Genomic DNA, 1,079,048 nt, shown 5'->3' with positions numbered 1-1,079,048 from the left:
CCATCACCTCGTCCCGTCACCTCCCATTCACAGCACGGCGTGTCCGGTGCTCACACCCAGCATGGCTCAGTGCCCAGCGTGTCCGTGAGCCACCATCCGCACGCCGGGTCTCCCTCCCCTCCCTACCCCGCGCCCTTGGCTCCAGGCTCTCCACAACCTGGCTCCTCTCCCAACCGGGCTTATTGTCCACTATGGCCACTCTCCACCCTCCGTGCTCGCTGCCTACCATCCACCATGCACCGTCCAGTGCTTCCACCATCACTGCACCCAACCTTCACTGTGCAATGTGCCCACCATCCACTGCTTCCACCATCACTGCTCCCATCCTTCACTGTGCAATGTGCACATATCCCCACTATTCACTGCCCACCACCCACCCTCCAGTGCATTCACCATCAATGATCCCATCCTTTACTGTGCAATGTGCCCACCATCCACTGCCCACCATCCAGTGTATCCACCATCACTGCCCCCATCCTTCACTGTGTAATGTGCTGCTCACCATTCTCCATTACTCACTGCCCACCATTGGCCAAGCCCATCGCAGTATGTTCGGTCTCTAGCCCCGTCATGCACCACTCAGTGGGTCTCCCCTCCCTCACCCCTCCCTGTCCAGTTGTGTTCAGTATCCGCAGCCCAACATCGCCGGTGTCCGCTATGATCCGTCCATTCACCCCAGTCCCACAGCCTCCGCTTTTCACTCCCACTCTTCTCCTCCCTCCCGCTCTCCGCCCGGGCGAGCCTGCCAGCCAGGCAGTGTGTCGCCACAAGGGCAGGTAGTACACGCGGGGCATCAGGCTCCCGGAGCCGCACGAGAGGCTCCCCGGGGCGGGGGATGACACTTGGGGACTCGTGTCCAGCTCCCAGCTCTGCTCGGAGACGCTCGGTGGCAGGGTGACCCCGCGCGCCCGGGGCTGGGGGAAGCTGCTCGCGGGCACCTCCCCGGCGGGGGCACGGGACGCCAGGCAGCCCGGCGCCTCCCGCGGAGCTCGCCGGCCCCTTGTTACCCCGCCGCCCCAAGCAGGCGGGAAGGGAGCCGCCGGCGGCGTCTCCCGCAGGGGGCAAGAAAAGACCCTTGGAGGAGCCAGGACCCACCCAGTGCCCCCGAAGGAGCGCAGCGCACGGATCTGGGAGAGCCCCGCCGAGCCCCGCCTGGCCGGGCTGGGGGGCGCAGCGCGAGAATCCCTTTCCGCCGGGTCAGCCGCAGCTCATAGAGGTGGGGGAGCGACTCCCCGCACCTGGCGAAACCCCTTCGTTTCCTCTGCCCCGCTTCTCCCGGCGCTTTCCTTCCCATCCCCTGCTACTCACTGCGCTTCCGTCTTGCTTCCCGCTCCCTGCCGTCCCTCCCATTGCTCCCCTTCCCTTCCTCTCTCCCCCCAGCTCCTGCTCCCCTTCCCCTTCCCCTCTCCTCTCCCTCCACCCCAGCTCCCGCTCCCCTGCCCCTTCCCTTCCTCTCTCCCCCCAGCTCCTGCTCCCCTTCCCCTTCCCTCTCCCCCCAGCTCCTGCTCCCCTTCCCCTTCCCTCTCCTCCCCCTCCACCCCAGCTCCTGCTCCCCTGCCCCTTCCCTTCCTCTCTCCCCCCAGCTCCTGCTCTCCTTCCCTTCCCTCTCCTCCCCCTCCACCCCAGCTCCCGCTCCCCTTCCCTTCCTCTCTCCCCCCAGCTCCTGCTCCTGCTCCCCTTCCCCTTCCCCTCTCCTCCCCCTCCACCCCAGCTCCCGCTCCCCTTCCCTTCCTCTCTCCCCCCAGCTCCTGCTCCCCTTCCCCTTCCCTCTCCTTCCCCTCCTCCCCAGCTCCCGCTCCCCTGCCCCTTCCCTTTCTCTCTCCCCCCAGCTCCTGCTCCCCTTCCCCTTCCCTCTCCTCCCCCTCCACCCCAGCTCCTGCTCCCCTGCCCCTTCCCTTCCTCTCTCCCCCCAGCTCCTGCTCCCCTTCCCGTTCCCTCTCCTTCCCCTCCACCCCAGCTCCCGCTCCCCTCTCCTCCCCCTCCACCCCAGCTCCCGCTCTCCTGCCCCTTCCCTTCCTCTCTCCCCCCAGCTCCTGCTCTCCTTCCCCTTCCCTCTCCTCCCCCTTCATCCCAGCTCCCACTCCCCTTTCCCTCCCCTTCCTATCTCCCCCAGCTCCTGCTCCCCTTACCCTCCCTTCCCCTCTCCCTCCAGCTCCTGCTCTCCTTTCCCTCCCCTCTCTACTTCATCTCCTGCTGCCCTTCCTTCCCACTCCTCCCCTCTCCACCTCAGCACCAAATTCCGTTCCCCTCCCACTCCTCCCCTCTCCCCCCAGCTCCTCACACTTCCCCTCCTCCCTTCTCCTGCTCCCCTTCTCATCACCTGAGTCCCCCTGGCTCTCCCTTCACAACCTATTGCCTCTCCTCTTTGGTCTCCATCCAGACTATCACTTCCTTCCCACCCTACCCTTTCCTAGCTTTCCTAATGCACCCCAACCTCACAATCCCCTTTCCCCACCACATAATAAGGGGCTTGAGGGGCAGTACAGTTATCAAGCTGATAAGCAAACCCCCTTTCGCCAACACCTGGGAACATGCAGGGAGAGGCTAACAAACCTCAGGGAGAGATGTTCAGGAGTCTGGCACTACTGCTGGCAGCAGATCCTTTCCTTTTCTTTCACTGTTTTGTGCTGTCCAGCTACTGGGACTATCTCTACCCCACCCCATTGGTCTGCCTTGCACAGTGCCCCACTTCCCATTGAGTAATCACCTGTCTGAAACTTGCTGCTTCCTTCATGCAGAGCACATTCAGGTCCCTCTTTAGTCAGCGGAAATGCTTTAAAAGCTCTGCCAAGCTGGGTCTGCACTGGGAAAATGACTTGTGGCTGAGGATGTATGTCAAGCACGTGTTCCTTCTCCCAATAGAATTTGAAAACTGTTTGTTACTAGTGTAGTGTAGGGACAGACTCTGTTTTCAAAAAGCTTGTCAGGGATCTCATTCCACAAGGTGTTTCTTTAAAGGATGCTGTGATTGCAAGTTTGGCCCTGTTGAGAGCCAGGGTCATATTCCTAGGCTAACCAGAGAATAAATCCCTACCCACTCTAAAGATACATTTGAACTATATCTCAGACACAGTTGTGAGAGTCTGCAGGCACACACAGAGTAGTTACAAATGTGTTACATCTGTGTTCAGAAACCATATGCAGGCTCAGCCTTCTCTGTTCCTTTGTCTCCACACTTGGGCCTAAGCCCTGGACTCACTCTCAGTTGAGATCCCTCTTTTGCCTTTCTGAGCAGATTTTCCAGCCCTATTCAAGCCTTGATTTCAGGTCAATTTATCCCCAGTCTGCAGATTTAGATCAGATTCTATCTGTCTCAGAGTGTGAACTCCACTGTAGTACCAATAGGATCTAGGGTGACCAGACGTCCCGATTTTATCGGGACCGTCCCGATATTTCCTTGTTTGTCCCGCGTCCCGACCGACGTGCGGTCGGGACAACCGGACAAACAAGGAAATGCCCCGAGCCTCGAGCCCGGAAGTGCTCGCGCCCCCCCCCTGCCCCGACTCCGCCCCCTCCTCCCCCGATTGGCTCCCTCCCCGAATCCCCGCCTCTTCCCCGGGCTCACCATTCCCCCTCCCTCCACAAGCGCTGGAGGGAGGCCCGGGAGACGCAGGGGAAGCGCGGGGCCGGGGTGAGTAAGAGTCCGGCCTGGCCCCGAGCAGGCAGGACTCGGGTGGTTGGGAGAGGAGGGGGGCGACCCGCGGGGCCAGGCGACGGGGGAGGAAGCGGCCATGGCGCTCGGCGGCTCTGGCGCCCCCGAACCCCCCGAGCCGGGGCCTGCAGCAGCGCGTACGCTGGGCCCAGCCCCTGGCTAGGCACGTCTGGGCTGCCCAGCTGGTGCTATCGCGCGGCGGCCCCGGGGTGGAGGCATCGGCAGCCCAGCCCCGTTCGTTCCCCTGCTGGACGGGGGGCTGGGGCCTGCTGCCCCCACTCCAGGGCCGCCGCGCGATAGCACCAGCTGGGCAGCAGCCCAGACGCTGGCCAGGGGCTGGGCGCAGCGTACGTGCTGCTGGGTCCCCGCAGCAGGCCCCGGCTCGGGGGGTTCGGGGGCGCCAGAGCCGCAGCCACGGAGCGCCATGACCGCTTCCTCCCCCGCTGCAGTGGGAGCTGCAGCAGCGGCTGCTCCCGAGTCCCGCTGCCCGGGGGGGAGAACAGCCACCGCCTGGCCCCGCGGGCCGCCCCCCTCCTCTCCTTACCACCCGACTGAGTCCTGCCTGCAAGGGACCAGGCCGGACTGTTACTCACCCCGGCCCCGCGCTTCCCCTGAGTCTCCCGGGCCTCCCTCCAGCACTTGCGGAGGAAGGGTTTTTTTTTTTTTTTTTTTTGGCCCCGCCCCCCGCCACGCCCCCCCCCACGTCACCCCCCCCGCGTCCCGATATTTGTCTTTGGTGATCTGGTCACCCTAATAGGATCACACATCCTCATTCTGTTCCTTGATGCCAGTTCTGTCATGTTCTGAACTCAGTATCTTGTCTGTATGCTCCAGTCTCCTCAGTTCTTACCCATGCCAATGTCTGCAAACAGACTATGGTTCCTGGCTCAAGATTAGGCCTGCAGGCACTTCAGACTGAGATCTGGGTTTAGTTTTAGCCTTGCCTCACTTCCCCTTCTTCAGTTACTCTCTGAACCCATCATCTATGGTACTTATGCATTTACTTGATAGAGTGTGATGTATATTTAGTGGATAGCACATTAAGTACTGCATTTTTTCTCTTAGTGACATTCCAGTAGCATGGGAGGTAGGTTAACAATATCACTCTGAATATTAAAACTCAGATGCTGATATTACAGCCAGTGAGTTGGTGTTGTCCTTAAAACAACTGCTGGGTTGGTCCTGTGAGAGAGACTGTAACTTTTTTAGAAGTGTATCTATTTTTGCTAGTAAATTACATATTTAAGGTAGGTTGTTTGCATTTTTAATATATTTATATTTAAAACAGCCTTGGAAGCTGATTTTAGCTTTATTTTCACTTATTGAGCAGACACCCAGAAAATAAATATATTTAAAAGTTATACTTATCTGAAAATCTTGGCTCTCTTCCTTTAGGATTTGTGCTGTTCTATCATGTAGTCTTTATGAAGCTGAAGAGAGAATAAATCCATTCTCAACTACGCTATACAAGGATGCTCCAAACAAAAACCCATCTGTTTTTTGTGTTTGTTTTCCTATCAGTTTTGCAAGTTCTCTTTTTTATTTGTGTTATTCCAGACTTATTATACTATTATGTATTAACTTGTGTATTCTAAAATACATATAATTCTTTGAACTAAAAATAAAATGTATAAGTACAGAGCAAAATATATACGCCCCATAGGTGGAGGTGATATTCATGTGATAAATTGCAAATCCCAGTTATTAAGGTTGCTTTCACCACCTTACCTGCCCTGTACCCACTAATCCATATCCCAGGATTTATTCCACCATTCTCCCACATGGAGAGATGTGTGCACTAGGACTGTAGAGACAATTTAGCTACAAGGCAGAAGTGACCTCTGCTGTTGCTACGTGGCCTATAAAGCAGGATTCCTATCTATCTTCAGCACTGAACCAAGACTCTCGAGTTAGATAATGGGCATAAGAGTTCTGCTATAGTATTCTGAGTGCATATAATACAGTGTTACGGACTGGTGCACCAATAGCCTTTTTTCTAACTGTCTTTCTGTCTCTCTCTTGCAGACACCCACATATACACTTCCACCTACGTGAGAGCTGCGTTCAAATGACTGATATGTGAAACCATTCTGTCCATGGCTCGTGTATATTTATCTGAAAATGTTTAATCTTTAATCATCTAAATATACTGGCATCAAATGAAACATTCAGAAGCCTATAATCCGTAATTCACTTTTCACATTTTAGTTAGAATAGTTCCTGATCCTGCAAATGCTTACATATGTGCTTCACCTTACATCTTCAAATCAATAATGTGATTTTTATAGTAGGAATGGACTAGAGCAAGAAAGTTTGGATCTGAATCTAGTCCACGCCAACATTCATGAGGTGTCTAGATCTGGGTTTTTGGTTCAGGCCCATCACTGCTTTGATATTTGATTTAGTGTCTAATAATACTTTGTTGAAGATTGCCAGCATTTCCATTATAAACCCACTTCTTGAGAAGTTTATAATTCAGCCATAAAAATATTTGCCCTGGGCTAAATCATGTAATATAAAACATAAATGTCCAAATAAAAACATGGTTTTGCCATTTGAACAACAGTGGTACAGAACAGCTTTGAAGTTTACCCCTTTTATGCAGTTATATAACTCAGAAATAAATGTAATAAAAATGAAGTTTGGCAAGTGATTAATCATGACTGTAGACATATTTATATGGTGTTATTTTGAAAACAACAAAACAACAACAAACCATCCAAGATGTTTGCTCATGACAATGGAAGTTGTGCACTGTTACTTTATATTAAAGTAATTCTATTAGTTTTTATTAAGTGCTAGAAACAAATTTACACAATAAACAGCTATCTAGTAGTGTCTTCATATCTACTTTAGTCCTAGTCCATTCTTTGTAACCTTCTCCTCTCTGGTCTTCCTGTCTCTCATTTAGTCTCCCATAAAGTTTGTCCAAAATGAAGCTATTGTGTTATTTTCCTCTCCTGTTAGCCCCATCAGACACTTCCTTGAAACCTCCTTTTGGCTTCCTGTCTTTTGCTGCATTGAATTGAAGCTCCTCATTTTATAGATTATACATAATCTTGCCCTCCGCTACATCTCTTCTCTCCCACACTTTTTAACTCCTACATGTTGTATGCTCCCACTCAATCTTTCACACTCAATGCTTTTCTCGTTCCGCTTATCTTACTTCTCCCTTCAATATACAGCCACATAGTTCTGAAAGATGCTCCCTCTTCTTCTACAGTACACAACCTCACATTCTTCTTTTCCAGGCTGTTCTGTTCTGTTCAGGTTCTTACATTGTGCCCATCACTGGTACCAGAGATCTCTCCTGAAATCCTTCCTACATTCCCCAACTCCTTTCTTCCCTCCAGATATCTGTCCACACCTTCTTTACTAAATTATTTTTCTGTTTCTTGACTTGGCTTTGTTAGTCTTGTTTGTATTAGATTAAGCAGTGGATATGTTAAACATAATATGAATGTATGGCATTATGAATGATATTTAATAGTCAATTATTAAGAATTAATAATAACATATACCCAAACAGGTCTCAAGTAACTATCACCATTGATCAGAGAAATAACGTGTACCAAATCTGCCTGTCTGAGGCTAAGGATCTGATCATACTCTCATCTAAGGCAATGGCAAACTCTCATTGACTTCAGTGGAGCAGGAAGAGGCCTTAGATAATTAACTTGTTTTATCGACTTTTTCCCCCCATTTGGTTAGAAAATGATGTGCTAGTGTATGTTTCAATGAAGATAAATGTGCAACATAAAAAATAGCCAGACCATTTAATATGTAAGGCTTCACTAAACTGAAGCTATATAATCATAAAAAACAAACATGAGTAAAGAACAATGTTAGACTTATCTTTGTATTTCCTGTCTTTTTCTGGTTTGGTTAGAAAATTAATGTACTACCCATCTAATTTATCTGTCTATATACATTATATAAATAATATAGTAATGTAATTATATATTACTATATATATTTTACATAATGATGCTAGAAAGGATGCAATGTTATTAGGAAAATGGAAGCTGTCATCATGATGCTGCATGTTTTTCATGCACCCCCTTCAACTCGAACACAGCAATCACTGTAAACAAGCAGTTGTACTGCATTCATTACAGATCAGCTTCCTTTTCTCAGCCATCTTTCATCTTCTTCAATAGATGTTCTCTATCATAATTTTGTCTGTCACTTATTACAGCTGATGTTAAATGGCTTTTCAGCTAAATGCTTGTTTGGGTTATTTATTAACTAGAGTATGTTTGTGGTGGCACACTTTGATGTTATAAACCAAATGGAGGACCCACTTGTAGACTGTAGTGGATTGACCAGAAATTCAAGAATGGTATTCAAGAGGATTAACCCTTAGGCTACAGATTACCTCCAGTGGGATGGTTTCAACTGTTAGCAGGGTTAATTAAGAGATAAAGTAATTGAAGTAGCAACTAACCTGTGCATCTTTATTCAGGAGATTATGTATGTTGCTGGCCCTGGGATTCAAATAAATTAAATGTAGTCAGTTTATATAGATTTTGCTGCTCTTCTTGTACCTTAAGGGTGTAAAATCAGGTCTCGAGCAGCAACTTAGATTCTACAACTTAGATTCTACTGTTTCAGACTGGGGCTTTGAAATAGAGAACAATAATTAATGTTTGATCTAACAGATTCACTTCTAGAATGTCAGCGGTGGTTTATTTTAATATTATCCCCTTATTTCTATATCTGTAGAACCATTGCTGTGACATGTCACCCTTCACATAAGGATGCTTTGAATTTTTTTTTTATATTTTCATATTTTATGTTGTCATTTTTGTCAAGAAAAAATGAGTTTAAAAATAGACCCTCTGAAAGTATTTTAGCTTTATGGTATGGATGGTCAACTGATTTGTTTGAAAATTCATTTGTGGTGCACTCTGGTCAATATGGCATGATGGGGGAGAGGAAAATTGTATTGATAAACAATCCTCAAGCGTATCTTTACAAAATAAATTACCAGGCCTACGTGGGGAAATATATGCGGGAATAACCTATTTTGAAAAATGGTTGTGGTCTCCATTTCCTTCCTCCAATTTTCATCACCCATGTTTTACAAATATTGGACCCTATGCAGTTGCCATTGAAGTCAATGGCAAATCTCCCATTCCAATGGGAGCAGGGTCAAATAATAATTTGTGTCTACCTCTTGGAAAAAATGTGTTGTCAAAAAAAAAAAAAAAAAAAAAAGCAGCAGCTTTCCTAGCAGTGGTCATCTTATAGATTCTTTAAGATCTGTCACAATCTCCTGAATCTTATTTCTTGGGAAAAGTGACAAATATTGTGATGTTAATTTTCTTGTGATCACCCATTTTTTATATGGCAAACCATTTGAATCCAGTTTGCACTGGACTTCATGATGACTTAGTGTCCTTTAGAATGGATTTCATCAGGAGACTTAAAGTTGTCCAGGTTGCCATAGCAGCTAAAACTTCTCCTTTTGTAAAATTGTCCCCAGCCGCTTGGCTTCTGTTAACCACTTAACCAGATACATTATTCCTTTAATGAAGTAGATCTTCAGCAGGCTCCTTCCAAATCTCTAAGTTATCTGTCCAACAAGTATGTCACTGCTGCGTGCAGTATTTTATTCACAGAGGCCATCTGGACGGCCTTGACAAAGGCTGCATATCATTTGCCAGAGAACATCTTGTTTGCTGTGAAAAAAATCAATTTTCTGTGTTCCTCAAAATGTACCCTGGGACGTTGGCTTTTCCTTCTCAAATGCTCTCTTGGCCTTACAGCACTGGGGCTTCTTTGTCATCAGCCCAGGATTCATAAACATAATATTGCCTCCTTTTTCATGTCTGTAGCTACTGTGTCATGCACACCATAACACTTTAGGATTCATTTCAAACTCTAATGATTAACAGTCATGCATTTGTTTATTCCAAAAAGAGCCAGGTTTGCACTATGAGTCCCTGCCACTTACATGTTGTTTTTGAGTTTTCTTTCTTGGCTTGCTCTTCGTGCATGGCTTAAAACATTCAGTTATTTTCTCCTCAAACTTTGGGGTAAATTCTGCCATTAGAAAGAACTCACTGATTAAAAAACAAAACAAATGTGTACTATATTTAGATGAAAAAAGATGCAAAGCCCACCTAAGGGCTTGTCTATGTGCGGAAAAGAACTGAACAGCTAGTGCAGAATAGCTATTGCTGTATAGCTATTGTGAACTGGCTCCCCATATGGGCATACTTATTCCATATTAAAGGGGTCTTTGTGTGGATTAAATTAAGCCATTTCCACATGGGGAGTTAGTGTAGAGTGGCTATTTCACACTAACTTCCCCGTTTAGAAAAGCCCTAACTGCAGAGAGTCGGTACAGCAGCTCTATGTGGTGAATTCTGAAGGTACTCAGTTTGTACCGAGAGGAAGGAAAGGTGGTTTTAAGTTAAGCAGAAAATATTGTTGTGTGTTCATGGGAAAGGACCAAGTCTGAGGCAGAGGATACAGGCAAAATCATGGGCTAACAAACCCCCACACCCCAAAGAGTGCTGAAAAAATATCACTTCAGTTAGGACTCAATTTTACAAGATCCTGAGCATTCTTAAAAGGTGCTGAGTGCTCTCAACTGCCACTGGGAGTTCAATCAGAGTTGCAGATGCTCAACTCTTTGGAGAAATACTCAGCACCTTGCTGGAGTGCTCTGTAATTTGGAGGATTGAACCCTTAATGCAGAAAGTTTAAGCGTTAATGCAGCCCCAAATGTCCTTTCACTGCATTCTCTATGATTAGGTAAAGGATCTAATGCTTTCATCCCTTTGTGATAACCTGTCTGCATGAAACATATTGTGAAGATATTCTCAAAATGGATGAAATATAATTTTTGACACATTTACAACCCAGGTTCTTCTCCTTGCTAGCATCCCATCTGGCTAAGCTGCACAGCCTATATCACATGGACTATATCACATGTTAAATAAAATTAAACTATATTTGTGACAATAATGGGAACTTGTGAGAGTGCTTGGAAATATTTCATTCACATATATAAACATGTATTTTGTAAAATATGCTCATTATGTAATGTATAGATATGAATATGATGTAGTCCATACTAACATTATCTATTTTCCATTACTTCATATATGTAAAAACCTCTTAGTCCCGAATTCAGCAAAGCACATAAGTACATGCACATTGTGTTTTGAGTCTGATTCAATGCCTGTTGAAAATAACAGAATTTAGCCAGATGCCACGGCAATGCCTGGTGGCCAGGAGGAGCAAACTGTCTGTCTGCAACACAGTAGAATGCAGGAGATGGCAGCTGGGATGTGGGCAGGCATGACGGGGCTACCAAATAATTGAATGACATTTGGCAGCCTGGCAATCCAGTTTCCGATGCACAGAAATCCACATCAATAAACCTCCATCACAATCAGTACACTTGTTGGTAGGCTAAGAAGATAGGCCAGACTGCGAGTGGGTATTGGAGACTGAACTACACTCTGACCTGTAAAGGTGGTGGCCTGGAGAATGGGTGGAGGTGGTGATGTTGAGGCATGTTGGTGAGGCAATATTGGCAAGCTTGCCCTGTTTCTTTAGGGTTGTCCCTACTTTTGTGGATAAACGGACATCTTCAGCTGCCAGGATGCGGGGAATAGGGCATGGACAGTCATGCCCAATGGTTAGAGTCAGGAGCTTGGAACGGGAGCTGAGGTCAGAGTGAAGTGTGAAGCTAAGGGTCAGAGCCGAAGATGGAGTCAGGTGCTGAGCCGAGGTTCAGAGCTGGAATCAGGAGTCAAGCCAAGGGTCGAAGCCAGAGTCAGCATCAGGGATAGAACACAGGAGCAGTGATCTGGAATAAGGCAGGAAAGCAGGAACCAGGGACAGACATGGGTCTGAGAGAAGGAGAAAAGAACCATGAACAGACCTGGAGGTGGGCAAGTAGGCAGGGTCCAGTAACAGCCATCCAGGAATTCATCTAGTTGCTCAAACAAATTCCTGTGCCTCTTTCCTGTTTAAGTAGTGCCTCCCAGCCAATTGATGGGGTTGGATGTCTCCCCTAATCAGGAGCTTTGTGGGTGGGGCTCCTTGCAAGCTAAAGCTTCACTAGCCCCCTTCTCCACATGTTCAGGGAGGCTGCTGGGTGGTGGCTACAGGCTGTTGACTGCCTGGGGACCATGGTCCCTCACACAGGGACCTCAGTCCATCACTTTTCCTAAGCACTACATTCCTATATGAAGAATTTATAAACAAAATGAAACCTATGGATATTGATTCCAAAATTAAGAATTCAATCTGAAATTTTAGAGTGTCCATTCATTGAGCGCACACTGTGTACATGTAAAAAACACCTGGTATAGGTGCTGTAGCAGCTGTGTAAAAGAGGCTAGGGATATTTATTAATAATTCTTCTCCTCAGCTAAGAGGAGAGTTATTGTAGAAGTCAAGCTTACTATTATTGTCACCTGGTGCTAGATTCTAACAGAGTGCTGCTTTGTTGCTGATTGAAACATGCTCAGGTTCTTTAGCCAAGATATTAGCCCACTGACCCATTGCCCCAAAATGAGAGTACTGTCTACCATAATCAACTTGTACTAAATAATAAAGTGTTATAGATATTGGGAAGAAACAATCCCTGAGCAGAAAATCATATGGTGTATCTGAGAATTATTTATTAAAATGGCTTTATTTTCCTAGAGAACTCAGACCCCTTCTTATGTCCCTTTCCTATGCCCTAAAGAAAAATTCAGTGTTCACAAGCGTTAGCTTAATATATATTGTATCAAATTAAATTAGTTTAGCTCAACTGCTAATTTAGTATACATCCAAAATGTTAGGGTTTTGTTTAAAAAGATGAGACCCAGAAGGTGTAAATGACCTGAAATGGAGCACCCTGCAGTAATTACATTGCCCAAGCTGAGTGAAATGCAAGAAGCATAACCACCATCTTAAATGGTGAAAAGTAAATGTAGGGCCAGAGTTTGGATGGTCTCTGTGTGAATGTACAGTGGGTGAGCATGACACAAGAGCCTCCCTTAATCTTTTTCATATACACAGGGGTTAGCCACAATAATAACCCATGGTCTTCTCCTTATTAGCATCCCGTCTGGCTAAGCTGCACTTTCCAAAGGGATGTCTCAGCAGCTGTGCTACCCAATAGCTCTGGGACTAGAGGGTGCTGGGACAGTTTGGCTCTGCTACTGCTACTAATTGAGACCTTTGCTTGATAATCTCGATCTTGCCATCTGTTTGTAAATTTCTTTCAGTTTTAATAATCTACAATATTATTAGTAATAGGCCTGAGACATTTTTTAAAATATTTGATTTAAAAAATCTTAACAGTGTCCCTGTGGTTCACCATATTGCACTGCTTTGTATCCAAGATACACCAATGTCTTCATTAAAAAAAAAAAGTATATTTTGAGTCACATTCTGACGTATGCTATGGTCACCATTATAGTTGCCACAGCCTGTATTCTGATTGCTATTTTGCAAAGATATTAACAAGTTTTCCACATCAAAGCAGATTCTTCCTCAACATAGTTTAACGTATATAAACAAAATCTGTTGCAGTAACTGTGAAATCATTTGCATCCATAATTATAGTGGCTTTTCTCATAAGTTGCAATCATATCCAAGAAAACATAAAAATAGAAATACATTATTTATACTTTTTGTTCAAAATGGATTTCTGTTTTATGAAGCTGCAATGATAAGGAATTACATTTACTCAAAACAAGAAACCTGAAATATCATCATGTGGCAAGGTGTTGACACATCAGAATCAAAAGTGCTGTAGTTCCTTCTGTGAAAAGAGTTAGTCTCTTTGAAATCATTATCACTGCAGCAGGGAAAAAACAAAAAACACCTCAACTAGAAATAACACCACACAGTATAGACGTGATGACATTATTCCAGTTGAGGGCCTCAACTGAACCAAAACATTTGAATTTTTCATAAGGTTTTACATTTTTGATGAAAATATCTTAGTGAGGCACTGTTACTAGATTAAAAAATATATCTGTCAGAGAAATATTCAGGTCTGTGGTGTTATGAATGCTTTTGCAAGTGACTCTGGATGTTCAGTTGATCAAAAGTCTCAGTTGATTTCAGATGCTCAGCAAAATCCAATTAAGCAAAGTAGAGACCAAGGAATCAAAACTTATCCTTTTCCATGAGACACCTGCATAGTTTCATGAATTTAAACTTTTATTTGTGCCTTTAACCTACATGGAAAAGAATGAAATCTTTTCCCTTCCAAAGAATTTTAATTACTTCTAAACCCCTCTTTTCCAAAACATTTCAGGAACATAAAGAATATTCAGGTAAACAGGTTTCATTTGATCAGGTAGAGCTACAGATGCATGTATTCACTTCTTGGCATAGAACCGTAAAAATCAGATTCTGCCACTTTCACACTTGCTGAGTAGTACCTTACTCCATGAGTAGCTCCAATAAGATACTTCCACTACTCCTGGATATAGTATTATTCAATAAGAGAAAGGATGCCAGAATCTGGCTCACAATTAGGTCCGACTGTATTTTGTATCAAGCAGAGAGTGTCATGACTATTGACCATAGTCTCCTACTCGAATTGTTTTCTCCAGAAATGGACTGTTAGAACAGCTGGGGGATCCAATTCTGGAGTTGCGGGTTGTTCACATTAAATGCACAGGCGTCATTGCCCAGTGGTTTGAATCTCAGATCTGTTAGCTCAAGCATTTCAGTCAACATGAACTGCCAAGGCAAGCTGACTGGTTGAGAGAGATTTCTCAGGAACCTAGGACCCAAATTATTTAGTGATTTATACATCAAAGTCAACACTTTGAGTTACACCTGCAAGCAACCAGGGAGTCAGAGTAGTTTTCAAAGTAGAGATCTAATTTTCTCTATATGGCTAACACTGCCAAGCAGGTGAGCAGCTGCATTCTACACCCACTGTAATTTCAAAGTGGTCTTTGAATGTGGACCCACACAGAACACATCACAGTAATGAAGTCTAGAAGTCACAAAGGCATGAATCATAGTGGTAAGATTCAGCTCCAAGAGTAAATGCTGCTTTGGGTCCCTCTTGCCACCTGTATTTCCAAGTGTCATTGAGGATCCAGCACCACCCCAAATTGAAAACTTCTTAAATGAAAGAAGGATGGGAAGGGCAATCACCCCACTTTCCCTTAACACACGAACAGTGTCTCCAACTTGTTCAAACTAAGCTTCTGCCAGCTTGCCATTATCTAAGTATTGCTCTCCGCCAGGCACTATGAAAGCAAAGATGCTGCACCATCTGGGTTTGATGGAAAAGAGGCATAGAACTGTGTGCCATGTGCATTTTGATAGAACTACAGACCAAATTGTTTTATTATTTTCCTCAGCATGACATACAAGAGGGGCAATCAAATTCAGCCTGGCAGAACATGCATGAGAGCTGTCTCTGGGCAGATAAGTAATCAAAATCACATTCTCTGATCTCTTGGGGCCAAATCCTGTTCCCAATGAAATCAAAAGGAGTTTTGCTATTGAATTCAATGGGAACAGGATTTGACATTTGGAGAGGAAAGAATAAAACCACTCAAGCAAGGGCTATGTTGCTTACCAGAGGTGTCAAAGGCTGCAGACTCATGTGAGAAAGTCAGCAGACATCTGATCTTTGTCCATTGCACGGGAGAGATCAGCAATCAATAAGCATAGAACAGTCTCTGTACCCATATCCAACTCATAAGTCCATCTGCAAAGGTTCAAAGAAATATGAAGACTCCAGATTACTTTAAAGTTGTCTAGCCACCATCTTCCTCCTCAAGTGTCCCTAAAAAGGGAAGATTAGAAACAGGGTGATAACTGGCAACATTGAAATGGTTTCTTGAGCAGAAGCCTAACCACCATTTATTTGAGGGAAGATGGTATGTTGTGATCCCACAGCAAGGAAGCACTAACCATCCCAGCCATCATTGGACTTAATATCTGAGGAGGGGCATGGGTCAAATTTGCAGGTCATAAACTGATGTTCTTCCTGAACCTCCAAAACCGCAGTAACTGCGGAAACTGGACACATTTGAACAAGAGAAGAAGCTGCACTTGTCCCCTCCAGTCACAGTTCTATGGTGACTGGTAGGAAGACTACTTGTCCTGATGGTTAGAAGAAGTGGAATGCAGGAGGTGGACAGTTCATTTGTCTGACCTGAATTCCCCCCAGGTAATTCACTGCCAAGGAGTAGGTTTTGTTTGTTTCTCCTATAGGATGACCTTTACGTATCCTGATGTGGAGTCTGCATTCATAACCTTCCAGGGTTTGCAAAACCTAAAAAGCCATTTAGATTTAATGTGTGCTCAAATTCCAGGGGTCTATAAGGATTGATGAATATGTAAATTTAGGATGAAGGGGAGGGGAAAGAAGTGGAGACTTATACACAGACCTCTTATTTTCTGCAAAATTTTATCAGCCACAAGTTTGCAAGTGTTCTCTTTCTTGGCAGAGAGGAAACACATGTATGGTGAATCTAACTGTATATTCATCTGTCTGTAGACATATCCTTTGAATAGGATAAAGGCTGCTCTTCTAAGCAATCTCAGCCACATACTAGCATGGGTGGAAAGGAAATCTTTATGGCATTTTAATCCTAGCGATTTTCTGAAAAATTTAAAGGGAAAAAAATGACTATGATTAAAAACTTAAGCTCATACTCATTAAGAAAACCCAATGCTTTAACATGATTAACATTAATAAGTAGTGATTTTAAAAGAGACAAAAGTGGCTAAGCCATGGTGGACCTGCATTTTAGGAATTTTAAGAGAATTTGAGTATTACGCTATGAGAAATTAGTCTGTAGGAGAAGGGAGCAGCAGTTTGATATCTAATGCAAAAGTTGAAACAGAGAAAAGACAATCCTCTACAAAAGGTAGGGATTTAATAATGTAAAAACCAGAAATGTATACAAAAAGTATTAGTGAAAATTACTGATGACTGAAGTGACTACTTCAGAAAACTGGTAGTTTTCTGACGATTCCTGATTGATGTAGCATTAAAAAGAACAACAACAACAAAGGCATTTTAACTTATTTTAATATCTCTTTTTAATTTAAACACAATTTTACAATAGGCACTACTTCCCCAGCATAGTAATTGTCTTTAAAAAAGAATATGCACATTAACTTTTATGGTGTCATCATGACCTGTAGGTATTCAAATGTGTCAAATCAAGACAATGTCATTGCTACCTAATTGTCTAAAGCGAGATCACTTAATACTTTATGGATAGTAAAAAGCATTATGCTCTGGTTTTGTTGTCATCATCACTGTAGTGCCTTTTATTGGAATTAAGGTACATATTTTAAACCACGTTTATCATTAAATATATTGAGTGACCAGAGTCGCATGAATTTATACTTATGAATTAACTTTCTTTTAAAAAAAACAACAACCTAAACTTTCATTTGTGAACTGGTGCAAACTTTATAATGTTAATGTGTTTCTAATGATTTTAGGTTAAGCCATACAGGCTACATCCAATATACTCACATTAAGGATTTTGATGACACAAAAGTTCAAAGTTCATTTTGCCTAAAGCATTCTTTCTCCATTGAGATTTCAGTGAAGTACAGTGAAATGTGACTGGAATAACCAAGTAACGAACAATATTCTAGGTTATCACAAAGATAAAAAGGATTAAAATGACACTTTGAAATACAGCTCTGAATGTGGAACATAATGGGGAAAATATTTTCAAAGAGAGAAAAGGGTTTATATACTATCTACAGATAAGTGAAATGCTGCTAAAAGAGGTGCTAGGAAGGTTATGGCTTTCCTATCGGTAAAGGAAACCAACAGAGAAAAACAAGAAGTCAAGAAGTCTTTCATAATATGAAAAAACAGGATTCATCTATGCTTGTAATTTGCATAAATTAGGCACGTAGGCCAGCATGGTGTTTTAGAACATAGTAGGGGTAATGCATCAAATAAATTAGAAAAAAATTCAGGCCAAGAAACATTTTAAGGAAGATTACAGATCCCCTACCCTCCTTCTCACACTGGGGTAAGAGGAGTTCTGTCTGACTGGAATCTACAAGCAGGAAACTAAAACATTTTAACATTATTACTGTTCGCACAAATGTAGTGTTAATGTAGCATCTCACTGCATATCTTTCTATCAACACCACATAGTGCATACACAGAACACCTTCTTTTGAGAGCACCCTGTAGTGAAGTGAAAGCTATACTGAAGGTTTACATGAGAGTTGGAGATCTCACTAACAAGATTCTCCGGAATGTGCACTTCAGATACGGTGGACAAAATTTTCAAACACAACATTTTGAACGCTTAGTAATGTGTATTTAAGCATGCAAATATATGTGCAAATAGCACATACTGCTAATAAGAGAATTTGCATGCCCAGTTGTGCATCTAATTGCGTGGTCAGCTTGCATACATACATAATTGGTTCTATTCTCCTCTTCTTATATGCACATGACATTATAGGAGCTGATATTTTTATGTGAAGTAGAGAATTGACTCAGTATATGAAACAGAGAGTGAGAGAGACAGAGAGAGACAGAGAGAGAGAGAGAGCGCACTTTGTACCTATATAGTGTAGCAGATTACATCTGTGAAATTCAAAGTGGTTTAATTAATTAACCCTTGTGACTAGTTACTATAGATCAGTATTATTACCCCTATTTTAGGGCTCCTGCTGAGGATGGACAAAGCAGTCTAGATAACTTGGGCATTCCCTTACAACTCAAACCAAACCTGAAGTTTTGGGGGTTCAAAAATTTTGATTACCTTTTCTTGCTTTTTAACTTGTCCATCGGCTTCTCCACTTCCTGGTTTTTGATAGACCTTGATGCAAAAATACCATGTGAAAATTAGGACTGTCCAGCAGAGCAAGTGACAACAACCTTAATTTAGATACATTATCTTCTGTCATACCAGCACTACCATGATAAAGGTTGGAAAATAGTATGTATGTGTGTGCATGAGAGATCTTTAACTTTTTCCTTCATTTTGGGAGACAACAAATATAGTGTGGGCTATAGGAATCAGTAGAATCATAAAGCTTAAACCCCAAGGATTGTAATGCTTTGTACCCTTATTCCTTTACATCTCCCTTTCCTGAGATTAACACCTGGTATGAGGGTGGATCACAAGGCCTTGAGAGTGCTGTGTTCTAGACAAGTTTAATATAATTGCTGGGATGCAGCATAGAGTTTATTCCATGGGAAATTATATGTAATGTGACACATCCCGGTGCTGAGAAGACACAATCTCAGGATTTTCCACCCCCAAGGGCTGTGCAAAATTATGAGGCCCAGATCAAAGGATGTAGGTACCTACGTGAAATCAATGGGAGTTAGGTACCTAATTATGGTGGAGGATCTGGGCCTGAGTGCCTTTTGTTTGAGTGCTCTAGAGCCAAACAATCTAGAGACGACTGGGGACAGCGCTAAAATTGCCATTATTCACAGATCTAGCTTATCTGAACATAGTGTACAGGGAGTTTTTCTCTTTCAGCCTTCCAATGGCTAAATCTGGTCTCTGTAATTATAAGACTAGTATGTCAATTATGTCATAGCTGCTGTGAGGTCTCCTTCTGATGCTAATTGCAAGGATCACTCTTTTTTTCTTGAAAATTAGTGCAACATTTGGCTCCTCCCCACTGGTTCCCAGTCGTTTGGTGAATTTACTAGCAAATTTTCTTAACACTCTCAAAAGCATGACCCCAGTCCTTTATATATTTTCCAAGTGTTCTTGTATTTGCTTTCTTTATAATTTTTATCAGTTTTCATGTCTTCCTACCCACAAGAACTGTTTTATCAACAGGAAGCACTTTCCATTTCTCTTGGTTAGTGCATATACACTTTTATATACCTCAGAAAGCTCAACAGTAGAGAAGCCACGAATGACATATGGAATGGTTCCAGTCCTCAACTGCATTCTAGCCACTTTATGACCTCCTTCAGTGCAAAGCTGCCTAAAGTCACCAGAGCAGCCCACAGCAGGAACACCATAGCTTAGGATGATCCTCTGGTGGCACAGAAGCCAGTGCACCAGCTCCTATGGCATCCCTCTTCCCTGTGTCCAGTGCAAAATGTGGTTGACAGAAGAGTTGTGGCCTCCCTGAGCCCTACTAATTCCCAACAGCAGTTAGGGCCCCTTCAGACCATCAGCAGTTGGTGTAACTTACGGTGAGAGACAGGCCCAGTGCACCTTTGCAATCTGACCCATCCCCCACTGCTAAATTGCATCATGCCCTCCTCTGCTACAGCCAAAAGACCAAGGCCAGTATGCCCATTGTCTGTTAGCTATAAAGCTCCTAAGTGACATACCTGAGCCAGATGACTACCCTCCCTTTACCCAAATCCCTGCTGAAAACTTATTATTCAAAATGATATGTGTTCACATTAATCCACCAGAGAAAGAAGTGTTATTAATAAAAAGAGAACCTTTTGAGATAAAACCTAGTTACTTGGCTTGTGCATTGTGGATTTGATTCTCCTCTCTCTCATCCGAGTTCAGTGGTTTTCAATCTGTGGTCCACAGATCTCTGGGGGTCTGCAGACTATATCTAAGATTTCCAAAGGGGTCTGCACCTCCATTCACAATTTTTAGGGGTCTGCAAATGAAAAAAAAGAGCAAAAACAACTGCCCCAATGTAAATCAGATGTACCACCCAATAGCTCAATGTCAATTCACTGGTGTGAGAGGATAATCATTCTAAAAATATGTGAACTGTATGGTTTGTTTAATGTAGAAAGTAAGTTCTTTGGGGGCAGGTACCAAGTTCCCCTGGTTCTTTTGTACAGCATCAAGGACAGATAATAAATAGTAATAATAGAATAATAAAGTTGCCCTTTTGCCAGAGTGGTTAGCCAATATTTAGGTCCTTGCTACATTGTTTTCATTAGAAGGAGAAAATGATACAAATCAGGTATATTCTTTCTGTTTATTTATAAAGAATATACACAAGGTCTTCTTTCCCTGAACACAGTAGATGGAAACAGTAGCAGGCAGTTTCCTTGCTCATAATGTCCAAGCCTGCCTCTTGAACAATGTCCTGAGGAGCCCTGTCTCTCTGCTCCCTTTCACAGCCATGCTCATGACTGCTTCTCTAGCTGTCTGCCCACTTTCTGTCTTTCACACACAAATTCCTTAGCTCCCACATTTGCAACCACTCCCAGAAAAATCCCTCTTATTCTCCCTGGGTTAGTTCTTACTCAGGCCTTGCCATGCAATCCAGTGCCTTGAGCAGTGCTTATATTGTTTCCAGCTATCACTGCATTCAAGGGGCTTAATTGCTCTTTCCTGTTAGCCTGAATAAAGGTTGCTTAGACACCATTCAGCTTTAACCAGGTGTGTGATTGTCCATGGATCAAAGAGCTGCTTGATGGCAGCCATTAATATCTTCCAGCATCACAATAATAATAGCCCCTGGAGGTAGCCAATAGCCAGAAAACCATTTCTGTAGATAATCATTCACATTTTTTAATTAATTGTCTTCATCTCTGTTTGCTCACCTTTTAAGATCCTCTTCCATGAATATTCTAATAAACTGGTTTTGTGTGGCAGATATATCCAAAGGGGACCAGTATAAAACCTATGTCCCTAAGGCCTGGTCTACACTACGGGTTTAGGTCGACTTTAGCAGCGTTAAACCGAATTAAGCCTGGACACGTCCACACAACGAGGCCCTTTCTTTCGACTTAAAGGGACCTTTAAACCGGTTTCTTTACACCACCTCCGACGAGGGGATTAGCGATAAAACCGGCCTTTGCGGGTCGGAATTGGGGTAGTGTGGACGGAATTCGATGTTATTGGCCTCCGGGAGCTATCCCACAGTGCTTCATTGTGACCGCTCTGGACAGCGCTCTCAACTCAGATGCACTGACCAGGTAGACAGGAAAAGACCCGCGAAGGTTTGAATTTCATTTCCTGTTTGCCCAGCGTGGAGAGCACAGGTGACCACGCAGAGCTCATCAGCACAGGTAACCGTCATGGAGTCCTCCCAGGATCGCAAAAGAGCTCCAGCATGGACCGAACGGGAGGTACGAGATCTGCTCGCCATATGGGGAGATGAAGCAGTGATAGCTGAACTCCGTAGCAGTAAAAGAAATGGAAAAGTATTAGAAAAGATCTCCAAGGCCATGAAGGACCGAGGCCATAACAGGGACACACAGCAATGCCGCGTGAAAATTAAGGAGCTACGGCAAGCCTACCACAAAGCCAGAGAAGCAAACGGAAGGTCCGGGGCAGAGCCGCAAACTTGCCGCTACTACGCGGAGCTGCATGCGATCCTAGGGGGTGCAGCCACCACTACCCCAACTGTGTGCTATGACTCTCTCACTGGAGAAACACACAGGGAAGACGGTTCGGGGAACGAGGAAGATGACGATGGAGGTACTGTAGGTAGCTCACAGCAGCAAGGAAGCGGAGAAACCGGTTTCCCCAACAGCCAGGATATGTTTGTGACCCTGGACCTGGAACCAGTAACCCCCGAACTCACCCAAGACCCTCAGGGCACACAGGAGACCTCTGGTGAGTGTAACTTTGTAAATATTTGTAAACATTACAAAAAAAAAGCAAGCAAGTCTGTTAACGTGTATGGGGATGGAGCGGAAATCCTCCAGGGACATCTCCAGAAAGCACTCCTGGTTGAAATGGGGTGATTTTATTAAGGGGGACATTCAGAGGCGCCCGTTCCTGCTATTCTGAACAGAAATGTTCCCCGCTGTTAACCACGCGGTGGGGGGGAGGGGTGAAGTGATCATCCCAGAGAATCGTGTGTGTGTGTGTGTGTGGGGGGGGTGGTTTACTTGTGTTTGTGCCGCATGTTAACCGGGAAACCGCAGCCCCCCTCCTTTTACATTGAAACCCCATTTTAAATGGACAACCCAATTCATCCTTGATATGGGAAATGCGCTGCTGTTTGCAACCTTTCCCGCATGTTAAGAAGGTTAAAAAAGCCAAAACACTGTGGCCTACGATGGCTGCCTGCAAGCCGAAATATGCGACCTTGTAATGAAAGAGTGTACCCATTGTTCCCTAAAATGTGTCTTTTTTAACCACCTCTCCCTTCTCCTCCACCAGCTGCAAATGTTTCTCCTTCGCAGAGGCTCGTGAACATTAGAAAGAGAAAACGTAAGACGAGGGACGAGATGTTCACGGAGCTGCAGATGTCCTCCCACGCTGATAGAGCACAGCAGAATGCGTGGAGGAAGTCAATGTCGGAGATGAGAAAAGCCCAACATGAACGAGAGGAGAGGTGGCGGGCTGAAGACGATAGGTGGCGTCAGCTTGCAGACAGACGGCAAGAGGCAATGCTCCGTCTGCTGGAGCATCAAAGTGATATGCTCGAGCGTATGGTTGAGTTGCAGGAAAGGCAGCAGGAGCAGAGACCGCCGCTACAGCCCCTGTGTAACCAACAGCCCTCCTCCCCAAGTTCCATAGCCTCCTCACCCAGACGCCCAAGAACACGGTGGGGGGGCCTCCGTCCACCCAGTCACTCCACCCCAGATGATCGCCCAAGCATCAGAAGGCTGGGCTTCAATAAGAGTTAAAGTTTTAAAATGCAGTATGTCCTTTTCCATCCCTCCTCCCCCACCCATCCCAGCTACCTTGGCAATTATCCCCCTACCTCTGTAAGGAACAAATAAAGAATGCATGAATGTGAAAAAACAATGACTTTATTGCCTCTGCAAGCGGGAGGGGAGGGGAGGGTGGGGTGGGGTGGTTGGTTTACAGGGAAGTAGAGTGAACCGGGTCGGGGGGGGGGGGGTTGGAGGGTTCATCAAGGAGAAACAAACAGAAGTTTCACACAGTAGCCTGGCCAGTCACAAAACTCGTTTTCAAAGCTTCTCTGATGCGCACCGCGCCCTGCTGTGCTCCTCTAACCGCCCTAGTGTCTGGCTGCGCGTAATCAGCGGCCAGGCGAGTTGCCTCAACCTCCCACCCCACCATAAAGGTCTCCCCCTTACTCTCACAGATATTGTGGAGCGCACAGCAAGCAGCAATAACAATGGGGATATTCTTTTCGCTGAGGTCTGAGCGAGTCAGTAAGCTGCGCCAGCGCGCTTTTAAACGTCCAAATGCACATTCCACCACCATTCGGCACTTGCTCAGCCTGTAGTTGAACAGGTCCTGACTCCTGTCCAGGCTGCCTGTGTACGGCTTCATGAGCCATGGCATTAAGGGGTAGGCTGGGTCCCCAAGGATCACGATAGGCATTTCAACATCCCCAGTGGTCACTTTCTGGTCCGGGAAGAAAGTCCCTTCCTCCAGCTTTCGAAACAGAGCAGAGTTCCTGAAGACGCGAGCATCATGTACCTTTCCCGGCCATCCCACGTTGATGTTGGTGAAACGTCCCTTGTGATCCACCAGGGCTTGCAGAAGCATTGAAAAGTACCCCTTGCGGTTTACGTAGTCGGTGGCTTGGTGCTCCGGTGACAAGATAGGGATATGGGTTCCGTCTATGGCCCCGCCACAGTTTGGGAATCCCATTTCAGCAAAACCATCCACTATTGACTGCACGTTGCCCAGAGTCACTACCCTTGCTATCACCAGGTCTTTCATTGCCCTGGCAAATTGGATCACAGCAGCCCCCACAGTAGATTTGCCCACTCCAAATTGATTCCCGACTGACCGGTAGCTGTCTGGCGCTGCAAGCTTCCACAGGGCTATCGCCACTCGCTTCTCAACTGTGAGGGCTGCTCTCATCTTGGTATCCTGGCGTTTCAGGGCAGGGGAAAGCAAGTCACAAAGTTCCATGAAAGTGCCCTTACGCATGCGAAAGTTTCGCAGCCACTGGGAATCGTCCCATACCTGCAGCACGATGCGGTCCCACCAGTCTGTGCTTGTTTCCCGGGCCCAGAATCGGCGTTCCACGGTATCAACCTGCCCCAGTAACACCATGATTTCCACATTGCTGGGGCCTGTGCCTTGTGAGAGGTCTATGTCCATGTCAATTTCCTCATCACTCTCGTCGCCGTGCTACAATCGCCTCCTCGCCTGGTCCGGGTTTCGCCTTGGCATGTTCTGGCTCTGCATATACTCCAGGACAATGCGCGTGGTGTTCATAGTGCTCATAATTGCCGCGGTGATCTGAGCGGGCTCCATGATCCCAGTGCTAGCTATGGCGCCTGGTCAGAAAAAAGGCGCGAAAGTAGTATCTGATGGACCAGGAGAAGGAGGGAGGGAGGGAGGGCCGAGTGACGACATGGCGTACAGGTACAGGAACAGGGAGAAACACAAACAACTGTCACACAGAATGGTGCCCCCAAAGATTAAACTGGAAACCCTGGGCTTAGCAGGCCGTTGATTTCACGGAGGAAGGGGAAGCAAATGAACACAGAACAAATCTATTTTTTACATCTTAAGGTGGCAGCCGACGCTGCAGCATGAGTGACAGCCATACCAATACGACGACGATGGGTACCAATCATAATATACCATCATCTGCCAAAAGGCAAGGGGCTGCTGCTGTGTAGCAATGCAGCCCCACGTCTGCCAGCCCCACGTCCGCCAGCACCCAGCATCGCCCTCGGCCTCTTCTGGGTGCTTAGCAGACAATACTGGGCAATTGGCAGAAAATAGTATATTATGACTGGTAACCATCATCATCAAAACAGTAGCATGTCTGCCCAGGTGGCCATGATTGACAGCCATACCAGTATGACGACGACGGGTACCAGTCATAATATACCATCGCCTGGAAGGGGCTGGTGCAATGCAGCACTACGGCTGCCAGCCCCACGGCTATCACTCATGCTACACTGTCTACCGCCAAAAGGCAGTTAGCAGCTGCTGCTGTGTAGCAATGCAGTCCCACGTCTGCCGGCACCCAGAGGACATATGGTGACGGTGAGCTCAGCTGAGCTGAGCGGGCTCCATGCTTGCCGTGGTATGTTGTCTGCACAGGTAACCCAGGTAAAAAGGCGCGAATCTATTGTCTGCCGTTGCTGTGACGAGGGGGGAGGGGCCTGACGACATGTACCCAGAACCGCCCGCGACACTGTTTTGCATCATCCGGGCATTGGGATCTCAACCCAGAATTCAAAGAAAAGGCGCGAACCGCTTCTCAGCTCGAGCTGTGGCGCAAACGTAGTATCTGACGGCCTAGGGGAAGGAGGGAGGGGGGCCGAGTGACGACATGGCGTACAGGCACAGGGAATTAAAATAAAGAACGGTGGCTGTGCATCAGGGAGAGACACAAACAACTGTCACAGACTGGTCCCCCCCAAAGATTAAACTGAAAACCCTGGGTTTAGCAGGCCGTTGATTTGACGGAGGGAGGGGGAAGCAAATGAATACAGAGAAAATCTATTTTTTTACATCTTAAGACGACGGTGCAGCGTGACTGATAGCCCTCGGCATCTTTCTGGGTGCTTGGCAGCAAATACGGGGCGGCGTATGACGATGGTCTTCAGGCCTATTGCACAATCGGCTGCTCGGGGAAGACTCTGCTAACGTGCGATGACCCGACTTGTAATAGGCCGGCTAACAGTCATAATACACCATTTACTGCCAAAAGGCAAGCCCCACGGCTGCCAGCACCCAGATCGCCGATGAAGGCTACCAGTCTACTGCACCGTCTACCGCCAAAAGGCAGTTAGCAGCTGCTGCTGTGTAGCAATGCAGTCCCACGTCTGCCGGCACCAAGAGGACATATGGTGACGGTGAGCTCAGCTGTGCTGAGCGGGCTCCATGTTGTCTGCACAGGTAACCCAGGTAACCCAGATAAAAAGGCGCGAATCTATTGTCTGCCGTTGCTGTGACGGGGGAGGGAGGGGCCTGACGACATGTACCCAGAACCGCCCGCGACACTGTTTTGCATCATCCGGGCATTGGGATCTCAACCCAGAATTCCAAGGGGCGGCGGAGACTGCAGGAACTGTGGGATAGCTGTGGGATAGCTACCCATAGTGCAATGCTCCGGAAGTCGACGCTAGCCTCGTACTGTGGACGCGGTCTGCCGACTAGAGCACCTAGAGCATTTTATTGTGTGGACATACACAATCGGCTGTATACAACCGATTTCAATAAAACCGGCTTCTATAAATTCGAACTAATTTCGTAGTGTAGACATACCCTAAGGGATTAAGTGGTACTAGCTTTATGTACTGGGGTGAATTTCACCCAGAAATAACTAATTTTTAGTAACTCTTGCAGAATAGTTGCTGGCAGTGATTTTTAAAATTCATAACCATAAGTTCTCATTCCAGAGAACTAAGTTTAGGTGGTAGCATACTTGTACAATTAGAGAAAATAAAAGTGTCATGTGACCTGTGTGACCATTCCAAACAACCAAAATTTTGAATTTTAATTATCAAATATACATAATGAATTCCTCTCAAATGAGCTACAGATCAAGGATTATTTGGCAAGTCATTTTGACTAATGAATAAATTCAAGAAAGTCATTATCTGTTCATGGACAATTTATAAAGAGGATAAAAAGGCAAAATTCATCAGATAAATTATTCATTGCAAATCATTAGCCCAGCTCTACTGACATTCTACCCTTGTACTGTAAATCCTGTTTTTACCATAAGGAGAAATAAAATGCATTTCTAATTTGTTTTCTAATAAGTACTAATTAGTTCAGGCCTTTGAGATCCATAAGGAAATAAAGTGTGTCCTTGTAGCCTTCCAAATAAAGCTTTAAAACTGCATCTGGTACAGTCCCACACTTCTCTTCCTTTCCAGCCTTTAAGAAGAAATGGAAATCATTCCTCATTTGATTTCAATATAAAATTTGGCAAAAAGCTGAATGAGAAATAGCAACAGTAACCATTCAAATCACTGGGCAATGTATGGGGACAGCTCCTCTGTGCTGGTTTAAAGCCTGAGCTGGAGAAAAAACAAACAGAAAATGTTAAAACAATAGAAAAAATAAAATGTCACGTTAATGTTTTTCCTCAGAATATATTGTTTAAAAGGACCTTTCCCAGGGAGAAGGCCAGTCTGCTGTGGAAGATCACAAACCATAACCACTCTGGGGGTGGAGGGTGAGTTTCAGGGCATAAGACAGAATCACTGACGTCACTGATGGAAATGACTCATTAGCCTCTCTAACCACTAGAGGAATTTCCCGCTCAGAATATTCTTTCCGAATTCTACAACTGCACTGGACTGTCATTTTAAGGACAAGGTCAAAGAATAATAAAATCAAGAGCTGTTTATCTGGTGACTTTTGTCCATTTCTGCTCTGTCCCCTCCCCTCCCAATTCAGGGTTGTTCTCTGCAGTATATTCTCTGGTGTATTATCTAGTATCCCCACGATTCAGATGTATCTAAGTGTGTCACCGTGCACTAATTGCAATTACACAACTTTAGATCATTGAATTGGACAGTGCAAATCATTTTGCAATCCATCCTAATTTCTGTGGTCCACTCTCTCTTTGGTCATGGTTACACATCGTTCCCTTTCACCCACTCCTGACTTTACTTTCTTTCCCACTGGGAGACTTTTGCAAGCAGAGAGGGCAATCAGTATCTACTGAGTGTCTCTCCTCTGCTCACTCAAATCATTCCCAAAAACCTACTTCTTCTGCAGGCCTGAAGAGCACTAATGTCCACATCTGATTTCACTGACCACCACCTGCATTAACTGTAGAGCTGGGCTGAGAAAGGTAATTGCGTTTTGCCAAGGATTTTGATATTCTGAAATTTGGTTTCATTTCAATTTGAAACCAAAAGCAAATATTTCAAAATTCCCCATGAAAGGGAAGAAAGCCCTGAATCCACAGACCCTGGAAGACAGGAGATCCCGTCTCTGATGCAGTCTGCTCTTGTATAGTCATAGTGGCAAAACTTTCCAGTGTAGACAAGCTCTAGGCTCACAAACCACATAGACACTTTTGAAAACTGCACCTCACATCCCAAGTAGCCCCTCAGTACTATAACTTTAGAAACACTGCCACCCCACCTCCATTTCTGGTGCACAGAAACATAAATGAGGTGTATTCTGATGTGCAGTCCTGAATGCTGGCAATGGTCCAGCCTCATGTTCTCAGCTTGTTTGTTATTTTTGCTTGTATCTATTTGGCTAGTTTGAGCTTGTGTGTTACTTTCCTGCTCATTTCCATAAATAAAATATTCTTTTGCTGCCATGTTGCTCTTTCCCCTGATTATTTCCCACTGTGGCCTCTGTGTAATAGTGTTTCTTCTTTTACTTAAAACAGCAGGCAATTGCATTTTGAGTTAAGTTAATGGGGGATGGAAGAGAGGTAGCCAAGTCTCAACAGGACCCCCAAAGTCTCACCACAGAATCTCTGCAAAACCCTTCTATAGATCTGGCTCAAATTTTCCACTGATTTCTGCTGGCTTTGTTTATTACCCACCAAGGTAGAATATTTTGTGTCACTTGGTATTTAATGAAATAGCCTGCAGTAAGTTCAATTTCTAGTACTAGCTTCCAGGGAACCAGTAAGAGCCCAGTTATTGTTACTGCCAGTAGAGCTGTGTTGGTTCTCTGCCATCATTAAAAGAATAATGTATTACATCTGCTTCCCTTGCATTACAAAGCAGCTGCATAAAGCTCAATGTGAGCTTTATTATCTCTTGGACTTCCCATAATGTCTTGCGCACAATACAGTGCACCTATTTAGCAGCAAGGTCCTTTCTGCGATTGAACCTGCTCTTAGCAAGAGAAAAGAACTTCAGGCTGTGAATCTGCAGGTAGTAATTTTAATAGCCACTAATGTGAATTAATAATTCTAATAGCCTCATTTCTGATGCATTATCAGAATACTGGAGAGTGGGTTGCCATGGCTCCTATATTTTATCGCTCACAGCTGTGTAAACTCTCTTAGGCCTGCATCAAAAAAGCTTGTGCATGACTTCTCACTGAGGCCTTGTCTACACTACGAGAGTAGTTCGATTTTACTTGCATCGAATTTTTGTAATCGATATTGCAAAGTCGAACGTGTGTGTCCACACTAAGGACAGTAATTCGACTTTGTGCGTCCACACTAACGGTGATAGCGTCGACATTCGAAGCGGTGCACTGTGGTCAGCTATCCCACAGTTCCCGCAGTCCCCTCTGCCCATTGGAATTCTGGGTGTAGCCGGCAATGCCTTCTGGGTAACAAAATGAGTCGAGGGTGCTTTTGGGAAACTGTCGTCATCCGTCCATCACTCCCGCCCTCCCTCCCTGAAAGCGCCGGCGGGAAAACAGTTCGCGCGCTTTTCCAGTCATTGACAGCGCGGACGCCACTGTACTCCGAGCATGGAGCCCGCTGCGACCATCGCTGCAGTTGTGGCCGCTCTCAACGTCTCGCAGCTTATCATAAAGGTTTCCCTGAGGCAGATGCAGAAAAGTCAGGCGAGGAGGCTACGGCACCGCGGTGATGTCCTGAAGTCTGAGAGTAGCACAGACCTGTCAGAAAGCAGGCGACCCAGCGCCGAGGACATCACAGTGGCAATGGGTCATGTTGATGCCGTGGAACGGCGATTCTGGGCACGGGAAACAAGCACTGAGTGGTGGGACCGCATAGTGCTGCAGGTCTGGGATGAATCCCAGTGGCTGCGAAACTTTCGCATGCGGAAGGGAACTTTCCTGGAACTTTGTGAGTTGCTGTCCCCTGCCCTGAAGCGCAGTGACACCCGGTTGCGAGCTGCACTGAGTGTACAGAAGCGAGTGGCCATAGCCCTGTGGAAGCTTGCAACGCCAGACAGCTACCGGTCAGTCGCGAACCAGTTTGGGGTGGGCAAATCTACCGTGGGGGTTGTTGTGATGCAAGTAGCGAAGGCAATCGTTGATGTACTGCTGCCAAAGGTAGTGACCCTGGGAAACGTGGAGGCGATCATAGATGGCTTCGCAGCGATGGGATTCCCAAACTGCGGTGGGGCCATAGATGGAACTCACATCCCTATCCTGGCACCGGACCACCAGGCCACCCAGTACATTAACCGAAAGGGATACTTTTCCATGGTGCTGCAAGCACTGGTGGACCACAGGGGACGTTTTACCAACATCTACGTGGGATGGCCGGGCAAGGTTCATGACGCTCGTGTTTTCAGGAACTCTGGTCTGTTTAGACGGCTGCAACAAGGTATTTACTTCCCGGACCACAAAATAACTGTTGGGGATGTGGAGATGCCTATAGTCATCCTCGGGGACCCAGCCTACCCGCTAATGCCCTGGCTCATGAAGCCCTATACTGGCGCCCTGGACACTGAAAAAGAACTCTTCAACTACCGGCTGAGCAAGTGCAGAATGGTGGTGGAGTGTGCTTTTGGCCGTCTCAAGGGGAGATGGAGAAGCTTACTGACTCGCTGTGATCTCAGCGAAACCAATATCCCCATTGTTATAGCAGCTTGCTGTGTGCTCCACAATCTCTGTGAGAGCAAGGGGGAGACCTTTATGGCGGGGTGGGAGGTTGAGGAAAATAGCCTGGCTGGTGATTACTCACAGCCAGACAGCCGGGCGATTAGAAGAGACCAGCGGGAAGCGCTGTGCATCCGGGAGGCTTTGAAAGCAAAGTTCCTGAGTGAGCAGGGTAACCTGTGATTTTATAGTTTGTGTACTGAGAAGCTAAACCTGCCCCCGTTTCTTTACCCAGGTAATGTTGACTATCCTATCCAGTTACATACCCCCTTCACCCCCCCTCCAACACACGTGTCGAAATAAAAATAGTTCTACTTTGTTAAAGCACACCGTTTTCTTTAATACTGTTTTAGCGGGAATTTTTTAAAACTGGGACGCAGACTGTGGTGCGGGGCGGGTCTAGTGTTGTGATGCGAATGCAGCTTCTAAACTCAAGGATTGACAGGCTCCGCTGCGGTGGGATGCTTGTTTCAACGGAGCCTGTCACCCCTCCTGATCGGGACTGTGTGTATGGGAGGTCTATTTGACTTTGTGGCAGGGGGAGGACGGTTACAGATCCCATGCTGTGTGGCTCTGTGATCCTGTCTAAGGACCGGCGCTTAAGATCTGTAACTGCCCTCCCCCGCCACAAAGTCACAGAGCAACCCACCCCCCCCAACATTACATCAAAACAACCTCCCAGACTAACCGGGGCAACTAGTCACTGCATCACTGCACTGTGTATGTGCCCTGCTGCTGTGCCTGCCCCCGACTATGTACCCTGCCAAAGGAGACTGTCCTGTCCAATTTCCAACCCCCTTTCCCCTCCTCCTCCAAAAGAACATGATTGAAACAGTAGTTAACAGAAACGAATTTTTTATTATCAACTACACATGGCATTGGGAGGTGAAACTTGGACGTGGGCTTGTGTCAGGCGGGAAGGAAAGAACTTTTCAAATTTTGGGAAATGAGAGCCTTCTGCTACTAGAGCTCTCTGCAGGGGTGGAGTGAGAGTTAGCAGGGACTCTGCCGCCTCTCCTTCTTTGCACTTTGGGTGAGGTGGGTATGGGACTTGGTGGCGGGGGAGGGCGGTTAGAGATGGACTGCAGCGGGGCTCTGTCCTCCTGCCTCCGTTCCTGCAGAACATCCACAAGGCGCCGGAGTGTGTCCGTTTGCTCCCTCAGTAGTCCAAGCAGCGTTAGAGTCGCCTGCTGGTCTTCCTGCCGCCACCTCTCCTCCCGATCCATGTTGGCTTGGTGCATTCGGGTCAAGTTCTCCCGCCACTGGGTCTGCTGTGCTGCCTGGGCTTGGGAAGAGGCCATAAGCTCAGAGAACATGTCCTCCCGTGTCCTCTTCTTCCTACGCCTAATCCGCGCTAGCCTCTGGGAGTGTGATTCCAGGCTAGGTTGTGAGACAGTCGCAGACGGGGCTGTGGAAATGGGAAAAAGGGAGTGAATTCCTCTGAAAGATAAATGTAGTTGTGAACAAAGAACATAGTCTTTCTCTGTGAACAAGACCATGCACAGCACCTTTCACATGCGCACTCAGCACAAGGTCGAATTCTCGGCCTTCGCATTCTGTGCCTGGGGTCTTGAACAGCACATTTGAGAAGCGAGGCAGCACAACGGAATTTCTGTTGCAGGCAGACATGGTAAGCCGTACACTTGTGGCAGTTTAAAACTTTTATATTACCACTGGCCTCATTTCACATTTAAATCAATGTCAGTCCCTGCTGCCAGCAATCCGGCAAGCGGGAACTCTGCCCCTGTCCCACCCCCTCGCGGCTGTCCCCGGGAACGATCCCTTTCGGCTGCCCCTCTCCCGCCTCCACCGCGTGGCTGCAAACCAGCGGTGACAGTTCTGTAAAGGAACGGGAAAGCAGTCCCAACACTAACATTCCCCTACCTAATTAAAAGCAGGTCACCATGGCCGACATCACCCTGATGAGGATCTCCGAGAGCGACAAAGAGAGAATGCTCCGGGAAAGCCTCCAAAGACCAGGGCCGTATGCCGCCCTGCTGTGCAGAGCAATGATCCCCGAGTACCTGATAATCTCGTGGCGCGGCAACGTGTCGTACTTCGGAGGACCCAATAAGGCCGCTCTCCCCAAGAACCTCATGCAACGGCTTTCAAGTTACCTCCAGGAGAGCTTCATCGAGATGTCCCAGGAGGATTACTGCTCTATCCCCGCACATATAGACCGCATTTTACTGTAGCTGCAGTAGCAGGGAATACACAGTAGAGCGGCTTGTGCAGGACAATCACTGAAAACCGGACATTGCTAGATTTCTTTTCAAAACTTGCACTGCCCCTTACTAAACCGTTAAGCGCCTAGGGCACACTAATCATGAACAACCCATTCTTTTAATTGTTAATATTCCTGTTTTGTTAAAAATAAATGTTTAGATGTTTACAACACTTACTGGCTGATCCTTCACCAGATTCTGTGTCCGGGGTAATGGCTGGGGACGCTTCGTAGGGGATCTCTGTAAGGGTGATGAAGAGATCCTGGCTGTCGGGGAAATCAGCGTTGTGAGAGCTGCCAACTGCCTCGCCCTCCTCATCTCCTTCCTCATCTTCCCCGTCCCCTAACATGTCTGAGGAACCGGCCGTGGACAGTATCCCATCCTCAGAGTCCACGGTCACTGGTGGGGTAGTGGTGGCGGCAGCACCGAGGATGGAATGCAGTGCCTCGTAGAAACGGGATGTCTGGGGATGGGATCCGGAGCGTCCGTTTGCCTCTTTGGTCTTCTGGTAGCCTTGTCTCAGCTCCTTGATTTTCACGCGGCACTGCGTTGCATCCCGGCTGTATCCTCTCTCTGCCATGTCTTTAGAGATCTTCTCGTAGATCTTTGCATTCCTTCTTTTGGATCGCAGCTCGGAAAGCACGGACTCATCGCCCCACACAGCGATGAGATCCAAGACTTCACGATCAGTCCATGCTGGGGCTCTCTTTCTATTCCCAGACTGCACGGCCATCACTGCTGGAGAGCTCTGCATCGTTGCCAGTGCTGCTGTGCTCGCCACGATGTCCAGACAGGAAATGAGATTCAAACTGGCCAGACAGGAAAAGGAATTCAAATTCAAATTTTCCCGGGGCTTTTCCTGTGTGGCTGGTCAGAGCATCCGAGCTCGCACTGCTGTCCAGAGCGTCAACAGAGTGGTGCACTGTGGGATAGCTCCCGGAGCTATTAGCGTCGATTTCCATCCACACCTAGCCTAATTCGACATGGCCATGTCGAATTTAGCGCTACTCCCCTCGTCGGGGAGGAGTACAGAAGTCGAATTAAAGAGACCTCTATGTCGAACTAAATAGCATCGCAGTGTGGACGGGTGCAGGGTTAATTCGATTTAACGGCGCTAACTTCGACATAAACGCCTAGTGTAGACCAGGCCTGAGTGTGTTCTCACAGTCATATTCAGTGTGGACTTCTAGAACTCAAAGGAAAGTTTTTTTTTAAACCCTCTGGGAGAATAAGCCATATTATTGGCATCTTAGAAAAGTCCCACTACCCAGGAAAACATTCAAGGTAGGCAATAGTTATCATCACCTTGGCATATTTATCATTCTGAGCGTGCTGTCTGGACAATACTTTTCAGGAAATTCAACAGTCCAAAGAAAGCCCTAGTGAAACAGTAGTATACATTATATATATTTTAGGAGACATCAAGTATCCTAAAAATACAGCACGCCACTTATTCTTCAGAGCCTTTGTACCTGGGTGGGATTTGGCCTAAATGAAGATTTCAAATATCAGTAAAGTTTGACTTTGTGAAATAACAACAAATGTCATCAGGCCAAAGCCCTGTATTTACTCATTACTGAGGTAAAGCTCTAAACATGTGAGTAACCCCATTCCTAATCAGCAAAGCACTTAAACCAATGCTTTGAAGTCAATGTGACTTACATATGTGCTGAAAGTTAAGCACTTGCTTAGGTGCTTTGCTAGGGTTACCATACGTCCGGATTTTCCCGGACATGTCCGGCTTTTTGGGCTCCAAATCCCCGTCCGGGGGGAAATCCCAAAAAGCCGGACATGTCCGGGAAAATCGGGACCGGGGGTGCCGGGCCGGGGGCTGGGCCGGGGGCTGGGGGCTGGGGGCGCCGAGCGCCGGCGGTGCCAGGGGTGCTGAGCGCCGGCGGTGCCGGGGGTCGGGGACTGGTGGTGCCTGGGGCCGGCGGTGCCGGGGGCTGGGGGCGCCGGGGGCCGGCAGTGCCAAGCGCCGGCGGTGCCAGGTGCCGAGGGCCGGGGGCGCCGAGCGCCAGCGGTGCCGGGGGGGCCGAGCGCCGGGGGCTGGGGGGCCGAGCGCCGGCGGTGCCGGGGGCCGGGGGCCGGCGGTGCCGAGCGGGCCGGGGGTGCTCAGCCGGGGGCCTGGGGGCTGGGCCGGGGGCCGGGGGGTGCTGAGCAGGCCAGGGGTGCTCGGCCGGGGGCCCGGGGGCCAGGCCGGGGACCGGCGGTGCTGGGCCCGGGCCGGGGGTGCTCGGCCGGGGGCCGGGCCCGGGGCCGGCACCCCAGGGCCCGAGCCAACCCAGGCTGGAGACACCGGGGGGGCCAGACTGGGCCACGCCTCCTCCCCCCACACCCCCCTTACCTGCTTCAGGCTTCCCGCGAATCAAATGTTCGCAGGAAGCAGGGGAGGGGGTGGAGTTGGGGCGGGGACTTTGGGGAAGGGGCGGAGTTGGGGCGGGGGGCATGGGCAGGGCTGGGGGCGGGGCCGGGGCCCCGCGGAGTGTCCTCCTTTTGGAGGCTCAAAATATGGTAACCCTAGCTTGGCTGAATTGGGCCTATATCAGGATGGTTAAATAATATCTGTATAAGAGCTTAGGGAGTTAGGCCCCTTATGAGCATGAGTCTTTTTTACCTTGTACAGTGCCTGGCAAAATAGAAGTTTCTATGCCATTTGCAGATAAAACAGTGGTTCGCACGGAGCAAGAGAACTCCCTTAATAGGTTCTGCTCTGACAACTGCCTCCTGCTAAAACTGCGCTTCTTCTATATTCATGGCTTGCTGCTAGAAACATTATAAACAATAATATCAAGAGGACCCTACTAGATCCTTACATGATAGTCAGAATTCAACATTTACTTCAGAGTGCAGATTTACTCCAGAGAAGGACCAAAAGTTTCAGTTCCTTATCTGAATAGTATCCAAACCTCAAGAGTTAGCAAATAGCTTGCTATTGTGACATTTTTGAGCCTTCATGTGATTCTGATGGTGCCAGAAGTAATACAGTAATGGTCTTTCTCATGGTATTTCTATACTTATTTTTGGCTCTGAGCATAAATCATAACTGCAGAAGTACAAGGAAATGAAAGGGATATATTTAAAAAGCTGAGTGAACATTACAAAAAAGTTTCAGGTTTGCTTTTAGAAATGAGCAAAAGTTTGGAAAGGGGTTTACTTCCCCCCACCCCCTGCCGCTCCTCCCACAAAATCCAAAACTGGTTCACCCATCCCTGCTTTATGTTCAGGTTTCCAAGCGACAGAACTGTTTTTGCCATAAAGGGCACCGAATATCATGTGCCAAATCCTTCTCTAGGGTCCATGCAGATGGCTCCCATGTACTTTGCTAGTAGCTGAATGTGTTTGTATCAGAGGGTAGAAATGGCCTTATACATTTCTCTATGACATGGCAGCCTGGGAGGGATGCCTAAAAATTGTTAAGAAGATCCTGCTCTCCAGTAATGTTCTGAGAATAATTAAAGCAGAGCATGGGACAGTCCAGTGGAAAGTCCAGTATGCTTTCTATAGCTCTACAGCCCAGGATTGCAGAGCACCCACCTTCACGTGATGCCTACTTTCCCTTCACAGTTATTTATAGCTGCCTCAGCATTTGTAGCTATAGTTAATGCACGTTGTGTGTCTCCTGACCTGCTTATAATCCCTGAAAAGATCTGCAGAGTGAGCATATGACCAAAATCTTTGAGAGGTGACAGAATTTTTAGTTTCATGGAAAGCATTTTTGTTCTGAAACATCAGTACAGTTTGTCAAGAAAAAAAATCGCCACTTTAAATATCCCATGTGATGTCTTTTGTTATGATGGATCACACTGGCTTCAGTCCAGCCCAGTGGGTTACATTACATTAAAATACATCCTGGTGTGACACCACACCAGAATGTCTCTTCCTTCATGGGTTTGATAAGGCTACTTTATGTGACAAGGAATTAAATTTACCCTTCTAGATACCCTCACATACATTTTTAAATTCCAAATTATCTGGAAAACAAATGTTCTTATTTTGAATAGTAGAAATAGTTATATTTTTAAATGTATCATTATGCTTGTTAAAAATTATTATCTGAACATTTCTAGATTATAAAAATATATTAGTTCCTAGGGCAAATGTAGAAACACACACATTCTCCTTCTAGCAACAAGTACATAAGCGGATTAGAAGATATTTCAGATTTGGACAACTAATTAAATTACTCTTAACTTTTACTGGCCTCCATGGATCAATCTCTCTTTGACCTTCACAGTCCATCAATATAAGCCTAAGAAAAAATTCTCATATCTCTCACTTTAAAAAAATGCCTTTTCTATATTAAAAAAAAGCCTGACGTTGGTTGGATTCACTTGCCACTTAACCTTCCAGCATCAGACATTAACATTATCTTAAGAAAACAAATCTACTTTTTCCACATTCACTTTCTTCCATGGTACAAAAATAGTATAAAGAACATTCTCATGCACTCTGTTTTTCTTTTGCATACATCATTTACCATCTTTCTAAGCTAGGAATTTAAATGTATGCTGATTCCTTTATCGTCTTGACGGTTTAAGGATAAAAGTTCTGTCCAATGTGATGAACAAAAGACTTTTCTTTTTAAAAGTATAAAGTAGAAGACATTTTCTTTACATCTCTTAGAAGATTAAACACCACCAGTTATTTTGCATAACATTTGGATACTCTTTTACTTGTAAAGCAGGGAATATACTTCCTTGAGATCCTATTCTGATTTTTCGCACTTACTTAAGTGTAATTGTAATCTGATTATGCATCTGCCTAGCTGCCGCATTAATAAAGGGGGGCACAGTCTGCCAAATATTATGCCCTTTTGATGTTCATGATGTGTCTCCATGATAGACAATTCGCCAATTTGGAGGTAGGAACAGTTGTTTAGCTGTTTATTTCCTGGTGTACTTTGCTGTATGCTTTAAAAATGTTCAGATAACTTTCATTTGGAATCTGGATGTCCAAAAATTCATGAAAAATTATTAAAATGACTTTTGCTTCTGTGAAGTAGTTTTAACTGTACTGATATCACGATGTATGATGCTGGATGGTGCTAAGATGAAACCACACATTGGGTCATATTTGTATTCCACTTATAATATACAGACATATCAAGTTCAACTTGATGTAATGCAATGAAGCTTTTCTCAAAACTGGATTTAACCCACTGATTTCAGGGCAAATTCATAGATGTATCTGGGGGCAAAATTTGGACCAATTTCTTTATCAGGTGTAGAAATACACAGAATCATAGAAATGTAGGCTGGAAGGGACCTCAAGAGGTCATCTGGTCCACCCTCCTGTGCAGAGGCAGGACCAAGTATATTTAGACCATCTCTAACAGGTGTTTGTCCAACCTGTTCTTAAAAACCTACAGTGATGGGGATTCCACAACCTCCCTATTCCAGTGCTCAATTATCCTTAAAGTTAGAAAGTTTTTCTTAATATCTAACCTAAATCTCCTCTGCTGAAGAGTAAACCCATTACTTCTTGTCAATTGATCAGCATCCTCTTTATAACAGTCCTTAACACATTTGCACACTTATCAGGTCTCCCCTCAGTCTTCTTTTTTCAAGACTAAACGTACCCTTTTTTCATAGTTCAGGTTTTCTAAACCTTTCATCATTTTTTCTGCTGTCCTCGGAACTCTCTCCAAATTTGTTCACATCTTTCCTTAAGCATGGCGCCCAAAAGTTGGACACAGAACTCCAGCTGAGGCCTCACCAGTGCTGAGTAGAGCAGGACTATTACCTCCTGTGCGTTATATACAACAGTCCTGTTAATACACCCCACAATGATATTAGTCTTTCGTGCAACTACATCACATTGTTGGTTCATATCCAATTTGTGGGCCACAATAACCCACAAATCCTTTTTAGAGGCACTACTGCTTAGTCAGTCAGTTAGTCCCCATTATGTATTTGTGCATTTGATTTTTTCCTACCTAAAGCATAGTATTTTGCACTTGTCTTTCTGAATTTCATATTGTTGATTTCAGATCAGTTCTCCCATTTCTCAAAGTCATTTTGCATTCTAAATCTGTCCTCCAAAGTGCTAACAATCCCTCCCAGTTTGGTATCATCCACAGATTTTATAAGCATACTTTCCACACCATCCTCCAAGTCATTAATGAAAATATTACGGACTCAGGACAGACTCCTGCAGGACACCACTGGATGTATCCTGCAGAGGTCTGTCCTTGGTGTGGTATTATCCAATATTTTTATTAATGACTTGGATGATGGAGTGGAATGCATGCATCATAGGCTTTACATATGGTGTCATATGTGATCACACCATGGTGACCTTGGGTGATGCTGGTTTCACTGCCTCAGAAGCTATCAAGTATTCCAATGGTCACATTCAGGATTATGCACAATATTCTTGTGGACACTTATAAAGAAATTAAAACAATTGTTTTGAAGTTTTGGGACTCGGGAGAGAATAAAAGCCATATTTTCTGGTACAAAACAAGAAGATTTTTGCTACTATCACTTTTCACTGCTAAAAAAGCAACATTTGTCTGTAAATATGGGAATTTTCCCTAAGGGCAAATTCATGATAATTCATGATTTTACCTCTGTGTGCATTTAGTTTTTCTGTTTATGCCAAAACATTCTTCATTTGCTGAGAGAAGGGAAGACGTTTCACCCTGCAACAGATGTATGAAAACTCAAAGTGAAAACTGGTAGATTTGGTCAACTCATACTAGTTTTGCCTATCATATCATAAAACTTCACAGTAAAGACGTATGAATTGTTAAAAGAAAACAATTATTTCCTCAAAGAATAAATCATTCCTCCACCTCTCCTTTTGATACTCACACCCTTTCTCTGTCCCTTTAAACCCTGCCCTTAACCCCATCCTCAGCCATCTTCTTCTTTTGGCCAGAGAATTTGTCCTCCTGTTCTCTCTTAATCCTTGTAAAGCAATTGAAAACAGCTTTATTTCATGCCCTCAGGGAATCCATCCATTTAACATAAAATTACACAGGAATTCTCCAGATGGAATACATGAGACATTTCCTAAGGTGTCAAGTGAATGCTTTCCACTTATGGTGAACCGAGGAAATAGCCAATTCCTGATCAGTTCCAAAGCTCACCCAACTACAGTATTATCAATGCTATGTATATGTAACTGTTCCACTCTATATGCATCCGAAGAAGTGGGCTGTAGCCCACGAAAGCTTATGCTCTAATAAATTTGTTAGTCTCTAAGGTGCCACAAGTACTCCTGTTCTTTCAACCAACATTCTTTCCTACCCATTTATTACTTCTCATTCCTCTCTCTTCCTTATCTCACTTAAATAATCACTAGCAGCCCTAAAACCTAATTACACACGCTATCCCCTTGGTGTTCACATCATGAATAATGAGAGATGATTCCTTTTGAATCCATTGCTCTTCCTAATTCCAAGCAATTTAAACATGGTCACTACAAAAGCCGTTTCTCAGCGAAGGCCACAATGATACTAAATTAACCCTGAGGTAGACTAAACTTCTAAGTGCAATCTGACACTTAAGGCATTAAGAAGGGCTGCTACAGTATCTTCTTAAGTACCTTTTGGCTAGCCCTGCTAATATACACCACAGTGTCCCCCAGAATTTTACCCAGTGTCCCTTGCTAATATACCATAAAACTTCCATTAGTAAATGAAAGTAGCTGTCACAATCCTGTGAAAAGTTCAAGGAGGCAATCTTGTTAAACAGCCATTTTGCATAGAGAAATATTAGAGATAGACCTTTTCAAAAAAACTTTGATGTTTTCCAGAACAATTTATTAATGTTGTACTGTGGAAGAAGAAAAGATCAGTGCACTACAGTATAAAGTTAGCTATTAATGGGCAGTTGGTCGTGGTTCAGGCTACTCCATCTGCTTCCATCCAACTGTGGAGTGATTTCTCTTTCCTGAAGTGCTCCACAACATTCTTCACTTTCATTTCATTTTGGAGGTTGTTTTAAAACAACCCTGACAGTCAAGCCTAATATTCAAACAATACGATATTCCTAACACAGACTACAAATAATTCTTAAAGGAATACTGTCAATGTTGAGGGCCCCAAAATTTAAACTACCTGAAAACAGTATTTTTTTTTCACATTCCCCTTCTGATCCCTTCAAATCTATCCTTAGCTCCCAAGTGACCAGCATTTTGAGTTTAAGGAGCTGTACTTTGAACTATAAACTCCCTGACACATATGAAACTACCAGAAGCTGCAAAGTTTAAAGAAAAAAGACAAAAAAGAAGTAAGGAGTTTTATTCTGTTTTCTCAGACTTAGTGGTCTCCCAGAGAAATAAATGCAGAATATTTTCACTAATATTGAACAGTGGGGAATTGTGACAGATGGGCATTAATCTGTCAGCCATATATATTTGATATACAGAAGAATAACTTTCAGAGGAAGACATGATCCCTATCTTTTTAAAAGCTGAATGACCTGGATTCAAATTGGTACCTTCAGCCAGGATCATTAAGGTGCAAAATGATGGGTTCATGGCTACTACAAAAAGCAGATGGAAATAAGAGTGAACATGAGGGCTGGAGACAACTATTATGTTTATACAATTCCAGAAGGACTCTGCTAGTGATACAGGAAAAAAAGAGGGATCACAAGTTGTCCATCCAAGGCAGTGAACCCAATCCTGAGTGAACTGGGGACATAAACAATGGACATTTTATAAGAGACTGTCATAGTCTTAGATAATATATTTGGTGTAAATACTTTTGGGGAGGAGTTAACAGGAGGGACAGATGAAAGTAACCTGAAAGGTACAAGTAGGGGCCCCAGGGGAACATAAGGGAAAGGGAGGGATGACATGAGACACCTGATACCAGAGGCTTGGTCTCTGACATGCTGTTCAGGCAAAAAGTCAGCGGGAAAAGGACAAGATAGACATTCTAGAGGAATGTAAGAGTCCCAGTTCCATGTAATAGCATGGATTATACCTATCTAGATTTGTTTTTGCAGAGGGAGAGACTAGAGATGTTATAAATACTATTTCTTTTATTTTAGTCTGTTTTTCTCTTTTTATTCTTAATACATTTTGTATTTTCACAGTCCTTGTAATTTTAGACTGTTGCTTGGGAATTTCATACAGGTTATCCCAAAGAGTTGAAAAAAAAATCTCCAAATTCTAGTACTCTGCCTGAGTTTCTTGGTCAAAAAGGCCCAGAGTAAGGGGTTGACCCTGCCATAGGGTATGTTGCAGTCAGGGATGTGAGCCTTAGAAGGGTATAAAGTGACACTGTATCTACACTGTGCAAAATTTACAGGGGCCTCAGAAATTATGCCCCAAAATTGGTGTGCACAAATGGGGTTATATTATGTGTTTGTGCAAATGCAGGGACTTTTTATAGGCAAACATATATTTTCACATCTTGCAGAAACATTTTTGTAGGCCTGCTGAAAAGTTGCTTTTAACATCTTTATAAACAGAAGGAACTCAAATATAATTATCATTTCAAACAGAAATATAAACAGATGCCCCAAAGCAACACAGCTTTTTATCAAAATTAATCTAGATTCTGTAAAAATATTCAGGGACAATGCTCCCTGTGAACAAGATGTGTGCAGCACTTATTACACCTTACATTTCAGATGCCTTTAGTATAGGGGCATCTCTGGATCTAAGGGCTTGTCTACACTACCGCACGAGGTCGATCTAAGATACGCAACTTCAGCTACGTGAATAGCACAGCTGAAGTCAACGTACTTAGAGATCTACTTACTGTACCGTGGTGTCTTCACTGTGGTAAGCCTACAGCTAAAGCTCTCCCATCAACTCTGCTTGCACTCCTTGTTCTGGTGGAGTACCGGAGTCGACGGGAGAGCGCTCAGCAACACGATAAATCGACCCCCCACTGGATCGATCGCTGCCCGCCAATCCGGCAGGTAGTGTAGACAAGCCCGAATTTTCAGAGGTGTTGAACAGCTGCAGTAGTTCCTGTTGATCTCATCTGCAACATTGGGTGCTCAGTTAGCATCTCCAAAAATCAGGCTCTTTGTTCTTTGTGAGCCAAAATGAGGTGGGCACCAAAAGAAAAACTTTGATCACCCTGTTGGTTGATCTAATAAGAAACTCAAGGTTCCGCTTTGAGTGCAAGCATTTTACATTGTATACTTCTTTGCCACTACCACTTCAACGCTGTACTTATTTATTTGTTGTGTACTTATTTATCTAGATTTATAAAATGCAAGACATGCTTGTCTGAGCACCTCTGACAAATATTTAAAAATATGATGAATTAATATATCAACATACACAGCAACCTCATAACATATAATAATAAGGTGATGATGCAGCGTGAAAATAAAGCACATTCATTTGCACTATACCACATCCTTAACAATATTTGCTTTTTTCAGGGCCAAGTTAAGACAATCAGGAGTCCTGCCTAGGCACACTCCCACATGGGGGCCTCCTATGGCTACCACCCTAGCAGTAAGCATACTGGTGCACTGGGTGTCTTTCTCCCTGCTCTCTTTCCCTCTCTGCCCCCGCCCCACCCCTCATGTCTGCAGGACCTTAGTTCTCCCAGGCAATGGCAGGGCAGCATCCCCGATCAGGGGCCCCAGTTTCTTTTAGTGGTGAGTGTGGGACAAGATAACTTTCTCCCTGACTCTAGTGGCTGCTGCTTCCAAACACAAGGACTAGAAACAACCTTTATTTTAAATGAAGGTTTAGACTGTAATTTCAAGTCATATGCCTATGCCTTGCCCCAGTCCTGGCTTCTTCAGCAAGACTCCACCAGAGATGTGCCCAGCAGCCTACTCAAAGAATGGAGCAGAGAGGCAAGACTGACAGCTGTCTGATGTGTGCCTGCAAATGAAGGGTTGGTTATTGAAACTCTAATGTCATGCGAGTAGCCCTTTTCCATGTGACTTGCTCTGTTAAAAAAAAAGACTACTCACATGAGTAACAGTTGCTGGGCAGTCATTTAACACAGCTAGCAGAGTTAACGTCAGGGTTACCAGGATGAACAATGTTCCTTTAATTAGCTAGAACTATCAAACTCATTTTGCTATGGACTTCTCAGCATCATATGATCTCCATTACTGAGCTATTTCTAGCGAAGACTGATTTGCTGCTGTGCAAAGATACTCTATGTGAGATTTTTACTGCACCTTTTTTATTTTTGGGCTGGGCCAAGAGGCACATATTTTTGGGCCGGGCCTAGAGGCACATGACTAATACATATATGAGTGTACCACTGATTACCTTTCCAGGCTACACCCTATCTGACTCTCTGCTAAATATTTGAGCCCTTGGAAGTTTTCTGGAATGAAGAGTACAGCAGTGTAACAAGACCTCAGAGGGACCTTGTGCAAAAAATAGGTTAGGGACCCCCTTTACAATTCCAAAATCTACACACCTCAGCCCCACCAGCCACAGCCTCCTCAACATCCCCCACTCCCCCAATATCCCAGCCCCAACCTACCCCTCTCCTCCTGAACAACCTCCATTCCGGCCACAACCTCCCCAACTCACTCCTCTATGCCCCAACATCCCCCACCCCCTGTGCCCCCCAACTTTCTCCATTCACCTATAGCCTACCAACAATTCTCCCCCACCCCCAGGACCTTCTTGGCCACTCACTAGCTCAGCATTCCTCTTCTGTCCCAGGCTAGAATGGCTCCTCCACCTCCTGGCCACCCAGCAATGTTACTAACTCCCATTACCCACTCCACGCTCCATCTGGTTGGGTCCCCTTAACCCCATAGGCCTTACCACAACTGCACCACTTGCACCATGTAGCTATGCCACTGAAGCAGTAAGCCTACAAGAAAGTAAATCTTTCTTTGTGGGTCTTGCATCCAGCTAGTTAAAAGAAAGGTTCCTTGGTGCTCGAAGTCTGTTCTATGTACTGAATGCACAGTGTTAACTACACATCTCCCATCTGCCACCTATTTTTCAGGTGGAAGTAGAAGAATATTTATATTAGAAACTCAGTTGTGGCCACATGGTTGCCATAGATTTGTGGGTCTCCTTGACCACAATGGACCTTGTATAGCATTATGTGGGATCCTGGTGTGGCAAGGCCAGAAATGTATAAGGACTTTTTTCATTAATACCTACAAAAGATCCAGGTATATTCCCATAGTTTTCTCTAGCCAGAAGAAGATGAACATGAGGACACAATATGGCCCATTCTTTAATTAACGTCTACGAGATCTAAGGGACACAGGTAAATGTTATTATATTCATTTTACAGATGTGCAAACTGAGGGGCGGGGCGGTTAAATGACTTTCCCAAGGACACCCACTGACTCAATAGCTGAATCAGAATTATAACCTAAGAATCTTGATTCCCATTTCCTGCACTGAGCCCCTGAATCAAACTACAAATGCAAGGTCTAATCCTTCAAACTCTTATCGATAGGGCCTAATTCAGAGTAATCCTTACTTACATGAGTAGTCCTATTGGAGTTAATGGAACGCTTCATAAAAAGAGGAATTGCAGAATCAGATCCATGCATTTTTCCACTAATGGCCACCCATGTGAAAATAGTGAAAGAATGAATGACAAAATAAGCAGGTGCAGTAATTGAAAAAGTTGACTCTTGTTGTGCTGACAACTACACTTTATCAAAAAATTGAGAATGTAACAACATTCAATCCTCAATTGGAATTTTGAAAAGAAGGAGCCTAGGAGTTAGGAGCCCAACTCCCATTGACTTTCAATGACTCTTGGTATCACAACTGGGATATGGGTTGTCTGACCTAGTGGTCAGAGCAGGAGTTGGGAGCCAGGCTGGGTCAGAGTCCAAAACAGTTCAGAAACAGGCAGGGTCAGAATACCAGGAGATCAGAAGCAGGAGATAAACTTGAGAGCAAAGCCACAGATGGATAACCACAGTCAGGCCAGGTCAGGATACTAGGAAGTCAAGCCACAGGACTGGGAAACACAAAGCATACAGTCCAGAGCAAGATGAATCCCAGTTGCACAGACAATTTCCTGTTGCTCTGCTGGGTTTAAATAGGGGCTGTGGATCAGTCAGGACCCTCAGCATTCTGCCAATCAGCTCCCAGGAGTGGGGTCTTCTGTCTGGTTCAGCTTCTATTCTGACAACAGCTGGGAGGTTGGAGCATGCTAGCCCAACATAACCTTGTGGACCCGTGATGAAGGCCCCCAGTCCCTGATGCTAGGGTGTCTAATTCCCTGAAGACCCTCTGAAAATCCTGACCTAAACTGACAGGCCTGAAGGGTTATTGATAATTAGAAAAATGATTGATGTTAATTATCAGTGCTACTAAGAGAATTTTTATTCAATATTTCAGCACTGCAGCATCTTGTCATAAAGAAATAGTTGCTGAATGATGGGAGTCTAGAATTATATAGAACTAGTCAGCATATTCCATGGTATGTATTCCCTTCAGAATCAATTACAAACATCTTCTTCAAATCAGTTTCTTCTTATCTTCATTTAGAAGGAAGACATAAACAGAATATTTAGGCAAAGATTTTTTTTTAATTAATTCTATCAAATTAGTGAAATTTTCTGTAATAAATGATTATGTTTGCCACCTTATGAATGAATTAAACTGAAAGCTTGTCTTGCTATGTTTTATTTATTCATTTTTCATGCCCTGAAAACAATTTGGATAGATTTATTGGTGCATGATCATTTTTCATTTGCTATTTTCCCGAAGATATATTATTTTTTAAAATACCACCTTCAGCTCCACTTCTATGATGCCTACAAGAAATTAGCCAGCTGAAGCCTGATCCTGCAAACACTTGAACATTTGAGTCACTTTATTCATGTGACTGATTGAACTAAAAAATTACACAGATGATATAACGGTTGCAAGATTATGCCCATACAGCAGTAGCTTTTCAGGGCAGTGACTGCGCTGTCTCGGGTGGGTGGACAGCGCAGGGCATGTGTGCCTGTATCTGGGCTGCAAACAACAAATAATAATGATTTGATCTCATCATTTTCTGCTCTTGAGTCTATAATGGATATTTTCTCAAAGGGGGAAATTCACATTGGTGTGGAGTGTCAGCACAACATTCCCTGCTCCATGCAAAGACTGTACAAAGAGAGTCTGCCACAGAAAAGGTCTCCTCACCGTGAATGAGTGGGCTGTGGGCAGGTGAGGGGAAAGGCCACAGGATCCATGTATACATAGATCCCATGGGTCCAAACCCCGGCGCTACTGGCATTAGGGGCTATGGCTACTGGCAGTTGGTAGGGCGCTGTAAAACAGTCTCACTCAATGGCCCCAGGTTCCACCTATATTGAGCCTCATTACTTGGGCTTATGTAGGTGGAGTGGATTTCATTTAGAGTGAAATTGAAGTCTGTGGCAAAACTTCCATTGATTTAAATGGGGCCAAGATTTCACCTTTGTGTGTAATTAGGATATGGGCCAAATGCTGTGCATCTGACTCATGTGTGGGTCTATTCACATGCATAAGGCAATCAATATTTATCCCTAACCATTGTCTTATGTGCACTCTGTTAGTAGAGAATAGAAATTCATAGTAAAATAGGTGTGTAATACAGGAAATGATGTATTATCTGAATTGTAGACATAATGCTGTATTTGTCTAATTACTCTAACCCAAATTATCTATATCAGGGGTAGGCAACCTATGGCACGCGTGCTGAAGGTGGCATGTGAGCTGATTTTCACTTGCACTCACACTGCCCGGGTCCTGGCCACCGGTCCGGGGGACTCTGCATTTTAATTTAATTTTAAATGAAGGTTCTTAAACATTTTAAAGACCTTATTTGCTTTACGTACAACAGTAGTTTAGTTATATATTATAGACTTATAGAAAGAGACCTTCTAAAAATGTTAAAATGTATTACAGGCGAGTCTCATCTTACGCGGGGGTTCCATTCCGCGGTTAGCGCATAAAGCAAAAATCGTGTATAGTCAAAATTACATTGAGTTGAATGGCGAAATCGCCTGCACTACAGGTACAGTATTAAAATTGTTATTTTTCTCTTTTGTTTTGTTTTTGCCGACCGCCTAAAGCTGAAATCACGCATGTTAAATGCGCATAAGATGCGACAAACCTGTACTGGCACGCAAAACCTTAAATCAGAGTGAATAAATGAAGACTCACACACCACTTCTGAAAGGTTGCTGACCCCTGATCTATGTTCATATTGTGGACATTTGTGGACAAATCAAGACATTTTCATGACGCAGTGCTCTTTCACCATGAATTGAGTAACACAGAGGTGATAAATTCTGACCTGATATTAAATCAGGATTTTAGGAATAACTCTGGTGTGTCAAAACATTTCGAGATTAGGAAAAAGTGATTAAAAACAAAAACCACAAATAGGTTCACTGGAAAATAATCATCAGTTTTTTTAACAGCCCAGCCAGCACTTTTCTATGCTCTGTATTTTCTTGAAGCATGATAACCTCCCCCCTTCCTCTTCTCAAGGGTCTGCTGAGACATTCTTTACTGTCTACCCCAAGGATTAAGAAAATGACCTGGAAATCCCTGACACACAGGAATCTCTCATGGGGAAAAGCACTAAAAGAATCTCTAGAAAGTTTTTAAGGGTTTTGGGGGTTTAAACTAGTATACCACAACATATTTGTCAGGGTTTGAACCATCAATCCCAGCTGTATATTCATGTGAATATTTTCAGTACATCTTGTCCACTGACCAAGTCAAATAATTGAAAATCTGACACCTGGGTTTCCAAAGCTCTCACATTTGAACACACTTGGATTTCTCTTTAATTTTACTAGTGGGACTCACAAGTGATATGAGCAATTTTAGAAGGTTGAGATTCACTTTCTGGATAATTAACTGGCTGGTGCAAAGTGTTTATCAGACTATTTCCTGGGAGACTATTTTCCTAGTAGTAAGAGCAGTGGACTGGGACTTGGAGACCTAGATTCTATTTCTGGCTATGCCAGTGGCTGCTAAATGACCTCGGGCAAGATATATCACCTCTCTGTGTCTCAATTACCCAATTTGTAAAATGAGGATAATGATATCAACCACCTTTGTAAAGCATTTTGAGATCTATGCTACATATATTAATGATATTAAGTAACAAGAAATATAAAGTGATCTGATATTTACAAATATCAAATGTTACAGTAATATTGCTCTCATTGAAAATATCAATTGTTTTATATTGTCCCTATAACCATGCAATCCAAGTGCCTTACAAATATTAAGTGAGGGGAAAACTAGGCCAAATTCTATTCTGTTATTCCCATGCAACCCAAATGAAGTGGCTTGATATCAAATCTGGGATTAGTGATTAAAACATTTTTTCTATTCCTTCTTACCACTTTTGTTAATTAATTAGCTGTAGCGTTTCAACAAGAATGGAACAATTTTAACACACCTACTTACTGTGGATTTTACACACACTACACTTGACGGAGTTGTATGGATAGGACAGAAGAAGTCATCCCAATCATATTTTTTGTTTATTTTGTTTCTGTGCATCAGATACTATATTAAAAATAGTTTGGAAAAATAACACTTTGTACTTCCTTTCTGGAGTTTGGTGTACAGGTGATTATAGTTTATATGCAACTGTAATTGTTACTAAGAGGTCAGATCCAGTTTGTAGAAGTTCCTTAGGTTTCTTTCTTCAAAGATTCATAGATTCCAAGGTCAGCAGGGACCACCGTGATCATCTAGTTTGCCCTCCTGCAAAAAGCAGGCCATAGAACATTCCCCAAATAATTCCTAGAGCAGATCTTTTAGAAAAACACCCAATCTTGATTTAAAAATTGTAAATGATGGAGAATCTATTATGACCAATGGTTAATCACTCTCACTGTCAAAAATGTATAAGTTATTTCCAGTCTGAATTTGTCTAGCTTCAGCTTCCAGCCATTGGATCATGTTATATCATTCTCTGTTTGATTGAAGAGCCTATTATTAAATATTTGTTCCCCACATGGATACTTACAGACTGTAATGAAGTCGCCCCTTAATCTTCTCTTTGTTAAGCTAAGTAAATTGAGGTCTTTGAGCACTATGACAGTCAGTACCCCTATGTTCATCCTTTTCACAATACCATGATAAATGTTGTACAAAATATACCTTGTGAGGTATCATTTGAAAACTCATAATTTGCTGATCATGGTTGTCCTGGTAAAATGTGTGTGACAACGTTGTATGTAAAGCTATAAAGATTCTATTGTATGACTTTACTGAGATATGGTCCAAGTTTAGAAAAGCAGGCATAAATCAGTTTCTCACAGACAAAAGGTAAACTGGTGCCTCGGCGAGGTGCCAACAAAATCAAGTAGACTATCACCTGATTAAGCAGCCATTCTTTGGCAGGAAGAAGGGTGTGAGAAAATATTTACATCTTGGTGATGGAACAGCAGGGGTTCTCCATGTAAACAGACTGGCTGTTGCCTTACGTCCAGCTGGAGATGATTCTCAATTAGGAGGAAAAATATAAAAATGGGGAACAGAGGCCCCAAATCACCTCTCCCCTCATCTTTCTGCTCACGGTATCAACAACGTTTGAAAGACAAAAGAAGCATCATTGAACTGGGGGAGGGGTCATGGTTGAAAGATCCAGCCAGACTGCTGTAAGCATGTGGTGAGAAAAACCTGGTTTGCTTTAAATTCACTTAGCTTGTTAAGTTAGGTATTAGTTTGCGTTTTACCTTTTATTTCTTTGTAACCAATTCTGACTTTCATGCCTCATTACTTGTAATTACTTAAAATCTATCTTTCTGTAGTTAATAAACTTGTTTTATTATTTTATCTAAGCCACTGTGTTTGGATCTGAGTGTTTGGGAATCTCCATTTGAGATAACAGGGTTTGAGCATGTTATTTTTTGATTAATGAAATGTTGGACTTTCTATGAGCTTGTATTGTCCAGAACAGTGCTGGGCAGTACAAGACACACATTTCTGGGTACAAGTCTGGGACTGAAAATTTGCTGGTGTCATCCTGCAATATAATTCAGGAGTGGCTGGCTAGAAGCACTCCTATAATTCAGCTGGGAGTGATTTTGCATGCTAGAGGCTGTATGTGAACTGGCCAGAAGTGATTGGTATCACAGCAAAGCAGTGTAAAAGGCACTCCAGGCTAGAGAATTGAGGGAATAGAGCTGTTCAACAGTCCAGATTGTACCCTGGGTAATGTCACAGTTTACTGTATGGCATGTTTTCTAATTCTTTAATCATTCTCATGGCTCTTCTCTGAACCTTCTCCAATTTATCAACCTCCTTTTTGAATTGTGGGCACCAGAACTGAACACAGTATTCCAGTAGTGGTTGCACCAGTGCCAAATACAGAGATAACATGACCTCCCTAGTCCTACTCAAGATTCCTTATTTAATGCATCCCAGGATCACATTCAATTTTTTGGCCACAATGTCACATTGGGAGGTCATGTTCAGTTGATTATCCACCATGACCCCCAAATCTTTTTCAGAGTCACTGCTTCCCAGGATAGAGTCTCCTATTCTGTAAGTATGGTGTACATCAGGGATTGGCAACCTTTGGCACGTGGCCCATTAGAGAAATCCGCTGGTGGGCCAGGACGGTTTGTTTACCTTCAGCGTCTGCAGGTTCAGCCGATCGCAGCTCCCACTGGCCATGGTTTGCCGTTCCAGGCCAATAGGGGTGCAGGAAGCAGTGCGGGCCGAGGGATGTGCTGGCCACTGCTTCCCACAGTCTCCGTTGGCCTGGAACGGCAAACCGAAGGCAGTGGGAGCTGCGATCGGCCAAACCTGTGGACGCTGCAGGTAAACAAATCATCCCAGCCCACCAGCGGATTTCCTTGATGGGCCTGTGTCAAAGGCTGCCAATCTCTGGTGTACATTCTTTGTTCCTAGGTGTATAGATTACATTGAGCTGTATTAAAACACCCATTGTTTGCTTGTGTCCAGTTTACCAAGTGATCCAGATCCCTCTGAATCAGTGGCCTGTCCCTTCCTTATTTACCATCCCCCAATTTTTGTGTAATCTGCAAACTTTATCAGAGATGATTTTATGTTTTCTTCCCAGTCTTTGATAAACGTGTTAAATGGCATAGGGACAAGAACTGATCCCTGCTAGACCCCCACTGGAAATACACTCATTTGATGATAATTCCCTGTTTACAATTATATTTTGAAACCTATCAGTTAGCCAGTTTTTAATCCATTTAATGTGTGTCATGTTAATTTTATATCATTCTAGTTTTTTAATCAAAATATTGTGCGGTACCAAGTCAAATGCCTCACAGAAATCTAAATGTATTACATTAAGACTATTATATTTATCAACCAAACTTGCAATCTAATTAAAAAAAATATCAGGTTAGTTTGACAGGATCTATTTTCCATAAACCCATGTTAATTTGCATTTATTACACTACCCTCCTTTAATTCTTTATTAATCAAGTCCTGTATGTACTGCTCCGTTATCTTGTCTGGGATCGATGTCAGACTGACAGGCCTATAATTGCCGGGGTCATCTCATTTACCCTTTTTAAAAATTGGCACAACATTAGTTTTTTTTCCCTAGTCTTCTGGAACTTCCCCAATGCTCCAAGACTTAATGTAATCACTGCAAAAAAGTCAGGCCACAGTCCAGCAACTGGATTTGTGAAAGTGAACTTTTCCACTCATGTGAGTCTAATTGTAAGACTGAGTTCTTAGACAGTATTCAATTATCAAAACATATCACTGGACCCAGAAACATCTAATAATCCAATGAAAACATAAATTGGATATTTTTTGTTATTCATTATTGTTTTAATTATGAATATTTAGTACAGTACAAATAACCATTTGATTAAAATCAAGGTATTTTTCATTTTGAAAAGGACTCTAGTAGGATTCACAAACACAGTGCTAGCTTAATACCTGAAATGAGATAGCTACTGCTAGCACTTTAATGACATTGGCTGTCATATATTGCTTTTGTGCACCAGAGCCGTACATAAATTAAGTTTTCCTAAATGATGGATCCAAATAAGGGTTCCATGAAATGTGTTATTAACTATACACCATGGCAGTATGTTCCTGTTACTTCAATTGTTTTATGATAAATTTCCCTCAGAAAGTGGAAGGGGTTGTTGACAGACAGAAACACCAGCTAACAATGGACTATTTAGACTTGCAAATGATGAAACATTTAATTATTCCAAAATAGCATTCCCCAGTTAGGGTATGATCATTAAATCCATCATCCTTCAGTTTATATGCATGAAACATTTATCATGTCTTCTACAAACAGGAGTCAGTCATCTAAATATAGATTTTTGGACCATCCATTTCATCCTGGCATTTCATCGAAAGCCTAGAATTTCATTTATTTTCAGTTACAAAGATAAAGTGTTTGTAAACTATGTGATAAGACCATAAAGCAAAGTGAAGTGAAATTTAGCTCAGTACAAAAGAGATAAATACAATACCTACTTTGAACACCAGGATTATTGTGAGAGAAAAATGAGATATTGGAAGTCGGCAGCTATGTTTAAGATAAGAACTTTTTTCGCTAGTGGATTTTTCATTAAAGTCATGGGCCAATGAAGAATTATCTAAATGATTTTTTTTAAAATGGCTATTACAGACATTAAACCAAAAAACAGATGTAGAACAGTCCACAATCCACCCTGAACAAGGGCCTAGAGCGGATACAGCTGGCAAGAGTGCTAGGAACTCCTGGATATTCCCCCAGAAGTAGAAAGTCTGACTCAGGTCTGCATAGTACAATATGGGCATGCAAGCATGGTTGTGAGACACAGGCTCAGCAACTGCAAACCCAGGTTTACAATACAGTGTGGATGCCCAAGCATGGGCTTGCAAACACTGAGTCCACAGATGTATTTCCCTCAGACTTGGATTTACTAGGTATACATACACCTAGTAGCTGATTCGTCAGAGTAATTAGCATCAAAGGGTAGGTCCACACTACCCGCCCGATTCGGCGGGTAGAGATCGATCTTCTGGGATTGATTTATCGCGTCTCATCTGGACGCAATAAATCGAACCCAGAAGCACTCCCCCGTCGACTGCGGAACTCCTGCTCTCCGAGAGGAGGAAGCGCTGTCGACGGGGGAGCTTGCCTACGCCGCGTGGACCTGCAGTTAGTAAACTTAGTTCGATCTAGGAAACGTCGACTTCAGCTACGCTATTCTCGTAGCTGAAGTTGCGTTTCCTAGATCGATCCCCCGCCCCAGTGTGGACCAGCCCTAAGTACTTACTTTTTTCTATAGCACTTTATTTTTTCAAAATACAGCCCTTGTTGACTTCATTTGCAATTGTGAATGATCACAGTACAGGCAACCTTAATTCTGGCATTTTCTAACTTTTAAGTGTTTGACTTTGCAACCTTAACATTCTTCTAACATAGATAATTTTGTTTGCAGTTCCCTATGTTTTTTGAAAAGCACACTGCAGAAAAATAGAAATTCTATCGGATGGAACCACACTGACCCCCTTGAGTCATCAGCAGCATTTGGACTTTTAGGGTATGTCTACGCTAAGACCCATGATACAGCTACAGCTGCAGCTGGCTTGGGTCAGCTAATGGGTTTGTGGGGTTCAGGCTACAGGGCTATAATTGCAGTATAGATGTTTAGGCTCAGGCTGGAGCCCAGGATCTGGGACCCCACAAGAGTGGAGGGTCTCAGAGCCCAGATTCCAGCTTGAACCTGAACATTGTAATTTTTAGCCCCACAGCATGAGTCCCATGAGCCTGAGTCAGCTGACCTGGGCTCTGAGACTTGCTGCTGAGGGATTTTTATTACAGTGTAGACATACCTTTAGATACATAGCTTCATAGGTGCCGACTCCGTGGGTGCTCCAGGGTTGGAGCACCCACAGAAAAAAATTAGCGGGTGCATAGCATCCGCCGGCAAAAGCCAAGCTCCCCGCCCTTCCTCCCACTCTTGTCCGCCTGTGGCTCCCGCCGATCAACTCCTCCCCCTCTTTCCCAGTGCTCCTGCATGCTGCAGATCTGCAGAGTGCAGAAGGCACAGGGAAGGAAGGGCAGGAGCAGGGAGGGGGCACACTCGGGGGAAGGGGCAGAAAGGGGCAGGGAAGATGCAGGGCAGAGGTGGGATAGGTAGGGTGGGGCTGGGGCCTTGGGGGAAAGGGTGGAGTGGGGGTGGGGCTGAGGGTGGAGCAGGGGCGGGAAGAGACAGGGTGGGGGTAGGGGTTTGGGAGAAGAGGTGGAGTTGGGGCAGGGTCTGGGCTGAGCTGGGGTTGAGCACCTCTGGGGAAAATTAGAAGCCGGCACCTGTGCACAGCACAGACCTCTGCCATTTGATCCACTAAAGGTGAGGAATGAGCCACACACTTTTCAAATGTGTGTTAAAACTATTTGCTGACAGCAGAGGAATATTGAGACTCAGAAATCTTGGGTTCTATTCCAGGTTCTAGAGGGAAATGTGCTTTTTTGGTTATAAACTCTTCTGCTCCGTCTTTCTGGTTTCTGCTCTATAACTACCCCCCATCCACACATCCCCAACTGACTCCTACGCTGCCTGGCCTCTATCTTCTCACACCCCGGGCTCCTGTCTTTCCCTCCTATGCTCCTATTCCCTTTTCTTCTATCATCCTTCTTCTCTGATTCCTGCCCCTCCTATCCTTCTCTCTGGCTCCTGCCTTTGTCTCTCCTCCAGGAGCAGGGCAGGGCACAAAACGTTTCTGGTGCCCCAACTCTGATCAGCTTAGCCAAAATAACAGACAAACAAACAAATAAATAAAAATAAGTAAAGCAAAAACTACAAGTCAACCAGAACAAACAAAAAACAAACAAAAAAGACCCAGGGTGACTGTCTTGCTCACCCACTAGGGTTGCCAACCCTCCTGGTTTCGCCGGGAGTGTCCTAGAATCAGGATCTATCTCCTGGAGGCTACTGAATTCAAACCAGGAGATTTTAGGCCGCTAAAAGTCCGGCAGCGCAGCGAGGCTAAGGCAGGCTCCCTACCTGCCCTGGCTCCATGCCGCTCCCAGAAATGGCTGGCACGTCCCTGCAGCCCCTTGGGGAGAGTGGCATGGGGTCTCCACGTGCTGCCTCGCCCTGAGCGCTGACCCTGCAGCTCCCATTGGCCGGGAACTGCAGCTAATGGGAGCTATGGGAATGGCACCTGCAGGCACTGGCAGCGTGCATTGTGCAGAGCCGCCTGGCCATGCCTCCACCTAGGGGTTGTACATGCCAGCCGCTTCTGGAAGCAGCGCTACCCCACTTGTTCCCACCCCTGCTCCGCCCCAACTCTTCCCTGCCCCATTCTGCCCCTTCCCCCGAATGCACTCTATCCCCACTCCTCCCCCTCCTTCCAGCACCTCCTGCACACCGTGGAACAGCTGTTCTGCGGTGTGCAGGAGGCGCCGGAGGGGAGGGGAGGAGTTGATTGGTGGGGGCCACAGGTGGGTGCGGGTGGGGGGGGAGGGAGAGGAGCTTGGCCACTGGTGGGTGCTAAGCATCAGCTAATTTTTTTCCATGGGTCCTCCAGGGCTGGAGCACCCACGGAGTTGGCACCTATGTATAATGGGCAGTTAGTGTAACAGTTTTTAATGCAGCTGGCAATCAGAATGGCACAGCTTTATGTGAGACTGTAGTTTGTACTTGTCTTTTTTATCTAACCTGAGTAGTTAAATACTAACTTCCAAAGTCTCCACATTTTTCACATAAATTTAGAGTTCATGAAAAGTACTAGCCTGATGCTCATTAAGAACTAAGTCTTTTGTTTACATACAGAACAGGGGCTGCATAGACAGCAATAGTGCAAGCTTCCTAACACCGACCTGATTATGTGTCGCATTCTTGATGTGAATGGAGGAGGTGGTGAAAGGTTACTTCATTCTTCTGGTTCATTCACTTCTTTGTGTCTCTGCTGAGACTGCCATAAAAGGTATCAGTTACTGTCACTTCGGTGTTGTTTTATGTGATGTGGAATACCAATTCCACTGGGAATTGGACCAAGACCACAAAATCATTTCATACACGCCATTATACAGTCATCTAATGGTAACAGCTCTCCATTTCCAATCTAGACTGAATTTGAAATGAAACCACGATGTGAAATGTTGTATATTCCAGTATCAATGCCCTGAGTTATCCAGCTTCTCAACACTGTATTTTTGACACTTTATTTGAATCCAGAGGAGTGAAGTGAAGAAGCTGTCCCTCGGTATAAAAACATTGAGAAAATAAGAAGATGATTAGAAATTAGAGGAATTTTTCAGTAAAACCAGGATCTTGGAAAATCTCTGTGTTCCTATACAGATCCAATAGCAAAGGGACACATACAGTCATTCAGAGCAAATTGCCCCAGTCAGAGGTTCTTAACAATTCATACAATTGCCTAAGTTTTTGGGGGCTGGAAGCAAGAAGCAGGCTGGGCTGATGCTGGTATAACAGTAACTTAGCAGCAAACAAACAGAGAACCAGAAACATTTCCTTTTAAAATAACAAAGGAAAGAGGTCTGATCCCTTGGGCAATTTCTCTTCAAAGCATTAAGATTCTACAATACTAGAGAGAGATCCTCAAAGGATCACACGAAGGCTATGAAGAAATGCTATCTACAAGTTACATGCATTCCTAGACAATATATAAAACATTTTGCCACCAATATCAGTACTGCTTGGTTCATGTGCACCATAAGTTCTCTCATAATGCAGAGCTGTGTTTATAAATTAAGACTTTATGTTAACAAGAAAGTTGCAATGGTTTAAGTTAAATGTAAGTTTAAGCCAATTTAGTGAAACTTGTGCAAAAAGTGGCATAGGCATTCTTATTTTGGATTAAAACAGGCTTATTTTGCTTACACTTGGATAGTATCCAAGAAGTGGGGAGGCCCAAAGCAAATTAACAGAAAAAACACTCCCTTTAAAAAGGCCTCCAAACCAACCCCAGCCAGCAGAGTTCCTAGTCTCTTATGCTTATAGGATGCAGGCAGGATTTTCTCCCTTTCCCTTAGGCATAATGGGAAGTACCACTTAACCCAGTTCATAAGGCCCTGTCCTCAGAGCCTTGAGTTAAAGTAACTAAACTTATAGACAGAAAAACAAAGTCTCTAGGCCTATGTTTGGCTCACAAGCTGAAGATTGTAGCAGCAAGTATGGCTTCTAGCTCCCTCTCCCTTGCATAACTTCTTTTTCTGGATTATACAGTCCAGTCCCAAAAACAGGACATGATTGCACGTAGGCTGTTTTGGCTGTAAGCTCCAGACTGTCCCTAAAGGGGCAGTACACTTCATCACAATGCTATGCTGATTAGGAATCAATGTTGTAAACCAAACTAAAATAAGAATAAGCCATTCTTAATCTGAAATAAGAATATTCACACAGCATTTTGCACCAGTTTAACTAAACCAGTTTAAAAATCAATTTAAGTTAAAGTGGTGCAAGTTCTGTATGTAGACAAGACCTAAACTTGCACAGCCCAGGATTCAGGTCCTCACAGAAACAAATGTTTTGCAGCCATTGGTCTGCCCCAGACAAACTCTTCCTTTCAGTCCCTCTCCAATCCTGCCATTCTTGCTTCCCCTTCCCAATTCACTCACAGCCATATATGTCAGCAATTAGACTTGACCATAGTCTCTGCAACAGAATAGACCCATGTTCACACCCTTCACACTCTTGTAGTGTTTGTACAAAGTATACCTTGTGAGGTATCACTTAAAAACTCATAATTTGCTGATCAGTAATATCACTACAAAATGCATGTAGCAATATTATATGTGAAGTTATAAACAAAAGCTTAAATCACAACCAAAAGTATGTTTTCCAGATAAGACTTGGCATGGCCAAACCAGTTCCTCAGAGACAAAGAGTAAGCTGACCCCTCAGCCATACATAAACAAGGCTGATGGACCATTATCTGCTAAGTGGCCATTCTTTGGCAGGAAAGGGGGCAGGGGCAAAAAATCTTCATCTGAGCAAAGAAATAGCATGGAGTTTCCTTCTGCACAGACTGCCTGTCGCCTTTCTCCCAGCTGGAAATGCTTCTCAAAGGCGGGGTCAGAACTATAAAAAGAAGGGGAAGATACCGCAGGACACCTGTTTCTCTCCCTGCCCATCACATTCATGGCACCTGAAGAGACAAAGGAAGCAGCTGTTGGACTCTGGGGGAAGGGTCCTGACCTTAAGAGTTTGGTTGGTAAGACTGCTGAAAGCATGTGGTGAGAAAACTTTGCTGTGAATCTAATGTAGCTTGTTAAGCTAGGCACCAGTAAGTTATCTTTATTTTTCTTGTAACCATTTATGACTTTTATGCCTCATTACTTGTACTCACTTAAAATATCTCTTTGTAGTTAATAAACTTCTTTTAGTGTTTTATCTATCCAATGTGTTCAAGCTGGGGCAACAAGGGGTGTGCATATTAATCCCTTAAAGGAATAATGGACTTAGTATATTTGCACTGTCCAGGAGAGGGCTGAGGACATACATGTGTGGGGTCACCCTGTGGTAATTTTTAAGGCTGGTAACAGCCAAGGTGTGGCTGGCTGGCTGCAGCACACACACAGCCATAGTTGGGAGTGACTGACATGCTGGAAGCTGTTTGTCAACAGTCCAGGTTGGAGGCTACAGCAGCAAGGCATTGCAAAGGGCACCCAGGTTAGAGGGCAGCGGTGACACAGCTACTCATAAGTCTGGATTGTACCCTGGTATGTCACAGTCTCCACCCAGCAGCAAGCATTTGCCTTGGTAGCCAGAGAAAGAAGGAAGAATGATACAGAATTTTGAGAGGACCTGCTGCCTCTGATGAATTGCAGGTCCCTCTGATAATGCTGGTCCTCAACACTGAGGACTCAAGAAACCAACATTAAACCACATATAAAGACAAAGTCCAATTTGTGGTTAATCTATAATAGTGTAGATGCTCAGAATGAAATCCAGGCTTGTCAATTAGAGAGGTCCTCAAGCTGCAGAGTTGAGGTCTGGATCCAACCTCCTCTGAAGTTTGAGATTCTTCAGATCTAGGGGTTTGACTTGGGCTCATTTCTCCTGCCAATGAAATGAAGTTGACAGGCAAGTGACCTGAAGGAATGGATATAATTATAAGAAAGACATTAACATACAGAAAGCATTTGTGTATGTTCCAGTTTCCAGTAATATTGCAAAAAATATTGCCAGAATTTTGGTGGGAAGGGCCTGAAGTGCACACCCTATCTACCAGGCTGAGTGGGGAATAAAATCTCCGGTTTTAGAGCCTGATCCAGCTCCCACTGTAGTCAACTCCCATTGGCCTAAATGGTGCAGGATTGAGCCCAAACAGTATGGAATATTAATATTCTTGCCCTTTATGTGCCTTTTACCAAGAGATTTTGATATTCTTTCTATAAATGTTTTCCAAGGGCCTGATTAACAAAAACATCCCTGTTCAGGGCAGCACTTAAACGTATGCTTAAATTTAAACATATATTTAAGAGGATGTTTTCAGTGGTGGCAGATGACAGAACAAGGAGCAATGGTCTCAAGTTGCAGTGGGGGAGGTCTAGGTTGGCTATTAGGAAAAACTATTACACTAGACGGGTGGTGAAGCACTGGAATGGGTTACCTAGGGAGGTGATGGCATCTCCATGCTTAGAGGTTTTTAAGGCCTGGCTTGACAAAGCCCTGGCTCAGATGATTTAATTGGGATTGGTCCTGCTTTGAGTAGGGGGTTGGACTAGATGACCTCCTGAGGTCTCTTCCAACCCTAATCTTCTATGAGTCTATGTCTTGAAAAGGGATGAATTTAAGCATGTGATTAAGTATTTTGCTGTACTGAGGCCCAAATGAATGGCAGTAGAAAAGCATGACCCATTTACACAAATCCCACAATTTGGGAAATATTAATAACATCACCCAATATTTCTTTATAATCTACATAGTTTAGTAACAGGTTTCAGAGTAGCAGCCGTGTTAATCTATATCCGCAAAAAGAACAGGAGTACTTGTGACACCTTAGAGACTAACAAATTTATTTGAGCATAAGCTTTCGTGGGCTACATCCGATGAAGTGGGCTGTAGGCCACGAAAGCTTATGCTCAAATAAATTTGTTAGTCTCTAAGGTGCCACAAGTACGCCTGTTCTTTTTTCATAGTTTAGTAAAACCATTTGATTATTTTCAGAAGCAGTTTCATTAGTATTAGGGATGTAAAAACATGGCTGATACATTTTTGAGCCCCTTTGAGTTTATGGGCCAGAGTCTACTTTTAATGCAGCAAAACTCCATCAACATCAATAGTGCTGCTCTAGATTTGTAGTGGGTGAATGAGAGCTTTTACTCAGTCAAACACAAATGTTTGTAGCCTGGAACAAATGCTAACTACTTCAAGTTACCTGGTAATCAATTAAAAAAGGTCTACAGTAGATCTATCCATAGTTGCAATGATAATGTAAAAGGATCAGAGGGATAGTCGTGTTAGTCTGGATCTGTAAAAGCAGCAAAGAGTCCAATGTAAAAGGAGGCAGTGTGTATGAGTGTGCACATAGCTTTAATCAGTAGCTCTGAGCAGTGGGAACTGCCCTGTTCACCTAAACTGAGTGTTATATCTGAAGTATAATGATGACAATTAAAGTGTGGACATTACCAGCAATTTCACTGCTGATCAAAGCATGCTGGAAAGTAGCCACTCATTTTGTCATGAGTGGTTGGAGCTTGGGCTGTGGCTGGAGTTTGAAAATGCTTATGTTTTCCAGTCTGGTTGTAGATCACTCAGATTTTTTATTTATTTTATATGTTGAAAAAATGAGAATAATGAACACACTTTCGGGGATTCTGAGTTATTTCCCATTGTTTAAATGTGTTTTTGTCTTATGCAACTTCTGAGATGTTTTGAAAAGCTCTTTGCCGCCCTCTCCCCCCAAAAAACCCCAACCAAGCACAGCAAATAAAAAGACAGCAACAGCAGAATATAATCCAGACTTCTTCTTAGCAAACTCCATTAGATTTTTCATGCTGCTATGCCATCTAACTTTAATTAAACATTTAATATTCCTCTGCCATTTTAGCATCTTGGTGTCTTATACAAATGATACAATTCCCCGATGTGCTAACATGGCAATGGTAAATGAGCAGTTAATACTGCTTCTGTATTTATATAAGCATTATAAATTACAATCATTCTGAAAAGACCATGATTATTAATCACCCCATTCAGCTATATGTTTTATGTGACTAAACAAAGAACATAGTGACCTCTTTGTAGTTAATTATTTACTGTATATTGAATTTTAAAACAAAACATATTGGTGACCTTATTCTGGTGAGTTTTTGGTATGTCAAATAGACTTTCTCCTGTGATATGAAAAGGGAAGAAAATGTTTACATAAGAGTTGTGACATTTAGTAACCTTATCTACATTCCCTCCTCTCATACAATAATTAACATGTATATGTACAATAATTAACATGTATACCATGGAAACGTATGAACTCCTATCAGCAAAAAAAAGGATTCTGGAACTGAAGTCTGAAAAGAAATCAAGCAGAACCAACATGGTTAAAAAAGAATTCACTATCCTTAAACTATATACATTTATTAAAGATTCTTAAAGGTTCAGGTCCCCTATAATAGTTATTTCTGTAACAAAACACCCCACCCCTGCCCACCAAATCTAACAAACCAATGTTAACAAATCTATTACAGTGTCTAACATTGTCTTTCTTGCTTCATTAGCCTTGGCACTGAATTCAGAACTGTTGCAGTTTGAATGAACAATGTATGGTATAGACACTTCTGTATTAGGGATAATAGAAATAAGTGTTTGAAGAAATATTAATCTTAATCCAAAGGGTCTCAGTCTACCCTGCACGCAGAATGATCTGCACACAAAAATAGTACAATTTGTTGATGCAAATTTGGTCATTAGAAATCTAATAATCTGATTTGCACACACAAACCATGATGTCCTGAAAACAGCATACACAATTCTTGGGCTAGATGATGGCATTTATTCCACTGCCGATATAGGGGAAGGTGGAGAGCTGCACCATCCCAGGAGGAGCAGCTGAGAAATTGCGCTGTTAATCTTTGTGTATGGAAATGGGGTGAAAGTGGGTGCACAAATTGTTCCATTAAGTAGGGTGGGGAAGGTTGCTTCCCTCAGTGCTCCAGCCCTGCACTGTGGACTTCTGCAGATGGTGAGTGGGAGCAAGCAGTCACCTGCTCCCCAGCATGACCAGCTCCGATGCAGCTGCAAGTGTGGAAGAAGCTTTTTGTATGGTTATCCACCCCTGCAGGTATGAGCATTGACTTCTTGCAATCTTGCCCTTCGAATCCATTTGACCTTAACTTTTGAAATGTCCTGAGAGAAGCAAACCTTTCCAGGTTCAACTTCTAATAAATTCTGCCCAGAGGAATGGTAAATTGAATGGGAATTTAAACTCTTCCCCAGCCATCCATTAGCTGTACTAGCTGTAGGGACAAGAAGGGTCAAGAAGCAAAGGGCAAGAGTGACATGTGAACAGTGATCTAGGGAAGAAAGGAAGTCCTGATTTGAGAGCAGTGGAACAGAATGAGAGGAGATGGAAGATGGCTTTGGGCCTGAAGAACAAAGCCCTGCAGAATGACAGAGAGCCTTGGAGGGGAAAGAGACATGGAAATGGAGAGACTGACAGCTGAAGAGCGAGCTTCAAGTAATGGAAGAGCGAGATGAGACCCTGGAAGCAGAGATAGACATGGGGTGGAAGAAATTGTGATGTTACTGAAGAACCAGAGGAAGGAGCAGAGAGGCTGGGTCCTGCAGAAGACAAAGGGAGAGAAGTGGATTTACAAAGGCTGTTCAAAATGCAGAATGAAAGAGGCTAATCTAGGTACAAAGGGGACACTGGGGAGGAAAATTCAGAGAGGATCACATAAGGATTGGATCCTGGACAGCCTTCTGTGAGGCTGAAGAGGTCATATATCTGCATATTTCTTCTGATGTATTTATTACTTATTTTTCCCTGCTAGGAACTTAGGCTGGAGAGATGCATCTTTCTAAGGTTCTCACTACATTTCCACGAAAAATATATCAATGTTTTAATGACAAAGGTTTCAGAAAACTCAAAACTTCAGGCCCCACTCATCTCTGCTTGTCATTCACATGGGTTTCAAGAAAGTATTCGTCCACCTTTTAAAAAATATACTTAGGGCTGGTCCACACTAACCCCCCAGTTTGAACTAAGATACGCAACTTCAGCTACGTGAATAACGTAGCTGAAGTCGAAGTACCTTAGTTCGAACTACAAAGTACTTACCGCGGGTCCACACGTGGCAGGCAGGCTCCCCATTGACTCCGCGTACTCCTCTCGCAGAGCGGGAGTACTGGTGTCGACGGCGAGCACTTCCGGGATTGATTTATCGTGTCTAGACAAAACGTGATAAATCGATCCCAGAAGATCGATTGCTTACCGCTGATCCTGAAGGTAAGTATAGACGTACCCTTAGAATCTTGCCAAAAGTATTCAAAGAAATGAGGTTAGCTGCTCAGTGTTTAGTCACCAATGAACTGAAGTTCACATAAAATGGATGCAATTCAGAGTGATTAGCACGTCTACTCGGAAAAGGGTCAGGAGAACTAGAGTAACTGAGATACTGAACTTATCTCTCCCTTCCAGAGGGCAGTCCCTCCAGCTCCATATTGTAGTTATTGGCATAGCGTCTCACATAAAGGTTGCTTGCACTGCACCAGCCAAACGGATAAAAATAGTCTTCCATAATACAAATGAAAAGGGGTAATAAAAGTTCATTTCCCAGTGCAGTAGGAAAATACATAAATAGCCTCTCTTATTATTGGACTACTCAGTTTTTATGGTTTTCTAGTCATTATCTGCTATGCATGGAAAAACATGCACATGCTAAAAAAACTTATCATCTGCTTCAATGGCCTGTGGTCAAATGTATTTAAAACACTAACAGTAATAATGCATAATGTCTCTTTTTCCCCCTTGGAAGATAATCTCAGGCTCAGTTCCCAAACTGTTGTAGATAATTTTGCCTTAAGAAAAAGTAATTCACATTGACTACTGTTGGCTAAACCTTTTAAAAACTTGCATTTTTGGAAATGCTGCTATTTTTCATCTTACTGTGGCTAAGATAATACAGTTTCACACTCCTTTGGTTTCATCATTTTGACAAAAGGTTTTGCTATTTCTTATGAATTTTTGATTCTGTATTTCAATCATCTAGTAGCTGAATAGTCAGAAGTTTGAAAAATTCCAACTATTACTTAACCATGACTAATTTTTTTTTAAAAAGAACTTTAAGCCACATATGACTGACTCCTTATCTACAGTTAGCAGGGGAAAAAATGGCTTCTATGGAAATAAACATGGTGATCTGTTAAATTATGGATAAAGAATGCTATGTTTTATGCCTAATTATAAAAATGAGCAAAGCATCAAAGAGTTTATTTTTGAATTCTAATGAAGAAGAAAGATTGTTCCCTCCATCCTCCCCCATTACAACTTAGGTAAGAAAGTGTAAAATTTCAGAAGGGCTGAGAGAACAGACCTGGTGCTTGCAAATTTTGTCCTCGGTTTTTTGGGGCTCACAAATTGAATCTGAGATAGGTAGTGGTGCAGATACTTGGATCTGCTCCTACAGTTCAACCAAAGGAATGATAATACAGAAGTTAGTTGTGCTCCAAAAATGGGGGGTGGAGAGGGTCTCTTCTGAAAATTTACTCATTCTGCAGGTAAAATATTAACAGCATCTAAGCTGTTAATATTATGATAAACACAAACACTGGGCCCAATCCTTAGAGCGGTTCTGGCTGCTTTGAGCTGGAGCAGTGCAAAGCAAAGGTAAAGCCAGATTAACCAGTTTCCTGAGGGTTCCCCTTTGTGTTTCACTGGTAAAGTGTTGTGTCATTGGTTATCCAGCTGGAGAGACAGAGATGGAGTTCAGATTTGGATCTTAGAGAAGATTTCCCACATGTTGTGCATTTCAGTTTAATCTATGATCCTTGTGCCATTTTTCTAAACGGCCATTGGAACCTAAGTTTGTGAAAGTGGGGGGGATACTTGATGGTACATCAGAACTAAATCTTAATCAGTGACTTGGGAGACCCTAGAAAAAATATTTGGAGAGGTGTTAGGCTTTGCTGCCAACAACATGTGGCTGATAACACTTTCATCAGATGCAACTAGTCCCACCAAAAGAATGTCTCAATGCCTAAAAGAGATCAAATACTGAATGAAGAGTAACTGGGCTCAAACTGTACCCAAGCAAGACTGAAATGATGCTGCATGAAAGGGGGAAATGCTTTGAATAGCCACTCTTCCCACACTTCATCAAAAGCACCAGTGAGGTCCCCAGTTCCTGTCCAGGCCATCATTAATTCTAGATGATCAGGTAGCAACGATGATGAAAAAAGCCGCCTTCTGTCTCCTGCTTGCTAACAGCAGGAAACACTGTTCCCTCCTCCTAGAAAAGGATCTGGCCACAATAACCCATGTATTCATCAGCTCCAGATTAGATCACTATAATTTACTGTATCTAGGGCTGCATGTGAAAGCAGCGCAGAAACTCCAGTTTGCTCAGGATGTGGCTGACTGCTTCCTCAATGGGTTAGGTCCTCAAGAACACATCACTCCTGTGCTTAAGACCCTCTGCCTGCACCCCTTCTTTTCTATTGTCCTTGATTCTGAACTTCAAAGCCATCAACAGGTCAGGACCCTGTTACATCAGCAAATGCATCTCAGTCCACAGTCTACCAAGAAAGCTGGGACAATACAGCTTTACAAACATTAAGCAAGGAATTTTTTTGTGAACATTTTAACTCTGGTGACCAATCAAAAACACTTTTCTCACTCTATATGCTGTGCTGGATAGTTGTGATGGGTCACATAGTATTGCTTCTGTTTCCCAGTTGGATGAAGGCAGAAGCATTTCCAGTGCATGTGTGATTTTTTTTAAATTCACTTTTGGTTAACATTCATGCCTGCAAAGGTTGGTCGTTTGAATGCTTAGGGAGCGTGGATGCACACAGCATGGCTGAGGTGAGTTTGTTAATAAAATCTAACCATTTTTTTTTGCTGTATTTCCCCCACTCCACCTGAAACGTTTGTAAAGGCAGAGGTTGGCATCGTTGAGGTTGTCCTGATTACAGAGAAGGGAACTAAGCTGCTTTCCCAAGGCTCAGCAGGAAAGGAAAGGAGGCCAATGCTGTGCCGTTCAGTGCTGCAGTGATGACGAGGAATGGGGCTTCAGTTACTGCAACTGCTTGGGGAAAATGTGACCTTAAATTAACTGAGGTTTTTGGTTAACTGGAGTTTGATAAATTGGGGCTACAGTGCATATGGCAACATGGACTAATACAAGATTCTGGCAACATTTACAGTAGGAACTTTATTTTTCTCAAAATTACTTTTCTTTTGTTGTGCCATTACCTATAAATACGACTTTGCATATGTTTCCTTTCATCATGGCTGTTTTTAAAGCCTAAACAAAAGAACAGTAAGGCAAATTATTCTGCAGGAGTGTATGAGTTGGCATAGAGTAATAAAAGGAGCCATTATGATCTGTCAGGCTACTTATTTAGGGACTTTTTAAACCACTGCTAATTGACTCACTAGAACAAAGCAGCTTCTTTGGAACAGATGGAGTTTATTGTGTAAATCATTTTTTAAAAAATGTTATGACCCCGTTTAAAATATTTCAGACATAAATGGACAGTTAGAGTGTGGTATACAGCAGTATCTTCTAAATGCATATTTACTGACATGATTCTATAGATACAGATTTAAACATAAAAATAAAAACAGTTAGGGCCATGACCTGGTCCTTGTGTACAGCCTGATTTAATAGGAAGATGGTGGGAAGTTGGGGGAACAGAATAACCCACCCCAAAATACAATGTGGAGCACCAACACAGCCCGCTCCATTGACCAACTTGAAAGCTGCCACAGTGCTTTGTTCCATGTGCACTTAGGGTGACCAGCTGTCCCGATTTTATAGGGACAGTCCCGATTTTTGGGTGTTTTTCTTATATAGGCTCCTATTACTTCCCACCTCCTGTCCCGATTTTTCACATTTGCTGTCTGGTCACCCTACCACACAAGATGCACATTCTACATCATGCCCCTTCCCGCTCTACAGAACCATGCTGGTTATGCAGCTGAGTATGAATTATCTCAGCTCTCACGCTGCTCTAGCTGATGTGCGACAGCTGGATCAGTCCCCAGGGAGCCCCAGAATCCTGAGGAGCTGCACAGTCACCTTGACACGTATCCCCTCAAGCTGTGCTGAGCTCAGCTTGGCCACAGTTAAAGATTGGGGCACCAGAGTCCAACTGCTTCCTCATGTAACCTGATGGCAGAAAAAATTCTGTTCTCTAGAATCCTAACCCACGAAAGGACAAAATATTGGGAGAACCAAGGCTGCAGGAGAAAGAGATGAGGAAGAAAGATGGAAAGAGAAGTGGGAACCTATGGCATGAGAGAAGGAAGGAGAGATATGAGGTTGGGGAAAAAAAGAAAAGGAGGAAGATGAACAGAGATAAACAGGCAAGTTCAGCAGGGGGAGAAGGGGTGGAATTGGAGAGGTTGGGGAAATGTAAAAATGGGATTCTCTACTGGAAGAGAGATGGGTCAGAAAATAGAGTAGAAAGGAGACCAAGGAGGGACTGGCTAACAGAACATGGGAAGAGGGAGCGGGAGACCAAGTATGAAAATGACAACAAAGAATAAGAGGAAATATATTGCATTTCAAAGAAAAGTAAAAGGCTACCCACAGAGGATCAGATTTTCAAAGCTATTTAGGTGCCTAAAGATGCAGATGGATACCTAATGGGATTTTCAAAAGCCCCTAAGCAGGCTAACCTCCTATGCATTACTAACACCTATTGAATTTGAAAACCTGGCCCAGAATAACAAGAGAAGAGAAAATAAGAAAAGACAGCTAGGAGAGAGAAAACAAGAGACAGAAAAGACTAAAGACAGAATATGGTATGGAGGTAAAAAGGGAGAACATATAGCCAAATCAGAACCAGGTTCAAAATTGCCATATCTTGCAATGAGGAATAACCATGTGGATTGCTACATGTGCTAAAACTTGCATTAAAAATATGGCAGATGGTGCTCACATCCATTAACAGACAATGTAATGACAAGAACAATGACAGTCTAGGATAATCCTGAACTATTCCATGCACTTCAAGTGGATACCTCAGACAATGCATCTGCAGCAATTATTGGTTCAAAATATTACTGTGTGTATGTAGCGGGGTCGTCACCTGCTCCGGCCTTAAAGGGCTTAAAACAGCCCAGGAGCTGGGAGCAAGCAGTTCCCAGGCTGATTGGGGAAGCAGGCTCAGCTGTGGCCATGCCCCAATCAGGGCTCAGCTGGCCCTTATAAGAGGGCAGTGGGCCAGGAGCAGAGTCAGTCTTTCTCTGTCTCTAGAGGGAGAAGGGCCTGGCTCCTGGGAAGCTGAACAGAGTACCTGAGGGGAGCTGGGCTGGGGAATAGGGCAAGGGAGCTCCTGCCCAGAAAAGCCTCAGGCTGCAGCCTTGTCAAAGGCCAGAAAGGTACTAGAGTGCAAGGGTGCAGCCCAGGATAGGCAGAGGCAGCCGGTCCAAACCCCCCTTGCCTGTGATGAGTGGCTTGTAAACTGCAGTCTGCCCCAGTGAGCGGGGGCTAGAGGGTGAGTGGCAGTAGCCCAAGATGGAGCTGAGGTGGGGATAGCGGGTGGGGTTCCCCTGGGTGGGGAGACCCAGAGAGCGGGTATAGTGCCAGGAGGCAGTGCCTGAGGATGAGGGGCACCGGATCCGGGAGGGACATGGGGGGCCAGCGGCAGTGAGGCACCAGCCTGCAGAGGGTGCTCTGGGTCAAAAGAGCTAATTCCCAGGATGATCGACAGGAGGTGCCACAGGGTTGAGTCTTGCCCCGTTACAGTGTATTACAGGAGTCTCTACAATGTGATAGGTACTGTACAGACTTATGGGAAAGTACAGTCCTTGCTTTGAAGAGTTTCCAGTCTAAGAAAACAAAAACAGATGAAGGGTGGTGGGGGTCAGAGTGATGACTGGTACATTTTGCTAGTTCTTTTAGCTTTATAACTTTCTCCAACTGCCCCTCTGCCTAGTAAGGTCAGTTCTAATGTTTCTTTTCTCCTTCCCATTCCCTTCTCCTGATCTCCTACCTACCTCAAGAAAACATTTGCTCAAATGCCTCTGACTTTCTGCTGGGGATCTGTCATCACCCCTGAGTGTGAATTAACCAGTCAATTGATAGAGCCAGAGTTCCAGATGCCACCAGTGGACATCAATGGCTCATATCACTTCTTGTGATGTATGTGGGGAATTGAGAAATGTTGGCTGATGGAGTTGTTAAGAGGGTGAGTGGGCCAGGAGTACATATGGCCACCCTTCCCTCCCAACAGGCTCCTACTAACCCACAACTAGTCCCCTGCAGTCATAGTCCAAGTGATGATGTCGTTTACTAAAGTTTAAAATGTTCAGTAAAGCTGGGAGCTGATGATATCAGATGACTGAGATCCTGAGAAGAACATCTCCCTTGCCCAGCTATGTCCTACTGCAATCCGTACACACAACATTTCCTTCTTCCTGTGGTCAGGGCACTTCTGGAGCCAGGTCCATGTGGATTGGGGCATAAATAGTCCCATTCCCTCTTAGCTCTCCTCCAGTTGATGGGTCTCTGTGACAGGATTCAGGGGGCAATCCAGACCAGTGAGATGTTGCGTCACCACTTGCCCTGCAGCACTGGGTGCCTTATAATGCCTTGGTGCTGCAGCTCCCAGCCTGGGATGCTCACAGCCAGCCTACCAGCATGTAGATCACACCCTGGGTGTCTGTGTATAGCTTCAGCCTTGGTCCAGCAGACTCTGACTCCAGCAGCCTGCTAGCAACAGATCAGTCACGCTCTGGCTTCCACCAGCCTTGGTTAGTACTTGCAGGATGAGTCCAACACATTCCCAGTCCTGAATTTTCCCAAAACCATGTGCTCTGTAATGTCCAGCCCTCTCCTGGACAATTCAGAGAAATAATAAAGTTAATTTGTTCCTCTAAAGACACAAAACCCACCCGCTTATTAGCTTAATTGGCATGAATACAGCCTTTTATTTAAACACCATACTGAGTTTGTATATAGTAAAAATAACTCCAAATTTATTAACTATACTAGGACATAGGTTTCATGATGCCAAGTAAAAGGAATAAAATTTGAAAAGGCTAATAGCAAATAAAAGCGAAAGCAAACCTCTAAAAAGTCTAAAACTTAATCTAGCAAGATATAGGCTTTGTTCAAGATGGTTTCTCTCATCAGTCATTCTTCTCTCATCTCGCCCTGCTTAATTTACATAGGAGACAGGTAAACAATATATTTGTGAAACCAGATATGGAATTTATCCTACTACTGAAAGCCCAGTCAGAAGGATGTGGGAAGCTAAATAGAAGATACACAATCTATCTGTCAAAGGTACTTATTTAGCCCCCATTACCATAGACTGTGAGCACCTCACAATCTTTAATGAGTTTATCTTCACAACATCCCTTGGAGGTAGGGAAGTGCTACTATCCCCGTTTTACAGATGGGAAGATGAGGCACAGAAAAGCTAAGGGACTTGCCCAAAGTGACAAAGGTGATGTCTGGTGGAGCAGACTTGATTCCAGGTCTCTCATGTCCTAGTCTAGTGCATTGGACCATGCTTCTTCTCTGACAAAAGATTTGTAAAAACACTAGAAATATGTCCACCAAGGCAAAACATTTGTAAAATCCATTAAAATATTGCCCCCAAACTTATGTGACTCTATTGAAATGATCAAACATTTGAAAATATATATTTAAATTTTGTCTCAGCTGCTAATCCCACATTGGAACCTTCTGGCATCTAGTATGGAAATGTACACAGATGCAAATGAACTTGTTAAAAGTTAAAACAGTATACTGTGAGAAGTCAATATAGACTTGAAATATGTAAAATAACACAAAGAGCTAGAAATTCAGAGACTGAGCTCTGAATCTGTGCTCATTGTGTTACTGTTATTCCAGTGTAGTTTTATTGTGAAATTAATTGATTTCAGAGGAATTATTCTGTATTTATATTGACATGAGTAAGAACAGAAATGTTTATTTTGATTTCTACTACACAAAAGTGTGCCTATCCCAAGCTCTGGATGAACTTGACAATATCTTAGCGTACACTTCAAAAAATAGACTTCAGCAATTACCTCCAGATCACACTACCCTGGCAGCAACATAAATATAAGAAAAATTTAATTATCTTCTACCAACAAAATCACCAGCTTTGTTGTTGGTTCAGTGTAAAAAAGATCTCTTCTGGATGAAGAAGTCAATGCTATGGGTTAAGTCCCGGATTCTTGATATTATGAAAGCAATATTTATGGAAGATGCCATTTATCAAATAAAGCCAATAAATTCATAGGCTATCTGAGATTGAAAAAACAGTTATGAGCATCTTGGTAATACTGTGCAGATATATTTTGTTGGCACTCTGCAGATATATTTACCTATATGGAAGTAATGCATTTGCATCAAAAGCATTGGGAATAAAGTGAAGGTATAAAATATTTCTGTTAAAATTATTGAGCTAAAAGTATTGATGGGCCCAGTTGACCCTTCTTACTGGAAGACATGTGGGAAAGGACACAGGGAGAAAAATCTATGCAAGGGTCTCTGACATGATTAAGGTAGGCCCCATCCGGTGCGGGGCGAGTGCACCCGCCTTCCTTGGGGAATAGGGTCGGGCACATGAGCCTTACGTGCCTATTTTCCCCAACTCAAGTCCACACATCTGGGCTTAACTGCAGGGTAGAGTGGCCCAATGGCAAGAGTTCATACAAATATCCCTCCCATTTGGTATAATGCGGCCTGGCAGCTATGAAACGTGCCCCTATTGTCAAGGCAGTGTGGCCTAATGGTCGGAGTCCATACAAATATTCCCCCCACACACCCAGGATAGTGCAGCCTAGCAGCCAGAGTCCATGAAACATGCCCCTACTGTCAGAGCAGTGTGGCCCAATGGCCAGAGTTCATGGGGGCCATCAGCAGGATGGCCCAGGACCCTAGTAGTGGTGGAATCACAAGTTACCAGCTCAGTGGGGAGACCCACTGAAACACACCAAGCTTACCTCAGTGGGAGATACTACTCTGACACCATCTCTGGGTCACGTCCTACCGCAGTCTCGGGTGTTGTAGTCCAGGGGTATGTCTACACTACGGGATTAATCCGAATTTAGATAATTCGGATTTGAGAAACAGGTTGTATAAAGTCGAAATGAGTGCGGCCACACTAGCACAGTAATTCGGTGGTGTGCGTCCAAGTACCGGGGCTAGCGTCGATTTCTGCACCGTTGCACTGTGGGTAGCAATTCCATAGCTATCCCATAGTTCCCGCAGTCTCCCGCGCCCATTGGGATTGTGGGTTAAGATCCCAGTGCCTGATGGGACAAAAAACATCGTCGCAGGTGGTTCTGGGTACAGCCTCACTTCCTCCCTCCCTCCCTCCCTGCATGAAAGCAACGGACGGCAGACAACCATTTTCGCGCCTTTTTTCCTGGGTGGGTGAACACTGCAGACTCCATACCACGGCAAGCATGGAGCCCGCTGAGGTCAAGACAGCACTCATGAATATTGTAAACACCTCGCGCGTTCTCGTGGAGTTTATGCTCAGCCAGGACCAGAAAAACGAGGAGAGGAGGCAGCGGCGGCGGCAGCGCAGCGACAAGCATGATGAGGACATGGACACGGACACGGACACAGAATTCAGTGAAACCACAGGCCCCGGTGCTTTGGAGATCATGTTGTTAATGGGGCAGATTCTATCCATGGAACGCCGATTCTGGGCAAGGGAAACAAGCACAGACTGGTGGGACCGCATAGTGTTGCAGGTCTGGGACGATTCCCAGTGGCTGCGGAACTTTCGCATGCGTAAGGGCACTTTCATGGAACTTTGTGACTTGCTGTCCCCTGCCCTGAAACGCCAGAATACCAAGATGAGAGCAGCCCTCACAGTTGAGAAGCGCGTGGCGATAGCCCTGTGGAAGCTTGCAACGCCAGACAGCTACCGGTCAGTCGGGAATCAATTTGGAGTGGGCAAATCTACTGTGGGGGCTGCTGTGATGCAAGTAGCCAAAGCAATCACTCAGGTGCTGCTACGAAAGTTAGTGACTCTGGGAAATGTGCAGGCTATAGTGGATGGTTTTGCTGCAATGGGATTCCCTAACTGTGGTGGGGCGATAGACGGAACCCATATCCCTATCTTGGCACCGGAGCACCAAGCCACCGAGTACATAAACCGCAAGGGGTACTTTTCAATGGTGCTGCAAGCACTTGTGGATCACAAGGGACGTTTCACCAACATCAACGCGGGCTGGGCGGGAAGGGTTCATGACGCTCGCGTCTTCAGGAACACTACTCTGTTTAAAGGGCTGCAGCAAGGGACTTACTTTCCGGACCAGAAAATAACCGTTGGGGATGTTGAAATGCCCATAGTTATTCTTGGGGACCCAGCCTACCCCTTAATGCCATGGCTTATGAAGCCATACACAGGCAGCCTGGACAGGAGTCAGGAGCTGTTTAACTACAGGCTAAGCAAGTGCAGAATGGTGGTAGAATGTGCATTTGGCCGTTTAAAAGGCCGCTGGAGATCATTATTGACTCGCTCTGACCTCAGCCAAAGAAATCTCCCCATTGTTATTTCTGCTTGCTGTGTGCTCCACAATCTCTGTGAAAGTAAGGGGGAGACCTTTATGGCGGGGTGGGAGGCTGAGGCAAATCGCCTGGCTGCTGATTACGCGCAGCCAGACACCAGGGCGATTAGAAGATCACACCAGGAAGCGCTGTGCATCAGAGAAGCTTTGAAAACCAGTTTCATGGCTGGCCAGGCTACCGTGTGAAATATCTGTTTGTTTCTCCTTCATGAAAACCCTCCCCCTTTACTGACTGATTTTCTGTAAGGAACCCACCCTGCCCCTTCCCCCAGCTTTCTTTCAAACCAAATAAAGTCACTATCATTTAAAAATCATGTATTCTTTATTAATAGATTAGAAAAAGAGGGAGGGAACCCGGGTGGTATTTGGGAGGAGGATTGCTGGGAAGGAAAAAGCCACAAAGAAAAGGTTAAAAAAAATGACAGCCTTTTGCTTGGGCTGTCTACTGGGGTGGAATGGGAAGGTGTACGGAGCCTCCCCCCCCGCGTTCTTACACGTCTGGGTGAGGAGGATACGGAACATGGGGAGGGGGGAGGGTGGAACAGGGGCTGAAGCGGCAGTCTGTTTTCCAGCAGCCGTTCCTGAACCTCCACCAGACGCCGGAGCAGCCCCAGCGTTGCATCCTTCATCCTCTGGTCTTCCTGCCGCCATCTCTCATCTCGATCGTCTCTCCTCTCCTCACGTTGGTCCCTCCTCTCCTCACGTTGGTCCCTCCTGTCCTCACGTTCACTGACTTCTTTCCTATACTTTGAAACTGTTTCCTTCCACTCATTCAGATGAGCTCTGTCACTCCTGCTGGATTGCATAATTTCAGAAAACATCTCGTCTCGCGTCTTCTTCTTACGACGCCTTATCTGTGATAACCTTCGGGATGGAGGAGGGAGGCTTGAGGAATTTGCAGCTGCTGTAGGGAGGGGAAAAAAGAGAGAATTGTTTTAAAAGCTACATTTTGCAGAACAATGCTTATACTCTTTCACGGTGACCAACACTGTTCACATTACATAGCACATGTGATTTCTGTGCAAGGTCGCATTTTGCCTCTTAATGCTGAGTGCCTGTGGCTTTGCTGCTAGAGATCACAGGTCTGGGCAACAGAATTCGGCTTGCATGCGGCCATGGTAAGCTTCTGCGCCGTGCTTTCCCACATACCAAGCATAGCTTGTAGAGTGCTGCAGAAGCCTGGCCAATCTCAGCCAGTTGGGGGGGGGCAGTGTGGTGGGGCTTGTCTGGGCCCCTTCAGGCAAGTAGAGTGCTGCGGTTTTTCTGTTAACATTCAGCAGCACCAGAAAACAAACTAACCCCCCCCCCTCGCCATGAATTCTCTGGGATGATCACGGTACCCTTCCCCCCACCGCGTGGCTGGTATCAGGGAAGATCCCTGCAGGCACCAGACTACCCCCCCCCCCACCGCCGCCCCCCCCCCCCCCCCTCGCCATGAATTCTCTGGGATGATCACGGTACCCTTCCCCCCACCGCGTGGCTGGTAACAGGGAAGATCCCTGCTAGCCAAACGCGAAAAACTCAGGGCCAATTTCCCATCTGCGCTTGGCTAACTGCAGGGAAGGATTTATTTTCCGCCACAGGCAAACAGCCCAGTAGGAACGGCCACCTCTGTCCCCTTAATTAAGTTCCCGTATTTCAACCAGGTTACCAGGAGTGATATCACTCTCCTGAGGATTACACAACAAGATAAAGAACGGATGTTGCTTGAATGCCAGCAAACACCGGGACCATACGCTGCCAGGCTTTGTCAGGCAATGATACCAGATTACTTGCTGCAAGCATGGCGTGGTCAAGTGTCCTACCATGGAGGAGGGAATAAAGATGCACTGCCCAGAAACCTTCTGGCAAGGCTTTCGGAGTACCTCCAGGAGAGCTTCATTGAGATGTCCCTGGAGGATTTCCGCTCCATCCCCAGACACGTTAACAGACTTTTCCAGTAGCTACAGACTTTTCCAGTAGCTGAACTGACCGCAAATGCAAAGTCAGGCAAAGTAATCATTAAAAACCGTTTGCTTTTAAAACAAGTTTTATATTTTAAAAGGTAAACTCACCTGAGGTCCCTTCCATGGGGTCAGAGTCTTGGGTACTGGCTTGGGAGGGTACTTCAGTCGGGGTGATAAAAAGATCCTGGCGGTTGGGGAGAAGGGAGTGCTGTGTGCTCTCTGCAAGCTCATCCTCCTCCTCCTCCTCCTCCTCTACCCCATCGCCAGAATCCTCAGGCGTCAAGACTATCCCCGACCCAGAATCCACGAACAAAGGTGGGGTAGTGGTGGCAGCCCCCCCTAGAATTGCATGCAGCTCGGCGTAGTAGCGGCATGTCCGCGGCTCTGACCCGGAGCGACCGTTTGCCTCCTTTGTTTTTTGATAGGCTTGTCTGAGCTCCTTGACCTTCACGCGGCACTGCTCAGAGTCCCTATTGTGGCCTCTCTCCATCATGCCCTTGGAAATTTTTTCAAAAGTTTTTGCATTTCGTCTTTTAGAACGAAGTTCTGCAAGCACTGAATCCTCTCCCCATACAGCGATCAGATCCAGTACCTCCCTCACGGTCCATGCTGGTGCTCTTTTTCGATTATCAGCCTGCATGGTTACCTGTGCTGATGAGGTATCTGTGGTCACCTGTGCTCTCCACGCTGGGCAAACAGGAAATGAAGTTCAAATGTTTGCGGGGCTTTTCCTGTCTACCTGGCCAGTGCATCCGAGTTCAGATTGCTGTCCAGAGCGGTCACAATGATGCACTGTGGGATAGCTCCCGGAGGCCAATACCATCGAATTGCGGCCACACTAACCCTAATTCGAATTGCTAAAATCGATTTTGGCGCTACTCCGCTCGTTGGGGTGGAGTACAGAAATCGATTTAAAGGGCCCTTTACATCGAATTAAATAGCGTCGTTGTGTGGACGGTTACAGGGTTAATTCGAATTAAAGCTGATAAATCCGAATTAAAGTCGTAGTGTAGACCAGGCCCAGGAGGCATTGAGATCTCTTAGTTCCCCAGCACTGGCTGCTCCCTGGGGCTCCGTGAGCTGCTGGGGTCCGAGGCTGTGGTGTTAACCCCTTCCTGTCCATTGCAGGGCAAGTGTACCCCATCAGAGTCTCCTTGTGGGGTGTTCCCCTTAACTGTTCCATTGTGGAGTTAGGGTTTACCCTCTTCTCTGTGGAACCAGATATGAGTCCAGTCCAAAAACCTTGTGGATCCCAAGGAATCACAGCCAGCCAGAGCTGTGCTGTTGCACTGTCTCTGGTGGCTCACCCCATCACCTCCCTGACAGTGTGGCCAAAGCTTCACCCATCAGTAGATGCTCTCAAGACCCCCATTTCTGTCACTGAGCTCCATGGCCTTGGATGGGGGACAATGCACATGCCTCTGGACATGGGGCCCACCCACTTCTCCAGGAACTTCCCCACCACTCAAGCCCCTTCTCTTGTGTGGGTTCCTGGAGTGTCCTTTCCAGGTGGGAGGAGAAAATCTGTGGGCAGAGGGTGTCCTCCAGATGTTCATCTCAGGGGGATGACTAAGGCTGACTCTCAATAAAGACGGTTATTAAGGGCTGCACTTTTTATCAAAATTATATTTTCTTTTCTAACTATTCTTGTGGTTTCCCTAGAACACCAAAAATCTGTACTGGGCCTATACCTGTAACAACTGAGTAAAGAAAATGTAGTAAAAGGAATTTTTAAATAAAGAAGGAGAGAGAATGAGAGTAGGAGGAGAGGGGACGAAAAAGAGATCAAGATATAAAGAAATAAAAATAGAAAGCAAAGACAAACAACCTCAAGGTTTGATTTCATTTATCAGTGCCTGTGATGGGGCGTTGGCCCACACTGGTCTCTATGGGTTAATAGAGTCCTAGGGAAGCTGCACATGAGGCAGCCAATTGGAGAGGGTCTGAGAGGAGCAGCCAATCAAGGTCTGGTAGGTCCATATAAGAAAAGCTGCAGGGCAGAGCAGGGTCAGTTACTCCCTGGAGCTCAAGGAGGAGGACCTGGGTGCCTGTCAGGCAGAAAGAAGCTAGTGCCTTAGACAGAGCAGTGCTGCTAGCAGGGACTGTGGGAGACTCCTCGCTGGCTGCTAGGATTTTCAGGCTGAGGCAAAGACATAAATGGTTTGGTTTGCAACAAATAATGTACATTTTTAAAGTGCCATCTTCAGATTGACTGGAATTCATTTGGAAATAAAATATTCAACAGAAGAACATCATACAAAGTTTATAGACAACATAATCTTTTCTCTTTTTTATTTTGTTAAGATGCAACCTTTCATCTAATATTTTCACTAATGAAACTTAATAATGAGTAGCAAATCTTACTGTAGATTTGCAGGAAAAACATGTAAATTTATTGAAATGCACACACAAATTAAGTACAGCCCTAAGGCTCCCAAGCAAGTTGCAAATGCAGCATTTTGTGTCGTACAGGCAAAGCACCCCTGGCCTAGAGTGAATTTTTATGCACACATTTTAAAGGGACACTGACATTATCTTAAATACGGTGGCACATAATGGAGCTTAAATTGGCACTTTTTCCAGTAATAATTAGGGATGAATAAATTGGTTGTGAGAAAAACATAGGTGTGAACTTCAGCCCAACCACAAACTTGAACACCAGCTTATATAAAGATTCAGATCAGTGTCCTCCTCTGATTCCCCATTCCACAACTGCTTTCCCCCTCCCCCAGTCTATTGCAAGGTCTCAGAAGGAAAGGAAATCCGGGTTGACTGCTGCCTGCCATGGTCAAAGACACAAAGCAGTCTGGAGCAAAAGATATAAAGGCTCAACCAGCTCAGCTGATATTGCAACATCTGTTAAGATCCCACAGCTGAATTTGGTGGAATATCAGCACAAGTAGGAAGGGTTTGTGAGAAGGAGCTGGATGGTTAAGAATGAAAGGGAAGGCTCAGGGAATGATGAGAGAGGACTGGAAGACCCCAGGTGAACCAGGCAAAATGCTTATGCTAGCAGAGCCTGTTGCAGGGTTAAAGATCAGGTCCAGAGGTCTGATGAGTTAGACGGGAAGTGGGTTAGAGTTTGGGGGGAGAGGAGAGGATCTCAATGGGTAGAACAGAGGGAGAGAGAAAAATGAAGTAACAGAGAAGTGGGAAAGAAACCACAAAAGGTATTAGGTACTTTCGGATATACATAGGACTTCTCCAAAGTAAATCTCTCCATCCTTCTGAGATTTCCCTTCTCTACCAATGATATGAGTAATAACTAGGGCTGTCGATTAATCGCAGTTAACTCACATGATTAACTCAAGAAAAATAATCACGGTTAAAAAAAGTAATTGCGATTAATCGTAGTTTTAATTGCAGTTAAACAATAGAATACCTATTGAAATTTCTTAAATAGTTTAGGTGTTTTTCTACATTTTCAAATATATTGATTTCTATTATAAAGCAGAATACAAAGTGTACAGTGCTCACTTTATATTATTTTTATTACAAATATTTGCACTGTAAAAATGATAAATGAAATAAATAGTATTTTTCAATTCACCTCATACAAGTACATAACTGCTCTCAAAAACAAAAAAATGTAAAACTTTAGAGCCTAGATGTCCACTCAGTCCTACTTCTTGTTCAGTCAATTGTTAAGACAAACAAGTTTGTTTACATTTACGGGAGATAATGCTGCCTGCTTCTTATTTACAATGTCACCTGAAAGTGAGAACAGGTGTTCACATGGCACTTTTGTAGTCAGCGTTGTAAGGTATTTACATGCCAGATATTGTAAACATTTGTATGCCCCTTCGTGCTTTGGCCGGCATTCCAGAGGACATGCTTCCATGTTGATGACACTCGTTAAAAAATAATGTGTTAATTAAATTTGTGACTGAATTCGTTGGTGGAGAATTGTATGTCTCCTGCTCTGTGTTCTACCCACATTCTGCCATGTATTTCATGTTATAGCAGTCTCGGATGACCCAGCATATTGTTCGTTTTAAGAACACTGTCACTGTAGATTTGACAAAATGCAAAGAAGGCACTCATGTGAGATTTCTAAAGATAGCTACAGCACTCAGCTCAAGGTTTAAGAATCTGAAGTGCCTTCCAAAATCTGAGAGGGATGAGTTGTGGAGCATGCTTTCAGAAGTCTTAAAAGAGTAATGCTACAGAAACTACAGAACCCAAACCATCAAAAAAGAAAATCAACCTTCTGCTGGTGACATCTGATTCAGATGATGAAAATGAATATGCGTTGGTCTGCATAGCTTTGGATCGTTATTGAGCAGAACCCATTATCAACATAGATGCATGTCCTCTGGAATGGTGGTTGAATCATGAAGGGACATATGAATCTTTAGTACATCTGGCACGTAAATATGTTGCAATGCTGGCTACGAATGCCATGCGAATGCCTGTTCTCACTTTCAGGTGACATTGCAATGTCACTTTCAGGTGATGTTTCAGGTGACATTCAGGTGACAAGAAGTGTAAAGCATTGTCTCCTGCACATGTAAACAAACTTGTTTGTCTGGGCAAAAGGCTGAACAAAAAGTAGTACTGAATGGACTTGTAGGTTCTAACGTTTGACATTGTTTTATTTTTGAATGCAGTTATTTTATTTTTTACATAATTCTACATTTGTAAGTTCAAATTTCATAATAAAGAGATTGCACTACAGTACTTGTATTAAGTGAATTGAAAAATACTATTTCTTTTATTTTTACAGTGCAAATATTTATAAAAAAATAAATATAAAGTGACCACTGTACACTTTGTATTCTGTGTTGAAATTGAAATCAATATATTTGAAAATGTGGAAAAGATCCAAAAATATTTAAATAAATGGTATTCTATTATTGTTTAACAGCGTAATTAATCACTCGATTAATCAAGATTAATTTTTTTAATCGCACGATTAATAGCGATTAATTTTTTTAATCGCTTGACAGCCCTTGTAATAATCATTACCATTTTAAAAGGAATACATTCTCTCTCTTTCTCTGTAGTCCCTAATTAAAAAGCAGTATATTTTTTGCTGTCTGCTAAATATTGTAAGAGATATAAGAATCTATTAATCCAAGAATCCATTGTGTCTGCTAGGTACATTAATGCCACAGTTTTATTAGAAGACAATTATTGGGCTGTAAATTAAAACTATAACAACTCAGGCACATAAGTAGGTTTAGGTGAGTGGAGAATGTTGGCACCATAGGCACTGATTTCCTCTGTTCCCGGGGGAGTTCTTGACTCTCATTCAGCCCCAGGCCCCACCCGCACTCCACACCTTCCCCCAAACCTCTCTCCCCCACTTCTTTCCACCCCGTCCCCCGCCTCTTCCCACCCCACTTCTCCCCCTGCCCCCCAGCACCTCCTGAATGCTGCTGAACAGCTGAGCCACAGTGTGCAGGAGGTGCAGGGGGGGAGGGGAAGGAACTGATCGGCGGGGACTGCTGGCAAATGCTGAGCACCCACTATTTTTTTCCATGGGTGCTCCAGCCTCGGAGCACCCAAGGAGTCGGTGCCTATGGTTGGCACACAAATTAGGAGTGGGCATGGACTTCAGCCCTTGAAAGTTACTAATTTTGTGGCATTCAGAGGTGAGTTGAACCCAGTTCCAATGCAGCCGTTTGAGGATTGTGGGATAGCTCTTCCGCCCACCCATGCTAAATATTTCCTAGAGAAACCTCTCTAAATCCCTCCATTGTCCCTTCTCCGTTATAGGTAATCTCTTTCTTGTGTTTACATTTTTGATTTTGTACATAGAAAAAAGGAGATAAAAATATAGCTAATGCTACTGTCCTGGCCATCTTATTGCTGAGTTATTATATTCTGCTCAACTAATTTAAGGTTTAAGCGGTGCAGTGTTCTAAACTTCCTGGGTCTGAGTCTCATTTATGCTAATTTATGTCCATTCATATCACTCTGGCAGTATAAAAGGCACTGAAAGAGGGTGTCCATTTATATCCATTTTCAGGAACTTTACACTTAGTGGGCCTCAGTGTAAAGGAGAATCAGGTCCCTTGTCTGAAATTACTGTGTAGTGTTGTTGTGTGTGGTTATACAGCCCCTTCATTTCACCCCAGTAGTGACTGTGTTTCAAAGGAGGCAAAGTGAGTCCTATATACTGGTACATTCTGCATTTCTGTAAAGTGCCTTGAGATTTGTGAAGGTACGAGGTTAAATACGTAATTATGTAACTAAATATCTCATCTCTCTAGTAAATGCTCAACCATTCTATTCAAAATCATCATTACACTTAGGAAACTTCTGCCAGAGTAACCAGTGTTGTTACTCCAGTTTGACACTGTTGTAATTCCAGTGAAGTCCATGAAGTTGGACTGATGTACAACTGGAGTAACACAGTGATGAATTGGGCCCCTATTCTTTAGGCATTGGAGAAAATATAGATGCTATTTTAGTCATGTTTTTGTATGTGTTTTTAAGAAGGTATATAAGAAGATCAGACAGCAGAGAAGCAGTAACCAATTAGGCAGGTGTTTGGAGAACTAAAATTTTATGAATAAAATCGTAAGATTTGGCCCTAAGCATGTAAACTTCTACTTCTACCTGAATGGGTAGCAATAACTTGTAACTTAATTATGGGCTTGTATTTTTTTTTAGTTTTTTTTTAATGATCGTGGTCATGTGCTAACTTTGCAGTCCCTTTACAACATACCATGTCCTATTTTACAGTTACACACACATTTGCCAATCCCTATTAAAAGATTATTAGTTATTTAGTGGAAAAGAGCTTTGACCAACTCTAGGAAATAGCTTCACAGAAATTCTGCAAATGTATGTTTGTCAAATAATTCATGGGAAATACTCCCATAAAATGCCAATTATTTTGTTCGTGGATAAAGCTTACAGTTCTATTGCCTACTTTAAAAGTCAGTTACGATTTACTCCCAATTTTTAATTCCCCTAGGACAATGACATTGTCTTCTCCTTTAAGATTAAGGTTCAATTTGACCTCATATTTTGTGAAAAGGACTTTAAAATGTTACAGTCTTGATATCCTTACAGCTCTAAATTTACTGATAAATATCCACTGGGAAATGCAACTCAGTCTGAATGCTAGTTACAATAATAAAGTGCTCCTTCTTCTCTGCTTGCAGTTGCAAGAATAGCAGGTGGTCGTTGTTTACCGTGCTAAAACAAGCCACTACATCTGAGACAGCTCATTTTGGACCAACGCTGAATGCCATGCTTGAGTGATTCTACTCCTAACAAAGCAGCCAAGACTCTCATTCCCATTGTTTCATTTGAATGAGAATTAGCTGCTGCTGCTGCTTGCATGGTCAGGACCTGCTAGTATAAAGTGGTTCTGCAGACATGTTTATTGAAGGCTAGCTGCCATGAATATGGGGAATGATCTCTTAATGGGCCCATGCTTTTCACAATCAACTTTACCAGTGAGAATGAAGCAGAGAGGAGGCAGTATTCTCTCTCAGCCTGTAGCAGTAGCAGCCTTACTATCTATACTTCTCTAGTAATATGCATTGCAGAAACTGTAGGCCCATATATTTTCATTAGGGTAAGGGAATGCAACTGCTCAGTGTGATGTCAGTGAAATTGACAGGAGACCATGCTCAAACAGCACAATGTCAACACAATCACAATGTAAACTACTATGATTACTACCAAAATCTTGGACAAAAGGGTAAAGCAAAATGAGATCTAAAACACACTATTCTTATAGGTAACAAATTCCCTTTCATGCAATTTAAAAATGTTTTCTTCAACGACTAATACCTTTTTCATGATGCATGTGCTACTTTGTAAACCAAGACACATGCACCCTAGAACATTTAGGCCTAGTTTTCTAATAATGGAGTCTAGAGAATCTCACTTCAAATACACAGCATGTCAGAGCTCTTTAAAAATGATTCATATGAGTCCTGTTATAAGCATTAGGGCCAAACTGCTCTAATCAATCCAGAGCACATTGAAAGCTACAGGAACCAAAGTGCCTGCTTCTAACAGCTATGCCATCAAAGAAATCTATGCTATTTTCCCTCCCACCCACAGCATCAACTATCCACTTTTTAAATCTGGGCAATGATATTCATTTTTTCCCAGCTAAAGATTGCTAGTGAGAATAAGAAGTTAGAGATGGAAAAGATCTAAGTGTTATTATATTATAATTATTAGTAGTAGGTTATCTAGTCCATCTCTGCAAGTACATTCTTGGTGCCTAAGATAAAATGCCTTGAGGAGCTTGCACTTGGAGTCATATATCTGTGCCTTGCCCCTAACTACAAGCTTTGGCTTTAAGCCACAATTTAGTTCTTACTATTCAGGCCCAAATATTGTATCTGGACAACATAATGTATCTCTGATGACACTGTTTAATTAGGGATGGTCAAGCCAGAGCTTTCCTCCCCAAGGTGGAACCAAACCAAACTCAATCTGTTGTTGAGAATTGAGCTCATTCAATTAATTTTGTGAATAACCTTTTAATTTCCACATACCTTTGTCCTTCCTGATTTCAGCTGCAACCAAAAGTGGAAATACTGAAATAATTCAAGAGAGCCTTGTTTTTGCAGGGATTTCCAACTTGTTTGAAACCTAGTAACAATAGGAAACCTGAAACAAAATCTGATTTTGTGAGATTTCCAGCTCAATTTTCAGACTAAAGGTTGAGATCATTCGAATTAACTAGCATCTGAACTTTGGGCTTCTTATCCAAACTTCAACCGAGCCTCCGAGCTCATCATCAGTCTACACAGAAATTCGTTCTACACCAAACAGTGAACATGCCACTAGATGATTTTTTTAAATTATTATTGGGTTTCTTTGCACATGTCCTCAGTATTGAATTATCTCTGACTTTTTGTTGTCATTTAAGAAAGACACTGAACACTTAGAAAACCTGCCTTTTATCAGTGGAAGAACATTGCCATCTTATCAATCAAAGATAGCACACATGGAAACACTTTATCTATGCTTTTGTTCCTCTAGATTGTCTGGTTGCCTGTTTATGGCTCCCAGACCATTTTACCAGCAACAGGCATAGTTAGTCACTGCCCCTTCTGTCTGTTTCCCCATTTGTCAAATGGGGACTAATCCTTACCTCTTTTGTGAAGTGCTATGAGATCTACTGATGAAAAACACTATATCAGAGCTAGGTACTATTATTCTTAGCTCAGAAATCTGAATCCAAAGTGGTGACTGGTACAAAGAGACACTGACTTATTACTCCTCTAACTTTGAAATCCCTCCATTGGTTTACAGTTAAATTAATGTTAAAGGTTTTTCTGATAATTTAAAAACCCAGAAACTTTCTTGGGCTTTTATATGTTTCAGAACTATTGGTGCAATAAACTCCATTTCTCCCTCTATGATATGCTGACTCATTCATTTCCTCTTACCAGTGAAGATAAGAGGAAGACTGCTGGGCTAGAGCTTTTACTGTTCTTGCCCTATGCATCTGGCACTCCTTCCTTTTGAGATTAAACTGATTCAAGCTGGGGAACTTTTTTAAGTAATAAACTAAAACCTTTTTGCTTGATAAAGCATTTGATTACTGAAACATCAGGATTAGGTATAAACCCAAAGTATTGTCACAGCTTTTAAAAAAAAATTGTCTTTTTATTCACCCTTGAGAGAATACAAAACTCATTTTTAGCTCCAGAACACATACTCTGCCAACTTCTTTGATCTTCTCTATTCTCCCATTGAAGAGTTTTGCTTTCCTAATTATAGGCAGTTGAAGCAGTTTCGCCTTGCACAGGTCTTTGTAATAACTTAAGCATTCATCAGTGATTGAACTTTCAACAGCATAGTTTTTTGAGTAGTTTAACCTTGTCTACAGATTAACAGGTGTTCACATTTTTTTTTTAAATTCACTTTGAAGAGCTTTTCTAACATTTGTGGTGGGGATGGAGACCTTCTGCTAAGATGCTAGGCATTTCTACAAATGAGGGCAGATAATGGGATAGTTCACAGCAGAGGTGACTGTGTGGCCGCCGAGTGGCATGTACTGGGGAAGCGTAAGCATGAAGGGAGCACTGATCTACCAACTTTGGAAGAGGCAGGAGAAGACTAGAAAGGTGGCTAGGACCTAGTTTGCCCATGAAGCTTGTTAAAGAGGTCCCTAAAATAGTGGAGCTATGCCAAGAGAAGGATCTGACCTTCAGGATTTCCTGTCTGGTTGTTTTTTGCTGATATTTTTCTAACACATGCCCCAACCACACGGTGCACAATGTGCGTAAATACTAATAAAATTACATTATAAAAAAGGGTGCCTAAATTGAAAACACTGAGCTCCCTATGGAAAACTCCAGCAGTAACCATCCCTCTATTAATGATCAATCCATAAAAAAAACCCATCAAACCCTAACACTATTGTTAAGAATGTAAGAATAACTTGTGCATAGGTCTGTATAAAATTTCTATATGCTTGGGTAATCATAACTTTAATTGTAACTTTAATAAAACTTGTAAAACAAATAAACCTTGTACTTGTAAATGTATGTGTGGTCACTATCCTTGGTCTTTATGTGTTCCTAAAACCTTTAAATCTAAAGCAAGTGGCCAAAGTAACTTTCACTCTGTTAAGCTTAAAACTGTAGCAACCAAATCCGAACCCCCTGGTGGTGTAATACCACATTACAAAAATCACTTTAAATAAAATAAAAGGCTACAATTCTTTGTATGAGGCTGGAATTAGAATTTGTTGTTAAATTGAGGCTGATGTTGTTACACCCTTAGAATCTAGTCTCTGGGGTGAGACTTGAGGTTGGGCAATTGAACATTCATGGACTGATCATCATCTACTGTAGTCTGAGAGTGGGTCATGCCTCTGTTATCAGTGCAGGGCATCTGTTTTGCTGGCCTGCTGAGACTGATGGAACTGGAGTTTATCTAAAGGGCTCCGAGGGAGAGAATCATTCCTCCCTTAGACCACTAATGATGAGTTTGTCATTTATAACAATTTTTTGTCCTCCACCATCAACAGGTTGACCCCAAGGCATCCTCTTCAATGATTTTGTCCTTATAGATCACCTTGGTTGACAGATGATCTGCAACAGAAGTGAGAGGGTAGGCAGCTAGAGAATTTGTTGTAGAATTCTGAGGCAGAAGTGCACTGATTGCATCATAAAAATTCTTATACCACTGCTGTGCGGGAGACAAAGAAGAGATTTCTTGCCTGCAGCATAGTAACCACCAAATCTCAGGTTTCAGAGTAGCAGCCGTGTTAGTCTGTATCCGCAAAAAGAAGAACAGGAGTACTTGTGGCACCTTAGAGACTAACAAATTTATTAGAGCATAAGCTTTCGTGGACTACAGCCCACTTCTTGTTTTGGGTGATGGATAGAGGACTGCCAAAATGTCTGGGAGGGCAGGACATGATAACAGTCTTCAAGTACATAAAAAGTTGTTATAAAGAGAAGGGTGGTAAATTGTTCTCCTTAACCACTGAGGACAGGACAAGAGGTAATGGGCTTAAATTACAGAAGAGAGATTTAGGTTAGATGTTAGGAAAAACTTCTAATTGTAAAGGTAGTTAAGCACTGGAGCAGGAGGTTATTGAATCTCCATCGTTGGAGGTTTTTAGGAACTGGTTAAGCAAACACCTGATGGAACAGATAATACTTAGTCCTGCATCAGTGCAGGGGATGGACTAGATGACCTATCGAGGTCCCTTCCAGTCCTACATTTCTATGATTCTATGATAGCTGGGGGTAAATCTCCACTCTATGGCTGATTTGAGTTCCTCCCCTTGTGAGAAAATTGTTAACTATTTTACAGATGAAAATCACTTGAATTCAGACCAAACTTGTCCGAATGTGTGTATCTTGTGGTAAAAAATGTTGTATCATCTCTTCCTTAGTTTCATTCCTTTAATGCTGACTGTAGCACTGAAAGGAGTGGAGGGAACTTTGAGTCAGATCTTGTGCTCTGGATCCATGACTTTCCTAGCTAGTGAATTCTAGCAGTGAGATGCTGAGGATATGGATGGTAAATGGATAGTCAACATTTCTCTTAAAGAGGACAGGCTGCCAGCTTCTTTCAAAGCCTCATTGATCTGGCTCAAGAAACTGGCAGTTGACATTGACAATCTGGCTAATTATTGGCCTGTGTCGACTCTTCCTTTTGTGGTGAAGGTTACTGAAAAGGTTGTGGTAAGACAAGTATTACAGTATATAGATGCCTCATGTTTCCTGGACCCTTTATCAATGTGGGTGCACTACAAAGACTGTTCCTGTTCTGTTGACTGATCTGCTAATAGTGAGGGATGAAGATGAAGAATCCTTATCCATGATGATATTATTAGATCTATCAGCTGCCTTTGACAATGTTCATCATGAAGCATTGTTGACATACCTACAGACCTGAGTGGGAGTGGGCTGGGCTGCTCTCATGTGGCTTCATTCTTTATCCTTGGAGAAGATCCAGAGAGTAGTGTGGGGCAATGACTCCTCTTCCCTTTAAGTTCTCTCATATGGAGGTCAGAAGAGTTTCATCTTGCTCTCCTTCCTCTTGTTCAACATACATATGATGATGTTACAGGTTCTAATAAGAAAGCATGGACTACTGTGTCTTCAGTATGTGGATGAAATCTAGCTTTCTGTTTCTGTCGCTTTTGACTCAGATGGCAGTTAAGCGCCTTTCCCAGTGTCTGGTTGGGATTGGTGCATGGACATGTGCAAATTGACTGAGGCTCCATCCAGCTAAAATCAGATAAAATAGAGATCATGGTGAGGAATATATTTGCTTCTTTGATTAAGGGTGTTTGTCAGCCATTTGTTATTCATTTTCACAAATTAGGAGTCTGGTTAGATTCCCAGTTATTGGTGGACAATCAAGTTTCAGGAGTAGTCAGGATGACTTTAATTTTCATCCAGCTAGGACATTGCAACCTTTACTCACAGATGTAGACCTCACTATTGTGATTCATACCTGCAGTATGCCTTACTTAGGGCTATGTCTTAAGTGTATGCAGATAATGACGTTGATACAGAATACAGCAGCCCTCTTTTTAGGTGGAATAATCTTGATGCAAGTATGCCATGGTGTTACCAGAAGTATTGAGTTTGTGTATTGAGTCTGTGTTTTTTAGTTGCTGCGCCGCTTCATTCTTTTACTGTATTGCTTTTATTATATTAATCAATTATATAAAACCGTGTGCTCCTGGAAGCAGGCATGTTCTCCCTTCAGCTCCTATGTGTAGGGGCAGCCAGAGGGCTCCACACACTGCCCCTGCCCCAAGTGCCGCCCCCGCAGCTCCCATTGGCAGGGAACTGCAGCCAATGGGAACTGCGGGGGTGGCACCTGCGGACAGGGCAGCACACAGAGCCTTCTGGACGCGCCTCCGCTTAGGAGCCAGAGGAGGGACATGCAGCTGCTTCTGGAAGCTACTTGAGGTAAGCGCCGCCTGGAGCCTGCACCCCTGACCCCCTCTCACTCCCCAACCTCCTGTCCCAGCCCTGATCCCCTTCCTGCCCTCCAAACCCCTCAGTCCTAGCCCAGAGCACCCTCCTGCACGCCTAACGCCTCATCCCCAGCCCCAACCCAGAGCCCACACCCAGAAATGATGCAATACTGTCTCCTGATTGCATCATCCCTATACATTCCTATTGGCTCCTATGTATTCCTATGGGGTTTTTCAGCTGACTTGTGGGTGACCCCTAGAGCTTTCAATCAAAATTCCCTATCAGAAGTGGAATTTACCTTTACATCACAGGAAGTGTAATTATTACATCAAAGGTAAGGACCCCATGTTCCTTAAAATGGAATCTGACACTGGAAATGGAACTTTCCATTACATTACTAGTAATGGAGTCCCTTCCATTACATAGAATCATAGAAGATTAGGGTTGGAAGACACCTCAGGAGGTCATCTATAATCCAACCCCCTGCTCCAAGCAGGACCAATCCCAACTAAATCATCCCAGCCAGCGCTTTGTCAAGCTGAGCCTTAAAAACCTCTAAGGATAGAGATTCCACCATCTCCCTAGGTAACCCATTCCAGTGCTTCACCACCCTCCTAATGAAATAGTTTTTCCTAATATCCAACTTAGACTTCCCCCATGTAACTTGAGACCATTGCTCCCCGTTATGTCATCTGCCACCACTGAGAATAGCCGAGTTCCATCCTCTTTGGATCCCCCCTTCAGGTAGTTGAAGGCTGCTATCCCCCCTCGCTCTTCTCTTCTGCAGACTAAATTAGCCCAGTTCCCTCAGCCTCTCCTCATAAGTCATGTGCCAGCTCCCTAATCATTTTCATTGCCCTCCGCTGGACTCTTTCCAATTTGTCCACATCCTTTCTGTCCACAAAACTGGATACAGTACTCCAGATGTGGCTGCACCAGTGCCGAATAGAGGGGAGTAATCACTTTCCTCGGTCTGCTGGCAATGCTCCTACTGATGCAGCCCAATATGCTGTTAGCCTTTTTGGCAACAAGGGCACACTGTTGACTCATATCCAGCTTCTTGTCCACTGTAATCCCCAGGTCCTTTTCTGCCGAACTGCCGCTTAACCAGTTGATCCCCAGCCTGTAGCAGTGCATGGGGTTCTTCCATCCTAAATGCAGGACTCTGCACTTGTCCTTGTTGAACCTCATCAGATTTCATTTGGCCCAATCCTTCAATTTGTCTATGTTACTCTGGATCCTATTCCTACCCTCCAGTGTATCTACCTCTCCGCCCAGCTTAGTGTCATCCACAAACTTGCTGAGAGTGCAATCCATCCTATCATCCAGGTCATTGATAAAGATGTTGAACAAAACCGGCCCCAAGACCGACCCCTGGGGCACTCTGCTTGACACTGACAGCCATCTAGACATTGAGCCATTGATCACTACCCGTTGAGCCTGACGATCTAGCCAGCTTTCTATCCACCTTATAGACCATTCATCCAATCCATATTTCTTTAACTTGCTGGCAAGAATACTGTGGGAGACCGTATCAAAAGCTTTGCTAAAGTCTAGGTATATCACGTCCATCGCTTTCCCCATATCCACAGAGCCAGTTATCTCATCATAGAAGGCAATCAGGTTGGTCAGGCATGACTTGCCCTTGGTGAATCCTTGTTGACTGTTCCTGATTACCTTCCTCTCCTCCAAGTGCTTCAAAATGGATTCTTTGAGGACCTGCTCCATGATTTTTCCAAAGACTGAGGTGAGGCTGACTGGTCTATAGTTCCCGGATTCTCCTTCTTCCCTTTTTTAAAGATGGGCACTATATTTGCCTTTTTCTAATCATCCGGGACCTCCCCCAATCACCACGAGTTTTCAAAGATAATGGCCAATGGCTCTGCAATCACATCAGCCAACTCCCTCAGAACCCTCGGATGCACTGAATCCAGGCCCATGAACTTGTGTATGTCAAGCTTTTCTAAATGGTCCTTAACCTGTTCTTTCACCACAGCGGGCTGCTCACCTCCTCCCCATATTGTGCTGCCCACTGTAGCAGTCTGGGAGCTGACCTTGTCTGTGAAGATCGAGGCAAAAAAAGCATTGAGTACTTCAGCTTTTTCCATATCATCTGTCACTAGGTTGTCTCCCCATTCATTAAGGCTCCCACACTTTCCCTGACCTTCTTGTTGCTAATATACCTGTAGAAACCCTTCTTGTTACCCTTCACATCCCTTGCTAGCTGCAACTCCAATTGTGCTTTGGCCTTCCTGATTACAACCCTGCATGCTCGAGCAATATTTTTATACACCTCCCTAATCATCTGTCCAAGTTTCCACTTCTTGTAAGCTTCCTTTTTGTGTTTAAGCTCACCGAAGATTTCTCTGTTAGGCCAAGCTGGTCGCCTGCCATATTTGCTATTCTTTCTGCACATTGGGATGGTTTGTTCCTGCACCCTCAATAAGACTTTTTTAAAATACAGCCAGCTCTCCTGGATGCCTTTCCCACTCATATTAGCCTTCCACGGGATCCTGCCCATCACCCTATAGCCACCATTACTGGATTTTCTAATTTAAACTACTATTAATTTCTATCTAATTAAAGCCTTATTTTTAAACGAATTACTAGTCTAAGTTTCCCAAAAGGTCCGGACACTACCAGCACCCTTTTTATACCCAATTACAAAAATGATTTTTCCAATTTTTAAACCCCCTCCCAAGGTTTTCTGCAAACCTTCATTTAAGGTGATTCGAACAACTGAGACAAAATTTCTCACTACAATGGGTGCTTTGTGATCTGACTGCCTACAGAATTTCTGGGTTGGTTTAGACTTATGAAGTACTAGATGGCCTTGGACCTCCTCATGCCATACTGCTGCAGTTGAAATCTGTGGATATGCTCAAGTTGGAGCTCCCCACCTAAAATAAAAGAGAGGTTGCTGCTGACAGACCATTGTTTATGAGGGCCCCTGGACTTTTGAGCTCACTTTACCTTCTCTCACCCACCCACCCCCCGCCGCCGCCTTGATCTAAGAAAGTATGGCTTTCTTGACCTTAAGGGAATGATGCACAACCCATTGTTTTATGGGACTTTTGAGGAATGAGCAACGACATTGAAATTCAGTTTTGTGTGTCTTGGAAAGGCGAATCTGCTTGGATTCAACCTGTGGCTCCAGGAAGTCTGAGTATTTCAAACCTAAGGCTTAGACCAATCACAGTAAACAGGGTATAAAATAAAATGGACGCAGTCACTTAGTTTTTCAGATAAAAAGAGGTTCAAGGTTATCAGGCGAGACAGTGGAAATAGGAGTTTGTTATTGTTTGAATAACATATCATGAATCAAGGACACAAACTGCTAACAAATAAACATCTGTTGCTGGGAACAGCAAAAAGGTGAGGACATACAATGCTAGAGATCTTTTATCAAAACCTGGTAATTAATACCATTTTGTTTGATGTTTTCAGTCTCCCCTTTGAGATGGTAGCAGGAACATTATTTCATATATATCCATTTTTCAGGCTTTTTCTTGTTTTCTCTCTCTCTCTCTCTGTGTATGTGTGTGTGTGTATATATATAATATATATATACTTAATGGAAAAGAAGAAAAAGCTTGACAAATGGATATACATGAAATAATGTTCCTGCTACCATCTCAAAGGGAAAGCTAATACCATTTTATTTGATGTTTTCAACTACCAGGTCTTGATAAAAGGCCATTTTTCATTTTATTTATATATATATATAGCCTCTTTTTTTACCTGGATGTCTATCTACAGAGGCTTTTAGTGCCAAGACAATTGGCACTGGAAGACATGTCTAGCATTGGAGTCAGGGGCAATGGTGCTAAGTGAAGAGTAGGTGCCACAGTGGGCATTTCCTGCATCATCACCAAGACTATTGAGGCCTTTATAGATGGTGCAGGTGTGGTCTTCAGTGCTACTTTATTTTTAACTGGTATTCACAGTGTTGGGTGCGGGATTTGCTCCTAGGTTAGCACCCCAAAGAGATTCTAGTCTCGAGCCTGTGACAGAAGGCAATGCTGAAGTCAGAGCAGCAAAATGAGTCCTTGGTCCCACATCAGAGGACCTCAGTACACTCAAAGGGCATGTTGAGTCTCATGCTACAAGCACTGAGGAGTCAGATGAGCCTGGAGCCTCAAGAATTTCTCCCTTCTAGCACAGGAGTGAAGGCACAACTGACTGGGCCCTGGGTTACCCAGACATAAAAGTCCCAGGATGTAGGCATAGGTCTCTTGGATAATTGCTGGGCAAGTGGTGCACCTCTTGAAGCCCTGTAGAGCTGGGGGCTGCTCAACCTCGTCCTGGTGAGGGCTGACGGCTTCCAATGAGTGGAGGCTATCTACACTAAATTATCCTATATTACTCTAAACTATTTACAAGAAACTATTAAGCTAGACTAAGGGAAGTTCTGGCCTCAGGACACAAAGGAGATTTCTATTCACTCTCTGTGGCAGTGGTGAAGGAACTGAGGTGGTTGGGGGGAGGGGTACTTCCTTATATAGAATAGAATGATGACATCCCTCATGCATGAGATGTCTCATGCATCCCCCCCACTCCCTAAATGAACAAAATTTTTCAAGGCAGTTCTGCAGCTCAATATTAGGGCCACCATATGCCACAAATGGGAATGCACAGAGACCCTCAGAGAAGAAAAGAAAGTCACAGTGACCCTTGCTTGCTACCCACACAACTTGCTATAAATTGAAGACTGACGAATTGTGTGAGCTAGATACATGCGTTCAATTTACCTCAGTCTAACTTCCTACCAATTGCAAGCTACAAGACTGAAACACATATTTCACAGGTCTTAAGAAATCTATTGTGATCTATCATTTCACCATCTGCTGAACAGTAACAGGTCTCTCCAAGGCAGGTGTGGCTCCAGCTGGAGAAAGTAAAGAACTGGGGACTCCTGAGTTTACTATTCATTGGCACATCTTTTCTCCTGCTCTGGGGAAAGACTGGGAAGCGGAGAAAGAGAAACACTACTTTTCTAAAGACAGCATTGGGACATTATAATCAGGAGCGGATTTACTGTGAAACAAACCGTGTGGTGGCATGGGGCCCCCAATGACAGGGGGCTCCCCAAAATGCAGGATAAATATCTGACAGCCTGCCCCCAAGTCCAGGCCAGCAGCTCAGCAAAGCTCAGGCAGGCAGTCTACCTGCATGCCATGGCCGGTGACCAGACGCTGCTCCCAGAAGTGTGCGCCCTAGTGGGGTGGGGAGGCGGCTCCTCACACTGCCCCAGCCCCAGGCAGAGCAAAGAGACCCACTGCCCCGCTCCTCCCAACGGGCGAGCAGAGATGTGCCAGCAGCAGCATAGCTAAGGCGGCTCCCTGCCCGCTCTGCCTCCCGCCCTCTGCGCCACTTCGCTCCCAGAAGCAACCGGCATGTCCCTGCAGCCTCTGGGGGGAGGGGGCGGTGTCCACGCACTGCCCCTGCCCCGAGTGCCAACTCCGCAGCTCCTATTGGCCAGGAACTGTGGCAAATGGGAGCTGTGGGGGCAGCACCAGCAGTGCGTGGAGAACCCCTGCCCCACCCCCCGCTTGGGAACTGCTGCTGGAGGGGTGTGTGTGCTGGTTGCTTTGGGAGCTGCACCGTCCAAGGTAAGCACCTCCCCCCTGCCCTTTGCCTGCACCCCAACTCTCTTCCCCAGCCCAGAGCCTGCACCCCGCACCCAAACTTCCTCCCAGAGGCTTCACCCCTTCCCACACCCAAACCCCCTGCCCCAGCCCAGAGCCCGCACCCAAACTTCCTCCCAGAGCCCACACCCTGCACCCCTTCCTGTCCCAATCACTTCATTTTTATTTACTTCCCATTACTTATAAAATCGTAGGAGGATGAAGAAAAAAAGAATGAAACACGCAGGGGAGATAAAAGAGAATGTTCTTTTTCTTGGCTGGGTCCCCAGGGACCCCCCCCCCCCCCGAAAATGAAGCTGCGCACAGGGCCCCACTAACTCTAAATCCGCCACTGATTATAATTATAATGTGATCTTTTGCCAGACATTCAAATTCTAGAAAGTGAGCCTCTCAAGGTTCACTTGGAAAAGTTTGCTAACACTTTGCTATTTTCCTGTTAGGTTCAAGGGGGGAAAAGCAGGCCTGAAAGCTGCCAATAGTTCTTTATTAGAATCAGCTGTTTTAGCTGAGATTGAGCCTAGTCATAGAGACAAAAAAGAGACAGGAGAAAGACTTTGAAAGGGCAGATAAAAAATACCATATTGCAAGCTTTTTTTCCTCCTGGTGATTCGACTTTAATTAGACTCTCGCTAGGCTCATGAGTGGGGATAATTTTTTCTTGGCAGGGGGGGTGGGAGGGGAGAGAAAAGGAAAAGAAAGAGATTGTATGCTATGTGGGGTTTTGGTTTACAAGTTATTTTTGCCAAGATAGCCTCAAGAGACACAACACCTCATTTTCACAAAGATCCCAGGAGACAACAGGTGCTTTCATATTTCTCCACATTTGTATCTAGCAAGCTAATAGAGCCAGTATCAACAAAACAGTACGCTACTTAGCCTCTAAGTCAAATAACCTAGATTCTTTCCAGTCATGCTTCAGGTCTGTCTGTCAGGTCTGCAGATATGGCATGGAAACAGCCCTGGGAATGGCTAGGGACATCGTTCAGCTGCAGTTTCACTTTAAGACATTGGTCCTGAACTTTAAAGGACTGATCTAATGGGAAAGACTCCTCTTGACTGCCATGAGCATTGAATTGTTGCATAAAGCCCAGCTTGGGCTAGGTCTGGTCTATCTCAGAAAATGCCTGCCCTTCATGATCTACCACCATAGATGACTCGTGCCTCCTGATACTGGGGTGGGGGGAAGATACATGACCACCCCATGCAGCTCCACTGGGAGGAACTTCCCCCTGCAGGGGCTGGTGACACAGCCTTCTCACTGGAAGATCCTGGGCTATAAGATCTTCTACTAGGAGGAGGACTAACCTGAGGGCTTGTTTACAGTTAGTTTTGCACCATGGTAACTAAATTTGTAGAAAAATTATTTAAGTGAATACAAGCCCTAGGGAGGACCCAGTTATACCAGAATAAAGGTGTTCATATTGGCACAGTTGCGGTTACTGAAACAAGCTATCCAGATATAAATACCTTTACAAACAGAGCTATATAACTGCATCCACATTAGGGAGCTGTACTGATTTAACTAAATCAGTGGTTTTTTTATTTAGTTAAGACAGAGTAGACCAGTCCTGTGTTTCTGTGAAAGATGAAGGTTCAGATTCATAGAATTTAAAGCCTGAAGGACCTCATCTAGTCTGACCTCATGCATAACACGGGCCAAAGAATTTCCTCCAGTATTTCCTGCATCTAGTTCTTGTGGGTGAAGTAGAGCATATCTTTTAGAAAAACATCTCATCGTGACTTAAAGATTCCAAGAAATGATGAATTTACCACATCTCATGGCCCAGTCCCAGTGGTGGATTTAGAGTTAGTGGGGCCCTGTGCACAGCTTCATTTTCATGCCCCCGCCCCCCACCCCAGCCAAGAAAAAGAACATTCTCTCTTATCTCCCCTTCCACTCCCATTTTTCATTCTTTTTTTCTTCCTCCTCCTCCTGTATTATAAGTAATGGGAAGTAAATGAAAATAGAGTGAGATACCTTGATTGGTGCAGGATGTTGTGGGGGCTCTGGGAGGAAGTTTGGGTGTGGGGTGCAGGCTCTGGGCTGGGGTAGGGGGTTGGGGTGCAGGAGGGAGGCGGGGGGGCAGTGCTTACCTTGGGTGGTGCAGCTCCCAAAGCGACCGGTACACACAACCCTCCCACAGCGGCTCTTAGTTGGGGGTGGGGTGGAGCAGAGGGTCTCCGCACGTGGCTGTCTGCAGGCACCACCTCCGCAGCTCCCATTGGCTGCAGTTCACAGCCATTGGGAGCTGCAGAGTCGGCGCTTGGGGCGGGGGTAGCGCGGGGAGACACACCCTCTCCCCCAGGGGCCACAGGGACATGCCGGACGCATCCGGGAGCGAAGCGACGTGGAGGGAGGGAGGTAGAGTGGGCAGGGAGCCACCTTAGCCCTGCTGTGCTGCTGCTGGCACGTCTCTGCTCACCCCTTGGGGGGAGGTGAGCAGTGGGTCTCTGTGCACTGCCCGGGGCAGGGCAGCATGCGGCGCCACCTCCCCCACCACCAGGAGCACGCAGAGATGTGCCAGTAGCCATCCGGTTCCAGGAGTGTCATGTGGCCACTGGCCACGGCATGCAGGCAGCCTGCCTGCCTGAGCTCTGCTGCGCCACTGCCCGGGACCTGAGAGCAGGTTGTCAGATATTTGTCCTACATTTTACGGACCCCCCTTTTGTTGGGGGCCCCATGCCACCGCAGTTTGTTTCATGGTAAATCTGCTCCGGCCCAGTGCACATACAGTTTTGACACCATTATAACTATTTTGATTAGGGGTGTAACTTTTTTTACGTAAATAGTGCTTACAGCTGGCCAAAGCTTGGAATTTTTGATTCACTCCAAATTGTGACATTAATGAAATTTGTCTTCATTCTGAATTAGACCAAAACCTAAATATTTTCAAAACTTCTTGCAAAACAGAATTTCAAAAACATGTTGCTTTCCGGAGATTTTCATTTAGGAATTCCAACATTTTGTTTCCAAATTTATTTTACAGTTTTTTAAAAATAAGTTATATTTTGTAACATCAGTAATACAACTAGTACCAAAATATCATAATATGACATAATGGTGCAATATTCTATTTTTATTATTTTTATTTTAGAATCATTAAGAGTGACTGTTATACTTAGTACCAATTTAGACATTTTCTTTTCTTTTCTAGATCAAAGTAGCTGTTTGTGTTGTAATGAAACATTTTGACACTCCACCAGTAAAGTTAAAGCAATGAAGTGTAGACAAGCCTTTGGTAATCTGTTGCAATGGTTAATTACCCTCACAGTAAAAAATTTAATTCCAATTTGAATTTTGCTAACTTCAGTTTCCAGCCATTGGATCTTTTTTGCCTTTGCTAAATTAAAGAGACCTTTAAAATCAGAAATCTTCCCTACACACAGGCTTTCAATTAATATTGTTATGCTAAAAGGTGCTAATGGTGTGCCATTAGAGGTCACTGAGATATAAGCACTCTGACCCTGCTTAAGGAGATTCCATGGGTTAAAGTACCCTCCTTTGTCTGGCAGTTAAAACTCTGAGCTTCCTTTGTATTGCAAAGCAGCTGCACAAGTTGAGTCTCACCTCTGAAGACCATGTGGTTTTTCATGGCTAGAGCAGGAAGAGAAAACTGTCTGTTAAGATTTTAGACTAGTGTGAGACCTTAAAGAGAGACAAAACCAACGAGGAGTCCTTGTAGCACTTTAGAGACTAAACAAATTTATTTGGGCATAAGCTTTCGTGGGCTCAAACCCACTTCATCAGGCTCAAGGCAGCTGATTCTTAAGTCAGGCATTACTGTCTTGTCCCAACGTTTTTGCAAAATGGAGGGGATGCGGGTGTGTAATTTGTTACCACTCGTGTTCAAGGACAGAGGACTTGTGTAGATTTTGTAAATAAACAAATTGCATGAAGAAAATACCTGGCTGTGTCACTGATTTTTGCTTCAATCAGGAAGTTTATTTAAAAGGCCTTAAAATCTAGTATCGCTCACCAAAGGGGTCACTATTTATCAATTTTCACACTGTCATGGATCACAGTGAACAATGGACAAACTTCAAATTGTTGAAGAATTGGTTCTGATAATACATCCAAAAGTTTGGGGGCTTACTTGCGTATACAAACTGTATCCAAATCTTTTAGGGGCTGACAAATTGCTCTTAGAAATCTCATGAGGACAGGCTTTCTCACAAGATTTGTGGAACTTCTAAGTTTTGGTTGGGCTGGAGTTCAGAAGCGTGCAAAAAAGATGACTTAGATGTCTATACTTAAAACACTACAGCGGCACTGCTGCAACAGGGCTGCTGTAGCGCTTCAGTGCAGAAACTACCTACACTGATGGTAGTGGGGTTCTCCTGCTGACATAGGCAATCCATCTCCCCAAGAGGCATTAGCTAGGTTGACAAAAAAAGTCTTCCATCAACCTAGCTACATGGGGACTTAGGTTGGCTTAATGTCTCCGCTCAGGTGAGTGGAATTTTCACACCCCTGACCGATGTAGTTAAACAGACCTAATTTTCTAGTGTAGACCAGGCCTTAGATAACATATTGAGCCATGTTATATATAACGGTATATATATATAAAGGCATGTGCACACTAAAGGTAAAATAATTCAATAACTTAATAATTAAAGGACAGGAGTGAAAATTAAAAAACAGCCGGGGACAGTATACTTTCCATCTGTATTAGTAGAAAGTTAAGACTATCATAATCTATTCCCACAAAGACACTTTTTAAAAAATCTGTTTGATTTAATAAGATCAAAAGCTGTATAATGTGGGCTATTCTAAGTCTATCCTTCTGATGTTTATTTTTTAATTTCCACTCATAATATAATTTATTTAAAAAGCCAGTAAAAGATAAGTTTTAAAAAAACATTAAACACAGGTGGGGCCAAATGACTCAGCTACAGAGTCTGTTCTCCAATCATAATATCATGATGAAATGTGGGTAGCAAAATTATATGTAAAGTTATGATTTTCCCCTGAATTATGTTGGTGGCACATGTTCAAACCCACGTAGCCCCAGTTATGCAGGACTGGTCAAGCAGGTCCTAAACAAAGGAATGTGTGTTTACCTCAATTTACATATAAGTTATAAACAGGGTCCTCAGACAGTGAGAGCATGAAGACAGGAGACAAGAAAAATCTGTATTTCAGCATACAGAAATGAGAAGAAACATTATACATCCTCTTTCACCACCACCACCATTTCACCACCTTCACTGTTTGAATGTACTTTAACTAGGGGTAACCCTCAGGAAAATACATTTTAAAGGGTAACTGAACTATAAAATAGGGGGGCAAAACACCCCAAGTTATCTCTCCCCATCCATCTCTCTCTTTTCACCTAAGAAGACAGAAGAAACAGACGTTGGGCCTTTGGAACAGATCCTGGCCTGAGAATTTGGTCAGCAATATTACTGGAACCCTGTAGAAAGAATTCCACCTTGAAACAAGTCTAGTTTAAGTTTAGAAAGTGTTTTATCTTTATTTCTCTTGTAACCATTTCTGACTCTAATGCCTTGTGCTCACTTAAAGACTATCTTTTGTAGTTAAATAAATTTATTTTATTCTTTAATTAAAATGAATGCAGTGTTGTGAATTGTTTGGGTAACTCCGTTTAGGGTGGCAGACTGTTGTCTATTGATCCCCTTAAGAGGATCAACAGACCTAATATAGCTGGTCTGTCTAGAACAAGGCTGGCCAGTGCAGAACACATTTTTGGGGGGAATATCTGGGGCTGAGTGTGTGCTGGGGTCACCTTGCAAGTAGTAACCAAGGCTGCTGGAAGCCAGAATGTGGCTTGTGCTTGCTAACAAGCTGCTAGGATCAGAATTGCGGGACCAGGGCTGCTGCTTGTGAGGAGCCCTGATTGGGAGCTACAGCAGCAATGCATTGCGAAGCACCCCAGGTTGCAGGGCAAGTGGTGACACAGGCCCCCCCCCCCCGACTGGTGTGGATAGCACCCCAGACTGTCCTACTGACAAAGCCCTAATGAGGATGCAGTTATATCAGTATAAAGGTTATAATATGGTTACTGGTATAGTTATTCCCCTTCCCAGATGGGAATAACTATACCTATATGAGCATCCTGTATTGATATAACTGACACCCCTTAATGGGGGGTTGTAGTGCTTTGACTATACCGGTTAGATAAAGTGGTCCAACTTTCTGGTGTAGACAAGGTCTCAGCTGATCTCAGTAGCCTTGCTGCCGAGATACAGGGCCGAAGTTCTAAGCATGAACCTCAATCATAGATTGTTAAGGGCTTTATAATATTGGTAACAAGAACAAGTATCAAGTATCAAAATGGAAAGAACATTGAACTGAACCTTTTGTAACCTCAAAATAATTTTAGTTTGAATTTTAGGCAGAGATTCAGGGGAAGGTGAGTGGTTCTGATTTCCCTAGTGAACTTTAATCTATCCCATTCAAAGCAGAGTAGATTCCTGAGATTTCTCTGTAGGGAATAATGGACCCTAATTATGCAGATTTCCTGTGGTGGTGCAAAGCATCTTTTCTCTTACATTAAAAAAATGTAAGAGAATTTAGTACTCATTAAAGATGTTAGCCTGATAGCCCTGGAGATTAAAATCTTCTGTATATCCCTAGGACAGATACTGTATAGTATAATCAGTGAGTTTTCCCACACCCACCACCAATGTGCTTCTGGCCTCTGGAATGAAAGATTAATCCAGTCTCTGTGTCCACTGAATCCTGAGCCTCACTGCTTTAATTGCTAACAAAAGTGCCAATTAGCAATGGAGGTTTTAGTAATGTTGACACGTGTCCACTAGGAACTGAACTGCAATCCCATAGGCCACTGAATAGAGCCATCGGAAGAGCTGGATGTGAAACCTAGGGCCTTCTACACTACAGGGGAAATTCGATCTAAGCTACGGAATCTGAGTTATGTGAATAGCATAACTCAAATTGACATAGCTTAGATCTACTTCCCGTGGGGTCCACACTATGTGATGTCAATGGGAGACGCTATCCTGTCGACTCCCCCTACTCTTCTCAATCCGGTGGAGTACAGGAGTTGACGGGAGAGCGATCTGCGGTTGATTTAGCGGGTTAAACCCACTAAATCGACCGCTGATGCATTGATCGCTGCTCATCGATCCCCCGGTAAGTGTAGACAAGCCCCTAGAGAGTTGCTCTGTATCCTATTACCAATCCCCAAGCCATCCGGTCTCCCCAAAGCAGAACGTATTAATTTATGTGTTTTATATTGTCCTGGCTTTCTCCCTGTACTCTAACACTAGATAACTGACAATGGTGACACATGTGGTCTTATTCAAGGATGGGGCTGTGACAAGTTCAATGGGCAGTGGACTGATTTGTTGCTTTGGGTTTGAAAGCTCAGTCTTCCATGAAACCAAAATATATATTCAGCGTGGCATGTTTTTGATCTCATACATGCTGGCATAGTATACTTACAACATCTATATAGAATGTCTGGAATATGGATTGTTTTACATTGTATTTGATAAATGTAGATGTGAACTACTATGGGACCCTCTGTAAGTTTCCATAGGGGATATTAGTCCATAATGGTTTCAAAACATTTTAGTTTGATCACCATAATTCTGAAAGTAAATTTCACATGCTAAATGGACTCAGGTGACAGACCACCTGTTAAGGGCAGAATTAGAAGGTGTTCTATATTTTGACATGATGTCAGAAGAAATAATGTTCTGTTTTATTTCTGCAAAGATGGTTAGAATACAAGTGTTTGTTATGCTAGGGAAGCTGGCATTAATCCCTGAAGTCAATGTTACCCATACCAAGTTATGGGACTGCACAGTGAACAGATGTGCCAGTGCATCTGCACAGTTCTTGTGGGAAAATACAAACTACTTGTATTTTCACATAAGTAATGCTTCGGGATTGGGGTTGTCTCTCTGCCTTGGAGAAGCACACAATTCTTAGATTAAATGCAGACATCTGCAAATTGATTTTGTGGTAGTGATCAAGTAATCTTTTTATAGATGTTCCATAACTGTGCATTATGAATATTTGGCTACATTTTATTAAAGTACAAAATTCCACAGACGTAACTGGTTGTTTCCCCCCCCCTCTAAGAACTTGGATCAAAATGATGCCATTAAAAGGCTCTTGAAGAAAGACTTGGGGTGCAAAGAAAGTAACATGGAGAGCAGGTTCTTTTACATTCATTATATACAGTAGGCAACCACTTCCTCATGCCTTACTTATTATGAGAGAGTTCCCAGAAGACAGAAACCAATTAACTCTTTATTTTGGCAGTGATGATCTTAGGTGTTCTGTTAATGGGCATTATTCTTGCTAAATTATAGATGAGCCTTATAGTAAGACAAATGCCATTATCTAAGTTATTTATTCATGGGACGTCATCTGTAGCATACCCACACTAGTTTTCCTCAAAGTTTAGTATTGATCATTTGCTCTAATCAGATGTATCAAGGGATGCTAAACGATTCAGCAATTGCAGCTTTGAATATCAGCATCTATCTCTGGGTGTCTGCCAGGCCATAAGTGAGTGCTGAGGCCGTGTCAGGCATTAGGGAACAATAGCAATAAGTGGGGGCTTCCTGTCTGTACATTAAGATAAGTGGCTGTGGGTCCCCCAAACTTTATAATGAATTATCATTAATCTGCCTGATTTGGTATGCCATTACTGTACTTTTTCCAGCTGAGTCTGAGTTCTTATAGTATCTTCCACAGAACTATGGTAAGATGATATCCAGAAGGATTGCTAGTGGTGGAGAAGGTTCCTGCTCTCCTTAATGGTATCAGTCGGTATCCACTTTCTCTTTCCAGGTAAAACCTTCTCAGGTCTACACTACAGACCTATATTGGTGTAACTATGTTGCTCAGACACACTCCAAGTGTCATAGTTATACTGACCTAACCCCCCGTGTAGACAGCGCTATGTCGACATAGGTGTTCTCCCGTCAACATAGCTACCGCCTCTTGGAGGTGGACTAACTACACTGATGGGAGAAGCTGTCCTGTCAATGTAACAGTGTCTTCACGTAAGCGCTACAGTGGCCAGGGGTGGCTCCAGGCACCAGCACACCAAGTGCGTGCCTGAGATGGCAAGTCGCTGAGGGGCGGCCTGTCGGTCGCCGTGAGGGCAGCAGTCAGGCTGCCTTCGGCGTCATGCCTGCAGGAGGTCTGCCGGTCCTGCGGCTTTGGCGGCAATCCGGCGGCAGGTACGCCGAAGGCGCGGGACCGGCAGACCTCCCGCAGGCATGACGCCGAAGGCTGCCTGACTGCCGTGCTTGGGGCGGCAAAATACATAGAGCCGCCCCTGACAGTGGCACAGCTACATTGATGAAGTATTTTAAGTGTAGACCTGCCCTAAGAGGAGTATAAATAGTCTCTGTTCCACAGAAGGTATGAGGCTCAAAGCTAAGTCTAACATCAACCCTCAGTCTGAAGGCAATTTAAGATGATGCCATTTTGTTTCTATTGTCATTTATACTGTTTAATGAGGGTCCAAATGAGAAGTTACATTGTACTCTACCACAGCACAGTGAATGACTCTCAGTAGTCTACATTAGGCAGAAAATGTATATCATTTTTTACATTTTACCTCTTGAGACCAGAATTCAGGATTGTCTGATGCTAAGTGCTGAAGCAATTAGCAGATCTGCCCTCTCTCCTTTTCCGTCACTGTTGCGGTGCGTACCACTTAAACAGTAAGACACCATTTACAGTGCATTTGTGGACAATTATAGCACACCTTTGGTTGTACTAAAAGACATAAGGTGAAAGACAGGGTATTGATAGCTTCCAGAGATGTGCAAAGTCACCCTAAAACCTTGCAACACACTCCTACAGTGTGGGTTCACTATTATGAAATGAGATCTCTATTTGAAAATTAAGGGGCCAACTCTTGAGGGGCTGACCCAATTCCATTGAAGTCAATGGCATAACATCCTTTGGGAAAGATTCTATTTTCATTTGTAAAATCTAGAGGAACGCCACTGCAGATAATGGAATTACACTGCTGGGAGTGTAACATCAGGCCTGTTAACTTCAATGGGTGCAAGAGATGAGACTCATTTTTTACTCAATGTTCATACAGGCAAACTGCTTTCAGACTAATTAAAACTGAGTGAAGAATTTCAGGTTTGGCTCCATCTTGGGAGCTAATCATTAAAGTAGAATGTTCTACTAGTTCCTATCAGGAGCAGCAGAAGCTTCTTAAAACGGGGGTGAAGGGGAGGGGCACCAGACCCCAAACCATCGCCCTGCCCTCACGTCACCCCGCACTCCTCCCCGAGGCCCCGCTGGCTCCTCTCCGTCCCCACCCTGCCATTGCTCACCCTTACAGCCAGTAAAAAGTGGAACACTTTTAAAAGTGGTGGGGCCATGGCCCCCTGGCCCCGCCCTGTTCCGGAGCCCCTGGTTCCCATGCAGTTTTGTGTAGTTGTGTAAAATCTGAAACAAGTGTATTTGTTTAATCAAAGGCATGCTTATCTCTGTAAAATGATTTATAATATGGTGTCTTTACATTTGTCATTCTTACCTAGTGGATTCTATAAATTTTTAAATTATACTTTACTACAGCCACCATTTTTGAAAAAATCTGACCTCCCTTCTGATGCAAGCTCTAGTAAGAGACAGCATGTGCTTCTTTCTGTTACAATAGGATACGCAGTCCTCCCTATCCTTATTGGAGCACAGTGGTCCCATCACTTCACGTAACCCCATCTGCTCCTATTTTGAAGCATCTATTCTTTTAGCTCAGGGAAGTCTGTCAACGTCTCTGGGTAAGCAGCTGGAGAAGCTGCTGCTGCTGCTCTCTCCGCAGCAATCACAGACCATGACAGCCCAGGGAACAAGAGTATTGGAATAGAACCTGGTTCTCCTAGTGCAGAGCACATCGCCCACGCTTGGGCTTAGGTTTTCTTCTTTTGTGCATTTCATGCTGCAGCAAACAATGATTTTAATTAATACAATGAGGAATGATTAAGCTAAGTCCTGTAAAATAGGACAACTATCAACAGGTCAAATTTCAAATTTTTATCACAGGATAAAATTTTCATAATGAGCGTAAGTTCCACTTTCAAAAGGGATTTAGGCACTTAGAAGTTTAAATCCCACTGACTTTCACTGAGATTTTTTTTCAAAAGCACCTACATGACTTAGGCTCCTACATCCTGAATATTTTATCCCAAGGACTAGTGCCCACGTCCTCAAAAATATGTAGGCTCCTAATTTCCACTGATGTCTAGGGAAGTTAGGAGCCTAAGCACCTTCAAGAGTCTGGGCCTACATCCACAAGGGGCACAGGCTCAGCATTGCAGTGCCTAACCGTAGGTACCTGCTGCCCAGTGGAATCCACAGCCCTTAGTTAGGTGCCCAGGCTCCCTGTACAGTGCATGGAGAGAGCTAGGCACCTAAAAATGGGATTCACAAAAACCAGAAAGCTAAGCAGGGAGCTGTTTAGCCGACTCTGCTGTTATGCCGACAAAATAAAAACCACCTTGACAAGAGCCATAGAGCTTTTTGCGGCAAAGTTAAAGTGACGAAGCATCAGTGTAGACACTGTGTCTACACTGGGGCATTGCGGGATACCTCCCCCAGTATCCCGCAATGCCCGTTGTGACCTCTCTGCTCACTGGTTTGTACTTGGCTGCCCTGTAAGCATGCGCCCTCCTGCCCCCCTGAAATCACAAAGCTGCTGAGGATGTGGCTCTGGGTAGGTAGTTGAGGAGGCAGAACTTGGAGGAAATCACAGAACCACAGGCAGGCAGGCAGAGCGGGCTGCTACTGCGGGGGGAGGGAGAGAGAGCGGGCTGCTGCTGTGCTGTGCAGAGCCGGGGCTGATGTGTGTGTGGGGGTGTCCTCCTGTACCCCAGGATTGGTTGCTCAGGTTGCTGTCTGAACTTAAAGATACAGCATGCCAACACACTCACTCTCCCGCAACACACACACTTCCCCAACACACACACTGTTTCTGTCTCTCCTGCCACACACACACACACTCCCTGTCACACACTCTCCACCCCTTTCCCCCCACATACACTTCAGTTGAAAAGCATCTGGCAATCTAGGAGGATGCCCATGGAATGATGGGATTGAGAAACCTGCCCCATGTGATGCTGTACTTGCCCAATGAGGCACTGCAAACCCTTCCCAAAGCACTCTGCAGCCAGTTGCACAGTGGGATAGCTATCCACAGTGCACTGCTCTCTGTGTTGATGCAAGAGCTGCTAATGTGGATGCGCTCTGCCGACACAAGGAACATAGTGTGGACATGCAATAGCGGTTTAATTAAAGTGACATAACTTTTGTCAACAAAACTTTGTAGCGTAGACAAGGACTTAGTCTAAGCCTGATATATGCTACTAACACCTGCATGAGTGGTGTGTAATGGAGGCTGGGGGAGGCTAAGCCTCCCAAACTTCAGCTAATGCTCCCCACCACAGCCCCAGGGCTGGGCCATGGTGGGGCTCAGAGCAGCTTGGGCGGGTGGGCCGGGGCTTGGGACTGCTCTGCTGGGCCTTCTCTGGACACAGTGGGAGATACAGGGCTCCTCTGGCCCCAGCAGGCGAGTGCAGGGGGGTGAGGAGTGGGGGTGGGACCTTGAGCAGAAGGACCTTGACCACTGCTTCTCAGTGACACTACATAATAATTACTACAAGTAAGACTATCTCTCAGGTTCTCCATTTCCTGGGGAGAAAAGACTAAAGCCTTTTAACTCTAAGTCTAAAAGGGTATGTCTACACAGCAAAGAAAAAACAGAGGCTGACCCATGCCTGCTGAGGCAGGCTTGCAGGGCTTGGGTTAAGAGACTGTTTCATTGCTGTGTAGACTTCTGCAGTCAGGCTGGAGCCTGAAGCTGGAGGCCCTCAGAACCCACATGGCTGGGGTCTACATAGCAATGAAATAGCACTGCAGCCAGAGCCACACAAGCCTGACTCAGCAGGCATGGGCCAGCCTCTGTTTTTTCTTTGCTGTGCAGACATACCCAAAGAGACAGGGAGTGAATACTGGATGGTGGAAGCACCAGTACCAGACACAGAGTCACCAAGTATGTATGTGTATATGTGTGAGCAGTTCACCAGAGGAGCAGGTCATTACAGATATAATCTGTATATGTAGCGGTCGATGTTTAGATGTTCCCTGCCTTCTATGACATTACCTGATTAAAATATGACCATATAGATCATTGTTGCAACCATTGTTATATATTTGCAACAAATCTTGTACAAAATGTGGCATGTGAGATGTCTACGGAAAAGTTATGACCTGCTGAATATGATTGTGCTATTTGTATGCATGTATCATTTTTGTATTTGAAGTTATGAATATTGACTCTATACCTGTATTTCAAATGTTTGCTCCTGAGGTAACGCCCACAAGGTAGCTAGCCAGCACATGTTGGAGGGACTATTCAAATTGAATGGCTCATCAAAAGAACATTTAACTGACAGACAATGGACCATGGGAGACGCCTATCTACAGATAATGGACTTTCTGCTATCAGAGGGGTAGCCGTGTTAGTCTGAATCTGTAAAAAGCAACAGAGGGTCCTGTGGCACCTTTAAGACTAACAGAAGTATTGGGAGCATAAAGCTTTTGTGGGTAAGAACCTCACTTCTTCAGATGCAAGTAATGGAAATCTCCAGTGGCAGGTATAAATCAGTATGGAGATAACGAGGTTAGTTCAATCAGGGAGGGTGAGGTGCTCTGCTAGCAGTTGAGGTATGAACACCAAGGGAGGAGAAACTGCTTCTGTAGTTGGATAGCCATTCACAGTCTTTGTTTAATCCTGGTGGTGTCAAATTTGCAAATGAACTGGAGCTCAGCAGTTTCTCTTTGGAGTCTGGTCCTGAAGTTTTTTTGCTGTAAGATGGCTACCTTTACATCTGCTATTGTGCGGCCAGGGAGGTTGAAGGTTTTTGTATATTGCCATTCCTGATCTCTGACTTGTGTCCATTTATCCTCTTGCGTAGTGACTGTCCAGTTTGGCCAATGTACATAGCAGAGGGGCATTGCTGGCACATGAAGGCATATATAACATTGGTGGACGTGCAGGTGAATGAGCCGGTGATGTTGTAGCTGATCTGGTTAGGTCCTGTGATGGTGTTGCTGGTGTAGATATGTGGGCAGAGTTGGCATCGAGGTTTGTTGCATGGGTTGGTTCCTGAGTTAGATTTGTTATGGTGCGGTGCGTGGTTGCTGGTGAGACTATGCTTAAGGTTGGCGGGTTGTCTATGGGCGAGGACTGGCCTGCCTCCCAAGGTCTGTGAAAGTGAGGGATCATTGTCCAGGATGGGTTGTAGATCACTGATGATGCGTTGGAAAGGTTTAAGCTGAGGACTGTAGGTGATGGCCAGTGGAGTTCTGTTGGTTTCTTTTTTGGGCCTGTCTTGTAACAGGAGGCTTCTGGGTACACGTCTGGCTCTGTTGATTTGTTTCTTTATTTCCTTGTGTGGGTATCGTAGTTTTGAGAATGCTTGGTGAAGATCTTGTAGGTGTTGGTCTCTGTCTGAGGGGTTGGAGCAGATGCGGTTGTACCTCAGTGCTTGGCTGTAGACGATGGATCGTGTGGTGTGTCTGGGGTGGAAGCTGGAAGCATGAAGGTAGGCATAGCGGTCAGTGGGTTTTCAGTATAGGGTGGTGTTAACGAGGCCATCGCTTATTTGTACTGTGGTGTCTAGGAAGTGGACCTCCCGTGTAGATTGGTCCAGGCTGAGGTTGATGGTGGGGTGGAAGCTGTTGAAATCATGGTGGAATTCTTCCAGGGTCTCCTTCCCATGGGTCCAGATGATGAAGATGTCATCAATGTAGCGTAGGTGGAGAAGGGGCATGAGTGGACGAGAGCTGAGGAAGCGTTGTTCCAGGTCAGCCATAAAAATGTTGGCATATTGTGGGGCCATGCGGGTGCCCATAGCAGTGCCACTGGTCTGGAGGTATATATTGTCACCAAATTTGAAATAATTGTGCGTGAGGATAAAGTCAAAGAGCTCAGCAATAAGTTGTGCTGTGTCATCATCAGGGATACTGTTCCTGATAGCTTGTATTCCATGTGTGTGTGGGATGTTTGTGTAGAGAGCCTCTACATCCATGGTGGCTAGGATGGTGTTTTCTGGGAGGTCACCAATGTATTGTAGTTTTCTCAGGAAATCTGTGGTGTCACAGAGATAGCTGGGAGTGCTGGTGGCGTAGGGTCTGAGTATGGAGTCCACATATCCAGACAGTCCTTCAGTGAGAGTGCCAATGCCCGAGATGATGGGGCATCCAGGATTTCCAGGTTTGTGGATCTTGGGTAGTAGATAGAATAACCCTGGTCGGGGCTCTAAGGGTATGTTGATTTGTTCCTGTGTTAGTGTAGGGAGTGTCCTGAGTAGATGGTGCAGTTTCTTAGTGTATTCCTCAGTGGGATCTGAGGAAAGTGGCCTGTAGAATTTAGTATTGGAGAGTTGTCTGGCAGCCTCCTTCTGGTAGTCAGACCTGTTCATGATGACACCAGCACCTCCTTTATCAGCCTCTTCGATGATAATGTCAGGGTGGTTTCTGAGGCTGTGGATGGCATTGCGTTCTGCATGACTTAGGTTATGAGGCAAGCGATGTTGTTTTTCCACAATTCCTGCCTGTGCACGTCGGCGGAAGCATTCTATTCTGCTGTGACTAGGCAAAATGCATGGACATATGACTTGCCCATGTGACTCCAAACACTATCTTGTCACCTGTAATTTTCCACTAACTGTGCTGAGGCTTTTGTTTGAAACATAGCAGACAATATAAAAGGCCCTGGAAACCCCTCCATTTTGCCTCTATCCTGCTCCAGTCTCTGGAATATGAATTTATACTAATGGGAGCATTCTTCCCAATGGACTGAGGACCTTCCAATGATTTGGAAGCAGCCAGAGACTTGACTTAAGACAGCAGTTTATTCTATCACTGCTACAAGCCTGAACCAAGAACTTTGCAATTACTGTATTTTAACTGTACCAATTTTAACTCTCACCTTCTTTCTTTCTTTCTTCCTATGAATAAACCTTTAGATACTAAAGGATTGGCATGAGCATGATTTTTGGGTAAGATCTAAGTTATTTATTGACCTGGGTGTGTGGCTGGTCCTTTGAGATCAGAAGAACCTTTTAGTGATGAGACTGGTTGTAAAGAACCACTCACCTTTAAATCCAGTGTTTTCAGAGGAAATGGCTTTTATAACTTCTTGTTAGTCAGTGTGGTGAAAAAGAAGTTTACTCTTGTTTCTGGTTTGGTATGTCCTATGGGGGATTAGCTACCAGTCTTGGGGTGTATCTGCCCTATTTCTCAGCAGTTCATCCTGAATTTGGCATCCTCAATTGTGACCCACTGAGGCACGATTACACCTTCCCTCACGGATGCTTTGTAGTCGATGTTTTAATGTCCCTTGCCTTCCCTCATGGGTGCTAATCTACATTCACATACAATCTGTTTTTAATACCTTGCATGTCATTTGCACTTTTATTGATAAATGAGCATCAGAAAACAGATTTATCACTCGTGTGACTTTCTTCTCAGTGCTCTATAATTGTCAAGTAGTATTTATTTATGATTATTGGGCCATATCCACATATCCACTTTCTCGAATAATCTTCGACTGAAATCAATATTCTGCCTCATTTTTATTATTAAGAATCACACCAGAGTATCCACATGATAACTTCAGACTAAAGGGGACTCCCTTTTCTTGTTTTGAAAAATATAGGGAGTGCTGGATTAAATAATGGAGATGGTGTTTTTAAAAATATATTGCAGAAATAAAATGATTGCTGAATATGAAGTCCAGTCAAAGCATATTAAGGGGAAAATTGTCAAGATGCACAGGGATTTACGCATGCATCTATCAACTAGCACTAATGGGAGTTCCATCCATACACCTGTGGATGCTGTTTGCGTAGACCTTATCTTCAGCAATCATTTTATTTCCACACTTTACTGTCCCCATTCTATAATGTAACCCTCTATAATTTTTTTTAAATACTTTTATCAGTCTTGATCAAGTGTGTTAGTTGATAAATTGTTGAGAGGTACAGACTGCAAAGAAAAAATGCTATGAGTCATGCTGTCTCCTAGAAACCAGACAGCAAATAGCTTTCAACAACTATTTCAGACTTCCAAGCACCCTTCACTTCAGCACTCTCCAGATGTAATACTCTGCAACATTACCTGTGCCTTCAGCTGCCTAGAGAAACTTGTGAGGCAACCATAAGAAAGTAAAGTTTAAATGAGGCTTCTCGATACCAACATATCAAGCAACCAGAGATCTGCAAATGGGCAACAGGGGGATTATGAGCATGACAAAAAAACTGTTTGGTTAGCTAAGATTGAGTTGTGTAATATCAACAAGTAGATTTTTGTTACCAGGGCTGGCTCCAGGCACCAGCTCAACAAGCAGGTGCTTGGGGGGGCCAAGGGAGAGGGGCGGCACCTGCGGCAATTCGGGGGCGGCAGGTCCCCCACTCCCTCTAGGAGCGAAGGACCTGCCGCTGAACTGCTGCCGCCGATCGCGGCTTTTTTTTTTTTTTTGCTTGGGGTGGCAAAAATGCTGGAGCCGGCCCTGTTTGTTACACTCTAAGGACCAGGCTGGGCCTAGAGAAGGAAATGAGCCATGATGTGGGCACTGCAGGCCTGTATCATGCCAGGAGCAACTGCAGTGTGCTAGGATTGCACGTTGTGCTTAGAAAGGAGCCCACAGGACAGAGCAGTGTGTGCTCTCCACTCTGCATCCAACCAATTCCACTGGCTAGTGAAGAGGGTGGGCTATGACTGGGCTTGGAAGGATTCAATTTTTATCATAACTGTCAATGTCAATTTCACCAGACACACAAATTGAGGAAAAAATATTTCCAGATGATAATAATTGAAATTTTCAGATAGGCAAAGTAAGAAAAATGCAGCTTGAGAACTTCTTAGAGTTTGATTTAAGGCTAAAATTTTGATATATAATGTTAACAATTTGTGTTCTAACAGTTATAAAGCTTTAACTTTTTGAATCTCAGCACTGGCTGCCAATAATTATCGTCTGACTCAATAATTTCCCACAACCCACAATTTTGTGCAATTGTGAAAATTTAAATGCATAAAAATCGAAAAGTCCTTAAAAACAAACATCAATATTGTCCATCAAAATTATAAAAAAATAAAAATCTAATTCTGCCAAGCCTAGCCATGACTCAGACTCCTCTCCTACCATTCTCACTCCTTTAGTATAGCTTGACCCTCAGGGGCACAATGACGAAGCAGGGAGCAGAGAGACTAATTATGCCTGGTCCCTGCATAGAGAGAGAGCATCTCACATAGGAGCCAGGCACAAAAAAGTTCATAAATTTGCAACAATAATATGCAGTCTTCCACCTAGTGCCTTAGAACACAGCCTACCTCCTAGGAAGGCTATGAGGAGACATCAGGTAGGCAGGCATTAGCTCCATTGAACAGAAAGGAAAACTGTGGCAGAGAGGATAAGTGACTTACCCAGAGTAACAGAGCAAGGCAAAATCAGCATGAGGAATAGAACCCAGGAGAATTCCCATTCCTGTGCCCAGACCACTAGACCTTGCCTCTGTCTTCCATAGTAATAGTTACTATGGTGATGACCTACAAGAAAAAGTAACATTTGCATATGTATTTACTGATCCTTATGGATTTCCTTTAATTTCTGTTCTAATAGATTAGAAACAAAGGACACACTTCAGGAAGCCTCTAAGTGGTTGTGCTGGGTGGAAGAGAAAAAAGACAAAAAAATCTTCTCCCTTTGTAGGCATGCTCCTGCTTCAACACCAGCACAATTCAGAGCCAGCACGCCCTTGAACCCTAACTCTAGCTGGCAGTCTCCCATGGCTCTAGGGGTGTAGTCTGCTGTGTTGCAGATGTGGTCAGAGTATCATCCCCTCTCATCAGGCAGTATATTAACCCTGTCTGCAGCAGATATAAGGAGCATTGCACAACACACTCCTGACAGCAAGCCACAGGATCCCTGAGGCATCCAGTTTGCAACTGCACTGTACAGACAAAATGCATTGAACATCTCAGCTGCTCCAGCTATTTCCATACCCTCCTCAGTGATCCTCACAGTAGCTCCAATCTAGTACCATTTTTATTATATTTGTATTTCAAGAAAGATTGCTTTAGAATGGTCAAGGATTATGGGTTAAACTGGGTTTTTTTCTCCATGTTAGTATATAAACCCGGCTCATATGGAGATCTAGTCATATATTTAACCTTGTTAGGAATGTGCTGTTACTTGCAGTTTTCACTATCAATAAGAAAAAGCTATAACATTCTGTTTTAAGTAAAAGGTTTATTAAAGTCTATTTGCCTTATATCCTTTTCCAGTTCTTTTTTTTTTCTCAAGTGAATATTCAGTGGGTTTGCTAGGCTGTGAATTAGGTTACTATGAGATAGCAATCTGGAATCTGATCTCAGTTTTATAAGATGTGTGTAAGCCTGATCTTGAAAGGTTTGGAAGGATGATCTATTTATCCTCAGTAAAGACAGTTTTTATCTCACAGAACCAATCTCCTTTTTCTGTTTGCTCCTACTTTGAGGTTGTAATCCTATGTTTGTGATACTACAAGCATTCCCACAGCAACAGATTATGATGTCACAAGCAAAGATTTATGAATCCCTTGCATGGAGAAACAGGAAGAAGGGCTCTGTTGACGTCCCCCTCTGCAAACACTTTCTTTAGTAATTACCCCAGTGGGAGGAAACTAGTCCCACAGAAGTTATATTTTAACCATCCAAGTGACTTGTTACTAAAGTGTGACTGAACGTGGATTTTTGTCTTTAGGTTTTCTGCTTTAAAAGCCATTTGTGAATCCAGATGGAAGGATTCTGAAATCCTTTCAGATGATTTCACAAGTGCCACTAAAGAAAGGAGGAGAATGCATCAACCTGGACAACATCTATATCATCCCTCTCCATAAACAAAAGTCTGAACTGTACCCTTAAATCTGTACCTGCTTTGAGGGCAACGTGGTGCCCAGGGGGCATTTCCCCAGCTCCCTGGCATGCAGGGGAACATATAAGCTGCCCTAGACTTTAGAATGGTGCTGATTGCTTCTCTTTATGGGCCTTGCCAGATCCATAGACTGGAGTAGAGTTTGGGGTGTGCGGGGGTCCAGACCATGACCCGTTTGGGGCAATTTGCATGGTTAGAGCACTCTGAGGGAGCAGGAATGGGATACGGCTCCTTACACCCTTTTCTTCAATGCATTTGTACAAGGCTCAGAGACAATAGGACCCCAGAAATATACCAGTTACTGAAATATGTAGTGAAAATACACAACATACAAAGGCTACAGATTATTTGGTCTTGCTTTCCAGAGGAGGGGAACAACCATGATTTGGATCAGAACAGGGACTTTAAGTGTCCTTATTCACATGCCCACAATTGATGGGATTTATAGTCACATCCCTAGAGGTCAGCCTACCTTTATGGTTTGAGTCTGGGTTGGATTCAAATCCAGAAGGAGCCTGTTTTCCAGATCTAAATCAAGCGCAGCACAGGACCGCAGAAATTCTGCCAGAACAGCTGTGATGAGAAATTATGATTCTCTCATAAGATCAGTTGTTTGTCTGAGGTGACAGCCATTTGGGGTCAAAACTGTTTTAGCACTGCTTGTGAGTTCCGTGCTGTCAAACCCAAATCCAAGCCTTAACCAAGGCTGGCCTTTCCAGACCTGGAAAGCCTTCAGACTTGGGTTGTCGCTAACTTGAAGAATCAGAAATGTAACCAACAATCTTGGTTTTCAGTTTTTCCTTTACCAAAAGGTAAATTTTCTAACCCGTTTCTTTATGAAGATAGTCTTGAATATTGCAAATCAACACAAATTGATCACTAGAGTTGAAAGCTGTCACTGATTTTTCCTAATGCTCACAAGCTAGGGAGGAACTACACAATCTTGCTGAAATGGTACGCATGATATCTTGATTACCATGAGAAAATCTTTTTTTTTTTATTATGCAGAACAGATTGCAGCAGATTTACCCGCACCCCTGAAACTTGTCTTGGCAATGCCTGTACTGTTGCTTCTACAGAAGAGAACTGTCTGAAGTTTAAATTGATCTAGAATGTTCTGCAGTCATGTCAAAAAAATGCCAAAGCTGGACCTAGCTTTAACTCTGGGTTCAGTCTCAAGCCTTCACTCCAAATTCTGGTCCAAAGTTAATTCAGATGTGGATCCATACATCACCTCTATGTCCTAATATTAATCACATATGAAAGATAAGTACCAGACCAGGAACAGGTTAGAGGGTTGGGTCACCATTTTTAGATTCTCTCAATAATTATATCAGATTTACGTCTTCTTGATGAAATAGTACAGACATTTTTGATTATAAATAAGCAGCTATGACACCAAGAGAGGTTGGCTGAGGTAGCAGGGAAGTCTAGTACTTGGTTCTTGATGTTATTGCCAAAGATTGTTACCGTTCTACATTGTAGTGACAAGGTGGGTAAGGTAATACTTTTATTGGCCCAACTTCTGTTGGTTTAGAGACAAGCTTTCAGGCTACACAGAGCTCTTCTTCAGGGACCAATGTGGCAACAATAACACTGAATATGTTGCAGTGTCACTTTGTTTTAGAAGAGAGATTTTAAAAATCTATTCTAAAACAAGACCAACAGAGTACACAGTCCAGAACAAATTTTACTGTAGCACTCATATTGATTTATTTGGGGGAGGGGGGCAGTTCATGAACTATGAACTGCTGAAAAATAAATTGACACACATTCATTGGCTTGAAGTGGTTTCCATCAGATACAGGGTTTACAGTTTGGTTCAGTGGCTCTCAGCACCCCCACTATACAAATTGTTCCAGCAGCCCTGCACACATTTAAAGTTTACAGTCCAGTGGAAAAAGTATGCTTACAAAGCCAAACCCTTTTCAGTGAATGTTAATTCATGATAAAATATTCAAGGTCCAAGTTTTTTTTTAAATAGCAAATTTAGAAAAAAGGACTTGGCTAAATTTCATGAACTATTGTATACACAATCACAGGAAAGGCACACACCATTTAAAAAAAAAATCAGTCCCTAAAAATGTTGACTGTCAGGTGAAATATGTATAACAAAACAAATTATGTATGTTCCCTTACGTGCCTTATATTAACCTTACTGCCAAACTTTCCTTAAATAACCATCCAGGTAGAATTCTAGCTGTGTATTTTGTACATGGCTCAGCCCACACTATAATTTCTTATGTTTCTGTAGGCCTGCTTCCTGAGGATGTCAAGCACTTTACAAATATCAATGAACCACAGAAGTTAGGTAGCTGTCATTATCTCAATTTTACAGTACAGAAACTCAGGCACAGAGCGGTTACGTGACTTGCCCAAAGTCACAAAGGAAGTCAATGACAGAGATTGGAACAGAAGCCCAGAGCCAATGACTCACAAGATCATCCTTCTTCTGTATAGACTATAGAATTTCCAGCAGACTAAAAGGCCCTGCTACCACAAAGAGTACTGCATGGACAGAGTGATCTGCCCACATGGTTTTCTTTGCAGGAATGGGAACCAGTTCTGCTATAATGTACATTATGGAGGACATGACTTTTGTTTATCCTAACAATGTTTTCACTATGGCAAAAAAAGCCAAAAGACCAGATTCTCGGTCCTGCCTTGCTTCCTTTGTACCACTCAGGCAACACAAAAGGAACAGAAACATGCCCCAATATGAGGAAGTTCCTAGCAGGCACAGGATGCAGCTCCATTGCCTGTAGTCCTTCGTCCCTCCAGCACATGGCTTAGGGCACATTCCGGGAGGGGAAGAGTGTTTTGAGACATGGGGAGTGGCCAGAACACAATGTATTCTGGCAATCCCCAGCTGCCTATGATCCTCACAGGGATGAGCCCATGTAGTTTAGAGCAGCTCCCAGGCTGCTCTATCTCATGCCTAGGGTTGGGCAGAGAATTAGCAGGCTGTAAGTAGTTCCTTGATGGAAGTAAAAAGATAGTGGTAGTCTTCCCAGTGCTACCTGCAAAATAAACTCTACCTCCATCAGATGCCACCTACAACAGATTGTGAAGATATTCCAAATAAGATCACACATGGCACTGGGCTCATTATGTTATTCTCCCCTCTCAATGGAATCCAAATACACCCATGTGCTTTGCTAGCACATCAGGCTTTGTTTCCCTTCCATGAGGCTTGTATAGCCCCGTGGGCTTCTTGATCGTGGCTCTCCCTGCATTCTGCTAGGCTACTTGGCCTTGGCTCCTTCACGACTGTGGGGTAGGGGGGAGGTTGGAGCTGAATTCTCTCCCAAACCATTTCTTACATACTTTGATGAACAGTGAAATAGCCAATGATGTTAGTATTTAACGTATCTCACTGGGCATCGGAGTTAGCACTGAAAGGGCTGGAGCAAGGCATACCAAACAGCTATTTGGTGGCATAGCAAGCTCCGGGAGGGATGGGGGAGGAGCAGGAATGTGGCATGCTCAGGGGAGGAGGCGGGGAAGAGGCAGGGCCAGGGCGGGGATTTGGGGGAAGGAGTCAGAATAGGGGAGGGAGGGGGAGGAGTTGGGGCAGGGACTTTGGGAAAGGGATTGGAATGGGGGCGTGGCAGGGGCAGAGGGTGGCCAAGCACCCACCGTTGCCTGTAGAAGTCGGTGCCTATGCATATTACCATACACTTTAGGGTTATTGTCATCAGGGTTCTAAAATAAAAAATGATCATCTGAGTTAGAATAAAAATAGTAAATTGGCAACATTCAGGAGTCTCTTCTCCCATCAATATGTGATTGTAATTCTGACTGGTATTTATGAGAGTAACATACATCGAGAAGAGGCTAGAGAGCAAAAGCTTTGCCAGGTTCTGTTTTGACATGGTCCCTGAAGTTGGGAGGCTTATCTGCACCTCTTTGTGATCTCCTTTTTCTGCCTCCCATCTTCCTGGTCTTCTCTCAACACAAATAAATCCTTTGGGCTTGCAATGGTTTCTCCTAGTTTTGAATTGACTCAGTTAGGCAGGGGCAGCAGGTTTGTATAATTTTTGGTGGTGCCCAGAATGGGTCCAAGTCCCACCCCAGCCCCACACCTGCCTTGTAAGCTGATATATATATATTTAAAAAATGTAAAAATGGACTGGAAACAGTAAGCATTTATATTGCACAATGGGGGCCCCCGAGTCCCCGGCCCGGCCCCGCTGGAGCCCCCGAGCCCCCGGCCGAGCCCCCGAGCCCCCGGCCCAGCCCCGCCGGCCCGGCCCGGCCCTGGAGCCCCCGGCCAGGCACCGCACCGCCGGCCCGGCCCCGGAGCCCCCGTCCCGGCCCCGCTCCGCCGGCCCGGCCCGGCCCCCAAGCCCCCGTCCCGGCCCCCGAGCCCCCGGCCCCCGGCCCGGCCCCCGAGCACCCGCACGGCCGGCCCGGCATGTCCCGATTTTCCCGGACATGTCCGGCTTTTTGGGCTTTCCCCCCGGACGGGGATTTGGAGCCCAAAAAGCCGGACATGTCCGGGAAAATCCGGACGTATGGTAACCCTAGGTGAAGTTGTTTGCAGCGAGGAGACAGGAAAACAGCCGAGTTTCTCCCCCCAAAGTGGAGATGGGGAGGAGGAAGCCTGGGGTTGGGGGTGGGGTCGGAGTGCCCTGGCTACAGCCACAAAGAAGGGAAACTAGCAAAAGAAAAGAAAAATGAAGGAGAGGAAGGGGAAAAAAAAAGTCCAAGGCAGGCTGAGCAGCCACCTGGGGCTCCATGAGCTGCTGCAGTCACTCACTCCTCTGAACCTCCACCCAAACTCCTCAGCCTGCTGCCGGTGCCACTCTCTTTTGTAGCCAGCAGCAGCAGCAGCCAGCAGCGACCGGCGAGGGAGCGCAGCGCAGAACTCCAGGGCAGTGGCCTGCTGTCCAGGGCACAGTCAGGGACGTTCTCGGGGAGCCATGCAGGGGAGGCAGGTGGGGCCGGGGGAGAGACCTGGCCCCAAACATTGGTGGAGCCATGCCCCCATGCTCTGAATATTGCTGGAGCACAGACACCACGGGCCCATATACCTTGCCCCTCCCCCCCCCCCCGCGGTGTTCAAAAGTTAACTTGCATTTTACTGGCTTTGTGTTTCACTAAGGAGAAACTATGGAAAAAGGACAAGAGAGAAACAATTCCAATTCAAAAAACAATGGGAGAAGGGTAGAACAATGAGCAGAATTATGAACATATGCAGAAACTACAAAACGGGGGAGAAAGGGAGACAGAAAAATTGCAATGGAAAAATAAATATAGTAAGCATATTGCATATTGCTCAGACTGGGGACAGCCTTGCTTTTGGGGCAGTCTCCTACACCTGATACATAGCACGGGCGTCCTTTTCTATTTATATATATATATTTGCTTTTTAAAACTGAATAATTGAATCATTCTTGGGGGGAAAAAGCTGGGAAATTGCACCTGAAAACCCTCAAAAAAATGATCTGAGAAATTAACAGAAATCTCTCCCTCTCTCTGTGGTTACCCATTCCTATTCTGGTTTCTAGCTGCCCCAAATCACTTTATTCCTCCCTTTGGCAACAGTCTATTGAGCAAAATCTCAGGTCTGGAATGCTCTCTGCTGGCCTCTGGTCTGCTGCTGTATTCAAATCTCATACACTCTTTGCCAGATCTGCTGAGACTGGTGATGGCATTTCTGCAAGAGCAGGAAACAGGCCAGTCGGGGTACAGGGAGTAAATGGAGTTATCTGTGGTTTTTGTTGTGCTGTGTTGTTTGTGGGGTTTGAACTATTGTTTATTTAGGTTATTTAGATTATTGTAATCTAAATGATAGCTCTGATTCAATTTGCAGTCTGGGCTGAGGTTCACGTTGGCCGTTATGATAGCTGAACCGGTTTGCCCATTCCTAGAATATGGCACATGCCCTGTCAGTGTGCATCACAGTTTCATAATAATATGCTGAGTTACGCTGCTCTCTGTGAAAATTAAAAAGTGATTGTGTAACACCGCTGTACTACTGAATACAGTAATATGAATGAACCTCCAGGACTTTCCAGGCCCAATAAAAAGGCCCTTGAAATAGGGTTAGCCTTAGGGGTGAGTAAACCGGGTGGCTGCTCAGCATGCCTAACACTAGAGTGGACCACTGACATTCTAGGTTAATGTTTATCCCCAATTAATTACTGTTTTGGAGGGGCATGAAATTCAGGCTTGCCCAGGGCACTGTTTGACTAAAGGCCAGCCATGTCTAGAAGCCCCAGAAGGCTGCAGATCTTGGCTCTGTGGGAGGGCAAGCTATTCAGCAGCAGACCAGCTCTCCTCCCATGGCCCACAATGCTCAATTCAAAAGAATTTTCCATCCTCCACCTGTGGCCATGAAAGGGAGCTGACAGATGGGCTGTTGTAATGGGCCATTGTGAAAACAGTACACATTTAGCAGAAATGCTGAGGATGTGTGTTTACAGGAGACTTTCATGGATTTTTATTGTAGACTAGAAGGGCTCCACAAGAGCCGCTGCAGGTCTGCTGGGTTAATTCTCCAGGCAGAGGAAAGATTTTTTATTTATTAAAAGCTGTTGGAAAGTAAACAAGGGTCATTTGTGTTAGGGAAAAAAACACCTTGAGAAACATTCAGTTTGGATACAAGTGGCCACATTTTCAAAATTGGCCTGTAACGTAGCTATTCCCTCCTCCTCCCCCCTCTCTCCCCGCCCCAAAAATCCAGTGTCAGAACAGTAGGAAATCAGAAGCATCTGAGCAGGGCAGGGTGGCCAGACAAGTACTGATAGGATGGGGGGCGTGGGGTTGAGGAGGAAGACACAATGTGAGCAGGGGAATCAGAGGGCAAATCGTGGAGAAGTAGTGGGAGACTGGAGGCTGGGAGGAGAGAATAAGAAATAGCAGGGAGCCAAAGACACAGAGAGAGAGAGAGAGAGAGAGAGAGAGTAAGGAGCAGTGATAATGAGGAATCAGAGGGAAGAAAAGGTGCCGTTACAACAGGACTAAGGCAGTGGTTTGTAGTCAAGGAAAAGGAGACCTGGCATGAGGATATGAATAATGAGGTAGTGCCATTTTGCAATTGGGAAGCTGGAAGGGCAAGTGAAGGGCTAAAGGGATCACTAACAGGGATAGGAGAAGAGGTAGATGGGATTTGAGCAGCCTGGAGAGGCGAGGAGAGCTGATCAGCAGCTGGGTGGGTAGGTGGATGCAAGTGGCAGATGGCTGGCAATGGCTGCAGCCATGTTCCAGCTGGCAGAGCAGGAACTTTAGCTGCCTAACACTGGTCAGTAGGATGAAGCAGCATGCTGGTTTAAAATCAAAGGGCATCAGGTCTCCAGGAGCCCCTCAAGCCCTGATATGCAAAACCAGTCCTGGCTCTCAGGCATTAAACCAATAAATGAGAAGAGGGTCTGCCCAAAAGCCCACATCTGATATTCCCTTCTGTGGGTCACACTCACATAAAGTCTAGCTTGAAGCTCATGCACTGAGGTCTGTGTGACGGGTTCCCCCCGGGATGCCACTTGGAACTGGGATATCACTGAGCCCACTTGTCCCACCAGCCTGGGTTCCCTTTACTCTGTGCTGCTGTGACAGGCTCTCAAGCCTCCTTCCAGCACACACATAGGTAGTGACATACCCAGCTGCAGCTATATTTACACAGATGCTGAGATCAGCTCTGCATGGGAGAGCTCAGTTAAGGAATTGCCCAGCACCCAAGTGCACCCCCCTCTGTAAACGCAAAATTGTATCATCTTGCGCTGCACATATGCAGCATAAGCTCATAAAATTCGCCCTCTCCATCAGCATGGAGGGAGACATGCAACAGTTTTGTGCCCCAAGTATGAGTTCCACACTGGTTTTAGAGACAAAACAAAACAAATGTATGAACTACAAAAGCTAAATTTTATGTGATTATAAGTGATAGCAAATGGATCAAAGTAGATTACCTTAGTAAATAAACTGCAAACTGAGCTTAACACACTAGATAGGTAGGATATGAATTAGCAAATTCTCACCCTGAGTGATAAACAGGCTGGCAGATTCTTAAGGCACAAGTTGCCTTGGCTTTCCCAGGTTTTCGTACACAGGCTAAAAATCCTTCTAGCCTGGGATCATCACTTCCCACAGTTCAGTCTTTGTTCCTCAGGTATTCCTCAGCTGTTGTTAAAGGGAGAATGAGGTCACCCCATGATGTCATTTTCCTGCTTTTATATCTTCTCCTCATTTGCTGGAAAGCTCTTTTGCTGTGACCTGGGTCAAATAGTTCCCATTGTGTAGTGCTATCTCTGAGAGGTTTCTATTGAATACAGTTCCTGGGGTAATTCTTGTACTTGTGTGCATTTCCTCAATAAGCCATTAACATTGTTTGGCCTTTTTACTGTTGTACCTGAAAGGCTGCTTGTGGGTGTTTTCTACCTCATGACATGTTTCAGTAACACATACATCGCAAACTTTATAACTTCACATACGACGATAACACATACAATCCAATGAGATATTACTGTCTAGCAGATCAAGACTTTTAGAATGACACCTCACAAGGCATACTTTGTATAAGACATATCCTAATTACATGACAGGTGAATACTGGGGTGTTGGGGTGTCAGTCTGCATAAAATTGATTCTGATCTATGACACCAGTGTCAGATAGGAATAATTCCATAGAAGTCAGTGTGGTGGTACTAGTGGTAAAACATCCTCTCACCTTTCTCTGAACCATGCAATGAATCTGCATCTTGACTTGCAACTCAAGATGACAAACTCAGGCCAATGGTGAAAATAATTTATGGTCTCTTTCAGATTGTGTTTGGCAATCAAATATGTATATCTATATTAGACTATGCAAACGTTTGACTATAACCCACATCAAATAAAGGTGAGTTTGGGCCCCAGCCAAATCCACCACCAACCAGTCCAGGTTCACAAACTTTTCCAGTCTTTGATTGATAGTGTTTGCACAGCCTAAGGCTGTCCCCGTAGGAAAAGAGTGAAGCCTTCCAGTGTGTGTGTATGCCCCTTGCACTCAGTCTACCAACACTGGCAGCAGGAACAGGACTCATTCCTTTCTTGCTGCTCTATGATCAGGGGAAGCAGTGAACCTTAGCTGGCTGTCCCCTGAAAACAGAATATGGGCATTCAGCTATGCAGTTCTCCCTGAAGACTTGTAGAAGAGAACAACCAGAAGGTATTCTTTATTCCAGCTAGCTTGAGTATCGGAACAGCGAAGCTGTGAAAGCATGGGCTTCAGAGCAGGCTTGCCACCTGAATCGGTAGCCAGGGTTCTGGGTGAGCTTGTACAACCCACACTGACATCCATGCTGCCATGGCTTCACTTCTCTGTTATCCAGTCTAGCTAAGGTATGTCTCCATATGCAATCACACCTTATGATTACAGTATGGACATACCCTTAGATTGGATGACTGGACAGCCAGGACACAGTCCCTTAAAGTTAGCACAGAGAAGGTTGTAATTAGGATCTCTGGGGCCTACACGAAGGGGCAGGGGAGTAGTGAGGGTCAACTTTGCATGTTGTCTCAAGATTGGACCCAAGGGCATCTTTCTGAAAGCCAGGATTCAGATGTGTTGTCCTTTCTGCACTGAGGCAGAGTGTGCCTTTTAAAAATAACTGTACTTCACTGAGCAGTTTGTGCCTCCCAAACACACAAAACAAAGTGCAGTCAGTTTTGCTGGTGGTTTCTTTCCAGAATTCAGTCAATTGTTAATAATCATGTTGTCATTTTTTTTTAAGGAGTTGGCACCAAAACTTTATTCATTCCACTTAGAAATAACTGCCACCAACCTATTACAAAAACTGTCATTATCTCACAGTCACAATCTTGACATGTGTAAAGTAAAGGTTTATTTTACACTTCAAGAGTCAATGTGTGCAGCTGACTAAATTCCTTTAGAACCGTACAGCCTGCTCCTGTCAAATATTTAGGAAAATAAAAGTTGGTGTAAGGAAAATATTTGCTTTTGCTAGAAGATAAGTTGCCCTTTCTCTATACAAGAGAAAATGTGGTGCTTTCTCTTCTTAAAAACAAATAAACAAACAAAACCAGCTTTTCCTATTTACTGTAGCAGTTTTTATCAGTAGCAGAAAATGAAAGCTGAATCAGTTTCCTGTACATTTCATTTCAAGCCACACATCTCTCATTTTCTAGCTATAACAATCCTGAAGGTTGATGGGGTCACCTACACCCCTGAATAGTTTGCAAAGAAAATTCTAGAGACAGTTTGGTTCACAGTATGTGTGACTTGCACTTTGCAACCAAGCCCATACTGTCTGATTATTCTTGGCTGGCTCCCCTCCACAACCCATATTAAACCTAATCCAGGTGCAAGGATCTAATCGGTGTAATTATAGACCTAGTCAACAAGCCCAAGAAAGTGAGAAAAAAAGCACTTGAGGTTTTCCTGTACTTAATCAGCTCCTGTCCTTCCTTCTCAGACTACATTATTATAGAGATGTCCAACCTTCACAGTCATTGTCTACACCAGACATTTTCCCACCCATTTACAAGCAATGGTATAGGTACCACTGTAGACCAGGCTCAGGTATTTTTATCACTGCAGGTGTCCGTGACATGGTGACAAACATGCCTGAAGCCAGTCTATTCTAGTTCTTCCCTGTTCGCTAACACCCATGAAACTGCCTTTGCTGGAGAACAGGTACAAAGAGTTTCAATGGGGAGTAAAGCTGGTTGGGAATTTTCTGACAGAAGATTTTCTGAAGGAAAATTTAGGTTCCAGAAAAATCAATATTTTCCATGGAAAAAATTCAATTTTGCCAAAAAGTCTTGATTTTTCCGTTGTGAAAAGCAAAATGAAACAGCTTGCTTTGAATCAACTTGCCTCAAATTGGAATATTTCATTGTGTTGAACTGACCTGAAATGGTTCATTTTGAGTAATTTCAATATTAAACTGCACTATCCTATTGTGGTGCATTGCTTCCTGGGAGTCAGCATCTGGGCTTCCATTCTTAGGATGAAAATTCTGATTTTCACTCAGCCGTTGTGTAAAGGCGCTCCCTGTAGCCACTTGCCACAAGTGTTGGCCTCACTCAGAATCGCCTCAATCCAATGAGTGGCCAGTAATTGGTGCTGCACCAGTACTGACCGCTAAGCATAGACAAGGATACACAGGGGATTTTGCAATGATTTAGCTAATTTAAGTTTACCTTTATTAGTAATTGGGGTTAACTCTGATTTGCTCAGTTGGTCCAACCCTTGGTTCAATCTTGTGTACACCTGGGGTCAGCACTGTGGCCACCATCCTGATTGCTGAACTGGGGCTATTACTCAGTGCAGCTTAGTCACGGTTCAGGTACAGAACAGGCAGGGACAGTCCAACCTCACGCCAAATTGTTTCACTCCTGAATGCACCAGTTCTAGAAGGCGTTGATGTTAAATGTTGGGGGCTTTCTGTTTGTACTGTAGAAACTAGGACTCAGAATTATTCCCACACACAGTCCTGGCCCTTAGACTTCTCTTTCCTGCACAGTGAATTCCACTGAATAATTCTGAATTAAAAAAAGACACTGTTTTTGTAAGATAGGAGGGATCATAGGCTAACTAACAGTCATTGACTGTTAACAACTTTCAGCCTCTACCAACCCAGATCAAATATGATCATAAGAACCTGAAGTTGAAAGGCTCCATAGCCTATTGCTAATCCCCAGACCTATCCTATCCCTGAACTTTTAGGCCTCCTGGTTGCATTGCATTTTATTGCATTTCTGTCCATGGCAGGTCAGCTCTGGAATACTGATTATTGTTATTGCTACTTTTATCAGGTTTGAGGGGTAAACCATTGTTAATGTAAGTGATCGTAAGTTTCTCCTCCTTCTGATATAGTATTATTTTTGTGATATGGGCTTTTGAGAAATCTTTAAGTGGTTTGAGTTTAGCACATGCTTTTATTTACTGAGTTGTGTAATCAAAGCATTTAATGTACTTTTGAATAAATATACTCTTAACAAGTAGGTTATAGATAAATGAGTTTTTGTCATTCAGGAAGACTGATTTCATGGAAGTTAAAATGTGTTTTAATTTTAAGGTTTTAATAATTTTAAGCTTTAAATATGGATACTTGCTTAGAATGTCTTAGTGAGTAAGTTGTATTTACATTTTATAAAGGTTTTGTTTTGCTTATCTCAGCTATTAAGTTAAACCATCCAGACCTCTGTAAGTTCTGAGAAAGTTGATGTCTGCTTTATAGCACTGAGCTAGAATTAACATAAATTTAAATCAGCGTAATGCAAAATGGCCTGCAGAGATTTCCCATTGGCAGGGGGAACATGTAATTTAAGCATCTGAAGGGACACCATAACTTAAATGGCCTGCTTTGGAGCCATTCGTGTTTGAATTAACTTCTTTTATTTGTGCCCTTCCCAAATTGTGCTGGTTTTAGAATGGTGACACAGGCCAGCAGTTCTTTCTCTGATGAGAATGTGCTTTTGTGCTGATGAGCTTTGTGGGTTATCATAAAACTTAAAATTCAAACTCTCATATAAATAGTTAAAAATCAAATACAGCATGTGGCAGCAGCAGGAAGTACACAGCTGTAGCATGTGCACCTGTCATATCATTTCATGTCTCCAGTGACTATTCGGATCCTGGCACATATCATTTGAACATAAATAGTTTAAAATACATGCTCATACTCAGAGAGAGAAAAAAGTTACTCAGTCTAACTATAGCAACTCTGACCAATGGGAATTTAATGACCTCTTTAGAAACACCATCTCAGTGACACAGCTACAGTGCCGTAGTCTATGATTTTATCAGCTGTCACAAGCAGCACTCAGCCTGGTCAGTATTTGGATGGCAAGATACGCAAGGAAAATATCTAATACTGTGCCAATTGATGCCGATAAACAAGTAGGTGACTTTTTTTTTGGAGTAAGCATGGAACCAATGCCCCAGCGTGGTATTTGGAGGTGCTGTCTTTTTGGAGAGATATAAAACCATGTGTGGTCACTAAGAAATCCAGGTTTTTTCAAAGATTATCCTTGGCCTCCTGGTCATATTTAAGTTAGGGTAATTGCATTTTTCTTATCAAAGTTCTTCCTTCTGTTTCAATTTTGTCTTCATATTTTATCCTAACGAGTGTGTATGTAGGACTCGCTGCCCCAGCACAATACTGAGGCAAAGAACTTAGAGTGATTAAAGTATTGGAAAACATGCCTTCCAGGGACAGACTCAAGAAGTTCACTCTGCTTAGGTTAAAAAGAAAGCTAAGGGGTGACTCGATCACAGTTTATAAGAACCTACATCTGGAACAAGAATTTGATAATGGGCTCTTCAACCAGTTGACAAAGGTATAACAAGATCCAGTGGCTGGAAGTCGAAGCTAGACAAATTCAGACTGGATAAGGCTATAAGAGTGTCTCTGGGGCATGCCTAGTTATCACCACAAGGTCAGCCTGATCCGGGCCCCAGCCCCTTAGTCCTTCAAGTGGACTCTGCCCTTACATGACTGCTTATTTTGGTATGCATGGGGACAAGTAGAAGTTCAAACTCCACAGAGAACAAGCCTCTCCCAGAATCAACAGAAAGGGAAAAGGTCAGTGGCACCACCTTACTTCAATGCTTTACTGGACTCCTTACAGTAGGGTTACCATATTTCAACAATCAAAAAAGAGGATGGTGGGAGCCACACCCTAGCCCCTCCCCTGCCCCTCCCACCCCCTGGCTGCCTCCCACAGAACCCCCACCCCCCCCGCTCCTTGTCCCCTGACTGCCCCCTCCTGGGACCCCTGCCCCTAACTGCCCCCCAGGACCCCACCCCCTACCTAAGCCTCCCTGCTTCTTGTCCCCTGACTGCCCACTCTTGAGACCCCCCCATCCTAACTGCCCCCCTAGGACCCTACCCCCTACCTGTCTCCTGACTGCCCAAAACCTTATCCACACCCCCGCCCCCTGACAGACCCCCGGGACTCCCACACCCCATCCAACCACTCCCCCCCCCCGAGAGACCCCCTCCCCAGAACTCCTGACCCATCCAACCCTCCCCCTGCTCCCTGTCTCTTGACTGCTCCCTCCAGACCCCCCCTGCCCCTTCTCTGACCCGCTGGCCCCCTTACCGTGCTGCTCAGAACAGCGTATCACGACACGCTGCCGCGCTCCCCCATGGAGCACATAGCCCGGTTCCTGCCCTCGCAGAGTGCTGCGGAGCGGCGCGCTGGGCAGCAGGGGAGGGGGAGCAGGGGGAGGAGCTCCAGACTGCTGGAGGCCCGATGCGAATGGCCGTCGATCTGCGAATGCAGGGAGGGGGAGAAGGGGAGGGGGGGAGTGATCTGAAGCTGCAGGGGACAGGAGGGTGGAAGCAGAGGAGGGGCTCGATCCGGCTGGCTGCCCTGTCAGCCGTGCCGCGCTCTGCATTGGGGGGGGGGGGCGGAAATCCGGACATTTACAAATTCCCCCTGGACGCTATTTTTAAACTCAAAAAGTCAGACATGTCCGGGAGAATCCGGACGAATGGTAACCCTACCTTACAGCCAGGTAGCTGAGTCAGTCTTTTCCTAACAGATGTTCGCGGGAAGTCTGAAAACAAGCAGGTAAGCTGGGGGGGCGGGGCACGAGAAGGGATCCGGGGGGGCGCAAGGAGCGATCCGGGCGGGCGCGGCCCAGTCCCGCCCTGGCCGAGCGGCTCCCTCCGGCCCCAGCCGAGCACCCCCAGTCCCGGCGGCTCTGGCTCCGGCTTGGCTCGGACCCCGGGGCGCCGGCCCTGGTTCCGGCCGAGTGCGTCATCCCGGCCCCGCGGCTCCGGCCGAGCACCCCTAGCCCCGGCCCGAGCGGCTCCGGCCTGGCTTGGGCCCCGGGGCGCCGGCCCCGGTTCTGGCCGAGCGTGCTGGCCCGGCCCCGGCCCCGTGGCTCTGGCCCAGCCCCAGCGCCAGCCAAGCACCCCCGGCCCCGGCCCGAGTGGCTCCAGCCCGGCTCGGCTCGGGCTCCAGGGTGCTGGCCCTGGTGCTGGCCGAGCACCCCCAGCCCCGGCGGCTCCGGCCCGGACCCAACCCTTACGACCCCGGCTGCAGCGCGGCCCGATTCCTGCAAGCCCCGCCCCCAGGAATCGGGTCCCGCTCTTGCTAAAGCCGGCCCTGAAGGGGTGTCTGGCATGGCAGCTCCTCATGCTGCTTCAGAAGTCCCTCCTCATGGCTTCCCCCTTGCTGACTGCAGCGTCTTCCTTTTGTAGCCCTCCTTCCTACCTTGCATGACTGGGAGGGCCAGAGGGGAGGAAACACCTTAGCATACAGAGTCTCTTTACCCCCTTCCCTGTCTGTGTGCAGTTTCTCTATCCCAGGGGTGGCCAACCTGTGGCGCCGGAGCCACATGCGGCTCTGCAGAAGTTAATATGTGGCTCCTTGTATAGGCACCGACTCTGGGGCTGGAACTACAGGTGCCAACTTTCCAATGTGCCAAGGGTTGCTCACAGCTCCACCCCTGGCTCTGCCACAGGCCCTGCCCCCACTCCACCCTTTCCCACCCCCTCCGCATAGCCTGCCATACCCTCGCTCCTCCCCATTCCCCCCGCCCAGAGCCTTCTGCATGCTACGAAACAGCTGATCTGGAGATGCGGGGAGGGAGGGGGAGGCGCTGATCGGTGGACCTGCCGGTGGGCTGGAGGAGCTGGGAGCGGGGGATGGGGGAGCTGATGGAGGGTTGCTGATGTATTACTGTGGCTCTTTAGCAATGTACATTGGTAAATTCTGGCTCCTTCTCAGGCTCAGATTGACCACCTGCTCTATGCCATCACAGAGGCCCATATTTTGAACAGTCAAGGTAATTAACCCTGAGCACAATTTACCAAGGGTTGTGGTGGATTCTCCATCACTAGCTATTTAAAAATCCAAACGGGATGTTTTCCTAAAAGATCTGCTCTAGTTCAAACAGGAATTAATTCAGGGAGGTCCTGTGGCCTGTGCTATATGGGAGGTCAGATTCGATGATCGCAGTGGCTCCTTCTGGCCTAATAATCTATGAATCCGTGGAGAAAGGATGAGACATTTCCATGAATTATTAGAATATCCATATTCTTCTGGATATAAATCATATACTAAATGTCTGGGATTAAGAAGAAATTTTCCCCACTGGCAAATTGTTGCTTAATTGCCTATCAGAGGAGTATTACATCTCCCTCTGAAGTATTGGTACCTAAAATCTGATCTGGTATGGCAGTTCCCATGTGGAAGGTTCCTGTGACACTTAAACAGCTGTTGTATTCCAGTTCATATAGGGTGGCCAGATGTCCTAATGTTTTTGGATTGTCCCACTTTTCAGCATCCTAATCTACTTTTTTGTTTGTCCTTCAGTAGGATGGCTAACCTTACTGTGTTGTCCTGCACATCCTAACTTGGGAAAGTAAAGCACAGCGCCACAGACAGTAATCAGTCACCATCAGACTTTGTGCAGAAGTCTAGTACACACATGCATCCTTCCCAACTAATTTCATGAATATTCTTTCTTTTTTACTACAAGGAATGATATAATAGCTTCAATGCTCACTATAACTTTGTATATCATTTTCCATTCTAATCCTTGTTTTATTTTTGAGTGGTTAATAAATTCCCAAAGCTTTCATTTTTCAAGTTGCTTTTGAGTATGGCAGAGAAATTAAAAAATACTCTTTTCCCATTATAAAAAAGCTCCTGTGACTGTTTTTAAACAGCTTTGCTTATATTGAGTGTTTTGGAGAAAGTGGATTTGATTTGTCCAGGTTTCTGGCCTTTGAAAAGCTCATGCTGTAAATGCACAGTAGAATTTGCAAGCAATTTCTTGTTAAGCTTGTAATACGTGCAGCAAAGCTGCATTCTGCTTGTGTGCATGGCTAATTTAGCTGCACTGTGATGACTGAAGCATATCTGTGATGGCTGAACTCATGAACCTCTGGAACTAAATGCACGAGCCTCTACTGTCAGTTTAGAAGCACTAGCAGATTCATACACTATTTTATGTAATCCAGCCACTTGAGAGGTACACTCATTGTCTGTTTGCTCTAGCCTGATCTGTGCCCGCCCTCATAGTCTCTAACCTCAGCCTCCCTCCGTGCATCCCTCCTTCCTTCCCTGACCCCTTACCCTCCTCCCTTCAATGTCCTCTCCCTTCCTTTGTCTTTTTGTCTCCTCCCTCAACCACACCAAAACGATTTAAATACCCCCCCCCCCCCATTCAAAAACAAAAACAAAAACCAGTGGCATGCACATAATTCTGCTTGGATGGTATAGCCCTTCCCCATCCTTTGTCTGTCTCATCTACTTAAATGATAAACAGTGACTGTCTCTTATTCTCTGTTTGTACAGCACTTAGCACAATGGAGCCCTGCCCTCCAATTGCCCCAAGGCACAATCATAATATAAATAACAATAACGATGCTTAGCTATTGTGTTACATAGAAAAGAGCTGAGGCCAGGGAAACAACTTTTGGATTTCCTGTTTTATGGGAGTTTATATTCTCAGCCATAATGACTGATAAAGCAACAAATGGGAAAAGAAAATTAACTTCACATGGAAATAAATGGACACAAGCGTGAAATTCCAGAGATGCAGGTATGCTATCATGCATCTGTATGTACACTATTTGAAAGATCTCCCAAAGAAAATCAACACAACCGTGCATATGTCTGCCCAGAATGCTGCATGTCTGTGAAAGGAAACACCCAAAATACTCACATAAATGCATACTGTTTGCTGAAATCTCTCTTGGCTAAAACAGGTATTGTATTTCTTGACTTCTGACATTTAATCATCCTATGGTAACTGTATGTCAGTGGTCAGTGATGTGATTTTGTATATTAAAGGGGAAAATTGTAAATTCAGTTTTCAAATTACGTATCTGATGTGTCTTTCTATTTTGGTCAAATGATTTATTATTTATTTGCCATTACAACAGCACCAGTATTCCCCAGTCGTCAGGATTAGGTGCTGCACAAACATATAACAAAGTGACAGTCCCTAACCTAAAAATCTTGGTTAGGGACAAGATATAACAGATGGACAAAACCAACAAGTGGATCAGGAAGCCTAACCTAGCAATCATACAAAGAAGTTTTCACATAACACTAGCTGTACGCACAATGTATTTGTGTGGGACTAGGAGTGAATAGTCAGACTTTGGAGTGTGTGTGATGAGGAACTATTACTTAATTCTTAAATATTTGAATAAAGCATTTAATATATTAAAAAGTTTGTAGATCAATTTGGGCTCCTCAGAGATGAAAGTAAGTAACTGTAAGTAACTATTATCACTTCCAGGAATGACATTACAGCATCAACTACAATCCCTCAGCAATTCTTATTCTACAATATTATTCCCAGAAATACTGCATTCTGGAGGAAATAAGTTGTGGAAATGATTAAAAAACAATGATGGCAGACTGAAAGGTTTTTAATTAGATCAATGCTTTATATATTTTATGTGGCGCATGTCAGTATATACAAAACTTAAATGGGAGTTTTCGGTAAACAAGCAATGCAGGAATGTGCGTGTGTGCTCGTATCTATATACAGCATAACTATATGTGCATGTGTGTGCATGTGTGCGCCTCTGTATACATATATTTATATATTGAAAAAGAAAGTACATATGTGCATGCATATGGATATGCTAAGGGATCTAGCTATTTATCCTCTCATTTTCTATCTTTTTCCTTCCTCTAACATTAAATCTATATTCTGCCCCTTTCACAATTCACATACATTTTTTAAGCAAGAGACTATTACTGTTTTAATACTGTTTCAAGCTTTATAGGATTTTTTGTAGGCCTCTTACCCCCCCCCCAAAAAAAAGACCCAAATGACTCCATAAAATTATATATATATATCAAAATAAAACATTAAAGTAACTGAATAGAGAGGGAAAACAGTGCTGCAAATTTTACTCTCTGATCAGCACTTTTGCTACTCAAGACTTCCGGAGTGGTAAAATAGCTCAGCCACCCATGCAGTCAAGTCAGAGAGCAGAAAATTTTTACGTTACTCAGATTTCCTGCAGAGAATGACCACAGAGTGACTTCTTTGCATTCGGCAAAACACACTGACTCAGAGACATTATGATGCTTCTATTTTAAAGCACTTCTACTGAGAACAAGAACATATGGGTTTTCCTTCATGACACTGCACAAAGCCTTTTCCACCCAAAGAGCGTGAGCACCTTAGGTCATTCTTGGACACAAAGTATTAACATTTGATTATTTAAAATACTATCATTGTAGAGTCCAAACCTGCAAATGCTTGCAAAAGTAACTTTACTCACTTGAGTAGCCCCATTGAGTTTGAACACAGACACTAATGCGTGAGTTCACTCAATAGAGTGGTCCCATCAAATTTTTAGCACCATCCTGGTGATCGTTATTTTTCATTAGTCTCGAAAAAAATTCCTGTCAGGCTAGTAGAGTAGCAACATTTTCTTGTTTTAAAAACTGCCTGTGAAGAAGGTAGAGTGTAGATATACTGAGGAAGAAAACAAACAAAAAGTTATGTACATAAATGTCTGATGTTAGTTACCTGAGTACATTTATACTTGGTTCCAGGCTTGGGAAATTACAAATTTTTAGGATTAAAAATATTCTCATAAACAGATGTAAATGGGTGAAATATTGAGATGAAATTTCATTGTGACAGAAATCAGGAACTGTAAACGACAATGAACAATTTTTCAATACCATCTTGGTGAGCTTCATTCTGTTTCCATCTGTTTTTGTTTTGTTATTTAACAAGTGTGGTTATACATATCTAGGCAAACATTCATAAATAGATTATTTCTTTTACTGATAGCTCTACAGGCTACATATAGTGTAAGGAATTGTTTTCAATGTTTAGGAAACTGGTCAATTTCCAGATTGATACTATGTATAGGAGTGACCTTGTGAGAGGTTTATGTATAAGGAGTAGTAAGTACTGTAGGTATGATACACCAATACATCAGAGCTAGATTTTGATTAGTTCAGGGGAGTCCTCTTACCCCTCTGCATGGCTGCTTTATGGCTGAGCATATAATGATTTTAGTCCAAGGGGTGGGAAAGTAGACAGCAGGGACTCTACACCCAGTACAAAGCAAGGAGGTGAGAAGGGTGAAGAGTGAATCGGATCATGATTGTGTCACCCACTATGCACTAGCCAGTGGTAGTGGCCAGACATGAGGAAGGAAGCCTGGGTGGAGTTGTGACTGAATTCTCACAATTCCTTCCCAGAGCTCCTCTAGGGACGGCAAATATTTTCCCATGGTGCCTCTGCTATTAGTCTTAGCTCCAGCACTCTGCAGACCAGATGATGCATATGCAGTAGAGGGGCAACATAGAGACAGGGATCCCATTTTCAGACCAGCTTCCCCTGCAGTGTTGTTATTCTGGTAATTAAGACAAGTTATCATTTCTAGCTAATGTAAGACCTTAAAATAAAACAAAAATATCCACCACTTTGTATCACTGTATTATTATTTTAAATATAGCATATTTCATATAAACTGAAGTTGGAGAAAAATAACATACTTTCTTCTTGTCCAGCTAGAATTTTAAAGCATAGATTAAAGCAGAGGTCCAGAAAATACTGCTATTCATTTCCCAAGAAAAGAATAATAGATGCCATGGAATTCTTTTGCATTTATGACTGATCAATTTATCCATTGCAAATAATATTTGTTGCTCATTTGGTCCTCTTATTGTTCATGAATCATTCTGGAAATAATCCTGATTTCTGCAAATGCACTTGTTAATGGTAAGTATTTCCTGAATAGCTTTATGTAAACATATTTCAGCCTATTTGTTGTTCTCAAATTGTTCACTTCAACTATTTACTATGTGACGCTGGTCTCCCAAATCACATCGTATTGTTTCAGCTCCCAGACTGGATGACTGAAGCTTATAAACAAAACTATAATGAATAACAATTGGAGAATAACAAATAGTGTATAACAAATAAGGAATTCTCTGAATTTTCATACAGAAAATACATAATTCATACTTTTAGCACTCAAACATTTCCACAGCCTTCAGAATACCCATGAAAAATGATAAGTAGAAATACAAACAAACAGTACTCCCTATTTTTGTTTGCAAAAATATTCCAGAATCACTGCTTATATCATTCAGCAAGCTCTAGATAAAGCTTGCAATTTTGCGCTTGTTTGCATGTGTGAGGTGATTAATATTGCACCAATCTTTCAGCTGAGTTGTAAAAATTATAAATATGTTAACTTCTCACATGGTAGTTTTCAACCAGTAGCAAGCCAGAGTTTTCTTGTATGTATGAAATAATAAAAGAAAGTGATTAAGCATTATAGCTAGGGACCGGGAACATGGATTCAACTGAGTTTTGAAGTCAGATTGAGAGTTGACAAAATGAGCTATGGGAAAGGTGTTCCAGATTACAGAGCTGCAGAGGAGAAGGTCCTTCTGCTAACAATCTATTTTTCCTTCTGTGCCTGGTTTTATGAGTTTCTATTTCTTAGGATATTGTTCTTTATGTTGGCAGACATTTGTTTTAGTATGAAATTGTTGTATAATAATAAATGCAACTTGACAGTGTGGGATTTAATAAATAATATTACTGGTTGTGAAGGAACAATGAAAGCTAGAGCTAAATAAAATTAAGTAACATTTAGACAGCAGAATATTATCTAGTGGATACAGTATAGGAATGGATCCAGGGATTCTGACACCGACTTTCTGTGGTGATCTTGGGCAAGGCCACCTTCTGTGGAAATAATGAAATTTACTTAATTACCTGATGAGGGAGATGAGACTTATTTAATTAAAGACTTTAAAGTGCTTTGTAATTCTTGTATGAAAGGTGCTATCTAGGTGCATGTTACTAATATTGCCATTGCTTGTAGAGTGGTTTGAGATCCTCAGTCGAAAGAATTATGGAAGTGCAAGTATTAATATTGTTGCTCCTTTGACCAAGCATTTAGTGCGTATCTGGGGCAGTGCAGGTTTGTTTCTGCTAGAAGGAGAAATTGATGATAGGAGTCAGGCATATTCTTTAGTGCAATCTTGTTTATTTACAAAGAATGTATACAAAGTCCTGTTTCGTTGAACACAGTAGAAACAAACAGCAGCAGGCAGTTTCTTTGCTCAAAACTTCCCAAACCTGCATTTCCAGCCAGTTCCATACCCAAGGAGCTCTCTCTCCCTCTCTCTCTGCTCCCTCTCAGGGCACATTCCCAGTACTTCTTTCATTGTCTGTTAGCTTTCTCCTCCCTTTCTCTGCTCCAGAACACACCCATATTTGACAAACATCTCCTATCCCCTATGTTGGCACTCAGGGAACTTCTCAGTCCACATGAGTTAGCGTGTGATCCAGCTTTGCAGTATGGCTCACTGCCTTGGGCGGTGGCTTCTATTGTTTCCGGTATCTTACTACATAAAATGACCTAGTTGCTCCTTCCAATTAGCCTGAAAGATGGTGTGATACTGTATAGGTGCTCAGCACACCAATGGGCTCTAACCTGGTCTGTGATTGTCATAAATCAAATACCTGCTTGACAGCAGCCATTAGCACCTTCCAGCATAATAATTATATTATTTCTTGGCCTTGCCATATAGATCTCCTAGGAATGGAGCACATATCTAATTAACTCAGACAAAGGTTTAACTTAAAGCAATAGAGATAATGCAATTTAGTGCACTTTGAAGCTGCATTTATCATTCCTGAATTATAAATATTAATAACAGTTAACACAGTGCCAATGGTGGAGCATTCAACATCTCCTGTTACATGGCACTTCTTAGCTCTAGTGGCAATTTTACTCTGGAGTATGCTACCTCAGTAGACCAATACCTGAGATACTGAGAATTTTGTGACTTCCGCAATTGCTATATTACTTCAATTTAAAAAAAATTTAGTGGTTTAATATAACATGTAGACTCTTAAGAGTCTGTGCTTCTCTGGGAATTTTGTTTTGTATTAAAACAAAGTATTACACCTGGGAATACAGCCATGACCATGTTAAATCTGTCCCAGTTCTTTAAATAAATTGTACAGTTCAAAGTGCTGGAATGATTTGAGTTTTTTCCCCATCTCTGTCGCACAGAAGGGTCGTTTTAAGGGAGTGCATCTTCTAGGTGAATGAATACAGAAATGGAAGAAAGGATTCATCAGTGCCTACACTGCAGTTTCATGAATTCAGTCATATGGGATGCGCCCACATGATTCTAACAGATAACCCCTATGGAATGTGCCAGACCAAGGTGAAACTAACCTCCCCAAAATTCCTGCTAAAGTGTCACCATACAAAAATCCTTCCCAAAGATAAATCTAGCAATCAGCGGAACCCTTTCTATGCAAGCAAGAGTAATCATAGTTATTTATCTAATAATCCTATTTGTATCCTGGACACAGTACCAGTGTTTCCAAGTATCTTCTTTTACTTGGCTTCTGCCAGTATCTTCTGGGCAAAGAATTCCAAACACTGATTAGCCTTGAGATGGGTCATTTATTTTTGAAAAAATCTTCCCAGGAATAACAACCATAGATAAATCTTTTTCTAAATCCTTGAGTACATAAACAAACACCTCCCTGTAATCAGCAGAATAGACAGAAGAACATTACTTGTTTTAGACTCCTTTGTTTCTTCACAATTTTGTTTGGTGTTTAGGTACCAAAGTTTTAGGTGCCTCATAAACATGAAAGAAGGAAAGAAAGGTGTAAAAGAGCCAGAATCTCAAAACTGATTTCCTCCTAATTTTATGGGAGGCAGAGGAGAGGTTGGATTCAAATCCCTGGACCTGACGCCATCCAAAATTCTATTGGCACTAGGCTGGATCCAAATCTAGAGAGATTTCAGGAACTCAATCTATTTAGTTTATCAAGAGGAAGGTTAAGAGGCAACTTGATTGTGGTTTGTAATTGCTCACAGGAAGAAGATATCCTATAGTAGAAAGCTCTTTCATTTACAAGATAAAGTTGCAGCTAAATCCAGTGGTCAAAAGTCAGAAAATTTAAACTGGAAACCAGATTTTTTTTTTAAACACTGAGCATAAATAACCATTGGAACTGCTTACCAGGGGAAGTGTTCACCAACACTGGGCATCTTTAAATCAAGATCTTTCTAAAATAATAATCCAGCAATTACAGGGTGAAATTCTATGGCCTGCATTATGGAGGAGTTCAGATTAGACCTCTTCAGGTCTTACAGTTTAACACTGTATTTACCACATTTGGTTTGGATATGGATGTAGTCTCAGGAGAACAATTTCCACCATTTAAGATGCAAAAATCTAAAAAATATCGGATGGTCTTGCAAGATTATAACCGTATGCAGTTGAGAGGTTTTAAGGACTAATTCATAGAATTTTGGTGCAATTAATCTGAACTCAAACTCTATACTTCATTTGGATTCAGCTCTGAACCTTAGCCTAATCAAACTCTTCTCCTTAGTCTATCTCCAGTGTCCTCGGGAGGGGGGAGGGAGGGAAAGTTCTTACAGCTGTAAAATTTCTGCTTTCAGTTCACAGAGGAATTACATGGCTAGTTCCCATGTGCACTGAAAGAATAATAGAGCTCAATGGGCCATATTTATCTATGGAGTAATTAAATCAATGGAGTTACACCAGGGATGAATCTGGCCCACTATTCTTTACAGCTCATTTTAGATACTTCTTTCTACAGCATGTTGTAGATGCCAACATCTGAAAGCCAAAAATAGTGATGTTTTTGGCTGGAAAATAAAGACATGCCTTTAGGTGCCATTGAAATGCTTTGGATTCAATAAGCTTGTTGGAGGGACAGAGTAGAGAAATGGTCACATTGCTAAATAATGACCATTGGCATGCACTGTATGCTGCCATTGTTTTGTCATGAGACAGGAATTCTTGCACCATAGGTACCAAAGGGAAAGCTGTTTTTTAAAAACACTAATTCTTTCTCTAAATTAGTAGAAAGCATTTGTCAGTTTAGTGCCATTGTTTTGTCATGAGACAGGAATTCCTGCACCATAGGTACCAAAGGGAAAGCTGTTTTTTAAAAACACTAATTCTTTCTCTAAATTAGTAGAAAGCATTTGTCAGTTTAGTGCCATTAAATTTGGTCTAAAACTAGCTTGGGGATAATCTGATAAAGTTAAATTCACCTAACTCAGAAACATTTGCATGTTATTTATTCATATCATCCACATGTGTTTTCCCTGATAACGCAAATGTATACAAAACAGCTGTCAACAGCCACCGAAATCTATTTGTTCATTGTCTTTTGCTGGAAGCCAAAAACAACTGCCCAGACCCCATGAATAAGTTTAGTTCACTCCTCCCAATTAGAATGTAATTGTAGGCAAGTGCCACTAGCATGAACAATGCAAGATACAGCAAGAGAAATGGCACATGATGGTGCACTACAGGGGAAGGAATACAGAATGAATATTGAGAGATTACATGACTTGGAATTGGCTTCTGTTAGCCAGTTTAAAGACAATGTGGCTTTCTGCTACTGAAGTTTCTATTATTTTTGCACACACAATATGGATAGATTTTGAATTCATTTATGATGCTATTCAAATCTCTTTGAGTTTGCAAGACTGGAATGAAAATTTCATGTAAACAAACTTTCTTCCCTCAGAACTACCCATAAATACTGCAAGAAGGCCCTCCTTACACTACTTTGGCACTTGGGTCTGGTCTTGGCCGGAAACTTTAAGTGATAAAACACTTATGCAAACATTTAAGAACCTTAATAAAAGTTTGATTCCAATTCGGATCTAATAATTGGTGGAGGTTTATTAGTCATTTCATAACAGTTTGCCCATCTCTAACATGCATATAATTTCCTCTACATGCCCCAAAATGCTACAGTTTTTCCAGCCCGTGACAGGATTTTTCTATTTATATTGATATTTCTTTTTATGGTTACAAGTGTTTTGTGCACTTGGGTGTCTTAACTCATGTTATACACTTAAAAGGCCTGGCTCCTGCAAACATTCCATGTACAGAGCTGCAAAAGAAATGAAAGATCAAGATCTAACTTTAGGGAGATCTTCTACCATGTCAGTGTGCAAAACTCAGAATGAGGTCAATGGGAGTTCTACATGCAGAACATAGTATTCATGGTCTGTTCTCCCCTTGATCTGTGAAGCTGTTAATGTCCACAATTCCGACTAGCATCAATAATTATTTGGCAAAAAAAGGCCATCTGTCAAAATAAGAATAGATGCATATACTTTCTTATGCAAAATAATGTGTTGGAAAATATTTACCATCAGCTGATGAACAACAGGAAATTGAACTGTGGCACCTGATTTTTTAAAAGATCCTCCACTTGGTCTCCAATTCTTGAACCAGTTTTGTTTTTCCAACTAACTGTGTGAATGTGGTAGAATGTGCACATCTAAGCTGCCTGATTGTGCTTGGAATTGTATTGCCCCAGTGATTAATTTGGGGCATAAAATTGTGGGGTAGAGACAGTTATATGGTAGTTATGCTGCAATTTTGGAGTCCATTTTTGGAAAAAATAGCTGCAAAAGTGGATTCCATTCCTGAAAAATCAGGCCCTACATCTTTCTCTCTCTCTCTCTCTCTCTCTCTTTTTTTTCATTTAAGGGGAAAGTTACCTCACATGCTTTTAGGATAAGACAACTGAGAAGCGAAGCTGAACACTCTGTCACCCTAAGTGCGCAAAAGTATATCCATTTTATACAATATGCAATAAATAAGTTTGGTTACTTTTAAATATACAATGTATGTACGAACCATGTACCTCCTGCTTCCATCAGGAACAAAAGCAGATCAGTCCCTCCTGTTAGGATGAGTTATACAATGTCTTCTTTAGGTTATATAACTGTTCATATATAATAAATGAAGTATATGTTTTAAAAAAATAATCTAGCTTACTACTTGCACTGGAATTACTAATGGCCCATGTTAAATATGCCTGTTTACTTATGCATGACGTCTATGCTAAAAGATCTCTAACCATGTCACAATTAGATGGAATCAAAACATTTTGGGTTTACAGTAGCTTCTCCCTATGAATTACATGTGCTGTTTACTAATGTATATGCCCAATATAAGTTTATGAACAGTATTTCTCATTATTTGCTTGGCTGATGTAAAAAGATATTAATAAAGAGAGAAATAATAGAGGACATGTCTGAGCTGCCTCACCATTTCACTGTTAATTCAATTTATTCTCACAGGAACAGTAATTAGCATTACCACCTATTAGCAATATTATCAGCTCTCTCCCACCCTCCCTTTAGCATTCCCTAAGCATCAAATCATAGTGTCATTACTTGCAATTTCTGCGTGGCTTTATTTATTTTAACTGCCACTAACATAAAAATGATGCCAAAAATACCCATTTTTTGTCTCCTTATCATGCTTGCTGGATTTGTCTGTAAGTTTATGTTCCATGATACTGCACCAATACTTTCATTAACTACATCTTTCTTATACATCAAGATAAAATCAGAAAACCATTTACTTTATTCAAAAAAGTATAACATATGCCGTTCTGAGTGTTCAGATATTATTGTCTTCTAAGTTCAATTTCAGATGCATTCTTACATGACTGAGCATAGTATTCCAAGCCTGTGCTCATGTCCTCATAAGTTTTGCACTCCGATTTTTTGTTAACCCTAGGGCTATCAAACAATATTGAAGATGAAACAGAATCTGATAAGCATTGATTGTTTGCCTAGTTAGTGGATGGAAAAGAGGGGACTGTAAACAATTAACAAAAATCAGGTGAAATAATTGCCACTACTTTCATTCCTGCACTGTGCAAGGTAGATGTCAGCTGATCAGGTTTTTATGATTACATAGCCTTTTACTGTGATTTCATTTTCAAATAGCTATACCCCTCCCAACAGTACCTGTTCTACAGATATAAATCAGTGCAAGTGAATCAAGTTTTATTCTGGACATTGTGTACAATTATAATATGGCAATTAATGCAGAGAAAATAAAAAAGGGGGAAATGTTCAACATGACATAGGATCTGACCTACTAACTGATAAAATACAAATGAATGTCAAAAATTAAAACCAGAACAAATACACCCCCCCCCCCCCCCGATACTTGATACAAAAACTCAGTTGTTTGAGAAAGTATTAAAGTAGTAGTTCTGGAATATGTTTATCATTATTGTTTCATTCTGCTATCTGCACTCCCAAAAGAAAAGATATAACCATAGTTATAAAAAGAAACCCACTCCAAGAAAAGAATGACATGAAAGTGAATTTTTATGTAGGAGGTGGTCAGGGTAAAAGGCAGTGATTAAGAGAAGAAAACAGATATAAACAAAGAGAAACAAGATTCCACAAAATAACGAATGTTAGAAACAAGTAGCATTAAAAGCCTTATTGCAGTGCTGCTGGATGTGTTGTTGTTTCTTTCTGACCTCACCTTGTCCAGTCAGGATGACTAAAAGCCTTACTTTGTTATTTACTAGCTTTTAAGTGTATGATTTTTGACAGTCTTCATTACTCTTTAATAAGTTCTTTTGTAGTGGAACTCACCCTTCAGAAACTCAGTGAGGAAACTGAATTCAGTGTTTCATTTAGAGGAGACTACTTTTAATTTATTTGAATATGTAAAGACATTCTCTTTTAAAAAGTCACTGGGCTTGAAAGCCCGGGAGAATATCTATATCTATATATATCTGTATATATCTGCACAAACACTCAGATTTCATTTCTTTCTGAACTTTCCCTGTTCAAATTCAGGACCTCTCAAGCAGGAAGTCCTTAAGGTTTCAAGTTATTAGGGAGGGGTCCTTCTTGGCAGATTAATTTACCAGTGGGAAAAGCTAGTTCAGTCTTACTTAATGCCAAGTTTCCAAGCCAATGGGTGGTGTGATCCAAGAGGAAGTGGGGTAGCTAGCCGCAGTCATGGGATTGGAACCTTGTCCTTACGTGTATGTGTGTGGGTGAGTGAGTGGGTGTGTGAGAAAAAGAGAGCGCTGGGGCCCTATTACTGCTGCAGGATATGAGTAACTCCCATTGACTTCTCTGGACATATGTGTATTCTGCAGTAAGAGAATAGGGCCACTGGAGTTTTCTATTCATTTCACCAGGGCTAGAGATCTTGAAAAAATTTTGAACAAGTTTCTAAGAATGAAATGGAAGAGGAGAGTTCTTAACTAGTCCTGGAGCCATACAATCTTAATAATCCTTCAGAGGGATTACCGAAGGATGAATTCTACAACATAACACAGCAATCCTTTAAAAAGGATCTGAAGTTTGCAGAATGAATACTGTCAAAACATCAAAATCTATAAAAATCAAATAGCCCCTCAAAGGGTTAAAGTCTCAGTGATGGCTCATGTGGTGAGATTAGCATGTCATCCTATGCAAAATGTATTTGAAAAGAAAAATTTAATTAAAAATACTATTGTTGAGCATATTGCTGGTGGTGACCTCATACTATAAACCAACATCATTCATGACATGAGCCAAGTGGGAGCTCAATTTAAGAGAGTAAATTACTTCACAACCTGCTTTCACATAGGTGTAACAATCAGATAAGCCAGTTTAATGCCTGAACATTTACAGGTCTGTTCAGCCATTGACACTGTGTGAGATGTGTACTCACCTATCAGTGGCCAAAAGGACTTTCACTGTGAAGTTAAGCACAAACCAAGCAAGAGGTGGCATGTAGATTGCATCACACCATGAGTAGTCCCGGGAGGCATTGTGACTCAGACACATCTTAGAGTCATAGTTCACACTCTACTTCCTCCTTGCTCCCAAAAGTTCGTGACTTAGCTCTTTAGAACTGTCATTTTGTTCTGGGTTTGTACAGTGCCTAGCACAATAGGGCCCTGATCCCTGATTGGGGTCCCCAGATACTACCGCAGTATAAATCATAACTACTACTACAAATACTATATTACTACCTCCCACCTGCAGGTCAGCTCAGCTATTCTGATAGCGGGGTAGGGGTGGGCAGAAAAAATACTTCACCCACTCCCTGCCCACATGTTCTAGAGAGAGTAAGCAGGCAGGTAGCCCCACATACTCCTATGTGCCTACCCCCATGGTCTGGGTAGTCTACTCATTGGCATAATCGTGTTCTCACTCCTTTGAATGGTTGTATGGAATCCAGGCTAATATTTTTTCTTATGTAGCAACACTCTACTGTTTGTCAAAACAGTATTAAATAGAAGCATTTGACACTAAAACGTGTCCCCCTGGCATACTTCCATACTCCTCCCACTAGTCTGCAAGAATACATATCTGAACTTTTACACTCAACTCTGTTTGGTGCTTACTCCTTTATCTTCTCTCGTACTTCCGTATGAACTTCTCTTTCTCTCTTACCTGACTCTATAAACCATCCATTTGCTCACATGACAATGAGACATCGCATGGCATTTTCCCTCACCTTTTCCATCCCCTTGTGTTTGGTCTATCAGCAATCATGCACTTGCTACTGCAGGATGTAACGGTCCATGAGCCCCTCCAGCATTTTGTATTCCTATGATTAGCTTCTCCATGCCTCAGAGGAGGCTCTCAGTACAACTGAGTTTCCCGTCACTCCAGGTCTGGAACTGAACAGAAGGGGCCTTTATTTACCTCGTTGGACATCTAGGGTTGATGTTGCAGATGGCCTAGGGTGTCCTGCTTCCTGATGTTGATTTCTGTCTTTGATTTCATGCCTCCTGGCTGATCACAGAGAGCATGGGAGGGTCACTGCTCAATGCACAGAAGGAAGAACGCTGGCACCCTGTGAAGCATGATTCTCTTGATTTTAGCTCACTGGGATGTTTAAACGTATGTTAAAAGATGCTATAGAAAAACAAACCGTGTTGTGGAGGATATAAGAGTAGTTTGCAGCCTCTGACAGTAGGGTTCCATATTTGCTAGTGTAATAAATGAATGCCATTGAAAGCAAGATGGCCATTAGTAGCAATAAGTTTAGAAATGAAGTGGTAATTTAAAAAATATCCAGTTCCTTTCAAATACATTCCACAGTTTAATTACATAAGTACTTTTCACCATGTGAACTTTCACGTTGCTGTGCTAAGCAACACGGGTGCAGCTTTCCTTTAAGGCTTAAGAATATACATTTTAAAAGCTGATAACATTTCTTACTTTAGAAGAGCTTAAGTCCTTTTATGATACATCCAAGGATAGCATTTCACAAATTCAGTTTCCAATCCAAGCAAAGCCAGACATCCTAGCACCATAAAGCTTAATGAGTGAACTTTTGCCCCAGTAATGCATGAAAGATAAGAGTTGATGAAGACTTTTAAAAAAAGGCAACATTTGCTTGAACATGTAATGTGATTGTTCAGGCTGTAAATTAAATTCAATTAAGTTAAGAGAGTAGTATCTTAAGCCTTTTGCTAATTATACTTGTGAGTTTCAACTCATTAAACTCAGATAATACTATCAAGAAAAGGGAATCTGGCAGTAAACTACCCATTATAAAGGCTGGTTCTCTTGTTTCCACTGTTGCATTGCTAAAACTTTGAGTGTGGAAGGACCTACCATCAAGATACTTCTTGTAGGGGGTTAAAAAAAAGATTTAGGGTCCAACTGTCTGTTTTATAGGATTGCCTATAAAAATGTGTGCACACCTACTGTGCCCACCAAAGGCCAAAATTGCATACACAAAACAAAATTTGCATTCACAAACTGGACAACTTCAATAAGAAACAGGCATTTAGATGTACGGTTGCTGATATGTGAATGCAAATGTAACCTTTCTGCCGGTCAGAGTTGGCAGCAACAAGGGCCCGGTTCAGTATCTAGGGGTTCCGTTTAAATAACACAATGCAAAACTGGCTCGAGCCCCCGCCCAGTGACCTGGGACAATTACATACCACCCCCCTGGATGCCTCTAAGAGGCAATACTTCCCCTCTCGCAAGCATGGAGTCTGAGTGTAGCAAAAGTCTTTTAATAAAGGAGGGAAACAATGCGGCATTATGTTGGGGAAACATCACAAACAGAATTCATAACACAAACTATGAGCAAATGACGCATCCCCCAAGTAAGTTTGGCAGAGTCCTTTTCCCCCTCAGGGTCTTAAGTCCAGCAACCCAAAAATCCCCCAAAGTCCCAAAAGTCCAACAACCCAAAAGTCTCTGTCCCTGGGTCAGTGCAGCCCCAGAGTTCAAAAGTTTATCTGCAGAGTTTTACCTCCCAGCCTGGGTAGAAATGGGGCAGGGGTGTGTGTTAAGGGGCACCTTACATGGTCCGAGGCCAACTGCCCCACCTCTCTGTGGGGCTCTGCTGCAGCCTTCCCCAGGATCCAGTCCACCAGCCGCTCCGCTCCACCAGCCATCCCACAAACTGCTCCGCTCCACCAGCCACTCAGCAATATAGCTTCAGGCCCATTCACTAATTAACACAGCTCTCAATGATTTCAGCTCTTAGTAATTTTAGCTCTTTAGTGATTTCAGCTTGTAGTAGGGGAGCCTCAGTGCTGGTGCACCATTGGCCCAAAATGAATTCAGCTCAGCAGCCAGTAACTAGACTTCTAATGGAATCAAAATTAGCTTTGATATTCCACAGTGGAGAGAGGAGAAGGTGCAGTTGGTCTTTCGGGCCCTCAAAGGGAGCCCATGCCACCAGGCACAAATGCCTGTCCCCAGCCTCTCTCAATTCACTGGGTTTTGGAACCCATGTCCCTTGTCTAGCAAGTGCTACTTAGTTGATGGAGAGTCCCTCTGTCATAAAACAGTTCCACTGTCCTTGATTCACATAATCAGGGTAACAACACTTTATTCTTCCTGCCCCAATAACAGAGAAACTGGGGACCCCACAGCAGTCAAAGTGATAATTTGTGCTGCTGTGGGCTCATGCTAGGTGGGGTGGGTGTGCCTATGCAAACAAGATCAGCCCCTGAAGTTCTTTTCCACAACTCGACAAAATTCACCCCCAGATGTCAGGGTAGAGCTCATCCTGACTCTGCTTACACAAATATACCTTTGCAAATACAATTGCAGGTGGGTGCATGACAGCCACCATCTTGAGTGACACAGGAAATTGAACCATGGACCTCTAGAGCCAGAACCATGAGGCTTTACCGTTTGAACTAAAAGCCAAGGTCTGTAACTGACACACACTCTTTATGGATGAGGCACAGAAGCAGACAGGGGCTTACATATTTCCTCTGGGCAGAGGAAGCACATCTCAGATCCCTGAGGTCCACAGCAGCTTGAAGCACAGAAAAAACCCCTCTTATGTGAAGGCCACTAGCTTAGCTAACACATCAGTGATTGAACTGGGACATAGGTACCTGAAAATTTGGCCAAATACATGCCAGGGTTTGAATCCCACCATGCACCCAGTCCTAGATTCTTTCCAGACACATCTCTTCATTCAAAGCAATGGGAGTTTGTATACAAGGATCAGGCTCAGTACAAAGACACAAAAATTCGAGCTAACTCTACAGAGTATTCACAGTGAGGCTGTAATGTCACAACTAGAAGTGCTGCCGGTATAATGTGATTCTCCAGAATAATATGCCAAGTCAAGATTTCCTGGTGCTGTGATGCCTTACCTGGAAGAAAAGCACTGCTGCCTTAGAGAAGGGATGTATTGGAAGAACATAACAGCATGGTAATGGGTTAAATCACTCCAAGAAGTGAGCAGAAATTGTATCTACACAATCTTCCAGAGCTTAGGACTCAGTTTTGTACCCAGCCCTGCACAAGGGCACAGAGAGGAGAGGATACAAGAAGTTTCCCCCTGCTTGGGCCTACATACTGTTGTGCTCCTCTGAACGTAAGTGCTATGTGAGTCTCGGATGCCACTTGGAGAAGTTAAATATAAATCATAACCCTTCCCCTTTTCCATGCCAGTCAGCAGAACTAGCCCACAGGGGGAAGTCATGTTGTACTCTTTCAAGGGATGGTATAGTTGCCAAGCTCTCTGAGGTCTAGTGAAGCACAATATCTCCAAGAACTCTGACTTGAGTGGTGGGCTTCCACATCATCTCTTGGTGTGGGCAGTTCCTTAAGTGCACAATTGAACCCTGATCTATCTCTATCTTAAGTACTTATATGGCCCCCATTACCATAACATTGGAGCACCTCACAATGTTTTAGAGCAGGGGCCAGCAACCTTCAGCATGTGTCCCATCAGAGTAATCCACTGGCGGGCCGCCAGTTTGTTTACGCTGACCATCTTCAGGCACGCCCCCCCCCTTCCCCTCGCAGCTCTCAGTGGCCACAGTTCACCGTTTTTGGCCAATGGGAGCTGCAGGAAGTGGCGGCCAGCACGTCCGTGCGGCCCGTGCTGCTTCCCGCAGATCCCATTGGCCACTGGGAGCTGCGGGGGGCTGTGCCTGCGGACGGTCAACATAAACAAAATGTCTCACAGGCCGCCAGGGGATTACCCTGATGGGCTGCATGCCCAAGTATTTATCCTCACAGCACTCCAGTGAGGTACAGAAGTGCTGCTATTCTCATTTTACAGATGGGGAACTGAGGCACAGAGAGACTAAGGACTACAGTCAGAAACTTTCAGGGGCCTAGAAAATTGCTGGGACCCAAAGGGTCTGAGTTTGGCACCTAGGCTCCCTATACAGTGTATAGAGAGATACAAACACCTCAGAATGGGATATACAAAAGCCAGCATGCTAGGTGGCTCCCCACCTAAGGTAGCTAATGGGAGATGACAAGGAGAAGCATGTGTCCTATACCCTACCCCTCTCAGGAAACTCAGCACTTAAGTCCAGGATGCAGGGAGGCACCTCCCTGTGCTTGGGATTCTTAGCTGCACACCCTCTTGTGGCATTAGGTGCCTAGGCTGTTTTTTGCAAAAAGCTGGAGCAGGGAAAGGCTTTGAAAAGGGATCTGCCACCTCTCAACTGAGAGCCCAGGCCTCTGAGCTATGGGATATTCTGAAATGGGTCTCCCTCAGTCTCTCCTGTTGAAGCTGTTCCACTGTGAATAAATAATGACAGGCCAGCGACAGACACTGACTCTGGAACCTGGTGGTTAGAGCACTCATTTGAGTGCTCCCATGACTTTTGAAAATTATTTCTCCACAGTGAAACAACTGCCTCAGAAAAGACTGAGGGAGCCCCACATCTGCTTATCCCAAGCCCAGTGGTTCAGGGTCTCACCTGAGAGTTGGCAGAGCCCTTTTCAAATCCTTTCTCCCTCTCAGGTGGAGGGTGGGCGGGGGGACTTGCAGTAGGGGTATCCCAATTCCAAGTGAGTATCCTCCCCATTGAGCTAAAAGTTATGAAGGAGACTTGTCACACTTCAATGCAACAACACCTATGTTTCTCCCCTCCATGGTCCATCAAGGATACCCACTCCCAGGCTTCTGGCTCCGCAGCTGTTGCCTCTGTTAGGTGGTGACACCAATCTCACTCCCTTCTGACCTGCGTATTTCCAGCCTGAACAGTTCCCTATCTTCACATTGTTATTTCCAGCAAAAGATGGTCTGCCCCAGCTGGCTGGCTTGCTTTCTCTTCAGAGGCTAATAGCAGTGTAACTGCCCACAATTAAGCTACCATACAGTTCTTCTCAGCAAGCATAATTTATTCTTAAGGTTAAAGCATTACAGAAAAAAACATTAAAACGCTAAAAGAACATGCACACATGCTAATAAGCTTACCAGAGATCAACCCCCACCCCTAATATGGGCTCTGGCAGGAATAGTCCTTCAAAACCCCACCCAGAGGTTTCCCTCTGGTTTTCAGTTCATCACATTCCTTGCTCAGAATGAGAACTCAGTTCTGTGGGGCCTCAGTAGGCCAAGTTCTTCCAACCCTTTCCAAGGATTGGGGCCCCCTGTGGACCAAGTGTCCTGTTCATTTGCTGGATCAGGAAGAAGGGGTCTGAGCCTGTTTAAAATCAGGATATTTATCCAAAAAGCCTTTCTTTGTCTCTTGGTCCCTGGAAAATCCGGTTTGAACCAGTACATGCACACCTTACTAGGGGGTGGCTTCGAAGGGCCGAAGACCAGCAACCCACCGCCCCCTAGAGAAGTTATATACAATCACACATAATCAGTTGCATTTTAATACAATGGATCCCAAAGGTACTAAACTCAATTTGGTAAAGTTTGTCCAGGATATTGCAGGATAGTGTTATAGCCATCACAAGCTCTCCTGCACTCCTCTCCTTTGCAGCCAGTTTGTTTAAGCTTGCCTATAGGGGCCCAGTCCAGTAAGATGAGCTCTGAGCATGGTTATCTGAATTGGCACCACTGGCAAATTAGGTGGAGGAACAAATATCTCCCCCCAGTTTGTGCACTGCTCTGGCGCTTAGGCCCCAGATGCCTGGCGTGGAGCTGCAGTATATTTGCACACAGGCAAAAACATAGGCGCTGCGGGAACTTTTACTGCAAAAATGTAGGTGCCAAGTGAGCTTAGGCACCCACAGGGTTTGAGCAGAGGTTTTGTGAATCCCAGCTGGGTCTGATTCTGGGCTTTAGGTGGCTAAAGAGGCAGTTAAGATGCCTCAGTCTTTCTGTGAATCTAGTCCTAAGTGACTTGCCCCAGTTCACACAGGAAGCCTCTGGAAAAGCAGGGCATTAAACCCTGATCTCCCAAGTCCCAGGCTTGTGCCTAACCACTGGACCATCCTTTCTTTCCCTTACTGTTAATGGCCCTGATTCAGAAAGGTACTTAAGCGCATGCCTTATATTAAGCATGTTGAGAATCCTACTGAAGTCAAATTAAGGACTCATAGGCTTAAATTAGCTACACACTTAAGTACCTTACTGAATCAGGGCCTATATCAAGAAGCAGACCTGAGTGTTGGTGGCCCATTTAATTATGTATACAGAGCGAATGCTAGTGCTTGGGTGAGGCATCAAGTAAATAATGAGTGCTCTATTCGTATAACATCGCAGCAGCAATGCACACACACCCTGTCAGTGTCTCTCAATCCTATATCAGAAGTAGTACCTCTAGAGAGGACAAGACAGGCCAGTCCCTTCCATGCCCATTCAGTCCTGGGTTACTCTGGTGAGATTGCTAAAATGCAGGCCAATTGCTTTGTGAACATAGTGCACAAGAGACCATCAGCAAACCCAGGCCACTGAATAGCCACTGCCAATGCTAATAACTGAGGCCACATTCAAACCAGGTGGCCCCTTCAGGAAAACTGATTGATGTGTTTTAAGAACAGTTATTGACATAAAAGAAAAGGTGGTTGAATTTCACACCCAGCATTCACAGCAGGAAAAAGGATGCTCACATCCATTTTTGTTTTGTTTTCGTTATGCTTTTTTGATGGTTTGAACTTCTGCCAGCATTTTAACATAGTCACTCGCCTTCTTCCGGACATTCAGCAAGTAGTTTTTGTCCCCTAACATGCTCGGGCTCCAATCCAGCAAGAATTTTACATTACAGAAGAGTGGAAATTAGGTTATAACTAGAGTTGAGAAAACTATATATCTCTTTCATTCCTCCTGCAGCCCAGTCCAACATGCTGTATATATGCTCAGCACATGTGGGTAGGCGTTTTCTTGCAGTTACATCTCACAGATGACAGAGAGAAAGCTGCTGGCTGACCCACCTAGAAACTAAGGCCCTGATCAAAAGTCCATTGAGATCAATGGAATTCTTTCCACTGACTTCAGTGGACTTTGGATGAGGCCCTAAGCTTGTGGATAGACCAAGTAGTAGAACCGCTATGGGTCCTGGGCATGCAATGGAATAACTGTGGCAACTGCTGGTATTGTACATTTAAAAGGGTATAAAATGTCTTACAGTTCTGAGGCTGCCATTGCCCAGTGATGGAATTCTGTTAGTTCACTACTTCAATGGAATTACTCCTGATTTACCCCACTGTAAGAGAGATGAGAATCAGGCCCAGGGATGCTGCTCTGAAAAGCTTACAATCGATGGACATAGAACTCAGGCCATAATTTTCTCATGGATGTTGTGGTCACAGAAACCATAACTTTGAATAAAGTCTGTGAAATGTCCCAATAGTAGCTTTTCTGTATCCTCAATTTTATATAGTATAGCCTATATACAGGAACAGCAATCATACAGTACATATTCAGCATGCAGCTCTCGTCCCTCTGCTGCTTTAGGCATGTTATTATTCCAGCCCTACTCTTTAATCATCAGGTAGTGACAGGTTTGTGACGGATTTAGTGTCACCACTTGTTGGGGTGGCATGTTAATTTATGGGAGAAGGGTTAATTTATGTTTTTCTAAAAAATTAAAGCCACTTGTTGGTAGGTACTATGTGACATAAAATTAATAAAAAAATCAATAATAAAATAAAATAATAATTCTAATAAATGTTAGGTTCAAGAACAAATCTGTTAGATATATGCAATAGCAATAACCTGAGGCACAGGATCAAGTTCTCCTTGCATATTGCTCCAAATCAAAAACCACCATCAAAACTGGCACCGTGTGGGCAGCCTCAGACAGACAGGCTAAAAGCCTGGAGCCTGAACTACCCCCTCATCTGTCACAATGGTGCCTCTCGACCAGTGGCATTATGGGGTAGGTTGCTGTTTCTTGCAGTGTGCCTATTCCCTGCATAAGCCAGATGACTTTTGTATCCAGTGCACTCTATCAACCATGAGGGCTAACATTAACTTTTTTTTAAAAGAAACTTTTCTGACCTAATAGTCTGTTTCCCTTTCCTTATGGTCAGTGTATGGCACCAGTAATTGCAGACTTCACCCAAGGGCTATGGTGATAAATTCCCAGAAAGGGAGGCCCTTCCATTATGAATGTGAAGATGGCTTTAATTTAAAAAAATCAATATATTATTTCCAATCATTAGAATCCTGTGCCAGCTACAAAATCAATTCTTTTCTTGTTAAAGTGCTTACAGTTACACTAACATGCTACATTACACAGAAGAGCTGGGGTAGGCGCTCAGCAAGCCAGAAACGTGCATTGTAACAGGAAATTTTGCATAATAAATTGCAGTCTGAGTCACAACCTTTGGAATTCTGCTTTGTGGGCATAGCGGGCTCTTTACAGGGATCATCTTTCAGGAAACATTGGGTGGTAGGACATTTGTATTCAAGGAATATGGGATTGCGGACAAGTAATTAGGATGTTTCCAATTTGTAACATGGTGTCAGTTAAAGCTGCTTAAAGAAGACACAGGGATAATGAAGATAAGGAGATCCTGCAGACTTTACCCATCTAACCTTTTCCCATCCACCTGGTCAGACATCAGGATGGAGGATAAAGAAAAAAAAAAGAGAGGAAAACAACATTCCAGGGGTTTGGTTTGTTCCCATCTCACTCTGACAATGTGAAACTCCTATAGGTGCTATGTCTGCAGAACATTGGCATAGTGATGGTAGGAAGTAATTTTGCTCTTCTGGAAGTTGACTCTGTGTGTGTGTGTGTGTGTGTGTGTGTGTGTATGTGTGTGTGTGTGTGTGTGTGTGTGTGTGTGAAGATTCTGATGTTGCAGACACTGTAAAAATTAAAAATAAAATAAAATCCAAGACTCAGACACTACTTTAAATTATTGTTATACAAGCAAAAACTGAAATTAAGAATGAAGGATAAAATTCCATCCACTGTGAGGCTCAGATTTCCACTTATGGTGGAAGCGCCATCACTTTGGTCATTTTCAAACAAAACTAGACAAAACATTAGAAAATACACTGGAGATAATGCAGTGCAAATCTGCATTTGTGAGGAATGCATTTAGGGGCTAATAAAAAGACCAATGCAATCAAAGGGAGTTTTTCCATTGATCCAGCCCTTAATGATCAAGTAGGATGTTTCCATCTCTGATTTATATGTTCCTGTCACAACAGTCCCTGAAAGGAGCTTGGGGATTGGGAGTATTCCTGGAACAGACACTTGACTTTTTGTCCTCCAATTTAAGACCCAATCCTGAAGCTTTTACTCTGGTAAAACACCCACTGAAATCACTGGGTCTGATTCTCCTCTCCCTTTTGCCAGTTTCAAATGTGTGTTGTTCCTTTGACTTCATTCAAGTGAGTTCTGATTCTCACCAGTGTGAATGAAAAGATAACCAGTTTCACAGGGAGTTTTACCTGCCTAAAGACCACAGATTAAGCTCTTACTGAAAAAACTGTGGCTATACTAGGAAAATATAGATGTAAAAAACATCATTTGGGGGAGAATGAGGCTGTTCTGATATCTGCTCCTCAGCTATGCCCATGCCTGATGTACAGTTTTAGGAGGGCAGTGTTATTTTGAATTACTGTTTTGAGTATTACACTGAACACAGTGGTAAAAATTAAATCTTTTAATGAAAATTAGTCACTGAGTATCCCTAACAAAAATTTACCACAGTTAAATGTTTCTTTCACTGGAAATGGGTTTTTCCAAAATACTAGGGGCCATGTTCTCCCCAGTGTATGAAAACCCCACAAAGAAAGCATGGAGTTTTGTGCAATACATCTCACAGAGATTCCTCCTCGTTGTTCTATTGAGCATGGGGTTTAACCCCACACTCAAGGAATGGACAGTAGGGTCAACATCCCCAGCAATAGGCAGGACCCTGAAACCAGCAGATTTAGATCTCAGGACACCCACAGTACCCCTGCATGTCCACACTGCTGTCCTGATAGTCTCCCAAACTCCTGAAGAAGCTCTATCAAGACTGTCTCCCATCACAGTTCTGCAGTAGCAGTTTCAGGGGACACCCAGTATGCTTGGAGCACCATTAATCCAACAGGAAATCCATGAGGTCTAAAGGGAAGAATGACAAAGAGCAGCACTCACTCCTAATCCTATGTGAAGTTCTGGTCCCAGAGTTTGTCCATGGGTGAATATTCTGCAGGGTCAGGGTAAGAGGAAAGTGTGCAACAGAGCTGGTGCACCCTGCACTCAGTAAGTTTTGCATCTTTTGCCTCCTTGCTCCTCACAGAAGCAGAGAGGAGAATATGGCCCTGAGTGATTGTGAAATAATTGTTTGCTTTCTAGTTCATTTTTCAAAATGAATGCTGATTTTAAAGAACAAAATTAAAAGCAACCCAGTTACAGTACTTAAAATATATGAACTTCTTCTCAAATATGAATAAATTAAACATAGCAGCAGCAATTAAAACAAATTAATAAAAATGAAAAAAATAAAAAAACCGACACACAAAATTGCTCCTCCTGGGTGAGACTTGGTTTGCTATGTTTCAGCCAGGAATGAATTTTTGCTGTTGAGCAATAAGCCCATAAGAAAAGGGGCTTTAGAATAGAAGTGCTGATAGACGGCCTAGCTACAGCAACGCCACAAGCCGTTGTTCTAATGCCTTTCATCCTTAACAGGTGCTTGTAACATCTGTAACAAGGCTATCCTTGATAAAAGAGCCTCATAACTTAATCCAAAGTATATTATATCCATAAGCACATTTCCATTCTCTACTATTCCCCTCCCCCTGAGACACAGAAATAATGCACTATTAAACTTGCATTTCTGCTTTCTCGTGGAGAACATTCATAATGAGGAAATAACTAGCTCCCTTTGTTACAGGATTCCCAGAGGAATGAGAGGAAGGAACAAATATAAAATTATAGTTCCTGGGTGCTCTAGAGGAGTGAGTCTACCTGTGATCATAAATACAATTGTAAATCTAGGCCTTGATCTAACAAAGCACGGAAGCACATAAGTAGGCCTATTAATTTCAACTTAGAGTTAAGCATGTGGTTAAGTGTTTTTTTGGGCTGCAGCCCTTGTAAAGGAACCCAAAGATCACTCACATATTTACTTTATTGACAGGAGAGAAAGAGACAAGGTGCTTGATTTTAGGTTAAAAACAATAAACCAAAACTGGAGAGTCAAGCATCTTAACTTATGAAAGCTGCGTGCCTACAAATCCAGCTGAAACCAAAGGGAGATTAGGGTGTGCAGTCCAGTGCAGGAAGTACGCCGCACCTCAAGTCCTCAGATTTATATTAAAAAACCCACTACACTGAAAATCCCTGAAATGAACAATTTTTAGGGAAAGAGCTCTGAGGAATCCAGCAGAGGCCTTAAGACTATACTATCTAAGGCTAGGTCTACACTACCCGCCTGAATCGGTGGGTAGAAATCGATCTCTCGGGGATCGAATTATTGCATCTCGTCGGGATGAGTCGACTCTCTTACTCCACCAGCGGAGGTGGGAGTAAGCACCGTCGACGGGGAGCCGCGGAGGCCGATTTTGCCGCCGTCCTCACAGCGGGGTAAGTCGGCTCCGATAGGTCGAATTCAGCTACGCTATTCGCGTAGCTGAATTTGCGTATCTTAAATCAACCCCCCCCCTGTAGTGAAGACCTGCCCAAAGTGACACATAGTAGGACTCTGCTCTTCTACACCAGATGCACACACTCTGTGCACTAGGCTGAGTGTCATCCCCAGTTCCCTATCCACAGGATTACCTGAGGTTGGTTTATCAGACCAGGGTTAGGATTCAGTTTCATAATCTGGCCTATCCAGATACCCCTCCTGAGTTTTGCCTTCAGCTTCAAGTTCCTGTCTGGATTTCAAATCTCCAGTGAAACCTAAAGCCAGATGAATTTCCTGTTGTATTGGGTTTCCTGTCAGCACGGTTCCAGTTATAACTGTAACACTGACTGCCATGCAACAGTTTCTCAAGCTATTAAATAGGTAGATGAAGCTTAATTAATGTTTGCAAAGAGAGATATCTAGCAGTTTGACGGAATATCTAGAAACAAAATGTAGGTTAAGTCAGCAGTGGTGGTGAGTAATCTTAGATGCAGGCTACACCAGAACCATCAAATGTAACAAGAATATCAGCTGTAGGTGAGAGGTTATCTGAGGATACAAAATGGGAATGGTGCTGAGATCCTTCTAAGTAGCATAAGCAAAAAATCTGTGCACATTAGAACCCCTCCGTTTAGTCATCTCACGCACTCAGCACTAAAACTGAGAGACAGGGAAGGAAACCAAGTGGGGAAAATGTCAAAGACAATAAAACGGCAGCTCACTTAAAGGAACTCATTAATACATAGATTTTTAAGTTAAGACAATTAACTAATTTCAAATCACTACTTGCTCATTTACTAATTCATTAACTCCAAGACGATATGCCCATACTGCATGAAACATGACATCCCTTATGACAATACTGCTGAGCTTTTGAAAGGAGTTATTTTGAGCAATGCCAGAAACATAAAATGAGAGATTTTGAAGAATAATAAAAAATGGATTAAAGTGAACAGAAATAATTTACCAGCTGCAGATGGGCAGAAAGAGAAGAGGGGAGATTCTACAAAGGATCCCTCCCCATAAAAGAATTAAGTGTAGCTGCTTTATACCAACAATACATTCGTGAAAATTTGATCTACATCTCAGATAAGCTACCAACCTGCCTTTTGTTGTGACATGATAGCACACGATATAAGTAGTATCAGGCATCGAGATTGCTTTGTTTGAAATGTGCCCACATTTTTCAAGTCAGGAATCTAATGGGGTTGAACCTCCTTTCACTTTGCTGGCAAAAACCAGGAGTAACTCAGTCCAGTTACAATGGTGTATAAGCAGGAGGCGAATCAGACTTATTATCCATTTAGGTTTCCAGCTTCAAGTTTTTGCTGAAATGAGGGCAGTGTGAATGTCAGAGTACTGACAACCCTTACTGGAAACCCTATGTTACAATACTGGAGAGGAGACACTCTGAGGTTAAGATGCGTAACCAAGGCCCTATCTGGAATGAGTGGAAGAGCATAGAACTCAGGAGTTTTCACAGCCCCATGTTCAGTCCATTAGGCCATGTTAATTTCACTGGCATTTATCCTGAGTAAAGATTTCAGGACTGGGCACCACATTATTGGAGGAAGCACAGCCCCAGTGGCTTGCCATTCCTGGACACTGCCTTCCTGTGTGCCCTTGGGCAAATCACTTAAAAATAAACTCTTTTTTTCTCCATTTCCTCACCTTGAAAACTGAGCTAGTGAGATCAATATGAAGATAAGTCATTTACATTTGTAAAGCTCTGAAGATGTGAAGTGCCATGCAATCTAAGTGCTAAATACTTTTATTGGGCTCTCCCAAACTAGAACACTAGTTCCAAATACCCCCGAGTCTTGGAGCTGTTTAGATCTGGATCTGAATCCAGATCTGAACTCCATGGCTCTGACAGACCTCTAGTCATAACACACTTATAGTTACTAAATAGTCCAAGGCACATTTCATAAGAGTAGGGGTGTTTACCCCAGTATCTTAGCCAAATTCCAGTGCTACACATTGGGAAATGACTACAATTGTATACAAAGTTCAGAATGAAATCCAAACTGTGCTAAACGCTCCTTATTTGTTTTCAAAACCCTTTGGATTCCTCAATCCTTTTGAGCAATCTTGGCTGATTCATGTCTTTGAATATGAAATCTGCCCTTCCACTCTGTTACATTGCAAAACCAGCTGGAATTTGGCAGAAGCCAAAAGTCACAGTGAAACCTGGGAAGCGGATGGTTAAGAGCAGTTACTGTTGGAAATATTCATGTGATTGCCTGTGAAACAAAACCACTGGGTTTCATACTGCTTTAGTAATTACATTCTGTCTATTTAACTCTCCCCTGCTGTTTTAGGTAGGGTGAGTATTCTTCACATCCTGTTGTGCACATTGTGTAGTGTTGCTGTGGGCTGTTGTATAGCTGCCATGTTCCACTCCAGAGATAGCTGCATTGCAGCAATTGTTTTTTACTGCAATGGTTCTCAAACTTTTTGCCATCAAGCCCATTTTTACCAAAGCAATTGAGCTTTGCGTGTGCTAGAAACAATATCAACTATCAATGAAATACCAGGAAACTAAAGTATATACAATTACAACAGTTTTTACCTTGACATGTTTCATTTAGATGGATGAACTTGTTGCTGTGCAGAGTTTATCCCTGTGTGAAAAGACTGATCCAACCCCAAATTGGAGAGTGACTTGAAAATTGCAGTGGGAAATGGGTTGAAAGGGAGTGAGAGTACGGGGGATACGAGACTCAAGGGAGCCCCATCTCCACAGCCTGTTCCCTTTCTGACATGGCAGCAGATCCCTTCTGAGTCTCTGTTCCTCCCTAGTCTGCTCCTCCTGGAGCTCCCATTCCCCCATTCCACCTCTATCCTGCTTTGCCCATCCTGCCTTGAGACCTTCTTTCCCCACGTCTCCCCTTCAACCCTGTTTCATGGGGTCCCTCTTTGGTCCCCCCCTCCACTCTGAGGTGCCCCCCCATGGCAGCTCCCCCCTCTGCCCTGAGGTGCCCCCCCCATGGCAGCTCTCCCTCCGGCGAACCCTGCGGCAGCTCCCCACCCCACCCCAGCCCAGCTCACCTCTGCTCCGCCTCCTTCCTGAGCACGCCACCCCCGGTCTAATTCTCCTCCCCTCCCAGCCTTGTGGCGCCAAACAGCTGATTGGCGCTGCAAGCCTGGGAGGCAGGAGAAGTGGAGCAGCGATGGCGTGCTCAGGGAGGTGGCGTAGCAGAGGTGAGCTGGGGTGTGGAGCCCTGCGGCAGCTCCCCCCCGCCCTGAGGCACCCCCGCGGCAGCTCCCCACCCCCCCGGCCCTAGGAGCCGTGCAGCAGCTCCCCACCCCAGCTCACCTCTGCTCCTCCTCCTTCCCGAGCATGCTGCCCCCGCTCTAATTCTCCTCCCCTCCCAGGCTTGTGGCGCCAAACAGCTGATTGGCACTGCAAGCCTGGGAGGTGGGAGAAGTGGAGCGGTGACCGCGCACTTGGGGAGGGGGCGCGTAGGAAAGCTGTAAAAAAAATTGGGGGCACTGCTTTTTGGCGCCCCAAAATCTTGGCACACTAGTCAACCACCTAGTTTGCCTTAATGATAGCACCGGCTATAATGATGGTCCCCATCACTGCCAGACTGTTTCCTCTAGAACCCCTTCTTTCGCCCCTTCCCCAAACTCTGTCACTCTTGCCTCCCTGCTGGTAAAACAGTGCTGCACCTGCTGCCTTCACCTCCCAGCTGGCACTACAGTGGCTTAGCATCAGCAGAGGAAACACTGAGAGCAGAGGAGAGACAGCGTCTCTGGCCTTAGTGCCGCAGTAACCCCTGGTGTTCAGGTAAAGTCACTGCAGAAGAAACTCCTCCCAGTGCCTGCTGGGTGTGGGACTCTAGTTGGAGCTGGAACAATGTACAGAATAGTATAACGGGAAGAGCCCAGGCCACCAGTGAATTAGCATTTTCCTATTTTCAAGATTGTAAATGAAAACATATTGCAGGAATTTCAACCCCTGTCAGACACTATCTAGATTCCAGTTGTTGGGATAGATTCCGTAGTTTGAGAAAGCATGTATAGCTATATCCATTGGGCCAAATTGTAGCTGTCCCAGCATAGATGGGAGAGATTGCAGGGAGTCCCTTCTCTGCCTCTTTCTTCAGTGTTCCCTGAATGTAGAGTCTGGTGACGTACCAGCGATGCTAAACACCACAAACAGATCAAATCTGATTAGGGTGAGCATTCCCCTGAGAGCATTGTATCTACCCTGGCCTCTGGAGGGACTGATTCTCCACTACCCTTTTCTTGGTGTGATCATTTACACTTGTGTGATTTACACCCGCTTTACACAGATTAAAAGACCACATACAATTAATAGATCTGTACATTTTTAAGGCCAGAAGGGACTATTATGATCATCTAGTCTGATCTCCTGTGTAAGAACCTGACCCAGTGATACCTTTATCAAGCCCATCATTTATGGTTGAACTAGAACATTTCAAAATGCAAAGCAGCAGAGAATCAGGCCCAATGCCTCCACATACCTCTTTGTACTATGGTGTACGTCTTCCTCACTCCCTCCTAGTGCACTGCTGGCTCTAGGCAGCTTCAGAATGAACGCAGACATGTAACTTTAAGATCTTATTCTTTTGAAATAATGTATGTTCCACTTATCCGTCACAGAGAAAATCTAAACATCGTGTGCAGCATGGTATTTATTCATCTCTGTGATTGTTCAGTGGGGAGTGAGATTATAGCAGGAATGGGAAAGAACAATAGGATTTGGCCTAAGAAAGCAAGTCACTATTCAGAAACCCCAAACTTACAAGTCATTGCCTTGATGTCAATGGGAGTTAAGCACCTAAATACCTTGGAAGATCTGTCTCTTACTGTCTCTATGCCTTGCTTGTCTATTTGTGAAATGAGGAAGAATACTTCTTTTCTCCCATGCTTTGTATGTTTTGTGTATTTAGAACACATGTTCTTTGATGTGTATATGGGACAAAGGAATTCTTTGAATCAGACACACAGACCATCTAAACCAGTATCCTGTCTCCAACACTGGCCAACACCAGATGCTTAACAGGAAAGGGCAGGACACCCCACAGAAGAGAGATGTGGGATAATCTGCCCCCATGAAGGTTTTATCTTAATCCCTACTAGTTAGAGATTGGTTTAAACCCTGAAGCATGAGGTTTTATATCCTATCCCATTTAGTTTAGCTATTATAACGTGGATATTCTTGTTATTCATATAAATGTCCAATTCCGCTTTGAATCTTGCTAAATTCTTGGCATCAGTGGAATTCTGTGGCAATGAGTTCCACAGAGTACCTCTAACTAAATGTCTTGACTGTACTTACCACAATGGAGCTCAATCTTTTAGACATTACCATAATATATGTATAATGTTAGTGCACGGATAGTCAGTTGGCACTCCTCCATATAGTCTTACAAATTCCTTTTCTTTGTGTGTGTGCAAGTTTTTAGTTGTGGAAGAAAATGCTGGCTTGTTAATTTTGTGATGCAGCTCTTTAGGGAAGATGTGGGAAGCAGCAAGAATATTTTCTCTCTGTCTTAATCTAACTAGAGTGAATTATTGAGGCAGAGCTGTTCTCTGGGAAACAGGCATTAGTTTTTAGCTATAGGGGTTCTGAAAGAGGTAATTGCCTGTGTGCCATTTGTGACCACCTCTGTTCCAGCACTAGTTTATATATATATGTAAATAAAATGAGAGCAGTAAATGGCTCTTTGTGCTGCAGGCCTGCAGATCCCTCCAGGAGCAAAAAGGGAGACCATCTCTTTGACAGGGCAATGTGTGCTACCCCCATGTATGGCCAGCTATATTGGTAAATGCAGGAGAAGTGTGTGTTCGATCTAAACTTCACCCAGTATGGGGAGTCTAGCACTGACAGCACTGCTAGACTTAATTATTAATTAAGTACCTTCTGTCAAGGGCTGTGATTCTGACTGAGACCTGGGCAGGAATACAAAGTGGGAGGGTAAACTGTTTGCAGTCTCTTCTCCCCTTGTACACTCATTAAGGGCTGGGCAAACTAAGGCCTTAATGTCATCCCAATACTTGAGAGCCTTAGAACAACTGACTGTGTGTAGTGTCTATTTGCACTGATACTTCTGTCTTTTGGGGATGCACCAGTGTTAAAGAGCCAGGAACAGGTTTGCTTACTGGCAAACGCATATCACAGTCTGCTCATGATCAAATATTGCCACTGCTGCCCTGACAGCTGCTGTAACTTCCCCGAGCTCTCTTGGGCAATGCATCAAGGGGGGCACTCTGGGTCGCCGTGTGCCAAGATGAGGAAAAGCAATTTCAGTCCACAGCATAAGGCTTACAGAATAAATCACTATGCACTACCCCTGATAATTCACTCTGAATTAAGCACAATCCTTTTACAAGGAAACACTCTAATTCAAGAAAATGGCAACAAAGTACAGCTGATGAATGAAGGAAATGCTCGTTGTGCTCACCAGCACCTTTAAGATAAACCTGAAATGTAATTGACAATGGAAATGAATCCTGTGCAGGGGCACAAGGGGTTAGGAGACAGCTCCTTGCGCCTTCCCCCATTGATCATTCACACAGTTTGCAGCCCGGCATTTAATAAACAAACTGGAAAAGGTGCAACTGCAACATTTGATGACACACTGACCCAGAGCCTCTGCTGCTGTAAGTTGGCCTAACTTCACTGACTTCAGCAGAGCGACACCAGTTTACACCAGTTGCCGATCAGGCTCTGAATGTCACTTACGCAGAACAACAGAACTACAAATGGCTGTTTCAAAGTTAACTAATTATGGAGGGTTAGGTTATTGCAGCCCGTACTTGGCCATGCAGTGAAATGGAGGAGGAGGTAAGGTCTCTGCTGAGATTGTTACTCTGGTTGCCATGACGAGATCCAGAACTGCTGGCCAGCTATTCCCTAATGGGTGCATATGAAAAGAGGGAAAGAGAGGAGTGGGAGGAATCCTGGCTCCTCCCCCTTTACCTGTTGGTCACAGTATCTGATTGGTTACATAGGGAGGAAAGGAGTGAAGTAACTCACTGCCCCGCACAGCAAGGGAAAAACAAGGCAGGAATTGTGTTTGTCTCAAGACTTGTCTACACTTACAGCGCTGCAACTGCACCAATGCAACTGTGCCGCTGTAGTGCAGGTCATTGCTATGTCAATGGGAGAAACCCCGCATCCCGGTCAACATAGCTTTTTTCCACACCCCTGAGCAGAGGTGCTGGAACAACTCGTACAGTGTGGGTGCTGAGAGCCATTGAACCAAACTGTAAACCTTGTATATGATGGAAAACATTTCAAGCAACAGCATCCCCAGCACGCCTAGTTCCAGCCTCTATGCCCCGGAGCGACATAGTTACACTGACATACATAATGTAAATCAGGGTTCAATGACAATTTGTTCTTTGGTCTGTTAATGGGTTTATGCAGCTGGGCACTATCCCTTACTTGGGAGAGGCTGTCAGGTGACAATTAGAGCTGTGTGGAAATTCTATTTTGAGAGGGATTTTGAATTTCAAAATGTGTTTTCATTCTGAACGAACCCCCCAAAATTTCAAAATTCTTCACTAACGAAAATTCGGGGGAGAATCATTTTGAATTGATTGAATGGTTTTGTTTTGACACAATCAAAATGTTTCGGTTTGATTTTGACTTTTTATATTCTATTGTATAATATTATACAAAATACAAACACTTCAAAATGAAAAGGCATTTCAAACTGAAAAACTTAAACATTTCATTCCAAAAATGTCTTAACAGGATATTTTGGAACTCTCTTCTCCCACCATTTTCCCCCAAATTGGAATTTTGGCAAAAACAACAAGATTTTGCGAAGCATCTCAATTTCACAGAACTGTATTTTCCAACAGAAAATGGGTCTGCTGATATTTTCCCCACCAGTTCTAGTTACAATCTAGCCCTGAGTGGGTAAAATTTCTCTAAGAGTACATAGCCGTAGGAAAAAAAAACTTGCATTTTCATTAAAATCCTGATTTGCGATACTGCAGTCTTTGTTCAAGCAAAACTCCAGTTGCTTTCATTTGGATGTCTGCCTGATTGAGGTTTGCAAGATCCAACCCCTGGAATATTTAAAAGGGGGAAAGGGGAAACTTAAATACATGTGACTCTCCCATTGTATGAAGAGAAACTAGTTTGATGATTTTTTTTCCTGTTAGTTATAAGGAAGATCTACCATTTTTGTGTGTGCGCAAACTACAATGAAATCAAGTTAAACAGGGTATTATTTATGCATTAAGGACCTGATCGTGGAAGGTGCTGTGTGTCTTCAATACATCCTGATTTCAATAATTCAGTGGGAGTTGAGAGTGCTCAGCACCTTACAGAGAGCACTCAGCATCTCATAGGATCAGCCCCTTAAAAACACAATCCTCCAGTTCCAAACACTGTAGGCATAGTTCAAGACACAGTCACCCAGAATGGGTACACTGAGACTCTGTGTCAGTGATTAGCAGCCCACAACCTGGGGTGGGAGTGATTAATAGAGCTGGTGAACTAACCCCCTCTACTCCGCCCCCTCCAGCCCCAGCAAAACAACACTGGTACAGCTCCAATATTCATTCATTTATTCATGACAAGAAATCTACAGAATTCCTTCCACACAGTTATATTGCACAATCTCTCTTGCTGCTAACACTATACTTGAATGAGCATGTTGAGGATCCTGATCTTGTCAGTATTATATGTCAGGTGTGTAACTCTAAGAGAAATTGTACCTTTTAATTAGTTTTATTAAAAACCCCTCTTTAAACTCTGTGCACCCTATACAAATATAAAAAACACAAGAAATGGTTAAATCTCCTTAATGCAAAGGACTTTGCCATCCAAGCTTCTTCATAGCATAACCATCTTAATAGCACATTAAGACCATAGAATGGTTAGAAGTCTGATTCTCAGTGGCTTTTGCAAACGTTGACAAATAAGTCTCAAGAGTAGGACAACATACATGAAGCTTTGGAGATGACATGAAGCTATGAATCTATGACATCTCTGGCATGAGAAGAAACAACCATCAGAGAGACCTGTGTTAGAAGTCTTGCCACTTCTTTTAAGGTACAGAAAGGCAGAGCTTTTCTTAGCAAGTGCCCAAAAACTATAATCCCTTCTTCTGAAGAAGGTGAACAAGACCGCAGTCCTCACAACTTTCAAAGGAAAGTGAAAAAACCCATTTCTACCATTTTACTTTCCTACAGCTTCAATGAAATCAGTAAAGATGGTGATAAAATAGATTACTGGGGAGGAGGAAAGATAATACTAATAATAACACCTTCAGATGCCTTGGGGAAGGAGAAAGGACTATTGGAACAATGGTAATTTTGTTAAATGGTCAGATACTACCATGATGACCTTAGACAGACAGATTGATTGCTATTCAGTAACAGACATTCAGACAGCATTTTGCATGTCTCAGTGTAGTGATAAATCATCCTCAAAACTGGAGAGGGACCAAGCCATGGAGTCAGCAGCCCAAAGTTCAGAGATGTATCAGACCAGTGGGCTTGCAGCCACCTCCACTCATATCTTAAGGTTTGGAAGTTCTGATAAATATATATCAGTCTCGTGAAAGAGCCCGATGTCCTTGCTCACAGTCCCAGATTGTAATGCTCTTTAAATGCAAAAGCCATTGGCTAAACTGAATCTTAACAAAGTAAAATAAACGTTACATTTGTAATGCAACATCAAACAATTGTTCCACTGGCACACCTTCATAATGGTTTCTTTATGTAAACTTTATAGCCTTTGTACTATTTTCTGGTTCTTTTATTTCCGGTACATTTATTGCAGCGAAAGCTGCTGTAAGCCTTTTAAACACTTTTGAAGATTGGCCCTTTTCCTCCTGCTTCAGGATGTGCAGTTATATGGAGAGCTTGCATAGACCACCAGTGACACAGCATAAACGGGGCATTCTTTCTCTTTAAACTGCACCAGTCACAAGCACTTCATAAATACATACTTTATACAGTACATTTCAATGTTTCATTTTTCTTTGTTTCCTGCAGAGATCTTCAGTTAGATTGTTAGATTCACAGAAACACAGAGGAGCAGAAAAGTAATATCAGATAAATTGCTTTGACTAAATAAGAACTCACCAGACCCTTCACCCAGACCTTGAACTGAACCACACCTAACTTATTCCCAACTCAAGATGCAAACAGTTCAAGTGAAAACTTGCAAAGAATGATTATAAACCTAATGAAAATAAAATCTCACTGTAATATTTGGCCAGCTTTCATTTCAGATGCACTTCAAGATTTGCTTTTCATAGCATTTCAGGTACCTGATGAAAACAGGAACTACAGAATCACATGAAAATTAAACCAAAGTGAACGTCCTGGAGGCAAAAAGGATTCCCAATAATTACAGGTTAAGAAAGCAATTGGGGCTCTTATTGTGGCTGTTAAGCTGCAGCGTGCATCATGGTGCAGTGTTTGAAGTGCTCTGCACCAGTAGTAGTATTTATCATTACTATAACAGTAATGCCGTAAGGCTCCTATCAAGGACCAGGCCCCCACTGTGCTAGGTGCTTTACATACACATGTCCTTGCCCCAGACAGTTCAAAACCTTGTTCCATTAGCAGTTCCTGTGGCAATTCTGGCTGACTCATCAGAATCCCTCTGGGGGTGGTTAGAATGGTGGCTTTGACTTTCACTCTGTCCTTCCCTACCCGCTTTAGTCAGTCTAGTGTCACTGTCAGCGTTAGACTTTCCCAGGGAGAGCATGGATGGGACTTGAGACTGGCTGCTGCACTGGGGAGTAAGGGGATAAAAGGGCTCCTTGTGCTTGCTTCTCCCTCCCCTTATGCAGTCAGCCACTAGCTGTCCCCTAAAGGACAAGCTGGAAAAGATCAAGCTGCAACATTCAAAGAAAAACAAAAAGTGAATGTAACAACAGCAAGTTGTCTAAAAACATGCACAGCAGAATTATAGCAACCTTTGATCCTCACACCACAAAGTGTGAGCCTCCTCGATCCCCCTGGATTCCACTTCTTTTGAAATCTTTAGAGAAATAAATGTCATTCCTGGTGAAAAGTGACAGTCCTGGAGATGGAAATCTCAAACCCACTGAAAGGTGCTGTGACAATGCAGGCTTCCCTGCATCATCATGTTGATGTCACTAAGCCCAAGATGCCAACTTTAGGAGACTGAGGGTCTCCATGGGCAGGCTTCATGCCCATTTAGGCCTTGCTTTTCTGATGATTGCTAGAAAAGGCAGTGATTACAGCAGATTTTGATGATGATCCTTGAGCCAAGCAAAGCATTTCACCTAGGACACTTAAAAAGCTGGAGGTTTCTTTTAAAAATTATTTTTAAATGCCTCTCCTTAATTGTCAAAGCTTTTAAGAAAATCTTTATCCATGAAGAATGGGCAAATGAGAATACTTCACTTTTCTTTCCTGGAATTCTTAGGTGCTATCATCGATTTTGGCTCTTAAAAATGTTAGACAGTGAGCAGCCTATCGCAAAACTACAGAAACCAAATTCAGTGCAGAGGTTACAGTGCATGAAATGAAGGCTGACGTCCAAATTGTGCTCTCATGTATGCTGGTGCAGTTTGGGGAGTAAATGAGAATGCAATTTGGCCATGATTCTTGAGCATCTAAGACAGGCGGACTGTGAATTGTACAATAATCTGGCAATAGAGCATTGCCAGGGACGCTGGAATGCACAGGTGATAAATGTGCAAGGTTCGTCTGTGGCAGAAGTGACTGCATTGACAGCATCAAGTTTTTAAACATCTTTAAGCACTAATTGGCTTTAATTCCAATCAGCATTTTTCTTGCATGGTAATCTCATGTTGGGGATTCCTAAATATGCTTTGTGTGGGATTCAATACAGTCATTCCTGAGTTCCCATGGCCTTTTAAAACCTCCCTCTTCTGGTGAAGATCGTAGAGATGTTCTTGGCCAGGGTTCTCTTGGTGCAATATCACAAGAAAAAAGGGGGTCTCTTTCAGAATTCTCTGTGGTGGAATTCTCAGTGAAGTCCATATTAATCCATTGACATTGCTGGGCTTTGGATCAGGTCCATGGTACAGCCGCCACCTCCACTTCACTATTAGGTTCCCTCCTAAAAGAAGGGATTCCGGAGGTTTCATTTTCTCCACTTTTTGTGACAGACTGTTGGCTTCTGACACAAATGAGTGCTGGCAAGAAAATGAAATTTTATTTCCTGGTCCAGTCACGTGGAACCAAGGTGGGTTTCCATTATGACAGAAGAAAGGTCAGGATCTGCTGACTCCAGTGGTGAGTTTACACCTCTTATCACTGGTAATCAAGTCCTGGGGCTTCTCAAAGGCTCCACGAGGAAACAAAACAAGTTATTGGGCCAAATACTGCAACCCTTATTCAGAGAAAACTCCCACTGAGCTGAATGGGAGTTTTTTGTGAGTAAAGGCTGCAAGATTTGGTTCGTAATCCTTACGTTTGGAGTTAGGAAAAACAGGATCCATCTTTTCAGACTGAAAAAAAATTGTTTATCTTACGAGCAAAATATACATATGGAACTTGTTAATTTACTTGGAGTTCTATACAGTTTTATCTGCTCAGCTTTCATGTTTACTTTCCCCAACATTTGATGTATCATTGACCTTTAATATAGTATCAACATTAAACAAACACAAAATAAAATAACATTGTTACCAAAATCTATGGTTTCCTCTTGCGTTACCAAAATATTCTCCTCAGAGTCTCACTCATTTCCTGTCAGAAGATCCTTGGCACTCAATCTCAAGTAAATAAACAGACCCAGGAGCTGGCCTGTTGCAGAGAGTTTGTTCGGCTAGCTGTAGAAAAGAGGAAGGTACAAGACTATTGCTGCCATGAGGACAGAAGATATTTTAGAAAGTGGAAAAGACTATGCACCCTAATAGGCCTGGTCTTTTTTTCATGTTACCTTCATCCCATCTTCCTGCTTTTCACCCATCTCTTCCTTTCCCTCTGCAGAAATAACCAAATCAAATCAATAAGGTATGGTGCTTTTTCAGGTGCATTCCAACTGAAGATATCAAAGCACTTTACAAATATTAATGCCTCACAATATCCCTGACACATCTCTTAGTTTACATCTGGGGAAACTGAGGCACAGATAGCTATCCAAGGTTCTTCTGGTGCCACTTCTTGAGACAACCACAAAGTCATCCTTCCCTTCTTCCTATAAGACTTGTTGCTTTAATCGCCTTCTCTAGAACCTTATTCCATATGTTTGTTACTCTAAGTGAAATAGTTCTGCCTTACATCCCTATTTTGCACCTGGTATCCTGAGTTTTAGAATACATCTTTTCTCCTTGTTTTCTGGAGCTGTATTTTTAATTAATTGAATTAAATGCTGATGTTGCTATGCTGATCAATCAAGCCTCTGCCAAGTGCACAAAATAAATCCTCTGGTATATTTTGATATTCCTTTGAAAGGAGGAAAATTCCTTTCACATGGCCTCTTGTCCCTAGAAATCCACAAGTTTCTTTGTCTTGGCAACTAGCCAAACAGCATCGTGCTGTACCATTTTTCTTGGCTTATTTTTTTTTTAGGTCTTTTGAAAAAAAAGACCAAGTGCTCACACAATATTTCTTCATCCAACAGCTGTAGGACAGTGACCACAGCTGCATATATAGTAAAATCCAACTTCCATCTATATTAAGGGCTGTGTGGTTTTGTTTTTGAGAAGGCTGACTAAACTAATCCTGACATAAGCAACTCTGAGGTCACCTCCTATTAAGCCACTTTGCTATAACCATGGGGCACTTCAGAAAGCATAGAGCCCTTTGCAGGGTAAATGTATGTACACATGCTAATTCTTTACGTTCATAATAAGAATTAGCATCTCCTGAAGTGGATGCCCTATAAGTGTTGGTGCTGCACATATGTAGCCCACCTGGTAGCAATCTTCTCAGCTGCTTGGTGTCTCCTCACAACCTGACCTGAGTCCCCCATGGTTCAAGATTTGGCAGTCCATTTCGATGGCCCAGATCTGAATGGTTCCTTACACCATTTCATTTCCATATGCAGTTAGCTAAACTATTTGTAAGGCCAGCCCAGGTTTGCTTGCTGACAAATGGCAATGGGACTTTAAAAAAAAATCCTCCCAAGACAGTTTATGTGTCAGACAAAACTGGCCAAGAAATATTTATGGCAGGTCCTGAAAGATCAGCCATTCTGGAAGAGGATAGGAGGAACACATGCTTCCCTGTATGCTTGTTAGGATTTTTGTGGTGCTCAGATGAAGGCACAATGAGGTTTTGTGGAGCTAATGATAACTGAAACTAAGCCTGGCAGGATAGAAAGATCTTACACATGAGTCAAAAGAGACTGTATATCTGGGTGCTGAAGCATGTTGTTTTAAGCCCTGAATGGTAATATTATTAAGTAGGTCCTGGTGGGCTGTATGTGAAATGAGAGCAAAGCTAACCAAATTAAAAGCCATAATATGGACACTGCTTTATAGGATCTTACTCAGGCAAAATTCCCAATTACTTCAATGGAAGTTTTGCTTGAGTAAAGAATGCAGGATTGGGCCAGTGGTCAGTGTTAGGGGACTCATTCTAACCTTTGTAGCAATATACTCCTCTTTCAAGTATATCTAGATAAATGGGCCTGCCTTATTATCTATTCATAATTATTTGACAGACCCCAGTCAGAATCCATTGTGCTAGGCGCTGTATACACACCTAATGAAAAGATGGTCCTTGCCTTCAACAGCTTACAATCTGTTTGATGAGACAAAACAGGCAGATATATCAAACAGACCCAGGGGTGGGAGAGAGCATGGGTAACATGGAGACTAATATAATCAGTAGAATAAGCACACCAGCAGCCTGGCGGTATTCATTTATATGAGCTATTCTTGACGAGGAATGAGAAAGAGCTGGGGGAAGGGCCCCATTTTGGGAGCAGGAAGTCTCCAGTCTCCTTTTATTTATTTATTTAATTGTTTTCATATTGTTTTTATTGATGAGCAGCCACATCACTCCATTTCCTGTCTCTGGAACTGGCTGCAACATGCTCAGGTAAGCTCTCGATACTATATGCTATGAAAATATTCAAGTTCATACCCTTGGCTGTAAGGTGTTTTGAGAGGTTGTTTAAATCTCTGCAGTCATGGCATACATTTTAAACTCAGTTTAGTATTTAAAAACAGCCAAATGGATAAGATCAAAGGAAAATGGATCTGACTTTCTATTAAGGTTCCATTTATAAATATTTATGAAGGGTTAATAATGGATTAGGAGATGTTTTAATAAATGGGTAAACAGTTGTTATAAGGTCCAATGGTCAATGCTGATAACCATGACTTATCATACTCTACAGCACCTTCTGCTGTTATGGTTATACCCAACTATAACATATATTCTTTACATCTATTACATGCTTATAGCAGTTATTAATAATGTATTAACCCTTTATAAACCATTTAGAAGTGAAACCTTGATACAGAGTGGGAATGGTAAATGCTAATAATGAGATTAGCCAAAGAGGTAACTAGGCAACCATTATTCAGCTGTGCAGGGTTGGCCTTGGAATGTATTTATATCAAACCTTTTTTTTATGCATGTAATTTGTCTAATTCTGCTACTGCTAAATGGCATATTCCCCTCTTAATATAACCGGGGTCACACATGTGCATACAGAGGTGAATGGACCTTAATGGCTCTCTCACGTAAGGGCCCTGATGCTGCTTTGTTTTCTAGATAGTCCTACTGTGCAGCAGCCTACTTCTAAAGGGAACATACATCTGTGGAACTTAGACAAGTGGCTCCTGTCTGAACCACTGTAACTGCAAACCAAGCAACTGAATCTCCATTATGGGTTTATAGATGACACAGAAGTCACAGCTGTGTCTGTTAGCGGGCACGGCTTCTGTTTGATCATCCGCTCCGAGCCCAGGGAGGCTATAACTCTTCAGAAAAAGAAGTGCAAAGCTTTCCTGTACATGTAAACTCACATGGAAGGGTCTCTCTCCCGGGCCGTGTACTGTAATCTGCCAATCACCAATGAGGGATAAGCACACATGATTTACAATAATATTTAGTGGAATTCATTTGATGGCTTAAAAGCTTTCTATAAAATATTAGTTCCTACCGACTCCTAAATAAGCCTTTTTCTAGTTAAAATCATAAGCCTGTGAACCAGTAGGCACTGGGGACTTTGTTCTACGAGTGAAGACTGAACTGCACAATTGAAAGGTGTTACTGGCGGCACACTCAGGGGATTCACAATGGAGGTTTCATACATTTAAAATAAAGCATCTGCTTCAGTGTTCAGTTCTTTTACATTTCCTTGTTACTGAGTGTTCCGTTGAAACCAAAGATATTGACATATTTTAACCTTCAGGGAAACAATAAAAACTTTAATCACAAAATTAAATAAAAACCAAAGCTACTAACATCACATGGTAGCACTTTCTGAAGGAACAACATGGCATTTTATGGTACCTCCAAGTGGGCTTATTGTTTGTTAAAAATAAAAAAAAATTAAATCAATACCACCTTTACAGTAACTTGAAAGGTAGAGTAAAGCCTTGTCATTATTTGAGATAATGTCTTAGTAAACGTTATTAAAGAGTTACCAGGGAGGGACAAGGCATTAAAATATGTTCTTTTTTCAAAGATGTATATAGCTTCCTTGAAAGGAGGATTTAAGAATCTCAAACAGTCATCTTCGCCATAGTCTCTGAATCTGTCATGGCCCATTCTCACATCTCTTCCTGCCTGGGAAAAGAAATATGCGTCACCATACTGGGTGCTAGGCTGGTATTGTACTTGGAAAGTAGAGAGCAGCAGTGCTAAGTACCACCTTATGATGTGGAATTGGTGTCTTCATTGATGCATCCATTTTAAGGGGGCATGGCCCATTATTAGGCAGAACAGGGCTTCTAGAAGACAGTATTTAGTGCCATCACACCCCACCTTATATTAAGACATTCTTTCTCTATGGCGGAGTACTTGTTCTCCTGTTGTTGGAGTTTTCTGCTCAATAAAAAATGGTGTGCGTGCTCCACTCCTTGGAAGTTTTGAGATAACTCAGCTCCTAGACCAACTCTAGATGCATCAGTTTACAGAATAAATGGTAATGAAAAGTCTGGTCACTGGAGCATAGGTTGCTGATGCAAAATGTCCTTTATTTTCTCAAAGGTTTGTTCACACTCCCTTGCCCATTGTATCACTATTGATGCTGACATCTTCATGGAGGTCCATCAGTGGAGTGGCCAGAGATGCAAAGTGAGGTATAAAGCAACAGTAATAACTCACTAAGACTAGGAACACCCACACTTGTTTCTTGGTCTTGGGGACTGGGGTTTTCTTTAGGGCATCTGTCTTGTCTCAAAGAAGCTGGATTTGGCCATTTCCCACAAGATATCTAGCTTCTTGCTTGCCAAATTTTCACTTCGGGGGATTTGCTGTGAGTCCAGCCTCTCCCAGTGGCTGTAGTTTGGATGCCACGGGACAAAGAGTGACTTCCAGTCTGAGCTGAAGATAACCAATATTCAGAAATGCCACTGCAAACCGGTGATGGTGGGGAAGTACGTGGTCCATGAGACCCTGAAAGGTGTCCAGGGCCTCATGCAAACCAGAGGTCATGGTAGTAAATTGTAAATGACACATTGGAGTGGCAAACATCATCCTTTCCTTTTGTGTCTTGCATAAAAGGTATTTGCCAGTACTGTTTTGTTAAGTCTAGGCTTGTGATACGCTTGGCTTTCCCTCAATGGTCCAGGAACTTGTCTATCCAGGGTATGAAATAAGCATCAAACTGTGAGACAGCATATAGCCTCCCAAAGTCCACACAGAATCAGTGCTGTCTGTCTTAGGTATGGGCACCGCCAGACTTCACCAAGGAATTTTGGACTCCTCAATGACCCCAAGTTGTAGTATTGACTGAACTTCCCACTCCATGGTTCCACTGAGTTTCTCTGGGATTTGCTAGGTCTTATGTTCAGGGTTTGTTCCTGTGTTTGTCAGAATCTGGTATGTCAGGAGTCATGTTTGACCTGGTTGACAGGAGAACATATTGCCACCACCCCCTAAGAGGTTCCTGGCTTCCTGCAATGAAAGCAAACCATAGGTTGCTGGGAGAGCCCGCATTACTAGCTTTTAGTCTCACCTCCAGGTCATGGTAGGTGTCCCTTGTCATAACACCTCAGGTTGTCTCATGGGGAGCAGAACCTGACCTTCTCTGGCTCCTGAGGTCCATTGGCATTGTCCTGGAAGGATCAGCTTGTGGTGGGGCATTTGATTTGGATCAATTAGTTTTAGGAGTCACTGCAACCAGATAGTCTTTGGGGATCTGGACAATAGCTGCTAGTGAGCTGGGATTATGCCTGTGAACTCAGGTTTGAATTGCCATTGGCAGAACTTCCAAGTAGGACAACGGAGTCTATAATGTCCAATGAAGTATGGGTCTCTGGCTGGAGCCACCAAGTAGCCCAAATCCTTTAGGCTACGATGTGGGGCCATGACCAAGGAGGAAAAGGTTCTGACCAGAATTGGTGGCGATACGTCTCACGGGACATGCCCAGCAGGTCAACGGTAGCTACTTTTATGGCATCAAAATCTTTAACTCTCTTATTGTCTAGGGCCTTGTAGGCAATCTCGGCTTCTTTGCACAGGAAAGGTGCAAGTTGTGTAGCCCAGGTCCCCTTAGTCCATTAGGCAGTCACAGCTACCCACTTGAAAGTGACCAAGTAGGCCTCCAGATCATCATCAGGCCTCAACTTGGCAACGAACAGGCCAGGACTGAGTATTTTTGTTCCAAACATATCTGGCTTGGCCACCCACTGAAGCAGTGACTCCTAAAACTGCCCCTCTTGCTGTTGGTATTTTTGCTGGAGCTAAAGCATATCCAGGAGGACAGGCTGGTGCCTTTGGGTAGTCCACTGGGTCACTTTTTGCCCCTCCAGTAGCAGATGCTGGGCTTCAGCATGGGCCTGCTGTTGTGTCAAAAGTCTGAATAAGTCTTCCATTGTCCCCTTCTAATGAGAGGGGTTTGGTCAATCGCACTTCTGGTACCAGTTGTCATTGGCACACTTGAGCCAGGGGGTGTCTGATGTAGTGAGCTCATCTAGTTTCAGTAGTCCAGTCTCTAACACACACACACACACACACACACACACACACACACACACACACACACACACACACACACACACACACACACACACACAAAATCAAAAAGCTCTCTCTGTGATTCAATCACAAAGTGTACTTAGCCTGGCTTCTTGGGCTTGTAGTAAAAGGAAGATTCATCCATTCAACTATACACCCTTCCTTCTTCCCTCCCCTGGCTTCAGCCAGGAACTGCCATCTGATAGAAGCAATCAGTATTTTTTATTTGGCCTGCTGGGCTCTGATTGGCTGTTGCCTGCTTCTAGCCCTTATAGTTGCTGGAGGACCAATACTTGCTGGCTCCATTAGTGGCTGGCCCAGAGACGCCTTTCTAGACAACTTTGGAAATCCAAATCATGCTGTTCTTCTCTTCCTAAAAAGTTGCTTCCCTGGGCAGAGTGCACCAAGGCAGCAGGAGTTTCTGGTAGAAGGCAGTGAAAGCCTAGTACACCTGGTCATCAGGAACATCTCCACAAAAGAAAATTGTTTAGGTACATGGATACGTGAATGGAAACAGGCCCATTTTCTAATGAAAATGTATTGTTATAGTGCAAAATGAGTCAATTTATGTATGAAAATGAACACATTCCCTGACAAGAATGGGTGTACTCATGAATTAAGGCAGATTGCAGGTTGAAAGCATGTGAAAATGTGAATTCTGCTATTTTCCATGTGAAAAATTACAATTTTGCACAAACAAAAGTCATATACAATGACATTTTGGCAGCGACAAAATTGTGTGAAATGTCAAATATTTCTGCACACAATTTCATTAAAAAATGTGCATTTTTTCACAGCTCTACCATCATGTGCGCTGCTTTATATTCCTTGCTAACCAGTACTGATTGCCAAGATATTCATATGTGAGTAGCAGATTTTCTATTTATAATTACTTTTCCTTTACTGATTCATTCAACGATGCAACAGTCCATTACTTGCAACCTCACAAGCTCTTCCATAATAGTCTGATTTGACAAACACTGAAGCAACTAGGCTTCAAAAAAGGGGGAGAACCAAGACTTCTGATAAAATGTCTCCTTTGTTCTAATTTGGTATTGGATTTATTCAAGAAAAAATAGGTAGATCTCTGATTTTTGACAGTAACAACACCGTTGGCACTAACCTCTGCTCAGGACCAAGGCGTGAGGTGTGTGAAAAGAGTGCAATATTTATGATGTATGACATACCAGGGTGCAATACAGACCAGTGAGGGGCTATGCCACCCCTGTCCTGCAACCTGGGGTGCCTAGTAATGCCTTACTGTTTTAGCTCTCAACCTGGACCACTCACAAACAGCTTGCCAGCATACAAGTCACTCCCAGATGTGTTTGTGTAACTGCAGACTGCCAGTCACACCCTGGCTCTCACCATCTTTGATTATGCTGCATGATGACACCATCACACCCCCAGTCCCAGATTTCTCTCCAGAAATGTATGTCTTGTACTGCCCAGTCCTGTCCTGGACAGTTCAACTATATTAAGTCCGTATTCCATTAAGGGAAATAATATACAACAACTTGCCACTTTAAATGGAGTTACTGATTAAAAAAAACAAAATTATTAATTACAAAGAGATAGATTTTAAGTGAAAATAAGCATAGGGCGTACAGTCAGACACGGTTACAAGAAAAATAAAGATAAAACACTTTCTAATGCTCAACTTCACAGATTAAACTTAATTCAAGGTAAAGCTCTTACACACGTGTTCCAAATAGCATTACTGATCAAACTCTCATGTTGGGGGGAGGGATAGCTCAGTGGTTTGAGCATTGGCCTACTAAACCCAGGGTTGTAAATTCAATCCTTGAGGGAGCAATTTGGGGCAAAAATGTGTTTGGGGATTGGTCCTGCTTTGAGCAGGGGGTTGGACTAGAGGACTTCCTGAGGTCCCTTCCAACCCTGATATTCTATGGCTGCTCCCACAGAGTCCAACAGCTGTTTCTTTTGTCATCTGAAATGCAAAGAGTAAAACAGACAGGGAGGGGGCAGGTCTCTTGGGGTGTTTGCCCCTCCTTTTTATAGTTTCAGTCCCGCTCTTGAAAAGCATTTCTAGCTCAGAACTAGGAGACAGAGTCTGTGTGGAAGGATGTTCCCTGCTGGGTTTTTTCCCCCCCACCTGTGTATACTTGCATGCAGGTTTCCTTTTATTTCCTCCCTTTTCGCCGATGACTCTGTTTACTGCTTAAATGCAAATTAAGGCAAACTCACATTCATTTGTTCAATACAGGCCTATTTGCCCAGTTTGGTGTTACCTGAGTTTTGAACATGCACTTTTAGCATCACATAGGGGAAAGTTTATAGTGTCACACAATGCTTCCATACATGTTTTACCATGATGTTACTGATCAGCAAGTTATGAGTTTTCAAGTGATACCTCACAGGGCATACTTTATACAAAGATTATTACAATAGTGCGTAGGGTGAGATCACAGGGGTGCATTCTGTCAGACAAATGCACAGCCACTGCAGTAGTGCCATTACTTCAGTCCTTTTCTGTACAGGGTTGTGCAAACATCAGGTCATGAGGATCATGAAAATGCTATTTATACACAGGCTCCACTTTGAATACATATCACTTGGAAATATTTCACAAAGGAGGTCTTTGGAGTGGGAACCTCTGAATAAAAGGGCATTAAAAGAAAAAAGTATGCTAAGAAATCTGCCTGTGCCACCTACCTTCTAGGTGACAGGTACAAACTTCTGGGTTGTTTCTTACATGGAAGTAGTGTCGTTAAACGCAGAACTTTACAAAGGACCCGATTAGGTCAGATACATGAATCATAGAATGTAATGACTTGTTGGATCATGTTACTATCTCCCTTGCTTTCCCCCTTCCAGGCAATTTGTGAATGGCAGCTGGTGAAAGCAGACCTGCTATACATATTTTACTGCAGAATATTGGACATGGCACAATAAAGTTATTTTAATCTCAAGATAAATAATAAAAAATAACATGGAAAAGCTGTTAGTAAATACAGGAAAAGGATATGCTTGAGGGTGTTTCCTTATAGTGGCGTGCTTTATTTATTTATCTCTTCTTTCTGCATGTTAAAAGAATAGCTAAGAACATGGGTTCTGGGAAAGAACCATAGGATGCACTGAGTAGTATGAAGTAAATATTCAGTAAGCAATAGCCAGTGCTTGCTTATGTATCTGAGAGCTCAGGATGTATGTAAACCACCCATAGTGCAAGTAATTTTATTCTATCAGAGATTTATTTCAGCATTGATAGATATAAAATGACTAATTGAGATTGTGGCAAAATTACAAAAGCTATTAAAAACAGCCATACTGGGTCAGATCAATGGTCCATCTAGCCCAGTATCCAGTCTTCCAACAGTAGCCAATACCAGGTGCTTCGGAGGGAATGAACAGAACAGGTAACCATCAAGTGATCCATCCCCTGTTGCCCATTCCCAATTTCTGGCAAACTTCAAAGCATAGATTTGCATCCCTGTCCATCCTGGCTAATAGCCATTGATGATAGACCTATCATTCATGAACTTATCTACTTTTTTTTCGAACCCTGTTATAGTTTTGGCCTTCACAACATCCTCTGGCAAAGAGTTCCACAGGTTGACTTTGCATTGTGTGAAGAAATACTTCCTCTTCTTTGTTTTAAACCTTCTGCTTATTAATTTCATTTGGTGACCCCTAGTTCTTGTGTCATGAGGAGGAGTAAATAACACTTCTTTATTTACTTTCTCCACACCTGTCATGATTTTAGAGACCTCTATCATATCCCCCCCCTTAGTCGGTTCTTTTCCAAGCTGAAAAGTCCCAGTTTTATTAATCTTTCCTGGTACCCCTAATCATTTCTGCTGCCCTTTTCTGTACATTTTTCAATTCCAATATATCTATTTTGATATGGGACGACCACATCTGCATGAAGTATTCAAGATGGGGGCATGCCCTGGATTAATATAGAGGCAATATGATATTTTCTGTCTTATCTATCCCTTTCTTAATGATTCCCAACATTCTGTTTTTATTTTTTTTTTTGACTGCTGCTGCACATTGAGTGGATGTTTTCAGAGAACTATCCACAATGACTCCAAGATCTCTTTCTTGAGTGGTAACAGCCAATCATTTTGTATTTACAGTTGGGATTGTTTTCTCCAATGTGCATTATTTTGCAATCCCTTTCCTAATGGTTCCTAACTTTGTGTTAGCTTTTTTGACTGCTGCTGCACACTGAGCAGATATTTTCAGAGAACCATCCAGGATGACGCCAAAATCTCTTTCTTGAATGATAACAAGGGCCAGCTCCAGGCACCAGCTAAGGAAGCAGGTGCTTAGGGCGGCCAATACAAAGGGACGGCACTCCGTCCGCTATTGGGGCAGCACGTCCGGGTCTTCGGCGGGAGTGAAGGACCCGCCACCGAACTGCTGCTGAAGAATGGTGCGGCGCGATTGAGCTGTCACCGAAGTGCTGCCGATCGGCTTTTTTTTTTCTTCACCGCTTAGGGCAGCAGAAAACCTGGAGCCGGCCCTGGTGATAACTAACTTAGATCCCATAATTTTGTATGTATAGTATACATAATTTTGTATGTATGGATTATGTTTTGCAATGTGCATTACTTTGCACATTATCAACGTTCAGTTTCATCTGCCATTTTGTTGCCCAATCACCCTTTAGTGAGATCACTTTGTAACTCTGCAGTCAGCTTTGGACATAACTATCTTAAGTAATTCCTATCATCTGCAAATTTTGCCACCTGACTGTTCAGCCCCTTTTCAAGATCATAAATAGGTTGAACAGCTGAGGTCCCAGTACATATCCTTGGGGAGCCTCACTATTTTTTCTCCCCATTTTGAAAGCTGACTATTTATTCCCTATCTTTTAACCAATTACTGATCCATGAGAGGACCTCCCCTCTTATCCTTTGATGCTTATTGAACTATTAACTTTATTTAAATAAGTACAATAACAGCTGTCATAAGCAACCAACGAGCAAAGGTTGCTCGCTCATTTGGGGTGAAAATCACTTCTGTGCGAGGGACCAGTACAACGATGGGGGCCTAAGTGGAACTTAAGAGGACCATAGGTTGTGTGCTGGCCATTTGCACAGGGATGAATTCCACTCCTAGGCCTGGCCTATACTAAAAAGTTAGGTTGACCAACCTATGTCACTCAGGGTTGTGAAAAATACATACCCCTGGGTAACACAGACTCACAGACTCAGAGAAATGTTTGACTGGAAGGGACCTCAATAGGTCATCAAGTCCAGTCCCATAGTTAAGCTGACCCTAACCCCTGGTGTAGACAGCACTAAAGCAACAAAAGAATTCTTCTGTCAACCTAAGTATTGCTTCTAGAGGAGGTGGATTACCTACACTGATGGGGAAACCCCTTCTGTCAGTGTAGGTAGTGTCTACACTGCAGTGCTGTAGCATGTCAAGTGTAGACAAGCCTGTAGATAAAAGAAGTCCATGTGATGGGGAAAAGTGGCCTAGGACTAAAAGCATTTGCAACATATTTTGTGTTTTAGAGGTAGATGTCAAAAACATTGTAACTAAGAATTTGAACTTAGTATAGATCAGGGGTCTCAAACTCAAATGACCATGAGGGCCACATGAGGACTAGTACATTGGCCCGAGGGCCGCATTTACTGACACCTCCCCCCCGCCGCCCTCGGCCACGCCGCCACGCCACCCCTTCCATGAGGCCCCGCCTCTGCCCCGCCTCTTCCCACCCCTTCCCTGCCCCCATTCCAACCCCTTCCCTGAAATCCCCACCCCAACTCCGCCCCCTCCCTGCCCCCAGGGGGTGCAGGAGGGGTGTGGGGTGTGGCGGGGGCTCAGGGCAGGGAGTTGGGGTGTGGGGTGCAGGAGGGGTGAGAGGTGTGGCAGGGGGCTCAGGGCAGGGGGTTGGGGTGCAGGAGGGGTGCGGGGTGCAGCAGGGGGCTCAGGGCAGGGGGTCGAGGTGCAGCAGAGGGCTCAGGGCAGGGGGTCAGGGTGCAGGAGAGGTGCAGCAGGGAGCTCAGGGCAGTGGGTTGGGGTGCAGGAGGAGGTCAGGGTGCAGCAGGGGGCTCAAGGCAGGGGGTTGGGGTGCAGGAGGAGGTCAGGGTGCAGCAGGGGGCTCAGGGCAGGGGGTTGGGGTGCAGCAGGAGGCTCAGGGCGGGGGGGGTCAGGGTGCAGGAGGGGTGCAGCAGGGGGCTCAGGGCAGTGGGTTGGGGTGCAGGAGGAGTGCAGGGTGCAGCAGGGGGTCGGGGTGCAGCAGGAGGTTCAGGGCAATGGGTTGGGGTGCAGGGTGCAGCAGGGGGTCGGGGTGCAGCAGGAGGCTCAGGGCAATGGGTTGGGGTGCAGGGTGTAGCAGGGGATCGGGGTACAGGAGGGGTGCTGGATGTGGCAGGGGGTTTAGCTGCAGGAGGGGTTCGGGGGATGGGCTCCGGCCCAACGCGCACCGGGGGCAGGGCAGGCTCTCTGCCTGCCTGCCTGCCCTGCCACCGCGCCGCTCCAGGAAGCTGATGGAATCTGCGGAAAGAGGGGCGCAGGGAGTGTGTGGCTGTTGCTTCAGGCACCGCCCCCAGCAGCTCCCATTGGCCACGGTTCCCCGTTCCCAGCCAATGGGAGCTGCAGGGGGCGGTGCCTGAAGCAACAGCCACACACCCCCGCGCCCCTCCTTCCCCAGGTTCCGTCGGCTTCCCAGAGCGGCGCGGGGCAGGGCAGGGCAGGGCAGGGCAGGGCAGGGCAGGGCAGGGCAGGGCAGGCAGGGAGCTTGCCCTGCCCCTGGTGCGCGTCAGGCCGGAGCCGCTCTAGGTAAACGCTGGGGGAGGGCGGGGGGCCCGTGAGGAGCTTGCGGGCCGCAGAAAATAACCCCGCGGGCCGCATGCAGCCCCCAGGCTGTGTGTTTGAGACCTGTGGTATAGATGGAGATGAGGAGAGAACCGTCAACTGGAGTTCTGAAACCCTTGTGTGTTGTCTGTGAACTATAAACTGTCCTTTGCTTTGCCATTTAATATCTCTGCTCAGGAATGTGTAAATAAATTAGACTAGCATACAGTATGTGTGTCAATTAACTAATCTCCCAACAAGGAAATCATTCTCTCATGGAGTCTAAATTCTCTGATCACTTGGAAACCATGAAAATATAAATTTATGCAAAACTAAGATTCATATAATAGCATATCAAGAAAGTATGTGTATCAAACTATTGATTAGGCAATTTTGTATCCAATTATCCTTGAATTACCACATTTAGGAATGTTTGAACTAGACAGTAGCCTCCAGGTGTTTATTACCATCTTTTTAGGCCATACTTATTCACAATTACCCAACGCACATACCATGTGATACTTTGTAGATCCCTGTGCCACCAATATCCAAACCAAGTTAGCAAGTAACTGAACAGCTAGAGGGGGCTGTAGGAAATATGTATTGACACTGTAAACACGTGTAAAATAATGCAGCAACCTCTTTTAAGTGAGTTAGTGGATGAGACAATCCATAATCCCTTTTTAAATATTTCTCTGAATTCAAGGGTAAGGATAAGAAATACCAGTGGTCACATAATGGGAATTCCCATGGTAGTGTTTAACTTATGGAAGGAGGGAGGGGTTGAAGTTGCAGGTGGACTCTCAATTTTTGGGAAAGGTTCAACTTCCCACATAGCTCTCCTAAACAGCTGGAGAAAGCCAACCAAAATGTCAGTCAAATTCTAGTGAGCACAGGTCAGGACAAACATCTGCCTTTCTTGTCTTATTTCTCTGTATGTTCTACTCAGTTTTTTGTTGCACACAATTACTCTTCATGAAATAGTTTGTTTATTCCACAGATTAAGGCTCAACAGGGGGTTCTTGTACTTTGTCTTAATTTGCTTTAGCCAGTTGATCAAGTGCATGGCAGAGAGCATTTTTTGCATTGGCACTGTGATTAACAGCTTGCCCCCCTTTTCAGAGTTATGATTTTTCATAAAGTTGCCTCTGCTTGTGAGCAAGATTAAGCACTGCGCTTGTGCTAATTTACTTTTAAAGAGTGTCAGCCTCACATTAGTTGATCTTGGCATATTATCCGGTAAATGAGAAATGAAGCCAAATATTTCATTTTTTAAGAATCAGACCAGAATTTTCACAAGCAGGAACAAACATGGAGAATATGTTATATCCTTCCCCAGTGGGTCACTGACAGCATCGTTAGTGAAGATGTGTAAGTTTCTTTCACACATGTACTGCAACCACACTGTATTTGGATTTACTCAGGAAAGAAACTGTTAGGACAAACACAATATCAGAAGTCTGCTGAAGGGCCTGAAGTCAATGGGAAAACATTTCCTTGAAGACTCCACATGGTGGATAACTATGGAGTTCTCTCCCCTTTCTTTTCATAGTTCAATAAAACTTTGAAATGTATTCTTTGAAAAGTATGCCCTGACCAAGGTTCTCTCTCCTGTTAGAGTGTAATTTCATTTGGTGACCCCTAGTTCTTGTATTATGGGAATAAGTAAATAACTTTTCCTTATCCACTTTCTCCACATCACTCATGATTTTATATACCTCTATCATATCCCCGCTTAGTCTCCTCTTTTCCAAGCTGAAGAGTCCTAGCCTCTTTAATCTCTCCTCATATGGGACCCGTTCCAAACCTCTAATCATTTTAGTTGCCCTTCTCTGAACCTTTTCTAGTCCCATGTTGTTGTTTTTAACAGGAGCTCTGTTACTCAGTTGAATGGACCCTACAGGTTAAGGTGAATGTTTGGAAAGAGAAGACCTTCAAGGAAAGTCCAGAAGTTCAGGTGAACACAGAAGTAAAGCCAAACTTCTGTTTGGTCACTTTGTTTAGATCCCTGTAGCACAACACAGATTCACCCCTGCAGCGCCTCCTGCTGGTCGTCTCGGGAATTAGCTCTCCCAGCTATTAGAGCGCCCTCTGCAGGCCGGTGATCCGCTTGCCGTTGGCCCCCGTGTCCCTCCTGGGACCCCGGTGCCTTTGTCTCAGGGTTCTGCCTCCTGCAGTACCCCACAGTCTTGCTGGGTTTCCCCCACCCCAGAGGAACTCCCACCCCCTATCCCCACATCGCCTCAGTCATGGCTACTGCCAGTCTCCGTTTAGCCCCCGCACCCTGGGGTGGACTGCAGTCTATCAGCAGATCATCATAGGCAACACGGGGTTTGGATTGGCTGCTTTTACCCACTCTCCGGCTGCCCTTCTGCAAGCCCAATACCTAGGTAGGCCTAGAAGTAGGCCCTGCAGCCTGGGGAGTTGCTGGCCTAGGGCTTCCCAGCTCCTAAGGCCTTTCCCCAGCCCTGCCTCACTCTAGGTCCCCTGGGTGAGTTCCCCAGCAGCCAGGCCTGTCTCCTTCTCCAGTCAGAGAGAGACTGCTCCCTCTGGCTTCCTTGGCCTTCTTATAAGGCCCAGTTACTTAGTTTGGGGCGTGGCCCCAGCTGCAGCCACTTCCCCCCAGTCAGCCGTGGTTTTACTCCCTTGTCCAGTCCCAGCCCTCTGCAGGGCTCTTCCAACCCCTTCCGGGCTGGAGCAGGTGTTCACCCCACTACAATCCCAGACTCTGGATGTGAGAGGCTGGGACTTTTTAAAGAAACATATCTTTTTTTAAACACAGGGTTGTAAGTGGTGAGAAGAAGGCCAGGCGGAACTGGAGGGGTTGAGGAAAAGTGTAACACACTCCATCAGATTCTCAGCTGCCATAGGTGGTGTGACTTAGAGCAGCCCTGAAGCTGCTCTAACTTAGATCATGGGCTGCAGTGGCACCCAGCTTGCTCAGGATGCGGGGGAGCAATAAGATGGTTTACAGCTGCCTTCCTTTCTCACTGCCTCTGTCCTCAGTTGCATCAAGTGTAAACTAAGCACTGCTTGATTAAGCCCAGATACTTCCTTATCCATTTATCTCTTTTAATGTGCCGCCACCCTGGTTTATTCTCCTCTTCCTATGGACCAAGCTATCTACTATTACGGTCTATGGATGCATACACTTCATAAACTTCTTTGTTTTAGAGTCACTGGGGATTAGGATATTACTCATTCATTAGCCCATTCGTTTATAAGCTGACCCCCCAAGATGGTTAGGTAAAAATAGCAAAAACTGTATGACCCTTTCATAAGTCGACCCTATATTTCAGGGCTTGGCAAACTTTGGCTCCCGGCTGTCAGGGTAAGCCGCTGGCGGGTCGGGACGTTTTGTTTACTTGGGAGCGTCTGCAGGTATGGAGACCCTCAGCTCCCTGTGTCCGCGGTTTGCCGTTCCCAGCCAATGGGAGCTGCGGGAAGTGGCGCTCCAGGTAAATAAAATGACAATGTATTAGATATTCAATTCAATGATTCTATAGAGTTTAAAATAATCAAATTTTGGTGTAGACCCGTTTATAAACCGACCCCCGCTCTTTGATGCGTCACATTTTTACCAAAAATATTCGGCTTATGAATGAGTATATATGGTAATTAATACAGATACATTTATAAAGGGACCAAGGTTTTTTTGTTATCATCATCTTGTCCCTTTCTTGAACTATATGGTGAGTGAAGCAGTTGGTACAGTGCTAGCTTCTAGCCTCTTTCTAATTTTAGTTGGGTGAAGCATAGGGGTTTTTCCCCATTACATTCATACCAGACTGTTGAGCTTATATTCTTATAAATATAAGAAGAAGAAATTAGTTGGGTCCTCCAGTCTGAGCCTATGTCAATCTAGAGTGTTAAAACTCAGAGAAAGGATCTGGTGGGGTAGACAATCTCTGTAGTTATAAGAATATAACCTCAAGAAGCTGGAATGGGGTACCTAATTCTGACCTCCTGCTTGTGAGTTATAGTGTCAATTTCCTTTGGAAGCTGACTTCTTGTGTGTTGTTTTTGGATATTGCTACTGGTGCTGGCCTTCTTGCTTCTTTAACTTCTGGAAATAGTGAATCAATGATGATAGAAAAACTTTGCACTTAGTGCTGAATTAAGGGATGGGGGTGGGGAGGAGGTTGAGCAGTCTGCAGCCCTGGGCCTCTGATTTCCTGAGGAGCCTCCAATACTTGAAATATACACTATATACTAGGGAGATTTTGATCATATTCATGGTAACGCTAAAAAGAACAAAAAAACATTTATGTCCCCTACTGATTTTGTACAAGTTTCTTAAGCTTTCACAGTTAAAGTTTAATTTTTTCCAGACTTTCAGCTGCTGGCAACAGGCTTGTGAATTGGTGGCACTAATCGCAGGATGTCAGCTGCTAATGGCAACACTGCACAGTACTTCTTTAGTATTTTTTTAACTTCACTTCAATGAGATGTCCAGTTGACAATTTCCAAGCAAAACTGCAAAAAGGGAAGTTAAATTAGAAAGTGAGAAAATTGTAATGAAGTTATCCAAACTTACTATTTCTCCAGTTACTCCAGTACTCCTTCTGAACTATCTTCCAAAGATGTTGGACCGTCATTTTCAGAAATGATAATACAAGTGAAGATATGGATGTGAACTTCTTCCCTCAGGAGAGAGCAGAAGAAACAGCAAGCATTCCTGAAATCCAGGACAAAAGTGACAAAGGAAGAGACAATCCACTTTTCCTACCATCTCTCTGTCTGGAGAGAATAGTAGTGAGAAAGAGGATAATTTTGCTGTGAATGCTGAACAATCTCCAGCTAAATTACCTTTTTTGATAATGGAGGAATTTCACACCCCCTGTATGAGAAAGGCGTGCACAAATTGGAAATTTATAGCTTCCGAGTGGCAACACAAAAGTATGAAAAAGTATCTCTCACCTCTTCTTTTCGAACAAAAACTACCAAATGGAGAGCATTATCAGAGGCACTGGTTGATCTATTCTATATCCACAGAAACAGTATTCTGTTTCACATGCAAACTCTCTTCATTGCCTAACAGTTTTAGTATCATTGTAACTCCAGGCTTTTCTGACTATAAAAAAGCAGAGGAAAAGACTTATTCTCATGAAAGAATCATATTGACAGGGAGATGGTATAGCCGGTTCTAACACAAACTGCTTACTGGAAGGAAGTTTTAAGGCATACTGTGACAGTTGTTAAACTTCTCGCTGAATGTGGTTTAGCATTTAGAGGACATTAACAGCTCTCCTCAGAATCGAAATTATCTAGGGGTATGTCTACATTACGAAATTAGGTCGAATTTAAAGAAGCCGGTTTTATAGAAATCGTTTTTATACAGTTGATTGTGTGTGTCCCCACATAAAATGCTCTAAGTGCATTAAGTCACCAGACCGAGTCCACAGTACCGAGGCTAGCGTCGACTTCCGGAGCGTTTCACTGTGAGTAGCTATCCCACAGTTCCCGCAGTCTCTGCCGCCCATTGGAATTCTGGGTTGAGATCCCAATGCCTGATAATGCAAAAACAGTGTCACGGGGGGTTCTGAGTACATGTCATCAGGCCCCTTCCCCTCTGTCAGAGCAACGGCAGACAACACTGGTCTACAATTTTTGAGAAGTCGTCTGCTTCAGAGATAAAATGTGATATTCATTATGTATTTTGATGTGCTGAATTTAAATATGACAATTAAAACAACTGATTGGCTACTGTTTCTAAGATATTTAAGTTTTTACATTTTATGTCTATGTATATTGTGTAGATAGTAGAGTTTTAATCATAAATTGTAACCCTAGGTCTTTTCGTGTGTTTATGTTTGCTTTACATGATAATATTTCACCTGTCCTGTTTATGTAACACTTTAAAAATCAACAAAAGGGTTATATAAATAAAATTTATTATGAAACAAAAGGCAAAAAACTATTATGTACATAGTTTAGACCTATTCAGTGTCTACTCGGCGCTTCTTGGCTTGTCTCTTGTATTCATTAAATGGAGCATCTCTTGTCACCGTCCAGCAATAATCTGCAAGCATTGATGGGCTCCATTTGCCCTGATAGCGTTTCTCCATTGTTGCAATGTCCTGGTAAAATCGCTCGCCGTGCTCGTCGCTCACTGCTCCGCAGTTCGGTGGAAAAAAAATCTAGATGAGAGTGCAAAAAATGTATCTTTAGTGACATGTTGCAACCAAGGCTTTTGTATGCCTTGAGGAGGTTTTCCACCAACAACCTGTAGTTGTCTGCCTTGTTGTTTCCGAGAAAATTTATTGCCACTAACTGGAAGGCTTTCCATGCCTTTCTTTTCCTTGCCAGGCAGTGCATGATCAAATGCATCATCTCGAAGAAGTTCACGAATTTGAGGACAAACAAAGACACCTTCCTTTATCTTAGCTTCACTTAACCTTGGAAATTTTCCGCGGAGGTACTTGAAAGCTGCTTGTGTTTTGTCAATGGCCTTGACAAAGTTCTTCTTCAGACCCAGCTTGATGTGTAAGGGTGGTAACAAAATCTTCCTTGATTCAACAAGTGGTGGATGCTGTACACTTTTCCTCCCAGGCTCCAATGACTGTCGGAGTGGCCAATCTTTCTTGATGTAGTGGGAATCTCTTGCACGACTATCCCATTCGCAGAGAAAACAGCAGTACTTCGTGTATCCAGTCTGCAGACCAAGCAAGAGAGCAACAACCTTCAAATCGCCACAAAGCTGCCACTGATGTTGGTCATAGTTTATGCACCTCAAAAGTTGTTTCATGTTGTCATAGGTTTCCTTCATATGGACTGCATGACCAACTGGAATTGATGGCAAAACATTGCCATTATGCAGTAAAACAGCTTTAAGACTCGTCTTCGATGAATCAATGAACAGTCTCCACTCATCTGGATCGTGAACAATGTTGAGGGCTGCCATCACACCATCGATGTTGTTGCAGGCTACAAGGTCACCTTCCATGAAGAAGAATGGGACAAGATCCTTTTGACGGTCATGGAACATGGAAACCCTAACATCACCTGCCAGGAGATTCCACTGCCCAACAGCTCTGCCTTATTCTTGGGTAGTTCCAAATCCCTGACAAGGTCATTCAGTTCACCTTGTGTTATGAGGTGTGGTTCAGAGGAGGAGGATGGGAGAAAATGGGGGTCCTGTGACACTGATGGTTCAGGACCAGAAGTTTCATCCTCTTCCTCTTCCTCGTCTGACTCAAGTGAGAATGATTCTGGTGCATCAGGAACCGGCAGTCCTTCTCCGTGGGGTACTGGGCGTATAGCTGATGGAATGTTTGGATAATGCACAGTCCACTGTTTCTTCTTTGACACACCTTTCCCAACTGGAGGCACCATGCAGAAGTAACAATTGCTGGTATGATCTGTTGGCTCTCTCCAAATCATTGGCACTGCAAAAGGCATAGATTTCCTTTTCCTGTTCAACCACTGGCAAAGATTTGTTGCACAAGTGTTGCAGCATATGTGTGGGGCCCACCTCTTGTCCTGATCTCCAATTTTGCAGCCAAAATAAAGGTGATAAGCTTTCTTAACCATAGTGGTTATACTGCGCTTTTGTGATGCAAAAGTCACTTCACCACAAACATAGCACAAGTTATCTGCACTGTTCACACAAGTACGAGGCATCTCTGCTCACTTTGGCTAAACAGAAATGTGTCCCTTTGCAAAATCAAACACTGACAAATAAGAGAGCACGACACTGTATGATTTCTAGAGCTGATATTGGGCAATTTGTTCAGCAGAGTGATGTAAGCTTCATTATGATTGCATCATCCATGACTTCTAGGAATAACATGATGCAATTCATATCATGTATGACGCAATACCAGCTTCAGATTGCATCATTCATTGTTTTGCCTAAAAAGCAAGTACTGTCCAAACCCAGTCATAGATTTATTCATAGATCCAGTCAAAGATGTATTTTAGTCATTTCTGGTTTAAATTGAGATCCCTGCCCTTTATAACTCACTTATCCTCTGCCATTCCCAAGTCAAGGGTCGTATATACTGACCCAATAGCATATCTTGAAAACTAGAGCCAATCAACAATTTTAAGCATCATTTTCGTTCTCAGTGACCCAGAATTAGTAAAATTTGACTACATTTATTTCAGAAGTATTTTGGCTGTAGAGCAGTGCAATCGATTTGTGCTTTTTACCTGGGTTACCTGTGCAGACGACGTACCACAGCAAGCATGGAGTCCGCTCAGCTCAGCTCACCCCGCGTGGTTCACTCTACTTCCCTGTAAGCTAACCACCTTCCCCTCCCCCCTTTGAGCACCGCTTTCAGAGGCAATAAAGTCATTATTACTTCACATTCATGCATTCTTTATTAATTAATCTCACAACTAGAGGGATAACTGCCAAGGTAGCCTGGGAGGGGTGGGGGAGGAGGGAAGCGCTGGGTGGGGTGGGGGAGGAGGGAAGGACAAGGACACACTGCAGTTTAAAACTTTAAAACTTTAACTCTTATTGAAGGCCAGCCTTCTGATGCTTGGGCAATCATCTGGGGTGGAGTGGCTGGAGGCCCCCCCACCGCGTTCTTGGGCATCTGGGTGAGGAGGCTATGGAACTTGGGGAGGAGGGCTGTTGGTTACACAGGGGCTGTAGCGGCGGTCTCTGCTCCTGCTGCCTTTCCTGCAGCTCAGTCATACACTGGAGCATATCAGTTTGATGTTCCAGCAGCCGGAGCATCGACTCTTGCCTTCTGTCAGCAAGCTGACGCCGCCTATCCTCTTCAGCCCGTCTCTTGCTCTCTTCAGCGCGCAATTCAGCCCGCCACCTCTCCTCTCGTTCATATTGTGCGTTTTTGCACTCTGACATTGACTGCCTCCACGCATTCTGCTGTGCTCTGTCAGCGTGGGAGGACATCTGGAGCTCTGAGAACATATCATCCCGAGTCCGCCGTTTTCTCCTTCTAATCTTCACTAGCCTCTGCGAAGGAGAAACATTTGCAGCTGGTGGATGAGAAGGAAGAGGTGGTTAAAAAAGACATTTTAGAGAACAATGGGTACACTCTTTCACGTTAAATTTTGCTGTTCACATTACACAGCACATGTGCTTTTGTTACAAGGTCGCATTTTTCCTCTTATATTGAGGGCCTGCCGGTTTGGTGTGAGAGATCACTCACGCAGTGCCAGGCAACAGAATTCGGCTTGCAGGCAGCCATGGTAAGCCACAGTCTTTTGGCTTTTTTAACCTTCATAACATGTGGGAATGGTTTCAAACAGCAGTGCCCTCATTTCCCATACCAAGCACCCGTTGGGTTGGCCATTTAAAATGGGTTTGCAACGTAAAAGGAGGGGCTGCGGTTTCCGGGTTAACATGCAGCACAAACCTTTTAAACCATGTGTAATATTTACAAAGGTACACTCACCAGAGGTCCCTTGTGCGCCCTCAGGGTCTGGGAGCACGCCTTGGGTGAGTTCGGGGGTTACTGGTTCCAGGTCCAGGGTGATAAACATATCCTGGCTGTTGGGGAAACCGGTTTCTCCACTTCCTTGCTGCTGTGAGCTATCTACATTATCTTCATCCTCATCTTCCTCGTACCCCGAACCCTCTTCCCTGTGTGTTTCTCCAGTGACGGAGTTATAGCACACGGTTGGGGTAGTGGTGGCTGCACCCCCTAGCATGGCATGCAGCTCCGCGTAGAAGCGGCATGTTTGCGGCTCTGCCCCGGACCTTCCGTTTGCGTTTCTGGCTTTGTGGTAGGCTTGCCTTAGCTCCTTAATTTTCACGCGGCACTGCTGTGCATCCCTGTTATGGCCTCTGTCCTTCATGGCCTTTGAGACTTTTTCTAATATTTTGCCATTTCGTTTACTGCAACGGAGTTCAGCTAGCACTGATTCGTCTCCCCATATGGTGAACAGATCCCGTACCTCCCATTCGGTCTATGCAGGAGCTCTTTTGCGATCCTGGGACTCCATCATGGTTACCTGTGCTGATGAGCTCTGCATGGTCACCTGTGCTCTCCACGCTGGGCAAACAGGAAATGAAATTCAAAAGTTCGCGGTGCTTTTCCTGTCTACCTGGTCAGTGCATCTGAGTTGAGAATGCTGTCCAGAGCGGTCACAATGAAGCACTGTGGGATAGCTCCCGGAGGCCAATAACGTCGAATTCCATCCACACTACCCCAAATCTGACCCGGAAAGGCCGATTTCAGCACTAATCCTCTCATCGGAGGTGGAGTAAAGAAACCGATTTAAAGGGCCCTTTAAGTCGAAAAAAAGGGCTTCGTCGTGTGGACATGTCCAGACTTAATTCAATTTAACGCTGCTAAATTCAACCTAAACTCATATTGTAGACTAGGCCTAGGTGTTCTTGAAGCCATCACCATATTTGACCCATTTTTAAGGAAGCATATTAAACACTATGGAAACAAAGGAAAAGTCATCCATCCTATTTGTCAAAAATAATCTGTGATGAGTTCATTGAATTAATGGGACATAAGCTTCTGGAATTCATTGTAACTGAAGTCAAACAGGTGAAATACTACTCTTTCATAATAGATTCAGCTCCTGATATCACCCACATTGATCTGTCATTTTATGACACTGCTTACATATCTATCTACCATTGGATTTATACTGATTGAAAGACACATAACCAAGTTGCTCTTCCAGACTGTATAGTCTTTCGTGGACGCAAACAGCATTGCTGTTGAAAACTATAGAGGTCAGTCATACAATAATACAAGTAACATGTCTGGAAAGTATAAGGTCTTCAAGCCTGATCAAAGGACTAAAGGACACTAGCTGTATATGTGCCATGTACAGCTTATTCTTTGAACTTAGTTGGAACTTGCAGCATTGATTTTTGCATGGAAGCCATAAACTTTTTCAGTTTTGTTCAGAAACTTTTTTTTGGTGGCATCGCCACAATATTTCCAATATTTTCATGAGTGGACAAGGAACTCCACTTGTCCTAAAAACCTTGTCAGTATGCGATGGTTCTGTCATCTGAATCTTATAAACAACTTTAGTGACCTATGAAGGCATTCAACATTGTCTGAAAAGAACAGTGGATGATGCTGAGGAAAATGGTGAAATTTGAAGGGAAGCCAGTGCTTAATTTGTTCCTGGGCTTGCCAGGCTGAGCCACGGCATCTCTACTTTTGGCAGTTCACAGCCCCGGCACCTCTGGGCTTGCTGCATCAGTTATGAATGTAAAAAAATTGCTTGAGCCCCAGCATCTAATTGCTTGAGCCCTGGCACTTCTTTCATTACAAATTAAGCACTGAGGGAAGCATAATCATACAAGAAAGTGTGCCAACTGGAAACTGTATTTATGAGTATTTTATGGAATGTGATACTAGATAGGTTTGACAAAACTTGTATAAAGCTTCAAAAGCCAGGTCTGGATCTTGCAGTTGCTGTTAATTTGCTGACATACTTGCAAAAGTTTATCACAAACTTACAGTTTTGACAATTCTGAGAAGCAAACAAAAAATTTGGAACTGATGTTGCTGAGTCATTCCATGAAGAACACAGAGTGTAAAGCAAAATTTCCAGATGGCAAGTGACACTTCGAGAAAGAAGGAAATTCAAATCTGAGTACTTTTATTGTATCCTCAACAAGCTAAGTTTGAAACTAAATAGATGAAGCGAATGTTATGCTGAACTACCCACAAGGGTTGGCTTCCTTACGTCTCTTGATCAAGTATGAAGTGAAAAGGAGATGAAAAGATGCACTCATGCATTGCTTTATGCTCACCAAATGATCTAGAGCCTGAGCTTTTTGCAAAATTGTATAAATTTTCAGCATTTATAAAGGTATTGTGACATGCAGTTGTAGGTTAAAAGTGCTACCGGAATAATCAAAATTTGCATGACAAAGAGTTGAGTAATATCTTCCCGAATATTTTCATTGCGCTGATACTGTATTTGACTGTACCCATTGCCAACTGGGTACAGTCAAATGCAATGGTTCTATACGCTTGCATTAGTAAAAAAATTGTCTTTGATCAACTAAGGTATAAACAAAGCTTAATGCTCTTTCAATCATGTCAGTTGAATGAAATTTACTTCACAAGTGTCATTTGAGGCCACCATAACTGTATTTGCAGCACTTAAAGCTTGCAAGTTGTCAATTTGAACACACAGCATTTCATTTGACTATTAATTTCTTATGTTTTTATGTTTAACCAGGTAGTATATAACCTATTTATTGTCCTTGATTTTCTTTTCATCTTTATTCAGTAACATGCATGACTTGTTACTGTGTTCATAAAAAAGGGGTCTCTGATAAACATTAGGCCAGGGTTTCCAATCTTGTTAATCTGGCCCTCTATCTTCCACACTTTTCTATTTATGTATAATGTCTTCTGCTGGAGGAAGTACACTGCATTCAGTTCTGTATTATTTAGCTATTTAATGTGATAGTGATAATGTAACCCATCTGCTAGGTGATTTCGGCAGCAACAAGGGCCAGGTCCAATATCTAGGGGTTCCTCTTAATATTAGAAAACAAATCAACTTGAGACCCTCCCAGAAATCTGGGGAAACAAACCACCTCTGGGAGAGGGAATCCAACATTCATATGGAAAAACAACAATGTCTTAAAAGCATGCAAACCATAAGTAAACAGCCACCACACAGTATGCTGGGCAGTGTCCTTTGCCTCAGTTTCCCACCTTGCAGGGGAAAAGTGCACGGACACATGGTGAGAAACTTCGCGGAGAGTCCTATGCAGGACGTTATCAGAAAGCGAATCGCCAGGGCCCCCTCCAACCAAGATGTTGCCACCTACCTGAGCGGCATATTGGAAGGCGAATTTGGAAGAGATGGGAGAGACTTTGCTTTACTCTGGACTCATGCCCGGCATGCTACGTGACGACTGGAGAAGTGTATCAGCTGCCACTGAATGTGGTGCGAGGAATGTCAGGAGCTGGGAGATCTGGTGACACAGGTGAAGAATACGGAGCACACAATCATCACTCCGAGAGCTAGAACCATGCTGGAGAGGATCCTGAAGCATGCCATCTGCTCCCAGTATGTGGACAACCTGAAACGGAAGCCGGACCAGGACAAGGCCTTCAAGGTGACATGCAAGTGGGACGCCAGCAACCACTTCCTCTCTGGGGGCAGCTTCACCCAATTTGCTGACTGGAAGTTCATCCACAGGGCCCATCTCAACTGCATATACCATGGGAATTGGGATAAGCGATGCAGGAAGTGCGGCTATGCCAACGAGACAGTACCCCATGTCTTGTGTAGCTGCAAGCCCCATTCCAGAGCCTAGCAGCTGCACCACAACACCATCCAAGATCGCCTGGTCCGAGCCATCCTGCCACCCATGGGGAAGGTTGCTGTGAATTTTGCCATCCCTGGAACGGACAGCCAACTGTGACTGGACATCGTCATCACCAACGAGGAACGGAAGAAGATCATCATGGTAGACGTCAAAGTTCCCTTTGAAAACAGGACCCTAGCCTTCCACGATGCCCAGTCTCGAAAGTTGGAGAAATACGCCCCTCTGGCTGACACCTTGAGAGCTAGAGGCTACGAGGTTCAAACTCACGCACTTATCATCAGAGCCTGGGTGTGTGGGACCCCAGCAATGATCGAGTATTGCGAGAATGCAGAATCGGTCAACGCTATGCTTGGCTGATGTGGCAACTCATTGTGTTGGATGCCATCAGCAGGGCCGTTTCTAGGATTTTTGCCGCCCCAAGCAAAAACAATTTTGGCTGCCACCCCGGTTTTTTTCTTACCCCACGCTCGGGCCCACCTCAACTCCGCCCTTTCCCCAAATCCCCAGCCCTGCCTCCTCCCCCCAGGCTCTCAAGCCTAGGAGGGAGGGAGGGAGGGAGGGGGAGAAGCAGCGCACGCGCCGTGGCCACTCGGGGTCTCCCTCTCCCTCTCAGGCTCTCAAACCTGGGAGGGAGGGTGAGCAGCGGCGCGCGAATCAGCTGTTTCGTGCGCCGCGCCCGCTCAGGATCTCCATCTCCCTCCCAGGTTTGAGAGCCTGGGAGGGAGGGCGAGCAGCGGTATGCGAATCAGCTGTTTTGCACGCCATGGCGCGCGAGCGGCAGCAGCGGAGGTGAGCTAGGGTGGCTGGGGCACATTTTTAGGGGCGGATGGCTGGCGCCAGAATGCCGCCCCTAGAAATATGCCGCCCCAGGCACCAGCTTGTTTTGCTGGTGCCTAGAGCCGGCCCTGGCCATCAGATAGTCAAGGGACATCTACCTAGAACATCAGTAGTGCTGGAATTTTTATAGTGGAGGTGCTGAAAGCCAGTTGTCCCCAAACTTTTTACCTGGCACCCCTTCCTTACCCCGTCCATGCCTGCTCTCCCCAGAGCTGGGGCCAAGACTGGGCTATGGCCCCGGGAGTGGGGGTGAGACGTGGACAGGGGTAAGGGGGCTGAGGCTGGGACCACAACTGGGGGTGGAAACAGAGCCCCAGGGGCATGGCCAGGGGCAGAGTCCTGGGCGGGGGTCCTGCGGCAGCCAGGACCCACATGCGGGAAAAGGGGGTGGAGCCCCAGGCAGGGATCCTGTGGCAGTTGGGACCCCATGTGGGGCTGGAGGCAGAGCCGTGGGCGTCGGTCCGGCAGCACAGGGACCCTGGGTACAGGGCCAGCACCCCTAGTTCCCGCTCCCCTGTAGAACACATCACCGAACATCGTCAATACTAGGAGAGAGGAGCTTGAGTGCTGATGAGAAGCAAAATCATAAAGTAACTGAAATACTTCTCTGATGGATTAGATCTACTAAGGGACAACCTATCCTAAATGCCTAGTTACTGAGGGACAATCTAGACTCCTTCCTATATCTGCTTTCTACAACCAACTCTCTGTATAACTTTTCCTGAGTGACGTACCCGAATACTTGGATGCTAATATCTAAATTGTATCATTAAATTTGTTCATCTTATGTGGGCTATTGCTGATTAGGTACTATATATATTGTATTACTTTTAAATCAACCTTTGTACTTTTGGATAATTTAAGCACTATACCCAGATGTACAGACACTCTTTCCTTAACCTGTGTATTATATAATTTTAACATTTAATAAAAAAAAAATAATTTGATTGCAGAGATAATGAAATGTTATAGAGTCATAGATTCTAGGACTGGAAGGGACCTTGAGAGGTCATCGAGTCCAGTCCCCTGCCCGCATTATTATCCTTGCTGTATGACTAAAGGACACAGATATGTACCTAACATGCCCTAAATGAGGTGAGGTCACCCTAAATGTAACCTAATTTGTTAAGCTTAGGGTAGTGATGGCCAATTCAAGTGAAAGTTGAGACGGACAGATGGATGTTCCTATCTGCCTGCTGATATGTGGACAGGGCTGGCCTTACCATGAGGCGAACTGAGGTGGCCGCCTCAGGTGCCAGACTGTGTGTGTGGGGCGCCACTAGGACCCAGAGTGTAGAAAATTGTGTCTGCTGCTGGTGCATATGTATTGTTTCTGCTCTAGATGCACATAGATGGTGGAGTGCGTGCTGGAGGAAGGAGGGCACAAGAGACATAACAGGCAGGCAGGAGAAAAGGTGAGAGAGAATAACAGAAAGCAGCAGGAGCTGCAGAGAGAGAGGAGGAGGAGGAGCCTCTATGTACCTCTCTAGCACCCCCAGGAGCCTGGACTGATTAACACCAGCTTCTCAGAGAGCTTCCCGTTTCCTGCTGCTTAGCTGAACCCACTCGAGGAGAACAGGCAGTCAACTGAAGTAGTAGGAGCCAGTTAGGCCCTTAAAATGCTGATATCTTCCCTCACTCAGGCCCTGCTACCAGCCTGCTTATTTGTCCCCTTCAACTGAGTGTTGAGAGCCACTATAGCTGGCACAGAACAGCAGTCATGAGCGAAAGAAGAAAACACCCCTCTGGGGCAGCATTCAGAAAAAGAAAGAAAGCAAAGGAAGCTTTTCTATCTAAGCAGGAAGGAGCTCTCCTGAGATACACAGACACAAATGTTCACGGTGAGCCTTCCGGCCCCAGTGAGGATGTGAGTGGTGAGGAGATGCCTGATCTTCCAATTAGTTAGAGTGCAGGTGACCTGGCAGCTACTGCAGCATCCATATCTGCATCTCAAATGGATGTAACCATGCACATTCCTGAAGAAAAGTGTAGATCAGAGAAGGGTGTGGTGGAGGCGCAAGAAACAGCTGCTGCTGAGTTTAGTTCCTTAAGTCTAGATGATCCAGGACTGTGGACCCACTTGAGCAGTAGTCTGAGGGAGTTCCTTGTACTGTATGGGCCACAGCAAGTAAAAAACTTCATGTTCCCCAAAGACAATGAAAATAGAAGTTTCAATCCAACACGTTACTGGCATGAAATCCCCAATGGTGACAAAGTGGAGAGGCCATGGCTTATGTACTAGAAAACCCAGAATGCTGCATACTGTTTTTGTTGCAAACTCTTTCAGTCTAATGTTCCAGCCACATTGGGTTCTACAGGAACAAAGGACTAGAAAAATCTGGCTAGAAATCTGGCATGCCATGAGAAGGCAGCAAATCACCAGAGAGCATTCCATAGGTGGAAAGAGCTTGAGATGAGACTAAGGTTAAAGGCCACTATAGATGATCAGCATCAAGAGAAGATTGCATCAGAGTCTCTTTACTGGCAAAATGTTCTGAAAAGGCTTATTGCTACCCAAAACCTAGCACTGCGTGGCACTTCAGATCAGCTGTATGTGCCAAACAATGGAAACTTCCTTAAAATTGTGGAGCTGATGGCTGAGTTTAATGCTGTACTCCAAGAGCATCTAAGAAGAGTCACCACCCAAGAAATGTACACACACCACTACCTTGGAAAAAATAATTCAAAATGACATTATACAGTTACTGGCAACAAAAGTCAAAGAGAAGATTGTGGCAGATCTGAAGTCAGCAAGATATTACTCTGTTATTCTGGACTGCACACCTGACATCAGCCGTACGGACAAATGACTTTAATGATGCATTTTGTAACAACAACAGAACCTAGTGAAAATGTCCCTGCAATGGTGACTGTCAGAGAGCATTTTCTAGAATTTATTGACATTGATGATACTACAGAAGCTGGTATGATAAATGTGCTTCTTAAAAAGCTGGAAGATATGGAAATTGCGATAGCTGACATGAGAGGTCAGGGGCAGGGCTACGATAATGGTGCCAATATGAGAGGAAAGAACAGAGGAGTGCAGACACGGATCCAAGAATTAAACCCTCAAGCTTTTTTTGTCCCATGCAGTTCTCATTCATTGAACTTGGTGGTCAGTGATGCAGCATCAGCTTCTAGTGAGGCTGCTGAATTTTTTAATGTAATTCAAAGCATCTATGTATTTTTCTCTGCATCGACTCATCAATGGCAAATTTTGAAGCAACATCTGGGACCATCCTCTCTGACACTGAAACCACTGAGTCCCACATGATGGGAAAGTCGAGTAGAGGCGATAAAGCCTATCAAACACCAAATTGGGAAGATAGATGATGCCATAGCTGCCATTATGGAGGATAATGCTATGACAGGAACTGTTCGCGGGAAATGGAATCACCAGAAACATACATAACTTCAAATTTCTGTGTGGCTTAGTGTTGTGTCATGACATACTGTTTGAAATAAATGTTGTAAGCAAGAGACTCCAAGGTGTTGACTTTGATATATCAGGAGCAATGGAACAACTGGACAAAGCAAAGTCATACCTACAGTCTTACCGGTCAGATGAGGGATTTCGAAATGTTCTGAAGAGTGCACAGAAGTTGGCAGAGGAACTTCACACTGAAGCTATTTTCCCACCCATTCAAGAATACAAGAGTCACCGAAGAAGACATTTTGATTACGAGGCATGGGATAATTCCATAAGAGACCCCAAACAATAATTCAAAGTTGAATTCTTTAACCAGGTGCTAGATTGTGCAATACAGTCAGTTGAAGAACGTTTCATGCAGCTCAAGGAACACAGCAGTATATTTGGGATGTTGTATGATATTCCACAACTCCTCACTATACCTGAAGAAGACCTACACCAGCAATGCAGGGCACTAGAGACAGTGTTCACACATGATGACATGTGCAATATTGATGCAAGTGATTTAGGTGATGAACTGAACGCCCTTTCAAGATACATTTCAGCTCCAAAGGCTGTTCTGGAATATATGTGCACAAATAAGATGACCACCCTCTTTCCAAATGCTTTTGTTGCTCCGAGCATACTTCTAGCACTTCCTGTAACAGTTGCCAGTGGAGAACGCAGCTTCTTCAAGCTGAAGTTAATAAAAACACATCTACGCTCCACAATGACACAGGAGAGGCTGGTCGGCCTTGCAACCATCTCAGTAGAGCATGAGCTGGACCAGACTGTGGACCTTCAGGAAGCAGTTCAAAACTTTGCAGCCAAGAAGGCATGGAAAGCACCACTTTGATTATTCAAACAGATAAAAATGCCAGTGTTTACTATGCAGACAAGAAAAGTTACATTTGCTGTTCAGGCATTTGAAAGTTACTTAAAATTTTTGAACAAGGCATTTTAAGTTGTTAGTTCTCCTTTATTGGAGTAGGTAGCAGAGCAGTACCATGAGAGGAGTAGAACAGGAAGAAGGCAGAATTGAGACCTTTCAAAGTTTTGGCCCAAGCGAGGGGACATGGGGGCATCATTTGAGCTCCCCCACCTCAGGTGCCAAAATGTTGTGGGCCCGTCCTATATGTGGACTTTATTTTAAAAGTCCTGGCTATGTTGGACCCTCCTCCTCCAGTCAGGGCCAGCAAGAGCGGGTTTGGGACCCAGTGGAAAAAAAATTCGGGCCCCCCCAGCAAGGGCGGACCAGCTAAACAGTGCCGACGAGAGGAGGGGGAAGCCAGGCCCCGGTAATTTGTACCGGCTTCCCCCCTCTCATTGGCCCTGCCTCCAGTATTTAAAGACAGAGCTCATCAAACTCAATTTAGTGTCCTTGTTTCTGCTCAGTGTTCACTAGAGCTGAAATCACTGATTTCTACGGGGTGGAATTGCAGATCTGGCCTTGGGACAGTGTTGCAATGAAAGCCATCACAGAGGATGCAGTACCAGTGAGGTTCCCTACTACCTGTTGAAATCATTAAGAGCTGAGCTAAGTAGTTGAACTTTGCGGGATAGCTCAGGAAAAAAGCAGGGGTCGGAGGTGGACCCATATGAATGCACCTCTGAATTCTGGGACTTTGCTCTGACTTCAGTTAATTCAGTTATTAGTTAGTTATTAACTAATAATAATGTTAATGAAATGCTATGAGATTATGTGGATCATACTAATAATTCTTGAGGTGTAAAATAATAAAAACGAGGTTTTGCCACAAAAAGCAGAACAAATATAACCCATCTCAGATCACAAGCTACTATCATTACATTACTTTGAGTGGAATTTGTGGCACATTTTCTCGCTTTGGATTGCATTTCACTAAAGCCTTATCTCTCCTGCCTGCTGCCGCAAGCTGCTAGTCTGGAACAAAGACAAAGGAGGTTAATGGCTGCAACATCTAGTATGGGTCTCACTCCTGTGGATCTGTAACCTCATCTAGAGCTGTTTTCCTTATGTCGGAACAGTGTGCTCTGGCTTCCGTTACATGGGTGCGGTTGTGTAACTGCTCTGCCTACTGTCACTAAGATACCATCCGGAAAAAAGAAATCACCTCCTGAACAGCATGGAGTCAACAACATGTACTAAACTAACAGTGATAAAAATGACTTCTAGCTGAGAGAAGCTCAGCATTGCTCCTGCTGATTCAGGCAACGGGAGAATCCCTTGTGGTTCACTTGACGAAACTGCTGCCTTTGGACCATGAAGTTCCTGGTCTGAGTCTCAGCTGTTGCAATGTGCAGGATGCACAGGTGCAACTTCCATCCACCATTAATCTGTGCTAGTGTCTACCCTGACTTGCTGCTCTGCTAGAATCTAACCTACACCCCTCCTTCCCCACATTGACAAACCCTGCGGCAGATTTAATCAAATGACCGAACTGCCCTCCAAGGTACTGAACCCCCCCACAACACCCCATACATGATAAGCATTCTGACAATTCTCTAACCTCTAGCAAATGCCACAAATCATGGGAAAACTGAAAAGAGAGGAAGAAAGTAAAAAATGCATACACTAGGCATATGCTGCCATGCAAGTATGGAAGGACACATGAGAGTTCTGACCCTTATTTCCTCAACATCCAGTCTAGGATTTTCAGCTGGTTTTTGAAAAATGAGAACTTTTTCTAGTATATGCAAAAAAGAAACAACCCAAACAAAAACAACCAAACCAAAAAACTACCCCCTTACAATATTTCTCTGTTACAATTTCTCCGTCCTCCATGTTTTAAAATCTTTGTTACAGTAACATTTGGTTCTCATTTACTCTGTGTTGCACCATTGCTCTTCCTAATCGCTCTCATCTCTCTGCTGTTTGCTTATCCTTCTTTATTGCATTTCTCTTTGCAGAATCTCTCAGGCCCATTGTCATGTTTTTTCTGCTTTTATTTCCATCTCTTCTTTTTAAACAGTCCAACATTCATTCTTATTCTTCTCGTTTGTTTCTTCTGCTTATTACTTTGTTTCACTTTTTCTCCTCTCTGTCGTTCTGCACATAGATCTATATCCACGTCTACTTTCTCTGTCTTTTTGTTTCTTTCATTTCTTAACTAATTCCTTTATTTGTACCCTCTATCTCAGTTATTCACTATCCATTCCCTACCTTTCTCTCCCTTCACTCTGCTTGTTTCATTCTCTCTCTTCCCTTTCCCCCATCTGTTATCCATACTCTGACCTGTAGTCAGTGAGCTAGTTAGTACTGAAGATACTCAAAGAAAATTTCTTTCAACAATACTTTTCTGAAAGTTTTTGCTAGCCACTCAACAAACTGGGAGCTTGATCCAGAGTCCACTGACTTTAATGAGAATATTTCCATTGACTTTAATAGGCTTTCGATCAGGCCCCAAATAGTAATTTGCTGGACTTGTTTCTTCCAGACAGTTCAATGGGATCTTGAAGAGGAGGGGATGGAGAGGTGGGGAAAGTGATGAAAGATTTTTAACGTCACTGCCCCTTTTGCGCCCGCCCCCCTATCAGCAACCCTGCCGGTAGGGACCCAGCAGGTCCGCTGATGTGTGGCGCAAAAGGGGCAGCGACGTTAAAGCGCTGCCATGGCAGTACTTTAAAGTCAGCGGTACGGGCTGATACTGGCGGCTACTTTTTACCGGTACTATGTACTGTCCCGTACCGCCTTACTTTCACCCCTGGCTAAAGTGTAGCTGGGTAGAGTGGGTGTTTAATATATGAGCGTACACTTGAAGGACAGTCCTGCCTCAACTCCTTTCCCAAGATAAGGTCAAACAACCAGTCGGGAAGGGTGAGGGGAATGGGGGAAGGGATATTGGCCTTTGTAGAATCCTTGCTCGCCATATCAGGTTTAATTCCCTTATTGTTTGTGTTGGGGTTGCTCAAACTGTCAGTGACCAGGACACGGGCAGTTGTGCTGGTGGTTGGAGCAGGAATCAAACCTTGTGGTTACGGCAGGAGTTGGTAGTCAGGAATTGGAGCCCAGGGCCAGAACCAGAGTCAGAGGCCAGATGCCAGAGCCAAGGATCAGCGCCAAAGTCAGGAATTGGAGTGAGAGGTCAGGACTGGGTTACCTGGAGTGAGGCAAGGCAGGACTGGGGCTGAGGCAGGAGCAGAACTGGGAACAAGCAGGCTCAGAAGCTATCACAGCTGTAGGTGAATGCTTTGAGCAGCTGCTGAACTGCTGGGTTTAACAGCCGGTCTGCTGACTCTGCCAATCAATCAGGTGGTGTAGCCAGTTAGGTAGCCTACTACAGGCCAGCAGTGCTCATTAGGTTGCCTGGGCTGGCTCTGCTGCAGGCCCTGATTCCAGACAGTTTCAATCTAGAGGTGCATGAACACTGAATCCACCTAGAAATCCCAAAGTCACCGAGAGTTTTGCCTGAGAAAGGACTTCAGGAATTGGGCCCATTGATAGCAGATTTTTGATCTTGACTATTTAAAGTTCATATTCGACACTAGGCAAACTGCACTGTGCGGAAGAGAGAGAGACTTCCAAAGCCTTTGTTATACTGCACTCTCTCCCCCCATCACCCGCCTCCCCCCACGTCCCCCCCGTCACTGTTCCTACCGAAATTGTTTGCCTGGCTTGGAATTCATTTCAAAACAGATTCATGTGGTGCTTGCTATTCCTCAATAAACAAATAAATTAGCTGCTGTGATATGGAAATTTACATGATTCACTGTACTTAAAAACTGTTAGCCGTGAACACATTAATTGAAAACCACAGGACAATAATCAGTGTGTCCTTCAATGTAAAAATGAGTCTCTTATTATAATGAATTTGTAAAGCAGTAAAGATGCATTTTTCAAATAAAACATGACAGCCTTAGGACAGTCTGGGCTCAGTTAAGCCTCCTAAAAGTCTGAGGAGCTTTAGGGAAGGGGACGAGGCACATTGCTTGAATGGCAGGGTGAGGAGGAAAGATGCCATTCAAAGCAAAATGCCTCAGGGTGCTGGGCTGAGCATGGGACAGAAGAAGACAATGTTTTCACCCCTCAGCCAAAAAACATCCTTAAAAAGGTGTAGCAATTGCTCCTCCCACTGCAGACACCATGGGGAGTGGGGACATAGTTGTGGCCCTGCTTATCCCTGCCCAAAAATGTCCCCTCTGCAGCTAACGCTAGTTATTCGCCGCCCTCTCCCCCATCAAAAGGTTTATGCCTCTCTCCTACCTGTGTGCATTGGCATTTCTCCCTACTCCCCTTTGCCTTCAGCTAGGATGACTGAATGCTTAAGACATTAGACTTGAAATCTAATGCAGTTTCTCTATACAAGTTTGAATACTGCTCACAGTAGGGGGCTTGTTTGGGAGGCACTGTGACTCGGTGGCTAGAGACCTGGGTTCTACTCCTGGAGTTTCTGTAGCCTGGGCAAGTCACTTGCATGTTCTGTGCCTCAGTTTCCACATCTCCAAAATGGGGAAAATTATATTGACCTCTTTCATAAAATGCTCTGATAACTACTGATGATAAGAACTAGGTATTGTTATTACTACCCACACGGGGATGGTGGTGGGGGGATAACTTAGCCCTTTGTAAAATATTTTTAGCTCTTTCACCTGACTTTAGTTTTCTTGCAGAATACTTTACACATTGATTTATTTTCTGAAACCAGTAGTATAATTTTACATATTCACATCGGTTTCCATGTGTATTGCATTCACTGCAGTGGAACATATTTTCATGATTCCTTTCTGAAAATGTAAGAATGGCCATATTGGGTCAGACCAAAAGTCCATCTAGCCCAGTATCCTATCTTCCGACAGTGGCCAATGCCAGGTGCCCCAGAGGGAATGAACAGAACAGGTAATCATCAAGTGATCCATCCCCTGTCGCCCATTCCCAGCTTCTGGCAAACAGAGGCTAGAGACACCATCTCTGTCCATCCTGGCTAATAGCCACTGATAGACCTATCCTCCATGAATTTATCTAGTTCTTTTTTGAACTCTGTTGTAGTCTTGGCCTTCACAACATTCTCTGGCAATGAGTTCCACAGGTTGATTATGCAATATGTGAAAAAATACTTCCTTTTTTGTTTGTTTTAAATCTGCTGCCTATTAATTTTATTTGGTGACCCCTAGTTCTTGTGTTATGAGAAGGAGTAAATAACACTTCCTTATTTACTTTCTCCACACCAGTCATGATTCTATAGACCTCTATCATATCCCCCCTTAGTGGTCTCTTTTCCAAGCTGAAAAGTCCTAGTCTTATTAATCTCTCCTCATATAGAAGCCATTCCATACCCCTAATAATTTTTTTGCCCTTTTTTGAACCTTTTCCAATTCCAATATACCTTTTTTGAGATGGGGTGACCACATCTGCAAGCAGTATTCAGGCTGTGGGCGTACCATGGATTTATATAGAGGCAATATGATATTTTCTGTCTTATTATCTAGCCCTTTCTTAATGATTCCCAACATTCTGTTTGCTTTTTTGACTGCTGCTGCAAATTGAGTGGATGTTTTCAGAGAACTATCCACAATGACTGCAAGATCTCTTTCTTGAGGGGTAACAGCTAATTTAGACCCCATCATTTTATATGTATAGTTGGGATTATGTTTTCCAATGTGCATTACTTTGCATTTATCAAATGCAAAACCCTTGAAGTATCCTGACAAATCTGGATGTTTTAAAAAAACTAAGTAAGGGATAAGAATTACGAAGTCTAATTTTCCTTGAGTGCAAATACTGTAGGTTGCTGCCATAGAATAAGCCTCCCAAATGCATATAATCCATAGAGTTTGAGCCAATTTCTGCACTAACTCACACTGAATACAATAATAACTATTAGGCAATACTGTCATACTATACTGTGTATTCTCACAGCCATTATGAACTCTAAACAGGAAAACAAGAACACAGCCTATTTTAATTATGTCAAAGCATTACAATATTTGGTATGATTCCTAGCAGAATCATCTGTTTTCTGCTATACAATTTTTTTCTATTTCTCTTCTGTCTTTCTTCATTTAATCACAAAGAAAAAAGAGGCTGCCTCTAGTTTCTGAACTTTTATTGCTCACTACACTGTCTGTGGGCCCAACTGGGTGTCTAAAAATGGTGTGACAAGCTATATAGAAAAGGTGTTAATGTATACTGAAGATTCTTATCCCATGATTCATTTGTATTCTGATTATCACCTGATGTTGTATTTTATATTGAAACACATTGCACTTTAAAATATTGGTATTTAAATATAGCTTAAAATTTATAAGACCACACACAAAAATACCAAGAAAACTTGACCTATAGGGGAAGTTTACAAAAACTGGGCATGTTTAGTCTTGAGAAAAGAAGATTTGGGGAGGGGAGAACCTGATAACAGTCTTCAAATATATTAAGGGCTGTTATAAAGAGTATGGGATCAATTGTTCTCCAATTGGAAAGGACTTAATCTACAGCAGGGGTGTCAAACTCAATTGCACAGGGGGCCAAAACTCAAAACTCGCGGGCCGAACAGTATAACCATTTATTTAACAGACTAAATATTTATGTTTTTTAACCATTAATATGAACCAAAATACAGGATATCATTCCAAAATAAATACATTTCAACTTAAAATATTTTGCTCTTCATAAAAAAATATCCTGTCAATACAATACATTCAAAATCTGTACATGCTGGAATATTAAAAAATCTGAAAATATAAATAAAAAATTGAATTTAAAGCAAAAGTATAATCATAACAAATCATAACATTCCATTTTCTTGTCCTATTTAGTCAGAGCCTGATACTTGGAGTCTTTTCTTTGCAACAAGTTCGTTTATGTTTGGGGTTAGGTTCTGTGTTGTGAAGATTCTCAGGATCGATTGCAGGTGTTCATCAGTGAGGCGACTCCTGTGTGACGTTTTGTTAATTTTCATCACAGAGAACAGCTGCTCGCACAGATATGTGCTGCCAAACATGGACAGGATTCGAGCCGCATGTTGGCGGAGCTGCGGCATCGCTTCAGGAATGAAGCGAGTGAACTGTGCTGGCCCCGCAGTGTCGTACTTTGCCTTCAGTGTCCCGTTACATTGCAGTTCTATCAGCTCCATCTGCATTTCTACAGGTGCGGTTTCCACATCGACTGCAAATGGGTTGCGAAGCAGCTCGAAGTTACTTTTCTGTGCCTCAAAGTCTCTGAAGCGCCGTGCGAACTCAGTGCGCAGCGCGCTGAGTTTTTCAGCAAAGGTGGCATTTGGGAAAACTGTGGCACTTTCTTGGTTCCGTATTACTTGGCAACAGGGAAAGTGAGACAAGTTGCATTGGTGCATTTGTGTCTCCCATAAGCGCAGCTTCACTTGAAATGCCTTCACTGCATCATGCATATCGGTTATTATGTGCTCCTGTCCCTGGAGTTGAAGGTTTAAAGCGCTAAGATGCGACGTTATGTCAGCCAGGAACGCCAACTCACATTTCCACTTTTCATCCCGCAGAACTGTGCAGTCTTTCCCCTTACTGTCCATGAACTGGCAGATTTCCTCTCGCAGCTCAAAGTGTCTTTTGAGAACTTTTCCCCGACTTAGCCACCGGACCTCCGTATGATATGGCATATCGCCAAACTCGCTATCTATTTCCCGCAGAAAAGACTGGAATTGGCGGTGATTTAAACCGTGGGCTCTGATAAAGTTGACGGTTTGTGTTACAGTGTTCATCACATGATCCATTTTTAGGACTTTAGCACTCAGCGATTCCTGGTGTATGATGCAGTGATACACTGTCAACTCACCGGCACAGTTCTCCTCCCGCATCTTTGAGCGCATCCTTCCCACCAGTCCATTTTTTTCACCACACATAGCAGGTGCGTCATCTGTTGTAAGTCCAACGAGTTTTTCCCACGGCAGTTTCATGTCGGTTACACTTTGAAATACATTTCCAAAGATGTCTTCTCCTTTCGTTGTCCCGTGCATCGATTTAATGTCCAGTATTTCCTCTGTTACGCACAAATTGGAATCCACACCACGGATAAATATCGCCAGCTGTGCAGTGTCAGTCGCGTCAGTAGTTTCATCCACGGCAAGGGAGTATGCAACAAAATCTTTTGCTCTTTCAATCAACTGTGTTTTCAAATCAGTCGCCATCTCACAAACCCGATTAGCAACAGTGTTTCTGCTGAGGCTTACATTTGCAAACGCTCGCGTTTTATCTGGACAAAGGACGTCGCACACTTTCATCATACAATTCTTTACGAATTCCCCCTCGGTAAACGGCCGTCCTGATTTGGCGATCTCTTCGGCCACAATGAAACTTGCTTTCACAGCAGCTTCACTTTGTGATTTTGCTTTGGTGAAAAACGTCTGCTGGGATGTCAAATTCTTCTTCAACTCCTCTACCTTTTGTAGCTTCTGTCCTGCGCTCAGGTTTTTGAATTTGTTCTCATGTTTCGTCTCGTAGTGCCGTCTTAGGTTATACTCCTTCATTACAGCGATATTACTCCCGCAAAGGAGACACACTGGTTTACCTGCAATTTCAGTAAACATATACTCATTCTCCCACCGGCTTTGAAAGCCTCGGTTTTCAGAATCAATTTTTCTCTTGGCCATTGTTGGGGTCTAGCTTTGATTTGATATTAGCGTTGTATACATCAACAGACCGCGAACTTGAACCGCGGCTTGCCGTTGGCGGCAATTGCACTGCATCATGGGATTTGTAGTGTGTGTTATTGGGGCGTCATATCACAGGGCCATTAAAAACAGATATATAAAACGATTTCGCGGGCCGGATATAATTGTATGGCGGGCCGGATGTGGCCCGCGGGCCTTGAGTTTGACACATGTGATCTACAGCAAGGGAGATTTAGGTTAGATATTAAAAAAACCTTTCTAACTATAACGGTAGTTAAGCTCTAGAATAGGCTTCCAAGGGAGATTGTGGAATCTCTGTCAGGGGAGGTTTTTAAAAATAAGTTGGAAAAACACCTGTCAGGGATGGTCTAGATTTACTTGGTCCGGCCTCAGTGCAGGGACTACACTTGATACCTTCTCAAATTCCCTTTCAGCCCTACATTTATAGGAAAACCATACCATTTTAACTCAAATGCACATTTATGGATTTTTGTTGAAGAAAATATCAAAAAAAATTACATCATGTCACAAAGCAAGGGATATGTTTTCACAGAAACACATATCGTAATGGGCACATACCACTGTGGTTATGTGACTCCCAAGTCAGTTCAACCATGGCAAGACTGCAGTGCATCATGGGAAATTTAGTTCAGTCAGGAAGCCCAGTCCATAGAGTAGAATAGGGACATGAGTTACCCAAATTATAACTCCCATGAGGCACAGCAGCAGCTCAGGCAAACAGGTGGATGTCAAACTAACCTGAAACAAAATGTTTCAATTTGGTTTAAAAAAACAGAAATGCTTTTATTTGGGTTATCTCAGGCTGGTTTCACCCTACATGGTGTTTGTCAAGTATGGCACATATATCATGCAGCAGTTTCCAGTGTTATGATTTTTCATTGAATTTTAATTTAGACATTTTATCAAAATGGACTAGAGAGTCCACAAAAGTTTCTATCCCAAGCATCTCATTCACGTGAAGGAAATAGCTATGTTCTGAAATGTCATTGAAAGCATCTGCAAAGCAGGTCTAGATGGTACAGATGTAAAGTATGCGTCCAATGTACACTAGTGCTCATCCCAAAGCACTGGTAGAGCTGCAGTGGTGTTAGAGCAATGGCAGGAGAATCTGAGAAAATCCCCCATGTAGACACAGCTGATAATGACTAGAGAACCAGTAAAATTATCTCATTACATGCGTCAGGAGAGTGAAAGCTGAGCAACTGAGAAAGGAAAAGAGTTTTAGTCTGATTGTAAAATTCTGGGTGGTGGATTGTTTTGTTTGTTTGTTTTGTTGTTGTTTTTGCTAATATGCAATTTCAGTGACTGCCATTTTGGACAAAAGAGGTTTTTGTTAAAGATTTAACACTCAAACCTCCGCAGTTAAGTTATTAGATCTCACAGAATGCATGCTCTGAGCAAAACAAGGGAAAATCAGATTTGACATTCCTGATATGTTTAAAGTTAAAAACCAAGCACGCACCACAAATCAGAAGGACAAATGCATTTTTAAAATCTGAAACAAACCCCCATATCTTTCTTATACATTGTAAGAAGCAAAGAAGTGTACGTCTAGATAGCGAGAGGCACTGAGCCCAAGCTGTAGCATCTACACATGTATTTTTAGTGTGGTAGCACAAGCCCCACAAGGCCAAATCTGTCACCCTGGGTTCTGAGACTTGCTGCCATAGGCTGTATAACCTGTGTAGATCACTGATATTCTGACCTGATTGGTTCAGGAGCCAAATTAGCTATCAACATTACCCAAAAGAGCCACAGTAATGTGAACTCATTGTTTCATTTACTATATCTAGAGAGAGAGTAGCTAGGATAGCTAATATATATACATATTATTCTCACACCAAAATGACTGACCAAGTATTCTACAATTGGTTAATAACATAGTAAAAGCATCCTGATTGGTTAATAACTTAGATTGGTTAATCATTAAATCACACAATGTTTTAATATCATATAGGGCAAAAAGCTGCAGGAGACACCTTAAAACAGTGGTTCTCAACCAGGGGTACATGTACCCCTGGGGGTACGCAGAGATCTTCCAGAGAGTACACATCTACTCATCTAGATATTTGCCTACTTTTAGAACTGGCTACATAGAAAGCACTAGCGAAGTCAGTACAAACTAAAATTTTATACACCCAATGATTTGTTTATACTAGATAAATTCATGGAGGATAGGTCCATCAATGGCTATTAGCCAGGATGGGCAGGGATGGTGTCCCTAGCCTCCATTTGCCAGAAGCTGGGATTGAGTGACAGGGGATGGATCACTTGATGATTATCTGTTCTATTCATTCCCTCTGGGGCACCTGGCATTGACCACTGTCAGAAGACAGGATACTGGGCTAGATGGACCTTTGGTCTGACCCAGTATGGCCATTTTTTTGTACTGCTCTCTATACTATACACTGACATGCAAGCACAATATTTATATTCAAGTTGATTTATTATATAATTATATGGTAAAAATGAGAAAGTCAGCAATTTTTCAGTAATAGTGTGCAGTGACACTTTTGTATTTTTATGTCTGATTTTGTAAGCAAGTAGTTTTTAAGTGAGGTGAAACTTGGGGTATGCAAGACAAATCAGACTCCTGACAGGGGTACAGTAGTCTAGAAAGGTTGAGAGCCACCGCCTGAAAGAGGCATTTGTGTGGCCCCCGAGCTTCAGTCTGAGTATCACTGGTGTAGATGGACACTAAAAGGGCACAAACTCAATTAAAAAAGAAAAAAAAAACCCTTTTCAGATCCCTTTAATATGTTGAGGAGCTGTTGCATAACACAACCATTTTAGCCCTGGTTATTCGGGGCAGGTAGGCAGGGATTTAACATTTACTGAATGTGTCAACTTTTGAACTATGGAGTGTGATCCTTAGCAGAGCCACAGGCTCCAACTTTGTTCCTCAGCAATTTTAAGGACACATCCTTCAGACCTAGAATTGGGACAGCTGCAACAATGCTTTAGGGTGAATAAGTCAATAAGGAGATAGACACAAGGATCACGTGATCCTCAAAACAAACACAAAAGAAAAAATGAATTCAGTTGTCTTACTTAGGTAGAATTTCACTAGCTGACAACCTGTGACAGTGAAATTTATTTATCTCATGTTGATTGTTTGCTCCTCCGTGGTTGCTGACTACCATTTCCTCACCTTGGAACTGCAAACTGTTGGCTGATTCTGCAGATGACATCAGGGCTCTCCTCACCCAGCTGTCAGAAGATGGCTTTCCCCTGAGGCAGCATGTATTATGAAAGTGGCACATGTGTGCGGCTTCTAGCAGCTCAGCAACTAAAGAATGCAGATATGTGAATCTGTGGAGAGCCACCAGCTGCACACTTAACAACTTATCTCCTCATCAGCAAAGTAGAAAATGATCATACAGGGAAACTCTTCCCAGTTCCTACACTATCTCAGCAGTGAGAACTTCATTTGGAAGTTGTAAGAAGTAAGCCATTCTTTGAGGTGTGGATTCCCTTCCTCATGGGCCTAGCTGTGAAAACAAAACAAGCTTATTATGGGCTAGATCATGCCCCCGCTTAATGCAGCCAGACAGTAGTGTAGGACTGAGTAAAGACTCCCACTTCTAGTGTGGCCCACATTAAAGGCCAGAATTGCAGACCCTCTACTTGAAAGAACACAGCAGCTAGTATTGAGTTCCTCCCCTTCTGATAGCAACTCTCTGAAAAGGGCATCGTAATGGAATGGAGGGAGCCCGGGCTTCCCACACCCCCATCCTCCCACATGCTAGCCAGCCACATGAGGAGAGTACGCTGCACCCTTTTAATGGTGTTTTACAAAGTACTCCTCTGTGCTTAGTGCAGCTGAGAGTGCCAAGAGGTATTGTTTCTCCCTGAGGTAGAATGCCTCCTGATGGTCTCTTTGGGGGGAGGGTGTGGTTCTACATTGCTGCAAGCCAGGCACAATCTAGCCCCTACATGTCTGAGCACACTTGGTTTCTTAATTCAGGCAATGAGTAGAGAAGGGTGAACTGCATAAGGTATGCAGTTCAGCTTTGTTTGACCAAAGAAATTCAAAGCCCAGACGCTTATGCAAACTTTATCTACATATTTCTACATATTTCCCCAAGTACTTGAACCTTTGGGCCTAGGAGATGCATGCAGACACCTGCCACTGAAATTAATGGGAATTACATGCACACATTTCCCAGGATGGTGAATCTGTGAAATTATGCTGGAAATCTCATGGGAACAATTTCTCTCTCTCCTCATATTTGCTGCTTCCCACTGGACAGGAAAAACTTGAAGAACAGGCTCACCTGTGGTATTTTGGCATTTCCAGTTCTTCCATAAAAAGGGACAAGAACACACAGGAGTACACTAAAGATGAAAAAATACATTTCTCTTTTTAAGTAACTAAAAATGTCCAACCTCTGAAAATGTTCAGTTTGGATTTTGTTCAAAGTTCTGCATGGATTTTGGGCCAGTTCTTATTTTTAATCTAACAGGTTAGACAATCTTTAATAAAAAGAAGGTTTCTGTGGGAAGTGCATGGAAAATTGATTCTTAAGGCCTCATCTTGTAATGTATAACATATGAGTGGACTGCTCTGCCAATGCAGAGTTTCATGATGTCAAGGGGGCTCTGTGCGGGGGCAACAGTTGCAGTGCAAGCCAGAGATTGCAGGATCAGGGCCCTAGCTTTCACACTGGTAGGAACATAACAGTATTTTACAAACTGTAAACCAAGTAGTGAGAATTTTTCTATTTAAGCATGTTCTTCAGGAGAAATGGGCTTGAGATGGCTTCTACAGTTTGCAAAGCTCAAAATGATTCCCCAAAGAAAAGGATAAACTTGCGAGGAAGAGCCATTGTTCTACAGAATAGGTTGTTGCAAATATCGTTAGCTGCAGTAGCAAGTTGGACTGGCTTACTTGTAACCCTTGTATGGCTTTATGATTTTGGTTGCACTTGTTTTTAAAAGGTAAAATTGTGATTTGATTAGTTGTTACTGAAGCCAAATAAATACTGCAAAAGAGAAAAGTATTAGCAACTTCATTTGCATAAAAACCTCATAGCTAATTCACTATAATTCACATTCTTATTAATTAATTTCCAACAAACTTTCATATACAAATCATCTTTTGTTTGCGAGACAGTTTTTACATTTGTGCAAATATACGTTAGATGAAGGTTTGCAGTGGAAGTGTCCAGGCAGCCATCTTGAAACTGGGACACACTGATACAGAGGGAGAATATTGAAACATGCGCTGGTAGTTTAAGAATCCATACACGGAATCTTAAACAGTCCCCAGTGCCACCGCCCATTACATACAGTGGCTAGATTTATCCCACGTGTCTCCAGTGCAAAAACTGATGCAGGGTCCCAGTAGCTGAAAATTAAACAAGAGATTTGTGGCAGTGAAAGTCCATCACAACCTCCCCACTGCGACAACTACCTTTGAAGTTGCCAAGATGACCAGCACAGCCAAAAAAGTAGGTGGTGGTGAATGGAAAAGGGGCATGACTAGAATGGCCTGGGGGAAAGTGATGATTCAGTGCCTCCCTGGCCTCAGCTTCCCCTGAGCAGGTGCCCAAACTGCAGGAGACCATGCAAAGACAGGCAGGAGTCCCTGCCTTCATCTAGGTGAATCCCCTGTGTGGTGCAGAGGCCATTCTGACTCAGACACGTGTAAACCTTTGTTGCCAAGTTTCTGTGACCCTGCCCTAGAATAACCTTTAAAAACATTGAGCGACTGCTGTAAACTGAATACCAAACACTGTTTACTCGAATAATCACCAGGCTCCAGAAACTCCTAACAATGGCCCTTTCTCTTAATCTTTACCATTTTTATTTTAAAAATTCCTGGGAAGCAACAACACAAGCTGTGGTGGTTTCTTCATCTATACAGTGCTGCACCGTCCCTTTAGCTTGTTCTACAGAGCTGCCATCCATAAGTAAAACATATTCCTAGCACATCACAGTCTCCTTTTTGTTATTCATTTCTTATGTAGAGATGGGCTTCAAACCACACCCCAGCTCTGATCAACCCAAAGCCAAGGTTCAGGATTGCATGTCTCATGCCCATGTCTGCTTTTAGCATACTGGTTTGCAGGAAGGACAGGGTTGTACATAGGAAGTTATTTTATTGTTTATATTTTCTTCCCACACTGTTTCAAAGAACATTCAGCAGTGTATTAATTAGCTAGCACTTTGCAGACCACTATATTCACCTTGTGCACCAGAAGAGTCCTGCTGAAGCCCCAGCACATCTTATTGAGCCAAAGATGTATATTTCATGAGTGTGTTGCATGTAAATATACTGCATGTTATAAGTTCCAGTTTCCAGGTGCTAATATGGCTAGACGGAATTGCCAGTCCCAATAATCGTATGTGTAAATGAGGAGGGCAGAGGAGTGTGTGGGAGGGGTAAACATGAGGACAGGGGAGAAAGGCAGTTTTACCTGTGAAGCAAAGGGAAGAGCAGAGATCTGAACTGATCTTACTGCCTTTCTACCACATAAATGTAGACTACAACTACCAGGAGTTTTAAAGATGAGTTTAATATAGGGAATTTTAGAGTTAAATTAATTTGGTGCTCATCAGTAGTTATTCTTGTACTAGCAGGAAATGCCATATGATATGGAATTCGATTGAACCACCACCATTTTCTGAAAAGGCATAAATGTAATAATAGCTGTCTTCAAAGAAGTTTGTTGTATTTATGCATTGAAATTCAAATAAATCTGTCTTCACTAAAGTTGATTAAGTTTATACCACATAATAAAGCTCCAGCAGTTTGGCTTGGTGTGAACATGTTCTGTTTTTGTGTCTCAGGGGTCAGTGGCTCTGCCTGTTATTCTTGGAGACTTATTTATGTAATAAGCTAACTAAGCGAGTTACCAGTTCTCAATTATGCATAAGGAGGGGAATGTTGCTCACAAGTGTGTTGGATACAGAAGAGACTGCTTTGAGGGAAAGGAAATAAAACTCTGTTCATTTTCTTCATTTATGTTCTTGCCTAATACAACTCAGTGCTGGCAAGTTCAAGTCTAGGAGGAATATCCAGTGATATCTAGTGATATCAGCAAAATTAAACCTCTGAGCAAAGGCTTTTTTTTAATTGGGCTTACTGCCTCTGCTAACAAATTGCAAACATAAAAATGCATGTACATATAGACAAAGCCTGTACATGTAGAACCACTGTATTGTTCAAATATACACAAAACCAAGTTCTAAGCATAAATTCTCCTTTAGTGTCTTTCTCTCTTTCCCCCAACCTCTCTCTATATACTGTATATAAAAATAACATACTTATGTATATTCTCTTTGTTTTATTCTCAGAAAACCTTGGTGCTTATTCCCACAAGCCTGTTTATAATGATGCCCCAGGTTCAGCGGCATGTCCCCTTTGGCTTTCCTCCTGAAGCACAGAAGCATTTGAACAGAGCACACCAGGTGTTACTTTCATATCCTCAGACATATTAGAATATATTAACATGAACACTAAATCAAAACACAGCAAAATTAATGATCACTGCCGGGGTTTATAAACCAAACTCCTTATTATCGAACAAGACTTTTGTGCATTGTTTCTATAATCTCAGTTTTCAGATTATAATAGAATCAGATTCCAATAGCTAATTAGCAGTTTTAATTATTGGTTTGAGTTTGCATAAATTATGCTGAAATGCCCAAGATTCTCTTGCTTTAATCAATATAAAATATGTTAGAAGGTTGCTTGGGGTTGTAAGATAATGAGATAACTGAAGCTGTATCCTGTACATAATGTATGTTTCATTAATGTAGGCCTCAGCCCAAAGAGACCTCAGAACTTCAGAATTATCCCCAGTTTAATGCATGTGAACCGAAGCCTACAACAACTGTTCATCGTCTCTGCTCCTTTTGTTACTATTGCCTGGCAATTAGGCTATAAAAACAAATTTAGGAATAATGAAGTGAGTGGATATATCTTTTATAATGGAACCTCAATCCCCTGGAATGGTGGGATTTGCATACATATTCTTGTAAAAATACCCACCTTGGTGATTACAGGATATATTCTTCCTCAAATGTGGGCACAAGGGCATCCTTTGAGAATGAGAGTGGCTTGCAAGCATCTGAGGGCACAATTCTGGTCAATTGGGCAAATTCAACTCTCAAAGCAGTGCAGTCCCATCAATGTGGGGTGGTATTGGTGTAATTGACCACAGACTCCAGCCCTATGAAACCTAGCCATTCTTGCTTGCAAAGTTAAAAATCAATGCAGTAGCTGTTCTTGGGAGTATTTCTATAATCATAAGAACATAAGAACGGCTGAACTGGGTCAGACCAAAGGTTCATCTAGCCCACTATCCTGTCTACCAACAGTGGCCAATGCCAGGTGCCCCAGAGAGAGTGAACCTAACAGGTAATGATCAAGTGATCTCTCTCCTGCCATCCATCTCCAGCTTCTGACAAACAGAGTCTAGGGACACCATTCCTTACCCATCCTGGCTAATAGCCATTAAAGGATGTAACCTCCATGAATTTATCCAGTTCTCTGTTATAGTCCTAGCCTTCACAACCTCCTCAGGTAAGGAGTTCCACAAGTTGACTGTGCGCTGTGTGAAGAAGAACTTCCTTTTATTTGTTTTAAACCTATTGCCTATTAATTTCATTTGGTGACCCCTAGTTCTTGTATTATGGGAATAAGTAAATAACTTTTCCTTATCTACTTTCTCCACATCACTCATGATTTGATACACCTCTATCATATCCCCCCCCTTAGTCTCCTCTTTTCCAAGCTGAAAGTTCTAGCCTCTTTAATCTCTCCTCATATGGGACCCGTTCCAAACCCCTAATCATTTTAGTTGCCCTTCTCTGAACCTTTTCTAGTGTCAGTATATCTTTTTTGAGATGAGAAGACCACATCTGTACGCGTACCATCACTGACCAACGCATGGTGTAACTGAATCAAAACTATAAATTACCTGTAAAGTGGTCATCCTTCTATGCCTTAGTCCACTACCTTAAAATCTTTAATTATAAACAGAGTCTAATTTATCCCCCCAAAAAACCAATTTTATGTAGTTATGACATAGGTGAAGGGCAAGAATAAAAAAATAGTGGAATAGGCAGAAAATGAGAGTCGTGAAAGAAAAGTTATCTTCATCTATTTATCCATCTCCTTATCTCATATATTTATATAATGCCAATCATTATAGCAAGAGGCAGTAACTGATTTTATTTGACCACTACTCTGTACAAATAAGACTGCTAGGGACAAAAGAAATCAAAATTAATGTGTATAATTTGTAATTATTAACCTGTGTCTTAATTAAAGCAGGTCAGCATTTTTTATTTGAAACTTTTTTTTGATGAAAAATTACTTTTTTGTCTAAGAGGAATTTTCCATGGTAAAAATCTGAAAACCATTTTTTTTGGCAGTTAAGAACTGAAAAATTTCTGCCAACAGATACAAAAATTTCAGTGAAACCAAAGCTATTTGCCCAACCAGCTGAAAATGTTGGTAGCTTTTTTTTTTTTAAATCTGGTTTTTGGTTTCTCAACACAAACTCAATGACTTTTGTAGAAAATTTTTTGATGAAAACAAGAACAGTTTTGTTTTATTTTATGAAAAAATAAATCCTGGACAGCTCTAGTCCTAATCAAACGCTGGAATTTTAATTCTCACTTATCCTGAGGGGGACTTGGAATCCAAATTGAGATCCAAATCAAAATTTCATACCTGGCCCCTGCCTTTTTAGGGCAAGTTATTGCACATCTTCTTCACATTGAGTAGTCCTTATTCCTGTGAGTGATGCCCGTGAAATGAGAAGGAGGTGGGAGGGGGATGGAAATCTGGATCCATACATAACCTTTGAGGCAACAGACACCCTCTTTCAATAACAGAGTGTTTTCCCATCAAAATAATTGATGGGATTCTTTCTGCCCAGAACCAATGGGAGTTGTAGGCACTTAGCAGCTTACAGGAACAAGCCCAGGATGTGGGACTGTCTGACAGCTGAACTGGAAATGAGTTTATCCACTTGACAAATGCAAAGAAGACAGCTTTGTCCATAATGACATTTGCTGTGACCTTGAGGGACAGTCCTCTCTGGAGTCCAAAGGCAGTTCCTTCTCCAGGAAAAATGTGGAGATTGTTATTGTAAAAGACTATGGAGGAGTACATGAGAGTACAGTGAAATGCACAGTGGGTCCTCTAAGGGTATGTCTACACTACGAGAGTAGTTCGATTGTACTTAAATCGAATATGTGGAATCGATATTACAAAGTCGAACGTGTGTATCCACACTAAGGACAGTAATTCGACTTTGTGAGTCCACACTAACGGGGCAAGCATCGACATGGGAAGCGGTGCACTGTGGGCAGCTATTCCACAGTTCCCGCAGTCCCCGCTGCCCATTGGAATTCTGGGTCGAGCCCCCAATGCCTGCTGGGGAAAAAAAATGTGTCAAGGGTGGTTTTGGGTAACTGTCGTCATCCAACAGTCACTCCCGCCCTCCCTCCCTGAAAGCGCCGGCGGGCAATCAGGTTGCGCACTTTTCTGGTGAGTAACAGCGCGGACGCCACAGCACTGCGAGCATGGAGCCCGCTGCGACCATCGCTGCAGTTATGGCCGTTGTCAACACCTCGCACCTTATCATCCACCTTTTCCAGAGGCAGATGCTGAGAAATCAGGCGAGGAGGCTACGGCAGCGTGGTGAGGACATGAAGTCTGAGAGTGGCACAGACCCCTCACAAAGCACGGGACCCCGCGCCGTGAACATCATGGTGGCAATGGGTCATGTTGATGCTGTGAAACGGCCCGGGAAACAAGCACAAACTGGTGGGACCGCATAGTGCTGCAGGTCTGGGATGAATCACAGTGGCTGCGAAACTTTCGTATGCGGAAGGGAACTTTCCTGGAACTTTGTGAGTTGCTGTCCCCTGCCCTGAAGCGCAAGGACACCCGGATGCGAGCAGCCCTGAGTGTCCAGAAGCGAGTGGCCATAGCCCTCTGGAAGCTTGCAATGCCAGACAGCTACCGGTCAGTCGCGAATCACTTTGGTGTCGGCAAATCTACCGTGGGGGTTACTGTGATGCAAGTAGCTAACGCAATCGTTGAGCTACTGCTGTCAAAGGTAGTGACCCTTGAAAATGTCCAGGTCATCATAGATGGCTTTGCCGCGATGGGATTCCCAAACTGCAGTGGGGCTATAGATGGAACTCACATCCCTATCCTGGGACCGAACCACCAGGCCAGCCAGTACATTAACCGAAAGGGCTACTTTTCAATGGTGCTGCAAGCACTGGTGGACCATAGAAGACGTTTTACAAACATCAACGTAGGATGGCCAGGCAAGGTTCATGACGCTTGTGTTTTCAGGAACTCTAGTCTGTTTAGACGGCTGCAGAAAGGTATTTACTTCCCGGACCAGAAAATAACTGTTGGGGATGTGGAGATGCCTATAGTGATCCTCGGGGACCCAGCCTACCCGCTAATGCCCTGGCTCATGAAGCCCTATACAGGCGCTCTGGACACTGAAAAAGAACTCTTCAACTACCGTCTGAGCAAGTGCAGAATGGTGGTGGAGTGTGCTTTTGGACGTCTCAAGGGGAGATGAAGAAGCTTACTGACTCGCTCTGATCTCAGCGAAACCAATATCCCCATTGTTATTGCAGCTTGCTGTGTGCTCCACAATCTCTGTGAGAGCAAGGGGGAGACCTTTATGGCGGGGTGGGAGGTTGAGGCGAATAGCCTGGCTGCTGATTACGCCCAGCCAGACAGCCGTGCGATTAGAAGAGCCCAGCGGGATGTGCTGTGCATCTGGGAGGCTTTGAAAGCTAGGTTCCTCAGTGAGCAGGGTAACCTGTGACTATTAAGTTTGTTTAAAGAGAAGCTGAACCTACCCCCGTTTCTTTACCCACTTACTGTTGACTATCCTCTCCAGCTACATACCCCGTTCACCCCGTCCCTCCCCTTCCAATACACATTTAAAAATAAAATAAATGGAACTTTGTTAATGAACACCGTTTTCTTTATTACGGATTTCGCGGTAAAGTGTTGAAACGGGGATGCAGACTGTGGTGGGGAGCGGGCGTAGTGATGGAAAGAATGCTTCTAAACTCGAGGAATGACAGGCTCCTGCTCCTAGAGTGGTCCGCAGTGGTGGACTGGTTGTTTCAACGGAGCCTGCCACCCCTGCTTTTCGGGACTCTGTGTGTGGGGGCTATGTGACTTTGTGGCGGGGGAGGACGGTTACAGATCCCCTGCTGCATGGCTCTGTGATCCAGGATAAGGACCGCTGCATAAGATCTCTATCCGCCCTCCCCTGCCACAAAGTCACATGCCCCCCTCCCCCAGAACATGAAAACCACCTCCCAGACTGACCAGGGTGCCTAGTGACTGCAATGTGTGTGTGACCTTCTGCTGAACCTGCCCCCGTGTCTGCACCCTGGTAAAGGTGACTGTCCTCTCCAATTACCAACCCCGTTCCCCCCCTTCAAATACACTCTCCCCTAAAAGAACATGATGGAAACAGTAATTAACAGAAACGTATCTTTTATTAGCAACTACACAGTTAGGGGATGAAACTGGGACGGGGGCTTGGGTGGACGGGCGCCACCTCTCCTCCCGTTCGCTGTGTGCTTGCTGGTATTGCGACATGTTCTCCCTCCACTGGGTCTGCTGGGCCGCATCGGCTCGGGAGCAGCCCATAAGTTCTGAGAACATGTCGTCCCATGTCCTTTTCTTTCTCCGCCTAATCTGTGCCAGCCTCTGCGAGGGGGATGCCAGGGTAGGTGACAGTCGCAGCTGTGGGATGGGAAAAAGGGAGTGAATTCCTCACAAAGATAACTTTTCGTGAACAATGAACATAGTCTTTCTCTGTGAACAAGACCATGCACAGCACCTATCACATGCGCACTCAGGACAAGGTTGAATTTTCGGCCTTTGCATTCAGTGCCTGGGGTCTTGCAGTGGAGATCAGACAAGCAGGGCAGGACAGCAGAATTTGGGTAGCAAGCTGACATGGTAAGCCGTAGACTTTTGGCTGCTTAAAACTTAAATTATAGCAGTGCCCTCCTTTCACGTTCTAAGCAATGCTCCTATCGTTGGCCAGTTCCTGCTGCCGGCAATCCGGCAAGCATGAACTCTGCCCCTGTCCCACCCCCTCGCGGCTGTCCCCGGGAAAGATCCCTGTATGCTGCCCCTCTCCCGCCTCCCCCGCATGGCTGTAAACCACCGGTGACAGTTCTGTAAAGGAACAGGCAAGCAGTCCCAATAGTAACATTCCCCTAATTCTAAGCAGGTCACCATGAGCGACATCACTCTGCTGAGAATTTCTGAGACCGAGAAAGAACGCATGCTGCGTGAAAGCCAGCAAAAACCAGGGCCGTATGCCGCCATGCTCTGCAAGGCAATGATCCCAGAGTACTTGATGATAGCCTGGCGAGGAAAAGTTTCCTACCACGGAGGACACAATAAGGCCGCTCTCCCCAGGAACCTCATGCAAAGGCTTTCCAATTACCTCCAGGAGAGCTTCGTGGAGATGTCCCATGAGGATTTCAGCTCTATCCCCGGACATATAGACCTTCTCTTCCAGTAGCTGCACTGGCAAGGACTAAAAAGTAGAGCGCCTAGGGCAAACTAATAATGATAAACCGGACATTGTTAGATTCTTTTGCAGTAGTTGCACTGTCAAGGACTAAAACGTTAAGCGCCTAGGGCAAACAAATCATGAAAAACCCATTGTTAATATTCCTGTTCTGTTCAAAATAAATGTTTACATGTTTAAAACACTTACCGACTGATCCTTCCCCTGATTCAGGGTGCGGGTTAACGCCTGGGGACGGTTGGTAGGGGATCTCTGTGAGGGTGATGAAGAGATCCTGGCTGTCTGGGAAATCAGTGTTGTAAGCGCTGTCGACTGCCTCGTCCTCCTCCTCACCTTCCCCGTCCGCTAACATCTCCAAGGAAGCGGCCGTCGACAATATCCCATCCTCAGAGTCCACGGTCAGTGGTGGGGTAGTGGTGGCGGCCGCAACTAGAATGGAATGCAGTGCCTTGTAGAAACGGCATGTCTGGGGCTGGGATCCGGAGCATCCATTTGACTCTTTGGTCTTCTGGTACGCTTGTCTCAGCTCCTTGATTTTCACGCAGCACTGTGTTGCATCCCACCTGTATCCTCTCTCCGTCATGGCTTTTGAGATCTTCTCGTAGATCTTTGCATTCCGTCTTTTCGATCGCACTCCGAAAGCATGGACTCATCACCACACACAGCGATCAGATCCAAGACTTTCCGATCAGTCCATGCTGGGGCCCTCTTTCTATTCTGAGATTGCATGGTCACCTCTGCTGGAGAACTCTGCATCACTGCCAGTGCTGCTGAGCTCGCCACGATGTCCAAACAGGAAATGAGATTCAAACTGCCCAGACAGGAAAAGGAATTCAAATTTTCCCGGGGCTTTTCCTGTGTGGCTGGTCAGAGCATCCGAGCTCGGACTGCTGTCCAGAGCGTCAACAGAGTGGTGCACTGTAGGATAGCTCCCGGAGCTATTAGCGTCGATTTCCATCCACACTTACTCTAATTCGACATGGCCATGTCGAATTTAGCGCTACTCCCCTCGTTGGGGAGGAGTACAGAAATCGAATTTAAGAGACCTCTATGTCGAACTAAATAGCTTCGTTGGGTGGACGGGTGCAGGGTTAATTCGATTTAACGCTGCTAAATTCAACATAACCTCCTAATGTAGACCAGGCCTAAGACAGAGCATGGCTTATTTCTTGAAAGAAGAGGTTGATGTTGCTGAAATAAATTAATTAATTACTGCTTTGCCTTGGAGTTCACAAAGGGGGATGGGTGACAGATGTCAGAAACACATGGAAATTTCCCAAGTGAGGAGGAAGAAATATTAAAAAAGAAAAACTCTACAGGGTCATGACCAGACAGGTAATCAAGAAATTGAAATGTCTGAAGAATGATAGAACTTTGAGACCAGATGGGATCCAACATACTGAAAAAAAATGGCATTTAGAGAGATGGGGGAAGTATTAATCACTTTACTGCCCTACAGATTTATGATGTACATCCATAACAGTAGCACCTGTGGATACTGTATGCTGAAAGTACTGAGCTTTATCTTCTGTTCTCCTACTTAACATTTTATAATGTATTACTATTGAGTATTGTTATATTCTCATCACAGTTATTTTGTTCAGACTCAGTAGCTTACATATTACATATTTTGAATCTGTTGTTTCTTTTCCTCCAGTTCTTAGTCTACACGGTCTGAACTTTGTTGACCCGCTCCTTTGCTCTGACTGCCACTTCATTTTGTCTCAATGGCAAATATAATCCACTTATTGTCTCTTATTTCTTCATTGATACATAAAGTGAACAAAATTGATCCTAATACCTTATCGTTACAACTCTCCTCTGGTCACATCCCTATATAGTGAACAGTGAACAGTTACCATTCACAATGTCAGTCTGTCTTTGGTATCCAAGCTAATTCTTTACTCCCTTAAGCATCCCCCCTATTTCCTAAGCCTTTTGTGTTAAGGATTGGTACTGGTAGGTTCTACTGAAAAGTTTGGGGCAGATCGTCAGCTGGTGTGAATTGTCACAGCTCCACTGAAGTAAAAATAGACTAAAAGTAAAGGAAATATGCGACATACCCCTTATGAAACATTAAGTAGGAGAACAGAAGACAAGTCTCAGTACTTTCCCAATCCATAGGCGCCCTGAAAAAATCATGGTTTTGCCTCAGCTCAGCTTGCCTATCTGTTAAGTGGGTATAATAATACTTATCTATTACACGGGTGGAGGGAGGGGAGGATGATTCTTAATGCTTGTAAAGAATTCTGATGAAAGGTTCTGCAGCAAGTGCAAAGAATGATAATTATTAACAGTGTTATCTATTGATCTACTGGTATGGTCCTCATTACCAATGCACCTCACAACCATTAATTGATTTTATCCACACAACGCCCAGGGAGATAGGGAAGTATTAACTCCATTCACACATATGGAATTGAAACACACACTAGATTAAGTAATTTATCCAAATTCACACAGAAAGTATGTGTCTGAGCCAGAAAGTGAACTCAAGTCTTCTGAGTCCCAATCCACTGCTCTAGAAAAGGCTACCTTTCTTCCCTGCAGCATTGAAAAGATGATGGCAAATCCTATGAAATGAGAGACATGTACTGCATGCCTGATTGCAGCAGTGAGGAACAGACTCAAAACACTAGTCAGGGACATACTAGCAGAAATTATTATTTAATTAGGAAAAGTCAGCATGGATTCACAAAGGGAGATCCTGATTAACAAAGGCTGATGGGATTGTTTTAGCTGTAATAAAGAGCTAGATTTTTACAGAGAGTTTCAAGTACACGAAAGGCCAGATTTTATTATAGTGAGGAAGGTGAAGGGAGACACAAGGAGCCTTCTTCTTATGCCTATGCATGATACAATAGCAACCCTTGTCCTAGGGGAGCATACTTCTTAGACCTTTCCAGCAGTGACCACAGTAACTCCTCACTTAACATTGTAGTTATGTTCGTGAAAAATGCAACTTTAAGTGAAATGATGTTAAGCGAATCCAATTTCCCCATAAGAATTAATGTAAATGGGGTGGAGGGGTTAGGTTCCAGGGAAATTTAAGTTTTAAACAAACGATTTAATACTGTACACAGCAATGATGATTGTGAAGCTTGGTTGAGGTGGAAGTCAGAGACTGGGATATTTCCCAGGGAATGCCTTACTGCTAAATGATGAACTAACACTCGGCTGAGCCCTTAAGGGTTAACACATTGTTAATGTAGCCTTAGACTCTACAAAGCAGCACAAATGGAGGGAGAGGAGACAGCATGGCAGACACAGACAGATACACACACCGTGTGTGTGAGAGAGAGAGATGCACATTGCCCCTTTAAGTACGCTGACCCCACTCTAAGTACATTGCCTTTTTAAATAGATCAGCAAGTTGAGACAGCAGCTGCTGCCAGCAAGCTCCCTCCCTCCTGAGCCCTGTCGTGTCCCCACCCTGCTCTGTGGAGATGTGGTAAAGCAGTAGGGGGCAGGAGCAGGGGGGAGGGGGACACCCTGACATTAGCACCCCTCTCCTCCACCCCCGCCCCACACAGCAAGCAGGAGGCTCCCGGGAGCAGCTACAAGGCAGAGGGCAGGAGCAGCAGCACATGGCAGTGGGGGGAGGAACAGCTGAACTGCCTGGCAATTGATAGCCTGCTCGGCAGCTGCCGCATAGGGATCTTAGGGGAGCTGATGAGGGGCTGCCAGTCCACCCTGGTTCCAAGCCCCCACCAGGTAACTCCAACGGGCTGCTCTTTCTGTAAGCAGTGGACAAAGCAGGTGGCTGCCAAACTACATTATAAGGGAGCATTGCGCAACTTTAAATGAGCAGGTTCTCTCATTGATCAGCAACGTAACAACGAAACAACATTAACTGGGACAACTTTAAGTGAGGAGTTACTGTATCACCAGAAGGATGGCAAGGAAGCGTAGGGGAGAGGTGTGCCCGTGAACCTGCTCTCAGTCTGCAGGGTCTCACAGACCTAGCCAGTCACACTAGATAGGGGCAAGTTCACTCCCCCAGGGATAGGTACCTCCTGAGGCTGGTCTACACTGCACCAAACATGGGCCAGTAGCATCCTGCATGGAAGCTGGAGGGAGGACCACAAGTTGCAGGAGGGAAGAGTTTGGGGGAGGTACCAGGAAGTCAGCCTGTTTGCATATGTCTGGAATGTTAGCTGAAGTTGCAATACCATTGTAACTAGTTCTCTTAATAAAGCATGTAAGTGTCCGTGGTGGATTAGGTGGCCTAGTGGTTTGTGCGCTTAGTGCCACCTCCCATGGGCACGTCCTATAGGCCAGGCCCGCTTTTAATCAGAGGTGTGGAGAGGTGGGCACCCAGCTTGTGTTCCTTCTGTAGTAGGGGAAGTGGAAGGAGCGCCCGGGCCTGCGCACTGCATCGGGCTCCAACCCAGTGCACTAGGAGGGTCAACAGTGTTTGGCTCCCAGAGGTGCCCTCTGAGTCACCTTCCCTGCTTCACTTCCTATCACCTGCTTTTGTCCCCCAGTTTCCAGTCCAATATAAGGTGAAAAGAAAAAGACCAAAATCATCAGCCCCAACTGGGCTCAACATACAATCTTATTCCTTCAGGGAGGCTTCTCCAGAACCCTTGTCAGGAGCCTTCAAAATAGACCTGTCCTCCTCCCAAGCCTGCCCCTTTCTGAGATGGATTTCTCTCTTGTCAACCTTTTCTCCAGTTGTAGAATGTTCTGCAGGTCTGAAGGTACAAGGCTACCTGGGCCTAGTACCATCCTGTAACGCCTTCCAGCCAGTCTGCGATAGGGTGTACAAACCCCAAAGAACCAATTTAGTTTTAGAAATATGGAGTCCTCTCATGTTATTACCCAGCGCATAGTATCTGACACCGGGTCTGTGGGTACTGGGCACATTCTTTGTCCAAAATTGTTATGTTACTTGAATGAGCAAAGTAGCCTGAATATCAAAAAACAAGTGGTAACTGTGAATGGCAACAGTTCAACATGTAAGAATGTGACTGGAGGAGAGTCATAAGGATTAGTATGAGGATCAGTTTTCATCACTTTATATATCAATAACCTGGAAGAAAGAAGATGCAGTAAGTGGATTACACTTGCTGATGAGATAAAGTGAAGGGGCGATCAAAACAAAGGAGGAGGGCAAAAAAAAAACCCCAGAATTTATAGTCTAGAAGCTGGAGGCAGATAAGTAGGTTATAAAATTCAAAGGATGTAATTAGGGCTGTCAAACGATTAAAAAAATTAATCGCAATTAATCGTGTGATTCAAAAAATTAATCATGATTAGTTGCACGATTAATTGCGCTGTTAAAGAAAAATAGAATAATATTGATTTAAATATTTTTGGATGTTTTCTACATTTTCAAATATATTGACTTCAATTATAATACAGAATACAAAGTGTACAGTGCTCACTTTATATTTATTTTGATTACAAATGTTTGCACTGTAAAAAACAAAAGAAATAGTATTTTTCAATTCAGCTAATACAAATACTGTAGTGAAATCTCTTTATCATGAAAGTTGAACTTACAAATGTAGAATTATGTATAAAAAATAACTGCATTCAAAAATAAAACAACGTAAAACGTTAAGGCCTAAAAGTCCACTCAGTCCTACTTCTTGTTCAGCCAATCACTCAGACAAACAATTTTTTTATATTTGCAGGAGACAATGCTGCCCACTTCTTGTTTACAATGTCAACTGAAAGTGAGAACAGGCGTTTGCATGGCATTGTTGTAGCCAGCATCACAAGATATTTATGTGCCAGGTACGCGAAAGATTCATATGTCCATTCATGCTTCAGCCACCATTCCAGAGGACATGCGTCCATGCTGATGACAGATTCTGCTCAATAATGATCCAAAGCAGTGCAGACCGTTGCATGTTCATTTTCATCATCTGAGTCAGATGCCTCCAGGAGAAGGTTGATTTTTTTTTCTGTGGTTTGGGTTCTGTAGTTTCTGCATCAGAGTGTTGCTCTTTTAAGACTTCTGAAAGCATGCTCCACACCTCATCCCTCTCAGATTTTGGAAGGCACATCAGATTCTTAAATCTTGGGTCAAGTGCTGTAGCTATCTTTAGAAATCTGATATTGTAACCTTCTTTGTGTTTTGTTAAATCTGCAGTGAAAGTGTTCTTAAATCAAACAATATATGCTGGGTCGTCATCCGAGACTACGATAACACAAAATATATGGCAGAATGCAGGTAAAACCACGGAGAGGAGACATCCAATTCTCCTTCAAGCAGCTCAGTCACAAATTTAATTAACGCATTTTTTTTAAAAGCATCATCAGCATGGAAGCTTGTTCTCTGGAATGGTGGTCGAAGCATGAAGAGGCATATGAATGTTTAGTATATCTGGCATGTAAATACCTTGCAATGCCGGCTACAAAAGTGCCATGTGAATGCCTGTTCTCACTTTCAGGTGATATTGTAAATAAGAAGCGGGCAGCATTATCTCCCATAAATGTAACCAAAGTTGTTTCTCTTAGTGATTGGCTGAACAAGAAGTAGGACTGAGTGGACTTGTAGGCTATAAAGTTTTACATTGTTTTGTTATGGAGTGAAGTTAAGTAACAAAAAAAATCTACATTTGTAAATTGCACTTTCCCGACAAAGAGATTGCACTACAGTACTTGTATGAGGTGAATTGAAAAATACTATTTCTTTTGTTTGTCATTTTTACAGTGCAAATATTTGTAATCAAAACTAATATAAAGTGAGCACTGTACTCTTTGTATTCTGTGTTGTAACTGAAATAAATATATTTGAAAATATAGAACAACATCAACAAATATTTAATAAAAGTCAATTGGTATTCTGTTGTTTAACAGTGTGATTAAAACTGCAATTAATCATGATTAATTTTTTTGAGTTAATCACGTGAGTGAGTGAACTGCGATTAATCGACAGCCCTAGATGTAATGTAAAATAATGTGTCTGGGAACAAAGAAAACCAAGAAAAGCGAATATACACTCAATAGTCAAACATTATGAAATATTAAGCAAGAGCAGTATTTGAGGTTAGTGGCAGATAAAACTCTAACAGCATTACCAAAAGTGCTGAACAGCAGTGAGAAATTGAAAAAAAAACTTGTGATACAGAAAAAAGGTAACAAAAATAAGTCGGGTGAAAAATCAACCACATACTGTAAAACAGACTGGCTTTAAGACCACATACTGAATATTCCTAGTCCACTATGAAAAGCATATGGTAGAAAATAATAATAAACCCCAACCAGAATAAAACAGGAGCAGAAACATCTTGATTATTCAGAGATCTGAGATACAGCCCAGGTTCATACTCTTTTACAAGGAGGAAGATTAAGAGGAGGGCTCACTGAGGTACAGTAAACACAATCCTAAAGGGAAATATGAGGAGAGATGCTACAAGGCAGTTTGAGCTAGTGACAAATGCAAGGGCAAGGAGGCATGAACTTTAGCTAGGGGCCAGGCACTAAGGGAGTCTAGGCAGAGTTTCCTTGAACAAAGAATGAACTGAGTAACTTACGAAGGGTAAAACACACAAACTGCATGATTCCAAACAACTTGGTGTGACTTATAAAAGGGCACAAAGCAGTGAGCTCATTATAAGCAGTTGAACCTAGGAAAAGTAAAACCAGCTATAGAAAAACCACTCCTCGTATGGAACCAGATTCAAAGCTCACTGCAGTCAGTAGAAAGACTCCTGTTAACTTCAGTGGCTTTGGATCAGGCCCACAGGGTTTAAGGGTAGATGGCATGGATGAGACAACGAGGTTACAGAAAAGAAGTGTAAACGGTTTTGAACAGGAGTTTGACATGTATGTAAGGGGATGGATCATGTTGTGGCCCACAATAGAGGGCATATACAGTGACTCACATCCTCTCTCTCACACACACACACACACACACACACAGACGCGGTGCACTTGTATGTAGGTGGGCAGACAGCTGCTGTATTTTCAACAGTTTCGATCCGTTATCGCTTAAACCATAGAAGTGGGAACACGGCAGCACCTTTAGCTGGACCCAGAAACTTTGAACATTAGATCTCCCAGTGTATTGTGATAACAATGCCAAGCTTTAGACCCATGTAAAAGAACTCAGCAGATTAAATTATTTTTCTGGCAACCAGCAAATCCATCAAAAAAAAAAAAAAAAAAAAGACCAGCCATCAAATACAGGACAGGTGGTAATTCTAGCAGAAGGGCCAAACCCAAGTGGCACTGCAACCCCATGCATCAAGTCACAATGTCTGGAGTGGAGGGACCAGGCCCAGGTCCAGCCCTGCAGGACAGGAGCTGTCATTATAGGGTGAGTGCAGGGCCTCCCCTCTGCACCGGGCTGGAGAAGTGTATGTTTGCCTACACCATACCTACACCATAACACACTCCTCCCGCTCTCTTGCAACAGGTTTCTGAGTGCCTGATGACTCTGCGGTCCATACACATGCCTTTCCTCCTTTCTGCCTAAATCACCTGTGCTGCAGCTTTCCTTCTGTTCTCTGGCAGCTCTATATTAGTGATGCTCATTTTTGCTATTTCAGAAGAAGACTTCCCATCACCTCTGAACAACATCGCCTCTGTGTGCCTTCAACTGCCAGTTACCAGCTACTGCTCTATCAGGCCAACACAGTTTGATAAGCTGGCCATGTGTAAGGGGTAAGATAGGGGGATGACTATGCTCCCAGTGAAACACCATACCACAGCTACTCTTAAAGAGACAGCCTGCTAACCTGAACTCAGGATTTTTTTTAAAAAGAGTTGGTTTTAACAGAAATTTCTGACCCCCATGGTGTTTGAGTGGGCTTGAAATTTCGGTAGTGCATTCCTCTCATCCTTGAAATAAATGTTAACTGAACTGTGAAAAACAAACCATTGACCATATTTCTGTCAGAACAGATTCATACTAACAATATTCAGCTTTGCATTATCAGCCTGCATTTCTTCTTTGCATCAAAGGCTTTTGGATTAAAAACCTTTAGCAGATAGTACTCAATCAATTTCAGTTTCCAAAATCTTGATAATTCTCATCCTAGCCTGCAGATCTGCCCTGGAATACAAACTCCAATCAGCAATGCTCACTGGGACATGCCTAATGAGAGTCAGCCTTCCCCTGGGATTGCAGAGAGGTCTCTGAAACATAACTATGCCCTACATAATGAGAGAGAGATACCTGGGGAATACTAGTCCTTAGTGAACCTCAGATATAAACCAACCTTGTTCTCTCCTATCATGTTCTAAGTCAATCTGAATGCATTATGGACCACAGAGGCACAAATTGTATTTGATTATTTATAACCATAAAATAAATGGAATAATTTGGGTCTTGTGAATTTCCCTATGACAGATAAGGCAAAGAGCAGTAAATTCCCTTGTGGATATATATGATGAATTTGTAATATTCTAGTATCTGACAACCATTCAGAAGAAGTTTGTAGCTGGAGGCCTTCTACTACCACCACTCTCTATATGAAATACAATTTTTAAGTTTTCCAGCAGTGAACTTTCTGATAAGCCAGCAGAGAACAGAGAAAGTATTACATTTCGGAGGTGTGGGGGTAAGATTTCACATTATTCTCGTGTCTTTGTTCTGAACAATTTTTGCTCCTTCGGATTCAGAATAGACTTTTACAATGCACCTGCTAGTGATCAGATATAAAGACAAAAATAATATTTCCAGGCATTTACCTTTAATACATCAGACTGCAAGATGAAAGAAAGACCAGGGATTTACTGGCCATCAGAGACAATGGCTTCCCATGATAAAAGCTACCTAGGTAACCTGGACAAGACTACATCAAAGTCCGAATTCGGTGAACCTATATGTCTAACCAGACTACCTCTGAGGCTAATATTCTTTCATTTGTGTTAAAATCCTGACTGTTGAAGAGCATCAAGGTGTGCCAGAAAGATATATAATGGACTGTATTACTGCACTCTGCCAGCTTCCTCATGATGTATCCCATACTTGTGCAGGGTTAGTGCAGTCAGCATGTAGAACATACCGTATGTCCTGTGCATAGTCTGTTCTGCAGTGAGTGATATGTTCTGAATATCCAAAAACATGCTAAATTGTAATTGTGTTTGTTCTTTCAGGGGAGGTGAATAATACTGAACTATCTCCAGAAGTGACTAATAAAATAGACAATACCTTCAAAATTGTAGGTTTGTTGGAGGTGCTGGAACAATTTGTGTAGTGGGGGTGCTGAGAGTCACTGGACCAAACTGTAAACTCTGTATATAATGGAAACCACTTCAAGCCGGGGGTGTGGCAGCACCACCAGCACCACTAGTTCCAGCACCTCTGAGGTTTGTTATTAAACCTTAAAAAGCAATGTCCAGACTATTTTCCTGCTGAGTCAGAAAACAGGATAGACTTAAACATAAAGCAAACCAGACTGTCTTTGATACACTTTTACCCAAGAATAACAACTCATTGTTTCACAATTGGAATGGACCATTTGGATACCATCTGTACATCAGATTTTATTGCTCGTGCAGATGAAATTTTACAGTAAGCACTCTATATTGTTAATGCTTCTTCGTGGGGGCTTTTGCAGAGAGATCAAGAACTTTTTTCTTTTAAGAGGAAGATAAAACAGCAGGAATAATATACCTAAGTGTTTTAAATTGACATTGCACTTGGTATCATAGAAAAAGTGGGCAAAGTGTAGCAAAGGTATATTGAAAGGGCTGCAAGGTGCTGATCCTCCAGAAATTGAGATTCTTTCATTTATTGCTTACTTTCAGGAGTAATTAGGACTACCATTTCTTGGTTAATGCCTCCTAATGGTCACTTTATTCTGAAAAACTGCATAGTGGTGTAATGATGGGAATAGAAATTAATTATGTAAAAGGCTTTATTGGGATTAGCCTGATAAAATCCAAGGGGAAAAAATATTTATCTAAGACCTAAGAAAAAGCAAGGTTTTGTCAGCCGAAGACAGAATAATTTGTCTGGTTTTGTACAAAGCAATATAGACAAAGGACAACAGATAATACAAAAACTTTAATACTGTAAAATAGTGAGGCTCTGATTCCTCTTTGGATGTTTCCATTGGAGACCCATGCTTCATTTTTCCTTACAAAATGTAGTTTTAATTTGTATCTGAGAAAACGAGTACTGAACTACCACTCTCTGGCATGCATTTAATTTATTCAATTTGCATTGGACCCATAGGCAAGTGAATAAACAGCTCAGGGGTCTTTTGAACACTTTTTTGGTTGAATACCGTATTTGTGCTTATGCCAAACTCTAAAGTTTTTGCAGTCTGGTTAACAATAAATAATCGTTTGAACTGTTATAGAGGCTAGTGTATACTTCACTTATAGTGAAGTAGGGCTTGAATAAGAGGTGTCGGACTTAGCCCAGTAGCCAAATGCAAGTTTTTGGCAATACCTTGTATTAGTGTCCACGCCATTTTTTGTGTGTGGATTCTGAATTTCAAGACTTTAAATTCAAAGAAACTGCCTGATCACCCCTTGTCACTGTTGAGCATTTTAAAAATACAAGCACTTATTACCACCCCCTCCTGATTCACAAGCTAAGTGACAGTGAAACCATTTTCATTGAATTTCAATGCTTTTAAATGAAAACTTCACACTAATATTTTGTTTGGGACATAATTATCTAGAAAGCACATATGTGATGCCTGTATCAGTGTCTGTATTAGCAGTATGCCTTTCTAGTCAGGGCCGGCTCCAGGCACCAGCCTACCAAGCATGTGCTTGGGGTGGCACACAGACTGGGGCAGCTCTCAGGGTTGGGGTTTTTTTAAACATACTGGGGCTGTTCGGCGGCGCTCCAGCCTGAGAGCGGGGCCGCGACTGGGCTCGCCGCCCTCCCCCAGCGCTCCAGCCGGTCGGGGAGAGCGGGGCCCCGGCCAGGCTCGCCGCCCTCCCCTGCTGCGCTCCCCGCCGGGGGACGGCAGGAGGCTTTTTTTGCCTAGGGGAGGCAGAGCCGGCCCTGTTTCTAGTGTGCCTACTTCTCCCCATGAACCAAGACACAATGCATATCCTTCTTGTACTTTCAGAACATGCTCACCTAACAAATTCTTAAATATTGACTCATGAGAATTAAATTTCAAATTAATAGACATTAGCAGATTATAATCTGAACACAAAATCAGCTGCTTTTAAAATTCAACTTTTGTTATGAGGGGGTATCCGTGTTAGTCTGTATCAGCAAAAACAACAAGGAGTCTGGTGGCATCTAAAGCTTAACAGATTTATTTGGCATAAGCTTTCGTGGGTTTTTACAACTCCTTGTTGTTTTTACCTTTTGTATGCTTTTATTGTTTATTTTCTATGCTAGCTACTACTATCTAGTTGCAGTTTATTCTTCATTTGCCTTAGCTCTTAGCATCCACATGTGCAGCTGGCTGGTGGAAGACATTATAAACATAATGACACCAGTGAGGCACAAATACAAGACAATCACAAAGAAGAAATGAAGTCAAAGATTGCTGTTGATGCAATGGACAGAGAAGCCATTAGCAAGAAGCTGTTGCTGTCCATTTACCCCTTGGCCCCCACTAACACTATATTGTCTGTGGTAGAGTGACACCTCCATCAGTCAATGTAGATGATGCATTTACAATTGGAATTTGTCAAATGCAAGAATTTGAACATAGCTGGTCCCCGGGGTTCTATGACACAATACCAAGATAGCAGACACTCTGGCAGTGACAGAAGAATATGTACAGGTTGGTCAAATAGAGGTCTTTGACACTAACTTTAATCTATTCAATAGTGATAGGCCTAACAAGCAAGTTCACAAGAGGTTGACATCAAGAATAATATTGTCACATGAGTTGGCTCTTATACAATGTCAATGTTTCCTGACTCTGGCGATATGAGGATTACCAAGGCTAAATCTAACCCAAAGAATCAGCTACAGACAGAGGTGTCATCTAGACATACTTCACAAGAAGTCAGCTGGATAGTCATTTATGATTTAAGACCACAGTTCTGTGGGTGGTACATTGGCCAGCAAGTGTATCATTAAGGATTCTGTGACCAATTTCAGATTCTACACGGAATACAAGCTAGCAGCAAGTGATGTATACTTGTCTTTGACAGTACAAAGACTTCAACACAAAGAGCGTAACAAGATCTAGCAGAGGTACAGAAGCAACAGTACATCAGTGGTGATACAAGTACAGAGCTTCCTCTACAGAAAGTTGGTTTAATGGTTACTGAAAATAAAAAAACAGTTGATTGACATAATCTGTACAGAACTCATTGAGGATAAGAAGTTTCCACCAACGACACACATTAAAGCTAGTCATCACAGGCAGAGGCAACATCCCAACTGAAAAAAAACAGTGAGGTGTGGTGATCAACTAAGATATTATGTCCAACTCAAAAGAGAAAGCCAAAACATCCTGTACAACAAATGTGATGTTTGTAAAAGACAGCATAGCGGGGACACCAATATTATTATATGACTATGAAGATTTTGTCTTACTCTTGCACCATTACCTTGAGCAGGACCTAACATCTTAAGTGACTATGGAACCCACAGTCCAAGAGAGAACTGTAATAGGCATTGGTGCTACTGTAGATCAACACCAGAGCATTGTTCCAGGACTATTAGCTGCCCAGGCACTCTCAGGGTGTGATACAGTAGCTTCCTATTGTGGCTTCAGCAAAGGCACTGGGTTGAAGATTCTGTGACCTGGATACTCCCTCTCTGTCTGTTGGTGACATCAGAGCAGAGATGCCTGATGTCATTGAGGAAGCAACCAAATTCTGCTGCATGCTATGGACAATCAGGTTGTGCCACAATGCCAGAAGCACATCAGAAATCATGGTCAGCAAAAATTTGCAAAAAGTGCACATCAACATTAGAGCTTATCTCCTAATCACCAACAACTGAAACATTATATATAAATATAAAATGAGCATGTCTTCAGGCAAGCATATGCAAAAGTGCTTTGGATCTGGATAATCCACTGAAATATAGATGGATATGGAATGGCAGTTCCAAGTCTGTGTTTCCAAAAATTGTACCAAAGGTGCATTTGCCCCTCCAGATATTATGAAGTTAATCAAGTGCTCTTTTAAGAATGATGCACCTGGTAAATTTATGAGATGTGTATGTAACCATACCAAATTGCATTACTATACTCTGTGCATGCCAAGGAGGTGTGGTATATTGCAATGACCTGACAAAATCAGCATTAGCACTTGCAGATGAAAACAGCAATGTCAAATAGTGACCCGTATTACTCAGATTAGGACACTCAAAAATAGTTTGAATGAGAAAAAACAATAATCATAATTTATAGCAAGGGTTCCCAAACTTGGTTTGTGGTTGTTCCGGGAACAGCGAACCGCAGCCACTGGGAGCTGCAAGCAGCCATACCTGTGGATGCTCAGGTAAACAAAGCGTCTCGCGGCCCGCCCGGCGCTTACCCTGAACAAGCCACGAACCAAGTTTGGGAACCCCTGATTTATAATGATTCCAAAATGAAGTATTTGGTTAAAATTATTATTGTAGCTATAATTTCATTGACTATGTATCATTATAATATGTAGACTATTTTTCACACTGAAAAGAGTGGTCACGGTATCAACTGGAAATTGAGTTTGGTGCTGTACCCCAGCCTCATCCTCAAACACCTCCATTATTCAAATATGTATTGTTACTGCTTGATATTGTCAATGTTAAATATAAGCATTTCATGTATTAGAAGTCTTCAGCTTTTATTCCATATGTTCCAAATCATGCAAACTCTTGTTGATTATGGGAGGGTTAATAGCAGTGGGAGGCATCAAATGTCATTATTTCAAAATGCTCAACAGTGATAGTTTGTCAATCTTAAAATGTGTGATCTTGAAATACAGAATCTTCAAATATCTATATATCTATATATCTTGTATGGACCTTAAAGCAAGATTGACCAGAGTAGCTGCTGGAGTAACTCTCCCCCACCCATGAATTTTGGGATCCAGGCAGGACCATCCTTACCCATATGCAAAGTATGCAGCTGCATAGGGCACCAGGGAATTTGTGCAGCTGCGTACTGCTCCATACCCTGCTCCGCCTCTTCCCCAGGCCCCCACACTTGCTTTGACCCAGCCCCACCCCCACTCCACCCCTTCCCCAAAACCCCTACCCGAGCCCTGCCCCCACTCCCCTGAGGACTGCAGCAGGGCCAGGCCTGCACTCACCAGCGGTGGGAAGTGTAGGGACCCAACCCCAGCCGTGCCGCCGGTGAGTGCTGGAGGGTGGTTCCCCCCGCTCCCCAAGCCAGCCCCCCCCTGGAAGCCTGGGGCCCCACACACACACCCTGCGGGAGGGCTGCGTAGGGCCCCAGAATAGCTAGGGACAGCCCTGGATCCAGGGAAGCAGGGGCTGGTGCCATGAAGGTGACTGAGTGCGTAAAACTGCAACCTGCACACTACTATCATGGCACACTACTATCATGGGGGGTGCTGTTCCTTGTGTAACAACTGCGGGGACAAAGTTCTTGGGCATTCGTTTAGTCAGACAAAACTCCAGAAAAGTCAAAAGAGTCTGACTGACTAAACGCTGAGTAATAGCTGAGCAAGGACTTCAAGAACTGGTCCATCATTTGTCTAGTGGAAATGTCATATTAATCAGAAAGACACAGCATCCAATCAAAAGAACTTTATCAGAAATCTTTGTTTGGGCTGCCAAGGTGTGACAGCTACCTCCTCACTGCCTTAGACCAAGGAGATGGCTGTTCTAAATCCAGAAAAGCCAGACGTGGCCTCACCACTAAATGAGCTGTTAACATTGATTTCTTCTCATTGAATGGCATTTCATTCGCAAATACAGCCAGCTGCACGAAGACCATTTTACTTTTAAAAACTGGGCTGTTCTGAGCTAAAACACACTGAATATAAACATGCCTTTCAAAACTCTTTATTGGCTTTGTCAATGTATAAAATCCCATTTTTCCACATTTACACAGCAATTCAGACTTAGATGTCAATCACTTCCCCCCCCCCCCCCCCCCCCCCAGAAAACAATTCTGTACATTTCATTCCTGTCACAGCACACAGTGAACTATTCAGCAAAGATAAATATCAGTTAAGGAAATATTCTTTGCACTGCTTCTGCTGGACCTCTTCTAAAATATTATTTTTATTATATTTTCTCCTACAACCTGAGATTTTGGTGCTGCTGTTTGCATGCAGAAAGCTAGTATCAGTGGAACATTGCACCTCACTTGTTCCAAGCTCATGATGTTGGAAAATGTGCAAAACCATTACTTTGCAAAAATAGATAAGCAAGCATCTTCCCTGTCAAATGATGTCCCCCATGCTTGGCAGACAACACAGACTGCATAAACCCAGTGCAAGACTATGTGGTCCATGGAGCATGAAATGCCTTGCGGACGAAGAGTCCATATTCCGCAATTCTTCATGTTTTTTGTGGGGCTGGGGTCGGGGGGGGGAGGGGAGTTCTTTACTGTGATTCAGAAACTGCAGTGCATTGCAAAATATTCACAGGAAGTCCCTTTAATTATAACTGGGATGAATTTCTTATGAAATATTACCTAGTTAAAGAAGCTGTCCCAAATCCCAACTTGACAGGTGATATTTAGATTGCAAAATTAAGTTCACAGAATGCTAAGGCTCAATACAAGAAGGGTCTCAGTACACAGAACTAATGAACTGCTCCATTAAAAAACCCCAGACATTTTAGCTGAATTGTTCCCACAAACAGTTAGAGGTAACACAAACGCTATCTAAGCTAGTCTTACACAACATCTGCCTGGTGCTAGTTCCATATGTTACTCAGAATATCTGCTAGCATTTTCACTTAAAAAGGGATGGCTGGTGTTTGTTTTTCTTCCCAGTTTTGCAATCTGTATCTGCATTTGTTGGAGGGAAGCGTGCCTATTTTGTGATGTCTCAGACTGGAAGACAATATATTGTTCGTATACATTCAATGTGCTACAGCTTCAATCCTCAGGTCTGCCTGAGATGAGCTCAGGGCACCTGAGAAGAGAAAGGGCAGGCAAGTCATTATGCCTCCTTCCTGTCCCCTGCCCAGGGCCGGTGGAAGGATGTTTCGCGCCCTAGGTGAAACTTCCACCTTGCGCCCCCCCCCCCCCCCCGAGCCCCCGCCCAAGCCTGGGAGGCGGGAGAAGTGAAGCAGCTACGGCTTGCTCGGGGAGGAGGCAGGGCAGGGGTGAGCTGGGGCGGGGAGTTCCCCTGTGTGCCGCCCCCCCCCCACGCTCCACTGCCCCAGCTCCCTCCGCCTAAATGCCAGCGGCGACCAGGGCGGCCGAAGATCCAGCCGCCGCGGTCGCTGCCAAAGAAAATGGTGCCCCCCAAATCCTAGCACCCTAGGCGACTGCCTAGGTCGCCTAAATGGTTGCACCGGCCCTGCCCCTGCCATCTTGAGCTAGCCAGGGGGGCCAATGTGCTTCCTGTTGTACGTTAGAACTGCCTCTGGGAAGCTGTCATTTATGCCAGCAGAAATGGTTCATTATGTTCCACCAGCAAAAAATCAACTAGAGCATTGCATTCTGGCTCTGGCCACTCCTGCCTCTGGCACTCACCCTCTCACACTGACATGTCTCCTCTGCCAAGAGATGGGGAGTAGGGGGCTTAGAGCACAATGTGGGAACCCTCAGCATCCCCTTTAAGTTAGATTTAAGGTTACTTTGTACTGCCCTGGCAGAAAGTCTCAATTATTCCCCTGCAGTCTCCTGGCTTTATTGGGAGAGTGCAGAGGGAGGAGTAAGATAACTTCACCCCTTCATATGAAGCTGCTTACTCCACTGTGTAACTAGCCACCTACTCTGGCCAGTGACTAACAGGGGTGGAACCAGGCCTTCCCTCATCTGCTCTCCCCTCTAGCCCCTTCTTTCCCCCTTGTTCACAAGGGGGCGTACCAAACAAGTCCCTCCTTCCCACCCCACCACAGCAGAGCCGTGTAAGGGAATCAGGGGCTCTTCCTCCCATACGTGGCCATGGAAGGCTGTAACAACCTAGCTCCAGAGTGAATAGGTGCAGGCAAGGCTGAAAATCAGGCACAATAACCCATTCAAAAATAAGGCAGAGTATTCCCATTGTATGGGAACTGGGAATGAGAACCACCCGAACACTGAGGCATTCAGAACAGTGCACCTAACCCGGATAGACAATGATGATACGAAGCTCTGAACTTATGCATAAGTGTATAATATTAGAGAAGTTAAGCCTTATTTCACAAGAATGAGTGCATGAGTTTGAGCCACATTCACACTCAGTTGCTCTGGAGCAACAAGGTGTAAATTACAAGTCATTGCACCAGCCTGAGCTACTGTGTCAGGAGGGATTCACCTAAGTTAGGGCAGGTGGGGGACAGAGGAGCACCTGACTAGTATCGCCCACTACTAGGTCTGTGCAGGGGTTACTGCTTGCCTGTTCTCAAGGTAGAAGGGAAGTTGCAGCTGACTTGAGCTGCTATGACCTACCTTCTATTGGAATTTCTCCTCCTGTGGACCCTGCACCTGTGGATATGGATGCAGTTGTTGTTGTACCCCTGGATTGAATTTATTCCATGACTTTACTGACAGACTTCAGTTAGGCTTAGTGGTGGGAAAAACCTCTAAAGGTTTACAGGTTAAGTGTCCTTTGGACTAGTATGCAAAATTTATTCAGGTGCCTATTTATGTTTTACTGGGGGTTGGAAATCAAATGAATCTTAGTTCTAACCTTCTGAAGCTACATGAGACACAACGTAGAGCTTGAAAAGGGGTGAGTTTTGCTTTGTAAACTCAAACAAGAAGAGCAGATTCCTTCTGCTTTCAACAACACTGCACCATCACTTGTTCCCCACAGCAGGCTAAAGAAACCAGCATGAGAAAAAGGAACGAAGGTAAGGGATTGAAAATAAAATAAAAGCTAGATGTTTGGATGACCCAGACTAGCACTGTGCAGGAGAGGACTTATTCTTCTGCATTTCTGAAAGGATAGCCATAATTTTTGCATGAGAAAGGGAGGATCTTTTTAAAAGGTTCATTCCCCACATTATTATTGTCCAAATTTGCCCTTTATTCACATAACGACATACCCTGCAGCTTCCTGAACAAGCAATGAAGCATGGAACAACTAAGATATTTTTGATACATGCAGTACATTTGGCCAAATGTGGTATTCTGAATATCAGCATGGTCCATTATTATATTATTTGACTGCTTTTATGTTGGGGATTGGTCCTGCTTTGAGCAGGGGTTGGACTAGATGACCTCTTGAGGTCCCTTCCAACCCTGATATTCTATGATTCTATGTATGTCTCTACTTTGGGTAACTGGCATTATCAAAAATGGAGCATGCCTCCTTCTTTTACTAGTTGAATTTCAATTAACTGACCTTGGGGGAAAAGAGTCTGATACAGCATCATATGCAAAGGCTTCTAGTCTCCTCTTGATATGAATGTGCAACTGTCATTGGCCCTAAGAAAGGCTCTGCACACATACTGAATGGAGAAGAGATTCCTAAGTGTTCTGATCTTTGTGGGCATAACCAATATGGGTAAAGAAAACACAAACAGGATTAAAAAAAACGAGGAGTCTTTGTGGCACCTTAGAAACTAACACATTTATTTGGGCATAAGCTTTTGCGGGCTTATGCCCAAATAAATTTGTTAGTCTCTAAGGTGCCACAAGGACTCCTTGTTTATTTTGCTGATACAGACTAACATGGCTACCACTGAAACCTGTCACAAATATGCTGGTTCTTTGCGGGTATTGCTGGAAAAGACTCATCAATGAAAGCAGAGCTGGGCAATTAATTTCTAACCAATCATTTATTAAACTAGTTTAACCTATTTTTCCATTCATGAATTGTCATCATTCAGTTAATAATTTTCTTGAATGTCTTTACTGATCAAAATTATTCACTAAATAGCTTGTGTCAATAATTCTTCACAGCTGGATCATGAGTAGTGCATTGCTAGTATTTGATATTCAGAATTCACTTCCTGCAAGTATGCTGCACTGTTTGCTTAAAATGGGCAGTTTCAATTAAATTGCCTTCTAGTGAACTCATTTGCTAGAATATTCCTGAAAAGTGAGTGTAATTTTGCTGTGAACACAGATGAAGCAAATCCATTTAAAAATGTGAATAAATATTTGCAAAAAAATGTGTAGCGGTATTCAACCTATTCCAGTTGAAACCACCTGTGCTGCCAGGGCCGGCTCCAGGCACCAGCCCACCAAGCTTGTGCTTGGGGCGGCACCTGGAGGGGGACGGCGCGGTGTGGTGCTCTGGCTCCGGCCGCCGGGGAGAGCGGAGCCGCAGTGGGCTCGCCACCCTCCCCCGGCGCTCTGGCTGCTGGGAAGAGCGGAGCCCTGGCCGGCTCGCCGCCCTCCCCCCGGCGCTCTGGACGCCGGGGAGAGCGAAGCCCCGGCCGGGCTCTCCGCCCTCCCCCCGGGGCTCCAGCCGCCAGCGGAGCCGCGGCGGGCTCGCCGCCCTGCCCCCAGTGCTCCGGCCGATTGGGGAGAGCAGCCCGCGGCCGGGCTCGGCACCCTCCCCTGCCGCGCTCCAGCGGGGGGGGGGGGGGCGGCGGGAGGCTTTTTTTTGCCTGGGGCGGCAAAAAGGCCAGAGACAGCCCTGTGTGCTGCCATCTCATCCATTGAAAATGTCCTCTAGATCTCTTCTTTGTAGTGTCAGGCAGAAATGTCCTTCCAGCAGCAACAGTGTTTTTCACCAGTGGACAAGCCTTTCAATGTAACTGGCTGATGTCCATGGTCATTTCCCTTCATTTTATCCACTTTTTATGAGTAAGATAACTTGACTTAATGATGGCATTTCAGCACCAGCCTCTTTGGTGGCAATTACAGAGGAAAAAGGGAATGGCATCACTGGGTACTTTTGTTAGTTCTGTATTATTTTATTTTTGAAAAATTATTCTTCCCTATATTGTCTTGAGCAGCTTTTTTCAGGCTGAATAGCCCTGTTGCTGCTGTTGAGTGCATGTAGTTGACCACCCACACTTAGAACAACCTTTTCTCTTATGAGTTTTTTGGAAAGGGTAGGCAGCAGGGCTTATCAAAGCAATCAAACTTCATGATCACAGAAGAAGGAAATAGTGTGAGGCTAGGATTCCTCCCATTGTTTCCTTATGATGTCTTAATTTCAAAATAGCGTGAGAAATAATGGGGGAAATACACTGTAAGAATTTCCTCTGTGCTCTTGTGCTCAGTCCCACCTGGCCTGTTGTGTGTGAGGAACTCTATTAAACGCCTATCCTACAAACAACAGCTTGACAGAGTTGTGAATTGTTGTCCCAATACACAAGTGGGTTTTTGGTGTGGTGCCTCCTAATGAGAACATGCGTTTTGTATAGCTGAAGTCATAGAGCTACATTAACTTTAAATCCTATGGATTGTCTAGTGGGCCAGTTATTTGCTATACCTTCTCTCCCTCTCCCCTTCCCCAGACTTTCATCGTTTTTGTGCATCACAGAAGAAATGATAATGGTTAATCTCACATGCAATATTGCACTTAAATACAAATTGGCCTGAAACAACAACCAAAGCCCTTGTGACCTTATAGTGCCAGAGGTCGGCTTTGATAGCTTATTACAAGTCTGTTTATTAGAATGGGATAACACAGTGAAAGGTTGCAACTATAACTAAAACAATACTTAAATATAACGGTCACAGTAAACTGAACTTTTGAGAACACAAGCCCCAGCCATGACTCTCCACTTCTCACTTTGTTCTGAATTTACGCTAAGTGGGCAGGCTAGACTATTCCACCATGCATTTACACAGATTGAATCCCATCAAGGGACTGTTGCCCAGCAACATCAGCTAGAAGAGTTTGTTTTTGGACCACTCTGAATATGACTGCATTTACTGGGTGTCTCTCCCTCCACCTTTCCCCTCCCCCCTGTACCTGTTCTTGACTGTTATAAACATTCATCTGAGTTTTATATACAGTAGTTTTCCCCTTAAGATTAAAAAAAACACATCATAATTTAAATGATCTTTTAGGAGTAGTTTTCTCTGGTGCATGCCTACATTTCCTTTCATTTTGTATATACAATGTTGGATGTGAAAAGATGTTGGTTTTTTTGTTTTGTCTATGTCAGACAAATTTCAGCGGGAGCAGGATCAGCCCCTTTGGTTACAATACTGCTTCATTACTTTGTTAGAGGTACATAAAATGGGGAGGGATTGAAATAGCTGTAACCATTTGGATAAAGGGTCGGCTCAGATCCCAGGAATATGCATTTCCTTTCTAATTGTTCCCTCTCTAATCATCTTTCAGGGTCCCTCTAAAATACCATCTCACACTGACATCTTAAAAGGATTTGTCTAGAGCCTATAAAGGCAAAATTTAAAGATTAACTTTACATATCCATATGCTTTCACCTGCCATAGTAATTCATTTTGAAGCTTCCAGATTGCGCCGCGCAATCAATACAAATGCAACTCCCAGGATAACTTTCTTGGCCTAGTGATCTGACCTGCCACCCCTTTCTATCAGTCCCTCCTCTGCCCCCCTCCCCCTTTACTCCATTGCACCAAATGAACACTCTTGTTCCTTGCTCTGCCTCTCCCTACTTATCAGACTTGGTCTTCTATTGCATTGACTTCCTCCCTCCACTCCACTCCACTCCTCCAGCAAAGCCAGCCTTGATACCACATTCACACATGCCTCACACAACCTTGCCTGTGCCTTTTTCCATCCAGGATGAGTAAGAAGGGGAAAAAAAGGTGGGGAAATCCAAGTATAATTCGCTGAACATTAAAACGGCAAGAGCAGAGACCACTTCAGATTACATTTTCTTAATCTGAGCAACTATATTTGGTGTCTAGAAAATATGAGACCAAATTCAGTAAGGTACTTAAGCACATGTCTAATTTAGATTCATGGGACTATTCTGTATGCTTCAAGACAGACATGTGCTGGAGTATCTTGCTGAATCAGGGCTATGGTGATAGGTAGATGTGATAGATCATGCTTTTTAGAACATAACTTTATAAATCCTTTGTACACCTTCCCTGACTTGGATTACTTACGCTGTTATCATCAGTCATCTATACAGCAGCTGTGCAGGGTTTGTGTGGTCACTATTGGATTGCCAGCTGTGGGCAGTCCTGACGGGTCTGTACAAGAAGTGTGAGATGTTCCCACCTTCCGCTAGTCTTAGGGTTACACCTTGGGTAAATGTGAGTAACCCCTAAACTCCCTGCCAGAGTCACAGTGAAGTCTTCACTGGCAGATGGTGCATAAAAACACATTAGTGTCAATGGAGAGGATGGAGATGAAGCGCGTGCATTGTGACGGCATGTAAGGGAAACCTGCATTATATATGCAATCATTGGCCAATCACTATAACCATAGACAGACGAGGCTCTTTAGCGCAAATCAGCAGCTCATCTAAGTCAGGTGCTCTATGTCAGGTGCAGTGCTTGTGGGATTCACTGCACCAGCATGGCTACAGCTGCTTGGGCAAGAAAGTAGGAAAGGCTCCGCACAAACCTTTCTCGCTTAAATCCATTCATAGTGCAGGTTGTTCAGCCCACTCTCAACTCATTTAACCTATTCAACTTACAGAGTCCTGTGGCAATGGGGACAGGTAGAGGATGCTGCTGGCAGTCATTAGTCACAACTGCACACAGGCAGCCTTTGTGTAATGGTCATTCTCCATCGACTAGGGCAGATATGGAGCTTGTATCCTCCTGAGGTGACAGAGCAGGCCTTTTTAGGCACAGTGCTGCTCTTCCCAGTCCGGGGAAAGGGGACTAAAAAGGAACCCTAACCACAGCCTGCCCTTTCTATACCATCAGGCTACTGCTCCTGGCTGATCATCCAGCTCAACATTTGAAATAAAACAAAGATTCACAGCAGACATTTGGGTCATGGAATGTCAGAACTCTTCTTGACAATGACCAAAGATCAGAATGAAGAACAACCCTTATTACTAAAATACCGAAGAAGTATAACACAGACATTGCTGACCTCGGTGAGACCAGGCTCACTGATGAGTCCCACCTTGAGGAGGTAGGAGCAGGCTACACCTACTACTGGATTGTCAAAGCCAATGATGAGTCGAGATAATCAGGTGAGCTAATTGACATTGCCCATAAGCTTGACTCACTCCCCAAGGGAGTTAATGATCGACTTATGGTGCTCTGCATAAACTTGTCAAGAGACCAATACAGATCCAGTATGAGTGTCTATGCACCGATGACAACTCATACAGACAAGGTCAAGGAGGTGTTTTATGAAGATCTCAGCATAGTCAACAGAGGGGTGCCACAACATGACAACTCATTGTCCTTGGAGACTTTAATGCTCATTCTGGAACAGACTCCTATATGCAGAGCAGGGTGCTAGGCCATCACGGCATTGAAAAGTCAAACTCCAATAGCCAACTACTTCTCTCCAAGTGTGCAGAACTCAATCTCAATGTTACCAACACAGTCTTCCAACAGGTCAATAAATAAAAGACAACATAAATCCATCCTATGTCAAAACAGTGGCACATGCTGGACGATGTAATTGCATGGTCTAAAGACATTAAAGATGTGTATAATACCTGATCTTTGAGAGGAGCCAAATGCTGGTCAGACCATTGGCTTGTGAGAAGTATCATGTCACTACACTTCTCAGCAAAGTGGCCCAGAAGATGCCCCAAAGCACCAAAGAAGATCAATATCGCTGCCATGAAAGATCCCAGCAAACAAGCAAAGTTGGAACAGGCACTGCAAACTGCATTAGCTGAGGTCCCAGAGAACTCCACAGAGAACTCCATTGAGGCAACCTGGCCGAAGCTCAGAAATGTCACATATAATATGGCATCGAAATTTCTTGGCTTTGTACGGTGGAAACACCAAGGCTAGTTTGTGGAGAATGACCCTGGAGATAGACCAGCTGCTGGAAACTATGCACACCACATACAAATACTACATCTTAGACAAGAAATCAGCAATGAAAAAGACTGGTAACATCAGGACAAACAAACACCACACACTTGATTAAGGTTAATGAAGATCACTGGTGGAAGCAGAAGGTTGTAGAACTACAGGAAGTGTCTGACAAGCATGAGATGAAGGCTTTCTATAAAGGTCTCCGTGCTGTGTGTGGCCCAAAATCTAGTGGCACAGCCCCTGTCCTCACAGCAGATGGTAACCAGCTGCTCACAGGCAAAGGTAATATTCTCTCTTGCTGGGCAGATCATTTTGATAGTTTCCTGAACTGTCAATCCACCATGTCTGATAAAGCCATCAACTCACTCCCAAAGCATCCTGTCCTGGATGAAATGTCCATGGACCTTTTTTTAGGTGCAGTTACTAAGGCAGAGGTGGGCAAACTACGGCCCGTGGGACCCGTCCTGCCCGGCCCTTGAGCTCCTGGCTGGGGAGGCTAGCCCCCAACCCCTCCCCCACAGCCTCCGTTCACTGTGCTACCAGAGCTCTGGGCGGCGGGGCTGCGAGCTCCTGCCAGGCAGCATGGCTGCGAGAGCCGCGCGGGGAGAGGGTGGGTGTAGTGTATTAAATTGCTCCCTGTATTAATGTGCTACTTATAGAGCACCAGGTCTGGCAGCCGTAAGTAGCATTCCTGTGGGGAGCAATTTAATACACTACACCCCAATGTGGCCCTCAGGCCAAAAAGTTTGCCCCACCTCTGTACTAAGGTCATCAAGCAGCTGTCCACAGGCAAGTATCCAGGCCCCAATGGCATTCCACCTGAAGTGTACAAATGTGGAGGAAACTCACCACCCTTTTCAAGACAATATGGGAACAGGGTACTATGCCCCAGGAATATAAAGATGCTTTCACAGTACATCTCTACAAAAAGAAGGGAAGTATATCTAGTGAGAACCATCACAGAATCTCACTGCTGTCTATAGTGGGGAAGATTCTTGCACAGATTGTCCTTCACAGGCTCATCTATTACCTGGACTTGGTGTATCCAGAGTCACAGTGTGGCTTTTGTGCTGGCTGTGGCACCATAGATATGATTTTTGCAGCCTGACAAATACAAGAGAAGGCTCATGAACAGAACAAGACACTGTATATGGTGTTTGTTAACCTGAACAAGGCCTTTGAATCACAGTGAATCAGGAGGGCCTGTGGAAAGTCCTTCATAAATTTGGCTGCCCAGAGAAGATGATTATGGTCATTTGCTCATTTCACAATGGCATGATGGCAAGGGTGATAGAGTGTGATATCTCATCAGAAGCCTTCCTTGTCCCCAAGGATACCAAAGAAGGATACATAATGGCTCCAGTCCTCTTTGCCATTGTATTTTCAGACATACTCTTGTTCGCATTCCAGGACTTTGACAGAGGTATACACAACCAGTTTAGATTGCATGGGGGACTATTCAATCAACAGTGACTCAGGGACAGCGCCAAGGTAACTGAACAGCTATTAAAAGAGCTCCTGTTTGCTGATGACTGAGCCTGTTCATTGCACAAGCACTCAAGGACATTCAGCTTATTGTGGACCACTTTGCTATGCCTCAAAATTCTTTGGTTTTACAATCAGCCTGAAAAAAGATTGACGTCATGTACCAGCCATCATCAGATCCCCGGCATTACGAGCACCATGATCCCATCCTCAGAATTGACAACACACCCCTCATCTCAGTCAGGAAATTCTGCATAGCATACTTTCCAGCAACACCAAATGATCAGCACCTGGCAAAGGCCAGTTTGGTATTTGGCAGGCTCAGCCACAGGATCTGGAGGGCGTGTGGAATCTGCCTCAGAACCAACATAAAAATCTATCATGCTATTGTACTCACCTCACTCCTGTATGGCCATGGGAAATAGATGCTCTATTGATGCCACATCAAACAGCTGCAAAGCTTCCATCTTAGCTGCCTAAGATCCATCTGCAACATCAAGTGGCAAGACAGGATTCCCAACACTGAACTCCTTGAGAGGTGCCAAATTTCTTGTATCGAGAGTATGCTTATCAGGGCTCAACTTCACTGGGTCCAATATGTGGTCCACATGGAAGTTTCCCAGATACCAAAAGTGGTGCTCAAAAGCCTTCTGAGCATGGGAACTTGCTCTAAGGGTCGACTCATCTTAAGTATATAGACACCTTTAAGGCCAACCCCAAAGCATGCTTGACAGACATTAAAACCTGGGAACTCGTTGCACTGACCTAGATGAAGAGGTCTGTGCCACGAGGACACGTCCACTTCTGAGGAGGACAGTACCGATATGTACATAGGATTGTGGGATAATGCCAATGCCTCAAACTCTTCACCAGCAATAACTAAATTGCAAGACATGCGATCACATTTGAAAATTCAGGATCAGACTCACTTCCCACGTGAGAAGCCATAAAAACAAAATAAACCCAGAACTTAAGTCAAAACCAGCTGAACACTCCAATAAAAGGTATTATTTCACCCACTTTGTTTCTCTAATATCCTGGGACCAACACAGCTACAACACTGCAAACAACAATCTACAATAAACAAGACATTTATATATAATGGACACATATACACAGGTATCTCATTCATTACAAAAACATCCTATATCAAAATGAAAAACCTCTCTTTTGATCTTACACAAAGAATATTTCAGACTGCTGCCACAAATCCAATATACATATCAGTACTGTGTTTAACATAGTTAAGCTTCACTGAACCTGATGCCAAATTACCTTCCACAGGGCAATTACAAAATCTTATAATCATGCAAATTAGTAGTAAGCACCTTATATATCCCAATTAAACGACCACCTGCTATTTCAAGATCCAAGTTAGTCATAGTCAACTTTTTCCCTTTCCAGTTTATACTTTTTTTATGTGCAGGGTAACTGACAAGTGAAATGGACTTCTAAAGAATAGAAGGTTCAGCTGTGAAGGCATTCAAAAGAATGTTACTTAAAAAGAAATATATATTCTAGGATAGAGAGAGAAGTGGATAAACCCAGACAGACCATATGGTTTCCTTCTAGAATGAACTATCTTACTTCACATTTCAAAACGTAGGAAATTGAGGTAAGTGAGGTAAACAGCAGAGCAAAATGGACTGGTGATTGGAATACACTTTAAGGTAAGGCAGTAAGGTGCAGCCAGATAAGTATTTGCTGAAACAGCATGTGTTTTTGAGACTTAAGTTTTTGATTTTACCACAGCAAAGCTAGTGTCATTTATTAGTTAAATGCAGAGATTGTGCTGAGAGACAATGAGTCTTTTTCCTGTCTGCTTTTAGCAAGAATAATGAACATCTGCTAGTTAGGCTCCTAAAACAACAAAAATACCATAACATCCTACAGTCTGCAGAATTAACTACTATGACACAAATCAAATGTCTTGAACTGAATATCAAACATGAATTGCACCAGATAATGAGAACCAGTGTAAATTCTGGAAAATGTTATGTTTTTTTCAACCAACCCCTACCTTTCCCCCCAGAAGGTTGAGCATATGATTCCAATTGCAAAACTGTGACAGAATCTATGCATATAAATGTCTTTTCCTTAAATTTCCAAGGGGTCATTATTAATGGTTTGTAGCCAACAGCACCATTCTTCACAACCGGCTTAGCTGACATCCATTTCAACAAGATTCATGCAGTTTTGAGAGACACTGTGCATGTAAAAAAAGTTTCTCCTTAAATTTTCAGGACATTATTAGTGTTCTGTAGCCAACAGCAAGGGTACTTTCGGGCATAGTTCTTCAAGGCAGGCTTGGATGATATCCTCAAATACAATAAACTCCTAAGGCCAGATTCTGCTCTCATTTACATTGGTTTTACACCAGTTTAATTCCACTTACTTTAGTGGAGTTACTCCTGATTTATCCTGCCAGATAAGAATCAGACTCCTAAGCTTTATATATAAGGGAATCCTTCATGAGGTGCAACATCAATTTGCTTGCAACTGCAGTTTTATAAAAACCCACCACTTCTGAAAAGACCTAAGGAACTATAAAAAGAAAAATATCTTTTTACTTCCTCTGCCTCCAACCCCAATCCTGCTGTGCATGGCCATAATAATACAGCCTGAGTATTACTCAGAAATGAACTACATGCATTATGGGTAGCCAAGATACCCAAGAACTGTCCTTGTCCATACAAAAAATAATGGAGAGCAGACTCTGTAAGGCTTGGTCTACACTAAACCCCCAAATCGAACTAAGGTACGCAACTTCAGCTACGTGAATAACGTAGCTGAAGTTCGAAGTACCTTAGTTCGAACTTACCTCGGTCCACACACGGCAGGCAGGCTCCCCCGTCGACTCCGCGGTACTCCTCTCGCCGAGCTGGAGTACCGCAGTCGACGGCGAGCACTTCCGGGTTCGACTTATCGCGTCCAGACAAGACGCGATAAGTCGAACCCAGAAGTTCGATTGCCAGCCGCCGAACTAGCGGCTGGGTATAGACGTACCCTCAGACTATCATAGTTACTCACTTTATCATGAACTGTGTTCTGTCCTCTTAGACACAATACATGCAATAACGACACAGAATCTATAGATTAAGAATAGCATCTGTTCACTCTTTAGATGCATGGTATCTTGAAAATATCACATTATATGATATTTAAGAAGACATCATTTCCAGTGATTCACTGCCAAAGCTGCAGAATGAAAGGGATGGTGAATCTTGGTTGAAAGAAGGAATTATAGATCTATTGTTGTTTCATATCATAAAATCAGATCAGTAGAAACTTTCCTGGTTTACTTTATGGTTGGGCATTTCTACAGCTAAACCAATCAGTAGCAGTTAGACTGTAAGTACAAGCAGCATATCAAAGATTCTTTTCATATCAGGGAAGCTGGAAAAAAACAGTTCTTATGCCAGATAGATGTAAAAGATTATATAGTTGCAGTGTCCTGAGGTTACAAAACTGCCAGTTTAGCAAGGGAGATAAGCAGCAATGCTGATGTATTTATAAGAGTTTAGACATTTATATTGCTTTTTAAAAGAAATTTAATGATCCAATCCATAAATAGCAAGAACATTATCAGTTTATTGCCTTCTTTAGTTTAATAGGACCTCACAGTATAAATACATGTCCATAAAATACCGCTGTGAAAATAAGATTGGCAATAAGCTCTCCGGGGCAGGGACTGCCCGTTACCATGTGTCTGTACAGAGCCTAGCACAACAGGTCCCTGATCTGATTGAGGCGTCTAGGCATTATTATAATCTAAATATTAAGTAAGGAGAAGAGAGCTGGAATCTATAGTACTGTAGCAGCGAAACAGGAAATTACATTGCTTCTCAAAAATGTGTTAAGCTAAAGTTTGTTTAGCAGTTGGGGCCTGATCCCAAGACTCCCACTGATTTCAGTGGACTTTGGATCAGGCCACAGCAGCACAGACACAAGACTATTTGCTCCTTTGGAAAAGCAGGAAAGTACAGAACTGCACACACCTGCTATCTTTTCAGATGTACAGACATTTTTTTTATTTGAGGTGGGATATGTATAGCACCTAACACAATGGGGTCCTGCTCCACAATTAGAGCTCCTCGGCGCTACAGTAATACAAATAAATAGATAAAATCATAATAATTCATTTAAAACTTAGTTTTTAAATATTCACAATGGGTAATATCCTAACTCTGGTTTCTTTACACCACACTAGCAATATAAAAGGGACTGTCAAGCTGTTCTAATCTGACCACTGAAAATTCCCCCAGCAGGGGAAATCACATAGAGGGTGTTTCTGTGGTGCTGTTATAAGTTATTGGAAGTTAGAGAATCCCTCAGGCTTATCTAACTTATACTGGGGGCTGGACTGGCCCGGAGAGTGCCACAGTAGCATACTGTTAACACTGCCAAGTAGAGCTTGGTAATACCCAAGAATCAGGGCCATTAACTTTCACCAGCCAACAATTTTACCACACTGGAGAGATTTCGTCAGGGTTGGGGCTATCATTGAGGCAATACTGGCTGCACAGGTGAGTAAAACATGAGGAATTAAAAATGTTTTCTCTACCTGAAGGTCTTTCAGATCTTTGGAGCAGGAACTTCCTCTGAACCTTTCCCTGCAAGAGAAAAACAGAAAAGGTTGCCAAAAATCAAAATCTGAGCTCTGTTCTTTGAAAATATCAGGCACTGATAATTCTATCCAAAGTAAATATTGGAGCAGCATCTTGAGTGATGCAAGCATTAGACTATAACCACTGGCTGGGTCCCAGCCACGGTTAGGTGATGTTTGGTTCTGGTTTCCCACCCAACCTCTCATGCATCAGTTTTAAAAAGTCAGTATGGAAGGGGTAGCATAAGGATGAGGGCCAAATTGGCCCAAGTGGCTCAGTTGAAGTCAGTGGGACCATCAAAGGAACAAGGCAATCAAAAATTGGCCCTAAATGTAGCCCATACTCATCAAAAGTTTGATCTGTCATTCAGCACTTCAAATACCCCCTGAGAAACTATTCCTCTCCACCTCTTTTTCTTCCCTTCTCCCAAGCCACATACTTCTTTCCCACAGAGAGATGTTTCCTCCCAGCAATTCAGGATGGACTCTCATCTTCTTTCCACTCCTGAGTCCTTGGGCTTCCTAACAAATGAAGTAGCCTAGCCTGCCCAATAGGCTGCTGGCTGGCATCATTAAGCTGTGTGCTGACCTGGCCACGTGATGCTTTGTCTCAGACACACTGCTATGTCCTTGTTGCCTCTAAGCATAAAGCTAGGGTCCTGGTGATGCTGCCTTATTCCAGCCCTGCTGTTATGTATGAATGGAATTTTCAGATTGCCATACATCAACGCACATGTGTTTATGTTCAAAATCAACAACAAATGTAAAGTTAAATACAATTGAGCAGCCTTGTCTGCCTTGTGCTGCAAACAGGACAAACACCTCTTGTAGCTCGTTTTTGATTGAACTAATGGTGCATGCAGAATCATAATTCAGTGAAGTGAGTTAAATTATCAAATAGACTTTTACTCTTGTCACTTATCAATGCCTACAAAGAAAACACAAATCTGAGTGCCTGTGAATAACCAAATTTTTTCCACACAGCTCACCTGTAGGTGGAGAGACAGCTGTGGAGGAAAGATAGAGATACAGAGACAGAGATTCATAGCAGCATTGTGAGAGAGAAATATGAAAATTATAAATGTAAACAAATCTGTAACTCTCAAAAGATGAAGCCTCAGTGAATTGTGAAAACACTTTCTTCAATAATTTCTTGTCGATAAAGCATGTTCATTCATTACTTACACAATTTAATAAGTAACTAGAATGATTTATTTGGTATTTTTTTCTTCATTTTGGGAAAAAGCTTCTCAGATGTCCCCCTGGTTGAAATTTCCCACATCATAGAGCCTTTCCTCTACTCAATGAGAAATGCATGTGGCATCATTGCAATTCTCTTCTCAACATTGGCCGGACTGGGGAATCACTTGATGGAAAGGCCAAGTGCTTTTTCTCACTAGCAAGTAGGTGTGGTACTTGTAAAACACTCCAAACTCAGCCATCCCAGTAAGCTTGAACCCCAAACTCTGATCCTGTTCATGGCAGTGCAACTTGATTCCACTAAACTCATCAACTCACTTATCTTTGACTGAGAGATGCCAAATTTGTTGACCGTCAGGGCATGCTGCAAGACCTGTTTATCCAGGTATTTTCCCAGGGGGTTGTTTCAAGGACTTTTAAAGTTACTCTGCATAATGTTTAGGGCTTGACTGCATCCCCACAGCATGAAGGGTGCCAAGTTGAACCATCCTCGATGGAACTCATGGAATCATTGCAGGAACAAATCTTCTGAGGATTCTGCAGAGCACAGAACATCTTTTGGTAGAATTCAGCAGGCACTATACTTTTCATGGACTCAGTTCTGCTCGACAGTCAGAAGATGTCATGGCTCTTCCCCAGCCCACTCTCTTTGGGGAGGATAGGCTCAAGTGGTCCTTGAGATCTCTGAGCATATGAACTGAGATTGTGTCTTGATTGTGCAGAGGCACAAGGGTAGGAAGATATGGGGGGGGTGTACCCTCTCCCCACATTTTTGCAAAGGGCGGACACAACTTCAGGACTGTAAAATAAATATTAAGTTAACTGTGAAACACTTTGGGCCAGATTTTCAAAGGTGCCCCAATATGCAGATAGGTACCTCATTGGGTTTTCAGAAGAGCCTAGGTTTTAAATGGAACCAGGAACCTATGTGCTTTTAAAATCCTACTAAGTGCTTATCTACATTTTCAAGCACCTCAATACTTTTGAAAAACTGGCCCTTTGTCTTCCTGAAAGCTCTTATATAGGTCCTTGCCAGATAGTGGATTTTACTGAAGTATTCCTATTCCTTTTGGAGTTTTTGGGACCTGACATGAGTCATAGCAAGAGATTCAAATTCCACTGGATAAGAGCTGCTACTCAGGCACAGGGCTCATTCACACAGTTAATTCCTCCTTTTTTGAGCCTGCCCAGGCAGTCTGACACACCACCCCGTTGAGCTGGGGCTGATGCCTGTGCTTCGTTGAACAACGTTGCTATAAAAATCTCACTCTGCTCCTATTTTTGTCCGCTTGTGTTGTGTCCTGTGATAATAATAAGATAAGAAAATACTTGTTACTTGCTGTTTCCTAATGGAATATGCAAAAGAGGCTCTGAAATTATCTCTTTTGTGGCCCTTTCCACATTAGCTATTGAAACCAAGACCAAGACCAAAACTGTTGCTAATATGATTCTAATGCAGTTTCCTTGACCATCATAGATCATTTCAGGGAATTTACAGATGTATCATAGCTAACATGGTTCCCGCTGGAGTGAAGGAGAGTGGACAGGGCCTTAATATCAAAAAACGGGTGCCCATGACCTAAATACTTGTGGATACTCAAATGCCTCTGGAAGATGACATTTCTGCAACTGACATTTTCAGTACCAGTATATGAGCCCTGGAATGGCATTTCTGTCATTTTCACATTGTGGATGGGGTTAGTTTGCAATAGATATAGATGAGTATTGAGGCCAAGATACCATTGTGCTCAGAGGTGCCCCCTGGGTATGTTCCCACACTTGGTTCTTACACACTCTAAAGCGCTTCCTTTTTTAAAAATAGTGTTAAGTTTGATACAGGTAATGAAACTCAGGAAGGCTGCTGACTTCTCTGAAAAATAGGGCAGCAATTTGGATGTGTTAAAGGTACTAGGATCGACAGCTAACATAATCTTCTCTGAATGTTTTATTTCCCCACCAATATCTGAGTCTGCTCAGACATGCAGCAGAAGCACAGAAAAGAACTAACTGTCAAGCTAGATCGGCATAGCCCTTTGGAGCTGAAGGCACTCAGCACCTTGCAGAATCAGACAATGGCTGGTAGTGAGCGCTCCGCTTTTTTTGAGGTTAAGAGCTAAGATTTTGAAAAGAAAATGAAGCCAATCTCCCTAGTGAAGGCATTGAGCAAAGTCCAAATGTTTTGAATAAGGAGTTGAACCCAGGCACATCTCTACCAGTGGGATTCCCAGCAACTTCACAGCACCACGCAGATCAGTCTTAAGATATTTTTGAGGGCCAGCAAAATGCTGTAATTTGTTCTGGCTGTACTCCAATTTGGCAAAAGTAGACACAAGTGGGCAAACAGGTGAAAGGCTCACTCCTGCATGCGTGATAAACCACTGCTTAGTCTCAGGTTGGTGCAAAAGACAAAGATTTTTATCTGGCTGTCATCCCCATCAGGTGGGGCACCACTCAGCAGCAACAGGCAAATCATGGCAGCCAATCAATCGGCCTATGCAGTAATCCACCACTGACACAAGCAGTGGAAATTACTGTCACGGGTTGGATCACAGAAACCCCCTTGCAAACTGCCAACTGATGTGCCAAGACTACTTCTGCTCCTGCTTTCCTGCCCTGGCAGCTTAGGACTCCAGCACTGTGTCTTGTTGAGCCAGACATGCCAGTCTGCTCCAACACAGACCCAGGGTCTGAACCAAGTGCCCCAAAGCTGCAGACTTAACTGAAAGCAAGTTACAGAAATGTTCCTGTCTTTAACGCTCAGATGCCCAACTCCCAGTGAGGTCTAAACCCCAAATAAATCTGTTTTACCCTGTATAAAGCTTATACCAGGTAAACTCATAAATTGTTCACCTCTATAACACTGATAGAGAGATATGCACAGCTGTTTGCGCCCCCCCCCCCCGGTATTAATACGCACTCTGGGTTAATTCATAAGTAAAAAGTGATTTTATTAAATACAGAAAGTAGGATTTAAGTGGTTCCAAGTAGTAACAGACAGAACAAAGTGAATTACCAAGTGAAATAAAATGAAACATACAAATCTAAGCCTAATATAGTAATACAACTGAGTACAGATAAAATCTCACCCTGAGAGATGTTTCAATAAGTCTCTTTCACAGACTGGACACCTTCCTAGTCTGGGCACAGATCTTTCCCCTGGTACAGCCCTTGTTCCAGCGCAGGTGGTAGCTAGGGGATTCCTCATGATGGCTGCCCCTTTTGCTCTGATCCACCCATTTATATATCTTTTGCATAAGGCGGGAATCCTTTGTCCCTCTCTGGGTTCCCACCCCCTCCTTCTCAATGGAAAAGCACCAGGTTAAAGATAGATTCCAGTTCAGGTAACATGATCACATGTCACTGTAAGATTTCATTACCCACTTGCCAGCACACACATATACAGGGAGATTTACAAGTGAAACAGAGCCATCTGCAGACAATTGTCCTGCTTAATGGGAGTCAACAAGATTCCAAACCACCATTAATGGCCCACACTTTGCATAATTACAATAGGCCCTCAGAGTTATATTTCCATATTTCTAGTTTCAGATATAAGAGTGGTACAAATAGGATGACCGCACTCAGTAGATTATAAGCTTTGTAATGATACCTTACAAGAGACCTTTTGCTTGAAGCATATTTCAGTTACATTATATTTAAACTCATTAGCATATTTTCATAAAATCATATAGAGTGCGACATCACAATTACATCCCTAGCTTGTACTACAGACATAGCCAGAGTGAGAGCGGGTGGTCTCCCTCCCAGCCAGCTCTTAAATGAGCTGGGCTCACACCTTTTAACTCCTCCTGCCAAGCCTGACACCAAGTTCAGATATAGCAGGGCAGGGTTGTTTGAGCCCTTAGATGCTTGTTAATTCTTTCCTGACCAGTGTGGGGTTTGTATACCCTATCACACAGCATAACTCCATTGATGTCAGCGCAGCTACACTGATTTACATCAGCAGAGAAACTGGCCCAACTATCTTTAGGCAACGGAATTTCAGTATAAAGTGTCAGCTGCCAAAACTTGAGGCCCTAATTTCCTGCCTGACTGTTCCCACTAGCTCCTTTTCCCATTCTCCCATTGTGCCTTCCTCCAGATTGCCCTTTACACCTCATGCTCCCCCCACTCTTTGTCAGCTGAGCACTCCCATCTTTCCTCTGAAATCCTTCCTTAAAACAGGCAAATTCTAGGAGCATTAATCCACCAAAGAAACTTTCCTCAACTTTACAAAGCAACACCCAGCTGTTCCACTTTGGAAAATCCATCTTCTTTTTGCGCAGCACGTTCTATGTCTGACTTGAATTTTTTTGTCCATTCAGATTGTAAATTTTCTGAGTCAAGGAATGTGCCCTCTCTTATGCTTTGTATAGAGCCAAACTCAGTGTTGGAACTCCACAAATAATTAACAACAATATTAATTCAATTTTCCCTAAATTTAATTAGTAATGTACCACATAAATATTTAACAACAAGTAGATTCCTTTCTGGCCCATCCCACTGAAATATCTGAGTGCATCAATCATTGATTAACTTTATCTTCACAATACTTTTATGAGGTATGGGAATATTATCCCATATGAGGTATGGGAACTGAGGCATATGGTGGATTGAGGCCCAGATTTTTAAAGTATTTAGGTGTTGTGATGCTCAATGTTGCAATGCCTAACTAATTTGGGAGCCTAAATCTCATTTTCAAAAATGACTTAGGCACTTTTGAAAGTGAGATTTAGGCTTATAAATCAGTAAAGCTTTGCAATACTGAGCTCAACAATGCTTAAATACCTTTAAAAATCTGGGCCCAAGATCTCACAGGACGTCTGGGGTTGAGCCAGGAATTGTACACAGCTTTCCTGCTTCCTAGCCCAGTGTCCAAGCCACGAGACCATCCTTCCTACCCTGATGTATGAAAATAACACTGTACACATATAATACTTTTTTCCTAAGCAGTACAAAGTACTTTAAATAGTTCAGCATTATTAATGGCCCAGCTCCAGCACCTCACTGTGGTCTCTTTGGGCCAGATCACTGGCACAAAGTACACATAGACCAAGAAGATCCAAGCACAGAAGGATTTGTTCCATATAAGCAGGGAAAAAAGAAAACCTTAATACAACTCCAGCAGATTTCAGTGAAAAATCGCCACAGATTTTGCCCAGTTCAATTATTCCTCATTGTCCTTCCTACAGTGGAGCCAAGATCAGAACTGAGCTCCATGTACAAGCAGATACCAAAACCACAATCACTCTCAAAAGTAATGCTTCTTGCCAGTTCCCAGTAGTAACTTTTGACTGGGTTATAGTTTTGAATGAAAAACCTCAAATACATGATACGTACTAAACGTGAGTGGGAAGAGAGAGAGAAAAATCAGCTGTGTGCTCTGTCCAAACTTTTATATTTGGGATGAGTGATTTGCAGAGTGGATAGCCAAATAATTTCCAACTTTCCCACAGGCATCTGCTTCCCCTGTGTTTTCAAGTCTGCACATATTATCAGAGAATGCTCATCCCAGGCCTAACAGAGATATTTACAGCTACCTGTTAGATCCTGCAGTGGTGTTGAGATTGACTGCAGTCAGCCTAGGACTTGTCTACACTGCCTCGCATTTTGGACTACAGGAGTGTGAATAGCAGTGCACACCAAAGTGCTGCACTATAACTTCTATGTGTGGATGCTGTAGCCACAAACTAAAATGTTCCTAGCTCACGTTAATGTAGCTTTCTTCTAAATGGATGGGGGAGTTACAGTGTGGCAGTGTAGACATAGCCCTACATCTAGCAGTGTAAAGGGGCCTTAAAGTAGAATTTATACCCAGTGTAATGGGGCCATATGTAAATGAGAAACATGCCCAAAATGGTTACTACAGACAAAAATCAGAACCCTTCAGAAACTAATACTCTGTGTTGGTTTACTGACTGACTGCCATTGCCCTGTGTTATAGCTTACTCTGGCTTATGTGCCAGACTTTGAGAAATGCATGTTTTATTAAAAAACTGCTTTTAATGGCGATTTTAAAAATAAAATGTAAAAAACTCTGTCATTTATATCAATACAATGAATATTGATGGCATTTCCCCTTGTTTGGAAGTAAATGTGGCAGAACCCATTACTCGGATCCATTTGAGAAATGGATATTTTAACTTTCAGATAGTAGAGATAAAGAACAGCTGACTGACAATACCAATAATAATGATCCATTGAGAGAACAGCCAGGTAGCAGTTGTGTCCATATGTCTGTGTGGTCTTCCACCTGACAGTCTCTTGAAGGTTGAAAGGCAGGGCCGGCGCTTCCATGTAGGTGACCTAGGCGGTCGCCTAGGGCACCAGGATTCAGGGTGGCGGCATTTTGTGGGCGTCGGCGGCAATTCGGCGGCGGGGGGTCCTTCCACGCTCCAGGTCTTCGGCGGCAATTCTGCGGCGGGTCCTTCACTCACTCCGGGACCCTCCGCCAAAGTGCCCCGAAGACCGGGAGCGTGGAAGGACCCCCCCCACCGCAGAATTGCCGCCGCTGACTGGGAGCGCGGAAGGACCCCCGCCTAGGGCGCCAAAAACCCTGGCGCCACTCCTGTTGAAAGGGGGGGGGGGGTGAAATTTGACAATGGTTAGGCAGCTTGTGTGCTGAGACCTCATGCCAACCAATACTGTTGCATTGTTTCCTTGTGCTCCCGTCGGTCTGTATCCACCTGTTGTCTCTTGTCTTATACTTAAAATTGTAAGATCTTTGGGCAGGGATTGTCTTTTTGTTGGTACAGCACCTAGCACAATGAGGTCCATGACTGGGTCTCCTAGGTGCTATAGTAATATAAATACAGAAGAAGATTGGTTTCATTTTCCTAAAGGGCTTCCTAGAAGGAAGTTTGGGAAACTGCACTAGAATATTCTTTGTTCTTCAAGCTCCTCCCTACCAAATGTTACCCCCACCAAATGCTTGAATTGTATGAAACACATTTTCTCCTTTTTACATTTACACCGCCCCAGTTGAGAACAAATATTTACACACCACTTTTATTTTTATTAATCTATGTATTTTTCTTGCCGCTAGAAGGGATTACTTGCAGATGCTAGCATATTTATTTTTCCCACAATCTTCAAAGAGTTGGCCTTAGGTTTGGTATTCATTCTTCAAACCAGAAGTTACATAGCTAATTCCATTAACGTGATTGTCGAAATATGCGGTCTGTTATTTAGCTGCCTTTTTCAACACTGTCATTAGCAAAACATCTCCATCCTACGTAAATTAGACAATCTTTGACCTTTCAGAACCTTACTGTATGCTATCGAAGTATCACATCACTACTCTTCCTCACTTGTGCAGAAGATTTCCCACATGTCAAGCAATGGCATGAATATCAACAGAAAGGAGCTGAAAAGCAGCAACAGAAAAAAAATCACTCAGTCAACACAAAAAAGATACAGCAAATGAAAATGAATTACAAGGCAAAATAGCTACTGTTACATTAGACTTTAAAATAGGGTATCCAAGTAGGGGTTTAGTTTAAGTACAATTGTCTCTGAATTTGTCAGGGAAATGATTAACCAAGCAATGTTAAATTTGCACAGATTGTTGAACAAATGAGTGGTACTAGCCTTACATGGCAGCAAATCAACCAACAAACACACACACTTAAAAAAAATATGCTTGCAATGCACAAGGAATAATAATTTTCTTTCAGTTAGCAGTTTCTCTCTGAATTCATTACTTATGGGCTAATGCCCCCCATCTGTGGAATTTGAAGGTGGTCCAGTGTTGTTGCTGAAGGCTCCAGGACTAAGCTCCGCCCTTCAGCTCAGGCCCACCAGAAGAATTCTACCACAGCTGTAGAAACACTCCAGCAACCAATTATTAGCAATAAGAAAAACTGATCTAATGTATTAAATTAACCTTAAGATAATAAATCTCCCTTTTAGAAAAAAAATCCACTTTATATTCTTGTTATTTACAAGACACCAGAGTGGGTTGAATTCAGAGACAAGCTGCTAACAGAAAGAGAATGATCAGGTAAGAAATTTCTCATGCTGTTGCACAGCTTCCTCATTCATTACTCATGGGAAGTAGAGAGCAGTGAATCCCAGAAGTACGCAGAGAAAGGGATAAGCAGAGTTTAATTATTATAGGAGAATAATAGAAAAGAAATGGAAGTTCCCCGCATTTAAAGCAAGAGCTTTAGGAACTAAGGAGTTACGTGGGAACCAAACCAGTAGCACATTCCTACCAAAGGATGCCTTTGCAGAGGAATGGAAATTTACTTCACAAATCTTCCTCAAACGAGGCTCATACATGTTTCCCCCAGTGCCTGCCTCTCAGGACTTCTATAAATAGTTTCCCAGATGCCTAGCATGCCAACTGGTGCAGGATTTTTACTTTTTGCCTGAAGCAATCTTGAGGCCTTGGCATTTTGTATAGAATGAAATGAACAAGGTACAGTTGGCATATGTACTCCAGATGCTTGAGATATATCTTTAGAGCTCTAGGCATGCCATTTATTGCCACAACCTTCCAAGGGCTAGAACAAAAAGGATTGGAGAATGGTTTCCCAGGAATTGTAGAAAGAGGAACTTACCTTGAACAGAAAGGTTTCTGGGGCTATAAGACAAATCTTTTCTGCATGACAAAGGTAGAATGGTTCTTGTATGAATATGAGAACTAATTCCAAAACTTGCCTTTCAGAGGTAATGGTGACTATAAAGACCAGCCAGGCTTGTCTAATTAGACTTGTCTAGTTTGCCAACATGGTCAAACTTGGCAACTGATACTCAGATGGCAGCTTCTATGTACCTGGCTACAAAATGTTGCTATGACTGGTACCCAGGTGTCTACAGTGCTTGGTTGTAGGACTCCAACAAATATTCTGAAGAAACTCTCGTGTGGCTGAGATTCCCAGAACTTTGGGATTATTATAATATTTGTATCACAGTGCATTTAAAGGTTAGGGCTCTGTTGTGCTGGGCACTGCTCAGAGGCAGTCCCTTCCTCAAAGAGCTTTCTACTTCCCCTCACACCAGAAATATTAATTTGACCAGACCAATTAATGAAATATCCTGGCTGAGTTGTCTGGATACCAAATTCTATCAGAGGTTAATGGAGAATCCATGCCAAATTACACTTCTGTTCTGATGCCCAGGCTGTTAACTGTAGGTGTTCCTGATCTGACTGAAGGAGTCCCTACTTCAAAAGGTCTGGTTTTTCTGCAGGTACAATGTGGGGTCCCTGGCTAGCCTATCTATCAAGTCCAAGTCCTTTTGGGCCAGTGGAGGACTAAGAGAAGGACCACAACTCTCCATTTTACTTTTTTCTGTATTCTTTATGTGAACTGTCTTGAAAGGAAGCAGAATTTTCTCAGCCCAGGACATTATTTCCATTGTCACAGAGAAGCTTTGACCTCTGGTTACTCCCTGATTTCAGAAGGGATATAAACATTATTGCCTCAGTCATAAGCCAACCCCTAACAGGAAGTAGGAGGAGATTGCCTCTGCAAGTACCATAATTGTCCTATGTGTGGTTTCTTGTAGCTTCCAATGAAGATTCTGGTCTGGGTCACTGTCATAGACAGGATGCACTGGTCTGAGCTCATATGGCCATGTTTGTGCCATTTTTTAAGGCACACCCTAATAGTGGTGTTGAAATGAAATGAAAAGATGTGTACTATAAGATTTTGGAAATTTGTCTTCCAAGTATGTTTGCTTTCATAAGACGGGCCTAGACTGGAAGTTGGGTTGGCTTGCAGCATATTGTTTGAACCCACAAAGAAGCATTGGAGGTTATCTGAGATTGACACCTAATTTTGCATCGCATCAAGTGCATGGTTCTATGTCCTCTGAGGAAATTTCAGAAGGTGCATTTTGAGAAATGCACTCAGGTGATGAAGCTGATGCATGGCACCAGCTATCCTAGCCATTGGAACTTATTGGCTACTGGTGACCTCTTGGGAAGTGACTGATACAATGACGTTTTGGATCTTTGCAAATCTTTACTATTGTGGTAAAATTACAGCCAGAGCTATGTCCGATTTGATCTCTGGGTGAGCAATTCTCTGCATTGGGGTCAAAAGCACCTCTTGGCTTAGAAGATGGCTGATGGCTCTGAATCCTTTTCAGAAGCTGTTCATTTATGAGTGAGTCTGTTTCTCTGGACACCATACTGATTGGCATGTTGTCTATTCATGGGTATAGATGCCTAACATGCAACCTGTGCCTTGCCGTGACTACCACCAGCCACTTACGATTCTAGGTGGAGAGGGTGGATCAGAAGAAAGGCTCTTCTCACAGATGCTCTTTGTCATGCTGAGAATTTTGTTGGTTTGGAGGAAAAAATTATCTGGCTTTCTTTGGAACTTTCTGCTCCAGATTTTCCCCTGTCCTAGGATAATGGTCTCTTTATGTATATCCTTGGTGTTGGTAGCAACCAATGGATTGTTATTCTGGTTTTGACAGTGAGGACTGAGACCTCTCTGCAATCTCTCAGCTAGTAATTTCCCTAATGTTTCCCTCAATAGCTCCTCATCTGCAAGTTTGCATACACAAGATATCTGAGTAGGATGAGCAATGGCTATTCATGGGTATAACATAGCTTCCAAGTTGAAATCCATTGCTCATTACAAATCACATCAAGGGTTTGAGCAGGACAGAACCCAAGATGTCTCACTCCAAGCAAGGATCATAACTTTAGATGACAAGCCACTTGTTTGCCACAGCATAGGCTTTCCTTACTAAATATATGAAAAACTTTTGGGCTGAAAGGCTGGGGCTGAGGCTTTGAAATTTCTGTGCAGTGTATCATCACTCCTATGGCCTACAGGGTCTTTTGGAAAGAAGTTCCCTCCCTAAGGTGTGACTACATATTTCACTGTTAGAGCTACTGCTGCACCAAGCTTAGGGTCCCAACATTGATGAAATGTCTTTGTTTCATGTACACATTTTAATTTAACATTTGGTTTAATGAGATGTCCTCAGTTGGATCTTATCATGCTCTCAAAGGAGGCATCAACAGGAAAACATGTATATAACCATGCTTGAAGCAGCAGCTTTTTTATTAATATTAATGACTTCCTAGCCAGTCATTGACTGACATCCCATCCTGGAAAAGTCCTGTAGGGTTTTGGTTTGTTTGTGATGCATATGTGGGCCAAGTTCTTCCCCTGGCTGCTTTACAGTGGGGGAGGTAACACACTATTCATCCTGGAAAGGGGACCACACATCAGAGGAGGGGTGCTGGTGCACATACCTTGATGTGGAAGTAGGTTGCCTGAAAGACTGCCTGCTTGCTCCCCCAGGCTGGCAAGCACCCAAGTTAGTACTATAGCAGCATCCTAGTACTAGTCGGGGCTTTACTCAATAAATCAGAATCATTTTGAACATGGGAAGGAATTTCTCACTTACCCCTCTGCGATCTTCTGGACGTGCAGCTTCATGGGGAGACGAATCCCCGTGTCCATCTGCTGTGGTCACAGGCTGCCTGGAGTGCTCTTAGGGCTTTAATGTGGAGCCAGCCTATGGAGTCTAGGAGGAGTGTAAAGTGAGACCTTTTCCTGCCTTTCTGAGTCTGAGCCCCTTTTCCTAGCAGAACAGGGTTTACGGCAGATGCTCAGAAAGCACAATTCCCATTCCACTGCTGCCTCACTTGGGAGCCCCTTGCCTTGTCAGAGCCATGGTCCTTGGGCTGAAAGCACAATTTCCAGTACGCTGCGGCCTGAGGCAGAGCTGCATAGGATGCACAGGCTCCTCTGCATGCTCAGACATGCCACAGAGTGCAGGAGGAGGGCAGCGAACATGGTACTGAGCACTGTGAGAGAGACCCTGAGAAGGAGTTAAACCCCAGGAATCATTCCCTTGGGGGAAAAGGAAAAGAGCTTTAACCCCTGATTTTCACCCCATTTGGTCATTAACAACAACACTAATGGCTGCTTTGTGAAGGATGCACTTTTGCCTCAGGGGGAGTCTCTGGGATTTGCAAGACTTATGCCTGAGTATCACAAGAATGCCCTGATACACAGTGGGAGGAATGAGAACTGCATAGGACCCTTGCTTCTTTCCCAGGATGATGACCCACGTCAGTGTCTGGGGGTGGGGTGGGAGAATTCTGGATCCTTTCCGGGGTTTTCCCCCTTCCACTCCAGGTCTTTTGCAGGACTTACCCTCTGAGCTGGCCATATAGCTTCTTCCTTGTCCTTAGACTCACACCTCAAAAGCTCAGATGCTCCTGATTGAGCTTTTCTGTGTTGGAGAAAACCCTGGCACTGCTAGGGCAGGGGGCTCAGCACCAGCACTGACAGGCACTACAGGGGATCAATTCTGACCTATCTATTAAACTAAAATGTGCATATCAGACAAAGACAGTTCATCAATGTTGGGAGGCCAAGCTTGGTGCAGCAGTAGCTCCCCCAGTGAAAGACGTAGTCCCACCTTCAGAAGGGGACTTCCTTCCAAAAGACCCTGTAGACCATAAGAGAAATGGCACACTGCACAGCAATTTCACTGCCACAGCCTTTCAGGACAAAGGTTTTTCCTGGGCTTTTCTGTGTAGTTCAGCTCCTCAGGGTAGAGGAGCCCCAGGCCCTGGCAGTTTAAAGGTTGGCTGGCTGGCAACAGGCAGGTCATCATTCACCTTCTGTAGAGCCTGTAAGTGCTGCCTCACATAGGGAACACCGCTTCGATATTTAAGCCAGGTGTTTGCAGGACTGCTCTGCCATGCCTGAGTGGGGGCAGAAGAGTCTGGCAAGCAGGTGCTACAGGTGGTTAAAATAACCATGCTGCTGTTTACCCATTCCAGGGGAGGGGGAGGTAGATTATAAATTGCAACTGCACACACACACAAAAATAAAGGTTTCAAAACAAAATGGTTAGGAGAAACTGAACTGCCAATTTGTTCCACTGCCAGAGGCAGAAAATCTGGTAGTCTGAGCTGCAGAGCAGAGCTTAGTCCTGGAGTCTCCAGCAGCAACACTGGACCACCTCCGAATTCCACAGTGGGGAGCATTAGCTCATGAGCAAAGAACTAGGAGAGAAGCTGTGCAGCAGAAAAAAGAAAAAGAGAATTTCTTGCAATCCACAAGGAAAAATAAATAACTTAGCCTAGTAATGGTGCATATTTCAGGAACTGCAGCATTGTTTTATCACTATTATTAATTATTATTTGTGTTGCATGGACCAGGATCCCATTGTACTTGGTGCTGTACAAACAGAACAAAAATGATGTTCACAGCACCAAAGATCCTACAGTCTAAGGTTTCTTGCCTGTTTAAAGGATGAGTCCTTTTCAACAGCTGGCTATTACAAATACTGTGTTGGTATCAACAGATTTTTACAGATGCACACCAAAGACAAACAGAAAATGTTGTATAATTATAACTATTCATTTATCCAGTTATTTGTCATTTGATGAACTGCTAGTTTTCTTCTTCTTGTCGCTAAGCAATAGCCAGAGAGATCCAGATATCTGGATGCATAAATATGAACAGTGTGGAAAGTTTTCTGAAAAACTGAATGCAGCTAAACAGTACTTTATAAAGCTCAGTTTATGTGGCTTTCAGGTAGAGGCTTTTCTTTTACTATACATCTGGCTGTAATTACTGCTAGACATATATATTCAGAAAAAACATTTGGATATGCTGAAGTAGGATTCCTTCCTCTTAATGGTAAAATTTACCCTCCCCCCAATCCTTGACTTTTTGGAAATGCTGGGCCAAATCCTCAGCTGGTGTAAATTGGGATAGTGCCATTGACTTCAAAGGAATTCTGGTGATTTACAGCATCTGAGAATCTGGACTACCATATATAGTGAATAACAGAGAGTAAACCAGAAGAAAAAACAAGGTCAGAGATTTTTTTTTAAAAGGTAAAATGTAACGCTTAAATTTAAATTGAATTAAGATCAGAATGATTAAATATTATTAGTAGTAGTATTCACCTGTTTGGCATTGTACAAAACACAAAGGCAGTCCCTCTCCCAGAGAATTTACAGTCTCAGTTTAAAGGCCATTTTGTGACACACACACACCCCTTCTCTTCTCACTTTGGTAAGCAATTATTTCCACCAACAGCCCTATTGAGTTCAATGGTGTTATGTGTAGAATAAAGTGCTAGTCCGCAGGAGGAAGGGTATTGGAATCTGGCCCTGTAGAAATAGACACACAGAAGACAAGAAGCATTGGAAAACTCAGAGGTTGGGATGCATAGCCATCCGGGACTCACCCCTGCGGCGCCCCCTGCTGGTCTCCCGGGGAATTAGTGTTCCAGCTGTTGGAGCACCCTCTGCAGGTCAATGTCCCACTGCCGCTGGCCCCGTGTCCCTCCCGGACCTCAGTGCCCCTCTCCCTTGGGTGCTGCCCCCTGACAGTACCCCCACTCTCTGGGCTCCCCTCCCAGGGGAATTCCCACTCTCTATTCCCACCTTGCCTCAGTGTTCACTGCCAGTCCTCATCTAGCCCCCAGCACTCTGGAGCAGACTGCAGTCCATATCACTCATCATTGGCAAGGGGGGGGTTGAACCTGCTGCCTCCACCTACCCCCAGGCTGCACCTCTGCAACCCCAGTACCTTTTCAGGCCTTTGGCTAGGCCTGCAGCCTGGGGTTTTCCAGACGGGAGCTTCCCGACTCCCTTGCCTTATTCCCCAGCACTGCTCTACTCCAGTACCTTACTCAAGTCCCAGGCAGCCAGGCCCCTCTCTCTCTGCGCCTAGAGAAAGACTGCATGTGCTCCCAGCCCACAGCCTCTTTATAGCGCCAGCTGCGGCCTAATTGGGGCGTGGCCCAGCTGTGGCTATTTCCCCAATCAGCCCAGGTTTCCCCTACCACAGCCCTCTCCCAGGGCTGTTTTAAGCCCTTCAGGGCAGGAGTGGGTGGCCACCCCGCTACAGGATGACAATGGTCTTTTCATTTTTTCTCTCATAATTATGGGAAACTCCCCTCTTATGGGTATGTATAGATGAGATTTGATGGAAAAGAAGGTGGTAACTTGATGAACTGGGAGTAGAAGATCATTCCATGCAAAAACGTTGACATGGGAAAACATTTGCAATTGAGACAGGGAAGATGCAACAGATAGGTTAGTTGAGGCAAGCCTTGTTGACAGAGCGGATGAGGTGGATGAGAAGATGAAGGCCAGGGAAAAGCTGGAAAGTGGGATATTCAGCACAGAAATAAATCTGAAATAACAGAGTAACTCCCAAAAGTAAACTCCCCTGGATAAATAACCACATTGGTCAATGTGAATGCTGTGATCTTATTCCCAGAAGCACAGTTCCAGTTTCAAATACCCTCATAAAGCAGTTATGTCATTGAGACACTTCCTATTTACAGCTGCAATGGACACAAAGAGACCCCCTTCTACTATCATAGGTTTCTTTTATAATACTAATGAGGCGTACTGGAGGAAGGACTCTCTGCACATATTAATAAGAGTAACTACAATACCCCTAAATGAATTAAATTAGGTTGAATTTTGCTGGGGTTATAATTTAAGTAATTGACATTTCCAGTCTAAGGACTACAAGATGGTCTAGCCCATGATAACACACATTATAATCATAAGGACAAGTTACCCATGGTCTAAAGCAGCACAACTCCATGGGATTCAATGGAATTATGCCAGTTTACACCAGCCATGAATTTGGCCCCACCCTGTAAAGCACAATTTGCAGAGGTGTGACTGATATAAAGTTTTGGCTCCAGAGAAATATTAGGTAATAGAAAAGATTCCAAGTTTCAATACTTCAACTAGTTTTCATTTGTTTTTGGGGTTCACATGTGGACTTGGCAATAGAAATTGCATGTTTCCATCTGACAAACACCAGGGTGTTCTAATGAATTGAAGTTAACATGTTCTAAAAGCAAAATAGAGCGGAGGGAAATTAAATGCTCAATGGCAAAAGGGAGAATAAACAAACAAACAAACCTAGTAAAATGAGATGGGCCAACGTTATTGAACAATACACCATAATATAGTAGTCTATTTACTTCCAGTACTTGAATATGCAGGATACATTTAAGGCAACCAAGACATGCTATTAATTATCCAACAGCTGCCTTTGTGCTGAACTGCATAGCAGAATCAAAAGGAACGGCGCGGAATAAAGCTGCCACACTAGACACCTTACGATGGCCTCTGTTAGCTGCCATCAACACTCCTTCCTTCTATTCAAATACAGCATATAGCTAATTTTTCTTTCAAATAACAATGTTACTTATTCATGGGAAGAGGGACTATACACAAAGAAAAATAACTCTGTTGCGTGAAACAATTCTTATCAAGCAAAGTTTTGATAAAAAGAAATAACCATGTTTGTCATTAAAATATCTCAAAAACAATGCAAGAATGTCAAGTCCAAATCTGAGAGAATTGCTAGGTATTTCCCTAAGAAGGTGATTTGAGCTAGCAAATTCATGAAAGTCACTGGCCTGGAAAGCATCACTATTCAGGACCAGCACCTAGCAAGTGCTTAAATGCCTTCTTGAATAGGAATGGACTGAAGCACATGCTCAAGTGTTTTAAGAGAAGCAGCAATTGTCATATAGGGCACAGTGAAACTATGCAAAAGGGAGAAGGTGCTGCTGCTTCTGTGGCCACTGCCACCATTTAGGCACTAGCTCTGTTCTTTGCCGTGAAAACTTTTGCTGATGGTAGAGGAAGAAATGCTTTCCACTGCCTCATTTTCCTCAAGTCCTCCCACTTTGCCATTTTCCATATTGTAAGGTTAGCATCTTTCTCATTTTACATCACATATCTTTTTATCCTCATAGCTCAATCTCTCTAGCCCCCATTAGGGCTGGATTTAGGGGTAGGTGCCCCAGATGACCACCAGGGTGCCAAGCTCAGGGGGCACCAGGATTGGGGGGTGCCGGGCTCCGGGTGCTGTTTTTTGTTGTTAGCGACAAAAGGGAAAATAGAATGTTTGAAGTAAAATGTTTCAGGTACTCTGTATGTGGATTTTTTTTTCAAAAACCTCCTAGAATGGTCTGGACCTTTGTAGAATCTCATGGAACCTTCCGAACTTTGAGAACTACATTTTCCTCAAACCTCCAAGAATGTTGTCAGCCATGCTCTAGCGGATATACAAGGTGTCACCAGTCAGTCAGTGAGAGAGAAGACTGAACTGAAGTAAAGTGAGAGCCCAGCTATGATATTGTGAACCTTGTTTTATTGTGTAATTGTGAAAGTGTACTTGTGTTTTAATACTTGAAGAGTGTAAGTAGAGACTAATAAAGGACACATCTAATGAGACACCGGAGATATCTATTGAACGCCTATCTACGCAACAATATAAAAGAAATACTGTTACTTCTTTTGACATGCTTAACACATGTTTGATGACTTTCTAAGATTGCGGAACATAGACTTTTGCTCTCCCTAATATTGTCTGTAGAAAATAAAATATGCCCCTAAAGAAGCCTTCAGGAGCTCAGTATAAGAAGTGAAAAGTTCAATTGCAATCTAGTTTGCAACAAGGGGCAAATTTGATGGGAAAATATCTGAAACAGAACAACATAGACTGGGTTTTAGGCAGGAGTGATCGTCCCAGTGCAGAAGAAATTGAGGAGCGAAGCGTAAATGATGGAAGTCCTATTACTAAGAAATTAGCAGATTTACCTGAAGATAAGGAATGGAAATGTGAGGAAAGTGATGGAGAATTGTCCAGTTTTCCTGGTGGCATAAAGGAGAGGGATGATAAAGAAGAATGTGAGAGGAAAAGGAGAGTAATGACAAACTAATGACAAAGAAAAACCTGGTTTACATACAAAGGAGAGAAAGGATAAAGAAGAATCAGCCTCACATGATGACAGAAATGGCAATGAGAAAAATTGTACACCACAGATGGATACATCAGATCCTGCTTTATGGCCGGTGATCCTAAACTCTGCCAATGTTGATCGTACAGTTTTGAACAACCCAGGCAAAATTGAGGCTATGACATTTCCAGTTGTCATCAGATGTCACTGGTGTGGTGCTCTGCTCTGTTCAATGTTGATAACAGTTGGCTGTGTGCATGTGTTCCCTCTGTGTGCTGCCCTGGCTCTGCAGATCGCTGACACTGAGAGAACCCCCAATGACCATAGCCTCTGATAAGGTATGAAGGCACCTGGCCAGGTTGATCGTCAAACGAAACACAGTCTCTAGCTCCCCGGATCAGATGTCTACAGTTCTGCTAGTACGTATGTGCTCCCTGCCAATGGACTGGCTCAGTCAGTGGCGGGATTTGCCACTCCCCCTAGGCCAGACAAAGACGTCCACTCAAGGATGCATTCTTATACGCAGGTACAAACAGGTCACACATCACTCCTGACGTAGAGGTACAATCCCTCTACGCATTAGGGTGCTGCCTCTCCCCTGGTACAGGCTGGTTCGAACAAACAACTCCATCATATTGTCCTTCTGACCCTGTCTTTAGGATGGGTCAGCCTGGTCCTTGTTATCTCTGTGGAATGTGTTCGTACCAGGATGTTCTGGTGCCATCCTGGCACACGTTCATCTTATTAGTGCTTATATGTGTATACGTGCTCTTAGCAGCATTCTTCTTGCCAACTTCTGTGAGCAGGACCTGACTCTGGCTCACAGCTTAACTTTGCTTTATGTTAGCAAAATCTTGACCATTACTCTAGTTCAGGCCTCAGGCCTCAGACCGGCCCTCTGACACAAAGGGTTTATGTTTCAGGGCCTCATCTTACTAGACCAGTAAATGAGCAAGAGTGACACTTCTCAAAGTCACACTGCAAAAGAGTTCTCAAGAATGGTGAGAAACTGAATCAGCATTGGCTAGTTTACTTGAAATCAATTAACGAAGGGTTCTGTTTTCGTTGCACAGTATTTTACAAGAATGCCAAATTGGCTCTTGCTCTTTCCAGGTGCAATTACTGGCCTAACTTAGCTGATGCTCTGACGCAATATGAAAAGTCACCTGGCCATTTTACGGCCTAGTCCAAATGGATGGAGTTCAAGTCCAGGCTTAAGTTGAATAAATACATAGATGCAGAAAACCAGTGCATTATTAATTTAGAAACCCAGCATTGGAGGAATGTGCTCGAGCATCTGATCTCAATGAACCTCTTCCTTGCAAAGAATAATTTGGCTTTCCAGGGCTCGTCAAATAAGTTGTTCACTGAACATCACAGTAATTTCCTTGGTTTGGTAGAGCTCCTTGAGAAATACGGCAATGTCATGCATGAGCACCTACGTCAAGCAGTTTGTAAAGAAGCTATGGACCATTACTACAGTAAAACAATTCAAAAGGAATTGACTGACCTTATGGCAAGGAAGGTGCTTGATAACATTGATGCGGTTCCACAAAGCGAAGTACTATGCTGTAATAATGGACTGCGCTCCCGACATTAGTCACAGTGAAAAGATGTCATTCGCAGTAAGCTTTGTTGACAATGAGGATGGCTGTATTCAAGTAAAGGAACACTTTATCTGTTTCTGGTCTGTGGACAACTCTATGGAAAAAGTCTAACAGAACTGTTTATGAATGTTTTGAATGAGAATAAAATGAAGCTTCAGGACTGCCATGGCCAAGGCTACCACAACGGCACAAACATGAAGGGAAGAAACAGTGGGTGTAGGCAAGGATCCTTGTGCTGAATCCGAGAGTTTTCTTCATGCCTTGTGGCTGCATTCCTTCAACCTGATGGTGTCAAACATAGCGTCATTTTTTTAATATTCAGCATCTCTTTTCAGAGTACTGCAAAGAATATACGTACTGTTTTCAGCATCAACTATCAGATGGAAGATCCTCATGGACAACATTACAAATCTGACCATGAAGCTGCTAAGTCACACTCACTGGGAGAGCCACATTGACAGCATAAGGCCAGTGAGGTACAAAATGACTGAGGTTTATGATGCCCTGATGGAACTGGCGCAGTCGAGTAAAGCCGAGGCAGGTATCTGACATGAGGTGCAAAGCCTGGCAAACCAGGTTACTGACTTCAAATTTCTAGTCTTGGTTGAGGTTTGGCATGATATCCTATTCCAAGTAAATGTTGTAAGCAAGGCATTACAAACTTAGTTGATGGACATCATAACCACTACTACTTTGATGAGAAGCTGCCTTGATTTCATTGTGGTCTACAGAGACACTGGATTTGAAGATTCCATCACTGCAGCCAAAGAAAGGGCAGAAAACTTAGGAGTTGAGCGTGTATTCAAGGAAACTAGTATTCATTGGAAGAAGAGAGAGTTTGGTTACTAGGACAGAGATGAGGTGATGGGAAGCTCAGAAGAAAAATTCAAGAGGGAGTTTGCTCACTTGTTGACATTGTTTGAGTGTCCATCAAAGAAAGCTTTGGAAAACTGAAGTACCACGAAAAGACTTGGGGGGGGGGGTTGTATGACCTTAGAAAGCTGCCACTGGAAAGGAAAACACTCTTGAACAATTGTATGGACCTTCACCGGACGCTGACACATAGGGAATGTTCGGACGTCAATGATAAAGACCTCTATGTCTAATTGGACAACATCAGTCATATTTTGCCACACAGGAAGCACTCTCCTCTTCAAGTTCTCTAATTCATTCATGATGCAGAGCTGAAGGACACTTTTCCTAATGTGTGGATAACTTTGAGGATTCTACTCATGCTGCTGGTCACAGTCATGAGTGGTTAGAGTAGCTTTTCACAGGTCAGTCTTATTAAAACATATCTTTAATTGATGAGAGACTGACATTGCTTGCTATTTTATTGCTTGAAAATGCCATTGGCCAGTCTTTGGATCTCTCTTATGCTGTGCTTCAGTTTGTGAGGTAAAGGCAAGACAAGCGACATTTTGAACTAAAGGACATTCTAAGGCTGTCACCCACTGTAACACTATTTAATACTGGTCCACCCAATTTTGGTGCACAGTTCAATTTCTTGATGTTAGTACATTTCAGTTATTCTTGAAATTAAAAAGTTTCTATAAGTTTAAAGGAAACCTTTTTTTTTTTTTGCTTATATATGGCATGAATAAATACAGATTTACAGATCCTAGCATGCAAATTTATCATCTTATATGACAGGGATAAATCATGCAAGCAAATCATCCGTCAAAGTCATGAAATGGACTACAAATGCAATAAAAATTAAGATATTCAAAAATTTAACAAATGGAGGGGGAGTGCCATTTGGTGTAGGGCTGGCCCTCGCCCCATCAAGAAAGTTCAAGTATTTGCTCATGCTTGTACATTTTTTTTTAAAGTTAGGAAGCATGAATCAACAAACAGAATATTTGTCATGTTCTCCAGTTTACTTCCTTTAAATTGTTTTTTTTTCTGCAGCCTCGCTCTGTGTCCCTCTGCTTTCAGTACTCCCCCAGCTTTTACAGTTGATACAGCTGATCATATTATATTTAAACTGAGATACAGGGACCCTTTGCCAGCAACAATTGAAAGTACAATGTTCGGGGTCACATCAGGGAGAAGAGAGAGGTCAAATGTGAAATCCAGATCACACCTTTGCTGTGGGCTTGTCTACATGGGAACAATGAGAAAATTAATCTGAATTAATTAAAGGTGTGAAATTGAAGTGGATTATTTAAACTGTATTAAATCTCTGCATGTACACTCTCATTCAGAATTAAAGGGATCTTAATTTGGTTTCTCTTACTTCACTAAAGCCACCTCAATTCTGAATGAGAATATCCACAAAGGGGTTTAATACAGTTTAACTAATGCACTTCAATTTCACACCTCTAGTTAATTCAAAATAACATGTTCCCATGTACACAAATCCACAGCAAAGGTGTAATCTGGATTTCAGTTTTGATCTCTCTCTCCTCCCTGATGTAACCCCTGTGACAAAGTTCCTCCTCTATCTTGGTGGGTCCTGCGCTTATTGGCAGATTTTCTTGCCTCAGAGATTCACCATGTGGGTTGGGGAACAGCCCAGAGACTTTCCCCTCTGGAAGAACCCACAGTCCAGGTCAATTGGGAGGTTTGGGGGGAACCCGGGCCCGCCCTCTACTCTGGGTTCCAGCCCAGGGCCCTGTGGACTGCAGCTGTCTATAGTACCTCCTGTAACAGCTGCATGACAGCTACAACTCCCTGGGCTACTTCCCCGTGGCCCCCTCCAAACACCTTCCTTATTCTCACCACAGGACCTTCCTCCTGGTGTCTGATAACACTTGTGCTCCTCAGTCCTCCAACAGCACACCCTCTCACTCTCAGCTCCTTGCGCCTCTTGCTCCCAGCTCCTCACACTCACACCACAAACTGAAGTGAGCTCCTTTTTAAAAACCCAGGTGCCCTGATTAGCCTGCCTTAATTGATTCTAGCAGCTTCGTCTTAATTGGCTCCAGGTGTCCTAATTAGCCTGCCTGCCTTAACTGGTTCTAGCAGGTTCCTGATTACTCTAGGGCAGCCTCTGCTCTGGTCATTCAGGGAACAGAAAACTACTCATCCAGTGACCAGTATATTTGCCCTCTACCAGACTCCTGTACCCCACTGGTCTGGGTCTGTCACACCCCGTACATTGTACTTTCAGTTGTTGTTGGCAAAGGGTCAGGAAATATCAGATTTTTTTAAAAGCAGCTTTTGGTTTGGGCCCTTTCATGTAATGGGTAAGAGGCAAATTACAACTGATATCTATTGTATACCAAAGCTGAGCCACAGAAAATATAGCACATCAGAGTACAAAGTGGAGGGGGAAAAACAAACTAGTTTAGATTTGTTGTAGCTCTAACTTTTATAACATACAAATGACTGACATGGTTAAAAGGACTGCAGAAGGTTAGACAGAAAGACAGATTCATCCGTGGCATAACTCAACCAAAGTCAATGGATGAGTCTGCCTCAGAGACTCCAAGTGGATTTCTACAATTTATGGTTTACAAATCTTCCCTAATCCTTGTCCTTCCTATCTGTTATGGGCTACTCACAGGCACTATCTGTCATGTTGCCAACGAACAGTTGTTTATCTAATTTTAAGAGAGTTTGGAAGTCCATGTGTTTGTTTTTACAAGAAGTATGATAGATGGAATTATGGGGACAGCAATTTGCATGGCTACAGTGTAACTGGACTACTTATCTGAAGACAGCAAAACCATTAGTCTTCCATCCCTCTGACTACCACCAACTGAAAGAAATCACCTCAAAAATGTGGAGAAAATTATCTTTTAAAAGTTGTAGGTCAAAATAGATGAAATCATGTGCCTGAGTTTCTGGGGTATTAGTGTGACAGGAAGGGAGACTCAATTTCTACTTAACTATAGGATGATTTATGCCTGAGGAACTTTCTTCCCCATCGGGCAAGAACATTTGGTATTATTATCAGTACTATGTCAGTGCTAATATTCTCCTCTGTGGTGAAAAGACTGAATATTTCAACAGTCAGAACTAGTCATTCTGAATCAAGTTCCAAACTGTAGTTAGATTCTCAATTCTATATCTGCAGATGTAAAAGTAAGGGGCATGCCCAGCAGATACTTACTCTTCTGCTATCCACTCCCCCATAGATTGTGTCCAATAGGTGAATCTTGCACTGTACACATGCAAATTCTGATTTGTCTTGTCTCCAGTGACATATTCCCTCTTCTAGCACTTTTAGGGCTTGCAACCTTTCTCTTTGACTAGCCTCTATTGTTTGATTTATTCCCCAATTTGAGTGCACCTCTGATTTAATGGCTATATCCACTGCATCTGCCCTTTTATTTTTTTTCCTCACCTCTTTACAGCTTGACCTTCCCTAGACCTTGTTTAACAGACGTATATCGCCATTTATACTTCCACCTTTTGCTTTCTGGCCTTCTTCCCGGCCACTGTTCAGACCTCTTACTTCACTAAAAGCAGAAGGAGGGGGATTAAAAATAAAAGCACTGATCTGATAGCATTGCCACTGATTTCAACAGGCCCTGGATTCAGCCCACAGTGAATTGGATGTAGTAAACTCTGTTTATAGAAAAGCACAATGAAATTGCAAATTGCTGAATGCTCTCAACGTCCATTAAAACCAATGAATTACAAGGTCAGACCCTGAGTGTATTGAAATATGCAAATTGCTATTCTTACTTTCTTTCTTTTATAATGCTTGATATTATTAATATCATTTGGCAAACCTCTGAGGTCCTCACGCATTTTTACTCCAACACAGACAAACCGAGTTTACTTTTGATTCAGGCCTAAGTTAAAAACTAAATAAGGACCTCAGGCTTTGGCCAACTATTAGTGATGTTTTCCCATAAAAACTGATTTTCTTCGCTCTAGGAAGATTCCTCTCTATTTAGGAAAACTCTTTTGTTCTCATCTATAGCACTGCTGAGCAGCAGTGGGAAATGAATTGGAACATCCTGTTACAGACAGGAACAGCATTGTATTCGGGACAGAATTAGTGAAAATATATCATGCTTTCTATAAATCACAGCCCAAAATGACAAATTTCACAGGTTGGTCAGGGTTAAATTGGTAAATTACACAGTCAGTTATGGATTAAACAATAACAGACGATATCCCGAATAAAGCACAAAGTTGATTACATTGTTACAAATTACTCCCAGATGTTAAAATGTGTTTTCTGGTGAAAAAGATTAAATAAAATGCTGGTCTGAAAAGCATCTCAAAAGTATAGAAAGTGAAAATAAAAAGAAGTCACAATCTAGACCCTGTCTGATGTTTTTCTTTAAAGAAAAATTGTATATCTCCACATGTCCATAGAACTGATGACATGAAAAATTCAAAACTTAACACAAGTTGCATTAACTGTAATCTTTTCATAGCAGACTAAAATGCAGACATTTTTGTAAATTCTTTGACATTGTGATTCATAAGGAGCCTTTCATTTCTATCCTGGTTACAATATACATCTTCAGAACTGAGTTGCTACTCCAGATAGTGGCTTGTAACCCAATTAACTAGTCTCTACCCATTCACTTCCCTTTATCCCTGCTGGTAGAAATTTAAATTAGCACAGTACTGTCAACTCCAAGTATTCAAAAATCAGAGTCAGTCTCCCAAAATCATGACATTTGTTTTAATCTCATTTTTAAGGCAATGATAATATGTTTGGGTTCTTTTTATTTGCTTATTTTTGAGACAAAATAGGTGCACTTGCTTTACAACCATTAAGATTATAATTTTACTATTTTTAAAAAATGAAAGCAGGATTTTAACAAAAAATTCCAAATATTGCAAGACATTTTAACTGAGAGACAGACAGTTGGCAATATTGTACTATTTAAAAATGGAATTAAAATAGACACATTGTTATTTAATAGTTTATAAGTCAAAGATATGATAATTATTTCTGCATTGCTTGGTTAGCTAATTAATGCATTCTGAAGTAGATATTTGCCAAAATGTTAATTACTTGATTACTTTCTTTTGATTTGCAAGAGTTATAGGCTCTCATACAGATCCTTGAGCACTTTCATAATAATTAAAATTGATGACAATTATGTTTAATAATAAAACATTGCCCATATAACTTTGAGTTAAGGGCCTGATCCTGAAGTTAAGGCATTCAGAGATGTGGATGGGTGCTCGTAATTGTTACAGAAAAGAAAGAAAAAGAAAAACTTGCACCAACATTTATTTTATGTACATTAACTGGTTAACCAGACAATGACTGGTCTGATCTACACTACAGATTGAACCACGTCTTAAATACTTAGGGGAAAACTTGTAATCTGGTTCTGTGACGTGGGTGTAATTGATGCAGATGAGATTTAAGACAAATTACTGCACCTCACCTAGAATTTTTGTCTCTAGGAAGTGGCTTCCATTTTTGCTTTGCAGCACATCCTTAATGATAACACTTATGTCCATTTTTAGATATTATGGATATATTTTTCAAGAGTGCCTAAGTGTCTTAGGAGCCTAAATATTATTTTCAAGAGCGAATTAGGCACTTAGGAGCCTAAGTTATAGTGCCTTTCAGTGGGACTTAGGAAATATGTGCCTCACAAATACCACAGACAAAACAGACAGGGAGGTCAGAAAACTAAGGTTCCTCTCTTCATGGGTAGACCTCCATGCTTGCGTGATCCTCCATGAAGTCAGTGGGATTTCTCACAGGCACAAGAGTCCTCCCATAAGGTTGTAACATTCTCCACATGCATAAGGTGTTTGCAAGATTGGGGGTCTAAGCAGAGATTGAGGATCACATGTAGAGGCACATACTCGTTAGAAAAAGTACTGGTTGCTTCTTATAACTAGGAATATAATAATAAACCTAAATTGATAAATTAAAAGGATAAGATAAATTAGTAAGAGTGCTTTTGAAGTAATATCATCTTTACATTGTAAACACTCTGTTAATTACCTGGCAGAACTGCTTATGTTTTCCTATAAAGTGTTGACAAATGTATTTTCAGATTCAAATTAAAATGATATTATTTTCTGCTGAGTACACTAATGTTTTATTTATATATATATTTATTTTTTTAAAAATCTCTGTGATATTTAAGGAATTTATGAGTTTTACTATTGGTTTGTTTTTTCTTAGTAAAGGTTTCTTTTAATCAAAAGTAAGTATTAACTATTTATTAGCTATGGTCAAAAATAAATGTTCAGATCTGGAGGGCAAACACATTGTAAAGCTCTCTCAGTTTAATCCTGGATTATGCAAACATTAGAGTACTGTATAGTGAAGCTCACTTAAGTGAAAGGAACAAGTGGGTCTGGAAGGAACTGGAAATCACAACTTCTGAGTCCTAGTCCCAGCTGTGCTGCTGGCTTACTGCAAACCTGGATATATTGCATAGACATTTATTTTCAGCCCTATCTACTGTAGACTCATTGCCCAAAGCAGTATTGAAATATCTATTCTGGTGGCTGGAAGTCAGCAGATATTCATAGGGACACAAGATGTCAGAGCCAGAGGGAATTGTAGTGACCACCAATGCCAGTCGTAAAGAATGGGGAGGGAATATCATTCCAGGAACAAATCCATACAAGGTTCATGAATGGTCAATGAACTTGGAGACAGTATTATATGGCTGAAACGTAATGGCACTAACCACAGAGTTGAGCAACAGAGGTGTTCTAGTGATGTCTGACAATACAGCTACAGTAGATTATGTCAACAAGCAAGAAGGCACCAGATCAGCAGCCTTGTTATGAGAATCCAACATCCTATGTTCATGGGCAGAAAAGAACTCTGCCCCTTGTACCTCTGGACTCATTCCATCTGTACCTGGCTGTGGAAATGTAGCCAAGTAAGACTGAAAGGAGTGACACGGTCTGTAATAGGGCCTGAATTCCCTCTTGAAGCTCTTGGAGTTTCGGAAGGTCTTCTTTAAGTTAACAAAAGATTCTGCTATGGATTTGTCAATTGGTCACCGAAGGGCCTACCACCCGTGCACTTAGCATTTACCAGAGCCTGTTAGACACGAGCATCAGGCTTCCATGGCCTTAGCCATAAATGATGGCATGAGACAAGGTTGCATCCCATTGCCTTAGCAGTACATCTGAGGCTGTCAAGGAAAGTGTCTGCTGTGAAAGCTGCTGCTAATGCAATTTTTTTCAAAGTGACTCCCAAATGGAAAGATTTTCTGATCTTCAAAGGGACTGAATCATTCAGGGAATCAGTCCATGTCAGGATGGCTTGTGTGAAGGAGGTAGAAGCTGTGGATGTCTGGAGGCACAGGGCCATGAGGAAGTCAGATACTGGACTCTAACCATAAATGTGGCAGGCTTTGGTATCTTATTGACTGGGAGTGGGGTGGTCCTAAGGAGCGCGCGGGGAGCCTGTGAAAAACATACACACTCCTGTACTCATACAAGCGTTCCATAGCAATCACGCCAAAACCCAGGCTTCACATCACCCTGAGCGTGGCCCCTGGGGAGAGGGGTGATGTCAGGGACCGCAGGTCTTGAACACTAGTCAACAGGGCCCTTAGGGGGAAGTAAGTTCCAACCGGTCACCCAGTGACCAGCTAACAGTTGCCAGAATAGAAGCTGAACTCTGACAGAAGACTACATTTCTGGGATCTGATTGGTGGAATGTTGGGTGTCCTGAATAGTTTCCAGCTTCTGTTTAAACCAAGCATGGGAACAGGAGGTTGTCCATGTAACTGGATTCCCCGCTGCATTGGACTGCTTCACTTGCATTACCTGCTCCTACTGTCTGACTCTGATCTCTTGGTAACCTAACCCTTTCTGCCTTCTGACACCTGACTCTCAGTTTGCCCTGTGGCCTGTCTCAGACTTTGACCTCCTGGTATCTGACCCTGCCTGGCCGCCTGACTCCTGCTCTTATCACTAGGTCAGATAACCCAAGTCCTGGTCATAACATGCTGCTGCTGCCACCTGCTGAGCCTGCACCATAGCTGGTGTGGGGGAAGGCTCAGGCCCAGTTGCAGTGGAGTGGGGAGCAGTGATTGACTGACTCTGACCCCTTGATGAGCTCCTGCTGAGTCAGATAAGCAGAAGGCTGATCCCTGAAGAACAAAAGTCCCTGTCCAAATATTCTGAGTGGAACAGCACCCCTCAGGCACAGTTTTCATCTGTGTTTCTGCTTCTCTGCCATAAGGCAGGCACATGGCTCGGAAGGGAGCCACCAGGTCATCTGGCTAGATAAGCACGGAGGTGAGCAAAGAATATTCCCTTACAGACCTCCCCTTGACCAACACACTGCACAGGCTAGCTCAAATAGTCACATTTTTTGTTTTGTTGCTTAGTGCAGGAGGTCCAGTGGAGCCTGCCTGCAGCTTCTAAAGGCAGAACAAAAACTGAGGGGGATCTTCAATCGTCTGGCCACTCCTATCCTGCTCTGATGGACAGATCTGGTTCTGCAACAGGAGAAGTCCTACTGTAAGGGATATGTGGACCTTCCCTGTGCAGAAGGTATGGGTCCCATTCATCAAATAAAATATAGACAAAAACACCACAGGACTTGGTGGTGATGAGGGACTTCAACTACCCAGACATCTGTTGGGAAAATAATACAGCACGGAACAGATTATCCAACAAGTTCTTGGAATGCATGGGAGACAATTTTTTATTTCAGAAGGTGGAGAAAGCAACTAGGGGAGAGGCTGTTCTAGATTTGATTTGGAAAAATAGGGAGGAATTGGCTGAGAATTTGAAAGTGGAAGGCAGCTTCGGTGAAAGTGATCATGAAATGATAGAGTTCATGATTCTAAGAAAAACAACAAGGAGTCTGGTGGCACCTTAAAGACTAACAGATTTATTTGGGCATAAGTTTTCGTGAGTTAAAACCTCACTTCTTCGGATGCATAGAGTGAAAGTTACAGATGCAGGCATTATATACTGACACATGGAGAGCAGGGAGTTACTTCACAAGTGGAGAACCAGTGTTGACAGGGCCAATTCAATCAGGGTGGATGTAGTCCACTCCCAATAATAGATGAGGAGGTGTCAATTCCAGGAGAGGAAAAGCTGCTTCTGTAGTGAGCCAGCCACTCCCAGTCCCTATTCAAGCCCAGATTAATGGTGTTGAATTTGCAAATGAATTTTAGTTCTGCTGTTTCTCTTTGAAGTCTGTTTCTGAAGTTTTTTTGTTCAATGATAGTGACTGTTTTTTTTGTTTTGAACAAAAAAACTTCAGAAACAGACTTCAAAGAGAAACAGCAGAACTAAAATTCATTTGCAAATTCAACACCATTAATCTGGGCTTGAATAGGGACTGGGAGTGGCTGGCTCACTACAGAAGCAGCTTTTCCTCTCCTGGAATTGACACCTCCTCATCTATTATTGGGAGTGGACTACATCCACCCTGATTGAATTGGCCCTGTCAACACTGGTTCTCCACTTGTGAAGTAACTCCCTGCTCTCCATGTGTCAGTATATAATGCCTGCATCTGTAAATTTCACTCTATGCATCCGAAGAAGTGAGGTTTTAACTCACGAAAGCTTATGCCCAAATAAATCTGTTAGTCTTTAAGGTGCCACCAGACTCCTTGTTGTTTTTGTAGATACAGACTAACACGGCTACCCCCTGATACTTGACATGATTCTAAGGAATGTTAGGAAGGAAAACATCAGAATAAAGATAATGGATTTAATCAAGAAGGCAAATTTTAGCAATCTCAGGGAGCTGGTAGGTAAAATCCAAGTCTAAGGGGAAAAACAGTTTGAGAGTTGCAACGTGTAAATATTCTGCATGTGGCATATACATGAAAGTGTGGAACAGATGTCATCAGCGCTTATTTGGGAAGGGCAGAGCAGGGCAGAGGTTATGTTAGGGAGCCAGTGATAGCTTCCTGATTCTCTGCCCCAGCCTGGCCCAAATGAGAGCAGCCTGAAGGCTACTCTAAGTTCCACCAGATGTGTATGTTTCCCTATGGACCATAAGCCATTTGGGAATAGCTGGTACATATCACTCCCCATCCCTACAACAGACATGCCCCCTCTGTCAGTTCTGTGCCTGCTATGGGCTCCACCACAATCCAGGTATCCTGATCAGGAGACTTCAGATTCTGCTTGCTTTGCACCAGCTGAACAGCACAAAGGAAACGGACTGAGGACAGAGAATCTGACCCTTTGTTTTTTTTTCCTAAGCAAAGTGTTAAGAGCAATGAATGTAGGATTTAAGATGGAGCCCTGGTTGCAAGCTTAACTATGGAGAGACTATTGCTTATTCATAATGATTCCTCTGATTTTCTTGCTGCATGTGTCCTCCAAGCAGACAATCTAATGGTGTTAGGGGAGTTCAGCAGCAGTCACATTGAATACCCATTAGATTCACTTGTGAAAGATTTCCTGTCACTGCCCACTCACTCTCATGATCATATTCTTGATGTCGTTGTTTAGCATGGGATGTTGTGGTTTCTTGTCACCAACTGAACTTCCCCTCTCTTCATTCATTAACCTCTCAGGGAAATGAATGATGGCAATAGAAAAGGGCCTCTGTCTCCTTCATACCTTTCCCATTTCAGTTTTGCTATTCATTTCTCATACTTCCAGTCTCTTGCACTCTCCTGAACTCCTCCTTTCAACGATGTTCCTTTCTTACCCTAATTTTGGACAAAGCACCTTGTTTCACTGCAAGTCATAAGCTTGTGTGCTCTTGGCAAATGTCAATGAAATGCCTGGCTCATTTTAATCAGTTATCATAATCATTTGAAGAAAAGAGTAGCAATTAGATCACCAAACCAAGAAGTCTCTTGTGTTCTACTAAAAAAAAAAAAAAAATCCATTTGTCTCAGTCTTGCTTCATAATTTAATTACTGAAGCTTGATATCATTTTGGTTTCTGTGTAGTGCAACCCCAGCAGAGCAATTATATCCTTTTTAAGGCAAGGTTACTGCAGCACTCTAGAGGGGGCCTGGTAGTGTCTCATATATGGTAATAATTCTACTTCCTTCTATTGATATTGCAACATTCTTCTAGCTACACAACAGTAGCACTGTGTTGGCTTTCTTACTGCTGTTCTGAACAAGGCTAACAGAGTATGTCGAGTAACTTGTATCAATTAGTTAATATTTTTACAGTGCTTTGAGGATATAAAGCATTGTCTAAATGCTAAGCATTATTACTATTATCATGGTAACTAATTGTTTTTCTTTTGCCTCTCATACATTTCATTTATTTTTTGCTTAAAAAACACAACTTTTATTAACTGTATTATTAACTACATTTAGCATCTCCTAGTCCTGACATTTAAATGTCTGAAATGTTTCTGCATAATTACACTGTTCTGTATCACAACAACTAATAAGCTTCCCTGCATGTTAACATTCACATACATATATTTTTTGTTTTCAGAATCATAACCTGGATGTTGGAACACAGTAAATATAAGGAGAAAATGCTGAGGTCTTAGCAATGTTTCTTTATTCACCTGGTTGCATTATCTTTCCAGATTAAAATGTCTGGCTTCTGTTTTCAGCTAGTTGGACAATTTTCAGTTCAAAAATAAAAAAAAGTGTGATTATATTATAATTCTAGTGTACTGGAAATGTCACTCGATTCACATAGTTTGGATCTGATCAGATCTAGTTGGCTGTTATGGTCAATAGGAAGCCAGGCATTTCAGAAAGATTAATAACAACCAGTATAGCTTAAAATCATTGGACAAATTGGAGGAGTTCTACAAGTTATTTTAAAAGAGCATGCCCTGGCAGAAGAAGAAGAGTGAATTTCCTCATTAGCCCTCAGTTTTTATCCTCACATCATCTAATATTTTCAGTGGGACAGTATATTATCCAGTTCATTGTAATAAACTTTTATTAACCATTCCAAATGTTAATTACACACTTTGTCCGACATGGACGTTATGTGCTCTCTGAGGCAAGGACTGTCTTTGTTATTTGTCTCTACAGTGCTTAGCACATGGGGCCCTGATCCTTGATTGAGATGACTAGGCACTGCATTAATATAACTTATAAATAAAACTTTGTATATGTTTAATTGAATGGGTTTTAAACCTGTAGTTTGAAGAGCTGTAGCACCAGATTTTAGAGAATGACCTATACTTTTGCAGGCACAATTATATGTCTGAAACTATTTGAGCTTGAAAATTGCATCCCCAAAATTGGAGGCTCATTTCAGGCCAGAAATATGCTTTATAGTGTGAATTTCTCTTGAAGCTATTTTACATTTCAGTCAGTTTAACTAAAGAAATTTAAGAATGATCCACCTGAAAAACTTTAAAGCCTTTCTAAACTAAACATATCAAAATTATCCTAGTGCTATAAATCATTAGATACCTTCAATACTGTCAGAAACAAACCACTTAAGTAACAACAACTCAGCTCTTTCTGGTGCAACTAATTTGATGTCCCTTTTACATAGCAGCTCTGTCCATTCTGTAGGCTATTAGAACATCTCCTGTGTATTCAAACAGTATGAGGGCACTGAAGTTAGCCTCGTGGAATTCCATTAGAATGAAAGTAAAGATGTTCTTAATTTGGGACACGTCATTCAATATGGCTTGTTACAGACATTCCTGGAGATGATACAAATATCCACTTTAGTCACTCAGGACAATATACAGTGAAGTGTGGAACTATTTTAGAGCTCACTGCTTTTAATGAGGATTATGCAACCATCCCCCAAACCCACCCCCAGTACCATATCTAGGATGTATGACAGAATTTCATGTAATATTTGTGTGAGCCAAGGGGTGGAGAGAGTGAGCATATCACACAGTCCTACCTAACAAGACTGGATTCTTTATAATAATTTAGAGCTCTTTTGTGGCCTGCCTTGCATAAGCGACAATGAGGATAGACAGGGCAGGGTGGCTTTTCTTCTCCTTTTTGCACTACACCCATGACTTCTATTGGGAACCATAGACACTGCTCCCAGATCTAAATTCCTGAATTGGGGTAGTGTGAGGCTATAGATAGGTCTGAGACAGATGGACTGGGGAAGGATGTGGGTAGTTGTGAGTGAAATTGGGGTAGTACCCATAGTTGATAAAGAAGGGGCTGTGACTTATAGATGCATGGTCTGCATTATAGTATGAGAACATGGCATAGGGTAGCAGTGTAGACCTGCTGGTGGTCGATGTAGCATTGTAAGTATTGTTCTAGGATCTGGTTGATTCTTTCCATTTGGCCATTCGTCTGAGGATGGTAGGCAGAGGACAGGTTCACTAATAATATATGTAGGTCATTGTGCCAGAAGCAGGCTGAGGTCTGATGAAATGTACACTTCTCACGTTTAGGACAGAGACCATGTTGTCATAGTATCTCCAGAACTGGGCAGATGTGAGTGGTGTGTTGGTTCAGATTCTCTCAGAAGATCAGTTTATCATCTAAGTATACCACCAACAAACTGGTCCAGCAGGTTCCAAGTGCTGGAATGTCACTAGGGCATTACCAAATGGCATAAGCAAATATTCAAAGTGGCTGTAACAGGTCAGAAAGGGAGTCTTCCATTTCCTTCCACTCTTGGATACACGCAAGCTGATAAGATCCAGTTTAGTGAATACGTGGGTTGGCCCCATGCAGTCCAACAAGAATGGGGAAAGTGGGTAAAGTTTCTGAATTATATGTTTTAGGGCCTGGTAATTGACACAAAGACAGAGGCTGTTGTCCTTTTTACAAAAAAAGAATTAGGGTGTCAGCTGGTCAAGTTAACTTATGGACGAACCCGCCAGGCCAGGTTCTCTTGGAGATATTCTTGCAACACAAACAGTTCAGGCTCTGACATTGTGTACATGTCAAACAGTATCTTCACCCCCAGCTGAAGTTCTGTGGGACAGTCACAGTCCCAATCTGAGAGGAGGTTTTCTTCATCCTTCTTCTCAAAGAATCAGTGTCTTTGCGATACTTGGGAAGTTCCATAGTTCCTTCAGCAGGTGTTTCAGTGCAGGCAACTATACCTACTTGAGCCTTCTTGGGTCTCAGTGCAACATTCACTGGTCCCTGGTCATGCTGTGGGCAGAATGCTAACAGGAAACTGACCTGCTCTCACTGGTGAATGAGGGGATCATGAAGAATTAAGCAGAAGATGCCAAGGATCAGGGAAAATGCGAGGAATAGATCACACTGAATTACATTATCTCTCTGTCCCTGAATAACAGCCTCCTGGGGGATAGTCTCCTCCACAACTGGACCCGAAGACAGTAGGGAGCCATCAATAGCTTCAATCATGTTGGGCATCACCTTGCTTAGCAGAGGACTGTGAAGGGCCCAAGCTGTAGCTGCATACATAAAATTGTCCACTTCTCCCAAACTGATGAGAGCCTATTGGAGGGAAATCCATCAGGGGTTCCCCAGGATGCGCGGCTGGATAGGCACCTGCAAATGATAAGCCCCTGGATGGGGGTTAGGTCATGCCTCAGTGAGGACCAGTGTACAGGGAAGTTCTTTTCTTTCAACACCCAGGCTGATTCCCTCAATTCTGCCTGGACTGCCTTGTTTCCCTGAGGTCCTCGGTGGTAGAACTGGATATGGTCAGGTTCACCCACAGTAGAAATAATAGTGGTGCTGACAGTGCCATTCTTTTTCTTCGGATGGGAGTTGCTGATGAGCATTCCAGTTAGATAGCATTGGTCTATGGCCTTCCAGAAGCGGGGAGGCCCAGTTTAATCAGTCTGCCAGCAGGCTGATTACCAAGTCCACCTTAGACTGGTCAGAGGAGTAGATTTAGGGACACATCAGAAACAGATGGCAGCATTGGTTCATGAAATCCCCAAACCACTGGCAGTTCCAGTCAAACTGTTTGGGCCAGGGTATCACAGGCCCCTGTTCGGGGCAAGGTGCTGCAGGCTGTGTTTGCAGCATAATATTCTTGTCCCTGAGATGTCTTCACACTACTGAAGCCCCTGATGGTCCATGATCAGTTGCACAACTCGGGCCTGCAGTGCTTGATTATCCACATGGAGGTGGAGGACACATTCGGGCAAGTCTGATGCTGCTAGTGGTGCGGCTGGGTCCATCCTTCTCACACTGGGCTCAATTGCACAGCGTTATTGTGATCCAAACAAGCTGTCATGGCCAAGTCATGGGCGGCCAGACCTTGTAGTTGGAGCCAGAGCCCGCAGTCACAAGACAGGAGTCAAGAGTTGGCTGGATCCCAACAATGGGAGATTAGAAGCAGGAGATGAACTGGAGCAGAACTGCAAGTCAAGAACCAGAGTCAGGCTGGGTCAGGATACCAGGAGATCAGATACAGAAGGCAAACTGGAGGTCAGGAACCATAAGTCAGATGCCAGAAGTCAAGCTGGGTTGGGTTGCCAGGATATCAAGTTGGGGAGCAGGAGTAGGAGCAGGAGGTGCATAGTCCAGAGCAGAGTGCAGTCCAGTTGTTCAGACAGCTTCCTGGTCCTGCTGCTGGCTTAAGTAGGGCCAGCAGGCCAATCAGCCACTCTAGGACTCCGCCAGTTGGACCCAGGGGCAGAGCCTCATGCTGGAGCTGGGCTGCATGTGTCCCAGGTGAGCAGTTATCAGCTGGCTACCAGGTGGAAGGTTGAAGTGTGGCTGCTCCATTGAACCCTGCAGGCCTGGGTTTGAGATCCATGGGTCATGACACAGAGCTAGCCATACTCCCTGGGTGCATTGAGGAGGAATTTTCTGATTCAACCAGAATTCCTCCTGACGGCTCCTGCTGTTGTATCCTCTCCAGCCTGGGCCAAGGTTTAAAGCCATGGTCTGATTTTGCAGTCAGGGAACACAGGGATGTTTGCTTTCTCTGAAAATATTCTTATTATGGTAGAAAGTAGGAAGACAATACATGTAAACAAACAACTGTGGGAGAATGTCTCTCTCTTTAAAATCAGCTCTAGAGTCCTATTCAAAGTCTAAAGAATAAGACTAACATTTACAGGGAACTCTAATCATGTCCTTTGTAGGAATCACTATGTACCCAGATGTAAGCATCTTTGTGCAGAACCTTCATTAACCCCCTGAGTATCAAACGTTCCAATATTTTGCACAAGTTTGATTTCAGATCTGGTCTTTGCAGCTCAGGCCCACTTTTAGTATAATGATGGAAGGAAAAGAATGTATTGAAGCAGAACACAGTCAAACCTCTAATAAAGGCTACACTAATTAGGCAACCTCCTGTTTGAAGAGGTCATCCCAAAGTATCTTCAAGTGTAGAGAGTACAAATCTGCTGTACCTTATGAGAAGACCAACTCTGTTAAGAAACCAGTTTTAGCGGGTGCCTATTAAGACATGTGACACGGTATTTGGTTATGGGTTTGTTCTATAGAAACACCCATACTCTTGAAGGGTCATTTCTGCACCAAAAGATCCTAAATGAGATAATCAAATAGTAATGGGTTACACTTGGAAAAGTCAAACCCCACCATGCAATTTTTTCTGGTAAAATAAACCAACTGTACTTTTTGCATGTCATCCAGTGCTCAGACAAATTTGAATATTCTGCTTGGTAGCTTTAAAAAATGTATCTGGCCCTGGTATTAACAGGAGTTAGAAAAGTTTATTAAATATTATTATTATTATTATTATTAGAATTGAGATACAACCTAGGAATCGCAGTCACAAACCGGGTCCCCATTGTGTTACACACAACAGCGTAAATGCATAACAATGAAGATAGGGTAAGAAGAGCTTCAATAGTATTTAACCTGAAGATCGATGATACAGTACTGTGATTCTAGCGTGACCTATCTTTTCTAATCTGAGTTGCTAAGGTTGTGGTATTTCGCTTTAGAAGGTCAGAGGTGTCCTGGAGATACGAATCTGAGATATTCAATGGAAGTGAAGGCCCAGCAGAAGGAAAACCATTATATAGAAACACATGCGAGGTCTATAGAAAAGGTCTAAGTCTTATGAAGTGGATGTTTTTTAAGAGCATAAGATTTTTATCATGACAGTGCCCCTAAAGCAGAACCAGCAATGAGAATAATAATAATGGCCATAACTATGTTAATAATAAAATGAGACTACTATACTATGGTGAAGTAAAACCAAAGCAATCACTGCTCAACAAATGGGTTGACTTTTACAGCTGCTTGTTGAGGTTCTTGGACTGCAGGAACAGGCAATTATTAGTGTACATCAAATGCTTCTTGTCAGAATATTTGTTCAACAAAGGAAAGTTTCTATCAGGGTGGAGAATTATTTTGCAGAAAATTAAGTTTCTGTAAGCTCTTCCATTTCGTTACACTTGTCAGCTCTGCCCTCCCATTCTCCTTCGCCCTCATTCTGAGTACTAGGAATTATGGATGTGCATAGTTCTGCATATTTGCATTCAGGAGGCTACTAGTACTTGGATTCATTATTGTTAGTAAATACCATGCTTTTGAAAGCAGCTTAAAAGTAAAGGAGAGAGGATAATGGTGCAGTGTGAGGCGTTTATTGATGTTAAGCTAACCCTGGGATGTTAGAACTGTCAGTTTGCACTGGCTAACAGAGCTGGGGACAGATTTTAGGCAAAAGGCATGTACAATCCGGGCGGGGAGGAGAAATCCTGATGTGACTGCTACTGATGGATTGTGGGGAGGCATCCTAGAATTTTCCTGAACAGAATGCCCTTGGTGCTTGGTCAATATGAGTTTTCCTTTAGAAAGCTGAGAGGACTCCTGTGCAACTCACCTCTCCCCTACTATTTCATGCAGAACTAAGTCACTATCAGAAATCTGAGTGGCCCTGGGTGATTGGGGTTAGCTTTTCCTCCCTAACTATTAAGGCAGAATTTCTTTCTTTCTCTGATATGCCTTTCTCTGATATGAGCAGCAGACAGAAGAGAAGCACCAACCATCCGTTAGGTGCACGGTCATTGCACCGTATTTTTTTCCTTGCAGTTTCATCCTCTTTATGGCCTTGATTCAGCAAGCCACCAAACTACACAAGTAATCCTATTAACATTAGCAGGTCTAACCACATGCTTACAGTTTTGCATGTGCTTTAGTCTCTCTTGCCTTACATATATTCTCTTTCCTAATCCTCCAAAAGCACCCTGTGCTGTAACCAAGGAAGAAAGAACTTAAGTCTTTGGAGAGTGACATCCTCAAATTTACTCTATAACCTGCTACACTCTCTTTACCACATTTGGAGTCTGGCCTGCAGCCTTTCCCAATCCTAATATGGGGGTGGGGGGAGGGGAGAGAGAGAGATTGGGGCAAAGAGAGAATAATTAGAGAAGAAAAGTGTGAAAGTAAAAATAAGAAGAGGGAAGAAAGGCCAAGTGGCAAGAGGACAGGTTTAAGAGAGACTAGTTTAAATGAAACATTGAAATAAAATAAATTCTAGACAAATTAGTCTAAGGTAAATACAGACCATAAAAGTGACTGAAGGGAAGTTTCATCAAAGGTTTATACAAGATGAAAAATGAAGAAATAGAAGTGAAAAAAGGAAAAAACAATGGAGAGAGTGTTATCATGTGGTAGGTTTTCTTTAAGCAACATTTTGAATCTGTGTTTTAATGATGGCTTGCCTGTTTCTTGCAAAGCAAATATCTGAAAATGTGCCTGGTTTCTGGATGAAGGTTACGGGAAAACACTTTGGCTGCTATATATCAACCTGATTCACTCTTTGAAAAGTTGACATGAAGACTCTCAGAGCACCAAATATAGTACTCTATTATAGCTAAAATAGCTTCATTAGTCAGTTTTATTATTAACACACACAAATAGCATCAGACCCCCAGCTCACAAAGATGGCAGCTCTATTTCCAATACCGCAGCACACCACATGCTTTTAATTTAGACAACAAATTTCACCACTTCCCAACTGTAAATTGGGTGACATAAAACAAAAACAGTGTTCCAACAGCTTTAACATTTTATAGATATTTTAACCAAGCAACAATCCTTAACCTTAAGAAAAAAGGAAGAATTACAAAGAGCTTGCTATAAAAATACCTAATCCTCAGTAATTGGCTGAAGTTGTGTGGCCCAACAGATAGAGCACTGGACTGGAACCTCCAAGACATGGGCTCTAGTCCCAGCTCTGGCTTATTGGGTGATCTTGGGCAAGTCACTTCACCCCTTTGTAAGGTAAAATGGGCTTGTGATACCTTGTGATTAAAGTGCTTTGAGATCTGTAGATAAGAGCCAGGTGTTATTATGTGAAGCAGGTTTCACCACTAGAGATCTCACTTCATATTGCCAACAGCATAACTAACAATAATGCAATAGAAAGCCTTTAAGCAAACTTGAGTGGCTGGATAAAATTTAACCATGCAACCATCTGGCAAATTCCAATTTGTGTGGCGTATTTCCACTAGAGATTGTCAATACAAATAAAGCACAAAGATAGCATTGTTCATGGTAACAATATCCCAGCACGTTCAGATTTTAATAATAGCAATATCTTTCTCAGCCAGAGTGTACTGTGCAGACTTCAGTAACATTAGGCATGACATTTTGATGTACTTTTTGGAATCGCATGTGGTCAATTGGCAGAATTTAAAGGATAATAGCAAAATGCTACCAATAAAAGAATGCCAGAATCTGTAGAATTTTTGGAATACATAAGTAAGACCAGTCTTAAAATACTTAGTATAACATACTGGAAAAATCACCTCTGCATTCCACACCAGAGTTGAAATCTTGGCCCCATTGAAATCAGGGGAAGTTTTGCCATTGACCTTAATGGATCAGGATTTCACCCCAGGACTTTAGAACAACCAGATTAGAAACAGCCTCATTTCAGATTTCACACAAGACACAGTAGAGACTGGGCTGGGACATTTTGTATATTTAAATAACTCTGGTGTATCCCGCTAGGTAGGATGTATTCAATAAACCTGCTGCTTTACGGTGAGGAACGATCTTCCAGCGAGGACTTGCAATGTCGGACACTTATTTTTTATTCATCCTCAAGAATCTGAGACACAATGTTTGCTATGTAACAACAAATCTATATATTTATACAGCACTATTGCATATAGTAGTTAGAGCTTCGATCTTGCCCTTGTCACATACATGTCATGTGGATGGACCCTGCTCTCCTGTGCAGCCCCACAGATTTCAGTAGGAGTCCAGCTACACTGAGTCACTTGTAAGATCAGAGCCTAGATTGAGACGGAGATGAGAGAAGGTTTTAAAAGATGTCAAAATAATTTTTGCTAATAAAAATTAATCTAATCAACCATTTTTCCCAATTCTTATATTATTGTTGCCCCTTGACCCAAATATCCAGAGACTTGCTGGGATTGTTTTCATTAGGAGGAGAGATTGATGATAGTCAGATATTTCTTTGGTGCAATCCTACTCATTTTTAAAGCACATACACAAAGTCCTGTTTCCCTAAACACAGTTGGAACAAACAAGGGGAAGTTTCCTTTTTCAGAATTCCAAACCTGCTTCAAGCCATCCTGTGCCCAAAAGAAGCCCTCTCTCTGCTTTCTCCCAGGTCCTCACTACCTTCAATTCACATGGCTTCACCTGATTTTCTGGCTGCTTCCTGTTCACTTTCTGCTTCTGACACCCACAGCTGGAATCCAGTCAAAAACTCAGCCCCTGTGTTTGCAACCAACTTCCAGGGAAACCCCTCATATTCTCCCTGAGTTTGTTTTTGCTCAGGCCTTCCATGTGGCCAGTGCTTTGGTCACTGGTTTCTATTGTTTCAGCCATTTTATTTCATAAAGGAGCTTAATTGCATTTCTCATTTAGCCAGAATGGAGGGCGGCTAGCATACCCATCAGCTTCAGCAAGGTCCATGATTGCCTATAGATCAAAGACACACTTGCTGGCAGCTACCTACACCCTCCAACATAATATTATTTAACCCTTTGGACTGCAATCATTCCAACCATGGAAATCCTTATCTAGCCAATGGTTTGAATCCATACATACCATTTATCCATTTTTTTCATACATTTGGAACATTTATGGGTGTGAAGAATTATTACAAACTGGATTGATGTATTCAGTATATTGTAATGACACCCCTTCTATTTGTGATATGTATTTATATAAAAAAAGAACTGTTGATCATTTTAAGAGCATACTTACGAAAGCTGCAACAATCCTTATGAAAATTAGTTACTGTACAATCACAGCAGCTGTCTCCTAACGTTAAATATCTTACTCCGTTTAAATTTTCTTTCCAAATTGCCCAAAACTATTAGGATAATGACCCACCTGTTTGCCCATTTTCTTCCAGGGAAGGACTGATGAGGATAATTGATTGTGGGGCTCAGGGAGGGGGTGGGGAGATGAGGTCAGCTGATTGCTGCCCGGGGGAAGAGGATGTGGGAGGTCTGTTTTGTTCTGAGATCGGGATCCACTTGTCATGAATGAGATATAACAGGGACTCTTGGAAGACACTGTTTTAAGACCCTTCCCCCACTTGGGAATGGCAGATGCTCTGTATGATTTATGGGCCCGGTTAGGAGAGCTTAATATTATGGAATACAATGGGATCGGCCCAGAAAACAAATAGAAATACATCATGATTTGACACATTTTGTGAACTGCATTAAAACAGGACAAATGCAAACAATACCCCAACCTAGGAAAATACTTTTCTTTTCTACACTTGTACAACTGACAGGGGTCCAGGCTTCACATGCTATGGGAACCATTGTATCTTGCAAGAGAATAGAACTCATCCTGAACACTACTGTCCCATGGGATCCACACCTTTACATACTAAGAGATCTCACATCTGTTCCTGAACTCGCCAGCTCTAATAAAATGTATTTGTTTTGAGCTTTGCTGGTAGCTAAAAAAACACAAGCTAATAACTATTGAAATGGAAATCAACAACTGTTCCAGGCCTGAATGAATGGATTTGAGGACTTAGTAACCTGGCATCCCTGGAACATGTATTCTATACAATGCCAGACAGAATGAATGTATTTGGAATGAATGTGTTCTGTTTTCATGGATGTGTACTCTATGGTTAAACACACACACACTTACTCCCTCTCCCTCTCTCTCTCTCTCTCTGTAGAATAAGAACATTTCAAAAGCAAGAGATATAATCATGTCTCCTCTATCGTCTCTTCCCGTCACTCTAGCAAACATCCTTTTAGAGGAGCTGATGCAGCTCTGTTGTACAGCTCATCATCTGTACCCTGTGAATTATTATTTAGAACTAGAACATGCAACTCAAAAATAGTACAGTGCTGGATGAAACAGTTCTGTATTGACAAAGGGGATCAACAAAATAACCCAATACACATGTTTTCCATCTATAATTTGTATGATTATTAAAGTCTAAAGAAAAAGTCCAGAGAAATTTGATTTGAAATTGGAGGCAGAGATGCTGATGTTTTTTTCACTTAGATTTTTTTATGGTCACGCTATATACACCTAGAAAATGGTGTTTGTAATGGTATGAAGGGTAGCACTTCCAGTTCCTTCCTTAAAGTTCCCTATTGCAAGCGCTTTTATATGGCAAACCACCCAATAGATCAAAAGCATTAAGAAACAGATTTTTAAAACCTACTCTCCCTTCTTGCGCTCGCAATTTGTCAGAAATAGTTGCTAGACATGTAAATTATTTCAATTACTCCCGCCGAGTTGCAGTGCAGAAAGCAAGGTTGGGTTCAAAATCAAGCCTTAACAGTTAAGCTTTCAAACCAGGGCACAATGGTGTTCCCCCAAACTGACACACCTACTTTGCCTCCAAAAAGTTAACAATGTAACTGAGCATTTATGCATCCAAATCACCCAGCTGTGCAATATCTGTGTCTGCATCCATTATGCCCTGCTCTGAAATTTGGCATTAAGGGAATAGCCCATGTAATAGAATAAAGAGGAAAATGAAATAAATTAAGCCATGGTAAAGAGAAGGCGGTACCAGAAAACAGCATTAATGAAGATTTACTAAAAGAGATGGAGAAAATCTTGGGAGATTGAGGAACTGATTCTTCCCTCTCTGACTTCTTCTTCTTAGCATACGTGCAACCTGCCTCAGATGGCACATGACCAGGATTCATCACCTAATTTGGTCTGGTGGTTGGATCATTAGCTTCTCCGCCCGGGCCAGGTACTGATGGGGAGTGCTACTTGAATGCTGATCCATGCTTCCCCCCACCCCCACCCCCACCCCCACCCCCACCCCACGCCCGACTCAGAAGCATTAATCCTATTTTGCCTGTTCCAGGAAAAGAAAAAGATCTAGGAATAACATCCAGATACCTGAGAGCACAAATGGAAGGAGAAATGATGAATCATGCTTAGGGAAATTATGTTACCCAGTCATCTTACAAGTCACATGTAATTTGTCTTTGTCTTACACTAAAACTGAATCTGCATTTTGAACTTATAAGTGAGAGATAAAATCTTTTTTCTCTTGTGCACACAATGTTATCTAAAGGTTGTAAATAATCATTCAGAAACCTCTCCCTCCCAGCTCATCTGTCCATATTCAAAACTGAAATCTTGGGCAGAACAAATGGCTCTAGCTATGCAGATGGAACTCCCCAAGGGAATGAGGTGTGAACACAGGGATATTAACGTGACCTTAGCAAAGACTGATCTAATCTTGCAGCTGAGATTGTTTAGAGTTGCTGGTTTATGAGGGAAGGTAGTTAAAAAGATTATTGGATTGGTTAAATAGCTGGTTACAAAGGTATGCAAGCAGAAAGAAATACAAAGAGCACCCTTACTGTGGCCATAAACTAAATATAAAATACTGGGACTTCAAGTAGATTTGGGTTTGTGGTCTAAAGGTCATTAGGTTTCCCTTAATGGTCACAGTTCATTAATTCAAAGTAACATTGTCTCAGTCTATGGAGACACCTTTCCAAATAGGGCTTGAAAGCAAATTTTGCAGAGACAAAAGACAAATGAATATCATGTAATGAATTCTCTTCATATTCAACCTTCTGAAGTCAACAGTCAAAGATTTCCACCTAAGTGTGAATCCATTCATGCTTAATGGAAGCAAGTTCTGACCTGCCCAATGCCAGGTTGTAAACAAGTTTAGGAAGGCCAGTCCCCCGAAGACCTAGCATATCCACTGCCAAAAACATGTTTAGATAACAGCAATAGCAATACCTTACGGGGTTACATTCTGCCCCGGCTTGTACCACTGGAACTGCATTAGAGTCAAAAGAAAGGCATAAACATAAGTGAGAGCTGAATTTTTCTGAAGAAGCTTAAAAAGCTCAGGATACGCCTTTCTCCCTAACTCGCAGAGCCTGATAAAGAAAGAATTGAAGGATAGAGAATGGGTCTAAAACACTAAGCTTTGCTTTTTCTGGATTTAGCTAGTTCATATCACAACCTTGATGGTGCTTAGACTGAATTTTCTTGTTGGTTTTCAAACAAATTTAAATTATCTTCATACATGAGAATTCACAGTTAGTGAAACCAACCATCTTCAGCCTGGCAGAATTATAGAACCACTTTGTTAGTGAATAACTTGTAAAGAGCCACTACATAGGAACGGTATGTTGATGTTCCATCTCTGTTTTTCTTCTGATACTCCACACTGTGCCTGCTCGTACTAGTGCAGCCATATTATTATTATTATTTAATAATTACATTGCAATATTGCCTGAAGGCCCCATGGTGCTCGGTGCTATTCATGCCATACAAAGACACAGTCTCTGGCTCAAAGAACTTCCAATCTAACAAATCATCTCAGATCAGTCTAAAAGTGCACGCTGTAAACATTGTAATGAAATGGCAAGACATCATGTCACAATTATTTGGTGGCTCTCTGTGCTCGTTTGATACTGTATGTGTGCTGGGAGGGGAGATGCAGTGTTTGTCCTCACTGACTATGCCTAGCAGCTTGGAGAGACTGCCACCCACTTTGGAGGAATCCTGAATGATTTCTGGTGGCTGCTAGCCATTTTCTCTTTTCTTTGCACTGCTTTGTGTGCATAATTTGTGCTCTGCTCTCTTTGCCTTGGATAAAACTCTCGCTCCGTTAGAGCCAAAGAGCCACACGCTGAGGATTGCTGCATTAGGCCATAAATACTCTCGAGCTGTTGGAATCTGTTTTGTAAATAAGTAATAAAAATGAAGGGGAAACTTCTGCTCTCAGTTTTACGTAGTCAAATCTCAATGCCTATAGTCTCTATGGGCTCAATCCTGCAAGGTGCCAAGCAACCCCTGGAAAGTGCTGAATGCCTTCTACTCCCAAAGACTTAAGGAGTTAAAGGTGGTCAGCACCTTTAGCGCCATGCAGGATCAAGCCATGTGTGCACAGGACTCCCACCGATTTCTGCCATCAGAGCAATTCATTTTGAAAATACATTAAAAAAATCTCCCACTGACACCAGTGGGAGTTCTGTGCATGTAGAGAAACCAAAATATCATAGCTGAGATCCACTGTGGATTTGAGAGCAGAATTTTATTCAGCTTATGCAAATAATTATCGAGTTGTGGTCTACTATAAAATGCAGCTGGTTTCACTGTGAGAAATTTATCCCTGATGTGTACCCTTGGCAGTAACAGCAGTGACACTAGGGATGAATTTGACCTGGTGTGTTTAAAACTGGGGACAGAAAAAACAGTTCAGAGAAATGAGAACTGGCCTGAACCAGCATCAATCACCTGATTAACCCTTTTCTGGGTTCTGATTGGTTCCAGTACCCCTTCCCTTCCACACCCTGACTTTCAATAATAACTGCATATCTCTCTCTTTGGTCCTCTGGTAGCCACTGACTCCCTCTCCTTGCCCACAACTTTACAGTATGCCTGCAGTTCCTCCTTCCCATAACTTTCCAGATTGTGCAAGTTCCCTCACACAGGGAAAACACATACAGAATATTCGTTCCTGAATAATTAAAGAAAATGACTAATGACTAGCTTTAGCCTTGGGCTGTGGATAAAAGTGATCAGTCTTGTTACATTTTGAAACAAGACTGATTCTTGAAGTGTTTGAAACAAGACTATTTTAAACATTTCATAACTTTGCATCAGGAGACACTCTCAGTTACAACAGTGTAAGTCCAGAGTAACTCCATTGAAGTCGGAACTGTTATTCTAGATTTACTCCTAAATAATTTGAAGCACATCTGCTTCCATTTGAATTATCTGTATTGTGATGAGAGAATAGAGGAACCCCTCATCTTAGAAGTTTGAGTTTCTTTATGCTACCAAGATTTCCTGAGTGGAATACAAAGTATCAGGAACTCTTGCAGATCTGATGGGTACTAGAAGCTTTTTCTGCCTAAGTTGCAATAGCCATTCACATATTGATTTAACTTTTAGAGTAAGTACTAAGGATGTATGAAACTCCCTCCCTCTATTTTGACAGTCTCTCTATATTTTCATTCTGCTCTCAGCACCATTTTCACTAGCATTAGAATTTGTCTTCTCTACTTTCTCTCTGCTCCTTGCTCACAATCTCTCTTTAATGGAAAGTGAATGTATTAATTCTCAGTTTTAGTCAACTTTTCAAAACTGAAATGTCCAAATAGTTCAAAATTAGGCATGAGCTTGACTATCCCCAGTGAGAAATGCACCATCACTTTGTTGCCTTTGAGGATTTGGACATGAGAAAAATGTGTGAGAACTCTTCCTGGCAAGGTTTTCCATATGAAAGACCATCTAACCTGTATGTTTATATTGGGGTGTGATGCTGTGAGTTCTCAACTGCCCACAGTAGCCTGCCATTCACTGGAGCCCTGGATATGGTTTGGAAGAGTTTGTCTCTGTAGTAGGAGGGATAGGAGAAATGAATGTGAGGAAATACTTGAAAGGTTCAGCTTCCACTAGAATAAATCTGAATAGCCTTGAGCTGACAGTTGTAAAAGGGCAATTGTTTAACAACTTCCTTCTGCCAAGAGACAATATTACAAGCCCCAGTAAAATACAATACACTATGTAATATAAATACAGTACAAGTATGTTTAGTAAATTAAAGAGCTGGGAGTAGAATATTTGGATACTTGGCCACATTTTCTTGACTTCTAATTGTCCAACAGAAAAGAAATGTTGGCTAGATATCAAGTCAGAAATTTTTTGGTTAATTTAACTTTCCACTCCGATTACCCCACACTGAGTCTCCTGGTAAACTGAGTAGGTTTGCTAGTTCCAGAGAATAGTTTTGCTTAATAGGAAACTATTTATCTTGGCCACTAAAATTTCCTCCATGTGGACTGGAACCTCTCAGGTTTAAAATACAGAATTCACAGGAAAGACTGGGAAAGTCACCACAGCAAGCATAGATGTCTTCCAATGTATCAGATCCCTATGCCACTGATAGAAAGCAGGACACACCATCAACACTGTTTGAGGGTCACATCCAGCCCCTTTCTCCATGGCTTGGATGGTCCTTCTTCAGATAAATTGGTGGAGCTCTGGTGGGAGAAGGAGGTGCTGATTGTGGGGGCACTGCTCAGCAAGGACCCAATCCAACTCCCAATGTAGTCAATAGGAGTCTTCCTTGAGTGGCACAACACCATCTCTGGGTAAGCCCCCACAGCAATGCATGAGATGTGGAACATGGATGGGATGCCCACATAAAGTACCCCCATGGGCTACTCCAGAACTATTCCGCAGAAGCCTCTCTGGAGCAGATCTGCAGCCACTCCATGGCCTGGGGAAATGAATTACTCTCACTGTGTCCTTCTGTGCATCCCCCCAGCACTGAGACTCAAGCAGGGGGCTGGGGTCTAGATATGCTCCTAAATGCCAAAAAACAAAGTAAGGCAAGAGCTCACCATAGGAATCCATACTGGTTTTGGCCATATTTCTATAAGAAAGGGAATCCTTTGACCAGTCAGAACACTCCCTACCACCTCACTTATGTAGATGACAAGTCGAAGAAGATACATCCTGTTTATTAAGTTATAACCATATCCTGTGCTAAATAAAGTCAGAGACCCAAGGTAATAATTAGCCTGGAATATGGTTATTTTTGAGTTAACAGAAAAAAACCCAGAAGTTACTGTTATATTGCAAGTAAAATAACTAAATACTGAACTTCTGAGACTTTGTGTATTTTAGAAGTGGAAAAAAACCCAAATTAGTTACAGTGGCATTATGGAATTGTGGGCATATGGATGGAGAGTTTTAAGGTCAGTCACAAATGAGAGTAAAGGGATATGCAGATTGGATAGTTACTGAAAAATCAGAGTATCATTGTGAGCATCTATTTGTGATCTCTGCACTCTGATTGGCCAAGACTGCTTTATTTCAGTATAATCCCTAATAATAGAATTATACCATGAACAATATATGGGATGATCAATAATAATGAAGTCATTCAGTGGTGTTATCACTGTATTTTCACCTTCATGGAAACATTCAACAGCTGTGTCTTACCTTAGAAAGTAAAAGCAGACATTTAGATTTTTGAAGCTGCTTGAAGAAAAAGTGTGCTCTATATTTTTCATAAGAACGTCCATGTATTTGAAACAAGGACACTCTATTCTAAAACAATTTCTCAAGACATATAGCATAGCCAGTAATGCAGGTGTCATACTGTTTTTCTTGGCAATTATCAGACACCAATAAATGGCAATAAAAATCACCTATGCCAATAAACTGGATTACAGTGTTTAAAATATCCTGGGAGAGGCAAACCTCAGTATTTTATATTCCCTATGTAGCTTCATAAGTCTTCACAGTGGGTATACCTAAAATGTTTTTTCTAGTTCAGGAGATATATTCTGGCTCTAGCAGTATTCCCCCTCTTTAGTATAGAGCAATCTTCTCTACCTCTAGAACCAGAAAGAACTTTTCGAAGTGAGCTCACTGTATGACAAAAAACCTGAAGCCAATCTAGAGAATTTAAGTCCTTAAAAAGGAAATTAAAATGGACAGAGTGAGGTATCCCTTTTATCCAACCTGAAAACATTACCTCTAGAAAGGCACACTGAACACTCATGTGTAACCAGCACTGCTTTATCCAACAGGAACTTGTTAGTGCTTTGACAATTCCATGCAGTCAAGGAAGCAGCTTTGTCCAGGTGATAAAGCCCAGGGCTAGAAGTCAACAGACCTGGATTCTGGCTTTGTTGGTGACTTGCTGTGTCGCCTTGAACAAGGAACTTCTCTGGACATTACTTTCCCCAACATTATAAAGAGGTAACAATGCCTTCCCGCCTTTATAATTAGCTTAGAGATCAACAGATGAAAAGTGCTAGATAAGTGCTTAGTGTTATCAGTAATTAGGTGTCTTTGGTAAGTCAGTCCATGTTATTCCTTAGGTGTGAAACTAACCCCAATACAGAGGGCCCCTTAAGCCTTTATTATGGGTCTTATGTGCTGCAGGGGGCTTGTTTGGTATGTTCACATGATAGCAAACAGCAAGTTCTGATGTGAAAAATACCTTCTTTCCAGATAAACCACAGTCTTTTCTGCTCTTTCTACCACTGGGAGCTCCCTGTCAACCTCTTCAATTTGGTTTCACTGCCTTCATTTCCTCATTACTGCTATTTCTACATCACCTTATTTCTTCATGAATAGATTTTTTTTTCAGTGGTTACATTTAAAATTATTCTTTAGATGGGCCAACAAGAGGTAGGGAGAAGGATATGAGAACACTTTCTTTGTAACCTAGGTCATTTCTGTTGTAGCAAAATGCACTCTTACTGTAATTCTAAACAAAGCCCTAGCAAATGTGTTAGATTAAGGGAATGTCTATGGTGCAATCACAGGGTGTCTCCACAGCTCATGTAGATGTACCCGAACTAGTTTTAATCTAGTCCCAGAGCAATGAAACCATAGTAGCATGAATTCAGAGTAGGCTATATAAGCCAACCTGGAACTCTGAGTAATTACTCGTAGGGTTAGCTCATACTGAAGCATTCACTGCCACAGCTGCACTGCTCCACTACCCCAGTACTTGCACTGCAATCATACCCCATGATTGCAGTATAGACATAGACTCAGTTTTTAAAATTCAATACTATTTTGATAACATACATCATGGAATGTTCTCTCTAAAGCATTACTTCCTATTGGTTTACTGCATGCGAATGCTGGGAAGTTCAAGAACAACCTGCCATCATCCTCAGTATTGTCCATTAGCTCAACGATTGTTTTCTTCATAAGCACAAACTCATATCCTAATCTATAAAAGACTCTTTGCAGGCTTTCGAACACCTGTTATGAAAATCAAGACATACGTTAGTGCCAGAAAGAATGGGGTTACATCACTAATTAATCTGACCCAAGGTCTTCAACCATCTTTCGCTGTGCATATATAGCAGTGATGGAACAAAATCTCAGAAGAAAACTGCGGACAGTTGCCTGTAATTTCAAGAGCGAGTAAACAAAAAACAAAAATTAAAGCATCTGCAATCTTTATTTGGCCACCTTAATATTGCATATTTATTGCAACATGGTTTCAGCAGGAGGGATCTTTTGCTATATGTCAGTCTGTACCACCTCTACTGCAAAATAGTGTCATAACTTTGTTCTTTTAAAACAAAACATCAAAGAGAATTTGCAAATCTGGAAAAGATTTCTGAAAAATTTCAATGCGGTGTCTCTGTGACATTCTGAGTGGCATGAACTGTTTGATACTCAACTATTTACAGATGTACATGGAATTTTGGCTGCATTTGCTGCCTGTATTTTCCAGAGACACTGTGCATATAAATGGAGGGCCAATTTTTGTGTGTGTTATAGCGGAACTGGTTAGGAAAGTCACATTTCTGAGATGTTTTTTTCTTGTGCTTGCATGCACTGCTCAGTGATCTAAGACTGCGTGTATGTGTGCATGCACACATGTCTATGTGTAAAAATTAATAAAAAGGTAAATGTTTTTCACATCCTCACATTAATTGTTGTTACAGTAGAAATGCTGAATCTTGAAACGGAGGGAAAGAGAAAATATTCTTTATGCTGAAATAATTAATTTTATATCACTTGAAGCTTTCTGAGCTATTATTATTCTTTTGCCTTTGTCCTACCTTCAAGCCTTCTCAAACTGGGATGGAAAGAGTCTCATTTAGAGTACTTTGTCACTTGCCTCCAAATAGCAAACAGCACCCTGGCATTTGAAATATAAGGGAGTCAGTGTACTTCTTCCCAGATGTCACCGTGACAGCAGCAAGTATATTTATACAGCCTACAATTAATTATTCTGAAGGATTTCACTAATGTTAATAGCATTCTTAAAATAAACAAACAGAAAAATTATAAGCGGTATTGGTAGTTCATCTAGAACAGTGGTTTTCATTCTGTAGTCTGTGGACCCCTGGGACTCCGTAGACTAAATCGAAGCTTTCCAAAGCAGTCCACACCTCCATTTGAAATTTTTAGGGGTCCACAAATGAAAAAAAGGTTAAAAACCACTTGTGACAGGTTGGATCACAGAACCCCCCCTGGGAGCTGCCACCCAATGTGCTAAGACTACTTCTGCCCCTGCTTTCCCTGCCAACTCGGGGCCCCAGCACCCTGTCATGCTGAGCCAGACATGCTGAGCCCGTCTGCTCCAACAAAGACCCAGGGTCTGAATTATTTTGCCCCAAAGCTGCAGGTTTACCTGAAAACAGCTCACAGAAGTGTGCTTGTCTTTAACACTCAGATGCTCAACTCCCAATGGGGTCTAAACCCAAATAAATCCGTTTTACCCTGTATAAAACTTATGCAGGGTAAACTCATAAATTGTTCCCCCTCTATAACACTGATAGAGAGATATGCAGTTGTTTGCTCCCCCAGGTATTAATACATACTCTGAGTTAATTACTAAGTAAAAAATGATTTTATTAAATACAGAAAGTAGGATTTAAGTGGTTCCAAGTAGAAACAGACAGAACAAAGTAAGTCACCAAGCAAAATAAAATAAAATGCGCAAATCTATGACTAATGAAACTGAATACAGATAAGATCCTCACCAGTTCCAGAATGCTCCCTTTTACAGACTAATCTCCTTTTAGCCTGGGTCCAGCAATCACTCACCCCCTTGCACACTGTCCTTTGTTCCAGTTTCTTTCAAGTATCTGGTGGGTGGAGAGGCTCTCTCTTTAGCCAGCTGAAGACAAAATGGAGGAGTCTCCCAGGGGTTTAAATAGACTTTCTCTTGTGGGTGGAGACCCCCTCCTCACTCCTATGCAAAGTCCAGCTCCAAGATGGAGTTTAGGAGTCACCTGGGCAAGTCACATGTCCATGCATGACTCACAGTTTTTACAGGCATCCATTGTTTACATGCTACCTTGAACGTCCTCAAGTAGACTTCTTATGTGGATTGGAGCATTCCAAGATCCAGTGTCCTTTAAGTGTTTCTTGATTAGGTACTTAATTTCAACATTCCTTTCTCCAGGAACCGACCAAATGCTCTACTAAGGTTATTTAGAAATCAAGCCAGTACCCAGCCAACATTCATAACATTCATAACTTTGAATACAAAAATGATACATGCATACAAATAGGATTAATACATTCAGTAGATCATAACCTTTACAGAGATATGTTACATGGCATATGTAGCATAAAACACATTCTAAGCATATTTCCATAAAGCCTTATGGGAGGTACCGTCACACCACTGATCTAGAAATTTAATAATTTAAGACAAATAAAGCGAATACCTATCTAAAGATTCGCAAGCACGAACTAGCTTTTTTCCTGTAAGGGAGTCAAACTCTTTTAGGAGATATAGTGAACCACAGGACAGAATATTCTGTTCTAGCTAAGTTGTTACTAAAGTGCCCATCTGCATGATATTTAGGCACCAGAAACAAAAGATAATGTTTTTTCTCTGTCTTGATTCTGCTATTAATGCTTAGCTGCTTCAAAGTCAATGGGAGTTAAGTGAGTGTCAAAGCTGACTGGGTAATACTATACAAAGCTGGGAGGAATCCGAAGTTTTATGCTAATTTTTGCTAGCATTCTCACAGATCTTAGCGCACTTTTTTTCCTGCAAAGCTGACTTAGTACATGAGGTCCTGTGAATTTCCCTTTAATACCCTAAAGGGTAAAGCTATGAAGCATAAAGGTGATTCATGTCAAAGTGCTGATATTGGAAGCTCCAGGGTTTAGTTATACATCTTAGTACACAGAGCTGTGATTTGGTAGGGGAAAGTATATGAATGGAAATCAGCTGGTGTTCTCACCTACACATTACTTCAGATGCACTAACAGAAACAAACATGATGATTTATCTGGGAGAAAATAAGCTAGTAATAGGTATAGAACTCGACCTCATTAAGATGTAGATGCATATGATACCCTTTAGGCAGGCAATACAGAATTTAAAATGGCTCTGGCAGAATGACTGTCAAACCATGTTTGAAGGGAGTCAAAAGAAGACACAATTGAAAATAATTTGTTGAACAGAGACTTGATATTGTCACCCTCTAGGCTTGGCAGTATTAAAATATGGTCTAAGACATATGTCCCTGTGTGTTAGCACATCCCAAAGGCTTACACCTATGTATTAGATATTCAGGCAGATTATTCAATGCAGCCTTGCAGGGCCCTTTGAAAGAGAATCTGATATGATGGGTTTGCTGGCCTACCAAGCAAATCAATTATAGGAGAAAGATCAACACTGGTGTATATAGGTTGTAAAGAAACAACCCCAATTGTCCAATGAATTGAACTGACCCGAGTAATGTCACATTATCCAGCATAGGTACAGAAGGCAAAGATTCAGATATTTGTATTGTGTGAATAGAGTCAGACTCATAGCCTTTAAGGCCAGAAGGGACCATTGTGATCACCTAGTCTGACCTCCTGCAGACTGCAGGCCACAGAACCTCACCCATCCACTGCTATAACGTCATAGATTCATAGATTCTAGGACTGGAAGGGACCTCGAGAGGTCATCGAGTCCAGTCCCCTGCCCGCATGGCAGGACCAAATACCGTCTAGACCATCCCTGATAGACATTTATCTAACCTACTCTTAAATATCTCCAGAGATGGAGATTCCACAACCTTCCTAGGCAATTTATTCCAGTGTTTAACCACCCTGACAGTTAGGAACTTTTTCCTAATGTCCAACCTAGACCTCCCTTGCTGTAGTTTAAACCCATTGCTTCTGGTTCTATCCTTAGAGGCTAAGGTGAACAAGTTTTCTCCCTCCTCCTTATGACACCCTTTTAGATACCTGAAAACTGCTATCATGTCCCCTCTCAGTCTTCTCTTTTCCAAACTAAACAAACCCAATTCTTTCAGTCTTCCTTCATAGGTCATGTTCTCAAGACCTTTAATCATTCTTGTTGCTCTTCTCTGGACCCTTTCCAATTTCTCCACATCTTTTTTAAAATGCGGCGCCCAGAATTGGACACAATACTCCAGCTGAGGCCTAACCAGAGCAGAATAGAGCGGAAGAATGACTTCTCGTGTCTTGCTCACAACACACCTGTTAATACACCCCAGGATCATGTTTGCTTTTTTTGCAACAGCATCACACTGTTGATTCATATTTAGCTTGTGGTCCATATAACCCCTAGATCCCTTTCTGCCGTACTCCTTCCTAGACAGTCTCTTCCCATTCTGTATGTGTGAAACTGATTGTTCCTTCCTAAGTGGAGCTCTTTGCATTTGTCTTTGTTAAACTTCATCCTGTTTAACTCAGACCATTTCTCCAATTTGTCCAGATCATTTTGAATTATGACCCTGTCCTCCAAAGCAGTTGCAATCCCTCCCAGTTTGGTATCATCCGCAAACTTAATAAGCATACTTTCTATGCCAATATGTCATGCCATAACATGAGCTATTGCCATAAAGGGTGAAAATCTTTGTGCAGTTGTTGATTAAAATGAGGACAGTCAAGTTGCTTCAAGATGAAAAATGACTGACAGGCAACCACCATCTGATGTTTGTCTGATTTGATATTGTTTGCTGTTATTTATTATTCAGTGCAGGGGTGGGCAAACTTTTTGGCCCAAAGGCCACATCTGGGAATAGAAATTGTATGGCGGGCTATGAATGCTCACAATATTGGGGTTGGGATGCAGGAGGGGATGAGGGCTCTGGCTGGGGGGTGTGGGTTTCAGGGTGGGGCCAGAAATGAGGAGTTCAGGGTGTGGGAGGGGGCTTGAGGTTGGTGTGGGGAAGTGGGGTGCAAGGGGAGGAGGAGGGCTCCAGCTGGGGGGGGTGGGCTCTGGGGTGGGGCTGAGGATGAGGAGTTTGGGGTGCAGGAGGGTGCTCCAGGCTGGGATCAAGGGGTTTGGAGGGCAGGAGGGGGATCAGGGCTGGGGCAGGGTGTTGGGGCATGGGGAGAGGCTCAGGGGTGCAGGCTTCAAGCGGCGCTTACCTCAAGCAGCTCCTGGAAGCAGCAGCATGTCCCTTCTTCAGCTCCTATGTCAAGGCGTGGCCAGGTGGCTTTGCACACTGCCCCATCCACAGGCACTGCCACTGCAGCTCCCACTGGAGCGCCGGAGGGGGCCAATGGAGCGGGGCCATTGGAGCGTGTAGGAGCCAGAGCGGGGCCATGCCACGGCTTCCGGGAGCCACATGGAGCGGCCCCCAATGCTGCACCCTGGCTGGAGCTGGGCAAGCCCCAGACCACACTCCCCAGTGGGAGCTCATGGACCAGCTTAAAATGACTCCAGCCTGCAGGGCATAGTTTGTCCACCCCTGATTTAGTGCTTATTGATTATAAGATGGAAAAAATGGTTAGCTTCTATTTAGAATTAACACAAAACTGTAGGCTTCAGTTGGTATGAAGTTATATGGGGCCAAATCAAACTATGGTCAATATAGTAGATTTTTATGTCAAACATTTTCTGGAAAAGAAACAGATTAAAATGGCACAGGCATTATTCAGTTTAAAAATAAATTTCCTGTTATTAGAGTAGGTCGCTATTACAGGATGTTTGCTACGTGCAATAAACCTTTGGGGATTGCAATCATACTGGACACAGAACAGACTGTGACAGCAATAATAAAGTGTGCTGAGCTCCAGTGTGGGAAAAAGCGATGGAAACAAAAGCTACAGTACTGTATATTCTTAACACAGATTCACACTGAAATATGACCTTGAATAATTACAAGAGCTGGAAGTATTTTGCCTTCATTTCCATACATTTCCCCTGTCTGTCTGAATCAAAAGGAAATACACACTTTTGTGAATTAATTGTATTTTATTTCTTTATTTCTTTCCCAATATATGCAAACTCCGGGTTCATGTGCAGTAGTTAAAAACACTACATACACATAGCATCATATTGTGCAATGTCAGCAGAGACACCCTCCAAAAGACTAAAATAAACACCCAGCCCCCACTGGCAAAACCTGAGAGAAGAGATGTGCTGGGTAACAGGCCATGAAGACATCAGATTTAGATCCTGTTGCACCAACAAGGAAGTGATTTCTAAAGATGGGAGGCTCTCCACTGCCTGCCCCCAACCACAAGATATTAGCACAGGGTTCCTCAGCTGACTTCTACTGCCATGACAGGAGTGCTAGGAGAGAGGCAGACAAATATAGAGCCAGGTCTTAGGCAATGGAGGGTTTTATAGATCTATTTCAACAACTTGACTGGATGCAAACAGGAAGCCAGTACTGCTGTCAGAGAACTGTAATGTATCTATGCAGGCTTTTATACTGAACTCGTCACCATGCTATCCAAGTACCTTTACCCCCGAGTCTAAAACCACCGAGCAGAAGGGCAGCCACATTCTGCACCAAGTGGCTGTAAAGGGTACTTCAGGTAGAGCACAATATAGTAATCTATTCTGGGGCCCCCAAAGGCAGAGAGAACTGTAGCAGAAGTCCCTTATTTTATTTATCAAATATAAATAAAAAGGGCCAATTGGGAATCCAAAAAGCAGTTGTAGGACACAAAATCAGCTCCAAATTGTGACCATCTTGGACATGGAGTAAGAGCAGACTTGGACCCAGTAGAGGGCGCAGCCAAAACCCCAGCGGTACCCTCACGATGCTAACCGCACATACCAAGATACTTAGCCCATAAACCCTTCAGAGCTGTGACCGTGCCCATGTATTTGTATGTACTGGGCCCAGTACAAGGGGACACTGATCCTGATTGAGGCCTCGGTAATATAAATTAAGTAATAATAACCACTTTAGCCTTCTCTAGGGTGAGCATCAGCTAGCTCACTCTCCACCAAGTTCCTGTCTGAGGCAGGCAGTGGGAAAGCAGACACCCCACACTATCCATGTTCAACACAAAAAAGGTGTGCAGCTGAATGTAGTGATGGCAGGCCATCCCAAATGGTTTCATCAGCTCCCTCATCAGCATTCCATATATGTCAGATACATACAATTCTTTTTAAAAGAGTGCCCCCAAATCTCTATAATGGCCAATTTGAATTGTGTTTCTACATGAGCAGGTTGTGAGTGGTCAGTACACAGGCACCAGATGTGGGAAGGGTGTGAAATCCATGGGTGGTCAGAGTCTTATTCCGTTCTCATGGGCCAATGTAGCTGGCTAGCTGTGTAGGTGAGTAAATACTACTCTGTCTAGCAAGGACGTGCAGGCATTGTGTTCTCCAGGAGCTTAAAAAGACATTGTCCTGGGCAGTGCAACTGCACTGCTCCCTGCTTTGGGCTTTGTCAGGTGAAAATGTCATCTCCGTGCAACAACCTCTACACGCACACTTGCCATTCCCACCAGTATTGGAAGCTACCTCCACAAAGCACTATATTTATATTCAATTTTAAAATGCTGCATTATTTTTTTCCTGTATCCAAAATGCAAAAGACACACAGACGTGACAGGTGAAGCCAGGGTGCACTTCACACAGGACCTGGGTTGGTGGAAAAAAGTGGCTCTGAAACCACCTTTCTACTTCCCTGGTCCTTGCACCTGACCCAGCATAACCTAGGTCTGACTGAAAACACCCCTGTATTCACACCCTATACACTATTGTAATAATCTTTGTCCAAATAATGCCTTGCAAGGTATCATTTGAAAACTCATAATTTGCTGGTTAGTATTGTCCTGGTAAAATATGTGTGGCAACATTGAATGTGACGTTATAAGATTCACCTGTATGATGTTAACACATGTTCTAAAACCCACAGCTCTGACCAGGGAAGGAATGTGTGCTTGCCTTGATTTGCATTTAAGCAGTAAACAGAGTCATCAAGTGGGGAGGGAAAACAAAGGAAGTTCAAACAGGTGAAAAAAACAGCAGGGAATATTCTTCTAAATAGACTCTGTCTCCTGGGTCTCAGCTGGAAATGTTTTTCAAGAGGGGGACTGAAACTATAAAAAGGAGGGTCAAACACTCCAAGGCACCCATTTCTCTCTCTCTCTCATTCTCTCTTGCTCCCCCTGCCCATCACATTCTCTGCACCTAAGAACAAAAAAAGGAAACAGCCATTGGACTTTAGGTGAGGGGTTCTGACCTAAAGAGTTTGGTCAATACAGGGCTACCCAGAGGGCAATTTTCCCCAGGCCCCACAGGGGCCCCCCCCACAAGAGTTTTTTCAGGCCCCTGGAGCAGGATCCTTCACTCGCTCCGGGGTCCCCGGAAAACTCTCGTGGGGCCTGGGCCCCCGGAACTTCTTCCGCTCCGGGTCTTCGGTGGCAATTCAGTGGCAGGGGGTCCTTCCGCTCTGGGACCCACCGCCGAAGTGCCCTGAAGACCCACAGCGGGGGGTCCTTCCGCCCCGGGACCCACCGCCAAAGTGCCGGGTCTTCGGCGGCAATTTGGCGGCGGGGGCCCCCCGCCACCAAAGACCCCAGGCCCCCTGAATCCTCTGGGCGACCCTGGGTCAATAACCTTGCTGGAAGCATGTGGTGAGAAATTTTGTTTGAATCTAATATAGTTTGTTAAATTAGGCACTAGTAAACATTTTATCTTTAATTTTCTTGTAACTATTTCTGACTTTTATGCCTCATTACTTATACTCACGTAAAATCTCTCTCTTTGTAGTTAATAATTTTGTTTTACTGTTTTAGTTAATCCAGTGTGTTTAAAATGAAGTGTCTGGGTAACTATTTAAGATAATAATCTGGCATATTATTACCTTAAAGGAGTAACTGACAATATATTTGAACTGTCTAGAAGAGGGCTGGGGAGTACAAGATATACATTTCTGGAGGAAGATCCGGGACTAGGGGTGTTTTGGGGTCACCCAGCAGTATAACTAAGGCTGGTGAAAGCCAGGGTGCAGCTGGCAGGTTGCAGTTACGCACACACACACTCAGGGTCTGGCTTGTATCCTGGAAGGCTCTTTGTGCGCATCTCAGGTGGAAGCTATTACAGCAAAGCATTGTAAGGCACCCAAGGTTCCAGGACAGGGGAGACACAGCCTCCCACTAGTCTGGAATGTACTCCTGGTACATCACACAGTGACAGCCTATAGAGAACACTGGATCGAGTGATTCCCAGGGACCATTCCCACCACCTGGATCACTGGAGAGTACCGTCTCCTGTTCAGAAGTGCTCCCAATGCCCGTGGGGTGGGAACTGGGGAGTATGTGCCAGCTATACAAGCTTTGCATTGCCCGGGGATTTCCCCTACGTTAGGGCAGCTCTGTGTTTGCTTTCCATTGCCAGAGCCACACAGCGGGGTGTAATCAGTTTCAGGATCTGACCCAAGCACTCGAGTTAATGTGCCCTTTCGGCAGTGCTCAAAGCCTTAATCCTGATTTAACTGGCTTAATTCCCCTGCATAGGACTCCCATGCTAATCCCTGGTTGCCCATACAGAGGGCATTGCCAGGAATAAGAGTCAGTGAGCCCCTGTAACCAGCTGATCCCCAGTTGCCTGGACTGGCCCTGAGGCTCTTTTGGAATCAGTGTAAAATAGTGTGAAGACTACTTTCCTTTATGCCAGAAAACTAGCTTTGGTACTGCCTGGAATAGGAAGAGTCAGAGCTACTTTTGCTTCCCCACTACCATAACTTGCAACTGAGCACAGTCTGGCTGGTCCAGGAATCTGGGCCAATATATGACAAAGGAGAATGGGGAGTTAAGCATTCTCTTTCTCTCTGAAAATCATTTGGCCACCACATGGCTGGAAGCCATTGCACCTGTGAGCACATCGCAGAGGTCACTGTGGCCTGTCTGCTTCAAAATGTTGAAAACAGCAGAACGTACGGGGGAAAACGAAACACAAAAGAATCTGAACCATTCGATTTTTGTTTTGGAGAGTAAAACACTGTTTATTTTCCTTTAATTATAGAGCAATCAGGCTCCTCTAAAAGGGGCTTACAGATTTCACTATAACTTTCCTCTTAATTGGATGTTTGTGAATTTAAAGGTTTCTACTGTGACTTGGGGAGCGAAACAGAAACATCATTTCTACATTAATTTAATTCTCTTATTTCCACCCATTTCTCACAATCAGGTCTCCTTGATATATTTAATCTTTCTCAATGGTTCCCATGGCAACTCCTTCTGGTTGTGGTGCTGCCGAAGCCTACTGTAATCATGAAGCCCAGCCTTGCCAAGGGAAGTGTTTTTCCTTTCTCCCTCTCCCTCTCTCTCTCTTTCTCTCTGTTTGTTTGTATAGGGTAGTCCTAAAGAGCTACTTTTTGACCTTCTCTTGCCCCCTGACTCCTTCCAATGGCATCCCACAAGGGATAGAAAATATTGACCAGACCTGATTAAGGTTTTAGGATTATTGCTACATTCTGGGCCTCCTGTTTTCAGCTATGCCGCACATCACTTGTTACAGTGGTGTTCAGCGCAAACTCCTGTCACCATAAGATGATGTGGATCTAGTTGACATTCATCCTCAGAGATCAATAGCCTCACCACTGCATTGTGTCAGAGGTACCATAGTGTACATCTATATAAAATAGTTCATACTATTGTGTGTAGTGTCATATCTGTAGTGGTCAGCTATATCAATTAGCCCATACTATACAGCACAGCACCATAGCTATAGTGTACAATGGTATATAATATCCTATGCCAGGCTGTGCTGGCACCAGCAACGTTTGGATTATGTAGTGCAGGATAGCTTAATGGCAGCAGGTCGTTCTAATTTCCTCCCTACTATTCACCTCCCCCTCCCCCAGACAATACCAGCTCCAAAGAGTGGACCGTGTGACTAGCAAATCAGATGATATTATTAATCACTGTAATTACTTTTCTTGGCCCAATTGCAGACCCGGGGAAACTAACCACAGTCTCTGGAGTGCAGCCTTAACAAAAACATGTTTCCAAGCCACCATTACCTCATTGTTAGTCATTTTAAACCAGAAAGACTCCTGAACCATTTTTTTCCCTAACATTTCCCAACCCCCGTATACGGCGCACACATGCATATGAAAGTGTGTGTGTGTGTTTATATAGACAACAGACCAATGGCTCTGTCAAAAACCAAGATATTTAATCTAACTGTCCACATTTAGGAATTGGTGGGTAGCTAAGCTAATGGTTTTCTGCCACTAGGAAATACCCACAACAATTTAATGTGAACTCTTTAACCACAATAATAATAATAATATAACTTCTTACTGCAAAACGGGTAGTTTGTACAACGAAAACCCCTACATTCAAACTACAGCTTCCGATGACATTTAATGGTGGGAGAATATTTTTGTTTACCACTTCTGAGAGCTGAGAATGCCACAAATAATGACATTTAAATACCTCCTTTGAGAGGCAGCCACTACAATTTTAGCTAATCGGTGGCTGTGAATGCGCTGTATAAATTAGATGACTTTAACTAATAGTGTGCCTAAATACCTGATGTAGTATCAGCTTCTCATGGACAATGTAAGCAATTACTCGCAGACTCCCAGGCTGTGGTGGGCAGAATTTTTTTAAACTTCGGTGGAGAGCAGAATAAAGATGATCTCGTGGTCATGGCCCTGGAACAGGACAACGAAGATCTAGGTTCAGTTCCTAGCTCTGCCACAGATTCCTGTAGAACCTTGGGCAAGTTACTTTGCTAGATGCAGTTGGGCGACTCAAAGGCAGTGTGAACCACCCAGAAGTCCCCTGGTGGGGATTCCTGCCAGCTCCTAAAACTCCCTCCATGCAACCCCTCTCCCGCCCCCCCCCCCCCACTGCAGGAGAGAAGATATCAGGGCAGGGAGAGGGAGTGCCTGGAGGGTATTCTAATTATCTCCCAGCCTGCTCTAACCTGGGCCAGGACTGAGACAGAAAATCAGAGAGACTAGTTCCCTGCAGCTATCCAGCACCCCAGTGCACCCAGCAGAAGCAGTGCACAGTAGAGAACATGGCTGTTAATCTCTCTGACCCTCATCTTCACACTGTAAAACGGGGAGAAAAATTCCTCAAGGCTTGTGAGACACGTAGGAACTAGGGAGATGCGGGTCATATAAGGCAACAAAAAAGAAATACTACTATCCAACTGTCTAATAAGTGGAAGACAAGATATAGAGTACTAACGTAATGGGTCAAATTTCTTGGTCCTAGTGAAGAGAGTGGAAGTTGTGGCATTGGCTACAATGGGACTAGGAATTGTCTCAAGGGCTAGATTTTCAGTCAAATCTCACTGAGATGATGTGAGTCTGCAAATACAATAACTGCACCTGCATTTTTTTGCTCTCTGATTCGCAGGTGTAAATAGTAGTATTTAGTTATCTAACAGCAAACTGAAGCTCCAATGAACCACAGGTCCAAAAATGTGGTTGTAATTATTTACTGACGCAAACCTACATCTGCAAAGAGAATCCAGCTCTGAAAATCTGACCCTGTAAGAATTGCTTCTGCTATTACTCGAAGTAGTGAATGTTCCAGTTAATATCTCCAAGCCATTTTTCTGTTGCCAGGCTGAACTGGCATTTCTATTGGAAGCACCATGGTTTTGGATGAGGTACTTCCAGATGCACATTCTGGCGAATGATGAAAATGTCGATTCTATAACAGCGTTTTTTATGGACCTTAAACATGCACAATGATGTAGTTGTAGGCCACAGATACAAGAGAGGTTGCGCCAGTTTGTCTTATCTGTTGTTTTCCGTCATGGATTTAACAAGACTTCACTTTTAATCTCATCTTCCAGTTCCCGATGATCAATTAGCAGGGTTATAAAGTCTTTGTCTGGGAGGTAGGGTAGGTATATTATGCACACCCTAGCCAGAGTCATGCATTCAGAATCACTGAACTTTGTTTATACTTGCAATATTTAGTTCTTACCTTATATGCAATTCTTAATGCTTATGTAGATTACTAGGCCACCTATATGGAGTTTGGCATGGATAGGGGTAAATGACACTTCCCTGCATCAGTGAAGACCAGTGGAAGGGGGTCTTCCTACCTCCTCCACCCCCCACACACTAAAATGGAGTGTAGCTGTAATGGCATGAGCAGCAGGATGGGTTAGCCATCCCAAGTACATGCCTTGGTCTATATGGGGTGCCTAGGTTGGCCTATGGCTACAATCTATTTTTAGCACATTAGCTTGATCAGAGCTAGCATGAGTATGTCTCCACAAGCTGGGAATCCCACCGCCAGCTCCAAGTGTGGGCATGCCCTGAGATTCCTTCCAGGGGAAGCCATTTTAATTGCTGAAAGGCCAATATCTATGGGAGCTCTGACAGCAGCAGAAGGGATACAGAGAATCAAAGCAGTCCCCCACCACCACAGCTACACACTTTTTCCAGCTAGAATTGCTGGCTTTGGGGGCAATGCCCGTTGCTCACCACGCCAGCCTGAGGGAAGTTGCAGCCACTTTCCAGCACAATCTCTCCCTCCCCATCCTCCCTCAGCGAACTTTCCACTTCAGCCGCTCTCTCCTGGGGGTAAAACTAGCCCATTAACTAATTTACCAACATTTACATTACAAACATTAACTAATTAACTAATATCTCTTCTCCTGAGATACACTGCACAGCATTAGCAAAACTTTACGCTGGAAAAGGTATCGAGGTTGCTCAGGACTCTAACTTCCCAGTCAATCATTTCATTTGCCGTTATCTACTATGTTTATTTTTGTTTCCCCGCTGATAAGTACATAAAAAAAAACCAAAGCAAGCAGCATCTCCACATGCCTCTCTGTTGACTCTTTGATCCCTGAGAGAAACGTGCAGTTATTAGAACATTTATCAGACAATTATGATCTAAATGTTGGTAATTAATACCTCTCCTTTTCCTTTCTCTTGCTTTAATTTATGTACATATTTGTTTCCTAGGATTTGGCTATGGCAGCTGCAGTAGTATAAAGTTACTTACCTGGAGCAAAATAATAGAGGTCTTTGGGGAGATGCCACTGTGAAGGGAGCCAGGACTAAGGGAAGCAGAAGTTCAGAAAGATGAACTGAAATGAATCCAAACAAAACATGCTCACACCAACTACTCAGCCCAGAAGGAGGCAGGTGGCAGCCGTACATCCTCCTGTTCTCCAGCTACCCACTTCCTCTTGTGGTCATGTTGCATATGAGTTTCTTCCTGTCCTTGCAAGCCAAAATCTGAAAATACTCCTTGCTGCCCTGTGCTTGCAGTTTCTGATCCAGCTTGCACAAGGAAGAATTCAACCACAGCTTCCTACATTCCAAGTTTATCCTGCTTCTGTAATCACTTTCCTCTCCTTCCTTTCCGTGAGCAACTCAGCATCAAGAGGATGTGGACAAACTAAAGGGGCTACAGAGAAGAACAGCTCTAATGATTAAAGAGGTGAAGATTCTGCATAAGGTAATATTAAAAATGTGGGTAAACAATGAATTGGGGGGTAATATGACAATTGTCTACTAGTATTTTTGTTTATTTTTTTTATTTGGATTTCAGTAACTAAAAAGATGCCTATCAAGGGCTAGAGGTGCCCTTACACATCATTAACAATGCACTTAAATCTCAGAAGCATCACAATAATCAGTTCAACAGGAGCTTAGCCAACAAGCCACCTACAAAAACTCTCTTCCACCTATTCATCATCTAAAATATACACACTCCTCTCTTTCCAAACACCCAGGCAAACAGATGTCTTTTGCAACGTGCGCAGAAGGGCACCAAATTCAAACTATTTCAAACCTGGGAGGTTGGGTGGGAGAAATTCCAGAGAACGCCCTGGAATACTGGTATCTGAATGCACTAAAAACTCAGAAAGGAGAGCAATTGTTGAGTGTGGTAAAGGAAGGTATAACTAGTGTGACAAAGTTCTGTCCTTGACTCCATGGGTCCTGCGTTTCCTGATGGATTTTTGCTAGCCTCAGAGGCTCACTGTGACCCTCCACATAGCCCTTCTTTCTCTCTCGAGGCAAGGGTCACAGTATACTGAGCCATTTTCATCATAAGCCAGCAAGGGAGGTGAGGAGAAACAACCCTCCCTCACACAGTCTCTGTTGTCTCCCAGTATCAATGATTAATCAGGGAGGGAAGGGGGGAGTCCTGGCCCATCCTCTATTCTGGGCTCCAGCCCAGGGACCCTAAACTTAGCAGCTATGAAAGCTGACTTTTTGGAATTAGGGCATGTACAATTCCCTGGGCTACTTCCCCACAGCAGCCCCCACTCAATATCTTCTTCACAATTACCTCAGGGCCTCCTTCCTTGCACCTGATATGGATTCGTACTACTTCGTTCCTCCAACACCACAGCTCCCTCCTATAGCTCCTGACACCCACCCTGCACTGACTAACTGAGAGGCTTTTAACCAGTTCCAGCCAGTCCTTGATTGGCTTCAGGTGTCCCAATCAATCTAGCTGTCTCTCCTGCCTTCTAGAAGGATCTTAATTGGCCCCAGGTGTCTTGATTAACCTGGAGCAACTGCCATTTGGTTACCATGGTACCAGGGATTTGTTTAGCTTGGGGCTAACATACCTGTTCCTCACTACTGTACTGTAGCCACTGGCCTTGCCCCATCACATATCCCCCCCTCTGCTCAACACCATAGAGTTGGGCAACTTGGGACGCCAGGCAGTGTGCTCGTGATAGACCATCAGCGTTGCCATGGTGGCATCCAGCCCTGTGCTGTATGCGGAACTGGAACGGTTGGAGGGATAAGAACCACCTGGTGACCCTTGCGTTCTTTTCCTTATTCCACTGCATCCACTGGAAGGGTGCATGGTCCATCACAAGAGTAAATCGCCGGCCTAAGAGGTAATAGCGCAGTGTCTTCATGGCCCATTTGACAGCAAGGCATTCTCACTCAACTACTGCTTATTTCTGTTCTCTTGGGAGAAGCTTTCTGCTTAGGTAGAGGATTGGGTGTTCCTCTTCCCCCACCATTTGCGACAGAACTGCCCCCAACCCCACCTCGGAAGCATCTGTTTGTAAGATAAATTCCTTGTTAAAGTCCGGGGCTATGAGTACAGGGTCATTACAGAGGGCCGTCTGAAGGTCTATGAATGCCCCCTCTGCTGCATCGGTCCACTTCACCATGTCTGGACCTCGGGCCTTCACCAGGTCTGTTAGGGGACTTGCCCTAGTGGCGAAATGGGGAATAAAACGTCGGTAATAGCCTACCATGTCTAGGAACGTGCGGACCTGCTTCTTTCGGGTCAGCCGGGGCCAGTTTTCAATCACCTCTAGCTTATTCATTTGGGGCTTCACTATGCCCCTCCCTACAATATATCCCAGGTACCTAGCCTCTGCTAGCCCTATGGCACATTTAGCGGGATTAGCAGTGAGGCCAGCCCACCTTAAGGTGCGCAGTACTGCCTCAACTTTCTCCAAATGGGTTCCCCAGTCTGGCGTATGGATGACGACATCATCTAAGTATGTCTAACATACCTGTTCCTCACTACTTTACTGTAGCCATCTGGCCTTGCCCCATCACACTAGGAGAAATGGGCTGGATTAAAGAAAAGGGAAATGTAGTGTAAATATATATAAAAAACCCAATCTTAACAAGAAATCTATCAAAATTTGATATGAAAACTAGCGGGAATATGCTTGGGACATTTAAAACTAGATAAGGAACTTGGAAATATAGAGCTGATTCTCCATTGCCCTGCACTTTATGTTGTTATTGTCACCTGCGCAAAATGAGTGCAAAAGTAGATAAAAAACTATTAAACCTGAATGGTAACAATTTATACCCGCTTGGAGGATTAGGCCAATAATATGTCACATGTGACCGACAGGACTTTTTAAAATTTCTAATCCATAGATTGTATTGTGATTGCATCGCGAGGCAATAATAGCAGCAGACTGCTAGCACTCAGGGGCAAGGAATATGTCTGTGTGTATATATATATATATATATATATATATATAGTGTACACTATATATATATATATATAGTGTACTTGCAAAAAAGCCATATTACGCTATCCCAGTGAATGCTTCACATAAGTACTGGAGTGCACTCATATGCATTCTTGTTTCCCCTGAGTGTCAGCTCCTGCTTGATCCAGCAAGAGAAGGTGTCATATTACTTTTCAATATGGGAAGATCCAATTGGAAGTCTAAAATACATCAAGAGTTGAAATTATGGACTGCACTTAAACCACAAAAAACAGCTCGTGAAACAAGAGAGGCAGATGCTGTGCAGACTTCTGTTTTTGTACTCCACAGTTCCCTAAAAAAAAATCTTCCACGCTTAGTAGGTTAAGGTACGAAAACACCACAGTTTCACACATTTACAACTTCTGACCCAACTTGCATATGTATTTGTCACTCCTGACTTTGTAGTTTCCCACAGAAATATTGGAAGCCAAGCCAAAGTATATAGCAAAACTATTTGTCTGCTCAGTGAAGATTTGAAGCAATTATGTGGTTAAAGAAATTTTGCTCACACAAAAGCACATTTTTTCACCAAATTAAAAAAAAAAAATCTAGTCTGGCAATTTGAAGTTATTCCTGGATTCATTAGAGCTTCAATAGCTTATGTACTGCCAAGCTGCTTACAAAACAAGATTTAACTGAAATGAGTGAATCCAATGAGAGCCCAGAGTCCACAAGCTGATCACTTCCAGAATACAAGTTATTGGTGACATTTCTAAACACTGACTGACAGCTGAAGCCAGCACACGTTTCCTGTACAACTTCAGAATGTTGTTATGGGTGGAAGTAGATTTTGTAACCTTTCAACTATACTCAGAAAAAAAGATAATCTTTCAGGTTTTTGCTCTCCTCCATTTTTTCTGTTTCGATTATCCACAGAGCCAGTGTTCACTCAGCGCAGATGTCTAGATTCTGATCTCTGTTACAATATTCCAAAGCCCAACTCTGCAAAGGGCCCTTATGTTTGCACAGTGTTCCATTTCCATCAATGTGTAAGGGGTTGCCCATATGGACTTGCCCTAAAATCTGCACTAATCCCATGGTTTTCATTGAGTTGCACTCCAAATTAATACTAGGGTAACAGAGCAGAATCTGCCCCATAGTCTGCATGTGAAAGAATAGCATTTAGGATTGTATTTATATACTGTTCTCTTTGGAAACATGCAGTGAATCATTTAAAATTCTGATCAAATGTTTGGTATTTATTTCAGGCTGCAACTGTGAGCTTTTCAGTTCAAGGACTGTGTCTTCCTATGTTGAAAGTGCCTAGAACATAGTCAACACTACCAGAATATAAATAATAACTAATAACAAGACCTTTACCTTTGTGTAAAGCCACAATACCATAGGATGTATGTTAACATCTGATCTGCAACCTTTTGTGTCTGCAGCAGTAATTTAGCTCCAGCTTCAAGGCTCTGAGCAATTGTCCTTCCCCCATTGCTGTTCCAAGAGAACAGAATTCAATCCTCTGCAAGTTACACATGGTAAGCTGAAAGGAAGACATGTATGAGAAGTCAAGGTCAATTATCTCAATGTGAGTCAGCTCAGTTGCCATTAGAATAACAAACTGTTCAAGGTGTCGGGCCTGATCATGCAATCGTTTCATGTGCAAAACTCCCATTGACACCAAAGATAGTTCCACACATGGAGGGACTGCAAGATCAGGCATCTAGCAATGTTTTATAGTTTAAATGTATTATTCTTCACAATGCTTTAATGGGAAAATACATTAAGCAGAGTAATGCACATTTAAAACAATCCCCTCTCCCTCCCACACCAATAGACGCTAAAGATTCCAGCAGCCTCCTGTCACGAAAGAAAGCTTGTACACATGAAATGTGATTAGTCAAATTTTGCCTACAGTGTTGTATAGGGTGAGCAGACAGCAAATGTGAAAAATCAGGATGGGGCGGGGGGGGTAATAGAAGCCTATATAAGAAAAATATACCAAAATCGGGACAGTCCCTATAAAATCGGTTGTAATACACTATAAGTCCCCAAAACACATGTTAAGGAGGGTGGGGAGGGTTCACTTGTATAGTCTTGGTTCTGTGTATAGCTAGTTGAATTGTTCATTACAAATAACGTATCCAATAAATGTATCCTAATGAAATTGGTCACTGTAGTCAGCCAACCCTCAGTCTGAGCTTGGACATAGCCTTTTCCAGTCTCTGGCCCTGGGTCTCCTACAAGAGCCCCAACTCCTGGGCAAACTCACTGAGCTCACTCCCAGCGTCCTTTCTGGGTCTAATTACCTCCACTTTCTGGCGCGGCTCCTCGGGTCTGGCTACAGGGCACTGACGAAGAATAGATGTCCAGAGTCCTTCTCAGGGCTGCAGTATCTGTCTCTCCTAAACAAGGGGAGGGGAGGGAAGGGGAGGAAGGGAAGGCTAGTCACTGCCTCAGGCTGGGCTCCCCTAGCTGCTGGGCTCTCCTCTTGGGCAAACTCCCCCAAGTCTGTGGCCAGCTTCACTTTCTTAAGCTCCCCTTCTTCAAGTAGAGCAGAGTCTGCAGGTGCGCCTAATTGGCACTGCCCGTGTGCAGTGATACGCCTTAGGTTTACTATCAGTGGGACACGGGCCCATCCCATCATAGTCACCTAGGTCATATGGTATTGTTTTTGCTCTCTGTTGAATGACCAAAGCTTTATAAAACAGGCACATTTTCTTTTCCTGTCTGCAAATATCCATGAACAATCATAATAGTTCAGTAAATGTATTGTATGCGTCTTAAACAGAGCTTTTAAAAATGGCCATGAAACCAGTTTTGGTGTGAATAACTCTTGTGTTTATTCACACTAGTATTTGCAATAGCTTTTCTTGCCATGAACAAATTTGCAAATACATTCTCACTCCTCATGAACAAGCCAAGTAAAAATTATTGTGAATACGAGCAAACCAAATCAGTGGGTTTTAGTCACAACAATATCTGTGAATGCTGTTTTGCTAAGCTCTAGCTAGATATGTAATGCCCATAATGAAAGCAAGAGCTGGCTGAACAATATAGGAAGTGGTTTGTGGCTATTTTAACTAATAAATGCAATCCACTGAGACAGCTCATTTTGGGAAGGCCTTTAAGGGGGAATGTAAGTGGTTTCATTTTCCTAAAAAGGGGCTTAACTATGAAAAATTTGAAAAATATTGACATAGTTGAGTTGAGAAGCACATTGTTCATCTCCTCAAAAGGTTTTAGTTATCCAATCAACAGGAGTGGGCAGAGGGCAGAAACAATGCCATGTGATGTAGATACCCAATCATACATCACAAATAACTAATAGCAAACAGACAAAGCGAAGAGTTTACAAATAACTCACTGGCTTCGTTTTGTTAGCAAAGACTTTTGAATAATGCATACTTGGTAGAAATCAGGATCAGGTCTTTAAAAACTTACAAACAAGATAAAAAAGCTACCCTTGCTGAATAGTTTATTTGCAATGACTAATTCAACCAACTCTAATAAAAACCTCTAAATTTGAAAATGCAGAATTTGTTTTACACAAGTGAGTCACATTGTGTTATTTGTTCACTGACGAAAGCCATCTCCATTGAATTCTAAAATGTAACATTAACATCACTAAACTTACTGGGATGCCCAGCAAAATGCATTTAGTTGCAAAATCCCTTCTGTTCTCTTTATACATAGCCATGCACACAAAGTAATGAGAGTTTCAGCATTTCTTTCCTTCAAAGCTACATCTACGTCTGTAAGTAGGAGGGAATGTTTGAGAGGTATTACTTACAGTATTCTCTAAAATAGAGCTCTACAGAATTTTTACTTAGCCATTCTAATACAGAGGTGACCAACCTGAAAGTCATTAAAACTTTATCAACCAACAGGAGTTAAAAACAATCCTCAAAGACAGACATGAAAATAATCTCTTCAAAAACATCTACAGGAATGAGCAAGATTTCTAGATATTTACGTGTTCTTTTGTAACATCCATTCTTCATTTGCTTTTTAACAGGTCAAAAGTAATTATAAAAATGAAAATTTCCAAATAGTATATTAATGAAAAGTTAGAAAGTTTAACTTGTGTGAGAGCATTGATAAGTTTATTAGTTTTGAAGGAGCTTTGAAGTTTGCCTTACACAGTACTCAGCATTTAGAGACATCTTTGATCGAAGTGTTATTTTAGCAATTATCTTCTCTTTTCTTCTTCTAGAGGAAAAATAATTAATTCTGTTCTATAGCTCACAGCATATTTTCTTTTAACACATATAAGAAGGACAGATTCTGGAAGATTACGGTCGATATATACAGGATTGACAACCAATAACTCATCATCTTAGCGGATGTGTGATGACTGTTAAAGAAAATTCTGTTAGACAGAAATCAAATTCTCCTTCTTAACCTTTAAGTAGATTTTTATTCCTGTGTCTGTGAAAATAAAAAAAAATTCAAAAAATGTTCTATCAAAGGAAAAACAAATATTTCAAATGCTAATTCAAGAAGTAGACATATTCTGTGGTTTGGATAAACCAATGAAAAACATGAAAATCATTAACAATGTTGTTTCTATGACATTCTTCACAACTAAAATGAAGGAGAATATCATTCATCTGTTTTGTCTGTGTGCTGGATTCTTTATCACTTTATTTTAGCAAAAGCAAGAACAAGCTTTTTAGTGTTCACCTGGATCTTAGAGGGAGAGAGTAGAGACCAGTTAAGAAGTACCTGTTGAACCACACATTTCAGAGCTGGCTTGGGATCCAAAATTTCCCAAATTTTAAGGATGTTCAAATCAGGACTTGTGGTTCTTCTCACAATAGAGAGACAGAAGCCAGACATAAATCATAGTTAAGATTTCTAGGGTCTTTGGACCTCTATGTTGACCAGTAATGTCCATTTTTTATGTAAAAGTCAATGTGGGGATCATTTTTACAACTGCTCTCTTCCCTTTGTTAGGAATAAATTGTCTAGGGAGGTTGGGGAATCTCTGCCATTGGAGATTTTTAAGAGCAGGTTAGACAAGCACCTGTCATAAATGGTCTAGAATGATAATACTTAGTCCTGCTATGAGTGCAGGGAAATGGACTGGAAGATGACCTCTCGAGGTCCCTTCCAGTCCTATGATTCTATGATTTACTCCATCAGCAACTAAGGGTCTTGACACCAGACACTTTATTGGTGTTCATCTGAGGTAGTTTAAAAAAACTTTCGGATCTAATCTGCTAAACACCCAGCAATAAGGTGCTTTACAGGAAACTATTTCATTGACAAAAATTAACTTTCACAAGAAGAGAACAAGTCACAGGGCTGGAATTGAAACTTCACACTGCTGGTAACAGATCTTGACAAAATAAAAAAAAATGGCAGAAAAATGAAATCACTAAAAATAAAACTAGAGGCAAAGTACATGAATGCTGGGTCTTTCAGAGCTCATTCTAAAGTCTGACTGAGAAAGCTTTCTGCAAGGAAGGGTGGCTATTGGAGGCCTCAGAGCCCACACCTACCTTCTCCCATGCAACTCTGCCTATTAAGAAGACAAATAGCTAGGGATATTGCTTTACTTATTGTGTGGGCTGCACTTTATAGCCAAGATAAAATGCTAAGAGTGGACAAGAAAACAGGAGCTATTTCTGACAATGATGCTTTTGTTAGATTCTTTCCAAACTATACACGGAATTGGTGAACAAAGGCACACATTTTAAAAAGTCTGGAACTGTACTATGCCTTGATTTTTCAATGAGGCTCAGAGCATCTTTCAGAGCACAGGCTTCTCTCTTCACCACCTGTGGTGGTCAGTGATCACTCAGTGCTTAAGGTGCCAGCAAGAGCCCTGCTTTATTCTTTGTCTAATTCCAACTTGCTGTGCATAACAATAAGAGCTTCACGATGTCCCACCCAAACTCTTTATCTGGGAAGCTAAGTCCTTAAAGGACACAGTCCCCAATGCCGCACCTTCCCTTCCATGTATGAAAAGTGAAAAATGTCTTTTTCATAAAACCAAAACTTTCTCCAGGAAATTTCAATTTTGACAGAAAATTCTGATTTTCCACTTTCTGTTAAGAGTACCTAAATGATGTCTCCCCAGCTTCCCTCTTGGCAAACTCTTGTCAATGTTTGCCACAGGCTTTCCAGGAGGGCTGCTAAGGCTGAACACCTTGACCCTCTGCCTCCCTGACTCTCAGCCCCTTCCCAGGTTGGAGGCTGAACAAGCAGAGCCTGGCCACTCCACTTACCTGTCCCCTCCGCAGCTACAGGGGTAGAGAGTACAGAGAACAGCCAGCCTCTCTGCCTCTCCAGCAGCAACACTGGAAGGCTTGTCAGTTTCACATTCTAAGAAAGTAAAAATGACAAGAGTTTTCCATGTAAGCAACCGAGAAGCTGGAATATTCCACTTAGGGTCTCCCACAACAGATGTTTTTCTTGAAATCCCTTCCCACAACAAAATGTTACAATTTTGATGTTTCATCTGAGTTCAGGATGAAAATGTTTTCAAAAATGTGAAATTTTTCAAGGGAAGGGCTTTCCATTTTCTGTCGACTTTCAAGTGAAAAAATTAATAATATTTTAAAACCTTAATATTAATGCACAACTGTAAATACTTATAACAGACCTAATAACTAAACTTTCCAACAAAGTTCAGTTAGTCTTTGAGGTGCTCTGTGCTGCTTCTTGGACCTTCAGGACTCCCTGGGAACATTAGCATTCCTGCTGTCAGGATGAAGCAAGTCCACTTGTTCTGGTTGCAACATGTGCTCTTTTGGTGGCCTCTGAGCACTGTATGCCTTTCTGCCTCAGATCTCTTTTCTTGTAATGTTTTGGATTCTCTGTCATGGCCACAGTGTCAGAGCACAGTTCACCCACCCCCAGGCTTCAGTCTGGACTGAGTGACTTCCTTTGCTTGGCAAATTCTAATTCCTTTCCTGAGGGTTAATTCTGGGTCTTCAAATAGTCTCTCTCTGATTTTGCAAAAAGAAGAACAGGAGTACTTGTGGCACCTTAGAGACTAACAAATTTATTAGAGCATAAGCTTTCGTGGACTACAGCCCACTTCTTCGGATGCATATAGAATGGAACATATATTGAGGAGATATATATACACACATACAGAGAGCATAAACAGGTGGGAGTTGTCTTACCAACTCTGAGAGGCCAATTAATTAAGAGAAAAAAAACTTTTGAAGTGATAATCAAGCTAGCCGAGTACAGACAGTTTGATAAGAAGTGTGAGAGTACTTACAAGGGGAGATAGAGTCAATGTTTGTAATGGCTCAGCCATTCCCAGTCCTTATTCAAACCGGAGTTGATTGTGTCTAGTTTGCATATCAATTCTAGCTCTGCAGTCTCTCTTTGGAGTCTGCAAAAAGAAGAACAGGAGTACTTGTGGCACCTTAGAGACTAACAAATTTATTAGAGCATAAGCTTTCGTGGACTACAGCCCACTTCTTCGGATGCATATAGAATGGAACATATAATGAGGAGATATATATACACACATACAGAGAGCATAAACAGGTGGGAGTTGTCTTACCAACTCTGAGAGGCCAATTAATTAAGAGAAAAAAAACTTTTGAAGTGATAATCAAGCTAGCCGAGTACAGACAGTGTGATAAGAAGTGTGAGAGTACTTACAAGGGGAGATAGAGTCAATGTTTGTAATGGCTCAGCCATTCCCAGTCCTTATTCAAACCGGAGTTGATTGTGTCTAGTTTGCATATCAATTCTAGCTCTGCAGTCTCTCTTTGGAGTCTGTTTTTGAAGTTTTTCTGTTGTAATATAGCCACCCGCAGGTCTGTCACTGAATGACCAGACAGGTTAAAGTGTTCTCCCACTGGTTTTTGAGTATTTTGATTCCTGATGTCAGATTTGTGTCCATTAATTCTTTTGCGTAGAGACTGTCCGGTTTGGCCAATGTACATGGCAGAGGGGGCATTGCTGGCACATGATGGCATATATCACATTGGTAGATGTGCAGGTGAACGAGCCCCTGATGGTATAGCTGATGTGATTAGGTCCTATGATGATGTCACTTGAATAGATATGTGGACAGAGTTGGCATCGGGGTTTGTTACAAGGATAGGTTCCTGGGTTAGTGGTTTTGTTCAGTGATGTGTGGTTGCTGGTGAGTATTTGCTTTAGGTTGGGGGGTTGTCTGTAAGCGAGGACAGGTCTGTCTCCCAAGATCTGTGAGAGTAAAGGATCATCTTTCAGGATAGGTTGTAGATCTCTGATGATATGCAAACTAGACACAATCAACTCCGGTTTGAATAAGGACTGGGAATGGCTGAGCCATTACAAACATTGACTCTATCTCCCCTTGTAAGTACTCTCACACTTCTTATCACACTGTCTGTACTCGGCTAGCTTGATTATCACTTCAAAAGTTTTTTTTTCTCTTAATTAATTGGCCTCTCAGAGTTGGTAAGACAACTCCCACCTGTTTATGCTCTCTGTATGTGTGTATATATATCTCCTCATTATATGTTCCATTCTATATGCATCCGAAGAAGTGGGCTGTAGTCCACGAAAGCTTATGCTCTAATAAATTTGTTAGTCTCTAAGGTGCCACAAGTACTCCTGCTCTTCTTTTTGCGGATACAGACTAACACGGCTGTTACTCTGGATCTTTGGAGTCTGTTTTTGAAGTTTTTTCTGTTGTAATATAGCCACCCGCAGGTCTGTCACTGAATGACCAGACAGGTTAAAGTGTTCTCCCACTGGTTTTTGAGTATTTTGATTCCTGATGTCAGATTTGTGTCCATTAATTCTTTTGCGTAGAGACTGTCCGGTTTGGCCAATGTACATGGCAGAGGGGCATTGCTGGCACATGATGGCATATATCAACTCCGGTTTGAATAAGGACTGGGAATGGCTGAGCCATTACAAACATTGACTCTATCTCCCCTTGTAAGTACTCTCACACTTCTTATCAAACTGTCTGTTGTACTCGGCTAGCTTGATTATCACTTCAAAAGTTTTTTTTTCTCTTAATTAATTGGCCTCTCAGAGTTGGTAAGACAACTCCCACCTGTTTATGCTCTCTGTATGTGTGTATATATATCTCCTCAATATATGTTCCATTCTATATGCATCCGAAGAAGTGGGCTGTAGTCCACGAAAGCTTATGCTCTAATAAATTTGTTAGTCTCTAAGGTGCCACAAGTACTCCTGTTCTTCTTTTTGCGGATACAGACTAACACGGCTGTTACTCTGAAATCTGATCTCTGATTTTGTTGTCCCAGATGCCAACCATCAGTTGGTCTCTTATCAGGGACTCATTTAGCCTCTCCAAATTGAAAGATTTTGTGATTGATCTAGTGCCAATCTTCTATGGTTTCACCTTCCGTTTGCACTTCTGGTTTAAAAACATCACTCTCATATGTTTCATTGTTAAGTGGAGTGCAGCACTTCTCAAATTTCTATACTACGATTTCCTAGGCAGCCTCCTCTCCCTGTGCTAACTGAAAATTATTAAACACATCAAGGGCTTCAGAACCAGTGACTATCTTCCTTTTTGCTGCCTTCCAATGCTTGTAGATACAGAGTAAAGTGCTGATTACACCTTCTCCAGTTGTCTTCCATATTTCCAAAGAGTTTCAACTCTGCTGGGGCTTTTAAGTGCTCCATTCCTCCACTAAGCATATCTTCTTCGTGTGCTGTATTCCTGGCACCATATGCTAGTCAGTGATCACTCAATGCTTAAGGTGCTGCTTGCCAAAGCTCTGTTTTTTGTGTGTCTGGTTCCAGCTGACTGTGCATAACAAGAGCACTCCACCCAGAATCTCTGTCTGGGAAGCTCAGTCCTTAAAGGCATGGCCTCCAACACCACACCATTCCTCAGCTACACCTCATTTACTCATTAGACTAGTAATCAGCAGATCATCCTCTGGTAAAAAACAAAATGCTAACAGAAGGACTGACTGAGGAGGCCTGTTGACACCAAGGGAAAGTAAAAGTGACCAGGGGCACAGATTCAAATGGACTCATTTTGATTGTGGGTATTGCCAAATATTTAACATGTCATTTTTTTTAAAGGTGGCTTAGACCCAGCTTCCATTTTTATGGGGCAATTTCGCTGCTAATGAAGTATTCCAATTGAATCCATGGAACTGCAAGGCAAAGCAGAACTGAGCCCAGACTATAAAGAATAATTTTAAACACAGCTGAAAGCAGAACCCTCTGGAGTGAAATACAGCCACTCTTCAGCAGTGCACAGTAACACAGCCATTTAGGGCAAGAAGTGAAGACGAACAACATGTGCCATTGAAACCTCATGAGATATTCAGTTAGGCAAAATGTAGGTACCTTAGTCGAGGAAAAGAAAAATCATATAATAAAGACAAGTGGTAAGGAGCTTGGCAACATATCTCATCCAAATGTTAGCAACACTGGCTAGCACAAGCAAGGCCTCTTCTCAGCATGCTGGGAAGTCAGTTTTATACTGACTGAGAAAAAGAGCACCCGAGCACCATCTATTTAATCATCCTACATGCTCTGTGCAGTACCTTGTGTTTTCCCCATAACGTCTTCTATCCAAATAGTGACCAAGCCTGAGCTATTTAATGTGTGACAAGATCACTGCTCAAAGCAGATAGGTCTCCCCGGCTATGAGAGCATTGCTATGAGATTTCTGGTACTTCTTATTTCAGGGCAAGCTGGAAATACTGCAAGAAAACATTCTAGCAAGTTGCAGCATTCCAGCACTTGTATTCCTAGCGAGAGGCAGGAAAAATAATGAGGGGGGAAACATTTTGACTTTTTCATATCTGTGCAAAGGTTTGGGTCAAGCCTGATTTCAATATGGGGTGAAGGTTTGGGCATCAAGTCTTATTGGAGGCAATTCCACCCTCCCTTATCCTAATTGCTCATGCCATACTCTTCATGTTTAATTCTCTCATCAGTGCTTCAAGGTCTTTAGGGATTTCAGCAAAGATGACTATATTATCTGCTGATCTGATGTGGCTTAGGTGCTCTCATTTATCATGATGCCCTTTTCCTTCCTATTCAAGGCTTTTATAAACTTCTCCAAGTGGCAGGTGAATAGTTTCAATGTGACAGTATCTTCATGTCTAATTCTGTTCTTCAACTTGATCTTTTCACTGTCCTTGTCAAGGCTTAAATGTCACCATGATGCTCCATTCACATGCTCAGGGGTTCTTACAAATGGTTCTTCTCCTTTAATGCTTCTAATGCTGACTGAGTCCAGGTTTTCTGTGTGTACACTGATACCATTACACACCTCATTAAGGGTATGCACCTGCTCTCATTGAAGCCAATGGCAAAACTCCCATTTACTTCAATGAAAGCAGGTTTGAGTTCCATGTGCCTAAGTATGTTTGCCAGCTGATAAATTAACTTTCAGACAAAACTCAAAGAGGCAGGAAATGTTCCAGGAAAATGCTTTGCCATTTGAACTAAAGGAGGGCTTTTGTTAATTGAAGTCAGCAGACACTCTTCTGTGTATAACCCATAGTTCTTTTGTTTATCCATTTCCTAAACTTGAAAAGAGCTAAACTAAGATACCCTCTATGAAGATGTGAAATACATCAGAGCTCCTGGACTTTTTCATATAGTGAAATTTATGAGTTGAGAGGCACTGTTACAACATGAGTCATAATCACTTTTGGTAAGTAGGTGGATCTCATTTGAAATGAACGGAAATACCCCCTGAATTTGGCACGGTATTGGGTACCAATCAACTAATGAAAAAATCATCACAGGTAAATGTTTTACAGCCTTGGCTCATGGCTTGCTGCGTAATGTCTCACGTGCAAACTTTAACTCGCCTATGTAGTGGTCATTTACTTTGGGTGAGACTTACATAAAATGTTCTTTTTCATAAGAAGAGGTATGGGAAGTTTGCAAAGTACAGTAGGGTGTACACAAGGGAACACATTTCCACCAAGAGCCTCTACATTTTTGGGCTCCCAAATTCAAATCTGAGTGGAGGCCTCTCTGAAAATGTGACCCACGATGGTTTTCCAGTTTGTCTGAGCTGAGCTGCTGCTTTTGCCCATCTGTCAGAACACTCCCCTGAATCCTCTGGGAGTTCATGTTCTGCTTCGCATTACAGGTCTTGTCCCTCCCATTGCACTCTCCAGCAAATCTCTCATGCACTTCAGTGGTCCAAGATCATTCCACTAAAAGTACAAATTAATTAGGCCATATCTAAAGCTGGGATGAAAAAAAAAATCAGGATTTTTTCCTCCACATTTTAACTGTTTCTTTTTTATATTGGAAGTTTCCATTTTTTTCTAAATTTGACAACATTGTCTGAAAATAAAATATTGTTTTTGACCAGCTCTCATCTCTTCAAGTCTGACCTGTGACCTGCTACATCTTCCCTACTCTAGTCTTAAGCAGACATCACCACTTTTGCCAATTTACACTGCGGTGCCATGGTGTATATTAATGTTCACTCATGAGGACCTAAACCAGATTTGAACCTTGGTCTCCAAAATTGCGCCCTTAACTTAACCTTCTGCCCTATCTGATCACTGCAAATAATCTGCCCTATCTGATAGTCCTTAATCAGTTAAACTCCTATTGAGCCCATGAAATGAATTGGAATTTTGCCTACGTTAAAAAACAGCTGGATTGGGCAGGTTTTAGCAGGTTTTACTAATTAACTTAAAACTGTCTTCAGTGTCCTATACAGGTGTTTTGATTTCATGTGCACAGCACAGCCACTTCATTAGGATCACATCATAACTGGGTGGGGGAGGGGAAAGCATTCATTTTCAGCACAAATGAGAGAACAGGTAAATACAGAAACCTGCTTTTATGCTAGAAAACTAGTAGATTCTGCAGACAAGACAGCAGCATTTTACCATCAGCAAAGATTCACATTCCCTACATTTTCCTCTGTCAAGGGACTTCCTTTTTTCAATCATTTTCCACTGATAGAGTCCAGTAGAACTGCAGTTATGATGCCTGCACAGTGCACCTTTTCTAGCAGCACAGTGCTTATTATGAAGTGATTCAGATCTCAGTTGCACTAGGAAGGGAAGTCTGAATCTTAACCTTTGTGATGAGAATGATAATTACCATGGAGAGCAAGAAACAGGTCTTCATGCTCTCTGCCAGTCATACACTTTGCTAATGATTTGATCAGTGCTTTGGCATAGTACAAACTTGCAGAAGGACGCAGCTCGGCTTTCCTATTATGTTTTTCTTAACAAAAGCTGCTAAAATATCTTCCACTTTACTAACAAATACCCCCAGAAACATTAAAAAAAAAAACCCCACAAATACGAAAGTACAGTGCGTTGTCTCTATAATGCTCTCTGCTATAAGATTGCATTTCATACAAGGTTATTGTACTTTGACTATCAGCTACACTGATCTTCCCGGGAAAACGCACTCAATTTTAATGTGCACTTCACCACAATACACAGATTCTCTGGCTCCTGAGAACAGACTAATTGAGAGGGTGTGCTGTATTACAAAATGTGATTTGCCTAAAAAGGAGATTAGCATCTAGCTCATTAATTTTACATTCCCATACTGGGCTCCTATTGACGTTCTCACAATGCTTTCTACAGCTACTTACTGCAATTGCATAAATACACACAGATCACACAGCCATTAAGGTGATGAAAAGATGAGTTATTATTTATTTATATTACAGTAGTGACTATAGACCCCAGTCAAGACAAGGACCCCCTTTTCACTCAATTCCTGTACAAACATATAGGAAGACATGATCCCTGCCCCTAAAGAACTTACAATCTAATTAATCTAAAATGCTACAATTGGAAGGAAGGGTGGGGGAAATAACAATACGGACATGTACTTAAGTAGGCCAAATATGTACAGCTAGAGAGTTCTGAGAGTATTTTATTTATAGGATATATGAAAAATATAAGTCCATCTACCTAGCCATTAATTAGCTGGCTAAGCAACATGGTAGATATGGCCATTGAGGAGAGATTTGAAAGAGGACAGAGGAGTGGCAGATGAGAAAGCGTGATGGTGGGAGAAGAGGAGAAATGGCTGATGGAGGTGGTTGGTGAAGCCAACGGGGCAGGTTTGACATGATAAGATATAAAAGCGTGTAACAAGGGAGATACTACAGTACATTGGGAAGGGCTATGATAAGTTGGAAAGGGCCTTGAATAGAAGCCTGGGTTCACTGCAGTGGAAATGGTGAAGCAAGTGGAGCCAGTGTGGGTGTGGCTGGGTCAAGGATGCAATGGACAAGCCAGGAAAATGATTTTTTCAGCAGTGTTTTGAATGGACCTCAAGGGAGCAAGGTGGATGTCAGGAAATCCAGACAGGAGGTTGCCACAGTCAAAATGGGAGATGGGAAGAATTTGGATGATTTTTTATGGGTAACTGAAGTACACTAAATCTAAGTCCCTTTCTTTGTATGTGTAAAGAGTCAACAGGAATGTAATGAGATAGATAACAGAGAGAGGAAATATACATATTACAAAACTATTTTTCACATCTATAACGGCTGATTGTGTGGTTCTACCAATATTACAAATAGTTTGCTGTAGAATAGTGTAGGGTATAACCGATGCTCTAATTTTTAAAAAGCATGTACATGTAAAAGTCCTGCAGTCAGTTTTTGTTTTCTTGCCTCCTAGACTGATTTCAGTCAGATGAAGAAAAGAAGCAGCTAAGTAGATGATCTTAACATTTTTGGCCCTGAACCTGACAGACATGGCCAAGTTTAATTACTGACCCTGGCAGCTTAAAATTCAGGATGACTTCAAAGCAAATGTAACCTTTATTACAAAACAGTTTACATAATATAGGTATCTAGGAAAAGTGCACCAAAAACCAAGGGTCGTATCCAAGAGAGAGCTTCTTCTGCCATATGAATAGTAATAGTGGGCCAAATTTTGAAGTCTTTGGTTAGTTTTATTTGGTTCCTATTCCAGCAGGACCCCTCTTAATTAAAGACTGAGTCAAATTTGAATAAGGATTTCAAAAGCTGGTTAAATAATAACAATAATATTGTGGGCCTATGTGGGGCCTTCCAATCAGGGATCTCAGAGCGCTTTGCAAATGTTAACATGTTGCTCACACAACAGGCCACTGACATTGGTAGGGATTACTATCCCCATTTTACAGATAAATTCAGTGAGGTAAAAAGGTGAAATGATTTGTTCTTGGTCACATAGTTAGTTTGTGACATAATAGGGAACAGTACCAAGATTTGAGTCTGCCAGTTCTATGATTTAGCTGCTAGATAAGGGGTCGTCAACCTTTGGCACGCGGCTCACCAGGGTAAGCACCCTAGCGGGACGGGCCAGTTTGTTTACCTGCTGCATCTGCAGGTTCGGCTGATCGCGGCTCCCACTGGCCGCGGTTTGCTCCAGGCCAATGGGGGCGTCAGGAAGCGGCGGCGAGCACATCCCTCGGCCCGCGCGGCTGGTAAACAAACCAGCCCGGCCCACCAGGGTGCTTACCCTGGCAAGCCGCATGCCAAAGGTTGCCGAGCCCTGATCTAGATCATGTCTCTTTGCCATTAGATTTATGATATAGCAGTGTCTAGAAACCCCCACTGAAGCAGGGTCCCATTGTGCTGTACAAGCACATAGTAAGAAATGGTGCCTTCTCAAAGAGCTCAGAACCTAAATGGAAAAGACAGACAAACTGTGGGAGAAAATACAGAGGCACAGAGAAGTCAAGTGACTTGCCTGCCGGTGGCAAGGAGGGAATAAACTCAAGTCTCCTGGATCCCTATGCCAGTGCCATATCCACTAGTCTGTCTAAAAATTAAGGGAAGAAAAAATATTACCTTAGATTTATTGATTGAGGGTAAGTCTCTGAATCAAACCAAAGGAGTCACCAAATTCAAAAAGGTCATATAGGTTACAGAGATATAGCAGAACTAAAGTGCACACCCATCCTTCTGCTTCCCCCTCATTATTGAAAAGCTCTTAGGTTAGGTACCTGACTTTTCTGGAACATGAAAAATACCTATTGGGTGTTCAGGATCTGAAAAATGTTATGCTACATGTTATTGTACTGGACCATCAGCAATGCTTGTGTTTTCGTCATGATGAGTGTGTAACAAGAATTCAGTGGCCTGATTCACTCCAGGGGCTGAACCAACTGTTAGGAATCCAGCTGAGACCAGAGGTTTGCTGTAGATGAGACAGTGGAAATGCAAGACAACTGCAATTTCCATGCTGAGGAAAGAGGTCGGCAGCCAGCCAACACAGCCCCAAAATTGGACAATGCCGCCTGGGGAAGAGAAGTGACAAAGGCAGCCAGGGGATCACTGATTCAGTGCACCCCTGCTGCAGCCTCTGCTGATCTATTCAGAGGCAGAAATTGAAGCTGCTTTCCTTAGGTGACAGTGTTGCCAACAATCACAATTTTATCATGAGTCTCATGAAACCTGGTGTTTTTAGCTCCAGATTCTGGAGTCAAGCAATTATATAACAATCTCAACTTTTTTTTTTTTAAGGTAAGTTTCTAGCCCTCGTGGTTTTTGAGAAAAGCTTTAAAACATGACCCAAATGTAATCTAAAGGCTCAAAAACCACAATGGAAAGAAAAAACAAAGTTCTATAATTTTTAAGCCAGCCTCAGGATTCTGGCATGCCTGACACATGATTTTTGACCTCTTAGGCTTTGCAATTTAAGGTGAGAGTATTGGTGAAAATATGGCAGCCTCTCCTCTCTGTCAAAGGATAAACCCCTTTTGGCAGCCCTGGCTGGCAGAGGGATGTGTAATTTTAACCTCTCTGAAGCAGCAGGGGTTAATCCAACCCTCAGTCTCTGTTGTTCAGGACTCAGCATTTACCTAGACTGGATGGATTAAAAGGATTCTTTATTCTAGCCTCTACTACGCTGTCTCTTCTGCTCATAGAAAATGACATGCAAAAATCCATAAAATAAACTCAAATGTATTACCCGCTAACTAGACTTTCCATGCCATATTAAGAATTCTATTTTGCAGGCATCAAACAAATGTTTTTAGAATTCCTTAATGTCAAGCACAGACATATAATCCAAGAGAAAAACAAAAGGGAAAAACAAGTAGTATCTGCTAACAGCAGCCATGTTCAGATTGCAGCCACATGGTATCTCCTGCTGCCATGTGGTAAACAGCCTTTAGCCTATTTAACCAAAACTAATAATGAAAACTTATCCCCATGTAGTTTTCTTTCCCCACATTGTTAGGTTGCCTTTTAACATGAGTGTTTTCTAACCTACTTCAAGCATTTCTCCCCCTTAAATTGTATTATTATTATTTATAACACTGGGAAAGGTTAGGTCATGTTTTCACAGAGTTCTCAGAATCACATTTTATCTGCTCAGATGTTGACAACAACATGGTTTAAACTCACTGAACTGGATTAAATTAACTTTAGGAAATGGAACCGCTTATTCACTGAAACAGCAATTAAAAACGTTACTAGATGTGCAGTCTCGTACAGAAGGGCCAAACCACACCCCCAGATCCAAACACTCCTGAACTTTGGAGCTATTCAGGATCTGATCTTGGGAGCTGAATTTTTCAAATAAGCTGACAGACAAAGGGTAAGAGGGACAAAGAACAAGAAATATAGAGACTTGAAGTGACCTGTCCAAGATCACACAGCCGGTCAACTGCACAGCTAAGATTGGAACCCAGCTTGTTAGAATTGCAGACCTGTACCCCAGCTCCTGGACCAAACTGACTCTCCAAAAGCTTGGATACTACACCAATATCTTTATAGTGGGCAGAATCAACACCATTGACAGGCATAAAGTATAGACGGGGCTGCGAACTTTCTGCCGTGAGCCCCTCCCTACTGTATATGTATTTATGTTTGAATGAAATACAGAACATTAAAATATTCACCATTTGGAGATCCAGGTTTAGCTACATGTACAATGAAATCCTGGCCCCAATGAAGTCAATGGAGATTTGCCATTGTTTTCAATGGGGCCAGGATTTCACTCTTAAGGCTTTTTGTTCCTGATAGCAGCTGATTCTTTCATTTACTTCAGGTGGTGCTAGAGAGCATTGGCTTCAGGTACTAAAGCAATATTGGTGGGGGATGGGTGGGTAATTACACTTTAGTACAGGAGAGGAGGAAAGATACTTCCCATGTCTTCCGTCACTGATGGTTCTATGGAAAGAAAAATAATGTTGGAGGGGCTATAATTTAGCTCAGAAAGAGCACACAGGCCATCAGAAGAGAAGTTCTCTCCATTCTTGAATCTGTTCCCACTGCCAGAACCAGATGGAGTTCTGAAAAAGAATTATAACCCTTATGTTGAGAATAGTCATTTTGTCCACTTAGTATGATGTTCTGACAGCACCAGCTATAGTTTTCTGCTTGGTGAGTTGAAAAGAAGTCTCTCCAAAGCCAGAACAAAGAATGCTCCAGGGATCTGACAGCAGGGCGGATTTATGTAACTGCGGGGCCATCATCCTATTCAAAACCATTTAGCCAGAGTAGTTTACTTTGTCTGCATGTCCAATTTCCATCAGTCAAACATGTCAACAGATCGTAAAGGTTTAGGGGGGGTTACTTTTATTTTGGGGTTTGTTCATTTGTTTAAAACAAAAACTCTTTTGAAACATCTCCAAAAGCAGGAAAAAATTTACAGAAGTTGTTTTAAAATCTAACTAGCAACAAGTATTAACACATTTGAAAATAATTGTATTTGTCTTATGATCCTGAGAAACGTGGACTTTAGACTCCTTAGTTTCTCTTCCAGACCGAGTGACATCAGAACCATTCCATTCTACCCCCCTACGTTTGTTCTCCTTGATTATGGTACTTGCTATATCCCACACAAGAAGAAAAACCTTGAACCCACAGCTCAGACTTCTCATGATCTTAGGCAGGAAATGTGTATTTTAATAACATTTTTAAAGGAAAATCCTATAGCTATCTTTTTCTCTTACCATACACACAAGTATTTAACCTTTAGCAAAATCTTCAGTTTATTGTTAGGTGGTTTTGAACCAGTAAGCCAGATTTTCTCACATGAGTGTAACACCACTGAAGATAAATTAGCAAACCTGCAACTTTTGTCCCCAAAGTTTTGGGGATAAGAGTTTCTCTGTGGCCTATGTCTATGTGGCTCTTTCATATGTGAGGCAGCGTATGCTGACGAGACAGGCAAAACATCAATATTAAATAATTTATTAACTGCATTTGACCTTTTTTTCCTTTCTGCTTTCAATTATTCCCAAAAAGAGTCCTAATTTCTATTAACATGTTTTTCATATGAAAGTATTTGATTAACATTGATTGATTATACAATCACATTACACTTTTTGAGGGTTCATGAGCTATTCACTACAAGTATGTCTTTGCCTAGTCTGTATTTGTCATTCATGGTGTGAGATTTTTCACCTGAGCCATACGGTATTGGTTCTGCTCTCTAACTGGAAGACAAGCTTTTATAAACAAGAGGAGGAAAATTAACAAGAAGGCCACACAAATATTTCCAGCAAGACCCTTCAAGTGATCACAGACTCACTTAAGTATTTGTGAGACTTTTGCTTTCTCTAAACATTCTTGTGAATAAAGAATCGCGCATACAGAAATTAATAAAAAACAAAGAGTTGGGAATGCCATAGAAGCAAGGATGTCCATTTTTATTCCAGAGTCCCCATCTGTAAAATGGGGATAATCATAGAATCATAGAATATCAGGGTTGGAAGGGACCTCAGGAGGTCATCTAGTCCAACCCCCTGCTCAAAGCAGGACCAGTTCCCAACTAAATCAATAATACTGAGCTCCTTTGTAAAGCATTTTGAGATCTATTGATGAAAAGTTAATAGGTTATATAAGTAAGTATTTATTTATTGTTATAATTATTATTATTAAATTAAATGTTCAGGAGTACTTGTTTGTAGTAGTCACCCAGAACTAGGATTGACTATGATGTGAGGTTGCCTTGGGAATGGAAAGGCTAATTTAAACAAAAAGACAGACTTTAATACTCAGAAAACACATTCACAAAAGCATTTGAGTTAGAAATGCATTTGCACTGATAACCAATGAATTTAAGCATACACTTCTGATTTTTTAAGATTAAAAGTCTTCTAATGAAGATTAATCATTGTGATCTACTTTTAACCTATGTACATTTTTTATATTATAAATAGTTTTTTATTCTAGCCTGCTTCTTTGTAAATCTGTTGATTGACCAAATGGCTCATCAGCTATTAAAGATGCAAATGTTGCTTCTCTAAAGCTTTGGGAGGAACCATATTTCAACATACCAGTTGATTGTATTTCCAGTATACTGCACATCCAGAATAACTTTGAGGACAGAATTTCTGTTTAAAATATTTTTAAAAGAACCAAAGGTTGCCTCATTGCGTGCAGATGAAATTATGTAAAACAGACCCTCAAGCTCACCTTTGTGTTGTAAAAATTTGCTGTTTCTTGGAGGTGGACAGATAACACTTTTCCCCCTTTTTAGCGTGCGGACAAAAATGACAGCTGTACCTAGCACAAGGCATTGCCATCTGTATGCATTAGACTAAGCCAATTTAATTCTTAGGATAATAGGACTTTCCAAGACATCAAATCTACAGGCAAAAGAGAAAATATTCTACTTCGCTTTCTCAGATCCCAGGCATGATTTTTCTTGCCTTTGAAAATAATTGCAATCATTGTAAGTATCAATATAGATATGTTTATTTTGTGAGCACATGCCTAGAAACTGTATTTGAATACAAATTCTGTAAAGGAAATAATGATAGGCAGGTAAGCTCACCAGTCAGTATTTGAGTCCTTAGAAAATATATCGTTCTCAGTAAACCAGTTTCTATTTAAAATATGTGTGAGGAAGTGAAAGAGAAAAGAAGAGCGAAAAATCAGGACGAGAGCTATTTTGTGTTTCATTTCGATCGGAAAATCTGTATGAACCAAATGAGGTTTTTGCTACAACATAATTCAATCAATGTAGATGAGTCACAGTGTTGACTCTTTTACCATGTGCATCAGAGAATCCACAAGATAGCAAGTCTCGATCCATATTTAAGACCTATACATCAGTCTGAGTTGAATAAGACATCATTCATTAAACAGAAATTAGGAGTAGCTGCCTTGGCCAGATTGCCTGTGGAATTTCAAGAGGATGGGCAAGAATTCTTATACTGCTGAAGAAGTGTGTTTACTGGCTTGAGCAGACTTTGAAGGAATTCTCTTTGCATTCTGCTCGTAGTACAGTGAGCAGGGAATTATTCTTATCTTTAAATGAACAAATGCTGAGAATCTTCTACCCTACCAGCCCGTCTCAGCAGAGCAGGATAAATGTGTCATTTTTGTCAACTGAATGCACAGCTAACTCTCTTCACTAGCTTTTTACATGTTGACCGTATTTTCATCTTTATTTTTATTGATTTGTTCCAGTTTGAAATTCTAGTTGGCTTCATAAAGGACAAAGCAAAAGTATTTTCTTGGTACATTCACAGTGGCTTGTTTTGGAAAATACAAGATAAATCAGTATTTTTAAAAAAATATACTGGTAAAAAAATGTTGGAAGGTGTCAGATTTAGGACAATTTAAAATCCCAGTTTTACACAGCTGCAGTCCTAAAGCACCTTTGGTCTCCATGAAAACATCTTTATAACATACAGCTATACATTTTAGCCAGATCGGTGCACAGTTACATTTTATAATGTTAATTGCAGCAAAAACTACAGTAAAAGTTTCAGTCACACCTGCATTGAAACACATTGATTTCACTCATTCATATCTTTCTGAAAAGTGATCCTGTGTGGCTGCAACATTTTCATGTATCGGCTCACCCCAGGGGGATAGGGGGAGTGTTAAAATAGGAAATCTCAGGAAAACCCATTTTTCCATGTTAAGTTGCATATTTTCATCTTTCGAACAGCTTAAGGCATTTTTCAGCTCACCGATAACACAAAAATGGCTGTCCAATGGACTCCAAACTTGGCATGTCATTGATCCTCACCGAAGAAGTGCCTCCTAGCCTAGAATAATGAAGAAAAAATTAAGTTATAAGCAATTGAAACCCCCCCCACATCTGTAGCTATTATACTGGGCAGAGCTAGCTGACATACTGGTAAAACTACCTCAGTCCCATCTAAACTATTGTTCCACTGTTGCCACGGTAACAACCCCCACCACAGCTCAAAAGCAGAGTTGGGACCCATGACCTTTAACACCAAAGTTCACACCTCTACCACTTAACTAAAGGTAGGCAGCTATCCCTAGTGGATCAGGCACAGAGATGCTCTTACAAGATTGTTTCCCTATTAGAGCTGCACTTCCATGGAATTATAAGTGCGATTTTTTTGCTTGTGATGTCCTTGCTAATGATGTTAGATACAGGACAGGGTTTCATTAAGTTCTGCTTAATTTTTAGCAGTTGACCAGCAAGTATGTACAAAAGTTATTTTTCAATGGCTTATAACTTTATTTTCAAGGGTTTTTTTCCCCCTCCATTAGTGCCCACACACTTTCTCCCCTTGTGGCTCCTATTGTAAGTGGATCCAAGAGTGACTCACATCTACAGAGCTGCAGGCTCAGTCAGCAGCCCACCAGCCCAGATGTCCTTTCTCTGCTCCTGTACTCTAATGGCACTCAGCTCAGGCATGAGTAGTGGCATGGATGGAGGCCTCTCACCTTCCTCCTTCCCCCCTGCATCCCAGCAGCTAGTAGCCATTTGATGAGTGGGTGAATGGCGACTGAAACTACCAAAGAGAGTCAGCAAAGAACAGAGGAGAAGAAGGGAGAGAGAGAACAGACAGGAAAGGAAATACGGACGAAAAATGGTGGCAAGTGTTTCAGGACATAGTGTGAGAGGACATGGGATTCCAAGCCAAAAGAGTGGCAGATGGGAAACCTGTATTAACAAAAACAAATCTATTTATCTAATCTGCCTTCCAGCACCATAGTATCTGAGTACCTTACACACGGAATGTGGAGCAATAGCCGAGTCCGTAGCGCACTTCAGGGACTCTCTGGCAGTACTCCCTATTTTGGATCAAAACTCTATTTAGGGTAGGGAGATTTTATTAATTTCCTCTTTTGGGGGGATTTACAGGCCCAAGGGAGTGTCATTGTTGCAAGTATCATTTTCATGATGGAAACACAAAACTCCTTCTGTCTCTCAGTTGCTCAGTATTCACTCTACTGTTCCTTGTTACGTTACAATTCTGCCAACAGAGCTCCAGGGCAAACAAAAAATGGATTTCAAATGTTAAACCCAAGTGGGAGGAAAAGAAGGAGCTAAAAGTCTTGCAGGCCTTCTTTATACGTTAAAAAGGGGCACACACCCAATTATTTCTTTTTCTTTTGCATATCACCTTTAAACCAGTCTTTTAGAAAATTGATGTGATCACATTGGAAATCTCTGTATTATTTGTTATGAATATGGTGCATGCCTTTGTTTGTTTGCTTATGATGGGGATAGGGTGACCAGATCACCAAAGACAAATATCGGGACGTTTTGGGTGACGTGGGGGGGGGCGTGGCGGGGGGCGGGGCCAAAAAAAAAAAAAAAACACCTTCCTCCGCAAGCGCTGGAGGGAGGCCCGGGAGACTCAGGGGAAGCGCGGGGCCGGGGTAGTGAGAGTCCGGCCTGGTCCCTTGCAGGCAGGACTCAGTTGGGTGGTAGGGCGAGGAGGGGGGCGGCCCGCGGGGCCAGGCGGTGGCTGTTCTCACCCCCGGCCAGCGGGACTCGGGAGCAGCCGCTGCTGCAGCTCCCACTGCCGCGGGGGAGGAAGCGGCCATGGCGCTCCGCGGCTGCAGCTCTGGCGCCCCCAAACCCCCCGAGCCGGGGCCTGCTGCAGGGACCCAGCAGCGCGCACGCTGGGCCCAGCCCCTGGCCAGTCGCGTCTGGGCTGCTGCCCAGCTGGTGCTATCCCGCGGCGGCCCCGGAGTGGGGGCAGCAGGCCCCAGCCCCCCCGTTCCGCTCGGGTCCCGCAGGGGAACGAACGGGGCTGGGCTGCCGATGCCTCTGCCCCGGGGCCGCCGCGGGATAGAACCAGCTGGGCAGCAGCCCAGACACGACTGGCCAGGGGCTGGGCCCAGCGTACGCGCTGCTGGGTCCCTGCAGCAGGCCCCGGCTCGGGGGGTTCGGAGGCGCCGCAGCCGCGGAGCGCCATGGCCGCTTCCTGCCCCCGCGGCAGTGGGAGCTGCAGCAGCGGCTGCTCCCGAGTCCCGCTGCCCGGGGGGACAACAACAGCCGCCGCCTGGCCCCGCGGGCCGCCCCCCTCCTCTCCCTACCACCCAACTGAGTCCTGCCTGCAAGGGACCAGGCCGGACTCTTACTCACCCCGGCCCCGCGCTTCCCCTGCGTCTCCCGGGCCTCCCTCCAGCGCTTGCGGAGGGAGGGGGAATGGTGAGCCCGGGAAGAGGCGGGGATTCGGGGAGGGAGCCAATCGGGGGAGGAGGGGGCGGAGTCGGGGCAGGGGGGGGGGGGGCGCGAGCACTTCCGGGCTCTAGGCTCCAGGGCATTTCCTTGTTTGTCCGGTTGTCCCGACCGCACGTCGGTCGGGACGCGGGACAAACAAGGAAATATCGGGACGGTCCCGATAAAATCGGGACGTCTGGTCACCCTAGATGGGGAGTTAAATCAAAGGAGGGTGTAAATGGGGAAAACCCCAGGTAATGAAACACTGGCTAAGACAAGACAACCTCAGTTACACCTTCAAAACAACTAAGATAATGGCTGGGCTATCAACAGGGAAGAAACTATCCATCTTTGCTCCAGCTAGGCTAGAACGGTTTAGATTTCCCAAGGCTGAGCCTGGGATTAAAGAGGATCTAAAATCTCAAAGTTCTTAAAAAAGGGAGGGGTGTTGGGTGAGCTGACAGGTCAGCGAATTCACAGAGAGAGACGCAGATGCTGGAAGCAGGTGCAGTCTGCCTCTCCCAGTCAGAGGTGGAGTTAGCTGGGCTCAGGGGAATTTACAAAGGTGTAAGTAATATGCCTGTGTGCCAGCCTTCTATTGTTTTTACCTCCGCTTTACATGCTAGGTGCCTTTGAGGAATGAATAAACACTGCTTTGTTTTGAAGAAGTGTTCTGTGACAGGCTCCCAAAGGGAAACTCATACAGGTGTCCAAGCTAAGTTGGGCCTGTGTCCTTAACCCAGTTGTGAGCCGGGGGCTGCAGCCCTGCAATCCAGTCAGAAAGCAGAAAAACCATGAGGTTCCACCCTAGCAAGGTGCAGGACATCTGGGCTATCACCAAAGAGGGTGGACTTGAGAAAGACTATGGCTTTGTCTACACTGGAAACTGAACAGCAAAACTTTTGTCATTTAGCGCTGTGAAAAAAACATTCCCCCGAATGATAAAAGTTTTGCCAATGAAAAGCGTCGGTGTGAGCAGCACTTTGTCGGCAGGAGCGCTCTCCTGCCAACAAAGCTACTGCCGTTCGTTGGCGGTGGAAGTTTTTTGTCGGTGGGAGAGCTCTCTCCTGCCAACAAACAGCGGCTACACTGAGCGCCTTTTAGCAGCAGGGCTGTAGCGGCACAGCAGTGTCACTAAAAGGTGCGTAGTGTAGACAAAAACTTAAAAGGGTCCAAGGCACACTTCACCTGGTAACTATGATAAATGTCTCCAGGCCAACTTTAGCAGCAGCAAAGGTATGAACTTGCTCCTCTCCCTACCCCATTCACTTCAATGAGGTGTGAATTCTGTTCTCTAATCAGGAAAATGAAGCATGCTGGGAGATCCACTTTCCTATGCACAGACTTAAGGCTTGTTCCCAGTTAAGTCATTGGGAGTTTGCTGCTCATTTTTGTGAGGGCAGGATAAGGCCCTGGGGTTTGTTTTAATGTCAGACACTAGTGCTTTGACTGGCCATCCTCCCCACTCTTTTTTCTTTTGACCTAATGTAATTTGCCATGGTTGTGGTAGGTGCAATATTGCCTATGCCGTAACAGTGTCATTTAGTGTATTTCAGCTAAGACTGCAGGCTAATGAGCATCAGTTAACATATGGAACTTATGATTTTGAAATAAACCGAATGACCTTCTATCCTCTTTAGCCAATGGGATCTTTTTCCCTTGCATGAAGTCATCACCTATTATTCAAGCCTGAAAATCCCATCTATTTTTCCACTTGGATGTGGTGCTGTTTCATTTGAAAATTGGGTAGCTCTCAACACCATTCCCTATTAATTGAATCCAGTGTGTGAACAGAAAACAGTATACATCTTTATTTCCCATTCGCTATGGTTATAGTTTGGAGCAACAATGGAAGTATTACCAAATTCTCCCACTGACAAAATGCTGATATTCATTATACAGCAGATAGTCTGCGAATAAGCAAATGAGCAATATTATCAAAAGCAACCTCATTTTTACAGGCTAATTAAAGGGACATTAAAGAAAATGTTTTATTTCCCTCTTATTGTTGTTTTTTTTCTCCCCTGATTTTGCTTTGTGCATTGGATAAAGTTTTCAAAAATGCCTGACTTAGGAACTTAAGTTCTAGTGACTTAGGGCCACATTTTCAAAGGTGTTTAGGCACCTTAACATGCAGATTCCAATGAGAGTAGGTGCCTAACCTGTTTACATGCTTTTGAAAATTCCACTAAGCCCCTATCTGAACCTAAATATCTGGCCCTTAAGAGTCTACATCTTACTTAAAGTCAGTGGGCCTCAGACTCCTAAGTCACTTAGGTACTTTTGGAAGTTTTACCTATTGTGAAAAGTCTTTTTCACTGTTATCCACTTAGTCAGTCAGTCAGTGAGGCCTTGATCCTGCAATCGGCTCACCTGCACAGTCTGACTGTCAATGGACTAGGTTTCAAGTTGACCATGTCCCTTTAAAAGGCTTTCCTTAAAACAAACCACTGTGGTACATAACTTAAGAAATGACATAGCCTAAGATATGTAATAAGCCAAATAGCCTACATGTGCTATGGCAAACTATAGCTCATATTCATGAGTTTGTTGCCAGTGAAATGCTCAATAAATTTGGGTTGACTTTTAAAGGTGAAGTTCTCACTACACATCCAAGGAGATAAGTTCTCATACTTGCCTGTTCCTTTGTTATTTCCTCCTGCCCTTTTTAAGCATGAATAATACATTGGTGCTGAAAGGTACTAGATTCACAGTAGTGGAGACTGATCTGCTAGTGGTCACAACTCCTTCATACTGACCCAAATGTCTACTTAGATTCTGAACTAGAGGTGCCCCCCTTAGAAGGTGAGCAATTCGCTCACTTTTCCAGTTCCAGAGCTCACTGAGATGCCCATCTGTGAGACAATTATTTTCTATAATTATGGGTTTTTTTTTTCAAAAATAAGGGAAGAACAGACAAAAAGTTAAAAGAACAAAAACGTAAAGGAATGGGAAGGGAGGGAAAAGGGAGGAAAGGAAAGGGGACTGAGAGGGGAAAGGCCAGTGACATCTCACTTTCCATCTGCTAGGGGTTAACCAAAGGTTTCTAAAAAATTTAACCAAATCTTATCAAATTTGTCTCAGGTCTCCCTTCTCTGAAACATTACCTGCCTTTAGTTGCCAGATCAGCCACGCTTCTATCCCTGGAGGCAGTCTGCTCGTCCATCTAAGCAATATGAGTCATTTGGCTAGAAGCACAGCACTAAAGAACCAAGTTTTCCATGAGTTGGAGTTTCCCTGTGAGACCATTCTGATGGGTTAGGGTTTTGGTGTGCACTTTTCTGTTTGCTTTTTGTTTTGTTTTCTAGAGGTGCACAGATATGCACTAGGACTAGACAGAGCACACCAATTTACTTCATGCAGGCCACTCATTCTACAGCCATCAGATGGTTGATTCTATGACAATTTCTTCACAGTCATCAAATGATGCTGGATTCAGCTGGGTGAGTTAGAAGTGGAAGAAACCCAATTCTTACACTGAATTCCACACACCCACACTCCTTTTCTAGAGTACTGGTACAGTTCTGTGATCTGCTTATTGGGAACCTCGAACCCACCCAGACTCTGGATTTTATGGTCACTAAAGAGGGATAGAAGTTCATGAAATAGGAATTTCATGTACTTTTTTCCTCATAGCCACCTGATCTCTTTCACAACACCATGCCCCAGGATCTGCCTTCTGGGCATCCTGGTATCTTCAGAGAGGCCTCTCACTCTTATTGCTCCCCTGGGGTTCTTTCCCCAGGTTCTTCAGAAAATGCATATTTCATCTTCATGGGTGGGCAAGTGACACCCCACAAAAATCTCTGAGGTCTTCCAGAGGGGAGTGAGATTGTATGAATGGGCTGAGACAGACATATACAAACATACAGACAGACAGTGAAATAGAGAAACTTTCCCTCTCCTGCTCCAGCTGGCTTGACATGAACACTCTGTCAGTTTGACTTCTGGAAATGTCTGGGCGTGCTCAGAGGTTTAACACAGCTACTAGTACAGTCACTCCCATACTACATCTCGTGGATTGTTACTCCCATACTAGAAATTTGACAACTATCCTATACTCATCCTATCAGGCTTAGCATGACAGCTAGGAAACCTTCAGGGGAACTTAAAAACCATACATTGGAGCTCACAGGCCTTTGCTTCTTATGTGATTAGATTAATTTCCTAGCCACCCCTATAGTAATAACAACAACAACATTGCCTTTTCTTCTGACACCAGTTTCAGTTTCAAGTGGTAGCACAGATCTTGTGCCTTGCTGGACAGCTTCCCAATGGAGGAGATATATGGGCATATTAGAAGTGTAATCTCCTTTATTTACATGTATGCACCAGTCCTAAAGTGAGATAGTCAAACAGCATGCAGGGCTATCCCTTCTTCCAGGAATCTTAGCCCAACAGCAGACCCCCAGTTCCCAAGGGAGCTAGGCATTGGCTTTGTTTCATCCCATCACTTTTAAAAAAATGTTTCTTCACCCAAAGTCCTTACCATACTACCACTACTGATGATGATGTATTGGCTCTGTCTCTGAACAGCTACAAGAACTGATTCAGCCTTATATTGTACAATGTCATGTCATGTCCTCCAATAATAAAGCATGCTAAGATATATGACAATTACTACGCTGCAGCAAACCTGCCTTAACCCTGCTTATCACTCCTTATTCTAGCTAAAGACTCCAATATTACATTAATTGTTGATTCTATTTACAGAATATGTGGAGGTAAATTGTGTGGGTATGTGGGTATAGCAGGGATGTCTTGGGTTGTGACATACAGTATCAGGTCTGATGCTCCCCAGCCTGGGAAAATCTAAATGGCATACTTGAGGTTAAGGAAAAGAGCTTTTTCCCCCCTTTTAATAGAAAGATTAACACACAGTCTAATCAATCATGCTAGTTTGAATTTCTTGCTGATAGGTCATGCACCATTACATCAGCATGTAAGAGGCAGTTGATATAAATCGGTAACTAGATGTCATCTCAGTGACATCCTACTGTAAGTCCCATAAGTTTAAATGGTACGGAGAGTGCATTTGTGACAAACTAACAGGTATGAGGCAAGAGAATAAGAGTTGCACGTACTTCATCAGTTAAAAAAACTTTGTTTCTTTAACGGGGCAGGAGGCTTACCCCTTCACTGCCAGTTGTGTTTGAGTGCTGACATGTTTGATGGTTGCTAAATCTCTCATAGTAATTTTCAGAACAGCTCTAAATGCTAGATGTCATTTTGCAGAGCTCTGTAAATGAGTTAACTAGTTTTATCATTTACTAAAGAGTAGGAAGACAATACTCTATGACTTTCCTGTTCAGATATCACTGGACTGTAAGATTACACTATGCACATCTTCTCTCCCCCAGCCAATACATCACCACCACCAAATCCACTTCACTTATTCCATTGTTCAAACACAACTCTACCCAATTTAAGAAATCTCAAAAAAGTTCAATTTAATGGTGATCAAGTGATTGTGGCAAAAGACTTTCTGTGCTGCTTCAGATGCCATTAAGTATCTGGCTTCTGAAATGAAAGTGGCCTGCGTGAGATAACAGCATTTCCAGTAGCTGATAAACAGCCTGATCAGCTTCAAAGTGTGGATCATTCCCAGTTCCGTAGTTATTCTTCAAGAAAAGATAGTGTAGAGCTATCCTGTAATGTTAACACCAGTTTTAATTTGTACAATCATTAGGAGGAAAAAGTACACTTGCCAACAGCACCATTTAGCCAGGTTCCAATGAAGTATTTCATAACATGATACTTTTAAGGAGATGGCTTTTCATTATTTCTCCTTGGGCACGGGTCAAACAGGAAAACTCTAAATATGGCTAACCGACACCATTTCCTCAAGTATCTGAGTTTGAACTCCAATCAGAGGTTGGATCAGTTCCTCTCTTTTATTTAGCATCATCTTCAGAAGAACACTTTTAATAACAACAGGTGTGTCTGATTTAAGTAGCAAATATTGATTGACTAGTTAGAACTTCCGTGCTTTATGAATTGTTCTCTAGAGGTGATGAAATGGGGAAATCAAGGCTCCTATTTGCTTTTATATTCAAGCCCACAGAGCAAGTTGGATTGTCCAACTAAGTTGCAGAAGGAGAAGGGATATTTTAAAATACCAACAGGTATTGTGTATGCTGAGAAGATAAACATATCATCAACTTAATGGTTTATCAGACATTCATTGTAATCATGTCAGAAAATAAATAATATAAAATCAGCAATGTGAATTGACCCCAAACTAGATGGAAACCATTTTGTGAAGCAAGTAGATTTCCCTGAAATCCCAATTCTATCTAAAAGCATTACAACAGAGTCAAAACCGAACAGTGAAGACCTATATCCTTCATTTTATTATTATGAATGGCCTAATGCATAGATGTTAATGCACTCATGCAGAAGTTCCACTCCCTGGTTAACATTATTGCTATTGAAATAGAGGTTTATTGCCAGTACTTGTCAACATGAGTACACTGAGCAGGTAATAAAATGGGGATTCCCATAGCATTTTGGTAAGAAAACAATGGCAGATTGTGATGGGAAAATACAGAAACCATTACTTGTTTGTCTTTCTACAACATTTTCTGGGAGCCAATATCGCGCTGCATACAAATTTGTCCACCTTATTATGCCTGAAAACCAAGCCACACCATGAGTGACTTGCCAGTTAGATTCGTTTTAATGGATCTTATTAATAAATTAGGCACTCACATTTTGCCCTGCTCTAGTTCTGAATGTAAATGAACAAGCTCCCCAGTTGCTGTACACTATTAGTCACCTATGTGTTGTTCTGTTGCAGGTACAATGTATGTTTAATAATACATAATAATGTGTGCTGCATAGATTTTATTCAGAAAATGAAAGCAATGCTCTCTGTTGTCGCTATGCATTGCCAAAAATCTTCAGAACAAGTGGGACTTCAGTTTTATAAAATATATTATATGCAGTTGGAGATAGCATAACCTCAGCTGGCACAAAACTGGTGGATCTCTATCCACTTCAGTGGTTCTATGAGGATTTCCTCCAGGTCAGCGTCTGGCCCATATCTTTATAAAGTGTTATTTTCTTGAGATGGGCAACAATAATTAAAACACATTTTCATAATACACTGATCAAATTGAAACTTGCCAGTTTTGTCCTAGATAAATTGAGTCTAATATTTACATATATCCTTCATTTTTAATATACGAGACAAGTTTTAAGGGTGCTCACCCATTAATCGAGAAAGAAAGAAGTTACAAAAATAAAATTTGAAAATGAAACATAAAAAGTCTTCCTGACAAAGGGAAAGTATGAAGAACAATAGCAAACACCAGAAAAGCAAATCAGGATAGTGTCAATGAAGAGGAGTTGGGGAAAAGCTGGAGTTTTCTCCCATTCGGTACTAATACTAACAATAAGTACTGGCTCTGTAGTGATGCATAGTTACAAGGAAGCATACAAAAGTGAAAGGAAAGATAGGATGTACTCAGGGATAAGGTACTTGACTGGGGAGGCTCTTTTCCCCAGTCTAGTATCAGATGTTAAGACGTCTGGGTTGAAGTGTAAAAATATCATTAGGAAGGCCAAAAAAAGAATTTGAAGAACAGCTAGCCAAAGACTCAAAAAGTAATAAAAAAATTGTTTTAAGTTCATCAGAAGCAGGAAGCCTGCTAAACAGCCAGTGGGGCCACTGGTCGATCAAGATGCTAAAGGAGCACTCAAGGACAGTAAGGCCACTGCAGAGAAACTAAATGAATTCTTTGTATCAGTCTTCACAGATGAGGATATGAGGGAGATTCTCAAACCTGAGCCATACTTTTTAGGTGATAAATCTGTGAAACTGTCCTAGATTGAGGTATCATTAGTAGAGATTAGGAACAAATTGATAAATTAAATAGTAATAAGTCACCAGGACCAGGTGGTATTCACCCAAGAGTTCTGAAGGAACTCTAATGTGAAACTGCAGAACTATTAACCATGGTTTGTAACCTATCATTTAAATCAGCTTCTGTACCAAATGACTTGAGGATAGCTAATGTCACACCAATTTTTAAAAAGAGCTCTAGAGGTGATCCCGGCCAGTGAGCCTGACTTCAGTACTGGGCCAACTAATTGAAACTATAGTAAAGAACAGAATTGTCAGATACTTAGATGAACATAATTTGTTGGGGAAGAATCAACATGATTTTTGTAAAGGGAAATCATGCCTCACCATCTACTAGAATTCTTTGAGGGGGTCAACAAGCATGTGGACAAGGGGGATCCAGTGGATATAGTGTACTTAGATTTTCAGAAAGCCTTTGACAAGGTCCCTCACCAAAGGCTCTTAAGGGAAGGTCCTCTCATGGAACAGTAACTGGTTAAAAGATAGTATGAGAGGGGTAGCCATGTTAGTCTGGATCTGTAAAAAGCAACAAAGAGTCCTGTGGCACCTTATTCGAAGTGAGTATTCACCCACGAAAGCTTATGCTCCAATACATCTGTTAGTCTATAAGGTGCCACAGGACTCTTTGTCGCTGGTTAAAAGATAGGAAATGAAGGGTAGGAATAAATGGTCACTTCTCAGAATGGAAAGAGGTAAATAGTGGTGTCCCACCAGGGGTCTGTACTGGGACCAGTCCTATTCAACATATTCATAAATGATCTGGGAAAAGGGATAAATAGTGATCTGGAAAAAGGGATAAAAATTTGCAGATGATATTAAACTACTCAAGATAGTTAAGTCCAAAGCAGACTGTGAAGAGCTACAAAGAGATCTCACAAAACTGGGTGACTGGGCAACAAAATGGCAGATGAAATTCAATGTTGATAAATGCAAAGTAATGCACACTGGAAAACATAATCCCAACTATATATATATATATAAAATGATGGGGTCTAAATTAGCTATTACCACTCAAGAAAGAGACCTTGGAGTCATTGTGGATAGTTCTCTGAAAACATCCACTCAATGTGCAGCGTCAGTCAAAAAAGCAAACAAAATGTTGGGAATTATTGAGAAATGGATAGATAATAAGACAGAAAATATCATATTGCCTCTATATAAATCCATGGTATGCCCACATCTTGAATACTACATGCAGATGTGATCACCTCTGGCCTAATAGATAAGGCAATGGCTTTCTAAATCAGAGATTGTGGGTTCAAGTCCCATCTGGGGTGAAAAACTGCTTTCTTCCTGTATATTGCAAGGAAACCTCAGTTTTATTAGGGAGAGGGATGGCTCAGTGGTTTGAGTATTGGCCTGCTAAACCCAGGGTTGTGAGTTCAATCCTTGAGGGGGCCATTTAGGGAACTGGGGTAAAAATCTGTCTGGAGATTGGTCCTGTTTGAGCAGGGAGTTGGACTAGATGATCTCCTGAGGTCCCTTCCAACTCTGTGATTCTGTGAAAAAAGATACAGTAGATTTAGGGCTATCAAGCAATTAAAAAAATTAATCAATTAATTGTACAATTAAAAAACTAATCTTGATTAATTGCACTGTTAAACAATAATAGAATGCCATTTATTTAAATATATTTGGATGTTTTATACATTTTCAAATATATTGATTGAAATTACAACACAGAATACAAAGTGTACAGTGCTCACTTTATATATATTTTTTATTACAAATATGTGCACTGTAAAAAACAAAAGAAATGGTAAATTTCAATTAATCTAATACAAGTACTGTAGTGCAATCTCTTTATAATGAAAGTTGAACTTTCAAATGTAGAATTATGTACAAAAAATAACTGCATTCAAAAATAAAACAATGTAAAACTTTAGAACCTACAAGTCCACTCAGTCCTACTTCAGCCAATTGCTCAGACAAACAAGTTTGGTTACAATTTGCAGGAGGTAATGCTGTGCACATCTTGTTTACAATGTCACCTGAAAGTGGGAACAGACATTCATGGTTGTAGCCGGCATCGCAAGATATTTATGTGCCAGATGCACTGAAGATTCATGTCTCTTCATGCTTCAACCATCATTCCAGAAGACATGAGTCAATGCTGACGACGGGTTCTGCTCGATAACGATCCAAAGCAGTGCGGACCAACACAAGTTCATTTTCATTATCTGAGTCAGATGCTACCAGCAGATGGTTGATATTCTTTTTTCTTGGTTCGGGTTCTGTAGTTTCTGCATCGGAGTGTTGCTCCACACCTCGTTCCTCTCAGGTTTTGGAAGGCACGTAAACCTTGGGTCGAGTGCTATAGCTATTTTTAGAAATCTCACATTGGTACCTTCATGGTGTTTTATCAAATCTGCTGTGAAAGTGTTCTTAAAACAAACGTGCTGGGTCATCATTCAAGACTGCTATAACATGAAATATATGTCAGAATGTGGGTAAAACAGAACAGGAGACATACAATTCTACCCCAAGGAGTTCAGTCACAAATTTAATTAACAAGCATCATCAGCATGAAAGCATATCCTTTGGAATGGTGGCCGAAGCATGAAGGGGCATATGAATGTATAGCATATCTGGCACAGAAATACCTTGTGATGCTGTCTACAAAAATCCCATGCGAATGCCTGTTCTCACTTTCAGGTGACATTGTAAACAAGACGTGGACAGCATTATCTCCTGCAAATTGTAACCAAATTTGTTTGTCTGAACAAAAAGTAGGACTAATCTTCACAGCACCCTGGTGAGGTAAGAGTTACTCTTAAAATATTAACATTTTATAGCAACCAAGGCAGAGGGATTCAGTCCAAAATATATAAATTTGGCTGCCCCAGGTTATCCAAATATTCATCCTTATTTATATTTAATATGGATTCTTAGGCACCTATATATGAAAATTTTGGCATAAATGATTTGCCCACGGTCACATGGTGGGTTGGAATGTAGGAGCATCCTGGATTCGCTTTCCACACACTATCTATCATGTATCTTTCTGCTGCCTCACTCATTAAGATGAGAGAGGAAAAGAAAACTGAAAGAAAAAAACATGGACAAAGGGACCGAAAATGAAAGAATATAAGCTCTGGGGTTCAGAGAGAATATGCTTTTTTTTTTTGATGTGCTTATTACATGCCTTTTGATCCAAGTTCTATATTATTACTGAGCCTGGGGAAGAGAACGCTGTGAAAGAATGCTGTAAACTACCTACATTATAACTGAGTGTGTTTCAGGGGGCTTGTTTCCATTACAAAAACACAAAGGCATGAGGAAACTTAGCCACACCTGGGGTCCTCAAATGGCAGGCCTGCTTTGACATGCCAAGTTGTATTTATAGGTATGATGGGCCTGATCCTCAGCTGATGTAAATGAGCTTAGCTCCTTTGAAGCCAGTAGAGCTATACCATTTACATCAGCTAAGCATCCTGCCCCAAAACTCCTTGCTTGTTTTGTTACAGTGCAATAGTACCAGGCAAACATGGGCTTAGTTCTGTGAATGTTCCGCAGCAATTTAAAAGTAAGAACAAGTATTAATCAGTCAGTTGTTTCTTTAGTTGCATTTTTGTAAAGGTTAAGGACAACAAAATCATTTTCAGGCTCATCATCACTCAAGTGTATCGACCGCTCCTGCCCCTGGAAAAGCTACTCTCAGAGGAGTCAAACTGACCATGTTTTCTACTGGCTCAGTAGAAAGTACAGTCTCGTGTTGAGGTGGTGCAGAGTACCACTGCCTCCGGGGGAGCAAAGGGAGGTATCTCCTTGCCTCCCAGAGTTCCCTGGGGTACCTAGGAAGCACACTCACCGCTGCTCCTCTTCCCTGAGCACAGTGTACTCTCACCCCTTGCACACAAGTCTCATTCTGGATGAGGGAGACCGAATGGTAAACCTGTCCCCCGCCTTAACTTTCCACTCCTCTTGGGTGACTATGCACCCCGGCAGGAATAGAGAGGGAGGGGTCCCTATGCTCTTAATGCAAAGACTGTAACTGTGCCTGACTCTGCCACAGACTATGCATTGAGAGGGAGTCTCGTGTGCTCTTCCCCAGACTTTGTACCCATGTAAATACCAGGCACAATCACACCCTATTACAGAGGCCAACATTTCACACAACAAGTTCAGAATCAGGGGGAAGGTGGGGGGGTTATGCTCCAGTTTTATTGCCTGCTTCTTTTCCTGTAACCATCATTACATCCAGCAATTTAGTGGAATGGTTATGTTTAGTACTGCTCTCCATCCAAGAGAGATTAATTGCCTGCTCTGAAATCTGAACAGGGAGCCCCAGCCTTCGGTTCAGAAATAATATTACTCGTGTTAGTGTTCGTCTTGAAAAGCTGCCTTTCTCCTCTCTCTCAGTGACAGAAAGATTTCCCACTGCCTGGTAATCTTTGCAGCCACCATCACTTCAAAGTGATGAGGGCAGTATTGCAGAATGAAGGTATGCTAGCTTTTAGCATATGACTCTAGTCTGGAGGCGATAATCATTTCAAACTACCTACGGGGAAAAAAAGTACTATAATAATGTTAGTCAGGTAGCTTTTTCTACCTTATCAGCACCTGCAGATGCAAACGTGCACTGGCAAACACTACACCAGAGGGTAGGATAAAAGTGGAATTAGAAAATATTACCTTCAGGAGATATTGGCCTTCCAAATGCGATATGCAACAGTAATGTAGATAGCATGGAAAAACAGACAATAAGTATAGCTTTGAATTCAAACATGACCTTCAAAGAGCTTTTTCTTAGAAACACAGAGTAAAAGCCCTAAACCTTTGAAAGAGCATGACCAAACAATAAAGCCCCCAACTCCATGTACACCTTTGAGGATTCACTCTAAATAATGGCCTCTCAGAAGTCTTTTATCACATTTTAAAAGTCTTTATTTGTCACATTTGAAAGATATCTTTTCTTTACCCCGTTTTTATCACATTCTCAGGGTATCTTATCAATATTCACTTGGTGAGCATGAGCATATTTCTAAGTGACAGAACAGAACAGTGTGTGATAAACTGGAATGTTTCTGCAACTCAGACCAACGTGCAAGATAAAAGAACTCGGACTCTTGCAAAAGCAACAGGGCTTTGGCTGAAATATCAGGAACAACCATTTTGTGGGGTATGATTCATTAAGTCGACCTGTCAAAAACTGAATGAGCTGCTCTAATGGCCTAAGCACTAGGTCTGAAATACCTAGACTCCCTTGAACTATCGGTTCGAACCCTGGCAAGGTGTAGTAACACCACTCTCATCCTCGCAAGTGAGACAAATTGAGTTCCAGACAACTTACAAAGGGTGCCTCATAGACAAATTCTTCAAAAGTGAAGTTCTGTTGGTCTTCACAGACATTAAAGATATGTGGCCCTTTTTAATAAAAGTAGGTGTGTACCCTGGTGTCTGTGACCAACTCTGGAACCTTAATTCTCTCTTTTCCAGTGTGCTGCCTTCCATAACAGAGGTAGTTGCATTTCAGTAGTGGGTAGTAATTCCCTACTGCACATAATGTGAAACAAATTTAAAGATCCTTTGGTCTGAGAAGTACTAACTGTATAAATACAACATGATTATTTAAGGTATCCTTTATTAAGCAAGTAGCGGAGGTAACAACTGAGTTTTTACAGTAGAATAAAATACCAATAATATTTTGCAAATATAACTTGAGACTAGAAATTGTGCAGTTTGATTCAGAAGTGTAGATATGCAGTGTTCCCTCTAATTTTTTATGTTCATGTGCGAAATGAATTTTGGTATGTGCACCAATATGGAGGTGATGTGTGGTGGGGGTGGGGACAAGGGGCTTGGAGTGTGGGAGGGGGCCAAGGGCTAGGGCAGAGGGTTGAGGTGTGTGGGGGGGGCTGAGGGCTCTGGCTGTGGGTGCGAGCTCTAGGGTGGGGCTGGTGATGAGGGATTTATGGTACAGGAGAGGGCTCAGGGCTGGGGCAGAGGGTTGGGTGCAGCGGGTGAGGGCTCTGGCTAGGGGTGAAGGCTCTGGGATAGGGCCGGGGATGAGGGATTCGGGCTGTGGGAGGGAGGTCAGGGCTGGGGATGAGGGTTAGGGTGCAGGAGATGAGGGGGTGGGGTTGCTCCAGGGATGAGGGTTTTGGGGTGCAGGCTGCCACAGGGCTGCAGCAGGGAGAAAGGACTCCCTCCCCACCCCCAGTCCTCTCTTGCCCCAGAAGCTGGGGGCTGGGTGAGAGGTGCCTCTCCCAGTCCGCAGCAGCTCTGGCAGGGCTGGGCCGGGGGAGGGGCGCCTTTCCCCACCTGCGTGGCCCTTGAGAGCCGGCTGTGCAGCCACACAGCTTACAGGGAACATAGTAGATATGTAAAGTAATCACCTACCATAGCTAAGGGCACACAATGTGCACATGTATCTAGTCCATATAAAGCATTTTGTACTCTACATAAGGGATAGATGGAAAGCATTTGGAAGTTGAGCAAAGGAAAAGGCCTGTGAATAAGAGGCCAAAAAGATGCATAGATTCTAAGGTCAGAAGGGACCATTGTGATAGTCTGACCTCCTGTATACCACAGGCCATAGAACTTCCCCAAAATAATTCCTAGAGCATAACTTTTAGAAAAACCTCTAATCTTGATTTAAAAATTGTCCATGATGGAGAATCCACTACAACCCTTGGTAAATTGTTCCAATGGTTAATTATTCTCACTGTTAAAAATGTATACCTTATTTCCAGTCTGAATTTGTCTAGCTTCAACTTCCAGCCATTGATCATGTTATACCTTTCTCTGCTAGATTGAAGATAACACTATTAAATATTTGTTCTCCATGTAGGTAGTCTTAGACTGCAATCAAATCACCCCTTAAGCTTCTCTTTGTTAAATCACTTGTGCTCCTTGAATCTATCACTATAAAGCATGTTTCTAAGCCTTTACTCATTCTCATGGCTCTTCTTTGAACCCTCTCAAATTTATCAACCTTTTTGAATTGTGAACACCAGATCTGGACACAGTATTCCAGCAGTGGTCACACCAGTGTCAAATAAAGAAGTAAAATAATCTCTCTACACCTTCTCAAGATTCCCCTGTTTATGCAGCCCAGAAGTGCATTAGCTCTTTTGGCCAGAGCATAACATTCGGAGCTCATGTCCAGCTGATTATCCACGCAACCACCAAATATTTTTTGGAATCACTGCTTCCCATCCTATAAGTAAGGCCTACATTCTTTGTTCCTAGATGTATATATTTACATTTGGCTGTATTAAAATGCATATTGTTTGCCTGTACCCAGTTTACTGAGCAATCTAGATAGTGCTGAATCAATCTTCATTATTTACCACTCCCCCAACTAGTGTGTCATCTGCAAACTATCAGTGATGATTTTATGTTTTGTTCTAGGAAACTGAGAAAAATGTTAAATAGTGTAGGGACACCAATCCCTGTGGGACCCCACTGGAAACAGCTCAAGGATGATTCCCCATATACAGTTATATTTTGGGACCTATCAGTTAGCCAGTTTTTAATCCATTGAATGGCTGCCATGTTAATGGTATAGCATTCTAGTTTTTTTAATCAAAATGTCAAGTGGTATCAAGTCAAACACCTTACAGAAGTCTATTACACCAACACCATTACCTTTAGCAACCAAATTTATAATCTCATCAAAAATATCTAGGTTGAAAAGATATATTTTCCATAAACCCATGTTGATTTGCATTAATTACATTATTCTCCTTTAGTTCTTTATTAAGTCAATCCCATATCTGCTGCTCCATAATCTTGTCTGAGGTCAATGTCAGGCTTATAATTACCCAGCTCATCCCATTTACCCTTTTTAAAAACTGGCATAACATTAGCTTTCTTCCAGCCTTCTGGAACTTTCCCAGTTCACCAAGACTTATTGAAAATCAACATTAATTGTCCAGCAACCTCCTCAGTCAGCTTTTTAAATCTTTTAGATGCAAGTTATCTGGATCTGCTGTTTTAAAAAATTCTGACTTAAGTAGCTTCTGTTTAACATATATATATAATCTTCACTTTCCCTCTAAACCAGATTGGTTTTTAACCAGCACAGTCTTCTTCCTTAGTTATGGGATTGTGGCTTTTGGGGCATCTAATAAGGTTTTCTTAAATGGTTCCCAGTTATCATTCACATTTTTCTCATTTAAATTTTTTATTAAAAAAATTATTTTTATTTAAAAATTTTTTATTAAAGCACCAAGTACATACATATATTCTTGTTACATACATACATACATATATATTCTTGGTCTGGACTTTATTCTGCTTGCATATTATAAATGTAATGAAGTCATGACCATATAGAGAGGATGATGTTAAGCCTTTAACTCCTTCTTAGTGACAGAATCTTAAAATCAACCTGGCGGTTAATTCAGAAACCAATAAAGTATATAGAGTAAAGTCCTACACCAGCTAACTCGTTTAGAGATAATATTCTCCTTTATCTAGAAAAATAGACAACAAAACAAATACAGTAGTGAAGTCAGTATCTGCGCAGTGCGCAATGTGTTACCTTGTACTGCAACAGAAGATATATTGTTTTGCTCTTAATAGTCTGTTTCTTCAGGTCTTGGATAATCAAGGCAGACAGTTTTGAAATTGGACAAAGGCACAATATGATTCAATATAATGACTCTTAAAGGGCATATTTTTTGTCCCATCACATAATGAATCACTGTGTGTTTATATGTGACAAAAAACACCTGTATTGTAAAAGAACCTGGATAAAAGAGAAGCTACCCCCAATGGATCTTCTTTAGATGTAAAACTTACCATTGAAATGCAACTACTCCATTTCATCTAGTTTCTAAGAACAGTGTGAGAGTCTAGGTCTTTTGTATATTTTTATTGTGGTAGAAACAGCAGTACTAGATCTGTTCTTGCCTTCAGAAATTAAGGGCAAGTCCACATCTAATCACATAGTGCTAAATGGTTTAAGATCACCTGCTGTGGTGATATACAATCTCTTTACTTGGTGGCCAAGTCCTTTCTAAGGATAATGCAACACATCTGAAATCAGTGGATTACAGAATGTGTGGTGCTTTCTTCTAGTAGTTTCTTAGTTCAAACCTTGGCATTGTTTTGTAAGTAGCAGAGCTCATTTGCTCCTGTCATGCTGAATGCACAGTTTGACTCCCCATCTGTGAGAAAACAGGAGTGGGGGAGCGAGCAGTAGCATGGCTGACCAAGCTCTAAAAAAATCAATTCATGTCATCAGCTTTAGAAAGGCAATCGGGTGTTACATCTACATTCCCCTTACAAGTTCTAATCTACTGAAGGTTTAACTATAGTTGATTTAATGAGGCTACTCTGAGAACTGGAAGGTACAGTTTAGGGATTTCACTTAAGAAACAGCGGACGCAAGAGCAGAGGCTTGGGATTTGATAGCTGAGGATGAGAAATCCTTGTTAATCATGCCTGCCTACAAGTCAATAATTAAAATCTCAATTTTTCCTAAAGGAATTCTTCTCTCACTGGGGCTACAAATAAAGTCCCTGACAACTGTGTCAGATGACATTCATGTTAAAGGTTTAAGTCACTGGGACAATAATTTAATAGTTTTTCTTGAGAAGCCTGCCAAATTAATTATAAGAACTACATGAAAGGGGGCATGCAGTGCATCACAAATCTGTTAGAGACAGCTCTACCATTCCTATTGGTTTAAAAAGGTTTGTGTTGCTTTCCTGGAGCAACAGGGAGTTATGTAAATGTGCCCAGTAGAACAGTATTTTATAAAATGGGACTTCATTCTCCTCATATTCACTCAAGCATAAACCAAGAGCAAGACAGCTGAAGTCAGTGGAATTACACCACCAGGCAACTGCTGCAAAGTGAGGGGAGAGTCAGGCCTACTATGAGAGCTTCCCCTTGAAAATACAGGCCATAACTATTTGAATTGTCAGCAAAAAAAGCAGGTGGTGTCAGGAATCAGAACGGCAGCCCATCTTTCTGAAAAGCCTGAGTTGAATAAGATATGGAATTGAGAAGTTTCTTGTTTCAATATAATAAAGTACATTGAAACGCAGTTGGCCTGATTTGTTGTGGGTGTTTAGTACTCTCAAATCCCATTGAACGCAATGGGTGCAGCATCTCTGAAAAAAATCAGACCAAGATATACCAAAACTTAATAATATTTTATTCTTGTGTCTTCAGAGGATCTCAGAGCACTCAGATATCATGGGGATATGTGCAGTACAAGAACCAGACCAGAATTAAAAACATTACTGAATTTAGGCTCATAATATCCATGTGAAGGAGGTAAGTATTCTTATTCCCATTTTTCATAGATGGAAAACAAAGAAGAGAGAGATTTCCACCCATCCCCTCAATTGGTGGGACACTTGTTGGGTCCAGCAGTGATTAAGAACATAAAGACATAAGAATGTCCATAGTGTGTCAGAACAATGGTTCATCTAGCCCAACATCCCCTCTGCTGACAGTGGCAATGCCAGATGCTTCAGAGGTAATGAACAGAACAGGGCCATTTTGAGTGATCCATCCCCTGTCGTCCAGTCCCAGCTTCTGACAATTGGAGATTCAGGGACACCCAGACCATGGGGTTGCATCCCTGACTGTCTTGGCTAATGGACCTATTCTCCATGAATGTGTCTATTCTTTTTTGAACCTAGCTATACTTTTGGCCTTCACAACATCCCATGGCAATGAGTTCCAAAGATTGACTGTGTTGTTGAAGAAGTGCTTCCTTTTTATTGTTTTAAACCTGCTGCCTATTAATTTCATTGAGTGATCCCTAGTTCTTGTGTAATGTGACGGGGTAAATAACACTTCCCTATTCACTTTCTTCATATCATTCATGATTTTATAAAAGCTGTCATATCTCCTCTTAGTCATCTCTTTTCTAGGAGGAACAGTCCCAGTCCTTTTAATCTCTCCTCAGATAGAACATGTTCCATACCCCTAATCATTTTTATTGCCCTTCTCTGCACCTTTTCCAATTCTAACGTATCTTTTTTTGAGATGGGGACACCAGAACTGCAATCAGTATTCAGAGTGTGGGCATACCCGGGATTAATATAGTGACATCATGATATTTTTTTTCTTAATATCTAACCCTTTCCTAATAGTTCCTAACATTCTGTTAGCTTTTATGACTACTGCTGCACACTGAGCAGATGTTTTCAGGCAACTATCCATGATGACTCCAAGATCTTTTTTGAGTGGTAACAACTAATTTAGACCCATCATTTTGTATGTAGAGTTGCGATTATTTTTTCCAATGTGCATTACTTTGCACTTCTCAACACTGAATTTCAACTGCCATTTTGTTCCTCAGTCACTCAGTTTAGTGAGATCATTTTGTAACTCCTCACAGTCAGCTTTGGACTTAACTATCTTGAATAATTTTGTATTGTCACCTTATTCTTTCCCTCCCTTTTCCAGATCATTTATGACTATGTTGAAGAGCACAGGTTTCAGTATAGATTCTCGGAGGACCCCCCCCCCGCCCACAATTTATCTCTCTTCATTGTGAAAACTGACCATTTATTCCTACCATTGTTTCTTATCTGTTAACCAGTTATCTCGCCATGAGGTGACCTTTCCTTTTATCCCATGACTGTTTAGTTTGACTAAGAGCCTTTGGTGAGGGACCTTGTCAAAGACTTTCTGAAAGTCTTAGTACACTATATTGACTGGCTTATCCTGGTTCATACGTTTGTTGACCCCTCCCCCCCCCCTCAAAGAATTCTAATAGATTGGTGATGCATGATTTCTCTTTGCAAAAGCCAGGTTGACGCTTTCCCAACATATCATATTTACTGATGTGTCTTATAATTCAGTCCTTTGACTATAGTTTCAACCAATTTGCCTAGTACTTAAGTTGGGCTTACTAGCCTGCAATTGCCAGGATCGCCTCTGGACTCTTTTTTAAAAATCAGCATTGCATTAGCTACCCTCCAGTCATCTGCTACCGAGGCTACTTTAAGTGATAGGTTATATACCACATTTAGTAGTTCTGCAATTTCATATTTGAGTTCCTTCAGTTTTCTTGGGTGAATACCATCTGGTGCTGGTGACTTCTTATTTAATTCATCAATTTGTTCCAAAACCTCCTCTACTGACACCTCATCAGTGACAGATTTGCCACCTAAAAAGAATGCCTGGAGTGTGAGGACAGTCCCAGTAGAAAGAGGGAGGAGAACACACACTGGGGGCCCCCTCCCCTTCCAGCATCTCTAGCCAATCATTGGCCAGGCAGCAGAGAAGGTGAGCTGATTGATCTGTTGGCCCTCTGCTTTCATTAAGTTAAACCCTCGCCTAAGTCATGGAGTCACTTCCTTTAGTACCCTCTGTCCTCCTTATGAGGGAGGGAGGTGGTACGACTCAGATGAGCTGAGTCCTAGGGGTAGGCGGAGGAGAGTCTATCTTGACTTATGGCCTATGTTGCAGGAGTCCTATAACTTTCACACTGGAATCACTTAAAATGCAAGGTAGGTGAGATTCTGGGTGACAGGGTGAGTAGTATCCCTCCCCGTGTTAAGTTTAATAAGGTTGTGGCTGCTGCTAAAAATCCACCTCTGTGTTTGGCCTAATTTGCTGCCATTGCCAGATCCATAAAGGCCAGATCCATTGCCTTCAATGGGCTTTGGATGAGGCCCTAAATGACCTGGGTAAGGTCACACAGTAGCACTCAACTCACAAAACTTTAAACCCATCAGTTCTCAGAACTTCCACTCGCCTGTGTCTGATCCACAATACCATATCTTCTATTGTAAATTCACAGTATAGTATACCAGAATCTAACGGAAACATTACAGATTGACTGCGTGAAGCTTTCTTTAAATGGGTGCAACCATGCAGCCAGACTGTGTGGCAGAAAATAGTCCATCTTTCTTGTAAAAATTTCACGTCCTAATTTTTAATGCCAGGATTGCATGGATCTTTCCTTTTAGCCATGCATCAGATTATTCTATTGTTGTCTGTGAAAGGGAGATCAAATATCTGCATTTGGAGGAAAGACAAATGCTGAATGAACCCTCCAAACAGTCCAAAACACCCAGAAGTGACAGTGTTTCAAACTATTACACCTTACTTGGATGAGTCCCTCTCTTTCATTTCAAAGCTTGTCAGTGGCAGATAAGAACAATGGGGATTGTTAATACATTTATTTACCCAACTGTCCCCAGAAATGATTCTGGGCTCTTGCTGTAATAAAAGAATCTACAGTTTGCTCCTCATTTGAAAGCCAGGAGCCAACGTTATTACAAAATGAATAATAAAGCTAACAACAAACAAGTTTTTAAAAGCTATAATGCATAAACCCTCAGGACATTGATATGCAAATGTTTTTCCAGTGCACTATTTCAGATTCTTAATGAACATCAGCACACAGTATTTAAGTATATTTATAAAGCATTTGGTAATAAAGGAAAAACAAGTTATTTTCTTCATAAAGAGTCTTACTAAATAGAGTTTTCTTCTCACTATCCAAAGAGGAAATAAAAAGCAACAAAAATAAAAAGAAACAAGGAAGAAGAAAATAAAAAAAAATCAAATATTTCCTTTTTATTTTTCCCTCCTCATTCCCATTTCTTTCCTTTTATGGAGGCCACTGGGATTGTTAATGTATTAGAAGCTCAAGAACATACTATAAGTCTTCCACTTGAGACTCAACCCTTGATTTTATTCTGCCATTAAAAATGATGCAGTAAGTGTAGATTTTGGTGTTGAGGAACAGAGAGAGATAAGGAAAAATTGCACTTATCCTGTAGAACATTATGAGCAAATATATCCAGTGTCATCAAGCTTTACTGTTTCAATCTGGTTCAGCTACCCATAAACTGATACAGATGTGACCTCCACACCCAATGAGACATGCAACCTGATCCAATTCAGTCCAATTCCTAGTTGGAGGAACGCTTTAACTAGCCTTGCCTTTTCATAGCCACACCCCAGCCTACCTCCAAAACAATTCTTTTTTTTAATTGTCATCCATCTGGAGAGACGGTTGCTTTCTAAAAACTTAACATCTCTTGTTAATGTGATCAGCTAATTTCCCAAGAGGTGGTCTTAATGCATTTCACATGAGTGAAAGGAGGTGTGGCTCCAATAGCCACAAGGAGTTAATACATGCTAACTTTCACAAACCTACAGACAGATTCTCAGCTGGTATTCATTGGTACATCTCTAGTGAATTCAAAGGAGCAATGCCAATTTACACCAGCAGAGAATCTAGCCCTTTATCTTCTGGCTTCACAGATACCTTTGTGAAAGAAAGAAGATTATCATCTGAAATTGGTTCTTGGACAACTTTTCAACCTAGCGATAAGGATTTCATTGAATTTCATCCCTCATAACTGGATGTTTCATGCACCCAAACCATTGAAAGGGTGTATTTAATCTCTGCGAAATATTTTCTCATCAGTAAATACTAATGCCTGTGTGACATGACCCAGAAGAGGAAAAGAAAAAACCTGCTCTCAGGATGAAAAAGATGGATTGGAAAAGGCTAAAGAAATGAATTATAGCTCTTACAAGGAAGCCTAATAGTCATTCTTTAACTATAGAGAAAGGAGTAATTCCTGCCTTGCGTGTTATGGAAGGAAAGAATTTCCAGCTTCTGTACCTCAAAGCCATAGCTAGGGAAGTGATTCTCCAATTAAAAGTGTAATTTGCAGGGTGTGGCAGTCTGGACACTGTATTCAGTGACAGTAGACTCCACTTTTGTCTCTGAAATATTCAGGATATTTTCTCAGCAATGGGAATTTGACCAAGGCATATCTTCCACTGCATACCCTCAAACCAAGGGGAATGTAGAGTCAGCCATGAAAACAGTGAAGAGACAATTATGCATGGCAGTATCCTCTGGATGGGATCCCTATTCAGAACTCCTAGCACACAGGAATATTCCATTACAGGGGTGACAGAGGAGTCCAGCACCAGTCCTGATGGGTCACCGAAACAAAACCCTGCTTCCGATGAGAAGTAGTGGGAAGTGGCAGCCAAAAGAAGTGGGAAATGGCAGAATGGAGATGGAAAACAGAGGAAGTGAGTGAATTGTTACATTCTCTCACCCTAAGATCTGCTAGCTCTGGGAAAGGACATTCCAATCTGGCTCTAACCTTTAGAAAGACACAGAAACTGGTGTATTCAATGAATTGTGAGCAGCAGCTCCCAAAAAATCCAAGGTGCCCATTTAGAAGTGTCAAGGGCTATGACAAAACTGCAGGCATTTACAAACCAATACACACAGTGGGGAAGCCAACCAATATGAGTCTGCTGAGAAGCCAAGGGTGTCAGCAGAATCTGCAAATAATCCTGCAGCCAGCCAACCTTGCAGGATTGGAAGAGATTCTGGAGAGAGACAGGTTGCCAGATTCAGAAATATGTGACAGAAGGACAGAAGTAGTGTGGTCCAGTTGCCTATTGAGGAAACCACATTATCTCAGGGACTACACGTCTACTTGAATCCATATTAAACACCAGAGTCCAACTAAGCTAAATGCTAGTAACCTCTAACAGCTAATGTTAATTTGATTATAAAAATGGGAAAGTTATAGGCATAATGAGTGGAAGTGGAGAAAGAGGGTCAAGGTTTCAGGCACCACCTGGTTTTGGGGTGACACCAAGGGGATCAAGAATGTAAGTAGAGCCAAGCTGCTACATCTCAAACTGTAGAGTATGTTACACCGGCAACACAAACATTCCTAATAAAGCTTTCCTTCCAACATTGTTCATCAAAGACCTGTCTTTTCATTCAGACAAATCTACATTTTCCCTACCAGAGAAAGTCATTCAGGAAACTGAAAATGCCCATCTGAATTAAGAACCTCAAAACATCTCAGCTGGGGACCTATAAATGCATTTTTATTATTTATTTTCATTTAATTTTTATATTGAGGCAATGCCTAGAAGTTAACCCAGTTGAGGGCCACATTGTGCAAGCCACTGTACAAACATGTAGGTCCACATCCTTAAAGATATTTAGCCATTTAACTCCCACTGATTTCAAGTTAGGTATCTAAATGCCATTGAGGCTCTGGCCATAGTAAATAGCAGTCTCTGTCCCAAAGAAAAAAGCAACAGAGGGTCCTGTGGCACCTTTAAGACTATTCATCTCTGATAATTTTCCTGACTGCAAATAAGGAGTAACTATCATGTATCGTTTCAGAGTAGCAGCCGTGTTAGTCTGTATCCGCAAAAAGAAGAACAGGAGGACTTGTGGCACCTTAGAGACTAACAAATTTATTAGAGCATAAGCTTTGCATCCGAAGAAGTGGGCTGTAGTCCACGAAAGCTTATGCTCTAATAAATTTGTTAGTCTCTAAGGTGCCACAAGTCCTCCTGTTCTTCTTATCATGTATCGGAAAGAGTTTCCTCATCTTTGAAGTCATTCTGCCCTATTGAGTAATTTGACTCATCACATCAAAACAACCAGTTGATTGTAATACTCAGTCATAAAGATATAGAGGTGGTAGGTTTCATGTATCTCAGTCAAGCAAATTAAAGTAGTAAGGACATGGAACAGTATTGAATCTCTTTACTGGCATCAAGATAAAAACAAAAAACAATGTTACCATGCGTAGGAAAAGTCAGAAATGGAAAAGTCCTACATGTACTTAATCAGCAACTCCATCGTGTTGCAAGAATAATTTATAGTCTTTTAACAGAGGACATACCAGATAAACTGAATCCAGATTGATCGTGGCCAAAAGACCAAAGGACTGATTATCATTTACAAGTCTGCCAGAGGAGTGTGAAGGTGCTACAGTCTAAATAAGAATCAGATCCCAAGGGTCTAAGAAGTGACAAGATTGCTCACTAGCTGTGTTTGTAAGTTCAGCACCTTAGGCCAAATTTGTCCCCATTGATTTTGCCATAGGGGAGAGAATGGAACCAGAGAATGACCCTAGGAAATGTTCTTATAACGGAGAAATAGTAAATGTTTAGGCCGTACAGGGTGGGGGGACATTTGTACAATTATTTGCATGGTTGACCAGTTCCCTCTCTTATTTTTGGATTTTCTTTAGTTGATTATTTTATTAGCGTAGGCAGGTTTTATGTTTATTCACTATTTTTCTTGGAAGTACATGCACCCCATTGTGATTAATGTGCTGGCCTGTGATATAATCTCAGTGATCCAGCAGTGAAGGCATTCGGCAGAGCTAGAGGGCTTCAGTTTGCTGTGGATTACTTGCCAGCCAAACGTTTACATGCAAAATGTGTGTGCACTGTTGCAGGCTGTTCAAATCATCCCAAGACACATTAAAATAAAGTTTTAAAAGTATTCTGAAACTTATAATATTAAATACGATTATTTTTAAAAGGCCCCCAGAATGTAATAAGGTTGGTGAAGACAGGAGAAGCTTATCCTAATCAGCTTTAAGAGGTCTAGTATTCATCAGTAAAGCTTGGGCTGTTGAGGATTATGATGTTAGGAAAAGTAAATCAACATACTAACAGTTCTGCATATTAGCAGTGTTAACTGTTTTACTAGATTGAGGGGGGATTATTACCTGACACTTACGTGTCTTTGCTGAACTCCTGAGTGTGACAGTTTAAATTAAAACAAAGTTATCTCTGTCAGAAGAGGAACACTAGAAATGACAAATACTTTATCAAGTCAAAGAATATAAGGACTTGGGATGCTTTATCTGGGCTGAAGGTGATTATAGCCATCAATGATGGAATGTCATCCACCTACATGTTGTATCAGTGAAAAATAAGAAGTTATTAGTTTGAAATTTGTGAGGTGATTCATCCAAGTGTCTTCTATTATGATGACAGAGAAGAAGAGATTTACTCTACTCACATTTCAGGCAAAAAGCTGAAATTGTCATTTTGAATTCACAAAAGCATCATGACAAGAGATGGGGACAGTAGGTAGGTTATGGGCATGGCTGGCATTTAAGCCTACACCTCAGATTTCAGAATCATGGCAAGGGTTCAGATTCTAAAATCTTGCAAGCAGTTCTCATGAGATTACAGCCCAAATTGGCAAAAATCTAATAAAATGAACTGATCTTGGAGCTTTATGCCATCTTCAATTGTAGAAGTCTTATGAAATCTGGTGGTCTTGTGAGATTTCCCTCATCTTTGACCAGAATCTCACAAGAACAGGGTACCTCAAAGCAACACCCTGGAACCCTAATTCACCACTGTCATTTAATTATATGTTTTGTAAAAAGTATGCCTAGTGAGGTATCATTTTAAAGGATTTGATCTGTTGAATGTTAATATCCTGTTGGATTGTGTGTATTATCATTGTAGGAGAAGTTATGAAGTTTTGCTATGTGTGTGTTACTGAAATATATTGTGAGGTTGAGTATACCCCAACCAGCCTTACAGGTACAACAATGGAGTAGCCTGATGTGCTGATGTCCCAGTAAAGAAAATCCACTATCCCAGGAACTGTATACAATGGAGACTTCGCAGAGACAGCATGTAGACCAGGAGTAGGCAACCTATGGCACGCGTGCCGAAGGCGGCACGCGAGCTGATTTTCAGTGGCACTCACACTGCCCGGGTCCCTAGCTACCGGTCGGGGCGGGGGCTCTGCATTTTAATTAAATTTTAAATGAAGCTTCTTAAACATTTTAAAAACCTTATTTACTTTACATACAACAATAGTTTAGTTATATATTATAGACTTATAGAAAGAGACCTTCTAAAAACGTTAAAATGTATTACTGGCACGCGAAACCTTAAATTAGAATGAATAAATGAAGACTCAGCACACCGCATCTGAAAGGTTGCCGACCCCTGATGTAGACAATGGACACTGCTTGACCAATGTCATAGTAAAAGATCTTTCCTGCAAGCTGAAAGAAACTATAAAGAGGAGAAGTGACATCATGCCTTGGTCCCACTCCCCCACCCTCCCACAAGTCAACACCTGGAAGCACGTCTGGAAGACAAAGACTTTGAACTGGGGGAGGGTGGTCTTAGGCTGGAGGAGAGTCCCCAGCCTGTGTATTGAATTATACCATCTGTCAGGGTGAGACTCTGATTGATTCAAATCCTGTTTAGTTTATAGAACTTAGACTGCAAATTTGTGAGCGAAAGCCAGCATCTAAGAGAATACTCTGTTCTGTTGTACTATTCTTTCCACAGCAGGAGGATTGTGTGCATCTGTACAGGTTGAAACTTTTCAATGGTATTTTCTAGGGAATTCAGGGTAAACTCTTAGTAATAGAGATTGGATCATAAACACCAGGCCGGGGGAGGGTTTCTTATCTCCAAGTGTAAAGGGTACTTTAATGAGAAACTTTTGAAAGAAAGGCATTACAGGCCTGATACAAAGCCTATTGGTGTCACTTGAAGGACTCCCATTGATGTCAATGGGCTTTGGATCAGGCCCTTACTGATTCTCTGCTACTGTTACACCAGGATCCAACAACTCTATAACTCTGTGGGATTTGTGAGGCAAAAATGCCATCCTCTTTCTTCTTCGTGTTGAATTAAAAGTGGAGTCAAATCACAGTGAAAATTCTTAAGTGGAGTCAAATCACAATGAAAATTCTTTACAGATGTCTATGGAAAAATGAAGGGTGAATGGTCGGGAAGGGCAGCAGTAGCCAGGGTGACCAGACGTCCCGATAAAATCAGGACTGTCCCAATATTTCGGTGTCTGTCCCGCGTCCCGACCGATCTTGTGTCCCGATATCCGCCGGCAGCACTTTTTTGTTGTTGTTGCGCAGCCAGCAGGACTCGGCTTTTTTGCTCTTGTTGTTGTTGTTTTTTTGTTTTTGTTTTTTGTTGCTCAGCCAGCAGGACTCGGCTTTTGTTGTTGTTGTTCTTTTGCTCTGCCGGCGGGCACCCCCCCCCCATGTGTCCCAATATTTTCTTCCCCTCATCTGGTCACCCTACCAGTAGCCCTGTCTTTCATTCAGTCCTGACTTTCTAGAAAACCATGGGGACTCAATTTTACTTACAAATGTTAAGTTTTTGATAGCAATAGTGCTCATACAAGTAAAATAAACACTGCACAACACAGTTCTTTTGAACCTGTTTAAACTACCGTATACACTTGTTCATTAGCCCGTTCGTTTATAAGCCAGCCCCCCAAAATGGATAGGTAAAAATAGCAAAAACTGTATGACCCTTTCATAAGCCGACCCCTATATTTCAGGGGTTGGAAAACTTTGGCTCCCGGCCATCAGGGTAAGTCACTGGTGGGTTGGGATGTTTTGTTTACCTGGAGCATTCACAGGCATGGAGTCCCGCAGCTCCCAGTGGCCGCAGTTTGCCAGCCACTTTCCACAGCTCCCATTGGCTGGGAATGGCAAACCGCAGCCACAGGGAGCTGAGGGGCTCCATGCCTGCAGACGCTTCAGGTAAACAAAATGACAAAGTATTAGATATACAATTCAATGATTCCATAGATTTTAAAATCATCAAATTTTGGTGTAGACCCGTTTATAAGCCAACCTCCACTCTTTGATGCATCACTTTTTTACCAAAAATATTCAGCTTATGAATGGTATGTTCTCAGAAAATAGCAATTACCTAAGAAAGATCAGGCTAATGTACTGTACACAATATATGCTGTGATTCTCTTGGGGACTTAGGATTCCCTGCAAAGTAAATTATCCATTTGTGCAAGTCATAGCAGGACTTAGACCTTCCCAAAACATTGAGTGCTGTCCATAGAAAATTCCTCTGTACCACTGCCTGATGAACTACTGCTGTTTGAGAGTATAATAGTGTGAGAGGAGGACTTAAACCTTCCATTCCATTCCATGGAGCAGAGCAGAATTCAAGGAAGATGGTACTCATAATTGCATGTCATTTCTCATCTAGTCTTTGATTAGGGAACACAACCCTTTATTCTGGTCTTTCTCTTCCATATCCTCACCTGGGATTTAGAGCTGCTTATCTTGATTTTTACCTGTTAGGACAAACAAAAGGTTGGAGAGGTATCCCTCAGTCTTGTGCTGTTGTGCAATGAGAACCTACTAGTGGGTTGAAACCTACCACTCTGTCCAAAGTAGGGGAAAGGTGGCAGAATGCTCAATTTAAATTTTAAACACGCTATGCAAAATTCTCGTTGAAAGAAAACATAAATTGGAGCCAAAAATGGGATGAACCAGGTTTATTTGGATTTTAAAAATAATCAAAAACAATGTTGATCAAGGCTTCAAGTGAAATTATAGACTTGTCTTGGGAGCTGACCACATTTCTGAAATTTGTATTGATTTGGCACTTTTGATACACTTTGCCACTCCTGCAGGACATTTCCTTCAATTGAGACAATTTGACTACTCACACAATGAGGCCAGGAGCTTTCAGGTAGTAGCATCCTCACCAAGTAGAACAATTTCACCATCAGAATCACCAACCCTACAAGCTGGGTTTATATTCACAAACTTTTCCAGATACATCTTCACAATGTATTTTGAACTGGAGCTAAGTTTGCCAGATCAGGGCTACGGGAGCAAGTCACACAGTATTGGTATTTCGTCTGAGTTCCGGTTTGGTAGAGCCTCCATTAAGGAAACAGGTGGGTCAGCTCAGCAAAAGCCATTTTCTCTTGTTCCCTCAGGGTATGTCTATACTGAAAGTGACAGTGTGACTGTAGAATAGGTAGGCAACCCCATGCCAGCTTTAATCTAGCTAGCCTGTATAACAATAACAGTGTAGACATGGGGGGCTGTGTTGGTGAGTATCTGAGTGCCTGCTGCTGGGACAGTTGGTCAGTTTGACCGTGTGCTTGATTGCTTGCTTGTTTGTTTGAAAAGTGTGAATTGGGAGTGCTTTGTTCCAGGTGGGCCTTGAGTGGGCCTGACTGGTATATAAGGGCAGTCAGCAGTGAACCAGCTGAGCAGCGAACAGCAGAGGCTAACAGCAGGAGTTTGCCTGGGAGTTCGCGTGGGGAGAGCGCACTGAGGCTTTCATCTGCAGGTTTCTCCGAGTAGTTCCTGCAACAGTTGAGGAAGCTCCTAAGAGGACGGTGATATGGAAGGTGAGCGATCAGCTGTTGTAACCTGCACAGGTTGTGCCATGTTTGTCTTTCTTCCGCAGGACAGAAGTGACTTTGTCTGTACAAAGTGCAAGCTGGTCTCCATATTGGAGGAGAAGGTTCGAGGGCTGGAGAAACAAGTATCGACTCTGCGTTGCATAAGGGAAAATGAAGATTTCCTGGACAGACGTCAGGAGATGCTTCTACGGCCACAATGTTCTGAAGATTCAGAGCAGGCGCAGCAGGGACAGAAGGATTGTGAGGAGGTTTGGCAGCATGTGACCTCCAGAAGAAGAAAGAGGAGCGTCCATGCACCAGCAATGGAGATACAGGTGAGCAATCGTTTCCATGTTCTCTCTACAGGTGCTAATGCGGAGAGTGGACTAGATGGCCCACCTGAGGGAAGGGAGCAGAAGGAGACTCCACCGATTGGAAGGCAAAAGATGCACTGTCCTAGGGATGCGGGTTCCACGACCACCACTCCCAAGAGGAGGAGGAGGGTGGTGGTGGTCGGGGACTCCCTCCTCAGGGGGACTGAGTCATCTATCTGCCGCCCTGACCGGGAAAACAGAGAGGTCTGCTGCTTGCCAGGAGCTAGGATACACGATGTGACGGAGAGACTGCCGAGACTCATCAAACCCTCGGATCGCTACCCCTTCCTGCTTCTCCACGTGGGCACCAATGATACTGCCAAGAATGACCTTGAGCGGATCACTGCAGACTACGTGGCTCTGGGAAGAAGGATAAAGGAGTTTGAGGCGCAAGTGGTGTTCTCGTCCATCCTCCCTGTGCAAGGAAAAGGCCGGGGTAGAGACCGTCGAATCGTGGAAGTCAACGAATGGCTACGCAGGTGGTGTCGGAGAGAAGGCTTTGGATTCTTCGACCATGGGATGGTGTTCCAAGAAGAAGGGGTGCTAGGCAGAGACGGGCTCCACCTAACGAAGAGAGGGAAGAGCATCTTCGCCAGCAGGCTGGCTAACCTAGTGAGGAGGGCTTTAAACTAGGTTCACCGGGGGAAGGAGACCAAAGCCCTGAGGTAAGTGGGGAAATGGGATCCTGGGAGGAAGCACAAGCAGGAGAGCGCAAGAGGGGAGGACTCCTGTCTCGTGCTGAGAAAGAGGGACGATCATTGAGTTATCTTAAGTGCCTATACACAAATGCAAGAAGCCTGGGAAACAAGCAGGGAGAACTGGAAGTCCTGGCACAGTCAGGGAACTATGATGTGATTGGAATAACAGAGACTTGGTGGGATAACTCACATGACTGGAGTACCGTCATGGATGGATATAAACTGTTCAGGAAGGACAGGCAGGGCAGAAAAGGTGGGGGAGTTGCATTGTATGTAAGAGAGGAGTATGACTGCTCAGAGCTCCGGTATGATACTGCAGAAAAACCTGAGTGTCTCTGGATAAAGTTGAGAAGTGGGAGCAACAAGGGTGATGTCGTGGTTGGAGTCTGCTATAGACCACCAGACCAGGGGGATGAGGTGGACGAGGCTTTCTTCTGGCAACTAGCAGAAGTTGCTAGATCGCAGGCCCTGGTTCTCATGGGAGACTTTAATCACCCTGATATCTGCTGGGAGAGCAATACAGCGGTGCACAGGCAATCCAGGAAATTTTTGGAAAGCGTAGGGGACAATTTCCTGGTGCAAGTGCTGGAGGAACCAACTAGGGGCGAAGCTTTTCTTGACCTGCTGCTCACAAACAGGGAAGAACTAGTAGGGGAAGCAAAAGTGGATGGGAACCTGGGAGGCAGTGACCATGAGATGGTCGAGTTCAGGATCCTGACACAAGGAAGAAAGGAGAGCAGCAGAATATGGACCCTGGACTTCAGAAAAGCAGACTTTGACTCCCTCAGGGAACAGATGGGCAGGATCCCCTGGGAGAATAACATGAAGGGCAAAGGGGTCCAGGAGAGCTGGCTGTATTTTAAAGAATCCTTATTGAGGTTGCAGGAACAAACCATCCCGATGTGTAGAAAGAATAGTAAATATGGCAGGCGACCAGCTTGGCTAAACAGTGAAATCCTTGCTGATCTTAAATGCAAAAAAGAGGCTTATAAGAAGTGGAAGATTGGACAAATGACCAGGGAGGAGTATAAAAATATTGCTCAGGCGTGCAGGAGTGAAATCAGGAAGGCCAAATCACACTTGGAGTTGCAGTTAGCAAGAGATGTTAAGAGTAACAAGAAGGGTTTCTTCAGGTATGTTAGCAACAAGAAGAAAATCAAGGAAAGTGTGGGCCCCTTACTGAATGAGGGAGGCAACCTAGTGACCGAGGATGTGGAAAAAGCTAATGTACTCAATGATTTTTTTGCCTCTGTCTTCACGCACAAGGTCAGCTCCCAGATTGCTGCACTGGGCAGTACAGCATGGGGAGAAGGTGACCAGCCCTCTGTGGAGAAAGAAGTGGTTCGGGACTATTTAGAAAAACTGGACGTGCACAAGTCCATGGGGCCGGATGCGCTGCATCCGAGGGTGCTAAAGGAGTTGGCGGGTGAGATTGCAGAGCCATTAGCCATTATTTTTGAAAACTCATGGCGATCGGGGGAGGTCCCAGATGACTGGAAAAAGGCTAATGTAGTGCCCATCTTTAAAAAAGGGAAGAAGGAGGATCCGGGGAACTACAGGCCAGTCAGCCTCACCTCAGTCCCTGGAAAAATTATGGAGCAGGTCCTCAAGGAATCAATTATGAAACATTTAGAGGAAAGGAAAGTGATCAGGAACAGTCAGCATGGATTCACGAAGGGGAAGTCGTGCCTGACTAACCTAATTGCCTTCTATGATGAGATAACTGGCTCTGTGGATGAGGGGAAAGCAGTGGATGTGTTATTTCTTGACTTTAGCAAAGCTTTTGATACTGTCTCCCACAGTATTCTTGCCACCAAGTTAAAGAAGTATGGGCTGGATGAATGGACTGTAAGGTGGATAGAAAGCTGGCTAGATCGTCGGGCTCAACGGGTAGTGATCAATGGCTCCATGTCTAGTTGGCAGCCGGTTTCAAGTGGAGTGCCCCAAGGGTCGGTCCTGGGGCCGGTTTTGTTTAATATCTTTATTAATGATCTGGAGGATGGTGTGGACTGCACTCTCAGCAAGTTTGCAGATGACACTAAACTAGGAGGCGTGGTAGATACACTAGAGGGTAGGGATCGGATACAGAGGGACCTAGACAAATTAGAGGATTGGGCAGAAAAAAACCTGATGAGGTTCAACAAGGACAAGTGCAGAGTCCTGCACATAGGACGGAAGAATCCCATGCACTGCTACAGACTAGGGACCGAATGGCTAGGTAGCAGTTCTGCTGAAAAGGACCTAGGGGTCACAGTGGACGAGAAGCTGGATATGAGTCAACAGTGTGCTCTTGTTGCCAAGAAGGCTAACGGCATTTTGGGCTGTATAAGTAGGGGCATTGCCAGCAGATCGAGGAACGTGATCGTTCCCCTTTATTCGACATTGGTGAGGCCTCATCTGGAATACCGTGTCCAGTTTTGGGCCCCACACTACAAGAAGGATGTGGAAAAATTGGAAAGAGTCCAGCGGAGGGCAACAAAAATGATTAGGGGTCTGGAGCATATGACTTATGAGGAGAGGCTGAGAGAACTGGGATTGTTTAGTCTCCAGAAGAGAAGAATGAGGGGGGATTTGATAGCAGCCTTCAACTACCTGAAGGGGGGTTCCAAAGAGGATGGAGCTCGGCTGTTCTCAGTGGTGGCAGATGACAGAACAAGGAGCAATGGTCTCAAGTTGCGGTGGGGGAAGTCCAGGTTGGATATCAGGAAAAACTATTTCACTAGGAGGGTGGTGAAACACTGGAATGCGTTACCTAGGGAGGTGGTGGAGTCTCCTTCCTTGGAGGTTTTTAAGGCCCGGCTTGACAAAGCCCTGGCTGGGATGATTTAGCTGGGAATTGGTCCTGCTTTGAGCAGGGGGTTGGACTAGATGACCTCTTGAGGTCCCTTCCAACTCTGATATTCTATGATTCTATGATTCTATGATTCTATGATACAGGTTTCAGCACAGACTAACAACCAGACTACACACTCACCGGGGAGTCTGGATATGTACTCTGGTTGCTAGCCCATGCTGAAGCCTGTGTCGCCACATCTACTCTGATACTGTTACCCAGGCTACCTCGATTAAAACTAGCATGGGGATGCTTACCCAGGCTACAATCACACCTTCACTTGCTGTGTAGACCTACCCAGAGGCAGGCTGCATTTTAATTAAACTCACTGATGAAGTTGTAAATCAGAGGGCAAAGTCTCCCAGTACCTGTGCATATCTGACTCTGATAGACAGTGCCTCTGTAGCTTGCTCCCTTTCTGCAGTGCCTCCTTTTATTGGGAATGGTCTCATTATGATTTACTGTTTGCTACTTAAAACACTTTCTTTTGAAAAATGGCCCTGAACACAAGACAGAAAGATGAACTCTGCCACCTGGGTGGCTATTTCACATGTCCTGCAGTTTAGAAACCAAACAGCTCAAAGAACCAGAGGACTATGAGCCTGATTTTCATTTACAGTAAATCTTAATGTAACTGAGAATCAGGTCTAGTTTATTTAAAACTAACTGAGGCCTGGTCTACACACAAAGTTGTACCAATACAACTAAAGGTTATTTAGCTAAATCGGTACAACTGTGTGTGGACTCTCGTATATTGTTTTAATGTAAGAGAGTCTACCATTCAGCTTGCACCTGTAAATTTGTTGACAATTTTGGTATTCTGGAAAGTGGAAGGTCACATTCTGTGCCTTGACATAAGGATATTTACAAATTCTATATCCTTTGTGCTGATCCAGCTTTGTACAATGCATGCACTGGAAATGACCGTATGACATACTGATTGGAGTTGTGCAATGCAGAATCAAAATGATTTCCTACCTTTAGTGATTGCCCTAGTCCAATCTATAATTGCAAGGGGATCAATACAACTTGCCCTGAAGCTCTACTCCTGAAGGAAGATATTCTTTGCTAGACCATTTGGATCCAGTTTGCAGCTATAAAGAATTACTTGGTTTGCCAGTAGAGATGAGATTTCTATTGGCATGAGTGCTTTATTAGATGCAAATAGGTTTTCCATTCACAGGGCAAGATGAGATGAGTTAAGGAGAGATTTTCAGCCTCTAAATTTTCAAACTACCTTGGTTTATGGTAGATTCTTCATGTTACTTTACTGTAACTTTTGGGAATAAAACCCTTTAATTTCCATTTTTAAAAGAAGAATCCCTGATGGAACAGTGAAATGTATATAATTGAGGATGCACTGGTTACTTATATTCTTGATTACTATGGTTTCTTCGCTGCTTAATAATTTAGCATCAGAATATTCGATTAGGACTAGGTGTTCAAATCTCACATTTTAAGTATTATTAATACTAAATAGTAATACTTTTACCACTAACATACCACTTTACAAATATTAATTACATTTACAAAGTGTAGATAATTATGGACAGTGTTATCCTCTCCATTTTACAGAAGAGAATAGTGAGGCAGAAAGATTTAAGGCCTAGTTCCTGGTCCCATTGAAATCAATGGAAGTTTTGCCATAAACTTCAGCGGGGGCAAAGATCTTAGTTTAAGTTACTTCTTAAAATCACATAACAAGCAAGTAACAGGGTGGGAGGGTTGCAGTGCCCAGGCTCCAACTTGAGCCCGGAAGTGAATGCTGAAATGAAACAGCCCTGCAGCCCAAGCTCCGCGAGCCTAAGTCAGCTGGCATGGGCCAGCAGCGGGTTTTTCTTTGCTATGTAGACATACCCAATGAGGACTGTGATTGTTTTTGGATTCAAGCTCAACTATTTTCAGCATAACAATATTCTGGTAGTACCCAAAATATGCCAACTGCTTTCAATGTATATAGGAAGACACAGTCCCTGCCTCAAAGAGTTTGCAATCTGGTCCTTTAAAAACATCTACATACTAACTAAAGCCTTGATTCAGCAAGGGAACATAGACCCATTGACTTCAGTGGGACTATACATAAGGCTTAAAGCTATTCATGTGCTTCAATACTTTGTTGAATCAGGGCATAAAGCCTTTAGACTGTGTTTAGTACTTAAGTGAACCTTCCCAATGGCATGTTCTACAGTTGTTCTTTCTCATTTGATACAACTCTGCCTGTATCCTAGTGCTACGCCATGCCAAACCCAGACAATGCCACTGCCACAAAGAATACTCAAAACCAAACTGTAACAAAGAGGCCATGATAGGGTTAACTGAGTCATCTTGAGTATTATAAGATGGAGTCATGCTCTAACCCCCTTCCTACCTCTGTGTGTGTGTGTGTGGGGGGGGGACTCCCACTGACTACACACACACGGTTGTGATGCAGTTATCCAAAGCAGGAAGTTGCCTGCCGTCCTGCGAGTAACTTGTTTTTAGTGCACTGAGGTGTCGCCTTTACAAAAGTGAGGCTCAACAGTGCTCTCAGGCTTTAACCATTGGCGCCTTTGTTAGCAGTCTCACTAGGGAAGCCATGAAAAATAAAACTATCCTCTCATCCCTTTAGGGGTTTATTCAGAACAAGGTGAAGCGTATTGGCAGAACATATGTAGGAAGCTGGCACTGCCACTGCTTGTGCCTGGGAAGTTAGGAAGTGTGACAGAACACTGCATTTGCTAAACCTAATAACAGGTCACTTTTCACCAGCACTATATTTGTTTTTGTTTTTTTAACTGTTCCTTGCCATTTCCAGATCCTTAGCTTCAGCTGAGGAGTACATTATGACATTTTTTCTAGATGTAATGATGCAAATATTAATGTGTCTTTAAAAATCAGTTCTCTCTAATCTGGGGCCACAAACACTAAAATGCCTTAATTCTAATTACAAGATTATTGCATGATGTGCCTACAGGGCAGACGTAAGGTGGTTTGGGTTCCTTACCTATATATTTCTTACCTTTATGAATCTGGATTTCTTTTAAGTGTAACCTAAACTCTAAATATCACGAATTTGTGATGCTTCTTTTTAGGCTAATTACCACATCCCTCTCCTCTTAATCTGCAGCTAAGATGTAGTCTTTTAAATAATATGGGGCTCTTCGCTCGCTAATTGGGTAACATCACTTTGTGGCAGCCAGAGGCAGAGACTCACTTTTCCCAGTCTATTCATCCAGGAATTCTGCAGACGTCTCTAACTCAAGCATTCCTGGCAAAAGTGCATCCTCTCCTGGTGTCTGTTCCTCCAGATGGTCATCACCCAAGAGCAAAGGCTCTGGTGTTTGCATGTCACTCTGCAAGCAGACACGATCCTGATATCATCTTGTGACTTGAGCATCCAAGGGTCCATTCTGCTCCATGATATTATCTGGAATTGACATTCGCTGGCGAGTATTGAACCATTGGTATAGTCTAAGGCCTTGGCTACACTTACCGGCAAGTTCGACGGCTGGAAATCGAACTTCTGGGTTCGACTTATCGCGTCTAGTCTGGACAAGATAAGTCGAACCCGGAAGTGCTCGCCGTCGACTGCGGTACTCCAGCTCGCCGAGAGGAGTACCGCGGAGTCGACGGGGGAGCCTGCCTGCCGAGTGTGGACCAAGGTAAGTTTGAACTAATTCGAAATAAGGTACTTCGAACTTCAGCTACGTTATTCACGTAGCTGAAGTTGCGTACCTTAGTTCGAATTAGGGGGGGTAGTGTAGACCAAGCCTAAGTCCTTTGGCCCAACTTGCTGTCTTTAGCACAATAGTAATTGCTTTGTTTTTGAAAAGCCTGCTTCTTTAGTAGTTCCCTCTCCATGCTGGGATTGATTACATCCACATGAGTTTGTATCTTTCTGCCCATCAAAAGCTGGGCAGGCTTCATACCCATCATAGTTTGAGGAATTGTTCTGTATTTCAACAGAAATTGAGCCGCTTTGTTTCCAAGCTCACATTAATCTTCCTCATCCCATCTCTAAACGTTCTAACAGCTCTCTCTGCTACCAGTAGTCTGTGTGTGTGGCAGAGATCTGTCTGAGCTTTACATAGGTAGCACTGGAGGTGGTTGAAGACATCACATGCACTTCTAATCATTTCAGATGCACTTCCACTATGTCTAGAAACATTTTTCCCATATAGATTTTAGGCCTTTAAAGGCTGTATGTATGTGGAACAATGGGGTGATGGGTACTCTATGAGCAACACTATCTCTCCTGGAAGTTCATCTCCAAGGCTGGAAGGGACATGTGTGATCAGAGGCCATAGAACTTCTCCAAAATAATTCCTACGGCACAAATCAGTCAATTATTCTGCTAACCGCAATTGACTGAAAGCATCTGTATTGTCATGCTGATGCGCTGCCTGACAGACTATCCCATTCTCATCAGCAGTTTTGTAAAGAGACTGCTTAACGCAACAAAAATATATCCACTTACAGGACTGCACGTTGAAAACTTGCCACTTTATTTAATTACATCACAATAGTGTGTGTGTGAGGGGGTGGGGTGGGGAGGAGAATTCCCACTGACTAAACAGGAAGCAAGGAAAGGGTCTGGCTTCATCCCATAATACTCTGGATAACCCAATCAGTGGTGGATTAGCCACTGGGATCCGTGCCTGAGGGCCTCTGAAAAATGGTCACCACTGCACCCAACCTGCCCCGCCCACCTAGTGCTCCTGCCAGGGAGGGGGTGTGTGCTGGGGCTTGCCCCACTCCATCCACCTGGTGCTCCTGCCAGCGAGCTGGGTCAGGGCACGAGGGCTTCCCCCACTCCCCTTGACCATGGTTCCCAGCAGGAGCCTTGGGGGGTGGGTGGAAGAGGTGGGGAGGGGCCCCCAGTACATCACAAAACTGTAATCCGCCTCTGAACAAGGTAAACCTATCATGACCACAACCTAAAGTGCAAGCTTCAAGCAGGTCAATTCACAGAGCTCTTTGAGCTAAATAAATCAAAAACATTTACAATGACATCTATGACAATCAGTGACTTGAACCAAAAGGAGTGTGGCTTTACTCTAATCACAAGCCTTAAGACCGAACTCATCTAATTATATTTTGCACTTAATAAAGTAATCAGAGCTGCTTTGATTTAGGAGAGAAGAAGCAGTTTGACCTAGTGGAGAGAGCACTGACTTGGACTCAAAAGACCTGGGTTCTATTCCTGTATTTCCAACTGACCTGTGGGATGACCTTAGGTAAGTCACTTCCCTTCCCTGTCACTCAGTTTCTCCATTTGTAAAATAGGGATGAAAATACTGATCTCCTTTATAAAGCACTTTGAGGTCTTCTGATGAGAAATGCTATATAAGAGCTCTTATATGTGATGATTGATTTAGGTTATGCATAGATAAGAGCACGTAAAAACTAAAAAATAATTCTGTGTCACATTAATTGAAATTACCTTTATTTGCTCTAATAAAAGACTATGTTCCTCACTAGAATCATTTGAACTCAAAGTTGCCTACAGCTTCCTCACAATATTTGTGAGTAACTGTTTTGTGTTTAGATAACTAAATTGAGAGGGAAAAAATGTCAGCAAAGAGAATGAAATGACAAGCTTTTTCAGAGGTTTTGAATTCTGGGCGTTTGGGGTTTAAGTATTCTCCCTGGACTTTTAGCTAAAATCTCAATTGTCGAAGAAATAAAAAGAAAAAAAGAAATAGCTATTAGGATTATTAACCTTTAATCTTAGCTTTTCAAATTACAATAACATCCTTTCTTTGAAGAGATCTTAAATCAATTATTCCCTTTTTGTTACAAAAGGATCTGAGCATGCTTCTGTTAAGCGGGGATTATGAGATAAAGCCCATAATGGGGAGATAGCAGATTCAAGGTGACAATGTTTCATTACCTAATACCAAACTAATGTAGCATTAAGAATTTTCTGTTCATTAGGTCTATAGTTCATATTACTGACTAATAGTCTGCAAAATATCACTTTGTAAACCAAAGCTGTTTTTAGTTATAGACACATTAGGAAAAAATAACAGTGATGAATTATAATCCCCAGAAGAGATTACTGAAACACCAACAGATTGTTAACTATGGTGGCACATGTAGTTCTGCTAATAGACAGACTCCTAGCCAGACTGTGGCGTTTACAGCCAATTTTCAATATTAGCCTCTAATTTGGTTGCATCCAATTTTTGTATGTCTTGCCTAAGTGACCTTGTGGCCTGATTTTCAGAAGTGCTCTATACCTGTAGCTCCCACGGATTAACAATGATGTTTTTGGTGCTCAGCATTTCCAAAAATCCAGCCCAAATTGCCTCAAGTTAGGCACTGATCAACTGAGACACCCTTACCTTATTGAAGTGAAACTGAAGAGGTGATGTTACCACAATATATAAGTACCTGCATCGGTAGAATATATATCCGATATCAGAGGGCTCTTTAATTTAGAAGACAAAAAACGATAAGAAGATCCTGGAAGTTGAAGTTAGAAAAATTCAAACAGGAAATAAGACACAATTTAACAGTGAAGGCAACAAAAAACTGAAACGGACAAGGTCAGAAAAGGTGAACAGTACTCAGCTTTGCGGCGCTGACTCACCCCCCAGGAATGTGAGGTCTGAAGGCTATAAAGGTGCAAGCCCTGGGCATGGAAAGCCCCTTTTTCCACACAGCAGGCAAGACAGCATCCACCCTCCTTCCCCTAGAGGTGGTGAATATCAGGTTGGGTTAGGAACTGCTATGGACTTTGTGCTAGTCGATCCTTTTGGGGGGGGGGGGGAGGGGGCAGGAAGGAATTTTTCCCACACCACCAGATTGGCTTCAGTGGAGTGAGTTTTTTTCACCTTCCCCACAGCAGGTGTCAGGGAAGACCTTTTCTGTTAAGAAGAAAAGGTGGTAGGCCATATGTTGCAACTTATTTTGTAAGTGTGGGGCGGATGTACTCCATGGGGAAGGCATCCAGTGACCAGATAAATGGCCTGGTAAAGGACTTAAAAGGAGGTGCTGGATAAAGGAACAGAACAGGGAGAGGGGTTGGGGACTCCTAGGATTGGTACGGCAGGGAGCCAACCCTCCCCACCCCATTCTTATAGCCCACCTTAAACTTCCTAAAAGGGGGGTAGATTGTAAGGTCCAAGCCATGAGTTGGCTGCGGGGACCTGGATGGAAAATGAAGTGGGGCTGGGGAAAGCCCTGGGACATGATTTGATTAAGCATGGATTTGTCTGCACTCTATACTTTATCTGCCGGGTAGTCCCAGACATCTATATAATAAATTTGCAGCCTGATTAAAATCCATATCAAGTGTCTCCTGTCCTTCTTTCGGTATACCCAGACAACCTTACCTTATTGAAGTGAAACCGAAGAGGTGACTTTATCACAATGTATAAATACCTGCATCGGTAGAATATATATCCAATATCAGAGGGCTCTTTAATCTAGAAAACAAAAAACCATAACAAGATCCTGGAAGCTGAAGTTAGAAAAACTCAAACGGATTGCCAAATTTGCATCCCTAGAGAGTGGATGTCTTTCTAAAAGATCTGCTCTACTTCAACCACAAATTGTTAGGCATGATCCATGAATTACTGGGTGAAATTCTATGGTCTGTTTCATGCAGGAGGTCAGTCTAGATTTTTATAACCTCTTCTGGCTTTAAAATCGCTATGAATCCGTAAAATTTGAGGCAATTTGTTACAAGAATGGCCTTAGCCACTAAAGACAGTATGGAACAGCTTCACTTCAGGGGCACTATGAAATGAACTGTGTACCAGGAGGAAACAAACAATTTCTGGTGATCACAGTGGATGAAAAACAAAATAAGGATCCTAGAGATCCCCAGGTATCTTCCAGAAGTGCCTATTTCAGAATATTTTTCATGATATGAAGACTGCACAGCTTAAAGTTTGAAACACAAAATTAAAAATTCACTTCTTCCACTAGCTCTAATATTTTGTTTTCACAGAAAATAGACAACTTAGAAATGTTGCCTTATCCAGGTAGGGTGTATTGTTGTTGAAATTATTGGAACAGCAGAAACTGATCCTCTGAAATCAATTGACAGACTCTTAATAGTCTAAATAAATGTTTTTTCTGGATATGACATGGTTTCTTCTGCAGAAGTCTCCTTGTCCATGATGTCAAGTATCTGGGGTAGCCGTGTTAGTCTGTATTCAGAAAAACAACAAGGAGTCCGGTGGCACCTTAAAGACTAACAGATTTATTTGGGCATAAGCTTTCGTGCATCTGAAGAAGTGAGGATTTTTACCCACGAAAGCTTGTGCCCAAATAAATCTGTTAGTCTTTAAGGTGCCACCGGACTCCTTGTTGTTCTTGTCCATGAATACTGATCACATTCATATTCTAGGATATTCAAAGCACCAGCTAACTAAGAGGTTGTTAGCTTTAAAAATCAAAGTCTCATTGAATTCAGAGATGTTAAAGTGATGAATAAATAACACTAAGACTGAGTACCTGGAAATAATATAGTCCTTTATATGCACTTGAGCAGGTCTAAGTCTAGTGGCAGCACAATATAATTTGTGGTCACAAGAAGGGTTGGTCATATGTTCACAGGCTGGCACTTGGAGTCAGTATGCTTGACTTCTAGAAGAAAAAAAGGACCTTCCCCTTCTGTCAACCCTGAAGTCTGGGTTCTGAAGGAAGGTGCATCCAATCCTCCACGGTCAGAAAAGGGGTTGACTGAACATGGGAACTTTGGGAAAAGAGAGAAATAAAAGAAATTTTAGGGGGCTTCCTGTAACCCCCTCCCTCTGCAAAACCAAAAGGCCCTTATTACAATAATTGAGGATTTTAATACTTGTTTATTGTGGAGAGATGGAGGGCTGAGTTGGTCCTGACAGGATTTTTGTATGCATTTTTGTAAGGAAGCTAAGCACTCTAGACTGGGACTCACTGTCCCCTCCTGCCAAATAACTATTGGAAGAGCCTGGGAGATCTCCTCACAGAGTGTTCCTGGATGCTCCAAAGGGAACGTTCTGCTCCCCCCCAGGACTGTGGATCTTAAGGATTTATCGGACACATGGCCAGCTCAGTTCTAGGGCCTTTCCCCCGTCACCTGTAGCATAGGTTCAAAGGACAGGATGCACTCAAATCTTCCCTGAAATGGCTTCACCTAGTACGCTCCCTGGAACATCTGGGGGTGGGTGGAGAGCTATACTGACAGAAAATCTCATTGGTGATGGTGGGAGGATAAAATAGATCTGTTCCTAGCCTGCACCCTCCCCCACTTGTGGAGTCCCAGGAAAGGGAAATGGTGTTAAAAAAAGAAAGCCCTTCCCCTGCTTCTATACAAAGCTCTTTATTTGGCTTTGGGTAATGAACACAGTTTGGGCCCTGAATCTGAGACCAAAAAGATAGCCCCTTTGGGCATCTTTTAGACCCTTCTCCAAACCTTGAGGTTTGCCCAGCACTAATCTGCTCATCAAATTGTAATGAATAAGTAAAACTAAGCTTTTCATTGTGGCTGCATGGGACTGCAATTAAAGAAATCCAAAAGGCTCTTTCCAAACAGTGAACTGCATTCAAGAGCCACATGAGCATTCTTTTTGACTTTAGATATTCTGTTTTGAGAGGCATTCAGCAGGAATGTGCTAGCAAAAATCATACATGGAAAGATTGCTGGGCAAACTGATCAGAGATTTCCATTATTCCATCCACTTTAACTTTTTTCCTGCTGTAGCTCTTTAATTAAAGTCTATTACTTTAGCATCAGGGTGCTCAATTTTACCAGAAAGGGGGATGCTAAGTACACCAAGCTTATTTCACGTATACTAGTGAAAGCATGTTAGCTCAGTGATTGCTTCCCTAAATGCCTACCAGATATAGTATGTCAGAAAAATTGGGTTAAAAGGGTTCCAGAACTGAAGCCTAGTCAAAGGGAAACAGCCAGAGAGCTTTATTTTACTGCCTGCACTGACAGGTCACTGGATTTTGATTATGCAGTCAGATACGGTATTCATCCCCTTGATAATGAAAGGTGGGTGGCTGGCTGGAGAAAAAAAGGCATGCAAGACAGCCTTTCAGTCATTGTCTGTGCTATTTCTAGTAATCCTCCTTGCTGTCTAACTCATATGTTCAGGAAGGATTTGGGCCTGTGGGGGTAAATGGAATTGAAATCTCTCAAGAGGAAAAACTGATAAGGGAACAATGTATACTTGCTAGCATTTCTAGGAGAAGATGTTTAACAAAAGAAGCAGACTGTGTTCTGTATTAGATTACTGCCTGACTGCCCGGATTGCTGTCACCGGTGCTTTAGAACACCAGCTAAAAACAATACAAAAGCTGTGGCTGTTATACAGCTCTTTCATGAAACTTTACCAACTTGATCCAAAATACCACTGATCAAATTTAATAATAATGCAGCTCACTCATCATCTTTTGATAACTGTACAGTGCCTGGAGGAAAAAAGTCTTCTAGAATCTATGAACCCTGTCCCGTCCCCCCCCCATACCTCCATTTCTTTCACAGCCCCTTTTGATGGGCTGGAAGAGTGCGGTCGGGGGGACTAGATGACCAGCTGCTCTGTAACATGGGTTTTTCTAATTTGGTGCGTCTCGGGTCTTGATGCCTCTTCTTGTGCTCCATGTCTCTCTGGCTCTTTCCAGGTCCTGATCCTGGGTCCCTGATCTGCAGAGAAAATCAGAGGTTAAAAGTGTCAACAGCAATATTGTGTCTGTACAGAATCAAAAGCATGCAGTGTAATTCAGTACAGATCTGACAGTTCGGAGTAGAAGATAAGCATTTTACTTCATTGTTTTCTCTGCAGGAACTAACTAGTGAAGCTTTCAGTGGCTGAGAAGGCTTGCAGTCTATCGCAGTTTCTTGCTGGCCAGTCAAATTCCCTCCTATGCTGCTGTTAGCGGAAGGAGACATCTTGCTTTCTGTGAGATAGTGTCATTGTGAACTATTGTTAGTTAAAGTCATTGACATGATCTGAGCAGGGAAAACAGCTGATATTCACGTCCAAACAAACAAAATCCACTTTTTGGATTCTCCATTTTCTATCAGTAGGCACCTACATACACAGAGCTAGATGGTGCCTGTCGCCGCTCATAGGCATAGGGATTGGGCCAGCTAGGCTGCATGTTGCTCCCTTGTGCTCAGTATGCAAAACCTGCTTCAGACTAGTGCCTCCAACAACACTAGGCCCCCCCAAAGGGAGATGGGCAAAGGCAGGTTTTTAATCCGCCTCTCCTTTACACCTCTGTGACAGAGTTGGCTGCCTCCTGAGCACGCCCGCATGGGCAGAGGTCACTCTGCAGTACCCTCTCTCTGTTTTCCCCCTTGGTTCCTTAGTAAACTTAAAAAACAACCCAAAGTTAGTTAAAACATTCCTCTTCTGGGGACCAATTTATTCAGCCCTGTTGATACATAGTGACTCTCCAGGCCCACTCCCCGTTCTCTCCTTTAGATAGGTGGTCACTCATGCATTCCCAGAATATTGGCGATTGCAGCACTTATAGGAATGGTGTGGGCCTGCCCCTGCCAACAGGACCCCACCCCTACCAGAGTGACCTCGGATGCATGATGCATTTGAGGATGCTATTTTTTAAGAGGACGCTACCCCTGCCAGCATGACTTTGCATGTGAGATCACACCTCACTGGGGAAGGGGGCATTATTTTTTTTAGAGTGCACCGCTCTATCCCCACCACCATGACTTTGACTGCGAGATCACACCTCATGGGAGGGGCACCATTTTTAAGAGTGCACTGCTCCGTCCCCACCAGTATGACTTTGTGTGCAATGTCACACTGACAGGGACGAAGCAGCATGTTCTTCAAAATGGCACCCCTTTCCAATACCAGACAAAGCCAAGACCGGTTTTGTCTGCGTACCGGCCAGGGGACATACAGTAGAAAAGCAGGACTGTTTGGTTTAATACCGGACAAGTGGCCTGCCTACTCTTAGGGAGGGAGTCCCCCTAGTCCTTCTTCCCAGAGCTGGGTGCTAGTGCAGTCTCTCTCAGACTTCAAGCAGACGTTTAGCCCTTCAGGTCAAGGCCCACCCCTCTCTCAGGTTTTCTCTCCCCCTTCCCCATTTGATAGGGCGTCTCCAGTCCTCCATCCCAGGCCTAAGTCAAAAGTCAAGCTTTACTTGGCTGGAATTTAGTCTCCTGGCTCAGACTTATCAAGTCCCTTGGTATCAGGGTCTTCTCTTCAGGAGCCTCTCTCACTCACTCCAGTGTCATGAGCGCCCCATCACCACCACATTTACCACAATACCCTGCCATCCTCTAGGGAATCTGCTGTCCTCCATCAAGCCCAACCCAGGCTGTTAACACTGCACCTGTGGGCTGGAGCTCTTCCTTCACTAATCAGAATTGGCTGGCTGATTAGCCAAACCACCCTGTTACAAACACAGAGCAGAGGGGAAAACTTACTGCAGCTTTACAAAAGGATTCACAGAGGCTGTACTTGCTCCATGAATCCAGAGGCACTGTGCCTAATTGAAGCATAATACCATTAAGCCCCTGCTGTGGCACACCTACCCCCGGCTGTGGCTTAAAGCCTCAGTTCAGCCCCTAATTTTAATTTTTATGAATCCTCTTGATCAGTTTTGCAATTGTTTAACTTTTAACTGCTCTAGATTGTGACTTCTAATATGAAACACCCTCTCTGCTTCATTTGCATTCAATACAACCCCCTTTTCCCCACATTAATAAAAACAGACACTAAAATATCTCTGTTTTGCAATGATAATTTCTGGCATCATTTAAAACCCCAGTTTATTATGCGAGCATTAAGCTTCATACAGCTTGATGCAATGCTGGAATACATACCACAGGAAACCAATTTACTTGAATTGTAATGTTAGGATTATCCTTTGGTGTGTCATGACTGATGCTTCATCTGGAGAATGTTTAAAGTTGTCTTGTCAATGAGTGTTAAATGAAATGAATTATTCCAATCTGCTGTCTTTGTCCCTTTCTAATAAATCCATATTCCCTAAATTATAATTAAAAAGAAAAATAAAAGAAATGCAAACAGCATTAAAAACTTAGCACCCCAACATTGTGTGGATTTTTCCTTTTCTGTATCCACATCAATAAGCAATTTAACAATAGAAGAATCTCAACGGGAATTCAACCAATGAAATTAACGTAGAGCAGAACCTTGGACTAAAATAATTCTTTGCCCATGTAATTTCTTGCAGCCACCCTTGTGTGAAAGCCCCCATCAGATTACAGGATTTGTTGTATGTAAATTGAAGACTAAATGCTTCATAGCACCTTTCAGCTCTGCAATGCTGGAAATGAGTTTTTTAATAGGAAATTAGATTAGTAATATTTTAGTCAACAAAAATGTGGAAAAATTCTGCATAAAGATGAGAAAATTATTCATGCAAACTAACTTTTAAAAACAAGAATGAACAATTGTACAATTCTGTACACTGCCACTCACAAAAGAAGTTCTCAGCATTTTTTTTTTTTTTTACCATAGAATGGAATAATCAAATATGGTTTATTTCACATCCATACCCTAGCAATCCTATTTGCCTTTTAAGTCTACAAATACTAAATGAACATCAACAAATTGTATAATTCAGTGGCTTATACTCAGGTTTTGGGATTACATATCTCTATATAGTTTTCATAATAAGTAGCACTATAGTATGTAGGATGAATAGTTACCTGGACATTTCTTTGAATTTCAATCCAAATTGTAGTTTAGTTTTCAGGCCGATCCAAGAGTTGACAGCCTCCATCCTTCTTTGTTCTAGAGCTGGTTAAATTCCCCTCACTGAACTGCAGAAATTAGAGATGGAAAAGACTTCTTAGATTTTAGCTCTCCCCTGGATAATGCAGAACTATTTCCTGTAGCATTCACTTGACTTCTTTTATAGCATAAATATTTCCCAGGAAAATAGTAAATCAGGCCTCCTATTCTATATTAAGACACTATTATTATTAATCACTTATGTGTGGACAGGTGTTTACAATAAGTTGAGGGGCCAAAGAACCCAGCCTTACCTTGAGACCAGTGTCTTGATCATACAGCGTAATGTGTGCTGAAAGTGTGGGAGGACGTGTGTGTGCATCACATAAAAAGGATAAACAGAAGGGTGTAAGAATGAAACAAAAAGAGGGGGATAATGCAGGCCCCCCTCTCTTACACTAATTTATACTTACATATACTTTCCCACGAACAAATAATGTACACCAATGCTGTCGCTTCAACTTTGGTCAATGACTGCCAGGAGTCTGCACTGTAAATGAAGAAGACTCTTTGCAGCTCATAAATTAGAGATGGTTTGATAGACTGTGGATGAAAATCTGCCAAGCCAGGAAGCCACAGAGCAGAGCTGGCAAACCTGATATGGTATGAGATGATAATTCAGCTAGAATTTAAGTGAGGCAGGGTTTATGGTATGGATTAAGAGGTAGAGAGTGTCGGAAGAAGCAAAACTGGGTTTAATAGGGCATGACAGACAGCTGGATATATAGGAAGAGAAGGAAGGAACAAATCTGAAGGCAGAGAAAAAAAACTGGAGAGGGGGCAGAAAGTGGTGGTGAGACCCCAGGTGAATTGGAGGACTGGGCCCTTCTCTGGTTGATAACTGACAATCATCACAACTTTATCGGGTTCCTTGTCAACACCCTATAAAGAACTCAGGAAAGAAACAATACAGCCAGGACCAGCCTAGACACAGGGATCACTTTGCAGGCATCCCTGACTCACAGAGGAACTCAAGTCCTTTCTGAGTATAACCAAGACAAAACGCCATGACTGAGGCAATGTCCTCGCAATGCCAGAGTTTTTCCTGTCTGGATTTGGGAAAAGGAGAGGCAGAACCTCCCAAACTGTAGCATTCATTATGTCCTTCCACTACATGGAGAAAAGGACATTTTCTACCTGAGAGCCAAATTGCAACCGCAGTTAATGGAGTTGCACAAGGTGTACATCAGGTCAGAATTTGTCTCCAAGAGACTAGAAGGTTTCTCCCACCAAAGAATGGCTGTTGAGCCCCCTATGTACAATGACATGGAATTACTGACAAGAACTGCTTTTCCTTCAGTTCATGTTGGAAAGTGAGACTGGGCTCTGCTAAACACAAAAGGATTGTGCAGGGATTTGCACAGGTGACTTGGACAAACTCCAACCAAGGTAATTAAATTTTGCCTTCCAAAGGTTCCCTTGATATCTCAATTGCTCACAGTATTCTTCTTCACTTCCTGTTCTAAACTGTTGTGCAGAGCTGTGGACAGTTCCCGCGTTTTACACCAGAGATGGCTGCAGGTCAATGGTGGACAAGTGATTCCTGTATATAAATAACAGCACTGAGCAAGTAATTGGTAGCATCTCTAAAAATAACCCCTTCCTTTATGTCTCACACTGGCCTAATAACTTGTCCACACTCTACTCATCTCCTGTCTGAACTACCACACTCTCCTCCCCTTGGCTCTTTTTTATACTGTCACCCTCCTCTGGTCTTCCAAAAATGCTGCTGTTAATTCATCCTTTTCACCCTTCCCCATCAATTTGAGTCACTTCACAGGCTTCCAGAAGACAAGAGAAGAGGTGAGAGGTAGGGGGGGAAAAGAACCAAATCATTAAGATGCTCAGTACAGGCTGTGCCTAACCATGCCAATTCCTCACCCTTTCCCCCTCTTGTTGTCCATTTATGAACCTCATTTGAAATGTCATGTCAAATTAAGATTGAATATTCTCTCAGGCAAGGACTCTGTTGTGTTGGTGACACTAAAAATAGTAAAAATATTAACAGGTTTCAGAGTAGCAGCCGTGTTAGTCTGTATCTGCAAAAAGAAGAACAGGAGTACTTGTGGCACCTTAGAGACTAACAAATTTGTTAGTCTCTAAGGTGCCACAAGTACTCCTGTTCTTTTTTTAAAAATATTAACAATCCATTTTGGCAAATTTCACCTTTTATTCTGTTTGCAAATTGTCTTTAAAGAAATGGTCAAATTTCCTAATGTGAGTAAAAATTATTTGCTTATTTCTTCAGTGTCAAAATCATGGTTTGCCAGATTGCTGACAATTATTATAATATAATAATTAATGGAGAGATAACCCATCTCCTAGAACTGGAAGGGACCTTGAAAGGTCATCTAGTCCAGCCCCCTACCTTCACTAGCAGGACCAAGTACTGATTTTGCCCCAGATCCCCAAGTGGACCCCTCAAGGATTGAACTCACAACCCTGGGTTTAGCAGGCCAATGCTCAAACCACTGAGCTATCCCACCCACCATGTGTGTCATGTTGGTTACTTAATTGTGTGATATTGTTTCTGTCTCCTCACTGGATGACTGCCGTACATAACCAACACACTGAGAACTGTGAACTTCACCACAGAATATACAACCTAAAATGTGCTTTGGGGAACACAGAAATAAGTATTTTTAACAAATATTGGCAGATTTTTTCCCCACTATTTTCTCAACTCTATTATATATTTTGCTAAGTACTTAGGGACAAAGGGAGCTATTTACACATCACTGTTAGATTCAAATGCTTTAGGCAAAGATACTCCCTTTCGTAGGCAAGAGATGCTCATAGCTTTTAAAGATCTGGCTGCACAGCGCTGCACCCCACTGAGTATTACATGGCCTTGTGCTTATCCTTAGGAAGGACATCAAATCTGAATTAAATTCCAGAATAAAGTCTCAGTCTTTGGAAGAGTCCAAACAGAAATAAGAACCAAACCAATGGAGGAACAAAAGTTAACGTCTTCTCCAGCTTACTGGGAGCAGGAAAAAAAGAGATTGTGGATGTCAACTGTGGCTTGCGAGAACACAAGCACCTTGAAAACTCATTTCCTAAGATAATTCTTCAATTTTAAAGTACCCTCGAGAGTCCATTTCCTCTTTTTATGAGGGAGACACCCCCCCCTCCTCAGAGGAACTGGAAAAGGGAACCTCTTAATTGAAAAGACGAGGCCTGAACAAACCATTGGTGCTATGCCAGGCACTGAGGGGAGACTCCAGGTCAGACTACTGAAGTTTAGCTGGAGCAGGGCATAGGTGCTGGAACTAAGGGAGCTGGAGGTGCTGCTGCACCCTCTGACTTAAAGTGGTTTCCATAATATACAGGGTTTACAGTTTGGTTCAATGGCTCTCAGCACCCCCGCTATAAAAATTATTCCAGCACCCCTGGATCAGTGGTCCCCAAACTGTGGGGTGCTCCCGCATGGAGGGGGTGCAGAGGAAATTTTGGGAGGCATGGTAATGCCTGGGCCAGCCCCCATGGAGGGCGGGGAGGGAGTGCCACCCAGCCCCGCTCCATCCCCAGCCCCACTCTGCCCCAGTCTTGGCCTCTGGCTCCTGGCCCCGGCTACCAGGTGGGGGAGGGGGCACAGACAAATTCCACTACAGTTAAGGGGGAGTGCGACAGAAAAGGTTTGGGGACCACTGAGCTAGAGGATGTTTGACTGGGATCTGGAAGTTATAAACTATTGGATTTAGCACATTTGAGCATCTTTGGCTTTCTCTTTGCCATGGCTGGAAGCTCACCACAAAAAATGTGGGTGCATTTAAATAAGGCAGTTAGTCTCAACACATCTCTGATTTGTTCAAAGTTCTTGTTGACGGCTCTGAGCAGGAAAACAAACAGTTTAGATGGTTTTTTATTTAGAGCAGCAAAACGTGTCATTCCCAATATAATTAATAATCCAGCCTTATAAATATTGTCTAACTAGCTGTGTCAATTAACAAGTTCCTCCTGCTCTTCTTATGCAGTATGAGCATGTTGCCAAATATAACTACAGAATGAGGTCATTTAAAAAGTCTATCCTCATTTTAGAGGAATTACTGTTTTAGGGATATTCCCTATACTTAAAATGGGAATACTGCTGGAACCAAGAAAACATCAAAAATCAAAATGAAGGATTCAAGTGTAAAAATCAAGATATGCTAACTTTAAAAAGACCTTTTTAAATGTTAAATTGAAAATTCAAACTATTTATTATTTATAACCCACCAACAATATGCTCAGTGCATTACAGGATGGAAAATGCATATAGACCCTGACTCAAGGATCTCACAGTCTAACACACACACACATACACACACACACACACACAGGAAATCCACAGAAGGAAAGTATGGAGGATTATTAAAGTTGTATTATTCCTTTTATTATTGATTCACTTCTTTTGGACAATACACTAGGAGTATATCTTTAGAAAGGACCTTAGTCTATATGGCTACTGCCCGCTCTTCTCTCAAATCTCTGCTCCAGACAAATTTCTCTTTGATCCTTACAAGAAATTAGTCAAATGCTAATGGATGCGATCAATATTAGTTTATAAAAACAGCAGTTGAAGGTTTCATGTTTTATTCCTCTTCCCCACCCCATCCTCTTTTTAGCTTGTTTTCATAAGCCTCTTCTATATAGCCAGCACCATATAGGATACATGTAGCTACACGCAGCAGTGAAAAACAGGCGGTGTCCACAATGCCATGTGTAGCTACCTGTAGCTGCCAGAGCCTTTCCCCGCTGCCTCTCACCTGCCAGAGCCTTTCCCCACTGCATTGCGGAAAAGCTCCAGCAATGGGGAGCTGCTAGACTTTCCCTGCTGCCTCCCCCTCCCAGAGCCTTTCACTGAGGCGGGAAAAGGCTCCAGCACCAGGGGCAGAGGCAGCAAGACACTACACTGCTAAAAATAGCAGCGTAAATGTGGGAGCCGCTGCTTGGGCACATAGAGAGCCATGCAGGGTACATGCCCTATTGTTCTGTATTCTGCTCACCTAAGCAATGTCTCACTGCTATTTATACTTGTGCTAGCTGGGCGTGCAGTGTCTGTACTCTACACACCACCGTACCTGTAGACATAGCCTCCGACTGTGAGCTATTCACAGTGGAACTACTATTCCTTTGGACAGAGCCTAGTATGCTGTGGGCATGACCATAACACCAACAATAAATACTAATATCAATCTCGAGAGAGAAAAGGATGATGGGTTTGTAAACCAGAATGGGAGAGGATTCTGTGAGAGTAGGGTGTGTGTATGAGTGGGTGATGAGATTAGATTAATTTGCTCTTAATTTATGTCCAGCTTGAAACCCTTTTCAAGTGTCTTGTAACATTTCTTAAGAGTCTTCTTCCATCTGTGCAGAAACCAGCTGATGATTTGATGCAAATTATTATTGTTTCACGACCCTCATATTGATTTTTTTCTATTTTGGATCGGCATCATTTTGTATCTCTTTTGCATCTGCTTCTGAATTCTGTTGCCTTTATTTGTTTCTCTTGATGGCACAGCACCCATTAATACCCTAGGCTGCTTCTTACTTGTGATTGATATTTTCCCCCTGAGCTTTATCAAACTTATTTTAATATTTTCTGTTCTCAGGGCTCGTGTTTGCAATTTACACTTTATTGTAACAGAGTATTTTTCATTGGTATGTGATTTTAAAAGTGAATCTGCAAGCCCAGGGTGGGATGACACAAAGGTAAGATGAAGAGTATATGAATTTTGTCCTGTATTTGCACGCTATGCATGGTTCCTGACAAGTCCTAAGAACCAGACTGAAGACAGTGTAGAATGAGATGAAGAAACAGTCAAGCCCAGCAAATAAAATTAGGGAATGTTTGCAAATAGGGTTGCAAGCCAGGACATGTAATATCCAAATTCACTTTAAGACTCAACAATGTAAGTTCAAAGGTTTGAATTACTCAAGTGTATCCTGTCTTCAGCCGACACTGCTCATCTGGCACATCTCTCCATTGTCTGGCCAGTGCTTCTTCCCAACATAAGCAGCAGAGATCAATGCTATGCCACTGACGCTCATAAACAGAATGAATGTGAGCCAGACATTAGTAGATTCTTGAAACCTGAACAATATATCCAAGGTCATGATTGGTTTAAAAATTTCTTTTGTTGTCCTTGCTACTATTTGCCAGCAATAAATGGCAGTTGTACTTCATGTCTGTGCTATGCTGGGCACCAAGCCATTTTAACTGTTTTTGATGGCAGGAGTCCTCAAAGATGTACTTGAAAATATTTCAGCCAGAAAAAATAATTCACCGAGGCCACAGACTTGTTTCCAGGGAGGCCCTCGAGCAAGAAGGGGAACATACTTTTACAGAAAGACAAGAAACTCATACATTCATAATATAAAACTCTCCCATAGAATTACAATAGCATTAACAAATTATTTTGATTAGATACCAGAAGGATTCATAGATGATTTTAGGATATCTATTGAGAAAAATAATTTTGACTGATTTTGTAAGACAACACCCACTGCTGGATCCCTCTAAAAGCTCTCTAAAATTCTGTCTCATGACCATTCTTAGATATACTAGCCCACCAGAGGTAGTCTCATGTTAATTGGTCCACAAATGAACTGCTCTAGTAATGTACTTTTTTTAAATTAGCTTTTGGTTTAGTCACTAGTCAGAATTAAAGGTCAGTTCTCTTAAAGCATCTTGCTCCTTCCTCCTAATCGCCCTTTACAACTTAGGAAGTTAATAATAGAAATCCTGTCTATGCTATGTCAGGAAGAAGACAGGATGATGAAGGCAAAAAAAAATTCTTAGCTAACATAACACAGACATTTCCCAAAGAGTACATCTGCCTATTCTTATGAACACATCTAATTATGGCAAATCGTTAACACCTTGAAGAGAGACTTTCATGCCAGGGTAAACTTTAACATACGCCATATTTGCTCTTAAAACACCTTTCATCTGGCTTTTCATACTTTTCCATGCATGTTCCTTTTTCTTATAACAGTTTATCAAGGGCCTAATTTTGAAAAAGGACTCCAACCTTTTTTCCATTTTTATGGATGCAATTTAGTGCCCACAGTTATTTGTGTGTATGAATGCTATCATAGCAACATCAAACTAGCTGATTTGTGGATACAGTACGGAGGTGAGATATCTAGATGGTAGCTGGGCTTGCAAAACTGTGAGTGCAATTATTTGACTACTCTCAATTGCAAGCCACAAAAATGTAGGCTACTTTTCAAAATCAAGCCTAAGAATGTATTTATGCATCAAAAACTGCCTGTGCACCTTGCAGTCCAATCTTTATCTTCCCCAGGAGAGCCTACAATAAAGTCACAATGCAACAAACAGATGTCATGCATATATAGGATTATGACTGATAGTACTGGAGGATCCAAGAACAGGAGAAGCCATGTGAAGAGGGGACAAAAGCAGACCCAGCCTCAATACTAATGGAGTTTCATTGGCACAGTAACGATGCTTTATCTATAAGTCTTCTCTTTTCAAGTTTTGTCCAGCATTGACATCTTTCTTTAAGGCCCAAAACCTTAATCCTGAGCAAAGCCTGAGTAAACAGTCTTTGAAGAGGGGCTCTTCATGCCAGCTTGCTGGGGACAGAATCTGATGTATTTTGACTATGGAGCACCAGTGGAGACATTCTGTAAACACCACTGCACTCTGGCTTAGCAAGGGATGTGGGCCAATGGATCTATGTAAATTATGGATCTACTGGCTACAACTTTGCCCATCATGTCCCTACCTCCAGTGGAAATGTGTAGCGAGAACGGCCTTTGAGGATGGCCACAGAATTTGGTCTTAAGAAAGTAGCATTTCAACGTCACAGGTCTGCTCTAAAAATATCATTAGAGATTTCAGTGCATTTTTTTCTGGGAGGATCTTTAGGTGCTCAGATGGGTTATAATTATTTTCTTTTTTGTCTATATTTATAAGCACTCACAGAGAGACAGAAACCATTAGCAATATGATAAAATAGCATCTGTTAAATATTTTTAAAGGTAATGACTGCTGCAGTTTTCATAAGGTTCCATAAGCAATACTAAGCAATAGAACAGGCAATGCTAAGACCAGAATGGAAACAGCCTTTTATTCTAAATTTCATATGTACAGGGAAAGCTGTTTTACACAGTTTTGTAAACTCTGCGTAAAAGAGCCATTGTCATCCAATGTCACTGTGCTTACATTAGTAACAATTTTTAAACACTGGAGTACATTATTAACAACAAAAACCATTAACAAACAGGCATAAAGACAGATACATGTGCTGAAATTTCACATATATTCTAAAAACTGGTTGATGCAAAAATAAAATGTGCCAGTAAAAAAAAAAAAAGGCATATTTTAAATCACACATTATAAGATTTTTCTCTTTTCTTTCTTTCTTTTTTTAAGCATGATATGTTGAGACTTAATCTCAAGCCTTTTCACATGAGGATTTGCAGGCACTTTAGCAACCCAGCTATATTTTTTACCATACATGAAGTTCAGACCAACAAACATAAAAACAGCTGCTGCAAAAGAAATTCTCATATCCCATATGCACATTAAAATATCACTGCTAGAGCAATCTTATTTCAGTTATTTTTGGATACTAACATGTTTTCAGGATGACGTGTAACAGATTTTCTCCATTTATCTCTTATTCATACATTTTAGAGTTTCTTTTTAACGTGGTAGCACAATGCAAAGGTACAGTATGTAGAATCACAAGGTGATCATCCATAAAGCTTTACAAATTATAGAAAGAAGAGTTTGGGGATGGGGTTGTTTGTTTTCTTAAGTTCTTTTGGTTTTTTAGCTTTCTGATCCAAAAAGAAGGTCTGATTTCATTTTGTCTTGCTCTTAGCCCTCCTCCAAACCCTGCCACAATAAAGACAAATGAATTATAATCATATATAGGATGATTGTGGGGTAATTCTTCCCTAATTCTTTTCTTGGGTACAATTTTCATGACCTCCTACATTTTTAAGGAACACAAATCACAATCCAGCCTTACGTTTTTCCACAATTCCTCATATTTCATGAAAGAACAAATATATCTGTCGTAGTCTGGACTGAGATTTTATTTATAAATACAATACCCTCTCTTTAGTTATTTCACTGGTAAAGTACTACATGTTAAGATATAAGACATTGTAAAAGGATTCCCAGGATAACTGAAAGCCGTAATATTGTTTTGCATATGAATGAGGATAAAGACTTTTTATATGAGCTCAGAGAAAGAGAATGTGCGCATGTGCGGAGAAAAGCAGTTTTTTAGCATACAGACAATTAAATATTGATCAACAAAGACTGTAAATGACTCCACCATAAAACATCTTAGAACTTTGATCTTCAGTGGACTTAAGCCCTATCCACTCAAGAGTGATGTGTAACCCGGCCCCCACCCCAAGAGAAATAATAAAGATGTGTCAATGCCTTCTTCAATTTCAAATGCTTTAATTTATGCCACAATGCTGTATGTTGATGCAATAACTCACTGCAAAGTAGAACACATTAAAGTAAACCCTAATAATAAGCCATTGACAACTACTGGCCTGGGCCAGGACGTTTGGTAACCAACACGCTGCTTACCTATAGTATGATTGTCAAATGGTGGAAAATCCTTCCATGAATATAACACTTGGGACAGAATGGCAAAGACATAAGGCCTATCAATTCTTTGCCCATATTGCTAAAGGCACTGAAACAGACAACAGATATATTCCATAGTACCATCAGTTTAAACAGTTTTTGAAATACAAGTCTTTATATGAAAATGTTCCTTATTGCATATGTTGATCATCTTTTTCTTCAACTCAAGAATAAAATGGCCTTCCCTTTTCTGGAGTTTGTAATCTGTTCAGCCTGGCTACCTGAGATGGTGAAGGTGGTACATCTTGCCTGAAAGGACCTTTTGGAGGGACATAATTAGGGTCTTGAATTTTCTTATATGAGTCATAGTTGTTAGGCCCTTCAGAAGATGTCTTTTTTTTCAGTTGTTGCTCTTTCCGCCTCTGTTCTTGACGGAGCAGTTCTTGTGTTTCCAGCATTACCCTGGCATTGAAGCCATGTCCTCCCATGTAGCCATTTCTTGATCCTTGGTAGCTGGAATACCTGGGGTTTTCCTTTGCAGTCTGGAACCCTTCACCAGGAGAGTAGCTCTGTTCCCAGGAATCTTGAGATACAGAACTTGCATTTTTTCTGCTTTGCCTGAAAATAAGAATGGAAAAATGTTTTTAAAGAAATCTGAAGAACCCTCTTAATGTTTAAACAATAATCATTAGAGGAATGGGGATTCAAGAGTCAAGTCAACTTTTTCATAAAGTACATTTTCCCCCCAGATGGGACTCTCAGCTGATGTCAGCCTTGCAGCTAGTAGACGTCTTGATAAGTGTTCTTCTCTTTCCCCAAAAATAGCCATTTTGTCTCTTTTGCATTTTTGATATATTTCCAAAGCACTGCAGTAGGGGAATGGAATTTGGCAGCCAGTACAACAATCATAATTAGAATCTTTAAAATGTTATAATTTAACTGTAAACCAACAAAACAGTCTAAAAAACATCGCCACAATGCCAGAGAAACCAGATAACAGCAAGCACGGGTAATGAATGGTAAGTCAGTTATGAAAAAAATCTAGACTCCTATTTGATTAAAAAGGCAACAGTTGGTTGATCCTTTTAAATACCTGCTTTAAAGCTGTACAAGTCTGCTGACAAAAACTCTTCACTGATGCACAGTACCAATGCGTTTTTTCCCCTCAGAATCCAGAGTTAGGGAGTTTTGTATTATCAGAACTGTTTCCCAGCATGCTATATCGTTCATGAAAGGAATGGCAGGGATAACCTATTTTGCTCATTTTCTGACTCCACAGGGTAGATAAATAAATCAAATGCATATAGGAATTACAAATTCTTATTGCTTTTTTGCAATAAATCACCACGTTATTTCAAGGAAACATTATTGTTTTGAAATATCTTTAATTTACTATCAAGCCACTAGATGCTTTTATGAATTTAAAATAAGATTGGATATGATAAAGTAAAACAATTTTGTGCTGGAATAAGAGAGATACCCACTTTGAGATTAAAATTAGTGTAAGAGAATCAAGCAGTAAAACAAAATATATTGCTGCATTAATCAATAAGAAAGTCATTTAACTACTGTATATATAGCTCAGTTTTTCACGTCAGCACATAGAATAAAAACAAGGCTCAGTTTTGGCTTAGTGAATTGAATATACAGCTGCAAGTCAGGAGACAAGGGTAGTCTTCCCACCACAGACTTACGTGGCAAGTCACTTAACCTCTCTGTGCCTCTCTTTCCACATGTGTAACTTGGAGACGACTATGTTTACCCCCATTTGTAATGTACTTTGGGATCACTGGATGAAAACTTTTACTATTTCATATAAATGTAATATATTATTATTATTGTTGATGTTCACATACCCTTCTTTACAAAACAAGGTCTCTGGGCCACGGCTCTATTGTTTACTTGCACACACACAAACTGAATGACCTTTAGGGTACAAAACTTTCAAAGTTTCTGAAATATGGCAAGATAACATTTCAATATGAAAGATTAGCTTGGAATTAAACATTACTTAGAACAGTTTCAAATGGGAAATGGTAGTGACTAATTGAATAGACTTCATTTAATTACTGTTTTCTGGTATTAGTTCAAAATTAGTTGGACCATTGTGTTGTATTTTTGGGAAGGTTTAAGAAATATGATTGAAGAGATTTTTATTTGCCTAAAGTACTTAACATTTTAACTTAAAAGGTAAAAAAATTAGGCTGCTTGAAGTTACGCAAGATGGAAAGTAACCAGAATAAAAGAATAAAACCAGTGCATCGGTGTTAATCATAAAACTGTAATTCTATCAATGAATTTGGGATCCAAATGATATTAGTGATAGTGAGATTTCTTCCTAGGTTAGTCAAAAATCTCTGATGACTGAAAAACTGATATCCCATTTTATTGTTTTATTACTGGTAACTTTTTGAACCTCTGAATTTCAGCAGCACCATTTTCTAACAATTCTCTTTACCTTGAGCTGAGAATAAACACTTGTGGTTGTAACCATCTGAAGGAGGATATGAACCCTGAAATTAAACACTCATCAATTGCACATTAATAAGCATTCTTATTCATTTACTTGTAATTTTTCACACTAATCAATAGATTCAGTACATTTCTCTCTTTTATTCTCTTACACATGAACTTCTCTGTTTCCTATGGTTATTTTCCAAATTTGTGGTCAATGAAATTTCTCTTTAAAAATATGAATTTCTGCAGTTGGAACTTTGCGTTATAGGCATTCTCCAGCTTTTGGAGACTACTGTAACGGGCTACAACAGCAAAACCCAAAACACAGGTTCAAAATGCAGGATTCACATTTTCCTAGGTGATCTATGCCTTAACAGAGCTAATGAGCCTGAAATGGACTCCAGTTTGTTCAAACAAGCTTAATATTATTATTTACATAGGGTTTGGTGTTTTTACCTCCATGTCATCTAACCCCTGAACCTGTCTGAGCCTTATTTATATCACAGCAGTCCGCTGGTGGAGCGGCACCCTTTGAGAATTACAAAGTCTGAAAAATCCTAGTATAACAAGGCTAGATAGAGAGCCTTCCTGTGCCATCTCTTCATACTCACACTGTCATGATCCCCTAATTAAGCCACTCTGTGCCAAAGTTAGTTTGGGGTATTACACGCAATCAGAACCCTTTTATATTTATTTACCTTTTTAAATACCTCATCCTCTGAAAGACATACTAAAATGCCTAAAACATACCACAGATCCTCAGAGTTAAGAACATAAGTTACGAACTGACCAGTCAACCCACACCTCAAGTACACAATCATCATCAGCAGAGATAAACAAACAAACAAATATAGTACAGTATTGTGTTAAACTTAAACTCCTAAAAATAAAGGGAAAGCAGGATTTTTCTTCTGCATAGTAAAGTTTCAAAGCTGTATTAAGTGAATGTTAAGTTGTAAAATTTTGAAAGAACTATAATGTTTTGTTCAGTTATGAACATTTCAGAGTTACGAACAACCTCCATTCCTGAGGTTTTCGTAACCTCTGAGGTTGTACTGTACTTCTCCTTAGAAAAACTAATGTGAGGTTTGAGATGTAATCCGCTCTACAGATAGCAAGAGGTATAGGGGGAAAAACAAGAATATAGCTGCCATTTGAAAAGTTTCGTAAAAAAACCCAAAACACCATAACTTTTAATCTCCTTTTTTCATTTTCTTCCAAACTTCCCAGAAAAATTCTACTCTAAGATGAGCTGTGGCATGTGAAAACTCAAGAGATATGGTTTGGGGTTCAAAATCAGGGACTTAATTGTTAAGCTAACTTCACCTTTAACTATGAAACGTCTATGGCTGCTGCATACTAAAACAGTGAAATGGCCTCTTTTGCAAGGCTTCAGCAATTCCTGGTGTTGAGATGTATATATAACCACAAAATCTATATACGGAGACCAAAGCAAGGGCAACATAATAATATGTAAGGCACACCCAAATCAAGGAAGTTTTCAAGCTTAAAGTACCCCTAGCGAAAGGCAGCTCAATTCTACCTCAGTTCTTGTCACAGATTTCCCCAATTAATGTCTGAGAAGTCTAAAAACTATTTACATTCACCATACAGTGTTCAAGTGTAGCCATTCTTATGTAACCTACACTAAAGCTGGGTAAAATTCTGACCATTCATTTTACTTCGTATTTGGCTTTTTAAAAAATTAACTCTAAGCAGTTCCTTGGCCTGTGAACTTTTTAAAAGTACAGATTTGTTTAGACTAAAGGATATTAATTGTCAGCATTCCTATTTTAATGATCCAGTAAGTTTGAAGAAACCCGTATGCCAGAAACTTGGATGTGGCTCAATTTTGCATAGTGTTTCATGGTTGTCTCCATGTTCTTTTGTTTGATTTCTTGTTTTTTTAAATATACATCTATGTACCAACATCACAAGACTGATTTTTGTTTGATAAGAAATTAAGCAACACAAAAAACATGACATATAAAAAGGGTGCAAACACCCCTCAATTTGCTTCTCTTCTCTGATCTATTTTATACTCAAGAGATTATTTTCTAGAGATGGAAAGTGATACTAGATAGTGTCCCACAAGGATCCATGCTTTAAAGTGCTGATTCTATAAGGTGCTGAGTGCCCTCAGCTCCCACTGTAGTCAACTTTGAAGTAATCCTAAGAAATAAACAGCCACTATATGCTACCACTTATGGAATCTGATGTCTCTTCCTCATTGCAAGTATTACTTAGGGTTGCCAGGTGTCTGGTTTTCGACCAGAACACCTGGCCAAAAACGCTCCGCTCAGCGGCTAAAAGTCCAGTGGGTGGTGCAGCGGGACTAAACCAGGCTCCCTGCCTCCCCGGGCTCCGCATGGCTCCCAGAAGTGGCTGGCATGTCGGGCTCCTAGGTGCAGGAGTGGCCACGGGGGCTCTGAGTGCTGACTCTGCAGCTCCCATTGGCTGGGAACCACAGCCAATGGGAGCTGCAGGGGCGGCGCTTGCGGGCCATGGGCAGCACACAAATCCCCCTGGCCTCCCTACTGTTTAGGAGCCGGACTTGCCAACCACTTCCAGGAGCCGCTTGAGGTAAGCGCAGCCCAGCTGGATCTTGCACCCCAAACTCCCTCCTGCACCCCAAACCCCTGCCTCAGGTCGGAACCCCTCCTGCACTCCAAGCTCCTGCTCCAGCCCTGAGCCCCCTCCTGCACCCCAAACCCCTCATCTCTGGCCCCACCGCAGAGCCCACACCCCCTGCTGGTGCCTGCACCTCCTCCTGCATCCCACCCTCCTGGCCCAGCCCTGAGCCTACTTCCACACTCCAAACCCCTCAACCTCAGCCTGGAGCCCCCTCCCACACCCTGAACCCTTCATTTGTGGCCTCATCCCAGAGCCCCCAGCCAGAGCCCTCATCCCCTCCCACACCCCAACCCTCTGCCCCAGCCTGGTGAAAGTGAGTGAGGGTGGGGAGAGCGAACAAAGGAGGGAGGGGGGATGGAGTGAGCAGGGGCGAGGCCTTGGAGAAGGAGCAGGGGTGGGGCAAGGGGGTTTGGTTTTGTGCAATTAGAAAGTTGGCAATCCTTGCATTGCTCCTTATACTTCTGTTAAATGAAGTGCATGCACTAAGCACAGCATTTTCCTTCCACAAATGAAATTAGCTCCAGGCTCACATATACCAAATAGTTTTAAACAGTTACTATACCTGGGTAATGAACTATACTGGCGCTGAGCTTGCTGGAAACTTTCTCTTTCTTCTTGTCGTTGTCGCTGCATCTGAACTTCTACAGATACAGAGTGTCTGCCACTCTGTGAGTATGTCTTGGAGTTTGGCTAGAATATGAAAAGTTAAAAACAGTAATTAAGCAAAGCACAAAAATATCTACATAGGAGCCATTAATTAAATTACTGTTATATAACCACACACACACTTTAAAATATTCAAATTCAAATGTTCAAATTCGTCTTTCCATAACTGCATTAAATTCTGACCTTTAACATCTGTTATAGGCTATATTTTAATCTAACCTTCTATTTTTGAAACGTTATCTGATAAATACTAAGGATCAAACTGTGATTCGCTCTTATATGAAGGAATACCTAACTCCATGTGAAATCAGTGGATCAGATCCTGAGCTGGTATAAATCAATATCATGTCTATGACGCTATCGCTATTTATACCAGCTGAGGATCTGACCCCACGACAGTAAGGATATCACAGTCCGGCCTTAACATTTGCACACCATTAATTAGTTCAAATGAGAGCAAACCCTGCTTCTTACTATGTAATGCAGTAATGTGCATATGTAGGGCTGGAGTCTCCAGTCAGCTACAAACAGAGCAAAGTGAACACACATTGTTTGAAGGGTCCCTGTGCACAGGGGGAATCGTGTCTGCTGTGAAGTACGTTACAGTCGCCTCTTGCGCCTGCTCCACTACTTGCTGCCTCCCCTACTGAGATGCATTGTCCTGCACAAGGGTGGGGGGATTGTGTCAGGGATGGGGAGGGCAGATAAGGGAAAGGGAGGGAAGGGCAGGAATCGTGGCAGTGTGAGATTCTGTCACATCTAACTGTCCGCTTGCCTGCTGCAGCTTTAAATTGCTCTGGTGCCAGGCAAAACAGAATCAGGGAGTCACAGTCACAAATCCCCTTCCACTGTGCCTGAACAGAGAGAATTCAGCCTGTAGTCTTTTGAGTGCCTTCAACTGGTAGTTCTAATAACAGTAATACCAAGTATAGGAAGTTCCCTGTTGGACTACTCTAATCCACAATCCTTAACTGGAAGTTGGTGGTGTCTGCAAGTAGAGACTGTAAAATAAAGAATGATGGATTATTTATTTAAAGACAGATTTTCAGAGGCACTGAGCAGATGCTAAGCACCTCTGAAATGCTGATTTTTAAGGGACATCTACACAGGGATAAAAGCTCCGTAGCACAGCCGCCACTGGCCTGGGTCAGCTGACTTGGGCTTGCAGGATCCCAGATCTCAGGCTCCAGTTTAAGCCTGAACATCTACACAGCAATTTTTCAGTCCCAGAGCCTAAATCATTTGACCTGGGCCAGTCATGGTTTTTTTATGCCAGTGTAGCTATACCCTTGGTCTTTATTAGCATAACTGGAAGTCTCTGTCTTCCTTATGAAATAAGTACATACACTGAACTTATGTACAATGTACCATTCAAAATACCACTTCTCTCTGCTTGGATATGGACCATTCATCAAGTGGATAGAATCCTTCCACAGAAAATGCTAGCAAGTCTTGTGGAGAGACTAGGGCAATCTATACCTCATGGCAAGGATTTCAAATACAATTACAGTGGGGATGTAATTATGGCATTGAAATTATTGAGCATTAAAATGAGTTGAGGTGAAAATGGGCTATTGTTTTGATAGTACAGAGCATTACAAGACTCCAATATGAACATGTTTCAGATTTCATGGTTTCAAGCTCTTCCATATGTTGCCAATAGAGCAAACAACATTGTGTGTATGCGATAGGTGAAAACTAGTTATTAAAAAAAAACAATTTTTTTAGCGTCTCTAAAAAATTATTACTGTATTGGCGCATGAGTTATGTTCAGCCACTTTTTGCCTTTTCCTCTATCTCTTTTGCTCACAGTAAACAGCTCTTTTGTTTTCTGCCATTATAATTTTTGCAGCAGACATACACAGTAGTGGCTGACACATCTGAAAGATAAAAGGTTTTTCAAAAGCTCCTCACATTTTGAAGGCAAATGTTAAAACAGAGAGTTGTAATTCCTGACTTAAGCTGCTCCTTTGTTTTAATATATATTCAGGTACTTGAAAGTAGCCAGTAAAACATAAAATGTGAGACAGGACTACAGTTGTTAGAACCTCCGTTTTGAACAACGATATGCATCAGATGGAACATCAGCAGCAGCTCAAAATCTGACATAAAATTTAGAGAGCAACTGTTTTACTTGTTAGTAGAAGATTATAGTGTACGAGAATCAGTTTGAAAGCATAAAACGGAAAATGACTGGTACAGGGAAGCATATGAAAGAGAGTCCATGATACAATAATGGTGCCTACTTTAGGGATAGATTTACTCTCGGAAAGCCTCAATACGAACATTTATAACAAAAAAACCCCTTAAAAGAAATGTGTGATGATAAGGCAATAAACTCGCAGTATCATAAACAAGAAACTCACTGAGATAAACAAACTCTACCGAATATACATATATAATAATTCACACAGACAAATTTCCTTACAACAGTTGACAGACATAAATGAAGAGAAGAGCATTTCACTTCTTCTACAGTGCAATGTTGCCAATTTTCCTGACTTTAGTGTCAATCTTGTGATATTCTGCATTTTACTTAATGCCCCATATTATGGAGGCAAATGATTATATGAGAATTTCAACTTTCATTTAATAAAAAAGAGTAAGAGTCTAGCCATTCTGGTTACAGGATGATTAAAGAGAAAAGCTTGAAATTGCAATGCAGTAGCATCATAAACATTCAATAACCAGAAGGCAAATAACCTTTTCCCCACATATTTATTATTCATGTTTTTTTTTTTAAATTGTGATTTTAAGCCAATCTCATGATTTCTGGGGACCCGATTCATTATTTTTGAATGCATGGGGTTGGCAAAACTGTTTGGTGTATACAGTTACGCATGTGTGCGCGCACACACACACACACACGCATTAATATAAACAAAGTAACCATGGAAACATTACTAAAATTATAGATGCTTTAAAAATGTTCATAGGTTATGGTACCAACTGTCAAAAGTGGGTGTTTAAAGTTAGGCTCTTAAATCTGCATTAGACACCTTAATACCAGTTTAAGACTCTAAAATGTGTCTCTGTATGGGTGAAGATATGTGGGCTATTAAAGCATCAGGCCCATGAACAGTTTCTGAGTGGTCTATGCATGGATTTGTAGTCACCCAAGTTTGAAAATTAAACTCTATGGTCAACATTTTCAAGCTGAGGTGTCTTAAGGAAGGCACCTAAATCAACTTACCTGACTTTAGAAGTGACAAGCACCTGCAACTCCTATTAAAGTCATTTGGAGTCAATTTTGCTCAACACATCTGAGAAGCAGACCAGTTATTTATTTGCCTAATGGTACGTCTACACGGTAATTAAAGTCTCGCAGTTGGCCAGGCTCCAGGGCTCAGGCAGTGTAGATGCTTGGCCTGGGCTCTAGGATCCTGCAAGGTGGGAGGGTCCCACAGCTTGGGTTGCAGCCCAAGCCCAAATGTCTACACTGCCCCTTACCTCGAGCCCCGTGAGCCCAAGTTCATTGGCACGAGCCAGCTGTGGGTGTCTAATTGAAATGTAGACATACCCTCAGTGATTGCCTTTAGATCTGTCCATTTGTAAACGTTGATTATAGAATGGATCAGGTCTGAATTTAGGCATCCGAAGTATGAAAAGAAATGGTTAATGAAAGCCTTATATATCATTGATGTGATGTCACACCAAAGATCTACCAAATTTGCTCATCTTTTACTTAACTTGATAAGAGAACTTAAAATCTACACGTAAAGTCTTCTCTTTGTAAATGATTAATTGAGAAAAACATATTTAAAAATGTTGCCACAATACTAAAATTTAGTTTACAGATAAAATGTATCTTCTAAAGGAAATTTGTATGCTAGGATTTGTCAGTTTAATTTCATCCCCCAAAACATAACACATATGCACATAATTTATGTTACTACAAAAATATACACCAAGAATAAAGGCAAACCTCCATGGTGAAAAATTTTAATGTCTTGCAACACAAACCATGCATTTGGAACACGGCACAAAAACATATTAACACCTGTACAAACAGGGTACCACAAAGAAAAGTATAAATATAATAATTCTTTGAAGCCATCAAACAAACCTGGCAACAGCTCTTAGTACAAATTGCAAAGAACTCTGTCCTTGTTTGTGATGAGATGTATGACAAGCATTGACCTTTTAAACCAAAAAGCGGTCAAGGCTGCAACAACAACCAAGGCTGAATTATACAAATAAATGTATGTTCAAGTCTTCAACAATACATTTAAGTGATGATAATAGCTATCCTACTCAGCTTCGTTAAACTGAATACAGGATACTCATCTTGTAAAATGAAAACTCAACATGAAGGTGTGACGTGTATGAAATTAAACAGCTCTATTCTTAAATAGACACTACTTTAATACCTGGCTTGGGAAAGTTACACATTTCTATAACTTCACTTACAGTATTAAAATAGTAAAACTAAGATATTTTTCATGGAATGCGTAGACATCATTAATCTCTCTGGGCCATATTGTATCCTTCACTACCAGCAATAGCGGGAGGGAGGTTCTAGTGAACCCCAGCCTGGGGAGAGTGTAGAAGGCAGGCATACTGCCCCTGAGCAGCATTCTCCCCCTTTATTGCAGAAGTCTGTCCATGGAGTTCAGGATACTATCCATGGAACTATCCCATCACCAAACCCGTGGGTCTTTTGGTAAGTTAATGCAGACTTATTCAGTTTCCCTCTCTGCAGGTTGGAATCCACCCCTTTAAGGCAGCATTAAATACCATGATTGTGTGGTTCCTGTAGAAGATGCACTATCACAGAACTAGAGAGGGAAAGTTTGTGTATGTGCATGCATATGAGAGAGAGAGAGAGAGAGAGAGAAAAAATATGAGGGGAATCCTCGACCCAAGGCCTCTGAAGATTTTGGGGAATCCACTAGCTTAGGAGATGGAACTCACAGTACCACCTACTGTCCAGGGTGAAAGAATTCAGAGAAACTTTGAGTTAAAACTTGCAGAATTCCCTTGCACCTATATAAAAACTAATAGAGCCAATAGTTCTTTATTATTTTCTCAATTAAAAAAGTCACCATTAATTATTTGAATAAATTTGCTTAACTTTTCTAGAACAGGCTTCATAGTTTAACCCAAAAGTTGCAGCAAGTCCATGGCCAGTTTGTAGACTTAAGGCACTAAAAACTTTTGACGTACCTATGTTCAGTAGAATTAGAAATAGATAAGATTGCATGACCTTGCCTGCTTTATGTAAAGATGTGCTTGACACAGATGAAATGTAAACCATTAACTGTGGGTATCAAAATGTACAATTATATAAAACATTCTATGGACCTAGAGATGTCCTTGAGGAGTATTTTTACCTCCATCTTTTTGTTTACATTGCTACGGGAAACAGAAGATATAGCAATATTCCCTGTAAGTAATTGCCAGCAGGGGTTTTATTCAAACACCATGTAATAAGAAAATTCCATCTCTTTGTATACCTTCTCTATGGAGTACATACAGAAAACTGAAAAGCATTAGAGTGGTGTGGGATTAAGATTCCGATTTTATGTATCACCGCAGATGGAAAAATAATAGTCACTATGGCAGAAACCAACCACCATACTTTCAGAAATTTGAAATTCTATCCTTTCTATTTGTATGAATTCCATTCTATAAGCTATAAATATATTGAAATACAAAATGCAATAATTGCATTTTTTAAATCTGCCACCTTCATTTCATGTGGGGTAAATTAGAATTGCATAATTTAGCATAATTTGAACTAGAAATAAATACTTTTCAAATATAAGATTTTTAAGATGGAACCTAAATCTTTACAAGGAAGATATGATATTGTATTAATTCCTTAATGGTTGACAAAGAGAATTACATACAGAATGAAGGGAAGGAGTCTGCGGGCAGGACCACCTACATGGCTATGGTTCTACCTCTGGATTTTGGGGAAAGAAAAAACATTGTTTGGCTTTTAATGTATATAGTTGTTAGTTCTTTTACATTTTGATCAGGGCTCTTACATCTTGGGATAAAAATTCTTACACAAGATCTTATATCATAGGCCAATTTTAAGATCAGTTTTAAAACTCTGAATATTTAAATTCTCATTCTCCTTTAAGTGATTAACCTGTTTCTGCATAATTTACAGCGACCTGTCCTTCCTGCTTATCTTCCAAGTTTTTGCTTCAACATTGGCTGTCGTGTTTTCCCAGTCAGAAATAGTGTTAAGGTGCAGTTGCAACTGCAGATACTCCTAAAAACCAGACCTTTCTTGTTTTGCATTGTTGGGTAAATTGTTCCAATTATTCTAGGTCTTATCTTTTAGGAATGAGCTATTAGGTCCCTATGATTTCGTATAAGATGTAAGAATTGCTTGTAGGGATAAGAGGATAGCAAAAAGTGACAGAAAGGATAAGGTTTCCATTGTGTCTGCTTTAGAAACAGGGAAAAGGCCTGTGTTGGAATAAAGCAACAGAGAAGAGAGTATAGTCCCTGATTTTGTAGTGAGAACTTCCAAAGACCTGTTATACCAATCTATACTTCATTAGGTTGTTAAATGTTTTTCAGCATTTACCTTATGGGAACTATGCAATGATTTGTCTGTTGCAAAATTCAGTGTACAATTAAAATCCCATACCCAGAACAGTGGTGATATATTTAGTTTTGACCAAATTAACTGCTGCTTTAAAAAATAAAGGATCTTTATTTGGTGCATAAATATTTAGGACTAAATTCTGTCTAACTGCAATGTCTCATGATACCAATATTCTGCAGACTGAATAATCCAATTAGATTATGAGTGACTGGAAGGGAAGGTTTTTGTGAATGGAAAATGCAATGCTCTTTTTTTAGCATCAGTTTTTGTGTGAAAAGGAGTTTTTAATGCTTTTTGGGTGGTAGGTGTGTTTCTTGGAGCAGGGCTGGGAAGCAGTGCACTGTTTTCAATTGATTCAATATCCTTTTTTCTTTTAATTGGGTGGTTCAATCCCCTGACATTTAAGGTTATAATACTTAGTTGCTGTGTTTTTGTTATTGAAGGTGGGGATCAGTTAATTAAGATATGACTAGACAAAAATACATTAAATACAAGATATAGAAGAAATTATAGCCCAAATCCCACAACCCCAGCATTGGTTCAAAGAAAGATGAGTCTCAGCAGACCTAATACTCACAACATGGAAAAGAACAAAAAACAAAACAAAACCCAGTCACACGACGCTGGCACTGAACTGAAATATCAGTACAAAATGACTCCAGCTTTTGAGGGAAAATATAACCTAGCACCACAAAATATCTTAAATTTTAACTGATATAGAATGATGCCACACCAGACTCAGAATGTAGACTGGTTCCTCTGCATGTCCACTGCTATTTATTTACAAATATAAATTACACCTTTATTACACCAAATATTGGCTTGATTTTTTGCCAACAGGGTAACAATGGCTTGTTCATATCCCTGTGTTACTTTTCCACTTTAGCTGTGTAGTGTCACGTATATGTTGTGTACCTAATGCAATTGTGAATCTGCTGGTAATTCTCTCTCTCTCTCTCATTCTCTCTCTCAAACACAAATAAATGGTTAGGGACAGGAAAAAAAAAAAGCAGGCCATTAGAAATTTTACTGTTTTAAATCCCTTCAACAAAACTATGAGCTGACAGAAAAATTACTTTGGACTTTAGTGGACTCTGGATGTAAAAAAAAAAAGAAAAAAGAAAAAAGAAAGCTTAATCATTGTTAATGAAGTGAGAATGGTTGAAAAAAATCAATACATCATTCAAATGACCTTGAGCAAATTTTTATAATTGCACCTTGCTATTTTAATATATGTCCTCATCTCATCTTTCACACACTAGCATTTTCAGTATTTTAAAAAACATTTTAATGTGAATTTAGTGTTCATGAAAGGGGCTGGACTGGGGCCTTAGAGAGTCAAGTCCTTTGTTATAAACATAACAGGTACTGGTTGGGCACTTCCCAGCTATAGAGCAGTAAATATGACCCGATGGGAACTTTCAATGAAAGGGATAGTTCAGACTCCATGCCCAGGCAGTCACTAGACTCTTTGCCACCCGGGGGGGGAGGGGGGGGAGCAAGTGGGGCAATTTGCCCCCACCAGAGTTTTTCGGGGCCCCTGGAGCGGGGTCCTTCACTCGCTCCGGGGGCCCCGGAAAACTCTAGCGGGGCCCGGGCCTCCGGAGCTTCTTCTGCTCCGGGTCTTCAGCGGCAATTCGGCGGCGGGGGGTCCCTCCGCTCCGGGATCCGCTGCCGAAGTGCCCCGAAGACCTGCGGCGGGGGGGGTCCTTCCGCTCTGGGACCCGCCACCGAAGACCCCAGGCCCCCGGAATCCTCTGGGCGGCCCTGTTTTGCCAAGGGTATACTTCTGTGCCAATTTGATGCAGCTTTTTGTAATAGGGACACTTTCCCACTAACCTCTGGCTGAGATTAAACTCATTTGACATAGGTAACTGAATTGTAGTATCTTTGGTTACTATCAACCCAGGGTAGATTGGAATAGATGTCAGAGGGCTTGATGCCTTTGTCTACACTTAATGGAGGATCGATGCTGCGGCGATCACTCTCCCATCAACTCCTGTTCTCCACCTGATCGAGAAGAGTAAGGGGAGTCGATGGGAGAGCGTCTCCCATTGACGTCGCATAGTGTGGACCCCGCAGTAAGTAGATCTAAGCTACGTTGATTTGAGTTATGCTATTCGCATAACTCAAATTGCGTAGCTTAGATCGACTTTTTCCTTTAGTGTAGACAAGGCCTGTCATACTAGCCATCAAGCCCTTTGAATATCCTAATAGCCACAGGAGTTTTATCAGTACACATTGCACACACTCCAAAACACATTTTCATTTACTATTTTAAAGTAACCAGCAGTCCCATATCATATCATCACTTTGCTCCCTATCCTCCAGTCTCCCATCATCATGTTAATGAAAAATGCAAACTACTTATCACTTTATAGTGCACATGACTCTGCAGATGATAAGATTGGTTTTTTCCTCTTTCTATCCAAATCAGGGCAAAGTTTATTTCAATCATATGACTAAGGCTCTTTTCTGGATTTAAAACCTTTTGTCCATGGAAGCCCCATTTGTGTCACAAACCAGCTCCCTCAGGCAAAAACATTTTTTTTTAACAATAGCCCTTGCACAGGTGCACTTTTCACTACTATAGTTTATAGCTAACAGCTTACAGACAAGACAACTGAAAAGGAGTTTGACAAATGCATCTAAGTCTCCTCCTCTATATGTATAGTAAACTACTTGCACATTTTTGAAGTCATTGGTATTTAATAACACATCTGGATGCATTTTGAGAGGGTGCCCTTACAAACTCCATAATCTTAGACTAATATGTTGAAGATATACACACTGCTTAAGAGAGGAGTTTATGGTTCCTGACACTAAAATGATTGTAAACTACAGAAATGGATGAGATCACTGTTTTATCCTTTCCAAGCACTGTGATCTCAGAAGTACATGAAACGAAAAAATAATTCCAAGTTACTCTGGACCAATTTTTTTAAAAGTACAGATATAATAAAAATCATGCAGCTAGTTACAGCTTTAACAACAGAGCAGCTCCGACAAAAGTAACAATAAGCTTCAGAATTAAAATTAATACATTAAGCAGAATTACAGTCACTTTGAGCTCATTTGCATGATCAGTAGAATGGGGAGTAAATGGAGAGATCCCAATTGTTTGAAAGAGGAAAAAAGGAAAGGTCAATGTTCTGACCCACAATTTAGGAAATTATTCCATTCCTAAGGTAATCAGCCTGTCATCCAAATAATTCCCTACTCACTCATTACTGGAAACTATAATACAAGCCAAGTTGTCTGTCTAAAGTTGCTATGGCATTTAGATATACAACAATTTGGCCCATGACCTTCAGTAGTTAAGTTCCCAAGTCTTCAAGAGTGCAAGTTTTTCTCATAAAACACTTTTCCCAAGAACTCTGCTCGATCTCTCATTCTGAGACTAAGAAACAGTGGATATTCATTATGGACAAATACTCCCCATTTCCAACCTTCTATCTCCCCAAAATCTTACAGTACAACAGAAATGGGGTATCAGATTATCTTCACCACTTCATATTAAAAACATCTGGTAATAAAAAAAAATAAAAAGTGCATTTTATTTATTCTCTTTTTCCAACGTGGGAAAGAAAAGCCTATACAGTATTCTCAGCAGTTTTAGGTCATTTAAGGACACATTTACCTTTGTTCCTTTCCATGCTGCATGTTAAAATTTCAAATGGATGCATTAAAGAAGGATGAGGGCACAAAGGTTAAACTGTGTGTAAACATGTCAGTTCTATATTCACCATCACAGACAAATAGAGATGATGTGCACATCTATGATTTTACCTATGTTATCCCAAATAACTATCATACTCAGGGAAATTTATCTCTGGGTATTTCCACATCAGCCTAGTGTACATTATAATACTACTAAATAGGTTTGGCAGTATTCAATTTTCATTTTTTTACAATTTCAACAAATAATATTGATGTTTATTTTTATCTACTTAAATATAGATAATTGAGCAAAAATATGGATTTTAAGCATTTTTTCTATTCTCTCTCTTTTCTTCTATTTTCTATTCCTCCCCTCCCTCCCCATTTTTATCTATTTAAATGTTCCCAGTTGCAGGAAATTATGGGAGGGGGCAGTCAGACCATAATTATTTAATGACAGCAGATGTTAAGATTCAAAAAGTTAAAGTTTTATATCCATTAAAACACAAACTGTAAAGAGCAAATGTCAAAATATACAAAGTAAACAGCCTTAGAAATCAAACTCTAATAAGTTCTCAAGGAACACTTTTCTTACTTTGCCTATCTGTAAATTTCTATCATCATCAATGGAATTTTTTTTATCAATGTGTGTGTGTATGGTGAAATTGATGTTTACCAACATTTACCTTCTAATATTCTAATCTTTCCAAGCCTAACAACAAGAATACAACCCAATGTACAAGATTTTTTCAATTGTGACGTATTCTATTGGCTTCAAGATACAGTTGTTCTTTCCTGGAATAGGTTGGCAGCAAGCTCATATTCTTTATTGTGACATTTTTAACAAAAAATAAACTAGATAAAAATATTTGCCACAGATATTTAAAGAATCCTAATTTAAGAACCATATCTGATTCAAAAACAAATTGACTGATTCAATTATGGTAAACAAGGAAAGCATGTAGATTTACATAATTGTATCCCTTTGCTACATCAGCATGAACAATATTTAAAAGATCAATTGGGATATGTACCTCTTCTTTTTAGTGGGAAAATACATGTAATTTTTTTCTTAAGAAAAAAATTAATCTCAACCCGTGATAATGCCTCACAAGGACCTCAATATTTTTAGGCATTAATTTGATATATACACAGTCTTTCCGTACAGTCCAGCTTGTATTTCATGAATATATCCATATTGCGATGGAATCTCTCTAGTTTGAGAAGTGAAAAATTACCTATTTATAGAAAATGTCCAGACAACTCCCACTCCTTTAGGTACCAACTGAACTATAAATTAGTCCACAGTGATAATAGACTGAGCTATGTTTTGTCACAGAGCAAATGATACCATTTACACAATGGACAGATGGCTGAGTATGATATAAAATGAAATTAGCAACAATGGACCACAGATGGAGATAAGAGAAAGGTCAGGAGTTAAAAGGTCAGAGGAGCTTGGATCTACATTGCTTTGTTGCATGCAGGATTAAGGACCACAGCTGAAATGGCTGTACTTAATGTACACTTGGGGAGGGGAGGCATTGTCCAGTATATGGAGCATCTAAACACTCACCCATGGTTGTTCAAAACTATAGGTACGTCTGCGGTCTTCCACATCTTCATCTTGCTTTGCTTGCTGAAATTCTTGCCTCAGACGCTGTATCCGGTCATGATTGCTAGGAGTTGATCGGATGCTAAAAGAAAGAGGAGGTAAAGGATGAACAAACTTTAGAACCATAATCTGTGAAATTTGGTTATTAGGAAAATCGCAGCTTCTTGTGAAGTGACAGTACTTTAGAAGTAATGAAAGAATTTTAAAACAAGTTGCAGGCATTAAATAAAATGTTCTTCAGTTTGCTCTTATTATTAATACTGTTTGCAGCTTTAAAACAAATTTCAAACGGAATGAGAATAGTGAGGCTATTTTAAAATGCAATTTCTAAACTCATCAAAGCAAATTGGCACTTCTACAGTTAATGTTACCATAGGGATTATAAAGTACAAAGAATATATTCATTAGCATCAGACAAACTTTTAGATTAAAAATTAGGAACATATAGGAAAAACTGACCACTAATATTTAATAAACATGGGAGATACTTATTCATCATTTAATCTATGGTACTGATGTCAGAACTTTAGTTCCATCAAATTAATTTATGATGTTTGGAAATCCTGTCTATAAACAATTTGATTATTTTCTTCCAATCAATAAGAACCTGTCATCCCTTAGTTCTGTTTCTAACAAGTCTTTTAAACTGATATTTTGATATCATTAAAAGGCTAATGGAAATGTAAAATTAAATCTATTTGACAGTACAATATTCAAGAACACAACTGGGCCAGAGGCTCACAAGAACACATTCAGGTTACAGGCTTGTTGACATCCTGTGACATTCCAGTATTCTGTGGAAGATTGAATAACATTATAGTTTTTTTTATGTACAGTCATACGCAGACTTGAACTATTTAAAACCATAAATTTACCATAATGGCCGTAACAGGTAATCCCCTCTCCATAGTACATTTTAAACTTGATTTACGTGAAACCATCATGAAATATGCACAGGAATGGCTAGTTTCATAAGGCAGATAGAAAAGTGGATATTCATTAATCTCATTGCCATTTTTCCAGCTTCTCCGGTCTGCCCCCCCTGTTCCCCTAACTTCTGGCATACTTCAGAGTTTTTGATGTGGGAATTGTAGGTTGCCTGACAGACAAATCTTTTATATTAAAGGCTAACCAGAAGCAATTCTTTCTCCATTTTAATCTCTTATTCTGGGGCTCTTAAGCCCTGCATTTATTGCCTTCTGTTAAAAGTGCTGATGAAAAAATGTTCAGGTATTATTACGTTGTTTCAAATGAGAAAGCTAAAGAGAAACAGTGGAGAATAATTCCATAGATTTGTAGATTTAGACACTGTACATAGAAAAAGCATAATGCATGCAAATCCCAGATCATCCCCTCCTTTAGGAAAAAAAATCAGAGGGGGAAGAAATTGTGAAGTCTCACTTATGGAGTTTTCCCCACTCTATCCCCTCTGGTGGGAGGGACTTGAAGACTATAGATTTCTCAGGTCATGTCACCCCCTAATCCTGTTGGAGCTGTACAGCTCTTGTCTAGGTTAATCTGTAGTGATACCATGCACTTTGACTTTTGTAATTGGCACAGTTCAATACAAGTACAAACATTTTTTTGGGTATAGTTTACTGCTTTTCAAAACTAGAGATTGTTACTATAACAAACAAGCAATATAGTAGTAGGGTATGTATAAAATGTAATGCAAAATACATGCAGACTTGCTGACATGTTTTTAATTTTTAGGCTTTAAGAGGTAAGAATATTTTTTTTTGTTTGCAATACCATTTAGTGTGGTAAAAAGAGATTAGCAAATAGCTCTAGTTAGGCCACTTGATGTACTTAAAATGATCAATGAATATGAGGGGGCTCATCAGTCAGGGGATGTGGTTCATTTCAAACTCAGAAGAGATAACAGTGTAAAAGAGCCACTGAATGAGCTGAAGGGATTAGCCTGTTGGAGGCACAGCAGGAAAGAGGGCATGACAATAAAGAGCTGCCTCTGTTTAATGGTAAGAAAAAGTACTGCAGTAAGGCAGCTTGTGCTAAAATGTTGAGACAATAAACCAAAATAGAGCCCACAGATTAAATGGAATTGATGCATTCTTATTGACCACAAAATGGGTGAAGGGATTATTGTAGAAAACATACTGTAAAAGACTTTTGCTCATTCTATGGATGCTGTTAAAAATAGTTCCATCAACAGTTGAATATTACACAAAATAATCAATAAAGATATTGTAAGGCATAATGGGTAAGCCTCCTCCGGAACTGTATGCTCAGCAGGTTGGTCGTCTTTTCACTGGAATGAGCTGGAGCAACGGAGGACGACCCCAGGATTTATGAATAACTTCTCCAAAAACTCTAAAAAGGATGAATTTATTCAGAATTGCACAAAGAAAATGTCAAGTTGACTTAAGGGAAGCATTCAAGTTACTAATGGGTTTGACACAGATAGACAAGAAAAACCTTCCATATTTTACCTCCTAACTGAAAAAGTGAGGGACAAAATCTAAAATTAGAAAATGGAGAACAGTGGGGAATGGAGCTATAGGGCTATTTCACTGAAAAATAGATCATTAAAGAACAAAATCACTTCAGTCTCCCAGCACAATTGCCATCCAAAATTCCTTGTACTCAAAGAGTCACAAAGATATAGAATAAGTGAGATCAAGTGACCATATGTTATTAAAAAAATCTTTAAAAATATTAAGAGAGAAGGTGGGGAGTTGGAGGGATGTTAGGATAACATAGGGAGATGGCCTTAAGAAACCTTTAAGGGAGGACAGATTATTTGGGGGAGGGGGAGGTTGAAGAGGAGCACATGTTGCCTCTCTTTTATTTTATTGTTTTGTTTTCATTCTCAGCCCTGCACTATGCCCCTTTCTTGAATCACTCCAGTGATCTCCTTGTCCGTCATATCAGGTTTAAACTTCTCATTCTTGTCTTCAAGGCACTGCACAACTCTACCCTGGCCTGCCACCTGAGCTCTTGTTTCTTTCCATCTTTCCCCTCTCGTTCTTAATTCCACCACCAGCTCCTTTGTTTCCTTCACCCACTCCCATCTTTGCATGCTTCTACGCATAAAATGACCAGTAGGCTATTAGAACACCCTATCCTCAACAAAAGCCTTCTTGAAAATTCATTCATTTCTTCCACAAGGAAGTGAAAAAACAAGAAGGAAATTAGATAAATGAAACGAAAACATAAAACCACACACACAAAACAACTGTTCTAAGATTACTTCTCTCCTGCGTCTCCCAGTGTGTGTTGTCTAATCTATGGCTGCCTTTTAGACCTCAAGCTCCTTGGGGCAAGGACTGTCTTTATGTTAGTCTTATAGAGCACTTAATGAATAATAAATAACCTAGCAAGTTCTCAGTCTATGACAATACCAGTTTTGACTTGGTAAGTATGTCACTTGGATGCAGGACTTTAGCCACAGAAAGTGCACTGGGAGAGAGGCTTTGTTCCAGGCTGCTTAAAATTCTCCTCTACTGGAGGGGACTTGTACAGAACCAGTACTGGTTGGGGATGGGTAATAGCCAGGCTTACTTATAAGCACTATATTACATTTTTGTTTGTGTTTTGCATTCACACGAACCCAAAATTTAAACGCCAACTCAATCCAAACTGTCCAGAATTATCTATGGGGAGGAAGGAGTTTAACTTGAAACTTAGCCTTGGTTTATTTGAAATTTGGTATACATGAAGCTGGACTGAGTTTCAGCTTTATATAGTAAACCAGCTATTGCCTAGTTTGTGCTTTTGTTACAAACCTTTAACTTAGCTGCGATTTACTTCCAGGGAGGGTGCCCGCAACTTCGCAGAAGACAATCAGCACCTCCCAGGGTCAGGTACTTGTGAGAACCCAGTTTTTTGTGAAGACAAATTACATTTCCTCTTGCTCCAATTACTAACAGTTCTTGAACAAAATAAAGAGGAAAGTTTTCAGGGCCAAACTCAGCCCTGGTGTAAACCGGCACAATTCCATTTGTTGCAATAGAGTTGGGCCTATTTACACCAGTTCTGCACGTGGACCTTAGTTATCTTCTGACTACAGATGGTAGATTTAACAGTTGGCTATTTCACAAATGCTACTTAAAACAGTCACCCGCATGGGCAAAAAAAAGCAACTGTAAGCAAAGCTCATAGACCAGACCTGTCACATATTTTCAGTAACAGGCAGCCATAGCAATGACCATAAGAGTCTCAGATCATTAAGCAATGTCTCACCGTGATGTCATGCATTGATGTACAGAGTTGTAATCCTTTCAAAACAGACAGATTGTCAGCGTGATAAAGTGGATATAAACAAGCTTCTGAACAGGGATGACTAAAGCTTTGGAAAAATTCATTTGCCTGAAAAAGGAGGAAAAAGGGTCCTAACACCATGACCACCGGGCAGTACCAACCCGGCTAGAATAACCAAAAGGTTAGTAAATGAACAATGTTTCCTACACCTTGACATTTTTTAACACGGATTGGAGCTGCCTGGTATTCCATGATCTAGCTAGCTGCTTAGATCTCTTGATTGCCGTTATAAAACACAAATGTAATAACTGGGTTCTCAATCATGGCAAGCTAGTGAGCGAACATTGCCTACTTGTTGTACTAATTACATTTCCTTAAGTTTAGACAGAATATTCACATCATTTAAACTTTCTTATGTTACTTTAAAAATCAAGAGTTGGATACCCCTCTATCCACAGGTAGAAGCAAGAAGAAAATGTGTTCCCAGGAATTTTAAAAGGTTGCCTCATTGGTTATTAATGGTGTTATCACTCTTGGGGCAATGCATTAGCCTGCAGAATATATGCTTGCCAAAGTTCAGAACTAGCTGAGTGTGTATTAAATTGGACCTGTCTTCATTGCTAGGGCAGGATAAAATAGAGGAACAGTGCTAGGGCAGTGTTAATCCACTATAAAAGCTTCCGCTAAATTTAATGGAATTAGAATACCTTTTCCCCCGCCGTGCTCATTCAAAGCAGATGGGCTTGTCTCAAATCACTCAAACAGGTGACTAAACAGCAACTGTCATGTTGTTGCAAAAAAAGATGTGGACATATGGTAAAATGGCATGAAAAATATCCCTGGATTTAACTTTAAGGTTAATGCTATACTAGACAATGCAGTCCACTACTCTGCAAGTTCTAAGTGAGTTTATAAACAGCTAGTGACATGGATGGATGTATCCAGACCCAATATGGTTAATACTTGGTGGTAACCTAGATAGTTAATAATCCTTCTCTCTTTCATTAATCTAGCTGGAACTCCCTAAGCATGCCTGTGTTACCAGTTTGGTCAGCCCTTCTTCTGTCTAGCTGTCGGTGCTGTAGGCATCCAGAATGCATAGTCCCACATGCTACTGGTGCCATTTTGTGTGCATGTTCTCCACATTCTCACTTCCAGAGGCATTATGAAATATAGGCACAGATTTTCCTAGAGTGCACTTACATGGCTAGGCAACATAGTTCTGGATGTGCAAATGGGGCTAACATAGGGTTGCATTGTATAAAGGAGTAACTGTGTGGTCACAGCTCAACAGTGTGTGTTATAATAGGGTCAGATGAGTATGTCACAAACTGGTTTAAATACCAACAGTTGTAAAGGTACTATGGAAGGGAACTTAGAAAGGTGGGTCTTTTATTGCTCCTGTTTTCCTCAAGTTCCAAAGAATTTATGAGAAATGGGGCAAGGGGGAAGGTGTTTAAAGAAGAAAATGTATCAATTACTAAAATGCAAATAAAAATAGCTTCTCTGCACAAGCTTCATTAACTTTTATCAGCTAGTATCTTGGGGTTTTACACTCAAACCACAGGTCATAAATTCACAGTAAATCCCCCATATGTTCAGCAAACACCTGAATTCAATTTCTCTTGTAGCTGTAGAGACTGAATGTGTTGCTCAAATTAATTATGTATGCAAAGTTAGTTTCTAACAGGGACAGCTTCTTGCATGTTGAAGGGTATACCTCCCAACTAAATTTTCTTTTACAGATCTTTTTCAATCTTAGCTTATTTCTATCATGTACAGAGTTACAAAAGCCCCCTTCTGCCATTTCATCTTTGCAAAGTGAATACAGAGAATGATATCTCCTTTAATATTTGTACTTTTTAAAATGTAGCTAAACTCAGGGAGCAGCTTAATATGACAAGCAAGATCTCTTTGCATTTTACCCCGGTCATATATATATATATATATACACACACACACATACATACATACATACATATATTAATTCCCACCTTGTTTTGGTGGGAATTAATATGCCATTGTGTGTGTGTGTGTGTGTGTATATATGTGTATATATACACACACACTGGCATATTAATTCCCACCAAAACAAGGCTATAGAAACTAGGATATATGTCACTGTGTATGTGTGAAATCAGCTACTTAGGAAGTTGGATGGATTTTCCAGTTTTCTTTCAGTTTTAAGCATCATCTCTAATATGAAACGTATTATGAGAAAGTTATGCAAATCCCAAAAGACACAACTTCCTTCAGCTGATAAAATTCATTTCCAGATTTTGACACTGTGATTTGTGGTCCATTTCACACCAATTTCAATGTAGTAAATCATCACAAATTAAAAATACACAGCTCTATTCTCTGGGTTAAAATGTTGGTCTCCAAAGCTGTTAATATGGCACTTGCTTTTGATGTGATAACTCTAGTCCTCTGGATATTTTATGGCTGATAGGGAGGTCACTTCACTACAGCAGACTCTTCAAACTCTCAAGACTAGATTTCACTTCCAAACCCTATGTGGTCATTTTGTAGCACGGCCATCATTTTACAACCAGTGAAATCTGAGGAATGCACCCAAGACCCCTTTTATTGCGACCATCTTTCTTCCTTATTAGCCTGTCAGAGCTCACATGTGGGAGACAGAAATTCTGTTTTGCATTTCAGGGGAATTCTTTGACTAAAAAGAAGAGCGAATATTTTAGAAGCCTGCAATAAACATGTGAACTCAGATATTAAGCTACTGGGCTATTTCGAAGTCTAATCCTTACTTTAGAGCTGTGAGGTTGTACAGAAACAATCCAAGCCAATTTCAAACCACAAACTACTGTAAAACCTGGTTCAGTAATGGCCATAGATAATTTTGTCTAAAATGCAAGAGTAAAAAAAAACCTTGTTTATTTTTAATTTTTTAACATACTATTATGATTTACTATTTTTAAAAACCTAATAGAAAAGAAAATGTAAATCATTTGACTCGGGAAAGACCTTTCCAAATATTAAGGAGGAGGTAGATGAACCCATAATAAGAATCAACAAATCCCTCAATGGTGTAAAATACAGGAGATCAGTGGACGAGGCATAGGAGAGATTAGTCTTCTTGACCACAGATGAAGCATAAAAAATATGCTAGAGAAGGGGTGAGAGGCAGTCTGTGAACTTCAAAATATTTTCCTACAGCAACATTGAAATCAATATATTTTTGATGATGGATCCAGTCCTGCAAAGTCTTATGCAGGTAACTGCACATATGATTAATCCCCATAGAATGCTGTGTGGAAGGCCTTGTCTCCTCTAGGAGGGTTTTGCTGTTTTAGTTATACCGGTATATTTAACTGATGAAACACTCCTAGCTGGACATAGTAATTCCAGTATAACTGTGCTTATACCACTATAGTTGATACCAGTTGACCCACTAGTCTAACTGCATCCACAGTAGGTCTTATACTGGCATAGCTATGTAGGTAAAAAAAATCACACCATTAACTGAGGCTACGTCTTCACTACCTGCCTGAATCGGCGGGTAGAAATCGATCTCTGAGGGATCGAATTATCGCATCTCATCGGGACGCAACAATCGATCCCCGAATCGACGCTTGTACTCCACCAGCGCAGGTAGGAGTAAGCGCCGTCGACAGGGGAGCCACTGAGGTCAATTTGCCGCTGTCCTCACAGCGGGGTAAGTTGGCTCGGATACATCGAATTCAGCTACGCTATTTGCGTATCTTAAATCGACCTCCCCCCCCCCCCCCCCGCCCGTGAAGACGTAGCCTGACATAGCAATAGTAGTACAATTGTTAATGTAGACCAGGCCTAAGTCTTTGCAGGATGGGGGCCTAAATACTTACAAATGAATTATGTTCACAGAGCAAATGATTCTAATTATACAATTGATTTTAAAGTCATCAGCAAATTTCAACACAAAATTTTAGCGCATACTTTTATTTACATATCTGAACTGCACCCTTTAGTTCTCTTTCAACGTCAACAAGCTTATTTTCTTTAAAAGGTCATGAGGGGTTCTATGTCATGCTTAGAGAACTGCTAGAAATTATATTAGAGAATGGAAAAGCATTTTTAGATTGATTGTTTTTTCTCTTAACCACTGAAATGATCCATAAAAAATTCTATATCTTGGTGTTGTGTGTATGAAAAACAAATAGCATTTTCTCTAGACTGTAATGCACATTTGCTTTCAGTAAAAATGAAATCTTTGTTTAAAAAAAGAAAAGTAATAAAACCACAATGTCAAGGACCATATCACTGGCTGGAAGTTGAAGCTAGACAAATTCATACTGGAAATAAGGCATACATTTTTAACAGTGAGAGTAATTGACCATTGGAACAATTTGCCAAAGGTCATTGTGGATTCTCCATCACTGGCAATTTTAAAAATCAAGATTGGATGTTTTTCTAAAAGATATGCTCTAGGAATTATTTTCAGGAAGTCGTATGACCTGTGTTATACAGGAGGTCAGACTAGATGATCATAGTGGTCCCTTTTTACCTTGGAATCTATTAATTAGTAAAGTAATACAGCAATACAAATTTAATTGAAAGACCTGAACAGTTTAAGTGATGATACAACATTGCACAGTGTTCACATGGTCATATTAGAGATGGTCCCCCACCTCCTTACCACTCTATAATCAAATTCCAGTACAATTATTTTAATTCTTTAACTGTGGGATATTTACATATAAATCCCAAACTAATATTTTAATGGTTTTTACCTTCTCCCTTTCTCACTAATAACAGATTAATTTCCATATACCAGATGGGAAACAGTCCATTTTAAAAAACTGACGTGGGCCCAAGCATTTCAGAGGCCAATCCAAACTTCAGGAGCTCTCAGATCCAGTTGCCATTATGGGTATTGATCCCACTCCCACTAAAATCCGGGGTAGTGTTGGCATAAACTTCAGAGGGTGCAGTATCAGAAGGGAGCCCGAGTTAAGATTCATGATCATACCTACATTTTTCTAAAGTCTGGGGACATTTGCTATCAAGGCTTTGGTTGGGACCACCTCGAAAACTTTCACCAGCTATCTCATGAAACCAGCAGTACTCCATTTAAATCAACCAGGAAAAAAAATGGAAATCAAAGGTAAGTCTGACTACTATATTGAATTTGTGCCTAAATGCATTTCCTATGGATGTTGCTTTCTTATGAAATTAGAAATCGGTTTTGTATACCGATTAGAAGAATAACTAATTAAGGTTAAAATATATAAATATTTGCATATGAAGACTTCTTAAAAATCTTTAAAAAGCTGGTTTATCAAAACACCTTTATTTCTGCATAAAATCACATTGGGCCTGTAACATATTTACTAAAATACTTTTTGTGACTGATATGGTAAGTTCCTGCAATATCTTTAGGAGAACTTACTGTATTCAGTTTATGTATCATTTGTGGGCCTAGAACTGTATGGACTTCCATGGGGAAGTCCATACAAGAATCAAGAACAGTGGGGGATGATTAGGCAAATTCACTCAAGTTGCAACACCTCCAGAGAATTAACATCAGAGGCTTGCATATACAACAGGGGTGGCCAACCTGTGGCTTCGGAGCCACATGCGGCTCCGGAGCCACATGCGGCTCTTCAGAAGTGAGTATGTGGCTCCTTGTATAGGCACCGACTCTGGGGCTGGAGCTACAGGCGACAACTTTCCAATGTGCTGGGGGGTGCTCACTGCTCAACCTCTGGCTCTGCCCCCACTCCACCCTTCCTGCCCCCTCCCCTGAGCCTGCAGTGCCCTCACTCTTCCCCACTCCACCCTCATAGCCTCCTGCATGCCACGAAACAGCTGATCGGGAGGTGCGGGGAGGGAGGGAGAGGCACTGATCGGTGGGGCTGCCGGTGGGTGGGGGCACTGGGAGCAGGATGGGGGAAACTGAAGGGGGGCTGCTGACGTATTACTGTGGCTCTTTGGCAATGCACATTGGTAAATTCTGGCTCCTTCTCTAGGCTCCGGTTGGCCACTCCTGATACATGAGTTCAAATTGGATTCTCCAGAGGCCAATAGACAAAGAAAGGATTTTTGGATAAATAGTAGGGCTAGCAAGCGATTAAAAAAATTAATCGCAATTAATCGTGCGATTAAAAAAATTAATCGTGATTACGATTAATCACACTGTTAAATAATAGAATACCATTTATTGAAATATTTTTGGATTTTTCTACATTTTCAAATATATTAATTTCAATTACAATACAGAACACAAAGTACAGGGCTCATTTTATATTTATTTCTGATCACAAATACTTGTGCTGCAAAAAAAAAAAAATAGTATTTTTCAATTCACCTCATATAAGTACTGTAATACAATGTCTTTATCATGAAAGTTGAATTTACAAATGTAGAATTATGTACAAAAAATAACATGCATTCAAAAATAAAACAATGTAAAACTTTAGAGCCTACAAGTCCATTCACTCCTACTTCTTGTTCAGCCTGTCACTCAGACCAACATGTTTGTTTACATTTGAGGGAGATAATGCTGCCCACTTCTGGTTTACAATGTCACCTGAAAGCGAGAACAGGCATTCGCATGGCGTTGTTGTAGCCAGTGTCGCAAGATATTTACGTGCCAGATGCACTGAAGATTCATATGTCCCTTCATGCTTCAACCATCATTCCAGAGGACATGTGTCCATGCTGATGACGGGTTCTGCTCGATAACCATCCAAAGAAGTGCAGAATGACGCATGTTCACTTTCATCATCATCATGAGTCAAATGCCACCAGCAGAAGGTTGATTTTCTTTTTTGGTGGTTCGGGTTCTGTAGTTTCCGCATTGTAGTGTTGCTCTTTTAAGACTTCTGAAAGCATGTTGCACACATCTCAGATTTTGGAAGGCACTTCAGATTCTTAAACCTTGGGTTGAGTGCTGCTCCTACCTTTAGAAATCTCAGATTGATACCTTCTTTGCTTTGTCAAATCTGCAGTGAAAATGTTCTTAAAATGAACAACATGTGCTGGGTCATCATCCAAGACTGCTATAACATGAAATATATGGTAGAATGTGGGTAAAACAGAGGAGGAGACATACTGTTCTCCCCCAAGGAGCTCAGTCCAAATTTAATTAAAGCATTTTTTTTAATGAGCATCATCAGCATGGAAGCATGTCTTCTGGAATGGTGGCCGAAACACGAAGGGACATACGAATGTTTAGCATATCTGGCATGTAAATACTTTGCAATGCCAACTACAAAAGTGCCTCGCGAACACCTGTTCTCACTTTCAAGTGACATTGTAAATAAGAAGCAGGCAGCATTATCTCCTGTAAACGTAAACAATTTTGTTTGTCTTAGCGATTGGCTGAACAAGAAGTAGCACTGAGTGGACTTGTAGGCTCTAAAGCAGGGGTGGGCAAACTTTTTGGCCCGAGGGCCACATCTGGGAATAAAAATTGTATGGCGGACCATGAATGCTCACAAAATTGGGGTTGGGGTGTGGGAGGGTCTCCAGGGTGGGGCCAGAAATGAGGAGTTCAGGGTGCGGGAGGGGGCTCCAGGCTGGGACAGGGAAATGGGGTGCAGGGGGAGGACGACTCCAGCTGGGGGTGGGGGCTGAGGATGAGGAGTTTGGGGTGTAGGAGAATGCTTTGGGCTGGGACCGAGGGGTTCAGAGGGCAGAAGGGGGATCAGAGCTGGGGCAGGGGCTTGGGGTGCGGGATGGGGTCCAGGCTCCAGCTGGGGGTGTGCGCTCTGGGGTGGGGCTAGGGATGAGGGGTTTGGAGGTTGCTCCAGGCTGGGATTGAGGGGTTTGGAGTGCAGTTATGTAACAAAGAAAAATCTATATTTGTAAGTTGTGCTTTCACGCTAAAGAGATTGCATTACGGTACTTTATGAGGTGAATTGAAAAATACTATTTCTTTTGTTTATCATTTTTACAGTGTAAATATTTGTAATAAAAATAATAATATAAAGTGAGCACTGTACACGTTTTATTCTGTGTTGTAATTGAAATTGATATATTTGAAAATGTAGAAAACATCCACAAATATTTAATAAATTTAAATTGGTATTCTATTATTTAACAGTGCGATTAAAACTGCGATTCATTTTTTTGAGTTAATCATGTGTGTTAACTGTGATTAATCAACAGCCCTAATGAATAGCCTGAGTTTAAACTGACTCAGGGCCTCCTTTCTGATCCAGCAAACAGGTAGGATTTCCAGTCCAACGACGGTCCCAACTCATTGACTTTGGCCTACTGAGCACCCTACAACTGATGAGTGACCTCTGGTAACACTGGTCTACAATTTTTGAGAAGTCATCTGCTTCAGAGATAAAATGTGCTATTTAGTATGTATTTTGATGTGCTGAATTCAAATATGACAATTAAAACAACTGATTGGCTACTGTTTCTAAGATATTTAAGTTTTTACATTTTATGTCTATGTATATTGTGTAGATAGTAGAGTTTTAATCATAAATTGTAAACCTAGGTCTTTTCATGTGTTTATGGTTGCTTTACATGATAATATTTCACCTGTCCTGTTTATGTAACTCTTTAAAAATCAGCAAAAGGGTTACAGAAATAAAATTTATTATGAAACAAAAGGCAAAAAACTATTATGTACATAGTTTAGTCCTATTCAGTGTCTACTCGGCGCTTCTTGGCTTGTCTCTTGTATTCATTAAATGGAGCATCTCTTGTCACTGTCCAGCAATAGTCTGCAAGCATTGATGGGCTCCATTTGCCCTGATAGCGTTTCTCCATTGTTGCAATGTCCTGGTGAAATCGCTCACCATGCTCGTCACTCCCTGCTCCGCAGTTCGGTGGAAAAAAATCTAGATGAGAGTGCAAAAAATGTATCTTTAGTGACATGTTGCAACCAAGGCTTTTGTATGCCTTGACGAGGTTTTCCACCAACAACTTCTAGTTGTCTGCCTTGTTGTTTCCGAGAAAATTTATTGCCACTAACTGGAAGGCTTTCCATGCCATCTTTTCCTTGCCACGCAGTGCATGTTCAAATGCATCATCTCGAAGAAGTTCACGAATCTGAGGACCAACAAAGACACCTTCCTTTATCTTAGCTTCACTTAACCTTGGAAATTTTCCACGGAAGTACTTGAAAGCTGTTTGTGTTTTGTCAATGGCCTTGACAAAGTTCTTCATCAGACCCAGCTTGATGCGTAAGGGTGGTAACAAAATCTTCCTTGATTCAATAAGTGGTGGATGCTGAACACTTTTCCTCCCAGGCTCCAATGACTGTCGGAGTGGCCAATCTTTCTTGATGGAGTGGGAATCTCTTGCACGACTAGCCCATTCGCAGAGAAAACAGCAGTACTTTGTGTATCCAGTCTGCAGACCAAGCAAGAGAGCAACAACCTTCAAATCGCCACAAAGCTGCCACTGATGTTGGTCATAGTTTATGCACCTCAAAAGTTGTTTCATGTTGTCATAGGTTTCCTTCATATGGACTGCATGACCAACTGGAATTGATGGCAAAACATTGCCATTATGCAGTAAAACAGCTTTAAGACTCGTCTTCGATGAATCAATGAACAGTCTCCACTCATCTGGATGTTGAGGGCTGCCATCACACCATCGATGTTGTTGCAGGCTACAAGATCACCTTCCATGGAGAAGAATGGGACAAGATCCTTTTGACGGTCCCGGAACATGGAAACCCTAACATCACCTGCCAGGAGATTCCACTGCTGTAGTCTGGAGCCCAACAGCTCTGCCTTACTCTTGGGTAGTTCCAAATCCCTGACAAGGTCATTCAGTTCACCTTGTGTTATGAGGTGTGGTTCAGAGCAGGAGGATGGGAGAAAATGGGGGTCCTGTGACACTGATGGTTCAGGACCAGAAGTTTCATCCTCTTCCTCTTCTGACTCAAGTGAGAATGATTCTGGTGCATCAGGAACCGACAGTCCTTCTCTGTGGGGTACTGGGCGTATAGCTGATGGAATGTTTGGATAATGCACAGTTTACTTTTTCTTCTTTGACACATCTTTCCCAACTGGAGGCACCATGTGCAGAAGTAACAATTGCTGGTATGATCTGTTGGCTCTCTCCAAATCATTGGCATTGCAAAAGGCATAGATTTCCTTTTCCTGTTCAACCACTGGTGAAGATTTGTTGCACAAGTGTTGCAGCATATATGTGGGGCCCACCTCTTGTCCTGATCTCCAATTTTGCAGCCAAAATAAAGGTGATAGGCTTTCTTAACCATAGTGGTTATACTGTGCTTTTGTGATGCAAAAGTCACTTCACCACAAACATAGCAGGAGTTATCTGCACTGTTCACACAAGTACGAGGCATCTCTGCTCACTTTGGCTAAACAGAAATGTGTCCCTTTGCAAAATCAAACGCTGACAAATAAGAGAGCACGACACTGTATGATTTCTAGAGCTGATATAGGGCAATTTGTTCAGCAGAGTGATGTAAGCTTCGTTATGATTGCATCATCCATGACTTCTAGGAATAACATGATGCAATTCATATCATGTATGATGCAATACCAGCTTCAGATTGCATCATTCATTGTTTTGCCTAAAAAGCAAGTACTGTCCAAACCCAGTCATAGATTTATTCATAGATCCAGTCAAAGATGTATTTTAGTCATTTCTGGTTTAAATTGAGATCCCTTCCCTTTATAACTCACTTATCCTCCACCATTCCCAAGTCAAGGGTCGTATATACTGACCCAATAGCATATCTTGAAAACTAGAGCCAATCAACAATTTTAAGCATCATTTTCGTTCTCAGTGACCAAGAATTAGTAAAGTTTGACTACATTTATTTCAGAAGCATTTTGGCTGTAGAGTAGTGTAAGCTATTAGCAGGCATATTGAAATGTTATTGTTTTTATTATTTTCTCTGTTATGCTTTCACCTTAAGAATAAATGTACGTGCTTAGAAAGAGCTGTGTGGTAACTTACAACTATGGGTAATACACTGGTCATAGCTTCTAGAGAGAGAGAGAGAGCAAAGCACAGAGCCTGCATTTTAGGCACTCTGTCTTGCTGGGGATATCACAATGTAGGCAGGGAACTGTGCAGCTTTCAAGAAGCCCCTGTCAGGAGGGAGTGAAATGTTCCCAAGGGAGTTGACAGCTGGGAGCTTGGAGGCTAGAGGGGTACCCTTGAGGGATCATAAAGGGGGAATACAGGCATAGGCGCCGACTCCATGGGTGCTCCGGGGCTGGAGCACCCACGGGGAAAAGTTAGTGGGTGCTCTGCATCCACCAGCAGCCAAGCTCCTCTCACCCCCTGCCCCACCTCCTCTTTCCGCCCTGAGTGTGCCGCATCCCTGCTCCTCTGCCTACTTCCCAGCGCTTCCCGCCTGGCCGTCGCCAAACAGCTGTTTGGCAGCGTTAGCATGCTCTGGGAGGTGGGTGGGAGGAGCAGGAATGTGGCACACTCAGGGGAGGAGGTGGGACCGGGGATTTGGGGAAGGGGTGGTATAGGGGCAGGGAGGGGGCGGAGACTTTGGGGAAGGGGTTGAAATGGTGGTAAGGAAGGGATGGGAAGAGGCGGGGCCTTATGGAAGGCATGGGGGCAGGGCTGGGGGACCGAGGGGGGGTCAAGCACCCACGGGAAAGTGGGGAATTCGGCACCTATGCATACAGGTGCAGTTTCCCTGAAACTGTGACACTTTTCCTTTACTTCTTTTTATCCTTTATTATAACCACTTTTGCCTCATATAATTTACAACTACAAATTGTCATAAATGTTACAGTCAAAAGGGTTACCTTCAATAGAATTAATTCGTCTAGTTTCTTTTTTGAGCTGAAAAGCATGTTTTCCAGTTAAGATGACTGCAAATTATTTCTGTGTGTGGATACCTTAAATGTTACTTTTCTTTTTAAATTCCTATTTGGCATGTACAGTGAAGGACACAGTCCTGAAGGAGAATTGGTGATTTTGCCATGTTTAAGAAAACTGGATTAGAAACTGTTACAAGTCTACTTTACTTTTGCGTTGTTACTTTTCTTTATGTTTCTAACAAGAAACGGACTTCAGATACTTGAATGTACACATACTCCTCTTATCACAGCAGACCACAGCAGGAATAAGAATGATTCAGGACAACCTGAGTTACTAAGACATGAGGTAAAGCTGGCACCAAGATGTCTAGCCTGGAGGAAGCTATGGAAAAGCGAAGAGGTTTTCCTTTTTCAACAGGAAACAAAGCCTGAGGTTTTGTAATGGTGCTTGGTGAGGGTAGCTAACTGAAGTGAGTGGCAGCATTGTCTAACACTTGAGCAACACAGCAGGAGGCAGATTTACAAGTCAAGATTTGTCCCTACCACTCCTCTTGGCCAAGTCACTGATACTTTTTGTGCTTCAGTCTACTCACCTGCAAAAAAAGTAATGCCCACCTTTATAAGGTGCTTTGCGATTCAAAGTAAGTGCTATATAAAAAATACTAATTTATTTTAATTATTAAATATTAAGTGGTTCTTTTACAGACTACAATGCCATATAACATATGATTCTCACTTACAGAAAAACCATATCATATAGTACAACTACATCTACTATATGTGAAACTTAGCAACTCAACTGCTCTGTGGTTAAAACCACTTTAGCTTTGTTCATTTGTTTTTCAACTTTAATGGTATTTCAACAAATGCTATTAAATTGCAGGATTTTTGCTATGAACAGAAATGAAAAATGTATAATAAATAATACCACTTAATGTGTCAAATGCCCTTAACATGATGTTGACATTATAATCTTATAGGCTTGCACTAATATCATTTCATTTTGCCTTTCTTATAGTCTTCATCAATTTGTGTTGATAATGTTTCATTTTGACATCATAATAGTGTCTCCATGGATTCAGGATGACATTGTGTTTTGACATCATGTTAAAAAAATATCACGTCATTGTCACCATAATATTGTCTCTATTGGATTTGCATGATATTATTTTATTTTGATATCCTTTGTAAGGAGGATTTTCAGCCCATTAAAATGGGTGGTAAAATAGGACAATTACTAACAAAGTTATGAAAATGTTCTGCATAGTTGTTGTTGGGTTTTGTTGCTGCTGCTGTTGAAACTTCTATATTCAAAATACAGTAAGGAATTGGCTCTGTATGGGGCTGATCTTCAGCTGGTATAAAGTGTCATAGCTCTGTCAATGGGTCTATGACAATTCACTCCTTATGACGATCTGCTCCTAAGAGAAGGTAAAACGTCTTTTGTTCGAGAGTTTGGTAAAAATGCGTCTGGATTTATTCTCCCATTTCAGAAATTCACACAGGAGCTCCAACAGCAAAAATATCCTTGCAAATCAGTTGTTGTTTTCAGAATGTCTAAACTGCATGCTTCATGCTGCTATGTGTACTAACCAGAAAGTCTCTTCTGAATAGCATTAGAAAGATGAGTTTTTGTTTCTATGTATATTGAACAGAAATTATTTTCTGAATATTTAAAAAATGTATACCTATTGATGATTCATCATCTTCCCTAAAATGGAAACTATTAGACATGTTATTCTGAATGAAAAATAGTATCCACAGTACAAGTGCAGTTCTATAAAATTCAATACTTGGCCAGACCCTCAGCTGGTGTAAATCAGGGTATATCCACTATAGAAGCCAGTGTTAACAAAGTATAAATTGTGAGCTTACGTTCTCCTGTGATAAACACAAAATTAAAGAGATTGATTCTGGAATGGGTGCACTACAGCTAACAGCTTTATCTGGACTATTAGGAAATTACATATCGTACCATGTTTAACCATTTAGAGCTATATCACTCAACAACTTATTTTAGTTATTTTCTAGTTCTTTTCTTATAGAAAATCAAACTGCAGCTTTTCAGAACCCAGCACATTTAATGTATTAAAAAGTATATTTACTCTGTAGTATAGTCCACGTCCTATTTACAAATGCTCACTGATAAAATCTCTAATTTTTAACATTACCGCATAAAACTCTTCTTGTGCTTAAATCTGATCAAACAGACTATAGAATTTTCTCCCTTTCCCCCATCCTCCCGAAGTCACCATATTTAGTAGAAATTTCCTGTTTTATCTTATTTTAGAGAGTCCAGAAAGGTTTATTTGAGACAGTCGTCTGATCCCATTTCATGAATAAAGATCAATGTTACTTAATGTACTGGCCTTGGGAAAAGGATAGTCTACACATTAGATCCATCCAGTAAAGTTGTTTCTATGAAAAGAAAAAACACCAAAATATCATATTTTCGCTACCATCAATATTCATATGTTTAAGAGACTTTTACTACCTCTCTTGTTTTGGAATTATGAAGTGTTCTCAGGAGCTTTGTGGCTGACAGTAACACAGATGAGAAGAACTTGGAATTATTCAAACAGTTCTTGAAAGCATTTTATAATTCCTAAAAGACAGCTAAGGCAGTCTTTATAAATATATTATAAAGCTACCTGTGGGAGGAAAAAAGAATGTACACCACAAGAGGCAGTATAGTTATTAAATAAATAACAGAGGATCAGATTGTACCCCAACATGCCAATACATATACAGGAGCCAGTATACTCTTATGTATCAGCGGGGTAGCAGTGTTAGTCTGGATCTGTAAAAAGCAACAAAGAGTCCTGTGGCACTTTATAGACTAACAGATGTATTGGAGCATAAGCTTTCGTGGGTGAATACCCACTTCATCAGACTCTTATGGAGTTTCCTCTGGTTTCTTCTGTCAAGAAGGGGCTGCCCCCAGTGGAAATGTGCAGACTATTAACCAACAGATCTCAGGGATCTGAAACATAAATTACTTTGTCTTGATGCACAAGGCCAAGATGAAGGATTTCATCCTAGAGCCTGTAGTTATTGTAAGGCCATGCTGTGGAACTGGCTCCATTTTATGAAAAATTGTGCTCTTGATCCTGATTGGCACTGAGTGACCCCCCTTTCCTTTGAATTTTTCCATTAGGACTGGTTTGCTTCTCAGGGAAAAAACCAGGGTTTAGGGTCACTTAACCCAGAAACACTGGGGATCCATAAACTACCCTTTACCTCCCCCTTTACTATCCAGCCCCTTCAGATTCCCTGGTCCCTTGGAGAACACGGCCTTTGCAGGACCTCTGTTCCCAGGGGTTCCACTGTCTGAAGTTACCCGTAGGTGGTTTCATGGTACAGAAGGAGAGACTTCATGAGTCTATATAGTCTTGGACTGAACAGCTCTTACACTGCTTTCCAAGGTGGGCTTTGGAGTGAGAGACTCCAGAAGCCCAACTAGCTCCCCAGGCATCAGTCCCTCAAAGTCCACAGGGCTGGAATCCTACAGAGCCTAACAGGAGGTGCTCCCACAGTCTGGGGAGAAAAGAAGGGAACGTGTGACAGCAGGAGACCTTCCCACTTCTGTAGGCACTGGGGATTCTGCACATGGACGCAAAGGGAAGGAGAACAAGGTCCTTAATTTTTAAGATAGAGAATTAAATAATCGTAAAATTCTCATTTTAAACAATAGCCACAAATAAAAGTAACCTTGATCCATACTCCTTATATAGTATCCCCTTCCCAATTCCAAATCATCAGCAGTCAATCCAACTAAGCACTAAGACATGTATATTTAACTGATTACAAATATAGGACTATATTCTACCCTTGACGCATACAGGTAATTCCCTTTCCTTGTTATTATGAGTTAAAGGTGTGTACTGAGAGAACTCACTAGGCTATCCTATTTATTTTAAAGAAACCAAATGGTATATATTATATGACAGCTATGGCTCGATTACTACTGCCAAATTCAGGTGACATTTTCCCCAGCTCTATCATCCCTAGTAAATTACTTGCACTTGATGTACAGCACATATAAAATAAGCAGAAAACAAAACTTGGGCCAGTTTAATTTAAATCCTCATAATGGCAGGTCAAATTTATGTGACCTCTTTGGTGAATTGGTTCTTTTATTAGTACCCAGTTTAATTTAAAATCAGAGGCTTCTACCAAGAATGAATTAAATATTAATCAAAGTCCAGAGCAATCTCAGCTTCTATTCCATTAACCTAAATGTGACTCCATACAGAACTACCAATGCAATAATATATATATTTTTATATATATATTTAAAAGAAGGCTTTTAGTCTTTTCCTTTATGGTGCAACTCATAGCAATTGCAGAGCTGCTATTTGCAGTATATGTTTTAAAGGTCATAATTTCTTTCCCTGTTCCAATTAAAGCGGCTCTTAATCACAATTAAGCTTTCAAGAAACAATTAACAGAAGTCAAAACTTTTCTTCCTTGATACATTTAAGGGATGTACAGTGTGCAATGTGTCCCCTCTATTACCACTAGTGGCATCGAACTAATTATATGATGTTAAGGGTTCACCTACTTGAGTGTAAATTTTGGTTTGAGTTGACACTAAAAAGAAACATCAATTTATTAGAAGATAAAACTTGTTCTGCAGTAATGGAACAGCTGTGTATATAAATTTATTGCAGCTTAATGTTCTCACACAAAGCAATTAGAGCCTTCTGACAAACAGACTTGCTAAGTGTAAGGGGTAGCATATAGCAGTATGCAACTCCAGCAGCAGCACATGTAAGATTGATTGTGTTTATTTTGTACTATAATATCCTCTTCTCAAAACCAAAATTACAACACTATATATGTTATTTATTTATACATACATACATACACACACATGTGAAATTTCCCCCTTCTGCAGTTTAGAAATCTTTATGCGTTGAGTCTTTGTACTCTTAGAGACTTCTGTTTTAAAATTGTTTTCACACGATTAAAATGAAATGCTGAACTTTAGTTTCCCTAGCCACCATATATATAGGTATCTGTTGAACACAATGTTTTACTGATCTGTTTACAATTTTTTTTTTATCCAATGTGACCCTGGTCCCAATTAGATCAGATAATTGGGGTGCCAACTGTATATGTTTTAATTCATTCACAAAATGTAAAAACTAAAGATTCTCTGTAAAAATGCAAATTCTGTGTTTTTCCATGGCAAATGAATTTCTAGGATCCCTGGTCATCAGACTGTTTAAAAAAAACTAAGGAGGTAATGATACATACTTATTTTTTGGCACATACCCACCCACCCATCCACTGTGATCATGATAAACTCCTTTATTTCTGTAATCATAAACTACAAACCCATAAAATGAACTGAATTAATTTTGCACCTTTTCCCCTCACCACCTACTCTGTCAAGTTGAGTACCCTTCAAACAGCTGCCATTTTTAACAAAATAGGCCTTGCATTAAATGTTTTTTCTTTCCTCCCTCTTCACAAAAAAAGTACACTTATCCTAGGTTAAGGGTTGATACATTCTAGTTGTTGATTAAGGAGCGTTTTAAATGTCTGATGCCTCTTGAACCATGTGGGTTAGAAAGAGATACTGTATCCCACTGGAGAGCTGGGAATCTGGGTTAATGTACAAAGCATTTCTTCTAGCCCAAGGAGTTGGTGAGATTTTAGATCTTGAAATGAAAACAAATTGGCAACTAGGCTATTTTGTTTGCCAGTTGGAAGGCTAAATAATTAGTATCAATAAAAACAAATGTAAGATTCTAAAGCAGAGTGCCTCATCCCATAGGTCACAACCCAAAACTGGGTTGCCAGAATGTGTCAAAGGATCGCAGGAATGGCTCCCCACTCTAGGCGTTGCAACCTGGTGCACAAGGTCACAGTGCAGCTCCAGTTTGGCCTAACTGCCCCGTGTCATGAACGGGGGAGGGGGAGCAGCTGGGCCAAATTTGAGTGGCATTGTGGCCCCATGCACCAGATCACACCACCACCCACACAAATATATCCCGGCCAGCCCTGCATCGGGGGGGGCCAGGTGAAATCTGAGTGGCATTGCAGCTTCAGAGATAGCAACGCTTGGAGTGGGAGCTGAGCCCAGCTCACCCTACAGGACAGGAATGGGGAGGGAGCATTTGGTGCCTGTTTGTGCTGAACACAAGGTCCCTCTGGGATATGGTGTGGGGAGGGTTGGTTGGGAGTGTAGGAATTTTGGGGGTCCTGGCTGCTCCCTCTAATCTTCTACTTCTTCCCACGGGTTGGGGAAGAGCAGCTTCCTGCTATGGTTCGCTGATAACACGTGCTCCAATAAGTATCAGCCCCCCCAATTTACCTCCCACCCTGCAGCAGGGCAGCACCTCATCTTCCATATTCCCTGTTCTCCCCTCAGAATAACTCCCACATATCCCTCCCCCACAGCCAGGTGGTTCCCCCCTCTCATACCACCCATCCTGCCCCCCCACCAGATCTTCTCCCTCTATGCCCCCCAACTCTCCTGCCCTCCAACTCCTTCCCCCAGTCTCCCACTTTATCCCCGGGACCCTACACCCACCCCACCCCTTTACCCTCTGCTCCCCATGCCTGGGGGAGGGGACTGCATGTTTTTTGGGGGAGCTATCAGCTCCCCACCCTCCCCCAAACCGCTCTTCCCCCATTTCCTTCTCCCAGCCACTCACTGCTTTCTCATTACACCCAAAGGCCCCCCCAAACTCTCCCACTTGAGCCCCAGGTCACCAAATCCCCCCTTGCCCTCTGCCCCCCATGGTCAATGGGATGGGCTGTGTTTTTTGGGGGGAGGGGTTGTTTCAGCTCACTGCCTCTGCCCCCAATTGCAAGTGCAGCAGGGGGGATTCCCTAACTGTTCACCTCTGGTCAGACCATCTGGAATCTTATCTCCAAGACTTTCCACCCCCAATGGACTCCTGTGGGGAGGCACTGAGTCTGGGTGTATCTTCTGCGTCACAGCAGGCCATCAAGGTTTTCAAATGGGTCTTGAGCTCAAAAAGGTCGAGAACCCTGCTCTAAAGAACATTTTAAAATAATTTCAGAGTACCTGATGTGTGGAAGTGCAAAAGGTTTTATTGGAAGATATATGTGATGAGACAGAAAACTCACTAGAAGCTTCCCTACTTGTGAATAACACAGGCTGTCCCATACTCATCAATAAATACTTTATATCTCCATGGCCCCTATATGAATGTAGGCTGATAAATACCTACATATCATATATTGATCGATACCACTATACTCCACCTCTGTCGATATGTGGGTATCTTTTTAACTGGGAGTTTCACTAAATTGGAATTGCACTGTATATAGTACAACTACCACCACCAGTGAGGAATAATTTCTCACATGAGTGGTGTAATAAGAGAGTATCTCATAACTGTTAGATTATTGTTGTGAAATTCTGGCATTACTTTTTGGGCTGGGATTTTCAAGAGAGCATAAGGGAGTTAGGTGTTCAACTCCCATTGAATTTCAATAAGAGTTGTTGGCCTAACTCTTAGGCTATGTCTATACTACAGCTGGGATCGATGCTCTGAGATTGATCCACTGGCGGTTGATTTAGCAGGTCTAGTGAAGACCCACCAAAGCAACAGCAGATCACTCTCCAGTTGACCCCTGTACTCTCCCCCGATGAGAAGAATAAGGTAAGTGACCCCCCACGGTGTAGATCCCACGGTAACTTGACCTAAGGTATGTCGACTCCAGCTACGGTATTCACATAGCTGGAGTTGCGTAGCACAGGTTGACTTAACGTGGTAGTGTCGACATAGTCTTAGGCACCTTTGAAAAACCAGCCATAAAGTGCAAGAGAAACCTAAGAAAATTATTCTAGCACTTTAGTCGATAGGAAATTGTGGAACCGAAGTTAATGGCATAATAATGACAAATCAATAAGAGCTGCTCACAACTATTTTGAAATCCAATAGTTAAAAAAAAAGTTTATTTCTCTCTCTTTACCCAAGAAAATTTAACCCAACAGGAGGTCAGACACACATTTTATATTATTTACTCACATTATTTATATATCATGTCTTTCTTTGTTGAACCAACACAGTGAAACGTCAAATAAGGATATAGAGATACAGTAAACCATGTGAGCTTTGATCTTGTAGTTATCATTAGGTCATCAGACCTCCATGACAGCCTTATATCATATCACTTCTTTTTTCCTTCTCTGTTTTTGAGATGTACCACAGGTTGGTGGATTTGAGCACAGTAGGGAGAACCAAGAACTCTTAAGAGCTAATCCCAGCTCTGACAATGACTCCCTCTGTGAACGTGGGCAAGCCACTTAGCCTTTCTGTATCTCAGCTTTTCCAACTATAAAACGCAGATACCACCACCACTTATCTACCTCACAGGGTGCTATAAAGATTAGTGTTTGTAAAAGAACTCTGAGGATAGAAATTGTTATACAAATTAAATACTATCATTTATAACTATTGTATTTTTAGCACAGTAACTGGAAATAATTGGTACATGAATTACGTTATTTTCAGTATTGTTGCTAGAAACAAATTTAACCTAACATTTATGCTTAAATCACCTATAAACACCCCCCCAATAATTTAAACCATTTCCTCCATTTCAGCTAACTCATCTCAGTGTACAATTCATTTCCAAAAAATCTTTAAACAAAGTGTAGCCTGCTTAATGTTTCTTTCATGATGAAAATAAAAAAGCTAAACTATCAAGCAATTTTCTTTCCTTCTTTGTGTGTGTGTGTGTAATGTGAATCCACATGCATACATCTATAGCACAAAATACATTCTTCCCACAAAGCTGACATTACAACCAAATTATATTCTACAGCTGTTTCCTAGGTAACCAACATAGCTAGAAGTCGACTTTAGGTAGCATAAAGAAACCAACATTCACACCCTGGCGTTTGCATTTTTAGAGGAGTGCCTTTTAAGGGGTGCTAAGTAACCTCCTCAATACCCCCTGCAGTCAATGGGACTTAGGAGTGCTCAGCAAGTAGCAGGATAAGGCCCATAGATAGCCACAAAGCTGCAAAAAACACCAGCAAAAGACAATGTCATATAAAGTAGTATTTAGCTTGGATGCTCTAGTTTCCTTCTCCAGACCTGAAGAAGAACTGAGAGCACCTGAAAGCTTCTTCCTTCCACCAACAGAAGAGGATCCAATAAAAAATATTACCTCACCCAACTTGTCTATCTCATATCCTGGGACCAAGACAACAAACAAAACATTGTTGTCTGTTGGAGACTAACAATCTCACTGGTTCATAAGAAGGATAGTAATTCACGAGGTTTCATCTTTCATGGGTTATAGTAGTACCTTCCCTCATTCACAATCTATTTCAGGGAATGAGGATAAAAGTTGCATTCCACGTTCACCTAGCCTTAGAAGCAAATATAGCTATTTTATTATGTTCACATCCCCTTCCAGACTGCTGTAGCTCAGGAGTTCCTCTAATTGGTTGAAGCATCTGTCAAATATACCCTGCTTTGATCAATTAGCTGGCATCTTTAAGTTGTCAATTGAAAACTGGACACCAATCTCTTGAATTTCATACAGTCACTGGAGTATATAGAACTCTGTAATGATCAATCCCTGCTTGCCTTCCCATGCTCTGCTTCTATATTTTAACTGGCTGGGAAGCTGAATTATTCTGTGCAGAACTGAATATTACGGGTTTTTTTTAGTTATTTCCTATGTGAAATGTATTTTTAAAATTCCATGTCAGCTCCAGCTTTTAGTAGCAGGACAGCAGAGAAAGTCACTATATTGAATAGAGTACTAATGGAGTAAGATTTACTCCTTGGACACACACGTTCCCAGGGTGATGGAAAAGATGCTTCTATCAGGAAATTCAATGGCAGGTGTAGGTAGGAAGCACTGAAGATCAGCCAGTTCCGAATAATGATTGCTATGGAAAACATGTGGGCTGAGGTAGGTTTATTTTTATGGCTTGAAAAGCAAATTTCTTACATTTCCCCTCAGGACTCACATTACCACTCCACTTTATTGTGCTGGAGTCTGCCCATTTTGTTTATAGATTAAGTGATGATTTCAAGAACTGAATATATTTAATGAAAGACCTCCTTTAATAATTAGTGTTAGAATTTGCAAAAAGTGAACATTAAATAAAGATGCAGCCTCTACTCTAAAATTAGGCTGATGAGATAGCAAGTGTCAAAAATCGGGACAGGAGGTGGGGGGTAATAGGTGCCTATGTGAGAAAAAGACCCAAAATCGGGACTGTCCCTATAAAATCGGGACATCTGGTCACCCTATCTAAAATAAAATTAAACTGTGGGGTGTGTGATTTTAAGGTCAGGCTTGACAAAGCCCTGGCTGGGATGATTTAGTTGGGATTAGGTCCTGCTTTGAGCAGGGGATTGGACTAGATGACCTCCTGAGGTCCCTTCCAACCCTGATATTCTATGATTCTATGATTATAGAATAGATCTGGTGGTAATATGCTATACTTCTCACTTATTCAATCATAGTATATTTTCTTATTCCAGATCAAGTTTCAGACTTGGTTTTTCAGTATTAAGATTTCAGATTAACAACCTAGCTCCTTAGGATTGGTTACAATTTAATTTTCTGGAATATTAAGGTACCAGGAACAAGATCTGATTGTGCAACTTTCTCTTTTCAGTCCTGATACACAAGCTTACAGAAGTGGTGAAATAGTCTCATATGTATTATTGGTGTAAACCACTTTTGGAAAACAGACAATCTTGATGATGCAAGTTTCAAACATAAAATAAAATTTTGTTATTTCATGGTGGTAATGATTCAATTTCAATTCAGATTGAAAATAGACTCAATTAGATTGCTGAAATAATGTATTTTATTTATAAAAATATATCTACCAAATCACTTACTGTGGGCTCAGGCATCACTTTGCCATGAGCCCTGCAAATAGGGTAGTACTGCCCCAGAAACAGGCCAGGAAACCCTTTGCTCCCCTGCATGGGCACATAGGACAGGAGTGTACTGTATATTTGAGATAAACTCAGTCTTCTCATTCTAGCCAGACTTCTATTGTATTTATTTCAAATAGGTTATTTGTTGTTAATTTGATTAGTTTTTTTAAAAAAACCCTCTGCGTTTAATTATATATATATATATATATATATACACACACACACACACACACACACACACACACAAATACACACACGTGCACACACTTTCTTCAACCCATTACTTTGACTCCTGCTACTGCTGAAGAGGGATTGATTTTTAGGCTGGCTGAAAATTGGAATTTCCGTCCTGTGGGAAATTCCAATATTTTGACATTTGTTTTTGTCCCAAATTGAATTGAAAAGTCAAAATATTGAAATCTTTCAGAGAACAGAGGATTCCAACAAAGTATGATTTGGAAATATGGAAACATTTCATTTTGACATTTTCACTCAAAATGAAATGTTTTGACATTCTCCAAAACTAAAGTGTTTAGTTCAATTTGTCAAACTGAATCAAGAGATTTCATTTTGGGTCAGTTTGACGTTAATCTCTGTCCTCTGAACTGCTACAGTGCCTTGTGGGAGTTGTAACTCAGGTGCCTCATACCTCCCTTCTGCTCTACTTCTACAATGATGCACCAGTAGTTCAACCACAGTGGGGAACTAGTCCAGCCAAGATGCCCAGCTCATAGAAGAGAATGGGAGCATGAGGCACTGTACCCAGCTAAGGGAGAGAGAGATAAATACTGAACTGGCTTGAAACAAAATGTTTCAACTCAGCTTGACAAATCAAAATATTTCATTCTGAGCTGACCAACCTGAAACAGAATGTTTTGTTTAGATATTCCCAATGGAAAAATAAATTAAAAAATGGCAGAAAAACTCCTGACCAGCACTACTGATTTTATTAAGCTTTGCCTAATGGTAAAAGCTTTAACCACATCATCTAAATGAAACGTTCAAACAATAATGAAAATAAATAGGAGAGGAATAGGGGAAAAATGTATTATCCTCCCTTTATACTGAATGTGCACAACCTATATAAAAATCTGTAAAAAAGCAGCTATTTTCAACATTGTTATTGGGCTTATAAAAAGAAATAATGGGCAATTTATGCTTTCTGAAATTAGCTACAACAAGGTAAGTAATTGCTGTGCAAGTCATACTACGTTTTACAAACTATGTTCTTCCACTGAACAAGATTCTCAGATTGCCTTTAAAAGGTATAATCTTCTGTAATCATTTTTGGAGTTGAAAGCAATTACTTTTGAATGGGAAAAGCAAGTGTGAGAACAAGGGCATCCAGGACCAGAGTTCCCAGTAGTTTGTAAACCCTGACCTTTCATATTCAGTTACTGACCTGGTTGGTAAAAGGACAGTGCAATGATTAACTTACTATCCCCCTCATCTTAAACTGCATGAAAGGCCATTGAGACCTGTGTCTGGTATGCAGCTTTGAAGAAGAAACCTGTATAAGGTTTGATCATCTAACAAGGAATTTTCACCCCTGTGCCCCGATAAGGTGTGAGTTTAGTGTAAGTAAAATGCATGTAAGGGAGATGAGAAACAAGAAAGAAACCCCCCACCAATAAGTTAAGGGCAGTCAGATATAGAGAGAGCTTGGGTCAGAACTGATTAAGAGTTCTCCTGGGAGGCCACACAATAGGCAGGTGGTGCTGTTGCTACTACAGCAGGGCTCAAAGTCAGCAAAGAAGCTGCAGAGTATGAACAAACAGTAACAGAGCAAATTCACAGAGCTGAATGAATACTTCTGCCCAGCTCACTCTATCACATAAATAGTTTGGTTTTCAGTGTCAGAGGATTTAAACAACAATAGGCAACCGTGGGAGGAAAATGTTAGCGGCAGTAGTATGAAGTAACAATTGGCGAGAAGAGGGAAAAGATTACGAAGCTTTTATTAGGCTGCCAGCGCAGACCTATCAGCACACTTGCACTTTGTGGGTTAGACCCACATCTTCCCCTTCCCACCTTCCAAGGCCATTTGATCACCTGCGTTTTGGAGGGAAGAGATGCAATGGGGCCAGTCATTTCCCTTCAGCACTGCAGGCTGCTGGGGGAGTTGAAGGGGGAGGAAGGGAGAGGGAGAGAGAGAGAAATTACAGCAATGAATCCAGGTAGAGCCTTTCTGCACCTATGCCATAGGTGGTGCTGTGGGAGGGAGGGAGATTACTTATTATAACTCTACTGTCTTGTTTTCCTCTCCCCCCTTCTTCCCTGCAGCTAGGAAAGGAACCGCGAGAAGGAGTGTAAAGATGTGGAGAGCTCAAGAGGGAGTCAGGGGAATGGAATGGGGCCAAGGTGAACAGATGAGTCAGGGGATGTTTTTTTCTGAGGAAGTACGAATAAGGTTAACCGAGTATTCAGAAGATTTGAGAGGTAAGGGATATGTTTGCAGGGGTAAAGTGATTAGAGCAATAAGGGATTCAATGGAGAAATCCTGCAAATGAGGTGAGGCAGCAAGAGGATGAGGGGTTTAGGCAATCTGTGAGTGAACAAAGTGCATCCAGGGGAGCAAACAAAGGTCTTGGGAAATAACATTTAATTTTTTTATTAAAGTTAATGTTTAAAATTAAATATACACAAGTTAAGAGGGAAGGTATTGCACATCTGGGGTCAGGCTTGAGTTATGAGGGATTACAGATACATACATATCACATAACCAGCATAGACCTAGATTGGGGTGCGGGAGTTTTTAAAGTGTCAGTGGATAAGTGTCAGTGGGCTCGGGTACGCCACCCATGGAATGTATTAAGTATTAAAAGGAGAATAGGAGGACTAGGACAAGTGGAGTGTGGGACATGGATGAGGATAGGAATTCAGCGGGTAGGGTGGAGGAAGGAAATAGAGTGGATAGAGGGTAAAGTGAGAGAGAACAGTGATTGGAAGAGAAAAGTCTTGAAGAAAGAGAAAAGTTGCATGAAGGTCTTTAACAAAATTGGAGGAGAACAGAGGAAAGTGGGTAAACAGATACGTAGCAATTGTTGTTTCATTCAACTTTTGAATACACAGTAAAATAACAAGATTTTTCTGATTATTAGATAGGTGATACCTTAACCCTGGGCCTAGCCAATTTTGGATTACATATTGGATGGCACCCTCATTTTCATTCGGAAAAGGTAGTTGTGGCACTGTGCCATGAAGTGAGCATCTTACTAGACAACTGCATGGAAACTGGGCAGCCACAGGCAAGGTAAGCTAGTTATGATTAAAGAAATGTTACAACCTTTGAGAGACTTTGAGGACTGCTGGGCGGTCTGTGTGAGTTAATGCGATCTATGAGAGTGATTGGTGTTTGTTTATGGAATGTCTAAAGGCAGAAACAGATACTGCAGAGCAAGAAGGCAACAGAGAGCAAAGCTGCTGAACTGAAACACCCCCTGTGGTCTGTTTACTGTTTTCCATAAAGAGGAGACAACATGTATCCAAACCCTATACCCTTGAGTCAGTTCTTCAGGTGTACAACTCATGAATTTATAATTTATTAACAAGTTAAAAATCGTAATTGGTGGGTCTCAGATTCCCGAGAGCCTAGAATTACCCTGAAAACTAAGACTTGGTGTTAAGATTCAATAACTAGTAGCTTTATTGAACACATCCATTCTGGCAGGAGGTTTACCTGCAGCACAACTGTGAAAAACTCTCAAATTCTTGATTCATAATCGCACTAGGTCTCATGCAAAACCTGGAACAGGATTATTTGGGGGATGCTACACTTTAGATAGGATATTGTTTTACTCAGGAACAGTAAATGGCTCTGAGTCAAAATGGATGGAACTTCTGGTACCTTTCTTGTTTGATTCACCTTTACAGTCTAAAATAAAGGTTTTGTGAGCTTTAATAATAAGAATACTCAACGCTTTCCAGAAGCTATACACACATTATCCAATTAAGCCTCACAGCACCCTGGAAGTAGGTAATAAGTCAATGAAACTGAGGCAGAAAGGTTAAATGATTCGCTCAAGGCCACATGGTAGAGTCATGATCAGAACTGAGAAGTTCCTGGCTCCCAGCCCCATTCATAAGGCCTCAACTCTACCGTGAGCTCCACAGGGATGAATTCCTGAGCAAGCTCACAGCTTCACTGACATCAAAGGGTATGTCTACACTGCAATTAAACATCCATGCCTGGCCCATGTCAGCTGTCTCGGGCTAGAGGAGTTTGCGCTAAGGGGTTGATTAACTGAGGTGTAGATATTTGAGCTCGGGCTGGAGCCCAGGCTCTAGGACCCCATGAGGGGGGAGGGTCCCAGAGCTCCAGCTCCAGCCTGAATCCACATTTCAATTAATCAGCCCCTGAGCCCAAGCCCCGTAAGCCTGTATCAGCTGACATGGGCCAGTCACTGCAGTGGGCCAGTCACTGTACGGGGCCTATGGGGCCCCGTACAGGCTCAAAAGTCCTCCTGCACACAGAGCACATTGCAGTATTGGGGTCTTAATCTTCTGGACCACATTGCCTTTGATTTAAATAATACAATACAGCAAAAGTAGAGTTGTAAGAGTCATACTGCTATATTTCCTATTGCCTTCTAGTATTGTGCTGTTCAACACAATACAGAGTACAGATATCACAACAATAGGCACTAGAAATACTTGAAAAGATTTATCAATTTACTCTGTGTTGCAATACTGTAAATTAGCTGGGTGATTTTTTTCCAGTTTCGTAAGCAACAAAACTAGACAAATATTGTCCTAACCCCCAAACAATTGCTTTATTAAACTATGAGGGGAGATTAAAGAGGCTAGGACTCTTCAGCTTGGAAAAGAGGAGACTAAGGGGGGATATGATAGAGGTATATAAAATCATGAGTGATGTGGAGAAAGTGGATAAGGAAAAGTTATTTACTTATTCTCATAATACAAGAACTAGGGGTCACCAAATGAAATTAATAGGCAGCAGGTTTAAAACAAATACAAGGAAGTTCTTCTTCATGCAGCGCACAGTCAACTTGTGGAACTCCTTACCTGAGGAGGTTGTGAAGGCTAGGACTATAACAACGTTTAAAAGAGAACTGGATAAATTCATGGTGGTTAAGTCCATTGATGGCTATTAGCCAGGATGGGTAAGGAATGGTGTCCCTCACCTCTGTTTGTCAGAGGATGGAGATGGATGACAGGAGAGAGATCACTTGATCATTGCCTGTTGGTCCACTCCCTCTGGAGCACCTGGCATTGGACACTGTCGGTAGACAGGATACTGGGCTAGATGGACCTTTGGTCTGACCTGGTACGGCCGTTCTTATGTTCTTATGTATGAAAATGGCAGCTTTGAAAGAGGTTTTTTTTAAAAAGTGAGTTAATTTTCAGATCTGTATGGTAGTTTCTGACAGCACTTTTATTTAGAATGATTATTAATCAACTTCAGTTCAGAGAGTTTTCTAATTTAGGGGAATCTATATTTTGTCTCTTTCATCTGTATCAGGTACTAAAATATGAATGTCTGCACTCATTAACAAAATGGAGAGCACTGTCTGATGCAGAGAGACTAGTGCTAACCCAATGGCACAGCATCCTGAATCTCAGTACAGAAAAGATTTAAATCTGAACTTTACATATTTTTCATGCACTCCTGCACTGAACCCCATATTCCATATATATGAATTAGCTAAAGTACACGGACATTCTGGGACATAGCTACTTATTTTGGATACTCTTTGTGGTTAATTCCACACAGTCTAGGAAACTCATGTCCCCATTTAAAAGATCCATGGGATAATGAATGCATATAAGGACAAGAAGTTACAAGAGAAGTACATGTGATGGTGGCAAAAACATCAGAGTTGGCAAAGAAGACTTAAAAACAAATTTTTAAAATGTATTTTGACAAACTGACTAGCCCAGTTATGTATTTCTTTAACATTAGCTGGTTTATCAAATCTGCTGACCTAGTATGATGATTATACTGTGAATATCTAGCATCAGAACCAGGGGTGAAAGAAAGGCAGTACGGAACTGTACAGCGTACCGGTAAAAAGTGGCTGCCAGTAGCAGCCCATACAGCTGACTTTGGGGGAGAGAGGGCAAAAGGAGCAGCTGCCCCGGGGCCAGCGATTTAAAAGAGCCTGGGGCTCCGGCCACTGCTACTGCAGCAGCGGCCAGAACCCCAGGCCCCTTAAATCTCCGCTGGAGCCGCGGGCGGCATGGGCCAGGCAGCATGGATGGGCTGGCTGGGGGTTGCTGACCACCCAGCCCGAGGCCCTGCCCCTTCCGGGGGACGGGGGGAGTCAGCCCCTGTACCGGTAAGAGTTCAATTGTATTTTCACCCCGATCAAAACATTACTTTGACACAATTTGCAGGGTTCAAATAGTTTTACAGTATTATAATACATACACTTCATCTTTCTGTAAAACAAACATTTAGGCATTTCTGGGTGCACCCTGGAACACAATTTTTTAAAAACAATTAAGTTCATTATGACATGTTTTACGTGGGCATAATTTGTGAAGAAAGGTATTCAAACTCAATGTTTACACTAAATATGTGGCAAGGGAGTCATTTACTAGGCTTTCATACAAAATACAAATTTATTACTAAATGTTCATGTCTAAAACTCTGTATGTAGTACAACATATTTTAAATTATTAACATCTCTGCTGGAGAAGCTTCCTTCATAAAACATTTACACCGCACCTATCAGGACTCTCTATTTTGTCAACAGTTACAGAAGGTGTATGATAAATATAGTTAACAGGTCATACTTTTTCTCAATATCCTATCCTTTTTAAATTAAAACCAACCAACCAAACCTCAAGTTATTCTTACATTAGGAACCTTGTGATGAAATACTGCATTCCAATATAACACTATATTCTGATTCCTAGGAGCAGTTAGGGTCAAAGGGCAGCCCTTATGTTAATGATAGCACATGGCTATACAATACAAGGTGCATGCATGTGACTATTATTTTTTCAGTTAGTAGCAACAATATACACCTCTACCCCAATATGATGCGACCCGATATAACATGAATTCGGATATAATGCGGTAAAGCAGTGTTCCGGGGGGGGGGGGGGGGGGGGGGGGGCGGGGCCTGCGCACTCTGGTGGATCAAAGCAAGTTTGATATAATGCAGTTTCACCTATAACGTGGTAAGATTTTTTGGCTCCCAAGGATAGCATTATATCAAGGCAGAGGTGTATGTAGTAAAAAGCCTTAAGGAAACTTGCAAAATGTTGCCAAGTACACATACAATTCCTTTTACAAAAGTAACAAATCCAGGAACTATAATGATGTTTGGTGCTACCAACCCTACGTTTCAAACCAGGCAAAAAGGAAGAGGTATATTCTTTAAATTAGATACGTTTTTAAAAAAAAATATGCATTGGGTAATTTACTCTTTTCTAATGTAGGTAATAAAACTAAAAGCATTTCCATACTGATTGATAACACTGTATTATTTGACCAGAGAGAGAAGAAAATGAAATTCATGATGTAAACTTTTAAAGCTTGTTAGATTATTATTTAAAACTAGGCAAGAAAAATGTTCTGATTTTTGCAAGTAGTGTTCCTATGGGATAGTACAAAAGAGAGCCAGCGGCGACTCAAGCTCTTGATATACAGTTGTTTAGGCTATTGGAAAGCTTCTCAACACAATATGGGAATTTTGTTGGCATTTGAATATTCAGTTTGCAAATGTCAAAATACAATTTTAAAGAACAGTATAAAGGAACATAAGAAAATAATTAATATACAGAAGTACTGTTAAAGTTAAAAACACAGTTAAATATTTATGTGCTCAAAAATAAACAAGATACCATTGCTACTACAACTTCAGTTTTATAACCTGGTTTGAAACATTATCCTAATAAGTGTATATGCTTCTTCACGGTGGCAAACAGGTTGGTAGTAATACTATTTTAAGTTGTGTACACTAAATACATGTGTTGCAACAAAGGGCTAGCCTTAGCTTATATCCCCAGAAGAAGAAAAAAACACACTAAAAAGGGTTTCTTTACTGTTAAAGTAGGCCTAAAGTAAGAAAACATCTATCACAGTCCAAGAAATGAGGCTTCTATGGTTTTCACATTGTGGATTTTTTAAAATTTTGTTTTAAAGAAGGTGTTACAAGCAAAATCAACCCAACAAAAATAATTTTTAAAATACATCGGGAACAAAAGAAATCCTAGCAATGGAATAGGTCCTTTACTAGACATGGATGGTAAAATCACCAGTAATGACACAGAAAAGGCAGAAGTATTCAATAAAATTTTTTGTCCTTTGTTTGGAAAGAAACTGTACAATGTAGTCACATCTTATAGTGATAATAAAATACTTTCTATCCCCAAAGTAACTACTAAACTAAACAGCAACTATTAAAGTTAAACATTTTAAATTCTGCATGACCAAGATAACACGCACCAAAGAATTTTAAAAGAACTGGCAGGGGCCCCCTGAGCCCATGATGTTGAAATTTACATTATCATGGAACAAGGGGGAAATTCTAGAATGCTGAAAAACAAGAAAATATTGTGCCAATATTTAAAAAGGGTAAATGGGATGACCCAGGTAGCTACTGACTAGTTAGTCCAACATTAAAATCTGGGGAAAATCATGGAAAGGATTATAAGGGATGTAGTCAATAAAGCATTATAGAATGGTAGCATAATTAATGACAATCAACATGGCTTTATGGAAAATAGATCTTGCCAAATGAACATGATCGCATGTTATGATGAGATTACAAATTTGGAGAATAACAAAAATCTTGACATAATATTCTTAGTCTTCTATATAAAAGAGCTAGGGAACATTAGTAGTAAGATTACCTCATGATATTCTGAACCAAAATTAGCATTCTACAAAAAATCAATGCAGCTCATATTAAATGGATTAAAAACTGGCTAAGCGACAAATCTCAAAAAGGAATGGTGTCGTTTCTAGTGATGATATATTAATGATCGGTCAGTTCTTCAGACCTATCTGAATTGCTTGGTAAACTGGACTTATTTGAATCACATAGATTTCAGTATACCAAATGCAAGGTCAGGTACTTAGAAGCAAAAAGTGTAGATCACACTTACAGGAAGAGGGCTGTGTCCTGGAAAGCAGTGACCTTGAAAGGCCCTTGGGGATCACACGGGATTACCAACTGAAAATGAGTTTCCAGCCCAATGGAGGTTCAGAGCTCTTAGCAGTCCTTGAATGTATAAGCAGGGGAATATCAAGTAGGGAGTAGGTGGGTATTACTTCTACATATGGCATTAGTGTGAGCGTTACTAGAATGCTGTGTCCATTTCTTGTCTCTACACTTCAAAGTGGATCCTGACAAATTGTAAAGGGCTTAAAAAAAGATTGATTTGAGGATTGTAAAAGCTGTCTTACTAAAGAAACTCCATCTATTTCGTTCATCCAAAGAAGGTTAAGCAGAGACTTGATCATGGTTTATAAGTACCTAAATAAAGGACAAGATTTCTGATACTACAGGTCTCTTTTAATCAAGCAGACAAAGGCATAACAAGATCCAATGGCTGGAAGATGAAGCTTAGACAAATTCAAAGTAGAAATAAGACACATGTTTTTAAATAAGGATAATTAACCATTCATAGAATCATAGAATATCAGGGTTAGAAGGAACCTCAGGAGGTCATCTAGTCCAACCCCCTGCTCAAAGATTAAACTCACAACCCTGGAGTTACAGGCCAATGCTCAAACCACTGAGCTAACCCCCCCCCCCCCTTTGAAACAACTTACATAGGGACATGGTGAATTCATTGTCATTTATTTTAAAATAATGATAAAATGAATGTGTTGAGTGCCACAGAGCCAGATTTTTGGAAGTTAGGCAATAGGTAATAATTTCTGCATTTATAATTTGTATAGGCAAATATTGTGTTTACATACCAATCAGCTATTTGCACAAGCAAACAGTTAAGAGTCTAACTAGCCATGCATTTGTACAAACAGCTGATTGTAGATTCTGGGTAGAGGCCAGTAGGATTTACTTTTATATAGAGATTCCCTTTATATATAGAAACATATATACAGCCTCCCGTCTGAAAATGGAAATACTACTACTTACTTACTTCACAAGGGTGTTTTGAAGCTGAAATTCATTTTTTGTGAGGCAGTCAGACACTATGGTGATGAGTGCCACAGAAAAGGATATAAATGAATAAACAAATGTAAATCCTCAATCTTATTTGTTTTCCTTATTACTCCTTCAATCCCAATCAATGTGTTTTGTCTTGTTTTAGATTAGATTGTGTCTGTATGGTGTCTATCACAGTGAGGCCCCCAACCCAGAGTGGGGTCTCATTGTGATACTGCAATACAAATAAATAAATGCAAATGATGTTTGTAACACAAGTTAGATATGTGCATATTTAACTTGGAAAATTTGACCCTTACCATCTGGTGACTGGAATGTTTTGTAAAAACATTGCTGATTTCAGTTACCAACTGCAAAAGTGGATTGGACTAACACATTTCTGGAGTTATTGTCCACTAAACTTGTGTGATCTATTTTTGTTTAGTGTTATCATCTATGGACCAACCAAAAGTTGTAGTAAACTTAAATAAGAGTTAAATTTTCCTGCTGGCTGAAGAATTTGCTAATTGCTGTGATATTTGCATAATAATATTCACTGGTTACTAGAAGAAATATATTCTTTATTGTATATGAATAAATGAATCATATAGGTGAAGAAATAAATTATTCACTAACATCAGCTATTTAAAAACTGTTATTAATACTTTTCCTTATGTTAATTTTATTTAAAATATTATTTATAACATGGTATGTACAAATTTATACTACAGTATAACCTCAAAGTTATGAACATGTGAATTAAGAACTGATTGGTCAACCACACACCTCATTTAGAACCGGAACTATGCAATCAGGCAGCAGAGACCAAAAAAAAAAAAAAAGCAAATACTATACAGCAAAGGGAAAGTTTCTTCTGCATAGTAAAGTTTCAAAGCTGTATTAAGTCAATGTTCAGCTGTAAAATTTTGAAAGAACAGCCATAATGTTTGGTTCAGAGTTACGAACATTCAGAGTTACAAACAACCTCTGTTCCCCAGGTGTTCGTAATTCTGAGATTCTACTGTATTGCACAAGTACATTACATTTAAGTTATGTTTTAAAATCTCATTTACAGTTAACATCTCTGGTTCACTCCATTTACTCTAGATCCTCCAAACCGGGGATTTTTCCCAGCATGGGAGAGTCCTCTGCAGGCACATAGCGAGTGTACCTGGCTCCTAGGGCACTCTCCCTGAAAGGGAGGAAAGGGAGATGGTGGTGTTCAATGTGATGTACAGTAATTCGGAATAGAGCATGCTGTGCTGTTGGCTACTTCAATAGGGGGACTGCACCTTTGGGACTGTTTCCAGCTAGCACAGTTTGGAGCAGCTCCCTGACAATCCCGCTTTCTGCTCTGCTTAGTGTACACTTAGCAAAGTGAGAATCTGGCCCACAATTATTTATCTTTCTGAATATTTGTCTCGAACATTTGTGCCATACCAATGAGGTTAACTGCCTAGCAGAAGACTGAAAAATATATGATTACAGACTAGTTTGAATGCATTTTAGCTTTAGCACTCATATGGTATTATGTTTATAACATACAACACACATTACAATTTACTGAAAAAGCAGTAACCCTATAAAAATTGTTGCTTCTTTCCAACTTAATACTTCCTGCTATCATTTCTCATAGATCAAGAAGAAACTATGACAGCCACAAGGATGAAAAGTAAACTGAAATATGCTTCCATCTAGAAAAACAGAGACCTCTGAGGCATTATCACAGATTCACACTTTCAAAGGGGCCTAGAAGATTTTTTCTCCTTGGAGGGTGCAGTGAGCAATCATAACAACAAACTGTATTTTCAGCGGGGGAACAACATATGCAGTCCAAGATTATTTACAATAAATGGGTGTGAATGTTCCAGAATTTTAAGAAGGCTAATAAAAACTACCAATTTCTCAGTAGAAAAAAGAAAAGTTGGAGTAAAAACAAAAAGGTTTTAAACAATCAGCTTTATGGGATGATTGAGAATTCTAAAGTAGAATTATATTTGTAACACAAGTGTTAAGTCTGCCCTGTGCTGATTCTTTCAAAACCCTTTAAATCATTTAACAGAAAACAGGTGTTTAAGCTCTTATAGTACATCTGTCATACTCATAACTTCTTTTTTTGTCCTATTGAATTTAAACGCTAATACAAATGTGACCATAGTTAGCTCAGCAATGAAGAATACCCTTCATAAAAATACTTTTATAGATGTATGAAAATGGACTAATAAGTCAGTGTTTCTGGCAAACACTCAATAAATCATATATAATTTAATACAGTAACAAATCACTTTCTTTGCACCTTTACTTAATAACACCTCTCTACTGAAAATTAAATGTTCCAGCCTGACATGATTTAAAACAAATGTTATTATAAATAAAGAGACTCATACACAATAATTTCATCTACTTCAGTAATAGTGAATAGTGAATGATGCTGTCAGATTAGGTCTTGGTTTGACTTGGAGAAGCTACAGTAGCTGCCACTTTTTTGTTATGGCTAAGAACATTTTATAAAAAGTTGATCTAGCTCTATCTTTATTTTTATTGGCAAAAAGCAATATTAAGTCTTCATGCAAAATAGCATGACTCTGGCTTGACAATAAAGAAGAATCAGCAACGTGGGCAAGGTATTGCTAAAATTTTACTACATGAAGGAACCATATACTACAGTAAACTCATAATTAAAGTACCCATGGACCTTGTGATAAAAAAAAACAAACGGTGAATTACAGGCTTGTTAGAAGGAAATCCACCTGTTTATCCATAAACAGGAACAATTAGCATTTAGAATTGCTGACGCTGGACATGGTGTAATTTGTTTATTGCTGCCACTTCGGTTACGTATTTCCAACCAAAATAATAGGCACAGAGGTGATGTGCTTAGTCTCTGGGGCAAAGCTTGCCACCTGCACAACTTTTCAGCAACCCAGGCTTGCCAATCAACACAGCAGCTTTGACAGTGATCTCAGAGGCGGCTTTGAGTGTTAACCTCACCAAGAGGATAAAGGTGTTGCACACACAGTCAAGTGGAAGGTCATTAACAATACAAGAAAATAAACACCCCATCAAGGGCTAACTCAGAACAAAAAGAGAGGTACACCTCTACAGTTTGGGTTTACTGGTGCCCCTTAACATGAACATCAGGCACTGAAAAAAAATCAACTTCCAGCAATTAAAGTCACAAAGCTTTCTGTGGTTATAAAATAGTCAACAGGAAGTGATTAGCAATGCTGGCAGAGAATAGAGGTGGTTATTCTCTTAATGAAACCCTAGGTCTGAGATTTCTACCTCAGCTTCCACCTATTTGTCATAATTATAGGATGCCTATGTAATAAGTCAGATTTACTTCCTCCTGTTATCTGTTTGTTTTAGTAAATTCGAGTGTTTTTAAGATAATGTACCCCATTCAGCCTCTAATGTTTTGGACCAATTGCTCATTTTTAAGACATTGGTATATAACAACAATGTTGCCAACTCTTGTGATTTCATTACCAGTCTCACCTTTAAGTTTTTTTAAAAAGTAGGTTGGTAGCTGTCATGGCTGCACAGAGAGGCCTGAAAACATAAACCAAGTGGACCCTAAAGGTTTCAAAAATAAGAAACCAAATAAAAAGAACACATGATTTCTGGATGCTTGAGGTTGACATTACTGTAACAGGCTGGATTAAGACAACATCTGAGCCACATTCTGTTCTGAGCTAGGGATACACTGAAAAGCAAGAATCAGGAAAAGAACTCCCATCCACACCTGCAAGGCCACCACAGCTGGAGCAGCAAAGAGCAAGGTACAGGGCTTGAGGGGAGGGCCTGAACAGTTTAGTGTGTACGTGCCCTAGCCTGGCCTATCATACCCCCTTCCAGTGCAAATGACAGGAGATATCTTTCTGAGAAAGCTTTGCATGAGGCAGATAGGACATGGGCTCTGGTTAATGCTGCTTTTGCAGTGTTTACATGCAACTGTATGACAAGGCAATTTTGCTGTTTTCATGAATTTGACCCCGAGGAAGTAACTTGGAAGGCAAATGTCAATGCAATAGGCATAGTCAAATATTTTTACAAATGTATCAACATGGAATGCTTGAAAACTACTGAGAGTTAATCGAGTTGAGAGAATAAAACACTATTTAATAATGTTTCATTCCACCTCATTTTTTAAGTTCCCATATTGTTTGAATACTTCCATTAGCATACTTGATCCGAACCTCGATATCTACTGATGCATCATTATAAATAATTGAGTACAAGCCTATGGGCCATTTAATTGGAAAATGCATTCTTGAAAGTAGAAACTGATTCTTTTCATCTCACGCAGCTCAAAAATTTTAAAATAATTGAATTTAACTTCGGTAAAGTGATTCGAAGCTACAACAGTATCTCTCTCCTTCCTTACTGCTGACCTTTTTCTCTAAAGCCCATTTATTGTTTTCAAGCCCTAGCCCAAGCAATTAAACTGACCCAAAGCATAGTATTCCAACCATCTCTTTCTGAATAGAATGACACAATCAAGGTGATCCCTTTAAACCTTTTCACATTTTAACATCATAGCTGCTTTAATAATCTGCCTCAGAACACCCTTATATTTATCATAGCAATACACTGAGGAGTTTGTTTTTATTTCCCTTACTAGCTTGCTTAGGGCCAGGTTAGCAATGTGCATAAGGGAAGTGTGCACCACTAACATTTTTTGTGGCTCAGCACATTGGAGTTGAGGGAGAATGTGTGAAGCCAAAGCTAGCCCCATTAATTATATGTCCACTATACAGGAAGGGGACTAGTAGCCAGAAGCTATTGCTTTCCACCTGCATTACGAACAGGGCCGGCTCCAGGGTTTTTGCCGCCCCAAGCAGAAGCAGGAAAAAAAAAAAAAAAAAAGCCGCAATCGCGATCAGCTCTACCGCCCCTGCTTCAGTCTTCGGCGGCAATTCAACATCTGGTCCTTCGCTCCGAGAGAGAGTGAGGGACCTGCAGTGGAATTGCCATCAAATAGCCCTACGTGCTGCCCCTCTTCTTTGGCCACCCCAAGCACCTGCTTGCTGGGCTGGTGGCTGGAGCTGGCCCAGATTATGAACATAGATGCGCATGCTTTAGATACCCTTATTCTGCAGCACAGACATAGGCCAGCTCATGGTTGAGCTCTTACTAATTTTACCTTTACACAAAGTTGTCTCCTTATCCAGTAGACTAGATTTAGAATTTTTTCTAGAAATTTAGAAACTAATTTTAAGAACATAAGAATGGCCCTACTGGGTCAAACCAAAGGTCCATCTAGCCCAGTATCCTGTCTTCCGACAGTGGCAGTGCTAGGTGCCCCAGAGGGAGTGAACAGAACAGGTAATCATCAAGTGATCCATCTCCTGTAGCTCATTCCCAGCTTCTGGCAAACAGAGACTAGGGACACCATCCTGGCTAATAGCAATTGATGGACCTATCCTCCATGAACTTATCTAGTTCTTTTTGAACGCTGCTATGGTCTTGGCCTTCACATCCTCTGGCAAGGAGTTCCATAGGTTGACGGTGCATTCTGTGAAAAAATATTTCCTCTTATTTGTTTTAAATCTGTTGCCTATTAATTTCATTTGGTGACCCCTAGGTTCTTGTGTTATGAGAAGTGGCAAACAATACTTCCTTATCTACTTTCTGTATACCAGTCATGATTTTATAGACCTCAATCATATCTCCACTTAGCTGTCTCTTTTCCAAGCTGAAAAGTCCCAGTCTTATTAATCTTTCCTCGTACGGAAGCCGTTCCATACCCCTAATAATTTTTGTTTTCCTTTTCTGAACCTTTTCCAATTCCAATATATCTTTTTTGAGATGGGGTGACCATATCTGCACATAGTATTCAAGAGGTGGGCATACCATGGATCTATATAGAGGCAACATTATATTTTCTGTCCTATTATCCACCCTTTTCTTTATTATTCCCAGCATTCTGTTGGCTTTTTTGACTACCGCTGCACATTGAGTGGATGTTTTCAGAGAACTACCCACAATGACTACAAGATCTCTTTCTTGAGTGAAAAAAAGAGATCTAACATCTAATTTAGACCCTATCATTTTATATGTATAGTTGGGATTATGCTTTCCAATGTGCATTACTTTGCATTTATCAACATTAAATTTCATCTGCTATTTTGTTACCCAGTCACCCAGTTTTGAGAGATCCTTTTGTAGCTCTTCACAGTCTGCCGGGGTCTCAACTATCTTTAGTAATTTTGTATCATCTGTAAATTTTGCCACTGTTTACTCCTTTTTCCAGATCATTTATGAATATGTTGAATAGGACTGGTCCCAGAACAGACCTCTGGGGTACACCAGTATTTACCTCTCTCCATTCTGAAAACTGACCATTTATACCTACCCTTTGTTTCCTATCTTTTAACCAGTTACCAATCCATGAGAGCACCTTATTCTGTGGCAGCTTACTTTGCATAAGCGCCTTTGGTGAGGGACCTTGTCAAAAGCTTTCTGAAAATCTGAGTACACTATTATCCACTGGATCCCCTTGGTCCACATGCTTGTTGACCCCCTCAAATTCTAGTAGATTAGTGAGGCATGATTTCCCTTTACTAAAACCATGTTGACTCTTCCTCAACAAATTATGTTCATCTATATGTCTGACAATATTGTTCTTTATTATAGTTTCAATCAGTTTGCCCGGTACTGAAATCAGGCTTACAGGCTTGTAACTGCCAAGATCACTTCTGGAGCCCTTTTTAAAAATTGGCGGCACATTAGCTATCCTCCAGTCATCTGGTACAGGAGCCGATTTAAATGATAGGTTACAGACTACAGTTAGTAGATCTGCAATTTCACATTTGAGTTCTTTCAGAACTTTTGGCTGAATACCATTTGGTCCTGGTGATTTACTGCTGTTTAATCTATCAATTTGTTCCAAAACCTCCTCTAATGATACCTTAATCTGGGACAGTTCCTCAGATCTGTCACCTAAAAAGAATGCTCAGGTTTGGGAATCTTCCTCACATCCTCAGCTGTGAAGACCAATGCAAAGAATTCATTTAGTTTCTCCACAATGGCCTTATTGTCCTTGAGTGTTCCTTTAGCACCTCGACCGTCAAGTGGCCCCACTGGCTGTTTAGCAGGCTTCCTACTTCTGATGTACTTAAAAAAAATTGCTATTACTTTTTGAGTCTTTGGCTAACTGTTCCTCAAATTCTTTTTTGGCCTTCCTAATTGTATTTTTACACTTCATTTGCCAGTGTTTATGCTCCTTTCTATTTTCCTCACTAGGATTTAACTTCCGCTTTTTAAAGGATGCCTTTTTGCCTCTCACCGCTTCTTTTACGTTGTTGTTTAGGTACAGTGGCTCGTGTTTGGTTCTCTTAATATGTTTTTTAAATTGGGGTATACATTTAAGTTGAGACTCTATTATGGTGTTTTTAAAAAAGTTTCCATGCAACTTGCAGAGATTTCACTTCTGGCACTGTACCCTTTAATTTCTGTTTAACTAACCTCCTCATTTTTTGTGTAGTTCTCCTTTCTGAAATTAAATGCTACAGTGCTGGGCTGCTGTGGTGTTTTTACTGCCACAGGGATATTAAATTTAATTATATTATGGTCACTATTACCAAGCGGTCCAGCTATATTCACCTCTTGGACCAGATCCTGTGCTCCACTTAGAACTAAATCAAGAATTGCCTCCTCTGGTGGGTTCCAGGACCAGCTGCTCCAAGAAGCAGTCATTTAAGGTGTCAAGAAACTTTATCTCTGCATCCCGTCCTGAGGTAATATGTACCCAGTCAATATGGGGATAATTGAAATCCCCCATTATTATTATTGAGTTTTTTTATTTTAATAGCCTCTCTAATCTCCCTGAGCATTTCACAGTCACTATCACCATTCTGGTCAGGTGGTCAGTAATGTATCCCTACCACTGTATTCTTATTATTAGAGCATGGAATTTCTATCCACAGAGATTCTATGGTACAGTTTGATTCATTTACGATTTTTACTTCATTTGATTCTACCCTGGTACACCTCTTCCCTGATATAACGTGACCCGATATAACACGAATTCAGATATAACGTGGTAAAGCAGTACTCTGGGGGGGAGGGCGGACCTGCGCACTCCAGCGGCTCAAAGCAAGTTCGATATAATGCGGTTTCACCTATAATGCAGTAAAAATTTTTGGCTCCCGAGGACAGTGTTATATCGGGGTACAAGTGTATTACTGTATCCCATTGATTATCCTCATTCCACCAAGTTTCTGTGATGCCTCGCTCACTCCCAGCTCTCTGCCACGACTACACAAGCCATGTTAAAGCGCTGCTATGAGGCAGCACTTTAATGTTGCCAATGTAGACAAGCCCTCTGGGATATAAAAACGGAAGATAACAATACATACATTTTAGAAATGGGCGAGAAATGGAGCCATCTATCAAATGGCAATGTTGCTACACTGCCCAAATGTTAATCTGACTAGGAGCTAAAAACCTCACAACCAGAAAGAGGGGTGTTGCCTAGTGTTAACGAAGACAGAGTCATGAGGCCAGAGTGAAGTGAAATATGAATGGGAACAAAAGATCTGGCTGCAGCAGGGTGAGAAAAACATCATGAAAGATCACTGAGCATAAGGCAGTTTTGCTGAGCCAAGGGATCAGAAGATGGCACCTTTTGTCTGTGCTGCAGGTACTAGGCCAGATTCTCTAGTTGATTAGGGCAATGCTGCATCAGCCCGTGCACAGAGGAATTCTCAGGTGGTGTAGAGCTACTCTGACCCTACCTCCCTTCCTGGAGTAGTGGGGGAACGCCCAGGGTCTCTCTGTACCCCAAGGATTCCCACCTGCTGGAACAGACCCTAGCAGCCATTAGCAGCCAGCACGGTTTAGAGAAGCTGTTGGGGGTGTCACCTACTGCTGAACCAACTGAAATCAGCGGCTGCAAAGTTGGGCTGAGACCCTTCCCCACCTCCAGCTTTGTACAAGCCGTTTGGCCAACCTGGAGCACTATCCCACTACTTAACAAGACTTCTCAGTGACATTAGACTGAGGTGTTTTAATGTGCATTTGACCCTCAACTGTATTATATAAGCCTGCATTAATTAAAAAGAAACTGAACAGGAATGTGATTACTTAAAGTGGGGTTACTCCCTGTTTCCAAGAGAAGGAAACCAAGAGACAGTACTTAGATGAGGCAGTAATTACAATTCGAGCACCTTCTCAAAGGCATGGTGTGTTGGGAGCCATTCCCAAAAGTACAGTACTCCCAATGGCTTTGGTCAACTGGAACAAAGGGAAAGCCTAAATACCAGGAGTTCAGACTTGTTTACTGTGAAGTTTTAGGGGCCTTTGTGCTGCTGCTCCACTCAGTATAGACAATGAAACACCTCACTTCACCAGCCACTGCCTCAGCTCCAAGTGAGCTATCCATCAGATAAGCACTGGAGATACTGGAATGGAAAACAGATAAAGACAATTGTTTTCAAGTCCTTATTTTCCAAAGTAGAAACCTTACCACTTAAGCCTTTTATAGTGGCCACTAAATTGGAAGATCTGAAGGCTCATATGAAACGTATTGAAAAGGCAAGAGAAAAAAATAGCAAGAGAGACTGCTGGGATTAAAAAAGATCCTTGTAAAATAAGGTCTGTGCAGCAAATAGAAAACGTGCTGCTAGGAGTACCGCAGTTGCTATTCTCAGTGTTAACCAAGGTAAGGAGGGAATTCTTATGACAGCTTGAAAAAAGTAGAAATTAAAATAGGTAAGAATAATTTTTTTTGAAGAGTCCTGCTGCCCATCAAAAGCATGCTGAATATAATTTCAAAAATTGAATTCATTGCTGAAAAGGTCTCTGAATCCATTCTGTTTCCAGAATAAGCTGTGGGATAATGCATGAAAATAAAATAACTTTGTTGATCTCTGATCTTGGAAAAGATCAGCAAAGAAAGACCCTTTAGAGTATTCAACTCATCACTCTTTCAGTGCAAGATTGTTTCCTGCAGAACATTATCTAGTGTTTTGTTTTAGTTGAGTTTTATCATGACCAATTATTATCATCGTTTCTATGAGCATTACTGTAATGCCTACCATCTCTTGTCATAGACCATGACCCCATTGTGGTAGGTGCTGTACAAACTCAGAACCTGCCCCAAGGGCCTTACAATCTGAGTATAAAACAAGATACAGGCAGACATGGGAGTACAAGGAAACAATATCATTCAGCATGATAGGCAGTGGATCTCACCACACCAGCAGCCTAACTGTTGTAAAGTTTTTTGTAGGCATCACAGCATGGGAGAAAGCACAAAGTTTTGTGTTTGAAAAATGCAACAAGTGGGTAGAGGAGACTGGCATTATGGGCTAATCAGAGACGAGCATCAACAGCTCGATAGTGAATAGGGTGACCAGATGTCCCGATTTTATAGGACAGTCTCGATTTTTGGGTCTTTTTCTTATATAGGTTCCTATTACTCCCCACCCCGGTCCCGATTTTTCACATTTCCTGTCTGGTCACCCTAACAGTGAATGAGAGATTATGAGTATGGAGGGGACTGACTAGGCTTTGAAAGTGAATACAAGAAGCTAATGTTTGATGTGATAGAGAAGAGGGACCCGGTGGAGGGCAGCAAAGAGGCAGGTGACATGGTCAAAGCAATGGGCTAGGCAAATGAGCTGGGCACCAGCATTCTGAATGAATAAGAGTGCGGCAAGATTGCATTTGTCAAGGCCAGAGAGATGCATGTCGCAGTAAGCAAACCACAAGATGATATGCTTGGATGAGAGTATTTCCTGTGTGGATAGATAGGAAAGTCCTTGTCTTAGACAGGTTCTGCAGAAAGAATCTACAACCTAGCCTGCATAGGATGACCTAGAGAGAGAAGTTGAAGATGATGCCCAGGTCACAGGCCTGAATGACAGGCAGGATGGTGGTGAAGTCCACAGTGATTGAGCAGCTTTCCCCATCAAAGGTTATTCCATAGCCAGATATTTGATGTCTGACATACAGCTAATATTTTATTTCTTTTAATTTCAGCCAGTTACTCCTAGCTATTCCCTATTCACCCCACTAAATAATTCCTCACCACACTTACACCCTTCAAATATCTGTACATTGTTAAATCCTCACTTAGTCATCAGTTAGCCAGACTATACATGCTCTTTTCGTCTTTCCTAAGTCAACCCTTCCAGACGCTGATCTTTTTTTTTTTTTTTTTTTTTTGCTTTTCTCTGAACTCCTTCCAGTTGTTCAGTTGTTTTCAAATAACCCTATACCCACATCTGAGTACAATATTCAATTTGCTATTGCATCACTGACAGAATCATTGTTACCTTTCTGTTCTGCGAAATGTCGTCTTTGTATATGTAAGCTCACTTGCATTAGCATTTTTTGTCAGTTTATTGCATTGCAAACTTATGTCTGATTTATTGTCCTCAATCACCCCATCATTTTATGGATCATTACTTCTGATGTTAAACAAGATGGGATGCCAATCACTACCATACTCCAGCAAATACCTCCCCCAACTCATACTCATGGTTCTGTACTCTCTAGATGGTTAACAATTTTTCTTCTTTTTCTTCTTCTCCTTCATTTCACCCTTTTCCCCCCCTTTTCTTTTCTAGGGATCAAAGTTAGATTAATAGGAAAGTAAATGCCAGGATCAATCTTCCTTCCTTTAAAAAAAAAAAAAATTGACACTTTTAATTTTTCCTTCAGCATTCTGGTTATACTACTAATCATCAATGAATAGTAAAAACAATAGTGGCTGATGAGCTAATTCTCTTCGTACTCTAAGTTGCCTAGCATCTTGACCAGTTAGTAGGTATACATACAAATTTCCAAATACTCTCTTACCGATAGTTATTTTTACAGGACCTTCCATCTTAATTGTTGAAACTTTTTTTCCTACATATTATTCAGTTTTATAGTTCAATACAAAGACATTTAAGTCTTTGATAAGATTCAGCAAGCAATAATTGACATTTCAACGTGCAATAACAATGTACAGTAACTCCACTTGCTGGGAAATTTAGGGAATTAGTTGATGAACTAATATTTGTGTGGTTTTTGTTTGTTTTTTAAAATCACAAGATAACTGGAAAGATGCAAAAAGACTGGCAAAAACAAATGTACCAAGTTACATGTATTAAATTCAATAAAAAATAAAGTTTAATAATAAGTATGTAATAAATCAACAAGGATAATAAAATAAACTATTTTTAGATTTAATAGGCTCTACTGTACAAGAACTAAAGAACAAAACTTGAACAGAACAAAATGCTAGATCAAATTGTGTTGAGTTTATTCAGAAATCCAATGTTAACAGCTTAGTTCTTAAGAACGCAGCCGGGCAATGGGGAGGACTAGATGATCCATAAAGTTCTTTTTCTGACATTGATATTTATGAGCAAATGTGCTCTACTCAAGAGAAATGGGTCTTAACCAAAGCTCTGGATGCAAACACCTGTGAACTTTGTGGTAGCAGGACTTGGAATCCTTAGTCAGATCCTCATCACAAAGCTGCTTCTATTGCATTCTAAATGAATAAATAAAATTCATTTAATAAATCTGTTAAAGTTAAGTGACAGCAAAGCACTTATCTAGCTCATCATTTAGAGAACTGAAGCTGTTATAAGCAAAGAAATAAATATTTAAGGATATCATAAATCTTATACTTACATAATAAACGAACATACTGGGTATGATTCTCTGCTCTATTATGCCAGTTTTAGGATAGCGTAACCCCAACAAGATCAGATCAGGCTTATATCATCAACTGAAGTCTATGAAAGTTGTTAAAAACCCTGCTTAATTACATATTGTCTGCAAAGTAGAAAATACATTCATTTTCAAGAAGATTGAAAGTTGAAAGATGTGATAAAGCCATATTTGAGACAGATGGAGAGAAAGACAAAAGTCAACATTGAAAATTCTTAAAATATTTAATGATTTGTAACTCAAAAGCAGTTTGAAAACATTCTTTGTAATGGAAGCTAATTAGATTACCAACTATGGAGTGGCTACTGACTCTCAACAAGAATGGTCTGAATAAAAAACTGAGTTTGAACATCAAATTTTGGATGGAAAGGAGGGTTGAAATCTGAATCTGGAACTGAATTAGGCCCATTTCTACTGTGAAAGCTGACAGACCCAAATAGCATCACAACCCTCTGAAATGGCAAACTGACCTTTAAAATAAATCCAAAGACCAAGGCCTTCCCAAAACCAAGGCTGTACTATTCTAACCATTAGCCATTTTAGGAGATATATCCTTAGCAAAACCCACATGGGATTTTGTAATCCACATGACTTAATCCTCAATATATGTAGGTTGTATTATACACATTTCTGCCTCTCTGTCTCCATGCCCCTTCCCAATTTATCCAATGGCCTTGAGGGACATCAAAACCTTCAGCTGCAATTGCATTTATTGTCTCTGAAAGGAAAAGACATTCAGCCTTTCCAAAGCCTGCTGGCCTCCTCTTCCTTTGAACAGGCTGCATTCCATGTCCCCAATCCCAGAGTACAGTGACAGAGATGCCAGCTGGCTTTCAAAAAGCCAGCTTTAAAGAGGCTATGCTGAGCAAAGCTGACTGGTATCCTTATCCAGTACAACCCTGGGGGACATAAGCGAACTTTGGTTAACCAGGAATTTTGGTTAAGCAGAGCTCTGTGCAATAGGGGTGTGCTGTGTACTGCATGTCTTGATCAAACAGATGTTGTCTAAGCTGTTTGGATCCTGACATTTCATTTGGATCCTGACATTTCATCCTGAGCATTGTTTATTATTCATATCATGCTAGTCACAGTTATGAAGCTGGTTTATGGTACATATAGTAAATAACTAGGAAGTCTTTTCTGAATTGGAAATCAAAAACAAGGCACAGAGCAGCCACAACCTTTCTGTCCTTCCACTCCCAAAATAAAATTTAGAGAAGCCATCCATAACTGGCTATTTACAGCATAGGAGTTAAAACAAGCCATCATGTGTGCTAAAAATGGGGAGCTTGAAACCCCTCCCCCAAATTCTGTACAGTCAGACACATGAAAATCAAAGGGCAGTGTATGTGCTCAGATCTGCCAGGATTTTCCAGTTTATACATCTGTTCAGAAGGGCAGAATCTGTCTCATAATGCACATGTATAAAGTAAAAGTTGCTTCTATTGCCTTATAGACACTAGAAAAAGCCAATATTCATCAGAACAAGCCAGTTTTGCTATAAATCAAACCAAAATGTTTAAAATTCCCCTCAAATACTGAAGATACAAAATATTAAAATATTCCTGAGAATATATGCTATGATCCAAGATTAATACGCATCCATACACCTAAAGTTGTCACATAAAACTGCACTTTTTTCTCATAACCAAACTACACTTTCTATATAAATTATACTGAACATCATCAACTCAGACAGATTTGTACTAAGTACAGATTTATCTTGTAGCTAGTTATCCAATACACACATGACAGCTCATAAATTAAGACAGTTTTATGTGAGTTCAAACCTGAAAGCTGAAGTCCACGGCAAGTATTAATAAAGGCATTAAAATTATGTTTGCCCTGAATAACCTAAAAACATAAACTTTATAATTTCTTCATAAGATCTGGTTTTAATAAATAGCTTCTTCATATGACTGTAACTGCACAACAATTTTCAGCTCTTCAACAATCGTCATCTCTTCATGGAGCCAAACAAACCAAATCTCCTCCCATGTAGAAGTGTCATTGTGATATACAAGTATGTTTCCAAATTCTTTTCAATAAAATACATTAGTCTAGCTCCTTCACCTTCATATTTCAATTTTAATATCAAGAGGTAATAAACTATGATCTCTTCCTACATTGCAGTGTGTTTGAAGTTACAAGTCTGAAACTACTTTCACGAATCACAAGAAAGCAATTGCTGGAGGAAATATTAAATTTGATCTAGTGTGCAAATATCATTTTGGTTCCTAATCTAAATCAGACTTAACCACCACCCAGGAATGGAATTTTACAACAACGGCAATAAAATTTCTGTTAAAAGAAAAAAAGATTAATAGTGGGTGGCCAAATTGTAGAAAACAGACACACCTGCTCAGCCTTTAGCTTTGGTGAGGAGATCAACTCCAAATAATGTCAACAAAATACCTAAGATAAGAATTTTGTGACTCTGTTAACTCTTCAGGGCTATCTTTTTTGACGCACTCAATAGATAGAAAGCCAGATGTTTTTAATCTGGAAAGCTGCAATGACTGCATTGTGAAGCCAACAGGCAACAGACTTAAAGGAAGAGAATAATTCAACGGGCAAAATCCCAGAAGTTAACCTTTTTGATCTTTCACACACACCAAACAGATTTTCCTGTATTTCGAAAGCTCTTCCACACTGTCAGAGGTACCTGCTTTCAGACTGCATGGAAGTTCCCTTGGAACTCCATAATCTCTTTTGTTCTAAAGTTAGAGCACTTGAAAGAAACAATGTTGTCTTTTAAAAATGGGACCTTCCTGCACAGATCATTTCAGTTGGAAGCAACATGAAACAAACATATAGACGAGCTAACCTTTATCTTTTGCATTATGAAGTTTTATCTTGAGATGGGGATAATTGTCTCCAAAAAAGACAGTCACACCAGCAAAGTAGTAAGCACTAGTTAAACCAGTGTTTCTCAGACTGAGGCTTGCGAGCAGCAATTGGCTCTTTAATGTGCCTCCTGCGGCTCTTGGCAGCACATGATATTAAAAGATTGTGTGATTTAATTATTAACCAATCTAAGTTATTAACCAATCAGTAGGGTTACCAGATAGTAACTGTGGAAAAAAAGGCTGGGGTAGGGGGTAATAGGTGCCTATATAAGAAAGAGCCCCAAAACTGGGACTGTCCCTTTAAAAACAGGACATCTGGTCACCCTTCCAATCAGGATGCTTTTATGATGTTATTAACCAACTGCAGTTGATAAAATAATAATACTTGGTCAGTCATTTGGCCATGAGAATAATATAATAATAAATACATAAATAAATAAAAATATATATATATAGTGTAAATGAAACAATGAATTCACACTACTATGGCTCTTTTGGGTAATGTTGATCGCTAATTTGGCTCCTGAACTACTGAGGTATGAGTTATACAAACATTATATTCACACACACACACACACACACACACACACTCCTTTCATACCCCACTCATTACACACAAATATACTTGGGGCCAAATACAAATACGCGGTAAGTGCTGCTGCATTGATATTGCACCTGCTTATAACAAGTCTAAATTTTGACCCCATGTGCTTAAATGCTGCCTATGTATCAGTGTGATGCTGGCAGATCAGGTGCCAGCTCATGCCAAGGCCCATAGGCCTCAATGAACAAATGCATAGCTGAAACCAGTCTGGCTCACGTGTGGGTTAGTAGTGTTAAACTAGGTATTTGATTTACAAAAATATATTTAGACTTTGTGAAATGCTTGTAAGTTGCTGCATTCATAAATCTCTTATAATATCTGTATCTCACGTTATAAGGTAAGATTTAAGTGTTTGCCCTGTAACTGTAAACCAAGAGTCAGGAGAGAAACATTACCACGTGTGAAATATTAGTTTGCCACAGAACATGTTTTCGCCTGCCCAACAAAAAAAGGCCCATAAATACCAGACAAACCACTGTGGAACATCATAGGACAAAAGACTTGGCTGAATGCTCCCCATCCCCATGAAGAGGAGAATGTGCACAGGAACTTATCCCATCAGCTTGAACTCTGGGAGAAAGGGAATAAAAATCCCTGACAAGAAGAAACTGGGTCTCCATGCTGCTTGGACTTGGGGGAGAGGGGGGACAGGGGGAGGCAAGGATTACAAAGCATAAGCAAAAGATCCCCAGTGTTTGGCCTGAATTAGACCTACATATAGTGCTTGCTTACTACAGAAGCTTCAATTACCTTTTGGAACCTAAGACTATAACTCATTTGTGTGCATATGTTTACCTGCTTTAACTCTGTAAATATTTCTCTTATTTCTTTCTCTTACTTAATAAATCTTTAGATAGCGTATTATAGGACTGGCTACAAGCATTGTCTTTGGTGTAAGATCTAAGGTACAACTGACCTGGGGAGAGTGACTGGTTCTTTGGGACTGGGAGTAACCTGAATATTGTTGGTGTAAGGGACCACAGATCACAAAGGCAAGCTTACCTGGATTGCAAGATAGATCAGAGTACCCAAGGGGACTGTCTGTGACTCCATGTTAAGGCTGTTATAGTGTCTGAGGAGTCACACTTGATACTTGGTTGGTGAAATCTAAGTATAGAACACAAAACCAATGTAGGGTTTGTGCTCTGCTTCTTAACAGTCTGCCCTGAGATTGGTACTCACAATCTTGAGCTACTTAGAATCATAGAATATCAGGGTTGGAAGGGACCTTAGGAGGTCATCTAGTCCAACCCCCTGCTCAAAGCAGGACCAATTCCCAACTAAATCATCCCAGCCAGGGCTTTGTCAAGCCTGACCTTAAAAACCTCTAAGGAAGGAGATTCCACCACCTCCCTAGGTAACCCATTCCATTCAGACAGTTCAACTCAGCAATTATTTTATTCTATAAAAGGAAGTTGCTACTTTTTTTTGCAAACTCCACTCACATCATTGGAGGGAGTAACATAACCTGTGATAATCACCATACAGTGGGTGAAATTCTGGTTCCACTGAACTCATCAGCAAATTTTTCATTGATTTCAACGGAGCCTGAATTTAACTAAATCATTTTAGTTACATATATATCAGGAAAGCAGTAGATTAAGAGAAGGGCAAAATTCTATGCAATGAAATTCAGAGATCTGGATAGGAAAGTAAACATATCTAAAGACTAATATGCACTTCCAAAGAGCTCCTGCAGAAATCCTGATCCCAACTGAAGTCACTGATAAAACTCAAAATGATTTCAGTGGAACCAGGATCAATATTCAAATGCTTGCTTACTTCTATCTTACCCCAAAAATATTAAGTATGATCATCGGTCAGAGGTAACCTCTGCATTTGGCAGGAAAACATACGCAGCCATAACACACTCTTCCAGGAAATCCTCTCTCATGTCTTTCAAGTCTCTTCTTCTAGTCAGCTGTAGGAACTAAGATTAAATATATATATATTTGTTCCTTACAACAAAACCTCTCCTAGTCTAAAGTCAGATCCTGCAAATATGATGTAAAATGCAATAATCACTGATGTTATTTTCCGTTATTTTCTTAAAGGAACACTGTCAGGACAATTGTTTCCTAACACAGAGAGAGAGAGAGAAAGAGAGTGTATAACAAACAGAAATATATACATGCAAGTTCTGCAACTCATCTACTGCAGAACTATGGTAATGCATCAGACCCAGGGCCATCTCCAGCATTTCTGCATCCCCAAGCAAAAAAAAAAAAAAGAAAAAGAAAAAGAGCCGCGATCGCAATCGCGACCGGCGGCGGCAATTGTGGGGGGAAAAAAAAAGCCGCGATCGGCGGCGGCAGTTCGGCGGCAGGTCCTTTGCTCCTAGAGGGAGTGAGGGACCTGCTGCCCCCGAATTGCCGCACGTGCCGCCCCTCTCCCTTGGCCACCCCAAGCACTGCTTGTTAAGCTGATCAGACCCTAAAACTGAAATAGAGTAGAAACTGAGTAGATACAAAACTGGAAACTTACTAGTTTGCATTCATTGACCAAGATGAGAGAAATGCAAAAAAATAGAGCAGCATTAGAAATGAAAACTAAACTAGATATTTAAAATGTATCCACTTTAATAATGTACTAATTACTAACACAAGGTCAGATTCTGATATCTTTACTCTCATTGAATAGTACCTTACTCCATGAATTCAATGGGACTGTTTGTAAACTAAGGTGTGATTCAAGTGCAAACGTATTGGATTCTGGATGATAAATCAGGGAAATGATATTTAAATATCATTGTTGGAGGTACCTTTGTATAGCTGACAGCAGTATATGCGATGCTATAGTTAAAATAATAACACAGATAAACAGTTGCATGAATACCTCTTTCACTCAAATGATTGTCCATGATGGTGGATGGTTCCATAACCTTGTACCTTAATGCCAGTGGAAATCACATGAAAAGGCAGTATTACTAATATTTTAATGGAAACTGCCAAAGTATTGCTTAAAAGATACAAAATATAAATGACTTTAACACACATTGCAAGTGATTTCACCTTTGTACTATAATGCTTCACACCTATGTCTCAGTTCTGGTATGAGAGTGTCCCTTCAAATTAACTGCAATTGTCCACTGCTGCACTTGGTATACATGAGCAAATGTTAAAGAAAAAATTACAAGTCTATGGACATATTCATCAAAAAATTAGCTGTCTTTATGTTCGGAAGAAGTGCTATTTTTTCTCCTTTTTTATAATATTAATTAGTTTCCAAAGTCAGTGCTTAAGACAGCGTTCTTAGGGTCTTAAACCAAACATCTTTAAAACAAAACCAATCAATAGAAAAGGCATTATTTTTACTTCTCTAATATAGCAATGAAAAACTTCCTGTCGTCAGTGTCAAGGAGTAAAGGGCTTTATTCACTATGGGACACAATAAGTTACCATGGCAAAAATGCCTAGAAAAAGAACACAGCTCCTCAGATAATTAAAGTGCTTTAGCCCACTAGCAAATTGATTTTCTCCTTGTAAAGGTAGCTCAATTGAAATGTTCAGAATAAATCATGTGTTAAAATTATCTTCTAAAGTAAGAGCTGAGTGCATATTGATTAATAATTATTTGCACTAACAGACTCTACTAAGACAATACCATCAATTATCTCAAAAATCTGTGAGATCAATCACAATGGAATCAACAGAGTTAAAAGATGCTCTAAAAAAAGAACAGGAGTACTTGTGGCACCTTACAGACTAACAAATTTATTAGAGCATAAGCTTTCGTGGGCTACAGCCCACTTCTTCGGATGCATATAGAACAGAACATATATTCAGGAGATATATATACACACATACAGAGAGCATGAACAGGTGGGAGTTGTCTTACCAACTCTGAGAGGCCAATTAAATCAGAGGAAAAAAAAACTTTTGAAGTGATAATCAAGATAGCCCAGTACAGACAGTTTGATAAGAAGTGTGAGAATACTTACAAGGGGAGATAGATTCAATGTTTGTAATGGCTCAGCCATTCCCAGTCCTTATTCAATCCTAAGTTGATTGTATCTAGTTTGCATATCAATTCCAGCTCAGCAGTCTGTCGTTGGAGTCTGTTTTTGAAGTTTTTCTGTTGTAAAATAGCCACCCGCAGGTCTGTCATTGAATGGCCAGACAGGTTAAAGTGTTCTCCCACTGGTTTTTGAGTATTATGATTCCTGATGTCAGATTTGTGTCCATTAATTCTTTTGCGGAGAGACTGTCCGGTTTGGCCAATGTACATGGCAGAGGGGCATTGCTGGCACATGATGGCATATATCACATTGGTAGATGTGCAGGTGAACGAGCCCCGATGGTATGGCTGATGTGATTACGTCCTATGATGTCGTCACTTGAATAGATATGTGGACAGAGTTGGCACTTGGCTTTCTTACAAGGATAGGTTCCTGGGTCAGTGTTTTTGTTCAGTGATGTGTGGTTGCTGGTGAGTATTTGCTTTAGGTTGGGGGGTTGTCTGTAAGCGAGGACAGGTCTGTCTCCCCAGATCTGTGAGAGCGAGGGATCATCTTTCAGGATAGGTTGTAGATCTTTGATGATGCACCGGAGAGGTTTTAGTTGGGGGCGGAAGGTGACAGCTAGTGGTGTTCTGTTATTTTCTATGTTGGGCCTGTCGTGTAGGAGGTGACTTCTGGGTACTCATCTGGCTCTGTCAATCTGTTTTTTCACTTCAGCAGGTGGGTATTGTAGTTTTAAGAATGCTTGATAGAGATCTTGTAGGTGCTTGTCTCTGATTTTTTATAATCAAAACAAACTGAAGAAAGTGTATGTGTGTATATACATATCTCCTCAGTATGTTCCATTCTATATGCATCTGAAGAAGTGGGCTGTAGCCCACAAAAAGCTTATGCTCTAATAAATTTGTTAGTCTTAAGGTGCCACAAGTACTCCTGTTCTTTTTGCAGATACAGACTAACACGGCTACTCTAAAAGATGCTCTATATTTCTCCCAGTGTTTTAGAAGTGCCCGTCAAAGTGGCAGCACACAGGAACTCCAATTCTGAAGTGACAGGAGACCTATTTTAAATACCAATTACCACCTAGATATTTTAACTATGCAATATGACTCCCCTACCTTGAATTACATGTATGGTTTCCATGGAAAGCAAATGTTTTCCAAATACAGTATGATGTGTGATAGCATACCTATGCCAAGAAAATTCACTTTGTATTTCATGCTCATGCTAATGCAGCAAGGGAGTGCAGACTGAGCCTAAACTAATGACCAAAATAGATTATATACATGGAGATAGTCATTCAAAGAACGGGTATATTCAGAGTAAATTAGCTAAGTCTTAGAAACTAATGAGTCCTATTAATTGGATTTATCCTAGAAACATAATAAAATCCTAGCAAATCTTTTAAAAAATGTACATTCATTTGCCTGGTTATTACTGGTATGGAGATCATTAATCCCTTGTGACATCAAAGTCACAAGTCTAGCATGAGAATTTATTGAAAATCAAAGGGGATTTTCCTTTTTAATAGTATATTGTACAATTAGAACTGTGGGGAACTTGTTGGTTTTGGCTCACACAGGTTTTAACCAAACAGATTATTTCAGTAGCTATTGTTTTCATGGTTTCATACCCCTTGAGCATCACGTTTACTCAACCCAAAATACTGCAAATTGGCAAGCGTCATTGCATTCTACACATTACATGCTAGCGTACTCACTTCTGACGGACACTAATAGTGAGTGAAGGCATTTTTTGGAGAAAAGAGAATCATAACTTTTAAAACCTAAAAGTGAACTGCAAAGAGAAAACAAGAGGAATTTGTCCCTAATTTTGTAAGAAAATGTGTCTGCACTTTTCTTTACTTTTTTTTTCCACATTAGAAATACGAGGTATTTATTTTCCTTTATTTGCTGTAGGATCCCAACAGTCTCTTTGGAAGATCTGAAGAGTGATGTTCCAGAAGGGTGAGGACTGAACTGCAGCTTTCCCTTCCCACAACAGAAGAACAACATGTCAAATCAAAAACTGTCAAGATGGATTTGCAAACTGATATGAAAACTCAGTCCAACACAACGTTTATAACAACCCTTATTAACGTATTTCACCTATGCACCTAAATACATGTTAGAAATAATTACATTAAGCTAACGTGCCAGGGAGTTACTCTCTCCCTTGCCCCTGTCTGCTGACACAAGAAGAGAAACAATATCTATAACAACAGAAGTATAAGTAGGTATTCTATACCAGTGTTTCTCAACATCTGGTCCGTGGACCGGCACTTGTCCCTGAGATCTCCCTGACACAGTTTAGGAAGGCAGAAAGCCAGTCTCAGGTATCAAAAAGACACTGTTCTATATAATAACCACCAACTGATATCTGGGACTGTGGTTCAAGTAAACACTGTGGACAAACACAAACTGTAAGAATATGCCTTTTACTCAATTACTCAGCCCTTGTCAATGAAGTAGACTTGCCTACCTATGGGGTAGTCATTAAGGAGATTATAACCCTCCTGCCACAGTCTCTATAGTATGGCTCTTTAAAAATGTTGCCCCTCTGAGAAACACATTGTGTATATCTACAGGAGGAACTGCCTTTGCTGTTGCTGACCGTTTTCGTTGTTTAATAAAGGTAAATTTTGTGGTTTGTGTTATTATGAAGTGAATACATTTTTTAAAACATTCCATCTGAAGTGTAGAGGAATTGCCAGTAGTCATGATTTTCTGGTCTGTCAATGGATTTTTAAATTTGTCCAGGGATGGGACAGACAGACAGGAAGCACTCACAAGGGGCAGGAGGAATCAGATTTAATATATTTACATTTTGAGGAGGTCTTTGAAGACCAGAATTACAGTTCAGACTAAGCACAGCCTCCCCTTGGGTGGAATTCACCAAGGGGTAGCGGGGCCCATGCCTGACTCTCCACACCATCAATCACAATTGGAGCTGTGTGTTTGGGCAAGTTTTCTGTGCCCCACACCTACTCTAATATGTGGAGATAGGGCAAGAGGTGTGACTTGCTATTCTAGCCATGAAAAGACAAACAAAAGTAGACAGTGGTGGTAGATTTAGGAGGGGCTATGGGATCTGGACATCTGTGGGGCCAGAGGCTAAGAACCTACAGGAGGAGTACCGGAGGGCAGTTGTCACTGTTTCAGCCAGCAGGAACAGTGGCCACAGAGCGCTGCTCAGTGAGAATGCTGTCTCTGGCTTCCACACTGGATGATGTTAGTACTTCAGCTGACCTCAACTGCCAGGTTGGGACACAAATACAGTTTGCTAAGGAAGCCAGGAGCTAAGCCATACAGGAGTTTATAGAGTAAAACCAACAATATGAACTGCATTTGGAAATGTACTGGACGTCAGTACAGATTATGGAGCACATGTGTAAAAAACAGGTAAACCTCATTCTGCACATTCAATATATGTCCACAATTGCAGTGCTAGCTTTTTAGTTACTACATAGATTCTCTTTTAAATTTAACTGGGATGACGTCAGACCTAAAGGGTCTTCAGTGAATAATGGAAACACCACTGAAGAAATAAACCTTCTATGAAATATACGAAAACACTTTATGAATTGAGTCAGTAATTCTTTCAATTCAAGTACCTAATTTGAATTCAAACATTTCTTTATATTACCTTACTTAGATGCACATTGCCCTCTGAGTATCTTAATTCTATGCATTTTTATACTTCTAAGCACCTTGGCAATGAGGCCTGCTTATTTACATTCATTTGCGTACAATTTGAAGGAAAAGTTGAAAAAAAAATAAAGTAAAAGATTGTAAATTCATCTCTTTTTCCTAAATAAAACTATAATCGCTGTGAGAAACGTCATGTTCCTCTGATTACCGACTGCACTTACAAGATCTCTAACATTTGAATAAATACAGAATAGCACTTATTGAAAACTACACATTTTTCTCCATTTAGTAATTTCTTTAATAAAAATATGCTTGTTACATACACAGATGCAACACACAACTTGCTAGTCCTTTTCTACACAGAAACATATGCCATATCAAGTTGGAAAACGTCTGCTCTTGAAAAATTAAGTCCATCATCCTGCAACTGATTGGCCCTGCTTAATTTCTTACATTCATTAGCCCCAATCCTGCAAAAAATGGAGCATGTGCATGTTTACAGGCTCAATGTCAATGAATATGAAAAGAGTTCTCAATTCTAATGAGTAATTCCATTCATATCAATGGAACTATACACAGGTGTAAATTAAATATGTACTTCAATGTTTTCAGAATCATGGCCATTGTTTCCTTGACAGACTTTTGTAGGATTATTCCATACATGAAAATAAATATACTCAAATAAATTGTATCAAATATCTTTAGAGTCTAGATCCCTCTCTTTAGTTTAGAATTTTATCCTCTTGGCAGAATGTATTATGATTAGAACTGACCAAATAACAGATATTTTGATTTTGAGGCTGAACCGGGGAGCGAGGGTGTGTGTGAAGGCTCATTTTCAATGAAATTGATGTTTTCCCCTCGATTAAATGAAAAACAAATACATAAACCAAACAATTTATTTCAGCTCTAAAAACACGTGAAATTAAAAAAATAAATAAAAAGTAACAATTTTTGTTTATTTGTTTAGTTTTTGGGTGTTTTCAACTTTTTAAATAAATATAGTTAAATTTTAAATTAAACTGTTTCAAAATGAAAAGTAAAAATGTTTCATTATGAAATGGTCAAAATGAACTGTCTTGACTTTTTCAGGGGAAAAAAAAATCATTTTTTTCATCCAAAAGTATTTGCCAAATTTCACTTGAATTGTGAATAGTGTTGGTGCCTTGAAAAATATTTGTCCAGTTCTAATTATGATCTCAAGCACAGGAATATTTAGGACTATATATCACGCCACTAGCTTTACCTTTAATTTGCTGTTTTCATAATGCACCCAACCACCAGTCCTCCAAATTGAGATTGCTTTCACTATCTCCTTTTTGAGAGCCCATGTGGCTTTTATTTAATCCTCCACATTTACTTCTTTGCACCACCTCAAAATTTCCTCCAAAACTACTTGTCCTAAATTATCCTTTTAGATTATTTTGTTTGATTTTGTTGTAATAAAGTTGTAGATTGTTTTCCATTTACAGGAGAACCTCAAAGTTACGAACACCAGAGTTACGACTTGATCAATCAACCACACACCTTATTTGGAACTGGAAGTACACAATCAGGTACCAGCAAAGACCCCCAAACTACTAAAAAAAATAAATAAAGGGAAAGCAGCATTTTTCTTCTGCATAGTAAAGTTTCAAAGCTGTATTAAATCAATGTTCAGTTGTAAACTTTTGAAAGAACAACCATAATGTTTTGTTCAGAGTTACAAACATTTCAGAGTTACGAACAACCTCCATTCCCGAGGTGTTCATAACTCTGAGGTTCTACTGTAAAAGTAGTAAACTACAAACCCAGGTGAGTTTCACTGTCAGGACTTTAATTATTTGGGTCAATTTTGAGGTATAATTAGTGATGAGTAGTTTGAGTTAGTCAAATTTGGGCTATAACTATTGATGAGTAGTTTGAGCAAACTAGTAAAGCAGGAGAACCCTGGATTCAATTATGAATTAAATCTGGCAATGGATTCAAATTCAAAGTTGCCATTATATGCAAAAGTGTTTTCTGAGTATGGACTGATTACAGAAATTGACTTTCAGAATGTTTTCTATTACTTCCCATGCCTCAATAATCCAGATGTCAAACCAGGAACTCATTACAAACACCAGAACAGATGCTATGCTAGAGTTGAGCTTTCTAAGCAAATAAATTAAAAAATTGTGAACTGCAAAAGTGGTCTCCAGGAAATAGCTGTAGGTGTATTTTGTTAAAATAAGCACTAACATTTCCTACAATCTGCCACAATGATGATTTAAAAAAAAATAACACGGAAGATAATTTGTCTCCATTTCACTACATTTTTGCTGTTTATTACTCAATAGTTGTTGTCTGGGATGGCTTCGTGACTAAGGGAATTCAGCGGAGCTACATACGTGAATAAAAACAGCAGAATCTAGTCTTAAATGCAGCCCATGCAACTGTTGTGTGACGATACAGCTAATCAGGTGTTAGTTTTTATTGCTGGAGAACTCATAGCGTAAGTGGTATTCGGCTATAAAGATAATGGTCGAAACAGTTGTGTGGATTTATTTTGTGAATTAAACACTATGCGAACTCATATGCAAAGTAGGTGCATGCTTGGCAGGCAAATTGTTGGTAAGGCTGTTGGTGTCCAACAACTGAGGTTCCCTGAGCTAGGCTTTAAAATGGAAACACTTTGGCAGGTTCTGTTTTGTCTAAGCCAAAAGAACTTTTTCATCTGCTTAGGTACTAGATACTTGTTTCCAGTATACTTCCCCTGAAGATAATCCATCAAAATCACATCATGTCAAGGAGATAGGAACTAAAGTGTGCATTTCCTGTTTTTTGCCCATAGTATATTTCTTTCCCATCCCAGCAACTGCACAAATAAAGCCTGGGTTGTCAGCATCCCTGATCCTGCAATGACTTATGCATGTGTTTATCTTTCTGAAATGTGAGTAGTCCCTCTGAAATAATGGTGCTTCACTTCATGCATTGCGAACAGTCCCACTGACTTCAGTGGGATGGCTCACAGAGCGCAAAGATAAACACACACGTAGGTCTTTATTTACTGTATCAAGGCTTGAGTTTTCTGGCTTTTATATAAAATTAATTCAGAGCCTGTGCATTAGAGAAATATATTTTGTTCTTATTTAATTCAGATTTGTAATAGCTTGCTGCCTCCATGGCATGTGACTTGCCAAGAATATCAAGACTTCAAATTCTCAATCTTGCCCACTATATATTTTTTTAACGTTGTTGAAATGGAAGAATATGGGGAATATACATTTTTCCTCACTTACTCTTGTAAATTCAACAGTGCAAGACCATTAATTTTCATAATTGTATTAGAGATGCAGTAAAACTTTCAATGACTCAAGGGAAAGATTGTTTGAGACAGCAAGTGATAATTAAGCAGAACTACTGTATCTGCATCATTACAGCAAATGTTAAGAGTAACTTGAATCTAGGGACAAGCAGTTCAGGAGGAAAAAAACAGAAAAAAACCCCCAACAACCACTCACAATGTACATTTGCATCCTGTGCTATTTACTTACAATGGAAACAAACGTGATTCACATACAGTTTGTATTTCAGATTTGAGAGTACACCACTACCTCGATATAACACGACCCGATATAACACGAATTCGGATATAACGCGGTAAAGCAGTGCTCCAGGGGAGCGGGGCTGCGCACTCCGGTGGATCAAAGCAAGTTCAATATAACGCGGTTTCACCTATAACACGGTAAGATTTTTTGGCTCCCGAGGTCATTGGTGCCTGGAGTTGGGAACCAAGTTTGTTCTGCAACACTTGCCTGGCCAGTCTTATAATACCAGTTTCAGATTCAAATATTAGTATTGGTACCATTTTTTTTTGCTTACATTTATAATGTTTTATTAATTTCTCCAAATACAATAAATATTCCAAAATACCAGATAACCATAACTGGTTTTGGGGTTTAACAATAAATCCACGAGACTGCTAAACCCTATTATGACAAGGGAAAAACTTTCCAGTGCACCAAAGCAAATTCCTCACCCGTAAAGTTCCTATTACTCTTCTCTGCACAGTGTTAAAGGAAGCAAAATCACATGAATCAAAAGTTATAGGGGGCTGCTGGGAAGAAAAATGTTGCTCAGAGTACATTTCAACCACCACTACATAGCAGCTGTCTACTACGCTGTGCCAACAACAGGCAAGTGAAACTCCATGAGAATTTGGAGTATGATCTGGCACAGAAAGAGAGGAGCTAGGAAGAAGTTACTCTATGCAGCAGGCTCCCATAGCTTCCACACACAGCTGAAGGAGCACATGTGTTTCGCCATTGTGCAGGAGCCAATGGCAACACAGGTACTGCCAGCACTGGAGCTTGGCTTGAGGGCTATGCCTTAAGGGCAGATGCTATGTGGCATTATCCAGAGATTTGTTTGTCCAGTTTATCCCATGCATCTTCAAACTCCACACATTCAGCAGGCCACATGTGGTTTTAGCTCCTCAAACAGAGGCTGAACACAAGCCTTGGCCACCACAAGGTCTCAATAAATTCTTATTTTGAGAACTCCCATGCGAATTACATATGGAAACTCACATGCGAATTACAACTGCTGATAGCCCTCTACACAGGAGTGAATTTCACTCAGGCTACTGGTTCCACACCCCTTCTCAGTCCCCTCTTGCAAGGACAGATAATGTGGGGGATTTCTTCCCAGACCAAACCATTAGATATGTCAAGGAGAACACAGAGGCCTAAAATACCAGAAAGCAATTTGATTAGCTCAATTCTCTTGTTTCATGGTAGTAATTTCATTTGTTGCATTTGGCTTATCTGTAGTCCATCTACAAATCTCTACAGTGCAAACCAAACAAATGAACACAACTGTAATGTTTTTAAAAAATGCTTTAACCTTAAGTCATTGAAAAAAATAAAACAAAAAAATTACAACTCAGTGATTCAGTTTGTACACATCTGTGAACAGTTTGCATTTGTGACTATGGCCAATTTTATACTTTTCACGGGTTTCTAAATCTCATGGATTTCATTTATTTTTACTCTAGTACAGAATTATAATGTAATCTTAAATCTCCTCATCACTTATTATTGCTGGTCATTTGCTGAGTACCAACAGTATGCTTGGCACTATATGCACCATGGAGAACAACTATAATATTTAAATACATACATGTAGCATTTAGATATGTTACTCTAGAGAGATATGATTATTACTAATACATTGAATCTTAGTACCTGAGTAAAATATTGTCTAGACTCTGTCTATTATCCTACCCTTTTGGAATACTGCCATAGGATCTTTAGCTTCCATTTGAACAGACATTAGCAAAAGCAGAAGGTGTTTCAGATTAATATTTTACATCCAGCAGTCGAGCAAATACTTCAAATGTCACGCCAGCAATTGGAATATGTCTAGGTTCCTCAGTATTTGAGCTTAGGACCGTGTTAGTGAGTCACTACGATCACACCATTACGGAGATATTATGTTCTACAATTATAAGAGTAGGAGGAATTTTGGATTAGTAAAGATTCTGCCTGTCAGGGTTTATTTTTATTTGAACTATGTAAACATTTGTGCCTAAGATACAATAAGTATTGTAGCTAGCATTTGCAACAGCACGCCTTGCACTAACTGCCAGAGAGATGTAACAGACCTCCTGCAGTCTAATTTAACATAAACAAGCCAAGACAGAGAAAAAGTGAAAACCGTGCCCTGGAGTAACTGGCTAATAGCCTTTCCAATTGTGCATGGAGAAACCTGACACATTGGGAACAACTGTCTACCCAATATCTGATGGTGTGTTACAGGGCATAGCATAGTGCATAATCATGGATAATACTTCAATAATATTTAAAACATAACCAATTCTTGTATGGGAAGAGTTAAGTTCAAACTCAGCTTTGCATAACGATGTGAAATACTTCCTTTTATTTCTCATTATCCTAAAAATAAAAAAAGGAAAATAAAGAAATAAATGCATTTGTTCATCTTTTGAGCCAAAAACTAGCCATAACAACTTGTTATATTTAAAAGACTTATACTTATGAAAAATTTCAAATGTTAGCCCACCAAAGTAACAAAAACAAATTAAAAATAGAAGGCTGTGTGTGTATCAGTTAATAAGTAGAGCTCATTTATTTTATTGATAAGTCCTTACTTAAAAATCAATGGCATACACAGCACATAGACTTTTGTACGTATTTTACAATAGTGGATCTTTCTTATAAAGAAGTGGGGAACCAGAAATTTTACTTTAAAAAAAAGCCTGCTTCATTTTCTCTGAATGAAACTTGCTCAGCTTCTAAAACCAAAAAGTATTACTGGTACTTTGAAAAGGACAATCTAGTTTGTTAACATTCTGTAAGAGAGATGAATGTAAACAGCTCACTAGAATCATTCTCACTAGATCTAATGTTCTCTGACCTACCATAAAGTTACATGCCATGCCAAATCTGCAAAGATTTCTTTTTTTCCCCCTTTGTTAATACTAATGACTTCTGCTCTTTACTGATGAGTTTGTGCACGCTCAGGCACTCATTTATTTGTAAATAGAACAGTATTAATCAAATAATACAAATACACATACACAAGATTTTCACTTTTTTCCTGGTTAGATTATGCTTATTGAACTTCACTGTTTATCCTATAATAAGCAAGTAATAAATGAGTCATGCTCTAAAGTGAAAGTGCTAACTCAAGTGTATTTAAAAGGAAATAAAGTCATCAACAGTAAGGATGATACATAAATTAAGATTACCTGAAAATGATAGGGATAAAATTACAGAGATGTAATGCGACTCTTTCAGCAAAATGACAACCAAAATCTGCAACTGCAGTTTTAAATGGGCCTTGTGATGCGCTCAGCTGTCTTAGAAAATTTAAGATAAAGGAATTGTACCTTTTACAAAGTGGGATTTAAAAAACAATGACTTTAAAATAAAATATTGGTCAGTTAATTGGTAAATACAACCCCCCCCTTTTTTTTCTTCCTCTCCACTTTATTACGTTACAAAGAAATGATGTGAAAGGTCACATTGTGTAAAGGAGAGGAACTCTGGAAATAAAGGACAGCAGCTGGACTATGTTATGGTGTTCTTTAATGCTACTGTTCTGTGGCAATTGTGCAGTAAAACTGTGGCTATAAATACTGGGAGTACAAATTCCATCTGTGACCATGTAATCAATCCTTTATTGACAATGAAGTGAATTTATCAATGTCTAAATTATCAAGAGTTTCATGTGCAAACCTAGTACCAATGGAAGTCTTGCCTTTGGTGTTCTTCCAGATATGCCATTATATTCCTAACATAGTTAAAACCTTCCTTGGCAAAATAATTCACTATCAAATGGAAAAATAATCAAATATACAGAGTTAAATATCTGCAGAATATTTTGAGAATGTTCATGGTAGTATACAAGACTACAAAAATAAGTACTGAAGTTATTCATATCTCATGTAAAACAGAAAAACTCTATACAGAAACATAAAAGGGATATTTAAGAGGAAAAACTAAATTTTTATTTCCATTTTCAGGTCAGCTATGCTCAAATATCACCAATATGGCAGAAATGTAAAACAACCCATGGGAGTGTTTTTGCATTCCATATGGGAAGTGTCCACATAAACTGTAGCTGCATTTTAGAATGAGGCATTTGATGAGATCCAGAAGTTTACTAGGGTGGTATTTACTTCCTTGCAGTACATTGTCTGGCTATGCTGGAAAAAGGACAGGAAATACAGGATGGGGTTTAATTAGGCCACAACTTTATTCTTAAATGTTTAGGAGTACCTGGCAGATAAAGGTGTACAGCATAGGTAATTCCATAATCATTTCAATATATACCCAGGGGCTTCTGAGAATCCTCCCCGTTACCTATCCTGGTCCCCAGCCAACCTGCTGCTGAGACCTCACCCCATCCCTTGAATGAGGGCTAAGGGGAGCTACGAAGAGGTGCTGGCTCCTTGCCATACCAGTCACAGAAGCCCCGAAACCCCCATTTCCACTCCTTTAAGGAATACCTCCTTTAAATCCTTTACCTATCTATTTTACCTGATCACTCTATCCCTTCCATACTGAGTACCTGCACTGGACATCCGACCCACATTTACATAATGAGTTACAACATCATAACCTAATTGCCATTTCATGTTTGTCCGAAGTTAGCTCGCCCTAACCCCCTGTAGGGAGGGTGAAAAAAACCTCACTTCACCTTGGCCAAGCTGGCAATGAGGGAAAAGTTCCTTCCCACCTCCATAAGAAAGGAGCAACTTGCCCAGTGGATCCTGACAAAACTCGATATTTCACCACTTCCATGAGAGGGAGGGTGGGTGCTGCTCTGTCTGGCCCAGGTAAAAGAGGGCTTTTCCTGCACTGGCATGGACTTGTATAGTACCCCCACTTCCAGCTGCAGCAGAAAATCCCCTCCCCTCCCCCGCAGTTCTGTAGCCCTTAATGAGGCATACACCATTTCCAACGAGCCAGACAACAGCTCAGCCCTCCCCCCACACACACTTAATGTGCAGTGAGGTCATTTCTTTTACTATTGGGAGATATGATGCATTTTGTGAATTTCTCGTCTGGAGGCACTTAAACAATTTCATCCCTTTGCAATGAGTAAGGAAAAAACATTATAAAACTGGAAATAATGTCAATGCCTTGAACTGGTCAATGGGTATTTACTATCCAGAAATGCTACCAATGGAGATGCCTCATGTATGAAAAGGAAAAGTGCATCAGTCCTGGGACATATGGAAGCCATTTATCACATCATTACCATTCCAGGTATGCAGAAAACGTATTTAACTGAAAATGGTGTGATCTGAAGTGATCTTGTGTTGTTATAGCTATGTTTGAAGAAAACATGAGATGAGCGTGGAATGGCCTTTGGGGATACTAACAGTTTCCTAATATTATACAAAGTCATCAGTGCACATTTGGGAGTGTTTGCAGGATCAGGCCCTTACTTTGCTAACACATTATTTGACCACTGTATTTAACCCTTTTGTTGCTGGCTGTGACAGGGCAGGGTGACAGGATTATGCCATGTTTTCATACAGACTTGGCTGGAAAATAGAGCAGAGCTAAATGTGTATCTGGCCCTGGCAAATGGCTAAGCATATCAAAATCAATTTTTTGAGCAATGTAGTAGTGTTTACATTCCTTTCATTTAGATTTACTTTTTATTTGTCCTCAACAAACAAACCAAACCAAACCACTTAAAAGCAGTGTCACTATATCACAATTAAAGTTATATTGATAGCAATCTGATTTCTATTCTGTGGCTTCAAACATTGCTTTAACTAGATCCAAGCCACTTTTCTATTAGTGCCTTCTTAAAGTATGCATATGTGAGAGGGTATGTATTTGTAATCATATGCATATGATTTAATCATGCCATATTTAATACATTTTTATCAGTCCAAAAATACGACCTGCTTCTAGGTGACATTCATCTTCCATAAATTGCCCTTTTCATAATGGAAGATTATCTGCTTAAAAACTATTATTTTTATGTATTTTTAAGACTAAAAGTTATTAGAACTATTTCCTAATTATTGTAAGTGACTCCAGGGTACACATTATTGTGTATCAAATTACTAGCTGAGCCTCGCAAATAATCTGGAACACATTGCTCCTGCACTATGAGCTTATTTCCCTCATAACAATAGACACAATCAACTGCAGAACAGACAAGATTAACTCTTCTCTATGCTAATCCCTGTATTCTGATTGGTCCCCTTGATTAACTGCACATTGAAGGAAGGACAGTAAAGGTGTCAGGAAAGTCCCTAAGAATTGGCAAGCCTGAAGGATATTCTGCCAGGAAAGAAAGGAAGAGCGGAAGGTGGTAGTTTGAAACACTTATTAAAGGAGTTAACAGACTAAAAGGATGTGATTTAAAGCACTAAATGCCACAATCCTGTCATGTCCAAGTACTGCAGTCTAAGCAATTGCTTCTTCTCCATAAACATCACACACACTGTTCTCAGTACCTGGACAGTAGAATAGGACAAGGATGGAATGAGAAATCTTAACTGACAATGGACTTTGTGTGTTAAGCCTTCTAATAATATTCTAACATAGCTTTTGCATTTCTGTACTTGTATTTATTATTAATAATGGAGTTTATTAGGTACCCATCTGCCACTGGCATTCTACTCCCCTTACATAAAAACCAGCAGTAAAATCAATTAACATCTCATTAAAAGATAAAACTCAAAACCATGCCAATAAAATGCTAAAACATATTTTAAACACATTCAGTCAGCATGATCGTATGCTAACATTCAGTTAGTCTCAAGGTATGCAGCCGTTCAGATGTTGTGTAATTTTAATGCTAATTACAGCAAGATAAACTATAAAAATAAAATAAATTAATACAATGTGTTTTAATTTCAAATTTAAAGCATATCCAATAGATCCTGGTTCTGTTCCGCAGTCAAATGCGTCATCATTTTGGACTTTAATAGTGTTGTATTTTGTGTGAAGAGGGTTCCCCCCACCCCTTTTAACAGTTATAGACTGCTGCGAGATTGTTCAAAGATCAAAATATGTACTGTGAAGCCCCTAAAATGTCATGATAAACGAACTCAAATGTCACTATTAAAATATCTCCTTTCATCAGTTTCACAGCACAGATCTCTCGTTGGAATGCCAGAAGAACTGACTCCACTCTGCAATACTTCTATGGGAACAGGGAATTTCCTTCTGAAGGTTGAATTTAAGACAATGGCAACTTGGCTGCAATGCGCATGGCATGGTACTGAGATAGCCACCTGCGAAGTAGTTTAAAAGATACTCCCCCTGGAGAAAAATTCTTCTGTATGAACTTCTTTTGAAAAATACTGTGGGGTTGACTTTCTGGCTCAACACAAGGCTGCTGCAACAATGCTCCCCAGGCTCCTCTAAAATGTGAAAAAAAAAGCCGTTTTCTTTCAACTGACTCTGTTAACATTCTTTGTGAAAAGATAAAAAGGGAGTATCATGGTATAAAAGAACTGATTATGAAGAAAACAATTTCAAGGGTACCACTTTCCTTTCCTCTTGGAACTATTATACAGTAAGTGACCCATTCCACCAAACAGCATCATTTGAACACAGGACCAAAGGAAAAAAGTGGATCTTTGTTTTGTGCTGTTCTTGAGACCAATTATTTATCTGTAATGATAACTTTGTTGGCTTGATTACCATAGGTAGTTCCTACAATATTTCATGCTTTGTCCCCCAAGTTAAATATATTTCTATATAGAATGTTCAAGTGAAGTCATGTACTTTTAAAAAAAGTAGGGGGAGGGAGAGAGGAGGAAGACTACCTACAATGGGTATTAATAATTTGCATTGAGTTGCTACCTGTGAAGAATAATACAGGATGATCTCTTTGGGAAGAAAAAACCTCACGTATAAATGGAACACTGTCAAATTTATAAGCAGCCATTTAGACAGCAAATATGTTGCTTGGGTTTCAGCAGTCTTAAACACTGTGAGCAGCTTAACCTTATCTCCCAGTGCCACTGCCTTCCTGGAGTAATTGATGCTTGGAGTCCCCAATTTCACATAAACCAGGCCACTATGTTATTGTATACAGCAATCTGACTGCTAGCAGAGACAGGAAACTGCACTGAACCCAGATCAATAGACATGTCAACAGTAAGCTGCTTAATCTAATTCTGCCTATCTCATCTTGGAGCACAGAGTTTGCAATTTTACTGCTAGGTCCCTGTGGCAGGAAATGGTTTGGAAAGTTTAGTCTTAAGAAGTTTAAGCGATATGCTTATCCTTCAGGCCCTTTAATGTTTATTCAGCAGAATAGCTGCTTTAAATGTTTTATAAATGGCAGCAATGTAAACAAGCACTTCTGAGTTCCTTCACAGATGAAAGCTATAACAGCGATTTCCTTGGCAGTGGACAGGGAGTTTAACACTACAGCCAAATACACTTAAAAGTAACTTGCTTTTGTACAGATGTACGGAACTAAAATAAACTTTGAAGATCAAAATATTTTTTCCCCTCCACTTCCCCTCTAATGGTATTATTCCGACATAGAAACACTTTTGCCTTGGCAATTGTATTTGTCTTATCTCTAACTTTAACGCAAGTGACAGGAATGCCCTCCTTTGTAAATATCTTTAGCATCAAGACTATTATAATATATTTTATGACAAATAAGAAGTCAGATCAGGTGACTGGAAAATCAGATATAAGGTCCTCTTTTGGCAAGCAGAAGAGGTGGAAATTAAACCAATGACATTTTCCTCACTCATTTTCATACCCTATTGACAGTATAACTAGCTTTTCCTTTCCAAAATAAAATAAAATAAAATAAAATTTGCCCAAAATTTCAGTGTGCTAGGGTTAAGGAGAATTTTTTTCCCATTTGCTCCCCATGAAAATGACTCAGCTGAGTGTCGGGGCATACTGGAACAACCCTCTCACACACATGGGTTTTATTCCATATCATCCCTTGCACCCCTTGAGCCATGGCCCTGTCACAATGTAAGCATTTGTCAACGATGTTACAGCAAAAAAATAATATTGTTCACAGTTCACTGGCAACTGTTCCAGGTCTCAAAATGCCTGGGGTTTTCAATTTCATCTGGAGTAGGACCAAATCATGTTGCGTCCCTCAGGGTTTCATGGTACCAAACAATTCAGAAGGCAATTGCCATTGCCAACAGAGAGAGAGAACATTTTAGCTCATGGTTTACTTTGGAATCTCAATTAATAGCTTCGAACCATGATAGGCCTTTAAAATGCTCTGACAGTTTATCACTGGGAAACAAGTGTAAACTTGTTTAGAGAAGAAAGATGGTCTTATGCTTAAGGCACCTGACTAGGAAATAGGAGATCTATGTTCTTTCCTCACCAATATATTACTTTGGGCCATGTAAAATAAAACTTTCCTATCTCACAGGAGTGCTGAAATGCTGCATGCATAAGTGCTTGTGAGGTACTCAGACACTACAGTGATGAGCATTACAGAAAAGTCATGAACAAATTCAATAAATAAAATAAGAGTTATGGAAGCCCATTTGAACCCGAATCTTGGGCTCATGGAGATCAGACCCATGAAAACTAATTCAGCAAAGAAAGAGTGCAGTGAATAATGAAATTGAAGGAAGAATTATAAAATGGCAATAAAAAATAAGATACTGAACTTGAGTGTTCCCACACACAAAATGATAGTTATGGGGAAATTCTGTAAAAGGTATTCACAAACATTCGCTGCAGTAAAAACTGCAAATTCATTTTGGAAATATCTGTGATCCTGTTTATTCATGTATTGTGAACAAACTCTTGTGGATATCCATGCTTGACAAAGTTTCATACTGGATGTGTCTGCATAGCCATCCTGAAATCTTTGATTTTCTCTCTTCTTATCTATAAAAGTTTCAGTCCTTCAATCAAGAAACTGAAACTATACTATGTGATTCTGATTACCAATCGCACACCATGAATAAGCAACAGTCAAAGCGATAGTGGAGGTAATTCATTTGTGAACAATCCATGGACTATAATTACATAAAATGGCTGTACAGTTTCAAATAAGTTAGTAAAAAGAGTAAAAATCAAAGTTTGTTCAAAGATAGCAATTTTAGATGAATTCAGGAACTTGCATTTTCATATAACTAGGGCTCCATGTCTGTCATGGAGGCGACGGAAGTCATGAATTCCGTGACTGTCCGCTACGCCTGTGACTTCCGCAGCGATCAGTGTGGCTGACCCCACGGCTGCCCAAGCAGCTGCTCAAGTGGCCCTGGGGATAGCCACACCAGCCACAGCTAGAGCGGCTTCACAGCCAGCCTCTCAGGTGAGCAGTGGTCCTGGGGGTGGCGGGAGCAGCTGCAGTATGGCAGCCGCCTGGAGCAACAACTGGTGCAGCTGGCCCCAGGGACTGCCTGAGCAGTGGTCCCAGGTGCGGCCGGAGCAGCTGCTGCTTAGTGGCCTCCAGCGCCTGGTGCTTCTGGCCAAGGCTTCCTCCCAGAGCAGCAGCTCCTGCCCCCCAGCAGCCCCCTACCCCCGACCCCCCAGCTAAGATTTAGTCAGGGGTATTTATAGGTCATGAGGCCGTGAATTTTTGTTTATTGCCCATGACCTGTCCATGACTTTTATTAGAAATACCCATGGCTAAATCGTAGCCTTAATCATAACAAAAATCAGGAGGACTTTTCCTCAAGCCCTCACAAAACAATACGAGAACAAGTAAACTTCTGAATCTCATCAAAATGGCTAAACTAAAGTGCAGCTACAGTATGTAAAAACATTCATCGTCACAATAAAACCTATGGTGATGCGTACACAGCCCTTCATTTAAGGATCTCAGTGGACAATCTTTTATTCCAGATGTTCTAAAACAATTAGACCCAATGCAGATCATTAAGATGGGGTTCCTCAGAACTTCACTGCTTACATTGGTATGCTATTCAGCTTTAATGTCTTTTTAATGCCAAATTCACCATTTCTGAATTAAGCTGTGAAACCACTAGTCTCACCTTTTTTCAAATCCCTCCTCGGGACACATTTCTCTTTGGTGTCACCAAATAATCAGCCAACCACTGATAGTTAGATTGTGAGGCAGTCTGAGGATAGCTGATTTTATTGGTTTATAAACAATAAAAAAAAAAAGTTCATCTGCTTTGGAATTATCAGGTTATGCAATAGCTAATCGATAGAACTCTATGATATTATCAGTACCCACACCCTCTTAATTGACTGTCTCGCTTGCTGCTTCTTGAGTTGAATTAGATTGTAATCTTTTCAGGGCAGGGACTGAGTATTCCTGCATGTTTGTATTGTGATTAGAACAATGGGCCCCTGATCCTGACTGGAATCTTTGGTCACTTCCACAGAACAAATAATAACAACAACCATAGCTACACTTCTGATCTGGGGTACAGAAAGTAAATGCGGACTTATGAGAGTCTCTGCATCAGGAACTACTACAAAAAGAGAAGAAAACATTTTGTTGCCTACGAATAAAACCTCTACATAAATTTGAGAGTATGTGATGCATTTTTGAATGAGGTAACTAATTCTGCAAGGATTATAAATTTGATCAATTTAAAACAGTGATTCTCAACCTTTCCAGACTACTGTACCGCTATCAGGAGTCTGATTTGTCTTGCATACCCCAAGTTTCACCTCACTTAAAAACTACTTGCTTACAAACTCAGACATAAAAACACTGTGCTGTGGGGCCCTGGAGGAACTACCCTGCTAGCCACCCTGCACTTGTGACCTCCCTAAACCCATCCTGCAATCCCCAGGTTGAGAAACACGGATCTAGACGAGTTGAGTACCTGCTGGAAGAACTTGGCATACTCCCAACAGGATATGTGTCCCTGGTTGAGAACCACTGGTTTAAAGGGTTGAAATAAACCTGTAAAGCAGAATATGAAATATACACATGCACTACTAAACACTGTGTACTTAAAGCTTTTATGTAGTATAGGAGTGGTCTACAACTGGAAAAATACTTTTTCTTTTGTTGTTCATAGCATAAACATGCAAAAAAAAAAAAAAAAAAAAAAAGCCTGCTGGCGCATAATAGATATACCAGGTGCTTTAGGTGTTTACAATTGAAGCATTAAATCATTATTGAGACACTGGATCTTAGCAACTGAATCCAAAGCTCTAGTTTCCTGTCTCAAATCTCATTCATTTGATCACTTTATTTAGGATTTCCAGGTTATGCACTTTTAGCTTCATTAGCCAACGCTGAACGAACTGCCTAGGCCATGATGACAGAAAATTATGGTGATGGATTTAAAGTAAATCACAATACTCACAATCAAAAACAGAGTTCCCTTGTTGAAAAGTTATGTTACCACATAAACATTGCCCAATTTTTATTTTTAAATAAATTCCCTGATCTTGTCTACTTTCAAAATGTTAAACACTTTGTGTAAAATAAATTAATTGAAACAGAGCTTGGGTCTAGGAGCCAAGAGTCCTGGGTTCACTTCTACATTTGGTCACTCATGTGATTTTGGATCTGTCATTGTGATTTTCACAGGGGCTAAGCACTCACAAGTCTAGTGGGAGCTCTGCGTGCACATTTCCTATGAAAATCAGGCCCTTCATCTCTCTTGGACAGATTTCCAAAGGTATTTAGGAACCTAAATATACAGATAGGCACATAGTGGATAGTTCAGGCACCTAAATACCTTTGGAAATCTGGCTCTCTGTGCTCATTTTATCGCCCTATAAAATGGATACAAGCCAATTTACCTATCTAACTGGGTGTTGTGAGGTGTAATTAACAAGTTTAAAAAGTTCTTTGCCATCCTCAGATGAAAGGTGCTATAATAGATATGTGTTAGCAATGATGGTGTGCATATTAGACATGTGATGATCCATACTGTGCAATGTTTTGTTAAATGCTTTGGCTACAATTTATACTACTACTATTTATACATTTGAAAAAAACAAACAAACAATTCCTATTACATTTTTAATGATTTCTAACTCAAGGGCTTTTTTGTCCAGAGAAGGCATGTAGGAAGCCCATCAAAAGGTCAGAGTCAAATTGAACAGTGGCAATCTTTTTAACTTTTTTGTTTAACAAATGTATCACAGGAACTTAAAAGCAATGCCTCTACCATGGCTTTCTGAATTAGCAAACATTGAACCTCCAGCTATCTGTAAAAGTATAGCTACAGCACAAGAACTTAAACCACCAAAGACTACCCAGAACTTCCCATCTGGCACGTTATGGACAACATACCCCCCAAACACCTGAAATTGTGAAAACCACTATGGACCACCTCATGTCTCTGGATCAGGCCAGGGAAGGGCAAAGTGTCTGGACCTCGTCACCATTCCAAACAAGCACATTATGACTGTCCCAACAAGACACCCTCCCGGTTTTGACTTGCCATGCAGACTTTGGGCCACACTGAATTGCATCCGAACAAACCATGTAAGATGCAACTACTTGATGCACAAATGGAATATCAAAGACTCCCCTTTGTGTGACTGCGGCAGGGGTGCTGGAACAATCTGTATAGTGGAACTGCATAAATTCACTGAACCAAACTGTAAACTGTATATGATGGAAATCATGTCAAGACGGGGGTGGGGGGGGTGGGGGGGGAGGGGGAGTGTCCTGCCACACCCCCAGTTCCAGCACCTATGGACTGTGGTGAGACTATCCTAACCAACAAACACATCATAATACAGTGCCCCAAATATGGATTCAAAGTGAAATGGATGATATTCACAGGGTCACAGAGAAAGCCTTGAAATGGCTTATGAACCTACAACTACGTCTACCGAATGTTGTTCCTCAGACACCATACGCGAGAAAGTGAGACCCTTTGTAACTGGACTTAGATAAATGACTTGCAAATTAAAAGAATCGTTTTTATGATTCACTGCAGTAGCTGGCTTTTTTTGGATACAAGGTTAAAAGTGACTAGTAAACCTTTTAAGGTTATTGAAACTAAATTATTAACGTTACGTTTCACCTTCCTTTTGTCCTCCTCATGGCATTCTCCCTGATTACTTACTGCAGCTCCACTCCTACAAGTTGTAAATCAAATGAAAATCTTTGAAGTACAAAAACATCTGATTAAAATTTTCATCCACAGGGAAACTGCAGATATGACGAGAAGCCACATAATGCAGTTTTTACATTTGAAACATCTGACACCCTCTTATTTTTGTGTTGTGAAAATTGAGCACTTTCATCTTCATGAGTAACAAAAAGGAGTCTCACCTTTTGAAACCTTTAAAACAACTCTAATATTTTTCTGCTGCGTGACTGCATTTGGTGTGTCATACTTCACATATGTTATGACACAGAGCTATTTGGGACAAAATACATTAGATAAAATGTTTCCCCCCCCACTTAGCTCAAATATGAACAATCCACAGGTTTGATGAGATCATTAAACAACGTGGGTTGTTACAATGTAAACTTGAAATAAGATCTGTGCTGAGCCACTATCAAGAGCTGTAAGGAAACTCCACACATGCCCAAACCTGAGTGCTTCCTGGAACTAAACAAAACTATAAAGCTGTGATGAACACTATCTAGAGGGTAGCCATACATTAATTTGCATTTTTTTAAAATGTAGTGCCTGTCCCAGCTGAGATATGCATTTGTTTTAAATATTTTTTTCTGAAGAAGTGGGCAGATAACTTTTCTTAATATTACTTTTTCAGCTCTATATTAAATGGGGGGTAGAGGGGGAGGTATCTATCAAGTTACTGAGATATTTCAATGAACGAGTGAGCCCTGAGCAACACTCCAAAAAAAGAGAAAAGATGGTAGCTGAGTTTGCAGTTTCAGCTTCCACTAAGTTCCATGGATACAGCTTACTTACAATCTACATAGGTTAGCACAAAAGGTTAGCTCTACACAGATCAAATCGCATCCTAGGAGAGATAAGAGACTTTTGCCCCATGAGGTGCTACTGGGGTTCAGCCAGAACCCAGGCTTAAAAGGTGAGCAAACTCTCCAGAGGGACTCTCCTACTGCTCCAATACTTTTTACTGTCTCCCAGCACTTTCAAATTTCACCTCGAAAGCAGGAGGTACAGAAGTAGTGTTGGGTTCCTTTTTAAAGGGGCAGCACTGTCTGTCTAGGTTTTGAGATTGCCCATCACCCTTAGTATTTGAACACCATAGTATCAGTGTGTTGTACAATGGGATTATTAGAGTTTGGAACAGATTTTTTCAGTGTTCTCCATTGATTGGTCAAAATGAAGAATAAGGTTCTTCCTAGTAACACTGTACATGATGCATGCAATGACTCCATCAAGAATATGTTCAGTCACATAGTATCTAGAATTCTATCTGGCTGAAAAGGCTTTTGAAGAGGAAAGTGCCAAGAACATATTTCCTATGGGAGGGCACGCGTCTCTGTGATTGATAGAAGGTGATATCAACCCATAGCAGAGTGATTGAGGAGAAGGATTGAAATGATCCAAGTTCCTAGTGTAAAGACTACAAGAGACCTGTTTGCATTTGGGCCATTGTAGGATCAAGTCTTTGGTTTTCCCATTCTCCCTCCCCCCCCAATACAAACAACAGAATATTGCATATATTGAACCAGTCACTCAGTGTTGATGGATTTGTACTAAAATCAGCATTGCTGTTTTCTACAGAAAGCAATAAGGCATGTTTTTCTTCTGCAAATTAGACCAAGTAGTGTCAGAGTGAAGCAGCACTGGCAGCTTTTACTTATTGTATAAGTTGTATTCTTGGAACACAATTTCTCCCTCCTCTCCCTTTTTCATCTTTGTGTTGCTCTTTGCTATGCTGCTCTTACTATCAATCAAAGAAAGGTATCTCCTACAAACTTGCTCCCACTCCAGCCTGCTCAGGAAAAAGCACCTTCCCTTCAATACCCTCGCCCACTCCATGGAAAGTCTATTACTCTCCTTACTACATCTGAAAGGCAGCATGACAGGAAGAAATGAGCATGAGATTGGGAGTCAGGAGTTATAATCTTAGGCTCTCTGTAGCTCATTTATCTATATAATGGGGATAATGCCTCCCCTCCCCCTCATCAAGGATGTTGTGAGGCTTAAAGTTTGCACAGCACTTTGCACACATAGTTAACGTACACCGTTATTTGTTCAAGTCCATTTGAGGAAAGGAATCTCCTCTATCCTTCCCCAGGGCACAAGGTACAGCCCCTCTTCCTCTGATTTGATTCAACAATTAGATTTTTTGTTTCTCAGTTGGATTTAACAGAACCAGTAAAGGTTTTGTTTGTAATCTGAGAGAATGATATGTGTGGGGATTTGAATGAAAGCTTAACTTCAGCACCAATAAACAAATGTTTCAGATGTACATCTGTTCTCTGATGCTTTGGGAGTGCGTTTTCCTTCAAATGGTTTAACTCCCTCATTCTCTTTGGTCGGATGAGTAACATTCAGGCGAAAGTACATTAATTCCTGTTCCAAATCCAAATGGCTTCCACATACAGGTACTTAACCAGACGTAATAATGCTTGGCGCCCTACATACTTATCAACTTTTCCAAACCCAAACGAGGTGATCTATAAACTAGTGTCCCAAAGTGTTGGGGCTGGAGAGTGCATCCAAAGTTGGCAGCATTTCTAACTCCTATATATTTTGTGGACTAAAAGCAGCCAAACCACCATTAAATCATAGAATGAAGATGTTTTATAAAGTCAACTTTCTAAAATGTGTAATAAAACCTGTCTCCTTTGTAATTTTCATCCTTCTTCCCCTTTTCTCCACTTGCACCTTTACAGCACACCTTAATGTATGCATCTTTCACATTTCCAGCAGCCATGTTTTCTGCAACTTTTAAAATCTTATTTAAAATGTTTCATTTTAATTCCTACCTCCCCCACATCCTCTGCGTATCCATCTTTTTTCTGTTTTAATGTGGGCTTTCATCCACTATTTTTCCACCAGTGCTTTCTCTCCCAGTCTATTCTCCGTTCTTCACCACTGCCTTTGACCCCTCTGATTTTACTTCCCTTGACTTTTTTCTTCCATACCCCATTTCTACTCCTTTCCCCTCCACCCTTTCAGTCCTCTTCCCAACTGGCACTCCTAACCCCTCTGACAAAATATCTCCTCGCCATTTCTCAACCCCTTGGGCCTCTTGGGATCAGGGTTGGGGAACAGGTCGTGCTGACTCTCCCAGTGTGGATGATATCTGCATTGAGGAGTGGGAGTGGGTAAGAGTGAATTTGGAGGTATCACCTTTCAGATGCAGCTAAATTAACAGCTCTCTTCCCATTACACCTGACATATATTTTGGCTGACACACAGAACAGCAACAAAATGAATGAAAGCCCTAACACAGTTGGCAAAATAACTTGTTTTGCTTTTGCTGATTTGGTTTCGAAACATTCTTCTGCAAATAGTGCATTTCTAGCTGATTATGAGGGTCACCATTTCAATAACTTTATGGAATGGTAGTGCTATTGGGGACATATTTAAAAGGTTTGACAATTAAAAATGGCAGAGGCCACAATTTTGATGTGACACCTTAATACTTTTATCATGACTCAGCTGAAGATTTAAAAGTGGATCCACATTCTGGATTATTGTTTACTTACATAACTTTTATAAGGATGGGACATGCAGGAAACTTATGTCGGGAGGAGGAGACAGGGTCAACTGCTTAGAGGTTCTCTACCATACTCCCTGAACAGCAGTTCATTGTTCCCCTTGACTTGGTCAGACTTAGCTTTAAGACTTTATTTTACTCAAAGATCTCTTACTTGCTAATGCCCTGACCTTGGCATCTGTGCTACTCCTCCTAAAGCTAATGTGATATACTCAAACAATGCAGACCATTGCTAAGGAATATAAGCACCCTTAGTGATGTCACTGAACTCATTAAAGATATAGTTGACTTTTGGCCCTAGAAAACCTAATTAACAAATGTAACCGTAATAGAAAACAGTAGTGCTTGTTGATAAGCAGAGTAAAACAATACATGTTTTGTTCAAATGTAAAAATAGCCCTTGACCAAGAAATACGATTTTTGTCTTAATAATTGTGGCAAACTATAGCTAAGTATGCAATTCCTGAGATAACTGATGTGAAAAGAACGGGGAAACTCAAAATACAATCACACACATTTTAAAACTCTAATTCTTAATGCAATTCACATAGTTGACAGCAGGGCTACAAATTTCAATGATTCATTTTAGTAAACAGGAAATTGATGTGTATTCTCACTCTAAGGATGTGTTAGAAGGCTAACCCTAACAGAAGATTGGTGAAATCTAACCACTGAGAATTACTATGAATTCAATTTTTATAGTGATTGCAGCAACCCAATAACAGTGCTGTAAAATCTGACTGTGGTATTTATTTGTTATAGCTATGGATTGCACATTTACAAAGCAAAAAAAGTATTTTATGCTTCATATATCACTGCTAGTATTAAGAGTTTTATTCTTCCACACACTATTAAACATGCCAATATCTCCCATTGGTGATATAGTATCTATAAAAATTGTACTATTCATTAGACTTCTCCCTTTTAATATGTGCTTTTAGAAATTTCTTTAAAAGTTTGCCAGGAATTAAATGCATTTATTTTATCAAATGACTGTATATAAAAAGTCCATCTGTGGACTTCTGGGTCACTGTACAATCTTGCAAGAGAATTTATACAAGAACCTGATCTATTCCCAGAGAAAAAAATCATTCTTTTAAGTAAAAATAGTTACAAGAAAATAGTTCAAAAAGCGGAGATTCCAAATAAGTTCTTCAGGGTCAAGATTATATTGTTAAATTGTCTGGAATATGCATTGCATATGTATCACACTAGTTATATGAATAGCTATTGTAAAACAATGTAGCCAAAATGGTCAGAGATGTACTGAAGTGAATCAAAAGACGAAACTATTTAATGTTGAAAATAACCACATTGGGTTTTGATGGTGATTCTCATATCCTCAATATGAGCAATTTTCCTCAGCATATACAAGAAGCCAGAAAATGGGTGAAGTCAGACTGTATATTAAAAGGGAACTGCCTATTAGTGAGATTTATTTCACTATGGAAAACAGTTCCAAGGGAAGGAGAAGTTCCATTGTTTGAGACCTCTAAAGTTAGACTGGATACAATATTCATTACATTATAGGGAACAATGTTTCACTGGCAGGAACATGAACTAGGTGACATAAGAGGTCTTTTTAATTCTGAATTCTACATGTCTGTGAAAAATTCTGTCTTCTGCAGAAGCAAATATAAACCTTTGACAATTTTTTAAAGGTTTTGTGCAATCTAGTGCTGGACATAGATTTTCCTCTACCTACTGCTTTGTTTGCTTAAGGTTTTCATTACAAATGGCTCTGTCAAATCAACTTCAGCCCAAATTTCGGTACTCAATTAATAATTTAAAAAAAATACTAACTTATTTTTGACATTAATGTGAGATGGGTGGCAAAATCCTAAGTTATCAGATCAAAGTAACTCAGCACTATGTTAAAACACACTAGGAAACATTTAGTGAGCACCAATAGGGTCTACACAGACTAATTAACAGTGCACTCCCGTAAGTACATATTAGCTCACTGTATAGACAAGCCCTCAGACAGAAAACAGTGTGCACAAATATTTTACAAATATGTTGTGTGTTGGCTTTATCAAAAAAGAAAATGAGATTAAAAAATACATGTATTTGGGAGATATAATCAGAAAACAACTTCACAATGTAAACTACGTTATGCATAATACACCAAAAAGTTAGTTTAAAGTGAAATGAAATCTCTCTCTCTCTCTCTCTCTCTCTCTCTCTCTCTCACACACACACACACACTTCAAAGAACAGAAACCCACTTTTTTGTGAAGAATAGAGCAGGCATATCTGACAGATGCTGAGGTCAAATCACCCAACCTTTACAGCTAACACAAACCTATTACAGCACTTTGTACACATATCTGTGTTGGGAAAATATGCATGTGTTTTTAACTCTTAACCATAGATTAAAGTCTTGCTTCCTGTGTGGTTATTTAGGTGTTGTTGTTTTTTTTAAACAGATGGTCAGAAGTGAGGATGAAGGAAAGCATTTTGTGTGATCCATTGTTCATTCAGAGAATGTTATCTTTGTTTTGTTTAAGTGTCACAGCTCACTGCAGTAATTAGTAGAGGAGACTATTTGAAGTTTTAAATTTTTAAATGAGGAGCTACAAAAAAGAAAACAATAGCTTTTTATGCTTAAGGTAAGAATATATTATGTATACATTAAGCTCTTACTCAGCCCTTATTTTTAAAACTGTTACAATTATCAACCAAAACTACAGCTTTAATGTAATATTTTGGACCATTACTGGGAAATAATTTAATGCTTCATATATCTGTGTATAGGAGACTCTATACAGTAGATTTTATATATGTCCTTCACTTATCTCTGTACAGAGATTTTATAAAGGACTGTACCATTATAACCCAGATGACTGGAAAAAGGCTAATGTAGTGCCCATCTTTAAAAAAGGGAAGGAGGAGGATCCGGGGAACTACAGGCCAGTCAGCCTCACCTCAGTCCCTGGAAAAATTATGGAGCAGGTCATCAAGGAATCAATTCTGAAGCACTTAGAGGAGAGGAAAGTGATCAGGAACAGTCAGCATGGATTCACCAAGGGCAAGTCATGCCTGACTGACGTAATTGCCTTCTCTGACGAGATAACTGGTTCTGTGGATGAGGGGAAAGCAGTGGACATGTTATTCCTTGACTTTAGCAAAGCTTTTGATACGGTCTCCCACAGTATTCTTGCCAGCAAGTTAAAGAAGTATGGGCTGGATAAATGGACTATACGGTGGATAGAAAGCTGGCTAGATTGTTGGGCTCACTGGGTAGTGATCAATGGCTCCATGTCTAATTGGCAGCCGGTATCAAGCGGAGTGCCCCAAGGGTCGGTCCTGGGGCTGGTTTTGTTCAATATCTTCATTAATGATCTGGAGGATGGCATGGACTGCACCCTCAGCAAGTTTGCAGATGACACTAAACTGGGAGGAGTGGTAGATACACTGGAGGGTAGGGATAGGATACAGAGGGACCTAGACAAATTAGAGGATTGGGCCAAAAGAAATCTGATGAGGTTCAACAAGGACAAGTGCAGAGTCCTGCACTTAGGATGGAAGAATCCCATGCACTGCTATAAACTAGGGACCGAATGGCTAGGCAGCAGTTCTGCAGAGAAAGACCTAGGGGTTACAGTGGACAAGAAGCTGGATGAGTCAACAGTATGCCCTTGTTGCAAAGAAGGCTAACAGCATTTTGGGCTGTATAAGTAGGGGCACTTCCAGCAGAGCGAGAGGCGTGATCATTCCCCTCTATTCGACATTGTTGAGGCCTCATCTGGAGTGCTGTGTCCAGTTTTGGGCCCACACTACAAGAAGGATGTGGAAAAATTTGAAAGAGTCCAGCAGAGGGCAACAAAAATGATTAGGGGGCGGGAACACATGACTTATGAGGACAGGCTGAGGGAACTGGGACTGTTTAGTCTGAAGAAGAGAAGAATAAGGGGGGATTTGATAGCTGCTTTCAACTACCTGAAAGGGGGTTCCAAAGAAGATGGATCTAGACTGCTCTCAGTGGTACCAGATGACAGAACAAGGAGTAATGGTCTCAAGTTGCAGTGCGGGAGGTTTAGGTTGGATATTAGGAAAAACTTTTTCACTAGGAGGGTGGTGAAGCACTGGAATGGGTTACCTAGGGACGTGGTGGAATCTCCTTCCTTAGAGGTTTTTAAGGTGAGGTTTGACAAAGCCCTGGCTGGGACGATTTAGTTGGGGATTGGTCCTGCTTTGAGCAGGGGGTTGGACTAGATGACCTCCTGAGGTCCCTTCCAATCCTGAACACTAAGAATTACACACATTATAGTATCTTTGTTACTACTTGTCTCCCAGCCCGCTGTCCCAGGCCCACTTGTGTGTCTCATCCATCTATTACAGCTTGTCTTTTAGATTGTAGAGGAGATTAATAGACCCCAATAAATTGGTGCCAAGTAGATAAATCCCATTCCTATTAGTGTGAAATGGAATGTAAGGGACTGCAGTTCCATTGTTTAAAAGGACATACCTGGTTATATTTGGTTCAAACAGAAAAATGAGTATATCAAGCTATTGTGCCAAAAACCTCATGATCCTATTCAGTATTTTTATTTCCTTTCGTAGTCATCATCCTTAACTTAAATGCTGTGCCTATATTTCATCTCATCGCTAGTTGTTCCTTGATTCCTCCCTGCACTCTGCATGCTCTGCCATTTCAGATCTCCATGACACTTTCTATCTTCAACCACATATGGTCCTTCAACTTTTTCCTCATGGTGCTGATTTTGCCAGGATTGCCCTCTCTAATCCTGTGCACCAAGTACCCTTCCCCCTCTCATTTAAACCCTTCTTTGGGTTCTTCTTCCAATTTTGACTCTCAAACTAGCCTTCATTTCACTATGGTAAAGAGTTAATGAGGAACAAAGATGTATCTGTAACCATAAGCATTTTTGTGACTGATCACTGTTGTATATCTCATCATTCTGTGCCTCCTTCACCTTCCCTTTGTTTGCCATCATCCTTTACAGTGGTGCAATACATCTACTTTAGTTCCTCAGTGTCTGTAAAGCAACATAATTCATACTTGTGGTGCTATATAAATAATAGCTTCAATTAATATTTGCACTGATGTATCTGCAGTGTATGGGAAACATTTTCCAATTTGGTCCCTAAAGGTAGGCACCTAAAGCAAAGTGGATTTATTTTCAGATATTCAGAGTACCACCAATTCCCACTGTTTGAGAGTTGCATGTGCTCAGCACATGTGAAAATCAAGACACTTATTTAGGTGCCTGAATATGGATGTTGGAGCCTAACTGCAACTGGAAAATGTTGGCCTCAATGTTGACTTATTAAAAGTAAATACTGACATGATATTTTAATTTAGAATCTACTCATTTTATAGAGTGTCTGCTTTGTGAACTACAGTAATGGTATAAAATTAATATCCTATCTAAGGGGCATAAAGCTCCAAGTATATAATTTTGCAGGATTTGAAACATTAGTGCTCTGCACCTCGATTAATGACAAAGGGTGTTTATATATATATATAAAAAAACATGAATAGGCCCTTCAGGAATCAGGACAGAAACAAACACACAGGATCTGCGTCTCATTTACACTAAGATCTGTTTATACCACTTCAGCTGCGTCAAAGGGCAAAGGCACAGCATCATGGAAAGATGCCTTAGGGCAAATGAAAATCAGCTTCATATTCTAGAAGGATATTTCCCCCCATCCTATAGAAGGGGGTAAGAGCCCCAGGGGAAAATTCAGCCACTTTCTCCCTGCCAAACACTATCCCACATATAATGCCCTTTAGGACCTGAGACAAATGACAAACCGAAGGATATCCCCCAAATCTTTGTAGCAAGAAGCTTTAAATGAAATTTAACTTATTTATTAAAGTTTTCTGTAATTTTGAATTAGACAGTTACTCTGCTAGTCAGGCACTGTTACAAAAAGGGAATAGCTACCAGATAAACAGGAATGGGAAGCAGAACAATGCTTTTGAAGTTTAGCAATGGAATGTACTATTTTAGAAGAGAGATGGGGTTGTACATTCTCAAGGCTTCCTTCTGTTGGGATAGATTCAAACTAGCAAAGGTATGGGTTCACTTGGTTGGGAAAAAAGGTTCATTCATGGATTTGTTTTATGAACACTGAAATGCTTCAACCTACCTGTATGGCTGCAACACTGAATTGAAATTAAGTTAAAATTAAAATGAGTGCAGGTCACAGAGAAACTCAGCAAAGCTAGTTAATGTAATAATGAAAAACATTTGAAACCAGAACATACGTTATTGTTCCCCTAGCCATCTCCATATTAAAATAAATGCATATTCAAATGTTCCCCAGTGATACCCTTCTGCTCTTTCAAATTCAAAGGAACTCCTTTCTAATCCAATACAATCTCTTTCACTCCACATTTCAGCAGCTGTCTTGCATGATTTCTAATCAAAGCTGATGATAACTGGTTTTGGCAACAGACTGTAGTATCCCAAATGAGTAATTAAACAAAGAAAATTTGTTCACTTCTTTCTCAGAAGCCTGGGTACATTTCATATTTCTAATATCTTCAAACCTAACTAAAAGGAGTTGATGGGTTTTGTAATCTGGTCAACCCTTCTAATATATTTAATGAAGGAATGTCAGAGGTCTATGGTATTTGTATACTTCAAAATGTAGACAGCTACATGACAAAGATAAATGTCAGCCTACAAAAACCATTTGACCATGACAATTTATAAGAACAGAAAATGAGAAACCTTTGGACAACAATTGATTTAGATTTGACTGAGAAACAAGCACATGGAGAAAAAGTAAATTGACATATTATCAAAAATCTCTACTTGGGCTTATTCTAAAATACACTTGAAAGGGGGCAAGGGAGTATATCACAACATAAAATAACACTCATTGAAAAACTATATTGATTTGGAAGGCAGAGCCTCAGGGATGTCAACCCAGAAAATCACTATACTCAACTACAAAGGAAATTCATCACGGCAAAAAGGAAGTAGGTGGACCCAACAAAGCTCATGAGGGGAACAGAAAAATCTCAACAGTGCCTGATGTTATAGATTATTTTAAAAACCCTAGAATGATCCCTGAACAATAAATAAAAACATGAGAAATCTAATGGATAGAGACAGTGAAAAACTAATTAGGATGTGTATGTTTCATTGACAGGGCATTGGGATTTCTTTAAAATACACTATGTAACAGTGTGCTCTAAACATGAATTTTAACTTAAAAGCGGTAAAAATCAGCACACTTAAAAACATAGTATGTAACCACTAAGAAGATTTTACACTCGCACACAGAACATATGCTAAACCCACAATTATAAATTCCTTTCCTAAAATGAAACAGAACAGCTCTGAACAAAGTCTGAGAGAAGTCAGTGAGTTGAAAAGTGAATAATTTCAAATAGTCCATGATACTGAAGACAAAGTTAAATATTTCTCAAATTTGTGAGGTTTAAAATAATTTTCTTCAATGTCTGTTCTTGATGTGGAGTAGGAAGAGGAGAGAAGATTAAATGGCATCTGAGGAGGACATATTTTTGGCTTTAATAAAATGCAGAGCAATAGTGGGATCAAGTTGATTCAATATGACACTAAGCACTGCAGGTTAAGAACATGTTAGACAAACACCTGTCAGGGATGGTCCAGGTATACTTGGTCCTACCTCAGCACAGACTAGACTAGATGACCTCTTGAGGTCTCTACCAACATCACAGAAATGTAGGGCTGGAAGGGAGATGCAAAACATGGGCTCAATCCTGTATCACTGAAGTCAACAGGAATCTTACCATTGATTTCAAAAGCAGGAGCATTAAGCTGTTGTACAGCATATAATAAATACGTAGAAATTGATACACAGATATGCATCCCACTTTGCAGATGAAGAAATTGAGCCACAGAGGGTGTGCCTATTTTGCAATGTAAACCTATGCTTCAGCCCCGGCTCAAGACTAACACCCTTTTGTGTCTACATTGCAAACGCACTAGCCCAGGGCTTGGACCAGGGTCCCAGGACTCTGTAAGGCTGAAGGATCTGAGCTCAAGGTAAGCTGGGACCCAGGGTCCAGGCCCTATCGCTTTGCAGTGTAGATGCAACCCCCTTTGACTAGATGCCAGGAGTCAGCAGGAAGTATCCCACAATTTCATGGGACAGCTTCCTTAGTACACTCTATCCCAACAATCTGCAATCCACTCTATTGAAAATGGAAGCCCCCCCCCCCAGCCCCGTTTGTAAATGGCAGTAGCTCAGGTCAGCGTTAACCCATCATCACCATCTGCAAGCACACTATCACAGAGCCTCCTGGGTTTGCACCGGAGAGTGAGCCAATCAAGCCTTTTGCAAAGCAAGCTGCTTCTTGGTAACATGCTAACATGCAGGGTGGGCAGTAAAGTTTTCCCACAGTGCACCACGGTCCTAAGGCTACAGCAGCCACATTTTGGAAGGTGTGGGGGAGAGCACTAGGCAGTCTGGGATATGGTTACTTTGACTCGGGTCTGCACACTGCAGAGCCCTAGGTTCGAGAACGAGTTAGAATAATCTTAACATAGCGTTCAAAAACAATGTAGACACCCAAGCCCAGGGTTCCCTAACATGGGTCAGCTGATTCGAGTCCCACTAACCTTGGGCTTACATTGCAGTGTAGATATACCCAGAGATGCATATCCTACCTTCAGCTAAACCCATGAAACCTGCAGGCTTCACACTGGTGAACTGAGCTTTCTTTGCCTCCATTTCCCCTCTCTAAGGAAAGGGATAAAGACTTATCTAGCTCCCCAGGGCTGTAGTAACAATTTGTACAATGCTTTAGAAATGTAAAACACTTTATAAGTGCTAAGTATTATTATTTTAATTCATCTCACTTGTATTAGAGATTTGATGATGAAATACTCAGATTTAATATACCTATTACTTGTGTAAGTAGACCATAATTCATCCAAAGCTTGTAGCCTAGTAGCTGCCAAGCAGTCTAACTATTTACATGATTTTCTGATGAAAAGCACTCTGAAGACCATTGTTGTAGTAATGAGGTGTTTCTTAAAGAACCCCAAGCAATACATTTCTTTTTTTAAAAAATTATCATAATTAGCTTAATACAATAGCTACAGCATTTACTTCTTAGAGATACAAAAACTAAGGTCCCAATGCTCCAAACGCTGAATCATGTGTGTTACTTTTCTTATGCAGCAAGTAGTTCCTTGGAAATTATTGGGCTACTCATATGAGTTAAGTTACACATGTAAATTTAGGAAAAAATATGGATTACAATTCATATAAAATTTGCATTTCAGCAGAAAAATAGCTCTTTAATGAAAATAAAAAAAACTCACCACTTCCACCTTTATAAAAATTAACATATTTCTAATACTTTTATTCTTGTGCAAGATCACAAAGTGACATTTTTTCAGAAAATAGCTTTGGCTACATTTAGTCTCTGGATTGAGGCACTTTGTAAAAAACAAATAATAAAAAGCCCTCAAAACCCAGATTTATTATTTTGATTTGCTAAGTTCATACACATGGACATAATGTCAAGGGAAAGAATCTCTTACAAGAGATAAAGAAATAAACAAAGAAAATATAGGCCAGAGAGAGAGACTTATAGACCCACAAAATGACTAGGTTTTATTTACAAGATAGATCCAGAACCACTGTAACAAAACAAAAACAAACACACAAAAACACTGCTCTAAAAAGCAGTAGCTAAATGTATTAGCACAACATGAGTAAACATTTTACCAGATCAAAAATCCAATAAACATTCACCAAAACCTAAAGGGTTGGTGGAAAAAAAAAAAAAAAGACCGAACATTATGTAAAAGAAAAAGGCAACACACAATAGTTCAAATGGAAACTTTCCATCCAAAAATGACCCAGTCCAGAACTCGTAGATGTCAATAAAAAGAATTCCATTGACCTCACTGGGCTCTGGATCAAGCCCATAGTGGAGTGGACTTCACTGACAGAGGAGCAGGACATCAACTTCATGGATCTTGTAGTCAGACACTAAAAATTATTAGCATTTACAAGGAGATGTGTATAATGAAAATCATTACGAACCAATTCTCCAATAGCAATTATGGTTGAAGAAGTCAGGCAAAAATCCATTTGCATTTCTGTCATGTTAATTCTTGTGTCACGCTAGTGTTACTAACAATATAAAATATTTAAAATGTGTTATTTCCGGAGCCAATTATATTTTTCTAGTGAGAAAATTACGTTACAAATGCAAAATAGTCCTTTACTTCTTTTTAAGGGATCAAATGCATTATGCAATTAATTCTATAGCAATATTATAATTGCTCAGATATTGGAACTCATGCTGGTTCAAAATGTTCTTTGAATAATGTCTCCCCCAGTCTATCACATACTATACTGTCCAGACAAAATAAGAATTTCTATTTATATAGCATCTTACATGGTCTCAAAATAGTTTATAAAATTAGGCCCTGGTCCACCAAGGAGTTCAGAATCTTGCAAGAGTGGGAAATTCTATACATTGATGATACCTGCCCACCATTGTCAGGCGGGCATTTAATGGTACACAGCAATCCACATAATTTTGTATTTGGCACAGGATTTGATGGGGTGAGGTAAATAAGGCCTGGAGCTACATTGAATGATGAAGATAAAAAGGAAATATTGAACATTGTCCAAACTGTGTACAGAATGACAAAGAGATCATAAGGAAAAATAGCATGTCATCATGTAATAGTGAGCATAATGCACAGGTGCAAGGGGGCTGAATTAAGATTGCACAGGGAGAGGGGCTGGGGCAGTTTGGCAAGAAAATGGACTGGGAGCCAGGTGGAGAGAGGGGAAGGTGGTCTGGCTGAGCAAGGAGACTAGGAGCTGGGGGCGGAGGGGCGGAAAGAGACTGGAACTGGTTAGGCACAGAATTGGGAGCCAGAGCAGGCTGACTAGTAGCTGAGGAGGGACCTGGTGGTGGTGGTGGTGGGAGACAGATTAGGAAGTTGGCTAGGGAAACAATGAGTTCAGATAAGGAGCTGAGCGGATGTGGGAAGACTGGGACTGGCTGGACAAACAAATTTGGATTAGGAATCAGTGTGAGGGGAGCAGAGGAGGGGAAATAGATCTGACAAGAAGCTGGGGATAGAGGGAAATTGGGACTGGCTGGGAAAAGAGAATGAGACAAGAAGTTAGGGAGGAGTCAACAGGGGAAAGAATCTGAGGAGGGATTGGAAGAGGATCTCCTGGAGGGAGACTAGGACTGGAAGCAAGTGGGGGTGGGGCAGAGGCAGATTGAAGGCCGAAGCTGGGAGGGCTGGAACAGTTGGATCAGTAGGGGGGGCATTGAGGATTGGCTAGGCAAGGAGATTAGGACTGGGATGAGAAGCCTGAGGAGTGGTGACTGGGACTGGATAGGCAAATTGAATGGGATTAGGGCAAGGAGCGAGGGCAGTGAAAAGATAGAAGTCAGACAGGAACAGGTCAGAGGCAACGAGCCATGTCAATATGATGCAATTTTTTTTTTTAAGTTTTCTTTTTTAAAAACCTAGCAATTATACCCCAAAAGCTATCTTAAAAACATGTCGGTTGCAAAGTCAAGCACTCAAAAGTTAGGAAATGCCAGAATTAAGGTTGCAAACTTAATTAATCTGCCTTGGGTATTTGCACTATGATTTTTAACTACAGTATATGATCACATACTATTTTTCAACAGGATCCCTGCCTCATTCAGTGCAGAGAATGGACCCACTCTAGGGATAAATCAGGACAGTGAAGGAGGCTGTTTTTCTAGAATCCCTGCTTCATTTGCTGCTGAAGTTGGAAGGTGTGTAGAGAATGGGGCAGGGAATCACAGGAAGAGAAAGGACAGTCTCATGGTTAAGGCAGTCAAATGCTGCCCTGGAGAATTTGATTCTTTCCCTGCCTCTGCCACAGACTTCCTGTGTGATGCTGGACAAGTCACTTAAACCAAACTGTTCACAGGTGGTCACTAATTGTGTGTTCCTCGTTTTCTGGATGCCCAACTTGAGTCACTGGGGTTTGAACTACAGAAGTGCAGAGCTGCAACTGAAGTCAATGTGAGCTGTGCATTGGACATATATGATGCTACATTAATGCAAAGGTGTGGGGTGTGTGTGTGTGTGTATTTTTATATTATACACACACACACACACACACACACACACTCTTTATTTACTACACACAAGTTCTTATGAATGCATGTGACAGAACACTAGTCATCATGTGTCCAGGTATCATCGTATTACATGTCCACTGAGAGACAGACACACACACCCTCCCCCTCCAAACAATGGGAAAGATTGCCTAGTCGCTATGGTGCTAACCTGGGACTCAGGAGACCTGGGTTCACTTCCCAGCTCCACCACACTCTTCCTGTGTGACCTTGAGCAAATCACTTAGTCTCTGTGATTCAGTTCCCTGTCTGTAAAATGGGGATAGCAGCAACCCCACATGGTGTTGTGAGAATCAATATATTAAAGATTGTGTGACATTCAGATATTACAGTAATGGGGGGCTATAAAAATACATAAGAGAAAAACAGATAAATAATTTGGATTGTCCCCCTGGAATCCACACATGGTGAGAACTCTACATGAACAGATTTCCCTCCATCCCCTCCACAGAAAAGAGGTCCAGCAACCTCCATGACTCCAATCTCCACTCCGGAGTCCTGGTTCAATGACTAAGTAAGCTGGGAAAGGAGGCGCAAGCGGGCTATATATGGGGTCTGAGGTAACATATCATCCCCTTGGTATCTAAAGGCTTGTGTTATTCTTGCTTAGAGCGTATGGGTACAAGTCTACACTGCAATAAAAAACCTGTGACACCGACTCTCAGAGACCGGGTCAATTGACTTGTGCTTGTAGGGCTTGGGTTGAAGGGCTACAGATTGCAGTCTAGACATTCAGGATTGGGCTGGAGCCTGGGCTCTGAGACTCATGTACCATGTCGGCTTTCAAAGCCCAGGCTCCAGTCAGAGTCTGAACAATCTACACTCTGATTTTTAATCCCTCAAGCCTGAGTCAACTGAGTCAGGCCAGCTGCGGCCATGCCACGGTGTTTTATTACAGTGTAGATGTACTCTCAGGGGCCTGGAGGCAGCCATGGCAGCATGGCTCCAATGGCATCATGCTGCCAATGAGCTGCGGGGGAGGGGAGGGCAGAAATAAGAGTTTATTAATCTATCCTCCAGGAATATGGTTTAGAATTTAGCAGGGTAAATTTTGGGGCCTAAACAAATTGATAGTGTCCATTTACATTCTTACCATTGTAATTAGCTCCCGATCTCTCTGCAGTGCACTGAATTTTATACTTTCACATGCAGATCTATAAACCATCACTATACTCTGTTAAACATTATCAACAGACTAAATCTAGTACCAAAGTTCAGCTCACTGAACCATCAGGCAATAGCCACACTGGGGCATTTTCTCCCCTTGATGAGCACACGTAAGTTCCTACTTACGTTAATCATCACACGCATATAGTGAGGCAAATATACCCAATTGTATGTTCAGCTTGTCAAAATGTATCAATTATTCAGTTAGAAAGGTCTGGCTGCATGAATCATTTCACTATTCATACAGCACTAAGCAGGTTTGGAAGAAGTTTTTGATGGAAATCTTAAATGAATAGGAGTTGTTCTTTAAAATCTTAAATGAAATGTAAGTATAATGATGTAGCATGAGTAAGAATTATGATTACTAAAGAAAGCACTTTTTCTTCTGATTCTGTGTCTCTGAAACTTTTTTTTTTACACTCCAGATAATACTTGCATTGTTGTAGGCGGTACATGATCCCTTACGAAACTAGCTAATTTCCAGGTGTATGTTACCTGGAGTCATCAAAAGCAACCACATGAGGATCTTACTGTTGTAACCTTTGTCCTCCCCCTTTCTCTTCCATCCTCTTTACATTGTCTTATGTCTAAACTTTGACTCTATGACCTTTAAGGCAGGGACTGTATCTTATTAATCTATAAAAACTGCCATACCATACTCTTAGGGTGTTATACAAGTAAAAATATATAACTACCCAAGGACTTGCTAATTTCCTAAGAAACTGAAAGTCTCCATGGGGCAATGTGCTAGGGAAGAAAACTAAGGGCTTGCCTAGACAAATAGGAGGTGTGCAGGAAGCTGGGGTGTAAATCTACAGGGCACACACTACCTGTCCATGTGGCCCTGTTACCGTGCACTAAAAGTTCCCTATTGCACTTTGATTTACCTTGCTAAACAGGAGTAGGTCAGTGCACACTAGAGACCTTTTAGTACTCTGTAGCAGGGTGCACATGGACAGGTAGTGTGCAGCATGCTTGTGCCCTGTAGATTTACACCCCAGCGGGCTGCACACCAACTATTTGTCTAGGCAAACCCTAGGCTTCTGGCCACTGGAAGGGAGTACATCTTAGGACTCTTGCCTAGAATGAAATAGACGTTCTCTGCCATGCTCCTTAATGGGAACCCGCCTCCTCTCCCTGACTATGCTCCTAATGCCATCTGCCTCCTCACCCTACCTGTTTCTGACACCTTCATACAGCTGGGAAAGAGAGGGCTGAGCTGGTTTCAGTGGGGAAATAAGGCAGGGACAAAGAAGAACTTGGTAGGGAGTCAACAGAGCTAATGAACTGATAACCTGGGATGGTTGCATTTAGGTGAGTGGAAAGTATATGGTTCTCAGTCTACGGGTGGTTGGATGCCTTGGGTGTCCTGGGACTTGTTTAAAATGGGATGATAGAACAGGACTAGAAGGCTGGGAGGAGGGGTTTTTTTGGTCAGGGGAAGTGATGGAAGAGGGCTCTCTCTTCTCAAGGGATGTGGCGGGAGAGGTACCAAAGATAAATTTATTCTTGCTTAGTGCTTTAAGGTTGAAAGTTACGCATCATGATGTCCCTCCAATCATGGTATTTTGTTGGCATAAACAGCTGCAATGGTACACTGATTCTGGTTAAAGCGCTTTCATTTCTACTTCAGCTCAGTTCTGATGTTCTTCAGTATCCAATGACTTTGCAATGAGATATTTTTATGCTGTTTTTCTTTTCCTTCAGATTTCTAAACAAATTTAATACAGTGTAAACTGACAGATTTACAGCCCTGGAGATGGAAACTAGTCACAGAAAGAGCACAGCATACAAAGGATCAGGTCACGTTTCCTCAAACTGTACCACCAATGCCTCAACCTTGACCAGAAGGGACTACTGGCTAGCATTTAGTCTTTTTATTTGGCAGTCTTTGCATCTCTGCTACTAACAGGGGTACAAGACAAATACGAACAGATGGAATCTCTGCTTCACTGTTCATGCATATATGTGCAATCCTGTTCACAACCTGCCTCCCGTCGTTACCTTACCACAGCACTGCCATTTCACTTAAGCAGTTCAGTCCTGAAGGACCAACTTAGACAATTAGACAAGGGATCTAGGCTCTGAGGGATAACTGAATGACTTTTATGCAGTAAACTTCCTCCATGCTCCCTTTACTTTTTTTCCTTTGTTCTCCTCTCTCTCATTTTTGTTTCTCATCATTAATTTTTTTAATCAAGTCTGCAGCACCCTTGCAGACACAATGAGATGGTAATGTGACGGAGCTGCAAGAACCTGAGCACATACATTGCCTCTCCTGCTGTTTCATGCCCATTCAAGTTGTTCTGATCTGACAGAGACATGGAGAAAGGCTGAATTTAGATAATGGGATCCTGCAGCCAGGCCTTATTTCTGTTCCTGTAGCGTTGCTGATGTTGCAGGGAGGGAATGAACATCGTTTGGGTTTCATGGACCAGGTTAATCTTAGGTGAATACTGGAGAAAAGGCTCATAAAAGAAAAAAATATTTTAACAGCAACATTTTATTGTTTTATTCTAGTGAATAATGTGTGTATTTGTATAGTCATGTAGCTTAATGACACAGATTAGGGGCTGTTTCCTTTCCCCTGCACTCTCCAGCTCCACTCTTCATCCTTCTCAGGCTCCAGACTCCCAGCTGCCTTTTCCCTTGGACACACAGCTCCTCTCTCTTCATTCGCCACCACTCTTCTTCCAAGTCTCATTTTCTCCCCACCATCTCTGTCTCTTCTCGTAACAACTTATCCTCTGAGATCACCTTTCCTAATTCCTGCCCCATATCTCGTCACCATCTAAAATGATCCCCTCACCTCTACTCCCACCATGCTCAAAATTCTGTGATTTTCATCTTTTCTTTGCTCCTCTTCATTCTTGTTCTTGTTGCTGCTAGCACATTTTTAAATTGGGGTGTAGAAGTGGGTGATGAATTCTGGAATGGTATGCAAATTTCAACACACCTCTGCCTTATGAACCTACTATATTTTAAAATCATTTTAAAACAAGCCCCTCCAATACTGAAAATGGCAATGAAGTATTATGCTGGACATGTTATTAACAGGAAAGAAAAACTTCGTAACAGAAAACAAACCACCACATCCAATAACTGTTGTAAGGGCGGCTGTGTGACCCACTGGTGAGCATCCCCTCCGTGCCTGATCTGCAGAGGATCTGAGTTTATTACCACCCCAATTAAACAGCTCCAGCTAATGCAGCTCATACTTTTAGTTTTGGAGGTCCCTGATTCAATCCCTAGTGCACCAGCTAAGATGGCAATCATCACAGCTGCACTTCAGAGGTGCTCAGCTACCAGCAACAGGCACAATATGAAATCAAAATAGAATAAAACTGAATATTTGTTATTTTTGTGAAGTAGTTTTCATATGAGTTCCATAGAGATGTTATACAAAAACAAGATTGGAGGGTTTTTTTCCCCTCCTGACACTGAGATAGATATGAAATCAAGGGTTACCCTTCTGCAGATACAGTTATTGTGAGACTTCCAACTACAGAAATGTCATGCGGCAGAAGAACTGAAAAACTAGCTTTCAGAATTCTTATATAACTGGGCAGTTCCAAAATGGGAGGTGCCTGAAGCCCCAGTCTTCACCGTCCTCCGCAGTAAAGAGGGGACTTGAATAATTACAGATAGCACAAAAGAGATGATGTAATTGCTCAATTACCTTAAACTGTATTCCTGCTGTATTCCACATGAATAGGATACAGACTGATTAACGGTCTAATGGAACTGACATGAACTAAGTTTACAAGAGAGAGACCTGGTACCTATCTACAAATATACAAAGGGTATAGATGTTAAGGAGAAAAAGATTCAGGATCTGAGAGATACCCTTCAGGGATTGCTGGGAAATCCAGGTGCTCAGCATCTCTCAGGACCCGAGCATAGTACATTTAGGAATAAGTGGATGATGTTAAAAAAAGGAAAATTTAGGTTAAATTTCAAGAAATAATCTTCCTAGCTGTGATGTATAAAGATGAAGAATAGTGTCCCAACATAAGGTGGTGAAAAACACCCATCCCAAAAGACATTTGAAACCGGACTGGACACGGTGGTAGAAAATATACTGTAAGATGCAATTCTGTGTAAGCAGGAGGCTGGACCAATAGGGTCTTTTCTATCTCTAATTAATGTGCTTTTCTAGAATTCAACACAATAATGTCACCTGGCACTTTTCATACATGAACTGGTGTTAACCTTGGTGCCATGGCCAAATTCCAGCTCAGGTAATTATCTTTGCCTACCTAATTCCCCTTGAAGATTCAACTGACTTCAATAGTCTTCACTTCCTGTCACAGCTGTTATATTTCACTCCAGAGGTAGTTGCATTTCAGTAGAGGGATCTTTACACGTTGGGTGAAGGTTTCAGTAGTGGGGTGAATGGATCTTTATACTGATATGTGCATTAGTTAAATTTTATAAAGTTCTTTGGGATCATTGACGGGTGTTCCAATATGTTGTGTAGATGAAAGACAACCCTCTCTAAATAATAGATCAACTTGTGGATCATTACACAGAACATGTAACCTTCTCACACCAGCACATGCTGGCAGGGGGATGGAAGCATAGCTGAGCTCAGCAGTAAGTTTTCTCTCCCAGATCATTGTCCTGTAGAGCTCCTGATCTCTACAGAGGAGATGCTCCATTTCCTCCCTATCACCTTCTCCTGTGGAGCCCTTACCCTCTTCTCCGGCAAAGCCACAGCACTCACTATCTGTGATTTTTAGCTCACAAAACAAGAGTAGGTGAGCAGTTGTCGTGGTCTGGATGGAAGCTTTCATTACAGTCCCTTGATAATGCAGTATCAAATCTCTTTGGGCCATGATTTTTTTATACTAAATTCCAGCTAAGGGCTGTGTACAGATGAGCTACAGAATCCTAAAATGTTAAAATAAGAAAGCTAAAAGCCCTTTGTAAGTGTAACAGAAACAGTGCTATAATAAAAGCAGGGCCACAATAATAGTAACAGTGCCAGCATAGTATGACTTCTGTGGAAGAATTTGCAGTAAACTGAAAGGCATAAACTGTAAACAAATACAGGAACACATCCTCAGCTGGTATACATTTTCATCACTCCAATAGCACAGACATTGCACAGCTGTATTCTTAAAGTTCTCTTATTTATACCATAAAGGTTACTTTTATGAGTATTTATCAGTGTATGTTCTGAGAAAAGAAAAAGTAGCTTCATATACTTCCTAGACGACAAAGAAAAATTAAGGGTTATGGTTTGCCCTTTCATACTATATGAAAGAGACAATGGATTTATTAAAATAATTCAGGCAAAACAAGCCACATGGCTAAGTGTAACTATGAAATATGTATGAACAAAATATTCATTTTATGGAAATGCAATACGAGTAAGAACTATGAACATCAGCAAATATGTCAAGAAATGTTGCATGTAAATAATGAATTATAATTTTGCAAGGTGGCCCTTATCCTGTGTTATTTACATAATCCTTCAAATCCTGTATAATCTTGATTCTTAAATTTCACATTTCTGATGTTATCAAGTGATATATTAAACAGATGTACATATTTATGTCTATCTCAACACACACAGACACACACTTTATATACATTTGTATACATTACATACACACACAATATATATACATACACGATGGAGGCAGTGGTGAGTATGGTAAGGAGTATTAAAAAATGTAAATTTGAGGCCCAATGAAGCAAGATTATTTCTAATGTTGAATGCTGTCTAGGTTCCACCGATTGTCCTATTCAATTCTGATGTCCTAAGCTGCAGCAATTTTACCTACCATCAAAAATGGTACAACTAATGAAAGCTAATGAAATTGAGTCTACTCAAATTATTCAATGTGGCTTTAGAAGACAAGCTACAATTTAGCTCTGACCATCTAAGCAAGACCTAGAGAACATTTTTTGAAATTCAATTTAGACTGGATTGAGGTAAATCATCATGCATATTAAAAGAAAAACATGATCCTGCTCTAAATCATGTACATGCCTAGTATGGACATCAACTGCGTTCACTAAGTGTAGTCTTTTTATGAGTGAGAGATGAGTAAAGTAAACTGTCAAAATACAACGATTCTGGCTCCTCCAGATCCACCACCACCAAAACCAGTCCCAGTCTGACTGGTAGTTTTATCTTTCCTGTCCCACTGAATTCTGTTGTCGGCACGTAACCAGTGATTGGTAGGGTTAAAACCTGCATTTAAGGCTCCTTGTACTCCGATATGTAGTAAGATTTTCCATCAGGAAGCAAGCAGTGTAACTCCATTGAAAACAGCAGCACTAATGCATTTTCTAAACTAGAAGTTACCAGTGTTCAGAGTATGGTCATGTAGGTGCCAATCCCACAACCCTTACTCACGTGAATAGTCCTGCTGAAGTCTATTCTATATAGTATCGATTTTTATATTCTGCTCCTCACGTTAGTATCTGAGCACCTTTTAGTAGAGCATTAAGCAATGTGATCTATCATGTGTTGTTTGTTCTCCTAACCCCTCCCCAGAGGGAGAAGCATGCGGAGTGGAGTGTCTTGTTTTGGTAGGGTGCTGGTGTTGTGGGTTTTTTGTTTGTTTAATATACCTATTGCTATCTGTGTCTTTATGCTAGAGAAAGCAGGTCAAATAAACACTCATTGCACTTGGAGTGGAAAGTGGTGAGTTTTGGGATAGGCCTTTGTTCCTGGGGAAGTTCATTCCACAGTCTCCTCACCCCCAGAGAAGGTTCTGTCTCCTGCAGAGATGAGCTAGATTCTTATTTTTGAGAGTTCCATGGTGCCAGAAGAATGGAACTAGCTCTTTTGACTAGGGCTTCTTCCATTGAAATGCCCTTTCAATTCTGGTGCTCCAAGTTAGTACCCCCTCTCATTCAAATTCCTTGAGACACACTTCTGATGTGGGGCTTATGCAAAGTGACTCAACAGTAATTTTTTTTAAAATTTCAAATTAGTTCCAATTGAACCATAAATATCTGCAGATGTCTAACTCAGTAACTGTGTGACCTTATTGCTTTAAAGACTACTCCTAATCTCACCCCCATGACCTCCCTAATGTTTGTTACCCTCACCCATTGCATCACACCCAAACTGAAATTGTAAACTCATCAGGGCTGAAGTCATTTCTTTCTATTGGTACTCTGAAGCACCTTGCACACATCTGAGTGCTGTAGTAGTGATAATAATAAATGACTGTAGAACAAATAAGTTTCTGAGTCAATGTTCTGGCATCATCTTCAGTCTATAGCCCAAGAATGTTTCCAAATTACAGAGGAATGTGATTTACTATTACTAGGGCATAAAAAAATGAAATGTCCTTAATTTTCAGTACACATGTAAGAAAATTTTCACATTATCAGATGCACAGAATGAAAGAAAACGTATTAAAAGCAAATGCATGAAAAATTGCTTTTACGGCAGAGAGATCTTAGCTTTAAGTACAGTTTAAAAAAAGTTAGATCAATTAGCAATCTGTGAATGTTAGAAACATTCTAACAGTGTCTCAGAGATGAAAGAGTATATCACAGAATGAGAAAAAGGGGAAAAATTAAATTATGTCTGTAGTCATAATGAATCAAAGCCCAGAAGGTGGTCTCCAAATCAGCAGGTTTTGATGAAATATTAAGGAAAATGATTATTGAGGGAAAATGAATAAGCCTTTTTGATTTCTGCAACCTTTAAATCACACCTAGCTAATTAAATCAGACCAGATGCATTCCTTCCTTCCTTGAGGGGTATTTAGCTATCCTTGGGAAGGGGTGGGTTCATGTGACTCCATTCTAGGAACTGTGCACGTAACTGATCTCAGGCAAATGGGAAAGTGCAACTTAAGAGGATACATAAAACTACACAGAGGAAACCCTTTTACTACTTTTGTACTAGATGTATTATGCCAGTGATAAAGAAAATCAGACAGTTTTGTAGCGTTTTCTTTATGACATGTAATACCCAATGCCATATACTACAACTATTAGGTTACATGAGAGGCATGAGCTGGAAGTAATAATAAACCATGTCTCAGTGCGATAGGCCAGAAATTGAGACTGTTATCTTCCTTCTCCTCTGCTTGTTAGGTGAGGGTGCTGGATAGGAGGATTAGTCTTAGATGCCCAATAGTAGGACTCTTTCTATAGGCATCATGTTCTTCTGCACTAATGGTTCAGTGTTTAGATGCAGGGAACATTTTTATTAAATAATGTATTGTATTATACAAGTGCAATATATTATTACAAAATCTATTAATATTAATTTTCTAGATGGTTTATAAAAATTAAAATGAAGCAAAACCTGTTCTTTTCATGTTTCTTTCAAATTAATTAATAATGTAACATGACAAATGCATAAAATGATCACATGCTGTACTCAATTGCTTATCAGTTACAAATATCTGCTCTATTAACTATAAAAATGTTTCATACGTCCATAATCTAAGAAAAATCTGCATGCATGAGTCAAATACATCAGATTGAAAACCTATTTAAATGTCATTGGTATTTTAAGGGATGGAAAATAATTCTGTAGAGAGTAAGTACAACTGATGTTACAGGAACATTTTTCAGAAAATCATAATCATATAAAATAGATCATGTGAAAAACCTTTTAACTTCTAAACATCTCAATGTCTGAGCCATGAGAAACAAGATTTCAGTGTTCTTATATATAATCTTTTAGTTCTTAGAAAAGTATGGCATCATTCACACCGTACCAATACATTACATTACTGGTTATACAGTTTGAGAAGGGGAAGAGTGGGAAGCATAATATCTTTCCAGACAACAAAAAGTTAAACTGGGTCTTTAAGAAACTACTCAACTTCCAGGGCTGTCATTCTGGAACCTTTCACAAGCATTAAATCAGTTTACAAGATCTTAAAAGGCATTAAAAACCCCACACAGTGATGTCATTTCCTTCCTAAAAGTTCCTGTACAGGACTCTTTTCCCCCTGACAAGGCTGCACCACTTCCGTCAACCATGAAATACTTGGATTGGAAGCAGGATATGTTTTAGGTCACATAAACAAACAAGCCAGGCTATAAGAATAAACAGTCTGGTTAAATATAGTTTGTTTTACATGTAAAGAAGACTAATAATAAAATAACAGTGGGTCAAATTGAGTTTGCTAATTATAAGAACATTATAGAAGTTAACTATTATACTACCTTTCACCTATTATCATCATCATATGTTATCTGTTAAGAAGTACCAGTGTACTGTACAAGATACACAAGGAGACACAGAGACACACAACTTGCTGTAAGTTACTTATAGTTTAAGGCCTCTGGATCCTGCAAATATTTACTACTGAGGGTAGATTATACTTTTCTGAGTGGTCCTGGTGAACTAAATTGAGCTACTTACTTCCTCAATAGTGGGAATATAGGGAATGCCTAACATGTCCTTTATAAGAGATATCCATGTAATAAATCAGAGTGGGTTTTGGGATGTAAGTATGAAGCAGTCACACACACGGTTCCTCCTCCGAGGTAATTAATTTCATTTCTTTTTTTAAAACAGTACTCTCACCTCATCTCTTTCCTAAGAGCCTCACTGAAGGGTACAAATTAAACAGTATTTCCATCCTCCTTCTCAAGGCAATTCTTGTACTTTCTCAAACACTGTTCTAAAACTACTTCTTGTTTATTGCAGTAGAGTACGCCCATTGTGCTCAGAAGGGGTACACTCCAGGAAACTGCTGATGTCAATAGTTATGCCCTTTAGAGATTTTTTAAATCTGTGTATGTCCACTGTGAGTGCCTAGTACAAATGGAGTGCCCTGTGGTATAACTATGTTGCACAACATCAGGCCCCAACTGCACATTTAGGTCAACAGGACTAGAAGGGAACAGATGTTAACAGCACCTAATGGGAAGAACATAACACTTCCTTTAAGAACTGAAAGAGCTATTGCTTTTCAAAAGCATTTTAAGGCTTTCAAAAAGCATTTACTATATGTTTTTCAACAAGAAAACCACAAAGCTTCTACAGCACAGGTATGCTGGGTAGTAGAGAACTTTGTGTGCTCACTCTGTTGCTAGATAGTTCATTGGTGGAATATATTTTATGATAATTACTAACTAGACAGCTGAAATAGCAGCTTTTTTCTCCTTTATATCAAGTATTGCTCCACTCTAAAGGAAAACATTGTGCAAGTTTACTTTTATTAAACTTTGTCTTCTACAGCATGAAAAAAACAGAAGCTGCTTTCTTCTTTCATATCTTGGCAACAGGATGTCGTCTTATTCCACTTTTGCATCTTGATTGTACAGTTATACTGATGAAGAGTGACAAGTTTTGAATCTCTGCTGGGCTAAATTACACTTTTTATAACTATCTTGGCTCACCATAGAAAATAGTTGCACTTAAATAAATCATTTAAAGAACTGAAAAGAGTTATTGCTTACTTCTAGAAAATTATAACAACCTTTAAGTATAGTAGCAACAAGGTGTACTTTTGGGTGGAACCAAGTTCACTTCCTGCTTTGTAACCTTCCATAGGAAGTTCATTTCTTTCTTATCTTGCCATACATTTTCCCATTGAAAACATTTCTAGAAGTACTAACTCACTATGTTTTTGGAAAAACAACAAATAGCTGTCACTCTTTAGATTACAAATCAAGCCTGTTTGGAGAGGGAAGAAGCAAACATTCCAGGGTTTCAGTGAGGCTGTGGTAAATGTATAATTAAGTGGTTCTCACAACAGTGTCAGCACTTGGGATCTAGTCAGAGAGTATACAGATCATCTGAGTAATTAAAATGAATGTTTTGAATAGAGCTCACTGTAAATCTTCAAGTCTCTCCCCCCCCCCCATCATAACCCAAACACTGGATAGTGTCACAGCAAATACTCCTCACAATAGGGGCTCTACATAAATCCTCATGAATTTATATTAAAATTTGTTTTATAGTCCATCAAGATTCAAGGAGGAAAAAGGAAAGCAACCTAAGTCCCTGGAATACCAGTGCTATTAGTTTCTAATGGTCCCTAGATCCACAGGCCTATAAGACAGAAAACTATTTTTAGGCAGTCTAGGGGGTCAGGGTTGTTGGTTTATGGTGCTGGCAGTGGAAGAACAGGAATGCACTGAACTTCATGTAAAGTATGAGTAAGTGCTAAAATCAAATGGAATAGTAGTAGGCACAAAGGATCCCACTGAGTCTCAAACCCCATTTACTAGCTGTCCACAGTTTACCACAGTCATAGGAAGAATATGCCACAAGGAAGAGAAAGACGAGCCAAACATGCACGCCCCTCTCTTTTCAGGTATTATTTTTAGTTTGGTGCGTTGGACAGGTCTGACGGTTAGCTGTTCCCCACAATGTTGTCATTGAATTACCCAGGACAGGACGCATGCCATTCTTAAAAGCCCCTTTTAATAGGAAATCAGAGTCGCATTTACATTAAGCCTCTTTTCACCACTCTGCCAGTGTAAAGGGGCCTTATAATGGGCATAAATGTAAGGCTCATTTACATTGCCAGAGCGGTGAGAAGAGGTTTTCTGTAAATAAGAATCGGGCCCGGTGTTTTTGAGGTAACACTAATGAAAATATATGGATTTTAAAAAATTATTTATACAGCACCACAAATGAATTATGGAGCCTTATGTATAAATAAAACTGACAGGTCCCTGCTCTGAGAAGCTTACAATATAAAGGCCCGATTCTGTCACCCTCACTCACATGAAGGGGTACCTTTATTCTGCAAGTAGCCCCATTAAATCTAATCTCAGTGCAGCTACTTGTGGAGTAAGGCAGTACTGAACAAGAATAATATAAGACAGACCATCCATAGGAAGGATGGCAATAAACAAAGGTTGGGTGGGGTCGGAGCTACTTATAGCCTTATTCAACCCAGGTAGTTAACAGTTTAAAATGTCAGCTGCGAGCAGCGGCAGCAAACAGGGCGGCTAACAGGGGAGTTTGAGAGGGAGTTTGCAGGGGGAGGTAAGCGGGGAGGCAGGAGGGCGCGGTGTGTTCTGTACTCCATGCCCCCAGGTGCTGTGGGCAGGGACCGCAGCAGCCATGAGCCAAGCAGCAGCAGCAGACAGAATGCAGATGGCGACATGTGGGAGCTGTGGTATGTATATAGTCCTAGCAGGAGACCTGGAACAAAGGTATGTGTGTATGAAGTGTCGCCTGATAGTGTTACTGGAGGAAAAGATTAAGGGGCTGCAGATGCAGGTAGATACCCTGGTGGAGTTTAGGCGGGGGTTTGAGCAGCTGATGGAGGAAAGGCAAGGGGGGGCTGAAGGAGAATGCCCTGTGGCGGAGGTAGAGGCAGAGGTAGAGGACGGTGAGAGGGGAATGGAGGGGGGAGAACATGGGAGGTGGAAGCATGTGACTGTGAGAAGTAGGCCAAGGAAAAGAAGGGCCAGTGAGGGGGGAATAGAACTCAGGAATAGGTTCGAGTGTTTGGATAGCGAGGTGGAGGGGCAGCAGGTGGCGACTGAAGGTGGGAGGGTGAGGAAGAAGAGAAGAGCAGCTAGTCCAGGAGAGAGAGGGGAGGAGTTGATGGAGACAGCACCAATTCTGGGCCCCGGGAGGATTCAGGAAGGCATAAGGGGGAGCATAAGGGAAGATAGGAACAGGCACAGGTCAGGACTAGAGGGATCGGAGACTAGATTACTAGATCGCACTGTTGCCAGGCAACGGCAGGTGTATGTGATTGGTGACTCTTTACTGAGGAGATTGGACAGGCCTGTGACCAGGGCGGACCCGGAGAACAGAAGGGTGTGCTGTCTCCCGGGCGCAAAGATACGCGATGTGGACCTGCGGTTGAAAAGGATCCTAAAAGGAGCAGGTAAGAACCCCTTGATAATCCTTCATGTGGGAACGAATGACACGGCTAGGTTCTCGTTAGAGAGGATCAAGGGAGATTATGCCAGGCTGGGGAAGACGCTCAAGGAGATAGAGGCTCAGATTATCTTTAGTGGGATTCTGCCCGTTCCAAGGGAAGGGCAGCAAAGGGCTGATAGGATTGTGAGAATAAATAGTTGGCTAAGGGAGTGGTGCTATAAGGAGGGCTTTGGGATGTATGGCCACTGGGAGGCTTTCGGGGACAGACACCTGTTCTCGCGGGATGGGCTTCACCTGAGTAGGGAAGGAAATAGACTTCTGGGAGGGAGGCTGGCTCATCTAATCAAAAGAGCTTTAAACTAGGAAGTTTGGGGAGACGGTTGGGAGATGCACAGTTAATCTCCACGCCAGATTCCAGTATGGAAAAGGTGAGTAAAAGGAGAGGAGACATAGCCGGGGAGATGAGATTGGACATAGGAAGGACAGGGGGGACGGACACAAGGAGGCCCGCAACATATAGTGCTGCTAATGGGAGACGGGCTAAACAACATACATTAGGGTGTTTATACACCAATGCCAGAAGCCTAGGTAATAAAATGGAGGAATTGGAGCTCTTGGTCCAGGAACTGAAACCGGATATCGTAGGAATAACGGAAACGTGGTGGAATGGCAGTCAAGACTGGAACACAGGTATGGAGGGGTATGCGCTGTTTAGGAAAGACCAGAACAAAGGTAAAGGTGGGGGGGGTGGCCTTGTATGTCAATAGTGAAATAAACTGTAAAGAAATAATAGTGGATGGATTAGATAACACAGAGTCTGTCTGGGCAATACTCACACTGGGTAATAGGACTACTAGAGCCTCTCCGGGGATAGTGCTTGGAGTGTGCTATAGACCGCCGGGATCGACCCAGGATATGGATAAGGAACTATTTAATGTGTTTAGAAAAGTAATTACTAACAGAAACTGTGTAATTATGGGGGACTTTAACTTCACGTATATAGATTGGGGAACAAACGCTAGTAGCAATAACAGGGCTCAGATGTTCCTAGAAGTGCTTGCTGATCAATTCCTCCATCAAGTGGTAACTGAACCGACGAGGGGGGAGGCCATTTTAGATTTGATTCTGGCAAGTAGTGAGGACCTTGTTGAGGAAGTGGTAGTAGGGGACAATTTGGGCTCCAGTGATCATGAGCTAATTCGGTTTAAAATACATGGAAGGAGTAACAGAATTAAATCAAAGACTAGGGTTTATAATTTTAAAAAGGCCAATTTTAACAAACTAAGGGGACTGGTAAGGGAAGTGGACTGGGCAAACGTATTAATGGATTTAAAAGCAGAAGAAGCCTGGGATTACTTTAAGTTAAAGATGCATGAGCTGTCGGAGGCCTGTATTCCAAAAAAGGGAAAAAGATTACTAAGCAAGAGATTTAGACCGAGCTGGATGAGCGACCGACTCAAAGGGGCGATTAGGAAAAAACAGAAAGCGGATAAAGAGTGGAAGAGGGGAGGGATCAGTAAGGAAATGTACCTAAGTGAAGTCAGAGAATGTAGAGATAGAGTGAGAAAGGCCAAAGGCCGTGTAGAGTTGGACCTAGCGAGGGGAATTAAAAGCAATAGTAAGAGGTTTTACAGCCACATAAATAGGAAGAAAACAAAGAAAGAAGAAGTGGGACCGCTGAAGTCTATTGCCGGAGAGGAGATTAAAGACAATCTAGGCATGGCGCAATATCTTAATGAATATTTTGCATCGGTGTTTAATGAGGCCAATGAAGGTATTAGGGATACTAGCACCACTATAGAGGGGCATTCGGGATGGGGGATTACCGTATCCGAGGTGGAAACAAACCTTGAACGCCTTAATGGGGCTAAGTCGGGAGGACCGGACGATCTACATCCGAGAATATCGAAGGAATTGGCGCGGGAAATAGCAGGCCCATTAGCGATAATATTTAATGAATCTGTAAACTCGGGGGTGGTCCCATTAGACTGGAGAATAGCTAATGTGATTCCTATTTTCAAGAAAGGGAAAAAAAGTGATCCGGGTAACTACAGGCCTGTTAGTCTAACATCTGTAGTGTGCAAGGTGTTAGAGAAAATTCTGAAAGAGAAACTAGTTGAGGACCTGGAGGGTAGTGGCAATTGCGATAAATTACAACATGGTTTTACGAAGGGCAGATCGTGCCAAACGAATCTGATCTCCTTCTTTGAGAAAGTAACGGATTTATTAGATAAGGGAAATGCGGTGGACCTAATATACCTGGATTTCAGTAAAGCGTTTGATACTGTACCCCATGAGGAATTATTGGTTAAACTGAAAAACATGGGGATCGATATGAAAATCCAGAAGTGGATAAGGAATTGGTTACTGGGGAGAATGCAGCGGGTTGTATTAAAGGGTGAACTGTCGGGTTGGAGGGAGGTTACTAGTGGAGTGCCTCAAGGTTCGGTTTTGGGACCCATTTTATTTAATCTATTTATAACTGACCTCGGAACCGATTGCAGGAGTGGGCTGATAAAATTTGCAGATGATACGAAGGTGGGAGGCGTTGTAAATTCGGAGGAGGACAGGGATATCCTGCAGGGAGACTTGAATGAGCTTGTGAATTGGAGTATCAGAAATAAGATGAAATTTAATAGTGAAAAGTGTAAGGTGATGCATTTGGGGATGACTAATAACAATTTTAGTTACAAGATGGGGACGCATTGGTTAGAAGTAACGGAAGAGGAGAAGGACCTAGGGGTTCTTGTAGACCGCAGGATGACTATGAGTCGACAATGTGACGTGGCGGTGAAAAAAGCAAATGCTGTCTTGGGATGCATTAGGCGAGGTATATCTAGTAGGGATAAGGAGGTCCTGCTTCCGTTGTACAAGGCGCTGGTGAGACCTCATTTGGAGTACTGTGTGCAGTTCTGGTCTCCCATGTTTAAAAAAGATGAACTCAAACTGGAACGGGTGCAGAGAAGGGCCACTAGGATGATCAGAGGAATGGAAAAGCTGTCGTACGAAAGGAGACTAGAGGAGCTTGGGTTGTTTAGTCTGACAAAGCGAAGGCTGAGAGGGGATATGATTGCTATCTTTAAATATATTAGAGGGATTAATACAAGGGAGGGAGAAGAATTATTCCAGCTTAGTACTAACGTGGATACCAGAACGAATGGATACAAACTGGCCGTGGGGAAGTTCAGACTTGAAATTAGACGAAGGTTTCTGACCGTCAGAGGGGTGAAATATTGGAACGGCCTACCGAGGGAAACGGTGGGGGCGACGGACCTGTCTGGTTTTAAGATAAAGTTAGATAAGTTTATGGAGGGAATGGTTTAATGGTAAAACATAGTAGTCAAGGAAAGCCAAGCAATGGTGGGTAAATAGTATAATGGCTAACGGGGTCGGGCTGGAGACTCTTGCCTATATGCTCGGGGTCTTACTGATCGCCACATTTGGGGTCGGGAAGGAATTTTCCTCCAGGGCAGATTGGCTGAGCCTCTGGAGGTTTTTCGCCTTCCTCCGCAGCATGGGGCAGGGATCTCTAGCAGGAGGGTCTCTGCCGATTGCAGTCACTAAAAACAGGATTGGAGACTTCAACAGCAGAGTCCAGGGAAGGGGTAGGGACGGTTTTATGGCCTGCAGCATGCAGGGGGTCAGACCAGATGATCATAATGGTCCCTTCTGACCTTAAAGTCTATGAGTCTATGAGTAATAAACAAAGGTTGGGTGGGGTCGGAGCTACTTATAGCCTTATTCAACCCAGGTAGTTAACAGTTTAAAATGTCATTGGTTAGGTGGTTTATATTACCTTAGTCGTTCATTTCATTGCAATGCTCCTATACTAGCACCTCAGAGCAAATGAAAGAACTGTCATAACTCCTTTTGTGGAAGAGAAAATCTTGGCACTTACAGGATGTGTCATAACTCATATCTTCATCTATTATGGGTATGGCAGTAAGCTTAGATTTATGTGTGTGAATGATACCTCAGACTTTAAAGAAAATTCCTATGACTGACATTACTAATAAAGGAGAAGTTTAATATAACAGTATGGGTGTCTTGGTTTTTTTAACCAATATTTATCCTGGCATTACTATATAATATTTCATAGCTTTTGTGACCTACTGGGCTATTACAGAGAATTATTTCACATAGTCCAGAAAGAATGAGTATGTTTATTCTACTCTTTTTGATATATTTTGAAATTATATTACCATGTGTCTTGCTACTCTGAAGAATTCATTATTCCCACCTCAAGTTAAGCAGAACACTACTGAACAAATAGTTAACATCTAAATAAAATGCTCCCTCTCATCTGTAAGAGCAGCAAATGAAAATATGTGGTGTGACCTTAAATTTTTAAAACAGCAGTTGCCTTTTAGCACTAAACAGATGATAGCTGAGGCAACTGTTTCTCTTTTTGGTGGGTTTTTTTTTTTTCAGTCCCCAAATATTTCTTTGACATAACTTGATTCCAGTTTTGATGGAAAAGAAACCAGTTCATAGAGGTCTCTTCTTCTAAAATGGGAATTTTTCTTTTTAATGGTCAAATGAATGCAAAAAGCATATGATTATGGTATTTATGTTTCCATTAAAGTGTCCTCACTGAGTTGGGGGAGTCTAGCCTACTATTTTCAAGCTATTTAGATTTGCAGCAGCACAGTGCCTATTTTATTTCAATTATATTTGAGGACAATGCACTCTTGGTGGGAAATGATTACATGGCGACAGCCAGTAAATGCCCATTAGGATCTGTCTTTCTATGGACTCTCCAACTATGGATGTTAGGTGATAGCTATAAAAACTCGATTGTATAGCATCGTCATCTACATGAAAAATATTATTGATCAGCAGTCCATGTGTTCTTCTGCATGATGTAAAACATACTAGCACACATTTCTCAGCTAAACTAAAAGCCATATCTACAGGAATGCAATTCCCAAGACACCCTTTCGGTCCAGTCGTGTAAAATAAACATGCCTCATGAACTCCATCACATTTCTTTCTTTTTCTAAAGTGAAGAGATGATACATTTAAACAAAATCTTAGCAGCACAAACTGTCTGTGCAAATCATTAGAACACAGAATGGAACTAATATAGCTAAGACAACTAATATACTTGGAGCTGAACTGATAACCAACCCCTTAAACTGCCTGGTTTTTGTTAGTTTCAATATTCTTCATTCTCGGAACATATAAGTTCCTCCTCTGTTAAGAAAAGTCACCTACTGTAACTCCTAGCGATTTATTTGGAAAACATATTTAGTGCTACAGAAGACAATTTGATATGACTAGAATTATTAAGATTTAAAATGGGTTTTGAAAATCACTGAGGCTTGTTATCTACCTACATTACTGCAGGCTTGAAATCTGCAAGGATTTCATAAAAGCTCAAAATGAAGAACGTCACAATGTCAAACTATATATATGACTTGCTTGATCGTACCCTTCTTTCTAAAAGAACCATCTTATAGTACCCATCACTGATTTATTTTCCTCTAACCTCAGTTAAATTCTGCATACAGAAGTATTTCTGAAGCAATCTGAAACCCCATTGGGATGCTGGAACAATTTGTATAGTGCGGGTGCTGAGAGCTATTGAACCAAACTGTAAACCCTGTATTTGATGGAAACCACTTCAAGACAGGGGGTGTGGCAGCATCCTCAGAGCCCCTAATTCCAGCCCCTATGAATCCCATACAGAAATTTACTAAGGAAAAGGTCCTAGAGAAGGTGCTCATAAATTCTATTATACAGAATTCTTGTAGTGAAAACTGGCACGATTGAAGTTGCAGTTAGGCAATGGGTGACAGGGGATGGATCACTTGATGATTACCTGTTCTGTTCATTCCCTCTGGGGCACCTGGCATTGGCCACTGTTGGAAGACAGGATACTGGACTAAATGGAAATTTGGTCTGACCCAGTATGGCCGTTCTTATGTTCTAACTTTTGTATGAGAATTGACCACAATATTATCTATATCCCCAGTTAGTTAGCAAACACCTCTCTCTCTTTTGATTTACTTTGGCATTATAGACATCATTTTTATTTACATTTTGGGAAAGGTGTGGATAGATGCTTTCAGGAACAATTTTTTTTTGTCTTTTCAATGTATTGCAGAAATTTGTCAAACATCGTAACAGTTCTCATGACATTAAAAAAAATCTGAGCACCCCCCACTCAGCAGGGAAAAAATGGATTTTTAGAAGCATGCTGATTAGATATATTACGATGCAAAAGAAGTGCTGGGACAGTTTTTGTCTGACAGTTTACAAGGACAACACCGCATTCATATCCCAGAGATGCTATTGCTATAGCATTCTTACACTTAACACAGAAACCTGCTTTCACAAGATCATAATGAGCAGCTGTATGTTTATACGCTTTATCTACTGCTTGTTATCATTCAGATAGCATGATGGTTAAGGTTACGCAACTTGATGGCTAGTCTTGATGAAAATAAAAGTCGTCTCAGGATATTACAGAAAAACAAACCCTGACCATAGCCTCACAATTAAACACAATAGTTCTGTTGTAAGTTAAGGAAAGATTTGACATAAGTTCTGAACAACAGTATGCAAGCTATTCTGGAGACGTTTTGTTTACAGGTTTCTTCACAGGAAAATTCAAATAACCTTTCAAACATATTTAAATGTCAAATTTTGTTTGGCACTAAACACAAACCTGTATAAAAATAAAATGTTCCAACTAAACTACCCCACTTTTAATATAAACTGAACATTTCAGACAGGGATGCTGTTAGAACCGTGTAATGGCAATCCGCCAGATGATCTACTGAGGAAATACTATTTTTATTAATTTCTGTTAACATCTACAATGGCCGCTAGCCGCTTTCCAAAGAGAAAGGAAAAGATTGTCTCTATTTAGGAGAACTTACATATTTAAAGAGATGGGGTAGGGCAAATGGGTACAACTTATAATCAAAATGGTGATTAGTCACATCATTGTGATACAAGTTTATGTCAACACTAATACAAACAACATGTTTAGGATGTAAATACTATTCCCAATTACTTCTCAAATTAGCCATTATGAGTCATCAAATTCCCTGTGGGCATCATGAGAGGTGGCTTATCAGGATAAACTTGATGGCTGAGAGGTTATAGGCCTTGTAAACAAGCTTAGGAAGGGGCAGTCAATACATAGGAGATGGCATAGAAAAAGGCATGGAGATATTTGTGTGGGGAAATGACAAAAAGCAGATGAGACTGGCATCACTGGTGAAGAGAAGGCAGTGGGAGCAATCAGAAACAAGATGAGGGCAGATGAGTTACAGGGGCAAAGTTATTCAGGGCTTGGAAGATGGTGACAAGAAGCTAGTAGGTTGATACAGTGCTGAGGCACATGTCAAGGTAATGCACAACCTAAGTGTCAAAGAATGTCTTTTATAAATAGCTGGCCAGAGACACTGCCCTTTTTTGGATAATGACCTACGGGTGAATCAGAATTTCAATATTTCCAGGCCAGACTACTGTAACATGATCTCCCTGGAGATACCATAAAGGCCATCAAGAAGATAAAGATGGTGAAGCAGGCAGCGACCCACTTGCTAAAGAAGATACGCACACACAATGCATGATTACGAACATATCACACCCTTCTCCAGACTACAACTAGCCGAAGACTCTAGTTCTTGGCAAGAGCTTTCTCTGAGCCTCTGTGGGAAAATTAACACAGTTAAGATGAATGTCTTATCTAGATTTTTGTACATTTTGAGGAGACTACCCGTCATCTCACCATCCTATTTTAAAGGATTTTAGTAAGATTATCAAGATCTTCATATGGGGCCCAGAATAATGCCCCATACTATCTTGGTGGATGCCTCAATTCCCCTTTGTTAGAGGCAGGACATCCAGGAGTCTGAAGCAGCTCTATCATGTCCCAGGCCTCCACTGGTTCCAATACAGCTGAATATTAAATCAATTCAAGATCCTGATCTTCATTCACAAAGTCCTAAGCAGACTGGGACCCACCCCGGTAATCTCAAAGACTGGCTCTCACCTCTGTGTCCAAGAGCAGCAGCTGCATTCAAACAAGGTTTTCATCTGTCAGAGACGAAGCTCTTGCAAGAGTCAGATGCCAAGCTCTCTCAGCTAGGACCCATAGCCACAGATTAAGCTTTTGATAGGAGATTAAACTGAGCGTGAGCCTCTCAGACTTGCTGCAATACCCATATTTTAATGAAGGTACTTTCCAACACCATTTGGAGTTTGATTTCTATTAAGAAGTGGGAGGAGAGAGCGGAGAGCTAGGATCCTGCTGGAGAGTATTCCATATACTAGACAAGTCTGTATCATAGAGCCCAGATACTAACTATTGTGATGGGCACTTTACAAATATGATTCCCTTTTCATTTCAACTGTTCAATTTTTTCCAAGTTTCATTCTTGCTAGGTTTCCTGTCTCCCTTGTCTTGAGTCAATCTTGCTTCCTCACTGCCCTGTTTTCACGAAGTCATTTGTCCAGATGGCTGTTTCTGCTCCAACTCTAGCTTTTGAGTTGCTTTTTCTCAATTTTGATGGGTGTACTGGGTCTCTCCTTTTCTTGTGGCATGATCCAATAATCCTTAGTGAAGTCCTCCTTACTTCAATAACTAACCGCTTGAAGGTGCAAACAAGAGACTAGTGTGCTCTTCAATTCTGCTTTCTTGATTATCACCACAGTCCAATATCCCAGCCATAACTTCACTTTTGCTCTCTCTCACTGTCCTTGATCTTTCATCAGCGATCCCACATAGTTAGCTAGGTCAGGCAGGTCTTACTTTTCTCCCTGTCAGGTTTTCATCAAAGATAACTCTTTTTCTTCATATGACGTTGATACTATTCAACTCAGGCATGAAACAGTGCCTTTGGTCTAACAAAAACAGTTGTAAAAGTCAGTGTGGCAACCACACTATCCAGCCAGACTACCTTGATTTTCAAGGTCACTAAAAGTGATGTGATTTCTGGCACCTAATTATATTGCCATTGGTCAATACAGGGATAAGTAAAAAGGAAGAAGGTATGTAAAACTCCAAGCCTAAAGGTGAAACAGTCTTTGTTTAGGGGGAAAAAAAAGTTGTATATTCAGACTGTATTTATTATACACAATTTTATTTTATGCACAAAATAGGCCCTATACCATGCGTATTTGCTAAGCAATTTAGAAAACCAGAGTGATCAAAAAAGGAAAGGCAGCCATATGTTACTGAATGTTAGTAAAAATGTTTGGCAAAGTCCACCTGAAATTTCATTAGTTCTCAATATCTGATGGCGTATTTTTCTGTTATAATGTACATATTTCTGCCATGATGAAGGCCCCTTTTAAAAAATATTTCCCACTCGGTCCAGCTGAGGGTTACCCATAACAGTTTCCATCCGTCTATTCAAAATAGCTCTAAACAATCAGCTAAACTATAGGTGACAGCTACATCCCCTTGAGGTCAAATGCTACATCATCACTAGCACCATGGGAATTTAATGTCTGTTGGTTTTAAGTGAAATATGCGAATTTAAAGTCGTATTCTGATGTAGGTTACAGACCTCAAATACTGCAACCCTGAGAAATGGTTTCATTGGGTTATTGTAAGTGCAGCAGCATTGATCTTTGAGCTAAAATGTATCTGCGATGAATGTATATATTCTTTTGAATTACTAATGTCTTCTGTATTAGGAATTTAAAATTATTTTTTTTGCAAAATTTAGAAAATGCAAAGCTACCACGCTAGGAATATGAAACAAAAGAGGCGTTTCTTAGTTATTTAATAAATAGAGCTGTGTGAACTTTGCCACATTTGGTCTACAGAAGTTTAGACAATTTTTGACAGTTCTTGATTGTGGAATTTGGCGTCCCAATTTTTGCTGCAAATTTTCAGGTGAATTCAAGTCTCAGCCCAAACAGAGTAGAGTTGTACCTGATTTTGGAATGAAGCAATGCAAAACTGACATATATAGCTTAGTTTGGCAACCAAAAACAAACAAACAGCTCCACCCACGACTACTAAACAGACACACACACATTTCTCCCCACCAGAGTCCATGGTAAGGAAGTTGGCCCAAAGCCAGCCCTAGTTCACTTACATGGCCTAGGTTTTCTCAAAAAGTTCACACAGCTGGGCGGAGGTTCAGATTTGCAATAAAATCAGAATCCAGGTAAGCTTTGCCAGGCTTTTGGTTTCATTATAAGAGTTTTGCACAGCTCAAATAATTGCTCCAAACAGAATTCAGAACTGTCATTGTCCCCCAATCACATTAGCAAGACCTCGGATAATTAAACCAGAGGCTGTTACAAGTTTGACTGTAATTTGAATTATACTAAAGAGTGAATCTTGGGTCCAAAACCATTTAAAGAATGAGATGAAATGTTAGAATCATTACAAAAGCTTGTGCTTCTCGTTCCATTATGACTTGATTTGTGTTAATTCAATATTTTTCTACATAAAGGCTTTTTAAAAGCCATTAATAAAATGCAGCTCTGGCTTTAAAATTGATGAACAGTACTCCTATGGCAAAAACATTATGAAGCTGAATTTTGAAACATAGTATTGACTGATGTCTGGAGCCTACCTGTCTACAGGTGAAGACTTTGAATTTCTTGGTTTCTTCACTTGGGCATACAACGCTTCAACTGTCTGTCCTTCCCTGGGGCTCTGGGGCCTGGTGTTCAAAGTCATTGTGCCACTATTTGTGGAAGAGTCATATGAAGCCATTCCAGCATACACTGGGTCAGCCTCACATCCAAATGTCCGGTTAAAATCTTGGATCTCGGCATAGTCACGTTCGCGAGCTTGTCTCTCTCGAAATTCCCGAGTTTTAGCTTGAATTCTGCAAAATAAAAACAAGTCTGAAACTGAATTTTTAAAAAATAACTCATGTGAAAATACTTTTATTCACAATAATATACTTCTTTCAACTCAAGGTGTTTTCCTCGCTAACTAGCAGGCACATTAGGATAATATTACAGGCACATCCTGTATGTTCAAGTGTTTTCAATTTCAGTCTATGGGCTGGTCTACATGGGGACAACTCAGGCTATGTCTATATGGCCCCGCAGTTCGGACTACAGGGGTGTGAATTGCAGTGGGTGCTAATGTGCTGCGCTGTAACTCCCCTGTGTGGATGCTGTGGGTGTGAACTAAAAGATATCTAGGTTCATGTTAATGTAGCTCTGTTTAAACAGGAATACATTAACCCAAACTAGGTACCTTCTAGTTTGCATTTGTAGCGTCCACATGGGGGAGTTACAGCGTAGCATGCTAGTGCATTCTGCAGTTCACTTTCCTGCAGTCCGAACTGGGGGGTCATGTAGACAAGCCCTCAGAAAAGTTCATCTGAATTAACTAAAGGTGGGAATTATATATGCCAAGGGTGGGGAGGGACAGGTTTCATTACTGTTTAACTCCATAGATGTTTGGTGAAAGCACCGATTCCTCACACAAAATAAGTGCCTGCCCATACCTCTCTTCCCAGCCAGGGCTATCCACTCTTTTAGGTAGGAGTCACCTGCTTACAATCCACTCACCTATCCTAACGTTGTCATGGAAAGTTTGTGCAGGCTCAGTCTGTTCTTTCAAGTGGTCTTTCCAGCACTAGATATTGCGATAAGACTCTACACTCAAATTCACTTTGGAGTGAATCTGGACTCCAATAGATTTTATGGCATACAAATCAAAAGCAATAGGTTGTGATTTTCAGTTAAGAAAAAACAGAAAATACACATAAAGTGCAACATGATCAAGTGAACATTACCAGAGCAAGTTAACTTTTGTAATTCATTCATTTTTTGAAAGTTTTATTTTGAAATGTAATGTTTGTATTAATATTAGGGTTTTTTTCCCATTTGATTTTAAGGAAAACAGAAAATCTAGAGGCAATCAGCTTCCAATACATCTCTCAAAGGACACCCAGAGAGTTAAGGGCACTTTTTACTGAAATGATTCAATTTCCTCTTTTCAAATGCTCCTAATTTTTCTCAGATTAAACATATTTTTCAAATAAGCAAAGGAACTAGTTCTCCTCGAGAATTATGCCCAAAACGAGTTTCAAACTTCCACTGTTTTTGCTGTATGCCTGTTAAAATACTGTGATGACAACTTGTGACACAGTGGGGAAAATACATATTTTTCACTGTTCCATAATTCAAAGAATAGGTGGTTGTGATTCAAATTGTTTGTAACCTTAACTATACTGGGTTCTATCTATAATACACAAGGTATAAACACAAGGGACCAAAGCCTGAAAATGACCTGCTTTAGCTGAAGATTTCATTTCTATTTTGAAGTTCTATGTTAATTGTATTTTGGGGGCTTCTGTACCATCTGTTGATATTACTGCTATCTGAACAGAAAAATAAATAAGGGAGGTCAGGTACTGGTAGGTTCTGGCATTTTATTTGCAGTTTCAAGAGCCATCGTTTAATCACATCCTAGAAGCTTTAGTTGATATTGCCTTGACTGAACAAATATTTCGAATATTGCAGGCAGCCAACCTTTTAGTGCATGAAAATGGACAATTTAACTATAAATGGCATGAACTAAAATGTGTATTGGTCAGTCCAAACTATGCCTGATATGATTTTTACATGTGATGATAATGAATCATTCCTACCCAACTGGTGAGATCATCCCTAATGTTACAATGAAAATCACATTGCCATTCTGGTGAATTTAGCCATGGTTTGTCCATGAATATCCTGGCAAAATGTACTTTGCAAAGTTTCATCTATTCTTAATGATAGTCTGTCATTCATCTGTTCAGTCTGCCATTCATATGGTCATGGGCCATTCATGTTTTTGCAGCAATGCAGTATCATAGTTCACATAGCTGCATATGGTTCAACACACAGTGTTTATCCCTTCTCCTATGGCTGAGGATTGTTAAAGTAAGGTGTTATGCCAATAATTACGGTAGTATCCAGACTAGTTTGTAGAATATTACCTATAATTAATTAGTAACACATATCCTATTATTCATATATAGAATTATAGAATCATAGGATTAGTAGGGTCCGCAAGGTCCTAAATTTAATCTAAATATGCTATGCTGTAGCTTGAACCCACTGCCTCTTGTCCTGCTCTCTTTGGGATAAAAGTTGTTCTCTTTTGCATCTTATAATACACAGAGTTAAAAATTAGATTCAAGCCTGAATACCATATAAATTGAAGCAGCAGTTTTACTGTGAATTATACCCCAAGTATTCAATTGCCATTTACAATCAGTAATGTTTAACACACAGCATAATTCTAAGGTTAAAGTTTTGGGAGGCTCCTTTCTACTGACCCACAAAATGTTTTTTAAATTACTTTTCTGTGCTTTAAGATTGAACAAAAAGAAAAACAGGCCTACTATACACACTGCTATCACTTTCAGATGTTAAAAATGTATCCAGTCTTGTTTAAATAACACATTTTAAAAATAATTTTTAAAATACTGTTTTGGCTTACAGTCTTCTTTGGGACACAATATGTTTTAACATTATTTTGTGTCTGCAAATCTAAAGGAATCCTATGACAAGAACGAAATATTTAAACACATTTTCATGAAGAATGCTGGCTATTGCCCCAAAGGACGCTTTGTGCTATAATGTCTATGATTTAAACCACTCTGAACTCTGAAATGTCTTTATGCATGTGGGGCTAAATAACCAGCTCTAGAAGTTAATGCGTCAACAGGCTTTTAAAATTTTTTAAAACCTTTTTGGTTTCTTGCTTGGTATAGGAGCTCTCCACTCACCTGATTTCTATGCATTTCATTAAATAAATATACGTATGGCAAATTTAGAGTTTACAACATTTTGGAAGGGATTGAAATATGTATGTGCATGTATACATTAATGAAAACATACAGTGCAGCAGGGGTTAGAGCCAAGCAGTCTCTGACATTGTTTCATCCCCACCAGTGTTTCTCACTCCCGCTATTTAAATCCTGCCTTAGGAGAAGAGACGGACCATCACGCAGCACTTCTGTGATGTGGATATACATCCAAAAGATAGTAGACTGACAACTGCTGAATGTAATTTACTTATGACATGGGACAATAAAAATGCCTGTGTCTGGCATTTTAAATCAGTTAATTCTGAGGATTTAGGGCCTGCCTACAGATTTCTAATGGATTTAACAACAATAATAAAAATAATGCTTAGCATTTATATAATCCTTTTCATCTTCAAGGCATTTTGCAAACACTGACTAACTTTTCTGCGTTAAAAAGAATTGAACTTTTATATTAAAAACACAAGACGTTTTTAAGCCAATTTGGTTGTAAAGATGGGCTTGAAAATGTCAACTGATGCACTGCTGTATTTCTGAGGCGGCAGACAATCTGAAACCATGGCATGGGGAAAGGTGTGAACTCTTTCAATGTACATCTGTGGGGCATTAACTTCAAAGGCTAATGATGACCGCTTAAATGACAACATTATTAGCCACAGAACTTCATATAACTGTACCAAGAACTTTCCACTAACAAGCTGATCCATTGACACTAGACTACCTATCATCTCTTGATTTTATGGTAATTTGAGATGATATTTCACAGAAATAAAGGCCCTTAACCCAGTTACCATGCCACCACAGCATGTGGTTAATAAGTGGATAACCACCGGTGAACCCTAGGCTTGCACAACTCTTGCTAGAGGCCTACTCTGGCACACTCATGACTTCCTGCAAGTCATTGGGCACATGGTTATTTTGTTGTGTAGACGTGCACCTCTCACTATACCACTGTAACTGGTACATCTAGTTCTTCTCCTCTCCATAATTAGTATGGATACATATTCTGTAGGTACCACTGTTTATGACTCCTGGGACTCTATTTATTCCCTGTACTTAAGTCAGAAATCTTACCTGACTATGTCACCTGGAAGCTGAAAGTAGGTTTATAAATACACTATTGTCCAGATAGCTCTGACCTGATCATCAGCCCCCATCTCTATTATGGAAAAACAGACAATACACTTTGCCCAAAAGGAATTATCAAGATCTTACTTTCTGGAGTGAGGAGACCATTCCAGCCAAATGAAGCCAAAGGGAGTATCAGCAAGTCTCTGATCACATTGGTGAGAATGAGATCCAGCAGACTAGATGACCCTTGTGGTCCCTTCTAAACCTATGGGTCTATGATTCTATGATCGTTCGGCAGCGCCAAAGAAAAAATGCATGAAGGTGTAGTACAATTAAGTGAAGGATTTGAATAACATCTCCAGCAACCACAGACAATCTGTTCTCTTTTCAAGAGACTGGACTGAGTGCTTCCCATGTCAGGAAATTGAATTTGTGGACAGTGGAAAACTCAAATCTGAGATACCAGCAGATGAGAGTCAAGTTCGATAAGCTTGTCAGGCCATTGGAGGAGGAAAAGCCTAACTCAAGTATTGGCTAGGAGTAAATTTTTCAAGAGTACCTAAAGCCGCCTAAATCCCATTTGTGGGACTTTTTAAATTAGTGATTTAGGCATTTTGGAAGCTCTACCCTATGTCTTTATTAATAGGCTGTGTGGGAGTACAGTTTGTGGCAAGCACACAGCAGGCTGGGGGGGAGATTGTAATGAACCACAGCACCCAGGGCATAAGCATTAGATCTGTTGTTGTGAAGGCATAACTGTCCTCCCATAAAAGCAGAAATGGGATTGGTTGCTGCTTCAGGTCTGCAACATGCCTCACCAATTTAATTTGTTGCTCCTGCTGCTGCCAAGATTCAACCATTGCCCAAGTGATAATCAGTATCCTAGCCTCTTCCACCAAGGCTCAGTGAATTACAAAAAACTGCATTGAACAGTCTCAATTCCAAGTCAGTGATGACTGAAGCAGTGTTTATTAAGGATAGAAGTAACATTATGTAAGGACAGAAGCTAAAGGACAAGCCCCTCGAAACTGCCAGTTCACTGGACCAGCTTCCCCATAATAGTTCATTTCCCTTTGCTTCGGCCTCCTGATTGGCCTGCTTCTGTGTAACGGATTCAAAACAGGAAAAAACAATGGCCGTGACAGAAAGTCTGTCAACATATGTGTGCCATTCAAATGGGATGCCAGCATTCAGACCAATTTTTGCCAGAGTGTCACCCTCCAGTAAAGAGGTCATTAGGTGGGTTGGTCTGTAGCCGTTTCTTGCCAGAGATCCCCCTTTGCTGGTGGAAAATGCCTTATGGGCTTGGCATACCAGCAAGTAAGCCAGCTCATGCAGTCCATACTGCTTTCAGGGTGATGGAAACCTTTTTTCTAGTTTTCAGCAATCTAGTCAGTGTATGAAATTACCCTCTTCTGTATCCTTCTTTGATCTTTATCTGAGTCTCATAACCACTCTTCTACTTATGATGGGTCCCACCCATCCATCCAAAGATCTCAGACCTGCTTCCAATGGTACCTTGAGGACACAGGTGAGAATTATTACCAGTTGTGATCAATGGCTGAAAACTAGAATCTCAGTTACACTCCCATATGACATTTGACAATTTTGCACAGTCTGCAGAACTTGCAGATTTTTTTAGGATTTTATTCATTTCTTTAAGCCAACATTCATCTCTGCAGAATCTACAGAAGGAACATTTTAATCAAAATCAGTTTATTATGAACAGCACTGATGGACAGACATACATTAGTATATTAAATACAAGCAAAAAGAAAGAAAGTCAAGTAGGAAAACCCTGTAGAAGCGGGAGCATGGAGCGCTCATTCCTTTTCACCCTCCATTTGCTTCAAGCTCACCTGCACAGCACAGCCAGGAATAGCCACCACAGAGTTCAGAGGCCAGCTTTAGCATCCCATGGCGTGCTCTTCTTTGCATTCACAGATGTTCTGAAGCAAACATCAAGTAGTCATGACTGTATATGTATCATTTCTCTTCAGCGTTGGCCCTCCAGCCTCCCAAAATACACGAAGCACCACTCTGACACAACTGAGCCAACATGTCCTCATCCTTATAATCTGGGCATGGAGTCAAAAGCCAAGTGCAGTTGGCACAGAAACCCAGCTGGTAACCCTGCTGAGGGGAAGGGATAGTAATGATGCAGTCTGTCTCTTAGGAATTCTTTTATGTTCTGGCATCTTGAAACTTGCCACACCAAATGATATCTACCTCCCTGGAAGTGGCTCCTGTGATCCACCACAGAGTAGCAAAACTTTCAATGCTTTGGCCTGAATGAAGGCGCAAAGAAGTGGAAAATGAGATCCATCCGAAAATGACTTGGGCAGCTCCAGCCGTGTTGTTCAACCCCTGCCCCGCTTACATCAGGAGCTCCATTTTTATCAGTCAGACAAGTCAGTAGCACTTGCTTTGTTGGACCATTTCTTCAACTGTGATCTTCCCAAAGACATAGAGCTCTGCCAGGGAACAGCATTTGGTGTTTGTGGCCAGTCTCCAGAGGGCCATGACAACTCTATCAGGCAGAGGGACAGCAGCTCGCATACTCACACATTTCTGTTGTTAGGCCATTTGCCAGCCAGACACACAGAATGTCAGAAATGTGCTTGGTCATTCACAGCAGTCTCATCTGGTAACTGCTGGTTCAGGCACTTAGACCATCATCCTGCCAACAGGCTGAGCTCAGCCTAGCCCACAGCCTCCTCCTCAATCTTCAGTTTGGTAATGTAAGTGGACAACAAATTCTGCATGCACCTCTGCCTCCTTTTCAGACACCTACTCAGAGCACCCTGGGTGCTGTTATCTCTTCTATGCTATTGTGCTTCCACAGCATTGGGTGACAAGCAGCATAATCCTGACGCTGGAAGATGAAGCAATCTGCAGTGACAAAAAAGTCTCCATGATGGAAAAAGCCAGCATGACCTGTGAGGCGGGGGATTAGAGGTTTTACATAAGAAATCCCATAAATCCTAAGGAGAAAAAACAAAAATATCCACAGTTTTGGTGTGTGCAATTGTTGCTGGGGCTCCAGGGGATAGCAAAATTTCCCAGAATGGTTCCCTAAGTTGCTTCCCTGGTTGGACACTTAGTTGTGAACATGAAAACACAGTTGTGAGGGCAGAAAAGCTGCGGCATTGTCAACCTGAACCATGTCACTTGTAACCTGTTAAAATGATTGCGCCTTTAACTTATTACAAAATGAAGATTCCAGCTGCACTGTGGATGGAGCCTATGCTGCATGTTGTGAATATCCTATCAGGTATCCTTTTGATTATTCAGATAATTGCTACTGTCCTTAAGAATTAGAGTAAACACACTGTTTAAGTGTTGCTAGCTACAAAGTGTTAGACTCCTGTAGTGCAGCCTAGAGGATTTCATGGGTTTTCAGTGCTGTTCAGTTCAACAGCAATAAACACAGTTTAGTTTAATAAGTTAATAAACATAGTGGAATGACTCTTCTTGTTTTTTTAAATGGGGCATTTCGTATTAAAATGTGACTGTATGGCCACGTTGGATTAAAAAATAAAAGCAAATTCATTGTCCCTGCAATAATTCATCAGATTTGGGGAGAAACATTTTCCCCTAAAATTCCTTGCAGATTTCTATTTCTCTTTAGAATGCATTCTTGATTTGAACCTAAGTTTCCAAAAGAGATGGGTGAGTGCACTAAGTCATTGTACTGCCTAGACTCACAGTAGACCTTTAATATACGATCTAGTATTCTGTGCACCATGAAAGGTACTTATAGAAAATAAAAGATATTCTATTAAAACACTGACTGTTTTTAGCAATTGTCATTCCACCAATGGCCCAATTTAATCATCAACTGAAGTTAATGGCAATAGTTTCATAAACTTCAGTGGGAGAAGGAATGAGCCCAAAGAATTAGCCAAAGCTCAGTCGTCTTATGCTCCAATTCTGTGTTCTCTTTTGCAAAAACTATGGCCACAGAATTACTTTATACACTGCACCCATCTTATAACATTAGACCCATGAGCATTATGTAAAAATAAAACAACAATACTAAAATGCTTTCCACTAAACCTACAGTGAAAAGAACAAACATCACTCACATCTGTATTCCTTCTCAAAGATCACCAAGGAGAAATTAATATTTTGATTTTTTCTTATACTCACTAATGAATTTTATGCAAAATGTCCAGGATGTCAGGAAAGGTTTGCCATGGCTCACACTTCTATGGAAAACAATGGAACAATGAATATCTATTGTATATATGGATGTAGATGGGATGAGCACTGCTGAGAAGCATTAGGCGGCATTGGGATAAACCAAATCAAAAGCAGACTTTACAACTGAATGTGGTATGGTTCTATTTTAAAGATATATGTGAACACTTAGTAGGTTATGTAACAAACCCAAGCAGAAATTCTCTCTATATTACAGTATATAGTATTACTTTTTTTCTTTATGTAGGATGAAACAGTTTTATGAAAATATTTGGCTGGTGGGGGTGGGGGTTGGTGTTTTCCAATAAAAATATTATGGTCTCTCTGGGAAATTTGGAAGGACACCAGGAGAGTGTCCTGCTGTTCAACCCTTACTCCATCTGATACTTTAATAGTTCCAGATGGCCTTTACTGGAAGATAACGCTCCCTTTATTCTTTTATTATGACCTTTCAGGTCACAAATTATCTGTAGGATGCTGTTGCCATCCTTTCTTCTCAAAAGTAAGGTAGATGCTTAACATTAAATGTCAACTCTTATTAGTCCAAATTTCCAATGATGCAAAGAGAGTCAGTTATTCCAATCACCATTGGGGAGGGTGGGGAGAGGGGGGGGGGAAATGTGTTTAGTTTTTGCTATGCTGATATTTTTCCTCTATTTTATAGAAAAGTAATATTTTGTTAGATGCACTTTTTCCATCAGATAGCTCTTGTTAACACATGTGCCCAACTAAAAACAGACCATATGGTATATGACGATCATTCAGAATATGTAAGAAGCTGTTATAAAGAGAAACTATGAAGTTTTGGTGCATGCCTTTTGATTTTTTTTTGTTTTTGTTTTTAGTTTTCAAAGGGTTTATTGCGCAAGTTTCATTGCTAGATAATAATGAACATTCACATAGTTTTTATCATTTGTCCTTTTCCATAATCATAAATAAAGTGCATTGGCCATGCATAGGAAAACATATTAAATAATCTAATATACTAAATAAAGTAATAAGGTTAATTTCTTTCCTGCTGTCACTAAATTCATGTTAGCAGTCTCTCTTCAGCTTGACATCAATTAATGATTTTAATTCCAGACTCTTGTCACAGTGCTCACCACCCCTTTGTCTAATTAAAATGGATGATGCATGATGAAGGGAAAACACAAGACTCTGTTCTTGTTGTAACATTTCTATTCATTAGTATACTTTTACAACAAAAGGCTTGTAGCTTTAATGGCATTAGAGAAAGATGAAGAGAAGTTTATTATATGTAGGAGGTATAGGCTCTCATACCCTCAGGAAATATACAATACAGGAACTGCCTTTATGGAATGACCAAATCTTCTGGGACAAAATATCAATGGGCTATTTTAATTACTGATATGCATATGAAGTGTTGAATTCAAAATCCGGGAAACAAAGAGAGACACTAAAAATACAGTCTTGTTTATGTTCAATATTTAAAAAAAATCTGAATTCATATAAAATATTTCCATAGGGATACTGAGTATTCTAACAAAAGAAATTAAAAATCTGCTCCAGAATGACTCTCTTAAAATATATGGCATAACACTCTTCCTGTATCTCTATAGTTATTCTTCCATTACTTGTAGTTTTCTATCCAAGTAGATAAAGCAGTGACAATGGTTGTCGCAGGAGGTTGTTCAATCTGTTGTAGTTAAGAGCTCCGTCAGCATTTCCAGTCTAAATTTAGTTTTTCACATGTTTATAATATGTCATTAAAATTTACTCTGGGATGAAGCTCAACATAACATCATAAGCAGCCATTTATAACATCAATTTTCAGTTACTGTCAGGTAGCTCTGGTGCACTACGGTACATAGAATTTCTGAAAAGAACATTCCCTTTCTCTGAATCCTTGTTTTTATGTAAGTATATTGAGTACTAACAATGTCTTCATTTTGGAAAGTTGGGCAAGTACCCAATAAACTTACAAAGTAAGACTGGGATTTCATAGATTCAAAGATGTAAAGGGTCTAGTTCAACCTCCTGCATAGCACAGGATTTGTTACCACATCACTTACAGCAGCAATACAGAAAATCTTAAGAGCTGGCAGAGGATACTCTCCCTACCCAAATATCTACCCTCCATTTTCTTTGGCTCTGATATTAAAAACATGCACTATCCTCTATTTAGTCAAGACACACAAAAAACAATGTTGGGAGCTCCCCCTTCTGGCTCTACAGCTGCAGTTGACAGACACTATTCCCAGAGCAGTACTGATGCCATTGGTGGTGACATTTGCACAGACAAGTATATAAACAACAGAAGAATTATGTAAATTTAATCTCCTTTACAAACTAAAGGACGAAAATGTCAATGCTTCCAAAAACAAAAAAAGATAAAATTATATTATACTTATATATAGAGTGAGAGCAAGCACACATCACTCCTAATCCACACAAGTACAAAAATAATTACAGTAAAATTGAATAATATCTTTAGAACGCAGAAGAAGACAAGACCCAGCCAGCATGGTCCCCAACCTCAATCAAGCACTTATTCCCATTACTTTATCTGCCAAAGACTTTGCCCTAACATCTCATAATAAGTATCCAACACTCTTTTACAGCCCTTTCTCCCTTTCCAAGTGAGTTTCTCATCACTCCCACCACAAACACTTACTTCATATACTTCTCTTCCTAGTTCAGAACATTCTTCCTCCTCCCAATGCCTGCCCCCATCCCAAACGCTCAGAATGCATCATCTTCCCAAACAGTAGTGTTCAAAGGGTTACAGAGTTATAATTGTTTGTGCAATTATATAACTTTACAACTTCTGTTTTAAAATTGAATTTGGCAAGTGAATTGTTTGTAAAGATTGTCTAGACAGTTTGGGGTTTATGAATGGGGAAGGAATAAAATATTAAAATTTTCTAATGGTTAAAAATATAGTAACCTAGAGATATTTAGCAACTAAACGTAATATCAAAGAGCAATAGCCAGAATGATAAAATGTTCCATTCGATCAATGATCTTTCAAGATGAGATAGATAATGGACCCAAGGCTGGATTAAGACACAGGCACTATAGGCCCATGCTTAGAGGGCCATTCATATTCTGAATCATAAGATTACATCAGAATTTCAGCTTTTATTAAAAACAAGTATCTAGCTGTGAAGAACATGAAAAATAACTCTGCATCATATAACTATTACAGATACCTCAGTCTATATTTCTCTCATGTCTGATATATGGGTAAAAAGAGTTAATTTAGTCCTAAGGGTGGAGGGAGCTACTCCTCTGCAAGAAGGCAAGCTACGGGTGTCTTTAACCAAACAATACAGACATCAAGAAGAAGAGGTTACCTACCTTGTACAGGAATGAGTTTTTCGAGATGTGTCCTCCTGTGGCTGCTCCACATCAGGATAAATGTGCATGACCATGTGCTCTTAATTGGAGATGTTTTTTTGGCTGTGTCTGTGGGTTCACACCTGTGCCCCAGTCACCCTCATGCCCCAACAGGAGCGTACATAGGGAGGGGTGAACCTGCTGCCACTCCAGTTCCTTCTTTACCAAAAAAGTCCAAAGAGAGAGACTCCAAGGCAGAGCGGAAAGAGGGTGGGTAGTGGGACACACATAGGTACATGCATCTCAAAGAACTCCAGTTACTGTACAAGATAAATAATCTCTCCTCCTTCGAGTAGCATCCCTATGGGTGCTCCACCTAAGGAGACTCCTGAGCAGTCTCCCCATCATGGAGAAGGTTGCTGAGGAGGAGGAGGAGGAGGAGGATTCAGTACAGATCATGGAACAGCTTCACTGACAGCTGTGTCAGCTCCGAGAACAGTCACAAGAGTGTAGTGCTGGAAAAATGTGGGTAGTGAGGACCAGGTGGCTGCTCTGAGATGTCTGGAAAAGGTATGTTTTTCGGAAGGGCTAATGAGGTAGATTGATCCCTGGTGGAATGAGCAACGAGTCTCGGAGGAGGACCAACCCCTGAGGCTTTGTAACAGTTTAAGATGCAGCGGTAACCGATTTGGATAGTGTTTGGGTGGAAATCAACTCTCTTTTCATACATTCTGCAATTGAGATGAAAAGTCTGGGTGAAATCCTGATGGGCCAGGTCACATCTACGTAAAAAGCTGGGAGCTCTTCTTATGTCCAGTGTATGAAAGCCCATTTCTTCTATGGAAGAGTGAGGCATGGGATTGAACACCAGCAGGCGAATCTCTTGGTTGATGTGAAATTCTGAAGAAACCATGGGAAAGAAGAAATAGTGAAAATGAAGCATCACCTTGCCACAGTGAAACACTCTATATACTGGGTGGAGCCATCAAGGCTCCAAACTCTCCTCTCCCCCTAGCCGAGGTGATGGCTATGAAGCATGTCGTGTCAAGGGACAAATGAAGGAGGGAACAGTTCGTCATAGGTTCCATGATCATGGAGGTTTCCTCTGTGCTCCGAGTACTAAGTTGAGGCCCCAAGGTGGAAAGAGGTTGAACAGGTTTATAAACCTTGTTGTGGTTGGATGGGTGAAAACTGAAAACCCCTCAATAGGGGCTGCGTGTGAAAGGCTGTGACAGCGGCTAGGTGAACTTTAATGGAACTCAACAATAATCTTGAGGTTTTTAAATTGAACAGGTAACCAAGAACGTGTGTAAGGCAAGACTCAAGAGGAGGCATAGATTGGCATAGATTCTGCAATTAAGTTTTCCTTGTTGAAAGTCTGCTATGAAGCACACCCGGGGAGCAGTCTTGTTCTATACCAGAGAGCTATCTAGTAGCCAGGCCTTGAGGTGAAGTGCTGGAAGATTCTGGTGAGTGAGGGATCTTGACTCTTGGCTGAGAAGATTCACTGACAGGGAAAGATGGAGAGGCAGTAGCAGAGACATGTGAACCAGCTTTGTACACCTGTCTGAGTCAATACTGTGCTATGATGATGACTAGTAATCTTTCTTGTTTCAAATTGTTCAGGAACATAAGCAGTAGGGGCGTGGGGGGACAAGCATAAAGCAGTACACAAGGCTAAGGAATAACTAGGGCATCCCCCATTGAGTTGCAGCCATTCTCTCCCCTCAAGCAGAGTCGTTTACACTTCTTATTGGATGGAGTTGTGAAGAAATCTATTTGTGGATTGCTCCAGGTAAGACACATCTTTCGGAAAACCTCGTTGCTCACAGCTCCTACTCATGCTTGATGCTGAAAGGTCTGCTGAGAGAATCCGCCACTCTGTTCTGTAGTCCTGGTAGATATTGAAATCTGTATGCATTGTATATTTACCAGTTTTATGGCTTCTGCACATAATGAGTGGGATCTTTCTCTGTCTTGACAGTTGGTATAATACACTGCTGCTCTGTTGTTCAGCATTATTCTGGTCGGGTGGCCCCTGATGTGGAAGAGGAAGTGCTAGCAAGTATGATGAACTGCTCTGAGCTCTAATATGCTGATATTGAGGATAGCCTCCAAAGGAGTCCATCTTCTCTGAGCTATGAGGTTTTGGGAGTGTGTGCCCCAACCTAGGAGATAAGTGTCTATGGTGAGGAGAGAGGGGCTGCAGGAATTGAACTCCCACATTTAGTGTGTCTTTCCACCAAATTGGAAGACGAGGCCCCTCCAAGGTATGGACACCCATTTGCAGAGAATGTACTTGAGTGAATGGACAATTCTCAGCCAGGCTTGAAGACACTGAGAGATTAGTCTTGCTAAATGTGCAGAATACCACATGGCCCAGAAGTTGTAGGCAAGCCTGTGCTGTGGTTTGCAGTCTTTGTTTTATCTTTGAAACAAGGTTGGACATTGTGGCAAATCTGTCTTTCGGCAAGTAGGGTCTAGCGGTGATGGAGATGAAGTGGCCCCAATGAAGTCTATGCACTGAAGGGGTGAGAGCATAGATTTTTGTGTGTGTTGAGGTAAAGCCCTACCAAGTGGACCAGAGATTGGGTTTTGTGGTTGCTGTCTATATCTTTAGAAGCAAGTGACCTTTTAGGATCTAATAACCCAGGTAGGGAAAGAATTATTCACATCTAGAGAAGGTGGGATGCAGCGACTGATAGGACATTGGTAAAGACGCTTGAGATGATGGAAAGGCCAAAGGGTAGGATGAGATACTGATAGCGGTCCCTGCCTACCACAAAACGTAGAAATGGTCAGTGTGAGGGATGCATGACACTATGGAAATAGGCATTCTGAAGGTCGAGGTAAACAAACTAATCTTCCGGATCCAGAGAGGAAATTAACATTGCTAGGGTTACCATTCTGAGCTGTTGAGCATGGATGCACAGTTCAAAGTTCTGAGGTCCAGAATTGGTCTCCTTCTTCCATTTCTCTTTGGAACCAGGAAGTATTGAGAATAGAACACTTTCCTAGCTAAAGTCTAGTGGAACAGATCGCCAACCTGCCACCCATTCTCTAGTGTTAGCAGGGATTGTACTTGCTACCTGAGAAAGTCCTCGTGAGAAGGGTCCCTGAAAAGGGACAGGGAGTGGGTTGGGGGTGGGGGAGTAGAGAGCTGAACTGGATGGAATAACCTGTAGAAATTATTCCAAGATCCACATGTCAAAGGTGATAAGCTCCAAGGAAAACAGAAAATGGGAAAGACAATCCCCATAATGGTGGTGAAGTGCAGGATCTAGAGTGGGAGATGGTTTGTGACTCTAGACCAGTGGGTCAAAGTGGACATTTTGAAGATGTTGCTGATTGGGAGAATACCCTTGTTCTTCTTGGGGGGTTCAGTTGGCCTCATGGGCTGGGGTAGACTGAACAAGGTTATGGAGCCATCTGTGACCTGCTGTATTATTTCTTTGTCACAAGTGTGTAATTGGCCAGAGATCATAGCATCACCCATGAGTTCTTGAGAGAGCAAAGGGACTCATCTGTGGTGTTGCTAAATAATTCAGTCCCCTCAAAGAGCAGGTCCTTAACAGTATTGTGTACCTCCCAGGGAAGGCCAGAGTACTGCAGCCAGGAAGGTTGGTGCATACAGCACATAAAAAATGGTTACTCATCTTTTTGTAACCGTTGTTCTTCGAGATGTGTTGCTCGTGTCCATTCCCTTGTAGGTGTGCACACACCCATGTGCGTGGCCAGAGACTTTTGCCTTAGCGGTACCTGTAGGGCTGGCTGTGGCACCCTCTGGAGTGCTGTGCTAATGGCGCGGTATATCCGGCACAGCTGGCCCTGTGCCCTCTCGGTTCCTTCTGCCCACAACTCCGACAGAGGGACTGGAGGGCAGATAATGGAATGGACATGAGCAACGCATCTCGAAGAACAACAGTTACAAAAAGGTGAGTAACTGTTTTTTCTTCGAGTGCTTGCTCATGTCGATTCCATTGTAGGTGATTCACAAGCTGAATCCCAGGAGGTGAGCTCAGAGTTCACAGTCTTGGAACCAAGAGGGCATAGGGCCAGTGACGCCCGATATATTGCGCCACAAGCACGGTATTTCAGAGGGTGCCACAGTGGCCCATGGGTACCACTAAGCCAAAAGTTTCTGACAGCCGCGCATCTGGGCGCGCGCACACCGACAATGGAAATTGACATGAGCAAGCACTTGAAGAACTACTGCCATAGCCATGAGGCATTTGGCTGTGTTGAATGCATCAAGAGAGGCTTGAATGCATCAAGAGAGATGCTTTGGCAACTGTCTAACCTTACGTAATGAGGGCCTGAAATTGTTCTCTGTGATCCTGAGGCAGGTATACAATAAAAGATACAAATTTGGAATAATACGTGAAGTCGTACTTTGCTATCAGGATTTGTAATTGGCTTTTCTGAGCTGTAGAGAGGCCAAGCAGTAGCTCTTACAAACCAGACATTTTAGCTTTATTTGATGGGGTTGAACAGAACCAATGTTGTCTGTTCCATTAGTTAACTGCCTCAACTACCAGCATGTTACTTATAGGGTGAAGGAAAAAATACTCCAAGCCTATGGGCTGGATATAGTACTTCTTGTCAACCCGCTTGCATGCAAGTGGTACAGTGGCTGGGATTTGCCACTCCATGGAGGCTGGGGATAGGTAGTGCAATCTTGCCCTGAGAAGATGTATGATGCATGTTCAACAGGGAACACTGGAATCTGTAATGTATCTACCACACATTTCATAAGGTCTTGGAAGGCCTTGAAATCATCAGGGTAAGATGATGGAAGAGGCATGATTGCCTCATCTGGTGAGGAAAAGGGGACTTGTGTGAATGTGGTGTTTCTTCCTCCTCAGCTGGTTCATGTTCCGCTTGGGATGTTCCTGTTGAGCAAGACTAAAGGGTGTTGGTTGTTGCTCCTGATATGTCCTCTTATGTAGAAATGGTCACCATAGGAGGCCCAGGGGTTCCAGTATGCCCATTGAAGCATAAGAGTAGGGGTGAGGCCCCATGGATGTCCCTGTCAGGGTCTCTGATGTGTTTTCTGCTAGGAGTTTCCTCCTTAGAGTGAACCTCAAGAGAGGGAGGCTTGAAGGGAGAGAAGCCACGTATAGATATCTCCAAGTCCTATGTGGGGTCTATCAGAGGTGCGCAAGTGGTGCAGTGGACAAGCCACAATTGACAATGGTATGGATGGAGGGTAAGTAGGCTCCAAGAAATGAGTCGGTACCAGTGGGGAATCCTCCTAGTATCTGTCAACAATAGTGATTCAAGCTCTTCCATGAGTTGAAGATTTTCATGAGAGAGCAGCCTAGATTGTACTGGAGACTCTGGTATGGACCCTCAGGAGTCCATATATATCACAGTACTGGGGATTGTACCAAGGTTGGGTCAGTATATGACAGTAGCTTTTGCTGGGTTCTAGAGCTTCTGTCCGCAGGGGTGAATTTTCCGTTCTCTTGTCCCGTTCTAAGGAGTGGGGTCTTTTCTTCTTTGGTGGTACCCTAGGGCCCCTGGAAAGTTTGCTACCAAAGAACTGGAGGCAGGTGGCTGCTCCAATGTAGAGGGGTGACTCAGACCCTGCAGGTCTCAGAGAACAGGAGTTTAAGTCTGACCTCTCTCTGAATTTCTTGTATTATCAGTTCCTGAATTTGAGTAGATCTTGCATATGGAGGGAATGTGGTTTTTCCCAAGGCAACTGAAGCAGCTTGAATGCCCGTTGCTGCAGGGAAAAGACTTGTAGCAGGTGTGACAGGGTTTGAAGCCTGGGGTCTTGGGCATAACCCGTACTCAAGGCTGCAGCTTGAGGCCCAGAACAGAAAAAGGAAAAGAAAAAAAAAATGGGAAGGAGAATCCTCCCCATTTCCAAAAGGCACAAACTGCTAAATAAGGGAAAAATAAAAAAATTTAAAAAAAAGAAAATTCTGTAAAATTAAGAAAACAAACAAACAAACAAACAAAAAAACAAACAAACAAACAAACAAAAAAGCAAGTGGTGCAACAAGTCACATGGCTTAGCTAATGGACATTGCAATGCACTCTCTCAAGCTGAAGGCAGTTAAGAAGGAACTAGAGTGGCGGTGGGTTCACCTCCCCACATGCCCTCGTATTCTGGCATGAGGATGTCTAGGGTGCAGATGCAGACCCGCAGACACACACACATCCTGATGTGGCACACCCAGAGGGACACTACTTGAAGAAGAACTGTCTAAATCCAAGCAGTGCACAACCTAGCTAAAGACTTTGGACTTGCTGGAGAATAGAAAAACCCTGGGGAAGGACAGGAAAAAGCAAAGGTGTTAGAATAAGCGTTAAAAGGAAGTCTCCCTCCAGCAAGGGGAACAGACCAGAACCAGAAGACAAGACTGGGTATGTGAAGAGGAGGGTGCAGAAGAAGTCTGGACTCCCTGGAAGACACTAAGACCCAAAAGACACTCAGAAGTTATTTTTCCATAGATTTGTGTATCTCAAGTACTTAATCTATGAGCTAACGTGCATGTATAATTTAGAAGTGCCTTTGCAAAGCCTAGGTGTTACTTGCTGTAATTGTCATGAAGTCCACAAAAGCGTGACAAAGGAATCCACAGTACACATGTGAGTGCAACTCTGGGGAGGGAGTAGGAAGGCTCTGAAGAGACTTGGCGGAGCAGTTGGGCTATGGGATCCAACTTCCCCATGGGCACCAGACTTGGAGTCTGTACCCAGGAGTGTGCCTGAAAGGCCAGATAGAGAGACTTTAAAAGCCTGTGGGAGCCAAAGGTTTGGGTACAACAGTCAGATGAGCATCCACAAAGGGGAGCGCAGCCAGGGCAGCAACGCTAGCTCTTTTAGTTGCCCAGAAAAGTTTGAAAACATGACCCGAGTGTAACCAATACAGCAATGTCTGCCTGAGTCTGTAGACAACCTGAAACCCCTGAGGTGTCAACTACCCCATACGTCTCTAAGGGATGTTAAATGCAAGATCAACTACTCTGAAGGGACGGCACCAACACCCCCCACCAGGGGATTCTATGCAGGGCAGGAGCAGAAGAATCTAGCAGATGCACCTCACCAAGCAGATACACTTGGGGACCACCCTTCCTCTTGAGGAAGGAGAGGAAAGCTCCTGCTACTCCTTAGGAAAAAGGGGGCCCATGCTACTGCCCCTACCTCTCTGGGAGGAGAGGGAACCCACTGACACCACCACTCCAAGTATTGCACATGGAGGGGCAGGATTAGAGCATGGATGTCAGGCACAAAGGATGCTCCATGATGTGGTGTGCCCAGAGCCCAAGATTGCCTTCATCTGGCCCTGAATGAATCCAATTCTGTTCCAGCGATGTAAATCCAAGGTAACTCCTTTGTGCTCAGGCTTCAACAACAATGCCACCTGGGGCTGTAAGCTTGTCAGAGCTCATAACCTAAGCAGTTTGGGTTGGATGGTCAGTGCTTGGAGATATTCAAAGATAACTCACTAGCCTCCCTTCGCGGAGTAAACCAGTGCCCCCAGTATGGAGATACACAGTAGTGTGTTGTCGGGTGAAACGTCAACCTGAGATCCTGACAATTTATCATCAATAAGTATCCTCTGACAATTTTTATAAGAATGGTGGGTGCTTATTCCAGGTTCCTGACACAGTTCTAATGGAGATATTTGCTAAACATATCTGGTCTATGCCCCTATAATTTCAACTGGACAATTTACATTCTGTGCTAAACTGCTTTGTTACTGTTGCTGGAACACATGCACCAGAGCTGGCTAAAATGACACTCTTTTTAAAAGGAATTATTGTTAGTATTAGTATTGTATTCATAAAAGTTTTTATCCATTTCAATCAGTGATAAATTGAAGTACATTAATTTGCTTATTTGTCTTCTAATCAATATGAACAAAATACTTTCAAGAGTTTAAGCAAAATACTATTGTAAGCACATTACTATTAAAATTGCAAAGTCAGAGTATAATAATTTCATAAAATTGTGGGCATGATTGATTTTTTAATGGACCATTCACTTGTTCTCTGACCCCTAAGGATTTTTTTGTTCCAAGCCTCTTACACATAGTAAATTCATTAAATTCAGCCTAGTTCCCAAAAGTATTGCATCATTAAAGGTATAGAGCTTCAAACACCAAACAAAACAGAATAAGTGAACTGTGCCACTAAAACATAATGAAAGTGAAAAAAGGAGCCATTATAAACCAGCATCATTTTACTGTCTCCCCCAGTAATTATTTCTAGACTTTTGGTTAATTTGCATGGGCAGTAATTTATTATGTATCTAATATAGTTACATTACAAAATAGAAAGGAAGAACTGCAATCTGACTGTGACAATTCGAAACCACCAAGGACTTAGTCACAATCTGGAATCTACTTTTGGAAACTTAAGGAAGCACCCAGCACATTTTTGTTGCTATGTTATCATGATTTAGTAGTACAGGCCCCCGCAACAAAAAATTACATAATAATTGTACACATGACACAACAAGAATGAAACCAACAATTGGGATGGGCGAATCTGAGGGGAGAGGACAGATCTGGGTCACAATAATAAGATAATGCTGTTCTGGCATGTGCACATATTGATGATTTGAGTGGATATATAAATTCTTTTGTGACACAGCAGGAGAGAGGTATTAAGGAGAGATTTCAAGGAGGCGAGAGTAGTTTGGTGAATGGGGATTGGGAGGTTGTTCCATACATAGGAGGCTATATAATTATACAGTAGTACTCAGAGTCACTATTACAATCTGTCTTATAACATGCACGTTCTATATTCTCACCAATATTATTGAGAGACTGCGCATAATAAAAAATTTCCCTACCATGAAAAATAATTTTGTGCATCATGCAGTGATTCCGACATTCAGCTTTGATGATGATATAAACACACACACACACTCTTTGTTACATATTTCCTCCAACTTCAAAACTTTCCTTTACGGTTTTATTTGAGAGAGCAATTACTTCAAAAGAATGTCTCAACAAAACAGGAAAACATTTAGTGCTCCGATTTTTGGTTTTATCAATAAAAAGGAAAATTAAGCCATAAGTAAAGATCAAAAGCCATGGTTCGGCCTCTATATTAGCAGAAGGGAAACTCAGAGATTTACAATTAAAATCTGTTAGATTAATCCCACATATCTTTTTGGGAGCCAAACATCAAGTATAGAGTTCACAGATTCATATATATTAAGGACAGAAGGGATCATCATGATCAACTAGTTCAACCTCCTGCATTACACAAGTCATAAAATTTCATCCAGTGATTTCTGCATCAAGCCCACAACTTCTGCTTGAGCTAGGGCATATCTTTTAGAAAAACATACAGTCTTCCACCCCATCCCTAGGTAAGTTGTTCCAATGGTTAATAACTCTCACTGTTACAAATGTGCACCTTATTTCTAGTCTGAATTTGTCTAACTTAAGCTTCCAGTGCTTATAGTTTGTTATGCCTTTGTTTCCTAGATTAAACAGCCACCTACTCTCAGAAATCTCCCCATGTAGGCGCTTTTAGACTGTGAACAAGTCACTTCCTAATCTTCTCTTGGATTTAGCCCTAAATGAAGTAATAAGAGATAACAGAGCCTGGGCCCAGAATCCCTGGGGTCTGCAAGACACAGGGTGAAATTCAGATTGGAAATATTAGCTTGTTTAAAATAATGAGGAGCATATGACACAAACAATAAACAGGCTTCAAATATTAAGAGAAGGAGAACAAAGCAAAAATAGAGGTACTCACCACTCAGTTTTACAATTAACAGTTTAATGTACACATTACTCCATGACAACATAAACAGAACTGCAGTGACAAATTTATTTGCAATGATCAAATTTTAAATTCTATTTCAGAACAGCATAAAAACAACTAGTTATAAACTAGGTATGAAAGACTTTAAGGGAAAGATACAAAATGTATTTCAATTTTATATAAATATTTGTTTTCTGAGAAGTCTGTAAAATCGATTATAGAATCAGTCTTGAGAAAAATCAGTCTTTCACGTGCCCCAATTAAGAAATAACTATACAGCTGCTACTGGTCACATAAAAGATAATGAATGCAGTCAAAAGAAACTGTCACTGTTTATGTCCCAAACAAATCCAGTTTCTCTCTGGTTCTTTCTGTTATATTAACTATATAAACAGATCAGCATTTGGGTAAATTTATCAATGAAAACCAAACTTCAGTTGCATGTAAATTCTTGAGTTTAGAAACACCACAAAAAAAAACCCAAAAAACAAAAACTCTCTCTACTAATGTTTAAGCAAATACTGAAGTCTACCTCTCCTGTTCTTGCTTCATTCGTATTCTCTCCTCTTCTGAAGTAAGGGCTTCCTGAACTTTAATTTTACCAGTTTTCTCAATCTTGTCATCTTTGCGATGTTTGCCAAACCTGTTAATAACAAAACATTCTAACTTGTCAAATGAACACAAATGTATTTCTCTTTCCCTAGGACAATGTTGTGCTTATTATAGGAGCAGCTGCTTAAAAACCAGGAGGGGAGACTGCCAAGATTTCTGAATCTCCATTTTTAATACTTTTCTTTTTATTTTCTTGAGAATTTATAAAGGTGAGGTTTTTTTCCTCTTTGTTTTTTATTATAGTATCGTATGCTTTTCTTCTGACAACATTTCCAGATCACTATTTTTAAATCCACTATTTTAAAAATTACTCAACACTGCAACTTCCAGAGAATGTAAATCAGAGTTTACATTAGTATAAGCCCTTCTTTTATGAACTGCAGGAGACAATCCAGAATCATCTGTATAATAATTGCTTGATAAGCAATATCAACTCACTTCACCCTATAGCAGAGGTTGCATTGGCTATAGTGGATAGAATTCTAATTGGTGGTTTTCACCTTTAAAACCCCAAATGGTTTGAGACCTGGTTACCTGTAGGATTGTCTCCCTCCTTGTGACATGCTGTCGTGATTAAGATCAGTGGAGGTGCTTGAGCTGGACCCTCCTCCTCTACATACAGGAAGAACACTCTGCCGGCAACTTCTTCATGAGGGTCCCTCACCTCTGGAACGCCTTTCCCCCACTTGGTTAGCCAGACCTCAAAACTGTTAAACTTCCAGGCATGCTGCACATCCCACTGTTTTCTCCCAAGCATTTGGGGAGGGGAATGTCTGAGGTTGGAAGTTTATTTATTGTTAGGATCAATGAGTGTGTGCGTTAATTTTTACCCATCATAGATGGAATTACATATTTTATACATTTAAATAAATAAAGAAATAAAATATTCCTCAAGTTTTAGGGAGTAAGAAAACGACAACATTTTGGCATATTTAAAGCACAAGGGATAACAACTACATATCTATTAAGCCCATTGTGTTTATCACTTCAAAAACATTAAAAGTATTTTTTCCATCAAATGCTCTGCTGAAACTGATGAAAGTAGACAGGCACTCATGGCATTATTCACTCAGAAGTTTACATCAAAAGTAAAATGAAAGCACTAACGATGTGCAAAGTGGAGCCAAGTCATTCAAATAGCCATCCAGGCAAAACGTTTACAAACAGAAGAATACAAACTTCTCTTAAACACTTAAAAAAAATTAGTATTCATGGGTCAGAGGAAAACTTTGAAGCTAGCAGGAATTTATAACATTTCCCCCCCCCCCTTTTCCCTCCTTTCTAAAACAAAGCCACTGTGTGGGCCGAATATATACCATACAGTGACCCTACAGAAAGATTAATCTCAGGCCACATCATCTAAAGATAAAATTATACAAGGCAGCCAAGTTTATGGATCTTAGGGGTAGCTATAAAAAATGAAGAAAATGAGGACTACGCAGGCTTTGGAGTACATGGATGTTCACTGTTTTTCCCAGGATGCTCATTTCTAAAGTAATCCAGACCAATGAGGCATGAGGCTAAATTGATCATTAATAATTATTTGGAAAGGGAGAGGACATTACAGAGCTGGAGAACATGAAACTCTACAAGGAGGTATAACATTCTGATAGCAATTAAAATCTCTGGTTATACATTGGGACAGTTGTTTTGTGTATCACATTTATAATTAAAATTCAATCAGTGATTAGCAGTACCTGGATAAGATAGGAAGAATAGTAAAGGATCAATATGGCTGCACTAGGAGCTTTTTAATTACCTGAAAATCAAAAAGAAATCCTACAAAAAATGGAAAAAATTGACAAATTGCTAAGGATGAATGCAAAAGAATAGGACAAAGCATGTAGGGACAAAATCAGAAAGGCTAAGGCACAAAATGAGTTACACTTAGCAAGGGATATAAAAACCAGAAAGAAGAGGTTCTATGAATACAACAGGAACAAGAAACAAAAGCGTTGGTCCACCATTCAGTGGGGAACGGTTAATAATGGATGGCATCAAGAAGATGGAAGTATTTAATGCTTATTTTACTTAAGTTTTTACTAAAATTGTTAATTATGACCAAATGCTTAACACAATTAATATTAACAAGGTGGAAGGAACACAAGCCAGAACAGGGAAAGAACAGATTAAAGAATGTTTAGATAAGTTAGATGTAATCAAGTTGGCATGGCCTGATGAAATTCACCCTAGGGTACTTGAGGAACTAGCTGAAGCATTAGTGATTATCTTCTTTAAGAACTCCTGGTGGACAGGGGAGATCCCAGAGGACTGGAAAAGGAAAAACATAGAACCTATCTTTAAAAAGGGTAACAAAGAAGAGCTGGGGGAATTATAGATCAGACAGCCTATCTTTGATATCTGGAAAGATACAAATTGATTTTTTAACAATTTGTTCCAGTAAGCACCTGAAGGAAAATAGGGTGATAAATTATAACCCACATAAATTTGTGATGCCACACCAATCTAATTTCCTTCTTTGACATGGTACTGGCTTACTGTGGTCTAGATGAAGTTACTTGGGGGGAAGGAGGGGACTGGTTAAAAACTGTACTCAAAGAGTAGTTATCAATGGTTCACTGTCAAACTGGAAGGACATACCTAGTGGGATCTCTCTGGGTTAATATTTTCATGTATGACTTGGCTAGTGGAGTGGAGAATATGCTTATAAAATGTGCAGATGACACCAAGTTGGGAGGGGTTGCTAGCACTTTGGAGGGCAGAATTCAAATTCAAAATGACCTTGGCAAATTGGAGAGCCAGTCTGAAGCCAACTAGATGAAATTCAGTAAAGACAAGTGCAAAGTACTACACTTTGCATGGGGAAATCAAATGCACAACTGCAAAATGGGGAATAACTGGCTAGACAGTAGTTCTGCTGAAAAAGATCTGGGGGTTACAATGGATCACAAGTTGAATATGAGCCAACAATCTGATGCAGATTGAAAAAGGCTAATATCATTCTGAGGTGTATTAACAGGAGTGTTGTATGTAAGTCATGGGAGGTAACTGTCCCACTTTATTTGGCACTCGTGAGGCCTCAGCTAGAGTACTGGGTCCAGTTTTGCATGCCACACTATAAGAAAGATATGGACAAGCTGGAGAGAGTCCTGAGAAAAGCAACAAAAATGATAATAGGATTAGAAAACCTGACCTCTGAAGAAAGGTTAAAAACACCTGTATATGTCTAGTCTTCTGAAAAGACGACTGGGGGGGGACGGGGACCTGATAACAGTCTTCAAATAGGTTAAGGTCTGCTCTAAAGAAGATGGTGATCAACTGTTCTCCACGTTCACTGGAAGTAGGACAAAAAGTAACGGGCTTAATCTGCAATAAGGGAGATTTAGGTTAGATATTAGCAAAAAATAAATTAAAAAAATAACAGCAACTTTCTAACTATAAGGATAGTTAAGAATTGTAATTGGCTTCCAAGCAAGGTTGTGGAATCCCCATCACTGGAAGCTTTTAAGTTAGACAACACCTATCAGGGATGGTCTAGATCCTGCCTCAGCACAGTGGACTGTACTATGTGACCTCTCAAGGTTCTTTTCAATCTTGCATTTCTATGGTTCTATAATCTTCTAAATAACACCACCTGTTTATCAAATAATAGTTGCTCCCCTTAAGAAGACAAGAAAAATTATATATCTCAGGTAAGATTTTCATCCAGGTTTTGGATCCTATATGCTGGATGAAAGGGCCCAAGCAGTATAAAGGAGCACTAAACCCCAGTATTTGGCCAGAGGGTTCCTCCAGGGCCAGAACTGTGGAAGATAGCTGCAAGCCCTGGTACACCGCCACCTTGATATAACATGACCTGATATAATGTGGTAAAGCAGTGCTCCAGGGAAGCGGGGCTGCGCACTCCGGTGGATCAGATGAAGTTCAATATAACGCGGTTTCACCTACAACACAGCAAGATTTTTTGGCTCCCGAGGACAGTGTTATATTGAGGTAGAGGTGTATATGTGGTGTGCTTGCGGGGGTGGGGGGGGAAGGGGAGAAAGAGGCTGGCGGTGAGAGAAGCACGTCAGGAGTCGGGCTGCAGCACATACTGCTGTGGAGATTCCAGGCAGCACTATGCTCCATAGGCAATCAGGGCCAGGCTGTTGTAACTCTGACAGGAACCCAGTCTGTCTATGTTATGCCAGGAGCAGCCCAGCATTGGGAAGATACAAAGGTGACTTGAAGCCACCATGCCCCCTTTCCCACTGCTCCTTTTGGAGGTACACCCTTAATGTACAATGAGAAATATAGACCAAACAAAAATGTAATACTCCCTCTCCACCCTAGGTAATACTAAAATAATTCTAAATGTAACTTTTTTCTATTTACAAACATAGTTTAATATTCTTCTAAGGATAGATATAGCATGCATCATATTATTAAACAATATCCTCTTAATAATAACATAAGCAACCAAGAGCATATCTCACACATTAATCAGTTTATTTAGTGTTTCCTTAATCCAAGTTCTGCTTCTTAAAGTGCAGTTTTAAAAAATCATTTAATGCTACTCTAATTGGAACATATACAAATATTTCAAGAATTTTTTTTGACAGATTGAAATAAGGGGTGTAAATTAAAAATATCCTATCTATCCAACAGAGAGAGAAGTTGATGATGGAGAGCAACTGAAATCTTGTTCACTCTAATTGCCAACATACTCTAGGATTCTATTAATTTTTAGCTTCTTCATTTTCCTTTTGCAGCGAGGATCAGAGAACATTTCAATTTACATGTGAACTCTCAAAGTCACATTCACAGTTTTAAACCTCAACTCAGCCTATGACAACAATCATATAATATTAAGACAGTTAAAGATATAAAAGGATCAATTATTTTTCTTTTATTATGTTCTAGAACAGGGTGTCCTTTTCAGACAGGTCACCTTTCAAGTTACAGTATAGCAAAAGGAAGTGCTAACCCTAAAGCCATGGTGGTAGTTTGCTGCATTATTAACAAAGAGAAGAGGGTCTGAGAACAGAGTCTTGCACTTCCTCAAACTAGGATAACCTGTGTGTAACCATCCAAGCAGAGTAAAGTATATAGCAAAAATCCTTTTGTTGGTCACCCAGCTGTACTAAACTGGCATCCACTTGCTTGAGTGAATTTTCCATCAGCCAATTTGGGGACTGAGCCAAAGCCTATTAAACTCAACAGAAAGACTCTCAATGACTTCAGTGGACTTAGAATCAGGCCCTCAGAGTTGCTCAGCAATATAAGGAAAGAGAGAAAAGAGGGGAGAAAAATTCCTTGGAATGTAATGATAAATATACAGGAGAGTTCATTTCATATAAAAAAAATAAATCAGATCTGCTTTCAGATTGATGAAAAATGGTTGTATGTGAGCAATATGAATTCTGAAATGTTATCTATTGAGAATAGCGTCAGTTAGAAAGAGCATATCAATATATCTGATACAACAAAAATAATCTCCATGTAATCTGCTAAATGGATTTTACTCTGATGCGTTACTGATGAGATCATTGCCATCTGCCAAATCGTCCACATATTTCATTAGAATAAAGAGCTATGGAAGAAATATGCATTAGTTGATTAATGAAAAAAACACAAAAATTGATTGAGACAGAAAAAGTTCAGGAGCATTATGTTCTTTAATAGACAAAGGACCATCATTAAAAATTAACAAATGGTAAGTGTCTCAAGCTATTCTATCGATGCTTTCTGACGTAAACTAAGACATGCTCTTTTCCCAGTAGTAGTGACAAAATTTCTCTCTCTCTCTCTCTCTCTCTCTCACACACACACACACCCCCACCCCTATTCAAAAAGGGTATTAGCAACAACCTATGTTTTGACCCTGTTGTGTCAGCAAAATTATAAGATTTATATTTTTAATAATTCTTCTAAATGACAACACAAACAGTACCTCTTTTTATAGATTAATTTAAAATACTTTTTATTTTATGTCCAACATGATGCTTAAAACAAAAGGTTCCTGATTTATGGCAAACAGATGCTTAAAATAGTATCAGCTGCTTAACTTAAAAATGGTAGAATATTAACCCTGAAATATTAATGATCTTGAGAGTTTATAAGTTTTCCAGACTTTGGCAAAATTTTAAAATTAATATTTAATAAAATTCCCATTTAATGCAATGTGTGTATTATATATTCCCAACATATATACAGAACATCTGGTCCTAAATGATCATGTTCCGCACAACCATCGTTACTAACCATGAAGTCTCAGAAAATCGAGGCAGATCAAACTCTGCATGATCTGCCTCTGCAGCATCATTCTCCCCCAGGTGCCATGGAAGCCCTGGTTGAACTGGGTGATATGGTTGAGATGCACATTCTCTCATCCCCCTTTCAAACCCACAAGGATTCCCTGCTTATGTTAAAAAAATGGCAGACACATTCTTCCCTCTTATGAAGAACCCACCTGGGTTGGGTTTTTTGATGCAACATCCAGCAGGGGAGGCCCTGGCAACATGGCTCACTGAGATCTCTCATGCTGCAGAGGCATGTAAGGGGACCCTGCATGCTCTGTAGTGGCATAGATCTTCCATGCAAATGGAGAATACTTCCAGAGGAAACCCTGGGATTCACAGTTTATTCCACAAGAAAATCACTTGCAAAGTCTCCTAAGTCTCTACTGAAAAGGAATACCACCAACACAGACCACTATTACACAAGCTACCAACACAGATAACTAGTATAATCTTTGAACCTATCAGTCATCACCCTTAGAAGGCCCTACATGCCACAAAGAATCAAGATGTGTCATGACATTCACAAGGTGCTCCTTTCCCTATATGTATCCAAGTCATCAGATGTTCTCACAACCAAAATCTAGATCCACTATATTGGGGAGGAAAGACTGTCTTGTGAAATCAGGACAACTGGACTCCTAGTCCCAGCTCTGTTACAGGCTTCCTCTGTGATTTTGGAAAATCACTTAATTTCTGTGTGACTCAGTCTGCCCATCCATAAAATGATTAGCAAATCAAGGCATCCTACAGGGCTTAATTCAATACCTTCAATAAAGTGCTTCAATTACTTGGAATGGAAGACACTATATATGGTTAAATGATTATTATTCCACACCAAGCCACTTGCTCCTTACAGTCTGCATATTTGCATATCAGGTAAGTAACACTTTAGTAAATCTCTCTGTTAAGAGAGTCCATCTTTCTGTAAACTGTTAAACATATGGTTAAACTTCTTGCATTGTTTCCTACAATTATGACGTTTTCTACTTGCCGCTGTCATTAAGAGTTGTGACAAACAACTAAAAAGACACCCTGTGGCAAGTCAGAAATAGGCGAGAAATTAACATCTGATCCACAATACTGCACTTTTGAATCAAATCATGTACTGGCTGGGAAGGGCACAGGAGGCAGAGGTAATTTTCTAAGTGACAATATACAGAAGATATCAGCCAGTCAGCAAACAGAGACCTAGAAATGTTATCCTTATTCAGCCTGCCCTTCCTGCCCCAATCTACTGTGAGAGACACCATAAATTACTTACTTCATGGTGGTGAACTGTAATCTGTTAAACAATGAGTTGGGGCATCCCTGAATGAATCAAGAAGGAAGGCGACTGATTATGAAGAAAAAAAACTTCCATTTATACACAACTATCTTGGTAATCAGCAATGATGAGAATAACCAAAGAAAAAATACTTGACAGTTCAATGGGGATTTTGTAAAATGCAATGCATTTGGAAGTTTGCTCAAGTGTCGCAAGAGCGCTTAAGAGGCACATACTCATGAACATGAGAAACATTATTTGGTTGTATATAGCTTCAATGGTCCTAGAAAGATCTGATTTGATAAACTCAGTGCGTGCTGTTTGGCACAGAACAGAAATTTGTTTTTAAAAAATAACTCTTACGAGAGATCTGGCCAAATTAAAGCAGGCTTTTAATCGGTCATGTGCTCTTAATGGACAACATATCCTTTCATTACTGTCATTTAATGCATTTACAAATGCTTTTTGCCCCTCTCTCTCATAGTCAGTATTCACCAGTCAAGACTGCAATGCTTTATCAGGTAACTCAGCACTTAGGAGTTCTATAGAGATGTGAACAGTAGGATGTAAGAATAACTATTGGAAAATTTGAAATAAAAGATGGGGCGGGGAGAAGATCTACTGAGAGTCAATTTCCACTCACAAATTGAAAGGCAGTGTGATTCTTATTCTGAAGAAGTCATTGATTAAATGTCTCAGTGCCACACTACTAGTGAATTTACCTGTTCTACAGACTGTATGAATTTTTTCTTTTGTGAATTTTCTGTTTGTGAAAAATATTACTCTAGAAGATTTCATGTCAATGCATTTCAACAGTATTTTGTTCAAATTTCACTACACAGCTAAAAGGGATCTTATTACCCATATCACGGCTCCTAATGAAAGGCCTAGCATGTCAAAAACACAGGCCAAGATGGCCATTTTCTTTTGTTGGATTTGTTCAATTATAAATATGATGATTTTAAAAATTGTGGATGAATCTGGGTGCTAATAAAACTACATTATGTGACTTTAAATCACCAGTGTCCACTTACAGTACTTGAAGAGTGTATTTACGCTGTAGATACTCTTTAGTGTGTCCTCTTGACTACTATACTTCTAATTTCTGTTCTGTTCATTTCAATGCATTATTGTTTCAAAATACAATGTTCCAAATTGCAAATTACATCTGGCTCAAGGGCTGATCATGAAAAATACTTGCACTGCTGCCTCTGCCTGAATAACTCTGATAATAATGAGAGATTGATTGAGCTCCAAGCAACCTACATGATGAGAAGGGTCAATCTGAATATTTCTATTAGCTTCTTTTGTTAAACCTAACACTTTGCCAGGTCAGAGGCAAATAATCATACCACATCTGGTTACCATGATTTTATTTTTCCTAAAGAAGCAGTAAAATTTAGAAAATTGGTACTGGTCCAAAGGCATACCCTATAAGAAATGGTAATGAGATATGCATCATAAAACCCCATCCATTCATATCAACACTTAAGAGAAGGCGAAAATAAGAGTTGGAAAGGCAATTTTATCTGATGCTTTTTTAATATTAAAAACAAAGGAAGTAGACCTTAGTATTATGAATAGTCTTTATAAATTCACTTTATAACTGAAATGCTTGCATTTGAGTGTTATGTGCCCTCAGTGTAAATGCTTGATACAAAAACCCAGTCAACATGTGCTTAGTTGGCATCTTAGTAACAAAGAGAAAGTTTTTCAGATACAGCAAATGCTTAACATCAACGCAGTTAGCATCAGAATACAAATGATATACATTGATTTGATGGAATATTAAGAGATGCATTTGTCAATTAGACCATGCGGACTCCTCAATAACATTCCTCCTACAAATAAGTCTTACAGCCATACAATCAAACTGTAGAAAATTGGAAAGTTTACATGGCCACATAAAAGGTTAATCAAACTACTGATAGTTCACGCGGAACCTTCCAAAGATTAAAACTTCCCTACAGATCTCATTATCTGAAAAAATTAAATTGTCAGTCAGCATTTTTTTCCGTCAATTACTGGAAAATCTTTGTTGTTACATGTTTCCCAGAGAATATTCTCTGTAGGGCAAATTAAGCATACATGTTATCATTTTAGATCTTCACTCTGATTGACAAATACACACTTAATATGGAGTGAGGAGGAGAACAAATGCTTTCCAACAGAGGGTGACAAAGACCATAGACAACTTGACTGGAACCTGTGGGGCATGCTTAATTTTAATAAAGATCAGTAGCTGCCTTCACCTCTATCATGGAGGTGCAGTCTCATGGAGACTGCAGGTCCCAGCATGTCATTCTGCATCTTGAGCTGCATGACCTGAATAGTGGTGGGTCACATTTTAGAATGCCCCAGGCTACATTTTGGGCACCCCCAATTTGGCCAGTAAAATTGAATATGACTTGAACATGGCAGATACTTTTTAATCGTAAAGACCACACTTAAAAATACATTTTTTTTTTAAATTAAGGATTAATCCCAGTGGGCAGGACATCTTTACAAGGTGTCCTAAGACAGATGTTCTCAACCTTTTTCTTTCTGAAGTCCACCCAACAGGCTATAAAAACTCCATGGCCCACTTGTGCCACAATAACTGGTTTTCTGCATATAAAAGCCTGGGCCGATGTTAGGGGGTAGCAAGCAGAGCAATTGCCTGGGGCCCCATGCCACCAGGGCCCCACAGAGCTACATTGCCCAGGCGTCAGCTTCAGCCCTGGGTGGCAGGGCTCAGGGATCTGGGCTTCAGCTTTCTGCCCTGGGCCCCAGCGAGTCTAATGCTGGCCTGCTTGGTAGCCCCCATGAAACCTGCTTGAGGCCACCTAGGGGGCCCAGGACCTCTGGTTGAGAACCACTGCCCTCAGACACAAAAAGTTAATTTATTACATACAAATGAAGTCCATGATCCTGTGCAAATCTCAAGTGGAGGTCAAAGAATAGTGGCTAAATTGTGTGTTTTAAAAAGCCTACAAATAAAACATTTCAGACACATTTTTTCGGCTTGGAAATACAAGGCCAGATCCTCAACTGGCATAAACTGGCATCTCTCTGTTGCCTTCAGGGCAGCTACATAAATTTACATTGGCTGAGGATCTAGAATGCAGTGTTGAATGTTACCTCATGTGGGAAATATCGTCTGTGTGAAAGATTAAGAGCTGGATTCTGTATTATAGGAATGTTTGTGCAGCACCACTGGTGCAAAGCATCTCAAAAGCTGATGTAGCCAGAGATGGAAGGATCATTTTGTGGTAGGAGGAATGACCGGTGGGACAGAGCTGGCAGACAGGCTCCTGTGCCACCCCCACTACAGGTGCTGGAGGTTGGCCAGGGAGAAGCAGGAATTGGCTAGAGATGTTCTGAGTCCTAGAAATACCTGGCTGCCCTAACAGCCCCTTAGGTTGTTGGTAGTCAGAGCTAGGATTTGACTTCATGGTAACTGGAAGTGCAATAACTAAATCAGTTGTAAATCATGCCTTACGTTATTTATGTGTGCATACTTACTTCAGATGAGGAATGTTCTATTTTGATATAATTTAACGGAAAAATAAGATATTAAAATAGAACACTCAATTCAAAATAAGAGTGTCCACACAAAGCCTTCACCAAAATAACCAGAGGTGTGAATTATAAGCAATTTAGTTATTTCAGTGCCAGTTACCATGGAGATGAGTACCTGGTTAAAACAGCCAACTGGCTGCTCTAATTTATACATTCACCTTTTAACTCCTATTCTCATGTGATCCACAGCTACAGCAGAGGAGCTAAGCCTACTGCTTTTTCTTAACAAATAGTCTAATGGCCCCAGGAACAACAATTTATTATTTAAATCAAAACAACCCTCTCCCTGACCCAAGGGTTCTTCAGGTTCTGACATCTTCTTACGATTTGTATTCAACTGGTACTAGGCCTAGCAAGAGTGGGCTACTATTATGCTTGTTGCAGTACGTATTAGCAGAGCTACGACATCATGAAGGGTTTTAAAAAAAATCTCTATTTCAACTTCAAAACATACTTCCCACAGAAACATTTGCAGCCTAAAAATAAATCTTAAGAAAACAAACGCTGATGAAATTGGCACTAAGATTTGCAAAACTCTTCATATTACCAAAGCACTTTTCATACTTTTGTAGCCAAGAAAGAGAAATGAACTAGTAAAGATTTCTTTGTGCTGCTGATATCATCAGAATCTATTATCCAAATATCCTGCTTTGGAGACTCCTGCATTTTACTGAAGATAATGCAGTGGGTATCATTAGTTGCACGGTATCATCAGAGAAAATAAATATTTTAACTCATTAATTGCTTCTTTGACTGGACCTCCTGCAGCTAAGCACTAATGTCTTTTTAGTACCAAGTTGTATTCTGAATGTAAGACTTTCAGCACTAGAGGTTAAAAAGAAAGAAAGCATTAACAACAGTTGCATATATTTTAGATTATTTATTAGTAAGGCTACTATTTAGTCACGGAGATGACGCAAGTCACGGAATCCGTGACTTCCAGCGTCCGCTGTGACTTCAGCCCGTGGTGGTCAGGAGCTGCAGGGTCCCTCTCAGCCAGTGGTGGAAGAGAGCTGTGGGGTACCCCCAGCACCTCTGGCAGCCCCCAGAGCTCCCGGCCGCTGCGGGTGATGGGGAACCCCCAGCTCCCACAGGTTGCAGGGGAACCCCCAAACCCTCACTGGCAGAGGACCCCCTGAGCTCCCGGCTGCCAGCAGCGGAATCCCCAAGCCCCAGCCAGCAGACAACCCCTGAGCCCCCAGCCGCAGTGGGGGAACCCCCAAATCCCCACTGGCAGAGGACCCCTGAGCCCCGGGTCGCGGGTGGGAGGACCCCTGAGCCCTGGACCACAGGCGGCGGGGACCCCTGCAGCTCACAGACACGGTGGGGGAACCCAGCAGCTCCCAGCTACCGCCAACGGGGTTACTCCGCAGCTCCCGGAGACATGGGAGGCGGGGGCACCCCACAGCTCCTGGCCCCCATGGGCAGCAGGGGGCCCCCAGAGCTGCAGGTGGCAGGGGTACCCTGCACCCCCAGCTGCTTCAGGCATCTCCTAGCCTCTGCTCAGTTGCCCTGCTTCAGGCGGTGTGGGGATCCGCAGAACCCCATTTTGTCAAGTATATTTTTAGTAAAAGTCAGGGTCAGGTCACGGCTTCCTGTGAATTTTTCTTTTTTGCCCATAACCTGTCTCTAACTTTTACTAAGAATATCCATGACAAAATCTTAGCCTTATTTATTAGATGTTCTTGTTGAAATGTTTAATAGCAATTCAACTTGCATTCCAAATACTGTTAGTACAGCTCCTATCTAATGTGCTAGAGGCACTTGATATTGGTCTAAGGTGTACTATGTCCATGTTCTTTATTGCAGTGTTCATTAATACTGATGCAGCTTAGGGCTTGCTAGCTTTTATATGGAATGTATATAGCCGATCCATGAACTCTGGTTCCGATTTGAAGTTTTCTTACTGGGTGCTAGCTACCTAGCATATTTAAAAAAAAGGAAATATACAAATATTTTCAGCCATTTAGAAACGAGGCAATCTACCAAACAAACAAAACCTAACACAAGTATTCAGCAGTTGTAAATGCTGTATGTTATTAGCCTAATAATATTTTGCACTGCAAAAGTATCCTCGATTACAGGATCTGAGAGAACTATAAAATACTTAATGGGATAGGGATTATCCCCATTTTACAGATGGGGAAACTGAGGTACAAAGAAAGACCAAAGCCCACATTTCTTAAAATATTAGGCATCGTGACATGTAAATCTCATTTTCAAAAATTGAGCACTTAGAACCCTAAATCCTATCAACTATCAATGGGATTGTGCCACCACAGTGCCTAATTCTAACAAGGAATATCCCTATAAATTTAGCATTGTGGAACTATAATGTATACAAATATTAACCATAAAGATGTATTCACAATACAGCATGGAAAGACTCTATAGTAGCTATTATAATAGTATGCCAGGATTATATGTTAAAAAAGCACAAATCTCAGTAGATCTATGGATAGGGTCTCTGGGCCAAGTAGCACTGCGCTCCACTGCATGACTTAAAGGTGTATTTAACTTCCTAACATGAATTTATTAAAAAAAAAAAAAAATCTGACTAGCTCTGTAAATTAAGAGGCAACAAAGATGTTGAAGGAGGTGCTGGAATATATGGAATCTATAAGAATATTTTCTGAGGAAGTGATTTTTCAAGAATCATTTCTAGTCACCTCATATCAGAAGCTAGCCCAAACATGCTTTGCAAGAACTGCTGATCAAGTGAACACATTGCAGCAGGGTCTACTTTACAAACAACAGTAACATTTGTTTGCACTCCCATCTTTTGTAAATTTGCACAGAAGCAGCGAAAGTTAATGTGCAACAGAACGCCACATTAGCTGCTGAAACACTATTGCACATTAAAAAGGTTTACTGCAACTTTGCAAACATGCTTACCTGAAAGCCATAAAAAGAGCGATACTAACATATAATGTCAGGTCTGTTGCAGTGCATTCCAATCAGTTTTTCACACTGGTGATGAAGGGCAAGCTCCTTGATGCAGGAGCCACTCTAAACAATCCTTGAAAGAAATTTTAACATGTGATATTCTACATAATCCATTACCATTTTGGAATGAAGCCATATTTAACAAGTTGTCCGTTTTGAGCTGTCTGATGAATTAGCTGAGCTCCAGTGTATACATGCTATAGAACCACTGCTCACAATTATACAAAATGTGAAGAGGGTATTTAAAACAACTTCTTATTTTTAAAAAGGAATATAAAATCTCTCCTTTAGTGGCTGACTGACCTCATTATGTTAAAGGTCCTATTTAATTCCTATGCTTTGAGATCAAAATGAGGAATTTCAGAGTTAACACTGAAACATCATTTTTACTTTACTGATCACTAGCTAAACAACATTTTCGAGGTTAGAGGCGCCTCACTGAAACTTGTATGGTGTAATAAGAATTTCCTTTTATCAGTTTTAAATTTGTTGCCTTTCAATTCCTTTAGACATCCCCATGCTCTGTATTATGAGAAAGGATAATAAAAAGGAAGCGTACTTTCTTTATGCTAATCATTATTTTGTATACTTTTATCATTCTCCTCCTATTTATTTGTTTTCCAAAAAGTCCCAATCATTTAAATCTCTCTTCCGATGGAAGTCTTTCTATGCCTCTAGTCATTGTCTGCCTCATATTTTTTCAGGTGGGAGACCACAATTGAACACAGTATTCAAAGTGAGGGCATGCACATACGATGGCATTAGAATATTTTCAGTATTATTGTTTGCCCCATTGTTTCTACATTCAAACATTTTGTTTCCTCTTTTGAGTGCCACTGTGCTATTCGTAGAGGTTTACACTAAGTTGTTCACAAAGACATCTAGTCCTTTTTCCTGAGTGGTTGTTGTTCAGCAATGTGTATGAGTATTTCAATCACTGGTCCTGGTATGGATCTTTGGGCCACCCTACAGTAACAACCTTTTCCCATTTTGAAAATAGATCATTTACTCCTATTTTTCGTTTGTGTCTTTTAGTCAGTTTCTAATCCAAGAAAGTACTTTACCTTTCTTCCTGTGACAATTTATGATTATTTGGTTTCCTTAATAGCATCTTGGAGGGCCTTTATCAAAGGCTTTTTGGAAGTCCAAATAAATTATATTAATAAATTCTTTTTTATTCACTATTTTTGTGATCACACTCAGAATTACGATTGGCTGGAGAGGAATAATTTTCCTTTACAGAAATCCTTCTGGTTTATCCCTATCGTATCATGTTCATGGGTGTGTTTTATAACTCTGTCTTTAATTATTTCAACCAATTAACCTGGTCCTGAAGTATGGCTCATTGGTTTGTAACTCCCAGAATCATCACTCACATTTTTTTTGAAAGACAGGCTCAGCATTTGCTACTCTCTAGTACAGCAGCTGATTTCTCTACACTTTCATCCATGTAGATTTCACCTAGGCTCTAGGGCTTCACAGATTGTGCTCTGTATTTATAGACACAGTCTTTTTAATTGTGCACTACTGATCTACAGGAATCATTTTGTTCATGACCCCAGGCTAATCCACATAGGTATTTCCTGTGCAAACAAGTGTTTACTACAAATGTAATGATTTTATTCTCTAACAAAACACAAGGAAGTCCTAACAGGAGGCATTAGCATTCCAACACACTATGAATACAGATCAATGCTCATAAGAAGTGAAATGCAATATTAAGTTAAAACTCTATTCCTTAGAAATTGATCACTCAAGCAAATGTCAACCTAAGTAGTTCAACAGTTATCTGACTCAGTCTATTCCATTTTTAAATACAATTTTACATTCATTTTCTTTTAACAAATACAAAACATTCTTAAAACTATTTTCAGCCAGAATTTTAAAGAAAGAATAGAATCAAAGCATTTCTGAACTATTATGCCAATATTACAGATATCCAGCCACTATCAGTTGCAAATTAACTCTCAAAAGAAATGTTTCCAGCACACATTGCAATGAATGTCATTAAGAGATTCTTCACTACTGAAGACAGTATTTATTTACCATACTTTGTTAGGGACTGAATAGTCAATAGCCTTCAATTTTCACATCAATTGCAGAAAAAAATTCCCATTTTCTATATAGACTAGAATTGAAATTGACTTAGAATATCTAAACTGTCAACAAATTATTTTATGAAAAGGTTTGCTTTACAGAGATTATAAAGTAGGTGTCATCCTTGACACTTGCATTCTATATTCACACTGCAGATCTGGAAAAGAAACGTTAAGGAACATCAGAAAGGGTCTTAGAAGACTCAGCTGTCATGCTATGCGCCTCCTTTTGCTTGCTTTGCAGTCAGATACTGTGTTGTAGATGTCAGAGGTTCTCTATTTAAACTCACTGACAAGCAAAGGAAGAATACTGGGAGAATATGTTATCAGTTACTATGGACTTGTCTTTGGTAACAGGTCAGACACTTATTTCTGTGTGTGTTAGAAACAGAAACCCTGATTCTACTCAAATTAAAAAACATACACTATACCCACATCAGATTTACAAGTTCAAGATTTACTTTGGAAAAATCAAGTGGTAAGAATACATAGAACAAAACCACTGTTTCCTGTCAGAATGACAAACTAGAAAGCCACATAAGATTATGTTAATCTCTCATTTTATATCCATCTTTCACAATTACACACCAGGACTTTTTGTATGTCATTTAAAAAGGGATAGCGTTTACTACTCACTTACTGTAACTGCATTCCTTAAATCACTGCCAGATTATGTGAGGTTGTTCAGTTAGCAATGAGAAATTTGCTACATTAAACCCACACATATGCACCAATTAGATCTCAGTCATAAATAACTATAACGCCTGATGTTTTCAAAAGCAAGCAATGAAACACCATTACGTTAAGGTCTATTTTCCACAAAACAACTGATTATAATTGCCAAGAGGGAGTGGAGAGAAGGAAAAGAGATGAGACTATGAAAAGTAAGGGAAGAGGAGAGTTGGAGGGGGCACTGTTTTCCTTGTCTAATAAGAACATAACTATTTTCATGCCAGGCTTTTCGTTAGCTTTATTAAACCTTCTCTCTTTCATGTCCATATTTACTTTTAATTAGAAAGTAGGAATTGAAGAATAAGAAAATTCTCTGAATGAGAGTTATAAAAATAAAAGTTCTGGGTAATAATCTATATCAGGGTAATATTTGCTCTATGGCTGATTTCTTTTGAAGACTGATGCTTCTGTGTGTTCTCAGTAGCTAACAGAAATCTGAACCAGGATCAGAGCAATCTGGCCAAGACAGAATCTAGACAAGCTGGTGGGTCATGAATAGGATTCCCCCAGCATAATGGAAGAAGATTGTGCCGCCTCTATCACAAATGGGAGAAATATAGTGCAACCCTTTCCCTGTATAATTCAGTTAGGGTTCTACTAGATTTCTGACTGTTTTTGGACATGCTGATAGAAAAATGCGTTATGGGGCATTGCTGCTATCTGTGGCTGACTAGAGGTGGACCTTGCTACAGTTATGCAGTTTGCTACAACCAAGCTGGATTACGGTAATGAGCTAGATATAGAGCAGCCGTTGTCAAGCTCCCGAAAATTCCAAATGGTTCAGAACAGACCAGTCAACTGTTTTGGTGGGGTAGGTGCCTGCGCACCATGCTCCCAACTGGATACTAATACTGCTTCAGGTGTAGTTCGAGGTGCCAGTGACAATCTTCAACGCCTGAAGTGTCCTGCTATGAGACATGAACTTTCTCGTGCTTGTGCTTGTGCTGGGAACACAGCCTTTAGAGAGCAGGGACAGAAAGTGTTCTTGGCTGACAAATTCCAACCATTGGAACTTGCTTCCTCTTAATTGTTTACCAGAGCCTTGGTTTGGCAAGCTTTACCTCTTGCTACAAGGCATTATTATTCAGTGAGCCTTATTGCCTCTTTTTTAAGTTATTGGATGTTTTAGATCAGATCACCCTTTTTTTAATCTCTATGAAGGTTGGGATGCTTCCCAGTTATTTTGATTTGTGCGTGTTTCAATACTATTGTAGAACATTAGGCACTTCTGCCATATATGTTCAGCTTTAAAGGTCTGGAGGTGGTTGGTGAAGATTGAAAAAAGAAAGAAAATATTAAGTTTGCAAATATGCAGGTTAATTATTAAATCTTTGAAATGACTGAAATTATAACTGAAACACTTATATAAGGATTTATTTAACCCTATACGTTCAGAAAATGCTCATTTCAAACTGGTCTTCAAACCTTTTGCAAGAAAAAACACTTATGATTTGCTTTTCGTCTCTCCTCAGACACCATGACAAGGAAAACTAAATGAAAAACATGATGTAGGCAGCTCAATCAGGAAGCTATGTAACAGACAATAGTAATCTGTGTATGTTATTCTCCCAAATGCCCAGTCAGAGGTCTCAGATGGCTAATGTGGTTGAAATGTGTAATTCAAAGCTACAAATAATATATTTATGAATCTGGACATGTTCAGTGCACTCTGGAAACGGCTGTGTAAAAAAGACAACACTATATCTGATTTCAGCTAAACAAGGTTTCAAACTAAATTATCTATTTCCTCTTGCAGAACTGGATGAAACAACACTGTAAGGCTCCCAGTAATCATTTTAAATGTAATTGTAGGATTAGATTCTAATGGTAATATGGGAATATTGCATTTGCATTGGTTTTCCAATGTGACAGTTTACCCATCTGTGCTCTACGATAGTCGAGAGATGAGATGAAGGCCTGGCATTGTACGGTCAGAGCTTTACATTTTCATAAACACCATAGGCCAAATCTTGAAATTGTGTCCCCAATCCTGCTAACACTTATGCCCTTTAAACAGATGGTGCTCTCCTATTGACTTCAATGGACTAATCCACACGCTTAAAATTGTACAGGTGTATGCTCACTTGATTGGGGCCTTAGTTCGAACACAGGCAAGTATAATTAATTTATATCATAATATCCTTATCTACCCGTTTCATAGTTAAATAATATTCATTTCATGAACAGCTTCCAAAAAGCAAATACTTTTTTGTATGTCACACACACACGCCAACTACCCTTTTTGGCCAGCTCCAAACCTGTTTTCATATCTATAAATGCTTTTGCCTATTTACATTCAGACCATTTCTCTTATCATGCATTTGATTCAGGCTCCCTCTCCCCTTAATTTATATTTGCAACCAGATGTGATTGGAAACCGCGGCTTCACTGCTTCAAGAACCAAATGAAGGCTGGAAAAATCAGCTTCTATGTCCTAATGTGGAATGCTTTTATTTCATTTTTGCTGAATTGGCCTAGGTATAAGAACATTTTATCTGTTCTCTTTACCAGCATCATGAAACCTGAAGATCTGTTCTCCTTTCCTGAGACTGAACAGTTGTCCCTGTCCACTTGCTAGGCCCAGTCCTGCTACCATGAAAACCAATGGGAGCTTGGCCATCAACTCCCTTGGGAACAAGAGGAGGCCCATAAATGATATTACAGGACTCACCGTGGCTTAAAGGGGCGTCACCCATTTTGAGTTTGTACTATGCCACCTTTTAAACTGTGATGCCACTGTGAGAACCATGCTCAAGATCCGGCCCAGGGAATCACCTTGAGCTGGATGTCAGTGTACCTGGTCCTCCTGACTAACACAGCTCTCCACCTTTATGGAAACCACGTTCAAATTGATGCCCAGGGGAGAAGCATCAATGCAATAAATGGGTCTCTTAAGTGGCTACATTTACTATGGTAAAACTGCATGGGTGATACTATGGCCATAACTTGTAACACAGAAGCTAAGAACCATCTCAATACTCACTGCTTTACACTCCAACGGCACGGCAAACATAGCCTATCTCACTTTCACAAATAAAAGCACGCTGGACATTAGGGAAAAAATCCATATGCAATTTTCCTTTTCCAGTCCTCTCCCCAGAAGGAATTGCACACAGCAGAAGCTAGTCATATTGCTAAATGAATATTGGAGGTACTCAGATACCTCGGCGATGAACTTGTACAGAACAGAATAGCATACAGTCTTCCGGGCATTCCCAATAGTGAAACATAAAAGCCAGCAAAACAACATCTGAATTTAGCAAAAACTATACTTCCAGCTTGTATATCAGGCCTCAGAAGCTGATTCTTTAATATTTTGCATAAGTTACCATGGCAACAAAGGCCAACTTTTCGCTGAACACAGTTCCAAGTGTATATTAGTATCCTGTATTTAAATATGAGCTTTGGTGTAAAGGAATAATTTTGAACTGAATCACCTTTTCAATTGAACAATTTACTTATACTAGTCTCTTCCCCACCCCAAAATATGTATAACACAGAAATGCACACGTTAGAACGAGTGATCATTAGAATACCCAGGCCTGATCCTTCAAGCTCTCTGTGAACAGAACTCCTTTGAAATCAATGGGAATTCTGCATATGAAGGGGTTGTAGAATTGGACGCTTCATTTTTAATCCTGATATAGTCATTCTGAGTTGTACCAAATTTCTTTCTTCTATTCCATAAAAGTGGCAAAATAATGTAAGTGTTTAAAAGGTTTATTTATTACTTCAAACTTGCAGTAAGAATCTTAAGGGGAATTTTTGGAAATAATGATTCTGTGCTGAAGAGGGAGAAATGTAACCTATGGTCTCTAGTGGGAGTTTGCATCTTACACTACAGTTTAACAAAGATCCCAGTACCAAATCCTGAGATTTTAATTGAAGGGAAGCAGACTTATTTTTGTGCATTATGTAGGCGCCAGTTTATGAGCTGTCAGTTTGCATATAGGCAATAAAAAGCCCCTTGGCTAAATACAGACACTGAAATAAAGTGTCAGTTACAGTAATTCCATCCCATAAGTGTTCTTGCCCATGCAATGTAATGAAGAAAGATTATCTTAAGATAAGTTAAGTGCATTGAAAAGAAGCAAAAGAGGAAGGGGAGGAAAGAGATGGAGAAATACTAAGAAAGTACTAAGAATGCTGTGAGGCACCAAAATACCTAACTATATTTTAATTATGGCTTAAATATTAAGTGTTATTGGTATCATTTGTATCATTGTTACTGGTTTTCTATTTACCATATGTATGCTCTTTCACCAGTTACCAAACTATCAACTGCATCAGATGTGTAGAAATACAACGCATGTCGCAGGCAGAAGTGGCAACTGTTACTTTACAAAACGCAACATATTCCATCACTCAGAAAATTATGGAGAATGAATTAACAAAGCAAATCTAAGCACTGCAAGAGTCTGAGAGATAATTACTTAAATGAACACTAAAAGACAAGAGGATCATGATCCTTTTTGAAGAGCAAATTACTGTTGTTTTCCAAATTAAAGACATCCTGGTGAGATGCTTAATGTATATGACACAATCAAGTTGATTTTATATTTAGTTGTTGATATCATATAAAAATTTCTATCAGAAATACTTCCCTGTCTACAGCAATTTTTATTTGGAGACCTCCAAGTGATGCAGAAACATAATATCTCTATGAATCTCTCTAAATTCTGCAAGTTACAACATGTGAAAGGACCCCTGAGCTCACATGGAGCTCCACTACCTCGATGGTGCACGCAAGTTGTCTACCCATATGTTTTGTCTTGCAAGACTGAGCCACTAGCCTCACAGAATCCCCGTGAAGTGGGTATTTGTACCATCGTTTTACAGAGAAGGAAACTCAAGAACAAAGCAAGAGTGTCTAAGTTGACCCATACCTTATAAAAATCCCTCATTTCAAGGGACATCACTCACTTTACTCCCCAAGTTATCTACATTCCACACAAGTCTGTTACTGAAAGTGATTTAACACCAGTAATGAAGAATCACAAAACTGAGGTTGTAGAAAGAGTTACTGACACTAAAGAAACAAATCCTGCAGCATTTTAAGTTTCCTGCATGAATAATTTGTGTGTCCCCCTCATTCTGAGCCTTTATCACACACTGTATACCAAACTTGGGCATTGACAGATTGAGAGGTATGTGTTGTAGCACCGATTGATCTCAGCAGGAGTTGTGGATGCTTGGCACCTCTGAAAATCAGGCCCAAGGTCATAGATGGAGTCTGTGGCAAAGATGAGGACAGAACCCGGATTGCTTGATTTCCCACTTCTCATGCCTTAACTATAAAGCCTTACTTCCTCCTAAGATAAATACATGCAACTTCAAAACAACTTGATCTTATTATTTACTTTCTGTAAAAAAATGACAAGCTAACTAATCCTGCAGTATAATTCAGAGACACAAAACAACTGTCAAGCTATAGAGAGAACCTACCTTTAATAAATTCCTTATAGAATTAGAAATGTTACAGGTACTAAATTTTGACTGAGCTTAATTGAAGCTCTGTACCTTTTCATGGTGAATTATTATTAATGAACCATTAGAATGATACCAGTAACTCAACTTCTAATTAAATTTAAATGATGGACTTTTGCACACATAAAAAAAGACAGACACTACCTTTGTCATGGAACTTTATTTACCCTTGCTAGCTAGAAGAAAGGTTTTGCTTACTTTCTCCCCCGACCACTTATGGGAAAGTTACTACAGTTACTAAAATCGTACTTAAATCTCTCTCTCAGACTGTGATGAAATCTTCTTTGGACAACTGTCATATCTAGATGGAAACAGCAGGTGGGATCCTCACCGCTGTTCTGGCCCCCTTACAACAAGTAGAAGGACCACAGTGGCATAAAGCAGCTCTCGAAGCCCAAATTCCAGTTGGAACAGAATTCTCTCAGCATACAAACTAAAGTGGATCACCACCCTTGCTGTCTTCCAAGGATCCACTTGCAAGCCCTGGCATAGGGAGCATGCCTTCATGCTGGAGACAGCATGGGTGTGAAGTGCACAGCACTGTGGCCCATAGAGCAGCCTTAGACAGGCTCACAAGTTTCTCTTAAGTTATGATTGGGACCATTCCATCTCCCAGAACAGCCCATGATAAGGAGGTCACAAAGGTGGCTTAATGCTGCCTTAGCTGTCCCTCCCTCAGATCGCAAATTCTTCAATGCCCCCTGAGGAAGCTTAGCACAGAATCACAGAAGTTCACAATATGGTGTTTTAAAGGTATGTTCAAATTCCTGGTGGTTGGGAGCTTGTAGTGAAATATATATTTGCAGAGGGACTAGCACAAAGAGGCCTTGTTCCTAACTGGGGCCTTTGAGCATTAGTAGAATACAAAAAAAATGAAGCTCCAGTTTGTTATACATTCTCATAATCTTTGATTGCATAGCACCTACCTGAACATGTCTCCTAAGCCTTTGAGCATTCCTTTCTTTGCCTTAATTTTATCCTTCTCTTTATCACGGTCTTTCTTCTTGTCCTTTCCAGCCTTTTTTCTGTCCCCTTTATCTTGGTTTCCATTCATCTGCCTCTCCAATGAATGGGATGGCTGGTCACTTGCTGTGGACACAGATTCTCTGCCTGATCTTGAACTCTCCTCTGTGTCTTCCTCCACTGAAAGAGTAAGAAAAAAATATTGGCGGGACAGGAACAAATAAATAAAAGAGGTTTTTCAGCATATTGTGGAATATATTTTGGAGCAAGACATGTGCATAACAACCAAGTAACCATGTGACATTATGTTGTTAACTCTTGATTACTCATTCTGCGGGTTCCACATCTATGCTCTCCATGTCTATTTTTACCCTGTAACTTCTACAGGGAAGGGAATGAGGGTGTATATTCTGTGAGGCACATAGAACATTTGGAATAACAGTACTGATCAATAAACAGGGTTAGCCAATAGTGCTGCTAACTGGCTTCTTGTGTTGGTGATGAGAGCTTTAGATATGCTTTAGATAAAAAGCAAGATTAGTGTTACATAGTTCATAACTTTTTAATAAAACTCATCAAAATATACAAGTTGTTTAGATTATATCAATTTGGAATACACCACACTGCCTGCTCCCCTTAATAGCAGTCTCCAATCCCTTCTGTTTACTAATTTGTCCCAACTTGTACTTAGCTCAGACCCACTGCTTCCTTCCTCCCTGACCTGAAGAGCTCGCTGTAGCTTAAAAGCTTGTACCTTCCACCAACAGAAGTTGGCCCAATAAAAGAAATTATTTTATCTACCTTGTCTCTCTCATATCCTGGGACTACCACACTGCAAAAAAAGTCATTTAGGAGAGTTGACCTCTAATACAAGCCTTTAGCCTTTTTTTCTTCAGCAACAAAATATCACCGTGAATTTGATGAAATAACTCATCTCCTTTAGCAGTTTATTTTAAAAAAGTAACAGTTTTACTCCTCAAAGAAATTCCATTGGTTGAGGTGAAGACCCTAGAGGGGCAGGTTACGTCATCTGGAACAAGACCTTCTAAGTGTACATTATGAACTGTTTCAACCTGGACCCACAGAGAGACTATATATAATTTGGAACACATATTCCAGAAAGCCTGAAGAGAAAAGTGACAAAAAATATATAGTGGTAGCCATATTTCTAAATGATTCTCCACTCTAAAACTGGAAAAGCTTCCAGTGGTTCAGTGAAAATGAAACTCTCAGAGTTACAGAGACATTTTTTGGCTCAACATCATCAGCTGCTGAAGTATCTGAGACTTGCCTGAGCAGTTTGTTGTTCTTCTGTAGGGCCACAATTGATGGATTTAGCCATCTGACTCAGGCAATACTTGTCCACTAAGCATTCTAGATCTCCTAGAATACCCCATCAATCCACCAGCCTTTGACAAATATATTCTGAAAGTAATATTTCAGGCCAGGCAAATGTGGGTATAGACATTTATTTCTAAACCACATCGATTATAATTTTGAATCCCAAGCAACTGAACACAAGTGAAATATCTAACTGCCTCATGCTCTTCTATTGCGGATGCCTGGAGTAAAGCAGCTAATCTACACTACAGCAGCTACAGCAACACAGCTACGGTGCTGCAGCTGTGCCTCTAAAGTCCTGTAGCGTAGATGCTTGTTACATGGACAGAAGGGGGTTTTCCATTGATGTAGGTAATCGACCTCTCCGAGAGGCAGTATTCAAGGGTCAATGAAAGAATTCTTCTTTCAATCTAGCTGCAACTACAGTGGGGATTAGTTTGAGTTCACTACATTGCACAGGATGCAAATTTTTTTCACAGCCCTGAGCAACATAGCTAGGTTGACTTAAGTTTTAGGGGTTGGCCGGGCCTGACAAATTTTCCATTGCAGGTGCACTTCCAATATTCAGGCAATTGTAACTGAGAAGGTAAGACTGAAACCTTCTCAAATACGTCCACATTACTAGTATTAGTGCTTTTGAGGTCACTGTGTTTACTACCACAACTGGAACATAAGGATGTATTTAATGATTATAAAAAGTTTAGATCTGGACACAGAGGACCACATTTAAAAACAGTCTCCAATTTTGTGCATGCCAATTAGCACCTAGAATCCATTGCTGGTGCAAACAACATTTAGACATTTAACTATCTGATTGTGCCTGTAAATGAATACAAGCAGTACAAAATAAATTTAAAATCTGGTACACATTGAAGTCGTACATTTATTTACTTTACTTAGCTAGTATTTTAAAGATGAATGGATTTTGACCTATGGCTGTTCATATTCAAAATAATCACACACTAAATTAATCCTGAGAATGTATCAAGGGTACTGTATTATGCTGAGTTGCTAAACAACTTGTCATAACAATGAATCCCCCTTTACTATTTATTTTGCGTATTCTATAGAGATAATATTGCTTCCTTTCATTGCTGCTCTACAATAAATATTTTTCTATCAAGCTTCCACAGTAGTTTGCCTGCAATTAACTTCTGAGTCTGCACCATAGCCTCTTCTACCTAATGAACTAAGATGCATTTTCCCCCCCGTGACACACTAGAATAAGCAGATTTCCAGGTTTTTAAAAAGACATGACATGAAGAAAGTTGTTTCCCTTTTGTGCAGCACAGTGATTCTACAATTAAGATATACCTAATTACTAGTGTTTAGAACAGATGCAAATGTTGTCCAATTAAAATTCAAGTCCATGCTACAAATGATTTTTGTTATATTGCAGTAATGATGTTAGGTGGCTGGAAAATATACAAGAGATTTTTCCCCCATTTAGGCCATTGAAGGCAAAAATGAACTTGGGATATGCTTCAAGCATCAATTCAAGCTGAAGACCAAAGTCATCCTTCACAAACCACACTGTATTAAAGAGAACTACAAAAAGGTATTGTGAAGCTATTCCCCTAATTAGGCCATAAAATTGAAAAGATGCACATGAGAAATTGAAACTATTTAATGTGAAGCTGTTTCATAACTGAGCTCCTAGACCGCTTATTGTGATATTTAATATGACTGTAGGTTCTAGCAATTAAGACTCAACAAAGATTAGAAAGCTTTGCCAGTTTCTCCAGATTCAAATGACTTGTTCTCAGACAACACACCAGAGATAGAAATTTTGCTTCTAGTCAGCTATTCCAAGTATTAAAAAACAAGCACAATGATTCTTATAATCTAAACACCCACAACATTCTGTTGTTATTATCTCATTATAGCCATTACAAGCCATAAGTATCCTCCTCAAAACTCTTAAAATGTTTTCACAGAATCGGACATTTCCAGATGGTATTCATACTATTTTTAACAGTTTGAATAACATATTGTTTCAGGGAGAGCAATTATATTTAAAAGGCGGTTCGGTCCTTTATCACATACAGTATCTCCATATTTTTAGAGCTCTTTCATGAGATGATCAAATGTTAAAGAGTCCTTCATAAATGCAATCCAGTGCTATTGTTTTGCCAACCCAAAGGACGGGACGGAAGAAACATTCCTACTTCTAAAACATTTGGAAAAGAAACAGGAAAAATTTCAAGCAAGACAAATTAATACAACCTCAGGGGCAACAGCAAATTGACTACCAACATCTTGAATGGATTTTAGGAGACAAAGGAGCATTTTTAATTCTAAACAATTATAAAATACTTAAATATGATTTAAAAACTAGTTATGAGAGTACCTGATTGCTAAATGGACCTATTTCTAGTCAGGACTGTCCAAACTTTGCCCAACTGAAGAGGTTATTTGGCAACATCCATGGAACCTGAGGCCATAGACAATTTGCATAAAATGGAGCAGATTGCTGATGCTCTCTGCTTTAACATGTATGCACAGCCCTCAGAGAAAGGTCCCAGTAAATGACATTGCTTCCACTCTGTTCTAAGTGTAGTATGGCTGTCTAGGATTTGTAGATTTCACTGGCCACATCACCATCGTGAATATAAGGGAAGCCACAGGCTGCACAGTATAACTCCATGGTTTGAACTCACTATACTGCCATGGTACTACCAGTTTCTGTATCACTTATGAATACACAATATTTATAACATAGGTGAAGCTCTACCAATCTGATATGCTATTTTGTATGTTTTACATGACACTAAGAATCAAAAGAGTAAGAGTATGCCCAGTCCTGTATAGGCACACAAGGGATAGAGGTGGCTTAAGGTGCCTTTCCTTATTGAGTCATTGTGTATGGATTGGGCCCAGTGCTACATGAACATAAGAATACCCCACATCTATCAGTGCAAGACTCCTCAAATTGGGTGGGAAGAGGTTAGGGACATAGCCTTGCTTCTTCTCCACATCAGCCAGCAGGCCTGACCTTGTACGGGGTGAGTTTGTGGGAGGGAAGCATCCACTGCATCCTTCCAAAAGGTGGCCATGCATCTCCATACCACCCCTAATGAGAGCAAGTGAACCGGCTCAAAATGTCTTCTAGTAAACTGGCATGTTTACAGTCACTTAGAAAGTGTTCAGTGATAACCCTTTTGTTATACCCTTTTTTAAGATTCCTGTTTTGTTCAAATGAGGTTAAACCATTTGAAACTAATTCCCACTGAACACGGGATATCTGATGTCTGACAACAGGAAATCACTGTCAGTTGGTTCGCACAAAACAAAGCCTTTTAGAAAAAACATGGTCTCATGTCCCAAAAGACCTTAGGCATGTACTTCAGAAGAATGATCAAGATCGTTTTACACATTCTCTCATTCTTACTCACCCATTGGTTAACAGTAGATTGACAGCTAGCAGCACAAGACTGGTATTTAGCCTTGTTGCTGCATGAAATTGCTAGACATGGTGGGGAGGGGATGCAGAATTAATTCTATCTGTAGCTATTTTGGGGAATACTGACTCTGGCAAAATGACCTCAGTTTAAGTCATAGAATATTTTTAGGAACAAAGTAAGGAAAATGAGTGATCTTGTACATGAGTACAACTGCAAGACCAAATTATTTAATTAAGCATAGACTTTCTCAAACTGAAAACAAATAAAACAAAAAAAAAAAGGGCAGAGAGTGAAAGTTCACTTTCCAAACCCTTTTCGTTAATATTCGGCCTAATGATTTTATTACTTCATTCTTCCCTAAATCTTCTTCATTCATAAACTTCTTCTAAATGGAATCAGGTTGATTTAAAAAAATCTTCTGAAGGGTGACAAGCGAAAATAGTACAACAAGAAGGTTAAAATTTCAATTATTTTAATACAACCCCTATTAGAATAATTTACCATTCATACTATTTGCATTCAGCATGGACTGTCATTTTACCAGCCCATTCTTACATAGTTCAATAATGATAAGGTTAGCTTTGAAGTGGTTCTTTTATGTTAATGACACATTCTCCACATGTTGGGTCACACTTGGGGTTAAAGAACTGGAAATGTAAATTAATGCCCATTAGGGTGGGTAATAGCTGATCATTAACTTCAGAATTTTATTAGATCTGCCAGCCTCACTCATTCTAATTAAAGAACAGTGGTAATTTTTTTCCCCAACACATCATTAATGTACTCTTCCATACTGACATTTTTCAACTTGAATTCAACTTTTTTCTTTTTCGGTTAAACTTTTTAATTTAACAAATTCAAATATAGTCTTAGCGAAACTTTTCATACTAAATAATTAAAACAAACATGCTCATTTTAATCTCATTTTCTTGCTCTAGAAAGAAGAAGTAACTTCCGAGTGTTACAATCTGTGAATACATATGCAGGACACAAGCACTTATAAAGCCTAATCTAACAATGTAGAGAAATCTAAATGATAATTTTAAGTCTTAAAATAAAATGTTTTGTTTTTTATTTGACCCCTTTTATAGTTATGAATCTGTTTTTAATCCTTCAGAGAAAATTAAACAACAACAACGTTCTTAGCATACAGCAAAATAGGATACTTACAGGTCTCCATGCCTTCATCATCATCATCTGCAACTGGTTTATCATATGATTTGTCAATTGCAGCTCTGAAGCTCTCATTGCAACCTCGTCCTCGGATTATCCGTGGGCGCGGACGATGGAAGGGAATGTCACCGTTCAAAGTCACCTCAGCAACAGCCGTCTGTAAACTTTCTAATGAGCTGGATTTCTTCAGACCTAATGAAGGACCCACATCTCTTGTTGGGGAACCTTAGTGGTTAAAAAAAAATTGTTAATTAGGATTAGTACAAAGGATTGCATGCTTGATCCTTCACATTTATAGTGAAAGTCTGTGAGGATATACTTAACATTATTCCCATCATCTCTGTAATCTGTAGGGATTTCATGTTGGTTTGAACCATGAATGAGTACGTCATGTCTTAGTCAATGACATCTTACATTTTCAGCATAACATCTAGAGAAAATATCTTGCCTGCTAATTTCAAGTGGCTTTTTCAACTGAATTTTAAAGACTTGCATCAAAACATTACAGTACACTAATTTTATAATGAAATGCATCTGAATAATCTAAGTGGACCTGATGGGACAAGTTCACATATTCATTGAAAAGGTCTGAAGTACGGATCCAATTACTCAGGTAATACTTGACATCACCTGAAAAAGAACTGCAATTCTGGGACATACAAGTTTGAGGGTGGTGGTGGGACTCAGAACCATCTGAGACCATTTCCTATCAGTTAAACTTGAATCTTTTTAAAGGTGCGGATAAGAAATGAATTATATGATAAAGGACTTTCTTTCCCACCTCTCTTCCCAGATTTCCTCCCTATGCTTGTGGACCAGATGCCTGACCTTTTATAATGAGGCAACCACACCTATGATCCAAGTCGTCTCACTTCTCACAAGGTGGCATCATAATGTTCAAAATAGCAGAGTCAGGCTGGAAGAGCTGTCATTGAGACTTTTACCAAAGGAAACAGGGATAGGAAGAGGGGTGAACAGGAACAAACTTTGTCAGAAGTTCAGAAGCTCCATCAGGAATATATGGTAGTTTGGTCTATGTGGACAGAAGTGCAGGAAAACGGGGGAGAAATAATGAAACAGAATGGGAAGTCATCTGTGGTTACGTAGGGTTTGCTGTTATGGGTAGCCTAATAGGTGAGATCTTGGGTCAGTCTCTAGTTTTATTATTTGAAGGTGGTGATAAAATAACAGTAAAAACCTCAAAAGGCTTGACTGATAGCTCATACGTGGGGGTTCACAGAATCATCGTATCTACAGATGGAAGGCATACTGTACATTTATTGGTGTTCTGGCCAGCATACCTTTAAAGGTGTCAAGTGATCACACTTCCAGTGCTTTGTTTGGGAGACCACTACACAGGCTAATAGCTCTTATTATCAGAAAGATTTTCCTTAACTTTTCTTAGTTCCTCATACTAACTGCGAGGTAGTCCTCATTTTATGATATTAAATAATTCCACTTCGTCATTGGTGTTCACACTCTTCACATTTTTTCAACTATTATCATCTCCTCATTTAGTTGTCGCTTTGCCAAGCTATATGTACGTAACTCTTTTCAACTTCATAAATAAAATAATGTAGTCCTCCACCTGCCAACCCTTTTCACTGGTTTTCCCTGAACTTTCTCCCATTTTTGATTATCTTTCTGGTAATAAGATGTGTGTAACTGAATATATTATTCTAATAATAATAATATCATACCTAGCTTTTATACAGAGCTTTTTGTTAGCTGATCTCAAAGTGCTTTAACAAAGAAAATCAGTAACTCCATTTTACAGAATGAGATAATGAGACACAGAGGGACAAAGTGACTTGCCCTCTGTCACTCAGCTGAGCAGTGAAGAGCCAGGAATAGAACATAGCTCTCCTGAGTCCCAGTTCAGTGCTCTATCCACTAGGACACCTTGCCTCCCACAAGCATGTATTATTCATACCAGAGCCATGAAGAATGATACTTTCATAAAGTGTTTATATTAGAAAGGTGCCCAGCAGGCCCCAATCTGGATTTGGGCCTCATTGTGCTAGGTATCATTCAAAGAAAAGTAGACAACAGTCCAACCCATCTTCCTAGGACTATTATATGAAAGTAAATGTCTTAAATTTGAACTAAATATATTTAAATCTAAACCAGAAATTGTAATACCACTGACCCCAAGCATAAGCTAATGCAGCATTTCCCAACCAGCCTACCTAGGGGGTGTGCAAACGACTGGGAATGCAGAACAGTGGCAATGCAAAATTTCCCTATTCTACTCGCTAACATGGGAGAGTTGAAGAGGGGTGGTAGTTGAGTTTATTCCTAACTGGAGACTGAGCTCTCAAAAGTCTGAGAAATACTGAGCTAAACTGAACAGCCTGAAACCAAGTGAACTCAAATAGCAGCTGCCAAAGTGTTTTTTCCACAGCTGCGTTTTTGATTGCATGAACTTGCTGAAAAATCACTTCTTCCCCATGGCTGTGCAAACCCTGCAGAGTTTGATTCACACACAGGTCCACAAAAAACACTGCAGTTTGGACCTCAGGCATTGGGAACAAACAAGCCCCTACAGATTCACTTGGAAATTTAAATTTGTTAAACTCCCACCTCCAAGAAGAACCCTTCCTTTCACAGACAACTGATATCTTTGGAGGGTTGGGGTTATGGGGATAGTTGGGGGCATGGAACAGCTGCTGGGGTGAGCAAGGAAGGCCAGCTGGGAACAGGGAGTTTGATGTCTTCCCAGCTGTGCAAACAAACCTCACACCATGTTCGCCAAACTTTTGTGAACATGGGCTGAAGTTTGATGTTAATATTCACACAGCTCTCACCTCTTTTCATCAGATCAATATTTCTGATCTAGTCATTATCCTAAAAACTTTTACATAGATTACTTTCTTGCATTATGTGTATGTGCACTTGTACACACCCTCATCCTCTCTTCTACTGGTGCCTGCAGTATAACAAAAGTGATGAGCTGTTTACTTTTCAAGATTAAATTTTCTTAAAACCCATCCATGAGACAAAAAAAAATGCCTGCCAAAATTTTGAAAGACAAGACAGCTATGAATAAACCTGCTGTTTGATAGATTCACTTTCATATACAAAGGGAGAAGGTTATCCTATTACCTAGCAACTTACTGGAAGTTTCCTTACTGCAAAATGAAATCTGAAATACCTTTCTAAATGAAATGCTCTTTTATCTTTTCCTAATTACTGAATGGGCTATATACTCTTTTTGTAAACAGTAATTATAAAGCAAGCATTATGTGCCCATTTATGCTCATAAAGGACATTTTTAAAAATCCCATTTCCTGCTGCCCAATAAAGATTATTATGAGAACAATATTTATGTAAGTCATGCTTTCCCAAAGGGAAAGCTAGATGGGATATGACCTAATGTTCCCAGAGTACTGTAAAACTAATAATGGATTGCAGAAATGGTAGGAATATTTATTGAACTTGGGTGGCCATCAACATAAATGTGGACAGGTTGCAGAAGCTGAAAAAGTCAAGTATCGCCACAGAAGTAATGTAAGTACTGTGATCATAAAGTTATTTATATTTCAATACAACACTATCATCTGTGGCCATTTCATAGCAAGGCAACTGTTTTGAAAACATATGGTTAAGTCTTCTTTTAAACTGAGCGGATAAGTTCAAGATCTGTTTGAACAGGATAATCATAAAGACAGTGGTTAGCCACAAATCCTTGAGAAACTTCGTTAACATTTTTTTTAATAAGTTAATTTCAAAATCTATGAGACATCATAAAATTGCCTTTTTCCACTATAGGGCTAATAGGAAAATATCAACTTTTTTCCATAGTTACAGTTTTGACAGTAATCACTAGAAATATTATACACTCAAAATCAATTTCTACTTCTTTTAAATTTAGTTTGAAGTCTTAATTTAAAGAAATACAGGATTTTCTCCCCCTGCCACATATTGCGCGCGCGTGTGTGTATTTTGTTATTTTAAAGTTTTAAGTTATCAGCATTTTCCTCCCCAATATTTTTTCCTGACAAATGACTGTTGATGTAGCCAGCCATCTGTAACCAAGCAACACTCCCAATGAAAACCATGCTGCGTGTACCCACTTCCTTTGCACTGTATATAAATGTTCATTCATCCATCCATCCAAGTGTCCCCCCCAAACGCTCCCACCCTCAGCTGCACTTTCTCTGGCATATACATCATTGCTCCTTATAAGGCATGTACTTGCACCCTTATGGCACCTAGGTGACCACCCTCAGGAGTGCGGCATGCTTCTTCAGACTGCAAACACCCTTTCTCAGAGGGCACTGCTAGGCACCCTCATCCCTGCGTGAACATAGGCATGCCTTGTATAACCCCTTATGCACACATGCCTGCAACCCATCTGCTCTTTGTCCCCACTCTGACCACATACACCACTCCTTCTCAGAGTGCACCAAAGTAACCTTATGTCAGACATCCACACACACACACACACACAGATCATTTTACCTACCACACATCCTCACTTGGGACGTGCACCTTTGCACACCCCTCTACCCAGCATAAACATGCATCTCAGACCACACATACTCCTGACAGTTCACATCACATGCCCCTCCGCCCTTTGCTGATCCTTTTATTGTCCCCACATCATAGTAGCTAAGCATTATCTCACAGAACATACTCCCACACTACCTCATAGCACATGTGTACTCATGGAGACATATGATACACATGACTCGTATATACCTACTTGCTGCCCCTTCCAAATGCCTTAGTTCTCCTATTCTACTGGGCTGAACTCCCCTGCTCTAACAACTACATCATACTTTCTCCCTCTTTGATATTATATTAAGTATTTATATAGTGTCGTAACTTTGCCTGATGATTTCCAAAGATAAAAATCATATGCAATCCCTGATTCAAAGGATGTATGATGTTTCCTTTATCACTGATTATTTTAAAAAGTCTGTAAAATTAATTTTTAATTGAATTTTCTCTTCTAAATAATTTAGTGCACTTATTTTCTTTCTTTTAGAAAGCTGTTCTTGATCCTGCGGATGTTTAAATCAAAACTGGAATCATTGCTAAAAAAATTAATAAGACAGTTGACTTCAGTTTCTATCCTCAATAAAACTCTAAAAAATAAATTACTGCCTGAGATTTAAAGTCATCCTGCTCTCTAATTAAAATAGTCTCAAATAGGAGTGTAGTATTTTATGCTAAATGGGGAAAAAAAAAACAACGATATGCTACACAGTGGCGGACATTACTGATGATATAAAAACCTGCCCTGTTTCTTAACCGTAAACTTGTGCAAGTCCACAAAGTCTATTATTTTACTTTATTTTTTTATTGGTCACACAAGAGCAGCGAGTCAGTGAATTTATTTCCTAACAACCACTCTATTAAGTTCTGATAAACTAAAAATAGAATTATTTTTTCTATTTGTTTTTCCACACTAAAGGAGCAACATTTTGGTTTAAAGAAAGAAATAACAAGCAATTATATCCACTATTGAAAATCGGGGGAAGTTTTTTGAAAGCTGATGATATTCACCATGAAAAAAACAACAAATGATTTAGATAAGCTCTGAAAGACATCTTTAGCATTACAACAAGGTGTATATAGAAATAAGAACCAACTACAGTTACTGTATGCTTAAAGCTGGATAAATGAGCCATGCTCAATTGCCACTGAATATACTTCTAACCTTTGGAATGAACTGTAAACACTGCAAGGATTAGACAGTTCAAGTGAACTGAAGAAAGAAAAATAATTAAAAATCTATTATAGTACCTAGTACTGGTGAGAACTTTGCTTTCCATTTCAGTCAACACAATTAAACCCAATTTCACTTTTAACAGAGTTTGAGTTTATTTTTCTAAAGTAAATATGCTGAAGTTTTCCATTTTATATAGTTCATCAGAATGTAGCTCATCACATATATTAAACCTTTTAAAACATCATATAAAATTTTTCAGCCAAACTACTGTAAGTGATTCATTTAATTACAGTATCTATCTTCAGCAATGGCAGAACTCCATTGGTTATATATAGAATCTGGTTAACATCATGGAAAAAGAAAGGAATAAAATCAAAGCACAATAAATTGTCTTCTTCCTTTTTCGAGCCACTGAGGCTGTAAATAAAATATTTATCTTGCTTAGCCCAGGTGGCTTCATGGTTAAGGTCATGCCCTTTAACCCAAGTCGTACAACTTGGGTCTCCTTGGAACTTAACATAAGTTTTCTATGTGGAATGATTTGCATCTTACAAATAAAACCTAAAACAGCGTGCACCCTTAAATACAAGAATTATATTTTTCTTATTGCACATGTGGGTCTTTAGGCAGTATAGTCCCTGCTCTATCCTAAAAACAAGCTAAAAAGGAAACTAATATTTACTTTTGACAAATTAGGAGCTGATCCTGTAGCTTTTAGTAGTGCTTAGTAATGCAAGTAGTCCCAGGAGCAGTGCGAATAATTGGGAAAAAGGGAAAAAAATCAAATAAAGAACCGAAAAAGTAAAATAATAATAGTAATAATAATTCATTTTGGATTAAACAAGATACTTCATTCATTAAACAAAAAGTTTATTTTTTGAGATTTTTAAAAATAAAAAGGTAAAATTCAAAACAAAAAGACAAAAATTGAAACATTTCATTTTGAAAATGCTGAAACAAAAAGTTTCAATGTTGTGTTTCTTTTTTCTGACAAACAATTTTGCAATTCAACATGAATTTGTTAAATATTTCAGTCAACCTGAATCTGTATTTTTCAGCAAAAAAAGTTTTGGAAGAAAACTGTCACACAGCTCTACCCAGGAGTAGGGTTTACTCCCATCAATAAAAGTTACAGAATTGGTTCCTGTGTTCCAATCCTACAAAAACGTACACACATTTAACTTTATGCACCAAGCAGTCCCATTGAAGTTAACAGGATTATTCTCAATTTGTAAAGTAAAAAATGTACCTAACTATTTGCAGCATTTTGGCCTTAGTCAGCAAGATTTTAAGAGTTATTCCTATTGTCTCATAAAGGTTATTAGTTTATGATACACATTTTTCAGTCTATTATTTACTCTCTAAAATATGGTTTAAACAGAGAAGCAACTGTAAAATACTAATAATAAATGTGAGTGGGACGTCCTATTCCCTGAGTCATGCTAAAAATAAGTAATACTTTCAGGTTTAAAAGGTGAATTATTCCTAATTAGAGCTAAGTAATGTTACTATGTCCTCTGGATCTAGCCTAATTAAAATAGCATTCCAAAGGTCAAAAGCTAACTTGCATTAATAAATCATAAAGGCTCATGATTACAGCTGGCACATTATTTTAATTACTAATAAAAATTATGCTTTAAATGCTATTTTTCATAATCATATAAAATCTGTTAGGATGCGTAGGGTATGAAATATGATGCTCTGTTTTGAATTCTAAAGGAAATTCAGCATATACTAAGAATTTACAACTCAGACCCCCGGTATGTGTCTGATGGCCATCTTAATGCAAAGATAGAAACTTTAGAATTAAACTAATTATTTGCAAGCATGATGTTAACACTGCAATAGCTAAACAATCAGCTTTCTCTGGTCATCCCATTTTAAGTTAGAATTCAAGGCCTAAAGAACAGATTTCAGGATTTTTGAAAAAGAAAAAGAAAATCAAAACTAAAGCGAAAATGTATGAATTTCAGGAATGTAGGAACTGGTTTACAGTTATACTGAATGACCTGCTTTGAGTATACTACCCAGATATATTTAGCGCTACACAGTATTTTCTCTGTTCTGTGCTACTTGATTATTCACAACAATAGAAAACAGCCATGCGAGTATTGGAATATTCATGTTTTCATGCAATGTGATTGGCAGTTCTGTAATTGTGGTTAGCTGCTTTGACCAAGGTTTCTATAGCAACAGCCTTACTGTCAATTCTTACCTGTTTTCTGGTCATCCATTGTACTGAGCTTAGTCTCGTCAGCTACTGTTAAAAGGTAAATGTATAAGGTTAGCCCAGTTAGTGCCCACACCCTACATGCATACAACATTCCAATTTTCTAAGTTAGGAGCCATTGGTAACGTCACACTTCATGCAAATAATATGCAACACTGAGCAAATATTCTTGATAAAAACGGCAGCAAACTAGTAACCATCATGCAATTTGTCAGTCACTTTCATATCACAGGCAGGTGCAATGTTATTTACATGTTAGCGCATCACAACTAGCCAAGGCAAGTCAACACCAGCAATCTTACTTTAGAGAAGGTGGTGAAGGAAGGATTTTAGTTAAGATATCCACAAATATTATAAAGCAAAAAGTACTCCTTGCATTTTATTAATGTCAGCATTTAGAATTTTTATTGTATAAACACTGAAAATCTGCTTATTAAGGTTACTAGATTCTGCACTTCAAAACCTGAATCCAATGACACATCAATGGATAGCTTAGTTAGAAATGTTTTATACCTTCTTGTTTCATCACTTAAGAGATTATGTCCGTAAATGGAATATTTAATTCCCTGTTTTGGTTGGTGCTACAGTATACGGTTTCCACCATACATATTACTGTATGGCCTAAACCAGAAGTGGGACTGGGCCACATTCTCTAATATGCTGCTTCATTTGTATCCCCATTATTTTCAGTAAGACTTATTGTAGACTGCTAGGATAGCAAATAGTCAAGGATACTTATGTTTATTTAAGGTATAGCCTTAAATTGAGAATATGGATCTCTTCCCAATGTCAACTCAATAGAAGTAGTTACTTTTTAAAAAATAGTATTCAGTGGTTTATTTTTAAGTACACATTTTCACCTGCTATGAAATATCTGATAGAGACAAGGTGGTGCAGTAATATCTTTTACTGGACCAACTTCTGTTGGTGAGAGAGAGAGACAAGCTTCAAGTCTGGAAGGAGAGCTCTGTGCAACCTCAAAAGCTTGTCTCTCTCACCAACAGAAGTTGCTCCAAACCTCACCCACCTTGTCTCTCTAATATTGTGGGATGGCTACGGCTACAACACTGCATACAACAATTAAGCTTCTTAGCATATAAGTATATACTCAGGTATATTCATATACATTTGTATGTTTACAACAAGCAAATTTATAGATATTTAAAAACTGTACATACAGGCTGCTTGGCCACTCATGTTTTTATACCACTCCATCACACATACATGTTTAGCTCTGTGTGTCAATCATATATGATAAATGACAAAAATCAATATTTACAACATCAAAAATACATTCAGATAAAGCATTCAAAGAAATATCACTCACTACCTAAATCCATGCTTTTGGATTTTCGTGTTTTAACAAACTCCAACTGACTGGCATCTGAAAATTGCTTTGTGCGTTTTTCTGACATGCTCTGGCGTCCGAAACCCTCTCGCTGGAAGGCAAGCACTGGATCAGCATCTGGACTAAGAGTGCTGTGGGAACGAAAAAAATCATGCAGACATTTATCAAGATCATGCAACCCCCTCATATGCAAAGAAAAGTCTTTATTTGGTACATGATTTCTACCTTCTTTATCTGTTGATAAGGCAGCCAATTTTAAATAAACCACTGATGTAAATGGAGTTGCATCAAGAATGAATCTGGCCTATTGTGTCCACAGCAACAGTGATTTAACAAGCATCAATAATTAAAAGCCTACTAAGCCTTTATGGAAAAAATATGTATATAATCCCTATGCACACCAAAACACATGCAGTAAAAACACACAGAGCTATTAGCATGACAGTGCAGTTTACTTTGACTTTCCATATATATAGGAATAATTTTTTGAGTATTTCTCATTCTTAGTGACACATATGGTTTGTTTTCCAAGTAAGTTTGTAGTATAGTAGTAAAGAACAAATGTGTTGTCCTATCTGAAGTCACATGAATTTCTCTGAAACTCTGCAGTTAAAGAATTGGGATGAACCCTTCCACCCCAAAAACAAAACAAACAAATCCAAAATTCTCTTGTGAATTTTTCAGTGTATTTTCTGGATTTAGCCTGTCTAGAAATACTGCCCTATCATTCCCCCCATCTTATTTTATTGGGGGGGGGGGGAGGAGAAGGATAGCGTTGATTAAGTCACTGGTGTCTGGATTCAGTTCCTGGCTTTGCCATGGACTTCCTGTGTGACCTTGGGCAAGTCATTTAGCTCTTTATCAAGAAGGGACTGCAATATGTCCAGGAATGTTTGAGGATAAATGTATTAATGCTTGTAGAATGAGGAGGGAAACTAGAGAAAGAGGGTCAAGTTTTGGGGATGGATCAAGTTTGGTTTGGCACTAAGTGGCTCAGGAGGGCCACTTAGTGCCAAACCTTGACTGCTAGCTCTTATACTAAAGAATCAATGTGTAAATCTAAGTCTAAACATTCATATACTGTAGTTATGCATTGATTTACTTTGTAGAATATGAATGAGTTTTGGGATATGTGCATGAGATAAGGATAGGTGAATGACTGACAATGGATGTATGCTCACAAGTGACAGCCATGCAATACTTTTCACTTATACAGGCCCTGATCCTGTCCTACTGAAGGCAATGTCCAATGTCTTTTGATGTTAGTGGTGTTGGCTCAGACCCATAGTATTTTACATCTAACTATTGCAGCCATTTCTAAGGTACCTGTCTCTGTAGTACCAAACGCCATGATTTAGCAAAGCATTTAAGCACATACTTAACTTCTTTGTTGAATTAGGGGCTAAGTGCTCTACAAATATTAACAATTTAATTGTCACAATATTCCTGTGAAGTAGGTGTTATCCCCACATTACAGAAGGAGAAAACTGAATTTTTAAAAAATGTATGGCAGTGCAACTGTGAGCTGAATATGGCTCGCATGGGTTTGAGAATATGTTCTCAATTACTTCAATTAAACTTATGATCTGATTATGAGATCATAAACATCTTTCCAAAGGTCACACAGGAGCTCACAACTAGTATTGGATGAGTTGGTATAATATTAAAGTGAGGAATTCCTTTAGCAACAGCTGTTAATGTGGTTTATGTAAGTTAGAAATGCTCAGTTTCATCTTGCTGAAGAGAATACATTGTGTGCTTCTTTCTTTGCAAGGGCTAAATTTCTAACCCTGTTTGTTTTGGCGGCGTACTCCTTTTTTGGTTTGATCTTCTTCACATAATTGCTTATTTATCCAAGATATATCATATTTCTTTTAAAGCTGAATATCATGTCCATGTAAATTCAGGTTTGTGTATGTTTATTCATTTAAAGTCATATCCACATGCTAAAACTTGATGATTAAATAAAAATTTCAAAAGTAGATCAAGGAGTGTGGAGAGTGGTATGTTCTGAACACAGGTGAGGGGCCAGGAATTCCTGAGTTCTGATCCCAGCTCTTAAACTGACTGACTCTGCTTCTGAGTCCTTGAGCAAATCATTTAACCTCTCAGTTTCTCTTCAGCTTCCCCATCTGCACCTATCATACTTATCTCTCCCTCTGAGCTATTATGAGGACCAATTACTTAATATTTGTAAAACATGCTAAAAGTTATAGGTTCTACGTAATTACAGTACAAAGAATTACTTTCTCTCTCATCTAGACGCAAAGTACCACAAGTCTCAATTTAATTGAAATCTAGCTTGCTAGAAATATCAGAATGCCACATTATGCTACCAGTTTTAATGTCCACAATAATAAAGAATTTAAATATATTATTAATGAGGCAATACCTATTTCAATAATTAACAAAGACCAACATCATAGCCATTTGAACACATACACTTTCCAAATGTAACTCAAAAGCACATTTATATGGTAAATATCCATACGTTAAAAAGGCAAGAAGCATAGTTGAGTAACTAACACCCCAAAATAGCTAATTTTAATATTTTTCAGCTATGTTAAAGTCACCTTCTTTCTCACATTACTGCAACTCATCACAATTTACTATGTTCTAGCATACTTAACAAATAAGATTTCTGGAACGACAGCTGATTCTTAAAAGAATGTAACCGTCTACTGACCCTCAGTGTTATTAAAATTCCACTTATTAATCCTGTCTTATTGCCCCTTTGTTTTCATAACATTTTCATCAAGGATTAGGGAGATATTGTCAGGCTGGAAAAGCTTACATTTTCTGCGGTGATTCAGAACAGCTGCCATTCTTGTTTGGATAACCCTTCGTCCATATTCTTAGCTTTACCCTTTGAGCCTTCCAGCAATATCATACAATGCACCTTCATTTTATAAATCTTCCTTCACCCATTAGCAGCAGGAAATTAATGCAACAATCTACTTCTGCTGCTATTTATTTTTTTACAAATAAAAAGCATTATATATGAGTAAGGCCCTAAACTGATCTGCTCTTTTCCCTGCAATTGTATCTAAAGACCTCAACAATTTCTCATAAAGGAAAAGATTTGTACAAAATGAATTCCACGATATCTAATCTATTTTCTTTGCTGTTATTTTCATTTAAGCTTAAAAAGGTATATGAATAGTAAGTTACACTGCAGCAGTAAATGTAAAGAGCATCTGCAGATTTCAAATGGGCTTTTACTTTATGTTATAGGTTCTCCCCCACCCAACCCCCATTCAGCTGAAAAATTCATTCAGAGATAAGTATTACATGACGTCTTAAGTGCTGTTCAATTTAAAAATCTTAGATTTACAGCTCTAAAACCTTTAACAAAAAAGAGACAGATGGACATTTCAAGGGCCCAAATTACAGGTGAGACTTTTCTACATGAAAAGTTGCAATATTAACAGAAAAGCAAAGTGTAGATTGAAAAAAAGTTATTTTTACTACAATCATTAAAACACTGTTTAGAATCAGCAAGATCAATCCCTAAACATCAACTCAAACATAATATCAAAACACAAGTAGCTGACTGGTGCAAATCAGAACCAAAGGGCATTGCCACTGCTATTTTATTAAGATATTGCTGACACATTCATAATAGACCCAGGAGATAGGGCTAGTAAGAAAATTCTAATTCTTCACTCTGCTTGTGTTAATTATCACTACACCCTTAGGAGGTGGTTCCATAGAGACAGTCTTTTATTTTGCTCATTGCAGTACATAATTACTAGACTTGCAAATTAATGCACAGTTCTCTTAGATCTGTACTAACAATATGCAATATTTCTTTTATTAAGAACAATAAACAAGTTAATAATGGGACTAATACATTAGCCATTGGAGCTCAGATGTAAAAATCTACATATAAGATCACAGATTCAACCCAATTGGGAGGTTAAACAGGTAATTTGGTTTCAATATTTTAAAATATGGGAAATATTAGTATACTACTTCTGCAGTACTTATAAATCACAATGCTGAACATCATATTTATCCTAAATATTCAGGAAATCTTAACTTGTTAAATGTTATGTGAGCATTAACATATAACCAGCAGGCCTAAATTAATTTCTAAATAGATTATCTAAAAATATTCATTACCTTAAATATATTAAAAGCTGATGCATGTGTGATAAAAGTATCCTAAATATATACTGGTACACAAAATAAAATCTTTGGTTTTATTTTGCAGATATCTTATTTATAGAGAGAATTATAAATTAAAATTTTCCATTGGAATTTATCTTTAATGTTTTATAACCTTAAGCTTTTAACAAGGCTGTCCTACAAATGCTGAGATTTTCTGATTAAACGCAAGGCTGGCTCATCTTATAATTTGACTACATAATATTAATTCTGTTAACACAGCTATATACCAGTTTGGTCCTAATAATAGTTGGTAACACTTTTCTAAATGTGTTTTGACACTGCATAAAACTATACAGCTAGAAAGTAAAAGTCCATCAAAATTATCTGCACGGACTCTCTTACTGAAAAAATGGCAATTAAAGGTTTGAAAATGTTGTGGTCTGAATGTTGGGTGACCATATATCCCAATTTTATAGGGACAGTCCTGATATTCGGGGCTTTTTCTTATATAGGTGCCTATTACCCCTCACTCCTTTTCTGATTTTTCACGCTTGCTATCTAGTCACCCTATCTGAATGTTAAAAAAAAAAAAAAAAAAAAAGATTAATATTCAGTGTAGCCAACCATTAAACTAAAGAAAAATAAATTATTACAATTGACTATCATTTTCATGCTCTGGACTATGGTCTTACCAGTCTGTAGATTCATTAATTGTGGCTTTAGCCCATGCGCCAACATCTGTGGTTCCAAATCCCACATCATCATGGGAGCTGGAAGATGACTGGTCAGAAAGATGTGGTGGAAGTACTGGCAGTCTATCGTCTTCAATAATAACAGTGTCATCTTGTGGCATGTTCACTGTTGGAGACAGCTGGTATTTACCTGTTCAATATGGGGAGGAGAATGGGGGAAGTAACTGTAGATAAAGACCTGAATATTACATATCATATATTCTCCAAATGATAAAATGTCATGTCAAATCTGTCACATCATTGATAAGACTGATGTAACACAATTAGTAAAATTACATGTGACTTAAGAACATAAGAATGGCAGTACTGCGTCAGACCAAAGGTCCATCTAGCCCAATATCCTGTCTACCGACTGTGCGCAATGGCAGGCGCCCCAGAGGGAGTGAACCTAACAGGTAACGATCTAGTGATCTCTTTCCTACCATCCATCTCCACCCTCTGACAAACAGAGACACCATTCTGTACCCATCCTGGCTAATAGCCATTAATGGACTTAACCTTCATGAATTTATCCAGTTCTCTTTTAAACCCTGTTATAGTCCTAGCCTTCACAACCTTCTCAGGCAAGGAGTTCCACAAGTTGACTGTGCGCTGTGTGAAGAAGAACTTCCTTTTGTTTGTTTTAAACCTGCTGCCCATTAATTTCATTTGGTGGCCCCTAGTTCTTATATTATGGGAACAAGTAAATAACTTTTCCTTATTTACTTTCTCCACATCACTCATAGTTTTATACACCTCTATCATATCCCCCCCTTAGTCTCCTCTTTTCCAAGCTGAAAAGTCCTAGCCTCTTTAATCTCTCCTCATATGGGACCCATTCCAAACCCCTAATCATTTTAGTTGCCCTTCTCTGAACCTTTTCTAATGCCAGTATATCTTTTTTGAGATGAGGAGATCACACCTGTACGCAGTATTCAAGATGTGGGCGTACCATGGATTTATATAAGGGCAATAAGATATTCTCCGTCTTATTCTCTATCCCCTTTTTAATGATTCCTAACATCCTGTTTGCTTTTTTGACCTCGGCTGCACACTGTGTGGACGTGTGAGAACTACCCACGATGATTCCAAGATCTTTTTCCAGATTAGTTGTAGCTAAATTAGCCCCCATCATATTGTATGTATAATTGAGGTTATTTTTTCTAATGTGCATTACTTTACATTTATCCACATTCAATTTCATTTGCCATTTTGTTACCCAATCACTTAGTTTTGTGAGATCTTTTTGAAGTTCTTCACAGTCTGCTTTGATCTTAACTATCTTGAGCAGTTTAGTATCATCTCCAAACTTTGCCACCTCACTTTTTACCCCTTTCTCCAGATTATTTATGAAAAAGTTGAATAGGATTGGTCCTAGACTGACCCTTGAGAAAAACTACATACTTCTTACTACATAGAAGTCTGAAAATATACAATCAAGTACTTGCATCCTACTGAAGGAGAACATTAACTGGCTGAGGTTGCGATCCTCAAAAGGAATAAAGTCAATGGGAACTGAAGGGATTCATCACCTCCCGTGATCCAGCCCTGGGTGATCAAGGCCAACATTTTCCAACTTGGTTTACTAACATTAAGAACTTAAATTCATATTCAGATGCCTGAACAAATGGCTTAATTTTCAGAAGTGTTCAGTACTCGTAGCTAGAGCTGGCTGAAAAATTTGAAATTTGGAAAAAAATTATAATAAAAGAGTTAAATGAATGTATGTATGAATGAATGAATGAATGAATGAAGTCACCTATGTAGGTGCCCAGATATAGATTTTAAAACATGAATTTATGCACCAAACTTGGAAAATCTCACCCAAGACCTTAATTCTGTTCCCACTGAAGCCCAAGTGAATTTTGACATTGATGTTAAAGGGATCAAGACAGCACCCTGATGAATCAAAGAGATGACATAAGGGCTTGACATTGCACCTCATATGTGAACCAGCCTCAGTGGGACAACTCCTGCAGGCAAGAGTTGTAGCACTGGACCCTAAGGAGTTTTACAAATTAGTGAAACGTTGTTTCTTCCCAGCTAAAAGCCAATTCATATTTTTTTGAAGATACCACCACTATCTAAATATACATAGAATTATATTTTCCAGTAATATTTTCTATGGCATTTTGAGCAACACACTTTTCAACCTGTTTAACAAAAAGCAGATGTAACTTTTAAATTTATATAAAAGTCCTACATCACCAGAATAGACTAAACAGATACAAATATGTCACAAAGGGGCTTTTTTATGACAATGTTCAGTAATATCACTATAATTTTAGCCTGAGTCACCATTTCCTGTTTTTCAATGCAAATATGCTCAGGGTTAAAGAACAAGTGAAGATATTTAGTAGAACAGTAAAACTGATGCTACAGAAAATGATCAGCCTTTGTCAGTTTAGTCTTAAATATATAAGATTACCTCAATATTTGTAATATTACTGAGATAAACTTACTTATACTTGCTATAAGGAATACCAATCATACTGCAAATATGGAAATAAAGTTATTCAGTTATCTAAGGCAACTGGCAAGTTATTAAGAGTGACTCCTGTGTATTTGTTACTCAAATTCTTCCATGCGATATAAGCTTCTTTGTAACTCAACACTACCCCTCTAGACATTGTTGCCTGCTAAAAAATTGCCTTCTAAAAAGTTTGGTTGTTTCCTGGGCATAGGCTTAAATATTTCCAATAAATCACCATGAAACAAAATGGTAAATGTCGCAGGAAACTTTGGTTTGATATAAAATGTAATTAACAAAACTGTCACCCTTATGAACAACAAAGAATAAGTTTTATGAAATCAGATGACTTACCATATGGTATGGGTATAGTATATATGTATATGTAATATAGAGACAGAACCCCATGGTGCTGTATAGTAATAATGTACTGTGTTATAAAAAGTACCAAGAGTTGGAAATGTTTTGTTAAAATGAGCCACACATGTGGCCAGATATTAATATTTTGCTCATCGCTTATAATACACATAAGTACAAGTGGAAAAACCTGTATGGAGTTATGGGATCTACAGCGAGTCTAATTTTTACCCCTTTTATATAATCATGCTGCTGTACTGTTACTTTAATTTTCCCAATACATTGATACAAAAGAACATTAGCTAACCCAACAGGATATTAGCTAATTGAATGTATTTTATATGGTTATTTAAAGAAAATTTTGTGGCTGAATGAGATATTTTCTAAAATAGACGAAAATTATTGGAATACATTGGTACTAAATGGCAAACAACCCATCATTGTCAACGGAAATGAATGTGTTCAGTTTGCATAACAGCTAATTCTTTGCCCAGCAATCACTTCTTTGATGGACAGGTTAAATGGTTAGCCTGGTAATGGACTCCTTTTCAAACATATTGCCTACAAGATTGTTAACTCTGTAGTTAACAATGTCTCCAAAGAGTTGATTGTGAGAAAGTAGAACCTTACTGCATTTTATAGATTGAACTTCCAGTTTGAGAGGCTAAAGTAATTCAGTAACATTTTTAACTTTTCCTCTACCATTCTTAATATTTGACAAGAGTGAAGAATTTTATTTTATTTTATTTTTTATTGTATTTTATTGATGTGATTTAAAGGGCCCAGGGCTCTGCTGCGGTAGCTCCAGCGGTGATTTAAAGGGCCCGAGGCTCCCAGCTGCCGCTATCGCAGGCAGAGCCGGCAATTTAAATGACCGCTTCTTCCGGTTGAGGCGACGCACCTTCCAGTTGAGGCCCTGCCCCCTTGCTCAGGACTCCCGCGTACCGGTAAGTCCTTTAAGTTACTTTCATCTCTGGAGGCAGGGGGTCTGCTGCTGTCTGAACTTACAAGACAGCAGGCTGAGACACTCCCTGTTACCCTCCCCCTACCCCCGATTTGAAAAGCACGTTGCAGCCACTTGCACACTGGGATAGCTACCACAATGCACTGCTGTGGCAAAAGCCACTGCGGTTGCAGCTGACAGTGTAAACACATGGCAGTGTTTTCCCTGCTGCGGTCTCTGTGGGTTGGTTTAACTCCCAGCACTCTACATCTGCAAGTGTAGCCATGCCCTTAGATTGACATTGCCTTTCATCCCAAAGTCATTAGAGAGGCAAGGTTGGTGAGGTAATATTTATTAGACCAACTTCTGCTGGTGAGAGAGCTTCACCCACCTTGCCTCTCTAATAACCTGGGACAAACACGGTTACAACTACACTGCATACAATCTAAGTCATTGTTATTCTAACCAAAACCTTGACAAATAACTTCTGATTAGTCACCTTTAGCATCAAACCTTGCTACGGTCATAAGAAATCAGCAAGCATTCAGGCTGCAACTAAAGCTAGGAGATGCAAGATGACTTTGTACTAAAACATTTCCTCAATAAAAATAATTTACAGTGAAATCAGCTCTATATTTGTGTATGACAGAAATCAGTTGCATAATGGACAATAAATAGCTACAGTACTTCAGAAAAAAAGTTCTTTAACTTTTAAGCCTGGGCACAAGCAAGTTAGTATAAGACCACATGATTTTATTTTAAATTTCACTTTGGAGGAATTGTAAAAATGTTACCTAGAAACACTTTTGAATCTAGACCAAAAAAGACCCAAACTAGAAATCCAGCAAAGACGACAGGCATAAATCCTTATTGTTAGGCCCAGATGAGAGGCACCTCATGCAGGTGAATCCAAGTTTTCACAGAGGAAGTATGGTAATAGCATGGATAATATACCTCAGTTATCAGGGAAGTAAAAAATTCTAGGAAATCTCAAATTATAAATGCTAATAGAACTGCTAGGTCTAATGGATTGTGTGTGTGCTTGTTATGTGGTTTATATTACTAACACTGTGGTCGTTTTGCCTATGCCAAAACAAGCAGGTTTGTGGTTACTGACCACTTCTGTAACAACAGGTAATGCAAACACATTCATGTTGTGCTATTTAGTACACAATGATTCATACAGACACTCATACAACATGAGGCAGAAGATTGCAATACTAGGATTTTATTTGATCAAAGAAGAAAAACTTATCAGAGGGGACTTGACTGAGGCATTCCAAACTTTTCAGATTATAGTCAATCCACACTGGCCTTCAAACTGGTTTTAAATGTGATGGGCTAATGGAGCTATGCTGATTTACACCAGCAGAGTCCGTCTCAGTTCCAGCAAAACCAGTTTCTAACCACGGTGGGCTAGATCACATTTATATACATTATTCAAACATGGTTTGACCTTCTCTATGGCGTCCAGCTGTGTAACCATGCAGTCCCATTAAGGATGAGGGCTGAGCTAGACAGAATCAGTACTTATGCTTCAGAATGTAAGGGTATGTTTACACTGGAAACGCTATAGTGGCACAGCGGAAGCACTGCAGCTGTGCCACTGTAGCATTTTTAGTGTAGACACTACAATGACGAAAGGGGTTCTTCTGTCATCGCAGTAACTACATCTCTCCTAGAGGAAATAGCTTGGTCGATGGAAATATTCCATCTACACTGGGACTTAAGTTGGGTTAGTTATGTCGCACAGGGCATAACATTTTTCACAGCCTTGAGAGTTGTAGTTAAGCCAACCTAATTTCATAGTACCAATCATCCCTAAAATGAACATTTGCAAGAGTCTGGATGGATTTTTATCCCCTATATGCACAGCACACACTGCAGAGCTGGCCAGGGGCACAGTAGGTTTTAAGGGTTTTTGGAAGGGGCAAGGTTTTTGTTTGTTTGTTTTTGACTGCTGAGACTTCAGTTACTGGTCACTGTGAAAGAAAGAAACTGTACTCGGTGGATGACTAGTTTTATGTAGCAGGGCAAATCCTATATTCCTTTGATGTCAAATTATAGTGCATCCCTTGACATGCATACCAGATATCCTCTCTCAAGGCCTATTCACCTGTTGCTGCACAGGATGTTTACGTGGTAACTCATTAATGCATATACAAATTTGACATGTAAATCCCCTGCACACTGATAGAAAAAAACAGTAGCTAAGTGCTGTACAAATATTTTAGCTGGAAAACTGAAATAGCAAAATTAGACTAGTGTCACATTTAAAACTACAGTGCTAACAATTTCAGCCAGATTTTCACTCCTTGAACTTTTAATCAGATCTCAAAATAAAATGTGTCACTTTCTTTAGACGGACGTGAATTTTTGAGACAAAAGTTCCATGGATTTGTGATACTTGGTCACATTATGTTTCTTTTGGATTGTGCAAATGCAATGCCATAGAGCTTAAGAGAACTTTTCAGTTTTAGTTTTGGCTTTGCTACGTGCATTCAGATTACAATATGACTGAACTGATACAAAATCACACAAACCAAAACTGTGGAGTTTCAGAGGTCTAAGAAAGGGTGATTCTTCTACTTCAAAACGTCCAAGGAGAAATATTTACAAAGCAGTAACTAGCAAAAGGCCACAAATGGAGATTTTCACTTTCTGAAGCTGAATAGCTATCCTAGGGAACTGAAAACTACATTCATTCTTCCTTCATGTCAATTCTATAACAGGATCTCCAATTCTAATGCTGTACATATATGTCAAACATACTAAAAGGCAGTGGATTTAATGGCTATGTTGGAGTTCAGGACTTGCAACTCAAGCTAGAAATAGAAGTATTTTATGTCAGGTGCCATATTAATCAAACATCTCCTTGCGTTTTAAATTTGAAAAACCTTACAAGTTAATCCCATGATTGAGCTGCTCAGTAAGTCCAACCACTCCTGTGGCAAGACGAGTTTTTATGAACTAAATCTGTTAGTAAAAGCTGAACTGTTGCAGAGCAAGTGCTAATAACCTCATTATCCACTGGGGGCTATGCAGACAGTATGGCACAGAATCCAAACAAAGGATGCATAAAATCACTTACAAGGTTTTAAAACTGGTGCCCTGCAAAGCACAAATTCAACTGAAATAAGGAAATACGTTATTACACATACTGGCTTCAGTTTACATTATTTTCTTTTTGAGCATGATTAAAGTGAAGGTGAATCAGTGCTGAAACATAACTATACATTCTTTATAGTAATATTCACTGACATTTTATTTGCATGAAACTTCACCACTCAGACTAAACAGACTAAAATGAAGTGTAGCTTCTCACCTCAGACACTGAAAAACATTTTAAATGTTCCCATTATTTCTTGTGCCACCTGTTATGGGATCTGAAACTTACTTTTTCAATCAATTGATTGACTTCCCCTCTCACATTAAGCTAGCTAGAAGGCTTGTGATGAACAATTCTTTTAAAAAGGCATGCTTTAAATTGGTCATTGCCACTTTCATGTTCCATGCTTCGCACATAAATAATACATTAATCACCCTTCAATGAACCACAGAAAGGACAAAAACAAGATGTGATTAGCAGAGTCTACTTGACTCACCCATTATCCTACTTAGTGCCGCAGTCCTTGTGGGTGATTCGCTGAGACCCTCAATCCCACTGTATAGCGAATGGGAAATTCTACGTTCCCTGTCATCCAGTATAGTGTCTATAGGCAGCTCTGGCCCAGGAGGGCTTCCAGGTGACTCCAACTGCATAGAGAGAGGAAAATCAGCACTGAAGTCCATTTAACAGCATGGGGGAATGCTAACAACTTGCCTAAGGCCTGGACCCGGCTGGGCACCAAATGCGCTAGAACTTTTCACCCTGGACCCAAAATAATTTGCAATGACAGCTCTGCTTAATGACCAACTTTCAATGACACTTTACACTGCACCTCCCATGGTGCCTTGTCAGATTTCAACCCTTTCAGCAGAAAAAATGTAGACAAAAAGCATTTTGGTCTACCTTTGCGGCATAATTTCTGAAATATACAGTTTGCATGTTTCAATATTATCTGACAAACAACTTGGCCTCTTTCACACATTGATAGGCTGTCAGGACAAGACTTCTTGAAGCAACAGAGAACAGGGAACTCCATTTGGAATTGGGCCTCTGACACTTTTTGAAATGGTGAAATTTGCTTCTGTACATAATTATCACGGGATCCCTGTCGTACACATTAATATTGACATACATGAACACATGCTGTTTATGATAAAGTCTTTGCTCACACTTTTCACCCTTAGGGTAAAGAGATTTCACATGCTCAGCAAATCTGGGAATGTCCCATGTTTTCAGGGCCTTTCGCAGCATCCCTGCCAGTTTCACAACAATCAGCATTTCCAAAACATGACAGGTCCCTTACACAGCCCAGAGTTCTCTGCCCAGCATGATTCCTCAAGACAGTACTCCCTTATATGAAATACAAGATCCGCTATGTGATGCAGAAGGATGATGCTTGGTCATGCAAATAAGGGGAGAAAGAACAAACACCATTTCTCTCCCTCACTCCCAGCTGCCCTTCATCAGAACTGTCTGATGTGTGTCGCGAGGGTGCCCCTATATTTTCTCTGGAAGAATCTGGTCACCTCTCTTTTTATATGTGCAGAATAGATTTTCAGAAAGAAGAAAAAATTAGGTTTTCCTCAATGTACTATAGAGAATCAGACTTCAGGAAAAGCAGAGCTCTTATATGGTGAAATAAATATAATTTGACATCATCTAAGGCAGCGATACTCAGACTGAGGCTCCCAAGCTGCAAGTGTCTCTTCAATGCATCTCCGGCGGCTCTCTGCAGCACATGATATTAAAGCACTGTGTGATTTAATTATTAACCAGTCTAAGTTATTAACTAATCAGGATGCTTTTACTATGTTAACCACCAATTGTAGTTGATAAAATAATACTTGGCCAGTCATTTTGCTGTGAGAATAATATGACTGTATAGTACTATAGTAAATGTAACAATGAATTCACACTAATGTGGCTCTTTCGGGTAATGTTGATCACTGATTTGGCTCATGAACTACTGAGGTCTGAGTATCACTGATCTAGGGGCAACAGCATCTCTAACTGTTAGCCACTCTGCTGATACTTCCAGTAAGGGTCCCAGGAGTAATGTGAACACGTGTCCACAAGGGAACCAGTTGAGACTTCCAACTTGTTTCACTTAGGCCAATAACCATGGACATGAGACTTCATCTCCCATTATCCAATTCCTGAACTGTCCAATACCTCTGCTTATTGAGCTTTGTTGAGGTGCCTGAACCACAGACGTTTGGACCCTTGTAGTTACTGGTAACTGAGTGATGATGGGCGTTTTGGACAAAATGTCAACCCTCGGCTTAGCTATTAAATTAATTTCATTTGTGAATGGAATCCAGATCCCCTGAGGAGAAATTCTGATGAACTAATATATCACAAATAATTGTGTTATTTTGTAATCATTTAGGGCATCAAAGGTTTGTATGTTTTGGTCATTTTATCTAAAGTTGTGTTTAGAACTCAATGCACAATATTCTTATATGAATCCTTTAGCATATAAATATCTCATGATCTATCAAAATACACTAGTGCCCAGATCCTGCAAGGTACTGAATTAGGGCTGTCAAGCAATTAAAGAAATAATCTTGATTAATCGTGCAATTAATCTCGATTAATCACACTGTTAAATAATAATAGAATACCATTTATTTAAATATTTGTTGATATTTTCTACATTTTCAAATATATTGATTTCAATTACAACAGAATAAAAAGTGAATAGTGCTCACTCTATATTTTATTACAAATATTTGCACTGTAAAAAACAAAAGAAATAGTATTTTTCAATTCACCTAATACAAGTACTGGAGTGCAATCTCTTTATCATGAAAGTTGAACTTACAAATGCAGAAATATGTACAAAAAACTGCTTTAAAAAAAACAAATGTAAATCTTTAGAGCGTATAAGTCCACTCAGTCCTAATTCTTGTTCAGCCAAACAAGCTTGTTTACATTTGCAGAAGATAATGCTGCCCGCTTCTTGTTAACAATGTCACCTGAAAGTGAGAACAGGCATGCGCATGGCACTGATGTAGCCAGCGTCGCAAGATATTTACGTACCAGATGCGCTAAAGATTCAATGTCCCTTCATGCTTCAACCACCATTCCAGAGGACATGCGTCCATGCTGATGACAGGTTCTACTTGATAATGATCCAAAGCAATGTGGACTGACGCATGTTCATTTTCATCATCTGAGTCAGATGCCACCTGCAGAAGGTTGATTTTCTTTTTTGGTAGTTTGGGTTCTGTAGTTTCTGCATCACAGTGTTGCTTGTTTAAGACTTTTGAACATATACTCCACACCTCATCGCTCTCAGATTCTGGAAGGCACTTCAGATTCTTAAACCTTGCTTTGAGTGCTGTAGCTATTTTAGAAATCACACATTGGTACCTTCATTGCGTTTTGTCAAATCTGCAGTGAAAGTGTTCTTAAAACAAACAACATGTCATCCGAGACTGCTATAACATGAAATATATGGCAGAACGCGGGTAAAACAGAGCAGGAGACATACAATTCTCCCACAACAAGTTTAGTCACAAAGTAATTATTGCATTTTTTTTTTTAAACAAGCATCATCAGCATGGAGCACGTCCTCTGGAATGGTGGCCGAAGCATGAAGGGGCATAAGAATGTTTAGCATATCTGTAAATACCTTGAAATGCCGGCTACAAAAGTGCCATGCGAATGCCTGTTCTCACTTTCAGGTGACATTGTAAATAAGAAGTGGGCAGCATTATCTCCTGTAAATGTAAACAAACTTGTTTGTCTTAGCGATTGGCTGAACAAGAAGTAGGACCGAGTGAACTTGTAGGCTATTAGGTTTTACACCGTTTTGTTTTTGAGTTCAATTGTGTAACAAAAAAAATCTACATTTGCAAATTGCACTTTCACGATAAAGAGATCCAACTATAGTACTTGTATGAGGTGAATTGAAAAATACTATTTCTTTTATTTGTATAGTTCAAATATTTCTAATAAAAAATAATAATATGCAGTGACCTCTGTACACTTTGCATTCTGTGTTGTAATTGAAATCAGTATGTTTAATAATGTAGAAAAACATACAAAAATATTTAATACATTTCCATTGGTATTCTACTATTTAACAGTGCGATTTAAACCACGATGAATCACAATTAATTTTTTTATAGTGATTCATTTTTTTGAGTTAATCTTGTGAGTTAACTGCCATTATTCAACAGCCCTCTACTGAATGCTTCCCAAAAGATTTGGGGCATGCTGCAATCCCTTGGAAGTCACCAAACATTGAGAGTACTCAGCACTTCTAAGGAATGGTCTCTAAAGGAAGAAGAACAGTTTGCAGTTTCACGACTTACAATGATAAGCAGCATTTTTAAAATAGTTCCCCATTATGATTTATACTATTCAAATTTCCAGCATGACAAAGAAATTTATGATATTAAAGTCTTTAAATAAAATCTGCTTCAAGAGCTACGAAGCACTCAACTACAATCTTCACAAGAGAGGCTTTGATGGGCTAACATCATATGACATTTGGTCGCTGGCTCAATGCTAGGAACACAGACTGGGTGGGCATTTGAGAAATTCACTGCATTCCAAAGATGATGACCACAAAGACCAGAGTCAGAGGTCATACGTCTGTAAAAATTATTATTTCTGTTCTAAGCTATCATCTGTTTAATATAAATGAGATATTTAATGAAGTTCCAAATTGTGGACTTATCTTTCTCAGTTTGATAAGCAGTGGAGAGATACTGCATTGAAGGGTCAACACAATTACAATTGGAGGCACGTCAAGCTGCAGGAGAATAATAAACTTGCAGTGCAAGTGAATTAGACTCTATAAGGTTTAAATTGTGAAATGAGGATTTGTTTTATTAGTTTCTTTTAAATTGCAGATTACAAGTGACAGCTTTACTAAAAAGTAAATTAAACAATATTCTAAGCCTCTGATGCAAAGAAATCAAAGGCAAATTTGGGAAGAATAAAAATGTTAAAATTTGAAATGCTGTAAAAAATATGTAGAGTATTCAGGAATTTAACTTCCATGCCAATTATATTCAAAGATGAACTAGTCTTTATTTCACTTTGTTTAAAGAAAGTGTGAAAATGAGTCTAAATAGATTAGTACACTCCTGCAATCAAATGATTTATTTTCCCAGAAAGATAGCCCTGTATTACTGAGTTCAAGTAAAAAATGTCTAGCTTTTTACTGAACCATATAATGCGATCATTTTCCATGCGACAACCAAGCTCTAAAGACAACTATCAAACTCCCTTGTGAGACAATCCCAACAGATTTTTAGAAAGATACAAGAAGAAAGTTTAGAATCATAGAGAAATGCATAGAAATTCACACCAGGTAGGCTGATAAGCTGCAGTGTGCATAAAGAATAAACAACAGGATCATTGTGTTTAGATGGTTGTGCTTTGTAACAGGAACTATGTATTTTACTATTTTCATGGGAAAGACTTTTTTCAGTTTCTAATTAGCATCTCAAAGGAGAGATCTAAATAAAGACATCAACAGTCAGCTACACAAATATTTAACAAAAGATACAATGCCTTTTCTAAACTAACAAAAACTGGATGGAGGGGGGTATACAAAGGGCTTTTCAATAAATCTTTTGCCTATCCTTGTTTTTTTTACACAAACTTTCCTGAAACATGTCAAAGTTGGAGTAAATGCTGCTAGCAAGACAAAGCAATGGACAGTAAAAGCAACAGTACAGTAAAAATAAAGAGCTGTTGTTCCTGATAGGTGGCTTCATTCCCTCTTAAACTGGTTTCATTGCTATCGTGGCATTATTTAACAGATAAAGGGCAGCTAATGTAAACAAAAACTTAAAAGCTTCCCATTTTCAATAAAGGCATGACTATGAAGACTAGAGTCTCACAAAAATGCTAAAGCAGCAAAGAATCCTGTGGCACCTTATAGACTAACAGACGTATGCATGACGAAGTGGGTATTCACCCACGAAAGCTCATGCTCCAATACGTCTGTTAGCCTATAAGGTGCCACAGGACTCTTTGCTGCTTTTACAGATCCAGTTTAACATGGCTACCCCTTTGATGCTTGACAAAAATGCTACTGGCTCCTATTCAAAATTCATTTTGCCTCAATGATTACTGGTAGCAGCAGCATCGCTCCATGGTTCCACCTTTATGCACAAGTACATCTTAAGGGAGTTGGGTTTTGGTTGCTTTTTTAACTATGAATGAGGATCTCCATCATGGCCCTTTATCATTCGGAGGAGAACCAGCTGTTTGCTAAAAACTATATGCACTATCTACTCCTTATCTGGATTATAAAAGGACAACTAACTTGGTCCTTGTTACTTAAACAATATCGTCCCATGTGAAGTTATGACCGTAAATATGCAAAAGGTTATCTGCCGCCAAAATATTAATCTGTATAAGCGATCAAATCAAATTTCATATCATGCATCTTTACAAACGGAACAATCATCCAGCTCTCTCTCATTCCCATTCAGAATGTAATTTATCAAAACTCTGATTGACATGAAAGCATTTGTGGTTTTAGAGGAGCGGCTATAGAAAATTGTTAAATAGAGCACTGCATTCTAACTTTAGAATTAAATTCCTTTCTGCTGCACAAAATTATTCTCCAAGCTTTCTTCTTCCCTTCTCTTTTGCTTTTTGTAGGCCAATGTGTCCAAATTACTCAGACCTCCTTTTCCCAAAACAGTTCCTTTCAAAACACTACTGCCAAAATTAAATGGGTTTTTGATTGTTAACATCTAATTTAGCCTCTGAAACTAGGTACAAACTTGTAAAATTGGAAAACTTAAGTACTGGCCGGTGAGGAGGTTAATTCTGGTTTGTGTGCTATTAATTATTTTGTATTAAAAGTGCTTCTGGTGTCCACAGCACAGTGCCACTGATTCAGTGTACCAAAGAAATAACACATCTCTGCCCCGATCAACTTACTTAATAAAGCCATGGCCAGCATAACACAAAACCACACATAGAATGGTGCAAGTGCATCCAGCTGGAACGCTTTGCAGAAAAAGTTGCAACATAGGTTTTGGAGGTTTCTTGGGTTGTTGTTTTTTTTTTAAATCAGGGATCAGTTGGAGCTTGGCATGCATTTAGTGATAGTCTGTTTCAGGCATAAGAAAAATGTGCGTGAAGGAGATAAAGGGAGTAGATAGAAGAAAAGGATTGAGCAGAAAGAAGGGAATAGGAGGAGATGTGAGATAGAGTTCTGAAGAGATGTGAAGATGAGGATTTGGGGTACATCTTGCCCATAATTTACTTTTCAAAATTTCCAGATATGTTTGGAGCTTGGAGTTTGGATACATGGGCAGATTTTTTACTGGCTTAACTATTTTTAAGAAATTGGCCATTCTACTTGAGATAACTTTTCTGACACAGAATCGATAATTAGTGGCACTATCCACTCCAAGAGAGACTGGAGGTTGGAATATGGATGTACTTTATGTCTCAGTATGGCAACTAGCGTTAAATGAATTCACACATATACAAGCAGGAAGGCTAATTTGTTTGCCCCGTTTCCTCCCTCTATAATGCACCCAAATTACCTCAAAGTGATGAGTGGGACAGGTGAGCCAGTTCCGATCACTTTAGTGTTAAAATAGATGAGGGCAGGGGCTTGCTCTCTAGCTCTGAGCTGTGCTCTGTCTGCATTCAGAAGGCAGGAGGAAGAGAGATGAGCAGAGACACACAAAGGATTTAGGAGCACAGAAATCTACCAAATGTGTTTTCTTTTGGCATGTTTGGAGATAAGTGAGTCTCAAAAATTTCTTGAAAATCCTTAATTGAACAAGTTAATTAAACTATGTAAACCTTTGTCTTATTGCAACATGAGTGACCATGTACTAGTCTCCCTCCTGATAGCAGATATTCACCTGTCCCATACAATGAGTAACTCAGTGCCAATGTGGCTGTCTGTCATTGCAAGCTGTCCAGGATGGAGGGAGAAGGGGAAATAGAGCTGAGCAAATAATGATTATTCTTATTTTCTGGGTTCAATACATATGCCTGACAGCTGTGCTGATTTGGCGGATGCTGGTGCTTGAGGGTTGTGCACGGGGGGAGGGATAGCTCAGTGGTTTGAGCATTGGCCTGCTAAACCCAGGGTTGTGAGTTCAATCCTTGAGGGGGCCACTTAGGGATCTGGGGCAAAATCAGTACTTGGTCCTGCTAGTGAAGGCAGGGGCCTTTCAAGGTGACCTTTCAAGGTCCCTTCCAGTTCTAGGAGATGGGATATCTCCAAAAAAAAAAAAAAAAAAAAAATTACGGTGATACAGAAGCCAGCTGTCTGTCCAACCAGCATAATAATAATAAAAAAAAAAACCCTAATGTAAGGAGCCAGGCATTTCTTTTTACATCTTAGGCATCGCAATGATTTAACAGGAAATGCTGGCCCCATGACACAAGGCATCAATGTGCTAAGCGGGCAGAAAGCTGGTTGATAGATCATTAGAAACCTGCTGGCAGGTCCAGAAACCTTTATTAAATATAGCCAATATTAATTTTAAGACCATCCTACTGCAAACTCTACCCAGCTCTGCTACTGATGTTTGACACTGAGTGCATCACTTAACCTTTCTGTGCCTCAGTTTTCCAGTATATTTGGGGGTCAATATACAATACTACTTATACATCGGAGGGCTATTAGCCAGGATGGGAAGGGATGCAAAACCATGCTCTGAAGTATCCCTAGCCTCTGTTGCACAGAAGTTAGGAATGGGTGACAGGGGATGGATCACTTGATGATTACCTGTTCTGTTCATTCCCTCTCACGCACCTGTATTGGTCACTGTTGGAAGACAGCATGCTGTGATAGATGGACCATTGGTCTGACCCACTATGGCTGCTCTTATGTTATGTATCACAGAGTACCCAAAAAATTTAAATTTGATAATATAGATTTTAGCTAAAGATGCAACTTTATTAAGTTTATTTAAAATACCAACAACCAGAAAAACCCAGAATGTTTAAAATATATACTCATCACCTCTGTGCTAGCAACATACATGTAATATCAACGGCGTGATTTCACTTGAAATGGCTGAGATCGTAAACACGGGTTTATAATGGTTTTGCAATGTTTATAATCGAGATCTTGACAGACATTTAACTACACGATTGTGCCCTGCCCTGTTGTAGAGCAGAAAAATTCAAACACCTGGCTTGGTTTGAAGTTTATTCATAACAACAACCCACTCCATGCTTATTTCAATATTTACTATATCACAATGTACTTGAAAGCCTGGATGGATTATACTCTATCTTCTGTGAGTTAATGAAACCTTCTTCTAGAGACAATGCTTACTGCTTATTACTAAAGCAATAACAATAACAACAATGTTTTTTACCTTCTGGGAAATTATACTGGTCTCTTTTGATTCTACTGTGTTATATTTGACCAGTCAATACAAATGATCCCCTCGTTAGCATGTTGACTAAGACAAAATGTGATGTTTATGTAGTTTTTACAGCAGTTATTGTAGCTTCAATTGCTTTATAAGCTTAGTGTGGCACTGGAGTTGTATAAAAATAATGTGAATATAACAAATGAAATATTTGAAAAAGCTTTCCAAACCTTTCAAACTACTCAAATTGAAGTAAGCTCAGAATTTAGAAATGTAAAGATGCTATTTAATTTAAAAATCTAACTATCTGTCCCTTGTAGAACCATGTCTACTAATCTTAATTCCATTGAATGGTCAAAAACTTATTTCATTCAGAGGAAACAGGATTAGGCCTTAGACTGAAATTCTGCTCTGAAAAGGGACTCTAAAATGTGCTATTCTACACTTCCACTTTATTCTCTCTATCCTTCTCTCTCCCCAGGCCCCCAACTCCAGATTAAATGGACTAATTTTACAAGTAAAAAGATAACCATTGAAAACTTTACAAGGAATTTAAAAAAATTCAATAGGTAAGCTTCATGTACCCCACATCCTTAATATCCAACTGATTCTATCTTATTGCTAACAACAGGCGGGGTTACAAGACAGTATTATGAAAGAACCCACCTTGATTTTCAAATTGCAAAATTGTTTACTGGGCTGGCATCTTAAAAAAAGAAGCTTTTTCTATCAGCTAGCCTGGCAAATACAATCTGTAGACTGAGAGCTAAGCAGGATTCTTACTTCATAGGAATGATCACCACTTTTAATGGTTTTGCAGGCCAAATTGCAGGCAAACCCCTAGGTAATTGCAATAGTAATAAACAATGTTGACGATACACAAGATGAAACATACATAATCTAGCTCCCTCCATCTTGTGTTGGCTCCGCAAGACTAACAGGAACATAAACTATTTTTTGTCACCAAAGTTGGCAGATACAACTCTAACAAACACAGGGAATACAACTAGTCAAACAGGAAAGTGCAATTTTTACATACATTCTTGAGAATACAAGCACGCTTTCATTTTTGACCAGATTCTCCAAAAAGGCAAGACAGACTGTCTTTTCTCTAATATTTTACTATGACAAGAGGTAGAATTTTCTTTATGACCATCTGAAAATGCAGAAGTCGACTCCTGATGCGAATACTTTTTGAAGAACACCCCTCTTTGGATGAGTTGCATTAGTCTAGGACTTCACCATGCCATCCCTTCTATTTCGTAGACTTGCTGGCATGTGGATGGTTTGTTTGGGACACAGCTCAGAGCACTTTTCAAATAAAACTTTATTGAGGCTGCATAATGGTTAGGTGGCAGCTGGAGAGAGATTTCAGGATGACAGACTTGCCCACCAGAGAGTAATGCTCACCACTGTTGCTGACGTAAGGTTTGCCACACTATAGGTTTATAAGTCTGGCAGCCAGAATCTAGCACAGTCCAAGAAATGACCAACATATGATACTTCTCAGGTAGGAAAATAATTGTCAATTACTTAATGCTGTACATAAAAGTGGGGGGATGCATCCCAGTCCTGGTGGCCATCAGCTTGGGGTTTAAAGACTGGACTGTTCCTAAATAAATGACAAAAGGCAGTTTAGGGAAAGGACTGTGGGACCCACCCGAGAAGAGTTTTTGCTTTTCTTTTTATATTCCTGGGCATAGCGACTGTAAGCAACTGGGCCTGTATCTCTCCTACTGGGCAGGAAGGTCATTTTTTGGCCTGTGAAAGCTACATTCCATCATGCAAATTCCACAGCCACCATGTTTTGCTTTTGGCAAGCGTGGTGAAAGTAAGCATTCCAGGAGAAAACAGTAGTCTCAAAAAATCTTGCTTAAATACAGTTTACCAAGGGTGCAGGCAGTGCCAATAACTGCACAACACTGAACCAGGTAGGTCACCATGGTTCATCTCACTAACCCTCCTAGGGGTTGGGAAAGCTACAAAACTGGTAAATGAGAGCCAAGTGGACACAACCCTCTCTCCCTCACAAGTACATTTTATTATATTTATGTCAGGCACAGGATTTCCAGGCTGGAATCAGGAGAAACAGACTGAGTTTTGCTATTGTTGACATGTGACTTTTGTGTAGCAACCATGATTAATTTCAAAATCTCTTCTTAATCAAATCCAGTTCTAATGTAAGTGCGTACACAAATCCTGCTGACTTATACCAGGGCTGGATTTGCCCCATTATATTTATAAAAATATTATCCCAACACATTTGCTAAACTTCCATTAAGAATTGGCAGATTTCCTTCATATAGACCTTTTAATAAGCCCTATATTACCCAAATTTAGAACATTTCATCCTCAGCATGTAGAAGCAGACAAAAAATTTTAAAGCACACAGAAATGGAAGACTTCCTGAAAAATCGCTGAGTGAGATTTCCCCTCTCCCCAACAATTCTTCTGATTAGATAGGATAAGACCAATATAAAAAGTCAGAATTCCTTCAGTGCTAATGAGATGAGAAAATTTGGATCCCCAAGTATAAGAAATAATATAAATCTGTGCTGGTTTTCTCTCTAATAACCTATACTTCAGATGGTAAGAAGGCAGTTAACACTAAGATCATTTGATCACAAATTAAAAACAGTTTTGAGAATGAAAAAAGAAAGACCACTAAACCTAAAGTATAAAAGCATAAATTGCATTTGAGAAAAAAATATTGCACAAAAACTCCTATACTCACATTGATAGTGTAATCCAATTACAAAATCAATGTACCTCTATGTAGTGTTTCCTATTATTTATTGATAAATATGCTCAAAAAGAAATAATATACTCATGAGAAATAAACTTCATTGTTCTGGTAATAAGTTTAATGTGTATAAAACTGAAATTGAAATAATTCCACACTACATTCTTGTAGGTTTCAGAGTAGCAGCCGTGTTAGTCTGTATCCGCAAAAAGAACAGGAGTACTTGTGGCACAAGCACTCCTGTTCTTTTTACATTCTTGTAGATTCTCAAGTACTATTTTCCTGGCCTCGAAAGAAGCATCAAATCTTATATCAACAAGAATATCCAAAAGTATTTAAAGCTTTCAGACACTAAATAAAGAGTATATTCTTTACCTCATTGCATTTACTTATTCGTCTAGCTACTATAAGCTGAATCATTCCTCGTTTGTTTCCTTCTGTAGACATGGACCTTCTTAGGGTTTCCATAGCATCTTGGTTTGTCTTGCCTAATAATGATTCTCCATTTACTGCTATTAGCTGATCATTCACTCGAAGCCTGCCATCCTGGCAAAAGAAAAGGTAGCGGTCAGTCACATAAAATAATGTGTGATAAAGGAAGTTTATGTCTTTAGTAAAAAAAAAAAAAAAAACAACAACTTCGCTTAATCCTAATAGTTTATGGCCAAATGAACACTGGTATAATAAGCTTTTAAGCAGCCATTGTAGGAAGTGTCTGTTCCAATCATTTATACATTTGCACTTCAAGCCATTATCATAATCTGTTTACCCAAATAGCATACTAATTGAAACATGCCAGTGATTGCTTTCTTCCTTCCAGAGAGCCTTTAAAGGTTGTTTAAATCCTGAGACACACAAATATGTGAATCTGAGTAGCAATCTAAAAGTTACATTTGAGAGAGAAATTAGAAAATACTGTTTCCAATGAACACAGAAATCCCATTCTCCTGAAAGCTGTGGCCTAAATAGTGGGAAAACAGACAGATGGATATTCCTCTTACCTTGGACGCTGCTCCTCCATTAATAATGGACTTGACAAAGATTCCCAAATCCGCATGGTTTTCTTTTGACCGGTTACCTTTGACACTGACACCAAGACCAGCTGATCCAGAATCATTAAGTGGAACTTCAAATGTCAGGAATTCCCTGGTGCCATCGGGTGTAAGAACAAGATCTTCTTCCTCTGATTTCTGTCAGGAAAGGATTAGTGTGGCATTATTTTAAAATGTTTTTTGCTTGCAATTGTCTTCCAGCTACAGGTACTGTTAAAGAAATGTTCTTTAACTGCAATATCACAATATTTCCCACTGAAGTTCCATGGAGAAATCCACGTTAATCGAGCATCTGGTATCACCTCCAGATGATTCCTAGAACCAGATGGGGGAGAGAGTGTGTGTCCGTGTGTGCATATGCTTAACCCATCATTGGCTAGTAAAAAGGTTTAAGTGCCATATATATGAAGCACTTTCAATATTGACACTAATCATTTTACTAGCCAGAGGTAAACTGTATTAGAAGTATTTAAAGTATTATACTTTCTTACTTGAAAATACAGGAGGAAACAAACAACAGGAAGATAGATAAATATTACTCGCTTGCCCCAATTTCTACATTTGGAATTAGCAGCATTAAAATAAATGTCTTGAAAAATGTTACAGCTGAGATCAGCAACAGGAAACCTTTTTGCTCTCGGGTGCCAAAAAAAACTGCACAGTCAAGGCTGGGTCCAACCAACCACTATTTCCTTTCTTTCCTTGCTCAGCCCCTCACCACTGTTCTTACTCCCCCCACCCCTCTGGTCCCGGATTCCTCTGAATACATCCCATGCCCTCTTTTCTGAATTCATGAGCACAGTTTTAGAAAATCCATCCCAAGGAACTAGTATCCCAACCAAAGTCCCTGGACTATGTGGCAGGCAGCTGCTCAGTGACACCCATCCACGCTTCCTCCTAGCTGTTCAACTTCAGGCAGTTGGCTTCCAACTTCACCTCCAGCTGAGATGAGGCCAGCCCAAGCAACTATTGCAGTGGAGAGTTGGCTGCTTACTGCTATGAGGGGCAGGGGCCCACTGAGTAGCCAGAACTGGAGCAGCATTCACATATCCGTGCAGACAGAGAGAGGTCAAGCTGGAGAGGGGATGTTAGATCAACTAGTGTGTTTTCCCTTCGATATACCATAATTTCCATGCAAAATTCTTCTAAAGACATCTGAGTGAAAAGAGATGCTTGAAATAACAGTAAGCACTACACACGGAGACTGGTGAGTATTGAAATAAAACAGTCTATACTGTGCCACTCCACCATACAAAAGGAGATATTAATATATGAGACAGCCTCCTGTTTCCAAAGATATGTGATACAGAATTGTGTGCGTTGTTAGGAGCCTCTAGGTGGGTCATCTAGTTCATCCACCTTCTTTGTAGCGGGATCATTTTTGTTACCCCTAACCCTCCCTGAGAGGTTGGGTGTCAAGACCTGGTACACTGAGGCAAAGCCATAACAACATCTAATTTTAAATTGACAATGCCCCTTTAATTGGTAATCACAATGCTGCAGAGCATGGAAACACACAGATTGTACTAAAATTTTCCCTAGCCAACAATAATATACCAACAATTCTAAGAAAATAAAATTTGCATTGAAGTCATATTGAACAGTAAGAATCTCAATTTAAAAACTATAAAAATTGCACCAAGAACATCACTCAACAGCATTAAAATGCACAAAAATGTAAAATGTGGCATTTGAAAATTTAAAATGAAAATAAAACACAATCACTGCCTAATTGCAATAACTTCCATTTGATCTTGATACACTCCAAATTAACAGCTTCAGTATGTCAATCAAACACCTCAACATTATTTTCATGATTAGCTGATCTGCAGAAAAAATTTATTGCTTCATATACTTTGACATGCCTGAAATAAACACACAAGAGAATCTATGTACTGTGATCCCTGAACAACATTCACCTCCCTTAAGATTTTTCACACACCATGTCCAAAACAATTAGCAACCATACAACATTCTGTTCAGACTTAGTCTGCTGAAGGAAAGGTCATCTGAAATGACTTCAACTGAATGAATGAAGCTGCTCAAGTATGTAATTTGTAATAAAAATTCGATGGGTGATAAAATATGTAGGTGAATTTTTGGCTTCAAATTCACACCTTGCATCAATTCATAATAAGTGATATTTGAGATAAATTTTCTACTTTTTAAATATAATATGAATATAGTATACATTTAAATTATAAACTTTCTTGACTAGAGCAAACTTGTGGCGGTGTTTAGATACGTTGAATATGGAGATAAAAGGTAATAAGATAAAGAACAGATGATGTTTCTGTCCTAAACTGCCATTAATAACTCAGCCCTGATTTTAGAATGATCATAAAACTTGTAATTTTCCACAAAGGTAAAAATGGAACCACTGACAATCTGCTAAGTCCATTTTATCATTTTAGTAACAGCATCTCCTTCTTATCACTTCCTGCTGCTATCCCTGTAGAGAAATGTCCTGCTTGGAAGTCTTCTCTTTGCAAGACCTCGTCTGGGATCAGCTAAAGAATAATCAGCATGGGATGGAGAAATCAACAAACTACTCCCACCTAATGGGGGAAGCAATTTTCAATCAAGCTGGGATGAGTTTTCAAAGGGGCTTGCTGTGGTTACGAAGCAGGCGGCATTCTCTACAGACAAGGTTCATTCTCTGAGGAAGCTTAGACATCATTTTTTCTCAGCAGTAACTAAGTCACTGAAACTTGTCTGTTGTTACTTTGCAATAATATATAAAGAAATGAACAGAAATTAAATTTATCATGGGGCTCTCAGGCAAACTCCAGTTCATTCTTGATTTCTTTCAAAGCATTGAGTTAAAAAGCTTTGTACACTCACTCAGATTGAAAGAACACATATCTCTAAATTATTTATAGAATAAAAAGCAGACCATTTAAGGACTAAACTCATTTTTCATTAGCATATATACAATCCTACATACATGATGATGATACCCATATGATAAATTATACAACTATGTTATAAATTGCATTTACCTGAAGCCTCTAAACACTTAACCTAACTTTGACCACTCTACCCGCACTCTGCCTCCATTAGTCCATCTGTGCTGCAGCTTGTAACATTCCAAACCTTAGGGCAATGCCATCAGCCTCCATTTAGCATTAATAGTTTGTAAGCCAATCGCCAAAAGAGAGGTTTTCTTCTTTTCTTCCAAATGTGGAATTTTGGATTCAAAATTACACTGACCCAAAGCTAAGAACAGATATATTTAGTTCTGGACAAGTGATAGGTTTAAGGTGACACTAGAGCTAGAAATGGTAGCCTTACATCACTGGAAAGGGAAGAGTCCCGCTTCTGTTTTTTGCTTGTAGCCTTGGAAAGTCCCAGTATAATCTGACTCTAAAATCATAGCATTTTTATGTATTGAAAGGAATTTTACTGCATTTTAACAAGACTTTTAGAATGCATTATTTTCTTCTCTTCCTCAGAGGCCTGTACAGTTGGGTTCATGGTACTAAGAGATCATGGCTTTACAAATCGTAAGATTTAAAAAAGTCTCAATAAAATTCATAAAAATTGTCTGAAATATTTCTAAAATACTTATTCAGTTATGTGTGACATATACAGGACACATGATAGTTTGGTTTGATGTGATGTGAAGGCTTTATTGACACTTGTTTGGAATGACCTGCAAAAATCATTTATGGCTTTGCCACTCATGAGTTATGTGGATGATTCCAATTTCATATTAAGCAAGCCCTTAAACCAAACCTCATCACAACACTCTCTCTCTCCATCTCTGTGTCTTTGTCTACATATATAGATACACACACACGTCTGTGTAGATACATCTACAAACACAAGAGTTAAAAGGAGTCAATAGCAGCTCATTTTGTCTACAGAGAATTGTTTTCCTGGAGGCAAAATTTAGTATTTATGTAAGTACTGGCTAGATGTATGATGGCTAGATGTACTAGAAACAGTGCACGTGGGTGGTCTGCAACACACCTCTGCAATTTCAGTTTTTGGCCTCTCCTGAGAAGGAACACTGAAAGCTTCTGAGTCCTGTGGTGGATATGCATTAAAGACAAATACAATAAGAGGAGCTCATTTAGACATGAAATTGGGCCTCCAGTGGAGAAAACATTGTCCATCGATTTAAAAGTGACACACAGAGATTCCATCTATGTTTCCCTCTGATAAAAAATACTTTTAAAAAGAGAAAGAAAGTGACTTGTAGTATGTTACAATTTTTTTTTTTTTTTTTTTTTTGCATTATAGGTTTTACTGGCTTAGAGTGTCTATTTGTCTAGTTATAAATTGATGTAGAACTTATCTTGAATTTCCTCAAAACTGACTAATATAAAAAAATCTTGTGCTCTCTTTCCCTCCCTAACTCTTCCTAGGTTAAGTATTTTAATTTCCTCCATATGTTAAACAAACAATAATGAATCTTATTTGCACATATATACCAAGTCTCATCATTCATATTGGCTAAGTTAATATGTCACATCTGGCAGAGACTGCAGTCTGTACAAATCAAATAGCAGCTGCTAAATATCAAAAACTATATTTGAAATGAGTGGGTTTTTAAAAAAAAACATTTTATGGGAAATGTGGTCTGCTTAAATTTTAATCTCAGCAAAGAGAAATTATTTGCATGTTATATGCAGATTAAGTTAGGAATTTGTTTATATACTAGTAGTGTTTTACTGAACTAGCATTGAAGTAATCCTGCTCTCTTACTAGTTGTGATTCATTCTAAAGCAAAGGATTTGGGTTCATGGCCATGCAAAAGAAATTTCAGTTTGATAGCAAACACAGATACTCCATCTTCAAAGATGCTTTCAATTTAATGCTTAAAATGGATAATAAAAGTGCAAGAGAAAGATTATTTTGCAGACGTTTTTCAAAGTAACAAAAATGCTAACATGTGATTTTCATTTAGTATGAAATTAAAGCATTGTGAAAGCAGAAGTCTAAGTATTTCCATGTGTTTTCTTATTTACCTGGGTATAAGAATACCACTGCTTGTCTATACTAATATTTTTCTTTTTACGATCACACGACTACTGTTCTGACCTGTGGATTTATTCACTTACAATCATTGTTATAACTAGTTTAAAATCAATATTTAAATCAATTGATCAGAACTCTATCAACCAGTGGTTCTCAACCTTTTCAGACTACTGTACTCCTTTCAGGAGTCTGATTTGTCTTGCATACCCCTAGTTTCACCTTACTTGAAAACTACTTGCTTACAAAATCAGACATAAAAATACAGAACTGTCACAGCACGCAATTACTGAATAATCGCTTACTTTTTCATTTTTACAATATAATTATAAAATAAATAGATTGGAATATAAATATTGTACTTACATTTCAGGGTATACTGTATAGCAGTATAAGTAAGTCATTGTATGAAATTTTAGTTTGTACTGATTTCACTAGTGCTTTTTGGTAGCCTTTTGTAAACCTAGACAAATATCTAGATGGGTTGATGTACCTCCTGGAAGCCTTCTGGGTATCCCTGATTGAGAACCACTGCTATAAACAAACTGCTTATCATACATTTCTAAACTCTGTGAAACAGGTGAAATCAGTGTAATAATTATCAACTACTTTGGATCAAACAGGTAATGGTCAGTGGTAGCTACTACAATGGGTACAATTAAAGCTAATATGCTCTTATCTCAAATTTTTGCTCTTACTCAAACTTTTCCCACACTATGTACTAAAACCCATAAGTAGTGGTAAAAATAACCCTGATACTTCACAGACTTCTGTACTGTAGAACTGAAAACCTGGGCACTAATCCAATGGCATGTGGCTCAACCCAGAAAGCCCATAAAATAACTCTTCTTTCCAAGCTATCTCCTGTTCATGAAAGAACTTCAGTGCCCAGCACACTGATCGCATAGGATCCTAACCCTGAACACTTCTCCCATAGCATGACCTGGAAGACAGCGAAAGCTGACCTATCTGAGAGAAAGCCAGCGAACCAAAGGAAAAAAATCCTGGCTTTGCAGCAGTTTGTGGTGAGAGCACACTACAACTTCCAATGGAGGCAACATCAGTGTATAAGGGCACTGAGTATGGGAGTAAGGGGACCTGGAGATTCTAGGGGACCACAACTGTCATGATAGAAATGGCTTTTGGCTCAGCAAGCCCCGACCCTTTGCTCTCTTTGGCTGACCAGGGAAAAGTTTCTTCAGGACACACAAACTATCTACAATTCCTTCCCTTGTTGACTTTCATGCTAGAATCCACAAAGCAATCCATGACTTGGCTATGGCCACATACTACAAACACTGTATTAAAACTACCCTAAAATTATCTTTCAGGGTGGGTCAGCTTCATCACATCGCAGTGTTGTGTAAAGCAACTATAGAACATTTTGATGTTGCATCATGAGGTGAGGATAGAAAATCATGAATCGTGTTGAGAAAGTAAATAAGGAAATGTTATTTACCCCTTCACATAACACAAGAAACAAGGGTCACCCAATAAAATTAATAGACAGCAGGTTTAAAACAAACATAAGGTAGAAGTTCTTCACACAATATACAGTCAACCTGTGGAATTCGTTGCCAGGGAATGTTGTGAAGGCCAAAAGTATAAATAAGTTAAAAAAAGGAATTAAATAAGTTCATGGAGGATAGGTCCATCAATGGCTATTAGCCAAAATGGTCAGGGATGAAAACCCATGCTCTAGGTGTCCCTAAACCTCTGATTGCCAGAAGCTGGTACTGGACAACAGGAGATGGATCACTCGATAATTTCCCTGTTATGTTAATTTCCTCTGATGCAACTGGTATTGGCCATTGTTGAAAGACAGGATATTGGGCAGACCATTGGTCTGACCCAGCATGGTGATTCTTATGTCCTTATGTGGGATATCTACCGCGTGATATTGTGACAGACTTGCTTTTTTCCAGAGGTCAAAGTTGTAAAGATGGTGACCTTAATTTAAATCAATATTGAGCCACCAGCTTGCTATACAAGATAATGTTAATAAAGCTGAGGCAATATAAAAAAATTTACATGGTTGTTCTCTTGAATAATTTAAAAAAAAAAATTAATATCCCATGCCCTGTGTTTACGCCCCTATAAGCTTGCTTTCCGCCAATATTCTACCAAACAATTTCATTGGCAGGAATGGTCATGGAAACAAAGTATTTCAATTGACTTTCTGGGTGATGTTGGCAAGCCACTTCACCTCTCAGTGTCTTCTGGATTGAGTGCCAAGGAAGAACTCATATTTGAAGACTTCAGAGCCCACCGTGCAGTAAGAAAACTTTACATTTTTAACATGAGTGTTCAAATTAGAAACCTAATCCTAAAATCTACACATACAACCAGGGAACAAATTACCATGCGACTTACATGCCCAATCAAATCTAACAAACAGATTGAATTTCAAATTTCAAGCGTCTTATACTTTTGGCGAGCTGCTTATGATTGACTGCAGCAGGGCAGGCAACCTATGGCACTGATTTTCAGTGGCACTCACACTGCCCGGGTCCTGGCCACCGGTCCGGGGGGCTCTGCATTTTAATTTAATTTTAAATGAAGCTTCTTAAACATTTTTAAAACCTTATTTACTTTACATACAACAATAGTTTAATTATATATTATAGACTTATAGAAAGAGACCGTCTAAAAACATTAAAATGTATTACTGGTAGCGAAACCTTAAATTAGAGTGAATAAATGAAGACTCGGCACACCACTTCTGAAAGGTTGCTGACCCCTGGACTACAGGATAGGAATTATCCGCGGAAATTAACAACTCATTCATTTCAAGAAAATTCACAAACAGAAAAAGTTAAATGTTAAATTTGTTATATACATCATTCACCGTGGACTGCTGGCTCAATTCTCTTCTTTAATACTCCATATAAATCAATCAGTAATATTTTATGTCCAATGGTAAGAGAGTGTAAACACAGCAGTATCCTGCAGAAGATTAGATTCTCTTTCTTTTTTAAAAAGCCATCAGTTTCTTAGACTGCATCTTTATTAAAAATGTAATCTGAAGCCATTCAAAACTACCCTAAAAAAAGCTTTGAAGCCAGTGCAATCATCCTCACATCCCTTGCTATCAGTACCAAATTATTAGAAGACAAAAGCTGCATATATTCCTGTATATAACAAGAAGTTATAAAAAATAATCGGCATCAATCATTCATGATACAGACAATCAACATAAGAGAAAATAACACTGCCAACCTCATCAGCAGGCAAATCTCTCCCCATCTGGTAATAACATCCCACATGAAATGTCAGTACTGTCCTCAGTATATGCATATAGGCTAAAACTATTCAGACTATACTACATGGACTCAACTTTCAAACACGCTGAGCACCTATGGTTCCAGATGAGCTCAATGGGGGTATATAGGTGCTCAGCACCTGTAAGAAATTCAGGCTCCTTGTGAAAGAGACACTGCTATTTCTTCCATAGGGCAAAGCTTCGATGTAAACTAAAGATCTGTATGAATTACCTCTAAAAGAAGTGATCAGAACCTATGCTACTCCCCTTAGGCAAAATATCAATGTTACTCCTGGGGGAATTCTGTGCCCCTGTGGGGGTGCAGAATTCATACCTTCTGCAGATTTCCTGGCTCGTCCGCGGAAAAATGGGGGAGCAAAGAAATCTGTGGGGAACATATGCCCCTTCTGCAGCAGCCCGGGTGCGTCTGTTGGGAGCAGGCAGCAGCAGAGATCACCACCACAGGGGGGAAGAGGGAGGCTAAGCATGCATGTGTCCCTGGAGAGATGTTAAGGGAGTGGGGCTGGGCATGTGCCTGCGTGCGAACAAGTGAGACACACTCACTCTGTCCCTGTCACTCGCTGTTGCTGCATCCGGGGCTTGGAGGTGTAAGTCTGTGTGAAGCAGGCTCTGTCCCTGAGGCAGAGCAGAAATGTAACAACTAAGGAAGCAGGCTGCTAAGGTTCCCATTGTTAGTCCGGCCACCGACAGTATCAGGAGGCGTGAGCCAGAGTGACATCGTTCTCCCACTACGAGAAAGGGACCAAGTGATCTTCTCCATTGGATCATATGAACTGGAACCATAAACTCCCTGAATATTAAATCTCACCAAATGAGGGTCAATCCATTCTCATTATCATATCCTCTCATTATACTCCACACCCGAACATAGCCACTATATGAACTTCATATCCTCATATGTCAATGGATGTACTTTGACCCATCAAGCTTTTACCCCCAATTGGGGATATTGCAGATTATGTATTCTTAAACCAAACTCTGCACCCTCGATAATCTGTATGTTATTCCCTGATAACCAGAAACTTCTATGCTCACACTCTGTTCACTATTTTTTTTTTAACATCATCTTAATAAAATTTTTAAATCTGTTCTTAAGCCTCCTTTACCTTGCCAGAGTGGTCTAAAGGAGCCTTATTGTAAATGACAATAACGGACTCCTCAGCTAGGAAGGTTTATGTGCTTTCTCCCCTTTTTTGTCAAAGCCAGGATACAAACCCAGATCTGATGACCAAACCAGTGCCTTAATCCCAAGACCATCCTTCTATTTTAGCTGGACTTAGGAAATAAGGCATTAATCAAACCTCACAACCATGTCGTTTTGGAGGTAAGGTTCATTTATGCCAATTTTACAAAAGTGGAAACTGCATCCAGAGAGACTGTGCTTTTTCCATTGTTGCTAAGTAAACCAGTGGAAGAGTCAAGAAATGGAATCCAGGCGTTCCAATTTTCATTCCCCGACTCTGACCACTAGACCAAGGTTTCTCAACCTTTTGCTTTCTGAGTCCCTCCTCCCCCAACATGCTATAAAACTTCCACAGCCCATCTGTGCCACAACAACTGTTTTTCTGCATATCCAGGGCCGGCGTTAGGGGGTAACAAGAGGACAGCGGCCCTGTGAAGCTAAGATGCTAAGGCTTAGGCTTCAGCCCCAGGTGGTGGGACTCGGGCTTTGGCTTTCTGCCCTGGGCCCTAGCGAGTCTAATGCTGGCCCCTCTCTTGCTTATTTTGGCAGACCCCCCTGAAACCTGCTCATGGCCCCCAGGGGGTTCTGGACCCCTGGTTGAGAACTGCTGCACTAGACCATAACTCTCTTTAATGTAAAATTCTCAAGTAGCTGGAAATTATTGTTTTCCTAACAGTACACTGACATGCAGGTAACTTGCAGGTTTGAATTTAGAAAATAAACAGAGGAAAACAATTGTAAATGCAAAATAATACCCAAACACAATTAACTTTCAAAGAGGAGGGGGAGGAGGGGAATTAATTGGCAGATGTTTTACACAGTATAATTAACAGTTTATTTCAATGCTCTGTAACAAGATTAATTATGCTTCAAAATAGAAATGTAATGACAAATTACTAGTTTTTTTTAAAACAAGGTCAATCTCCTACATTTCAAACAATCATCCTGTGGAGCAACAGATTCATCTCTTCCATTTTGTTTTGTTATTGGCCATCAAAGTGGTGCAGCTAGTAGAGTCTGAAACCAAGGTTTCAAAATGTCATATAGGCAAGACCTATGATTCAGGAGTAATTTGGCTTCTTTCTCATTCATCAGTGAAGCAGAAGGTAAGACCTTATGCTTAGCTGGGACTTGGTTGCAGATAGAAATGAAGGTGTACTTCTTGGTGGGTGACTGATGAGCAAATTTAGATGCTGCAGGGTTAATGCCTTGGGGAAGTTCTTGATTGTTGTTATTATTATGGGAATAATCAGGGCCTATAATCTTGTGAAAGTGAGGGAAATCTAAAGTCATGTACTCTTCTGGACTGGCTGGCAAGGAAGGACACATACTTAAAGATTTCAGAGCCCACAGAAAAATGAAATAAAAACTGATTTTCAAATATTTGGGAGGGTCTGATTGTCTACTGCAGTTCTGTTTTTAAATCTAAAAGAGCAGATTTTTTTGTATTTCACCTGTCTCTCCTGATCTACACAGATCCAGCATCTTCACTGCTTTTACTGCTACTATTTTCGCTCTGCCTTCTACTGTGAATTCCATGACATAAAACTTACAACTAGCATCATAAGAACTGGAAGTGGATGCAAAAACAGAAACTGTATGAGTTGGAATCTGAAATGCCTGACAGCTAGAGACAGGAGAACTAAACAGGGAATAAGGCAGAACCAAGGAGAGTGGGGAGAGGCAGTCAAAACAAACACGTTTTAAAAAACAAATAAACCAGTGACTGTTATTGATTTGCAGCTGGGGAAAATTTCCTTTGTAGAAATATCTAAATTATACTGTATGTGATAGTTCTAAACTATTTTTGGGTCATAATTACTCCAGCACAAAAACAATTTGCAAAATGGAGGTAGGTGGGTGAAGGATCATTGTCCATTACAAATTCTCACTTCCAGATTGAGTCCAGATTTTATTCCCACCCAGAAATAAGTCTTCAGTCGTCTCTCCCTTTGACTACCACAACTACCTTTTCCATGGCCTCCTCAAGTTCCAGGTTGCCAAACATATGGAGGATGCTGCTGCCCAATTCTCAAATGTCCAATAAATGCAAAATTAAGCCCATTATAGAATTTAATTGCCCCATTATGTATTTCAGGATCCAACTGAAAATTGCCCTCCTGGACTTGATAACTTTTAAAAGGCTTCTTTCAAATTACCTCACTGACATGCACTCTCCACTCCTCTTCTCATTCCTTCTGCTCACCTAGGCCTGACTTTCTTTCTGCACCTAAACTCACCCCTGTTCGGAATGCGGTCCTGTCACATGAAATAGCTTTTCTATATCTCACCAATTCCCCATCTTACTTCACATCCAGCCAAATCTCTCTTCTCCCTTCCCTCTAACTCTTAAAATCTCCCTGCTCTCATTTATTACTTAACTTAGCAACCGTGTTGCCTAACTATATGAAAGTTTTTGAGATATCACCTGTAGGAAAGATACTATAGACATGAAAAGTATATATTGTATTATTTTATGATAATGCTCCATAAGATGAAATAAATGACTAAGTATATTTTAGTATCTTAATATTAAGACACTGATATTCCTGCCTGGAGAGTATCAATGGATCTATGGAAATCTCTGAACACAACTTTGCCAAGGGATCTCAATCCAAACTTCTCTAAAACTTACTACTTCCTTAACTTACATCACAATTCCTTAAAAATCACTTGCAACAACAAACAATGGCTTGAGATAAGGATACATGTCAGCCTTAACTTCAAACTTCCTGTTTTTTATTTGTTTGTTCTTCAAATTTAAATCATATAATGATTCTTTAAAATATCCTGACTAAATTCCCAGCTTACTGAATGGTTAGCCTCTGTCCTTTGACCAGGAGGCTTTCAAATAGTACTGCAAATTATATAATAAAGAGAAGTTTAAAATGTAAGGCTAGAGAGAGCCATCTACAGTATAGAATGTGAAAGGAGGGTCTGTGAAACTTTATTGGATGGAAAAGTGCCATATAAATTTTAAAATATTTTGGGAGTCTTCTGAGATGTAAAAGACAAAGCTCTTACCGTTTCCTTTGGAATTTGTGACTGGCTTTGTTCTGCACTCTAAAGGAAGTAAAAAAAAGAAAATAAATAAGAACATGGCTATGTAACACATTCACTGTCTATTAGCAGAGGGAAAGAGTCTCAATTCTGGCATGTAGCGGAGATGGGGGAGTGTAGGGAACTGGTTGTACTCCGGGATCCACAGCCACCCAACTCTGGCACACAGTAAGAGTTGCACAGGCACAGCTTTAACAAATCTTATACCAGACCTTGGAACATAGCCACATTCACATCCCCTATCAAGCCCCGTGCCCCCCATTTCTGCCAGGAGTGATGAGGGTGTGGTTGGCACAGGACGAAGTCCAGCTGTCCACACTACCTGAATGCCAAAGGAGATTTCTCCTACTCAGGGGGGGTTCTCCGCTTGCTGAATTAAGGCCACTTTACATGGTACAAAACTGGACAATCTTGTGCAAACATTTTAAAGAAATATCTGCTGTCAAAATACCCCAGGCCTCTTTCAGCGGAGGCGTGGCTTTGAGTTTGGCAACAGAATGGCCACACCCTGTGGTTGGGAGAGGGAGTGCTCATGCTCAGCCACTCCGGACCCCTTCCGCCGCCACCCGCGTCTCCTAAAGCCTGAATGTGCACATGCGTACGGGCCTCGGGGGAAAAACATCCTTCCCATAGGCCAGTTTGGAGGTGTGTTTGGGGAACCGACTGGTTCGGGCCCAGGTCCACCCAGGCACCCAGTGGTCATCTTGCCACTACTGCTGCCCAGCCCTCCCTCTCTCTAGCTGAGGTATTGCCGAGCAGTGTTTCCAGGATGCTGTGGGTCTAGCCAAATGCCTTATTTGGAGGATTTTTTCTCTTTAGTCCAAAATGGCAAGATGGCTAGGGGGAGTTTATTTGGGGTTTTCTGGCTTCCTTGCAGCATCCTGGATATTCAGTTTTTTGGCCAAAAGGACTGGGAATAAGAACAGAAATTTAATGTTAGGAAGTTATATGTGAACATCTAGTGAGCCACAACTTGCAGCCAGTGTCCAAATGAGAATAAAAGACTGAAAGGGTCAGCTCTCAGAGATAAGTAAGGGATTCAGATATGGCAGGTGGAACTACTACCTCACAGGGCAAAGGAGAGACCTTAAATCTGTATCTAACTGCCTCCACCTTGGCTGAAACCAGGGACTGATCCTGGGGCCTCTAGAGCTTGCACTAAAGAGCTACATCCTCAGAACTGTATCAGAATTTCCATCCTCTGTGGACTGGGTACCTCTTAGAGGCATCCTCATTCTCCTCACGGGGGAAGGACAAGAGGATAAGCTGAAGAGGACTAACCCAGATTAACTGGCTATATGGCATGACACCATTTAACAACACAGTGGACCCAAGAAAATGCCTGGCATTTTGGGGAAGGGCCTGATAGTCCCACCACCACCGTCAGTTAAAATTAATAAAGTTGCAGCCTGCCTCTTGGAATTCCTTCCCTGTGTTTGTGTTTTATTTGCCTGAGCATTCTGATCAATGTGAGTGCAAGTTTCAATGCTGCTGGTGCTGAATTATTATTCTCCCTCATGTGCACATATGACAACACAAACTGTACAGATTTTACAGTAAACCAAGACAGCCTTTGCTTAAACATTCCCTTAATTACCTATATATAAATAATACTGTGCACTTCCATAGTGCCTCCCAGCCAACAATCTCAACATGCTCTAAAGACATTAAGCTTCACAACTCTCCTGTGATGTAGGTAAGTTTTGTTCTAAGGCAAAGTTAGGCTAAGTGACTTGTCAAAAGTCATACAGAAAGCAGAACCCGCAACTCCTGACTCCCCGAATCAAATCTAAAGAACTCTTTATTGGCATGACAAGCCATACAAGTGTAGCCAAAGTGTAAATGGCTGTAATATTGAGCTCCTGTCAACAGACAACTCCCAGTCCAGTGCTTTATGCCACAAGATCATATCAAGTAAATGTTCATGGAGTATTTACAGTCATGAAAACTCTGTTTATATATTGCTCATTAAATGTACTTACAATATTATTTGTAAGAAATAATAAAGCAACGTGGAAAAGATGGAGGGAAAGCAGGACTGGCTCCAGGGTTTTTGCCATCCTAAGCGGCGGGGGGGTGGGGGGAAGCCACGATCATTATTGCAATCAGCGGCACTCCGACGGCAGCTCCACCGCGCCACTTTCTTCTTCGGCGGTAATTCGGTGGCAGGTGCTTCCCTCCGAGAGGGACCCGCCTCCGAATTGCCGCCGAACAGCCCAACGTGCCGCCCTTTCCCCTTGGCCGCCCCAAGCACCTGCTTGCTGGGCTGGTGCCTGGAGCCGGCCCTGAGAGAAAGTGGGAAGGACACAAAGGACAAAGTATTGCAATTGTTAAAAATTACATTTATCATTAAAGGCAAACAGACAGTTTTAGAATTTTTTTCCATATAAAACTTCTATATGTGAAATTTTGATAAAAGTCAATAAGATGAATTGTTTTCAAACAAATGGTCTTTATTATTTTTTCCTAGCAGATGGAAGAGCACCGCTTCAGAACAAGTTTCAGTTCAGCAGCTCCCTCACCACTTCTCTACTCGTGCTCTCCATTATGCCCTATGACAGCTGCCAGCCGAGCAGAGCTAGAACTTGCTCATGTCAAGGTGTGAATGAACAAATCTTTATGCAATCAGGGTTCATCATACATTCTGGGTTAGAATCTCAGCTAGTGTATTTTGCTGTAGCGCCATTGGAGTTAGAGCAATTTACACCAGCTTATGATCTGGACCTCTGATTACGTAGGTAAGTAAAGACTTCTCCACCTACCACCTGCCATGACTATGCTGCTATACTGACTTCTGTCAAAATAGCACCAGAGAGTGGCATCAGCACAGCAGCAGCAGCAGGGAGGCTGCTGAGGTTCAACTAATTTAAAGGAGCTGATTCACTTTGTGATGTCAAAAGATATGCAATAAAACTAAAATTAAAACGAGGAAATATTAAGGTTAACATGTACTTCTAGGCTATTCTATATACAAGGAAGTTAAATCTTTACAGGATTTTATATGCATTACTATTCATTATGTTATTATAACATTAAGGTTAATATAGAAATAATATATACAAAATTAAGGTATATTCTTTTTTCTAAGAGTTTATTTACAACACACACAAAAGTATTTTCATTCACCTTTACTGTAAATTACCAATATTGTGAAAATTACATCACAGAAGCTTGTAAACCGATTGCTTTCACCGTTCCAGCCATTCAGAGGCATGTGATACGATTTCCTTTCCATACCATTCATTTGATTCAGTCTTTAAAGGAAAGCTTTCATAAACCATGACATATCAGTACTTGAAGTCACATTCCAAAAGAATTAGGCTAACAAATTTAGCTCATTTGCAGCCTTCTCAGCCACTACAGTTTTTTAGGGTTAAATGTTGTTTTGAAAGATAAAAGACAGAGCAAGGACTGATATTAAATGCTTTAAAATGCTAAATAAAAATTCATTATTTCTGCATTCAAGATATTAAAAATCCTGTAGAAATGAAACAATTTGTTTATCACACCAAAAAACACAGCAGTTGATCTTATTCTGTCTATGAGAATGCATCCAAACAATTTATTTTATAGCTATATATTTATAACCACAGCACTTTAATTGAATATAGAACATAATATGGTTTATATTCATAGTCTACCTTTTTATAATAAAAGTTATCATGGATAATAATCAGGGAAATATGTGTATACACTTTGCAAGTCGAACAGGTGTTGTAATAAACAATGATTGTTTCATTTCACTCAAATTATTCAGAATACATTCTGTGAATTACCCTGCTAAATTAATAACAGTGGGGGTGCATACCACATAGGGGATGCTTTATATTAAAATAATAACCTTTTTTTCTTGAAAATTCCTCTTTTGGTACCATAGCATTCATATATCCCATTCTGGCCTACTTTTAAGTGCTCAGAAAATTTTTTGATCAAGTGGTAGGACAAATAGCAAGTTTTCAAACAGACTCATGAGTGTGAAAGGTATGAAATAATCCACTTGTCTCATGTTGCAATGGGGGAGGTCTAGCTTGGATATTAGGAAACACTATTTCACTAGGAGGGTGGTGAAGCACTGGAATGGGTTACCTAGGGATGGAATCTCTATCCTTAGAGGTTTTTAAGGCCCGGCTTGACAAAGCCTTGGCTGGGATGATTTAGTTGGTGTTGGTCCTGCTTTGAGCAGGGGATTGGACTAGATGACCTCCTGAGGTCTCTTCCAAACCTAATATTCTATGATTCTATGTATTCAAGTAAAGTCCATGCAATTGTTTTGTTTATAATAAGCATTTCCTGTCTCCCAAAACACCATCATAATCTGATTTTAAAACTCCCATTCACATATTCTAGTGAATATACAATTCCAAGACGAGAGCTTAAAAACAAAAACAAAAACAAAAAAGTTCATATAAAGTTAACATGATCAGAGAATAACAAAAACTGATTTTCTTGTCTTCATTTCTGGGCACACACATTTACCAGCAGGTATCAGGACCAGACCATTTGCTTAAATTAATCTAAAATCTCCTAGATGCTCTCTGTTTTACGCACCAGTTCCCTTGGATGGAATGTTTCTTCCTGACGGAAAATCAAAAGGCTCACAGTCCCTCCCATCTTAGTGCTTCTCAGCAGGGAGACAGCTTCCTCTTGGGTTTTGCCGGTTAAATCAACTCCATTTACCTGTGACAAATAAAACATATAAAACTGCTAAGACTCCAGCATTAGAAAATATTACTGTACCCATCACACAGCACAATTCAATTGGAGGCCAAACTCTGTTACAAATCTAGAAGGAACTAACATAATGACTCTGCATCAGCTCCTATTCAAGTCAATGGGAGTTTTTGTAATAGTATCAGTAGGAGCAAGAAATCAATAGGAAAATCCGTTGTTCTGGTCTTACATTTCTAATGATGATTTCTAGCAATCAAGAGAAAGAGATGACAGCTCTGGAGACCTCAGGCGTCCTTATGCTCAAGAACAGAGCATGCGTGGCAGAAGTGGAACTGTCCCCTGTGATGGTTCTCGGGGTGCCCAGGATTGTGAGTCACCTTGTTACCCCCAGCGAGAGGGAGACTTGCTTGTGCTTAATTGTGGGTCAGCTCCCTCATACCTGCAGCCTGTTATCCACCCGAATGAGCTCCTCTGGACTCTGCCAGCCCTTATTTTGTCTTGCAGGTTAGCAATATGTGCACTCCAATCCCAGAGCCCTATTGAAGCGTTCCCCTGTAGTGTTCAACCCCATACCCACAAAACACTCAGATATGCTGCCTCAAGGGAATAGTATACACAATAGCTTGAATGATTCAGTTCAGGATCAGCTCCTTGTACAATAGCACAGCACTGAGATGCATATATAGTGAAACCAATCATAAGTTTATTATTATCAAAGATCAAGAGACCATGAGTAAGAATAATGGAAACAGAAGGGTTACATATAAAACGAAATCATAACACGATCCCTAGAGACTAAACTTAACAGGCTAACAGTTTCACCCCAAATATCCTTTGCAACATTTCAACCAAGGCTGGTTGTGATCCTGTTTTCATGGATGTAATCTCACTGCTCGATTACTTCCGGGATGCAGGATAAAGGGGTGTCCCTTCCTTCCTTGCCTTCCCCTTATATTCCCAATGTTGCCAACTCTCCTGATTTTGTCTTGAGTCTCATGATAATTGTTTCCGTAAAGGCTCAAGTCCTGGAGTCAAGTGGATATGTGATCATTTCAGCCTTCATTCTTAAAAATAAAATGTTTCTAGCCCTCACAGCTGTGGAGAAAGCTTCAAAATGTGACTCCAGTGCACCTTCAAGTCTCAAAAAGCAGAAGGCAAATAAAAAGAATACCAAATCTATTATTTTTACATAATCTCATGATCTTTAGTGAGCCTGACTCATGCTTTTTAAACATTTGGGATTGGCAACACTGTTTTATTGTTCACAGTCAGGACAACTCCCCTTCCCACCCCCATAATTAATTTTCCAGCCTGCTGCCTTCCTGCTGCCTTCCCATCCTCCCGCTGACTTTGCATGTAAATGACTCCCTATTGTGTTAACTTACAATGCTTAATTTACATGTAGACCAACAGAGACAGGTGAATAAACATCCTTTGCTGGGCAGAAACCTGTTTGTCCACTCAGCCTTAATTTGGATTTCAGAAACATATTTTTAGCACAGATAGATAACTTCATACATACAGCATTGGTACATACATTTCACAATGATATGAATGAGCAGTGTGACCATGGCTTTCATTTACGACCTCAGAGGATATTCTTTGGTAAACCAGACCACACATTCCAGGATCAGGATATTCTTGTAACCCCCCTGCCATCTGTCACTAAAGGCTTTATGGTCACACCCAGGGAGATTTTCAAAGGCACATGAGGGAGTTAGTAGTTTTACTCCCATCAACTTTAAATTGGAGTTGAACCTACCTGTCCCTTGTACCTTTGAAACCCTTTTCTCTCTCTTTTTTTTTTATTAAACCTACTGCATAGCCAATAGAAACCCAAGTAAAATGTTGGCATGTTCACCTGTGTTTTTCACCCAAATTATGAAGAATGTTACGATTATTATTTAAAGAACACTGCATTTTTAAAAATTGCTTCAAAGATGTGTTGCAAACGTGAATTTGTGAGACATTTTGTGTAAACAGATAAATATTTGATAGTGACACCTACTACACATCAAAACAATCTTTTACTGGACAATGTATTGATGAAACATCACACGGAAAGCTGGAGACCCAAAAGTTTTTCTTGTAATTAGCATTCCTTCACAGACATGTAAGAGGCTGCACAGTAGATAAGTATGAAACATGTTTTGAGGTTTTGAGAATAGACTCTGTCCCTTTAAAACAGAGAGAAGAAACCACAGATAAACATGCTATAGATGGAATGCAAAACCCTGTTGCTTTGCCATGCTGACAGCCTTTGCTTCTTGCCTCTTCCCTTGATACTTTGCTCAACATCTGAGCAAGCTACCAAGTGAAATTGACAAGAGATATTGTTGGCTTCACTTTGCGCTTCTGCTCACAAAAAAAGATTAGAAAAGTGAAATTTGTAAAATCTGGTCAGTTTCACTTTCTTAGGCTTTTCCATAGGTTGGTGGAGCAGCAAACTAAAACCAATAAGAGGCCTTATGTTTACTTGAATTTTTATGTAGCTGCTGTGTTGGTAGAAGGTGGTGAGTTACAGATTGAGAAAAGACCAAAGCAACAAGAGGGTGAAACCATGATTGGGGGGGGGGGGGGGGGGAGCTCTGGGAAGGATGAAAGAAATGGGTAGGGAGGGAAAACATAGAAATGAAGGGAAGGTAGGAATGCTGTGAATCAGAAAAATGTCTTTGGTTCACCAGTGTCTTGAAAAAATATATTATGCATATATGGCACTGTAACAGGGCTCCCTTCTTCACCCTGGGACCATCACAAACAGGCGGGATACTTTCCATGTTTATAAGCGCCAGCGTGTTAGTCATTAGGTCCCCTCCATTATCAGTTCATCAGTACAGCCTTGTGCAACAAAATACAAGTGGATATACACATCCCCCTTAACCCACACTCCAGGGACGGAGAGGGAAAGATCTGCTCATCCTGACATCCTGCATCCCCCCTAGTCCAGTGGTCCCCAAACTGTTGGGCACTCACCCCCAAGGGGGGTGTGGAGAAACATTCAGGGGGGCACAGCAGGGCCTGGGCCAGCCCCCATGGGAAGCGGGGAGAAAGCGCCACCCAGCCCCGCTCTGCCCCAACTCTGCTTCATTCCAGGCTTTCAGACCCATCCCCAGCTGTGGCTCCACTCCCAGCCCCAGCCTCGGCTCCCGCCCCAACCACGCCCCCTCTCCTGGCCTAGGCTTTGAACCATGGCTGTGGCGGTGAGAGGATGGATGGGGTAAGTGGGGCGCGAGGTAAAAAGTTTGGGCACCATTGCCCCAGCCCCTGCCAGCCTCCTCCCCTTGCACTTCCTTCCTCTTCTTTAACTGTTCCCATCTGATGGGCTGATTGTTCTCACTGGCTTGTCAGCCTCCTGCCTAATTAAGCCATTGCACACCCATCTCTCAATTAAATCCACTCTAAGGGGGAATAGCTAGTGCCTTAGTGATCAGAATACAGGGTCAGCGCTAGGCTCCTGGCACCTTGTCACATGCACTCAGCTGGAAAGACAATAAATGGTAAATGTAGCGATATCAAGTGCAGAAATGACAAAAGAAATCTTAGCGGACAGAAGTGAAAGAGAATAAATAACTCATTTTGGAAGTGACAATTAATCTAAATAAAAGATATTAGGCCAAAATCCATCCCCCAATGTAAGTAATAGAGTTAATGAAATGAAGTTACATCAGGGACAAATTTGGACCTATATTTAAAAGAAAACGTTTGCTCAAGCTGACTGTTTGACACCAGAACATTTTATTTAAGCTCAATATCGTAAGTGACAGAATGTGAATTTCCAGCTTGAAGCAATATGATGCTATAACGATCTCATCTGCAGGAGCAGAGGGGATAGAGAGAAGGGAATTTTGCAGGTAAACCTGAAAGGGTAACAGGTATTTGTTTTTAAATGACTTTTCTATCAAACAACAAGTATATGCTTTGATTTGCTCTCTCTATTTACTCTGTTCTTCCTTATCTCCAATATCTGTGATGCTCTATATTGCTATTTTTTTCTTAAAATCTTCTCTCTGGCCCTCCTTGTTCCCTCAATTGTGTTTTTTCCTCTAATTTATTTGCATTTAAGGAACCATAAAAGAACATCTATGCCAGGCTTTAGAAGGCAGTGTCATCAATTACAAATGCAATCCTTACACCCTGAAGGCCATATAAAACAAAAAAAAAAAAAGCAACAAACAGACCATGAGTCTGCAAGACCATATTACAAAGCAAAAGCACTCAGCTTCTCAACACTGAACAAGATATTCAGCCTCAAAGCCTCTCAGCCCTCCCAAAATGCCCATTAAAATAAAAAAGAGCATTTCTCATTGTTTTCCCTTTGTTTGTTTTGTTTCAACACCTTTTCAGTGTTGTAACACCTTCCCCAGCATTCAAAGACTAGCTGCACCTTTTAGTTGGAAAGAAAAGGGCAGATCTTATGATTCCAAAGCAGCAGGAGACACATGCCCTTTGGCCTTGGCTACACTTGCAGCTGTACAGCACTGTAAGTTAAACCTGTCTTCGTACAGCTGAGTAGGGAAAAGCGCTGCAGTCTGTCCACACTGACAGCTGCCAGCGCAGTGGTGTGGCCACACTTGCAACATTTGCAGCTGTGTTGGGAACGGTGCATTATGGGCAGCTGTCCCAGCATTCATGTGGCTGCAACGTGCTTTTCAAAACGGGGGGAGAGGAGGGATGGATTGTGACAGAGCGTGGGGGGAGAGAGAGGGCTTTTTGGAGCATGTCAGCTCTCTGTTTTGCAACTTCCGAACTCCGGGCCCCCTGCTCATTCATTTACTCACTCAAAGCAAGCTGCAAACTGTTTATTTTCTCTGTGGTAAGAGCTTTGAAACCAACACTTCTGCATTCCTGCAGCCGGTCACAACAATGGAGAGGATTGGCCACTTGACAAGGTGATTAGTACAGCACTGCAAGCGTTTACACTCACACCCATGAATTGTAGCCACTCCGCTGCAGCTGTTATTCCTCTGGGAGATGTGGAGTACCAGGGAGATACAGCGCTGTAAGTGCCCTGCCAGTGTGGACGGGGAGTGAGTTACAGCGCTGAGGGAGGCTTTACAGTGCTGTAACTTGCAAGTGTAGCCAAGGCCTTTGTTTCATCTACATCCTTAAAGGGACACTTATTTTATACCGAAATTTGTGTCTTACAAAAATCGAGCTTTTATAAAACCCTAATGATCAAAATATTCCTGATTTTATTCTCCTTCCAATAATTCTGTGAAAAAAATTCTTTGCCCAACACAGGAAAGTAGGCATTTCCCCCCAGCCCCTGAATCCATAGGGCATGCACCTAGCAGATCCAAGTGTGGGCACAGGCAGGGAATGGGTGGAGGCAAGGAGCCGCCACTGACCAAGCTAGCAATGTATCTGGAGAAAATGGGAAGCCAATTAGGCCTGGTCTACACTACGACTTTAATTCGGATTTATCAGCTTTAATTCGAATTTACCCTGCAACCGTCCACACAACGACGCTATTTATTTCGATGTAAAGGGCCCTTTAAATCGATTTCTGTACTCCACCCCGACGAGCGGAGTAGCGCCAAAATCGATTTTAACATTTCGAATTAGGGATAGTGTGGCCGCAATTCGATGGTATTGGCCTCCGGGAGCTATCCCACAGTGCATCATTGTGACCGCTCTGGACAGCAATCTAAACTCGGATGCACTGGCCAGGTAGACAGGAAAAGCCCCGCGAACATTTGAATTTCATTTCCTGTTTGCCCAGCGTGGAGAGCACAGGTAACCACAGATAGCTCATCAGCACAGGTAACCATGCAGGCTGATAATCGAAAAAGAGCACCAGCATGGACCGTGAGGGAGGTACTGGATCTGATCGCTGTATGGGGAGAGGATTCAGTGCTTGCAGAACTTCGTTCTAAAAGACGAAATGCAAAAACTTTTGAAAAAATTTCCAAGGGCATGATGGAGAGAGGCCACAATAGGGACTCTGAGCAGTGCCGCGTGAAAGTCAAGGAGCTCAGACAAGCCTATCAAATAACAAAGGAGGCAAACGGTCGCTCCGGGTCAGAGCCGCGGACATGCCGCTTCTACGCCGAGCTGCATGCAATTCTAGGGGGGGCTGCCACCACTACCCCACCTGTGATCGTGGATTCTGGGTCGGGGATAGTCTCATCAGCGACGCCTGAGGATTCTGCCGATGGGGGAGAGGAGGAGGAGGAGGATGAGGATGAGCTTGCAGAGAGCACACAGCACTCCGTTCTCCCCAACAGCCAGGATCTTTTTCTCACCCTGACTGAAGTACCCTCCCAAGCCTCCCAAGCCAGTACCCAAGACTCTGACCCCATGGAAGGGACCTCAGGTGAGTTTACCTTTTAAAATATAAAACTTGTTTTAAAAGCAAACAGTTTTTAATGATTACTTTGCCCTGAGGACTTGGGATGCATTCACGGTCAGTTCAGCTACTGGAAAAGTCTGTTAACGTGTCTGGGGATGGAGCGGAAATCCTCCAGGGACATCTCCATGAAGCTCTCCTGGAGGTACTCCAAAAGCCTTGCCACAAGGTTTCTGGGCAGTGCATCCTTATTCCCTCCTCCATGGTAGGACACTTGACCACGCCATGCTTGCAGCAAGTAATCTGGTATCATTGCCTGACAAAGCCTGGCAACGTATGGTCCCGGTGTTTGCTGGCATTCAAGCAACATCCGTTCTTTATCTTGCTGTGTAATCCTCAGAAGAGTGATATCACTCCTGGTAACCTGGTTGAAATACGGGAACTTAATTAAGGGGACAGCGGTGGCCATTCCTACTGGGCTGTTTGCCTGTGGCGGAAAATAAATCCTTCCCTGCAGTTAGCCAAGCGCAGATGGGAAATTGGCCCTGAGTTTTTCGCGTTTGGCTAGCAGGGATCTTCCCTGTTACCAGCCACGCGGTGGGGGGAGGGGTACCGTGATCATCCCAGAGAATTCATGGCGGGAGGGGGGCGGCGGTGGGGGGGTGGTGGTTACTTTGGTGCCTGCAGGGATCTTCCCTGATACCAGCCACGCGGTGGGGGGGAGGAGTACAGCGATCATCCCAGAGAATTCATGGCGAGAGGGGGGGGTGGTTAGTTTGTTTTCTGCTGCTGCTGAATGTTAACAGAAAAACCGCAGCACTCTACAGACTATGCTTGGTATGTGGGAAAGGAGGGCGCAGAAGCTGTAAAACAATGGCTTACCATGGCCGCATGCAAGCCGAATTCTGTTGCCCAGACCTGTGATCTCTAGCAGCAAAGCCACAGGCACTCAGCATTAAGAGGCAAAATGCGACCTTGCACAGAAATCACATGTGCTATGTAATGTGAATAGTGTTGGTCACCGTGAAAAAGTATAAGCATTGTTCTGCAAAATGTAGCTTTTTAAACAAGTCTCTCTTTTTTCCCCTCCCTACAGCAGCTGCAAATTATGGAATCCAGCCGCAGTGACAGAGCTCATCTGAATGAGTGGAAGGAAACAGTTTCAAAGTATAGGAAAGAAGCCAGTGAACGTGAGGACAGGAGGGACCAACGTGAGGACATGAGGGACCAACGTGAGGACAGGAGGGACGCTCAAGATGAGAGGTGGCGGCAGGAAGACCAGAGGAGGCAGGATGCAACGCTGGGGCTGCTGCGTGAGCAAACAGACATGCTCCGGCGTCTGGTGGAGCTTCAGGAACGGCTGCTGGAAAACAGACTGCCGCTTCAGCCCCTGTTCCACCCTCCCCCCTCCCCATGTTCCGTATCCTCCTCACCCAGACGTGTAAGAACGCGGGGGGGGGAGGCTCCGTACACCTTACCATTCCACCCCAGTAGACAGCCCAAGCAAAAGGCTGTCATTTTTTTAACCTTTTCTTTGTGGCTTTTTCCTTCCCAGCAATCCTCCTCCCAAATACCACCCGGGTTCCCTCCCTCTTTTTCTAATCTATTAATAAAGAATAAATGATTTTTAAATGATAGTGACTTTATTTGGTTTGAAAGAAAGCTGGGGGAAGGGGGAGGGTGGGTTCCTTACAGAAAATCAGTCAATAAAGGGGGCGGGTTTTCATGAAGGAGAAACAAACAGATATTTCACACTGTAGCCTGGCCAGTCATGAAACTGGTTTTTAAAGCTTCTCTGATGCACAGCGCTTCCTGGTGTGCTCTTCTAATCGCCCTGGTGTCTGGCTGCGCGTAATCAGCAGCTAGGCGATTTGCCTCAGCCTCCCACCCCGCCATAAAGGTCTCCCCCTTACTTTCACAGAGATTGTGGAGCACACAGCAAGCAGAAATAACAATGGGGAGATTTCTTTGGCTGAGGTCAGAGCGAGTCAATAATGATCGCCAGCGACCTTTTAAACGGCCAAATGCAATTCTGCACTTGCTTAGCCTGTAGTTAAACAGCTCCTGACTCCTGTCCAGGCTGCCTGTGTACGGCTTCATGAGCCATGGCATTAAGGGGTAGGCTGGGTCCCCAAGAATAACTACTGGCATCTCAACATCCCCAACGGTTATTTTCTGGTCCGGAAAGTAAGTCCCTTGCTGCAGTACTCTGTTTAAAGGGGTGTTCCTGAAGACGCGAGCGTCATGAACCCTTCCCGCCCAGCCCGCGTTGATGTTGGTGAAACGTCCCTTGTGATCCACAAGTGCTTGCAGCACCATTGAAAAGTACCCCTTGCGGTTTATGTACTCGGTGGCTTGGTGCTCCGGTGCCAAGATAGGGATATGGGTTCCGTCTATCGCCCCACCACAGTTAGGGAATCCCATTGCAGCAAAACCATCCACTATAGCCTGCACATTTCCCAGAGTCACTAACTTTCGTAGCAGCACCTGAGTGATTGCTTTGGCTACTTGCATCACAGCAGCCCCCACAGTAGATTTGCCCACTCCAAATTGATTCCCGACTGACCGGTAGCTGTCTGGCGTTGCAAGCTTCCACAGGGCTATCGCCACGCGCTTCTCAACTGTGAGGGCTGCTCTCATCTTGGTATTCTGGCGTTTCAGGGCAGGGGACAGCAAGTCACAAAGTTCCATGAAAGTGCCCTTACGCATGCGAAAGTTCCGCAGCCACTGGGAATCGTCCCAGACCTGCAACACTATGCGGTCCCACCAGTCTGTGCTTGTTTCCCTTGCCCAGAATCGGCGTTCCATGGATAGAATCTGCCCCATTAACAACATGATCTCCAAAGCACCGGGGCCCGTGGTTTCACAGAATTCTGTATCCGTGTCCATGTCCATGTCCTCATCATGCTTGTCGCTGCGCTGCCGCCGCCGCTGCCTCCTCGCCTCGTTTTTCTGGTCCTGGCTGAGCATAAACTCCACGAGAACGCACGAGGTGTTTACAATGTTCATGACTGCTGTCTTGAGCTCAGCGGGCTCCATGCTTGCCGTGGTATGGAGTCTGCAGTGTTCACCCACCCAGGAAAAAAGGCGCGAAAATGGTTGTCTGCCGTCCGTTGCTTTCATGCAGGGAGGAGGGAGGGAGGAGGTGAGGCTGTACCCAGAACCACCTGCGACGATGTTTTTTGTCCCATCAGGCACTGGGATCTTAACCCACAATCCCAATGGGCGCGGGAGACTGCGGGAACTATGGGATAGCTATGGGATAGCTACCCACAGTGCAATGGTGCAGAAATCGACGCTAGCCCCGGTACTTGGACGCACACCACCGAATTAATGTGCTTAGTGTGGCCGCATACATTTCGACTTTATACAACCTGTTTTTCAAATCCGAATTATATAAATTTGGATTAATCCCGTAGTGTAGACATACCCTTAGAGAATTGGAACTCTGAGTCTCAATTCCTCCCTGGTCTGCAGTTTACTCAGGGCAGATTGCACAATGACAATTTGCGCTTTATTAATTAACTACTGTACTTCCATTCCATGATTTAAGAAAAATTCTAATGGAAGTAGGGTTTCTTCCCTTGAACATATAAACAACCCCCTATGATATTTGCAATCCAAAACTGTGGCATTTTGCTGGTACAGCATGAAAGGTGAAAAGTGCACTAGGTTTTAAAAGTCAAGTCATTTTTAATTATGGAAAGTGATAGAACTGGTGTAAATACATAACAGGCTGTTACAAGAAGGAGAAAAATTGTTCTCCTTAACCTCTGTGGATAGGACAAGAAGCAATGGGCTTAAATTGCAGCAAGGGCGGGTTAGTTTGGACATTAGGAAAAACTTCTTAACTCTCAGGATGGTTAAGCACTGGAATGAATTGCTTAGGGAGGTTGTGGAATCTCCATCACTGAAGATTTTTAAGATCAGGTTAGACAAACACCTGTCAAGGATGGTCTAGATAATACTTAGTCCTGCCATGAGTGCAGGAGACTAGACTAGATGACCTCTCAAGTCCCATCCAGTCCTAAGATTCTATGATTCTATTTAAAGAAATTTGTTTTGTAACAGCATTACTCTTAACCTGGCTGGAGACCCTCCTTTTAAATATGTGCCTTGTTGCAAATATACAGCCCTTAATTTGTTACACCAAGAAGGCAAAGATCAGGATAGTCATTTCCTGGGATAATATATTTTAAATCATATTGGAAATGAACTAATCCAGTGACTCATGCCAAAATACAGAAAGCGCCTTTTGAACCAGACTAGAGGAATAGTATACAATATTTCATCACCTCAATAAGTCGGTCTCCAGCCTTTAGTCTCCCATCTTGAATAGCTGCACCTCTTGGAAGGATGTTTTTCACATAAATTGGAGCTGAGCCACCAATTGGTACATCTCTTGAAGTGATGCTAAATCCCAAGCCTTCTGTACCTGCATAAACAATATAAAGCATTATCATTTGTCTAAGAAGTGCATATTCATTTAATTATACTGCATATTGATTCTAATTCATCTGTTGCCAATATTTTCTGTTTGTGACAATTACATACAGAAGCCTTATAAAAATACTGCCTAACAATGTTTCGCCGAAAAACGTGAAAACATAATACCTGGAAATAACAATTTTGAATCTTAGGGCCCCGAGTCTTACAACACAAATGACTGTTGGACCCTTTCTCATGAAACCTCTGTACTGGGAATTTCCTGCTCATTGCCATATCTACAAACTTCCACTTTTGATTAAGATGAATGAGATGGAAGTAGGGCAAAGCAGATCTGGCATCCCTTAACTTCCTCTCCCTTGTCAGTCTAGATTTTGTCCTTGATTTAGTACAAAGAGTTCACTGATTTCCTTGGTCAATAATCTACTCTCCTTCTATGATGACTCTTTTAGCAATGTCAGCTGTTTGATATTGTTGACCATGAGGTTTTGTCAACTCATCTAAAGACTCTGGCAGTGATGGATGGAAACACAGTTCAGTGGTTCCATTCTTTCCACTTGGAGAGGCCTCAGAATGTATTATCAATTGCTCATCCACCCTGAATACTCGCTGATGTGGGCTACCACAGGGTTCCAAGCTACCTTACATTGTGTTCAACATTATATTACATAAATAATGCCTCTAAGAAAGACAGTGAGACTGTCTAGCCTTCAGTGCTATTGAGATTGCACTCAAGTTTATGTCTCTTTTGCTAGACACAGATTATTACAGTTTCTCTGCCTGGCTACAGCTCAATTTAGAGAAGTTGGAAGTGATCCTGGGAGATATGAGGAAATAACAAGAACGTACTCTAGGTGAAGTTGTCCCTGTTACTAAGGAAGTATACCCACAATTGGTCAATGTGGTGTACAGGCCAGGGTTGCTTTTGCACCCGATCAACTCCTGGATTCAAAAGTAGCCATGATGGCTACAAAGGCTTTTTTCCACTAGGCTATGAAAAATTTTTCTTTTTCCTTTTTGGTTTCAACTGTCCCACAGTTATCGGTGGGTTTGTGACCTCCCCTTTAGATAACGCCATGGTGGAATGTTGAGGTTATCATTGAGGACCATTTGGAATTTTTCATCTAGTACAGAATGTACATAACCACTTATAGAGCACATAGCTGTTGGAGAAAGATGACATCTTCACCTTACATTTATAATGTCCACTATAGTTTGGTTCCCAGTCATCTTAGAGACAACCTCTACCCCAGTAACTGAGATCAGCTGGGGGCTCCTGTTAACAGTTCCTAGAGCTGAACTTTGAGGAAGATGAATGTAGTATTCTCTGTGAAGTGTATGCAACCTGGAATTTGCTTAATGCAAAACCTGAGTTTGTAGACTTTTAGGATACAGTGTCATGTGCATCTCTTTACTCTATTTTTTTGAATGAGTAAGATCATATTTACATATACCAAAGAGGTTGGAATCCAGTTTAGTTGACATTGATGCATATGTTGAGTTCCTTGTTTGTACATGAACCCAGAGACATACACAAATGTGTATGTTCAGAGATTTAATATTAACACATTTTATAAATTGTAAAATAAAAATATGTATGAATTAATTTAGAATAAAAAAAGGGGATTTCATTTATTTTCTTACATAACATTCACAAGCATCATCTTCAGCAGAAAAGGTGAACATAGAATAGCTAAGTTTTCAGGAGCAGTGAGTGCTTTTGAGACTCATAGAGACTCCTTGAGACACCCTACTGAATACGTCTACTCAGTAATTAAACACCCCTGGCTGGCCCGGGTCAGCTTACTTAAACTCATGGAGCTGTAAAACTACGTGTAGATTTTCAGACTCTGGCTGAAGCCTGTACTCTGGGACCCCATGAGGTGAGAGGGATCAGACCTGGGTGCCTGAGTCAGCTGACCAGGGCCAGCTGTAGGTCTTTTATTTCAGTCTAGAGGTGCCCACAGAGCCAGATCTTCAGGAAGTGGATGCACAGCACTTGCAGAAAATCAGGTCCTTCTAAAGTATTTCAAATGAGGTGCCCACTAATTAAAGCACATACAATTACCAGTCACAATTTTGTAAATCTGAGCCATAAAGCATTTTCTTAAGTAAATATCATGGCCTAAAGGGTTTAAAAGAATAAAACTCTTATAAACTGAAATTGAAATCTTACTTTATGACAGCCACCACTGAAAACATGCTATTAAAAAGCCATCTAAAAAAACCCCCAACCCTCTGCCAGCCAGAAAGAACAGTGTCTTTTCCAAGTCACCACCCCAAAAAATCCCATGTTGACCAGGCACTCCAATAATTTGGGGAAAGATTTTGGAATATTAAATCAAGATACTCTTTGTAGAAAGAGTTTAAGACAGGAGATGAAAAAAATTACAATTCTTTAAAGCTTAAGTTTCCTGCACAAAATGAAGAAAAATACTTTGATGTCCATCATCCATAAGTAAGGGTATGTGATTGATATTGTTCAGCAAGTTTGGGGCAGAGCAGTTGTTATGTGCTAACCTAACATGAAATAAATTGGTCTTCTTCAGCTCTATAGGACTGGATATATTTATGTGAACAGTATGAAAACATTCATCCACTTTCAGGACACTACAGAATTTATCAATGTTATTACTTGGAAAGATGGGAAAAGATATAAATCCCGCAGCCACCATGTTTTGTTTAGGAGATCCTAATATTTTAATGATCTTGCAAAATTTTCATATAATTCTTCACTTCCTTCCAAGAGCGTGAAGATGACATGCAGAAGTCTATGGTTATGGATTGATTTCTCAATAATTTTTCTTTTTTTTTTTTTGCAGTATTTATCCTTTTCTTATTTTAAAGTATCTGGGTTGTTGGTTGTTCTGCTTTAAATACAGTTTTTTTGGGCTATGTATTTATATTGTTTTCAAGATATTAAAGTTTCTAAATAATCTTAAGGCTATGAGTTCATGCCCAAGACAATGTCTCTTTATGGTTAATCTTAATTCCCTTTGCCTCATTATTATGTGATTGCAGATTCACAGTTCACACACCCTTGTGTTTGATTTTAAACCTTAGTGGGGAAAACAAATCGAACCTCACGATTTCATATTACAAGTGTGCTTAGCGTAACTATTGTTAAAGCCTTACAAAATTCTACATGTTCACTTGCAAAAGGTTAATGTTTGTTTTTTTTAAACACTAAGTAAAATCTTAAGTCTACTCAACACTATAAAGAGTTGATTTGCAGGTTTTTATACCTAGGCAGATACATTTTCAGGACAAATTTTCCTAGGCTGCTTTATAAAGGCTTTATGTTCCCCCTATAGTCAAGATGATTATTGGGTGTCTTGCTCTTTTTTTTTTTTTTTTTAAAACAATTGTATTTTTAATGCTATTACACATCTACAAATTCTGGTTAAATTTCATTTTAGATTTTTGGTTCTGTTTATCTTGTGATAAAAGTAAATTGTCTCTCAGATGCATCCTACCAGATGCCCATTTCTACAGATACCATAACATTCCAGTTGTACTTGTCTACTATGAAATCTCTGTACTCTCTGTTGAGTGTAAAAATGGCTGGACCTCTTCTTCAAGATGCTTTACTTTTGCATTTATAAGTGTGCAACCTAAAACTTGGGTTTTTAAATACAACTTCCTCGATAGTCGTAATTTTATATTAATTTATATTGGACTTTCTTAATGACCTAAGAAACCCAGTTTAAAAAAAGAAAAAGAAAAAGAAAAAAACCTCACAAATTTGGGATATATTTTCGTGTGAAGATGACATTTTTACCAACATGCTAGTGCACAAAGTAATATTGTTTCCAACAATACATTTTGAAGGGACAGCAAGAAATGTGGTGACATTTTGCCAGGCTGTTCTTGCTTTTGCTAAGTTATTTATATTTGCAACTGATAACATTTTGGTGAACATTTGCTCGGTCCAGTCTAGTCAGATTTTTTGTATTTTTCACCATCGTTGTGTATTGGGTATTTAAATGTGGTTTAATCAGAACCTGTGTGTTCCATATGTAGTTTGAGGGTTTGATGAACTTTGGACATTACTATAATACGTTCAACTTGGGGCAACAGGACATGTGGCTGGATGGATTTTATGCCTATTATTTTCTCTGTGCCCATATAATTGATTCAGTTATCCATGCTACATATGTCTCAGCCAACTTGGCAGTAGAAATGTGCATTACTTAGGTGACCCGGGAGAATCAATACTCCCCTGCTGCTGAAAGATACTGAACCTATTTAGTTCTTAGGGAGTAAAACTGATCATATTATTATTATTATTAATGAAGGAACTGTACAAACATATGGAAGGCTCCAGTGGTACCCCTGAAAGGTCCAACAAAAAGATACTTTCGAAATTTTAAAGGAGAAAAGAAACTGGACAAACATAGTCAGAACACAGAGTGAGAGTGGCAAGGAAGCTGAAGGAGAAGATGAGATTTCACACACACACCCCCCATGCAAAAAAGGCTTTAGTGACTTGACAGCCCCTTATAATCAACAGCACAAGACTATTTGATTCTCACATCCAGTCACCCTCAACTTAATTTTTAAGGGGTTGCACCAAGGACAGCATGGACTGAACCTTAGAATCATTACCTGATTATCTTCCATTTGCGCTAAACTTTGTAAGCTTCAAGTGAATCTTTTATAGGATTCCAAAGACAAAGCCAGGAAATGGCTAAGTTACTGAATGAGGGCAGAATCCATGTCTCCTTCTACAGCTGCTGTCTCCAAATATGATCAAATTACACTTAATGATACTGAAATTAATGAGGCATTTAGAAATTACCCTACTGATTTGTATAATTCAAATTCTCAAGCTTCTCTTGATAACATCAGCAGCTTTCTTGACAAGTTGGAGATTCCTTTCTATCTCATGTGCAATGCTGAATAAGCGTTCTAGAGTCAGGTTATCTAGGAGGGGATGACAAGCAACAAGCTCAATGGTAAACTCAAAAAGGGCAATTAATTGGGCAAGTACTCTAGTCAAGGATAATTGCTCAGAGCAGCATTCTTAACTGAAACAGGGAACTGCAGCTTCAGAGTTTTGGTTGTTTTGGGGGTTGTTTTTTGGGAGGTGGGGAGCTGGTAAAATTAAAAGGGGAAAAACAATCCATCGTTACATTATACTGTATACTTGAGTATATACTGTAATGAAAATCCCTTCCTGAATACAGATCAGCCTTACTGTGACCTGGGAAGTTGGTACAGGAATGGCAGGAACCTGCTTGGGTGCCACAAAGTTTCTGTTGCCTCCCTAGGAACAGCTCCTTGGTGGTAAGCAGTATCCTTAGTCTTATGTGCCAGTCTCTTTAAGGTTCTCTGGCATGAAAAAAGTGTGGTCTCCTCACCCACCACTAGTTGATGGCCTATGTCAGGTACTGGTGTGCCATTGTGCAGAAAAGTATTGCCTGGACAAAAGATATTAAGGAGGCCTTGTCCTTCTCAATAAGCATCTGCCCTTCCCCACTTCCTGCTGCACTTACAGTCACAGTCCAGAAGTCTCAGAGGAAACAGAAGGAGCTAGGATTTAAATGAGTGCATTTGAGCCCTCCTGCATAATCCGTAAGAGGGCAAGAAGCATCTACTTTTACCACTGTATCGTACGTGATCCATAATGAGCCCACAGTATGTGGAGCCGGTAAAAAGGCCAATTGGTGGTTGGCAAACCCAGCTTCCTCTGCATCGGAGCAAGCTTATACAGCCACCAAGCTACAATGCCTCATGCTCTCCCCCACACTTCAGACCAAGACAAGCACAGCATTCTCCCCACCAGTGTCAATCTCTGCAGTTTAGACATTTTATTGCATGCCTAAGAGCCAGCCAGTTACGGGAGCAGGTGGAGTACTCCTCACGCTCAAACTGCCAGGTGAGTTCACGGACAGCATTGATCCCTTTGGGAACACAGAACCAAAATCCAGAGTCTGCTCTGATGGTGCCACACAAGGGCTAAAAATAATAGTCAGTTAATGGCCAAATGCAGTATGCAAATGGAAGCTAGTCAGGTCAGGAAGCAGCTTTCCCGCAAGGGCCTGAAGGTCCTTTTCTTGACTTAAAAAACCCCACCACCTATGTGTTACTGCTAGGCAGGAACTTTGCAAACTTTTAATCCATTAACTATTATCTTCCACTGTATGTTCATGGGTTTAACTGGAGCCCATCCAAGCTCCCATCTTCCTTTTGGCCGTAAGTGCTTCAGAACAATAAAAAATGATATATTTGTTGCAATGAACGTTCTTTTCAGCTTTATATCTGATTTATTTGATTCCAGTTTTGCCTGTTGGAAGCTAAAGAGGGTACTATTGATTGCTAAACTCCTTGGACTCTTTTTTGGTATTTAAATACAAGTTAGCCATTTGTTAAGGATAGGGGTTGGGTTGAGCTGAAACTCAATGGCATGATGAATTGGCACTTTCTCTGGTCTCCATATCGGTATCTGCAGATTAAAGCTTTCATTAAAAATGCACCTCTACCCCGATATAACGCGACCCGATATAACACGTATTTGGATATAACGTGGTAAAGCAGCGTTCGGGGGGAGGGGAGAGGGGAGCTGCGCACTTTGGTGGATCAAAGCAAGTTCAATGTAACGCGGTTTCACCTATAATGCGGTAAGATTTTTTGGCTCCCAAGGACAGCGTTATATCGGGGTAGAGGTGTATATACTTGTGTATATAGCCCTTCAGATTGTGCAAACTCTCCAAATAAAACCCAACGGAGTGCTTCCTTCTAGAGTCTGTAGACAAAGGAATAATTGTTTCACACATTTGAACATCCATTCTAATCTCAATAGATTATTCATCCTGAAGTCTAATTACGAACATTTTGAAAGTCCACATTAACTGTATCACTGCCAATAATGGTTACAGCAGTATCTTGTTCTATTGTAGGACTGCAGGTAGAGCTAGAATAGGGCTGTTTTTCCCACGGGTTAAGAAAATGCAGGTTAGTTCGTCAGGCTCTTCACTATGGAACAATTCTCAGAAATTTTTTTTAAAAATAGAAGCCTCACTTTTCCCCTTTCCAAAACCAGGTAATCTACTGATAACTCGATGGTGATGTTTCAATATATATTAGTGTTTTATATATGAAATACCAGGAGCAGTTTCATCATTACCCAAATACGGACAGCCCATGCCATACATAGAGGAGAATAGGGGTAGTGGGCTGTACACGTTTATTAGATCTGACTTGAAGGACCCAGTAGTGGAACAGTCCGGTTTATTAGATCTGATTTGATGGACCCAGAACATAATCTGCCACTCCCTAAATATTAAGGCTCATGGGTCAACGAGGCAAATAGCTGGGTAAAATCCATCGGCAGCACAGAGATGAAGGTAGCTCAAAGGTGAATTTTAAACAGAAGCATTTTCATTTAATGGCAGTGTTGCAAGTTCTTAAAATACATAAAACGTGGGGATATTTAAAAAAAAATCCATGCAAAAGTGCCACACATTGTACGGCAACAATTATAGCAGGCAAGGTAGAGAAATGGGCTCTTTCAGGTCCATGTTATCTCTCCTCTTTGGAACCATTTTCTGGATAGACAGGTTAATTATTTCATCAACTATGCACTCTACATGGCCAAGTGCGCTTTGTGAGAGTATACACCACACGTGCAGAACCAGGCAGAGAGAATACATGTTGTGATGCCACAAAAGGGGGCTACATTAAGATGATTAAAACCATTTTAGATGTTCTCTGAGAAGTATTTTTTGGAGTCCATATTTTCAGGACTACACATGCACAATGAGAATAATGGCATGTGCAAATGATCAGTTAGAAATCTATGAAATTACAGCAGTTGCATGTGCAAACAAGGTAGCTGCAAAAATTAATTGCATGCCTGATTAGCTATGTGGGTCTGAGAATCTAGAACATCATTTTCCCCTCTAACCAAAGAGCACACTCCTAAATAAGCATTATGATAATTCCAGTATTAAAGTCCAGCCATTTTCACTGCATACCTGCTAAAACTAATGGTTAGAGGGTTTTTTTTTTCCCCACCACAGGAAAATGGTGTTTGTAGCACCTCTATCCAGAAACTCAGAAATGGCTAAAGTGATTGATTTCCTTTCACTTTCACCTCAGATTTGAGATAAAACTTTGAAACTCACCTAAGTGGTTTAGAAACCTAAGTCCCATTTTCAAAAGTGACAGAGACCTTTGGCTTTTACATCTCAATAGGATTTGGTATCCTAAGTCACTTTTGAAAATTTTACCCCACGCATGGACAACTTCATCCCAAAAGGTGACTATCTCAGAAAAATATGTGTGAAAACAGGAAATTATCATGAAAAATATTTAGCAGTCTTTGCATAGCGGGTACAAACTCCATGTTGTAACTAATTCAGGGTCTCAGCCTGAAATCTTTACTTTGTCCTTATCTAGGGTGCAGTGGAATTTTGCATGAGTAAGGACTGATTAAAAACTAGGCCCTGACCCTTCAAGCAGCTCTGCACATGGGCCACTATGCCTTTCTGTAGCTCCACATCTTCAATGGATAGCTAAAGAGGTGCAGAAGTCCATCCGCAAATTGCTATGTGTAAGCTCAGGGCTCAAGAATGGACTTCAGTATATGGCTCCAAACCAGAAAAAATGTAAACGCTTGCAATTCAGATTACAAAATCTAAAAACCAAATTACTTAGGCCAATTACCAAATTATCAGATAAAATAGATGGGTTGAGTCACTTACGTTGGATTTCAATTTTTGCTATAATGTCAAAATAAAATCGCAGAATCTCTGACCTTTGGCTGACTCTTTTGGATTTCTGAAAGATTCTCTTTTCATGCTTGATTTATAGACCGCTTGGGAAACTAGAACTAAAGAGTTGTTCTTGTCTCCATGTCCACTTTACATATAGGTTTCTGCTTAACATTTTATTAAGTATTATTAGTATTGTATTTACTAAATCTAGACAAAAAGCTATTTCAAGCCTAAATAAATTATGCACTAAATGTTAATATATTGAACGAGCAATGGTATTTTCCTTCAGGTGATGAGAAGCCATTCTAGTCCACAGTAGTCTTGAAATATTCCAAGTTGTTTCCAGACTAGTGTGTCTGAACTCTGAGAGATGTGATGCTTGACTGAAAACAGTTCTTTGAATACTTTAGGGACTATTGAGCTAAATGTTATAAGCTAATGAACATATATGAAGAATGAGACTCCTGAAATAATCTTTTTTGTTTGTAGTACATTATTTATAACAGTTGGTCCAGATTTTTCTCAGTTACACTGGCTTAAATCCAGAGTAGTTTTGTCTAAAAGAGTTTATTTGGGTCTCTGTTAGTGTAACTGAGATCAAAGTTTGGCCTGATTGTGAGTGTTGTATAAGTGGCCTTATTCTCTCTACATGTCAGCTGGGAGGAATTTTCTCTATTTCATTTCTTGTTTAGGTGTATTGTAAATTATGATACACAGTAAAACATAAATAAAAAATACAAGTCAGTTGTCACTCCCCATGCTGTCTTAACTTGTATGAACTATGAAGAGTGACTTCAATTCAAGCCTCAATAGTATTAGAATATCAGCAATAACCCCTACATCTGTATGCTAAAAGTTCAGGGCCTGACCTTTAAGGAAAGATAAATAGATCTCCATTTTCATTTAGAAAAGCCAACAAACATTCTGCATTGACTGAAACATATTACTGACCTTCTCTTCTGACTTTATTAAGCAGTTAATGCCTATGAAAGATCAGGTTATTTGAAAATGCCAAAATGGCAATAAATATTAAGAAATCATAATTATGGAGGCAAGTACTACAGGGCTGTCCTAGTATGTCATTTTACTTGACATAGCTCACACAATATGTAAAAACACAGCTTTAATAAAGGTCTCTCTCTTTATGTTGAGGAGTCAATTCACTCATACAACATTATCTAGAATACATTGATTAAATCAGAAGTGAATTTCAAGTTGAAGCCTTAAATAAGTGTATGCTTTAATGTACCCACAAGGAATTTTTAATCAAACTATGTTATTTGGTGAAATAACTGCTGTCTGTTAGCAGCAAAGAACATGTATTTGTTATATTTCTATAAAACCTCTTACTACAATGTCTTTCATTAGAAATAATCAAAGACAATCAATGTCCCTATTTCACTCATTTATAATAAACTACTTGGGGGTATACTTAAGCACTTTGCTTCATTTGTTGCTCCACATTTACGTTCTCAGACTAATCAAATGAAAATCAAGATGGGAAGATGCATCTTTCTACAGTGGAGATTGACGAAAGAATAACAAGGAAGCATTTCTGTATGCATGCATTCTATCCTAGGTTAGCATGCGTATAATAAAGTATGCTAAATTATTGTGTGTGTCTGTCTATAATTTGACTTGTGCTATCTTTACATAGCAATTCTTCTTATAAAAGCAATCTATTAGAAATAAAACTGAACACTTCTGATATATGTTTTAAGTTGTGGTTTTAAAGTCTGAACTTAGAGGCATTTTTTGTCAAAGTAAGTTAAATTGATTAAGTATGGGTACTCGTATTTTTTCTTTTATCTGAAAATTCATTAAAACAGGATTCACTAGTACAGGGGGTGTCAAACATTTTTATAGCATGGACCATGTTCCTAGACAGATTGCCTTGTGGATCGCCAGCTTTTCCCATCTCGTGGTCCACGTCTCCCCTCCCATTCATGATCTCAGCATTTACAGCAACTGCTTACATGTCTAAATTATATTAAGAAAATGATTACAGTATTTCTTGCTGTCTCTAATGTAGTACGTATAGCTGGAACGCTAGGGGAAAAGTTAGCATCATGTGATCAATCAGCTCTCTGCAGGGCACCAGGAAGTGAGCTACATCCCACAGTTTGAGAATCTCTGCTCTAGCAAATTAAAAACTGATATTCCTGTTTTCTTTTTTTCAACATCTTGGGCACCAAGATTGCTTTGTGACAAAATAATTATTTCCTCCAGCCAACATTTATGTTATCATAATTATTGTTGATGTTCTACAAGCGATGTGAAACATACATATTTTCACCCCGGCTGAGAAAATTAGATGTTTGCATATCATGTCCCAATGATATTTTCAGAGGCTTCCTATTTATCCATTCCATTAAAGAATGAAAAATCAGTGTACTGACTGGGGGCATTTTTGTAAGTACAGTGATTCCTTACTCAGCCAACAACAACATTTTTCCAACCAAGTTGTCTTAAGCTGATGGCCTTAAGTATTTCTGAAGGAGCATCAACAACAGAAGCAAACTGTCAATTCAGCCTTATGTCACCCAAGTTTGTAGAGCTTAAAATTCAGTAACCAGAAACAAGCAATCTGGTAGTTCATAAGAAGTTCACAGAAAAGAGAATTTTAGAAAGAAAATTGCTATCCTGGTAATTATGAAGCCACAGTAAATCTCTACCATTCAACATACTCTGTCATCAGCTCCTTTTAAGAAAATCATTTTTATTAATTAACAAAAATCTAACGTGAAACAAATAACCTTTCACATAAAGGCAAAGTTTAACAGAATGGGTATATATGGCATATTCTGTCACATTGAATGCAATGCACCCTGCATTGAACTCACTTGCTTTAACCTCAAAAAACTTTGGCATGCATTGTCATTTAAAAACTCATCATTTGCCAACAGTTACAACACAATGGCATCTGAGACATGTTAGTTCCTATTTTAAGTATAATGAAATAACTAGTATTTCAAAAATGACTGGGTGGTAACTATTTGCAAATACTGACTTTTAATGGTGACTGCAGTACACAAGCTATATAATTTATATAGCTCTAAACTTGCAGACTGGGCATCTCGAAATGACCTCGCCCGTATCCATGATGCTAAGCAGCGAAGCACGTTCCCATTCTTTTAGATGGGATCGTGACTTGTGCTGGGTCAGTTCAGTTCACGGCCATCCTCAGTCAGCAACATGGCAAGTCTTGGATAACTTTCCACGCAGCCAACACAGACCGTCGCTGATCCATACTGGCTACAGTTCCCAGTTGTCAAGAGTTCCAAAAAGAAGCAGTGAAACTTCTGAAAGGCTGACTGGGAAAAATACAGGGAAGCGCTGGAGAAGAGTGTGGTGATAATACCAGCCTGGCATACCTCGGTAAATGAGACCTACCATCGCTTCTGTGGTGCTATCTACAAAGCAGCCTATGGAGCCATCCCACGGAGCTGCCGCCTGGTCTACATATCCTGTCTCAACACGGAGAGCGTTGCCTTGCTTGAGCAGTATGAGGCATCTGGTGACCCAGATGATGCTGACCATCTGATCGAATCATTGGACACCACTCGCCGAGCCAGATGGGAGGAGACGACCCGCTCCAGCCACAAGTGTTGGAGTCTGCTCCAACGCCTTGGAGCAGCGCAGCAGCCACCTGCACTCAGCTGACCCACAGTGACACCCAACCAGGTAGCTGGACACCTACTTAAAGTGGCCAGAGCACCTTTGGAGAAACAGGTGGGAAGACAAGTGAGGCGTATGTTTAAATGTGTACACCAGATCAGAAGCTGCCCAGAACCATTCACTGGAACAGAGCCGGAACAGACACTGGGTAGCATCAAGTGTGGAACAGCTGCAGGCTATGACAACATATCTCCAGAATTCCTGAAAAACCTTGACCCCTGTGCTCGGCTTTGGCTTCACAAGGGTCATCAGTGAAGGTAGGCTACCAAAGATATGGCGCACCGCAAAAATCATTGGCCTTCTCAAGCCTGGAAAGGACCCACGTCAAGCATCAAGCTATCTTCCCATATCATTATCGTTGGAGTGCTTCAAGGCACTGGAGTGCTTGGTCCTACAGCACATATTACCCGATGGGGAGAGAATTTTGAGCCCTGACCAAGCCGGCTTTCGCCTAGGCCATAGCACATGCGACCAAGTACTCGCGCTGACCACATTTGTTGAAAATGGCTTCCACAGAAACTTGAAAATAGGCGTTGTTTTTATTGACCTAACAGCAGCATACGATACGGTATGGCACACTGGCCTGCTCATGAAGTTATCACGGGTCCTGCTACCTTGGGTCACAGGCATCATTGAACTGTTCCTCTGTGATAGGCAGTTCAGAGTCCATATGGGGGAGAAGATGAGTGCTTGGAGACAACAGAGCAATGGGTTACCCCAGGGCTCTCTACTTTCTCCAACCCTGTTCAATCTTTATATCAATGACCTGCCAACAATGGAGTCATGAAAGTTAATTTACGCAGATGACATCTGTTGCGGTACCCAGTCCTGGATGTTTTACAAGCTGATGCCACCTTAAACCAGGACATGACAAAGTTAGCTGACTTGTAAGACTTGGCGCCTCCAGTCAAGCACCCTAAAAACAGTCTCCAGTTTGTCCCATATTCATCACACCAGCACAACCTGAGAACTGAATATTTATCTGAATGGTCAGAAGGTGAAGCATGAAGTAGAGCCGGTCTACCTAGGTGTGACCTTAGACCGCACACAGAGTTACCATGCCCACCTGAAAAAGACAGCAGCTAAAGTTAAGACGTGCAATAATCTTCTTAGCAAACTGGCAGATTCGTCATGGGGTGCTCGTGTTCCAAATTTGTGGATGTCAGCTCTTGCCACCTCATATTTGGTGGTGGAGTACTGCACACCAGTTTGGAGTCGATCATCACACACCAAACTGGTGGATACGCAGTTACATGCCGTCATGCATATCATGTCTGGCACCCTGCGTCCGAGTCCACTCCCATGGCTTCCAGTTCTGAGCAATACTGCCCCCTCCTCATATCAGATGAGAGGTTGCCACTGGCAAGTTACTGGAGAAAGTATGCGCCAACTCAAGCCTGCCACTGCACAATGACCTTTTTAACCACCAGCTGCATGTTTGCTATCACGTCGCCCATTATGGTCTCATCCGCCATGACAGGATGTTATGGCAGAAATACTCTGGCGAGAGGTATGGATATCTGTTATAATCCCCAACCAGTCCCTCGTTACCGACCCCACAATCTGCCCTCCTGGTTTTGACCTACCCTGTCGCCAATAGTCCCTGTTGAACAGGTTCCAGACGGGGCAAGGTCTCTGTGCAACCAACCAGTATCGCTGGGGCCTTTGTGACAGCCCTTTGTGCAGCTGCGGCACAACACAGACAATGATGCCCATTGTTGACGAATGCCTGCTGACTAGGTTCAGCGGAGGCCTAGAAGAACTGCATCATGCCACTGAAGATCCCATTGCTTGGCTAGATGACTATGCACAGGCTAAATAAATAAATATAGCGCTAAAAATGCAGTGTTGCTGTAGCCGTGTCAATTCCAGGTTATGTGAGAGACAAGATGGTATGTGTGTGGCTTAAAGCTCGAAAGCTTGTCTCTCTCACCTACAGAAGTTGGTCTAATAAAACATATTGCCTCATCCACCCTGTCGCTCTATATGTGCATACATATATAGAGATATACATATACCAGACACATTACAATACAAGCATGTGCACACGCGCACACAAATACAGTATTGTTTCTCTCCCGTAAAACGTGATTACCGTCAAACTCAATTACAGTATCCTAAGGCTCAGCATGAGAAATATCAGCAGTTATATCAGTCAGTGATCTAGACTGAATATCTCACAACCCTGCAGAGTAAGAAACAACAGCTTTATATAATTAGAAAGAGGAAATTCCCAGATTTTCAACTGGATGTGCAAACTTATTTCTAGTGAAGGCAGAGCTGAGATATTAGACTTAATTCATGAAGTTTTTAGATACAGAATATAATAATTTTGGAGGTATTTAAAAATATTTACCAGTTACATTTTTCCTCTCCCACTGAGCCCATTTCAATAGGACTTACAGTAACTAAGGCCTTTACAGGTTGGAAGGTACAAAAAGATGTTCCAATAAAATGTTTTAGTACTCTTTAAAATGTTTCAAAAATAACTTTCAGTAAAATATGCTGTATATACAGACCACATGATGGGTTGCTGTGGCATTTTATTTGGGATAACTTACATAATTTTCACATGGCTTCATCACTCATGAGTAATATGGCCATACCAAACTCAAGCCAACAGATTGTTTATACTACATTAGGCTTTCATGGGGAGAGGGAGAGAGAGAGAGAGAAATACACACATATTACACTATATATACCCATTCTCAATATAAATTACTTCAGAAGCATGCGCCTTACCTTTTCTCAGTTGTATATTAAGTCTCTTCCCTATCTTTTTGGTGTTATAACCACTGTTTGTAGCGGAGGTAAGAACTTTTTGAGGTGATGGAGCCAAGCCCGATGGTGGTTTCCCTGATGAATTCACACTATGAGGTAGCTGTGAGTAAGAGTCTGTTTGATCTGTCTGGTTACTCATTCTAGATATTCTTTGTAATGTTTGAAGTCCAGCATTGTTAATACTCTTGTTGTCGATATATTGGGAATCCGGGCTAAACCGGTTGGAGTAGTACGTGTTCTTCTCACTTTGGGATAACTGTTCATAGTGCTCTTTATTTGCTGCAGGAACCACATGGAACCAAATGATGGGCGTACGCATGGCTTGACGGAACATATGCTGTGCTCTAGGTTTCAAAAGGAATACAACATTAACAAATTAAGACTGGCAGACTACAAAACATTACAAGCATAATTACGGATGTTAATTAAGCAACATGAGCTGACAGACATACTGCTGAAACAAATGAAAAAAATCTGAATTTGTTCATTAGTATATCATGGCTGCTTTTTGCTAAGGTTTACTTCCACAGGGCCACACAGTAAGGTTGAAAAATACTTAAAAACTAAATATATGTTAAATATATATATAAAAGTTCTGTACATGCTGCATATTGCAGTAGCAACTTTAACCATAATTATGCTGTGTATATTTATCATTTTTTCTGAGGCTTATTAAATAATTAACAGTATCTGTAAATACAATAATTGCAATGGTGATAGAAACTAAATATGGTTTTCATTGCAATTTCTTCCAACACAAAATGGAGCATTTTTCTGTGTTTTTTTCCCCCAGTGTCCTATTCATACGACCCTCAAGTAGTCCACAGCGTGCTGCCCAGTCCCTCCTTCAAGACCTTCTTTTTCTGAAATGTCTACAATAAATTGCTCAGCTGATAATAGACAGTCAACATTTAATTGGAATAAAAATACATTAATGCACAACTTTATGTGTTTGTCTGTTTTCTTAAGTCCCAGTCTTGCAAAAACTTAAGCACATACTTAATTTCCTGCCCATTAGTAGCCTCACTGAGTTCAATGAGAGTCTTGTCTTTTCATTGACATCAATGGGTTTTTGATCATTGCCTTAGAACACGAGCTCTACAGGACACAGATTTTTTTAAAACTATACTTCTGCACAATGGTGTCCCAATCCTGGTTAGGACTAATAGAAACGAATGCATTACAAATAACAATGAATGCACAACTGTCAGTTTAAGACATCATTCGTTTAGTTGACAATTACATACTGAAGGGAAATTTACTTCTAAAAAAATCTGATATATTCCTCAGAAATATATATATTCTGCCCTCCCCCCTCCGTTATGAATATTTACTTTCTTTTCTACATTTTCAGACCTGTTTGCATAAAAAAAAAAAATCTTCCATCAAATCCCAGTCTCCTACAAAGCAAATATTTATAACTTCACAAATTTCTACAGGGAACCTTCAGCTACTTTGTTTACAGTGTCTAGTTTTCACACACACAAAATCACAAGTGTTTTAAAATGTTAAACATACAGGACTCCATGCTGCCCTCATATACGCAGCTTGCAATACTGTAAATGTATAAGAACAAGAACCATGATTGATTTTTCAAGATAAAACCAGGCTCAGTTTACCATCTGCTGAAGAAAAAAATGGGCCCATAATGTTTAAGAAACAAGGCATAATTTATCAGAAAACTGAAAAGTCACATATATTCTGATGGCAGTAATTATTCTGTAGTTTTGTAGCTTGACTAATTAAAAGAAATATGCTCTAAAACTGTAGACTATTTTTTTCCTCTATAAAAAAGAGGTTAGACAATTTGTTTTTAAATGCTTTATTTCTTCAAATTACTGCAATATGCAGTGATTAACGGTTAAAAAAAGCAATAATTGTACAGTAAATGCACTTACTGTTCAAATCTCCTATTGCGAAGGTCTCCATCGTTAATCCTGACAATACAATCATTCTCATGAAAAAGGTTTTCTTGTTCAGCTTTTCCACCTTTCTCCAGTCGTTTTACTAATAACCCCAGGGTTCTGGAACATTAAGATTACAAACGATTACACATCTAATATTTCCTCAGTACATAATGTCCCCTGATTTAATATGCTTTCATGATAATCATTAAGCCTACCCTCTGCTTAAAGCAGTACTACTTAACTAAAGAAACAGCTGTTCTGGAGCAGGATATCAAAGTTCCAAATCACTTATAAACATTACCTGAATTAGGATCCACCCTTACCTAAGAAACAGGGCATTACATTTTTGAAATAAGAATATACAACACTGTCTACATTTAAAATTCAAGCAGGGCAGCCAGTACGTCTCAGTGTAGGTTGATGCAAGAAGCCTGGATTTGTGACTCTTGCATATTTGGCTCCAGGCAGCAACACGAAGGTGATAGCCTGCATCTTCTCAGTAAGACAACCGAAGAAGGGCACAGCAAGTTTAATTCACACTTCAACACTTCCAGTTAATAGAGAAATCCTCAGCCATTACTACTACTAGTACTGCATGGGTGAAAACTGATGATATACCAGATAAAAGACAAGCCTAGAATGAAGGGATAAGTAGAAGATTTAGGAACCCCAACTTGGGGTTTACATCCTGAGTAAACCAATTGAAAAAAACTGAAAATAAAACAACATTCTCTGATTTCTTTGAGTTACAGGAATCCATAATTGTTACTTGTAAGGGGGATTTTTAAGTAGACACTTTACCCTGAAGTATCTAAGTCACTAGAGATGAAAAATAATTACCATCTGAGGGCCTCTGTGCAATGAGCTGGTTACCTCTGTCTAGTCTATATTGCAAAAGGGGTTAAGCCACCCTTACTGGCATTCTCAAAGAGGCAGAGGTGAACGAACATCCAGTCTGAAACTATCCTCTCATTATTAAAGGTGCCCCTTCAGGCCAGGGTTGTGACATTTTGACAGGGCAATGAGTAAGCAGACTGAGTCAGTGTTCAGGACTGACAACCTAGCATATTTCACACACATTACATTTACTTTAAAAAAAAATCACCACCTTAACTTCAGCATGACAAAGGGACAGAACCATATATGCCAGTGGTTCTCAACCCGCATCCCGCAGGCCACTTGCAGCCCAATCAGCACACAGCTGCGGCCCATGTGACATCCTCAGGGCCATACAGGTAATATATATATTGTATGAATGTGGCCCACATAACAGAGAGAGCTGCATATACGGCCCACGATGGTAAATTTGGTTGAGAACCACTGATATATGCACTGTTCAAGCATACCTAGAAGCAAATGAGGAGGCACATTGATATTTAATGGGACTTCTCTCATGCTTAAAGTTATGTACACAATAGAATATCTTGCTGAATCAGGCACAAATGCAAAAGCAATGTCTTTAACTTAGCTTTCCCTGTATAAGTTCTTCACATACACCCCCTCCACACAAACAAAACCATCTCTCCTTATAAACTAATCATACTATGTCTCCTAAAAGCTGAACAGAAAGAGAGAAAAAGAGTATTATTTGTATTTCTATTTTTAAATACTCTGGAGGTGTTAAGATGCTACTGGGGGGGGGGGGGGGCGGAGGAACAACACGGGCACACAGATAATAGGGATAATATGTATTTATCAGTACAAAACAGGTGACAAAAACAGCAAACTATCAAACCAGTGATTAAAATTCAATTCATGCTATTCTGCCAAGAAGCCATATAGAATATCCCCCAAATTCCTAACATAATTTAGGTGCATCGGTGTCAAAGTTCCCAGGAGAACTGCACCTCTAGTCATCACATGGCTTCAGGTGGAATCATATGGTTCTCCACTCTCAAGCTAGGAACCTGGCTGCAGTTCCCTAGAACTAACCCTGGTTATCTCAGCAGGTCTGACTTTGGCTTAAACCCTGCAGTTCTCTTCCCAAGAGCAATGACAGTGGTCAATACTCCTTAAAGCAACTATTTACTTAGAACAAAATCATTTCAGTGAAAACATATCTTAAAAACAATAAAACAGACTGTACATGTGTTTAGCTTTTCCCTTAGGCTTACCACTGTCTGGTCTGGGAAGGCCCACTTTTCTTTAGACTCCCTCCACAGACTGTCTGTCTGTCTTGCTCTTTCTCTCTCTCCCTCTCCCAGTCTACCTATCTCCCTAGACAGCTTTAGGGTGACCAGACGTCCCGATTTTGTCGGGACTGTCCCGATATTTGCTCGTTTGTCCCGCGTCCCGACCAATGTTTGGTCGGGACACTGGACAAACAAGCAATTTTTGCCCTCCGCTCTGGCTCGCGCCCCCTCCCTCGCCCCAACTCCGCCCCCTCCTTCCCCCATTGGATAGCTCCCCAAATCCTCGGCCTGGCCCCACCCCCTCAACTGCCCCATTGGATCCCTCCCCAAATCCCCGCCCCCTACCGAAGCACGCCGCATTCCTCCTCCCTCCCAGGCAAGCGCTGGAGGGAGGAGGCCCGGGGACAGCGGGATGAGTCCGGCCTGGCCCTGGCCCAATCGCAGGCAGGAGGGTGGGGGGTACCTGCAGGGGGGCAGCCCCGGGTCCAGCCTGGGGAACCGGCTCCCTACGCGCCCATGGGTGGGGGGGCAGCAGCTGTCCGCGTGGGGACTCTGGTTCCTCGGGGCTTCACCTCCGCCACGTGCGCTCCGGCCCCGGAGGGGTGTAGTTGGCGCTGGGTGCCAGGCAGATGCCTCTGCCTGACACGCGGCGAGGGAGAGGCGGAGTAGCAGCTGGAAGGGCCGGTCGGGCTGCACTCCCGGGCCCGCGGGGAGCTGAAGCCTGCCAGGGAAGGGGCTGCCACACGCTGGCGCGCCCGCGGCCAGCCCAGGACGGTCTCCGCGCAGGGACTTGGCGGGGGTGCTCCCCCTGTCCGTGCCCATCTCCGCGGCATCGGGCTCCGGGCAGGGGTTGTTGCATCCCGGGACCCGGGGGCCGCTGTTTACCGGCACCAGCCTAGGCGCTTTCCGCTTGTTCGTGCTTTTTTTTTTTTTTTTTTTTTTCTCCCTACCGGCTTTTTTATTTTTTGGCTCCGCCCCCTTCCCCCCCCCCCCCCCCCGCGCGTCCCGATATTTCGCCTCTCTGATCTGGTCACCCTAGACAGCTTCCAACAATTGAGGAACACCTTAGTGTTCTTTTCATCTCCATGCTTATAGCTTTGGTAAAACAAAGCTTGCAAATTGCTGGGTAAGAGAGACCAGATCCCTGAAGCTAAAAGATTGCCCCATTGTCTTTCAACTGTGTTCTGGGGTATCTGTATCTAGTTCTACTATGTTGCTTTCCTCATTGGTCTTCCTACAGCCCCTATCAAATTAGATCAGTACAGTTATATAGGTAATTCTAATATACTACCATAGTTATACAGTAACTTTATCTCACCTCCTAGGTCACACACAATGTTCATAAAATTATTAGAGCTCAGTATTTGTAATGACTGCACAGCAATTCCATGTCTGTCACAATGAGTAAAACAGAAATCTCTTTAATAATAGCTCTGATTACATCTATTTTTCTTTGGTTTCATTGCAAAATGTCTTGATCACATCACTGGGATTTAAAAATTATAGCGTGTAATTACAAAATAAAATTTTACTAGGATGTTTTCTTAGTTGGGGAAAAGCACTAAAAATAACATTCATAACTGTTGATTACACAAAATACTTTTATTCCTCTAAGTAAAATATAAAATAATGCTAAAACTGTTTGCATGCATTTAATTACATCATTTTGCACCATAATTACAGTTGCCATGCAGCCTAAACTATAGTTAAGGCTATAAAACAACCAATCCATTTTCACTCATTAAGCTTTCTGAAATTATCTCAGGGAGATGAAACTTTCCACCATTCTGTCTGTCAGCCCAAAAGTGGGGTTCTGGGAAAGGGCATCATTTTTGTTGTTATCCCCTTGGGTTGTTTTTACTGAAGTCTATCAAAAAAGAAACCATTCCACTATGTTCAACTTGTTTGAATAGGGTAAAAAAAAACAAAAACATTTTTGATGAAATTCACCCTGTGAAGAGATGCACCATGAAGTCCCAATATAGGGCTGAAGTGGGATGTAAGTGGTGCTTAGGGCCTTATGCGAGCCCCTACAATGGATGTCCATACACTTTATCGTTGCGTTTTGGTTGGGCCAATACTCCTGAAAATCCCACCCTAAATTCTGAGCCCTGATGCATCTGCAATTCAGATTGTAACACAGTTGCATGGCCCAGCCACACCTGTTGAAGCCAAAATCAATCCCTCTCCCTGTTCACACAGCACAGATTGGTGGATGACAATAGGGAAATACTGACCATACACAGTGCCTCCCCTTACTTTATACAAGGAATTCACTATCCTCCCCATAACTAATGGTTGAGAAGACTATGCAGCCCTCAAGGGACGTCCCCACACACAGCTTCAAAAAGGGTGGGACGGATAGCTCAGTGGTTTGAGCATTGGCCTGCTAAACCAAGGGTTGTGAGTTCAATCCTTGAGGGAGCCACTTAGGAATATAAGGCAAAAATCAGTACTTGGTCCTGCTAGTGAAATCAGGGGGCTGGACTCGATGACCTTTCAGGGTCCCTTCCAGTTCTATATTTTTGTGGGGGAGGGATAGCTCAGTGGTTTGAGCATTGGGCTACTAAACCCAAGGTTGTGAGTTCAATCCTTGAGGGGGCCACTTAGGGAGCTGGGGCAAAATCAGTACTTGGTCCTGCTAGTGAAGGCAGGGGGCTGGACTCGACAACCTTTCAAGGTCCCTTCCAGTTCTAGGAGATAGGATATCCATTAATTTATTTATAAAATTTATTTTATTTTTTATTTATAAGGAGCCATCAAGAGTGGGTCCAGAGTACACTATACCCTACACCCCGCATAGTGATCGGGGATGAGGAAGGAACATATCCCAGCAATTCACATTCCTTCACCCCCAAAGGAAAAAACACATTTTCCTTTTCTTATAAAATAAGAAACTCAGATTCCCCAAAAGTTTATTAATAATCTTTTTTCCACTCAAACCCCAGCAACAATTTTGCATGGGCTCAACTTGCACATTTGCCTGGGCTCAAGGTCCATATATAAATCAGGATGCGAGCATACATATAACTATATACAATCAAAAGGCAAACAAGATGTGCTTTGCCTACGCAGAAGATCCTCTATTTTTATTCTAATTAAAAAGTAAAGCCCCACAATATATAATGGCAAATATAATACTTCACTTTAGTGTAATGGTGACACTACAACCTATCCAAACTCTCATAGCTAACCTAGAAAACTTGAGGTATTTATAGATTTCTTTTTATTTTGAGATTAGTTACCTATTAATATGACATTACTTTTTTTTGGTAGAATGATTTCTATTGTTATCCTTTCTAGTGAAGTTGTATTAACCTACTGCTAATATAGGACACATCTTATTTTCTGCATGATTCATTGTTTCTGAAACCTATCCACATAAGCTCTCAAATCTAATAAAAACCTTATTAATCCTAACCACTGGTAAAATAATGTAATACAGAAATAAACTACATGTCAAAATTGCAATTACTCTCATTAAACAAAGCTTACAAGTTCTATTAATGCAGGAATGCTCAGCTCAGAGGCAGCATCTGGCGTTCATGGATATCTTGCTTTTTACCCAATATTAGAGCTCGACTAAGGAATGTACAGCTGAAGTGACATAACTAGCAATTAGAGCTGTGTGGAGAACAGAAATTCCATTCTGTGAAGGACTTTCAGATTGCAAAATTTGTTTTCATTTCAGTTAGGAACAAAACTTGAAAATTTCTAAATACTCCACAAAAGAAAATGTTTTAAAAAAATGTTTGGGGCCAATCAAAATGTTTATAATCAATTTTGCCTTTGTAAAAATTTTAGCATGTACAGTACAAAATTTAAAAAAAATATCAAAACAAAAATTCCTTTCAAAAGGAAAAATTTGAATGTTTCAGCACTGTCAGAACTTTCCCAAAATGTTGGTGAAATTGATGAGATTTTGCAAAGCATGTCAGTTTATATAGAACAGTATATTCCAATGGAATATGGTTCCATCCTTTTTTTTCCAAGCAGCTCTACTAGTGATCAAAAAGAGGGTGATTAGCCTCAGTCAAATTTAAACCCAGCATCCTCCTGGTTTCTAATCCACTGCTGTAAGCACTAAAGATCACATCTGTAGCTCCCTTTTTTACATACCCACATAGGCGCTGACTCCATGGGTGCTCCAGGGCTTGAGCACCCACAGGGAAAAATTAGTGGGTGTTCTGCACGCACTGGAAGCCAAGCTCCCCTCACCTCCTGCCCCACATCACCTCTTGCCCCTCCCTGAGGATGCCACGTCCCCGCTCCTCCGCATACCTTCCAGCGCTTCCTGCTGCCAAACAGCTGTTTGGCAGTGCTTCGGACTTTCCAGGAGGGAGGTGGGAGGAGCGGGGACGCGGTGGGCTCAGGGGAGGAGGTGGAGAAGAGGCGGGGACTTGGGGAAGGGGTGGAATGGGGGCGCAGTGAGGGCGGTGCAGGGGTGGGGTCGAGCACCCATTGGGAACAGTAGAAGTCGGCGCCTATGCATACACAGAGAGTTTGCATGTTGGGAAAAGGCATAATACTGTATCACAGTTTAAACATACACGCAGTAATGTTTTCCAATACAACTCTATCAGAAACAGAATAATTTGCCCAGAAATTTTGCAAGAACCTAGTTTCCCACACAATTTTAAAAGCAATTTCCGCTCATGTTGCTGCATCATAACAGTAATTTAACGTAGAGTTATACTCAGAAATGTTACTCTAAAAATGGCGTTGTTTGGATTCATGTTCATTGTTGCAATGACTCCAGATTACATTTGCTCATTTTAGAAGCAAAAGGATTTTTTGCAGTCTTACTGTGGAATCTACAAAATAAACTGGATTCTTTCCTTGTCAAGGATCACCACCAGTCTTCCCAGTCAATGGAGATTTGCATCATAGATGTAGTCCAGATGCAAGTATAGTAAACACATATTACATTCTGCAGCTCGGCCAAGGACATTAGTGATGATGTGCAACAAGGAAAAACCCTGTCTGACCTTCTGATTCCAGGATTCTTTTGCAGAATATATACATGTATGGTATATGCCTACCTAGGAAGATGCATCATGTTAGAAAACATCTTAATTAACCAGTTTTAACTAACGTGATTTTAAGCAAAAAGACAAATCATTTTTAAAAATATATTTTAAACCCTAGGGGGCTAACTATGACCAGATAACTTTTTAAACATTACTAGTCCTTGTCTATGCTACTACCTCACATTAGAAAACAGGCTAACTCACACATTTTAAACAACATTATACATTTTCTCAGTGTAGACAAGGCCTTAGCCTAGGAACTCTCTGAGCCTGTGATTGAATTTCTTATACGCTCTGCAAAGAACTCTGCAAACCTATGACCCAGTAGAAATTACAATAATGATGTATGAAAATCGCTCTCCATGTTGTGTTTTACACCAGCTTAATTTTAACTGATGGGGGCGGAGGGGGAAACAGAAAAGGCAAACCACTGAGATCTTCTGTCTTTACACTTGTTTAGATATATAATTAGGAAATTAACTGCTTTGCTTATATTAACACTTGCACCACTATATTTCCACAAGGTTCATTAGTCTAATTATACAATTAAAATAAACTCAGCCACACATGTTAACATTTCACTTCTAAGTATAAATTACAACGAATGATAAAACTGGAAATAAGCACAAATGTTTTACTGACATCTAAATTGTCTGAGTTAGTCTGAGTTCTTCTTTGAAAATGTGAACTCCCCACAATTGCCACCCAGCTGTATGGAAATTATCATAATTTATCTTAATAAAAGCTGACAGTGTAAACACCATGAGCGTAATAAGAACATTACACTGAATATGCCAGAATATGGTTCAGCTATCACTGCCCATTGCACACGTTTTGAAGTTATTCACCTGTTAACTATGATCCAGTTGCAATTGAATCAACTGAGACACAAATGAAAATAGTCAACTAAAACTGTTTAAAGAAAGTAACTAACACACAAGAGTAGAAGTATTTCTATAAAACAACTACCAATTCTGAAACAAAAGAATAATAGGGTCATTGGCACACACAAAACTATGCAGTGATAAAAATTGACACAATATCGGCACTAGAACATAAAGCAATACCATCATACTAGAAAGTGAGGCCTTGTCTAGTCAATTAAATGGTCATAGTTGACAGGGCCAAAAGAGGACACAACCCAAACCCTTCCTACAATATTAAAATATTTGATTGCCCCACCCTAGCAGTATTATAATAGTGCTCAACACTTTCATTCCAGAGCCCCAAGCTTGATTTCCATTCTTGGATTCTCAGTTCTCAGATTGGCTGGGATGATGAGATTCCATACCACCTTTGGGAGAAGGAGGTGAGACAAAGAATGCCTTGGGTTATTCAACAGCAGTCCATCTGGATGATGAAGAAATGGGATTGACTGGCACCAAAGGGAGGCTCTTACAGTCATTTATGTCTTTGAGAATCCAGGCTACAATGCAGGGCCTTGAGGATGGGGAATCAATGAGAAGAATAAATGGGGAGGATTTTCAGTGCTCCAGTGGAGACACAAAAAACACCCATGTGGCTGCAAAAATAAAGTCTGGCATAAAGGAATTTCAGTACAACCAATGGTTACCAGATGTTGCTTCAGTTTTCTTTGTATCTGAAACAACTAAAGCAGCAAAACAAAGGAGTAAACTTTACTGAAAAAATGGCAACAAATTTTAAAGTGATTTATTAACTTTGGAACATAAAAGGGACTTAACACACATATTGGAAATGAAAAAAATATGATAGAAAAGAGTACTGTGGAACAGAAAAATCAATCACAATTCTTCAGTATGGGAACTGTATGTATGTCAGTGTCTACCTTCACATAAATGCAGAGATTATTTACACACCAAAATCTGTCAAAGTAATATTAAGGTTGTAATTTAAGATGACAAAAGTAAGGAAATTCATAGTGCAGTCTGTGCTATTTTATCCCTTTTTCAGGAGTTCCCAAAATACCTCGCAGGACCAGATACATAAAGATTACAGTAAATCCAGACCAAGTTATTCTACCTTATAAGAAAGAGACTTTGATTTATATTGTCTAAATTTATGGACGATAAATGGGATGCGGTGGAGAACCTGATGTTTGGATTTGACTTGCACTAAGCAACCACCAAGGAAAGGAAGACATGAATTTCCTTCCTCCACCTTGGTGAATACATGATATGAATCACAGGCGCTGACTTTCTGATTTCCCCGGGGGATGCTCGACCCTCAAGGCCCCACCCCTTCCCACCCCCGCTCCACCCCTTCCTCCAAGCCCCATCCTCGCTCCACCTTTTCCTGCCCCCGCTTCTCTCTCTCCCTGCCCAGTGTCTCCTGTCCACCGCTGAACAGCAGAATCTTAACATGTTAATCAAATACATAAGATTTTGCATGATTTCCCTAATATCAATCCTTCCTTCCTTAGATTACAGTGACTGGTTTGCCACACTGAATCTCCAGGATGCCTACTTCCATGTGGCCTGTCATTAGCATCGGGAGGCACGGGTGGGGAAGGAGCTGTTTGGCAGGGCCTGCCAGTGGGTGCTGAGCACCCACTATTCTTTTTTCATGGGTGCTCCAGTCCTGGAGCACCCACAGAGTCGGTGCCTATGATGCTAATGACAGGCCAAAATGAAGTACTGTTCATTATTATTGGCCAACTACAATGAATATCACAAACTTCTTGTGACTTGGCAATACTGCCACATGGAAGTAGGCATCCTGGAGATTGAGTGTGGCAAACCAGTCATTGTAATCTAAGGAAGGAAGGAAGGACTGATATTAGGGGAATCATGCAAAATCTTATGTATTTGATTAACATGTTAAGATTCTGAAGGTCCAATATGGGTCTTTGACCCCCTTGGACTTGGGTCAGAAATTATCATGAGTGAAGTCCCTTTCCTCAACGGTGTCAGTGAACATGTATGGCCATTACAATAACCAGAGTCTGAACTTCTTGATGGAGCACTGACTTATGAGATGGGTCTCTATAAAGGCACAAGGTAGGGGTGAGTGAGAAAGTGGTGTGGAAAGAAATTGGATAGAATATCCCAGTCTCACAGTGCATAGGACCATTTGTCTGTTGTTATGGCTTACCAAGCAATCAAGGAAGTGGGACAATCTGTCCCCAAGTTGGGAGCAAGACAGCAGAAAGATCACCAACTTCTGTATTGCTGTCCTTGAAGGGGAAGTCAAATGGGCTGATTCCCGAGAGCTGACTGAGGACGAGTATGCTGATTAAAACTGGAGTTGGAGAACCCCATTCTCTCTTGATTTTGGCAGATAGAAAAATTGCCTATAATACTATTATTTCAAGGGTCTATAGTGATGTCTGTTGGAGGCAGGGGTATACACCATTAACGAGTGAAGGGTAGCAGGAGAGTCTTTGAATGAATGCAAAGTTTCAACAAAACTAAACATCAAAGGGGAGGTCAAGTCAGCGATTGTTCCAGCACCGAAGCTGACAGTGCCGAGAAAGTCTGAGACTGAAACGGAGGCTGAAGACTGTAGTGTTGGTGACACATTGTTCGCCAGACAAGCCAAGCTCCTGCCATGTTTCTCAGGTGGTAGTAGTGTCGATACCACTCAGAGTCTCTGCACCATAGCTGAGGAGACAGACGGACCCAGTACTGGAAAAAGTGCTGCCAACACAATGGACTCCTGCACCAAAGGAGAGTCTGGTACAGAGAAGTAAAGCAAATCCTTTGCTGCCTCATAAGTCTGCAGGGTTGTTGCTACCAACAATGTTTGCACTGAAATGGCATTCACTGGTACCAGAATCAACGGTCTCCCTGCAGACAGTCGACCGCATAGCACCAATATCTTCCTGCCATGCTACCAGGTCCGTAGCTCGGCTCTGCTCTGGGTACCTGAATCTTTGCGTATGTCTACACTGGCAAGTTTCTGCCCCACAACTTATACCACTTTTATTAAAATGCTAGAATTAAACCGCTGTTGCGTATCCACACTGTGCTCCTTGTGATGCTGGAGCGCATCCATATAAACAGCTCTTGCGATGGCAGACAGCAGTGCATTGTGGTAGCTATCCCACTGTGCAACTGGCCACAGGGTGCTTTGGGAAAGGTTTGCAATGCTTCATGGGGCAGGCACAGCGTCACATGATGCAGGTTTCCCAATCCCATTGTTTCACGGGCATCCTCCTACATTGCCAGCTGCTTTTCAACTGAAGTTGGGGGAGAGTGTGTGACAGGGAGTGTGTGTGTGTACGGAGGGGGGGGGGAGAGACAGTGTGTTTTGGAGAACAGAGTGTGTGTCAGCATGCTGTCTTGTAAGTTCAGACAGCGCAGGAAGCAACCAATCCTGAGGCAGGAGGAGGGGAAACCCCATCAGCACCCACCTCCCTCCCTGGGCTCTCTGCACAGCAATCTCTCTCCTACATGCACACACATGCCTCTGTGTTCAACGGCACAAGCATTCCACATTAATGGTTTGCTTTGTGTCCCAGAACAGATCAGCACAGAACACAACTGCTGTCAGAAATGGTGCTTTGAAAGGGGAGGGGTGCATGTCTCCATGGCAGCCGAGTTCAAAACAATGAGCAGAGCGGTCACTTGAGGCATTATGGGATAGCTCCGGAGGCCAATTACAGCGCAGAAAGCAATCAAGTGTCTACACTGGCAATAGAGCGCTGGAGCCTCTGCGCAAATAGCCTTATGACTCTAGTCAAGTTGTTTTTTTGCACTGCTGCAACCGAGGAGTTTCTGCGCACTAAGTGGCTTGGCAGCGTGTACATGTCTGCAGTTTAAGCGCAAAAAGCTGCTTTACTGCACAGAAACTTGCCGATGTAGACAAGCCCTTTGGGAAGGCCCCGGAGAAGAAGACTGACTCCTCTTTCTCTGTTAAGAAGAATCCAAGTCCAAGGGTCTGTCAGAGACAACCACACCCACACTTGCAGATTGCATGTGGGTAACTAGGGCACTCACTTGAGGGCCCTAGGGCTGAGGCATGCTCCATGACGTAGTGTTTGAGGCACAGGTCTCTGGAAATCGCCTGTCTTTTCCAGAAAGAGCAGCAGATACTGCACCTCTTCTTAATTTGCCCCTCTCAGGCAAATGTATGGGGGTCACTATTCGGGGTAGACACCTCACATGACAGGCAGTGCTTATAGCGTGGCAAATGCTGTATGCAGAGCACTGAAACAAACTATTAAAAATGAACTTTAAAAGTAAAAATAAAAATTAATGGATATTAACTTCTATTTCCAGCTAAGGTAGGAAGCTAAACTAGCTAAATAATGAGAGAAAAAAAATCCCTATGAGGTAAAACTGCACGGCAAGCTCTGACTCAGGACATGAACGGTGAAAAGGAACTGAGGGGGCTCAAGGCTAAGGAAGGAAGGATTGATATTGATGCCCTTATGTAGCCTCAAGAGGAGCCATGAGGAGGTGTAGGGCACACATGCCACCCCAAAGTGTACTGCTGCAGAAAACTCCGGCTCTAGAACTCTGAGGGCGCACACATCTGAGTAAAATATACATGTGCAACCACTCAAAGAATGGCAGTGCTCTGCTGCTCCAGGTCTTATTCCCCTACTAATAAACAAACCCACCAGATAGGTAGCCTCTAAAAACCCAAATATATGTTTTTTAAATGTCCATTTGCTGAGCCCAACCTGAACACACACAGCAAAACTTCTCTCTGGCCTGATCTACACTAGAAAATAAGGTTGATATAACTATGGTAATTCAGAAGTGTGAAAAATCCACACCCCTGAGCAACGCAGTTAAACCTACCTAATACTCGCTGTAGACTGCATAAGTCGATGGGGAAATTTTCCCATTGTTCTAGCTACCACCTCTCAGGGAGGTGGATTACCTAAACCCAATGAGAGGAGCCCTCCTGTCGGCATAGGTAGTGTCTTCACTGAAGTGCTACAGTGGCGCAGGTACAGTAGTGCAGCTATGTCACTGCAGCATTTTAGGAGTAGATAAGCCCTCAGTAAGCAGAACTGCACTTTAGAGATTTGCAATATTTCCTTGAGTAGCACATGAATGTTCAAATTGACCCCTGCTTGTTATAAGGGTCTTAGCTATTGCAGGCAGCACGTCACTTAAGATCATGCATTCCTATCAGATATAACACACAGGCATAAGTGATAGATGGAGTACAGTGTCCTTCACACTGGAAACCTTGACTATGTCAGTGACAAACGGAATGTTTAACTGGTTTTTGGGTGGTCATTAGCTTTGTTTGTTTTACTGAGTAATACCAAGCATGGCCTCCTTTGAAAATTAATGAATTAACTGTTCCTGCCCTCCCTGCCATTCATCTTTGCCACTTCTGTTAAAAAAACAAAAACAAAATATGCATACAAATATGTCTTTTAAGATGTAACATTTCAGCTCTCAGTGGAGACATAGGCAAGTGTCATTGAAAGTGCATCTAGTCCAGTTTGAGTGGATGTTTTTTTAAAGGAGATCATGTCCCCTTCAGAGCTAAAACTATTAATTTTTCTCAGTATAGTGGCCTGACTTGATTTATGCAGACTTTATAGCACTATTATCAACAACACAAAAGCTGACCATCACAACATGGTAAAGTAAATGCTATATTGGTTATTCCATACAACAGGGTGAGCTTTTCAAAAGACTTCCAAACCACATCTTAGCTCTATTGTATGACAGAAGTACAATGTAATTTGAAGGTGACAGCAATGAAGACTATACTCACTATGTTACAAGTAACTTCTCAATTATTCTAAAGACGTGTTTTTAAAAAAGAACTTCTTCAAAACTCCCCACTGAACAAGTATGTTTGTATGAGTTCTGGTTCTACTTGTGTTATGGCTAAAGAATTAGTCTGGAATTCAAATGATTTTGGCCCAGTGACTTCTTATGTGACCTTCTTCAAGTCAATTAATCATTCAATGCCTCAATTTTTCACTTTTACAATGGAGATGATAATATTTAGCTACCTTACAGGAGTGTTCTGGGGATAAATTCATTCATGTTTGTGCTCACATACTAAGGTAACGGTAAGGTACATAATACATAACGAAATGTCACTGCATAGTAGTTTTGCTTTGGATAAATCAAAATGTAATCTTTTGCAATGTGTTAAGTTCATATATTTATCTTAAGTTTTTTATGTTTTTTGTTAACTGAGAAGGATTTGGGTTTTAGTACATTCTCTTTTTAGCAGTTTAAATGGTGGGGTTTTAATAGCTTAAGCATAAGTAGACTGAGAAAGAAGACAAGACAGAGGTCAGCAACCTGTGAAAATCACCACTAGAATAGTCTTACATTTGCATTTAGAGATTATAAAGACTTTGGGGCCAAGAGGGACTGCAGCATTAAGGAACCGGAAAATTCAAAGTACAGACAGATTGTAAAGGGAAATAAGGCAATTCAAAAGAAGCTGGGGATTAGAAAAATTTGCTGGGGATTGGAAAAATTTGGCTATCATGTTCTAATTTAGATGCAAAGAATTATGGGTTGAGACTTTCCTGAAACTCAAACTAGAATTATTGATACTATGTGTCATTGGGAGGGGATTATTAAACACAACCAGGTCAGTTTCAATATATGTCAATTAGTTTGATCCATAACTTTATCGCCAACTCTTTTCCAATTATTAAAGTTCAAGTTCAAAAAGTGTGGCAGGCTTTGTGGACATTTGCTTTAATAAACACAACAAAAATTCCTGGAGGAGAAATAGCTGAAAAGTACACTGTATGCAGTGCCTTTGATACTTCACAACATACCTGGTGCTCTTAAAAATTAAATCTACTTTGTACAGTCATTATGTACAGTATAAACAGTTTAAACTTTACTTCCTACTCTTGACAACCATATTAAGAGCTTGCAACCCCTTATCAAGTCTCTACTCATTGAAGTAATTCCACTGATGGAAAAGAACTACTATGAGTAAGCGCTTGCAGGAGTGGCTGAATTTTTTTACATCAAAAAGAAATTATATTATTTCAATATGAAGTGACAAAAATTACAATATAAAACTCATTTTTACAGGTGAAATATCTCCCATACACCTTAGTGTACAAGACAGAGTTTCGGGGCTCCTCTAGTACAGTATTAATAACACTGCTCTACAGCCAAAATGCTTCTGAAATAAATGTAGTCAAACTTTACTAATTCTGGGTCACTGAGAACGAAAATGATGCTTAAAATTGTTGATTGGCTCTAGTTTTCAAGATATGCTATTGAGTCAGTATATACGACCCTTGACTTGGGAATGGCGGAGGATAAGTGAGTTATAAAGGGAAGGGATCTCAATTTAAACCAGAAATGACTAAAATACATCTTTGACTGGATCTATGAATAAATCTATGACTGGGTTTGGACAGTACTTGCCTTTTAGGCAAAACAATGAATGATACAATCTGAAGCTGGTATTGCGTCATACATGATATGAATTGCATCATGTTATTCCTAGAAGTCATGGATGATGCAATCATAACGAAGCTTACATCACACTGCTGAACAAATTGCCCTATATCAGCTCTAGAAATCATACAGTGTCGTGCTCTCTTATTTGTCAGTGTTTGATTTTGCAAAGGGATACATTTCTGTTTAGCCAAAGTGAGCAGAGATGCCTCGTACTTGTGTGAACAGTGCAGATAACTTCTGCTATGTTTGTGGTGAAGTGACTTTTGCATCACAAAAGCGCAGTATAACCACTATGGTTAAGAAAGCCTATCACCTTTATTTTGGCTGCAAAACTGGAGATCAGGACAAGAGGTGGGCCCCACACATATGCTGCAACATTTGTGCAACAAATCTTCGCCAGTGGTTGAACAGGAAAAGGAAATCTATGCCTTTTGCAGTGCCAATGATTTGGAGAGAGCCAACAGATCATACCAGCAATTGTTACTTCTGCATGGTGCCTCCAATTGGGAAAGCTGTGTCAAAGAAGAAAAAGTGGACTGTGCATTATCCAAACATTCCATCAGCTATACACCCCGTACCCCACGGAGAAGGACTGCTGGTTCCTGATGCAACAGAATCATTCTCACTTGAGTCAGACGAGGAAGAGGATGAAACTTCTGGTCCTGAACCATCAATGTCACAGGACCCACATTTTCTCCCATCCTCCTCCTCTGAACCACACCTCATAACACAAGGTGAACTGAATGACCTTGTCAGGGATTTGGAGCTACCCAAGAGTAAGGCAGAGCTGTTGGGCTCCAGACTACAGCAGTGGAATCTCCTGGCAGGTGATGATGTTGGGGTTTCCATGTTCCGTGACCGTCAAAAGGATCTTGTCCCATTCTTCTTCATGGAAGGTGATCCTGCAACAATATCGATGGTGTGATGGCAGCCCTCAACATCGTTCACGATCCAGATGAGTGGAGACTGTTCATAGATTCATCGAAGACGAGTCTTAAAGCTGTTTTACTGCATAATGGCAATGTTTTGCCATCAATTCCAGTTGGTCATGCAGTCCATATGAAGGAAACCTATGACAACATGAAACAACTTTTGAGGTGCATAAACTATGACCAATATCAGTGGCAGCTTTGTGGCAATTTGAAGGTTGTTGCTCTCTTGCTTGGTCTGCAGACTGGATACACAAAGTACTGCTGTTTTCTCTGCGAATGGGATAGTCGTGCAAGAGATTCCCACTACATCAAGAAAGATTGGCCACTCCGACAGTCATTGGAGCCTGGGAGGAAAAGTGTGCAGCATCCACCACTTGTTGAGTCAAGGAAGATTTTGTTACCACCCTTACACATCAAGCTGGGTCTGATGAAGAACTTTGTCAAGGCCATTGACAAAACACAAGCAGCTTTCAAATACCTCTGTGGAAAATTTCCAAGATTAAGTGAAGCTAAGATAAAGGAAGGTGTCTTTGTTGGTCCTCAGATTCGTGAACTTCTTCGAGATGATGCATTTGACCATGCACTGCGTGGCAAGGAAAAGACGGCCTGGAAAGCCTTCCAGTTAGTGGCTATAAATTTTCTCGGAAACAACAAGGCAGACAACTACAGGTTGTCGGTGGAAAACCTCCTCAAGGCATACACAAGCCTTGGTTGCAATATGTCACTAAAGATACATTTTTTGCACTCTCATCTAGATTTTTTTCCACCGAACTGCGGAGCAGTGAGCGACGAGCACGGCGAGCGATTTCACCAGGACATTGCAACAATGGAGAAACGCTATCAGGGCAAATGGAGCCCATCAATGCTTGCAGACTATTGCTGGACAGTGACAAGAGATGCTCCATTTAATGAATACAAGAGACAAGCCAAGAAGCGCCGAGTAGACACGGAATAGGACTAAACTATGTACATAATACTTTTTTGCCTTTTGTTTCATAATAAATGTTATTTATATAACCCTTTTGCTGATTTTTAAAGTGTTACATAAACAGGACAGGTGAAATATCCTGTAAAGCAACCATAAACACATGAAAAGACCTAGGGTTACAATTTATGATTAAAACTCTATTATCTACACAATATACCTAGACATAAAATGTAAAAACTTAAATATCTTAGAAACAGTAGCCAATCAGTTGTTTTAATTGTCATATTTGAATTCAGCACATCAAAATACATAATAAACAGCACATTTTATCTCTGAAGCAGACGACTTCTCAAAAATTGTAGACCAGTGTAATTAAAGATGATCAAAAAAATTAGTAAGTTGACTAACCAAAACTAAAAATAAAATTTTTCATTAGCAATACTCTTGTAGAGCACCCATTCAATAGCTTATCCAAGTTAATAAATATGGTCACCTGTATTTTAGCAGGCACACATCAAGAATTAAACTCATGGCCTTTTCAACTGATACTTTTATTACAGTTCCACTGACTTCCTGAGTGGAAAATTCCTATAGAATTTAACAGAAAAATCTCTACATTTTTTTAACCATCTTACAAAATGTATCACTGAATTACATCCGTTTTACTGATTCGTTAGATGTGGTAGGTTTTCAAGAGTAATTTTTATAAAAACCCTATTATTTCTACAAGGACTGTTGATCTAATCCCTACTTTTTCCATGAGGGTTGGTTACATGAAAAGAACTCTATGTCAGAAGACACAGAGTACATGTATTTTGAGAGATTATTTAAAAAAACAACAACACAGCTTTATTAAACTAAATATCACCCTGATTAAGAGGTAGCCAACAATTCTGATCTGACCCTCCCATCTCTTCCAGCACGGTCCATGGCCTATATAACTATGCAAAATCACAGCATGCCATTACCTCCTGTCTTTATTTATGAGGTTGTGATTAAAACATTACCACTCTCATATTTGCTGACTGAACTCACTGAAGATAGGGTCAGGTCACTCATGGGAAGAAAGTCACCATATTATGGCAGTTTGCTCTTACCTCCTGAAATCCTCAGGGAAAGTTGCCTTCAGTTCAACAAAATTATTAGTTTTGTCACAGTACTACATGTCAGTATAGCCATTGAAGCATAAAGGTTAAAATAATAATCAGAAAAAAAAAGTTTTTAAAACCATATTCCTCATCCTTCTGTAGAAAAAAAATGTATATACTGTGTGAAAAGCACTTGATATAAATATCTGATACACAGTAAGAGACACTTGCTTCTAATCAATTTAAACTAAAATTGCTGATGGATAGGCAGACTTGTAAGAACATAATATCTTTTCATTGTGTAATCTAAGATTACACTTTTTTAAATGTATGTTTGCTCCCTTTTCACCAAAAAAAAAAAGCAGAAATAGTGAATGCAATTACACTTAAAGATAAAGGTAATCTCTACCTCCCCAAAATAAAATCCTACTTATATTCTTGACGGATTGCCTCCTTTTCAGTATGTCCACAAGCTTTAAATCCCCCACAGTGAATAATGATTGGTACAAAAGTAATGAAATTTTCCTGAGAATACATTAATGTTTTGATTAAGGATCCTAAATACTAAAATTCTACTTCGGCAAAGCAAATGCTATAAATGGAGTGTTCTGTTTACTAATATAATCCTGAAAGTTATTTTAATGTAAATCACCTGCACTGCATTCATTTTTCTGGAATTTAGGATTTAAGGAATTCTTGCCTTTTGTCACATAATGAAATTTAAGATTGTTGTGGAGAATACATGCCTTTCTCCAACACCTCAAAAGCCCATACTGTATGCCTTTCTTGTTTTCTTTTCAACACAGTGGATACTGTTTAACATTACAAGTATGCAATTCTTTTTTTTTTTTCTTCAATCTTGCTTATAAAATGCACATAGATGTAGAATTCTCTGGTTTAGAACGCTGCTACTTTGGTAAACAGGAGGGGGAAAATGCACAAATACTATACTGAATTAAAGGGGGAAAATAACTTTATGAAGGTCTGAAGGAAATAATTCATATCTTTGCAATTCAAGTTTCCATCAGGTCACAATACAATTTCCATTATAAAATTAAGGGACAGATTCTGCCATCTTTCTTCCCCTTATGTACTGCTTTCGTACTACGTACAGAGTGAGTAAGGGTGGCAGAATGTTTCAATTATTTTAAGTCAGTAAAAATTCCTCTTGAAAAAAAAGCATGTGTTATTTCAAATAGAACCTACAGGCACCTATACAAGAGTAAGCATAACCAAGATAAAACACAGCAAGTTATGATTCAATTAAAATCTTACACAATACATTACCTTCCGCCTCGGGCACTGAAAGGCACTACATGGATTCCCAAAGGCCCGCCGTCATTGGAGACTTCTACGAGCTTTACCATATCACTGTGAGACAATGATGAATGAGGGAACATGAACATGTACCGTAAATGAACCAAAAACCCCCATACATTCTCACACACACACAAAACAAAGATATTCCAGAACTTAAGCAATGGTGATGAAAGCAATGTTGAAATACTACATACCTGAATATTAGTCTGATGGCATGAAAGGAGATCAATCATCAAAAACAATTCCATTAATAACTCAAATGAAAAGTGAACTAACCCTTTTGGTAACCTTAATCAGCTACATGAATTACAAACTGCACAACGGCACAGTTTTACATTTATATTGTTTGGTTTGGGGCTTTTTGTTAAATTTAAGCTGTCTTGTCTACGGACAAGTGGAGGATTTTTTATTTCTTTCAATTTTTGTGTCAAATATGGAACAATCAATTTTTCTCAAAAACTATAAAGGCTGTTACTGACCCTATCATACTTCCTTCAGCTATCCCAGTGAAAGCAGTTTAAGATAATGCCTAAACTATTTAATGAGGACTGTAAGTTTTAAATGATAAACCTCCTTCAGTTTTGGAACACACTAACGTCATTTGATGTTTTGTGTTCACACAATTTGCCTATAGTAAAACCTCAGAGTTACGAACACCAGAGTTATGAAGTGACGAGTCAGCCACACCTCATTTGAAACTGGAACTACACAATCAGCAGCAGAGATAAAAACAGAAAAGCAAATACATCACGTTACTGTGTTAAACGTAAAGTACTAAAAAAATACAGGGAACGATTAAAAAAAAGTTGTAACAAGATAAGGCAACTGTTTCTATGCTTGTTTCACTTAAATTAAGATGGTTAAAAGCAGCATTTTTCTTCTGCATAGTAAAGTTTCAAAGCTGTATTAAGTCAATGTTCAGAGGTAACTTTTGAAACAACCAAAACATTTTGTTCAGTTACAAACAACCTACATTCCCAGGTGTTCGTAACTTGGGAGGTTCTACTGTAGTGAGTTTATTACAATTATTTCTGTTTGCTATGTGTATTTATAGATCTATATTTCTGTCTTTTCAAAGCAAATGTTTAATATGCCATGCAACCATGCAGAACTAGTTCTGGGTTTTACTTTTTGCTTTGAAAAGAGAAAATCAAATAAGTCAAAAGGTCCAAAAAGCTCAAGAAAAGATTTCTGAAGGTATCAGAAGTAAGCTTGAAGCAAATGTCCTTAGTTCAGAACACCCACACATTTTGGGGATGCTTGGTTTGGGAGCCAAAAGCCATAAAACATTACAAGCCACAGACAGACTAATAATCGGTCAAGACCCCACATCTAAACACTCCAAAACTTTAAGAACAAAAGCTCTGAACCCAAATCTGAACTTGTGGTTTTTGTTGGCCTCTAGTACCACACATTTTTCATATTTATTTAATTTCATTTTTCATATTCATACTATATACAGTACATTTGACAGTTGGCTTGCCTCTTGAGTAAGAACAAACAAGATTTGACCTACAGTCAGTACAGATACATATGGCCAGATGCAATGACCTATGGATGTCACAAGGGGACTTTCCATTGATTTCAATGAGCATTGGATCAAGCCCATCACCGCCACACCAAATGACACCATTTTATCCAAAATATTGTGCCCGATACTGGCCAGCACCACATCATTCAGAGGAAGGTTCAAGAAACCCCAAAATGGACATGACTGAGTAACCTGCCCTTAAGGGATTTTTCTCCTCCTCTATCTGTCAGCTAGCAATTGCTTTATGTCTCTTCCACATTTTTTTAAAATCCTACATAAATTATATGCAAGTTTCCTCATAATCTATGTAAATGTCCAATCTTTTTTTTTAAATCCTAATGATTCATGTCTCTATGATATCATGTGAAAAAGAATTCTACACGTTAATTATGTACTGCATAAAAATATTTTCCTTTATCTGATTTGAATTTGCTGCCTTTGGCTTTAATTGAATCTACCTTTTTTCTTATATAATGAAAAAGGGTAAATGTACTCACCTTTCTACCATATTTGTTTTGTATAGCTTTATCTCATATCCCTTTCTCTAAACCACATGTTCCCATCTTTCCAATTTACTCTATGGAAATGTCTCCATTCCTATGTTCATTTTCACTGCCCTTCTATTACCGCTATGAATTCTTTGAGATAGGATGACCAAGAACTGATCAATTTTCCAGATGATGGTAAACCATTGATTTACTTAAGAGCATTATATGCTGTCCCAATCTTCATGAATCATAATATTGTTTGATTCCCACTGCACATGAGCTGTGCACAAGGTCTTCCAAGAATCAACTAAATTCAACTAAATCCAGAAAGTGTTGCAAGTGTTGCCTTTTGCTACCCAAAAAGGATGTTGTATATCTTTCTGTTCTAAGGAACATTGTGCTTTGTTCTCAATTCTGAGGGCAGAGAGGAATATAAGAATGGCAATCCATGTAATGTAACTAGAACTTTTGTAAGGGACATGCAATGCTACAGAATCCATTAAAACTGGACACAGAGGACAAGACAGTTTCCATAACCAAGCCCAGATTCTGTTTGACTTGTTCAACTGCTTAAACCATAGAAGGCATCCATTTTTCCATGATCTATTTAGGTTTATTCATAGCTTCTGCTCCCACAACTGCCGTCCTTCTGCAAACTCAGCCAAAACTCCCAGATCCTGAGCCACATAAAATGGACATGGAAAAGTAAAGGAAAATTTGCCCTTGCCTAATCAATGCATTCTAACGGTACATCAACACTGCAAAGAAAAACCCGAGGCACTGAGTCTCAGAGCCTGGGTCAATTGATTCAGGCTTGCGGGGCGTAGGTGCAGGGCTAAAAACAGCAGGGTAGATATTCCCAAGCTCCAAGACCCTCCCCCATCACCAGGTTTGAGCAGGAACGTCTACTCCGCTATTTTTTGCCCTGCAGCCCAAGCCCCACAAGCCTGAGCCAATTGACTCGGGCTCTGAGACTCAGTGCCATGGGTTTTTCTTTGTAGTGTAGATATACCCACAGTCGCTTTCACGGTACCTGCTCCATATCGCACATTTCATTTTGCTCCTAACCCTGAGATTCCCACATGAAAGTGCAAAGCACTCAAATGGTATATTAAGGGCTTGTCTACACAGTGTGGCAATGCACACTATATGGGGGTTGATTTGTAAAGTGCGCCAACATGTTGTGCACTAACTGATCTGTGTAGACTCTGCTGGTGTGCACTAAAAGTTTCCTAGCATGCTCTAACATAGTACTGTTTGAAACAATCCTACACTGAAGTCCACTGGAGAACTTTTAGCAAACACCAACAGGATCTACATGGGCCAGTTAGTGCGCAACACGTTGGTGCACTTTAGAAATCACACCTCCGTAGTATACACTGCTGCACCATGTGCACAAGCACTAAGAAAGCTCCCACTACATTTTTAATTGATGTGTTTTGCTGAGCTGGTCTCTAAGCATACAGGAGAGGTGTTGTTTAAAAAAAAAGAATAAAGAATATGATAAGATGGTGGTACAAAAATCAGTTTAAAAATAGAAACAAGAAGCATTAAATTTGATAAAAAAATGTATATACTGTAATTAGCAAATAGTATTTTGAATTCATAATATTTCAAAGTATTTTGCAAATAGGATATGAAACACGCTATTGTTTAATGCACATTAATGCACCTATTATAATATTTAACTCAGCCTTTTTAATCCCTATAAAAATCAGCAGCTCTACAAACAAAAGAATAAATTTTAAAATACTCAGGAGTATAATGGACCGTTTCCCCACCATTATCATAGCCAGGTCTGGGTCACGTCTTTGTAATGAAACTCAAAGGGCAAAACTCCCTTGATTTCAGGTTTCATCGTAAAACCATCTCTCACTGAATCTTTTCTAGTGTTAAGGGGAGTTTCAGATTAGGCTTATCACCAGTGTGGAATTCTGTTTTGGTGGGGTAGTCCTCCCCTACAAAACTCCTCCTTTCCTGTGACTTGTTTACTGCATTTGTGGAAGGGCCTTTAATACCCAAACTCTAACCTGCCAATATTTTGGGAGAGCCAGTTGGGCCCATTCCTTCTCTCATCATTAGCACCAAACCTTAAAATGCCCTAGGGCTAAGAATCTTCTGTGGAGATAGAAAAACATACCCACCCAACCATACTATAGCAATAGCTCTGAAAATGCTCCATCGCTCTGCTGCTGAATCACTAGTCAGGACCCTTTAACACTGGGGCTAAAAGATGCCCACAGTGCAAAGGGCAAAAGGAAGTACCCGTTTTATGTAGAGTTGCAATCAAAATAAAATGCATGTTACATGCTTTGTTTTGTTTATTGACATTATCAATCTTGTGATAGTAAGAGCTCTTTACTACTCTAAATCTTACTGTTAAAAAATGATGCAACTGTAGCAGTAACTTACTCTAAGGAAAAATTGGTGGTGCTCTCCAAACCACTGTCTGCATGTCCAACTGGTTCAACTCTGCTGTTGTCCTCTTCTGTCCCATCTTCATCCTGGAAGTAAAGAAGATGCTCTCCTTTAATATTCCAATTTTTAAATTGCAATTATTATATCCAAGATGGAAATATATACTTAAAAGATTGAAAGTCTTGTTTAACATTACAAACACAGTTACTTCATCACTATGGCTTTTCTGTAACATTTATCTAGAGAATTGTTATCATAATGCACTGCTAGAGTTTAACAGTAAGTCTGAAATGACATGGAAGAAAATAAGGGCAAACTGACTAATTATACAGCGGAAACAGTGAAAAGTGATTATCCTAAAAGTGCTGTCAAATGTACTAAGTGATCAAACCGAAAAGAACTGGGGAAATACACCTGTATATAAAGTCTCTTTCAGATTTGTGGCAATCTAAGCTGTAACATGTAATAATAATAGGTAAAATAATATCACAGAAATATGATGTTTTAATTTGACAGAGTCTCTTTAAAATATTTATGGCCAAATGTTGGACCAATTTATGCCTCATGTGATTTCACTAAATTAAATAAGGTTTAAATCGGTGCCGTGTTTGCATCCCCGTCTTGCAAACCCTTGTATACATACTTAATCCCATTGAAGTCAGTATGGATTCTTTTCCTGAGTAAGATTCTGCAGGATCTGGCTCTTAGTCATTAAATTATAGATAGATTTTTTTTGCAAGTGCGTTTCAATTACTGAAATAATGGAATTACTAATGCCAGTGTATCTCACATAACAATGCATTATTCCTGAACAAAATACAGAGACTTTTATATATTGTTTACCGCAGAACTTTATTAACAGAATTGAGAGGTATTTATGGCTTCAAAGAATGAAAAAAAAAAGCTCTGATGTTAATTGATTGATTTTACTTTCCGGAAGTGCAAATTAAAAATACATATATTATTCACTGTGCCTATAATTTTTAATGTCAGAATTGGGAATAGAGTACTTCCAAATATAGACCAATGTAATTAAAGGACTTCCATTAGGAAAAGAGAATCAAAAGCATTTTTCTAACTATGTGATTCAATAGAAATTTATGCTTTTAATTATACATGTGACCAAAAAGAAGTATTATATTGTAATCAGTACAATTCAAAGAACAGATTTAGATTCCATTGGCAGAGGCATCAATCAGCAAAATGATAAGTGATGGGTTATGAGTTCAGCACACAGAGTCAGACAATATATTAAATTATTGAAGAGATATTAAAGCAAGGCAGAGGCATTCAGTAATGTCCAATTGACATTTCCTCTGAGAGTCTGCAAAAATCAGAGTCTGGATGCACTGAGCTTCTCTGAGTCGTAGGTATGCTTTGTGCATCCTGGATAGCAGGGCACTGCTTGAAGCCAAGCTACTTGAAGATTGATGATCCCATGTTTTGAGAGGCTCTAATATGCACTTCTTAGTCATCTATCTCTCTTAAGCACTAGGCAAGTAACACATTTCAAAGGTTAACCAGCATCTTGAACCAACCTAGAACTGCTTTATGAATGTAAACAAGAACTCCAAAGCAGATATTTTCTATACAGAAAAAGTTGTTCATAAATCAATTGTAAAGGATAACTACAATGTAAGTCACAAATATGCAGTAACAAATTTTACCTGTTTTCAGATTTATAGGTCGTAATGAAAGCTGCAACTATGCATCAAAATATAGTCAATTTTGTACAACTGAAAATAATACTTAAGTATCAGACATTATTTACAATTACAGGCGGCGTACAAAAAATTTATACATTGTTGAATGCACAGTTGCTTTAAATATGCAAAACACAGGACATTCAGATTTGTTCCTCACAAAAACAGTATCTCCTCCCCAGATTTGCATATATATAGTGTCATAGCATATGGTGTTAAAATTAATGTCTTATGTATGTCTGCAGTGTAGCAGTCAGTTACTGTAGGAATCATCTCTTTGAATTTCAGGCATACACAGACATGCACTCTGCACAGGAATGTGGAGTCACACACACCAAGTCAGCTCCTTTTATTTCACTTTGTGTGACTCTTGGTGATGCTTATGTATATCTGGAGCTGTGCAAGGTGGAAAATTATCAACCCTTCGTCTAAATAAACTCAGTAAGTAAGGGAACATTTAAGATGCAAGCATCACTGACCAAAATAGAGATAACCACATGTGATCTTAGTGTTATTATCTACTTTGTCCTTCTCTCTCAGCCCCTCCTTGTGGTTTGTCAGATCATTTGTTGTTTTTTGTTCATTTAGATCTCAATCCACCAAACTGAATCCCACACAACTTTACCCACATGAGGAGTCCTGTTACAGTCACTCGTACTTTTCACAAGGATAAAGCTATACACATGCTTCAGTGTTTGTAGAATTGGGGATCTTACATTGCAAGTTTTCTAGACAAACACTCTACCTTTATCTGGTTTATAAACAGCCATGAATATTTATGGTTCTCTGTAGCCTTCATCATCATCATCATCAATGAAAGACGATATGCTCAACATGCACAATACAGGTCTTTGAAACACACCTTCATTCTTTCTCTCATTTCTACTTCACACATGGAAAGGGGACATTCCTTAGTGAACACTATGTACACGATAAGCTTGTACATTTGAAACAAAAGAGTTTTTCACACAAAAAAATATCAAGAAACAGAACTTGGATAACTCATGGAGAATAGAATGTTTGGTTTTTTTTTTAATCAAAAAGTTATCATCTGATATAGGTGCTTAGACAGAAAGTGTATTCTCAGTGCTAGCTACAGCACTACAAACACAATGCCATAATCAACGGATGCATCCTTTAAAAAAAAAAAACTTTAATACTGCAGTAATCAGGAACTCTTTTCCTTCCAATATAACACAGATTTTGATTTACATGGAACGAAATGTAGAGTAAATTGGACACCTGCAGAAGTATGTAACTTAAAATTCTGATGTATTAAGCAATGTAAATAGCTATGAAAATCTCTGCATCAAGCAATTATTTCTTTATTTGGAAAGTAGTTTTCTTCCTGAAAGGCAAAATCCACCTGTATGTGCTATTACTGAGGTAAACTAAGGAGAAGGCACATTACGTTTAGCAGGTCAAGAAAGTTACAGAAACCCAGCTTCTGATACTCTCTTTGAAGCATGTTTCCCACAAAAACATATTTGTACATGGGGCAAGGCAAACCTTCTATTTAGCACCACTGGTAAAACACCTATATGCTACATCAAAAGAATAAGCATTTCAGTGTAATTAAGAAACAATATGGTAAAAACTTTGTGCAGTGACCGTAATAAATTTTTTGTGACCCAGTTAAAAAAATTTAAAATTTGTGACCCAGAGTTAACTGGACAGCCTGGACTGCTTTCAGATACATGATGTGCAATTACTCTTAATTGTGTGAAATCAATTAACAAGCTTGTGCATATGTAGGCAATAGCAGATTCTTTCAAAGCACTCATGAATCAAGCCCCTAAATACGGAAACACAGAAAAATAATTACTTTTCTGAAAAAGTGCTAATTGTTATACTCTTTATTGTACTAAGTTATATAATAAAACTAACTACTCAAACACTGAAAATCAGCTAAGTTGACCAAACTGGGCATTTTAAATTCTGGTGCTTCTTAATGGATGGATACAAGAAGGGATCCAGTCACTGAAACTGCATGGTAAAATATTTCAATAATTCTATTCACACAGCTTAAGTAATTATTACACACACAAAAACTACATTAAAAGAACAATGAAGTTACAAAGTCAAGCACTCAAAAGTCAGGAAATACCAGAATTAAGATTGCCTGTGCAACCTTAATTCAGACCCTTTGTGTTTATACTTTACGAAACAGTCTTTAATTACATAATCACATTCTATTGTTTCTGTGGGACACTTGCCTCACTCAATGCACAGGATAGACCTGTCATGGGGATGCATCAGGGTTGTGTACTAAATGAGGCAGTGATCTATAGGACCCCTGCTTCATTTGTTGCAGAAGTTGATAAGAGAGTAATGAACAAGGCAGGGAAATCCAGAATGAAAAAGGGTGGTCTCATGGTTAAGATAGTAGAATGCTGCCCTGAAGAAGTGTATTCTATCCCTGCCTCTGCCATCTGATGTTACTCAAGTCACTTAAACCTGGGGTCTAAGGGTATGTCTACACTACGGGATTAATCCGAATTTATATCATTCGAATTTGGGAAACAGATTGTATGAAGTCGAATGTATGCAGCCACACTAAGCACATTAATTCGGCGGTGTGCGTCCATGTACCGGGGCTAGCGTCGATTTCTGGAGCGTTGCACTGTGGGTAGCTATCCCAGAGCTATACCATAGTTCCCGCAGTCTCCCCCGCCCACTGGAATTCTGGATTGAGATCCCAGTGCCTGATGGGACAAAAAACATTGTCGCAGGTGGTTCTGGGTACAGCCTCACCCCTCCCTCCCTCCCTGCATTAAAGCAACGGAAGGCAGACAACCATTTCGTGCCTTTTTTCCTGTGTGAACACTGCAGACTCCATACCACTGCAAGCATGGAGCCCGCTCAGCTCAAGACAGCAGTCATGAACATTGTAAACACCTCGCGCGTTCTCGTGGAGTTTATGCTGAGCCAGGACCAGAAAAATGAGGCGAGGAGGCGGCGCAGGGACAAGCGTGATGAGGACATGGACACGGACACAGAATTCTCTCAAACCGCGGGCCCCGGTGCTTTGGAGATCATGTTGTTAATGGGGCAGGTTCTATCCATGGAACGCCGATTCTGGACAAGGGAAACAAGCACAGACTGGTGGGACCGCACAGTGTTGCAGGTGTGGGATGATTCCCAGTGGCTGCGGAACTTTCGCATGCGTAAGGGCACTTTCATGGAACTTTGTGACTTGCTGTCCCCTGCCCTGAAACGCCAGAATACCAAGATGAGAGCAGCCCTCACAGTTGAGAAGCGAGTGGCGATAGCCCTGTGGAAGCTTGCAAAGCCAGACAGCTACCGATCAGTCGGGAATCAATTTGGAGTGGACAAATCTACTGCGGGGGCTGCTGTGATGCAAGTAGCCAAAGCAATCACTGAGGTGCTGCTACGAAAGGAAGTGACTCTGGGAAATGTGCAGGTCATAGTGGATGGCTTTGCTGCAATGGGATTCCCTAACTGTGGTGGGGCGATAGATGGAACCCATATCCCTATCTTGGCACCGGAGCACCAGGATACCCAGTACATAAACCGCAAGGGGTACTTTTCAATGGGGCTGCAAGCACTTGTGGATCACAAGGGACGTTTCACCAACATCAACGTGAGCTGGCCGGGAAGGGTTCATGACGCTCGCGTCTTCAGGAACACTACTCTGTTAAAAGGGCTGCAGCAAGGGACTTACTTTCCGGACCAGAAAATAACCGTTGGGGATGTTGAAATGCCAATAGTTATTCTTGGGGACCCAACCTACCCCTTAATGCCATGGCTCATGAAGCCATACACAGGCAGCCTGGACAGGAGTCAGGAGCTGTTCAACTACAGGCTGAGCAAGTGCAGAATGGTGGTAGAATGTGCATTTGGCCGTTTAAAAGGTCGCTGGCGATCGTTACCGACTCGCTCAGACTTCAGCCAAACCAATCTCCCCATTGTTATTTCTGCTTGCTGTGTGCTTCACAAACTCTGTGAAAGTAAGGGGGAGACCTTTATGGCGGGGTGGGAGGCTGAGGCAAAATCGCCTGGCTGCTGATTATGCACAGCCAGACACGAGGGTGATTAGAAGAGCACACCAAGAAGCGCTGTGCATCAGAGAAGCTTTGAAAACCAGTTTCATGACTGGCCAGGCTACAGTGTGAAATATCTGTTTGTTCCTCCTTCATGAAAACCCGCCCCCTTTATTGACTCATTCTCTGTAAGGAACCCACCCTCCCCCTTCCCCCAGCTTGCTTTCAAACCAAATAAAGTCACTATTGTTTAAAAATCATTTATTCTTTATTAATAGATTATAAAAAGAGGGAGGGAACCTGGGTGGAGTTTGGGAGGAGGATCGGCGGGAAGGAAAAGACCACTAAAAAAAGGTTTAAAAAATGACAGCCTTTTGCTTGGGCTGTCCACTGGGGTGGAATGGGAAGGTGTACGGAGCCTCCTCCCCCCCAACCCCGCGTTCTTACACGTCTGGGTGAGGAGGCTATGGAACATGGTGAGGGAGGAGGGGGGTTATACAGGGGCTGTAGCGGCACTCTGTTATCCTGCTGCCATTCCTGAAGCTTCACCAGACGCCGGAGCATGTCTGTTTGCTCACGCAGCAGGCCCAGCGTTGCATCCTGCCTCCTCTGATCTTCCTGCCGCCACCTCTCATCTCAAGCATCTCTCATCTCCTCACGTTGGTCCCTTCTGTCCTCACGTTCACTGGCTTCTTTCCTATACTTTGAAACCGTGTCCTTCCACTCATTCAGATGAGCTCTGTCACTGCGGGTGGATTCCATGATTTCTGCGAACATATCGTCTCGCGTCTTCTTTTTCCAACGCCTTATCTGTGATAGCCTTCGGGACGGAGGAGGGAGGCTTGAAGAATTTGCAGCTGCTGAAGGGAGGGAAAAAAGGAGAGAATTTTTTAAAAAGATACATTTTGCAGAACAATGCTTATACTCTTTCACGGTGACCAACACAATTCACATTACATAGCACATGTAATTTCTGTGCAAGGTCGCATTTTGCCTCTTAATATTGAGTGCCAGTGGCTTTGCTGCTAGAGATCACAGACGCAGGTCCGGGCAACAGAATTCGGCTTGCATGCGGCCATGGTAAGCCATTGTCTTTCGGCTTCTGCGCCCTCCTTTCCCACATACCAAGCAAAGCCCATTCAGTGCTGCGGTTTTCCTGTTAACCTTCAGCAGCAGAAAACAAACTAACCACCCCCCGCCATGAATTCTCTGGGATGATCACTTTATCCCTCCCCGCACCACGTGGCTGGTATCAGGGAAGATCCCTGCTAGCCAAACGCGAAAAGCTCTGGGCCAATTTCCCCCCACCACCCTCACGCGCTTGGCTAACTGCAGGGAAGGATTTCTTTTCAGCCACAGGCAAACAGCCCAGTAGGAACGGCCACCTCTGTCCCCTTAATTAAATTCCCGTATTTCAACCAGGTTACCATGAGCGATATCACTCTCCTGAGGATTACACAGGGAGATAAAGAACGGATGTTGCTTGAATGCCAGCAAACACCGGGACCATACGCTGCCAGGCTTTGTCATGCAATGATACCAGATTACTTGGTGCAAGCATGGCGCGGTCAAGTGTCCTACCATGGAGGACGGAATAAGGCTGCACTGCCCAGAAACCTTGTGGCAAGGCTTTTGGAGTACCTCCAGGAGAGCTTCATGGAGATGTCCCTGGAGGATTTCCACTCCATCCCCAGACACGTTAACAGACTTTTCTAGTAGCTGTACTGGCTGCGAATGCATCCCAAGTCCTCAGGGCAAAGTAATCATTAAAAACCCTTGCTTTTAAAACAAGTTTTATATTTTAAAAGGTAAACTCACCTGAGGTCCCTTCCATGGGGTCATGGTCTTGGATATTGGGTTGGGAGGGTACTTCAGTCAAGCTGAGAAAAAGATCCTGGCTGTTGGGGAGAACGGAGTGCTGGGTGCTCTCTGCAAGCTCGTCCTCCTCCTTCTCCTCCTCTTCCCCATCCGCAGAATCCTCAGGTGTAGCTGATGAGATTATCCCCGCCTCGGAATCCACGGTCAGAGGTGGGGTAGTGGTGGCGGCCTCTCCTAGAATTGCATGCAACTAGGCGTAGAAGCGGCATGTCCGCGGCTCTGACCCGGAGCGACCGTTTGCCTCCTTTGTTTTTTGATAGGCTTGTCTGAGCTCCTTGACTTTCACGCGGCACTGATCTGAGTCCCTATTGTGGCCTCTCTCCATCATGCCCTTGGAGATTTTTTCAAAAGTTTTGGCATTTCGTCTTTTTGAACGAAGTTCTGCTAGCACTGAATCCTCTCCCCATATAGCGATCAGATCCAGTACCTCCCGTACGGTCCATGCTGGTGCTCTTTTTTGATTATCGGCCTGCATGGTTACCTGTGCTGATGAGCTATTTGTGGTCACCTGTGCTCTCCACGCTGGGCAAACAGGAAATGAAATTCAAATGTTCGCGGGGCTTTTCCTGTCTACCTGGCCAGTGCATCCTAGTTCAGATCGCTGTCCAGAGTGGTCACAATGGTGCACTGTGGGATAGCTCCCGGAGGCCAATACCATCGAATTGCGGCCACACTAACCCTAATTCGAAATGACAACATCGATTTTGGCGCTACTCCGCTCATCGGGGTGGAGTACAGAAATCAATTTTAAGAGCCCTTTATTTCGAAATAAAGGGCTTCGTTGTGTGGACGGGTGCAGGGTTAATTCGATTTAACACTGCTAAATCCGAATTAAAGTCATAGTGTAGACCAGGCCAAAGATGCAGAAATGCTGAGCCCTCACAGCTGCACCTGAAGTCAATGGGAGTTGTATTTCAAACATATAAAGTGTGGTATAATGCTCACTCTGAGAAATCAGGTCGTAGGCATCTCTGAGCACCCAAATTGCTGGGTACTTTTTATCTTCATATTTCTGTGCCTCAGTTACCACAGTGTGAAATGGAGATACTACCACTTCCCTACTCTTATTGGGGTGAGGTGTTGCAAACTTTGTAATATTTAAAAACTCCAGCAGGAGTGTCAGAGCATCCTCCACCTCGCCTCTTCCCCCGAGGCCCCACCTCTGCCCCTCAAGCCCTGCCCCCATTGCTCGCTGATCTTCCCCTCTTCCCATCCAGGTCGGGAGGGAGCTGCAGCTGCCTGACACAGGTAGGAGGCTGTCCTGGCTGAGTAGGGCCTGGCACAGGTGATGATCCAGTGCCTCCCCACCTCTGGCACCTGTGGTGACCAGACACTGTCAGGTCCCCTTTTCTACCAGACTTTACGGTCGAACACTGGGCACCCTGGCTACCCTATGCTATGAAAACAAATTAATTAAAGTTTGTGAAGCACTCAGACACTATAGGGAGGAGCATCACAGAGAAGCCCATGAGAAAATTAATAATTCTGTCTTCAGAGCAGAATTGGAATAGTGCACAGTAAATAAGGCATGAGGCCACAGATTGAACAAGGAGAAAAGATATTGAATAACTATTCATTAAAGGAGCACCACCCAAGCAGAGGTCCTATGAAAAAAATAGTATGTGATGATTAGGGCTGTCAAGCAATTAAAAAAAATTAATCGTGATTAATTGTGCTGTTAAACACTAATAGAATACCATTTATTTATATATTTTTGGGTGTTTTCTACATTTTCAAATATATTGATTTCAATTACAACATAGAATACAAAGTGTAGAGTGCTCACTTTATATTTATCTTTATTACAAATATTTGCACTGTAAAAAACAAAATTCACCTCATACAAGTACTGTAGTGCACTCTCTATCATGAAAGTTGAACTTACAAATGTAGAATTATGTACAAAAAATAACAGCATTCAGAAACAGAACAATGTAAAACTTTAGAGCCTACAAGTCCATTGAGTCCTACTTCTTGTTCAGCCAATGGTTCAGACAAACAAGTCTGTTTATATTTGCAGGAGATAATGCTGCCTACTTCTTGTTTACAATGTTACCTGAAAGCAAGAACAGGTGTTTGCATGGCACTGTTGTAGCCTACATTGCAAGATATTTATGTGCCAGATGTGGTAAAGATTCATATGTCCCTTCATGCTTTGACCACCATTCCAGAGGACATGCATTCATGCTGATGACAGGTTCTGCTCAATAACAGTCCAAAGCAGTACAGACTGATGCATTTTCATCATCATTAGTCAGATGCCACCAGCAGAAGGTTGATTTCCTTTTTTGTGGTTCAGGTTCTGTGGTTTCCACATCAGAGTGTTACTCTTAAGACTTCTGAAAGCATATTCCATGCCTCATCCCTCTCAGATTTTGGAAGGCACTTCAGGTTCTTAAACCTTGGGTCAAGTGCTGTAGCTATCTTTAGAAATCACACATTGGTACCTTCTTTGTGTTTTGCCAAATCTGCAGTGAAAGCATTCTTAAAATGAACATGTGCTGGGTCATCTGAGACTGCTATAACATGAAATATATGGCAGAATGCTGTAAAACAGAGCAGGAGTCATACAATTCTTCCCCAAGGCGTTCAGTCACAAATTTAATTAACGCATTAATTTTTAACAAGCATAATCAGCATAGACGCATGTCCTCTGGAATGGTGGCCGAAGCATGAAGGGGCATACAAATGTTTAGCATATCTGGCATGTAAATATCTTACACTGTCAGGTGAACATCTGCTGACATTGTAAATAAGAAGCAGGCAGCATGATCTCCAGTAAACGTAAACAAACTTGTTTGTCTGAGCAATTGGCTGCACAAAAAGAAGGACTGAGTGGACTTGTAGGCGCAAAAGTTTTACATAGTTTTGTTTTTGAGCACCGTTACGTAACAAAAAAAAATCTACATTTGTACATTTGCACTTTCAAGATAAAGTGATTGTACTACAGTACTTGTATGAGGTGAATTGAAAAATACTATTTCTTTTATCATTTTTACAGTGCAAATATCTGTAATGAAAATAATATAAACTTTGTATTCTGTCTTGTAATTGAAATCAATATATTTGAACGTAGAAAAACGTCCAATATTTAATAAATTTCAATTGGTATTCTATTGTTTAAGAGTGCGATTAAAACCGTGATTCATCATGATTAATTTTTTTTAGTTAATCGCGTGAGTAAACTGAGATTAATCGACAAACCTAGTGATGATGTAATTAAAGACTACCATAATGCATATGCTCAAGGATGCTGAATTAAAGATGCACAGTCAAACTTAACTCAGGCATTTCCTAACTTTTGAGTGCGTGACTTTGAACTTGATGTTCTTTCTTTTTTTCCCCCACGTAATAAATATTGAGCACACAGGAGAGAGAGACTCCCTGCTCACAGTTCCAGTGCATGGCCCCGGGGCATCAGGAAGCAGTTATTCCAGCTTCTGCCCTGTAGTCCTGGGATGGAGGGTGCAGTCCCATCTATAATACAGTACCAATAACCATAATATTAATGCATGATGGATCCATCCACCCTATGCATGTCTAAAAAAATAACCTTTTTGATATACTGATTTCAACATATTGGAAAAATTAATCAAACTTATTTTTATGGCATCCGTTCTTGTAATATAATGAAATGAAGTAGTATAAATTATATAAAACACGAGTATTCCACGTCATGGTTCTTAACAGAAGGTGAAGTGTTCTACTAACAGATTTCAATGTAGAGGAGAACAGACTGACATTAAAAATAATTCTCAAAATACTGCACAGAAGCGAATTATATTTCAGCTGGTAAACATGAAGTAAACATTTTGTTTCCATTATTAAAATAACACTACTACTCTAATCCTTCTTCCCCTATTTTGTGCTGTTGTGCTTAAGTGTAATGATTATTTTGCTTACAACAGGAGAGAGATATTGTATTGGCTATTAAATTACTAGAAGTGTTTTATAAATGTTTGTTTGGACCCCTGCAACATGAAGTAGCTTCTTTCTCTTTATGATCAGGTTTGGTGGGAAACAGGTCTTTACAGACCTGTTTCCAGTATCTTAACTAGGACAAGTACACTAGCATCAGGCTTTGGTGCTAATGTTCTCACTTCCTGATTAACTGCTGAATCTCCAGAGAAGAACAAATTTCAATCAAATGTGAATGGTTACAAAGATAACATGAAAAATGGAAGCTCTTGAATAAACACAGAAACAAAACAAAAAATACAAAGTCTCTTTCACAATTAGAAAGGTGCTTTTTTGCAATCCATATCAGGCACGCAAATGTCATTGGTGATGGGCAGAAAATAAGAAACCAAAGAGACCCTAAATTAAAACCTCACACACTCCCACCACCAATACCTCTTCCCCTCCCCCGCCCCCAAAACCAGTCAATAGTCGTTATTTTTGTTAGTCTATATCCTTCACTAATCTCAGTTTACTTTTTACTTGTCACCTTCCACAGTGGGAAATAAATTGCAGCCCAAAAAGGGCTGTTGCAGCAAGTATGAAGTCTCTGCATGCCTGAAAGCTCCAGGAGGAAGACCAAACAGTGACTGAATGGCACAGTCTAGACCGATATTTGTCCTCTGATCATATATACTAGAACCCCAGTATCCTGAAGGTCACAATTTATGACATTTCACTGGTAATCACTGTGGACCTATTCTGTAATCTTTATGTTGTGTAACGCCTCATCACACATTTAGCCATACTGACTTCAATGGCACTACTCATGTAAGTATTGCTCAGGCACATTATCTGCTACCCTCTTGAGGCAGCAGTCACTGAGAAAGAGGGTTTGAATATACAGTACTGAATTGTACTGTGGTTGTCACTAAATTCCAGTAGAACCTCAGAGTAGAAATAAATACAGTAGAACCTCAGAGTTATGAACACCTTGGGAATGGAGGTTGCTCATAACTCTGAACAAAAGGTTATGGTTGTTCTTTCAAAAGTTTACAACTGCATTTGAAACTTTACTATGCAGAAGAAAAATGCTGCTTTCCCTTTATTTTTTACATTTAACCACGGTACGTACTTGCTTCCCCCCGCCCCGGGGTATTCTCTGCTGCTGCCTGATTGCGTACTTCCGGTTCCAAACGAGGTATACGGTTGACTGGTGAGTTTGAAACTGTGAGGTTCTACTGTACCAAAGATTCAAGCTTGGCAGGTTATACCAGATATTTTCATAGTTGAGAATTTGATTTGCACCTGTGTTGCCAGTTCTACCACTTAAGACAAAAGATTGCCTCTGAGAAAAAACATGTTGTTAATTTGCTTTTTGCTTGTTTTTTTTTTAATTAAGAAATGTTATAAAAGAGCTTTATATTGAAAAAGTAAGTATTCACTAAAAACATGTGGCAAGAATCTTTATGTTTTTATGGTGAACTATCAAAAATGTAATTTCTGGAGAGTTTTGTTGGCTCTGAGGTTTACCCTCTCACCTCAGGACAAGAGAGAGTTCTTAAAGGAAAGACCAGTAGCTAGGAGTTTTGGGACTTATTCAGTGTGATCCTTTCAAAGCACAAATTTACAGATAATTTCCCATTATCTTAGCGCTGAGTACTTGTGGCACCTTAGAGACTAACAAATTTATTAGAGCATAAGCTTTCGTGGACTACAGCCCACTTCTTCGGATGCATATAGAATGGAACATATATTGAGGAGATATATATGCTCTCTGTATGTGTGTATATATATCTCCTCAATATATGTTCCATTCTATATGCATCCGAAGAAGTGGGCTGTAGTCCACGAAAGCTTATGCTCTAATAAATTTGTTAGTCTCTAAGGTGCCACAAGTACTCCTGTTCTTCTTTTTGCGGATACAGACTAACACGGCTGCTACTCTGAAACCTGTCATTAGCGCTGAGTGTTTCACACATACCTCTGTATATGGGAGGAAGACAATAGTGAAGTGAGATCTTCTTCACATCACATTCAGAAACTTAAAAACAACTAGAAAATGCAGCACAGCCTTAGTAAGATGAAAATCAACTCATAAAAACCTGCTCCAAAAGAACAAGCTATAGTGCCAGGAAAAAATAAATAAATTTTGTTTTAACTACATATAACACAAAAGAAACCTACATATACACAACCTGGAATACATGACAAGAGACTTGGAGATGTCCCAAGTAACTAGAAACAGTTGGACTTCTCAGCTCATTAACAGACCTTGCAGAATAGACACACTGAATGTGATCTGCCTATACTTTTACCAAATGCTATTGCATAGTAAAGTCAGTCAATCAGCTCCATGGGGTTGCCTTGCGGATCTCATGTGGCAGAACCAATCTCAGGTTAGCTATTGTTGAGCTTTAACACTGACCTTAAAGACAGGTTTCAGAGTAGCAGCCGTGTTAGTCTGTATCTGCAAAAAGAACAGGAGTACTTGTGGCACCTTAGAGACTAACAAATTTATTAGAACATAAGCTTTCGTGGGCTACAGCGCACTTCTTCGGATGCATATAGAAAGAAACATATATTGAGGAGATATATATATATATATATATACACACACACACACACACACACACACACACACACACACACACACAGAGCATGAACCAGTGGGAGTTGTCTTACCAACTCTGAGAGGCTAATTAAGTAAGTGGAAAAAAAAACTTTTGAAGTGATAATCAAGATAGCCCAGTACAGACACTTTGATAACAAGTGTGAGAATACTTACAAGGGGAGATAGATTCAATGTTTGTAATGGCTCAGCCATTCCCAGTCCTTATTCAATCCTAACTTGATTGTATTGAGTTTGCATATCAATTCCAGCTCAGCAGGCTCTCATTGGAGTCTGTTTTTGAAGTTTTTCTGTTGTAAGATAGCCACCCACAGGTCTGTCATTGAATGACCAGACAGGTTAAAGTGTTCTCCCACTGGTTTTTGAGTATTATGATTCCTGATGTCAGATTTGTGTCCATTAATTCTTTTGCGGAGAGACTGTCCGGTTTGGCCAATGTACATGGCAGAGGGGCATTGCTGGCACATGATGGCATATATCACATTGGTAGATGTGCAGGTGAACGAGCCCCTGATGGTATGGCTGATGTGATTAGGTCCTATGATGATGTCACTTGAATAGATATGTGGACAGAGTTGGCATCGGGCTTTGTTACAAGGATAGATTCCTGGGTCAGTGGTTTTGTTCAGTGACGTGTGGTTGCTGGTGAGTATTTGCTTTAGGTTGGGGGGTTGTCTGTAAGCGAGGACAGGTCGGTCTCCCAAGATCTGTGAGAGTGAGGGATCATCTTTCAGGATAGGTTGTAGATCTTTGATGATGCGCTGGAGAGGTTTTAGTTGGGAGCTGAAGGGAACGGTTAGTGATGTTCTGTTATTTTCTTTGTTGGGCCTGTCTTTTAGTAGGTGACTTCTGGGTACTCTTCTGGCTCTGTTAATCTGTTTTTTCACTTCAGCAGGTGGGTATTGTAGTTTTAAGAATGCTTGATAGTGATCTTGTAGGTGTTTGTCTGAGGGATTGGAGCAAATGCGGTTGTATCTTAGAGCTTGGCTGTAGACAATGGATCGTATGGTGTGTCCTGGATGGAAGCTGGAGGCATGTAAGTAAGTATAGCGGTCAATGGGTTTCCGGTATACGGTGGTGTTTATGTGACCGTTGCTTATTAGCACAGTAGTGTCAAGGAAATGGACCGCTTGTGTGGATTGGTCTAGGCTGAGGTTGATGGTGGGATGGAAATTGTTGAAATCATGGTGAAATTCCTCAAGGGCTTCTTTTCTATGGGTCCAGATGATGAAGATGTCATCAATGTAGCGCAAATAGAGTAGGGGCATTAGGAGACGAGAGCTAAGGAAGCGTTGTTCTAAGTCAGCCATAAAAATGTTGGCATACTGGGGGCCATGTGGGTAACCCACGAGTAAGTGTATTGCAATCTGACCCTTAGTGATTGTATAAACCGGGATTATTGAAAAAGATGACAAGAACTAAATGGATAAGAGTGAAATACAGTCTCACCCCTGCAGATGCTCCTGCCAGTTCAGGTGTGAGGCATATTTGAAACGATTTTTCTAGTGTCACTCCCACACTGTTCACAAAACAGGAACACAGGACTATCACCAGAGCTCTCAATAGGTTCAGAAGCATCAATGCAAATAGTGTTAGAAATGACAAGCCTGATACTTCACTGCCCTGTACCTTGAATACTCATTTCTTCTTATGTGGCACCTCTGTTACTGAAGGTTTGCAACTATGGTATCCCATTCTGTACAGTCCTGATAATCTCTTTGTGAATTAATAGCCCTTTCGATACACCCAAGATACTGCATCATGCATCCAAGATCTTCTTTTTCTACTTCCTGTTCCGTTGCCATAAACTTGTGTCACCCGCTGATCCTCTTAAAATGTGTCCTCAAATCATATCTTTCTTTTCATAAGATCTCTGAACTAGCATTTGCGTAGTTCCAATCATCTCCAATGCTTTTTCATTGGTTACAAGCCTATTCATGATATTTTCAGTATTCTTGTTACACGATAATTTGCTGTTTCTTTATTATTGATTATTTGAATGTACATGTGCCACAGCCATAATTTACACAAACCAAATGTGAGTTTTCAAGAGCTGGAACGTAGTCTTCAGATTTATATTCCTTCTGATCAGATGTTATTCGTCTAGAATGTCTTTCACTCTTCCTATTGTGGTGCTGACTTCCGCATCTGCTGTAATGATGCTCCCTAAGTAGCAATAATTTCTCACTTGTGATACAGCCATGTCATTCACTGCTATCTTGCATTTTTTCAGGATCCGACCATACAACCACAGATTTTGTCTTGTCCACACTCAACTCTATACCATATGCTTTGTCATATTCATATATAATCTCCACTAACATCAGTCCTTCTTTGGAATCAGACAACAAACTGTGTATGGCCTGATTTGAGCGCATTTTACACTTACTTTGCAGTTTGTGAATGAGGACACAAGAATGTATTAATGAATATACAAGGTGTTAAGATTAATGGAAAATGGGTGAATAACATTTGCTATGCAGATAAGAGTTTGTTGGCTGATATATATATATATATATAAATAAACAAATAAACAAATAAAATGATGAGCATTGTTTAGTTATTATAAGATGGAACTGAGCAGCCAGGAGATCTGGGGTCTGTTTCCATCTCTACCACTGACTTGTTATGTAACAGGGCAAAATCAATTAAACTATCTGCATCTCCGTTAATATCAGCATACTGGGAATGATTTTATTTATCCAGGTTTGCAATGTGGTTTGAGATACTTGGGACACTTGGGGCAGAGAATACTTCTGGGAGCAATAATGCTGACAAAACGCTGTTTATTAAAGCCTTAAGAAAATAGGTCTTTTGGCCAGAACATATTGCCACAAAATGTTTAAGCCTGACTAAGCCTGTATCAGATGTGTTTCTTCTTCAGCCATCTGATAACATTTGGGATCCCTGACCTACTTTTTAGCTCTTTTACTGGAAATAACGCAAAATCATTTTGGGATACAAAACATCAAGAAAATTAGCTATTATATTTTATTATTTTTATGTCAATAACTCACTTGCAGAATAATCCATAACCATAAACAAGTTAAATGGTAAAAAATCTTTTCTTAGGGTTTACATTTATTAGTATATGCACATTTCAGTGTTGGTAGTGACACCTATTGGCAACCCCACCACAGTATGTTTTTGAAAAATGACGAGATGACAGATAAGGAATAAGAAAGATGGCATGTAATAGGAAAGTACTAATCTTTATTGTGCTAAATATTTTAAATATATAAAATGCAGCATAAAAAAAACGCTCAGCAATTTCCAGTGCATCTAAAGTGCTTTCTAGGAGATCTGATCAATATAAAATTACAAGCAATTCTGTTTCATTATTTCACAACACTAGTATTTATATTGGGGTATATGTATTAGACCGATGTATAAATACTTAATATTCCATCAAATTGATCGGTCTCTTGAAAATAAAATGGATTCATTTCATATAATTGCATTGTTGCAGATTTTTATACACTTTCTATTTTTATATAAAGTTCCACAAAACTGTGGATTGTGCTACTTAAATAAATTACAACAAAAAACGTTAGCCTTGACCTCAGGACTTCTTACCCTGATCAAACCTCTGGCATTGTACATTCTTGGTGTGCAATTTGTAGACTAACATATGGAATCTATCAAGATCTGTCTATGTAAACTAAATAGTGGGGTCAACATTTAAGACAGACCGATAAAGTTATGTTTTGCTGTTCTGAAAACATGGGACAGATTTTTAGATGGATTTAGTTGTGAACATTACTAGTAACAGGGCTACAGTTACAGTATGGTCTATAATACATTTACCTAGGAAGGTTTAGCTCAAATACCAAACCTGTTTTTAGATATATTATGGTTTTACTTTTTTTAATTTCCAATCTGGCAATGGAGACACAAGGAGGTCATTTAACTTACCTCCAGGTCGCTCAGTTATTGTGTGTTTCAGAATGAATTAGAACTCAAGCTCCTCTTGATTCTAAGAATTAGATGACAACTTCCCAATGACTCATTTGAAAGTTTAAAATGAAAATGTTCACATTAAATTGAAAATGTCTTAATATGAAAGTTTGCAGAATATTTCAGTTAAGACATATTGCTAAACAATTTAACTGCATTAATTTTAGACTTCTAGATCTGCACCTTATTTCAAATCCAAGCATGTATTTAAAAGTAAAATAACACAAACAGTTTATGTCATTTGTTGCTGAAAGGTGTTAAAAGCAAGTACAGTTCCTATCAAATATAATGCATTTTATCAGTGCAACAAGTAGGCACCATAGCTACTTAAACTCGTCAAACGCTAATATTGGAGAACTTTTGGGGAAAATATATTTTTGATGACAGAACTTTGCAAAATGAGGTTCCTAAATTTGTTAGCCAACATTGTCCCTACTTGATGTTAAACTAAGCTGGAACTTCGTTACAGGCAACACAGCAAAATCCATGTTTATATTATATTAAAATAAATAGCTACAAAGTTTATGACACATTAATACTTATGAAAAAGAAAGATCTCATTACAATCTCTATAAAAAGGGCTGGTGTGTCCAAGAAGCAAATAAATAAATAAACAGACAAACAAACATTCAAAAGGGCTTGATGGCAGCTTTGGCAACATTTTTTTTTTTAAGGAAGAAAATAAACTGTGTTAAAAGCCAGTATTCTCACCAGCATAGTGCATCTGTTTTCTCTGTGAAGTACAGTACTCAGAAAAAGTAGGTCAAGTTAGGCATGTCCATTAGTTCTTCTATAAATAGACTACTTTGAGTTCACCTTCTTGTAACTAATGTAGAACAACAGAATTTTTAATATTTTTTGCTTCAGTCTGACAAAGTTTGTTACTATTATAGGGAAAAAAAAGATCTAGTTCTGTGTGATTTTTAAAAGCAGAAAAAATGACACTGAATGTATGGAATTGGGACACATTTTCTCAACAGAAAAACAAATGTACAAGCCTTCACCTATAAGTTTAGAGATCTGAAAGATTTCTGTAGAGATGCATTATATATGAGTTCACAGTCTTCTCTTGATACAGAGACAAAGAAAGGGGGGGAAATTGGCATAAATCACTTCACACTTTTGCTATAACCACTGATGCATGATTATTATTCACCTCAACTTTTCAAGGACCATGACTACATTTTTCCTCATTCTTGAACTAATTTTTTTGAATACAAAATACCATTTCTTATTTGGGAACCTGAATTTGTCATTAGGTAAATTTCAAATAGGTCTCATAACTCTTTTATCCTTTTTATTTTAATCTGAAATAGTCCCTAGTTGCCTGATTTGCAGATCTGTATCACTATGCAAGGTTTTCACTGGCTTCAGTTCATTTTGATACCCTGGGGTACTGAATGTAAGAATCAACCCAGAAGTGAGCTAAAAGTGCTGTGTTCTGTTCTCTGTCACTTTGAAAATCTCACTCAGGCATTTTAATATCAAAATTCAGGGCTGGATATTTTTTTCCATTCCTGCACAGTACTGTTTAGTGATGTCATCAGAAAGCTAATAAAAGTTTGTGCTTTTTAAAATTATATTTAAACCACAAAATATATGTTCCAATAATGCAAAGGTACCCAATATTTATGGGTAAATTGGTGTGGATGTTTTAACTTCGAGTTTCCCCTCTTAAGGGGGAGAATGTTGAGATAAAAATCACAGACAGGATTCTAAAAACTTTTCTTTTTGTGCTACTAACCCAAACCCCAATATCATAAAACTGAAGAATTTTTAAAATCCAGTTTATTCAGAGATTCATAGCCACTCATATTATGATTTCATTACACTTCATTTTGCTTGGAGTCAGAAGACAGGTCAGTTTTACTCTCTGTTTATAGCCTATTTAATCTGCAGTTCTCATGACTGTTTGGTTTGAGTTTCTATCAAGGCAGATAGAAATTTTCATTACTGGTATTAAAAAAAAATCTCATGAGAATTTTATCTATGTTAGGTATTGTAAATACACGCACACAAATATACAATTCCTAAATAATTCAGTGTCCCTTTGAATTAAATGTATTTCATTCAATTTTAAAGTTTTGTAGTTTATTTTCCTCTTTTTAGATTCATATTCTAGTCTGCCATCCACTGCACCTTTAACCCTCCCTGCATGCAAAGTCTGTTCCAATTAAGACTCCATGTCAAGATAGTCTCTTGCAAGACACAGACTTTACCTAAGAGGACCCATGTAGAAATTCTTACTAATTAAAAGACTATAGCATTTTTCATTGTTTTTTGGTCAATTTGTTTTGCTGAATTCAATGTGGGGAAAAAATTCAAACTTCTCAGTGAATGCTCCATTGTGACTGCTCCATTTCAACTGCCTACAGGGTTATAACCTGGTCTTTGACAATTTTATTGATTTTTTTAATCAAAAACATTAAATCAAATATTAAAATACAGTAAAACCTGCCTTAGCGATCACCTCTGAAGAGACACCACCTGTCATGACTTGCAGAGGCCATAGAAATTTTTCCTCTATAATTTAACTGAGAAGAAACTGTGAAGAGTGATCACCTGTCATCTGCAACCAGCAACCACATTTTCTTACTCCTTTCAGAGCTGGTTGCCCACTAGCATTTGCCACTCGCCACTCTGTCTTCAGAGCTGGGTGGTTGGAGAGCAGTGGCTGCTGGCTAGGTGCCCAACTCTAAAGGCACCGCCACCGCCAGCAGCAGCAGCAGAGAAGTAAGGGTGGCATGGTATGGTATTGCCAGCCTTACTTCTCTGCTACTGCTGGAAGCAGCGCTGCCTTCAGAGTTGGGCACCTGGCCAGCAGCCACCACTCTCCGGGCGCCCATCTCTGAATGCAGAAGTAAGGGTGCTAATACCATATTGTGCCTTTGAAGAGACCATCTCCTACAAGCGACCACGTTTGCTAACTCCCATGAGTGGTAGCTCTGGGCGGGTTTTACTGTAAATATATATAGTGCCTTCCAGCAGATAATGGCAAAGTGCTCCACAAACTTCAATGAATTTAGCTTCACAGCACCACTGGGAAGCAGGCACATTTTATTATTCACATTCTTCATTTCAGGAAACTGAAGCACTGGGATATGATGGTCTATGTTTTAAGAATGATTTTGAACTTTAGGTACCTTCATTTTGGGGTAGCTAAACTGATAATGTCATAGACTGATTTTAAGAAGAGGGCTGAGCACCCACATATCCCGTTGAGGTCATTGGGAGCTACGGATGCTCAGCACCCGTGAAAAGCTGAAGCTGGACACAGAAGTTAAGGAAACAAAATGAGAGGCCCCTTTTGAAAAACTGGCACTAAGCAAATTGCCCAGGGTCACACAAAAAGTGCCAGACTCACCCCTACAGAAACAGTAGCACTAGAGAACCCCTTCACCATGCCACTGGCTTCCTCAATAGGAGCCTCATATGAGAAATGAAAACAGGCTGGGAAATGCACTGAATCAAGACATCTCTGACCAACCTGCCTTTGACCCCCTTGCTGGCCCACCCCCTCATGCTTTCTGTGATGTATGCCAGGATCCATAGTGGTGCGCAGGCTGCAAGCAGCTTGCGCTAATGTGTTCCCACTAATGAACGTTTTTCTGCCAGAAGATCCTCTGAGTCCAATGAATTCTGGCCGAAACGTGCATGAGAGCCAGGAAGAAAAAACAGCTCTCTGGACTCCCAGACCTATACATTCACCACAAGAGCTTGATAAGACTCCCAGACCTATACATTCACCACAAGATAACTATGAGTTGTGTAAAAAAAGTATTTCAAATATTAATTTTATTACCTTTATAGTTTAGTGTCCCCTTATTCTTTTATTAAGAGTAAACAACAAATTATTAATCTTCTCAGTACCAATCATTATTTTATGTACCTCTTATTTGTCTCCTCTCACAACTAGAAGCCCCAAATCTTTTTCATCTAGTCTCATATGGAAATCTTCCCATGTCACTAATATTTTTCACTCCCCCTTTGTCCTTTGTCTGACTGAGTGACAAGAATTCGACACAATATTCTATGTGAAGGTGCAACATTGTTTTATATGAAAACATTATAATTTTTCAGTATTAGTCCTATAATTTCTTAATAAATTCCCCCCCACACACATTCTGATGGCTGATGCACATAAAGCAAAAATTTTTGCTGGTCACGACCCTTCAGAATTTTGCATGAGTTGTTGCAGTTACTCATCAATACAGATAGTTCAAGTTATTCTTTGCAATATGCATTACCTTGAGTTTAGCTACACTGAATTTCATCTGCCACTATGTTATCCAGAAGTTGGTCCAATAAAAGAGATTACCTCACCCACCTTGTCTCGCTAATATCCTGGGACCAACATGGCTACAACACTGCCTACATGACGTTATCCAGTTACTAGATTCATCTGTAGTTCCCTCCCCCAGCAATCTCATCTAAGCTTAAACTAACCTAAATACTTTTGTATCTTCTGCAAATTTTGCCACCTCAGTCTTCATCCTTTTTTTCCAGATCATTTTAAAATATATTAAATAACTATTCCTAGTACTGTTCCTGGGGCAACCCATTACTCACCTTCCTTTCAGTATTGGAAACTGACCATTTTTTCTGCTCTTAGCCAGTTTCTAATCCAAGACAGAACTTTCTTGTCACCACAGGATTACTTATTCCCTAATACCCTCATCCAAATAAATCATATCTACCAGTACTCCTTACATATAGGGCCAGATTGAGAAATAGGCACAACAGGCATGTGTCTAGAGCTCTGATTCCTGGAGTCATGTGATGATGTCAGAATCTAAGCTTTGATTTCAACATACATCAGAGAAAACCTGTCTTATGGTTGGAAAGAAAAGCTTGAAAATTTTGACCTGAGTGTAACCCATGCAGAGATATCTGCCTGAAGGTTTGTCTACACAAGAATGCTGCACCGATTTAATTTAAATCAGTTTAAAAACCATTTTACTTTACTGGTGACGATCCAGTGTAGGCACTGTTATTTCAGTTTAAGAGTGACTTATTTCAATTTAGCTACATTGATAAGAAATTGAGTTGGGGTTTGTCTTGATTAGGAATTAATGATGTGTTGGACATATTAACCAACACATTCTAACTAAAATGTTTTATCATTCTAGTTTAGACAAGGTGGTGTGCAACCAGCTACAGTGTGTTACAGTGTACACTTCAGTGTTAGGAATGGGTAAACAAAATCTAGTTAGCCAACGCATTGTAACAACACATCCTTAAATCCTAGTCAAGACAAACTGTTAGCTACTCCAAAATAGGGGACACAAACTAAAGTAAGTGCTGCTACACAAGGTTTTACACAATTTTCAAGAAAAAGCACAATTTTGAGAGTCATGCAGACTTTTGAGACTCAGGCTGAACCAGGCCACTCTTCTTCATTTACACTACATTCCTTGCCAACAGACCTGATCTTCTGCCATTTACTTTCTGGGGAGAGGCTGGGTAGGAAGTCTTTAGCTTCTACTCTCATGTGTATACAGCATTAGACCAATGGCTCATCCAGTCCAGCATCCTGTCTCTGACAGCAGTCAGCAATAGCTGCTTTGAAGGAAGGTGCGAAAATCATATCCTGCCCACAGACCAAGTTCCTTCCTAGCCCCATCAGTCCATGAGTGGACAGTGTCCTGAAGGTTTACAACCATGGTGGCTAGACATATACTTCATGCCCCATAAAAATGTTACAGGTTTCATGAGAGCCCAGGACTTCCTTGGTGACCCTTCTGAACAGCAAGCCTGTTTGTCACCACCTTAACAACCCAGGGAGGACCAGCCATCTAACCTTTGAAGATGCTGGGATATTAAAGAAGAAAAAAGCTACTGTGCCTCAGTTAGAAGATAGTTTGATATAAAAGGTGGGCTGTAGTCCACGAAAGCTTATGCTCTAATAAATCTGTTACTCTCTAAGGTGCCACAAGTACTCCTGTTCTTTTTGCGGATACAGACTAACACGGCTGCTACTCTGAAACCTATAAAAGGTCAGACAGTTAAGATTTGTTGGGGGCAGATGTAGCCTGCAAGGAGAACTCTCGTTTCATACTGAACTTAATGAGGTTCACTGGATTCACATGGAATTTTAGATGAATTCAGAACCCCAAGCAAACTGAGAGATACAAACAAGTGAATCCAGTGCTTTTGGTTTACTGAAATCAGTGCCCACAGCTCTACTGATGTCTGCTACACATGCTCCAATAAGTAAGCACAGTTTAACCCTGAATTACCTTGCCATTATGGGTTCATGTCAGTTCTGTAACATTATTGGATTGAAGCTTTTCTGAGGTTTGATTTACTCCAAGAAAATCCTACATCACATACTGTATAATAGTGCAACAGTATAATAGGCACAGAAAGCAAGAAAAATCTATAAAATTGACAAAAAGCAGTTGTCTCTCTCCTTACATATAGCCATGATGAAGGAAGTAATGAACAGAGAGAGAGAAAAATCTCTAGAGCATAGAGAAGCTCATAATGGTTTCCTCAGGGATTGGTAATGGGACCAATGTTACTGAATGTACTTATTAATGATATGCAAAAGGAAGGGAAAGTAAAGTGATGAAATTTGCTGGTGACAGAATTAAGGTGAGTTATAAAATAAAATAAAATAAAATAAAATAAAATAAATCAACCACCACACCAAAACAACTGAAGAGCTTTGTTAGAAACTCCAGACGGATCATATCAAGGCTGTGGATTGAGAAGCTTGGTGACTGAGGTAATTTAACTTGGATAACTGTAAGGTAACATATACTGGGAAATATAAGATCCACTAAGGGGGGGTTAAAGAAACAGGGTTCTTGGGAAAAGTCATTGAAGCCAATGAAGAACAGCAGTCAAAAACCAGAAAATTCCCAAATTAGAGCATGATGGGACTGCAATACATTTAATATATCGGGATTTTACTAACGCGCCGACAGTGTCTCATGAAATCAATTTTCAAGTCAGATTTAAAGCTAGCAAGTCCCCTTCCTGCTATCTTTTGAGGGAAGGAGTGGCAGAATGATCCATCCATTGGCATTTGTATTTATTAATACTATACATATTTGAATATTTAAGAAAATAAACACATTGTATGATTCAGATAATAGGTTGTATTATGTAAAAATTATGACAAAGAGAAAACTTGCCTAGGAACCATAAGCAAGCAGGGGGCAGGGAGCATGTAGCAGCAAACAATATGAAGTCTTGATTCTCAGGTCCAGCCAATCTGTGCTCAGCCCGGGACCTGAGGGGTTGTGGGAAACAAAGGTGATTGTATTTGAATTTTACACCCTACCCCCCAACCATGCGAGTTAGGGGAAGGGAAAAACGTATATATATAGATATAGATATAGATATAGATATAGATATAGATATAGATATAGATATAGATAGACATGCATTGGGGTGGTGGGCACATTTGACTTATGTCTATAAGTTATCCAAAGTAATTGGGAGGCATAATTCCCAGCTCATGTAGACATGCACACCCCAGTTCTGCTTGATGGAGTCTGCTAAAAATAGCAGTCTGGCCATAGCAGCACAGGCAGCAGCTTGGGCTAGTACACACCAGGGGGTTGGGTGGGATTGTACATGGGCAGGTAGCCCAAGCTGCTGTCTTTACCATTATGGCCACACTGCTATTTTTGGCACACTAGCTCACGCAGAACTAGCAGAGGTAAGCCCACCCAAGCTAGGAATTACAGCAGCTGGTGTGTACACATATCCTAAGGCTACCACAGCCCATGGATGGCAATAGTGGCCATGAAATGGCTTTGTAAGGGAGAGTTTTCTTCTCCTATTCATCAAAGAGCACCCTTGAGGTACAATCTTATTTGGGCCAAATACATCAGCATATGCACACGCACCCCACTGTATTCTGGGGGCTACATATGCCGAAGCATCTTGCCCAGCTGCAAGGAGGTGATAGCACCTCTCTGTGTAGCTCAGTGAGACCACACACAAATGCTGTGATCAGTACTGGTCACCCTGCTACCAGAAAGGTGTACACAAAGACAAAGAAGAAAAAATTAAAGAGTTTAAGGGGCTTATTTAGAAGGAAAAGGTGTGTGCGCGGGGGGGGGGGGGGGGGAGAGTATAGTTTCCTTACAGTCTGACAAAGGTTTGGGATGAGGAGAATTAGCAATATTCTACAATAGTCTACAATTATTCCATAGGTGTAAATACCAAGATCACACTGGAACTGTCACCTGGTGCAAGGCTGTATGACTAGGAGAAAGGAGGTGACATTAAGGGAATTTTTAACTAAATATCTGGAAAGTTTCCTTTTGGTATGATGCATCAGATTGTGGAACCGTCTCCCAAGAGAACAGGAAGAATCTCTCACTTCTTAAGATATGTAAAACTAGCCTGGACGAAGAACTACAAGATACACTGTAGGAAATAACCTAGCACCCTAGTGAGAGGATGGACTAGATGACCTAATAGTATAACAGGATTTAAAATGACTAGAGAATTCTATAACCATCAACCACCTTAACAATTATACATATTAAAACCCTGTTGCTATAGTAATCAATCTTTATGCTTCGTTACATAAAATGACTGCATGCAAGTACTGGGAAGGAATTGAGTCTAATTCTGAGGTGGGCAAACTTTTTGGGTATGGAAATTGTATGACGGGCCATGAATGCTCACAAAATTGGGGGAGGGGGGGAGGGCTCTGGGGTGGGGCCAGAAATAAGTTCAGGTTGTGGGTGGGGGCTCCGGACTGGGACAGGGGGTTGGCATGCAGGGGGAGGTGAGGGCTCCAGCTGGAGGTGCAGGAGGGTGCTCTGGGCTGGGACTGAGGGTTTTGGAGGGCGGAGGGGGATCATGGCTGGGGCATGAGGTTGGAGCACGGGAGGGAATCGGGGGTGCAGGCTCTGGGCGGAGCTTACCTCAAGCAGCTCCCAGAAGCAGCAGCATGTCCTCCCTCTGGCTCCTACGTGGAGGCGCGACCAGGAGGCTCTGCATGCTGCCCTGTCCACAGGCACCACCCCACAGCTCCCATTGGCCGTGGGTCCTGGCCAATGAGAGCTGTGGGGGCAGCGCTTGGAGCAAGGGCAGTGTGCAGAGCCCCCTGGCTACCCCTACGCATAGGAGCCAGAGGGAGGACATGCTGCTGCTTCCAGAGTTGGGCAAACCCCTGACCCCAATCACTGGCTGGAGCACCGGAGCAGGGCAAACTCCGGACCCCATTCCCCGGCAGGAGCTCGAGGGCCAGATTAAGATATCTGGAGGGCCGGATGCAGCCCCTGGGCCATAGTTTACCCAGCTCTGGTCTAACTCCTATCCCTGATCAAAGCATCGTACAATTAGCCAGGTATGTTATGAAGTTTCTTCCACCCAATTCCTCAGCTCTTTTCACATCTACATTACAGGTTAGGTTTAGGATTATATATGGAGTTTGACTTCAAGGCTAAGTGTTAAGATTCAGATTGGATGCTTCTGAAACCTCGTGGGTTGTTCCCATACTTATAAATAGGATAGTTATAAAAGGGCTTGTGTACGCACACTGTCGAGCACACACATTCTCAAATGCTCACAATCACCATATGTGCACTTATACACCAGGCGGTATGGACGCCAACTCCATTTTACCTGACTTCTTCCACTTCAGCTGTCAGCAGCTGAAGGTGGGACTGTGAGCCCATGCCCTGCTGCAACTGGGGCTGGATGGCTGGAACCAGGACTCTGCAAATCCCTGCCCTGTGGTTTGCCGGGGGGTGGGCCACTACAGCTAGGCTGTGCGCCCCTGTCCCGCAGCTGCGGCTAGCTCCAGAGCAGGGGTTGTGCACTCCCCATGGCTGCGCCCCCCCTACTGCACCCCAGCCTGGCCACTTCTGCCAGGGACTTCAGCAGGGGCCCTAAGTCCCAGCCCCGTGGCTTCTACCAGGGGGCTGCAGCTGGGGCCACATGTCACTGCCCGGCTGCAGCGGGGGCCATGTGCCCCCCTCACAGCTTCCCAGGGCCATGTGCCACCTCCAATCCCCAGCTGCCGGCGGGGGCTACAACCCGGGGCTGCGCACCCCTGCCCCGCAGCTCCAACGTGAGGGCTGTGCACCCACCATGGCTGCACCCCCCCCCCCCCCGTGGCTGCTGGAGCCAGGGCTGTGCCCCACACTATGGCAGGGGTCTCGGCCTGTCAGGTCCCCCCCTCTTCCCCCCATGAGACTCCATTCCTCCCCCCCTACTTAGCCCTGCCCCCAGTTATTTTTAGTTATGTCAAAGACAGATCCTGGGCTCCTTGAATTTTTGTTTATTGCCTGCGACTTGTCTGTGACTTTTACTAAAAATAACCGTTACAAAAATCTTAGCCTTACTCAATATTACTGAATACAAGTAATTAGGTCTGCACCTACAAGACAGAAACAAAACAGGGTAGGTCTATACAGCAAAGAAAAACCCACAACTGGCCCATGCTAGCCAACTCAGGCTCAGGGGGCTCAGGCTGTGACCCACCCAATAGGTTCTTTATCCTGAGCTGAAAGTCTACATCAGTGGTCTCCAAAGTGGGGTGCGCACACCCCAGGGGGTGAGCAAGAGGATCCTTGACAGTGCGCGGCAGGAGGAGCGCTTTTTTTTTGCGCTTCGGCACAGCAGGGGGTGCATGCTCAAAATTTTTTTACTGATAGGGGTGCGCTCAAAAAAGTTTGGAGAGCACTGGTCTACATAGCAGTGAAACAGCTCTGCAACCCAAACCCCACGAGCCCCAGTCACCTGGCTTGGGCCAGCCTCGGGTTTTTCTTTGCTGTGTAGATGTACCCACAGTCCCTATCCTGAGGAGCTTATGTTATAGCCAGGCAGACATCACCAAGTGTACAGACTGGGATACCCAGAGAAATGGTCTGTCTGCAGACATTTTTATTTTGAGCTTGAGACTGCATCTTTACAGACCTGGCTGAGCATTTCTGGGATTTGTAGTAGTGAGAACTGTAAGAATAGATGTGCCACTAGATAGGTACAGCACTTGTCCACTGAATAGGTACAGCATTGCAGGTGTGGAAGGGCAGCACATGCAAGTGGGAGAAGGATGTGATGTAAGAGGTGAGACAGGATTCATGCAGAAGGTGAGAAATAAAATAAGAAAGAAAAGAGTTAAGTGGAGGCAAAGTTGTACAGGTCCTTGAAGATGAGTTCAACAGCTTGAACTTTAGGTGTAAGGCAGAAGGAAACCAGTGCAGAAAATGGATGACATGAATTACTTGACCCATGTACAAGGAAGGTTAGTTTAGCCATTCCCTTCTAAACAGACTGGAGGGTAACAAATTGCAGGCCAGAGAGGAGGAATGCAGGCATCCAGGTAGGACTCTAAAGCCTACATTCTCAACTGAAACACAGGTCTTCCGAAAACTTCAAACCTTAAACGAACGACAACAAAATCTAGATCACAGATTACTGTCATTTTTCAATTAATCCCATCTGTGCATGGGCATTATTATAATGGAGAACACATACTGACTGGGTTGTCTAGTTTCCATCACTTAAAGGATCACTAAAAGGGTTAGTGTTTCTTAGGGGACTCAGGAAGTTAAATCCAAAAAGGAAAAAAATAAAAAAAAAATACCCTCAAGGTAAGGTCAAGTAAAATTTTGGAGCTCATAAACCCTGAGAATGGCCTTTTAATAAGATCCATTATGCCACTAAAATAGTGTTTGAATGTACATTTATTAGAAACTCTGAAAGGCTTTGCTAAAACTTTATATAACTGAAAACATCAAACAAAGCACTTATTATTACCCTTCCTCTCCTCTCGAAAACAAACACAGATTTCTCTCTCTCGGACTCAAAGTTCAAAATAATTCAATGAAATAGTAACAGGATATGTCTGTACTGTTTTTCCCCAGCTGCACTTCTTTACAAAAAAGGTAACAGCATGCATTTGAAAGAAAAACAGTGGTTATTAAAAACTACAGGCATATCAGAACTGCATAGAACAAGGAATAGTTACACCTCAGAATTTCACAGCAATGTTTCTCTTAAAAAAAGGGATACTGGCTTGAGTAAACAGAACACTCACTTTGGCCTTTGATATTCTACATCACTGATATGAAAAATAATTCAGAGTAGACCACACAGAGTGGAAAGCATAATAAGATCATTAGGCTCATGTTTTCAAAAGTGAACATCTTTTCGCCTATTAATTCTGGTATTTTAATAAGATTCACAAGCTTGCTGTGTTTTTTGACAGCAGTACACAAATAATATTTAATTAGAAACCAGAAAAGAAGCTCAAAAGGGAAAAGATACTTCCTCCCCCCTCAAAATATCAGCTATAAGTAAATGTGTACAGTAGGGTGAAAATAACCTTTATCAGCTAGTGACAAAAAGATGTTAAGGGGCTAAAAATAAACCTGCTCCTATGAAAAATTAATTAAATTTGACCACAAGGAATGTACTGTATTTCCTGGCTAAAAGCAAATATGTATGTCAAAAGATCATGACAGCAGCACTGTTGTTAGTTTAAAAGAATCTTACATATACTAGCAAAAGACTTGATGGAATGTGCTACACAGTTATGCTTATACATTAAAATAAAGCTACTAACATGATGCAATTTCCTTGTAAAATATTTTCAAAAAACTGAAAAAAATGAGCTCCATTATTGAAATGTTAGAATATGCCTCCTGAAGTCATATGACTTTTACCAACTGATAGTTATACATTCTCTTTATGAAAATAAGTCTGAAAAATACTGAACAACAACTTATTTTTATTTGACTTCAAGAACTATTTTTCTTGGACTTTAAACAAAAATGTGTTCCTGTTTGTGAGAGTTTCAGGTCATTAGTGCCAAAACTTCAGCCAATGTTTCATGAGAAAATTACTAAATTATGTCTGTTTACGATTACCACACAAATTTCTCAAGAAAATTATTCCCTCAAGGGTATTAAAAACTAAATGAGTATGAAAAACTAGAATGTGCTTAATGTGATCAAACTAGCATTTCCCGCCAAAATACTTCAATTTCATCCAAAGCAATTAAAAAAAAAAAAAAAAAGTATTGTACCTTCAAAAGTGGGCTGCTTATACCAGAAATGACTTGATAAAAAGTTAAACAGGATAGATTTAAAACTTCAAACTGTGAAGGCCAAGATTTTTTTTTACTGTGTAACTGATGTCAATGATTTTTTTAAAAATGTCTAAGTTCACAGATGAGTCAGAAAGACAGAGAAATTCCAGTGAAACTGAGAAATTAAACGGAAAAATTAAATCAAGGAGCCAAAAAAAAAAATACAACAACAACCAGACACACAGATGGTAAAAGCTGGCAAAAATAAAAAGTACAAAAATCATATTCCTAAGTACCAACAGATACAGTGACTTTAAAATATTACTCCCGGAGGATACACAGGGACACTCATCCCAGATTCTGATTTTGGGGCCAGTCTACTAGCTATTAATGTATGAGAAACAAAGAGCCCTGGAACACATATTCTTGTAGAAAGAAAAATGGTGTGACAGACATGGTGATATCTGCACTGTCAGTCTTCTAAAATATAGGAGAAAATTAAGCCATGCAACACTGTGAAATTAATGTCTTAGAGCAAATTTTTTTAAACTGTGTAAATGAGATAAGAAAGGTGACTCTCAAAATCCATTTGCAGATTTATAATATTACAGAACTGAGCATGATTTGGCTATCTGAGCATTTCTGAGCTTCTCTTTCTTGGAAGTATGCTCAAGTTTAATGCTCCAGATGGAAGCAAGACCATGTTTCCAAGGTTCTGTACTGTTAAATTTTGCTACTTTAATAACTTTACTGGTCTTTAATCTTATTTAGAGTCTGTGATTTCAATCACCACAATTACCTTAAAAGCTAATGCATTTCAGAGCATTAGCGTAATCACAGAAAGAGAGAAATAGGCTGCCTATGACATAAAAATTAAGGAACTGCATGTACTACTGTGTTATATGTTTTAAGTTAGCAAATGTTTTTATTTTTGTTAAAAAAATAAAAATAAACAAACTGAAGTAAATACTGTAAGTACAGTTACTTTTTAAAAACACATTACTGAAAATAAACATTCCAGTGTGTTAAATTAATTCTATTGTACTGCTGGTTGGTATTCCAAAACCCCAGGATTGTACCATATCTCCAACATCTCAACATGGTGGTGTTTCTTTTTGGGACTGAGCAGTGAAACACATCAAGAGCAAAAAACACACCACTACCTAAATAGAAAATATTGGGTTGTTAGCTGCATTTGGCAGCAAAAAAGATTACAATAGGCCATCTTCCTGCTGAGCAACTGAGGGAAATAATTACTAGTTTTCAAAGAAAACAGGATAAATGAGAGCGGGAAAATGACCCCCCAATTTGCAATACAAGTGTGTTTACTAGCTGTGAAAAACTATAGTAAAGAAAAAAGATTTGTGAATAAAAATATACAAGTTACCAATGACTGAGTTTTCTCAATAAGAACCCTGGTTAAAAATCTATTAATGATATAGCCACAACTATTCACAAATTGAAGAGAGGTAGTTATAAATATATTCAATATAAAAAGAAGAACAGGAGTACTTGTGGCACCTTAGAGACTAACAAATTTGTAATTTGTTAGTCTCTAAGGTGCCACAAGTACTCCTGTTCTTCTTTTTTGCGGATACAGACTAACACGGCTGCTACTCTGAAACCTATATTCAATATGTTCAGCATAACCTCTATATACTGCAAGCTGACCTGAACAGTACTTAAGACAAATTTATGTTTGAATACTAACCGCAAAACAAGACAAAAAACACAACTATAAAAACACAACTATAAAAAGAAAATAATAAACTATACACCAAAAGTTGAGTGGTGGTGTAGCCGTGTTGATCCCAGGATATTAAAGAGACAAGGTGGGTGAAGTAATATCATTTCTTGGACCATCTGCTATTGGTGATTGAGACAAGCTTTCAAGCCAGAGCTCTTCTTCAGGTCAGGAAAACTGACTCAAGACAGGTCTACACTACACGGCTAGATCAATGTAAGCTGCCTTAATTCAACCTAACTCTGTAAGTGTCTAGGCTACAATGTTGTTCCTGCCGATGTAAGTGGCCCACTATGCCGACTTAATTCCTCCTCCATGAGAGGTGTAGCACTTAGGTCGGGGTGGGCAAAATACAGCCCGCGGGCCAGATCCAGCCAATCTAACATTTCTGTCCGGCCCCCTCGCAATCTCCGGGCTGCTAAAAGTCCCATGGCGCAGTGGCACGTTCAGGCAGGCTGCCTGCCTGCCGTGGCCCAGGCCACTCCCGGAAGGGGTCGGCTGCTGCTGGCATGTCTCTGTGCGCCCCTGGCAGGGGGGAAGACGGCCCATCAGCATAGAAAAACCCACCTCTGCGAGCAGCACAAGCCTCTCCCGCCGACATAGCACTGTGCACACCAACGCTTATGTTGGTGTAATTTATGTCGCTCGTGGGGGTGGAATATTCACACTCCTGAGCAATATAAGTTTTGCTGATGTAGGATATGTCTACACTAAGCCTAAGTCGACTAATTTTGTAGTGTAGACTTGCTCTCAGAGTATCAGAGCTAAATACAAGGTGGAACAGATTGTTTAGCATAAGTAGTAGCTAGCATTACCGTATTTCAAGGGACCATTCAAGGTTAAGTGGCCTGTTAACACCCCTCCAGTCACAGGGAGGAAAGGAAAGGGAAGCAGATGGTGGGGGCGGGTTGTTAATCTATAACCCACTAACAACCTCCTCAGCTGCCCCCCCCCCCTTTTTTTTTTTTTTTTTTTAACTTATGCTAAACATATGTTCCGCCTTGTATTTAGCTGTGACACTCGGAGTAAATCCCCCAGACCTGAAGAAGAGCTCTGCGTGAGCTTGAAAGCTTGTCTCTCTCATCAACAGCAAAGGGTTCAATGAAAGATATTACCTCACTCACCTTTTCTTTTTAACCAGATAAATTGTTTCATAGAATCAGCTAAACCTGGTCTATAGAATGTGTTCCAAATTCAGAAGAACTAGAATGTGTCTTTTTGGATAAGGCAAACCAGACAATGTCATAAAAGTGTAGTGAATTATAGAATTTCAACCATTCTTGTTTTTGCACAACTTAATTCAGACAATGCTCTTGTGCATGCAGCAATTGCTAGTACCACTTTCTAAGGAAGCAGACTCCTAATGCTGCTCTGAACTCCCACACTATAAACTTTAAGCCATATGACTTTTCTGGGATTTGGCTTTACTGGTAGGTTAATTACCAGTAGCCAAATATAAATGTCAAACTCAGGTTTCCCTCCAACCTTGGCCTTGCCCAGGGTTTCATTAAAAAACATACTTGAATCTGACCCTTTTTCCTCCTGCCTAAGAAACACACACTTTCATTCTCCTAGACAGCAGCTAACTGGATGAACCTGAATTTATCGCAAAGGATATGTCTACACAGCAAAGAAAAACCTGCAGCTGGTGCGTGCCAGCCAACTCGGGGTTGCGGGGCTTGGGCAGTGGGGCTGTCTCATTGCTGCTTGGACTTCTGGGCTCAGGCTGGAGCCCAGGTCTGGGATACTCTCACCTCGCAGGGTCCTAGAGCTCAAGCTTCAGCCTGATCCCCGTGAGCCCTGGTCAGCTGGCACAGGCCAGCTGCGGCTGTCTAGCTGCTGTGTAGACAAACCCAAAGTGACTCAGCGAGAAGTACAGAGCACCTTCCTGCTGGAGTCAAGCATTTGATTTTCAAGATGGACCAACAGAGTGCTGTTCCACACGCAGGATCCTACAGTGTCTGCCACCCTCTTTACACATTGTATTCAAAATGTACTCTTTCTATGGCAATCTCTCTCCACTGACCCTCAGGTCACCAGGAGATGGCTACTGACAGGGCTGATGGGTTAGTCTGGGCAAGACAAAGTTTCACTATCCCTTGGTCTATTTTATAAAATGTATTCTAGTTTGTACTGTATTTGCATCTAGAGCAAACCAAGATAAATAAAATGGCTATCCCAAATAAGGGTATGAGGAAAGCTAATAATTAACACTAATGCTTGTTTTAATCATTTCAAACACAGATGCTTGCAGATATTTTATTTTTTCGACATTTAATTTATTTGCTTTGGATAAATGGATTGAAATTATCAGCAATCACCATAAAAGACAAAGCAGTGGGAAAACATAAGGTTCTGAAATAAACAAAAAATATGGGTTTGAATGAAGACGCAAATTAAGCTCTAATACAGTGGTTGAATATTGGCTCCGCTGTGAAGAAACATTTAGAAGGAATCTGAAGCTTAGGACGTTTAGGATGCATCACTTTATGGGTTTGTTTGTTTGCTCCATGGTGTGTAATTATTATTTAAAAAACAATAAAACTTAAAGGAATCTCACTCATATCCTCTGCATGCAGACTGATGCAAATAATTCATTTAACTTTTCCGCAATGGACTTGTGTCCCTTGAGCTCTCCTTTAGTACCTCAATCCAGGGCCGGCTCCAGGCACCAGCCTAGCAAGCAGGTGCCTGGGGCGGCCAATGAAGAGGGGGGCGGCACATCCGGCCGTTTGGCGGCGGGGCTGTCACTCCCTCTTGGAGTGAAGGACCTGCCGCCGTAGAATGAAGCGGCGGTAGAGCTGCCGCCGCTTGCGATCACGACTTTCCCCCCTTCCCCCCCCCCCGCTTCGGGTGGCAAAAATCCTAGAGCCGGTCCTGCTCAATCATCCAGTGGTTCCACTGATAGTTTGGCAGGCTTTCTGCTTCTGATGTACTCAAAAAAAATTACAGTTAATTTTTGAGTCTTTGGCTGTTTGCTCTTCACATGCTTTTTTGGCCTGTCTAATTATACTTTTACATTTGACTTGCCAGAGTTTATGCTCCTTTCTCTTTTCCTCAGTAGGATTTAATTTCCAATTTTTAATGGATACCTTTTTGCCTCTAACCACCTCTTTTACTTTGTTGTTCAGCCACGGTGGCTCTTTTTTGGTCCTCTTACTATGTTTTTAATTTGGGGATGTACATTTAATTTGAGCCTCTATTATGCTGTTTTTAAAAGTTTCCATACAGATTGCAGGCATTTCACTTTTGTGACTGCACCTTTTAATCTTCCTTTAACTAGCTTCCTCATTTTTGTGCAGTTCCCCTTTCTGAAGTTAAATGCTATTGTGGTGGGCTTCTTTGGTTTGTCCCCCTCCCACTCCCCACAAGTATGTGAAATTAAATTATATTATGGTCATTATTAAAAAGCAGTTCAGCTATAGTCATGTTTTGAACTGGATCCTGTGCTCTACTTAGGACTACACGAAGAAGTGCTTCTCTTCTTGTGGGCTCCAGGACTAGCTGCTCCAAGAAACAGTCATTTATGGGGTCAAAGAACTTTATCTCTGCATGCCGTCCTGAGGTGACATGTACTCAGTCAATATTCGGATAGTTGAAATGGCCAATTATTACTGAGTTTTCTATTTTTATATCTTCTTTAATCTGCCTCTACATTTCACAGTCACCACCACCATCCTGGTCAGGTTTCACTAATATATTCCTACTACTACATTCTTATTATTCAAGCATGGAATTTCTACCCATAAGAGATTCCATGGTACAGTGTGAGTCATTTAAGATTTTTACTATATTTGACTCTACATTTTCTTTCACATATAGTGCCACTCCCTCCACCAGCACGACATGCTCTGTCATTCCTATATATTCTTTTATCCTGGTATTACCAGATCTTGTTGATTATCATCATTCCACCAAGTTTCTGTGATGCCTATTATATCAATCTCCTCATTCAATACCAGGCACACAAGTTCACCCATATCAGTGTTCAGACTTCTAGCATTTGTCTACAAGCACTTATAAAATGTCACTTTTTAACGGTCTGCCATCATGCGATGTACCTGAATACAAGTCTTTCAACTGACTGTTTCGTCCCTACTTGTACTTTAGCAACTTCCATCCTCTCCTCCTTACTATTATATAGAGGCTCCCCCTTAATAGACATTATCCTAAGAGATATCTCTCTTCAAACCATGTGCTTCTTCACACCTGTTGGCTTTCTCCCAGCCCTTAGTTTAAAAACGCCTTTTTTTTTTTTAATTTTATACACCAGCGATCTGGTTCTTTGTTCTGGTTTCTCCCTACACCATTGTCTCATCCATGGATTGAGACCACAGTTCTGCCTATCTAGCCCTGTGTGTGGAACTGGAAGCATTTCAGAGAATGCTACCATGGAGGTCCTGGACTTGAAGGCCAAATTTAGGCTGCTAGGTAAGAGATTCAGGACATATCTCCTACCTTTCCCTATGTCACTGGTACCTATATATACCTACCATCTTCCTATAAGAGGTTTCTTCTTTTCATATAAAAAATACACTAAATTTGCTGATAAAGAAAAACATTTAAATATTAAGCAATTTCATATGCCAAGCCAAATAGGCTTAAGGTAATTTTAGAATGACCTACTTCAATGAATTAAATAATGAGTGGTCAGGATAGTCTGCTCCTTTTTCCTTTCTATTATAAAGGGTGAAATGAATAGAGATCTTGGAGTATCACATAAGCTAGGTCCTATTACATAAATCTGTGTACTCAGTGTGCTATATTCAGTAAATCTTACTATGTCACTTCATTAGGATCTTGTGACATTTCTCAAAGGAACCCATAAATTACAGGAACTCCTTTCACCACTGAATATAACTAAAGACATCTAATAATGAAACTATTGTCCTTATGCAATAAAACCAAGATGAAGTGGGGGGGAAAACAGACAAATCACTTACCTGTAAATTATTAACTCTTTAGACTAATGTTATATTATACAATACCATTCCCTATTACCAGAAAGTGGAATCAAGTAATTAAAATGACTCATCCAGACAAGGATTATGCAAGGCAAGCCCTTTTATTTATTTACAATTATGAGTAGGCTGATTCACTACTTCTTCCTCAAAGGAGTATGCAGACCTGAGTTACTGTCCAACCTCACTCCCTTCCTGGGAGTGCTCCTAATTGGTAATTCACATACAGTAACAAACTTCAGTACAGGATTACTCTCTAAGCTTGGCTGTCCATAGGTTTTCCCTCCAGAATCTACTCGGTCATAATTTTCTGTGGCCCAAAAATATATTCAGACCCCCTTTATTATCCTGGTTGGAACTAACAGGATCCATCTGCTAGCATGACTCAGAAGCAATTTCTCAGGATCCCACCTGAAGCTAGAGTGACAACAGACGAGCCTGGACATCCCTGTTAAAGCAGCCTATTCAGTAGAACAAACAATATTTAAATTATAGCACCAATGTATATCTCTCTACATATACATCCTGTTTCCAAAGTAACATTAACCATGTAACCATTAACCATCTAAGTGAAAACGTGAAAATTTGGCAGGTTCCATTTGAAAGGGCTTAGTTTCTAAACACATGATTTCTTATCCCTTGAATTTTACATTGAGTTTAAGGTTCCAATAAGCCCAAAATCTCAAAGTGACGTTCAGCTGAAAGCACCAACTTCCACCTGCTTTCAGTGCAAAGCTGCGAACTTCCCTTAAAAGCTTCACAGACCCCAGCAAATCTGACCTGTGATTTGATTTTGCAACAAAACTAGGGAAGTTTCTCATGGTCTTCGGTTGTTGTGGCCATATCTGAACATTGCTTTTTTCTTGTAAGGGATTTTAAGAAGGAAAGAAAAGGAGCATGGCAGATAGGAAGTGGGAAGATTCACCACAGGCAACAGCACAACAGAAGGCATGAGACAGAAATGTGAGAGATGGGCAAAGGGATAGCAAACAAGAAAAGTGAGGAATGTAAAGTGCAAGTAGAGGAGTAGGAGAAAATGAGCAATATCAAGCATTAAAAATCTTTTGAAACAAAAATGTGGGATTTAAAAAAAAATAACTACAGTGTAAATAATGGTTATTAAAAATCCTTGGTATAAATTGCTGGAAAAGAAGGTGCCTGAAGAATACATTGTGAATTCTAAATGGAAAAAAAAAAAAAAAAAAGCTATACTACAGATGTAATTAAGAAAATTGGTTTAATACACTTAAAACTTTTAACCTTCCTGGTCTTTGAAGCGGATACAAGAACTGCATCTGTTTAAGGTTTGTATAAAAGAGTTATAATACACTGAAAAGTTTTACAATGACGCCAGCCAATGAAATAAATTATCTCAATTTGGTCAGATCTATATTCATTAACTGTATTACCCACCAAGGGAATGAAGACAAATTTTAATTTTACTAATGTATTTCACTTAAGCATTGCTTTGGCACTATAGTAATTAAGGGCCCTATTCACTCTCTCTTCACTAAGGCCATATTCTCACTGAAGTCCCAATGGGAGTTTAGACTAAGTAAGGAGTTCTGAATTGAGCTTCTAATAATTTTAGAGAAGTACAGAACTGGTGTTCCATGGGACCTAATGTAGAAAATCTGAGAGACCACAGACATTTAACCATTAGTGTCTCTAATAGTTTTGAACAGTAATAATTTATAAAGCACTCCCACCAAGACACTTGGGGATGCTGTGCAGTAGCACAAACACATTATAAAAATAGTTAGAAAAATTGTATTATAAACCATCCTTAGAAAATTTGGAATGAAAGTGAACAGAGGACAAGTGACACAGGACAAAAAAGTAGCACGGGTATTACAGTATTTGTGCATCCAAAAGTGATCATGCTAAAAAATAACCCTGCTACATGGAGGGAGGAGATAATAAACTGTTTTTTAAAAGAAGGGAAGGAAGAACTCGAACACATATCATCCTTGCAATGGCACAAGAACCTCAGACTCAAGCACCTAAGACTCAGAGGGGTTTCCTTCAAAGACAGGAGGTGTATGAAGACTGATATCCATCAGATGAAGTTCAGGAAGGCAAACTTGAATACAGTCAGAGCTGATATTGTAATGGGATATATTTAAAAAAAAAAACACACAAAAACTGACTAGCTGCAACAATGATTTTTCTTGCAATTATATTACACCGTCATCACGTGTGGTTAAAAAGTGAGTGCTATAGAATCTATGTCCGTTGTACGGTACACACACAAAATAAATAAATATCTGATGTGTCTCCTTTTTCCCCCCCTATATCAGCAAATAGCTGAAATCCCCAATCCCAACCATTTTGGGTAAAAAAAAATAATTAAAAATTGTTCAATATGAACAACTCTTCATACAAAGGTCTAAATTCTACCCCTGGATTCACATGTGCAATTCCCTCTGTTTTTCCAAGGCCAATGTGTGTACCGCTACATGCAAGTACATGGCCCAAAGATTTTGTCTCCTATTTAAAGCACAGTATGAAATGATAGATATCATCATGAGATACTGTTTATAAAAGCTGAACTATTCTTGCTGTCCCCAATCAGTTTATTCCATCTGACTGTCTAATATAAACTAAAGCCCCACTCTACCACACTGAAAAAACTAATATACATGATTGTCATTCAAATGAGATAATGGATAAACTTTTAGGTAGACCTGATTAACCATTTTACCACATATTTCAAGAACTTCATTGTTTTTCACATAGGATATGTGTGCACAGAGCTCTAAATTCCTGTTAAATAGTCTTTTTTTAGAAATATCTCACAACAATTTAGAATGTAATTCTTCCTTTTCAAATATCAATACACTCAGCCCTAATATGAACCTTTCAATTTTGAATTTTAAAAAGTGTGTATACATATAGATATATAGAGATTATATATATGCAAATACACCCACACACATCCATCCATAGATATGTGTGAGTAGATATAGATGGGGCAGAGAGAGACATTTTCATATAAACCTATAAAATAATGAGTGGTATTCTACTACTTCACATGTAAACTTAAGAAAGGATAATGCAAGACCATATTTTAAGACCCACAGAAAATACATGCTGTGCGCAATGCTTATCTTATATTTCAAATCTCTGGATCTGATTCACTATCAATATGATTTGGATATTTTTCTGGTTCTGATGGAAAACAGAAGTTACTGGCAGGTTTCTCACTGATCTCATGACATGTCCACCACTCAAGTTTTTGTTGTAACAAATGATTTTCATTCTTTGAGCATCCAGCTTCGCTATCCCTATACATTCCCCTCCCCCGCAAGTTGGCCAAATAGGAAGTACAGTCAAACCAGTTAACAGCATACAATTTTTTCTTTCCTGCAGTTTGGTTCCGATTAGTAAGGAATAGAAGAGCAGTGAACTACATTTGGTTTTATGAACACTATTTGGACTTCCTTGCCAGCTACCAAATGAACAATCCAATTCACAACGATTGTTACAAGCCCAAATAGTGTTCATAAAACCAAATGGAATTGTAACTGGATACAGACATATTCCCTAAACTGTTACAAAGTGTGGACATCAAATCTGGACAAAGGATTCCAGTAACAGCCTCACTAATGCCAGAAACAGAGGCTATATCACCTCCCAGATCCTACTTGGTATTTCTCTACTTACACATCCAAGGATAACGTTCATCCTCTTAGCTGCAGCATCACACTGAGAGCTCACGTTCAACTGGTTATCTACCATGGCCCTTAAGTCCTTTTCTGAGTCACTGCTTTTCAGGATACAGTCCCTCATATTCTGTTTTACCTACAATTTTTGGTAATAAACAATCCCTATCAGTTATTGTAGATGAAGAGTCAGAACTATCTATGCAAATAACCATCACTGTACAAACTACATGTTCACATACAGGAATATTAAACCAAAAATAACCCACATTAAATGGTCAATTAACTATTCAAAGTACCTGAACTACTCTAAAGAGATTTAACAATGTCTTGTCTTGACCAGCAATGTATATAAAAAGTACTGGTCAAGTATTTCTTGCTTCATTTTTCCTGAATAAACTTTGCTTCAATACAAATTTTGATTTTGTTTTGATATGAAAAGCTTTAGCCTTCATAAAGTTCGTCTTAGTGGGTTTTCTCCTTTGTCATTCCTGGGATGAATGCAAAAGTCACTCTCAGTTATGATTCTGCTACAGACATCCTGAATACAAATGCTCATCTACTTTAAATTTAAATATCTCAAATTTTGCCACAAATTATTATGTTTAAAAAAAAAATCCCTTAAGACCCTGCTAAAAAAACATGTATTTACTCTCAAAATGTGACTGAAATCTGACCTGTTCATTTATTTGTAGTTTATCTGAATGCTTCGTCTTTCACTTATTTCAAGTTAAGATTGTATGGATTCTACCATAAAGCACTAAAAGGTCCTACTACAATGGATGTTACAGAACATTTTTTCATATATCTATAGGTAATATGTCCCTTTTTCAGATTCATGGTGATGTTACAACAAAATGTTAGGATTACTTTTCCCTGGAGGAGCGTTAAGAGACTAATTCTTTTCTCAAGTTACAAGGCGCAATCTAATAGACTTCAGTGGGATTGCACTGGTGTAATAAATGTTGGCATAATTTAGCACACAGTACATAATACCTTTCATCAGGTAAACGAAACTAAAAAGGTTTAAGAGACTTTAAAACACCATAAGTAGAACACTTATTGCCTTGTCTATAGCCCACTGAAGATAATGTGAGTCTTTTTAGTGATGCAGTGGGCCATGGATTGGACCCTTAACTCTTGTATTTTCTCTCTCTTGGTGGTTTTATATTCAATGTGCCAATAACACACAAACATCCATAAATTATGAAGGGCACTTCATGTACATCCGACACCCTCTTGAAGTATGTGGGTTCAGGGGGAAGGAGTACAATGGGTCAGATGACATTTCCAGGGATTAACTATGTCTGGTTTCTGCTGTAGTTTGGTACCTGCAATTTCAAATGTGGGCGGTGGGGCTGGGGTGCAATGACACAGAGCGCATTAAAACAGAAATTGCGGGCACAGGATCCTGCACAGCAGAAAGGTCACAAGACATGCAGGGCCCATTTGAACACCACCTTTAAAACAGATGGGAGAAAAAACGTATGTGGTAAAACAGGGAAGAGAAGATTGACTAGGCAGGAAGGGGGTCAGAATAGCAAAGGTCTGTGTGTAGTCATTCAGACATACTTGAGGCTAAACGCTTGGATCTGACTGAGCTCTACTTGATATAGGATTGAGGGTAGTGAAAGGGAAAGGTGTCCCAAGCCACCTTTATACTTCCTCGTCCTGGCACCATTCACTAACTTGCACCTAGCTACAATGGCCCCCACTGAACCATTCTAGCAGGCAGGAATCTCCACAGTGCAGGGGAATTCTGTCTATACCCCTTTCCTCCGATTACATCCCAACATTCCTCAGCTGGCCACTGAAGCCCTATTTACAGCTCCTTTGCACTACCAGACCACTACAAAGTGGCCTACCAGGGCTAAGGAAGTGCATAACCCAGTATTTTCATTAGAGCCTAGCTCCTTCATTTCTCAATTGTGTTCATTCTTAAAGCAGACATCCCACACTGACAATGATGCACATGACAGATTGACAATATCCTGAACAACCTTAATTAAGATAATTAAGGAATTAAAATAAACTTTACTGAATTAAGTTAAACCTTATTGAACTAGGTTTAATACCTTTGGGGTCCAGTGTATTAAAAATGAAATTATGTATGTGTAATTGTGAAATAGTATGTATCTTCCCTAGTAGGGATGGGGACGCTGATATACTTCCTTCATTATCAGTCTGTAGCGATGTGGGACTCACCCCTGCGGTGCCTCCTGCTGGTTGTCTCTGGGAATTAGCTCATTCAGCCTCCAGAGCGCCCTCTGCAAGCCGGTGTCCCGCTGCTGCTTGGCCCCTGTGTCCCCCCCGGACCTGGTGCCCTGTTATCTGGGGTGCTGCCCCTTGGCAGTAACCCCTTTCTCTCAGGGTCGCCCCTCCCCAGGGAACCCCCACCCCATATCCCCACCTCGCCTCACTATAAGGCTACTGCCAGTCATCGTCTAGCCCCCGCTTGATTACCCTGTAAAGTTATTTTCCATCCTGATTTTACAGAGATGATTTTTACTTTTTTCTTTAATTAAAAGCCTTCTTTTTAAGAATCTGATTGCTTTTCCTTGGTTTTAGATCTGAGGGAGTTGGATCTTGATCCACCAGGAGTTGGTGGGACAAAGGAGGGGGGATGGTTAATTTTTCCTTGTTTTAAGATCCAAAGGGTTTGGATCGGTATTCACCAGGGAATTGGTGAAGAGTCTCTCAAGGCTACCCAGGGAAGGGAATTAGCACATTGGGAGTAGTGGCAGCGGACCAGATCTAAGCTGGTAGTTAAGCTTAGAAGTTTTCATGCAGGCCCCCACATCTGTACCCTAAAGTTCAGAGTGGGGAAGGAGCCTTGACAGGCCCCATAAGACTATTTTGAGAGAAAGCTGTGATGAACTTGTGATCATAAAGTAAACCCCTTTGGGTGGGGAGGAGGCTGGAGGACTGCCTCTGCCAGAGTCCGGGTTCGAGTTGGGGTGATCTCTGGTAAACTTATTAGTACGTGTGTAGGTTCTTTTATTGTTTTCTCTGTAGAGCTTTTACTTTAAGAATAAAATAGGCTTGCACTAAAAGAGCTATTTGGTATCAACAATCTTGGGCAGTCACACTGTTAACCATCTCTGAAGAGAAAGCAAACAGGTGTGCTTGGGCAGCCTATCTCTGCAGCATGTGAACAACACAGTGAAGGAAGGGAAATGTGCAACCTGGACATACTCAGTTGAGAAGGGAGTGAGACACAGGTCTCCACCCACAAAGGCAACAGCCAGGGAGCTGGAAAAACAGAGTGAGTGCCCTTGCTGGACCACTGACAAGAAGTACTGGTGCAGCTGCCCTGAATTGTGACAGCAAGTTTTAAATCTGAACAGTATTAGTGCAAAAAACCAACTCACAAAATTTCTGTAAGCATAAAAATCACCCAACTTTTAACACTATGAAAACACAAAAATAGCCAAGAACAAGCCTGGGACATGCAAGACAATGATAAGAACTTGAAAGTGGGAACTCACAAAGATGAAAGAAACTCAGCCTTAGCTACAGTGCTACGGCAAATGTACAATTCAAGATTTGGTGGCTGCTTATATCCCCTGGTAGATGAATACCATCTCCTTCTCAGGTAGATGGCATCATACCATCTTCCTACCATTGCTTCAGGCTCAGACTCTTTGCAGCATTGCAACCCACAGTCCCATTGTATCTTGTAATGTCTGAACATTTTAAAATGGTAGATTTATTCATATTAAAAACAAGCATTCAGTTGCTCAAAACAAAGCTGAAGGCAGGTACTCTGTGCTTGGAGATCAAGCACTAACAGTATTTGCATGTCAGATATCATTGCTAGCATGAGAATCAGAAAGACTACAGAGATTACATTGTATTTCACCGCTGACAGGAATCACAAGCAAGAAGCTAACTGTAAGAGGAAGGAGGCAGGTAGCGTTATGTTTAAAATGAAAAGAGCTCTGCCCAGCTTGATCTACTATACTGTAAGTTTCCACCATAGGAGGAGAGCAGAAGTAATTACCTAACTTCTTCTTCCCCATCCCCCATTTTCGAATAGAGAAAAATCCATTTGCATTTTCTGTATTTAAAGAATACCAAAGAGCTTCAGGGATTCTGCTATTCAGAACTGCTCAGTGATGATCATGAATGTGCATTTCATCTTCTAAATTTGGTGCGTTCTTAATTTTAATTTTTTTTTTTAAATCTTGTTGGATGTGGAAACCTGAATTTATGTTGAGCTGTGTATTTTGAACAGTGCTCAATAAAGTATCTTGCTTTTATTCATTAATGAACACAAATCAGTTTATATAATTCCTATGCAGTTTTAATTTAATTGAATGCTGTCCTTTAAATTTGCAAATGGCTTTTCTGATCAGCTGCCTTAGAAATTAAATAATCAAAAATATAACTCCCCTTCCCTCCCCTTCTTCTGCTCCACTATCACAGAACAGCACGGGATTTTTAATCCTTTTAAAATGCAGGGCCTCTCCAGTAAAGAATATACTATTTTAGTGTGATATTTCTTATGTAAACTTGATCTTTGCCAATTTCAATATTTGCTTATAGAAACTGAAATGACCACCCTATAGAATCTGTATACATATTTAAACTTTCCACCAAATGTTAACTTTAACTCTCGCCTTCTCCACCCCAACCTCCCCACTGTGATGTCTTCTGCAGTTAGATGGCATTCCCCAGTCTTTGACTCCAATCCTTCAAACTGCTTCAGGTGGGCTGAGCTTTTTAATTAGTTATTTTATGATTTCTCAATTGAAGAGTGGTAATATGCATGTGAACAAATTTTGGGAAAATTGCCAACTATCTTCAACTGATTCTTTGGAACAGGTCTGCTAGTGGGAATTCTTTTGAAGAAAAGTGTAGAAGCACTACTTTCATTAAATTTTATTCCATAAGAAAAGTATAAATTTCTAAGTATTATTTAAAGGGATAAATAGTAGAGAGTAACAAACAATTTATGTTAACACTACTTTGAAATCTATCAGAGTGAACTTGTCTGCCCAGTGAAACAACAGAAGGCCATATCTTCTAGAATGGTTTGTTAGTTTACAGCATGAAAGCTGAAACTATCTGAATTTAAACCTTCAAATTTCTGCTGGCAAAGGAATTCTTCAAGATGCAAGTAGTTCTGGCATGTCTTATTTTATGGATTGGAATAACAAACTTTTCTCTAAATTACATTGATCGATTCTTTCAGCAAATAGTTTGAATCTTTTGTAAATGAATTGGGTATGATCCCTAAATTGAAGCACAGATTCCTACCTATTACACCAGGGGCGGTTCTAGGTTTTTTGCCGCACCAAGCAAAAAAAACCCCAAACTCCTAGAATGCTGCCCCTGGAATTGTGCTGCCCCCCAAGCACAATTGGTTTGCTGGTGCCTAGAGCCGGTCCTGCATCACACAGAGCCATGATTCCCTAAGACAATTCAGAAGGCAGACACAAATCTTTTATCTTCTGTCCCCCTTCAAAATTTAGTAGAGGCCTGGTAATGTACCACTGATGCAGCTAATTGCTATTTGTACTGTATATTTTCAAGTGACCCTCTGTTCTGAGGCCCTAAAATCCACAGTAGTCTACAGAAGGAAAGCTATTTCTTTAACAAGTGCCAATACAGAAAACTGGTACATTATTCCTTATCCTATAACAATCTCACTGCAAGATCACAGGTTTCAGAGTAGCAGCCGTGTTAGTCTGTATCCGCAAAAAGAACAGGAGTACTTGTGGCACCTTAGAGACTAACAAATTTATTAGAGCATAAGCTTTCGTGGACTACAGCCCACTTCTTCGGTATGCATCCGAAGAAGTGGGCTGTAGTCCACGAAAGCTTATGCTCTAATAAATTTGTTAGTCTCTAAGGTGCCACAAGTACTCCTGTTCTTTTTGCAAGATCACAGTCTGCTCTATAGGGGGCTGTATGGGAAATGAGATATGTTTTCTCTCCTGTCAAAATAACTTTCTCTCTCTGGCACCTAGTGGCTCTGTGAAGCGGGGGGTGATAAATGAAGGGGAGGGGTAGTTCCCTTTTATGGACACCCAGCCAGACAGTTAGCTATAAAGTCCCTCTTGGTGGCTGCTTGCTTTACCTTTAAAGGTTAAAAAGTCCCCCAGGTAAAGAAAAGGAAGTGGGCACCTGACCAAAAGAGCCAATGGGAAGACTAGAACTTCTTAAAAGGTGGAAAAAAGCTTTCCCTTTGTCTCTCCCTTCTTCTCTCTGGGCTGAAGAGAAGGGGGACAGCTGGAATGCTGTGCAAAGTTTGGACCAGGTATGAAAATTCATCATCCATACCTAGAAGGATTCATTGCGACAGAGAATGTTTAAACAGATGCGATAAGATTTATTTCTTTTATTTTATGTAAGGCTTGTGGATTCCTCTGTGCGAACCCCAGATGTTTTTGTGTGCTTGTAATCTTTGAGCTGAACCCTCAAGAAAGCTATTTTGGTGGGCTTGATTTTTGGAATTGCTCTTTTAAAATCCAGCAAAAGCCTAAATTCCAGATGTATTTTATTTCTTTTTGCTTTTAATAAAATTTACTTTTTTTAAGATCAGGATTGGATTTTTGGTGTCCTAAAAGGTTTGTGCAGATGTTGTTAAATTAGCTGGTGGCAACAGCTAATTTCCTTTGTTTTCTTTCTTAGCTCTTCCCCGGAGGGGGAAAGGGGATGAAAGGGCTTGAGGGTACCCCACAGAAAGGAATTCCCAAGTGAACCTTCCTGGGATCTGAAAAGGGGTTTGCATTTGGGTGGTGGCAGCGTTTACCAAGCCAAAGTTAGAGAAAAACTGTAACCTTGGGAGTTTAACACAAGCCTGGAGTGGCCAGTATTAATTTTTAAAATCATTGCAGGCCCCCACCTTCTGCACTCGAAGTGCCAGAGTGAGGAATCAGCCTTGATAGGGTGTCTTTAACATAAGTAATCCTAGTGAGTTGCTTAATGAATTAATTGTGCTCCTCAAAGCAGAATCTCACAACATTTGCCTATCTCTGAAGGTTACCAGGACCCTCTGGGAAATTTCTTTTCTTCCATATGCTTGAGAGGAGAAGGTGAGGCACAGGATTCACAAGTATACAAAATAAGCCTTGCTTGAAGTAACACTGTTCCAAAGGAAATTATTCCAATGAGCAACGTCTCTGGGACCAGCCCAAGGGCGAACCTGGTAATCCCTTCAGTTCTACGAAGCCAAATACCTATAGAATATAGCTGTGCTCTAATGTCGGCTTCCTAGCATTGTCATTGCACTTGGTTTGTCACCAGAGCCACAGTATGCTACTTTGCATGGCCATGGCCATTTCTGGTAGCTGTACTAGCATAAGAGAGGATTCCAGCTCCATGGCAACACCTCTGTGGAGTATAGGGATTAAAGACACCAAATGACTTGGCTGTGCAGGTTGGTAGGCCACCCCATAGGCTAGACACTTACATTCTTCCTATTTGCCTGTTTTTCCTTGTTGCTTATGTCCATTTTCAGAGCTTCTACTGCCTTGAGTGCCTCCCAAAAGAAAGGTAAGTGAAAAGCAGAGGCCCAGCAAGGAAGAGCCAATTGAGTCTGCCGTGGGAAACTATTTACTCTAAGTGCAGACACCTTATGTTCTGAACTAAAGAATTCAGAGCATTTTTAAATCCAAAAAGGCTCTTCTATAATTCCATACTATGTTTAAAGCCACACAGAGTGGGACAGGACAGAAGAGTCCCTTGGACAACCTCATTATCTGCTTGAAATTTCTTGAACACTACTTCACAAACAGAGGGGACTTGTTGCTTAGTTATTATTCACTGTGCAACAGGAGCTTATATTCAGTAAGTTCCAGTTTGCTTATTACCAAGCATTCCAAATTTAATTTATTAAATGTAAAAGCATTACGTTTATCCAATGAAACATAAAGGGCTCAGAGGGACATTCAAAAGGATGTTAAGTTTGAGAAAAGAAGTAAACAGGATTTCCACCTGCATCCACTCTTTCATGTGTAAGGCTCTTCCCCTCCTTCCCCAATGCTGTGCTTCATTCCATTCTCATTATGGGTTTCCTTCCGCTGTTCATGCCCTGTTAAACAGTTTTCAGTCTAATTACTTATCCTGCTGATATGAAATCACCAAAGGATCCCGCTCTTCCAGATGCCTGCGACTTATTAACATCCAAAATTTAATGAATGGCTCATCTCTCTCATTTAACATTTTTTTTTTTCAGGTACAGAAATTAAATCAGTTGACTGTGGTTGTTTAAACAGGCTTTCATAGTATTATTTATTTACCATGAAGTTGGATAAAGTGGGTCTAGTTACTGGACTGTGAGCAAAACTTCACAAAATACAACATTTATTGGAAAATAGATGTTTAAATATTTAAATATGCAAGTCACTGACATTTTCTCGGAAGGTTGCTTTTAAGATTTCTAATCCAACTCCTTTTGCTGAGACAACAGCTTATTTAAGTACTTCAATGAGATTCTAATGACTCAGGGAGGCGTACCTCAAAAATCAAACACAAACAACTCTGCAACAGGAGATTGCTTACAATCTACGGCACCAATTTTACAATCTACAACACATAATTCAATCAGCAAATGGTTCCAAACAACAAGTTTGCAATATGGATATTTACTGAACATAAAACTGATCAAGCAATGGTGATATCTAGCAATCTTGATCTTCATTTTAAGTCTTTCAATATTCATAACCATGAGATTCTTAATAAAGGAGGAAAAACATTAGGCATAATTATTTATTGTGTGAAAACAAAAATTTTAAACTGGTAATTTCAATATAGTCAGTAAAGGCAAATAACAGGTATGACTTTAAAGCTAGAATCGAATGACATGTCACTGGTTCAGAAGAATAAAGAGCATTTCAAAAATTATATGCAAAAATAGATCCTTATTTAGTTACATAACTTTGTGGGTAACATTATTGGCTTTTCATCAATAAAATTTACTCCAAAATAACAATCTTTAAATAAAACAAGCCTGCTGATACCAGCTGTGAAGAAGAGTAGCTAAGAATAGCAGCGCTCATCAGAACACTCGCCACGTACTGTATAAATGGGTGTATGGCTCAAAAATGGGTGATATTTCCTGCTTGCTATTTTCATTCCTAATGAAGTTTTTGGAAGCAAAGGAATCCCAATACATATTTACTCTCTACACATCTGATGCTAATACCCATGCTTCCAGAACCATTATCATCTAGGAATTTATTTCTTTGTAATATTTGTGGACTAGCATAAAGGTTAAATTGTTAAAGTAATATATATATATTAATATATATTACCTGTTCTTGCCTCTCCAGCCACTTGTCCACCATGGGATGACTGGCACTTAACGATGAGCGAGCATTGTCTCTCTGAAACTGGTTAGACCAGTTACTAGTATCCCGTGGTAAGCTTCTGTAGTTTTCATCTTTCTATTTCAAAAGAAACAAAGAAAGTGTCTTATAAAAAAACACAACCAGTCCTTGCACATTGACAATGCAGCTGGTTTTTAAGATAATATGAAAGAAACACTGAAAAAGGATAAAGTGAATTGGACAATTACACTGGAAAGATGCATATACAATTCTATTGCCTTGAGTCTGTACACAACCATTTAATTGCAAAGACTCCCTTCTTATTTAAGCCAGTAAATTCCAAACTAAGCTTTATGAGATTCTCCATCTCCTTCACCAGCTTGTGCTCCTTTCACAATCTCTTCCAACTTAAGCTTCTACTGGATGGGTACATATTTCAGCAACGTTTTCAGGGTCTCGGACCAACTTTTCCCTCCCAAAGCAAATAAACTACAAGAGGAGACAGCCCATTACTATCTGGGCCAAGCACAAGCACAAGCAATAGGGTGCTACTCTAGGCAAGCTAAGCATACCAACGTACCTCCCATGCCAACACACACACTTACAGGGAAAGAAAATTGAAAAGGACATATTGTAGGGCATAATATGAAATGCTACAAAATGAAAAGTTTCAGAGTAACAAAATGAAACCTTCAATACATAAATGGGATATATAATGACGTTTTCCAGGCAAGTTTTCTGGTATAAAACAACTTTTTTCTTAAATATATTGCATTGCAGTGTTAATGCCTCATGACTGACAAGTTGTTTACTAAAAATGTACTCAAACAGAAAATTAACTTCAGCATCAAGAAATTAAAGCATGAATTGAACCAGACCCAAATATCCTTGTAACAAAATTCCTGTCTGAATGACCATTCAAATAAAATTTTCTACTAGATTGATTTGCCCAGGCATAGATCAGTCATAAGTGGCCAAAAATGACTCAGGTTTTTCAAAGTGGCATACTGAGGACTATGCTGGCAAAAACAGATGGTGAAGATTCTCTCGCTCTCTTTTTTAAACAGAAAGTCTGTTAGTTTACTTGTAAAACTCTGCTGAAGACAAGTTTCTTTAGCAGCACTATAGAAGGCAGCAAGCAGTGTTTAATGAATGGAATTCTCTCCGTGGATTTTCTCATTTTATTTCCTTCTTTCAGTGAAATGGTCAGTGCAATTACTGAGAGTCAAGAAAACCAATTTTAATCATTTTAGGTGGTAGAAAAGTACAACAAAATCACAATCTGGATGAGGAAATAAAAGAAATATGATTTGACATGAAGAAAAACCATAATTGGTCCATGAGTCATTGATCAGTCCTTGTCATATAACAGACCTTCAGCTAGTCCGAGTGAACAGACATCCCTGCCTCTTATGTACGAGATGCTTTTTGTGTTTTTATTCTTCATATATAATTCTATTATTATTGATCTATATTTACACTGTTTTCAACACAGCCTTTTAAACAAGAGTTTTATCCATTCTACACAAAACTCCTTCCCCATCAATCATGTACAAAAAGTAAAAGCTCTTTATGAGAGCAAAAGAAAAAAAAAAAAAACCAACAACACTATCAAGGCCTGTATTCCAACTTCAGCTGAGCACCAAAGCCTAGACTCTAAATTTAACTAGATGTTATTCAAGACAATCGCTTTTGCTTATAATTAAATTTTCATAGTAATGTCTCAATCCATTAAGTCAGGAATGTTAGGTGACAGCACCAGATGTAAACTAACATCAGTGGATTTGCACGGAGTATGCGCCAAGACATGAGAGACACAGATGTATGTACATATGTATGCATAGGGGGTATGTGTGTGTGTGTGTGTGTGTGTGTGTTCATTCTTTTCTGCTAAAAGTAATCATCAAACACTAATACTCTGGACCATTTCAAAGTAAGCTGCTTCTCCCACAAGAAGCTAAGTTCCTCTATACAAGGCTATATTTCCCAACACAGTGCCACAGCTAATATAAGCATTTAGCTGCACTGGTGGAAGAAAAAATAGGAATGCTAAAGACCACCAGGTTCCTGTAGCTGCTGGTACTTTTACAATGGTGTTAACCTACTTAGAGCAAGTAAAAAATGGCACAGTAGTGTACCTCGTCCACATGTCTACGATCATTAATAGAGCTGAGCACGTGATACCAACAATGAGACATTTTAGGAAAACAACCTAGCATAGACAAACCATAGACATTTTTTCTAAAATTTACCACCATCCATTGCTACCACTGGTTGTTCTTCATTGGCCATAGCAACAGTGAGAACTAGACAAGGCTAACCATTGGCATTTTAACCAAAGTTTCATGTAGTCCTGCTCTGAGCAAGGTTTTATGAGTACTTATGCTGCTCGTGGCCAACTGGAGTCCTATCTACAGCAATATTTCCACCACTACTCCCACTATCAGAGCTAAACCAATAGCAGGAAATTTTAGGAAGGGGAGCAGAATTATGATAGATGCAGTTTGCACATTTGGAGCCACTGAAAAAAATAAATTAAAATAACTGTTCTAAACTAAGATAAAATATGCAAACACAATCAGGGAACCTTTTTAAAAATAATCATCCATTCATTTAAAAACAAAACAAAAAAGCATTAGCACGCCAACTTCCTCGGACATGCAAACATGGTGCAATATCACTTTAACTGCAATATCATATAAAAACAAGATTTTTAACAAGGTAGCCACTGGGGTCATACAGAAAACTCTCATTTCTTCTGGAGCTGCAGCTAAGAGTCCTCACGAGACTACTACTGACATGGATCATCGATTATAATTAAATGTTCTAATTTTTAAGAAGAATTTCCCCAAACAGCTTTAGGGGACTGCCGACATGTACGGTTCTATAATAATTTGTAATTAGAACTGATCAGTATAACGCTAGAGTTGTTAGGTCACAACATTACAGCAACACTTAACAGTAGCATATTTTACTGCATTTCAAATTAAAATGCATATGCTAGCAACTTTACTATGGATTCCCCACTGAATTTTTTCTGAGCTGGAAAAAAATAGTACAGTGATTTTGCTGTATTTTCAATTTCAGATGATTTACAACTGACAATGAGCTTGTCACTAGAGAGACCCTCAAGAAATTGTTGCTAAGATGATGCATTAGCGTGACCTCTGTACAGCAATGCTTTAATTACTAGCAGTCAGTGCATCAACCAGCTTGTGGTTTAAACCTATAGTTGTAACACTTTTAAACTTACTAAGTCACCCTATCCCAACAACAGATATCCTGAATCCGGCAATATTAAACGTCCATGCCTGTTACTTCAGTTGCTACTGGGCCACTCTCAACATATGAATTGCCAAGTGTTTCTTGCTTCCCATATGTCTGATGTAAAATTGATATGACAGGAGCATGCTTTCAATTTTTACTGTTTCTGTGGGATAGGAATATAACAACAATGAAATGGATCAAAATAATCTCAGATGAAATTCTCTGTCAAAAGATTCCTTGTTCCCAAGTTGCACACTCTTACTGATGCTCCCACCATAACCATTTCTGCAACAAGCCATCCACTCTCACCTACTGACCCTCCCCCAAAGGACTTTATTGACTGAAACAACTTATTTTGCTTAAACTTCTGTTATACACTCTTGGTACTTCATTGTTTGTACATTTCTGGAACAGTGATTTTTATTTCTCTACCCTGGTTGCTCAGAAAATAGTTACAGCAACATCATATGGCTTGTTGCACATGCAGGAGCTTTGAATTTAAAGAAGAGCAATGCTTCTCATTTGGAGCAAAGCAATACTGCAATAAAGCGTACACACATACTAAAAGCAGAACTTTGAAAAATGTACTTCATATTGCTCATCTGCAGCACTACAGGCATCCATTTGTAAAGCTGACAGTTTATAAAAAGAAAATTATGTCTGCCATTTTAGATCAGGGCTATAAGGGTGGAGCGGGTTGAGAAAAGGAAATACTGAATTCAAACTACAAAAATGTATACTTTTGCCAACTAGATTGCTGGCAAAAAAACACCGTAATGTGAATTCCAAATAAATAGCAGCAAAATGTGATCTGTGGCATAGGTGAAGATGAGATAACAGGAAGTTGGCATGCCATTCAACTGATGATACGGTGTAATCTGAGCATAATGTATGAAAACCCACATACATACATCTAGTTGCAAAATGATGTTCTTCAATTTTATACTCCCTTTCCCATGAGTGAATCTTAAAGTGTATCATACACATTCAAGAACTAAGCCTCACAATGCCTGTGACAATGGGAAAGCTAGGCACAGAGGCATTAATTTATTTGCCCAAGATTATGGAGTGTAATGTAGCTGAAGCCTGGAGCCCAGATCTCGATTCCCAGTCTTCTGCTCTAATCACATCATCTTCCCCCAAGCATTATCATTATGCATTTTAAAATACTAACTACTGTATATTTAATTTTATCATATATAAAAATCGAGTCTGCCACCCACACTTGCATTGAGTACCACGTAACTCCCAAACAGACTCATTGATTTAAATGGGATTACTTGCAGAGTATGGCACTACTCAACATAGGGATGTAAATACCATTGAAAAAGTTAATCATTTAACTAAATATTTTTTAAACATTTAAGCGGTTAACTGGTTAAAGGGCTGGTCAGCCAGCAGGGCTGAGACCGCTCCGGCCGAGCGGCGCTGCTCCAGCTGGGCGTCGCGGGGCCACTGGGATCAGCAGGTTAACCAGTGAGACAGCAAAATCAGCCCCATACTGTGGAATTTATCCACAGACAATATACATAAAATGTATAAACTTCTAGTCCCATGTGAACATTTCTTAACATTGTATTCACTCTCATATAATAACTTAAATAACAACAATTATATAGAGACAGATATATAACTATAAAATGAATGGGTTAATAGAATATTAATCTATAATTGATATATGTTTGTGACAGGCCACTAACAAATGCCATTTTACCATTGATCTGGAATCTTGTAATTTGTTACACCCATTCATTATGAACCACTGGAATACAAAACATCCCAGATTTGATCTTTCCATCAGAAGTCATCAATTTTCAGATATGAATAATTCAAGTGTCCTCAAAGCACATTAGAGGTAAGAATGGTTTAAAAAACATGTATTTATTTATTCTATAAAGTGGTCATGTTGGGCATGAGGCCTCCTATTTGGTCAAGTGAAGGTTATCTGAGGCCACCAGTCTTACTTACCAGATTTTAAACAGAAAGGTTTCTACAAACATGTTTAATGGATAGATGATTATACAAATATTAATTCCACATTACACTAGGCCATCTGAGAGAGAGCATACTAGCTCCTGGACAGTTTTATGTTTACTCCTGGTGGAATGCTGCACATGCACAGAATTTATGTTCCCCTCCCCAATTTTTTTCCTCCTCCACAGAATATAGATTCTGCTGGAGAGGGGCTGCAGTTACACCTTTCACCCACCAGGAGCTGCTGTGGTGCCAGAAGAGATTGGCAGTCAGTGAAGCAGAAGAGGCTGTGTTCCTCACAGTGGGGCCAGGTGAGGAGGCATGGCACAGACAGAGCAGGGCACACAGGGCTTTTGAGGCGGGTGTTACAGACTGAGGCTCAGAAGGGCTAGTGACAGGTATTTTGAAATTAATTACCAAAATAATTGAAACTGGAGTGATTATATCGTGTTACTTTGACAAATAAAATATGCAGAATTTTAAAATATTGTGTGCAGAATTTTTCATTTTTTGGCACAGAATTCCCCCAGGAGTATGTGTTGCACTGAGGCATGTTTGGTCTTGTATGATTCTAAATCGTGTTAACAATAAAATTTCTGTATACGGAATACATCCTCATTTTTCCCCAGGACAAGGAGTAACATGTTCTTATGATATTAGTATAACCTGTTTACTAGTTTTCACAATGTTTGAGATTTGGTACAACACCATCATTCCATTTTCCATTAAGCAGGTATGAAAACAACTGTTGATCTCAAATGACCTTCACTTCTCCAGAACAAAGCCACTGTACAAAACAACGCTACTCTACAGAAAACAAAATTTTTTAAATAAATGGATGCTCCCTGATAGGTAGCTAGTGGTGTAGTTAGACCATTAAGCAATGAATGACCTTTTGGGTGATCTCTGACAGAGAAGTCAAATTTCTTTAGTCAGCAGTTTTCTGTGAGCTAGTGTGCCAAATTTCAAGATTTTAGTTCAGTGAAAATATGGAAACTAATTGTGTCAATCAGTGAGCAAGTGACTTGTTACGAGCATCTGTGTATATTAAATGAGACGGACACCATTGCTTGGCAGTCTCCTTCCCCCTCTGGGTAAGTTCAGTTTATTGTATTATTGTACGATGCAATTTAACAGTCTGTCTAGTTTAAGATTATTTTAGAACATGACCTTGCAAGGTAAAACAGACCAGACAGATGATGGCCATAAGACGTGCTTAGCAAGGCAGCAGTTGTAGTTACACAATATCAAGACACTGTTGATCTTTATTTTAGAAAGAAACAGTGTTAAAGAATTTTCGTAGCCTAGTGTCTTCTTCCAGAGCATGTGAAGCTGCTAACCTAGAACATGGGTAACTTCCAGTTATTGATAAAGGCTATCTTGGGACAGGTCTTTTGCATTCCCCATGAAAGAGACAAGAAGGATGACCCACTCACTAATCATTTTGATTACTGAAGTCTTTAGAAAATGACTGCCTCTACATTTCCATGAATGGGACTAATCTATTATGCATAAAGAATAGATCGTTAGATACTAATGCAATGAGAAGACAGCCACATTTAAAAGTCATTCCTATATTTAACTTCAATCGCCTTATGATCATGCATTTCCAAAGTTGTGCAATTCCAATTTTGTATATTCCACGATACCTTTGAGTGACAAGCAAGCCTCTCTCTTTCTCACACACACACACACACACACACACACAAAACACGATTATTAAGGACAGATGCAATGAATGGATGGTTTTGCTGTGCAGCTGGTGTTATTTGTAGATATTCAGTGTTGAAGGATATGGATTAAATTCAGAGTAAACTGAAATCTGTTAGGCTGTCAATCACACTTGTGCCGATCTCTCTTGTTTACAAAGGAATACCAAAAATGTCATGATCTTTGCATGTGCACAGGCAAAACCAAAAATTATGAAGCATGCTACAGATTGTATTTCTCAGACTCTCAGGGCTGTGAAGAAATTCTCTTTCCCAATTCTCACAATAAAATCTCAGTAAAGACAAACAAAACAGCATATGGTGATTGATGTAGTGCAATTACAATTCAGAAGTTGGGACTTATTCCGGCCTCTATGTTTCATAAATCAGAAACCAAGATAAAACTGTTCTCTCCCAAAGAGATGAATCAAATATTTAAGAAACCTTTCATAAACAATGGATCTGCATCTGATGCACACATTTAAAACGCAGTACCTATGTACTCCAGCACTAAGCAGTTTTGTATTCATTTAGCCAAAAAACTCCTGAAAAGTTTGTTTTCATTTTCTATATCCATGCCGTCCCTTTCTCTGAAATGATCTGAAGCCCCTAACTTAGTAGGATAATATCAATAAGCAAGTTTAAGATATTTTGGGGTTCAGTCCTGCATTCCTCTCTCACATGACAGTTCCAGTAGAACTTCAATGGCAGAGTTGCAGGATCAGATCATAAGCTTTTATATTTTCAACACTTTCCCCCATTGCACGGCTCACTCTGACACTATAAGATGGCCATTTTTCATCCTTCCTGCAAGCCCTCTGTAAATAGTTTCTAAAAGTATGTAGCTGTGCATACAAAACACAGGTTTTCACCAAACAGATTAAGGAAAATATAGTTGTGCACAACTCTGCAATTTTCACCAGGAATTTGTTTTTATACCCATATTTATCCAGAGGTTTGTGGGTATTAAGTCACACTATATATTACAAAGTGCATTTTATTTTAAATCCCTCTTTTCTTTCAAGCATAAAACTGTTTATTTCCTTACCATTTTCCCCTCTTGCAAGTTAATTTCTTTTTGTACAGTTGCTCATGAGTGCTGGGCTGCTGGCATTTATTTATTTAGGTGTATTGGTGAATCATCTTTTTGGGTAGGAAGAGAAACAACAAATAAATAGAATGGGAACAACAAATAAATAATTATAGGAAATCACATGAGGGAACTGTATGGGTGCCAACATGATTCAAGACTCATGGTGCTGTAGAGGTCTAACTTGGAGATTGTGGGACGGACCCATCAAAATTGGTACTATTGTTTGAAGAGTAGGGCAGGTGGCATACAATCTCATTTGAGGATGACCACATTTTCAAAATGGAAAAACTGGGACACTATCGGGGGAGAGGGGGTGTTTAAAAAATATAGATGGTAGGCATTAAGAAGTTGTTCAGGGGACAATGAGAGAGAAAGGGATAACCATTATTCTGTCTCCTCAGTCAAGCTACACACTTTCCATACTTTCTCTGCTAGCTGAATAGATACGTTGAGAAGGAGGCTGTTTAAAGACTTGTACAGAAGCAGGGAGGCCAACATGTCAAACGTGTGCCAAGCCTGAAGAGACATGGTCTCTGTAATGTTTGTGCACTCAGCAAACCTCTCATTAATTTCACCAGCTCAGCTGACTGACAGCTCTTTCACGTAGATGTTCGGCCAAACTTTACAAAACACGAAACAGAACTCTGATTTTTGTAAGGGAACAGGTCTATAGCATGGCCCTCAAAACAGAGGGCAACTCAATTTTGAGGAGAAACATTCATCTTACCTTATATACAAATGCATAAGGAAAAAGAAAGACCATTTTTCGTGTACCTTGAGTATCAGCCTTTCCTAAACCATGAAGGAGAAGGCACAAACACATTCTTAGAAAATACACTCATTATAGGCTCATGATTATTATCCCCATTCTACTGATTGGGAACTGAGGTAGAGAGGGATTACATGACTTGCCCAACCTCACAGGGGAAGTATGGGAACTAAAGGCAGATTTCAGACAATGAGTTCAGTACCTTATCCACATCATCTTCATCCTTTTTCCCCAGCACCTGACTATTAATGTTCCTCTATCTTCTTGGGGATGGAGGGATGAGTGGAAGGATTCTCTAACAAATATGAAGGGGTATCCCCCTGGAGGAGATTAGGTAAAGGGGAGGAAAAGGGGGAAAAAATAATAAAAACCTTAAAAGCCAACATTTTATTGAAGCAGGGGTGGGGGATGGGGGGAGGTTGACACTTCTGGTCTTGGTTGGCTTTTGGCTTCATCTCAGCAGAATATTGTCTGTCTGTGTGCACAGCACTCAGCAAACAGAATAGCAGAGGAGTAAATGTATAGCACCATCCGTTATCAATCTGAGCACTATGCAGGGATTTTTCATTTCATGTCTCTCATTCCCAGCTTGCTGCAGTGATTTCATAAAGGGTTTTGCAGGCCCTCACCACAGCAAGAAGGAAAAACAAAATAAAGAACAAATGAGAAATATGTATTTAGCTTTGTTTTGAAAGGTAGGAATGCTGAGGTCACCCACGGAGATTGGGATTTTAATTTTTATTGCACTAAAACAGCAGCAGCAGCTTTGACAGAAAACTCATGAATCTTACACAGTATGTGAGAGGAAAACCACACAATTTTATGTTATGATTTTAAGTTCTGTTTGGGTACATTTGATCTAAGCTATTTCACCACCTCCTGACAAGGTGACAGCAAAATGCCCATCACAAAGCAAAGATCCACAATGGCTTGGATCCGTCAATCTACATCTCATGATTAATGAGCAGGACCAGTGCTGGGAAGCGCCCGCACACGGTGATGCCCTTCTAGGGGGATCAGCGACAGTCTGAGAAATGGTACCATCAATCCCTTGTTGGGTCCCTGGAGCGGTATCGTGGTCTCGGAGATACCGGGTACCAGAGCTAGTACTCCTGCCGAGGGGGTACATGCCTCCAAAGGTATGCACCCGGTGGCCAGTGAGCTGCGCAAAGAGCCTCTCTGCCCATGCCCAGGGACCGATTAGGGCTGTGTTGCGACTGCCTATCGTGGTCAAATGCGTGGCAGCTACGGGAGGGTGAGCGCTGGTGGGACGTCCCCCATGATGGGGAATGGTACAAATGCAGGTTTACCCCATGATCGGCCTGCAAGGCCTCCAGCGTGGATGGCATGCAGAGCTGATGGAGACCTCTCCCACTATCCGGGGGTAGCCGGCAGGGAGCGAGTTGGGCTACATCACTGCCCCGGAACTTGGGCCCGAGATCCTGACGTGGGTGAAGAATTTCCTTCCATGGGACTTTGCTCACACCCAGACTTATCCATTTCCTTGTGGGAGGCTGGAGACAGGCCTCGTCCCGCCTTCTTGGTCAGAGCCACGGACGGGAACCAGTGCCGGCTAATGGATGGTCCCGTGGGGGCATTGCGCACTGAGGTCACGGTACTTGGCGCCGAGCCGGAGCGCTGCTCCGGTGCTGGGGTGAGGGCCGACTCCATAAGGAGCACTCTTAAATGAATACTGCGCTCCTTCTTAGTTCTTGACTTGAAGGACTTGCAAATTTTGCACTTCTCACTAATATGTCCTTCACCCAAGCAATGCAGACAGCTGCTGTGTGAATCACTAACAGGCATGGGCCTCTTGCAACGATCATAGGGCTGGGGATCAGGGCATGCCACGTCCCGAGACAAAGTCCCATTTGGGACCTACAGAGTCTCTAACTATAGCTAAGGGATTTATAAACACTAATTGAAAACTATATACAGTATAATACAGAAGATAACTCGTTCATACAAACGAACAGCTAAAGCACTAACTGGAGCAGCAACAGTTCCCAGGCTGTCACTGGCGGCAAGAAGGAACTGTGGGTGGGGGGAACCAGCGGTGCCCTATATTCCGTGGCATGTGCACACCACTCCTGGGGCGCTGGAGTGTGAGGATACTTAACATGGGGAAATATTACACAGATTGAATCTATTTCCCCATGTTAAGTATCCTCACACCTCTTGTCAACTGTCTGAAATGGGCCATCTTGATTATCACTACAGAAGTTTTTTTTTCTCCTGCTGATAATTGCTCATCTTAATTAATTAGCCTCTTAGCATTGATATGGCTACTTCCGCCTTTTCATGTTCTGTATGTATATATATCTCCTTACTATATGTTCCATTCTATGCATCTGGAGAAGTGGGCTGTAGCCCACGAAAGCTTATGCTCAAATAAATTTGTTAGTCTCTAAGGTGCCACAAGTACTCCTGTTCTTTTTGAGAAAAAAACTTGTGCACCAAGTAAACTCAGCTGTGTGTTTGCTGTTACTGATCCATCCCTGCAGAGCATGCTACATGTCATTTGCTTTGCTTCAGGTAGATTAATGTGAGAGAAAGAGAAAAAACAAGCAAGTCAGTACACATGCATTTTTCCCTTTCCCTGCCCTCTCTTGATCTCTCTTTCTTCTAAGTATACATTTTCACTTCTTTGGGTTATGGCAGCAGTGTTGATCCTTAATGCAACAATATACAATTCAACTCCAGAAAATCACATTAGGGTACTGTCTTTAGAAACCAAATGTCCATGCCATACCTTTGTATTAAGCAGGTGAGGTTACCAGACAAACCTTGAGTATTTCAGTGACACAGAATCAAAGCTGGTTTGATATTTAGTAATGCCACCCCATTCCTAACTGTCATAGATGCGCAAATGAAAAAAAGTACCTGCTGAGCACACTAAGAAGAAAAGGGCTGAATTAACTTGTAATCAGCATTAGACATAAGATACTACACTCAATGTTCATATAGTATGGTAATGTGTATGGCACAGGCAGCCAAGATATGGCATCTGAGTGAGGGGGGGGGAACCCACTTGATATTGTTTTGCATGAACTCAGCTCACATATTACTAAAGCTACACAACTCATGGCTTGTGCCATGGGGCTCAGATAGTGGTTTATTAAGTTTGTGATTCAATGTGTAGCAATTATTCACAAATCAAACTTTCATATGATATTTTACTGTGGCAGAAAATGCATGTGAAATTATTATTTTATTTTTTGTCAGGAGAACTAAAGAAACAAGTCAAAATTACAGTTTGCAAACCAAGGACATGGGAAAATTTGGGACGTGTTTTTGTTATCAACTTTCTTTTAATTTAATAACTTGAGGGAATAAGAGCTAAAGAATTAACTTGAGCCCCCTTAATTATTGGGAATGTAGATGTACCACATATAAGAAAAAATATTCCAAAATTAATCAAAATAAGTTGGTGAAAGGAATGGAGAGAAAGTGTGTACAGGTATTGACAAATATGGGCCCTATCCTGTAAACACTTACTCAGAAGAGTCGCTTTAATTACTTCAATAAGATTACTCACATAGGTGGGGATTACTCATCTGAGTGGAGTTGCCAACATTATAATCTTTCTCCAGAAATAAATCTTCAAATAAATAGAAGCCCTGGGGTTCACCAAGCAGTGTATTTAAAGAGCCTCTCAACTGGGAACACTTTAAAACTAATACAGATTTCAGGCTGCTTTCCCAGATAGCCAAGTCAAAAAACAGAAATCCACCAAAACCCTCCTTTTCCACCCCATTACAGTGTACTGTGACATCACAATAATACGTGGTGATGTTTCTTCATGGCAATGCAACATTGCTAAAGCACACCGAATACAGAGAGAGGAGAATCCAAAAGGTTCAATCTGGGTTTGCTTCCAAAGCATCCTAAAGTTCAAAGCTCATTCAAACCTTATAAAGGTCTCCTGTCGGGAACTTTGATCCCCTCCACAGCCGATTCTGGGACCCACTGCCTGTAATTGTTTCCTGGGTACAAGAAAAAGCCTGGCTGCCTGCTACCTCCAGGCCAGGCCATTGGAGGTGGCTAAAAGCAGCAGTAAGCCTGCTTTTCCCCACAGTCCTTGTGGAACATCTCATTCTTTTCCCCTTTCCCTCTTGCCAAGAAACCCACCACCCTTTACTTCCTACTGCCCGGGGGCTGTTTCCCCGCATCCTGCTGGGACAGTGGCAATCCCACTGCCTTCTCCTCTCTTCCATTCACCCTGGGAGCCTTACTGCTGTCTTGGTGTTCCAAATCCTGCCTACCCAGGAGGATGCAAATCCTATCCTGGGGTCCTCCCTATGCCCATGAGAAATAAACCTTTCCATCTGATATATATTGTTTCCTGCTGTCCTGGAAGTGGTCTTTCCTCCCAACTCTATGGAGTCTCTGCCTATCAGACATTTCTCCTCTTACCCACTCATATACTTAGGAGTATAACCTAAGCAGCCAACACCACTGTTTAGGATCAGTGGATGGGAGCTGTCCTCTTCTCCTTGCTTTCCTCGCAACGCTACAGCGGAAGCACAGACACTGTAGGGAGCAGAGCAGCAAGCTGCAGCACAGGAATAGTAAGAAAGTATGTCACAGTAGCTGTAAGACAGCCAGAAGGTGGAACTGCAGTGAAAACACTATCCAGTGCCAGTTGCCCATACAGGATAGATGGGTGTTACCTCTAATCCCATACACAAAGCAGAAAACTAAATGTTCTGACTACTTTTCTTGAATTGTACTTGCCGTACATATGCAATGAAACAGTTTGGAACAAGGCAGTTTTATCTCTAGTCATTATCTGAATGGATAAAGAAGAAACCTTAATATTAAAAAGTGGTAGGTTCCTATTGGCCAGAGAGTATCTATGAAAATCTCTTAGGCAAGAAGTTTTACATGTTGCAAGAGCTCACTATCAGTCCTCCAGAGCTATCTGATGACAAGGACGTCAAAACTGATACATTTGCACATTTTATATTGACACAAATGAAATAAATGTTTGTAGCTACAATTCTATAAAATTGGTAATGGAGAGGGATACAGAAAAATACTTATCAGAAATTCTTAAGAGCCATAACTGGGATTCTCTGAAAAACGTGGACTAACATTTTTGGACTGGCAATAAGAGATATCAATGAATACACTAAAATATAAATCTATTTACATAAGAACGGCCAGACTGGGTCAGACCAAAGGTCCATCAAGCCCAGTATCCTGTCTTCCGACAGTGGCCAATGCCAGGTGCTCCAGAGGGAATGAACAGAACAGCTTTAATGTAACTGCACTCAGAATGAGGTAAATGCACAAAATGTTTATATGAGCAGTTGACTATAATGTTTACTTTCAATTCTTTGCAACATCTTACCTACCAGAAACTAACACTCTGAGCGCTCTGCTTCACTCAAAAGATTAATGCAGATGGTAAAGAAAAAGCATTTGAAAAGATTCATTATCAATATCTGCTGTACTAACCTACACTAATTCGCTTCTTGATTTAATGCTCTCTTGTGCCCAGCTTCCCATCACTACATTAGATCAATTGAATTCCTTTCCACCTTGGTCACCATGTTTATTTCCAGGGATGCCATGCTTCAGTGCACTTCAAATATTTTCATGAAAATCGAGAGTAAGTACATGCTGAACAGCTAATGATGCACGGAGGCTGGAGTGGAAACTTGGCTGCTCTTTAAATCCCTCCAAATGCTAGCTTGAGACACTCAAGGAGGCTGTTCATGCTATGTATGGCCCTCCTTTCAATATCCATGTTTCTTGAGTAATGAAGTATAATCTCATTATCATTTCAGATAAATTAACCGAAGATGTTAGCATTTTGTACAGATAATTCTCTAACTCATTTTGTTCTTTTTATTAAAACATCGAAAGCCAATTTTTTCAAAATGGCTTCTAATGTTGTGTTCAAAATCAAGCACAGGTGCAAGTGACAGAAATTAGACATTTAACTATCAGATTTGACTTGCAGATCAAGTAGACATCTACATGCTATAATTTGCACACACAGTCAATTGCAGAACCAGACTGAGGCTCCTTTAAAAAATTGGCTCTAGACATTTATACTCACTGCATGATACTTCACTGCAGATCTTTTTATAGGTAGGATTTTTATTTTTAAATAGCTGGAAGAATACCACAAGAGAAAGGAGCGTTCTTTTGCAAAAAACATATGTATTTGTCAGAGGACATAGCCCCAACTCTGCTGCATTTCTGCTATTTTATATAAGATTTAATCTAGTAATGTAACATTTGAAATCTGGTGCTGATATGAACCAAACCACCTATTTGAGAAAGAAAAAACATATTTAAAATATCAGATTTCAGATGTTCTATCCCTTTTCAATTTGTATAGTACAGTCAATAGTAACCGAAAATGTAACTTATTATCTGGGTAATTAATTTCCATTAGAAATGTAAAGTTGGACAACATGAAACATCTTCACTGTCACAGTTAGGGGAGAGAAAAAGATACCAGGCAACTGTACAAAACAAAAAATAGCTTTTTTGCTTAAAAAAATAACTTGCGTACAGAAACAAGGTTCATGGTGGTTTCTTTAGTTACCAGCATAGCTCACACAGAGATAGTGAATTCTAAATGGAAGTATGAAGGAGGAAAAAAATACTGTGAACCTGACTGTTTCAGCTTTAATTAAGTTATCCTGTGAATAGAACATTTGCAATTTTTTCTTTTCTTTGTATTACTCGAGTAGCAGTTCTGAAATTGAACACTAGAAATGTTTATTTGCTACAATAGAAAGATAAAACTAGACATCTGGTTGGTATGCTTATAGTGCTCTTGTTATCATACGGAGATTCCGGAGCAACATCAGGATTTAAGAGGAGACTGGTGAAAATCAGGCACATTGTAGAGGTGGCCCATTCAGATTCAAGGAAAATGTTTGACAACATTTAGGGCCTGCTTTACAGAAGTGCTGAGTACTCAAAGCTCCAAAGAAAATTATGGCAAACATCAAGCCATTAGTGAATATAAGTGACAATATCCTTAAGAACACAGCACATCCTACCATGAAAAGGGTCATTCTGGTGGCATTTCATGTCCACTGGATGAAGAGGATATAAAGGTTGAAACTAACGGAAAATAATAAAATTGTGGCTCTGGAATAAAGACATACTGCTCATATATCAGACACAACCTTACACACAAAAACGTACCTTTCTGTCATGACTACTGGGCATCCCAGGGGTGTTCTGCTTCAGGAAGCCTGCTGTTGTGGACCATCTTGTGGGGTTTTTTCGGGAAGGTTCTTCTGAAGAAAAATTAGTATCGCTTACAGAAGTCGAGAGGCCAATCAACGCGGGGTCACTGCTACGCCGTACATGAAGAGGCATATCTGAAGGAACAAAATAAACGGTAAATAAACAACAAAAACTGAATATTCTTTCACACACACAAAAATATATTTTAAAACTTGGGTGACTGGTTGTAACCAAAAGAAGTTTGCAGAGACTGGCTAGCTTCTGACCTCAGGCAACTGCCTAGTGGACATGGGTCTATTTCTTGAAAACCACCACCAATTACTCCCTCTTCTCTGAGGAGAGGACAAGGACTGAGTGGGTCCAAAGAGTGAACTATTTGAAGCTACTTCTTGGTTTTATAAACACAATTACAATATCTTAAGCGCCTGTTACTTTAGAAGGGTTTTTTTTAATCAATTGACCAACCTCAGATTACGTGCAGCTATTTAAAAAATGTAATAGAAACCAACTATCCAGGAGATTAAGCCAGTTAGCCAGAAGCCACTACAAAATGTGGGAAGGGGGTGCCTTGTCTGAGAGAAATGTCCTGTTGAGAAGCCCAGTCCCCTCTTCTTATCTGTTCAGGAAAGAGGTGGGAGCTGGGGTTTCTACAAGGTGCTGACTCTAGACTGTACTTTCAAATCAGTCACCAGCTAATAAATACCAAATACGTTTGAAGTCCCCCAGCCCTTTCTCTCCACTGAAAAGGAGCATGTGTGCACAAACACACACACACACCCTCCTCTCACTGCAAAGCCTCTTGAGTTTGAGTGTCTTTGTTTCTCTATCCCTCGCCCAACCTCCTGGCTGCTGCAACAGGGATGTGTCTGTTACCGTACCCTACTCCCCAGCCTTCCAGCTGCATCGGTTGGCAGGCGGGATGAGGGAAGTATTTCATTAGCAATAATTGAATGCAGAAGGTAGGAAGAACTGTAGGAAAGAAATCTTTATTATACATGCTAGACAGTCAGCTTGCATTCGTGAGCCCCTGGTGATCTCTCATACTAGGTCCCTCCTGAAACATGATAATTTTTTTCCCTTTCCATTTATTATACTACAAGAAGTCTGCAGTATATGCTATGGTGACCCTCTCTACCAACCCTCCTTTTTTCCCTCCTCCCCAAACAGCCCTCATTGCCTGCCTCTGGTGCCATTCAATGCTTTGCCATTCAACAACAGAGTGAGACTGACATGATTTTTGTCATCTGTAGTGTTGTTGTGTACCTGCCCTCAAAGAAACAAGCTTTTGAGCTACACAGAGCTGCTCCTAAGGTCTGGGAAAGGTACTCAGGCTACATCTACACTTACAAGCTCACAGCAGCACAGCTGTACTGATACGGCTGTGCCTCTGTAAGAGCGCTCGTGTAGCTGTGTTATACTGATGGGAGAGAGCTCTCCCATCAACATTATAAAACCATCTCCAATGAGCGGCGGTAGCTACGTCAGCAGGACAGCGTCTCCCACCAACATAGCACTGTGCACACAAGCGCTTATGCCAGCAAAACTTATGTTGGTCGGGGTGTTTTTTTCACATGGTCTCAGAGCGTCACAGCTAAATACAAGGTGGAACACATAGTTTAATGTAAGTAGTTAGCACACAGTCTAAGGGATCATTCAAGGTGCAGTGGCCCCTTAACATCCTGTGGGTGGCACACTTTTCACCAAAACATCACTCTATATCTGACCTCTCAGTCCACATCTTCAAAGAAAACCTGCACAACACTTTCATAAGATGAGTCTGGGAGCTTAAATTCATAACTTTGTTAGACACTAAAAATCAAAGATATGGCTTATCTATAACCCCAACTAACAATCTATAACCAACTAAACCCCCTTTTTGTCTTATGACAACAGGGGTGTTAATGGGCCACTTCTTGAATGGTCCCTTAGTTTAGCATGAACAGTTAGCACATATTCTATCTGTTCAACCTTGTATTTTGCTGTGACACTCTGAGTTCCCAGACCTGAGGAAGAGCTCCATGTAGCTCAAAAGCTTGTCTCTCTCACCAACAGAAGTTGGTCCAATAATAGATAATGTTTTCACCCCTCAGCTCATAGAGAGCCAAGAAGCGATACCTCACCCACCTTGTCTCACTAATGGTTTTTGCCAGTTTCTGTCTGTTCACAGGGCTCTGAGTAACAGAAATAATAACTGGTAAAAAATCCATGAGAACACTGAGCTCTCAGCAGCAGAATCAGTGGAGCAGCCCAAAGACAGCGCTACATTGATTTACATCTGGTCCAGACTCAGAAAGTTATCTTCAGAACTGTAGGGCTCGAACCATAACCATCTTTTCCTTTGACAGGAAAGATTAGATTATACAGCAGTTGATAGCATGTGTCCCACACACATTCAGCAGAAAAAAATTCAATAGCAAGAATTCAACAAGTGGATTTTCCAGGCTCTGCAATGTCAATTTATACGCTAGCACACAGAGGCCCTGATCAGCACTGAGATTCTGTTGTGGGTGGTGTTACAATATCACACAGACAGAGACAGTTTCTGCCCTCCAGAATGTATAGTGCAAGAATATTAGTGTGATGAATATTTATTTAGCCACATGATTTCCTGTCTTTAAAAAGTATTCAATGTGAGTAGTACCCAACAGCAATTATCACATTTTTTAATGAGCACTACTGGTGAACATAGCAAGAGAGAAAAATTAATAAATATTTTTTCACTACCATTACATTGGATTGCTTCCTCTTTCAAAACCTTACATTTTATTTCACAATAGTTTTACTTCAGCACAGATATGAATGTTTTCCGCTAATGAATTACAATATTTAATAAAATCAAAACAGAAGTGAAGTAATTAGAGGAATATTTCAAGAAGGATCAATTAAATCCTACAGAATAGCATATACACACTGAAGTTACCTTACTTGTTTTAGCTAATTTCTGGATATTAAATATGCATATACTCATACAGCACACCATCTCAAATACAGTGTTTTTGTTTTCAAGTTGCAATTGCTTTGAAAACTTAAGTCATCGCTAAGCAGCTGAAAGTAAAGCATCACATTTCCTCTAGATCGTAAGCATAATAAAAGAAACACTATGGAATCCCAAGAGATCTGTATAACAAAGATGACACAGCTGTAGTCACAGGCACCACCACCACAAAGCTTAATGAAGTGACCACATGAAGAAAGGTATCTTAGTTCTTGCCTTAGCTCTGAACATCATTTCTCATTTATTAGATTAGCCTGGTCAGGCAAGTGGTTCTGTGGTAAGAGTTGTGCCACTTAAGAAAAATGCCAATCTATATTTCAGTTCCAAACAGCAGTCACCAGAATATATTTCTCGAGTTTGCTAACCAGCAGTACTTAACCCTACTACATGCACCGATAACTTACAGCCATGTAACCACTTTGTTCACTTGCTATAAGAAATATTTGAGATTAGAAATCCAATAGATACTTGCTGGCATGGTGTCCCTCCCTTTTCATTTTCTCCCTACCAATTACTTGATATGATGATTTTTCAATGAACTGTTATAAGCAGAGTAGATTAAGCTGAATTTTAATCATGGAAAGAACATGAAATTCTACAGACTACTTTTCTGAAAGAGATGGCAATTAACACTTCATTACCTATCTTTCTGCAGCAAAACGTAATCACTTACACCTTGCTGAACAGTGGTGGCTTTTCAAAAAAAGACAGCTGTTGCACAAACAAGGAATCCCAAATATTAATATGCATCAGAAAAAAACTAATATAACGAGGACAGTATACAACACACATAATACACTTAGTGACAAATTTGCCTAAGGAGGCATTTTCAGTCATTTATTAGACATTTTCCTAAAGGGCAGGAGAGAGGAAAGAGTCTTGTATACACATTGCTAATGAGAAGATATTACTTGCTAACTAACTACTGCTGACATGTACATAGCCATCATGGGGTCTTTCCCAAATTGATTCCATGTTTAAACATAAAAGTGATAGGTGTTAATATCCAGACTCTACCAAAAATGAATTATGAAGCATAACTGCTTAAGCACATATTAAATTTATTTCCAGGTTACACATATGTAAGTTTAACATGACCTTTTTGCCTTATTGGAACATGGGTGGCAAGCCAGTGTAGCTCTATCGCACACCCCTTGCTAAAGCACAACTTTTCACCACAGCTATTCCAACAGATTAATCTCCACCACCCCATAATTATTGCAAGTTATAAGTATCATCGCCGTCTACACTTTTCTGATATTGCTATTTCAAAAACTCCTCCTACCCAATTGTGATGGTCATAAAAAAGAATATTTTGAATGCATTTTCTATTAAAGTATTGTTGGTTATAATTTTCTGGTTTACCTATTTTATAGATTTCAAATGGATATTCTCTGAAATATTAAAAGAAAAAAAATCAAAGAAAATGAGCTTCAATAATTAAACCACCAGATGAAGTGCGCATGGGACCAGTGCAATGTCACTGATTCCAGGATGACAGCTGATAGCGTTTGATGTCTGTGGTTTCTTTGAAGATTGGATAAAACAGCAATGAACTCTAATCACAAGGCTTCAAATTCTCTGTGGCACTAATGCACTGTAAATATTGATTTGCTTCTGTAGCTAAGGTGCCTTTTAAATAACCACCAGAAACGGTAAATCTAATAATGAATTACAGAAAGTTTTACAAGTCAAAGAACTGGGGGGAGAAATCAAATATAAAAAAACATTGAGAGGTGTCACTGAATCAATGCTTCTGTTGCATTTAAGGAGCTTATGTACTTAGACCACGTTTTCAATGCCATCACTTTATGGTTAAGTTAGAAAACTATTATCTGGTGAGTTGGAAAAACCCTGAGGGAGAGAAGGCCTCAATTCAGAGGCTGGGAATTATTGCTGACTGGAAGTCGCTTTTATAGCTTTTTTTTTTATTATTATTATTAAAAACCCTGTATATTCTACTCTTTCAACGTTAGGGAGACAGAAGTACAAACCCCTCCTTCCTGCCAGCAATTCCATTTTTATTATAAAAGGATTTCCATCTTTCCTGATTCTCAGCTGCAAGGACTATGTTACTGAGCTGTGGCAGCTGGGGTGCTAATGTGTTTTAGGATCTGGCAGATTTTGTCTGTGAGCCCAGAGTATCTAGTCCTGGGAGAATGTCGTCAGTGCAGAAGGAGGATCTTCCGGTGGTGCAGAGCTGATGAACAGAGTTCCATAACACTTCGTCCCTGCTGACAGCGTAGATGGGACAGCTGGCGGGTGGGGGAAGGCATAAAAGCTAGGAGACCTCTGTCTTGTTCGGTTTCGGTTCGATGTTTCAGCCCTACAGAGTCATTCGCAGCTGATGAGAACCTGCATACAGTGAGCTTGAGACAGGGTAGTTCAGAGTGAAAACAGGCTACTTTTACACCATCTCCCTGACCCCAACTTGTGCTTTGTGCTCTTCACCCACAACCAAGTATCCAGCACATGACAGATGAGATTCAAATTAAACTACTGAACAATAGGTAAATGACCACGTGGACAAATATTGCAGTAACTTGATCAACAATTGGAGACTATATCTGGTTAAGTATGACCACGTCTCAGTCAAATGGATTGTGTTTTGCCACCATAATTGATGGGTGCACATAAGCAGATATCTAAACTAACCAAGAGTTAAAAGCAGGGCTATTCATAATAATGGGTAGAGCCACAAGTAAAGACAGTTTCAACCCCCACAAGTAAAGACTTCAGACAATTATCCTTAACCGAAATCTATTTTATTTTTTTTTAAAGGTTTACATTGGTCTCAGGTTTTAAATATCTAAACTTCCTGGAACTGAAGTTTCAAACCCCAGCAGGGATAATTCAGCTCTCTAATCTTTCAAGTTAGATGCACTGAGTTCCATGCTCTTCCCCAATCTCTATAGGGTTAGAAGTTTCTCAGCAGAGAAAACTAGGCTATTATTCATTTTTCAATCCTATGGAAATAGGAAGATGTTAATATTTGAAGAATTTAAAGCCAGTTATAAACTGGACTTCAAGACAAGTTTTTTAAGATCTTTACTCTCAGAAGAAGGAAAAACAATGGGAAAATCAACTGATTGCGAACTGATCTACAAACTATTGGAACCTAATAAGGGCTAACGCTTGTGAACACTCTTCTGGCAGATTAACAGAGAAGTACAATCAGAAGCTAGGTATCTAATTAAAGAAGAAAAATTATTAAAAATACCACTATGTTCCAGGAGCAAGAATAGCGACTCCACCAGACAAATATATCTTTTATTTTAAAGGAAACTCAGTCGCCATTATATGGCTGATTGCTGGAGAGGCAATGCGCGGGCTAAACTGCATAACCACATATGCTACTAGCTCAAGGTTTTCTGGAAACTGAAAATAGCAGTGATCAACAAAATAATAGAAGATGCCCAAAGTTTGACCAAATATTTTGTAATTGGACTGACAATCAGAAGATAGTACTTCAAAACAGAACAAAATCTTGATGACCAAGATGTTTCATGCAGTTAGACCCTATCACCTGGTCCTAAAAAATGACACTGGACATTAAACAATGGGTACTAACATCCAACAGTTGTGACTATTTTAGTGAATGGAATTTAGGATCCATGGAAGAGAAAAGCAGAAACCAGATCTGGTCACTATTCTGAGCATTCTATTGAAACTGAAGTGTAATCCACATGCCTTATACAGCAGCATTTTGTTTGACCTAAAGAAAGGGAGAGAAGCAGTGGGGAGGAGATGTGTGCTGATGCTTTGAGCTCCTCAATCTCCGGACCTAGGTTCGCCATGACCCACTTCAGAAGGTCCTGATGGGCCCTGAAGTCATCCTGCACAAGAAGGCTACTGGGTCCCGTGACAGCCTTGTCCAGGGAGGAGGAGGCGGCTTGCACCAGAGGAGGGGTTCCTTTCTTTTCTTCCATTTCTATTACATCCTCCCTGGAGCCATCTCCTGGATGTCAGCACCAGGATCGGTGCTGGAGTCGGGATCCAGTGCTGAGTAGGAAGGAGCGGTAACCCGTTTCTCTGAAGCCACCGAGAAGGAGCAGTGGGAGGAGGTGAAACCTCCAGGGGTTCCAGTATGACCACTGCATTGGACACTGACTCGCTGGCCACATTCTGGCAGGGGGGCCAGTACCAACATCCACCAGCATATAGGCTGGGTACTGGTGATGTGCCCTGGGCAGAGCAAAAGATTCTCCTTTGGACTCTGAAGAGTCTTCTCTCGGGGACCACGGCCAGAGAGGCTCCAGCCCCAGCCGCGCTGGCGGGCCAGATCAGCCCCAGCCATGCCGGGGGGGGGGGTCTCTTTAATTGGTTAACCGTTTAAATTAAATAGAAATTGTTTAAACTGTTAACTTTTAAAACAGGATTTACATCCTTTACTGAGGATTAGCACGTTCTTGCCTGACTTAACTGGGTTTGGGAGAGGGGAAGATAATGCCCTACAGAGTGAGAGCCATACAGAGATCCAGAAAATGGGTATTTTATATGCTGAGCCCAAACCCTGCACCACTTTGAATCCAGCCTACAGATTTCTGTTTCAGGTCTGAAAGGACCAGTCAGCAATTTCGATGTTTTACATTATTTACAATGTTTTCTGGGTGCATTAAATGTTTGTTTAAAACATTTTTGAACTCTCTTTGAAACGGACTGGGAACTACTAACATCTATTTATCAGGGTTTTACATACAATAGCCCTGAGGTTCAGCTTTGTGTAATGCTTTCTGAAAACACATTCTGGCCTGCGCTTCAGCAAAGACTAAAGCTGAGGTGAAGGAAGAAGGGGAGTGTAATACTTGTGTATAAACTTGCTTAGCATCCCCTACCCTTGTTACAAAAACAGATAATGTTGTCTATTTGCAGGGGCCTCCTGGGTCTTAAGAAGCATCAATACTTTTTTTTATTTTTTACCAAGGAACTAGCTTTATTATTGCAACTATTTTACAGTTTAGTAATCTGTTTGTGTCACTATATATGTTAGTTCTGTGCAGTTACATATAAACGAAAGTCTGTATATTAATTATAGCATCATTATTTAAATTAAGGGTAAGGGATTGCTCTGGTGTCTTTGGCCAAAAGTTCTTTTGTGCCTAATGCAGAATATTAACAGACTGTCACACTTCTCCCCAGCGGTAGCTGCATTGCAGTGGTGATTCATAAGCATTGGTTAGACTGTAAGGGGTTTGAGATCTTTTGTATATTGCCTTTTGTTTCAAATGAAAATATATTACCATTATTAGAAATCAGTAATGTTAGCTACACCACATCTGATTTAAAACAAAATACATCCCTATTAACTCTGAATGGAAAAACTTAATGTATTTGCTTAGGCATCTTTTCAGTTCACCTGTTTGAGCATGACATAACTGCTTTGGGATGTCCTTTGCACCATTTGAAACATACTACTAGCCTGTTAATCAGGAGTATTAAATACATAATTTAAGGAGGTTATGAAATTGGCCAAAGATATTTTCTTATTTTTTCATATTCTTTTTCAATGTAAAGTAGAAAGATACCTTTCATCTACAGAGAAGTATCACCCTTTGTTTGGAGAGTAAAACTAGCCTTACAGTCGTAAAAATACTTACACTTAACTCATAGCACTTAGAAATAATTTCTCTATAAAATTCAGTTCTTTCCAAAATTAGGACAAAATTTCCAGCAACACAACACAATAGGCTTTAAATACTTTTTAAAACTAAGTAATGGGACTTCTAGCACTTCCACTGGGAGACTGTTCCACAGTCTATTAGGCTGATCTGTTAGAAAATTAATTCTTCTATTCATCCTGTTTTTCTCCTTTATCCAATTTCATCCCATTACTATCTCCCCTTGGACAACTAAACAATCTTTTTCCCTCCTCTGTGTCACAGGTATTATAAGTTTCCCACACTGGTTATAACTTAGCCAAGCAATAGGTATCATAGCCCCTCCCTCTCTTCCTTTAATCATTTTTGGTTGCTGTTCTGATTGCTGTCAACATCCTTCTGGTATTAGTGTGTCCAGATGCTAGGAGATATACAATAGTCCAGGTGTGCCATAGTACCACTTGGAGAGCAGCCATTGCCTCCCTAGGGTTGTGATGTTAGTTTACAAAGTCAAAAATCATATCTTCCTTTTTTGCCACCAAATGACTATCACTATCAACCAAAAAACTTTTTTCAACGTAATAACTTTCCAGATATCCCTCTGATTAAGTATCTTTGTTAAATGTAGATTAACATTCCTCAGGTGTATTAGCTCACATTTTTCCTGTTCCTTTCAGGTTGAATTGCATTGTGTTTTTTTCCAGTGTACACATTTAACCATTCTACATCTCCTTGTGTTATTTATCGGTCCTCAGTGTCATCATTCTCTCACCTCACCAATTAGCAACATGCAAATGTAATTAATGTGCTGTTTACAGTATTGCTTCTGTATTGCTTCCAGACCAGTAAGATGATGTTAAATAAAAACAGTCATAACAGCAGTTCTTATGGTATCCTATTGGACAACAATCTCCCAGACTAATACACCAGCATTTGTCATTATCCTTTAAGAACCTTGCTTTGGTTTTCTATCCATATAAAAACTATCTAACCTATCCTGAGATTTCTATCAAATGCTCTACATGCCTTTCTGAACTCTAAATATTATATTAACTGCATTTTTATCCACAAATTTTATAGTTTTTAAATAAGATGATTAATTTGGTCTGGAATCATTTGTTCTTCATATTTCCATGCTATTTAATTATTATGGCTCTATCTTCTAGGAACTAGGAGATAGTATGAGAAGTTATACTTGAGTGTTTAATATTTTCATTCAAATATTTATTCTACTATTTTACTGGGGTCTACATTCAGATTACTCAGTTTACTGCCAACTTTCCTTTCTTTATATAAAGGATAGTGCCACTATTACCTTTTCCTGCTATGCTCTGATATTTGCAGCACCACATACTTCATGCCTTTTCAAAAGAGGATACGAGTGGTGTAAGTAATTTCATTTAGCTAAAATGTCTTCAGATCTCAGTATGCACCTTATCTGAACCTTCTTATTAAAAAACATTATATATAATTTCCACTTTCCCAAATATTCCCTTTTTTAACCTTCATAATAATTAGGTTTTAATATAACACATTCACAACCATTTCCAAATGCTAACATAAAAGAACAAATGACAATTAAGTAGATTACAGACTACTTGAACTAATTCTATATGCATGATTATAAAATAAACATTATGCAAAAGTGTTATTAGAACTAAAAATGCACATTCACATTTATATCCCTATCCGCCAAGTGAATGGGAATTGGGCATATTAAGTATTAAAAGCTATGTCTGTCTCTATCTGTCATGAATGAAACTTTAAGAGTACCTTTTACTTAGCAAAAATTTCAATACATTTGTCTGCTTGCACATTTGCCACAAATACAGGACATGCAACCTCATAATTAACAGTGTTAAAATAAAATGTTAAAGAACCCTTGGACATGCCAGGAGAATAGAGCAAGGTGACAACCACGCAGCAACCAGCATCACCTAACAAGCTTAGCTTTAAAGAGAAAGAAGCAGAACAAACCTTTAGTAATTGTGTCATTTTTCAAATTACTTCCTCTGCCAGAGCCTGTTTTGAATTTAAATTTCAAAAGGTATTCATTCCAACAATCTCTTCACAGATTTAATGATCAGAAAAATAATATCTATTCCCATGGTCCTATCTTAACAATAAGGACACATTAAACTCTTCATCTTGAAAGTCCTCTTCAATACACACTAATTCCCTCCTCCTATTTTGAGTATGTGTATTGAGAGCTGGGAAGATAAAGATCTTTGCACCTTCAAACTGTCAATCTCTCCTGACCCTGGCTTTCTTTCAAAATTCTCTCCCCTAATCAGCAAGTTTTGCAATTATAGTTCCGTTACTGTCCTCCCTCTCTCCTAGTTCAGGGAAATCAGCTAACTTTTTAAAACTAACAAATAAAAACTTCTTTGTCTGGCAAAAGGAAAAGATCTTGCACAAATCTATCACATCTAGCACACCCAAAATTCTTATGTTTCTTGCTTTTATTTGAAGTTTTTTGTAATTCTAGTCTTTTGTCTAAGTATTACATTTCCCAAGTATTTTTGAGAGAGTTTCCATATTTTTGCATACCCTTCCTCAGAAGTTTCTTCTAATACATAAATGACAGACTGCTTTAGCAACTCTACTACTGTAAAACTGTATGAAAGTTCTTCTCACTCCTCCAGAGCAATGATGGGTTTTTGCAAAATATCATTCCGTTACATTGTTTCTTCAAACATTTGCTTGTAAAATGGTATGCATTGCCATCCTTGCAGCTGGTAGAGTCTCATGGACCAAAGATCAGGCAAAATAAATAAAAGTCTGATTTATCTGATTTACATTTATTTTTAGGTATTTAAGTTATCCCCAGAATTTTAAAAAATGTCTTGCATTTTCTTCACTTAAAATCCATTTGCCAGTTCATACAAAGTGTTCGAAGACCAGACCCAATTTACTATATGCCCTCCATCTTGGATTCCATTTCATAGAATGTAAGTGTGAAGTCTGCAGATGCCTATGAGACAGAATGATGATGTTTGCTTCTAACATAACTTTGGGTTTTATTTAGTGAACTGTCAGTAGGCAAGAGAGAAATTACCAACTGCAACTGTGCTGGATAGACCACTGCTCCTATCAGTAACCACGGCAGGAGCAAAGTGACACTTGCACATTTGAGATTGTGTCTGAGCATTTGTGGTAGACCCAGGCATTCACATTTACAGGAAGAAGCCTGTAAACATTTGGTACAGAGACAGAAATACAATTAAATTCGTTACACACACACACCCCAACCCTCCCTCAGACAGACAGCCTCATGCATGTGTGTAAAGCAGCAATTTAAAAACCATTAGGAAAGATTGTAATGGTAAAAATTATTTTCTATTAACTTCGATTTCTCATCTCTCTTGAAAGCTGCAAATAAATTCATGCCAACAGTCACCAACCACCAGGCTCTCCAGTCCATTTCTTTAGAGCTGGGCATCCCTGTGTGCATTGAGAGGCTTCTGAGACAGGTGACCACACTACTGAAGTCAGTCACTGCCCGTACTGAGATCCGAGAGATTGTGAGACGTATAGACTATATTATTGTGGGCTAGAAATATCTACCATTTTACTATTCACGGGTGCTCAAATTTCATCTCCCCTACCCTCCAATAAATCTGATTTTGTATATAGTCCCTGGTTAGAGCTATAGAAAACTGTTTGCCTCTGCTAATTCACCCTTGAGCAGAAAGAAATTAACTCCCATTCTACACAAGCAATTCCCATAGAGCAGTAACCAAACAATAAGTTTATATTTCGAACATGCATGAGTACCCTAGGGTTACATATGTTAACTCTATTACCCGGCAACTATATGAGTAATTAATGTCCCTGTATCAGAGGGGTAGCCGTGTTAGTCTGAATCTGTAAAAAGCAACAGAGGGTCCTGTGGCACCTTTGAGACTAACAGAAGTACTGGGAGCATAAGCTTTCGTGGGTAAGAACGAAACGTGGAGATAACGAGGTTAGTTCAATCAGGGAGGGTGAGGTGCTCTGCTAGCAGTTGAGGTGTGAACACCAAGGGAGGAGAAACTGTTTCTGTAGTTGGATAGCCATTCACAGTCTTTGTTTAATCCTGATCTGATGGTGTCAAATTTGCAAATGAACTGGAGCTCAGCAGTTTCTCTTTGGAGTCTGGTCCTGAAGTTTTTTTGCTGTAAGATGGCTACCTTTACATCTGCTATTGTGTGGCCAGGGAGGTTGAAGTGTTCTCCTACAGGTTTTTGTATGTTGCCGTTCCTGATATCTGACTTGTGTCCATTTATCCTCTTGCGTAGTGACTGTCCAGTTTGGCCAATGTACATAGCAGAGGGGCATTGCTGGCATATGATGGCATATATAACATTGGTGGACGTGCAGGTGAATGAGCCGGTGATGTTGTAGCTGATCTGGTTAGGTCCAGTGATGGTGTTGCTGGTGTAGATATGTGGGCAGATCTACACCATCAGATCAGGATTAAACAAAGACTGTGAATGGCTATCCAACTACAGAAACAGTTTCTCCTCCCTTGGTGTTCACACCTCAACTGCTAGCAGAGCACCTCACCCTCCCTGATTGAACTAACCTCGTTATCTCCACACTGATATATACCTGCCTCTGGAGATTTCCATTACTTGCATCTGAAGAAGTGAGGTTCTTACCCACGAAAGCTTATGCTCCCAGTACTTCTGTTAGTCTCAAAGGTGCCACAGGACCCTCTGTTGCTTTTTAATGTCCCTGTGCTATACAAATCCTTCATTTAGCTGGTGCAGGAATTTCTCTCACTCTCCTTCAGAAACCCAATGCAAGTGCTGATTATTTATTTCTTAACAAAATTTTCCGAAGTATAAGCTACCAAAAATCCAAATAATGATATTGCTATGCATTTACATTTTCTGAGCCTACATGCACCATTCTACTCCTTGAAACTTTAAACATAACTCTGACAACCAAGCAAATCAAATTCCACCCAATAGCTGTTTCCTAGGTAACCAGCACAGCCGCAGACAGCGCAGAGAAACAAAAAACCTGCAGCAGTTCTACTGAGGTTTAAAACAAAATACGTCTGAATTGTTAAAAGCGTCACAGAGGGACCAACACTGAAAATTCCATAGTGTAAACAGTATGTGGTAAATAATATGGTGGCAACGGGGAAGCTATTTTTATCTTCACTAGTTCAGTTGTGAGAAGATGGACTACATAAATAGGGTCCTTGTCTCCTCCACTTGTAGTTGAACCAATGAGGATAGAAGTTGTTCCCTGCCAAATATTAAATAAATTATTCATCTCTAAAGAGCACGTGTGTGAACTGAGGACTGATGAAAGTGTCCAACTGACATCCCTGTAGAATTAAATCCTCTCTCCACAGACCTGGTAACATGCAAGCTCCTCCTCCCCTGCTGCATCAATCTGCCTCAAACTTCAACAGGAGGGAACATGTCCAGGGACCCCAGGTTAGTTCAGTCTTCACATTCATTCTGGCCTCTCTTCCGAAACCACCACCAATGATGTCCCATTACTGCCATTCGTGATGGTGGAGGATTTTTTCTAATGTTAACAACAGCACGCTCTTCCATTGTCTACCAAGTCACTTCACCCAGTATACTGAACAGCCATTAGAGAGCAACAACTTCTGGTCTTTATTGTCTTGGGCTGGATTTGAATCTGTGACCTACAAGCGTATTATAAATAATCTACATATTGACACTAGACAGCATAGGTTAGATGCGTTTGCAAATTGAGCGTACGACTTATGACAACTATGTAATGAAACTTAATTTTATCCATTTAAGATAAAAGATTTTTTCCCCCCTGGTAACAGACCTACCTCTCTCTCTGCACAAAACTGTGTGTGGGGGCGGGGGGAGAAAGGGGAGAGGCGGTTCTGCTTTTTCATTTGAATTTTCTCCATTACAAAACTTTGACGGCTAACCTTTAGAACAAGATATATTGGCAAGGTACTGCTGAATGGATATTAAAAATGTCTAATTTTTACCCCGTTTCTGTAAATGTAATGGCATTTGCTCTTATTTCCATGGCAGAAATATCTACTAGGATTATTAGAAACAAGTTGCCTACATTTATGAAGCACACTCTCATTTCACGTGTCACCAATAAATGCAAGTTAGGGTTTCGCAGCCTCATATCTGCCACTGACTACCAGGGTGTGGAGTTAGAATAGGCAAAATGGGATTAGAAAAAAACAAAGATGTCATGCGAAACACTGACACATCCAGTTAAACATCATTTTTAGCACAAGGTGCTTACATACATTCTGCACTCCAAAAAGGAAGAAAGGGCATTTAAAAAAAAGTGAGCAGAACTAGAGATGAGGCCATACGTTTCAATCACTAAAGTACAAATAGCAAGTCCCCAAATGCAGACAATGTATTTGCATGTTTAAGCAATTAGGATCCTTCATCGTCTGTGGAAGACTGCAATGCAATAAAACTGCTGTGCTCCACAGGAGGGAAAAACAAGTTGTGAGGCACTATGCTGAGGAAACTCTGCACTTCTTATCTGACCCTTTCTTGAGAGGCGGGTCAGACAGTGGTTTTGGAGGCAGAGCGTGGCCAGTGGGTCACTGTTTCTGCAGATCCACCAGCATCAAAACCACCTCTCATGATCATGTGGGTAGGGAGCTGGAAACTCCACCCACTACTGCAGCCCCTTGACTTCTTCTCAACAACCCCTTAAGGTTATAGGTTAAATTCCACAAAAACTCATGGGATCCCCTAGAACCATGTCTAGAAATCTCATTATTTTTAAAATTGTTTATAGCATGTGACCAGTTCTAAGCTGGAAATGAAGATCCTGTTTGTTTCTTGATCTGCTGGAATTTGTCAGGGCTCAGCAACTGTTCTCCAGGCCTTCTCCAGTGCCCCCAACTCCTTGTGTTATGCTTCAGTGCATTCTCACTGTTAAATATTTGCTTGGGGGAAGAGGAAGAGGATACTCCCCCCTTGTCCATTTTGTAATGTCACTCAAAAGAAGCCACCCTGTTCTTGAAAGGGTATTGGGAGAATGTGTTTCAGCAGCCTGCCCCAGTTTCTTGACAAATTTTAAGGGAGAAGAACGGCCTTTGCATATTTTTTGCTCCTCCTTCATTCAGAGGTTCCAAGAGCATGTTCTAAAACTATGTAAGGAGAGGAAGCTAAAGTAACTCAAGGTGCAGGAGCAGAACACCCAGGGACAATCTGAGTTGTTGCATATAGACATTTGTAAGGAGTAAAATAGTGTAGGGGAGTAAGCCAACAGCAGCCTCTATCCATCCAACCAGTCCACAGCTGGAGCCAGAGGAGGGACTTAGGAACACAGGAATTGCCATATTGGATGAGATCCTAATTCAGAATCCTGTCTCAGAATGTCCAGTACCAGGTGCTCTAGAGAATGGTATAAGAATCCCACAGCTAGCAGCCATGAAATAATACTGAGACACATCAGCAACATCCCTCCCAAAGTCTTTGCTACAGCCCAGTTTGGTGGCATACAATACCGCGTGTGGATCTTTTTATTATTTACTTAATGCTGCTGCTGCTATTACTACTACAAAAATAAAAGAATCATCCTGTGACAGCAATTTTCTTAACATCTCCACAGTATCTAATCTATGGGCTTTGTGAAATGATGCTGAAATATTTTGATTGCTGAAAAGAAGAATGAAGCCTTACGTAACCACTGAAGAGGCAGAACTGCATGAGAAGACAGACATCTCCTGTGCTGGTGGAGTTATTACTTTAACTCACCTGGGAGTGCAATGGGTTTACAAGCAAACCATCATTCTTATCTTACATTAGAATTTAGAAAGCTATCTGCTGTTATGGCCTTCCAAGCATATTGATTTTTCAATCTATGTATCCATATGAGGTTTGTATATTGTATGTGGACATTCCCAGAGCAAACATGGGTGAATCTGGGGGATGATTTAAGGATGGCTGCGTGGGTGAGAGAAAATATACAGAGAGCAGTCGCAGCACTGATCATCAAGACAAAAATAAATTCTAATTATATCTACTATAACTAAGTTTCTGAAGAAATTGTTAAAAACTATTCACATAAAGAACCTAAGAATGTGTCTGTATTTCCAAGTAAACTTTGTGCAGTTTTGAAAAAGAATATTTCAGCCACATGGCCAAACATCAAAATAATGAGGAATGGCTCCCATTATCAGAACTAAGATATTTAAATTCCATTTGGCTCTTGCCTACCATGTGCTTGGCTCCCTATCAAAGTTTAAGCTAAATAACCACAATGGACTTGCAGGTAAAAATTGGGTGCACACACAATATACAAATAGCATTTGATCTTGTTTGTCACCTCTATGTAAGGATTAGGAAAGCATTACATTATCAATTAGATGAGTGGATACATTCAAAAGTCGCACCAGGAGAAGAGGTAAAAAGAGAAAAGATTTAAAAAGAAAAATGAAAGAAAACCAGAGAACCCTTCAACTCTTCTGAAAAATGACTATGAAGTTTTACCCTGTACTGTTCAACAGTTGCTTTGTTTCACCCAATAAGTAATTTAGTTTTACTGGTAGATGAAGTAAGCCCTTTTGTATAGCTGGATTTTCATTTTGTTCAATTCATATAGGTGTGCTTTGGAATCCTATGCAATTAGTAGCAAGATATACTATTGTAATTTCTTATGTCAGTTTCTTCAAACTTTGCCACAAATATTAATTTTAGGTGGAAGTCTGGATTTTCAGTCCACATACAAATTATCATTATTTAAATAATCACTGAAAAGCATTCATTAAAACTAATTTGAAGTTGAATAACTAACAAGAATCAAAGTGTGCTTCTCTCAGAAATTTGTAAAGTTATTTAGAAAGCAATTAAACCATAACGTAGACCAAACGCTTTTCAAGATAACATACAGTGTGCAAAAAAAAAAAAAAAGTGTTTGAAGAATTTTCAAAACATGATTAACACCTACTTTTTTCTGAGGCCCACGGTTCAAATTTGGGGGCAGGAAAAAGTTATCTGTTAGTCACACACCACGCATGCAAAATATGAACTGTTAAGAATTTTAGAAAGGGAACCAAGCTTAAGCTTATAGTGGAAAGTGAATCTAAACCTTAACTCTGGAGTGTAGCCACTGTCGGTCCATAAAAACACATTTTTAAAACTCTGCCGCTACATAACCATAAGAAAACCAGTAACAGGAACACCTATTCACATAACAGAGATTCTCCACCTAAGTTTAGAAAAATATGCCATAATTACCATCAACAACAACCTCAGATGCTACAAACCCTAAGCACTGTATGTCAAAGCCCACCCTAACTCGTTACCTTCACTGTAAATTTCTGATTTCCTAGTTCTTATGACTATAAGCCACATGATTTACATGTCCTATTTCCAGTTTATGGTGATTAGTAATAACTGAGGTCATAACTCTAGCTTGGGACAGATTTAAAATATAACCAACATATTTAAGTGACCTATATGTTCCCTCCATGACTAAAATGATCCTCTGCCTAAAATGAGGCTTCCTTCCTCAAGCATCAGATACTGATCAGTTTTCAGAGTAGCAGCCGTGTTGGTCTGTATCCGCAAAAAGAAGAACAGGAGTACTTGTGGCACCTTAGAGACTAACAAATTTATTAGAGCATAAGCTTTCGTGGACTACAGCCCACTTCTTCGGATGCATATAGAATGGAACATATATTGAGGAGATATATATACACACATACAGAGAGCATAAACACACACATCACTGAACAAAACCACTAACCCAGGAACCTATCCTTGTAACAAACCCCGATGCCAACTCTGTCCACATATCTATTCAAGTGACATCATAGGACCTAATCACATCAGCCATACCATCAGGGGCTCGTTCACCTGCACATCTACCAATGTGATATATGCCATCATGTGCCAGCAATGCCCCTCTGCCATGTACATTGGCCAAACCGGACAGTCTCTACGCAAAAGAATTAATGGACACAAATCTGACATCAGGAATCAAAATACTCAAAAACCAGTGGGAGAACACTTTAACCTGTCTGGTCATTCAGTGACAGACCTGCGGGTGGCTATATTACAACAGAAAAACTTCAAAAACAGACTCCAACGAGAGACTGCTGAGCTGGAATTGATATGCAAACTAGACACAATCAACTCCGGTTTGAATAAGGACTGGGAATGGCTGAGCCATTACAAACATTGAATCTATCTCCCCTTGTAAGTATGCTCACACTTCTTATCAAACTGTCTGTACTGGGCTATCTTGATTATCACTTCAAAAGTTTTTTTTCTCTTAATTAATTGGGTTGGTAAGACAACTCCCACCTGTTTATGCTCTCTGTATGTGTGTATATATATCTCCTCAATATATGTTCCATTCTATATGCATCCGAAGAAGTGGGCTGTAGTCCACGAAAGCTTATGCTCTAATAAATTTGTTAGTCTCTAAGGTGCCACAAGTACTCCTGTTCTTCTTTTTGCTGATACTGATCACTGTCACACAGGATATTGGACTAGATTGACAACAGGTCTGATCCAGAATGGCAATTCCTATATTTTGGATAGAAAAACCTTCGGATCTTCTGGACTTGTCTAACCTGCTGCTCCTCTGAATCTTTTCTCTGTAGAAAGGGAACCAGCAACTCAAAAGGATTTCACCCATGACCAGCAACACCTGTGTTAATATCCACAATAAACATAAGTCACATATGGCACAGAGATCCCCTCCACTTCGGCAGCCCCCACAGGATCCCTATTCCCTTGCACTGTAACTGGATAGACTTCCCCAACAGACTACTCCTGCAACCAGACTGTAAAAGCCATGCAAGGGACTTGCTGCTGCTCCATATAGCAATAAGAGGAGGTTACTTACTGTAACTGTAGGTCTTTGAGATGTGTGGTCCCTATCTCTATTTCACTGAGGGTTACGCATGCGCATTATGTGCCCAGAGTCAGAGAACTGCAAAGTAGTGTCCGTTGGTCCGCGCATACGCCCTAGCTCACCTCATGCTTCCGTCCGAGGCAATAAAGGGCACAGCGGACCAACAGCATCTTTAGTTTCTTCTCCACCGCGAATACCAGGAAATGGAATACAGATAGGGAGCACACATCTTAAGAACCGCCAGTTACAGGTAAGTAACCCCCCCCCCTCCTCTTCTTCAAGTGATGGCCCCCATTGTACTCCACTGAGGGTGTCTGACAAGCAGTACCTAAGTTGGGTGGGAGGATGAGGATGGAATGGTCCAGCAGAGAACTGCTATGCCAAAGGAGACATCCACCATCAAGTGTGCTGCAAAGGTGGGTGCCGAACTCCATGGGACCGCTCTACATATATCTACAAGCGGAATGTCCTGAAGGGAGCCTGTGGTCGAAGCCAGAGCTTTCGTGGAGTGAGCCCACACGCCTGTAGGGAGAGGTAGGCCTGACAGTTAATGGCAAAGTTTGATGTAACCATAAATCCATTGGGAGATTTTCTAGGGGAAATGACTTGTCCCTTGAGTCACTCTGCTACTGCAATAAATCAACCATCCCCAAACTTTTTAGGGTCACCCCCTTCCTTACCCCGCAGACAGAGGTGCAGAGTTTGAAGCCCAAAGTTGTGGGCATAATGCGGTACCCACACTTAGGTATGAGGGAGGAAGGGGGGAAGAGAGGTAAAATAACTATCCAAAATAACTGAAACTAGTAACTAATAAAAACTTGTAAAAACTAGAAAAGAAATAAATCTTGTAAACTGCTGCAAAAACGTTTTAAAACTATGTATAACTATCATTTCTAGAAGAGCATCAGAAGTCAGACCTGGACCATGCAGCGGTAAGAAGGAACAGAAGATGCAGTTGGTCCACCTCACCTTTTATCGTCTCACATGGAAACACGAGGCAAGCCAGGGCACATGAGCAGACTAATGGACACTACTTTCAAATTCTTCGACTCCAGATGCATGGCATGCATGCATAACCCTCAGTGGAATACAATAGGGACCATCACTCAAAGAAGAGCTTATGATAAGCAGTTGCTCAAGTCTTCTTCCTCCTGTAAGGGTACCCTTTCTGATGTGCAGCAGCACACTCCTGTGTTGTGGCCAGAGAAGAGATCTAGGGTGTACTGTGGGTACAGAATGCTACCAAGCAGCTGCCTTTTCTATGTGTATGGCTTCCTGTCACCACAATCCTGTGATCTTTTGCATTTTGCCCCCTCTCCTCACTCTACAGCAGAGGGGAGATCTGAGATTTATTCATTAGAGATTTAGAACTGGAAGCTCTCATGGGACTCATCTATAGACTAGGCATGCACTTCCCTAGTAGACTACAAAGATACAGCATTAAGCATCTTTAAAAGAAGACCGTCTTTTGCAATCTTGCTAGCACAAAAAAAAAAAAAAAAGATTGCAAGGAAGAATTCACCCTGCGGTACAAAAGGAATTTGCACGAACAAAAGAGATGAAGAGGTTCTTGGATCAAAATAAACTCAGCAGCATACAGCTGGAAAGAAAATTTCCACTGATTTATTACATGGCAGTTTTCTTCTCTAGACTTTCCAAACTGCAATACTGCATTTGTGTGAGGAGAGCGAGAGGGAAAATTACTATCTAAGTAGCAGGTTTGTTATTGTTCAACAATTCCAAAGAGCTCACTAGAAACTTTTACAGGGAGTATCTCTAATTCCCTGAAATTACTGATAATGGGCCAACTGAATGAAGAACAATTATGCAGAAAATTAAATGCTTCCAAATGCCGATTTGTTGTACGTTCTGAATATTGCACAAGCACTCTCGGTCTCTTGCTGTAAAACATGAAGGATAAAAATGTAGGCCCACCAGCCTCTTTAAGCAATTTTTCTCATAGTGAATACTATCATCATTTTTTAAAAATTATTAGTAGTAACGATACTTAATACTTATATGGTGCTGTAGCATATTCTTTGAAATTGTAAACAATGATTGTATATAATGCTCTCTATACCCCCACAAAGTAGGTAAGTTAGGCCTTGCCTACATTGAAGATGTTAGCCAAAAGGCAGCCACCAGTGCAAACCCCCTAGTGAGGCAAAGCTGATATAAACTGGTATTTATACATGTGCAGTTTAACCCAGCATGAAAACATTTGTGCAAATCCCAGTTTACGTAGGCTTTTCCACAGAAGGGGTTTGCACTGGTGTAACTATGCCAATGGCTGGTCCCCAATAGAGATAATCAGAACAAATCCTCAGTGAAGAAAAGGGCTTATTTTCCCCATTTTCCATGAAACAGCTGAGGCAGAGGCTTGTATTCCTTGCCCAAGAAAACACAGCCATTCAGTGGCAGAGCTGGTATTAGAACTGAGTTCCCGGCTAGCAGCCCAAAATTCAGTCAACTACATAGTGCTGTCAGCTGGTCAAGAGAGAAAGCAGGATTACCAAGAGAAATAAAGATAGGGCCCTCTACACCAACATTCCACATGAGGATGGACTACAAGCTGTCAGGAACAGTATCCCTGATGAGGACACAGCACGCCTGGTGGCTGAGCTTTGTGACTTTGTCCTCACCCACAACTACTTCAGATTTGGGGACAACTTATACCTTCAAGTCAGTGGCATTGCTATAGGTACCCACATGGCCCCACAGTATGCCAACATTTTTATGGCTGACTTAGAACGCTTCCTCAGCTCTCGTTCCCTAGTGCCCCTCCTCTACTTGCACTACATTGATGACATCTTCATCATATGGACCCACGGAAAGGAGGCCCTTGAAGAATTCCACCTGGACTTCAACAATTTCCACCCCACCATCAACCTCAGCCTGGACCAGTCCACACAAGAGATCCACTTCCTGGACACTACAGTGCAAATAAGTGATGGTCACATAACCACCACCCTATACCGGAAACCCACTGACTGCTATACGTACCTACATGCCTCCAGCTTCCATCCAAGACACATCACACAATCCATTGTCTACAGCCAAGCCCTAAGATACAACCGAATTTGCTCCAACCTCTCAGACAGAGACTAACACCTACAAGATCTTTATCAAGCATTCTTAAAACTACAATACCCACCTGGGGAAGTGAGGAAACAGATTGACAGAGCAAGACGGGTACCCAGAAATCACCTACTACAGGACAGGCCCAACAAGGACAATAACAGAACACCACTGGCCATCACATACAGCCCCAAGCTAAAACCTTCCAGCGATTATTCACGATATACAACCTATCCTGGAAAATGATCCCTCACTCTCACAGACCTTGGGAGGCAGGCGAATCCTCGCTTACAGACAACCCCCCAACCTGAAGCAAATACTCACCAGCAACTACACACCACACCACAGAAACACCAACCCAGGAACCAATCCCTGTAACAAACCTCGTTGCCTACTCTATCCCCATATCTACTCTGGTGACACCATCAGAGGACCCAACCACATCAGCCACACCATCAAGGGCTCATTCACCTGAACATCTACTAATGTTATATATGCCATCACGTGCCAGCAATGCCCCTCTGCCATGTACATTGGCCAAACCGGACAGTCCCTCCGCAAAAGAATAAATGGACACAAATCGGACATCAGGAATGGTAACATACAAAAGCCAGTAAGTGAACACTTCAATCTCCCTGGTCATTCTATTACAGATTTAAAAGTCACTATCATTGAACAAAAAAACTTCAGAAACAGACTTCAAAGAGAAACAGCAGAACTAAAATTCATTTGCAAATTTAACACAATTAATTTGGGCTTGATAGGGACTGGGAGTGGCTGGCTCATTACAGAAACAGCTTTTCCTCTCCTGGAATTGACACCTCCTCATCTATTATTGGAGTAGACTACATCCACCCTGATTGAATTGGCCTTGTCAACACTGGTTCTCCACTTGCGAAGTAACTCCCTTCTCTCCATGTGTCAGTATATAATGCTTGCATCTGTAACTTTCACTCTATGCATCTGAAGAAGTGAGTTTTTTACCCACGAAAGCTTATGCCCAAATAAATCTGTTAGTCTTTAAGGTGCCACCGGACTCCTTGTTGTTTTTGTAGATACAGACTAACACGGCTACCCCCTGAAGCTAAACTATTGTATGTTTTGTAAAATGTAGCTCCAAAGGAAAATCCAGTTTGCCCTCTCTTGTTTGCAACAAGAACAAGGAAACACTGAATGAAGCTGAAAGACAACAAATTCAAAACTGAGAAGAAAAACTTTTCTACACAACGTATATAGTTAACCTGTGGTATTCATCAGTGAGGCAAAGACTTTAGTAGGATTCACACACTATTAAACATTTATATTATTCATAAGAACATCATCAGTGATATTAGATGGATAAAAAATTGTGAAGATATGCGCATTCTAGCTTCAGATGCATAAACCAACCATTAACAGAGAGAGGTAAGAAACAAATATCCCTTATGGATAAGTTATTTCATATTTTTGCACACTGTGAAGTCTCTTGCACCTTCCTTTGTAGCATCTGATACTGATCACTGCCAGACAGAATACTGGGCTAGATGAACCACTAATTTCATCCAAAACACCAAGTTCATAACTAACAGCTATGCACTGATAAAATAAAGACTTGTGTACCAAGCTTATGGCACATCTTAAAGTAAGGAGATGAGTTAAAAGTTTTGACATTCTGAAAAAAAAAACATTACGAGCCTCCTACAAAATTATCCCCCATCTTGATAGCAGTCATCAGAAATTAAATTGTGTTAAATTTAAGAAAAATTATAATGTTTAATTTTATACAACATACTCTTTCAAAACTATTAAAAACATTTCATCAACCTGATAAAGCAAGTAGTTTGGAATAAAATGTCTATCAAAATACACCATTTCATTCTATACCTGACCATGAAAGTCAAACAGATGCATGAAATAAAATTCCATACAAGAATGGGAATAAAAAGTTTCATTCAGTCATTAAATATATTTTCTTCAACATGTCTAAGTATTTTATATGCCTGTAAAAATCTCATATTCTCTTTAATAGAAGATTTAAGGAATACTACAACTTCCACCTGATCTTCTAGAATGACAGGATAGAAATATATAATCCTAAAGCAACAATGTTAGCAAGGCTGTATAATTTTCAGGGGATGGGGGGGAAATGTTATTTTGGACATCTGGAAAAAGCAGTACAGCCTGGGAGACCGAACATATCTATTCCTATGCCAGACTTGTTTTGTGACCTGGGGCTGAGTGACACTCTCTCTGTGCGTAATACTTCCCTACATCACAAGGGTTGGTGAGACTTTATTCCTTAATGCTTGAGCAACATTTTGAGATCCTCCCGTGGAAGTGCAAAGCAGTAGTATTACTTGGATAGCAGCAAAATTTACAACTTGATTTTTTTTTACTGGAGAAAAGTGAAAAATATGTTATTGCTGTCTATCATTGTTTAAATGAAGCAATAAAGAACTGTTTAGTAGTGCCCTATGGGAGACCGGGATTGAGGAGATAATTTGGCTGTTTCCATTTCATTACTGCAGTCTTGGATTTGGGACACTTAAATCAGAATTAGCCACTCCCTCTCCCTCAATAGAACTCAAAATACACCATCACCTATATCAAACTTCAGCAATGTCCATGCGCAGCTACATAATGGACATCTCTTGTTGAGAAGTGTCAGCAGCCCATGTTAGAGGCAGTGTACACATGTGGCTTTCTTCACTGCAGCACTTGCAGCAAGTTGCACACCATATTTTCTTATTTCTTTTCCCACCAGTTGAAAAGACCAGACTAAGGTTTTAAATAAATTAAAAGAAAATATGGAGAAATATCAGAAGGTGAGACCTAAACACTACCCACCAACAGGGTAGGTCAATTTCCTGGCCTAAAATCCACAGACTGTGTCAACTGAAGGTCCTGAAACACCTGGCTTAAAATAGATTGAAACAGAGAAGCTAATGAAATTTTTATATTTGGTGGAAGCACTTTTCACAAACACACATTTTTGAGCCTACCCTGAGGACCGCGCTGAGGCACATGTCTAAGGCATGTGCTTACAAACATACAATAAATGAGGATAGTGACTGTGTATACAAATCTATTATATGCAGAAGATGGATTTGCATGGTGTTTATGGCTACTTAATAAAATGAGGCATCTGTACTCTCTTGTTCCTATCAGAAACTGAACCATCAACTTCATTTTTTATTTCAGTTTGAAAGAATTTTAGCTTCTATTGAACACCTGCCAACTGTAAAGAAAACTAGGCACTAGTATTTCTGTGAATGTCATTTCATTTGGAAACAACTTCAGGGCTGTTGCTTGCTGTTTGTCTCTCTCTCTCTCTCTCCAGACCCTTGCAGTGCATTCACCTTAATAGCCAGTACCGCCATATCACTTGCACATTGCTGCTTGTATTGGTGTAATGCCATAGCCAAATATGACTGCGCTGTATAAATACTGTTTAGCTTTGTAGCTCTAAGTTTCAACCTCCCTGGGTTTTCTTTGAGAGAGTTCCTGCCTACAGACCACAAAAAGGGCCCCAATTTGAATGTTACTTGCAAATAATGTGAACACATAGGCATACATGAAGTCCAGCCACTAGATGCAGGAAGGGGTAACTCCAGTGACTGCTCAAAGTTTGCTCTGAGACGTCTAGTCTACAGCTTGTATAAACAATAGCCAGAAACTAATAAAATAATTTAAAATCACCCCCTTTCAGATCTCTTTTCCTGCATTTGTGGAAGCAACAGTACAAGTATAGCACTTGGGTCCAAACGTGGCTTGGCTTTTGACCTTCCTGATCCTTAGCATATTGGTGTGGTCACTTTTGTGGTCACCTTTACTCCCCCTTGCGCTGTTAGTTGATAGAGGTGCTGAATTGTTCTCTCTCATTATTCAAACGAACCCCCTCAACTTCCGGTGGGGAAAAGGAACATGAACATAGTGGATCATTCCCTATTCTTACAGAGAGAGAAAATGAGGCGCCACACTTGGTTCTCTCATAGGCCAGAAAATGGGATTGAGGAGTTCTTTTCACCATCATATGCATATAGGAGGGACTGGAGAGTTCTTTTCTCTTCCTCCTCAACAAGAGATCTAGGGAGAGGCCACCACAGGATTTCTCTCCCCTAACCAACATCCCTATGGATCACAAGGAGAGTGAGGTTCAAGGTACTGCTACGTGTTTTGAAACAGACGGTGTGCACAGATTAGAAATAACTGCTTAAGAGCATCAGTCAGGGTATACAAGCACATTACACAGCATCAGGCACCTCATTCCAATCCCAAACTCTATCTTGTCCCCAAATATCAATACTATAAAATACTTCAAGTATCAGAGGGGTAGCCGTGTTAGTCTGGATCTGTAAAAAGCAACAGAGTCCTGTGGCACCTTTAAGACTAACAGATGTATTGGAGCATAAGCTTTCGTGGGTGAATGCCCACTTTGTCAGATGCACCCACAATAGCTTATGCTCCAATACATCTGTTAGTCCTAAAGGTGCCACAGGACTCTCTGTTGCAAAATACTTCAAGTTATTTATCCAAATCTGAATATCACTCTTTGTTCAAGATACTCCAAAAGCACATGGAGTTTCATTTTTCTATCAGGGAGTCCTGTACAGAGTATTAGATTTTCTGATGATAAGGCTTCCTTGAATTTCACAAACACCAGGTTTTCAACTGTGGTTTCCAGTAACAAAAACATAATACAGCGGCTTTCTTTTTCTTATACATAAACCAAATTCCTAGTTGCAGTATTTAAACTGCCCCTAAAATGAACCCACATGAGTATTTTTGAAGCTGGATTTCATCTTATTTATACCAATCATTTCAGATTTACAGTCAGGGGCAAGGAGGAAGGAGGAACAACTCTGATCTTTTGACAACTCTGAAATAAAGTGAGAAATTAATAGAAAGTTGTTCCTTATCCACTCCTTGCTTTATTCCCACTTCATCTTTCAGTCTTTTCTCTGAGAGAGAAAAAACAAAACCTGGAGAACTAACAAACAAGTCTGTTTAACCAGCAGCCATCTGTTAACCTTCCTCCTCCTTCAAAAACGCACACATGATGACACAAAAATCAAATGTAGCTTATCCCAACACTCAGCACAAATGACAATCTGCTTCGTAGCCTGGCCCTATAAGACAAGAGTATGTAAGTTCATTGGTGGTAAATGGAGTGGAGGGGAAAAACAAGCAAGACCCGGGAGGTTAAAGAACCACAAATCAGGAGCCAATGCCGCTCTAACTTTTGTTGTAGAAGTTTAAGATTGATCTAATTTGGAATATGCCCTAAGCATAATGTCTTACAGCCTTGGGCTGACTAGTCAAAAAACTAAGCCACATGTTTGGAGTTTTTTTTAGCAGTTGAACTGAGAAATGTTGTCCTGACCAGGGTTGACAACACTACACAGTCAGCAAAACACTGCACTGAAACACTGCAGTAGCCTCCCAATGACAATTTAAAGAGAAATGATTTTCCTACCTGAGGAGGGTAACCAGAGAGCATTATTTGTTAAGCAATAATATGCTCGTAAACAAGTATGCAACCCCCCCCACCCATTTGATTTGTTTTAGTCTCCTAGCTACAAAAGTTTTTTGTATCAAATAAAGGACACGCCCTAACTTTAGAGCTGAGAGAATAATTCATAACCAATACATTTAACAAATTTTGCATCTTATGCTTTTTGCAAATTGTCTGTGAGTAGATCACAGCCTATCCCCATCTTAGGTCAATGCTTAACCCATCAAAGGAAGGCAAAACATATAATGCAACTTGTCAACTGATCACAATTGTAGATTGGTGGGAAATTCCATCCTCATACCTATGTATATTACAGGATGATTTGAAGCATGGCATTTAATTATCCCATTTCACATATGTAACTGCAAATGTTACTATTGGTCATAAATTGTGTCCAACTCCTTTTAAAACCTACCTGTGGTATTTGACTCTGTGACCTCCTAGGCAGTAAATTTCACAGGATGGTTTAATGCATTTCCTATTTGTTTTAAATTTATTTATCTTTAACTTCGCTGTGTGACCTCCTGTTCTCTTACAGTGGAAAAGTATAAAATGGAGGAACCGATCAGGAAATTCTCTGAGAGAGTTATTACACTTCCTTTTTCAAGCACGATGACAGCATCTTTCAACAAGCGTATAGGTTCCTCATAATAGTGTTAAACTTATCTGAATACTACTGTCTTTGCGTAGCTACTCTGCAGTGGAAATCCAGCACATCCCTCCTTCAAGTCTGACTAGATAAAGGATATCAAAAATATAATCCCTCCAGTAAAACCTGATTTCTCAGCTAAAGACAGGTGGATACCAATGCATACAAATACAGAAATACTTTGTTGATGCTCATGAAATATAGCTATCATAAATTTCCATATTAGATTTAAAAAAAACCAACAGTCAAGCTGGTGGTTAAATCTATTTCACATGTCCAGTTCAGCCACCAAACCTCCTTTAATACTAACCTTGGTCTGCTTAAAACATTGAAATTCTGTATTTATGCATCTAAATCATCTTTGTGGTTCTCCATGGCCCACTATATTCCATACCAATTGTCTGTAATACTACCATGTTCACTCTATTATTGTAATTTTTTGTTTATTGAATTGTTAATATTTCTGAAAATAAAAACAAAAGGCATCTTTTGAACTGAAATCCAAAATCTGAGAGATTCTTTCAAAAAGTTGTAAGATGTTTCTAATAACCTGTTTTAGTAAGCCTTTCCCCATACCCAAGGGGGGAAAATTTCATCCTCTCCCCTACGGAATGAAACCTTGAAATAGCCCCATAATTACAAAAGGTTTCCTTTCTAGAATTCGATAAATTCTAAAATACTTATGTTTATTGCTTCCAGGTTTTCTTACCATGTTGAAAGCTGAAGTATTTTCCTTGATGATAGACTTAGAAGGCTCAAGATATTAAAGGTTAATATAGGATCATAAGCAGTTTAAGACCCATTTGTTTTTACAAAAGTGTCCTGAGATTAATAGCAAATTAATAGCAGAAAAAAAGTTACTAACCTTCCATAACTGTTGTTTTTCGAGATGTGTTGCTTATGTCCATTCCAATGTAGGTGTGTGTTCCCCCCGAGCAGCACCGCCAGAAAGTTTTTCCCTCAGTGATATCCCAGTGGGTCGGCTCTGGTGCCCCCTGGAGTCGCGCGCTCATAGCGCCAGTATGAAGATCCCTGCCGACCTGACGCCCCCTACATTCCTTCTTGTGAGCTAACTCTGACAGAGGGATGCAGTGAGGGTTGGAATGGACATGAGCAACACATCTCTAAGAACAGTTAATGGAAGATTGGTAACCGTTTTTTCTTCTTCGAGTGCTTGCTCATGTCCATTCCAATATAGGCGACTCCCAAGCACATGTAGGGGGAGGGTTTGGAGTTCATTGACCAGCAGATTGTAGCACCGCTCTGCCAAATCCAACATCATCTCTAGCCTGCTGAGCGATAGCATAGTGACCCACAAAAGTATAGACCAAAGACCACATTCTTGGTCTACAGATGTCCTGGACAGAGGGACCTGTGCCATGAACGCAGCTGTAGATGCTTGTGCCCTTGTGGAATGTGCCATCAGGACCAAAGCACAGACCTTCACCAGGTCATAGCATGTGTGGATATAGGAAGTGATCCATGATGAAATTCTTCGGGCTGAGACCAGAAGACCCTTCATCCTGTCTGCAACAGTTACAAAAAGTTGAATAGTTTTTCAAAATGATTTAGTCCTTTCTATGTAGCAGGCAAGTACATACCTGAATCTAGAGAGTGAAGTCTCTGCTCCTGTTTGTTGGCATGAGGTTTCACATAGAATACCAGAAGGAATATGTCCAGGTTACTATGGAAATGTGAAACCATCTTCGGGAGGAAGGCTGAGTGAGGACGCAGCTGGACCTTGTCCTTGAAAAATACCGTGTATGGAGGTTTTGAAGCATAATCCCCAAGACCCTTCTGCCAAAGTAATGGCCACAAGAAAGGCCAATTTTCAAGACAAGTAGAGCAGAGAACATGTTGCCAACGGCTTGAATGTGGGACCCATGAGCCTCAACAATACCAGGTTGAGATCCCAGGGTGGGATTGGTTGCCGTACCTGCGGGTACAGTATGACAAGTCCCTTGAAAAAAACAACTAAATATCAAGTTTGCAAAGATGGACTGGCCATTTACCCACAGGTGAAACACCAAGATTGCCGGCAGGTGGATTCTAATTGATGACGTTGATAGTCCTTGCTGCTTCAGGTGTAGTAAGTAGTCGAGAATGAATGACACTGATGACTACTTGGACGGAACACCTTTCTGCGCCGACCAAATCGAGACCCTTTTCCACTTTGCCAGGTACGTAGCTCTAGTGGACGACTTTCTGCTCCCTAACAGAACTTCTTGAACCCGTCTGGAGCATGTTAGCTCAGAGGGATTCTGCCATGGAGCTTCCAGGCCACAAGATGAAGGAATTTCATCAAGATGAAACAAGATAAAGGAAGGTTTGAGTGACATAGGCAACCATTGTCCTGGGATATCAGATCTGGAACCTGAGGTAACTGGATTGCTGTTTCCACTGACAGGTTCATGAGCGTAGTGAACCAATGCTGTGTTGGCCAGGCCAGGGCTATTAGGATGGCTTGCAGTCTGTCCCGTCCGATCTTGAACAAGACCTTGTGTATGAAAGGAATGGGTGGAAATGCATAGAAAAGATGACACATCCAGGGCAAGATGAAGCATCTGTCAGAGGTCCTGGGCTGTGGTCCAGGAAAGAGCAGAATTGGAGACACTTTCTTGTGCTTCATTGCAAACAGAATTATTTGGGGGAGTTCCCCACTTCTGGAAGATGACTTGTAGGACCTCTGGGCGAATGGACCACTCACGGTTGTTGGAGAAGACCCTGCTGAGCTGATCTGCTAGTTCATTCTGAGAACCCGGCAGATAGGAGGCCTTGAGGTGAATTGAGTGGACTATGCAAAATTCCCATAAGCCAAGTGCCTCCTGGCACAGGTCAGAGGGGCCCACTCCACCCTGCCTGTTGATATAGAACATGGCTGTTGTCTGTAAGGACTGACACTCCTGTCCGCTACATATGGTTGGAATGCCTGGCAAGCCAGATGGACTGCCCTGAGCTCTCTGACACTGATGTGATGAGAGCTCTTCTGGAGACCAGAGGCCCTGATTTCGGAAGGACCCTAAGTGAACTTCCCATTGCATCGCCGATGCATCTGTAACGAGGGACACTGGTAGTTGGGGTCTTGAGAAAGGTACTCACGGGCACACCACTAATGGGTTTAGCCACCATTCGAGGGAAATAATCACCAACAAGGGAACTGTAATGACTGAGTCTAGATTATGTTGGCATGGTGAGTATACTGATGCCAGCCATGCCTGGAGGGGTCTGAGATGAAGTGCCACATGCTGAACCACACAGTTACAAGATGCCATGTGGCCCAGGAGCTGTAAGCAATTTCTCGCTGTGGTGACAGCGTGATTCCAAGTCTTTCTATAAGCTTTTTTATTGCTTGGAAACATGCTTCTGGGAGAGAAGCTCTGGCCTGTACTGAGGTCAGAACTGCTCCAATGAATTCTATCCTCTAGACCAGGGAGAAGGTGGATTTCTGCACATTTATGAGAAGACCTAAGTCCCGGAAGGTCGACTGTATTAGTCCCACATCTGCCTCTAACTGAAGTCTGGACTGACCTCTGACCAGCCAGTCATCGAGGTACAGCTAAACCTGAACCCCTTGTCTCCTCACTGCCATGCACTTGGTGAACACCTGAGGGGCCACCAAGAAACCAAACGGGGGCACCATAAATTGGTAGTGTACGTGGTTCACGATAAATCTGAGGAAACTTTTGTGCCCCTGGAAGATGGCAATTATAATCCTTTAAGTCGAGGTTAGCGTACTAGTCCCCTGGAGGCCAAGGAGACCATATAGAATGTCGGCTTTTTCATGAATCTGTTGAGGTTTCACAGGTCCAAAATCAGTCAGATACCACTGGCTTTCGGATTAAGAAATAGCAGGAGTAGAACCTCTGGCCCCTTATCTCTGGTGGAACCTCCTCCACTGCTCCCACACCTTTAGGAGTGACTATACTTCTTGGGCTAGAACCTGCTCATGAGAAGAGTCCCTAAACAACAAAAATGAAGGGTATATCCCAGTGCTATCATGCATAGCACCCATTGGTCTGAGGTGATATGGACCCATGCCCGATAGAAGTGGGATAACAAGTCCACAAAAACTGGGGAATTTGGATCCACAAACTTAGCATCCCACCTAAAAGTCTGCGGAGTGTCTGGGGGCTGCAGATGCAGATGACAACTGTGGCCTCTGCTCCTCCTCCTGCTATAGTCCTGTCGAGCAGGCGGGGGGAAGAAGCAAGCCATCGACCATGGCCTATAGTGCTTCCTCATGGGGGCCAGAGTATGAAGGCCCAAGGACTTAAGTGTGGCTCTTGAGTCCTTTAAACTGTAGTTTGAAGCCCATCTGCTCAGAAAAGAGCACTGTACCCTCGAAAGGGAGGTCCTGTAATGATTGTTGGACCTCATGTGGCAAGCCCGAGGACTGAAGCCACGAGTTTCGCACAGCCACAGCTGAAACCACGGAATGGGCTACTGAGTCCGCCGCATCCAGGGCTGTCTACAGGGACGCCTTTGCCATGGACTTGCCTCCCTCTACGAGAGCTGCAAACTCTCATCTTGACTCCTGAGGTAGCAACTCCTTAAATTTATGCAAATTCTCCCAGAAGTTGAAATCGTACCTGATCAGGAGCGCCTGCTCATTGGCGTTCATGAGCTGGAGACCCCCTGTCAAACAGACCTTCCTCACAAAAAGGTCTAACTTTTTGGTGTCCTTGGCTTTGGATGTCGGTCCCTGTTAGCCCTGCCTTTTTTGCTTGTAGGCTGCCAACACAACCAAAGAGCCCGTTGGTGGGTGAGTGTACAGGAACTCTAATCTTTTTGTTGGGACAAAGTATTTTCTTTCAGTCTTGTTTGTGGTCAGCTGAAGGGATGTTGGCATTTGCCACAACGCTCTGATGGGGTTCATGATGGCATCATTCAGGGGCAACACCACTCTTGCAGGGCATGTTGCTTCCCAGATGTCCACAACGGAGTGGGAGGACTCTCTAATTTCCTTCACCTGGATACCCAGGTTTTGAGCTACCCTCCTTAAGACCTCTTGATGTGCCTTACAATCTTCATGCGGGGGTGCAATTTCAGTTCCCGCAACCGCCTCATCTAGGGAAGAGGATGACGACGTCTGGACCAGCATCAGGCCCTGCTCTTCACCTTTGCTACCGGCTGGGTCCCATGATGCCAACTCCTGGTACACAGCACTGGCGACGGTACGGGAGGTTGAATTATGTTCTGGTGATGAAAGTGGTGTGGGCTCTGAAGCCACTGAATATGACCTAGACTAAGAACCTGGCTGTACTGGAAATGCCCAGGTGTTTCAAAAAAGCATTTGCACAGGGAACTGCCACTGCCCTGGTGGTCATGCCACAGGTGGGACCCCTTGGTTCAGATCCATAGGGGGATAGTGCCTGCTGGAATGGCAAGGCCAGCTCCTCCACAAGATGCAAGACTCTACTTCCGAGGATACTGCTGGAGACCAGGCGGGAGCAGTGTCAACCAATGCCAGTGAGCAGTGCTGGGAGGGAGAGGACCGGGGCTGTGCCATCCTGGCTGGTTTCTCCTTCAAAACTATCAGAGGCCTTGAGCCTGCAGAACACTTCCCTGTCAGCGCTGCCACTGACAGCTCCTGTATGGCTGGGGACGTGGGTACCGGTAGCATGAGTAAGTCCCTCGCTGCTGCGAATGACTCCAGCATTGACAGTACCAGCAGAGTCGTGGGGCTCCAATGCCTTTCTTGAGGCAGCAAGCCTATCAGGATTGGACTCAATGGCTCCCGTTTTGGGACTGGAATCTACAGCGCTGGTTATCAGTGCCACAGGATGGACTGACGTGGGTTACACTCTGGGCAGTGTCCCTCTATCCTGCTGACCTTGGTGTTGGCGATCTGCCCATGTTGGTCTTCCTTTATTATTTCCTAGGCACCAGCGATGTTTGACAGTGCCAAGGTTCCTTAGACGCAGTCAAAGTGTCTCTCCTCGACGCAGGAGATGGGGAACAGCACCGAGTGTCCTGAAGCAAAGCTGGGACACTCCTTATCAAAGCACGGGGTTCACCAACTCCTAACTAGCTAACCAGTAACTGAAACTTAGTAGTTATATTCAATCAACTTAAGGAAGCAACAGACTAGGAAGAGGGTGGAAAGAAGGATGGGTTTGGAAAAGTAAGGTGCCAGCACTGTCATAGCCTTTCGCAGCTTTGATCAGGTACATACCCAATTTAAACTTTAAGATTAAAAGTTAAATCAAGACAAAGAGAGAGAAATGTCCACTGAGGAGTACTTGCAGAAGCAAGAACGAGTCGTAGTTCCAGCGACCATCACAGGTGGTAAGGAGGAACTGAGGAGGCTGTGGGGTGGCAGGGGCCTTTATACCAGTGCTATGAGAGTGAGACTCCAGGGGGCACCAGAACTGACCCAGCGGATACCACTAAGGGAAAAACTTTCTGCCGGCGGAACTCAGGGCAAGCACACACCTACATTGGAATGGGCATGAGCAACCACTCGAAAAAGAATACTACATATGGGAGTTCTGGCAATCTGAAACAGAGACCAACCTAACAGTGGGCCAGCACTGCATTAAATTGCAACACAGTATGGTCCGAGCTTCCTACGTTCATAAAGACTGGGAGGAGTGCTGCAGGCAGAGCCCAGTGAGCACCAAGCAGCAGCTTGTAGTGATTTTAAATGATTTTATGGAGCTAGTCAGCATTGCTCTTGTTGAGTCTCACATCCAGAGTCAGCTGGAGGGACAGCTGTGATGAGAAGGCCTGAAAGCTGGGGCACTCAAAGCTGACAATGGAGAATCCCAGGGGCTCTGCTGACCCTTCCCCCTGGAGAAGTAAAATCTGAGCAACAGCTCCTACTTAGCTGCCAAGAGCTACAGGTGTTTACAACAACATCCAATGTGGTAAAAGAAACAATCTCATCTTGGATCCTGGCAGGTACATAAGGCTGAGAGTGATGCTCAGGTAACACTTGTGGGATTTTTAGTTCTTGCAGGAGAATGAAGGACACCTGAGTGCCCCCTCCACCTCACTCTTTACGAGCTCACTTTCGCTGCCCTCGCACTCACTGCAATGACTGTTTCTGAGCAAGGAGGACTAAATATAACTATATTTGAAATGTTTAGGTCTACACATATAGGACCTGATCCAAATCTCATTGAAGTCAATAGAAAAATACCCTATTGACTTCAATGGTATGGATCTGGCCCATAGTTATATTTCATTATTAATGTAGAAGGAATTTTTGTCTTGATTTAATTTTAATCTTAAATTCAAATTGGGTGTGTACCTGACCAAAGCTGCAGAAAGGCTATGACACTGCTGGGACCTTCCTTTTCTAAACACATCCTTCTTCCCACCCGCTTCCTCGTCAGTTGCTTCCTTAATCCTTCACTATTTGGAACAGATGTGATTTCTAGATACAAAGCCAATCTCCAGCAGTGTAGGTGATTCGGAGAAAAGAAAACAAAAATGGCGGTGCAAAGCAATTTTTGATACTAAAAAGGAAATGAAAAAATAAATACACTCCAGAGAAGTAAATAAGAGATTTGTATCTAGCGCAGCAAAAAGAGAAGGAAGAATTTTAACTGCCAGGCTCTCTCGTTGACAAAACAATCCACAATATAGGTGTTTCCATGCCACATATTAATAAAATAAGCATCCAGACAGTTGGCTTGAATGGAAGAGGAAAGTGGAAGAGAATACTTATTTCCCCTTTAAAGAAAAACTGGGTTTTTTCAGCAGAGCACGTGTGGTCTGTTGAACCAAGTGACATATTTCTATGATTATTTATTGCTTTTAATACACTGCTTAATGATATTCTCCCCCCTTATTCTTTGGAAAGATTCACTATTTTCATGCAAGTTATCCAACTACATACATAGGGGGTCAACTCCACAACTAAGGGAAATCCCAGCAGTTTTTGAGACCCAATTTGATAGCTGCCTTGGACTATCCCTTGTTGAGAGAGCAAGGATGGCTGCTATGTACAATTCTTCCCATCCCACATTTCTCCACTTTGTCAGCCTCCAGGGGAATAGCCTCTACTACATTGCTCACAAGCACCCCAATGAAGAGTTGAATTGATTTTAGACATCTTTGGTATGGAGAAAAGAGGAAATAGTCAAAATGGGCAAAAATGGCAGTGAGGAATTTTTTAAAATTTCTAAATGGCAGGCTAGATTAATGTGCAGGAAAGAGGGCCAAAATCACAATTCCACCTGAAGCAGCAAGGACGAGATAAGACTTGGTAGAAGACTACTAGAACTAATATGCTGCAGTGCCTTCAATCCCTAAACACAGTAACTGCCAAATATTAATCCTCACAATACTGCTTCAGTGAACTATAGATGAATTATTTTATATCCAATTTACAGACAAGTAAATTGAAGCACAGATTTTATGGCCCCAACTCAAGGACCTGAATTTGCACATATTTGTGCACATTCATGCCCCTAACTTGTTAACATGCATTGAATTGCTTGTAATATGCAAATTCTGGCACATGCAAAAGTGCACACACACCTAAAATATGGGCATAAGTAGTTCACACAACAAATCAGCTGGAACACAACACAGACCCTGAGTCAGGAATATAAAACAGACCCTTCTCAAACTACTAGACTGCACTCTAGCTAGACAGGACTCTATGCCTGTAGTTGGGTAGGACAGAAAAAAAATTTACCTTTTCCATAACTGGTGTTCTTCAAGATGTGTTGCTCATGTCCATTCCATATTAGATGTGTGTGCTCATCACATGCACCAGTGCTGGAAGTTTTTCCCTTAACAGTATCCATAGGAGACCGGCTCTGGCACCCTCTGGAGTGGTGCCCACATGGTGCGGTATAAGGGGCACTGCCAGTTTCCCCCACCTTAATTCCTTGTTGCTGGAAACTCCAACAATAGGGAAGGAGGGCGGGTTGTGGAAAGGACATGAGCAACACATCTCGAAGAACACCAGTTACGGAAAAGGTAACTCTTTTCTTCTTCTTCGAGTGCTTGCTCATATTATGTGACTCCAAAGCAGTACCCCCAGAGGTGGGTAGGAGTTCATGGACGTGTAGATTGCAACACAGCACTGACGAACCCAGCGTCGTCCCTGGCCTGCTGAGTGATGGCATAATGAGCTAAGAACTTGTGAACAGAGGACCACGTTGCGACTCAACAGATGTTCACCACCTTTGGAAGATCATGCAGGCTACCGCTGGATGGAGCGACCACTCATGGTGAGAGGAGAAATCCCTGCTAAGCTAGTCTGCCAGCATATTCCTGATGACGGGAAGATGACAAGCTTCCAGGTGGATCTAGTTGCTGATACAGAAGTCCCATAGATGGAATGCCTCTTGACAGAGAGCCAATGAGAGCGCCCCCCCTTGCCTGCTGATGTAGAACATCGAGGCTGTGTTGTCCATCAGGACTCAGACAACTTTGCCCAACAGGTGGGACAGGAAGACTCCACACACCAGCTGGACTGCTCGGAGGTCTTTGACATTTATGTGCAACTTCGCCTCCTCCGGGGACCACATCCCCTGTGTCTGGAGGTTGCCGAGATGCGCACTCCAGGCAAGGTCTGAGGTGTCCAACACCAACTCGATGAAGTGATGAGGGTTGTCGAAAGGAATCCCTTCCAGGACTGTCCTGTGGTCAGTCCATGATTGCAGTAAGGTAAGTATCACCTGGGGAATGGTAACTATCTTTTCCAGGGGGGTCTCAGGACTGGGAATAGATCATCCCCAGTCTTTGTTGCAGGGGCCACATCCTGAACATTGCATGGCGGACCACGTAAGTGCATGCTGCCATGTGGTTGTAGTAAGAGGGACTGCAGAGACTTCTGCGATGAGGTTTGTCAATGTGTGGAACTTGTCCGACATCAGGAATGCCCTGGTGCAGCTGAAGTTGCAAACCACTCCGATGAACTCTATCCTCTGCACCGGCACTAACATCGACTTTTTGTCATTTACCAGAAGCCCCAGAGAGCGGCATGTGGCTTGAAGCACCGCGACATCCCTTTGGACTTGAGACCTGGAACTGCCCTAGACAAGCCAATCATTGAGGTACAGGTAGATCTGGATACCCTGACGCCTGAGGTAAGCCGCTACCACTGACATGCACTTAGTAAATATTCTTGGTGCTGGGTGGGAGTATAAGAACTCATGCTCCTTGGTTGGCACATAGTACTTGGTTGGCACAAGTATCTTACAGATAGTGGCCAAAGAAAAGAGGGTCTGCCAGAGGTCATTAGTGATTTTGGAAACCGCTTCATGAAGGGGTAGAGCCACCCTGGCAGGAGCCGAGGAACAGAGGACTTCGAACAGAGTCTCCGAGGTCTCTTCCAGTTCCTCTGCCTGAAGCCCCAAGTTGGAAGCAAAACTTCAAAAGTTCCTGGTGCGCTGGAGGGGCCCCATGATAGCCTCGTCTGGCAACGACGAGGATGATGCCGGTGCCGCAGGAACCTCCACATCTATTGGCGGTCAAGCAGCTTGTTCCCCTGGGTCCTCCTGAAGCCTCGCGCACTGGAGGGGGATGGGATACCGAGGCTGCTGGCTTCTCCGAGGCTCCCGACACTGATCGGGCAGCCTGGGATGGTTGGGTGAACCCTGAGCCCGGGGTTCCGCTGGAGCTGGTGTGGGCAGCACCGGCAGTGTCAGGATCTCTAGAGCTGCTTGAAGGATTTGGGCATTGACAGCACCTGAAGCTGGCTGGGGCCTGCACCACTAGCTGGAGTTGCAGGTGAAGTATAGGATGGGTTGCACCGCTAGACTTGAGCTGGGGCCTGACTTCCTGAAGGGGGAGTTGAGCTGCCTGGCAAGGGTCATGGCTCACCCCCAGCCCTCTCCTTTCCCTTACGAGAGGTAGGAGATCGTCCCTCCACATTCTTCTTCAGCTTCATGACTGGAGCCGTGGAGGGAGACCGGTGCCGGCTCAAGGATGGCGCCAGCGGAGCACTGCGCACGGAGGCCATGGTGCTCAGTGCAGAGTTGGACCGCTACTCCAGTGCCGGAGTGAGTGCCGACTCCACTAGTAGCACCCTTAGACGAGTTTCATGTTCATTCTTCGTCCTAGGTTTAAAGGACTTGCAGATACGGCACTTGTCACTTATGTGCCCTTCACCTAAGCACCTTAGGCAGCTGGTATGTGGATCGCTGACAGGCATAGGCCATTTACAGTGATCGCAGGGCTTAAAGTCTGGGGACCGGGGCATGCCCTGTCCCCTGGCTGAGTCCTGTTCGGGACTAACAAAGAGTTTGAGAACTACTACTAAGGGTTAAACTAAGAAACTACTAACTATATACAACTATTTTACAGGTTGTGAAAATTTGCAAGAACAGAAATAAACAACACTAGCGGGAGCAGCAGATGTTCCAGCACCGTCACTGGCAGCAAGAAAGAACTGAGGGTGGGGGGGAGCCAGCAGCATCCCTTATACTGCACCATGCAGGCGCCACTCCAGAGAGCGCCAGAGTCGGTCCCCTACAGATACTGCTAAGCGAAAAGCGTCTGGCACTGGCGCATGTGGACAGCACACACCCCTAATATGGAATGGACATGAGAAGCACTCAAAGAAGAATAAAGTCTTATGAGTTGTTTCCTCAAGGTGGCATGGACCTGCCTAGTATACAAGGTAGCTTGGCTGACATTGTGTAGGGAAAAAGAACACACTCAGATGGGTAAAAGAAGCAACCTCAAAGAATAGAAAGTTGAAATAAGTATGTATAAAATATTGGAGGGTAAGAGGATTGTTTCAATGATGTGTGGGGATGAGAGGGCCTGGGAAGGCTTAGTCCTCTCTAGGCATGTCTACCCTGCAGTTAAACAGTCATGGCTGGCCCACATCAGATGACTTGGGCTCGCGGGGCTCCCCCATCACGGGATCCCAAGACCCCAGGCTCTAGCTTGAGCCCAAATGTCTACACTGCAATTTTTCAGCCCAATCCTACCGACATGGACCAGCTGCTGGTGTTTAATTGCACTTTAGATATACCCACTGAGGCCCTTGTGGGGCAGAAGGAATGGCCCTGGAAGTGCATGCTCTTTAAAGTTTCACTGGCTCACCTGGTCAATGTTCCATGCAAGTGGCCAGTTTGCAGTGGTTAAGAAAGCTTCAATATGAATACACAAAAACTCCTCCTGAAAACTGAAAAAAGGGGCAGTTTTCTGACATACATAGTCATCTTATGAATGCCACAGTGTCTTATGGGACTAGTACTAAGAAAGCCAAGCATCAGAAATTTTAGGTACAGAGTGAGAAAGAATTCTTCTTTAGAATATAGGAGGATTTAAGGCACAATGCGCTTCCAAGGATGCAACGTACTGCACCGTAAAGATGATAGCACACACAATGCATTGTAGTGAACCAAGTGATTACTTTCATGTTTCTACTGTATTTTAATACTTCCTTTGCTATATTTATTTTCAAATACCCCTAATATGGTGTTGGGGGAGGGGATTATTCCCTCTACTGTAACTACTGAAATGTTCCAAATGCAATTGGGAACACATTTTCACACCTGTTGGTTATTTAAGTAAATATAATTATAAACTATAAATTAAAAATTAAAAATATAAATAAAATGTTTTGAAGGAGAACAATACAAAGGAAAGGACTAACAACATTGGAAGTAGTTTAAAAGGGAATTTATTTATGTTACTTAAATACAGTACTGTGAAGCAAACAACTTGGTTTACAGACAGCGCACCCGCTGCTGAACTGTCACTGCCTGACATCCTGTCTTATCTGCCAAATTGCTCATTAGGTTTGGCAATTTTCACCTGCGCCTCCAGTTTATATTTCAGCAGGGAGTAAACATCAGTCTGTTTTAACAATCTTCTGCAGTGAGCTTCCAACCTCCTCTCAGAAGCACACAGGCGCACGCACATACAAAACACGTTGAATTGTGTATGGTTATAAAAAATCCAGCTCAACAACTGATGAAATACACCAACAGGAAGTTTAGCTTACAATAAATAATAAATAAATAATAATACAAGGAGAATGGACTAGAATAAGAAATGTAACTATAGTAAGTATTTCTATGGATGGTTGATGCTTTCACAGTATTGCCCAGCATTATTCTCATTTTCACATTTAGCTGGAAAGATCCAATTTGAGCCACACCCATATGTGCACAGTACATGGTTATATATTTGTGCCTGGGGAAGACGACAGTCCAGCTGGATTTTATCTATCTCACCTTTTTTCCTTTCTGAGGGAGGCTTGGTGGTGTGACTTATAAACAAACAAAACGGGTAACATGGCAACCAGAACAAAGAGATGAAAATCTCAGCAGGCCCTTAATCCCCAGCGTAGAGACTGCCTCAGAACAGAGACCACTATATACCACTTGCATCCAGGTGAACGGTAGAAGAAGGGGACAGAAATACTTTGCAACTGAACCCCTGAGAAACACAGCCCAGCTTGTGGGCAAAAAAAGCACCAGAGATGTAAAACAAAATGTCAAAAATGCTATAAAACAATTTCAGCCAGAACACTGTTTTTCATCTGTTAGAAGTAAAATATTCACTGCCAACCCTGCAATTAACTAGAAAATTACAATAATTATAGCAATTTTGTATCCCATCTCCAATCCAATTAATAGATATATGACCTTGTCAACATGTAATAATCAGGATCTGCATCTACCACAAAACTAGAAGGGTTTTATATATTGAATAGAAGTTACACAGTAAGAATGTGATTATGTTAAATCCTGAAAATACCATTTGTATTCAGTGCTTCCCTTCACAAGTTAAAAAGAAAATACAGGAAGCATATTATTTATATTTTCAACATGTGTTCAAATAAAATACTTGAAATAGGTATGCCTAATATCGGATAATGTTATTGGATTGGCTTCTATGCCATGGGTTGGAACTCATTGTAACACAAAATGCATCTCATTGTCAACATACAAAGAAATACATTCTAAAGAGTAAATGGAACATCTCAGATTGGTATTAACATATGTATGCCAAAATATTTCACCCATTTTATCTTTGCATGCTTTCACAAAAGCACTTCAAGATGCTACACTTCATAAGTGTTAAAATAATACTTTGCCCTTGTCTAGCACCTTTTATCATAGGACCTCAAAGCACTTTCTAGTCACTAGGTATCCTTCAACATGTTTGTGAGCTATGTGTGTAGCATCATACACATTTTATAGAATAATCAACTGAAGTGGAGTGCCTTGTCCAATGTGTCACAGTAGCCTTGATGCAATCCTCACTGTGTAGATGCCCTGGAACACTAACAACATGCAGGGGTGTGCACAATGGGAGACACACGCAGGGGCACCTGCCCCCCCAGTAGTCATCGGGGGCACAGAACTTCTCTGACCCCGGGCCACTAAGTCAGGGAAGACTGAGCTCCTGCCAGGGCAGGGTGGAGGGAGGGAAGTTCGAGCTCCTGCTGGGGCCGGGGCCGGGTCCAGGTGGAAGAAGTGAAGATCGAGCGCCTTCCGGGCTAGTTGGGCGGGGGGGGGGGGGGGGTGTGGAGGGCAGCAAGTTCTTGGGGGGCACAGAATGTGCACCCCAAAAGAGGACAAATTTAAATTCCCTGTGCACACCCCTGAGAACACACCATACACCCACCCTAAGGGGGCATCAACACTGAAAACATTGATTAATGTTTGCCTACACCTGAGCAGCTTAGGGCTGTTGGGAACTCAAGAGGACACTGCTACTCACAGGGCTCAGGCCAACAATTGGGGTGTGCATTTGGCAATGCTACATTTCCACTGAATAGATGGAGTCAGTCAGTAGTTCAGCTGGGAGTAAAACACAAGTACCCATATTTCTCCTTTAGCCACTTGACCATACTCCTTCCCTATGCTATTTTGGGTTACTTACAGAAGCTTAAGCTTAACTGCACCATAATTACAACTAGTGAAACTGCAGCTGACTTTAAAATGTTATTCCCGTATACTTTATACAGACAACTCTTACAGATAAATCTTTTAGAACTTAATAGGAAAAAAACTTTTCTATAGGATTTTTTAATCAATTTTATGAAGAAATTAATATTTTCCTTAAAATTTTACATGATAGTTGAAAAAAAACAACAGAAAAATATTCTCTGTTGAATTACACAGGATTTTTAAAGGTATTTTTTCTTTTAAAAAAGCCATTACATTTTTATAGAAATCTATTTGCTTTATTCATATTAAATTCTACACGAGTTTTCCACAAGGGAATCTCTATATTATATATCAGATGTCTAAATAAGATGAAGTATAACCCTTGTCCAAGCTATTTTGAGTTAAATAATATTCCCAACTTTTTCCCTGCATACAGATTAGAAGGACAAATGTAAAATAAATAAATAAATAGGGGGTGCAGGGGAGAGACAATGCTGGTGGCTCCTGGGGAAGGTATATTAATTACCATCTTTCTAGTATTTATTTCATTTTTTGTGTTATAACTTAAGACTGAGCCAACACCTAAAAAAAGGAGAAACCCCAAATTTTTACTATTTATAATACAATAGTGCACAGAGGCCCTGGTAGGATCACGGCCACATTGTGCTCATTGCTGTACAAACAGAAAGGTAAATTTAGTTCCTGCCTCACTGAGTTTACAGTTTTGAACACAACACTCCCCATTTTGAAACAAACAAAATAAAAGACTTTTCCTGACTGTTTATAAAAAGAGGATTTTACCATATGCATCACCGGGTGTTTCAACTGAAGGGTGGTAAGAGTAATATATTTGCATTCCCAGATTTGGGGGACAATGCAGCTACTGCTATTTATAGTTTCTTTTTTACCCTTTTCATCTTCATTATATAAATCCAAACTGGCAAACTGGAAACTACACACACAGCAACTTCACTTGGAGATTTTGCTGTAATTTTCTGTGTTTATGCAATTTAAAACTGGAGACAGACAAAAAGAGCTTATTGCTGTTTAAAGGCGCCTATATCCAATTTATTAAAATGGAGAGGTTTATTTACTTGCATGCACCAAACATTTACCCAGATTCTGAACTTTAATCAGCTTTTGATCAGGACAGATAATGAATCATATTCCCAACAGCAATAACGGATAACAGAAGCTGGCATCTTCGTAAATTAAGATGAAATGTGCAGAGGCATTGAGAGTTTTTACTTACTTGCACGAAGAACTGAAGGTGTGACCTCAATTTCACTTGTTGCTTGATAAGGCTGAAAGGCTGACACAGAGTTGGAGCCAAGTTCACTGCCAAAAATCTCTGGACTTTGAGTGCCCGTCGAGCTAGCACTGGTGCCGTCACCTCCATGATGTGGATCTTGTTCATCAAATATGGCTACGAGCTGTGAAAGCCAATGTAATCTATTGTTAAAAAGACAGCAACATAAATGTGCCATTGTAAATAAGCACTACATTATCCCTTCTTATAAGTGACCACCACCTAAATAAGTGAGGGCCAAGTCACTTCATGGGTTCTCCTAGTACCTACCAGAGGCAAGTCCACCAGGAATGTGGTACGGTCATACGGGCTCAGTGCCAAATAACATACCCCATAAAATGAGCAGGACTGGGCTAAGAAAAGACAGGCTGACCAGGACGGAGTCACATCTGTAAAATAAAGCTTCCTTTTTCTGGCAACCTCCTGGGAGATGCCTCTGGCCCTATCTTGCAGTAAATAAATCAGCATCACCTTCTGTGGATGCAAAGGGGCACAATTTGTACTCTCCTGTAACAGAGGGTTGGAAGTACAATGGTAAGTAACGACAGCTTTATTAAATAAATGTGTCTGATGAGAAACAATACACATCAAGAAATGCTAGTGTATGTACTGAAGGCTATGGAATGTATGGAGCCATCCTAAAATGTTTTAATTGCTATTAAATACTGTACATTATGTATTTTAATACAATATGAGTTGTGTGCATCTCCAACAGAATTTCATTAACCAACTCTCCAGAGATACTTCTGTCTTTGCATGAAACAGGATTTGCAAAGGCAGGCATAAAAAATAAAAAACAGTTGCATTTAGAGCTTGATAAAGATTTATACAAGTCACTTTAATTAAAGGGAGATGAATTCCCTTCATCTATTCTCACTGCAACACAGAAAAAATATATATATATTTAAATTGAGTGTTAGATATTTTTCCATACGAAATAAATGCCAACATTTATTTGGAATGAAAATAATCTATCCAGTTTTGTCAACTTCAGTGAACCATTTTAAAAACAAAAGGTGGGTTCCATATGTACTCAAGTTTAAAGCTGAGAACTTCGAGGAGGAAGATTATGATGTTTATCAGTACTCTCGTGCATCTCTAAACTCCTCTGTAATGCAACATCTACCAAGAAAGTATTGCCTCCGACTGTCCAAGATAAAGGTTAAAGGGACACAGACAACAAAATCATATTTTTCTCTGAAAATTGTTTACCTACTATTATTCTAACACCTACAATTACCACAGAGAAATATAGAGATTATAGAATTTCGTTTTTTCAGTTTGTTTTGTTTGTGAATTGACATCATTTATTTGCACAGTTAGTTTCATTGTTGTTTGTGTGGTACCTTGATAAAACAGGGGAAAGAAAAACACTTACAAAATTAGAATATGTGATTTTGAAATCTGAAAACTTGGGATCTCAAAGTATCTGAAGCAACTTTTAACACTTTTTTTTTAATTACTCGATTTAAAGGTTGTCAATGTCCCTTTAACTGTTGCAGAAGAAGAAAATCTCTCTCTCCGGCATTTCCAATAGCATCTAGCGTTATGGGCAAAAGAGTAAGAATAAGGTGGTGAGTAGAAGTTTGGTACTTTTTCCAGATGAATTTGAAAGGCAGGGACCAAAATAAGAATCAAACCGTGATAGCAGACAACTAATATTTCTCTTTCTCAATTCATGAAATCACACACAAAATATCAGTCTTCCCTTCACACCAAAGGTATATGAGGGCTGCAGAGATGTTTCCTCTTCAAATTATTACTAGGGCTATCGATTAATTGCAGTTAACTCACGCGATTAACTCAAAAAAATTAATCGCGATTTTAAAAATTAATAGTGATTAAATGCAGCTTTAATTGCACTGTTAAACAGTAGAATACCAATTGAAATTTAATAAATATTTTTGGATGTTTTTCTGCATTTTTAAATATATTGATTTCAATTACAATACAGAATACAATGTGTACAGTGCTCATTTTATATTATTTTTATTACAAATATTTGCACTGTAAAAATGATAAAAGAAATAGTATTTTTCAATTCACCTCACACAAGTACTGTAGTGAGATCTCTATCGTGAAAGTGCAACTTGCAAATGTAGTTTTTTTTTTACATAACTGAACTCAAAAACAAAGTAATGTAAAACTTTGCCTACAAGTCCACTCAGTTCTACTTCTTGTTCAGCCAATCGCTAAGAAAAACAAGTCTGTTTACGTTTACAGGAAATAATGCTGGCCACTTCTCATTTACAATGTCACCTGAAAGTGAGAACAGGTATTTGCATGGCACTTTTGTAGCCGGCATTGCAAGGTATTTACATGCCAGATATGCTAAACATTTGCATGCCCCTTCATGCTTCAGCCACCATTCCAGAGGACATGCTTCCAGTGCTGATGATGCTCAATAAAAAAATAATGCGATACTTACTTAGAGACTGAACTCGTTGGGGCGGAATTGTATGTCTCCTGCTCTGTTTTACCAACATTCTGCTATATATTTCATGTTATAGCAGTCTCAGATGATGACCCAGCATATGTTGTTCATTTTAAGAACACTTTCACTGCAGATTTGACAAAATGCAAAGAAGGTACCAATGTCAGATTTCTAAAGATAGCGACAGCACTCAACCCAAGGCTTAAAAATCTGAAGTGCCTTCCAAAACCTGAGAGAAACGAGGTGTGGAGCATGCTTTCTAAAGTCTTAAAAGAGCAACACACTGTTGCAGAAACTACTGAACCTGAACCACCAAAAAGGAAATCAACCTTCTGCAGGTGGCATCTGACTCAGACAATGAAAATGAACATGCGTCAGTCCACACTGCTTTGGATCGTTATCAAGCAGAACCAGTCATCAGCATGCATGTCCTCTGGAATGGTAGTTTAAGCATGAAGGGATATATGAACCTTTAGTGCATCTGGCACACAAATATCTTGCGATGCTGGCTACCACAGTGTCATGTGAACCCCTGTCCTCACGATCAGGTGACATTGTAAACAAGAAGAGGGCAGCATTATCTCCTGCAAATGTAAACAAACTTTTTTGAGCAATTGGCTGAACAAGAAGTAGGACTGATTGGACTTGTAAACTCTAAAGATTTACATTGTTTTGTTTTTGAATGCAGGGGGTTTTTATACATAATTCTACATTTGCAAGTTCAACATTCATGATAAAGAGATTGCACTACAGTACTTATATTAGGTGAACTGAAAAATACTATTTCTTTTTTTTTTACAGCGCAAATATTTGTAATCAGAAATATAAAGTGAGCACTATACACTTCGTATTCTGTGTTGTAATTGAAATCAGTATATTTGAAAATGTAGAAAACATCCACAAATATTTAAATGATATTCTATTATTGTTTATCAGTGTGATTAATCATGATCAATGTTTTAATTGTGCAAATAATCACGATTATTTTAATAGCTTCACAGCCCTAATTATTACTAAGTCTTCAGTATCTTCATAAATATACCAAAAGCACATAACTAATGGAAACTGATACTTCTAAGTATGCTTTGTGATTTTTATCCTCAATGTTTTTTACTTATTTTTGCTGATGCACTAATTCACAAAATTCAGTAATTCACAATGGCTCAGCCTGGGAGTGTAAATTTGCAAGATACTATTGACTATGACACTGAGGAGTGGGCAGAATAGTCTTATAGCATCAGGACATGAAAAATACATTTAAAAATTTCTCAAAGAGATGTATCAAACTGTTTTTCCCCCTGCAGAATGTGTATCAAACTTTGTTCCATAATTACATTTTGTTCCTTTGACACTTGCTGACAAATGTTCCTCGATTTCTGGCATGATAATACCTTTTACTGTAAGTTGCCTCCAGGTTTCTCTGTATTCAACTAGTCAGTCTATAACCTAAAAGACTATGCTAACTGTACAAGCTCTGAAAATTAGCATTTTCCATTTCAGGTTTCCCCTTTGGTCCCCCCACATCTCAGCAGTTATTCACCAATTCTGACAGCACCAAACCTCCTTCACAAGGTTTCAATTCCATTGAAAAACACATCAAGTTGTAACATTTCTACACACTACTGGGAAAAAAATAAGTCATATTCCAGTTCTGAGATCCTGATAATTTCATTTTCTTATTCTACAGTAATGGTTTGTGGTTTAACACATCAGGCTTACCCTGCTGCAGCATTTTGTACATTTACTGTAGAACACATTAGTAATTTTATAAGAGTATTATCAATATCATGCTCTCTAATGATAGTCTAGAAATTCTTCGGCTCCGGAGGACTTGCAATGAATGGATTCACACTTTCCAAAACTGGTATTAGGGCAATGGTGAGGTTGTAGGAGCACAGGGTGGAAGAGATGTGCTCCATTAAACCAATGAGCTCCTCTTACCTTTGTCCACTCCTGAGCCACTGTTTTTGCATGACAAACACTCTTGACAAAGAACCAGCTCAATGCTATCTTCAAGAAAGCTGTACCATTCATTAGACTTCACACACCTAAGGCTTCAGAACCTATTCATTAAGGATTAAGAAACCATTTCTGTGACCATGAGTCCCCAGTATGCACAATAATTTAACCTGTGTTCCTTGGGAACCCATCCTTTCATTACATATTTATATACGTTAGATGTACAGATAGCCTGCAAGAAGCAGCCTGGGATGCCAGCTACACTTTGCGGCCAAGCATGCACTTTTCATCTCACAGCATCTGGGAAAGATTACAAGACCAGCTTTTATCGGCCTTTTTGCAATGGTAAAAGTGTGGAATCATGACAGGCTTTTACTGGCCAACAGAAAAAAGGGGATGGAGAAAGAAGAGCAGCTTCCTTTCTTAGACATCACCACCTAGGAACATGCTTCTCTGCTTCAAAATACTGTTGCATAAATTCTGAGAAGACATCATCATTAACTTTTCTAAGGGTATGTCTTTACTACCCGCCGGATCGGTGGATAGCGATTGATCAAGTGGGGATCGATTTATCATGTCTAGTCTAGATGCAATAAATCAACCACTGAGCACTCTCCAGTCAACTCCTGTACTCCAGCGCCGCAAGAGGCACAAACAGAGTTGACGGAGGAGCGGCAGCAGTCAACTCACCGTGGTGAAGACACCATGGTAAGTCGATCTAAGTATGTCGACTTCAGCTACGTTATTCACGCAGCTGAAGTTGCATAACTTAGATCGATCTCTCCCCCTCCCCCTCCCCCCAAGTGTAGACCAGGGCTTAGAAAGAATTTAACAGAATTGGCTAATAATTGTGCAGGCTGTTAAACACAAAACACTGTTCAATAACTTTCTGGAGCATTTGGGGGCCAATGGCAACTTCTGATAGTTCAATATCAGGGCAACCATCTCTCTGTTGGACTTCCAGTTCTGGACCATATTGCTCCTCATTCACTCTGAGAAAAAGATTATGCTAGCGGCTTTTGTCCTTATGGCCGGAACCCCACGAGCCTGAGTCAGCTTGCATGGCTCAACTACAGGTTTTTCTTTGCAGTGTAGACATACCCTTAGGCTCCTTTGTAAATCCCAGCCCACAGGTGGGACATTTCAACCAGGCAGAGAGCATCAGGTATTCCTGATTCCCTCAGAGGTGAAGAGCTGAATTCCTGAGTAGTGACTTGAATTAGACCTCATCACTCAGGGTTTGCAGGGCACAGTGACTGAACTCTTGGAACACTCTATCACTGACCTGATAAACTGACAGACGGGAATGAAATCTGGCACCAAGAAACCATTGGGTTATCACCATCTCTAATTTAGAGAAGTGATGGTCTTAACTGACATGTGTATTGCAAATTACACTATGGAAACAGCAATGGGTAAATTTTAAATATTGAGCCAGCTCCTCAGCTGGTGTAAACTAGCATTGCTCCATGAAAGTCAAAGGTCTATCTCCAATTTACACCAGCTAAGAATCTGGCTCACAGTTCATGCATATTTCAGTATGTACGTCTATTTGTTTTAACTGTTGTCTTATCAACAGCACTTTTAAATCTAGAACCAAATATTCTAAAATTGGATTGTATCATGAACAAATCTTCTTTTAAGTCCAGTAACAGAAATATTCTGATAGTCAAATATAACTGTAGGATTTTTTAAACCAAAACCTAAAAGCCAGATACAGAAATCCAAGTAATTTAATGTTGAATTATAGACAATATACAATTTTAGAAAAGCAAGGTGTTGGCACATATATAATTGGATTCCCTGTAATGCTCAAAAAGCATTTAAATAAAGGACATCACATTTTAAAAATAGCTATCAGAGTTCAGTACACAGTGAAGGCCTGACTGGTGAGCAAAATAATGAGAGGATGGGCTATTCCGCCCATCGTTCCCTTTTGAGGTCCTCAAAAGAAAAGACTTCCAGGAGAAAAAAGCCAGAAAAAAGAAGGGTTTCAGAGTAGCAGCCGTGTTAGTCTGTATCCGCAAAAAGAAGAACAGGAGTACTTGTGGCACCTTAGAGACTAACAAATTTATTAGATCATAAGCTTTCGTGGACTACAGCCCACTTCTTCGGATGCAAAAGAAAAAAGATGTCTGCCAACAACCACTGCAGCGAGCTTCACCATCCTGGCTGCCACCCCCACTGTCTCTTGGGACACAGAATCTACTGTGATTTCATCAGGCCTTTATCATCCTAATCCTCATAGATGTCATGGCCAGAGTGGCACAAAGAGAGAAATCCAGATGACATTGCCACCTTCACCTGCTTTTGTTAAATCCCAACCATCATCTTATTTTTTCCTCTATCTTATCCCTCTCCTTTTTCCTTCTAAGGCTATATCTACACTACAGGGGGGGATCGATTTAAGATACGCAAATTCAGCTACGTGAATAGCGTAGCTGAATTCAACGTATCGCAGCCGACTTACCCCACTGTAGGGACGGCGGCAAAATCGACCTCTGCGGCTTCCCATCGACGGCGCTTACTCCCACCTCCGCTGGTGGAGTAAGAGCGTCGATTCGGGGATCGATTGTCGCGTCCCAATGGGACGCGATAAATCGATCCCCAAGAGGTCGATTTCTACCCGCCGATTCAGGCGGGTAGTGTAGACCCAGCCTAAGAGTCTGGCTTAGCCAGCCATGAGGATATATTTTGCAATACTTCTGTAAACCCATGACCAGAGGGGCAGATAAAAAAAAATGCCCTAAGTAACCCGACATTAGTACAAGTTTGCCAGGTCCCAAAGTGACTAATAAAACCATGTGCTTGTCCTGTGTTTTTCCAACAGTGAAATTGCAAGTGAAAGTCAAAACAGAGACAGAAGCTTCATTTTCTGCCTTTGTTGTTCTTTTCTTTCCCTTTGTGTGCAGGTGTCATTACAAAACAGGATTGGACATTAACAACCACCACAGCTTCAGCCTATTTCAACTAACTTCTTCTCCCCAAAAGGACAGTTATTACCATCTAAGAGACCGTCAAGCAATGAGAGACAAGGTGGGTGAGGCAATCTTTTACTGGACCAACTTCTGTTGGAGAGAGAGACGTGCTTTCAAGCTAAAAGAGTGCTCTTCTTCTAGGTCCCCTCCCCTTCCCCTTCCAAGGAGTCTACAGCTAAAAGGAAATAACAAGGGATATTGTTAAAATAAAAGCCTTTCCCAATAATATGTCACATTTCTAATGTTTGTTTCCCTATTTTCTGTAACTTTAATGATGTGTTTGCCATGAAACTAAGCAGGCTAAGGTCTCTCTATACCAAACCATGAACCGTGTTTAACACTGTTTAATGTTGGACAGGGGCATGGACATGTTAACACAATTGGGAATCTTTCAGAGCATATATTCCATTGAAATTTATATAACAGAACTTATGTTATTGCTGGTCTACTATGACCCATAAGTCAGAATCATTGCTTTCCAGGATACAGTCCCCCATTCTGTAGGTATAGTCTTCACTCATTGTTTCTCATTGGCTGTATTAAAATGCATTTTGTTTGAATGAGCCGAGCATACCAAGCAATCCAAATCTCTGTATGACAGCCCATCCTCTTCATTATTTACTATCCTGTCAATCTTTGTGTCATCCTCAAGTTTTATCAGCAATGATTTTATTGTTACTTCCAGATCATTGATAAAAACTGTTGAATTGTGTCAGATCTAGTACCAATCCCTGTTGAACCCTACTAGAAACACCCCCATTCAATGATGATTCCCCTCACATAATTACTTTTTGAGATAACCTTTAATCCATTTAACATGTGCTTTATTAATTCAGTGTAGTGGTAATATTTTAATTAGAACGTTGTACAGTACTAAGTCAAATACCATGTTACATCTACGTAGTTACCTTTAATCAACCAAATTTCTCACCAAAGAATGAAATCAGGTTTCTTTGACAAGACCTATATTCCTTACTACCATGTTGACTGATATTATTAAAATTCCTGTTTTTTAATTCTTATCAATTAAGTCCCATATCAGCTTTTCCATTATTTGCCCAGGACTAAAGTCAAGTTAACTATAGTTGCCTGGGTCATCTCACTTGCCCTTTTTTTGAATACTGACACATTAGTCCTCTGTCTTCTGGAAATTCCCTGGTATTAAATTCCAAAATGTATTAAAAATTATCAGCAGGACTGAGATCTCCTCCTCCTTTAGGACTTGTAGGCGCAAGTTATCCAAGTCTTCTGATTTTAAAATGTTTGTCCCTAGAAGATATAGTTTAATATCTTCCTCAGTTGCTAATGGACTAAAAAGTACCTCAACATCCTCATGTGATACAAACAAATCATCCTTTCTTACCACATAAGGAATTACTTCACTTCTGGACCAATATGGGCTTTTTGCTAAAGTTGTCCTCTTAACTGTGGAACTGCGGTTTTTTGTGCATCTAACAAACTTTTCTTAAACAGTTTCCAATTGCCATTCACATTTTTCTGTCTAAATTTTCCCACCCAGTCAATTTCTCTCATAAGTTTCCTCAGCTTTGGGAAATTAGCCCTTTTGAAGTACCAAGTACATATATTTCTGGCTGGACTGTCCTCTGTTTGTCCATATTAAATGTAATCAAGTCATGATCGCTGATCCCTAGGCAACCTTCAACTTTCAGTCCAGTGATTAATTAATCTTTATTCATCACAATAAGGTCTAAAATAGAGCTCTCATGTTGGGTGCAATACCTTTTGTGTTAGAAAATTGTCATCTATAGTTCAAGGGGGAGTGTGTGCGCGCATGCACACGTGTGCCTTATTTTAAGAAGCCCTAATGATTTACTACTGCAGCATGAGATCTCCAGCATGTCTCTGCCAAACTGAAGTCCTCCACACCACCACCAATTCTTCCCACACTTTACAGTCAGGTGCTTAAAGAGTAACTGATGCTGTTCTCTGGTCGGATTCAGTGGCCTGTAACTGACCCACCACCATCAGTAAGCCCCTCCCAACCAGGCTTTTTCGTTAGCATATTAATCCATATGCATGCAAGATCCTGTGGTTCTGAATTAGCAATAACTCTAAAACAAGTAATGTTGCCTTTAATGTACAGTGCCATCCCCCAACTCTTTTAATCACTCTACCTTTCCTAAATAGGTTATAACCGGTAATTTTAACATTCCAATCATGCAAATTTCCCACCAGGTTTCAGTAATGCCATTTATATCCTATTTCTTCTCGTTGATGAAAATTTCCAATTTCTCTTGATTGTTACCCAGATTCCTAGCATTGGTATATAAGCAACTTTAAAACTTCTCTTCATATTTTTTTGCTACATTGGCTCAATTTGTTCATACTTGACTTCTTAGCACCATCTCCTGGCATTGCTACTTTAATGCCATCCTAGCTGTTCCAGCTAGTCTCCAACCAAGAAGATTATCCACCTACAAGCGAGAGGCAAACTGTCCTGTTTGTACAGCCCCTCTTCCACTGGAATGTGGCCCAGTGTTCCACGAAAGCAAAACCTGCAGCTTCACACCAGATGCACAACCAATGGTTCCCCTCTAGTATTTCTACCATGTACCTTCTCTCGCTCATGGGACCAGAAGGATTTCTGTGAAGATAACTTGGGCTCTCCTCTTCTTCAGTTCTCTTTCTAAAGACTTCTATAATCTGTGTAGTTCCACATGATGCCATGTCGTTGGTTTCAATATGTATTATCACTTCACAAGCAACTTCATAATCCCGCCCAATCTTTCAGTAATATCCTGCATTTTTGCTGGGTTGAATGCCTCCTCATTCTTTGGCCTCTTGCTACCAATCAACAGTTGCTTTTTTTAGTTTCTACTCTCTCTCTCTCTCTCTGTTTTATTGCAGATCCTTTCCCTTGTGGTGTCTGCAGTAACCATCTCCAAATCTGTTTGCCCAAGACTTCATCTTCTCAGATGCTATGCAGCATTGAAATTTAAACTTATAAACCATATATATTCTCCTCCAGTATGGCCACCAGCTTGCATTTCATTTACCAGAAATATCTTCCATCTTCCTGCAGAAAGGTAAACAGCACATCCAAGGCAGATCACAGCAGTTGTTCTCTCATCATCCATATCTGCTATCTGGTGTAGAGCCATACCTAAATGGAAGGAACCTCACTCCCTCAAAAATTCCTGTTTCCTGCTCCTGTTTACCCACTCAGGAGTTCACCTGGCATCTAAGTTTCGCTGTTTAGCTCAACCCACTGAATGACATGAAGGGATTACTCACTCAGATATTAATCAAAAACACATGTATTATTGTAGTACTGTTTTCAATATCTTGATAATGTCAGCATTCTTTAAAGACAGACGAAACCAATAGGAAAAACTAGAACATCTGAAAGATACACTGACAATGAGTCCAAGAACACAAGGTTCTGAGAGTTATGCAGTGTCCTGAACTCCCAGGGGAGTCAGTGGAAAGTGGTACCGCCCATCACCTCCTGGGATTGAAATACATAACTTATTTATGCTTAGCTCCAGGGGAAACTTTGGACCTTGGGGAGAGAGATTTTGATCCTGTCCCATATCAGATTCTGAAATCTAAAGGATCCTGTTAAAACTATTCATCCAAACCAGGAATGTTTTGAAGAGTAATTCCCTTAAAAATTACTGACAAAGAGCTGCTGCAAGGACTATCTAATGATGCCCAATAAGCAAACCTCTCTTTCCGAATGTGCCTCCTAGCCACTTGCTTGATCTACTAATGTGGGAGAGTTCAATGAGGGGGAGAGCCTTTATACATACCCTTTGTAGCGTGCGTGCAGAAAGCCTGAGGGAAAAAAATCTGTAGACATATGACAGCAGATCCACACAAGAGGATCACTGGCATTCTTTCCTAATGAGCCACCTTTTTCAGACAGTTATGCAGTAGTAAGCAAGCCTCTACTATGAGTCAGAAAAGCAATCCTTCACTAGGTGTACGAATTACCTAGTCAGACTGGCATAGGAGAGAAATAGATTTTTGTAATTATTTAAATGAGAATCGGGTAGAATTGGTGACACTATATAAGCAAAGCAGTCTTCATGATATGAAAAAGTTTCTAAGATATTGGTCTAAAAAGTACCTATTTAATAGAATAAAATACTAATCACAACTACTGGTACCGCAGACACTAAAAATCATAAATTACCATTTGAGAATAATCAAATTTTGCATTATCTGTGAATGGCAAATGTAGAACGAATGTAAGAGCAATATGAAATGTAGGAGTGTGTTTAATGAGATAGTAACCAATTATTATTTAGACACTAAGAAAAGTAACTATAGAAGCAATTTGTAAGCTTTCTGATGACTGAACTGACTTTAATGGTACAGTGACAGTCCTAAATACTTAATCATTCTTTGAGTCTCCTCCTTGCTTCATTAAAAACCCATTTAAATATAACTACTGTTTCAATGGACTGGTAAGAGGAAAAATACAGCAAAAAAAGTGACATTTTAGCCAATGATGCTTTATTGCCTAAGCCTACAAAAATTAATCAAATGGCAAAAAGAAGAAGCATCTATAGAGACATTCTAGGTAATGTTTATACTACATACATACACACAACAGAAAGAGAAGCCTAATACTTTGAAAAGGAAAGGTTCCGTTTAAATTTCAAACAAATTACTCTACCCCCCCACCAAAAAAATAAAATAAAATAAAATAAACCACTTAGTAACTTCAACAAAAAATCAGCTTTTACCTATCCTATTTCCTCAATGTCAAGTTTCCATGAAGTCACAAAGACCCTGCTGGATAACACTGAAAATGTCACTGTATTGCAATGCTAATCCCAACACGATTTCACATATTTTAATTTGAATTCTTAGAGTTCAAATGAAAGTTTCAAAATGCAAAATATAGAGTATGAGAATCATATTTTAAGGTCCAAATTCTCCCATTAGATCAGGGGTAGGCAACCTATGGCACGTGTGCCGAAGGCGGCATGCAAGCTGATTTTCAGTGGCACTCACACTGCCCGGGTCCTGGCCACTGGTCCGGAGGGCTCTGCGTTTTAATTTAATTTTAAATGAAGCTTCTTAAACATTTTAAAAACCTTATTTACTTTACATAAAATAGTTTAGTTATATATTATAGACTTATAGAAAGTGACCTTCTAAAAACATTAAAATGTATTACCAGCACGCAAAACCTTAAATCAGAGTGAATAAATGAAGACTCGGGACACCACTTCTGAAAGGTTGCTGACCCCTGCATTAGATCTTCACTTCATATTAGTATTTTTGTGCAACACACATAATAAAGTGGTACTCAAAAACTATGATGCACATTAATTCTCCAAAAGAAAAATCCTTTGGAGGTCTAACTGCAAGTCATTCCTAGTCCCACTGACTAGATACACAAATGCCCCCCAAAGATACAAATAACTTTGCCTACCAGCCTTTGGCCTTGGCTATACTTGCAAGTTACAGCGCTGTAAAGGCTCCCCCAGCGCTGTAACTCACTCCCCGTCCACACTGGCAAGGCATTTGCAGCGCTGTATCTCCGTGGTTGCAGCGCTGCATGTACTCTACCTCTCCGAGAGGAATAGTGAGTATTGCGCTGCTGCTGCAACGCCAGTATGGCCGCCCAATGCGCTGTGACTGGCCTCCAGAATTATTCGGCAGTATCTCACAATGCCTGTTCTAGCCACTCTGGTCATCAGTTCAAACTCTACTGCCCTGGCCTCAGGTAACCATGTGACCCACCCTTTACATTCTCCAGGAATTTTAAAAATCCCCTTCCTGTTTGCTCAGCCTGGCATGGTGTGGAGTGCTATCAGCGAATCTTTCCAAGTGACCATGCTGCATGCGCCAAGCGAGCCCCAACATGGAGCAATGGCGAGTTGCTGGACCTCATCAGTGTTTGGGGGGAGGAAGCTGTACAGTCCCAGCTGCGCTCCAGCCGTAAGAATTACGATACCTTCAGGAAGGTATCAAAGGACATGATGGAAAGGGGCCATGACCGGGACGCCCTGCAGTGCAGGATTAAAGTGAAGGAGCTGCGGAGTGCCTACCGCAAAGCCTGCGACACAAACGGCCGCTCAGGTGCTTCCCCCGCGACCTGCCAATTCTACAAAGAGCTGGATGCGATACTTGGGGTTAACCCCACCTCCACCATGGACACTTCAGAGCCGGTAGGGGGAGGAGGAAGAGGAGGAGGAGAAGGAGGAAAACAGGAGTGATGGTGGTGGGCTGGATGGAGACACCCCGGAATCCCTGTAGCCATGCAGCCAGGAGCTCTTCTCAAGCCAGGAGGAAGGTAACCAGTCGCAGCAGCCAGTACAAGGTGGAGGACAAACAGAAGAGCAGTTTCTCGGTACGTGGGGTTTTTTGGGGGGAAGGAATTTTCTTTGGGAGAGGAGGGTTAGGCATGCATGCCTAGATGCGGAATAGTGCATTGATGTGGTTTATCACATCGCGATAATCGGCCTCTGTAATCTCCTCGAATGTCTCATCCAGAACATGTGCAATGCGCTTGCTCAGGTTTATCGGGAGAGCCACCATGGTCCTTGTCCCAGCCAGGCTAACGTGTCCGTGCCACTGTGCCACGAGGAGTGGGGGGACCATTGCTGCACACAGGCAAGCTGCATATGGGCCAGGGCGGAAGCCGCATTGCAGTAGAAGACCCTCCCTTGCTTCCTAGGTCACCCTCAGCAGTGAGATATCATCCAGGATGAACTCCTGTGGAAAATGTTGGGACAGTGTTCAGTGTAGGTGCCTCCTGCAGCTGTTGGCTCTCCCCAAGGCACAGAAACCCAGAGGACAGTGCAGCCCTGAAACAATCAGTCCCCTTTACTCACCATTTTGAGGCTCCCATGGGATGTGCGCGCTCCATTTGGGATGGGAAAATTATGCTATTGTGTAGACCCTCTGTGTTTTCTACTCCTTAAGTGTGGGGGGAATCATTACTCTGTCTGGTATAAACAATGCTGCCTCTGTTAAATGTTGCATTTTGCCTATACAGCTGCATCAACCTTGAGACCTCAGCTGTCCCTCTTACCGCCTGCTCAGAGACTGCAAAGACTCAGGAAGAGACCGTGAAAAAGCAAAGAAGACATGCTGCAAGAAGGGATGCGGCAATCTATTAAAGAGAATGAGAAAGCACAGAACTGGAGGGAGAGAGAAAGCTGGATCCACCAGGAAAACGCAGCGCACCGGCGGCAAAGCACTGCGCACCGGCAGCAAAGCACTGATAGGCTCATTAGCATCCTGGAGCGCCATGCAGAAAGAGGAGCAGTACCGCAAACGCCACCCCCCCCACACAGCCCTTGTCCCAAAACTCTTTTCGTTGTGCCCCACTGTCACCTCCAACCCACTTTCCCCAACTTCCGTGTTCTTCACGCCACCCGCTGCCTCCAACACCAGTATCTTCACCACCCAGCCCTGAAAACCACGAACCTTACCCTCTGCACTCAACCCCCCATCACCATGCAGGATAGGTATCCAGAAGTGCAGCACTCACTGCACAGCACATCAGACAGGACATACGCGAATCTGTGATTGTACCGTTCCCCACTCCACCCCCTTGTTTCTTTTTAATAAATGGATTTTTTGGCTTTGAAAACATTCTTTATTATTGCATAAAGTAAAAGAGTCCTTAGCCCAGGAAATAAACAGGCACTGCAAGTCTGCTTGTCTGCAAACACTGATTCCTAAAGATTGGAACTACTGCACTTCACTCCTGTGCAGGGCACCAGATATCATTGCTGGTTTTCAGCCTCAAATTACTCCCTCAGGGCATCCCTAATCCTTGCAGCCCTGCGCTGGGCCCCTGTAATAGCCCTGCTCTCTGGCTGTGCAAATTCAGCCTCCAGGTGTTGAACCTCAGAGATCCATGCCTGAGTGAAGCTTTCACCCTTCCCTTCACAAATATCATGGAGGGCGCAGCATGCGGATATAACCGCGGGGATGCTGTTTTCGGCCAAGTCCAGCTTCCCACATAGAGACCGCCAGTGGCCCTTTAAACGGCCAAAGGCACACTCCAGAGTCATTTGGCATTGTCTTAGCCTGTAGTTGAACCGTTCCTTGCTACTGTCAAGGCTCCCTGTGTAGGGTTTCATGAGCCACGGCATTAACAGGTAAGCGGGATCTCCAAGGATCACAATGGGCATTTCAACTTCCCCTACCGTGATCTTCCGCTCTGGGAAAAAAGTCCCGGCCTGCATCTTCCTGAACAGCCAAGTGTTCCGAAAGATGCATGAGTCATGCACCTTTCCGGGCCAGCCTGTGTTAATATCAATGAAACGTCCACGGTGATCCACAAGCACCTGGAGAACCATAGAGAAATACCCCTTCCGATTAACGTACTCGGATCCTAGGTGGGGTGGTGCCAGAATAGGAATGTGCGTCCCATCTATCACCCCTCCACAGTTAGGGAACCCCATTTGTGCAAAGCCATCCACTATGTCCTGCACGTTACCCAGAGTCACGGTTGTTCTGAGTAGGATGCGATTAATGGCCTTGCAAACTTGCATCAACACGATTCCAACGGTCGACTTTTCCACTCCAAACTGGTTTGCGACCGACCGGTAGCTGTCTGGAGTTGCCAGCTTCCAGATTGCAATAGCCACCCGCTTCTCCACTGGCAGGGCAGCTCTCAATCTCGTGTCCTTGCGCCGCAGGGTGGGGGCAAGCTCCTCACACAGTCCCATTAAAGTGGCTTTTCTCATCCGAAAGTCCTGCAGCCACTGCTCGTCATCCCAGACTTCCATGACGATGTGATCCCACCACTCGGTGCTTGTTTCCCGAGCTCAAAAGCGGCGTTCCACGGTGCTGAGTATGTCCATGAATGCCACAAGCAATTTTGTGTCGTACGCGTTACGTGGCTCGATAGCATCGTCGGACTCCTCACCCTCACTCTCACTTTGGATCTTAAGGAATAGTTCGACAGCCAAACGTGACGTGCTGGCGAGACTCGTCAGCATACGGCTCAGCAGTTCGGACTCCATTTCCCGCAGACAGATCGCGCTGCACAGAAACTGTTGAAAGATGGCGCCAAAGGTGGACGGAAACAAAGGGTTTTCTGGGATGCAAAGCGATGTATCACGGGGCATTGGAACAGGACCCAGAATCCCCCGCACCCACGCCCTCTTCCCACAACCCACGGCGCCAGAATGGGAAAGGGTGCTCTGTGGGATAGCTGCCCATAATGCACCGTTCCCAATAGCGCTGCAATTGCTGCAAATGTGGCCACGACAGTGCGCTGGGCAGCTGTCAGTGTGGACAGACTGCAGCGCTTTCCCTACTCAGCTGCACGAAGTCAGGTTTAACTCACAGCGCTGTACATCTGCAAGTGTAGCCAAGGCCTTTGTGATTCACTTGCAAATCCGTATCTCATCTTGTTCTCAGGGGCCTCACTACTTTGCAGACTGTCAGAGTAAGATCCTTAGGCCCTTTGTATTATTTTAAATCTCAGAACATGAGTTTAAAGTAAAATATGTTTAATATTAGATTTAACATTGCTTTTGATGTTTATGTGGATATTTATTTCTTCTTATGTATTTCATTAGGAGAAATTAGAGGAGCACCATCAAAAACACAAATCTACTCTGCTTCCAAAATCGGAGTTAAAAGTAGTTTCAGGTACCATACTTGCCTCTAAATCCTCCAGCCAGTTTTGCGAATTTAAAACCATATTTTCTGGATTTTTACAATGTTTTCCCCTTCCCAGGTCCTCTGTGAAGGACTAAAACCAACAGATAAAAAAAGATGCACAAGTAAAACTGCAAATCACTCATCTCTTTCCATTTTAGTTTGCCTTAGATGTTACTTGTAACAATAGTAAGGACAATAAATTTGGAGAGAAGTTTGTTCTTTAATTAATGAAGTCCCTTTAAATAGAGTCAAAAGGCTCAATTCCATAGCATTTGATGCATGGTGCTCCCACTGAAAAGAGTGGGAATTCAATGCACCAAATGGCTAGAGTATTGCGTTCAAAGCTCCAATGCTAATGTTATGATTTTAATTGGTGGGAGTTCTTGTTGGATCTTACTTTGGAAGCATACAGAGTATAATGCTCTACTTGTTATTTTCCTCATCTTCAACAAATACAAATGAGTCTGTGGCTAAAGCTACTCATTTTGTAAAAGCAGCCTCCTTTGTTTGAGACTCAGGACATACTTTGAAGAATAACCATATTATGCGACACACAACAGTGTGTGACCAATTAATTTTTAAAAAGAGAAAGAGAACAAACATCTTGGTTCTAGAAAGGCACTGGGAGAGACGTACAATATATGATGAGGGATCTTTGCTTGGAAAGACAAACAGGTATACTTCCAAGCTGTGTGAATAACCAGATTTCATCTCTCTCACACTTGCTCCCTCAGCACAAACGAAAGTACCGGTATGTGATCCACACTGGGGGCAAAGCTGTTAATATCACTTTGCAAGCAATGTACATCTTTAGAGTGCTCCATAAAATGTTCTCTCCTTTTAAGAGGACAGGCTTCTAAAAGGGGCCCTGATTGTTCTCCACTCTCCTTTATTCAACTGAGCATGTGGGTGTGAGGTGACTCACTGCAGGTCAGCAGCTTTTCAAGTAAAAAATGTGGGTCACACAGGAGCTCTGTATTTTACTATTGACACAGGGGTCGCCAGTTAAGCAGTGACGCTATGCAGTAAGTAATTCAGACAGTGGGGTTATTAGAGGGGCTGGTGTCACACTGCAAGATATATTGTTCAAATAAAGATATATTAAATCTAACAGTTGTCTCATCTGTCATTTTGAGCTGCAGCCCTTAAACACAAAGAAAAAATGGCTATCGCAGCCTCCCAAATACAAAGGCTATCAATTCTTCTATGTTACTGGATTAAAACAACATTAAAAATCTAAGATTTTAATTTGAGCCGAAGTACAAAAAGTATCCAGCTAACTAAAAGCATAAGCCAACATTTGCAACATATTGAAGTTCAAGGAAATAGATTTTGTAAAATATAACTGCTAATTTTATAGAGAGTTTGCTGTTCAGTTTAATTTGCATGCAAAAGCCAGGAGAATGTGATTAAAAATACCCATCTAGAGACAGAGATGAAAAACTTCAAACATTTTCTGATTCCTTTCTGTTCCACTCATTAATTTCAACACCTCACTACAACAAAGGAATAGATAACACTTGTCCTTGACATTAGCTTAAATTATCTTCGGTGTGCAATACAATACCTCTTAAATTAAACTTATTTTAAATCAACTGCCAAGGTTGATTCACAAGGTAAAACACTACCATAAAATTCTGTCTCACTACCCTTTGCCTTTATTATAATCTATTTAGCAACTTTTCTTTATAAAAAAAGTTCTGAAAGTAAAAGCTGCCATATTTTTATTTATATATGTATATATTATAAGCCAAATAATTCAGTGTTTGACAGTACTAGGTGCTCAAACTATAAAGATGTTTATTTTTTGCCTTTTCAAACAAAAAACCCATCAAGTCAACAACTAAATTTAAGATTCTATGCATAATATCATAGAAATAATTAAGACACAAAACAATAGGCAGAGGTTCATGCCATCCTTTTTGTTTAAATGGTACTTTAACAGAAAGCTCAAATGTAAACATCTATGATTAAATAATCACAAGCAGACAACATTTTATAACTGTTCAATCACCTTTGTTTTAAAAGATATTAACAGTGAAAGCATATGCAACCCCTAATTTTGAATAGCCATTAGCTATACACTTGTACAATAAATCACAAAACATAATGCCATTTGGACACATGATCTCATTTCAGTTCACACACCAGCTATATAGCACTGGTACACTGCAGAGGAGGGATACAGAGGTATACTATTCTGGGGCAGTTCCCAGAGCCATCTCAGCCACAATTTTTCCAGGAACACATGCCTAATAAGGGACTGCAACACCCTTTAATAAGGCACAACCATCATCCCACCTCCCATATATGGAAAGGGATATGTCCATTGTTACTGCCTCACCCCCTTGCCCTCCCTACCCCCTCTGGGATTTCTATGACTGACACTGCTCTCTACATTCCTTGTGCTCTGAATGGTCCGTGCATGGCTGTGCAAGGACATATGGGAAAGGCTCCTTCTTGTACACCCACTCAGTCTTAGTGCACACCGTATATAATGATCTGCTCAGGAATATCATTTCCAATAAAAAGGCATTAAATACAAATTTTCAAAAATGCTTAAGTGACCCAGAAGCCAAGATGCACTGACATTCAATGTAATTTAGGCTTCTAAGCGTAAAAAAAAAAAAAAAAAAAAAACACTTTTCGAAATAGGACTTAGGTTCTTAAGTTGTTCAGGTATTTAGGCACTGTGACAGACCCAGACCAGTGGGGTACAGGAGTCTGGTAGAAGGCAAATATGCTGGTCACTGGATGAGTAGTTTTCTGTTCCCTGAGTGACCAGAGCAGGGGCTACACTAGAACCTGCTAGAAGCAGTTAAGGCAGGCAGGCAGGCTAATTAGGACACCTGGAGCCAATTAAGAAGAAGCCTCTAGAATCAATTAAGGCAGGTTAATCAAGGCACCTGGGTTTTAAAAAGGAGCTCATTTCAGTTTGTGGTGGGAGTAAGAGGAGCTGGGAGCAAGAGGCGCAAGGAGCTGAGAGTGAGAGGGTGTACTGCTGGACGACTGAGGAGCACAAGTGTTATCAGACACCAGGAGGAAGGTCCTGTGGTGAAAATAAGGAAGGTGTTTGGAGGCGGCCATGGGGAAGTAGCCCAGGGAGTTGTAACTGTCATGCAGCTGTTACAGGAGGCACTATAGACAGCTGCAGTCCACAGGGCCCTGGGCTGGAACCCCGAGTAGAGGGCCAGCCCGGGTTCCCCCCAAACCTCCCAATTGACCTGGACTGGGGGTTCTCCCAGAGGGAAAGGTCTCTGGGCTGTTCCCCAACCCACATGGTGAATCTCTGAGGCAAGAAAATCCACCAATAAGCGCAGGACCCACCAAGATAGAGGAGGAACTTTGTCACAGCACTAAAGAAGCAGATGGGCGTCTAGTGGGATTTTCAGCACCTAGGAACCCAAACCCATTGCAAACAATAGGAAATAGGTGTCTAGGTGCTTTTGAAAATCCCACTAGGTGCCTATCAGCAACTTTAGGTGCCTACACACCTTTAGAAATCTGGCCCTTAGACACCACGGAAGTAAGTAACATTGTCAGGAATGTACCAAAAGGAAGGATTGGGACGGACAACCGAAGAGCACAGGACACAGCTGATTGTCAATAGGCTTATAGCACACTAAACAGTCACTTGAAATTAAGTTAGCAAAAAGATTTTTCCCCCTTATACAAAGAACTGAATGAAAATAGAATCTACACTATTTCCCAGATAATACTAAGCATTAAAACTTTATTCTCAGTAGTTTTGTACCAAGCCAGTCACTCCATTGCTACATACAAAATGTTGTTTTAATAGATGTTCTACTTTATGAGTAATTTTATAGGCAATGGGTAACATTTTCAAAAGCTCCTAAGTGACAGCAGCACAAATCCAACTGGCTCTCACTGGGATTTGTACTCCTAAACTACTAAGGTGCTTCTGAAAATCCCAACCAAAGCTCCATTTTCAAAGCTGTCTGCTTAGGCTCTTAAGTACCTAAATCACTTTTGAAACGGGGACTTGTGGTCCTACATCATTTAGGGGCTTTTGAAAGTATTACCCCAAAAGCAGATTTCTTTCAATGAAAAAGCCAAACAAAAAGAAAAATACAGTTTACATGAAAAATAATTTGATAGTTAATTTAGGAACATTCTGGCCCTTATAATCTTTGAGCTCCATTCACCTCCAATGAAGCAGCGCCATTCAAGCCATCGATAAGCCTCTGTGGGTGGATGCAAGGTGATGGTAGTGCCAAACAGAAATGGACTGGAAATGGTTTTCCACAAAGGAATTTTCAAGATTTTGAAAAATTTTGATGGTCTGTCATGGAACAAAAAGTAAAAAAAACTTGAAAATGTTCATGAATCAATAACCCCAAAAGCTTACAGAAGAGGTCAATTGAAATATTTTGTTTTGGTAATTTTAATACATTTCGATTCCAACTTTTAAAAAAAGGCAAACTGACTAAAATTTCTAAATGAAAAGCCATTTGAGTTAAAACACAAAGCTTTACATTTCAAAAATGTTGAAATGGAACATTTCAGCAATTCTGAAACTTTTTTTCAAAAAGTTTCTGAATCAGGAAATTCACTGAAACCAACCGTCTCTCATGAATAGATTTGGTTTCACTGAATTGACATTTCCAACAAAAAATGTTTTGACAGAAAATTCCCAATCAGCTCCACTACCAAGACAGGGCAGGCTTAATCTCTGGCCAGGGAATTCACTGTAGACTTGCCAGCAGAAGCTTTCCTGGAGATGCTTTCAATCAGTTTGATCCTTTGGATGCTCTGGTCCCACCATCTCGCTGGATAAATTACTTTGGGGGCTACTGTGGCCCACTTGGGGCTCCCTCAGCCATGCAAGAAGAACAAGGGATGCAAAAAGCTTGGGCTGCTGGGAACCAATTCAGGACAACAGCTTACACAGTCTTTCGTTAAAGTGTCTATTTCATACTGAATTCAAATCTTGTTGCAGGGTTATTTTTTTATTAAAAATCATTCTTGATTTTTATCTCTCAATTCCAAATGGATCATTACACTGTCAACACTTATCTTTATTATGCAAAAACATTCTAAATTTAACTCCTTTTGTTGAAAAGGCGAAACAATGTATTAAATAGTAAGTCTGTTTTTCATTAAATTTTGCATAAACGTAGTGTGTGTGTGTTGAAGCTTATTACCAAGGGTTCCAGGCTCCCACATCACACAGATATTAGCAGTTTGAACTCTGTATCAAATTTAAATATTTCTCTATCTCCATCAATATAAATTCTTCCCTGATACTCATGAAACTGCATAGGCTTTGGCTGGTGGCTGATTTTAACTTTATAATTTCCTGTAATTTTTGTTGGCATTGTATATTCATTAATGCTTCTATTAATTTTCTAGCTGTGTGATTACAGTGTAATCATCATTTATGTATACACAAGTGTACAGATGTATAGCTATTATATAGCAACTCTGTATAAAACTGTACATTTATCTATCATACAGATATAGCTTTAGTAAAGAGATAAGATGATTGTGTGCAGTCACACATTTAAAAGTCAAGTTTGAGAAAGAACAGTTCAGCCATACAAATGGGAGAGGAAGGAAATCTTTTTTCGAAAAGGACCGGTCATATTGTCAAGTTCAATTACTGCAGTCACAGGTCTAACTTGGTCCCCCTCAGACTCTTGATTCCAATCAGAGCACCCATGTTACACAGGATTAAGTTAACCCTAATTGTCTGGCTGGAGGTATATGTTTGTCTCTCTCTGAAAAATTAATACTGCCTTCTGGGATTTTTGTTTCATTATGGAACACAGAGATATTTAAACAAAGCAGACTAGAGCAGTGCTTTTCAAAGTTGGGCCACCACTTGTTCAGGGAAAGCCCCTGGCGGTCCGGGCCAGTTTGTTTACCTGCCGCGTCCGTAGTTTCGGCCAATCGTGGCTCCCACTGACCACGGTTCACCATCCCAGGCCAATGGGGACTGCGGGAAGTGGCACGGGCCGAGAGATGACCTGGCCGCCCTTCCCGCAGCCCCCATTGGCCTGGAGCGGCGAACCGCGGCCAGTGGGAGCCGCGATTGGCTGAACCTGCGGACACGGCAGGTAAACAAACCGGCCCGGACCGCAAGGGGCTTTCCCTGAAGAAGCAGCAGACCGGCTTTGAGAAGCACTGGACTAGAGGAGCACTCATCCTGCTTCCTCTTCTCAATCAATCATCTCCTCTATTCTCTTATCTCTAAATCCCTGCATCTCATTCTCTCTCAATATCTTCCCATTCATCCTCTTTCCCCTGCTCTGTAGCAATTCCCACCCCCACCAGGGCCGGCTCCAGGCACCAGCTTGTCAAGCAGGTGCTTGGGGCGGCCGCTCCAGAGAGGGGCAGCACGTCCAGGTATCACTGCTCTCCAGCCAAAATGCTTCTGAAATAAATGTAGTCAAACTTTACTAATTCTGGATAACTGAGAATGAAAATGATGCTTAAAATTGTTGATTGGCTCTAGTTTTCAAGTATATGCTATTGGGTCAGCATATACGACCCTTGACTTGGGAATGGTGGAGGCTATGTGAGTTATAAAGGGAAGGGATCTCAATTTAAACCAGAAATGACTAAAATACATCTTTGACTGGATCTATGAATAAATCTATGACTGGGTTTGGACAGTACTTGCTTTTTAGGCAAAACAATGAATGATGCAATCTGAAGCTGGCATTGCGTCATACATGATATGAATTGCATCATGTTAATCCTAGAAGTCATGGATGATGCAATCATAACGAAGCTTACATCACTCTGCTGAACAAATTGCCCTATATCAGCTCTAGAAATCATACAGTGTCGTGCTCTCTTAGTTGTCAGTGTTTGATTTTGCAAAGGGACACATTTCTGTTTAGCCAAAGTGAGCAGAGATGCCTTGTACTTGTGTGAACAGTGCAGATAACTTGTGCTATGTTTGTGGTGAAGTGACTTTTGCATCACAAAAGCGTAGTATAACCACTATGGTTAAGAAAGCCTATCACCTTTATTTTGGCTGCAAAATTGGAGATCAGGACAAGAGGTGGGCCCCACACATATGCTGCAACACTTTTGCAACAAATCTTCGCCAGTGGTTGAACAGGAAAAGGAAATCTATGCCTTTTGCAGTGCCAATGATTTGGAGAGAGCCAACAGATCATACCAGCAATTGTTACTTCTGCATGGTGCCTCCAGTTGGGAAAGGTGTGTCAAAGAAGAAGTGGACTGTGCATTATCCAAACATTCCATCAGCTATACGCCCAATATCCCACGGAGAACGACTGCCGGTTCCTGATGCACCAGAATCATTCTCACTTGAGTCAGATGAGGAAGAGGAAGAGGATGAAACTTCTGGTCCTGAACCATCAATGGCACAGGACCCACATTTTCTCCCATCCTCCTCCTCTGAACCACACCTCATAACACAAGGTGAACTGAATGACCTTGTCAGGGATTTGGAACTACCCAAGAGTAAGGCAGAGCTGTTGGGCTCCAGACTACAGCAGTGGAATCTCCTGGCAGGTGGTGTTAGGGTTTCCATGTTCCGTGACCGTCAAAAGGATCTTGTCCCATTCTTCTTCATGGAAGGTGATCTTGTAGCCTGCAACAACATCGATGGTGTGATGGCAGCCCTCAACATCGTTCACGATCCAGATGAGTGGAGACTGTTCATTGATTCATCGAAGACGAGTCTTAAAGCTGTTTTACTGCATAATGGCAATGTGTTGCCATTGATTCCAGTTGGTCATGCAGTCCATATGAAAGAAACCTATGACAACATGGAACAACTTTTGAGGTGCATAAACTATGACCAATATCAGTGGCAGCTTTGTGGCGATTTGAAGGTTGTTGCTCTCTTGCTTGGTCTGCCGACTGGATACACAAAGAACTGCTGTTTTCTCTGCGAATGGGATAGTCGTGCAAGAGATTCCCACTACATCAAGAAAGATTGGCCACTCCGACAGTCATTGGAGCCTGGGAGGAAAAGTGTTCAGCATCCACCACTCGTTGACTCAAGGAAGATTTTGTTACCACCCTTACACATCAAGCTGGGTCTGATGAAGAACTTTGTCAAGGCCACTGACAAAACACAAACAGCTTTCAAGTACCTCCGTGGAAAATTTCCAAGGTTAAGTGAAGCTAAGATAAAGGAAGGTTCTTTGTTGGTCCTCAGATTCGTGAACTTCTTCGAGATGATGCATTTGACCATGCACTGCATGGCAAGGAAAAGACGGCATGGAAAGCCTTCCAGTTAGTGGCAATAAATTTTCTCGGAAACAACAAGGCAGACAAAAAGGTTGTTAGTGGAAAACCTCCTCAAGGCACACAAAAGCCTTGGTTGCAACATGTCACTAAAGATACATTTTTTGCACTCTCATCTACATTTTTTTCCACTGAACTGCGGAGCAGTGAGCGACGAGCACGGCGAGCGATTTCACCAGGACATTGCAACAATGGAGAAACGCTATCAGGGCAAATGGAGCCCATCAATGCTTGCAGACTATTGCCGGACAGTGACAAGAGATGCTCCATTTAATGAATACAAGAGACAAGCCAAGAAGCGTTGAGTAGACACTGAATAGGACTAAACTATGTACATAATACTTTTTTGCCTTTTGTTTCATAATAAATTTTATTTATATAACCCTTTTGCTGATTTTTAAAGTGTTACATAAACAGGACAGGTGAAATATTATCATGTAAAGCAAGCATAAACACATGAAAAGACCTAGGTTTGCAATTTATGATTAAAACTCTACTATCTACACAATATACATAGACATAAAATGTAAAATCTTAAATATCTTAGAAACAGTAGCCAATCAGTTGTTTTAATTGTCATATTTTAATTCAGCACATCAAAATACATAATAAATAGCACATTTTATCTCTGAAGCAGACGACTTCTCAAAAATTGTAGACCAGTGTATTAGGCAGCAATTCGGCGGACGGTCCCTCACTCCGCCTGGGAGCGAAGGACCTCCCGCTGAATTGTCGCCGCAGATCACGATCGCAGCTTTTTTGTTTGTTTGTTTGTTTTTTGTTTTGGCTGCTTGGGGCGGCCAAAACCCTGGAGCCGGCCCTGACCCCCCACATACTAGTGTCTCTCCCTAACATTCCTCCCCATTATATTCTGTGAGGGTTATAACTGGAAAGTGACATTTATCAATGACTGTATAATAATAATAATAATAATCAATGGAGATATACCTATCTCATAGAACTGGAAGGGACCTTGAAAGGTCCCCTGCCTTCACTAGCAGGACCAAGTACTTATTTTGCCCCAGATCCCTAAATGGCCCCCTCAAGGATTAAACTCACAACCCTGGGTTTAGTAGGCCAATGCTCAAACCACTGAGCTATCCCTCCCCCCAGTTAATAATAGTAGTAGTATTTTTCACTTGGCAGTTAAGACAGAGATGACATTGGAGTGCCTTGTCCAAAATCATACCCATGCAAGCCAGGGCACTAAAATTCACATTCAGATTTTCAGCCAAGAATGGGGTTAGAGATATGACAGTCCAGGGCTCTATGTTGGCATACAAAGTGTAATGCTGAATTAGCCTGTAGCCTTGGATTGTTATAAAAAGTCCATCATGTATTTAAACAATTAGGGATGGAATTTTCAATTATGCCAAATACCTATAACCCCCACTGACATCAACCAGAGTCCTTGGAGCTCAGTGCCTCTGAAAATCAGGCCCCTAAAGACTTGGGGGGGGGGGGTTGTGAAGGGGGCAACTTTGAATTCCATTTAGACAATTCTGTTCTGCATCTGTCATAGCTTCTGTATTTCTCATTGCATTGCTCCTATTAACATCTGTATGAAAGCAGGATGTTTGTGTTTAAGAATATATCTGTTCTAGCTTATTTTCCACTCATCATAATCCTGTTTTACGTTTTTAAAACTCTCCAGTGAGTTGCTCCAAGGCTACCTCAAGGATCTTGCCTTTCTTTCTTTCTACTCTTCTCCAATTGTCTGATATAAAAAAAATTTTTAAAAGCACTGTCCTCCTTCTGTACCCTCACTTAATCTCATTATCATTGGTGCAAGAATCATCTTGTCTGCTGCTTCAGCCATCAACAGCAGCCTTCCTGTCTCTTCGCCTCATCAATTCTTCATTTTTTTTAATCTCATCTGAAAGCATATACCTGCTCTCCTTTGCATATACCTCCTAATTTCTATTGCTAAATTTCTTTTCTTTTCATTTTGATCTTTAACGGTACCTATTTTATTCAACTTCTAAAAACACTTTGGGATGCAGTTTGTAAGGAAGTCACTGTACAAAATAAAGATGTAGTGTATGAAACTGCTATGGGTTGCTGTGGAAATTATTATACTGTCATAAGAGATTAGAATTTAAAATGGGGAATAAACAGCAGGAGCAGATAATACCTTAAAGATCCTGTTTTAATGAAAACATCCCCTGTAATTAAAAAGAGAGAGAGAGACTGGAAATGAGAGAGGCAGAGTCTTTTCTAAAGAAGATACGTTTCTAAGTTTTCATGAAGGATCACCTCTTTTGAAGTTCATCATTTTTACGTTACCTGCATCACTGGAGACCATTTGTTTATTAAAGTAGTTCTGCCCACCTAAATGTAAAAAATATACTGTGGGGCCACATCATGCATATAATGAGAAACATTATGCATTCAATATTTGTTCAAACCAATTGCTTTACTGTAACACTGCATCTCAGTGACGAATCTGTGTGTCTAATAATTGTTTTCTCCCAAATTATTTCTCTGGTTAGTGCAATTATTAAATATCACCTGTGCTAATATATTAGAAGTCCTTAATGGTCAATCCTTTAAGAACCGTGGATATATAGTGTATGTCCAGCAGAGCAGCATGTAACTCTTTGCTGTACTTACTGGTTCTATCAATCTATGGGGAAACAAACTTGGCCCCACCCCAAGAAGAATGTGTCAAGGAGGAAATGAGGAAAAGTGAACTCAGCAACAAAAACCTTCCGGGTCAAAAGCACCATTTCCAATAGGCTGACAATCTACATTACTATTTGATTACTACATTAACAGCTTCCTAAACATGGTATCTGGGGGTTTAATTGAGTGTAGGAGCAGAGGAATCAGGTTTTCCTGTGCCCCAAGGTTTATAGTATTACTCCACTTGGAGACTGCCTGGGATGATTCTGAGACCACTCTTTGGCAGGAACTTGGGAGATGGAAACTTCCCCTACACAGGGGCTCTCTAGCGTGCAGGGCCACAAAGCAAAATGAGAAGCAGTTGCAGAGGAAAAGCATGAAGTATGAACTGATAAACGAAAAGAAAGCGATGGGATAAATGAAGATGTAAGAACAAGAATAAGAAATGTAAAATGCACAGAATCTGGAAGATGGGAGAAGAAAGTGCCAGGCTGAAGCACAAGCAGCCCAAGTCATTTCTTGGTGGCCACCACAGACCTGCATCTTTTGCCTGCTCTCTGCCTAAGGTAATAGACACCAGGGAGGAGGGAGTCTGTACTTGACAACTCCAGCAGCTAGCTTGGGATCCCATAAATCACAAGGTCAGAGCAGTGAGTGGGTAGTAGGATACCCAATGAAAAAAAAAGACAACTGGAGAAGTAACGTCCATTATTTGTACTGACAGCCAAAATAAACTCTCTTCCCCATGACGCTTTGGAGTTGTTCACAATAAACAAAAGTAAATATGTGCATTTCAACACTAAAAACTTAAGATGATGGATAAAATGTGTTCATTTACAAGGCAATTGGCGTCAGAATTCAAAACAGTTACACAGTTCTAAGAACTGATTTTAAGTTACAGCATTACAATAATTCCATGAGATGATCTCTCACTTGATTAAACTTTTTTTTATTATTATTATGGCCAAAACTACTTTGGTGCCTAAATACACATGGCCTGATTTCCGAGGTGCTGAGTAGCTAAAATACCTTTCGACTTCAGTGCATGCTGAGCATCTCTGAAAAGCAGGGTGTATTTATTTGGGTACACAAATGTAGATTTTCTAACTTAAGGAATCCCATTTTGAAAATGTTGGCCTACTCTTATTTGTATTGTGCCAACAGTGTACTAGACATTTTTCCATATTGTCAGATTATGTAATTCCTTAAGGCAAGTGACAAATTGCTGAAAAGGAAAGTTTTTCATTCACTTGGGTTATAAATAATACACATAGATCACTGAAAACCATTTTGTTATTAAATCAGTCTGTCTTAATCAAAATTTCAAATACTGCCCATTTACTTAGTGTATTTGTGATTTAAATTTTATGCTGAAGTTCTTTAAAAACCCAAACCATAAAGCCTTGGTTTTCAAATATGGCACAGCTTCTCTTTTATTGGTCTTTCTAAAATGCATAATGCAAAGGACAAGGAGATTAGTCCTTATGGATTAGTCCTTAATTGTGGCAGTATAAAAACGCAAACAAAAGAGATCCTGGATTACAATCTCTGTCATGCTTATTTTAATATATTGGACACAGATGGTTAGCACAGAGCTGAAGGCACCAAATGGCTACAGGTATCACAGCACTTTCCAAAGAGGTATCTTGCTAAGCTCTCTCAGAAAAATTGCACTTTTCAGCAGCTGCCAGAGCAAATGCTCCATCAGCCTAACAAGGAATAGTAGCAAAGAGAAAAAACACCCTGAGAGAACAGTCACTGTACCGTCTCCTCACTCTGTCACTAATATGTGTGGCAGACTTGCAGAAAGCATCTTTAAAAATTAACCTAAATATCAAAAGTAAAAACTCCCTCAGAGAGATGGAAACATCATTTCCATGAACATGAATCTAATATCCATATCTTATAAAGCAGAAAACACCATTAAGAGCTCAATAATAAATCACGGCTGATTTTATTCTCCATGTTCAAAGAGAACTGGAATGGTATAATAACTATGTCTGAGAGATAAGGTCTCTCTAATATCAGCTACAACATTCCATATAATAACTACAACTGTCAGAAAGGCCACCCTCCCTGCACTGTGCTGGCCTCAGACTCTGCAAACCGTTTTATTTTAGATTTAGTTTAGTGCTTTCATAGACAGTATGATGGAAGGACAAATATTTTATTTTAAAGAATCCTTATTGTGGTTGCAGGAACAAACCATCCCGATGTGTAGAAAGAATAGTAAATATGGCAGGCGACCAGCTTGACTTAACAGTGAAATCCTTGCTGACCTTAAACGCAAAAAAGAAGCTTACAAGAAGTGGAAGATTGGACAAATGACCGGGGAGGAGTATAAAAATATCGCTCAGGCATGCAAGAGTGAAATCAGGAAGGCCAAATTGCACTTTGAGTTGCAGCTAGCAAGAGATGTTAAGAGTAACAAGAAGGGTTTCTTCAGATATGTTCGCAACAAGAAGGAAGTCAAGGAAAGTGTGGGTCCCTTACTGAATTAGGGAGGCAACCGAGTGACTGAGGATGTGGAAAAAGCTAATGTACTCAATGCTTTTTTTGCCTCCGTCTTCACAAACAAGGTCAGCTCCCAGACTGCTGCACTAGGCAGCACAGTATGGGGAGGAGGTGATCAGCCCTCCGTGGAGAAAGTAGTGGTTCAGCACTATTTAGAAAAACTGGATGAGCACAAATCCATGGGGCCAGATGCGCTGCATCTGAGGGTGCTAAAGGAGTTGGCGGATGTGATTGTGGAGCCATTGGCCATCATCTTTGAAAACTCATGGCGATTGGGGGAGGTCCCGGATGACTGGAAAATGGCTAATGTAGTGCCCATCTTTAAAAAAGGGAAGAAGGAGGATCCAGGGAACTACAGGCCAGTCAGCCTCCCCTCAGTCCCTGGAAAAATCATGGAGCAGGTCCTCAAGGAATCAATTATGAAACACTTAGAGGAGAGGAAAGTGATCAGGAACAGTCAGCATGGGTTCACCAAGGGGAAGTCGTGCCTGACTAACCTAATTGCCTTCTATGATGAGATAACTGGCTCTGTGGATGAGGGGAAAGCAGTGGATGTGTTATTCCTTGACTTTAGCAAAGCTTTTGATATGGTCTCCCACAGTATTCTTGCCGCCAAGTTAAAGAAGTATGGGCTGGATGAATGGACTGTAAGGTGGATAGAAAGCTGGCTAGATCGTCGGGATCAACGGGTAGTGATCAATGGCTCCATGTCTAGTTGGCAGCCGGTTTCAAGCGGAGTGCCCCAAGGGTCAGTCCTGGGGCCGGTTTTGTTTAATATCTTTATTAATGATCTGGAGGATGGTGTGGACTGCATTCTCAGCAAGTCTGCAGATGACACTAAACTGGGAGGTGTGATAGATACACTGGAGGGTAGGGATCGGATACAGAGGGACCTAGACAAATTAGAGGATTGGGCCAAAAAAAACCTAATGAGGTTCAACAAGGACAAGTGCAGAGTCCTGCACTTAGGACAGAAGAATCCTATGCACTGCTACAGACTAGGGACCGAATGGCTAGGTAGCAGTTCTGCAGAAAAGGACCTAGGGGTCACAGTGGACGAGAAGCTGGATACGAGTCAACAGTGTGCCCTTGTTGCCAAGAAGGCTAATGGAATTTTGGGCTGTACAAGTAGGGGCATTGCCAGCAGATCGAGGAACGTGATCGTTCCCCTTTATTCGACATTGGTGAGGCCTCATCTGGAGTACTGTGTCCAGTTTTGGGCCCCACACTACAAGAAGGATGTGGAAAAATTGGGGAGAGTCCAGCGGAGGGCAACAAAAATGATTAGGGGTCTGGAGCACATGACTTATGAGGAGAGGCTGAGGGAACTGGGATTGTTTAGTCTCCAGAAGAGAAGAATGAGGGGAGATTTGATAGCTGCTTTCAACTACCTGAAGGGGGGTTCCAAAGAGGATGGAGCTCGGCTGTTCTCCATGGTGGCAGATGACAGAACAAGGAGCAATGGTCTCAAGTTGCAGTGGGGGAGGTCTAGGTTGGATATTAGGAAACACTATTTCACTAGGAGGGTGGTGAAGCACTGGAATGCGTTACCTAGGCAGGTGGTGGAATCTCCTTCCTTGGAGGTTTTTAAGGCCCGGTTTGACAAAGCTCTGGCTGGGATGCTTTAGTTGGGAACTGGTCCTGCTTTGAGCAGGGGGTTGGACTAGATGACCTCCTGAGGTCCCTTCCAACCCTGAAATTCTATGATTCTATGAAATACAAAGTAGAGGATGAAGAATCTAAAGTTGCTGAGGAATAAGTGAAGGCTCATGCTGCAACTTCAATCATTGTTTTGAAAAGACAGAAAATCTTTATATTGAACTGATAATAGAACCCCAAGTTTTCACTTCTAATTTCCTAGTCAAAACCTGGCATTATTTGTATCAAAACTTAATTACTACCAATCAAATGCCTTTTCTAGGAATTGCATGAAATTAGTTGGTGGCCTCAGTCCAGTTTGTAGAGGACGGCCAAACATTAAAAAAACAGTCATCATCAGAATCCTACATCCTGATTAGCAGAGATGCAGTAAAGAGTGGACTATTCTGTGATTCTGGGAATTTGCCCCTCTGGGTCTCAACTAAGTATGTTGGTGAGATAGTGGAGAATCAAAGGCTGCTGGATGGGATGGGTGGTTGGGGCGGGGGAGGGAGGAGGGATTAGTTCAGACAATATGGAAAGGAAGGCAGACAGGATATCTTGAGCAGATGGGAAACAGAGGCAAAGTGGTGAGACTAGGAACAGTGAGGACTGAGGCATTACGCAGGATCAGAGAGGCATGTGGAGGACGGAAACTGGGAAAAGAAACAAGAGCAGCACAGGAACTGAGCAGGCAGAGGGAGTCTGAGCACCCCACACACTATTATTTGCAGCTGTGCTGACCAACAGAAAAGAGGAACTCCAGATATTCAGTGGCTGCTGCAGGGATGGGGAGGAGAGGAGATGAAGATCCAGCAAGGAAGGATTGGCTTGCGTAAATGAACAAACCAAACATTCAGTGCTTTGGGATTCCTGCAGTCCTTTGATCAGGCAGCTATTATGGGACTTGGAATTAAAGGGCTAAACATCATTTACAGTTATGTTACAAGCAGTAAGGAGATACCAGGAGATACTGCAGTTATATTAACGTATGTGTAGTACTCTTTGGAAGAGTGCCAGGAAGAGGGTACAACTGAGAGTCTTACATTTTTCTTCGATATCTCATGAGGGTAGAATTAAAATTCTCTTGGTGCAAGGAAGCTGCCTAGGAAAAGTCAGCTGATACTGAACAAAACTCCTCATAATGGTTTCTACAAGTCATTACCGTTCAAAAGAGGCTCAGAGAATGGCTTGCATTGAGGCTTTCAGAATGGAAGATATTCTATTAAAGATATACATATGGTTAAACTTGCCTCCTAACAAAGCTAGCAGGCTCCATTTAAAAAAATTATTGTCAATTTATTCATTCCATGTGCATCCTGTGGCACTGAAGGATGCTGAATTTATGCGTGTCTCAGGTCTATTTTGAGTCCTTTACTGCTATATTTCTTCAAAAACAATAAAGCGCATCTGTATGCAAATGGAATGTATTTACATGGGTTCAACCAATACCATTAATTTTGTGTTGCTTTATTATCTTGTATAATAAAACCTTGCTATTCAAGATATACACTGAAAATAGTTAAGTACAATTCACCTTCATTGTGCCATCCAGTGCTGGTTCAAACAAACCTATATATCCCTGTGATGCCATGTAACTCCTCCACTGCCATCTTCGTTCTTTTTGCATCTCCCCAAAAATATGTCACATCAGCTGAGGTTCACTCCCATGCAGGAAGTACATAACCTGTCCAAAATTAAAGCCTACATTTCTCAAAGAAGTTGGCAGCATCTGCAATACAAGGCAGAGCCATGATAGAATGGGGGAGACCTGATACTCAAGGGGGCTCAAATAATTATCACCCAAAGCTCTGTCAGCATTTCACATTGTTTCTCCGAGCAAGAATGTGTGCACATCCATCTGCCAGCTAGCACTTGGTGATAACCACAGCACACACAGTAGCCAGACTGAGGGGCAGGACACACCCCAAATCATCTGTTGGGACAGTGTGTGTGCATTAGCCTAGACTATTTCCTAGTGCATTTCCCAGATCAGAGGGACGATGCCCCACTGCTGGCCCAAGATGGACTGGGGAAAGACTCTCACTCCTTCATCCTACTGCCCAAAGCAGAACAAGGGACAGAAACATTTTGGAGGAAGGGAATGAAACTCAGTACAAAATAGGTTTGTCTCTTGAAAACACAACAAAAACAACTTACATCCATCCCTAAGACTCTCTCTAAAGCAGAGATCAAAAATACTGAAAATACTGTGGGAAAAAGTAGCCATCGTTTGAATATAGGCTGTTGCAAAGTTTACATTAGAAGTACATTAGTATCTCACGAATTCACACTTTATCAATCTTTAGAATTCACACTAAAAATGGTCCCATCACCTCTGAGCAAACATTCAATAGCAAGGACAGTGCCGTGATAAGCTCTCGTGTTAAGATTGTTACTATGCTTCCAAAATATTCTTCAGTATATTTACTAATCACATGTGCCAAAATAAATGAAATAAGTAAATTTAGCGCTGCGTTATGCTCGCCTTTTCATTGTGTTTGTTCACTTGCATGCTAATTTGCAGAACCAACAATGGATGTTCCTGTCATTAGGGTGAATTAGAGCTATATTAATGTGACCAGATTGATCCAGAATGCTGTAAGCATTAGGCCTGAAATAAATACAAGAGAAACTGAGCAGTTTGGTGTAGGAGTCAGATGTGCTGTAGAATCCAAGAAGTGGAGGGAAAGAGAGTTTTCTTAACTCAGACAGGCAAGATGCAATTAGTCCATGCCAATGAAGCACCAAAATCAAACACCACATACATAGCCTGAGCTGTTCACAGGAAGCAGCTATTATCACAGAGAAGGGGTTTTTTAATTGTTATTTGTTTTTAAATATCTCCTATGTCTCCTATACAGTACCATCCCAGATAACACTAGCATGTTGGGGCCACAGGATTTACAACTCCCACTTGCAGGGTATGCCTGGCAAAAGCCAAGTCAGATGAAAGTAACATCTGCAAACTGCAGCACTGACAAACTACTGTAGATAATGTTTTCACCCCTCAGCTAGGTGTGACCAAACTGCATCACAAGAGCCACAAGCGGCTTTTTACAGTTAAAGTGTAGCTCATGGAGCCCCCCATTCTCCACGCACTAGAGTGCGGGAGGGAGCTTGGGGCTTCTGCCCTGCAACACGATGGTGGAGCTAGGTGCTTCTGCCCTGCAGAGAACAGGATCTTGGGGCTTCAGCTAGGTGCCACCCCACAGAGATGAAGCCCGCCACCCCATGGGGCAGGTTGAGAGTCTCTTGCAGCTCTCGAACTTCTGAACATTATTATGCGGCTCGGAGGGTCAATAAGTTTGGCCACTCTTGGTATACTATGAAGCCCAGCCCAGTTTTCTGACAGTGGTGCTGTGCTAGTCTCCTCAGGGCAGCCCAGGACCCTAAGCCACTGAGTTAAGTCCTCTGTCAAAAGCAAGAGGGAGTTTCACTGGAGATTAGCCTATGGCAGCTCCCTGACACATCAGTCTGTCTACTTTACTCGTAAACGCCTCAAGACTCTACCAGTGTTATCTACAAGGCAAGATTAAGAATCAGTGAACCCGTTCCCAAATTCCCCAGAAACATCTCTCTGCAGTGACCAGTCCCTCTCACCAGACACGCACAGAAATTAAGTTTGCGTCCTCCAAAGAAAAAGTGTACACACCAGCCTATTAAAGTAAACCACGAGTCATCAGCTAATCTAACATAACAGAACGGAGATGGTTTTGCTGTAAAAGAAGAATAAATTAATAAAGAACACGGGCAAGAAAAAAGAAAGACAGAAAGGGGTTACAAACAAAACAATAACACCACACTTTCTAGGGCCTTAAACTTAATTCTAGTAAGCCATATCTTTGCCTAAAACAGTTTCTCACTTATGGTATGTCTACACTACGAAATTAGGTCGATTTTATAGAAGTTGATTTTTAGAAATCGATTTTATACGGTCGATTGCGTATGTCCACACTACGCGCATTAAGGCGGCGGAGTGCGTCCCCACTACTGTGGCTAGCATCGATTTATGGAGCAATGCACTGTGGATAGCCATCCCACAGTTCCTGCAGTCTCCGCCACCTATTGGAATTCTGGGTTAAGCTCCCAATGCCTGATGGGGCAAAAACATTGTTGCGGGTGGTTTTGGGTACATGTCATGAGTTGCCCCTCCCTCCGTGAAAGCAATGGCAGACAATTGTTTCGTGCCATACACCAAGGCAATTAGAAGAGCACAGCAAGGTGCGCTGCGCATCAGAGAGGCTTTGAAAACCAGTTTCATGACTGGCCAGGCTTCGGTGTGACAGTTGTGCGCATTTCTCCTTGATGCAAACCCGCCCCCTTTGTTGATTTTAATTCCCTGTAAGCCAACCACCCTCCCCCTTCGAAATGAAGTAACTATTGTTTTGAAACCATGCATTCTTTCTTTATTAATTAAAAAGCAAATGAGATAACAGACAAGGTAGCCCAGGTGGGGTGGGGGAGGAGGGAAGGACAAGGCCACATTGCTTATTATAGCCACACTAAAAATCAAACTGTTTGAATGACAGACTTGTGTTGCTTGGGCCACACTCTGGAGTGGAGTGACTGGGTGCCCGGAGCCAGCCTCCCCAACCCCCGGCGTTCGGGTGAGGCAGATATGGAACTTGAGGAGGAGGGTAGGCAGTTATACATTGGATGCAGCGGGGGGGTCTGTGCTCTTGTTGGCTTTCCTGCAGCTCCAACAGTCGCTTCATCATGTCCATTTGCTCTCCCATTAGCCTCAGCATCGCATCCTGCCTCCACTCTTCGCGCTCACTTAATTCTTTCCTGGCCTCTGCCACTGAATGCCTCCATGCATTAAGCTGTGCCTTATCAGTGCGGGAGGACTGCATGAGCTCGGAAAACATGTCATCATGGGTGTGTGGTTTTTTTGCCTTCTCATCTGCGATAACCTCAGGGACGGAGATGATAGGGGGAGTGTAGAAACATTTTATGCTCTACAATTCTGGGGGAACTGCATGGTCATAGAATCATAGAATCATAGAATATCAGAGTTGGAAGGGACCTCAAGAGGTCATCTAGTCCAACCCCCTGCTCAAAGCAGGACCAATTCCCAGCTAAATCATCCCAGCCAGGGCTTTGTCAAGCCGGGCCTTAAAAACCTCCAAGGAAGGAGACTCCACCACCTCCCTAGGTAACGCATTCCAGTGTTTTACCACCCTCCTAGTGAAATAGTTTTTCCTGATATCCAACCTGGACCTCCCCCATTGGTCACCTGTGCTGCTGAGTTTGCCACGCTGACCAAACAGGAAATGAAATTCAAACGTTCCCGGAGCTTTTCCTGTGTACCTGGCTAGTGCATCGGAGTTCAAAGTGCTGTCCAGAGTGGTCACAATGGAGCACTCTGGGATAGCTCCCGGAGACCAATACCATCAATTTGCATCTGCACTACCCCAAATTTGACGCAGCAAAGTCGATTTTGGCACTACTCCCCTCACCGGGGAGGAGTACAGAAGTCAATTTTAAGAGCCCTTTAGGTCGACGGAAAGGGGTTGGTTGTGTGGACGCATTCATTTTTAAATCGACCTAATGCAGCAAAATTCGACCTAACCCATAGTGTAGACCAGGCCTTACGAACTATTATAAGCGCCTGCCCTTCAAGCCAGCAGGATCCACCATTCACAGGGAACAGCACCCTCTGAGCCTATGTCCCCTAAGTGATGGATAACCTATGGGGTTCTCTTCCCTTCTTTTTATAGTCCACTGAACCTTTTAAGAGTATCCTCAGATAAAGGTTTTCTCTTCCCTACTGCTTGTGCAGACCCCATGCTGTGTCCCTCTTCCCCTTGTCTATTTGCTTTCCCAACTGGTTTAATCACTTTGTTGAGCTTAGATGTAAATGTACTTCCACTGTCTCTGGCCTCACCTTGCTCAATTTGCACTGGAGACACTGGCAAACAGGAAAACAACATTCCTTGGTCTAGGGCAAACTTGTGTATCCACTGCTTCCAAAACTTGTTTTTACAATATATTTCCATATACATCACTTTTTATACACGAACCATACATACATCACATGATGATATTCATGACCAAAGTGTCACCAGTTTTTATATGATACCTTACAATACATTGTTTGGCTAACTATTTTGACAATGGTCTGTTGAATGCGTCCTTTGCCAGTTGGAACAAAGAAGCTCAGTGTCACATGCTTCCGCTTTCTTTTTTCAGGATTCCTAGATCAATCAGTTCTGAATGCTTGGAGCATCTCTAACTTCTGGCCAAAGTAAACTTTTTCTGGAGAAAATAAAAACACTAACTCCTGGATTTGAGATTAACTTCTCAACTTTCTGGCCTTGCCTTTCAAACAACAGTAAGAGATGATTAGAACCCTAAACCCCCCCAACTCTCTCTTCCCAGACTACAGAAAGCTAAGCAATGCACAATTATTTAGGGTGATTGCCAGAAGCAGAAAATGGGACCTATAGTAGTAAACCTACATACTTAATAAAATACTTTTAAATGAAACCAAAAAAAGCATTTATTTATACTCGGCATTAAAACTACTACTAATTGCTAGTTACAACATAGGTGCGGGGGGGGGGGGGGGGCGACATCATGAGCTAAAAAGCATTTCCTGAGGAAGTTATGACTATATTCACAGGACACTGCTTTGCTGAAAAGGGGCAAATAACACTGCCAGATCTCGGCAATAAGTAGCCACCAAATCAAAAATAGTTTTCAGGAACATAAGAAACATTTTTGTTGGTGCCACAAAGCGCTTAATCCTGAGAGAATAATCCCAGAGCATCTAAACCATAAAGAGTGCTTTAGTACTAAATAGTATGTCTCACATATAGATTACATGTGTGATGGGGTGGATTCAGTCTCTGCAGCTCCCTGCTGGGAGCCCCGCTGTCCTACTGAACCCTGCCTCAAGAAGCAGTGAGCTGATAGGAAAAGAGCAGTGAAGGTGGATCCTCCAAGCTTGCCTAGAGAGGAGTTTCAAGAGTGCCCATTTTGGAAACCACAGAGACCAATTCTCCAGGGACTAGCAAGAGCCAAGCAGAGCCCTGCTGGCCCAGATAAAAGGAGCTGAAGGGCTGTAGCAGTCAGTGTCTGGTTGGGACCAGAGGAGCAGGGAAGGGTGCTCCTCTCTGGCCAGGAGCTCAAGCACTAACCAGAGATTGTTTCTGGTTGCATTTTGCACAGCTGGCTTTTCTCCATGCAGAGGGACCTAAAAACCCTAATCCTGAGGTAAGGGTGAAGCTAAAGGGCCAGGTGGGAAGAGGCTCAGGGAAACAGCAGCAAAGAAGCGAAGGCAAGCAGTGCAGAGTGGGTCTGGATTCCCCTACCGGCCATTATGGCATAAACCCCAAGAAAGGGACAGAATTACTTGAGAACCTGAACACGGGCCTGAATTTAAAGGGCCCAGAGCCAGGACAAAAGACCCTAACAAGAGCAACAGGATTGTTCATTTACTGGACTGTATTACCCTGGAATATTTGGACTTTGTGACCTGGCTGGAGGGCCAAGCCACAGAACCACCACCAAGTTCAGACAGGAGCCTGCAGGGGATGCCAGGATCAAGAAAAGGACTGCAGTAACACACCCAACCACTCACGCAATGGGTCACTGTCCCCCCTTCCCCCATTACAACATCCAATACCCAACCATCCCTTTCTGAACCCTAAATTAAAATGCCAAATCCTGTCCCGATACTCATCCAGTTCCCATTTACATCATTATGGAATTACGAGATATATATTAAGTGTATAATTTGGAATCTGCATCAGCATTCATTAATGCAGTTCTTCATGTTATTCAAATGCAGAGCTGATTGGAAATGGAGGAAGGGAGAAACATAACAAAAAACCCTAATTTTTCTTTTCTTGTCAGTGAAATTTCACAATGGTCTAACCTGTTGTACTTCCAATTATTCAACGACTGCATACTGGTAAAGATGACAGCTACCCACATGTAGTGTTTTCACATATCAGAAATATCAAATCTACCAGAGCATCAGTTCAAAGAATAAATATTGTCTCAGCAACAGTAACATCACATGCTGTGTGTTTTCACTCAGATGTTGCTGGTCTAAATCAGTCATTTAAAAGGCAGAAGTTGCAAAACCCAAGGATGATATTCATTTTGCTGTGAGTTGCAGGGGGTTCAGGTTTTCCTCCAAACTGGGTCATCATAAAATTCAAACAAGCATTTGAAAATAAAGGCCAAGGACTGAATGGAAGATTCTTCGAAAACCATGCATCCCATTGTCATACAAATTTTTATTTTGAGCCAATACCTCATCTTACATAGCATGTTATTTTCACATCTCTCTGATTCATCATACTGACTGAGCTAAAGTAATCAACAAATATATTAAGGATTAAAATTATGACACATCAGATCTTTAAAATCTATAATAGTTGAGTGATTTATTCACCTTAGATTATCCTGATGACTATCGAGACACATTAAGCAAGAATTCAATAAGTCAAATATTTGTTTATACAATAAAGAAAACTGTGTGTCCTTTGCCAGTTGGAACAAAGGGGCTCACATGCTTCTGCTTTCTTTTTTCAGGACTGCTTGATTTAAACATTAAAAGCAGGCTAGGAAAATATCTACTGGCAAGACAGGTCAGGACAACCAAAATCCTGGACCAGATAAGTGGAATTTAATGTATTTAATTTACTACACTTATAAAGTTTGCAGATGATACCAAGCTGGGAGGGGCTGCAAATACTTTGGAGGATAGAATAGGATTATAATTCAAAATAATTTGGACAAGCTGGAGAAATGGTCTGAAGTAAATAATATGAAATTCAATAAGGATAAATGCAAAGTACTCCACTTAGGAAGGAACAATCCGTTGCACACATACAAAATGGGAAATGTCTGCCTAGGAGGGAGTACTACAGAAAGGAATCTGGGGGTCATAGTGGACCACAAGCTAAATATGAATCAACAGTGTAACACTGTTGCAAAAAAAGCGAACATCTTTATGGGATGTATTAGCAGGAGAGTTGTAAGCAAGACACGAGAAGTAATTCTTCCACTCTACTCCACGCTGATTAGGCCTTAACTGCAGTATTGTTTCCAGTTCTGGGTATCACATTTCAGGAAGAATGGACAAATTGGAGAGAGTCCAGTGAAGAGCGGCAAAAATGACTAAAGGTCAAGAAAATATGACCTATGAGGGAAGATTGAAAAAATTGGGTTTGTTTAGTCTGGAAAAAAGAAGAATGAGAGGGCACATGATAACAGTTTTCAAGTATGTAAAAGATTGTTACAAGGAGGAAGGAGAAAAATTGTTTTTTCTTAACCTCTGAGGATAGGACAAGAAGCAATGGGCTTAAATTGCAACAAGGGAGGTTTAAGTTGGACATTAGGAAAAACTTCCTGTCAGGGTAGTTAAGCACTGGAATAAACTGCCTAGGGAGGTTATGGAATCTCCATCATTGGAGATTTTTAAGAGCAGGTTAAACAAACAACTGTCAGGAATGGTCTAGACAATACTTACTCCTGCCACAAGTGCAGGGGACAGGACTAGCTGACCTCTCGAGCTCCCTTCCAGTTCTATGATTCTACTTATTGTCTACAGGTCATGTTGCTGACCTGCAGATAAAAATATTGGATGTGCTGACTGATTGGTGCATCCAGCCCAATGCTGAAAATAGAAACTGGCCTCCTGCCTCAGTTTCCTTGTAAATGTCACCCAAATGAAGAAGAAATTGATGACTAACCCACTGACTACTTTGTTAATTTCTTCCTCTTCTGGCTCTACTCAGCCACATGCTGCACTTGACTGATTAAAAGTGCATATGGCTGACTGTGTATATGCTCTCCCTAAAGTGCAGTTGGGTGCAACTGCCACTCAATGGCATTTGCAAGGATACTCAGGCAGGCAATTTTCATTTTCAGCTTCAGATCAGACACTGCCCAGGTAACGCAACTGGAGAAAACTATATTTTCATGATGGATAACCACATTTAGGATCCCAGTAGTCCTCTGACAAAAAGAATTTACTAACGTGATTAGGACAATGATTCCTTCACAGAAAGTGAGGGACTACAAGATTGTGGGTTGTTTGGATTTCAGATTCCAGCTCTCTCCCCTCATCATTAATGATCTCTTTATATTCTTGAGGTATGTATTTTAACAATGGCTTTGATGCTCCATTTTTTGGCCATTCTCTATTAATGAATTACAGTCAAAGCATTAGACTAGTTAATTAGACAAATGAAGTAAGGAGCAGCTCAGACAGATGACAGATCAAAGATGACCATTTTTGGCCATCTGGCAAGAAATGTGTCCTTAAAACTTTAAAAACAACAAGCTTTCAGACCGTTTGCCATCAATCAAATAAAAAACAAATGAGAAGAGTAATCAAATACAACCCCTTTGCTACAAGCCACAACCCTTAGACAGCTAGGTTGGAATACCTGATAGAGATAAGCTGCCACGTCACTACTTTTCTTTGCACATAGCGGATAGTTGTCCACAGCACTAGTAACATAACTGGCTGCTTTACTGGAAGTCTCAACAAGATATTTGGGCGTAAGATGAACAGATATGCTCGTTATGCTATACCTCTCGCAGGAATGTTAATAAAGCACATGAATGAGACTGGAGATTGCGCTATTCTCCATCCCCCAAGACTGATCCCTCCAGCCAGAACTTCGAGCACATCAAGAACATGGTATGCGGAACCTCACATTGCTGCCACCTGTTCCATAACCACTTGGGTTTGATTCAACCACCTTTACTCACATTTGGTAGTAGTTCTATTGCACAAGTAGTGTCAGGGGTTGGAGTAAGCTCCACACTGTAGGGCAGTCAATCCAGAACTTGACTTTTCATAAGCACTACATTAATTTAAAAATAAAATCTCCCATAAACTTCACAGGCACAGAAAAAGGGCTCAATATCTCCAGCATGGAGAAAACAATGAAGTGAGTGGTATCACCTCAAAATACACAAACATATGTCTATGCAAAAAGCAAATTACCAACATCCATCTAACCAGCAACTTTCAACATTCCACTGGAAATAAATATATTGCTTTTATTTTCACTGGAATTGTGAGCTGGCTTTCAGCTTTTTCATATTGTTTCAGACAGTTAATGTATTCTCTCCTCACTGGACAGAGAATGAACACATTACAATGAGTCCATCTTAGAAGGACCCGTGGCAGCCAGATAAAACATGGTTATTACTGTCAGAACTAAAATGAAATATTCTGAAAATGGCAAGACGTTGTTAGCCTGATGTTCAGAAAAAAAGCTGGAAATAGAAGAATGGGGGAGCAAGGAGAGGCTGTTTCTCTACTTTTTCAGGTTTATCTTAAAAACAAGGTTATTCAACACTTTGCGCTTAAATAAAAAAGCCTTGATTACACCATCAAGAAAATGCAATGTGCGCTTTTTTTTATGCAAACTACTGACAGAAATATGTGAACAGTTATTTTTTCCCTAAAGAAACTTCATACAATCATAAAATGTACATGCGAAAAGGACAATTTCTTACATATACCAATCAATCAGGCCAGGTCACTTTGGTGCACATCAGTAATTAGGAAACAAGATTTCTGATATGTTCCGGTTCTCTATTTCAATATTACCACCTCAAGAAGAAAAACCAAAGGAAGATAACTGCAAAAAAAAACTGAACATGTGTTTAAGCTTATAAATCTCTTTTTTCTGTTCAAGTTCTCAGTAGCATTTTTTAATATACACTCAGCATTGACAAACTGGTTGCTATTATCAACTACCATGTTTACTTATTTCTGCTAGGGTCAGAAACGAATGGCCTGACAAACAGCATGACTAGAATTTTATACATTATATTTTAATGTGTATTTATTACAACAACAACAAAAGCCCCAGTTGTAGCCCTTCAAGGCCCTGGATCTGGGGAGGGTGAGGAACAGGGAAAAGGGGGCACCTCCACATGAATTCCAGGAGTGTTTCAGTGAGCCAGCAGTACTAGCCTGTCCTCACAACACCTTGCATTCCTTAGTGAACTCAACCAACTTATGGTTGCCTGCTGTAGGGGTATACCATGGATGTCGGGTTTCCCTTGAGCAGTCTCGCCTCCCTAAATTCACCAGTAGGGACCAATCAAATGTTTGACGATGAAATCAAGCACACAGACAAATGGCATCAAAACAAATTATGTACAACACTCAGCAAAGCGATATTATAGCAGGAGATGGATACATACACTGATTATGCTACATTTCTCCCATTAATATTAATAAAGCAGTCTTTAGAACCCTATGGAACAGGGGTTCTCAAACTGGGGGTCGGGACCCCTAAGGGGGTTGTGAGGTTATTACATGGCGGGTTGCGAGCTGTCAGCCTCCACCCCAAACCCCGTGTTTCCTCCAGCATGTATAATGGTGTTAAATATAATTTATAAGGGGGAGGCTTGCTATGTGAAAGGGGTCACCAGTACAAAAGTTTGAGAACCACTACTATGGAACAAAGACTCTTATAGGCTTTTACAAAATCGAATCCTTGTATCCAAATTGTTTGAAGACGGCCCCAGTAAGAGAGAGAGATCTAATATGCCTGGTCCTGATCTTATTTTTACCAGTGTAAATCCACAGTAACATCTCTGAAGTCAGCAGTGTTACCCCAGCATAAAATGGGCTCATGCTTGATCAGAATCTCACCCAATATCTTTTCAAACACATTGGCATTTCAGAACATTTCCAACTCATCAGCCCAAAATTAGATAATTTCTAGTATTCTAGTATTGCTAAGAAATCTTATATATCCTACTTGTGTAAACTTCAAAATTAGTTCCCTCTCAGGTTGTAGTCCTAAATTTAAAAAAAACAAACCTCTAAACATTTGATCCTAGTATGTTTTTAAAGAATGCAATGTATTTATTTTCAGTTTAAAGAAAATCAAGAGTAATGTGGAAATAAAGATTTGCCTATTTTTCTGCCCTTTATTGGGTTTACGGGAGTGCTGAAGGAAACATGGCTAACAAGTTCTTGCAAGACAGAGACATAAGGATTAGAAACCTCATAAGCCAATCGAAATGCATTCTTACGAAAATAATTCAAGTTCAGGATACATGCATTTTAATTCAGCTACTTCAGATGCCATAACAATCTAGTAGAGATCACATCTGATATAATTTCCGAGTATCATATATTAATTACGCAGCATTATTTCAGAACTCTGGGTACCATAAGAATGCAGGACACTTTTTAAGAAGCACTGAGTTCACACTTTCTTTATGAAGAGTCTATTTTACTCTCTGAGGAATCTTCCAGCATGATAGGCAAAATGTCAAGAATTATAAAAATGGTGTTCTGTACATTAAGATTTCTTTTTATTTGGGGGAGGGGGGGATCCACTCTTGGCACCAAGAAATCTAGGAAAGGACATAAAGGATTTGTAGCTGTTCTGTACTAGAGGATCATTAGGCACTTTCTACTGCTCTGCAAAGTGGTAAATAGGTTTTCAGCTCTTTTAACTATTTGGGATTAAAAATAAAACAGCAGGAGTGAAACACTGTAGTGCTCTGGTTTCCAAGAGGTTCTGTTTTTCATTATGGTAAGTAACACTTGTATCCCATTTATCCATTATTCTTTTTGAAGAAAGGGCTAAATAAGATACACACAAAACCTTTTTAAAATATCAAAGTATTTACCAATGTCAACATACAGCAGTGTGTGTATGTATGTTTCTTGTTATAACATTAAGGGTCTAGCCCTCAAAAAACAGGAATTTGGTTAGTTTCTTATTACATCTTTAACACATGCTCCCCAGCCCAAATATTGCACCACAAATATTACATATGCCATTCTTACAGGTCTGTAATAGATGGCCATAAAAATAGGGTAAAATAAAGACTGAATTTCTTGTCTTCTAGAAAGTTATATTAAGAAAAAAGATTTCAAAAGTACAAGCAGGCAACATGTTTTAAAGTAACTGACATTTGTACATAGGCTAATCAATAACATTTGGGGTAAATCCAGAATTCAGTCCCTGACTGAACTATTTTTTGAGGTTACATCTAATCCACTGTTACAAACAGATAAAGTTTATTATAGCCAAACCAAGTTCCCTTGGATTTAAAGTGCTGCTGGAAAAGGAAATCTCACCAAAATTATTCAGAGAATATTTTTGTCTCTTTCCTTTTTTTAAAAGATATTCTTTTAAAATAAAATCTTTCCAGGATCAACTTAAGTTCTTAGTAAAAAATTAAGACCCCAATTCAATAAAATCTTTAAGCATATATGGAACTCTATCCATATTCAGCACAGCATTTTATAATAATTTTAAAGGACATTAGTAAACAAACACCTGAATGAATAATTATAATATATTTGTTCAACAGGCTGAAATATCAATATTTTCCTATAAAGAATTTGAATTTTATTTAACAAAGGACTTTGTCATGGAATCCTGTTAAAATGGTGGGATGTAACGGTCATCTTATATATAATAGGAATCTTTCTGTGATGATTTCCTTTTTAATAACAGTAATTGCAAAAGGTTAATCAGTAATATTAATTCTAAAATTTTCTGCACAAAACCAATATTTTATATAGATGTAGATTTATCTACACACAGGCACACACACACACACACACTTAACATTCCTAACTCAATATGTACAATAGTAATTCTCAACTTCATCTATAGCATCCATCACATCTGGGGAACCCCTTTTTGCTAAGAATCTGCTGGTTTGATACAAATAGCTCTTGTATACAGTAAGCATGTTTTCTAAACAAACACTACAATCTAATTATAAACTGAATTTTCAGTTACTCAAGCGCCTCAACTATCAATATGATTAATTTTGATGTAAATCTGTCTCTCTGGGAGTTTAATCAGCCAAATCAGGAAATTCTAAATGAAATTAAATTAAAGAAATGTAAACTAGACCCCTGAAGCCCAGAAGCAGAAGTAATGTTGTTAACAAATTTTCCAACGTTACCTTGAAATTATACATTTTATAATCATTTACAAATGTAGCTAATTGCATAAGAAATGAAGCACTGACTCGGATTTGTGGAGATCTTTTTGTATGATGTCTCTCAGGGATTGGTTCAAGGGGATTGGTAAAAGGATAAGAGGCTTTTGCTTCGGATCACTGCATTCAGATCTGCCCCAACAACTGTTCAGAGGGCTAACATGTAATAAAGTAGTGGTGTTGGCAAAAGTTCCCACTGGAAAGGGATTGAGAAAATCCATCTCCACAACCAGTTATAAAGGACATCTTCATTAACAGTCTACGCAGAGAAGTCAAGGACAGAAGGGCAAGAAGAATAAGCTACTCCCAATCTTAGAGGTAGCCTCTTCTAGGTAAGAGTTTAGGCACATCACTGGAATAGTGCAGGGAAGCTTGCACTGCCTCTTATCCATGACAAACCCACTCTATTAACAAAATGGACTTAACATCTCCAGTCCATCGTTCAAGACACTAAATTCACTCTTACCTATAAAGAACCTCAGTTCCCTAACAGAGGCACAGAAATTCAATCTGAATACATGCAAACCCCATACAACCATATCAAGTTGCAGAAGACAGGCAAGACTGCAGGAACTGTTCGATCATTCTACCTTGGCAGAATGATATGATAGATAGCACATTCAACTGATAAACTAATTAGATTTCACACACACAAAAATGCTTAAAAGTAGGTCTAATTAGGAATACAACATTTTTTATGGTCTGAATGTTTTCATCTACAATCTCAGGCTGGAAATAATCACTGACTTTCTGTTAAAGACTCAACGGACTCTGTAATAATGCTGAACAATATGCATATCACCACATAGCAGGCACCAAAGCTAGATCTAAATTCAAAAGTAAGGTCCCTGGATTTGGCCTCACTCTAGTGTGGCACACTGAAAGTTTTGTGGCAACTTTGTTTGAATTTAAAAAAAAAGATGCTTTTAATGATTAAACATAAAAATGAATCAATCACTACAGTAGCTTCTGTCCTAGTTATTTTAGTATTAATTTTCCCAACTGGAGCAGTATTAGAGCAAGCTTGACCTGTGACCTTTAGATTTCCAAATTAATCCACAGAGATGAATGGTACAATTAACACCTCAGAGCAATGGCTTTAGATGATCTGAAGATTCAAAAGACAACACTGTGCCTGTTTACTCTCTATTCAAATTTTCAACGCTATCTTCATAAACATAAGGGTTCAAAAAATAATTGTAAATGGAAGCTGAGAGTCTTGAGAACAATTCCGCTAGAATGATGGACACTGTGGCAAATGCCACTGAGTACATAGGAGTCTGCCTGTGTGTTCTTCAGGAAGGCATGGAGCAGAAAACCCAAGAAAAATGACAGAGGGGCAGCACTGAGAACACTGTATCAATCCCCTGCACCACTGATTTCTTGCTATTTTATTCTAAATACATGACAGGTGTGCATTAAAAAACAGTGTGTGCCATGGTAGGAAGTACTGGAATCAGGGAACACATTTTGTGTTGCTTGTTCTTCCTCCTCCTCCCTTCCTGCAACTCCAAAGAGGGAACCAGAACGTACATAACACTGGGGCATCCAATGGCAGCCAGCTGTGCTAACAGGGCCAGGGGTCTTTTAGGAGTGCACAGATGTAGAGAAGGCTTATGTTGAGACAGAGGTTCCCAGAGTCTATAGTTTAACTGTCATCCCAACACAGATGGGACTAGGACGTGGGCAAAAGAGACACTCTCCAAACTCCTTCCTTTATGAGGAGGTACAGCAAACATAGTAGAAGAAAGGAACACAGATTTGTAAATAAGTTTTCCCTTCACTCTCACCTTGTTTCCTGGGATAGACTAATCCTGAGCACTTTCTAAGTCATTTTTCATACACACACACTCTCCTACTTTATGGATATATTTAAGGTATTGTTTGCCAGGGTAATAGTTTTGGTTCCTCTTATGAGACGCTGAACATTCCTCCTCCATCCATTCCTTGCTATAGCCTCCTCCACTGTGCGATATAAGAATTAAGTAATGAAATTTCCATTTTAAGAAAGGAAACCTAATACCCATTAAAGATGGTGTCATCCATATGGAGAAAAGCACAGCATTTTAGTTCTTTCATAAATATGTGAAATATAGATCGTAAGGTAAAGTAACACTTTACAGCAATATAAAGAAAACAAACTAGAGGGAGTCACTGGGTATAAATCTGGAAAGGAAAACACTACTAGAGGAATTTTGGTGATGCTGTAGTAAACCTAAATTTTGCACTAAAGATATGTGCAAGACAAAAAAACCTGTTCTTTAAAATGTATCTGTATAACAAATTTCATTTGAACAAAGGTGCAAAATTTCTTACAGGACCATTAGGGGAAAGTTGCAAATTACATTTAATAAAAATATATAAAACGCTGACTTTCAATTTACTGAAACAAAATTAGGGCTGATGATATAAACTCACAGGATGCCTTTCATTTCCGTATGGTTTATTTATAACTAAATAGTGACCAAGACAAGAAAGCCCATCACGGGATATAGGAATTTATTGTGGATGTGCTTTAAGTTAATTTCAGCTACAGCAGTTTGCTATTCATCAGCTCTTCCAGTGCCAATTAGCACCATTAGGATTGTGTGTAAATATTTCGAAAACATGTTAGCAATTACCTTAAGGAAATATTCCACATAAAAAACAGGAAGAGATTTTAGGTGAAATGCCAAAAGGTAACAACGTTACCAACACATGAAAAGAGTTGTCACACGAGATCACAAAATTATATATCAGACTTTACTGTGCACAAAAATACAAAATGCAAACATGATATATACACCCTGCTTCCATTAAGCACACTACAATTATTGTTTATTATCCTAAAAGATAAAATGCCTTCAAATTGAAAATAAGAGCTTTCAAAACTCTTCAGTTTGCCTCTACTCTGTAGCGTTAATGAAGTGATGATGACAAATATCTAGTCAGTGAGCTAAATTGTAAACACTTTAAAATGCAACAGATCCGGGCCTCTATCCCCCTTGTCAATTTCTAATTTGACTGCACTGTTAAATAGAAGAGTAAAATTAGACTATGAAACTATGAGGATTAAGCAGTTTTGCACTTTTGTACTTGGAGTTGAAAAGGACCCTTGAATTTCCTGGATTCTGCAAAAACGTAGAATCAGTAAAAAAAAATAATCCTGTTAGCTATAATGACGGAAGTGTAAAATAGTCTATCCAATCCCTCCCCCCCAAAAAAAAGCTCTATTAAAACTACAGTGTAGCAAACAGAAATACTTTATCATTACTGTTTAAAATTGGATATAGTGCCATAAGTGTGCACAGTATTTGAGAAGGCTTAAAAAAAATTGACCTAAAAATTGAAAAAAGAGTCCCAGAACAAAATGTCATTGTCTGATGCTATGTCTACAAGTAGAGACCTTACAGTGGCACAGCTGTACCAATGCGGCTGCACCACTGTAAAATCTCTTGTGTAGCCATCTTAAACCGAAGAGCAACAGTAGACATAGTCCTGTGCGCACTACCACTTATGCCAGAGTACTTTATGTCGCTCAGGGGGGTGGTTTTTTCACAGCCCTAAGCAACATAAATGGTAGTGTAAACATGGCCTGAGATAGATATTACAGATTGGGTGAGGTTTAGGGGCAACACCCCTGTGAGAGATCCCAGGTGCTATTCATGTACCCCAGAGTATTCAATCAGTCCCTGACTATTTAATGTTAGAATGGAGAAGAACCTTTCTATTTACTCCTCTCTTCTCTCCCCACAAGCCTGCTGGATATTGAGTGATGGGTCTTCACTACTCTAATCCCACTACTTCTAATCTCACACACAACCTCCCAACCACTGAGGATATAGAGGGGCTTTCAATCACACTACTGCAACCAAAAGCCTCCTTGCTATCACAGAAACAGATGTCCTATACTTTACTCCACCCAAGCTTTTCATTTGCATGTTCTCTCTCGATGTTAATACAGTAACTTCTCACTTAACATTGTAGTTATGTTCCTGAAAAATGTTACTTTAAGAGAAACCATGTTAAGCGAATCCAATTTCCCCATAAGAATTAATGTAAATGGGGGAGGCGGCGGGGGAGTTAGGTTCCCGGGAAAAAATTTTTGCCAGACAAAAGACTATATACCAGTCTTTTGTCTGCCGAAAAATGTGTATATTATATATATAACCCTAACCCCGCTCTGTGGAGATGGGGTAAAGGAGCAGGGGGCAGGAGTGTGGGAGGGAGACACCCTGACATTAGCACCCCTCTTTCCCCCTCCCCTTCCCCCACACAGCAAGCAGGAGGCTCCCGGGAGCAGCTCCAAGGCCAGTGACTCTCAAACTTTTATACTGGTGACCCCTTTCACATAGCAAGCCTTTGAGTGTGACCCCTCTTATAAATTAAAAACACTTTTTTATATATTTAACACCATTATAAATGCTGGGTGCAAAGCGGGGTTTGGGGTACAGGCTGACAGCTCGCGACCCCACATATAATAACCTTGCAACCCTGAGGGGTCCTGACCCCCAGTTTGAGAACCCCCAAGGCAGAAGATAGGAGCAGCACACAGCAGTGGGGGAAGGGACAGCTGAACTGCCTGGCATTTGATAGCCTGCTGGGCAGCTGCTGTACAGGGAACTTAGGGGAGCAGGGAGCTGATGGGGGGCTGCCGGCCCACCCTGTTTCCAAATAGGGTGACCAGATGTCCCGATTTTATTGGGACTGTCCCGACATTTACTTCATTGTCCCACGTCCCAATCGACGTTCGGTCAGGACACGAATTGTCCAGTTATTTTGCCACCACAGGTGGAGCCCGGAGGGGACTCGTGCCCCCCCCGCCCCGACTCTGCCCCCTCCTCCCCCATTGGATCCCTCCCCAAATCCCCACCCTGGGGGGAGGAGGCAGAAGATTTGGCCTCGGCACCATGGAAGGGGTGGGGGATGCCGGCTGTGGGTCCACCGCTGATGCCCAAGGCAAGCGGTCCCAGGCCCCGCCAGGTGCTTTGCAAAGTGCGGCAGAGTCGGGCTCCGTGGGTGGCTGGGTGCCGGATTGCTGGTCCCCTTGCCCAGCCAGTGTTTGTGAAGCCAGCTCCGCGGCAGCCCGCCCTGAGCGCCTCCCTTCCTGCTGCCCCAAGGGCACTGCGTTGCGCGGTTGTTTGGCTGCTGCCGCAGCTTTGCTGCTCAGGTGGGCAGGGGGATGTAGTTGATGCCAGGTGCCAGGCGCACGCAAGCCTCTGCCTGACACGCAGCGAGGGAGAGGCGGAGGAGGGGCTGGAAGGGCCGGCTGGGCGGCGGCTCCGCCGTGGTGCTGGGGATAATTAGTATCTGTGAGCCTGTCTGCCTCCGGGGGGCAGAGCGGGGGCGGGAGGGGGGCAGGGCGTGCCTGGCTGGGTGTGCGACCCTAGGTGAGGAGACCCCGTCCCGCGATGCTGGGGCGGGTCCCAGCCTGGGTGCCGCGGCAAGGTCCTGCTTTCTCCAGCGGGGTGTAGCCCAGTGTCGCGATGGTCGCTACGGCTCCGCACTCCTGGGCCCACGGGGAGCTGGAGCCCGCCGGGGAAGGGGCTGTCCCACACTGCCAGCCCAGGCCGGTCTCCGCGCAGGGACCTGGTGGGGCACTCCCCCTGTCCGTGCCCATCTCTACGGCGTCAGGATGTCAGTCCTCGCGCTCCAGGCAGGGGTTGTTGAGTCCCAGGGCCACCGTTTACATCTGTGTGTGGCCGGCGCCAACCTAGGCACTTCCTGCTTGTTCGTGGTTTTTTTTTTTTCCCCTCCTCCACCGCCGTCTTTTTTTTTTTGGCTCCGCCTCCCCCGCATCCCGATATTTCGCCTCTGTGATCTAGTCACCCTATTTCCAAGCCCCCACTAGCTAGCTCGGGGTGGGCAAACTATGACCCAGGGGCCACATCAGCCCTCCAGACATTTTAATCCGGCCCTCAAACCCCCGCTGGGGAGCGGCGTCTGATGCTTGCCCTGCTCCAGCTGGGGAGCAGGGTTGGAAACTTGCCCTGCTCTGTACAGCTCCTGGAAGCAGTGGCATGTCCCTCCTCTGGCTCCTACACGTAGAGGCAGCCAGGGGGCTCCGCACATTTCCCCCGCCCAAAGCACTGCCCCTCCCCATTCTCCAAACCCCTCCATCCCAGCCCGGAGCAACCTCCTGCACTCTGAACTCATTTATGGTCCCACCCCAGAGCCCGCACCTCCTCCTGCACCTCAACCCCCAATTTCGTGAGCATTCATGGCCCGCCATACAATTTCCATACCCTGATGTGGCCCTCAGACCAAAAAGTTTGCCCACTCCTGAGCTAGCTTCAACTGGCTGCTCTTTCTGCAAGTAGGGTGACCAGATGTACTGATTTTATAGGGACAGTCCTGATTTTTGGATCTTTTTCTTAAATAGGCTTCTATTACCCCCCACCCCCATCCCGGTTTTTCACACTTGCTGTCTGGTCACCCTATCTGCAAACAGTAGACAAAGCGGGCGGATGCCAAACAACATTATAAGGGAGCATTGCGCAACTTTAAACGAGCATGTTCTCTAGTTGATCAGCAATGTAACAATGAAACAACATTAACTGGGAGGATGTTAAGTGAGGAGTTACTGTAACTCCAGAGCCTGCCTGCCCTGGCTGCCCAGAAATTCTAGACAGTTTTGCTGCTGCCCAATAGCAACAAAGCAACCAGTCACTGCTGCAGCTCGACAAAGCTAGGAGAAGAGGCAATGGCACTAGATTGATCTGCTAACAGACTCAAAGATAACATCTGCATCCATTTATAGCTAATTCACAAAGTACATTATCTTTGAAAACATCATGGTTAGAATATGTATATATTTTTTAATGAACACAAATTCTTGCCAAAATTGATAGGGTAGGTCCCCTCATTCTTCAGAGCAAACACCACATTTTTCCTGAGGAGAGTGGAAAAGTGGATTTATAAGCATGACATTTAAGGCAAAGAATGCCTATGTAAATTTTATATATGTAAAGATGCCACATTAACTCAGCAGTCCTTTTGATACACACACAATTTTGGAACCACACTATAGAACACAGGTCACCAAACTGTGGGGCGTGTCCCCCTATGGGGGCACAGAGGAACATTCAGGGGTGCAGCTAGGACCAGGCTAGCCCCCGGGGGGGGGGGGGGCACGCACCATCCAGCTCCGCTCCTGGTCCCAGCTCCCAGGACTGCCAGTCCACGGCTGCCAAGGCTCCACCCTTGCCCCCAGCTGTGGCCCCAGCCTCAGCCCCCTTACCCTATGGGATAAGGGAAGCCATGAGGTAAAAAGTTTGGGGACCACTCCTTTAGAAATTACTTTGAAAAGATAGAAAAGGCATGAAGAAGGAGGGGGTGATAAAAAGAGGCTTTAATTTATATGGAAAGGTAGGGAAATGCACAAAGAAGATTACAAATACAGACAAAAACTGAAGTTCCCAAGGAAGATCCTGAAAAGGGGTTAGCTGGGGAGTTGGTAACAAAAATCTCTCTGAACTCAGAATATTTTTAAATGCTGTCCTGTAAGATATGGAGCAATTGTCTACTCTCATTCCAAAATGATCAATGTAGTCTTATAACAATATTCCACAGCTTTATTAACTTGGGGGAAAGTGGTGAGCTTTCAGCATTAAGTGTGTGTTTTTCAAATGCAGTTATAAAGGAATCCAGCTGTCCTGAACTTTCCAGGAGAGGAAAGAAAAACTACTACTCAAACTTTGGATCTGGATTAAAGAGGCTCAGTACTGACAGAAGACTTTAGATTTGCATCAAAGAATTAACATATTATTTTAAATGGCTCACCTCTTCAGCTGAGAAAGATAAACAGAAATGAGCAAAGGGGAGAAATCCAGGTTACTCCTCTCCTCTGCTCTGAGAAAATTAATAATTGACAGAATTTTTAAAAAGTTACAGATGCCAGCAACTTTTCCAAATCCCCAAAATCTTTCTAGACATACTGTCCTGTAACTAATCAGAATGGTGTCTCTTTCAAATCTCAGAGAGGCAACCACTGTAGCTTCCCACTGAGTCAAGATATATTATTAAACTGCTAACTTCAGAAAAAACACTGAAATCATCTTAGTTTTCTTTATGCAAGCAAGACAGAAAAATGCACAGATGCAGAGTACTCACACAGTCCTCTTGCTTATATACTTTCTCCCTAGATGAAGGATTCTAACCTTCAGCTAAACATAGGATTCAGCGACCAGAATAAATGGAGTTTGAGAATAGAAAACTACTTTATTTATTCTGATACACAATAAAGGATAGTAATATTTCTATGAATGATTACTTTTTTGGTAACATATTTACTAAAATGCTTTTTCTTCCCTCAGTTACCCTTTTTTATTGATAGACCCCACTGTAAGGGTATGTCTTCACTACCCGCTGTATCAGCAGGTAGCAATCGATTTATCCGGGATCGATATCGCGTCTCGTTAAGACACGATATATCGATCCCTGAAAGCGCTCACCGTCGACTCCGGAACTCCACCAGAGCGAGCGGCGGTAGCGCAGTCGACGGGGGAGCCGCAGCCATCGATCCTGCACCGTCTGGACCCCAGGTAATTCGATCCAAGATACTTCGACTTCAGCTACACTATTCGCGTAGCTGAAGTTGCGTATCTTGAATCAATCCCCCCCCCCTCTGCCTCTCCCCCCCAGTGGAGACCAGCCCTAAGTCAACTTTAGTTACGCGACTCACATACCTGGGAAGTAGCATAACTTAGATTGACTTACAGCGTTAGTGTAGACCAGCCTAGGTATCCTTTCAGCACCAATAGGAGGGACTATCCCCTCTTTTATAAGGGATGCACCTGATTGGTATAAAAGGATGTCTGAAACCAGGGGACAAGACCACAGAGCAACACTTTTCAATAAAAGAGCAGACCTTACGAAGGTTGGGAGGAATGTGTCTATGTAAACTGATGGATTTCTCTTTGTTTTATGAACAACATTTATGTTTGGAACCTTCAGTGTGGATTAGAACTTCCATTTTGTAGCAGAAAACAGGCTATGTGTGGGGGAACTGCATCAGGGCCTTCAAGGAGTCATCAGCATTAGGTAGCTCTACCCTGATAGAACAAAGGGGAGTTAGTTACTCTGTCAGCAATTCTGCATGGGGCTGCATCATGGAAAACTGCAGCAGAAGGACAGGAACAAAGAAAAAGCACCAGAGACAGCTCTTAACATTGCATGCTCTCTAGCAAGGGGAACCATTTCATCGCCAGAACCAGATGACTCAGCAGGAGAAGTGGAGGGCAGGAAGGACCCGGCCTTCCTTACAGCCTTGGACAAAACTCTGAGAGACACGTAAGATAGACCAGATGAAGGGATGTTGCATTCTGGTGTTTGTTTTGCCTACATCTGTAATGCTCTTGTGCAATCTCTGAATATGTGCGTTAAACAATAAGGAACACAGGTTTTGCAAAAAGCTTCTTAAACTGTCACATGGTCCCGGGAAAGCTAAACTATAATCCTAGAGTGCCCATGGAGATAGACTTTGGTGGGGAGCATGCATATCCAACTGGCGGGGGGAGGGGGGGAGGAGGGGGCTTGGAAGAGCTGAGGCACTGGGAGCCTCCCTGCCAAGAGGAGTGTCAGACATGAGGACTCCCTCTGCAGTGATAAGTCACTACTCAGACTCAGAAAAATTAGTAGCATGTAAGATTCTACAGCTGGGTCCAATACAGCACACTGGTGACCAACCACAAAAAGTGGCTCAGCCAGGGCTGTAACAAAAGGGCCATTCACTGAGAATGTATCAAACTCACTGATGTTTAAATCTGGAGACTATTAAGTAAAGTTCCTCAGCTGATTCCAGCTGCTGAAGCACAACATGAACCCAAACCAAACATACACCTGCATGCAAAATGGTTTTAAAAGACAAGTATAGGTCCACATGGAATGGCAGGTAGGTTAACACATGATGACAGGAAAACAATTAATTTTCCTGAGAACTCCAGAGTCTCAATCTACCAGAAACAAAATTAGCTATAGGGTAATACCAATAACGATGTCAATGAAACCAATTACATCTTGGTGGGAGTAGGGCTGGAAGGACGGGGTCCTGCACAAACACCATGTTAGCACATTTTTAAATAAAAATTAATTCTTAAAACCCACAGAAACATATCAAACACAATTACAGTCAATTTCAAAATGAGAAGAAGTAGGGCAGCATTTATACTTTGGCACAGAATGGTATGGAGTGTCCGGTAGGTGACCTGACATGCAATCCAACTTGCCAATGCTGCATTCAAAAGAACTTGCGAGGTAGGAGAGTTCCACCAACCTCATGGTAAGGAGCTAACATTGAAGAGAGAGAGAATCCTGCATGAGCAGCTGATTAAAAGTTCACACTGATTAGTGACCCACCTGATTCTGATATTTGTCCACAATGTAGCCTTTACTTCAATGTTAGCTACTGCAGGCAAAAGTTCTATAGTAAGAGCCCTTAACTGCCTCTGTCTACATGTCATGTCACAAAAGGGTACGTGACTCAGTTTCCTTGTGTATCAAACAACATTTTCTTTGTATTTTGTTACTTCATGCATATAGTCTTCTTTTAGTATAAATGGAAGGAACACAGGATTAACGTCCATTACTACATAGTACTAACACTGTGCTATTATAAAAGAAAATGGCAAGTCAAAAGAAACAATTACTGCCACTCAAAAAAATCTACCAAGTGCTGCTTACGAAAAGGATGCACTTCACATACCTTATATGCCCACTAGCAGACAAATTGAAATCTTTACTGTAAACTGTTATTCTATAGTTTAATAGAGTTACTCATCCAACAAAAAATTGTACAGATAAACAATGAAAAGAATGAATCCCATGATAGCAATATAATTTGACCTTGCTCACTTACTGAGACTAAAAGTGCACATAATACTTCAGAGGCAAACATTGCTTTGAGAAACGGAAGCAGAAAAATACAATGGATGGGGATGGCATTTAAAAGTGATCCTATGATCCACAACGTACTGTAATTTTGCATGTTTTACAAAAGTGGGATTTTATACTGATTCAACCGAGAAGTGTTTTGTAATAAAAAAAGTCGTTTCTCAGTTCATGTGTTTTTCAAGATGTCTGCAAATAAATGCATTTTGCCATTTCATCTTTTTCTTTGATGGGGATTGACAACTTTACTAGGGGTTAGATTATGTACAGCTAATAAAGTAATGTGATTACTCCACTAGTGCATAATTATTGCAGAATAACTTATTAAACCAATGATTTCTTGGCTCCGCTAAAGAGAAAAGGAAAAATTAAATTTACAGAGCTGTAAAATAAACAAAAGCCTGAAATCTACAACTATTAAACACCAAAGATATAATAGGCTGTAAGCTCCCAATTATCTTTTGTACCCAGGAGAGCAGACGTGTCCAGCAAGCTTCCATGGTGACAGGGGAGAAGCAACAATTATGCACAATGTGCAGAAGTCCACATCAGGGAGGCATATAGTGTGTATGGTAATACATCATTTAGGGCAATGGTTTTCAACCTGTGGTCCGCAGACCCCTGAGGGTCCACAGACTGTGTCTAAGATTTCCAAACAAGTCCGCAACTCCATTTGAAATTGTTTAGGGGTCTGCAAATGGAAAAAAAAAAGTTGAAAACCAAGGATTTAGGGGATAGGCAGTATTCAGAGAAGTGAACTGTATATGATTTGGAATTCATCACATACAATGAATTCAGTGCGGTACCATTACTTGGTTACTCCACTGCCATTCTCCCTACTGTTGTCTTCATCCTTTGGCTACCTATAACCTGTGAACCATTTTTCTGCATAAAAATATCATAACTTGTGGGGGGTAGGATCGTGAGTTCTTCCACCCCCTTAGTTCTGGTATGAGTTCTATTCATATGTTCAACAAATTCAGCAAGAAGAAGTGGAACTTAGGCCTTGTCTACACCTAAAACTTAGGTCAGCCTAACTACATCACTCCCTGCGAGATGTAGTTAAGCTGATCTAAGTCGCAGTGTAGATAGTGCTCGGTTGATGGAAGACTTTTTCCGTCGACTTAGTCACCTCTCAGAGAGGTGGATTTGCTACCGCAACAGAAAAACCCAGTCCGTTGCTTGTGCAAATAAGTGCCTATCCTACAGCACAGCTGCAACTGTGTCACTGTAATGTTTCTACCCTTGGACAACACCTAGTCCACTCCCTGCTCAGCACATTTGACCTCTCTCTTCAGTCTTAATGCCAGATTTACACTTTTACTAGAAATTAGAGGAGAAAAAAATGTGACTGTCCCAAACTGTCAAATTCATAAGGAAAATCAGCTACAGTAAAGATATAAAAGACTCCTTTAGTTCCTCTTCTATGAATTCCATTCTATTCCTTGCTTCCCTGCCAATATGGATTACAAATAACACCAGTCCAAATAATACAGCATAAAGTTCAAAGTCCTTCTCTCCAGCGTGTGTATGTCAAGGGGAGATTAGCTTTCTTCACCGGTTCCAGAGGAACTCAGGTATTTGACTTCTTCCCATAAGGCATCTATCTCTCAGAGTTCACTCCAAGCCCACTATTTTCTAACATTAACCCTACCGCTTTGAAATCTGTAACAATACATTATGGCAAAAGAAGTGATTTGGTACCTGTTCACACAATGCTATATTATGACCTTTTCACTGCCATAATTATCAAACAATTTTTTTTAATCCCTGGGCTCGCCTAATGCAGACAAGCCGCAGTACACTGACTTGCCATTGCAAGAAAAAGCTAGCCGATTTCACCCTTGCACCATCCCCTCCCTGACAACCAACTTTCAGCAATCTAACAAGGTGGGCTTGGCAACAATTGCGGGATTACTGCCTCCTCTCTATGAAAAGCTCATGTTCTGACAGAATAGTGTAAAACATGCCTTTGCAAAGGTCACTGCAACTCATTTTCCTTCTTCATTCACCCTACTTACGGTCTTAAACCAGCTTTTCCCTGATCACAGGACACACCGATTCCAGGCAGTCATAATTTACATTCATATTGCAACTGAAGATGTCCTGAATCATATTTCCTCATCCCCACTAATTCTCCCTCCATGCTGGGACCATCCTGGGGTCATCCTGCCACTTAACTCCTTTCCTTCAGTCATTAATCCAGGGGTGGGCAAACTTTTTGGTTCGAGGGCCACATCTGGGTATGGAAATTGTATGGCGGGCCATGAATGCTCACAAACTTTGGGGTTGGGATGCAGGAGGGGGGTGGCTGGGGGTGTGGGCTCTGGGGTGGGGCCAGAAATGAGGAGTACAGGGTGCGGAAAGGGGCTCCGGTTTGGGGCAGGGGGTTGAGGTGCGGGGGGGGGGGAGCGGAGGGGAAGGCTCCAGCTGGGGGTGCGGGCTCTGGGATGAGGGGCTGGGGGTGCAAGAGGTTGCTCCAGGCTGGGACAGAGGGGTTTGGAGGGCGGTAGGGGGATCAGGGCTGGGGCAGGGGGTTGGGGCACCAGGGGTTTCAGGGGTCCAGGCTCTGGGTGGCGCTTACCTCAAGCAGCTCCCAGAAGCAGCATGTCCCCATTCCAGCTCCTACGGCATGTTCCCCGCTCTGTCCACAGGCACCGCCCTTGCAGCTCCCATTGGCTGCAGTTCCTGGCCAGTGGGAGCTGCAGGGGCATCGCTTGGGGCGGGTGCAGTGTGCAGAGCCCCTGGGCTGCCCCTACATGTAGGAGCTGGAGAGGGGACATGCTGATGCTTCTGGGACCTGTGCAGAGCAGGGCAAGCCCCCAATCCCACTCCCCGTCTGGAGCAGGGCAAGCCACGGACCCCACTCCCCGGCGGGAGCTCGAGGGCTGGATTAAAATGTCTGGAGGGTTGTGGTTTGCCCACGCCTTCATTAATTGCATATCCCATGTGCAGTGTTTTTGTAAAAGATGAGTTAAGTAACTGTTTCAATCTCACTGTATTAACTGCCTTAGAACTCATGTACTGAACAGTGGATTCACAGGAGTTCACACAAGCTCCTTGTTGATATGGCCAGGAACAAGTAGACAATCTCAAGTTTATTTATTTATTTCAGTAATTCAATCTCAAGCACTCTTCCTTGTGGAGTTAACCTTGAAAATGTAAACTAATGTAAACTAATTACTAAGATTGAAAAGGAAACCAGTTGCTAGGGTAGAAATGGAGATAGCAGCTGTGCTCCACTTATACCTTTTCCTCTCTGTCACACAGATAGATTTAATAATGTAAAATGAGCCAGTTATGTTTTGGTGTGTTCCAAACAATTATCTCACTAGGCCCCCTCTAACACTTCTAGGCCATCCACGTCCTTAAAGGATCACAGTGGCCAAAAATCTGTTACTTTTGTATGGGAGGCAATCAGAGATCCACCCAAATTACTCTGCTGCTTCATTCATAAATGATGAACGAAATAAACCTCTGTGAATTTGGGAAATGTTACCATTTTACAAATAGCGGCACTGAAGCACAGAGAAGTTACATGAGTTGCCAGTGGTCACACTGGAAGTCGGTAGGAGAGCTTGGACTAGAAATCAGATCTCTTCACACTTACACACTGTGCTTTAATCACAGAACCGTCATCCTTCTCAGTCATAAAATTAGAGTTAGAAATACTATATATGGCATTATCTAATTTTCTAAAGTTGTTTTGAGACAGACACTGTATATTGAATTTTCAAAAAAAAAATCATTGCATTGGGAAACAGCTGGCATGACAAAGAAAAGAAGCAAATTTGGTGTAATGCACTAGAGTGAAATTTAAAACCACAAATATATTAAAAACTTTGGGGAGCTGAGAGAATAAGTTAGAGTAAGCACTTTTCAATTCTTTATCAGATAATGCAAACCAAACAGAGGCTGGTGGAATTACTGTACTATATTATATAATTATAGTAACAGAGAAAGGTATGTAATTATCTCTGAAATGCAACTCTGCTGGGATTCCCAAAGAGAAAATGTTGCTTATACTAATTGCTATAAAAAAAGACTAAAGATAGGACCCTGATAGTCTCTGAAAAAGGAAAGACATTTTAAAACTACAGTGTTCAATAAATATTGAGAATAAATTTAAACTGACATTTGCACATCAATGGATGGAGAGTCACTAGAAGGGATTAAACTTTTAAGAGAATCCTTCTAGAGTCACTGTGTGTGTGAGTGTGTATATCAAGCACAGTACTGTACTATAGCTTTGACCAGAACACTAATGGGTCCTGCACAGACATCTTTCCCAGATGAGCCAAATGGGAGCTTTCTTCTGACTAAGCCATTAGGAGTGGAACTAAACTTGCCTCAGCTGGAAGCTGTTCTCTGCATATCCTATGATGTGGAAAGATTCAGTCTTCAACTATTCTTGATGCCTAAGCAACGCAAATCTCATAGGATACAACAAAGTATATGCACCAAAAAAAAAAAAAAAAATGAAAAAATTTGCATCATCATCTACGTAAGTCAATACCCATTACTGACTATTTGGTTGAAATGCATCTTTTATTAAGCTTCTTGAAAGATACCTTGTAAATCCTCTCTTAGAGATGTGAGAAAAAGGAAATAAGTTACTTAGATCACATTAACTAAGAGCCAACGTTCAAAGGAAGCACTATTAGCTTCCAATCTTAAAGGTTCCTTGGCCAGCAGAACTATAAAAATAGATGGAAAACCTGCCTGACAAGCAGACTTGGCATCAGAATGAAAATGTGCACATGATACATCCTATGAATAGCAAAAATAATGAACTTTGCAGAGGTCATATTAACATAGTTTAATATGCCTCCACAAAGGAGTATTCCCTGCCAGGTCTGATATTTGTCAAATAACGTATTTTAAACAGATGTGAGCTAGATATGTTCATAAATTTGAAGAATTTAATAAATAAATACTACAGAACAGTAATTGTATTAAAAGAATTAAAAGAAAACATGCAAAAAATGTTTCTAAGATTTTTCCCAACTTTTTAAATTGAATCATTATCAAACAGTACAAGCATTCTGAGTTCAGTTAAGTAATTTGGAGGTTTCAATTGCATTTTGTCTAAAAAATATTGTACACACATTGTCTTCATAGAATATCAGGGTTAGAAGGGACCTCAGCGGATCATCTAGTCCAACCCCCTGCTCAAAGCAGGACCAATCCCCAGGCAGATTTTTGCCCCAGATCCCTAAATGGCCCCCTCAAGGATTGAACTCACAACCCTGGGTTTAGCAGGCCAATGCTCAAACCACTGAGCTATTCCCCCCAATACACTTCTGAAATTAGACAATAAAATGAATGAAATGTGGACATAAGTTGAACTTCCTAATTTTTTTCTCCAAGCCACGTAAAACAAAGAGCCCGCTGTACTTTGCTGAGTGCCCCCAACTGCAGCTACTGATCACTGAGGGCACCTAGGGCAGGTCTACGCTATTGCTTAAGTCAATCTAAGTTACGTCACTCAGGGATGTGAAAGACACTACCTGAGCAAAGCAAGTTACAGTGACTTAAGCGCTGTCCATACCAGTGCTATGTTGGTGGCAGATTATATTTTTAAATCCTCTCCAGATAATAGTGGATAAAAAAATTGGTTGCAAATTTACTGATATCACCCTTTTTGCTAAGGTTATTAACATGAAGTCCAAGTATTATCCAACCCCTTTTAAACTAAACATATCCTACTGTCTGCATTTACAAGGCTATCCTAAGATGATAAGACCACACTTCTATACCTCAATGCTTCTGTCACGTTTTCCATCTGTGGGCCTCAAACAAATTTACAAATGAATAAATTTAGCTTCATGATACGCTTGTGAGGTAGAAAATATTATTCCATTTTTAGAGATGAAGAAATCAAGGTATGAAGGAGTACGGCATGTATTCAAAGTCCCACAGGAACTTTGGAGCAGAGATGGAAATGGTACACAGGTGTCCCAAATTCCAATCCTGTGCCTTAACAATGAAGGCATGATTTGTCCTTAATGAGACTGCATCTCTAGTTCCATCTATGTCCACATGATCTCTTTTAATGGTAGTCATGGAAGGTGCTAGGGTGGTGGCAATCGAAACACACACACACACACACACACACACACACACACACAAAACGAAATACCAGTGAAAGCTGTCCAAACACTGACATATCCAATGTGCCTCAACACTGAAGTCCACTGCTATATGAAAGTTTATTGCTCTATGCTCATTTAATATCTGGCCTCTCATTTATTAATGGTATTATCTAGCGCCAAGGAGCCTAGTCAAGGACCAGGAGCTCATTGTGCTAGGTGCTGTACAAACACAACAGAAAAGATGGTCCCTGCTCTAAGGGGCTTGCAATTTAAATAGACAAAAGCAGAAAGGGTGGGGGGAAGGGATGGAACACACAAGTAGAGTGAACAATGTGATGGCAGCAAACATGTTAGTTCCATCATGATTTATTTAGGGATTAGTTAGGAGGGGCACAGGGCTAGGGAGAAGAGGGGCAGGTATGGAGTTAAGCTGAAGTAGAGAGTCTGAGGGTGGGAGTAAATAGCCAGTGGCCACAGGGCAGAGAAAATCCAGTTAAAACGGAAAGTTCTCCAAGGACCAAAGGCCCTGCTTTGGCTGCTTATGCCCCTACTGCCTGGAGACCGTGGCTAGCTCTTCTTTAGAGCGTACTCCCAAATGGTGTGGGAGGAGAGGCCAATACCAGGGTCCTAATGCCCAGTAGTGGGGAAGGTCTCTGCTGAGCCTATTAACCAAAGTGCCAATTGTGAGAGTGGCTTTTGTGATATGAGCTATGATACTAGGGTTGGTGTATCTTATCTACCTGGGTTTTTACAACAAATTCATTTCTGAGAGACCAATAAATACTCAGTGAACTGACACTGACTCTTAGCTACTGACTTCTTCATCCCCTCAACTACACAGAAACCTTCATCTCTAAAATACTGGTTTGAATCCAGCCCTGATTCAGAGTGATTGAAATCCATTACCGTTTGCTGGTTACTCAATGGTGTATGTGAAATGAGTTACTGGTGTTCATCTAGATCAGGGGTGGCCAACCTGAGCCTGAGAAGGAGCCAGAATTTACCAATGTACATTGCCAAAGAGCCACAGTAATACATTAGCAGCCCTCCATCAGCTCTTGCCCCCGCCCCCGCCAGCCCTGCCGATCAGCGCCTCCCCCACCCTCCCCACACCTCCTCATCAGCTGTTTCGTGGCATGCAGGAGGCTCGGGGGAGGAGTGAGGGCATGGCAGGCTCAGGGGAGGGGGGGGGAGAGGTGGAGTGGGGGCAGGGCCTGTGGCAGTGCCAGGGGTTGAGCAGTGAGCACCCCTCAGCACATTGGAAAGTTGGCACCTGTAGTTCCAGACTGGGAGTCTTTGCCCGGGAGTCCAGCCACATATTAACTTCTGAAGAGCCGCATGTGGCTCCGGAGCCACAGGTTGGCCACCCCTGATCTAGATCTTAGCAGACACATGACAAAAATCATAAAAGCCTCTATCACAATTGGTACAATTTGAAAATGTAATTCACACTGGCATCTCTAACTGACTAAATATATCCAGGTTCAGTGCTTTAAAATCCAAAGTGAAGCATAGCAAAATGTGATATCTGCCTGTTGTAATTTTGGCTTTTAGATATTCAAAGTAACTAAAAGGAGCAATACCTAAATTTATTTTCTGCGATAAAAGATTTTGAAAGCCACTTGTCAAATCAGAAATAAAACCAAGATGGTTTAACTAAGATTACTTACCCACAATTCATCTGTTACCATAAAGTGCTGTCTAAAAAAGACAGCCACACTGCGGGAGAACACAGCTTTGCGGATTGCTATCTTCCAATCCCACGCACCAATCTTTGGTTTCATTAGTTCTAATGATGAGCATCCTTTATATAGGATTTTATTTAATTTAGCTAGGTGAGTTGAGAAACTCATATTGAAATTTCATTTTCTACAACTCTGGGTGACAGACAAAATTGAAGCTTTCCTTTGATCAATGAAACTTACGTAGAACACTTGATTAAAGTCTATTGCTTTTTCTAAAGACATATGCACCTACATCTTTGTACTAACCTTAATAATGATTGCTGAAGCACCTGATTCACATGCAAGCCTTATGGCACTCTTCATTTAGAACTGCACTCTCACACGTCTTCTTTCTGAAGTAATACAATGTTGGCTGAATTGAACAGAACTCAGTCATTCAGCTTACTTTTTTGTAGGCAAGTCAAGACTCTTACCAAATGTTAGCATCCTTTAGTGGGAGGAGAAGTTCCAACTCAATTAATTTGATATGGGAGAGCTTTTAAACTATTCTGTATTAATACGTAAGTATTTCTTACTAGGAGGTACCAAAATTCCTACACCATTCTCTGTTAGCCACTAAAATACAATGCACATCACCAGAAGAAATACTACAGTCAATATTCAAACCCAAAGAAAATGCACATTAAACACTAAATTTCTTTCTTTGATGATGTGGTTATTTCCCAGGGCTGATGGTACATACTATACTCAAACTGCTTAAATTACATGTTACTATCAATTATTTTTATGAACTCATAGAACAGATTTGGGGTAAGTACAGAGTTGTCACTTAAGTCTGAATTTCCTTGATTAGTTGGGTTTAAATCACATCCTTCAAATTATTTTAATAGATTTTTATGACATGATTTTAATCCCCATATATCAACAGGCAATATGAGATTTAGCTGTTCTCACAACATTACCAGACAGAAAACTCCATTAAGATTGAAAATACATATCAGCAATTTAAGTGCCCAATAAAGAGCCCAAAGCTTGCAAGAGCTAGCGCTCCAGTGATCCTCCTAAGGAACAAGGATAGGTGGTATACAACACAAGTTAATATTTGCCCAACAAATAAAATATCTTCCATTCTGCTGCTCCTCCAAAGTTCACATTCTGCTATCCCCTTGACATGGACCTTTTCTCCACTCTATACTGTTACCTCCCCACACTTCCTTTTCTGTTGACTTCCCCATTACACCTGCTTTTTATACACACACACACACACACACACACACACACACACACACACACAGCCTCCCAGGCCTCCCACAACAAACCCCCTTCAAAAAAGAAATCAAGCCTGCAGCACGGTGAAGCACATTAGGAGATCTGAAAGAAGGGGCAAAGTAGGGATGGCAATGGCACCACAGCAGGAAGTCATTTCTCCTGTTCAATAAATTGACCACATGGACAGTCAAAATTAAGTTGTCTCCCACTTTCGCAGGGTAGTATGTGTTACAGGAGTTTTGTGTGTGTGTGTGTGTGTGTGTGTGTGTGTGTGTGTGTGTGTGTGTGTGTGTGTGTGTGTGTGTGTGTGAGAGAGAGAGAGAGAGAGAATGAATATATCTGTGAAGAGCTTGCTGATTCAATTTTCGTGGAAAAATTCTCCTCTTGCTAGTGACAAGTCTCTAGAACCAGAAGTGTAGGACTGGAAGGGACCTCAATAGGTCATCTAGTCCAGTCCCCCACATGCATGAATTATTTTAACCTTTTTAAACTATATTTTTATGCATTGAAGGGTTCTAATGCCTAATGCATTACATAACAGGCAAATAGTTAAAAGCAGATCTTACTCAAATTATGATAATGATTTCCTTTGAGTCATGTTCTGTTTCCAAACCTTGACAAAGCCAGAAATATCCCCCAAATTATTCAGTGGTTCCCAACTAGACCACATCTTCTCCAACACATACTCAAATTACTATATTTCAATTATTTTTATCTGGCATGTCAGAAAATTAATCCTAATCTAGAGATTACCATTATAAAACACAGGGGGGAAGGAAAGTTCAAGGTGAGACTTGATATAAAGGGATATAATCAGGAGAAAAGGCACTAAACTGTGAAAGGCTAAACAACAGGAGAAGTTTTCATACAGTGTGATGAATTAAGCTGTTGAATCACACCCCTCTTCTCCCCTCCCCCCCAAGACAACAGTGGACATCTCATCATTTGAGACATTCAAAACTGGACTAAAACAACTAGAAATATACTCTTAGGAACAATTTTACACTGACAAGGAAGTAGCTGAAAGGCAGCAAATGAACCTTTGGTTAAGGAACTGGATTGTAGTCAAGGGATCTGAGTTCAATTCTCAGCACTTCTGTAGACTTCCTCTGTGTTCTCAGACAAGCCACTTAGGACATGATTTTTCTCATATGTGCCTCCCACTGACTTTAGACCTTCAATCTCTATCTCAGTTCCCCATCACTAAATATTTCACAGAGTATTGTAAGAATAATTCATTAATATTTGTGAGGTGCTCAGATGGAGCCACATGAGTATCTAGATAAAAGAGGAACAGGAGTACTTGTGGCACCTTAGAGACTAACAAGGTCTTAGAGACTAAGGTGCCACAAGTACTCCTGTTCTTCTTTTTGCGGATACAGACTAACACGGCTGCTACTCTGAAACCTGTCATTAGATAAAAGAGAGCAGGATGGTCTTTTCTATTTGTGCATCTAGGATTCTATAGTTATGCCGCCATACAAGTGAAGCAGTAAATAACTTGTCTATACAGGTAAACTAAGGCTAGGTCTATACTACCCGCCTGAATCGGCGGGTAGAAATCGACCTCTCGGGGATCGATTTATCGCGTCCCGTCGGGACGCGACAATCGATCCCCGAATCGGCGCTCTTACTCCACCAGCGGAGGTGGTAGTAAGCACCGCCGACAGAAAGCCGCAGAAGTCGATTTTGCCGCCGTCCTCACAACGGGGTAAGTCGGCCGCGATACGTCGAATTCAGCTACGCTATTCACGTAGCTGAATTTGCGTATCTTAAATCGACTCCCCCCTGTAGTGTAGATGTACCCTAAATGGCACAGCAGTGGCAGAAGAGCTGTTGTCCTATAACTCCCCCATGTGGACACACTATTCTGGAAAAAAAGTGACGTAATTCCAGAATAATCACTCCATTTCGTAATAAACTCATTTTTATTCCAGAGTGTCTCCACAAGGGAGTTATAGTGGAATAGTAACCAGTGGAATATGCACAACAACTATGCTGGTCAACTTCTAAGTGCAGACAAGCCATGAGTCTTGCATAGGGTGAAATCCACTTCTCCACATAGAACCTGAGGCTTCATGCAGGTGAAGTGGAGCTGGATTGGGGTCCTAAGATCCCAGAGAAAGGAAATAATAATGCACCTATAATTTAATTAAAGTCACCTAACACGGGGTTTGGGGATAAACAGAATAGAAAAATTGTATATACTGCTAAAAATTCTTCAGTAGACAGGGACAGGTAGATGTGAATTCCAGACTTATATACTGCATTTCTCCTTGTAACATCGCCAATCCTTCATATTACTCAACGTAATCCATCCTCTAAAATAATATAGTAAACTAGATATTTGCATCTTAGATCTTTTCCCTTTCTGGCAGATTGTTCATCCTTGTAGCAATTCCATACAGACATTTCCCACAGACCTGACCAATTCTTCCTGGACAAAAGAAAGCATCTTACTTGGGCAGGGGCTTTAAAAAAAAATTTTTTTTTTGGTCTGTTGAGAGAGTAAAAACACCTCCTCTCGTTGAGATATTTTATTCTCCTAGTCTCATTGGTAACTTGTGATACTGCACTGAAAAATTAAAGACAACGCAAATTAAAGATCATTGTTCCTTGTTGCTCTAAAAACAATATAAAAAGAGCAATATTTTTTCTAGTAGCATGATCCTAAAACAACTATAACTTCCACAACTACCTTGCTTTATGCTTTAATTGTTAACTTGGACCCAACAAGAGTTGAAACCCTGGGAGGTTCAGAGAAGCATCCAAAGTTCATTTCCAACATGAAGGTAGATACCAAAAAAAAAAAAAAAAAAAAAAAAAACTTTACAAGGTGACGTTGTTTTTTCCTAGTCTCCATGCATTATTTTGAGAGAGAATCACTGCTGCAGATACACTTCATGTGCATTCGGAAAAGAAAGGTCATATCCTGCAAAACAGTACAGAAGTTCTGTGATAACAGGATGGTAATTTACTTATCCCCTAAACAAAGGATGCCATATTTCTATCTTTCATTACTGATTACAGAGATGTTTCAGTCACATACATAGAAGGAAGATATCTAAGTTATTACTTTATAAAATTTAGAGATCATCCTAATAAACTAAATAAAGGCAGAAAAAGCAGTACATAGAATACGAAAATGCACCAATTGCATAAATTGCAGACTATAAACACTTTTTTTTCATCAAACCTGGCACATACCTGGAAATTTTTAAAACATTCTAAAAGTTGATTGACTAGTTAAGAAATCTTTAGTATGGAGCACTGTCTCAATCAATTTTAGAATAAAACTCATAACTGTTTACAATACTTAATAGAAATAAAGACGTGCAAAATACAAAGAGCATTTAAAAAAAATACACTTCCCAAGCTATTAAGAGATTTCCTGGTATAGAGACTAATGTTTGCATTTCATGCTGAGAACTGATTGCAATAGCTATTCTGCTATTTATGTCCACTTTCCATATAAACATCTGGAAATAGGGAGCAATGATGGCTGCTTAGGAAAAGGGGGAAGTGGGTACAAGAAACAAACAGCAGGAAGCCCAAACCTCAAAATTTACATTACAGCTGTTAGCGGTTATGAATCACATACAGAAACAAAAGGTTAATGAAATCCGATTGGCAACAATTCTATTTTTTAATGTATTTTTACAGTAACTCTGGTGACGGTTTCACACAGAAATAGAAATCACGTGGTTTCGGCCAAAGGTGAATTTGTAGAACATCTACCAAAATATACAAGATGCCGCTATGTGTTGGTAGGTATTTCCAGGGCCCATGTGTACCTGTGTGAGAGGACACAGACACACACGCACGCGCACAATCTCTCTGCAAGGTCGGAGAAAAATTCAACACTTATTGTGTAATCATTCTGTCTTTCATCTTAACCATTTAAAAATGAGAGTCAATACCATACAATTTTTCAAGATAAACATGACCTTTTGTTTTAGTTTAACAAAACAGTCCTGTACTATGCTACCAATATCTTCATCCTTGTTTTGTATTCTTAAGTAACTTTTTACAAGTGTCCTCTGACAGAGTTTATCAAACATTCACTATCAAACATATTGGGTATTTACAATTCTGAGAGCTGAAGAGCATTCTCTCTTCTGGTGAGGCTTTTGTCCCCTGTTTAATACATGCATTTTTCTTACAATTAAATAGTAGCTCCTGTCACACTTTCTCTAAACAGGCCTCAAGGCTGACCTCCTGTGGAGCACTTACTCATTAATTAGTTTAAGTAAAGATTTAAATACCACATTCATTCACTCACTTATAATTTAATCTAATTTGGAGCGTTCCAGTAGTTATCAAAGAGACAGTACCATGATTCAACTATACAATCACACAGAAAAAAGGCTATGTTACCCCCAACAGTTGCATCTGGACGGCAACCTAACAATATTTTATAGATTATTGTAGCAAGACTTAACCTGACATTTATATTTTCAAATTTATGTTCTAGCCAACTGTCCTTACAATATGTTTTATTGGTCTAATTAGGATATAGGAAACCAGCAACCACATTCACTTCACTAAAAGGCATATGTTAAATAGTCATATAGTCAGTATAATATAATTGAGGTCTGTCACTTGGAAAACTGCTACTTAAATAAAGAATATTGATTTTTTTTTAACCTTTTTTCACCATGTTTTTCTATTCCACAATCTACAAACAAAGCAGTCTTTCGCTGTACCAGATAGAAATCTACAATCATAGTTTCATCAGATTTGGGCATGATTCCATTGAGAGAGGTTTATTTTGAAGATTTCCTCAGTTTATTTTGTTGTTTTGTCTTAAACCCACCAAAATTGGTGCTATGTCTGTTTTGGGGTGCCAGTAAATCAAGGTTTGAGGCATTTAACAAGAAGGGAGAGTAGTTACTGCACATTGCTCAACAACATGGATGAAAAGTAATAGTGATGAACTGTAAATATAAAGCATAAAGAAACGGAATCTTGATAAAATTCAAGTGAGACCTAAGTTCAGTCCCAATGGACACAATTCAAAGGCAAAAAATACATCAAAAGTACTTTCATTGGTTTAGTATATTTCAGATATAGCTGAAAGTATATTCAAGAGCAAGTTGCTGAACTCACTTTATGGGCCTTACAGCACTGATGATAAATTGCCACATAAAATGAGCAAAAATTCCTGGAAAATCTTTTTAATTCTAAATGGAAAATTTTAGCAATTTTACACCACTATTTTTAGTAAATGCATAAAACGAATACAATATACATTCTTTGTCGTTAAAAACAAAAACAAAAAAGAACCACAGTACTCTGCTTAGCACAAAATGGTTTCAGTTTAGCCCACACAATAACCAAAATTAGCCTCAGTAGAAGTTGCTCAAAGTTCAAAGTGAGAGAAGTCAACTCTTTCTGGTAATAAGACTTACACAGGCACTAGAAAAAGGCATAAACAAGCGTTTATTAGAGGAAAATGGAGAGGAGGAAAGAACGGGAAATACTATGGGCACAAGCTCTTTTGCAGCTCATAAGGAAGAATAAGGATGTGGTAGATACTCTAACTCAACCACATGTTATATAGGGTTACCAGATAGCAACTATGAATAAATGGGATGGGGATGGGGGATAATATGCGCATAAGAAAAAGTCCCAAAAACGGGCCTATCCCTTTAAAAACAGAACATCTGGTCACCCTAAAGTTATTAGGTTTGGTGCAGGAAATGCAGGATAAAAACTCCCTTCCCCATCTTATGCAGGAGATCAGACACTAGAGGATCATAATGGTCCCTTCTGGCCTCAAATTCTATGGGTGCAAGTTGCAAATTATATCTATTATAATGTTCAAAATGCTGATCATCAAAAAAGCGAGGGTGGGCTTTGGTCACCAAGCAGAGCTGTAGATCCATCTGCCAGTTCATGCCACAACTCCAGCCTACCCCAATGAAAACCTACTGAAGTCTCCATTTACCATATAGCCCATGGTCATCAAGCATTGTTCTAGGGTATGCAGTGTCCATGGGCATCTTCTCCACAGAGTAGAATGTTATTTTTAGGTATATCTGTACCTCTAGTCAGATGAATTTTAAAGGTCAAGGGAAAGTTTGGGAAAGTTTTTATATCTGGTCCACTTAGTCCTGATGGTGTCCTTTCATAAGCTCCCTCACACACACTAAAATTATTTGCTTTTGAAATAAGGTTTACAGTTACACTTAAATAATCACTTGTTCATTTAGTATAAACAACAAAGTCTAAGCAATGACAACAACCATGTTATTCACATTCTCCAGTACATACACAGTAAAAATATAACATACAATAAAGTTCACAATGATATTTTCTATTTTTAGGACATATTTAAAACCAAAAATCCTTAATGAGGCCGTGATTATGCCTACACTCAAGATAAACTTTAAACAACGGACAACAACAATATGCTCAGAAGGAGTTAATATTAAATGACTAGTAGTAAAAATTCATTTAATCAAAATTCAGATGCTGGAATTACTTTGATTTTTAAAAACTGGGTGGCTGAAATAATAAAACAACAAAGTAATATATTCCAACTCCCACAATCCTATCTTACAATGTTCTGTGTTTTCTGTTAAAGTGCGAGCTCCTGGAGGTGTGTTACTAGGTGGGAATCTGAGATTTCATTTAATAAAAAACACCAAGGTTCTAGCCCTCATGGTTGTGGAGAAAAAGCTTAACACCACAAAGTACACCTCTACCCCGATATAACGTGACCCGATATAACACGAATTCGGATAGAACGCGGTAAAGCAGCGCTCCAGGGAGGCGGGGCTGCGCGCTCCAGCGGATCAAAGCAAGTTCAATATAACGCGGTTTCATCTATAACACAGTAAGATTTTTTGTCTCGTGAGGACAGCATTATATTGGGGTAGAGGTGTAAGTATTACCCTAAAGGTCCAGAAAACAGAAAATCAAATAAGAATTTATTAAATCACGATTTTTAAGCCAATCTCATGATTTTTGAATACTTGGGGTTGGAAGTATTGAAATGTAATACCTCAATACTGCACATGTGTATCTTGGCATAAGTCACTATCAAAATCACCTTGACAAAATACAATGCTTCCTTTAAACCACGTTTAACTGAAAATTTTTCTTATCCAAATCGTAGATCAAACTAGTTCAGCTACTCCCTAGTGGGACGAGGGATAATCAGGGAAGGGACTGGGAACATGATAAAGGCCATGGTACATATGGTGCAATTATTTAGACTACTAAAAATATTTTAAAGAATGATCTTTGTATCCTGGCAGTCAGTCAGTTTCCCATTCTCTTCCCTAAATAGCCCAAGGTGCAGCCCATCTCTACTGGGGGTTAAAAACCGTGAGCTGAACCAGTTTTAAAGACAGTCAAGGATAGCAGAATTAACATAGTTTGCCTAGAGTTGGCAGAGACCTAGTTTTTAAACCTTTCCAGAAAGGTATGTTCTAGTCTAGGTCCCTATCATTTTTCAAAACAGTCCATCCTGGTGTCCATTAGCCAGACAAACCTTGTATACAAGATGGTACCCTCAACTATTTAAAAGTTCTATCAAAAATACTCAGACAGCTAGCACCCTGATCCTGTGAGATACTGAGCAACCTTAAGTCAGATTTATTTGTGTGAGGGAGCACAGCCTTGTACAGGATTTCATCTTTAAATGCCCAGTGTAGACGTGCTTCAAATCCATGTAACATCTCCTGGGGAAAAAATAAGGTCTGAAATGAACGGAAGCACATATAGCACTTACATTCTACAGTAACTGTCATAGAATAAAAACCTTGAGAGATTAAGTAGATCTACTGTTTAAATAAAACACCTACTAGGGATGCTTTGCAAAACCAAAAACATGTATTACTGTTTTCTGCCTTGACAGTACAACTGCCTATTATAATTAGTCTTTAGAGGTAGAGAACAATTTGCAGTAATGTACTCTTACTGGTGGAGCGAAAATAAATTGATCTAGATTTAATACAACGTCTGGGTGTATTTTTTGTATAATATGTTAATATATGTTGATGTTCATTAGCACAGGGCTAATTACAATAACAGATTCTATAAATCATATATAATATTTTTTAAAACCTGTTTGTAACAAGTAAAATTAGACTAGTCATAATAGCCCACTAAAACTTAATGGATGCTTTAAATGCCAAAAAAGTAATTTTTCTTTGTTTAGTTTCATTCAACATTTAGGAAACCTGAACATTTAGTTAAAAACTATGTTGCTTTTTAAAAAATGTGTTTATGTACTTACAACTATGCTTCTAAATCATCTCCTTAATGCTCATGTCTGTACAACAGCTTAGCTAGAACCATACAATTTACATGTAAATTAAACTCAAACACAACACATGCCCTTACATCAGTAGCTTGAAATTTTAATGTCAATTATATGTACATAATAAATGGAAAAAGTTCTAACAAATTTAAGAAAATAATTCATTTATACAGAAATGTATTATTACACACTACTTTATTAGCAGATCTCTGGAAAGACCTCTGAAGGTGTGATCCCTACACCAGTAAGGAATAGAGGTTTTGCTGAAGCAGTACATTTATGGTGATAACTATTCCATGCTTCCTTTTCAGACTTGCTTGAGCACTGCACAATTGTACATTACTTAGAATGCCTGGGTCATGTGACTAACACTCTAGCGCACACACACTAGGCTCTTGAACCAGGTTTCAGGTCTTGAAAAACTGCTGTCAATACCCAAATGTTCTGGTGTGGTGTCACCTTCAGTCTTGTTAGGAATAAGGTAGGAGGGGTGCAGTCTCTGAGTACGCCCCTTTATGGCGTGGCATGCCACTGCAGTCTCCTGTCTCATTTTCCCTTAGAATTCTTGGAAATAATCCACTCACACCCATAAAGTCTTCAAAAGCAATATTCTCCCATTCTTGGGGCCTCATTTATTAAACATAGTCCAGCTCCCAAAAGAGCCCATTTGCCCACCCAACATTGAGCCCTCCCCGCAACAAGCGCTCTCTGACTGCATTAGGAGCCTCCTTTTTGAGTCATCTGCTTTCATCATCTGACCATGCCCTCTACCCTTCCCAGGTGGGTCAAATTACCCGATATCAGTCTGAGCTGGCTGGGAGAGAGCCAAGCCTTGCCTCACTTACTCTACAAGGCTCCTGATCCTGGGCCCTTCAACTAACAATGGCCTGGATTTTCCTATACCTTCCCTTCTCCCAGACTCTAACTATTCCTCGGAATCATCTTCCTTTCATCCAGTTTCTGCTTTGCTTTTTCCTTTAGCAGCCTTCTCCAGACAGTTGGAATAGGGTAACTGCTCTTCCAAAGAGCATCCGAAGAAGTGGGCTGTAGTCCACGAAAGCTTATGCTCTAATAAATTTGTTAGTCTCTAAGGTGCCACAAGTACTCCTGTTCTTCTTTTTGCGGATACAGACTAACATGGCTGCTACTCTGAAACTGCTCTTCCAAACTACCTCCTCTGGCCTTAAAGGGCCAGTACCCATTACAACAGACACAAACTTAGTTGGGCAGACATTACACTGACATACACTGTTCTTCTTGCCTCAGCACTAATGGCACACTGCTCTATCACCTCCACTCTGCTTCCCTTAGTCCAGATAAGGAAAAAAAACAAAGTGCACCATAGATATATTTATTTATGTATTTAATAAATAGCCCAGGAGGATGCAGACTTCCACAGTTTCCACAATGCACAAGGCAGAGGTAATTCTGGATGGCTATAGCTCAAAGAGATTATTAGAAAAACTTATGATCCCTCTTGTAGAATCCTTATTTTCCCGCCATAGGGAAGAAAGAAGCAGCTCGGCAAACATCTGTGTGAGCAAAAGGAACCCACATTTCAATGTCCTATGCCCTTTCTGCCTTCCTCCCTTCTGCCCCTCCAAAAAATAGTAACCTTGAATAAACAGCCTCAGGAAATATATTACTAGATTTTTAAATACTTTCCATTTAATAGTCTCATAGGAGCCTGAAAAGAATTTGATTAAGCTTTTTCAGAATTGAAAATATCGGCAGGGGGGAGGGGGAGAAGAGGAGGGAGATTTCCTCCATATTATGAACAAAGCAAATGTGAATGTGGTTTACTGACAGCCTCAATCTATAGGGACTTTTTCATCCCTGTGTATGTTCACCTTGGAGTGAAGGTCCAGCACAAGGCCCTGCATACCACTGACACCCGTGAGTGGGGTTGCACCTCTGTACCATCTGCACAAGGGGAGTGGTCTCTGCATTGGTCTCAGAAAAGTCAATGTGGAGGGTTGACTGGAGACAAGATGGGGAAGGGACCAAAGGCTCTAACCCTATGTGGATTCAATGGCCCAAACACGTTGAGCACGTACTCTACAAAGGTGGCCCTGCCTTTGCTTAGAGGCAACACAGGCCTAAGCAGTTTTGTAGGTTTGCTGCCCCCATCCCCGTACTTCACCTTCATAAAGCTCAATTACTCTTGCTTAGTCTGGGTGGGGACATGATATGGATTTCACCCAAGGAGGGCCTTGCTTTTCAGAGTTAGTGAGAAGCAAGGCCAGAAGAGGCATCCTTCGACTTGCTTTCCTCTCGGCATATTTTTAGTTCTGCTTCTGACACACTCTGGGTAAGCAGACTCACTGAAGAATTCCTCTTATCATCTTGGGAATGCAGGGGTGTTTGAATTTCTTACCAAAGCCCAATTCAGACTACAACTTATAATTGGGTTTGTATTACTGTTAATGACATAGCTGACTCTAATGATAATGTGTTTCTACACACACTCTGATTAATACTAAGGCTATGTTTACACTAGAAAAAACAAGTTTTTACACTGAGCTAGTTAACTCAAGTTAGCTACCTTGATGTAAAGAATATCCTTTTTTGCAGTGAAGACAAAACTCTGATTAATGAATAGAGCTGGGTGGGTAAAGGTAATCCTATTTCATGGAAGACTCTGATCTTTCAAAATTTGGTTTCATTGCAATTCAGAACAAGAAATAAAAATTTCCAAAGGAAATGGAGGCCTGACTGAGGCAATCCAACTTGAGGGATGCCCTGGAGCTATGGGCTCCGGAAGCCCCGAAGTCCCTGAGTCTGAAGCAGTCCTGCCTAATGAGTTCCATCAGTGCTTGTAAAAAAAATAAAACAGTCTCTCAGAACTTTTTGATTTTGACCAATCAGCAAACTCCAACAAAAAAAATTTCATTGCAATTCTTCCAATCAGCTCTACTAATGACCATGATAGTTAAACGGGCATCTTCTTCAGCAGCAGTTGCCTTCCTATAATCAGTTCTGCACACTGTTTTTCAAAGTAGATAAAACTGCTAACCATTCCTATGTGAGCGGTTTGGCTGGCCCCCTTTCTTCACATCCCTCTATGCTGCTCTGTAAGCATGGCCTCCAAGCACTAAATCCCTCGAGGAATAACTGTGGGATGGATAGTTGCCCAGATTTTCCAAGAAGGCACAGATATCAACATGGTTTGACCAGCCTGGTAAGTGCAGACATACAAAAATAGCTAACAATGGTCGTGTTTTGACTACAGACCTGCCTGCTGGAACCCAGAATGGACCCAGAGTTGTAAAGAAACTTGGAAATAAGGGTCAAGTGCATCAAAAAGTAAGTTAAAAACAGAGAGTAACAGGAATCGAATTTTACAACTCCCGACCTGAGCCAACCAAAAATATCACCTCAAAAACTAGAATAATTTGGGACAGATGCTATCTCCGGAGAAAAAAAATGTACAGATAAAATGGAACAAGCGTCTCAATGTCAGGAACCAGAGCATCCTATAGTTTCTCATTGTGACATCATGCTAAAGGTGAGTTCAAAAACACCTAAATAAAGATGCTTCCCCTCCCTCTTGGGTAAATGGAAGTGTATCACTATGAAAGCCAACTTCATCCTCCATTTGTATTGTATACATACTGATTAAATGAAGAACCTTGCTAAGTGGGTTCCATTATAAGCCTAATATCTCTTTAGTACACTAGATCTAGTTTTTTTAAGAGTGGTTTTAATTTCTAAATTATATCTCCATAGGTTAACAATCCAGATTCAACAACTCTGAGCATGCAGTAAATTGCAACTCAGATATTGTATAGACTTAATATATTTAAGCAAAGTGGAATTATTCCTTCATTACCAACACGTGGCATACTTTCATAAATGATATTATTGAATTGAGAGATTCATCAAAAGCACAGCAAAATTTAATAAAGTGATGATGAAGTAATCTTCTGCTTGTTAGCAATAACTGCTTTGTCAGTTTACAGGAAAACTACTACAGTGCACAAATTATCTTCTATTGTTTTAATAGCTAACTTCTGTAAAGTAACCATAAGCTCTTCATAAGCCTGTGATAGCACTCATGTCTGCCAAGCATGTGGACCACGCTTTGATTTTTATTCTCTTCTTTTGCTCTTCAGGGTGAGAAATTAAACTGATAAGAATAGATTTAAAATTTTTATTAAAGTTAATGTTTAAAATCAAATTTACACAAGTTAAGAAGGAAGGTACTGTACCATCTGGGGTCAGGCTTGGGTTATGAGGGATTACAAGTGTCCATTACAAGGTTCATAAGATATATACATAGAACATAACCAGCATAGACCCAGATTGGGGTGTGGGAGTTTTTAAAACATCAGTGGATAAGTGGGCTCAGGTACGCCACCCATAGAATATATTTACAGTCCAAGGCAGTATTGGTGTAATGAGTAAGTACATGGGTGGGGTGTGTCCCATGATTAGTCAGGGAAGGAAGGAAGGAAGTGGCTGTAAAGACCCATTAAGCAGCCACCTCCAAGCAAAAAAGCATGTACCTAGCATGCAGTTGAGGGCTCCTTTAAGATAATGGAGAGCCCTGCCCAAACCCAGTGTAAAAAGTATGTGTTTAACTTTAGACACTAATGTGGTAGATGCCTTAGAATAAATTTAGCATTCCTAATCATTAATAGTTACAGCTGATATAAAATTAGGCCAATCCACCAATGATTCTAAAATCCTTGACCTTTTCTAAGACAGCAAATACTCTTGATTTAATAAGATTTGCTAACTGATAGTCAAACCAGGGAATACATATTTTTTCTAGACTCAACAAAGCACGTTTATTAATAAAATAATTTTAATGGGTCTTGAAATAATCCTAAATTTATCTAGTTTGTTGATCAGACACACTTTCTATGATTAACAACACAGACCAGAATAAAGATCTGTATAGTAAAAACATAGATAAAAGCAAAAATTAAAAATGATCATTATACTCAAACGTCAATATTTTACTCTATCTTCTTCCTACATCCTGTGAAAGAAATGAAAGGACCACTGAGTTTAGACATCATACTCCTGCTAAAACAACTAGCAATCAATTAACACTGTCAGCAATGAAACTCAATTTTCTCCCCTGTATGTGGAGGTGAATACACAGAACAGATTGGTAATTCCCGTTGTGAGTGCAGCTAAGTGTTTCTAAGCAACCTTGCTCCATCATCTTCTGTGACAAAAACAAGTGAAAGTTTGAACTGCAGTCTGATAGAGCTGTGAATGCTAATGACTAACCAAAGAAGAGTGCTTCATTAATGACTTCTGAATGGAAGGTAAAGGAATAACATCTTTTTTAACAATTCAAATTAAAATGAAACATGTATTTTATTAAACTGAAAACTCAAACAAATAAATGTAAGTTTACCTTCAGTAATTACAACATGAGAAAGAAATGAGCTTTCACTATCTTTCCTCGTTAGATCTCAGATAACCAAATTATATTACTATCTTTTCCATAGATTTCTCCCTCTCAGTCTTGTGTAATACATCCATTTCATAAATCCATGTCCACATAATTTGCAATGGAATCATTTATCAGCCTTGGAATTTGCTTAATCCTTTTAGCAGTTCTGGGTGGACAACATACATCAGCGGAAAATGTGCTGGTTTGACCTGAACAGTCAGATGCACCATACATCATTACAAAGCAGTACTGTAAATGGAGATGTTGAAAGCAGCACACTGCACTATTATTTGCAACCGAGCCATAAAAATTAGCTCTAAGTTAGGCAATGCAGAAACTACTTTACAGAAACTATTTTATATGCATTTTGACAGACTGGATAGAATTGCAAGATGTTTAGCCAAAGGTCTGAAATTGGTCTATGGTGCACTGCCTGCCCACTATGAAATTTACCTGACACATAAACAAGTATTCTCTCGGTATGCTTCTTTCACACATAATATTTTAATACTCTGCATTATGATGCTTATACAAAAGGTCTCTCTCTCTATGCATGGTAATGAAACACCATTTAAAGTGTTTACAGTCAGACTTACAAAAAAAATTAATCTACATGTATCCATGACTTTTATGCACTCCACAGTCTGGGGGAGACTGCCCAATTAGCAATTTGACAAGTGCCTATCTCCTTGAAATGAAAAAGCATTAATGCCAGTAGATGGGCATTTAAATAAGTCTCAAATGTACTCAGATTTGGGGCTAGGAAGAGGAGATGAGTATTTTTAGAAAGTTATGTGAGCATTGGGGAAAATAAAAAGATTTTGTATTTCCTACAAGTGAAGGGGGTTTTCTAACAGACCAGTGCCACCCCTCTGTGGGAAGCAGAGATAGAGCATGCTACATGTCAGAATTTTTTTCCTGACATGCCATGGGTAATAGCTTAATATTTTGCATTATGGGGGAAAATATCTTTGTTTAACTACATTTTATTTTATGATTTTCTCTCTAGTTCTGTAATTTGCCAAAAAGATAGCCTAAAGAGAGTCTTGGACACTGGTAGGTTTGTCATTTCCTCAAAAAGAGAAACTGAACTCTGACCGCAGAAACACAAAGCCAGGAATATGAAACTACAAAAATAAAGAAATCCAAGACATGCAATCTCTTCTTTGAAATAAGACAACTGATATCATGGGCATAGGTAAAGCTAAACAACCTGAGATTGTTGTTTATATCCAACAGAATTATTAATGATAGGAGACTGTAAACTCTCTAGGATAGGGACACACTCTTCATCTGCATTTTTACAACATACAGTTCAATCCTGGTTAGGACATTTGCTTGTTACCATAATATAAATGATTTACAGTGGTAATACCGCCACCCACCAGGAACAATAGGGATTATACATTTAGGTTGAGATATATGACCCTTTTAATTTATATGATTGGCAACAATGAAGTGAAATTTGGCATTGGCTTTGATATATGTGTAAAACTACCTTTTTAAAATATAGAATTGTGTGTTTAATTTCCTTGGGTTTTCTTATTTGCTGTTCATGAAAGATGTTATTGTGCACGGAAGGTTATTAATCCATGAGGATTTCTTAAACTGTACCTTGTAACAATACTGCTTAGTAATTTTCTAAAATTATTAAAATATGTGGAAAAAGCAGTTTCTTTGCTTTTGTCATGCAATACTCTGCATGGCTATCCTTGTATATCTTGCCAGCCTGGACTACAGTACTGAGCCCTGCTATTTTAATTCAGATCTTTCTGCAGCTAAGGAAAAACTGTCAGTCCCATTGCTTCTTAAGACAGTGGTTCTATTCTGCATGGACCTTTGAAGTTACACATTTTTTACCATAATTCATTAGTTAGTACATTAAGCTTGTGACGGATCAGTGATTCCAGCGCCACTCGGAAATGGAATCTTAGAAGCTTTGCCTACATGTTTCTGAAGAGCTGTCAGAACTTCTCACTCTCAAGAACAGCCAACACAGTTGTCAGAAAAACTCATACCTTGCAGAACGAATGCGGGAGATATCTGTAGCGTTTTGCATAAATATGTGCCTCAATTTACCAGCTTGATATTATTCTGACTGACAGCATAAGGCCAGACACTAAGATCAAAATTTGATCATCAAATGAACATTAAGTGGGTTAAAACCCCCAGCCTAGAGGAAAAATAGAGAGAGTGAGCAGCAGCTTCTTGGGGAGAGATATTGAATTAGGCAGTGCATGCAGCAGGGCTTTGGAAGGAAGGCAGAGGCTTTGCAGGATGTGCTTGAGACAGCTGGGCTCCACTAAACTGTGGGGGAGGTGATGAGCTGCAGGCAAGCCCCAGACAATGGGGGCCTTTTGTGAGTTTAACCCTTTCTGATAGCTTCCTGTGTATTTTGAGTGAACAGAAAATACATCTGTTTGGAAGGCGCTTTAATCAGCCACTGATCATAGGCACCCAAAGAGGAGTAACTTGCAGGTACCAATTGCAGGGGAAAGGGTGTTGGCTGCCACCATGGGATCCAATCTAAGCAATGTAATACAGGGGGGTGGGGGGGGACCACATTCAGACAGAGATGAAGATAGTAAAACCTGTCACTGAAGAGGTGCACCTGTGAGGGATTCCAGGGGGTCTGAGGCACTGGTTGCATTGTAACCATGGCAGGTGGGAGTAAGACATGCTGTAGGCCTGCTGATCCAGTCTAATGTGGGGCAAACCACTGAGCTCCACCCTGGTGAGAGTGCAGGTCAAGGTTTGTCACATTCCAAGAGTGCTCCTGGGAGAGCTCAGAGCTGCCACTCGCCCCTGAGCCGTCACCATGCTTTTACAGCAAAGGTCAACACCACTAGAGTTTCCATGCACCTCTCTTTACTGTAAATTAGTGCTTCTGTAGAAAAATCATTTTCCATTTAGTTCTTGTGGTGTGACATACACATAAATCTGAGTTGCTCCCTGAGTAGAACTGGGACAGAGGAATTGCCAGGAAAACTGTATCCCAGCACCTTTTCCATAGTACTCTCATTAGTTCTGTTTTATCTGTAAGCTGAAGACACCTTTTTATCTAAATTATACTGAATATATTAACCACAATGCAAATCATGTAATCTTGCAAAAGGTCCCCATGTCATTTAATTTTGTCTTTTTAAAATCAACATGGAGAATACCAGAAACTAAAGTATTCAATTTTCATTATTTATTATTATTACACTAGTGCACAGAGGCCACAGCCAGATTGGGACTGCATTGTGCTAAGTGCAATCATATAGCTAATGATCATCCTTGCCACACAAGAGTTGGAAGGAAGAGAAGGTGGAACAATTTAAATGATACAGCTTTAAAGGGATAATCACCACGATATACCTGCATTTAGAGAATTAATAAAATCACTAGCAAACTCACCACAGAGAGTTTCTCTTTAATGTGTTAATACCATTCAGTCATTAATCAATGGAAGACTACGGTTTTGTATGAAATGTTTTTAAATGAAAACTTTTCCATTTTGCAGTGTATTTTCTCTATAAACACTAAATTTCTCAGTGCAAGAACAGTAAGATTGAGCTAGAGTCTAAAAGACAGCTTTGTACCACACTAAAGGGGCAGTGTCCAGGTTACAGGGCCAATTTTTTTTTTAATATTTCCTATGTCAGCCTTGAAGAGCTAGAACTGAGAATCTCCAAGTTCTAGATGCTCAGCTAAGTAACACAACAGTCAAACGAAGGTACTGGATTTGTTGTAATCCTAAAAAGCAAATGGCTCACTCCAGCTCTATGTTCTATCTGTGTTCAAATGAAGAGCTGAGAGATGTGGATTCTGTAGTGTCCCCAGCTAGCTCCGAAGAGTGGGAATAACGTGTAGTGTCCATAAGTATTCAGTGATAAACTCAGAGTTCTGTATGGTTCCTTGCTGGGCCACCTACATGTGATTGAAGGGATGTAGTTTTAACAGCTATATGTCCCCTATGTGAAAGAGCGGACTTATTTTGCCTCTGAGACATTTTTAATACAATTTTTTACACGGGTAAGTTGTATTAATTTGGGTCAGGTGAACATCATGGTATCAAATAGGGTACAAATACATGCATAGTAGACCGATTTAACTGCAGAGAGAATAGCTCTAGAATACTTGTCCATGCAAAATGACCTTCCCCAAAATATTAGATTTATTTATAAGAATTTTACAACTGACAGGTCACCCATTACAGAGTCAAAAAGAAATTCTGTACATGTAGATAAAGCACTCAACCTATAATTCATGCCATACATTATTTATTTCATACCACTCTAACACAACAGTGGACAAGTACTGTGGATGATTGCCAGTAATCTGAGGGAGAGTGTCTTAATAGTTTTATGCAACATTAGCTTCAGATTGATAATCAGGTTGATCTATGTTCCAATGCACAAAGCATTATAAACTAGAAAGAGTGTGCTGAACAAATGAATAAATTGAGAAATTACAAACATATTCCATTTTCCTACCCTCTTTCCAAATTGCATTGATAGCAATGGGATTTCTGCACAAAGATCAGTGATAGAGTATAGCGTTACTATTGTCATGGGAAAGTTTCCTTACTTACATGAGAGTAAAAGAACCAGGTGCCAAAAGGGTGGGATATGCAAACATTTTCCCTCCCATAAACCAGGTTCATCAAGTACCTAACCAATCTGTCTCAAGGAAAAGCATTTGCTAAAGAAGCTACAAGTCAACCCTCTGGCTCAAACAACAACGGCCACCTGTAAGTAGTACTGAGATTCATGGAAAGGAGCCTTATATTTAAGGAAACTGAAGTGGTGAAGTGATTCCAGGAAGTTTGGCTAAATAAAAAACAAGGCTTTTCAGCCAACTTCTAATTAAAATAACCTATGAATGAGCAAGAAAAGGAGGTTACTTACCTGTAACAGGAGATTCTTCAAGATGTGTGGTCTCTATCTGCGTTTCACTGAGGTTTATACACCTGCACCATGAGTGTGGGAGATTTTGAAAGTAGTAGTGTCCATTGGTCTGCCTCATGGTTTCATCCGATGCAATAAAGGGCAAGACAGACTGACTACGCCCTCAGTTCCATCTCCACCGCAAACCAAGAAATCAGCAGCAGAGGGGAAGGAGGGCAGGATTGGAATACAGATAAGGACCACACACCTTGAAGAACCTCCAATTACAGGTAAGTAACTTCCTCTTCTTCGAATGAATGTCCCTATTGTATTCCACTGAGGGTGATTAATAAGGACTCCCTAGCTGGGAGGAGAGTGCGAGGAAGATGATGGAACTGCGGAACAGAGAACAGCCGTGCCGAATGAGGCATCCATCGCACAGTCTAGCACTAAGATGTAATAGGAAGAGAAGGTATGTACCAAACTCCATGTGGCCTCCCTACATACGTCCATAAGCAGTACATTGTGAAGCACAGCCATAGTCTATGCTTGTGCTCTCGTGGAGTGGGCTCATACCACAAAAGGCGGAGACAGCCCCAATAACTGACAAGAGAGCATAATGTCCCCTGAATCCCACTTAGAAATCCTCTGAGTGGAGATCGCTTGCCCTTTAGTCCTTTCCACTAGAGTGATAAAAAGTCTGTGAGACTTCCTGAATGACCATGTCCTCTGCAGGTAGAAAGCCAGGGCCCGGCACTGAGGGAACGAAGGCGCTGTTCCTCTGCTGAGGTGTGAGGTTTCAGAAAGAAAGCAAGTGTATGGGTTGGTTGAGATGAAAGCAGGATTCAATCTTTGGTAGAAACTTAGGATGCAAGGGCAGGGAAACTTTGTCCTTATGGAACATGGTAAAGGGAGAGTCCACCATCATGGCCCCCCAGTTCACCAACCCTTCTCATGGAAATAATAGCTACCAGGAAGGCAACCTTCATGGAGAGGAGAGACAGGGAGCAAGAAGCCAGAGATTCAAAGGGTGATTTAGTCAATGCCATGAGGACAAGGTTGAGATCCCATTCGGGAATGATGGACTGAATAGGAGGATAAATCCATAGGAGTCCCTTCTAAAACCTGGTAGTCAAGGGGTGAGTAAAGACAGAGGGGGGTAGAAGGCACCGATAGCGAGTTGAGAGCAAGACCTGACTTCAGGGAGAGGAGATAGTCCAAAAGAAGAAGGACGTCCATATTTTCAGAGGCAAGATCCCTCTGTTGGGCCCATGCATGAGATGAACACTTCCACTTGGCCCTATAGGACCACCGCGTGGACTCTTTTTTGCAACTCGAGACCATGTCTTGTACTGCTGATGAACATTCCCCCTCTAGTGAAGATGCCCATCCAAAAACTAAGCTCTGAGGTAAAGAGTCTGTGGCTCAGGATGCCAGATCCTGCCACCATGTGGTGTGAGGAGTTCCAGGAAGGCTGGCAGCAGAAGCAGGGGACACGCTGATATGCAGAGAAGAAGGGGAAACCAGAACTGGTGAGGCCAATGGGGTGATCAGAATGACTGTCACTCTCTCCCGTCTGATCTGGTGGAGGACACACAGCAAGAGGAAAGGCATAATTGATCTTGTCCGACCAGACGATGATTAGGATCGCCTTGGACAAAACGCATGAAGCAGAACAAGGACGCATGCGTGGACCAACAGACACTACTACTTTCAAAATTGCCAGCTCCAGACACATGGCGCATGCATATAACCCTCAGTGAAAAACAATAGGGACCATCATTCGAAGAACAGTCCAATTTATGTTTTGAATTTCTATAAAAAATTATATAGGTATTTTAAATGGTTACATTTCATTTTTATAGCTTTTCCTTATAGTATCTGAAAAACAGCATAAAGAAAACAATAACAGCAGTTATATGCCCCCTAAATATCCATTTCTAAATACATCCCCAGTTTAACAAAAACTGAAAAGAAAATAATAGTGGAAGTCATCCTTCATTGTCATAAGGTTAGCCAAAGAATAACTTCTATTTACTTTGTTTATGCAAAGACAGGAAATAGTCCTCAAAAAAATATATATATTTCACATGCCCCTTTCGCTGAAAACCGATTGCCATGTTCTCTCTCCATTTTGCAAAGCGCTTGGACATGATTACACCTCCTATGAAAAATGATCCCCGAGAAGTCACGTTTTCAAATGTCTCTTACTCTCTTTTCTTCCAGACACTGTAGATGGCAAGCAGGATAAGATTAACCAAAGAGGCTCATCTGTACTCTGCAATTAGGAGCTAATCACCTACTACTGCTTCAGACAAATCTGATTTAGATTTACTGCAAAGGAGGAGGAAAAAAGAATGGTATGGTTAGCAAAAAGATTTTGGTAAGTCAAAAGTGATTTTCCTTGTAGGAAAAAAAAATCTAATATTGTACTTCAAGCAAGTCCCCTCTTATGAATGCTAGAACATTATCTAAAAATCAAGTTATCTATATGCTCTTGATTCAATTCATCACTGGCACCCATGGACGAGTAAGGTTTACCATTTCTATTTTTTCCATCTGGGCATTTATACCATAAAAATAACAAATGCTCATCACCATGAAAACTGAGCATTTTAAAAATATGCTAATCCTATTAAAGGACCTCTGTATTCTTCTTTAAAAGCTCTCTTTGAAGCTGGTTTGCTTTTAATTAGAGATAAACAAAATAAATAAGAATAGAGATACCTGCTGCGAATGTGATCCGTATTGGTGAAGATCTGGTTCACAGTATAATTAATTCCTAATCAAATTTCCTAAATCATTAATCCTATATATGTGGTGTATTTAACGAAGAAAAAGTAAGCCACACAACATTCTGGGTAATTGTGGGTCCCCTGTTCCCACTGTCTCCAGGCTAGGAAGTCAAAATGTGCAAGCCCAACTTCCAGATCTGTGAACAGGAACGGATAACAAATGGGATGCAGTAGACCAGGGGTAGGCAACCTATGGCACGCTAAGGCGAACCAAAGGTGGTATGCGAGCTCATTTTCAGTGGCACTTACACTGCCTGGGTCCTGGCCACTGGTCCGGGGGGCTCTGTATTTTAATTTAATTTTAAATGAAGCTTCTAAAACATTTTAAAAACCTTGTTTACTTTACATACAACAATAGTTTAGTTATATATTATAGACATAGAAATAGACCTTCTAAAAACATTAAAATATATTATCTAGCACGTGAAACCTTACATTAGAGAGAATAAATGAAGACTCAGCACACCACTTCTGAAAGGTTGCCGACCCCTGCAGTAGACAGTATCACTTTCCACACTAGCCATTTTAATTGTTTTGCTGGAACAGGGTTTTAAATTTCTGTCACTGCAACAGCCTCATGAAACCTTCTCCACTGACAATGGTCAAGACAGCCTGTTATTCCAGCTGTCATAGAACAAATACATGAAAAGCAGTTCAGCTTTATATATTTGCATCTTAGGAAAGACATTTTTGGATATGCAGGATGGGATGTGAAATAATGCTTCAGATTAGAACATGATTTAAATGGCTCATTGCTATCATGTGAAAAGCTGTTTGCCTCATGTCCCTCAAGTTTTAGCTATGTTTTCTAAGAGCGGGGATCTGACTACACTGGAATCTTATGGAGTCATGCACTTTTTAAAATATATTAATACGATATCATTTTATTAGGTCACAAAACCCCTTTATAATCCTGAAACAGTCAGTGAACAAGATAACATTAGCTACCACTGCAAAACAAAAACTAGAACAGAAAAACAGATAACACATTTGTCGAGTATATAGAACTAGATACTGATACTGCACAGACATTCTTATTTTGTTCCATTTGACAGCACTGCAGTATCAAGAAATGCAATATTTAAATATCTGTATGTCCACTGAATTAGAGTGATAGCAGTAAGTTTTACAAACGGAATGAGCGGAGCAGAATAATATGTGGGTAAAATTAACTTCAGGTTCCCAAAATAGTCCTTAATATGCTATTGAATGTACATACTATATACATACTAGTTTTAAAAAACCCATTATGATCTTCACCAGACACATAATTCCTATTTGTGATATACAATGTTGTGTATCATTTGTAATCACCAATTTAGATTATAAAAACCCTCAAACAGTAGAACCAATAAATCACAGAACAGCTTAGAGCTATTAGAAAACATTAATTCTATTCTAAAAGCTAAATTACATTTCACAATTTCTGTCAATGGGTTTGAATGGAACCTTCAGATGATTAATGTTTTATCAGAGATTGCACAGACAGTGAACACTGAGCCTGCCATTTAAAATTCAATGCTGGCACTGCGTTAGGACCAAGTAAAAAGCTGACAGAGTTATCACAGGTACTGGCACTATTACTACTTGAACGTAACAGATTGAGAAAGTCAAACATGCTGTGGCAGGCCAGGTGCCAGATCTTGTCCAGGCTGCAGGCATTAGCTAAGAACTTTCTGGTTGTTTGAACTCTGAAGAGCCAAAGATTTTTAACAGAAGCCAGAGATCCCCAAGAGCCGCCTCCTGGGCCCGTTCTGAAATACACTTTGAATTGACCGATCACAACAACTTTGTCACTCTTAGGCCTTGTCTACACTGCCACTTTACAGCGCTGAAACTTTCTTGCTCAGGGGTGTGAAAAAACACACCCCTGAGCGATACAAGTTTTAGCACTGTAAAGTGCAGTGTAGACAGTGCACCAGCACTGGGAGCCACACTCCCAGCACTAGTAGCTACTCCCCCATGGGGGTGGGAGGGTTTTTTTTGTTTGTTTGTTTTGTTTTGTTTTTTCTTTTACAGTGCTGGGAGAGCTCTCCCTGCGCTGGTGCTGCGTCTACATAGACACATTCAAGTGCTACTGCAGCAGCGTTTTAACGTTGGTAGTGAAGACATACCCATAGGATTTAGATAATAACTCCTTTGTGTGTATATATAGGTTTGCTTGCTTTAACCTATAAATTCTCATTTTTTTTCCTAGTTAATAAACATTTAGACAGTTTATTACAGGACTGGCTACAGGTGTTGTCTTTGGTATAAGATCTAGAGTACCAATTGATGTGGGATAAATGATGGGTCCTGGGTCCCGGAAGCAACCTGAATGTGGTGTGATTTTTGCTGTAAGTGACCATTTATCACTAAGTCCAGTTTACCAGGTGGCTAGATAGACTGAAGAGTCTAAGGGGACAGTCTTATCATGGAGTCACAGACAGTTACAGTGATCCAGGAGTTCATATTTGTTACTGGCTTGGTGAAAACTAATTATAAAACACAGCACCAGTTTGGGGTGTCTGCCCTGTTTTTGACAGTCTGCACTGAGGCAGACATTCATGGTCATGAGCCACTCTACATAGCGTGACATGTATCTGTAATTAATTCTGCTAGTCAGCTCAGTGCTTAGTAGTTAACATAAGGTATTGCTCCACCGCCCCTAGGACCCTATTTTAGAGCAGCTTCAAGACTCTCGCTGTTGGGCAAGAAGATACACACTTAGGACTAGTCTTCACTACAGGGAAACCAACGCTGCTGCAAGAGCATCTCTGGTCAACACAGTGCAGTGAAGACACCGGGGTAAGTTGACCTAAGTTATGTCGATTCCAGCTACTTTATTCACTTAGCTGTAGTAGCGTAACTTAGGTCGACTTACCCTGGTAGTGAAAACAAGCCCTTAGTGTCTAACAGGGGAGGCATTTGCTCAGCAGAGAATGACAGCCATGGCTTCCCAAGCATATGGTCAATTTACACAGCAGCATTTTATTTCTTTCTGAGAGGAAACTGATTAACTGTACCCCAGGTGGAGAATAATTACAGTGATGGAAACTATTTGAGGAAAACAGTTAAGTATAAGTAAAAAGAATGAGGAGTAATTGTGGCATCTTAGAGACTAACACATTTTTTTGGGCATAAGCTTTCATTGGCTAAAACCCACTTCATCAGATGCATACAGCGGAAAATACAGTAGGAAGATATATATACACACACAGAACATGAAAAAATGGTTGTTGCCATACCAACTATAATGAGACTAATCAATTAAGGTGGGCTATTATCAGCAGGAGAAAAAAAATGTTGCAGTGATAATCAGTATGGCCCATTTCCAACAATTGACAAGAAGGTGTGAGTAACAGAACTCTAGTCCTCTCATCATTTGGACTTGCCTAAAGATCACATCCTGGCACAGCCAGCCAAAGTTCTCCTACCTGAATTGTGGCCCACCACTAATCGAGAAAAATGAATATCCTGATGTTTGTATAGGGCCATCCTTGGGGAAAAATAATAAAAGTTACCAAAAAATAAGGAAACTCAAAAAGCACTGAAATCAAGATACAAAACCTAGTCAACTACAAAATAATAAGCAACTTAGGAGGGGGGAAACAAGACATTTCTAACTATCAACAACCAAAGAGATTAAAAATCAGCAGAAAACAAGTCTTCAAAACAGAAGATTTTATTTTCTATTTCTGACTTTTTTTGTTTGATAAATGATTGTGCATCACAGTTCACAGTAAATATTTGAAAAAAAAATTAAAGCGGAACACTTGTTAATAACTGTAGGAGACTTGATGAGGAATCTGAATATTGCCTGAACAAAACTATTAAGCATTGGAATGTGGCATTTTAAAAAATGACATATTAGTATTACTTAAACAAGATGTTAAATAGATGTCCTGTTCTATGGGGGGGGAGGAGAACTTCTCCTTCCTTTTCTGTGTTGAAAATCAAAAAGAAAATAATTGAAAGCATTTTAATGTTTTTAAAGATATTCTGTGTACATACAGAAGATCAGAAAATCTGGTAGGTTCAGAGGACAGGATCCCCAATCGGAAGTGGACCAGATGAAGGAAAATAATTTAATCATCAGTGGTTACATGCTTAAGTAAGGTATCTCATGTGTACTGTATTCAAATGACAATGTAAAGGGTAGGCATCAATGACGTACTAAGGTGTATGGCAGTTCAACTAAAGAAAAATCCCAAAAACTAATTCACTGTTTTCTAAGATACAAATATCAATGTGTGTTTACCAGACAATAATATATAGGTTGGTGGAAAACATGCCTGGCTGGTATTAAAAAAATACTTGGGCTGTCGATTAATCACAGTTAATTCACACAATTAGCTCAAAAAAAAATCTTGATAAAAAAATTAATCACAGTTTTAATCGCACTGTTAAACAGTAGAATACTAATTGAAATTTATTAAAGATTTTTGGATGTTTTTCTACATTTTCAATATATTGATTTCAATTACAACACAGAATACAAAGTGTACAGTGCTCACTTTATACTATATTTGATTACAAATATTTGCACTGTAAAAATAACAAAAGAAATAGTATTTTTCAATTCACCTCATACAAGTACTGTAGTGCAATCTGTTTATTGTGAAAGTGCAACTTACAAATGTAGGTGTTTTTTTGCTACGTAACTGCACTCCATAACAAAACAATGTAAAACTTTACATTTTCAGGAGATAATGCTGCCCACTTCTTATTTACAATGTCACCTGAAAGTAAGAACAGGCATTCGCATGGCACTTTTGTAGCAAGTACTACAAAGTATTTACATGCCAGATATGCTAAACATTCATATGCCTCTTCATGCTTCAACCACCATTCCAGAAGACAAGCTTTCCATGCTGATGATGCAAAAAAAAAAAAAAAAAAAATTGAATCTGTGACTGAACTCATTGGAGGAGAATTGTATGTCTCCTGCTCCATGGTTTTACCTGCATTCTGCCATATATTTTGCAGTATGGTAGTCTCAGATGACAACGCAGCATGTTGTTTGATTTAAGAACACTTTCACTGCAGATCTGACAAAACACGAAGGTTTCAATATCCGATCTCTAAAGATAGCTACAGCACTCGACCCAAGGTTTAAGAATCTGATGCGCCTTCCAAAATCTGAGATGGCTGAGGTGTGATGCATGCTTTCAGAAGTCTTAAAACAGCAACACACTCTGCAGAAACTACAAAACCGGAACCACCGAAAAAGAAAATCAACACTTTGTTGGTGGCATCTGACTCAGATGATGAAACTAAATATGCATCCGTCTGCACTGCTTTGGATCGTTATCGAGCAGAATCCATCAGCAGCATGGACACATGTCCTCTGGAATGGTGGCTGAAGCATGAAGGGACATATGAATCTTCAGTGCATCTGGCATGTAAAGATCTTGTGACACCGGCTACAATAATGCCATGCAAACAGCCATTCTCACTTTCAGGTGACGTAAACAAGAAGCGGGCAGCATTAACTCCTACAAATGTAAACAAATTTGTTTGTCTGAGCCATTAGCTGAACAAGAAGTAGGACCAGTGGACTTGTAGGCGCTAAAGTTTTACATTGTTTTATTTTTGAATGCAGGGTTTTTTTGTCCATAATTCTACATTTATAAGTTCAGCTTTCATGATAAAGAGATTGCACTACAGTATTTGTATTAAGTGAAATGAAAAATACTATTTTTTGTTTTTACGGTGTAAATATTTGTAAAAAAAATAAATATAAAGTGAGCACTGTACACTTTATATTCTGTCAGGTTTCAGAGTAGCAGCTGTGTTAGTCTGTATCCGCAAAAAGAAGAACAGGAGTACTTGTGGCACTATCCGAAGAAGTGGGCTGTAGTCCACGAAAGCTTATGCTCTAATAAATTTGTTAGTCTCTAAGGTGCCACAAGTACTCCTGTTCTTCTTTATATTCTGTGTTGTAATTGAAATCAATATATTTGAAAATGTAAAAAAACAAAAATATTTAAATAAATGGTATTCTGTTATTGTTTAACAGCGCAATTAATTGTGATTATTTTTTTAAATTGCGCGATTAATCATGATTATTTTTTAAATCGTTTGACAGCCCTAAAAATACATATAGTAGTACTGAACAAACATTGTTGGTGCTTGGTTTTTATTAAATATGCTTCCTTTTTGCCTTACCTCCTCAAATGGAAAACTGCATTCTCCATAGTAAATTATCTTTTGAGTCCCAAAACACTTTGTTAACAAGAATATGTAAAAATATTCTTGGGGAAATATATAATATAGGATATTAAATGATGTTTTCATTCAATTTTATGTAAGGGCAGTTTGTGTTTATCCTTTGCATCCATACCACCCAGATATTAAGTGTATTAAGTGCATCCACACCACACAGATATTTGAAATCTGTAGCAAATTTAAATGTTTATTTTCTCTCAAAATAAAGATTTCCCATGTACTAGGACTGAATGGGGCCTGTCTAGTTGTTGATTTAACTTCACAATTTCCCATTATTTTGACTTGTGTTTTGTTCGCATTAAAATCTCTATTAATTTTTTCCCCTCAGTAGAATTACTGATTAAATTTTCCCTCTTTTCTAAAGCAAAATACTGATTTGTCCTCAACCAATATATTAAACATGTACAGTACAAAAAAACCTAGCTAGAAAAAGAAAATTTTTGCTAGAGAGACATGACATTGACAAGTCTCAGCCCTCAACAAAACATTGCTAGAGCTGACTTGGTTTCCCCAATTCTTCAGTTCAGTGCTCCAAAGCATTAGTTTGCAAAGTTTAAGAGGGGTGAAACTACAGTAGAACCTCAGAGTTATGCACACCTTGGGAATGGAGATTGTTTGTAACTCTGAAAGTAACATTATGGTTGTTCTTTCAAAAGTTTACAACTGAACATTGACTTAAAACAGTTTTGAACTTTACTATGCAGAAGAAAAATGCTGCTTTTAACCATCTTAATTTAACTGAAACAAGCACAGAAACTGTTTCCTTACCTTGTCAAATCTTTTTCTAAACTTACCCTTTATTTTTTTAGTAGTCTACGTTTAACACAGTATTATACCGTATTGGGGTGCGGGGGGTTGTCTGTCTGTCTCTTGATTGCATACTTCTGGTTCCAAATGAGGTGTACAGTCAGTTTGTAACTCTAGTGTTTATAACTCTACTGTAACTCTAGTGAGGTCTAGTTCAGGGGTTCTCAAACTGTGGGTTGGGACCTCTCAGGGGATCACGAGGTTATTACATGGGGGGTCGTGAGCGGTCAGCCTCCACCCCAAACCTCGCTTTGCCTCCAACATTTATAATGGTGTTAAATATAAAAAAATAAAAGTGTTTTTAATGTATAAGGGGCGGTCACACTCAGAGGCTTGGTATGTGAAAGGGGTCAGCAATACAAAAGTCTGAGATCCCCTGGTCTAGTTTAACTTCATCCTCACTGTTAAACAGTCATTAACCACTTGAACAAACTACCAAGGGACGTGGTGGATTCTCCATCACTCCATGTCTTCAGATCAAGACTAGATGCTTTTCCTGAGGATATTATGCTATAGCCAGGCCAGTTATTGGGCTCAATCCGGGGTAACTGGATGAAAATTAATGGCTTCTGTTATATCGGATGTCAGATTGGATGAGCTAATGATCCCTTCTGGCCTTAAACTCTACAAATCTATGCAATAGCTGATTATTTTTTAACAGTTGTTTTTCTAAATAACAAGGCCAACGTTTTCAAACTTTGGTGACTAAACTTAGGTTTCTAAATAAAAATAGCTAGACCTGCAGTACACATTGACATTAGAACCAATAGACACTTAACACCTTTGAAAATTAGGCATTTTATTTAGGATACTAAGACAAGCATCCAAACTGGGACTTTCAAAGGAGTTTAAGGGAATTGGGCATCCAAATGCCATTGAAATTCAATGGGTGATGACAGGTAACTTCCCTTATACTCCTTCGTAAAGCCCACCCTCAAATTTTGACCTAAATCATTATGCAGTGTCTGGAGGACATTTTCAAACTGCACAGTTAGGCATCTAATGCCTATCGATTTTCAATGGCAGTTGGGCACCTACCATCTGTAGCTTCAAAAGTCTCCCCTCCTCCCATAAAACTCACTTTTTCCACAAAGCAAACAAACCAATTCACATCATTAACATGTATGTCAACCATCAAACTACTCTGCACATAATTTGATTCAATAGTAAAATTAAAACGTTCACAGATTGCCTCCAGGCACATTTGTGTCTGGTACTTGTTATCTGCACATTTATACTGCAAGCTCCTCAGGCAGGAACCATATCTTCTTTTGCTCATATATAGTGCTGCGCTATCAGGATGCAACAAAAAATAAAAATTATAATTTACATCTGAGCTATTATTTTTGCTAACTTGGCTTTTCTGTACATCTATTCATAGGCATTTCTATAACATCCATATGCAAGGTATCGACATCTGAAATGCTTTTGATCTGAATATATATTCTAGATCTTTGCGCAGTTCACATTGTGCCATCAGTAATAAAAATTCCTTTATGGCTCATATTCCTTTCCACTGACTTCTGGGCTATCACACTCCATCTTCTATCAAACACAGAAGAGGACTATAAATTTCCGAATGTCTATAAGGGTTTTAAAAAGTTCACAAAAGCAGATCCTGAACTTACATTATATGGATTACTCAGTTTGCACGTATTTATTTCTAACCCATAGTTTTGATACACACTCAGAGATTTGAAACAGATTGCTGTTGAATTTTCTCAATTTTCTACAAGAATAGGAGGATAAAGGATTTGTCAAACTACAACACCATGAACTTTTCTTGGCATTACCATGAAGCCATGTGATTCACACAGAAAATGCAGTTCCTCTTTCCTTTGATTACCATTTACTTCCACCTCTCACTTCCTTCATGTGTTCTCTTCCTTGCAGTTTCCTTTCACACCCAAGTTCACTTTCAAGCTGGCAGCATATTACCCATTCTGTCAAGAGCTCTATTGTTTTAGGTTAGCACTGTAGGAAAGACAGGGCTGAGTCACCACTCTTCAGCCCTTACAGCACTTACAGTACCCATGTCCACACTAAGCATCCTGTGCTTCTATCAGTCGCCAGCTGCCTTCATTATAAGTAAATATTTGAACAATGGGATTGCTAATAAAACTTGACCTTCTCTGACCTCATGTGTCACATCATTACATAAACTCAAGCTCAAATTGTTTAAGATAGCTGCCACTAAGACAACATCCACAAAAAAGACTTTATTATGACAAACATCATTTTGTTCTCCTGTTCTGTAGAATATTGTGGGTCTGATCTCTTTACACCACCACGTTTAAGGACTTATTTTAGTTTGCATGCTTTTGAACTTCTTCTCTTATTTATGGGTTCCTTAACCTACTTTCTATGTAATGGAAGGATTGGTTGCACAGACTTTAATCAATATTGGATCACTTTTATCAAGGCCTCAGAACTGGAAAGTTGCCTGGAGAAGAAAGGCATAGGATTTTTATGGAAAGTCTGGTACATCTCCCACCCACCTCACTTCTCAGAAACTTTAACGAAGGCCTGTTAAGGGTGTTACCAACATTCATTCTTTTTGGAGGACTGTTCAGGTTTTTGTGCTTTACAGAACTTGACTTCTCTATGACCTTACTTTGTTCCTCCCACTATTTCAAGACTCTGGCTGCTGCATCTATGGGCTAGACTGGAAGCATGTCACACTGAGTTATGTCTTAATAAATATGGTATGCTTTTGTTATAACCTTGTTCTGCTATGTATATGGCACCTGCTAACAACAGAAATCAGTAATTTTTCCATCAGCCACACTAAAGTATAATATCCTCAACCTTGGTCTTATATTCATTCAAAAGGCATTTGAAAATCTAGTATATTATGCAGTATATTTTGTAATTTATAAACACATTATACATTGGTAAATGTGAATTGTAAAATTCTAATAAATTTGCAGATAATCTCTAATGGGGCTATCAATGGTTTATAACAGCAATCAAGTTGCTTTGGAAGCAGAGACCACTATCCAATTACACAGGAGATTTCTAAAGAAGTTACAAATATCTCTGATGGCCAGAAAATCTACTCATGCCACAAAGAGCAAAAAAGACAATCAAGAAGCCATAATAATGATTTGGTTGCAACATGGTTAATTTTGTTTAAAAAAAAATCTTATTCCCATTGTTACCACATCATCTCACGTGACCATCATTTTGAGGGACTGTACTGCATTTGACACTCTGCACCTTCTAGCCTACCTAACCCATCTATTAATTCAGTAATAGTAAAACCCAGCAATATCAAAAGGAAACACAGGTTTCTGCCGTCTCTCGAAATAAATTGAAATATTTAAACTGTCTTTCCCATACTCAATAATGGCAAATCTACCTGGCATATCTAGTGGAATCAAACTGTACAGGAAATCATCTTAGTAATTGGGTAACAGGATTCTGATTTTACTATACCTTCTTAAAAGATATCTAGTTATGGGAGGAAATGAGCCCTTTGGGAGCAAATGGAATTGCTAGCGGAGTACAGGGGTTTAAGAAGCAGAAGCTCAAGCTCATAAAGAAATGCTTATTAATATTATGCACACATATGAAGTCTATTCTAGATTTTAAATTTTTAAAATACAGTAAGAGATAGAATTCAAATACACTTGCCTCTGAAGAGATAGCAGGTGAATCTTTGGTCTGTCCCTATTAAAGTAAACAACAAATAATATTGCAATGCTAGTGCCTGTTAAAAGAAAATAAGAAAAGAAAATACATCTACCTATGTAGATGGGGAAATATAGCAAGTAATATAAATTCAAAAATATTGCTTAGGGAGGAAGATGTGGACATAGCTACATCAATGATAATATAACAACAGATTCATACAATCTAAAGTATACTAAAACCTTGGATTTCATGCATAACTGAGGTATGCAAATGATCACTAGTTTCTCATAGGACCAGACACATAACCAAAAAACTATATTAAACATCTAAATATGAAGTGAGACCATGACTGTTCAATGAAAAATATTTCAAAATCTACTTTTGTATTAAGGTAATAACAAAACTACAGATTTTTAGCATTGTAATATTAAACTGGGAAGAGTATATAGAGACCGATTTTTTCAAGTCAGAAAAGTTAACTCCCTCTGACGGTACTAGAGTCTCAGAATTAAAGTAGCTCCACAGCAGAAGCCAGGAAAACAAGGTTTCATGGAAGATCTTTAGGTAAATAACATTACAATTCAGTAGTAATGTGCAATGAAATTTGGGACAAAGTATTTTTATCAATGTTGTCTGGACACACGACCAGTTTTAAATTAATTTTGAATAAAGATACAAAAATCTGTTTGGAAACAGAACAACCATATATGGACAGCTGCTTAACCGATCTCAGGTCTTCTTGAGTGAGGGAGAAAGTTGGTATTGCCTGTTAGAGGACAACCAGGTGGCTCACTCCTCCGCTGTCTTCAGGGACGACCATGCAGCCAATGAAGTTAAGATATCTTACTGGAGATCCCATGAAGCATGTGGTATTTGGAAACACATGCAAGCTGTAAGTCAGTTATTTTTTGTACTTTTCATCATCATTCAATAAAAAATTAATCACATTAATTTGAAGTCCTTGCATAAACTCCCAAGTGTAGGACCCAGTGCCATGAGTTTCTGGTTCCTATTGACTAGGACCATGATCCAGCAAAGCATTTGATCATATGTTCAATCAAACATAAATCATCCCAGTGAAATCAATGGGACTACTCACAAACTTGAAGTTAAAGGGGCCTATGATAAGGCAGCAGGCTGTCTGGTTGCTCTGAACACAAGACAGAGTGGATTGTCTACTGAGAGCACAGTGACTAGAAGGGGAAGTAGGATGCACAGTTACACAGTGAAAGCAGGCAGTAGAAATGCTCTCCCTCTAATGTCTGCTTCTGTGTAAGAAATGGGAGTTTTATGTTTGAAGATTGAACAGATTGAAGTTCTGGATAATCACACTAAATTGTGGGTGTTTATCACAGTCCAACCCCTCCAGGTTTTCCCATCGCTAATTTTAACAATTAGGTACACTGTGTATACCTATGGATGACTGCCTGAATGAAAGGTTTCAGAGTAGCAGCCGTGTTAGTCTGTATCCGCAAAAAGAAGAACAGGAGGACTTGTGGCACCTTAGAGACTAACAAATTTATTAGAGCATAAGCTTTCGTGGACTATAGCCCACTTCTTCGGATGCATATAGAATGGAACATATATTGAGGAGATATATATATACACACATACAGAGAGCATAAACAGGTGGGAGTTGTCTTACCACCTCTGAGAGGCCAATTAATTAAGAGAAAAAAACTTTTGAAGTGATAATCAAGCTAGCTTGATTATCACTTCAAAAGTTTTTTTCTCTTAATTAATTGGCCTCTCAGAGGTGGTAAGACAACTCCCACCTGTTTATGCTCTCTGTATGTGTGTATATATTTATCTCCTCAATATATGTTCCATTCTATATGCATCCGAAGAAGTGGGCTATAGTCCACGAAAGCTTATGCTCTAATAAATTTGTTAGTCTCTAAGGTGCCACAAGTCCTCCTGTTCTTCTTTTTGCCTGAATGAGTAAAATCTAAAGATACATATTTTAGATATTCTTGGTTGGAAAATTGGCTGCAGCCCGCATATTCTGGTTGGGCAAATGAGACTCAGAGGTTTACTGGCTTAACTCAGCACAAACTACTTTGCTGCTACTGTGTGGTTTTATGTTTAATAAAATTGTTGCTTAGTTTCCCACAAAAATGCGTTTCTATCCCTAACTGCATCCTGCCCTCAGCAAGCAGCAGCTGGAACCATTCCAGCAACCCCGGGGGGGTAAATATCGTCAAGCCTAATGACAGCACTCCGCTTGATTGATTGTTTTCTGCCAAGACTGTCCCATTCCTCAAAAAACAGAGTGGCTTAGGGGGAAGCAGCACCAAGGTGGTAGTAGGTTACTGCACTACTACGCACACTGCAACACTTCAGCGACAGAGAGAGAGAAAGAGAACAGGTGCACTTCAAAGTCAATCACAAAGTTAATTTTTTTGGCCCTTCTGACAATTTATCTGAAGCTTCTACAACATCTCTAGAGTGAGAAAACACTTCCACATCTCTGGCAGGCACTGAACTTTGTAGAGCATAATCTGGATTTTTTGCTTCTTTTGTTTGCATATATAGGAAAAGTGCAAACAAACATAACAGCCATTCTTAATTTGATGCTTTTACTAGGTTAAAAATCGGATATTTTATTTTGTATGTTTAACAAAAATATTTTTTGTAATTAAAAGATAAGAGAACAGGATCAAACTTTAATCACATTGTCTACTCTTTAATAATGCAGCAAAAGAGGGTTTTAGAAGCTATTCTTCATGTCCCATAAAACACGAATAAACTTTACTGGCCTGGGTTTCGGGGGGGGGGGGGGAGGGCTGGGCATTCACAGCTCTCAATGACTTCAACTGGTGCTGGGCACTAGTGAGACTCAGGCCCTACATTTCCAAAGATTACAGCTATGATAAAATTAAAGCATCCCTGTTGCATTCAGTCTTTCTGCAAGATGGCCTCACATATCACCCATCAAACATGATGCTCATCATCCCTTACACGATGTTTCAGTATCTGGTAATACTATCTGTGGGTTTTTTCCTCAAAGAAAGTGCTGAATTAAAAAAAAATTAATGTATTCCATTAATCATTAAGAAAATCACTGAAATAATGTTATGTTTAATATTAATCAATAACAAAATCTGCACAAACACAAGGTTAAGGCCCATCTGTTGTTAATTCACTCTGTTGTGCATATCGTTATTTCATTTCTTTTGAGTTTAACAATTACATATTTTAAAAGCAAGTCACATTAAAAAAAACTACTGTACATTGTCTGCTCATACAGGAGAAGAAGAGCTGATATAATCTCAGCCAAGTGCACGAGATAGCTCTACTCCTGATATGATAGCTTTTTCAACACCGATACAATCTCACCACAACTGTTTGATCCACTTCCGACACCAACATGGCTCCCTCCAACATGATGTAAGGTCACTACACTAATAATACAGTTCCAATATCTTGTAAGCCTAGGAAGCTCCTGAGTTGGAGAGCTCCTGTTAGTGGAGTATAGAAGTAGAACAAACCTTGCACGCTTATTCAGAAATATTCTGAGACACTGCATGGTACACTCTCCTAATATCATCAAGGTCAATGACATTTACACACAAGTCGAGACACCCGGGATAGTGATCATCGAACAACAGGAATGGTTGCTGGCCCAAAACAACATCAGTACCAGCAAAAAAAATCACTAAAACTCTATTTGGCAGAAATGGTGAAAACTATTGATTTTAAAGCTTTTATATTTTTCTGCATGCACACAGCTAATATATTATGAATGCTTTTTATGCATTTGTTATATAATTTACATTCAGAAAGTATGTAGGCTAGAACTGGGGTACGGCTAACAATTCCTTCCTTAAAAGACCCATACACAAAGAAGCTCAGTACTCCCACTAAAAAATACCCACACAGACCTTTTAGGTTTCCTGAGTTTGGGAATGACCTGAAACTGCCAAAGCAGAATGAGGTGACACAAATCAATAGGTGTTGGGTTTTTTGCTGTTTGGGTTTAAAAAAAAAAACCCACAGTATAAACAATGCTTTGCTGTAGACCACTGCTCTCCCATATTAGGTTTTCATAAATCTTCCCTCCTTAAATTTCCAGGCTTTAAAAAAAATTGCTTTAGCGCCTCACAAAATAGACAGATGTACAAAGCTTATTTATACTGCTATACAACCCGAAAATAAAATAAGCTTTTATGGCCTGAAATACGAGCTTTTAACAACATCTGTGCAGTTAAAATGTGTAAGTGAACTTCCTAATGACTGTAGGGAATCAAACTCTTTTCAGAAGTACTATCTATCGTAAATACATATTAGTGGCACAATGTTAAAATGATTATATTTTTATTTAATTACAACCCACTCTACATGGCAGTTCATGTAGTCTGGCTCACAATTAATCATCATTAGTGAAACCTGCAGCATAGTACTGTTCAGAGTAATCAGGATGATTATACAATATATGATCTTTATGTTTCTGTTTTGTCTCCACTGTGGTTATTAGACCCCTATCAATTTTGTAGCCAGGAGGAAAGTTTAGACAATATGGCAACATGGGGAAAAGCTGACCTGAACAAGTCTGTCTTTAGCTGCAAAAAACATTGAGATTAATTAGTTGTATCTTTCAGGTCTTTTTTCTTTTCAGAAAATGAATTTAAAGACACGTTGAGGTATTTTGAGATAAAAAATCCTAATTTAATGAGCAAAAATATAGACATTATTTCTAGTTAACTGCTGTAAGTGGGCTAAACACCACACAAAAGAACTCTCAGAATTTGACATGGATCCTACAGAGAGGCACACAATTTTAAATTAGAAAACAATTCAGACACAAAATGAACAGCATGGTTCTCTTTGGAGCATAACAAGTTCTATTTAGTCTAACAATGGATTTTATTTAGATGACAAATATTCCTAACATAATTCCTAATATTAAGTCATAGCAGCAGGGACTTCATTTTATTTGCATCTTATGCAACACACAGCAGGCTGTCAGTGTTTTAATAATATTGGACCCCACTGACCTCTGCCACGGGAGGGAACTACAGAGAAGGAAATCTCTGCAAGGTTGTTTAAGGGACAGAAAGGAAGGGTCTAATCGTTAAGACAGTGGAGAAGAAACCAGCAACATCCTGAACATCCAGGAAGGAAGAAGAGATTAATCAAATATGATGGCTCTTAACTGATATGTGCCATTTAAAAAAAAATGGTTGACTTAAGGTGACAGAAGCCCTATAAACTTATGAGCTGAGAGAATCAGTACTGTATGCAGGTCACAGATAGATTACAGATGTGGCAGGAAGTCCCAGACACCTATCATTAAGGTGGCACACCACCTCCCATTTTAAGACCCCGATTTCAGTTGCTTATAACCTGGCCAAGTTTTTACTATTATGGCCGAAATTTTCCAAGCCAGGTGTCAGACTGAATTTTTGTTGTTGTTGTTGTTGGAAAAGCAGCCAAAACAGCTCAGCTGTTTATGAAAACAGGGCTAAGGAAAAAATACAGTGTTTTGACCATGTTAAATTCCTGAAGCCCTTTCTTTTAAATGCTCTCATGTGTCTACCCCATGAAGCAGGGACTTCAAATTTAGCAGGTATGATGCCTGTGTGTCAGGATCTAACTTTTGCCATCCCCAAATTTGGCCAAGTTATAAGCCTCTGAAAATTCACAGTTTGCCCCTGTTCCATTGAGACCTGCTAGAGTTTAACAGCTGAACTCCAGAAACATTTTGTCCTCACTGAGCATGTCCTCTGAAGCTCCCAGTGCTGAACAGACTGCGTGCATGGAAAGACTGAGCATGCTCCATCTAGGGCCACAGAAGCTCAGAAGAGCTGTACCTGTAAGTCAGGGGTGAGCAAACGTTTTGGCCCGAGGGCCACATCGGGGAATAGAAAGTGTATGGTGGGCCATGAATGCTCACAAAATTGGGGTTGGGGTGCAGGAGGGGGTGCGGGCTCTGGGGAGGGGCTGGGGATGAGGAGTTTGGGGTGTAGGAGGGTGCTCTGGGCTGGGACTGAGGGGTTTGGAGGGAGGGGGATCAGGGCTGGGGCAGGGAGTTGGGGCATTGGGAGAGGCTCGGGGTACAGGCTCTGATCGTCTCTTACTTCAAGCGGCTCCCAGAAGAAGTGGCATGTCCCTTCTCCGGCTCCTACACAGAGGCGCGGCCAGGTGGCTCGGCATGCTGCCCCATCCATTGGAGCGCATAGGAGCCAGACCGGAGCCATGCCTCAGCTTCCGGGAGCCACATGGTGCGGCCCCTGACCATGTGCCCCGGCTAGCGTGCCGGAGCAGGGCCGAGCTGCGTGGTGCGGGCTTGACCCAGCACCCCGGCTGGAGCAGGGCTGAGCCACGTGGTGCGGCCCCCGGCCAGAGGAGGGCCAAGCTACGTGGTGCAGCTCACGAGCTAGCTTAAAACGGCCCACAGGCCATAGTTTGCCCACCCCTGCTGTAACTGCTGCTATAGGCCAGGCACCAGAATTGAAAGCAGCGATCCTGTCTCTCCTGTGCTCTGCAATTCCTTGCTTTGTTAATTTTGAGCAAATCTTCCAAATTCTGCAACAAATGAGGCAGGAATCCTATAGACAACAGCCTCCTTCACTACAGAGTCCTGATTCATCTCCAGAGCAGGTCCATCCTGTGCGATGACTGAGGCAGGGGTCTTGTGGGGGAAAAAAAAGTGTAATCATCTAATTAAAAACTGTATCATCATAACGCTTACGCATAAGGGGGGATCAATTAAGACTGCACAGGCAACCATACTTCTGCCATTTCCTATCTTTTGAGCACTCGACCATGCAACCTTAAAGTTCTTTTAACATAGTATTTTTTATTGTTATTGTATTTATATACACACCACCCAGAGGATTACAGCATATGCATAGTTTCTACCAAGATTGTATGAAGGGGGCAAGTCAATATTGATCTCACAGCTAGAGACTGATGTGGGAGAAGTCTGAAGATTTAAAAAAAAAAAAAAAAAAAAAACACCACACATACACACCACATTCTGGCATTACATTAAGTTTAAGATGAGCAGAATGGCTGCTGACCCCAAATGGCTTTAGAGAAAAAACTCAATGTTCTTGAGTTCCACATTGTACTTGTTGAGATGCTTTAGATTACTTTAAAAAAATTACAAAATAATCTATTTATACTCCAGTTTATATTTCTATCAATATTTTTCCATGCATGTTTTGTATCATTAAAAAGGTAAAATAAAACAATTAAACCCTCTATTATTTCTTAACTTCTACTAAACAAAGGAATATGAACACATCTGATTTTCTGCCTTTTTATGGACTTTGCAAACTGCCACAATAGCCAATGGGGAATTTTTACATTTATGATATAGACAGTAGGGTCAACAAGAACCATTAACCATGTAATAGAAACAAGCATTTGAGTGGTTATACAATGAAGGCTTATGCAGTTTCTGGTTAATCAATGGCAGTGCCATTAGCAAAGCCCTGAAGAAAAAAATCTTCAATTACATTACAATTAGGCAGCTACCAGCAACTGCCATTGTGTGAATAAATGCCATCAGGAAGAAGGGAAATAAAACAGGAATTTTAAAAAAATCACAAGAAAACAATTACCCCACACATGTTCTGTAAAGATAGAATTAAGTTCCCAGCATTGGGATTGCTGAAGGATTCATGTATAACTTTGCTGGCATTTAAGACTCTTTGAGAAAGTAGTCTAGTGGTGTCACTGCTAGTGATATACAACAGATGCTACAGGCTCCTAATATAAACTTTTTCAAATATTTTATCCCATTTGTGTATACATTCCCTGAACCTCATTTTCATGAACTCTTGTCTGGTCATGTGGGTCATTAGTTTTGCTTCACCATCAAACTCTTTTGATTAGCATTCCACCACTAATGATAGGTTTCTCAGCATATGTGGGAGTAGGGGGGTGGGAGTGTACAGTCACATGCAATATAACAGCAAACCATAGTCCCTTCATACAGTAAACACAAAACAACAAAGTAAACCACACATGCACATGTTTGCGGACACACACACATGGTCTGCTAATAGCTTTTCTCCTCCTCCTATCACCCCACTAGTCCCTCCCCCACCCATATGTTATTGTGTTTATTAATGTTAATTGCATACAATCAGAGCAGGAGTTTTGCCTTATTTCACACTTATTGTGCTATGTCAATAATTAATAATAATGACAGAAGCTTGAGTAAGAGAGGGAAATTAGGATGAAGCAATATTATATTGTTCTAAGAACCCTGGAAATTCCAACCACCACACCCTGCAAACATATTGTAACAATACACCATATCACACAATGCGGCCCTTAGACATGCCTCTGCAAACCTCAGTGACCTCTAAAACAAAACTAAAATATATTTATCACACAAGCTACATTTTCTCAACTCTTGCAGCACTCATTGCTCTATCCCATCAGTGCAGCCTGCACGCGAGATCTGATCAATAAACCAGAAACCAGTGTAGAAATTACTGTTGTAGTATGTGACATGGCCAGACAGCAGTTCTCTTCACTGTCTGATTAAGTAGCTATAAAAAAACCTGACAAGGAAAAAAATTGGAGTTCAGCTTTTTTGTGTGCACAGAATGCTCATAGCTGATACAGTAATGCTAACATTGATTTGAAAGAAACTTTATTAAGTTGAAGAATCAGGTGAAGGATATTTTCTAAGGAAAACAGAAGTTTTCCTCTCTTTAAACTGTTTCTTTCATTCATACCCATAAATACATACAAATAAGCTTTCCCTACCTTCTAACATCCATCAGGCAGTTCAACCAAATGGAAATTCTGCAACAAAAGCACTATCTTCAATGTTATCTGGTCTGCTTTGCTCAAACAAATACTTGGTCTAGAACACAACATGCAAGACTTCTCTGCTATATTTGTGAAGGTGGATGACCTTAATTCAATCAAGGGTGAGAAAAAGAAACACCAGAGTGATGAGCAAGGATCTAGAGTAACTATACGAAAAAGACATCTCTGCTGAAGGTTGTACTTAAGTAGGCAATTACATCTTCTCTAATTGTGGCAGACACACACAACCTGCAGGAGTCCAGAAGAAATCTTTACCACCACCCAACTAGAGAAATTCCAGAAGTAACTAAAGAACCCTTTAGTAAAAAAATACACCACTACTAAAGATCCCCCAACTCTGTACTAAAGAGGTTCACCTATTCTGGTAGATCCAGCTTGCTGAAAATGAAACACGTACTCCTTATGAAACATTTTTTGGGGGAAGGAGAGGTTGGGTGGGCTCACCTCCAACATGAAATCTGCTGCAAACATGGTTCAGAGGTGGCCTTTAGGATGCTGCTCTTGCAGTCTTCCTGAGACAGGAAAGCTAAGACATTTTGTTGAGGAAACTACAGTTCTAAATCCCACTAGCATTAACATTAAAATCTAACCACTCACCCATACTAAAAAGGATGGAATCCTTGTCTAAGATATAAGAACAGACCAAGGTGGATAGAGCCAAAGGCAGCCTTTGAACTTAAATGAGAGCTAAAAACCATTACGAAGAATTTGGAGCTGAAGAAATGCCCAACTATCACTTGGTTTGAGTCATAAGGTCCACTGTACATACGCCACATTCCAAGAATTTTATCAGTTTGAGGATGCTTAGCCTGATCTTTCCATGTTTGAACACAGATGAATGTCTTTGGGTAAAATTTTCAGAAAACATTTGCTCCCTGACCTATGACAAGTTTACCAACTTTCAAGAAAAAAGGGTAAAACTTTAAAAGTTAACAGAATCTGAAACAGACCCTTTAGAATGGCGGTGGTGAACTTTTACAATAGGCAGCACTATGTGTGCTACTCACATATCATAAAAACTAGAGAATTTTTCACTTGACCACAACTCAAAGAGCCGGGAAGCGTTAGCTCATAGAGAGCCGAATTCCTCTCAAATTCTTCTAGTAATACACATTTTCCCCAAAGTACAATACACATAATGGAGATCGTGTGTATACAAATACATTTATTTTAGCTTACACACAGATATATCATGTGTCTGAACACATTAATACAAAATATGGATGAGAAAATGAAAATACCAAATAGTTTAGATGTATCGTATCCATCCATCAGAAAACTTCCCTGCAAGGCATTCTTTTGTATCCTTATGAACGTTATTGCAAAGTACTTTGGGCCAGATCCTCATCTGGTGTAAATAGGCATAACTATTGATTTTGCTGGAGTCTGACAATTTATACCAGCTGAGGATCTGGCCCCTTATCCTGAACAACTTTTAAAGTGACCAGTGTTACAACCTCTTAAGATTTTATCATGAGTCTCGCAATATTTGGTGTGGGGGTTTTTTTCCCCCCTTAGAGGCTTAGCTGTGAATCTTGAGAACCTCACTTCTTAAAAAAACCTGAATACATGTTGACAACTGCTGAATATGGATGCTTGCAAATCCAAACTCAAACTTCTCTTGAGTTCAAGGTGTTTGTATTTGGCTTATTATATAAATAGCAACAGACTGTAAACTCTCATCCGAACACTGATGGAGGATTTTGACTTGAGGCCAACTAACAAAGAAGGACACACAGAAAGAACATGCCCTGGTCTACACTACAGAATTTCTTCAGTATAGTGACGGTGCTCAAGGGTATGAATAATCCATACCCCTGAGTGACGTGGTTATGTTGACCTATGTGCTGGTGTAGTTTCTTCAGCCAACATAGCTACTGCCTCTCGCAGAGGTGGAGTTTTTAAACCAATGGGAGAGCTCTCTCCTGTTGACTTATAGCTTCTTCACCAAAAGCACTACAGTGGCGCAGCTGCATCAGTGTAGCTGTGCCACTACAAACTTGTAGTGTAAACCTGCCCTATGTTACTTACTTAACTTACTTACTTACTTACACACACACACACACACACAGCGCTAAATTCATAACTGGTATATTTCACTGTCAGTAGTGCTATATCAGAGATGAATATGACCCACTGTCTGCAGTACAGTGACTAGTACCAGCCTAAACCTTGGAGTAAGCCAGAGCACCCGCTTCCCTTTCACTAGAAAATCCTTAGTTTTTAATGGAATTTCCTTTATGGAATGGAAGAATGTTTCAATTACAGGACAATCACCATAAATCCATGATATACTGGAATATTATAGTTCTTGGATTAAATTGGATATTTTGTAAACATTGTGAATTTTTAAAGAGAAAAAATTTATTCAAACCCCTTCATGCTTCAGGGCTTAAGCCAAAGCCCAGCAGTTTGGGGTTAGGAAAGAAATTCCTGTAGGGTCAAGATTATTTCATTATAGTCCATTATGGAGTTTCCTGCACCTTCCTATGTAACATCTGCCACTGGCCATTGTCAGAGATGGGATAATGGACTGGATGGGTTATTGGTCTGATCAATATGACAATTCCTCTGTTTTTAAGATACTTCATGACTATTTATCCTCAAATAATGATAATTTCCTGAAATATGAGAATAGAAAGCTGTTCCAACATGCACATTTTATGCACTGTTTTAAAATCATACTTTGTCTGTTTAAATTATAACAGATTGAAATTATGTCCCTAGTAAAGTGATGCATTTAAACACATTTATAAAAGAAAAATTATTCTGAATTAGTTTTCAGAGAAACAGGAATACTTGATTTCAACTGTATCGTGCTATATAAAACTCTATCGTTAATAGTCAGAAAGAAATGCATCTGAAACCCTTCACTAGAAAAAATAAAAAAAACTAGTGTGCCCTGTAGGTAGACTATTTAGTTTCAACAGAGTAAACCATTTTTCTTTACATATCGAAAGCGGATCAACTTTTCTGAGTGTTCTCTCTGTGTGTTTCCATTTGTTAATGAAAGAGCCTGTGTAAAGATATCAATTTTCACCTTGATATCCTCAAGGCTAAATCTGATGTTTTTCTCATATATTCTTAAGAGAATTTCTAAAAATTTTCCCAAAGGTGAAAAATTTTGCTATTTCATTTCTTCCGCCAGTTTCTGAATTTCTCTCTCTCTTACACACACACAGCTGAGAACACGCCCGTTGCTGGGGGGAAAATGCCAAACTCAATGAAAATACAGTCTGCTCCCTCCATCCCAAAAACAAACCATACTGCATTAAAAAAATGATACAATTTTACTCATGAGGCACTCAGATACTACTGTAATGGCGGCCATATAAGTATCTAAATATAGAAAGAGCAAATCGCTTAAGCACATGTTTTAAATTTAAGCATGTGAACAGTCCCACTGAATTAAGTAAAATTAAGTACTTGCTTAAGTGCTTTGCTGGACTGAGGCTTTGATCCGTTCTCCATCAACTGCATCATGTCATTATATTTTGTGACAAAAGGAAGTTTTTATAACTATAAAAAATAAGATTAAGAATGTATGTGCCTCCACTTCTGGAAAAATCAACACATGAACAAAACCACCACCTAGTGGAAGCAAAGGAAGAATATTGGCCTCCACTCTGGGCTGAAAGTACCCTAGGTAATTCCCAACAAGGTTAGGATATATGGCCTGTTGGGTTAGTTGGGTGAATTGACTACACTACATGGTCAATTCATCTGTTGCCATTGTAATGTCTGTGATGCTAGACAGTCAGAATTATGACCTCTTTATTGCAAGAACAAGCAGGAGGCCAAACAAAACAAAACAAAAAACAAAAAAACAAAACCAGGCTGTGAAGTAGCAAACTCATTTGCAAACAAACCTATTCACTAATTTCAAACATATCAAGAAATTTCTACAGAGCATGTTAAAGATAAGCAGAGGTACTTTAACCCCATCATAAAATAAAGTTTTTCCATAGCGACAGTCTGTCTTAAAATTGCCCTATGTTTGGTCTTTTGAACAATAAGAAAATGTTCTTATTTCTACCAAAGTGAGCTGATTCTTCACTATAAAGGGAGTTGGTTTTAGTTTCCATTTTTGAACAGTCTGTACAGTGTACACTGACAGGATCCAAGCCCTGTTTAATGGGATGCTGCTCTATTTACTGTCATCTTAATTTTAACAACACATTGAAGTAGTGAAATCAATAATGTTAGTAAGATCATCATCTGAAACACAGTTTATAGAGAAATTCCCACTCTGTTCTGCTAAAACATTTTTGAAAGCTTCAAGATGTCTGAAGTAATGTGACAAGTCTCAGAACAGCGCTGGGGGGAAATAAAGCTATTGGCTTTTTCAGTGGGAAAATTCATTTCAACTGAGAAACACTTTGCACAAGCACTTGGCATCAGAGACACATTCTCCCTTTGCCCAATTTGACTCCAAGCTCTGTCAGTCACTTAATCAAACTAATGTTGTACAGAGGCTGTCATACCCTTTAATCAACAACTTGGAGTATTAACTCAGTTTGAGTTGGGTTTTTCCTGTACTGCTTCAGTCAGGACAAACAGTTCCTTCCCCCAGTTTACTCTGTAGGACCATCTGGCACCTACCTAACTGCTATGATCCCATGCAATAAATTTGATAATCATCCCAGCTTCTAGATGCAAAACATGATGTCTGAAACAACTAGAAAGAAAGAATCTGTAAGGATCTACATAGCATAGAAAATAAGCCAGCTTCAGACCAGGAAAGATTCAGGGGCAGATCTTCAGTTGATGTAAATGGGGGCAACTCTAGTGGAGTCACTGAAGCCGCTGCCATTTATACCAGATCTGGCCCATACAATTTCTCAGTGGAGGTGCTCGTTGTCCCATGGTGTGGGTGGTAACAGCTGGGGTGGGGATTGCGGGTTTATACTCTTCTCTTACCTATCCCTCAGCTATTGAAAACATGGCTTTCAGTCAAAATCCTGGTGACTGATCAAAGAATTAAAGTGTAATGATGCACAGTAAAATATTTATATCAATACTTTTTGCATCACTGGCCATTTAATATGCAGTGTGTGAATGACGATTTAGCAGAATATCAGGAGAACTGTATGATTTCTTAGCCAACATCATAAATTTAACAAACGAGGACGCAAATTAAATTTGTGCAGCTGACTCAGGAGGGATCGCAGACATCCTCTGTCCCCTTATCACCACCTCATATTTTTCTTCTCCTTTCTCTCTCTCTCCCCACCTCTCCTTAAATGGCATCTTCTTACTGCTGCTTGGATTACAACAGTAATTGGGATTTGTGGGAGGAAACCAGGATTTTTAAAGTCTTGTTTGGGGATGAGGTATCTCACTCCACCCTCAGCCCCTGAATATAAGAAGAATCTACATTTAATGTAGATTTCCTCACACAAACACCATGTTCTTAAAACCCCACCTACCTCCTTCCACTCCATCATTGCCCCAAATTTCCCCACCTCTTCATTCTGATTCTTGAATGCTGTGGAGAACAATCCTTATCTGGACGGCTACTCTGTCTTTCCTGCCCAGTGACAGTAAAGATGTCTCTCCCATTTCTCCCTAATCCGGATGCCTTTTAATTCCCACAGAACTCCTACAGGGAGTGATTAGTACCAACCTGGTGGGGAAGACAGAAAATGGCCTTGCAAGGAGGGGAGAAGTTTTTCTCCATAACAAGGGAAAAGGAACCTCCACACAGAGCCAGACAAGAGTGAAATCTGATGAGCTGCTGGAGAGGAAGGAGCCGTGATCTCAAGCTGCTCTCTGAGGCCTACAATTCCAGCAGACCCAGGAGCAAAGTGGAAACTCAGCAAAAGTCACTCTGACTCAGCCTGAGGGGCAGCCCTTTCAGAGCAGGATTCATCTACTTTGAGAATCAAATACGCAGGGTTGGTACACGATCGTGCCCTGAATTCCAAGCCCCGTATTGCATTTGTACTTCTTGTTTGCATCTTTTATTTTATAACCGGAAAATCTTCAGTTAAGAGAGTGTATAATAATATTGTGAAATTAATAAGTATAAATAATATAATGGATTAGAGCAGTAATTAACAGCTATTTATACAAAGAGATATATGCAGAGACATTCATACTCTATATGTAGCCAGTATACACACTGTGGGTATTATTTTTTAACAAGCAGAATGTGATTTACTGCCAATATCTCACGTATTAAGCATTTTCAATCTATTATCTCAACAGTTTGACAGAACATGTTAAAATTATATTCCTGCCACAACTCGCTCATCTACACCTAAGCATGTAAAGGTTAAACTAATATGATCTCTCAGCAACTCTAGCAGGGGGATGGGGGGGGCGGGGAGTCAGTCTGAATAAATACAATGCAACTGGAAGTTACTTCATTTATTTACCAAAATCAAGGGTCAAAACAGAATAAATCACTGGACTACAATGCACAAAGTTTCATCACTGATTTCCAAGTGAGTTATCACTTTTTGTTTTACTGATGTACATAGTCCCTGCCTAAGTTTAAAACTGATGGAAGAAACCATTGGCTGGAACATCCTGCACTTGCAATGAGTTTGCAGTGCCCTGTGTTTATAACCCACTGATGAGTGCATGTACAGGTCCTCTGAAACAAATCTGCAGAGGGTAGAACTGCATTACAGCCTTAACTAAAAAGCTTGTCTCTTCAGCTCAAGCTGCAGCAGCTGATGATTTTAGCTCTGGAGATCTCCAGCTCAATCCCTTGTGCATCAGCCAAGATGACAGCTGGCACACGTGCTCTCTTTCAAACACACCAATACACATACGCCATCATGGGTGTTGTACACATATTGGTTTGAACACCTGGGACCACTGACTTCAAGGTCTGATTGGGACCAACAGAGTCATACAATGATTAGCCTCCTGGGTCAAAAGGAAGCCATAGGCATTACAGCTTTACTAGTTCATTGTGAGAAAGATCAGTTGCAGTGCCTATTGTTTGAAAACTACCCAAAAGCCTTTGCTCTCAGCAGCAGCATCCTGCATTAGGAGTGCATGCTTCAGGAATCCCAAAATGTATTAGTACAGTTCTGTCACAAATAGTGGTACTGCATGGACATGCTAACCTGTTTGTAAACATTGCATGCAGTCAATGTCCCTAGGAAAGGTCTTCCTAATCAGGGTGGACATACCCATAAATAAGGGACACATTTTGCACAATCCCTACACAAATACGAGTTTTTGAAAGACAACAGAAAAGAAATGCTTTTATATTATTAAATTTAAATCTTCCTATTAAATGGAAGCTTTGTGCTAATATGCATTCTGGTAGGGAAAGTATTTTCTTACTGAACTGTGGATAACCAATATTAACCTAATTAGTACAATTCATCTCTTGAAAACAAAACTGGAATGCAGCATGCACTATTAATATACGAACAAAGTAGTTTGCAGAAATTACAATGAGTTTGTAGGGAGGTAACATCTGAAAAAAATCTAGTCTGCTGCATATTTCCAAAATTCTGATTGTATGAATTTTACAAGCACAATTTACCCAGTCCTCCTCATTGCACTTTGACTTAGCCTTCTCATCCTGCAGAGAACTGGAAATGGAGAAAGCTGTAACTTCATTAACAGTGTTGTACTCGGGAAAGCCTTTTAAACTGGTGGCATTTCCACCTTATTTATAACACAGTACACACACACACACACACACACACACAACTTCCTTCCCTTTTCCGGGGATTTTCCTTGAAAAGAAGCCAGCATGACAAAAAATAATAGAATATAGCACAGAAAATTCACATGACAATGTAAAGTGGAGTGACTAACAACCTCAGTCATGCTCCCATTCTTCCACATCCTCACTGCAAAATCTTTTGGCCACGCATTCATTGTGTGCCACCGGGTATACTGTAAGCTCTTCCTCTCACCTCCTGGATTCCAATCTTGCCTCTTTTCATTATCTCCAAAATAAAACCATAAAAATCACCTGCATTGTTCACTGCTCTGATCACAATTAACCTCTCTGCAAGATCTTTTCCTGGCTTCCCATAACCTTTTGAATCAAAATTTCAAGCTTCTTCTTGTTTTTTTTTTCAGACCCCTCAACAACCTGCTCCTATCTGCCTCTCTCATCCAGTTGACTTGTCCCAGCTTCTTATGTTTAATTCTCAATGTCCATTTGGAGCCCAATACAAAACTATGAACATCTGCTGCCATTAATTCCATATTAAAATGGGTGAGACCCAAAATAATCGACGTTAGGCGAAGAATCCCAAATTCTGGATGCTTATTTAAACTTCCCAGTTTTTCAAAACTGGACTAGAAACCTTAAGAGAACAAGATTCCTCATGAGATGTTACTACTACTTTTTCTAGCTGTGGCCAGAAATCATGCAAAAACAGGCATCTCGCAGTATTTTGGAACTTGTGGTTCCAGACTTGACCAAAAATCTGAAATGCAAAAACTCCCATCTAAGCATTTCAGAACCTCTAAGGATTAGTTAGAGTTTGTTTCTAAAAATGGATTAAGATTCTCAAGTAGGGTGAGGGACAGTTAGTCGGACCAGGATTTTTACTGGCTATTCTTATCAGAGTGACAGTAACTAGAAGCGCATCATGAGGGGGAAAGAGCCTCACCTAGAGAGGGACTGTCTTTCTTGCTGTCTGTATAATTTAGCAGTTTACCATACCAGCTAAAGGGGATAAGTCAAGATTAGGGCCCTACCAAATTCACTGCCATGAAAAACATGTCACAGACTGTGACATCTGGCCTCCTCCCATGAAGTCTGGTCTTGTGTGTGCTTTTACCCTATACTTTACAGATTTCACAGGGGGAGACCAGCGTTTCTCAAATTGGGGGCCCTGACCCAAAGCGGAGTTGCAGGGGGGGTTGCAAGGTTATTTTATGGGGGTTGCGGTATTGCCACCCTTACTTCTGTGCTGCATTCAGAGCTGGGTGGACGGAAAGCAGGGGCTGTTGGCTGGGCACCCAGCTCTGCAGGCAGTGCCCCACCAGCAGCAGCGCAGAAGAAAGGGTGGAAATACCATATCATGCCACCCTTACTTCTACGCTGCTGGCTTCAGAGCTGGGCAGCTGGAGAGTGACAGCTGCTGACTGAGGACCCAGCTCTGCAGGTAGCAGCACAGAAGTAAGGGTGGCAATACAATACCATGCCATCCTTACTTCCGCGCTGCTGCTGGCTCTTCAGCTGCCCAGCTCAGAAGGCAGCACTGCCGCCAGCAGCAGCGCAGAAGTAAGGGTAGCAGTACTGCAACCCCCCCCTACAATAACCTTGCAAACCCGCCACAACTCCTTTTTGGGTCAAGACCCGTACGTACAATTACAACACCGTGAAATTTCAGATTTAAATAGCTGAAATCATGAAATTTACCATTTTTAAAATCCTATGACCGTGAAATTCACCAAAATGGTAGGGCCCTAGTCAATATCTATAGAGCTTGGGAAACAGAGCTCCCAGCTGCCGAGCTTGTCAGGAGCTGGCTGGTGGTGCATGTGAGAAGCAGAGCTGGGGAGTCAGGCAGCTGTCCAGTTGGGCTAAGACGACAATATCAGAGAACAGAAGTGCACGGCAGATTCATAAATATCCGTTGACTTTTCTTGGCAGAAATGAAAACAGTTATGATAAACAAGGGGATTGTTTTTCTATTTAATTGCTTTTTTTATTATTATTATTTTTAAGTGCCTTTATCCAAAGTACTATAGCAATGAATGTGTTTTGGGATGAAGTTTGAGTATGCAGTATCTGTGGTTCACCCCCAAAAATGAGATTCTTAGGATAAAGTTTCAAAACATTGATTTTTAATTATCTTCTCTGGAAAAGCTAGTTACTGTTTTATCCAAAAACAAGTCACAGAAGATTCAATTGCTTATTGAACAGTAATTACATTATACTGGGAAACTAAATTCAGTAACTGAACTGTGAAAGAGGGATTTTCATCTTGCTTTTAACAAAAAGCAACTACTCTATATAACCGTAATTATTGAGTCCCTTTTAATGCCATTATAACACAAACTGCCTGGTACAGAAAAGTAAGAGGTGCATGCATCATAACTAGAAATAAAAACTCTTTAATGTATGTGCTTCTGATAGAAGCTTTTTTCTCTCTCTCTCTTTTAAATTTCCCTTGAAGTAATGATCTGGATAAATCCTTCTAAGTAACACTACAGGGTAAGTGCTACGTATAATCAACGCTTATCTGGGTGCTAACATTCTAGTTTCATTAAAATCCTCACTATACATAATCACCTAAATTTTCTATTTCCACAACAAATGTCTGTGAAAAATAAGCTTTTTTGTGTGTGTTTGTTTTCAACTAGATACAGTCCTGAGAATTTCCTTACGGGTTTACTGCTGTTAATAACATCTTGACGAGCACGATTAAAATACCTCAATCACAAACTTACAGTGACCTCTGCTGAACAGTTAGTATATCTTACTTTTTTTCCAAGTGTGGATCACTTATTTACTTACCCAATTTTATTAACCACTTTCAAATTAGTTACACACACAATTCTGAAAAACATTTCTTTCCCTTTATTTTAAGTTGTAAGACAAATCAGTGGCAAGAGAGCTAGTTACGGGGTTTAAGAGGATGCAGGTTGGGTGTTGACTCATTCATTCAATGGGACTCTTCATAGATAAGTAAACGTTTGGTCTGGCCACCCAGAAACATGTTCTTCACGACATGATAAACCACAATGAAAACCTTTGTCCACATGTTTGTGTATTATAGGGTACACCTCACTCTAATTTAACCATACTGCTAAAAAAACATTACATTCCTTTAACTGAATACAACTGTAACAGGCCCATCTTGCTCCCAATGCAGTGAGGGGAGTTTAAATCTTGATTTTAAAATCCAAGTCCTATATAATGTGGCCACTGATCTTTCAACAGGGGAGTGGGAGAGCCAAGAGCACCTGAGACCACTATGCTCACTTTCCCTTCCTCTCTCTGCATGCTACTAATATTCTCCAATGGCTGGTTCCGTCCTCCTTCCTACCCGAGACTGTGGAGGAATCCCACCAGGGAGTGAAGACCTCCCTCCAATTACTCCCCATCTTCTCCCTAGCTGCTCCAGGCTCCTGCTGTAGGGGGTACAGCATGGGAAGGCTGCACCTGTTCCCTGTCTCCAGGGTGGGAGATCTCTGCTGATCCCTAGTCTGGTTGCTCCAGTCCCTGTATCCCCCTGGAAGGGGCAGATTAGGATTGAAGCTCTCTATTCCCCTTCACTCTCTAAGCTGCTTCCCCTAATTTTGTCACCCAGAGAGAGAGAGAGTTAAGGTGGGAGGAGCCCCACTGCCTCCAAACTCCAGCTCTTTAGTTGCTCATCTTCTGTGGATGGTGAAAGGTTTGGAAAGAGAATGAGTGGGGTTCCTTGATTCCCTTCTAGACTCCCATTACTGGGCTTGGGGAGGGCTGATATCACTCCAGCCCTTAGCTTCTGCTTGCTTCCTACCATCTCCACTCTTCCCCTTGTCCCTGGGGAAGGACAATTGTCTCCTCCACATGGCCTTGCTCCTTCCCAGAAGGGTGCCCCCCATTTCCCTTCCCTCCTGGTATCTCCTGGCGTCTTCCCTTACCGCAGAGTCTCGTTCAGTAGCACTTATTTCTTAAATGGTCCTAGTACTCTGTCCCCCAAGCCAGGTCCTGCAGCAGGACAGGGTGTGGGTCACCTGGGCCTGACCAGCCCCATACAGGTGTAAGAGTAAAGAAGGGAGCTCCCTGATCTTAGCCAGGGGTCCAGTGCATGAGAAGGATACTCCTCCCCCCCAGCATTCTCTACCAAAGTGATGGGAATCCTGGGTCCCATGCAATGGTCTGGTTTGGTTAGTGAGGGGAGCAAACTGCCTCCAACCCCTATCCTTCAAGTTGGGGTCCAGAGAAAGAGACAATCCTTCTTGGCCCCTGTCAAACAGCAGCAGCTCTGCTGCCACTGTCCCTGGTGTGCTCTCTCTGTCTTGTAAAGCCTAGGGAAGAATATTTATACTGATTCCCACCAAGAGCAGAGCATGAAAGTGATGTTATTTTGCAAACACATGAGAAGAAGTCCTATTGACCATCAACACAGCAGTGAAACTGACTCTATACAAAGTGCACATAGAAAACAGACTAAACAAAGAATGTCATCTTCCTCTAGTCTGTCAGTTTTAGTAATTTTCAGTGTTACTTACACAATAGCGAGCCATCTGACAGAAACATGATTTTAAAATTGACAGCAGCCCTTTCAGAAATCTACATCTCTGAATCACTAGATGGATACAGTAACAACATCTGGTAAGAGTGATTTAAAGGTACGACAGAACAAGGGAACTTAAGGTTACAATAGTAATTGTGCATACACAAATAATAGAAAATGTGACTACAGCTATACATTCGCACACTACAAAAGGAGGCAGCTGTTTTACTTGTAGTAATGAGTCCTCTCATAGTACTTCTAAAAGATAACTGAGCCTCTTATTTGGCAAATCATTACAAATTGATGACTCCAATTGGATAAAGTCTGACAAGTCATTCATTGAGGAATACATAGCTCACAAATTATTTTGTCATTGACTTTCTGTTTACAAAATGGATAGGCCTCTGAGACCTTGAAGACTATTTTCACCAAGCTTTTAAGCATCATGGTTTCATAGTTCAGAATCCTATTTGCTCCAGTAAAGATCATGAAGAAACCCTAAAAACTATACAGCTGGGGAAATTGTCCACTGCAACACACGGTACATCAGATGGTGATGAGAAAAAGCCTCAAACTCCTTGCATACAACATTACACAGGACAAAAAAAAGTGAGAACTATGCACAATCCGCCTCACCAAGCTACAAAGACCTTGGAACACATTGCCACCTAAACACTAACCTTTTCCCCATCATACCTGTGGATCACTCAAAAATATTCCTGCTACCCCCTACATCACCCCAAGGCCCAATTTTTTCAGCAACTGGGGCCTGATCCTGATGTCATTGAAGCCAATAGAAGTCCAGCAGTACCAACTCTTACAACTTTATCCAAAGTCTCATGATTTGTTGTGTTTTGTAAAGCCCCAGGTGCAAGAATCAAGATACTACATGAGAATCAACTTGAATTTTAAAAAAGTTTCTAGCTCTCATCTCTGATGCAGAACTGGCCCACATTGTTTAAGTGGTGCAATTGGGAGATTTTATTTGAAATTTATCTTTAAAGAGGAGTGAACAATAAGATATCAAGAATAAAATAGACCTATTAATGCTTGGTTCTGATCTCAGATATGCAAGCAGGTGTTATCATAGGCCTTGTCATATCAGCTACATAGGAGTTAGAACTAAAAAAAACAAATCCTGAGTTGTAGCTGCAAAACATTCCTAGGACATCCCATTGTACCCATTGAGGACACACTTATGTAATGCACAATTACCCAATATTAAGGGTCTCAACCACCATGGACCATTTGTGGAAATGTATAGATACTGAAAGCCAAAACTCTGAATTTCCCCACTTTATTAGTAGTTCTAAATCAGGTGAAATTTATGTTGAATATTATTAAAATTGTGATGTTTATACAGAAAAATGAATCCTTCATTTTTAGAACATCCTGTAATACACAAAGTATCTTTAATTTTTTTGTGTGAAAGACATTTTGATATAATACAATGCCCAGTGTTTGGCAGTTCTGGATGATTGGAATTAACTTATTTATTTGGTATCAACATAACTTAAACAGATGGCATGACAGTTACAGTTGATTAGATCAATGACAACAGTGTCAGCAAGTCTGAGCATCTGACCTTGGCAAAGTGTAAGTATTGTAATATTTACTATAGGAAACAGCAAAAAAAACCTCTAAAGGATGGCTGTTTGTAACTTGTCAGTTTTACACTGGGCTTTTCATTAAAAGAATATATTACTAGAGAAACTGAGTACTGCTTTATAAAGTAGTCTATAAAGCGGCTTCAATTTTGAAAAATATTTTTAATATGTTAACTCCCTACTGTGCTTTCATTTACATAGATATGTTAATTAGCATTAATTCTTTTATTGGTTATTTCTAGATTTCATTAACATTTAGATGATTGAAATTTAATACACTACACTAAATAAAATACAGGCTATGAACTGATTTTTTTTTTTAATGTTTTTAATAAACCACAATTACGGCCAGGTAATCTACATGCATATTTGTATTTATCGGGAATGGTTTTAAAAAAAAAAACCACTTTATTAATGAATCTTCACCCTGAAGCTTTTTTGAATGTCCAAATAATTTCCCAGTTGCATTTTAAAATTAAACTCTTTAGTTTTCATCTCTATACCCTAGGGCATTACTGCACATTGTAACATATTCTAATATGTTTAAATGATACTGATGCTGCAGAATGTTATTTCTTATTGAAAATGGTCATTAATATCACTTCATACCTCAGAGAGTATGATAGTAATTTGGTAATAAAACACAGTATTATCATCATCTTCTAATAACCTGAAACTGTTGTAATCCTAGGGCCTTGAACGTGTAATGGAATATCATTCAACAAGCACATTCTGGTCATTATTTAGATGGGAACATTTCCCATGTCTCTCATACCTCATTCAGTAATTGCACTTCCTGCTATAATTAAATTTGCCCACTTTAAATTGTCCACAACGTTTGGAGGTTTTTTTTGGTCCCAGGGGACATATTATTGGCTCCGTTTTTGGCACAATATATTTTTTTAATGACATACTTTAAATTGTTTATTTTAATTTAAGTGACTGTCTAGAATGATAACTTAAACATCCTGAATTAGATAAAATAGTATAGCAAAGACATAATAAATAATAATGAAACTCTTCCCTCACAAAAGGTTCCATCTACTTGCTTAGAGACAAGATCACTGTCTTCTAGGCATAAGTAATGTTCTCAGTAGATCAGTAGGGTTTACTGAAACCTTGTGTGGGTTCTCCAGGAGTATAAATTCCATTGCAGACATTAGAATGACAGGTGCAGGTTTTAGCCCTTGTACTGAGATGCTTAGAGTTCAACACATACAGTGATTTCAACTGGCATTTTGGGTGCTCAGGACCTCAAAGTCTGACCCTACTGTGATTGAAGTTGGGCACTCTAAAATGGAGCCACTCAGAATGGGAGACCACCGTTGAAAATGCGTATCTATGGGCACAGCTACACTAGGGAGTGGATAGCAGCGCAACTGCACCACTGTAAGCTCTCTATTATAGCTGTGCTAAGCCGACGGCAGCGGCTTAACAAATGTAGCCGCTCTAAGTCATCAGCTTACCTATTTCCACCCCCACGAACAGCACAAGCTAGGTCAGTGGGAGAAGCTCTCCTGCCAACACAGTGCTGTCCACACCAGCGTTTATGTCAGTATAACTTATGTCACTCAGGGGGGTAATTTATTCATACAACTGAGTGACATAAATTATGCCGACATAAACTGTAGACATAGCCTAAGTGACTTGCTTGAGACTGCACAATGACTCGGTGGCAGAATTTAGTTTCCAAATCCCTTTCCCCGGGCTCTACCCCATAGATAAAATAAGGACCCGAGCTGGCACACATTGTAAAAAAACAACTTCCTTTTTGCTTCCAGACCTAATTGGAACAGAAAGTGACAAAATACCATAAAGAAGGTTACTGAAAGCATTTTCAGGCAGGGCCAGCAGAAGTAGTATCAGAAATCTGCAAGAAAAAGTATTCGTGGGAGGTTTCCTGCTCAAACTTTCTGACAGGAAGCAGATGAGCAGGAGAGAGAGAGAGAGAGAGAGAGAGAGAGAGAGAGAGAGAGAGAGAGAGAGTGTGTGTGTCAGTCACAGATTATACTTGAGATAAAACATCTGAGAGCTCCACAAACACAACCATCAAGTCACTAGACTTAATTATTTTCTATACTATATTCAGAGGTGAAAGTGGGCCAGTACGGCATACCGGTAAGACGTGGCCGCCAGTGCAGGCCCATACACACCTGACGTTAAAGCGCTATCATGTTAATGTCACGTCACGTTAAAGCACTGTCAGCAGCCCTGACGGTAGGGTCCTTAAAATGCTCCTGCGGCAGAGCTTTAACATCGCTGCCTCTTTTGCCCTGCCCCCAGGGTCGCCTAGAATTGGGGTGGGGGGCAAAAGGGGCAGCCGCCCCTGGCCCCAGCAATTTAAAAGGGCCCGGGGCTCCCCGCTTCCGTCGCTGCTACTACGACAGTGGCTGGATCCCCGGGCCCTTTAAATCGCCGCTGGAGTCCTGGGCAGGGTGGGCAGGGCAGCACTGAAGGGCTGGCTGGGGGCGACTGACCCCAGCCCCACCCCTTCCACCCAAGGCCTCGCCCCTTCCAGGGGCCTGGAGCTAGGCCCTTGTCCCGGTAAGACTTTTAAATTACTTTCACCCCGGCTATATTCTAAAAGGCAAGTCAGCTCAACAGCATGATGAAGTTACTCCCCAGGGTGGCTGGGCCCGTAAGTGAAGCAGCCTTCCTGAAAACTAAACAAATGTATCCAGTTGGGGACATGATGAGGGGGCGGGGTGATACGTGATTGAGAGTATAATTAAGAAGGGGAAGGCAGGACAGAGGGAGCTTGGAGAGGTCTAGAAAGAGGTGTCTTGGAGAATCTCTCTCTCTCTCTCTCTCTGGGCAGAGCCTGTCTTCAAGACAAATCCCATCAGGAAGAAGAAAGGTCTAGGGAGAGTGCAAGAGTAAGTTTTACCTAGTGTCTAGAAGCAGCAAGCCCGTTCACAAAGGAAGGCAGGCCCAGGGAGGCCAGGAACAAATTGTGCCTAGCTGTTAGGAGGAACAAACCATTCCGAAAGAAGATGAACTTGGGGAGCGCAGAGACGTATTTACGTTAACTGTGAGGCTTGTGATGGAGCAGGTAAAACACGTATTCCAGAAAAGTACAAAGCCTGGAGAACCTGAAATAACAGGCTGGGTCTGAGGAGAGTAAATAAAACCCCAACAAAAGGTGTTTGGACCATAAAAGTGTCTGCATGGTAATTATTAAGGGACAGCAGGGCACTTATTCCTAGAGGAGCTCTGTGGGTCCATACCTTGGCTACCAAAGGGTATGCCAGGATGACCACATGCACGAGCAGTTTTCAAAAAATGGTCCATAAAGCACTTGCTGGTGGTCCATGGAGAAATGGCTGCTGCTTTCACAGTGTTGACTGCTCCTGATTTCTAGCTGTGCGAATTGAAAATGTGACTTTGGGTGCCCATAAAAACAGATGGAAACAATGGTCAACAAACCTAGTCTCCTACATTAGAGGCTGCTGCTACAGAAGAAAAGGGGAGAAAAGCCGGGAGTTGTCAGCTGCTAGTATGAGAAGAACATCCACAGAAGCAAGGGAAGAAAAAAACATCCAAGGAAAGAAAAGGACCGGAAAAAGCATGTGCAAAGAGAAAGGGAACAGAAGGTGTGAGAGGAAAGCAGAAGGTGAAAGGAACAAAAATGACAGAAAGGTCAAAACATCAAATAGAAAAGGAAGAGCAAATGTAGATGGTGTGATTAATTTCCCCCTCCATCGCAACCAAAAAGGAAAAAAAAAAAAACTTACCATAGCAAATACAGCTAACATATTAGTCACCTTCCTGATACCAACTTCTATATAATCAAGTGTTGTAGATGCCACAGGATTCTACATGATTGTACAAAGATTGGGGAGGAAGAGTGTGCAACATGAAGGGGAACAGAAGTGCCCACAAGACCATCCTATTAAAATATGGTCCACACAACAAAAATGTTTGAGAAGTCTTGGGATTACTATTGTATGTTATTAGTAAAGAAACTCTTGGGCTAAAAATTATTTACTAAGGTATTAAATGTTTTAAAAGAAAACCTGAAGGAATTTACAGAGTAAAGAATAAATACATTAAGACCCCAAATCAGTGATGTCTTATGCACATGCCTAACTTTAAACATGTGAGTAGTCTCATTGCATCTAAAAGTTATGTACATACTCAAGTTTCTTGCTGAACAGGGGCCTAATTTGGGACCAACTATTTCATTGGTTTTGGTCAAACTGAAGTTCTGTTTTTGTTTTTTATAAGAAGGTTCTCTTACCAGTTCCTATGATAAAGTAAGTTAGCAATAATGCATTGATGAGTTTTCAAAAAACTTTTTAGAGTAGATGCACTTCTTGGAGTGCATGAGCTATTTAAATTCCAACATTGTTAATATGCATTCAAAAGGCCTAGATATGCTGAGATAACTAAATAGAGTAGGGGTCAGCAACGTTCGGCACGCGGCTCGCCAGGGTAAGCACCCTAGCGGGCCGGGCCAGTTTATTTACCTGCTGACGTGGCAGGTTCGGCCAATCGCGGCCCCCACTGGCCGCGGTTCGCCGTCCCGGGCCAATGGGGGCAGCGAGAAGCAGTGCGGGCGAGGGATGTGCTTACCCTGGCGAGCCGCGTGCCAAACGTTGCCGACCACTGAAATAGAGAATTTAAGACCATATTCTGAAAGCTAACGGATTTGGGAGATTTAATATTATAGGGTAGTGCTTCTGTGTTTTAATTTACTACTGCTTTTTCAATTGCAACATAAGTAGTTTTACCCAGTTGTTCAAAGCTTTCCAACCATCTTCTCTTTCAAAATAAATTAATACTAATTTTACAAATGAAAGAAGAGTTCTGTGCATAGGTAATCTTTTCCTGTTTTGCTGACACTAAATTGACTGCCAACCTGTTTGCAATAAAGCATCAATTTTGCATTCAGCAAAACAGATACACACTATATACATATTACATATAACATTTGCAATGCAGAATGCCTACATGCCTTTTTTTGTTTAAAATAATGTTGAAAATGGTAAGTGTTTATAAATCTAAATCCCTTAATACACTAATATTATACTAATCGATGCATTAGCTGAATATGGAATTCAAATTATGAATTGATATTTTAAGATTAAGAACAAACTAGTGTTAGGGCACAGGGTTAGGAGCCAGAAAAATCTGAGCTCTAATTCCAGGTCTGACATTTGCCCTATTGTGAAGCTCATGCAAATTTCTTAACATCTCTGTCTCCAAGTTTCCCTTCCTGTAAAACTGAAATAATACTAATCTACCTGAGAGGGCTGCTGGGAAGACTAATTGGCCAATGTTTGTACAGTGCTTTGAAACTATAAACTGCAATGCTGTTTAAGTGTCTTGTATTTTATAATTTTTTTGTTTGTTTGTTTTGGTTGAATACCTACTGTATATGAAAATATCTTGGCATAAGGTACCTCTATATGCCTGAAGAGTTTATTTGCGTTTTATAAATAGCAGATTGAGATTTCATTTAAAGGGATAATTTCTTAAAGTACAGTAACACTTTGAGAAGTGCCTATGTAAAAATGGTAATTACCTACTCAAGAAATTGAACTGTTTGCATTCAGAGTGATATCTGATTACTCTCTGCCTGCAGAAAGTTTTATGGACGAGTTAGGAGCAGTGGCGTTGGGTTGAGAAAGAAATCCAAGCAGCCCAGCTCAGCCCATAGAGTTTATGATGAGAGGTTGGTGGGAGATCGTATCCAACAGCAACTGAAAACGTTCCTCCATTGAGAATAAGATACAACTTTTTTAAAACATCTTTCCTTTCTCATCTAGAGTGTCAATGGAGAGCTCTTTCAGTACACAAAATGTCACCTACTTTGTAGAAGTGTCAGAGTTCCGCCAACCAAGCGATCCAACTGGACTTCAGGTTTGTAAAGAACACTACAAAATACTCAGACTCTGAATGTATGGTTTCTGTTTTTGCTTGCTTCCAAAGGCATTTCAAAAAGGACATGTAACAAGAGCTTGGCTGCTTTTAAATTCTAACAGAAAATATGTGAAGCCATCCTTTCCTCTTGTAAATAAAAGCCTGCCCATGTGTGGGATTTGCACTGATTTTTTTCACAAATAAACTGCAAAATTTGTATACATCAGAAAAATCGAAGACAAGTCAGGAACAAACTGTATCCAGAGAAACTTAACAACTGAGACAACCCAACTATTTGGCACCCTCAGTGTAACAACTGTCTGAAGTATGCGCCAAGGATACGTGCTGCTGGAAAACATCACCCTCCAAAGAATAGCATCTGGGTTCACTAGTTGCCATGCTAGCAGAAGGGAGAAAAGCTGACAAAAAAGGCATTTGTCCTTGGATAAAGCATACTGCATAAAGTGTATTATATAACTTTTAAGAGAACAATCCTGTCAAATATACAATGCAGTAAAAAAAGAAAAACTTCAAAAAAGAAACTACTTAGCTGAAGTTCTCTTTTTATATAGGATTGCCCTGTTCAACCATCATGCAGATTTCTCCACAAGGGGGAGGAGGTTATGAATGCACACTTTAAGGCAAGATCTAGCAAGAATATTTGGTACTAGCCTTCTACTATAGGTCAGAAAAGGGAAGGGATTTGTCAAAGAAAAACCTAATGCTGCTTTTTGGTGATACCATCTGCTCTTAACAAATATCTAGCCAGAAATAAAAATGTAAAAAACATTTATAAAGAGCGAGTGATTAAATTGATTAATGAGCACAACTTACTTGAATTCTCTTGGACATTGCTATATTTTCTGTAAACAAATCTCAACATACCTACATATTACATACAAAAAAACTAAGATACATTTTTTATTTAGGTGGCAGAGTCAAGCATTCAAGAGTCAGGAAACACTAGATTAATAATTTCCTATGCAACCTTTATTCAGCCTCCTTCTCCATTCATTCTGTACACTAAATGAGGTAGATGTTCCTATGAAAAAATTGCATGTGATCTTGAATTAAAGGCCCTATCAGAACGCATACCACAAGAGGGCCAAATTGGAATCTATCAAACACTACTTCCCGCAAACATTAGGAATTATTTCCCAATGTTGTGGCTTTGTTAGCATTTAACTTTAACATGGGAAGGAACATGCTTTGATGGATTCTGCATAAATATATGAAAATATTTAAAAACTCATGGAAATCTGCACATTTGTTGTGTTCAGAAAGAAGATGTTGGCAAGTAGACAATAAGTACCAAGAAAGCAAAAGTCATGCTGTATCAGCTTAGGAGTTCTGCAGACAATGGTAAAACATAGGAATTAACTATTTGGCATTCATATAGGTAGTATGATTAACCTGGCTAACATGCTGTAAAACGCCAAAGTAAATCACTTTAATAAACAAGTCAGTATTGCCAACACCAAGCATTCAAAAAACATGAGTCAGACCCAAAGAATCATGAGATTGGTTTAATAACAATGAACTTTTAAAAAACAATTAGATGTATTGTTTTTAATTTGCCTCCCAGTGTTGCATCATTTAGGGAACAGGTTTTCAAACTGCTCTCTGCAACGGTAAGGGCTAGGAACTTTATTGGGGGTGAAAAAAAGCAAGCAGATTGTCAGTCAACAAGCTTATTTCAGTAATTGGGGCTGTAAGAAAAATACCAAAGATTGTGAGTGGGCAACACTATTGTGTAGAATATGCAACTGCCTCCCAGAACAGGAGTGATTCATATTTGTAGCCTCTTTTAAAAACACAGGGTTTCCCAGCACATAGGCTATACATAACGAAGGGAAGTGTATCTTAAATGCCCAGGCAAAGAGCACCGAAGACCTAACAATCATTTGATGTTTTCCCAACGGGGTGTGTGATGTTTTTATAATAAATAAATAAATAAATAAATAAATAAAAACACCCCCCACACACACACACACAAAACAATGCAGGGAAGTGATTACTATTTCAGTCAAATGTATTTTCCTGTTCTCAAAAATATCTTGATATTATGAAGTTATAGATGTTAAGCTTAAATTAATAGCTCTGTAGGGCAGGTACCATGTTTTTGAGAATGTCTGGACAATGTAAAGCACATGCATTCTGATCCCAATTGGGGCCTCCAGGTGCCACTGCAAGAAAAATTTTATTCTTGCTATGCACAGCTATGCTCGCTCTTTCACACTCCCTCTCTCATGCACTTAAAATGCCACTTCAATAATTGTACATAAACAGTCAATATTTATAATTTAGCCACTTTTGTTCATATTATTGGGTGTCCTACCTAGTCTTAAAAAGAAAAAATTAAAACATTTTGCTACTTTTAAATAAAGAACTAAAATCAGAAGTCAGTGGTTTCAGATGCTCTCTTTTTCGGCTCTGTGGCTTTTATGCATTCCAATTTTTGTACAACACAAAAAGTCAGGCTCTAGCATATAGCATTCTGCCTATTTCAGAAAGACAGTTTTAAAAGGAATGATGTATACCATTGAAAATAAGGAAGTTATAATGGAAATGCTGATACATGTTTGAGCATAATAGTAAAATACTATTACTGAATTCTAATCCTTAGGAACAAATAATTTTTTCTGAAACTATCATAATAAGCTATTGACTACCTAGCTGTTTTAAAAAGCAAACAGAAGTGTAGTTCAAGAGACTGGACACAAGAGGTAGCTAGTGGCTCCATGTTCTGATTAGTACTTTGAAGAACATGACGACATTAAGATAAAATAGGAAAGACGCACTACAGTGAGTCAGTGGAGACTACCCAGATTTAACAGAATAAAACTGAACCAGCGCAGAAAAATGTAATTTTTAGCAGATCTGTGATGGAAGAAAATAAGAAAAAAAGTTTTCATATTACATTCATTTCTACTGTGTACTGAAACTCCATAGAGAACAGCCACGTGAAAACTGACATTAGGTGTGGGGGAAAAATGCCTTGTACTTTCTTTTGTCATTTCACCATCAAAACATTAGTCCTCCCAGGACAAAAGTTAACATATGTAAAGGATTAATTACCATGTAAGATTTTCAGGGCATGCCTACACTACAAACTTAAGTCACCCTATGTTACTACGGTGGCTAAGGTCGACACTACCCTCCTTCTGTCGGTGGTGCACATCCTCACCAGGAGCGCTTCCCAACAACTGAAGAGAGGCAGTGTGCAGGGCTGAGAGCCAGTGCTCTCAGCTCCACACAGCTCCCTGCCAGGAGCCCAGCTGCCCCTTCCCCCTCCCCCCCCCCCCCCCCCCGAGCTCTCAGCTTCTTGCCTGCCCACGAGGGGGCAACTGCCCTGGGCTTCTCGCCTCTCCGCCAGGAGCAGGGACAGCCACCCAGGCTTCTCGCCTCCATAAGCAGGGAGCCAGGCACAGGGAGCCTGGGCAGCAGCCCAGCTGGGAGCTGATATGCAGGATAGGAGGTATCCAGGCTCTAGCGAGCCCACCCCTGGTCCCGGGCTTTCTTGTCAATTTCACGGCTCCATGCTGGAGCTTGTGAAATTGAAAATAATGACAGCCAACTGGCCATGTAAGTAATGCAGTGTCTACACAGACGCTGCGCACCTTACCTACACCAATATAATCCCTAAGCCTCCCAGGAGGAGGAGGAGGAGTTATGTCGGCGTTGTGGGGCACTTACATCGGCAGGAGCAAGGCTGTAGTGTGTACACTGACATAATTAGGTCAACGTAAGCTGCCTTATGTCACTAACTCTGTAGCGTAGACCAAGCCTCAGTCAGGCTGCTTCTCTTGTTGAATTATTTTCTTTCAGAGAAAGAATACTATCGGTCTCACTTTTAATTCCAATATGTATTTGATGATGAAGATAACTGACCCTAACTCTAGGCACTTTCTAGATGATAAATATATTGTCTTGAAAGGTTAACAATATTGCTACTGAAGATATAATTATAGATGCACTAGTTTTCATACTGCTCAAGCACGTTAATTAAAGCCTGGCACAGTTGCAGAAAAATCAGATAATGCATGAAAAGGAGTATGACGTGCATCACATATCAACTGCAGCATAATTATTACCTCTTCTTGATAAAGATGTTCAGAAGATTAATGCTTCAACACTGTGCACCTAATCATTTTAATCATCATTTAATACAATGGAACCAATCCATCAAAATCCAAGAGAATTCTATTACCGTTATGTTTTTAAAGTGCACACCAGGTATTTACAAATGCTTCCTAATGACAATAATTAAACATCTGGTCATGATGCCCTATTCATGGCTGTAGTTCTTTCCCGGCTAGTTTCTTCCAATAATTATGTACATGCTGGGAACAGAGAGAATTTACATTATGAATAATAACGCAAGTCTGTGGGAGCACTCATGAAACAACCTGAACAACTCCTTATTGTACTAACTGCTATCTGTATTAATGCCTTTTTAACATTCTCAGATTTGAAAACCAATGCTGCATAAAAACTACAAGAGTACTGAACTAATGCATGTATGCTTGATGTAAACATTTTGCAAAGAAACAGGCTTTTATTAAACATTTTATTACTGTGCCTGGGGGGAAAAAGTTCAATGTTTACAGTTAATTTGTGTAGAATTAGTTTATCTACCCTCTGACCTTAAAGCAACTGAAAATAATGCTCAAGTCTTTGAAAGCTTTGTAAAAAGCACAACTTGTGAAATACTACAAGCAGAAACTTTTATTTAACCAAAAAGTGTTGTTTAGATTTTGCTGTATACTGAAATAGGAGCATAAAGTAGGGTTGCCAACTCTCTAATCACACAAACCCAAGCACCCTTACCCTGCCCACCCCATCCCACCCCTTCGCTGAGGACGAGGCCCTACCCCCACTCACTCCATCCCCCTACCGTTGCTTGCTCTCCCCCATCCTCACTCACTTTCACCAGGATGGGGCAGGGGTGCAAAAGCAGTGCGGGGTGTGGGAGGGAGTTTGGGTCCGGGGGAAGGGGGGGAGGCTCAGGACTGGGGCAGTGGTGCAGGAGGGGGCTCAGGGTATGGGCTCTAGGAGGGAGTTTGGGTGCGGGAGGGGGCTTGGGTGTGGGCTCAGGGCTGGGGGAGTGGGCTCTGGGAGACAGTTTTGGTGCAGGGGGTTTCAGAGCTGGGGTAGGGGTTGGGGTGCGGGCAGGAGGGGGTGCGGGCTCCAGCCAGGCAACATTTACCTCAGGGGGTGCCAGGGAAGCTGCCGTCGTGTCCAGCTCCTAGACTTGGGGGCAGCCAGACGGTTCCGTGTGCTGCCCCTACAGCTCCCATTGGCCAAGGTTCCCAGCCAGTGGGAGGTGTGGAGTCAGCGCTTGGGCTGGGGGCAGCGCACAGAAGCCCCCTCGACGCCCTTGTGCCTAGGAGCCGGACATGCTGGTCGCTTCTGGGAGCCGCGCGGAGTCAAGGCAGGTAGGGAGCCTGCCTTAGCCCCACTGTGCTGCCAGACTTTTAGTGGCCTAAAATCTCCTGGATTGGCTTCAATAGCCTCTGGGAGATTGATCCCGATTCTGGGAGGGTTGACAACCCTAGCGTAAAGTAATGAAAAAATTCTTGAGAAAAATTATTTTGCTTACCTCATCTAATTGATATGTAATCCCGAACATTATCAAAACACCATTGTTTGTAGCTTTGGAAAACTTTGCAATTCGTCTTTCCACCACGTAGACCATGAAATGTGATCTCCATGTGAAATCTGGCTATTGTAGGCGAGACCAGATTTCACATTGCCAGAGACGGGCAGCTGCTGGCCAGGAGCTTAGCTAAGTAGGCAGCGCTGCCACTAGAAGCAGTGCAGAAGTGAGGGTGGCATGGTCTGATATTGCCCAGCTCTGAGGGCAGCAGCACAGAAGTAAGGGTGGCAATACCATGACCCCCATACAATAGCCTTGCAACCTCGCCCCCCACAACCCTGTTTTGGGTCAGGATCCCCCATGGTTACAATACTGTGAAATTTCAGATTTAAATATCTGAAACCAGGAAATTTATTATTTTTAAAATCCTATGACCATGAAATTGATCAAAATGGACCCTGAATTTGGTAGAGCCCCAACCATGAGGAATTTGGTGATTATCACGAAATTCTCTCTCAATTGATTTTTCAGTTCTGGCCTATCTTTAGTCTTTATATTTCAATGACAATGCAACAGATCTTTATGCAAAAGAAAATTTTAGTGGAACACACACATTTAAGGGATTAATTTTTTTAAAGATATGACTAGTCTGTACATGCAATTATTCCCATACAATGCCTAAATTGGACACACAGTTGCAGATGCACTTTGCATGTGCAATTACTCATGCATGTTTATGACTATTAGAACAAAACTTTTCCTAACCAACTGACCTATGACAGTCTCAGCAGTTTGGTTTTGTTAACATTTAATGTTCTGGTCACAATTTATATGCTTAGCTTAATTACATCAAGCATTCCTCTACCAGAGCAAATCTCCTTCTACAATCAGAGGCCAGACAGCATTCATCAAAGTACCTTTTGCTTCAGTCGGATGGATGCACTAGACTCTGGAAAGGAGAGAACACACTATATCACATCAGCCAATATTTTATGTACCATGAACTATATGTAGGACTGTGTTAAATTAAATTTAAAGTTAAGCTCAGTACTAATACTTTGCAAGAGATTCATACAAATATTATCTTTGGTTTCAGTCTCTAAGTGTTTACATCAGAGGTTTGCTTGCAGTACTGATATTCTGATTGAGGCCTCTGTGTATTAGCATAATGCAAACAACGTAAAATAACCACCAGTCACTGGACTGCGCATAAGTAACCCAGAGCTGCTTTTGGAAAGCAATGCCTAGAATATTGTTGCTGACTAAATTATTGAAATAATAATAGTACCTAACTTTCATATTGCATTTTTAATCAGCAAATCTCAAAGTGCTTGAATATAAAATATACACCTTGAACAAAAAAGAACTTACACAAAAAGCCTGAGGCCCCAGTCCTACAATGAGCTCCATACTGGCAAGCCTTGTCTGCTTCTGTGTGGAGCTCATGGAGGAAACAAGAGACCACGACAACAATGAAACTAATACAAACATGAAAGAATGAAAAGAAGTTAAAAGATGTTACGTGTGCACAGACAGCAGGAAAATTATATGTTATATTGTATTATTTGAGAAACATTAAGTCATAATGCAATTAAAGAATATCATGCACAAGGGAGTATAGGACATTTTGACCTGCAATTTTAACTGTGATTTCCTTTAAGTGCTTATCAGTACAACCTAACAGTTTTCTCAGTGTCATGTTTTGATGCAATTAAGAATGAAATGGACTGGGAGTCCTATTTAATACACATCAGTTGTATCCTATATTTGACTTCTCTTGTTTTCTTTAATACCTCCTATTTTAATTACTATTGGAAGATATCCTGAAATCATCAACTACTTACTTAATCCTGATTCATATAATTATGGGTGGAGTAATTAAAATCTATAGATTATATTCTTGAAAATAGTCTCAACTCATATACCTAACCATGCAGCAGCCTTCAGAATGGCCTGTCTATCAGGCCTGCATCCATACAATGAAGCAGCTCACCAGTGTGTGCATGTTCCCCAATTAATATTAGTGCGGTGCTACTTGTGACAATTTAGGTGCTAATATTGTAAACAGCTTCATTGCTGAATGGAGTACCAAGTACTTAAAAAAAAAAATGCACCTGTCCAGCATGGTTAGATATGCAGTACCTTGCTAAATCCTGACATTTCGTTTATTTGAGTGAACTGCCAAAGGAATTTGATCCTGGAACATATACACATTCCAGCACCAAAGGGGATTAAACAGCAAACCAGGACAGCTGGATACCATTTTAGTTTGGATCGGACTGAAGAAAAAATAAACACATCACAGACATACATATTACTGGTGAATAATTCAATGGACCTGAGTGACAAAAGTATAAAATGGAACATCTATTTCCAATCTTTTACACCCTTCTAACAGGCATTCTGCTTCAGTGAAAGTAATAATCTGCCATGTAAATCAATGTTAATGTGTAAAATATTTTATATGTTTTCTGGACTATTTAACTTCTCAGAATTAGTATCTGATAATAGACAAAGCCTCTATAGCCACTGAACACCTCTACCCTCAACCCCATAACCACATATCTCCTCCCACACTGCCTCACATGAATGATTGTGGCCTCAAATGTGCAAGTGTCTTCACATGGATGAACCACTACACCCATGCATATTCATCTCCATGATCAGGATCCAGCTCTGTATTCTGCCTCTGTACTGAGCCCTGTACCTGCTTGCCTCCTCTCCCACTCAACAGTGCATGCCATAACATTCAGGGAGTTGGGTTACTCCAAACTCTGGCTTTGCACATTATTAACACCCTCTTGCAACTTTGCTACTTCTGATAGAAGCAGACATCTGTGATTGCAATCAGTAAGTTATTCACAAGAGGCAAAAATTCCATCACTTTTGGTCATCTTCCATCCACGATCATTGCAAGGGCTATCCCACTAATATACCTCTCAGGTCTCCTCTGGACATGTGAATACCAGCATAGCCTAGCCTCACTCAACTTGTCTTCAAATGGGGCACCAGGCCCCTCACCACCTCATTCCTATCACAGAGCATTTCATCATCGTTCCTATCTCAGACTGTTTCAACATCTTCATTTCCATAGTGAAGAGTATACGAATTTCTTTTCTTGTGGTTATCAAGTCTCTGTTCTGTATATTAGGATGGGTCAAGCAAAAGTTTTATACGCACTTTCAACTTTATTGGCATCTTTTTAATCACAGAGAACTGGGCTCAGCTCCTGCTATTTGCATTAAGCAGCTTTGCTATGATGCCAGGCATCATTCAGGAGTGCACCATGGTCAGCAATCATTGAACTTAGCTATTTAAAATTCTTTCACTCTTCTTAGTACCATGCTTGTAATAGTCTTTATGGTGTGTCCTCCTCCAGTTATCAGAGCCTCAGTCTTACCAATGTTCCCTCTAAGTCCCACCTGCTCAAACCTGCATTACCACTATTCAAAGTTGGTTTGCACATTCTCACAGCATTCTGCACATATCTCTAAGGCTTTGTCTACACTACCTCACTTTTAGCAACACGGCTGTGCCGCCACATCCGTGCCACTAAAAGGCGTAGCTGCTGTTTGTCGCTCCTGCCGACAAATCACTGGTCACACCAATGCTTTTTGTCAATATAACATGTGTCATTCGCGGAGATGGTTTTTTTTTTTTTTTTTTTTTTTTTTTTTTTTTAACAACCCTGAACAACAAAAGTTTTGCCGACGAAGTTCCGGTGTAGACAAAGCCTAAGTCATCAGAAACCAGCAGATTCTGCATTGTACTCCGTCACAGCATAAATCCATACTGACCCTTCCAAACTTCAACTGTTCCTTGCAGATGCTTTTCAATAATCTTCTCCCACACTTTCATAGCATGTGATGTCAGCACATAGTGTAATATCTCCTTGATGTTTAAAAACAGTCACCACAAAGCTTTTCTGTGTTCATCTGACATTTTCTGTCTTAAAGAATATAACTGAATAGGTTTGTAATATACTTGATGCCTTCCCTTCCCAATGACTTCTGTACATCCACAGTATTTCATCTGGCTCAGGTGCCTTCTCCTCTTTCTTCTTCCTAAGTGCCTCTTTTAGGCTACTATTTTTATTTATATAATGGATTTACAAAAATGTTTTCTTTTCTTCTGAACATATCTGATGTGTGGATTTTTTTTAAAAACTGGGATATAATTAGATACAAACTTTGTATTAAAAATGATAATGCAACTTAAAGGTGCACATGAATTTGTATCTAGAGTGAAAGTTTCAAGATCACACTTCTCATCTTTATTAATTTTTTAATTCTACTTTAACTTTCAAGCTATGAAACAGTTCATTGCTGTATTTTACTAATCAATCAATCCCTATTATAAATATCCTAGATCAAACAAGCTACTCCATCTAGAGGATAACAGATAAAATGCAAAATTAAACACATACATTTAGACTCCATTATAATTAGTTTGACACAGGTTAGTAATCCATTAAGAAGTAGAATATCATACTATCATTTGGCATTATTAGCAATTTTAATATAAAGAGAAATACTGACTAAAATAAAGCAAATTTTCTATATCAAAGCAAAATTCCCAAGCCTCTTACTTAGCCTCATATGTAGTTTTTATATAAACAACTGATAAACTAAGTTCTCTACTAATACATTAAAAATTGCTGCATTCTGTAATTCATACTCAAAGCAATATGGATTTGTTCTAGGATTATAAAAATCCTAGTTGTTGACTGTTTTAAAGGCAAAATCACAGTAAACTAGAAATGCAAATGTATCATGAAATTAATTATTTTACAAGGCTCAATTCGGTCATCAGATACTCCAGCTCTGCCCATAGATGTCACATCCACCTATGTGGCTGATGACAATGGAGCTGCCTGTATGTATCTGACACTAATGTTGTGCCATTAGGGAGTGAAAACTTTTTTGGAAAAAAAATTAAAAATTGAATGATAAATTATTCTGCTTTCTCAAAAGGTGATACTACAGCAAAACTTTAACAACTTAACAGTTCAACTTTGAAGGCAGAAATTGCTACAGGTGATATCACTAAATGAGTCTACAAATCTGTTTTTTCTGCTCCTGGTCTTCACCCACTCTTTCTCCCTAATAATGAATTTAATGTTGGTGAAAGTTGCCAGATTGATGATATCTCTACATAACCGCAATACAACAGTCTAAACCATGGAACGTGTATAGCTCCTTTATAATGCCCACTAGTGCACAGATTTTGAACTTGCAACACTGACCTTCTTAATGCAAGACAGGATCCCAAAATTTAAAAAAAACAGTGAAAGAAGCCACTTGAGATTATGTGGGGTTCTTGTCTTTAACATATATGAACGTTTTTATAACCTTAACTTAAATATTTCTCTCCCCAGGTATCTTATGGAGAAGTGACAGCAGGTTTGAGTAGGATGGAGGTAAACAGGAGTCTGAAGTGAGTGGTGTGCCTTGTAACATAATTCATGAAACAGGCTTCAATCCTCACCAGAAAGGACTGTTTTTGGCCAATAGGACACTTACTTTCTGAGGAGATTGCCTATTAAGAGATAATTAATGCCAATTACAAAGTCGATATCTGTCCAAAAGGAACTAGACAGAGGATCTGCCAAGTAGCCATCCGGTAATTTTAGTCACTGTCATTAACAATCTCAAACTATCCAATCTTCCCCTTTTGGGACACAGATATTAATGTCTAGCTAAACCTGTTCTGCTGGAAATTGTAAATGAATGGAACTATTATTTTTTTATTATTATTAAGTCAGCTATAATCTTTTCCTCAGATATTATCCACTCACATATATTCAAATATTATCCAGTGAGAGTCCGGACTATTCCGTGTATGTATTTGAGTTTTGGGACTGTGAATTAATTGCAAGAGTCAAGATGAAATAAGGATTTAGTATCACAGAAGTGTTTTTCAACTGCCTATAAAACTAACCTTTAAGACACACCGGGTAGTTTAAGTAAAATGTTTTTTAATTGAAACTGTAATTACCTCTGCCTCAGTAGCCTTAGAGAAAAAACTTACCCTCAAATCACCAAGTGAGATCCTTTCCCCAACTACTGAATTACATAATACACTGGCAAGGCTAGCCCTAATGGAAGCCAGTTGGAGTGAAATGTATTGAAAATAACCACAAGCTATTTAGTGCACAATATAATTTAAATGTGTACACGATCTAAAGCACACGTTCACGTCTGCTACTTTTCAGTTTTATTTTAGAAAAATAATGTATAAAATCCACATTTTAGAAGTAACTTGAACAAAACAAGCCTACTTCAGAATTTCTCACAAACTACTGATGTTCACTTTTTAGCAACATCTAAGGGTCTGATACTAGGTTTATCAGAGTAAACAAATGTCTAGCTGAAGAAAGCCCTAACTCATCAGACATATGTAAAGCCTCTAGCCACATTCCAGATTTCCAGGGCAAATTCCAGTTAACAGCTGTGACTGAAAAAGATTTATCTTCTCTAATCCACAAAAGGTAGCAATAGATTATTTTAGAAAAAAAGAACCAATAGATGAGAAACTGGACGTTTGCCCTTCCTCTTCTACTAGTTTATCTATCTCGAAACAATATTGCACTTACAATAGGCCCGTTGTTTTCTCTTTTAAGGCCACCTGGTCAAGTGGACTGAGCATGGGACTAGGAACTCTTGAATTCTAATCCCCATCAGTAACCACATCCCAGTGCAGTCACTGACTTGATGTGTTGTCTTTGGCAAGTTATTTCACTTCAATCAGTTTCCCAGATGTAAAATAGGAACAATCTTTTACTCCAGATCAGTGTTTTGGAGATTAAATTGATCAATTTTTGTACTCTGCTTTGAAATTACTTAAGGCTCATAAATGAGTTTGAACATATAGAATGTTATGTAAGAATAAAGTGTTATAGTATGACACTTCGCATTTGTAACCTCAATGAGAGCCATGTGAATTCAGCACCTCATCACTTGGTCCTTCACCTGCATTTAAATTAATTGTTCAATGCAATATCCCTTAAATGCGTGTGGGTGTAAATTATTCTCTCTTTCACAAAGACAGGGATGAGAGCATCGGAAAGTGCCCATTTCCAGCTCTACTGGAATTGTGCCATGCTGTGTTCTGACATGAATGGCATTTTTGTTATTTTCTTTTTAATTCCACCATCTGGAAAACTTCCAAGAATGTGAAGCTGGCAGCAGATCAGTATGTGCAGGTGTCAATTGTGGCAAATATGTAGTGGGAATAGTTCTGGGCAGAAGAAAATAGGAGACAGCTCCTTTCCCTAAAGCTCTGGCACAGAGTCTAACTGCTTGGAGGTAATGAAAAACAATTAGAGAAAAAAGCCTCATCAGGCACAAAGAAAGGTCATTCCTGCAAAGGGGCATAGACTCCTACCATGCAAAAAGTTCAAAATTAGTTCAGGCTGCATCCCTTTGATAGTGGGATATAAAAAGGTATCAATTTGTTTCATTGGGCTTCAGAATTGCCAATCCCAAACATTGTGAGTCACATCTCCAAAAAAAATAAAGAGCACTTTTTAAAAATAGATTTTGGTTCTTTTTATTTATCTTTTAGTTTTTAAGCCTTGTAGGGTGCTTATTTTTAAACTTTTCTCTGCAATTATGAGTGCGAGAAACTTAGGGTGAAATCCTGGCTCTAATGGAGTGTACCAAGATGCCCTACTCTCCACTGGACAGTGCCACCTCCAGGAGGTTCTGGAGATTAGCTCAGTCTCTCTCTCTCTCTCTCTCGCACTCTCAGTCTGCAGCCCATCTCTTGGTCCAGAAGCTGCTGCCACCTCTTTGTGACTCAGCCCTCTGGCCAGGTCACTCAGTGGTTTCTCCTTCTGGTGTTATCTTTCAAAGTCTCTTGCCACAAAAAGCATCAGGTAGTCCTCACGCCCACTGCCCTGACAATGTCGCTCCAACAGTGACTCAGGCAGTCTTCCTGTTCACTACCTTATGGTGCCACTCCCTCAGTGACTAGTAGGGGAACCCAGGCTCACCCTCTATTCTGGGTTCCAGTCCAGGGCCCTGTATTGAACAGTTAAAGTGTGCCTCTGCACCAACCTGACTGCTCTCGCCCCTGGACTCCTTCCCCACTTCCTTCTCCCTTACCTCAGGAAGTGAGACTGCAGGCTTCCTCCCTGCTGCCTCCCCACACTATTCCCATCCTCCTAGCTTTATAGAAGCCCTGCCTGTTCCCTCACAGGTGAGCTTCCACCTAATTAGCTTCCACCAGCCTAAATCTTCCCTGTTTGCAGCCTACCTGACTGCCTGGGCTCACTTGGCCCAATTCAGCTCTTGCAGGGCCAGTGGGAGAGTACACCCCATCACATGGAGTCAAAAAAATTTGCTTTTCTCTTTAATACACCTGCAATTTCTTTTCTCTTTAATGAAAGCTGAGGTTCATGTTATTGGGGTTGAGCTTCAAGAATATTAACAAATACTGCAGTAACTGGCAACACTGGGTCTGCTACCGTACAAGACCTGGCATTCGTATGTGTTTTTTCCCATAAAGCTGAAGCCTGTTCCTTTCTACCAAACTGAGTGTCCTCTCTTTTTTTGGATATCATGTGGTGGCACTAGCAAACAAGACCAGTAAAATCTTTGTTTTTCATACACAAAAAGAGTCAACATGTGCTTTCATCCTAGGTGATCATTTAAATGAATGAAAAACAACAAATAAAGAACCAAAGTCTGAGCATGCATGCCGTGAAAGACACTCCCTCTGTATGATCCTTCATCTTGAATCTCCTCACATGCCAGCTCAGACCTAGCAAAGAGTCAGGAAACCCTCTGTCTTGCATTTGAAGTTTCAGTACACAGAATCAAAGCTAGCTAGCCCACATTCCCTCTACTCATTTTCTCTCTTGTGTCACACTAACATTTCTTCCAAAACTGACTTGCCCACAGTAATATAGGATATTTGTGGCAAAAGGAAAAAATTAGCCACAGGACCAACCCAGAGTGCTACTTACTTCTTTCCAAAAGTCTTCAGGCCACTCCATTCACTTGAAAACAAAGCAACTTCTGCCACTTCCTCATACATTCTCCTGTTCGTAGAGCACAGAGTGTGTATATTTTGAATCACCCATTTCCAAATAGCCCAGTCTCCTCCCAATGTTGCAGTCTGCTCTATACAAAGGCTGAAGGGGGAAAAGTTAGAAGCCATGACATCCCTCCAGCACGTGCGAAGCTGTCTGCAAGGTCTTCTCCATCCAGTTTTTGCTGGATCGAATGCATAAAGCTGAAGAACTGGTATGGACTCCAGGATACGGAGCAGATGAACAAGCAACCTGAGCCAGTGTTGAGTCATTTGGGAAGACATTGGAGACCGCTTGGCCCAATGTCTGACATCCTCATTTGTTACACGATGAAACTACTATACGCCTTCAATACGTCACTGCTGTTTCATGTTGAAAATGTCGAGCGGCACACTAGCATCTCTGTGGTGCCCAATGTTTCAGAGCCACACAAAAGGACAGAAGCTACTGCTGCTTGATATATATGAATCTTAGCCCAACTTCATACGTGGCGTTGAAGTGGCAGAGGCTTCCAAAGAGTGTGCCTAACACCTATAGCCTTGCTGATCTCATGTTTCATGTCAACAAGGCAACACCTCCCTCCTTGGTGACAATGGAGCCAAGATACTCAAATGAGTTGATGAATTCAACTTCTTGTGCATTTATGATGATGGGGAGGGACAGAGGTACATCAGTCACTTTCATCAATTTAGTCTTCTTCCAAGTGACTTGAAGACCAAGCCCAGTTACTTCTTTCATAAATATATTCAGAGCACTGATGAGATTAGTTCACGAGGATGCAAATATATCCTGTCATCTGCATATTCTAGGTCTGCTATGCAGAAATCATGTAATTCCACCCACAGTAGGTGGCTAGTGATGGCTTCCATGATTTGGTCAAATAACAGTGTTGAACAGATATGGGTCAGCCATGCACCCTTGACACTGCTGTTGTACTCAAACCAGTTGGACATCCTAGTACCTAAGTGGACTCAGCTCTTCTGCTGTGCATTTCTACAAGAAAGTTGAGGAGCTTGCCAAGCACACCAGCAGCTTGCAGGCGGAGCCAAAGGGCACAACTGTCAACAGAGTCAAAGGCAGCTTTTAAATCAATAAAGTCTATCTAAACCTCATCCTTCCTGTGCTGAAACTCTTGAATTTTTTCAGTAATTTGGTTACTCGTAAAAATCTGCTCCATGGGTGGTCAGACACTCCAAGTGGCTCGCACGGTGGTAGCCATGTCATCCTCAGCAGTGTTGCTTTGGCTTCGTCAAGGAATGCTTATAAAGTCCTCATAAGCAGGTCTCCCATCTCCAAACGTATCCTGGTGACCAGACTCTCAGACATGGCAACCTCACCACTGCTCATTCACTCACTAACCTCGCCAACGAGGAACAATAAATATAAGCCACGTATGAAGTCGTAAGTAGAGAATCCACTCACGACATTATCATTGTGTTATGCGATATCAATGCCACTTTGGAAGCCAATGCGTTAAGAGCATGACCAGAAAGCTTTGGGCATTTCTAGGTGGTGGCCAGTTCCTAAGCTGATTTCAAAACAGAGCTTAGATATTTTCTCAGCTTCATACTCTTCATCTTTACTCATGTTTTATTCTTAAAAACTGGTAAAAAAAATATTTAAAAGAACATTCAGAAAAATACTCCAGATTCATGTTTCATATTAGATGTTAAAACTAATATTTTAACACAAAAATCTATTCACATTATGATGCACATGCTAAGGGGTTTAAACGTTACAGACAGAGGTAAGCCTGAACCAAAACTCAGTTCTTTGAAGACATCTGTATCTGAATCCAATCATTGTGTGGCTTTTTTATTTCTTTATTAATTAAAGGGATCAACCTAAAACCCCAATCTTTGTAAAATTACACACACACAGGCAAACAACTATGGAAATAGATAAATCAAGAACACTTCATTTATACAGCATCCTTCATGAAAAATTTTAAAACTTCCCCACATACAGTATCAACAGGCCAAAACATGTAGGAGTAATTAACAACAGATAAGAGCAGCAAATATTTGTTTAACCTGGTTTTAACCTTATACACAATGCCTGAATAGTCTTAGAGAATTCTAAGGAGACAGGTCTATTCTGTTACATTTCCAGAGGATGGCAAAAAGTAGAAAATCTTTTGGGTGCTTATTCAAACAACTTCCAAAAGATTTGGATTTCATGTACTAAAGGGTATAAGGATTTCCCCATTTTCTACTTTGGAAGGCAAAAGTATATTCATTCTACAGCAGCCATAAATCTGAATGAGGAAAAAAGAGGTAAGCCACTAAGATTCCAATCTCCTAATTTACCAGCTATGTGAATAGCAAGGAACAAGTACAATAGAGAGAGACTACCAAGAATGAATTGTAATCCAATAGCAGGTTCCTGCCCCTTAGCATTACAATGTATTAATTATATCCACTGACACTATATATAGATAGATAATTATGCAGGAAAAGAAATGCCCTCAACACAGGATGAAACATCAAAAATAAAAAAAGGTTTATTAACCCTGAAAAGCTACACATCTACTGCATCAACTGGAAAGACCAAAGGCTGGTTTTACCCCAAATAAGCAGATGTTAGGCACTGTTTCTTTGGTCCAGCACAGAGAAAAAGCTTTTACTTTTTTATATAAGTCTGTAAATTCAAGCATATGTAAATACAGGAGTCCCAAATGCTTTTAGAAAACTGTCAGTTCTCAAAACACCTATATCCAAAACCAGCCATCTAACTCTAAAGGGCACTACAGAAATTAATTCAATGGCATATACAACAAGGTAATTTAATTCAGCATCTACTGATTATTTTAGATAACGTGGCCTTAGTTTAATTAATTTCTTAAGGGGGTTGGGGGATTGGTTTACATAGAGACAGACATCTCTCTCTCTCTCATATTATACATATACATATATACATATACATATATACACACACACACACACATATAGCATACTAAATAGCTCCCTCTATCATTGTGGAAACAACCAGAAACTTTAACATTTTCAGTGATTCAGAAAATCATTTCCATTCTAAAATGGCAATGAACCACTACAAATACCATCCTGTAACTGTTTTTACATAAACCACATCTATCAATGTCTCCAAGCTACCGCCAGTGTCAGTTCTCTAACGTTTTCTCTCAAACCAAACAGCTGCAGTGGGTTGATAGGAAGAAGACTGATGTCTTAGTCTTCCATCTATATTCACTGTTATTGTACACCAAGTAATGTAATAACCTGAAGCACCGATGCTTGGGTATCATTCATCAACACACTACGAAGGTTATAAGAAAAAGAAGATGTTCTCTATTTGACAGCTTGCTTTAATAGAAATTTATTGTAATTTTTCTTGCAAGTACTGAAAGCTGGTTACTGTCACAAATATTTACAAAAGGCTATTATGGTGGAAAATGTCTAACTCAAATTATCTGTTTAACCATGGTCATATTGAGGGTTTCTGTCAAAACAAAGCAAAAATCCTAACCTATATATGCTTTGACATTGCAAACTACTAGTGGAGGAATGAATTTTAATAAAAATCATAAATCCTATTATATGATTGATACTATACAGGGTGGTTGTAGCTGCATCAGTCACAGAATATTAGATAGACAAGATGGGTGAGGTAATATATTTTGTCTGTTGGTGAGAGAAACAACCATTTCAGCCACACAGAGCTCTTCTTGAGATCTGGGAGTACCTTTCCCAGACCTGAAGAAGAGCTCTGCGTGTCTCAAAAGCTTGCCTGTCTCATCAACAGACAGTGTCTAATAAAAGATATTACCTCACCCACCTTGTCAATCTAATGATTGAAACTAGTAATTGCAAAGCCAGGACTAAACAAGTTCTCTAAAATACGCTAGGTGTTGAAGCTCAATAGTGACTTGCCAAACATCTGATATTTAAGACCTGGGACACTCTTAAACAAGTCCATTTTCTTCAGCAATGCCAGAGTGAGACAAGTTTTTGTTTGCATAATATGAAACACAAACAAAACTGAAGCCACTAGATTCTGTTCTTGATTAAACCTAGATCTTAGCTTGAGTGAAGAGGTGCGAAAGGCTAGTACATTAACTTACTGCTTTCTCCCACGTTTTTTCTTTAAACAAAAGGAAATAATTACAATTAAAAACAGTGCTTTTGCTGTAAATAATAAACTAACAAATTGTATTTGTATTTGTTTCTAACAGCTTAAAAATGCCATGCACAGGAGAAAAAAGGGGTCTTATGTCTTTTTTGCTGGTTATGATGCATCAAGAAAACCTGAAAGTTATTTCCTTAAAACGCAGCATAGGCACTGCTTGTTTTTTGTTTTTTAAACAAGCTCTTCTCTACTCTGCAAAGGTCAATGGCAGAGGTTCTGAAACTGTGGTTGGTAGATCAGGAGTGGTCTATGGAGAGCTTGCAGGTCATTTGGCTCTTCTTGCTTCCAAATGCTAAGTTTCATTAAAGATGACTAAAGACACATTTCATACTTTCCTAAACTGACTTTTCCATGTAAACAATTACTGCAGTTGCCACTGGGATGTTGTCACAAATGGTATTGTTATGGGGTGTAGTTTAGTTGGGACAGGACTAAGACCATCAATTTACCCATATGGACCAATGTGTGGCTACCCAACACTATATTATCTGGACTGGATTTAAAGCAGTAAACAAAAAAGTGACAGAATTTATATCCTGTTACCAAACCTAAGCTAGTGTTTTCAGTCATACAACTCATTTACATTTATTTTGTGCCTGTCCACTCAACGCGCACTGTATTGTACCAAATACATGACAAAGGTTTAAAAATCTTTAAGGGTATATCAAAATGCTTCAGGCCATAAGCTCACCAATAAATAATAGTTGGAAAGAAATTTTCCCTGTGGGCAGGTTATGACATAATTGTCCATTACAAGGTTTCTTGCACCTCTCGCTGAAGCATCTGGTACACAGTGATAACAAAAGCTACCTTTCAAGCAATGATCAAAGAATGTGAATGGATGAAGAAATAGAAAGTTTACCTACAGTATAAGATGGATTCAATTTTGAAGAATGCTGGCATTTTGAATTAATGAGATTGCTTACACTACTGTAGAAAACAGAATGACTCCAAAAGGATAAACACACAGTACACTTGTGTTTCTTAGAGAAGCTCAGAAAATGAACCATGAAATTTCACTGTCCCCAAAAGTAGAAATTTCAGGAGATGTTTTAAATCCAAGAGACTTCTTGCCCATCCTGGCAGACTCCTAATATATATTACAATATTTGTGTATGCACAGGAATTTTAATGAAATGAAAATGCTGAGATTCATGATGGCAAGACAATAAATGAAATCAAGTGTATATTAAAAATATGCTCCATGAACTCTTACAGAGAAGTCATTCATTCCCCCAAAGAGAACGTCACTTAACTGAGGTTTTCTATAACACAGACTGCAATTTGCTGAATGAAAGACAGTTAAGCAATTTCAGACTTCCATTTTACTTCATTATAAAAGGGGTTTTCCTATAGGAGTTCACAATAAATCTATTACTGCCTTTTGAAACATAAGAATGCACACTGAATGTAACATCATTACAGTATGTATGGAGTGTGGTCATTTTCATAATCTATAATCACTGTTGAAACTGACCAGAGAAACCCAAAATCTAATACTCTCAAAAAGCATGTCTCTCGCTTAGCAAATCTCTTCATTTTGTTTACATTATTAATACTATCTTTATTTTCATAATACAGTAATATCAAACACAAAAGAACAAGGTTTCAAAATTTATTAGGACCCCTACAAATATCTCTAAGTATTAAACATTTCAATTATGATGCTCTAGATAAATAAAAAAAATTTCAATGCTGCCAAACAGTATTTTTCAGTTCACTCACACATTCAGTTTTTCAAAGAGCTTAGTTGGGACAAAAGATCTTAGTAAAAAAAATTAACATTATATAATAGCAGCTAATAAATTAGTAAGTGCAGCAGTATAGAACATGGTATTGCTGCCTTCACCATTTCACTGCTTGCTGTTTATTTTAAATAATAGATGAAAAACCATTAGGATTTACTGTACTTCAAATCAGCCGGATAATGCAATCATTAGGCTGAAGTCAGATGAGGTAGCATCTGGTTGGGAGGATGTCACTTGTCAGTGGCTGTTCTTCTAAAAGCTGCTAATACTGTCAGTGAAAATTATAGTCCACAAATCAAAAGAAAATAAGTGCTTGAACTGCAACATATATGAAATCAGACAGCTCCCACTGGATTTTCTCCATGTCTTATTACCTCTGTGATTGATTCATGGTTCAAGTGACAGAGAAATTGCTGAGAAAGCAAAAACACTGCTTTCTTTTCTATTTGAGAAATATAATTTGAATCGGGGGACGCATTTTCATATCATTAATTTAAATTTTCTTTCCACTTTGGTCATGAAACATTAAAATAACCCTTTTGTAAAGTGTAGAATATTTGACTCTTTCACAGACCAACAGAAATATAAACTGTATTAAAAATGACAATTTTATTAGCTAGACTTGTGATTGGAAGTGACAGTTTTACAACATTAACATCTACCGAACTAATTTTTTAAAATGCAAGGTGACAGCAAATATGTTAAAATGTTAATAGTTGCTGAAATGTACACTATCATCAGTGAATGCCTTATACATATTTTAAGTTGCAGCTTTTCCTGGAGGTTTAAAAATGAACTATGATATAATAAGCTCAAAAATTACTTGACCACCTAAAATATATAGTTGTAATATATTATTTACAAAGCACAATACAGATATGAAGAGTGCTTTACAATCCAATTAAAAAGAAAGCTCCCTGTGCCTTGAAAAAGCCATGGTCTCATTGGTCCATGATATCCCTTAAACTGACAAAGACAGAGGTGGAGACCTAAGGTGGCACATATTAGACCCACTTCAAATTATTTATAACAGCTCTTCCTGGGGGAGTATAGGACTTATAATGGAGTAACTTCCATGTCAAGGTGTAAATTAAAGTAGGTTAGTGGCATCAGTGGCTATCGTAAAGCATATGATCTTTTTCTTTACCAGATTGGGCAAGCAGGGTGGGGCAGGAATATAGGTCAACTGGGATCTTTTATTGTCATTATGTCAATGAGCAACACAATTTATTTTTTAAATTGTACTTGCTTCCAAAACATGTTTTGATTATATACACCTAAACAAATAGCAAGAGAAACAGAACATACTAGACCAAAAGACAACAGAACTCAAGAACGGATTTTGTCAAAATGTATGAAGGAGGTCATCAGGAATTTTAGTTAAAATCTGTGGGATTTCTCATTTAGTTATTGGTTCTACTTGGTCCTATTTCCATATTTCAATGGCAAATATTTTAGAAAGAGTAATTCATAAACATCAATCGAAGATACAAAAGTAGACCACTGCTGCTGGAACAATTTTTTGTTTGTTTGTTTATAGAAAACATGCAAAATCCCACAAGACACATTGCATCAGTCTGATATTTTAGCTGACCACACTGTACATATTATTTGTATCTTAATATTTTTGAGCAGCTATAAGTGTCTTAATTAGTTGCATAGTAATCAAGAGGTTAATGGCCCACCTTTTTTGCTTTCTGTTTAGTGCAACATTGTATTGCCAAGCCTGAGAACTCAACTGTGATCTCACTCCCCAGTTTCACAAGACTTGGGAGTACTGCAGGGCTGTTTCCATGAGGCCTTGCTGAGGAAGGAGCGGGATGCACCCTGGAGTATCCCAGCAGCTGGGATTACTAGCAAAGCCCAGCCTAGTCCTACATGCCAAAACCAAAAAAAAAAAAAAAAAAAAAAAAAAAGTGAGTGGGTGGGTGCGGGGGCTGAAGAATTTCAACACCTGGAGGATTTATGATTTGACAGTAGTCCTTCTCTTGGACTGTGATGAGTAGTTGAGGGAGCTGTTGCCCTACACCCTGCCCTGGGCTGAAATGACAAATTATTCAGAGTAAAAAGTGGTGTGTTATCATTGTAAACCTATCAACATGTAAAAACTGTTGTTGGAAGACAGCCCACAGCACACTCAAAAGCATGATGCCAATGCAGTTTGTTTGTAATAAAAACTGTTGAATTGGGGATTTCAAAGCTCCTGGAGAGGTTAAAATTATTTCAACAATGCACCAATATATTCTTAATACGAGAAGACATGGGCATGTATTGACCACTGGATATTAGGCTTAAAGTGGTCGGTTTAGATGGGACTGAGTCTCCTCTCCCGACTCCCCTTCTGAACAACGCTTTTATGGAGAGCTCTTGGAAACACTGATAGCTATCGCAGTCTAAGTGGATGATATTTATTTGGTTCATTTAGGTAGCTTATATCACTTTTCCACCTTATTACTGATACATCTAGTAAGCAACTTCCCCCCCCCCCAAAAAAAATTTTTTTTAAAGACCTTCTATATATCATTCTTCGTTATCCAGAAATACGACTGTGAGGGATTTGGATTTCGCTCTGTAAACATCTATGAGAGAGTGGAAGACAGGAAGGAGTGGTGACTTTATTACTGACCGGGGGAAGTACAGAATTCCACCTGGACAGGCACCAGGCATGACAACTGAGGGGGTGCACTTAGAGAGACCACAACACAAGTTTTATAATAGATAGGAAAATGAAACTTAGAAATAAAATGAGGATCCCATGAAGGCTGAGTAGTAGGAGGAAGAGATTGAAATGGTTTTAAGTGATTTGTCCCAATGTTAATCCTGCCAAAACATTTAGAGCAAAGTAACTTCAGTTTCTCTGTCCATTTGTGAAACGCAGTGGCAGTCTTGTTCTTTACAGTGTTTTCTGTACATAACATCTAAATAGAAAATGAAAGTGCCTAAAACTGACTAAGAATCAAATGCTGGGAAAGTTAGAATCAGAACCAAGGCACGGCATTAAAAAAAAGAAAGAATATTTTTGAGTAATCCTTCACCGACAGTACATTTAAGGAAGCTGCCCAACTGATACTTAGGGTCCAAATCTTCTCTCATTTCCATGAATAACTCACTGAATTAAATGAAGGTATTCCTGATTTAGCCACTGTAAGTTAGACCAGACTCTGGGTCCTGCCCCTAGGGCAGTGCTTCCCAAAGGGTCAGAGGAAGGGTCTAGTTGGGGTGTGCATGCCCCTGAAGCTCTCCCCCAGCCACACACTCACTTCCCGGGACTACCGACAGTGGGATTTGGACAGCAGCAGCACTAGGTTGGGCTGCCAGCCTGCGCCCTGAGCTTAGCGTCAGTCTCTGAACAATCAATCATGTACAAAACAGCAACCCAGAGTCTGGGTTAGCCCTGAGGAACTCCTCCTTTGTTCCAGTCTCACCCAACATCACTCCTGAGAAAAAACAGGCAAGCCTTCTTAACCGGCCTGCTGATTCTGGATCAGTCACTATTTCCTCCTGGCCTTTCAGGCCCCCGGAGTACTGTCTTGTTGGTCACCCAGTCTGAGTGGATTTTCCTACGGTGGGGAGAGTCAGGGTGCTCATGCCTCCAACAGGGGGCAGAGAAGACCTAATAGACCCCATCACACACCCCAGACATAAAACGATCTTTGAGAGGCTAATTCTCTCCAATGACAGAGACAACCTGAAGGGCTCTTTTATTGTATCCCGTCTTCCACTCTCACATAAATGAGTGATGACCTCAAACTACATTGAGCAGGAGCCCTATTAGAGTTCTCTATCCACAAGGAGGAGGACTGGGACAACAGGGAGATTGGGGAAGAGATTGTGTTTTTCTTTTGTGTTTGAATTTAAAAAAGACATTAAAATAGTAAAAATATATATAACTGACTATTTATATATAAAATAAATACACACACAGTATAAAAGTAATGGTGGGTCACCAAAAAAGACAAAATGTAATTGGTGGGTCCCTTTGGTAGAAAGTTTGGGAACAACTTCCCAAGGATACATCTATACAAGCAAATTCAAACCAATAATTCTCCACCAATGTTTTTAATAGTTTGATGACAGAATGATCAAAATGCTAGCGCTATGTGTACGTAGTGCTTCCAACATAAATTCCTCAAAACAGTACTTGACAGTCTTAGCATTTCATGTTAACTCTTAACAGGCTTGCTGAATTCAAAACCAAAGATGTATAGGATGATTATAAGACTGAGATTGATGGTTAGTACTTGGCTTGCATCACAATACACCATGAAGAAATGTTTATGGCAAAAACTATACTCTTCCTTCTGAAGAATAGAAAATGTTTTAGTATCTAAAACAGATTAGTACTTTTCCATCTTCTAAAACAGCAGATTTTGGCATCTCCACTTAAGTATTTAACACTTAAAAATATTAATTTAATGTATTAAAAAAATATATCAGATTGACTCATTAAACTAAAAATATTCCTTGTTGACCACTAGAGGTCATGCACTAGCTATGGCAGCTAGCCAAAGGAAGAAATATACATAAACCCAGGAAAACTTTCAAAAGTAGTACTCACTAATTCTGATTTTGTTATCCCTTACAAATTGCATCCTTCACACAAAAATTTGATGGTCTCTCCCCATTTCCCAAAGGCTCAATTAACATGATTGATTGTATAGCTCTAGCATTTTACATCTTTAAACACTAAGTTTTATCACTATTACTTTAAAATTATATTGTTACATCTGCTAATTTAGTATGAAATTACAGTAATGATCGTGGTTTTTCCATATATTCACTGATATACAAAATTCTGTAATCCAAAAATGTGTCTTCCAGCCTCTAATGCACATCAGTGAGGTTCAACTGTAACTAAGATTAAAGAGCATTTTAAGGTTAGAATGAACAGCACTGGAAAAGTACACCCTACATCTGGAGATTTTCATATTAAATATTCTGTGGTTCAAATCTCCAAGCATAACAAAATATTATTAGTAATCTAAAATTATTCTGTGAGGTCAGCAAAGTCATATGTTTTTAAAACAAGTGCTTCATCTTATACTAGCATGATAACAATGTAATTCTTTTGCTTCAAATGGATATAATGTTTGCCAAAATCTCACTTCCAATCTTGAAAATTTATGAACACAGATACATTGGGTGCAGCATGGAGAATACCCTTGTGTGTTTAATTCATATATAAACTAATCCTCTCCTCAATGCTCCTAATGGAAAACTAGCATATTTATAGGCATTTATGGCATACTATGTGCAAAATATTTTTACCTTTATATTCCATACAGTCCATTTTACATACCAATGAAAGCTATTTAAGCCTTTTAGAAAGGCATTTCATGTGTAGATATGAATATATTCATTTAATCATTGAGTGGAGTATTGATTTTTATATATTATAAACATGTAGAAACATTCTGATAAATGTAATTGGGCACATTGACACAATTTATCAATTGACCCACTTCAGTTTCATTTACTGTAATCCATACTGCATTTTCTCTCCTCTGAAACTATCATTTAATTACTACCTCAGTATGCAAACAAAAGAATTTCAAACTCAGTCCTTTACTGTAGTAAAGTGCAGTGCAGTTTAGAGGCTACGCTGCCCTGTAACCCATGGAACTGGTCCCTCCAGAACAGGTGCTGTTGCGTATTTGCATTACCTGTTCTGCAGATAATTAAAATACTTCAGTCCCTAAAGCCGTCAGTCTGGTACTTTTTAACATTTGAAAAAGAAAGAAAGATCAATGAAGCAGTTTTCATTTAAATACCTATGCTGATTACCAAACCTTTAAACTGGTCTGAAGAACATGACAGACAAACATCTCATGAAAAAAAATCATATGATGCAAGTTACAGGCAAGAAGCAACTCCTGAGGCTAAAATCCAATCTAGGTACCTTAAAAACAAAGTAAATAGGTTTTATTTTCTCTCCATGAGGGTAAAATACAACTATTGACTCTTGTGATAAAAAAAAAAAAAAACAATTCACAACAGCAGTTGAACAGCAACACACAAACAAGTGTCACAGATAAATATATGTCATTTCCTACTTCCTGTGGACTCTCAAAGCTAGGTTTACTATTTAAGAATTTAGGAAATACAGATTTTATTTTATTTTTTGTTTAAAAGCTATTTTTTAAAAATGATACAAACCAGATTTTCCTGCACCTGCCTTTTCTGAGAGTCCAAGGTAGCTGACTTGAAGCTCAGAGACTTGTAGTATCTCCGAACTTTCACAGAGTCTCTCCGGGGATCATATGAAAAAGAGGAAGACTTCTTCGTAATTTTCCTTCTAGGTCTGTCTGCCATTTTAAATCCACAACAAACAGGCTACCTCCAAACAGGCAATGTCCCAAAAAACTGAAATTCAGCAGAGATGCTACCTTCCAAGGAACACCAGTTATGCAATGGACTCTCTTCAATCGGACAGGAAGAAATGCAACCTAGAAAAACAAAGCCTACCTAAAGGCAATTTTAATTTTGCCAACAGGATACACAGCTGAAAAAGAGCAGGTGCTTTTTTAAGGAGCACTGTAATTGGAGAGCAGGTACAAATCCTTCTTACTGTACAAACTGAAACAGGCTGCAGCTGTGATGTTGATTTAAAAAATGCAGTCACTATCCTGCCATACATGCTAAAGGTGAACGAAAGGAAGTGCACTACAAGCCAACAGGGTGTGGAAGCACTTCTAGCACCAACAGGGTGTGGGGATGAACCAGAAGAGTTTGGGTTCAAAGCATCCTCTTAACTCCTTCCTTGCTAAAAGCCACTGAGACTAGTTAGACCAGCTTGGTTATTCATATGCATATACTAGCAATTTTATATTATCCAGGAGGACTTTTTTTTTTTTTTTGCTCCTAAATTGAGCTTTGAAAAGGTACTTGCTGGCCTCCCTTTTGGGGAAAAAAATGGGGACATCCTAAGTAAACAACCAATTTAAGGTCATTTAAATCTGCCTATTTCTTTCCTTCTCCCCGCAGTTATTTTCACATATTTTCAGCAAGTGGACAGAGTCAGCAGTAGCCCAAAAGCAACAAGCTGCTACTGTCTGAAACTGGCAGCCTGGAGATGGAGATGGTAAGTGAAATTAATCCCTGAACCCAAACCCATCATCTATGCATCTGGCAGACTGATAGCAGAAGATGATGCACCACAGTTTTTGGTAGGAGAAAGCTGTGTGTTGTTGTCCATACATGAGCACTCTGGGCTGGGAGAAGGATATTGAAAAAAAATTGAAGTACAGTACCATAACAATCAAAATTAAAATCAAAGAGTTTTGATAATAAAATAGCTAGGGTGAGGATTTGCTACTTTAAACCTGTCAGAAATTCACATTTTCCTTTTTAAGCCAAACTGGAAATAAAGCCAAAATCACTGTGGACTACAACTTGTGCTGGTGAGGATGTGAGTTTTGTGATATACTGTACTGTGGTATGGATGTTTTGATTGCATAACTGTACTAGGACAATTGTGATTATAATGGTGTAATCCTCAAATTTATTGTTATGCTGATTTAGACTGCACCAATCACAGCTTTTGCCCAAAATTGCATGTACATGTATTATATGATTTAGTGGTTCACCTACCTGGCAACTGTTTTGGTTCACCTTCCATCAGATCATAGTAAGTTAAACATGCTTTTTTTTTTTTTTTAATTGACTGTTTTTATAGTTGTTTATGCCTACTATGTCTTATTTGGGGGTAGTTTACTGAAGTGCAAACAACGGTGCTCTTATCTCCTCATAGCTGTCTGTTACAAGACTGTATGTGTTTTATTAACCTTCATTTTCACCATTTATCAGAATAGCGAAAACTGCAGCAATGATTGTATCAGATGTTGAGCAGATGTTTCAAAGAGGTTGGGCAATTCTTTCTGGAGATCTGTCCCCATTTATAGATTCATAGATTCTAGGACTGGTGTACTAGAGATACCACCCAGAAATGCTGGGAAATGCTAAATTATGCAGGATCACTTTTCTTAAGAGGGAGTTTTTAAAGTGGCCTTCTCTATAAAACATCAAAACTGTGCAAAGGAAAGGCCCAAAAATAAAGCGCTGAAAACAGGATAGCCACAGTGTTTAATCTTTGCTCCAATAAAGTTTAAAATGGGGCTACTGCCGACCTCAATGTATATTATAAATCTATCTTGATGACCCTTTTTCATTGAAAGTGAACATGCTCTTCTATAGTGGCCATTTACTATACTTTCAGATATCTTGCACTTATGGGACATCACTGATAAAAGTTGACTTCTGCATTAGCATCACTTTGCCTCATACCTGCAGTACCATCATACAGAGTGCTTGCATATGCAGCACTATATAACTAAACATTTTGCAATTCTCCGCAGAGACCTACAGCAAATGCAGAATTTGTCAAAATTAGGACAGTCTGACTAAAGACTATGTGGTTCTCACACCTTTTCATTAATTCCAGCAATATTATTATTCAACCTATGTCCTAGAGGTATTTTTTTTCGTCATCCTATAAAGGGAGAAATGCAGTTAAAGTTGGCCCTAAGAATTCATTAATACAGTTCTTTTCTCCCTTGACACAAGTATGATTTAAAAGAGATACTGCTATAACTCCACAGATATACCCTGTAGAGCAGGGGTGGGCAAACCTTTTTGGCCCAAGGGCCACATCTGGGAATAGAAATTGTATGGCGGGCCATGAATGCTCACAAAATTGGGGTTGGAGTGCAGTAGGGGGTGAGGGCACAGACTCCAGGGTGGGGCCAGAAATGAGGAGTTCAGAATGCGGGAGGGGGCTCCGGGCTGGGGCTCCGGCTGGGTTGGGGACAGGGAGGCAGGCTCTGGGTTGGGGCTAGGGATGAGTAGTTTGCGGTGTAGGAGAGTAGTCCAGGCTGGGATCGAGGGCGGGAGGAGGATCAGGGCTGGGGCAGTGGTGCAGGGAGAGGCTCAGGGGTGCAGGCTCCAGGCAGCACTTACCTTAAGTGGCTCCCAGAAGCAACAGCCATGTCCCCACTCCAGCTCCTATGTGGAGCTGCAGCCAGGCAGCTCTACACGCTGCCCCGTCTGCAGGTGCTGTCCCTGCAGCTCCCATTGGCCACAGTTCCCGGCCAATGGGAACTGCGGGGGTGGCACTTGGGGTGGGGGTATCATGCAGAGCAGAGCCCCCTGGCTATCCCTACATGTAGGAGCTGGAGCGAGGCCATCCGCTGCTTCCAGGAGTAGTGTGGAGCAACCCCCAACCCTGCTCCCCATCTGGAGCGGCAGAGCAGGGCAAGCACCAGACCCCGCTCCCCAGCGGGAGATCAAGGGCCAGCTTAAAACAGGTGGCTGGCCAGATCCGGCCCATGGGCCGTAGTTAGCCCACCCCTGCTGTAGAGAAAGTGAGATTTATATACAAGAGGCCTGGCCCACGTAGGTTTTCCTAAAATAATGGGTAAGGTAAATCTTACCCTATAAATTATTCACAGTTGTCTTGTATGTGAAGTGACGACATGAGTATACGGAGAGCAAGTCCCTGGATATTGTATACAGAACCAATGATGATGCAGGCATGTCATAAGGTATTTTTGTTTTGTTTTAATTTCAGAATTAGTTCCACCAGTGTTAGAAGTATGGAATGTTCTCCAGAAATCAACTAGACATTACATGAAATGACTCCAGCTACCTTTCACTGGATTCTCTCTCAGAAGACTATTAAAGGAGGAAAGCCCTTTTACTCCCTGCCTTGCAAGACCTGCAGATGTGGTAGGGTGACCAGATGTCCTGATTTTATAGGGACAGTCATGATATTCGGAGATTTGTCTTAAATAAGCCATTACCCTCCACACTCGTCCCATCCCTTCCCCCCCCCCCCCCCCCCACACACACTTGCTATCTGGTCACCCTAAGTTGTGGTCACCCTTTCTGGCTAAAAGAATGAGGTGGGGACTCCCCTCATATTGCACTCAAAGTACACCTTTTTATCAGGAGAGTTTCCATTGAAACACCCAAAGTAAATCCTTCTCTATCTGATAGCTGGTTTTCTACAGTGGTTCCAATTCCTGCTGATTCAAGGAGCAAGAGACCAAGCCTGAAACTGAACTCAGATCTCCAATGGCAGTGGGAGAATAATATCAGACTACTAGATGGCCTTAAGTCTCTAAGTTTATTTCAGAAACAGAATTTAACCTTGTAAATTACTGGTGATAGTTTTAAGAAGTGAAAATTGAAGGTGGCCTCAAAATCTGGCCTTTCTAGGAAAGGGCAAAATATTTACTTCAGATCAACAGAGGTCTCCATTTTCACATATCATACAGCCAAAGTATGGTGAACACATTTTACTTAATCATTTTCATAGGTAAGTACATCTTCAAGCCACTCTTACCAATTTGCAAACACTACTCAGCAGAAAAAACAGCATCTTTTAAAACTGTATTCATATTACCTTAAGGACAGTCAATTAATCTGTCAGTGCACCTCTGGATGGCAAACAGACCTTTCTGAAAGATCAGCAACTTGGATCAATCACATGATCATTCCATACCGCAGTTTGTTTTAACAAGGTAATGTTTCATCATTCATGATTCTTCTACCCTTACTGGGGTTGAGTAGCATTTTAACTCTATGAATAGTTGTGATTATTGTTTCCGACATGTATGTACATAACTAAAAACAGTATAAAACACTACAGACACGCAAGGTAACAGGAAAGCAGCTCTGGATATTGCAACTATATGCCAGAAAGCAAACAGAAAAAATCATCAGTAGAAAGATTTACCTCAAGTGACCAGAAAAACCAAGTGGTGAAGAGATCAGCAACTTACAAAACAGCATTAAAAGGGAATACACACACAAGAAAGATACTCATGTCAAGGAAGGTGTTTTTGTTTTTAGCCAACTTTAACATTTCTCAGCGGTAGCAAATTCTGCACAATTCCAGATGTTTGTTCATTCAACTATGAACCTTAAATGTTTCCTCAATATTATACCTTTGCACTGCAGCCACAAATAATGTGAAGTACAAACTTCATTATTTTAATCACAAACACGTGCAAAGATGGAGGTCACAATACATGACAGCAACAGACAAGGCCGGCTCTAACTTTTTTGCCACCCCAGGCAAAAAAGAAGAGTGCTGCCCCGCCTTAACGCCTCCTCCCCGAGCGCCGGGCCGCCCAAACCCCCCCCCCCCCAGCGCCGCGCCGGGCTGCCCAACCCCCTCCCCCCCGCCAGCGCCGTGCCGCCCAAACCCCTCAGCACTGCACCACGCCGCCCAAACCCCCACCAAGCGCCGTGCCTGGCCACCCAAACCCCCACCCCCGCCAAGCACCGCACTGCCCAAACCCCCCAGCGCCGCGCCGCCGAAACACCCCCCCGCACTGCCCGGCTGAAACAAAAAAAAACCCTCGAGCGCCGCCCCGCCGAACAAAAACAAAATAAAAACAAAAAAAACACCGCGAGCATCCCCCGCCACCCCAACATTGGCCGCCCCTTTAGGGTGCCACCCCAAGCAACAGAGGTAATAAAAAATGGAAATTCAGTTAAATGCTATTGTAAGAGATTTGGGGAATGGGTGAAGAGAGGCATTGCATTAGTTTATAATAGTTTTACAGTGTTACAATTCTAAGTTTTCAAGCTCACTAATGACTTGGTCCATATTTGGTCTAGATGCTGCTTAGCTTATACTTTGGTCATACATTGTTAGCTGCAGAGGTAGTGATCTTTAGGCTATGGTGATAATCTTGTCCAAGTTGAACTAAATTGTGTCTTTTTGTGTGAGAAATTTAGGGCCCAACCCTGAGGTTGTGTTGATCATGGGTACTGATCAACAGCTCGATATCAGGTTGGCAGCTGGTATCAAGCAGAGTGCTCCAGGAATCGGTTTTGTTCAACATCTTCATTAATGATCTGGATGATGGGATGGAGGCAAGAGAAGTAGATACGCTGGAGGATAGCGATAGGGTCCAGAGTGACCTAGACAAATTGGAGGATTGGGCTAAAAGGTTCAACAAGGACAAGTGCAAAGTCCTGCACTTAGGACAGAAGACTCCCATGCACTGCTACAAGTTGGGGACCAACTGGCTAAGCAGCAGTTCTGCAGAAAAGGACCTGGGGATTAAAGTGGACTGAGTCAACAGTGTGCCCTTGTTGCCAAGAAGGCTAATGGCATATTGAGCTGCCATTAGTAGGAGCATTGCCAACAGATCAAGGGAAGTGATTATTGGTGAGGCCACATCTGGAGTACTGCATCCAGTTTTGCGGCCCCACTACAGAAAGGATGAGGACAAATTGGAGAGAGCCCAGCGGAGGGCAACGAAAATGATTAGGGGACTGGGGCATATGACTTATGAGGAGAGACTGAGGGAACTCGGCTTATTTAGTCTGCAGAAAAGAAGAGCGAGGGGGGATTTGATAGCATCCTTCAACTACCTGAAGGGGGAATCCAAAGACGATGGAGCTCAGCTGTTCTCAGTGGTGGCAGATGACAGAACAAGGAGCAATGGTCTCAAGTTGCAGTGAGGGAGGTCTAGGTCAGATATTAGGAAAAACTATTTCACTAGGAAGGTGGTGAAGTACTGGAATGGGTTACCGGGGGGAGAGGGGGTGGATGGAATCTCCATCCTTAGAGGTTTTTAAGGCCCGGCCTGACAAAGCCCTGGCTGGGATGATTTAGTTGGGGCTAGTCCTGCTTTGAGCAGGAGGTTAGACTAGATGACCTCCTGAGGTCTCTTCCAACCCTAATCTTCTATGATTCTAAGTCCTTACTCAGCTAGAACTCTGATTTACACTCAGTTGAAATGTTGCTGTAGGAAAGACTGTAGAATCAGATCCATAATTTGGGAGAACACAACATAATCATCTAGCTAGAATCTTATATGGCCTCCATTAGTGTAGAATCTGAGCACCTCACAAACTAATAAATGTAACCCTCCCACCATCCTGCATGATTTCAAATATTATTATACCCATTTCACAGAAAAGGAACAGACACAGCGATACAAGGCCCCAATCTTGCAAAGTGCAGTGCACTGCACCAGTCAGTCCAGAGAGCTTACTGCAGTATCAGGGTTAACATAACATCTAAAAATGACTCAGGAAGTCTGTGGCGGATTTAGCAACTGAACCCAGAACTCCTGAGTCCCAGTCCAGTAAATTCATCCACAAGACCATTACACATTTGCACAATTCTCTGATTTATTTTTAACGTGGTTTAAGGTTGTCTATTGCACAACAACTTTGGCTGCAAATAAATATAATCATCTTTCCCAAAACATGAATCTTGTACATCTAGATTAGATACCCTCCTTTGTAGCCCAACAGCAGCTTTAATACCCCATATTCTATGGTAGCCCAAAAGTTTAAACCAAAACACCATATCTTCAGTATACTAAAAAATAACAAGAGTTCCTATTTTAACCTGATGTCACATGGAGGCAACTGTTTAAGCCTTGCATTTTCTCCTGTTAGGCAAGACATGGCCAGACATTAATTAAGGGAATAAAGAGCCTTTATACGGCTTTAAAATGGGATTTGTGTATAATGCATTTTGTTAGCTCACTGGAAATTTCAGCAATAATTTGATCACTTAACGCAGCTCTGGTTTTGAATGTTTCATGGACTCCATTTCAACAACGATCTACCTAATGAACTTCTCATTTTCACCAACTACATTTCACACACAACAAATTTCTCTGGCTTCCTAATCACTAATAAAAAAAAATAGTGCCCTATCTGGTGTTCATAATCACCAATAAAAAGATAATGCCCTGATCTGTTTGGCAACAGCTGAACCAAAGATAATACAAAAAAACTGCAAAAAAATATGCAGCTACAATGACATGCAAGTATGGAAATTAGTCTAGACACTGCCACTTTGCTGCATTATATTGACTCACTTTGCATCTCTGCATATCATGGTGCTTAAATAAAAGATGAAGCTTTATGCAGAAGGAAAGAGCTGATGGTGTATTAGGAAATAGTAGACCAAGCAAAGAAAGCATGTTCTGAGATTGAAGAATAAATTCAGCAAAGTTACTGTCAGAATGCTTTCTTCTATGAGCATAACCCAAAGACAAGAAACAAACAGCAGTGAATTGAGAAGTAGTACACTATACTTCGGGAGAAAGCAATACAAGAACCATGAAAGGCTGAGGTTTTCATTCAGCATAAATCTTAAACAATCCAAAGCTACTTAAAATCCAATCTACCATCAGGTAAGCAGACTATCTGAATAACGGCCATATGCCTCATACCCCACAGTAATTCAACTCCAGAGATAGAGACACTATTTCTTATTGTCACACTAGTCACCATAATGAAATTGTGAGCCTAATTACTGCATTTACCCTTCCTGTCATGCAAATGATATGTTGGAGTTACACGAGCCAGAAACCCAAAGTCTCTAAGCAATTCATTTGGCAGCAGCACTAAAATTACTGTGCAGGACTCGAATTGTGTGTTATTTTTAATTTTTTCAACACAAAAAAATATGCCTCCTTTCTAAATCCATGCCTAGAAGTAATCATTTCACTTAGAACATATCTAGCAGACTGGTTTTTATGTTTATACACATATACACATGCTTTTTAAAACAGAAGAGTAAAACTATTTTTTGTACTTTGTTTTTCTTATAGTGATTTAGTTTTCATAAATGGTGCCAGTCTGAGATCCTGAATAAGTCCTTTTCACTCACACAAGTAAAGCTTGGACAGTAGCACCAACTTCCATGTGCCTCAATCTGACTTGAAAAGACCATAATCAAAAGCTGGACAGAAGGGTGGGTGATTTTTTGTATATGCACGCATATCCACTAGGAACTCAAGTGAGATCACAGAGAATTTTGCACAATATTATCTGATGGCTCTTTGGAAACCTACCAACCGAAACAGAATTTGTTATGATAATCTACAGGTGAAAAAGTTCTACATTCGAATAGCAACCTCCTACAGCAATCAGTCCCTAAACCTGTACAATTTAAATAAATCATTAAATATACAGATGAAAGCACTGTAATTTTACACAAAGGAAATAGATTAATTTGAGTCCACAAAACAGTTTCTAAATTTATCTGGAGAATTCCCACTTTGTGCTGTTAATAATGCAAATACAGCCAATCAAGTTGTGTTGATTTTGTACAATCACATACCAAGGCTAAAGTTCTGCACAGTTCTCCTTATCAGGGCTGCCTAGACAGAAAACCTGCTTAACTCAATTGGTGACTGATAGTGTGGAAATCTGAGTGCCGTAACTTCCAGACTGGTGTCTCTAAGGACTCAAACTATTTTGAAGGTTATTTCAAACAAAGGGGGAAAGAAAAAAAACTTTTGAGATACTGAAAATTAAACTGCAGTTAAGATTAATTCCTCACAGATATAACAATGCACTTCATATTGAAAAACATTAACTGTATTTCAAACAGTTTCCTAATACACAGAAAAATATTTAAATTGATCACATTTCATAATATCAAATGTGTCTTTCTTTTGGGTTTGTATTGGATACCTCCAGTCATAAGTAGATTCCTGTTTCTTCCAGCCAAACAATTTTTCAGAAAGCTAACCAAAAACTATTCCGATTGAAAAATGTTTACATATAAATATGTAAATACATACGTTTTTCAATAGCAATATTTCCATTATACAATGCTTTTCCACTAACGAAACCGAATGTCTTGGCAATTTTCAAATGAGTGTCTTATTACATAGAAAGAAGCAGGTTTTTGTGCATCTGTTAATGTTTTATAATCTAGTGGAATGCCGTATTAAATTTTAATCTAATGTAGGGATATTTATACGATGACTAGTTTTACTATGTAGTCTTTAGGGTTCATCCAGTCAGATTACTTGAACAGGTAAATATCCTAATGCCCCTTTCTCAGTAGGCTGTACCCTCATAACTGTTCAAAATTGAAGTTGTTTTCAGAAAAAGAAAAAAAAAACTAAAAAACATCCAAAGCATGATTATCTAATCTGCTTGCATCAAGGAGCAGAAGTTACATACTAGTTTTCTATTATACATCAATAAAAGATTCAAAAATATAAATCTACTTTTCATAAATGAAATTAGGAATAGGCTAACAAGAGTTTATATTTTATCAGCATGTTGTGATAAGCTAAAGTAACTGTAAATGAACTGAATAGTTTAGAGTTGTAAAAAAAAAAAAAAAAAAAAAAATATGTACCCTCTTGCGAAATAAAAAGTCTCCAACAATGCTAACTTTCTCATCATCACAGTAATGCAATTTAATGTGAATGTCAAATTGATATGCTGTCTAAATTAGACTGAATCATGCAGTTTCTATTTTTATGTTAAAATCACTAACATTGAAGTTGTGGTTTCAAAGAGGAAATAAATAACCTAAGCACACAATTAACATTCTAAAGTATATTTCCCCCCCACCCATATATTCAGAGTTGTTTTTAACATTTCAAATCACTCCAGAGAGTCCACTACCACCAATCTAGTCCATTTTATTAAGGTACAAAATAAACCAGGGGATAAGAGGGATGGTGAAAAAGATAAAATAAGACTGTCCGAACAAGCTGCATTTTAATGGGAAAAGGACCATCACAAGGACATGTCTTTTTTTATTCCACTTGTAGCAGCTGTTGTCTATAAGGATCTTTATGTGCATTTATAGCATAACAATTTTTCCATGGAGACACTAGAACTGAAGCAAACATTCTTCACATTACTCCTGGAGTTTATGTTATTTCACTGAAGTAGCTGCCCCTGCATAACATTTAATGTATTTACAATTAAGGCTCCAAAAGAATGTACAGCCCTTAATGGTTTTATATTCTGTACTAGAAATGTTAAATACTTTGTAGCAGAGTTTTGCAAAATAATAGACTTTACAAGAACTTGTATAATGTTTTATATGTTTGGCTACTTAGTTAAAATTAGACCCTTAATATACTGAACATATGCAATTTTAGAGTAACAATTAGATATTCCAGGAGCAGGGGAAAATTAAGAAAAAATGCAATGCTGCCATTTTAAAGATTATTCCTATGTATAGCATTAACGCCAATGAGGATGACTGACCACTGTCCTTTGTGCATTTGAATATCTCTTCCTTGAAAATGAACACACAGATGTTCTGAGCTCAATTCTGCAAGGTGCTCAGTATTCTGGCCCCAATTCAACAAAATACTTCAGCGTGTGCTTAGCTTTAAGCACATGAGTAATTTCAGGCTTCAGTGGATGCTCAACTTTAAATATGAGATGTTTAAACATTCTTAAGCACATCCTGTTTAAAATTAAATATGTACTTACGTGCTTGTCTGACTAGAGGGCCAATGATGCTCAGCTCCTTGCAATACTGAGCTCTGTATCAGGTTTAACAAACATAAAACAATTAAAACATTTGCTATACGTGAAAGAAGCGAGCAACCCAAAACTGGAACAGAATTAGAAAAGTAATTGGTATTCAAAGTGAGTGTAAAAATATCAGAAGCTACGTAATCAAAACATAGTGACTAACAACTGCAGTTCTTGAAAACAATCAAAAGGGAAGGTCAAGATGGAATGATTAATTCAAGGATAAACTAGTACGGTACAACCTACATACAACGTACAGGGCCACCTCCAGGCACCTGCTTAACAAGCAGGTGCTTGGGGTGGCCAAGGGAGAGGGGCGGCACCTGTGGCAATTCAGGGGTGGCAGGTCCCTCACTCCCTCTAAGAGCGATGCACCTGCTGCAGAACTGCCGCCGCCGCCGCCAATCGCAGCTTCCCCCCCCCCCCCCCCAAATTGCCGCCTCCGATGGCGACTTTTTTTTTTTTTTCCTTTTTTGCGCTTGGGGCAGCAGAAATACTGGAGCCGGCCCTGACAACATACATTTATGTTTCATCCTTCACATCAACATCTCATGGCTCTTTAAAAAATAAAATGTAAGTGATATATGTAGTGAGTAGAAACTGAGGATAGAAATGCCAGTTTCATAAAATCAGAGAGGAAACAAGCTAGGCAAACCTTCAGAAACGGCATAAGTCAATTGTCTAAAAGGGATCTTATCCACTTAAGCAGAAAGAGAATACTGCTGTAATAATGGCACTGCTTATTTCAATGGCAGTGAGTTTTTTCCCCATTAGTCACGCACATAAAAACACCTACGCACAGTTTCAGTATGAAGAGCCCTGCATTGGAAGCCTGCAAGCCAAGGTTAGAGCCAAAGAATGAAACCTTTAAGAAACCAGATGTTAGGTTTCTTCCTTAGGAAGGAGAGGGGTAACGAGTACATTACTCACATAAGTTTAACAGAAAACCAGCGTTGATGGTAATAGTCGTCCTACCTGAGGCCTGTAAGCAAAGCTGTAGTAGGAAGTGCTTTAGAATGAAATGGTACTGTTACGTGGTCTCCACTTGTCATGATCTCTTAGCTGGGCACTATTTTTATGGAGGACATTCCTAAAAACTAGACACTGTATGCTGTTACTTTATACAGCTTGAGTAATCTTAGCATTTCAGACAGTGAGGAGTCTTCCAAACCCCATGATTCCCTGATTTTTAAACTCTTAGTACAGTAGTTAAAATAACCCCAATTAAACTCAGTCCCAAGCAAAATATTAAGGACAGAGTATTTATTTCTACATTTGAGTAATTTTCAAGAAAGTTTTCAGATTGCCTGTTGCGGCTCACAAAGGCAATTATGTGTCATGTGGTGAAAAGAGCAGGGCGCTGAGAATTGTACCTCTAGATTGAAGGCTCAATCACAGTCCTCAGTAGCTCCAATACAGTGGAGTTACATCTTCAGCAAGAGTTGCTAGGAGCACAGCTTGGCAGCGAAATGCCAATGTTTAGCATGTTACATAAAACTTCCCAGGCTTGCTAATGTCAGTGTTTCCTATTTTATCCAATCTGACTATGTTACTTAAGACAGTAAAAATGCATCCATCATCTCAAACAAAAATCCAGTATTAAAGCGAAATATAACTTAGCTAATTGCAAACAAAACAAATATGCATTACATGTCTGAGAGTCTCAAAAATAGGTCCCAAAAGTCCAAACCTACATAAACAGCCTAATATTTTCACAAGTGCTGAGTACCCAGCAGCTCCTAAAAAAATCAATGACTTCTCAAAGTGAAATCAGGGATGTTCAGCCACTCAAAACTAGGCTACTTACTTACGTGACTAAACATGGAGTTAAGGTACTAAATTTAAGACACATTTTGGAAAATCTTGTGTAAATTTTTTTTTAGGGATTTCCTGTCTCTTCTCATCCTCACTTTCATATTCCAACTTTATTTATATTGCATAATGAAAGCACCTTAATTTAAACCAAATATTTTATATTACATTTCCAGCTCAATTTCACTAATGTACTTAGCATTTTTGTGAAAGCGCCAATATTAGAAAATTCAGGAAAATTACTTTCATGTTGTTTGAATATCACCTTCTTCCATCCCTTCTCTTCTTTCTCCTATCTCATCTTCAGTGTTTACGCTAGAAATATGAAACACGGTGTGTTCGCAGGCAATGAACCCTGAGCCTGTTTAAGAACAGTCTGTACTCACTCTGTCTTTGTCGTCAGCTACGTCACAAAGAGTGTCATCAAGGTCCAGAATTCCTCCATCCCCATGCTCCAGGCGATGTACTTGTATCCAATAGTTTGGATCCTGTATGCAAAGGAAAAAGATCCATCAGATATTTCAAGTACATATTGGTAAAGAAGATATTTCCCCAACAGTCAATATGCCCAGTCCTATACTTACTGAAGTTAATGGTAAAGTTTTCATTCAGATTCAAATCCTGTACAATTCTACCCCGATATAACGCAGTCATCGGAAGCCAAAAATCCCTACCGCGTTATAGGTGAAACCCCGTTATATCAGGGTAGCGGTGGCAGGGCTCCGACGGTGATTTAATGGGCCCGGGCTCCCCACAGCGGCCAGAACTCCGAGCCCTTTATATCGCCACCCAAGCCCCGCCGCCAGAGCCCCGGGGTAACGGCAGCAGGGCTCCAGCGGTGATTTAAAGAGCCCTGGGCTCCAGCCACTGCGGGGAGCCCAGGCCCTTTAAATTGCCGGCTGAGCCCTGCTGCCACTGCTCTGGGGTAGCTGCGGCAGGGCTCCAGCGGTGATTTATAGGGCCTGGTGCTCCCTGCAGCAGCCAGAGCCTCGGGCCCTTTAAAGCGCCGCCCGAGCCCCGCTGCCGGAGCCCCGGGGTTATCGCGATATATGCGAACCTATGTTATAGCGGGACGCGTTATATCAGGGTAGAGGTGTACATAAAACTTTTGACCCTCTAACACAAGTGAATTATGTAAAGCAAAAGATTTTTCTTTCTGATAGCGTCAGTATTTCTATGGTCTCAATTACTGTAGTATCTGAGCACCTTATACCACCACTGTGGGATGGGTCATGATAGTACTTCCCTGTCTTAGAATGGTTTTTTTAGCTGACAGAAATTTTTCAGAAATGTCTCCTCAGACTGAAGTAGTCCAAGCACTTCGGTCAACAGGCCCCTATAAAGAGAAACTCTCTCTAGACACGAATACAAGGTTCATCAAAAAAAACCTTTCGGAGACATCACGTCAATCTCCAACAATGTTGTTTCACATATTACTGCTATACAAGACCTGTATGTCTCATATTGTATACATTCTGTATTTTGAAGGAAGGATACCATAATTTACCAACAAATGGGGATATAGTCTTCCACAACTTCCCCCACCCTTGTACCATACAAGCAGAATCAGAAGAATGGTACTGCATCAATAGAGGTACATGCCCATTTCCCCACAGATATCTACTATATTGAGCCTGGATTACAACATTTGTTATTCTAAGAGAGATCATTTTTATAGTGAAAAGTTCTATTATTGCCACACAGGGCTGGACATGACATAATATGTAACTTTTTTTTGCATCTTAGCTAGCCCACCTGCGTAACAATGACAACACTCTGAGCTGTTGTTCAATGTCTAACATTAGGACAAATTCAATACATTTCACATGGTCGCCAGAGTTTTCAAAACTGAGTAATGGGTTTGGGTGCCACAATTTTGGGGGACCCAATCTATTACACCTTAAAGAGACCTGATTTTCATAAAGTACTGGCCACCCATCTTTTAAACATGAAAAACTTAAAAGGGGTCTGAAGATGGACCTCCAAAAATTAGGGCATCCAAAAGCTTGAAAATCGTGGCCTGCATGTCTTATAGTACACATCTTGAAATTCCTGTGGTATCACCCACCACTTAAATGAAGGAAACAAAGCATATGTTTTCACCAAAACCTCTCAAAATATTTTAATAGCTCTGGGTTTCCAGCCATAATGTCTGCTCTGCATCTGGCTTAATCAGATTGTAAGGTCTTTGAGGTTGGGGCTGTCTCTAGGTTGTATCTTGTCCACGCCAAGGGCACTGTCGGTGCTGAATGAACAAACAAGGATAACATTCCTAGGCAGTAGGTCACAAATCTGTTACACATGGATCTGACATCAAGAGCATGTATTACACAGTAACTGACTGACTGAGATCAAGGATACTATGGAATTTTTCAAACAGAGGCTGTTTTTCAAGTTAATTGCTGGAGCAGCTGAAGTTTCAAAAGGACTTATCCTCAGCCACATTATCTCAAGTTCCCATTTGGATTCTTGAATAATTAAAATTATGAATTACCATTAACTTTCACTTTAAGTTGCCTACAAAATATTAAAAGTTAAACTACTGCATTTCAAATTACCAGTTTTTCAAACTCAAAGCTACACCGCTACCAATAGGGAGAAAGGTATAAGGCAAAAATCACTGATGTGTGGGAGGCAGAGCTCTTGGAAGAAGGGCTTTTTTCTCATTTTCATATGTGAAGGACTGGAGTTGGGGAGGCAGGAACGCCATCCCCACCAGCATATCCCCTGTTTTACCATGGTGTGGGGCCAAAATATTTGGGAGGAGGTTTTTCTTACGAGGTAGAAAGCGCTTACTAGAAAACAGCCCCCACTCTCTCAGTTACACTTCCACTTCTCTTTTCCTTTGCTGCAACGTACTGATTTCCATCCTTCTTTGTCCTCTAGGTCTCCATTGCCCTACCCTACTTTCCCTTCCTTTGTCACCTCAAAAGCCTACAAAGAACTTTATTACACCTCTACCGCAATATAACGCTGTCATCGGGAACCAAAAAAAATCTTACCGCGTTATAGGTGAAACCGTGTTATATCGAATTTGCTTTGATCCACCGGAGTGCGCAGCCCCGCGCCCCCGGAGCGCTGCTTTACCATGTTATATCAAGTCGCGTTATATCAGGGTAGAGGTATAGTAACACAATCTAGGCTGCCCTCATGCACAGTAGTATTTTACACCCCATGGCAACACTGTTTACAGCAGCACAAACACAACATGCATAGGCCTTGCTGCTGCCACTGCCACAGGGAAAGGGGTACTTTGAACAGATATAACCTAAATTTAAAAAAATCTATACATCCTTGGTTCTCTAATTATGTTTGCTCTGCCTTCCATGCAGCATCTCATGTGAATGCCTAAGAATCTTAGGACTCCCATTTGGATGAAAAGGGAGATGGGCAAGGGAGGTCATAGCCCTACAATTCCCATAAATTCATTGCTATTGTTACACGTTGGGAGAAACTGCATGGAAAGCAGAGAACTCCTATGCAATGAAAGTCAGAGGGAAAAGTAATGTTTCTTTTTCCTCACAATTTTCATTTTAAGTGACTGGTCTAGTCAAATAACACCCATGTGAAACTGCCCTATTCATTTTAGGCATCTGGTCATACACACACTGGCTTTAGTACCAGCAGAAATCAATGGAAACCCAGTTTTGAGTTTACATGCTTTAATGATTTGGGAGGGATTAAGTTGCCTAGAGATTCTTCTCATTTATGCAGTGCATTCATTTTTAGATTTTCACCTATTTCTCACCGCCCTATCCCAAAGATCAGGTTTTAGAACTATATTTTGTTAAATGCTATTCTTCTCAGAAATGTAATCCCAGTTAGTGATTTTAAAATCTATATTAACTATTAAATGCAAAAACATTTCACAGTTATGTTGAAGCAAGAATATACTGTTCCTGCAGTTTTGATTAAGGGCTAGTCTACACTGGCAATGCTAAAGCGCTGACACGGCAGCACTCTAACGTGGCTTGTGGGGTCGCGGCAGAGCGCTGGAAAACCACCTCCACAAGGGGCATAGCTACCAGCGGTGATCAACTGTCTACACTGGTGCTTTACAGCCAGGGCCAGCTCCAGGGATTTGGCCGCCCCAAGCAGCCACAAAAAAAAAAAAAGCTGCAATCACGATCTGCGGCAGCAATTCAGTGGAAGGTCCTTCGCTCCTAGCGGGAGTGAGGGACCGTCCACCGAATTGCCGCCGAATAGCTGGACCTGCCGCCCCTGTCCGGTGTGGCCGCCCCAAGCCTGGAGCCGGCCCTGTTTACAGCACTGAAACTTGCTGCGCTCAGAGGGGTGTTTTTTCACACCCCCGAGCGAGAAAGTTGCAGCACTGTAAATTGCCACTGTAGACAAACCCTGATTTACCTAATACACAGCTTCCCCCTTATTGTAATTGCCCTAGTGACATCATCACTTATACAAAATAAACTTTTCTACAAGTAGTAGCTCAACATACTACATCACTACTGTGAGGTACAGGGCTTTGGACAATACTGGCAAGCACCGTACCACCATTTTTATAGCTGTTTAATTAACAAATAGCAGCAGTTTCTTATATCATAAATGTACCAGAAACACAATTTTTACACTTGCAAAAATGAACGTAACACTATCTGTTTAGAGAAACATTACACAACAAGGCAGTGTTCCCTCCTCCCTAGCTCTACCCCCCATTTGGCAAGGCAATACCAAGTTATAGGGCTATTTCCATATACAACCTACATTTTAACTACTGAGTTGACCCAACTGAAATACCCAATCAGAAAAGCTTTTAATATCAGCCAAGTGCAACAAGATTTAGCTAAAACCGTGTACACATATAAAACTTAATGGATAGATTTTAGACCAGATTATATATACAGATTAGAGAGAGTTTCTACATTAAGATTGTAGATTGTGACTGACCTACTTTGCATTTTGTTTGTGAAAGGAGATGAAAACACTTCATTCTTATGTAATTTGTCTGTATATCAAAAATTCTACAGTAAACAGGAGAGCTGAAGTTTGCTTTAAATTCTTCTCTGAAATTACTTTATGGAAAAAAAAAACACTCCTCAAGTTTCTATTGGACCTTTTGGGGCACATACACCCGGAAGTGATTATACCAAAGAGAGTATTCATGTGTGCTTTTGTTTAATTTGAGCATTTAATGTTTCACTGTTTATAAAAAGATCAGGCAAAGCTATCAGCTTATACACACTGTCCTAATGTTCCTCATCTGGCAAGCTCTAGAACAAAGTCCAAAGAAAACATGCCTTGTATACTCAACTTTTGAACCAGTAAACAGTAGGGAAGACTTAGTTTCTCATCTCACACCCCATTATGTAATGCATCTCTACCTCTGGTATCTGAAAAAAGACTGTCACGTGATCGAATACAAACAGTTGGGTTTTTAAGGCTTGACAGAATTGACAGGCTACAATAAGGTTTACACTTCAAAACATAACAAGTCACTTATTACAGCTCAAAGACTCAACGGGGATTTGAGATATAAGCCAAACTTTATTGCAATCTGGAAATGAGAAAGAACTATTTTACAGCAAACAAGAACCAACCTGCCTCTTCAACTCCATCATCTGAACCCTAACTGTTCTTGACCAAATCGCTTAACCTCTCTAGCCTCCGTTTCCTGTCTGTAAAATGGCGATATTACAGACAGGGTACAGATGGAAGAGTGGCTAAATCCAAAAGGACAGCCAGCATTAAGCTGAACTCTGGTATTTCTGGATGTTTATCCTGTTTTCAGACAGTGTGCATATTAATAAAAGGGCAACATAGCAAACACACAAAATTACAGGATCAAAAACACAATTGCTGCCCTTATGCTACATCATATGCCCAGCCTACATAGCTTAGATACAAGTTGCATTCTTCCGCCAATTAGCAAGTATTTCGTTTTTAAAAGGTGCTTTTCTCTTCTGTGAGAAATGTCAAAGAAAAAAAAAACCTAATTTCATGCACCACATATATTTTATAGTTTACTCCACAAAACCTGAGCTGAGTATATTATGGCTCTTCCTGTTTGACAAGCCACTAACACAAAATAGTAGGTCAGCAAGACTAGACAAGAAATACCTAAAATGAGTTTGGCAAGAGCTTACACAGACAAGATCTGCTAAGTAAATATGAAACAACAATAAACCTTTTCATTTAAGTTTTCTCTATACCATGTGGAGACAGTCATTTCTCGATTCCCCTTTGCTCCCTGTGATTACTCTACATTTTACAGCGTTTATCTACATGCCTTTTGAGCAATGGAAAAGATTGTAGTTTCTAGAAATAAATATGGCCAAATGAAAACACAAGATCCTACCACCACTGAACTTTGTGAGTAACTGAAATCCAGAGCTGAGTCCAAACTTTGGCCATGGTCTCTATCTATATTATACAGCAGAATAAACAAACAACTGGTCCAAAAACCTCAGCTTTGGAAATATTCAAAACTAGGATATAAATTATGTGGCTTGAACCCATCCATAGTATTTACTACCTTCAAAAGACACTAGACCAGTGGTTGTCAAACTGTGGGTCGCGATCCCATTTTAATGGGGTCACCAGGGCTGGCATTGTATTTGATGGGGCTTGGGGCTGAAACCAATGTCTGAGCCCACTTCCCAGGGCTGAAACCCTCAAGCTTTGGCACCCCCCAGGGCAGCGGTGCTTGGGCTTTGCCCCCCCCTCTCCAAGATGGTGGGGCATGGGCTTCGGTCCCCCTTCCCGGGGTTGTGTAATAATTTTGGTTGTCAGAAACAGGTCGCGGTGCAGTTAAGTTTGAGAAACCCTGCATTAGACTAAATTCTGCCTTGAGTTGCACTCAAGTGCAATGCCACTCTCTTCAGCATGATTGCAAGTGTGGCATTGCATAACTTGACCAACTATGCGTTTCATTCACAGCTAGGGAACAACACTGAGTATTTTTTATCTAATATTAATAAAACACCTCCAAGTGAATTTTTGGAACAATTACTGAAAATATTTTAGCTTAGATGGAAGACTTGTTGGACCATAACCTGGCCTTCAGCATTCAGTGAGTTTTCATAGCAAGTGGCAAACCCTTCTGATCAGTCCTTTGAGACATTCTGAAAGGCATTCTGTGTCATTGTATGTCTGGGTTACAGTGAATAAGCAAGAAGCACTACACCATAGTGTCCTAAAATGAAATCTCTCCAATTAGAGATTCCTCCAGTAGTGACTCTTGAATTTGTACTCTGCTCAGCGCACATGGAAAGTGATTTTTACCCAGCACAATTAAGTATGCGGGAATTCTATTACGAATCAGCTAACACCAATGCTGCAATAAAAATTCTCAAGGTGCCCCATTCTGAACGTATACAGACATATGATGTGTGTCTATCAGGCTGTGTCTCACATTATTTGCTGTGTATAAAAAAATACATCTATAAAAGATTATGATTTAAAGCTGTCCTGCTGCAATACCTAGACCAAATAAGCCCTTTAAAAAAAAAATGAAAAATGGTGAAGATGCAAATACACGGAATCTTAAGTGGAAATGCCACTTTTTAAAATGGACCAATACCAAGAACTAAATATATTTTAAAATGGTATTTAGAAAATTGTTATAAAAATATTTTCCTGAGAAAATTTCTTAAGCAATATCTACTTAGAGTCAATTACAATTTTACACACATGGCTACTCAGCACAATAACATTTTGGTGACCGTTTAAATTTAACTTTTTGAAGTAGAATTAGGTTTTTAAAATTCATACTTAGCTGCTCAGAACTAGGATTTTTAGAATTCTGGCAATTATATTCACTCACTTGTTGATGCTAACCTCAGAGTTCAATGAGCTTCTTAAGTTTTCAACACAACAGGTATCAAGTTGCATTTTATTACAGCAACAAGTTAAATTACACTGCTCTAGAACAATTTAGTTCTTTTGGGAAGGGTAAATCAGTAAGGCACAATTATTTTGTAAAAGCTATGTGGATGTTTTTAGCATAGTTCAAACAATGTGCAGAACTGGACAGTTCACTTCTTTCAATTCAAGGGCATAGGTAATGCTAAACTTGAAATTCAATGCAATAATACAGTGTAATCATTGCATCACACTCCTCAAGTCTAAGCAAGTCAGTCCTCCTATTTCCTGTGTACACCACCCAGTTACATATTCTACCTAGTTGTGCTCTGAAAACTACTTAAATTTGACATTTGTAAATACTTCACTCTCCACCTCAGAGTTTTTCTGTAATTAAAGAAGATAAATATTTTGTTAAGTGAACATTCACCTAGAATGTGAACACAAGAACAGATTGTCCAACAAAGCTAGTAAGCGGTTTACATTTTGTTTATTCCATAGGGATTACATAGAAAAATAAGACATACTCAGGATAAACTGAGAAAGCCATCACTGTAAGTAACCTTTTACTATTTTACAACTAAATGATTGTACTCTCCCAGATAATGGAAAAAAGAACCATATGCAGTCTTTTTATATAAGAAAAAGCAATGGAAATTATGTCTGTTAATGGCATAGAAGGTGATTTCCTACTCCTTTAGTTCTAAATATTTGTATGTACTGTTTTCATAAAAGTCTATCCTTTCCAAAAGAGTACAAAGGAGTTTCTAGTCATGAAGGAAAGCTGCTGTAAAACTGCTTGTTTTCAGGAATATTTTAATTCAACCTGTTCAAGAGGAAGGCAATTACAGCTTCTCAGTTCAGAAAATGATACCTGTGTTGGGACAACAGAAATAAGTTTCCTAAGACTTCCCAGTTTAAAGCATTTTATTTTGTGACATTCACAACATGCAAAAGTTTTAAAAACAATCTAATCTCAGTCTTTCCTTTATTAATATACTTATTAGTTTTTCATATGATGCTCATTGCTGTAGTATCTGGTCATGACATCAACATACTGTTCCTTCCAATACATCCAGAGGTATATTCCACAGTATATTTGTGTAACTAAAACAAAATGCTTCCTGGTTGATAAAATGTCTGAAGTGGCCAGCAGAGAGCAGCATTTGCATTACTGCTCACTCACTGCTAAGAAAAAAGAAGAACAGGAGGACTTGTGGCACCTTAGAGACTAACAAATTTATTAGAGCATAAGCTTTCGTGGACTACAGCCCACTTCTTCGGATGCATCCGAAGAAGTGGGCTGTAGTCCACGAAAGCTTATGCTCTAATAAATTTGTTAGTCTCTAAGGTGCCACAAGTCCTCCTGTTCTTCTTTTTGCGGATACAGACTAACACGGCTGCTACTCTGAAACCTTTCACTGCTAAGAGAAATTCCAACATTACTTCTTTCAGACCATAGGAACCCATGCCTACTGATTCCTCCATCTCTGAGCTGGAGGCAGCCCTATCAGCTGCCACTACAATTGTTAGCTTATTTATCTGGAAACAAACTAAACTAGAGCTTTTAAAGATGTAGTTACATTGACTCCATGCTTTCAGATCAAGACCAACTGGGAACAAACTTTCAAATGTAACCTTTAATGTGGGTGACTCGTTTTCCAAGGCAATAAGCACCTATTTATCAAACTGAAAGCAATGGCAGCTGATCAAAATTTCTGAAAAGCAGATTGAAAATTTCTAAAATTGGAGGTACCCAAAATTAGATGTCATTTATTCAAATAAAGCTGTGACAGTTTGTGTGTTGTCAAGATTGCCCTTATAAAAAGTGTGACTTTTTGAATATTAAATTTCCTTACATCAAGTAATTCTTGTCTGAGTTAGCATATTTTTAGAGGTTTTGAATTTCCAATTCTATTAATGATTGCTTTACTTTTACAATACTTCAAAGAGTAAATGCAAGCACATTTTTCTAATAGCTGTTTAAAATTGTCTGGAATGTAAGAATACATTACATACTGTGCTGTTATCTGCACTATTCCTGAATATTTCACAATAGATAAAGCTTTTATGGCAAAAGCATACATACATTAAAAACAACACAAAATAATCAGCCTGGGGTGTGTACCAGAGCTATCTGTTCAACAACATAGCACAAAACAGACCACAAACATTGAAGAACAATAACAGGCTGAAATGAAAATAATGGTTAATTAAAAAACTGTAATACATCTGAAAATTTACCAATAAGTTTATTCATTTCCATGTCTACCTCTGTTCTATAGGAGGGACCTTTCAGAACAAACTTTCAGGTGCCAAAGAAAAGCCGCAAACAGCTTTTAATATAAGATGGTTTCTAACTATTTTCCACAGCCCAACAACCTAGCAAGAGCAAATATTATAGTTCAAATTACATTTCATTCACTTCATATCTCTGCTGGAATTCCAAATAAGACCCACCATGCAACAAATACTTCAGCTGCAGGAAGAAAAAGTTTAAGCATGTGTAAGCATTCAGCAATAGGAGAACACTTCAGTCTCTCTGGTCACTCAATAACAGACCTCAAATTGGCAATTCTTCAACAAAAAAACTTCAAAAACTGACTCCAACGTGAAGCTGCAGAACTGGAATTAATTTGCAAACTAGATACCATCAAATTAGGCCTGAATAAAGACTGGGAGTGGTTGGGTCATTACAAAACCTAAACTTAATTTCTCCAATACTAATTTCTCCCTACTTTTACTCATACCCTCTTGTCAACTGTCTGGACTGGACCACTCTCTTACCACTTCAAAAGTTATTTCTCCTCCCCTTGGTATCCTGCTGTTAATTGATTTATCTCAGACTGACTTAACACTTGGTAAAGCAACCCACATCCTTTCATGTATTTATACCTGCTCGTGTATCTTTTACTTAATACATCTGATGAAGTGGGTTCTAGCCCATGAAAGCTTATGCCCAAATAAATTTGTTAGTCTCTAAGGTGCCACAAGGACTCCTCTTTTTTTTTTTTAATTGCATTCAGCAATAGTTATTTCAACATAAGCACACTGAATTGATCTCTGAAGACCTAACTCTACAAGATGGGGAACTTTAATGCGAGTTAGAGGTGCTCCCGCACATCATAGAATAGCCATTCTCAAATGGTGGTGTGAGGGGGGACCTGATATGTGAGCTGGTGGCTGTGACCTCTCTAAAATCCCTGGGCCACCAGGACCCTGTGAGGGTCCCGCTCAAGGGCAGGAAAGACCAGCTCACTGACTTCCCCTTTTCCTACTGCTGATTCTATCCCTCCCTCCCACCTCCCAATCTTAGAGCTGCTCCTTACGTCATCTCTCTCCTGTTTCGTGCAGTATTTGGCTCCAAAACAAGGGAAGTGGGGAGCTTCAAGGACCTATGGAGCAAATCTTCTCAACCCTCAGAGCTGAGCACTGCACAAACACAGGGGAAAGAAAAGAGGAGGGAGAGACCCTTTCACTCCAGTGGCATCAGCCAAATATCGCCCCTTCATCTTTTACAATCTGCAAGCCACAAAACAGTCGAAAAATTGTTCTTTGGATTTGGGGATATGGTGGCTTGTGGGATGAATTTCTGGGCATTTTTGTACATTGTGGATGAAAAAATTGGAGTTCCATGGCTTTAGGAGAAACTCCTAAAGAAACTCAGGTACCTTGTCACATCAGCATACTTTTCTTTGTACACAAGTATATGTACGTTATTTATTATTATTTTATTTATTTATTTTTTACATACACACACACACACCCCAGAGGCTGCATAACTCTTCCCACTACTACCCGTGAATGGTGGCAATATCTAATACTAAGCTCTGCTTAGTGGAACATTTTCTGTTCTTTCTAGACAAAGAATCTGATCCCTTTCCTACTTCACTGTGATGACTTCATATAATGAAAGGCCATCAAAGTTGAAATTTGGATATCTGGGCTATGTCACATTTCTAAAAACCAACACAGAAGGCAAAGAGGGTATTATTTATGGAACAGAAAGTAATGCTAATTGTTCCCTCCATATCCACTTTCAATAGTAACAATAAATTACTTTTTAATTTCTCATATTACACTGACAGTTTCAAAATTAGTGCTTATTCATTTTCTCATGTTAAACAACATAAACTGATCATTAGCCCATTTCAGAACTAGATCTGGGCCTAAAAACCTAACACAGTGTACTGAATTGAACTGGCAGTCATGGTCAATTAACTGGTTATTCCTTGATCTCATTTTAATAGCAAGAAGTCCTCATTTAAAATGCTAAGTTTACTTTGGCTGGTAAAGGGCATTCAGGCATGGTGTCTGACTTTTACAGACTAGCAAATATATATATTAACCTACTCACTCTTGTGCAGAAGACAGAGTCCACACAATTAATGATTTCTTAAACTCCTTCTCTTGCTCACTTGGGATCAACACCTGAATATATGATTATTTCCCACCCACCAGCATTAACTAAAAATACAGACCATCCCTGAGGCAAAATTTCATCAAGTTATCTCAGTCTGACTTGGAGCTTTGGATTTTCATCCACTCCTTCTTTATGAGGTGTACAGTCAAGTGGTAAAGGTAGGGGTGGGCCAACTTTTTTTGGCTCAAGGGTCACATCTGGGTGGGGAAATTGCATGCAGGGCCATGAATGTAGGGCTGGGGCAGAGGGGTGTGAGAGTGTGCAGGAAGGGGCTCAGTGCAAGGGGTTGGGGCACAGGAGGGGTGTGGGGTGTACGAGGGGGCTCAAGGCAGGAGGCTGGGGTGCAGGGAGAGGTGCGGAGTGCGGCAGGGGGCTCAGGGCAGGGGGTTGGGGTGAAGGAGGAGTTCAGGGTGCCAGCTCCAGCCCGGCACCACTTACCTTGAGTGGCTCCGGGCTGGCAGCGGTGTGCAGTGGTGCTAAGACAGATTCCCTGCCTGCCCTAGCCCCGCACCACTTATGGAAGCGGCCAGCACCACTTCTCTGTGACCCCTGGGGCGGGGGGGGGGGGGGCAGAGGGCGCCACACACTGCCCTCGTCTGCGGGTACCTCCCCTGAAGCTCCCATTGGCCAAGGTTCCCCGGTCCCGGCCAATGGAAGCTGAGGGGGTCGGTGCCTGCAGGCAAGGGCAGCATGTGGAGCCATCTGCCCCCGCTCTTCCCCTCGAGCCACAGGGACGTGGTGCCGGCCGCTTCCGGGAGCGGCATGGGGCCAAAACAGGCAGGCAGCATGCCTTAGTCCCATGACGCCACAGGGGTGGCAATCCCAGGGGCCGGATCCAAAGCCCTGATGGGCCGAATCTGGCCCAGAGGCCGTAGTTTGCCCACCCCTGGGATAAGGCATGTGTCTAACAGTCAAGAAATTGAATTCTATTCTTAGCTCTGCAGCTGACTTGTTGCGTGACCCTGGAGAAGTCACTTCACTTCTCTAGGTGTCCGTTTTCTCATCTATGAGACTTACCCTCCATTCTAAAGCACTTTGAGTTCTAAGGACAAAACATGCTACAGAAAAACTAAGGCCTGGTCTACACTACGAGTTTAGGTCGAATTTAGCAGTATTAAATCGAATTAAGCCTGGACACGTCCACACGACGAAGCCCTTTTTTTCAACTTAAAGGGCCCTTTAAACCGGTTTCTTTACTCCACTTGCGACGAGGGGATTAGTGCTGAAATCGGCCTTTGCGGGTCGGGTTTGAGGTAGTGTGGATGGAATTTGACGTTATTGGCCTCCGGGAGCTATCCCACAGTGCTTCATTGTGACCGCTCTGGACAGCACTCTCAACTCAGATGCACTGACCAGGTAGACAGGAAAAAGCCCCGCGAACTTTTGAATTTTATTTCCTGTTTGCCCAGCGTGGAGAGCACAGGTGATCACGCAGAGCTCATCAGCACAGGTAACCATGATGAAGTCCCAGGATCGCAAAAGAGCTCCAGCATGAACAGAACGGGAAGTACGGGATCTGCTCGCCATACGTGGAGACGAATCAGTGCTAGCTGAACTCCGAAGCAGTAAACGAAAGGGCAAAATATTAGAAAAAGTCTCCAAGGCCATGAAGGACAGAGGCCATAACAGGGACGCACAGTGCCGCATGAAAATTAAGGAGCTAAGGCAAGCCTACCACAAAGCCAGAGAGGCAAACGGAAGGTCCGGGGCAGAGCTGCAAACATGCTGCTTCTACACAGAGCTGCATGCCATGCTCCGGGGTGCAGCCACCACTACCCCAACCGTGTGCTTTGACTCCATCAATGGAGAATCATGCAACAGGGAAGCGGGTTTGGAGTACGAGGAAGCTGATGATGAAGACAACGAAGATAGCTCACAGCAAGGAAGCGGAGAAACCGGTTTCCCCAACGGCTAGGATATGTTTATCACCCTGGACCTGGAACCAGTAACCCCCGAAATCACCTAAGGCGTGCTCCCAGACCCTGAGGGCGCACAAGGGACCTCTGGTGAGTGTACCTTTGTAAATATTACATATGGTTTAAAAGCAAGCATGTTTAATGATTATTTTGCCCTAACAACCGCAGCCAGTACAGCTACTGGAAAAGTCTGTTAACGTGTATGGGGATGGAGTGAAAATCCTCCAGGGACATCTCCAGAAAGCTCTCCTTCATGTACTCCCAAAGCCTTTGCAAAAGGTTTCTGGGGAGGGCTGCCTTATCCCGTCCGCCATGGTAGGACACTTTACCACGCCAGGCCAGTAGCACGTAGTCTGGAATCATTGCATAACAAAGCATGGCAGCGTATGGTCCCGGTGTTTGCTGGCATGCAGACAACATCTATTCCTTATCTCTCTTTATTATCTCAGGACATTGATATCATTCATGGTCACCTGGTTGAAATGGGGTGATTTATTAAGGGGACATTCAGAGGTGCCCGTTCCTGCTCGGCTGAACAGAAATGTTCCCCGCTGTTAGCCACGCAGTGGGGGGGAGGGGTGAAATGATCATGGCAGAGAATTGGGTGGGGGGGGGTAGTTGGGTTTGTGCTGCATGTTAACCCGGAAACTGCAGCCCCTCCTTTTACATTGCAAACCCATTTTAAATGGCCAACCCAACGGGTGCTTGGTATGGGACATGAGGGCGCTGCTGTTTGAAACCATTCCCACATGTTATGAAGGTTAAAAAAGCCAAAAGACTGTGGCTTACCATGGCTGCCTGCAAGCCGAATTCTGTTGCCTGGCACTGTGTGAGTGATCTCTCACACCAAACCGGCAGGCCTTCAATATAAGAGGAAAAATGCGACCTTGTAATGAAAGCACATGCTGTGTAATGTGAACAGCAAAATTTAACATGAAAGAGTGTACCCATTGTTCCCTAAAATGTGTCTTTTTTTAACCACCTCTCCCTTCTCCTCCACCAGCTGCAAATGTTTCTCCTTCAAAGAGGCTAGTGAAGATTAGAAGGAGAAAACAGCAGACTCGGGATGATATGTTTTCGGAGCTCCAGATGTCCTCCCACGCTGACAGAGCACAGCAAAATGTGTGGAGGCAGTCAATGTCAGAGTGCAAAAAAGCACAATATGAATGAGAGGAGAGGTGGCGGGCTGAATCGCGGGCTGAAGAGACAAAGTGACGGGTTGAAGAGGATAGGTGGCATCAGCTTGCTGACAGAAGGCAAGAGTCGATGCTCCAGCGTACGGTTGACCTGCAAGAAAGGCAGCAGGAGCAGAGACCGCCGCTACAGCCCCTGTGTAACCAACAGCCCTCCTCCCCAAGTTCCATAGCCTCCTCACCCAGACGCCCAAGAACACGGTGGGGGGGGAGGCCTCCGGCCACCCAGCCACTCCACCCCAAATGATTGCCCAAGCATCAGAAGGCTGGTCTTCAATAAGTGTTAAAGTTTTAAACTCCCATGTGTCCTTTTCCTTTCCTCCTCCCCCACCCCTCCCGGGCTACCTTGGCAGTTATCCCCCTAGTTGTGTGATGAATTAATAAAGAATGCATGAATGTGAAGTAACAATGACTTTATTGCCTCTGCAAGCGGTGCTCGAAGGGGGGAGGGGAGGGTGGTTAGTTTACAGGGAAGTAGAGTGAACCGGAGGAAGGGGGCGGGGGGAGGGTTCATCAAGGAGAAACAAACAGAAGTTTCACACCGTAGCCTGGCCAGTCACAAAACTGGTTTTCAAAGCTTCTCTGATGCGCACCGCGCCCTGCTGTACTCTTCTAACCGCCCTGGTGTCTGGCTGCGCGTAATCAGCGGCCAGGCGATTTGCGATTTGCCTCAACCTCCCACCCTGCCATAAATGTCTCCCCCTTACTCTCACAGATATGGTGGAGCGCACAGCAAGCAGCAATAACAATTGGAATATTGGCTTCGCTGAGATCTATCCGAGTCAGTAAACTGCGCCAGCGTGCTTTTAAACGTCCAAATGCACATTCTACCACCATTCGGCACTTGCTCAGCCTATAGTTGAACAGGTCCTGACTACTGTCCAGGCTGCCTGTGTACGGCTTCATGAGCCATGGCATTAAGAGGTAGGCTAGGTCCCCAAGGATAACGATAAGCATTTCAACAATCCCCAACGGTTATTTTCTGGTCCGGGAAGAAAGTCCCTTCCTCCAGCTTTTGAAACAGACCAGAGTTCCTGAAGACGCGAACATCATGTACCTTTCCCGGCCATCCTACGTTGATGTTAGTGAAACGTCCCTTGTGATCCACCAGGGCTTCCAGTAGCATTGAAAAGTACCCCTTGCGGTTTATGTACTCAGTGGCTTGGTGCTCTGGTGACAAGATAGGGATATGGGTTCCATCTATCGCCCCACCGCAGTTTGGGAATCCCATTTTAGCAAAACCATCCACTATGACCTGCACGTTTCCCAGAGTCACTACCCTTGATATCAGCAGGTCTTTGATTGCGTTGGCTACTTGGATCACAGCAGCCCCCACAGTAGATTTGCCCACTCCAAAGTAATTCCCGACTGACTGGTAGCTGTCTGGCGTTGCAAGCTTTCACAGGGCTATCGCCACTCGCTTCTCAACTTTGAGGGCTGCTCTCATCCTGGTATTCTGGCGCTTCAGGGCAGGGGAAAGCAAGTCACAAAGTTCCATGAAAGTGCCCTTACGCATGCGAAAGTTTCACAGCCACTGGGAATCGTCCCACACCTGCAACACGATGCGGTCCCACCAGTCTGTGCTTGTTTCTCGGGCCCAGAATTGGCGCTCCACGCCATGAACCTCCCCCAGTAACACCAGGATTTGCACATTGTTGGGGCCTGTACTTTGTGAGAGGTCTATGTCCATGTCAATTTCCTCATCACTCTCGTCGCCGCGCTGCAATCGCTTCCTCGCCTGGTTTTGCTTTGGCATGTTCTGGTTCTGCATATACTCCAGGACAATGCGCGTGGTGTTCATAGTGCTCATAATTGCCGCGGTGATCTGAGCGGTCTCCATGATCCCAGTGCTATGGCGTCTGGGCTGAAAAAAGGCACAAAACTATTGTCTGATGGAGGGAGGGAGGGGCGAGTGATGACATGGCTTATAGGGAATTAAAATCAACAAAGGTGGCTGTGCATCAGGGAGAAACACAAACAACTGTCACACAGAATGGCCCCCCCAAAGATTGAACTCAAAACCCTGGGTTTAGCAGGCCGTTGATTTCACAGAGGGAGGGGGAAGCAAATGAATACAGAACAAATCTGGTCCATCTATCTTTTACATCTTAGGCTGGCAGCAGACAGTGCAACATGACTGATAGCCATCGGCATCTTCTGCGTGCTTGGCAGAAGATGCTGCATTACGATTGCTAGCCATCATCATCAAGACGGTTCAATAGGACTGCCGGCAGGACTGAGTCTCTAGGAGACAAAACATGTCTACCCAGGTGCCTCTGACCCAAATTCCTGAGGAATACGACGATGATGGATACCAATCGTAATACACCATCTACGCCAAACGGCAAGGAACTGCTGCTGTACAGCAATGCAGCCCCACGTCTGCCGGCACCCAGATAGCCGATGACAGCTACCAGTCATACTGCACTGTCTACTGCCAAAAGGCAATTAGCTGCTGCTGTGTAGCAATGCAGTACCACGTCTGCCAGCACCCAGATGACATATGGTGATGGTGAGCTGAGCTGAGCGGGCTCCATGCTTGCTGTGGTATGTTGTCTGCACAGGTAACCCAGGTAAAAAGGCGCGAATCGATTGTCTACCATTGCTCTGACGGAGGGGGAGGGGCCTGACAACATGTACACAGAACCCCCCGCGACACTGTTTTTTCATCATCAGGCACTGGGATCTCAACCCAGAATTCCAATGGGCGGCGGAGACTGCGGAATAGCTACCCACAGTGCAACGCTCCGGAAGTCGACGCTAGCCTCAGTACTGTGGACGCGGTCCGATGACTTAATGCACTTAGAGCATTTTATATGGGGGACACACAATCGACTGTATAAAACCAATTTCTATAAAACCGGCTTCTATAAATTCGACCCAATTTCGTAGTGTTGACATACCCCAAGAAGTAGTATTAACAACTATTTTCACAGCATACAAATCTCAACCAAGAGGAACAATGGGATTTTTTATACAGAATGATCTAAAACTACTAGGAAGTGCTACTGACACATGGCCAACTAGGATTCTATGAAAGACTGCAATGTTACAATGTTTCTGGTCTCCTTCCACCTACACAAACATCCCAGAACATGCTATTACCATCTCTGAGAAAGCCACCAAGCTGAATCAAAAATATAAAAGGAGAGGAAAGCAATGAAGTATTTTCTGGTATTAGAATATAAATGGCAGGAAGCTTGTGTTAATTAACTACTAGGGCCCTACCAAATTTACAGTGCATTTTGGTCAATTTCAGAGTCATAGGATTTTTTAAAAATCGTAAATTTCATGATTTCAGCTATTTAAACCTAAAATTTCACTGTGTTGTAACTGTACAGGTCCTGAGCCAAAAAAGAAGTTGGGGGGGTCACAAAGTTATTGTAGAGGGGTTGTGATACTGCTACCCTTACTTCTGAGCTGCTGCCTTCAGAGCTGGGTGCCCGGCCAACAGCCGCCACTCTCTGGCCACCCTGCTCTGAGGGCAGTGCAGAAGTAAGAGTGACACCCCCTGCTCCCTGAAACTCCCTTTTGGGTCAGGGCCCCCCAATTTGAGAAACACTTGTTCCCCCATGAAATCTGTATAGTATAGTATAAAAGCACACAAAAGACCAGATTTCATGGGTGGGGTGAGGAAAGAGACCAGATTTCATGGTCCATGGCGTGTTTTTCATGGCCATTAATTTAGTAGGGCCCTATTAATAATGAAGGGTAAAGCAGGACGCTTTGCTGGGGAAAAAGGTTGACACATTGTACTTACCATGAATACTAAAATTATCTTAATTTAAATCTTGGAATGTTGTGTTGTTTTATTAGTGAAAGCGAAAAATAGCTTTTTTCAAACAATTGAGTAAACATTGAGTGCAGTAATTTCTGCTCTAAAAAACTAAACAGGAAACTCTCTGCCCTCCCCTCCCCGCCACACACACACACTTACTTCTCATGCATGTCATGGTGGGGAGAAGAGGGATGGAGAAATACAGGTAAGTAGATGACCTGACTCGTATGCAACTTGGAAACTACCTTGGGTCTGAATCTGGGGTAGAGGTGTAGCAAGACCTTTTCTTTATAGAAGGAAATATATGGTGGACCCACTCCCAGTTCACTGACTCTTCTGGCCAATGTTATAGTTATCAGAAAGTCCACCTTCATAGACAGATGGGTCACAGAACATGTATTTAATGGCTCAAAGGGAGTCTTAGTGAGAGATGATAGAACAAAATTAAGGGCTTATTGAGGTGTGATCACCATCACTGATGGACAGGATCTGAGAATCCCCTTCAAAATCTATTTGTGACAGTGTGCATTAAACTCATAGTGTTAACCACTGGAGGAAGGAAAATGCTGATTGCTTCTAAATGCACCTACAGGGAACTGAATGCAAGACCTGAAAGACTTAAGTGTCAGATGCATCCGACGAAGTGGGCATTCACCCACGAAAACTTATGTTCCAATACATCTGTTAGTCTTAAAGATGCCACAGGACACTCAGTTGCTTTTTACAGATCCAGACTAACACGGCTACCCCTCTGATACTTAAGTGTGAGGAGATTCTCTAAGATATCAGGGATTCCAGTGGACAACTTGCATTGATGAGCCCAAGCAGAGAAACACTTCTATTTAGCCACGTAACCGCTTCTTGTAGAACCTTTTCCACTTTGGTTAAAGATGGATTGCACACTCTTGGAACATGAGCATTCTATCTCCAATGCCCACCCAAATATCAGACTGAGTTGCTGACCCCAGATTGTGATGTGTGATCTTGTCCTGGTGTTGTATTAGAACGCCTGTGGATGTTCATGGGTGTTTCACTAAGAGCTTCAACAGCTCTGTGATCCACAACTGTCTTGACCAGTTGGGCAGGATGAGGATGACTAGAACTTTGTCTCAGCATATCTTCTACAAAACCTGTGGCATCAAAGGAATTGGAAGGAAAACATACTCCAGGTGACCCTTCCACAACATCAGCAGGGCATCTCCCAAGGAGTCTTTGCCTAGGGCTGCTCTGGAGCGGTAACAAGGAACTTTCCTGTTCACCTATGAGTAAGGCTACGTTTTGGTCTCGGATATTTTTAGTAAAAGTCATGGACAGATCACGGGCAGTAAAAAAAATTGGTAGCCCATGACCTGTACTATATACCCCTGACTAAATCTTGGGGGGAAGAAAGGGGGCCCCAGGGGTGCCGTAGGTGCTTGGAGGGGTGGCAGCGCGGGGGGGCCCATGGGTGCTGGGGGGGCTGGTGGCAGCACATGGCCCTGGACCCCTGCTGGTGCTTGGCGGTGGGGGGTTGGCAGGCTCCTACCTGGCTCCGCACCTCCCCAGAAGTGGCAACATCCCCCTCCCTCTGCTCCTAGGCGGAGGCGTGGCCAGGCAGCTCTGCACACTGACTCTGTCCTGAGCACCAGCTCCACAGCTCCCATTGGCCAGGAACCACAGTCAATGGGAGCTGTGGGGGCAGCGCCTGTGGACAAGGGAAGCATGTAGAGACCCCTCGCTGTGCTGCACCTCCACCTAGGAACAGAGGGATGTCGCTGCTTCCAGGGAGCCCCCCAAGGTAAGCACTGCACAGTGACCTCACCCCCTTCCGCATCCCAACCCCTAGCCCTGATTCCCACAAACTCCTGCTGCTGTGGGGGAGGGGCAGTGGCCTGAGACTGCCCCAGTAGCAGCCGGTGCAGCTGACACAGGGGTTGCCTGAGCTGCTCTGGCGGCCCCTGAGTCAAACACACCAGCCACTGCAGAAGTCATGGAGATCATGCCATGACTTTGTGACAAACCTGCAGCCTTACCTGAGGTGAAAAGTTCCATGCCAGCATTCCCCATTGAGCAAAGATGTTGAGAACCAAATCATGAGTCTCCCATTCGTGAGTCACAGAAAAATGTCTGCTTAGGCAGTCCACCAGGGAATTTTGCATCCTTGTAAGAATGCTGCTGATAGGGTTACGTGATGTTTGATGCACCAGTTCCACAGAGTGACTGCCTCTATGCACAGAGAGAGGGAGAGAGATCTCATTCCCCCTTGTTGTTAATATAAAATACTATTGTCATATTGTCCGGCATTATCTGAACAGGTTTGGATTGGATGAGTGGAGAAAGGCATTGCAGGCTTGACAGACTGCCCCGAGGTCTAGTAAGCTGATGTGTGTACTGGACTCCCAGGCATCCAGTGGGCATCCAGATGCCCTGTGCCATATGATCACCCTTATGTGCACCCCAACCCAAGAGGGAGGCAACAGTAATAATGGCTGCCTTGGGTGTGGGTGTGAGGAAAAGGATCCCTACCTGAACATTCTCTAGTTTTGTCCACCTGACAAAAGAGCCTAATACCTTGGGTGGAACGGACACCTTGTCATTTATGGTGAGTGCACCAAGACAAGCCAGGATTGTAGGCATCATAGATGTAGCCCGGTGAACAGTGTGTGCATGAAGCCATGCTGCCAAGGAGGGAAAGGCAAGTTCTGATGATGTCCTGCGTTTGATAGTGACCTTGTGTATGAGAGTTCTCATGGCCTGAAAACTCCTGAGAGGCGGATATGTTTCTTGCAATAGTAGAGTCAGCCTCCATTCTTGAGCTTCTGTTCAGAGGGATACAGCCCACTTGTTGAGGCTGATGTATGGGATCTGACTGGGACTCCATTGCCTTTTCCATAAGGTGTTCTCCGAGTCTGAGTTTCCAACCCTCAGGAGTTCAGGGGGTGAAGTGGGGGGAAAGAGTGGCAAATGCTGCATCTGGCAGAAACATGAGCCTCACCCAGACAATAGAGGCAGCAATGATGTTTGTCACTCACAAAAAAGGAGGAAGGGCAGGAAACAATTTCTGATCCCCAAGACCCTGGGTATAATCCTAGACTTCTCAGGGGGGAAATCCCCGGCGGGGGAAAAATCCTAACTATCTATGCTCTACTATACTATAAAAACTAAAAAGAAACCCTAACTATACACTAATGACATAATAAAAAGGAGCTGAGGACACTGAAGATTCCGATTCAGACCATGCAGTGGTAAGAAGAAATGGGAGAGGCATCAGTCCATATCGCCCTTTATGCCCTCAGCCCAAGGAGAGCTAGGGCGCATGTGCAGGCCAACAGACGCTGCTTGCAAGAAATTCCAGACTCAGGTGGATGATGTGCATACACATGTGGAATACAGATATGGACCATCCTCGAAGAAGAAATTATGTTATTTAGGGTAGTTGCGATAACAGCAAGTGAGAATAAAGTTTCATCTATACACTGTGTTTAAGTTTCTGACAGGAAATTGAGTTTACTTACTTGCTCAAGCAAAAAGTATTTCCTGTGAACAGCAGCAGCACTACAGAGTGCACAAGTATTGAAATGCTTTTGATAAGATATTCCTACAGCATTGTTTATTTAAGATTATATAACTGAATCCAGAGACAAACATTTATAATCAACACCAGCAAATAAGGAAACATTAATATTTGCATACAATTGTACATAGCTAACAAGGGACAAAATTAGGAAACTATCAAATTAACTTCTGCTGACTAATGCTAGCAGGCAGACCAAAATCAATCATATAAGGACTTATTACACATACTTAGGGCTTGTCTACATGGTGGGGTAATGCACTCTACAGGGGTGTGATTTCTAAAGTGCACTAACACGTTGCACATTAATTAATCCATGTAGATCCTGCTTATGCATTTTAACACAGTGCTGTTTCAAATAGCACTACATTAAAGTGTACTGGGAAATCTTTTGTGCACACCAGCATGGTCTACACAAACCAGTTAATGTGCAACACATTAGTGCACTTTAGAAATCACACCCCAGAGAGTGTATTATCTCACTGTGTAGACAAGCCTGTAGACAAGACAGGGTGTGAACCTACCCCACGCTAACCTGCCAGTCGTAAGTGTCCATGTGGACCCAGCAGCCATGCCCTATAAATTTCCTAGTGCACTTCAATCTACTCCTGTTACAAAGCAGGGTAGATCAAAGCACACCAGAGAATTTCTAGTGCACATTAACAGGGTCCACATGGATACTTAATACATGGCAGGTTAGATTTACACCAGATTTACACCCTGGTTTACTGTGAATTAAGTGTTTGATTCGACAAGCCCTTTAATTCCAGCTACAGATATACAGTACAAGGTTTCAAGTGACTAAGTCTATGTCTACACTACCACGGTAAGTTGACCTATGCTACGCAACTCCAGCTATGTGAACAACATAGCTGGCGTCGACGTACCTTAGGTCAAGTTACAATGGGGTCTACACCATGGGAGGCCAACAGGAGAAACTCTCCCGTTGACTTACCTTACTCTTCTCATCGTGGGTAGAGTACAGGGGTCAACTGGAGAACAATCTGCTGTTGATTTGGTGGGTCTTCACTAGATCCGCTAAATTGACCGCCAGTGGATCAATATCAGAGCATCGATACCGGCTGTAGTGTAGATGTAGCCTAAGTAAGCAAAGGCAAGGACAGAAGGGCCTTGCAAAGGCAACTCTAGAAACAGCCCCTCTTAAAACCAAACTTGGGCAAGAGATACGAGCTCACTGTTACATTAATTATAAGGAAAACTTAAGAAAGGGTATGTCTGGACCCTACCTACTGTCTGTACCCTGTGCCAGGAGCAGGGTGAGAATTCCCAGAACCTTGCACGATGCAATATGCCACAAAGTGGGCTGTCTCAACACAACTATATAATGTATTTTTCTTACTGAATTTAGTCCTGGAGTAAGGCAATAGCTTCATAGACCTAGGAAATTGTTCTGTTTATAACCATAGACCAACTACAACAGGGACAGCAGAGGTGCAGTCTTCTTTGCACTGTCCCACAAACTGGTCCCTGTACCACAATCAGTGAAACTGGAATAATTGAAGGGACTGTTATAGAGGGGAGATCAGTAAACCTGGGAACACAGGGAGTTACGCTGCAAGCAACTCAGCCACACAGACAGAGCAGTGCATAGGGTTTAATAAAGTGCCACTTGTTCAGCTTAACTTGCATTCTGCTTCATTCATTTTTGAAAATGAAATAGCCCAATCCTGAACTGGAGTGACCACCTTGATGGATAAGGGGAAAGTTTAACTCCCTTTCATTCTTTGACTTCTAAGACAGCCCAAAAAGTTACCAGTTATGATGTGCAACATGATGTTCATACAGACTAAAGAACTACCAGATAACCACTTTCCATCATTACTTAACTGGATTGAACTGGGAACAATGACTCATACATGAAATACTCCCCCAAGCCAGTCATGTCATCTACATGTAGTAGCTATGCAATTATGAAGTGAAAAAATATTTAGAGAAATTGAAGCTCTCAGTAAAATGTGCTGCTAGGCAGCAAGTTGCACAAGAATCTGTGAGCACACTTACTATATTAATTTGACCTTTCAAGATATTTTAAACAAAAGTTTTTTAAACTTGCATCTTTTTGTAAGATATAAATTTATAGTAGAAATATTTTGCATCTCTTTCCAAATAACTGCCACTACTTATTTTCATCTGTAAAACACATTCCTATGACTCTTATTCAAGTCTATATTTACATACTAATGTTTCACTTATCCATTTCTGCTCATGTTTAGTGTTTGTCCAACACTTTGAAAACACAGAGCACTATACTACATAAATAATGAGTATTAGTATGATTGCTTAAAAGGTTAATTGAAATGTATCTGCCAAAACGTGAGTTAGGTTCTGGATGCTAATATCACCACGAACTAAAAGAGCAGGAGCTGTAATATACTGCTCTAGGTTTTAGTGAGGGGGAAAAAAAAAAAAAAAAAAAACCTTTCAACTCCCATCGTTGCAAGTAAAAAGGAACGGATTTTAAATTTTGTTTTACAGCTACACAGATATTCTGTTACCAAATTTGAGAGATTTAAGATTTTTTTAAACTTATTTAACAGACCTTAGATGTATCATCATCGTTATGATTTAACATCTGTAAGCAGTGCCACAGCCAGGCAAGAAATTTTCAGGAGGGTTGGTCTACACTAGGAAATTAGGTTGGTATAACTACGTTGCCCAGTGGTGTTAAAAATACACACTCAAGCAACACAGTTCAACCAACAAAACCCCTGGTGTAGACAGCACTAGGTCAATAGGAAATTCTCTTGTCAACCTAGCAGTGGAGCTGCAGGTTTTTGCCTGAAGCTGGAGTGGAGCCCGAGCACAGCTCCAAAGCCCAGCTTGCTGCCTGTACAGCACTGAAAGCATCATATGCTGTCAAGAGTGAGCAATAATAGTAATTCAGCCCCAACCCAAGAGATTTCCCATCCTCTATTAGCTATCTTCCTCCTCTGCACATTTAAACCCCTCTCTTCCCTCTACATCCTTAACTCATCATCAACTCTGCTCTCCTTTTCCCAGTCACGTCCTACCCTACCCATTTTCAAGCTCCTTTTGTTCCCTTCTCCCAGTCATGACTCCATACCTTTTCAGGATCCTCCCCCATGCCTGAAACAACCTACCTTCCTTTGCACATCTAGCAATCTCACTATCCTCCCCCAAGTGAACTTATTTCTGTCGCTCATCTACGCTCAGGTACTCCTGACTGTCACATCTCCACCACCCACCATAAGATGATAGTACCAATTGAGAGAGACAACTTCCAGGAAGATAATATGATTGCTTTGAGTATTTGCAAACTAATGTACAAGAACATCCTCTCCCTTTCTTTTGTCATCCCACTAATTCCATCCTACACCTTGTAAGTCCTATCATCTCTACTCGATATGAGTTATGATTGCAGAATCAGGTCCTTAATAATATGAGCCGACTACTGATAAGCTGGACACAGGGTTAATGTTTGAAGCATTATTTCACTTTCTTGTCATCTATAGTTAAATGAGGCATCTAACAATAGTACATTGAACTCCAACGGCTCATTACATCTTGCAAGATTGCTTAAAACTCTAGAGGCATGTCTGCACTGGTCAAAAATAAAGCAGGAGACTATATTAAGAGGGAAGCACAGCAGCTAGACTTCGTGTCCAACAGAAAAAGAAATAGAAAACATATCTGTTCAGACTGGAGGATCAGTGGATCCAAAAATTGCTGAATTTTACTGTGAAGGAGAGGGAAACCTTCTCTTCTGTATGGAGCAAACAGCATATATAAAGTTGTAAAAGCAGATTCATTTTCCAGTGGAAAGGAACAGTGCTGAGTAGCTTTAAAATTTTTGCATAATATGCAACATGACATTTTGGTGTGCTCAACCACTTCTTAGGAAGTGGTTTAAACTAGGGAATTCTGATTTTTGTAATAAAGCCCAACCTTGGCAAAAGATATAAAGAAATGACCGAAATCACACACAAAAAGGTCACATTAAAAATGCATTGAAATATAATTCTGTATTACACTCTAGAAGCGTACCTTTAAGGCTTGTAAAAGACAAGGTAACGGTCCTTTTTTTTCCACCCACCAGAGACATATATTACAGTCTTCATTACCTGGTTAAACTTAAGTCTCTTTGAATATTTGGGGGGGGGCCTAAATTAATTGTCTGCCTGTTCACAAACCAGTGTTTATAAAAGATTCTTTCACTAGAACACTAGGCAGATAACTGTGAGAAGTCTTCCTAGATCATGGGGGTGGGGGTGGGGAAATATTTACACAAAGTTGATGTTAAAAAAAACCTAAAGGTTTCACAATCAATCTGAACAACAAAACAAAACTCTTGTTTAGCATTATAACTTTAAAAGAGCATCAGTTGTTTTTTATTAAGTCATCCAAAACCCCTTTGTTTTCCTTTGACTAGATCACTGTTCTTCAAAGCAAACACTGCCTATGGGATATGGTAAGAGCAATGGCATTAGTGATTTCCTTTTCAATGAGCTCCAGGAAGAAGCTATGCAAATCTCTATCCAGTAAGCCTACTCATTTTAGTCATCCTGGACCTTCCTAATGTATCACCACACCAGAGAATAAGGTAAAATACAGAATTAAAAAGAAGAACAGGAGTACTTGTGGCACCTTAGAGACTAACAAATTTATTAGAGCATAAGCTTTCGTGGACTACAGCCCACTTTTTTGGATGCATCCGAAGAAGTGGGCTGTAGTCCACGAAAGCTTATGCTCTAATAAATTTGTTAGTCTCTAAGGTGCCACAAGTACTCCTGTTCTTCTTTTTGCGGATACAGACTAACACGGCTGCTACTCTGAAATCTGTCATTACAGAATTAAAGATTTTACTATCTGAGGTTTCTCTACAGCATCCATTAACTAGCACTAATTAACACTGGATATCCCCATAACATGATTTAACAATTGTAATGCTATATGTAGAGCCCTGCAAATCCAGATAGCCACTATATATCCACAGATACCTGCAACCGTAGATGATGTTCCTGGTTTCCAATCTTTGTGGACCGGATGCAGATCCCAATTTATTTATTTTTTAAATCTGCACAGGGCTCTAGAACAGCAGTTCTCAATGTAGGGCTGCAGTTACAGGGGGTTTAACTGTGGGGCTGAAGCTCTGAGCCCCAGCGCTCCCGAGGGGAACTAAAGCCCCAAGACCCAGCACTTCCCCACCCCCAGCTGGGCTCCGGGCTTTAGCCTTGCAGGGCCGTGGACTCCCTGAAATTGGTTATGGACGCCTGGTTGAGAACTGCAGCCTCTAGAGGGTGCTGGTGCGGATCCATATAAAAGGTGGAGTGTGAATCATGAGTCAGATACAATTTCATTACCTCAGATCCAAATCTGTGTATCCGCGTAGGGTTCTAGCCGTATTTTTGAAGAGGACCATTTGTATCTTTGTTGCTACCACTGTTATACAATTGCATTAAACTTGATACAAAGGCTATCATGTAGGTGTCAATGAGAAAGTTACAATCTGTCAAGTATGATTATCCTGGTTAAACACACGTATCATCACTGTATCTGACGTTATGAATACTGGATATGTATTTGTATCTGAAATGTGTTTGTTCTTAGGGTGACACCCACAAGGTAGTTCACATCCAGTCTCGCCAGCCCATTGTAGATAATCGGTCTCTCTGAAACCTGGATCAACATTTGGGGTGAATGGAAGTAAGATTTTGATTCAGTCCATTAGGGGGATAGGGCTGTTTGAAAAAAATCTGGGTTAGGATTTCAAATACCAATTCCCAATCTTAGAGGTATTTGGGTCTACATTTTTATTTTATACCCATATCAAGGGGTTTGTTGTGTGCCTGTTTTGTGCATCCTAAATATGGATATGTTCCAAGAAGGAGGAGTGCTAGGCAGAGACGGGCTCCACCTAACGAAGAGAGAGAAGAGCATGTTTGCAAGCAGGCTGGCTAATTTAGTGAAGAGGACTTTAAACTAGGTTCACTGGGGAAAGGAGACCAAAGCCCTGTGGGGAAATGGGATACCGGGAAGAAGCATGAGCAGGAGAGTGCCAGGGGGAGGACTCCTGTCTCAGACTGAGAAAGCAGGACAATCAGCGAGTTATCTTTAGTGCCTATACACAAATGCAAGAAGCCTGGGAAACAAGCAGGGAGAACTTGAAGTCCTGGCACAGTCAGGGAACTATAATGTGATTGGAATAACAGAGACTTGGTGGGATAACTCACATGACTGGAGTACTGTCATGGATGGATATAAACTGTTCAGGAAGGACAGACAGGGCAGAAAAGGTGGGGGAGTTGCATTATATGTAAGAGAGGAGTATGACTGCTCAGAGCTCCGGTATGAAACTGCAGAAAAACCTGAGAGTCTCTGGATTAAGTTTAGAAGTGTGAGCAACAAGAGTGATGTCGTGGTAGGAGTCTGCTATAGACCATCACACCAGGGGAATGAGGTGGATGAGGCTTTCTTCCGGCAACTAGCAGAAGTTACTAGATCGCAGACCTTGGTTCTCATGGGAGACTTTAATCGCCCTGATATCTGCTGGGAGAGCAATACAGCAGTGCACAGACAATCCAGGAAGTTTTTGGAAAGTGTAGGGGACAATTTCCTGGTGCAAGTGCTGGAGGAACCAGAGCTCTTCTAGATCTGCTGCTCGCAAACCAGGAAGAATTAGTAGGGGAAGCAAAAGTGGATGGGAACCTCGGAGGCAGTGACCATGAGATGGTCGAGTTCAGGATCCTGACACAAGGAAGCAAGGAGAACAGCAGAATACAGACCCTGGACTTCAGAAAAGCAGACTGACTCCCTCAGGGACCAGCTTGGCTTAACAGTGAAATCCTTGCTGATCTCAAACGCAAAACAGAAGCTTACAAGAAGTGGAAGATTGGACAAATGACCAGGGAGGAGTATAAAAATATTGCTCAAGCATGCAGGAGTGAAATCAGGAAGGCCAAATCACACTTGGAGTTGCAGTTAGCAAGAGATGTTAAGAGTAACAAGAAGGGTTTCTTCAGGTATGTTAACAACAAGAAGGTGGTCCAGGAAAGTGTAGGCCCCTTACTGAATGAGGGAGGCAACTAGTGACAGAGGATGTGGAAAAAGCTAATGTACTCAATGCTTTTTTTGCCTCTGTCTTCACAGACAAGGTCAGCTCCCAGACTGCTGCACTGGGCAGCACAGTATGGGGAGGAGGTGACCAACCCTCTGTGGAGAAAGAAGTGGTTCGGGACTATTTAGAAAACCTGGATGAGCACAAGTCCATGGGGCTGGATGCGCTGCATCCAAGGGTGCTAAAGGAGTTGGCGGATGTGACTGCAGAGCCATTGGCCATTATCTTTGAAAACTCATGGTGATCAGGGGAGGTCCCGGATGACTGGAAAAAGGCTAATGTAGTGCTCATCTTTAAAAAAGGGAAGGAGAAGGATCCAGGAAACTACAGGCCAGTCAGCCTCACCTCAATTCCTGGAAAAATCATGGAGCAGGTCCCCAAGGAATCAATTCTGAAGCACATAGCAGAGAGGAAAGTGATCAGGAACAGTCAGCATGGATTCACCAAGGGCAAGTCATGCCTGACTAATCTAATTGCCTTCTATGAGGAGATAACTGGCTCTGTGGATGAGGGGAAAGCAGTGGATGTGTTATTCCTTGACTTTAGCAAAGCTTTTGATACGGTCTCCCACAGTATTCTTGCCAGCAAGTTAAAGAAGTATGGGCTGGATGAATGGACTACAAGGTGGATAGAAAGCTGGCTAGATCATCGGGCTCAACAGCTAGTGATCAATGGCTCCATGTCTAGTTGGCAGCCGGTTTCAAGCGGAGTGCCCCAAGGGTCGGTCCTGGGGCCGGTTTTGTTTAATATCTTCATTAATGATCTGGAGGATGGCGTGGACTGCACTCTCAGCAAGTTTGCAGATGACACTAAACTGGGAGGAGTGGTAGATATGCTGGAGGGCAGGGATAGGATACAGAGGGACCTAGACAAATTAGAGGATTGGGCCAAAAGAAACCTGATGAGGTTCGACAAGTGCAGAGTCCTGCACTTAGGATGGAAGAATCCCATTCACTGTTACAGACTAGGGACCGAATGGCTAGGAAGTAGCTCTGCAGAAAAGGATCTAGGGGTTACAGTGGACGAGAAGCTGCATATGAGTCAACAGTGTGCCCTTTTTGCCAAGAAGGCTAACGGCATTTTGGGCTGTATAAGTATGGGCATTGCCAGCAGATCAAGGGACGTGATCATTCCCCTCTATTAAACATTGGTGAGGCCTCATCTGGAGTACTGTGTCCAGTTTTGGGCCCCACACTACAAGAAAGATGTGGAAAAATTGGAAAGAGTCCAGCGGAGGGCAACAAAAATGATTAGGGGGCTGGAACACATGACTTATGAGGAGAGGCTGAGGGAACTGGGATTGTTTAGTCTGAAGAAGAGAAGAATGAGGGGGGATTTGATAGCTGCTTTCAACTACCTGAAAGGGGGTTCCAAAGAAGATGGATCTAGACTGTTCTCAGTGGTACCAGATGACACAAGGAGGAGTAATGGTCTCAAGTTGCAGTGGGGGAGGTTTAGGTTGGATATTAGGAAAAACTTTTTCACTAGGAGGGTGGTGAAGCACTGGAATGGGTTACCTAGGGAGGTGGTGGAATCTCCTTCCTTGGAGGCGGTGGAATCTACTTCCTTAGAGGTTTTTAAGGTCAGGCTTGACAAAGCCCTGGCTGGGATGATTTAGTTGGGAATTGGTCCTGCTTTGAGCAGGGGGTTGGACTAGATGACCTCCTGAGGTCCCCTCCAACCCTGATATTCTATGATTTTATGATTGTAGTTACTCATTGAAGAGGCCTATTGAAAGACTGAATGAGAAAATACCTCTCATTAGTACACACTGACAATCGAAAAGCCAAAACAAGTACAGAGCCAGCCTGAGGGTCATACAACACAGAAGACTGCAACGGCACTCTTTGTGGACCAGCTTTACACTTGATGCAGGCAGTAGAACTAACAGTCACCAGCCATGCAGAAAACTGCAATTCATTCTTGCTGCTCTATAGAGATGTAGAGACATCGGAGGAGACGCATGCAACATGTTATTCTCGCCTCACAGCTGACAGCTTATTATTTATATTATGGCAACAGCTAGAGACATCAGTAAGGGACTAGACTAGACTTGGACAGGGGCCTTACTGACTATAAATACCTACTGTGGATCTACTGCTACATATCATATTTGGTATTCCCCTGAAAAGCTACATGTACATGTTATGCCCGGAAGAGTCAGAGCACTTTCAGGAGGCTCGGACACTGAAGGACTGGTACCCCAGCGGGGAACATTGGTTTCTACAAATTCACTCATATAGCGTCATGTCTGTATTGTTTTTCCTATTTACTTTTCATTTATTTCTTAATCTTTTTTATAAAATATTTTAATTTGGCACTAAAGATGCTGTTTTCTCATATTTAAGTGCTTGCATGCTGTGGTTTTAAAATGGATTCCTTGGTAAAAATACACATGGAAAGTTTTTAAAGCTATATATAGGGACAGTTTGGGGATGATAGCTCCACCAAAGATCTGATCAGTAGAACTCATGGGAGGGAGAGTGGAAAATGGTCATTTTGCTGAAAAATAGGGATTCTGTCCCTATAAACAGGGACTACCATGAGTAAATAATTTAAGTATCTGCTTATATGTGACAGACAATACGCTCAGCTAGATGGAATCACATCCAAACCATGTCATACGACCTACAATGTTAACAACAAAAACAAAATTCTCCTTCTTCAGTTCTACTAGTTAGGACCTGTGATTTTTGGATAAGGATCAGTATTCAATTTCTGCTGACAGCATGGAGTTTTGAATAGCCGTGGCAAGCAGCACAGTGACCACGGATTTGTCATAATATTTTCTTCTCCACACACAATTGTATTTTCTGTTCCTAGATGAGCTTCAGTAGAAAGCTCTAAGGCCTCACATTTAATTTTTATACATAGGTTATCATGAAATGCATTGTATATTTCATTAACATGTGTTAAGGTGGTACTTTTTTCTATTTTTAGTTAGTTGAATGAATTCCAGGGTTTATTAGGTATTCCAAAAAAATGAGCTGAAGAACTTTAATATGTATTTTGTTGGAAACGTAAAGTATTTTCAACAGCCATTAGAAGAACAAAGCCACAGGGAACTCAGACACATTTCAGAGTCCTGGTTTTTAGAAATTTGTACTTCCTTCTGAGAATCCAAATTATAAAATACTGATAAACATGAAAAGGCAGGTGTTTCAGGTTAACAACAAATTCTACAAGCCCGGATCCCTGGGATATTTTGACAATTACAATTCTAGGCCCACATTTTTGAAGTTGCCTGGCCAGTTTAATTTGAACTGAGAACAACATGAACTCTTGGAAGAAGCTGATTAGACAGGCATAAATGAGCCTCAAGGAAGGAGCTAAAAAGCAGAACAAAATGGGGTTCGGAAGCACTGAAAAAGGATTTAGTTGATACACTGAGCTTGACTGAAGAAGTGGCCAAAGTGGATAGCAGATTATCTCACAGCCAACAGGTCATAGCAGCACAGGACAACGAAGATCAATGAAACGAAGATCAATGAAAACAACTAGACATAAGAACTGTTATTAAATGTAGTCTGGGAGACTCACAGAAAAGGAAGGTGAAATAGGATAAGGGGTTCAAAAGGAAGGAGCATGTATTAGGTTGGCAAATACCAAATAGGTCCATCCCCATATTTTCCCCCACAATAAAAAGGCCAGAAGAATTACGTACTCCACATTTTCCACCATGAGGTGGGTGCATAACTGGATGGAAAACCATTTCCAGAGAGTAATTATCAGTGATTCACAGTCAAACTGGAAGGACATAATGAGTGGGGTCCCGAAGGGATCAGTTCTGGGTCTAGTTCTGTTCATTATCTTCATCCATGATTCAGATAATGGCATAGAGAGTACACTTATAAAGTTTGCAAACAATACTAAGCTGGGAGGGGTTGCAAGTGCTTTGGAGGATAGGATTAAAATTCAAAATGATCTGAAGTAAACAGGATGAAATTCAATAAGGACATCTCCAAAGTACTCCACTTACGAAGGAGCAATCAAATCAGTTGCACACATACAAAATGGGAAATGACTGCCTAGGAAGGAGTACTGCAGAAAGGGATCTTGGGGTCATAGTGGATCACAAGTTAAATATGAGTCAACAGTGTAACACTGTTGCAAAGAAAGCAAACATCATTCTGGGATGTATTAGCAGGAGTGTTGTAAGCAAGACAAGAAGTAATTCTTCTGCTCTACTCCATTCTGATAAGACCTCAACTGGAGTATTGTGTCCAATTCTGGGCGCCACATTTCAGAAAAGAGGTGGGCAAATTAGAGAAAGTCCAGCAGAAAAGAGCAACAAAAAATGATTAAAGGTCTAGAAAACATGACTTCTGAGGGAAGGTGGAAAAAAATTGGGTGTGTTTAGTCTGGAGAAGAGAAGACTGAGGTAGGGCATAACAGTTCTCAAATACATAAAAGATTGTTACAAGGAGGAGAAGGGTAAATTGTTCCCATTAACTTCTGAGGACAGGACAAGACACAATGGGCTTAAAAAACTGAAGCAAGCGCGGTTTATGTTGGACATTAGTCAGGATAATTAAGCACTGGAATAAATTGCCTAGGGAGGATGTGGAATCTCCATCATTGGGTATTTTTAAGAGGTCAGACAAACACCTTTCAGGGATGGTTTAAATAATATTTAGTCCTGCCATGAATGCAGGAGACTGGACTAAATGACCTCTCGAGGTTCCTGCCAAGTCCTATAATTCTATGATTTTTTGAAGGGCAGTCCTTCCAAACCCTATTCCAGGTACAGGCACATGCATGGCTTGCAGCCCCATAGCCACCACCACAAAAAAGTTGTGTGTATGGGCTTTTTTGTTCTTTGTTGTTGTTTGGGGGGGGCACAACTGTCAGTTTAAAGATCAATGTGTGTACACTGTATGTATCTAACAAGAAATGTATATGGCACCCATCATTGCAAGATCTGGACAAAAACAGTTAAGTAAATCATCACACCATCTTCCCCACCCCACCCACAGATGGCCTTTCAGACAGTGTCAAATCTAGAATTCCAGCAATGGTAGGCAGCCAGTGTATGCAACTGGGCCTCAGAATAGAAGTAGACAAGGAGGCCCAATTTTTAAGGTAGGAGTCAGAAGTCACAGAAGAGTCCAAAGCCTGCCCAGCGCAAGATGAGGACAGGTGAGAAGAAAGGGTTCACCAGCCTTGATGGATAAGGCAGTTTCAAGCAAGCAAGCACCTGCACCAGTTATTGAAACTGGCATCTTCCTCTCACCCTCGTCTTGATCTTCCAGTGGGCAAAATTTCCATAACTCTACCACAAGTACCCGAGCCATGCACATGTGCTGAAACGTCTCCGCACCCACCAGAAACATACTACATGGAGTTACAGAAATTTGCTTGGGGCTTCACATGCCTTATTTCACATGAGGCTCCTCAGACTGCTCTGACTGGTTCTGGTCAGACCTTCCTCATGTCTCAAATTTTTTAAAATGTAACAAAAAATTAACAGTGCTTCAATCAGACAAAAGAAGAGTAGCTGACTGTTCCTCAGACACACTCGCCAAGAGGGAAACGTGGCCCACTGCTTTCTCTCTTTCCCTTCCTTTAAGTGTATCCTTTATCTACAACAGAGAGGGGGATAGAACCCAGAAACAGCACTACCTTTTCTAAAATCATTGTGCTTATACTGCTGAAGGAAAACAACAGCCCTCCTGATGTCTTCTTACAGTAGAAAGCAGGATCTCTATTATGCATCAGTGAAGGGAAACAGCTACAAGACCTTACAACACAGCAAAGCAGACGTTCTTAATAAAAGAGCCAATGAAAATAGACCATCTTTTATCCATTCAAAGCGATTTCAGTTACTACTTCAAAGCAAGAGAAACAAATATTCCACAATGAAAGGAAGTGAATCTGTAGCCAGAATATTTTATATGTTTTGGTTTGTTTTTGTCCATACGCTATGCTCTCTCTAATGTTTCCCTTACTCTAAAATAGACTTTAAAATTGGATATAATTCATATATTGTGTCCAATCATTTACCTTAATTGAGAAAGTGTAACTGCAGAAATGGAGATACTGTAAATGAAAGGTATAGTTATAGCTACATATAGTACAGAATCAGCTGATCTTTATAGTTCCATACCCAAGAATGATGTAAAGTCTATTGCGTTGTCAAATCATTTAATACAGAAATTGAGGCCAAGTTAACATTCAGGCAAAAAACAAGGTTAAAAAGGATTAGTGACTAATGATTCACACACTTGGTAACTTTTAAGTTACCTTTCAGCCAGCTCATGGGAAGTTGTTGTGTCCATTACATTAAAACAGAAAAATGATCCTGTATTTTGTACAGATTCATTTTTGCTGTTAGTTGCATTTCACAGAATTCTGTACAAATTGCTGGACACTTATTTCCTGATTCAGCCAACTGAAAATCAAAAACAAACCCAAGCTTCCTAAATCATTTATCTTATTTGAGTTCATTTCTTTATGTAGCTGTTTTGCTTCTATTTCAAATACTTGAATCAAACAATTTTACCCACCCCCAAAATCATTTCTTTCATTCTGCCAGCAAAGACTTCTTTGTTAAAATGTTATGCATGTGTCAACAAGCTTACTGTAATTCTAGGACTTCGCACTTTTGTGTTATATAAATAAAACTTAACTCCTTAAGTACTATCTCCAAATTAAAGTGATGACTGATCTTATTTGTTACAGGCACAAAAAACGTGCACTTATTTTGAAAACACTAACATTCCGATGCAAAGGCTGGTGAGCAGGAAATACAATAAACTTTGGGGCCTGCTGGACTAACTGCATTTGAAGATAGTTGGTAACACTGGCATAAGAAAAGGGGAAATGGAGATCTGCATCCACCAACTTCTAACCTGCCTTCCTCCAGAGCTTTCTCCTAGCAGCGTACCGATCCCTTCTGCTTCTCTCAGTCACTTCAGCTCTTCAGTGGGCATGGAGAAGTGAGGTACTGTGCAGGGCCCCTGCATGGGTTACCTTAAGCAGGACACAGCTCCTCTCTGCTTAGCTGATTTCTGGACCACCTTCTTCCTATGGGAAGGGGGCTACAAGCAAACAGATCTGAAGACAGAAAAAGGGGAAGACACAGAGGCCCTTACTGGGGATATAGGACAGACAAAGACCCAGGTGAAAGACACCAATCTAGAAATCCTGGATATATGTGAGGTTTTGTTTTGTTTTTTGGTGGGGGACGCAAGGCAAAATAGGAAAGGTAACAGGTGCCCTATGGAGAGGATGGGGGGAATGAAAGTGCAGGGAAAGATCCTGGGGAATGGGAAAAAGAAGACAGAGGGAACATGGAAAGAGAGTGTTGAGATGGAGAGGGAGATATGGATCGCAGGCTCTCAAGCACTGATCCATTCAGGACAAAGATGCCAGGGATGGGAGGGGATAAGGGTGGGAAGAGTTCTGATGACGAAACTAGAGAATTCTTCTCCCTCAAGCTATGACTATGTGAGAGGAGAGTGAACCTAGCAGCTGCTCAACACCCCCAACATCCCCACTGGTGTGGGGAGAAGGCAGAGAAGTTCTGATTGTGCTCCCTAAGGCAGTTCACTCAAGTAGAGACAGTGTGGCAAGAAGAGCCCCAAAGACCCTGCAGGGGAGTAGGATATGAGACACACTAGCAACATCTGAGCGATCCTAGGGGACTGGCAGGACAGGATGGATCCATTCCCTAAGGAGCACCTGCAAGCAGCCGTAAGAGCTCTTCCACCTGGCACTGACAAAAATGGAGCATGCATGTACCTTGAGAACTAAGAAAGGATAAAATTGCTGTGGGTGAAGCAGAAGACTGACTCTTTTTGTATAGAGACAAGGTGGACCAACTTCGGTTGGTGGAAAAGACAAGCTTTCCAATTATAGAGAGCGCCTCTATACTTTGTGTATATGCAATCCTGCTCCCTTCTATGTATACATGATGGTGCAGTCTTCAGTTTTATGTCCACATATTATTTATTCTACAGGATCCTTGCTTCATTTAATGTACAGGATAGATAATAAACACAGGAGAGAGTTATACAAGCAGCAAGGTTGTTAATTTGTATTCAAGGCTGGAAACTAAGGCCTGGTCTACACTACGAGTTTAGGTCGACTTTAGCAGCGTTAAATCGAATTAAGCCTGGACACGTTCACACGACGAAGCCCTTTCTTTTGACTTAAGGGGCCCTTTAAACCGGTTTCTTTACTCCACCTCAGACGAGGGGATTAGCGATAAAATCGGCCTTAGTAGGTCGGAATTGGGGTAGTGTGGATGGAATTCGACGTTATTGGCCTCCGGGAGCTATCCCACAGTGCTTCATTTTGTCCGCTCTGGACAGCACTCTCAACTCAGATGCACTGACCAGGTGGACAGGAAAAGCCCCGCAAACTTTTGAATTTCATTTCCTGTTTGCCCAACGTGGAGAGCTCAGGTGACCAGGCAGAGCTCATCAGCACAGGTAACGGTGATGGAGTCCCAGGATCGCAAAAGAGCTCCAGCATGGACCGAACGGGAGGTACGGGATCTGCTCGCCATATGGGGAGATGAATCAATGCTAGCTGAACTCCGTAGCAGTAAAAGAAATGGCAAAATATTAGAAAAGGTCTCCAAGGTCATGAAGGACAGAGGCCATAACAGGGACGCACAGCAGTGCCGCGTGAAAATTAAGGAGCTAAGGCAAGCCTACCACAAAGCCAGAGAGGCAAACAGAAGGTCCGGGGCAGAGCCACAAACATGCCGCTTCTACGTGGAGCTGCATGCCATGCTAGGGGGTGCAGCCACCACTACCCCAACCATGTGCTATGACTCCTTCACTGGAGAAACACACAGGGAAGAGGGTTCGGGGTACGAGGAAGGGGAGGATGAAGATAATGTGGATAGCTCACAGCAGCAAGGAAGCGGAGAAACCGGTTTCCACAACAGCCAGGATATGTTTATCACCCTGGACCTGGAACCAGTAACCCCCGAACTCACCCAAGGCGTGCTCCCAGACCCTGAGGGCACACCGGGGACCTCTGGTGAGTGTACCTTTGTAAATATTACACATGGTTTAAAAGCAAGCATGTTTAATGATTAATGATTAATTTGCCGTGGCAATCACGGCCAGTACAGCTACTGGAAAAGTCTGTTAACGTGTATGGGGTTGGAGCGGAAATCCTCCAGGGACATCGCCAGAAAGCTCTCCTTCATGTACTCCCAAAGCCTTTGCAAAAGGTTTCTGGGGAGGGCTGCCTTATCCCGTCCACCATGGTAGGACACTTTACCACGCCAGGCCAGTAGCACATAGTCTGGAATCATTGCATAACAAAGCATGGCAGCGTATGGTCCCGGTGTTTGCTGGCATGCAGACAACATCCATTCCTTATCACTCTTTGTTATCCTCAGGACACTGATATCATTCACAGTCACCTGGTTGAAATGGGGTGATTTTATTAAGGGGACATTCAGAGGTGCCCGTTCCTGCTCTACTGAACAGAAATGTTCCCCGCTGTTAGCCACTTTGTGGGAGGGAGGGGTGAAGTGATCATCCCAGAGAATTGGGTGTGGGCGGGGGAGGGAGGTTAGTTTTGTGCTGCATGTTAACACGGGAACTGCAGCCCCTCCTTTTACATTGCAAACCCATTTTAAATGGCCAATACAACGGGTGCTTGGTATGGGAAATGAGGGCGCCATTTCCACATGTTAAGAAGGTGAAAAAAGCCAAAAGACTGTGGCTTACCATGGCTGCCTGCAAGCCAAAATCTGTTGCCTGGCACTGTGTGAGTGATCTCTCACAACAAACCGGCAGGACCTCAATATAAGAGGAAAAATGCGACCTTGTAACGAAAGCACATGTGCTGTGTAATGTGAACAGCAAAATTTAACGTGAAAGAGTGTACCCATTGTTCTCTAAAATGTGTCTTTTTTAACCACCTCTCCCTTCTCCTCCACCAGCTGCAAATGTTTCTCCTTCACAGAGGCTAGTGAAGATTAGAAGGAGAAAACGGCAGACTCGGGATGACACATTCACGGAGTTCCAGATGTCCTCCCACGCTGAAAGAGCACAGCAGAATGTGTGGAGGCAGTCAATGTCAGACTACAGAAAATCACAGTATGAACGAGAGGAGAGGTGGCTGGCTGAATCGCGGGATGAACAGCGCAAGTGGCGGGCTGAAGATGATAGGTGGCTTCAGCTTGCAGACAGAAGGCAAGAGTCAATGCTCCGGCTGCTGGAGCATCAAACTGATATGCTCCAGCGTATGGTTGAGCTGCAGGAAAGGCAGCAGGAGCAGAGACTGCCACTACAGCCCCTGTGTAACCAACAGCCCTCCTCCCCAAGTTCCATAGCCTCCTCACCCAGACGCCCAAGAACACGGTGGGGGGGCCTCCAGCCCCCCAGTCACTCCACCCCAGATGATTGCCCGAGCATCAGAAGGCTGGCCTTCAATAAGAGAAAGTTTTAAACTGCAGTGTGTCCTTTTCCTTCCCTCCTCCCCCACTCACCCCGGGCTACCTTGGCAATTATCCCCCTAGTTGATGGTGAATGAATTAATTAGAATGCATGAATGTGAAGTAACAATGACTTTATTGCCTCTGCAAGCGGTGCTCGAAGGGGGAGGGGAGGGTGGGGTTTTTGGTTTACAGGGAAGTAGAGTGAACCGGGTGGGGGGGTGGGGCGGAGGGTTCATCAAGGAGAAACAAACAGAAGTCTCACACCGTAGCCTGGCCAGTCACAAAACTCGTTTTCAAAGCTTCTCTGATGCGCACCGCGCCCTGCGGTGCTCTTCTAACTGCCCTGGTGTCTGGCTGCACGTAATCAGCGGCCAGGCGATGTGCCTCAACCTCCCACCCCGCCATAAATGTCTCCCCCTTACTCTCAGAGATATTGTGGAGCACACAGCAAGCAGCAATAACAATGGGGATAGTCTTTTCGCTGAGGTCTGAGCGAGTCAGTAAGCTGCACCAGCGCGCTTTTAAACGTCCAAATGCACATTCCACCACCATTGCTCAGCCTGTAGTTGAACAGGTCCTGACTACTGTCCAGGCTGCCTTCCTCCAGCTTTCGAAACAGACCAGGGTTCCTGAAGACGCGAGCATCTCAAACCAGAATTCCAATGGGCAGCGGAGACTGCGGGAACTGTGGGATAGCTACCCATAGTGCAACGCTCCGGAAGTCGATGCTAGCCTGTGGACGCGGTCTGCCGACTTCATGCACTTAGAGCATTTTATGTGGGACACAATCGGCTGTATACAACCGATTTCTTTAAACCGGCTTCTATAAATTCAACCTAATTTCGTAGTGTAGACATACCCTAAGAGAACTGAATTCTATCCCTTCCTCTGCCACTCCGGGTGAAATCCTGACTCCACTGAAGTCAAAAGGAGTTTTGACATTAATTTCAATCGAGTCCCGATTCCACCCTCCCCATCATAATGTTTATGCACAAGGAGGCAGAATTGCACTGGCAACCTAGGCTCTGGCATTACCTAACTTCTGAGTGCTTGACCTGGCAACCTAAATATTCTTAAGCAGTTTTATATGTTGGCATGGTACTTAAAAGGAATCTTACTTTATTTAGCAGCATGAATTTCACTGGGACTACACTCTAGAAACAGAAACAATACCAAGTCTCATTCTGATAGTAACATGACAGTCCCACCATTACAGTGTGTGTGTGTGTGTGTGTGTGTGTGTGTGTGTGTGTGTGTGTGTGTGTGTGTATAAAAACAGAAACCACAGTATGTAACACACAAACGCAGTCACTGGACTACGAAAGTGTAAATGGTTCATGGTAAATAAATGAAGGTTGAGGTGTTGCTGTGGAGCCTTGAAGGGTAAGGTGAAAAAATGGGGACAAGGAAAGGGAAGTCTTCTGTAGAGTCAGCTCTTAGTTGTCCCCATTTAGGCCAAAACTATTTTACTGATGAGATGTCTTTGGGATCCATCCAGTAACACTATTATTTTTACTAGACCTCCACCGGTGCCTAATACAGTTTTGTTTTTGCTAGGTGACATTTAGACGATGATGGGATTGCTTAAAAAGTACTTACCATGAATCAATTCCGCTTGTGAGAATCAATTATATGCATTCTGTTAAGCTGGACTAGTGCCTTCCCTTCTGCTATTTCTCTGTGGTATTTTATGCTCATCAGTACAGCATTTCCTCCAATAAAAAGGCTATTACTTTGTGCTCAAGGAAAGGGAGATGGTTTTGAAATGCAGCAAGACTATTTCTGGAACTGCTGCCAAAGAAATTACAGGATGAACTACAAAGGGACTCAGAGTATGTGAGCGGTTTACTTTTTTTGCCTCCTTCGATTTGCTCATTATTTTTTAGATTTACGTCTCCAAAGTTCCTTTCTCTACATAAAAAAAAAAAAAAAAAAAAAAGTCAGGTTTGTGTTTTTTAAGTATTTCTAGTTTTTAATGGTTAGATGTTCAGTATCAATGAAGGCTAGAAGGAAGTGTCTCTGTCCCAGATCAGGTGCTGATGAGACATACATGCTAAAGGCACCTGTTTAGGGAAAATAACCCTCCTCCACTTTTAGAGCAAGCAACCCATCCATTTTCCCCATTATATCCTTCAAAGTTCCCCCAGTCAAATGCATGTCCCTATTTTCTTCCAAGGAAATACCATTTATCTCCATAAATATCCCTATTTATAGATTTAAAATGCTGGCAGGTATAGGAGACAAATGATATCTCTCAGCAAGAGAAGAACCTGAAGCAATAGACTTGGGAATACCAGTTTTTAATTAAGTGTATTTAACACACCATAGAGTATGTGACAACTATTGCCTCTCACCATGAAAAGTTCAGAATGCTTTGCTCAGCAAAATGGGCACAAGCTTCAATGCATTTTATTCTTTCAAGGAATGGGGAGAACACTTGATGTTGGAAGAGGAAGAATATTCTCACTGCTCTAACCTCACATGGACAAAGTTTTCTGTTATACTTTAACTAAAATAATACAAAAAATGGTATTTTATATAATCACATCATGTTTTTCACAAATACATGGGAGCCGCCAATACAATACAATACTTCTGAGAAAATCAATTGTCCAAGTTAATTTTAATAAGTGTCTGAGTATTTAAACAGATTAGGTCTCAATGTAAAATATACATATATCTCATAACACACTACAGGCATATTTTATGCCTATTGTGGGGTAGAGCTGAAGAAAGGAACATGCATCACACCACCAAAAGTAGCTGGGAAGTAATATGCCTTTAAAAGATATAAAGTTCTAGACAGGGAGCATGCCACTCTTGTACAAAAGGAACAGACAGCATTTCCCCCTCTTCAGCTCAGACATCCATATAAACAGATGTCCTTGTAGGACTGCCTGCCGTCCACCTTATCTCCCCGTTGTTAGAAGCCGGACTCTAAGTTCTTTGCATCTACTTTTCCCTTTAGCATCTGGAGAGAGAAGGAGTCAAGATTTAGCCCTAACATAGCGGTCACATTAATTTCTAAAATGTATTGTGACAAAGTTCCTCCTCTATCTTGGTGGGTCCTGCGCTTATTGGCAGATTTTTTTGCCTCAGAGATTCACCATGTGGGTTGGGGAACAGCCCAGAGATCTTCCCCTCTGGAAGAACCCACAGTCCAGGTCAATTGGGAGGTTTGGGGGGAACCTGGGCCCGCCCTCTACTCCGGGTTCCAGCCCAGGGCCCTGTGGACTGCAGCTGTCTATAGTGCCTCCTGTAACAGCTGCATGACAGCTACAACTCCCTGGGCTACTTCCCCAAGGCCTCCTCCAAACACCTTCCTTATTCTCACCACAGGACCTTCCTCCTGGTGTCTGATAACACTTGCGCTCCTCAGTCCTCCAGCAGCACACCCTCTCACTCCCAGCTCCTCACACTCCCACCACAAACTGAAGTGACCTCCTTTTAAAACCCAAGTGCCCTGATTAGCCTGCCTTAATTGATTCTAGCAGCTTCCTCTTAATTGGCTCCAGGTGTTCTAATTAGCCTGCCTGCCTTAACTGGTTCTAACAGGTTCCTGATTACTCTAGTGCAGCCCCTGCTCTGGTCACTCAGGGAACAGAAAACTACTCATCCAGTGACCAGTATATTTGCCCTCTACCAGACACCTGTACCCCACTGCTCTGGGTCTGTCACAGTATACAATCCATCATCCATTCAATATTAATGCCCTCACTTCACACATAGAAGACGACTTGAACCATTAAAAGACTTGCAAGAAATAACTTTCTCCCTTGGTCATCACCACGTTCCCATAAGCCAATATAGTATGACATGTCAAAGCCTGTTTTACTAGTCCATTAATAGAGCTCTCTGGTGCATTGGGAATCACATAGCCACAGGCAAAGGGCTTTCAACCATCCAAGGTATATATTAAACAAACATTGAACATGCCCTGGGGTGACTGAATGCTATTATCATCTGGCTCTTTAAAATTTACATGGACTTTTTAAAAATAATTCTCTCTCTGTTATGCACTATATTCTTCCACTAAAAAAAGAAGTCCCCAGTGCACAAATAGGATTTGGGGTTTTGGGTTAAGACACTCATTGTTTTCTATTTCCCAATTAATGCTGATTAAGTGATTTTCATAGTGTTCTCCCTCGCCCTCTTTTAGTGTGCATGGAAACTTCAAAAATACCTACGCTGGCCATCACCCACTTCTTCAATGTTATTGCTATGAAAAACCATAGATTAGAAGCTTTTTGGATTTTCCCAGTTGGCCTCTGCTCACAAGAAATCACTAGAGAGTGTATGTGAAGAATGTAGATTATGTTCATCCCTATTAGCTGCCCTTTCAAACTATAGATATTCAGCCCCTCCACTCTTTCTTCATAAACTGATCCCTCCAAACTCACAATTTTTTTGTTCTCTCAACTGTCCTCTTTCAGTTAACATAGTGCCCAAAACAGAACACAATATTTCAAGTGCATTCTTATCAGAGCTACATATTGTTATCCGAGTGGATGTTATAGACCATATTAGATTTAAAACACAAAAACACCACATCATGGCAAAAGCCCAGTAGAGCAGTTGAATGAGAAGCAACAAGAAGGAAACACTCATCTTGGGAAAGTGTTGTTTTCCATAGAGAGCAGAAAATGCACATTCTTTTGTTATGCACATGTCTTGTTAAAAGGATTAACTAGAGAATATGCCAGTAATTTATAAGCAGTAAAAAAAAGGTCAAAGGAGAAAACCTGTTAAGAGCTATGCTTCATAGAGCATAGCATGGTTTTAGTAACCAGTATGTCTTGAATTCTAATTCCAACACTATTCTGTATGGCCTTGGGCAAATCACTTAGGCCTTGGCTACACTTGCGAATTACAGCGCAATAAAGCCTCCCTGAGCGCTGTAACTCACTCCCCGTCCACACTGGCAAGGCACTTACAGCGCTGTATCTCCGTGGCTGCAGCGCTACATGTACTCCACCTCCCCGAGAGGAATACCGTGTATTGAGCCGCCGCTGCAGCGCCACTGTGGCCGCCCAATGCGCTGTGACTGGCCTCCAGAAGTATTCGGCAGTATCCCACAATGCCTGTTCTAGCCACTCTGGTCATCAGTTCAAACTCTACTGCCCTGGCCTCAGGTAACCAACCATGTGACCCTCCCTTAAAATTCCCTGGGAATTTTAAAAATCCCCTTCCTGTTTGCTCAGCCAGGCATGGTGTGGAATGCTATCAGTGAATCTATCCAGGTGACCATGCCTCCATGCGCCAAGCGAGCCCCAGCATGGAGCAATGGCGAGTTGCTGGACTTCATCAGTGTTTGGGGGGAGGAAGCTGTCCAGTCCCAGCTACACTCCAGCCGTAGGAATTATGATACCTTCGGGAAGGTATCAAAGGACAGGATGGAAAGGGGCCATGACCAGGACGCCCTGCAGTGCAGGATTAAAGTGAAGGAGCTGCGGAGTGCCTACCGCAAAGTGACACAAATGGCCGCTCGGGTGCTCCCCCTGCAACCTGCCGATTCTACAAAGAGCTGGATGCGATACTTGGGGTTAACCCCACCTCCACTCCGAGCATCACCATGGACACTTCAGAGCCGGGGTGGGAGGAGGGGGAGGAGGAGAAGGAGGAGGAGAAGGAAAACGGGAGTGAGGGTGGTGGGGTGGATAGAGACACCCCGGAATCCCTGGAGGCATGCAGCCAGGAGCTCTTCTCAAGCCAGGAGGAAGGTAGCCACTCGCAGCAGCCGGTACTTGGTGAAGGACAAACAGAAGAGCAGGTTCCCAGTAAGCGTTTTTTTTTTTCCGGGAAGGAATTTTTTCGGTGCAGGCTCTTTGGGAGAGGAGGGTTAGGCATGCATCGGAATAGTGCATTGATGTGGTTTATCACATCGCAGTAATCATCCTTGGTAATGTCTTCGAATGTCTCATCCAGAACGTGTGCAATGCGCTTGCTCAGGTTTATCGGGAGAGCCACCATGGTCCTTGTGCCAGCCAGGCTAACAAGGGGCAGGGGGACCATTGCTGCACACAGGCAAGCTGCATATGGGCCAGGGCGGGAGCCGCATTGCAATAGAAGGCCCTCCCTTGCTTCCCAGGTCACCCTCAGCAGCGAGATATTATCCAGGACGAACTCCTGTGGAAAATGTTGGGACAGTGTTCAGTGTAGGTGCCCCCTGGAGCTGTTGGCTCTCCCCAAGGCACAGAAACCCAGAGGAAAGTACAGCCCTGAAACAATCAGTCCCCCTTACTCACCATTTTGAGGCTCCCGTGGGTTATGTGTGCTCTGTTTGGGACGGGAAAATTATGCTATTGTGTAGACCCTGTGTGTGCCCTCCTTAAGTGCGGGGGAAAGCATTACTCTGTCTGGTATAAACAATGCTGCCTCTGTTAAATGTTGCATTTTGCCTATACAGCTGCAACAACCTTGAGACCTCAGCCGTCCCTCTTATCACCTGCTCAGAGACTGCAAAGACTCAGGAAGAGCCCGCGAAAAACCAAAGAAGACGTGTGGCAATCTATTAAAGAGAATGAAAAAGCACAGAACTGGAGGAAGAGAGAAAGCAGGATCCGCCAGGAAAACGCAGCACACTGGCGGCAAAGCACAGAGCAATGGCAGCAAAGCACGGATCGGCTCATAAGCATCCTAGAGCGCCAAGCAGACGCTATCCAGGAACTTGTAGCCATGCAGAAGGAGCAGTACCGCAAATGCAGACGCGCCCCTCCCCCAACAGCCCTTGTCCCAAAACTCTTTCCCTTGTGTCCCACTGTTACCTCCAACCCACTTTCCCCAACTTCTGGGTTCTTTACGCCACCAGTTGCCTCCAACACCAGTATCTTCACCACCCAGCTCTGAAAATCACGACCCTTACCCTCTGCACTCAACCCCCATCACCATGCAGTGTAGCTATCCTGAAGTGCAGCACTCACATCACAGCACACCAGACAGGACATACGCGAATCTGTGATTGTACTGTTCCCCACTCCACCCCCTTGTTTCTTTTCAATAAATGGATTTTTTGGCTTTGAAAACATTCTTTATTATTGCATAAAGTAAAAGACTCCATAGCCCAGGAAATAAACAGGCACTGCAAGTCTGCTTGTCTGCAAACACTGATTCCTAAAGATTGGAACTATTGCACTTCACTCCCATGCCGGGTACCAAATATCACTGCTGGTTTTCAGCCTCAAATTGCTCCCTCAAGGCATCCCTAATCCTTGCAGCACCGCGCTGGGCCCCTGTAATAGCCCTGCTCTCTGGCTGTGCAAATTCAGCCTCCAGTTGTTCAACCTCAGAGGTCCATGCCTGAGTGAAGCTTTCACCCCTTCCCTTCACAAATATTATGGAGGGTACAGCACACGGATATAAACGGAGGGATGCTGTGTTCGGCCAAGTCCAGCTTCCCATACAGAGATCACCAGCGGCCCTTTAAACGGCCAAAGGCACACTCCACAGTCATTTGACACCGGCTCAGCATGTAGTTGAACTGTTCCTTGCTGTTGTCAAGGCTCCCTGTGTGGGGTTTCATGAGCCATGGCATTAACAGGTAAGCGGGATCTCCAAGGATTTCAACTTCCCCTACTGTGAACTTCCACTCTGGGGAAAAAAGTCCCGGCTTGCAGCTTCCTGAACAGCCAAGTGTTCCGAAAGATGCGTGCGTCATGCACCTTTCCTGGCCAGCCTGTGTTAATGTCAATGAAATGTCCACGGTGATCCACAAGCACCTGGAGAACCATAGAGAAATACCCCTTCCGATTAACGTACTCGGATGCTAGGTGGGGTGGTGCCAGAATAGGAATATGCGTCCCATCTATCACCCCTCCACAGTTAGGGAAACCCATTTGTGCAAAGCCATCCACTATGTCCTACACGTTATCCAGAGTCATGGTTCTTCTGAGTAGGATGCGATTAATGGCCTTGCAAACTTGCATCAACACGATTCCGACGGTCGACTTTCCCACTCCAAACTGGTTTGCGACCGACCGGTAGCTGTCCGGAGTTGCCAGCTTCCAGATTGCAATAGCCACCCGCTTCTACACTGGCAGGGCAGCTGTCAATCTTGTGTGCTTGCGCCGCAGGGTGGGGGCAAGCTCCTCACACAGTCCCATGAAAGTGGCTTTTCTCATCCGAAAGTCCTGCAGCCACTGCTCATCATCCCAGACTTCCATGACGATGTGATCCCACCACTTGGTGCTTGTTTCTCGAGCCCAAAAGCAGTGTTCCACGGTGCTGAGCATGTCCGTGAATGCCACAAGCAATTTCATGTCATACGCATTACGTGGCTCGATAGCATCGTCGGACTCCTCACTGTCACTGTCACTTTGGATCTTAAGGAGTAGTTCGACAGCCAAACGTGACGCGCTGGCGAGACTCTCAGCATATGCGTCAGCATTTCGGGCTCCATTTCCCGCAGACAGATCGCGCTGCACAGAAACCGTTGAAAGATGGCGCCAAAAGTGGACAGAAACCACGGGAATTATTGGAACGCGAAGCGATGCATCACAGGGCGTTGGGAAAGGACCCAGAATCCCCCGCACCCACGCCCCCTTTCCACAATCCATGGCGCCAGAATGGGAAGAGGTGCTCTGTGGGATAGCTGCCCATAACGCACCGCTCTCAATGGCGCTGCAATTGCCGCAAATGTAGCCACGACAGTGCGCTGGCAGCTGTCAATGTGGACAGACGGCGGCGCTTTCCCTACTCAGCTGTACGAAGACGGGTTTAACTCACAGTGCTGTACAGCTGCAAGTGTAGCCAAGGCCCCAGGGTCCAATTCCACAAGCACTGAAAGCCCTTCGCACCTTCCCACTGATTTCAATGAGAGTTAAGGCTGCTCAGTACCTTACAATATCAAGCCTTGAACTTCTCTTTCTCAGTTTCCCCACCTGTAAAATGGAGGTTGTAATATCTACCTACTTTGCAGGAATCTTTAAGGATAAAGAACGTGTGGGAGATGTAAAGCAGTATATGGACTAACTATTCTTTATTCCCCATCAGTTGGAACCTAACCAGAGTGAAGCAAAAAATCTAACTATAAGGAAGAGCAATCTGGACTGATTTACCTGAATTGCAAGAAACAATCTAATGTAGAACTTCCCTTTTTGTGCTCTGAGCTATCCATCTGAGGTGACAGTGTCTGAGTGGCAGCTCCCTTAGAGAGAGAACTGGGAGGTTAAACCCCTGGGAGTGCATGGGGGTGGGAGGAAGGGAGTCAGTCTACCTCATCCTAGTGTTCAATCATCCAGGCCTCAATTTCCCACTTGACCATAGATGCTGGAACAAGGGGTGCTGCTGCACCCCCTGACTTGAAGTTGTTTCCATTATATACGGGGTTTACAGTTTGGTCCAATGGCTCTCAGCACCCCCATTATACAAATTGTTCCAGCGCCCCTGCCACTCCAATGAATGCACACACACTGATATTTCAAGCAGCATTCACCCTCTGGGGGGCTTGTTTATTAAAATAAAAGATATAAATAGTTCCTTCACCCTCCTAGGCACAAGTAGTTCCTTCTCTGGGCATCATGGTTCATCGCCTCTATCCCTCCAAGCTTATGCCTTTTCTCCCGTGGATCATAGGGGCTTCTGCCCCACCTACATATGGTGCCGATGAGATGTAAGGGAACACAGACCCTCCCTCTGCCCTTGGTTACAGCCCCAGACCCAATACAGAGAAGTGTCCATCCAGTCTCACCTGAAATTCCTCTCCTTTCTCCATCCTGTGGTTCCTCTATCTGGTTTACCAGGTTTCTTCCCCACCACCTGGCTCTCCTCAAGCTCTTCCTAAACAAGTCCCTTCATTGGTTTTATTCCTTCTAGACTCCTGTAGCCCAGCTCCCTCCACTCAGGGAGCTCTGCTAGTCCCACGTGTCCAGTAAGGATTGGGCTACACCTAAAACCTAGGTCGACTTAGCTACATTGCTCAGTATGGTCACACCCCTAAGAGGCGTAGTAGACACTAGTAGGTTGACAAAAGAATTCTTCCATCACCCTAGCTACCACTTCTGAAAGGAGTATATTAACTACAGCGATGGAAAACACACCTTCCATCACTGTAGCAAGTGTCTACAGTACAGCAGCAGCACTTGTACTATACACAGGCAGCTATCCTCCTGCAGACTGCTGTGGAGAACTTCACACCAGATCTTTCCTAAATTGCGAGAAAGCCAGTCCCTCTTATAGCAGGCATAGTTTCAGGCTGCCACCCCAGGACCCTCAGTCATCTGATTCAGGCACAGGTCAGGACTGAGGACCTTGACCCCTTAGGGTATGTCTACACTGCAAAGAACGATTTGTGGCAGCGAGTCTCGGAGCCAGGGTCAACTGACTTGGGCCTGCACTAATGGGCTAAAAATACCAGTGTAAACTTTCAGGTTCAGGCTGGAGCCCAGGCTCTGAGATCACCCCCTCGCTGGGTTTCAGAGCCCGGGCTCCAGCCCAAGCCCAAAACATCTACACTGCTATTTTTAGCCCCCCTAGCAAAAGCCTTATGAGCCTAAGTCAGCTGACCCAGGCTCTGAAAGTGCTGTTACGGGTCTTTTTTCTGCAGTGTCAACATGCGCTTAGAGAGCCAGCTCTCAGTCACAGTTCCTGGGAAGCAAGGGGGGAAGACAACTTGAAAAGAGTGGGAGAAGTTCAACATCTGTTCTGTAGCACTAGAACTATGGATAGAATCCACCAGTTGGTGGAAATGTCAGTCAATTCTTCCACAAACAGACCGTGTGTCCCTGCTTTGATCGCCTGTTCAGGGCTGAAATGAACACTGGTTTTGGCTCTCTACCTCTCTCCGAGGCAGACTATTTGGTTAACAGATTTTCTTGTCAGCAAAATTCTTGTGACCAATTCTCATTGGAAATATTGCACACAAATTGCAGTCTTGACTGTAGAGTGCAGAAATGTTACTGGAAGACAGAATGCTTTAAAATTCAAACTTAGTGATCTACAGATTCTACAGTCAGGGAAAACAGTCTGGATTTTAAATCCTATCTGCAGCCATTCAATACTCTTACAAGTTCCCTTGTTAAACATTTGTCTGACCCTTGATCTCCTTTCTGATACGATTTCAGATCCTTCATATGTGACATACCAACCCTTATAAGTCATCTGATGTGAACTGACAGAAATTAACATTTGTCTTCTGTAGGCATTTGAAATTACAAGCTTAAAATTAATTTTCACAGAGCTTTTGCGTTAGTAAAACCTGACCATATGAATGTTAGTCATAGTGAGGTGTTTCCATTTATACCTTGAATTTGTTCCACCCAATGTTTTTCACTTCAGGCCTCTGTTTTACAGATCTAAAAGAAAGATATTATATTAGTTGATTACACCACCCAACCTCTCCTGTTATTCTGAATTGTGTACTGTATTGTTAGTTTAGCTCTCACAACTCCTAGATTCACTATTTAAAATACTAATTTCCATAACAAAATACTTACCATAACCAATTGTAACATTTGTTATATTCATCCATTACACGCACCCCAAGAGAAAAATACTGTAGATTCAGATTTGTCATAATTGCTTTAGCACTTTCATTCCATGCAGGGCCGGCTCTAGGCACCAGCAAAGCAAGCAGGTGCTTGGGGCAGCACATTTGCAGGGGGCGGCATTTGGGCCATCTTTTGGGAGCTGTACTTCCTTGCCTAGCTCCCTGCCTATAGAGCCAGCCCTGGAGCAGGGAAAGAACTACATTTCCCAGCAATCCCTTGGCAGCTATCAACAGGAAAGGGAGAGGAAGGGAGTGAGGTAGCTGAGCCATGCTGCAGCTTGCCGTGGATGGAGAGGTGGCTGCTAGAAGGGGGTGACATTGTGAGTGGGGGACAATTGTGCCCAGCCCAAGAAGTAGAAGGCTTTGGCCCAGATATCCCGTTCAGAAGACATCCCCAGACTGGATTAGGGATACTGGTGTGACCTCACCTTGCAGCCCCCAAAGAAGGAACTGGATGGACTAAATGGACAGTGTCCCTCTCTATCTGAAGCCTAGCAAGGGAGGTACGTGGATCCCACTAGAATTTAAAATGAAAAGTAAGTGAGGGGAGGCTCTACTAGAGGACCTGGACAGCTTTAGATACAGTACCAGGCCCTTACGAGGATTTCCACTTCTGAGCCATGGAAGCAGAAATTGACTTTTCCTTTCCAAATTTAGCCAATATTCAGAAAGGGAATCTAGCACCGGCCTTCCAGATTTGAACCCTCAAAATTCAGGAGTGCTCAAGCTCAATTTGGGCAGCTGTTACTTCATTTCTCCCAAATCAAATATACTAATCCACTGTAACTTGCTGTAGAAAAAGTAGGATAAAATTGAGCAAGAAATGCTTCCCAGTGGTTTTTAGGACTGGAATTGCTATTTTCAACAGCCATTGCTTTTTTTTTTTTTTTTTTTTTTAAGTTTTATTTGTTTAAAAGGAAGACAGTGATATTGCATTGGCAAATTCCCCATAGAAACAAAGAGTGGAACAAAAGAATAATAAAGGCACCTCAACTTTTCCTCATTTATGTCGGACAGTCTTATAATATGCATCCAGATATCCTCCAATCACACAAGCTGAAAATTGTTCCACTTTACTGCAGTTCTGTAACCGTATGGGAACCAATCCTGTCTGTGTTCTGTGCACATCCAAAATTCCTACTGAATGACCCGCCCTGGGAGCGAGTTACCAGTGACCCAGGGCTGAACCAACAGAAGGGTGCAGGTTGCGGGGGAGAGCCCAGGGCTGGGGCAGCAGGAGGTGTGTGGGGGTGAGAGCCCAGGGCTGGAGCAGCAGGGGGGAGCCCAGGGCTGGGGTGGGAGGCAGCCAAAAAGTTTTTTGCTTGGGGCGGCAAAACACCTAGAGCAGGCTCTGATTCCATGGACCAGAATAAACAAGATTTCACAGCTGTGAAACATCTTTTCTAAGCACATTAGCAGCACCAAGTTCAACAAACAATGTTGTCAGCCTCCTCTGAACAGGTTGGTTACTTGCCCTTGTGGCCACATGATAAAAGCTGCCTATATACATGTCTATTCATTGGGGAATAGAGACACTATGGAGCCAAAGAGAAGATGGTATAAAAGTTCATTGACCCTAGCAATACTGAAAAATTACTGGGCAAAACTGAGAGCTCTCTGCCCACAACACCAAAAGCACAACACTTTCAAGCATTCCCTGTACTGCATTAGGTTCTTGCAATGCTATTTACCCATTACTCATGAGCTAAAAGCGGGACTTACAAATACACAAGCTCAAAGGAGTCCAAGGAAGTTAGACACCCAACTCCCATTTACTTTCAAAAAGAGAGTTGGACATATTGGATATTTCAGCACCCATCTGCAACATATTCTGTCACTGATTTGGAAAGTTTGAGTTTTTAATAAGAGCGTTTATAAGGAGAAAAGAAAAGCTTTTATAACTCAAGTACTAAACACAAATTCTAAGTATGATTCTATATTGCTCATGGGCATGGAGACATGACTTGACACTGATAGTGGATAATCTAAGCACTATACTCAGATGTACAGACACTCTTTTCTCAACATATTATATCATTTTTTAACATTAGCTTTAATAAAATTTCTAAATTCACCATGCTCACGAATGCTGCTGAATTGACGGCTTTGAAGCCTGAAATTCTCTATTCATCCATGAATGAGTAAAGTATGGACAATCAACACTACAGTAACAGACACTACAGAATGTATATGTAATAATCTCTAGATGCACACTGCCTCAACTCTGAGCTAAGGTATTACACTTCAGATGGTAAGTGGATAGTTTGACTTTCAGAGCTATGGAATCTAACATGGGTGCCAACTGTAGTACTGTTTGTTATTATTTGTGCCAAGTTACAGATAAAACTTTTTGAGAGCACTGTGTTACACTTCTGTGCGAATAGTGAGTAGTTTTATCACATTTTACCAGTCCCATCAAATCACCATTATCAAATTTACTTCAAAACAAGGTCAGTACTAGCCTGCAGATGTCTAGAATACTTGTTATCTATAGTTTAGGATTATTTGTTATGGAACTACATTAATAATATTTAAAAGAATTGCATCAAGACAAAGCTCTTTATTTGTTAACATTACAGTCATATATTGCAAAATACTGTTATTTCTAATGGGGGAGAAACAATTTAAGACCATTCCATACTTGTAAGAACAGCAATTTTCTTCTATGCACCTTTTAATTAGCATTACAAATGTTTACATTAGAAGGAACAATTGCTACAATTTCTTTTCAAAGAGCTCATAGCTCTGCTCCAGCATGTCCACTTCTCAGATTGAGATCACCCTATACTGCTTGGAACTGGTTACAAAACACTGCTGCTTCTCTCTCACACAACCTTCCCATGGGTTTTTCAAGGATCTCAATATTTTATTAAATGCAAACACTTCATAAGCAGCAGTGAGGCATATGTAAAATGTATTTGTCTCTATCCAACCGCTCTTCAGCTTTCTGGCTTTTCAGTCATGGGGACAGCAGGTATCAAAATCTATTTCTGGGAAGAGTATTACTTTGTTGAAATATGAGTGTTATGTTTTAATCAAGCAACCAAGAAGATTTCCGTGCTGCTGAAGAAAATAAAATGTTAAATGTTTTCATACTCTCATTCAAATACAAACCAATACCCATGGTTTTGTTAGAAAAGTCAACCTTAAAGTCACTTTTTAAAAAAAACAACTTTTTAAAGCTCATAAATAACTAGTTTCAAGTGGGTTTTGTTCTCAGGTTGAGAATTTGAATATATATCTAAATTTCCCAACTTCCTCACCTTCCCCTTCCCTCCCCACCCCCCCAAAAAAAGAAGGCAAATAGGTATTTCTCAGCTCACTTCCTTACTACCCCTCTGAGGATGAATGGTTCTCAGAACAGAGCAAAGGGGTGAAGAATAGATGGAGTCTTGGTCCTCTTCTCCTCACCATGCCTCCTCATTAAGGCGAAGATTTTGTCATGGATATTTTTAGTAAGAGTCACAGACAGGTCACAGGCAAGAAAGAACAATTCATGGAAGCCCGTGACCTGTCCGTGACTTTTAGTAAAAATACCTGTGACAAAATGGAGAGCTCCCGGGGCCTCCACTGCCTGTGACAGCCAGGAGTTGTGGGTAGCTCCCGGCCGCTGCAGACTGAAGTCACAGAGGTCTCCGGAAGTCACGGATTTTGTGACTTCTGCAACCTCTGTGACAAAATCGTAGCCTTACTCATCTAACACAGTTGGGCACCTGCACAGAGGGAAGGAAAATTTGCTGCACTCCAGAGAATGTGAAGCAATGGGCATACTCCTTCTGCACACAGGGGAGCCCTCTGAAACATGCCTCCTCATATTCCCTGTGAAACACTGCAGCATCACTCCCCTCCCACAGCAAAACCCTGCTTAAATGACACAGTCAAGCCATTAATGCTTTACAAGTTCAAAGTCAGTACAGACTTTATTTAATCAACATGCTGTGAGGTATTATTCCCATTTTACAGACAGAATGGAGTAGAGGAGTGAAACAAGGGCGACTATGCCAGGCTGGGGAAGACGCTTAAGGAAATCAAGGCTCAGGTGATCTTCAGTGGGATTCTGCCTGTTCCCAGAGAAGGGCAACAAAGGTGTGACAAGATTATGATGATCAACAGATGGCTCAAGCAGTGGTGCTATAAGGAGGGCTTTGGGATGTATGGCCACTGGGATGCATTCATGGACAGAGGACTGTTCTCTCGGGATGGACTTCACCTGAGTAGGGAGGGAAATAGACTTCTAGGATGGAGGCTGGCACAACTGATTAAGAGAGCTTTAAACTAGGAATCTGGGGGAGATGTCCAGGTAATCTCCATGCAGGATTTTAACATTGAGAGGAAAGAAAATGAAGTAAAAAAGGATACACCCGTGGATAGGAGAATGGACATAAGGAGGAAGGGTAGTGTAGATACCACTCTAACAGACTGTAGAATGTCTGCGACTAATTGGGTAAAGAATGTAAGCAAAGCTCAACAGCAAAAATTAAGATGGTTGTACACTAATGCGAGGAGCCTACGTAACAAAATGGAGGAACTAAAGGTGCAAGAAGTGAAACCAGATATTATAGGGATAACAGAAACATGGTGGAATACTAGTCATGACTGGAGAACAGATATTGAAAGGTATGTGCTGTTTAGGAAAGACAGACAAAGACTAAGGTGGTGGAGTAGGATTGTATATCAATGATGAGGCAGACTGTAAAGAAATAAGAAGGGATGGAATGGATAAGACAGAGTCTGTCCGGGCAAAAATCACATTGGGGAAAAAAACTACTAGAGCCTCCCCTGGGATAGTGCTTGGGGTGTCCTATAGACAACCAGGATCTGATTTGGATATGGATAGAGACCTCTTTAATGTTTTTAATGGAATAAATACTAATGAGAATTGTGTGATTATGGGAGACTGTAACTTCCCAGATATAGCCTGGAGAACAAGTGCTAGTAATAAATAATAAATAATAATAATAATAATAATAGGACTCAGATTTTCCTGGATGTGATAGCTGCTGGACTCCTTCACCAATTAGTTGCTGAACCAACAAGAGGGGATGCCATTTTAGATTTGGTTTTGGTGAGTCATGAGGACCTCATAAAAAAAATGGTTGTAGGAGACAACCTTGGTTCAAGCGATCATGAGCTAATTCAGTTCAAAATAAATGGAAGGATAAATAAAAAGATCTGTGACTAGGGTTTTTGATTTGAAAAGGGCTAACTTTAAAAAATTAAGGAAATTAGTTAGGGAAGTAGATTGGACTGAAGAACTTGTGGATCTAAAAAGGCAGAGGAGGCCTGGAATTACTTCAAGTCAAAGTTGCACAAACTATCAGAAGCCTGCATCACAAGAAAGGGGGAAAAATTCACAGGCAGGAATTGTAGACCAAGTTGGATGAGCAAGCATCTCAGAGAGGTATTTAAGAAAAAGCAGAAAGCCTACAAGGAGTGGGAGATGGGAGAGATCAGCAAGAAAAGCTACCTTATTGAGGTCAGAACATGTAGGAATAAAGTGAGACAGGCCAAAAGCCATGTAGAGTTGGACCTTGCAAAGGGAATTAAAACCAATAGTAAAAGGTTCTATAGCCACATAAATAAGAAGAAAACAAAGAAAGAAATAGGACCGCTAAACACTGAGAATGGAGTGGAAGTTAAGGATAATCTAGGCATGGCCCAATATCTAAACAAATACTTTGCCTCAGTCTTTAATGAGGAGCTTAGGGATAATGGTAGGATGACAAATGGGAATGAGGATATGGAGGTAGATTATAGTACCACATCCGAGGTAGAAGCCAAACTCGAACAGCTTAATGGGACTAAATCAGGGGGCCCAGCTAATCTTCATCCAAGATTATTAAAGGAACTGGCACATGAAATTGCAAGCCCATTAGCAAGAATTTTTAATGAATCTGTAAACTCAGGGGTTGTACCGTATGACTGGAGAATTGCTAACATAGTTCGCTTTTTTTCCCCCTTGCTTAAAAATAGGATCTGGGTAAACTACAGGCCTGTTAGTTTGACATCTGTAGTATGCAAGGTCTTGGGGGAAAAAACTGAAGGAGAAAGTAGTTAAGGATATTGAGGTCAATGGTAACTGGGACAAAATACAACATGGTTTTAATATAGATATATATACATACACACACACACACACACACAGACCTATCTCATAGAGCTGGAAGGGAACCTGAAAGGTTGAGTCCAGCCCCACTGCCTTCACTAGCAGGACCAAGTACTGATTTTTACCCCAGATCCCTAAGTGGCCCCCTCAAGGATTGAACTCACAACCCTGGGTTTAGCAGGCCAATGCTCAAACCACTGAGCTATCCCTTCCCCCTCTACCAAATGGTAGATGGTGCCAAACCAACCTGATCTCCTTCTTTGAGAAGGTAACAGGTTTAATAGAAGAACCTGTGCTAGATAAATATTTCAAACTATTTTTAATAGACATTTGGAAATTTCTCTGACATTTGGAAATTTCATTACATGGACACTGTTGTTGGAGCGGTGTTAGATATGAGACAGACAGGGTTTGTGAAGTAATATCTTATTGGACCAGCTTCTGTTGGTGAAAGAGACAAGCTCTCAAACTTCAGAGTGACCGGAAGAAGAGCTCTGTGGAGCTCAACAGCTTGTCTCTTTCGCCAACAGAAATTGGCCCAATACAAGATTAGACCCACCTTGTCTGTCTCATTACATGAACATTATCATTCCAAATTCTCTTTGTAAATTGCTTACAACCACATGGAATAAGAAATGTGCAACATAAAAACAAAAAATAAGGATTTAATTATCGGTAGGGCTCATCACTGACATTTTACAGCACAGCCTCAGACATCAGAGCTAACAATGGCTTGCCAACGTTCTAAAAAATAAAATCATTGCTTGATCTGAAATGCAAAAAAGCAGCTTACAAGAAGTGGAAGATTGGACAAATGACCAGGGAGGAGTATAAAAATATTGCTCAGGCATGCAGGAATGAAATCAGGAAGGCCAATTCACACTTGGAGTTGCAGCTAGCAAGAGATGTTAAGAGTAACAAGAAGGGTTTCTTCACATATGTTAGCAACAAGAAGGTGGTCCAGAAATGTGTGTGCCCCTTACTAAATGAGGGAGGCAACCTAGTAACAGAGGATGTGGAAAAAGCCAATGTACTCAATGCTTTTTTTGCCTCTGTCTTCACAAACAAGGTCAGCTCCCAGACTGCTGCACTGGGCAGCACATGGGGACGAAGTGATCAGCCCTTTGTGGAGAAAGAAGTGGTTCAGGACTATTTAGAAAAGCTGGACGAGCACAAGTCCATGGGGCCGGATGCGCTGCATCCGAGAGTGCTAAAGGAGTTGACGGATGTGCCATTATCTTTGAAAACTCATGGTAATCAGGGGAGGTCCCGGGTGACTGGAAAAAGGCTAATGTAGTGCTCATCTTTAAAAAAGGGAAGGGGGAGGATCTGGAGAACTACAGGCCTCACCTCAGTCCCTGGAAAAATCATGGAGCAGGTCCTCAAGGAATCAATTCTGAAACACTTAGAGGAGAGGAAAGGAATCAGGAACAGTCAGCATGGATTCACCAAGGGGAAGTCATGCCTGACTAACCTAATTGCCTTCTATGTGGAGATAACTGGCTCTGTGGATGAGGGGAAAGCAGTGGACGTGTTATTCCTTGACTTTAGCAAGGCTTTTGATACGGTCTCCCACAGTATTCTTGCCAGCAAGTTAAAGTAGTATGGGCTGGATGAATGGACTATATGGTGCATAGAAAGCTGGCTAGATCATCGGGCTCAACGGGTAGTGATCAATGGCTCCCTGTCTAGTTGGCAGCTGGTATCAAGCGGAGTGCCCCAAGGGTTGGTCCTGGGGCCGGTTTTGTTCAGTATCTTCATTAATGATCTGGAGGATGGCGTGGACTGCATTCTCAGCAAGTTTTCAGATGGCACTAAACTGGAAGAAGTGATAGATACACTGAAGGGTAGGGATAGGATATAGAGGGACCTAGGCAAATGAGAGGATTGGGCCAAAAGAAATCTGATGAGGTTCGACAAGTGCAGAGTCCTGCACTTAGGACAGAAGAATCCCATGCACTGCTACAAACGAGGGACTGAATGGCTAGGCTGTAGTTCTGCAGAAAAGGACCTAGGGGTTACAGTGGATGGGAAGCTGGATATGAGTCAGTGTGACCTTGTTGCCAAGAAGGCTAACGGCATTTTGGGCTGTATAAGTAGGGGCATTGCCAGCAAATCGAGGTATGTGATCATTCCCCTCTATTCAACACTGGTGAGGCCTCATCTGGAGTACTGTGTCTGGTTTTGGGCCCCACACTACAAGAAAGATGTGGAAAAATTGGAAAGAGTCCAGCAGAGAGCAACAAAAATTATTAGGGAGCTGGAGCACATGACTTATGAGGAGAGACTGAGGGAACTGGGATTGTTTAGTCTGAAGAAGAGAAGAATGAGGGGGGATTTGATAGCTGCTTTCAACTACCTGAAAGGAGGTTCTCAAGAGGATGGATCTAGACAGTTCTCAGTGGTGGCAGATGACAGAACAAGGAGTAATGGTCTCAAGTTGCAGTGGGGGAGGTTTAGGTTGGATATTAGGAAAAGTTTTTCACTAGGAGGGTGATGAAGCACTGGAATGGATTACCTAGGGAGGTGGTGGAATCTCCTTCCTTGGAGGTTTTTAAGGTCAGGCTTGACAAAGCCCTGGCTGGGATGATTTAGTTGGGGATTGGTCCTGCTTTGAGCAGGGGGTTGGACTAGATGATCTCCTGAGGTCCCTTCCAACCCTGATAGTCTATGTGCCCCTTCTCTCCATCCTGCTCAATCCAACCAGATCTCTCGCTTCCCCAAACCCACAGTTAAAGCCTGCTTCCCTCTCTCTGTCTCCCAATTTTGGTAATATTCCATGTTGGAAGAATTCTCTCTAATTCAACATACTCTCCCAATATATGGCTGCTACCTACATAGAAATCTCTCATGCTCCAGAGACAGGGTCAGAAAATGCACTCATTTTCTCAAAGAGTGCAGTCTGACTCATGTATATGGTACTGGTGTTGAACCATGTATTATTTGAATTTTTACTGGCTTTCTATAGCAATGATACTACTTAAACACAGTCGTGTGTATTGTAAGCAGTGATCCCTGGCTTGGTTTCTTTCATGATGACTCATTTTTTATGTTCTTATATTTCATCATATGAGATGGGGTAGACAATAGGTATCTTCTATAATTTGACTTAAAACATATAAAGACAAAATCTGAAAGAAGCTTGAAACATCAGCTTTGAAAAACAATACTAAGTTGTGTCAATATCCTAGCCTAGCAGGTAGGACACTGCTCTCTAAATGCTTTATCTGCTTCTGCAACATATACCATCACAGTGATCCCAGACCACTGCCAACCTGGGAGTGGAGTCCTGGCCTGGGAAAACTGAAATATAATCTCAAAATTTATCAAAACAAAAACCCTATTTCTGTAATGTATACTGAAAAGGGGGAAGAGGTAAATTCCCACACCAATAATTCAGAAGAAATAGTGACACTCCATAAAGAAATGTATATGGGATTACAGACAGGCAAGGCTACTCAGCAACACTGTATCAAAAGTCAAAATGATCAAGTCTCAATGTTGCTGTAAGAGGAAACAGTCATTTAAACCCTCTGATACATACTTTACATCAGGGTGCTAGCCTGGGCAAAGTTTGAGATTCTTTCTTGGGCAGAAAGTATGTACAAAGTCATAGCTCAATCAGTCAATAAAGTGTAATCAGAGTTGGGTTCTGAATGGTAACTAGAAAGACAATGAAACACCGTTGGATCAAAATTGGTCCAAAATAAGAGTTTGTAAAAATAATCATTTAGAAAATCTATGACAAACTTTTTTTAAATATTCCAATAGAAGACATTTTGGTTTTGTTTATTTAATATTTTCCTGCAGAGACATGCAAAATAAATAATAATAAACAACAACAACAACGGGGGAGTATTAAAAATTAAAACAATTTAAACTCTAAAAATGTTTTTAACCTAGGAAGTTCATTGCTATAAATGAACTTAAATGAGAGCAAACCACATCTTTTAACACCAACAAAGAAATGTGAGGAAAAATTCAAACTACTCGGGGCTACCAACCCAAGATGTACTCATGCTAACCCTCATTGACCACTAGGAGTCACTAAAATAGAGGGCCATAGGCCCAATGTACTTAGTGCTTGTATAACACTTGACCAAAAGTTCTCAAAGCCATTTACATAAAATTATTATGATATTAGTGGTATATATTATTGCATTTCTATGTAATGAACACAGCAAAGCAAGGCAGTACCTTCCGCTTCCTACTAGAAAGTCTCCAGGAGACACACAAGCCCCTATGATATAGCAGAGGAATAAGATTGTGCATTAGAGTTTGAGAAAGCCCCAAACTGAAGCCCAGTAGCCTTCAACGTGCAAGCCTGTCCAAAAACAGAAAAATAAGATCCCCGCTTTAACATATCAGGTCTAAAACACACATATATCAGAGCACAAGCTTCTCTTTAAAGCTTAGATAAATGCTTTGAATTACTGCTTATACTGAGTCTTGTGCATGACAGAAGAAACTGAAATCAGTTTTCAGAGTAGCAGCCGTGTTAGTCTGTATCCGCAAAAAGAACAGGAGTAATTTCTCTGAGCTCCCATTCCAGATTTCAAGTCTAACCAGTTCCAGATTTTCACTTTCCCACTTACTACCGAGACCCATTAGGGCAACAGCAAGTGGTGAGAATCTGGAAGAGCCTAAAGAAATCATTGCTTTGAAATAGTGAGAAAGTTTAATGTTTTGAATGAGAGCAGACTGAATACAGCTGGAACAACGAGCTCTATGGTTGTCACAATAAAGACAGGAGTGATATCCATCTAACAATGTCTGTGGGTGGGTCTACATAGAGGGACTAAGTTGGGAGAACACCAATCCCATGTTTCCCAATAAGATCCCTTTTTAAGACATATTTTCCCAAACCAAAAACTGATACCCAAAGTCCATGTTTGGAAGAAAATGTCAGGATCATTAGATAAACAAGGTGGGTGAGGTAATATCTTTTACTGGACCAACTTATGTCGGTGAGAACAGAGAAGCTTACACAGAGCTCTTTATAGGGGATCATTAAGCTAATGAGAGAACCAGAGATCATTTTATAGTCAAGAACATGAACACAGTAAGTTGTTACACACTAAACATTTAATAATAGAAATTATTAATAAATGCTCTTGGAACTGTGCTGTGCAATACAAAGAGAAAGAGAGGCCCTCAAAGATTCATAGACTAAGGGCCAGATCCTGTGAGCCTTACCTTTGTGTTTATATTGTGCTTAGAACCATGCCTCAATCAATTTAAATCAATTAAACATTTGGTGTGACTCAGCACTATTCATTAAAAGGATCTGTAGCGTTAGGCTGTAAATGAGACAGTCACACATGCTATAAATGGCTGATAAGTAAACCCATGGACCCAAAGATCCTATCTCAGGCACTAATTTTAAGAGCATTTTATTATAATTTGGAATGGTAGCTCCCGTAACATGCTAGCTGCCCTGAAGACAATTGAGATGAATGAATAAAAGAGACACCACTCAACCTGGCAAGAACTTGCGTAACTGAAATAGAGCTAAAATTGAGATCTATTTCAAAACACAGGGAAGTGGAAACACTGCTGCAGGAGTTTTGCTACAAGTATTGTCATGAAGAGGCCCCACAGGGTATGTCTACACTTTGAGCTGGTTCCCAGCTCAAGGAAACACACCGCTCAAGCTCCCATTGAGCCAGCATGTAACCACAGTGGTGCCAGCAGTAGGAGGGGATAGCCATCTGCATGCATGCACAGTGTCTTGGACAGGTACAGAGTCAGGGCAGCTAGCCCCTCCAACCACCACAGCTACACTATTTGTAGTGTACTAGCTTGATCAGAACTAGTGCTAGTTTGTCTTCTCACCCTGGGAATTACATCCCTATCTCCAAGTGCAGACATACCAACAAAGAGCAAGGGTATGTCTACACTACGAAATTAGGTCGAATTTATAGAAGCCGGTTTTATAGAAATCGGTTGTATACAGCCGATTGTGTGTGTCCCCACATAAAATGCTCTAAGTGCTGTAGTCGACGGACCGCGTCCACAGTACAGAGGCTAGCATCGACTTCCGGAGCATCGCACTATGGGTAGCTATCCCACAGTTCCCGCAGTCTCCGCCGCCCATTGGAATTCTGGGTTGAGATCCCAATGCCTGAATGATGCAAAACAGTGTTGCGGGGGGTTCTGGGTACATGTCGTCAGGCCCCTCCCCCTCAGTCAGAGCACCGGCAGACAATAGATTCGCACCTTTTTACCTGGGTTACCTGTGCAGACAACATACCACGGCAAGCATGGAGCCCGCTCAGATCAGCTCACCGTCACCATATGTCATCTGGGTGCCGGCAGACGTGATACTGCATTGCTACACAGCAGCAGCAGCAGCAGCTAACTGCCTTTTGGCGGTAGACGGTGCAGTATGACTGGTAGCCATGGGGCTGGCAGCCGTACGGCTGCATTGCACCAGCCCCTTGTCTTTTGGTAGAAGATGGTATATTACGATTGGTATCTGTCGTCATCGTACTGCAGTGGCTGTCAATCATGAGCACCTGGGCAGACATGCAACTGTCTCGATGACGATGGCTATCAGTCGTAGTATGCTATTTTCTGCCAGTCGCCCAGTATTTTCTGCTAAGCACCCAGAAGAGGCCGAGGGCAATCTGGGTGCTGGCAGACGTGGGGCTGCACTGCTACACAGCAGCAGCCCCTTGCCTTTTGGCAGAAGATGGTATATTACGACTGGTATCCGTCGTCGTCGTACTGCAGTGGCTATCAGTCATGCTGCACCATCGGCGGTCAGCTTAAGATGTAAAAAATAGATTTGTTCTGTATTCATTTGCTTCCCCTCCCTCCGTGAAATCAACGGCCTGCTAAACCCAGGGTTTTGAGTTTAATCTTTGGGGGGGGGGGGGCATTCTGTGTGACAGTTGTTTGTGTTACTCCCTGATGCACAGCCACCTTTCTTGATTTTAATTCCCTGTACCTGTACGCCATGTCGTCACTCGGCCCTCCCTCCTTCCCCTGGCCCGTCAGATACTAGTTTCGCGCCTTTTTTCAGACCAGGCGCGATAGCTAGCACTGGGATCATGGAGCCCGCTCAGATCACCGCGGCAATTATGAGCACTATGAACACCACGCACATTGCCCTGGAGTATATGCAGCCAGGACATGCCAAAGCGAAACCCGTACCAGCTGAGGAGGCAATTGCAGCGCGGCGATGAGAGTGATGAGGAAATTGACATGGACATAGACCTCTCACAAGGCACAGGCCCCAGCAATGTGGAAATCATGGTGTTACTGGGGCAGGTTCATGCCGTGGAATGCCGATTCTGGGCACGGGAAACAAGCACAGACTGGCGGGACCGCATCGTGCTACAGGTGTGGGACGATTCCCAGTGGCTGCGAAACTTTCGCATGCGTAAGGGCACTTTCATGGAACTTTGTGACTTGCTTTCCCCTGCCCTGAAGCGCCAGAATACCAGGATGAGAGCAGCCCTCACAGTTGAGAAGCGAGTGGCGATAACCCTGTGGAAGCTTGCAACGCCAGACAGCTACCGGTCAGTCAGGAATCAATTTGGAGTGGGCAAATCTACTGTGGGGGCTGCTGTGATCCAAGTTGCCAGGGCAATGAAAGACCTGGTGATATCAAGGGTAGTGACTCTGGGAAACGTGCAGGCCATAGTGGATGGCTTTGCTGCAATGGGATTCCCAAACTGTGGTGGGGCCATAGACGGAACCCATATCCCTATCTTGGCACCGGAGCACCAAGCCACCGAGTACATAAACCGCAAGGAGTACTTTTCAATGCTGCTGCAAGCCCTGGTGGATCAAAAGGGACGTTTCACCAACATCAACGTGGGGTGGCCGGGAAAGGTGCATGATGCTCGCGTCTTCAGGCACTCTGGTCTGTTTCGAAAGCTGGAGGAAGGGACTTTCTTCCCGGACCAGAAAGTAACCGTTGGGGATGTTGAAATGCCTATCATGATCCTTGGGGACCCAGCCTACCTCTTAATGCCATGGCTCATGAAGCCGTACGCAGGCAGCCTGGAAAGGAGTCAGGACCTGTTCAACTACAGGCTGAGCAAGTGCCGAATGGTGGTGGAATGTGCACTTGGACGTTTAAAAGCGTGCTGGCGCAGCTTACTGACTCGCTCAGGCCTCAGCGAAAAGAATATCCCCATTGTTATTGCTGCTTGCTGTGCACTCCACAATATCTGTGAGAGTAAGGGGGAGACATTTATGGCGGGGTGGGAGGTTGAGGCAAATCGCCTGGCCACTGATTACACGCAGCCAGACACCAGGGCGGTTAGAGGAGCACAGCAGGGCACGGTGCACATCAGAGAAGCTTTGAAAATGAGTTTTGTGACCGGCCAGGCTACGGTGTGAAACTTCTGTTTGTTTCTCCTTGATGAGCCCTCCGCCCCACCCCCCCACCCGGTTCACTCTACTTCCCTGTAAACCAACCACCCCACCCTCCCCTCCCCACTTCGAGCACCGCTTGCAGAGGCAATAAAGTCATTGTTACTTCACATTCATGCATTCTTTATTAATTCATCACACAACTAGGGGGATAATTGCCAAGGTAGCCCGGGATGGGTGGGGGAGGAGGGAAGGAAAAGGACACACTGCATTTTAAAACTTTAATTCTTATTGAAGGCCAGCCTTCTGATGCTCGGGCAATCATCTGGGGTGGAGTGACTTATTGAAGGCCCCCCCACCTTGTTCTTGGGTGTCTGGGTGAGCAGGCTATGGAACTTGGGGAGGAGGGCTGTTGGTTACACAGGGGCTGTAGCGGCAGTCTCTGCTCCTGCTGCCTTTCCTGCAGCTCAACCATACGCTGGAGCAGCCGGAGCATCGACTCTTGCCTTCTGTCTGCAAGCTGACGCCACCTATCATCTTCAGCCTGCAACTTGCTCTGTTCATCCTGCGATTCAGCCAGCCACCTCTCCTCTCATTCATATTGTGCTTTTTTGCACTCTGACATTGACTGCCTCCACGCATTCTGCTGTGCTCTTTCAGCGTGGGAGGACATCTGGAGCTCCGTGAACATATCGTCCCGCGTCCTCCGTTTTCTCTTTCTAATCTTCACTAGTCTCTGTGAAGGAGAAACATTTGCAGCTGGTGGAGAAGAAGGGAGAGGTGGTTAAAAAAAGACATTTTAGAGAACAATGGGTACACTCTTTCACGTTAAATTTTGCTGTTCACATTACACAGCACATGTGCTTTCGTTACAAGGTCGCATTTTTCCTTTTATAGTGAGGGCCTGCCGATTTCGTGTGAGAGATCACTCACGCAGTGCCAGGCAACAGATTTTGGCTTGCAGGCAGCCATGGTAAGCCACAGTCTTTTGGCTTTTTTAACCTTCTTAACATATGGGATGGTTTCAAACACCAGCGCCCTCATTTCCCATATCAAGCATGAATTGGGTTGGCCATTTAAAATGGGTTTGCAATGTAAAAGAAGGGGCTGCGGTTCCCGGGTTAACATGCAGCACAAACCCAACTAACCTCCCCCACACCCAATTCTCTGGGATGATCACTTCACCCCTCCCCCCCACCGCGTGGCTAACAGCGGGGAACATTTCTGTTCAACAGAGCAGGAACTGGCACCTCTGAATGTCCCCTTAATAAAATCACCCCATTTCAACCAGGTGACCGTGAATGATATCACTCTCCTGAGAATAACAAAGAGCGATAAGGAATGGATGTTGTCTGCATGCCAGCAAACACCGGGACCATACGCTACAATGCTTTGTTATGCAATAATTCCAGACTACGTGCTACTGGCCTGGCGTGGTAAAGTGTCCTACCATGGTGGACGGGATAAGGCAACCCTCCCCAGAAACCTTTTGCAAAGGCTTTGTTAGTACATGAAGGAGAGCTTTCTGGAGATGTCCCTGGAGGATTTCTGCTCCATCCCCATACACGTTAACAGACTTTTCCAGTAGCTGTACTGGCCGCCACTGCCAGGGCAAATTAATCATTAAACACGCTTGCTTTTAAACCATGTATAATATTTACAAAGGTACACTCACCAGAGGTCCCCTGTGTGCCCTCAGGGTCTTGGGTGAGTTCGGGGGTTACTGGTTCCAGGTCCAGGGCGACAAACATATCCTGGCTGTTGGGGAAACCGGTTTCTCTGCTTCCTTGCTGCTGTGAGCTTACCTACATTACCTCCATCCTCATCTTCCTCGTTCCCCAAACCCTCTTCCCTGTGTGTTTCTCCAGTGACGGAGTCATAGCACACGGTTGGGGTAGTGGTGGCTGCACCCCCTAGAATGGCATGCAGCTCCGCGTAGAAGCGGCAAGTTTGCGGCTCTGCCCCGGACCTTCCGTTTGCTTCTCTGGCTTTGTGGTAGGCTTGCCGTAGCTCCTTAATTTTCATGCTGCACTGCTGTGCGTCCCTGTTATGGCCTCTGTCCTTCATGACCTTGGAGACCTTTTCTAATATTTTGCCATTTCTTTTACTGCTACGGAGTTCAGCTAGCACTGATTCATCTCCCCATATGGCGACCAGATCCCGTACCTCCCGTTCGGTCCATGCTGGAGCTCTTTTGCGATCCTGGGACTCCATCACGGTTACCTGTGGTGATGAGCTCTGCGTGGTCACCTGTGATCTCCACGCTGGGCAAACACGAAATGAAATTCAAACGTTCGCGGGGCTTTTCCTGTCTACCTGGTCAGTGCATCTGAGTTGAGAGTGCTGTCCAAAGCGGTCACAATGAAGCACTGTGGGATAGCTCCCGGAGGCCAATAACGTCGAATTCCATCCACACTACCCCAATTCCAACCCACTAAGGCCGATTTTATCGCTAATCCCCTCGTCTGAGGTGGAGTAAAGAAACCGGTTTAAAGGGCCCTTTAAGTCGAAAGAAAGGGCTTCGTTGTGTGAACGTGTCCAGGCTTAATTCGATTTAACGCTGCTAAAGTCGACCTAAACTCATAGTGTAGACCAGGCCCAAATTGTGACCATCACCCCACCCACTCCCCCCGCCCCCGGCCCCCTGCAACTTCTTTTAGCACAAAAATTGCAGCCATTTTCATTTTTACTCCAGTACACACACGGTAGAAAAATGGAAGATAAAATACTGCCACTGATGTTTCACTAATGTGCTATGTATTTAAATGCCAATTGCCAACAATGTAGAAACAGGAAAATGCTGTGGCTGTCCTTAAGCTGCTCACAGTCTAATGCACAGACCGACACAAATGATGCTAGAAGATATAATTTCATAGTGATGCAAAGGTTTTCTGGCTGTCTTTTTGTTCTTCCTTCTTGTTAAAGAGCTGTCTGGATTACTGACCCCAAGTTACCATTGAAATTTGAAAGGGTCTGTACTAACCAAACCACCAGTCGTTGGCATGCACAAAGCTATGCACTTGAGCAGCCCCACTGAAGCCAATGAGATTACTTAAATATGTAACATTAAGCTACAGGCTACCTGTGCCGAGTATAAATCTGTCTGAACCCTGCCACTTGCCATTACCCATGCTACCCCAGCTCCACAACAATTTTTAGTGCACTAGCTCGATGAAAGCTAGCAAAAGTATGTCTACGTGAGCTGGGAATAACACCCCTAGCTCCAAGTGCTTACCCTTAGACCACTGGTCCCCAAACTTTTGAGGGTCACACACCCCTCTTATCCCTGTCCACTCCCCCTCCCCCCACCCAAGGAGTGGGACATGGCTCGAGGGGTAGAGGGGATGCAGGACAGGAGTAAGGGACTATCTTTGAACATTGCATAGCTCAATGAGGCCATGGTCCATGATGAAGTCTCCTAGACACTGCTATTATACAAATAATAAAATGTACAGTCTTATGTCAGGTTCTCTTCTAGAAGGTTTGCATTTTCAGAAAGAAAGAGGAGTGTTTTGGATGATGAGAAATAAGAGAAATCCATTTCCTAGTACACATTTTGTTTGTTTTGAAGATAAAACAAAAATGCAACTATACCAAAAATAGACACGTGAATAAATAAAACCCCAGAACAGTCCATGCAAACGAACATTCCAGGCCTTGGTCTAAAATCATAGAATGGGATCATACATAAAACCCTTTGAAAGCCCCAAACATGGCTTCTCCCCTCTCCCATTAATAGTTCAAAGTCAACTTACCTTCTTATTTACATATCCTGATCCTACAATTGAACCCAGCTGGGAAGAAGCCTGTGCCCATCTAGAACCCAAATAAAGTTGACAGGACTTCATCCATATGGACTTGACTGGAGGATCAGGCCCTAGTCTCTTATTGCACACACTGCCCCTCCTTCCACACACTGACTACATTCAGTTCCATCTATTTAGCTTATCCAAGAGAAGGTTAAGAGGCAACTTGATCAGTGCCTCTAAGTTCCTATGAGGGGTGAAGATTTCTGATCGTAGAAGACTCTTTACTAGTGGACAAAGTCATAAAATCTAATGCCTGGAAGCTGAAGTTAGACAAATTCTTACTGGAATTAAGGTGCCAATTTTTAAGTGAAAATAATTAGCCATTGGAACAATTTACCTGGGGATCTGGTAGATTCCCCTTCAAGATAAGAGGTCTTTCTAGAAGATATGCTCTAGCTCAACCAGATTTTATGGGCTGTACAGAGGAAATTCAGGGTGAAAAAAATCTATGGCGTGCATTATACAAGAAGGCAGATGAGATGATCATAAATTTGATTTCCTATCTAAGTCAGATGATCTGAGCCTCTGGTATCCCATTAATCAATTTCTCCCACAACTATTACTGTATAGTTTTTCATGCAAGTGAAACCAATATGTATATATATCTATCTTAAAAGCATTAATTGAACCATGCCTATACTAACAATCATCACATTGCAGTATCCCACATCTTTCCTAGCCCCACATGCTCTGTCATTTTTGTAACCCTCAGTCATTTTGTCACATCTAAAAGGTAGGCCCCAGTTATAGCAAATAGCTCTGGGCAGACAGGCTCCCATACCCACTTCAGTGAAGTTGCATATGGATGCAGAGATCTTGCCTACACACAGCTAATTGTAGGATTGGTGCCTAAGAAAAATGAAATCAATACGACACATACATGCTTAAAGTTAAGCATGTGCACAGATCTTTGCAGGAATGGTGCTTTTGTTTGGAACTGTAAAAAAGATCTTAAAAATAACAGATGAGAGCATATTAGTGAGTTTAATAATAATGATTTTCATTACGCTGGATGCTGTAGAAACACATAGTAAAAGACAGTCCTTATCCCGAAGAGTTTACAATCTTAGATGCTGAATCCTGCAAGCAGTTGTACATTGACAGATCCCTGTACCTGCACAGAACTCCACTGCCTTCAATGCGACTTCACACAGGTGTGGGGTTCTACCCACATGTAGCCTGTTGCATGATCAGGACCTTAATAGATATCTTGGCATCAGGGAAACTTACCACCTCCTACATGGGGCGCATCTTGTAACATCCTTATTGTACAACTTGAGGGAGCTTAGAATTTTGCAGGAAGTACTCAGCACCTAGTAAGACCCATTTTCTTTTTTTAGACATTCTTTCCGCCAGCAACCCATACAGACAATGGCAAGTACTTCCTACACTCACCTCAGGCTATTGTCTACATTCATAAGTAACAGGATGAAGACTATGATAGATGTTTATAAAATCTCTCTGCTTGAAATTTTAGGTGATGTACATAGCAAAATGTGAACTGGCATGTGTAAAAGGAAGAATAATAACTGAGCTGGTTCAGTGGCTGATATCATTGGGATGATTCCGTTTTTGGTACATAACTCAGCAGACCGCAAACAATGAAATCTGCCCTTTGTGTCATGCTAATAAAAAGGAGAGGTGATGGAGGAAAGAATAAACGGAACAGTTTTTCGTGACTGATAAAGGACGAAGTGAATGGCAACACTGGGGAAGCGTGCTTAGTTTGTAAAAACAGAAAGCCCATTCATATTACCGCTACTGATACAACCAGCTTGGAGCTGTCAGTGGTTTTAAGAAACAAAAGGAACGAAGAACATTTTCTGCTCCAGCTGGATAGAGAAGCTTCAGAAAAAGAGTGTCAATCACAGTTTCATGAGGAAAAGAGACAGAAGAACAGTATCATGAGGATCAGAAAAAGATCCAACAGATTTGGATGCCAGATTACAGTCACGTATGGGCAGTCCCTGCATCAATACAAGTGTATCTTATATTGTGGGGGTTGTTTTTCTCTTTAAATTTATAAGATTTTATTTAATTTTTAAATTAAACATTATTTGGATGCTATCAAGTTATTTGTTTTACTGAGACGCTATCAAGTTTTTAAAATGAATTTTTTCCCTCCTTTAGAAACACCATCTCATATTAAAGAATTTACTTTTCATTACTAATACTGTTTATGCTCTTTACATATAACTCAGCTGGGATAATAAAAGCAGACTGGTCAGTTTCACTTTGTCTTTCATGATGCAGTGGTTGGATTGTGAACACTACAGGCGTATGTCTGACCCAAACAAGCATTTTATTGGCTGTGAAAAAAAAAAATCACGAGACGCAAGGTGAGTGAGGTAATAGCTTTTATTGGACCAACTTCAGCTGGTGAGAGAGGCAAGCTTTCACGCATCTAAAATTGTTTAAGCTCAAAAGCTTCTCTCTCTCTCTCTCATCAACAGCAGTTGGTCCAATAAAAGCTATTACCTCACTCACCTTTCCTCTTCAATGCCCTGGAACCCACATAGCTACAACAGAACCGTATACAAAAACTCCTAAGGGCATTTATGTTGAATTCAGATATTGTAAAACTTTTAAAAAAATAAACGTGTATATTTTGAGGCAGAACTGACCCAGCAATGTCCCTTTAAGCAATTCTTCAAATAGACTCCATATGGAAATGTAACTGACTTTTTAAGAACTGGGATAAACAGAAGTGACTCCTATGGTCCAATTCTGGAAGCACTGACCACTGTGTGCAGCGTTTACCACCATGAGCAGTCCCATTGTCCTCAATGGAACTATACACTATGGTAAGTCTTATGGCTTGTTAGTAAGCATGTACAAGATCAGGCTCTTCGAGAGACTAGAAAAGTCAATCAGGGTTTCAAAATAAAGCATCAGTAGCACCGTGTACACTGGCGGGAATGCAAAGTTTAAAACAGAAGAATCCATTCTATAGCTGTTTAATTCAAGAGAAAGCTAAAGCCAATTTAGCATCTTTTGACTTGGCACAAGTTACTGCTGATGTAACTGGATATACTACTGAAGACAGGAAACTCAATATTTACTTTAAGCATACTGTAACTGTTTGACAAAAAATGTAATTATTTATATTATGTCACATTTGCAAATTAAAAATTATAGGAACTTTGATTTCAACAAACCATCTGCACATATTTTGAAAACATATTGTACTGGCCTTGGATAAGATTCAAATACCATCAAGCAATATAATGCTGCTGTGATGAATATATCTTAAATGAAGGCATGAGGATATACACAAGACAACAGTACAACCATTAGCTGTGCACTGCAGCGTACGTACACTGCATATCATGTACAGGCTCACAGACAAAATGAGCACTCAAATTACACTAAAAGGTGTTTTGCCATACAACAATAGTCTATAGTGGCTCAGTACAACGACCACTTTTCAAGAAATCCAACAGCAATGATTTTAGGATTATTTGGGTTTTTTATTGCTATTTCAATAAAATACAGAGATGTGACAGAGAAAAGAAATGAAGTTTGTGTGTTATCTATTTACACCTTTCTTCAGGGAGTAATGGACAGTCTCTTTCTTTCCCTGTAACCAGGCAACTGCCTCCCAAGCAGCCACTTGGACTGCCTCAGTTTCTCTTTCTCACAGAGCTCTTCAAAACCACCACCCAGTCCATCATTCTAAAGCCTCGTTCTCTCTCCTTCACTCAGGAGTCCCCAGCCCCCTAACCCAGCTCCAGGAAGGAATCCAAACAGACCCTTTATTCCCTGCAGGATCAGCACTTGTAGCTGCCGCTACTTCCCAAGCTTCTGTCTTGCATTGGCTTCTTAGGCTTACCTAATTGGTGTCACTAGCTCCTCACTCTCAGGACTCTTCTTTATACCTCTAGGCCTCGCCTAAGATAGTCACCTGACTTCAGTCATTACTACTCATTCTCCTCTCCTGGGGAGATGAGCTAAACTTGTTGCAGGTGGACCTCAGCCCATTTCCCCCTAAGGGGCCCAGCCACCTTGTGACATTCCCCTACAATAGGAAACTGCCCATGAACCAGAGGTGGTAACTAAGACTACAAAAATAAAATTAAAGCATAATGGGATGGAACTAGTGTGAAAGACGTAAAGCAAGAGAACAAGTAGTTATATTAAAATATAACTATACCTATAGTTATACATACATGCGCACGCGCGCACACACAGTCTGTAGGGAAGGGAAGGGAAGGTGGTGTTATATTTAAGATAAATTGCAAGAGCTAGAGCAAATAGCACCAGACCAGATATTAAAAAGGTGGGAAACTAACTGAACAGAACGATAAAACTGGCGGAGATGGAGGCCACATGACAGGTAGGAAGAAAGCTTGTTCCAGATGAAGGAAGCAATGTGAAAAAAGTAATAGAGTCACATGGGAGGAGATAAAAGGAACATTAATGGGAATGGGAAGAGCAGAGTACTTTATTACCTTACAATGTGGTGAAATTTGAGTGCTACCAGCTTGTTCTTTTTCGGGGGGTTATAATTGAGGTGAGAGACCCTTAACAACAGTGGTATTTCAACAAGACAGAGACAAAGATCTTGTGTAATATCAAAGCAATATTTTATAATAGATGACCTGGAGTCATGAATCAGACTATCAAGTCTTATGAGCCTTGCTTACCATCGCACATCCTCACTCATACTACAATAGTGTGTCTGTCAAAGGCATACAACATAGCCTGTAGAACATGGCCTGTATTTAGAAAGCCTTTTCAAATGACAAGTCAAAAGAGAGAAGATGAACAATGACTATATAACGTAATCTAAAATTACTGAATAAATTCTTTTGTTTGCATAGCCCACCTGCTCAGTCTTTCCAAAAACTGAAGTTAACATCTGTGATGTATCCATCATGTTAACAGACTCTTAATGAAGTCTTCAATGAGAAACAATAACAGTGAGCTACAGTTTTTCTGAACATTACCATATTTGTTCTTTTTCTACAGATAAGTACCACCTTCCAGACTCAAATGTTTGTGTTTTAAGGAGCCATTTTAGGGTAAAATTATAACCAGTGAACTGCCCATTTTCCCTTCATGGGTTTTTGAGTGTGGTGTTTTGTGTTTGGGGCTTTTTGTTTTGTTCTAGTGTTGCTGTTTTGGGTTTTTTTAATTAACACAAAATTGTTCAAACCCAGATAGATTTTGGCCACCCAGAAGGCCAGCAGCAGCTGAACCAGTGTAATTAAGAACATACTGCATGATATTCTTAATTAAACTGGCTCAGCTGTGTGCGTGTATGTGTCCAGAGTGTTCTTATATATATTATGCACACACACTGCTCAAGGACCAGAGACTAAAGTGATATATTTGATTAGATAATCCCCACTAAGTCTGCCACATGCTAACACATTACTCTCTCTCCCCACAGACACACAAGCTCCCAGTAAGTCATCCTCCTGTGTAAGCCCTCAAACCTACACCTTCTCTCCCACCCCAACCCCATGCATGGAAAGGAGACAAAGGGGAATTGCTTGACTGAGGAGTGGGGTACCATTCTCTCCTCACAGATTGCCACAACTCCCCCTTTCCCTGCTGCCACCAAAACAGTCCTCAGCACATCTCCTTCTCCTTGTGACAGGTGTCCTGGTAGGCCACTTTGAAGTTCTGGTCATCCAAGTTTGTATTTATGCAAATATTTCTAGTTTTCTTCCATGCCACAAGTAGAGGGAGTGGAGAATTATTATTGGTTATAGCAGCATCACTGGCAGTATCATCTGCAAGGAGAGACAAATCCCAAACTATGAGCCCCATAATTTTAAATGTAGGCAAACTTATGCAGACATAACTATTTTACTCTACTATGTATCATCTCTTGACCTCACCATCATTTCTTACAAATATCAACTGAATGTTAGGGCCTTTAATAAACGCTTTTGGTTTTCAACTGAAAGCTGCCATAACTGGAATACTGTCTATACTGAAAGCAAAATTCCAGCACTTTAACACCAAAATTAAGCCTTTAATTCCTCTATAACTGACTGACTAGACAAACATTTAGAAATAAGTCCGGGCAACATCTGACACTTTGGGCCAAATTTATCATGGGTGTAACCCCACTGGCTTCAGAGAAGTTACAACCAGGCAATCTGACAGCTTGTGATTTGCATACCATTTACTAACATCTGGCATGAGACAGCTACGTCACATTAAAACTAAGCTGAAAAGTTTTGCCCTAATTCTGATTTAGAAACATGTAGGCAGGTATACAATTCTGGATTCAGTATTCTCGCTGCCAACTATTACACACTACATAAAATCTCTACAGTAATGTTAGTAAATTTAGAACTGTGAAAGGAATTATAACAAAGGTAGAGAGTATTAAGACAAATTTAACAAAACACAAAAGAGTCCAAATTTCTACAAGAGGGAAACAAATTTATAGATTCATAGATTCATAGATTCTAGGACTGGAAGGGACCTCGAGAGGTCATCGAGTCCAGTCCCCTTTAATTTGCTGATGCTACTGCAAGACATTGTCCTCTAATGGATTGGCTGAATGTGGCATAAGAGTTTTTTCATATGAACTGCAAAACAGCATTAGTGGTGATGCTGGAACAATTTTTTATAGCGGAGATGCGGAAACCATGTATTTGGGTTTTTATTCGTACTTCAAGCCAGGGGGTGTGGTAGCACCCCAGCATCCCTAGATCCAGCACCTATGAGCATCAGCATAAAATACAACAGTGTTTTCCCACATCTTTACCAGAGAGGAAGGACGGTCATGTGACCTAATCAGTCACAGAATAGGGAGTGAGTAGGTCTGCCTTTAATTTCCAATTTGACCATGATCTTCTCATGTAGTCTCAAGCGAGTCTCTTACCTCTGAGGGGCTGTCTACACTGCAATTAGACACCCACAGCTGGCACATGACAGCTCACTCGGGCTGGTGGGGCTCAGGCTAAGGGACTGTTTGTTTAAATGTGGTGTAGACATTCAGGCTCGGGCTGCAGCCCGAGCTCTGGGACCCTTCGCCTTACAGGGTCCTAGAGCCTGGGCTGCAGCCCGAACCCAAACATCTGCACAGCAGTCAGTTTTAAATGCAAAACATTTTTTAATAAAAACTCTTTTTCCTTTTGTATCCAGCACTTTTAAGGTAGTTTTATTTAATAAAAAAATTAAATGCTGGTTTGGGGCATTTTTAATTCAGTTTGAATTTCCACCCAATAGAGCTTGACACAAAATAACTCCAACTAAAAAATAAATGCATCTTTCACCATTTTCTAACATAATAAAAATGTAAAAATTAAGCCATTATGTAACTTAAATAAATGTGTATAGATAGAGTATAATTTAAGAATCTGAATGTCAGCAAAAAGAAGCATCTAAATTTTGCGTAAAGGCTACATTTCGGTCAGGTCTACACTTAAAATTTAGGTCAACAGATACACACCTCTACCCCGATATAACGCTCTCCTCGGGAGCCAAAAAATCTTAACGCATTATATCCAACTTGCTTTGATCCGCCGGAGTGCGCAGCCCCGTCCCGCCCCCCCCCCCACCACCACCACCACCACCCGGGAGCACTGCTTTACTGCGTTATATCCAAATTCATGTTATATCGGGGCAGAGGTGTATAATGTTCAAGGGTGTGAAAATCCATACCCCTGAGCTCTGTAGCAATGCCAACCTAACCCCCAATATAAAAAGTATAGTTACTGTGACTCTGGGAAGTGGTATTCCTACAGCAACAGAAAAAATCCTTCCACTGCTATACTCTTGAGTTAAGCCAGCATAGCTGTGCTGCTGTAGTGCCCGTAGAGTAGACATGCCTTAGTTACAAATCAACATTTTAATAGTTGTCAACTAACGAGATTCAACCTCTCTTTTGGAAAATAACTAAAAAGTGCATATACAATAGATTACTGAAACATATTTAAATCAGCAAGCAGGAAACCTTGATTTAACTCTGACACCCACCCTCCATTCTCATCCATGATAGCAGTGTCATAAGGAAGAGGAAGAAAACTTGTTCATCTGAGTCTCTAAGCATAGAACAAGAAGCAATGGGTTTAAACTGCAGCAAGGGAGGTTTAGGTTGGACATTAGGAAGAAGTTCCTAACTGTCAGGGTGGTTAAACACTGGAATAAACTGCCTAGGAAGGTTGTGGAATCTCCATCTCTGGAAATATTTAAGAGTAGGTTAGATAAAGGTCTATCAGGGATGGTCTAGACAATATTTGGTCCTGCCATGAGGGCAGGGACTGGACTTGATGACCTCTCGAGGTCCCTTTCAGCTGTAGAATCTATGGGGGGGGGGGGAAACTTTTCTTACTACTTTCTACTTCTATTAGCACTTCCAAGCTAACAGTTATGGGGAAAGCCTCTACTGTTGCTGGCTCAACATATGTTGATGTTAACTAAACTCTTAATTACAGGGCTAAATTCTGCCCTCTGATAACTCTGCATGATTCCAGTGAAGACAGTCTGGCAATAAATATAATGAGGGAATAATTTGTTCTATAGAACCTTTATAATTTGTGATGATGCAAAGACAGAATCAACGTAGCTTGCCTTTCAGATCCCAGGTTGGGTTTGTAGTACTGGCTCTTAAGGGAATATATACACATACACACACTCCTGATGTCTTTTAAAGTCCCTGGGACTGAATTTCACCCTCCCCATATCTTTTAACCTGTACATTGTTTAAATATGGAAATAACTGACACAATAAATATGGATCTCCACAATGCCAGTTGACAGTCGTTTCAGAATATATTCACATTTTAAACTCAAACATTAAGGGAAAGAGACATTCACTTCAATCAGAAAACTCAGAAGCCAATTTGAGTGAATCTGAAATAGTTATTCGTCAATATGTCTTTTATACAGACTTTATTGGACCACCCACTTCAAGTTACCACAACCCTAAGAGCAAGAAGCTGAAAAGTATTGGATTATTTCTCTTTGCTGGAGAGGCTAGAAGCATCATTTGTGGTTACAAAGAATGGAGTCTCTTACTTACTGCATCAAGACCGTTACAATTGTGATGTGTGCCCTTTCAAACACTACCTTAAAGAGAACCTCCTGATCAATCACTCAGGTGATGGGTGGGCTAAAATAGGCTACTTACTGAAAGGCATGTGATTTGAAAGCTCTGCTGCAACTTTTATTCTTCATCTTAATTGCAGTATTAATTGCACAGATTAATTAAAAAGTGGCTTTCAATGAAATGAAATTAGGGGCTTGGGTTGATAAAGCAACAAAAAATCCAAGATAATATTAACTTTTTAGAAAGCAACTAGTGGAAAAATACTAAATAAAAAAACAATTATGCACAATATCTGCTATTTTCTCCAAATAAGATTTCCATCGGTTTTTATTGTTATTTTTAATAAAATGCAGCAACTATCATCACTATACAGTTGTAGGAGAGACTGGAGTGACAATTTTAATGTCTTTTGTAATTGCAATGGCAAGTGCCACAGCCTAAAAGTTTCAAAAGTGACTAGTAAGTTAGCCCATCTTGCAGCATCTATAAAAAGCATATTTCCACAATATCCTAAGCACCCACCTTCCTTCAAAGAAAAACAAAATCAATCTGCTTTAAGGTGACAAAAATTGGGGCACACAAAATCAGCAGTCACTTCTGAAAATTTAGGGCCATGCCTCTCTATACAGTTGTCTCTAAGGCTGAAACAGCTTCTTCATATGCTACTTCAACCTACTCTATCAGCTATACAATACATATTATACTCAATTTAAAACACCCAGAAAACAGGCTGTACATTTTACAAGATGGCCTCCAATTATTTGCAACCTCAGTAAATAAACTATTTTAATAAATTTTCATTAAACTACAAACTGAATAGTCCTTCCCATTTTATCTTGCCCCACTATATTCAAAACCATGCAGGCACAGAATTATTAAAGGGCAGTGAATTTAGAACAACCAACCAGAAAGACCACTTTCTGCAGCAAATTTTAGTCAAGTACAATAATTGGCTTCATAAATGTTTACAATATACTTGAGACAGAGGACTAGTGTCCATGCATGTCCAATTACTCATCCACCCTGAGGGAATTCTCATAGAGGGGGTTTCCACAGGATTCTATTACTTCACCCCTGCATGATACTCAGTAACAGGGCCGTCTCTGGCTTTTTTGCTGCCCTAGGCAAAAAAGCCACCCGCCGCCCCCAGCGCCGCTGGCCCGCAATCCCCGACCAGCCGGAGCGCCAGGGGGAGGGCGGATAGCCCCCGGTGGCCAGAGCGCCGGGGGGAGGGTGGAGAGCCCGGCCCAGGCTCTCCGTCTCCCCGGAGGCCAGCAGCCAGAGCGCCAGGGGGGGGAGGGCGGCAAGCCCGGCCGGGGCCCCGCCACGCCGCCCTCCTCCAAGCGCCGCCCCAAGCACATGCTTGGTGGGCTGGTGCCTGGAGCCAGCTCTGCTCAGTAAGTGATGCCCTAGGGGAGAAAGTAAATTCTCTGGGTTGTGGGGCCATCAATAACCTGATCCCACATAACTCTCATTTTTAATCAATCATGGACCACGAACAAAGTGCACTATAATAACTAAGATAACTGAATTTTGATATCAGGCTGAAATAGAGCGTGTTCAGAAAAATACTCATAAGTTCCCTCTATTTGTTTAGACTTCTCCAAATGTTCAAATAAATACAGCAGTAAATTCAAATTAATGAGTTCATTTTCAATAGTAAGCTTACAAGCAAAATTAATCTGTGGTCAATTTAATATCCTATTAAACTGTCCACAGATTAATTTTGCTTGTACGCTTACTTTCCATGTTTCAACTATTTCTCTTTCACTCAAAATAGGGGTCCATTCTGGCAAAGGGGACTGCCTCAACCACTCTTACTTCCACAGATGACAGGATCAGGTCCAAAAGCTTCAGTTGGTAAAGACGGTGTATGTACTTAACGAATGATACAATACAAAGTTTACCTATTTTGGCCTCGGTCTAAGGCAGGGTTGGTCAAACTTTTTGGCCCTCAGGCCACATCTGAGTATGGAAATTGTATGAAGGGCCATGAATGCTCACAAAATTGAGGGTTGGGGTGCGGGAGGGGGTGAGGGCTCCAGCTGGGGATGCAGACCCTGGGGTGGGGCTGAGGATGAGGGGTTGGGGGGTGCAGGAGGGTGCTCTGGGCTGGCACCGAAGGGTTCAAGGGCAGGAGGGATATCAAAGCTGGGGCAAGAGTTGGGGTGCAGGAGGGGGGCAGGGGTGCAGGCTCCGGGCAGCGCTTATCTCAAGCAGCTCCCAGAAGCAGCTGCATGTTCCCCATCCAGCTCCTACATGGAGGCGGGGCCTGGCAGTTCTGTGTGCTGCCCCATCCGCAGGCATCACCCCTGCAGCTCCCATTGGCTGCGGCTCCGGCCAATAGGAGCTGTGGGGGCAGTGCTTGGGGAAGGAGCAGCGTGCGGTGCCCCCTGGCTGCTCCTGCATATAGGAGCCGGAGGAGGGACATGCCGCTGCTTCCAGGAGCCGCGCAGAGCTGAGCAAGCTTCCAACCCCGCTTCCCAGCTGGAGGGCCAGAGCAGGGCAAGCCCCGGACCCCCCTCCCCAGAGGGAGCTTGAGGGTCAGATTAAAATGTCTGGAGGGCCGGATGCGGCCCCCAGGCTGTAGTTTGCCCACCCCTGGTCTAAGGGCTTAGTTTGTAGGGCTCCACCTGGCCATGACTGCTGTGTGATAACGCTCAACTATGAAAAGTTCATTAAGTATTTACTTCATAGAAACATCCCAATGGAGTAGGCGATGTTTTGTAAAACACTGAGCACAATTCCATTTTAAAAACATATTACTAGCTGGCTTTAGTTTAGCAAACCATTATGTTCTTAATGAACAGACTATTTCAATGCCAGAAACTTAAAACATACGATGGGTATCTCAACGAAATGCACGATTTTGCTTGTGCATGTGAGGTAGGAAATTTTGCAATGCAGATGCTGTCTAGATGACAAAAAAAGTACCTTTTTTCAATCCTGTTAGCTAATTCACTACACTATCTGTGGGCTTTTTTCATCTAGATGTTGAAAAAGATTCCTTTCCCCTCCAAAGTGTGTTAACATAGTTTGAAACACCCTTGAACAGCCTGTGTACACATGGCTTAACACCTTTAAAAATCACATTAGCTGGCTGTATGGTAACCTGAAGCCTAGGTTACATAGAGTAACACACAGCTGCAGAGTTAAGAGTAACATTGAGCCCTTTGTTTTTTCACTTGATATTTTACACATTTTTCCATCAGTTAATTTAAAATCAGACTTCAAACTACATTTCCTTGAGTGGTCAACCATTACAAAATTATAATAGACAATATCCATCAATTTGTGCTATAGAATGTGTTTTGTTTTAAAGTTAAACATGAAAAAACTATTCCTGTGAATTAATATATCTGTATCAAAGTGTGGTTATCAATCTGAAGAGAGGCTCTGAAAATGGCATTAAGTGAGGTTCAACATTTTCCCCTCTCTTGCTGACCTAACTTCTCAAATTTGTTCAGCTTGAAAAATCAAAGAAATTTTTCTAGCCTCTAGTGCTGAAATTTCAAATCCAAGGATGAGTTTAAGTGTTCTGTTCTCACATTATCATTAGTGGAAGAAATTCTGATGCTCATTTTAGCTAATAATTTTGTGATTATACACAAGGCAGAAAACATTTGAGCTCTTTTCTCCTCCACTGCATTGGCCCTCCAATGCCAACATGAGCAAAAACATCATTTTTATCAGAAAAGTAAATAATGTGATTCAGGGCAAACACAGGGCCAAATCTTTTACCCTCACACAGCTTAAGTGACAGTATATCCAAGTGATCCTTCCTGCACATGCCATGGAGAAGCAGTCTGGAGCAGGGATGGAACATGGACAGTGAACCCACTAGCCCCAGCAAAAGTTGCCTGTGCATCTTTGTGCTGAGGTATCTACAGAGTTGAGTTCTCTGGCTTGCAGGGGAAGGATTCTTTGCACAGACTCCTAAAAATCTTGCCTCCAACCTGAAGAATCACACCTGCTCCACCATGCCCGGGGCCTTCTAACAACCTAATGGAAAGTAGGGTTTTTCGCAGAGAGAACAAATAAGTTAACTAACAAGATGCCAATTTGCTGACCTTAACTGCACTTTACACTTCAATGGGCTTTTCTGTGATCAATTATGGATTGTAACTGCACAGTATTTTCATCTTTCAACATTAGCCTCATACTTTGAGCTGAACAATAGTTTTCTAGCACCTCTCTGCTGCCAACAGGGCGATCCAAATTCAAGAGCAGGGTAAAATTCTTATGCCTTTAGCCTGCAGAGACTGCATGCTTTACAGAGGTTAAATGCTCATTCACTAGGAAAGGCTGGGCCACCACCACTATGCTGTTGAAATTCCACCTCTGTCAGTATTTGGTAACTGGCTGCTTTCCCAATGCTTGCAGCTGCAGGCAAGCAGTCTTCACAGGGAGGCAACAGAGGAGAAACTGACAGCGCATGCACACACAAAACAGTAGATTTTAAAAATGCAAACACTGTTCAAAGCAACAGATTCTTGAATCCAAATGAGTTCAGAACTTGTTATTCCAGTTAGCTATTTAATTGATGAAGCTAAAACAGCTGGTACATCAAATTATTATGAAATAAAAAACTGATAGCCATCTATCCATAGCGTTAAAACCTTCAGATGGATTTTTTTTAACTTATTATCACTCAGGAAAAGTGCTCATTTTTTAAAGTATCATTTCATAATTAATTAAATCCTTGCCCCTCTCCATTCAGAATAAACTCTGGAGACTCGAAATAAGTTATTCCTCTATCTCACCTGTGTTACATGTACACACTGGTTTGTTACTGCAGATTTCTCCTAAGTAGGATATTGCCACTGACCTTTAATAAGAGAAGACGTAAGTTACTCGGTAGCTGTTTTGGGGGAAATGAAGTAATCATCAAGGGACTTCGTAGCAGATACAAAAAAGTGGGGTAAAGTGGAATAACTTTTTAGCTTAGCAACTCTGGCTAATTTTCTTCAAAAAAGTGAAATCCTGACAACTATGCTGGACATATTTCCATAGTTAGAGACGGAGAATCTTCTTTCTGATTTGATTAATCAGTAAGAAGAGGTCCAAAAATATTTTCGAATTACTGTTAGTTTCAATCTTTATAATCTTCTTCCTAATTAAAGATATTTATACCCAGAAAGAAGATTTCCCCCAAAAAAAACAAATCAAGAGGAAAGCATTAGCCTCCAACTCCCCATGTAATGGAACCTGAACCTCTCAGCATCATCAACAGGCTGTTTGAGGAAGCATGTGGAAAGTGTGTGCACATGTAATGTAGCGACTCATTTCTTTAGTAACATTTTACCCAAACCTCCCCTTGCCCCAATAATATTTTCTTTTTTTTTTAAATTGTTTTGCAATAAGTTTGTTCTGTTACTAATTCCAATCTTCTCATCACTGTTCTATGATGGATACCTCCCACCCCCATGTCTCTTAGTACTGAATTCTGGAGATTGCATTTCACACTCTCTCCCCTCCTTACCAGTTTTGTTCTTTCCTCCTTCAAGACTTAGACTGTAGCTCTTTCACTTTGTATGTTTGTATACTCATTTCATTCCTTTATCTTGTCTTGCTTCCATATAAACAACTTCTTTGCTTCCCTCCATCTGCCTTCTTTGAAAGGGAATACTCATTAGGGGGAGCCCTATTCATGTTCTCATTACCTCAGTCCCTTTCTTTTTGCCAGCCTCCAGGGATATCCCATTTGTTTTCTTCCTCTCTTGTAGAACCACATCTCTTCCTGAATGCATCCCTTTCTCCCAGTTTTCCTCTCCCTACTTCCCACAGTCATTCTCCTTCCAGTACTTCCCTCCCCCAGTAAGCATGGAAGTCCTGCAGAGCCAGAGAGACAATGAATTGATAGGCCAGACAAGTAAATTGCACCAGCACAAAGGAGCATACATGGGGGTATGGCTTTTCAGAAGATGGCCATAATAAAGCAACAACTACCCAGGCTCTAATCCTACAAGGTTCTGGGCACCTTCACCTCCCAGCAACATCTGAACTGGGCCCACAATCAACATACTACAGTTCTAAAACTGTATCGCTCTCAAGCTGAAATGAACTATCAGTACCTGCTTTCATTTGCATTTTAGGGCCCAGTTATGCAAGGTGCTGCAGGTCATTATTCCCATCAATGGGAGTGAATACCCCTTAGCACCGGGGATCAGGAGTTTTTGTATTGCTGATAGAAGGGCTCAGTAAAGTCCCTACGGACACAGGTCATGCTGTTAGTAACGTCAGAATACAATTTATATTTTCTGTACTGACATTCCCTAAACTAAAACTTCAAACACCACTCTCTTTCATTAGCCGTTATAGTACATGAACTGCAAAGGCCACACAGTCAACATTTTACAAGATATGTGGAGAAGGGACCAAATACTGTTCACTTTTTCAACAGGTCTACTCACATGAGAAAAGCTCATAAGTATTTAAAAGTCGACAGGTTCTAGGTGTTGGTTTTTCTTTTCTTTATGTGCTAAATGTTACCAACGTTAAAAAAAAATACAAAGAAGAAACTGAAGTGGAAAATAAATAACCTTTTATGTAACCAATGCCTGTTAACATACAGTATATAGTGCAACAAAGTGATTATACAAATCTTCTTTGATCTAGCAGTAACATCTGGAAACAATTTTAGAAAACAACTAGGGCTACAGTAGAAAAATCTGCAACTGCTAAAATATTTTGATCAGTGGAAGAAACTGGATGTTCCCTGTTAGTTTGAAATTTGTCCATTTCTGGATAGCTTTGGACTTTGACTCATTTCCCTTTTACTAGTTTGTTAATAACAAACATTACAAGGCTCAAGCACAGCACTGCTTCCAAGCCCTTTTAAGTTAAATGCCCCTTCTCAGAGATCTGCTGGATAATGTAATTCAGCACTGAGGCAGTTTAATTTTTTATTTGTCTTCCAGCACCAGACTTGCTGAGCCATTACAGTGACTCAACCAACATTTTCTTTGTTACAACTGGGATAGGTCATCAAAAAAAATAGAGCCGATGCCCCAAAATACCTTTCTGAACTTCCTTATACTACCTTTCCCCCACCCTTTTGATTTTGTTACTGCTTGCAAAATATTTCTGAACAAGAACAGCTATGCAATGCTCTAAATTTATATTAAGAAAAATCCATTTTATTTTCAGTGTATTAGGTCAGTACTGTTGTACATTTTATTCAATTAATATTTACATGAAAAAAGTTGTTTTTGAGGGAAAAAAATGTTTTCTTTTGAAGCAGCTGCTCATTGGCCTAAACAAAAAGAAATGTTAAGGCAACATGAACCATATTGTGTACATCATCTTCATCTTTTCTTTTCCCTTTTAATCCAGCTTGTTTTGCCTAAAGTCAGTTTAAGTGTACTAACATGCAAAGAGATGTCATAGTCTACAGCAGAAATAAGAACGTTACCTCCAATGGCATTTTTTTAAAAACAGCATAAACATCTGCACCCATTATTAGTCCTATACACTTTAACCTTTCTATGAGATTCAAATGGTTTCCCACTGGTTTAAGTCTATCACCTAGAACAGTGTTTCACAACCTGGGGGTCCTGAGACAAGCTTGGATGGGGGAGGGGGTCACAAACAAGGCCGGCATTAGAGGGTAGGAAGCAGGGCAATTGCCTGGGGCCCCACAGCACAGAGCCCCTTGTGAAGCTAATTTACATGTTTCATACCAAAGCCACAAGCTGGGGGAGGGGGAGAGGGCCATTTTTCCTAGCGCTCACAATGTTTCTGAAGTCCAAAGGGGGTCACCAGCACAAAAAGGGTGAGAAACACTAGCCTAGAACAAGGAAGCCTGGCAACTCCCTACAACCCAAGTACTATCTTTAAAATGATCCTCCAAAGTAGATACAATGACTGTTCCCCTTAACATGCCAAGCTCTTTCACAGCCCCCACCTCCCCAGCACTATGAAATACTGTTAATAGATTCTGAATAGAATTTATATATTACACATTGGTGTAACTCTCAAACCATTTTCCCCACGCACTCCAATATATCATTTCCAATATAAAAGAAGATTTATATATTAAGAAGCTCCATAATATTAAGTTAAATAAAAACTACACACATACCACATACATTATACTGTCCAGCTTAAGGAATATATTTATCAGATTGATAAAAAGATGGGTAGGTACCATACGTTAGAGAAACATCCTAATTTTCATGGATTTATTCTTACTAATAATAGTCGATCAGCTATATTCGTTATGAAAAGGACAGTCAATGGTCCATCTATATCTGCAAACTGTACGCTTATACTACTATTTTCCTAGTCTTTATGGTGATGAACTTCCAAACATTAACTTAATATGAACCAACACAGTGTTTCCTTCCTGAGACTGCAGAAAACTCCAACCCCATTGCTGCTGTTTACAGCTTTTGCCAAGCAATAGAGCAAAATTAACAGTCAGTTCAGTTTCATTGCTTCTATTCAGAACCCAACATCAGTAAAGTGGTCAAGAATCATTCTCAGACAACTATGAGCAGCAATGGAGATACCCAGTCATTCAAATCAATCTTTGGCTGGGTGACGTGGCAAATTTTTCAAGCACTGCACATCAAAAGTCAAATACTGGACAGAGAAATTTCAGTCTCAGGTTATCAACTGAAATGAGCAGTGGGTTCTTTTCCTATTCTGAGGCTAGTTTAGGGTAGATTTATTTAGCTTTAAAGGATGCTCAAGATTTGTGCAAACATTGAATTAAATGATGCCTAATAAAATCAGATTTTTCACTGAAGCAACTGAGCATTTGTCATGTCACTTTTGCTCCTGTGTGCTCTGTCCGAGACACCGTAGAATACTACAGGGTAAGAAGTGACTGTAGTGTCCCAGCTAATCTGGCCCTTATAAACCTAAAACCCAATTATGCAAAGTGTAGCAGCATACAGTTCTTGAGTGAAGCCCCACTCAAGTCAGTAGAGTTCCATGCTGACACAGCAGTCCATCCATTCACAATGAAGCAGCAGGACCCTAGAAACCACAGGCTGGTTTATATCATCACTTGGACTGAGTTTTTCAGTAATTATTTTGGGGGTAGAGGTGGGCAGGTGAGAAACTGTTTGTTGCAAGTATCAAAAAAGTGATGGAAATCAGGTGTTTTTTTAAAGTCAGTATCACTGTATCATAACAGACTATCTTTGAAGGATCAGCTTTTAAACCAACTTATTTTGAAGTGAATACATGGTTTCTGGTACTTTGTTTTATATGTGCAACGTTGCGAGCACACAACAGAAAAAAGTGCAGCACATTCACTAGGAGTACAAACTTTCTCACACTTCCTGCCAATGCACTTTAGTCCTAGGCACAAAGTTGAAAGTTTCAACTTTGTGTGGCCCAGCTCTCAAGTAGCTGAGACCCCAGACCCATTTGATGCTTGACCTTTTTGCTTAGACAACCAACAATAATGCCAGTTGTGGTGTGTACTCCAATATCCATTAGCATTTAAGATGCAAGATGACCAATGCACCTTACACAGGTGATCAAATAACTGTCAGATAGAAGCTACTTTCTGCCACTACTGTCCTAGTGTGAATTTAAAACTGACAACTAAGCTTTGTTCCAGACGTTCTATATTACATCACTAACTCTCTCAGACATCTAATCTCCCTCCCCCCCCCATTTTTTTTTTATTTTCTGGGGGAACAAGGAGGGAAATACATCTAAGGAACCATTGGAAGCATGTCTGCTGCCTCATTTTCACTCACAGACTCAAGCCACAATCTCTGAAAGTTACTCTTAAAATCTTTAGGGTACCAATAGGGGGATTGGAGGTCTTCTTGCTACTATCTCAAACAGAAGATTAGTAGGTGAGATTCTTTGGCCTGTTTTCAGCAGGAGCTCAAATTACATGCTCAAAATGGCCTCTTTGACCTTAATCTACCTATGAATCACTTTTCCTACCTGGGAGTTTTCTGTACTTTTGGTGGATAATTGCACTTTCATTGGAGGGTACAATTCACCCATTTGATTCTCTCTCTCTTTGAAGCATGCCATCAACCTCTGACATGGCTTTGTGTCTATCAAGACTCTCAAACATATTCAACTTCATTTACTCTGCATATTTACATGTCCAGTCACACACACATCAAACGTTAAGAAAATAATCAACACATACAATTGCTTCCATCATTTTCACCGCCAGAGTAACTGCATTATCTCCTTTTTATTGTAAACTTTACATTCTTTATATTTTCCAGACACTTACAGCAACAAAAATCAAAGACCAGGCTGGTAAAAATTTAAAAATGAGAACCAAAAAGGGACCTCATATCAAAGCCACTGTAGACTAAAGATACCAGACAGATAATTGGCTCCTTTTTAGAATATATGTTCCAGTTCTTACAAACATATAACTAACTTCTCTGACAAATTTCAGAATCTTGGGTATTAAAGTCAATCTTTTGGTGAAGTTATTCAATTTGAATTGTTCAGTTGCTTGTGCCCTTAACAGTAGCAGTCCGTATTATATATTTTAATCTAGTTGCTATGCCAAATAGTTTATTGGCATCAATCCAAGCATTTCCTTTGAAAACCACCCCCCCCCCCAAGATACTCGAGCTCTCACCTGCTTATTATTCAGTTATATAGGCCAAGTCTTCTTGTTCTTTTTTCATAATTCATACCCTCAAAGTCCCCATACAACATTCTGATTGCCACCCTCTGTAACTTTTCAATCTCTAAGTCATTCATATAATATTGTGAGCAGAACTACACAAAAACTTCTGCTCTCCCCATAAGTAGGTTTAGGAAAATTTACCCATTGCCTACTAGCCAGGGTAAATTGCATTGGTGCAAGTCATAGTGGTTTATACCAGTGAGTGTTTCTTCATTAGGGGTCTACATCAGTCAGATTACACTGATGTTGCAATACCAGTAGCTAAAATCCCAATGGAGACCTGGCCTTAGATTCTGAAAAACTTAATTGCATTCTCCAAAGAAAGATTTCTTCTTATCCTGGGCAAAAGGATTGCAAGCCCTGCTTACAATTCAAGAATGCATCATATTGAGAGCTGAGTTTGTTGGGTGGGTTTTTTTGTTTTTGTTTGTTCTGCTTGGTTGTTTTAAAGTTGTTGAGAAAAAGCACAATATTCATATTTCAACTACACAGCCTTTATTGGAATGTTTAAAAAGAAAGAGTACTTCTAATAAAGTTTTCAAGAAAATGTTTAGACTTTCTGTCACGTTGGCATGGGGATGCAGTCCATCATACTAACAAGTTAACCCATATTTTAATAAAGAGATTTTGCATCTATAATGGGAAATATTCACAATTAAAATGTAAAGGGGACTGAATTACTCATTCTTAATTAGCAAATACAACTACAGAATGCTAAAAGGCAATAACCAAAGAAATTGAAATATGTTATTCATATGCTATTTAATTTTTTAAAAATAGTAAGGGTTTCTTTTCTGACTCTAATTTATTTCCTGTTTTTAAACAGGTGTTGTTTCCACTCCCGCCACCTCAATTCAATTCAAATAATTCCAAGTGAGAAAAAATAAATTAAAATAAAAAGGTCAAAGATTAAGTTACACACTCAATATTTTAACAACACATTTACACGCACAATTCCAAATAGGGTCTTTAGTGCCAGAATAACTCCATTGGCATTTCCTGATTTGTACAGTATGCATGTAGACGGCTAGTGTTGTGTAGGGATATCAAAACCACTCTTAGTTTAGATCCTTTACTGCTAGTCACAAACTGAAAACTTGTGGCACCTTAGAGACTAACAAATTTATTAGAGCATAAGCTTTCGTGGACTACAGCCCACTTCTTCGGATGCATTTGGTAAAATCTATCTATATTTATTTACAGAGGTACTCATGGACTCATCACTATATTATCCAAGTGTCTCAATGGAAGATGTGCAATGCATACAATGTCAAACTTCACTTTCAAATTAACAGTAGAAAACCCTAAAAGAAAGGCCTGTGGTCTCAGTTGGGGTAGATTAGTGTTTTCACAACAGAATTTCCACATAATAGAAGCCTTCTCTTCGTAATTAACACCATTCCAACCCCACACAACTGCAACAAAGCTTACCCCATGCAAAATACACAAAATAAAATAAAAAGCCAACAAGTCCTTTCTAAAACCCAAGATCAAGAGCTCTGAAGGCTAGGAGTGAGCCAAGTTGTAACCTTGAAAATTATCTTTAAATAGCTGATCTGTCAATATATCACATTTCAGAGGTTCTTAATTTTTTTTCATAATGTGGCCACATAACACAGAGCTTTTGTCATTGGCCCCTCCTCTCTATTTGCAAACATACAAGCAACCATCCTTCCCACTCACTCTCACATAACTTCCCCGTGTTACATACTGCAATTTGCTCACATAGAAATATAATATTAGGAATGTATTTGTAGCTGTCTTTAATGCAATTTAACAGCTGGAAACAAGACTAGCCAGATATTCATTCACAGACCACAGTTTGGAAACCATAGATTTAATATAACGGTATTAACGTAACATTAATATTGTAAAAATTAGGGACCAATCCTGCAAATATTTACTGCCATAGTCCCATTTAAGTAAGTAGCATTACGTTCATGAGCCAGGGTTTACAGGGTTGTGTCTTAACTTTAAGAGTGCTTTGGGACATTGTCTTCTATTTGCATATGAAATGCCATGCCAATTAATAAAGCTGTATAAATAACTACAGTTGGTATATAGTATCTTAACATCTTTCAGTGAAACTTTTTACTACACCTCTACCCAGATATAACGCTGTCCTCGGGAGCCAAAAAATCTTATCACGTTATAGGTGAAGCCATGTTATATCGAACTTGCTTTGATCCAACGGAGTGCGCAGCCCCGCCCCCATGGAGCGCTGCTTTACTGCATTATCTCCAAATTCGTGTTATATTGGGTCACGTTATATCGGAGTAGAGGTGTATTTCACTAGTCAATGTTGTATAACATTACACTTAAGAGGCATATTAAAAATACACTCAGTAGTGATTGTCCCCCCAAAAAAAATCTTCAGGAAAAAGGAAACAAAAAATGGAAACTTTGGTTGCCCCTTTCCCTATACTAGCCCAGCGGTCTCTTTGGGGAAAAACCCATGCACATCATTTCCAACCCACCAACGCTAATGCCAACAGACTTTAAACTACAGCTTAGTGCAATTTCAGGAAATCTTGAAGTAAAAATTTCTAAACTGAAACTCTGCAATCAAGTCCTGCACAGAAAAAATTTCAGAAAGGTAACAAATAATTCAACTACTTGAGCAAAGTTGGGGGGGGAGGGGGAGAGAAGACGCACCAGCCAAAATGTCATTAAACAACTGGTCTTTATCAGATTGGTCTGGAAATTAAGTCGATCAGAAATGAAAACTGTTTTGCAGCAAAAAAGTAAAATATTCTAAGTGTATACAGAAGGGCAGATACAATTGTTTGTAAATGACTGTACATTTAATGATACACCCAACTCCATATGGAAACTGTTCTAGACAAGTTGTAATTATTATTAACATCACCAAAAAGCAAGTAAGAAGTCAATTACATTTCCAAACATAAAGGAAATGGATATATTTCCAGCACAGAAGCTCCCTACACTGTCAATTTTTTTCGCAATAACTGGAAAAGTAAACGATTCTCTGTGTTGACATGAGCATTTCTGACACAGACAAGAGGGATCGACTTGCCGTGAAGAATGTACTGCTTCACATTAGCGATCATCCTAGCAAATAATCCAACAAAACACTCTTTAACCCATCCCTAACTTTTTTATTCTGCAGCCGATCCTCTTTCCAGCACCTTTCCATTCTCTGGTAGCTCAAGGGACATATTACTTTTTCAGATATAAACATTAGATGCCTGTTGTTTTGTGAACTCCGCACATTTCACTGCTCTTTCCCTCCTGGGCCTGGAGCATCTGGGAAGCCTGGGGCTGGATTTGAACTCTTTGCAGTAACTACTGCTCAGGAAAGAGAAATCATTTTAAAGGAGGCTTGCTTTGAGGATTTTAATTTTGTTCTGTTTCAAACACCAGGCTTTGAACAAATGTAACAAAACCTAAAGCATGCGGTTACACAGCCTTCTCCAGGACAATTAAACTAACAAGATGTGACCCTCGATGTGACAGCCAATATCCCAGTTTGTATGGACCCTGTGCACTTAGGGTGTATGCAACCAACAAGAAGAAAAACACAGAGAAAGACAGAGCGAAAGGGGCCCCCTCCTCCCCTTTTCAAAAACACACCTACAAGAGACTCACTTGCTCGTTACAAAATAGTAACAAACAAAGAGTTCAGGCCCCAAAACACACAAGTCTTTGCGACTGTATCTCGCTACCGGATAAATCTCAGCTCCCACAGATGGGTACAAAGAAGCCATGTTCAATTAGCAGCTCCTTTCACACAGACACACGCTCCCTGCCCCCAGGGCCGGGCCAGGCAGCCCAGCAGCGTTTTAAACTTTACTGTCAAGAAAACTAGACCGCTGCACGCAGGAGCAGCAGCTCTTCTGGCCCAAACTCCCCGCGCTTCTTCCGTCCCTTGAGCTCTCAGCCAGGTGGGACAGACACAAACTCCACTCCCCTCTCCGCTCTGGGTATGGGGGCTGCGGAGGCCAGGCCCCTCCGGCCCCATGCCCACGTCTCTCCCCAGCCGAGCAGCTGCACTTTCCCCCCTTTATCCCCTCCTTTCCAGGAAGCGCCATATTGATCCCAGGCGCCCTCTCCCTGCTCCAGCTGCTCCTTCCCCCGCTCGCTGCCCCGGGCGCGCACCCTCACCTTGGCGATCGCCTTCTTGTACCTGGTCACCGCTTGCTGGATGAGGCTGAAAACTTTCATGTTGCCGTCCCCGCAGGGCACGACCACCCGGGTCCGCCCGAAGCACACCGTGACTTTCATCCTGCCCCGGCCGGCTGCGGCCCCGCACACGCTGCCCGCCCGCCCGCGCTCGGCCCCCAGCTCCGGGCGCGCCTGGCTCTGCACCCCCCGGCCAGCCGCCAGCCCCGGGCAGGAGCCCGGCCCCAGGGAGGCGACAGCGGCTGCTGCTGCGGACCGGCCGAGTCCCGGGCCGGCGCTGCGGAGGCCCCGCTCACATGCTCGGCCGCCGCCGGGGCGGTGCCAGCGCTCGCTGCTGCCTCTGGCCACCTGTTCCGCGTCTCCTCCTGCGCGCAGCGAGGCGGCGGCGGTGCTTCACTCACATGCGGCGGGGGAAGGGCCGCGCTGTCTCCCCGCTATGGCCGCGCAGGGCATTGCCGCTCGCTCGGCCTCTGGGCCCGGCCCTCCCCCACTCACCGGCGGCAGAAGGGGGGAAGGGTGTGGGGCTGCGCCTCCTGACACATGCCCGGGGGAAGGGGGAGGGTCACGGGGCCGAGCCCAGGACAGGGAAGGGGCCCATGGGGCGCTGTTTACGCGGGGCTCTCCTAAGGGCTCTAAAGGAAGGAGATGACCCCACAGCCGTCTCCTTGCGGCAGTGGGAAGCCCCGCTCAGCCCCAGCGCTGGTGATTCGTGCCTAGCCCGCCCTACAGCGCTTTTCAGCCCCAGACCTCCCTGCCTCCCGCGGGAAGGGGAGTGTTGTATCCCTGCCAAGTCAAGGTGCAAGCAGCCATAGGGGAGAGGAGGAGAGAGGGAGCCCAGCCTAGCTGTATGGGGGCTCACTTTGACATCCCCCACCACTCCACTTGGCGGGGGGCAGGTTTTAAACCTCCCCACCCCCTCCAGTTGCCTCTCTTCACACGCTGGCTTCTGCTGCTTTTAGCATCTTGAAATAGGTGCTTTTCCCAAAATGTCAAGGGCCTGTTTTGTCCAAGTAGGTGCGAGCTGCACCACACTCACCTCTGCCCAGGGCCCTGGCAGCACCTGAGTGTAGCAGAATCCCAGCTTTCATTCTAAACAAGCTCCCAGCCCTGGTCCTTGCAAAGAAAAGCTTGGAACACATGAAAAAGAGTGTAACCGACTACCCCATGCATCGCTATGGGTGTTAACTGCTCCCTGGGGCTAACAACTCCCATCAGAGGACTCCAGGTATAGCAGGGGGAGACAACTGCAATAGGCCACTAAACAGATGCACTCTGGTCCTTCTGAGGGAAGGGGCCTATGCTGCTGTTCCTGAGTGACCCTGCCTCTTGGAAAGGGGGGGGAGAGATCACTGTCATTCCAGGTGGGGAGCAGGGCCATGACACAAAGGTAGGCTGCAGGGGTGAAGCTATGGTGTGCCTACCTCCTCAGGTTGCTTTCCTCCAGCCACCCTCTGTGAAATCAGTTTCTAGCCTAATATTTTGCATGTTCCAGACATGTCAGGTGAAAGAGTCACAGCAGCCATTCTGGCAATTTTTGCTGGTGGACAAAAGGCAGGGAGGACTAGAACAATGCATAAGAGCACGCACACACAACCTGGATCAGTGTGGGCAGATCGCTGTTGACTTTAATGGATGGTCATCTGCATGGATCCAAGTGAGGTGGGGATGGAATGAGCCAGAGACAGAAATTCTCTGTTTCCTGCCCCAAGGATCTTTACCAGATCCTAGGTCCCCACAATTTCCCATCTTGTGGCATATCAACAAGAAGCAAGAGGAGTAGCTATACCTGTTGACTGAGAGCAGTCTCCCAGCACTCTAAGGCTGTTCTCAGGCATCGTGACTGGGAAGTAGAGGACCCTGAACCCCAAGGAGCTTGGTTAGTCAGTAGGAGACATAGGCCATTTACAGCAGTGCATGGGGAAATGAACCATTCTTCCTTCTGGTGTTTTCACAGGGTCACCATACAAGACAGATGTGGGAGTACAAGGAATGAGACCATATTGGTCAGCTTGATAGGGGGAAGCATGGGGAGAACGCACAAAGGTGCTTGTTTGAAATGTTAACAAGGGCGCCAGGGAAGCTGACACCATGGGCAGATTACAGCTGAGTATTAACTGCTCAATAGCAAATGAAATGATAGGTTCAGAGATTCCAAGGCCAGAAGGGACCATTCTGATCATCTAATCTGACTTATCTATCACAGGCCATAGAACTTCCCAAAATAATTCCTAGAGCAGATCTTTTAGGAAAACATCCAATTTTGATTTAAAAATTGTCCATGATGGAGAATCTACCACAATCCTTGATAAATTGGTCCCATAGTTAATTACTCTTATCACTAAAATTTATCCCTTATTTCCAGTCTGAATTTTTCTAGCTTCAACTTCCAGCTATTGGATCGTGTTATACCTTCTCTGCTAGACTGAAGAGCCCATTCTTAAATATTTGTTCCCTCTGTAGGCACTTATAGACTGTAATCAAGTCATTCCTTCTCCTCATTAAGCTAATGAGTCTACCACTATAATGCATGTTTTCTAATCCTTTAATCTTTCTCTTGGCTCTTCTCTGAACCCTCTCCAATTTATCAATATTCTACTTAAACTGTGGGCACCAGAACTGGACACACTATTCCAGCAGCAATCGGACTAGTGCCAAATATAGTGGGCAAATGACCTCTCTACTCCTTCTCAACATTTCCCTGTTTATGCATTCCAGGATTGTATTAGCTCTTTTGTCTGCCATATCACACTAGGAGATCACATTCAGCTGATTATCCAACACAACCCCCAAATCCTTTTTGGAGTCACTGCTTACCAGGATAGAGTCCCCCATCTGGTAAGTATGGCCTAGATAAGAATGACAACTGTCCATAAAGGTCCTTGAAAGTGAATACAAGTGCCTTATGTTTGATGCAATAGAGAAGGGAGAGCCAGGGGAGGGATGCAAAGAGAGAAGTGATATGGTCAACACAATGGGCTGGGGAAATGACTTTTCACCAGCATTCTGAATTGAGATGAGTGTGGCAAGATTGCATTTGTCAAGGCCAAATAAAATGGATGTTGCAGTAATCAAGACATCAGATGATGAGGCCTTGAATGAGAATTTTAGCTGTGTGATAGATTATACTGATGTCAGAGTTCTTCATAGCTTTTGGATAAATTATTTACAATTAAAGATTCTCTGCATAGGAACTGTATGTTCATAATATTATATCTTAACCAATTAAGTACTATGATATGTACCTGTTATTAGCAGATTTTACTACATTAAGTTCCTGACATGTTTCTTTTCTCAGTGAGTATAACATTTTTGAAAAGTAATCAGATGGCAATCCTGGAAATTGAACCCTTCAACCCACCCAACAGGTAAAGCCTGGACAAAAGCAGTGTAATCTTTTCTACAGTCCCCTGCCAATGTGTCCACCTCTGATATTGAGATAGCACCTTTTGAAGATGAGTGTTCTTTTCCACACCCACTGAGTTACTGGCCTGCCTGCTGTTACAGCAATGAGGATGCCAGGTTTGATTCCTTCCCCTCCCCATCACCCCCAGGAGTCTATGTCAAACCCCCTGAAGTCTATGGAAGTCTTTTCCAGTGGGCTTTGGACAAGCTTAAGACCTGGGCTGAAACAACCAACTCATTTCACACAGGCTACTGGGCAATCATCAGATGCTAACTTTCATCCACTACCAACCTATATTGGATTTGAACTAGTAACGTAGTAGTGAATAAAACTGTATCCCTCTGTAAAAGAGGCAATATGTCTAGCAACGGGTCTACACTTAAAACGCTGCAGCAGTGCTGTTGTAGCACTTCAATGAAGACGCTACCAATGCCAATGGGAGGGCTTCTCCCATCAGCATAGTTAATTCACCTCCCCAGGGGATAGTAGCTATGTCTAAAGGAAAATTATCCCATTGATTTAGCACTGTCTACATGTGGGGTTAGGTCGATTTAACTGTGTCGCTCAGGTGTGGATTTTGCACACCCCTGAATGATGTAGTTATACCGACTTAATTTCCCAGTCCAGACCTGGCCTAATAGTTACAGTAGGAGACAAGCACCTGGAAGTTCTCTCTCCTAAAGGACTGCCACCAAAGAGTGGTATGCATTTAACCTCTCTGTATTTCAGTATTCCTATAATTAAAATAGGAATAATACATTTTGCATAGTAATATTTTGAGGCTTACTTAATGTTATTCAGATCATTAAATAAAAGTTTCTCTCTCAGATGCATACACATACAAAATATTATATATCCCATTACTCTGATCTGTGTACTGCCATATTATAATATTTTACTATATGCTTATTGTTTAATTTTTCTCTTTTATGAAATAGAAAGGTAAGATTTAGGAAATAAAACTGAAGTAAACAGTTCACTTATCCCAGACATATGAGCTGTAAATACATTCCAGTTTTTTTTTATAGCCATGATTTATTTTTTAAATTTTTTGAACTTCTCCATTAACCTGCTGCTATTGTACTTTCCAGGTGATTGCCAGAGCTGCTGGGAAACATGCAGAGAGGATGGAAGAGTGATAAATCATTGGTTTAATAGACATCATCAGAGAAACTTGCAGAAGCAGTTGCAAAGAAGTGAAGTCAGTAGAGCTACCCAGAGACTCTATACTTAATAAATAGTTTTGTAGTGGTTCAGTAAATTTTGTAAATGTCCAGTGTTATATATCAGTAGTCATTTCCATTATCTATTGAAACTAGGGCTGTCAAGCGATTAAAAAAATTATGATTAAAAAAATTAATTGCGATTAATCGTGCAATTAATCGCACTGTTAAACAATAGAATACCATTTATTTAAATATTTTGGATGTTTTCTACATTTTCAAATATATTGACTTAAATTACAACACAGAATACAAAGTATACAGTGCTCACTTTATACTTATTTTTTATTACAAATATTTGCACTGTAAAAAACAGTATTTTTCAATTCACCTAATACAAGTACTGTAGTGCAATCTTTTTATCATGAAGTTGAATTTACAAATTAGAATTATGTACAAAAAATAATTGCATCCAAAAATAAAACAATATAAAATGTTAGAGTCTACATGTCCTCTCAGGCCTACTTCTTGTTAGCCAATCGCTCAGACTACCAAGTTTGTTTACGTTTGCAGGAGATAATGCTGCCCACTTCTTGTTCACAATGTCACTGTTGTAGCCGGTGTCACAAGATATTTACATGCCAGATGCACTAAAGATTCATATGTTTCTTCATGCTTCAACCACCATTCCAGAGGACATGCGTTCATGCTGATGATGGGCTCTGCTCGATAACAGTCCAAAGCAGTGCGGACCGAAGCATGTTCATTTTCATCATCTGAGTCAGAGGCCACCAGCAGAAGGTTGATTTTCTTTTTTGGTGGTTCGGGTTCTGTAGTTTCCACATCGGAGTATTGCTCTTTTAAGACTTCTGAAAGCATGCTCCACACCTCATCTCTCTCAGATTTTGGAAGGCACTTCAGATTCTTAAACCTTGGGTTGAGTGCTGTAGCTATCTTTAGAAATCTCACATTCATACCTTCTTTGCATTTTGTCAAATCTGCAGCCAAAGTGTTCTTAAAACGAACAGCATGTGCTGAGTCATCATCCGAGGCTACTATAACATGAAATATATGGCAGAATATGGGTAAAACAGAGCTGGAGACATACAATTCTCACCCAACGAGTTCAGTCACAAATTTAAACACTTTTTTTAACGAGCAACATCAGCATGGAAGCATGTTTAGCATATCTGGCACAAAAATACCTTGCAATGCTGGCTACAAAAGTCCCATGCGAATGCCTGTTCTCACTTTATGGTGACATTGTAAATAAGAAGTGGGCAACATTATCTCCCATAAATGTAAACAAACTTGGTTGTTTTAGCGATTGGCTGAATGAGAAGTAGGACTGAGTGGACTTGTAGGCTCTAAAGTTTTACATTGTTTTGTTTTTGAGCACAGTTATGTACCAAAAAAAAAAAATCTACATTTGTAAGTTACACTTTCACAATAAAGAGATTGCACTACAGTACTTGTATAAGGTGAATTGAAAAATACTATTTCTTTTGTTTATCATTTTTATAGTTCAAATACACCTTTACCCCGATATAACGCTGTCCTCGGGAGCCAAAAAAATCTTACCGTGTTATAGGTGAAACCGCGTTATATCGAACTTGCTTTGATCTGCCAGCATGCGCAGCCTTGCCCCCCCCAGAGCGCTGCTTTACCGCGTTATATCTGAATTTGTGTTATATCGGGTCACATTATATAGGGATAGAGGTGTATTTGTAATCAAAAATAATAATATGCAGTGAGCACTGTACGCTTTGTATTCTGTGTTGTAATAGAAATCAATATATTTGAAAATGTAGTAAAACATCCAAAATATTTCATACATTTCAATTGGTATTCTATTGTTTAATAGTGCAATTAAAACTACAATTAATTGCAATGATTTTTTTTAGTTAATTGCATAAGTTAACTGCGATTAATCAACAGCCCTAATTGATACATAATGTTGCATATTGGAAATGTTCCTGCACTGCTACAAAACTAATTTGCTATAGATTCGGTCACTGGTCAACACCAGTCACTTCATGCACAGCCAGGATTAGAGGTTTTTCATGTTTTTTCTAAAACTATGGCTCCTGCCCTTACTATATGGAACAAGCTTATTGGTGGTTTTCCCAGCCACTCTAGTAGTGTCCTGGAAAACAACATAAATGCAGGTTAAATAAAACTTTAACATTTGCAGCATTCAGTTTTTAAAATGGAAAAATACAGCAGCAAGGTAAGAGAAGGAAGTATATCTTGAGACCTGATATAAGGCCAAATCTTACAAATTCACACTCACGTGACTAGACATAGTACTAATGTGTATAAGGCTTTTCAGAATCATACCATTAGAGGGGTTAAATTGCCCCCCATTGTGTGTGGAATTCCTACCCTCCCTCCCAGTCCCCCAAAAAAGCATCTGCAAAAAGCTCTAATGCAAGATTGTTGGATTTGGGGTGTGCTTGGGTTTTTTCAAATCTCATTTTATTCAAGCAAGAATAAGTATACAACCATAATACAGGGCTATGTGGCCAAACCCCGCCTCCACCCCCCCAAAAAACAAAATTTCTGAAAGTGTCCAAGGGCTAATTATGCAAGATAAATTAAGTATGAAACAAAAGATTATGAGAAAAGGATTATACTAATTAGGAGAAAAATTGGCAAGTCTGCTGGTTTATATAAATTACAAGTACTTTGGATGTACTTAATGAAAGGATCCTATGTTTCAATACAGGTGACATATATATCTTTTTTGGATGCTGAGTTTTTCAGTGGCTAATTATGTCCCAGGATTAGACAAACCCTTTATTAACTGGTGCATTGTTGGAAGATTTCCATTCTAAGGCAATTACCACTCTGGCAGAAAGGAGTAGGTGATGAAACAGCAGATGGAAATAATCAGAGTTTATTATTAATGATGATTTATATTACAGTAGCACCTAAATACCCCAACCAAGCTGGAGCCCCATTTACAAATGTATAGCAAATGACAGTCACTACGCCAAAGAGATTCTGTCCAAGCCCAATGCAGCTAATCTGATGTGAGGTTGATTTAATCATTAAAAGATATTTGAGTAGTAGAATGACTATTGGTTCTAGGAATGTTTGTCAGATGGGCATTTCAAAGTTGGCAGCCAGTTTATGGGTTACAAATGACTATTGGTCTAACAGTAATAACTATCTCAGTTTATACCTCGTTTCAAAGTGATGCAGTTTTAAATTATAAAGATGTAAAACTCAATCAGAATATGGTATGGAAAGACCAGCACAAGCCAGGTGCTACTGGAAGGACTGAAATAAAAAGGAAGAAAGGGCTTGTATACTGATGAACTGTTACTTAGATGATGCAGACAAAACAAAAAAATCATCAGAAATTTTGTAGACTTCGGGTACAATTTTCAAGAGCACCTAAGTGACATAGAAACTAAAGTCCTATTTTCAAAAGTAACTTAGGGACTCAGGAGCCTAAGTCTCACTGAATGGGGACTTAGACTTAACATATTAACACCTAACATTTAGGCCGTCTAGACTGTAAACCCTTTGGAGCAGGGCCTGCCTTTTTGTTCTGTGTATGTATAGCCCCTACTACAATGGGGTCCTGGTTCAAGACTAGGGCTCCAACTAAGCACTATAGTAATAAATAACAGTGGAATCCATGGCCCTGAGTTAGGCACCCAGGTGCCCTATACAATGCTACAATGAATGCATAGGAAGAATTAAGCTAGGGTTACCATATGTCCGGTTTTTCCCGGACATGTCTGGCTTTTCAGCAATCAAACCCCTGTCTGGGGGGAATTGCCAAAAAGCTGAACATGTCCGGGAAAATGCCGGCCGGGCACTTCCCCTCCCGCGGCTGCTCTGCTCCTCCCCTGACTCTTCGGCTCTGTTTAAGAGCCGAGCTGCCCGAGCGCTATGGGCTTCAGGCAGCCCCCTTGCCTCTGGACCCCAGCCACTGGCCGGGCACTTCCCCTCCCGGGCTCCGGCAGCGCAGGGTCCGGAGGCATGGGGGCTGCCCGAAGCCAGTAGCGCTCGGGCAGCCCGGCTCTTAAACAGAGCCGAAGAGTCAGGGAAGGAGCAGAGCCTCCGGCCACGGCAGCTCTGCTCCTCCCCTGACTCTTCGGCTCTGTTTAAGAGCCAAGCGCTACGGGCTTTGGGCAGCCCCCATGCCTCCGGACCCTGCGCCGCCAGAGCCCAGGAGAGGAAGTGCCCGGCCGGGGGCACAGGGTCCGGAGACATAGGGGCTGCCCGAAGCCCAAGCGCTACCGGCTTCACAGTTTGCCGGACAGCCTCCAGCCCCTGCGCCCCCGGCTGGGCGCTTCCCCTCTCGGGCTCCAGCTGCGCTGGGGAAGCACCGGCCGGGGGCACAGGGTCTGGGGGCTGCCCGGCAAACTGTGAAGCTGGTAGCGCTCGGGCAGCCCTTTTTGCGTGGCTGGGAGTGGGAGGGAGCGGGGCTGGGGTGGGGAAATGGGCGGGGCCAGGGCCCCGTGGAGGGTCCTCTTTTTTTATTTGTTAAAGATGGTAACCCTAATTAAGCACCTGAGAATAAGCACAGAGCCACCTAAGCTAGCCAGCAGAAAATGCCGAGGAAAGGGGAAAGCCCTTCCCCCCCCACCCCCTCCTAGCCAAAGGGTGTTAGGTGCCTAGCTCTAGGCTGGATGGAGGTGCCTCTTTCTAGTTGGGATTCACAGCCATGAACACTCTGGAAGTAAGTGCCTAAGCTAGTCAGCCCTTTTTCATGAAAAACCTGTTGAAGCTGTTCTGCTTTGTGTGCAATACTTAAATACTCATTGGGCCAGAGAGAGAGTGATTTTATGCCCCACTGGTTAGGGCACTCACCTGGGAGACCAAGGTTGCAGTCCCTGCTCTATTGAATATTAAGTATTTCATACAAAGCAGAACAGCTTCAACTGGAGAGATTGAAGGTACTCTGGAGCCCAGTGGTTAGGGCACTCTCCTGGGAGAAGAATCAAGTCTCTGTGCCAAGTACTCTATATACCAAAAAACTACATTAAGAGAACATAATTTAGACTGCAAAAAATCAAGTACTTGAAAGTTAGGAAATGTCAGATTTAAGGGTACCTGTGCAACCTTAATTCTGCTATCTTGTGGGTGCATTCTATGCTCTGAATGAGGTAAGTGTCCTGTTGGAAAAACGGTATGTGATCCTGTAATTAAGGATGGTCTCATAATAAATATGCATAAGGATGCAGAATTAAAGTTGTACAGATAATTTTAAACCTTCCAGCTTCCATACTATTAATGTGAGTGTACATATAAAATCATTTAAGTAGCAAAATTAAATAATCATCTTTCAAGTGTTCATGTTGTTAAGAGCCTGTTAAACCATGTATTAAACACAGTTTCAGGGGCTTTCCTTCCTATGATGATCTGAACAGCACGACACATCAAGATAATGCAGTTAAATTATCAAAGGCAAAATTATTGTATTGATTAAAAATCTTGAAGACTCGGGATGTTCATTTTAATTTCATTTTCCAAGGTTCTTAGAAATTCTCTGCTATCATAAAACTATCATAAAATTACTTCACCAGTCTGGATCTTAATCTACAGAAGCTACTTCAAGACATTTTGAATCTGTTGAGAGGTTGTCCCCCCTCCCACCCTTGTTCTTCTTCCACATTCTCAGTCATTCTTGGCTGAGATTCACAGAATCATAGACTCATATGGTTAGAAGGGACTGCAAGGGTCAACAGATTAAATGTCAGTCTTCAAAACTGTGAATCACAGAAGCCTTCCCTAGGATCCTAACAATTGCAAAGACTTAGGGAGTTATTCCATTAATTTCAATGGGCATTGGATCAGACCCTAAATCCCCAAATAAATAATAGCAAGAAACAGCTACAATACTGGGCTCTGTTTATCAACAGGCTTGGTCTACTCTTAAAAATTAGCTTAACCTGGCTATGTCACACACAGCTTTGAAAAATTTCTGAGCACCATAATTAGGTCAAAGTATTCCTGAGTATAAATGCAGCTAGGTTGACAGGATTCTTTGGACGACCTTGCTACCACTTCTCAGAGGTGAATTAACTGCATCAATGGAGAAACCCTTCCTTCGATGTAGTAAACATCTGCACTCCAGTGCTACAACAGCACAGCTGCAATGCCTGTACTGTGGACATACCCTCATTCAGATATTGTCAGTTCTCTAAACAGAAGCTATGCCATTTCATTTGCCAGTGCTCAAGTTTTATCTGATTCCCCCTCACAAATTATGTACAGGTTTTATACATATATTAAGAAATCATTTCTCTTCTGGCACTACTCTGAACTGCTAGGGATCCCAGTTTAATTTCTCATTCCATTCATTGCCTTCTTGAACTAAAAGGTGAAGGGATGTATTATGGCATTCATCAATGACCTCTCTGGCTGATTAAGGAACAGCATTGGTAGGAGCGAAGGGAATTCCATCAGGTCTTCAGTGGTTGAAATTTGGTGGCTGCAACATGGGGCCTCACAGGCAGGGCCGGCTCTAACTTTTTTGCTGCCCCAGGCAAAAAAGAAGAGCGCTGCCCCGCCCTAACACCCCCCCTAGTGCCGCCCCGCCCTGCCGAACCCACGCCCCCTCCCCAGCGCTGCGCCAGGCTGCCCAAACCCCCGCCCTCCTGAGCGCCGCCCTGCCATAACACACACCCCCGCCCCGCGCCGGGCCAGCCAAACTTCCGCCCCCTCCCCCAGCACCGCACCGCCCAAACCCCCGGAGCTCCGTGCCGCGCCAGCCAACCCCCTGCCCGCCCCCCCCCCCCCGAACGCCACGCCGGGCATCCCAAACCCCCGCCCCCTCCCGAGCATCGCGCTAGGCTGGCCAAACCCCTGAGCGCCACGCCGGGCCGGGCCGCCCAAAGCTCCCGCCCCCCAGTGCCATGCCGCCGAAACACCCCCGCGCTGCCCAGCTGAAACCAAAAACAAACCAAAAAAACCCTCTCGGGCACTGCCCCGCTGAACAAAAAAACAACACCGCGAGTGCCCCTTGCCACCCCAACATTGGCCGCCCCTTCTAAGGTGCCGCC

The 1,079,048-nt window shown here is 41.3% G+C and overlaps 3 protein-coding genes and 2 long non-coding RNA genes across 36 annotated transcripts; 2 read left to right on the top strand and 3 right to left on the bottom strand.

Moving 5' to 3' along the window:
• Positions 1–16,218: 16,218 nt before the first annotated feature.
• Positions 16,219–23,281, top strand: LOC135981917 (myb/SANT-like DNA-binding domain-containing protein 2). The gene is made up of 2 exons (XM_065586801.1): positions 16,219–22,152; positions 22,705–23,281. The coding sequence occupies exons 1-2, from the start codon at positions 21,612–21,614 to the stop codon at positions 23,172–23,174; spliced, it is 1,011 nt and encodes a 336-aa protein (XP_065442873.1). The 5' UTR covers positions 16,219–21,611; the 3' UTR covers positions 23,175–23,281.
• Positions 23,282–31,780: 8,499 nt separating this feature from the next.
• LOC135981916 (uncharacterized) lies at positions 31,781–33,921 on the bottom strand. The gene is made up of 2 exons (XM_065586800.1): positions 33,345–33,921; positions 31,781–32,350 (listed from the first exon to the last, which is right to left on the bottom strand). The coding sequence occupies exons 1-2, from the start codon at positions 33,919–33,921 to the stop codon at positions 31,875–31,877; spliced, it is 1,053 nt and encodes a 350-aa protein (XP_065442872.1). The 3' UTR covers positions 31,781–31,874.
• A 24,283-nt stretch (positions 33,922–58,204) lies between these two features.
• On the bottom strand, positions 58,205–64,773 carry LOC135981915 (uncharacterized). Its single transcript, XR_010599105.1, has 2 exons — positions 62,477–64,773; positions 58,205–59,162 (listed from the first exon to the last, which is right to left on the bottom strand). It is a non-coding gene; the product is annotated as an uncharacterized LOC135981915 (long non-coding RNA).
• A 338,383-nt stretch (positions 64,774–403,156) lies between these two features.
• PARD3 (par-3 family cell polarity regulator) lies at positions 403,157–1,067,708 on the bottom strand. Of its 32 annotated transcripts, none has more exons than XM_065586777.1 (26): positions 1,067,440–1,067,708; positions 974,145–974,246; positions 806,752–806,932; positions 761,984–762,162; positions 745,981–746,112; positions 736,719–736,856; positions 695,262–695,353; positions 690,798–690,881; positions 671,050–671,175; positions 669,113–669,495; positions 653,822–653,961; positions 643,115–643,243; positions 638,531–638,569; positions 626,007–626,195; positions 625,381–625,551; positions 613,430–613,580; positions 606,016–606,205; positions 601,190–601,341; positions 599,848–599,892; positions 591,950–592,177; positions 585,998–586,214; positions 562,664–562,774; positions 540,614–540,871; positions 422,219–422,339; positions 410,311–410,438; positions 403,157–405,275 (listed from the first exon to the last, which is right to left on the bottom strand). In XM_065586777.1, the coding sequence occupies exons 1-26, from the start codon at positions 1,067,557–1,067,559 to the stop codon at positions 404,882–404,884; spliced, it is 4,200 nt and encodes a 1,399-aa protein (XP_065442849.1). In that variant the 5' UTR covers positions 1,067,560–1,067,708; the 3' UTR covers positions 403,157–404,881. The 32 variants fall into 32 exon arrangements, with proteins under 32 accessions (XP_065442849.1, XP_065442851.1, XP_065442863.1 ...); XM_065586779.1 differs by having other exon boundaries at positions 601,193–601,341; XM_065586791.1 differs by lacking the exon at positions 540,614–540,871.
• On the top strand, positions 426,529–437,361 carry LOC122174527 (uncharacterized). Its single transcript, XR_006176511.2, has 3 exons — positions 426,529–426,659; positions 431,234–431,582; positions 434,644–437,361. It is a non-coding gene; the product is annotated as an uncharacterized LOC122174527 (long non-coding RNA).
• Positions 1,067,709–1,079,048: the final 11,340 nt, after the last annotated feature.

This window comes from Chrysemys picta, chromosome 2 (genome assembly GCF_011386835.1).
Source record: "Chrysemys picta bellii isolate R12L10 chromosome 2, ASM1138683v2, whole genome shotgun sequence".
Taxonomy (NCBI): domain Eukaryota; kingdom Metazoa; phylum Chordata; order Testudines; family Emydidae; genus Chrysemys; species Chrysemys picta.
This window is presented reverse-complemented; position numbering and strand designations above follow the sequence as displayed.

Coding starts and splice junctions, on each gene's coding strand:
- LOC135981917 (XM_065586801.1), top strand. CDS start 21,612: ATGGAGTCCTCCCAGGATCGCAAAAGAGCTCCAGCATGGACCGAACGG. Junction 22,153..22,704: donor GGGCACACAGGAGACCTCTG/GTGAGTGTAACT, acceptor CTCCTCCACCAG/CTGCAAATGTTTCTCCTTCG.
- PARD3 (XM_065586777.1), bottom strand. CDS start 1,067,559: ATGAAAGTCACGGTGTGCTTCGGGCGGACCCGGGTGGTCGTGCCCTGC. Junction 695,354..736,718: donor TGAACGTTATCCTTGGATGT/GTAAGTAGAGAA, acceptor CTTTACTTCCAG/GATGAAGATGGGACAGAAGA. Junction 540,872..562,663: donor ATGAAGCAAGAACAGGAGAG/GTAGACTTCAGT, acceptor TTTATTTTGCAG/AATTCAAGCTAAAACTCGGG.
- LOC135981916 (XM_065586800.1), bottom strand. CDS start 33,921: ATGCAGAGCTCTCCAGCAGTGATGGCCGTGCAGTCTGGGAATAGAAAG. Junction 32,351..33,344: donor ATCTGGTGAAGGATCAGCCA/GTAAGTGTTGTA, acceptor CCATTTCCACAG/CCCCGTCTGCGACTGTCTCA.